Source organism: Lissotriton vulgaris, chromosome 5 (genome assembly GCF_964263255.1).
Source record: "Lissotriton vulgaris chromosome 5, aLisVul1.2, whole genome shotgun sequence".
Taxonomy (NCBI): Eukaryota; Metazoa; Chordata; class Amphibia; order Caudata; family Salamandridae; genus Lissotriton; species Lissotriton vulgaris.
In genome coordinates this window covers 1,881,226,312-1,882,262,288 of record NC_141693.1, presented here as the reverse complement: position 1 = coordinate 1,882,262,288, position 1,035,977 = coordinate 1,881,226,312, and the positions used below count along the sequence as shown (strand labels likewise).

The following is a 1,035,977-nucleotide window of genomic DNA, read 5'->3' as shown; positions in this document are numbered from 1 at the left end:
AAGGCACCATGAGACAAGCACAGACTTATATACAATTCACTTGGTAGTAACTTGTATCCCCACCCTAGTGTTAAGTGAATGCTGTATACCTGGAAATGAATAATGGGTTGGCTTTGCCTGGCAATCAGAAAAGTTGTACGTGAAGTTATTTCTAGAAGACAAGAACCCTATGGTCAGTTTCTACCATCAGCAAGGTTCTATTAACTTAAACACAACATTATAAGGTACATACCAACATAATAGAAAAATAAGGCTTCAACAGGGGTCAGTATGGAAATTAGCCTGCCAGGCGAAGCTCATAAGCCCCTGTTGTCAAAGGTAAAGAAAAGAAGACAAAGATTATTGTCTTATGACCTTATTTGTCTTGCCCAGTTACTTCACCAGGCAATACACGATACTGCACACAAATAGCTCCAAATAGTCCTGGATCCTGACGTGAAATATATATATATAGAAGCCCAGCAAGACTAATCACTGCTTCATTTTGCCAACATTCCCCAAAGTCAAATAGGCACCTTTTGGAATCCCGAGTCTACATACAGTTAGTTCCAATATTCCCTTCCTCGAGAGTATGTAGCCCAGGAGAATATCATAGACCAGAACAATTGCACTGTGGTTAGGACGCACAGCAATCCCAGAGCAAACGATGACAGTTCACTGAAAATAAAGAGCTCCCTCGAGTATTCCTCGCCAACTGTAATCAATGAAAATGCCGCTTTTCACAACTGCATCCCACACTGCGGCAAAAAAAGAGCCTCAGCCGAGGACTCCACAAGAAATGGGAAGCGCCAGCCGACGCCACCCCCAGGCAGAAGCAGAACGCTTCTAAAGTACTCACCAGCCGACACAGAGTGTACAACAAAAAGGATACGCTGGTAACGCTCGTAGGAATGCAGCACACAACCAGAATCCACGGCGGGCGCTTCAGTTCCTTCGCCGGTAATGTTCTCAGCGCGTGTGACGTCATCACACCGGGCGTCGCGCGCGCTGACCCTGGAAACATGGGAAATGTAGTTTTTAGACACCTAAATGCGCCTCAAGGCAGGGTTCGCGTCTAGACCCCGCCGTGAGACTTGACATTCCCATCACCCATTGTATATTATCAACTAATTCGCCACATTTTTTACAAAAATTGTATAATTAGGTGTACAAAAGGGCCGGTGATTAGGATATTACAAATCAGGCGGCCATCTTCGGTGTATGGTGTACTTTCCACTCATTTAGAAGGTCAATATTTTTGGATTAGGATGGTTTCTGTGATTAAAAATTAATTTAAGGCATAATACTGTCGACCATTGTTATTATCAACTAGTTTGCCCCAATTTTTTCAAAACAAAATATTTAGGTATACTAAGGTCGGTGATATTGTAAATCACTAGGGTCTGAAGAATACCTCCCACAGTTATTTATCATTTTTTCAGTTATTTTATGTGCAGACATGCTTTTGTGACACTAAGTTGAATACTTCTTGTCACGTGAATTGTCCCCAAGGGATGTCATCATTCAGACCCACAATGTGAGAGCGAAGTTTAAAAACCCAGCGTTGTTCCTTTTCCAGTCGTTTTTTCTCCATTTCTACATGTGGTTGTTGTATTTCCAGAACCACCCAACGCATGTCATTGGGGGTATATCCCTTTTCCAGAAAATGAGTGGTCATTTTCGTATTTGAATGTTTGCATCTGAAATTGCTGCGGTGTTCAACCATCCTTGTGTTGACCTTCCTGGTGGTCATGCCGATGTAGTGTAAATCACAACTACATGTAATCATATACACTACCCCTGTTGTGTTACAATTGGAAAAGGACTTCAAATCCCAAATCAGGCCGTTGTTACATGTGACTTGTTTGGTCGCACTCGTTAGATGGCACACACTACAATTGGAACACGGATAGTGTCCCACTGGTAGTGGGTGTAGGCGACGAACTGGGCCTTCTACAATCTTTGGGCGTGTATGGACTACTAAATCTTTCAAGTTTTTTCCTTTTCGGTGGCTAAACATAGGCTGAGTGAGGTTGAGACCACCACTGTTTAGTGTCTTCCAATGTTTTTTGACAATCTTTGTTACTTTCTGTGAGGCCACTGTGTAGGTTGTAACACAGATTGGCCTTCTATCCGTGTTGTTTGTGGGTTTTTCTCTGGGTTTTGTTTCTAGGAGTGCATCTCTATTATTATTTGATGCTCTCTTTTTGGCCTTTGAAACAATTTTGTGTGGGTATTGTCTCTGGAGTAATTTCATACTCAGTTCTTCTGCCTGGATTTCATAGTCGCGTTTTTCCGAACCGTTTCGCCGTAGGCGTAAAAACTGTCCAAAAGGTAGATTCTCCCGTAGCTGTCGGGGGTGAAAACTTTCAAAGTTTAGTAAACAATTTCTCGACGTAGGTTTGAAGTGTGTCGTAGTGGTTAGTTTACCTCCATCCGCTCTGATATTCAGGTCCAAAAAGACCAAATGGTCTCTACTCATTGTAGAGGTAAATTTCATAAAGGGGTCCTGTGAATTCAGCCAAGTTAGAAAGAGGTTCACTTCCATCTCATTTCCATTCCAGATGAGGATGACATCATCAATATAACGTCTCCACATCTGGATATTTGCAGAGAAAGGGTTATTGGGAGTCAGAATTCTTTTATTCTCTAGCTGGTGGACATATAATCCGGCCACACTCGGCGCGAATGTGCTTCCCATGCTAGTTCCATGGGTTTGCCTGTACATAGTTTGCTGAAATAGGAAAAAGTTTTCGGTCAATGCAAGGCGGCAGCATTCTAACACAACATGTCTTGGCGTCTTATATTGCCACTCATTTTCAAATAGGATCTCCTCCAGAATTTGCAATGTTTCTCTATGGGGCAAACTCATATAGAGACTCTCCACATCGAGTCCAACCAGTATTTGTGTGGTAGGGTCAAAAGTGAGGTCCTTGATTAGGCATAATACTGATTTTGTATCTTGCAGATATGTATCAGTTTGTTGCACTCGTGGTCTTAAAAAGGCATCTGCGAACTTAGACAAGGGCTCCAAAATAGACCCAATCCCAGAGACGATAGGTCTCCCAGGTGGATTTTCTAGTCTCTTATGGATCTTTGGAATCGTATAGAAATATGGTGTCCTTGGATGTTTATTCTCTAGAAAATCTGCTTCTTTTTTAGAAAGCCAATCATTTATCAGACATTCTTCCACCATTCTTGCAATTTCAATTCTTAGACGTTCTGTTGGATCCACCGTTAGGATTTCATAATTCCGTTGGTCAGCTAACAGTCTAAGGCATTCTTTCTCGTAGTCTGTTGAGTTTTGTACCACTATTGCTCCGCCTTTGTCAGCCGGTTTTATTGTAATGCTTGTATCGTTAGCCAGTTCCTGTATTGCCTCCTTTTCAGTTCTACTAGTGTTGTAAAATGTTTTCAGTGACCCAGTATCCAGATCCATCACATCCTTGAGGATTGCCTTTTCAAACGCCAGCAGTTCTACTGGTAGACTTGCTGCCGGCGGAGTGAAGTAAGATTTTTTCTTCAGTCCTGTATCACTCACAGTTTCCACTGACTGTGGTTTGTCTTTGAAATAGACCTGTAGTTTTATACTTCAAATGAACTCCTTCAATTCACAGTATAGCTTGAATTTATCCAGGTTTGTTGTAGGGACAAAACCCAGACCCTTTTCTAACACTGTAGTTTGGTCTGGGGTGAGAACCTTGTCAGATAGATTAACCACTAGGCTCAGATGTGGCTGGTTGATGGTGTCGTCACCGGCCCTTGGCTCCTCGTGTGTGTTCTGCCTGTTTCCAGTGGTTGCGCCCATTGTACTTGTTGCCCTCTGGTTTTTCCTCTTCCTGGCCTCTTGCCTCTCCCTAAAAAAGGCTGCTGTTGCATCCCTGACATCTGGGTGTTATCCCAAAACGTGAAAGGTTGATGGGGATAAGGTTGATGAAACGGCGGATGGCCATAGAAAAATTGGGGTGGTGGTCCCTGGTAAGGTTGCCAGAAATTCCCTCTGTTTCTCATCCTCCCTGCTCTGCCTCGTCTGTTCTTTGGCTGATTCCGGTTGTAACTTGAGTCAGAAGAGTCAGATCCTGAATCTGAACCCCCACTGTCTGTGTTGTAGCCAGGGTTTTTTCCGGAAGGGACATAGTCGACCTTAATATACGGATATACTTTCTCATGTGAAAAGGACATCTTATCTTTATGGAATTTCACATATTTTGTATCCTTCAGTGAGATTTCAAATTCATTCATGGATTTATTTAATTCGTCCAATCTCTTTTTAAGTTCTGCTGGTGATTGGTAAGATTTTAATTTGATCTTTAGGTCATGGATTTCAATTTTCAATGTCTCTGCTCGGCGTGCTGCAGTTTTTACAATTAGGACTAGCCAGTCCCTAGTACAGTGCCAGCTAATCAGTGACCAATCTTTCTTAAAAACGAGATCGTCCTGGAAGATGAAAGGTTCATTGTTTACTATCAGGCCACGTGGTGCTGCGTTGGCCCTATGGTATTCGCTCATCATAATTCCATGTATAATGGTTTTCACCAAGTTACGTTTTAATTCTGTCAGTTCATCCCAACACTGTTGGGCCTCACTCGTGTCTTTGTAGGGTGTACTCGTGTGAGGGAGCATGGAGGCTATTATCCTATCTGCCTCATCTTCAGTGAAAGAAAGTCCTGTAACTTCTGCCATGATGGTCTCTCCTATGTATTCTGTTTTCTGGTATTGGTGTGTTAACCGATAAATTGGCCTTAGTCACAGTGTAAGGTGTGTATGAAATCTCCTGCAGCTGCACGCTGCAACGTATCTATACTAAAGAAAGGGAGTCAGAGGGAGGAAAAAAGCTAAGGCTCACCCTTTAAATACTATATTCAACATAAGTTCTCTGTTACCAGATACCTGAGAGCCTTGCTGGTCACTATAAATCCATTCACAACACTCAATGGGGTTGGTCTGGAAGGTATAGTAGATAGAAAAGGAGAAATTGCTCTTTTTCTAGGTGTCCCCTCACTCCCCAGGGTTGCCCCATGGTGACATGCTTCATCATTGGGGCCATCCCAGTCCTCTACGGGCTGGGGCGTGCTGCGACTTGCGAATTACGTAGGAGCACTTACAAATGACTATGTGTGGTGCAGATGTGATAGTGGAGTGGACTAAGTGATGTGTTTAAAAAATGCCTGCCCAGTGGGTTTACAATAGACTTTATTCTGGCCTCTAGGTGGTAATATTAAAAATGGGGTGGAAGAATAGGGGCCCCTAAACGTAATGTGTTAAGGTGTACCTATCAACTCCTGTCAACATGTTTCGTGCATACCCCAAGCACTTCTTCGGGACTACAGAGGGACCAGCCCTGTGTTCGCCACTCCTTAGCTCTGTAATGAGTTATTTTAATTAAATTAAATAAATGCTGCAATCTATAATTAGTGCATGCAGTAATACCTACGTATTTATTCCAAACACGTGGTTCCTGTAAAACAAAAGACAACTTGAAAAGTCATGGGGTGTTACCCCCGAACATAGCACACATAGCACATATCTTTTGGATTGCACATGGAAAACGTTATTACATTTCCCGTGGTCCTCAACAGGATGTTTTTTCTATGTAAAAACGTGATTGTTTTCACGCACAAAAAGTGGTAGTTCTCATGCATCAAAACGGGATAAAACACCTTACTGTGACACAACCAAACATTCATCTTACACACACACTCATACATATTTACATACATGTCGTGGGACCTAACTGTGCCCCATGGACTCGGAGGGGTTCAGTATCCCAGCAAATCTAAGAAAGGTAGGAGAAATGGCACATCGTAAATTGCATCCACTGGTTTCGTTAGGCTTAGCGATGGTTATTCAACCCGCAAGGTTGAAGAGTCAAGGCTCTTTGTTTGCCCGATTTTATTCGCACACACTTACTTGCTTAAAGAATACCTCCCTCTTTTAGACACCTACTAGCGTCCCTCCGGTCCGGATGTTACTTGACCGGGGGCGCCGGGTTTGTTTTTAAAGATCTCCAGACACCCGGTTACTTCCGCATACGCGCCCAAGCTCAGTGAAGAGCTGGTGCGTGTCAGGTGTTCAGAACGGTCGCGGTTGGCGGCCATCTTAAGTGTATAGTGTACTTTTCATTCATTTGAAAAGTCAATATTTTTTGATTAGGAAGTTCGTTATATCTAAAATTTAATTTAGACTCATTCCCATCACCCATTGTATATTATCAACTAATTCGCCACATTTTTTACAAAAATTGTATAATTAGGTGTACAAAAGGGCCGGTGATTAGGATATTACGGTGCACAGACAAAATATCGACTCCAAAATATCGAATGGACAAAATATCGAGTTAAAAATATCGACAATAATAAAATATCGATAACAAAAATATCGTTGGTCAAAATATCGAATAAAATAATGATAAAAAAATATCGAGTACAAAAATATCGACTTAAAAAAATTGACAAGACAAAATATCAATAAATAGTCAAAGTAAAATATATCGATAATATGTAGAAAAAAGGTTAAAAAAATATATATATTTTTATTAATAGTAATATAAATTGTAGTTAATGTTTAGGAGCGGGATGTTGGGTTAATAGGGGATAAGGGTGGGGAGTAATTTAATAAGAATTATTAATTAATATATGTTTGTAAATATTTTTTATTAATAATTCATTGGTAATTAATTAATATTAACTAGTTAATTAATTAATATAATTTTGTACATATTTTTATTTAGTAATTAATTGGTCATTAAATAATATTAATTAGTTTATTACATTAATTAGAGTAATTTATTTATATATATAATTTTTTGTTATTGTTAATTAATTAGTTGGGAAAAAATAATATTAATTATTAAATTAAATTAATTACAGCTAATGTGTTAATATATTTACTTTATTGTTATTGTTAATTAATAATGAATTGGTAATTAAATAATATTAATTCATTTTGGGTAAAGGAGTATTTTTAGGGTTCAGGGTCAGTTTTGGGTTTTTGGGTAAAGGGGTATTTTTAGGGTTCAGGGTCAGTTTTGGTTTTTTGGGTAAAGGGGTATTTTTAGGGTTCAGGGTCAGTTTTCAGTTCTTGGGTAAAGGGGTATTTTTAGGGTTCAGGGTCAGTTTTCAGTTTTTGGGTAAAGGGGTATTTTTAGGGTTCAGGGTCAGTTTTCAGTTTTTGGGTAAAGGGGTATTTTTAGGGTTCAGGGTCAGTTTTCAGTTTTTGGGTAAAGGGGTATTTTTAGGGTTCAGGGTCAGTTTTCAGTTTTTGGGTAAAGGGGTATTTTTTGGGTTCAGGGTCAGTTTTCAGTTTTTGGGTAAAGGGGTATTTTTAGGGTTCAGGGTCAGTTTTCAGTTCTTGGGTAAAGGGGTATTTTTTGGGTTCAGGGTCAGTTTTCCCTACTGTTGCACCCACTGGAGTGGGAATAGTAATTTTAACCCCTACGCTATCCAATGCTTTCCCTACGCTTGCACTCTTTGGAGTGGGAATAGTATTTTTTACACTTCTGGTATCGTACGGTAATATAATAGTATCTTATTTAATTATAGTATGTTACTATATATTTATGTTTTAACAAATAAGATTGTAAAAAATTATTTTTATTATTTTCATTTATTATTTAATTATTATAAGTTAATTTAAGTATTTTTAAGTATATTTTAGTAATTAAATTTGAATATTAATTTAATTTAACACTGTTTTTAATAAAGTCGATATTCTTTACAGCTATATTATTGTAAACGATATTTTGTACTCGATATTTTTGTACTTACCTGTTTGTAGATACAAACTCGATATTTTGACTGTCGATATTTTGTCCACGATATTTTTGCAAGTCGATATTTTGTCCCTCGATATTATTTCAGTGATCCGAATATTACAAATCAGGCGGCCATCTTCGGTGTATGGTGTACTTTCCACTCATTTAGAAGGTCAATATTTTTGGATTAGGATGGTTTCTGTGATTAAAAATTAATTTAAGGCATAATACTGTCGACCATTGTCATTATCAACTAGTTTGCCCCAATTTTTTCAAAACAAAATATTTAGGTATACTAAGGTCGGTGATATTGTAAATCACTACGGTCTGAAGAATACCTCCCACAGTTATTTATCATTTTTTCAGTTATTTTATGTGCAGACATGCTTTTGTGACACTAAGTTGAATACTTCTTGTCACGTGAATTGTCCCCAAGGGATGTCATCATTCAGACCTACAATGTTAGAGCGAAGTTTAAAAACCCAGCGTTGTTCCTTTTCCAGTGGTTTTTTCTCCATTTCTGCATGTGGTTGTTGTATTTCCAGAACCACCCAACGCCTGTCATTGGGGGTATGTCCCTTTTCCAGAAAATGAGTGGTCATTTTCGTATTTGAATGTTTGCATCTGAAATTGCTGCGGTGTTCAACCATCCTTGTGTTGACCTTCCTGGTGGTCATGCCGATGTAGTGTAAATCACAACTACATGTAATCATATACACTACCCCTGTTGTGTTACAATTGGAAAAGGACTTCAAATCCCAAATCAGGCCGTTGTTACATGTGACTTGTTTGGTCGCACTCGTTAGATGGCACACACTACAATTGGAACACGGATAGTGTCCCACTGGTAGTGGGTGTAGGCGACGAACTGGGCCTTCTACAATCTTTGGGCGTGTATGACTACTAAATCTTTCAAGTTTTTTCCTTTTCGGTGGCTAAACATAGGCTGAGTGAGGTTGAGGCCACCACTGTTTAGTGTCTTCCAATGTTTTTTGACAATCTTTGTTACTTTCTGTGAGGCCACTGTGTAGGTTGTAACACAGATTGGCCTTCTATCCGTGTTGTTTGTGGGTTTTTCTCTGGGTTTTGTTTCTAGGAGTGCATCTCTATTATTATTTGATGCTCTCTTTTTGGCCTTTGAAACAATTTTGTGTGGGTATTGTCTCTGGAGTAATTTCATACTCAGTTCTTCAGCCTGGATTTCATAGTCATGTTTTTCCGAACAGTTTCGCCGTAGGCGTAAAAACTGTCCAAAAGGTATATTCTCCCGTAGCTGTCGGGGCTGAAAACTTTCAAAGTTTAGTAAACAATTTCTCGACGTAGGTTTGAAGTGTGTCGTAGTGGTTAGTTTACCTCCATCCGCTCTGATATTCAGGTCCAAAAAGACCAAATGGTCTCTACTCATTGTAGAGGTAAATTTCAGAAAGGGGTCCTGTGAATTCAGCCAAGTTAGAAAGAGGTTCACTTCCATCTCATTTCCATTCCAGATGAGGATGACATCATCAATATAACGTCTCCACATCTGGATATTTGCAGAGAAAGGGTTATTGGGAGTCAGAATTCTTTTATTCTCTAGCTGGTGGACATATAATCCGGCCACACTCGGCGCGAATGTGCTTCCCATGCTAGTTCCATGGGTTTGCCTGTACATGGTTTGCTGAAATAGGAAAAAGTTTTCGGTCAATGCAAGGCGGCAGCATTCTGACACAACATGTCTTGGTGTCTTATATGGCCACTCATTTTCAAATAGGATCTCCTCCAGAATTTGCAATGTTTCTCTATGGGGCAAACTCGTATAGAGACTCTCCACATCGAGTCCAACCAGTATTTGTGTGGTAGGGTCAAAAGTGAGGTCCTTGATTAGGCATAATACTGATTTTGTATCTTGCAGATATGTATCAGTTTGTTGCACTCGTGGTCTTAAAAAGGCATCTGCGAACTTTAGACAAGGGCTCCAAAATAGACCCAATCCCAGAGACGATAGGTCTCCCAGGTGGATTTTCTAGTCTTTTATGGATCTTTGGAATCGTATAGAAATATGGTGTCCTTGGATGTTTATTCTCTAGAAAATCTGCTTCTTTTTTAGATAGCCAATCATTTATCAGACATTCTTCCACCATTCTTGCAATTTCAATTCTTAGACGTTCTGTTGGATCCACCGTTAGGATTTCATAATTCCGTTGGTCAGCTAACAGTCTAAGGCATTCTTTCTCGTAGTCTGTTGCGTTTTGTACCACTATTGCTCCGCCTTTGTCAGCCGGTTTTATTGTAATGCTTGTATCGTTAGCCAGTTCCTGTATTGCCTCCTTTTCAGTTCTACTAGTGATGTAAAATGTTTTCAGTGACCCAGTATCCAGATCCATCACATCCTTGAGGATTGCCTTTTCAAACGCCAGCAGTTCTACTGGTAGACTTGCTGCCGGCGGAGTGAAGTAAGATTTTTTCTTCAGTCCTGTATCACTCACAGTTTCCACTGACTGTGGTTTGTCTTTGAAATAGACCTGTAGTTTTATACTTCGAATGAACTCCTTCAATTCACAGTATAGCTTGAATTTATCCAGGTTTGTTGTAGGGACAAAACCCAGACCCTTTTCTAACACTGTAGTTTGGTCTGGGGTGAGAACCTTGTCAGATAGATTAACCACTAGGCTCAGATGTGGCTGGTTGATGGTGTCGTCACCGGCCCTTGGCTCCTCGTGTGTGTTCTGCCTGTTTCCAGTGGTTGCGCCCTCAGCCACATCTGAGCCTAGTGGTTAATCTATCTGACAAGGTTCTCACCCCAGACCAAGCTACAGTGTTAGAAAAGGGTCTGGGTTTTGTCCCTACAACAAACCTGGATAAATTCAAGCTATACTGTGAATTGAAGAAGTTCATTCGAAGTATAAAACTACAGGTCTATTTCAAAGACAATTTGTCGCCCCCGGTCAAGTAACATCCGGACCGGAGGGACGCTAGTAGGTGTTTAAAAGAGGGAGGTATTCTTTAAGCAAGTAAGTGTGTGCGAATAAAATCGGGCAAACGAAGAGCCTTTACTCTTCAACCTTGCGGGTTGAATAACCATCGCTAAGCCTAACGAAACCAGTGGATGCAATTTACGATGTGCCATTTCTCCTACCTTTCTTAGATTTGCTGGGATACTGAACCCCTCCGAGTCCATGGGGCACAGTTAGGTCCCACGACATGTATGTAAATATGTATGAGTGTGTGTGTAAGATGAATGTTTGGTTGTGTCACAGTAAGGTGTTTTATCCCGTTTTGATGCATGAGAACTACCAATTTTTGTGCATGAAAACAATCACGTTTTTACATAGAAAAAACGTCCTGTTGAGGACCACGGGAAATGTAATAACGTTTTCCATGTGCAATCCAAAAGATATGTGCTATGTGTGCTATGTTCGGGGGTAACACCCCTTGACTTTTCAAGTTGTCTTTTGTTTTACAGGAACCACGTGTTTGGAATAAATACATAGGTATTACTGCATGCACTAATAATAGATTGCAGCATTTATTTAATTTAATTAAAATAACTCATTACAGAGCTAAGGAGTGGCGAACACAGGGCTGGTCCCTGTGTAGTCCCGAAGAAGTGCTTGGGGTATGCACGAAACATGTTGACAGGAGTTGATAGGTACACCTTAACACATTACGTTTAGGGGCCCCTATTCTTCCACCCCATTTTTAATATTACTACCTAGAGGCAAGAATAAAGTCTATTGAAAACCTACTGGGCAGGTATTTTTTAAACACATCACTTAGTCCACTCCACTATCACATCTGCACCACACATAGTCATTTGTAAGTGCTCCTACGTAATTCGCAAGTCGCAGCACGCCCCAGCCCGTAGAGGACTGGGATGGCCCCAATGATGAAGCATGTCACCATGGGGCAACCCTGGTGAGTGAAGGGACACCTAGAAAAAGAGCAATTTCTCCTTTTCTATCTACTATACCTCCCAGACCAACCCCATTGAGTGTTGTGAATGGATTTATAGTGACCAGCAAGACTCTCAGGTATCTGGTAACAGAGACCTTATGTTGATCATACAGGGTCACCCCTTTTGGTTCAGTCAACACCAGAGAAGACTTGATTCTTTTGTTTCTTCAGGGAGTGCACCAATTTCCGCTCAGGTATTATATGTCACTGAACAGCATGTGAGTTCTAATGATATCTATAGCATTGATAGAGGAGAAGTGATTGTTTGTTTTGTCGTTTCAGATCTCCCTCCATGCCGAACCCTTCCCTTCCTTCCCTCACTTGATCCTTCCCTCGTCCTGTGCCATAACGGTATTACAGGCGTGGATAGGTCAAGAGGTGGACCCCATATAGCAACAAACGATCCTGAGGATTTGAACCTAACAATTTGAAACAGTCTCATACACTGATGACACTCAATTACTAATCACCCTTGGACCCGATCCCACCGACAATTAACACAGATTCAAACGTTGCATGACAGCCATAAATGACTGGATGACAAATAACCAACTTTTACTTATGCTATGCGACCGCTGAGCCTGTAACCAGGCAAGTTAGCCCCCACACACCCCTGCTACTGCCTCGTTTTGGCTTCTTGCCTCGTTTCCTTCATCTGCGCCCTCATTTGTGCCTTCGTTTTTGCTCTTCGTTTTTTTCCCCCAGACGACCCAGCCGCCGCTGAGCCACCCTCTGGTCTTAGCTTTACCTTCGTTTTCATTCCTTAATTTGTACCTCTTGGTGCCTTCGTTTGTGCCCTCATTTTTGTTCATTGTTTTCCCACGGGCGACCCAGCCGCCGCTGAGCCGCCCTCTGTCCTCCTTTTCCGCCGCTGCCTCCCTGCGGCCCCGCCTGTAGCAGGGATTCCGTTCTCTTACAGAACTGTGCATAGAGATTCGGAACCTCAGTGAATTAGGGTGATCCAAAACTCACCTTAGTATCCAAAATCCCCTTACTGAGCTAGCTACAGTGTCTCATTGGTCATAACAAACTCCCAATGACTTAGACAAACCAGAACATGAACTTAGTTTACCTCAGGTATCGTGGAACGCTCTATAATCATTTCAAACCAGAACGTGGAGTAAAAGAGGACACGTGCACTTTTGAAATATTTATTATTCAATGCAAGGTTCTCAAACGCAGTATCTTATATAATACAAGAAGACATATTATAAAAATCAGAGTTATCAGCATAGTCACTAATCCATAATAAGCAAACGGTGATAGCATATTATAATGCAAAAATCAATAGAAATTTATATCACCCATTTCTCGCACTCCCTATTTAGCATACTATATTATATCTAAGAAGGTCTCATTTGGGTTTTAGCAGGGCGGGCCCATACCTCTAAATGTCAGGAGGAGAGGATCACATCATCTGCTACCAGCTCTCTGCATGCGAAGCATCATCAAGTGTGTTTTTGCATTCTCAGTAACTCTATCTTAAACCCGCTTAGAGCCCAATGTTGGCAGCAACTGTATTTGTGTTATGTCTAGTGGTGCGAGGATCAGACCTCCCAGCAACCTTGTGTTAGGTTATTCTTAGAGGGTTCACCACTCACTGTTCAGACAGTGTACCAAGCACAACTGATATCAGAGTAATAACATATTATTCTCAAATAAATCACATCTTTCGTCCAGGTTGAAAGCTACAATAACAATTATGTGTCGTGTGCAAACTGAAGCCAAAGGAAAATATGTTGTTTAAACACTTAATAAACTCATGCTAACTTAACACAGTATATAGAAAAGCAGCATCTATATGACACGCCCGCCTCCTGCCCAGTCGCCGCCCCGCTCCCGCCACCCAGCTCCTCCGCCCTCCCGGCTCCTTCTTATGACGCCCATGCATACGCGCAGCGTTGACGCGCAGCGGGCGCGCCGATTGTGCGCCAAAGGCGCGCCAAAGGCAAGCCCGTCTGCACCTGGACCACGCCCAGCGCCAGGACCCCTGGTCCCCGACGATGCCTGCCCACACGACGGACCTACGACGCCGCCACCCTCATCGCACTCAAACCCGACCGAACAAGAACCTGCCACGAGCCACCCCGAGACGCACCCACGGACCCTTCACCTGCCAAGCCTGCAAGTTCACCTGCATCCGGACCTGCACCACAGCCACCAAGACGAGCTCCAACAACAGCCACCTCAAGTGCATCCTGCTCAACGCCCGCTCCATACACAGACACGCCACCGAACTTTGGAACCTGCTCGACACTACCTCACCAGACGTCGCCTTCCTCACAGAAACCTGGATGAACGCCTCCTCCGCACCCGACATCACCATCGCCATCCCAGACGGATTCAAGATCACCCAGAGAGACCGCGTCAACCAGACTGGAGGAGGCATCGCCATCGTACACAAGAACACCATCCGCATCACGACCGACGCCAACGACACCTTCGCCGCCGCCGAGCACCTCCACTTCCAGATACACACCGACCCAAAGACGACCCTCAGAGGCACCCTCATCTACAGGCCCCCGGGACCACGTACACAATTCAGCGAAGACATCACAGACTTCATCAGCCCGCACGCCCTCCGCTCCGCTGACTACATCCTCCTAGGGGACCTCAACTTCCACCTGGAGAACAACAAAGACCGCAACACCTCCGCCCTGCTGGACAACCTCGCCAACCTTGGACTCAAGCAACTGGTCAACACCCCCACCCACTACGCCGGCCACACGCTTGATCCCGTCTTCTCATCCAGCAAGCACATCACCTTCAGCCACTCCACCGGACTTCACTGGATCGACCACAGCTGCGTCCACTTCAGCTTTAGAAGAACCACGACCCACCACCACCCGCAACAGGTTCCTCACAGGAGCTGGAGCAAGATCACCACCGGGCAGCTCACCACCTCCCTCAACCAGAACCCACCCGCAAGCACAACGGACCCCACCAAAGCAGCACGCAACTTCACGAAGTGGCTGACCGAGAGCGCCGACGACCTCGCGCCACTAAAGAACCCTCTCAGCAGACCCAGAAGCAAGAAAGCCTCCTGGTTCACCGACGAACTCAAGGACTCCAAGAAAAACTGCCGCACCCTCGAGAAAGCCTGGCTCCTCGACCAGACCATAGACAACATGACCGCCCTCAAACACGCCACCCGCAAGCACCACCAGCTTATCCGCACTACCAAGAAGAAATAACTGAAGGAACGACTGGACAACAACGCGCACGACAGCAAGGAACTCTTCAGCATCGTCAAGGAGTTCACCAACCCCAGCACCGGCAACACCGACATCACTCCTTCACAAGATCTCTGTGACTCTCTCGCCTTGTTCTTCCACCGCAAGATCGCCGACATCCACAACAGCTTCAGCGCACCATCCACTCACCTTACCGTCGAACCAACGCCCCCCACCGCCCCCCACCGCCCCCAACCGCCACCCTCCGCACCTGGACCACGGTGACCACCGAAGACACAGCTTGCACGATGAACACCATCCACTTCGGATCTCCGACCCACCCCTGCCCCCACCACATCTTCAACAAGGCCGACTCCATCATCGCACCCCAACTCGGGGACGTCATCAACACCTTCTTCCACACCGCCACCTTCCCGGAGAGATGGAAGCATGCCGAGCTCAACGCCCTACTGAAGAAACCAACAGCGGACTCCACCGACCTCAAAAACTTCCGCCCCATCTCGCTCCTCCCTTTTCCCGCCAAAGTCATCAAGAAGACCGTCAACAAACAGCTTGCAGCCTTCCTCGAGACGAACGGATCCCTCGACCCCTCTCAGTCGGTTTCCGAGCCAACCACAGCACCGAAACCGCCCTCATCGCAGCCACCGACGACATCAGAACCCTGCTCGACAACGGGGAAACAGCGGCCCTCATCCTTCTGGACCTGTCCGCAGCGTTCAACATTGTCTGCCACCACACCCTAGTTCAACCCCTGAGCAACATTGGTATCCAGGAGAAGGCACTGGAATGGATCATCTCATTCCTCACCGGAAGAACACAGAAAGTCCGCCTCCCCCCGTTTCGATCCGAGGACACTGAAGTCATCTGCGGCGTACCGCAAGGATCATCACTCAGCCCCACCCTCTTCAACGTCTACATGAGACCTCTTGCAGCCATCGCACGCCAGCACAACCTCAACATCATCTCCTACGCCGACGCCACCCAGCTGATCCTCTCCCTCACCAGAGACCCCGCCACCGCCAGAACAAGTCTACACGAAGGGATGAAAGACGTCGCCGAGTGGATGAAGAACAGCCGCCTGAAACTGAACTCAGACAAGACGGAAGTCCTCTTCCTGGGACCATCGCCCTCCGCCTGGGACGACTCCTGGTGGCCCCCCGCCCTGGGCGCCACTCCCAAACCAACAGACCACGCACGCAACCTGGGCTTCATCCTGGAGTCCTCCCTCTCAATGACCAGACAAGTCAACGCCGTCTCCTCATCATGCTTCAACACCCTACGCATGCTCCGCAAGATCTTCCGATGGATCCCGACCGAAACCAGGAAGACGGTCACCCAGGCACTCGTCACCAGCCGAATGGACTACGAAAACACCCCCTATGCCGGAACCACAGCCAAGCTACAGAAAAGACTCCAGCGCATCCAGAACGCCTCTGCCCGACTCATCCTGGACATCCCCCGACGCAGCCACATCTCCGGCCACCTGAAGGACCTACACTGACTCCCCGTCAGCAAGAGAATCACGTTCAGGCTCCTCACCCACGCACACAAGTCTCTCCACAACCTGGGTCCCAAGTACCTCAACGACCGCTTGACCTTCTACACGCCCACCCTCCATCTACGTTCTACAAGCCTCGCCCTCGCCGCCGTACCACGCATCCGAAGAGCCACCGCCGGAGGCAGATCCTTCTCCTACCTGGCGGCCAAGACATGGAACTCCCTCCCCATCCATCTTCGACTGACCCAGGACTATCTCGCCTTCAGGAGACAACTCAAGACCTGGCTGTTCGAGCAATAGCGGACCCCCTCCCCCAAGCGCCTTGAGACCCTGCCGGGTGAGTAGTGCACTATACAAATGTTATGATTGATTGATTGATTGATTGATAGTAAACAGAAATCATGCTCTTTGGTGATGCACAGAAACTATGGACCAACGACTGGTGGCCACCCTCTCTGGGACCTTGCCCCCCACCCAAGACGGCAGCCCGCAATCTTGGAGTGATAATAGACAACAAAATCTCCCTGTCGGACCGCATTAATAATGTAGTCCACACGAGCTATGGTCTAATGGGCAATCTTAGAAAAACCTTCCAATGGATTACCCTTTCCTCTCGCATGCCCCTCGTACAGGGACTAATCATTAGCCGCTTGGACTACAGAAACACATTACTAGCATTCATAATTGAAGAGCATCTAACAAAGCTTCAGGTCCTGCAGAACACTGTGGCCAGGCTGGTCCTAAACCTCCCCCCCGCTCACCCTCGGCTCCCAGTCTGAAGACCTTCCAGTGGCTCCGCATCAGAAAGCGGATCAAATTCAAACTCTGCTATCTGGTACACGAAACACTTAACAGTAAAGGTCCGCAATATCTAGCTAAGAAACCAATAAAACACCAACCAGTTAGAACCCTTCACTCCACCACTAACCAACTCCTAACTGTACCTAAGGTCCGCACAGTAAGGAACAGTGGCAGATCCTTTTCCAGAATTGCTCCTGAAATATGGAACACATTACCTATACAGCTCTGATTGGAAACTGATCACAAGAAATTCCGCAGATCCCTCAAAACCTGGCTATTTTAGCTCTGTCGCCCCTGCTCATCTGTTTTTTTGGGGTATCAGCTAGCGCTATGAGACCTATGCAGTGGTCGAAGTGGGGAATAAAAAGTAGGGGAACTGTGGGTGGAGAATCTGGGGGTAGGAATAACCGAAGATTGGATCAGTGGGCGGAGTCAGGGGTGTGGCTAGAAATCGCAAAACATACCAATTTTTTAGAACGTTTAGCATTTCACTGACCAGTTACAGCTTATAACGTTATTTAATTAAAACAATGGATAAACATGTTTATTTGAGGTTTAATTCAGAAATAAGCAAATACTCATCCATCCATCCATACTAATATAATAAAGCGAGAGCCCAAACCTTTGAGGCGGGTAATCTCAGGAACCACAGCACCAATCACAACATCCAATACAGCGTTGGAAAGGACAGTTGCAGCAGAAGGACATAGGCTATGCAGACGCCCACCATATACACTTAAAAGGTAAAAGAACTGTGCCAGCAAAGTAGTCCCTTGTGGGCGTGTCTGTGTTGTGCTGTGGGCGTGTGCTGGGGACGTGACAAACGCTGGGGGCATGTGGTACATTCCGCCCTTCATGCAATATTGTGTGCTAATCCCACCCTGCTCCCTTTAAATACCCCTCCACCCCATAATCATAACCCACCCTTACTCCTTAAAATACCCCAACACCCTTAAACACTAACCCATCTTAACCCTATAAATATATCCTGTACCCCAAAACCCAAACCTACCCCTAAACCCTAAAAATAGCCCTGTACCCCAAAACCCAAACCTAGCCCTGAACCCTATAAATAACCCTGTACCTCAAAACCCAAACCTACTCATGAACCCTAAAAATACCCCTGTATCCCAAAACCCAAACCTAGCCCTGAACTCTAAAAATACCACTTTACCCCAAAACCCAAACCTACGCCTAAACCCTAAAATACCCCTGTACCCTAAAACCCAAACCTAGCCCTGAACCCTAAAAATAACCCTGTACCCCAAAATCCAAACCTACTCCTGAACCCGAAAATACTCCTGTACCCCAAAACCAGCCCTGAACCCTAAAAATACCCCTGTACCCCAAAACCCAAACCTAGCCCTGAACCCTTAAAATACCCATGTACCCCAAAACCCAAACCTACCCCTGAACCCTAAAAATACCCCTATACCCCAAAACCCAAACCTAGCCCTGAACCCTAAAAATACCCCTGTACCGCAAAACCCATACCTATCCCTAAACTCTAAAACTACCCCTGTACCCCATAGCCCAAAACTATATCTGAACCCTTAAAATACCCAAACACCCCAAAACATATACCTCAGTACCCCAAAACATATACCCCTATACCCCTATACCCATACTTACCTTATCCAAACATTTTTTAAAAAACATGCTTTTACCATTCATGCATTTACAACAAATTTCGTTGTAAATATATGCGTGTTAAAAGCATTTAAAATGTAATGCCATGCGTTATAATGGCATTGCGGAGTCATGGTACTTTTGTAATGAAAGTATGCGGAGTGATAGTATGCAGAAAGAAAGTTGCGGAATAATGGAATAATGGGTGTTTACCCTCCCCCGGTAAGTACATTGGTGGCACGGCGGCCCACATCTCCAGCAACATACTCATATTTTTTCACCACCCATTTGAAAAATGCAAAGGTCTCTCTCATTGATGGCCAGCACCGACATACACTTTTAGACACACCTCCCGCCACAAGTTCTAGAATTGCAAACTTTAGAGCTGGGAGCTGCGTTTGAATCTCGGCATCAGCTCAACATCCTGTGATTCCAGGCAAATCACTTTGTCTCCCCGTGCCTACCAAGAATGAATGTGTTCTTCTGTAATGTAAATATTGCTCATGCCATGTTGTCGAGTTCGCGCTATATAATATTGCAAGGAAAAATAAAGTAGGGAAACTCAAGTTCACACACTACTGAACGTGCACTCTTAAGTGCATCAGCAGTGCACTGTGAATCGAAGCGTTTCACAGGCCTGTCACAGATAAGAAATACTATCAAAACGAAATCCTACAAAACAATATACTACTGGCCGGCGGCAATTCATACCCGGACAACGTCGGGACGGGCTGCTAGTAGGGAATAAAGGTTTATGTAAAGCGCACGAAATATAAGCAGGAACAATGGCAGGGGCCAAATTCAGGATGGTGAGTGTAAAAATTTAGGACAAGGGGTCAAAATTCAGGACAAAAATTCGGGGCAACAGGTATGCTTTGCAGACACATCAGTGGATGTCATGCAATAGTATATAAATAAATAGGCAAGGAACATAAGTACAAGTCACTTCTCCTACCCCGTCACTGTTCCTTCCCTGTCATTTCCCCTGTCCCATCACAGCTCCTGCCCCATCACCGCTCCTGCCCGTTCACTGCTCCTGCCGTTCACTGCTCCTGCCCGGTCACCACTCCTGCCCGGTCACCACTCCGTCCCGGTCACCACTCCTGCTAGTCACCTGCCCTGCCCGGGCACCTCTCCTACCCAGTCACCTCTCCTTTCCTGTTGCCTCTCCTGCCGGTCACCTCTCCTGCCCGGTCACCTTTCCTGACCAGTCACCTCTCTTTTCCTGTTGCCTCTCTTCGTGTTGCCTCTCCTGCCCCGTTGCTGCTTCTGCCCAGTCACTGCTCCTGCCCCGTCACTTTTCCTGCCCCATCACTGTTCCTGCCCGTTCACTGCTCCTGCCCCGTTATTGCTCCTGTCCGGTCAGCACTCCTGCCCGATCTCCGCTCCTGCCCCGTTCAACGCTCCTGCCCGTTCACCGCTCCTGCCCGATCACCGCTCCTGCCCCGTTCACCGCTCCTACCCATTCATTTCTCCTGCCCCAGCACTGCTTCTGTCCCGTCACCGCTCCTGCCCGTTCACCGCTCCTGCCCGATCACCGCTCCTGCCTCGTTCACCGCTCCTCCCCATTCACTTCTCCTGCCCCGTCACTGCTCCTGCCGTTCACTGCTCCTGCCGTTCACTGCTCCTGCTGTTCACTGCTCCTGACCTGTCAGCACTCCTGCCCGATCACCACTCCTGCCACGTTCACTGCTCCTGCCCCGTTCACTGCTCCTGCCCTGTTCACTGCTCCTGCCCCTTTCACCGCTCCTGCTCAGTTCACCGCTCCTGTCCTTTCATTGCTCCCGCCCGGTCACCTCTTCTGCTCATGCCTAATCACCACTCCTGCCCGGTCACTTCTCCTGCCCGGTCACCACTCCTGCCCGGTCACTTCTCCTGCCCGGTCACCACTCCTGCCCGGTCACCACTCCTGCCCGGTCACCACTCCTGCCCAGTCACTGCTCCTGCCGTTCACTGCTCTTGTTCGGTCAGCACTCATGCCCGTTCATTGCTCCTGCCGTTCACTACTCCTGTCTGGTCAGCACTCCTGCCCGATCACCGCTCATGCCCCATCACTTCTCCTGTCCCATCACTTCTCCTGTCCCGTCACTTCTCCTGCCCAGTCACCACTCCTGCCCAGTCACCACTCCTGCCCGGTCACCACTCCTGCCCGGTCACTTCTCCTGCCCGGTCACCTCTCTTGCCCGGTCACCACTTCTGCCCAGTCACCACTCCTGCCCGGTCACCGCTCCTGCCCAGTCACTGCTCCTGCCGTTCACTGCTTTTGTCCGGTCAGCACTCCTGCCCGTTCATTGCGCCTGCCGTTCACTGCTCCTGTCCGGTCAGCACTCCTGCCCGATCACTACTCCTGCCCCATCACTTCTCCTGTCTCATCACTTCTCCTGTCCCATCACTTCTCCTGTCCCATCACTTCTCCTGCCCCGTTCACTGCTTCAATCCGTTCACGGCCCTATCCGTTCACTGCCCCTATCCGTTCACTGCTCCTGTCCGTTCACCGCTCCTGCCCGGTTACCGCTCCTGCACATGCCTAATCACCTCTCCTGCCCCGTCACTTCTCCTGTCGAATCACTTCTCCTGCCGCATCACTTCTCCTTCCCCATCACCTCTCCTTTCCTATCGCCTCTCCTGTCCCGTCACTGCTCCTCACCCGTCACTTCTCTTGCCCCGTCACCTCTCCTTTCCTGTCGCCTCTCCTGTCCCATCACTGCTCCTGACCCATCACCTCTCCTGCCCCGTCACTTTTCCTGCCCGGTCACCTCTCCTGCCCGGTCACCTCTCCTGCCCCGTCACCTCTCCATCCCTGTTGCCTCTTCTTCTTGGTGCCGCCGATACCCTGGACCCGGTCGCCCCCTAGCTGCACAATATTTGCTTTTCTGATCGATTGGATGCTCATCTGCACCCAGCCTTGGAAGACCTGTTCTGGGCTTCCTTGAGGGCTCGGCACCCTGATTTTGCCCTGTGTACTCACCGCATCATGGCCCGCTCATCCTCCAATTTGCTTCAATCCTAGTTTCCAGTTCCCTTCTGAACCTGATCCCGATCATGAGGACCCCCTCTGCCCGGAACCCTTACCATCCCTCGTTCTCCGATGCACTGATTCCTTTGTGCCACTCCTAGGGAATCTACCTTATTCTTATTGATTGACATTTTGCCCTATCGGTATAGCAAATCACCACCTGAAGTTCTTTTCCTTACCCACCTCCACCTTACAGATACCCCCACTATTGTCTCCGAGGAGACACGTTCCCTGATGAAGGTGAGACCTCTTGGAGGTTACACATCGAAACGTACGTCGTCCCAACAACAATAACTTGGCGAAACCTATCTGTATTGCTTGTTTCCCCATCGTCTTTATTGTCACAATACTTTGAGGAAGAAACCGCTCATTGCTTTTCATTGTTAAATTCATTTTGTGATAATATACAGTTTATTTATCTTCCTTTGTATGCCTGGATTGCTATCCATCAGCAAGACGATATAACACTGTATCCAGTAGGATCTTTCAGTTTATTGCACTTCATCTTATCCAGATTCATAGGTTTTCGCCCTTTTGTAAATTTTAGATTTTTTATTTCCTTTGAATGAATGGATCCCTTTAGGATCAGGACGCATGTGAATGAATGAGTGTGAGTTGGAGCAACTGCTCATTTCTTGTGGGGGACTATTATCTTTTTTCTATTTGTGTTTTGTTATCAAATATGCTAAAATGTGTGAATTGTTTATTTATGAATACTGATTAACCTGTTAACTGCGGCGGTAATTCTGCCACGGTGCGGGCGTTTCCGTGCGCGGGCGGTGACGCGTCGGCCATTGGCCGACGGCAGCACTGGGAAGGTAGTGCTGCCGTCGGCCAATGGCCGACGGCAGCAAGGAAAGGGTTAAAACTTATTCATGTATCCACACTCCTTGTTGTTCTGTTGACCTTTTTTCTCCTGGGAGGGAGACATATTAATTTAGTGACTTTATAAGCACTTATTGATTTAGTACAGGTGGAGTTCTTTTGTTCTATTATATTGTCCCTTTCCCCTGCATCTCCACCTATAACAACTTTCAGGGGTCCCCTTGGGTTATTAGAAGCCTCTTCTTCCCTGTCACTTCTACCTGCCCCTTCACTTCTCCTGCCCTGTCACTTCTCCTGCCCCGTCACTTCTCCTGCCCATTACTTCTCCTTCCCGGTCACCTCTCCTGGCCAGTTCACTCTGTGTATAACATTGACAAATTTCACATGGTGGCAAGTCCCCCACAGTACTCTGTCTGGGGAAAGCTCCTCTGACCCACTAACTCAACATGATATCAGTGGCGGCTGGTGCATAGGGGCGAAAGGGGCGTTGCCCCACTAGACTCAGACGAGGATCGGGACTAGAGACAAGAAAGAGACACTACAAGCAATGCAACAGCCAGCAGCCTCAAATGAAGTGCTCACTGGCTGCCCCGTGTAGAAAACAAATCAAATACTGTGTTGTGTAACTGTTTTCCTAGGTGGGGGCGAGGTCACAGCAGGTTAGAGACACCTCCTGCTCATGTGCTAGCTGGGGCGAGGACTATGGCTCGCCCTCAAAGCACATGCGAGAGGAGCGATGTCATCCTGAAGGGAGTGGCCAGAGAAAGCGGAAAATGGCTGCTTTCAAATGGGGCGCCTATGCTGCGCCCCAGGCGACTTCAGCAGCACGCCACTGAAATGAATGGCGAGGGGCCGGGCCGACCCCTCTCAAGACAGAGCAGTGGGTGTTGCAACAACCTAAGCAGACCAGTCCCTTGCCTTCGCTTTGCGCTCTCCTAATTGGACAATGGGAGGGAGCTGAGGGAGTGGGCTGCGAAGAGCCCACCGACCACCGAGGAAGCTCTGAAACAGTAGTACTAATCCCCATTGCGGTGCACAAACAATCCTGGGGCTGAAGAACCACGGGAACACACGTCCTTCGTGAACGCCGTGGTCTAGTGTCTGAGGGTGAGCAGAGCAACACCGACCTGTTACTGGCCGAGTACCAGGGGGAGACTTTAAGTCCCAGCTGAACAGCGCCGGGGACGAGCAGGGAACAACCCCGCCAGTAAAAGGCAGGTGACCCAGCAGCTGGCTGGCCTCTGTCAGAGCCCTGTGGACTCTGGACTACACCCCGCAAGTAGTTCAAGGTAAGAGGGGGGCGCGGCTGCATTTGAGGGCGATTTCCAGAGGAAACGAATGTAGCAGCGCGGGAGCCTGCCCTGCGCACTGTGCCTCATGCATTAAGAGCCTGTGTGTGGCACCTGTTTTTTTTCCCTGTACTGTCTACTTCTGCGGGGTGAAGGTTAACATGTGCTCGCGCCTCGCACCCGTCTCTGAACAGAGATGCTGGCGAAGCGCTCAGTGACCCACGTCAGAGTCGGAAATGGAATGCACTGGGATTCCATAAACCGTAGATCAAACCTGAGCCCAACTACTTTCACTCCTTCCTACCTTCAAAACATTTCAGCGGGAGAACCCTCCCGAGCCCCAGCCCCTCCCACCGCCGGGAACTCAACCCGGACCTCCACGCCCTCCCACCTTCAAATGTCACCAGCCGCCCCTGCATGATATGCTAAAGGCAGAAGGCGGCGCATTGTCCTTCGAAAGAGGATAATCAGCCTCAATCGGAATGACAATGGGCCTGTCCACAGTCTATGCAAGGTCAGGGAGGGGCGGCTGCAGCCTCTGGAGTTCAACAGAGAAGTGCGAGCCGCCCCTGGAAGCTGAAAGAAAAAAGTTGTCTTTTTTAAGTTGGACTATTCTTGCCGTCCCCGGATGCTTTTTTGAAAAAAAGAAGTAGGGGAACGGACTGAAATAATTTTTTTAAGTAGGGGCACGCCGTGCCCTTCCGATCCCGCCCACTTCTACCACTGGACCTATGGGTGATATATGCGCTCAACAAATACCAAAAACATACATACAAATACAGTCAACGTAAACTTGTGACAGAATTCATTTAGTTTTAACAAGCATATAAACTAGCAAAAGAAAACCATAAAAAACACTGAGCCCTCCCGCAGCCGCCCCCAAAACTCCTCTTTGTACATTCATATGTTGGTGCCCAGCTAATGCATTCCCCGTTTCCTACCAACTGAACAGTTTGGCTTTCATTAAGAGAGATAAATGGTACTTTGATGTGTTTGGTAATGTGTTCCTTGAGAGTGAGGCTGGTATCCAAGGTGAATTCAAATGGCTTGGCTTTCGGTGAAAGTTAGGGTTCGAAGCTGTTAAGCTTCTTGCCATTGAGCCAGGTTTGTACTGTACCTTGTTTATTGTTCTTGGAAAATAACATGAATACTGTCTTTGTTTGGTTTAGCTTAAGATAGACAGTAGACAGCCATGTCTGGATGATATGCAAGTAGTGTTTGAGGCAAGGGAGTATCCAGAAAATTAAAATACATAACAAGTGAGCCCAACCCTTCCTAGAAGAGCTCAGTTGTCTCTTTCACCCATGTATTAATTCATCATTTTATCCTTCTATCCACCCACTGATATCCACCATTTGTCCTTTACATTCTGGCATCCATTAATTCTCTCACCCATTATACAATATTTCCCCATTCCATCCTTCCAATGGCCATTCTATCCATCAGTTCACACATCCATCATCGATGCATGCATGTATTCACAAATCCATGCATCCATCCATTCATCCATCCATCCATCCATCAATACAACCTTTCAACCATCAATTGATCCTTTTATCTTTTCATCCATTAACTCAGATTTCCATTTGCTCTGCCATCCTTCCACCCATCCATCCTCCGATCCTTTCACCCACCCCCTCCAGCCATTGATCTATGCCCTCTTCCATCCATCCTCCCTATCACCCTTCCTGCCTTCCTTTCAAACGTCCATCATTTTCCCATTTCTGAAAACCTATAATTCGTTCTTCTTTACAGCATTAACTAAGAACTTTTGCTTGCCAAGTTGCAGACAGAAGAGTCCCAGGTTCAAAGTATCGGGAAGCAGGAGTTATCTTCATCTGCGGACAAGATGCTGGAAGATATGCTTTGTAGAAACACAGATGACAAAGTGTTACAGTGGCCTACTTCCCTTAGCCGGTCCCAGGATGCTTGTTTCCGGTTCAGGGAAGACCTGGCTTGGCAGTTCAGGCCGGACTGTTCCTATGAAGCACAGGGTCAAGACTGATTTGCATATAGCTGGGTCTGAACTGAGGTGGTGAAGTGAGCTAAAGAATGATGATGGATTCAACCCAGATCTGTGACTGGGGGTGAGTGTCTGAAAAGTTTCAGCGCTCCCTCCATCATCTCCTTGTGTTTGCTTACTTCCCTTAATGGTCATCTGCCAACAGCCCACCAATAATACGTTACATCCCTTCTGTTATTTATTCTTGATACATCAGGAAGTAAATCCAGTGTAGCATCTGATACAATTCCAAATTGATTTTCTACGCCAGGGCAGGAACTTGTCTCCAGATTCTTTTGTTTCGTGCACAATTAGTAGCCAACGTTTGTGTGGTAAAGTAGGTTTTATTACAGATCTCTGGAGCTGCACCTCTCAACATAAATCTTCATAACTGACTAAACCGATCATAGAATCTTATGATCTAAAAAAAAATGTAAACAACCAAACACTCCTTGCTGTCATACAGTGTCCCCAGAGAGGAATAATAAAGCTAGACAAACATCGAACTAGGATGCACTCATTTTTGTGCTCAGAATTTAACAGGAGCGATGCACTTTTCAGTTTCTCACCACCTCCACTACTGACCACATATGCAGGGTTATGAATGCCAGTAAGAGAAACTTTATCAGTCCGACTCATCACCTCTGTTGTCATAGATATCTGCAGGATGTAATGGATATTTGAGAGTATCCTAACTTCTTATAGAATGTTCTATACTTAAATTTAATTAGGACGATGAGTTGGAGTACGTACGTGACTTCTGTGGAACAGCAAGGTAACCAAACATTTTAATATTCTATTGTTCCCTAATTTTAGCAATTTGTGTGTGCATATTGTTTGTGTGTGTATATTATAACTCCAATGCATGAGATTCATATATACATATGCAATGTATGTAGCCTAGTCTAAGAATCATTCCTGTTCCATCTCACGATAACTCTAGTAAGTACAGTATCCGCACAGAACAACATTTAATGCAAAGGAATACCTATTTACAGTTTATTATGCATGTATGTAAGTACAATACACGATAATGTACCCTAAAATGAATACAGTATACACACTGACAAATATACACTCATAAATGTGTATATATACTTTGCAGTAAACAATGGGGAATGTATACATTCCTAAATACACACTACACACCCCTAATTAAAAGCACTTTCCAGTAAAGAATATCAACTTCACACTCCCAAGTTCACATTCAAAATTATCTGATAGTCCGCTACACACGGCAAAGTACACACTAATGACTACATACTGATTATGCAGCCATTAATCATAGCTACTTCTGATCAGTGACAAATGTTGTTAACTATTGAAGGCCATGTAACTCGTGTATTCTTACCAAACACCCCCCGCCCAGCTTCATTGACTTTAAACCTAATGTCCATGGAGCCCGATTAAGTATGGGCGGAAAATCCGTTTCGCTCGCGGATTTTGCGGATTTTCGGTAAATTCGCAATCCGCGAGATTCGCGAATTTCCCGTGAAATCCGCAAATCCGCGAGCAGCGGATTTTATGGCTTGCTCGCACTGTTCGCGGCTTGCCAGTACAACTTCGCACCCCGCGAGTAAGTGCTAAATTGCAGAAATACGATCTTAGCAAAACTGAAACTACTTACCAGGTTCAAAAGTTCAGGCTCATCATTAGTAGCCATTTCCTGTAGTGCTTCCTGAGGGGCCTCTCCAGAGTTCAGTTGCCAGTTGCAACTATTATGTGACCCTGCTCTGAACCTCAGAATAGTTACACATATGCCACAAAGGTCCTGAATTACAGCTAAGGGAGACAAGCAGGAGCCAGGCTGGAAGTTAAAATCCATTAATCAGCCCCTAATTCATTATTGTCAGTTGGGGCAGGGCAGGTGTTGTAACTAATTTTGCAACAATGAAAGCACTTAGCAAGTGCAAAAGATCACTAATCAGGAAGCACTAAGGAAGCAGGTGCCAGCTAAAAAAATATTCTGTGACACATTAATCAGCCCCAAATTAATTCAGGTCACTTGAGGCAGGGAAGATGTGCTTTGCTTTGCCGAAAATAATGTACACTGGACAACCAGAGGGTGTGGTGATGAAACAGAGGGTGGCATGGGTGGGCCAGAGGGTGGCATGAGTAGTCAGAGAGTGGCAGTGGTGACAGAGAGTGGCAGTGATGAAGAAGAGTGTCCCAAACAGGCTGGACACGTAGAAACAACAAGTTCGCAAAACTTGCGACCCGACAGGTAAGTTCGCAAATTGCGAAATTGTAAAAACCCTCGCGAACTGGCAGAAACACGCGCGAACACAAAAAAAAAAATCCGCAAATTCGCGGGAATTCGCGGATTTTGCGGATTGCGAGTTCGCAAATCCGCAAAATTCGCGAACGCGAGATTCGCAAAATTCGCCCATGCTTAAGCCCGATACTACGGTTTGAACAAAATACTGTGAATAGGGGTACTATGACAGGGCTGCCATGTGCATCAGTGAGTGCATGGACTGAGGGGATGTATATGAAAGTGTGTCAATGAATGACATATACGTGTATGGGTAACTGAGAGCCAGTGTGATACGTATTTGTGGCACAGGACACATCTTTCACCATATGTGGCACCGTTACAGGTATAACACAAACGTACCACTATTTGTTTTTTAAATGGAATAATCTTGAAGTGCAGAAAAATGTTCTTCAAAGATTTTCTTGATAAAGAACATTTTCCTCTACTTAATGGAACATTTTTCTGCACTTTAAATTTCTCCCATTTAAAAAAAATGGCTATATTTTTCAGTTATAAATATGGCAGCGTGTCTACCAGCCACTGGGAGCTAAAATGCCTGCTGTGTGTAAATGTGACACTTTGAAATGGGAGAAAATTCAACTGAAGAGTTAACTTCATGTTTATATGCATTACTAAAAATAATTATTTTAATTTTCTCCCATGTCAAAAGTGTCTTTACAAACATCAAGCATCTTACTCCCAGTGGCCTGTAGACATGGTGCCATATTCATAACAAGAGAATAGTAATTTCAGAATATGCTTCATAAAATTTTAGGACTAAACCGTGTTTGTAAATGTGACACTTTGAAATGGAAGAAAATTAAAATGAAGAGTAAACTTAATCAAGTTAACTCTTCATTTTAATTTTCTCTCATTTAAAAGCATTCAGAAATATAATGTTGTTCTCATGCTCCAATATTGGGTTGAGAACGACTTTTATTTAAGAGTTAAATACCTCAGTGCTTCAGATCTTAACCTCTGTGACCAGCATGGGTCATAAATCTGGGTGGAGCACTACTCATTATCAGGCTCTGCTATCTGCACACTGATGATAATGTAAAATAAACATAATAGCATTTCCTTAACTTTAAAAGAAAAACATAACACTTATTTATGGCAGTTCTTAATCAAAAATTAACTCAAGATTGGGAGCTACTTACTCTGAAGGTTTTTTTGAGCTAATGGTAGCTTGTGATCAACTTGTTGGAGACACCTGGGTTAATGCTTGGTCATCTAGTAATTTTCTTAGGTAAAGCAAATACACCAGTGTTTAGCTTTATTTTCTTGTTTGGGGTTATTTGTAAGAATATATTTGCTTTTGCATCAGTTTACATCAGAACTATATTCTTCACTTTCTGCTGGGACGAAAGTCTTCTGTACAGCTTGCCGCACTGCCATATATTATGGTAAGGCAACATCCACCACATCCAGCTAGTTCTGGTAGACAATAAAAGGTAGAACATCATCTGACAAGGCATCAAATTCGCTGTATCTCCAGCCAACTAAATTTCCAATACGGTTGTCGCAACAAACTCAACCCAAAATAGTTCCAGCTTTTGGCTTCGTACACCAGCTTTTCTTGATGAACGTACTAATCCACGCCAACGATATTGAGGCAACGAGGGTGGGCAAAAGGATCTCCATTTACTTGATGTCTCTTTTTGCCACCATGGTGGCCACTCCCAACAAAGTTTGGTCAGCCCTCGTGCCTCCCACTCCCTCAAAGATGCCAAAAAGGAGCGAGTTCAGCGATAACTCCCCCATCCAACCCAGTACCTCCGTCATTTCCACGACAAAGGCCTTCCAATACCTCACAATAACTGGACAGATCCAAACAATATGATAGAAATCTGCGGGGCTACCTGGACATCTGAAGCAAGTTGGATGGGAAAGAAGGTGTGCTCTGCGCAGGTGGCTGGGGGACAAATAGGCCCATGCAGGTAGTATGTCTGAACTAGGCACAGCCTGGAAGAAATCATAATAGTGCAGGGACCCATCAGAGTGTCTCGCCAATCTTCAACATCCAATTGTCTCACCCATTCCTCCCATTGACCCCACAGGTATGCCAATGTGTCGGGCTTTGTGTATTAATGTATGATAGATGTGAGAGATACCACCCTTTAAGAATGCACCCATCAGGAGTTTTGCTTCTAGGGGTTTAATTCTAGGAGTGTTGTGTCCGATGGAGTATGTCTTTAATGCGTGCCTCAATTCTAATTATTTATAGAACTGTGTACGTGACAGGTCATGCGTGGATTAAAGTTCTTGAAAGAAACACATTCGGGAACCAGACCAAATATCCCCCTAATAGAGAGATGCCTATTTTATCCCATTGTAGAAATCCTTCTAGGCCAGTTGTTTCATATGGCCACCTGCCTTTCCACAATTGGGTTGCTGGGTAAGCTTGGCGTCCCAGCTGGTATGCCGTAGCGTAGCACGCCAACCTCTTGGGTGACTTCTGGGAGGGCCTGGGGAAGCCAGCAACCATACTTTATCCCCAACACTCCCATAAACTCCACATAGGACAATTCCACACTATGTACCAGGTCGGACCACCCACCACTGAGCCAGTCATTGATGCCCATGGTTTGAGATGCTATATAGTAAGGGTATAGGTTTGTCATACCCAGCGCACCCTTATGCGGTGTCCGTTGATGGTATGCAAGGGCTAGCCATCATCTGGTGTTATGCCAGAGGAAGGACGTTGCTAGGGAGTCCATCTCCCTGAACCATTGCTGAGGTTCTACATGCAGAAAATTCTGTAAAAGATAGAGCGTATATTGAGCGATGTTAAGGGGAAGGAGCCGACCCTTTTCAAGTCTACCTTCAACCTGTGAATTAGGGGGGTAAAATTAAGGTTCCAAGCCAGTTCAGGGAGGAGTGCGACCTTGATGCCCAGACAGCAGAAGCTCAACCGCAGCTCCAGTATAGTGTCTTGCCAGACAATGCAATCATACGTGGAGTGAGGAGGAACCAGCACAAAATTTGCGTGATTCATTTGCAGACCAGATGTATACAGTGCGATGCAATCATTGTGTCCTGCATCCCACTCCCAACCCCATATCTGTGCATCATTGCATATAAGTCAAGCGAGGGGCTCAAAGACAAGGACAAAAAGAAGGAGGGATAGTGGCATCCTTGCCTGGTACCTAGGCAGTTGGGTAATGGGTCAGAAGCTATGTAGGTGATATGTACTCCACTGTCGGATTGGAATAAAAGCAGCTTGATATAGCTACAGAAGTGAAGTCCCAGTCCTGACTTTTGGAGAACTTGAGTCTGGTAAGTCCAGTTTACTGTATCAAAGGCTTTCTCAAAGTCTATAAATAACAGGGCTAGAGAAGGTGATAGGAGATGTCAACGAGCCAGGGTAACATGAAGGCGTCGGTGACAGTACCCTGTGCCCATGGCTGGCATGAAGCCACATTGGTCTGGATAGAAGAGTGTGGTAAGAACTGTTTTAAGATGTGAACCTTGAATCGTGGTAAAACAATTTATATCTCCATTAATAAGTGAAATGGGTTGATAAGCTGTACAATCAGGAGACAGGGGGCTCGATTTTGGAATGAATACAATAGTGGCCATCCGAACTAGCGAGGAGACCGACGTCTTTACCGCAGCCCCTATAACTCGTACCAGGACAGACCCGTCCTTACTACTTTTGCTCCGCAACTGAGGTGATGTTCACACCACATCACTCGACATCCTTTCCACTACCTCATTCCTGCCCAGCTTTCTCCTTTTACTGTGGCACCTATTTCACTACAGCCCTGAAGAGTCACAATTGTACATGTTGTGACGAAACATGTGTCGGCTGGTAGAATGTACGTTGTACTGATCCGGATTGAATTATAAATCCTTCTGCCTTAACTTCGAGGTCTCATCTCACTTTATTCAAACCTTTTTCTTAGATATACAATAAGTTCGTTTCACTGCAAACCACTTGACTGACTCCTGTGCACAGGACTTCTTTGTACAATAGTGGCCATGTTGAGCTCTTATGGAAGTGACCAATCTTGGTAGACTCGTAATAAAGGGCAAGCAAGTGTGGAGAGATAGTTTCTTTATAATTGCTATAGAACTCCATTGGGAATCCATTAGGGCCAGGTGTACTTCCAGTAGCCAATGCAATTACTGCATTAGATATCTCTTCAATTGGGAGTGGCTGGTCCAAGGCCTGTCTCTCACTGTGTGACACCCCAGTCAACGAGACGTCGTTCAATAGGGGTGAGTCTTGTTCTGCCTGTGGCCATGGGACATAGCATAGAGGTGTCAATAGTATTCTGCAAATGCCTGTACTATGCCTTGGGCAGGGCATTAGGGAGAGCCAGTGATATCCACTACCTCAGGAATCACTCGTGTAGTCATGGGTTGTGTACCTAGCCAGTAAAGTAGTTTGCCATTTCAATCCCCCCCCCACTCGTATACTCTCACTACAGAGGCACGCCACACTTGGCGCGCCGACTTCAGCGATAAATGGGAACTCTTAACTCAGGTTAACTCAAGCTGTTGGGCTGCCCCAAGGGTCTTAGGGGAGTTTTCAGTCAGGTCATTTATTGGCGTTTATCTCTCTCCTCCCATGGAGAATATTCTTAGCGTGCACCCTGACAGTAACTTTACAGTCAGCCCATAGCGTGCCGGCAGATTCCACCATCCCCTCATTAGTCTGAAAGTACATTTGGAGCTCATCAACTAGAGCCCGGGAGTATGCCTCATTGCAAAGGTACCGTGGGCTTAAGCGCCAAACAGGGACTAAGCGGCCACCTGGGAACCCATGCAGAGGATTATCAGTGAATGATCAGATATTCCTCGAAGGAGAATCTGAATGTCAGACACCTGGAGACAATCAGTGGTGGCAGGAGGACAAGATTAATACGAGTGTGGGAGTGATGGACGGCGGAGGTGTGAGTGTTATAGGAAGGTGGAATCTTACTGCATGGTTGCCCTCACTTTAGTTCTGGTGTTTGGATGGTTTATGACTTCGTTTGGCTGGGATCCTGCTATTCAGGGCACCAGCCTAGCTGCTTCCTCTCTAAACTGATTGCATGAACTTTAGGTACATTCCAGATTGGTTACTGGGTTACCTTGTGAGTTCCTAGTATATGGTACCTTAGGTACTAAGGGCATAGGTACCCCGGAGGCCTACCAGGGGCTGAAGCATGTATTATGCCACCCCTGGGAAGCCTTCCAAAATGGCACCACAGGTCTACTACTGCAGCCTTGGTAAGGTGGTACATGCACCCCTTACTGAGATATAGGTTACCTATATCTACCATATATCACTGACACATATTAACCTATAAGTCACTCCTATGGCAGGCCTTATCAATCCTGAAGGCAGAGTGCTTGGTTTTGTGTGAGAGGGTGCCCAAGCATGAGCTGAGCCCCTCTGCAACTTTCAGAGCCTATTCTCTGAGGCTGTTCTGTGATACAGCCAGACCTTATACTCTTAAGTGAATTATAACCTTGCAGTTAATGCTAATTTTGGAATGGCTGCATGGAAACATGTCGTGCTTGGTGTCAAACCCTTTGGAATCCTACCACCCCCCGCCAGTCCCGGCGACGGGGGTAGAATTCCACCCTTCTAGAGGGAGAAGACATGTACATACTTACTTAACTGGTAATAGTTTAAAAGAGCCCTGGCATCACAAAATGGATGCCACAGCCACAGACACGGGTCTGACCTCCTGCTGCTGGACAAAACTCCAGCAGGGGAGGCCTGGGCAATAGGTTTCCTGTCACAGGGAGGTGTAACCACCTCCCAGACAGGCGCTAGTGTATTGGGTCTGAGTGGGTGCATTCATAGAATGCTTTTCAGACAGTGCTTGGGGCACACTTGGTGTCCCTGTGCATACGCCAGTTCAAACCAGTTGTAGGGGCACTCAACCCCTGCTCTGGCGCAAAATTGGACAAAGGGAAAGGGGTGTAACCACCCCCTCTCTGGGTCCTCCCATAGGTGGGACCCTAGAGTAAGTCCAACCCCTAAACTTAATATAAGTATAGGAACCCAGTCCTTAGGACTTCAGATTACCCTGGACGAAACTCTGCAACATATATCCTGGAACTTCAACATTCTATTTCGACTAGAAGACAGAAGAATCTCCCTTGGGGTCAAGGAGTGACTCCCCTGTTTAAAAAGGTACCAAAGAAGCATATTGCTGGTCTGCATTTTCAAGGCTCCCGCCGGATCCCAACGGATTTGCGACACAGGACCCACACTTCCAGACCTTTCCGAGGCCGACACGAGATCTCTGCAAAGCTGAGACCCGCAGCCCTCACGAGTGACGTGGAACCAGAACTCCTGGACACCGTGCACATTTGCTGGTGCATCGACTTCCCGAGCTTTTCCGAAGTTGTGCCTTGGGCTACTTATAGTTCAAGCCCCGAGCACCATCTGCACCGAAGATTGTGGGCTTACACTCCACGAGTGTTCCATGGGCCCGCTTCTAGCATTTCTGCTTGAGGCCTCTTCGCAATCCCTGGTCCGTCGACTGGTGGGTCCCCATGAAGGTAACTCTTCTGTTTCTTGGGCTTTCCTGGTTGCTCCAGACGTGCCCTAATTCTACTCCAAAGGGTGAGTCCCTCAGACCTTGCTGGTCTGCACCAACGCCAATCTTTGCTTTCTGTGTGGGTTGCTGTTGCCAAGGCTTGTTAGGTCCAATCAGGATACCGACACCGCAGCACTTACCATCCTTTGTGGGACAGCTTGAATCCAGCTCCTGGTCCTCATGGCTGAAGAGTCAAACTTCACTTTCTTCATCTGAAATCACCTGACATCGGTTGGCATCTTCTCATCGCCTTCCTGGTGTAGCGATCGCTACCATCGACACGGCCAAATGTAAAAGATTCCGTATTGACAGTCCCTTGCGGAAATACTACAAGTCCCAGAAGGCCATCCGGCGCTGGGGGTTGGCTCAATGGGAAGACCTTATATAAGCTCCACCTCCGGAACACAACGGGGCTTGTCAATCGTGTTCCGTATTTGCTCATAGCAGTTGAGCATTCTCTTATCGAGTGGTATTCTTGAGGATGACGCTGAGGAAAAGCCTGCGTGGTCAGTTGTCCTGTTCTGCACGACACCGAGGAAAAGCATGCGTGGTCAGTCCTCTGATCTGCACAACGCCGACGAAGAGCCAGCGTGGTCAAGTCGACGTTGGAGCAATCAACGCCGATGAAGAGCCAGCGTGGTCAAGAATCCAGGAGAGTCCTTGTTACAAGCCATATTCTGTCGCGCAAGTATCCCTGAGGAGTGCGGGCTCGCCTCCTGTTCTTTTGTATACTTCTACTGTACCAAGGCTGCCGCCATTTCTTGTTTATATTTCGGGGAAGTTCTGTGTTCTTTGTCAGTGGTTGCTGACTCTACCTGATACTTGGGCTACACCGTTCCACAAGGAGTATTGTGGTTCTTACAAGCGTGGTGCTTTAACGCTTGGTATTCGTAGTCCTCCAGATCTAAATTGTTGCCTACTACTGTGGTAGGTAGAGAAGTGAAGTTAACTTCTCCGTACTTCTGACAACCTTTTTACTAGTGTGCTGTGCATGCTTGGATTCCTTCGAGGATACATGGGGTGGATAAACTGGTGAGTGTGGAATCCAAGGGGGGGATTCACGGTTCACATAGTTACCTTTGCGGTATTAATCTCTTGCTCTCTGTCCCCTCCTCTACCTGCAGTGTCCCAGTACCAGTAACCTCATGGTGTAACGACCAGACGATACCAGAAGTACCTTTGCCCCGATGCCAATCTACCTCCCGGCCCCTATCCGCACAGGCTCGAACAGTGGGTAGATTCCATTGTTGGGGTTTGTGTGGTGCGGAGTTGGAAGGACTATCGTCTATCGTCTCTGCTGGCCATCAGAGTAAGGTTAGTGGCGCTTGCGTATTCTTGCGCTGCTCTCAATCCCGACACCTGGTCACTGGCTAGTGACTCAGACTCTGTGTCCTCTGCTTTCAGGGTCTTCAGATCTTTGCTCCACCCCTGGATCCACTCGGACACTTTCGACTTGGTCGCCAGCTGCACTTTGCAGCAGATCTCCATTGAAAACAACGACAAAACCCGACATCAAAAGACACCTATGGACCCGGCTTCCCTGGGTGAGGTAACTTGAGTACTCTGGTGCTCCCACGGGTATTGACTCTAGAACCTGCTAGTTCTAAATGGGTTTGTTCCAAGTCCTCTTCTAAGTGTCCTTAATCTGTAATTTTTCAACCGCAACTTTCCCCATAGAAGTTAATGGTGATTCGCGGCTGTGTTTAGACACTGCACGCGTTTCCCGTGTGTCCTCTGTGTCACTACCTTGGGTGGTTCTTGGTGGCCCCAGTGGTTCTAAAGGCTCTAGGCCTTGTATCTATGCCAGTCGTGGTTCTTATACCACTTTCTTAGTATATGGTTAGTGACGCCCCTAGAGCTAATCATATATTGTGCTAAATTACTGTGTGCTAAATAAGTTTACTGAATGTACTTTTGCCTCTAGCCTCATAAAGAGGAATGTGTTTAGAATAAATACATATATTTTATATATATATACCTGGTGTATTTCTCCTTTCATTTGGTCATTAACGAGATTATAAACTGGTAAAACAAGCTGCTTTACATTCCTTCAAGACTTAGCCTGAAGGCTGCTTACCACAGCTACCACTAGGATAGCTTTCTATATAGGTTGTCTTTAAACCTACCATCAATAAGGATCGTTTGGACTGGTGCAAGGTGCCCACTAGAATAGTGGACAGCATATGCCAGGCCAACTTCTCACACATCTGAGCTGGTCGGCCAAACCAACCAATCCAGGGGGTCTAAAGCAGTAATATTAAAATAAACATTTTGAAACAAGGATTTTAAGTTATCAATGGAATAATCAGTATGATTGGTCCAGTTTAGATATTCAGCCAGAGCAGGAATGGCAGGGCCATTCATTTGCTTTGAAGTAGCCAATCCAAAACACGTAGTCTAATAGACTGAATCATTTAAAAATAAAATTTTAGTCAGGATGAGGGACACGGGATGTAAAGCTTCAGTACCCTGCACCTGCCAGGATCAAGACCCCAAACAGATTTAAGATGTACTGTGGCCTTCCACAGATCATAGCCACCCACTGACAATTCATTAATAAAGGATTGTGAATACACTAATTTTGTGTGGGTGAGCATCACTTTAGGATTGGACATTTAAAAAAATTATTCCGATTTGGATTTATCAAAATCTGTAAAATATGTACATTTTGTCAAGAAAGTTTTTGAGCTACCTTCCAATGGAGCTGGGCAATGTTCCCATTGTGTGTAATTAAAAATATTTCTAAATGTATTAGCTTTATGAAGGTAATGATGGCCATAATGCTGGTAGCAAAACAAATCAGCATAATTTGCAGTATTCAAATACAAATCTTCAGCATCAAATGCAGCATAATATTTCAAATCTGAAAACAAAGATTGTTTGGCATGTATATCCCAATCATCAGACCGTATATTGTGTTTACCTGCATCACCCATTGAAATACGAAGTACATTTGGTACATTAATTATCTCTGTAGGGCCATGAATTTGAAATCAACTGCATCCCAAACTATGCCATCCGCAACTGGCCAGGTGGAAATGTTGACAAAAGTCAGGTCCCTTTTCATGATGTGAGAAGACGAATGCAGGGCCAAAGTTCCATCAACCAGTATCACAGCAGAGTGTTCAATTATGTAGTGACCATTTATGAGAAGAAAAAAGAATGTCACAAATCCAATCGACATAATAAGCAGAATGGAAAAGTGGACCATCCAGATTTATGTCCAAGGTGGAATCAAATAAGTCCTTTTAAACCAGGCCACAAAAATAGAAAATTTGGTAGGGGTCAATGATAATGTAGAGTTCTCGTCAATGGAGAAACGTGACTGGAGAAGGGTATCCGGTTGCAAAACAGGCAACAACTCGGGTGTGGGATAAGCATACACAGTTTCTTTATTAAGACTTGAAGTAGGGAGGTTTAGCCAAGGGGTAATGACAGAGTCCATCTCCATGGCAGTATCAGGCTGCGTGATATCAGAAGCGCCCAACACTGGATTCCTGGAAATCTCTGTACTTGAAGACGCTGGTGTTATACTATTCAGGATTGGCCAGATGTTGTAACTTGACATTGTCCACAGAGACGTTTCTGTTGCTTTTTTGACCAGGAAGTGGTGATAAAATTACTGTACAAGTTCCCTTCACGCCAAGCACTGGACAGGTGCACGATAAGAGGGGCCAAACTCTTTTTTATTCTCCACCTTCTTTTGGACCAGGTCTCCGACTTTGGGTAGCCAGCCAACTACCGGAATCTACAGTGCTGCATCTGTGGCAGAAGGTAAATGTTCCTTTGCAAGACTGTCCCCGATCTCTTGTTGCTTCTGTATTAATGCAGAATGATTATCTACGTCAAAGGCTGCAGCAGTTGCCGCCATGTCTAAACCATCAAGGTCTGGCACAAAAATTTTCATGCCAAAGAGCATTTCGTATGGGGTCCGCCCACCCAGAGATCTTCTAGGGAGATTATTTAGTGCACCTGCACTTCCAAAGACCTCATGGCCTACTTGTATGCCTTAGAGGCGAACGCAGGACCCTGGTCTGAATGGAAAGCACCACATGCACAAAATCCCACAAAGACACGTAAATCCCTGATGACAGTTCAAGTGTCAACACTGCGTTGTGGCTACACCCAAAGAAAACGTGTACATGAATCAACTGCAACTAAGATGAATTTATAGGCAGTATCTGAAGAAAATGGATGGCAGTTTATAAATAGACACATCCAAAAGGTCTATTAGAAATACACAGTGGTGTTTGTGGTGGACGTGCTACCGTAAACAGCTTAATCTGTTGGCAAATGTCACATGAAAGCACATAATTACAGGTTTGTTTATGTAAACCACGCCACCAGTAACGCTGCTGTAAGGTAAATGTAAATTGATACTTGTATAGCGCACTACTCACCCGCAAGGGTCTCAAGGCGCTTGTACGAATACCGCTGTGGAACCAGTCCTGGCTTTCCCTGTGAGGCATCCACTCCTGGGCAACCCCAGGGTGAAGGCCAGGCATCCTTAGCATTGTGGGGGCCGTTGTGGAGATTAAGCAAGCTATTGCCCAGAGTTGGACTCTATGATTAGAATAGGCACCGAGACGAGAATTATCAGGTCCGTGGAATTTTGAGCCCAAGACCCGCCGAGGCGGGGAATTGAACCCTGGTCCCAGGCTAGACCTCTGCATCAGGGTCTGCCGCTCTAACCATTGAGCCACACTTAAAGCCAAACATTACTTTAAGGGAACAGTGGTTCTGACACCTATTTGCTTAAAAAATGCCCGATAGCCTATCATCAATTCTGTTCCTCTTTTAAGATGAGACTAACATTTAATAAAAAAAGATTTTCTTAATTATATTCAAACCAAAAAGAAAACTCATTTGTTCCAATTCAAAGATATGATTTTACAGTAAATTAATATAAGTTGTGTAAACAATTTAAACACATATAAATACACACACACAGATAGACTCTATACAATTACACTTACATTTATGACGTGAAGTGAACACAAAAAAAATATTTACATATCATAACACATTACTTACATGAAACATGAACATATACTCAAAAAACACATTTAGACATGGTGTACATGTTTTTAGAAAATAAGTACCAGCCCAGTAGGTAATTTCTCCTGTTATTTTCAATTGTTCTGGGAGATCATTAACACTTGGTATTAAAGCGTCGGCGTTTCGAAACCAGGAATTTATTGCAATATTGTAATTGTCTGTGTGGGGTCTTCTTCAGGACTAAATAGTAAATCTGTGTGTGGCCTGTTTAAAAAAGTAATATTAAATGAAGGTACTTTAGTGTGTTATAAGGTTTGGACAAAAGATTAGAAGTGGAGAGACCATAAGTCTCTGCTCACCTTCAAAGAGGTTCCACCCTGACATGTATTTCAGCACGGCAACTTGTACTCATGCATTGGTTGACCTGTTGAGAATAAATTATGCCTGTCAACATCTATTTCGTCATGAAAACTTTCTTACATCTGTTAGTTGCATACATTGCATAAGGCAGGCATCATACAGTTAATGACTCTCAGCTCAGAGGACAGAGAATCGAGTGCAGAGAGAGTCGCACAGTACGGAGCCGTTGTGAGAGCCGTTGTGAGAGCCGCAAGAGGTCCGAGAGTGACCCGCGCCAGACCTGGACCTGCGCCGGACTTCGCGTTGTGAGCCCCGAGCCCCGGGCCCCCGGCTACTGGACGTGTTACAGCTGCAGCCGCAGCAAGCCCCCGGTGAGAAGCAGCGCGGAGCTGACCGCCGGTAATCGCGGTATTGAAGGCGGTATTGAAGGCGGCGGGGGGAGTCTGGAGCTGCGAGTGCTCTCTCGACGGGGTGCGTCGGCTGGCAGCAGGTAGCGGGGGGGTGACCAACGCCTACATAATACCCCTCCAGCTCCACCTCAGCTCACCCAGTCTATCCCACGCACAGCACTGCACCTGCACCTGAATCCTCGCCCTACACGCAAGCTCACGACAGCTCACGCCAGCTTCAGAGTATGTGAAGACTGACCAGAATCTGAGAGCCGGTGTGACCCCCCACGAGCTGAAAATTGAGTACCAGCTGGGTGTGTCGTGCGGACAGGAGCCGCGATCGTCAGGGCAATTGTGGCTGGAGGCTTTCAAGCAAATTAGGGGTGTCGCCGCGGGAGTTGACTCCCGATCAGCATCTTGGACCTGGATTGTCTTCCCGCTACAAGAAGCAGCGGCAACCAAACAAGCTGCCGATTTAAAACACAAGTAGGCAAGTGGATAGATAAACACACCAAACAACATCAAAGAGGCAGGAGCAAAAAAAAAACCCCAAAAGCAGCGGTCGCCGGGGAGGATTTGCCCACCTTTTGATCCAGCAAGTAAGGGAGGCAGTGGTGCAGTTCAGCGACCGCCCACTCTCAACAACCAAGTTTCACAGCAAGTAGTAATACAGGCTCCAGACACCGAAAGACCTGCCCACGGACACTGCAAGGGGCAGGACTCGATTTCCTTCATTTGAGTCACAAGGAAAACCCCGCAATTACACACCCGGCCAGACCCCTGAGCGGGACAAAAAAGAACGTAAAGCACCGCTTTTTGGAAATGAGATCAGGGAAAACGCGCCAACCTGTGGAAAATAAAAAAATGCAAAAAAAATCAAGGAAGCAAATTGTGAATGTAACACCGCCATTGGAAACAGGGACCCGGCTAAACTTCAGGGAACGGTTGGTTTCAGCACCAACCCCAGAACAAACATCCTCCTCCAGTCGGAAAACCGGGATCTTAAAATTCTTTTATTTAACCCTTTCCATGCTCATGACGAGCTCAGCTCGTCATGAGGCACAGTGGAGCTGTGCTTATGACGAGCTGAGCTCGTCATGAAACGATGTAAATCTGAAACCTTCAGCATCGGAGGGGAAAATGTGCAGCAGCGATGTGGTTAAAGGATCCAATGGCAGCTATTTATGCACCAACAGCTGAGGCCTGCAAACTGCCAAGTCCTATTGCACCTCAGAACGCCATTTCCCCACGGGCCAAAAGTCCACAGACCTCAATAAATGACCCTCCAGGGTCTTCGTCTCCTACAGCATGTGTTACTCCCCCATCTAAGGGTAAATTGGAACTAGTAACTGCCCAAGTGCATCACTACACCACTTCTATAGTGTCTAACGGAAACATGGGAAGCGGAGTTAATAAGGCCCCCATTGACAATCCCTCTCCAATGGAAAACCATTTGATTCAGAGCAAATGTACTACAATCACGGAGTTTGTTGAAGCTAATGACCACACAAAGGCAATCAAGGGCTTCCAGGAGGGAATCACAGCTCATGGCAATCTTTTCAACTCACCTTGTCAAGAAGGGGACCCATGGTTAAAACCCCTTTTTTTACCAAACGATTCCCAACTCGAGGAACTTACCGAGAGAATAACAAAGTACATCGACTCGCAAGGCAGAGCCCCACGATCAGAGCAGGGGTTTGAGGATCGCCATTTAAGTTCTGGCATGTTGGTGTCAACCCCCTGTTGCTATGTGGCAAAAAACGACCACGGTAAATCCTCCGTAAATAATTGCACCATCATGCCAACAAACCAACTTCACATTAACCAGGCTGCAACGATCTCAATATTATCGGGGTGCACTTCGGACTCAGAACTTAAGGATCCAAGCAAGCTCCAAAAAGACCAGTCATCTACCCCATGGTTTCAAGCCTTGTTGAGCACTCTTGATCAAGCCATAAGGGTGCTAAATTATCAGTCAAATAAAATGGAGGTCCAGATTGACCTCATTACATTAGTGGCAGGTCAAATTTCGGGCATCAACGCAAAACTGGACTCCCTACCCTCGCTTCTAACAAATGGGGGAAAATCAGAGGCTACCACCAACACATGCAAACAACAGTGTAGTTGTGGATGCGGAAGTATACTTGATAAACTAGCAAGCCTTCCGGCCATCCTGATGGACAACTTAGGAGAGGTAAAACAACCCTGCAGCCACAGGCAGGAGAAAGAAAATAATCTCAACCCGGATAAGTTACTAACGGACAAGAGTAACTACGCAAACGGTGCACGGTGCAAAAAAAAAGAAAATCAACTACGGATCAAGACCAACCCTTAAAGGAAATAGGTTCAGGGAATCAAGTCGTAGTCATTGAAGACACCCTGGCTTCCCAAAAATCTTTTACTGAGGACAAACCCACAAAGAGGCAAAGGAAAAAAGCAAGAAAGGCTAGGCTTAAGTACAAAAGGCAACCAAACACAGACCTGGGCAACATCTTTCCCATATTCAAAACTAACATTCACCAGGATAACAAATTAAAATCTCCAATCGGTTTACTGGAGGGAGAGAAGATTGATACCTATTCACCAGACAAATCTACTACATTAAATTCACCTAGGGAAGGGGGCCCCAGTCAAGAAATCAAAGATCTCCCTATCCAGTCAATAGGAAGCACGAGCCTAGCTCCGACTACAGGTCTCAACTCCCACAGAGGATTACGTTTGAACCTGCAATATGAAGGGCAGGATCAGCGTCAAGTAAAATCAAAATCCATACAAACGGAGGGACTTGGTGGCCGCAAGCTTTCTGATCTTGCACTAGCTCGGACAAACAAAAGTAAGGACATGAAAAGTACACCTAAAATGGGTCTCCATTTGGACACAATAGTCAGTAGCGCGCAGGCTACTGGCACATCAGTTGAAAGAAATCAATATGAAGTCCCCGGGGAAATAGCAGGCCCAGGATTTAAAACTGCATTAACCCCCTTGCAAGTCACAGTTTTTGAAAAGGAACGCAAATGCTCGCTATCACAAAGGATGGCGTGCACCGATCCAATAAAGTCATCAAATGCAGGGCCAACACACAAAACAACAAATTCAGCGGAGGTAGCACCGGTAGCGCTGGGACAACAAACGATCGACAAGAGGCGCAATAACATTCAACCTTATAACCAGTTGTCTGTCAATGCAGATCAAAGAGCAAAGGAGCTCGCCCAGCAGTCAGAACTGTTTGAGTTCAAATTAACTTTCATCCCGGAATACCCAACCAAGGGGACACAGGACACCCTCAATCGAGGTAACCTGTTAAAATTATTTAACGAAATAACAGCCCTAAAAGAGATAAAGTCACAGGACCTTTACGCCGTTGAATTTCAACTTAATAAAAACAACTCGGACATAGAGGAAACCGTTACAACCTGGGCCTCAAGAGACTTGGTGGAACAGATATACTCCGTAAGATCTCAGTTTGACCCATGGGGCATCTCCATCATAAAACATATGCGTCCAAGGTATCCTTATCCCTTGCAAAACAGCACGTGTACCCAAAAAAAGGGAAACAAAAATATAGGATGTCCAACCACCTGTCTGCGAGGTGCCCGGGCCTCCTCGCCAGTACTTTCAACAGTAAGGATTAGGAACCCCTCGTCAGACACCCCGCAGGTATCCGGTCATTACGTCACGGATAAAACGGACTGGTCTTGGATCCCCGTGGTCCTGAGTAATAAATCTACCTAACCCTGACCTAACTCTGGCAATGCATAACAAGAAGCTCCCTCAGAACGTATTAAAGCCAAGAAGTGTTTCAGTTTGTTCATGGAACGTGCACTGCTTCCAAGAAATGGCGCATGATCATGCAACGCTGGCCTTTTTTCAACAACAAGACATAATCTTAATCCAGGAGTCATGGAAGTTAATACCCACTTCTATCTCAGGATTTAAAGAACTCCATGTATTTGCGGATCGCCTCTCAACCTTTGGGCATCCTCGTGGTGGCTTATCGACCTATATAGCCCAAAGATATAATTGGGTATCAGAAGACCTGGACGTGGGTTTAAACTGGGTTCAAGTGACTAGAATTTCGGAATCTTCACCAACCGGGACTCAATTGTGGCAATTTATAATATTCAATGTCTGTATCCACCCAGACAGAAAGTCACAAAAAGAGAAACACGCAAGCTTACTAGCATTAATTAAAGTAATGCAAAGATCCTATTCGCATTGTCCATTGTTTATCTCCGGGGACTTTAATAGTGTTCTTATCGGGAAAAATAAGGACGCTGCGAAGACGTCAGCAACCAGCTGTGGAAAAAAACTAGTAGCCAATCTAAAAGAAGCAGGTCTGTCAATCCTGAATGGCAACACAAAGGGGGACAGACCGGCAGGCGTCACTTATTTGAGTGGTAGGGTTAACTCAATAATAGACTACACTATTGTAAGCAACGAACTACTTCCCGTTACTGACTTCTTCAAAATAGTACCACGAGTTGAAAGTGATCACCTCCCCCAAATAACAAGTTTGAATTTCGCACCCATCATCGCTCCAAGAATGACCTCCCTACTACACCACGCTTCTAAGTTTAATCTAAAAAAACTAAAATGGCGTGGTGAAGGGTTGGGCAGAATTGAGGCCTTCGTGAAAGCCCAGCTGGTTAATCTAGGGATCCAAAAAGAGGAAGAGCGAGTTTCCAACTGGGAGATAATGATACTGGATCTACTGCAAATGTTCCCAGCAAGGATGGGGAATCAGAGTAATGCCAATTGTAAGAAGGAGCCCTGGTTTAATATGGATGTAAGAGCTAAAAAAAGAAAAGTCGCAAAGGAGGTACGAGCACTTGCCAGCCAAAAAAAAAAATCGGGGCCAGTGATAAACAAATCTAACCTAAGGGAAGCCAGGAGAATCTATAGAAAGGCCGTGAGTGTTGCAAAGTCCTCGTACAAAGAAAATATTTGGAACAAACTCCTAACTGCGGGTAAACACCCTAATAGTCGCGACTTCTGGGGAATTATAAACGATCTAAATCAAAGAGCAAATCTCCAACAGGAAGCAGGGGTCGGAGCAGATACTTGGACCCGCCATGTGCAAGCTTTATACAGAGAAATAGAGCAAGGCCCAGAGAAAGGTTTATTGACTACACAGGAAAGTGAGGATAAACAAAATGGAACGAAGAATAAGGAAAAACCCGAGTTCGAGGTAGACTCAAAGGGGGAAACTGAATTGGCTGATTTAATCAACAAAAAAGAATTAAGGTCGATCATATCAAGATTGAAGTCAGAAGGAGCTGCAGGCCCGAATGGGCTGCCAAATGCTATCTTTAAGCACAATCCGGACATGTGGCTAGAGACTCTAACTCTCTTATTTAACCACATATATAAACAAGCGGACGTTCTCACATCTTGGAAAGGCAGTATTATCCACCCGATATTCAAGCATGGAGATCATTGTAATCCAACAAATTATAGACTGATATCCTTAATTGATGTGGAGGCTAAGCTCTATGCCTCCTGCCTCCTACTTGAGCTACAAGCATGGATAGGAGTAACCAAGATAATTCCCAAATATCAAACTGGCTTCAGGCAAGGAATGGGGACAATAACAAACTTAACTTGTCTGTCACTCCTAATGGACACCGCGGTAGCCAAGGGAGCCCGGCTGTACGCCTGCTTTATCGATATCAAGTCTGCTTTTGACCGGGTGAACAGAGAGCGCTTGTGGGGTAAATTAAAAAGTTGGGGCCTGCCAAACCAACTTTTACAAGCTATAAAAGCCCTATACCGGAACACCTGGGCAAGAGTGAAACTGGGTAATGGAGGCAGTACAACCATGAGCATTCCTAGGCATCAAGGTTTAAAACAAGGTTGTGTATTAGCCCCAACTCCGTTTAACCTTTTTCTTTCTGACCTCTCAAGCTTGATGGAATCGGCAGAAAATCATCCTCCATTTTTGGCCAACAACCCAATATATTTCTTGCAATATGCAGATGATATACTACTGTTGAGTAAAACACCTATCGGCCTACAGAGAGCCATTAACAAACTGACATCTTACTTGGATCGGGAAAGGCTGGAATTAAACAAAGACAAAACAAAAGTGGTCCGCCTAGTAGATCCGCAAAAACTAAAGTACATATGGACGGCAAAAGGGGAGACAGTGGAAGAACAAAAGTCATACAAATACCTCGGAATAATAATATCAAAAGGTGGAAATCATAAGGAGCACAAAGCAGCAATTCAAGCAAAAGCCCAATCTCTAATTTTTGCGTATCGACCCCTAAAAGGAACAAGCATTTACAATGCAATGGTTTCGCCTTTGGAAAAGTTAGAGCTATTGGCATTGTAAATTACAAAATTTGTATTTATGTGTTGGTTTTGAAAACAGATAAATGGCATTGTCATTTACATTGTCATTAGCTTAATCTCTGCAGTCACTCTGCACTCCCTAGCCCTCCCTAGCCACTCTGCACTCCCTAGCCCTCCCTAGCCACTCTGCACTCCCTAACCCTCCCTAGCCACTCTGCACTCCCTAGCCACTCTGCACTCCCTAGCCACTCTGCACTCCCTAGCCACTCTGCACTCCCTAGCCACTCTGCAGTCACAGTCGTAGCCATTGCGCCCATATACAGCGTCTTCTGCATCCCTGAAGAAGAAACATATAGTTATCACAGTACCAATAACTACACAAATTAAGGTGGGTGAATGACATTTAGCGAAAGGACTACGCAGCCATTTGTTGAAAGGAAAGACGGATGCTTCTGCCATGGCACAGGGACGGACTTTCGCACAAAGCGTATATGATTTATAACAAGCATTTACAATGCAATGGTCTCGGCATTATTAAAGGTAGAGCTATTGGCATTCCTCATGACTTTTTTTTTAAAAACATAAATAAATGGTATTGTCATTTACAATGGCAATAGGTGAGCATTAGAGAGTAGTAGAGAGTATTCGCGGACACAGCGCCCCACACACAGAGAGCCCCACGCACACACACAGCGAGCCACACGCACAGACACAGCGAGCCACACACACACACACAGCGAGCCACACACACACACACACACACAGCGAGCCACACACACACACAGCGAGCCACACACACACAGCGAGCCACACACACACAGCGAGCCACACACACACAGCGAGCCACACACACACAGCGAGCCACACACACACAGCGAGCCACACACACACAGCGAGCCAGCCAACCCACACAGCGAGCCAGCCAACCCACACAGAGCCAGCCAACCCACACAGAGCCAGCCAACCCACACAGAGCCAGCCAACCCACACAGAGCCAGCCAACCCACTCAGTGTGGTTCTGTATCTCAAACCCTAGCACTATTTCAGCTTGTGGCAGCGCACCAAAACCTTGGGCTCCTTTCATCAATTAAGTCGCCCACTGTTACCACAAAGGGTGATTACAGGAATGATGCTTGATTGCACACCAGGCAGTGGGCGCACGTATTGGAGTATTGCAAGCCCTTTCGTGACAGTAATACCGTCATGCATTAAAAAGTAGCTAGATAATAATGCTAATGAACCCAACGTGCACACGATACTCAATAACATGTTATGATAAATCAGTCGACCTACCTACGTGATGTGGTCCTCACATGCCACATAATTCCTGTAGTCAATGCCACAAACACCCTCACCCTCACGCTACAATCCTCAGTGTTGTTCATATAAACTTATTAACAAGTCATGCCTTCTTTTCCTTATGCAGCGCATTACTTCATCATCGCTTATCAATGAAAGTATCATCAGACTCTCCCCTTAATGATAGCGGATAACAAACTTACTAACAGGCATGCATACACGGATTTCAAGTGGCCGTTTTCACACAGCATTCTTCTTTCTCTCATTACTAGCCTAAACAAAATGGGCAGCGTACAAGGAAGCATAAAATTGTGCTTTCTAGGCAGACAGGAGATTGAGCTCTGTGGACATCTCTATAGGCAAGGGGCGTCAACCTGAGGCTGCATTGCTGGCACTTACCTCGCTGTCGTCCATAGGGCCCTGAACTCTGTGCTGCTACGGCAGCTGCCGTCTATAAACTTCCCACTCACAGCCGTTGAGTGCACCTGCACAGACCCACTCTGAATCTTCCAGAAGCCTGCCGGCCCCTGCCTCTAAACCGTGCGAAGTCCTTCTTCTCTCTTTAAAAGAATACCCCTGCTGTTTGTTTACAATCCGACCCAGCGAGAAAATATGTCCGGGCAGGAAGCAGGATGCGCGCAGGTAATGAAGTGGTAAAGAGAAGCAATAGAAAGACAAAATAGATTCAATGCAAGATACAGACGTGCACGAAAAGATATAGGAGTACGTATTCAACCCAGTAGAAACATATGGAAAATGAGGAGGGTGCTCTCATGTAGATGGGGAAAAAGAAAGACTTATATCCCGTGGAGAATGACCAGTGAGAACAAGCAAGAATCTACAAGATGAGTCAAACCATAAGCAATGGGGGAGAACAAAGTGAATACTAGAAGGGGTAGTGAGGCGAACGGTCAGGAGTATGGACGCATACCTGTAGGGGACGGATGGATATGGGAAGGGCTTCAAAAGGCGGTAGGCTTAAGCAGATAAAACAAAATGTCTGTGGAGACAAAGTGATACAAAAAAAAAAAAAAAAAAATCGGTAAGATTCACATCAGCGCAAGCCATGGGGAAGATAATCTAAAATGTATAGAGCCTCTTACCAGCCGACAGGAAAGAGATGGATTTCCTAGGAGCGGCACAATGAGATAAGTGCCAAAAGGACGGAGGGCATAGAGGTTTTCAGGTTAGGGGGATCCTTAAGATAAAAGTGCAATTCAGGGGATTACCAGATGCTACACGGAGAAAAAAAAGAAAGAAAAGAAAGGGTTCAAGTAACCCGGGTTCGGGATGCAAGGAATAGCAAAGCAACCATACGAAAGGGTAACGCAGGCATGCAATAGAAGAGACTTTACCTGGGATATGAGGCAAGTAAGAGGAAACAGCCCGTGATGGGGCAGAATCAGGGCGCCGGACCCTCAGGGAAGCCCGTGGACGGTCCACCAAGGCTTGGTGCAGGGGAGCATATACTCTAAAAATGTAATGAGAGGCAATGGGCAAGAGGATTGCAAGATTTGACTTCACGTCATATCTGCGCAACATAGGCTGCTGCTCTGGCGAAAGCTTCCCTCTCACAGAAGCTTTACTGTAAACCACAGCAGGAAAGGAAATGTGTCTGCCTGCCTCGTGCCCAGGGCGACACTTTGGGCAGGCAGCAGCTTGGATGCAGCATCCCCTGCCAGGCTGGACACAGCTTCCGTCCAGCACTATCCTTATCGTTGGATGGTCGGAAGTGGTTACATCTGGGGAGTGATGCCTAAACCCTTCAGTGAAGTCACTTCTGTGGTGTGGTTTCCCCTTTCTATGCAGCACAGCTCCGGGGCTCGCTCTCTTTCGGTGATTCTGTACAGGGATAACAAATATATCACAGCTAGCAATAGGTCAAGCTTCCTTCACTCACCCAGCAGGTGCAGCACAGGCAGCAATGCAAACTGTCTCACACACAAGGATGCACCTGCATACAGAACAGTTAGTGCACAGGCTGCAGTGCAAGCGTCCTCACACTTAAAAAAGGTACAGCACGGACAGCAGAGTGCAACTTTACCTCACACACTCACCCACATGTGAACATACAGAATAAGTTAAACACAGGCAGTAGTGCAAGCCTCGTTTTAAATACATGGAGGCACACACATACATTGAAATCAGTTAAAGTACCCACAGCAGTACTACAAATGTTTCTCGCAAAGCAGACAGTGACAGCACACTGCCCCTCACTAAACAAACAGGCCTGTAAAACATGGCAGGAGTGCCCGCTTCATCCACATACGAGGACATGTATGGCAGTGTAAGCTCTCTCAAACTCTGAAGACAAATGCAACATAGGAAGCAACAGTGCCTCATAGTCAACATGCACACAGCACGGACTCACACAGTGTATTCCTCTATGCTAGAGAGAACACAGGAGCTCTGATTCTGGTGGGCCCGATCAATGCTGTGCCCAGTGGGTGATGTGCGATAACTCTTGGTACTGTACAGTACATTTCACAGGTGTGAGTTGTACGGTAAGCACCGCTGCCCCCACAGGTTCCCTCAGGTCAAACCCGCTGAAGTTAACCTGCGAAATGCATAGTAAGTAACGGGCCCTGGGGATGTCAGTGTGGTAAGCATCAAAATCCAAGTTGTGACCCATTTTTCAGACACTAATCGTTATAGCGTTCTATTTGTTGCACCCAATAAAACTCGATCCTTGATGTGTGGGAGATTTGAGGTGTGATAAATATCGCACTCATTGTCGGCCAGCTGATTGTGGGCAGGCGCCAGCATTGCACATTTCACTGGCACACAAGAAGCAGCCCGATGGGCTTGTCTGACATCGAAAGGTGCACAGTGAGGACAGCAGCTGCACAAGCATCTGTTGCTGCATCAATGGCAGCGGGAGAGCCAGCCTCCAGGCACAAACACACACACAGACATAACACACAAAAGCTACAAGACAGCGACGTGGAGCTCGGTGGAAACCCTAAACAGCCACCCTGCCAAGGCTATTGATTGTTGGGAATCGGTGTGTCTTGTAAAGCGCTTCTAGTCAAGGGGGCTATTCAAGATCCGTGCTGTGCCCCGAGGCCTAAACCAGGTAGCAGTGAAGGGGCCTGGAGGAAAGTGATCAATAACTTGCTGGGGAGGGAAAGCAACACTTTAGAAATAAAGTGGATTGAGCAATGAGCCCTCGGTTATGCTTACGTTAATTAGAGGTGGTCCCATGCGGGGCATCATCATAGGGCCTTTGAATAATGAGAGGCAAACTAAGTGACAAGGTTCAACAAGTTGGTATAAATATATTAATAGGCAATCAGAAATTGCGTCAAACGCCCATAATCTGCTCGGTTGTTCATGCTCCTTGGAGCTGTAACGTTTTAAATGCCATGGGAAGCGCATTGATGACAACATCGCGGCCTATCAGTAGATCATCCTGAGAGAGGGGAGAAGGCCGGGACGAGGCAAGGAGAGGGAAGGGGCGAGAATGGAGAGGGAAGGGGCGAGAATGGAGAGGGAAGGGGCGAGAATGGAGAGGGAAGGGGCGAGAATGAACAGGGCGGGCGCGTGGGCCCTGGAGGAGTCCGAGAGAAGAACGAAAGTGCCGTGAGAGAGAAGCAGAGGTGACGCTGGCAGAAGTGCTTGCCTCTGCCGTTTAGGCTGCGGAAGAGCGGTGCGCCCCAAGCAAAGGAGTGTACTGGAGCACAATCACGGGGGAGAGCTGTTGGGGGGGTATAAGGTAGAGGAGCAGATAAAAGGAGGAAGACAGGAGGGGGGAGGAGAGAAGCTCGAATGCAGTGGCACTGGAGACGAGGGAAGAGCGGGTAGACAGTCAAGTAGTATGACATTGCGAAAATAACGTGGAAGGGGTTGAAGGACAACGTGCAAGGACGAGAGGCAAGAAGGGAGGAATAGGGGAGGGTAACGGTGACGAGGGAGGGGGGAGAGAAGATATGGGTATTACGGGCACACCAAATACCTGCTAGACTGCGCCGGCATCGAGGCAGATCACACTACAGAGGAGCGGATGGCCGCACCGGGCCCAGAGAACAGCCGGCAGGCAGGAAAACAGGAATAAAAATGGCGGCCGCAAATTGCGAAAATAACGGAGGGGAAGGGGTTGAAAGACAACGTGCAAGGACGAGAGACAAGAAGGAAGGAATAGGGGAGGGTGACGAGGGAGGGGGGAGAGAAGATATGGGTATTACGGGCCTGTTACCGGGAGTTCTTTCGGGCACACCAAATACCTGCTAGACTGCTCCGGCACCGATGCAGATCACACTACAGAGGAGCCGATGGCCGCACCGGGCCCAGAGAACAGCCAGCAGGCAGGAAAACAAGAACAACAAGTCAGGTCCCGGGCCGGCCAGCCAATTACAGCGCGGCCCGGGGAATGACGTCACGGGAGTGTCCCGGGCCGGCAGCCAATCACAGCGCGGCCTGGGACAAAGGGGCGGGACTTAAAAAAAGCCAGAGAAACGCCCCCGAATCGCGTTTTCCCCAAGAAAGCGTGATTGACAGCCTCTGTCACCCAATGGCTAGCCTCCATTTATGGAGCTAGCCAATGAGAGACAGAGGCGGGTCATCAAGCCGACATAGAACTCAAGAGGTTTTTTAGCGCATGCTCACTACGTGAGCACTTGCAGGCAAAACCTAAAAATGGACTGCCCAAACCACAAGCACCTATTAAAAGTCATGGCAGCCCAAATGATGCCCACCTTATCATATGGTCTAGTTACCTGGTGTGGTAAGGAGGCCGATTTTCTAAATTATCTACAGATTAAAATCTACAAAGCGGTCTTCAATCTCCCAAAAGCAGCATCAGTTTCCCAAGTCAGGCTTGAATTTGGACTGCAAAACCAGTATTTCCGAAGCATGAGCGGCTTCGTGAAAATCTGCAACAAACTTCGATCCGCAGATCCAGATACAATGGACTGGCTGAGTTGGGAAGAAATCAAAAAACGGGCAGAGAAAGATTCCGGGAACACATGGGGGAAGTACCTGAAATACTGCGTGGAAAAGCTGAACCTGGAACTAGCCTGGAAAGCGGGGACAGATAAATCAACCCTAAGCAGACTAACTAATGGGGCAGCGAAAAGGAAATCCTTTTTGGAGGACAAACATTCTATTGCAAATCGTCGACATGGCTGGACCATCATTAACTCTTTTATAACATTAAAACCTTGTGCATATCTTACATCCCATTTTAACGGTCATTTAAAAAAAGCTTTTACAGACTATAGGATGGGTATGCATGTCTCGAAGGATTTACTACCTTTTGGAAACACGCTCACCAGTCGGAGCAATGTCGACTCTGTGGGTATAAAAATGAAACTCTAGCTCATCTTTGCTGTGTATGCCCAGCACTGATAGGACAGAGACGACGATATTTGAAATCCATTTTTAATGAGATGAACATTCGCTCCTGCAGACATGCAGTTACAAGCTGGTTGGGAGGTTCCTCCATAATGTTGGTATGCCGGGGAGTCAAATTTCTGGCTGAGGCTAGTAAATACTTAAGAGTATCCAAACAGGAGGAACACTGTGACGAAGGACCATCAGAGGGTCTCAAATCGGGATAAGAAAAAGAGACCCTGATACAGACTGAGTAGTGCCCGAGGAAGTCCCTTCTATGGCTCTTAGATCTGCAGCATTTTTTTAATGGCATCGGATCTTGAGAAGTATTAACTTAAGAAATTTTATTAACTTGCATTGTTATTTTATTATGCGAATTTGTAATAATTTTTATTAATTATGCAATAAATTCTTTTGACTTTGACTTTGACTGTTAGTTGGTAGCCCTTGTAGAGACTATACCTGATTCTGATGTATGTCTTCTGATCAGTCGGTCGGGTTTAGTCAGTGGCATAGCTTTCCTGTATTTTTACAATAGGATAATGGCTATTATTAGTTATGTAGTCTGACTGTAATTAAATCAGACACAACAAGTAACAAATCAATTTAAGTAAAAAATAATGGCAGTAAAAACAATCACAAACTCCGGCGGCTCGCGCACGGGGTTCCATAAATGAATCACCTTGTGTTTCAAGAAATGGATTGTAGGGACCTTCCGCCTCCAAATACAAACTATGTAGCGGTATCCAAGGCTGATTAATCGCCTTTGGAAACTCTAAAAAAAGGATAAGAAAAGAAAGGAAAGCCGGCGCAAAAGCCTTCATTAGTTAGTGGAAAACCAGGGCTTAATTTGAGCCGGAGCCTGCCGGTGCTCAGCACCGGCACTTAATTATGGGGGCCGGGTCTATCACGGGGCATTAAGTGCACCTGTCCTCCTGCCTCAGAATTACATTTTTTTAAAGTCGTGACTCGTGCGTGTCACTGCGCACTGACTGGTGACTCGGTGAGTGACTCTGGCACACACAGAGAGCGTGCGCTGCTGTTGTGATTCATTTACTTAGTCTTCGATGATCATCATGCATCATTCACTTGTGTACTTACTGCTGACGTCACGTGCCTGCCTGCTGCTGAGCTGCTCCCAGTTTACAATACTCTCTCTCTTCCCAGTCCCGTCTCTTCCAGGCCGCGGCGCGGATCAGGGCCCCAGTGGGCGGGACACTGTTGAGTGTTGCAGTTGCAGGGGCCAGGGCAGGGCACTGGGCAGGGCTTTGCTGCGGGGGTTGGGGCTGTGCGCGCCAGAGGAAGCGACGCATGCGCAGATTGCATGTTGCACGCGCATTTTCTCTGCCCACCGCGCCCCAGCATACCCGCACCCCTCTCCCTGGCCCTCGGCGAGTATCTGCTGCTCTGGTATTCCTTCGCCGCCCAAAGTTGCTGGACTCGGAGTTGGGAGCGCATCCATCCGATTCCGAGCGCTCAGCAGGTGAGGAGGGCGAGGCGCGAGCCGCGCGACTAGCGAGGCAGGGCCTGGCGCCCTTACACTAGTATAGTGGTGATTACAGTCCTCCTGGGTGATTAATTAATTTACTGGTGGTGGTGGCCAGTCAGGTTTTTAAAATCATCCTGATTGGCATTGGTCTACCCCGACTCTACCTACCACTGCGGCCCGGTGGGGCACAGGATTACGTTTTAAAAATCAATTAATTGTTGATGATTGGTTGGTCGTTGGTGAGGAGGGCGAGGAGCGACTCGCGAGGCAGGGCCTGGCGCCCTTACACTAGTAGCGGTGATTACAGTCCTGGGTGATTAATTAATTTACTGGTGGTGGTGCCGGTGGCCAGTCAGGTTTTTAAAATCATCCTGATCATTGGCATTGGTCTACCGACTCTACCTACCACTGCTACCGTCTACGAGCAGCGCCTGGACAAGATGGGGCCAGGGGGTAGGCCGGCGCCGGCCGAAATAAATAAATAATCCTCATGATGAGGCGAGCAGCGCTTTTGCAGGCAGGTGAGGCGAGGCAGCACTCAGGCAGGGCTGGCACTGGGCAGGGCCTGGCTGGGCCCGGCGGGGACAGGATTACGTTTTAAAAATCAATTAATTGTTGATTGGTTGGTCGGTCGTTGGTTATCATGAAGATTGGCCTGGGAATGATAGGCAGGCGGCGTAGGCCGGCAGAGTCAGACATGAGACATCAGTCACACATATATAATGAATTAACTAATAAATCTGCGCAGGCGAGGCCTACAGATTTACTTTTTTTGTTCATGGACGTCCGGTCACACTGCCTAAATGTTGTTTCTGATGCCCTGGCTACTGGTACTTTGTTGTTGCTGCCAGCAGTGTGCACTGGCCATTTGTTGCGCAGTTGCGGGCTGCCTGGAATCAGTGCAGGATGCAGGCCCAGGGCAGGATTCGGTTTTGTTTTCAGGGCAGGTCGGGCGGGCACGCTCATAAAATCTGTGGGGGTTGGGGCTGTGCCAGGCAACTTGCAAGCACTGCAGGCAGCGTGCGCAAATGTTCTTCTGACTTACTTACACATTAACATTTGCAAAGCAGGGCTGGGGTTTTCTGAAGCAATGGATAGGGCGTGAGCAGTGTGAGAGCAGTCCTGGGTGAGAGAGACACACAAAGCAAGTACACACTGAAGGCAGGAACAATTTATTTATTTATTTGTGCAATTTTATATAGCGCGAACTTTACCCGAAGGTGTCAAAGCGCTTTACATAGGACCCAGTAGTTTCAAACATAAGGACTGAAGGTTACAAGCGGCAAATTTTTGACTTACATAAGAACCAGTTGAAAACATACGGACTTAGGAATACATGCGTTATAAAAAAGGTACAAAGTTTTACAAACAGAAAAAAATGCAAATGTACAAGAGATAAAGTCACACAAAGAGGAGATAAACTCTAGGCATATACTAGTGATATCTCTATCTACTTAGGGAGGGGATACACATGGATATACTCAGGAATGGTATATGGTGCAAGGTCTAAAGCAAATACCATTGATTAGAGTTATTACAATAAGTCAAAGAGCAGAGTTCCATAAGTGTGGATGCAGTAGTCACAGCACAAAGGGAGGGTTGGAGGTATGCAAGGGTATATGGCTATGGAGAGAAGGGGAAGCAGAAAAGGGAGGAAACATTTGAGGATCATCCACGGGGAAAAGGGTTAAAGGACGAGGGAATGGGAGAAGGGCTAGAGTCCAGAGAAAACTGTCCGAAAACAGCAGGAAAGTGTCGGCCAGGACAGAGCAAAAAGTCAAGAGGTCCAGGAGAGAAGGTGGGAGCCCAGGTGGCGGGAGATGAAGCTGGAGGCCATCCACAGGCGCGTCTCTAACGCTGTTATATTGCAAGGTGTAGTCAATCATACATCAACTAGGGAGGGAGAGGGACACACTAGAATTGAGAGAAAGTGTCCTTTCAGTTTAAGCGATTTGCATTGCATTAGTGATTTTAGCTAATTTATTCCAAAATTGTGCTTTAAATGCACTTTTGAGTTAATATTTTTCAAAATGTTCACAGGGCAAGAGACCCTCCTATCAAAACCTTACTATGAGGAAGGCTTCCTTGCTGAAATTCGGATCAGCCAGATATATATTACCTCTGACTTTTAGCAGAGCCAGTTGAAAATGTGGGTGGGGCTAATATAGTAAGTGGGTGGAGCCAGTGGATGAAGTGGGCGGAGCCAGAGAAAAGTAGGTGTGGCCTCTGCCAAACATTTGAGCACCTGCACTTCATATTTTACAAATTAAGCACTGTGGAAAACTCGTGTTTTATCTTAAGCTAATCGTGTAGAGCTGTCTATTACATTCTTATATTACTCCAAATGAAAACCATGTGGCTCTCCTCTCAGATGGCTGCTTCTTTTAAATAGATTTACTTGCACCCGCCTACGTGTGTCTGCAGTGTCCTCGTGTGTCAGGAAATACGTGCGTAACCTGACTGCCCTCTTGTGGGGATCAGCTCAAAAGTGCTACCTTGACTGTGAGCCAGGGAGTAAGTTAAACTAACTCATCTGTTCCACAATAAAGACCCAATTCGATATTGGCCTATGTAAGCATGATATTGATGGGCAATAAAGGCTACAAGAACAAAAATTAATAGGACACATCAATAAATCGCATGGTATGCATTAACAATGTTTTCAACATAAATTATTATGAAAGTAACATTACAAATGCTTGTATATTGTTCCTTTCACATTTAAGACATTGCATACATATAAATAGCTTTACTATATGGTCAAGTATCAGCATTATGATAAACAATACCTTATATTTTGATATTTACCTAGGCAGATGCCTGCCAGTCATGCATGTTGTCAAAGCTTATGCAATGGAATCAGCATTCATATATGGCAATTACACATATGCGGTGATATTACACATTACATATATATTAGTCTTCAATCATGCGTATTTTGTACTGTGAGTTCACAGATCCCTGTTAAATAATCTGTCTATGTCATGCTTAGTGGTATGAAATGAACATTCACATTTGACAATTACACATATGTGGTGATATTGTACATATTTCTGGATTTACAGTCCTGTGTATTTTATACTGTGAAATAACAGATCCCTGTTAAATAATCTGTCTATGTCATGCTTAGTGGTATGAAATGAACATTCACATTTGACAATTACACATATTTGGGGATATTGTACATATTTCCGGATTTACAGTCCTGTGTATTTTGTACTGTGAAATAACAGATCCATATTTAGTGATCAGCCTAGGTCATGCTGAGCAGAGATATATTCCTAGAAATCTCCTCTTGCTCATTCAAACCCCCATTAACTGAATCAAGCAAATGAATCCATTTGCATTCGCGTAGGTTCATAATAGCTGATAAAGAGCCTCCTCTAGGATTTAGCGTTATCTTCTCTAGTACCCACATCTCAAGGCTGTTGATAGTGTGTGCTTCCTAGCAAAAATGTTCCACCAACGGGGCACCTTGCAGCGAATATGTGAGCAATGTTGCAAGATTTGTGTCTTTATTTTCTGTTTAGTCTGCCCTACGTATACTTTCTGGCAAGGACATTTAATTAAATAGATTACGTCCTGTGTATTACAGTTTGTATAATGGTGCAGACAGCATCTCTTACCATTGTGTTTGAATTCCTTTTGCTCCACAGTGAGCTCGCAAGCTTTCCAACGTCCACATTTATAGTGTCTTTGGAGTGGTGGTAACATTAGAAGGGAACGTGTGTCTGATACTGGCTCATCCCTAAGGTATGAGCTGACAACATAATCCTTGATGTTCCTTCAAAGGACAACAAGGGCCGTTCTGTGCTACCTATTTCATCCGATACTAGGTGCCAATTCTGATTTATATTTCTATTAATTTAATTACTCCTTTTTTTTGCTGATTTTTTTATTTGTCAGAACCAGTAAAGACAGGAGTCAAAATACAATAATACCGCACAGTAAACAAACACATTCATATATGATAAGTTCTCACATTTTTGGAGAGGTAAAGAAAGAGAAAGAGAAATAATAAACAAATAAAAAATAAATAAAAAAAAAAGGAAAAGAAAAGACACCTCCCCATAACAGCAGAGATTGCTCGTAAAAGAAGGCAGATTTAAGTAGTTCATCATAGCCCTGAGCAAAGCCCCCTCCTCCAGTTAGTGATGGGCTGCCAAATCGCCTTGCCACGCACAGCGGATTTTAACCCTCTAGTAGCATAGATGGCGCTTTCCTGATTGAAGACACAAAGGAGGCGGGCTAACCACATTTGAAAGCTAGGTGGATCTGAGTCTTTCCACCGTGCTGCTAGTATTACCCTGAGAACTGCAGAGCCTATAAAGAGCTTTGCCTTTCATCTCTATTCAGACTGAGTGTATTATCAGTACCTAGCAGATACAGAGTAGGGGAGTCAGGTATTTTATGACCGAACACTTCTTCCCAGAATTCGCAAATCATTCTTTTAATTAGTGTTAGTTCGGCACACTCACTGCACATGTGTATTAATGTTGCGGGCCGTTAAAACATCCAGGGCAGTGAACATTCTCCCTTTTGTCCCAAGCATGTAGTTTAGCAGGGGTAAAATACAAATTATATATGGTTTTGTAAGTCTGGGCTTTTAAGCTAGCTGACATGAGTAATCGTGATGATAAATATAAACTCATATCGATATCTACGTTTGAGTTGTCAAGTTTGTCTGCCCAGGCAGTTTCTGTATGTTCTATATAATCTTGTAGTTTATCCAGCAGTTGGCCATAGATTGTACCCATTCTTGTAGTCTTTTTAGCTATGGTATCGATAATTTCAGTTCTCCCGGGGGGAGATAACCGTTTAAAATGGCGGTTCCCCAGCGCGTTTGATATCGCGCTTGAGTCACCCTGCGCTCCGATGCCGTGATCATTACTGTGACCTCTGATAGTGAATACGAGGAGCTGTGTGCAGGCAATTAACCCTCCCGATCATGCACAATTTTGAATATATCGCTGCAATCAGTCATATGACAAGTTAAGTGCCTATCAACCGGTATAAGCGCCCACAGTGCCTAACTTGTGTTTCAATGTCAGAGCAGAACTGAGAAGACCTATAAAGACACTAAGACTCTGGTGACCTGAAACATCCATATGTGGACAAAAGCTGTAGCATTGACTCGTGTGTTATGCTAGTTGAGCCTTGGCAGCAGCCATTTGCAATTGCTATTTACAAGGAGTAAACACACGCGATGTACAAAATGGCGGCTCCTGCCGATGAGGTTCATGGGGAGTTCTGCAGCCAATATGCTGGTAATACATACATATCTTCCTATCAATAAAACGCTATTCACTACTCACGAGCACCGGAATAAGGCAGGATAAGTATCTAATGTGCTGCCCTACACTGTCACAACACAGCTCAGACTCAGCGCTGTGAGGTTGGTGAACACCAAGATAATACCAAGATAATTATAGGATAATTATAGGATAACAAGTGTGTTCTAAGTTAGGCTCGGTGGCGCACACTGATGGTCAGTACTACAACAGGGCCCTCAGATCAGTCCAACCATTAGAATCCATAGTCGGCGGCAATACCACAGCAAACCGCAGTAAACAAGTTAAGAATGGGGGACAAGGATAATGGTAAAAACTCTAAGCGCCTGAAATCTGACCCACTGACGCCAGTCAAAGGGAATAAAGGAATGGCAGAAGCTATGGAGACAATTCTGAGCAGACTGGAAGAAGTTAGGGACTTGGCCAAATCCACCAAAGAGGAGGTCGCTGCAGTCCGCCAGGATATAAAAGTCATCAACTCGAGACTAACGGAGTCCGAGAGCAGGATAAGTAAATTAGAAGACTTCAAAAATAGAACATGTGGAGCCATCAAGAATCTCTCCTTATGCTCGGATCATCTTGTGAGGAAAGTTGCGGAATTGGAGGATAGAAATAGAAGGGGGAACCTGAGAATTTTTGGTATGCCAGAAAAATCGGAAGAACCCCATGGATCATGTATACCCTTCCTTGAGCAGTGGTTCACACAGGCCACAAATCTAACCTTCACTCAGCCACTGGAGTTCGATAGAGCACATAGAGTACCGGGACGAATCACTAAGGAACAGAAGGGCCCGAGAGCGATTGTGTGCAAACCGCTAAGATACCAACACACAGAGCAGATACCTTCGTACGCAAACATAACCATGTGCTATGGAAAGGTCACAAAATCTTCATCTCACAAGATTTCAGTAAGGAGACTATGGAAATCAGGAAAGCTTTCCTTGCATTGAGACCACAACTGAAGACACTTGGTTACATGTATGGCTTTATTGGTCCGACAAAGTTTAAAGTAACAATACAGGGTGTGACTCATGTGTTCTCTGACCCACGAAAATTGCGACACCAATTGTCCAACCAGGGAGACGGCAACATGGAGGTCTCCCCTTCAGCTCAACAGTGCGCCTCTGCATTCGGCCTAGGATGAGCTTTTGATTGCTGGCGCTATTAGTCTCATGTTTCCTGGCTCCTCATGATGCACCTAACTTGACCTGAACTAGGTTTGGGTGTCTTTGCTTTGCACTATGTCCAGTGTATTCCGTCAGCTTAATGGCCTTGTGATCTCATTACTTGTCTTGCTACTTATGAGTAAAATCCATACTGTGTCCTCCACCTGTTAACTACAATGACCGAAAGTGGTGCATGGTAAACTGCCACGAATATGATTGTTCATTGTTCAGTTAAAGTCTACCCACCTGGCGGCCTGTTCTGTTCTGTTCTGCGATCCTTTTGGGCCCTATGCCAACGAATCTGCTAATATCATGAATGTGTCAGATCAGTCTCTCAAGACCCTGTTTCACAAGTTATATTTAGACTACTATGCTAGTGATCTTATGTCTTAAAATAACGTAATATGCTATAGCTTTATTCTGAAGCACACCTCTTCGGTGTTATGTACATTCATGGTACTTCACCCGCTATTACTGGTGTGCTTAGTTACCACTGCTACAATCAATGTAGTGGCTTTTGCTGAATTCACTGTTAGAGCATCATTGTTATATCTCGTTGTCTGCATACCTGTTTCACTTTTCTTCTAAAATGTGTTTTGCAGCCCCTAGGATTAATAGTTGTGAGTAAGCTGTTTGGAGGCGGTCTCGAGGTCGTCGTTCCCGAGTCGCCATGTTCCTTTTCTACTATTGGGGTGGGAGGGGTGGGTTGTGGGCGAGGGAGGAGGGTGGAGGGAGGTTTGTAGGGGTGAGGGGGGGGATTGTTTTTGCATTTTGTGTATTGTTTTACCTTGTTTTTTCTATTTTGCATCCTTTATTGCAACCAAATGTGCTTCTTGAAACCATTACGTTAATTGCTTATGCCAACATTGTCTCCGACGTGGTGCTGCTCCACCTGGGCTCAGACCAAAACAAGCCCGTTGTTACTAATACACCTCATTATGGTATGTCAATATGCCCTACACATGATAGTTGATGGCTCCTCATATAGATACTCCGATAGGGACGACAACCATTGCTAACCTTAAATTACTCTCACTAAATGTGAAGGGTTTGAACCAACCGATCAAACGTCAAAAAGTGCTCGACTACCTACGCAGACAACAGGGAGACATAACCCTATTACAAGAGACGAAGCTGGAGGCAAAACACTTTCACACCCTTCGTAACAAGTTTCTTACTGAGGTGGTTGGTTCCGGAGCTATATCCAAAAAAAACAGGGTAATGATATTATTAGCTAAGAAAGCGAATGTGGAAGTAGTTTCCTCATCCGTGGATACCAAGGGCAGATGGATCTCTGTGAAATTGATTAAAGATGATACTGAATTTTACATTACAACGGTATACGCACCCAATACGCATGATCCCTCCTTCTGGCTAGAACTAGTGAAGCAGATCGACACCATCCCGGACTCGGCAGTCCACATACTAGCAGGGGACTTCAACCTTCCGCTTGACCCGGCCCTGGATAGGGATTCTAAGTGCGCTTTCCGATCGGGCAAAGCCCATAAGGAATTCACTAAGCTATGTAACAGATTTCACATGGTAGACAAATGGCGTATTCAAAACCCGGACGGTAGAGACTACTCTTTTTACTCCCCGCCCCATGACTCCTTTTCAAGAATTGATTACATATTTATAATTAGGAACGCTGTAGCCAGAATAGAGGACACAGACATCGCACCAAGACTTGTCTCCGACCACTCTTGTATATCACTCACTCTAACTAATGTCAAACCGACAATCCGTCAGTCGATGTGGCGCCTTAATGAGGCCATTTTGAATGATGAGAAACATAGAGAAACCATAGGGAACGCTCTAAAGGAATTCTTAATAACCAATAAAAAGGAAGACACCTCAGACTTAATTCGCTGGGAAGCATTAAAGACCACCATAAGGGGACTCATCATAAAAATATCATCCGCAATTAATAAAAACCGCAATGCTGCCCTCTTAAAACTAGAAAAAGACATCTCAAAACTCCAACACGAATATCTAAATAGTAGAAGTGCCAAGTTATTGACTGACCTGTCCAATCAAAAATATACCTACAATAAACTAGTAAGTGAAAAAGCAGGAGTCTGGTTAGATAGAAGAAAACTTTTTAAAATCTGCGACTCTAATGAGGCAGGAAAAGGATTAGCGGCCTACCTTAAATTTAAAATTAAAAAAAACACGATCACTTCTCTACTGGATGATACAGGCACCCCCACTTCAGACCCCAATAAAATTGCCAACTTATTCAAGAACTTCTATGAGAAACTGTACGCTAAGAACGCGAACGTGGGGAGAGAGAGAGTGGAGGATTACCTCTCCAAATGTGCACTACCAACACTTACGCCCTCACAACAAGAATCCTTAAACGAACCAATATCGGAGGTAGAAGTCACTAATGCGATCAAGTCCCTTAAGAGTGGGAAGGCCCCCGGACCAGACGGGTTTACGGCACAATTTTATAAATGCTTTGCCCAAACCCTTAAGTCACCAATTCTAGACGTGTTCCACAAGATTAGTACTACCGGAGTAGTGAAAGGAACGTTAGCTGAGGCAGTGATAGCTGTGATACCCAAGGAAGGGAAGGACTCAAAACTGACTAAAAATTACAGGCCCATCTCGTTGATAAACTTGGATTGTAAGCTGTTGGCCTCAATCCTAGCAAGACGCATCCAGAAGATGCTCCCGTCCTTAATACACCCTTCACAAGCTGGCTTCCTAAAAAATAGATTGTCAAGTGACAATACCAGAATCCTAGCTCTTGTAATCGATAAAGCTAAGCTTCTCTCCACGCCTACTACGGCGATTACACTCGACGCAGAAAAGGCGTTCGACAAAGTGGACTGGACATACCTGGAGGCAGTCCTTCATAAATTCGGGTTGGGTCCTCTATTTACTAAAATGGTAATGTCGCTATATGCATGCCCCACTGCTAGAGTAAGGGCTGGTGGAGCCTTTTCCTCCCCTTTCAAACTAGAACAAGGGACTAGACAGGGGTGCCCCCTGTCCCCATCACTATTCCTCCTGGCAATAGAACCCTTTCTATACCAAATCCGGGAGAATGCGGACATAGCAGGGGTTCAGTTTAAAGAATGTACTATCAAGCTCACGGCATATGCCGATGATGTTTTAGTCATGAGTGAACAGGCGGATAGAGCTATACCTGCCTTGCTCTCCACGATCAAAGAGTTCTCCTGTGTGTCCGGATACTCCCTCAACAAGGACAAAACCGAGGTGAAAATGCTAAATAATATGGGCGATAAAAGTATTTTAGGCGACTCTGGGCTTACCTGGCAACCAAAGAGCTTTAAATACCTGGGCTTGGAATTTGAGAAAGACTTAATAATGACTCTAAAAATTAATGAAGATATATTATTCAAGAAAGTACAAAAACTATTGGAAGGATGGTCCCCGAAATTCCTGTCGTGGTGGGGTAGAGCGGAGACAATAAAGATGATGATCACCCCTTTAATTAACTATATGGCGAGCATGCTCCCCATGACCTTCACAGAAGACTTCCTACAAAAAATAGACAAATTACTTAGTAACTTCCTATGGAAAGGGAAGAAACCAAGAATCTCTATGAAAAAACTGCAGCTTCCAAAGCTTAAAGGTGGTCTAGGCTTACCCAACTTCAGAAATTATCAAACCGCTTTCTTGTGTAAGCAAGGGTCTTCCTGGCTCGTCGAAGATCCTGGCTACACGCCGTTGTGGATCAATATTGAAAAGTCGATTATAGGCAAAGCCCCACTTGCGGCGACACTCAACATGGATCTATCACACCTCACACATTCTAAGTACATCATGCTTAATACCAAAAGAGCTCTCCTGAGACTAGACCACACACATAAATCTGGCCTCCAGATAAAGAAGTCGGCTTCCTCATCTCTATGGTGTAACCCACTTATAAAGGTCAATGGTTTACCCCCTAACTGGGAACACTGGTCAGACAAAGGAATCAATGTAGTGTCGGATCTGTACGATGGGCACACGCCATTGCCTTTTGCAACGATCCAATCGAAACACTCCCTTCAGCCAATTGACTTCTACACATTCCTAAAATTAAAGTCAGCACTGTCCACACGCTCGTTCACACTCTCAACACCTTGGTTGAAGTCGACGCTCCCTCACTTGCAATCATCAGGACACTTTGTTTCAAAAGTCTACAAATTGCTCGCACCGACACCAAGCAAATCAATGAGACGAAACGAGCTTAAATGGGAATCAGAGCCTAACAATACAGTGATAGTTATTGACTGGGACAGGATCCACGCTTCGGCTCTTACACGCAAAGTCTCTCCAATCCTCTCGCAAACCAAATACATGATACTTAACAGAGGGTTTGGAACCCACAAAAATTATTTAAACTTAATCTAAAAGATACCCCCACGTGTTGGAACTGCTCCCTAGCTGACGGTAACCTGCCGCATATGCTGTTCAACTGTCCTAGGCTACACAAGTACTGGTCCAATGTCTTTGACTACATTGAACACGTATTTGCCATTAAACCAAAGAGGGAATTTATCTACATAATTCTGGGGGCCATTGACCCGATGTTAATAAAAGATCATGATCGCCAACTCCTCGACCTCCTACTAACCCTGGCGTGTAAGGTGGTCCTCTGTCACTGGAAAGCAGCCTCAGAGGTCTCTTTCACTGCTTGGAGGGAGTGGTTATCCTGTATCAGAGGAGTGAACAATCCCCTGGCAAGTTACCAACAAGAAACTCTGGACCTCCCTGGACATAGCCTCCTTTTCCTTTGACCCGCCGTGAAGTGCCCGAGTAAACACTAGACACCCGAGAACGCCCGATGAGTGCCCACCCGGAGACATACTGCTTCTCTATAGTTGCTCAACACACTACTATACTCTATAGGTATGATTTGGCAATTGCCCTGTTGAGATCCATTGTGGTTTCATAAGCTGTATTCTTGACATAATATGCATGAACAAGATGGTTGCTTACATGCTGTATATTTTATTTTGGGAACTAACTTTAATCAACCCACACCGAGAGCATGGGGATGCAGTTCCCTCACATCGTACTGCGGAACTGTAATCTGGTTGTCATAACCATTTCGGACACACCTCCTGTAAATACACTGTCTCTTCGTGTCACAATGTCATCCTGATGCTTGACTGTATACCCGTCCTACGGTGTGGATCTGGATTGAGCGGTGTGTTACTCCATTTTATTGCTTATTTATTATTATTTTTTTCTCTCTTATTTGTTATTCTTAGTTCTTATTTCCTTGATCTTAACAATGTACTGACATGATTGTATGTATTATTGGTCCACAACTGACTTCTTTTCCCTTTTCCCTTCATTGTCTAATAAAAAAGATTTGAACACAAAAAAAGTGTAAGTTGTCTTTGAAAGACTGAACACAGTAGTAATAATCCCTTACAATGAGTGTAGTCACATTCGTATCTGCAAACTCAAGTGCGAGCACCAGGGCGTGCAACTCAGCTAATTGGGCGGTACAGTCTCCTAGTGCCTGAGTGTGTACTACACTTGACTTGAACTCTCCGTTCACTATGGCACCTGCCACAATTGTGCCTGCTGCTGAATAAGAATGCTTTGACCCCGTCACCGGTTGCGCTGAACTGTCAGTGTAAATGATACAATGGTACTCCATCAACGGACACATAGACAGAGGAGCAGGAGGAACAAATTCATACTGTAAAAACTCCTGTGTTTGCAGGGAGGAGTCGAAGATCAAGGTGACATCTGAAGATGTCATTGAAGTAGCCCATTGTATCCAACGTAGATGCAAAGCTTTTGAGTTTGGTACACTTGCCTTCGTCACTGCTTCTAGAGCAGGATATGGTGTGACAACCAAAATGCGCTTCCCCTGTGCCAGGGCGCATTCCTTCAGGATCACTATCTGGACAGCTGTCAAGATTTTTTAACAGTGGAAAACCGCAGTTCATCCGAAGTGTACAAATGTGACTTGTAAGCAATGGGCACTGTGTCGCCCTCATTAACCATATAGTATGTGAAACCCACCGTGCCTGTCACGATACGTATCACCAGGTTAGTGTGGTTATCACGTGTCAACAAGTATTTAGATTCAAGAAGATCAGACTGCAAAGATTGCAGGATAGATGAATGTTACAGAAGCCAGCAGTTTTTTGAAAAAGTAGGTTTCATCAAAGCACACAATGGTTTGATTCGCTGGGCATACTCAGGAATATAGGTTAGACCGAAATTTAAAAATCCCAGCAAAACTGTAGTTTTTCAGGGTTGTAGGAAGTCGCAAACGTGCGCATTTCTGCAAGAAGTCAGGCGCCAAGCCTCTACCTTCATTATTGAGCTCGTAGCCCAAGAACAACAGTTTGTACTCTGCAATGTGTGATTTTGCAAAGTGTAACTTATAACGGTAGTCCGCAAACAAAACTATGATGCGGTCCACTCGACACAGATGTGGCCATAATTCGTTGTCCATGAGATAAATATCAACGTGTGAGTATGCATGAGGGTCAATGCCATCCAACAAAGAGACGACGCAGGCGACAAATAAACCTGGGCTCTTTTTATAGCCCAGGGCCAAACGCCAAAATAGTTTTTGTTTTCCGCCGGCTGTAAAAGTGGTCTAATGACTGCTTTCAGGTGACGTATTGTGAATGAAAAAACCTGTTGGAAATAGCAAGGGAAGTTTTATATTTTTTACGAACAATACTGTCCACTAGAGCAGAAATATCGGTATTCTGAACCGCACAGGTGTGACAATGACAATTCAAATATCAATAATCCAAAACTAAGCGGTACGAACCATCAGGTTTGGTTACGGTAAACAGAGGGTTATTCATTGGTGACACACATGTCTCAATATGGCCGGGATGCCCGCCACCCCCTCCCAACACCAATTCCCCAAGGGGAGGAGACAGACGCTGGTTGAGCTTTTGGAAGGCGGGGGGAGTAACCCCCCCGGCCGTATTTATTAAAATATGAAACAAAATTTAAAACATTAAATTAAAACGTTTCATGAATTATGTACAATTTACTTTCGTTACATTTTGATGAAGACATGTTCTTTGGCTAACCTTAACAACTCTCTAATACAAAGGTTTCCTAGCCGAGTCTAGCATCCTGAAAATGTATACATTACAATTGTACATCCTAGCATTAAGGGCCAACGGCAAGGTCTTAACCGGTGTCAGATCCCTACTACCAAACTCCCGCCCTCACGGTGTGAGTGGCGCATACGCAGAGGACTTTACCCTCGTTGCCAACCGTAACTTCCCTTGTCGTGGCGGCCCCCATCTCACTCGACGCCATCTTATCGGTCGTCCGAGTCCCCGTGTGAGGTGTCTGTAAGAAGGACAGCGTGTACTCCCCCCCTTCCCCACATTCACATCCGCCGTCGCGGATATCCGGCCCCCGGGAAATTCGTGGGAGGGGCATCTAGCCGTCTCCCCCCTGGGAAGGGCCTATGGCTGTCTCCCCCTAGGTGACCCATCCGTAGTGGGTGCCGCCTACCCGTGGGAGGGGCCAATGGCCGCCTCCCCCCGGGTGCTCCCATCCATTCTGGGTGGCGCCCCCCCTAGGGACCTTGAAATTACTGCTCACCGATCATGACCTTACCGCCACAGGCCGGATAGTTGACCGACTATCCGGCCCCCCCATACCTCCTAAAGGTCATGCCTCCTCAAACCCCTTAGCCATGCTATGAAGTCTCCTATCAGTAAATCATTCCCCACCCCGGACAGGTGAACCCCATCATCCAGATAATAATGATCACCCCAAATACACCCATGGGGAATGCTATGCAGATGCGCGGAGCGAAACAGTTTCCCAATTTTATTATTGACCCTCCTAACCGAGTGGTTCAACGCTGACACCGAAAAACCCGCACGCCACACTTTGTTTGGAATCATGTGGGACCAGGCAATTATACACCCCGGGAGCCTCTTGGCCACCCAACTGACTGCCGACAGAATGTGCTCCACTAGCACTCGTCTACCCAGTTTCACCAAGTCATTGCCTCCCAAGTGTACTATGAGTATAGATGGCGGTGACCTTTGCCGCCCTAAAAGACCCTCCATAAACGATTGAAATTGGTCAAAACAGAGGCCTCCCTTCCCATGGAAGGTCACTCTGAACCCGTATTCCCCAGATGCGTGAATCGCGTCACCTGCCATGAATACGTCTCCGGCGCGCCTCACGTATGAGTGGCCCACAACCCATACCACTTGCTCTCCAGTCGGTGATCTTCGACCGCTGGTCCTCCGGTGATGGGTCGATCCCAGATTCCGCCCCGCGTCACGGGCTCGCAAAACTGTAAACAAATGAAAGACAACAAGCGTGAGTGCATTTCATCAGCCTTTCACAACATGTGCAGCCGCACATACCTTTTGAAACAGTTCGATGACCAACGGCCTAGCTGTTTCACCTCTTCTGCACCCAGACCCCGAGCCGTAGCCTCAGTAGCGGCCCCTATTCTGAATGAGTGGGTCCCAAAATCGCACGGGTCCATGCCCGCCTCGGCGATTGTCAGTGCTAGCACCCTCTGAAACTGGAATCTCGTCAGAGGGGTGCCATCTCTGTGCCTAAGCAGGCTCCCCCCCCATGTCGCCGGCCTCTGTGCCAAGTATTCCTCTAAACACTTTATCGGACAAGTGGGGCACCCTCGAGCACGCTGCACAACCACACTATCTCCCACAGCATCCTGGTCTGTCTTGGACCCAGCTATCGAGATTAGCATCGAATCACCCCGTATTTGCACGTGATCCCTGCGCAGGCCTCCCTCCGTATCTTTCTTGATCCTTGCCACCAGCTCGCTTACCCGCATGGCCCCATGAAATGCCAAAGCGAAAGCTGCCCGGAACAGAACTGCTTCAGAAGGGGAGGAGCATGCCTCATCCAGTTTTACTAAAAGCAGAGACAATCTCTCTAAACCAATAGGGTGCCTCGTATCTCGTTTGCGACCCTCAAGGCGTTGCCATCCGCGCAGCGCCTTCCTGACTAAAAAGGAACCCGTTGGATCCCTTACACCGTGGAGCTGTGCCATGAATGATACCACCGCCCTATGCCTGTTGGCCGTTGCGGCTGACCTGCCTGCTCTGTGCAGTGCTACTAAGAACCTCAGGAAGGATTCCTCCTGCCCCCAGCTATGTGCCCCTGCCGGGCCTAAAAAGGTGCAGTAAGAACGAAATGTCCCTCATAAGCCTTCCTCGTCCTGGGCGCTAAGCTGGCTGCCACGAGGTCTTGTAATCCGGGGCACCGATCAGCCATAGTGCTTCGGGGAAAGGTGCCGCCACTAGGTCCGCCGTGGGCAGATAGCCCCTGAAGGCCTGCATGTGTGAACGAGAGAGTGCATCCGCTGCATTATTCAGTACACCTGGCACATGTTTTGCCCTGAACTGTACATTCAATCTCATGCAATGCAACACAATCTCTTTCAACAGTCTCAAGATCCACTTGCAGCGTGCCGCTTGCTGATTGATGCACTCAACCACAGTCATATTGTCCGACCAAAACACTACTGATCGGTTTCTGAAATCGTCCGGCCATGCCAACAGAGCTACCCAAATGGGGAACAGCTCCAAGAACCCAATGTTACCTGTTAGGCCACTGGAGTGCCACCACGTCGGCCATATTTGTGCCGACCATCTGTTACCAAATATGGCGCCAAATCCCACGCTCCCAGCTGAATCGGTCCACAAACCCAGTTCATCTGATGAAGCAGGAGGCTTGTTCCACACAACTCGACCGTTGAAGTCCGCCAGAAATGCCAACCAAATACGCATATCCTGGCGAACCTCTGCCGACAGTCTCGTGCGGTGGTGTCCCTCCTTGAGGCCGACCATAGCTTGTGCGATGGAGCGGGAGGATGGGCGAGCCATCGGTATTACTCTCAAGGCAAAATTAAGCTGCCCCACTGTTTGTTGTAACTGGTGCAAGGTCACTTTCTCTTTGCCCAGGCATTGCGTTAAGGAAACCCTGAACTTGGCCACCTTCTCCTCTGGCAAACGGAAGCATCCCTCCACTGAATCGAGCGCAATTCCCAGAAACTCGAGTGAAGTAGATGGCCCCAACGTCTTACCTGGCGCCAATGGGACGCCAAACTCCTGCATGAGAATACAGAAATCCTGCAGTGCCTGCGCACAGTTCGCTTTGCCTGCCGGCCCCAAGAACAGGAAATCATCTAAATAGTGCATCACTTCTCTATGTCCCGTAGCCTTAGTGAAAGCCCATTCTAAAAAACAACGGAACATCTCAAAATAGGCACAAGAAATTGAGCAACCCATGGGCATGCATTTATCCATGTAATATTTCCCTTGGAACGCAAATCCTAGCAAGCGCTGGTCCCTTGTGTGTACTGGGAGCAACCTGAATGCAGATTCAATGTCTGATTTTGCCATCAGGGCCCCAGGGCCCAGGCGGTTCAACAGGGTTACAGCATTGTCAAATGATGCGTACCGGACCGAACAGAGATCCGGATCAATGGCTTCATTCACCGAAGCGCCCTTCGGGGCCGACAGGTTGTGAATGAGTCTATACTCCCCTGGGTCTTTCTTCGGGACCACTCCCAGAGGTGAACATACAAAATCCACCATTGGCGGGCATGGGAAGGGGCCTGCTACCCGCCCCAGGCTGACTTCTTTGGTAATTTTTCTGGCCGCTATAGCTGGGTTGTGTTGGACGGAGAGCTGATTTTTACAAAAAGTGGTCCCCCGAAGTTTCCCGCCGGGATGCTGAAGCCATACAAGAAACCATTCCTCAACACCCCGGCGGATATAGGGTCAGGGTATTCGTTCAACCAGGGAGTCAAAGCCATGATGTCAACGGGACTGTTGACCCAGCATCGTCTCACTCTTGCTTGGACCCCCCCTTTTCTCCCGTACTGCTGTTTTTGGATCTACAGCTACTCTCCGGGTGTGAGGAGTTCCCACAGCCCGCACAAGCATGCCGGAACCTACACGTTCCCTGAGGTCTGTTACAGTTTCCCTTGTTGAAACCCCAACAGACCCCGCGCTTGCCCCCGTTGCCACCAGACCTGGCCAGTGACTCCCCCCCGGCGCTTGCTCGAAAGGGCTGCACTGGCCTTTGCTGAACTGTCCCAGGCCCGCTCCCGCCCGGCGAGGACGTACCTGCCGATCCAGGCAAGAGCTGCCTGTGCCATGACACCGTGTTGAGGCAGTCCCATGTCAAATTTACATCAAACTCTTTAGACCTTCGGAATTGCATGTCATATCCTTTCCACTCATTCCCCCGTACATGTTATAAAAATCCATGATCCTATTCTGGTAACACAATAGCTTGGTCAACACTTCCGGCTTACGCTCCCCCATCATTGCCTTGAATATCGAGAAGGCCTTTACCCAGTTCGCTATGGTCTCATCGACCCTGAATTCCGCCATCTTGGCCCGCCACACACTGGGGTGCCATAGATCTTTCTGGGTTTTTGCGTATTCCATCTCGCGATGGTCGGTCAATAAAGAAAACATGTTCACATACTTGTCCCCCCAGATCATTTCTTTAGTGGCCGCTGGGACGTGCTGAGCCACCTTCTCACGCCGCGAAGGCACAGAACTCTCCCCCACCATTGGCAATGGAGTCTTACCAGGTTCAACCGCCGCGTCGGTTGTCTTTTCTCGGCCAACCGTGGTCGCTCCTGGCGCTACCTGTGGGGAAATAGAAGGAACATTCGCCGTCCCGGCTTCTCTCGATTGCCGCAACTGCTCGATTATCAACCTTGCTTCTTTGGCCGGATCCCCTGCCGCCATTGCTCCCCCTGCTTTCTTTTTAAGCCATGGCAATACTGCCGCTAACTGAAGAGCCAACTCTGGGGGCATCTGATCATCATTAACAGGGGTGACTACTACCGGGATTGGTAGACCCATATCTGGACTTGGAACCAGGCTGTCCGCCGGTGTGATGGGGGCGGATGTGGGTATCCTAGGAACCAGAACCTCCCCGGACACCGCCCTCTTCTTAATACGCTTCCCTCTACCCTCAGGGACAACTCCCGGCAAGGCCGGGCCTATTACCTCCTTAGTGCGGCCCGAGGCGTTGTTCTGGGCCGCTAACTGCTTCTTAACTTCGGCCAAACCTCGACCGATTGAATCAACTTTACCGAGTTTTCGGTCCATGATTGCCATTCGGTTCGACAAGGTGCGCAGCACCTTCTCCAGCTCGGAGCTCTTTCCCGCCTTTTTGCCGGCCATAGCTTTGTTAACTTCGCTTAAGTCGATCAACGAGGTCCCAGATCCTCCGAACTCTTGATAACTGAAAGAGAAAAAACAAGATTACAAGTTCTCAAAATTGCCGCTTGTTCCGTCGAGGGCTCACGAGCAACGAGTGGTGCAGCCTTCAGAGCACTGGAACAAGAGGACGCTTCTTTGGATTCCCGCTCTTATCCGTCTTCGGGAGGGCGGGGACCCTCCTAAGGAACGCCCGCGGGGCGTGGTCTTCCGGGTGGGTGTCTAGGACAACCCCCTCTGGGCGGGAAGGGCGTGCTCCGGCTACGCCGCTTTGGGCATACCAGCCGAACCACGCCCCCCGCCCAAAAAAGGTTTCCCGGGAGGATCGGGGCACCCATCCATACGTTCGGGGGGACCGAATGGTCTTCCCTTTCCATTACTCCTTGATACTCCAATTGTTCTAGAATCTCAGAAACTGGAACTTTTGCCGCCCGCCGGATGGGATACTGAGGTTGTGGCTGTGGCATAGACCATAATGGTATCGCATGCGGGGGAGAATCTTTATACCAGCCGACCTAAGCATGGTCCAGTGCCAGTGCAAGCACCAAAGCGCACTCTTCTGCAAAAGCCTTTGCATGCCCCTTGGAGACGTTATGTCAAAAAAGTAGTTCTTCTTACCCCCTTGGAGCGGCAAGAACAAAAGACGGGGGCCAATCTGCCTCTGCCAACAAAATGTCATAAGAAGAACTCAGATTTTCCAAAAAATCCCTTTAATTACACGCTGTATGTCACCTTCAATCATAAGGACTATATCATATAATCTGTCAGGGGGAGCCACTCTGGTATCAGCCGCTTAAACTGTGATGAACGTTTCAGTTGCTGTTGCATCCAGAAATGGACGCAGTTCTTGCCGCACTATGGCAACCTCCGCTGCGCTGTCTAGCAGCGTTACTGCCCATGTTAAGTTCCAGATCTGTTTGTGGCACATCTCGCTGTTAAAGCAGCAACTTTCTTTTTCTGAAACTGTGGGCGCTGACGAGGAAAATCGTCCTGTACCCTTTTCTGTCAGTCTGACAAGGTTGCTCACGTCCTTGAGGATCCCTCAACCTCTTCCGCGCTCCTGGCGTTCTCTGCCACCAGCCTGTGAGCCTGATGTGTCCTGTGAAGAATGAAGAGAACGCTGATCAGGAACCTGAAATCTGTCAGGAGACCTAACTCTCGCGCGGTCTCACAAAGCATAAGTGCGCTCAGAAGACTCGGGTGCTGGTGACGTAACACACGACCCTTGTTTCTGTTGTTCCTTTCCTGCTTTTTATTTTTCAAATTTTTCTTATTAGAAATTGGACGGTCATCTTTTGCAGACTGTGCCGTCTGTGTTTGCTGTTGTGCTGGAGTTATTTGAAAGAAAATGGGTGGCACTTTGTGTGTACATGTCTGCTTGGCGATAAAGATTCATAAATAACGTAGTGGGGAGGGTGGGTGGGTGAGTGAGTGGATGGATGAGTGAGCAAGGGTAGATGTATAGATGGACGGATGAATAGAGGATGAATGAGTGGAATGCATGGATGGATAGGTGAAAGAGGGTGGATGATTGGATAAAAGAGCGGATGATGGGTGGATAAGTGAAAGACTGAATGGATGATTGAAAGGGAGGGAGAATGGATGATAGGGTGGATGATGGATGAGTGAAAGGAGTAGTTGTGTGAGGGTGGATGGAATGAAGAAGTGAAATGGTTGATGGATAGATGAGCATTGATGGATGAGCGAGAGGGTGGATAAAGAGATGGATGAGTGAAAGGATGAATGAATAGGTTTGGAGATGGATGTATGGATAGGTTTGGATATGAAGGGTGGACAGACGGAATGGTGAAAAACTGAATGATGGATGAAAGACTGAATGGGCGACATAATGTAAAGGTTAAATGGTGAACATCAGCATGTAACTGGTAGGATGAAAGGATGAATGGATAGATCGATAGAAGAGACAAGAGATATCTTCTGGGTAGGGTCATGATGATTTGCTTAATTTGCTTGGTGCTATAAGAGCATTTGTTCAAAGTCGGGGTATTTTCAGTTTCTTCCTACCCACATGCTCAAAAATACATAGTACTGCACCAAACAACAGCAATTAACAGTATGGCTTTAAGAGCGTGCAACTATTGCAAAAAATGTAAATTTGAACATATCACATTTCTCTTTCATTTTGTGTAATGAGTTTACCTGCTTTGTTTATATAAACACATTTCTCATGTGATTTGGTATGTGCTGCAACTAATATAGAAGTAGTTAAGTATCATCATGTCTTGTCTTTGGCCCCGCTCCTAGCCCCGCCCCCTTACTACACCTCTAGCTCATTTTAATGAGTACCTGCAGTTATTTTTTCCTATTTAAAGCACTGCTTTTAGGTGCAGCCTACAAGTGCGATAGCTCCCTATAGGTTACCCCATAAAACTTTTATCAATTCTTCTGACAGGTGCACCCCATCCTGGACATAGAGATTTAATGTGAACATAAAGTCTGAAAGGCCCTCTTTCTTTCTGACATCACCTTGATATTGTGATTGTGCATTTGATTATTATTATAGATTAGCCTAACTTTCCGCTGGAACCGGTGTTTCTGTTACACATGACATACCCTGGTTCCTAGTGAGTATGGTGCCCCTTGTTCTTGTTTTTGCCTCTGCCAAAGTTACAAGGCACTCTCAAGCTAGCCAGCTGCGGCTTCCCGTAGTAGCGATGCTGGGCTGCAGCGGAGCACTCTGAAAAAGGGCAGAGTAAAGGCTCGCACAGCCTGCTGATCCTTGGAACACTCACTTCCAGGTTTCTACAGGAGATGCTGGGCTGCGGCTGTGAGCTCGCTGGATTCGGCTTCGGAGGGGGTGAGAAGCAGATCCCTCGACAACCAGCTCTCAGCGGGTAATTCTCTCGATCTCGAAGTAGCTCAGCGCACCACCCCCAGCTCCAAAAAGTAACCTGTGCTGGGGGCACCTGTGCTCTTATAACCTCCCTGTTGCTTGCTTCGGCCAGAGATGGTGTACCCCCATGCGGGGGATTCAAACTATCACCGCCTTTTGATTGGGCAGGCAATTTATTTGCGCCACACTTGGTGTGCATTTTTATCTGGGGAGCAGGTGTCTGGGAGAGCAGGACCTCCCCTCTGTCTTCGGGTGCGTTGTGGTGACCCAAACTTTTTTTTCTGGGTACCCGGCAGCCGTTATATCGCCGACCCACGATGGCCCCTTTGGGGGTGGCCTCTGCTAGTCCATTGCACTCCGGGGCACTAATTGTTATATGGTCCTTGGTGCGTTCTTGATGCTTCATGTTCAAGATCAGCTACTTTGAGCTCAGAATTAGACTCTTTCAGATCAGGCTGCAAAAGCTTAAGACAGTTCCAGCTCAGGGATGGACACTTCCAGCTCAGAGTTAGAGACTCACAATCTTAGCTCAGTGGAAGCTACTCTTAGCAGAACAAACAGACTCTCTCAGCTTAGAGCAGAGGTCTTCAAACCATGAGGTACAGCCCACTGAGGGTCCGTGACCATATTCCCAGGGATGGGGCAGGGTTTGGGCGGGTACGGGGGCGCAAATCCATTTACATTTACTTGTAAAAGAAGATAGTCTGGAAGGTGGTGCATTTCCAGGCTGTCTTCCATTACATGGAGCAGTTGAAATGCAACAGAAAAAAGTCAGGGTCTGTAACACTGAGTGCCATGGGGCAGGATCAATGAGTGTGGAGACTAGTGTCTTAGAGGTGGGTAAAAAGAACAAAATATTCTGCATTTTGTTATAGTTTTCACCTCAACTGAATATAAAATGACACACACACATGTTAACTGAAAAATACATGCAAGTTTAATAGATCAGAAATGTACTCTTAAGGTATGAAACCTCCGTTGGTTAATGTGATCACTACAGATGTCTATACGTGTGACCAGAGAGTCACAGAATTATATCCTCGTTGGTGCAGTGAGGAATAGTAAATCAAATCAAATATTTCTTTATTCAGCACTTAAAAAGATACCATAAAAGTACATAAAAACAGTTAAAAATACATTAAAAAATAGTTCATCCAATAAATTTCATTTCATTTAAACCAAAATCTCAATTTTCAGGGCATCATATTCAGCTCATCTCTCTTGAGTTCCTTAGCCTCACTGCCATCTTAATAAAACTCATAATACAGAAAAGGGTATATGCATCATTAGCCTTCTGTAAAAACATTAATGCTACCTTAGCATGTTTAAACTTGGCTTGTTTCAGCAATCCCACCAGGAACTTTCGCCTAGGTAATGAATAAAAAGGACACAGCAAAACAAAATGAAGGGTTCCTGTGGAGACCTATTGTCGCAGCCGCAGGTACCCTTCTGCTCGACCGTTAAGGTAAAACCGGGGGGATCAGCCAACAAGTGGTGCAATAGGTTAAATCTAAAACGGGTCATATAAAATCTGTCCTGTGCATTATGGATCAGTGAGAGATAGGGTTTCCTTCCACGCTCTATTTTCAATAATCTATAAGCCACAACTGTAGATTTACACTCTTCCGTAGCCGCCCTCCTTGCAATTGTCCATTCCCCAAACATTTTCTTGACCGTCGTTTTGTTCTGGGTAGTAAGGGCTTCAGGTTCCGTGAAGAGGTTCTTACAGCCAATGGCCTCTAGGGTGCACTTTACATAATTTAGCCAGGGGATAGAGCTCCATTTGTCCTGTTTCAAACAGTCTGTGATAATTTGTCTACTGAGGTCTGCCTCGGGGTTGTACCAGATTTTCACCCAGGCCAAAAGTGGTCTGATCTTAATCTGGTATTCAATGTAGGGTTCTCCCAGTTCCTCGTTTAAAATGTAGGCAGATGTATTAGATGGGACTTTCAATATCCTTCTGAAGAATTTGTTTTCCTCTGCCTGGACCGGGTATATGTTCACAAAACCCCAAACTTCCGCCCCGTAAGCTACCTTAGCACAACATATCGATCTGTACAAATTAATCACTTGCTCGGGAGACCATCTCCCCAGCCTTCTCCCATACCCCATTATAGCACCAGATGAGGCCACCAATTTTGCACAGTGTTTGTCCACTAAAGATCTAAACTTTAGAAGCCCATCAAATAGTACACCTAAATAGGGAAAGGACTGCACCAGACTAATTTTATGGGTTCCTATCTTATAAGAACATTTCTTGTCTGGTCTGGCTCCCGCGAGCTTTACATATGATTTGTCCAGATTTGCTGTCAAATCAAGTGAGGCCATAAAACTCACAAATCCATCAATGAGCCTCTGTAACCCCCGCGGTGTCCGGGCTAATAACACTGCGTCGTCCGCGTAAAGCAGGACGGGAACTGGGCAGGTGCCTTCTTGCGGGGAGTCCACTCCAAGTTTGCATAAATCCCTATCTAAATTATTAATATAAAGTGAAAACAAAAAAGGAGCTCTGAAAACAAAAAAGGAGCTGAAGGCAGACACAGTCAGCTGTGGCTGCAGACACGATTCAATTCAATAGCGTACTTTATTGATACGACAAGTCAGACACTTGTAGTCTTGTTTACCTCCATTATAAAACCAGAACCACATGTCCTTGAAGGCAAAGTAAACAAGTATTTTCAATGCAATAGGTCTCGCATTAGGAAAGTTTGAGCTATTGGTATTGTAAATAATACATTTTTAATTTATGTTTTGTTTTTGAAAATAGCGAAATTAATAGCTTTGTCATTTACAATGCCAATAGTTATAACTTTCGCAAATGTGACACCTATAGAATTTGTAATGCAATATGTGTTGTATTTACGTAACTTACATGTATTGATATTACAAATAACAATGGCTTTTAATTTTTTTTAAATAATTAATACTTAAATAAAAGTTATTGTAATTTATAATGGCAATAGCTTAAACTTTTGTAAATAACTTTTGTGAAGATTATGTTCAGTGTATGTTTTTTGTGATGAAAATCCAAGAACAGAAGTGAAATATTAACATCTTTTTGTTACATTTGTAATGAAGCTTGAAACATTGAGAGAACATATTTGAACCAGTTGTTGTTGAATGGTTGCACAGATTGATGCTGTGGTGGCGCTGAGTGATGTTGTGATGGCAAACGAGTGATGCTGTGGCGTTCAGTGATGCTGTGGTAGCGCATAGTGATGTTGTGGTGCCCCTGAGCGATGCTGTGGTGGTGCTGAGTGATGCTGTATACTGTGCTATGTTTTGCTTTGCTATCCTATGTTTTGTTTTGTTATGCTATGCTATGTTTTGCTATCCTATGCTTTGATTTGTTATGCTATGCTATGCTGTGTTTTGCTATGCTATGTTTTGTTATGCTATGCTATGTTTGTTGTGTTTTATTATGCTATGCTTTGTTTTGCTATGCTATGTTTTGTTATGCTATGCTATGTTTTGTTGTGTTTGGTATGCTATGCTATGTTTTGCTATGCTATTATATGTTTTGTTTTGCTATGCTATGTTTTGTTGTGTTTTGTTAAGCTATGCTATGTTTTGTTGTGTTTTGCTATGTTTTGTTATGCTATGTGTTGTGTTTTGTTATGCTATGTTTTGTTATGGTATGCTATGTTTGGTTATGCTATGCTATGTTTTGTTTTGCTATCCTATGCTTTGTTTTGTTATAATATGCTATGTTTAGTTTTGCTATCCTATGCTTTGTTTTGTTATGTTATGCTATGTTTTGTTGTGTTTTGTTATGCTGTGCTATGTTTTGTTGTGTTTTGCTATGCTTTGTTATGCTATGCTATGTTTTGTTATGCTATGTTTTGTTGTGTTTTATTATTATTTGCTTTGTTTTGCTATGCTTTGTTTTGTTATGCTATGTTTTGTTATGCTATGCTATGCATTGTTATGCTATGTTTTGTTATGCTATGCTATGCTAAGCTTTGTTTTGTTATGCTATGCTATGTTGTGTTTTGTTATGCTATGCTATGTTTTGTTATGCTATGCTATGTTTTGTTATGCGATGCTATGTTTTATTGTGTTTTGTTATGCTATGCTATGTTTTGCTATGCTTTGCTATGCTATGTTTTGTTATGTATGCTAGGTTTGGTTGTGTTTTGTTATGCTGTGCTTTGTTTTGTTATGTTATGCTATGTTTTGTTATGTTATGCTATGTTTTGTTCTGCTATGTTTTGTTGTGTTTTGTTATGCTATGCTATGTTTTGTTATACTATGCTATGTTTTGTTTTGCTATGCTTTGTTATGTTATGCTATGCTTTGTTTTGTTATGCTATGTTTTGTTATGCTATGTTTTGTAGTATTTTGTTATGCTATGCTTTGTTGTGTTTTGCTATGCTATGTTTTGTTTTGTTATGCTATGTTTTGTTTTGCTATCCTGTGCTTTGTTTTGTTATGCTATGCTATGCTATGCTATCCTATGCTTTTATTGTTATGCTATGCTGTGTTTTGTTATGCTATGCTATGTTTTGTTATGCTATGCTGGTGGGGGTGTGTGAGGGTGTGTGAGGGTGAGTGAGGTTGAGTGAGGGTGTGTGAGGGTGAGTGAGGGTGAGGGTGAGTGAGGCTGATTGAGGGTGAGTGATGGTGAGTGAGGGTGAGATGGTTGAGGGTGTTTGAGGATGAGGGTTGTGAGGGTGAGGGGTGAGGGTGTGAGGGTGAGTGAGGGTGTGTGAGTGGGTGTGAGTGTGAGGGTGAGGGGGTGTGAGGGTGCGGGGGTGTGAGGGTGAGGGGGTGTGAGGGTGAGGGGTGTGAGGTGAGTGAGGGTGTGTGAGGGTGAGGGTGTGTGAGGGTGAGAGGGTGATGGGGTGTGAGGGTGAGGGGGTGAGTGAGTGTGAAGGTGAGGGTGTGTGAGGGTGAGGGGGTGTGAGGGTGAGTGAGAGTGTTTGAGGGTGTGTGAGGGTGAGGGGGTGTGAGGGTGAGTGAGGGTGTGTGAGGGTGAGGGGTTGTGAGGGTGAGGGTGTGTGAGGGTGAGGGGGTGAGGGTGAGTGTAGGTGAGGGTGGGTGAGAGGGTGTGTGAGGGTGAGAGGGTATGTGAGGGTGAGAGGGTGTGTGAGGGTGAGAGGGTGAGTGAGGGTGAGGTGGTGTGTGAGGATGAGGGTTGTGGGTGTGAGGGTGAGGGTGTGAGGGTGAGTGAGGGTGTGTGAGTGTGAGGATGAGGGGGTGTGAGGGTGAGGGGGTGTGAGGGTGAGGGTGTGTGAGGGCGAGGTGTGTGAGGGTGTGGGGGTGTGAGGGTGAGGGGGTATGAGTGTGAGTGAGGGAGTGTGAGGGTGAGAGGGTGTGTAAGGGTGAGGGGGTGTGAGGGTGAGGGTGTGTGAGGATGAGGAGGTGTGAGGGTGAGGGGGTGTGAGGGTGAGTGAGGGTGTTTGAGGGTGTGTGAGGGGGGGTGAGGTTGTGAGGGTGAGTGAGGGTGTGTGAGGGTGAGGGTGTGTGAGGGTGAGGGTGTGTGAGGGTGAGGGTGTGTGAGGGTGAGGGGTGAGGGGTGTGAGGGTGAGAGGGTGTGAGGGTGAGGGTGTGAGGATGAGGGGATGTGCGGGTGAGGGGGTGTGAGGGTGATAGGGTGAGGGGGGTGAGGGGTTGTGAGGGGTGTGAGGGTGAGGGGTCGTGAGGGTGAGTGAGAGTGTGGGGTTGTGAGGGTGAGGGTGAGGGTGAGGGTGAGGGGGTGTGAGGGTAAGGGTGTGAGGGTGAGGGTGTGAGGGTGTGGGTGAGGGTGTGTGAGGGTGAGGGTGACGGGGTGAGGGGGTGTGAGGATGTGTGAGGATGAGGGGGGAGGGTGTGTGAGGGTGAGGGGTGTGAGGGTGAGTGAGGGTGTGTGAGGGTGTGAGGGTGTGTGAGGGTGAGGGTTGTGGGGAGGAGGGTGTGTGAGGGTGAGGGGTGATGGGTGTGAGGGTGAAGAGGTGTGAGGGTTAGGGGTGTGAGGGTGAGGAGGTGTGATGATGAGGGGATGTGAGTGTGTTTGAGGGGGTGAGGGTGGGAGGGTCTGAGGGTGAGGGGTGTGAGGGCGAGGGGGGGTGTGAGAGTGAGGGTGTGTGAGGGTGTGTGAGGTTGAGGGGGAGTGAGGGTGAGGGGCTGTGAGGGTGAGGGGGTGTGAGGGTGAGGGTGTGTGTGAGGGTGAGGGGGTGTGTGAGGGTGAGGGTGTGTGAGGGTGAGGGGGTGTGAGGGTGTGTGAAGGTGAGGGTGTGTGAGGGTGAGTGTGTGGGGTTGTGAGGGTGAGGGTTGTTAGGGTGAGGGTGTGAGGGTGAGGGTAAGGGTGTGAGGGTGACAGGGGTGAGGTTGACAGGGTGAGGGTGTGTGAGGGGGAGGGTGTGAGGGTGAGGGGGTGTGAGGGGCTATGAGGGTGAGGGGGTGTGAAGGTGAGGGGATGTGAGGGTGAGGGTGAGGGGGTGTGAGGGTGAGATTTTGTGTGAGGGTGAGAGGCCGTGTGAGGGTGAGAGGGTGTGTGAGTGTGAGAGGGGGTGTGAGGGTCAGAAGGGGTGTGAGGGTGAGGGTGGGTGAGGGTGAGGGGGTGAGGGGGTGTGAGAGTGAGGGTGAGGGGGTGTGAGGGCGAGGGGGTGTGGGGGTGTGAGGGTGAGAGGGTGGGAGGGTGAGGGGGGTGTGAGTGTGTGAGGGGGTGTGAGGGTGAGCATGGGTGAGGGTGTGTGAGAGGGGGTGTGAGGGTGAGAGGGTGTGTGAGGGTGAGAGGGTATGTGAGGGTGAGAGGGTGGGTGAGGGTGAGAGGGTGAGTGAGGTTGAGGTGGTGTGTGAGGCTGAGGGGTGTGTGAGGGTGAGGGGGTGTGAGAGTGTGAGGGTATGTGAGGTTGGGGTGTGTGAGGGTGAGGGTGTATGAGGGTGAGGGTGAGTGAAAGTGAGAGGGTTGTGATGGGGAGGGGAAGGGTGAGGGTGAGGGGGTGTGAGGGTGAGATTGTGTGTGAATGTGAGAGGCCGTGTGAGGGTGAGAGGGTGTGTGAGAGGGGGTGTGAGGGTCAAAAGGGGTGTGAGGGTGGGTGAGGGTGAGGGGGGTGAGGGGGTGTGAGAGTGAGGGTGAGGGGGTGTGAGGGCGAGAGGGTGTGGGGGTGTGAGGGTGAGAGGGTGTGAGGGTGAGGGGGGGTGAGGGTGAGAGTGTGAGAGGGTGTGAGGGTGAGTGTGGGTGAGGGTGTGTGAGAGGGGGTGTGAGGGTGAGAGGGGGTGTGAGGGTGAGAGGGTGTGTGAGGGTGAGAGGGTGGGTGAGGGTGAGAGGGTGAGTGAGGTTGAGGTGGTGTGTGAGGCTGAGGGGTGTGTGAGGGTGAGGGGGTGTGAGAGAGGGTGAGGGGATGTGAGGGTGAGGGGATGTGAGGGTGAGGGGGTGTGAGGGTGAGGGGGTGTGAGGGTGACGGTATGAGGGTGTGTGAGGGTATGTGAGGTTGGGGTGTGTGAGGGTGATGGTGTATGAGGGTGAGGGTGAGTGAAAGTGAGAGGGTTGTGATGGGGAGGGGGAGGGTGTGAGGGTGAGTGAGGGTGTGTGAGAGTGTGTGAGGGTGAGGGGGTGTGAGGGTGTGAGGGTAAGTGAGGGTGTGTGAGGGTGAGAGGGTGTGAGGGTGTGTGAGGGTGAGAGGGTGTGAGAGGGTGTGAGGGTGAGAGGGTGTGAGGGGGTGTGAGGGTGAGGAGGTGTGAGGGTGAGGGTGTGTGAGGGTCCAAAGTAAATGGTGGCAGGGCAGACATCATAAGACAGAGAGAAACACAAATGTTGAGATAACAGTGTTCGAAGGGGTTGTGAGAAGGTGGAAATGGGATTAAAGGAGGAAGGATGAAAAGTTAAGTAGGAAAGAGCCTAGAAAGGAGACACAAAGGAGTGGAGTGTGTGGCGGAAACAGAGAAAAGCAGAAAAGAATGAAAATGGATCCGAGAGGTTGCAAGTAGGGTCACATGCGGTTCAAGGAAGACTCGTTAGAAGAGTGTGATGAGGGTGATGCTCAAGAGAACAAACAAGAGGATACAAGTGTGCAGAAAAAAGAGCGTAAATTAGACATGAGCACAGGCATGACAGGAGGAAGAGCAAGCAGTTCGTATGGGAAAGCCTGCAAGAGAGAACACACAAAAAGATAAGATGTAGAGAGAGCAATGGGATGTTACAGAATAAATAGTAGAAGGGGAGTGCATGGGGTATGATTCGAATAAAATAAGGACTGGGCGAGAAGGGAGGGGGGAATGGCAGCAGGAAGGGAGGGTTTGACAAATGGTGAGCATTTCGCGGCCGCTTTGATGTTCTCAGTGGCCGCGCGGCTCACTGAGAACATCAAAGCGGCCACGAAATTGCTCCCAAAGCTGCAGGCGGACAAATGGTGCGCGCGCCCGGCGCACATGCACTTTGTCCGATCTGCAGACTTTGGGAGCATTTTTTTAAGCCCTACTATACTCTCGCAGAACAACGCATGCACTTTGGTATGTTATTGTTAAATTGTTAATGTTAAATTGGTCTTCTATAGCGCACGGCTACTCCGATAGAGTGTCCCGGCGCTTTTATTAGCAACCAGAAAAAGACAAACCACGCACAACAAAAACAGGACCACTACAGAAGGAATAAGGAAAATCCAGCAATAGAAAGAAAGCGCCGTTCTACGAGACCTAAACAAGGGGCGATAATGGTGCCTGCTACTGAGGGCACTAGGCAGAAAGACACTTCCGCTTACTGTGTGGAATAGGTTCTGAGATAAAGGAGAGAAAAGCCAACACCCACAAAATCAAATCACCTCATTTCCTAGCCTCCACAACACAAATGAGCAGAAACCCCCAAGAATACATGAAAAACAGCTGGCGAAGCATGTGTGTGCACAAAATGTGTCTATGGAATATAAATGCTTCTTTGGATTGTAGGTCAGGGACGTAAAACATGTGAGAACCACGCTCTAGGCCACCCAAACTGCAAAGCAAGAAATGATAACAAGGGGGATGAGGTACATAAGTTTTCCATCCCAAAGGTCCGCGGCTATGTCATTTTAGGCAATCTAGCCGATAGCCAAGTCAAAAAACTGCTCATCCAGCATGCTGTCACTATTGTCACAAATCCGCTTTTTATTTGCAAATTCATACTGGTGTTTTGAGGGGTTCCAATGCACTCATTATAGCCAGAGAATGGAAATTAGGCTCAGATTGCCCAGGATCACAAACACTCTGATCAAGACAGAATTAGAACCTGGGTTCACTGATTTCAAAGGCGACAGTTTAGCAGGTGGAGCCAATACCCTGCTTGTGACACAATTACAGGATTGTGACAAAGAATCAAGTAGTTCCATCCTTTGAAGGATGAGAGTTTTTCTATTTTCATGACTACCAAACCACACTTCATTTATCTGAACTAATTGTTGAGTATAGGCGTTTACACATTCTGCTGCCTTCTTGGGATGTAAAGTTGCTGCAGGAGGGCCATGGGCCTTGTCCAAGACAGCTGTGTGGCCCTTATACAGTGCAGCGCACAGTGCTTGTCAGCAGTGCAGCAGCTTCCTTTACACAGGGTTATCAACAATGTTCATGTAGTGGTTATAATGGAGTAAAGGTCAGGGGCAAGGCTTTATATAGAGCTCACCAAGGCAGTCTTGGCACTTTACAGTGCTGTATACAAATATTGCGAGCAGATTTTAAAAAGTTACTTTCATTCACCCCCATTTTCTCATTATGTATTGAGTTAGTAACTTCCAATCAAGGTCAGAAAGTGAAGAAGGACAACATATTGCGAACAAGTCCCTTCATGAGGACCAACCTTTCCTATTTTTTGTGTGTCAATGGGGTGTAGCCCTTTGCCCGCTCAGCCCTTCTCAACGAGCGCTTTCCCCAAGAATATGTTGTAGTCCTATAGCTGTTTACATACTATACTATAGTTACCACATAACCCCTTTTCACCAGGAACCCATCCTAATGTATTCCAGGAGTTGTTATTTGTTTGTGTCAATTTAACCATTGGCCTAAAGAGTCAGAATACAACGGTTTGTAAATGAAAAGCCATGACTGCAACCAGACAGAGCCATCTGGTAATCCTACAAACACTGTTTGTGTACTGTGCCAACATGTCCAAAATGTCCCTTGTGCTACCAAGATACTAGGGGAATGGGAGGCGATGCAGGCGGTTGCATTGGCCTTAGCCCCAGTCCTCATCTCTAACCTAGAGTTCATGCTCTATGCTTGCAGAGAGGTATTAGGACCATCTGGTGAGATGGATGAAAAGTACCTCAGTGGGCTGAACGCTCACTGAAGAGATCAGTGTAAGACCTGCAGCTGCGGGTTTGATCATGGATCAATGTCCTTGAGGTCTCCTCCATCACTGTATACCTGCCCTGCCAATCAGGTTTATCAAAATTAAAAAGGCTTTAAACCACCTCTTGGACTACTTCCTATTTACTCTATGGCCCCTTCATTCTAGAGGTGCCATTTGTAGCAGAGATTGTCAGGCTGGCAGCTATGTCACCGCTTGCTTAGAACGCAGGGGGCGGGATGCGACATGTCTGCAGAGAAAAAATTTGCAGAACCAGGAAAGGGGGTGCGATTTACACAGAGGAGTACCATTGAAAAAGTGACAAAATGCACCAAGTACAGCTTTCCTCCAATGGTAAGAATGTGGGAAATATCAACAGGAAGATTTAAAATACCTAAATCTCTAAAAAGCGATATACAAACGTTGACATTTACTCAGGGCGTTAAGTGGGCCGGGTCCTGCCGGTACAGTTTCAAAACGGTACAAAAGAGGGGTGGTGATGGACGGAGCATCTGAACCAATCAAACACTCAACCCCAGTCAACAGATCTGGGTTTAATCTATCACCGTTATTTAGCCCACTCTGCCACCCAGTTCAGACATGGCCATATGCAAATCAGTATGACCCTGTGCCTCATGGGAACAGTCCAGCCCGAACTGCCAAGCCACGCCTTCCCTGGACCGGAAACAAGCTTCCTAGGACCAGTTATTGGCATTGCAGCCGTCTTCAGCCAGGCTTGCTTGAATCCAGTGGCAAAGTGAGCAAGGGACTCACGTCTGAGCATACCCTGCCAACATATGGCGAACAAAGCAGTTCAAAAGGGGGGTGGTGATGGACGGAGCATCTGAACCAATCAAACACTCACACCCAGTCAACAGTTCTAAAAAGCAGGTGCTGAGACTGGTCCCTATCGGGCTCTACATTTTTGCCCTCACCCTCAGGATGAATAAAAAACCCTAACTCTGTAGCAGTGCCACTGCTCACTGCCTTCGATGCAACTTCGAAGAGACTCATTATAGTTCCTTCACAGTCTCATGGGGGGTGTGGCTTGGCACGCAATGGCGACGGACGCACACGGGTAGAGCTCCGATCTAAGCTCCCCGACCCGAGGCCGTTTCTCCGCCACTAATATCCTGAACAGTCCACAGCTGTGGGCAGACCCGGAGAAACAGTTATATATTGCGGTAGCGCGCAGGTGTTTTCTACGCTGCCTGCGTCTCACCCGAACGACTATACCATATGCCCCGATACTTCCTCTGTTAGGCACCCCGACATCAACTGGAGTGCTGACAAATGCAAAGCTAGACAGCTGGGTTAGTGCGGGAGTAGAAACACTGGGAGACCTATACTCTGATGGCGCCCTCCTCCCGTTTGCCAGCCTTGCAGAGGACACGTCCCTCCCGACTGGGCAGTTCTTACTACACGCGTCTCTAGTTCACACACTAACTGCAGCCTGGGGTGACATATCCGAGGAGCCCCCCATGCACCATTTCATGCAATACCTTCATGTCATGAGCAAAGGCTCCCACTTAATTCACTGGCTGGCGCAGGCTCTCCTCCTTCACACACACCCTACCACTGCACAGCTGAGAGAGAAATGGGCAACAGACCGGGGAAGGGATTGGACAGACAGGGAGTGGGCAATGGTATTGGTGGGACCGGTAAACATCCCGCGCAATCCCCGCTTCAAAATCATACAACTTTACATACTACACCGTGCATATCTCACCCCAGACAAAATTAATAGGTACTTTTCAGTTACGGATACCGCCTGCAAGCGCTGCTCCTTGGTTGGGGCAGACCTCCTTCACATGCTATGGCGGTGCCCTGCCCTCGAGCAATATTGGGACGGAGTAACAGACCTGCTTAAAAATTGCACTAGCGAACATGTACCGAAAACTTGGGAGGCCTGCCTATTAGGGCTGTACAAGCGCACAAAACTGAACAAGGAGCAGGCCCGATACTGGGACCTTGGGCTGATCACAGCTTAAAAGGCTACTAACCAAGCGGTGGAAGGCTGACACACCCCCACACATACGCCATTGGAGTTTATCCCTCACAAACTGGGCGCGAGCGGAGAGCGCGGTCTTAAAACGAGAAGAGACAGCGGGGCTTAGGAAATTCCCGATTGCACAACTATGGGATGACATCCTCCAATCCTTCCAACAGAAGTGCTTGGAACAAGGGATCACGTAGAGGGAACCGCATCCTGCCCCCCATGACCCCCCCCCCTGCAGTGGATGCCGTGAGACACACCCGCACCAGATGGTTCCCCCTCCCCTACTTATATAGCTGTCCCCCCCCACAATGCCACATTGCCATAGCCGTACTCAGCTCACCTCATTCCATGCAACCCCTGGTGGTGGATCCCCCCCCTGCCTTACTGATACACATATGAACCTCACAAGGCACCCTCCACTCGCCTATTGGACCGCTATTGACACACTAACACCGTACATCCTCTTTAGTACACATGTATGCATCTACCCACACTCCCCTCCTCCTTTCATTTAGCACATGTTCCCTACGTTCTCGATTGGTGTTGTTACAGTTCTACTGGTCTCCTTTCCTTTTGACCAGGCTTTTTACACTTAATTCCTAAACACATTACACCATGACATCTATGAAAGCAGCGACCATGGCTGAGGTCCTTCCAGCCGTACACTACCAGCAACGCAAATTTCTCCCGCTGGGACTGATACGCTTTATAGACACTCATTGCTCAATGCACACTCGTGATGTCGCACAGTATCATCTTTTCACACCGCTGCCCCTCACCCCCTTTCATAGTCACATCTAGCCGGTACGGCTACCCATTGCACAAATAATAGACGAGGGCTACTATTTGTCCGTTGGCACCGGTGAGTGCCATCATAGTTTTGTCATTAAGGAACTGTGTAATTAACAAACAGAAAATAAGAAAAACCCAGGACCTTTACACCTGTAACGTTAAATTGACTACTAAACGCAAAGTGCTGTTGTGGAACAACTAACGCCGCCGATCCCCTGGGCTGTCGGCCTTAAGGCTGTGTTCATATACTGTTATATATGTGATAATTGATTTGCGCGGCTGGCCCCGCGGGGTTGTAAGCCTCACGCTGTGTACTGTGCACTTTGGAAAATAAAGGTCTTGGAACAAAAAAAAAAAATAGTTCTTTCACAGTCTCATAATTTCAGAACGGAAGCATTTTTAATGCTCTATACAAGGAAGCCATAGTTGTTGCTTATTTATCTTAGGCAACTAACAACCATTGACGAAGTCAATAATCAGGGCTTGTTGTAGGTGGAATGTTACTTGTTGTATCTGGATGCAATGACAGAAGTAGAAAGTTACCAGTCAGGTGGCACACTATGCTAAGAACAGGTTTTTAGCTTCAGAGTTTTAGCCAAATCCTAATTATATCGGCCACGCCCCTTTTAGACATCCCCCCCACCCCCTCCTAGTTTTTTCCATCCCACTTAAAGCGCAGCATTTACTATACCAAAGGCAGAAAAAAACGCTCCGGCTAGCTATAATCAGAACAATCGCTTAGCAGTCTCGCTAGGGATAAATGTGTCCTTCTCCCTCTCAGCGGCAGGGCCCAGTCAATTCACCTCCCAAAAACAAACTATCTTGGTGATCATTGGCCACGGACAACACTCACTAAAACTCAAGGTTTAAAAAAGCACACATGACGTGTGATTTTTTCTCGACTTGAGTGGGAAGTTCTGTCACCGTGTGCACGAGAAGAGGGAAACTTCACAAAATTAGGGAGGGGGGTGGGAAACGGCAGGTGCGAGAGAGCCTGGCACGGTGCACAGTAAGGGTCGGTGCCCATTCCTGGCATGTGACACGTGTCACTCTGTCATGTGGCATATGTCACAGCATATTTAAAATGTGCCACAGCATGTCATAGATTTCTGACATGCTCTTTCATGATTAACTGCAGATAATGCCAGTTGGTGATTTTCAAAGGACTACCTTTCACTCGGCTAAAAAAAAAAAAAAAAAAGAAAGAAAAAAAATATTCCTGGGTGGGGGTTTGAACCCTGGTCAAAATTTATACCATTACCTGTTACTAACCCCTGTACCATCCGTTTCAGCATATCATCATGGGGTGCACAGCTTTTTATCATAGACAGAGAGTGCTGGTCCTCCTGTTTAGATTCTGTTTTGCTTTTACATTCTACGAATCCACACTCAATTTTCATGCTTTAGAAATAAATAGCCCTTCTTTTCTTTCACTCTGGGACGGTTTAGGGGCAAACGGCGCTGTCCTGGGTGTGGATGGTCGCCTACTTATGCCCCCCTCCCCACTCCTCAATTAGGCAAGGTTTGTGTGAAACATCTGTGCTTACTGCTTAATACGAGATCAGTAGGCAGGCACGCCCTGGACATATTTGATCTTCTCGTTAGGGAAAAACCTCTTTGCCTTTTGTTGACCGAAACCTGGCTGGGGGAGATGTCTAATCCAGACATCTTAGCGGCTATCCCCTTGGATTATAACATCTTCCGTCAGGACAGAGCCAAGGGAAGGGGAGGGGGGGTGGCGGTGGTTGTGAAGAAGAGCGTTTCATGCTCTATTCTCCCCTTGGACGCTATTGTAGGCTCTGAGTCCCTTGCCTTCACTATCAGACTGACCTTGCATCAAGCCTTGAAAGGGCTGCTGGTATATAGACCGCCAGGCCCTGTGAGCTCTTTTTTTGAGGACCTGCAGGTTGCCATCTCTGGATTGGCCTTGTCTGCGCAGCATTGTTTGCTGGCAGGTGATTTTAATTTTCATCTGGATGTGGTTGAGGATTCGGACTCTAATAAATTGCTTGACATTACTGCCTGTTAGACGGAGACCCGGAGGGTCGGCCGAGTACAGGGGGGAGATGCCTCCGGTGAGGGCCCTCGCCGGTAATCGTACAGACAGGTAACTTCCCCCCCACAGATGGACACCACACAGAGATGAGTTCAGCACACTTTTATATATATATCTTGTGGCAAGGTGATAAGCGGTACAGCTGGACCAGGATACGAGGATCCCGTCAATTCTAGTCTCTTTGGGGAAAGGGTAGCGGGACAGTCTGGGTACCGGTCCGGTACAGCACGGCAAGGGGTGGAGCTCACAATCCTCGAGCTGGAGTGTTAGCAAGGATGGGCCGCGGCAGCGCCAGCAGGCTACGAAGATGGTTCACGATGAGAAGGGCCGCGGCAGCGCCAGCAGGCTACGAAGATGGTTCACGATGACGAGGGCCGCGGCAGCGCCAGCAGGCTACGAAGATGGTTCACGATGACGAGGGCCGCGGCAGCGCCAGCAGGCTACGAAGATGGTTCACGATGAAGAGGGCCGCGACAGCGCCAGCAGGCTACGAAGATGGTTCACGAAGAGGGGCAGCGGCAGCGCCAGCAGGCCTCCAAGGATGAGTTTGTCTCGGTGTCTCTCGACTCCAGGATACAACTGCCTTCCTGCTCTGGAGCTGTCCCAGTTATAGGTCTGGCGCCCTTTGATGTCCGGACCCTCGCACCTGGAGGTCGGGAGGTCCGGGATGAGGGAGTCCAGACACCCAGCAGGGGGGTGGAGCCAGCGCCCGGGGAGGCTGGGGGCGATCGACACTTGGCGGAGGGGAGCCATTGACACTCCTTCTCCCATTGACTTGCCAAGTGGTCTCTTCACCCCCTGGGCGGATGGTGGTGCCTCGATGTCGGGCCTGGCCAGGCCCGGGGTTGAGGTCGATCCGAGGCCACGCGGCCTGGTCGTGTAGTGTCCAAGATGGCGGCTGGGCCGGGGACAGTGGTTCGGGAAGGGGTCCGGGCCAGCCGATACCGGGGTGTTCAGGAGTTGGGGTTCCGTCGGGGACGGGCCGGGGGTTGCCCCGGTGGGTTGCCGGGATAGTGCTTGTCTAGAAAACAGGAGGGGCAGTGGTCCGGGCCCCGCCATGCGGGGAAGGATCGGGCCTTCCACGAGGCCTGTCCAACACTGCCCCTTTGGGCCTCACTCCTTTTCTGGTTGGCCCTACCCATGATAAGGGACACACCCTGGATCAAGTGTTCTCGTCGATCCCTCTGGCTGATATTGAACTTTTTCCGGTGCTATGGTCTGATCATAGGTTGATCAGGTTCTCCATACTGGGGAGTGAGCAACTGCCCAGCAGCGCCCCCTCACAGCCTAGGTCAGCCTCGAGGGCACTACATAGAGTGACGCCTGAGCTGCTGGCCCAGGCATTTGCGGACCATCCGTGCCCCCTCTCGGGTGACCTGGAGTTGGACACGGAAGCCTTGCAGGGTTGGCTGGTAGAGAGGTTGGATGATTTAGCCCCTGTAGTGGCCCCTCGACCCATGGCCAAGCGAATGTCTGCGCCGTGGTTCACGGAGGCGCTGCGTATCGCTCGCAGCCAGTGTAAGGTGGCAGAGAGGGCATGGCGCTCTCAGTATGATGGGGAGGCCAGACTTGCTTATAAGCTGGCGATTAAAGCCTACCATTGCAACATTCTCTGTGCGAAGAAGGAATATCTTGCCAGAAGGATAGAGGCGTCTTCCAACTCTTGCAAGGAGATCTTCACCGTGGTGGGGGAGTTCACGGCTCCTAGATCCAATCTGCCTTTAATAGTGCCATCTGAGCTGTGGGTCTGTGACCTCGCTAGGTTTTTCACGGATAAGATCAAAGCGATCCAGGCTTCATTTCCAGAGAGGCCCGATGAAGGGTTTCTTGGCATGGGGGTGGGACCTGTTCTATCGTCCGCGCCAGAAGCTGTTTTGGCGGAGTTCCCCCCTGTTTCTATTGATGCCTCCCTTGTGCTTCTGGCCAATCTTAAATCAGGCTCGCCACTAGATCCCTGTCCGGCCAAATTCTTGGCCAGGATGGCGCCGGTGGTGAACCCATTGGTCAACCCTCTCTTGAATTCATCTTTGAGGGAGGGGAGGGTCCCGTGGGCCTGGAAAAGGGCGATGGTGATCCCCCTCCTCAAAAAGCCTGGACTAGATACAGAGGTTCTGTCCAACTACAGGCCAATTTCCCTTCTCCCGGCTCTAGTCAAGATCACGGAGAAGCATGTCCATGGTGTTCTCTCTGGTTTCCTTGAATCAAATGATTTACTGCACCCCTCGCAATCCGGGTTCCGGCCTAATTTAAGTACGGAGACGGCACTCCTGGAGGTGTCAGAGGTCATTCGGGAGACACTGGACGCAGGAGGCAAGGCCAATCGTTGTCATGCTAGATCTGTCGGCGGCCTTTGACACCGTCCCCCATGAGGTGCTTCTCGCCAGACTTTATGACATCGGTCTTAGGGGGACGGTGCTCAAATGGTTTACATCTTTTCTTGAGGGCCGCCGACAAACGGTCTGGGCCTCCCCGAGCTCCGCCGAGATGCCGCCTTTGGAAGTCAGAGTTCCACAGGGATCTGTGTTGAGCCCGACTCTTTTTAATATCTTTATGACCCCACTGGCGGCACGGGTGGAGTCTTATGGGGCCCAGATCGTGTCCTACGCGGATGACACGCAACTGCTCTTCACGTGTAGGAAAGATCAGGCATTTGATGGAGAGAGTATTCGGGGGTGCCTAGGGATGGTCTTTGATTAGTTTCAGTGGAGCAGCCTCAAGGCCAACTCCAACAAGTCTGAGGTTCTGCTCTTCGGCTGCACCACGGACCCTGAGTGGCGTGAGTGGTGGCCAGTGGACATGTGTCCCCCGGCCCAGTCATCTCAGGTGGCCAAAAACTTGGGAGTCAAGTTTGACAACAACCTTATGTTAAGATCACACATCCTGGGTCTGACAGGCACTTGTTTCGGCATCTTAAAGATGCTTAGGAAGTTCTTACCGCTGCTCACGGAAGAGCATAGGAAGGTTACTGTGCAAGCCCTAATAGGCTCTAGACTGGATTATGCCAACGCCCTATATCTAGGGCTCCCGGACTATCTGGTTCAGCGGCTGCAGGTGATGCAGAACTCTGCGGCTCGCGCCATTTTTGGCCTGCACCGGCGAGCGAGAGCATCCGGGTTGTTACAGTCGCTCCATTGGCTACCCGTCCGGAAGCGGATCATATTTAAAACTTTGACTTTGGTACATAAAGCACTTTTTGGTTCGGGAGCTAGGTATCTGCAGCGAAGGATTGCCTTTTACCGCCCGGCTCGCTCACTCCGGTCGGAATCTTTGTTCATGGCTGTGGTCCCTCGAGTGAGGAAGGCCCACAATGGGGGCCACTCTTTTAGTCTCAGGGCTCCCCAGTTGTGGAATTCCTTACCTTTGCCCTTACGTAGCACATCCAACTTGCTCCTGTTTAGGAAGAGCCTTAAGACCTGGCTTTTTAACCTTTAGGCTGTCTTTTTTTTCTATTTCTTCTGCTTTTGCTGTTATGTTTGTTCACGCTGAGCTGCCTACACAAAGCGCCGGGACATTCTTTCTGAGTAGCCGTGCGCTATACAAATAAAAGTATAACATAACATAACATAACTTGCCCCATGCATTTTATTTTCTTACACAACCATTCCCAAAGTCTCATTCCCAAAAAAAAGGGATTCCTTTATGGCAAGGTTCACCCCCCCCCCCGCCACATGCCACAGCATGTCACAAATGCAGCATGTCACAAATGTCTCACATGCCCTGGCTTCACTAAAAAGGCCACAAATCTTACAGACTCTGCTAGGGGTGATTTACAATAGGGCATCTTTCATTTGGGTAAAATAGAAGAAAAATAGAAAAAAATTATAAAAATCTAATTTTCCTAGCTGGGGTTTGAACCCTTGCCAAAAAGCACTGAGAGCCCCTGTATTTTACCACTGGACTATCTGTTCTACATAGAAGCTTTTTGTCCAAAACTTTTGCATCCTTGAAAAAGGGTCCTGTTTGTAAAGATGCGAGGGCAATAAATGATGAGCGCCTTGAGACCCTAGCAGGTGAGTAGCGCGCTATACAAATTCGCTGATTGATTGATTGAAGCAGGGGTAGTTATTTAAGTATAACTTTATTTTTCATCAAGAGAGCGCCGGGAATAGCTCTGGAGTGCTCAACAATCGGCGGATTCTGCCACCCCAATATGGCCGTCGCGTCCTACGTCATCAAGTAGGTACGCGATGACTAGAGCGCGACTCTACATATCTCCCTTCTTTATATAACAATGACACCTATAAAGACTTCTTCTAGGGGCTTACTTATTTCGCTTCACCCAGTTCATAGTCTCTGTATTTGGCAGGCCTCACTATTGTTCTCCCAGCCCGTGTACGTCTTACCGGAGTAGAGGAGAAACTCCCCATGTTGTTCTCTGCAGGGTTCGCCAATCCCCTTCCAGTTCCCTGGGGACTCTCTCTCTCTGTAGTCTCACAAGCTTCTACTTGATGTTCCTCTGCACAGGCGCGGTGCGTCCATTGGGGCGTAGGGGCGTAGCCCCTCTAAGTCCCATGGACCCACCGCATCGTCGCTAAAATAAAAATGTAAATATTTAATGATTGCGCTACCTGCCGGCCGGGAATGCGGGAGACACCAGACTTTTCCGGAGTGCGAAGGGGGGGCGGGGCCTGCTGCAGCTTGAGTGACAGTCCACTCAGCTGCAGCAGTACTGCGCACGTGAATGTTTGGGCAGAAACTAGCCCGCGCATGCGCAGATGGGTTTCCAGCTCAAGTTCCCCTTAGTGAGAGGAGAAGGGGGCAGGCCGCAGCCCCCGGGGTTGCTAAAGGGACTGGGCGAGCAGACATGGTGCCCCCCTAGCCAATCCTGGAGCTGTATGCAGCGCCAGGATTGGCTGGTCCAGTGGTCCACGTGCAGGCCAATCACTCTGTGACTTCGGGATGGCCGCCGCTGTAACGTTGTAACTTCCACTCTTAAATTCATCTAGCCTGGAGCTCGCTTCGTGCCAGGCTGCAGATCGTGTGTGACTCCCGAGTCCCGCCTCACCGTCACAGTACAACCAGGTAAGGCCACAGAGCATTATGCGTTATGTTTTGCAATGTTAGGTTTCCCGTTTTTCTTGCCCGCTTTTAATCTGTTTTTTTTGCCCTCTTTGCATTCGTATGCCTTGCCCCCTGGGGGGGGGGGGGGGGGGGGGTGCTTCGTGCTTTGTGTGTGTGTGGGGGGGGGTGCTACGTGCTTTGTGTGTGTGTGGGGGGGCTCTGTGGTTATTTTGCACACCGGCCGTTCTTAAATGTAACTTTTAAAAGCATAATTTCAAACCTGGCGGGAATTGTAATTGTATTTATGTAGAGCTTGCTTCCCCTTATGAGGCATTAAAGCGCTTTGTTTTTCAAAGTTAAGTCCCAGTGGAACTGCCCTTTCCTTCGTACTTTGTGTGTGGGGGGGAGAGGGGGAGGAGGAGGCTCTGTGGTTATTTTGCAATGTTATGTTTCCCGTTTTTCTTGCCGTCTTTTAATCCGTTTTTTCTTGTCCTCTTTGCATTCGTTTGCCTTGCCCTCTGAGTTTCTCCCGATTTCCTTGCCCTGTGTTCCGTGTGTGGGGGGGAAGGGCGGGGGGGGGGGGCTCTGTGTGTGTGTGTGTGGGGGGGGGGGGGTGCTTCGTGCTTTGTGTGTGTATGGATGCAGGATGGGTGGGTGGATGGATGGGTGGATGCATGAATGATGTATAGATGGATGCATGGATGCATGCATGATGGGTGGATGCATGATGGATGGATGGGTGGATGCATGAATGAATGATGTATGGATGCAGGATGGGTGGGTGGATGGATGGGTGGATGCATGAATGATGTATGGATGGATGTATGGATGGATGCATGGATGCATGCATGATGGGTGGATGCATGAATGAATGATGTATGGATGCAGGATGGGTGGGTGGATGGATGGGTGGATGCATGAATGATGTATGGATGGATGCATGGATGCATGGATGCATGCATGATGGGTGGATGCATGATGGATGGATGGGTGGATGCATGAATGAATGATGTATGGATGCAGGATGGGTGGGTGGGTGAATGGGTGGATGCATGAATGATGTATGGATGGATGCATGGATGCATGCATGATGGGTGGATGCATGATGGATGGATGGGTGGATGCATGAATGAATGATGTATGGATGCAGGATGGGTGGGTGGGTGGATGCATGAATGATGTATGGATGGATGCAAGGTGGTTTGGGCTCGCTCGCTGCGGTGCAATATGCAAATTAGTTTACGCCTCACCACTTTCAAATGTCACCAGCCGCCCCTGCCTCTGCAATGGGATTGTCTTCATCTTCGAACGCCGCTCTTCTTCCATCTGCTCCTGAGTCTACCTCTCCTCCGTGTGGTACTTCTCTGTTTGCAGGTTCGCCTTGGTCTTGTAGTGTCCTTGATCTTTCTTCTTTGGCCCACTGCAATATCTTGTTGCATTTGGACATGGGGTGCTGTGAGCAGACATTTACGTCACTAAGCAAGGCTGCTCTGTCGTACACCTCCTTTACCTGCTTAGGCTGGCTGTTTTTGCTGTCCCCTTTCCTTTTCAGCTGGGCAAGTTTGACTCTGACCCATTCTCCTCTTTCTAGCGAGGTCTCCTTTACATTGCGTCTTTTATTGTAGTGCTCGGAGTATGTTCTTTGTGCTCTCTCCAAGTTGTGCTGGACCACGGCCAGTGACCATTTACTCGTGATAGTTTTTTCCTTCCATGCTAGATTGTCCTTGGTGAAAGGATCGCGTCCTCTTAAAATCCGGAATGGTCCATACCCAGTGCCGGTGGGTGTTATTTGGTAGGCCCACAACATGCTACATACTTCTTTTTCCCAATCCTTGCCCATTGCAATGGCGGCTTGGATGAAACCCATAATGACACAGTTAAATCTTTCGGCTAGACCATTGCCGGATGGGTGGTATATGAAGGTGTGTTTCGTCTTGATCCCGATTCGTTCCATGTATTTGTACCACTTTTCCAAGGTGAATTGGGGCCCATTGTCGCTCAGGATGGAGCGAGGTATGCCTTCTCTGAGGAATGTGGCTGTTAGAAATCTAAGGACTGTCTCAGTGTCCATCTCCTCTTGTATGTCTATTTCAGGCCACTTTGAGTACCGGTCGATGAGAACACACACATACTTCGGGGTCCACTGAGCATCCAGTACTGGCCCTTTAATATCTATAGACCCTTCCTCCCAGGGATTTGCCGGGTTGTCAAATTCCCCTAGCGATGGCCTCAGTAGGGTTTGAGATTTGTCTGCCCTCTGGCACTGGTCACACACCCTTACATGCCTTTCAATCTGGATGTCCATTCCCGGCCACCAGTACATTTGGTTCTCGTCTTCGTCTTCACAATATCTAGGTGACCTTCATGTAGTACAGCTAGCAGGTGAGGTATCATCCTTCGCTGGGGGAACCACTTTGTTCCCTCTAAACAGGAAGATCCCCTGATCTCCGATGGACAACTCTTCCCTTACCTCATAGAATTTCCTGAGTGATGCCCTGAGATGTTTTTTCTCCGGCCAACCCTGTAGCAGAAAGTCCTTAACTTCCTTGATGTCAGGATCCTGGTCATAGGCCTGTTCCCATTCTTGGCCGCTTATCACTTTCTCCAGGTCTTCTGCAAAGGCCACCTGGACTTCGCCCTCGTCTGCGCTGGCCGGCGCCTCCTCCATCGCTGAGGCTCGGCTGAGATAATCAGCTACTTTATTCCTTGTCCCCGGGATGTACTCCACGTGATGACTGTAATCTAACAGCTTCAGGGTCATCTTGGCGATGCGGGGTGTAGCGCTAGCGTGTCCACAGGATGTGAGTACTTTGACCAGGGGCTTATGGTCTGTCTTGAGCAGGAACCTCGTACCCCATAGGAACTGGCGGAATTTCCCCATGGCCCAAACCACTGCCAGCATTTCTTTTTCTAATACACTGAATTTCTGTTCTGTTGGTGATAGAGACCTGGACGCAAAGGTGAGTGTCGCCAACTCTCCATTCTTCCTTTCCTACATAAGGACTGCCCCATGTCCTTTCTCACTTGCATCCGTGGTTAATATGGATTGCCCTTGTGGATCGTACCCTTAAAGCGGTACTGCTTTGCTGATATCTTCCTTGATCTTCTGAAAATCTCCTTGCATCTCTTCTGTCCACGTAAACATTGCTTTGTCACGTATAAGCTGCCTCAGGTGGTGCGTCTTGGTGGCAAATTGCTGCACAAACTTACTGTAGTATTCAGCCATCTCCAAGAATGTCCTCACATCCTCTTTGTTCATAGGTGCTGGTGCTTCGCATATCGCCTTTACATTGGCTTGTTTGGGTGTAATGCCCTATTCGCCAATTTCGTGACCTATAAGTAGGTGACTGACTTCATTCCGAACCGGCACTTTTCCCATTCAGCCGTCAAGCCATTTCTTCTAAGACCTGCAGCACCTTCGCCAGCTTTTTGTCGTGGTCGGATTGGTCCTTGCCCATCACCAAGATACTCCCTCTATATCTCTGAACAGTCTGTGCATAAGTTTTTGGAACACTGCTGCTGCTGATGCTAGGCGGAAGGGCATCTGGCGGAACTGATAGCATCCGAAGGGTATTATAAAGGAAGTCAGCTTCCGGCTCATGGGGTGTAAGGCTATCTGGTGATAGGCCGAAGTGAGATCAATGTGGAAAACCACTTTATCACCTTTGTCTTTGCCAGCATTTCTTCTATCCGTGGTAAAGGAAATTTCTCTACTATGATGCACTTGTTCAGTTCGCGTAAGTCCACACACAGACGGACCTTACCATTGGGTTTCATTGCTACCACCAGCGAAGCCAGCCATTCTGAGCAGTTTATCGGTTCGATAATCCCATTGTCTTCCAGTCTTTGCAAATCTTGCTGTACTGCATCTCTGACCGCTATGGGTATATTCCTCACTTTGTGAGAAACCGGCTTGGCATTCTCTTTGAGGTCTATTCTGTGCGTGGATTTCGTTAATTTGCCCACCGTCCTTCCAAACACTGTGGGGAACTCACTTTTCATCCTTTGGAAGTTCGGTTGATGCCCCGTGCTGGTCATCAGTATCTGCGTGTCTCCTCCGGAGTTCAATTGTATGCCCAAGTCGCCTTGATCCATCCATCCAAGGACAGACGGACCCTTTTCTGCCACACACAGCTTGCACTCTGCACTGCAATCTTTGAACTCGAACTTCAGGACTCGATATCCGACCATAGGAATGGGTTCTCCTGTGAATGTGACCGGCCTGATGTCTGTGGGCTCCAGGTGTGATCCTAAACTGGGTTTGAAGCTACCACTCCATACTGTCCTTTGTACGATGGTGTATGGGGAAGCCTGAGTCCGCTACCATTTTGATCGGTACCCCTCCTATGACCAAGTCACATTGTGGTTTCTTGGAGCGCCTGCAGTCAATGCCAAGCACCTGTTCTTCAACACACAGTACATTGTCTTCTTCATCTGGTCTTCCATCTCCTTCTTCTTCCTGGCCTTGCATCACAAATTTCACTGTTGGTCTCTTCATCTTGTGGCGACACACTTTTTCAAAGTGTTCTACAATCCCACAATGCATGCATTTCGCTCGGAATGCAGGACAGCGTTTGTGATACGCTGCATGGGACGGGCTTCCACATCTGTAGCATGTGTTTGTGCCTTCTTTATTCGGTCTTTTTGGCTGTGCGGGTCTTGTGGTCCATTTGTTTTGCGCCTTCCCTTCCGCAGCCGTGGTTTTGCCTCTCTCCGGTGGTTCTGCCTCATCAACCTTGTTGACCATGGCCCTCGAGGTGGACTCTCTATTCGCTGCATCTGCGCATCTTTTGGAAAGTTCCGCTTTTTTCACCATAGCAATGACCTCCTTGAGAGTAGCGTCACCACTCACCCATAATTTGTCTTGGATTGCAGCATTTGTCCTGTGCATGACTATTTGGTCCTTTATAAACTCATCATGCAGGGCGCCATATTTGCACGTGGTAGCTAGTTTCTTCAATGCTGCTACGTAGTCGTCTATCGATTCGCCCGGCCCTTGTTTCCTTTGTTGGAAATTGTATCTGTTTATGGACGTGCACACTGCTGGCCTATAGTGGTTGTTTAAGTCTTCCATTGCGTGCCGGAAAGCGTCGTCATCCGCAGCCTGTCTAGGAGTGGGGACTAGATTCTGGAAGACCCTGATTCCCTCTGGGCCTAGATTGTGCAGCAATATCCTCTTCCTCCTCTTGCTGGGAAAGGCTTCCCCTCCTTCATCTTCCAGAGTTTCTAAGTAGTTCATGAAGTATTCCCTCCAATCCTCCCACTTCATCAAGGGTTCTCCTGGTTTGGGTAGGAATGGAATTGGAGTCGTGAGTGAGGATACTTGCGCACTCATTTTGGCACGTCTTTCTGGCGCCGCCGCTTCTCCCCTGCTACTGCCTCGCGTGCTTGCACTTCTGCTGTACGTTCGGTCTGGTTGGGGCCCCAAGGCACCCTCCTCTCTGTGCTGCGCTTTTTCCGCCAGGGCCCTGGATAGCTGATAGGCACTGTTTTGGTTAGCTGCACGCCTGGTTGGACGTTAATTTTCTTGGCTTCACTCCTTTCCCTTTTTGTAGTCTCACGATGTGAGTGCTTCCCTCAATGGCGCGCATTTGGGGTGCTTGGTCATGCAAGGGATCTGTGTCTGCTCAGACAAGGGTGGGCTGTCCTTCTACCTCTTAGTGCCTGGAGGTGTTCCTGCCCACTTTTCCTTTGTTGCTGGTGTTCGGGCCCTTGCTCTGGGTGTATGCCTGTGGACTTCCTCTGCCACGCGCTCTCGATGGATGTCCTGCCCCTCGAGCCTCTGCTCCTCGTGGTGTCTCCCTCTATCTTCTTTTTTTTTTCCTTTGGTGGGTTCTGGTGTGTCCTGTGTTTTTCAGAGCCCAGCATCGTCGCCACTGTAAGGATGCGAGGGCAATAAATGAAGGGCGTCAAGAAGGGGTAGTTATTTAAGTATAACTTTATTTCTCATCAAGAGAGCGCCGAGAATAGCTTCGGAGTACTCAACAATCGGCGGATTCTGCCACCCCAAAATGGCTGCTGCGTCCTACGTCATCACGTAGGTACGCGACGACTAGAGCGCAACTCTACACTGTCCTTCTGCTTTCACATGCCACAAATCTACACTTGATTTTTGTTATTTATAAACAAATAGCCACTCTTTTCTTCCACTCTCAGACTTGCCCCATGCATTTTCTTTCTTACCTAACCATTCCCAAAGTCTCATTCAACAAATTAAGGGATGTCCTTAATAGCAAGCTTTGCCCCCCCTTCCACATGCCACAGCATGCCACAAATGTCTCACATGCTCTGGATTCAGTAAAAAGGCCACAAATCTCACAGACACTGCTAGGGGGGATTTACAATAGGGTATCTTTCATTTGGGTAAAATAGAAGAAAAACAGAACAAATTATAAAAATCGAATTTTCCTAGCTTGGGTTTGAACCCTTGTCAAAAAGCACTGAGAACCCCTGTTAGTTACCACTAGACCATCTATTCTACATGAATAATTAGTGTCCATAGCTTTTGTGTCATTGAAAATGGGTGCTATCCTTCTATTTTCATGTCGTTTTGCTTTCACATGCCACAAATCTACACTTGATTTTCGTTATTCATATACATATAGCCCTTCTTTCTTTCCCTCTCAGACTTGCCCCATGCATATCTTTTTCTTACATAACCATTCCCAAAGTCTCATTTCACAAATGAAGGTATTTCTTTCATCGCAAACCTTGCCACAGCATGTCACAAATGTCTGACATGCACTGGCTTGACTAAAAAGGCCGGAAATCTCACAGACTGCTAGGGGATGATTTACAAAGTGACAGTCTTTTTTAATAACTTTATTTATCATTTTCATATTGCTTACAACATTGCATGGTCATTTACCGTGATCATAGAAATCGAGTAAGAATAAAGACAAGTATCATTTGCAAAACAAGTATACTCAAGCGTGCAATGTATCAATGTCTCAGGGTAGCGTATATATCATAAATTGTGATATCAACCAACCCGGACCAGCGGGCTCTCCTTCATTGTCCGGCCTGTACTTTCCCTGACGTAATAAACACAACAATTGAGCAGTTGGGTGGAACATGAATTACGCCACCCCGGTGGGGTGGCCCGCTTTTTGTGCGCTCTGATAATCGTGCCTTGTGACCTGTATTGTAGTCTAATTGCCTGTTTAGCCTTTTTGTCTGTACTTGCTTTGTATTTTGTGCCGTTTGCTTTGCCTTTGCCTGTGCTTGTTCTGTGTTCTCCTCCTGCCTGTTTTGCCTTCACCTGTGCCTGTTTCCCCGCCGCTCCCATTCGCCCGTTCCCCCCTCCCAGCTGCTCCTCCCTACCACCTCCCCTTCTTATGGCAGCCGCTACGCGGTAGTGAGAGCGACCCTTGACCCTGTTGAAGGGAGGTCGCTCCCCCGCCGCGCAGCAACACCTGAGTGCGCTGTGCCCAGGACCAGTACTACTGAACACCCCCGCCGCACGCAAACACGCCGTCGAGCTCTGGGACCTGCTCAACACAACCTCCCTGGATAGCGCCTTCCTGACAGAGACCTGGTTGAACAACTCCTCCGCACTCGACATCGCCATAGCCATCCCAGACGGCTACAAGATCACCCGCAGAGACCGCACCAACAGAGTCGGAGTAGGTATCACATTGTCCACAAAAACAGCATCAGGGTCTCGACAAGCACCGACGACGCGCTCAGCACTGCCGAACATATGCATTTCCAGATTCACACAGACCCCAACTCCACCCTCAGAGGTACCCTTGTCTACCGACCCCCCGGACACCATACCCAGTTCAGCGACTCCATCGTCGACTTCATCAGCACGCATGCCCTGACCTCCACCGACTACATCCTCCTTGGAGACCTGAACTTTCACCTGGAGAACAACAACGACAACAACTCCACAACCCTGATCGATAACCTCGCCAACCTTGGACTGAGACAACTCGGCACAACACCCACCCACTCCACCGGCCACACAATTGACCCCGTCTTCTCCTCAAGCCCGCACGTCTCCGTCAACCACACCACCGAACTCCTCTGGACCGACCACCGCTGCATCCACTTCACCTTCCAGAAACCCTCCACACACCACCACACCCAACGATCCCCCGCCGCCGCTGGAGCAAAATCACCGAAGACCAACTACATGCAAACCTCGCTCTCAGCCCACCCACCGAACCCTCCAATCCCGACGTTGCTGCCCACAACCTCAGACGCTGGATCGAGGACTGCACCAACACCCTTACCCCGCTGAAGAAACCCCCCCACAGATACACCAGCAAGAGGGCCAGCTGGTTCACCACAGAACTCCTAGATTCCAAGCAAGCCTGCCGGAAACTAGAGAAGAAATGGCACAGTGAACAAACTCCGGACAGCCACGCAGCACACAAGGACGCCGTCCGCAACCCCCACCACCTCATCAGGGCTGCCAAGAAGATCTCCTCGACAACAACGCTGTTAGACCTGGCCTCGTGGCGTGGTACCCCCCAACCCTCAGCGCCCGACAGTTGCCCCTGTACAGCAGAAACCCCCGGTCGCCCCATCTTCTGTCCGCCTCCGCTCCCTCCATGACCCTACCAATAGGACGACCATCCCCGTATCTCGCCATCTATCTTCCTGGTACCGGACGCCCCCAACCCGCATCAACCCCGAAGGCCTCCGGTAGCCAACACTCTTCCCTAAGATCCCTGACTCCATAGCTCCCTCCATGACCCCGGCCTCAGCGAAACACAGGCACTAGACGCGCAATGCCCGGCTGGGGGGGTAGAGGGCTTCCTCTGAGTGAGATAGGGTGGAGTAGTTTCGATCACACCTCTGGCCTCCCCCTGAAGACTGGTTTCGATCGCCCCTCCAGCCTCCCCGAGAGCTGGCCCCACTCCCTGCTGGGTGTGGGGAAACCCCCGGACCCATCTTCAGAGGATCAAAGGGCCAGATCACAGGAAACCCCGACAATCAGCCCCCGGGCACCAAATACCCGCCTGCGAGGGCTCGGACTTCAAAGGGAAAATGGACTGTAACCAGGGCCGCTATGGAACTAGGGAGCAGTTGAATCCTGGAAGAAGAGAACCCTGCTGATCTGGTCGCAGCTCAACCATCTCACGAAAATATCGCTACCCGAACTTTGGAACATTCGTGAGCCCTGCTGACTTGGTCGCGGCTACCTCGAACTTTAACAATTTGTATTTGTATTTGTGGGTATTTATTAAGCGTAGCCTTTCGCTCCGGAAGGAGCATCTTGGCGCTGAGCGAGCGTGTATGAGATTGGATGATAAAGGATCTAGATGGCTGCCATCACATAGGTATCGGATTGCTGATAGACCCAAGTCTTCAGTTGTTTCCTGAAAAGACTCTCAGTCTCAATTAGTCTGAGGTTTACGGGCAGGTTGTTCCAAGCCCTTGCAGCAAGGACTGTGAAAGTTTTTCCACCGCTGGTTTTATATTTATACCTTGGGATCTTGGTGAGGTTGGTCCCTGAGGATCTCAGACAGCGTGCGGGGTCATAGTGGATAAAACAGTTGGCGAGGTATTTAGGACCTATGTTTTTCAGGGCTTTAAAAACTGTTAGTAAGAGTTTGAAAAGGATTCTCTTATGCAGAGGCAACCAGTGGAGACAATTTAATGCTGCTGAGGCTGAAGATTTCCTGGGTAGTTTTAACACTAATCTTGCAGCAGCGTGCTGTACACTTTGCAACTTCTTCAGAGTGGACTTTTTCACTCCGGCCATCAGCCCATTGCAATAATCGAGTCGGGAGAGTATTAATGCAACCACGACCGATTTCCTAGAAGCAATGGGGAGGAAGTCAAACATTTTTTTTAGAGATTTGATGAGTCCGAAACAGCAACTGGCTGTAATCCTGACGTGATCGTCAAAGGAGAGGGTTGCGTCAAATTGCACTCCCAGGTTGCAAGCAGAAGTCACTGCACTAGGCGGGGCCTCTGAATCTTTGGGCCACCAATCCTTAGGGCAAAAGAGTAAATCTTTCCCTAATGGTATGATTTCAGTTTTCCCGCTGTTGCACTTCAAGTGGTTTGTATTCAACCACTGAAATACCTCCGTGAGACAATTCTGAAACCGCAGCTCTGTATCCGTGCAGTTTTTGTCGATAGAGACGACGAGTTGGGTGTCGTCAGCATATGACGTGACAAGGATCCCATAAGACTCTATCACAGCCAGGAGGGGTGCCATATAGATATTGAAAAGTAATGGACTTAATATGGACCCCTGCGGTACTCCCGATGTAATGTTTTTTTCGCTGGATAGGTAGGGACCCAAAGACACAGATTGGGACCTATTAGTCAGGAAAGATTTTACCCATGCCAAAGCTGTGTCTGTCACTCCAATCTCACGCATCCTATCAATCAGGATGACATGAGAGATTGTATCGAACGCTGCTGTGAGATCAAGCAGGATGAGGACGGCTTTCCTTCCCTCATCCTGCAAGAACTTGATGGAATCGGAGAGTTCTATCAGGGCTGTTTCGGTAGAGTGGCTGGGGCGAAAGCCAGATTGCTGTGGGTGCAGAATGTTATGGTTCTCCACAAATGCTTTTAGCTCCCAGTACACTATCTGCTCCGTGATCTTTCCTAGAACAGGCAGGAGTGAGATGGGGCGCATGTTCGTCAGATCCGTAGGGGATTTATTCTGCTTTTTCATCAGGGGTTTCACGATGGCCTTTTTCCATTCGTTAGGCACTACCCCTGAGTCTAAGGAAGCATTTATGACAGCGTTGATGTTAGGATTAACTACCTCAATTAAATGATGCAGTATGCGAGGGGGACAGGAGTCAGTTGGTGCTCCTGATTTGCAGGCCAGAATCGTCTTGCGGGTCTGTTGGAGGCAGACAGATTGGAAACTGCAAAGGGAATGATGGTGATCGCCTACCTGTTTCTGGGGTCCAAGAGTGGGAATGGTCAGGGGGGGCGGGAAATCCTTTTGAATGATTGCAATTTTTTTCCCCAAAGAAATCTGCAATTTGGTTGCACAGAGTTTCAGAGGGGGGGATTTCGGGCTGAAGAGCTTTGGGGTGAGTAAAGGATTTGACAATAGAGAAAAACGTTTTTTGCTTCTGATGGGCGTCGTCGATAGCTTTTGTGTAATACTCCTTTTTGGCGGACTTTATGCTTGAGAGGTATAATTTCCTCTGCTGAACATAGAGGGCTCTTGAAGCCTCATCGTATGTTTTCCTCCACTTCCTTTCTTTTATTCTACAAAGAAGGTGGCTCTCAGTTAGGGCCTGGGTGTACCATGGGGCGCTCAATTTCCTTCTGGGACACTTCACACGGTCGCCTTTAGAATTAGAGTTTTCCGAGATAATCTGATCCATCCAGACGTGGAAGTTGCGAGAGACAACCGGTACGTCTCCCACCAACTTAGGGGCCTGTGCCAGTGGCTGGGAGTCCAGCTTAATACGGTCGGTCACCTTTCTCCAGTTTACCGAGAAGGAGGGTTGGGAGCGCTTTATTGTTGATGAAACTAGGACTTGTTGCTCAATGTCAAAGGGAATGAAACTATGATCGGTCCAAATTTGTGGAATGGGAGGGGACGTAGTCATTGTACTTAAGTTGGAACAAATACCGTCCAAAGTGTGGCCGGCTTGATGGGTAGGAGCGGTCACTAATTGAGCCAGTCCAAAGATATTTAGGGTATGTTGAAAACAAGTGGCATGTGGGTCGACGCACGATTCCAGTTGCATATTCATGTCTCCTAGTAGAGTAAAGTGAGGGTAGCGTAACATGAGTGACCCAACCTCGGCGTGGGCCCTGCTGACTTGGTCGCGGCTCCCTTAAAAACTACCCACCTCTGCCTGAGCCCTGCTGACTTGGTCGCGGCTCCCTTGAACTTTAACAACTTCTGCGTCAGCCCTGCTGACGTGGTCGCTGCTCCCCAAGAACTGAAGGACACTCCGTTCACTCGTGCCCGAGCCCTGCTCACCTGGTCGCGGCTCGAAGAGTCCTCTGGTCCGGCTGGAGCGACGACGCTACCGAAACAACGTAACTCGAGGAGGGTGAGTGGAGCAACCAGTGCGACCGACGCGTACAACAGCCCGTATCCCCCGGCTCAAGAATTAAGAACCGTGCGCCGGATACGGTTCGTACTGGCTCCAGTACTGTGACTGTCCCGCTTCCCACACCCCTGTACCAAGAACTTACGAACCCTCGACCTAAATGTAAATACTTGACTATTTGACCTGAAAGTACCTCATAACTACTGCTTGATAAAGAACCTTTTATTCAGTAATCTCTGTGTGGTGTCTATTTATAGAGTGGTGGAATCTCAGCATGTACGATCCTAAATACGAAGCCCCCTCCTGGAGGGCCTCACGCCTGTGCTCGGCTGCGTTCCTGGGAGAGGCGGGTCACGGGGTGGTCAGGAGAACGATGTCTGTCCCCCCTGGGATCGCCCCTTCTAACATTGGTGGCAAGCGACGGGATCCGAGCCGACATTTAGAGATCGTACAGTGAGCAGCTGACACACTACCTAACGAAGAACCACCATGAGTCACAATGGAACCAACGCGAATCCAACATTCCAAGAGGACCGGTTGGAGGATTGCACTCATAGAGACCTAAAACAGTTCTGTAAAGACTTTAAAATCGCTACCACTGGGTTGAGCACCAAAGAGGATTTCCAGACAGCCCTGAAGGCCTGTGTGGAGTCGGGGTTCCCCCTCCCCCACACAGAAGGGAACGGCGTGGAGGAGGGACAACAGAACAAACCCAACGTCCTAGAGAGGGGAAGAACCGACCCCCCAGCACAGAGTAGCACCTCAGAGAGGGGCCTGTCTGTCAGGTTTCCCGGGACGCGGCGTGACTCCACGGGGCATGACAGCGGAATGAACCGCGGAACCCGGCATCAACGGACGGACAGGGAACTACAAGGACCAGGATGCCTGGTGCATCTAGCGCGCACACGGAAATGTGTACTTAAGACGCTGAGGACGACGGGAAGGCTGTTGGATATTCGGATTCTTGCCGGCCACTGTGATTCCCACAGTTCTCGTGATCCAGAGAAAGCCAGAAAGAGGCAGGTTACCGAAGGTAGCGGACCCGCTGTTCTGGGTTCAAGAACTGCGTAGAAGGCAAGGCGAGCGGCTGCTCGTTCTGTTTCAGCTCTTAAGGAGTCTCGGTCGAGCGTTGGTTTCTACGCTCCCGGGACGGATTGTGAGACAGAGACGCACACCAAGGGAGGTGTTTGCCGCGTCTCTGCTTGGGCTTCAAGTACAACCGGACCCATCGGTAGAGTGCCCGGCTGGGCATTCCCGAGTGTAGTGTCTTCTCAGCGCAAAGACACCTCTACACGCACTAACAAGCAGTATTCATTGCCTATCCCATCAGTCGTATTCGAACTGCATTTTCGGCCGTTACTGTGCACAGTGTCCTCTGTTGGAGTAATACCGGGACCGGTATTTCTGCAGAGGATGGTTGGACCTCGGCCCTCCTGGGACCCGGGCGACGGCTGATGGGTTTTGTATAGTTTTTGTTACCTTACTTAACCGATGTTGGATGGGAACATTCACATCTTAGCAAGACAGTTATCGCTCATTCTTTATTTCCTTTGCCATTATATATATTGTGTACATTAAACAGCAACCTATTGGTAAATCACACACCTTGTTGTTGCGGTGGGTTTATTTCCATCTCCCTGATCCCGAGATATCAGGAAGATTACACTGTCCCCTGAGGAGCTGACGGACCGAGAGAGAAGCAGAATCCACGAGCTAGAACTAGCTAAAATCAAAATCAAAGGACAGCTCAAATTAGCCGAAAAAAAGTTGGCCGTAGAACAACTGCGCTTACAAGGAGAGTTGGAAGAGAAGAAACTACAGAGTGAACATGAAGGAAAAAAACTTCAATTGGAGCATGAACGCAGCCTGAAAGAGATCGAACTCAAAGCGAGGAGTGAGGTAACTGGGCCCCCGGGGAACCGAGGGACCCCGCCCCTGGTGGAGGCTAAAGTCCACATCCCCAAAGATGTAGTGAAAGAGTACTATAAAAATGACGACATTCAGCAATGGTTTAAAGCCTATGAAGTAGCTATGACCTCCCACCGAGTCCCACAGAAGGATTGGGGGGCCGTATTGTGGGGGCGGTTCCTGACCTACATTCCACAGTAATGAACTCGTACAGCCACATGAAGGAGGCCCTGTTAGCTGGATACGGGCTCACCCCCGAGATGTACAGGCAGCGATTCAGAGACTGCAAAAAGATCCCTGGTACCACGTGGGTGGAGTATGTTACCTTTTACAGCCGGGCCTTAGAAGGGTGGATCAAGGGCAGTAAGGTCACCACGTTTGAGGAATTGTTTGACTTAATAGCCTGGGAGCACCTGTCCATGAATTGTTTTGTAGAACTACGCCAGCATCTCCTTGACAGCAAGCTGACAGACCCTCGAAAGCTCGCAGTCGAGGCGGATCGCTGGGTGAACACCCAGGTCCCCAAGGGCCCCATGGGGGACTATGCTCGGAATGGTCAGGGACCGCCCTGCCAGAGAGGGGGAGGAGGCCAAGGTAGACAACGAGAATTCCAGTCAGGACCCCAGCGTATCCCCCCCCCGAGGAACCAGCCCCAAAACTCTCCACCTCCCTCCATGTCCAGTGCAGGCCCCCCCGGGTAGGCAGGGGCCAAGATCCAACAAAGCGTGTTACAAATGCCAACAGCCAGGCCACTATGCCAGTGACCCCCAGTGTCCCATGAACAAGAGGCCAGTTGCTGCGGGCCCCCCAGCACGCCAGATAGCCACTGTTGCCCTAGGAGAAGAGGTTGAGGATCAGGAAGAGTGGGAGCCTGCAGCCATGTGCCTGGTATCCCTAGGAGATAGAGAAATGATCCATGGAGCCCCCCTGCCGGCCAACACCAAGAAATATCGGCAGTGGGTGACGGTCAATGGACGCCGCATAGGGGCCCTTCGCGACACCAGGGCGAGCGTTACGGCGGTTCGCTGTCACCTGGTCACCGAAGAACAAATGATACCACACGTCTTTTGCCCTGTTATTTCGGCTGACAATTCTGTAAGTCTCTGCAGAATGGCTCAAATTCCCTTCGAGTGGGGTGGAGTCTCCGGTACCTTACAAGTAACCGTCCGACCCACCATGCCGGTAGACTGTTTACTGGGCAACGATCTGGAGAGCTCCCCGTGGGCGCCAGTAGAGCGGAAGGCTCGCCTGGGGATGCTGGGCCTACCCGAATGGGTGTGCGCCACTACTCGGCCCATGACCGCCAGAATACCCACCCCTAGGGGGGTAGAGCCAGAGAGTGTAGGCTAAACCTCAGACGACGGGGAAGGAGGCGGGCTCCCAGAGCCCCTCCGTCTCCCCACAGGAGAAGAAAGCGACCTCGACGCCGGCCCCTTCGGCCCTACCGTCGAACAAATCACTGAATTTGGCGACCTACCCGAGCTGGCTCAGTGGCGCCAAGAAGGTGGGCCTTCCCTGGAGGAGTTCTGCCAGGAGCAGGCCACCTGCCCCTTCCTGGTCGGACCGCGACAGCAGGCCACCACCCAGGCTGCTGGCGACCAGTCCGGATCCCATTGGGTCTACTGGGAAAATGGCCTCATGTACAGTAAGCAAAAGTCTGCCGAACTAGAGACAGCCTGGGTGCTGGTGGTACCCCTACGATTCCAAGCCTTCCTCCTGGGCATGGCCTATGACGTGCACTTGGCAGGACACCTGGGACAGGATAAAACCTATCACCGGCTGGTCACCCATTTCTATTGGCCACGAATGCACGCCGACGTAGAGACCCACTGCAAGTCATGCCCGACGTGCCAGGCCAGTGGGAAGAGCGGAGGGAAGTGCAAGGCTCCCCTCCAACCCTTCCCCGTAGTCAGTACCCCCTTTGAATGGGTGGGAATCGACATTGTGGGACCCCTGGATCCCCGATCCGCCCTGGGCCACTGATTCATCCTAGTCCTGGTGGACCATGCCACCAGGTACCCCGAGACCATTCCCCTCCGAACGGTGACGGCCCCCGTAGTGGGGCGGGCCCTGATGGGGATATTCTCCCGGGTAGGATTCCTGCGAGAGGTCGTGAGCGACCGTGGAACGAACCTCATCTCAAAATATATGAAGTCCCTGTGGCAACAATGTGGGGTGACCTACAAGTTCACCACCCCGTACCACCCCAAGGAAACGGTCTGGTTGAGCGATTCAACCGGACCCTCAAAGGAATGATCATGGGCCTTGAAGAGCCCCTGAGGCGCAAGTGGGACATACTCCTACCCTGCCTCCTGTTCACCTACCGGGAAGTCCCCCAGAAGTCCTTGGAGTTCAGCCCTTTCGAGCTGCTTTACGGACACCCTGTCCGGGGACCCCTCAGCCTGGTCAAGGAGGGCTGGGAGGCTGCGCCCCGAGACCCTCCCCCAGATGTTTTCCGATACATCCTGACCCTCCGGAATCAGACTCGGAAATTCAGGGAACTCGCAGAGGCAAACCTGGAGGCGAGCCAGGAGGAAATGAAACGCTGGTATGACCAGAATGCCACTCTGGTCGAGTTTCAACCGGGCCAACAGGTGTGGGTGATGGCCCAGGTAGAACCCTGCGCCCTTCAGGACAAGTGGACTGGGGTTTTCAAAGTGGTAGAGCGCAAGAGCCAAGTCACCTACTTAGTAGATGTGCAGTCCCCCCGGAACCCGCTCAGGGTCCTCCATGTGAACCGTCTCAAGCCTCACTTCGTGTGGTCTGAGCTGAGTTTGCTCCTAGCCATCTACGATGGAGTGGAAGAGGACACTGAGCCTCTACCCGATCTCCTGTGTGCTAAGGAGAAGGATGGCTCCGTGGAGGGGGTGAGTCTCTCCTCCTCCCTCACCCCAGAACAACGCGAGGACTGTCGCCAGTTACTGGGACAATTCTCCGACCTGTTCTCCCTCGTCCCCAGTGTCAATGATTGGTGCGTCCACAACGTGGACTAGGGGGACAGCCCTCTGGTACGGCACAGAGCCTACCTCGTTCCGGACAGAGTCTGTGCCTGCATCAAGGCAGAAGTCTTGAAGATGTTAGCCCTGGGGGTGGTTGAGTCCTCTGACAGCCCATGGGCCACCCCTGTGGTTCTGGTCCCGAAGGCGGCCGCTCTCGGCACCGCCCGAGCTGAGGTTCTGTGTAGACTACCGTGGGCTCAATGCGGTCACCCGAACTGACGCACACCCTATTCACCGCACGTATTAGCTCATTGACCGCCTAGGATCTGCCCACTACCTCAGCACCTTTGACCTGACCTGCGGGTACTGGCAAATTGCGCTCACTGAGGGTGCAAAGGAGAGATCCGCCTTTTCCACCCCGGATGGACACTATCACTTCCGGGTGATGCCCTTTGGAATGAAAAATGCCCCTGCCACCTTCCAGAGACTGGTTAACCGGGTACTGGCAGGGCTGGAAGAATTCAGCGCCGCGTACCTGGACGATATCACAGTGTTCAGCTCCCACTGGACCGAACACCTGCGGCACCTCTGGGAGGTGTTGATGGCCCTGCGTCGAGCGGACCTTACCATCAAAGCCAGTAAGTGCCAGATTGGGCAAGGATCAGTGGTCTACTTAGGACACTAGATTGGGAGCGGACAGGTAGCCCCCCTCCAACCCAAGATCGACGCAATCGTGGCCTGGGAATCCCCCACGACCCAGACGGAAGTGAGGGCCTTCCTGGGGCTCACTGCTTACTACCGGAGATTCATCAAGGGATATGGCAGCCTAGTAGTCACCCTCACGGAATTAACCTCCAAGAAACAGCCGAAGAAGGTGCGCTGGATCCCCTCCTGCCAAGAGGTGTTCGAAGCCTTAAAAACTGCCACAGTACTCCAGGTCCACGACTACTTTCGGGAGTTTGTGGTCCAAACATACGCCTCTGAGCATGGCTTCGGGGTAAACTACGGTTTAAAAAATACGGCTGTTTGTGACATAAGATGTTAAACTATTGCACAATCAAAGGGGAACAGAAGACAAATGGTTTTACTCTTAGCGGTCTTACATATCCAAACATTTCCTATACTTCATAGTGCATTTTAAAAAACCAGCCACATGAGATATACTTTCTGGGTACAGCATTTGTAAATAAAATTACGCAGGACGGGCTTGTACAAAATTAATTCTCTTTAAAATAGGTTTAAGAAAAAAAGCCCTGGGGAATTCGTAATATTTACAAAAGAACATAAAGTGGAGCAAATCCTGTGGAGACAGTTTGTCGCAGCCACAGGGTGCTAACTCCGTTCACTCGTGCCCGAGCCCTGCTGACCTGTTCGCGGCTCGAAGAGTACTCTGGTCCGGCTGGACCAAACGACGCTACCGAAACAACGTAACTCGAGGAGGGTGAGAGGAGCAACCAGTGCGACCGACGCCTACAACAGCCTGTATCCCCCGGCTCGAGGATTGAGAACCGTGCGCCGGACAGTACTGTGACTGTCCCGCTTCCCACACCCCTGCAACCAAGAACTTACGAACCCTCGACCTAAATGTAAATACTTGACTATTTGACCTGAAAGTACCTCATAACTACTGCTTGATAAAGAACCTTTTATTCAGTAATCTCTGTGTGGTGTCCATTTATAGAGTGGTGGAATCTCAGCGTGTACGATCCTAAATACGAAGCCCCCTCCTTCAGGGCCTCACGCCTGTGCTCGGCAGCGTTCCTGGGAGAGGCAGGTCACGGGGTGGTCAGGAGAATGACCTCTGTCTCCTCTGGGATCGCCCCTTCTAACAAACGCACACAACAGCAAGGAGCTCTTCAACATCATGAAGGAACTCTCCAACCCCAGCTCCAACACCAACGGCATCCCGCCGTCGCAAGCCCTGTTCGACTCCCTCGCCACCTTCTTCCACCGCAAGATAGCAGACATCCATGACAGCTTTAACACCCAGACAGTCCCAACAGACAGCAACACAACAGACCCTCCGCACATCATCGACCACATCCCCCCTGCTAGCCTGGACCAGCGTAAGCGTCGATGACACCATCAAGACCATGAGCACAATCCAATCCGGCTCTTCGTTAGACCCATTCCTGCACCACGTCTTCAACAAAGCAAGCAGCTCCATCGCACCCCACCTGCACAACGTCATCAATCTCTCCCTTGAGACCGCGACCTTCCCAGAGAGCTGGAAACATGCAGAGATCAACGCCCTACTCAAAAAACCCAAAGCAGATCCAAGAGACCTCAAGAACTTTCGACCCATCTCTCTGCTCCCTTTCCCGGCCAAGGTCATTGAGAAAATCATCAACAGAGAAGCTAACCCGATACCTCGAAGAGAACAGAATCCTGGACCCTTCCCAGTCAGGGTTCCGCAGCAACCACAGCACCGACACCGCCCTCATCACCGCCACCGACGATATCAGGACCCTGCTAGACAACGGGGAGACTGCAGCACTCATCCTCCTAGACCTCTCTGCCGTCTTCGACACCTTCTGCCAACGCACACTACGTGCACGCCTCCACTTCGCAGGGATCAGAGATCCCCTTTTATGGGGGATTTGTCAGTTCTTCCCGGAGAATGACCTAAAACCTTGGCCTAATCACTAGTTCTCTCTAGACTGGATTGTAGTAATTCTCTACTGACTGGCCTTCCCAAATCTCACCTCTCCACCCTCAAATACATCCTCCATTCAGCAGCTCGATTCATTTCAGGGTCCAAATGAAGTGACCACATCACTTCTATCCTGTCTTCTCTCAGATGGCTTCCCATTCAGGCTAGAGCCATCTACAAAACGGCGTGCATCACCCACAAAGCTTTGCACTCTTCCTCCCCTCGCTATCTGGCGAATAAGCTGAAATTGTCTGGAGGCTCAAGACCTTCTCGGAATGCGGAAAAGTTCCTGCTTAAACCCCGTCCTTCAAAAGGGAAAAATTGTTGGCACAATCGTTCTCAGGTAATGCAGTGAGAACCTGGAACTCGCTTCCTCCTTTGCTCCGTGCCATCACCTCGATCCAGATCTTCAAAACGGACTTCAAATCTCTTTTATTCCAAAGACACTTTCAGAACTAATTCCCTCTTCTCAGACCCCGCCAGGAAGTTCTTTAGTCATTGTAAATTTGTCACATATATTTATATTTCTGTTTGTACATCCTGTGCTTGCTGCGTTTGATATTGTGTTCCTTTTGCGTGCGTTGTTTTGATTCTATGGCCTGCTATTCTTCGCTAGGAAGTTCTTTAGTCATTGTAAAATTTGTCATATTATTCTTATTTTTGCTTGTACAGTCTGTTCATGCTGTGCTTGAGATTGTGTGCTTTTTGCCTGTGCCGCTTCGACTCTATGGCATGTTATTTTTGTGTGTTCCATTCCTGTAACAGTTCTCTCATGTAACGTAACTGGTTCTATTATACAGTGCTCTGACACCTTCGGGTAAAGTCTGTGCTTTATAAAAATGCACTAAATAAATAAATAAAGGCTCTGAAATGGACCACCTCCTTCCTCTCTGGCAGAACCCAGAGCGTCCGCCTCCCCCCGTTCCGTTCTGAAGCCTTCGAGATCATCTGCGGCGTACCCCAAGGATACTCCCTCAGCCCGACTATGTTCAACATTTACATGGCCCTGCTTGCACACGTCACCCGACAGCACAACCTCAACATAATCTCCTACGCCAACGACACTCAACTTATCCTCTCCCTCACCAAGGACCCCATCACCGCCAAAGCCAACCTCCATAAAGGAATGAAGGCCGTCACCGACTGGATGAAGATCAGCCGTCTGAAGCTGAACTTGGACAAGACGGAGGTCCTCATCTTCGGCTCTAACCCGTCAGCCTGGGACGACTCCTTGTGGCCAACGGCACAGGGGGCAGCCCCAACCCCCACTGACCACGCACGCAACCTGGGAACCATCCTCGACCCAACGCTCTCAATGACCAGGCAAGTCAATGCCGTCTCCTCCTCCTGCTTCAACACCCTCCGCATGCTCCGCAAGATCTACAGATGGATCCCGACAGATACAAGAAAGACAGTCACCCAGGGCCTCGTCAGCAGCAGACTCAACTAAGGAAACACCCTCTACGTGGGAGCCCCCCGACCAAGCTCATCAACGACTACAACGCATCCAAAAGGCCTCGTCACGACTGATCTTCGATGTACCACGACACGGCCACATCACCCCCACCTGAGAAACCTGCACTGGCTCCCCGTCAACAAGAGGATATCCTTCAAGCTCCTCATCTATGCACACAAGGCACTCCACAAGACCGGCCCAGCTACCTCAACAGACGGCTCTCCTTTTACACCCCCAACTGCCAGCTATACTCCGCCGACCTCTCACTCGCCACCGTTCCGCGCATCTGAAGAACAACCACCGGCGGGAGATCCTTCTCTCACCTCGCCACCAAGATATGGAACACACTCCAACTGAGCCTACGACAGACCCAAGACCTGCTGACCTACAGGAGGACACTAAAGACCTGGCTGTTTGATGAGTAGCGGCCCCCACCTCCCCCAGCACCTTGAGACCCTCGCGGGTATGTAATGCACTTAACAAATGACTGATTGATTGATTGACCCAGCTGCTGCTGAGTTCGAGGCCCACCTCCACCAGCAGGCTACCACCTACGCCTCATCCCTGGTGGCCAGTGGTAGGCCCTAGGTTTGTTTTCTGCCCACTTTTTGTGTGCTCTGGTAATCGTGCCTTGTGACCTGTTTTGTAGTCTAATTGCCTGTTTAGCCTTTTTGCCTGTACTTGCTTTGTATTTTGTGCCGCCTGTTTTGCCTTTGCCTGTGCTTGTTCTGTGTCCTCCTGCAGCCTGTTTTGCCTTTACCTGTGCCTGTTTTCCACCCCCGCTCCTTCACCGGTCCCGCTTCCCGCCGCTGCGTCCCCTGCGGCCCCCCGCCCCACTCCCATTTGCCCGTTCTCCCTCCCAGCTGCTCCTCCTTCCCATCTCCCCTTCTTATGGCGGCTGCTGCACGGCCGCGCACAGCGGGCGTGCCAAAGGCAAGCCCGTCTGCGCCCACCCACGCCTGGACCTCGCCCAGCAGCAGAACCACTGGACCCCGGAGACACCACGGTGCCCGACTGCACTACGACGCAAGTACCCTCCACGCACTCAACCCCGGTCGAGAACACACCTGCTACCAGGCTACCCCGAAGCGCACCCAAGGACCCTTCACCTGCCGGAACTGCAACTTTACCAGCATCCGGCCAGCCAAACTGCCCACCAAGGAACCCAACTACATCAGATGCATCCTCCTCAATACCCACTCCGCCCGCAAACACGCCGTCGCGCTCTGGGACCTCCTCGACTCTACCTCCCCTGATGTCGCTTTCCTGACAGAGACCTGGCTGAACCCTGCCTCCACACCCGACATCGCCATCGCCATTCCGGAAGGATATGGGACCGCATCAATAGAATAGGAGGAGGAATCGCCATTGTCCACAGGAATACCCTCAGAGTATAGACCAACACCGACGACACCCTCAGCACCGCCAAACACATGCACTTCCAGATCCAAACTAATCCCAGCACCACCCTCAGAGGAATCCTCATCTACAGACCCCCCTGATCCCGACCACAGTTCAGCGACTCCATCGCCGACTTCATCATTACGCACGCCCAGGCCTACATGGACTACATCCTCCTAGGAGACCTGAACTTTCATCACAAGAACAACAACAACACCAACTCCACCACCCTGCTCAACAACCTTGCCAACCTCGGACTCAGGCAGCTCGTGACAACACCCACCCACAACGCCGGCCACACGCTCGACCCCATCTTCATCCCAAGCCCCCACATCACCTTCAGCCACACCACCGAACCCCACTGGACTGACCACCACTGCATCCACTTCACCTTCAGGAAGTCCACCAAGCACCACCGCACCCTAATGCTGCCTCTGCAATGCTGGAGCAAAGTCACCGATGACAAGCTCACCACCACCCTCGCCCAGAACCCACCCGCCGACTCCACCAACCCTGACACCACCGCCGCAACCTCAGACAATGGATCGACGACTGCGTCAACACCCTCGCCCCGCTCAAGACACCCTCCAACAGCCACACCAGCAATAAAGCCACCTGATTCATGAAAGACCTCCAGGCCTCCGAAAGAACAATGACGAAAACTGGAGAATAACTGGCTCCACGAACGATCACTGGACAGCTGTACCCGCAGACATCACCAACTCATCAGAACCACCAAGAGGGCCTCATTCAAGGACCGCTTAGACAACAACGCACACAATAGCAAGAAGCTCTTCAACATCGTGAAGGAACTCTTCAACCCCAGCTCCAACGGCAACAACATCCCGCCGTCGCAAGACCTATGCGACTCACTGGCTACCTTCTTTCACCGCAAGATCACCCACATCCACGACAGCTTCAACACCACGACCACCCGACGAACACCGCCCCCACCACCACCACACGCACTAACCATCTACTCTTGCTGGACAAGCGTCAACGACAAGAACACCAGCAAGATCATGAAGACCATCCACTCCGGCTCACTGCTAGACCCATGCCCCCACCACATCTTCAACAAAGCCAGCGCATCCATCGCACCCCATCTCAGCAAGGCCATCAACATCTCCTTCGAGACAGCAACCTTCCCGGAAAGCTGGAAACACGCCGAGATCAACGCTTTACTCAAGAAACCAAAGGCGGACCCCAAGGATCTCAAGAACTTCCGGCCCATCTCCCTGCTCCCATTTCTGGCTAAGGTCACCAAGAAAATCGTCAACAAACAGCTGACACGCTACCTCGAAGATAACAACATCCTAGACCCATCCCAGTACTGTTTCCGCAGCAACCACAGCACCGAGACCGCCCTCATCCCCACCACAGATGACATCAGGATCCTGCTAGACAACAGAGAAACAGCAGCCCTCATCCTCCTGGACCTATCAGCTGCCTTTAACGCGGTATGCCACCGCACCCTATGCACACGCCTCCACGACACCGGAATCCAAGGGAAGGCCCTGGGCTTGACCACTTCCTTCCTCTCAGGCAGAACTCAGAGTGTCCGCCTCCCCCCTACCACTCCAATGCCACCAGAATCATCTGCGGCATACCCCAGGGCTCGTCCCTCAGCCTGATGCTGTTCAATATCTACATGGCACCCGTCGCCCACGTCGCCCGTCAACACGACCTTAACATCATCTCCTATGCCGACGACATCCAGCTGATCATCTCCCTCACCAAAGACCCTCACACAGCCAAAACCAACCTCCACTAAGGAATGAGGGCCGTCGCCGACTGGATGAGGAACAGCCGACTGAAGCCAAAATGGAGGTCCTCATTCTTGGGTCCACCCCCTCGACCTGGGACGACTTCTGGTGGCCGACCGCACTGGGAACTGCTCTGACTCCCACAGACCATGCATGCAACCTAGGGGTCATACTCGACTCCACCCTCACCATGAATAAGTAGGTCAACGCCATCTCCCCCTCCTGCTTCAACACCCTCTGAATGCTATGTAGGATCTTCAAGTGGATCCCAACTGAAACAAGAAGAACAGTCACCCACGCCCTCGTCACCAGCAGACTGGTCTACGGTAACGCCCTCAATGCTGGAGCATCGGCCAAGCTCCTAAGACGGCTGCAACACATCCAGAACGCTACCACACGTCTGATCCTCGACATCCCCCACCACAGCCACATCACTACCCACCTGAGAGACCTACACTGGCTCCCCGTCAACAAGAGGATAACCTTCAAGCTCCTCATCCACACACACAAGGCCCTCCACGACACCGGCCCAGCGTACTTCAACAGATGACTCAGCTTCTATACCCCCACCCCCAAGCTCTGCTCTGCCGACCTTGCCGCGGTCCCCCGCATCCGAAGAACGACAGCCAGAGGCATATCCTTCTCCCACTTCGCTGCCAAGACCTGGAACAGCCTCCCCACCATCCTCCGGCAGACCCAAGACCTACTGACCTTCAGAAGACTACTCAAAGCCTGGCTCTTCGATCAGTAGCAGTTCCCTCCCCCTTCCCCCAGCGCCTTGAGACCCTCACGGGTATGTAGCATGCTTTACAAGTATCCTGATTGATTGATTGATTGAGTGGGGACTATCCCAGCAGGCTGTTGTGAGATAGGGGTGGCACTAATCTCCAGTAAGTAATTATTAAGAGGCTCCGAAATGTAATTTTGCCTGGATGCCGAAGGTTGAGTCGTAGCATGAAGGTCACAATTAGTATTACAGTATGTGAGGCTATTGAGCCAATCTTTCACTGTGGAGAATGCCTTACTTCCCGATTTGAGAGCTATTTCCCTCTTTCCGAGCAAAAGGGCAATGGCTGTGAATTTGCGCGACTTCTTTGGGAGACCCCCCACATAGCCCAACAAGGAAACCTAAGGTGTACGGACCATCTCAAGGTGGGTCATTTGTGTTAATCAATCTGAAAATGAATCTCCAGAAGTCCCCAATCTTAGAGCAGTTCCAAGTCAGGCGTGCAAAATCGGCTTGCGGGCCACCGCACTTAGGACAAAAGTGTGTGATTGATTGGGATCAATAGAGTGAACCTTCACTGGGATCATATAGACACTCCACAAATATTTGAAGTGTATCCGCTTATGTCTGCTGTTTAAGGAGACCTCTATCCTTTGTGCACAACAAAAGGACCAGTGAGTGTCTTGAATTGGGGGCCCAAGGTCCCGCTCCCATGCCTCCCGTAACTTGGCCTACCTGCTAGGGACTAATGACATACATGCTTTGTATAGCTTCGAGGTTAGGTGTTCTGCCCCGGAACTTGTGATTAAGAGAGTAAGTGGAGAGAAGTACTTGGGCTCCAACGGGTGCTCCGGAATATTAGCTCCGAGCGCCCTCCATATCCCGCTAAATGCAAATGGATCTATTAATCCTGAGTCACTGAACCTGCCACCCTCTGTGCTAGAAAAAACATAGCCCCGTGGGAACAGATCCCCAATCTTTTTTATTGAATATGTAGTGAGTGTACGCTGTGCCAGTTTTTGTTCCGTATTGGGGATCCAGGGGTTAGTATTGAAAGGGATCTCCGATGAGTATAGAGCGCCAACACCAGTCACTTTTGTCAACTTATGCCAGGCCCAACTAGTGGTGCAAACTGTTGGATATCCCCGGGATTCCTGGCAAAGCCCCGCAGCAGCACCAAACATAGGGGCACCAGGAGCACCAGGTCAGGCTGAGGTCTAGTGTAGTGGATCTGCGTGTCCGAGTGATATCAGGATTGTGCGAAACTGGCAAATAGTAGATCTGAAGATTGGGGACCCCAAAACCACCTCTCTCATATGGTAAGGACATGGTGTCCCAGCTAACTCTAGCTCTTCCCCCCGACCAATCTGATGAGATAAGAACGCAAAGTGCTAAAGATGTCTCTCTTCCCACACTATCGGACACAGACCGAACGTTTATGGACAGTGCCCTAACCGCTGATGAAATCGCAACGGCTACAAGTACACTACACTCTAGTAAGGCCCTAGGTCCAAACGGCATTCCAATCGAACTTTACAAACTTCGACCAGATAAATTGGCCCCCTATCTGAAGTACATGTTCGAGGACAGCCTTAAGCAGGGTTCACTGCCATATGACCAGAGGATTGTCACTATTGTTACAATCCACACGGAAGGGAAACCCAAAATGGAGTGTGCCTCCTATCGACCTATATCACTACTAAATGCAGAACCAAAAACTTTAGCTAAAGTGCTTGCCACAAGGCTGATCAAGGTGATAGGGGACCTCGTACACCCAGATCAATCAGGGTTCATGCCTAAAAGAAACACTGCTCTTAACCTGTGCAGATTACATGGGGTCTTGGACAGAGTACCGACAATACATGAGGATGCAATTATAGTCTCCCTTGATGCCACTATGGCATTTGATACACTGGAATGGCCTTATCTTTTCGCAGTACTGGCCAAACTCAGTTTTGGGCCGAATTTCTGGCGCTGGGTGCGACTGTTATATAGCGCACCGATGGCTCAGATAGTCGTGAACAACAGGAAGTCAGAGCCCTTCACACTCAGACGAGGGACCCGTTAGGGGTGTCCCCTTTTTCCCTTACTGTTCGCTTTGGCCCTTGAACCCCTTGCAGCATGGATCCGTAAGGATGTAATGATCCATGACATGCGCTGGTCGGCAGACTGGGAGGCCCGGATCTCCTTAAATGTGGAGGATATTCTTCTTTATCTCACATCCCCAAAGAGATTCCTGATAGCAGTCTTCGACATATTGGACATTTTTGGCAGGTATTCTGGGTTTCGCGTCAATTGGCAAAAATCGCTTCTGTATGTCCTCTGGGGTAACCCCCCTTTACCCCTAAACTGCCCGATTCCAATAGTCACAGAAGGCTACAAATACTTAGGCATATTCATTTCTCTCAACTACTCCGCCACATGCACCCGTAATTTAGTCCCCCCACTGCAGAGACTCAAAAGTGATATAGCAAACTGGAAGTCACTCCCACTCTGCTATAGGGCAAAGCAGCTTTGTTTAAAATGATGTCTTTACCCCGTTTCCTGTACGCCCTGCATAATTCAGCTGACCCTGTCCCAAACTTGTTTTTTAAAGAGCCTGAAGGACTCCTGCGAGACCTTCTCGGGAAAGGAGGGGTGTGGGGAGAGTTGGGGGGCGTATGGCTCTGAAAAAGCTGACACTCAGTTTATTTGACGGCGGAATTGGTCTACCCATCATTAAAAAATATTATTGGTCTGCGCACCTTACAGCTATTAATCATTGCACATACGGTCGCACTGACAACGCGGGGTTCCTAATGGATCGCTGGCTTCTTCCCAAAGGGACCTTCTCCAGTACGTTATGCTCAACACCAGGCAAATACCCGCTCACCGGCCCCACCAATCACACAGTCAAAATCTGGCACACTGCAGCTAAGACGCTCGGCTGGCATAATAAGCTGACTCTCACCACACCTCAGTGGGACTCACAGAAACTTGGATACTTGGGAAATTCTAAGGGTTTTGATAAATGGGATCTAATAGGCATCTCTCATTTTACGGACCTCTGGTGAGCAGAGGGCGTAAAGCCCTTTAACGCTCTCCAAACCCAGTATGCCCTGGCGGATCCTGAGTTTTATCGGTACCTGAAAATCAGACACTCACTACAAACAGTATTTCCTAGCAACTCTACTCCACCGGATACCTCCACACTAGAGGATGGCCACTTGCCTGACAAAGCCATTTCCCTAACATACAGGAAACTCATTAACAATGTTGAAAATCCCCTACTGGCACTACGAGACAAATGGACTGAGGACAGAATCGAATTGGATGATGAAACTTGACAGGAAGCGGTCTCCTCTCCCAAAACAGTTGCGATCCCGGAGAGACTAAGACTTGTGCAACTTAAGATCCTGCACAGAATCTATATAACTGGTCCTCAGTTGGTACACATGGGTGGGCTGACGGATGGCTCTTGTAGAAGGGGATGCACACAAATGGGCACATTCATACACATATTATGGCACTACGAGCCGATCCAGGAATATTGGTGCAACATACATGAAATCATGAGTGAAGCATTGGGGGTAGAAGTCAAACCAGAAGAGCCCAGATGCCTCCTTAACATCTGGTAACCTACCGACCTCAACACTTATACCATGCAATGGGTCACACTTGGCTGCATGATCGCCAAGAGAAATATTGCACAGCTTTGGGGAGCCCCACATCCACCCATGGTCACAGATTGGGAGAGAGAACTCGACTGGTGCATGCTAAGAGAAAAGATAGTTTATGTGGCCTGTGGGTGCCCCCGAAAATGGTCTAGGATTTGGGCCCCCTGGAATGCATACTGTGGGGACATATGTACCCCTCCCTGTGCAGCTGGTGGTGATGATCCCCCCTCCCTGTGATTTCCACTGAATTATGCTGCTGTATTGGTAAGTAGATTTCATTTCGCTGTAAATCCCTTTACGGATTTTGTGAATCTGTACCTTTATGTCGAGAATGTTTAATAAAAAGATTTATAAAAAAAAAGAACGCAAAGTGCGTAAAAAAGTGTTGTGGAATGGGATAGCAATGTTGTGAAACAGATACAAAAACCTTGGCAGGACAATCATCTTCACAAGTGCAACTCGACCAGCAGGGGGAAGTGGGAGTCTAAACCAACGCTCGACCTGCTGCTCCAGGTTATGCGCCACAGGACTGTAGTTAAGTCTAATAATTTGCTTAAATTCTCTGTGGCTCTTAATACCCAAATATTTGGCCGACTCCTCACACCACGTCAGCGGCAACTCAAATTCCCAATGAACAGTGCTCAGCGTCAGGGGGAAAGTTTAGGAATTTCCCCAATTAATACCCAGCCCCGAAAAACGCCAAACCGGATAATAATCTCTCTGCTGAGCAGTTCCAAATTCTCCTGAGGGTTTCGGACATATAGGATGATATAATCCGCATATAGGGAAATTAAAAGAGGACCCATTTTGAACTAGTGACCTCTGTGCAGGTGTCTTTCCTGGAAATGGTGAACCAGAGGGTCCAGCGCCAATATGAAGAGCAGAAGGGAGATCGGACAACCCTGTCTGGTGCCGCGAGTGAGAGCGAATGGAGGGGACAGTGTGCCATTCAATCGAAGCCTAGCGGTGGGCACGGTGTAAAGCAACAAAGTAAGGTCAATGGATGCCTTAGGGATACCCAACCTTCTGATCACTGCTATGAAAAAGGGCCACCTCAAGTAGTCGAAGTCCTTTTCGGTATCGAGTAGGACAGCAGCCGCAGGGAGCTCCGGAGCGATCCTATTTATTACTGCAAATAATGTGCGCAGGTTTAAAGCAGTCGACCTACGGGGGACAAAGCCTGACTGAGTCAGGGAGATAATGTGGTCAAGACCGTGCCCTTGCCCTGTGACTGCATCAATTGCCAATCGGGAACGGGGTGCTTCCCTTCACGCGGTTGTCAGGATTACACTTCAACGGAGTACTTGGGCCATGGAAGTTCTCCAGATTCCCTAACCACCAGGCTGACTTCCCTGGACCCTCAGCAGCAGTGGTGTGATTTGTTGCCATCTTGGACACGACCAGTCTCAAGCATTGTGGTGCTTTGCGTCTCACTGTCTAAAGCCGCCCCCCCACCTAATTACAGCTAAAATATTGTCCCAGCAGACCCAGTCTCACTTGCGGAAAATACAGAGGATTCTAAAATCCCTGTAATGCTCCTGAAGGGAGCCCAATCCGTTTAGCACTGTCTGCCTGTAAACTCTTAAATTAACTCATGTCCTGATTCTTATTAAGAAGAGATGTATTGTACTGTCTTATTTTACGCGGATATATAAATCACCCATATTTTTCTACCACTCTGTGAGTCTATTTGTTGTGGTGTCCTCTGTGACTTGCTCTGTGGGTGTATACAAATACTTTACCAATAGCCTCTTGAAGTTAAGCCTGTTTGCTCTGCGCCAAGCTACCAGAGGGTGGGTACACGATTCCCTAGGGGGATTGGGAACTTAACCTGAATAGAGTGGTGGTCCCTGATTGGACAAGGGTGCATACCTCTGCCCAAAAAAATCCTCTTTAAAGGTAAAGTCAGATTTTAAGTTACAATTTTGAAAATGCCACTTTTAGAAACATGGAAAAATCAAAGGAAATGATGGACAGAGCATTGACAATACAAGCACTCACCCCCAGTCAACTGATCTGGGTTTAATCCATCACCGTTCTTTAGCCCACTCTGCCACCCCAGTTTAGACATGGCCATATGCAAATCAGTCTGACCCTGTGCCTCATGGGAACAGTCCAGCCCGAACTGCCAAGCCATGCCTTCCCTGGACCGGAAACAAGCTACCGAGGACCGGTTTCTGGCATTTCAGCCTTCTTCAGCCCGGCTTGCTTGTCTGAACTGGGGTGGTGTGGAGTGCAAAAAAACGATGGATTTAGGCCCAGATCTCTGTACTGGGGTGAATGTATGACATTGTTCTTCATTCTGTCCATCAACTATGGTTTTTACTTTTAGAAACATGGCATGTTTTTTGCAGTATTTGATACCTGCAGCAAGCTCCAAGGATGCGTGACTGGGTGTAGTCGGCAGCTGGACTTTGTTTATTCTTTCCAGGTAGCAACCCAATAGAGGGATTAGGTGTGCCTGGATGGGCCACAAATTGGCAGGATGGGGTGCCTGAGAGAATGTCTGGATAAGCATCTTGAATGCCGGACCACTATTGTGACTCCAAGAGGCAGTTGGCTGACCTCCCAATCATAGCCTCAGGGACAGAAATCACCTTGAAACCGGACCTAGACTCCGCTTGATGTGAGTTCTGCCCACAAGTGGTGGCTGTCCTGGTCCCTTGGGAGCGGGCCTGAGGTTAATATTACCGGCCAGCTGTTGTCCCCATCAGAACGAAGCGTGATAAAGCACCACAGATCCTCAACATACACCTGCCAACTTCATTGAAATCAGTGCAGAGTGTCACAAAGCCCCGCAAATCATCGCTGCCTGGCTTCATCGGAAGCGACTTCTGATAATGTGAAGCCTCACAAAACAAAGCCATGCAGGATTTAAAGTATGATGTTCAGTAGGGCTAATGGGGTCCCTTTAACCGGCCCACGCTCCATCGTGGTGAACCGGTTACCACATTTTTAACACTGTCTTTTCTTGAATCCACATATATTAAGAAATGATTCATACCTTTTGAGGATTTGTTCATGTTTCGATATCATGAATAAATGCATGTTTGTAAATTGATTCAATATCCGTAGTCATCGTGTGTGGGACCTGCCCCATTTGCAGGGTTATCCCTCAACGTTTTGCCTTCCTCCAGTGTTTTTCTGACTTCGTTTTTGCTGGGTTTAAGACTGCTGACCGGTGCTAAAGTGCAAGTGCTTCCTGTGTAAAATTGTAACTGTAATTGGTTATTTGTGATTGGCATGTTTGATTACTGGTAAGTCACTATTACAGGGCACTGTGTTCAATGCTACCAGTGGGCCTACGGCACTGATTGTACCACCAACATGAGTAGGCTTGCAACCTTGTCTCAGACCACAGCAGTGTCTGTGTGTGTCATTTAGAACTGCAATGTCGACCTGGCAAGTGTACCCACTTACCAGAACTCAAACCTTCCCTTTTACTACATGTAAGACACCCCCAAGGTAGCCCAATGAGCAGGGTGCAGTGTAGATGAAAGGTAGGACATGGACTGAAGTGTTTTACATGTCCTGATAGTGAAATACCGCAAATGTATTTTTTCCCTATTGCTAGGACTAAGTCCCACATAGGTTACCATTGGAGCTGCCTTCTAAACTTTTACAAGTGTAACTTCCCATTGGGAATAGATCAAGATTTGGAGTTTGGGGTCACTTAACTAACAAGTTAAAATACATCTTTTAGTGAAATTGGTTTTTAAATTGTGTGTTTGAAAATGCCACTTTTAAAAAAATTGGCATTTCTTGCTTACCATTCTGTGACTCTTCCTGTCTGTGCAATCCACGTCTGAGGAAGGGTGAACGTTGGGCTGTTTGTGCATTCACTAGAGACAGTCACACAAAGGGAGTTGAGATGTGCCCTGCATATGCTGATGGCCATTCACCAGGCTGATAGGTCTTCCTGAGCTGGAGTGGTGGAAGGAGTTGTGAATAGGGCTGTCCCTGTCCTCACACAAAGAAGTCGCTGCCCCCTGTAGTGTGTTTGGAGCCAGGTCAGAGTAAGACAGGTCCTCTGAACTACAAAGACTTTCCTTTAAAGTTTGCTACTTTAAAGGAAACTGGTATAAGTACTGGAGCTGTTACACCATAACTTCAGAACACTTCTGGACTAAGAAGACATTCTTTCAGGAAGAGGAGCTGGATGCCATGGGAAGAACTGACATTCTGTTGTCTGCTTCTGTCCTGGGAGTGAAAGAACTGGACTTTTCTTTTGAAGTTGGCTTGGCTGCTAAGAACCCAGAAAATCCATGCATTGACTCTCAACAGCTCTTTTTCCAGCACAGCACCGCCGAATGGTTTGAAATCCAATGCATCATCGATATGCGGCCAAAGAATCGATGCAGTGTCTACTTGCGGCTGAAGGATTGCTGCAACCCGGGTCCAAAGCACCATGTAATCGACTTCAATGGTGCACGCTTTGACTCCGACTAGGGCCCTGCTGTGTGGCTGAAGAAATCAGTGCATCACCTGCTTCGGGGTTGTTATATCAATGTACTGCCTGCTCCTCCACATCAACACAACGTGTCTGGATTTTCAATGCATCGTACCTATGAGACAAGTTCTTCATTGATGTGGCCCAGCAGTAAGGAACCAAGGCTGAGTATATGGAGTTCGACACATCACCTCCCCTGACAGTAAGGAACCAACAGATCACCTCCTCTGACAGCAGGGAACCAATGCATCACCTCCCCAGTGCTGCATTTAGAAACTGCATCACCTCCCCTGGCAGTAAGGAACTGACACATCACCTCCCCTGGTAGTAATGAAGCAATGCAATACTTTGCTTTTACGGCACTTCACCTCCCCTGCGCCTGATTTTAGCCCATCCCAGGTACTTTGTGCTAAAAGTGACTCAGCCATAGTTTCCTATGGACTGAACTATTTTGCACCTTTTAAAAGTGATATCTTTACTTGCATATGCCGGATTTTTGGTGTTTTATTCTGATTAATATGGCTTATTTTTCTAAACCGGTGTGGTGTCCTTTCGTAGTGTTTGCACTGTTACTGTATGTACAAATGCTTTACAAATGCTTTGACTGGTCGAGCCAAACTACCAAGGGCGTGAGCAGGGGTTATCTGAGGTGTATAATCACCCTACCCTGACTAGACTAGAGGTCTCTACTTTGACAGGGTGCAAGCCACTCTCTAACACTGTGTTTTTTTTATCACCCCGTTCCCCTGTGGATTTCGGCTCAAGCTTGAGGCCTCTTTTGCACTGTTAGTATTGTATCTTTACCCAAAGAAAACAACAAGCTGTGAAACTGATTTATGTTCCTTGTGTTGCAAAAGAGTTGATGTTCAGAAATTGTGGTTCTAAACAAGGCAGGATTTGTGTGATCCTTGTGTGCTGCTTCACTATTGCAAGCTCCAACATGAATGTATCATTGTAGTGACTGATATTTTGGTAGATAATGATTGCATCTGATTATGACCATTTCCTACCACCATCTCAGCATATTGTAGACACTTAGACAGCACTGACTATTTCCTTTGACATGCTTTGCAATTCACATCGTCACATAACTTAGGGATGTGTAGGCCTGAAGTTCTCTATATTTCTGATTATATCTTGCTTAGTGGTAGTGTTTGCCTATTGGCTTGGGCATGATTTTATGCCTTCTTTCTATGGTTTTTTCTCTTTTTACGGCCTAGAGGCCCATACTAGAGAGACGCCATATTTCTTCCTGCCATGACACCCTGAAGCGCTTGCAGGTGAAGGGTGGTGTTTTAGCTATAACTTGTTATTCGCTAGCTAGAAACCAGTGAGGACCGGCTTTTATCAGAGGAATGTGCTTATTTTCTGTGCTCCAGACGCAACAGCAGCTGGCCACTGGGGGTGCGTAGGGAGCACGGAGCTTGGTACAGGAATCTGGTGGAAGGCGGGTTGCTTGCTGGAAATTTCCATGAGAGAGAGCCTTCTATATTAACGAAGAGCAGTGAACCTGAGAGACAGTTGGAGTTACGGGACGGTTGGAAGTCAGTTGGAGTTACAGGAGAGTTGGAAGTCAGTTGGAGTTGTTGGAGCTGTTGGTTGTTGGAATTCAAGAGAGAGCTGGAGGGAGTTCAAGTGTGAGATCGAGTTATGGCAGTCTAATGAAGCAGAGCGGTCCAGACGTGTATCCGGGATTGCAGAGCAGAGCCCTGAATGAACCAAAGGGAGAGAGAGAGGGACCAGTTCAACTGCCAATGCTGGAATATACAGACCCATGGTGAGGTGTTCTAAGAATGTTTTAATTATACCTGTTCATGCTTAACCACTTTTTCTTTTCAGCTTCCTATATGTATCTGTATATGCAAATGATCTAATTGTTTTTCTTCTTCCTTGTCATTCTATCATTGTGTAATTTAGAGACCCCAGTGTGCATTAGTTTTCTTTGTCTGTTGTCTCTAAAAGAGAGTGTGGGTACTTCTTAGCCAGGTGCTGACGTACAGAAGGATGTGTGATTTTCTTCTTACAGGTAACTGATGACAGGAAGGTGCGCTGCTTTTAATCAGGGACGGCTACAAGTGTAATTTGCATTTCATATTCTTCGTAAAGGAAGGTCGGGCCCCTTTTTTACCAAGTGCTTACAGAGGGATGGGTTATTTCCTCTCTACCGAGTAGTTGTTGATACGGGAGGGAAATCGGCTCCTAAGCAAGAATGGCAAAAGTATAAGTAGATCAACCCAACATAGTGTATGAGGGGTGTACTGATTTTTCACCGGAAGGTGTTGCTCGTGCAGATGCGCGTTGTTGATCGGGAGACGTTGCTGATTTTGCTCCAGGGTGTGTTGCTCTCGTAGATTTGTGTTGTTCATCGTAAGGGGGGAACATCCATTACTACGCGGTTTTTACACCGCACTACCATTACAACGCGTGCTTTACAACGTAAGTCGTTACCATGACTTGCGCTGGAGGGCGCTCTAGGCTAAGGAATGGTAGATTTTCTATTCCAACACCTTCCCTACTGTACGTAGGCTGGTGTTGGAAAAGTAAATGTTACTATTCCTAAGTCCAGCACCCTACAGCGCAAGTCGTGGTAACGACTTGCGTTGTAAAGCCCGCGTTGTAATGGCATGCGGGGTAAAAGCCTGCGTTGTATTGACATACAACCGTCGTAAGGCGTTGCTGATTCACACCAGGGTGTGTTGCTCGTGCAGATGCGCGTTGTTCGTCGGGAGACGTTGCTGATTTCGCACCAGGGTGCGTTGCTCACATAGATTTGCGTTGTTCGTCGGGAGACATTGCTGATTTCGCACCAGGTTGCCTTGCTCGCGTAGATTTGCGTTGTTCGTCGGGAGACATTGCTATACATACCCTCAAAGCGATGACTTCTTTCATCTTTAGTAGTTAGTATTATTCCTTTCTCAGACAGGTATTCTAAAAGTGTTGTTGTTTTCAGGCATTCTGGGAAGGGATTGTGCACGTGATGTTCTGATAGTTGGCAGAAGCCCAGAGTTTCTAAGCAGAAATACAGGATTATCAGGTCATTACAACCATGTAAACAATCATATAAATATGTTGACTGTAAGTCATATCTGTCATCTACCAACATACACTTCATGCTTCTTTATCTCGCTCTTGCAGATTCCATTTCCTTTCTGCTTTATCCCTTTCTCACTATTTCCTGTCTTTCTCTTCCTTCCTTGGGGTTTCACCTTTCTCTCTGGGCCAAAGACCAATTAAAAATATTTTCCATTTCACAAAAAGAGAGTCACTTTATGCCACACCTTATGCAGCAGACTTAAAATAAGCACCGATGAGCACATTTCAGTGTTCGTTTGACAAAGTGTCCTTAATATGATCACATTTAGGACATTGACATATTACACAGAAACTACATGGTGATTTGGAATGTTTTGGACAATGATCTTTAGGAGACCACAGACACATGCTTCTGCTTACCTTGTCTTAATGGCAAAATGTGTAGTGGCTATGTCAGAATCCTGTTTCTGTCAGCAGTTCTCCAGGATGAGTGACACAACCTGCATATGAAAGGTGCACTTTTCACTGTTTAAGCAGGTAGAAGTGGTAGTTGAGGAGGTAGATTATTCCACTGTTTGGTAATATATTTGAAAACAATCTCACAAAATAACCAGAGCTAAACAGGGGTGTCGCATGGCATAGAGGAAGGCCTATCAATGAATTACCCTAATACTTGAAATAGAAAAGGGACTGCAGTTTTTTTTAATTTAATGATTCATAAAGAGCGCAGCTACCCAACAGGGTTTCTCGGCGCTGACAGCAGAACCAGCAAGATAGAAGCTCAGTTGGCATTAGGCCTGGCTAAAAAGAAAAGTCTTGAGCTTTTTACAGAAGGCAAAGAGGGATTGACCATTCCTGAGTTCTTGTGGAAGAAAGTTCCACAATTTTGGTCCCAGGAAGGAATACGAACGCCCACCCATACAGGCTAGCCATACTCTAGGGACTGAGAAAAAGAAAAGATTAGCAGACCTTATATTGCAAGAAGGTCTATAGGGCTTGAAAAGATATGGTATGTATGCGGGGCCCAGGCCATGTTGAGCTCTAAACATGTAGCAGAGAGCCTTACATTCGATATGCTTGCCAACCATGAGCCAGTGGAGTTGATAGAGCAAAGGGGAGACAGAGGCGAGGCGAGACAACCTGTAAAGTAGATGGGCAGCTGCATTCTGAATGAGCTGGAGACGGCGTACAGAGGTCTTGTCCACACCCAGATACAATACATTACCTTAATCAAGCCTTAAGATCACCAAAGACTGCAGGACAATCCTCTGAGCAGCAGGTGAAATTAGCCAGAGATTTTTCTTTCACCTCTTGAGGACCACAAAGCAGTCTGAGGTGACTCCTGAGACCAGAGCAATGAGAGAACGCTTGTTATTGTTGGAAAATCCTAGGTTCTTAACCTTAGGAACCGGGGTAGGTAAAGGTCCCAGAGATACAGGCCAGTGGTTGGCCCCCCAAAGCTCAGGAATGATCCCCAGAAAGATCACCTCCGTTATAGAACCATTCAGCCTTAAAGTATTGCTGGACATCCACAAGGAGATGTTATGCAGACCATGTCTAAGTGAAGAAGGATCTTAATGTTGAGCAGATGATCAACAAAAAATAATCTGCAATTTATCAACGTATGAAATGACGGTCAACCCAGATTTTTCCACAATGTCTGCCAAAGGGCGAACGTAAAGATTAAAAAGCAGAGGACTCAAGATCGAACCATGCGGAACTCCAGATGTCAAGGCAACGGGGTTAGATTTCATGGTGTGAGAAAAGACTTGAAAGGAGCGATCCTCCAAAAAAGAAATCAGCCACTGCAAGGCTACACCTACAATACCAGAGCTTACGAGGCTCTTGTAACGCCCTGATGTTCCCGGGATAGGGGAAGGCCCAGATATAACAAGAGAAACAGACTGGTATGTGTGGCATCCTGGTTCTGTGTGTCTGTGCTTCATGACATAGCTGCGCTGATGTCATGAGGCACTAGAATCTCCTGCACATCTCCTGGAATATTATGTTTTGTTCACCAGGCAGTTACAATCCTACATTGATGCTGGCTGGATGTTCACCTGTGGATGGGATCTTTCTTCTGAATAAAACCTGAACTTTTATCTTCAAGTTTGTGACTTCATATGTTACATTTGGCGACGGAGGATGGGATTCATTGGAAGAAGAAAAGATCTCAACACCTACCTCTAATATTTTTTTTTTAAAAATAAGGAGAAACGTTTCCACAAACTTTACTTGGAAATTTGACTTTGCTGCTACAAACTTTAACTGGAAACCTAACTCTCCTGAGGTACTCCCTAGCATCCAACTTTATTCAACTTTAAATGGATACTTCAATTTCGAAAAGAAGACTTCTACTTCATCTTTTTATTTGGTAAGAAACAAAAGAGCCTTTTGTTTTTTAACTCTTATTTTGCCTGTATCTAGCAGCGCGACCATTTTTTTTAAAGACCTTCGTGGCATTCAACGTTACATTTTTACCGCGATTGGACATAGCGCCTTCGATCTGCATTCTTTGAAAAAGTCCTACCCCAACGTCCTCGCGTGCTACAGAACGCCATCGTCCAAGCCTTCGCAGAACCTCGAAGCTTCGCGGGTAAACAAACCAACTTCCTTCATCTCCGCGTCTCGGCGCAAGGCTTCGCAAGGCTTGCTGGGAAGGACGCAAAGCGTGCCGCAAAGCATCTTGGGAGTCACGCTAACGTGGGCGCCATTTTGGATTGGTCATTCTGCTCTTTAAACCTCGGAGTACACGCATTACGTTTTTAATGCGTTTCGTGACTCCGACCGGCAATAATACCTTAGTAAATTTAAAATTACTCTGAAGTCCTTCATCTACATGAACTTTACCACAAACATACGAAGGTACTGTTTTCACTCCGCATTTCAGCAATTTGCATGAACTTTACTCTGAAGTCCTTCATCTACATGAACTTTACCACAAACATACGAAGGTACTGTTTTCACTCCACATTTCAGCAATTTCTCTACCTTCTTTGACACACTCGTTCGAAGCTGTTTTTGTGTGTTCCACTACTGTGATACACACACACTGAACTGACTGCATTATTACTGGAAGCTGTTCTTGTGTGTCCACCTACTGTGACACACACACATTTAACTCATATATTTTCTTTTGGTGTTGCTGTTTTACTTCTCTTGTTCATTTTTTTTTTGCTTTCTTATTTTAACAACATGCAAAATGTAACTGCCCCCCCTTTCTTCTTGTCCTCACCTGGAGATCCACCTATTAGATGGAAAAAATGGCGCAAAGTATTTGAAAGGTATGCAAGGGTGTGTGGATCTAGTTTAAGTGCTGAAAGAAAGACAGCATTACTTTTACATTGTCTGGGGGCAGAAGGGCAAGAGGTATTCGATCATTTGCCTGATCTTGATGATGGTAGTTTAAATGAGTATGAGATATGTATCGCAAAATTAGATGAGCATTACCTTCCTAGAGTCAGTACAATTTTAGAAAGGTATCATTTTGGTCGCAGAACACAAATGGAAGAAGAGACAATTGAAAATTATATTACAGCTTTAAGGAAGCTTGCTTCCTCATGTAAATTTGGTGCAAGTCTTGATGAACATATAAGGGATCAGTTCATGCTTGGATGTTATATTGAAAAGGTAAGGGAGGAATTGTGGCAAAAGGACGAACCTTCTCTAGAAGAAGTTCTTACTATTGCTAAGAGGATAGAACATTCTATCAAGTGTGTTGAAGTCATTAAGAAAAATGGTGAGAACAAAACTACTAAAGAAATAGTAAATGTTGTAAAATCTTCTCCTAGAGTAACTGATAATCACCAAAAGGAGTCTAGGAGTGAAAACGTTTCAAGCAAAACACCTTATAAAAAGAAAGAAAACAGTTTTGATTTCTCCCAAGTAAAATGTTACAGGTGTGGTAAAATGGGGCATTTTGCTACGGATAGACAATGTCAAGGTTGGAAAGCCTATTGTGGTAAGTGCAAAAGGAAAGGACACTTTACCTCATGCTGTAAAGGGGGAAACTACAAAGGTAGAGTGAATGAGATATTCTATGATTTTGAAAATGAAAGCAATTTAGATGAGCACCTAGATTGTGGTCAAATCTGTATACAGACTGTAAGTGCTGAAGAAGCAAAGAATTCTCCTTGTGATGAAATTCTAGTAGAAGGTTTTCCCACAAAAGTTTTGTTTGATTCTGGAGCAAAAATCACTATTGTAGCAAAAGAATTTTTCTTGAGTAAATTGGGACAAAAACTTGAGCTGTCTCGCCCTGATATAAGGCCCTTTGGTTATGCTGGGCAACCCATTAAATTACTTGGGGTTTTTGAAGGAGTGATTAATTATAAGAATAGGTTGACCAAAGCAAAAATTTATGTTTCTCAAATAGGGGATAGCATAATAAGCTGGTTTGCTCTCAAGGATTTAGGCGTAATGCTTGATCCAAACTCGACACCTCCTATTGTTCTAAAAGAGCCTTTTCCCTGCATGTCTCAAACTGTTTCACTGGTTTCTCATGATTTCACTAGTGAACTGAAAACGAAATTTCCTAAAGTTTTTTCGGAAAATTTGGGGTGTCTTAATGATTATTGTCATCGTATCATTTTGAAAAAGGATGCTGTACCTGTTTGCTGCAAGGTGCGTAATGTACCTGTAGCTGTCAGAGAACAAGTCAAAGATGAACTTGAGAAGCTGGTCAAGGGAGGCATTATAGAAACAGTAGAGGGAACGGAGTGGGTTGCCCCGATCGTCGCAGCCAAGAAATCGGACAACTCTCTTCGTCTCTGTGTTGATTTAAGAGAGCTTAACAAATGTGTAGTTACAGATCATTATCCTTTACCCAAGATTGCGGACATGCTTATGCTACTTAAAGGTGCTAAAATCTTCAGCACCATTGATCTAAGGTCCGCATACCATCAGATTAGGTTGGAAGAAGATTCGAAAGATGTAACCTCTTTTGTGACGCCTTATGGCACTTTTAGGTTCGTTAGACTACCATTTGGCTTAGTGTCAGCCGCATCGGTTTTTCAGAGGGCATTAGAAAAAGTCCTAAAAGGTTTACAAGGTGTCAGAGTCTATCAAGATGATATTCTGGTGTTTGGCATTGATAATTCCCAACATGATTTTAGACTTTTTGCTGTCTTAGAAAGACTGTGTGATGCAGGTTTAACTGTCAAGATTGAGAAATGCAAGTTTAGAAAAACTTCCATTGACTACCTAGGTCACACAATCACTGAAGGAGGAATTTTACCCAAAGAGAATTTGATCTCTACCATCTCTAAGATGTCTCCCCCGCAGAACAAGGAAGAATTGATGAGTTTTTTGGGGCTTGCTGAATATTATAGCAAGTTTGTGAAGGATTTTGCCTCTTTGTGTGCCAACATGAGGTATTTGTTAAAGAAAGGAGTGGAATTCATTTGGGAAGAAAAATGTCAGCAAGAATTTGAGGTCATTAAGGAAAGATTAGCTTCTGCCCCGAAATTAAACAGTTTTGATCCTTCTGAAAAGTCTATTTTGATAACTGATGCAAGTTTGAAAGGTTTGGGTGCGGTACTTGTACAGAGGTTTGAAGGGACTGAAAGAGTCATCCTCTTTTTGTCAAGGAGTTTAAAAGGAGCTGAAACTCGATACTCGGTGATTGAGCGTGAAGCTCTCGCTGTTTACTGGTCGGTCAAGAAGCTTAAAAACCTATTATGGGGAACCACCTTTGAGGTTAGGACGGACCACAAGCCGCTGTGTGAAATTTTGAAGAAAAAGGGTATTGATGCTGTGTCAGGTAGGATCACGAAATGGATTGTTGGTTTGCAAGATTATGATTTTGATGTGAAATACCTACCTGGAGTGGAAAACAAGGTGGCGGATGCGTTATCTCGCCTTGTTCCTGTTTCTGAGGCTAATAGTAAGGAAGATTTTGATGAAGATGATGAAATGGTTTGTGTTGTTGAGGAGGCTGTCATTGATAAAGAGAGGTGGTTAAGAATGGTTCAAGATTTGATTCTTGTGGAAGTACTTAAACTGTTAATGACAGGGTGGAAGGTTAAACCAAAGTCTAATGAAGGGGTCGAGAAATTTTGGCATGTCAAGGATCAGCTCTCAGAACAAGATGGCTTACTTTTTAGAGGCACTAGATTAGTTCCACCTCTAGCTCTTCGGGGTGAGCTTATGTCTTTAGCACATATTGGACATTTAGGAGTCTCAAAAACCAAGGAGATCTTGAGGAGGTCATATTGGTGGCCGAATATGGATTTGGAAGTGGAGCGTAAGGTTAGAGATTGCATTGACTGTGCTCTTAGTGAGAGGGTGGCGAAACCTAAGGTCCAGCCCATGGTGATTAGAGACAGACCGAATGCACCCTGGAAAGAGGTGGGTTTAGATATTTTGGGGCCCATTGTCTCAGGTGGTTGTGAGTGGTATGTTCTTGTCCTTGTTGATTTCTTTTCCAGATGGCCAGAGATTGCCATTACTCGTGGCATTGAGACTAAAAATGTGGTGGCTTTCTTGGCCAAACTTTTTGCAAGGGAGGGTATTCCTAACACCATTCTCACAGATAATGGTCCTCAGATAGTCTCTAAGGACATGGAACAATTTCTGTTAGAACATGGTATCAAACACAAAAAATCATCCCTATACCACCCAGAAACAAACGGTACTGTTGAGAGATTCAACCGTGTTCTTAAAGAAACCATCAGAATGGCTAAGTCTGCTGGCACAGATTGGAGGGCAGATGTTTTCAAGAAGGTTAAGGTTTACAGGGTATCTCCCCATGCTGTTACTGGGAAGACTCCCTTTGAACTATTTAGATCACGTACCCCTAATACACTTGTAGCACCTGCATCGGTTAATGATTTACAACCATGTTCTCATGATGTCAGTGATGATTGGATGGTGCGTGAATCTTCTAGGATTGAGAATAGAAAAAGAATTTTTGATGCAAGGAATTCTGTAAAGGTCACTCCTGTCAAAGTGGGCGATTGGGTACTTATTAAAAATCCCTGCAAAAACAATAAGGCCCTCTCTGCTACCTTTAAAAAGCCTATCCGTGTCATCAAAGTTTTTAGGAACGCCATCAAAACTGCAGACCATCGGGTTTGGAATTTGAACAGGGTGGTGGTGGTTAGTAATGATATTGTGGAGGCTTCTCGTGGTCGCCATTCTCAAGCTTCTAGTGATGAATCTTCTTCACTTCCTCGCAAGTCTGCAAGAGTTTCTCATTCTCCTGAGTATTTGAAAGACTACGTGACTGTGTGACTTATGCTTTAATATTATTTGTAATTTTGTTCTTGTTGTTAGAAGGGAGATGTGTGGCATCCTGGTTCTGTGTGTCTGTGCTTCATGACATAGCTGCGCTGATGTCATGAGGCACTAGAATCTCCTGCACATCTCCTGGAATGTTATGTTTTGTTCACCAGGCAGTTACAATCCTACATTGATGCTGGCTGGATGTTCACCTGTGGATGGGATCTTTCTTCTGAATAAAACCTGAACTTTTATCTTCAAGTTTGTGACTTCATATGTTACAGTATGGCTGAAGTAGTATTTATTAGTTAAGAAGGAAACAAAAGCAATAAACCGAGTATTAACTCATACTGGACTTGAAAGAAAAGCAATAGACAACAATACCCTTTAGCAGCTAAGGCTCCTACCGTCCTCTGCATGAACACCGGTCCCGGTGTTCGCCAACAGAGGGCACTGTGCTAAGAAACGGCCGACAATGCCGTTTGACTGCTGCTAAGGGATACAGAGAAGTAGGATGCTCCTGGTCCACTATCTGGGCTCTATAGGTATTTGGTTAATGTATCAATGAACCTGGGAATGTCAAGCCGGGCACTCAACCATAAGTTCGTGATTTAGAGCAAGGGAGCAGCCGCTCTACCTTCTCTGCGTAAAGACTGACGCCAGGCTTTCGATATGTGACCAGCGAGCAGCCTCTTGAGTCTTCTAACAGAGACGTGGCAAACACCTCCTTGGTATGCGTCTCTGTGTGATAATGCTATGGATGTTTTAACGGGGATTTACTACGAGCAGAGAGCAGTCGCTCGATCTTGCTCCGTACCCGCTGTGACTGAAGAAGGCACTCTTCGTGTTATACAGCTGAGACGCAGCAAACACCTCCTTGGTGTGCTTCTCAGCTCACTGCTGTGGAACTACAAACAAGGGCAGAGAGCAGCCGCGCTAATCATGCCTCCGTTTCCCAACTGCAGAGACAAGCACTTTCCGCGTTCCTCAGCTGAGACGCGGCAAACACCTCCGTGGTGTGCGCCTCAGCTATTGAATCGAGGGAAACAACAAACGGGGGTAGCTAGCTCCGCTCTCAGTCTTACCTCCGCAACGGTCCGCCGGTCTGCATCGGAAGACAAGACACTCAGGTACCGGGTCCAGTGACGGCAGGCAGAAGTCGGCAAGGATCCAGAATATCCGACGCTGCGTCCCAGCTGAGGTACGCTTAAGAAGGCGTTTCTGGCCCGTGATCCTCTCGCTAGGCCTGCTGGTAGTTGTGGTCCCGGTCCGATGGAGGCGCCGATCATGCCAGTTCAAGAATGCGCAGTGGTCAGAGGGTGGCATGTGTGGAGAAAACATGACAGCTCTCCACCAGAATGAAATGGGATATCGAATCAAAAGCAGCACTCAAATTCAAAAGGCTGAGCACTGCTTATCCCCCAAATCAAACTGCTGCCTAAGGCCCTCCATGGCCCCCAACAGAGCTGATTCGGTACTGTGACCAGGACGAAAGTCAGACTGAGATGGATCAAATAGCTTAAGTTTCATCACATGTGCAGAAAGCTGAGAGTTAATGTGTTTTTCCAATATTTTGAGAGAAGAGATAAAGACCTGTAGTTAGACCAGCAGAGGGGATCTAAACCAGTCTTTTTCAACAGTGGATGCACCAGAGCGTGCTTCTTACTGCAAGGCAACTGGCCCAGATTTAGGGACGAATTCAGAAGCTGAGAAATCACCTCAAGGGAAGGGTCATCCAGGCATCTGAGCTTGGAAGGAAGGAGAGGATCAAGTGGGGATCCAGACTTGATGTTTCCAAGTGTATTTCTCAAAGGAATTAAATTAATTGGGAGCCAAGCTTAACTTGACAAGATTCATCAGATGCAAAATCAGGGTGAACAGTCACAACCTGGTCAGAATGTTGAGTAGTGGGAAAGATGAAGTTGTCATGAGAATAGGAATCCAACTCAAGCGCACGATGAATAGACACAACTTTATTGTGAAAAAACTGTGCCAGTTCATTGCAATATTGTAATGGAAGGTAGGGGGTGGCAAGAACATATTGGATGTAGAAAGTTTGGACACTACTTTAAATAGGGTTTTCTGATAATTTTGGGCGGACATCATTTTATCTGTATAGAAGGAGGCACGAGCAGATCTGCAAAGAGCTCTGCAAAGAGCATGATATTTTTTTGTGCCTCCAGATAAGTGGCTTTGGCCTCTGGTGCGTAAGGCTGTCTCCACAGTCTCTCCTAAACTTTACATTGTTTTATTACAGCTCTAAGGAAGTCAGTAAACCACGGAGCGGGGGAAGCACTCTAGACTGGGATTTAGTCGAAAGGGGAAGAATGGAATCGACAGCCTCAGACAACCAGTGATCAACAAGTAGCTGGTCTGAGTCTAGTTGAGATGAAATGGAAGGAACAGTCTGCTGAAGCAGCTCATTAAGGGCCCGATGTAGGTAAATCCCATTTACCGATTTTGAAATACCAAATTGTACCAATTCGGTATTTCAAAATCGGTAAATGGGATGTAGGTCCCAACATCTGGATTCGTTACCGAATCCTTAACAATTCTTTAATTACCGATTCGGTAAATACCGAATCGGTAATGCCCATTCATTCCTATGGGCTTTGAAGCCCATAGGAATGATTAGGCATTACCGATTCGGTATTTACCGAATCGGTAATTAAAGAATTCACAAGGGTGCAGGGGGTGTCACTTTGACACCCTCTAGCACCCCCAAAACGGGCATGTGTGCAATGTGGCACACAGACATGCCCTAAGGGCACGTCTGTCTGTCACATGGCACATGTGTACATGCACAGATGTGCATGTACACAGGAATCGGTATTTTACCATGGATTTGTATTCCATGGTAAAATACTGATTCTGTAAGCCATGTGCTGATGGAACATTGGCTTCCTACATTGCATTTTCGGTAATTTTACCGAATCGTTATCATTACCGAATCGGTAAATATTACCGATTCGGTAATGATAACGATTCGGTAAAATTACCGAAAATGTGCCCCTACATCTCGATAGCCCTTTACCGATCGGAAACGGCCGAAAATCGGTATTTTCGGCCGATTCCGATCGGTAAAGGGCTACCTACATCGGGCCCTAAGTGCCTTCATATCAAGTATAGGCCAGTTCTGAGTTTTCTTTGACAAGGCAGGAGGGAGCGGCGAATGAACCAAGGAGAATTCAATAAAGAAAGGAATGGCAAGGTGTTCATAGCAGCTTAGCTGAATGGGAGGAGCAGTGGACACAGTAGGAATATTCGAAAAAATAGGGTCCAAAAGATGACCTGCTACATGGGAAGGTGAGGAATTGATGAGTGAAAGAGTCAGGGTCAACAGATTGTCCAAAAGAGTTCGAGCAGATTTATTACTAGGATCATCAAAATTTAAATTCACGTCCCCTTGCACAGAAAATTTTCAGCACGAGAGGGGCAAGTGATTCGGTCAACAGGGATCCCCAGTTTTTAGATGTGCCAAGGGGACGGTAAATGCAGACACCAGAAAAGGTACGATTAGGTGAGAACGGGATAGAGAAAAGTAGAGCTTCACAGTTGGGAATCGTGAGTGCCTCAATTTTGCAGTTATAGATTTTTATTTAAAAATGGCAATTCCTAAACCAGTTTTAAGAGGTCTATTTATACCTAATAGAGCAAAATACTGTGGTAATGTTGCAATCACATCTGGTATGGACCAGTCGTGGAGCCAGGTCTCTGTTTAAAAAAACACATACGGATCCATGTCAACTAGGAAGTGAAATGGGTGCAACTGGTGTTTGGGAAGGGAGCGACAATTGAGACTAAAACATCGGGAAGCCTTAGTTGAATGTGAGCCAAAATTGTCAACTCTGGAAAGGTGTGTCTCCTCTGAAAGAAGGGTGGGGGCCTAGCCAGGAATTGGTGGGGAAGATATTATCAAATAAACAATGAGAGCAGAAGCTGACGCTGGCATCAGGGGCAAGAACCTGACAAACATCATTAGGGGTGGGTTTAAAACTCCTAAGATCTTGAGAGAAGTAAGTGAGTCAAGGCTGCAAGCAAAAACGAGGAGGGGTTTGGCCGCTGGCCCCGGCCGGACGCAGACAGGATTGCCTTAGTTGCGCCTTTGGCACACCAGCGGCGCACCGGCCATGGCATGGGTTTAAATAGGAAAAACCCGGAAATGCCATGAGACGCAAGTCTGGCTGGTTCGGGAACGGCCTCCGCCCAATCGGCACACAGCTGCGGCGGAACGGGGCAGATCCAGGAAGGAAGAGAAATTCCCCAGCATGTGGAGGTGAGAGCCCGTCAAGTACAAATACAAAAGTAAGCGGTAATTAGCCACAAGTTATAAAGGTAAAAAGCGAACATCATAAAATCAAACAATGGAATAGCGTACAGCAACTGCGCAACTGACCTCACTCATGTTATTGGATGCAAAATCCTTTAGGCAAAATACAGGAACTAAGAAGCTGCTTGGTTGTTATCCAGGGTTCTAGACCGACCAGTAGAATATTTTAAATGCACTTTTCTTACATAATTGCAAACATTTAGCAATCCTATTATATAGAACACAAAGAGAACAAGCATTTACAATGCAAGAGGTCTCGCACTATTAAAGTTTGAGCTATTAGCATTGTAAATGACAATGCCTTTTATTAATTTGTTTTTAAAACCTGCAATCAGTGCATAAACACGCACTTTGAATGTATAGTCCTTGCTTACGATGAGCAAGGCTGGCAGTAAAAGATTGCCAGCCTTGCTTCTCATAAGCATGGACTATAAGTACAAAGTGCTTGTTTACGCACCGATGCAAATGTCTGTCTGTCTGGACATGTCATGTAAGAAAAAGCATTTACAATGCCAATAGCTTAAACTTTAATAATGCAAGACCTATTGCATTGTAAATGCTTTTTCTTACATGACATGTCCAGACAGCACTGCAGTATGAAGTGTCTACACTTTTAACTTGAAAATTATGATTTTTGTATATTTTCTTCGTACTGCTTTCAACAAAGTGGATATCTTCCCAGCCTAGTCACCACTAAACAAAAAACATATTTTCCAGTTGTGTTGAATGTGTCATTGAATGGTGAAAAAACTCACAGCTGTCTTCCCAAATTTTCAAGAAATAAGTTCTCTAATTGTGATTATCAGTTGTGCCTTGTAATTTATGTGATGATGCATGCAGGGAACAGATGTGGTCTGTTGGTTAAAACGTAGGCTTTGGAATTAGGGCAACCCGAGTCCAGACAGCACTGCAGTATGAAGTGTCTACACTTTTAACTTGAAAATTATGATTTTTGTATATTTTCTTCGTACTGCTTTCACCAAAGTTGATATCTTCCCAGCCTAGTCACCACTAAACAAAAAACATTGGTTAAAACGTAGGCTTTGGAATTAGGGCAACCCGAGTTCTTCTAATCTAAATTGAGTTATTTCTCTGTGCCTCAGTTCCCTTATCAGCCCAAACTGCATTGCATCAGTGCAATGTTAGGTAATCTTGCCCTACAGGCAGGCCCACTGGAATTATGCAGTTGTGCGGCCACAACGATTTTCGTATAATTGTAGATTTGCCACATTTGCCCCATCATCTGTAGCATAATCTGCAGATTTTAACAAAAATACATATTTTTTCTAGCTCAAACGGTTCAAAAGTTAGTAAAAATACAGCTAAACGTGTTGCTGTGCAATGGAAGGCCCTTTGCAAAGGTTGGCCCTTTGCAAAAGGTTGATTGGTCACCGTTTTGTAGCTTATTGCCATATTAGGATGTTAAACGGTTACTAATGAGGTGCAACTAATGCCCAATCAGTGTTAAAAAGCTTAAAAATGTCAAAATAAATAACAAATTGTGCAGCATAATTTGCCTTTTCTTGCCGCATAATTTACTCAACCTTGCCGCATAATTTGACCTTCCCATACCCCATAATTCCAGAGGCCCTGCCTATTGAGAACTGAAAGAAAATTAAAAACGCCATTCAGTTCAGTTCCTTGTAGCTTAAAAGATTTTCTTTAAAGAAATACAGTGAAAAAAAAGAATACTTTTTATACGTCATCTTTTGTCGGATGTCATTTTAAAGACTGGTACAGAGGTAGAGTCTAAGCACGCCTAATTTAGTATCATCAGTTTCATCAACCAACCAATGCACTAAGCTGCGCTTGAGATGAATAAGTTTAAAAGTAAAGTGCGCCATACCGCGATTGATGTGTGCACTGATGGCTGGTGGTGTGTGAGCCTGGTGGAAGTGTGCACTGCCGGCTGGTGGTGTGTGTGTCCCACAGAACGCTAATTGCCTTGTTGGTGCTAGTGTGGTGCAGTGAGGGGCAAAGATGCTCGAAGGATGGTTAAATAGCAATTGTAGTGTCAGTAGAGGAAGGTTTTCAGGCTAATTCAGACTGTAATATCCCTAAAGAAGGTAGCATTCTAAGCCCTAGCTGGTTTTCAGCTGAGTCCATACATGTATGCAGCACATTATTGCACTTCCTCTGTCTTCCCTCTTCACTCACTAGGCGCTCCAAAGACAACACTACAGCTCTTGCTGGGGGTAAGTATACTCTTGGCCCAAAGCACCACAGCTCACAAAGAGAGCACACGTGGATATGTTTGTGCATAGTGACACTGCTGTCTGGTGTGCCTCACCGCACATGCCTCCGGCCCCTTTTTTGCCTCTAAATGTATCATCGGGGTCCCTGATTAGTTTCCAATATTTTGTCTCCCCATTAAGAACCGAGCAGCATCAGGTGTGTGGGCTGCTGTGCTGGATAGGTGAGGCAGTGCCTGGTACGTGTCCATATCATTGCTAACAATACCTGCTCACTCACTCCTTGGCCTCTGTGCTGAGCGCACCAAGTGATGCGGACTATAACGGTGTTCAGACTATTTGCTCGTCAACTCTTTGGCCTCTTTGCTGAGCGATGGGGGGTTGTAAAGGTGTTAGTCATCTCCCTGGCTTTGCCGCAGAGTATACAGAGAAATGGAGCCAGTGTGCAGCCTATAAGCAGGATATTTGGAGTAATGGTGAATATTAAAGTAAGGTGCATTTTTTATGGTCAGCTGAGAGTGCTACTGATTCTGTTTGTTAACGCGGAGACCGGGCTGATATTAACGCTCTAAAATTGATTGGGGATGGGAGGAGTTATGGTGTCCAAACTGTCCAATCGCCAGAGTTCAAAATAGCGGATGCTGTACTTAGAGGGATACTAATCAGAACAAAACTGCTCCAGAATTGTAGGCACGTGCTGCAAAACTAACATAGCTAGAGATGTAGCTCACGTCTGCAAAGGGTTTCCAGGCAAACGGATGGAAGGGTCATAAAAGCCCCGCCCCCCACTCCACTTCTAAAGAGGACACAAGGAATTCTTTGGGTGGAACAAAAGGACCCTTTAAAATGTGTGCTTATCGCGAGGAAGCGCATTCCTCGAAGGCTCTCTGAAGACTGGCAGAAACGCAGGAATGAGGCCCCAGCAACAACACAGGTTGTTTATGGACTGTTACCAGAGCTCTCATAGAAATTACAGCTCAAGAAATCACGAGCTGACCCCAAAGACTGTTCGAACCCGTGTCCAGATGTCAGGGCTGTCAGCGGCACCAGGTAGTAAATACGCCACTAACCTTCTTATAACAGCCAACAGGAACGATGCAGTGAAGAGTAGCCTCCCTCTTACCCCATACACTACCCTCACCTCAATATAGATCCACAAAGCGGGAAGAGAAGTACTCAGGGGAAAAGGGAAGGGGACAAAATAAAAAAAGCAGTCCTGTTACTTCACAGGTCTGGTCTAGAAAGCTAGCCTCCCTCGGGAAACACTGCAGGTGAGAGAAAGTAAGAAGAGATGCATGCATTCATACAGAATCCCCACTGTACTCAGCGTCAAACTCACGTAATTTTATATGCTAGAACCTCTGAGTCCAACCAGCTTAATGTAATCACAAAATCCTTGGACTACAGGAAACTAAGTAGTGGTAGTGTACAAACAGACTGCTGGTACTCAAGGCGTGAGGTATGGAACAAAAATAACGTCATGCGAATCCTGCCACCCTGTATGAATTCCAGGCTCTAAGAATATCATACTTGTTAGACTTGGCTGTCTCTAGTTGGCAGAGGTATACACTTCTGACAAATAGGGACTCACCTCCTCTAGTCAGGGCAAGGGGATCACACACTCAGATAACCCCTGCTCACCCCCTTGGTAGCTTGGCAAAGCAGACAGGCTTATCTCAGAGGCAGTGCGTTAAGCATTTATGACCATATACAGTAATAAAGTGAATACACTACAAATGGACACGACACAGTAGTATTATAAAAATAAGGATGTTTATATAAGGCTTAGCACAAGACCAAATAACGACAAAAATATACCACAATCTTAATAAATACTCTTGGAAGGAAAAAATGAATAGTTCAAATGTAGTTTCTTCTTAGCACAAAGTCTTTAGTAACGAAAGCAACTCTTCTTCTTTAACTCACAGTTCTTGGCAACAATGTAACCACCACAGGAGTCACACGACGTCGAGGCAAAGTTAATCCAAAGGTTCGCCGTCGACCGCGAGGATCGCTACGTCGAGCCCGGAGTCGAAACAGACCCCCACAACACAGTACCTTGGAAAACGAAGAAAAGATGATATACGGCGTCGAGGTGTCCCGGCGTCGAGTCTTCGGCGTCGATCGGGCCTTGGAGTCGAAACGATCTGCAGCGGCGTCGACAGATGTCAGGCATGAGCAGTGCTCACGAGGCGAAGCAGGATACGGCGTCGTCGTCGATGTCGATCTTGCAAGAGTGAGCAGCGCTCACGGCGTCGAGAGAGCTCGGGTCGAGGCGTCGGTAGCGGCTTCGCTACTAGCGTCGATCGGGCCCGGCGGCCGGCGTCGAAGATGCGGGACACGGGAGCTGCACTCACGATGTCGAGCTGGATTCGGCGGCGTCCGTCGGCGTCGGGATTACTGGATTTCTTCAGAGGTGCTAGACTTTCAGGTTCCAGCAACAAGCTTTTCAGCAAATGGTGAAGTCCTTTAGCCCTGTGACTTCAACAGGAGGCTGGCACTCTTCCAGCCCTTGGAGATTTCCTTGGCAAAGCTTGAGAGTACGCACTCAGTTCCTCTCTCCTGGTTCCTTGGCAAAAATAAAGAAGCGACTGCAGGATTCCCCCCAGCAAACAGCACTCTGGCAGAAGGCGTAGACAAGTCCTTGGATCAGCAGGCTTCTTGTCCTTGGTTCAGGGTTCCTTGTCAGAATTGATCTAAATTCTTTGGTTCAGGGGTCCTTCTCTTATACCCCTTTTCTGCTTTGATCCCTTTGTCCATGCAGGGGAATTCCCCTCATCCTGGGTTTGTTGTTGGTGTAGCCAGGCTGAGGCACCTGGCCTATTCACTGTGCAGGGCAGGGTCCTCAGCCGCCCAGCAGGAGGTGGAGCCAGCATTGTGTCAGGCAGGGCAGGCTATCAGGAGCTACTCTTCCCCTACTCTCAATGCAAATGCCTCACTCACCCCACACTGATTCATTCAGACATCTGGAGCCACCCAGCCCCTGTCACACACACACCTAACCAGCAGAGACCGGTAATAGTCAGACAAGAAAATAGGCACTTTCTAAAAGTGCTATTTTCAAACCCAGAGTCCAAAAACCATCCACCCAAACGGATGCGTTATTAAACCAGGAGTTCAGGGATACCAAACTCGACATTGTACCATGCTCCCCGAGCCCGCTAGGATTATAGCGCTTAATAACCCTGGCAGCCCATTCTAACTTATGGAGAGCAGGTAACCTTACAATAGTGAAAAACGAATATGGCTGTAATTCACTATTAGGACATGCCACACACATCAGGGCTTGTCCTACCTTATGCTTACAATGCACCCTGCCCTTGGGCCTACCACAGGGGTGACTAACATTAAGTTAAGGGAAGGTTTGGGGACTGGCAAGTAGGTGTACTTGCGCAGCCCGCGTGACAGTACCAGACTGCACGTAGGTCTAGCAATGGCAGACATTTAGACATATTTTACCTGGCCGCTTCTGTGGGTGGCACAATACGTGCTGCAAGCCCACTAGCAGCATTTGTATTTACAAGCCCTGGCACTCCTGGTGCACTATACTGGGGACTGACAGTAAACCAAATAAGCCAAACATGGAATCCAATCAATATTAATTTAACATCCCAAAAAAGGCACTCGCAAATACCTACTACGCCATGATGCTCACCAGAGCCTCTAATGACACTCGTGAGGGGTCTCTGACAAACTTATTCTTGGAAATAAAAGATATCTATTCCCTTGAAAAAACTCTAGACGAGATTTCCCCTGCATTAACCAGGAAACTGTTTTTACAATGGCGTTATGGATGCCTTCCACTAGCTTCGTTTACAGCATCTTGGTCAGCCTGCTCCACTACACCAACTTGCCCAATGTGTGCACACCCGAAGGAGGACGACATGCATGCAGTCCTTTTCTGCAAGGGCTACGAGCGGAGCAGGAAATATTGGCTTGTTCCGATGCTCAGGAACTTGGGATTTAGATCTCACCAAATCGCTTATAGAGTCCTAAAATCTGATCTCTCCCCTCCTATCGTTTTTGCATTGTCAAAATTCTTAACTTCATTGTGGTTCACCCGTAGCCGAATGATGAAAAGTCTGGTATAAATGGACATGACCAGCGGCTTTCCACAAATGTCTTAACTACATTTTAACTATCTCTTATCAATTTGGATCACACTATGTTTAATAAGTTTTTAATTGTATGTATTGTTCTGCATCTTTTATGATCTGTGATCGAAATAAAGATTAATGAAATGAAATGAAATTTAACATACGTAGCACTTGCACTGTGGCACTGATCAGGAGTGGCACAGTGCCCAAAGCAATATACCAGCAAAAACATTGTAAACAGAGGAGGCAAACAGAAAAAAAATGGAGGAGAGACTCAGGCCAATGATGTCAGGTCTAACAATACTCCACTTGAGAAAAGTAAAGAACTAGTCCCAGCCGGGACACAGGTATGAACAAAGTTATCCTTACGAAATCAGAACATCATCTGAGAATACTTCAGTCGCATTGGCCCAAGGTAAAAAACAATAGTATATACAATCAGGTGGTACTGTCTTCCTGCTAATTCAGCGTAGTTCCTCGAATTCAGCAGGATATGAATTGCACATAAAACACAACAAAAACCACAGTAAACGTCTTGGGAGGAGAGCGCCCTTATGAGCAGTCTCCGACTCCCAAGAATCAATACAGAAATACCTGCTCTTATCTCCGTGATACTGTGGCAAGGCAGCTGGATTCTGAAGGTCTACTCGAGAGGAGAGCGCCTTCATGCGCAGTCTCCGAATCTCGAGGATGTGCTGGAAAAAAAGGAATCTGCCTTCTAGAAGCCCGCTCGTATAGGGTGGCTCCGCGCTGAAAGCTCCGCAGGCAATGGAAAGTAAAACAAATACGTCCGTGAGAGAAGAGCGCCTTCCCACGCTAACTCTCACTCTCATGAACGCTGTTGAAAATCCGGAAAACAAGAGCACACGAGCGCTCGAAGAGGACAGTGGCAAAACGGGAACTCGAGGAAGAAGGTCCGAGTCAGGGACTCTGAAAGTATGGCGATATGGCTCACACGAACTCCGAAATATCTGAGGAAGTTTGTCAAGCCCTGTTTCCTGTGTAGGCAGACCTTAAATAGCAACACGTTTCACACATCTCCCAATTCGCTTTCCTGCTAATCTGCCCCTTGGCCTTCTGGGAGTTGTAGTCCCCCATTTTAACGTGCTCACTTTCACAACCAGGCAAGATTTGTTCTGCCTATTTTCTCTTATATGTCTCTGGCCATATGAAACAGCAACACCAGAACAGAAAATGCTGTCTAGGAGGGCAAGAAGCACAAATGAGGAAAAGACAAGCATTGGTAAAGCCAATAGGTCTCGCTTTTGGGACCTTCTAAGTATTTAGTTATGCAGCACAATATCCTTGGTGCAACCACATCAACTGTTGCGTGGCTAAACACGTATAAGGTCCCAAAGGCGCGACCTTTTGGCTATGCCATTGCTTAGTGTGGTTGCTTAGTGTGGTTGTATGTGTGTGGTTGTGTGTGTGTGGTGTGTGTGTGTGGTGTGTGGTTGTGTGGTGTGTGGGGTTGTGTGGTATGGTTTGTGGGGTTGTGTGGTGTGTGTGGGGTTTTGTATGTGGGGTTGTGTGTGTGGGGTTGGGTGCGTGTGGTTGTGTGTGTGTGGGGTTGTGTGTGTGTGTGGTTGTGCGTGTGGTTGTGTGTGTGGGGTTGTGTGTGTAGTTGTGTGGGTGTGTGGGGTTGTGTGTTTGGGGTTGTGTATTTGGGGTTGTGTGGGGTTGTGTGTGTAGGGTTGTGTGGGGTTGTAAAAGTGTTTTTGAGGCATGCAAAATACATATGAAATTGTGGCAGAAGTTATACAGAAGGAGTTTGTGAGAAACCTATATTTATGGGACTTGTGGTAAATAAAATTACCCGGACATAGTTTCTATACATTAATAAAGAATAAGGATAGCTCATACAATGAGAGGCAGAGTCCGTGGTATCTGAGTCAAAAGGGCTTTAATTCAAATGACTCGAGTCACTGAGAATCGGGTTCCATCACCACTAAGGTTCAGGAAGGGATATCTAACGTTTTATTAACATCACACATTATATATAGTAAAACCATACAATTGCAATGAATAGAGTAGGCGGAACACTCCAGGCGGAGCAAGTGAAAAGAGAGAGATAAGAACACATGGGCGTAAAAGAGGGCGTGTAAGGAGGCGTACACGTGGGTGTTCACTTGATGAGTCATAGGTGTGTCATAGGTGGGTGGATGCATAGAAGAGGTCTGCAGGGTCAGCAGAAACTTTTACCCTACATGTGCACGCAACTGGTCATGACGTGAAATTGACGTGTAACTGGGAAGAGCTTGGGGCTGACTTTAGCACTAGTAGAGGAGTCTGGAGTCTGGGATGTCAGAACGACCTGCACCTTTGGCATATCTGATATTTTGTGTTTGGAGGATGTATTGTCTGAAGTAAAGGTCTCTCGAGTAAAGGCTGTTCATCACTAAATGCTAGTGCATTGCGTGGGGGCCATGGGCCTATTATGGCAACGGGTTCAGTAAATCACTTGCATGGAGACAGGAAGGCTAGGCCCTATGCTCTGCAGGCGGAAAAATGTTTACCTCTTTCACTAGACTGGAATGTGTTTTTGCGGAGCTGAGCAGATAACTGTAGGCAAAATACCGTCTTGGCAGGCAGGCCAGGCCGGGCACCTCTCGGCTGAGCAGGAAGTGAGGGAGAGGTCAGGGATGCATACCTAAACTGCAGCTTTCAGAGACAGAAAAGGCTCAGAGCCATAATTCAGGGCCTGGCTCGGCTGGGCCACAAAAACGTGTGCTTCTCGATATTTAAACGAGTACCATGTAAATGCATTGGCAACGTAGGCCTTAGTGCAGAATTAACGTATTATTCATGGAAGGCCTAATAACTGACATGCTAACATTAGACGGAAATGCAGGGGCATTATTATGACAGGCACGGGAAGGGAATTACACGATAACATGGACATACATGGAGCATAGGTACGTGGATAGGGTGCGAGTGGGGGGGACACACTGACCTGTTTCCTCATTCCCTCCTTGTCCCCTACTGCGCCCTTTAGGATACATCTATTTTCATGAGACCATCTATTTGTTCATACAGCATCATTTGCTCGTCTTTTTTCATTCGAGCTAGGGAACGTGAACGTGGACGGGGAATACAAGCAGTGGCACACAAGCCGCAAATCGCTGGGCCACATTGCAGACAGAGACAGCAACTGAATACAATGAGCAGTATTATTCCTAGGAATGACAACACTTTCCATCCCCAGGCTGATATCACACTCCAGAGCCAACCAGACCAAGTCCAGGTGCCTGGATTCTGGTGCATCTCGTGAGCTATCTTATGGAGCCTTGTTATTGCTGCATACACTGATGGTGCGTTATTAGGAATAAACCCACAACAACTGGAGCCGATCACTCTACAAGCTCCGACCCTATCGGCCAGGATGACGTCAAGAACAAGGCGGTTCTGAAGAACAACAAGTCTCATAGCAGACTGCTCTTCGGTTAAGTTTCCTAAGGCAAAAGTAGTCTCGTTCACTACTGCTTCCAAAGTTCTGGTTAACCTACGTATTATTTTACTATTTTGGATGGGGCCTACGAACCAGAAATATCCTTTAATGTAATCCTTGTACTGGTCCCACGCTGACTCAGTGTAATCGATAACTGGGGGAAGGTCCCTCTGATGTCTAACATGCACAAGTCGGGAGTCTCGATGATAATGGGATGGGGCTAGAAAAGCAGGTGGTAGTAGGAACGCAATATAACACGTTCCACCCCAGTCTAAGGGCAGACGTACATAAGCTGTTTGACCACAAATGAAATAGGAATGGCGGAAAGCTTTGAAAGTAGACTTTCCTTTATCACTGAATTCGACCACAGTATTACAATCACTGTGTCCTAGGTGCACTGAACCATTTTTCCTAACGCATAATTCACCTTTCACTGGTAAGACTGTTATAAACGGTGAACCTGTATTGGTCTCGGACTGGACGTTCAGAATCATGAGGTTAAGGGAAACATTCCCTAATTCGTACACTTCATTTTCTAGATCTGTTCCTTTCCTTTGGGGAAAACCATCTTTATCGGGAAAACATGCCTTGTTCATAACTGTATTTAGGTCCCCCCAAATCGATTCACTCTGGGAGTTTGTGAACTGTCTGTCTTGTGTCGATGACATTAAAGCAAACCAGGCTCTGCACGAACCATTGTGCGAAAACGGATAAGGAAAGAGGGGCAGAACTCCCTTCGTTTTCTGATAAGGTGGGAGATGGCCGCATACCCAGCAATTTGTTACATTGCTGGTCTGGTGAGAATGGTGTAACATACGGATAAAAGTGTTGTTGCGCAGTGCTAGTCGATAGGATAGTTCATGGGGTGGCAGGTCACTGAAAGTGTGCTCTACAGTGTCATTGAAGGAAGAATGTACATGTGAACCAAGAGGAGGAAAGAAAACATGTAGCGTCAAGCTTATACATATAATCGATATACTTAGAAAAAACATAATGATCAGAGTTACTATGCATCTACTGCAAAAGTTTTTGCAGTTCTTTTTCTTTCATTTTCTTCTGCCTATCTCTCTGACTATTTGGGTCTACGATCTTATACATGTCAGGAACCTGTCTAACCGCTTCACCCGAGGGGGACTTAAACAATTAAACGCTGTCTGACTTACTAGACCGTAACTTCTGTCTATATTCTTGTTGCTGAGTCTTTTCTAGCAAAGGGAGTTTAGTGTCTATGTTCTCGGGACAGTTCTCAGAGTCCTTTACTGAACCAAGTCCATGGAAACGCTTCACATGATGGGCGTGGAGCCATCCTTTTCGTCCCTCGACCTTGACGGCAGTCCTCGTTGTTAACAAGACCAACTTGGGCGCGCGCCAACGGGGCTCCAGAGGGCTTGAACGGTCGAAATTACGGACACACACCAGGTCTCCCGGAACGATTGCGTGTGTCTTCACCTGGGTGTTGTCCGGGAAGGCAGCTGCAACCTGTGAACGACAAGAAAGTAGTGCAGACATGAAGGAAGCCAGGTAATCTGTCAGCATAGTACTGTCAACATCGGTTATTTTGCGTGGCATAGGCGTACCCCACATATTCGGTGGTCTACCAAAAACCACCTCGTACGGGGATAGTCCGGTTCTGGAATGAGCTACCATATGCATGTAAAAGAGGGCAACCGGCAAGGCTACCATCCAATCCACACCTTTTTTTGCACAGACCTTTGCTAACCTTGTTTTGAGAGTCTGATTGTGTCTCTCTACAAGACCAGCTGCCTCTGGGTGTCGTACGCAATGGAATTTCCACTGGTACCCTAACAGGAGAGATACTTGTTTCATCAATTCAGAAGAGAAGGGCTGTCCATTATCTGAGTACACGACACGGGGCAAGCCGTATCGCGGGAAGAAATCACGGACCAACTGCTTGGCAGTGGTCACAGCAGTGTAATCTGGGACTGGGTACGCTTCTGTCCATCTAGATAGTGCACATACAACTACGAGGACATACTTGAATCCTCGACATCTGTCCATCTGAATATAATCCATCTGGAGGACTTCAAAAGGGTGGTCAGGAGGATGAAATCCCCCTTGTTCCACGGGAATGCCTTTGCCTGGATTGAACTGACAACAGATCATGCAGGTACGCACTTTCTGTTTCGCTGCTGCACGTAAATGCTTGTTGAACCAGATATTCTGTATACTGTCTAACATGGCTTTTTCTCCTAAGTGTGCTGGACTATGTGCTGTATTTATGATAACTTGAACCATGGAGTCAGGGAGGAACCACGTGGTTTTGCCTTTTGTCATCCATCCCTGATCTGTCTGGACCCCTCCTTGTTCAGTCCATTTCTTGATTTCGTCTGGAGTGGCATGTGTCTGTATGTCGAGTACATCTTGTGAGGGATCCCTGACTGTCATGCAATTTGTCAGTGATGGCACTTCAGTCTTTGTCGTGTCAGCTGGAATGTCTGTTTGAGTCTGTGCTGTAAGTTTAGCTGTTCGATCTGCCAGGTCGTTACCCTGGGAAATAGTGTCAGTGACTTTAGTATGTGCTTTGCACTTCATGACGGCTATGGCTGTAGGCAAGTGTATTGCATCTAACAGAGCCTGAATGAGGGGACCATGCTGTATTTTGGCCCCATGAGACGTCAGAAAACCTCTCTCTTGCCAGAGGACACCAAAGTCGTGAACGACTCCGAATGCGTACTGTGAATCTGTGTATATGTTTACTTTCAGGTTCTTGGCTCGTATACAGGCTTGGGTCAGAGCGACGAGTTCTGCTGCTTGGGCAGACAGGGTGTTAATTCGTTGTGTTTCTATGACTTCAGTATCAGTGGTTACTGCATATGCGGCCACTAACTCTCCTGTGCTTGTTCTCATACATGAACCATCACAATAAAGTGTCAGGTCTGGATCGGGTAATGCAATGTCTGTCAAGTCTTGTCTTGGCTTAGTCACTGTGTTAATTACATCCACACAGTCATGTGGTGCAGGGTCTGTTGTGCTCGAGGGTAAAAGTGTAGCAGGGTTTAGAGTATTGCAACGTCTGATCTCTATGTGTGGTTGGAACAATGTCAGTTCATATCCTGTCAGTCTTGCTATGGTCAGGTGCTGTGTCTGTGTCCTGTTCAAGAGAACTTCCACTGAGTGTGGAACCTGTACTGTCAGGGGATGTCCTAACACTATGGAATCACTTTGTCTGATTGCTAGAGCTGTTGCTGCAACTGATTTGAGGCACGCAGGCAGAGCCTGGGCCACTGGATCCAATGTACTAGAAAAGTAAGCACAAGGCTTGTGCTTTCCTGCCTGATCTTGTGTGAGAACAGATAATGCTGTGCCATCGCGTTCAGTGACAAAAAGTGTAAAAGGTTTGCTGTGACATGGTGTCGCTAAAACTGGTGCTTGACATAGGGCTTTCTTCAATTCATCAAATGCAAGTGTATGTTCCTGAGTCCAAGGGAGGACAGTCGAAGTCGCTGCCTCCTGTGTTGTCAACTGTATGAGTGGTTTGGCTAGATATGCGTACTGGGGAATCCATTGTCTGCAGTAAGAAGTAAGGCCAATGAAGGCCCGTACTTCCTTTTGTGTCTTGGGCTGTGGAAGATGTGCAATTAACTGAATGCGGTCAGGTGTCAACTGTCTACCCCTCTTGGACAGCAAGTGACCAAGGTACACAACTTGCTGGACACAGAATTGTAGCTTTGTAGGGGACACTTTGTGCCCCTTTTCTGCCAGGAAGTATAAGACTGTCAGTGATGCACGTTCGCAGTCTCGTTCTGTCCGTGCTGTGATCAAAAGATCATCAACGTATTGGAGCAGTGCAGTGTCAGTAGGCATGTGAATACTGTCTAGTTGTCTTTTCAATGCTTGACTATAAATACTAGGGCTTTCTGTGAACCCTTGAGGAGCCCTCGCAAATTTGAAGCTTCGGCCATTTAAACAGAATCCGAAGAGGTATTGGCTCTCCGGATGGATCGGGACACTAAAGAAGGCGTTCTTGAGATCAATTACAGTAAAGAACGTCGCTTCGGAATCGATTGTAGTCAATAATGAAGAAATGTCTGGGACCACTGGGTACTGGGGTATTATGCATTTGTTCAGTTCTCGGAGGTCAATCACTAATCTGTAAACCGGTGGTGCATTTGGGTCAGTTCGTTTAAGAATCGGAATGATAGGAGAATTACATATATTTGAGTCAGTTTCTACAACCACTCCCTGTGTAATGAGTTCGTCAACAATTTTCAGTAATGCCACTACAGCATCAGGTGGCAACTTGTATTGTCTGATTCGTGGCAGTACAACTCCTTCTTGATTGTGACACGGTATGGTGTAATGTGCATATAACCTACATCAGTCGGACCTTGTGCCCATAAATGCTGTGGTACATTCTGAAGTCTGGGGTCAAAATCTCTCAATACATAATGTCCTTTAAAATCACGTAAAAACATTCTCACTCCTTCCGGAGAGCAACAAATCACTGCTCCTAGTTCCTTCAATGTTTTTATACCAAGCAAGTTTTCTGGACATGATTTAGTAAGCAACAAGTCTGTAGTACGGGACAATGGACCAACTTGTAGGGAAACTGGCTTCGACACTTCGTTAACAATAGGCTTTCCTGAAAATCCCAGGGAAATATTCTGTGAGCCTGAGAGGGGTGCCCCTGGAACCTCGTCATGACTGATGGTAGTTCTGCTCGCCCCTGTGTCAATCAGAAATTTTCTGTCTTTCCCCAATACATGACTATGTACATAGGGACCCTCTTGATCTACAGGAACCTCGATAAGGGGCAAGCCAACCTCCCTCTCTAGGCTGTTTCATGAGTACTGTTGTTAATCTGGGTAGTCTGACTGTGCATACTGGTACATTTGTTGTGTGACATGTTGTGTGGCAGCAATGGGTTGGGGTACAGCTACTGTCTGTTGCGCATTCTGTGGAGTTTGCGTGTTCTGCGGGATGTGATCCTGTCTAGGAGGACGTGGTCTTTCTTTCGTCTTGCCTGTAGCTATATTGTGTTTCAGGACAGCACATTCATTTATATAGTGACCTGGCTGTTTACAGTAGTTACAGTTCCCTTTGACAGGTGCCGTGCCCTTTTTCTGGCCATCGGCTGGAACTGATTGAGCAACTAGTACTTTCATTTTCGTGTCTTTCATACGTCTATTTTCATGTTCCTGTTCTTCTCTAATTCGATTCTGGTGGTACTGTAACATTTGTAACATTTAGGAAGGGCTATTAGCTTGCCAAGTACTCTCAACCTTCAGTACTCTATTCTTGATCTGGGGTAAGGAATTCTCTACTAATTTGGTCACAAAAAGATGTGGGTACGATTCACTACTTGTCTTCAGGCCACTATTAATAAGAAAACATTTTTCGAATCTAGAATAAAAATCACTAGTGTCTTCATCTTGTTTCTGTTTGCAGGCTGAAATAGCATCCCAATCTTCCTTTTTAGTAGTCAATAATCTCGGCAAAACCTGTATCAATAGCTCGGGTAATTCTTTAGCTTTGTCCCCAAGACCAGTACCAGGGGTTCGTGTTTTATCTTCGTCTTCTAATTCTGTCCAGTTAATCTTTTTCTCTCCCAACTCCCACTCTTTTTCTTTAAGTTTTTCGTAAATGCCTGCTGGTAACAGTACTTTCAACATTTTAATCGTATCAGCGTATGTAGACTCCCCCATGCAGAGCATGTCTTTTAGTTCACGGTGGAACCCTGCTGGGTCTTTATCATGACAGGGCAGTAATTTTTTCATTTCCAATAATTCCATTTTCGTCAATGGTGTGTAGATGTATACTCGTTGAAGCGCACCCGCTGCAGTTCTAACGGGATGAACCTCTCGTAGGGGATTCTGTCTGTCTATGTAAAAGGTCTTTCTTTCTCGGTGTGGAGCAGGAATCAAGTGCGGGGTCAGAAAAGTCAAGTACTTATGTCGTTGATCTAGAATAACATTAATTAATTCGGTGCCTAGGCCTCTCCATCTTGCTAGGAGTAAATCGTCCAATAATTTATACAAGGGACCTGGATCAGAATGCTGACTCTCGTACAATGTGATGAGATGTTGAATCATGTAAATACCAGCTAAACGCTGTTCTTCCGGAGGAAGACTCAAAAATGTTTGCACTACTATGTCATCTTTATATATGTTAGAATTGCAAGCCCATTGAACTGCTGACCGGGCTAGTTCCTGTTCATGCATAGTACTAAGTTCACTACTACCTACTCGTTTTTTCAGTGCATGCTCAGTAGCTTGGAATAGGCGTTCGAGGGAATATCGTTCTGGTATTGGAGAGAGAGAACGTTTATTGTATTCTAGGCGTATGGGTCTATCAAACGGTCTTGCCCTACCTACATAATTCATTTTATTCATTTCCCCTGTTACTGCATCATCGTCCTCTGAGACCTCGTCGTCCTCTTCCTCAGCCTGTTTCTCGGCCTGTTCTTTCTTGTGTATCTCAAGTATTTCTTTACGAATTTTCCTGTACATGCTTTCTACTCTATTCTGTGTATCATGCTTACCAACAGCTATATTGTCACTCCAGTTCGTCATACCTTTTGTTACTTCTTTATCTGGCTGGTCTCGTTCCCTGATCAAACAATTAACCAAAAACTGTAAGAGCATGCGTTGAATCTCCACTTTTCTATTTGCCATGGCCTCGTGTATACTTTCTGGTCCCTCCCCCGTTCTAATGAAGTGGTATAGTCTGTCTAAATGTTCCTTCATGCCAGGTAGAGTAATCAAATAGTCTGCAACGCGTCTTAATCGTATTGAGTATATGAGCATTGTGCCCTCACCTGGTACTGGATCATATATACAATCGGTGAGGGACTGTCTAAGGGTTGCTAATGTCATTGGTTTCGGCGTGTGTTGTAGTGCTAAATCTCGTAGTGATCGTTTTATCGGTGGTGGGGTGTGCGGTATATTTCTAGAGGGCCCCCCTCCCGATGCTCCTTGACTTGAGTCGCCTAGGCTTGAATCGGCTTTCACTGCCAGCGCTGTCGCTGGTAATGCGGGTTGATCTTGTACTACGGGTGCTGGGCGAAATGGATTGGTAGGGAGGGTGGCAGGAGGATTAGTAGGGTTGGTAGAATTGATAGGGTTGGGAGGAGGTACATTTTCATTTACATATTCTGGAGCAGCGTCGTCTAGATAGGAGGAAAGAAAAATGTCCGCTGCGGTCTGTTTATGACTATGGAGTTTAGTCGGGATCAATAGTGGCGGCAAGTTACTGGGTACTTCCGGGGTCACTTTAGGTAGGCCCTCGGCGAGGAGGGGATACATGCCTTTAATAAGGGCATTTCTTTGTCTATCTAATTGTTCTGCCTTAACCCGTTCACCTTCTTCTTGTAGCTCTTTTTCCTTGGCTTTTTCTGATGCTTCTCTACTTCTCTCTGCTTTCTGAATTTCTTTCTCTGTTCTTCTATGTGCTTCTTTACGCCACAACTCTATGGCATCTTTCTGGGATTGTCTAGCTTTCTTTTTCAACAGTGCTTCCTCTACTCTCATGATGCAATCAGCATCCCATGTCCCTGAGACAGGCCATCTATATTTCTCCTCCAGATCCTTCGTGTAATCTACCCATAAATCTAAGTACAGTATGGCATCTAGGCCATGCTTGTGGTACATAAAATGTCCAGGAGTGTCCCTAGGCAGGACGGGAACTGCCTCTTCGAGTATCCCTTTCCTGGTCCCTATCTGACGTAATTTCAAAAACAGCGGCATGTTTGAACTATCTTGAACGAAAACACAATAAGCACAATAATAGACTGTAAACAATCATTCATACCACGACATTAAAACATTAAAACATTAGAAACAGATACTAATAATCCTTGTTTACTGTATGCATTGCTAAAACAGTACAGTCATACCGGTCTCATAAAGAGACACGTCTTTACCCCATCCACCTAAATGGACACGTCTGTACCGGGTCTGTGTACCCAGACCCGTCTTGACCGGACACAAATAAATGAACCCGTTTATATGCGTTCCCAACGACGGTACTCACCGGGAAGCAAAACTGAAGGCCTCGGAAACTCGACTGGACTGGACTGCTACGGCTTCTTGCTGCGCATGCGCCTCGGAACAGGTGGGCCTCGGGATACCTCGGACCTTGCTCTCTCGGCTTGGGCTCTGGTCGGGATGGTCCGCAATCCTCACCGCCTCGTGTGGATGCCTGGTCGCAGTCTCCGTCTCCTCCGTGGGCCTGAGGGAGTTGGCGGGAAATCCCGCGGATGCGCACAGAATGAGTCCGTCACGGCTAAGAAGGGGTCAGGGGGCTGCGCTTACATCGCCGGCGCGTGGGGAAGGGGACTTGTCCCTATTCGGGCGCCAGAATTATGTGGTAAATAAAATTACCCGGACATAGTTTCTATACATTAATAAAGAATAAGGATAGCTCATACAATGAGAGGCAGAGTCCGTGGTATCTGAGTCAAAAGGGCTTTAATTCAAATGACTCGAGTCACTGAGAATCGGGTTCCATCACCACTAAGGTTCAGGAAGGGATATCTAACGTTTTATTAACATCACACATTATATATAGTAAAACCATACAATTGCAATGAATAGAGTAGGTGGAACACTCCAGGCGGAGCAAGTGAAAAGAGAGAGATAAGAACACATGGGCGTAAAAGAGGGCGTGTAAGGAGGCGTACACGTGGGTGTTCACTTGATGAGTCATAGGTGTGTCATAGGTGGGTGGATGCATAGAGGAGGTCTGCAGGGTCAGCAGAAACTTTTACCCTACATGTGCGCGCAACTGGTCATGACGTGAAATTGACGTGTAACTGGGAAGAGCTTGGGGCTGACTTTAGCACTAGTAGAGGAGTCTGGAGTCTGGGATGTCAGAACGACCTGCACCTTTGGCATATCTGATATTTTGTGTTTGGAGGATGTATTGTCTGAAGTAAAGGTCTCTCGAGTAAAGGCTGTTCATCACTAAATGCTAGTGTGTGCATATATTTCTTCGTGCATTGCGTGGGGGCCATGGGCCTATTATGGCAACGGGTTCAGTAAATCACTTGCATGGAGACAGGAAGGCTAGGACCTATGCTCTGCAGGCGGAAAAATGTTTACCTCTTTCACTAGACTGGAATGTGTTTTTGCGGAGCTGAGCAGATAACTGTAGGCAAAATACCGTCTTGGCAGGCAGGCCAGGCCGGGCACCTCTCGGCTGAGCAGGAAGTGAGGGAGAGGTCAGGGATGCATACCTAAACTGCAGCTTTCAGAGACAGAAAAGGCTCAGAGCCATAATTCAGGGCCTGGCTCGGCTGGGCCACAAAAACGTGTGCTTCTCGATATTTAAACGTGTACCATGTAAATGCATTGGCAACGTAGGCCTTAGTGCAGAATTAACGTATTATTCATGGAAGGCCTAATAACTGACATGCTAACATTAGACGGAAATGCAGGGGCATTATTATGACAGGCACGGGAAGGGAATTACACGATAACATGGACATACATGGAGCATAGGGTGCGAGTGGGGGGACACACTGACCTGTTTCCTCAGACTGGTCTAAGAATGAAAGAGATGAAGGGCTATTTATTTATAAAGCATGAAAAGCAAGTGTGGATAAAATTTTTTATAGCCGGCGCATCAAGAATTCTATTAAGGACACAGAGGCGAGGAATATGCTTCTCATTTCTTTACTACTAATTTCAGCAGCCAATCTCAATAAAGTAAAACACAAACTACATTATCCATGTTTCCCTGTACCTCCCATGTCACATGCTCCAAACACATATGAGCTATCATGTAACTGTGGAAGTCATCATTTTGTGTCCTCTTTCTTTGTTAGATAAGTCCATAAGAACAGCAAATTCCAAAGGGAAACAGTGTAAAAGTCACCAAAGATCCATACAGCCCAACGTGGACTTAAAAATTCCAGTTGATCAAACAGGGATGCGTATCACCAACCACAGCCCGTGACTGAACTCTGCAATGGGTTTAAAATTGCAGCGAGTCAACACACCATATATAAATCCTCTCAAGGGAAATAATTCCAAAGCAGAGTGCATCTCACAGCTACTCTGGGCGTTTCCTGAAATAGAGAGAGATCCCCAAAGTAAAATCTGGCATCATAAATATAAAGCATAGATTATTGCCAAAAATCATCAGGTAGGAGAAAGAAGACAGAAACAACTCAATTTTGTATCAACATTAGTTATAACAATACACTTTTAACAATTGAATTATAGTTCGGAGACAATTGCATCTAAACGGTAAGCCTCACCTCCATGTATTTAATAAAATTGGAAATTCTTGATGCGTCAGACACATTTTCATTCTATGTCAGGATCGGGAGCTCTGATTATGCTAGTTTAAAGTTGCGTTAACATCACAGATGCCACATCTACAATAGGTTTATAATAGTATTTCTTACATGCAGATTCAGAGATCCAGTCTGCCGCTCTTATGATGTCTTCTACACAAGAGCATATGATTTGGATGCCATGGCTCCTTGTTATGTTATGTTATGTTATTATCATTTATTTTGCGCACAGATGCTCCAGCTAAGGAGCGTCCTGGCGCAAGGAAAAGGTGAACATAACACAACGCAAAAGGAAACAGAAATGTACAGAAATCAGTGTGAAAGAAATAAAACAAGTGAATTTTCACGGCCCTACGGAATGCTAATAGATCCTCTAACAGGCGGATTTCCAAAGGGAGGGAGTTCCAGAGAGCCGCAGCTCTCACACGAAAAGAACGACCGCCCATCCGGCTAAGCCTGAAATGCGGAATAACCGCAAGAGATTGCCCAAGAGATCTGAGAGAGCGAGTCGGGACATAGGCGGATAATAGATTATTGAGGATCTCAGGAGCTGATCCTTTTAAGATTTTAAAAGCAAGGCTAAGGGCCTTAAAGTGGATTCGACTTTTGATCGGTAACCAATGCTCCTCTCGCAGAATGCACCACAAAGACAGAAATGTTGACACCAGCATCTGCCTGTAGTCATTTCATCCACCTGGCTAAGGTAGCTGCAACACTGGTTTTTAGGGTTTTTGTAAGGCAAGTAATAGTTGTCCTCCAGCCTCCTATGTCATATCATAAGTAGCGATTTTATAATCCTTTGAGCATTGCACCACACATAATTTACTACTGTGTGGGAAACTTGGATAGGTTACCAACATGGAAATCGCTTTGGTGCGGCGTGTGATAGTACAGGAAATGTCTTCTGGAGAGAATACTCTCCCTGATAAATCCAATACTCGTAAGTCCAATACCCTCTTACAGGAAATCAGACATAATAACATTGTGAGCTTGGCCCGAAAGCTGTTTGCACAAGTATTTGTCGGCAGGCCATTGCTCCAAGAATTTGAGAACAACATTCAGGTCCCAAATGGGTGTATACTTGGGTCTCGGAGGGTTGACTATATGGATACCTGTTAGAACTGGCTATTTCTGGTAGGCTAAGGCTGACGCCATAGCCAAGCAGAAACCACCATTCTAGTCAGGGCAAGGAAGTCACACGCCAAGATAACCTCTGCTCACCCCCTTGGTAGCTTGGCTCAAGCAGTAAGGCTAAACTCGGAGGCAATGTGTAAAGCATTTGCGCCAGCGCACAACAGCAACAACATACTAGGCACACCACAAAAGAGACTCCACACAAGGTTATTATAAAAATAACTTTTGTATTGTAAAAACACACCAGATAAAATCACACATATACATGGTGCCAACTGGCACGGGCAATATTCACAGGGATTATGTACACAAGACAGGGCCTCATGGGCGCCTGTCAAAATCAGATATAGAACTTCTAGATAAAGTGTAGAATCTAAAATCACTTCTAGAATAAAGAATAAATGTAACATAACATAATCAAAGATAACCACCAGTAACCACTGGTAACAGGAACCAGGACCTTACTAGGACCACCTGTACTAAGAAAGAAGAACCACCTAAGTATCACACAGCATTAGGGGTCTAAGAAAGGATACATTACTCATGATGTAATAAACCTACATTCAGAGGAGTAGAAAAGACAACCACCTAAGTATCACTCAGCGTTTAGGGGTCTAGGAAAAGGACACATTACCCATGATGCAATAACCTACATTCAGGGGAGTAATAAGGAGAAACACATGATGACTAAACATTCAGAGGTGTTAAGGATAGAGCAGATGATGCAATAAAATCACATTTAGGGGTGCAGCGCAAGAAGACACATGATGACTAAACATTCAGAGGTGCAGCGCATGGAAAGGAAGACACATAATGCATAAACATTCAGAGGTGCCATAACATAAGTCAATAGCGCAAAAACACACAGTAGGTAATTACTATTAAAAAGCATAGAAATCACATTGCGCCCACACTACATAAGCCACTACCTGCGGCAGTCCCTAGGCCAACTGGCCTTGTGGGGCAAAGATGCCCTGGGTCCAATGTCAGGGCGCGCTGCCATGCAGCGCCAGTCCAAAGTACAAAAAGCCTAAACGTGGCAGCTACCCACAAAGTGCTGGGCAACTGGGGAATCATCAAAACTGTGGCAGGGCCTTCACTATCCCTTGAGCATAAAACTGCGCCACACGAAGCCACACAGGCTCTGAGAATTACTCTGCCCCCTTTAGCCTCTCGGGGCTCGAGATCAATGGCCTTCCGGACGTACATAGTCCCACTGAGCCACACAGGCTCTCTACATAATTATGGCCCGTCGTTGGAGTCCCTCGGAGGGGACTCGAAGTACACTGGTGCCCCGGAGCCTTCCACTAGGCTCAAAGACAATCATTCCCAATCGATGGAGTCCCTCGGGACTCTGCGCACCAATGCAAGGGGCCCTGGAGTCTCGGAGCGGCCCACGGTCAACTGGGGCCGCTCTGAGCTAAGCAACACGGCACCCGCACTCACCATTGACGGTGGGGCTCTTCTCGTGCTGCTCCGCTCTGGGTCCTGGCCGCGCTGAGGCGGGGGCAGGCGCTGCACTATGCCTCGCGCCCCTCCTCTCTTCATCTGCACCACGGAGTCCCCTCAGGCCCGGCTCCACTTACCGGGCGACTTCTTCTGCACTCGCGGTGGGGGCAGGCACCGGCAATGTGCCTCGCGCCCCCGCCGCATATCTCCGCCTCTCTCCTCAAATGCCGCCGGGCTCCCTCAGCTCACGGGAGCCCGGCCGACCTGCGGCCGTGCAGCGCCATCTTCTCTCCTCTCCCCGGGCCCGGCGGTGATCCCGGCCATCTTCAAAACACGCCCGGGAGCCAGCCAATGACAGCGCGGCTCCCGGGACCAGCCCCTGGGAGATGCTGAGCCGTCAGCCAATCAGGGCGCGGCCTTGGCGATGACGCGGCGGCGCTGGGCCAATCCCAGCGCGGCGTTACTGGAGGGGCTCGTCTCGCTGGGCCAATAGGAGCGCGGCGGCTTCGATCTTCGCTACCGCAGCTCCTGGTCCTCGTCCTGGCCCCGGGCAGCGGCAATCACGGCGTGGGCAGCCAAAGTCAGACAAAATTAACAATAAGCGAGGTGGGCACTCGTCAGCTCCTCAGCGCTATAATCCAAATAAAGCTCTCTACAGCGCCAGAAAACAGGCAGAGCGCTCCCAGGCGCTCCGGGGGAAGCACAGCGCTTCCTGCAGGCAAATGCAGCTCCTCCATGCTGCAACAAGGTCCCAGAGATTCCAAGGGGCAAGCAAAGTCCCCCCCTCAGCCCAGCAAGGCAGAGGGGTCCCCCAGGAGTCCAGGAAAGTCCATCAGAGGTCCAGGAGCTGGGCAGGACCCAGGGATTCCCCTGAGCCCCAGCAGCAGCATGCCCCTGGCAGATTCAAGTCAGAAACAAGAACATTTTGGAAGGGGATACAACCCCTTCTTATACAGTGCAAAACCTTTGAAGTCCTTTGAAGTCCTTTGAAGCAGGCAGTGTGAGAACCAGCTGGACTGGTTGAGAGGGAAGTCCCCTTCAGTATCAGGGACAGAGGTGTCAGTCGCCCAGCGGGAGGTGGAGCCAGCTTTGTAGTTACACAGGAACAGCCCTTCACTATCAGGTGCCATCTCCTCCCACTTCCCTGGCAGCAGATGCTGCCTTTAATCCATGGGCTGACTCAGACAACCTCCTGGGCTCTCCAGCCCCTGTCATCCTCAAACCAGACAGTCAATCCACAAGCAGGCCCATGCACTCTGGGCCAGGCTCACCAGCCAATCACACGCTAGCAACAACCTACACAAATATGCCAACTTCCAAAAGTAGTACTTCTAGACTAGACACAGTCATGTCGCATACATCATTTTGCAGCATTCACTCTCACGAGTTGATACATACCAAACTCGCCCCTGCACTCCCCACACATCAGGAACTACCATGGGCATACATACTCCCCATTCATTCCTATGGGAGGGCAGGTCACTCACCACACATACAGAGAGCTCAAGCACTTTACACTGTACCACAGTGAAAAAGTGCGCAGAGACCTAAAATCACCAATACCAGGTTCCATAAATAGGCTAGGAAAACGCAAAAAGTCTAGGGGTGAACCTGCCTAATGGGCCGGGTCCAACAATACCTTTCATCAATTTGCAGACTAGAGGGTGTTCATCCAATAGTTTACCCTCTACTGGGAGGTGTCCTGCGTAGATTGCCATTCTGAAGTAATGACTGTTCTGTATGCTAGACTTGAAGATGCTAGTTCTGATAGAAATTTTATTACTATACAATGTTGTGCCCCCACGGGATCAACACGCCTTGTGTTGCACCAAGCACACCATCTCCTCCGAGCTAAAGAGTATCTTTTATGGGTGTTATCTGGCCAGGTCTGCTTGATGAAGGATGCAGCTTGTTGCAAAATGCATTGGGTATGCCATCTTTGCCTGAAACCATCCAAGCCATTAGCTTCAGTTGACCTGATAGATTCAATGGGTGAGGAATACCTTCCTCACCCATACCTAAGAGGAGATCCGGCTGAACTGGGAGTAGAACTCGCTAGAGTTAGAGCTACTGGTAACCAAGGTTGCGCTCTCCAGTAAGGTGTCACCAAAATTATTTCTGCTGCTTGTCTACTGATCTGTGACAGGACACCGGGAATCATCAGGAATGGGGGAAAGGCATAGCCTTGGAACTGATCCTAGTCCTTGATAAATGCATCTGTCGCCTGGGCATCGGATCTGGGCGCAAGCTCCAAAAATGTGTCAGTTGCTGATTGAGTCATGATGCGAACAGATCTATTTCACAAGGGCACCCACAATCTGTTCAGAGCTGGGAAGGCTGAGTGATTAAGTTTCCAGTTGCTGAAATCTTGTAAGTGTCTGGAGTTCTAGTCGGCTATGGTGTTCCTCGTGTGGTAGATGCTCCACTATGAGGGAGATGCAATGATCAAGGCAGAAGTGACAAAAGTCACAATTTACAATTGTTATGAATAGCAGCACTCTTCATTCCAATATCACTTCCGAATAACTCATACCAGTAGATCCTGTGTCCTGGATTGCATTCTATTGTCCCTGTCTGGATCTGCGGCAGAATCTGGGGCGGGCACCTCTGGGTTGAGTGGGATAGAAGGTAGGATCTGGTTGGTCTCCATTCCAACCACCTTAGCAGCAGGGATAGTAGCCCTGTTGAGAGCTTTGGTGGGTTCTACAGCCTGGTGCACCCTCCATGGCACCCAGCCCTGACAAAAAGGCCTCTCCAAAATACTCATTTTAGCTTAATTTGGGCCTTGCATATAGTCGACTAGGTGGTACAAAATCTGGGGAACCCCCGAATAATAGGCTGTCAGCCATTGGGCTGGCTTCCACATCGGCTAGATCATAGAGTGTAGGATCTAATCACATCAGGATAGATCTCCGGTGCTCTGTAGAGATGGTGCAGTTGGTGTTCCCTAACATGCACACTGCTCGCTGAGCTCAGCCAATCAGATTGTCAGTATTTACTGGGGTGTTGGACTCTTTGGCTTAGTATGCTAAGTCTAAGATCTTAGTCAAGGTTCCTGCCAGGTCAAGCAGTTTATCTTGGCCATCCAACATGAGCGATCCAGGCCCTTTTTTGGGTCCCTCGCGTATTTTTTCATAAAAGTGACCATGACGAGATCTACCTCTGGCGTGTCTGTAACCTTACCCACCAGGTATGGGCGGGGATACTCCATGCAGAGGAGCGCACGTACCTCTTTATCAAAACCCCGCCATAGATGGGTTTGAAGGTGTTCTGCAACCTCTGGAGGGGGAACCCAATTGGACTTCCCGGGGAGAATTATTTGGGTGGGCTTGAATTGGAGCATCCAAAGGGTATGGACTGGAGCCCATTTCTTCTTAGTGGGTCTTGCCTTCTCATCCTCATCACTGTCCTCAGTGTGGTAAGAGCAGTCTGAGTCTAGGGCTTCTGCATGCTGTGAGTCTGAGAGGACTCTCCCTGTGGGTTGGCACTATAATCGTGTTCAGTCTCTCTCTTGCGCCTCAGCTTTGCAAAAGCCCCTCCCTGTACCTCTGGCTGTAATTTACTCTTGACTTTGCCCTTTTTTGATGGGCCACCCTCATTGTTAGCCGGAGGAACTTGGAGTTGCCAGCCTTTATGGCATGCAAACTCACACAGCTGCCCGTTGAAGGGACCTTGCGCCCGTACCAGGGCCTTATTCACAGATTGCTGTACACTGCAGTCCAGTGCATCCACCAAATCTCGCTCTAGCTGGTCAACACCTTCTTTCTGGTAGTTGTCTGCCTCCGCCTTATAGGGCTCCCATTGTGTCATTCTCTCTGCATGCACACTCAATTTACTGCGAGTTGAGAGAGTAAGGGGGAGTGGAACTAATCCTTTAAGGCCAATGAATATACCTTAATTTAAATGTGGAGGGAGATGCCGGGACCAAAAAACCCACTTGAGGCAAAGCCTTTGCAAATGTATACAACCCAGGACATACTTGTGAGACAGGGCGTAGGGGAAGAATTCACCCCTGGCACCACATACAGAGCCAAGTCATGTTACTTGTAGAAAAAGTCAGCAAATGCTCTGATCAATATCCCTGAGCGTCGCGTTCAATGCACATGCGCATTGTGTGGTCCTTCTTCACAAGTAAAAGAGGACTGTGCACATCATCCACTGAGGCAGCAAGCAGCGTTGGAGTCCGACAGTAGTGTGGCTCACTGGTTAGAGGCGGCAGACCCGAGAGCAGAGGACGGCCCGGGACCAGGGTTCGATTCCCGGCGCGGCAGGTTTCTGGACCAGGGTCAGCGGACTCGATAATTCTCTCGCCTCGGTGCCCACTCTGATCAGCGATCACACTCGGCAACTCTGGGCATTAGCTTGCCTCATCTTCACTAACGGCCCCACCAGACCGCCGGGGATGCCTGGTCTCACCCTGGAGATACCCATTAAGGGACCATCTCTCAGGGAAGCCAGGAAGGGTTTCGCAGCGGTCGAAGCGCCTTGGGACCCTCCGGGTAAGTAGTGCGCTATATAAATGCCTATACATATACATATACATACATAAGTGTTCAGAAAATGAAGGCGTAATCCCAGCGCTGTAGTGCATGCAGTAGGTGATTGATCAACTTACCACTCCTGCCCTCATAGAACCGCAACCCATAGAAAGCATGAAATTAACAGCAAATAGAGGTAGGAAATACCTACAACTATGGCATTACAAGCATATAGAAAAGAAACATTCTAAGCAATAGAGATATGAGATATCTATTATTACGTCAGTACAAGCATAAAGAATTAAACTGCCCTTATCTGGCTGTGAAGCAGCAAAGAAAGAGGAAACAAAATGGTGACTTCTACAGTTATATGGGTAGCTCATGTATAATTAGAGCATGTGACATGGGAGGTACAGGAAAACATGGGTAATGTAGTAAACTATGAGAAGCATAAACAGAGCCTCCGGGTCATGACATAGAATTTGTGGCATGTAAAAACAAAATGGCAGAGACAGAAAAGCGAGGTGGGCACAGTCCTTTCCTGATAAAATGGCTTTGGGCCACATAAACCTCAAAATCCAATAGATCGTACAGCGGTAGCTCATAATGAACATGAGTGCTTTTTGAGAAGGGTTCAAACGCCGGAAACATTGGTGCTATATATCACCCCTGTGAAATTCTGTGCCCTTGCGTTAAAATGCGCCCAATGGATACATACAACCAATGAGGTTGCCGGTAAAAATGGGGGATAATAAGCAGATTTTGGTACTTCCCACACCAGAAGCTGCATACCTGACATTTACCAAGCTGTTTCTCTGTTAAATAATATAAAGGGGGAAAATTGAGCGGGTGTGAAGTTTATCACACCACATATAATTAAGCCGGGCTGTACTTTTTCCTCACTGGTTAATAATGACTGCCAAAAAAGGAACACAAAATGCAGTTTGCACGTTATTCTCCATTTATCGGTGCTCCAGCATGTTCTGAAACCACATCTCACATGGAAGATACATTCCCTATATATCCTAAAAACAAATACCAGTGAATTTGCAAAGAATGAAAAATGGGTCCAGTTTAATCCCTTTCTACATAGTTGTGCACCATAGTGCCTTGACTTTTCCCCTTTTGGCCCTTCGCAGAGCTAAAAGGGTGGTGGACACTTAGGGCGTTCACCTACCCTTGCACTGACTGTCACTTTACATTAAAACCATATGAGCACCTTTTCGATGAAAGCTTCACACTGAAGAGATCTATTCATTTAATATCTGGGTATTATAATAGTTATATTATACTGAATGTTTTGAGTCTTGAACACAAATTGATCTATTGACAATTCGGAACAAACATCTATTTTGTAATTCAGATTCTTCTGTTGAAGTTATTGTGCTCCATTTACTGTTGAATAGTAATACTTTTAAAATATGTGATTCTGTGATGAAACTTTTTATAGAATGGAATTCTTTGGTTAGAATTTTACACTAAAGTTAAGTATTAGATCTATTTTTCTGACTTATTTATTGCTGTAATTGATTAATGCCTGGACGTTTTTTTAATGGTTTTTATAAGCCCATATGAAAATAAAATAAAAAATAAAACTAATCTTACAACTGTGCAGACCTATCAATGCTGGACTAGATGGAAGATGCAACTATTGAACACCCTAGTGTAGACACTTTGGTTGAGTCTAGCAATACCCTCTGTTAAGAACGAACAACTACAACGGGCATGCAGTGGGCTCTTTTCTCCACCACTGGCCTCTGTATTTCCACACATTAACACCTCAGTGAAATAAAGTGTAGCCTTGCAATATTTGGAACTCCACCTGGGAAATTCAATTTTTATATTCTTTTTCATTTTGCTCTATTTTACCCAAATGAAAGATGTCCATATGTAAGTCACCCCTAGCAGTGTCTGTGAGATTGGTGGCCTCTTTAGTCAGGTCAGTGCATGTCAGAAATGTGTGACATGCTGTGCCATGTGGAAGGGGAATGAGACTTTGGGAGCGGTTAGGTAAGAAAGAAAAATGCATGGGGCAAGTCTGAGAATGGGGGAAAAGAGTGACTACTTGTTTATACAGAAGGAAAATCCAGTGTAGATTTGTGGCATGTGAAAGCAAAATGACATGGACATAGAAGTAGGACAGCACCCTTTTTAAATTATACAAAGGCTATGGCGACTACTTTTTTATGAAGAACAGATGGTCTAGTGGTAACTAACAGGGGCTCTAAGTGCTTTTTAACAAGGGTTGGAAAATGTGATTTTTTTTCTATTTTACCCAAATGAAAGATGCCCTATTGTAAATCACCCCTAGCAGTGTCTGCGAGATTTGTGGCCTTTTTAGTGAAGCCAGGGCATGTCAGACATTTGTGGCATGTGGAAGGAGGGACACGGCTTGCTATTAAGGAAATCCCTTAATTTGTGGAATGAGACTTTGGGAATGGTTAGGTAAGAAAGAGAAATGCATGGTGCAAGTCTGAGAGTGGAAGAAAAGAGTGGCTATTTGTTTATAAATAAGGAAAATCAAGTGTAGATTTGTGGCATGTGAAAGCAAAACAACATGGACATAGAATTAGGACAGCACCCAGTCAGTCAGTCAAAAGTACTTTATTCGGTTCATATAAAAACCATAAAAGCATACTAAACATTTCATATCAAAAAAGTTTTTTAAGAAAGCCATAAAAACACAATAAGACTATACAGGCTTAAAAAGCATACCGTACCAATTATCATTTCATTTCAAATACATCCTAAAAAAACATACTGCCATTTAAAAACATTCTTAGATTCAGTTAATTCGGGCTAATTCATAACGTTGGCTGTTCCCATCTGATTTTCTTCTTTGATCTAACTGCCGCAGTAAGAAAATTAGCAATATTAAAAATCTCCCACACATTCGAAATCAGCTGCAAATAGTCGAGGGCTGGTTTAACTTACATAAAGGCTTTGTCTTTTAAAATAGAGATAATAAAACGTTTACGAATATGAAGAAAGGGCTCACAGAAAAAAATAAAGTGCATTGTATCTTTAGCAGAATATCCCCAAATCTTCCTCCCGTTTTCACCCTGGAGATCCAGCAAAGAGGAGATGAAATTGATTCAACCTGAATCTGAGTAATAAAAAGCAGTGGTTTGAGTTAGTAACAACCTTCAGGTATGGCTCGATAGCACATGATGTTTTTAGCAATTGGTGAGCTCTTACAGTCAGCTTGACCAGCTCTCTCTCTTCTCTAACCATACCAGCCATTGACTTATAGGTTTCCTTGACCCTCTTAAAATCCCCTTTCACCAGCTTCTCAGGCAAGTTAAACAATTCTGGTCGTCCCAATTTGACTGATAACTTATGAACATAACTCAGCCAGGGAATACGGGGCCCAAAATCGAGCGCTAAACAGTCTCTGAGGATTTCCTGGTTCAATTCTAAATCAGGGTTTAGCCAGGTAGAGATCCATTTTAAAAGTGGGGCAATAGCTATTTCATCCTCCACAAAGCCAATTCCACACTCCTGATGGACAATGTAGCTGGATGTGGATTGAGGAACAGATAAAATATTTTTCAAAAACTTATCCTGCACCACTTGAATTGCCTTCACATTCTTAAAACCCCAAAGGTCTGCCCCATACATTGCAAGGGAAATACATTTTTCACCATATATCTTTAGAAACGCTTGCATTGGTTTGGCTCCCAGTTTACGGGCAAAACCCAGGACAGCTGAGGTGGATCTGGCCAAAACATTACTTTTTGCTGATATTTGGAGTAACCATGTACCTTTATCATCAAATATGATGCCTAGGTATGGGAAAGTGGAGACCCTAGACAACACATTCCCTTCACAATGCATGGTTTTTACCCCTTTAACTTAAGTGCCAACCATCATGACATGTGATTTAGAAAAATTAACACTTAAGATCTATAGATTTCATAAAAACAGCAAATGAATTTAAAAGGCTTTGCAACCCTACCGCTGTACGTGCTAGAAAGGGCGGCATCGTACGCGTACAGCAGTGCCGGAATTGGTCGTTTTCCTGCCCTTGGTATATCATTGCACACCTCGGATAAAACTGGACCCAAATTAATAATGTAGAGGGTGAACAGCAGAGGGGCCTAAATGCACCCCTGCCTAACACCATTGTTAATACGAATCTTCCCGGTGCAGTTACCCATATGGTCGTATCTCACGGTGGCTGACAGATCCCTATGCAGGTCAGCAAGGAAGTACACAATATTTTTATCCACGCCAAACTGGAGAAGCATCACCCATAATTTGGAACTGTTCACTCGATCAAAGGCCGAGGAAAGGTCCATAAAAGCTAAGTATAGTGTGCCCTTTTTGGCAAATGTGTACTTTCTGATTAAGAGTTGTAGGTTGAGGCATAGATTGATTGTGCCCCTTCCTTTCCTAAAACCAAATTGTAGACCTGAGAGGGTATTAGTTTCAGCCAGCCACCCCGTGAGCTTGCCTAATACCACCCATCCAAGCACCTTAACAGAAGAATCAATAAGGGAAATGGGTCGGTAACAACAGGTGTCCCCTGTTTCCCTTTTTAAAAATAGGTACTATTACTTATTCAAACCAGGTACCCTGCAATCCTGATTTGCAAGCCTTTTTAAAAACATTATACAAAACTCTAGACCAAGTCTTAACATCAGATTTAACAGCAGGAATAAAGGGACCCCCTCTGTGATATTTTTAGGTTAGGGTAAAGAGGGGAAAACAACACATATATACATATCAAATTTTCCCTCATTGACCAACAACTCTTACTTTGAAATTATGCCAGTGACAGGAAATGATTATCTCAAAGTTTTAAATTTTTGGCACGAAATTATAAATCTTCTTTAAAAAAAAAAATAATGATCATATTATTTTATCATATCATTTTATACAAATTACAAAACCGACTTCATCATAAATGAATCTGAATGCATCTAATCATTGGTACATTTCTTTTATAACCATGATTATCGCAGAAAGATGTTAAAATAAACAAATATACAACACATGTGTTAAAGTCCTCCTGATTACGTACAGAAAACCACCTCCAATCATACAAAAACATTCATTCTCATACAACTACAAGCATACAATATCTGTCAATGATAGAGGATGTATGCCAGGGAAGAAATATTATCTCTCCTGCCAACAACTCGGGTCTCAAAAGAGAAGAAAATATGAGACTCTGCACTTGGTCGACGCGCTTTTCAGTGAGCTGACCATATGAATCCACCGGTGCCGCAAATCGTACCACCAGATTTAAAAAGGTCAGCTAGGACGCCATCCGGTCCCGGGGCCTTATTACATGTCATCTGGTTAATGGCATCTGTCACTTCTAACTCTGTGACAGATAAAGTATAAGCCTCGTTCACAGATAAAGTGTTAACAACCCCTCCCGGGTCTGCACCTTCATATACTGACTTGAAGTGGGTATGCCAAGCCTGCTCCTGAATACCACAGTCAAGTTGACTATTAAAGGAATCTTGGAAGAAGGGTTTATTGACCACTGCCCAAAATTTAGAACTGTTTTTAAGAACATCAATGGATAGTAGCTCATTCCAAGCCTCACTTCGGATTTCCCTTTTTCTCGTTTCTAGTGCCACTTTATAGGCTTTCTTCAGAGCTGCTACAGTAGGCTTGTCCGCCGGGTTTCGTTTCAAAGTCTCCAACAGTTTCTGATGGGCTAACGAGCAAGTATGGTCAAACCATCCCTCCGCAGATTTATTCTGCACCCTACAAGGCCGTTTGAGATCAGCGGCGACCTGAGTACAGATTTTACTATAGGCCTCTAGGACGTCCTTATCCCCTGCGTTTTCATTCATACAAATGCGCATATCACCTCCAACCTTAGTTAGTAGGTCGGATTGAAAATCCTGTGGCACCGCCGACACCATTTAATTCTGAGGGCCTGATCTATGGGCCGAATATCCAATTTACCCACCTTCCTATTACAAGTTTCGGGTTTCCTGATCGCATCCACCAAGGTCAGGACCACTGGGTTGTGGTCAAAAAACGTAGATCAGATTGCCGTGTAACCGCAGACCCTGGTACCTAACATAGAACTGATAAAAATATAGTCAATAGTTGAGTGTGTACCATTCCCTTTAAAGGTGGGTACAATACTAGCCCCTTTTAGATATACAAGGATATATTAGGCCGTTTTCTGCCATCAGCACCTCCAAAAATTCACCCTGCATAGAATGCTCAAAATGGGTATCCCCTTGATCTGCTGGACCTAAACTATCCCAGACAAGGTAGTTCTCTTCTGCTTTTTGACAAGGGTTCAAACCCCAGCTAGGAAAATACGATTTTTCTATTTTTTTCTATTTTTCTTCTATTTTACCCATATGAAAGGTGCACTATTGTAAATCACCCCTAGCAGTGTCTGTGAGATTTGTGGCCTTTTTAATGAAGCCAGGGCATGTCAGACATTTGTGGCATGCTGTGGCATGTGGAAGGGGGGCAAGGCTTGCTATTAAGGAAATCCCTTAATTTGTGGAATGAGACTTTGGGAATGGTTAGATAAGAAAGAGAAATGCATGGGGCAAGTCTGAGAGTGGAAGACAAAAGTGGCTATTTGTTTATAAATAAGGAAAATCAAGTGTAGATTTGTGGCATGTGAAAGCAAAACAACATGGACATAGAAGTAGGACAGCACCCAGTCAGTCAGTCAAAAGTACTTTATTCGGTTCATATAAACACCATAAAAGCATACTAAACATTTCATATCAAAAATGTTTTTTAAGAAAGCCATAAAAATACAATAAGACTATACAGGCTTAAAAAGCATACCGTACCAATTATCATTTCATTTCAAATACATCCTAAAAAAAATACTGCCATTTAAAAACATTCTTAGATTCAGTTAATTCGGGCTAATTCATAACATTGGCTGTTCCCATCGGATTTTCTTCTTTGATCTAACTGCCGCAGTAAGAAAATTAACAATATTAAAAATCTCCCACACATTCGAAATCAGCTGCAAAAAGTTGAGGGCTAGTTTAACTTGCATAAAGCCTTTGTCTTTTAAAATAGAGATAATAAAACGTTTACGAATATGAAGAAAGTGCTCACAGAAAAAAATAAAGTGCATTGTATCTTTAGCAGAATATCCCCAAATCTTCCTCCCGTTTCCACCCTGGAGATCCTGCAAGGAGGAGATGAAATTGATTCAACCTGAATCTGAGTAATAAAAAGCAGTGGTTTGAGTTAGTAACAACGTTCAGGTATGGCTCGATAGCACATGATGTTTTTAGCAATTGTTGAGCTCTTACAGTCAGCTTGACCAGCTCTCTCTTTTCTCTAACCATACCAGCCATTGACTTATAGGTTTCCTTGACCCACTTAAAATCCCCTTTCACCAGCTTCTCAGGCAAGTTAAACAATTCTGGTCATCCCAATTTGACTGAAACTTATGAACATAACTCAGCCAGGGGAAACGGGGCCCAAAATCGAGCGCTAAACAGTTTCTGAGGATTTCCTGGTTCAATTCTAAATCAGGGTTTAGCCAGGTAGAGATCCATTTTAAAAGTGGGGCAATAGCTATTTGATCCTCCACAAAGCCAATTCCACACTGCTGATGGACAATGTAGCCGGATGTGGATTGAGGAACAGATAAAATATTTTTCACAAACTAATCCTCCACCACTTGAATTGCCTTCACATTCTTAAAACCCCAAAGGTCTGCCCCATACATTGCAAGGGAAATACATTTTTCACCATATATCTTTAGAAACGCTTGCATTGGTTTGGCTCCCAGTTTACGCACAAAACCCAGGATGGCTGAGCTGGATCTGGCCAAAACATTTTTTTATGCTGATATTTGGGGTAACCATGTACCTTTATCATCAAATATGATGCCTAGGTATGGGAAAGTGTAGACCCTAGACAACACATTCCCTTCACGATGCATGGTTTTTACCCCTTTTACTTTAGTGCTAACCATCATGACATGTGATTTAGAAAAATTAACACTAAGATCTATAGAGTTCATAAAAACAGCAACTGAATTTAAAAGGCTTTGCAACCCTACCGCTGTACGTGCTAGAAAGGGCGGCATCGTCCGCGTACAGCAGTGCCGGAATTGGTCATTTTCCTGCCCTTGGTATATCATTGCACACCTCGGATAAAACTGGACCCAAATTAATAATGTAGAGGGTGAAAAGCAGAGGGGCCTAAATGCACCCCTGCCTAACACCATTGTTAATACGAATCTTCCCGGTGCAGTTACCCATATGGTCGTATCTCACGGTGGCTGACAGATCCCTATGCAGGTCAGCAAGGAAGTACACAATATTTTTATCCACGCCAAACTGGAGAAGCATCACCCATAATTTGGAACTGTTCACTCGATCAAAGGCCGAGGAAAGGTCCATAAAAGCTAAGTATAGTGTGCCCTTTTTGGCAAATGTGTACTTTCCGATTAAGAGTTGTAGGTTGAGGCATTGATTGATTGTGCCCCTTCCTTTCCTAAAACCAAATTGTATACCTGAGAGGGTATTAGTTTCAGCCAGCCACCCCGTGAGCTTGCTTAATACCACCCATCCAAGCACCTTAACAGAAGAATCAATAAGGGAAATGGGTCGGTAACAACAGGTGTCCCCTGTTTCCCTTTTTAAAAATAGGTACTATTACTTATTCAAACCAGGTACCCTGCAATTCCTGATTTGCAAGCCTTATTGAAAACATTATACAAAACTCTAGAACAAGTCTTAACATCAGATTTAACAGCAGGAATAAAGGGACCCCCTCTGTGATATTTTTAGGTTAGGGAAAAGAGGGGAAAACAACACATATATACATATCAAAATTTCCTTCATTGACCAACAACTCTTACTTTGAAATTATGCCAGTGACAGGAAATGATTATCTCAAAGTTTAAAATTTTTGGCACAAAATTATAAATCTTCTTTAAAAAAATAAATAATGATCATATTATTTTATCATATCATTTTATACAACTTACAAAACCGACTTCATCATAAATGATTCTGAATGCATCTAATCATTGGTACATTTCTTTTATAACCATGATTATCGCAGAAAGATGTTAAAATAAACAAATATACAGCACATGTGTTAAAGTCCTCCTGATTACGTACAGAAAACCCACTCCAATCATACAAAAACATTCATTCGCATACAACTACAAGCATACAATATCTGTCAATGATAGAGGATGTATGCCAGGGAAGAAATATTATCTCTCCTGCCAACAACTCGGGTCTCAAAAGAGAAGAAAATATGAGACTCGGCACTGGGTCGGCACGCTTTTCAGTGAGCTGACCATATGAATCCCCCGGTGCCGCAAATCGTACCACCAGATTTAAAAAGGTCAGCTGGGACGCCATCCGGTCCCGGGGCCTTATTACATGTCATCTGGTTAATGGCGTCTGTCACTTCTAACTCTGTGACAGATAAAGTATAAGCCTCGTTCACAGATAAAGTGTTAACAACTCCTCCCGGGTCTGCACCTTCATATACTGACTTGAAGTGGGTCCGCCAAGCCTGCTCCTGAATACCACAGTCAAGTTGACTATTAAAGGAATCTTGGAAGAAGGGTTTATTGACCACTGCCCAAAATTTAGAACTGTTTTTAAGAACATCAATAGATAGAAGCTCATTCCAAGCCTCACTTCTGATTTCCCTTTTTCTCGTTTCTAGTGCCACTTTATAGGCTTTCTTCAGAGCTGCTACAGTAGGCTTGTCCGCCGGGTTTCGTTTCAAAGTCTCCAACAGTTTCCGATGGGCTAACGAGCAAGTATGGTCAAACAATCCCTCCCCAGATTTATTCTGCACCCTACAAGGCCGTTTGAGATCAGCGGCGACCTGAGTACAGATTTTACTATAGGCCTCTAGGACGTCCTTATCCCCTGCGTTTTCATTCATACAAATGCGCATATCACCTCCAACCTTAGTTAGTAGGTCGGATTGAAAATCCTGTGGCACCGCCGACACCATTTAATTCTGAGGGCCTGATCTATGGGCCGAATATCCAATTTACCCACCTTCCTATTACAAGTTTCGGGTTTCCTGATCGCATCCACCAAGGTCAGGACCACTGGGTTGTGGTCAAAAAACGTAGATCAGATTGCCGTGTAACCGCAGACCCTGGTACCTAACATAGAACTGATAAAAATATAGTCAATAGTTGAGTGTGTACCATTCCCTTTAAAGGTGGGTACAATACTAGCCCCTTTTAGATATACAAGGATATATTAGGCCGTTTTCTGCCATCAGCACCTCCAAAAATTCACCCTGCATAGAATGCTCAAAATGGGTATCCCCTTGATCTGCTGGACCTAAACTATCCCAGACAAGGTAGTTCTCTTCTGCTTTTTGACAAGGGTTCAAACCCCAGCTAGGAAAATACGATTTTTCTATTTTTTTCTATTTTTCTTCTATTTTACCCATATGAAAGGTGCACTATTGTAAATCACCCCTAGCAGTGTCTGTGAGATTTGTGGCCTTTTTAATGAAGCCAGGGCATGTCAGACATTTGTGGCATGCTGTGGCATGTGGAAGGGGGGCAAGGCTTGCTATTAAGGAAATCCCTTAATTTGTGGAATGAGACTTTGGGAATGGTTAGATAAGAAAGAGAAATGCATGGGGCAAGTCTGAGAGTGGAAGACAAAAGTGGCTATTTGTTTATAAATAAGGAAAATCAAGTGTAGATTTGTGGCATGTGAAAGCAAAACAACATGGACATAGAAGTAGGACAGCACCCAGTCAGTCAGTCAAAAGTACTTTATTCGGTTCATATAAACACCATAAAAGCATACTAAACATTTCATATCAAAAATGTTTTTTAAGAAAGCCATAAAAATACAATAAGACTATACAGGCTTAAAAAGCATACCGTACCAATTATCATTTCATTTCAAATACATCCTAAAAAAAATACTGCCATTTAAAAACATTCTTAGATTCAGTTAATTCGGGCTAATTCATAACATTGGCTGTTCCCATCGGATTTTCTTCTTTGATCTAACTGCCGCAGTAAGAAAATTAACAATATTAAAAATCTCCCACACATTCGAAATCAGCTGCAAAAAGTTGAGGGCTAGTTTAACTTGCATAAAGCCTTTGTCTTTTAAAATAGAGATAATAAAACGTTTACGAATATGAAGAAAGTGCTCACAGAAAAAAATAAAGTGCATTGTATCTTTAGCAGAATATCCCCAAATCTTCCTCCCGTTTCCACCCTGGAGATCCTGCAAGGAGGAGATGAAATTGATTCAACCTGAATCTGAGTAATAAAAAGCAGTGGTTTGAGTTAGTAACAACGTTCAGGTATGGCTCGATAGCACATGATGTTTTTAGCAATTGTTGAGCTCTTACAGTCAGCTTGACCAGCTCTCTCTTTTCTCTAACCATACCAGCCATTGACTTATAGGTTTCCTTGACCCACTTAAAATCCCCTTTCACCAGCTTCTCAGGCAAGTTAAACAATTCTGGTCATCCCAATTTGACTGAAACTTATGAACATAACTCAGCCAGGGGAAACGGGGCCCAAAATCGAGCGCTAAACAGTTTCTGAGGATTTCCTGGTTCAATTCTAAATCAGGGTTTAGCCAGGTAGAGATCCATTTTAAAAGTGGGGCAATAGCTATTTGATCCTCCACAAAGCCAATTCCACACTGCTGATGGACAATGTAGCCGGATGTGGATTGAGGAACAGATAAAATATTTTTCACAAACTAATCCTCCACCACTTGAATTGCCTTCACATTCTTAAAACCCCAAAGGTCTGCCCCATACATTGCAAGGGAAATACATTTTTCACCATATATCTTTAGAAACGCTTGCATTGGTTTGGCTCCCAGTTTACGCACAAAACCCAGGATGGCTGAGCTGGATCTGGCCAAAACATTTTTTTATGCTGATATTTGGGGTAACCATGTACCTTTATCATCAAATATGATGCCTAGGTATGGGAAAGTGTAGACCCTAGACAACACATTCCCTTCACGATGCATGGTTTTTACCCCTTTTACTTTAGTGCTAACCATCATGACATGTGATTTAGAAAAATTAACACTAAGATCTATAGAGTTCATAAAAACAGCAACTGAATTTAAAAGGCTTTGCAACCCTACCGCTGTACGTGCTAGAAAGGGCGGCATCGTCCGCGTACAGCAGTGCCGGAATTGGTCATTTTCCTGCCCTTGGTATATCATTGCACACCTCGGATAAAACTGGACCCAAATTAATAATGTAGAGGGTGAAAAGCAGAGGGGCCTAAATGCACCCCTGCCTAACACCATTGTTAATACGAATCTTCCCGGTGCAGTTACCCATATGGTCGTATCTCACGGTGGCTGACAGATCCCTATGCAGGTCAGCAAGGAAGTACACAATATTTTTATCCACGCCAAACTGGAGAAGCATCACCCATAATTTGGAACTGTTCACTCGATCAAAGGCCGAGGAAAGGTCCATAAAAGCTAAGTATAGTGTGCCCTTTTTGGCAAATGTGTACTTTCCGATTAAGAGTTGTAGGTTGAGGCATTGATTGATTGTGCCCCTTCCTTTCCTAAAACCAAATTGTATACCTGAGAGGGTATTAGTTTCAGCCAGCCACCCCGTGAGCTTGCTTAATACCACCCATCCAAGCACCTTAACAGAAGAATCAATAAGGGAAATGGGTCGGTAACAACAGGTGTCCCCTGTTTCCCTTTTTAAAAATAGGTACTATTACTTATTCAAACCAGGTACCCTGCAATTCCTGATTTGCAAGCCTTATTGAAAACATTATACAAAACTCTAGAACAAGTCTTAACATCAGATTTAACAGCAGGAATAAAGGGACCCCCTCTGTGATATTTTTAGGTTAGGGAAAAGAGGGGAAAACAACACATATATACATATCAAAATTTCCTTCATTGACCAACAACTCTTACTTTGAAATTATGCCAGTGACAGGAAATGATTATCTCAAAGTTTAAAATTTTTGGCACAAAATTATAAATCTTCTTTAAAAAAATAAATAATGATCATATTATTTTATCATATCATTTTATACAACTTACAAAACCGACTTCATCATAAATGATTCTGAATGCATCTAATCATTGGTACATTTCTTTTATAACCATGATTATCGCAGAAAGATGTTAAAATAAACAAATATACAGCACATGTGTTAAAGTCCTCCTGATTACGTACAGAAAACCCACTCCAATCATACAAAAACATTCATTCGCATACAACTACAAGCATACAATATCTGTCAATGATAGAGGATGTATGCCAGGGAAGAAATATTATCTCTCCTGCCAACAACTCGGGTCTCAAAAGAGAAGAAAATATGAGACTCGGCACTGGGTCGGCACGCTTTTCAGTGAGCTGACCATATGAATCCCCCGGTGCCGCAAATCGTACCACCAGATTTAAAAAGGTCAGCTGGGACGCCATCCGGTCCCGGGGCCTTATTACATGTCATCTGGTTAATGGCGTCTGTCACTTCTAACTCTGTGACAGATAAAGTATAAGCCTCGTTCACAGATAAAGTGTTAACAACTCCTCCCGGGTCTGCACCTTCATATACTGACTTGAAGTGGGTCCGCCAAGCCTGCTCCTGAATACCACAGTCAAGTTGACTATTAAAGGAATCTTGGAAGAAGGGTTTATTGACCACTGCCCAAAATTTAGAACTGTTTTTAAGAACATCAATAGATAGAAGCTCATTCCAAGCCTCACTTCTGATTTCCCTTTTTCTCGTTTCTAGTGCCACTTTATAGGCTTTCTTCAGAGCTGCTACAGTAGGCTTGTCCGCCGGGTTTCGTTTCAAAGTCTCCAACAGTTTCCGATGGGCTAACGAGCAAGTATGGTCAAACAATCCCTCCCCAGATTTATTCTGCACCCTACAAGGCCGTTTGAGATCAGCGGCGACCTGAGTACAGATTTTACTATAGGCCTCTAGGACGTCCTTATCCCCTGCGTTTTCATTCATACAAATGCGCATATCACCTCCAACCTTAGTTAGTAGGTCGGATTCAAAATCCTGTGGCACCGCCGACACCATTTAATTCTGAGGGCCTGATCTATGGGCCGAATATCCAATTTACCCACCTTCCTATTACAAGTTTCGGGTTTCCTGATCGCATCCACCAAGGTCAGGACCACTGGGTTGTGGTCAAAAAACGCAGACCAGATTGCCATGTAACCTCAGACCCTGGTACCTAACATAGAACTGATAAAAATATAGTCAATAGTTGAATGTGTACCATTCCCTTTAAAGGTGGGTACAATACTAGCCTCTTTTAGTTATACAAGGATATATTAGGCCGTTTTCTGCCATCAGCACCTCCAAAAATTCACCCTGCATAGAATGCTCAAAATGGGTATCCCCTTGATCTGCTGGACCTAAACTATCCCAGACAAGGTAGTTCTCTTCTGCTTTTTGACAAGGGTTCAAACCCCAGCTAGGAAAATACGATTTTTATAATTTTTTCTTTTTTTCTTCTATTTTACCCATATGAAAGATGCACTATTGTAAATCACCCCTAGCAGTGTCTATGAGATGTGTGGCCTTTTTAATAAAGCCAGGACATGTAAGGCATTTGTGGCATGCTGTGGCATGTGGAAGGGGGCAAGGCTTGCTATTAAGGAAATCCCTTAATTTGTGGCATGAGACTTTGGGAATGGTTAGGTAAGAAAGAGAAATACATGGGGCAAGTCTGAGAGTGGAAGAAAAGAGTGGCTATTTCTTTATAAATAAGGCAAATCAAGTGTAGATTTGTGGCATGTAAAAGTAAAACAACATGGACATAGAAGTAGGACAGCACCCAGTCAGTCAGTCAAAAGTACTTTATTCGGTTCATATAAAAACCATAAAAGCATACTAAACATTTCATATAAAAAATGTTTTTTAAGAAAGCCATAAAAATACAATAAGACTATACAGGCTTAAAAAGCATACCGTACCAATTATCATTTCCTTTCAAATACATCCTAAAAAAAATACTGCCATTTAAAAACATTCTTAGATTCAGTTAATTCGGGCTAATTCATAATGTTGGCTGTTCCCATCGGATTTTCTTCTTTGATCTAACTGCCGCAGTAAGAAAATTAGCAATATTAAAAATCTCCCACACATTCGAAATCAGCTGCAAATAGTTGAGGGCTGGTTTAACTTGCATAAAGCCTTTGTCTTTTAAAATAGAGATAATAAAACGTTTACGAATATGAAGAAAGTGCTCACAGAAAAAAATAAAGTGCATTGTATCTTTAGCAGAATATCCCCAAATCTTCCTCCCGTTTCCACCCTGGAGATCCTGCAAGGAGGAGATGAAATTGATTCAACCTGAATCTGAGTAATAAAAAGCAGTGGTTTGAGTTAGTAACAACGTTCAGGTATGGCTCGATAGCACATGATGTTTTTAGCAATTGGTGAGCTTCTACAGTCAGCTTGACCAGCTCCCTCTCTTCTCTAACCATACCAGCCATTGACTTATAGGTTTCCTTGACCCACTTAAAATCCCCTTTCACCAGCTTCTCAGGCAAGTTAAACAATTCTGGTCATCCCAATTTGACTGAAACTTATGAACATAACTCAGCCAGGGGAAACGGGGCCCAAAATCGAGCGCTAAACAGTTTCTGAGGATTTCCTGGTTCAATTCTAAATCAGGGTTTAGCCAGGTAGAGATCCATTTTAAAAGTGGGGCAATAGCTATTTGATCCTCCACAAAGCCAATTCCACACTCCTGATGGACAATGTAGCCGGATGTGGATTGAGGAACAGATAAAATATTTTTCACAAACTAATCCTCCACCCCTTGAATTGCCTTCACATTCTTAAAACCCCAAAGGTCTGCCCCATACATTGCAAGGGAAATACATTTTTCACCATATATCTTTAGAAACGCTTGCATTGGTTTGGCTCCCAGTTTACGCACAAAACCCAGGATGGCTGAGCTGGATCTGGCCAAAACATTTCTTTATGCTGATATTTGGGGTAACCATGTACCTTTATCATCAAATATGATGCCTAGGTATGGGAAAGTGGAGACCCTAGACAACACATTCCCTTCACAATGCATGGTTTTTACCCCTTTTACTTTAGTGCTAACCATCATGACATGTAATTTAGAAAAATTAACACTAAGATCTATAGAGTTCATAAAAACAGCAACTGAATTTAAAAGGCTTTGCAACCCTACCGCTGTACGAGCTAGAAAGGGCGGCATCGTCCGCGTACAGCAGTGCCGGAATTGGTCATTTTCCTGCCCTTGGTATATCATTGCACACCTCGGATAAAACTGGACCCAAATTAATAATGTAGAGGGTGAAAAGCAGAGGGGCCTAAATGCACCCCTGAATAACACCATTGTTAATACGAATCTTCCCGGTGCAGTTACCCATATGGTCGTATCTCACGGTGGCTGACAGATCCCTATGCAGGTCAGCAAGGAAGTACACAATATTTTTATCCACGCCAAACTGGAGAAGCATCACCCATAATTTGGAACTGTTCACTCGATCAAAGGCCGAGGAAAGGTCCATAAAAGCTAAGTATAGTGTGCCCTTTTTGGCAAATGTGTACTTTCCGATTAAGAGTTGTAGGTTGAGGCATTGATTGATTGTGCCCCTTCCTTTCCTAAAACCAAATTGTAGACCTGAGAGGGTATTAGTTTCAGCCAGCCACCCCGTGAGCTTGCTTAATACCACCCATCCAAGCAACTTAACAGAAGAATCAATAAGGGCAATGGGTCGGTAACAACAGGTGTCCCCTATTTCCCTTTTTAAAAATAGGTACTATTACTTATTCAAACCAGGTACCCTGCAATTCCTGATTTGCAAGCCTTATTGAAAACATTATACAAAACTCTAGACCAAGTCTTAACATCAGATTTAACAGCAGGAATAAAGGGTCCCACCCCCTCTTTGATATTTTTAGGTTAGGGAAAAGAGGGGAAAACAACACATATATACATATCAAAATTTCCCTCATTGACCAACAACTCATACTTTGAAATTATGCCAGTGACAGGAAATGATTATCTCAAAGTTTAAAATTCTTGGCACGAAATTATAAATCTTCTTTAAAAAAATAAATAATGATCATATTATTTTATCATATCATTTTATACAACTTACAAAACCGACTTCATCATAAATGATTCTGAATGCATCTAATCATTGGTACATTTCTTTTATAACCATGATTATCGCAGAAAGATGTTAAAATAAACAAATATACAGCACATGTGTTAAAGTCCTCCTGATTACGTACAGAAAACCCACTCCAATCATACAAAAACATTCATTCTCATACAACTACAAGCATACAATATCTGTCAATGATAGAGGATGTATGCCAGGGAAGAAATATTATCTCTCCTGCCAACAACTCGGGTCTCAAAAGAGAAGAAAATATGAGACTCGGCACTGGGTCGACACGCTTTTCAGTGAGCTGACCATATGAATCCCCCGTGTGCCGCAAATCGTACCACCAGATTTAAAAAGGTCAGCTGGGACGCCATCCGGTCCCGGGGCCTTCTTACATGTCATCTGGTTAATGGCGTCTGTCACTTCTAAATCTGTGACAGATAAAGTATAAGCCTCGTTCACAGATAAAGTGTTAACAACTCCTCCCGGGTCTGCGCCTTCATATACTGACTTGAAGTGGGTACGCCAAGCCTGCTCCTGAATACCACAGTCAAGTTGACTATTAAAGGAATCTTGGAAGAAGGGTTTATTGACCACTGCCCAAAATTTAGAACTGTTTTTAAGAACATCAATGGATAGTAGCTCATTCCAAGCCTCCCTTCTGATTTCCCTTTTTCTCGTTTCTAGTGCCACTTTATAGGCTTTCTTCAGAGCTGCTACAGTAGGCTTGTCCGCGGGTTTCGTTTCAAAGTCTCCAACAGTTTCCGATGGGCTAACGAGCAAGTATGGTCAAACCATCCCTCCCCAGATTTATTCTGCACCCACAAGGCCGTTTGAGATCAGCGGCGACCTGAGTACAGATTTTACTATAGGCCTCTAGGACGTCCTTATCCCCTGCGTTTTCATTCATACAAATGCGCATATCACCTCCAACCTTAGTTAGTAGGTCGGATTGAAAATCCTGTGGCACCACCGACACCATTTAATTCTGAGGGCCTGATCTATGGGCCGAATATCCAATTTACCCACCTTCCTATTACAAGTTTCGGGTTTCCTGATCGCATCCACCAAGGTCAGGACCACTGGGTTGTGGTCACAAAACGTAGACCAGATTGCCGTGTAACCGCAGTCCCGGATACCTAACATAGAACTGATAAAAATATAGTCAATAGTTGAATGTGTACCATTCCCTTTAGGTTTAAAGCATTTTATTGACATTTACAAAAATAGAAAACAGTTGTTGCAAGGAATCAGTGCTGTGACACAACCATGTAGGAGCGCATTCGGCGCGCAAAGTCTCATCGAGCTAAATGCCCATCCGGGTTCAATGCTTGGTGCGTATGCAGCGACAATAACATTAAAATAAACAACCCCCCTTCTCAACTCTCCCCCCCACTCCCACCCCTTCAGTCCTCTCTCACCCCCTCCCCGTCCAGTGCTTAGTTCGCTTCCCGCCTCACCCCTCCCACGCCGCCTTTCCCTCTCAGCCAATTCTAATCTAAGACTCATCGATCAGCTGAATCAGCAGGTGATGTTAATCTCAAAAGTCGGAGGTATTGTGGACATGTGAGTTCTTTAAATTCCGTAACCAGTAGTGAGTGAAACGGTTGCCACAAGTCATTAAATTGCTCCACCTCTCCCGCCACTGTGAGCGACAACTTCTCCATGCCCAGGACATGCCATAATCTATGCAGCCAGTCCGTAATGGCGGGGAGTGTGGTGGTGCGCCAATGTATAAGGATGTTTTGAACCGCTGAGCCCAGTGCTATTGCAATCTGCTTGCCTCTACAGGACTTTAGGGGGTACATCAACCGGTTGGGCAAGCCCAACAGTACATATGCAGGGAAGCGTGGCAGCTCAATGTCAAAGTGTGTGTCAATCTCGTCCAAGACCTCTTTCCAGTAAGGGCACAGCAGAGGGCAATCCCACAGCACATGCGTAAGTGTGCCTATCTGTCCACAAGCCCGCCAGCATGTGTCCTCAATGTTGCGATTCATTTCATGCAATCTTTCTGGTGTGTAGTACCAGTAAGTGGTTACCTTAGTGAACATTTCAGTAGGTCCAGTGTGGTATGCGGAATGGCGTGCTCGGTATGAAACCACTCCAGTGCCTTCTCTTGGATTCCGGTGTTGCTGAGACTCTGTATTAGTGTGCGGTGGCAAACTGTGTCGAACGCTGCAGAGAGGTCCAGGAGGATGAGGGCAGCTGTTTCCCCGTTGTCGAGCAGGGATCTGATGTCGTCGGTGGCTGCGATGAGGGTGGTCTCGGTGCTGTGGTTGGCTCGGAAACCGGACTGTGAGGGGTCGAGGGATCCGTTCGTCTCAAGGAAGGCTGTGAGCTGTTTGTTGACGGTCTTCTCGATGACTTTGGCAGGAAAAGGGAGGAGCGAGATGGGGCGGAAGTTCTTGAGGTCGGTGGGGTCCACTGTCGGTTTCTTCAGGAGGCCGCTGAGCTCGGCATGCTTCCAGCTCTCCGGGAAGGTGGCGGTGGTAAAGGAGATCTTGATGATGTCCCGGAGTTGGGGTGCGATGATGGAGTCGGCCTTGTTGAAGACGTGGTGTGGGCAGGGGTCGGTAGCGGATCGGGAGTGGATGGTGTTCATCGTGCGGGTGGTGGCTTCGGTGTTGACCGGGGTCCAGTTGCAGAGTGTGGTGGTGGGGGGCGTTGGTTCGGTGGTTGGCTGCGTGGTCCGTTGTGTATGTCAGCAATCTTGCGGTGGAAGAATGAGGCGAGTGAGTCGCAGAGGTCTTGCGAGGGTGTGATGTCGTTGATTCTCAATCGACAAAGGGGGATGAGTGGTATGCACGAAGACATTGTCCCCAGAAGTGATTTGTACTTTCGGACTGAAAGACACTTTTTTCTCCTGAACACCTTGGCTAGAGTTACGAGTCCTAATTGTCTTTCTGTTGATGGGAATGCCTTGTTTTGTGAAGTGTTTAGGATTGCACCTTAAAACGTGATCCTTCTGGATGGTTGAAGAGACAGTTTTTCCACATTTAAAGTCAGACCCACTGGCGCCAGACATTTTGTACATCGAAGGTACTTTCTGTGGGGAGGATGAATGGTTATATGAAAATATGCATCTTGTAAATCTAGGGTGGTCATCTGATCTCCTGGGTTTAGGAGCAGCAGAATATCCTGGAGGGTCACCATCCTGAATGAGTGTTTTTTGAGGTAGGCATTTAGAGACCTTAGGTCCAGAATCGGACGCCATTGGAGAGCATTCTTTCGGATCAAGAAGAAACGGGAATAATATCCTTTGCCTCTTTGGGAGTTCAGTACCGGTTCTATTGCTCCCTTTCGGAGCATTGCCTGAATCTCCTGACGCATTTGAGATAAATGTTTGACTTCTTGATATGTAGGTGGCGTGGGAGGAGGGAATTGCAGAAAGAGTATGTCCGAATCTTATTATGTGGAGGACCCATTTGTCCGATGTTATTCTCTGCAACTGATGTAAATAGTAGGTTACTCTTCCACCCAGGGGAACATTTGGACGGGAAGGAGTAATGGAGACGAACCCCGAAGGTTGTCATTGCCTTTTATTGCTGTATTACCTGAACGACCTCCTCGTCCTTTCGAAGCGGATTTAGAATAGCTTCCAGATTCTCTCTGTCCGTATTGCTGTTGGTATTGCTGTGATGAGGAAGAATAAGAGGGGTATCTTCCTTGTTGGTATCCACCTCTATAAGATGGTTGTCCTCTCCCGAAAAGGCACCTTCCGATATTGCAACGTACCCAAGACCTTCGCCGTATCCGTGTCCTTCTTAAAACCCTGAAGGGTTTCATCTACCAGACGTCCAAACAAATCTTCTCCATCAAATGGCAGATCCAGAATCTTATTTTGGACCTCCGGTCTAAAGGCAGTGGCCCTCAGCCAACCCTGATGCTGTAAAACTGCTGCACCTCCTATGGAGCGAAAGGCTGTGATAGCGATGTCCATCGCACAGTCGATGACTTCAGCCGAAGTCCTCTCACCTTCTTGCAGAACCTTCTTCGCCTCCTGTTTGCTGTCTTTCCGAGGAGGTCGACATATGGTGTCATGTCGCACCACATCTGCCGGTCATATCTGCCCAGCATGGCAAGTGCATTAACTGCTCTGACTAGAAGAGCTGACATGGAGGAGAATCTTTTTCCTGCATTGTCCAATCGCCGTCCCTCCCTGTCTGGAGGTCCAGAAATAGGCCCTGAAGAGTTCTTTGATTTTTGTTGCGCTGCCTGCATAATTATAGAATCCGGTTTAGGATGGCCCAGCAAACACGCTCCGAGGGTGCCTTATACTTCTTGTCCAACCTAGCGAGCACAGGTGTAACCATCGCTGGAGTCCTCATCACCTTCAAGCCTTCCTCCCATACATGGGTGTTGATTGGTATGGATCTAACTGATTTATGATAAGGCTCTTTAAAGTCATAGAGGAAGCATTCTGTCTGAGTTGTCTTCATTGGCAGTTGAAATCTTGTCGCAGCTCTCTCCATCAAGTTGAAGAATGCACCAATATCCACTGGTGGAGAATCGGCCGGCCCTTGTGTGGGTGATGCCAAAGATGGGATTAGATAGTCGTCCCATTCTTTGTGGGGCTCTGTTAGCTCCCCTTCTTCGTGGTCCTCATCGTCCGTGGTAACCGGATCCTGGTGATGTTGGACTTGAGGTGTTGGTGGTGTAGTGTCCAGTAGCGACTCTCTGCTTCTGACTGGAGAAGCCGAAATAGATCGGGGACGTGAAATAGGAACTTCCTGAGGGTCTACTGATAGAGGAAACCTCTTCTTATAGTCGGCTAACATGAACTGTAAGTCCATCATCATGGAGGATGGCATAGCGACCATCTCTTCCTGAAGACCCTGTTGGTAGTTATGCTGTTAGGGGCTGTAATACTCTTCATAACCCTCTTCATCCTCATCCTCTTGACATTTCACATGAAGTTGTGATGGGCTACTGGCATATCCAAAGGGCCCCTCGTCCTCCTCTTCATCAGACTCTTCCTCCTCTAAAAGGTGTGATGGAACCAGAGGAGTAATCTTACTCGGGTAAGTCACCACTGGCGTAATCTTTTTTCTTTGTTTTTGTGGAGATCGCCGTCGACACTACCGTCGACGATGTTGTTGTCGTCGTTGACACTGCAACAGAAACATTCCTCGCCAATGACATAGTAATCGTCGTCGACGATCCCGTCGTCGGCATGGTCGTCGTCATCACTGCCATCGTCGTCGATGTCGTCGTCGACGCTACCGTCGACGCTGACGTTGTCGACACCATAACAGGTGATGGCAATTTCTGTACCTCTGTCTTCGTCACCGTAGACGATGATTTCTTCGTCAACGCTCTCGTCGGCGATCCGGTCGACGATGTAGATGTTTTGCTTTTCTCCTTAGGAGGAATAGAAGATGGTTTCCTGAAGGATTCCTTCTCAGAAGAGGCTTTCTTTGAAACTTTCTGTCCAGAAGTGTGTCCTTTGCACTCCTTTTCTTTTGGCTGAGGAGTTTTTGAAGGACTACGCGCTGAAGACCCATGAGTGGTCTTTTTTAGGGCCTTCTCAGGACCTTCTCCTGAGGAATGAGCCTGAGGAGATCTTTTGAGATCTCCTAGATGTAGAGGAGGATTCCAGATCACTATCACTAGAGATCACCTCCTTTCTGGTCTTAATTTTCTGAAGCCATATCAAAAGGCGTCCCTCACGATCTCTAAGGGTCTTGCTAGAGAAAGTGCGACATACCTTGCAATCCTTGGCTTGGTGGTCCGGGTAAAGACAATAAATGCAGTCTTCATGTGGGTCATCAGTGTAGAGCCTCTTCTTAGAGGAGGTAGCACAGGCTCTAAATAGACCCTTCTTCTCTCATCCAGACATTCTAGAGAATGTAGCTGAGAACAGGTTACAATATTCTCAAATCTAAGAGAAAATAGAAAGAAATCAAGTTCCTGAAAAGCTGAATAGCTAGAGTTTGAGCAGAGCTCAAAGGAGACTCCCTAGCACAAAGTGCCAGTTGAAAATCTGAGGGGCAGAAGGTTCTCTCAGGAGTGTTCTAGAGGGTGAGGAGCTCTGATTGGTTAAAGGAAAAGTTTGGTCCTTTTTTGCATAACAAAGGCTATGGGTTGCAAAGGGAAATGGGCCTAGGCCTATTTTCAGTTTGCTATACTGCTAAGCATTGCTTTTTTATGTACCGGAGACTCCCGTCTCGACGACAGGGAATGATACAGGTATGTGAATCTATGAAAGCTCCAATACTGGAGTAATATATGACTTCAGAATATGGCCTGCTCAAAACCTTCTCATGTGTTTGATTTAATAAACTATAAAGTTGTTCATGTATAACAGCAGCCCAGTCTATCCAAAGGAATCTATTTCGGCCTGCTGCACTGCCTAAAACCCATCTTGGGTCTGTTTGACCGCCACACTCGCCAGCTGATTGTTCAAGCCACTGTTCTAGCCAGGCTGGACTACTGTAATGTGCTTCTCCTATGATCCAACAAGTCAGTGATGGGCTGCAGCATGCTAAGAACGCAGAAGCTGGTGCACTATTTACCCTCCCTAGGCATTGCTCCATCTCCGGCCTTCGGAGCCGTCTTCACTGGCATCCGATAGAGCAGAGAATTCAATTCAAAGCACTCTGTTTTACTCATAAGATTCTTACGGGCTCGGGTCCTGCAGTTTTGGGTGAGCTACGTTTTTTTCCCTACACCCTGACGCATGATTTAAGATCAGCCAGCCTCTATTTGATACAAGTTCCCCGATTCCTCAGATCCAGAGCCGAGGGCGTTCTTTTTAGGTGCTAGCTCCGGCTCTCTTGAACTCCTTGCCGTTGTCCATCAGAAGCATCCCCAACAATCTGACTTTCAGAAGAGCGGCTAAGACCTGGCTGTTTCGCTTCCTCTCTGATCTTCCTCTCTCGGCTGCTAGTGCTGGGACATCCCTTTGCCGGGATAGCCATGCGCTCTAGATATGTCTTAAAATAACATAACATAACATAACAAAGCGTGCACATAACAACTGTCTTCCCTCTTTAGTTCACTACTGGAATTGTTGTCAAGATGGGGAGAAAAATTAAAGGTTCAAAATTCATGTTTGAAAACTATCACTTTTTAAAGTAATACTTCTCAATTCACTTATATAATCTGATGTACAAAGGTGAAAAGGTTCTTCATGTTAATTGAAAACACTTTTTGAATTTTGAAGAGACTTTGTCATATTTTACACTTTTGCTACAGCATGTCTTTGAAAATGAAGGTTCCTAAAGATAAGGTCCAGGACTCCCTAGTTACTTCCTTCCATATAGTACTAATTAAACTAAAGTAATGAATGCTTGCCTGTTTATTTAGCATAGTTTTAGGTCGAGCCTGTACAGCGTATGCCCTGATCTGTGAGGCATGCTGTAATGGAGTATAGCCTTAGAGCCCCACCCACTGTCCCCCATATTTGTCATTAGCTTGTATCATTATTCTTCATAAATGCGGGCTTCTGATTCGTTCATCGGCTTATGAGTCCCTCCTTAGTACCGCCTTGTCTTCATTTGTAACCTCACATGAGGATTGACTCTTATACTTCGTTTGTGACACTGTACCTCTTATTTAGTCTGTGAGCACTATTTTCTTTAATGAGTTTCACCTACTGAAGGCACAACATGTTTTCCTGCAACATTTAGCACACTATGCTAGTTTTCACTTTCCAAGCAGCTCGGGACAATGGTGGCCGCTTCTTTGAAATGCAATAGGTCTTGCATTTACAAGATTTTGACCTTCTGGCATTGTAAATGACAATGCCTTTTATTTGTGTGTTAGTTATCAAAACAGACAAATAAAAAAGGCATTGCCATTTACAAATGTGGGACCTATTGCATTGCAAATGCTTGCTATTCTTTGGCTGAGTTGAATATACAGCAGCCCAGTGCTGCTGTTGACCAGGGGACCGATGAAGAAGTGGCACAAGGGCATTTTACTGAACATAAATATTAGAAGAAAGAAGAAGCAGGTAATGGTCATGCGTTAATATAAAAAAAAATAATTACGTTTTTTGTGGGAGATGTCCACATGCATATTTTCAGTTACGGAAGTGGCAATGACGTTGTATGTGTGCTGATGGCCTGTTACTGCATGGCAGATATTTGGTGCGTAATAGATGCGTGCAGCAGTTTTAAACAAAATGTGCAGAGTGAGGTAAAACACCATGAACGTAAAAAGCGGCAAATTACGCATGTAAAATATTTGTGTACTTACAGTTGTCTGGAGCAAAGTATATGAGATACTGTAAACACTTTTGATTTGTTCTGCCAATTTCTCCGGGCAATTGCTCTTAATGAAATAATTGCACGTATTTGTAACCTACATACAAAGGAAGTAAAAACAGCGTTAGTATTTTTAAAACAACTTATAATATTAGCAGTAGCAGCATTAGTATTTTGAAAACAACTTATAATATAACCAGTAGCGAGTGAGGATATCAAGTATACTAACTAGAGAATACTAACATTGGTGAGTTACAGAAGCGTATGCAAAGAGAAAATGTTAAAAAAGAGGTAATACCAGCTGGTGAGCCATGTTTTAAGGTATTCGAAGTATTTAGTGTGCAGTACACATTGTGAAGCAGTGACACAATAAGCAGTTTTAGTTGAGATGTAGGCTTAAGCAAAGTATTTTGTTGAAAAACTAAATGCGGTGCAAAAGAGTAAAATAAAGAAGATATAAACAGGTGAACTAAACTGTAAGTGAAGTGCAAAGCAGCTGCTGTGATGCGTGTTAGTGTAGCATACATATATGTATGCACCATAAAATAGCAGTTTTAATTAAGATTTGCATTAAAAGGCTATAATTTTGCGTCAAAACAAAGTATACTAGCTAGACAAGAAAGTAAGTAGAATACGAGGTAGTGTAATAAAGTGCAGTATGTAAAGCAGAAAAAATGGTGAGTAACGCGAGCAGTAGTTTGTATGTTAAATGCATTTTTGGAGCGAAAGGTTTTTAAAAGCAAAGGAGTATTGTAATGGTAAAAAAAGCAACGGATACAGAAAAACTTAGAAAAGCAAAACGTATCTGTAAAGCTGTGCTATATTGCTATCACATAATAAAGTGAACAGGCATATAACTTGTTATGTAAAAAAAAGTGTTTATATAAAAAGACAACATTTGTAACATAAAGTAAATAACACTGTGGAAAAGTATACAAAATACGTTAAACAAGCTTTAAATTAAAAAGCTAACATTGGCAATATATACTAAAAGAATGGTAACGTAAGTAAATTAAGTATAGGAAAAATCAAATTTATTAAAACTTACTTGTTTAAAAGAACTTGTAGAGATGGACATATAAGGGTTCAATGATGTATAGGACAGTGTCGCTGTAAATGTTTGTGAATGTTTACGGCGTCCCTGTTGAATAGAAGTCTTAGAGCAAAGATAGCGATCTTTAGGAGTAATAAAATAATAAAACACATGTGGCACAGGAAATGCATGGTAGTGTGTGAAAATGGCTAAGGGCTAATATCGTGAGAAATTCAAATGTAGAAGATGCTATGTTAAAATTAAAGTATGGCTTTAAGGCACGCTGTACAAAGATGCTAATAAAGCGCGTTTTTGCCCGCTTTTAAAATGCGCGCAAAAGCAGTATAATATAAAGAAGGAAAACTTGTATATTGTAATGTGGTATGCCGTATTAAGCAAAGGACAATGCAACAGAAGATTGCATTAATTGTATGAATGCTTTACCGCAGTGAGCAAGGTGACAAACCTAATTAATAAGATGCCACTAATTGCATGTAACAAATTAGATATTGCTCATCAGAAATTATACATGCCTACATTCTGTACCATCACATATAAGCATAACACAAAAGATATGAAAGGAGTACAGGTGTATTTTAATGATTTATGGTGTGCTAATGTTTGCAAAAACTATACTTATTGATATTAACAAAATGCCACTAATAACGTGATTGAAAGGCTTTTATATACAAGCTCCTAAAAATAACATGTAAACCACAAGGCCCAATAGAGAAACTTTATTTACAAGCTGCCATATATGACGTGATATGCACAAGGCTTTATAAAAGGACATTTTTTTTTTACAAATGACATTAACAAGTGTGTGGAAGCAAGGGAAAAAATATATTTGAAGCTATATGTGCTTATATTTGACAGTGACTTTAACTGTAAAAGAAGCCTTTGCAGATATACTTGAGGGCTCCATTTAGCTTTAATGCAAAGCTAAGCTCGTTAGATGAGTGTTAACGACAAAGACAATGTGTGTTAATGGGGCATGCTAAAAAGAAAGAGCGTTAATGTGGCATCAAAGGCATGCACATTGCTACTGCAACCTTAGCGAATGCAACTGAACACATTTAGGGCGCATGGCTTAAAAAGCGTGCGTTCACAGGTCATGTTTTAAATGTTTTCAAAAGCGGCATTAATGGCATGCACATGGGCTATACTGTAGCCTCAGGATGGACACATGTCTTTGCGTGTTTGCATGTGTGTGTATATGTATATGAGTGTAGTTATGTGTGTGTAGCTGTCTGTGTGTGTGCCTCTCTATATGTGTTTTTATGCATGTGTGTACAGTACGCACATGAAACCATATGTGCTCCTATTATCTACTACCATATCTAGGCATAGATGCCATTAACTGTACAAAGCACAAGGCCTACCACAGAAAACTTTCTTCACGAAAAGCCACATATAACATGCTAAGCAGAAGGCCTATTTTAAATACTTTATTTAAAAGAATGTACTAACAAGTGTGTGGAAGCAAGAACGAATATGCATTTAAAGTTGTATGTGCCTACATTTAACAGGCCCTTCAATAAGCTAAGCAAACATTTGCAAATATGCCTACGGCCTCCATCTAGCCTATTCACTGCAATTGTATGCGGTATAACTAACTTTTTTCAATGGATAGCGTAATACGTAAGCAATGCAAAAACATAATACATAAGAAATGCAAACACATGCCGCAGCTTTTAATTATACTTATTTTAAACATGAGACGTAAAGTGCTAAACAAAGAAAAAGTGTTATAAGTTGGCTCCAGCAACAGAAACACTTCCTTTGTAGCTATCAAATGCTGAGCAATAAACATGACCCCAGGAAAAACCGCGATAACATGGCGCTACGTTAACCCATTTGCTATTTATGAGGTGCTAACTAAAATGAACAAATAGGAAATGGGGCGCCAGTTGTACGGGCCTACATTGTGTGCCTCTAGTTTGTCAGCAGTTTAATTAAAGCAGCAACAAATGTCAAAAAGCGCATACCGAAACTAAAAGTAGAACTTTTATGCAACTGAAAGCGCATATGAAACAGTAAAGCAGCGTTTTAATGCAGGCACAACAACTAAAAAGCATTACTAAGTATTATTTCAAAAGCGCACAAAAACTAAATATGTACATACCACAAAAACACAGACTGCATGTATATTTATGTTTAATACCGCACCGGTAGTAGTACAAAAATATAAGCTTCCATTAACACGCGTATAGAAGAAGAACGCATGCTAAAGAGAAAAGGTGTTAACGCAGCATTAAAGGCATGCACATGTCTCGTATTGCAACTTTAGCAAATTCAACTGAACAAATTTAGGGCGCATGGCTTAAAAAGCGTGCGTTCACAGATCATGTTTTAAATGTTTTAAAAAGCGGCAATAATGGTGTGCACATGGGCTATACTGCAACCTCAGGAGGTACACGTGTCTTTGCGTGTTTGCATGTGTGTGTATATGTATATGAGTGTAGTTATTTGTGTCTAGCTGTCTGTGTGTGTGCCTTTCTATATGTGTTTTTATGTATGTATGTATGTATTTTGTATATGTATGCATTTTTGTGTCTGTGTGTAGCTCTGTGTGTGTGGCTTTATGCATGCAGAGCATTAAAAGTAAGATGGGGCTAAAAAGGCTCTCTTGCTGTGTTAATTTGTATTATTTGTTTATTGTAGACATTTTGGAAGGAACTGCAGCTTGCCATGTGCAGCAATACAACGTGCAGACATATTCTGCTTTTGCAAAAAAAAACTGTAATATTTAGCATACTGCTTAACAACACATTTTGTTAATATAGTTTTGCTTTTTTTTTGTAGTTAAATATATGCAGCAATTAACATTGCTGTTTCCTTTTCCAAGGTGCTTAAAATAGGAATTGCATATTTATATGCAGACCTCTAATATGCAAGTATAAATAAGCATAATGCCTCAATATGTAGCAGTAAAAAAGGTGCGAACGCTTTTTGAAATATAATCGCCAAAGAAGTGCTAATGCGGTATCAAAGCTTTGCACATAAGTAGATTGCAGCCTCAGCTAATGCAATTGTACACATTTAATGTTCATGGCTTAAAAATAGCGTGTTTAATATGTTTAAAAGCGGCATTAATGGCGTGTACATGGTCTGTACTGCAACCTTAGAATCTACGCGTTCAAGTACAAAATAAAACAGTACACACATGAAACTATATGTCCTCATATTATCTACTACGATATGAAAGCATAACGTAAAAGACAAGTGATATCAAAAAAAGGAGCGTGTGTTTTAATGTTTTATGCATGCCAGTTAGCAAAACCTGTTACAAGACATTTACAAAATTCCACCAACAACGTACAAAGCAGACGTTTTAACAAAGCAACTTTATATACAAGATGCCATTAACTGTACAAAGCACAAGGCCTACCACAGAAAATGTTATTCACAAAAGCCACATATAACATGCTAAGCAGAAGGCCTAATTTAAATACTTTATTTAAAAGAGAGTACTAACAAGTGTGTGGAAGCAAGAAAGAATATGCATTTAAAGTTTTACGTGCCTACATTTAACAGGCCCTTGAATAAGCTAAGCAAACGTTTCCAATATGCCTGAAGATGGACGCTAGGCTAACGGAATTGCTGTTTCCGAGGTGCTAGCAGGAAGGGAACAAATTAGAAATGTGGCGCCGGTTGTATGCGCACACATTGTTTGCCTCTACTTATTTTAAACAAGCAACTTAAAATGCTAAACAAAGAAGACAAAGTGTTTTAAGATGGCGTCAGCAACAGAAACACTTCTTTTGTAGCAATTGGCGCCAGGCTAACTGAATTGCTGTTTCTGGGGTGCTAGCAGGAAGGGAACAAATAAGAAATGTGGCGCGAGCGCCAGGCTAACTGAATTGCTGTTTCTAAGGTGCTTGCAGGAAAGGAACAAATCAGAAATGTGGCGCGGGCACCAGGCTAACTTAATTGCTGTTTCTCAGGTGCTAGCAGGAAGGAAACAAATTAGAAATGTGGCGCCAGTTGTACGCGCCCATATTGTGTGCCTTTACTTATTTTAAACGTGCAACCTAAAGTGCTAAACAAAGAAGATGAACCTAATTGGAAGCGCCTGTATTGTCTGCCCCTAAGTTGTTTGTTTGCTCTTTAACTTTTAGCCGTATAAATTAAAGAAAAACTATGCGCTCCATTTTAATGTTTTAGACCACACTAGTAATCTCAAAAAAGGTATAAACTGATATTACGCATGTACAAGCAGAAAGCGTGTTAACACCGCAATACTAAGTTGCGTGCATATTAAAAATTCCCAACTTATGTTTTTAAAACCATGCGCAGAAGTGTTTACAACAAAGAGAACGCATGTTAACGCAGCACAACAAAAATGTCAATACGGCATGAAAGTCGTGCAAATAGGCAGTACGGCAAAGTAATAACAACCATGCGTATATTAACATGTTTTGTTTTTATTAAAAGCACGCTAAGCAGTGTGGCAAATTCACATGCCACGCATATATTATTATGTTTTATGTTTTATAGCGCACTAATAATAACAAATAAACTGCATGCACATTATGCACTACTAAGTAAGTAAATGCGCATAAAAAAAGGACACGTTCACGTCATGTTGACATTATGCGCTACTAAGTAATGTTTTTTTAGAAAACCGCATAAAAAAAGGACACGTTCACGGCATGTTGACTAACTACATTAATTAATGACGCCGCCGTACACGTTCAGGGCTGGAGACGTTCACAGCTCACGTCTACAAAAGCGCGCGTTCACAGCCCATGTCTCCAAAACCGCGCGTTCACACCTCATGTCTCCAATGTGTTCAGAAGCTCGTGCATCTCTCCTGTCCCACTTCGCTAAGCAAGTCGGCAACAATAAGTCTTGCTTACGCGAGCAGCGCATGGCGCTGCATCGCTAGGCGAGACCTAAAAACAATCTGGCTGAATGTGTCTCACATGACATGGGGCCACTTGACAACTTTGCATTGGCAGGCAGGGTGAGAAAGACAAGGTGTAGTGTGAACTGCTCTGGTGTGGGGCCTGTAGACATACTAGGGGGTCCTGGAAGGGCATGATAATATGAAAGAAAGCAGATGATCAGAGAGTGGTTGCTGGTGCTGTGTAGCATAGCCATCTCACTCTCCATGTTATCCTGGACACCATTTTCAATCTCGGTTGTTTATCTACAAATCATTGTTATCTGGCCTTAAAGTCTAACTAGTTCAGTGGAAGTGGGCCAAGACTGCTATAGCAAATAATGCATTAGGATGTCACACACAAGCCTAGAAGTGGCAACAGTGCCTGTAATGACAAAGTGCAATAGCCCTACTCCAAAATGAAGGATACATGTCAGAATTTCGTTGGGAGTGAGAGAAGAGGCACAGGGTGGATGCTAAGAGCTGGTGAGATTACATTGTGGGTAAAACTGGGTATGTGCATGAGGTGTGGTTTATGCTTTAAGCATTTTTGTGCTACATGCGCCGAGGCCAGAGACCAGGTGTGAGGAGATGTGGACACTGGCTTGGTGGCTAAATCATCATGATTTGGGTGCAGGAAACATGCATTGTTACCCCAGTTTCCACACTATAGTAAACTGAGTAATCTAATACAACCCACAGGGAGCGGCACCTCTGGGATGGCGGAGGAGTCTCACCCCACTGCCTTAAAACAGTGCAAAGTATTTCAGTTGCACTGCAGCCAGGTTGCTAGGGTGTGGCGTGGGCTGGGCTTCCCTGATGTCGAGGCCTGAGGAGGATGGTGACTGCACCTTAGGTGCACCTGACGGTTTTGCCAACTGTCTCGGGCTGGCCAAACCGCCATGCGCACTTTGCATGTTCTCACAGGCTGTATTGTACAACCTGGGTGGAGAACAATCCCAGCCTCTCTGTCCCTCTCTGAGCTCCAAGCCACAGCACTCAGACCAATCAGAAACACAGCTGTAAGGTTGCTTTGTGATTGGCAGGGGATTCTAGGAGGCTGTGTGCTTCCTGGTGGAGGAGAGGCACCGTCTGGTGATGACCAGGTAAGTTTTATTTTCTTGTTTTTTTTCCTACACCCCCCCCCCCCCCCCCCCCCCCAGTTTCCTTCACCCCCACTACCTTAGCTTACATACATTTTGTTAGCTAACTGTTGTCTGAAGATGGGCGAGTAAATTATGGCTTGAGCCAGATGTCTGATTTTTGGTTAAGAAGGGACTGGACAAGTCCAACTTTTTTCTATAAGACGTTTCACAATTTTTTTCATAACAAGATAGGTCAATTGAGAAAACATTTTCTCAATTGGAGTGATAAATCACTTTTGTTTTTAGTATTCTAATTTACTATTGGGCCATTTGTATATATGTCATTTTCAGAATGCAGCTGTTACATGTTTAAATTGCATAGAAGTCTCTGGCTTTGCACGTACTCTGGATCTTTGAGCCAAATTAAAAAAATTGGCTCAGGCTTCTCTCTAGCTCAGCTATGCCTCTAAGTTTCTGTCCTGTCTGTTTCTTGTGCTCTTTAGCATATATGGGCAAGAGCCAAAAAGAGACTTCCGGAGCAAACTAATTAGTGAGACTGGCATGAATACAGGCAGTTCAAGCAGTGCCAGGATTTTTGAGGCCCAGGCAAGACACATTTAGGGTCCTCTGGAAGAAATGTTGAATTTGTTATGCATTTTCATTTAATTCCACACCTCGGGATGCCACACAATATTCAGTTATACATTAAACTTTCAGAAACAAGGATGCACAAAATCAGTGAAAAGCTAAAACTTCTCATCCTCCACCAGCTAGGAAATACTTGAGCAACCATTAAGCATCGTTTTGTCTTGCAACATATTATGTGGAATTCAGTGTCCTACCTGCCTGTTCCTTCCATTTCAGGAAACACAGGTAAGGATGACTTTTCACCACTGATCACTACCTGCGTATGAACAAGTATGAGATATCTTCCTGCATACTATTGACTTTTCACCTCTGCAAGTGAGATGCATTCAGACATGTATGAGATTCTTTCTCGTGTGCTATTTGTAATAAGTTGATGGTGCGGGATCCCAAACCATTTCGCGTCTGTATGCCAGAAAAAGAACCAACGCAAAGACAGCAAATGGGGCAGACCACTGCGAAGAATGGTGCGTCTGCTGTCGAGCGCCTCCCTTACACCCTCACGCAGCAAGAAGGGGAACGAACAAGCCACATATCGTGTGGAAGACACCTCAACGAAATATGAGATGGTGGAGACATACATAATATCCTTCACAGAAGAACTCAAGAGACAGAGAAGGCCACAGCCCAGGTGCACCCTGAAGATAGCTTGGTGGGAAGTAAAGGCGGTCATCGAAACTGGCGCCTCTATTAACTTCATGGGGGTTCAGCAGTATAATCAACTGCGGCCCAGGCCCAAGCTGAAACAGTTCAAAACTAAGATCTTCGCTTACAGAAGCACCACACCCCTGCCACTACGAGGAAAGATGACTGTGCCAATCAGGTCAGAGGACAACGAGATCCTAACCGACGTCCATATCATCGACCAAGAGGCTGAAACGCTACTCAGCAGCCATGCCGCCTAAGACCTGGGCCTAGTCATGTTCGGGAGAAGTGTGTGGGTGAACCAAATGGAGGAACTGCTGAGCCAGTTCACAAGCCTATTCAAGGGACTCGGACTCATCAAGAGAGCTCCAACCAAGCTCCACATCGACCCAACGGTCATCAGGACAGCCCTACACCACAGGCAAATCCCTTTCCACCTCCGGCAACTAGTAGAGCAGGAACTACAAAAACTAGAAGAGCAGAGAGTCATCGAAAAGGTCTCTGGGCCCACCCCGTGGGTGTTACCTATGGTATTGGCAGAGAAACCATGCCAGCCAGGAAAGATCAGGCTGTGCATGGTCATGTGCCTCCCCAACAAGGCCATCCAGCGAGAACGCCACATCACTCCAACGATAGATGACATCGTGGCTGGCGTCAACGGGTCCCGGTGGGTCTCTAAGTTGGACCTGAACGCGGTGTACCACTAGCTGGTCTTGGCTAAAGAAAGCAGATACATCACCACGTTCAACACCCATCTGGGGCTGCGACGATACAAGCAACTTAATTTTGGGATATTCTCCAGAGCAGAGGTATTCCAGGACACAGTGCGAGAGATCCTAACAGGCCTGCCATGGGTACAGAACTTGAGTGATGACATCCTCATCCACTCCACCACCGCGGATGAGCACTATCGACATTTGAGGACTACGTTGAAGCGACTCGAGGAGCATGGCATCACCCTACACAGAGAAAAGTGCAAATTCTACCAGAAGAAGACAGAGTTCTTCGGATACCTCTTCAACCAAGAGGGAATCCAAATGGACCCACGGAAGTCCCAGGCCATCAAGAACGCACCGGCCCCCACGACAGTGTCGGAAGTACGAAGTTTCCTCTGGATGGGTACGTACTGTGGCCGCCTCATCCCTGACCTGATCACCGTAGCAGAGCCCCTCCAGAACCTCACTCGCTCCGATGCCAAGTGGAGGTGGGGACCGCAAGAAGAAGCAGTGTTCAAGGAATCAAGAATGCTCTCCTCGACCACACTACGCTGGTGTATTTCGGCACTTCCAAGGACACAGAGCTACTTGTCGAAGCCAGCCTGGTAGGTCTCGGTGTGGCGCTCACCCAAGAATGGGAACCCGGTAGATAGGCCGCGTTGCCCTATGCCAGCAAGTCTCTCTGGTTCACCGAAAAGCACTACGCGCAGATCAAGTGGAAGGCCCTCCATTCGGTGGGTGTGCAGGCTCTTCCACTGGTATATCTGCGGCCAGCCCTACAAGGTCGTCATGGACCACCAGCCACTGGTACCTCTCTTCAAAGGGTCGGCACCTCATCGGCCCCTAAGAATGGAACGATGGGCCATTGGACTCCAACAATATGAGATTTACCGACCAGGTGCCAAGAACGCCGTTGATTTTATCTCTCAATATCCTGCTTCCAGGGAACACCAGGAAGAAGAGCCGGAAGTTGAGTCACTCAAGGCCCATTTGAATCTGATTTCGATAGCCGCATTCCCAAAAGCGCTAACCCGGTAATCGCCAAAGTGCGTGGCGCTGTCCAAGGAGGCAACTGCCTTGCAAAATGTGGAAGATCCAAAATGAACTGAGTGTGACACAAGATGGAACCCTGAGGCGAAGGTCTTGCATAGTCATCCCAGAGGCCCTCCAGCACAGCGTGACACTGTTAGCCCATGGAGGACACCAGGGGGTTCAAAAAATGAAAGCCAGAATGTGCGGAAAAGTCTGGTTCCCAGGATTGGAGACCCGGGTGAAAGAGATTGTGAAGAGATGGCCAGTAGAGGCGGCAGACCCGAGAGCAGAGGACGGCCCGGGACCAGGGTTCGATTCCCGGCGCGGCAGGGTCGTGGACCAGGGTCAGCGGACTCGATTCTCTCGCCTCGGTGCCCACTCTGATCAGCGATCACACTCGGCAACTCTGGGCATTAGCTTGCCTCATCTTCACTAACGGCCCCACCAGACCGCCGAGGATGCCTGGTCTCACCCTGGAGATACCCATTAAGGGACCATCTCTCAGGGAAGCCAGGAAGGGTTTCGCAGCGGTCGAAGCGCCTTGGGACCCTACGGGTAAGTAGTGCGCTATATAAATGCCAATACATTTACATACAGTATGCCAGTCAACCAGGGCACCAAATCGTCTGGCACCCATTTAGATGGAAGAGCATGGGAATGCCCAGTAGGAGAAGGTGAGCATCGACTTCGGGATTTTCCCTGATGGCCGAATGACCCTGATCATGGTAGACAACTTCTCCAAATACCCTGTAGTAGAAGTCGTCAGCTCCACTGCATTCTCTCAGGTTGCTCCGGTGTTCGAGAAGATATTTGCAATGTTTGGGTGCCTGGAAGAGATCAAGAGCAACAACGGGCCCCCATTCAAAGGAGGAAAATTCCGATACTTCCTGCAACACCACAGAATCCAACACCGTCGTATTATCCCTCAATGGCCACAGGCCAATGGGAAAATTAGAAAGTTCATGAGCACTCTCATCAAGATTCTGCCCATTGCCATAGCTAAGAATGCAGATTCGGAGCACCAGCTCCAACTGTTCCTCAGGGAATATCGAACCATGCCACAGAGCACCACCCTCCAAGCGCCGAGGGCCCTAACGTTCAACAGCATACGTCAAGATACACTCCCCGTCTGCTCCGGATGGGCTTCGCCGCCCTACAATGAGAGAGAAGCTCTCGAACGGAAGGAGAAGCAGTGTGGGACTTACTGCAGGTAACAGGAGGGCTTGTTGGCCCCCTAAGAAACTTTCAAGCAAAGGGAACTTCATCCTCATACCAGCCTTATGCCAAGAGGCACGTTTGCACAGTGGTGGTGGAAGGGGTTATGGCTTCTGAAGTCCTCCCAGCAATGATGCTCAGTGAGACTTAGTGGAGGTAACAGGAGGGCTTGTTTGCCCCGGGACATAGCAAGAGCTGGCCCTGGGGGAGGGAGGTGTCCTTGGCCATTTATGATTCTAGGAGGGGGGCTGTCCGGCCCCCCTCCTTTCTTAATTTTGCCCTGGGGAGGTGGTGGTTCCCAGGGCTGCAGGAGCTGTGCGATCCCCAGAGAGGTCCCAGGGGAGATGGGGCCGGGGGTCCATGGGGCTCTCCTGCATTGTTTTAGCATAAAGCCACGTGGAGGTGGTGGTCCCGGGAACAGCGGGAATTCCATAAGGGGTCCTTTCCCTCATGCATGCTTAAAGAATCCCCAGGGAGGTGGTGGTCCCTGAGACATAATAAGCCACAAGAGGGGGGCCCATGTGCCCACCTACGTTTTGCATAATGCTCGGGACCCAGCCCCCGCAGGGCGATAATTGACAAAGCACAGGACCCAGCGTGACTCCTGCTGACATTTTCTTTTTTTTACAAAAAATGCTTTTTTGCCCTTGCAGTCTGCCTGTGAGACCCCCCCCCCCCCCCTTAAAGAGGCGAAGGGGGTCATCAGGGTGCTTCTACCCGCCTCCTTTTGTTTTTTTCTGTTTTTTTCTGTGACTCAGTTCAACCGAGTTATAAGATGCCTGCCAACACTTTATGGTCTGAAGTGTTGGTAGGCATTCAGATCTCAGCATAAGATCGGGAGGGGTCGCGGATCCTCCACATCCCTAGATATACAACTGAAAATTTCTTTGAATTCCTCTGCAACTACTGAACAGATTTACACCATTAACAAAAAGGGTGCTTTCTGGACCAACCTGTACATTTTGTGTAAATCCGTTCAGCAGTTTGGGCTGTAGCTGTAATAATTTACAAAAAGGGTGACCCGGTGTCCCTCAGAACCTGGGTATGTAATAGTTTAACAAAAAATTGGTTCTGTTGGGTAAGACAGGTTATTTTAACAATGCTCATAGATGCAAATGAAAACAAATCAGCTCTCTGATACAGGGACTAGTGTTTAGTGAGAAATCAATTGCTCAAAACACAGAAGAACAAAGTTATATGGTCAAAGTGTTGTATTGTACATATTAATACATGATTGCTTCTATACAAAACTGAATTACTTCATTCGTGGATTAATTATACATACATAGCAAGACCGTCATAAAACTTTGTGACTTTTTGTGAAGGAGTGCTCAGTGAACATGATAATATATACAGTGTGGGTTTTACCTATGGTATTGGCAGAGAAACCATGCCAGTCAGGGAAGATCAGGCTGTGCATGGTCATGCGCCTCCCCAACAAGGCCATCCAGCGAGAACGCCACATCACTCCAACGATAGATGACATCGTGGCTGACGTCAACGGGTCCCGGTGGGTCTCTAAGTTGGACCTGAACGCGGTGTACCACTAGCTGGTCTTGGCTAAAGAAAGCAGATACATCACCACGTTCAACACCCACCTGGGGCTGCGACGATACAAGCAACTTCATTTTGGGATATTCTCCAGAGCAGAGGTATTCCAGGACACAGTGCGAGAGATCCTAACGGGATTCTCAGGGGGTCGCAACTCGAACTACCTTGTTAATACTAATAAGGTAGGTCGCAATATGCGACCCCCTAGGAATTGCTAAAATCACGGGGATGGTGGCCTGCTGGGGTCAGTGATGTAATTTTAAATGTCATCAGTGATGTCACTGATCATGTCATGAGTGATGTATTATGTGATGTAATAAGCAGTGCATTGCGGGGGCCCGAGTTATAGTTCACTCAGCTAACTATAACTGCTGAGTTTTGTACGAGTTAAATGTCAGCCAAATTATAATGTCCCTGAAACCTGTGGTTGTATCAGTGAATATCTAAGTTTTCTTTTAATACTAATTCCTAACTATAACGTTCCTGAATCCTGTGTTTTTTCAGTGAATTTCTAAGATTTTCTAAATGCTAATTACTAACTATAATGTTCCTGAAACCTGTGATTTTTTCCAGTGAATTTCTAAGGTTTTTTAAATGCTAATTTCTAACTATGCCTACATAGGCATGACATACAGAAAGAGGAAGGAAGGCACAGAAAGAAAGAAGAGAAGTGCAGAAAGAAGCAAGAGAGGTACAGAAAGAGGCCTAATTCAACTGTAACATTCCACAAACTCTTACAAAGTGACCTAATCAATAATCCTTCTCCCAAGATGTCTTAAACCTCACTTTTCTCTTGAAGGTTTACTATTCATTGGCAGCTCAGAATGTAAGGCCTCCAAATGTAAAACAGCAATCCTAAACATATCACTGTTATAAGTCTCACCAAGTTTGTGAAGGTATGCATGCATGCGTGTTTTTATCTAGTTACATGTAATATAAAAATAACATACAAATACTTGAATACTGGTGTTTCAAACAGCATACTCTGTAAATCTGTGTACGATAAGGTGTATGAATTTTTTTCTGCTCATAATACAGGGCACATAGGCATTCGTTAGGATATTTCAGGGACTCCATAACACCTACATAATTAAGACATGTCTGCCTGTGCGGCCGAATGACAGAGCAGAACTGAGAAGATTTGACCACATACAGGAGAAGCTACCCGCTTTTTAAGCTGTCATTTTCAGATGCATAACACATGTGAGAATACATGTACAAGGAGGCAAATACCTCAGTCAGAAGAGCATGCAGACCTTTAAACTTGCCAGCTTGCACTTCCCATTTGGGTACAGAAAGAGGCAAGAGATGTACAGAAAGAGGTAAGAGTAGTGCAGAAAAAACAAGAGAGGTGGTGATAGAGTTAGAAATGTGCAGAAAGAGACAAGAGAGGTGCAGAAAGGCAAGAGATGAACACAAAAAGGCAAGAGAAGTGCAGAAAGAGGCAAGAGAGGTACAGAAAGAGGCAAGAGATGTGCAGAAAGAAAAAAGAAGCACAAATAGAGTCAAAAGAAGTACAGAAAGAGGCAAGAGAGGTGCAGAAAGAAGCAAGAGCAGTGCAGAAAGAAGAAGGAAAAGCCCAAAAAGAGGCAAAAGAAGTGCAGAAAGAGGCAAGTGAGATACAGAAAGAGGCAAGAGAGGTACAGAAAGAGGCAAGAGATATGCAGAAAGAGGAAAGAGAAGCACAAAAAGAAGCAAAAGAAGTGCAGAAAGAGGTAGGAGAAGTGCAGAAAAAAGGCAAGAGAGGTGCAGGAAGAAGAGTGAGGTATAGAAAGAGGCAATTGAGGTACAGAAAGAGGCAACAGAGGTACAGAAAGAGGCAAGAGAAGTGCAGAAAGAGGCAAGTGAAGTGCTGAAAAAGGCAAGAGAAGTGCAGAAAGAGGCAAGAGAAGTACAGAAAGAAGAGAGTGAGGTGCAGAAAGAGGTCAGTGAGGTATAGAAAGAAGCAAGAGAGGTGCAGAAAAGAGAATGTGGTACACAAAAGAGGCAATTGAGGAGCCGAAAGAGGCAGGAGAGGTACAGAAAGAGGCAAGAGAAGTGCAGAAAGAAAAAAGTGAGGTGCAGAACGAGACAAGAGAGGTACAGAAAGAGGCAAGAGAGGTACAGAAAGAGGCAAGCGATGTGTAGAAAGAGGAAAGAGAAGTGCAAATTGAGGCAAGAGAAGTGCAGAAAGAGGCAAGAGAGGTACAGAAAGAAGCAAGAGCAGTGCAGAAAGAAGCAAGAGAAGTGCAAAAAAAGCAAATGAAGTGAAGAAAGAGGTAGGAGAAGTACAGAAAGAGGCAATAGATGTACAAATCGAGGCATGAGAAGTACAGAAAGAGGCAAAAGAAGTGCAGAAAAAGGCAAGAGAGGCGCAGGAAGAAGAGTGAGGTATAGAAAGAGGCAATTGAGGTACAGAAAGAGGCAACAGAAGTACAGAAAGAGGCATGAGAAGTGCAGAAAGAGGTGAGAAGTGCTGAAAAAGACAAGAGAAGTGCAGAAAAAGGCAAGAAAGGTGCAGGAAGAAGAGTGAGGTATAAAAAAGAGGCAATTGAGGTACAGAAAGAGGCAACAGAAGTACAGAAAGAGGCAGGAGAAGTGCAGAAAGAGGCAAGAGAAGTGCTGAAAAAGACAAGAGAAGTGCAGAAAAAGGCAAGAAAGGTGCAGGAAGAAGAGTGAGGTATAGAAAGGGGCAATTGAGGCACAGAAAGAGGCAACAAGTACAGAAAGAGGCAAGAGAAATGCAGAAAGAAGAGAGTGAGGTGAGGAAAAAGGTCAGTAAAGTATATAAAGAGGCAAGAGAGGTGCACAAAAGATAGTGAGGTAGAGAAAGAGGCAGGTGAGGAGCAGAAAGAGGCAGGAGAGGAACAGTAAGAGGCAAGAGAAGTGCAGAAAGAAAAGAGTGAGGTACAGAAAGAAGGGTGAGTTGCAGAAAGAGGCAAGAGAAGTATAGAAAGTGTAGAAAGAGGCATGAGAGGTACAGAAAGAGCCAAGAAAGGTACGGAAAGGGAGAGAGGTGGGGAAAGAGTGCAGAAAGAGACAAGAGAAGTGCATAAAGGCAAGAGATGACCACAAAAAGCCAAGAGAAGTGCAGAAAGAGGCAAGAGAGGTACAGAAAGAGGCAAGAGATGTGCAGAAAGAAGCAAGAGCAATGCAGAAAGAAGAAAAAGAAGCTCAAAAAGAGGCAAAAGTAGTGCAGAAAGAGGCAAGTGAGATACAGAAAGAGGCAAGAGAGGTACAGAAAGAGGCATGAGATGTGCAGAAAGAGGAAAGAGAAGCGCAAAAAGAGGCAAAAGAAGTGAAGAAAGAGGTAGGAGAAGTACAGAAAAAGGCGAGAGAGAGGTGCACGAAGAAGACTGAGGTATAGAAAGAGGCAACTGAGGTACAGAAAGAGGCAACAGAGGTACAGAAAGAGGCAAGAGAAGTGCAGAAAGAGGTAAGTGAAGTGCTGAAAAAGGCAAGAGTAGTGCAGAAAGAGGCAAGAGAAGTGCAGAAAGAGGCAAGAGAAGTACAGAAAGAAGAGAGTGAGGTGCAGAAAGAGGTCAGTGAGGTATAGAAAGAGGCAGGAGAGGCTCAGAAAGAGGCAAGAGAAGTGCTGAAAAAGACAAGAGAAGTGCAGAAAAAGGCAAGAAAGGTGCAGGAAGAAGAGTGAGGTATAGAAAGAGGCAATTGAGGCACAGAAAGAGGCAACAAGTACAGAAAGAGGCAAGAGAAATGCAGAAAGAAGAGAGTGAGGTGAGGAAAAAGGTCAGTAAAGTATATAAAGAGGCAAGAGAGGTGCACAAAAGATAGTGAGGTAGAGAAAGAGGCAGGTGAGGAGCAGAAAGAGGCAGGAGAGGAACAGTAAGAGGCAAGAGAAGTGCAGAAAGAAAAGAGTGAGGTACAGAAAGAAGGGTGAGTTGCAGAAAGAGGCAAGAGAAGTATAGAAAGTGTAGAAAGAGGCATGAGAGGTACAGAAAGAGCCAAGAAAGGTACGGAAAGGGAGAGAGGTGGGGAAAGAGTGCAGAAAGAGACAAGAGAAGTGCATAAAGGCAAGAGATGACCACAAAAAGCCAAGAGAAGTGCAGAAAGAGGCAAGAGAGGTACAGAAAGAGGCAAGAGATGTGCAGAAAGAAGCAAGAGCAATGCAGAAAGAAGAAAAAGAAGCTCAAAAAGAGGCAAAAGTAGTGCAGAAAGAGGCAAGTGAGATACAGAAAGAGGCAAGAGAGGTACAGAAAGAGGCATGAGATGTGCAGAAAGAGGAAAGAGAAGCACAAAAAGAGGCAAAAGAAGTGAAGAAAGAGGTAGGAGAAGTACAGAAAAAGGCGAGAGAGAGGTGCACGAAGAAGACTGAGGTATAGAAAGAGGCAACTGAGGTACAGAAAGAGGCAACAGAGGTACAGAAAGAGGCAAGAGAAGTGCAGAAAGAGGTAAGTGAAGTGCTGAAAAAGGCAAGAGTAGTGCAGAAAGAGGCAAGAGAAGTGCAGAAAGAGGCAAGAGAAGTACAGAAAGAAGAGAGTGAGGTGCAGAAAGAGGTCAGTGAGGTATAGAAAGAGGCAGGAGAGGCTCAGAAAAGAGAATGAGGTACAGAAAGAGGCAAGTGAGGAGCAGAAAGAGCCAGGAGAGGTACAGAAAGAGGCAAGAGAAGTGCAGAAAGAAAAGAGTGAGGTGCAGAAAGAGGCAAAAGAGGTACAGAAAGAGGCAAGAGGTGTGCAGAAAGAGGAAAGAGAAGCGCAAAACAAGGCAAGAGAACTGCAGAAAGAGGAAAGAGAGGTACAGAAAGGAGCAAGAGCAGTGCAAAAAGAAGCAAGAGAAGAGCAGAAATAAGCAAAAGTAGTGAAGAAAGAGGTAGGAGAAGTACAGAAAGAGGCAATAGATATACAATAAGAGGCAAGAAAAGTCCAGAAAGAGGCAAACAAAGTGCAGAAAAAGGCAAGAGAGGCGCAGAAAGAAGAGTGAGGTATAGAGAGAGGCAATTGAGGTACAGAAAGAGGCAATAGAAGTACAGAAAGGGACAATATAAGTGTAGAAAGAGGCAAGAGAAGTGCTGAAAAATACAAATGAATGCCAGAAAAAGGCAAGAGAGGTGCAGGAAGAAGAGTGAGGTATAGAAATATTCCATTACGGTACAGAAAGTGTCAACAGAAGTACAGAAAAAGGCAAGAGAAGTGCAGAAAGAGGCAAGACAAGAGCTGAAAAAGACAAGAGAAGTGCAGAAAGAGGCAAGAGAAGTACAGAAAGAAGAGAGTGAGGTGAAGAAAGAGATCAGTGAGGTATAGAAAGAGGCAAGAGAGGTGCAGTAAAGATAGTAAGGTACAGAAAGAGGCAAGTGAGAAGCAGAAAGAGGCAGGAGAGGTACAGAACGAGGCAAGAGAAGTGCAGAAAGAAAACAGTGAGGTACAGAAAGAGGCAAGTGAGGTGCAGAAAAACACAATAGAGTACAGAAAGAGGCAAGAAAGTACATAAAGAGGCAATAGAGGTGCAGAAAGGGGCAGGAGAGATGTAGAAAGGGGCAAGAGACGTGCAGAAAAAGGCAAGAAATGTAAAGGAAGAAGGGTGAGTTACAGAAAGAGGCAAGAGAAGTGCAGAAAGAGGCAAGAGAGTTCCAGAAAGAGCCAAGAAAGGTACAGAAATGGAGTGAGGTACAGAAAGAGGCAAAAGAGGTGAAAAAAGAGGCAGGGGAGGTGTAATAGAGATACAGAAAGAGGCAAGAGAAGTGCAGAGTCAAGAGAAGTGCAAAAAGAGGCAAGAGATGTGCAGAAAGAGCCAAGAGAGGTACGGAAATAAGAGAGTGAGGTGCAGAATGAGGCAAGTAAGGTGCAGAAAGAAGCAAGAGCAGTGCAAAAAGAAGCAAGAGAAGCAAAGAAAAAAGCAAAAGAAGTGAAGAAAGATGTAGAAGTATAGAAAGAGGCAAGAGAGGTACTGAAAGAAGCAAGAGAAGTACAGAAAGAGGCAAAAGAAGTGGAGAAAAAGGCAAGAGAGGTGCAGGAAGAAGAGTGGGGTGCAGAAAAAGGCGAGAGAGGTACAGAAACAGGCAAGACAGTACAGAAAGGGGCAAGAGAGGGGCAGAAAGGGGCAAGAGAGATGCAGAAAGGAGAAAAGAGGTGCAGAAAGGTACAGAAAGAAGGGTGAGTTGCAGAAAGAGTCCAGAGAAGTGTAGAAAGAGGCATGAGAGGTACAGAAAGAACCAGGGAAGGTACGGAAAGAAGTGAGTGAGGTGCAGAAAGAGGCAAGAGAGGTGCAGGAAGAGGCATGTGAGGTGTAATAGAGGTACAGAATGAGGCAAGAGAAGTGCAGAGAGGAAAGAGAAGTGCAGAAAGAGGCAAGAGAGGTAAAGAAAGAGGCAAGAAAAGTATAGAAAGAAGAGAGTGAGGTGCAGAAAGAGGCCAGTGAGGTCTGGAAAGAGGCAAGCGAGGTGCAGAAAAGAGAGTGAGGTACAGAAAGAGACAAGAGAAGTGCAGAAAGAGGCACATGAGGTGCAGAAAGAGGCAGGAGCGGTGCAGAAAGAGGCAAGTGAGGTATAATAGAGGTACAGAACGAGGGAAGAGAAGTGCAGATAAGAGCAGAAAGAGGCAAGAGAGGTAAAGAAAGAGGCAAGAGAAGTACAGAAAGAGGCATAAGAAGTGCAGAAAGAGGCATGAGAAGTACAGAAAGAGGCAAGAGAGGTACAAAAAGAGGCAAGAGAATTACAGAAAAAGGCAAGAGAGGTGCAGCAAGAAGAGTGGGGGGAGAAAAAGGCAAAAGAGGCACAGAAAGAGGCAAGAGAGATGCAGAAAGGGGCAAGAGAGGTACACAAAGGGCCAAGAGAGATGCAGAAAGGGGCAAGAGAGGTGCAGAAAGAGGCAAGAAAGGTACAGAAAGAAGGGTGGGTTGCAGAAAGAGGCATGAGAGGTACAGAAAGAGCCAAGGAAGGTACGGAAAGAAGGGAGTGAGGTGCAGGAACAGGCAAGAGAGGTACAAAAAGAGGCAAGTGAGGTGTAATAGAGGTACAGAAAGAGGCAAGAGAAGTACAGAGAGGCAAGAGAAGTGCAAAAAGAGGTAAGAGAGGTAAAGAAAGAGGCAAGAAAAGTACAGAAAGAAGAGAGTGAGGTGTAGAAAGAGGCAAGACAGGTGCAGAAAGAAGAAAGAGCAGTGCAAAAAGAAGCAAGAGAAGCACACAAAAAAAGCAAAAGAAGTGAAGAAAGAGGTAGAAGTACAGAAAGAGGCAAGATGGGTACAAAAAGAAGCAAGAGAAGTACAGAAAGAGGCAAGAGAAGTGCAGGAAGATGCAATAGAGGTTCAGAAATCAGCAAGAAAGTTCTGAAAGAAGCAGAAGTACAGCGAGAGGCAATCGAGGTGCAGAAAGAGGGAGGATAGGTGCGGAAAGAAGAGGGTGAGGTGCAGAGAGAGGAAAGTGAGGTGCATAAAGAGGCAAGGAAGGTGAAGAAAGAAGAGTGAGGTCCAGTAAGAGGCAAGTAGGGTGCAGAAAGAGGAAACAGAAGTACAGAAAGAGGCCAGAGAAGTGCAGAAAGAGGCAAGAAAAGTGCTGAAAAAGACAAGAGAAGTACAGAAAGAAGCAAAAGAAGTACAGAAAGAAGAGAGTGAGGTGAAGAAAGAGGTCAGTGGGGTATAGAAAGAGGCAAGAGAGGTGCAGAAAAGACAGTAAGGTACAGAAAGAGGCAAGTGAGGAGCAGAAAAAATGTAAATGTAAATTGATACTTGTATAGCGCACTACTCACCCGCAAAGAAAAAGGCAATAGAGTACAGAAAGAGGCAAGAAAGTACAGAAAGAGGCAAAAGAGGTGCAGAAAGAGGCAGAAGAGATGTAGAAAGGGGCAAGATAGGTGCAGAAAGAGGCAAGAAAGGTACAGGAAGCAGGGTGAGTTGCAGAAAGAGGCAAAGAGAAGTGCAGAAAGAGGCAAGAGAGGTCCAGAAAGGGCCAAGAAAGGTACAGAAAGGGAGTGAGGTGCAGAAAGAGGCAAAGAGGTGAAAAAAGAGGCAAGGGAGGTGTAATAGTGGCACAGAAAGAGGCAAGAGAAGTGCAGAGTCAGGAGAACTGCAGAAAGAGGCAAGAGATGTGCAGAAAGAGCCAAGAGAGGTACGGAAAGAAGAGAGTGAGGTGCAGAAAGAGGCAAGATAGGTGCAGAAAGAAGCAAGAGCAGTGCAAAAAGAAGCAAGAGAAGCACAGAAAAAAACAAAAGAAGTGAAGAAAGAGGTAGAAGTACAGAAAGAGGCAAGAGAGGTACAAAAAGAAGCAAGAGAAGTAACGAAAGAGGTAAAAGAAGTACAGAAAAAGGCAAGAGAGGTACAGGAAGAAGAGTGGGGTGCAGAAAAAGGCGAGAGAGGTACAGAAAGAGGCAAGAAAGTACAGAAAGGGGCAAGAGAGGTGCAGAAAGGGGCAAGAGAGATGCAGAAAGGGGAAAAGAGAGGTGCAGAAAGAGGCAAGAAAGGTACAGAAAGAAGGGTGAGTTGCAGAAAGAGGCCAGAGAAATGCAGAAAGAGGAATGAGATGTACAGAAAGAACCAAGGTAGGTACAGCAAGAAGGGAGTGAGGTGCAGAAAGAGGCAAGAGAGGTGCAGAAAGAGGCAAGTGAGGTGTAATAGAGGTACAGAATGAGGCAAGAGGAGTGCAGAGAGGTAAGAAAAGTGCAGAAAGAGGCAAGAGAGGTAAAGAAAGAGGCAAGACAAGTACAGAAAGAAGAGTGAGGTGCAGAAAGAGGCCAGTGAGGTCTAGAAAGAGGCAAGAGAGGTGCAGAAAAGAGAGTGAGGTGCAGAAAGAGGCATGAGAAGTGCAGAAAGAGGCAAGAGAGGTGCAGAAAGAGACAGGAGAGGTGCAGAAAGAGGCAAGTGAGGTATAATAGAGGTACAGAATGAGGGGAGAGAAGTGCAGAGAGGCGAGAGAAGAGCAGAAAGAAGCAAGAGAGGTAAAGAAAGAGGCAAGAGAAGTACAGAAAGAGGCATGAGAAGTGTAGAAAGAGGCATGAGACGTACAGAAAGAGGCAAGAGAGGTACAAAAAGAGGCAAGAGAAGTACAGAAAAAGGCAAGAGAGGTGCAGAAAGAAGAGTGGGGTACAGGAAAAGGCAAGAGAGGTACAGAAAGAAGCAAGAGAGATGCAGAAAGGGGCCAGATAGGTTTCAGAAAGGGGCAAGAGAGGTGCAGATGGGGCAAGTGAGATGCAGAAAGGGGCAAGAGAGGTGAAGAAAGAGGCAAGAAAGGTACAGAAAGAAGGGTGAGTTGCAGAAAGAGGCAAGAGAGGTGCAAAAAGAGGCAAGCGAGGTGTAATAGAGGTGCAGAAAGAGGCAAGAGAAGTGCAGAGAGACAAGAGAAGTGCAGAAAGAGGCACATGAGGTGCTGAAAGAGGCACGAGATGTGCAGAAAGAGCCAAGAGAGGTACGGAAAGAAGCGAGTGAGGTGCAGAAAGAGGCAAGATAGGTGCAGAAAGAAGCAAGAGCAGTGCAGAAAGAAGAAAGAGAAGCACAGAAAAAAACAAAAGAAGTGAAGAAAGAGGTAGAAGTACAGAAAGAGGCAAGAGAGGTACAAAAAGAAGCAAGAGAAGTACAGAAAGAGGCAAAAGAAGTGCAGAAAAAGGCAAGAGAGGTACAGGAAGAAGAGTGGGGTGCAGAAAAAGGCGAGAGAGGTACAGAAAGAGGCAAGAAAGTACAGAAAGGGGCAAGAGAGGTGCAGGAAGGGGCAGGAGAGATGCAGAAAGGGGAAAAGAGAGGTGCAGAAAGAGGCAAGAAAGGTACAGAAAGAAGGGTGAGTTGCAGAAAGAGGCCAGAGAAATGCAGAAAGAGGCATGAGAGGTACAGAAAGAACCAAGGAAGGTACAGCAAGAAGGGAGTGCGGTGCAGAAAGAAGCAAGAGAGGTGCAGAAAGAGGCAAGTGAGGTGTAATAGAGGTACAGAATGAGGCAAGAGAAGTGCAGAGAGGAAAGAGAAGTGCAGAAAGAGGCAAGAGAGGTAAAGAAAGAGGCAAGACAAGTACAGAAAGAAGAGTGAGGTGCAGAAAGATGCCAGTGAGGTCTAGAAAGAGGCAAGAGAGGTGCAGAAAGAGGCAGGAGAGGTGCAGAAAGAGGCAAGAGAGGTACAAAAAGAGGCAAGAGAAGTACAGAAAAAGGCAGGTGAGGTGCAGAAAGAAGAGTGGGGTGCAGGAAAAGGCAAGAGAGGTACAGAAAGAAGCAAGAGAGATGCAGAAAGGGGCCAGAGAGGTTTCAGAAAGGGGCAAGAGAGGTGCAGATGGGGCAAGTGAGATGCAGAAAGGGGCAAGAGAGGTGCAGAAAGAGGCAAGAAAGGTACAGAAAGAAGGGTGAGTTGCAGAAAGAGGCAAGAGAGGTGCAAAAAGAGGCAAGTGAGGTGTAATAGAGGTGCAGAAAGAGGCAAGAGAAGTGCAGAGAGGCAAGAGAAGTGCAAAATGAGGGAAGAGGGGTGAAGAAAGAGGCAAGAAAAGTACAGAAAGAAGAGAGTGAGGTGTAGAAAGAGGCAAGACAGGTGCAGAAAGAAGCAATAGCGTGCAAAAAGAAGCAAGAGAAGCATAGTAAAAAGCAAAAGGAGTGAAGAAAGAGGTAGAAGTACAGAAAAAGGCAAGAGAGGTACAAAAAGAAGCAAGAGAAGTACGGAAAGAGGCATAAGAAGTGCAGAAAAAGGCAAGAGAGGTGCAGAAAGAAGAGTGGGGTGCAGATAAAGGCAAAAGAGGAACAGAAAGAGGCAAGAAAGTACAGTGAGGGGCAAGAGAGGTGCAAAAAGGGGCAAGAGAGATGCAGACAGGGGAAAAGAGAGGTGCAAAAGAGGCAAGAAAGGTACAGAAAAAAGGGTGAGTTGCAGAAAGAGGCCAGAGAAGTGCAGAAAGAGGCATGCGAGGTATAGAAATAACCAAGGAAGGTACGGAAAGAAGGGAGTGAGGTGCAGAGAGAGGCAAGAGAGGTGCAGAAACAGGCAAGTGAGGTGTAATAGAGGTAAAGAATGAGGCAAGAGAAGTGCAGAGAGGAAAGAGAAGTGCAGAAGAGAGGTATAGAAAGAGGCAAGAAAAGTACAGAAAGATGAGAGTGAGGTGCAGAAAGAGGCCAGTGAGGTCTAGAAAGAGGCAAGAGAGGTGCAGAAAAGAGAGTGAGGTGCAGAAAGAGGCAAGAGAAGTGCAGAAAGAGGCAAGTGAGGTGCAGAAAGAGACAGGAGAGGTGCAGAAAAAGGCAAGTGAGGTATAATAGAGGTACAGAACGAGGGAAGAGAAGTGGAGAGAGGCGAGAAAGAGCAGAAAGAGGCAATAGAGGTAAAGAAAGAGGCAAGAGAAGTACAGAAGGACGCATGAGAAGTGCAGAAAGAGGCATGAGAAGTACAGAAAGAGGCAAGAGAGGTACAGAAAGAGGCAAAAGAAGTGCAGAAAAAGGCAAGAGAGGTACAGGAAGAAGAGTGGGGTGCAGAAAAAGGCAAGAGAGGTACAGAAAGAGGCAAGAAAGTACAGAAAGGGGCAAGAGAGGTACAGAAAGGGGCAAGAGAGATGCAAAGAGGGGCAAGAAAGGTACAGAAAGAAGAGTGAGTTGCAGAAAGAGGCAAGAGAAGTGCAGAAAGAGGCATGAGAGGTACAGAAAGATCCAAGGAAGGTACGGAAAGAAGGGAGCGAGGTGCAGAAAGAGGCAAGAGAGGTGCAGAAACAGGCAGGTGAGGTGTAATAGAGGTAATGAATGAGGCAAGAGAAGTGCAGAGAGGCAAGAGAAGTGCAAAAAGAGGCAAGAGAGGTAAAGAAAGAGACAAGAAAAGTACAGAAAGAAAAGAGTGAGGTGTAGAAAGAGGCCTGTGAGGTATAGAAAGAGGCAAGAGAGGTGTAGAAAGAGGCAAGTGAGGTGCAGTAAGAGGCAGGAGAGGTGCATAAAGAGGTAAGTGAGGTATAATAGAGGTACAGAACGAGGGAAGAGAAGTGCAGAGAGGTGAGAGAAGTGCAGAAAGAGGCAAGAGAGGTAAAGAAGGAGGCAAGAGAAGTACAAAAAGAGACATGAGAAGTGCAGAAACAGGCATGAGAAGTGCAGAAAGAGGCAAGTGAGGCAAGTGAGGCAAGAGAGGTGCAGGAAGAGGCAAGAGAGGTAAAGAAAGAGGCAAGAGAAGTACAGAAAGAGGCATGAGAAGTGCAGAAAGAAGCATGAGAAGTACAGAAAGAGGCAAGAGAGGTACAAAAAAGCAAGAGAAGTACAGAAAGAGGCAAAAGAAGTGCAGAAAAAGTCAAGAGAGGAGCAGAAAGACGAGTGGGGTGCATAAAAAGGTGAAAGAGGTACAGAAAGAGGCAAGAAAGTACAGAAAGGGGCAAGAGAGGTGCAGAAAGGGGCAAGAGAGATGCAGACAGGGGAAAAGAGAAGTGCAGAAAGAGGCAAGAGAAGTACAGAAAGAGGCTTTAGAGGTACAGAAAGAACCAAGGAAGGTACGGAAAGAAGGGAGTGAGGTACAGAAAGAGGCAAGAGAGGTGCAGAAACAGTCAGGCGAGGTGTAATAGAGGTAAAGAATGAGGCAAGAGAAGTGCAGAGGCAAGAGAAGTGCAAACAGAGGCAAGAGAGGTAAAGAAAGAGGCAAGAAAAGAAGAGAGTGAGGTGTAGAAAGAAGCCTGTGAGGTATAGAAAGAGGCAAGAGAGGTGCAGAAAAGAGAGTGATGTGCAGAAAGAGGCACGAGAAGTGCAGAAAGAGGCAAGTGAGGTGCAGAAAGAGGCAGGAGAGGTGCATAAAGAGGCAAGTGAGGTATAATAGGTACGAACGAGGGAAGAGAAGTGCAGAGAGGCGAGAGAAGTGCAGAAAGAGGCAAGAGTGATAAAGAAAGCGGCAAGAGAAGTACAGAAAGAGATATGAGAAGTGCAGAAAAAGGCATGAGATGTGCAGAAAGAGGCAAGAGAGGTACAATAAGAGGCAAGAGAAGTACAGAAAGAGGCAAAAGAAGTGCAGAAAAAGGCAAGAGAGGTGCAGGAAGAAGAGTGGGGTGCAGATAAAGGCAAGAGAGGTACAGAAAGAAGCAAGAAAGTACAGAAAGGGTCAAGAGAGGTAAAGAAAGGGGCAAGAGAGATGCAGAAAGGGGCAAGAGAGGTACAGAAAGAAGGGTGAGTTGCAGAAAGAGGCAAGAGAAGTGCAGAAAGATGCATGAGAGGTACAGAAAGAGCCAAGGAAGGTACAGAAAGAGGCAAGAGAAGTGCAGAAAGAGAAAAGAGAAGTGCAGAAAGAGGCAAGTGAGGTGCAGAAAGAGGCAAGAGAAGTGCAGAAAAAGGCAAGAGAGGTACAGGAAGAAGAGTGGGGTGCAGAAAAAGGCAAGAGAGGTACAGAAAGAGGCAAGAAAGTACAGAAAGGGGCAAGAGAGGTACAGAAAGGGGCAAGAGAGATGCAAAAAGGGGCAAGAAAGGTACAGAAAGAAGAGTGAGTTGCAGAAAGAGGCAAGAGAAGTGCAGAAAGAGGCATGAGAGGTACAGAAAGATCCAAGGAAGGTACGGAAAGAAGGGAGTGAGGTGCAGAAAGAGGCAAGAGAGGTGCAGAAACAGGCAGGTGAGGTGTAATAGAGGTAATGAATGAGGCAAGAGAAGTGCAGAGAGGCAAGAGAAGTGCAAAAAGAGGCAAGAGAGGTAAAGAAAGAGACAAGAAAAGTACAGAAAGAAAAGAGTGAGGTGTAGAAAGAGGCCTGTGAGGTATAGAAAGAGGCAAGAGAGGTGTAGAAAAGAGAGTGAGGTGCAGAAAGAGGCAAGTGAGGTGCAGTAAGAGGCAGGAGAGGTGCATAAAGAGGTAAGTGAGGTATAATAGAGGTACAGAACGAGGGAAGAGAAGTGCAGAGAGGTGAGAGAAGTGCAGAAAGAGGCAAGAGAGGTAAAGAAGGAGGCAAGAGAAGTACAAAAAGAGACATGAGAAGTGCAGAAACAGGCATGAGAAGTGCAGAAAAAGGCAAGTGAGGCAAGTGAGGCAAGAGAGGTGCAGGAAGAGGCAAGAGAGGTAAAGAAAGAGGCAAGAGAAGTACAGAAAGAGGCATGAGAAGTGCAGAAAGAAGCATGAGAAGTACAGAAAGAGGCAAGAGAGGTACAAAAAAGCAAGAGAAGTACAGAAAGAGGCAAAAGAAGTGCAGAAAAAGTCAAGAGAGGAGCAGAAAGACGAGTGGGGTGCATAAAAAGGTGAAAGAGGTACAGAAAGAGGCAAGAAAGTACAGAAAGGGGCAAGAGAGGTGCAGAAAGGGGCAAGAGAGATGCAGACAGGGGAAAAGAGAAGTGCAGAAAGAGGCAAGAGAAGTACAGAAAGAGGCTTTAGAGGTACAGAAAGAACCAAGGAAGGTACGGAAAGAAGGGAGTGAGGTACAGAAAGAGGCAAGAGAGGTGCAGAAACAGGCAGGCGAGGTGTAATAGAGGTAAAGAATGAGGCAAGAGAAGTGCAGAGGCAAGAGAAGTGCAAACAGAGGCAAGAGAGGTAAAGAAAGAGGCAAGAAAAGAAGAGAGTGAGGTGTAGAAAGAAGCCTGTGAGGTATAGAAAGAGGCAAGAGAGGTGCAGAAAAGAGAGTGATGTGCAGAAAGAGGCACGAGAAGTGCAGAAAGAGGCAAGTGAGGTGCAGAAAGAGGCAGGAGAGGTGCATAAAGAGGCAAGTGAGGTATAATAGGTACGAACGAGGGAAGAGAAGTGCAGAGAGGCGAGAGAAGTGCAGAAAGAGGCAAGAGTGATAAAGAAAGCGGCAAGAGAAGTACAGAAAGAGATATGAGAAGTGCAGAAAAAGGCATGAGATGTGCAGAAAGAGGCAAGAGAGGTACAATAAGAGGCAAGAGAAGTACAGAAAGAGGCAAAAGAAGTGCAGAAAAAGGCAAGAGAGGTGCAGGAAGAAGAGTGGGGTGCAGATAAAGGCAAGAGAGGTACAGAAAGAAGCAAGAAAGTACAGAAAGGGTCAAGAGAGGTAAAGAAAGGGGCAAGAGAGATGCAGAAAGGGGCAAGAGAGGTACAGAAAGAAGGGTGAGTTGCAGAAAGAGGCAAGAGAAGTGCAGAAAGATGCATGAGAGGTACAGAAAGAGCCAAGGAAGGTACAGAAAGAGGCAAGAGAAGTGCAGAAAGAGAAAAGAGAAGTGCAGAAAGAGGCAAGTGAGGTGCAGAAAGAGGCAAGAGAAGTGCAGAAAGAGAAAAGAGAAGTGCAGAAAGAGGCAAGTGAGGTGCAGAAAGAGGAAAGAGAGGTATAGAAAGGCACGAGAAGCACAGAAAAAGGCGAGAGGCAAATAAAGAAGAGATTGAGGGTCAGAAAGAAGCAAGTGAGGTACAGAAAGAGGAAAGAGAGGTACAGCAAAAGGCAAGTAAGTTACAGAAAGAGGCAAGACAGGTACAGAAGGAAGAGAGAGAGATGCAGAAAGAGGCAAGAGACGTGAAGAAAGAGGCAAGAGAAGTACAGAAAGGGGCATGAGAAGTGCAGAAAGAGGCATGAGAAGTACAGCAAGAGGCAAGAGAGGTACAAAAAGAGGCAAGAGAAGTACAGAAAAATGCAAGAGAAGTGCAAGAAGGAGAGTGGGGTGCAGAAGAGGGCAAGAGAGGTGCAGAAAGGGGCAAGAGAGATGCAGACAGGGGAAAAGAGTGGTGCAGAAAGAGGCAGGAAAGGTACAGAAAGAAGGGCGAGTTGCAGAAAGAGGCCAGAGAAGTGCAGAAAGAGGCTTTAGAGGTACAGAAAGAACCAAGGAAGGTACGGAAAGAAGGGAGTGAGGTGCAGAAAGAGGCAAGAGAGGTGCAGAAACAGGCAGGTGAGGTGTAATAGAGGTAATGAATGAGGCAAGAGAAGTGCAGAGAGGCAAGAGAAGTGCAAAAAGAGGCAAGAGAGGTAAAGAAAGAGACAAGAAAAGTACAGAAAGAAAAGAGTGAGGTGTAGAAAGAGGCCTGTGAGGTATAGAAAGAGGCAAGAGAGGTGTAGAAAAGAGAGTGAGGTGCAGAAAGAGGCAAGTGAGGTGCAGTAAGAGGCAGGAGAGGTGCATAAAGAGGTAAGTGAGGTATAATAGAGGTACAGAACGAGGGAAGAGAAGTGCAGAGAGGTGAGAGAAGTGCAGAAAGAGGCAAGAGAGGTAAAGAAGGAGGCAAGAGAAGTACAAAAAGAGACATGAGAAGTGCAGAAACAGGCATGAGAAGTGCAGAAAAAGGCAAGTGAGGCAAGTGAGGCAAGAGAGGTGCAGGAAGAGGCAAGAGAGGTAAAGAAAGAGGCAAGAGAAGTACAGAAAGAGGCATGAGAAGTGCAGAAAGAAGCATGAGAAGTACAGAAAGAGGCAAGATAGGTACAAAAAAGCAAGAGAAGTACAGAAAGAGGCAAAAGAAGTGCAGAAAAAGTCAAGAGAGGAGCAGAAAGACGAGTGGGGTGCATAAAAAGGTGAAAGAGGTACAGAAAGAGGCAAGAAAGTACAGAAAGGGGCAAGAGAGGTGCAGAAAGGGGCAAGAGAGATGCAGACAGGGGAAAAGAGAAGTGCAGAAAGAGGCAAGAGAAGTACAGAAAGAGGCTTTAGAGGTACAGAAAGAACCAAGGAAGGTACGGAAAGAAGGGAGTGAGGTACAGAAAGAGGCAAGAGAGGTGCAGAAACAGGCAGGCGAGGTGTAATAGAGGTAAAGAATGAGGCAAGAGAAGTGCAGAGGCAAGAGAAGTGCAAACAGAGGCAAGAGAGGTAAAGAAAGAGGCAAGAAAAGAAGAGAGTGAGGTGTAGAAAGAAGCCTGTGAGGTATAGAAAGAGGCAAGAGAGGTGCAGAAAAGAGAGTGATGTGCAGAAAGAGGCACGAGAAGTGCAGAAAGAGGCAAGTGAGGTGCAGAAAGAGGCAGGAGAGGTGCATAAAGAGGCAAGTGAGGTATAATAGGTACGAACGAGGGAAGAGAAGTGCAGAGAGGCGAGAGAAGTGCAGAAAGAGGCAAGAGTGATAAAGAAAGCGGCAAGAGAAGTACAGAAAGAGATATGAGAAGTGCAGAAAAAGGCATGAGATGTGCAGAAAGAGGCAAGAGAGGTACAATAAGAGGCAAGAGAAGTACAGAAAGAGGCAAAAGAAGTGCAGAAAAAGGCAAGAGAGGTGCAGGAAGAAGAGTGGGGTGCAGATAAAGGCAAGAGAGGTACAGAAAGAAGCAAGAAAGTACAGAAAGGGTCAAGAGAGGTAAAGAAAGGGGCAAGAGAGATGCAGAAAGGGGCAAGAGAGGTACAGAAAGAAGGGTGAGTTGCAGAAAGAGGCAAGAGAAGTGCAGAAAGATGCATGAGAGGTACAGAAAGAGCCAAGGAAGGTACAGAAAGAGGCAAGAGAAGTGCAGAAAGAGAAAAGAGAAGTGCAGAAAGAGGCAAGTGAGGTGCAGAAAGAGGCAAGAGAAGTGCAGAAAGAGAAAAGAGAAGTGCAGAAAGAGGCAAGTGAGGTGCAGAAAGAGGAAAGAGAGGTATAGAAAGGCACGAGAAGCACAGAAAAAGGCGAGAGGCAAATAAAGAAGAGATTGAGGGTCAGAAAGAAGCAAGTGAGGTACAGAAAGAGGAAAGAGAGGTACAGCAAAAGGCAAGTAAGTTACAGAAAGAGGCAAGACAGGTACAGAAGGAAGAGAGAGAGATGCAGAAAGAGGCAAGAGACGTGAAGAAAGAGGCAAGAGAAGTACAGAAAGGGGCATGAGAAGTGCAGAAAGAGGCATGAGAAGTACAGCAAGAGGCAAGAGAGGTACAAAAAGAGGCAAGAGAAGTACAGAAAAATGCAAGAGAAGTGCAAGAAGGAGAGTGGGGTGCAGAAGAGGGCAAGAGAGGTGCAGAAAGGGGCAAGAGAGATGCAGACAGGGGAAAAGAGTGGTGCAGAAAGAGGCAGGAAAGGTACAGAAAGAAGGGCGAGTTGCAGAAAGAGGCCAGAGAAGTGCAGAAAGAGGCTTTAGAGGTACAGAAAGAACCAAGGAAGGTACGGAAAGAAGGGAGTGAGGTACAGGAAGAGGCAAGAGAGGTGCAGAAACAGGCAGGTGAGGTGTAATAGAGGTAAAGAATGAGGCAAGAGAAGTGCAGAGGCAAGAGAAGTGCAAACAGAGGCAAGAGAGGTAAAGAAAGAGGCAAGAAAAGTAAAGAAAGAAGAGAGTGAGGTGCAGAAAGAGGCCAGTGAGGTCTAGAAAGAGGCAAGAGAGGTGCAGAAAAGAGAGTGAGGTGCAGAAAGAGGCATGAGAAGTGCAGAAAGAGGCAAGAGAGGTGCAGAAAGAGACAGGAGAGGTGCAGAAAGAGGCAAGTGAGGTATAATAGAGGTACAGAATGAGGGGAGAGAAGTGCAGAGAGGCGAGAGAAGAGCAGAAAGAAGCAAGAGAGGTAAAGAAAGAGGCAAGAGAAGTACAGAAAGAGGCATGAGAAGTGTAGAAAGAGGCATGAGACGTACAGAAAGAGGCAAGAGAGGTACAAAAAGAGGCAAGAGAAGTACAGAAAAAGGCAAGAGAGGTGCAGAAAGAAGAGTGGGGTACAGGAAAAGGCAAGAGAGGTACAGAAAGAAGCAAGAGAGATGCAGAAAGGGGCCAGATAGGTTTCAGAAAGGGGCAAGAGAGGTGCAGATGGGGCAAGTGAGATGCAGAAAGGGGCAAGAGAGGTGAAGAAAGAGGCAAGAAAGGTACAGAAAGAAGGGTGAGTTGCAGAAAGAGGCAAGAGAGGTGCAAAAAGAGGCAAGCGAGGTGTAATAGAGGTGCAGAAAGAGGCAAGAGAAGTGCAGAGAGACAAGAGAAGTGCAGAAAGAGGCACATGAGGTGCTGAAAGAGGCACGAGATGTGCAGAAAGAGCCAAGAGAGGTACGGAAAGAAGCGAGTGAGGTGCAGAAAGAGGCAAGATAGGTGCAGAAAGAAGCAAGAGCAGTGCAGAAAGAAGAAAGAGAAGCACAGAAAAAAACAAAAGAAGTGAAGAAAGAGGTAGAAGTACAGAAAGAGGCAAGAGAGGTACAAAAAGAAGCAAGAGAAGTACAGAAAGAGGCAAAAGAAGTGCAGAAAAAGGCAAGAGAGGTACAGGAAGAAGAGTGGGGTGCAGAAAAAGGCGAGAGAGGTACAGAAAGAGGCAAGAAAGTACAGAAAGGGGCAAGAGAGGTGCAGGAAGGGGCAGGAGAGATGCAGAAAGGGGAAAAGAGAGGTGCAGAAAGAGGCAAGAAAGGTACAGAAAGAAGGGTGAGTTGCAGAAAGAGGCCAGAGAAATGCAGAAAGAGGCATGAGAGGTACAGAAAGAACCAAGGAAGGTACAGCAAGAAGGGAGTGCGGTGCAGAAAGAAGCAAGAGAGGTGCAGAAAGAGGCAAGTGAGGTGTAATAGAGGTACAGAATGAGGCAAGAGAAGTGCAGAGAGGAAAGAGAAGTGCAGAAAGAGGCAAGAGAGGTAAAGAAAGAGGCAAGACAAGTACAGAAAGAAGAGTGAGGTGCAGAAAGAGGCCAGTGAGGTCTAGAAAGAGGCAAGAGAGGTGCAGAAAAGAGAGTGAGGTGCAGAAAGAGGCAAGAGAAGTGCAGAAAGAGGCAAGAGAGGTGCAGAAAGAGGCAGGAGAGGTGCAGAAAGAGGCAAGAGAGGTACAAAAAGAGGCAAGAGAAGTACAGAAAAAGGCAGGTGAGGTGCAGAAAGAAGAGTGGGGTGCAGGAAAAGGCAAGAGAGGTACAGAAAGAAGCAAGAGAGATGCAGAAAGGGGCCAGAGAGGTTTCAGAAAGGGGCAAGAGAGGTGCAGATGGGGCAAGTGAGATGCAGAAAGGGGCAAGAGAGGTGCAGAAAGAGGCAAGAAAGGTACAGAAAGAAGGGTGAGTTGCAGAAAGAGGCAAGAGAGGTGCAAAAAGAGGCAAGTGAGGTGTAATAGAGGTGCAGAAAGAGGCAAGAGAAGTGCAGAGAGGCAAGAGAAGTGCAAAATGAGGCAAGAGGGGTGAAGAAAGAGGCAAGAAAAGTACAGAAAGAAGAGAGTGAGGTGTAGAAAGAGGCAAGACAGGTGCAGAAAGAAGCAATAGCGTGCAAAAAGAAGCAAGAGAAGCATAGTAAAAAGCAAAAGGAGTGAAGAAAGAGGTAGAAGTACAGAAAAAGGCAAGAGAGGTACAAAAAGAAGCAAGAGAAGTACGGAAAGAGGCATAAGAAGTGCAGAAAAAGGCAAGAGAGGTGCAGAAAGAAGAGTGGGGTGCAGATAAAGGCAAAAGAGGAACAGAAAGAGGCAAGAAAGTACAGTGAGGGGCAAGAGAGGTGCAAAAAGGGGCAGGAGAGATGCAGACAGGGGAAAAGAGAGGTGCAAAAGAGGCAAGAAAGGTACAGAAAAAAGGGTGAGTTGCAGAAAGAGGCCAGAGAAGTGCAGAAAGAGGCATGCGAGGTATAGAAATAACCAAGGAAGGTACGGAAAGAAGGGAGTGAGGTGCAGAGAGAGGCAAGAGAGGTGCAGAAACAGGCAAGTGAGGTGTAATAGAGGTAAAGAATGAGGCAAGAGAAGTGCAGAGAGGAAAGAGAAGTGCAGAAGAGAGGTATAGAAAGAGGCAAGAAAAGTACAGAAAGAAGAGAGTGAGGTGCAGAAAGAGGCCAGTGAGGTCTAGAAAGAGGCAAGAGAGGTGCAGAAAAGAGAGTGAGGTGCAGAAAGAGGCAAGAGAAGTGCAGAAAGAGGCAAGTGAGGTGCAGAAAGAGACAGGAGAGGTGCAGAAAAAGGCAAGTGAGGTATAGTAGAGGTACAGAACGAGGGAAGAGAAGTGGAGAGAGGCAAGAAAGAGCAGAAAGAGGCAATAGAGGTAAAGAAAGAGGCAAGAGAAGTACAGAAGGACGCATGAGAAGTGCAGAAAGAGGCATGAGAAGTACAGAAAGAGGCAAGAGAGGTACAGAAAGAGGCAAAAGAAGTGCAGAAAAAGGCAAGAGAGGTACAGGAAGAAGAGTGGGGTGCAGAAAAAGGCAAGAGAGGTACAGAAAGAGGCAAGAAAGTACAGAAAGGGGCAAGAGAGGTACAGAAAGGGGCAAGAGAGATGCAGACAGGGGCAAGAAAGGTACAGAAAGAAGAGTGAGTTGCAGAAAGAGGCAAGAGAAGTGCAGAAAGAGGCATGAGAGGTACAGAAAGATCCAAGGAAGGTACGGAAAGAAGGGAGTGAGGTGCAGAAAGAGGCAAGAGAGGTGCAGAAACAGGCAGGTGAGGTGTAATAGAGGTAATGAATGAGGCAAGAGAAGTGCAGAGAGGCAAGAGAAGTGCAAAAAGAGGCAAGAGAGGTAAAGAAAGAGACAAGAAAAGTACAGAAAGAAAAGAGTGAGGTGTAGAAAGAGGCCTGTGAGGTATAGAAAGAGGCAAGAGAGGTGTAGAAAAGAGAGTGAGGTGCAGAAAGAGGCAAGTGAGGTGCAGTAAGAGGCAGGAGAGGTGCATAAAGAGGTAAGTGAGGTATAATAGAGGTACAGAACGAGGGAAGAGAAGTGCAGAGAGGTGAGAGAAGTGCAGAAAGAGGCAAGAGAGGTAAAGAAGGAGGCAAGAGAAGTACAAAAAGAGACATGAGAAGTGCAGAAACAGGCATGAGAAGTGCAGAAAGAGGCAAGTGAGGCAAGTGAGGCAAGAGAGGTGCAGGAAGAGGCAAGAGAGGTAAAGAAAGAGGCAAGAGAAGTACAGAAAGAGGCATGAGAAGTGCAGAGAGAAGCATGAGAAGTACAGAAAGAGGCAAGAGAGGTACAAAAGAGCAAGAGAAGTACAGAAAGAGGCAAAAGAAGTGCAGAAAAAGTCAAGAGAGGAGCAGAAAGACGAGTGGGGTGCATAAAAAGGTGAAAGAGGTACAGAAAGAGGCAAGAAAGTACAGAAAGGGGCAAGAGAGGTGCAGAAAGGGGCAAGAGAGATGCAGACAGGGGAAAAGAGAAGTTCAGAAAGAGGCAAGAGAAGTACAGAAAGAGGCTTTAGAGGTACAGAAAGAACCAAGGAAGGTACGGAAAGAAGGGAGTGAGGTACAGAAAGAGGCAAGAGAGGTGCAGAAACAGGCAGGCGAGGTGTAATAGAGGTAAAGAATGAGGCAAGAGAAGTGCAGAGGCAAGAGAAGTGCAAACAGAGGCAAGAGAGGTAAAGAAAGAGGCAAGAAAAGAAGAGAGTGAGGTGTAGAAAGAAGCCTGTGAGGTATAGAAAGAGGCAAGAGAGGTGCAGAAAAGAGAGTGATGTGCAGAAAGAGGCACGAGAAGTGCAGAAAGAGGCAAGTGAGGTGCAGAAAGAGGCAGGAGAGGTGCATAAAGAGGCAAGTGAGGTATAATAGGTACGAACGAGGGAAGAGAAGTGCAGAGAGGCGAGAGAAGTGCAGAAAGAGGCAAGAGTGATAAAGAAAGCGGCAAGAGAAGTACAGAAAGAGATATGAGAAGTGCAGAAAAAGGCATGAGATGTGCAGAAAGAGGCAAGAGAGGTACAATAAGAGGCAAGAGAAGTACAGAAAGAGGCAAAAGAAGTGCAGAAAAAGGCAAGAGAGGTGCAGGAAGAAGAGTGGGGTGCAGATAAAGGCAAGAGAGGTACAGAAAGAAGCAAGAAAGTACAGAAAGGGTCAAGAGAGGTAAAGAAAGGGGCAAGAGAGATGCAGAAAGGGGCAAGAGAGGTACAGAAAGAAGGGTGAGTTGTAGAAAGAGGCAAGAGAAGTGCAGAAAGATGCATGAGAGGTACAGAAAGAGCCAAGGAAGGTACAGAAAGAGGCAAGAGAAGTGCAGAAAGAGGAAAGAGAAGTGCAGAAAGAGGCAAGTGAGGTGCAGAAAGAGGCAAGAGAAGTGCAGAAAAAGGCAAGAGAGGTACAGGAAGAAGAGTGGGGTGCAGAAAAAGGCAAGAGAGGTACAGAAAGAGGCAAGAAAGTACAGAAAGGGGCAAGAGAGGTACAGAAAGGGGCAAGAGAGATGCAGAAAGGGGCAAGAAAGGTACAGAAAGAAGAGTGAGTTGCAGAAAGAGGCAAGAGAAGTGCAGAAAGAGGCATGAGAGGTACAGAAAGATCCAAGGAAGGTACGGAAAGAAGGGAGTGAGGTGCAGAAAGAGGCAAGAGAGGTGCAGAAACAGGCAGGTGAGGTGTAATAGAGGTAATGAATGAGGCAAGAGAAGTGCAGAGAGGCAAGAGAAGTGCAAAAAGAGGCAAGAGAGGTAAAGAAAGAGACAAGAAAAGTACAGAAAGAAAAGAGTGAGGTGTAGAAAGAGGCCTGTGAGGTATAGAAAGAGGCAAGAGAGGTGTAGAAAAGAGAGTGAGGTGCAGAAAGAGGCAAGTGAGGTGCAGTAAGAGGCAGTAGAGGTGCATAAAGAGGTAAGTGAGGTATAATAGAGGTACAGAACGAGGGAAGAGAAGTGCAGAGAGGTGAGAGAAGTGCAGAAAGAGGCAAGAGAGGTAAAGAAGGAGGCAAGAGAAGTACAAAAAGAGACATGAGAAGTGCAGAAACAGGCATGAGAAGTGCAGAAAAAGGCAAGTGAGGCAAGTGAGGCAAGAGAGGTGCAGGAAGAGGCAAGAGAGGTAAAGAAAGAGGCAAGAGAAGTACAGAAAGAGGCATGAGAAGTGCAGAAAGAAGCATGAGAAGTACAGAAAGAGGCAAGAGAGGTACAAAAAAGCAAGAGAAGTACAGAAAGAGGCAAAAGAAGTGCAGAAAAAGTCAAGAGAGGAGCAGAAAGACGAGTGGGGTGCATAAAAAGGTGAAAGAGGTACAGAAAGAGGCAAGAAAGTACAGAAAGGGGCAAGAGAGGTGCAGAAAGGGGCAAGAGAGATGCAGACAGGGGAAAAGAGAAGTGCAGAAAGAGGCAAGAGAAGTACAGAAAAAGGCTTTAGAGGTACAGAAAGAACCAAGGAAGGTACGGAAAGAAGGGAGTGAGGTACAGAAAGAGGCAAGAGAGGTGCAGAAACAGGCAGGCGAGGTGTAATAGAGGTAAAGAATGAGGCAAGAGAAGTGCAGAGGCAAGAGAAGTGCAAACAGAGGCAAGAGAGGTAAAGAAAGAGGCAAGAAAAGAAGAGAGTGAGGTGTAGAAAGAAGCCTGTGAGGTATAGAAAGAGGCAAGAGAGGTGCAGAAAAGAGAGTGATGTGCAGAAAGAGGCACGAGAAGTGCAGAAAGAGGCAAGTGAGGTGCAGAAAGAGGCAGGAGAGGTGCATAAAGAGGCAAGTGAGGTATAATAGGTACGAACGAGGGAAGAGAAGTGCAGAGAGGCGAGAGAAGTGCAGTAAGAGGCAAGAGTGATAAAGAAAGCGGCAAGAGAAGTACAGAAAGAGATATGAGAAGTGCAGAAAAAGGCATGAGATGTGCAGAAAGAGGCAAGAGAGGTACAATAAGAGGCAAGAGAAGTACAGAAAGAGGCAAAAGAAGTGCAGAAAAAGGCAAGAGAGGTGCAGGAAGAAGAGTGGGGTGCAGATAAAGGCAAGAGAGGTACAGAAAGAAGCAAGAAAGTACAGAAAGGGTCAAGAGAGGTAAAGAAAGGGGCAAGAGAGATGCAGAAAGGGGCAAGAGAGGTACAGAAAGAAGGGTGAGTTGCAGAAAGAGGCAAGAGAAGTGCAGAAAGATGCATGAGAGGTACAGAAAGAGCCAAGGAAGGTACAGAAAGAGGCAAGAGAAGTGCAGAAAGAGAAAAGAGAAGTGCAGAAAGAGTCAAGTGAGGTGCAGAATGAGGCAAGAGAAGTGCAGAAAGAGAAAAGAGAAGTGCAGAAAGAGGCAAGTGAGGTGCAGAAAGAGGAAAGAGAGGTATAGAAAGGCACGAGAAGCACAGAAAAAGGCGAGAGGCAAATAAAGAAGAGATTGAGGGTCAGAAAGAAGCAAGTGAGGTACAGAAAGAGGAAAGAGAGGTACAGCAAAAGGCAAGTAAGTTACAGAAAGAGGCAAGACAGGTACAGAAGGAAGAGAGAGAGATGCAGAAAGAGGCAAGAGACGTGAAGAAAGAGGCAAGAGAAGTACAGAAAGGGGCATGAGAAGTGCAGAAAGAGGCATGAGAAGTACAGCAAGAGGCAAGAGAGGTACAAAAAGAGGCAAGAGAAGTACAGAAAAATGCAAGAGAAGTGCAAGAAGGAGAGTGGGGTGCAGAAGAGGGCAAGAGAGGTGCAGAAAGGGGCAAGAGAGATGCAGACAGGGGAAAAGAGAGGTGCAGAAAGAGGCAGGAAAGGTACAGAAAGAAGGGCGAGTTGCAGAAAGAGGCCAGAGAAGTGCAGAAAGAGGCTTTAGAGGTACAGAAAGAACCAAGGAAGGTACGGAAAGAAGGGAGTGAGGTACAGGAAGAGGCAAGAGAGGTGCAGAAACAGGCAGGTGAGGTGTAATAGAGGTAAAGAATGAGGCAAGAGAAGTGCAGAGGCAAGAGAAGTGCAAACAGAGGCAAGAGAGGTAAAGAAAGAGGCAAGAAAAGTAAAGAAAGAAGAGAGTGAGGTATAGAAAGAAGCCTGTGAGGTATAGAAAGAGGCAAGAGAGGTGCAGAAAAGAGAGTGATGTGCAGAAAGAGGCACGAGAAGTGCAGAAAGAGGCAAGTGAGGTGCAGAAAGAGGCAGGAGAGGTGCATAAAGAGGCAAGTGAGGTATAATAGGTACGAACGAGGGAAGAGAAGTGCAGAGAGGCGAGAGAAGTGCAGAAAGAGGCAAGAGTGATAAAGAAAGCGGCACGAGAAGTACAGAAAGAGATATGAGAAGTGCAGAAAAAGGCATGAGATGTGCAGAAAGAGGCAAGAGAGGTACAAAAAGAGGCAAGAGAAGTACAGAAAGAGGCAAAAGAAGTGCAGAAAAAGGTAAGAGAGGTGCAGGAAGAAGAGTGGGGTGCAGATAAAGGCAAGAGAGGTACAGAAAGAAGCAAGAAAGTACAGAAAGGGTCAAGAGAGGTAAAGAAAGGGGCAAGAGAGATGCAGAAAGGGGCGAGAGAGGTACAGAAAGAAGGGTGAGTTGCAGAAAGAGGCAAGAGAAGTGCAGAAAGATGCATGAGAGGTACAGAAAGAGCCAAGGAAGGTACAGAAAGAGGCAAGAGAAGTGCAGAAAGAGAAAAGAGAAGTGCAGAAAGAGGCAAGTGAGGTGCAGAAAGAGGCAAGAGAAGTGCAGAAAGAGAAAAAAGAAGTGCAGAAAGAGGCAAGTGAGGTGCAGAAAGAGGAAAGAGAGGTATAGAAAGGCACGAGAAGCACAGAAAAAGGCGAGAGGCAAATAAAGAAGAGATTGAGGGTCAGAAAGAAGCAAGTGAGGTACAGAAAGAGAGGTACAGCAAAAGGCAAGTAAGTTACAGAAAGAGGCAAGACAGGTACAGAAAGAAGAGAAAGAGATGCAGAAAGAGGCAAGAGACGTGAAGAAAGAGGCAAGAGAAGTACATAAAGGGGCATGAGAAGTGCAGAAAGAGGCATGAGAAGTACAGCAAGTGGCAAGAGAGGTACAAAAAGAGGCAAGAGAAGTACAGAAAAATGCAAGAGAAGTGCAAGAAGGAGAGTGGGGTGCAGAAGAAGGCAAGAGAGATGCAGAAAGAGGCAAGAAAGGTACAGAAAGAGCCAAGGAAGGCACGGAAAGAAGGGAGTGAGGTGTAGAAAGAGGCCAGTGAGGAATAGAAAGAGGCAAGAGAGATGCAGAAAAGAGAGTGAGGTACAGAAAGAGGCACGAGAAGTGCAGAAGGAGGCAAGTGAGGTGCAGAAAGAGGCAGGAGAGGTGTATAAAGAGGCAAGTGAGGTATTATAGAGGTACAGAACGAGGGAAGAGAAGTGCAGAGAGGCGAGAGAAGTGCAGAAAGAGGCAAGAAAGGTAAAGAAAGAGGCAAGAGAAGTACAGAAAGAGGCATGAGAAGTACAGAAAGAGGCATGAGAAGTACAGAAAGAGGCATGAGAGGTACAAAAAGAGGCAAGAGAAGTACAGAAAAGGGCAAGAGAGGTGCAGGAAAAAGAGTGGGGTGCAGAAACAGGCAAGAGAGGTACAGAAAGAGGCAAGAAAGTACAGAAAGGGGCAAGAAAGGGGCAAGAGTGATGCATTAAGGGGCAAGAGAGGTGCAGAAAGAGACAAGAAAGGTACAGAAAGAAGGGTGAGTTGCAGAAAGAGGCCAGAGAAGTGCAGGAAGAGGCATGAGAGGTACAGAAAGAGCCAAGGAAGGTACAGAAAGAAGGGAGTGAGGTGCAAAAAGAGGCAAGTGAGGTGTAAGAGAAGTACAGAAAGAGGCAAGAGAAGTGCAGAGAGGCAAGAGGAGTGCAAAAAGAGGCAACAGAGGTAAAGAAAGAGGCATGAAAAGTACAGAAATAAGAGAGTGAGGTATAGAAAGAGGCCTGTGAGGTATATAAAGAGGCAAGTGAGGTGCATAAAGGGGCACGAGAAGTGCAGAAAGAGGCAGGAGAGGTGCATAAAGAGGCAAGTGAGGTATAATGGAGGAACAGAACGAGGGAAGAGAAGTGAAGAGAGGCGAGAGAAGTACATAAAGAGGCAAGAGAGGTACAGAACGAGGCAAGAGAAGTGCAGAAAGAGACAAGAGACGTGCAGAAAGATGTAAGTGAGGTGCTGAAAGGGGAAAGAGAGGTATAGAAAGGCACGAGAAGCACAGAAAAAGACGAGAGGCACAGAAAGAAGAGATTGAGGGGAAGAAAGAGGCAAGTGAGGTACAGAAAGAGGAAAGAGAGGACCAGAAAAAGGCAAGTGAGGTACAGAAAGAAAGCAAGACAGGCACAGAAAGAAGACAGAGAGGTGCAGAAAGAAGAAAGAAGAGAATGAGGTATAGCAAGAGTCAATGACGGTGCGGAAAGAGGTAATAGAAGTGCAGAAAGAAAAGAGTGAGCTGCAAAAAGAGGCAAGTGAGGTGCAGAAAGAGGAAAGAGAGGTATAGAAAGGCACCAGAAGCACAGAAAAAGGTGAGTGGCACAGAAAGAAGAGATTGAGGGGCAGAAAGAGGCATGTGATGTAGAGAAAAAGGAAAGAGAGGTACAGCAAAAGGCAAGTGAGGTACAGAAAGAGGCAAGACAGGTACAGAAAGAAGAGAGAGATGCAGAAAGAGGTGAGAGAGGTGAAGAAAGAGGCAAGAGAAGTACAGAAAGAGGCATGAGAAGTGCAGAAAGAGGCATGAGAAGTATAGAAAGAGGCAAGAGAGGTACAAAAAGAAGCAAGAGAAGTACAGAAAGAGGCAAAAGAAGTGCAGAAAAAGGCAAGAGAGGTGCAGGAAGAAGAGTGGGGTGCAGAAAAAGGCAAGAGAGGTACAGAAAGATGCAGGAAAGAACGTAAAGGGGCAAGAGAGGTGCAGAAAGGGGCGAGAGAGATGCAGACAGGGGAAAAGAGAGGTGCAGAAAGAGGCAGGAGAGGTGCATAAAGAGGCAACAGAGGTATAATAGGTACAGAACGAGGGAAGAGAAGTGCAGAGAGGCGAGAGAAGTGCAGAGAGGCAAGAGAAGTGCAAAAAGAGGTGAGAGGTAAAGAAAGAGGCATGAGAAGTACAGAAAGAAGAGAGTGGGGTGTAGAAAGAGGCCCGTGAGGTATAGAAAGAGGCAAGAGAGGTGCAGAAAAGAGAGTGAGGTGCAGAAAGAGGCAAGAGAAGTGCAGAAAGAGGCAAGTGAGGGGCAAAAAGAGGCAGGAGAGGTGCATAAAGAGGCAAGTGAGGTATAATAGAGGTAGAGAACGTGGGAAGAGAAGTGCAGAGAGGCAAGAGAAGTGCAGAAAGAGGCAAGAGAGGTAAAGAAAGAGGCAAGAGAAGTAGAGAAAGAGACATGACACGTGCAGAAAGAGGCATGAGAAGTGCAGAAAGAGGCAAGTGAGGTGCAGAAATAGGCAAGAAAGTTACAGAAAGAAAGGGGCAAGAGACATGCAGACAGGGGAAAAGTGAGGTACAGAAAGAGGCAGGAGAGGTGCATAAAGAGGCAACAGAGGTATAATAGGTACAGAACGAGGGAAGAGAAGTGCAGAGAGGCAAGAGAAGTGCAGAGAGGCAAGAGAAGTGCAAAAAGAGGTGAGAGGTAAAGAAAGAGGCATGAGAAGTACAGAAAGAAGAGAGTGGGGTGTAGAAAGAGGCCCGTGAGGTATAGAAAGAGGCAAGAGAGGTGCAGAAAAGAGAGTGAGGTGCAGAAAGAGGCAAGACAAGTGCAGAAAGAGGCAAGTGAGGGGCAAAAAGAGGCAGGAGAGGTGCATAAAGAGGCAAGTGAGGTATAATAGAGGTAGAGAACGTGGGAAGAGAAGTGCAGAGAGGCAAGAGAAGTGCAGAAAGAGGCAAGAGAGGTAAAGAAAGAGGCAAGAGAAGTAGAGAAAGAGACATGACACGTGCAGAAAGAGGCATGAGAAGTGCAGAAAGAGGCAAGTGAGGTGCAGAAAGAGGCAAGAGAAGTACAGAAAAAGGCAAGAGAGGTGCAGGAAGAAGAGTGGGGTGCAGAAAAAGGAGAGAGAGGAACAGACAGAGGCAAGAAAGTACAGAAAGGGGCAAGAGAGGTGCAGAGGGGCAAGAGAGTTGCAGAAAGGGGCAAGACAGATGCAGAACGGGGCAGGAGAGGTGCAGAAAGAGGCAAGAAAGGTACAGAACGAAGGGTGAGTTGCAGAAAGAGGCGAGAAGTGCACAGAAAGAGCCAATGGAGGTACGGAAAGAAGGGAATGAGGTGCAAGAAGAGGCAAGAGCGGTGCAAAAAGAGGCAAGTGAGGTGTAATAGAGGTACAGAAAGAGGCAAGAGAAGTGCAGAAAGGCAAGAGCATTGCAAAAAGAGGCAAGAAAGGTAAAGAAAGAGGCAAGAAAAGTACAGAAAGTGAGCTGTAGAAAGAGGCCTGTGAGGTATAGAAAGAGACAAGAGAGGTGCAGAAAAGAGAGTGAGGTGCAGAAAGAGGCACGAGAAGTGCAGAAAGAGGCAAGTGAGGTACAGAAAGAGGCAGGAGAGGTGCATAAATAGGCAAGTGAGGTATAATAGGTACAGAACGAGGGAAGAGAAGTGCAGAGAGGCGAGAGAAGTGCAGAAAGAGGCAAGAGCCGTAAAGAAAGAGGCAAGAGAAGTACAGAAAGAGGCATGAGAAGTGCAGAAAAACGCATGAGATGTGCAGAAAGAGGCAAAAGAGGTACAAAAAGAGGCAAGAGAAGTACAGAAAGAGGCAAAAGAAGTGCAGAAAAAGGCAAGAGAGGTACAGAAAGAGGCAAGAAAGTACTGAAAGGGGCAAGAGAGGTACAGAAAGGGGCAAGAGAGATGCAGAAAGGGGCAAGAAAGGTACAGAAAGAAGGGTGAGTTGCAGAAAGAGGCAAGAGAAGTGCAGAAAGAGGCATGAGAGGTACAGAAAGATCCAAGGAAGGTACGGAAAGAAGGGAGTGAGGTGCAGAAAGAGGCAAGAGAGGTGCAGAAACAGGCAGGTGAGGTGTAATAGAGGTAATGAATGAGGCAAGAGAAGTGCAGAGAGGCAAGAGAAGTGCAAAAAGAGGCAAGAGAGGTAAAGAAAGAGGCAAGAAAAGTACAGAAAGAAAAGAGTGAGGTGTAGAAAGAGGCCTGTGAGGTATAGAAAGAGGCAAGAGAGGTGCAGAAAAGAGATTGAGGTGCAGAAAGAGGCAAGTGAGGTGCAGAAAGAGGCAGGAGAGGTGCATAAAGAGGTAAGTGAGGTATAATAGAGGTACAGAACGAGGGAAGAGAAGTGCAGAGAGGTGAGAGAAGTGCAGGAAGAGGCAAGAGAGGTAAAGAAGGAGGCAAGAGAAGTACAAAAAGAGACATGAGAAGTGCAGAAAGAGGCAAGTGAGGCAAGAGAGGTGCAGGAAGAAGAGTGGGGTGCAGAAAGAGGCAAGAAAGGTACAGAAAGAGGCAAGAGAAGTGCAGAAAGAGACAAGAGAAGTGCAGAAAGAGGCAAGTGCGGTGCAGAAAGAGGAAAGTGAGGTGCAGAAAGAGGAAAGAGAGGTATAGAAAGGCACCAGAAGCACAGAAAAAGGCGAGTGGCACAGAAAGAAGAGATTGAGGGGCAGAAAAAGGCAAGTGACGTACAGAAAAAGGAAAGAGAGGTACAGCAAAAGGCAAGTGAGGTAGAGAAAGAGGCAAGACAGGTACAGAAAGAAGAGAGAGAAGGATGCAGAAAGAGGTAAGAGAGATGCAGAAAGAGGTAAGAGAGGTGAAGAAAGAGGCAAGAGAGGTGAAGAAAGAGGCAAGAGAAGTACAGAAAGAGGCATGAGAAGTGCAGAAAGAGGCCTGAGAAGTACAGAAAGAGGCAAGAGAGGTACAAAAAGAAGCAAGATAAGTACAGAATGAGGCAAAAGAAGTGCAAAAAAAGGCAAGAGAGGTGCAGGAAGAAGAGTGGGGTGCAGAAAAAGGCAAGAGAAGTGCAGGAAGATGCAAGAAAGGTACAGAAAGAAAGGGGCAAGAGACATGCAGACAGGGAAAAAGTGAGGTGCAGAAAGAGGCAGGAGAGGTGCATAAAGAGGCAACAGAGGTATAATAGATACAGAACGAGGGAAGACTAGTGCAGAGACGCGAGAGAAGTGCAAAGAGGCAAGAGAAGTGCAAAAAGAGGTGAGAGGTAAAGAAAGAGGCATGAGAAGTACAGAAAGAAGAGAGTGAGGTGTAAAAAGAGGCCCGTGAGGTATAGAAAGAGGCAAGAGAGGTGCAGAAAAGAGAGTGAGGTGCAGAAAGAGGCACGAGAAGTGCAGAAAGAGGCAAGTGAGGGGCAAAAAGGCAGGAGAGGTGCATAAAGAGGCAAGTGAGGTATAATAGAGGTACAGAACGTGGGAAGAGAAGTGCAGAGAGGCAAGAGAAGTACAGAAAGAGGCAAGAGAGGTCAAGAAAGAGGCAAGAGAAGTACAGAAAGAGACATGAGAAGTGCAGAAAGAGGCAAGTGAGGCAAGAGAGGTGCAGGAAGAAGAGTGGGGTGCAGAAAGAGGCAAGAAAGGTACAGAAAGAGGCAAGAGAAGTGCAGAAAGAGACAAGAGAAGTGCAGAAAGAGGCAAGTGAGGTGCAGAAAGAGGAAAGTGAGGTGCAGAAAGAGGAAAGAGAGGTATAGAAAGGCACCAGAAGCACAGAAAAAGGCGAGTGGCACAGAAAGAAGAGATTGAGGGGCATAAAAAGGCAAGTGACGTACAGAAAAAGGAAAGAGAGGTACAGCAAAAGGCAAGTGAGGTAGAGAAAGAGGCAAGACAGGTACAGAAAGAAGAGAGAGAAGGATGCAGAAAGAGGTAAGAGAGATGCAGAAAGAGGTAAGAGAGGTGAAGAAAGAGGCAAGAGAGGTGAAGAAAGAGGCAAGAGAAGTACAGAAAGAGGCATGAGAAGTGCAGAAAGAGGCCTGAGAAGTACAGAAAGAGGCAAGAGAGGTACAAAAAGAAGCAAGATAAGTACAGAATGAGGCAAAAGAAGTGCAAAAAAAGGCAAGAGAGGTGCAGGAAGAAGAGTGGGGTGCAGAAAAAGGCAAGAGAGGTGCAGGAAGATGCAAGAAAGGTACAGAAAGAAAGGGGCAAGAGACATGCAGACAGGGAAAAAGTGAGGTGCAGAAAGAGGCAGGAGAGGTGCATAAAGAGGCAACAGAGGTATAATAGATACAGAACGAGGGAAGACTAGTGCAGAGACGCGAGAGAAGTGCAAAGAGGCAAGAGAAGTGCAAAAAGAGGTGAGAGGTAAAGAAAGAGGCATGAGAAGTACAGAAAGAAGAGAGTGAGGTGTAAAAAGAGGCCCGTGAGGTATAGAAAGAGGCAAGAGAGGTGCAGAAAAGAGAGTGAGGTGCAGAAAGAGGCACGAGAAGTGCAGAAAAAGGCAAGTGAGGGGCAAAAAGGCAGGAGAGGTGCATAAAGAGGCAAGTGAGGTATAATAGAGGTACAGAACGTGGGAAGAGAAGTGCAGAGAGGCAAGAGAAGTACAGAAAGAGGCAAGAGAGGTCAAGAAAGAGGCAAGAGAAGTACAGAAAGAGACATGAGAAGTGCAGAAAGAGGAAGGAGAAGTGCAGAAAGAGGCAAGTGAGGTGCAGAAAGAGGCAAGAAAGGTACATAAAGAGGCAAGAGAAGTGCAGAAAGAGACAAGAGAAGTGCAGAAAGAGGCAAGTGAGGTGCAGAAAGTGGAATGAGAGGTATAGAAAGGCAACAGAAGCACAGAAAATGGCGAGAGGAACAGAAAGAAGAGATTGAGGGGCAGAAAGAGGCAAGTGATGTACAGAAAGAGGAAAGAGAGGTACAGCAAAAGGCAAGTGAGGTACAGAAAGAGGCAAGACAGGTACAGAAAGAAGAGAGAAAGATGCAGAAAGAGGCAAGAGAGGTGAAGAAAGAGGCAAGAGAAGTACAGAAAGAGGCATGAGAAGTGCAGAAAGAAGCATGAGAAGTACAGAAAGAGGCAAGAGAGGTACAAAAAAGCAAGAGAAGTACAGAAAGAGGCAAAAGAAGTGCAGAAAAAGTCAAGAGAGGAGCAGAAAGACGAGTGGGGTGCATAAAAAGGTGAAAGAGGTACAGAAAGAGGCAAGAAAGTACAGAAAGGAGCAAGAGAGGTGCAGAAAGGGGCAAGAGAGATGCAGGCAGGGGAAAAGAGGGGTGCAGAAAGAGGCAAGAAAGGTACAGAAAGAAGGGCGAGTTGCAGAAAGAGGCCAGAGAAGTGCAGAAAGAGGCTTTAGAGGTACAGAAAGAACCAAGGAAGGTACGGAAAGAAGGGAGTGAGGTACAGAAAGAGGCAAGAGAGGTGCAGAAACAGGCAGGTGAGGTGTAATAGAGGTAAAGAATGAGGCAAGAGAAGTGCAGAGGCAAGAGAAGTGCAAACAGAGGCAAGAGAGGTAAAGAAAGAGGCAAGAAAAGTAAAGAAAGAAGAGAGTGAGGTGTAGAAAGAAGCCTGTAAGGTATAGAAAGAGGCAAGAGAGGTGCAGAAAAGAGAGTGATGTGCAGAAAGAGGCATGAGAAGTGCAGAAAGAGGCAAGTGAGGTGCAGAAAGAGGCAGGAGAGGTGCATAAAGAGGCAAGTGAGATATAATAGGTACGAACGAGGGAAGAGAAGTGCAGAGAGGCGAGAGAAGTGCAGAAAGAGGCAAGAGTGATAAAGAAAGTGGCAAGAGAAGTACAGAAAGAGATATGAGAAGTGCAGAAAAAGGCATGAGATGTGCAGAAAGAGGCAAGAGAGGTACAGAAAGGGGCAAGAGAGATGCAGAAAGGGGCAAGAAAGGTACAGAAAGAAGGGTGAGTTGCAGAAAGAGGCAAGAGAAGTGCAGAAAGAGGCATGAGAGGTACAGAAAGATCCAAGGAAGGTACGGAAAGAAGGGAGTGAGGTGCAGAAAGAGGCAAGAGAGGTGCAGAAACAGGCAGGTGAGGTGTAATAGAGGTAATGAATGAGGCAAGAGAAGTGCAGAGAGGCAAGAGAAGTGCAAAAAGAGGCAAGAGAGGTAAAGAAAGAGGCAAGAAAAGTACAGAAAGAAAAGAGTGAGGTGTAGAAAGAGGCCTGTGAGGTATAGAAAGAGGCAAGAGAGGTGCAGAAAAGAGATTGAGGTGCAGAAAGAGGCAAGTGAGGTGCAGAAAGAGGCAGGAGAGGTGCATAAAGAGGTAAGTGAGGTATAATAGAGGTACAGAACGAGGGAAGAGAAGTGCAGAGAGGTGAGAGAAGTGCAGGAAGAGGCAAGAGAGGTAAAGAAGGAGGCAAGAGAAGTACAAAAAGAGACATGAGAAGTGCATAAAGAGGCATGAGAAGTGCAGAAAGAGGCAAGTGAGGCAAGAGAGGTGCAGGAAGAAGAGTGGGGTGCAGAAAGAGGCAAGAAAGGTACAGAAAGAGGCAAGAGAAGTGCAGAAAGAGACAAGAGAAGTGCAGAAAGAGGCAAGTGCGGTGCAGAAAGAGGAAAGTGAGGTGCAGAAAGAGGAAAGAGAGGTATAGAAAGGCACCAGAAGCACAGAAAAAGGCGAGTGGCACAGAAAGAAGAGATTGAGGGGCAGAAAAAGGCAAGTGACGTACAGAAAAAGGAAAGAGAGGTACAGCAAAAGGCAAGTGAGGTAGAGAAAGAGGCAAGACAGGTACAGAAAGAAGAGAGAGAAGGATGCAGAAAGAGGTAAGAGAGATGCAGAAAGAGGTAAGAGAGGTGAAGAAAGAGGCAAGAGAGGTGAAGAAAGAGGCAAGAGAAGTACAGAAAGAGGCATGAGAAGTGCAGAAAGAGGCCTGAGAAGTACAGAAAGAGGCAAGAGAGGTACAAAAAGAAGCAAGATAAGTACAGAATGAGGCAAAAGAAGTGCATAAAAAGGCAAGAGAGGTGAGGAAGAAGAGTGGGGTGCAGAAAAAGGCAAGAGAAGTGCAGGAAGATGCAAGAAAGGTACAGAAAGAAAGGGGCAAGAGACATGCAGACAGGGAAAAAGTGAGGTGCAGAAAGAGGCAGGAGAGGTGCATAAAGAGGCAACAGAGGTATAATAGATACAGAACGAGGGAAGACTAGTGCAGAGACGCGAGAGAAGTGCAAAGAGGCAAGAGAAGTGCAAAAAGAGGTGAGAGGTAAAGAAAGAGGCATGAGAAGTACAGAAAGAAGAGAGTGAGGTGTAAAAAGAGGCCCGTGAGGTATAGAAAGAGGCAAGAGAGGTGCAGAAAAGAGAGTGAGGTGCAGAAAGAGGCACGAGAAGTGCAGAAAGAGGCAAGTGAGGGGCAAAAAGGCAGGAGAGGTGCATAAAGAGGCAAGTGAGGTATAATAGAGGTACAGAACGTGGGAAGAGAAGTGCAGAGAGGCAAGAGAAGTACAGAAAGAGGCAAGAGAGGTCAAGAAAGAGGCAAGAGAAGTACAGAAAGAGACATGAGAAGTGCAGAAAGAGGCAAGTGAGGCAAGAGAGGTGCAGGAAGAAGAGTGGGGTGCAGAAAGAGGCAAGAAAGGTACAGAAAGAGGCAAGAGAAGTGCAGAAAGAGACAAGAGAAGTGCAGAAAGAGGCAAGTGAGGTGCAGAAAGAGGAAAGTGAGGTGCAGAAAGAGGAAAGAGAGGTATAGAAAGGCACCAGAAGCACAGAAAAAGGCGAGTGGCACAGAAAGAAGAGATTGAGGGGCATAAAAAGGCAAGTGACGTACAGAAAAAGGAAAGAGAGGTACAGCAAAAGGCAAGTGAGGTAGAGAAAGAGGCAAGACAGGTACAGAAAGAAGAGAGAGAAGGATGCAGAAAGAGGTAAGAGAGATGCAGAAAGAGGTAAGAGAGGTGAAGAAAGAGGCAAGAGAGGTGAAGAAAGAGGCAAGAGAAGTACAGAAAGAGGCATGAGAAGTGCAGAAAGAGGCCTGAGAAGTACAGAAAGAGGCAAGAGAGGTACAAAAAGAAGCAAGATAAGTACAGAATGAGGCAAAAGAAGTGCAAAAAAAGGCAAGAGAGGTGCAGGAAGAAGAGTGGGGTGCAGAAAAAGGCAAGAGAGGTGCAGGAAGATGCAAGAAAGGTACAGAAAGAAAGGGGCAAGAGACATGCAGACAGGGAAAAAGTGAGGTGCAGAAAGAGGCAGGAGAGGTGCATAAAGAGGCAACAGAGGTATAATAGATACAGAACGAGGGAAGACTAGTGCAGAGACGCGAGAGAAGTGCAAAGAGGCAAGAGAAGTGCAAAAAGAGGTGAGAGGTAAAGAAAGAGGCATGAGAAGTACAGAAAGAAGAGAGTGAGGTGTAAAAAGAGGCCCGTGAGGTATAGAAAGAGGCAAGAGAGGTGCAGAAAAGAGAGTGAGGTGCAGAAAGAGGCACGAGAAGTGCAGAAAAAGGCAAGTGAGGGGCAAAAAGGCAGGAGAGGTGCATAAAGAGGCAAGTGAGGTATAATAGAGGTACAGAACGTGGGAAGAGAAGTGCAGAGAGGCAAGAGAAGTACAGAAAGAGGCAAGAGAGGTCAAGAAAGAGGCAAGAGAAGTACAGAAAGAGACATGAGAAGTGCAGAAAGAGGAAGGAGAAGTGCAGAAAGAGGCAAGTGAGGTGCAGAAAGAGGCAAGAAAGGTACATAAAGAGGCAAGAGAAGTGCAGAAAGAGACAAGAGAAGTGCAGAAAGAGGCAAGTGAGGTGCAGAAAGTGGAATGAGAGGTATAGAAAGGCAACAGAAGCACAGAAAATGGCGAGAGGAACAGAAAGAAGAGATTGAGGGGCAGAAAGAGGCAAGTGATGTACAGAAAGAGGAAAGAGAGGTACAGCAAAAGGCAAGTGAGGTACAGAAAGAGGCAAGACAGGTACAGAAAGAAGAGAGAAAGATGCAGAAAGAGGCAAGAGAGGTGAAGAAAGAGGCAAGAGAAGTACAGAAAGAGGCATGAGAAGTGCAGAAAGAAGCATGAGAAGTACAGAAAGAGGCAAGAGAGGTACAAAAAAGCAAGAGAAGTACAGAAAGAGGCAAAAGAAGTGCAGAAAAAGTCAAGAGAGGAGCAGAAAGACGAGTGGGGTGCATAAAAAGGTGAAAGAGGTACAGAAAGAGGCAAGAAAGTACAGAAAGGAGCAAGAGAGGTGCAGAAAGGGGCAAGAGAGATGCAGGCAGGGGAAAAGAGGGGTGCAGAAAGAGGCAAGAAAGGTACAGAAAGAAGGGCGAGTTGCAGAAAGAGGCCAGAGAAGTGCAGAAAGAGGCTTTAGAGGTACAGAAAGAACCAAGGAAGGTACGGAAAGAAGGGAGTGAGGTACAGAAAGAGGCAAGAGAGGTGCAGAAACAGGCAGGTGAGGTGTAATAGAGGTAAAGAATGAGGCAAGAGAAGTGCAGAGGCAAGAGAAGTGCAAACAGAGGCAAGAGAGGTAAAGAAAGAGGCAAGAAAAGTAAAGAAAGAAGAGAGTGAGGTGTAGAAAGAAGCCTGTAAGGTATAGAAAGAGGCAAGAGAGGTGCAGAAAAGAGAGTGATGTGCAGAAAGAGGCATGAGAAGTGCAGAAAGAGGCAAGTGAGGTGCAGAAAGAGGCAGGAGAGGTGCATAAAGAGGCAAGTGAGATATAATAGGTACGAACGAGGGAAGAGAAGTGCAGAGAGGCGAGAGAAGTGCAGAAAGAGGCAAGAGTGATAAAGAAAGTGGCAAGAGAAGTACAGAAAGAGATATGAGAAGTGCAGAAAAAGGCATGAGATGTGCAGAAAGAGGCAAGAGAGGTACAAAAAGAGGCAAGAGAAGTACAGAAAGAGGCAAAAGAAGTGCAGAAAAAGGCAAGAGAGGTGCAGGAAGAAGAGTGGGGTGCAGATAAAGGCAAGAGAGGTACAGAAAGAAGCAAGAAAGTACAGAAAGGGTCAAGAGAGGTAAAGAAAGGGGCAAGAGAGATGCAGAAAGGGGCAAGAGAGGTACAGAAAGAAGGGTGAGTTGCAGAAAGAGGCAAGAGAAGTGCAGAAAGATGCATGAGAGGTACAGAACGAGCCAAGGAAGGTACAGAAAGAGGCAAGAGAAGTGCAGAAAGAGAAAAGAGAAGTGCAGAAAGAGGCAAGTGAGGTGCAGAAAGAGGCAAGAGAAGTGCACAAAGAGAAAAGAGAAGTGCAGAAAGAGGCAAGTGAGGTGCAGAAAGAGGAAAGAGAGGTATAGAAAGGCACGAGAAGCACAGAAAAAGGCGAGAGGCAAATAAAGAAGAGATTGAGGGTCAGAAAGAAGCAAGTGAGGTACAGAAAGAGGAAAGAGAGGTACAGCAAAAGGCAAGTAAGTTACAGAAAGAGGCAAGACAGGTACAGAAAGAAGAGAGAGATGCAGAAAGAGGCAAGAGACGTGAAGAAAGAGGCAAGAGAAGTACAGAAAGGGGCATGAGAAGTGCAGAAAGAGGCATGAGAAGTACAGCAAGAGGCAAGAGAGGTACAAAAAGAGGCAAGAGAAGTACAGAAAAATGCAAGAGAAGTGCAAGAAGGAGAGTGGGGTGCAGAAGAGGGCAAGAGAGGTGCAGAAAGGGGCAAGAGAGATGCAGACAGGGGAAAAGAGAGGTGCAGAAAGAGGCAAGAAAGGTACAGAAAGAAGGGCGAGTTGCAGAAAGAGGCCAGAGAAGTGCAGAAAGAGGCTTTAGAGGTACAGAAAGAACCAAGGAAGGTACGGAAAGAAGGGAGTGAGGTACAGAAAGAGGCAAGAGAGGTGCAGAAACAGGCAGGTGAGGTGTAATAGAGGTAAAGAATGAGGCAAGAGAAGTGCAGAGGCAAGAGAAGTGCAAACAGAGGCAAGCGAGGTAAAGAAAGAGGCAAGAAAAGTAAAGAAAGAAGAGAGTGAGGTGTAGAAAGAAGCCTGTGAGGTATAGAAAGAGGCAAGAGAGGTGCAGAAAAGAGAGTGATGTGCAGAAAGAGGCACGAGAAGTGCAGAAAGAGGCAAGTGAGGTGCAGAAAGAGGCAGGAGAGGTGCATAAAGAGGCAAGTGAGGTATAATAGGTACGAACGAGGGAAGAGAAGTGCAGAGAGGCGAGAGAAGTGCAGAAAGAGGCAAGAGTGATAAAGAAAGCGGCAAGAGAAGTACAGAAAGAGATATGAGAAGTGCAGAAAAAGGCATGAGATGTGCAGAAAGAGGCAAGAGAGGTACAAAAAGAGGCAAGAGAAGTACAGAAAGAGGCAAAAGAAGTGCAGAAAAAGGCAAGAGAGGTGCAGAAAGAAGCAAGAAAGTACAGAAAGGGTCAAGAGAGGTAAAGAAAGGGGCAAGAGAGATGCAGAAAGGGGCGAGAGAGGTACAGAAAGAAGGGTGAGTTGCAGAAAGAGGCAAGAGAAGTGCAGAAAGATGCATGAGAGGTACAGAAAGAGCCAAGGAAGGTACAGAAAGAGGCAAGAGAAGTACAGAAAGAGAAAAGAGACGTGCAGGAAGAGGCAAGTGAGGTGCAGAAAGAGGCAAGAGAAGTGCAGAAAGAGAAAAGAGAAGTGCAGAAAGAGGCTAGTGAGGTGCAGAAAGAGGAAAGAGAGGTATAGAAAGGCACGAGAAGCACAGAAAAAGGCGAGAGGCAAATAAAGAAGAGATTGAGGGTCAGAAAGAAGCAAGTGAGGTACAGAAAGAGAGGTACAGCAAAAGGCAAGTAAGTTACAGAAAGAGGCAAGACAGGTACAGAAAGAAGAGAGAGAGATGCAGAAAGAGGCAAGAGACGTGAAGAAAGAGGCAAGAGAAGTACAGAAAGGGGCATGAGAAGTGCAGAAAGAGGCATGAGAAGTACAGCAAGAGGCAAGAGAGGTACAAAAAAAAGGCAAGAGAAGTACAGAAAAATGGAAGAGAAGTGCAAGAAGGAGAGTGGGGTACAGAAGAAGGCAAGAGAGATGCAGAAAGAGGCAAGAAAGGTACAGAAAGAGCCAAGGAAGGCACGGAAAGAAGGGAGTGGAGTGCAGAAAGAGGCCAGAAAGGTTCAAAAAGAGGCAAGTGAGGTATAATAGAGGTGCAGAAAGAGGCAAGAGAAGTGCAGAGAGGCAAGAGAAGTGCAAAAAGAGTCAAGCGAGGTAAAGAAAGAGGCAAGAAAAGTACAGAAAGAAGAGAGTGAGGTGTAGAAAGAGGCCAGTGAGGAATAGAAAGAGGCAAGAGAGATGCAGAAAAGAGAGTGAGGTACAGAAAGAGGCACGAGAAGTGCAGAAGGAGGCAAGTGAGGTACAGAAAGAGGCAGGAGAGGTGCATAAAGAGGCAAGTGAGGTATTATAGAGGTACAGAACGAGGGAAGAGAAGCGCAGAGAGGCGAGAGAAGTGCAGAAAGAGGCAAGAAAGGTAAAGAAAGAGGCAAGAGAAGTACAGAAAGAGGCATGAGAAGTACAGAAAGAGGCATGAGAAGTACAGAAAGAGGCATGAGAGGTACAAAAAGAGGCAAGAGAAGTACAGAAAAAGGCAAGAGAGGTGCAGGAAAAAGAGTGGGGTGCAGAAACAGGCAAGAGAGGTACAGAAAGAGGCAAGAAAGTACAGAAAGGGGCAAGAAAGGGGCAAGAGTGATGCAGTAAGGGGCAAGAGAGGTGCAGAAAGAGACAAGAAAGGTACAGAAAGAAGAGTGAGTTGCAGAAAGAGGCCAGAGAAGTGCAGAAAGAGGCATGAGAGGTACAGAAAGAGCCAAGGAAGGTACAGAAAGAAGGGAGTGAGGTGCAGAAAGAGGCAAGAGAGGTGCAAAAAGAGGCAAGTGAGGTGTAAGAGAAGTACAGAAAGAGGCAAGAGAAGTGCAGAGAGGCAAGAGAAGTACAAAAAGAGGCAACAGAGGTAAAGAAAGAGGCATGAAAAGTACAGAAAGAAGAGAGTGAGGTATAGAAAGAGGCCCGTGAGGTATAGAAAGAGGCAAGTGAGGTGCATAAAGGGGCACGAGAAGTGCAGAAAGAGGCAAGTGAGATGCAGAAAGAGGCAGGAGAGGTGCATAAAGAGGCAAGTGAGGTATAATGGAGGAACAGAACGAGGGAAGAGAAGTGAAGAGAGGCGAGAGAAGTACATAAAGAGACAAGAGAGGTACAGAACGAGGCAAGAGAAGTGCAGAAAGAGACAAGAGAAGTGCAGAAAGAGGAAAGTGAGGTGCAGAAAGAGTAAAGAGAGGTATAGAAAGGCACCAGAAGCACAGAAAAAGGCGAGAGGCACAGAAAGAAGAGATTGAGGGGCAGAAAGAGGCAAGTGACGTACAGAAAGAGGAAAGAGAGGTACAGCAAAAGGCAAGTGAGGTACAGAAAGAGGCAAGACAGGTACAGAAAGAAGAGATAGAGATGCAGAAAGAGGCAAGAGAGGTGAAGAAAGAGGCATGAGAAGTACAGAAAGAGGCGTGAGAAGTGCAGAAAGAGTCATGAGAAGTACAGAAAGAGGCAAGAGAGGTACAAAAAGAAGCAAGAGAAGTTCAGAAAGAGGCAAAAGAAGTGCAGAAAAAAGGCAAGAGAGGTGCAGGAAGAAGAGTGGGGTGCAGAAAAGGCAAAAGAGGTACAGAAAGAGGCAAGAAAGTACAGAAAGGGGCAAGAGAGGTGCAGAAAGGGGCAAGAGAGATGCAGACAGGGGAAAAGAGAGGTGCAGAAAGAGGCAAGAAAGGTACAGAAAGAAGGGTGAGTTGCAGAAAGAGGCCAGAGAAGTGCAGAATGAGGCATGAGAGATACAGAAAGAACCAAGGAAGGTACGGAAAGAAGGAAGTGAGGTGCAGAAAGAGGCAAGAGAGGTACAGATAGAGCCAAGGAAGGTACAGAAAGAAGGAGTGAGGTGCAGAAAGAGGCAACAGAGGTGCAAAAAGAGGCAAGTGAAGTGTAATAGAAGTACAAAAAGAGGCAAGAGAAGTGCAGAGAGGAAAGAGAAGTGCAAAAAAGAGGTTAGAGGTAAAGAAAGAGGCATGAGAAGTACAGAAAGAGGAGAGTGAGGTATAGAAAGGGCCCGTGAGGTATAGAAAGAGGCAAGAGAGGTGCAGGAAAGAGAGTGAGTTGCAGAAAGAGGCACAAGAAGTGCAGAAAGAGGCAAGTGAGGTGCAAAAAGAGGCAGGAGAGGTGCATAAAGAGGCAAGTGAGGGATAATAGAGGTACAGAACGAGGGAAGAGAAGTGCAGAGAGGCGAGAGAAGTGCAGAAAGAGGCAAGAGAGGTCAAGAAAGAGGCAAGAGAAGTACAGAAAGAGACATGAGAAGTACAGAAAGAGGCATGAGAAGTGCAGAAAGAGGCAAGTGAGGTGCAGAAAGAGGCAAGAAAGGTACAGAGAGAGGCAAGAGAAGTACAGAAAGAGACAAGAGAAGTACAGAAAGAGGCAAGTGAGGTGCAGAAAGAGGAAAGAGAGGTATAGAAAGGAAAGAGAAGAACAGAAAAAGGCGAGAGGTACAGAAAGAAGAGATTGAGGGGCAGAAAGAGGCAAGTGACGTACGGAAAGAGGAAAGAGAGGTACAGCAAAAGGCAAGTGAGGTACAGAAAGAGGCAAGACAGGTACAGAAAGAAGAGAGAGAGCTGTAGAAAGAGGCCTGTGAGGTGCAAAAAGAGGCAGGAGAGGTGCATAAAGAGGCAAGTGAGGGATAATAGAGGTACAGAACGAGGGAAGGGAAGTGCAGAGAGGTGAGAGAAGTGCAGAAAGAGGCAAGAGAGGTAAAGAAAGAGGCAAGCAAAGTACAGGAAGAGGCATGAGAAGTGCAGAAAAAGGCATGAGATGTGCAGAAAGAGGCAAAAGAGGTACAAAAAGAGGCAAGAGAAGTACAGAAAGAGGCAAAAGAAGTGCAGTAAGAAGAGTGGGTTGCAGATAAAGGCAAGAGAGGTACAGAAAGAGGCAAGAAAGTACAGAAAGGGGCAAGAGAGGTACAGAAAGGGACAAGAGAGATGCAGAAAGGGGCAAGAGAGGTATAGAAAGGCACCAGAAGCACAGAAAAAGGCGAGAGGCACAGACAGAAGAGATTGAGGGGCAGAAAGAGGCAAGTGACGTACAGAAAGAGGAAAGAGAGGTACAGCAAAAGGCAAGCGAGGTACAGAAAGAGGCAAGACAGGTACAGAAAGAAGAGAGAGAGAGATGCAGAAAGAGGCAAGAGAGATGAAGAAAGAGGCAAGAGAAGTACAGAAAGAGGCATGAGAAGTGCAGAAAGAGTCATGAGAAGTACAGAAAGAGGCAAGAGAGGTACAAAAAGAAGCAATAGAAGTACAGAAAGAGGCAAAAGAAGTGCAGAAAAAAGGCAAGAGAGGTGCAGGAAGAAGAGTGGGGTGCAGAAAAAGGCGAAAGAGTCAAGAAAAAGTCAAGAAAGTACAGAAAGGGGCAAGAGAGGTGCAGAAAGGGGCAAGAGAGATGCAGACAGGGGAAAAGAGAGGTGCAGAAAGAGGCAAGAAAGGTACAGAAAGAAGGGTGAGTTGCAGAAAGAGGCCAGAGAAGTGCAGAAAGAGGCATGAGAGGTACAGAAAGAACCAAGGAATGTACGGAAAGAAGGAAGTGAGGTGCAGAAAGACGCAAGAGAGGTACAGATAGAGCCAAGGAAGGTACAGAAAGAAGGGAGTGAGGTGCAGAAAGAGGCAACAGAGGTGCAAAAAGAGGCAAGTGAAGTGTAATAGAAGTACAGAAAGAGGCAAGAGACGTGCAGAGAGGAAAGAGAAGTGCAAAAAAGAGGTTAGAGGTAAAGAAAGAGGCATGAGAAGTACAGAAAGAAGAGAGTGAGGTATAGAAAGGGCCCGTGAGGTATAGAAAGAGACAAGAGAGGTGCAGAAAAGAGAGTGAGTTGCAGAAAGAGGCACGAGAAGTGCAGAAAGAGGCAAGTGAGGTGCAAAAAGAGGCAGGAGAGGTGCATAAAGAGGCAAGTGAGGGATAATAGAGGTACAGAACGAGGGAAGAGAAGTGCAGAGAGGCGAGAGAAGTGCAGAAGAGGCAAGAGAGGTCAGGAAAGAGGCAAGAGAAGTACAGAAAGAGACATGAGAAGTGCAGAAAGAGGCATGAGAAGTGCAGAAAGAGGCAAGTGAGGTACAGAAAGAGGCAAGAAAGGGACAGAGAGAGGCAAGAGAAGTACAGAAAGAGGCAAGTGAGGTGCAAAAAGAGGAAAGAGAGGTATAGAAAGGAAAGAGAAGCACAGAAAAAGGCGAGAGGCACAGAAAGAAGAGATTGAGGGGCAGAAAGAGGCAAGTGACGTACAGAAAGAGGAAAGAGAGGTACAGCAAAAGGCAAGTGAGGTACAGAAAGAGGCAAGACAGGTACAGAAAGAAGAGAGAGAGATGCAGAAAGAGGCAAGAGAGGTGAAGAAAGAGGCAAGAAAGTACAGAAAGAGGCAAGAGGGATGCAGACGGGGAAAAGAGAGGTGCAGAAAGAGGCAAGAAAGGTACAGAAAGAAGGGCGAGTTGCAGAAAGAGGCCATAGAAGTGCAGAAAGAGGCATTAGAGGTACAGAAAGAACCAAGGAAGGTACGGAAAGAACGGAGTGAGGTGCAGAAAGAGGCAAGAGAGGTGCAGAAACAGGCAGGTGAGGTATAATAGAGGTAAAGAATGAGGCGAGAGAAGTGCAGAGAGGCAAGAGAAGTGCAAAAAGAGGCAAGAGAGGTAAAGAAAGAGGCAAGAAAAGTACAGAAAGAAGAGAGTGAGGTGTAGAAAGAGGACTGTGAGGTATAGAAAGAGGCAAGAGAGGTGCAGAAAAGAGAGTGAGGTGCAGAAAGAGTCACGAGAAGTGTAGAAAGAGGCAAGTGAGGTGCAGAAAGAGGCAGGAGAGGTGCATAAAGAGGCAAGTGAGGTATAATAGGTACAGAACGAGGGAAGAGAAGTGCAGAGAGGCGAGAGAAGTGAAGAAAGAGGCAAGAGTGATAAAGAAAGAGGCAAGAGAAGTACAGAAAGAGGCATGAGAAGTGCAGAAAAAGGCATGAGATGTGCAGAAAGAGGCAAGAGAGGTACAAAAAGAGGCAAGAGAAGTACAGAAAGAGGCAAAAGAAGTGCAGAAAAAGGCAAGAGGGATGCAGGAAGAAGAGTGGGGTGCAGAAAAAGGCAAGAGAGGTACAGAAAGAAGCAAGAAAGTACAGAAAGGGGCAAGAGAGGTAAAGAAAGGGGCAAGAGAGATGCAGAAAGGGGCAAGAGAGGTACAGAAAGAAGGGTGAGTTGCAGAAAGAGGCAAGAGAAGTGCAGAAAGAGGCATGAGAGGTACAGAAAGAGCCAAGGAAGGTACAGAAAGAAGGGAGTGAGGTGCAGAAAGAGGCAACAGAGTTGCAAAAGAGGCAAGTGAGGTGTAATTGAAGTACAGAAAGAGGCAAGAGAAATGCAGAGAGGCAAGAGAAGTGCCAAAAGAGGTGAGAGGTAAAGAAAGAGGCATGAGAAGTACAGAAAGAAGAGAGTGAGGTGTAGAAAGAGGGCCTTGAGGTACAGAAAGAGGCAAGAGAGGTGCAGAAAAGAGAGTGAGGTGCAGAAAGAGGCACGAGAAGTGCCGAAAGAGGCAAGTGAGGTGCAAAAAGAGGCAAGTGATGTGGTACTGAAAATTCTGGACCCTGCTATCGTGTGGTACCGAAGCTCTACACTCATGTTATAAATATCACCGTATCATGACGATTTTGGTACCAGCAGACCGGTAATGACTTAAATACTATACATTAGCATTTTCGTCATAACCGAGTGACGAAATCACCCTTAAATCGAGGTTTTTAGTCTTGAACCCTCGGGTTCCATTTTGTGAGCGGCAGCCATTTTGTGATTGCCCTCACATAGTCAAATGACTAAGGCCGAATTCGATCTGAAAGGACACATACACCTTTGCTGACTCCTCTGTGACCTGGGCAAGCTGACTCCACTGCCTCAAGCCAAACCTGTTTGGGCAGTTCCTTTCCCAGTGGCCGAATAAGATTAGTACCAAGGCACAACATGTCATAAACCTTTCATCCCACACAAGCTATGCCTAATCTCGCACACACCTGTCCCTGTTTCTTGCTTTATGACTTGCTTTACGAGGAGGAGGTGCCCCATTTTATTGGGGGTCTGTCGATATCTGATGGAAATACTGGACCTTGCCGGGTAATCTATCATGAACTGGACAAACTGAAATGTGGGCTTGTCATCGTGACTCTGCTTTTTCTTTGTAGTAGAAATATTTGTATGACCAACTGTAAAATAAGGAATTCTTGCCTGAAGCTCATTATTTGGTATAAAAAGAGAAGACTGGTTCTGTAAAAAAGAGCAGTCTCCTGAGAACATACATGCTGTTGTACTTCTAGGATACCTGTTACTGGTTGCAGCCAATAAATCCGATCTTTGACTTCACCTAGAAGACTCTGTGTTTCTGTAGTCTGAAACAGGAAGGACTCGAGGTCTTTGGGTGTTCTCCCTGGCACCGCCGGGTCCATACAAACCCGGTACCTCAGTTGGCAGCCCAACGTGGGGCGGTATCAGCGGTACCGGTCCAAGCCAGAGGTTCGTGAGGAGCTTTGTGCGAAAATTCTGAAGAGGAGGGCCATCCACTTCAGCGACCCCTGTATGTCGACGTGGTCTGAAAGTCTTTGCTGCAAGGTTCCCCGCGCCCCGATGGCTACGAAGGACTGCTGCCCTGACTATCACCCTGTTTTGGACCCTTGATGATTGGTAGAGCGAAACGATAGACGAGCCTTCTGGTGACGTCATTGATCATCGATACTTCAGTTAAGTATAAGTGGAGCGTCTCCCAGTCCTTAGTTTGGTTCTTAGTTTGGTATCCTTTGGGATCGTTTTGTTTGGAACTTGCAAGTGCCAAAACCGAAGGACTCGTGTATTCACGAGACTATCGTATTCAATAATCCTTTGAAGTTTGAAGCTAGACTAGAGAGCGAAGATGCCTGGTCTTAGCAGAGTTGGGAATTTGTTTTGTCTTGGTTGTAGTAGGGACTCCCAATTGGAGGACTCGTGTCCGGTTCCTCCGATTGGAACTCCAACATATGAGCTCTATGTGAAGCACGGCGTAGGCCCTATCACATATAACGAAGAATGGATCCAATACACCAGAAACGATGGTGTTTTAAAATGGCCCCAATATGGTTGCTTTGACACAGAAATTTTTGATAATCTAGAGGTTAAACTTTTTAAGAAGAAAGCCCGGCCGGCAATGTTTGACTCTTTTCGCCTATGGCGCAAAGAAGCCAAACAGAAAGAAATGAAATTAGCGAAGAAAAATGAACGAGGTATGTCAATGGTACAAGCTGCTGTTGCATTTAGGGATAATTAAGAAGAGAAAGAAAGTGAACAGATGAAACGAGTAAAGAAGTTAGCGGTAGATAAGTGCTACCCAGTTTTGCCACGTAAAGAACAAGAATCCAAGGAAAAACTTGATAAAGATCCTTTAATGTCTCATTTACTGAGTTCACCACCTCCTTATGCGCAGAGCGCTACAGCACCCCAGCAACCTTTGGTTGTGCAACAGCCCATTGTTGGACCACAGGTTCTACCTCAATCACCAGCTCCTCTTCAGCTGGTTCCTACTGCTCCGGTGCAGCCCCCTCAAGGGCCGCCGCTTTTGCTACCTACTCCTTCTGTATTCCCTACGACTTCGCCTACTGTTACTAATACTCCCTCTGCTACTGCTTCCACATCTGCTTTATCCCAGCATGTCTTTCCTGGTGTTCCTGTCCTTCCATCAGTTTCTCCTTCTGTTCGACAGAGAATGGCCAACACTGTTACTGGTCTTCTCTCACCTTTCTTTGGGTCGCCTAAAACGATAGAACGGCGACAGTTGCGGAGTCAACTGCCCGATTATCATAGAGAGAATTACTGAATCAGTTAGCACGTAGATGGGTTATCGATACTGCGAGATATGATGAACAGTCTATCGTGGAAGTCTTCCGTCAATGGGAAGCATCGAAGCAAAGATATGTCTTCGAGCAAATGTGTGTATTTCTCTGTGAAGATTTGGAGGGAAATGATCCGGAACACGACATGCCTGAATTGTACCGCGTGCGGTTCCAGTTCTCAGAGGGCATGATCGTAGGCTCCGATGTTGACAGAGCGGTTGCGACATTGTTATCGTATAGGAGTAAAGGGGCCACCTCTCGATCATTATTTGAGTGTGACACACCACGTAGGAAGAAGGCGCGACAGTATCCCATGAGAGAGGTTCCACCAGTTTGGAGGGAGGGGGACGCAAATGCTGTTCCAGCCATTCTGCCACATTTTCAGCGTGTGTGGGTACATGTCCCATGGAAGCGAGCTGAAGTCTTGGCTCTTAACCAGACATTGCCTGATCCCCGTAAAAATCCTGCAGGATATTACAAAGAGTTATCACAGACTGCAGGCTCCTGTATCATGAATTTAGCCGACATAGACATGTTGTTTGGAAATGTTGTTCCACAGCCTTTATGGGGAAAGATTCGTCATGCGGATCATGATCAAGAGTTAGGCGATACATGGGTTAATATTGCCGCTGCTGATGCTAGACAAGTTGGTGGTGCTAAGCCCGAGCCTATAATAGCAGAAATTGCGTGTTAATTGGGACAAGTTGTCTGCGTGCAAACAGAAGAAAGATGAGACTGTGTCTGACTTATTCACGTGGTTTGAAGAGACTTTCGTAGATCACAGTGGTCAGGATATGTCTACGGAGGGTAGTCAGAGATTGATTGTTGACAAATTTGTACATAATTTGCTTCCTGAATTATGTAGTAAGTTGAAGGATTCTGAGAGTGCTTGGGCTGTCTCAATGTCAGCACAGATTTTAGCTACGTCCCAGTACTATGAGAATAGGCGTAAAGATGAGCTTGAGAAAGCGGATAAAAAGACTAAGGAATTGAAAACTAAAGTTCTTCTACAGCAAGCTTATCCACCTCGTATTAATAGTCAGCGTGACTATCAACAACCTCAGCAATATTCGAGGAACTCGCAAAGAAACAAGTCTTCTAAGCAACGTTTACCGTATGGTCCCAATCAGTGCGCGTATTGCAAAGAAGAGGGTCATTTCAAGAGTAGCTGTCCGGTTATGTTACAGCGTACGAATGGTGTTTCTGGTTCGAGAGGTCGAGGCGTTCAACAAGCTCCTAGAGGTAGGGGACGTGGTAGCTTCCCCCAGAACGCTCGTTCTTTCCCACCTCAGAATTCCATGAATAGTTTCGACCAGCAGAATAACACGTTTGCTAGGACGACTCAGTACTATACTATGCTGATGACTACTATGCAGAAGATGGGAATATGGAAGGTGATGATTTCTAGGACAGCCATGGACAAAGAGAGGGAGTTGTTTCAGTTCCAGTAGATCAGAGTGGGCCTTATGTTGAGGTGATTACATCAGGTGTGTCAGAGCCTTTTCTGTTGGATACTGGTGCTACAAAGAGTTCTATTATGCACTCAAAACTCCCTGGCGCATCTTTGTCTGGCAAAATGAATGTTTCAGTAGGTTTTTCTGGCGCCCCGGTTAGGAACCCGATTTCTAGTCCTATGTCTCTTTCTGTTGGACCTTGTGAATTCGAAGCACCCCTCATTCTTACAACAGGTTGTGGTGAAAACTTGTTGGGATTAGACTTGCTGAAAAGATTGTATGCGACTTTGTACTGTTCTCCTTCGGGAGTACAACTTACACTGGGTAAGAAAGTGGTCTCTCCAATGTATATGTCGAAGGATACACTTCCGATAGAATTGTCTTCTCTTCCGGATATTCTTTGGGCTACTAGCTCCAATGATGTGGGTCTCTTGGAAATAGCGCCATATGTTGTGACACTGAAAGCAAATGTTAGAATGCCGCGCATTCCCCAATACAAGATCTCTAGTGAAGGTGAAAAGGCGTTGTTGGCGATTATTTATGATTTAATTGAGAAAGATGTAATTGAAGAGACAAGAGACAAGAGGCAACATTTGTAATAGCCCTGTTTTGCCAGTTCTGAAGCGTACTGATCCTTCCCAGCCACCTGTTTACAGATTTGGGATTGATCTTAGGGAAGTCAATAAGATTGTTGTGCCGCAGTTTCCTGTTGTGCCTGATATTACTGCCCTATTGACTATGATTCCAGCTTCAGCCACTTGGTTCTCAGTGATTGACTTGAAGAATGCTTTCTTCAGCATCCCGATTGCCGAGGAGAGCAGGGATATTTTTGGCTTCAATTTAGGAGGCCGAAGTTTCCGCTTCAAGCGCGCTCCTCAAGGCTACTGTGAAAGTCCATGAATATTCAGTCAGGCTCTAAAATCACAGCTTGACACAATCGTTTTACCTGACGGCGCTACCCTTATTCAGTACGTCGATGATTTGCTAATTGCTGCAGATACTGAGGAGATTTTTTTTTTTTTTAAATCTTTTTATTGAAAGTTTTTACTATTACATACAGGGCACGGCAATATTACTAACAAAATACATCACATTGAGAGAAAAAGCAAATAAAGCAACAACAATAATAAAAGGAGCAACACCCAATTGAAAAAAAAATGATCAGAAATATCAGTCCAGGTTCTGAAAACATAAAACTAATCAAGCAAAGTTTCCATTCTATAATATTTCCGTAAATTCACTTGTATCTCTCAGAATATTACCATCATAGCAATTAATACCTTATATGTTGTCCTAAATCACCCGAGTTTTACTCACATCTAGATTTTATTCTATTTCACCCTCCTTCCATCGCGTAATGGGACCCCATATTAGCTTACCCAACTTCCTTCCCCTTTTCCCTTTCCGTGCATAGATCTCTTTCTCCACATTATATGTTGTTATTAATTTGGCCAACCAATTATGAAAGGTGGGCGGAATAGGGTCGATCCATGCCGAGGCTATACATAATCTCATAACTGATAATGCTACAAATAAAAATTCCCTCCCGCTTGATAATTGTTCATCCTCCAGATTTACTCCTAATAATATAGTTCCGGGAGTTAACACAATTTCAGTTCCTAAAATATTGTTTATGAAGCCTTCAATATCTTTTTTGAGTGAATATAGATGAGGGCACGTTGCAAATACATGTTTTAGATCAGCTTCCAGACTTCCACACCTATAACACTTAATACCCACAGTACCTCCCCATTGTGCTATTTTTGCAGGGGTATAGTATAAATGATACAACGTTTTATAATGTTGCGCCTGCAAAGGTGCTGAGTATAACAGAGAATATCCCTTTTCTAAAGAGATACCAAAGCTTTCCCCACTGATATTAAGATTGTCTTTCCATTTTTCATTCCATTTTTCATAATCATCCTGTTTTGATTTTATCAATTCAGCATAAAACCTCTTGATAGTACAATCTTCCCCTAATTGAACCACATCCATAATAGGATCGCGCCTAAAACCCAAAGCACCTCCCTTTTTATTCAAAAGGAAACTCCTAATTTGTAGGTATTTAAAAAATTGCCTGGTGTCTAGCTTAAATCTAGCCTGTAATTCTGAGAATTGAAAAAACCCCTGTTCCCCCATCACATCCCCTATACTTCTAATTCCCTTATTTTCCCACTCAATAAATGTGGAACCCGAGAAAATCTCTTGTGGAAGATTTGGGTTATGTGAAAATCTGGTGTACACATTATATTTCCCCAAGCCTATTCTTTTAACAAAACTTTTCCAAATTGTACATGCTGCTATGAGCGTCTTAAACTTTGTCCTCTTGTAGTAACTAGCCTCTGTAAACTTCAAAAACACATTCTGCACTTCTATTCCCAAAGTTAGTCCATAAATTGCCAATGTTCCAAATTTGCTCCAACCTTCTGACTCTGCCCCTCCCAGCAAGCCAATCATATTTTGGAGAGCTGCTGCCCAATAATAAAGCTTTAATTCTGGTACTCCCCAGCCTCCCCTCTCTCTCGGAAGTGTCATGAATCTGAGGGCTCTTCTCGTTTTCCCCTTTGCCCAGATGAATCTATTAATTATGCACTCTAATTTTTTTAATATTTTGACATCGAATAACAAAGGTATAGCTCTAAATAAATATAAAAATTTTGGGAGAACCAGCATTTTTATTATATTCGTCCGCCCCACAATTGACATGTGCAAGTTGTCCCACCTGTCCAGGTCTTTCTCCACTTTCTTAATTAAGGGGGTAATATTCTTCTCTACTAACAAGTCCAAGTCTGCCAAGATGATTACCTCTAAATATGTGCCTACCTGCGTCACTCGATTATCTGTACAGGTAGTAAAAGAGTTTTTAATTATCTGCGTTTTTGATGTATTTAATTTATAACCCGATATCTTTCCAAATTTCATCACCTCAGTTTCCAGATATTCTATAGATTCAGTAGGGTTGGGAGTGATTACAGCAATATCGTCTGCATAGGCTAAGATTTTACAATGCCCGATAAGTGTTGTTAGAGGTATGATCATCTCAGACGCCTCTATTCTATGGATTAGTGGGTCCATATATATAGCAAACAAAAGCGGTGAACAAGGGCACCCCTGTCTAGTGCCCCTTTTTATTCGAAATTGCCCCGTGTTCCCAGCATTCACACGTAAAGTTGCTACCGGATTTGAATATAAAGTCTGTACTGCTTTAAGATATCCCTGTTTAATGCCTGTTCTTTCTAAAGCATACCAAAGATAATCCCAGGAGACCCGATCAAATGCTTTTTCTGCATCGAGTAACATTGCTGCCATCAGGTCTCCTGTGACTGTTGTAACATCAAATAAAGTTATTACTTTACGTATGTGGTGAGTGGTCCCTCTTCCCGGTATAAAACCATGTTGAGCACTACTAACTATTTTGTAGATTACTCTGGCAAGTCTTGATGCCAATGCCTTGGAGAACACTTTCACGTCTGCATTCATTAAAGTGATGGGTCTGTAAGATCCTGGTTTCTCTGGATTTTTCCCTTTTTTTAGTATTACTACCACCTCAGCACTCCCCCATGACTTAGGTGCTGATTTACCCAACTGTGCCAGTTGCATGATCTTTATTAGCTCTTCTTCCAATATATCCCAAAACACTTTATAAAACTCTATAGGTATTTGGTCAGGGCCCTCTGCTTTACCTGAGGGAAGTTTCCATACTGCCTCCTTAATTTCTTCTGTCTGCAAGACCCCATCTAGACCATCTGCGTCATCCTCCTCCAATATATCTACCGGGATCTCTTGAAGATACTCCTTCATATCCTCTTTATCTCTTCGGATGTCTCGCCCCTCTTGTTCATCATCATATAACTTCTCATAAAAAGTCCTAAATACTTCCCTTATTTCATTCGACTCTGTATGCCCCCTACCTAATGTATCCCTAATTTCTCTCACTGTTCCCACCGCTTCTTGTTGCCTTGTCCGGGTAGCCAAGATTCTCCCTACTGACTCACTCAATTCGTAACACTTCTCCCTTTTAGTAGTGTAAATTTTCGCTGCTTTGCTAGCTATATCGCTCTCTGCCTCGCCTTTTGCTTTCACTGGTTCTATCAGAGCCTTATCCATTTGACTCCCAGTCAAAGCACATTTTTCTAAATTCTCCTCTGCCTTGAGTACCTTTTCGGATAGCTCTAAATTCCTCAGCTGCATCTGTTTCCTTTATAAGAATTATAGCTCTTCGTTTCCCCCCGTACCCCTGCTTTAAAGGTATCCCAGACCACCCCCAATTCCGCGGTATCTCTATTAAAGAAAAAAAAATCGCTAATCCATTTATTCATATGTTCCATATATTTATCCTCTTTTAACAGCCCTCTTTCAAAAGTCCAATTTGTATATTGTCTAGCACTTGTTTTTGTTGCCATTGTAAGTACTAGGGAATTATGATCGCTAAGGATCCGTGGCAGCCTTTCAATATTTGAATTCGATATGGTAGTACTTGAAACAAAAAAATAATCCAATCTTGCACACGTTCGATGTGGGGCTGAGTAATATGTAATACCTTTGTTATCCAATCTATTTTTCCCCCATACATCTGAGAGAGCATTATTTAAGAATAAACTATGTAGTGCCTGATTAACTCTCTTTTTCCGACCTTTATATTTTCCAAAAGAGCCCAATCCTAATCCATCTGCTCCATTTATGTTAAGATCACCTGCCAGAATAATTTTCGGTGCCCAGGTAGCTGGAGATTTGTAAAGAAGCCACATTGACGTTGTTGCATCATTTGTCTGATTTGCGTCACAAAGTCTCTCTCTCGAAGTTGCAATATTGCCGACAAGAAGTAACCTACTTAGGTCACCTCTTATCGAAGGAGGGAAGGAAACTGACCCCAGAAAGAATTCAGGCAATTGCAAAATTGAGTGTCCCAAGGACAAAGAGAGAAGTGCGTGCTTTCTTGGGTATTACATCATATTGCAGACAATGGATACCGAATTTTTCCTTGCTGGCCAAACCTTTGGTGGCATTAACTTGTAAAGATACACCGAATCCCATTTCGTGGTCCGAAGAGTGTCAGAAAAGTTTTTCCGAATTGCGTGATGCTTTGTGTTCGGCTCCTGTGTTGGGTACCCCCGACTACAGTAAGACTTTTACATTATATGTCCATGAGAAAGAAGGTTGCGCATTGTCAGTTCTGACACAGTCTTTTGGGGACAAACAGCGTCCATGCGCGTATTTTTCGGCGACTTTAGACCCAGTAGCTAAGGCGTTGCCAAGTTGCTTGAGGGCCACTGCGGCAGCAGCTGTTTCCATTCGACAGTCTGCTGGTTTAGTAATGAATAATATGTTGATTGTAATGGTCCCGCATGCAGTGGACATCCTGTTAAATAGAACGAAGACACAGCACTTAACTAGTGCTCGATTGTCAGGGTATGAGCTGACATTGTTGGCAAGTCATGTGCACATAAAGAGGTGCAGTACCTTAAACCCAGCCACATTGTTGCCTATTTCAGTTGAGACAGATGAGGATAGTGAAGATCAGCATGACTGTTTTCTGAGAACAGAGGAAGAGACGAAAGGGAGAATAGACCTTAGGGACACTCCCCTTCCAGAGTGTGATGGTACTTTGTGGGTTGATGGTTCGTGTTTCAAGTTGCCGAATGGTGATACGACTGCAGCATATGCTGTGACGACTTTGCATATGATTGTTGAAGCTGCACGTATTCCACACAATTCAGCGCAAGCAGCAGAGTTGATTGCACTTACAAGAGCGTGTGTGTTGGCGAAAGGAAAACGAGTGAATGTGTACACGGACAGCCAGTATGCATTTGGTGTGGCTCACAGTTTTGGACGATTGTGGAGAGAACGTGGGTTCCTGACTTCGCATGGTGCTAAGATCCAGCATGGTCAGTTGGTGAATGAGCTTCTCGAGTCACTGACCTTGCCGTTACAGGTTGCGATTGTGAAATTCAGTGCACACAAAAAGGTTACAGATGATGTTGGGCGTGGAAATGCGTTTGCGGATGAAGTTGCGAAAGAAACTGCTAGGAATGTAATGAGTCGAAGGTATGTTGCAGGCCCTGCGAGATGGATTGGTGATGTTGGTATGTGTGAAGATACGATTGAGAGTGTGAAGTCCATCCAAGCCGAAGCCACAGAGAAAGAGTTGAATGAATGGAGAGAAAGTAAGGGTAAATTGGATGCGAATGGTTGTTGGACTGAATTGTCAGAGCATCAGAGATGGTTGTTGCCCGATGCGTATGTACTTGCAGTGGTGACAATGGCTCATGGAATGGCACATATCAGTGTGAAAGGGATTTGCAAGTTGTTGGCTCCAGTCTGGCAAAATGCTGGAATACCTAAATTTGCAGAGAATGTGGTCAAGAATTGTATGGTGTGTCTGAAATACAACCCTGGTAAGGGAACTCCAACTCCAGCTGGTCATTTTGCACCTCCAACGTATCCGTTCGAGGTTTTGCAGCTAGATTTCATCCACATGGAAAGGTGCAACAATTTGAAATACGTACTCGTTGTTGTTTGTGCCTTTTCAAGATGAGTTGAAGCATACCCCCTGTCCACAGCCAAAGCCCTTGTCAAAGAGTTCTTCCCTAGATTTGGAATACCTAGAATGGTTTGGAGTGATAATGGGAGTGAATTTGTGGGTCAAGTGATGAAGAGAGTGTGTGAAGAGCTAGGCATTCAGCAAAAGTTCCACGCTGCAAATCACCCCAATCAGCTGGATTGGTAGAGTGCTATAATGGCACGTTAAAACTGAAACTGGCCAAGATTCAAGCAAGCACGGGTCTTAAACGGCCTGACGCTCTGCCCTTGGCACTCCTATCAACGAGAATGACTGTTCACTCTAGAGTGGGACTTAGTCCCTATGAAATCGTGTTTGGCCGCCCGGCCAACATATGGGGAGTGCCAAGGCCCACTAGGTTTAGTGAAATAGAACATCCTGTACTGCTTGATTATCTGTATGAATTGACGGCTAAATTGCGTGTTTTACACCAACAGGTCCACGACACTCTACCTCAGGCTTCTGAAGCTCCAGGGCATCCTATCGATCCTGGCTCCTATGTACTGGTTAAGATTTTCCAGCGAACAAAGAATGACCAGCCCTGGTGGACCGGCCCTCATCTAGTTCTTCTCTCGACAAGATCTGCCTTTCGAGTACAAGGAAAGAAACATTGGGTCCACGGCATTCATTGTAAGAGGGTCCCACTGCCTCTTCTGTACGACCGGTGGGTCCAGAAGGGGATCGCTGACTCTGAAGCTGAGACCGTGCCTCGTTTCCTATCTTTCAGCGATGCACGTATAAAGGGAACAACTTCTGAAAAGGAGAGCGACAACATTTTGCAAGAAGCTGTGCCTCCGTCAATTCGATTGAACACTACAGAGCCTGAACTCTTGTTTCAAGACCAAACAACACCTGGCAGAAACCGCTACAATTTAAGGCCAAGAACTACGACTATGGACAAATAAAAAAAATTCTTTTCTTTTTTACTTTTTGATTGTGCAGCTCTCTCATCCGAGAAACGTGCTCATTTTTGTTTTTCGAACCGCCATCCGGTTCTGCTGCTAGGGTCGCAGTTGCCACAGTCTTTGGAGTGCAGCTGGAGACGGTTAGGTCGACAGTTCTGGTTGGTCCAAGGGAGTTACCCTGGACTGACAGAAGCACTCTTCAGCAGAAACAACCTACCACCGCGGGCAGCAAATTAGAGAGGAAGGAGTTTTCTGAGATGGAGAGACCTGCCAAACGAATGAACTTTAAAGATAAAATATGTATATTAAAGTCAAAGAAGAGATCGTTGATATGTTGTATTTTTATGTTGCTTGGTGTCATGATATTTTTAATAGGATATGTTTTATACACGTTTCAAGTTTCATTTGCACCCACTATACAACCCATACCTCCTCCTACTGTTTCCTCATATTCTTTTCACCCTCTGCCTGAGCATGAGTCCTCAAGAAGATTAGAGTTTATTAATAACTCTTTCGTTCAACTTTTACACCAGCACCAACTAGTAGTGAACACGACTAACTGTTGGGTGTGCGGCCTTATGCCACATACGACAGACAAGGGTATTCCATACTTGGTCCTACCATTTAGCTATAATGGTTGGTTATGGGCATTCCAAACAATGTTCATATTCGCCATCGAACCGTATTCCCCCCATTCCAAGAAGAGTAACTCCAGTAACAAAGCACTGGTGGTAGGAATTGCAAATATGAGCAGAACAATTGACTCGTATAGAACGATTCCTAAAGATGAGGTGCAAGCTTATGTTAGATGGAATATGATGAAATATGGAATTCCTTTGAGTGAGAACCAGCGAGCGAAGAGATCCTCCTCTATTTGGATCGTACCACATCAGGGTCACCTATGTCTGCAAGGTAATGGCAAAAATCCCAGAGCTCAGTTGGGGAAAAGTGTCCGCACGGAAACATATTTGTTTGCATCTCGAAACTCCCCTTCGTTCTTAGCAGCTAAGGGTACTTATTTAATCTGCCATGATAGAGCATATACATGGTTGACTTCTCGGGCACATGTTTTGTCTCGTTCCTGTTGCCTCCCACCTACATGGCCGAGGCGGATTACCATAGGACAAGGATAGTTAGAGGTGTCATCAGCAAAGAAGACACTGCAGGACAAGAATTTGGATATTTTGCAAAGGGTTTTCTGCTGTTTTGGGGGCCTATGGTGAACAGCAGGAACATAAGGCAATTAACAAGGGTGGTTGAATCCACTGTAGTTGAAACTGCCGGTGCCCTTAGTAATTTGACTGCTGAGCTCCAGTCGGATCGCCTTATGACTCTTCAGAACAGGGTTGCGTTAGATGTCATACTTGCAGACCGTGGTGTGGTATGTAAAGTGATCCAATCAAGTTGCTGCATTTCTATCCCCGATAACGCTCCGACAGTATACCAGGCCATCTCTAAACTGCATAAGATCTCTGAGTCCATTCACGTGGATGAAGGAGACTGGTCCTTGATGGGGTGGTTCTGGGAACTGATATCTGCCTGGGGATGGAAGATTCTGATAGTCATTGGGATGATCTTAGCCATCCTTTTCCTGTTCTGCCTGTGTGTACAGTGTGCTCCTGCAATATGTGGCCTCTGTGATACATCATGTGTAAGGAAACCTGTATCAAGAGACGAACTAAGTAAAAGGATGATGCTACAGCAACATCTCAATGACTTTAGGAATATAGACCTGGACTCAGATTAGCATGAGTATAGGTTATTGCTTATGTAAGGGCAAAAGGAGGGTCTGTGGTACTGAAAATTCTGGACCCTGCTATCGTGTGGTACCGAAGCTCTACACTCGTGTTATAAATATCACCGTATCATGACAATTTTGGTACCAGCAGACCGGTAATGACTTAAATACTATACATTAGCATTTTCGTCATAACCGAGTGACGAAATCACCCTTAAATCGAGGTTTTTAGTCTTGAACCCTCGGGTTCCATTTTGTGAGCGGCAGCCATTTTGTGATTGCCCTCACATAGTCAAATGACTAGGGCCGAATTCGATCTGAAAGGACACGTACACCTTTGCTGACTCCTCTGTGACCTGGGCAAGCTGACTCCACTGCCTCAAGCCAAACCTGTTTGGGCAGTTCCTTTCCCAGTGGCCGAATAAGATTAGTACCAAGGCACAACATGTCATAAACCTTTCATCCCACACAAGCTATGCCTAATCTCGCACACACCTGTCCCTGTTTCTTGCTTTATGACATGCTTTACAAGGAGGAGGTGCCCAATTTTATTTGGGGTCTGTCGATATCTGATGAAAATACTGGACCTTGCCGGGTAATCTATCATGAACTGGACAAACTGAAATGTGGGCTTGTCATCGTGACTCTGCTTTTTCTTTGTAGTAGAAATATTTGTATGACCAACTGTAAAATAAGGAATTCTTGCCTGAAGCTCATTATTTGGTATAAAAAGAGAAGACTGGTTCTGTAAAAACGAGCAGTCTTCTGAGAACATACATGCTAATGTACTTCTAGGATACCTGTTACTCGTTGCAGCCAATAAATCCGATCTTTGACTTCACCTAGAAGACTCTGTGTTTCTGTAGTCTGAAACAGGAAGGACTCGAGGTCTTTGGGTGTTCTCCCTGGCACCGCCGAATCCATAAAAACCTGGTACCTCAGTGAGGAGCAAAAAGAGGCAGGAGATATGCATAAAGAGGCAAGTGAGGTATAATAGAGGTACAGAACGAGGGAAGAGAAGTGCAGAGAGGTGAGAGAAGTGCAGAAAGAGGCAAGAGAGGTAAAGAAATAGGCAAGAGAAGTACAGAAAGAGACATGAGAAGTGCAGAAAGAGGCATGAGAAGTGCAGAAAGAGGCATGAGAAGTGCAGAAAGAGGCAAGTGAGGTGCAAAAAGAGGCAAAAAAGGTACAGAAAGAGGCAAGAGAAGTGCAGAAAGAGAAAAGAGAAGTGCAGAAAGAGGCAAGTGAGGTGCAGAAAGAGGAAAGAGAGGTATAGAAAGGCACGAGAAGCACAGAAAAAGGCGAGAGATGCACAGAAAGAAGAGATTGAGGGGCAGAAAGAGGCAAGTGAGGTACAGAAAGGGGAAAGAGAGGTACAGCAAAAGGCAAGTGAGGTACAGAAAGAGGCAAGACAGGTACAGAAAGAAGAGAGAGAGATGCAGAAAGAGGCAAGAGACGTGAAGAAAGAGGCAAGAGAAGTACAGAAAGAGGCATGAGAAGTGCAGAAAGAGGCATGAGAAGTACAGCAAGAGGCAAGAGAGGTACAAAAAGAGGCAAGAGAAGTACAGAAAAATGCAAGAGAGGTGCAAGAAGAAGAGTGGGATGCAGAAAAAGGCAAGAGAGGTACAGAAAGAAACAAGAAAGTACAGAAAGGGGCAAGAGAGAAGCAGAAAGGGGCAAGAGAGGTGCAGAAAGAAGCAAGAAAGGTACAGAAAGAAAGGTGAGTTGCAGAAAGAGGCAATAGAAGTGCAGAAAGAGGCATGAGAGGTACAGAAAGAGCCAAGGAAGGCACGGAAAGAAGGGAGTGGGGTGCAGAAAGAGGCCAGAGAGGTTCAAAAAGAGGCAAGTGAGGTATAATAGAGGTACAGAAAGAGGCAAGAGAAGTGCAGAGAGGCAAGAGAAGTGCAAAAAGAGTCAAGTGAGGTAAAGAAAGAGGCAAGAAAAGTACAGAAAGAAGAGAGTGAGGTGTAGAAAGAGGCCAGTGAGGTATAGAAAGAGGCAAGAGAGATGCAGAAAAGAGAGTGAGGTACAGAAAGAGGCACGAGAAGTGCAGAAGGAGGCAAGTGAGGTGCAGAAAGAGGCAGGAGAGGTGCATTAAGAGGCAAGTTTGGTATAATAGAGGTACAGAACGAGGGAAGAGAAGTGCAGAGAGACGAGAGAAGTGCAGAAAGAGGCAAGAGAGGTCAAGAAAGAGGCAAGAGAAGTACAGAAGGAGACATGAGAAGTGCAGAAAGAGGCATTAGAAGTGCAGAAAGAGGCAAGTGAGGTGCAGAAAGAGGCAAGAAAGGTACAGAAAGAGGCAAGAGAAGTGCAGAAAGAGACAAGAGAAGTGCAGAAAGAGGCAAGTGAGGTGCAGAAAGAGGAAAGAGAGGTATAGAAAGGCAAGAGAAGCCCAGAAAAAGGCGAGAGGCACAGAAAGAAGAGATATAGGGGCAGAAAGAGGCAAGTGACGTACAGAAAGAGGAAAGAGAGGTACAGCAAAAGGCAAGTGAGGTACAGAAAGAGGCAAGACAGGTACAGAAAGAAGAGATAGAGATGCAGAAAGAGGCAAGAGAGGTGAAGAAGGAGGCATGAGAAGTACAGAAAGAGGCATGAGAAGTGCAGAAAGAGGCATGAGAAGTACAGAAAGAGGCAAGAGAGGTACAAAAAGAAGCAAGAGAACTACAGAAAGAGGCAAAAGAAGTGCAGAAAAAGGCAAGAGAGGTGCAGAAAGACGAGTGGGGTGCAGTAAAAGGCGAAAGAGGTACAGAAAGAGGCAAGAAAGTTAGAAAGGGGCAAGAGAGGTACAGAAAGGGGCAAGAGAGATGCAGACAGGGGAAAAGAGAGGTGCAGAAAGAGGCAAGAAAGGTACAGAAAGAAGGGCGAGTTGCAGAAAGAGGCCAGAGAAGTGCAGAAAGAGGCTTTAGAGGTACAGAAAGAACCAAGGAAGGTACGGAAAGAAGGGAGTGAGGTACAGAAAGAGGCAAGAGAGGTGCAGAAACAGGCAGGTGAGGTGTAATAGAGGTAAAGAATGAGGCAAGAGAAGTGCAGAGGCAAGAGAAGTGCAAACAGAGGCAAGCGAGGTAAAGAAAGAGGCAAGAAAAGTCCAGAAAGAAGAGAGTGAGGTGTAGAAAGAGGCCTGTGAGGTATAGAAAGAGGCAAGAGAGGTGCAGAAAAGAGAGTGAGGTGCAGAAAGAGGCACAAGAAGTGCAGAAAGAGGCAAGTGAGGTGCAGAAAGAGGCAGGAGAGGTGCAGAAAGAGGCAAGTGAGGTATAATAGGTACAGAACGAGGGAAGAGAATTGCAGAGAGGCATGAGAAGTGCAGAAAAGGGCATGAGATGTGCAGAAAGAGGCAAGAGAGGTAGAAAAAGAGGCAAGAGAAGTACAGAAAGAGGCAAAAGAAGTGCAGAAAAAGGCAAGAGAGGTGCAGGAAGAAGAGTGGGGTGCAGAAAAAGGGAAGAGATGTATAGAAAGAAGCAAGAAAGTACAGAAAGGGGCAAGAGAGGTAAAGAAAGGGGCAAGAGAGATGCAGAAAGGGGCAAGAGAGGTACAGAAAGATGGGTGAGTTGCAGAAAGAGGCAAGAGAAGTGCAGAAAGAGGCATGAGAGGTACAGAAAGAGCCAAGGAAGGTACAGAAAGAAGGGAGTGAGGTACAGAAAGAGGCAACAGAGGTGCAAAAAGAGGCAAGTGAGGTGTAATAGAAGTACAGAATGCAAGTGCAAGTAGGAGGCCTCACCAGATCCCCACTCGAGGTTGGACTGTTGCTTGATTTCTCCCCAACTGCCTCTGCATGCTTCTCCCGTAAGGGGCAGCAAGCGCGTCAATAGTTATGCCGCAACCGACCCTGCGGCTGGAACGGGCTGTTGCAAAATAGACTGAATTGGGAGAAATTACCACGAGCCTGCCTGCCACCCCGTTCCTCCCACATAGGTGTTCGGACTGGCCTAACTGATAGATTTGGGGGATTAAAGAAGCTGAGGTCACGTGTGCCTATTACTCCACCGCTACCTGTTGAGCTATGCTCCCTGATGGGAAAAGAACAAACATAACTGGCAACCCTTGGGTCCTCAAAGTTTACTATGATACAATCCCCGCTTATGTTTTTTGGTCTAGTGCCGATCCAGCCAACTCTCCTTACATAAATTACCCGCCCATCCCAGGTATCAGGCAAGGGTCTATTTTCTTTAAGCCAGAATAAGGTTTTATTCAGCAATTCCACATTAGACTCTTGTTTGCTTGGACTAATTTCGGGCACCCCAGTCAGTACTGCCACAAAAGGCTGGCAGTAGGAAGGTAGATTGGCATTTGGAACTATCCCCCCATTAGGGCCCCTGCCTGACTGCAAGGCATGGGCTGGTACTGGTTTATCTATTTTAGAGGTGGTACTCTCGGGGGCATTACTGGAGGCTGGAGTGTTAATGCTAGCTCGTCCAGGAGTGCCATTAGCCCTGGGACATGCCGTCTTTTTAGCTGGAATAGTATTAGCCTTGGAAGGCTTTGAATTGACTGCGGCATTAAGTGCCAACGGCCCGGGCTTCTTGGCTACCCCTGGACGAGCCGCGGAGTTGGGAGCAGGTACAATCACTACCGGCACAGGTGCGGGACCGGCTATAATATTGGGTATAGGAGCAGGACCTTGTGGAGCGATCAGAGTCTCCCTACTGTCCGGTCCTCCCCCAGACCCCTCCTCCCTAATTCTTAACTGCAACTTGATACACGATTTTAGGGAGAAGAAATTGTCTAGGGTTGTCTGCTCTAATTTATCCATCCGCTCTGACAGGCCTTGGATTCTCTCTAATACAGGGAGAAGTAATACTTTCATAATTTTCTCTATATTTGCAATGGAAACAGAGTTTGAGGGTGAGGGTGGGGGTGAGGTCCCTGCAAGATCACTAATCTGGTTTATACAGACGTTGGGCACTGTCCCCCCCTTTGCTCCCGTCAAAGTGCTGGTGTCCCGTCGCACTACCTTTTGGGCACCACCTTGCCTAATGCCTAACCCCGGGATCTCTTGTATGGTTTAACCAATCTACCTTTCCGGGGGCTAGCCATTCTTTTTCGTTTGGTTGGAACAGGATGTATTTGTGCCTGTACTACGCGTGCAGGTTGAAGGGGTGTGTCCACGTGGGTAGGAGTTATAACCAAGGACGGTGTAAGGGCAGTTGACTCACTAACCAGGGGGTCTAGGGCAGCATTGCTTTCAGCTAGATAAGCTTCAGCTGTCAGACTCCCCAACCTATCTATACTTGCTCTTAGAGCGGCCACCTGGGGGTGGTCCAGGGAAGGAGATGCAGGGATTAATGGGTCAAGAGGACGCGCTGGCGATGGCACCAGAGCTATCGGGCCCAGCGATGACCGTTTATCAACAAGGGGTCCTCGAGAAATGCGCCGCTCTGTCATAGCGATCTCCTTTTCTATGACAGTATCCACACGGGTGATAAACTTATCCATGGTGCCAACCAAACCCCCATCCTCACCCATACCCCCCTTCTCAAGTTTTTGCCCGATCGAGTTGCCATTGACATAGCAAGGATGGCAGGGTATGGACACAGTACCTTCAGTGAGACTCTTAGTCCTGGAACAGTTGGGGAATAACAGGAGTTCAGGAATCCTTCGCAGCCAAAAGACAGATTTCAGGGGGGTGGCCCAGCCCAGCCACGAACAGCCCCGGACGGCCACAGATGGCCCGCCCTTTGCCCAGGCTTAGCCCGGCTAGTCCAGCGCGCGTCCCGCGATGCGGAGGAAGCCTGTTTGTATTTAGCACCTCCGGGCGCGGAAGTGGCTGCATGAGGGGGCGGGAAACAATCCGGGGATTCTGGCGTTTGTAGTCCTTGTCCCCCCGCTCGGCGGCCGTACTATGATCTAACTGTGGCGTAGGGGGGACGAGTGACCCAGTCAGCAAGCGCTCTCAGCGCGTCTCCAGGCAGCAGCCCGCTGCGGCAATCAGAACCCAGGTACCGAGCTTCAATCCAGGGAAATATAGAAAAGGCTCCCGCTCACCAGAGGAAGCCTGTTTGTATTTAGCACCTCCGGGCGCGGAAGTGGCTGTGTGAGGGGGCGGGAAACAATCCGGGGATTCTGGGATTTGTAGTCCTTGTCCCCCCGCTCTGCGGCCGTACTATGATCTAACTGCGGCGGCGGGGGGGACGAGTGACCCAGTCAGCAAGCGCTCTCAGCGCGTCTCCAGGCAGCAGCCCGCTGCGGCAATCAGAACCCAGGTACTGAGCTTCAATCCAGGGAAATATAGAAAAGGGGTGCAGAAAAAGTCAAGAGAGGAACAGACAGAGGCAAGAAAGTACAGAAAGGGGCAAGAGAGGTGCAGAAAGGGGCAAGAGAGTTGCAGAAAGGGGCAAGAGAGATGCAGAAAGGGGCAAGAGAGTTGCAGAAAGGGGCAAGAGAGATGCAGAAAGGGGCAAGAGAGGTGCAGAAAGAGGCAAGAAAGGTACAGAAAGTAGGGTGAGTTGCAGAAAGAGGCGAGAAGTGCACAGAAAGAGCCAATGGAGGTACGGAAAGAAGGGAGTGAGGTGCAAGAAGAGGCAGGAGATATGCATAAAGAGGCAAGTGAGGTATAATAGAGGTACAGAACGAGGGAAGAGAAGTGCAGAGAGGTGAGAGAAGTACAGAAAGAGGCAAGAGAGGTAAAGAAAGAGGCAAGAGAAGTACAGAAAGAGACATGAGAAGTGCAGAAAGAGGCAAGTGAGGTGCCGAAAGAGGCAAGAAAGGTACAGAAAGAGGCAAGAGAAGTGCAGAAAGAGAAAAGAAAAGTGCAGAAAGAGGCAAGTGAGGTGCAGAAAGAGGAAAGAGAGGTATAGAAAGGCACGAGAAGCACAGAAAAAGTCGAGAGGCACAGAAAGAAGAGATTGAGGGGCAGAAAGAGGCAAGTGAGGTACAGAAAGAGGAAAGAGAGGTACAGCAAAAGGCAAGTGAGGTACAGAAAGGGGCAAGACAGGTACAGAAAGAAGAGAGAGAGATGCAGAAAGAGGCAAGAGACGTGAAGAAAGAGGCAAGAGAAGTACAGAAGAGGCATGAGAAGTGCAGAAAGAGGCATGAGAAGTACAGCAAGAGGCAAGAGAGGTACAAAAAGAGGCAAGAGAAGTACAGAAAAATGCAAGAGAGGTGCAAGAAGAAGAGTGGGATGCAGAAAAAGGCAAGAGAGGTACAGAAAGAGGCAAGAAAGTACAGAAAGAGCCAAGGAAGGCACGGAAAGAAGGGAGTGAGGTGCAGAAAGAGGCTAGAGAGGTGCAAAAAGAGGCAAGTGAGGTATAATAGAGGTACAGAAAGAGGCAAGAGAAGTGCAGAGAGGCAAGAGAAGTGCAAAAAGAGTCAAGAGAGGTAAAGAAAGAGGCAAGAAAAGTACAGAAAGAAGAGAGTGAGGGGTAGAAGGAGGCCAGTGAGGTATAGAAAGAGGCAAGAGAAATGCAGAAAAGAGAGTGAGGTACAGAAAGAGGCACGAGAAGTGCAGAAGGAGGCAAGTGAGGTGCAGAAAGAGGCAGGAGAGGTGCTTAGAGAGGCAAGTGAGGTAAAATAGAGGTACAGAACGAGGGAAGTAAAAGTGCAGAGAGGCAAGAGAAGTGCAGAAAGAGGCAAGAAAGGTAAAGAAAGAGGCAAGAGAAGTACAGAAAGAGGCATGAGAAGTACAGAAAGAGGCATGAGAAGTACAGAAAGAGACATGAGAGCTACAAAAAGGCAGCAAGAGAAGTACAGAAAAAGGCAAGAGAGGTGCAGGAAAAAGAGTTGGGTGCAGAAACAGGCAAGAGAGGTACAGAAAGAGGCAAGAAAGTACAGAAAGGGGCAAGAGAGGTGCAGAAAGGGGCAAGAGTGATGCAGTAAAGGGCAAGAGATGTGCAGAAAGAGACAAGAAAGGTACACAAAGAAGGGTGAGTTGCAGAAAGAGGCCAGAGAAGTGCAGAAAGAGGCATGAGAGGTACAGAAAGAGCCAAGGAAGGTACGGAAAGAAGGGAGTGAGGTGCAGAAAGAGGCAAGAGAGGTGCAAAAAGAGGCAAGTGAGGTGTAATAGAAGTACAGAAAGAGGCAAGAGAAGTACAGAGAGGCAAGAGAAGTGCAAAAAGAGGCAACAGAGGTAAAGAAAGAGGCATGAAAAGTACAGAAAGTAGAGAGTGAGGTATAGAAAGAGGCCCGTGAGGTATAGAAAGAGGCAAGTGAGGTGCATAAAGAGGCACGAGAAGTGCAGAAAGAGGCAAGTGAGGTGCAGAAAGAGGCAGGAGAGGTGCATAAAGAGGCACGTGAGGTATAATAGAGGTACAGAACGAGGGAAGAGAAGTGAAGAGAGGCGAGAGAAGTACATAAAGAGGCAAGAGAGGTACAGAAAGAGGCAAGATAAGTGCAGAAAGAGGCATGAGTAGTGCAGAAAGATGCAATTGAGGTGCAGAAAGGGGAAAGAGAGGTATAGAAAGGCACGAGAAGCACAGAAAAAGACGAGAGGCACAGAAAGAAGAGATTTAGGGGAAGAAAGAGGCAAGTGAGGTACAGAAAGAGGAAAGAGAGGTACAGAAAAAGGCAAGTGAGGTACAGAAAGAGACAAGACAGGAACAGAAAGAAGACAGAGAGGTGCAGAAAGAAGAAAGAAGAGAATGAGGTATAGCAAGAGTCAATGATGGTGCGGAAAGAGGTAATAGAAGTGCAGAAAGAAAAGAGTGAGCTGCAAAAAGAGGCAAGTGATGTGCAGAAAGAGGTAAGAAAGGTACAGAAAGAGATGAGAGAAATGCACAAAGAGACAAGTGGGATGCATAAAGAAACAAGTGAAGTTCAGAAAGAGGCAAGAGAAGTGTAGACAGAAGCAAGAGAAGTGCAGAAAGAGGCAAGAGAGGACCAGAAAGAGTGAGGTGCAGAAAGAGGCAAAAGAAGTGCAGAAAAAGGTAAGAGATGGGCAGGAAGAAGAGAGTGAGGGACAGAAAGTGGCAGGTGAAGTGCAGAAAGAGGCAAGAGAAGTACAGAAAGAAGCAACAGAAGTGCAGAAAGAGGCAAGACAAGTGCAGAAAAAGACAAGAGAAGTGCAGAAAAAAGCAAATGAGGCACAGAAAGAGGCAAGAGAGGTATAGAAAGGCAAGAGAAGTGCAGAAAGAGGCAAGAGAAGTGCAGAAAAAGGCAAGAGGAGCTGAACGAAGAGATTGAGCTGCAGAAAGAGGCAAGTGAGGTACAGAAAGAAGCAAGAGATGTACAGAAGGAGGCAAGTGAGGTACAGAAAGAGGGAACACAGGTGCAGAAAGTAGAGAGTGAGGTGCAGAAAGAAGAGAGTGAGGTGCAGAAAAAAGAGAGTGAGGTACAGCAAGAGTCAAGTACGGCACAGAAAGAGGCAAGAGAAGTGCAGAAAAAAGAGAGTGAGGTGTAGAAAGAGACTAGAGAGGAGCAGAAAAGAGAGAGGTGCAGAAAGAAGCAAGAGAAGTGTAGAAAGAGACAGGTGACGTACAGAAAGAGGCACGAGAAGTGCAAAAAGAAAAGAGTGAGCTGCAGAAAGAGGCAAGTGAGGTACAGAGAAAGGCAAGAGAGGTACAGAAAGAGGCAAGAAACAGCAGAAAGAGCTAATAGAGGTACAGAACAGGACAAGAGATGTATCGAAAGTGGCAAGAGAGGTGCAGAAAGGGGCAAGAGATGTGCAGAAAGAGGCAAGAGAGGTGCAGAAAGAAGGGTGAGTTACAGAAAGAGGCAAGAGAGGTACAGAAAGAAGCAAGAGAGGTACAGAAAGAGGCAAGAGAGGTGCAGAAAGAGGCAAGAGAGATACAGAAAGAAGCAATAGAAGTGTAGAAAGAGACAAGTGACGTACAGAAAGAGGCACGAGAAGTGCGGAAAGAAAAGAGTGAGCTGCAGAAAGAGGCAAGTGAGGTACAGAAAGAAGCAAGAAACAGCAGAAAGAGGCACGAGAGGTGCATAACAGGGCAAGAGATGTGGAGAAAGGGGCAAGAGAGGTGCAGAAAGGGGCAAGAGATGTGTAGAAAGAAGCAAGAGAGGTGCAGAAAGAAGGGTGAGTTACAGAAAGAGGCCAGAGAGGTACAGGAAGAAGCAAGAGAGGTGCAGAAAAAGGCAAGAGAGGTGCAGAAAGAGGCATGTGAGGTGCAATAGAGGTACAGAAAGAGGCAAGAGAAGTGCAGAGAGGCAAGAGAAGTACAGAAAGAGAGTCAAGAGAGGTAAAGAAAGAGGCAAGAGAGGTACAGAAAGAGGCAAGAGAAGTTCAGTAAGAGGCAAAGAAAGGTGCAGTAAGAGGCAAGAGAAGTGTAGAGACACGAGAAGTGCAGAAAGAGGCAACTGAAGTGCGGAAAGAGGCAAGACAAGTATAGGAAGGCAAGAGAAGTGCAGAAAGAGGCAAGATAAGTGCAGAAAAAAGGTGAGTGGCACAGAATGAAGAGATTAGGGTACAGAAAGAGGCAAGTGAAGTTCAGAAAGAGGCAAGAGAAGTGCGGACAGAAGCAAGAGAAGTGCACAAAGAGGAAAGAGAAGTGCAGAAGGAGGCAAGAGAGGTGCAGAAGCAAAACAAGTGCAGAAAGAAGCAGGAGAAGTGCAGAGAGAGGCAAGAGAGGTACAGAAAGAAGAGAGTGAGGTGCAGAAAGAGGCAAGAGAAGAACAGAAATAGTCACATGAGGTGCATAAAGAGGCAAGGGAGGTACAGGAAGAAGAGAGTGGGGTACAGAAAGAGACAAGGGAGGTGCAGAAAGAGGCAAGAGATGTATAGAAAGGCCAGAGAAGTGCGGAAAGAGGCAAGTGAGGTACAGAAAGAGGCAGGAGAGGTACAGAAAGAGGCAAGAGAAGTGCAGAAAGAAAAGGGTGAGCTGCAGAAAGAGGCAAGTAACATGCAGAAATAGACAAAGTAAGTACAGAAAGAGGCAAGAAAGTGCGAGAACAGGCAATAGAGGTGTAGAGAGAAGCAAGAGAGGTACCGAAAGAAGGGAGTGAGGTGCAGAAAGAGGCAAGAAGTGCAGAAAGAGGCAAGTGAGGTGCAATAGAGGTACAGAAAGAGGCAAGAGAATTTCAGAGATGCAAGAGAAGTGCAGAAAGAGGTGAGAGGCACAGAAGAAAATTGAGGTGCAGAAAGGGGCAAGTGAGATCAAGAAAGAGGCAAGTGAGGTACAGATTGAGGCAAGACAGGTACAGAAAGAAGCAAGTGAGGTGCAGAAAGAGGCAAGAGAGGTGCAGAAAGATGCAAGTGAGGTGGAGAGAGGGGTAAGAAATGTACATAAAGAGACAGGAGAAGTGCAGAAAGAGGCAAGAGAAGTGCAGAAAGAGACAAGAGAAGTGCAGAAAGAGGTAAGTGGGGTGCAAAAAGAGGCAAGAGAGGTATAGAAAAGCAAGAGAAGTACAGAAAGAGGCAAGAGAAGTGCAGAAAAGGGTGAAAGGCACAGAAAGAAGATTAAGGTGCAGAAAGGGGCAAGTGAGATGAAGAAAGAGGCAAGTGAGGTACAGATTGAGGCAAGACAGGTACAGAAAGAAGCGAGTGAGGTACAGAAAGAGGCAAGAGAGGTGCAGAAAGATGAGAGTGAGTTACAGCAAGAGTCAAGTATGGTACAGAAAGAGGCAAGAGAGGTACAGGAAGAAGCAAGAGAGGTGCAGAAAAAGGCAAGAGAGGTGCAGAAAGAGGCATGTGAGGTGCAATAGAGGTACAGAAAGAGGCAAGAGAAGTGTAGAGAGGCAAGAGAAGTACAGAAAGAGAGTCAAGAGAGGTAAAGAAAGAGGCAAGAGAGGTACAGAAAGAGGCAAGAGAAGTTCAGTTAGAGGCAAAGAAAGGTGCAGTAAGAGGCAAGAGAAGTGTAGAGACACGAGAAGTGCAGAAAGAGGCAACTGAAGTGCGGAAAGAGGCAAGACAAGTATAGGAAGGCAAGAGAAGTGCAGAAAGAGGCAAGATAAGTGCAGAAAAAAGGTGAGTGGCACAGAATGAAGAGATTAGGGTACAGAAAGAGGCAAGTGAAGTTCAGAAAGAGGCAAGAGAAGTGCGGACAGAAGCAAGAGAAGTGCACAAAGAGGAAAGAGAAGTGCAGAAGGAGGCAAGAGAGGTGCAGAAGCAAAACAAGTGCAGAAAGAAGCAGGAGAAGTGCAGAGAGAGGCAAGAGAGGTACAGAAAGAAGAGAGTGAGGTGCAGAAAGAGGCAAGAGAAGAACAGAAATAGTCACATGAGGTGCATAAAGAGGCAAGGGAGGTACAGGAAGAAGAGAGTGAGGTACAGAAAGAGACAAGGGAGGTGCAGAAAGAGGCAAGAGATGTATAGAAAGGCCAGAGAAGTGCGGAAAGAGGCAAAAGAAGTGCAGAAAAAGGCGAGAGGAGCTGAAAGAAGAGATTGAGGTGCAGAAAGAGGCAAGTGAGGTGCAGAAAGAGGCAAGAGAGGTATAGAAAGATGCAAGTGAGGTACAGAAAGAGGGAATACAGGTACAGAAATAAGAGACTGAAGTGCAGAAAGAGACGAGAGTGGTGCAGAAAGAAAAGAGTGAGGTGCAGAAAAAGGCAAGTGTGGTGCAGAAAGAGGCAAGTGAGGTGTAGAAAGAGGCTAGAGTTGTACAGAAAAGAGAGTGAGGTGCAGAAAGAGGCAAGCAAAGAGCGCAAAGAGGCAAGTGAGGTACAGAAAGAGGCAGGAGAGGTACAGAAAGAGGCAAGAGAAGTGCAGAAAGAAAAGGGTGAGCTGCAGAAAGAGGCAAGTAACATGCAGAAATAGACAGAGTTAGTACAGAAAGAGGCACGAAAGTACAGAAAGAGGCAAGAAAGTGCAAGAACAGGCAATAGAGGTGTAGAGAGAAGCAAGAGAGGTACCGAAAGAAGGGAGTGAGGTGCAGAAAGAGGCAAGAAGTGCAGAAAGAGGCAAGTGAGGTGCAATAGAGGTACAGAAAGAGGCAAGAGAATTTCAGAGATGCAAGAGAAGTGCAGAAAGAGGTGAGAGGCACAGAAGAAAATTGAGGTGCAGAAAGGGGCAAGTGAGATCAAGAAAGAGGCAAGTGAGGTACAGATTGAGGCAAGACAGGTACAGAAAGAAGCAAGTGAGGTGCAGAAAGAGGCAAGAGAGGTGCAGAAAGATGCAAGTGAGGTGGAGAGAGGGGTAAGAAATGTACATAAAGAGACAGGAGAAGTGCAGAAAGAGGCAAGAGAAGTGCAGAAAGAGACAAGAGAAGTGCAGAAAGAGGTAAGTGAGGTGCAAAAAGAGGCAAGAGAGGTATAGAAAAGCAAGAGAAGTACAGAAAGAGGCAAGAGAAGTGCAGAAAAGGGTGAAAGGCACAGAAAGAAGATTAAGGTGCAGAAAGGGGCAAGTGAGATGAAGAAAGAGGCAAGTGAGGTACAGATTGAGGCAAGACAGGTACAGAAAGAGGCAAGAGAGGTATAGAAAGATGCAAGTGAGGTACAGAAAGAGGGAATACAGGTACAGAAATAAGAGACTGAAGTGCAGAAAGAGACGAGAGTGGTGCAGAAAGAAAAGAGTGAGGTGCAGAAAAAGGCAAGTGTGGTGTAGAAAGAGGCTAGAGTTGTACAGAAAAGAGAGTGAGGTGCAGAAAGAGGCAAGCAAAGAGCGGAAAGAGGCAAGTGAGGTACAGAAAGAGGCAGGAGAGGTACAGAAAGAGGCAAGAGAAGTGCAGAAAGAAAAGGGTGAGGTGCAGAAAGAGGCAAGTAACATGCAGAAATAGACAGAGTTAGTACAGAAAGAGGCACGAAAGTACAGAAAGAGGCAAGAAAGTGCAAGAACAGGCAATAGAGGTGTAGAGAGAAGCAAGAGAGGTACCGAAAGAAGGGAGTGAGGTGCAGAAAGAGGCAAGAAGTGCAGAAAGAGGCAAGTGAGGTGCAATAGAGGTACAGAAAGAGGCAAGAGAATTTCAGAGATGCAAGAGAAGTGCAGAAAGAGGTGAGAGGCACAGAAGAAAATTGAGGTGCAGAAAGGGGCAAGTGAGATCAAGAAAGAGGCAAGTGAGGTACAGATTGAGGCAAGACAGGTACAGAAAGAAGCAAGTGAGGTGCAGAAAGAGGCAAGAGAGGTGCAGAAAGATGCAAGTGAGGTGGAGAGAGGGGTAAGAAATGTACATAAAGAGACAGGAGAAGTGCAGAAAGAGGCAAGAGAAGTGCAGAAAGAGACAAGAGAAGTGCAGAAAGAGGTAAGTGAGGTGCAAAAAGAGGCAAGAGAGGTATAGAAAAGCAAGAGAAGTACAGAAAGAGGCAAGAGAAGTGCAGAAAAGGGTGAAAGGCACAGAAAGAAGATTAAGGTGCAGAAAGGGGCAAGTGAGATGAAGAAAGAGGCAAGTGAGGTACAGATTGAGGCAAGACAGGTACAGAAAGAAGCGAGTGAGGTACAGAAAGAGGCAAGAGAGGTGCAGAAAGATGAGAGTGAGTTACAGCAAGAGTCAAGTATGGTACAGAAAGAGGCAAGAGAGGTACAGGAAGAAGCAAGAGAGGTGCAGAAAAAGGCAAGAGAGGTGCAGAAAGAGGCATGTGAGGTGCAATAGAGGTACAGAAAGAGGCAAGAGAAGTGCAGAGAGGCAAGAGAAGTACAGAAAGAGAGTCAAGAGAGGTAAAGAAAGAGGCAAGAGAGGTACAGAAAGAGGCAAGAGAAGTTCAGTAAGAGGCAAAGAAAGGTGCAGTAAGAGGCAAGAGAAGTGTAGAGACACGAGAAGTGCAGAAAGAGGCAACTGAAGTGCGGAAAGAGGCAAGACAAGTATAGGAAGGCAAGAGAAGTGCAGAAAGAGGCAAGATAAGTGCAGAAAAAAGGTGAGTGGCACAGAATGAAGAGATTAGGGTACAGAAAGAGGCAAGTGAAGTTCAGAAAGAGGCAAGAGAAGTGCGGACAGAAGCAAGAGAAGTGCACAAAGAGGAAAGAGAAGTGCAGAAGGAGGCAAGAGAGGTGCAGAAGCAAAACAAGTGCAGAAAGAAGCAGGAGAAGTGCAGAGAGAGGCAAGAGAGGTACAGAAAGAAGAGAGTGAGGTGCAGAAAGAGGCAAGAGAAGAACAGAAATAGTCACATGAGGTGCATAAAGAGGCAAGGGAGGTACAGGAAGAAGAGAGTGAGGTACAGAAAGAGACAAGGGAGGTGCAGAAAGAGGCAAGAGATGTATAGAAAGGCCAGAGAAGTGCGGAAAGAGGCAAAAGAAGTGCAGAAAAAGGCGAGAGGAGCTGAAAGAAGAGATTGAGGTGCAGAAAGAGGCAAGTGAGGTGCAGAAAGAGGCAAGAGAGGTATAGAAAGATGCAAGTGAGGTACAGAAAGAGGGAATACAGGTACAGAAATAAGAGACTGAAGTGCAGAAAGAGACGAGAGTGGTGCAGAAAGAAAAGAGTGAGGTGCAGAAAGAGGCAAGTGTGGTGCAGAAAGAGGCAAGTGAGGTGTAGAAAGAGGCTAGAGTTGTACAGAAAAGAGAGTGAGGTGCAGAAAGAGGCAAGCGAAGAGCGGAAAGAGGCAAGTGAGGTACAGAAAGAGGCAGGAGAGGTACAGAAAGAGGCAAGAGAAGTGCAGAAAGAAAAGGGTGAGCTGCAGAAAGAGGCAAGTAACATGCAGAAATAGACAAAGTTAGTACAGAAAGAGGCACGAAAGTACAGAAAGAGGCAAGAAAGTGCAAGAACAGGCAATAGAGGTGTAGAGAGAAGCAAGAGAGGTACCGAAAGAAGGGAGTGAGGTGCAGAAAGAGGCAAGAAGTGCAGAAAGAGGCAAGTGAGGTGCAATAGAGGTACAGAAAGAGGCAAGAGAATTTCAGAGATGCAAGAGAAGTGCAGAAAGAGGTGAGAGGCACAGAAGAAAATTGAGGTGCAGAAAGGGGCAAGTGAGATCAAGAAAGAGGCAAGTGAGGTACAGATTGAGGCAAGACAGGTACAGAAAGAAGCAAGTGAGGTGCAGAAAGAGGCAAGAGAGGTGCAGAAAGATGCAAGTGAGGTGGAGAGAGGGGTAAGAAATGTACATAAAGAGACAGGAGAAGTGCAGAAAGAGGCAAGAGAAGTGCAGAAAGAGACAAGAGAAGTGCAGAAAGAGGTAAGTGAGGTGCAAAAAGAGGCAAGAGAGGTATAGAAAATCAAGAGAAGTACAGAAAGAGGCAAGAGAAGTGCAGAAAGGGGTGAAAGGCACAGAAAGAAGATTAAGGTGCAGAAAGGGGCAAGTGAGATGAAGAAAGAGGCAAGTGAGGTACAGATTGAGGCAAGACAGGTACAGAAAGAAGCGAGTGAGGTACAGAAAGAGGCAAGAGAGGTGCAGAAAGATGAGAGTGAGTTACAGCAAGAGTCAAGTATGGTACAGAAAGAGGCAAGAGAAGTGCAGGAAGAAAAGGTGAGGTGCAGAAAGAGGCAAGTGATGTGCAAAAAGTGGTAAGAGGGGTATAGAAAGAAGAAAGAGTAGTGTAGAAAGAGGCAAGTGAGGTGCAGAAAGAACTAAGAGAAGTTCAGAAAGAGGCAACAGAAGTGCAGACAGAAGCAAGAGAAGTTCAGAAAGAGGCAAGAGAAGTGCAGGAAGATGCAAGAGAGGTGCAGAAATCAGCTAGAAAGTGCTGAAAGAAGCAAGAGAAGTACAGAGAAAGGCAATCGAGGTGCAGAAAAAATAGTGAGGTGCAGAAAGATGCAAGTGAGGTGCAGAAAGAGGGAGGATAGGTGCGGAAAGAAGAGGGAGAGGTGCAGAGAGAGGAAAGTGAGGTACATAAAGAGGCAAGTAAGGTGAAGAAAGAAGAGTGAGGTACATTAAGAGGCAAGTAGGGTGCAGAAACAGGCAAGAGAGGTACAGAAAGAGGCAAGAGAAGTACAAAAAGAGTCAAGTGAGGTGCAGAAAGAAGACAGTGAGGTGCAGAAACAGCAAGAAAGGTACAGAAAGAAGTAAGAGAAATCGTGACAGAGGCAAGAGAGACGCAGAAAAAAGCAAGAAAGGTTTGTGCACCATTAGTACTAATTTAACATTCACTTTTAGCAATAAGTAAGACGTGACCATTCCAGCTTTGCAAAGGGCCTTCTACAAAGCTGTAACACGTGTTGCCGCATTGGGAACATTTGAGCTAGAAGCAAGGATTTTTTTGTTCAAATCTGCAGATTATGCGGCAGATGATGGATTATGTGGCATATGCGGAAAATGTTTAATTATGCAAAAATCAGCACGGCCTAACAGTCGCATAATTCCAGTGGCCCTCCTCATACCTGACTAGGTCCAGAAATGCACCTCTGTGGTTGTTTTTTTGTGTCTCATTGAGTTTATACTTTAGCTTCTATGGAAAAGAGGAAGACTAAACCTGAGGTTACCACTCCACAACCCAGATTACCATACCACATAATTACTCTCCATAACACATAATCCCACTCCACATAATTCCTATACACTAAATACTACATACATTCTATCCACATAATTTCACTGCACAACACACAACCACATAATTCCACTAAACACAATGTACATCCACTCCACTCCAAAAACATTAGTAAAAACATTTTACAGTTATAACGCCAATAGCTCTAACTGTAACAAAAGCGAGACCTATTGCATTGTAAATGCTTGTTTAACTAGTAGTCACGTTTGGAGAGAGGTGGAGAAAGGAGGCTGGGCCTCCAACCAGCGCTCAGAAATTCTGATGCTTAGGACTTACAAGAGGTACCAGGAGAGCTTCTTGGCCCCCAAAGTCCCTCAGGAGTACAGTGGACTTCATCCACCAACCACTAGTGTGCCAGGAGGTACGTTTGCAGAGTGATGGAGAAAGGGGACCTCTTAGTAATCCCACTGTGTGGGGCTTACTGGAGGTAACAGGAGGGTATTTGGCCCCCAAGGACATCCTTGGGGGCCAACTACCCCTCCTATTTCCTCCAGTAAGTCCCACACAGCAGGATTGCTGACCTGTGATACCCCTTTGCCCACCAATCTGCAAACACACCTCCTGTCATGCTCTTCGTTGGAGGACGAAGTCCCCTTCGCTGCTGGAGGCCCTTAGGGGCCAACTAGCCTACCTGTTACCTCCAGTAAGCCCTACACAGTGGGATTGCTGAGAGGTGGTCGCAAGCCACACCCCTTTCTTCAACACTCTGCAAACGCGCCTCCTGGCATGCTCTTGGTTGAGGGATGAACTTCCTTTCCCTATTGAGGGTCCCTGGGGGCCAACTAGCCCTCCTGTTACCTCCAGTAAGCCCCACACAGCTGGATTACTGAGATGTGGTCAGATACCCCGCCTCCTTTCTCCACCACTTTAAAAACACGTCACTTGACACACTACTGCTTGGGGGATGAATTCCACTTTGTCCTGATGTCCTCAGGACACAAGGGGACCTCATCGCCCCACCAGCAATGCGCCAACAGGTGCGTTTGCAGATTGGTGTGAGGTTCCGTGACGATTTGAACCCGTGTTTTCAAGTTTGTCGGAAATACATAATATTGGTATCAGCGAACCGCTAATGATCCATTTAGCATATCCTGGTGTTTTCGCTACGATACGAGCAGGAGCACTCCTGTTATGAACACATTTCTGATCTACCCATGGCATCCATCTTAGATCATGGCCGCCATTTTGTGTTTCCTTGCCCTCACATATGCAATAGCCTCTGATCACTTCATTCACTCCACTTTGATTAAGGACACGTAGCCTTAGCCGGAGATTCACCTCTTACATGACACGTACACCTTAAACCAGATCACGCTGAAGCTGCATGACTCGACAAAGGCTGCCTCCTCTGCCCGAGGCCAGCCCACCTGAACTGGTTTTCCTGTCCATTGTCCTGATCATGATTAGGCGGCCGAAGCCGGTAGCCTTGCCCATTTACAACCCACAAACATCTCTTATCCCGCTTTCCTATCTTCTGCACCTGGCTCTGCTCCTTTCCTTCTGGGCCTTTATTAGGGGGAGGTAACGAACTTTACGATGAGGCGGTCCGGCACTTGAATGCAATATTGACAAGGGATTGTGATGGACTAGTGGGAACCCCTCTTCGTGATGTTTGGCATCAGATATTATCGACAGTTCCTGTGTAACGCCAAATATTTATTGTTTAAGACACAAAGGTTTGGGAATGTACTGACATGTGAAATATTTGCCTGAAGCACAAGTTTTGGTATATAAGGAGCAACCCTCAATGTACAAATCGAACAGTCTCCTAGTCTCTGCCCGTGTGTAGATTCTGTGATTTCTGTGTCCCTGCAGTAATAAACCTTTGGTCTTTGACGCCACCATCGAGAAGCCCGTGTTTCTGTTCATTTGCGCACCAAGGCAGGTGGAACTCCGGGGTCTTTGGGTGTTGTTCCCTGACACCTCTGGACGGAACCAAAAAGTCCAGAACTCCAATTGGCGCCCACAGTGGGGCGACGTCATTCGGTACCGGTCCAAAAGCCTGAAGAGTTCGAGAAGCTTCGTGTGAAGATTCCTGAGGGAGGCGCCCCACTTCATCGATCCCGGCATATCGCAAAAGTGGCCCTGAAGTTCTCTTCCACGAGGGTTCCCGTTCAGGACGGCTGCAGTGGGCCGTTGCCTTGACCGTCGCCCTGTCTTGGACCCGAGGTGCAGCCTTAGTACAGCGAAACGTGACGGGTTTCTCCTTGGTGACGTCTTCAGTACCTCAGTTAAGTATTTAGTGATAGCTAGCTGGTTACTTTGTGAGGATTGTTAAAAATCCTTGATCGGTTCTTGGTTTGGTTTGGTTTCATAAGATTATCACTAGTTGTTCTGGTTACGATAATCTATTTGGTTCAGTTTGGGTATCGATACATTAGTTTGGTTTTGGTAGGCCTAAGTTCTTGGTTCAAGTGCACATATCTGTTTCGTGTTTTGTTTGTTTTGTGTTCCAGACTGAAAATGGTAAGTCGGAAAATGTTGTCTTGTTTTGGTTGCAACAATGACTCACGATTGGAGGATTCTTGTTTGGTTCCTCCAATTGGGACTCCCTTTATGACCTATATTGCAAGTATGGAGTGGGTCCTATATCTTATAATGAGATATGGGTCCGTTATTGTAAGAAAGATGGTGTCCTTAGTTGGCCACTACATGGTAGTTTTGAACTCGAGATCCTTGATAATTTAGAAGCGAAATTGTTTAAGAAGAAAGCCCGGCCGGCAATGTTTGATTCTTTCCGTTACTGGCAAAAAGAATCTAAACAGAGAGAAATGAAAAGGTTGAAGAAAGAACAGAAAGAACAAGAAGAGTTAACTCTAGAGCAAGCAACTAAACAACTGCAAGATAATGAGTGCGAAAAGGCTATAGACGTAGCAATTAGAGAGCGTAATTTCGCGATTGACAAGTGCTACCCTGCCTTGCCATCGAAAACAACTAAGATACTGGAGGATCCCGAAAACGATCCTCTGTTGTCTTATCTGTTACGTTCACCTCCACCGTACGCACAAGGTGCTGCGGCTCAACTTGTACCGAATGTTCAATTGCCGGTTGCTGGACAACCTGGTGTTCTTGTTCCTCAGAATCTAGTTCCTGTACCTCCTGTGGTTAATGTGAATGTTCCTACGGCTCCTCCTCTTCCTGGGTTGCCGACTTCTATACCTGTATCTGTCTCGCTTACACCTACTACTTCACAAACTATTTTCATCGATACTCCTACTGCTTCGCAATCTGTTCCTACCTCTACTGTGTTCTCTACGTCTGCAAGTGTATTAACTCCACTTTCTGTACGTCGAAAAATAACTGATTCTGTTGCTAATATTCTGTCTCCTTTATATAAATCCTTAATTAAGACTCCTACTTCTGATTCAGTTCAGAGACGTAGTCAGCTACCAAGTACTGAAGAACGGGGAGTTTTAGATTCCACGGCTCTTAGATGGATTACGAAAGTTAGAAGATATAATACGAGAGATGTATTAGATACGTTTATGCAGTGGAAGGAACCAACGCAACGATACGTCTTTGATGAGATGTGCTCGTTGTTACGTGAGGAAATAGAGGAAGATGATGTTGAATCAGACTTGGAGGATTTAATTAAGGTGCAAAAAGAGTTTGCTGCAGGAATGATAGTGGGTGATAATATAAAAGAAGCGATGGAACTTATTTTGAGTTTTAGGAATGATCCATCTCTTCGTTCGCCGAGAGAATTAGAGAAAGGTAAAATGAAGCTAAGTCGCCAATATCCTATGAGGGAGGTTCCTCCAATCTGGCGCGAAGCAATACAACGTGATGATAATGCAGGTATTGCAGCTGCTCCAGCACAGTTCCAACGAGTGTGGATACACATTCCATGGAAGCGAGCTGAAGTACTAGCAGTGAAACAGGCCTTACCAGATCCGCGTAAGAATCCGGACGGATATTACAAGGAATTGACACAGACAGTTGAAGCTTGTATAATGAATTTGGCAGACATTGACATGCTATTTGGCAATGTAGTTCCACAACCAGTGTGGGCTAAAATTCGTAGAGAGGATCATCAAGCAGCTTTAGGTGGTGATTGGGCAGCTATCACTGCAGCGGATGGTCAGCAAACGGGTGGTGCAAAACCCGAACCCCTAATTGCTAATCTTCCAGGTAGAATAATTGACTTAATGAAGACTCTGATGCCTGCGTTGCGTGTTAATTGGGATAAATTATCCGCATGCAAGCAAAAGAAAGATGAAAGTGTCTCCGACTTCTTCACGAGGTTCGAAGAGACTTTTGTAGACCATAGTGGTCAGGATATGAGCACAGAAGGAGGACAGAGATTGTTTGTCGATAAATTTGTGCATAATTTGTTACCTGAATTATGCAATAAATTAAAGGATTCAGAGAGTGCGTGGGCTGTTTCCACGACTGCGCAAATACTTGCGACTGCGCAGTACTACGAAAATAGGGATAAAGAGGAAAAGGAGAAATCAGAGAAGAAAACGAAAGATTTAAAGACTAAAGTTCTTTTACAGCAGGCGTATCCGCCTCGCACGAATCAGACTAATATGCAACAGAATTCGTATCAAAGGACAGATTATAATTCAACCAGGCCTCAATATCAGTGGAATCAGTGTGCGTACTGTAAGAAAGAGGGTCACTACAAGAATGAATGTCCGATTTTAGCGCAAAATAATGCAGCAGCAGCTCAGAGAGGTCGTGGTGGTTTTGCGCAGAATACTAGAGGTCGAGGGCGAGGTGCTATGCCTCCGCAAACGAATGATCGTCCCTCTAATCACTTTGATCAACGAAACGTACAGTCAGCTCAACAGAATAGATCTCAGCAATATCTTGTTGAGGATTATTGTGAAGTTGATGAGGGATTCCAGCAAAATGGGTACTAGGACAGCCATGGACAGAGAGAGGGAGTAGTATCAGTTCCAGTGGATCAGAGTGGGCCTTATGTCGCAGTAGCAACATCAGGTGTAGTCGAACCGTTTCTGTTGGATACTGGTGCCGCAAAAAGTTCTATCATTCATGCGAAACTCCCTGGCGCACCTTTGTCTGGCTCAACGAATGTTTCCGTAGGTTTTTCAGGCGCCCCTGTTTACAACCCGATATCTAATCCTTTGTCTATTTCAGTTGGACCATGCCAATTGAAAGCACCCTTGATTTTGACGACAGGTTGTAATGAAAATCTGCTTGGTTTAGATTTGTTAAAACGACTATATGCGACATTGTACTGTTCTCCGGAAGGAGTACAGCTTACTTTGGGTAAAAGACTCACTTCTCCGATGTACTTGTCAATGGACGCACTCCCGCCAGAGCTGCGCTCACTCCCTAATTCTCTTTGGGCGACTGGTCCTAATGATGTAGGCCTTTTGGAAATACCACCGTATGTAGTAACTTTGAAAGCAAATGTAAAATTTCCCAGAATTCCCCAATATAAAATATCGAGTGAAGGAGAACGTGCACTTTTATTGATTGTGCAAGATTTGATTAAGAAAGGTGTGGTTGAAGAAACTCGAGGAAATGTTTGTAATAGTCCTGTATTGCCAATTCTGAAACGAACTGATCCTACGAAGCCTCCAGTATATAGGTTTGTCATAGACCTTAGAGAAGTTAATAAGATTGTGATTCCGCAGTTTCCTGTGGTTCCAGACATTACTGCCTTGTTAACATTGATTCCTGCTACAGCCAATTGGTTCTCAGTCATCGACTTGAAGAATGCCTTTTTCAGCATTCCGATAGCCGAGGAAAGCAGGGATATTTTTGGCTTCTGTCTAGGAGGTCGAAGCTTCAGATTTAAACGCGCTCCACAAGGCTACTGTGAGAGTCCATCTATTTATAGTCAAGCATTAAAAAGTCAGCTAGATTCTTTTGTCCTTCCTCCAGGTTCTGCCCTAGTACAGTATGTAGATGATCTTTTAGTGGCTGCCGATGACAAGGAAACTTGCAAAGCAGCTACAGTATCGTTGTTATATCATTTGTCTGATTTGAATCACAAAGTATCACCTTCCAAGATGCAATACTGCTGCCAAGAAGTGACCTACCTAGGTCATCTCTTGTCAAAGGAGGGAAGGAAGTTGACCCCAGAAAGAATAAAAGCAATTACGCAAATGAGTGTTCCACGCACACAGAGAGAAGTACGTGCCTTTTTAGGTATTACCTCCTACTGTAGGCAGTGGATCCCAAATTTTTCTCTTTTAGCGAAACCATTGGTAGCTTTGACTGGGAAAAATGTTCCGAGTCCGGTGCCATGGTCTGATGAATGTCAAGAGAGTTTTACTGAATTACGAAAAGCCTTGTGTTCAGCTCCTGTATTGGGTACACCTGATTACAGTAAACCATTCACGCTCTACGTTCACGAGAGAGAAGGTTGCGCGTTGAGTGTCCTGACACAGAAGTTTGGTGATAAACAACGCCCTTGTGCGTATTTCTCATCAACATTAGATCCGGTAGCCAGAGCGTTGCCTAGTTGTTTGAGGGCTACAGCGGCAGCTGCGGCTTCCATTCGGCAATCTGCTGGTTTGGTGATGAACAACATGCTAGTGGTCATGGTTCCTCATGCAGTGGATACACTCATGAACCGAACGAAGACACAACACCTTACCAGTGCGAGATTATCTGGTTACGAACTGACACTACTAGCGAGTCATATTCAGATCAAAAGGTGTAATGTATTGAATCCAGCAACGCTGTTGCCGACTGATCAAGAGTCGAGTGATTCTGAGCCACATGACTGCTATTTTAAAACGGAGGAAGAGACAAAAGGACGCATTGACCTGAAAGATACTCCGTTACCCGATCCGGATGGTACGCTATATGTGGACGGGTCATGTTTTAAATTGGAGAATGGTGATGTGACTGCTGCTTACGCGGTGACGACTTTGAAGACGATTGTGGAGACTGCAAGAGTGAGTCAGAATTCTGCCCAAGCTGCAGAATTAATAGCTCTAACGAGAGCATGTGTTTTAGCTGAGGGAAAGAGAGTGAATGTGTTCACAGATAGTCAGTACGCATTTGGCGTGGCCCATAGTTTTGGCCGGTTGTGGAGAGAAAGAGGTTTCATTACGTCCCATGGGACTAAGATCCAGCATGGTCAGCTAGTTGACGACTTGTTGGAATCTCTAACCTTGCCAACTGAAGTTGCAATTGTAAAGTGCAGTGCTCACAAAGCAATCACGGATGATGTTGGACGTGGGAATGCTTTTGCTGATGAAATTGCTAAACAGACAGCTAGAGATGTGATGAGTAGAATGTATGTTGCAACATCTGCAAGATGGATCGCTGAGTCTGGGATGTGTGAAGATACAATGGAAAGTGTGAAGGAGATTCAGAAAGAAGCGACTGAGGAAGAGAAACGTGTATGGAGAGAAAATACGGGCAAGTTGGACTCGAATGGATGTTGGATTGATTTGACAGAGCAACAACGTTGGATGTTGCCGGATGCGTATGTGCTTGCAGTAGTGACAATGGCGCACGGAGTAGCGCATATAAGTTCTAAAGGTATCTGTAAGATGTTGGCTCCGGTCTGGAAGAATGATGGGATCAGTAAGTGTGCAGAGAGAGTGGTGAAAAATTGTATGGTGTGCTTGATGCATAACCCTGGCAAGGGAACTCCAACTCCAGCTGGTCATTTCGCTCCTCCTTCCTGTCCCTTTGAAGTGATTCAGTTAGATTTCATTCACATGGAACGCTGTAATAATTTGAAATACGTCTTGGTGGTGGTTTGTGCTTTTTCCAGGTGGATAGAAGCATACCCACTGAAGGACAATACCGCCTTATCAACTGCCAAAATTCTTCTCAAAGAATATTTCCCTAGATTTGGAATGCCACGGATTGTATGGTCAGATAACGGAAGTGAGTTTATAGGGAAAGTTATGCAGAGTGTATGTGCAGGCCTAGGTTTGAAACAAAAATTTCATAGTGCGAACCATCCCCAGTCAGCTGGTCTAGTGGAGGGTTATAATGGTACCCTCAAGCTGAAGATAGCCAAAATTCAAGCATCCACAGGTTTGGCTTGGCCAGACGCACTTCCTTTGGCCTTGTTATCAACGAGAGCAACAGTGCATTCTAGAATAGGGCTTTCTCCATACGAGATTGTGTTTTGCCGCCCGGCAAATGTCTGGGGTGTGCCAAGGCCTAAACAATTTTGCTCCATTGAATATCCTATGTTGATAGACTACCTTTACGACTTGACTGCTAAATTGAGTCTTATTCATCAACAGGTTTTCGATGCACTACCAAAGCCTCCGGAGAGTCCAGGGCATCAACTGAAACCCGGCGACCAAGTGGTGGTCAGAAACTTCGCGAGGACAAAGAATCTTCAGCCTCGCTACATCGGCCCCTTCCAGGTCCTGCTGGCAACGAGGACAGCCGTACGTGTTGCTGGCCGCAAGCACTGGATTCACGCTTCTCACGTAAAGCGTGTTCCGTTGCCGCTACCTTACGACGACTGGGTGAAAAAGGGAATTGGTGCCTCCGAAACTGACAGCACACCAAAGTTTATTCCTTTCAGTGATGCCGATTTGATTACTGACACTTTGAAACCTGACTCTCCTCCTGAGAAAACTCCTTTGAACATTGAACATTTGTCTCCAGCATCAGAAGAAACTTTGTTATCTGCGAACTTAAACTCTGCAACAGCTGCTAGTGATACACTATTTTCCGATCAGACAGTACCAGCGAAGAAGAGATACAACCTTAGAAGCCATAAAAAAGACAAATAAAGCAGGCAACTGCATATTGTAATTTTGATATATATATATATATTGAACTTTTGCTTTTCAGCCAGGAAGTTTGCTATTGTTTATTGTTTTTAAAATTGCCTTGCCGTCTGGGTAGCCGTAGGGTCGTGGCTGTGTGCCTAGTTTGAAATTGCAGGGGTCTGACACAAGGTCGATCTTTCTGTTGGTTTTGGGAACTCCCAGGGCTGACAGAGGCATTTTCATCTACGTACACATCATCAGTGGTCGCGAGCGGATTGTAGAAGATGGAGCTTCCTGCGCTGCAACGAGAAAATGTGATTTATGTTCGCAGAAACAGACTGTACAAAATTCTTCGTAACAAATGTTTTTTGATGCAATGTGCCGTTACATTTTTAATTATTTTAGCAATATTGGTGGGTGGAATCGTCTTTAGTATAAATCTGATTTTTGTGCCAGTTACTACAGTACCTCCCCTTGATCCTGTCACTTCTACTGTTTCTTCTATACACTCTTTTCACTCGTTTCCTGAACATGAGCAAGCCCGACGTACAGAGTTCATTAACAACACTTTTGTACAGCTCTTGCACCAACACCAACTGGTAGTTAACACTACAGACTGCTGGGTGTGTGGCTTGATACCCCACACTATGGATAAAGGTATTCCCTATCTGGTTTTGCCTTTCAGCTACAATGGATCATTTCAGGCCCTTCAAACCATCTTTGCTTATGCCCTTGAGACCTATCCTCCGCGTCCACCACGTTCCACTAAATATAACTCTGCCAACAAAGCTTTAGTCCAGGGAATTATTGACATGATCAAGGATGTCAATAATACTCCATCATACCCTAGAGACGAACTACGAGTGTATTTAAGTTGGAATACTTCAGAGTATCGCCTTAGTTTAGGAGAAAGCAAGCGTAAAAGCTCAACTCCAATCTGGGTCGTACCTCACCGAGGTCAGGTCTGTTTGCAAGGTAATGGGAGAAATCCGAGAGCTCAGCTAGGGAGGAGTGAGTGCGTTGAGACTTATGTGTTTCCGGCTAACTCTTCCCCTGCCTTCCTCACTGCTAGGGGTACCTATTTCATTTGTCGAGACCGAGCTTATACATGGTTGCCTGCTGACTTTTCAGGTTCATGCTATATTGCTCGACTGTTGCCTCCAACATACACTGCTTCATCTGATTACCACAGAACCAGAGTAGCGAGAGGTGTCTTCAGCAAAGAAGATACTGCTGGTCAGGAAGCTGGAGACTTCTTCAAAGGCTTCCTTCCGTTTTGGGGTCCTATGGCCAATAGTAGAAACATACGTCAGCTAACACGGGTAGTTGAATCTACTATTACCGAAACTGCTGGTGCCCTTAGCAACCTGACAGCTGAGCTTCAAGCGGACAGACTCATGACGTTGCAAAACCGTATGGTTTTAGACGTTATCCTTGCAGACCGAGGTGGGGTATGCAGAATGATCCAATCGAGCTGCTGTGTCTTTATTCCTAATAATGCTCCAACAGTCTATGAGGCGATCTCTAAGCTACACAAGATTTCCGACTCTATACATGTAGACAAGGGAAACTGGTCCTTTATGGAGTGGGTTTGGACTCTGATCTCAGCGTGGGGATGGAAGGTTCTAATGGTCATTGGTGTCATCTTAGTATTCCTCTTCTCATGCTGCCTGATTATCCAGTGTGGTCCAGCCCTGTGTAGCCTTTTTGCTGCAACCTGTTTTAGGAAACCACCTGCGTTTGGAGAAAAGGCACGAGAAAGGATGATGATACAACAACATGTCACTGACCTGATGAGTATAGAACTAGACTCTGATATAGACTGAGTAATTGCCTATGTAAGGGCAAAAGGAGGGTCTGAGGTTCCGTGACGATTTGAACCCGTGTTTTCAAGTTTGTCGGAAATACATAATATTGGTATCAGCGAACCGCTAATGATCCATTTAGCATATCCTGGTGTTTTCGCTACGATACGAGCAGGAGCACTCCTGTTATGAACACATTTCTGATCTACCCATGGCATCCATCTTAGATCATGGCCGCCATTTTGTGTTTCCTTGCCCTCACATATGCAATAGCCTCTGATCACTTCATTCACTCCACTTTGATTAAGGACACGTAGCCTTAGCCGGAGATTCACCTCTTACATGACACGTACACCTTAAACCAGATCACGCTGAAGCTGCATGACTCGACAAAGGCTGCCTCCTCTGCCCGAGGCCAGCCCACCTGAACTGGTTTTCCTGTCCATTGTCCTGATCATGATTAGGCGGCCGAAGCCGGTAGCCTTGCCCATTTACAACCCACAAACATCTCTTATCCCGCTTTCCTATCTTCTGCACCTGGCTCTGCTCCTTTCCTTCTGGGCCTTTATTAGGGGGAGGTAACGAACTTTACGATGAGGCGGTCCGGCACTTGAATGCAATATTGACAAGGGATTGTGATGGACTAGTGGGAACCCCTCTTCGTGATGTTTGGCATCAGATATTATCGACAGTTCCTGTGTAACGCCAAATATTTATTGTTTAAGACACAAAGGTTTGGGAATGTACTGACATGTGAAATATTTGCCTGAAGCACAAGTTTTGGTATATAAGGAGCAACCCTCAATGTACAAATCGAACAGTCTCCTAGTCTCTGCCCGTGTGTAGATTCTGTGATTTCTGTGTCCCTGCAGTAATAAACCTTTGGTCTTTGACGCCACCATCGAGAAGCCCGTGTTTCTGTTCATTTGCGCACCAAGGCAGGTGGAACTCCGGGGTCTTTGGGTGTTGTTCCCTGACACCTCTGGACGGAACCAAAAAGTCCAGAACTCCAGGTGTGAAAAGGGGCGTGGCCTATAACCACCTCTCAGCAATCCCACTGTTTGGCGTTTACAGGAGGTAACAGGTGGTCTAGTTGGACCCTAAGGACCCTCAACATTGAAGGGGACTTCATCCCCCAACCCAGAGCACACCAAGAGATGCATTTGTAGTCTTGCAGGGAGGGGGTCGGGCCTCTGGCGAGATGCAGGCTTCTCTTTTCCTCCATGTTTTAGGAAAGGGGGCTGTGTGGCCCACCTTCCCTTAATACTTTTTGGGTCCTGGGTACCCTATCCCCCTCAAACCCTCCGTCCATCATCCCCTTTTGTATCGCTTTGCTCGCCCTAAGTGTGGCAGGGTATGCTCAGACGTGAGTCCCTTGCTCACTTTGCCACTGGATTCAAGATAGCCTGGCTGATGAGGGTTATGAACCCGAAACCGGTCCCAGGTGTCAGGATTTAGCAAGGCGCCTGCCTAGATATTGGAACTACACGTCCCAGAAGTCTAAAAGGGGGCGTGGTCCTATAAAGGAGGGGTGTGACCTTGTATCATTGTTCGTGATTTTGTGGTTACAGCGTTTGTTTGGTGGCTTTTCCCTGGTGGAGAGCGGCGGCTCGTCTGCTCTTGAATCCGAGCCGAGTTAGGACGGATATTGACATAAAACTTGTGAAGGCGGCGAAGGGGAAACAAACGGAACCGCGCCTTTGATGTTTACTCGGGTTGCCGAGTAGCGCGTTGTGAAGCGCATTGCTTTCCAAGAGCTTCCGAGGGTTTTCTAAACCAAAGTCCTTTCGAAGCGGAAAGGAAGGAGAACGAACCGGGAAGAGAGACTCCTTACAAGTACTGTGAGTAGAATACGCTCCGCGTGACATTTAACGCGTAGCGTATGTGGAGAAGCCTTGTATTCATTTTTTGCCTGCCTGTTAAAAAGGAACAGAGAGGATTGTACAGGCGCGGCGGCGACCTGTATCCAAGATTTATAGTTACTGTGAAGAGGAAGCGGAGTGTATTAGGGCTACATGTTCTGAGCACCACCGCTACGAAGACAGGCACTAGTGTCTTGCTCGTCAAGTGCCAAAGCGGAAGGTAGTGGGTCTGCTACACCTTACCGTGTTTGGAGTTGTTGGTATAGGAGCTGGCTTAGAGCGGAAGACGGTAGTGGGAAGCTACGTCTTGCCGTGTCTATATCTGGAATACATTGGTGCTTTTAAAGTGGAACGTTTTTTCACTGCCAAACACTTGACTTTTGTTTTGTTTCAAGGGTGGAGTTCACTCAATATTACACGTTTATACTTTGGGCACGGAACACTTACCAGGCAGGGTACGTACTATCACAGCAGAGAGAATTTGGTGCAGGTGTTCATGTAAAAGGAGAGTGTAACTGTTGTTATTGTTCCATAGGGACTATCTGTTCGATTATTCTTATTCACACCTCGGGGAGGAGGAGGAGTACACTGCTTTCTGAAAAGGTGAACCCTTTAGACTATTTAGTGAGATTGAAATGAGAGTAGGTGTTTCCTTGTGATCAGTGGTAACCCGTAAACTTGTGTTCTTGTCTTTCAGCCATCCCTTCCCTGCTGACCCTTTCCGTCCCCTCCTGGTTTTGTTCCTTTGTTTTCCCTCGCCCTATCACTCGAACACACTGTGTTTTTAGTACCAGTGTGTTGGTGAGGTCGGGAGGTGGAGTTATATGTACAACAACCGAATCCTGCAGCGTGGAGCCTGACAGAATCACGAACCCACGAATTGCATTCTGCCTGGTTCGGTCGGGGTACATATGGCCACCTTGGATGATGTGTTGAGGGCGTTGGTTTTGGTCCAACAGGAATTGGCATCTTCCAAAGCTGAGGCAGTGGCTCTTAAAGATAGGGTTGAACAACTATCTAAGAACCCTTTTTCATCTGGCCCTTCTCAGATCCAGGTTACGGTTCCTCCCCCTATTCCCTTGGCCACCCCTGAACGTTATGGGGGGGATCCACGCAAGACGCAAGCATTTATGACCCAAATAATGCTTCATTTCTCGTGCAAACCAGCCTCATTCCCTACGAATCACTCCCGGGTGGCATTTGCTATTTCATATCTGGTGGGGGATGCAGCCAATTGGGCGGTTCCGTTGGTAAAGAGAGATGATGCCATGTTGTCTAACTGGACAGCGTTTAGGGAAGAGTTCGAGAAAGTATTTGACAGAAGGGCCACCAACTTCAGTGCTGATAAAGAGTTGCTGTCTTTGAGGCAAGGAAGGAGTGATTTAATTACCTATTTAACAACTTTCAACCGGTTGATAGCGGAAACAGAATGGCCCGAGGGAAAAAGAATGTCCTTGTTTTATCAGGGTTTGGGAGACGAATTGAAGGATGCGGTGGCACACATAGATCCCCAGCCCACCACGCATGTGGACATGGTAAATTTGGTACTCAGGCTGGATGGTAGGTTGACTGAACGTAGTGGGGATAGGAGGAAATGGGACAGGGGGTATGTCCGTAATGTGAACTTCCCTACAAGAGCTATAGGTACAGCGGACGCTGGATCTGAACCAATGGAAATAGGAGCTATTAGACCCCCTTTGTCTAAATCTGAAAGGGAAAGTAGAAGAGTCCAAGGTCTTTGCATGTATTGTGGGAAGAAAGGACATTATGTCCGTGAGTGCCCGTCAAAGCCGAAAACTCCCAATACTTGGAATAAGAACCAAAAGGTGGCCGTGTCCAATACGGCTAGAGAGTCTAGCGAAGTGCTGGAATCTGTGCATAGAGAGGAAGAGGCACCAGACTGGAAACTTACATCATTATCTTCATCTGGGATTGGGGAAACGGAGTCCCATCTGGTGTTGGCTATGACTTTAGAATGTGAGGGTAAAACTCATCAAGTAATGGTAATGTTGGACTCGGGGCCACAGGTAACTTTATCGACAATGGATTGGTGTCTAGATTGTTGATACCTAGAGTACCCAGAGGTAACCCCGGGGAGGTTTTGGCACTAGATGGACAGCCTATTAAATCCGGTCTCATAACTGAAAAGACCGCAGAGGTAGAATTGTCTATAGAGGTGTCCGAAGGGAGACACGTGGAAAAGGTGGAGTTGAATATAATCGATGCTCCACAATACGAGGTTATTCTGGGGATGCCCTGGTTCACCTACCATAACCCTTCCATTGACTGGAAATCACGCACGGTGCATTTTACATCAGGTGTTTGCAAGGAACATTTGGTTCCATATGTATCTTCCCCAGTAGCAGTACTAGCCTTACAGTTTATGGTGGCTACAGCCGCAGAGAAGGAGGTGGTCCTACCAGAACAATACAAATCCTTTCAGGATGTGTTTAGTGAAAGCAGAGCTGAGAAGTTACCACCTCATAGGCCATACGACTGTAGGATAGACCTGGTGGATGGGGCTGTGATTCCTACATGTCGTGTTTATGCCTTGTCTGTTCCTGAAACAGCCCACCTGAGAGAATACATCGATCATTACAAGAGTATAGGGTTTATTAGGCCGTCACGTTCACCGGCAGCCTCTCCCCTCTTTTTCATTGCAAAAGCCAATGGTGATTTAAGGGGCTGTGTTGACTACCGCGTCTTAAATAAGAACACCATTCGCAACAGATACCCTCTCCCCCTTATAACTGTTTTGATCGATCAAGTGAGGGAGGCAGTCATCTATACTCGCTTGGACTTGCGAGGAGCCTATCACTTGGTCAGGGTTTGTGAGGGGGATGAGTGGAAGACGGCATTTAAGACGCGGTATGGATTGTATGAATATCTGGTCATGCCGTTTGGGCTATGCAATGCCCCAGCGGCTTTTCAATTCCTGATCAATGACGTCCTGAAGGAATATATAGATTTGTTCGTCGTGGTATACATCGATGATATCCTGGTGTATTCAATGGATGAAAGTTGTCATGTGGAACACGTTTGCAAGGTACTGGCTAAGTTGAGAGAACATAGTCTATATGTGAAACTCAGTAAATGTGAGTTCGGAGTATACAGTGTAGAATTCCTAGGGGTGATGATCAGTCCTTCAGGGTTGCGAATGTCAGAGCGTAAGGTGAAGGCAGTTCGGGACTGGCCAATTCCGGGTAATGTGAGAGAGGTTCAGAGTTTTCTGGGCTTCGCGAATTACTATCGCCGCTTTATAGCACACTTCTCGTTGCTGGCAGTGCCTATTACCAGACTTCTGAGGAAAGGCAAGCCATTTGAGTGGACCACAGAAGCAGGTGAGGCTTTTCAAACCCTAAAGACTTCATTCACTACGGCCCCTGTATTATCCCATCCAAATCTAGAACATCCTTTTGTGGTCGAGGCTGATGCTTCGGATGAGGCTGTGGGGGCAGTGTTGTCTCAAAGGAATGCAGAAACAGGGCAGTTACACCCGGTGGCCTTTCTGTCAAAGAAGTTGAGTTCGGCTGAACTCAACTATACAATAGCAGAAAAAGAGTTGTTGTCCATAAAAAGGGCTTTTCAAGAGTGGAGGCAATATCTATGGGGGGCCCTTCATACCATCACAGTATATACTGACCATAGAAATCTGCAATTTATGTCATCAGCTAGACACCTAACCCAAAGGCAGATGAGATGGATGCTCTTTTTTGCGGAGTACAACTTTGTGGTCACTTTCCGCCCTGGGTCCAAAAACCGAAAAGCTGATGCCTTATCAAGGCAAACCATGCCAGCAGAAAGTGTGGAAGAGAAACAGGCCATCATTCCTACAGGGAAAGTCTTGTGTGTGGTGAGAGCAGAGACCTTTTTGGATGAAGTGAGGAGTTATCAATATCCGGGGGGTTGGTTGTCATGGGCTCATGGCATAGTAGATAGAAAGGTGAGAGACAGATTGCCTTTCTTTCAGGATAAGTTGTTCTTGCCCTCTATACCTTTGCAGAAAAAGGCTTTTAGCTGGTGTCATGAGAGTGAGTTGGTGGGACATCCTGGTATACGTAAAACCATTGAGACCATCCAAAGGCATTTCTGGTGGGCGACCCTGTTTAAGGATGTCACCATGTGGGTGAATCGTTGTGATAGCTGTGCTAGAGCTAAGGGAGTAACATCTAAGAAAGCGGGTAAACTTATCCCCATGCCTACACCCAGTTTACCTTGGCAGCATATCAGTCTGGATTTTGTGTCTGGTCTTCCATTGGATAAGGGCTTTTCGGCAGTTCTAGTAGTTGTAGATAACCTCACCAAAATGGGACATTTCATCCCTTGTAAAAATCTTCCAACAGCTAGGCAGACAGCACAATTGTTAGCCAGCAACGTGGTTCGGTTGCATGGAATACCTAGGGTGATAGTGTCGGATCGGGGACCTCAGTTCATTGCCCGATTCTGGCGCATGTGGTGTCGGGCCCTGAATATTGAATCCAATTTGTCTACCAGCTTTCACCCTCAGACAGACGGGCAGACAGAAAGACTAAACCAGACCTTAAAGAAATACTTGAGGTGTTACTCGAAAGAAGCTCATGAGTCCTGGGTGGATCTTTTGTGGATGGCGGAACTGGCTTATAATAATGCCTGGCACAGTTCTACGGGAATGTCACCCTTCAAGGCTAACTTCGGATTCGATGCAAGGACCTTGCCGGTTGACATACCCGATGATCTCCAAGACCAACCTTCTGTTAAAGAAAGGGTCCTGATGTTGAGAAAGGTACACAAAGGGGTGCAGGTGCATTTGAAAAAAGCAAAGGAGGTGTACAAGAAGTGGGAAGATCGCCGTAGGATAGAGAGCCGCCAGTATGTGGTGGGTGATAAGGTATGGCTGTCCACGAAGAACATCAAGTTTAAGTTGCGCAGTGTGTTCCACCCTAGATACATAGGCCCTTATCCCATAGTGAAACAGGTGAATCCTGTAACATACAAACTGAGACTGCCAGGATCCTTGCGTATACACCCAGTGTTTCACGTACAGCTGCTGAAGCCTGCGCTTACATCTCGCAGAGCCGTCCCTCCTCCTGTGGTATGTGATGGGGGTATGGAATATGAGGTGAGGAGCATTAAGGACTCCAAGTGGTGCAGGGGGGTTCTTAAATACCTAGTGTCATGGAAGGGGTATACTGCTGAGGACGATTCTTGGGAGCTCAGTTCGGATGTGCATGCTCCTGCTGCTGTGCGTTCTTTCCACAGGAGGTTCCCGGCTAAGCCTGGCCCTAGGAAGCGCTAGGGACGGGGACATACTGTCAGGATTTAGCAAGGCGCCTGCCTAGATATAGGAACTACACGTCCCAGAAGTCTAAAAGGGGGCGTGGTCCTATAAAGGAGGGGTGTGACCTTGTATCATTGTTCGTGATTTTGTGGTTACAGCGTTTGTTTGGTGGCTTTTCCCTGGTGGAGAGCGGCGGCTCGTCTGCTCGTGAATCCGAGCCGAGTTAGGACGGATATTGACATAAAACTTGTGAAGGCGGCGAAGGGGAAACAAACGGAACCGTGCCTTTGATGTTTACTCGGGTTGCCGAGTAGCGCGTTGTGAAGCGCATTGCTTTCCAAGAGCTTCCGAGGGTTTTCTAAACCAAAGTCCTTTCGAAGCGGAAAGGAAGGAGAACGAACCGGGAAGAGAGACTCCTTACAAGTACTGTGAGTAGAATACGCTCCGCGTGACATTTAACGCGTAGCGTATGTGGAGAACCCTTGTATTCATTTTTTGCCTGCCTGTTAAAAAGGAACAGAGAGGATTGTACAGGCGCGGCGGCGACCTGTATCCAAGATTTATAGTTACTGTGAAGAGGGAGCGGAGTGTATTAGGGCTACATGTTCTGAGCACCACCGCTACGAAGACAGGCACTAGTGTCTTGCTCGTCAAGTGCCAAAGCGGAAGGTAGTGGGTCTGCTACACCTTACCGTGTTTGGAGTTGTTGGTATAGGAGCTGGCTTAGAGCGGAAGACGGTAGTGGGAAGGTACGTCTTGCCGTGTCTATATCTGGAATACATTGGTGCTTTTAAAGTGGAACGTTTTTTCACTGCCAAACACTTGACTTTTGTTTTGTTTCAAGGGTGGAGTTCACTCAATATTACACGTTTATACTTTGGGCACGGAACACTTACCAGGCAGGGTACGTACTATCACAGCAGAGAGAATTTGGTGCAGGTGTTCATGTAAAAGGAGAGTGTAACTGTTGTTATTGTTCCATAGGGACTATCTGTTCGATTGTTCTTATTCACACCTCGGGGAGGAGGAGGAGTACACTGCTTTCTAGAAAAGGTGAACCCTTTAGACTATTTAGTGAGATTGAAATGAGAGTAGGTGTTTCCTTGTGATCAGTGGTAACCCGTAAACTTGTGTTCTTGTCTTTCAGCCATCCCTTCCCTGCTGACCCTTTCCGTCCCCTCCTGGTTTTGTTCCTTTGTTTTCCCTCGCCCTATCACTCGAACACACTGTGTTTTTAGTACCAGTGTGTTGGTGAGGTCGGGAGGTGGAGTTATATGTACAACGACCGAATCCTGCAGCGTGGAGCCTGACACCAGGATGATTGTTTCCGGTCCAGGGAAGACATGGCTTGGCAGTTCGGGCTGGACTGTTCCCATGAGGCACAGGGTCAGACTGATTTGCATATGGCCATGTTTGAACTGGGGTGGCGGAGAGCTAAAGAATGGTGATGGATTAAACCCAGATCAGTTGACTGGGGGTGAGTGTTTGATTTGCTCAAACGCTCTGTCCATCATCTCCTTTTGTATCGCTTTGTTCGCCCTAAGTGTGGCAGGGTATGCTCAGACGTGAGTCCCTTGCTCACTTTGCCACTGGATTCAAGATAGTCTGGTTGATGAGGGTTATGAACCCGAAACTGGTCCCAGGATGCTTGTTTCCGGCCCAGGGAAGACATGGCTTGGCAGTTCGGGCTGGACTGTTCCCATGAGGCACAGGGTCAGACTGATTTGCATATGGCCATGTCTGAACTGGGGTGGCGGAGTGAGCTAAAGAATGGTGATGGATTAAACCCAGATCAGTTGACTGGGGTGACTGTTTGATTTGTTCAAACGCTCCGTCCATCATCCCCTTTTGTATCGCTTTGTTTGCCCTAAGTGTGGCAGGGTATTGTCAGACGTGAGTCCCTTGCTCACTTTGCCACTGGATTCAAGATAGACTGGCTGATGAGGGTTATGAACCCAAAACCGGTCCCAGGATGCTTGTTTCCGGTCCAGGGAAGACATGGCTTGGCAGTTCGGGCTGGACTGTTCCCATGAGGCACAGGGTCAGACTGATTTGCATATGGCCATGTCTAAACTGGGGTGGCGGAGAGCTAAAGAATGGTGATGGATTAAACCCAGATCAGTTGACAGGGGGTAAGTGTTTGATTTGCTCAAACGCTCTGTCCTTCATCCCCTTTTGTATCGCTTTGTTCGCCCTAAGTGTGGCGGGGTATGCTCAGACGTGAGTCCCTTGCTCACTTTGCCACGGGATTCAAGATAGCCTGGCTGATGAGGGTTATGAAACCGAAACCGGTCCCAGGATGCTTGTTTCCGGTCCAGGGAAGACATGGCTTGGCAGTTCGGGCTGGACTGTTCCCATGAGGCACAGAGTCAGACTGTTTTGCATATGGCCATGTCTGAACTGGGGTGGCGGAGTGAGCTAAAGAATGGTGATGGATTAAACCCAGATCAGTTGACTGGGGGTGAGTGTTTGATTTGCTCAAACGCTCCGTCCATCATCCCCTTTTGTATCGCTTTGTTCGCCCTAAGTGTGGCAGGGTATGCTCAGACATGAGTCCCTTGCTCACTTTGCCACTGGATTCAAGATAGCCTGGCTGATGAGGGTTATGAACCCGAAACCGGTCCCAGGATGCTTGTTTCCGGTCCAGGGAAGACATAGCTTGGCAGTTCGGGCTGGACTGTTCCCATGAGGCACAGGGTCAGACTGATTTGCATATGGCCATGTCTGAACTGGGGTGGCAGAGTGAGCTAAAGAATGGTGATGGATTAAACCCAGATCCGTTGACTGGGGGTGAGTGTTTGATTTGCTCAAACGCTCCGTCCATCATCCCCTTTTGTATCGCTTTGTTCGCCCTAAGTGTGGCAGGGTATGCTCAGACGTGAGTCCCTTGCTCACTTTGCCACTAGATTCAAGATAGCCTGGCTGATGAGGGTTATGAACCCGAAACCGGTCCCAGGATGCTTGTTTCCGGTCCAGGGAAGACATCGCTTGGCAGTTCGGGCTGGACTGTTCCCATGAGGCACAGGGTCAGACTGATTTGCATATAGCCATGTCTGAACTGGGGTGGCGGAGTAAGCTAAAGAATGGTGATGGATTAAACCCAGATCAGTTGACTGGGGGTGAGTGTTTGATTTGCTCAAACGCTCCGTCCATCATCCCCTTTTGTACCCTATCCCCCAGGGCCTGGAATATTTTTTTTTTTAGGAAAAAAAACAGGAAGGAAGCTACATGGTCCCCCTTCCATGGCCATTTCTATTTTTTTATTTAACTATATTTAAAGGCCCCCCTCATGAGGCCAATTTCAGCCCCGGGGACCCCATTTCCCAGGGCTTGGCCATTTTTTTAAAACAAATTATTTTCCCGGCCCCCATCCCTTCCATTAATACTTTTTGGGCCCTAGGAACCCCATCCCCTAGGGCCTGAACCATTTTATTTACAACAAAAACAAGCATTGGCATAGCCAATAGGTCTCGCCTTTGGGACCTTATAAGTGTTTAGTTTTTCAGCACAATATCCTTAGTGCAACAACATTAACTGTGGCATGGCTAAACACTTATAAGATCCGAAAGGCAAGACCTATTTGCTATGCCAATGCTTGTTCTTTGAGGATTTGTGTTTTACTGCGACTAGAAGTGGGGCGTCGAGTTTGGGTCCTGGCCGCGCGTCCAACTCTAAAAGCAGCAATCCAGCCTGGCACGTGATTTAGTGAGAACGGCCTGTCTGAACCAGACTGGCTTGGATGTGACATGCTCCTGAATATCCAGGTCTGATTCACAAACCGTTTTCTGAGTACTTGACCCATACTCTAGGCTAAGATTTTACTTACTCCGATTTTTATAGGAGTAAGGGGACAAAACGTCTGTGAACTCCAAAGTTTTTTTTCTGTTAGTAAACGTGTCTTATGCATGAAGATTTCATGTTGCATAAATCAGTCTTACAGCGCAAACCTGAATCTACAACAGTAAATGATGCTATTTGCACACCTACGTCTCACTCAGAGGCACTCTGTGAATTCGGATATTAGAAGGAAAGATGACAAAACAAACTTGTCTTACCTTTTCAAACTGTCATCTTCGATGGAGTTAATTCAAGGGCAGACGCAAAACAAAGGCGCTCATTCTTAAACCTCCAGCCACGCTTTTTGCCATTTAACCTCTGCTAGGGCGACGCTGCCAACCACTGGCAAGACTTGTCGGCAATGATGTTTGTTCCATTTTCTGCGTGGCGTGCAGCGCGGGTGTGTTGACAGGGTTTTTGGCCCTAGTGGGCAGTAGTATAGACTTTAATCTTGCTCACATCTAGGATAGGTATTCTTAGCTTGTGTTGGCCCTTTTAAGCCCTTTTTCCAGACCTAGAAGAGGATAGCTGCTTAATATGATGATAGATCCCTTATTCTTGACTCTAATCTGTTTATTGCCTATTGGCTTTGACATACTTGCTTATAGTAGAGGTTGGATCCTGTGGTCCTGACTTTATATTACACATTGGTATGGTTTATGTAGGTACTCTGACAGAGCTAAGGGTTATTTCATCCTTCTCAGGCGTATAGGCCCAGAACTAGACAGACTCCATGTTGATGAAGCTGAGAGGCTTGCAAGGGTAAAGGTAAAGTTTATAGTTAAAGCTGTTGTTCGCCCTAAGCGGACCGGAGAGAACCGGCCAGAGCTGAATCTAATCAGGAAGTGTCCCTGGGCTCAGGTCTCTAGACAAAACAAGCAGCTGGTCACTGTGGGAGCGTCTAGCGCAAGGAGCCTGGTGCATGGGATTGGTGGGAGGAAGCTGCTGGCTGGAACTTTCCATGAGGAAACAGCATTCTATATCAGTGAAGTGCAGAGGCGGAGTCAGTGAGTCGAGCTGGAGTGGTAGAAGAGTGAGGAGCTGTTGGAGTAGGAGAGAGAGAGTTCAAGCTAGAGAGAGCTGAGTTGAATTGGAGAAGCAGAGAGTGTTGGTAGAGTTGGAGGAGTGGAACTGCAGGAGGAGAAGAGACAGAAAATGCTTGGAACAGAGAGAAGACAAACAGACAGTCAGTGAGCTGGAACTGAAGGAAGCAGTCAGAAGCAATTACTTATCAGGAGGAGTTGTGAATAGCTGGAGTCTGAAGTAATGCCTTTTAGAAGAGACTGAAGTAGAGGTTGGATTAACCTGTGGGAGCAGCTGGAGTTAATTGGACATTGGCACAGAAACCTTGAAACAGAGTGAACAAGCTAGTGGAATGAACAGTATCAGAACGGCCGAAACTATTAGATTGAAGTTGGAATGTGGAGAGAGAGTCCGTGGGGGAGAGAAATCCAGTGCAAAGTGATCAGCGCAGAGGTGTATCCAAGAGTGCAGGAGAGAGAGAGAGCCGGAGATGAGCCAAGACACAGACGAGAGAGGAGCCCAGATGCCAGCTAGAACTTCACACTAATCAGGTGATATCAGCTCTGTCATATTAGTTTACTTTACACTTACATCTTAATCTTGTCTTTATTCCCTAGGCTTTTGTATTGCTAATCCTTTTCCTTGCAGCGGTGCGTTCTATCTATAGTCTTTGTCAGTTACATGTGGATGTGTCCATTATAATACAGATTTGTGTATGTGCATTTTATCATTGTTAAAATAAACACAGAGAGCCCTGTTCTTAGTGAACTGACATGTGCCTTGTATTCTTGTTCAATCATAAGTAATCTAGTTCTCCTAGTCAGGCGTTGTTTGCATGAACGGATGTGAATCCCGGTCAGGTAAGGAGTGATCAAGCAAATAGGAAGCGAGGGGACCTTTGATGCCAGGAGCAGAAGGCACATATTAGTAATTGGTTAACTCCTAATATTGTAGTAGCAAGCCCTTAGTGAATAGTGAGAGAGACTTCCCAAGAGAAAACCATAGGTGTCCATAGGAAAGTGGTCGTCATTGGTAAGTGGCGTTAGTGAGAGCACTGATTGCGGTCAGTGTGTATACCCACAGGATTGTGGCTTGTGTTAAGTGAGAGCACCGGAAGGAGACGGTGCGGAGGCCTGCCGGATTGCGGGCCGTGTGTAAGTGAGAGCACCTAAGGTAGAGAGGTGTGTAGGTCTGCCGGATTGTAGACCAGATATAAATGAGAGCACTGGGGCTGCAGACCCATGTGTGTAATGAGAACACCAGGGAGGACACTAGTGTGTAATGGTAGATAATCAGAACTGCCCCAGGGTAGATTAGTCTGGACCCATGTGGTCGCGAGGAATGTCTGACAAAATATTGAAATCAAAAATATCGAAATACAAAAATATCGGAACAAAAATATCGAAGTCAAAAATATAGGAATCCTATCCCTAACAAGGTAAGTACAAAAATATCAAAAAATTAATATCGTAGTACAAAAATATCGAAAATAAAAATATCGTTTTTTTAAATGTATTAATAATAATGTAAAAATAATTATAAAATACATATAATGTTACAAATATTAAATAAAAATATTAAAACATAATTACAAAATTAAAACTAATACATATACATTTAAAATAAATTAAAAACTTAATAATTTAATGTAATTTTATATTTTTTAATTTCATTTAATTGATTTAATTTAAATTTATTTTATTTTTACCCTATACGACTGTACCCCAAAAACCCAAAACTGACCCTGAACCCTAAAAATACCCCTTTACCCAAAAACCCTAAACTGACCCTGAACCCTAAAAATACCCCTTTACCCAAAAACTTAAAACTGACCCTGAACCCTACAAATACCCCTTTACCCAAAAACTGAAAACTGACCCTGAACCCTAAAAATACCCCTTTACCCAAAAACTGAAAACTGACCCTGAACCCAAAAAATACCCCTTTACCCAAAAACTGAAAACTGACCCTAAACCCTAAAAATACCCCTTTACCCAAAAACTGAAAACTGGCCCTGAACCCTAAAAATACCCCTTTACCCAAGAACTGAAAACTGACCCTGAACCCTAAAAATACCCCTTTACCCAAAAACCCAAAACTGACCCTGAACCCTAAAAATACCCCTTTACCCAAAAACCCCAAACTGACCCTGAATCCTAAAAATACCCCTTTACCCAAAATTAATTAATATTATTTAATTACCAATTAATTATTAATTAACAATAACAATAAAGTAAATACATTAGCACATTAGCTGTAATTAATTAAATTTAATAATTAATATTATTTTTTCCCAATTAATTAATTAACAATAACAAAAAAAAATATATAAAAAAAATTACTTTAAATAATGTAATTAACTAATTAATAATAATTAATTACCAATTAATTATTAACTAAAAATATTTACAAACGGGGGCGTGGCTTAGCGGGCGAGCATGGCGGACGTGGCTGCCTAAGAGCTCCCGCCGGCCCGCCGTTTATCCTGGCATTATCCTGGCCCTGAACCCCAGAAAGTGCACCACATCCAGGGTAGTGCTGGCGGAGGACTCCGGGAGCCGTCCGCTGCGAGAGATACCGCGCCGAGACCACCTACGGCTGTGGGGCGAGTGACTGCAGCGAGCGGCCTGGTGCCCGCCGGACGAGCCGGGGCCTCGATTTTGGCGTTCCCGACGGGGGGACCTGGCCGGGAGCCGGCGCTGCCGCTCCCAGACCGCGATCCGGGGCTGTCTGCTGCCGGCGGCTCACAGCGGAGTGCCCAGCCTGTCCATACATTGCCGGTGGCGGGGGCCTGGGCCGGTGGGGGCCCTCGGAGGGGCGGCTGCCTACCTGGCCTTGCTGGAGCCGGGGCCTCGAGTTTGGCGACACCCGAGGACATTCGCACTGGTGTCCGGACACTCTGCTGCTGCTGTCCCCCGCTATTGGCTGGCGCATTATCCTCCGCTGGGACTGGCAGCGGCTCCATTACCGGTGAGAACTGTGTCCTCCACTCTTGTTGACCGGCGCAGTGGGGGCTGCTGCGAAGAGCTGTGCCAGAGGGGGTCGCGACATACCTTGGACCCTTGACCAGTGATTATCCTCCCAGGGCTTGGCTGGACCTGCAAGTGATGTGGACGCGGCGAAGGGGCCGGAGCAGCAGGGGTCGCCTGGTGGCCCGAGCGCAGTCGGGACCTTGATTTTCGCAACCTGGGCTGGCCACGATCCGGGGTTCCTTGCTCCTGACGACCTACAGTGGGATCCTCGGCCCTTCCTCGCTGCGACTGGTGGGGGTGTCGGAAGCTCTGCGGCCTGCCGGGCCTTGGTGTAGCCGGGACCGCTGGTTTGGTGGTCCCCACCCGGAGTCACCGGCCCGGTTCTATTGCCCTATCCTGCTCCTGTGGTACCTGGGGCGGTGGCTGGAGAACTGGTAGTCCGCACTGGGGTGGCCCATATCTGCGCCGTGCCAGGAGCACCGGTGGGCGCGAAGACGATCTCCTACACCTTGGCGAGGCAGCATTGCCTGGGGTGCAACCCGATCTGTGGGCCGGTGGTGAGGGACTCTCGGGCGGCCTGGTGTGTTCGAGACGCCTAGGCCGGGGCCTGGCTGGTGGACTATTGCGAGAAGCGGCCCGGATACAGGTGCGTGTCACTGCTCACGGCCGCCATGACGAGGGGCTCGGCTGCCACTAAGACAGGACCCATTGACAAGTTCACCGGCCATGGTGGAGGAGCCGGGGCGGCTAGTGGGAGTCACCCTGCTGGACCGGACAACGCGGCGTTGATGGCGGCCATTACGCAGTCCCGCGACATGCTGGATGCGAAAATCGGCGCGGTGGGGGCCGATGTGATGCTGCTGCGTCAAGATCTTCGCAATGCAGTCGCCCGCATTGCCGAAACTGAGACCAGGGTCACGGCAGTGGAGGGCGATGTTGGTGCCCTTCAGAAGAAGATTGCCGACATGGAACAGATCCAACGGGGCCTGGCGTCTCGTGTGGAGGATGCCGAGGGGCGGGCGAGGCGAAACAACCTGCGCTTCGTTGGCTTTCCGGAGGATTGCGAGAATGGACCTATGGACGCCTTCCTGTCCCGGTGGCTGGAGAGCTGGCTACCCCCGGACGCCCTGTCGCGATGCTTCATAGTGGAGCGTGCCCACCGCGCCCTGACACAGAAGCCACCAGCCGGGGGGCGGCCTCGCCCGATCATCGCCAGGCTCCTCAACTTTCACGACCGGGACGTCATCCTCCGGGAAGCGCGGTTGAAGGACACCCTGCTGTATGACAATCATAAAATAATGATTTTCCCGGACTATACCAAACTGGTCCACCAACAGCGGCACTCCTTCCTGGACGCCAAGGCCAAGCTGCGTGGCCTGAAAATTCAATACTCGCTGCTTTACCCGGCCCGCCTTCGGGTGATTTTCAACTCCAAGACCATCTTCTTTGATACGCCGGAGGCCGTCTTCAACTGGACCGATGAAACAGTCAGGATTCGACCTCACGTCCAACCGGGGCTGCACTCTGGATCGTCACGTAGCTCGTCTCAGGACAGGAGCAACCCATCTGGCAAAGGGAAACGTCATCGCAAGTCCCGCTCCCGGCGGAGGTCCCTGTCCCGGGACCCCCTCTTGGGGGACACACAGCCTGATGCGGACCGATCTGATGGAGGATCCTGATCGCCCGTCACAAGGACTGTCTGCTGGTTGCCTTCTCTATGTGACTATCCCTGGCGAAGGCTGAGCTGTGGTCGATGGGACATACATGGACTGGTGCAGTATTGCTTTCTTCTTGGCGAATGCCGGGGCCGTCATGGGCTATAACCTTCTAGTGGTGCTATGCTTATGGCTTCAATGGGTGTTTGTTGGGGTTCAGGGCACGTACTGTGGGCTGCCTCCTCCTGCTGGGACTGGGTGGTGGTTCTGGGTGTGTCTGATTAGTTAAAGGGGGGACTAGTTGGGATCCATTGGTATGGCTGGCTTTGGGTGCAGTGTTTTGGGCCTGATGTACCGCATACCGCGACAGGTACTTCATTGTTCTTTGAAGTATGGGGGTGGGGGTGGGGGGAACCTGGGTGTTTGGTTACTTATGGGTTGGGTCGGGTTCGGAGGGGTAGTAGGGTTTGGGGCTTCGGGATTTGTGGGGTCTGGGGTTCTGGTTCTGGGGGTGCACGTGGTCTCTGTGTGTTTTGCAACTGTGGGGTCTGGGAGGTGGGCCGGGGGTCGGGGAGTGTGGGGCTGGGAGCATTGTGATCATGGTTGATGTCCCTCACTTGGCGCCTAATGGCGCTTCCATGCGTGTCCTTAGCTGGAATGTACGGGGATTATTGGACAAGATTAAACGGGGAGCGGTGCTTCGATGGGCTAAGAGGGACTTGGCAGATGTGCTCCTTCTTCAAGAAACGCACATGCTAGGTACAAAAGCCCTGAGCTTGCAGCGCTTTGGCTTCCATCAAGTGTTCCATGCCGGATTTACCAGGGGCTCCAGAGGTGTGGCCATTCTTATTCATAGACGGCTAGCGTATGTACATGAGCGTCAGTGGCTTGACCCCCAGGGCCGTTTTGTCTTTGTACAGGGGAAAGTCGGAGTGGAGCCGGTTGTGCTTGGCTGTGTGTATGCCCCCCCCCCCTGCAGTGGGCCTTAGCTGAACGTTTGTTTGCTGTATGGGCCGAGCTCCCCCGCTCCATGGCTGTGATTGGCGGAGACTGGAACGACGTGATGGATGTGGCTTTGGACCGGCGGAGGAGGCCAGGAGTGGCACCTGTATCCGCCCCTACACGGTTGGGGGCTATGGTTGATGGTCTGGGCTGGGTGGATGTGTGGCGGCATATGCATGCGGGACGGCGAGAGTACACCTTTGTCTCGGCTGTCCATGGCTCCCTTTCACGCTTGGACTGTGTGTTCGTCCCGAGGGCTTTCCTTGATAGAGTGAAGGGGGCAGCGATTCGGCCCCGCGGGCTCTCTGATCATTCCCCAGTGGCGGTACAAATTGACTTGTGCAAAGCACGTTCCCCCTTCCGATGGCGAATGTCCGCGTGGCATCTGCAGCGCCCTGATTATTCCCAACATTTGCGCAGCGCGATCGCCCACTATTGGCGGGACAACCTTACCGAAGGGATGGATGCGGTGACAGTCTGGGAGGCTATGAAACCCACCCTGCGGGGCACAGATATTGCTTGGTGTGCAGCTGCTCGCCGGACTCGACTGGGGGGCATTGCCGCGGCCGCGGAGCGGGTGGAGGAGCTCGAGGCTCGGCACGGCGAGGCACCCGATGATGTGGCACTGCGGCTACTCCTGCAGGCGCAACAGTCTTATTCCTCGGTCCTGTTGGATGAGGCTCGTCAGGCGTGGCTAGCCACCCGTAGTCGGGTCTATCAGTGGGGCGACAAGTCTTGCACCATGCTCCATAGGCTGTGCCAACAGAACCTACAGCCTCTTACGCTGCCGGGCCTTGTTGATGGTGCAGGAGTGGCAATCACTGATCCGGCGGCTCTTGCAACGAGTTTTGCGCGCTATTACGGGCACCAGTATGCCTCTCGGGAGACTCTCTCCCCTGCCATCATTGCAGACTATATTGCTTCGGTTCCCCCATCTGCTGTATCTGATGAGGTACGCGAGGCCCTAGACCTTCCCCTGTCGGCTGAGGAGCTGGGTGATGCACTGGGCCAGTTGAATGTAGGCAAGGCACCGGGGCCGAGTGGCTTCCCCAGCGAATTTTATAAGAAGTTCCATCTGCAGCTCGGGCCGCACTACTTGCGGGCCCTGGAAATGGCACGAGAGCGTGGCTGCCTCCCACCGGACTGGCGTCACGCCGAAATCGTGGTGTTTCTGAAGCCAGGTAGGCCTCCCGATCGCCATGACTCTTATCGCCCCATATCCCTCATCAACTTCGAGGCTAAGCTCCTGGCAAAGGCGCTGGCGAACCGTTTACTCCCACACATTTCGGCCCTTGTCCACCCAGATCAGGCGGGCTTTATGCCGCGCAGGGCAACGAGACACAATATACGACGGGCGCAGGCCGCGATGCAGGCGATCGAGTCTTCGGAGGACCCGGCGGCGCTCCTGCTGGCCGATATTGATAGTGCCTTCGATTCGGTCAGCTGGACCTTTCTTTTTACCCTGTTGCCGCTGCTGAATCTCGGCCCGGTGTTCCTCTCCTATATCAGGCTGCTCTACACTGAGATCACGGCCTCGGTGCGCGTCTCGGGAACGACGTCTGCTCGCTTTCCGGTGTCCAGGGGCACGCGTCAGGGGTGTCCGCTCTCCCCTTACCTCTTTGCGCTGGCCATGGAGCCGCTGGCCGCCAGGGTGCGCCGCGATGAGCTCTACCGTGGCTTCGTTTGGGGTGCGGATCACTCGGACCGCATAGCCTTATATGCGGATGATGTGCTATTTTTCATGACCGACCTGCAGCGTACGGGTCCTCGTGTCCTGGAGTTGATGCAGGAGTTTGGTCGGGCGTCAGGGCTCTTCCTTAACCCGCGCAAGTCGACCATGTGGGTGCTGGGGGGTGCCGCAGTGGACTGCCCGTGGGCTGCATCCCTTCAGATGGCGGTTGAGGGTGTGAAGTACCTAGGTGTCTTCCTCTCTGCCTCGCCTACAGTGGCATGGGACCGGAACATTCTACCTGTATGGGATCGGGTCCAACTAGACGTCAAGACATGGTCGCGCATGCCACTTAATATCTACGGCCGGTCGGCCATCTTCAAGATGGTGGCTTTGCCCCGTCTGCTGTATCAACTGCAGAATCATCCCTTCCAGGTTGACCCGCAGTGGTTCCGTACAGTTGATTCTGTGCTAGGCCGGTTTCTGTGGGCTGGCGGTGCCACCAGGGTGGCGCTGCGCACCTGCTTCCTCTCTACCTACAGCGGCGGCTTGGCGGCCGCGGATATTTTATCTTACTATCAGGCCTCCCATCTTCTTGTACTCAACGAGTGGTGGTATGGCGACCGTAGTGACCCGGCTTATGCCCTTGAGCATTCCCTGATGGGTGGCGCCTCCCTTCACACCCTGTTGTACTCGGCTAGGCGGAGGCGACTGCTTCCGCAAGTCACCCAGGTGGTCTTCACTGTCTGGCGGCGGGCCTTGCATCGGGTGGGCTGGTGGGGTCGGCTTACAGCCGAAACCCCGTTGTGGCGAAATGGTCTGTTACCGGCGCTGGCGTCCCTGTCCGGATTTGACGGCTGGGATGCGATTGGGATCTCGTCCCTAGGTCATGTCCTCTCTGGTACTACCCTGAAGTCCTTTCAGGAGCTTAGCTCCGAATTTAGCATGCCCAAGACCCAGTTTTTCCGCTACCTTCAATTCCGCCACGCACTTACCCCAAGTCTGGCGGGCCTGGAACAGCTCCCTGATTTTAGTCCTATCGAAGCTAAACTGTTTATGGGAGACCTGGGTGACAAGAAGGTCTCGCAGATATATCGCTCTCTGGTCACTCACTGTACCCCTTCACTCGCAGCGCTGCGGGCCTCTTGGGAGGCTGATGTAGGTCCACTGGATGATGACGACTGGCGTGAGGCCTTGGAATCTCCCAGAGGTACTGCTATAGCCATCCGCCTTCGCTTCATCCAGTTCAAATACCTCCACCGGGCGTATTTTACTAGACACCGTCTATGGCGGGCAGGCCTGGTCGCGTCTCCCGAATGTCTGCGGTGTGGTTCTGAAGAGGGCACCCTGTTTCATACAGTATGGTCCTGTGAGAGACTGACTCGATTCTGGGCTGGGGTGTGGGACTGCCTTTCAGAGGTGTTGGGTTGGGACCTGCCCCGTACCCCCAGGCTGGGCCTTCTTCATGTTCTAGAGAATGTTGGAGGCAATATTTACAAGCGCCATTTGCTGTTGCTGGGGCTGGTGGTGGCGAAGAGAGACCTGGCGCAGGCCTGGAAGAGCGAGCGCGCCCCCCCCCCCTCGGGGCTTGGAGGGCGGGACTGGATTTCCTCATGGGTCTAGAACAGCCTGTTTTTGAAGCCCGGGGATGTCCCCGCAAACATTTCAAAATCTGGAAGCGGTGGGCGGATTACCGTGGCCTGCCCCTTGACCCCCCTGTGGACATTGATGATGCATTACAGCTGGATGTGGATCCCGCACTCTAGGCCGCTGGCCGGCTCCACCTTTGTAGACTGTCCCAAGTTGCTGGACTATGATCGCGTGCACTGGGTTAGGGTGGGATAAGGGGTGGGTAGCTGTGGGCGGGGCTGGTTGGTGTTTTTGGGGTTGGGTGGGTGGGGTAGTTCGATGCCATTTACTGTATAACGATGGGTTTGATGCTGTACTAATGATATGTCTCTTTTTTATCGGACTTTGACAGTCTCCTCCTGACTGTGGAGGGCTGTGTTGAGCTATGCTTGAACTCATAATAAAATTGGTTATGAAAAAAAATATTTACAAACATATATTAATTAATTGATTATTATTAAATTACTTCCCACCCTATTCCCCTATAAACCCACAACCCGCTACAGTACTAAAAGACAATATTTAATTAAATTACATTAAAAATTACATAATAAAACATAAATACATTATAATATACACAAAATGTATTTAAAAATCAATATTAGTAACATCGAAATTATTGATTTCGATATTATTGACATCGATATTTCAAACTTCGAAATTACTGATATCATACTAATATCGATATTAAGACTGTCGATATTACTTACCTTCTATATTATGTCCCATCGATATTTAAACTTCGATATAATTGTATTTCGAAATTTAAATCTCGATATTTTGTCTGTGTACCGGTCGCGAGACTATAAGGTATGAGTGTGGTGTAGGGCATGGATGTCCTTAGTAATCAGTAAGTATTCTTAGTATCCCTATAGATTTAGTGGTGTTTCTGATAATATGAGCTTGTATATTGCGAATTCCCCATCCTCAGGTAGGTACCCAGGTGCCTGGATAGATGGTGTTGAGGAGGGATGTGGTTACGTTTTGGCCAGGTTGGTGTTGCTCAGTGAGCTGGTTCTATCTGGTCTGAGAATCTGGTCATTACATCTGGCGTAGTCGGCTGCTTACGAATACTGTGTGTCCTGGCCATGTGCTTGGATTGTTTCCCATGTGTTGTGAGGGAGTGCCCTGATCGCCAGTTCCATCTGGCGTAGTCGACTGTTTACGAATCCTGTGTGACCTGCCATGTGCTTGGAGAGTTTCCCATGTGTTGTGAGGGAGTGCCCTGATCGCCAGTTCCATCTGGCGTAGTCGACTGTTTACGTCTCCTGTGTGTCCTGGCCATGTGCTTGGAGAGGTTCCCATGTGTTGTGAGGGAGTGCCCTGAGCGCCAGTTCCATCTGGTGTAGTTTTGCAGTTTATGTAGCCTGTGTGACCTATGGGCTTGAACAGTTGCAGTGTGAGGAGATTGCAGTACATCATGGCATTTGACTTAAGCAGGGTGGAAGACATGGTTTTCATTTTGGTGTTTGAACTGTCAGGGTTGAAGGATGACATTACGTGAAGGAGCCTGTAACATCTTTGTGATGGTCCAATTGTACAAATGTGTGTAAAAAATGCTTTTAAATTGCCCATTATATTGCTTGCTGCATCTGCTTATGCTGTGCAATGTGAAATGTGTTCAATGTAATATGATTTGTGGAGTTCTTTGTTAATAGCCCCTTGTAAATATGGCTTGTGAATAGCGCCATGTAATTGTGGCTTGTGAGGAGCATGTTCTCATTCTGATTTGCTGTGTTCCTTGTGAATTGCGCCTTGGTTGTATTATTTTTGAAGAGCTTGTCTTGTAAATATGGCTTGTGAATAGCGCCATGTAATTGTGGCTTGTGAGGAGCATGTTCTTATTCTGACTTGCTGTGTTCCTTGTGAATTGCGCCTTGCATATATTCCTTGTGTGGAGCATGTCATTTTTTGAACTTGTTGACTTTCATTGTAAATATGGCTTGTGAATAGCGCCATGTGGTTATGGCTTGGATTGAGTATGTTATTGTTGCGTTAGGTAGGAGAGAGCTGGATCTCTTTCAAATGCTTGGGGGATTTGTTTTGTAGATGTGCGTACATGTTATGTGAAAACGTGGAGAGATACTATCTTGAATTTCCCATGTACTACGGTCATTGGGAAATGATTTTATTTGAGCTGCCAAAGGGTTAATATCTTGAATTGAGATGGCAGTATTTATTTTAACATGCTGTTTAACATGCATGGTTATTTGAGCTGACTATAAAAGTCAGTGAGTGTTTTGATGGTTGATGATTTGATTTGTCTTTTATTGGTTTCTGAGTCTGCCTATGTGCTTTGTCAGCTTCTTGATGGAAAGGTAACATCTTGTGCTGAGCGTAGGGCTCTGTTCAGTTAACATTCTTTTTGAATTGCGTCTACGAATTTGTGTGGGTTTGCCTTGGAGCTGATGTTTCATGTGTCTGACTCTTAGGGGTCGGTAAGTTATAAATCAACCAGTCGGATTGAGATAAGGGTTTGCACGGAGAGAGCAGTGTTCTTTTAAATGTGCTACTTAATATGCATCCAAAGACGTGTGGAGAAATATTTTTGAATGCATGATTTAAAATGAGTGAAATTTTAAGGAGATGGCCCGGTTAGAATGCATGCTACGGGCTGTTTTCATTAATTATTTCTTTGAGGGTTTTCCATCTGGAAAGGAATGTGCTGGCCGGTGTTTTGCAATGATCACAGGTTGAGAATAATAAATCTTGCCCAACAGTGCACAGTAACATGTGCTTTTAATTAGTGACAGGCAACCGTGTGCTTTTAAAACAAATGTGTTCTCATTATTATTTTTCCCTGATGCAAGCTGAACCTTTTTTTTTCAAATGTAGTTGTTTTAATGTGCAGCAGACCGGCATACGTAAGTTAACCCACTCAGTTGGGAAATAAATGGCTGTTTGATAATATATGAATTTGGCCCTTTTCCTAGGTTGAATTGTACGGCTTGCACGATAAATTGTGCTGCAATGTAAAATTAGATGTTGCCCCTGGTTGAAAAACATCAATGATGAAATGTGTTTGCATTTTATGTTATTTTAACATTATTTCCCTTTAAACAGCTGCAAGTATATTGTGATTTCGTTTTTTATTTTTTGGATGGTAGGGTGTATAGTTAGGGTGGAGCAGAATGTGTTGTTCTATTTTGACTAAAAATGATAACTATTGCACACTACCATCTTAATATATTGCTATGTGTCCCTTACATTAGTTTAATTTGCATTTAGTTACAAGGCTCGCCTATGTACTTGGACAAGCTGTTGATAGAAAGGTAATACCTTGCATGGTAAAAGCAGTGTTCATTAAACATGCTGCCTGATATATATATGTGCAGAGAAATATTAAACCCAACAGTCCATGATAATTCGTTTTTTCAAATGCAAAATGCATAGTCTTGTGTGCAGAAGCAAATTGCCCCTTTCTGTGTGTTGATATGCATGCTAAATAAATGCCCATGTTTCAAATGTCTTGCCCTCTAGTTGAATTAATTAGACAAAAGTGTTTTTTAGAAAGTGGAGCTTTTAAGTAGCAGTACACTGTACCAGAATTATTTTGAATTGCTTGCATATGACTGTGTTACAGATTACTTTGCTTTTTACCACAGTTGAATTTGCTTTCGTTAGTTAGAGAATCAGGCCTGGGAACAGCTTACAAAGAATGTGTTTGTCGACCTTGGCAGACCAGCTGGTTTGTGAAGGCGGGTTTTTTCCTCTGCAGGCTCCTACACTGCCTGTCTTGTTATGATTGGCCAACATCCAATTTTGTTCCGCGGACGGAATGTTTATGTAAGGGGGGGGTCAACTCGCTCCTCCTGGCTGTCGGCGCAGACAGCTTCATTGCCTACTGATAAGGGATCCTTGCACATGCAGAGTAGTTGGCAGACTCTTGGCCCTTGGAGTTAGTTAGATACCGTAGGCCTGGGTAGGCTTCCCTGATTAGAGACTAGAGATGCTTGGATCGAGTGCTTGGCAGTGCCTTCCCCTGCAGTGAGATCAGCCCTTGGCAGTGATTCAAATTACTTCACATTGTAGCCTGGCTCCTGCGTATTCTGAAGGGAGGGGCTGTCTCACAGAGGATTAGGGTATTACTAGGCCCTTCTGGCTGTGTATGTAAAAATTAGATTTTGCCCAAACAAATTTAAAAGTATATGATTTTAATTATGTCTTGACTTTAGAAGAATGTTTTTAATTAATTAAGTTTTTTTTTTTTTTTCGACAATGAAAAGCACTTGGGGTGCTTTTTAAATGGAAAATGTTATCCTGCAAGATTAATGATACTTGTTTTCTTGTCCTAGGTTGCCAGGTTGTGGTGTTCGGTGTGTGCGTCGGCCCACCCCCGTCCCACTCCCTTTATTATGTTAGTTTTTTATTTTCATGTTTTTATGTTAGTTTATTATTTTTGGAAGATGGAACTAGACCAGACCAGACCGGATTGGTGGTGGATCAACGGCGGAGGACGTGCTTCCTTGCTACCGGATGCAGACGCAGGGTGGTGACCTACACTGATATCCCGAAAATTGACTATTCCAAAAAATTGACTGCCCAAATTTCCCCTGTGCTGAACACTGACTGAGCTCGTCATGAGCCTGGAAGGGGTTAATTATATTCTATATTGGCTGCCTCAGCGGTCAGGTTTAAACCCCAGATTATAACTTTGGATATATTTTTGACAAAGCCAATAATATTCTACATGCACCCATTCTTATTGGATTTTGATAATGTTTCCCGCAAAAGGATTTTGTTATGCAATTCCTTGGCCTGCATTATTCCCATGTTTTTCTTTGCAATCACTACGAACAGGCCCCACTTTTAAACAAAAAGAAATGTTTTCATGTTTTTGATGTTTATGAAGTACTATCTTTGCTTTTTAGGATGCAGTCACCTATTATAGTTTTCCTGTTTTCTGCAACAATTTTTAAATGGTGGTACACACATGTGTTCCACAGTGTGATGAAAACTAGGTGCTAACTGTTTTGTGCTTTTATGTATGCACCACGTTTAGATATATTTTATATGCTTAATGCTACACCAGCTATCTTGTAGGAATGGGGTTGTCTTTATTTTCCTGTTATTACACTTTCACTTTGATTGATCCAAGGGTGGTTACCCTAGACTTTAAGTTGTCCTGGAGGTGTGTCTTTTAGTATGATTATGTCCTATTTTTATTATTAATGTTTGCCCAGACCTTGAGAACAATTTGTCATGTTTATTTCTCAGATTTCACCAAATGTTTCCTTAAGTTGACCAATGTCAGTAGGCCTCATTTAGGCCCATTGTTATTCTTATTTCACAAATAAGGCCCTACACCAATAGATTTCATGAGTTATCATTAGCTTAAGTTGACCATAGTAGGTAGGCCTCATTTAGGCCCTTTTGTTGTTTTATCATTAGAAGTTGAAACACATTTAGTTCTTAAGTTGTCCGAAGTAGGTAGGCCCCATTTAGGCCCCTTGCTGTTTTCATTCAACACATAAGTCCCTACATCACTAGATTTCACCAGTTATCACTAGAAGTTGAGGCACATTTAGTTTGAGGATGCTTTGGTTAGTTTCTGTTGTTATCAGATCAAATCTTAGATATGTTTCAGCATTCAAGTCAAGGGTGCTTTGATTTGTTTTTAGTTAGTTGTTAGATTTGTATTCCCTACATTAAGTTTCAGGTGGAATTTCTTTAAGTGGTCATTCATTTTAGAGAGTTTTTTGGTTTTTGATTTGTTGATAGTTTGTGTTGATGTTTGTTTATATGGATGTTATTGTTTATAGATGCTCGCAAGATAAAGTCTAAGGGTGGAATGTGTTGACAGGGTTTTTGGCCCTAGTGGGCAGTAGTATAGACTTTAATCTTGCTCACATCTAGGATAGGTATTCTTAGCTTGTGTTGGCCCTTTTAAGCCCTTTTTCCAGACCTAGAAGAGGATAGCTGCTTAATATGATGATAGATCCCTTATTCTTGACTCTAATCTGTTTATTGCCTATTGGCTTTGACATACTTGCTTATAGTAGAGGTTGGATCCTGTGGTCCTGACTTTATATTACACATTGGTATGGTTTATGTAGGTACTCTGACAGAGCTAAGGGTTATTTCATCCTTCTCAGGCGTATAGGCCCAGAACTAGACAGACTCCATGTTGATGAAGCTGAGAGGCTTGCAAGGGTAAAGGTAAAGTTTATAGTTAAAGCTGTTGTTCGCCCTAAGCGGACCGGAGAGAACCGGCCAGAGCTGAATCTAATCAGGAAGTGTCCCTGGGCTCAGGTCTCTAGACGAAACAAGCAGCTGGTCACTGTGGGAGCGTCTTGCGCAAAGAGACTGGTGCATGGGATTGGTGGGAGGAAGCTGCTGGCTGGAACTTTCCATGAGGAAACAGCATTCTATATCAGTGAAGTGCAGAGGCGGAGTCAGTGAGTCGAGCTGGAGTGGTAGAAGAGTGAGGAGCTGTTGGAGTAGGAGAGAGAGAGTTCAAGCTAGAGAGAGCTGAGTTGAATTGGAGAAGCAGAAAGTGTTGGTAGAGTTGGAGGAGTGGAACTGCAGGAGGAGAAGAGACAGAAAATGCTTGGAACAGAGAGAAGACAAACAGACAGTCAGTGAGCTGGAACTGAAGGAAGCAGTCAGAAGCAATTACTTATCAGGAGGAGTTGTGAATAGCTGGAGTCTGAAGTAATGCCTTTTAGAAGAGACTGAAGTAGAGGTTGGATTAACCTGTTTGAGCAGCTGGAGTTAATTGGACATTGGCACAGAAACCTTGAAACAGAGTGAACAAGCTAGTGGAATGAACAGTATCAGAACGGCCGAAACTATTAGATTGAAGTTGGAATGTGGAGAGAGAGTCCGTGGGGGAGAGAAATCCAGTGCAAAGTGATCAGCGCAGAGGTGTATCCAAGAGTGCAGGAGAGAGAGAGAGCCGGAGATGAGCCAAGACACAGACGAGAGAGGAGCCCAGATGACAGCTAGAACAAGACTTCACACTAATCAGGTGATATCAGCTCTGTCATATTAGTTTACTTTACACTTACATCTTAATCTTGTCTTTATTCCCTAGGCTTTTGTATTGCTAATCCTTTTCCTTGCAGCGGTGTGTTCTATCTATAGTCTTTGTCAGTTACATGTGGATGTGTCCATTATAATACAGATTTGTGTATGTGCATTTTATCATTGTTAAAATAAACACAGAGAGCCCTGTTCTTAGTGAACTGACATGTGCCTTGTATTCTTGTTCAATCATAAGTAATCTAGTTCTCCTAGTCAGGCGTTGTTTGCATGAACGGATGTGAATCCCGGTCAGGTAAGGAGTGATCAAGCAAATAGGAAGCGAGGGGACCTTTGATGCCAGGAGCAGAAGGCACATATTAGTAATTGGCTAACTCCTAATATTGTAGTAGCAAGCCATTAGTGAATAGTGAGAGAGACTTCCCAAGAGAAAACCATAGGTGTCCATAGGAAAGTGGTCGTCATTGGTAAGTGGCGTTAGTGAGAGCACTGATTGCGGTCAGTGTGTATACCCACAGGATTGTGGCTTGTGTTAAGTGAGAGCACCGGAAGGAGACGGTGCGGAGGCCTGCCGGATTGCGGGCCGTGTGTAAGTGAGAGCACCTTAGGTAGAGAGGTGTGTAGGTCTGCCGGATTGTAGACCAGATATAAATGAGAGCACTGGGGCTGCAGACCCATGTGTGTAATGAGAACACCAGGGAGGACACTGGTGTGTAATGGTAGATAATCAGAACTGCCCCAGGGTAGATTAGTCTGGACCCATGTGGTCGCGAGACTATAAGGTATGAGTGTGGTGTAGGGCATGGATGTCCTTAGTAATCAGTAAGTATTCTTAGTATCCCTATAGATTTAGTGGTGTTTCTGATAATATGAGCTTGTATATTGCGAATTCCCCATCCTCAGGTAGGTACCCAGGTGCCTGGATAGATGGTCCTGAGGAGGGATGTGGTTACGTTTTGGCCAGGTTGGTGTTGCTCAGTGAGCTGGTTCTATCTGGTCTGAGAATCTGGTCATTACAGCGGGGTAGCAAGAAGAAGCTGCTCAAAAGACGCACTTCTGCATGCCTGACTTTAAAATACGGTCAAGTGACTGACTGTATGAAAGAGGATGTGGAGACCGGTGACCTTGAAATAACATCTGTTGTTTGGTGTTGACGTCTGTAAAGACTACACAAAAACACCAACTCAGCCGGATAATGCCTGGATCTATAAACCACATTTCCACACACTGATGGAAAAAACAGTAGAATTAGAGCTGTAACCTGTTTCCAGTAACAGGCGAAGCACTTTAAGACTACATCTTTAATTGTCTTGAACAATTGATCTGTAAATCCTTTTTGATGCAATTAGGGTGCAGACATGGCTCTTGACCGAGGCTGAGAGGGATGATCCTTTCATAAAAGCTATCTCAAAGCCAGTTGCTGGCCACATCTAACCCCCAGTGCTAGATATAGAGGCCTGAAGCTTAAAAGGCTGTTTACTATTTAATTTTCACTAATGTGTGAAGGGCGGCGTCAGATGGTGTTATCATGAGGCCATTGCAAAATAAAATCAAAAAAATCACAAACACAAATCATGAGGACATTGCAAAACCAAACAAGTATTGGCTGTGTGGCAGTAAAGCCGCGCGGCCGTGAAAGCGAGATCTGCAATTTAAAAAAGTGCGTGCCTTGCGCGGCAGCAGGGGGAGGGGGCCTGCGAGATTTCCTTGCGGGAGCGTGACCATATGGTGCCACCATATAGCGCCGAGCGCTCCGAAAGGAAATCGCCAAGATGTGCACGTGTTGCATTGCTTGCAATGCAACACGTGCATGTTTTTGCCCCCAAAGCTGTGGCGATGGCTACAGGTCTCTCCTATGCAACGCATGCGCGTTGCGTAGGTGAGACTTAAAAAACGGGAAGGGGGCCCCTTCCCTAAGCCGATTTGAGCCCCTTTTTTCTGGGTTTTTTTTTAAGTGGAGGGGGCCAAGTGGCCCCCTCCTCAGGCTGATTTTGGTGCCGGGAAACCCATCCCCCGGGGCCCGGCCATTCTTTTTTTTAATTAAGAAAAGGGAGGTGGGTTTAGGGCCCCCCCTCCTGGGCCACTATCACTCCATGGATGCCATCCTCCGGGGCATGGCCCCTTCATTGGGGACGGTGGTGGAACCCGAATGCCTCCGCGGTCCCTGCTTGCTCCCCGCCTCCTGCGGGAGGCGGCATTGCTTTTGGGCAAGGGGAGCTGCTAACATGCAGCTCCCTTTGCTCAAAAACAATTCTGCTTCGCTTCATGGAAGCAATAGCAGTTTTCCTGCTCTGGTTTTCATGAAGAGAAGCAGAAGTTTGCTATTGCATGACGGGAGCAGTGCTCCCGCCATGCCATAGCAAACTGCAATGTCCAGGGGTGGGCACCCCCAGGACATTGCTGGAGCAGGCTCTAGGGGGTGGCGGTCCCCAGGGCCATGGAGGGCTCCTGTAGGGGATCGCACTGTGCCTCCTCTCATCAGTATTAAAGCCCCAGGGAGATGGTGGTCCCCGGTGCCAACATCAAATAAAGTGTGCCCTGAGGAGGTGGTGGTCCCAGGGGCAGTGTGGGGGGGGCTCAAGCCCCCCACACTTCAATTTTTTTTGTTACCCCCGGGGAGGTGGTGGTCCCTGGTGCTGCGACAACAAACATATAATCCTGAAAGTTGCACAATCAAACTTACACTAACCGCCAATCATTGTTCCTGAATGAAAAAACACCCTTAAAGAAAATCCACCCATAAATGTTTTCACATATTTTTCCAATATTCACATGGTGGACTTTTGGTTGCATTGGCCTCCCCCATGCGCCCCTTGACCCTTCATGGACGGATATAGCGTATGTAACAATCTGAATCCTATTTCCTGTGTGGTTACACAAGCTGTACCCTTCTCCCCATGAAGAGAAATTCATCCAAATAGTGGGTGACCCTGCCCACCCAGTGTGCTTGTAATGAATCAAGAGGACATTACATATGAAGAAATTGTAGATTTATTTCAAAAGAAGTAATTCACCCACAAGTAGGAGCGTCCTGACAGTCCGGAATCCGTTCAGCAACTGAGTCTGCTGAACACCCCTCGCTCACAAGAACACTCCAGACATTCAAAGCACAACATAACATTACATACCTGACATTCCAGACTAGAAGTACATTACATCACCACTACCGTGCTCACATGAAAGAGCTGAAAGCCTCAAAGTAGGAGAATCCCAGTGGCATGCACTTATAGTAAAATGTGCTGCCCACTTGAAACCCAAAAGATGGTGGTTGTATCGATGCACTGGGAGCAGGCAGCTTCTATGTTCACCTTTGCCAGCCATGCCTCTTTTCCCGCTCTCCTTACCATGTCGACTGCATTATCAAAAGAGTTGTATGTGACAGAACACAGCCCGCTGTCCAGCCAGTCATTCACTGAAATGCCCTTGGGGTATGATAGGTGACGGCTGACCCTGAATTGCCCTGCTTCCTTTTTAGGGACCATAACCTGCTGTGGAACCTCAAAATTCTCCAGCAGGAGGAACCGGAAGTGGCCAGCTACCCTCCCTAGCGCTAGTTCCTTTTCAATCTTCTCTTGGACTATAGAAGGTTGTTCCTGGGTAGATCTCTGGTTTTCAGCCTCGGTACTTACCAAGGGGACTGTGTGTGGTATCTTGAAACCTTCAATAAAACAGTTTGCTAGCAATTCCCTGCGAATGGGGTTGGGGTAACTCCTGAGCAAGTGCAGGAGAGAATGGAGGATAATTGGCAATGGGCCCTTTTTGGTTTTTCCCACGTCCCCTGCCAACTTGGGTCCCTTGCTCACTTTGCCACTGGATTCAAGCTAGCCTGGCTGATGAGGGCTGTTATCCCGAAACCTGGCCCAAGATGCTTGTTTCCGGTCCAGGGAAGACATGGTTCGGCATTTCGGGCTGGACTGTACCCATGAGCTGGTGCAGAGGAGCATGGAGGATAATTGTCAATGGGCCCTTTTTGGTTTTTCCCATGTCCCCTGCCAACTTGGGTCCCTTGCTCACTTTGCCACTAGATTCAAGCTAGCCTGGCTGATGAGGGCTGTTAGCTCGAAACCTGTCCCAGGATGCGTGTTTCTGGTCCAGGAAAGACAGGGCTTGGCAGTTCGGGATAGACTGTTCCCATGAGGCACAGGGTCAAGACTGATTTGCATATAGCTGTGTCTGAACTAAGGTGGCGAATTGAGCTAAAGAACGAACGATAATGGATTCAACCCAGATCTGTGACTGGGGTGAGTATCTGAAATGTTTCAGCGCTCCGTCCATCATCTCTTTGTGTTTCCTATGCATTTGTGATGCCATATTCATTCCTTAGTTACAGTACACTGTACCAACCAGACCAAAGAGCAGTGCCCAGATACTAGAGGGGGTGATTGCAATCAGGGGTAGTGTGACCACAGCCGAGGATATCTCATTCCCCGTCTGGCTCAAATTGTCTATGCGCCCCACGTCCAATCCCTGTGTGGTGGGCACCTCTGTCGCAGTGGGAGGGGTGGTAGTGCCTTCTGGCAAGGGTAGCTGGGGGCTCAGTAAAATGGCGCTACCACTTGAGCCCCTATTGCACACAGCCTGGTGTCAGTCATGGCATAGTCAGTGGCGGTGGCACAGCGGCTGTGGGAGCTGAGGGGAGTGGTATGGTTGGACTGGGTAACCGCTTGGTGGCCGCTTTATTTTCGCATAACTTTGCAGTTTGCCCGCCATGGTAATGGTTGGGGGCCCCTTGTTGTTGCTGCAGACGGGGGTAGCAGACCAGTCATTTGAAGTCCATCCAAAAATTCCTTGTGCCCATCAGCTTACCCATTCTGTGAAAGCTTTTCCAGGGTTGCTGAGTCTGGTGCTGTTGTCACCTTTGTAGGAGCTGTCCTGCGTTGTTTTGCAGGGGACATGGCCGCTCGCTCTGGGTCCTTGGATTGAATGCAGTTTGTGGGTGGTCTGGGGGCCCTTTTCGCTTCAGTTAATCTTAGGTCCTTTTGAGCATGCTGCTGAGGCTAAGTTTGTCCTGTTCGATGCCGAAATCCACGGGCTCCTGAACTTCATGATGCCCTTTGCCCAGTCCAGACCTTTTCCAAGTGCCATATCCATGAACGCTGCCCTGGCCACATCAACTGGCGCGCCAGGCTGGGACTCATCCACTTTTGTCATCTGAGAGAAAAGGCGGGATGGTGTGCCCTGGTGAAAAGAAGAAAAGAGTCGAACCTGGGCAGCACTCACACGATGCAGAGCAGAAGACCAGCACGAAACAACACGCGAACAGGAGAGCAGGACTGGCCAAATCGTCGCCAATGAAAAGAAGAGGCAGACTCCAGGTAAGTTAGAACCTCTTTATTATTGACCAGTCCCGTCAACTCCCAGGCAGCAACTGCCAGAGCCCCCACATTCCATGTTCCATGAAGGGAACATGGATGTAAGAAGGTTGCATGCAGATACAAAGGAAGAACCCAAAACCTGGCAAACCCTGACCTTGATTGTTTAACTCTAGCCTCACACTTGGGGGGAAAGAAATGTGTGTAATATCACACTCACTGCTCCTGTGACCCTTGCATGCATATTCCTTATTCAACAATGTCCTATAGTCCACAGAAACATGGCATACGTTTTGGAATCAAGGTCTCCTTTCGCTTGTCCCTGCCGAGGTCCAACCCAAGGGGTTTGCCTGGGCGTATATTTTTACACTCACTTCTCTAATGTGTGACCTCAAAGCTCACCCCTGATGCGATATGGTACAGAAGGTTTACTGTCACGCTGCTGTGCGAGAGATTCACCGTAGCATGCATCATTAGTACTGCACAATCCTGGGAGATGAGGAAAGAAAGATGCCAGGTTATCAACAGCAATGAGTCTGAATATCTGCCATGCTACTCGACTTTAGATCCAACCTGCAAGTTACAGTCTGCCCGCCGGCACGCTATGGTTCCACCTGTCATGGCAATGAAAGAACCCAGTAACTGGACTTATGTCCAGTTACTCCTATTCCTCAACCGTAGGTGCTATGGGACCCTTGACGGATCTCCACCTTGTTTGCCAAGAACCTTTTGAAAATAAATGGGACAATTGAAACGCCTCTTATGAATGCCCTTGCCAAACAGAAAATTCAACTTTTGCCACGGGTATGCTTAGCTACTCCCCAAACTTATGACCTTCTGGAAGACTACACCATGTGGCAGAATGTCGCAGAGGGTTAATGAGCACATGGTCTGTTTAGACTAGAAGGCACCTGCGACTAAAAAAGATCAGGGGATGCCGCCAACTCAATTTAGAGCAAACCACTTACATTGATTATAGCTTGATGGTTATACATGCACATAAACAAAATATACAATATCAATGCACATGGTCAGCTTGCTTATGCCCCCCAGCCAGTGTCGTCAACCAGGTCAATCCTTTACAACAATGTTATGTTAATATTACTCTCAACCCACCACCTTAAGGTACCACTCATCTTACAGACACTGCATGAACTCATATGAGAATAATGTGAGAATAATGCGACAAACCTCCCCATGCAGGTTTGCCCATATTAGTCATGGTATGCACACGTGTGCAATGTATCCTTTAAAATACAGAGCCCCAAAACATGCCAGTGTAATCCTTGTGTGTAATGTGTGAATTTTCAGTCAACAACAGCTTCTGCCAAATAGGGGCTTGGGGGACAGCTGACCGGAGGGAGGTCTGTCTCCTGCAGGTATTGGGGGAAGCGATGTAGTCTAGACGACTGTGCTCCTTTGGGCTACATCCATTAGAGGATGTAGCTCAAGGATATCTATGGGGGGGGGGGTCTTGTTAATCAGTGTCTGAGTGTTGTTTTTCAGGCCATGTAAAATGTACCAGCAAGATACAGGGACACCCGGTTGGTAGAAATGTGGGTTTCAAGGCAGCAGGCTTCAGAGCAGGCACCGACCTAACGCTAGGTAGAAACATAGGAAGTGCCAGGTCGGCCCCGGTGACTGTGTCAGCCAGAGAGGATGCTTGGTGTGGGTGGGAGGAGAAGGATACAAGACGATAGAAGGGCACATAGGTGAAGGACAAAGGGTAGGTATGGAGGAACCGGGGCCCAGAGACACAGAAACTGACGGTCATGAGAAAACAGCAGTGGTTAAAGCGGACAGGGGGACAACTGAAGGAGGGGGACGCCACCTGGGGAGCAGTCCTGTGAGAAGGTCAAGGCCAAGGTATTGGAGGGCCAGGGGGACAGAAGGGGATAAAAGGAAAGCAGGCGGAGGTGAGAGCAAGGAGCTGAAATTAAAGAAACTACCATACATGGGGATGACTAACCATTTGAGAACACACCTTATGTTGTACACAAAGGAAAAGATTTGGAAGAGGGTGTATGTGGAAATGTTTAAGCTCCTAGATAGAGAGTTGCGGGCCAAAGAAGAGTCCAAGGAGGAGGAATATGAGCTTGCAAGACATTCATAGGTACCTTTGATAATAGAGAACTGATGTTAGCCTTTCTCATTTACGCTAGTGTGTACTGTAAGAAGTATCCAGAGGGGAATGTGGCCCTGTTTCAATACATGGATGTCATACGCAAAGCTCACATCTCATTTGGGGGTAATGCGTGGGCACAGTATGATGATGAAATCTTGGCACTCATGGCCCTTGACCCAGAGGTTAAGTGGGGAGAAATATACTCCGACCCATGGCATCATACAGTGGATCCTACATGGGCGGAAAAGGGGCACGTGGAACTGGGGGGAAAAGCTTGTACACAGGTTTAGTTGTATAGATTGACATGTTGGCTGTGGTCCTACCTCAATAAAGAGGATACAGTGATCTTGCAGGATAGGTTTCATTGGAATTTCAATTTGAGGTACGAGGGTACTAAGCCTTGACGATGGCAGACAATCTCAAATCAATAAAGGAACACCCACAGGTGGCGCAGGAGAAATTGAAGAAAGAAGTGAGGGAGAGTAGGATGGCTGGTCCTTCTGATAAATGACTAACGGAGAACCTTATTGTGCGCCTGATAGTGGGGGGTTCTCAAGAAGGAGCAGGGTCAGTTCCGACTCATTCAACATCTGGTACAGCCGGGGTGGCAATCAGTGAATGACTTTATAGCTGATTAGTTGGCTTCCGTGTCATATTTCTGAGTGGACAAGGTAATGGCACTAGTGTAACAGGTGTAGTAAGAAGGCAATTGGCAAAATGCGTCGTAGGGTCAGCATTTAGGTGATTTCCTGTACACACTGACGATGTTCATCTGCTGGGTATACAATTTGGAGGTCACTGGTATGAGGATAAATCTCTTGCACAGGGTTGCTCCATTTCATGGGCCCTATTTGAACAGTTTAGTTAATTTCTGTAATAGATGTTTATACGGTGCATGGGGCACGAGTGGGTGACCCATTACCTGGATGATTTGCAGATTTCCTCTTTCCATCAAGGCCAGCACCTCCCTCTGGTCTTTTCGAAAAAATCTGAAAACCTGGCTTTTTAACCTATGATCCTGGCTCTCATCCAGGCACCCCTTGTGGGTCTAACATTTCAGTTATCAGCGCCGAGATGCCCTAGGGCCTTCGTTCGCGCTCTACAAATGTTATAATAAATAAATAAATAAATGATTTCTTCTTTGTCACCAGGCCTAGCTCTGCGGACTGCCAGCATCTGCTGCTAAGTTTTTTCAAGAGCTCATAGCGGAGAGTGGGGTTCCTTTGGCTCCTGAAAAGACAGTGGGCACACATACAACCATTTCCTTCTTGGAAATAGAACTGGACTCTAGGGTCATGGAGGCACATTTGTCATCGGACATAAAGCTGAAGATACAATGGTTGTTGGACAGGATGCTGGACAAAGCTAATGTCGAGGTCAAGGAGGAGCAAGTTCTTCTGAGCCACCTCATTTTTTAATGCAGGGTGGTACAGGTGGGTAGGACCGTGGCAGGCGTGGAGGATCTGCACATGTAGTGCTTCTTTTTGAAGTCATTCAACTGTATTCCCCTGTGTATGCTGCATGGGTTTGAGTAGAATATTTAGATTCATTCAGATGTGCCAGGGGGTCTAGGATTTGGCTTGTACTGGGAATGGCTTTGGTGCGCAGAAGAATGGATGGAAGAGTGGAAGCATGATGGCCGCAGCATTACTTGTCTTGAGTTGTTCCCATTGGTGGTAGCAGTCACCTTATGGGGGAAAATGTTGGAGCATAAAAAAGTCTTGTTTCAAATTGACAACATGGCGATGGTGTTGGGGGCCAACAGACAGTCATCCAGAGACAGGCAGGTCCTAAAGTTGCTGCTGGTTTTTGTGCTTGTGTGCTTGGGCACGAAATTTTGTTTAGGGTGAAACACGCGGATGCTTTGTCTCGTTCACAGTGGGAGAGGTTCCATGAGCTGGCCACAGAGGCAGAAAGGGACAAGACGCCCATGCCAACAGAGCTATGGACAGTAGGAGACAGAAGTTGTTTCAGCTGCTGGTAGGGACCCTGGCTGTATCTACACAGAAAGCAAATGAACAGGGGTTGTGGGAATTTCTCAGTACCGGGGCCTGTAACGGGCGAAAGTGGAGGATGTACAATTCATTCTGAGGCTGACAGAGAAAGTGCTTTCTCTGGTCACGATTGCTGGGAAATTGGCAGGCATTGCTTTCATGGGTGAGTTGTTTTTGAGCTTTGCTCAATCTGCGGGGAAAGTGGATAAGAGAATGCTTGAAGGTTGGGTCAGGGAACAAGGCCTGTTGGGAACAAAGTGGAAGCCTCTTACGTGCCAGGTATTTACTAAAGTGATCAGTGTTTTGCCTATATTTTCCACTTTGATGATATGGATGTTTTTCGGGGCATTCAGTGTCACAATCATTGGGGGGTAGGAGTAGTAGGGGCCTTCTATGGGGAGAAGTAGGATTCCAGGAGACAGGGGTAGGAATCAGGCTGCATCATTCCAAAATGGATCAGAGGTCGACTAAAACTACAGTACTCCTGCCACTGTTCCCAGTGGAATGTTTCTGCACAGCAGCATGGGGTAGTAGGGTATGGGGACAACGAGCGGCACCCTCAGGTTTAGTTTTTAGCCATGGTCTAGGAGATCCTGTGACCGCATCCCAGCAGTTGGCAATTTTGAGAAAAGCGATTGATAAGTAGGGCTTTGTGTATACAGACTACGGTACACATTCAATTCGCATTGGGGCAGCTATGGGGGCAGGCAGGAGGGGCTGGTCCAGGGAGCGAATCTTTGGTCTGGGTAGATGATATTCCAATTGTTTCAAGAGGTATGTCATGTCTGAAGCGGAAGAGTGTTGAGCGAACATTTTCTGTATTTTTTCCCTTACGTCTGTTTTCCATTTCAGGTACGGTTCTGGGCTGGAGGTTGCCGGCTTGGCAGAATGAATTGTGCGACATTCGTTTGTAAAATGGGCTGACCGGGAAGCCAGCAAGAGTCACCATGGTCATAATCTTGGTTTTGACTCATGCACCCTTAGGATTGCTTTACAGGAAAAAGGGGGCATGTGATAGAGAGAGCTGCTTTGAACCCTGAACAGGATGATTCAGGGGAAGAATGCACTTGAACTGGTGTTAGTGCATTTAGGTGAAAATTATATGGTCATGGAAAAGAGCTTGTCATTACTGAGGGCTACGAAGTAGGATCGTAAGGAAGTAAAAGCACAGTGGTCAGGGTGTTTTGTAGTATGGACAGAATTCATACCGCGGAGGAATTGGAGGGGTGCTAGCAGCCTAGAAGCAATTCACAAGGCGAGGAGGAAAATCAGTAGGGAGATGGACAGGTTTTGCAGGGGCGAAGGGGTAGACCGGGTACAGCATCCTGACTGCTTGTATGATACAATAGATTTCTTTCGCTGCGATGGGGTGCATCTTTCACAGTACAGGATAGAATTATATTTGTTGGAAGTGAAGGAATTTTTGGCCCGAACATTTAGAGTATAGAGGTGAGGTGGTCAGGAGGCAGGTGAAGAGGGCAGAAAGTCAAGCGAGTACCTTTTTCTGGTGGCAGTTGGCCCACAAGTCTGCAGGGGTTTAGATTCAGTTATTTTTGTTGCCATAGGCGATCCAGGCAGAAAAGGATGTTGTGAACAAGCTCACACCGGAACGAGCCAGGAAATTAAAAGTTTTGTTATAGGAAATTAAGTTCAGTAGATGTTAATAGATTTACTGTTAAATGGTTAAAAATGTTACAATGCATGAGTGCAATATGTCATGATGCAGATAATTGCTGAGTTACGTTATGTGGGGGGGGACTTAGGGTGAGGGGTAGGAATGGTAGGTGACAAACTGGTATAGTGATGTTTAGTTTTGTAAAGCTGTATGCCTAGGTAATTTTGTGATGCACACCTGTTTCAACAAAGCAGACCTTTACACACATTAAAGTGTCAGTGGTTAGTGCTGCTCCTCTCTCATCGAAAACCAGGATCAAGTCAGTGATCTTCTGATCTTCAGTCTAACGTTCTCCCAACTGAGATATATCAGACATTTCTACAGTCCAACATCAGGAGAATCATCTATCATAAATGTAAACAGCTTGATATTAAATAAATAATTTGAAAGGATTACCTTGCCACCACTGCTGGTGCTTGAACGCTTACCCGTGACACCAAAAGCTCATGCCTCTGAGCTACAAGTCTCATTTAATCAAACCATCCACGTTCAGCCTCATGTTTACTAAAACTAAAAACACTGGAGCAGTGCCCCCAGGGGCCAAACACATGATGGCACCCCAGAGGATGGACGAACAAGAAGGGATAATGTTTTTACTCGGAAACCCTTAATAGCCTCATGGAAAGTTCCCTCCTTTTCAGTCATTTGGAAAATGTCATTTCGAATTTACACTTAAAATGCCACTAATCAATATTCACCATGGTGAAGCGCTCAGACAGTTTTGCCTCTCCTGGAAATCATGTCCTGTACATGAATAAAATTCCAAGTGAACATGCAGCGCATGGTAAGAACCTCAGCAGTATCAAGTAAGGTAAGCGGAGTCACATAATTTTTTCTCCACCCTTGCACATCACAGAAGAGTTCTTTTTACTTATACTTGACAATCATACACTGTGTGCCTAACTATATTAATGTGAAGTGAAGCATTCAAATGTACTACTGAAGTGCATTCACTGTAACTGGAGAACCATAACCGTGTGCATATTAATGTTTAGGTTAAATCATGGAGACATGTACTTTGATTTATTTTTACACTTATGTCTCAAGTCATACTGCAATTATTCACATTGTAGTTATTTTTGAAGTAATACCTGCATCTATATTCAAGTAGTCGAGTACATTGAAATGCTTGACTGAAGTTGCCTAACTAAAGGACTTAATTTTGAAATGCATTTTGCTTGCTCTGCTTGTTTTTCTTTTGCAGGTGCTTTCTCATGATTTCGTTGCTAGAGAAAGGAGTATTGTTGTATTATTGATAGTGAGGCTTGAGAGTAGAAATCTTGGCAGAAGCATTAAGAGCTAACAAGCTGAAGAAGCCTCCTATTCACTGTATATTTATTTATTTATTTATTTTTTGCATTTGTATGGCGCTCAGCTACCCAACAAGGGTTTCCCGGTGCCTTTGACATTAAGTTGGTCAAAGGAAAATGCTGAGTTGGTTGATTAGCACAGTTGTTTCTGAAACAGCCAGGTTTTTACGTATTTCCGGAATTTAGTGTAGCTATCCTCTTTCCGGATATGCAGGAACAGAGGGAGACTCAAGGTGGCTGCAACTGCCAAACATCTGTGGGATGAGAAGGTCTGGAAATGTTGAATACTCATAGTTAATTCTGAGAGAAAGGTCAGCAAAATAAATAAGGAAATTACAAAATTAGAGAAAGAAATTGTAGAAATGAACTTAAAAGATGCAACCTTAAAAAATTATGAGATCTTGAAAACTGAGCAAGCTGTTTATCAAGTGTACTTGAAAGATAAAAAGCTGAAAAAAATACTGAGAGACGAAAAGGACTGCGCTAACGGTCGTATTTTCACCTTTTCAAAAAAATATGATGATGTAACCCCGAAAGTAACATCGAATGAGGTAACTCACGGAAAACCAATAAGTATTTCCTCCAGCAGGACATCACTCTCCTCTATGGACAGTGACCCAGGGGAGGTTACTAGCAAACAAGAAATTCCTGCCTCCGCTGCCTCCTCTCTTTTTGTAAGGGAAGTTCAGCGTTACAGATTAGGAAACAAAAAGAAAAATCAAAATTCAGAATCAGAAGGGGAGGGAAGAAGCACAAAGCAAGGCGTACCAACCAGGTTGCAGAGCAAGACAAATATGAAGAAATAAATGATGATGTTGACTCTAATTCTGTACACAATGCACTCAGTATCATCAATTTATCAGACAGAATCTTGACTGTAAATGAAGAAACTCTGTTGCTAAGAGGATTGAACTTTTGTGTAACAAATACTTGTAATTTTGTGGATTTACATGTTGATCTTTTCAAGTTTATTCGAAAACTGAGATTAAAAAAATACTTTGAACATCATAAAAGTGTGCAGAATATTCCATCAATCAATTATAATATTTCTGAAATTTCGATTGCTGATCTAAATGTCACTCATTTGCTTTCCACCTTGAATGAAGAGGATGAGAATGTTGATATTACAGAGACTGCCAGATCTTTGGAGATTGTTGAGGATCTTTCAGTTGACAGTGGTTTAAGGACACAGTCTATGTTTTTGCCCCTGAGACCACAAGATGCTTTTATTGACGAGTTTTATGATAAAGTGACTCATGATTTACATCAATTGGAAGACAAACATATGTCTCATTCCTATTGTAAACATGATCACAATGTGACCAAAAATTACAGGGATATATTGAACACACTGAGAGAAGATCCCAAAATAGTCATACGAGAAGCAGACAAGGGAGGAAATATTGTAGTGATGAATCGAGCTGACTACCTGAATGAAATAGATAGACAGCTAGCTAAAACAGACTGCTAGATTAGGTTAAAAGAAAATCCTACCCAAAAAATTGAACAAAGTATTAATGCTTCTCTAAGAGATTGGCATGAATCGTGCCACTTATCAGACACGGAGTACAAATACTTACAAGCTCATGACTCTCGACACCCATGCATATATATCCTCCCAAAGATCCATAAGGTGGGGGAGAGGTTTCCACCAGAAAGACCTATAATATCTGGAAATGGTGGACCCATTGAGCGTCTCTCACAGTTTGTGGATGGATATCTCCAGCCTTTTGTTAAGAACTTGCCCTCCTATCTTAAAGACAGTGGGGACGTCTTATGCAAATTGGAGGACTTTGTTTGGGACAGTCCGGATCTACTCTTTGTAACACTAGATGTAGAAAGTTTATATACGTGGTATAGAAGCAGTGAAACATTTTCTGTACAAACGCAGTGCAATTAATTTGGAGCACACTCTCATGCTGCTTGAGATGACACGTATGATTCTCGACATGAATGCTTATTTGCATAATGAGGATTGGTTTCTCCACGGCACGGCAATGGGATCCAGGTTTGCTCCGTCTTATGCAGGCCTATTCATGGGCCTGTATGAGTCGGAGCATGCCTGGGTAACTGGGTCTCAACCATGGAATGACAATATAATTTTCTATGGTAGATACATTGACGACATTTTGATGTTGTGGAATGGTGGAACAACTGAACTAATGGCTTATTTTGATTACCTAAATAAGAATAGATTCAATGTAAAATTGACCATGAACTATTCTAAAGAATCTATTGACTTTTTGGGTCATAGACTATATGTGAATGGAAGCAAAATTGAAAGTGACATTTTCAAAAAAACTACAGCATGCAACAGTATTTTACATGCTGAGAGTGCACATCCTAGGGGTACAATTAATGCTATACCCTTTGGAGAAATGACAAGAGCTAGCCGCAATTTCAGCGAAGACAAAAACTTTCTTAAACATGTCAAATCCTTGAAAAATGCCTTTAAAGAAAGAGGGTATACCAATGAGTGCTTAGATAAGGCAGAATCCAGGATCAAAATGGTTGATTGAAAAACCACCCTAAAGAGCAGCATCAATAGGAATAAGAACAAAAAGAAAAATAAAGATGAAGTCATGTTTATAACTAGATACAATGTCTATAGCAATCATGTGTACAATATTTTACGTACAAATTGGCACATAATTGCATCAGGCAAGATGCCCCAGAGTACAATATCAGCAAAACCTAAAGTTTTATATAAAAGGGGAGAAAATCTAAAAAAAGATCCTTTGCCCTAGTTATGTAAAAGAAGAAAATGAGACAAATAGGATAACATGGTTATCCAATAAACCAGCCGTTTTTTTTGTTTGTGGCTCTTGTGCTATTTGTCAATATGGCCTCAACAGAAAAACAAAATTTAAATATAACACCAAGAGAGAATATGACATTCGGTCATTCATCAACTGCAACACTACATATACTGTCTATGCTTTGGGTTGTGCATGCAACAAAGTATATATAGGCAGTAGCATTAGGTGTTTAAAAATCCGAATACAGGAACATATCAGAGCCATAAGAGATAATGATGAAAGATACCCGGTGGCCACACATATACAAGAAAGCCATCCTGCTGAAAGGGATGTCTGGTTTCATGCACTTGAACATATACATATACAGATTCCCCGAAGGGGTGGAAATAGGGAATTGTCCTGAAGAAAAGCAGAAGCAGGATGGATTTGGAGAATTAAGGACTACATCTCTAGGGCTTAATATCAATAATGAACTGCATTATTTTTTTTAAAAATGTGTAATAATGTATAACAGAAAAGAGCAATACAATTCTGTGTTTCGGACGTATGTACATCTAATGTATAATTTGAAGCTGAAAGAGAATGAGAAAAAAAGAAAAAAGAACAGGACATTTGATGAGAGATTTTTTGTAACAATGCTATATATAATCTCTATATTGCATAATTCATATGTCATAATGATCGATAGACATGTTAATGATGGTTGGCCATGTCTTTGTAAGCTGTATAGGTATACTTGGAAGGGTGAGAACTACACTTCCTTTAATATTAATCACTCATACCAGGACATTTGATGAGAGGTTTTTTGTAACAATGCTATATATAATCTCTATATTGTATAATTCATATGTCATAATGATCGATAGACATGTTAATGATGGTTGGCCATGTCTTTGTAAGCTGTATAGGTATACCAGGAAAGGTGAGAACTACATTTCCTTTAATATTCATCATTCATACCTGTCAACCTTTGAAAATATGGGATTTGTAATATACACCCATGTAATAGCCACATAAAGGAATAGGTTCAGCTAAATCTTATTACATTAAGGAACTATTTCCCTTTTATTTCCAATATTTTAAAATTGCGCTGCTATTCGCTGAATTTCGCGAATAATGATACTGTAAGAATCTGTACCTATATAAGCCTTTCAACATCACGACTCGAGTCCCACAATAAATGCTAAATATTATCAATATAAAACACAAAATACAGAATATCATAGATTGGAATCTAATTTAAACCAAAAAACCTTTCTTTAATGGTGTTCTGCTTTGAGCACTGAAACTTTAAAACAAACGAAATTATACCGATTCTGAATGGTGTTCTGTTTTGAGCACTGAAACGTTAAAACGAACGAAATTAGACCGATTCAAAATCGCGCTGCTAAACTCTTACCGCGAGTATTTATTTTAGGTCATAATCGGGCGAGGATAACTAGTTTGTTAACTTGCATATAACTTTAAACACTATATAATTATTGCTATATGTCATATTATCTAAAAACATAAATAAATCGGATCCTAATTTGACCTTTAAACTGTTTCAATATGGTGTTCTGTTTTGAGCACGGAGAAACCCTAAAAAAGAACGAAATCAGACCGTTTCAAAATGGCATAGCTAGACCCTTATCGGGACTACACATTAAAGGCCATAATCGAGTGAGGATAACTAGCTTGCCAACCAATATATAATTCAAAATACTACATAATTATTGGCACATGTCATATTGCCAAAAAAATGAAAATAATTTGACATTTTTAAATAAAATAAAAGATATTGTTACTTATATGGACATGAAACGATACATTTATTTTACACTTATTTGCGAATATATTGATTAGGAACTCCGATATGTGAATATTATTCGTATCCAGGTTTCTTTGTTTATAGTATAAGACTACCGAAATTTGCACTTAGATCTTCCAAGATGGCGCCCAAACAAACTAGAAAAACAGAGAGACAGAACTGTTCAAACACAGGTGAATTGTGTCAAGCAATTAACCTGGATATAAATAGTGGCGGGGTCTTCCCTTAACATATGCCACTACGGAAGACGCCACGCGATGGAGCCGGCTACAATTCACCCCTGAGTAAGTACTGCGCCACTCTGCCTCAATGGCTGTAATTTAAATGGGGGACGGAAGTGCCTTATTAAAATAGGGCACTTTAGATTCAAAACATCTGTTTTAAAATTTGTAAAATAGAAATGGGTTTCGTATAACTCACAAATGTCTGCGGTTTTGGACTAAGGAGAAATCAATACTTTCTAAACAAATTTGATAGTAAAAAATGGTTTCCACAATGGCGGCTAAAGGTATAACGAACTACCGTAATGGGGCTGATGTGTTTGAATTGATTAGGTTATGTCAGGCGTAGCAAAACCCTGCCCCTCTTTCATAAAATAGAAATGGGTTCCCCATGATCTATAAATGAATGTGGCCCTAAATTAGGGGAGAATTACAAACGGCCATACCATTTTGATATATAAATTTGACATTAAAACTGATTCTTTATATGGAAGTCAAATACAAAAGTATTACTCGAGTAGGCTTATTTTGGAATTTGTCACTTAGGATCCGAACTATTAATTCAAAGACTTACAATTAAAAATATTGAAATGTGTGAGTCTGAGAGATTAATTCAATCTCTATATGCACTATGGACTTGGAAACTCACCTTTTAAGATGATTTTTAAATATGCACTTCAAGAATATTATTCACGTAAACCATTTTGGTAGTAGACCAAAATAACTACTTCCTCTATATGAATAAATGTATGTCTGGAATATGTTTTCAAACTAAACTATCTGCCCAGCTAAATAGTTAGCATTTTTTAACTATCCTTTTAAATATCCTTTTAATAAAGTTTAATAATAAAAATGTCTAATAAATAAACAGACTTGGTATTTTTCCCCCTATTCATTTAATGGTTTATAATATTGCCATCATATATGATTAGAGTACAACATGCGCCATTTTTCTGTTTCCATCCAGAACTTGAACTATTATTGGGCTCCCTTGCCCGAGTGCCTTGAGACTGAAAAACAGTGCTCTTCATTCCATGTGTATAAAAATCTGTGAAACAGAAAGGGAACTTCCCTTGAAGATATGTGTTTAGGACAAAGGAACAAAAAAGGTTTAAATTTCACCGTCTTACCGATTCTGATTTGTTATAAGGACATGTCTTCCTTGTTAGATACTTAATATCCATTGGATTGGAGAGAAAGCTACATTCCTACATATAACCGCTATAAGAAGAACTTTCTTTATTTTGGTAAGCGAACTTTCACATATCAATCATTAATCCTGAACTAAAAACGTATGTGCCCACCTAAAGTTATATAGACAACTGTTTTTAAAGGCCCCAATTGTCCACTCGTTATGTAAGATTCACCATTAAATTGATGTGATTGTATAATCGAAAAATGTAGCAGAATCAGTAAAATGAGACAATAGAGGATTATCTCCCGATAAATATGTTTACTTAAATGACATTACTTTTTACTGGAAGAATATGTACACAAGAATCAAATATATATATATTTAAATAGTGTGTATAGAAATAAATTGTGTTTAAATTGTATCATATTGTATATATAATAATCGATTGTACATATATGTATTATTTGTAGCCCTGAAGAAGTCTGTGGAGGACGAAACGCGTTGGCTATAGTGCCTTATGAAGACTTAATAAAGATCGAACTTCAAAAATACCTTCATTGATTCTGCTTTTGAATGCTTCAATATTGTGAGGTATAAGATATGGTTACTATTGTGTATTTGTAAAATAAATCAGTGTGCTGGATCAAAATTTGCTTGAACTGGAAATGTTGCCATTGCACAATGTGGAGCTTAACACAATTGTTCCCTGGAGGAGTGGAGAGAGATATGGCTGATATTGTAGTATCTGTGTGTTTTACATAAGGCATACACTATTAGAGAGTAGAGCAGATCCCTTTGGATTTCAAGAGCTGTAGACTTTATTGGTTCCTTGTTTACCTTTAGAAGATTTCTGCACATGACAATTAGTAACATTTGGAAATGAAGTGAGGTAGATAAATGGGAAGGAATCTGGGCAAAGAAGAAACAACCAAAGAAACCTAGTGGAGGGAGGAGGCACTTCAGCTGTTCAGTTAAGGATAGTACCTGGTGGAGGTTATGCCCATGTGTCTTGGAGTTGGAATGCTGTTGCGTCATTACCACATGAGTTTCCTAAATTGAGAGAAAAGCCAGTGGAATGGTATACACAGCTTAAGCAATTTGTGAAGATTTCACAAGTCTTGCGGGTGGATTGGATATTTTGATCAATATTATGGTTCAAGTGATTTGTGGGCAGAATACAAAGTGACTATAGAATGGCCAGAAAAGGAGCCCCAACATATATCCTGTATTAAATGCTCCGTCACTGCTTGTGATGAAAAAGTATAAACAGGTGATGACCTTTTTGATAAGGAGAATTCCAGCTAAAGATACTGATTGGGTCAAGACTGACAAGATGACACAGGAGGCCAAAGAGTTAGTGCATGCCTAGTACAAGAGGGTGTTGCAGGTGTTTAAACAGCAGAGTGAAATGGAGACTCTTGAACCCAAAGATATGGGAAATGTTGTGTCCCGGTTTTTGGTGGGATTGAGACCTGAAATTAGCTTCATGATTCAACTGCATTTGATTTGTTGGCAGAATAAATTGGTTAAGGAAATTCTGAGATATGCAAAATATTGTAGTGATGAATTATAGATGAAGCAGAAGAGATAAAAAGGGAAATTAAGGGTGGCTCAGATGAGAGTCACAGAGAGGAAATCCGAGTCAAGGAGTATAATCAGCAAGCATCTGATATGATGTAGGCAGAAATTGGTTCCCACAGCAAGGTAGAAATTGTGGTTTTCTGATTGACCCAAGTCCTATGATTGATGTGCTAACTTTGAAGAGAACGAATCCTTGTTATTATTACACTAAATTGGGGCAATTAAAACGGGATTTACATCTTAATCCCAACTAAAAGGTGAGTGAGAATCAGGTTCAGAATTCAGGGTTTACACAGCCCCAGGGTAATAACCCCGTACAGTCACAAAATGTACCGAGACCAAGAAGGCAGAATTTTAATGTGCCCAAGCTCAAGTGAACTGTACACAAATGAAGGTGTGGGGTCCTACTCCTAATCAGCCTGGACCTCAATACTCACAAAACAGAACAAAATGGCTGATCAAGTTTGTTTGGAGTAAATTAATGGACCACACAGCTGTGTGGTCAATTAATTTACTGCAAACAAACTTGAGCAGCCATTTTGTTCTGTTTTGCAAGCTCAAGTGAAGCAGGTTTCAAAAGCTCTATACCCACAGCAAAATTCAAATGGTCTCCGATTTAATTCATATGAGGTCCCGTATTTAAATCAGAATAGAGTCCAAAATCAGGGTGTGCTGCCACAATGTTCTTTGTTTGAAGTGTTTGAAGATTACAGTTCTAACCAGTAATTATTTGACAGTGGCTGAGATAAGTTTAAGATTGAGTTCTTGGAATAGTCTTAGAGGTATACCAGAGTGGTCCATTCCTAAAAGGTGAGGTGAATGGCTACCCATATCATTTTTGATTGATACTGGTGCTACACCCTATACTGTTAGAACAGTGGAAGTTGCAAACCTACCCCTCTCGGTAAAAGAAATTCAAGTAGTAGGAGTTCCAAACAAGCAAATGACGAGCCCAGTGACAGAAGAATTACTTGTTAAAATAGGGTCGCTGTTGGAGAATCACCGGTGTGTGCTGTGTGATTCAAGCCCTGTAAATCTATTAGGGTGTGACCAGTTGTGCAAATTGAACTGCATCATTTACTGTACCCCAAAGGGCATAGAGTTCCAGACACATGATGAAGATGTTGCCTTCAAATTGGCAAGACACGGTCCAGACATTGGATTGTACCCCTTGATGAGAAATTATTTACCACCAGATCTTAAAGATACACTGAAACTAGAAGTCTGGGACTTTTCAGAGAAGGACATAGGACTCATCAAAACCCAATGTTGAAACCCAAGTATCCAGCAATACAATCTGACTCCTCAAACAATTGCTGGAATTACTCCATTGCTTAATTCAATAATAGAACAAGACATTCTGAAGGAAATAATGGGGAGTCCATGTAATTCACGCATTATGGGCTTACAGAGGCATAGCGGTAAGTACCACGTAGTCCAAGAGACTACGCGGTACATTAGTACAATAGCACAATAGTTGTTCCTTGTTGTCCTGTAGTACAGAATCAATCTGTTATTTTATTCCGAATTCCATATGAGATTGAGTGGTTCACTGTCATCGATTTGTGCCAGGCCTTTTCCTCCATACCCTTGCACGATGACAGCTGGCTCCTCTTTTCTTATTGGTTCAGAATCCCACAAGGGTTTATGGAGAGCCCCTACATTTTCAATCACATCCTCAAAAAAGAATATTGAGCCTTGTAACTCAGTTCTAGTGCAGTACATTGACGAGCTGCTGGTTGCGTCAGATACACAGGTACATTGCAAACAAGACACTATTGCACTATTGAACCACTTGGCTGACAATGGACACAAAATGTCCCCGAGCAATTTGCAGTATTGTCAAAAAGAAGGTCCATATCTCTGACATTACACTGAGAAGGGAAAAAGGAAGGTGTCAAAAGAAAGAATTTGGTGATTCTGAAAATGAATCTGCAACCTACTTAGAAAGTAGTCCGGATGTTTTTGGGAATAGCAGGCTACTGTTGTCAGTGGATTCCCAACGTTACCTTTGTGGCCAAGACTCTATAGAGACTGACACACAAGGATGTGTCTGATCCGGTACCTTGGGATAACAGCTGTTTGGGTGCTGAGAAAGTCTCAGTCGTACCCCAGCACTAGGAATACCTAATTATACCAACACATTTGCTCTCTATTGCAGTGAGAGAAAGGGCAGCCCTCTTTCTCTCACTGCTTAACCATGTGCATGAAAAGGCCTGAAGTTCAGTGGCCAATTTTACTGCTACCCTTGATCCCGTAGCTGCAGCACTGCCTGGATACCTTAAAGCTGTGGCAGGAGATGTCAGCATAGAGAGGTGTGAGCGTATTGAGATGGGTCATTCCCTTACAGTGTTCGGGCCCTACTCTGTTGAGATATTGTTGACCTGTACCGATCCTTCACTTAACCAATAGCCACTTGGCAAGGCCTGAGAAGATCATACTGGCAGCGGAGAAAGTGAATTTGAAAAGATGTGCCACCTTGAATCCTGCTACACTTCTACACGGACCTGAAGGTGAGGGTGAGGAAGTAGAGCGTGACTGTCTTGATGTCACTGAACTGTGCAGCAAGCCAAGACCAGATATTCAAGATGAACCACTGCCTGAGGCCAATTTTGTAATGTTTGTCGGTGAGTGCTTAAACACAGCTTTATTACACCCCGTCTGGCAGCAACTGGCCCATCAGAATCCACACTCCCACGCACCATTCCGAGTTCCACGCAGGGAACTCTCATTCAACATTCCATCCCAACATAGGGTGACCAGACGTCCTGGATTTGCCGGGACAGACCCAGGTTTATCAACAGACGTCCCAGCGGATTTGGGGAAATTTAGCTCATGTCCTGGTTTTTAGAGAGGGTCAACTCTGGGAGGTGTATTTTTTATGTTTTCCAAAGCAAGGATAGTTAGCAGCTATTATAAGAAAGCATTTTAATTAGCAGGCATGCTACTGGCTTTAAAAATTGCATGTTATTTATGTTCTTACTGCCTCTTCTGAAATTTTCTACTGAGAGGGCTGTCATTCTGTGCACTCAGTTGAAGCAACATTCTACTCCATCTTCTATTTTTGTATAAATGACGAGGTTTTTGGCTTTAAGATTCTGTTCACCCTACACTCATAGTCGTTGAATATCCCTCATATTTACACTGAAATTATGAAAATGTCACACATACACACATAATCAATCTGAAACCTTGCCAGCTATGAAGTTACTTGCAAGGTCATCGGCACGCATTTGCTTACCTGAGCCAAACCTCAGGATGAAGGTCCGAGAAATCTCCCAGCCCTGCCAAGTATCATACATCATGTGCTAGACTAATGGAATTTGGAATTTGGAAGGAAGGAAGTGGATTTATAGAGCGCATAGCTACCCTTGGGCATCCCAGCGCTAAGAGGACCTAGTTTATTCCAAAAGGGGTTATTGCAGGAAGGTATTTAGGGAAAGAGCCAGGTTTTTAATTTTTTTCGGAAGGATAGTAGATTCTGATCACTCCTCATGGCTAGTGGGAGGGAGTTCCAGTGTTTTGGCGCGTTGTAGGCGAACCTGCGGCCGCCAGATCTTGCCTTTTTTATTCTAGGGTTGGAGGCCAGGGCAAGTGAATCAGATCTTAGGTGTTTGTTAGATTTGTGTGGTTTCATCAAGGATCACCCCCCTCCCCCCAACGGAACGCGGGGGCTGCTGCAGCCCACTGCAGAGCTCCGCTCTGAACTGCGCCTGCTGTGAGCCTGAGTGAGTCTGATGGGCATCGGAAGGCGCGCGCACATTTGTCATTCTCAATGGAGTTGAGTGAGAAAAGTTGCGACCAGAATCTGGGGAGGCGGGGAGGCAGCCGGTAAACCGGAATTCCGTGCTTTCCTCGCAAGTAAGTGGAGACCATTTGAGTGTCAAATTTTCTTTTTAACGCTTGCCCGAGAAAATATGTAGAGTAAATGAAGCGTATTACACTGCCCTTCCTCTGCATGTTCTTGCGTCTTGACAGTTTATGGATGCAAGAAACTAATTACTGAAGTTTAAGGGGCACTTTTTAACTGCCTGCACTGAGAGAGAGCTGTTATTATTTGTTTAAATTATGTTGTTGAATGGGGTCAGTCCGCTGCTCTATGTATGCAGCTGCAGGTCTCCGTGTCTCTGTGTCGGCCGGTCCGGCCCTACCTGGTGAGGGCGGTGTCTTCGCGCCTGCTGCGGCGCTAGAGGTGAGCCCCGTTTGCGGCCCTGCTCCACCTCTTTGCCTGCTCAAGCGTTGCCCAATTTTGAGGCCCTGCTCCGCCTCCCTGCTGCCCCAGCACGTCTGCGCCTGGGTAGGAGCTCACGCGGCGATGCGGTCGGCGTCAATCGGAGGGACTGGATCGGCCCTCGCCGCACCCCCGCTACAGCTCACGCATCTCGCGGATGTGGAGTGTGTACCCTGCGGATGCTCACGTCTCTCGCGGAGTTCCCGATTTAGCTGTTTTGTAGGGTGGGACACGCCCAGAAGCACGTGCACCGGCTGTCAGGACCTCGGGGAGTCTGATAGGGCTGGCAGGCCCCCAGGAAAGGACAGACTCTGGCCCCAGGGGACGAAGGAGACCCAACATTTTGCCGCTGCAGCAGGACGCCACGTGCTACCGCCTCCCGCCTGCGTCAGCGCGTAGCCCACGCGCAACTGACAACCAAAGATGAGCCAGCAAGCTAATGCGGGGACGGCAGCGACTGGACCCGTCCACCAAGCTTCAGCTCCACTACCACCGGTGGCACCCCAAAATGCTGTACCAGTGCTAGCTGGACTGTAAGCTCAATTCCTTGCCAACAACTTCGCGCCTACCCCACCTGGACACGCGGTGGCGGCGCCGCTTCCACCGTTTAGTGAGCTGTCTAACCCCTCCACGGCAGCCGCGTGGTGGCGCCTCTGCCTTGGTCGCTTAGAACATTACTTCGTGGGCGCCAGAGAAAACGATGGTAAAGTCAAACGCTCGCTACTCATGTGCTATGGGGGCGACGAGCTGTATGAACTATTCAAAACCTTGCCGGACAGGGCCAATGACGACGATTACACGGCCGCGGTCACGACGCTCAATCGCCATTTTGACCCAGGCCCGTCAGGCGGAGGGTGAGTCAATCGACGTCTTCTACGCGAGGTTGCACAAACTCGCCATTTCCTGCGAACTCCCGGACAGGACGTTGGAGATCAGAGCACAGCTCATACAGGGCTGTCGGTCAGTTCAGGTAAGACGCCTTATCCTACGACAGCCACGAATAAGCCTGGATGAGATCCTTATGCTGGCACCGTCGCACGAACTGTTGAATGCCAGGGCGGAGGCGATGCAGGCCGTGTTGGACAGACCTGCTGCACCAGCGAGACAGGTGTCGATCAAGGAAGAACATGTTGACATCATCCGCAGGAGGCCGCACCAGCCAACGCAGAGAACTCAGCCACGAGTCGCCTCGCACTCTGCATGTGGTAATTGCGGAATGGATCACCCCCCGAACGGACGGTGTTTCGCACGGGGAAAAGCATGCTCCAACTGTGGCAAGATGAACCATTTTGCGAAAGTATGCCGCAGTAGCGGAAATCGTCGTGCTGGATCAGGCGGAAAGGGCGCCACGCAAGGAGTCCGTCAAATCTCCCTCGAAGATCCTGGACCTTGTGGTGATGCACCGCGGACGGCGTTCCATTTGGAAGATGACGAGGACAACAACATCTTTTTTTTCTGCTTTGTGGGGCGAGAGGGTTCCAGGAGGAGGCCACCACCGATGTGCGAAGTCCAGATCGGGGGTTCCTCAGTGCAGGCGTTGATTAACACGGGGGCGTCAGTGAATGTAATGTACAGCGCGCAGTACGAGCAGTTATCTCCTCGCCCACCACTGATGCCCTCAAAAGCCCGAATATACACGTACGATAGTGATGACCCCCTGCCGTTACGTGGAGCAATTGAAGTAATGGTGTCCTGCAATGATCAAAGGGTGAACACGAAGTTTCACGTGACCGGAGGCAAGCGTGGTACGCTGCTCAACTGCCACACCGCAGAGGACCTCCAGTTCGTATTTTTCGCTAACCAAGTACACGAACAGCACGCGGATACCATAATGAGGGACTTCACAACACTCTTTCGAGGCCCGGCCAGCCTGAGAGGGAAGTTGTTTAAGATGCACATCGACCGCACGGTGAGACCGACAGCACTACGGCATCGGAGGGTACCGTTCCACCTGCGGCTGCAGGTAGAGGAGGAGCTGAAGAAGCTTGAGGAGCTCGGGGTAATTGAAAAAGTGTCGGGTCCTACGCCATGGGTGTCACCCCTTGTCATAGCCCCCAAGCCCAAACACTCAGGCGCAATACGGTTGTGCGTGGACATGCGCCTCCCGAACAAGGCCATCAAGAGGGAGCGTCATCTTACTCCGACGATGGACGACATAGTTGCTGATCTAAATGGGGCCAAGTGGTTCTCTAAGCTGGACTTGAATGCGAGCTACCACCAACTGGAGCTCCACCCCGACAGTCGCAACATCACGACGTTTTCCACACACGTCAGCCTCCGCAGGTACAAGCGCCTGAGTTTCGGCGTCTCCTCAGCTGCGGAGGTATTCCAGAATGCCATCAAGGAGACGCTGTCGGGGCTCCCCGGAGTCATCAACCTAAGCAATGATATCCTGGTCTTCTGCAAGACGCTGGAGGAGCACCACGGACACCTTCGAGCCATGCTTCGGCGCCTGGCAGACCATGGACTCACCCTGCACCAGGAAAAGCGTTCATTCTATAATGAATCGGTGGAGTTCTTTGGGTATGTTTTCTCCCGCGACGGGCTAAGAGTGGACCCGAAGAAAGCGGAGGCCATCCGGGCAGCACCCAAGCCGACGTCAGCTACAGAAGTCTGAGGTTTTCTAGGGATGGCCACGTATAGTGGCCGCTTCATCCCCAACCTGGCGTCCCGACCAGAACCACTGCGCACGCTCACCAAGGCAGGACACCCGTGGTCATGGTCCGCGAGGGAGGACAATGCATTTCGCGCCGTGAAAGAAGCTCTCATAGATGATACGGTCATGGCGTACTTCAGGCCGCACCGACAGACAGAAGTCGTCGTAGATGCCAGCCTGGTGGGGCTAGGGGCGGTCCTGATGCAGAAGACAGAGGACCACGAGTGGGTGCCCACGGCGTACGCCAGCCGAGCGTTGACAGCAACCGAAATGCGCTATGCGCAGATAGAAAGAGAGGCACTTGCCATAAAATGAGCTTGTCAACACTTTCATTTATATCTCTTCGGCCATGAGTTCAAAGTCGTCACGGACCACAAACCGCTAGTCCCGCTATTCGCAGGGACGGTCAGGCTAGCGCCGCCCCGGATCGAAAGATGGGCCATCCAGCTCCAGACGTACAGATTCGAGGTCATTTACCGCCCCGGAGCCGATAACCCAGCAGATTTCCTTTCGCGTCATCCGGGACACGTCTCCCCTCCCTCGGAACTGGAAGACTTAGAGGATGTCGAGGAGTTTGTTAAGGTGCTGTCACAAGACGCTTGTCCCATAGCCCTCACACTAGAAGAGATCGGAGCTGCCACAGACCGAGATGAGTGCCTCCGCCGGGTGAAGAACACTCTAGAGAATCGGAGCTGGAAGCATTTTCTCTACGGAGCCAGCGCATCAACGACCGAGGAGCAAGCGTTTCGCCAACAGATGTGTCGAGCCCAGAGTGAGCTTAGCACTGGACCCCATGGAGTGGTCTTGTGAGGTGCCACTATTGTCATCCCTTCGAGCCTCCAGCGAGAGGTAGTGCGCCTCGCCCACCAAGGACATCAGGGAGTGGCCAAGACGAAGGCTCGGCTGCGAGGCAGAGTGTGGTTCCGGGGATCGACTGTGCGGTAGAGGAGGAAATTCACAACTGCCACTCGTGTGTTATCACAAGTCAGGAGCCGGCACCACACCCAGTCATCACGGAGGAACTATGTGACATTCCCTGGTCGAGGGTGAGCATTGATTTTGGTTCATTCCCAGATGGACGCCAAGCCCTAATGCTGATTGACTCATGCTCCCGATTCCCGGTAGTGGAGGTAATACCTTCCACTGCCTTCTGCCACGTCAAGCCAGCATTGGAACGGACATTCCCAATGTTGGGTTTCCCCGATGAAATAGGGTCGGACAATATTCCACCCTTTCAGGGCACTGAATTCCAAACATACCTCACCAGGCGAGGCATACATCACCGGAAGATCACGCCGCAATGGGCTCAGGCCAACGGAGAGGTCGAGAGGTTTATGCGGACACTGAACCGGGCACTGCGAATCGGTGTGGAAAAAGGGGAAGGACCTGAGGAGTGCTTATCGCAGTTTTGGACCACCTACAGACAGACACCGCATTGCACCACCAAATGCGCCCCGGCTCACGTCATGTTCCGGAGAGCGCCAAGAGACAGCATACCAACAAGCCCAGCGTGGCAAGACCCCGAGTTGAACCACGAGGCAACTCAAGACCGATGAAGAAAAACCAATGAGAGAGCAAGCCGAGCCCTCAGGTATAAATAAATGGGCGCGAGACCGCTCGTGGTCTTCGGCCCCTAACGTGCAGCTAGTGTCTGGTGTGTATTTTGGAGCAGTTTGTACTTAGGCCCCACTTTGCTGCATAGGCCTTCCCTGCCCCTGTCCACCTCTACACCTTCCATGCTGGTAGAACTGCTCCACGACCGCGGTTCTCTCAAAAGGCACAGGCCGGCTGACAAGGCTTGCAGTCACGGTCTCAGATGAAGAGCTTGGGTCAGTGTTAAATCTGCTAACATTGCAAATGACGCTGCACAGTGAGCCCGACTCATGCACTGCATGCAGTACTGAACAGGCAAGAATTGAGCACAGGTGACTGCTACTTGTGGGTCCACTACTGTTGCAGCTTAGAGACATTATAGCTGAGGTACATGTTTTTCGTGTTGGGACCTGTAGCGTAACAGCACGACAGGAGAAGAAGTGTTGTTAACAATTAGATTTATTAAAGTTATTAGGGCCCGCAGGGAGCGGAAATAAATGGCAGTCACCACGGGAGTCAGCTGTCATCTTTCACGCAGATGACAGTGACGTCACCTAAATACACTCTGAACATTCCATGGTGACGCGGTGTGACGCTATATCAAGGAAAGAGAAAACATACTGAGGACATCAACTTTTGCCTCCCATAACAAGTATAACATGTACGACATCTCCCTTCCTCCATCAGAAAACACAACAAGCATTTATTCCATAACATAGTCCTTAAACCTTGTTGGCAAGTTGATAACTCTACCCACTCTTGAAGACACTCCCCCAGAGATATTGATTTCAGTGTCCCTCGCACCTGTTGTAGTAGGTCCAATTCCCTCTACATTGTTTCCTAGCACAGAGTCTTCCTGAGCCAGAACAGTGTTCCCACTGCCAACAGAACAACTTCTTGAACCGTCTCCCAAAGTCATAGAACATCCTTGGCTGCCATTGGAATGCAACCGTTCTGTGCTACTAGACATGTCATCCCATTCCAGGACACTTTCATTAAGACTTACATCTCCTTCTTCCACATTCCTCATTATTATTTTTTCTTGCCCATGTTTGAGCCTTACCACATCGTCTTTACTGCGCCATCCTTCCCCTTCAACGAATACAGCACCACCTGACGCTCTACCAATTCTCATAGGTTTACTGAGTTTAGACTCCCCCTTGCTTACCAAGCCAGGTTTCTTTACTAACACCCAGTCTCCAGGTGCTATGTTTTTGTCTTTAGCTCTGTTCACCTTATCAGAATACGCCTTGTTTCTCATTTGTTTATTCTCTATGTTCTCCCTCACTTTGAGTTCTTCCTCACACACTTCTCTCGTTTCGACAGTTGCTCCTTTCCATCCACCTATTTTTGGTGTCATGATATTGTTACATGCTCTTCCTCTCATCAGGTAAAATGGTGTATACCCAGTGGCTTCCTTTGGCGTATTGTTATACGCATTGATTTTTTCCTTAATGAATCCCTTTACATCCATATCATTTGCAATGGCCATTTGGATTCCTTCTTTAAAGAATCTGTTCATTCTCTCCACTTGGCCATTGCTCTTTGGACTGTATAGAGGTGTTTTTTCCTGTACAATTCCACGTTTTTCCAAGAACTCGACCATTACTCGTGATATTAGTTGTGATCCATTGTCCGATACCATGACCTTGGGCTGCCCCTCACTTTCAAATACTTTTTCAAGAAATTTTATGACCACTTCCGTTGTAACTACATTTACAAACTTGTAACACACCCACTTAGTATAGTAGTCTGTCAAAACCTGCATCTTTCGGGCAATATGTTGAAAGGCCCTGCAAAGTCTATTGCTACTTTGGCCCAGGGCCCGTCAGGAATTTCCACCATTTGCAGTTCGTTCCTTCCAATTCTCCAATGTTTATCTGACCTTAAGCATTTCTCGCATTTGTCTACATGACTCCTTATTTCGCCATCTTTATAATCTTTTGTCTGAGCTCAAATGGCGGCACAAAAACTTCTCCTCTTTTTAAGTAGCCATTCTCTAGTGTTAGTTCATCACTCACCTGCTGGTAAGTTCTCAGTTCATTTGGAATGTTTCTTATATGTGGCCAACTAGTTTGTACGTACTTTTTCACTTTGGTCAGGACAGTATCTTTTTCCATGCTCTCCTCCCATTCTTTGTCAGTTATTGACCCTTCGCACATAACTGTGGCATCAATGTGCGCTACAACGCACTCCGTGTCGTCTTGTTCCTCATCTTTTTGTTCCTTTATTGGCAACCTGGATAAGCAGTCCGCTCTACTATTTTTCCCTCCTTTTATGTGCTCCATCTTGAAATTGAACTCCTGGAGTTTTGACACCAGTCTTATAAATCTAGAGCTTGCATTTCCGTTGCCTCGACCTTTGCCATCCATCATATATACTAATGGTTTATGGTCGGTTACAAGTGTGAAACTTTTCCCCCACAGATAGTCCTTGAGTTTATGCACTGCCCACACACAGGCTAAAGTCTCTCGTTCGATTGTGCTGTAGTGGACTTCTGTGACATTTAGCTTCCTGGAAATAAATGCAATTGTGTTCTCCTCACTTCCCTTTTTCTGGCAGAACACAGCACCGATTCCCTCATTGCTTGCATCTACAGTCACTACGTTGTCCAGTTGTGGGTCATAAGGTTTCAGTGCAGGTGCATTCGCTATTTCCTCCTTGACTAACTTGAACGCTTTAACTTGTTCACCTTTCCACTCATATGCTACGTTCTTTTTCAACAGTCCCCTGAGTGGTTCCACTTTTCCTGCATAGTTCTGTATAAACTTCGCATAATATTCACTGAGGCCAAGGAACGACTTGAGGGTTTCCTTGTTTCTAGGTTCTGGGGCCTCCCTTATTGCACGTACTAAATCATCTTTCGGCAAGATACCTTCAGCTGTTAGGACATGCCCTAGCCTAGGTACTCAATCTCCTTTGTCATGAATTTGCATTTATCCTTTGAGACTGTCATGCCTTTCTTTTCCAAAACACCTAAAACCATTCCAATCAATTTTATGTGCTCTTGTTCAGTTTTTGAATGTAACAGGGCCTCACATCCTTCTGTTGTGGCGTGGGTCCCACTTGGGACAGAGAGGCCCTGGAAATTATACAAATTCTCTGAATGCTGACTTGATTGATTGCCAGCAGAAAGGAGGACCCTGGGAGGCCAGTGTGTGTGAAAGCTGCAAGGGCATCTGCGTTTTAGTAGTTAAGCGAATTTGCTATGGCTGCTCTTGATAAATAACATTGGTCCTTCAATCAATCTGAGTTGCCTGAACCCCCTGTCCTGTGGTGTACTGAGTCTGAAAACTTTGCAGTCATGTAGCCAGATACTGCTCTGCTCAGTTTTCAGCCCGTTAGTACACTTTAGTTCAGTGACTTCTTAGTTTCTCATTGCTCAAATGGGTGTAATTTCTGATATTATTTGTTTGTCTAAATTGCTTAATGCAATTAATGCTCCCGTGAGAAAGTGTCACTCATAGTCGTTAAAATATCACTCATAATTACACTGAAATTGTGAAAATGTCACACTTAGCAATCTGAAACATTGGCAGCTATGCCGACTCGGAATCCGAGTCGCAACTAAGGCTGGACTGTAGGGTGACCAGATTCTCAAAACAAAAAACGGGGACAGGTCATAGACATAGAAGTAGGACTACGGTTTGCAGTAACCATCGACATAAAAGTAGGACTATTTGACAGCTGTCATAGACATAGAAAAGGGACTACAATGACAGCTCCCTCCACAGACCGAGTGGGCACTAGCTCTGCAGAACCTGTAGGTTGTGAAGGAAACTCACACTGTCACAGGCTGCTTGAGCAGGACCCTGGGTGGACATACATCTGTGAAGGAAGCTTACAGTGCCACTGTCTTTGCTGAGCCTGTGCTGTATTAGAGAAAAGCGCACTGCCACAGCACATGCTGCCAGGCAAGTGTGTGTGTGTGTGATGCTTGCATTGGTGCTGCATGCGTTATACCTGCTCTCTACCAGACAGAATTTTTCCCTATCACTACCTGTGCTCTTTCGCTGGAGTGTGTATGTGTTGTGTTGCAGCCTGAGTGGAACAAATTTAGCGGTGGGGGTATCAGCGTAGTTCTCACGAATGCACCTCAGGTGATGGGGTTTAGTGGATATGTCACCTGTAGGATTAAGAAGACCTGTGTTGTTATCCTGGCTGTCCTCACTTGACCGGATTGTGGGATCCTCCGCATGACTTGCTCTTACGTACTTTTCAAGAAAAGGGCAGGATGTAAGCAGGCATAACGTTTGTAAATAAGCATGATGGAAATTATACAAGATGCAATCTAATTCCTCGCTGCATACTTTGGAAGCAGAAGACTGGCGCTGACAAATGTAATTAATTTCCTTTTCTGTGCCTCAGTTCACAATGTGGGCTACTCGAGAACATTAATTAATTAATTCAAGAGGTTTACACTGGATGTCACTTAGGGAATTTGTGGGTGTTCCGTATACAGGATATGTAAGAAAGAAAGCCAGTTTGTCTCAGTGTCACAGAATGTGCACTCATCAACTTGCAGGATGTTCTCCATACAGGTGTATGCCTCGGCTAAACAGTGTCCTCACTGGTGAATCCCTCATGCATTATATTAATGTGCAGATAAATTCCTCAGGTGGTAACCATGATTAGGTTGAATTCGTAAAATACGATTTTGGTAAATGTCCAAAGGAAGACACTCAAAAGTTTATAAGGAGCATCAGTTTGCAACACTTTTTTTTAAAGCGCTTCAAATCATCACTTTATTCAGTTCGACCAGATGAAAGTCATTTGTGGGGCTGCAGAATAACTCACCGAACATCCCTAACATAATGGTCAATTAAGCTGAGCAAGTATAAGTTTTAAAAGAGAATATTAGTGTACTCAGTAACGGCCTGCTGTTTGAAAGATTATTTAAAAAAAAAATGCAACACCTACTCGTTCCAGTAAATTAAATCTTACTTTTTTCTCCTAAAAACGGACAATTAAAAATTTGCAAACATTCGTGACAAGAATTTTCAATTCTATTAAGGACTAGGAGGCGAGGATTAAGCTTAGTCTCATTTCTTTACTGACACATAGCAGCCAATCACAATACAGTAAAGAAAAAAACAGCAAAAGGGCAACCATAGAGTACACCCACAGTATATAAACAGTCTCAGAGGTAACCACTTCCTCTTTCTTTGTCCAAAATCCAGAAGGAAGAACTAATTAAACATCAGGAAACCAAGGAAAGTCAATCAAAAGAACCAAAATCCGAACGTGGAGGCGGAGGAACTTCCAAAAGCCACAGGAACAGAAGCAGGCCAACGAGGAGAAGAAACTCGCAGCAGAACGTCCACAAGGGCGGAGCCGGAGGAACCTCACTTGGGATCAGAGCCTGAAAAGAGATACAAAGCCGTAATACACATCCTGTGTAATTATGAGCAAATAAAGGGTGGGTAGAAAAAATCAAAGCATTCATCACATTTCATTAGGAAAGATCCATGAAGCATTGCATAGTAACAATATAATAGATACATGCATATACAACGGGTGGGATAATCCTCGCCTCCTAGTCCTTAATAGAATTGAAAATTCTTGTCACGAATGTTTGAAAATTTTTAATTCTATGTCAGGACAGGAGGCTCCGATTATGCTTGTTTAAAGCTGATCCACCACCACAGAAGCAACACTATCAATAGGCTTAAAGTAAAAAGTCTTAAACACAGAAGCAGATGACCAATCTGCAGCCTTCATGATATCAAACAGAGTAACACCCATGGAATAAGCTTTGGACGCCATCGCTCCGCGAGCAGAGTGTGCGCCAAACACAGAAACATCAATTCCAGCTTCAGACATAAGTCCCCGCACCCAGCGCGCTAAGGTAGCTGGAGAGACAGGGCGAAAAGGCTTTTGTAAAGCAATCAGCAGTTGACCCTGCATGTCTGAGCGCAAAGAAGCGGTACTCACCTCATAGTCCTTCAGGCATTGAACCACACAAAGGTTGGGGTGAGAAGGGAAAGCAGGATAAGAAATTGAAGGTGTATTAGATTTGGTGCGTCTGGAGAGACGAAAGGAAACTCCTTCAGGAGTGAAGGAGCGACCCGCCAGATCCAAAGCGTGTACGTCCGACACTCGCTTGCATGAAACCAAACATAGCAACATAGTCAATTTAGCAGAAAGTTGCTTGCGAGATAAAGAAGTATTGGAAGGCCATGCCTCTAAAAATCTGAGGACAATTGAAACATCCCACAAGGTAACATACTTAGGAGTGGGAGGTTTCGCAAAACGAACTCCTTTAAGTAACCTGGAAACAAAAGGATGTTCACCCGCGGGTTTCCCATCTATGTGGGCATGACCCGCCGAGATAGCCGACCGGAAACCGTTAATAGTCGAATAGGCCAGACCAGAGGTGGCTAAGGAGGCCAAGAAATTAACAATCATGCTGATATCTGCTGAAACGGGATCAACTTGTTGCTGTGAACACCAATCACACCAACGCTTCCAAGACCCCTTATACCGTTTGTGAGTATTGGGAGCCCATGCTTCACCAAGGAGCTTGGAAGCGTCGCTTGAAAGGCCTGGGAGCGACCAGCGATCCCCGAGATCCTCCACGCGAGAAGGGGGAGGGAGCCCGAGAGGATCAGGGGATGAGGACTTCCGAGAGGGTCCAACAGGAGATTCCACAATGGGGGAAGGAGAAACGGTGGAGCCGAACACATTTCTAGAAGGACCGGAAACCACGCTTGAGCCCTCCAGAGAGGGGCAATCAGAATCAGATCCGTCTGAAATCGTTTGGAGTAGGCCAATACCCTGGGAATCATTAGAAATGGAGGGAACGCATAGCAGAGGGTCGATGGCCACTGCTGGAGAAAGGCATCCGTGGCCAGAGCCTGAGGGTCCGGTCTCCAACTGTAAAAATGCGGAAGTTGCGCATTGAGGCGTGAGGCAAAGAGATCTAGTTGGCAAGGACCCCAACGCCGATGGAGAGCACGGAAGACCCGCGGATGCAGCCTCCAATCGCTGTAATCCCGGAGATGTCTGGAGTGCCAGTCCGCTATCTGATTGTGGCATCCCGGAAGGTACTCCGCAATAACAGTGATCTTCTGCTGCAGACAGAAGTGCCAAAAATCTTTGGCGATCTCCGCTAGGATTCTGGACCTGGTCCCGCCTAGTTTGTTCACATATCGGACTGCCGATATATTGTCCATTCGGAGAAGGACACAACAACTGGACTGCAGGGGGGAAAAACATTTGATCGCATAAGAACCCGCTAGGAGTTCTAGACAGTTGATATGAAGCTTCAATTCCTGAGGGGACCAACGACCCCCGGTCGAGACCGAGCCGCAACGGGCTCCCCAGCCCCACCGACTGGCATCGGATTCTATCACTAGATCCGGAGACACACCGAAGAGGGCTCGGCCGTTCCAGGCCTCCATGTGGTCCAACCACCACTGCATCTCCCACCGGACCTCCTCCGTAAGAGGGATCTGATCGGAATATCCGAGGCCTTTCCTGAGATGAAGAATTTTCAGGCGCTGCATTGCCCTGTAATGCAGGGGACCCGGAAAAATCGCTTGAATGGATGACGCCAGCAGACCGACTACACGTGCCAACGACCTCAACGACACAGTCGGTCTGGAAATAACAGACGTCAACTCTCTCTTGATATAACGCATCTTTTGGTTGGGCAAGAGAAGTTGACAAGTTACTGAGTCGATCTGGAAGCCCAGGAAATCGATACGCTGGGCTGGAACCAATACCGATTTCTGGACATTGATTAGAAAACCCAGAGACTGTAAAAGAGTGATGGACAATTCCAGATGTTGAAGAAGTTTGAGTGGACAATCCGCCATAAGGAGAATATCGTCCAGATAAATAATCAACCTGACACCCAGCGACCGAAGATGTTCCACAACTGGTCTCAACAGTTTCGTGAAGCACCATGGTGCCGACGAAAGACCGAACGGGAGAACCTGATACTCGTACCAGACCCCCTGCCAGAGGAACTGGAGAAAACGGCGATGTGGTTTGTAAATCGGAACCGCGAGATAAGCATCTTTGAGGTCCAGTCGGACCATCCAATCCCCTTCTCGAAGGAGATCCCTCAACAGATGGATGCCCTCCATCTTGAAATGTCGATAAACGACTCCGCCGTTGAAGTCTTTCAGGTTGAGAACAAGACGAGCACCGCCCCCTTTTTTCTCGACCAGAAAGACAGAACTGGCAAACCCCTTCGGATGACGGGTGGTTGGAATCACCGCTCCTTTTTTGAGAAGAGAGTCTATCTCCTCGGAGAGACAAACCTGATCCTGAAGAGAAAAACGCAGACAAGGAGGGGGAGAAGACTGATGCATCGGGCGATAGAATTCTATCCTGAACCCCTGAACAGTTTGTAGCACCCAAGCATCGTCGGAGAGCATGCGCCAATTCTGCAGGAAAAACTGAATGCGACCCCCCAACATCACATCGCATGCATGAATCAGGCTCACCTGTAGAGTGGGAATCTTGGTACTGTCCCTGATGACCACCGGAACGTCCCTTGCCGTACTGGCCTTTTCCTTTTCTGGAAGGATAGAAGTTGGCTCTCGATGAATAACCTGCGTCGTAGGAGCCTCTGTGTTGAGAGGAATTGCCTCTCTGGGACTGATTGGCAGAGCCACGGCCGAACGAGCGTCCCCTACCTCGTCCGGCCTTTCCAAAAACCGGACGCATGGCTCGCCGCAAGGAGGCCTGCGCCTTGTCGATGCCACTGAAGGTGGAAACAAAGCGCGTAAGCTCCTTAAGGAATGGCTGACCAAACAGGAGGCCGTCCGCCTCAGGGCCCGACTCAGAAGTGGCCAATTCAGAGAGTCTAGGGTCTAGCTTTAACAAAATGGACCTGCGACGTTCCGCAGACATTGCACAATTCGCATTACCCAATTGGCAAATCGCCCGTTGCGCCCATTCGATCATCTCCTTAGGGTTCACCAGGGCAGAAGCTTCTTGTGCTCTGAAACCAAGGTCCAAAATCTTAGTGAGAGGCCCAAGCAGGTCTAACATTTTATCTTGACAAGACCGCCAAGATCTATCAAGGCCCTTCTTCGGGTCCTTGGCATATTTTTTCAAATACGTGACCATCATGGGGTCAACGTCTGGTGTCTCGGCCAAGTGAGCAGACAAATCAGGCCTCGGGCACTCTGAGCGCAACCGGGCACGAACGGAAGCCTCAAAAGGTTGGCGGATATGCGCCTCAATGTAGGCCGCTACAGCTGGAGAGGGCACCCATGAGGAAGAGTTTGGATGGAATATGTCTGCAGGCTCGAAGTTGAGCACCGAAGGACACTCGGGAGCGTCAACAAAATGTTCTTTACAGACCCGTTTTTTAGGTGGAGGAGAAACATGGTCAGAAGATGCTGAAGATAACACATTGTCTGAATCAGCCTCATGAAGACCAGCAGATGAGGATGGCGCAGCTGCTAAACTTTTTGCCAGACGCTGAAAATCAGTCTTGTGAGGGTTAACAGGCGACTTCGCCGTCTTCTTGGAAGCAGGCAACCAGCCCTGCTGTTGAGCATAGAGACTTAGATGACGTTTCAAAGGGTTAATAGCACGCACTAGTGCTTTGTTAACAGACTGTTGAACACCCTTATCCAATTGTTCAACTAAGTCCTGTTCCAAGGAGCCTTCCTCCTCATCAGCATAGTAGTAGTCGTCTTCCACGTCATCAAAATATTCAGCCATTCTACACCAAAGGTAGAGGTAAAAGCCCACAAGACGACTAGAAATATGGAGTGTTGGAAAACACCAGTCAAGGGGGAGTGTATAACCCCAAAGCAGGCTTAAAAGCAGGAAAAACCTGCCTTGGTAGCAATTAAAACGTGGAGGGAGTCAAAGCCTGCAACAAACAACACTCTAGGCAGAGCCTATGCCAAGAAAAAACACTACCAAAGTCCTGAAAGACCTCAGCGTCGGACGGGGTTAACTGCACTGACAGGCCGTGGGCAAACGTCAACAAACGCCGTCGTTAAACCAGCTGAAGAGAAAACAGCCGGAAATGGGACAGCGCGCATGCGCGACTGTCGCCTGCCAGTGAGAGCCGTCGAAGAGCGCTCGCGCTCTCAAAACAAACGGAACCCCTGCTCCCGCTCCACAAGCAGCGCGCGAGCAGCTAGGAAGCGCTCGGCGACTCAACGGAGGTGAGACACACGCTCCGGTAAACAAATAAATTGCACGCTGGAAGCGGCGAAAAGACGCGATTAACAACAACGGAGCCCAAGCCCCAGACGCGCGACCCACAGCGCAAGGTCAAAGCACAAAAGCGGCAATAATCAACAAGGCACAATACAGTATAACGCCAAGCAATGAAATATAAAGTAAGTAAGATAATGCACTTAACTGGCTGCGGAGCAGCAAAGAAAGAGGAAGTGGTTACCTCTGAGACTGTTTATATACTGTGGGTGTACTCTATGGTTGCCCTTTTGCTGTTTTTTCTTTACTGTATTGTGATTGGCTGCTATGTGTCAGTAAAGAAATGAGACTAAGCTTAATCGGAGCCTCCTGTCCTGACATAGAATTGCTGAGCAGTGTATTTACAGGTTTGTCTAGACATTTTTCGATTTCCCCTTCCTCTAATGTGCACATGAGGCCTGATCAGGCACACAACACCCATTGGACTCAACCTGGCTTCAGCCCCCCCACCCCCCTGTCGTGTGTGTGCCCGGCCGGGCACACACAGAGCCACACCCGATCGTTTAACAGGTCTTTAAAAGACCGTTTGAAAGTTAATTAGGCCTTGCTGTTGTTTCACACCTTGTTGGGGGCCCTGCAGTTCCACTCTGCCTATTGATTAAAGGTTAACCCCCCCCCCCCCCATTAACATCCTTGCACCACGCCTGTGCGGGCGCCTCTTGGAAGTCAGCAAAAGTGTAGGTGGCGCTGCGTGGACAAAGAAGGGAAATCCCGAGAGAAAACGTCTCTCTTCACAGGATTTCCCTTCCAGCTTCAGCGCTCATCTCAGTGATGTCCCACGCAATGAAAAACCGGGACATTTGTGTGTATAACTCGGACACCTTTCGAAAACGGGGACATTTGACTCATTTGGAGAAAAGTGTCGGGACACGGGGACACTTCTCCAAAAACGGGGACCGTCCGGGGAAAACCGGGACGTCTGGTCACCCTAGGCTGGAGTTGCAAGAAAACTCGCCTCTTCATATTATAGATCTCACACCCCTGAAACACTTTTTCAGGTCGATGTAACTGGGCCCACGTGCATTGAAAATAAAAATCCCCTTAATGCGGGCGGGCGGGCGGGCGACTAGAGTCAATGGCCCCACGCGCAACCTCTTGGTCCCGTCCCAACACCACGCTACGTAAACCGAAAGTGCAACTAGACTCCTGACGTTGGTGGAGCACGCAGTTCAATTTTGGAGTAGACAGCGGCACTAAGGTGCCGCCCTCTTAGGAAGGCACGCTGCGTGTGCGCGGGAGCCCCGCAGAGAGGGAGGGGCGAGAGACAGAGGCACGCCTATGCCTAGCTGACAAAGGAGAAACGAAACTGAACTTTCAACTTTCCCAGCCCATTACTGCACTATGGCGGCGGGCGGGTCACTCAAGCTTGAGGACGAAGCAACTTGTGCAATTTGTTTGGAATATTTTAAGGATCCGGTAATCATAGACTGCGGGCATAACTTCTGCCAGGCCTGCATCCTAAAATGTTGGCAGGGGATAGACACAAATTTCTCCTGTCCCGAGTGCAGGACCATCTTTCCAGAAATACATTTCCGGCCTAACAGGCAGCTGGGAAACCTGGTGGAAATGGTAAAACTTCACCTCCCGTCCCTGAAGCCTCAGGAGAGCGTTTGCGAAAAACACCAGCAGCGGCTGCAGCGCTTCTGTGAGGATGACAAGGAGCCCATCTGTGTTGTGTGTGAACGGTCCGGGAAACACCAGGCTCACATCGTCATACCTGTAGAGGATGCTGCCCAAGAGTACAAGGTATGTTTGAGGCAGGCGTGCAACGCCCAGAGGGCTCAAAGGACTTGATTAATATTTACGTTTATTAAATGGTGAGTGTTATTGCTTTTCACAGATGCCATCACTTACTCTTCTATTTGCAGCCATAAAAGGAAAACCGCGAGTCTACATGAATTTACTAAAGTAACCAAATGGCCTGATTATTCTTTATTATGGCCCCACATATGTTTCTAGTACTATTGTGGTATAAAAGTGCAATGTTGGCTAGTGGATACTCAAAGTGGTGAGGCAAAAACTTGAGCTTCAAGTTGAAAGGGCAGGCAAGCACAACCAGCAAGTCCAAGTGAAATAGTAGTGTTCAGGGGTGGCAAGAACTCTTACAAAAAAAATAGGTTCATATACCTTTTATAGTACACATGATATGAAGAAAATTTGCTGCAAAATTTAGAAAAAGTGAGTTCAAATGGTGCATATTACAGCACAAGTTTCTTCATTTGAAAGAAGGCAAAATATACCATTGTCAAAATACCAATGTACTTGGTTTGCAAAATGCAGTATCTTTGTGTGTTCTTATAGAGCTAGTTGAACTTCACCAGCCAACCCACACAACACAACTTGAGCCACAAAAAATATTTTTTGTTGCATTTTAATATACAGCAGATTTGGCCTAGGGAGATTGAGTGCTTTACTTGAGCAACAGATTACATCACACAAGGTCAGATTCATGTTGTTTGGGCATTGGGAGATTAAAGGATTTGCTCAGAATTAAGGGTTGTGGGCTGATGCCAGGACTAGCACCTGGTTCCCCAGATCCTAAGTCAGCAACTCTGGCCGTTAAACCACATTTCCTCATGTGACAACTTGCTGCTTACAAACCTCCATCCATGCCTAGTAGAGTACTTCCAGATCATGCCAGATTTCTGGTCAGCATAAGGCTCCTGCTCTTTTTTGTCGGTTCAGGACTAATCTGAGTACAGATCTATAATTTCAGTGCAGATCTCTATATTGGGTGCAGAGCTCACAGGCAAAGTACAGAGCTCTCAGCTCCGCACTAGAGGGTGATTATTGCTCTATATAAAGCTGATGCTCAGTGTAGAACACACAGCACAGAGCAGGCATCCCTCTTCTGTACATGACCTCTGCTAGGAAAGATTTAGTGTGTGTGATGCTTCCTGTCAGAAAAACACCCCATACACCACCAGTGGTGGCTGATACAAATTAAAAGGGTGACACGGGTAGAGGAGACGCATGGGGGCCTGGGAATAGAAAGCACAGGGGGTTTAAAAATAAATAAAAGACTTACTGATGCTGCCTGCCGCTTCACACCTCGGTACTCCTCTGCTCTCCTGCTCCCAGCAGTCACTGGGACACATCACATAAGGATTGTACGGAGCCAGCTGCTTTGACGCTCGCTCAGGCATCAGGAGTCTATGCTGTTTCTCCTTCCGGCTGTGGAATACAGTTGGGTTGGAGAAACCTAAGTGCGCATGTCTATTTGGCCAGCCAAAAATGGGCAGCCAAACCGACATGCCCACTGTAGCATTGCATACCACTCCTCCAAGCCTTCCAGTGTCAATCAGGGTGGCCTGGCCTGCCCTTGAATCCTCATACTGGCTAGGCAAAGGAAAAATATAATGATGGTAACATGTTTTTCCACCTTAACGGAGGAGCCACCACTGTTCACAGCACCAGTCTCCCTGCACATGCCTCTCTCTACATTGCTGGTTGCCCTACCTCTTGAATAGTACAACCATTCATTAAGAGGACTTCCTTGATTTTGTTTAGAGAGAGAAAATACAATGAAACGCTTCACACAAGGGAATTCCAAACACCTAGAATCCATTGCCCATCTACTGGAAAATGCAAGTCTTATGTTCCAAGGGACACAGACACACACACAGTAACATATGTTCCGTGAGCAGGGAGCATCTGTCCAGGAAGAGGTGTTGCTCTCTGGAGGAGGTAGGAGACTTTGGGGGCTGCAGTTGGAGGTATTTGGATATAGGACAAAGAACATCTATCTATGGACATAAGGGAAAGGAGTCACCAGGGCTGGACTGGCCATATCGGGTATCTGGCATTTTTCCGGTGGTCCGCCAGGGTGGGGGCCTGTTTTGGGCCCTTTGGGTTCTGGTTTTGTTACTCAGCCGTTTTTCAGGCATAGCATATGTGTGGGAAGTGAGTTCATCATCTTTTACATATCTGGGCAGCTACTTGCATCCAGGTAGACATGCAACAAAAATGCTAACACACACTCTTCTGCTCTGGCCATCTCGTGAGTAATCACACAAAAGGAGGTAGGAATGTAGAATACACACTAATTAAGTTTAAGTGGCATGTGTCCTATGCTGAAAAACTGCTCTCCCCCACATATTGTGGCATGCTTCTTCATTGGGCTTGCTATCTGACACCCCTGCGCAGACCAACACCGGGGGTGGAGCAAAGGGAAGGAGAAGACCATACAATCATAGAAACAATCAGTAAAGGGATCAAGAAAATGAAATGTGCAGAGCGTGAGATCTAAAACTAGCTTCGATATATCTGCCCTTCATGCTTTATTCCTTGATTATCCAGTTAGAATTCAAAAAGAAAAAATGAAATGGTGGTGTTAGGGATTTTTAGCAGCCGATCACCCCTCCTCACTGCATACTTGTCAACATGTTTCAGCCTGTTGATTAGCCCTCAAACGGGTCTATACAGCTTTCGTCAGGACCCTTGATTCCATGTACATACTAAAAATCCCATCCCATTTTTTTCTTTTTAATCCTGGCAGGATAATCCCAGAATAAAGAATAAAAGGTGGATATATCCAAGCTAGTTTTAGATCTCACTGTCAGCACATTTAATTTTCTTCATCTACATTTCTACAACCTTTTTGTGTGTATACCGTTCATTCAGGGGAGATTGGGGTAGGAATTTACTCACGCCCCCCCTTTTTTATGATGTTGGCTTCTCATGTGTAACTCATCTGTTAATATTTTGTCACTCCTGAATTATCACGATCTTACCGCTCCTCTTCAACGGTCAGGCAGCCAATACCAAAGAAAGCTGTGCAGCTTGCTGTAAGTGTAACTCCATTTCTGTTATGTTAAAAAAAAATAGTGAAGCACACGTACACCGAATTGGTTTCGTGGCGCTACTCTGAAAGGTGCAGGGGCCCTAGGTAGTTATTCGTAAGCTTGTCTAAACAGTTTTGTCTTGAGGAGCCTCCTGACGCTGAGGTGGTCGTTGCAGGATTGGATTTCGGAGGGAAGGGAATTCCAAAGTCTTGGAGTTAGGACAGCAAACCTAGCACCACCCTGGCACTTTAGTTTGTAGGAAGGAGTTGACAGAAGGTGCTTGTGGGCGGAACGCAGGTTACGCTTATGTAGGTGCCTCTGAATGAGGCTATCCACAAATTAAGATTAATGAATCGCTAAGCCTAGACACACAAAGCGGTGATTAAGATGGGCCTCAAGCATCTTGGCAGGGGCCGGTAGCAGGGAAATGGGTCGAATTTTTTTTAGGACCTCAGGATCCAGAGATGCCTTCTTCAAGAGCGTTTTAACGACCACCCTTTTCCAGGGAAGGGGAAAAACTCCCTCTGTAATTGCTGAATTCATCACCTCTAGAAGCGGAGGGATAACCACCTCCCTGCAGGCTTTCAAAGTTTTCAGCGGGCAGGGGTCCAGCAGCGAGCAAGATTTGATGTTATCAAGTAGGCTGTTTGCCCCATCCAAAGTCAGCTGGGGAAAGTCTAGAAAACTAGGCCCGCACTTCACAGCTTGAAGCTCTAAATGGTGGAAATAGGGTGATGGAGGTGCAGCGTCCATCTCTGCATTAAGGAGTTCAAGAGATTTATAAATATCAATATCAGCGATTGTTGAATGGAAGTAAGCTGAGATATTATCAGAGAGCTCCTGAGTTTCCACTATGGGGTCCACAGTCTTATGTGTTGAGAGGGAGTTGATAATCTTAAAAAGATCTCTGGAAGATTAAAGAGAGCCCGTCAAATTCGTATAATAGGCCTTTTTTTCTTCAGCTATTGCCAACTTATATTCTTTTAGAAGAAGCTTATGTTGTGATTTTCCAGAGGTATTAGGATGTGCATGCCAGTTCCTCTCCTGTTTTCTACATCCCTGCCTCAGCAATCTAAGGCGATAAGAAAACAAAGGCCGGGAGGGACTCTTTCGAGCAGAGTAGTGTTGCTTGACGGGGGCCAAGGTATCTACCGCCCCAGAGATGATATTTGACAGGTCAAGTATCGCAGCATTGGTGTCCTTCTTTAAAAGGGGACTAAGTTCCTTCAGGAATGGGGCAAAAGTCTCATTGTTGATCTCCCTATAATTTCTTCTAAGTTCCAGTTTATTAGGATCAGGGTAGGAGGGGAAGGTGTGGTACACATTAAGCTCGAAATTCAATGCCAGATGGTCTGACCAAGCCAGGGGAATAGAAGTTCCCATCATCAGCCTGATATCATTTGAAAAAATGCCATCCAGTGTATGGTCAGCTAGGTGTGTGGGGCCGACCACGAGTTGCTTCAGGCCGCATGAGGATAAACTTTCCACCCAGGACAAAGTGTCTCTAGAACTTGTATTCTCTAGGTGAAAATTTAAATCACCTAAGAGTGTAAAATTAGGCCTATCGATAAAAGGTTCCAGTAATTTCATTAGATCCTGTGTAAAGGAGGTTCTGGGGCCAGCAGGTCTATAGCATAGAATGCCCGAAAATGAGACTGTAGGGGTGGAGTATTGTGACGCGGGGGACCCCGACGAGGGCCCCCCTGGTATGCCTAGTAATGTGTCTAATTTTTCTCCCCAGAATACCGAGGCGTGGAATACCCCCGACGTCATCCGGAGACGACCGGCAGAAGCGCACCTACGGGACTACTCCTTTAAGGGGGCGGAGACGGACTGGCGCCACGCCCCTCCTGACGACGTAAAGCCCGTTCCCGAGTCCAGCCAGGTGTGCGAGACACCCGGAGGTGGAGTTGGAGGTTGGTGGAGCGAGTGGAGAGACAGTGGAGCAGAGTGGACGGAGGAAGAAGAGGACGACGAGCGGAGGACGGAGGAAGATCAAGATCGGAGGTCGGAGGAAGGACGAGAGCTGAGGACGGAGGAAGATCGGAGGTCGGAGGAAGGACGAGAGCTGAGGACGGAGGAAGATCGGAGGTCGGAGGAAGGACGAGAGCGGAGGACGGAGGAAGATCGGAGGTCGGAGGGCGAGGAGAGCGGAGAGAGATCAGGAAGGTGGAGCTGGACGGATTCGGAGGCGAGTCAGAGTTTCAGGTCGATTCCAACCAGGAAGCCGGCGGCGGGACCAGGTGGCGGACCAGAGGTGGACTACCGCGGGAAGCCAGGGGGCTCTGCGGGACGCGCTTCGCCCAGCCACACTAACACGGAAGTGTGGCTCACCCAGGTACGGTCCGACAACACAGCGTGGGGAGGTGGTAGACGAGGGAAGCCCGCCTAAAAAGCAAACACCCCTGCACACCCTTGGGGTTTCTCAAGGGTTCACGCCCCACAGTCAGAGTGTGAAGTGCACGTGTGATTCCCCTCACTCCCCTCCCTGAGAGACGTTAAACCCAGCATCATTACTGAGACGGACATTTTTTCTTTCTTTTCCTTTATTTGGGATACCGGCGCCTAAAGACCAGCAGGACGGCCGGGAAAAGGCCTACGACGCCCAGAAGACCTTGGGACTGGCGAGGAACAGGAGGACGGGCCAGGACGGAGGAGGCGGACACACCCCTACCCTACTACAGAGTGCCTGTTCGTAAACGACGCTTGTACAAAGCAATAAAACCTTCACTACCCAGTACCCCAGTGTGTGCGAATCTTTTCGAGAACCCCGTAGTGGAGTCACAACCCCGGTCCGAAGTCTCACAAGTGGTGGAGAATGCGGGCATTGTAACAGCGAACAACATCGAGGACACAACGATGGACGCGATCCTGCAAGCCCTCGTGAAGGGCCAAGAACAACTGGCATGGGCCGTAGAACAACAGCTAGCCGCAGCCCAATTGGACCGGGATACCTTCCGGAGTTCAGTAGTACAACAATTAGAGGGGATGAGGGTTACGGGAGACCCCGCCACGGTCACCGTACGTGAAACCAGGGCTGCCCCCACCCCGGCGGGCATTTCCTTGCAAAAATATGTCCCGGGGGAGGACCCAGACGCTTTTCTTACGAATTTTGAAAGGGTGGCCCTTGCTTGTGGATGGACTGTGGACAAATGGCCGTTTTTCCTGGCACCATTGTTGAGTGGAGAGGCCCAGGCGGCCTATCAGGTAGCGAACCACAATGGTACTACCCCGTACGCCCAAATCAAAACTGTGATTTTGGACCACCTCGGCTTAGATTCTGAAGCCTATAGGGTTCGATTCCGCAAGGAGAGGGGACAAGCGGGAGACAACCCCAAAACCTTATTCTTTAGGTTAAAAACCGCGGCGGATAAGTGGCTCACCCCATCCACGAGCACCAAAGAGCAAATCATGGATAGAATTTACCTTGAACAGTATTTGGAAGCCCTTCCCTATGGGACACAACGGTGGCTACGCCAGCACTCTAATCTGAACACGGCTCAGGCCATGGAGATGGCAACCACCTACGCCCGGGCCCAACCTCGTCTACATAGTGCAGAACCGGAGAAGCCAAGCAAAGGACCGACAAGACCTGAACGACGACTGAGGGCAACCCCAGGACCCCTCCCTCCTCCACCCCGACCCCCGGCTGGCGATCACCCACCTTTTCGGGGCCCACAGTGTTTCGATTGTGGCCAGTGGGGCCACATAGCCCGTTTGTGCCCCGTGAAAAGAGCGCACGAAGAGCCAATGGACGTTAATTATCTTCCGAAGTCGGTGCTGTACTCGGCTGAACTAGGAGGCTCATTCCATGTGAGTGTTACTGTAAATGGGGTGATGGTCAGGGCTCTCCTTGATTCTGGCTGTAAGCAATCGGTCATACAAGGGGTATATGTGACTCCAAACCAGTTAGTACCAGACAACAGTGTGTACATTAAATGCGTACATGGGGACGTGAAGGAGTATCCAGTGGCTAACATTCCCCTAGGCCTAGAGGGCATGGAAAAGATGGTAGTGAAAGTGGGAGTAATGGATACCCTGCCCGAACCGTTGATCCTGGGCACCGATAATCCGAACTTCCTGAACCTCTTCAAGGGCCAGTTGAGCCGAGACAATGAACCGGGAGATGCAGTACCCAACTTGCTATCCACAGGTCCCTGGGAAGGAGATAGGTCCTTCCGCTTCGCCCAGGCCAATGACGAGACACTCATCAATGCTTGGGAACAGGCACATGCTAATTTAACCAACCCTAACCTCTCCTACCCCCGCTTTTTGATAAAAGAGGATCTTTTGTATAGAGTACCCTCTAAGGAGGACCCGATGCAACTGTTGGTACCGGCCTGTTTTCGAGACCAAATAATGTACTATGCCCATACCCACCTACTAGCGGGACATATTGGAAGTGAGAAAACGACCCAGAATGTCCTCCGGAACTTCTACTGGCCGGGTATCTACAGCGACATAAAAAAACATTGTCAAACCTGTGACCTCTGTCAACGGAAGAATGCCCAACGTCCGGCGGCGGTGCCCTTACAACCTCTGCCAGTCATCGGGACCCCATTCGAGAGAGTGGGGATGGACCTGATAGGCCCCCTAACCACCACAAAAAAGGGGTTTAGATATGCCCTCGTTGTCGTGGACTACGCCACTAGATTCCCGGAGGCATTTCCTCTAAAGTCCCCCACCTCCAGGAACATTGCTGACAAATTTCTCGAGTTGTTTTCGCGAGTGGGGTTCCCCAAAGAAATCCTCACGGACCAGGGGACCCCATTCATGTCCAAGGTTATGCAGGAGGTGTGCCAAATGTTGGGTTTACACCAGATCAAGACGTCAGTGTACCACCCTCAAACGGATGGGTTGGTTGAACGTTACAACAGGACCTTAAAAACGGTCCTGAAGAAAATGGTGGAGGTAAACCACTCCGACTGGGACTCCTTGTTGCCCTTAGCCCTGTATGTGATTAGGGGCCAGCGACAAAGCAGCCTTGGGTGTTCCTCTTTTGAGATGCTCTATGGGAGACAACCCCGGAGCTTGCTGGATATGACAAAGGATATGTGGGAAAAGGAACAAGGCGGTGAAACCAGAAGTCTTCTCGAATACAGCTCGAATTTGAGGAACAAATTAGGAAAGATCAGGGAACTCGCGTTTACACACTTGGAGAACAGCCAGAAACACCAACAGACCCAGTATAATAGGGGAAAAAAATGGAGGTCGCTAAAAGTAGGTGACTGGGCCCTGGTGTTACTGCCATCGATAGCCAAAAAGTTCAGCAATGAGTGGCAAGGCCCCTATGAGGTCATTGAGACGATAGGTAAAACGACCTATCGTCTCCGTCTCACCACCCGAAAGACCCATATTTTTCACATAAATCTGTTAAAAAAATGGCTTGGAACACCTCCGCTGACAGCTAATCTGGTCCTGAATCCCACCAATTCCCTCAGCTCCACGATAGAGGACTTGGTTATCAGCGAGGAATTATTTGTGGGTGAGCAGGAGGGGCTCCGTCAGGTATTGAGGAAACACGCATCCATCTTCTCTGACCTTCCGGGAAAAACCTCCTTGGCTGAGCACAGAATTGAGACGCCACCTGGTACGGTGGTCAAGCAACGACCGTATAGAATTCCAGAGGCTAAACGGGAGGCCATAGCAAAAGAGGTGGCAGAAATGCTCAGGTTAGGGGTGATACGGCCTTCCCGGAGTGAGTGGTCGTCACCTATAGTTATGGTGCCTAAACCCGATGGCAGCAGCCGTTTTTGTATGGACTTCCGGGCATTAAACGAAGTATCGGCTTGTGATTCCTACCCCATACCCCGGATCGATGAGCTCATCGAGAAACTCGGGGAGGCAAAATATATCAGTACTCTGGACCTGACGAAGGGGTACTGGCAGGTGCCCCTGCGTGAAGAAGACAGGAGAAAAACAGCCTTTTCCACCTCAGAGGGGCTGTTCGAATTTACGGTTTTACCCTTCGGTCTCCATGGGGCTCCCGCCACGTTCCAGCGACTCATGAACACGGTATTGCGGGGGCATCATCAATATTGCTCCGCTTACCTTGATGATATCATCATTTTTAGTCCCTCCTGGGAGACTCACTTGCAACATCTGGATACCGTGTTCCGGTTGCTCGAGTCAGCGGGTCTACATGTCAATTCCAAGAAGTCCAGGATCGGGTACCATAAGGTCAAATATTTGGGGTACCTTCTAGGTCATGGCGTCATTGAACCTCAGGTGGAAAAAGTGCGAGCTATCGCGGAAACCCCGTTTCCAAAGACTCTAAAAGACATGCGTGCCTTTTTGGGTCTGGTAGGGTATTACCGGCGTTTTATACCCTCCTTTTCTGAGGTCGCGGCGCCCCTGACCGATACCCTCAGGAAAACCAGGGACCGCCCGGACTTCCACAACCCGACGCCGGCCATGTGGACTGCCTTTCAGACCCTTAAAAAAGCCATCACCACCAGGCCGGTTCTAACTTCACCCGACTTTAACAAGCCTTTTGTGTTGCATACAGATGCCTCTGACTTTGGTATCGGGGCGGTGTTGTCCCAAGACTTCGGGGAGGGGGGTCTCCGCCCCGTTCTCTATATCAGTCGGAAGCTGTTTCCGAGGGAGGTTAGGTACCCGACTATTGAGAAGGAGTGCCTGGCCATCAGGTGGGCGGTGGACAAGTTACGCTACTACCTTGAGGGGCGGTCTTTCCTGCTGTACACGGACCATGCCCCTCTCATATGGATGGCGCGGAACATTTCAAACAACCCCCGCGTCATGCGGTGGTTTCTGGCCTTGCAGCCCTTTCGGTTTCAGGTCCGGCACCAGAAGGGGGCCGAGAACGTCCATGCGGACTTTCTTTCCCGGTACCCTCTCCCCGATCGGGAGATTCCTAGGGGGGGGATGTGTGACGCGGGGGACCCCGACGAGGGCCCCCCTGGTATGCCTAGTAATGTGTCTAATTTTTCTCCCCAGAATACCGAGGCGTGGAATACCCCCGACGTCATCCGGAGACGACCGGCAGAAGCGCACCTACGGGACTACTCCTTTAAGGGGGCGGAGACGGACTGGCGCCACGCCCCTCCTGACGACGTAAAGCCCGTTCCCGAGTCCAGCCAGGTGTGCGAGACACCCGGAGGTGGAGTTGGAGGTTGGTGGAGCGAGTGGAGAGACAGTGGAGCAGAGTGGACGGAGGAAGAAGAGGACGACGAGCGGAGGACGGAGGAAGATCAAGATCGGAGGTCGGAGGAAGGACGAGAGCTGAGGACGGAGGAAGATCGGAGGTCGGAGGAAGGACGAGAGCTGAGGACGGAGGAAGATCGGAGGTCGGAGGAAGGACGAGAGCGGAGGACGGAGGAAGATCGGAGGTCGGAGGGCGAGGAGAGCGGAGAGAGATCAGGAAGGTGGAGCTGGACGGATTCGGAGGCGAGTCAGAGTTTCAGGTCGATTCCAACCAGGAAGCCGGCGGCGGGACCAGGTGGCGGACCAGAGGTGGACTACCGCGGGAAGCCAGGGGGCTCTGCGGGACGCGCTTCGCCCAGCCACACTAACACGGAAGTGTGGCTCACCCAGGTACGGTCCGACAACACAGCGTGGGGAGGTGGTAGACGAGGGAAGCCCGCCTAAAAAGCAAACACCCCTGCACACCCTTGGGGTTTCTCAAGGGTTCACGCCCCACAGTCAGAGTGTGAAGTGCACGTGTGATTCCCCTCACTCCCCTCCCTGAGAGACGTTAAACCCAGCATCATTACTGAGACGGACATTTTTTCTTTCTTTTCCTTTATTTGGGATACCGGCGCCTAAAGACCAGCAGGACGGCCGGGAAAAGGCCTACGACGCCCAGAAGACCTTGGGACTGGCGAGGAACAGGAGGACGGGCCAGGACGGAGGAGGCGGACACACCCCTACCCTACTACAGAGTGCCTGTTCGTAAACGACGCTTGTACAAAGCAATAAAACCTTCACTACCCAGTACCCCAGTGTGTGCGAATCTTTTCGAGAACCCCGTAGTGGAGTCACAACCCCGGTCCGAAGTCTCACAAGTATATAGAGAAATACATGGCCTGTAACAGGAAATCCTATCACTCGATCAATGTCCAGGTCGTGTGCAATGCCAAGCACATCATTACGGACATAGTCAAGTCAAGTCAAGTCATAAAATTTGTATAGCGCACTACATACCCAGAGGGTTTCAAGGCGCTTAGGAAGGGGAGGGGGAATTATTTGTCAAATATCCACGTTTTAAGCTGCTTTCTGAACGTTAGGTGATTCTGGGTGAGGCGAAGGTAGGCGGGGAGTGAGTTCCATGTTTTGGCCGCCAGGTATGAAAAGGATCTGCCTCCCATGGTGGTCTTGTTGATGCGAGGTACAGTGGCGAAGGCTTGGCTGGAAGAGCGAAGTTGGCGGGAGGGGGTGTAGAAGGACAGTCGAGAGTTGAGGCAATCTGGTCCGATGTCGTAGAGTGATTTGTGTGCGTGGGTAAGCAGTCGGAAAGTGATCCTCTTATTGACGGGTAGCCAGTGGAGGTCTTTAAGGTGACCAGAGATGTGTTCGTTGCGTGGGATGTCTAATATGAGTCTGGCTGAGGCGTTTTGGATTCGTTGTAGTTTCTTCTGGAGTTTAACGGTGGTGCCGGCGTAGAGGGTGTTTCCGTAGTCCAGTCGGCTCGTGACTAGAGCGTGGGTGACTGTTTTCCTTGTTTCGGAGGGGATCCAGCGAAATGTTTTTCTGAGCATGCGAAGAATGTTAAAGCAGGAAGAGGATACGGCGCTGACTTGTCTGTTCATTGAGAGTGAAGAGTCCAGGATGACGCCAAGGTTCCGTGCATGGTTTGTCGGGATGGGTGCTTTTCCAAGGGCTTCCGGCCACCAGGAGTCGTCCCATGCAGAGGGGGATGTGCCTAAGATGAGGACTTCTGTTTTGTCTGAGTTCAGTTTCAGACGGCTTTGTTTCATCCATTCAGCGACTTCTTTCATTCCTTCATGTAGGTTAGTTTTGGCGGTGCTGGGGTCCTTGGTGAGAGAGAGGATCAGTTGGGTGTCGTCCGCGTAAGAGATGATGTTGAGGTTGTGTTGGCGGGCGATGGCCGCAAGGGGGCTCATATATACGTTGAAGAGGGTGGGACTAAGAGAGGATCCTTGTGGTACGCCGCAGATGATTTCAGAGGCCTCGGACTTGTATGGTGGGAGGCGGACTCTCTGGGTTCTTCCGGTCAGGAACGAGGTGATCCATTCCAGTGCTTTTCCTTGGATTCCGATGTCTCTGAGGCGTTGTAAAAGGGTGCTGTGGCAGACTGTATCGAAGGCTGCGGAGAGGTCGAGGAGGATGAGGGCGACTGTGTCTCCATTGTCCAGTAGAGTTCGAATGTCGTCTGTTGCTGCGATGAGGGCGGTCTCAGTGCTGTGTTTAGCTCGGAAGCCAGATTGTGAGGGGTCCAGTGATTTGTTGGCTTCGAGGAAGGCGGCGAGTTGGTTGTTGACGGCTTTCTCGATGACTTTGGCCGGGAATGGAAGAAGTGAGATGGGGCGGTAGTTTTTGAGTTCGGTGGGGTCCGCTGTTGTTTTTTTCAGAAGGGCGGTGAGTTCAGCATGTTTCCAGTTTTCTGGGAAGGTAGCGGAGTTGAAGGAGCAGTTGATGACGTCTCGGAGGTGCGGAGCTATGACGGAGTCTGCTTTGTTGAAGATGTGGTGAGGGCATGGGTCTGTGGGGGATCCGGAGTGGATGGAATTCATCAGGCGGATGGTGTCTTCAGTGGAGATTGGGTTCCAGGCGTTAAGGGTGTTAACGGGGGGAAGATGGTCAGCAGATGGTAGGGTGGGTTGGCTTCCGGGGTGGTTGTCAAAGCTGTTGTGGATGTCAGCAATCTTGTTGTGGAAGAATGAGGCTAGGGAGTCGCAGAGGGATTGAGAGGGGGTGATGTCGTTGGAGTTGGCCGAGGGGTTGGAAAATTCCTTGACGATGTTGAAAAGTTCCTTGCTGTTGTGGGCGTTGTTGTCAAGTCGATCCTTGAATGCTGTTCATAGTGGCACAACTTCCAGGGAGCACACACAACTCATATATATTACTGCACAGTGGCATCCACAGGCGTCTGCTCAACTGTGAATTTGGAGAGGGACACCTACTTGGTACATACATATTTCTATTTGTTACATCATTATCCCATATGTAATTGCATTACTGCGGCTAACCCTTTGCTTCCCACTCTGTTGGTGAAAGCGCATACGCCTTGCGGGAATATATCCTGACCCCCTACCTCAACCCAGCAACACCACAGGAACAGCACTACAACGCTGCACATATTAGCACGAGAAATGTGGTTGAGAAAACATTTGGGATCCTGAAAAGTCGCTTCCGGATCCTACATAAGACTGGTGGTGCATCGCAATACAACCCCGAGACCTGCTGTAGGATTGTAGCAGTATGTGCCATGCTGCACAACATTGCAGATACCCATTGAGATCGACGGAAATTACAACGATTGGGATGACCAACCACTCGCACAACACTGACAGTCACATTTGCCGAACACAAGTGAAGGTCAGAGGAGGCGGACATACATCACACTACATCACTTCTGAGCCTGGTAATGCAAATGATTTATTCACATGAGCACAGGTCAAAGTATATATATATCCATGTTTAGGAAACATGAGGGTGATTGCATTGGTTGATGAAATGAAAAATCGATAACCGCACTGGAGTGCAGTCACAATATTAAAGTTGTACATGGTTAAACCACCATGGAGAAAGAGGCAGAAATGCAAGTCTAGCACCTCTTGCCACGTACCCCCAGCCTCCTGTCGCATGGCTCTTCGACATCACCCTGATGAGTGCCTGTGGCTGTTGAGCTGCGTGAACTGCACCTCCCGCTAGTGTTCTTCGGCACGGACATGCTACTCGTGCTCGATTCCTCCTCACTACCCTCCTCCCCTTCCAAGTTGCTGGCACTCCATGTCCCAGACTGTAGATGTTCCACAGCAGTGGTCACTTGGCCTAAGGCCTTCGCAACATCCCCGCAGAAATATCCTAGGTCCATCTGCAGTGACACGGGGCGCCGTGACAAGACAGCTGTGCTGTTGCAGAGCTTGTTGATGGCCCTAGTATTCGCAGAAAGACGAAGCAAGCCCTGCTGATGCCTCCTGAGCTTAGTGCGTTGTCCTGCTATAACGGCACGGGTGAGCTTCTGTAGGCTCTAGTTTATCTCCCGATTTCTCTCTGCGACAACTGTTAGGTTACGCACATAGTCTGTCATCGTGCTCATGTTTTTGGCCAGCTTGGAGATCTGCATATGTCTCCCCTGCAGGCTCTGGACACAAATCATCTACGAATCAACCCCAGCATAGACATTCGGAGCCTGTCCTGATTCTGCTGCAATCCTGCTCCTGGACCTGCGCTGTTGTCTGACTCTGCTACATGTGGTCAGCGTTTTGCTGGTGGTGGTGGTGTGGATTGAGGGTCTGGCGGAGTCTCTCCATCTGTCTCTGCCGGTGTCTCCGAAATTATAAGTCTGTTATGGAAGGTCATCAAACCTGCCTAGGCGCGCACTGTGCACTTGGTGCTGTTACACCTCAACAAAATGAAAACTTTTCTCATTTTCAACCAATTATCTGTTTGACGATTTTAATCCATTTTTCATTGTATTCTATGCATTTTTTTTCAAACCATGTTGAGTATTACATCATATCAACAGTATACTATTACATTTTCAAATACATTTCAAATCGTACACATTCAATTTTAGTTTCCTCCAATCTCTATTTGTACATAACAGTTTTCTCATGCGTCCCTATGCATTTCGGTACGCATAGGTACCTTCATCAGGGGCCAATTTCTGTTTACTCTGATGTATGTACTTGGGATAGTTTGCTGCTTCCGGTTTGCGTTTTTGTAACTGAATTGTTATCACTGTATCGTAAGCCTCTATGCGCTGAACCCAGACTCTGTATGCTGTGTCTCTCCAGTCTTAGACAAATCCCGTGTACCGCTTGGCGTTCGAAATTATAAGGCACTCCCTGTCATCTGAGTCCACCGGAGATGCATCTGTGTGTGAAACAGTGCATCGTTATTTTAGTTTGTTCCTCTATCTGTTTATCATTGTCGTCTTTGTCACATATTAAATCACAGATTTGAACACACTGTAGGACACATACTGCTGGTTTCTTTTCTTGCGCATTGGTGATTATCCATGCACACTTGGCTAACATGACTATAACACCCATGATTGAATTCTTATGTGAAGGTATATGTGTAATGGACTACTTCCTGCACACTGTGATTTGCCGGGGGTATGTGCGTGTGGTTGCTGTGCCGGAAGTGTCCATTTGGGTGACTCCCACGACTGCCTCAGGCTCTATCCTCCCCTCAACGAGGTCCTCCAGGGCTGTTTGGATGGTCCCCCTCCTGTGCCAGCTGCTTCCTTCACCCTTTCTGCAGTGTGCTCCTTGGCACGTCTCCTGAGCTCGTACCACCTTTTCTTCAGCTCGTCAATGTTGCGGTGTGTGACTCCCACAGCATTTACCTTTGCCTTAATGCGCAGCCATATTTTGCGCTTCTCCGCTTCTGGCACCCTCAGGGACAACTTGCCAAACAGCTTGTCGTGCCTGCTGCTCACCCCCTCCATCAGGTGTTCCAGTTCCCTCTCGGAGAACTTTCTCTTCCTCTTCCTGGGTGTGGAAGTTGTCTGTGCAGCATTGTTATCCATCCTGGCTAGGTGTAGAGTAGCTGGATTGTGAGGGTAAAGTCTCTCAGGTCAGTTTCAGTCCTCTGCCTTCTCCTTTGAGCTCCTCAGGGCACTGAATGAAGCATGGGCTGGATGACTTCCTGGTTGTGATTTCATCACCCTGCTTCTGGAGCGACCCGTTTTTTTGCGATTTAGCTAATACCGCTTTAGCTAGTACCAATTACGCTAATACCAATTACGCTAATACTGATTTCACTGATACAGATTTCGCTATTAGCTAATTTATTTTTTGCGAATAGCAATCGTGTATTCGGTACTTTTTAGCGATTTGTAGCGAATCGCGAGAAAATACCGTTTTTTTTTTTTTTTTTTTACGTGCACCCCGATAAGCGATTCCTTATTTGCGATTCCTTATTTTTCGCTAATAAGGAATCGCTTTACCGTTTTTTATTTTTTATTTTTAATTTTTAATTTAATTTTTTATTATTTGTTTTTTTTATGCATGTTCCCCATAGTCTTTAGTCTGCCTTCTTAGTCCTGGTCACCAGTAGCATTGTTTCAGTAGAGAAACTGTAACAGAAACTCCTGCATGTGCAGAACCTATACCCTCGTATGCTGCTAGAATTAAATTTAACCTTCGACTCCAGGAATCTGAGCAAATGGAACATTGTTTGCATTGTTTGCATCTAACTTGTAGGAGTACTTGTGTGGCAACTTTTTTGGTACTGCCGAATTATTGCATGTGGCAATAATCAAAACCATTATTTCACCGTCTATTCTCATTTTTGAAGGAGTGATTGCAGCTACGGAAGCCGTGCGTGGAGCCCCCTTCGCGGCCTCGTCGGCCAATGAATTCCCTTCAAGGTTACCGCCATCCCTTTGACTCAATGTTTTTCACATGAGCCTTGGTAGTTTGTTCCCAAAGCACTTGGTGCTTAATTGTGTCACTGTTTGCATCTTTATACCCATTCTGTACCCAGTGATGTAAATATTCATTGTATGACTGCACACAGAAAAAGGAATCACACACTATTAGTGTAGGGAATTCTCGATCCGTATTTACCAGTGCCGGTATTAGTGCTTTTAGTTCTGCCAGCTGGTCCGTGCAATCTTCAAGAGACTTCATTTTTGTGCAATTCGGATGAAACTTTGTTTCCAGCATCCGTCCTTTAATGAAAGCACACGCAGCGCTGTATTTCTGTTTACTCCCTATGGCTGGTTGCGCAGAACTGTCTGTGTAAACAATTTATTCATACTGATCTAGAGGCAATATTTCATTTGGTAGAGGATATTCTTGTTCGTATTGCAGAAGCGCTTGTGTTTTTAGATTTGAGTTGCACCTGTATTCTACATCTGTTGCAGTGAGAGAATTAGCCCATTGTATCCATCTTGGATGTAATGCTTTAGTGTTGGGAACGATTGCCTTTGTTGCAGCCTCTAAAGCTGGAACTCTGGTCACGACTATTATACGTTTCCCTTGAGCCAGGGCTCTTTCTCTGACTCCAGCAGTCTGTACTGCTGTTAAAAAATTTTCAGTTGATGCAAAACGCATCTCTGCATTTGTGTACAAATGTGATTTATAGGCTATTGGTACTGTTTCGCTTTCATTGTATGTTAGATATGTGTACCCTGATTGACCCGCAACTATTGGGATCACCAGGTTGTGTACATTTACACTTGTCTGTAAGTGTTTTGAAGCTATCTCGTCCGCATGTATCTGTGTGTTCCTGTGTCCACTGTCTAACTGGAAAGTCAGGTTTTATTAAACCGTGGAAAGGTTTTACTCTTTCTGCATAATCCAAAATGTATGTTCTGCCATAATTAAGGAATCCTAGTATTGATTGCAAGTTTTTAAAATGTTTTAGGATGTTGAAGCTGCAAACCCTTTACTAAAAAGTTAGCTGGCAAGTTTTTTCTTTCACTTGAAAGTTCATATCCTAGAAATAGGACATTAAGGTTGGCAATCTTCAAATTTTTTTTGTAGTTGAATTTGTAACCCTCAGAGGCTAATCCCAAAATTATCTTGTTAACTCTGTTCAAGTGTTTCCAGGTCATCGGCCATTAGATAAATATCATCCACATAGGACAATGCCTCCTCCTCCAGATTATGAAGTAATTCAGTTACTCAGGCTGAAAACAACCCTGGGCTGTTCTTATACCCCTGGGGAAGTCGACAAATTTGCCGCTGCGACCCTAGCGCTGACCATGCTGTCAAGTATCTGCTCTCAGGCGCTATATTTTGGCAAAAGAATCCATTTGAGATATCTATTGTTTTGTATTTTATTCGCACAATGTTATTAATTGATGCACCACTGTGAGCATTTTGAACTGCAAACATTTTAGTGCAAGTGTTTAAGTGACTGTAATCTACAACTAAACGATTTGAATTGTCTGGTTTTGATACTGGAAACAAAGGGTTATTCATTTGAGAGGTGCAAGTTTCAATCCCCCCTTGATATTCAAGTTGATTGAAGTTCTCCCTGACCTGTTTGTTAGCTTCTTGCATTATAGGGTCCTGCCTTTGTGCAGTTGGTGTTCTTCAGTGGAATGAAGTGGTGGGTTTAATCCTCATACCATCCAACATGGTTTTTGTATAATGCTGGAACCTGGGCTATCACCCATTCCTGTGCATATGTATATTTTAAATGTTTTGGAACGTGGGCAGAAAATGCTGGAAAAATTACCATTTCTCCCCTAGGTCAATCCATGACGAATGCTGGCGGCCAGTCTTGTTCAGCTAACAAAATGTCATGGCCAAACGTCAGGTTCTCTTAAAAGAGGCCTCTAACTGTCCTACATTTGTCTCTCTCTCTCTATTTGGAGTGTTATTTCATGCAATTGTTATTGGACTCTTACCATAGTATCAGGTGTTTTCACCGTGATATAATCATTCAAGTCCGCTGTCACCAGAAATTCCATCAGGTTCTGGCAAGCTATTGTTACTTCTCCCGCACTGTCTAGCATCGTCTGAGCCCATTCCCCGTTAAGTAGTTGAGTCCTCAGAGTTCTGGGCATGTCTGATCTTTACACCAGAAACCTTCTTCTTTTTGAACTGCGGTTTTGGTTTGGCTTTATCTTCTTTTTAGGAAGTATAGTCTTGAGCGTTCTGCTTGTCTCCGGACTTTGTACCCTCTTCTTGTCTGTCTGACTATCCTACCCTCTGAGTTTTTTCGATGAACCATGAAAGGAACGAGAGGAACGTGTATCTGTATCCTGATATCTGTCAGGTTTCCTAATGTTATCCCTATTCCTAAGGTTGTACCTCCTTTCGGAGGGCTCCTGTGGAGGAGATCTACCTCTGGATTGAGATCTGTTTTCTTTAATATTTCGTTTTTTTGTTATCGTCCCATTTCTTTTTAGAAGTAGGTGTCTGCTTGAAAGTCTCTTTCTCTGAGCTACCCATTAGCTGTGGTTTTAATGCTTTTCCACCCAAACTGTCTCAGTCTAATTCTGCATACACAGTTTCAATTATTTTGGTAGTTCCTGCTCCTTTTGTAAAGGACTGAACTTCCTTAGCCATTGGTGGTTGGCCACTGATGCAGCTTCCCCCTCAATATTTGCTGGTATTATAGCTGATACCTGGGCATAGTTACCTAGTAATTTCCTACCTAAGTTTAGAGCAAGTTCTGCTCCGTACTCATTTTGTATTTGTCCTAATACGTCTGGTACCACTACTAATGACTGGATACCATGAGTTCTGGTATATGTGAGTGAAAACTGTACCCCATGAGGTACAATACTATAGTTGTGATCCCCATGGGCAAGCAGATTGTTAGCATTCTATGTTTTTCATAAGGGCTAGTATTTGGAAATACAGCTTCTAGCTGTGTTATTTTCTGAGCTACCCAGAGTGGCATTTGTTCACGTTTTGCGAGCATTTTACCCATTACTGTGTGTAATGTTTGTGGTGTAATTTTAGCCGTTGTTTTGAACTTGAGTTGTGTTTGTTGTTACCATTGCTGGCTAGACTGTAGATGTCCTCCGGACGTATTGTGTCATGTTTCTGTGAAGTTTTATCAATTCTTTGTGAAATATGAGTAGGTCTGGCCCTGGCATTGTTTCAATGTTAAGATGTGGTGTATAAGTTGCTAATATTGGCCATGTTGCTCCTTCTTCTGAGCGCACCTAGTCATACTCTTCTTATATGGGGTAGAGTGCCTTTAAACCAGTATAAGTGTTCCTGGTACGCAAGCAGAACCTCTGTGTCCTCAAATGGACAATATTCCACGGGTGCACCCTCTTCTAAGTAGAAGTGAACTTTTTTTGTTCTTACATTTGTTGCTGGGAATGTAACCCATGAATAAAATACCTCTGTTCTGTATGATTTATGTGACTATGACACCCCTAGCTGTTACACCACGTGCAAGCAATTTCAGGGTGCCATGAGTTTCTAAGATTCTTAGCAATCGGATTTGCACCTGCATTTTCTTCTTCATCTGAGAGGTGCAAATTTTGCACAACTCCTCCCGCGTTATCCGCGTCTTTAGTCCTTGTTTTAGAGACGAAGAACTATTCCAGGAATTTTAAGATAAGGTGTTTGCACAATTTTAGGAACATTGTTTCCTTCACGGTTGATTAACCAACAGCCAATAAATAGGATGTTTGCCTACTCGGCTATGGCGGAATTTAGCCTACCCACTCCAGACGTCTCTGGTGTTTTGTGAATAGGGATTTCTGAGAAAAGCACGACTGAACTACCCACATTCTACTGTTAAATAAGTACCCAACCAACGTTGGAGCGCCATGTTGTGTAGTTCCTATGGAAAATATACAGGATCTTAACGTTTAGACAACATACACTGTAGGATAATTGTCAGACAAACTAGGATTACCCTCACCGGATATGTTAGCCTTACTGTATCCGCTAGTTCAGTGTCATTATGATCTCCTCTTACCAAGGAGAGAATAGTCTCTGGCAACCTCAGAACATGACAACCCTGATCCCTCAGGACCGTGGAAACAATATGCTACTTTTCGCTCAGTCAGTTGTGCTTACTTAGTCTGTCTCAGAGAGATACACTGAATGAAACAAGCTGGGCGTTTTCAATAATTATTTCTTGAACAGTTGTTATTCTGGTGTAGAATAGATGTGCTGGGACAACCGTAAAACAGTATAGTATGTAAATGATTAACAGTACTATAAAGGTAAAAGGATGGTATAGTTCTCCCATCTTACTAAACTCAGGAATACATTCAAGTATATAAAACAGATGATAAAAGATGCATACTCCTACGAAGTCTCCCTATCTAGATGTACCTGAGTACCTAGCATGGGTGTAGGTGTTAACCTGTTAACCTGTTAAGCCAAGAACCCCTCTAGGATTCAGTCAACCCATTACCTTAAGTGAGACTGTGGGACCCCGTCCTGGTTTCGAGTTAGACATCCCCGTAAATGATGATTTCAGACCACTGTGAACCGGCGTGTCTGCATGCAGGAAACCTCCGCATCTCTGGTCAGTGTGTCGGGTGGAAAGTCTCGGCCTCCTCTAGCTATCTTAGCAAGATGTGATGTATATATACCCATAGGTCTCCCCTGGGGTCCTACTTTGCTGTGATACTGTGTCGGCCTAAGGATGACGTCGGGCCTGAACTTTGTACATTGATTTTATACAGGAGAAGTTAGTCCTGCTGTGCGTCCAAGCACCCTCATGCATAATGTATGAGATGTTCTGAAAGCAGTGTAATATCTAGGTAAAAGGTCTGTTCCTGTAAACTGTGACAAGTGTAATGTAGGGAGAGAATATAGGTGAAGGGTAACTAATTAACCGAGGGCTATATTATAGTACCTATATGAAATATAACAATCCTAGGCAAATTTTTTTTGTTTTATGGAGCTGCTTTTTTCTTTATTATCACATAGGAGAACCTTTAAATATGCAAGTTCACTATTCCTGTTGTACAAAAAAACTCTATTTACTAGACTAAATATTTTCTCCATGCATAATAAGAATTGAGCCACTATATAGGGTACACATGATCCTTGGCTTGCCTCTTAGTTCACTAATAGCATTGTCATCTGGGCAGGATCAGTAATATTTCCCTGTTCATGTTTAAGAACTCACTTTTTCACAAATATATTACCAACACATGATGTGTAAGTGCACTGTAATTTACAGATAGCATATTTTCCATTGAAATGGCCACAAAACATTCCCACGAACATCTAGTTTTACTGATAATAGCGCATTAACAATGTTAGGAAATTGGGTTTCAGCAAAAATATTTAACATTTTGCACATCACCAAGTAAAGTGTTTAAATTTGTTTTGATACAATTAAAATATGTATATTACCACAGAATTACAAAAGTAGGTCTTCATAACTAGTGAAATATATTTGAAATGTTTGAACAGTTCACTTAGCTATTTCAGTGTTGTATTAGAAAAAAAGCCTGACCTCTTACAGCCTTTGATCTAACATGCTTTGCGCAGATCAATTGTGACACATTTCATTTTACAAAATCCTCTAGCATCAGTCACAGAAAGAAAAATAAATGTAGGAAGACCAATTGACTTTTGACCTCTGTCTCTGAAAGCCAGCAAATGTGACGAGATAACAAGATTAAAGGCATGTTTATTGCTCTTTCACACTGTGAGCAACAAAGATCTCGTTATCTTGTCACATTTGCTCTGCTTTCAGAGACTGAGTTAAAAAGTCAGTTTATCGTCCTACATTCCCCTTGTTCTTCCGAGTAAAATAATACCTGGCTTGTGTGGGTGAGCCAAGGGCCTGTGACTACGAAGGGCCAAAAACATAAGGATAGTACAGCAGAGCGAATTCTAAGCGCTACATATTTAAAAACATCGGTTTTTAGCCGGTTCCGGATTGGACAGCCACACAAGTGAGGTATAATTTTACTCGGGAGACTAAGGGGAACACTGGGTGGTAGGACATTTGTGCCGGCACGGTGATCCCACACAAAAATGTGCGGAAAAAGGATTTTTCTCAGCTAAATTTGAGGTTTGCAGGGGATTCTTGGTAGGAGAGATTTGAGGGATCAACGCAATCCATACCTCGCTGTACTCTCATGATGTCTTGTTTTCAGAAATGTGTGGGTTTGGTAGGCTTCCATAGATGAATACCGCGGCAAAAAAACCAAGTGCCCTCCCACCTTGCAAAACCAGGTTGTTTTGTGCTAGGCAATTTCTGATGTCTCCACAATACAATTTGTGCCCTTGCCTGTTGCGGGCACCTGGCCCACCCACAGGGATGAGGTACAGTTTTTACCTGGAGACCTGGGGGAACGCTGGGTGGTAGGTAATTTCTGTCAGCCTGGTGATCCCACAACTTTTCCAGACAGAAATGTGAGAATCAAGCTAAATTTGACGTTTGCAGGGGATTCTGGGTAGGAAAACATTGGGGGATCCACGCAAACCATACCTCCCTGAACACTAGGGGAGTGTTGGGTAGTAGCCACAAGAGAAAGGGCTACTGACCCCTGGGATACTACACCCCCTATATGACCACTTTCTGTGAGAAGTGGGCATAACCGTAGTGGACATAATCCTGGCCCAGAGTTCCTACGTTTTTCATCACCAAGATGGCAGGCTCTGAAAAGTCGTATCCATTTCAGGCAGCCCCCCTTAGGGGTGGTACTAGCCTGAGGGTGGACACACCCATCTGACTTATCTAATCTTCCCACCTGTCCAGGTGCCAAAGGGGCTGTGGACAAAGGGGGTCAGCACTCTCTCCTGCGAGGGAAGCCAGATTTGCATACCAAAGGTGGTGGGCCTTTTGAAGCTACTTGCCTTGGAATGCTAGTTTGCAGGTCATCCTGTGGGAGCAGGTGTAAAAACTCTCTGCTCGAGCAGGCTTTGTTTCTGAGGATCTCACACTTGAGTGCCAGAAACTTGTCTCTGGTGGCAGGCTGGCGACGACCAGTCAGTCAGAGTTACCACTTACTAAGCACTTACAGTGGTGCTAAAGGCCTGGCCGCTTGGGTAGCAAGTGACCAGTTGTCTCGTTTGGAGACAGAACACTGGCACTGTGGACCTGGTTAGCAGGAACCCAGTGCACTGCCGTAAAAGTTCCATCAATTTCCACACAAAAAGTGGGGGGACTACGGCAACAAAACCTAGTTTTCTATAACTCCTCCTTAACCACTCCGTATCTTCTCTCATCCTCATTGAAAGTCCTTAGAATAGACCATCCATTAACCACAGTCATTGATTTACCATAAGGAACAATATTGTCTCTTGCTGATTCCCACTCAGGTTCCACGTTTGTTTTATTCTAGTGTATAGTTATTTAAAACCATTGCACTAAGGTACACTCAGAATAGCTATGTAAAAAGAAATGTTTTGTTTTAAAAAAATCAATCCTTTTGCAAAGTGTCATTGTGCAAGTGCTCCTGGATTCTAGCTCCAGTCATAATCATGTGATGGCACTATGTTGGTAATCCGGTTTGGCAAGGGTGCCTGGGAGCTGTTGAAGATGGTTGTTGATGATATGCTCAGTGCGTTAGGATGTTTGTGCAGGCTGATAGAGAATTGATTTGGATTTATTTTGGGAGCTGCTAGAAAATGGGAATAAGCTGGTTCTGCATGGGGTGACCCCAATATTCCCCAGCTTTTGAATCACTCTGCGGCCCTTAGAGCCTAATTGGCAGCAACAGGTGATTGCCAAGTTACCTTTATGGCTTTTGTTGTTACTTTCTAATGTTGTATCTAAAAACTCATCCGAGATGATGCAGTTTGAACTCCGATTCGAGGTTTCTGGAATTTGACAAAATAGAAGGAGGATATTACCTCAGGAGAGTAGGTCAAAATGACCTCTTGACTGGTAAGCTGGGTACATCAGGTTTGCTTGGGTGATCTAAGGGGTGGTCCCCTGGTATCAGTGGTATTATTATTCTTCACAACTGAAGGTAGCGATCACGACTCCTAATTGCAGGAAATATGGCCGATGCCATCAATTGGTAGACCAATATGAAGCCAGGAACGGCTTCCTTATCAAGCCCATCAAAAAATTCCAATTAAAAAACTTTTTCATCTCAAACAGATTTGTGGGAGTACACCAGGTAGCCCTAGAGTGGGGCCTAAGTCTGGCACTCTTGTCCCTTAAATACTGTTCAGCATACAAATTAGTCTGCTCAACAATCTTAGCCAAAAATACATCAGTCATAAACAACTGAAAAGCTGTGTAGGCAAAAAAATCGCAATTCACTCTACACTGTGCATCACCACTAAAGGCAGGCAACACCGGTTGCACCATGTTTAGATCAACCCAGAGTCCAGCACTTCCAATGGGAAGCCTTGCAGCCCCGTTTTGCAATCCAGATGCCTCTTGCTGCACCATCGAAACATCAGTGTCCTCCTCTAAAACGGGTACTTCATCCGCACTGAGAGTAGCTTCATCTGCACTGAGAGTAGATTCATTATCAGATGATTCCTCGTGGACAGAAAACTCACTGCCAGAATCTTGCACTCCCTCCTCTCCCTCATACGCACTGTCAGTCTCCTAATCATGGTCAGAGGAAGATTCAAAAAGCATACCAACCACCTGCTGAGTAGTAATGCTGTGGCTAGCCTTAATCTTTACTAATAAAGATAACATGTCAAACAAGTCCACAACAGCAAACGCTTTGTAAAATAAGTAATAAACAAAATGTTAATCACAAAGACCTATATACTCCAAAACGATACCACTCACTTGCCAGAAGCAGCTAGACTCGCCACCACCTACTCTGCACAGACACGACAATATCCCACTAAAAAAGATAAGAAAATTACACATAAGACAACTCCAATACATCACAAAGAATGTCACGCTCAAAACACTAACTAAATATGCTGCTATTAAAACACCACTTGCAAAAAATTAATTCATGCATGACCAGAATACTCAAGTCAAGGTAACTTTATTCGGTTTCAAACGAAGACCATAAAAGTTTATAAAATCATCACAACAAATTATTTCAAAAATCTATATACAAATCAGCAGAAGGAACAGTTCATACCAATCTCATCAATCAAGTTAAGGTAACCTTATTTGATTTCAAACCAAGACCATCAAAGTTCATAAAATCATGATAATGGATTATTATTTCAAAAAACTATATACAAAGCAGGAGAATAAACAGTTCATACATGTTCATTATATAAAAAGTGGGGAGGTGTGGCTAGCAGCCGATGGTAATGGTGGGCGTAGCTTCTGAGCTCCGTAGACAAGGCACCCTTCTACGATAAATCCGCACATTCATCCGTCACATCTTACCCCCCCGAGGCGAGAGCTGAGGTCCGGACCGGAGCCGGATTGATTGGAGAAATCGAGGGGCGCTCTGCGGTGGCGATTTGAGGAGGGAGAGTGACGAACGTTGAGGGCCTTCCTGCCGGCGGAAAGCCGCGACCTGCCGCATCACAATAGACGGGCGGAAGTGAGAGGAGACCGGACGCCGCGGACCCGGAAGGACCCCTACTCCGGACTTTCGGTGCGCGTCTGCCTACAAAATAAAGTCATACACAGTAATTGAACACTCGCTGCCTCTGAAATATGTAGTGAGGCGTATGCGTACTGAATTCGGCTGCTGGAGGCACAGGGCACTGGCGTGGGTGGCACCCGCTGGCATCTACAACGCTCTACACGGCACCTCCTTACCAGATGGTATTTCTCCCCCTACCTCAACAGCGCTGTGACGCCGATCAGAGTCACGGAGGCAACTCTGATCGACAGCAAGGGGACGCCCATCAGAGTCACGGAGGCAACTCTGCCAACTGCCCGACACGCTGCACTGCACCTTGGCGGACATTATGAAAGCGCTGTCAGCGGTCCAGACAACGGTAGGAACGATATCGACGGATGTCTCCTTACTAAGAGCGGACTTCCACAAAATGTCTGAACGGGTCAAAGAAGTCGAAATAGTTGCGAAATCACTAGTGGAGGACACATCGGAATTGCAGAGAGCGATGGCGCAGATCGAAACAGAAAATAAACTTCTGAAAGAAAAGCTGGATGATCAGGAAGGGCGATCAAGACGGAACAACGTACAAATTCTTGGTCTTCCCGAAACAGAAGGAACTCAGGCGATGGACCTATATGTGGAGGAATTAATTAAAACCAAATTACAACCTAAGGGACTATCCCACTTCTCAATTGAAAGGGCCCATAGAGTCCCGGGAGGTAAACCAAAGCCGGGGACGCCCCCAAGACCGGTGCTGCCAGACTGTTCAACTTTCGCGATAGGGACGCAATCCTACAAGCAGCAAGAACATCCCAGCCGATCCGTGTGCAAAACTCCACACTTGCGTTCTTCCCGGACTATACAGCAGAGGTGGCCCGTCACATGAGAAGTTTCCTGGAAGTCAAAAAGGAAATGAGAGCATGTGACCTGCCCTGCTCCATGCTGTTCCCGGCTCGGCTCCGAGTAGAAGCCGACGGTAAAACGTGGTTCTTTGGCACACCGGACATGGCGTACGACTGGTTGGAGGGATGGCGGCAGGTGGGAACACAGCGACGCACCAACAGGAATCAGCGACAGCAACACGAAGGCGACCACGTTGGAACCCAGGAGCGTGAGCGAGAAGGGCCGAGCTGCTCACCAAGACCGGGGACAGATGAAGATGGACTGGAACAATGAACATTAACCTCTAGGCTCCAGCTTGGGATGGCGGGCGGTTCTAAGTCTGTTGAGCAGGGAGGGGGGAGGGGAGGGCCGGGAACGTTTTGTTTACTCTGTTTTAATGTTGAGGCAGGAATGGATGGCAAGCACACGCTACAATCACAAAGGGAAAACAGTTGCAATATGACTGAGATAGTAGGAGCACAAGCGGTGGGACCGCAACCACACCGCAGACGTTTAGATGTCAGCACACTGCAGCGCATCCCCAACATCCGATAGGCATTCCCTGGCGCACAGTCCACGAGGTAACGTCCGTTGCGATGCGACACATGAGTCCCCCGTACCGCCCCTGAGAATACTGACCTGGAATGTGAGAGGTCTGGATGACAAAATAAAGAGGGGTCTGGTACTGCAGGCTCTGAAAAGGCATAGCCCAACAATAGTTCTTCTACAGGAGACTCATCTCACAGGCAAAGCTTGCCAAGCGTTAGACAGATGGGGGTACAAGATGGCGGCACACGCTAAGTTCACTTGAGGCTCGAGGGGGACAGGAATTCTCCTTAAAAAGACCTCATTGTTTATACCACTACAGACTAAGACAGATGACCAGGGTTGCTTTGCAGCGATCCAAGGCCAATGGGAAGGAAAACTTCTCAACATAGTTTCGGTGTACGAACCTCCAGCACTACAATCGGTGGCATTGCCTGCACTGGGGGCATTTCTCCTAATCCTACCGGAAGGGGACCTCATTCTGGGGGGTGACTTCAACACTACCATGAACACAACAGTAGACAGATTTCCAGCGCAGCCACAGGTGTCGGGTTGCTCCAGCTTCCAGGGTTTTACAGAGGCAATGGGATTAATAGACGTTTGGCGCCACACACACCCAGCAGCGACCCAGTACACCTACCACTCCACAGTACACAATAGTTTATCGAGGATTGACTACTTTTTAATGGTGGGGTCGAGGATGCAAAATGTCGAAGATGTAGAAATCAAACCCAGAGGCATCTCAAATCACTCGCCTGCATTACTGACTCTCTCTTGCAGGGGGAAATCACGCAGGCGAATTTACCCCATCTACTCTAATTATTTGCAAATTCCAGGCATACGGAAAGAGCCTCCATCAAGGAGCATAAACGAATACAACAAAAGGAACTGACTGAATTAGAGCTCGCCCTACATACTGCACATATAGCACATATGGCGGATCCCTCCTTCGACTCGGCCCATGACCTACAGCTGCAGCAGCAGCGCTACCAGGACCATTTGAAACAACAGACCATAAACTACATCATTGCAACAGCACACAGAGTGTACGACATAGGGGATAAAGCAGGGAAAATGTTGGCATGGCTGGATAGCAAACCATCTGGGCCTAGAGGGATACAACAGTTATACTCGAAGGCAGGTGTCCTACAGACTCACCTGGAGGAGATAGTGCATACCCTGGCGGACCACTTCAAAGGCGTCTACACCCCAGAATGGGAAATAACAGAGCCCGAGGCCCTATCCTCACTTGGCCACATAGAAACCCACACCCTCCCACCCCAGGCAGTCACGGAACTTGAAGCTGACCTTACGGCCGACGAACTGCAGTCTGCTATAGGAACCATACAATCTGGGAAGCGATGGGCCCCAACGGGATCCCCATAGAATGGTATAAGCTCATGTCTGACCCGCTCAGTGCACCGCTGCTGGCAATGTATAACGATAGCCTGAAGGTAACTATACTCCGCTTGACCAGCGCACAGCAACGATTGTGGCGATTCCCAAGCCAGGTAAACCCCCAACAGAGTGCGCCTCACATCGCCCAATATCACTCCTTAACGCGGAAGCCAAAATTTTGGCGAAAGTACTGGCGAATCGACTAATGCCCCACCTTCATCAGCTGATCCACCCGGATCAATCTGGCTTTATGCCACACCGAAACACCGCTCTTAACCTCCGGCGGGTACATGGGATACTGGCGCGTGCTCCGACACTTTCGGAGCCTACAGTGATAATGTCACTGGACGCCAAAATGGCTTTCGACCTGGTGGAATGGCAATACCTCTTCGCGGTCCTAAGACATATGGGCTTCGGCCCTAAATTTCAGGCCTGGATACGACTCCTCTACGCTGAACCGGTGGCCCAGGTAGGAGCCAATGGTCACATATCGCGTACTACACGGCTTGCCAGGGGAACGCGCCAGGGCTGCCCGTTGTCGCCGTTGTTGTTTGCATTGGCGCTGGAACCATTGCCCACTTTAATCAGAGCGACCCCATTATTAAAACGCATTCGTTGGACGGCGGGATGGGAAGATTGTGTCTCCTTCTACGCCGACGACATGCTGCTCTACCTGACGGATCCTGATCATAGTATACCTGAACTTCTTGAACTCTGTAATACACATGGGCGCACATCAGGATACACGATAAACTGGTCCAAATCGGTACTATTCATCTTACAAGGTCCAGATCCTTTGCTCCCCGCCGACTGCCCGATAGTAATAGCCAGCGACTCCTTTAAATACCTGGGTATACATGTCACTAGGGAAGCCGCAGACTTCATCAAAAGAAATCTGACACCTCCTCTAGAGTGCCTAAAGCGCGACGTCAAACACTGGGCGTCTCTGCCTCTAACATTACTGGGTAGAGCAGCCTTATATAAAATGATGGCTCTACCGAGGTTCCTCTACGCTCTCGATAACACGCCATTTCCGATACCGCCACAATATTTTAAGCAAGCTGCGGCACAGGTTTCGGCCCTATTTTGGGGCAACTTGCCGCCACGCATAGCCCAAATTAAACTTAATAGGAGCTGGTATGACGGCGGAATTGCACTACCGAACCTTCAATTGTATTACTGGGCAGCACAACTTAAAACCATCAACCAGTGGATTCATGCACCCCAAGACGATCCGGCATACCTAGCAGACCGAATACAATTAGGCACGAACAACATGCTGGCGGTACTATACAATAGAAGTCAGGCCGCAAGATTAATAGGACCCACGAGGCAGACGATGGCGTTATGGTATGCGGCACAGGCGAAAATGGGGTGGAAAGGAACCATTACCAGACTCACCCCGCTTTCGGACCCCAGGGCATTGGGGCAACTAAGAAACAGTAAAGGCTTCACACAATGGGATAATAGTGGAATTTCCACGGTGGGTGGCATGTGGGATAAGGGGACGGTGGTTCCTTTTGCACAACTACAACAACAATATGATTTAGGACCGGCTGAAACATATAGATATGTGCAAATTAGGCATGCTTTACTAACAGCGCTCCCAGCGGATACCGACGTCCCAGAGGCTTCGCCATTGGAGGACGGTCTGCTCACAGACTTCATGCAACAGCGTGCTACATCCCTCACTTACTGTAAACTCCTCAACAATATGCCCGACCCTACACTTAAACTCCGAGACCGGTGGGTAGCAGAGGTGGGATATATGGATGAATCGGACTAGTTAGCTGCCCTGGAATCTCCTAAGGAGGTAAGCATTTCTGCCAAGTTCCGACTTGTACAACTAAAAATAATACATCGTGTGTATTACACCAGGACCACCTTACACAAGATACAACGCGCGACACACCTGTTCTGCCTCAGGGGGTGCGGGGAGGAAGGCGCGACACACCTGTCCTGCCTCAGGGGGTGCGGGGAGGAAGGCGCGACACATCTGTTCTGCCACAGGGGGTGCGGGGAGGAAGGCACACTTTACCATACCCTGTGGGATTGTCCTATTCTAGTAGAATACTGGCGACAGGTCCTGCACACCATTTCACAAACATTAGAAATCTCCATTATGCCTGAGCCACGAAAATGTCTCCTCAATGTATGGGACCCCACTGACCTCAATCGCTATGGCCAAACCTGGTGTACCCTCTGGTGCATAGTAGCAAAGAGAGACATAGCGCAGAGATGGGGCGCGGCAGACCCCCCCCCCCCACACATTAGCATTATGGTGCAGGAACATGGATTTAATCATGGTAACTGAACGCACAGTATATGAAAACCGGGGAAGTCCGTGTAAATGGAACAAAATTTGGGCACCGGGGAACACTTTCAGAGGGGACTTATGTGAACCACTCCCAGAGGAAGATCTAGAAAGCTCAGATGACGATGAGGTTTAGAGAGGTGATGCTCTTAGGATAAAGACTAACTAGACGTAAATCAGGAGAGATAACGGTTATCTTAATTCTTAATACACTGCCTAATTCTTTTATGTTCCACTGCACATGCTCTAATGCGAAATAGTTGATGGCGCAATTCCTATTGATTTACTATAAAGTGATTGTATGCCTACTGTCATGGAATCAAATGTTGTATTATGCAAACGTTTTAATAAAAACATGTTTTAAAAAAAAAAGTGGGAGAAGTATACACCTTAAAACATTCCTTTAATAAAAATTACAGTCTATATTACAAGGCACTTATCATAATTTCAACATGCAGGTCCCCCCATAAAGGTACATCAGTGCTTAGAGTTATGTGTTAGAAAGTTTCTCTAATCAGGTTCAGTAGCAAGGCCTGATACCATTTCCTAATCGCCAAAGCTACTTTGATATAGTTGGAAACCCTAATGCATACATCATAAGTTGCCAAAGAAGATGGGTAATAAAACCCTTCTATATAGGAACACGGCCTAATTTCTTTTAAAATCGGGACTAAAAATCTTCCTCTTGGTTCTTTGTAGAGGGGGCAAAATAGCATGAAGTGCACAGTGCTCTGGGCTGCCAGGTTATCACATGGTCAAGGCACCAGTTTATCCTCCCATCCCGATTGTTTTGGGAAAACCACCAAATGATGCAAGATAAATAAACGTAATCTAGTTAACACCTTGGTTGCTGAAGATATTCCCCTGCTGTGCTGGGCCATAATGTTAATGGGTGTGGTCATGACGAGCTCAGCTCGTCATGAGCACACAAGCACTGTGCCTCATGACGAGCTGAGCTCGTCATGAGCACCGAAGGGGCTAAATAAAATCGAGTCTGTACATATGTCATAAAAGTCAGATAAAATTGCTGTTGATTCGGGGATAGACAAAGGCGCCCTGTTATGACCGGGTTAGAATGTGATATCTTGGCCCCTGTAGAGTGTACCTCTTTTATAAAAAAAAATCGTTTTCAGGGATGCTGTCTGGACAATCAAAATAATGACCCAAACCTAGCTTACAGAACTGTCCCTTACAAATCGAAGCCAAGGGATAGAAAGTGATCCATCTAGATTAATACAGTTCTTGATAACCTCTCTGGAGAATACTAGTTTTTCAGACAACCACATTTTGGCACAAAACAGAGGGGCAATTTCAATTTGATCCTCTACGAAATCAAGCCCTCGCTCTTGATGACAGAAGATCGTGGGGACACTGTTAGGAGTCAAAAGTAATCTTTTAACCCCTTCCGTGCGGCCGCGATTTTCCCCGTGTGCGGCCGCCGGCAGAACACGGGCGGGCCATGACGAACCCCAGCCGTCATCAGCACACGAGCACTGTAGTGCATGACGGCTGGGGTTTGTCACCAGCATGGAAGGGGTTAATACATTTGTTTTCCATAACTTGAAGCGGTTGGTTGTTATGGTATCCACACACTCCTGCCCCATATGTTACAATGAGCACACATTTGGATTTATGCAGACTAACCAACTAAGACACCGACTTGTGGCCCAGCTTTTTGGCAAAACAGAAAGCCTTTCACCTACCCTGCTTGCCTGTTGCATCTTTGCCGTAACGAACGGGTCCCAACGCAACCTATTATTAAAAACATTCCCATGATAATTCAAATTATTCAGTTTGCCCATATTCTTGTCTCCAACTGTGTGTTTCCTTGTTTTGGTCATTTAGGGCCAAACACTGTAATATGCAATTTTATTGGTCAAGAGCCAGCATAAAATCTGTAAATGCATTAAGCAATTTGGGAGGCCACACGCTGTTAGCGCCATTTACACAGTGTCATCAGCATAAGAGAGTAGTGGGACCTGTGTGCTTCCAATAAGCGGACAATCAGTTTCTTTGTCTATTAACCTCATCCTTGTGATGGATATTTTCCTCCTGTGCTGGGCCCCCATGCAAATGAGTGTGGTCATGACGGAACGGTTCCGTCATGAGCACAGCTCGACCGATGCTCATGACGGAACCGTTCCGTCATTAGCAGCGAAATGGTTAAATGGGCCTCCAAATCATTGGTGTAAATTAAAACAAGCATTTGCAATGCAACGGTCTCTGCTTTAGTTAAGCTTAAGCAATTCTGTTTGTAATTAGGTTTCTTTTAGCTTTGCTTTTATTGTTTTTTTAAACGTGTATGTACATACCATGCATATGTATGTTTATGCATGCATTAATATTGATATTTAGATATTCAGTTGTTTATATATGTTTATATCTGTTTATATATGTATGTGTATATACATTTATACACATACATATGCATATATATCCAGTTTCCGCCCTCCACGCTGCTTGCACGCGCCCAAAAAACGAGAGAGACGGACTCTTCCTTCTTTTCAGCAGTCGCTGTAAGTTTTATTTTTTCATTTTCATTTGTGCATTGCCGTGCTCAAACCAATATATGCATGTTATGTACATGAAAGTTTTACAAACACTAATAAAAGTAAAGCTAAAAAGCCACCTGATTACAAACAGAATTGTTTTAAGTGTAATAAAGATGAGACCTATTGCATTTTTAATGTTTTTTTCATTAGTGCCTTTCAGTAAAGGGTTGGAGTAAGGTCACGCTGTTTTTTTCAGTGTGAGTAGTAGAGTGATTAGTAGAGAGTGAGTTGTATTGAGTAGTAGAGAGTGAGTAGAGAGTACTAGTGAGTAGTAAAGTGAGAAGACTAATGAATGGGGGGGTGGATGAATGATGGGTGGATGGATGTAGGTGCCAAAAGGTGGATGAACAGGCGGCCATGTCACAGGCATAGCATTAACTATAATGATGTATGGTTACGTTTTTGGGTAATCCCGTGGATTAAGGGGCATTTTTTTTGTTTTTGTTGTTTATTTTAGCCAATAATTTAGTAAATCCTTAACCATTCTTTAAAGTTTCTCTTAAACTTTCTCGGACCGCTGGTGGCAATTTATATATTTTGTGCCCTGCGTTCTTTTGTAATGGGCATTCTACGTGATTCGTGAACTGATGTTTTTGGACCACTTTGCTGAACACTCTCACTCAGGCGGTGCTAATCCCAGTGTAATAAAACCGTTAAGTAACAGCCATCACAATGCTAATTACTGCCAGTCTGAATTATTTTATGCAAGCTCTGAAAGGATCGTGATGGCGAGTTATTATTATTGCGAGTTATTATTTGTCATTCTTTCAAAAATCCCAGGTAATGAACTTGCATATGGCTGGTGTTCAAGCAAGCGTGTCGTAGAATACAATCGACACAACACTGCTGTGAAATCACAGGTCTCTCGTTCAGAGTACACCAGCCCTTCCGAGAAGGCCCCCCACCTCCCTGTGTGCACACGCCAAGGCCCCCTGTTTCCGCCATCTAGTGCCCTCGAAGCTGAGATGACCAACACGTTCCGTCGCCAGATACTAAACATGATACAACCCGACACCCAGCATCTTCACTTACACCTCACTGCAGCTTTTCACTGTAGTCCGCCCAACCTTTTGGCTTTGTCAGTGGGTGTTCAGGGTGCTGCTGCACCCCCAAAGCATCCCATCCGTGCATTGATTCAAATTACGCAATTAAAACAGAACACAGCATCCAGTTTGTAGTGACTAAAAGCATCTTGAGCTGCCAGTGTTTAGCTAATAGAGCTTTACGTAAAGCCCCAGATGTTTTTTGTCCCACCCACACCACCGTTGGACAGAGTTGGCTCTACCACCTCATTCCTGGTGGCCAGTGGTAGGCCGTAGGTAAGTTTGTTCATCCTACACTTTATTGCTTTTATTGTATTGCCTGCATTTTCATTGTTGTGTCTGTGACTGCTGTTGTCTGTCTTCCCCCGCTGCCTGTACGTGATCCATGCCCCTTTTTTTCCCCTCTGTTCCCCTCACTGTCCCCGTGCTCTCTCTGTCCGGTCTTTCCTTCTGTACGCCTCGCTGCCCCCGTGTCCACCCGGTTTTCCCTTCTGTACGCCTCGCTGCCTCCGTGCCTCTCTGCCCATTCTGCCTTCTGTTCTTAGCTGCCCCTGTATTTCTGTATTCTGCCTCAGTGCCGCTAGTTTTTCCGGTATTTCTGTGGCACTCTTTTTCCCCTCGTTTTTGTGCCCCTTTTACCTTCTGTTCCACTCGTTTTTTGTGCCCTTCTGCCCTCTGTGCCACACGTTTTTACCTCGTTTTTGTGCCCCTTTTGCCTGCTCTTCCACTCGTTTTTTTGTGCCCTTCTGCCCCACTCATTTTTCCCCTCATTTCTGTGCCCCTTTTGCCTTCTGTTCCACTCGATTTTTGTGCCCTTTTGCCTTCTGTGCCACTTGTTTTTCCTCGATTTTGTGCTCCTTTTCCTGCTGTTACCTTCGTTGTCCCTCCCCGCCCTTGCGCTGCGGCCCGCCCCCCCTGGGTGCCCGCTGCCCCCGCCTCCCGCCTGCTCCTTCATCCCCTATATATGCCAGCCGCTGCATGACCGCGCCCAGCACTAGAACCCCCTGGCTCCCGCACCCGCCATGACGACCGCCACCACTACGATGCTAGCACTCTGCACGCTCTCAACTCCGGACAGAGCCACACCTGCTTCAAGGCCGCCCCGAAACGCACACACGGCCCCTTCACCTGCCGGAACTGCAGCTACACCAGCCTCAGAGCCGACGAACAACCCGCCAAGAAAGACCCCAACCACCTCCGATGCATACAACTGAACACCCGCTCCGCACGCAAGCATGCCGTCGAGCTCTGGGACCTGCTCGACACAACATCCCCGGACGTCACCTTCCTGACCGAGACCTGGTTTAACGTCTCCTCCACACCCGGCATCGCCATAGCCATCCCAGACGGCTACAAGATCACCCGCAGAGACCGCGCCAACGGAGTCGGAGGAGGAATCGCCATCATCCACAAGAACAGCATCATGGTCTCGACTAGCACCCACTACGTGCTCAGCACTGTCGAACACATGCCTTTCCAGATCCACACGGACCCTAATTCCACCCTCAGAGGCACCCTTGTCTACCGACCCCCCCCCGCCCCCCCGGACCACGCCCCCAGTTCAGCGACTCCATAGCCGACTTGATCAGCACGCACGCCCTTACCTCCACCGACTACATCCTCCTCGGAGACCTGAACTTTCACCTTGAGAACAACGACAACAGCTCCACAACCCTGATCGATAACCTCGCTAACCTGGGACTGAAGCAACTTGTCACAACGCCCACCCACTCCGCCGGCCACAAGCTCGACCCCGTCTTTTCCTCAAGCCAGCCCGAATGTCTCCATCAGCCTTCACCACCGAACTCCTCTGGACCGACCACCGCTGCATCCACTTCGCCTTCCAGAAACCCACCACACACCACCACACCCAACAGATCCCCCGCTGCTGCTGGAGCAAAATCACCAAAGACCAACTACATGCAAACCTCGCTCTCAGCCCACCCACCGAACCCTCCAAAACCGACAACGCTGCCCACAGCCTCAGGCGCTGGATCGAGTATTGCGCCCGCACCCTCGCTGGGCTGAAGAACCATCCCCCCCACACACAGACACCAGCAAGAGGGCCAGCTGATTCATCCCATAACTCCTAGCCTCCAAACAAGCCTTCCGGAAATTAGAGAAGAAATGGCACAGTGAACAAACTCAGGACCGCCACGCAGCACACAAGGACGCCATCCGCAACCACCACCACCACCACCTCACCAGGGCGGCCAAGAGGACCTCCTTCAGAGATCAACACCCTACTCAAAAAACCTAAGGCAGACCCAAGAGACCTCAAGAACTTCCGGCCCATCTCTCTGCTCCCTTTCCTGGCCAAGGTCATCAAGAAAACAGTCAACGGACCGCTAACCCGATACCTTGAATAAAACTGAATCCTGGACCCTTCCCAGTCAGGGTTCCGCAGCAACCACAGCACCGAGACTGCCCTCATCGTAGTCACAGACGACATCAGGACCCTGCTGGACAACGACAAGACCGCAGCACTCATTCTCCTAGACCTCTCTGCCGCCTTCGACACCGTCTGCCACCGCACACTATGCGCACGCCTCCACGCCGCAGGGATCCGAGACAAGGCTTTTGATTGGACCACCTCCTTTCTCTCCGGCAGAACCCAGAGCGTTGCCACCCTCCGTTCCGTTCCAAAGCCTCCGAGATCATCTGCGGCGTACCCCAAGGATCCTCACTCAGCCCGACGCTGATTAACATTTACATGGCCCCGCTCGCACACGTAGCCCGACAGCACGACCTCAACATAATCTACGTCGATGACACTCAGCTGATCCTCTCCCTCACCAAGGACCCCATCACCGCCAAAGCCAACCTCCGCGAAGGAATGAAGGCCGTCGCTGACTGGATGAAGACCAGCCGTCTGAAGCTGAACTCTGAAAAGATGGAGTTCCTCATCCTCTGCTCCAACCCTTCAGCCTGGGACGACTCCTGCCAGTCAACGCCGTCTCTTCCACCTGCTTCAACACGCTCCGCGTGCTCCGCAAGATCTACAGATGGATCCCGACAGATACAAGAAAGACAGTCACCCAGGCCCTAGTCAGCAGCAGACTCTACTACAGAAACGCCCACTACGCGGGACCCCCTGACCAAGCTCATCAAACGACTAAAACGAATCCAAAACGCCTCAGCACGACTGAGCCTTGACGTACCACGCCTCAGCCACATCACCCCCACTTGAGAAACCTGCACTGGCTCCCCGTCAACAAGAGGATATCCTTCAAGCTCCTGACCACGCACACAAGGCACTACACAAGACTGGCCCAGCCTACCTTAACAGACGGCTCTCCATCTACATCCCCAACAGCCAGCTAAGCTCCGCTGACCTCTCGCTCTCCACTGTCCCACGCATTCGAAGAACAACCACCGGTGGGAGATCCTTCTCCCATCTCGCTGCCAAGACATGGAACATCCTCCCACTGAGCCTACGACAGCCAAGACCTGCTGACCTTCAGGAGGATACTGAAGACCTGGCTATTCGATCAGTAGCGGCCCCTGAGCGCCTTGAGACCGCGTGAGTCTTTAGTGCGCTTTACTAATGATTGATTGATTGATTGACTTACTTAGAGGCGGGACTGTGCCGGCCACTTCACTGCCACCCCCACCCTTCAGACTCACCCACTGTGCCACCACACCCCTGATTAATTAATTAATTACTTAATTAATTAATTGTGAGTTTGTAATGCGCTAGAATCAACTCCGAAGGAGTATCTCTGCGCAGTAGACCGCTGGGGAACCCGTTCTGGCTTTCCCTGTGAGATAGTCCCTACTGGGTATCTCCAAGGTGAAACCAGGCATCCCCGGCGTATGTGGGGGGCCATTGTGGAGATGAGGCAAGCTAATGCCCAGAGCTGCCGAGTGTGATCCCTGGTTAGAATAGGCACCGAGGTGAGAATTATCGAGTCCGCTGACCCTGGTCCACGACCATGCCGCGTCGGGAATTGAACCTGGTCCCAGGCCGTCCTCTGCTCTCGGGTCTGCCGCCTCTAACCAGTGAGCCACACCACTCCACTGATGTTTCACAGAGTGCTCAACACGTAGAGGCGGGACTGTGCCGGTCTCCGTGGATTTGCTGTTGAAAAGTTCCCTGGTGGCTGGGTTGGTGTTGGTGTAAAGAGTGATTTACACGGGTCCTGGGCACTGTAACCACGAGACACTGAGAGCAGGCGTGCACTCGTACATGCACAGTATCATTTTTACCTGTGTGATTGCAAATGTTTTAAATCACTCGCCTCAGATCCTAAAGGTGGTATTGACTTTTTTTTTAACAGAAAAAGTACTCATTTGCGGGAACACTCATTTTTTCACTCGCCCGCTTCTTTGTACAGTAGCTAGTTATCTTGTTCGTCTGAACAAAATACAAATTAATTAGGATAAAATAAATATGTATTTCATATATTCATTAAGTAGGGGTTTATTCAGAATGAATGGCCTTTGATAAATCTAGGTGCCTTACATTAGTTTTAATAAAATACACCCAGTTCAGCTGGGTAATGGAGGCGGCAGCAGACACAATAGATGTCTCCTTTAGTTAGCTCTCTATGTGGGGGTGGGGTGCCCCTGCCCCCCCTCCACAGGCAGGCTCACGCTCCCTTTCTGGCTTCTGCCCCTGTTCCCCGGCAGCCCCCTCCACAGGCAGGCTTGCACGCCCCTTTTCCTGGCCATGCTGAACCGACTCCGCTCCCGGGAAAGTGGCCAGTGATTTATTTGGTGGCATTTTCGATTTCTCTGGTCGGCTCTCCTTTTTCCTCCTTTCAGCAGAGTTGTCCGCTGGTATTACTCTGCATCGTTCTCTTTGGAAAGTGAAGGGTGAACTAAAATTAATGTCAATGCCACTGGCCTGATTAATAGCCGGAGTTATTTTAATCTGGATTTGCACGAAGTGCTAAATTGAAAAGATTCAGCGTGCATGACGGGAGCTGGGGTAGCCCGTCCTTACCCCCTGCCACATTAGGTGGGTCGCGGAGGCCCTGCCCTCGTCCTGTCTCGCTGCCCTGCAGCCGGACCCCAGCTGTACTGCTCTGAGGACTCCGGCCCTCTTGGGCAGTCGGGCGATGTGAAGTGTGAAGTTTGACCTGATCCTGCCTTCTTCAGGAAGAATCCGTGTGTCGATGCGATGGAGGACAGTGGCTCTATTGCTGGCCTCGTGAGATTTTCTAATTTTAGACCCCTGGTTAAGGCAGAGCCCGTCCCTTTGGCGGGGGTGCTGAACTTAAAGGGTGTTAAACTTTTTACTTGTGTGCGCACACATGCAACTAGAGAATATCTGTCTGTCCATCCATCCATCCATCTATCCATCTATCTCATTCTCACTCTTTACCTTACCCCCTCAGTATGATTCTCTTTTTGCCTCCTCTCTTCCATTTTCGGCGATGTGTTTATTAATGTGTCTTTCCCCTGTGAGAGGTTGTGTGTTCCATGCAAATTCCACATTTTTCTTTAACAGTTTTCTCATGCTAAAAGTCTTGCTGGCAATGTCACTAACAAACTTGCTATAGTATTCCACCATGCCAAGGAATGATGTGAGTTCTTCCTTTGACTTGGGAGCCTCCAATGATCTTATCGTCTCCACAAGTTCCGAGCTTTACTTTATCCCGCCCTCTGAAATTTGGTACCACAGGTAACTAACCTCCGAAACACCAAATTTTCACTTTTCTGCCTTGAGTGTTAACCCTGCTTCTTGAAACTTCCTCAAAACATTATTCACCCCGTGATCATGTTCAGATGCAGAGGCCCCAAAAATAAGAATGTCATCCTGGTGACATTTCACACTGGGTAAATCCTTCAAAATCCTAACCATGACCCTCCAAAATTGGCCCAAAAGGCATTCTTTTCAACCGAAATGTTCAAATAGGGTAATAAACCCTGAGAAGTCTTGCAACTCTTCTTGAAGGTGAATTTGGTGGTAGGCAGACACCAAGTCTTGGGTGGTGAAAATCGTGGCTCCAGCAAATGTTATAATTTCCTCAATATTAGACAAGAGAAACTTTCCACAATATTAGGCAAGAGAAACTTTCCACTATCACCTCCTTGTTGAGGGCTCTAAGTTGACTTTTAAATTTATTTATAAATGTGTCCTTATTAACAAATACCTCCTCCAACTGGGCCTGAGGAACGTTGTTGGTATGTAAACCTACTCTTTATTCACTCTGATGAACCCACCCCAACAGGTTATCACCTTGGCAAGATACGTATATCTTCCCCCAATTCACCTTACCTCCTATTCAGCCTCGAAATACCAAAGCATCTCTAGCTTTGTTCCTCCATAACCTCCAGGCTGTATGTCCATGGGTAACAGCTCTTTTCCACACTCAAACAATTCCTGGAATGTCTACTTGGAGATGATATGAGAGCAATATTCGCATTTAATTGAAATCTGCTAACCATCTATGCCAACCACCTCTGAGGGGAACAATTTGTTCAATTCCCCCACTTGTAACACAACCTCTTGATATATTTCTTGAGACTTTGTTCTAAACCCTCTACTATTCTTGTGGTGATAGCACCTGCCAAAGTGGCCCTTGATGCCACAGAAGTTGCAGGTCTGTGACCAGGCGGGACAAGATCTTTCGTTAGCCTTCCATCCCACACCTGAAACAAGTACCCTTAAACCCAGGATCTGTTTTTTTCCCCTTTTCCCTTCAGGTTCTACTGTCTTTCCACCACTCTTATGTGTTCTCACCTCGCACACTTCCGTCACCTCTTCCTTTTCTATGACTTTCAAAGCGTTATCAGTTTTGAGTGTCCCCCTCCCACACACACACTTCTACATATATTCTACACGTTCGGCAACAGTAAGAACTTCCTCTAATGGTGATTCATCTTTCATCCACAGATATTCACGTATCTTGTAGCTGTTGCATCGCAATAGGAATTGATCCCTAATTCTATCTTCAATTGCTTACCCAAATTTGCAATTGGAAGCTAGCTTTATCAGACTAGTGACCTATTCTTCCACTGAATCAGTTTGACCTTGACTCCTTAAACCAAAATTATACCTATCCAAAATGGTACTATCTTTTGGAAGATAATGACGATCCAATCGAGCTATGGCAATTTCAAATTCATTCAAATCATGAGCCTCTGTCTGTGGTAGTTCAGGAAGGTCTTCAGAACATCTTTACCCTCCGCCACTAAACAATGCATTAACAAAGCATGCTTCCTCTCAGCACTCCGATTGGTTCCACACACACACACACACACACACACACGAGTAATTGGAGAACACTTCCTTCCATTTAGCCCACTTAATTGCAGGCTCACCAGGTGAAGACCAGAAGAAAGGTGGCGCAGTAATGTTTTTTATTGTGGCCGTTTGTTTGGGTCCTTTAAACTACACAAACTACCCTGGAACTGAGTGTGTCAGCGAGAAAGAATAAAACTGTTCACCAAATATGATTCTGGGGAAGCAAAATGTAAAAAAGAAGAAATAAAAATTGATGAGAAGCTAAAGCCAAATACAGAGCTCCCAAATTACTCAATTCTACATGTGAGACTATAAAACTGAATTTGGCAAGTTCAACAATACTCTTTCAAAATGTCATATCAGCTTTGTTTGGCAAAAAAAAAAAGCTGAGCGCCTTGACAATAGAGCAGCTGTAGTGTTCTACTGGGTGCTGGTCTCATTTGAAGCACCTTCACTACTGTGCTGTTTGCACTTTATGTCTAGAAGCAAAAAAGGAGCTGGAGGGCAAAACAGACGTTCTTCCGGGCTCCCTTCACTTACATTGGAGGCATCTGGGGAACTTGAGTGGTGATTAGGGCGTACAACGGGCTTTAGATTTTCTGGAAATAGTAAGCGAGAGACGCGCTACAGCCAACCCCGGCCGTGCATCTGCTACAGCGCGACTCCAGGAATTATTTCTATTCATTACTCACCATTTCCCTGAAACCTATAAACACACAAAACTTGCACCAGTGGGGCCCATAACACTGCACATTCACTCAGTTAACTTACACTTGGCTTCAAGGCTTCTGGTGAATCGCAAATGGAGAAATGCTGTAACATTTGGTGGAGCGTCTAAACTTATTTAAGTATTTATTTATTTTTTAAATTTTTTTTTGTAAGACCTTTATTCATAGCAAAAGAGTGATATACAGCCATGAGCCTACAACCAGGGGGCCGGCTGCGTTAGCTTAAAGGCAAATTACGAAAGTGATGTTACACAGCCTTATGGCCGACAACAAACGTCCGGCGGCGTATTGCATATAAGTTAGGTCTTGTTTTTCATTTTTTTATGTTTGAATATGTGTTTATTGTTACCAAATGCAGACATCAAGCCATTAGACAATGCTTGTACAGTGACTAGGGAACTCAACTGAACCTGTGTCATGTCCGTTCTCTTGGAAATGCTTATTGTAAAAGAAACAACAGTCACATCTGACTTAATAACAAAGCAAATTAGTCTACTTGGAAATAGTTACAGATACTTTCCATATTACAACAGATAACAGAAGCAACAGTGGTCGCTAATCCACAGGAATTATTCCCTGCTTCTACATGTCTCTCCTCCGGAGTGGCATCGTGAGAGCTCTCGTTACAGCATACAGGTAATTGCAAAGTTTCACACATATACCCTCGGTGTGATACATATCCAAATCTTACTTCGAAACTCAATAAAACAATGAGTGACAATACTTAACAAATCATAGAGACTTAGAAACAGGAGACCAAATACCCACAAATGAGCAGAATATACGTGTACATGCACCACTCTAAGGAAAGGCGGTTTGAGGCGGTGAAAGCAAGTGTGTCCGGTGTTATACCAACGCAGAGGAACTTATTTAACTATTTATTTACATTTGCAATTCTATGTTAACATTTACTATGGTTTTCATTAAAACATTTTATTCAGACACACCACCATAATGGCAATGGATCTGCTAGAAAGAAAATTAGGCGTAGGAAGAAGCAAAGACCAGCTTTTAATTCTTCATTTCTCTAATTATTATTCAAAAGCAAAACCTTTAGTATGTCCGACATTTAAGTATTTATTCATTCTTTATTCAGTAAAACTTAAACTTTAAGAGCTCAGAAAAATCGCCTGTTATAGGATTCAGTAAAGTTTAGCAAAGAACAGATAGTTCCAATTCAATCTCTCCTAACATCACCCTCCTCTTATCCTAACAGTCCTGCAAAGCAAAGAAATAAGAAAAATTAATTAGAGTTCTTACATCCAGAAATCGGTCAGCAAACTGGCAGCATCTCCGATAGAAATTGGAAAGGCGACCCCTTCTAGTCAAAATCAGGGAGTTTTATACACTAAATCCCTAACTTAATCTATCTAAAAAGTAACTAACCTCACCATCTGGTGTTCTGATTGGACACATTCGGTGTAGATGAGCTCTTCCTCACCATTACACCATTTGTTATTCACATGATTCAGCTAAAATATAAAGTCTTTTGTTTAGCTAATCCGTGGCCCAGGCGCATCACACTTTAGCAACTTTGCCCTTCTTTCCCATGGTTTGGGCATCCGATCATTCATGTGAGGTAGCCTTGAACTTTCTCTCAAGCTTTGTCAGCACACTCGCGCTGGCAGAAATCTTTGACGCGCCTGCGCAGATCAGCAGTCTGCCAGACTTGGCGCAATTGAAACATGGGATTTTCTTTTTCAAATCGTCAATGCTTCCTACCAATTTAGGTTTCCCTTTAAAACCACCTTGATCTCCTGCATTCTTGTTCTCCATTTGTGCTACTTGCTGTTCTGCTACTTTTACTTGTGCCCACATGGCTTTCTCTTTTAATTTCTTTTGTTTTGCATCAATTTCCTCACTACAGTATTTTGCTTGTCTCAATACCTTATCTACTGAGCTCGACTGCCAATCCATCATGCTATGTCTAATCATGTCTGATATTTCTGGTCTCAATCCATATATAAATCTATATACCAAATGGCTAGTATCTTTCTCATTTAATTCCTCACAACCACTATATTGTTTGGAAACTAACAACAACCTTTCATAGAATGAATGTACAGTTTCTTTCGGCTCCTGGGTAGTTCTATCTATTTTTACCCAATCAGTTTCCTTTGGAGGTATTTTATTTTTCAACCACACTATCACTTGTTCATACTTCCTCATCACATCTGGTGATGGGGCTCCTGTTTTCCCATCTCTGGGTTGTTCCTCTCTTGGCCAATCCACAGATATTTTACATTCTGTCCAGAAGTCTGCTGGCGCCACTATATCAAATAATCCTTCCAAATCAATCCACAATACCTTTGACACTTTACAAATCTGTCAACTTGTCGATACAATTCTACTGGTTTTTCTCTTAATCTGGGGAAATCATTTGTAAATGACAATATATCTTGTCTACTCCAAGGAACATGTACATATCCTGCTCCAGGAACTTCTCTCATAGGGAATTCAGTTACCACGGTTTCTATTTCTCTAACTGGAAAGGCTAATGTTGATTTATCACTATTCTCCTCTTTCTTCTTTGCCCACTTGACTCTCCATTTACCTAAATCGCCCCTTTTTCGTAGCAACGCAATAAAATCTTTTATCTGAACTAATCTTCTAGCAGTATTCATATTCTCAATATCTCTTTCTGCAAAATCCACTCTAAGTTTTCTGCAATGATTTTATTTTTGAAAACTCTATTCCATATTCACTTGCCACTTCTTCTAACTGATCATACATTGTCTTAGCTCTCCAAGTTATGCTTTTACATAAAAACATGAGCTCATCATCCTGGTAAGTTTTTAGTCTATCTGTCCCAATCGTTCCAATTATTAATTCTTCCATATCTACTTTCAATTTAGCCACATCCAGCACTTTTGATTCCTGCTCTTTTAATTTTTGTGTTTTAATCCATTCACTCCATTCCCTATCTGATGGACCCATAGGCGTTTGCGTTAAATCTACTTTGTCTGCGCTTCTCCCTGGAGTTGCAGAATCAGATTCTGCTCCTGTCGGGAATCCGCATATCAAATTTTTATTGAAAGTTAGCTCTGGTGGATTTACACTTGTATTCTGCCTTATTTCTGACAAATCCGGATACGTACTTTCTCTTGCTCTCTGTAGGCTTTGTTGTAATGGAATAGTTTATCTCGGCTCTCTCATTTTCTGATCATCAAATACTGGTATTATAGGTCCTATCGTTACTGGAACAGTTACAGCTTCCATATTTTTGGTAATATTTTGAATCAATTCATGTGTAGAACGCTCATAGTCAGACATACTTGGCTGCTCATCATTTCGTCTTTCTGGGCTTAACACAATCCTGCGTGAATCATTACTTTGTACCGGAGAACCTGTAATTCTTGCTTCTCCTATTGGTATACTCTGGACATATCTTGTTTCCACTCTTTCAGGGAAATCGCTGAAATTTAATGGCTGTCCTGGTGTTTTATTAACTTTCTCTTCTGACATTGGGGCATTCGGGGTAGTCCATAAAGAACCTGGTTGATATGGGGGTGGCCTTCTATTTAATATTTCGTCTAACACGGCATCCTCTGATTCGCTTTCACCGTAGCTTTGATTCCCTAATTCAGTATTCTTTTTCTTCTCTGTACTTTTTCGTCCCTCATATTCTTCTGCTAATCTGACCAGAAACATGCCATCACACATGCTACTGTTTCTCCATCTTCGCATTCTAGTCTCATGTGTCTCTCCCCACAAATCTCTACCTCTACCTCTTGGTCTAAGATGCCTGCTCAACCTTTCACTTTCCATTTGATGCATCTCATCTTCCCATTCAACCAATGCTTCAAACTGAGTTTGTCTTGGTCTCGGTTCAAGTTTCATCATTTTGTCTCTCAAATTTCTCAAAATTGCCACATCAAACGATCCTCCTTCTGGAAAGATTAACACACCATCATCCTTAGTATATATGATATCCCTATTTCGTCAACATATAGGAAGCAGGTGTTTTCGGCAAAGGAAGTATTTTTCTCTCTCTCGTAACTACATCTTTGTCTTGTACAAATACGTTTTTCAGTCTCTAAAACCATGAAGGGTTCTTCTTGTCATCGTCATAATAGAAATATGACATTTTCGTTAAACTTTTTCTCCTCTCAGAAGATTGTGTACTATTCTGTTGCTGATTCCGTAACACCAACCTATCACAGCGCGGTTCACACTAATGCACCAGTAAGAACACGATACGTCACTATAGTGCTTAACCAATAGCTTTTGCTGCTTTTCGTGATGAACCTATCAGCTCCTACCCTGTCTTGGTCACGCGGACCAATCCCAGTGCGACACTTGACGTCACCAGCGCTCCGGCTTCTGCAGCGCCGACTGACCCCTCCTTTACAGGATTTTTCAGAAAGCCGTATTTACAAGATATTTTACTAATTCAGTTAGTGCCTTACACAAAACAATTCCACGAATCAGTTTCGCTAATAAAGTGATAGATTTCTCAGTCACACAAGTATTCTGTAACCGGAGTAGACGACACTTATCTACTCAGAATTTTTAGATTCGCCTATAAAGCAACACTGCTGGCCTTACCCTTCTGTCAGGCAATAACTGTCTTGTTTCTCTAGGAAAGCACATACAGAGATCTTCTTCACCTCCTTAGAGACAAACCCAGAGTTTCACTTGAACGCGTATTGCAATTCCATTTGTACACTTTCATACGGAAATCCCTTTCTCAAATATACATGAACTGTTTTACTAGTAGGCAGCACTCCCGTCTAACCCACCACAGAATTCCTCTATTGTTAGCAAAATAGAGACACCACTCTCTTCACCCTTCTTACAAGCTCGGATTGAGACTGATTACTCTCCCAGCAGTAAGTTTTAGTCGGGGAGCACGGAATGATCCCTATACTTGAAAGCTGAGATTTCATACACTGCCTTTGCTATACATTTATCCTTTCACATCTAAGGCCCCTAAACAGTGATATACGACGATACCACTGCAGTATTCGGCAATACTCCTTTTTTGAAACAGACTAATTCACTGTGCGACTACCTTGCCACACTTCCTCCATCTGCAGACGGAGGCACTGGCTTCACCCTACTCTATGAAGCCTTTCCAGGACTACATATAACACAATACGAACTCAACAAATATTAATCATAAATCTATACATCAAAAATTGTATATGGTACTCTATACATAATCCTAGCTAATTTCCTTAGCAACCACTGCTCGGCTACCAAGTTATTACTTCTACAGCGCGACTCCAGGAATTATTTCTATTCATTACTCACCATTTCCTTGAAACCTTTAAACACACAAAACTTGCACCAGTGGGGCCCATAACACTGTGCATTTACTGTGTTTACTTACACTTGGCTTCAAGGCTTCTGGTGAATCGCAAATGGAGAAATGCTGTAGCATTTGATGGGGCGTCTTAACTTATTTGACTATTTATTATTTACATTTGCAATTCTATGTAAACATTTACCATGGTTTTCATTAAAACATTTTATTCAGACACACCACCATAATGGCAATGGATCTGCTAGAAAGAAAATTAGGCGTAGGAAGAAGCAAAGACCAGCTTTTAATTCTTCATTTCTCTAATTTTTATTCAAAAGCAAAACCTTTAGTATGTCCGACATTTAAGCATTTATTAATTCTTTATTCAGTAAAACTTCAACTTTATTTCAAAATGATCATTTTATTAAGAGCTCAGAAAAATCGTCTGTTATAGGATTCAGTAAAGTTTAGCAAAGAACAGATAGTTCCAATTCAATCTCTCCTAACATCCCTGACTATCACCCTCATCTTATCCTAACAGTCCTGCAAAGCAAACAAATAAGAAAAATTCCTTAGAGTTCTTACATCCAGAAATCGGTCAGCAAACTGGCAGCATCTCCGATAGAAATTGGAAAGGCGACCCCTTCTAATCAAAATCAGGGGGTTTTATACACTAAATCTACAACTTAATCTATCTAAAAAGTAACTAACATCACCATCTGGTGTTCTGATTGGACACATTCGGGGTAGATGAGCTCTTCCTCACCATTACACCATTACACCATTATCACACATGATTCAGCTAAAATATAAGTCTCTTGTTCAGAGAGTCCGTGGCCTAGGCGCATAACACTTTAGCAACATTGCCCTTCTTTCCCATGGTTTGGGCATCCGATCATTCATGTTTGGCACCCAGCCTAGGTTCCGGGTGAGGTAGCCTTGAACTTTCCCTCAAGCTTTGTCAGCTCACTCGCGCAGGCAGAAATCTTTGACGCGCCTGCGCAGATCAACACCCACTCGCAGTAGCTTAGAGCGGCCATTTTCTCACTAGGCCTCACAGGCCTCATTTTGGAACTATCATAGAAAGAAACACAAATTCATGGTAATTATTGATTTTTAAGCCCATTCTGTTTACCACCCACCATACTAATATACCCATTCATTGGTACCTAACAATTAATCGACATATAAGCGTTTATATACTTACATAATCGACCCTCTTTCCACACAAAACATGTACAAAAAGCACCTTTAAATAGTGTTTTGTTTATTGCTTGGCAGCACATTAATTCACAACACAATAACATTACATATTAGCTAATATTATTGCGACATGCAAGCAAAGTTAGTATCCCACGTGTAATAATTTCTAAAAATAATGTGTGCAGCTTATACTATGGTTGGTTATTTTCACAAAACATGCAATTAGTGAATATTACGTTATGGGACATTAATTTTGAGCGGGGTACACAAAATTTTGTGTTTGCCACCTCGATCCATCACATCTATCCCATGAGCAGTGACCTTGGGGAAGACCAGGGGAGCTAGAGGGTGAGGGGACGTTCCTCTGCGCTGCCTTTGCTGGTCGCAGACATTTCATCATCAGCTATGATCAGGATTCTCTAGAGTGTGTTCAAAAGAGTTTCCCCGGTTTTTACTTGCGGATAATGGTGTACAATTCTGCTCCCATGAGACAAAATCATATTTGTAGAAGTGTGGGATTGAGCTCAAGAGATCGGCTTTGTATCTCCCTGAAACCAATGGTGCCATAGAAAGGGTTATCAAGACAATAAAAGAGGGTATACAACTGGCAAAAGTGAATGGTTTAGATTGGAAGAAAGAGTTGGCTGACAGGTTGGCTGGCTATCGTTTCTCCCTGCATGGCTTCACAGGCAATATCCATTTGAATTGTTCAAGGGAAGATCTCCTTCAACAAGAATGTGTCCTGGTTGCACGTTCTGGAACAAGGGCTTTGTTGATGATACACCAGGGGAATGGAGGGAGAAAGAGATTACTGCTCCATATAAGAGAAAGGAAAATTTTGACTAGCAAGAGTGTGAGGAATGTGGAGGTTAGTGTGGGTGAGTTTGTAAAAGTTAGAGCACCCAAAGGGTGTCCGGTTTGGTCTAAGTTTACAAGGAAGCTGCAAGTGATCAAATGTTTCAATAAATGCCATAAAGCCGCTTAATGGACGTATATGGAACAAGAGCAGGGTAGCGGTCAGGCCTGGACTGGCTGTTGCCGGCACCGGGCAATCCCCCGGTGCGCCGCAAGGGTGGGGGCCGGTTTTAGGCCCCTGGGGGCCGTTTTTGATAAGGGGCCGTTTTTGCAGCGTTGCTGCAAAAACAGCCCTGAAACAAAATCTGCCTTAAAACTGGCCCTGGCAACGAGCGCGGTCGCACCCCCAACCCCCGGGGTTGGGGGGGACCGGCCGTGCACTTTGCCAGTGCCGGTTTTGGTTCTCAGTCCGGCCCCAGTCGCTGTCCTTAGGCAGCCACATGATCTTTCTCCCCGACATCATCTACCCCACAACAGGTTGGGAGTGGGGTGGGGGATTTTAGTTTACAGGATGCTCGCTGAAGTGCTCCAACATCTCACAGGAGGAGTGTTAGGGAGACCAAGAAACGTGCATTCCTCAAGGATTTTTTAGTGTAAAGATTTGTGTTGGATATCACCCTGCCTCTCTGGCTAAATAAGTAACACCTTTTCTCAAGTGTTATGATGCTGCTATTTTTTTCATAGTGGGGTATCTGTTTGGGTAGTTTTTAGAATGTTCTGGGGGGGTGGGTTTGGGGACTTCAATCACGTTATGGCAGGAAAGCAAAGCTTTATTTCTTAGCACCACATCCAACGGCAAAGGCTGTCCAACAGAGGCACCGCTGGGTTCTCACAGCTGGCAGGATTCTCTGCCCAAGCTCTGTGGCTGACCTCATCATGCATGAGGTTCCAAGCTGCACAAGCAACTTTACTCCTTCCATCCATTTATCCTCGGTGTAGCATGCTCACTACCCTTACATGAAAACAAATGTCCCAAAAACGCGTGTAACCATTCTTTAATACAAAAGGTATTCCCCACAGGTAATATTAAAAATGTTGTATCGCCCGTGTGCGAGCCAAGGCCTCCCGTTAAATCACTGAGCAGTGACATTCCACACTTTTAAGAGTTCTAGAAAATAGAATATACATTTTAAAATAATCATTTAAAAAATAAAACCGTAATATAGTGCACACAATATGAATTGTAACTACAATGAAGATAAACATTAATGTGGTAGGGAGATTTATAAGTAGTGTACAGAGCAATAAATAACCAACATTGTGGCTATGAATTCTATAGCACTAACACCCGAACATGCTACCTAAGCGCTATACTGTTTCTAGTACATTAGTAAATAATAAACCTATCCCGAGTTTCAGAGATGGTTTAAACCCAGATACCCGATTTCAGAACAATGTGTTTTATTATCTGCTCACAAAGGCAGCTATGTGCCTGTATGATAAACCCAGTCAATGATTCAATCGGGCAGACAGCCAGTAAAGGCCAGTTACTTCCCAGTAGCCTTTTGTTAAGGTGGGTGAGTGATTGTGCCTTTCCCCTCATCACCTGGCGTGAAGATCCTCTGAGCCCCTTAGTCCTCTAAGCGCAGTTGTTCTAAGATTTTACAGAGCTTTGTTGAAGACCTTCAGAATAAACATGAAAAAATGAATGGTGTTATGCCCGTTCTGATATTTTCACTCTGTTATTCATTGTTTTTTTAATAGACAACAAAATGTAACCCACAAATATCCGCTTTCTAGAAACTCTACAGTCATAATAATGATTCAGCATAAACTGATCATCTGCATTGATTAATTTCCACAAATATGTTCATGTATGCTTGATTATCATATTTGTGAGACCAGAACAATATGAAAGTAATGAGCACTGATTTAATCATACTATTCACCTTTGATTAATTAGCTAGAACATGTAATCTCACGAGTATTCAGACACTGAAGAGAAGAACAAAACATGATATTTATGGAAGTACGAGACCAATTTCACATTACACTCCATATATACTGCTAGTTCCAAAAAGGTTGAGTGTAAGGTATGTGTGAGAATGTGCTCTGAGAGCAGTCTTTTCCATGGGTTTCAAGTCCCAAACATGTGCATTTTGTTGCTCTCTGGTGCTCACCATGGGAGAGCACCTGAATACAATACTGTAGTAAGTTCAATTTTAGGCCCATTGCAGTTCCCCCTTATTATGCCAAACTGCACATTTTAGGCCACATTTGCTTGTCACACCACACATAAAACATTTATTTTCATGCCACACTGTTATTTTAGAAATAGGCTGCACCTGTTATCATTATTATGTCCATCTTCTTGGGATTTGGTCTGACATTTCGTACAAGGTCGAACAGTGTCCTGTTTATCTGCGCTCATCCCAGAGATCACTGATCTATCTGGTGCTCACCTATTGAGGGTAGGCTTAGACAAATATGAGTTAACAAGATAGAACTATCAATTGTATACAGTTTGCTCATCCGGCTTATTGCTCTGCTTAGTTGCATATCTCTAATCGCAGCAGAACTGCTTCATAATAGACGAACGTTAGTTTCAAATAATATTGTAACCTTTCCTCTTGCATTTATTTGTTTATTATGGGCATGCATGAGTGAAAGAAAGAAAGGCGATGATCTGTTTCCACAGTTTCCTTGCGTACTAGAGTGTTGTGTTCTAGGTTGCCAATTCACATGTTACTCTGGAACGTTAGGAGTGCATTGAGGTACTATGAGCTAGGTGGATTTGGGCCCTTAAGTACTGATGTGGTATGAAGCCTCAGTCCCCACATTCCGATGTCCTATGGTTTCCAAACAGAATCCCTGCAACAATACCAGATCTACATAATGATATAATGGTGTGTGAAACCAAGATAGGATATACTGCAAGTTTCCTAGACTTATGCACAAAAATAAGTTACTGGGCTGGGATTACATTGAGTAAAAAGTATACCTGCGACAGGCCTGGACAATAATTTATCTTATACCATGAGCCCCACAGAACAGAGGGCCACTTCACTGCCTGAAATATTGACCTATAGATACGTAGTGGCGAAAATTTCGATTCTGATACATTTACTTTTGTCTTCTCCACTGTCACATAATTGTAGATTTACTGTTACTTTCGCTGCCATGATAATACTTCAGAAGTCAATATTATATTTGAGGCATCTGTAGGTTAGTGATTTAGCTGTGATATTGTGGTACAACTCCTTAGATTCCCTGTAGACCCAATATATACTAACTCTTTACTCCTAAGAGAGGAGGATGCGGGAAAACGTGTAGAATACAGATGTAGAGATGTTTTTTGACTTGGGCAATGTTGGTAATTGCCCAGGGACCCACCTTCGGTAAAATTAGCTTTCTATTTGACCTCCTGTCTGTTCTGTTCTATTTATCTACCTAAACCTCTTTCTCTCTCTGCTTACCTGTATCTCTCAAGCCAATGTCATATGCCCCTGATAAAGTTTAACTTATAAGCAGTTTTATGTGGTGTCATGTAGGCTTGAATTAATATGAAATAGGTAATCTCCAATGTATTCCTTTCAGGGGCCTTAATGTATATCTTGGATGGGGGCCTCGAAAATCCTTAAGATGACCAGAAAAACAGGGACAGATTGTGATGTCTTTCGTTCATCCCTGTATACATGAACTGTTCAGAAGGGTCTGTGTGGAACAGGGTTTGTTACAAAGTGACAGGGAGGGAGGGGTTTCAGCACAAATTACAATGCAGAGGACAGATTTAGAAACAGCCTACCCATAAAGATGCCTTATGAGGCAAGTGAACCATGCAGTGGAGTGACCCAGAATCCAAAGCCAATACAGACCAGAGTCCTGTGTTTACCAGGGTGATTTAATGGCCAGCCCATCGTCAGAGTACACAGGCGCTGGCAATATATCGGTAAAGTCTTTCACTAATTTTACTTTATGTTGTGACATCCGGGATTTTTCCACATTTCTGGAAAGTGTTGGAAGGTTGATATTTCGAACCACGTGGTTATTTGTGAACTATATCCATTGAGCCATGAAAAGAAGTACAAATTCAGAATCCTGTGTGAATAAGGCCACACTGGGGCATGTTCTGGGACTATGTCCTTGGTGCTCCATTACTATATTGAGACACATTTTGTGTTCTTACATAATGGCATTTAAGGGAACCGAGCATAGCTGACAAGGTTTCAGATTGCTTATGTGTGACATTTTCATAATGTCAGTGTAGTTATGAGTGACATTCAATGACTTTGAGTGACACAAACTCGCAAGCAAAAATAAAGCAATGAAGACAAGGGAAACTTATAAATATGAGAAATTACACCCATTTGAGCAACGAGAAACTCGAAGATATCTTAAAACTGCTGCAAATCACTAGAAACATAGCTGCCAAGTGTGCAGACTGCTTAAGTGTGACTTTTTGGTGGTGAAACTGTGGATATGAGCAGGGCCACTGGAATTATGTGATTGTGCTGGTATTTTCACATAATTGTAGATTTGCCCCATAATCCATCATCTGCTGCTTCTACCTCAAATGGTTCAGAAGTTAGTAAAAACACAACAACACTGTTGCCGAGCAGTGGAAGGCCCTTTGCAAAGGGTGACTGGTCAACTTTATGTAGTTTATTGCTATTGTAGGGTGCTAAGCTGGTACTAATGAGGCACAACAAATGCCCACACACTGTTAACAACCTTAAAGATGACAAAATACTGAAGTAGTACCATCACAATAAGTGCTGCATAATGCAGCATCATTTGCCTTTCCTTGACTCATAATTTACTCTACCCTGCCGCATAATTTGACCCTCCCTTGCCACATAATTCCAGTGGACCTGCGTATGAGTGAAATTCTACTGTCAAATGAGCGACACTGAGTGATACTTTCTTGCGAGTAAATGTAAGCAGTAATTAACCATTACTGAGCTCTGTGAAAGGGCTGCTGGTCTTCGGAGTTTCACTTTTCACAATGCTTTAATTTGCAGCCTTTCACCATTAGCCACATGTCCCCCCTTTTTCTCCGCATCTTTTTGAAAACCTTATTCTGCATATATTGCATCATCTCTTTCCTCATCCTCTTATTTTTTCACTGTGTCCTGCAAGCACTACGCGTATTGCCCCCTTCACCGCGCACCTACCCGCCCTCTCTTTCCTCACCTTCAAACACGCTTTTCTTTTTATGCAACCAATATTTTGGCATCTGCTTATTACTCCATCACACACCTTTACATAAGATAGAAATCATAATTGGCACGCATGTGAACATCTCTCTGCAGAGAAGAGAGGCCAAGGGTTGGATATGCCTTCAGCCTCAGCCACACAGCGCTCTATCATGCCCCATAATAAGCACTCTCCTATAAGTTTTAACTAACTCAGACCGCTATAACCAACCAACTCCGTGCACTGTAGAAGAGGCCTATCTCTGTTTCCTAAAAACATCACATAAAAATGCAAATACTTTTAGGGAATGTAAGACACAGCGGCTTCAGAGCAGGGTGGCATGTCCCGGCAGATGCTATCTGTCTGTGATCTGATCCAGTGATAGCGCTGTGTATAACCCTGCCACAAACAAACACAACAGCCTACGGGCGCACGAGCGCAGCAGCATGAAAAAAGATTACGGAATTCAAACAATAATGTCACAAATGCACAATTATGGAGTGCAACATTCAGTAAAACGTGGCATTACTGCTAAACCAAGTTACTTAGAGTCAGTGTTGCTGGTGGATTCACGTTTGTTCAAACATGACGTTGGTCACAGCCTTTGACCTGCTCTTTCTCCAGAATCCAGAGGGCGCGGAGGAAGGGACACCCAACCTCTCATGGCACTGACCACATTGGATAAATTAACTGTGATCCTCCACGTGAGGCTGGGTGAGGTTGGCGCTTAATAGTTTTTGATTGAGGAAGACCCCTCTGACACATTAAAGCAGCCCGTAGCCTGAGAAATGAAACTGTGGATCTCTAAGGGTCTGGGCGGGGCGTCGGAGCACAATTTGTTTTGACGAGTAAACAATGTTTCTGACTAAAGTATTAAACTTGCAGGGATCCCCATGGCAACGAGTGGGTGGCTCCTCTGTATCAGAATATTTTAAACTGTAAATAGCGCAGGAATTGCCCATGCAGGTGACTTTTATTTGGCAATGGAGCATCCCCATCACCACCCCCTGGTAATTGGCAGCGGTGAGATTGAGTGTGTGTGTCAAAGGAAAGCCGTGCGGCGCCAGCAAGACACGGCCGGCTGGGCGGATTTGTTACATTGTAGCGCTCTCAGCCACTCCAGAGCTGAGTGCAAATGGATATTTAACTATTTATTGAACTCAGCCCAGCAAACAGCATTTGGCAGCATGTCTCTCGGAGCAGCAGAGCCGGTGCACAGGCGCCGCTGGTGGCGCCTGCTGGCGAGTGGCAAAATGCGTGACAATGCATTTCAGTGCGGTGATGCGAACATTGCACTGAAATAAGCGAGCGTCACACCTGATGCGTGATACTTGGCAGGACTGTATGAGGCATCGGAATAGCATGGTTTGCTAAAGATCAATCCGCTTGGTAAACTAGAGGAATCCGTTCTATAGCATATGTTTGCTTCCTTTTAAGGCCTGTGGGTTCCCTCAATAGCACATGTGAGGGGAGCACGTGTTTGAATCTTGCCGCCATCAGCCACCAGCAGCAGGGGGACTTCATCTCCCAAAGTGTTAAGGGCCGGGGAGGCGCCATCGCGCGTTTCTGTGCAAAGAGGCGCTTAAATGCAGGATTGGTCTCCCGCAGCGTGGGAGCCCGTATTGTTTGACTCTTGCCGCCATCAACAGGGGTACTTCATCTCCCGTAGTGTTAAGCGCCGGGGAGGCGCCAATGCGTGTTTCCGCGCCAGGAGGCTCCTAAGTGCAGGCTTCGGCTCCCACAGCGCGGGACGAGTGCGGCATGCCCAGGCCGTGCAAGGGCGGGCCGGTCTGCGCCCTACAGCGACAGGAGGAGGCTGGGCTGGGCTGGGCCACCCCTCTTTGCTGTGAGACTCTGCTACGATCTAGGTTCATCTGCTCCCGGTGTACGAAAGGAAAACTTTGGCAAAGGTACTGTAATCAACATCCTTTAAACTGTGCCTGTTCCCCTGTTTGTTAAAGTTTTTAGTGTCGAGAATATACTGTGGGGTGTTTTTAAAGCTGCAGCATATTTTAACACCTTAATAAGCCATGGGGAAAAGGAAACAGAGCACCGCTTTAACCAAATCACGGCAATCCATTATGAATTTTATAACGGGAACAATGGGAGCCATTGAAAAGCAAATATAAAGTGTGGAGGAAACAGTAACAATATGTACTGAGAGTGGTGCTGAATCATTAAGTAAATGTATTCCAATTCCCTTGGACTTGGAAATAATCCCCGAACTTCAATCCACCAGCCAAGATGCCGTGAATAAAGATGCGTCAGGCCAAACTTTTATCAAAGCTATTCCCGTTACCTCAAGCTCTAGTCCTCCCTCTAAGCGCTCCAAAACCGTCAAATCCACTTTGGCAAAGTCCAATACGATCATGAGTAACGGCAAAGGGAAACCATCAAAGAAGGGAACTGCCTTGAAAACAGGACAATGTTCAAAATCTCAGATGGATTTAAATAAGGGTCTGTCTGCTGCACCACTGGATTCCCTGGCCTGCTCTTCATTAGTGGCATGTGTTCATGAACTTTTAGATCTCATTAAAACCTCTGTAACCAGCCTTACTGATCGTTTAAAAGCTGTTGAATGTGCTGTATAATCTTGCACGGAAAGATTGGGTTTAGTAAGTACTGGCAGGGAAGAACCTAATGTCAATACTGCTGGCATAGCTCGTACAATCTTAATACAGCAAACTGAGAAGGCGTCTCGGGGGGTGACCCAGCAACCTTCTACGCCACATTGATATGTCAACACCAGTAACTCAAAAACAAGGAAGTCTGGATATAGAATCGAGATGGGTTCTCATTAAGGGGACTTCAACCAGCCCCGAACCCAACATGCATGCAGGGGTAAAATTCCAAAATATTCTCCCTTTGATAGGGATAGATTAAATCTGCCACCAGATGTTACTCCTTATATGGTCATTCTGGCTGATGTTCCACCAACAGAGTACCCCCAATATGAAACATGGGAGTCATTAAGAAATACATCTCTCAACTTGCTAAATTCTAAAATGGGGATGGGGTGGGGCTCACTTTTTGCAGATTTTAAGATGGCAAGACTGGTGGGGTGGGTTGGTAGAGACCCCAAAGTGTTCATGGGTGATCGCATAGTCCTCTCTTTCAAATCACCAGGATTGGTAAATGACATACTGGGCAGGTTTAAATCCTTGCGTCTAAATGAAGAACAAATTAAGGTTGTCCCGCTCGGTTTCTTCTACAAACACCCCATACAATGTCATAGCCAGCTGAATGTATTGACCCCATTCTGCCCCCCAACACATGGCACATTGCAACATTCACTCCAAGCTGTTGGTGCAAACTTTGTTAATACTCCTCTAGTCCCACTTCAAATAGATTTTACACTCTTTCTAATCTTGCTGGGTAGACTGACTAAAGGAAAAATCACTAAATGCCATTCCAACAAAAAAGCTAAGATCTGGCACCCTGTCTCCTGATGAGAACTCGAAGTCCGTTATGAACTCCGAAGATCTAAAGACCTTGGCACCATCAATGCAGGATAAAGAGCTATTAAGTGATTCAATGCCACAAGACCTTACTAGTATTACAGTATTCTCTTGGAACGTAGCAAGCTCAATTTTCCAGAGTGGCTAAGCGTTATAAATAATTTTACCATTGCCTGTTTACAAGAAACCTGGGTTATCGATGCTTGTCTTCTAAATGGGTTTAAAACTTAACAACCTGCTGGCAATTCCAACAAGACATGGCAGAAATAGGGGTGGTCTCTGCATTTATGTATCGAATAAACCAGATTACTCTTCCGTAAATCTCGGGACTACCAGTTCTTTTTATCAAATTGTTAGTGTTGATTTCTCTGAATCACTTATGGTGTTGCTAGTTTATTTCTATAATAATGCTTGCGGTACGGATATACTGGCCATATTGTCCGCTCTTGAAAATGACCTGGATAATACCCTCCTGCAGGGGACTGGGGAGAAAGTAATAATCTGGTTGGGGGATTTTAATATCCAATTATGTAAATTGCCCTCCAAATCAATCTGTGGTGTAATTTCACCAACAAATGGGGATACTACCCATTTTTTGTACTCCGAGTACGGTAGGAAGCTCAACGAGCTCATCTCCAAACATGATCTAGGCTTTTGCAATGAGTTTGGTAATATTCCAATCGAGGTACCTTGTACTTTTGATGGCACCATGGGTAAAAGTGCTGTTGACATTTTACTTTTACCAATTCGCTACTCGACTTATATTAGCAATTTTATCCTACATGATTGTGCCTTAAGTGATCACTACCCCAGAGCTTAATGATAAACCCTGGGTCAGTAAAAGCTCAGAGGGACCCCTTCCATTCCTTAGCCATGAAGAATTTAGAGCTTTCCCGAATTAATGCGTTTGCATTACGTTGGTCGATGGTCAATCCAACTGTCTATTTAGAGCAATTAATTCAGAAGCATAAAGGTGCTTTTAATGTATGTCTGGATATTTCAAAGGAGGTTTCCGCTATCGCGAATCCTTTGGTCAAATAACCAGCGCCATTAAAGAGGGACTGTCATATCATGGCAGAAGGCAGGTACAGAAAATATGAAGGGATGGTTTGACCATGCATGTAGCGAGACCCACAAAAAACTTCTAGGAGCATTGGAATGAAAAACTAGAAACAGTGAGGAGATTCAACTTTAGAGGCAGGAATATAGGCTTATCTTAAGGAAGCGTAAAAAACACTAAAAGATGAGATGTGGGAGAAATTGCACAAGGCTTGCCGAAGTAATGACACTACTGCATTTTATTGCAAGGTTAATTCCCCATTCCTCAGCAATTCTGATACACCAAAAATTGAGTTTGCAGTAACTGAGGAAGATTGGGTTGCAAATTTTTCTGACCTTTATTCGATTACCGCAAATAGTGCAACTTATCCTCCATCACTAAGTCCTGAGGCTGCCCTACAGATGCTCGCTCCCATACCGGATTGGTCTACCTTAAATTTTACATTGGAAGAAGTTTCCCTTGCTATTTGCTCAAGTAGGGGAAACAAGACTCCGGGGCCAGACGGCGTTCCAGTTGATCTATTTAAAGCGAATACTTATCTCTGGGCTCCCCTTCTCACCAATGTTCTCAGATCCTATCAATATAAGGGGTTCCCTTTGACGTAGGCAGAGTCTCAAATTGTGCCCATATTTAAAAAAAGGTGACCGAAATTGTCCATTGCACTACAGACCGATCTCCGTACTGGACTCATTAGTCAAGGTAGTGGGTTGCATACTTTTAGCCAGGTTACAAAGTTGGAAGAATATGATATCCGACCTAAAATACGGATTCCGCCAGGGAATTGGTACTACGGAGCAAGCTATTAACTTGAACCTGCTTCTGGCCAAGTATGCATATCTTAACCCTTTTGATGCTGATGACGAGCTCAGCTCGTCATCACCCACGGGTGTCGTGTGCTGATGACGAGCTGAGCTCGTCATGGTGCCACTAAAATGGCAATTTCCAGCACAGGACGGGAAAACTGCCAGCAGCCATGTGGTTAAAAAGAGTAATCTATACACACTATTTTTGACTTATCGTCTGCATTTGATTGTGTTATTCATGTGAAATTGTGGACAGTGATGAGTTTGATGGGTATCAACAGTACCATTATTGAATTTCTAAAACATTTTGTATGCAAATAGCTATACAAGGGTACGGTTTGGTGTTAAAGGAGAGTGTAGTCGCCCGTTTAGAATAGAAAAAGGGGTCCTGCAGGGGTGCGTGCTCGCCCCCTTTTTATTTAATCTTTATATAAATAACGTGTGTATCACTCGTGGTTGATCCGCACATGAGATAGCCAAAGTAAAAAAAAAAAACTGCCAATTCCTGTTTGCTCATGGCGCACACTCTTTTGGCTCTCCAACGCCTCCTTGAGTTTTACCTTATTTATGGGAAACTAAGGACTTTGAATTAATATAAACAAGACATTTGTGTCTCGCCCTAAATTATGGCTCATGATGGAGGGTATAGGGATTGATCTCCTCATCATCCGCTTTATTCGCCAGCTGTATGCAAATGCCACTGCCTCTGTGCGGTATGGCAGAAGCGGGGAATGCATGCAGTCATTTAAGATCGAGAAGGGTGTCCGACAGGGCTGTGTCCTCGCCCCGTTCCTTTTTTCCATCTATACCAATGGGGTGGAGGCGGCCTCTCTTTAGATGTGCCAAAATTTGATAATATCTCTCCCAATATTCTCATACGCAGACAATGCGGTTTTAATTGCCAGAACAGGGGTAGCTCTTCAGAACCTTATATCCTCATACTCCTACCATTTATGGCCTCACTAGACCTCCGAGTGAACAAATATAGTAATTTATTATCATAGCGGGAGCACCTAAAGGGGAAAAGGTGCCATATTTCCATCAAGGCTCAAAGAAAATCGAGGTGGTTTACTCCATCCCATACCTGAGGATCCTGTTTGATAGTAAGCTCTCCTGGAACAAACTGGTGGCAGCAAGAGCTCTAGGCATGGAGAGAGATTTTATTTATTTATTTTATTTATTTAAAAGGTTTTATATAGTGCTGTCTAGACCTGGAGGTATCACAGCGCTTTACATGGGTATCAGACAATAAATTGCAGTTTACAGCTTTACAAAGGTTACACAGTTATTAGAGCATGGCAATTTAAGTTACAAGAAAGGTTGAGACAAACAAAAAGAAACATATAGGTAGGGGAAAAAGCTGGCAAGGGGAGATATTCCGGGGAGTGGTGGGAAGAGCAAGGGAAGTAGACAGAGTGGAGGAGGGAAAGAGGAGGGGAGGATTAGAGTCATGGCAAGGCAAGAGGAGGGGGGAGGGTGACTGGGACACAAACCGGTAGGCGAGTCAAAGCTGCGCCCAAAGTCCAGTAAGCTGTGAACCCAGGGGGAGTGGTATCATTTTCCCATCTCTGTTGCGAGAGGCTCCCTAAGCGCAGTGGACTCTCTCAGCTTGTATGCTGAGACTCCAGCTTATATATCTTGGATCTTTTCCCAAAAAGGAGAGAAGGAGTGCTTCGTCAAAGGGCACAAAAGGACAGGGAGCTAGGCGCTGAAGCGGGCAAGGGGAAAGATTCAGGTGAGCAGGGATAGGAGCAAGAAAGTAGACCAAGAATGAAAGAATGCTGAATAGGAACCGATAGATAGGAGACAAGGAAAACGCGGAGTCACAGAAATTCGATGGGAGGGGGGGCAAGACCGGGAGATGGGGAGAAAAATGGTGCCCAAAGTCCGGCTGGATAGGTGACGGTCAGGGGATGAACCAAGGCCGATCTCCTCAATAGCTGAACAGAGCAGCTCCACCGGGCGTCAGACATAGTGCTCGGACTCCGCTGTCAGGATGGGGATCAGGAGTATGCTCAGAGATTGTCATTGTGTGTTGATTAGGTAGTGGTCACTACCACAACGCTTTCACCTTAGCTCCATTGCTGCTTCTTTGATCATTTTACTCTTGTATTAAAGGGCCAAGCCGAAAGGGGAACGACCAGTGATAGCAGATGTATTCATCTCTCAGCTTGGCGGTGATGGACCTCTGGAGTTGTTGTCGTGCAAGGGTGTCAGGCGCCAAATCATTTGAATATGGAGCACTTGAAGTTCTGGAAGGAGATGTCAGGCTTCTTCCTCGCTGCACTCAGGATGGCCTCTTTTATCTTGAAGGTGTGCAGCTTAACCAGGATGTCTCGTGGTCGTCTTCGATCCCCCTGCTGTGCAGTCCCCACTCCATGGGCTCGATTTGATTTTAATCTTTAGCTGGTGGGGTGATAAGATCTACCCGAAGAGGCCAGTTATGAATGCTTCCAAATCCGACCCTTCTGCGCCCTCTTCCAGGTCATGGATGCGAGCGTTCTCCTGCCGGGATCTTTTCTCCAAGTCCTCCACTTTGAGTATGGCTTGGTGGAGTTGAGCCCTTAGATCTCGTTGGGTGTCAAGTAGTGTGGTGGTTCTGGTCTCCAGATCCTGTGTCCGCTCCTCCACTTCTAGCACTCTGGTGCCCACTGTATGAACGTCTTGGCGCAGAGACACCATCTTCTCGGAGAGGTCCGCCTTTAGCTGATCTATAGAGGTCCGCAGATCTTGTTTGATCTCTATGCAGAGGTCCGCTTTAAAGTCTCGCAGTGTAGCCACCATCTCTACCCACGTAAGCGCCATGCTCTGCTTTTAGGGGGGAATCCGGAAGTGGGGGATCTTTATCACCCGCCAGGAAGTAGCGCAAAACGTTGTTAGTGTTTTTCTTGGGCGGCATATGCGCTGCAACCAACACCCCAAAGATGTAGGGACTCAGGTGAAGCAGCAGTGATCCAGTCCTTCGCGTCTTCTCCTGCCGCGGGGGCCTGCTCTGAAGTAAGCAAGCCTCAGCTAGGCCTACCAGTGCAAGGGGTTCACCCTTCTCTGCACAGAGTTCTTGGACCATAGGAAGAAGTTGGCACAGAAACTGGAAAATACAAAAGCATAGTTTATTAAACCTTTAAAGGTGGTACTACAGTCCACACAACACCCTTCAGTATTGCATAGAGTAGCACACCGAGCTAAAGCACATGGCCCCTTTTATACACAAAGAGGGAGCTCAAAAGAAGGCGGTACAAACATGGAGCATGATTTATGACCATATAAGGACATTTCAGAACACAATCGATACATGGGTGGAGTTAATGCTTCTTGAGACCCCCAGAAGCACATTCCTAGAGTAGCACACCGAACTAAAGCACATGGCCCCTTTTATACACAAAGAGGGGGCTCAAAAGAAGGCGGTACAAACATGGAGCATGATTCATGACCATATAAGGACATTTCAGAACACAATCGATACATGGGTGGAGTTAACGGTTCTTGAGACCCCCAGAAGCACATTCCTATCTGATACTAATCACGAACAGATGTGGACTCTACTGGGCAGGCGCTAACACACAAAGGATGCTAATTATAGCCTGTTGCTGGGCAGATTCCAAGTGCAGTTAATAAGGAGGTAGGACAAAACTCGTGGTGAGCACATGGCAATGTATGGCATACAAAATGGTCGCCACAAATACAAAATGGAGTCGGTTCAATTGCTACGACAATGGCCAAATACAACATGTCTTCTGCTAATGCTTAACCCAAGCGCCGTTGATTTACAACAGCTCGGCATCAATTACCGAACCTGGAGCAGTTTAGGCGTCGGCCATGTTAAGGTCCGGCGTCCTCCGCGGGTCAGCTGAATGCCCCTGGGGCGCTATCTCGTCTCCCTTCAGGCAGAAAGAAGTTTCTGTAGGCGCCTTTCCTGATTGCCCCCTAAGGCCATCTCAGAGTCCCCAGTGCCCAAAAAACAGACTGCTCCGGAGCATTCTTACCTGCCGGCCGCCATCTTAAGGTCATGCAAGGCCTCAAAAGAGTGTTGACTCCTTAATACCCTGGGGATGGAGGCCGGAGTAGATGCGTGCACTGACATTGTTGGGACCGTCCCCTTCAGGCAGCCCCGTCCGTCCTCCACACACGAATGCCAGGAGTCTGTCGCGCCGGTTTCGGGTCGTCTGCAGAACCCCACGACCACACATCCAGAACCCCTCGGCCACACATCCAGAACCCCGCGGCCACACCTACTTCCTCGTGGTCGGACTCAGCCCCTTCGTGCAGCCTCAGGAAACAAGCTCTCAAAAGGTAATTGCGCCCCTCTACTCTTTGTTGCTGGTGCGGCCCACTCCCGGCGCCTGTCAGGATACTGCAATACTGTACTGCGGCGCAGGATTGCGCTTCTGTGACGCTGGTTCACTAAGAAATTAGGAGCCAGTCCTTTGGAAACAATTAAAATGATCTACCAAGCCAAAACAAAAGCGGCAGCAACCTATGGGGCTGGAGTTTGGGGAATGGCACAAATCGACCAAATGCAGAAAGTGGAAAATACCTAAGTCAAGGGTTTCGTTGCCATCTTCAACACCCATTTATATCCTGCATCTCGAATTGGACCTCCCTTTCTTTGTTAACTCTATCAGAATGGCGCCCATTCTTCTGTGGCTTTCGATTTGACGAAGGAAAACTGCCAAACTAACCCAACTCATAATTGGTGATTGCTTGGGGCTCGAGAGACATAGCCGAATTGGCTGGCTTAGCTATGTGGAGGCGGACCTAAATGCAATAGGGCGGGGAGAACTTTTTAGGGACCCCTCACTATGCAGCAAAGTCTCCAAACAGAAATATATTTATCTTCATGCACAGAAGGCAAATTGCGATTGCAGGGAAAAGAACAGGCATTTACATGCGCTTGCAGTCTACGATTTAATTCCGCCAAGACTGGAGGAAGGCTATTGTTGCCTCTCCCATGTTACAGTAGCACAACACCATTTCATTCTGTTGCGCTTTTGACTGAATCGGATTCCCCTGATGTTCGGGTTCCCAGGGAAGAGGTAGAAGCATGCAGATTTGGGCTCCTGCCCGTGTGACAATTGTTCTCCCCAGTCTGACCTACACTTAGTATTGTTTTGTAGGCTTTATCACACTGCAAGAGAGGTTTCTCCTCCCAACCTTAAGGCGTCAAAATTTCTTGCAATGCCGGGTGGCACTATACTTTTTAAAAGCTCTTCCCAATCCCCACGTCTGTGTTATGGTTCGTCTTCTTGTGGGCTTGCTGGAGAAAGAGAAGGGCGATGGACTCAGTGTAATGAATTTTTAGTATTCATAGATTAAAATGTACGGACAATCTTGATTTTACCCAATAAAGCGCTAAATAAGGTTTTTTTATCTAATCTTTTAAAGGTCTTTGGTTTTATATAACTTATTTATTGTGACCTATCCCATAATATTGAGCTTTTATGATCTGTTTGTACATAGATCGAATAAAGACTTAAAAAAAAAAAAGACATGTGTTATGAAAGTGGGCAAAGGGGGAGCGAAATGTTGCAATATTTATTTAGGGAATAAAATTCTACCCCAGACTAAAACATTCTCCTATCTGGGGATTTTATTTGACAGTGAAGGTACTTTGAAAAGTGCAATTGAATCTAGATTGTTGCAATTTCTGAGATATATTTCGGTTGTTTGCAATTTTGCTAGGAAATAGTGAGAATCCAATTAAAAGAAAGGTTATCTATTTACTATGCAAAATGTAGAACAATTGCAATGTATGGTTCAGATGTTTGGGGATATGCGAATGTAGAATCGTTGCAGGCAGTGAAAAATGCCTTCTTAAAAAAATGTTTTGGCACTTCCCTCCAGCTGCTCAAATCATGTATGTCACTCAGAATTGGGGACCAATTATCTAACCGATTTGGTGAGGATCCAAACACTTTTGTTATGGCACAAAATATGGACCTCCGAAAACATGGATTTGAATCGTGACCTAGTTAAGGATTGCTGTGATTCTGAAATGACCCCAAAAATCCCCTGGTTAAAGTTTATCTAGCATTTTCTGATAGATATGGGCCGTCCGGAATTTTATGAGCAACCAGAATATCCCTGTTAAATGTGCCAAGGAAAGGAATAAAAATAGTGTCTAAATCACCTGGAGGATTTGCGTTTATGCGTGGAACTGGCTAAATCGACTGAGAAACATAATCAAATGGTCCTGTCCACTTTTTCCATGCAACCATATCTTTTTAATGTTCTTAATGCTCAACACAGATTTGTTTTAACACGTTTTAGATTAAATATTTTCCAATGCCTGATAATTTCCTAAACCCAATGATTGGTCAAATGATTTACAACGCTGTCCATGTGATAATGCATCCAATCAATCAACCAGGCACATTGAACTTTTTTGTAAATTCTATTCGGTTTTGAGAAGTTCTTTTATTGTACCTTTATTGAAATCACCCAATTTTAAACAATGTAGGCTGGCTTTTTTATACTTGCAATTGCTTCCAAATCTTTATACGTGTGTGGTATTTGCAAGATTTCTATGTCGACCCAAGTATGAAGAAAATTGATCCTAGCAATATGTTGACTTATGAACTCTTGGTTATACTGTAAAATGAATTTCCGTTTTTAATTCATTTTATCTGTTTGTATCTGCTTTTATGAAATTTTAATTTTGATGTACTCTTTTATGATACACTTCATGTGAATCAAACAAAGATTGATTGATTTATTGATTGACTAGAAGTCTGGGCTCTGTCTCCTCTAGTTAAAAGATTCAGTGCGTTTTGAGTTCTAGTCCAGTTTTCTTCTCACATTTACAGCAGCTTTTGCCTGATTATTAGCAATGCAATCTAGACCAGCATTGGCATAGCCAATAGGTCTCGCTTTGGGACTTTCTAAGTATTTAGTTATGCAGCACAATATCCTTGGTGCAACAACATTAACTGTTACATGGCTAAACACTTATAAGGTCCCAAAGGCAACACCTATTGGCTATGCCAATGCTCCAGGGGAAGGACAAAGACATGCTAGACACCCTAAAACAAATAAACCCAGCAAAAAGAAAGCAATCAAATGTGATTTACAAATCACAAAGCCAATGGTAAGCAATGTGTGGAATGCATTCCGAGGAAAGCTTTCAGAATGTCTCCAAGATATCTTTATGGACCAGACAGCTGTTCTGCCTAGTACGCTTCGGCTTAAAAAACAATTGGCTATAATGTCACCTATTTCTCTCTTGTTGTCCAAGATCCTCATCATGCATAGCCCTCTTCTGTCCATCCCACACTTCTCCGTACCAAAATATCTGCCAATTAAGTAGTAAATGGTGGCTTAAAGAATAAGGTCCACTCAGACCATAGTTAGTGGTATACTTTGGACCCACTTATCCCCAGGTACAAGTTCCCATTATTAACATTTGGCAACAATACTAAGAGCAGATTGCAGATAAGGCCCGGTGGTAAAACCCTTACCTGATTCACAGGCTCCTTCTGCGACTGGAGGATGGCTGCCTGCCCTTGCTGCAGCGCCTTGCGGGTCTCCACCTTCAGCTGGCACACATTGTCATAGGCCCGTCCATCGCTGCCACACACCTTGGACTTCAGCTTGCAGTGGCACACGCCCTTGGCCATGCGCTTCCCTGCTGGGTACTTGCACTCCAGACTGTCCCCCCACGGCGGGTCCTGTTTGCGGCCACAGGCCTCCCCTTCGCCTGCGGCGCAGACCAGGCAGCAGTTGCAGCAATCGGGTACGTAGCCGCTGGGGCAGCTATAGTAATCCTAGAGATTAAAAGAGCAACTTTTCAAATAAAAAACAGAAGTGGAGTTTTCCTTCCTTCATGCAAACAGCAAGTTCTCCGGTTTGCAAATAAATTGCAGCACTCTTTAAGGCCTTTTCTGCACTAGTTACCTGACGTGTTTTGTTTAGAGCAATCCAAATTAAAACGTGATTTGGACCAGGGCTAAAGAATGATGGATGCTTGCTTTGGAAAACATAAACTGCTTTCGCTTCCCTGTGCTCAATGGCCGCCTCAGATTGTCATCGTAAACCGTTCGCTGGGTAGCAACCCTAGAAGCATGAAAATCAGTTTTAATCATGCAGACCCGGTGCGGTTTCAAGGCCGAGCCCGAGTAAACATTGAATGGGTCTTGGCCAGAGCTACAGCAGGGAAGGAACCTTGCTCCAACTCTCCATCCACATGAGGAAGGCGGATCACAGAGGTGTCCAGATGTCAGCAGCATCTGCAGGACTGACAGCAGATGAGGGCAGCGCGCCGGAGTCTGATGCATTCTGGTTATTGTAGTTCTCGGTTGTCACTTCGAATGAGAAGAAGGCTTGCAACCATTTGCTGAAATTGCAGCCTAGCCAAAAGTGTGTTTAAAATGTGTAGATTAATTATATATCGCTGAGCTGTGCCAGTGGAAAAAAGGACAGTAACTCAAAATCTTTATACAGTCGAGAATAGGGTTTCTGTAAACTCCTGCTCGCATTTCTTGACGGCGCGAACAAGGGTTTCCATAACATTTCCTTCCACAAATAAACCCTTTCAGGGTGGCTAAGAAGCAACGGAGCCCACTGCAGTCTCAGCCGCCTCCATGTGGACTAGCGGCTCTACCCGGAGCGCGTCTACAGACCCACAGCCGTGTGTTTATGCCGTTTTAAGTTGTAATAAAAACAAGCATTGGCCACACGCGCGCCTCGAGCTTAAAGTAAAAAAAATAAAAACAAGCCCTAGAGTTGTGTGTGCGTGCTAGAAGCAGGCGGGGAGGAGGGGGGCCTGCACGATTTACTTACGGGAGCGATAATTGCTACCATATGGTGGCGCGCGCTCTCGCAAGTTAAACGCCTCACTTGCACGCGTTTCTATTGAAGACAATGGAACGCGTGCACGTGTTTGGCTGAAGAGCCATGATGATCGGAAAAGGGCTTTTTTGCCTATGCAGCGCATGTGCGCTGCGTGGGCGAGACCTAATAAAAACGGAGCAAAAGTATAGATAGTTTCCTTCTCGTGTTTCTCTCTATATTTCGCTTTCTAGCTGCACAGTACCAGATGGTTCTGTCCTTTTTTAGGTTTCGGCTAGATATCGCTTGCGCTGTCTCTTCAAGACATGTTTTATATACTGTGTGGGCTTCAGCCCGTCCATAGGCTTCCCATTTGCTTGCTCCATCGTCCCTCCCCTATTCTTTCTCCCCATTTGTCCATGGCATGTGTGCATCATGCCTCTTCCTGTGTTTTTGCCCTCCCTGAGAGCAGTTACAAATTGCTGTATCAATCCACTGGTCACAATCTAGCATCTGTTTTAAGAACTACTTTTTTCTTTGTTGAAAAGCAATTCACACGATCAGGCCTGTTTTCACTCACTTTAAGCTCCGCGCTGTTTGTGCAAACGGCTTGTAAATCTTGTTCGTATCTCGTCACATTTGCTGGGTATTCAAAGAACAAGACCGAGATCAAACGTCAGGCGCTGTTTTCAGAGGGCGCCTGTTCCATGTCCCCAGCCCCCATGCATGGTAATGACTCATTCATTGTAATGCCTGCGATGCAACAGCGTGCGTGGTTCAGACATACCACCCCCCCCCTTATCGCTTTTTGTTTTGTTAGCTTTATTCAAATGTTCCCCCTGCGGGCTCCGTGTAATGCAACAATTCCCTCTGTGGCCATAGTAACATCTGTGCTTCCTTAAAGCAAACCATTGATCACAGGCAGTTCTCCTACCTATGCATCCCTCTGCTCTTCGAGAGGCAGGAAGAGAAGGTTATTCCGGGTAACAGCAACTTGTTATGATTTGAAAAAGATGAAACGCTTTAACAAAAACAGAGCCCATGCAGGTGACCACATTTTTAAACCCTGGGGTGAGAGCATATAGTTGGGTCTGTGTTCGTTCTGTTGCTGTGCGACGGTTGGCATGTGTTTGTTTGGAGGGCGGCTGTGATCAGTAACCTCTGCAAAATCGGGCTACGCGCAGTAGTATGGCTCTGTATGGCATTGAGAGCTGGGCAGGGCTATACGTACCTGGTGCAAGCTGCCAAATGGACCTGTCAAGAAAATGCCATCTTCTCAAAATCGGGTCAGGTATGTATTAAATGAAAATAACAGTAATTCCACGTTTTAGCTATAGTTTCCAATGTTAACTAATTAACTAAATACACATTTCATACTCAAGTTTTTGGTGGTTTTAGATACTGGTGGGCAAGCTACTGAAAGATTGCCCTGGATGCCTTGCTCAGGCTCGGTTTGTAATATTCATAGATTCTCAAGACAAAAATTAACCAAGCTTGAATGTGGTTTCTGCATGCCACCACTTGCGTGCCAAGAATTGTATACAATATGTGTACAAAATGTAGAAGTAAAATAGGACAGAAAAATGATACCCATCTATCTTACTATACCTGAACTGCTCAGTGTGAAAAAGAAAACCTGTTATAATTCCTGGTTGACGTACTCACAAACTGTATGATAGGCACATATTTTAAATTTACCGGGCCTCCTTATTCTACTTCTATAATAAAATTCTTCACTAAGTTTAGGCCATTTGACTTGCCTCTTAGTTCTCTAATACAATTGATGTTTGAGATAAGTTTCTTGTTTAAAAATTGTCACTTTTAATACATACTGCTTAATGCGTTTGTATAATCTGAGGTTTTAAGGTGAAATACTTCAGCCTGTTAAATACGTGATTGAATTTTTATGAGATTGATCATATTTTCACCTGATGTTTGTTCTATGATTTATATGCCAAATATTTTCCAGGCTTGGCTCGTGCAAGGGCTCCTTTTGCTAGCCTCTCCCTGTTCATTTGTTGGTTCGCCCACATCTGGTTTTAGATGATGAAGTAAAAGACCGACTGTCTTAAACGCCTGTACCCTCAGCATGTGTTGTACCTAAACTACTTATACCAGCAAGCTTGTATTTTAGCACCAAATGCATCTTTCATATCTTGGCTATCAAATTTTCTAATTGCAAATGTGTAACATGTCTGTGTATGTCAAGTGCTTTTATATGATGTTTACATGGCTTGTGGGACACACAAAAGTATTCAGGCGCACTTGCCAAGTCTCGCAGTTCACTTTTTATCCGTTTACACTTGGAGGCTCTCTTCCTCCCTGTTTAGGCATGCTTTCTCATCTCGACATTGCTTTGTATATTAAAACTAATGCTCTAATTCCATTCCACACCACATACATCTACTCCACTCCATACCTCCTAGCTAAAAGACATGAACATTGACAATGCCTACAGCTCTATGATTGCCAAGATCTATTGGCTTTGCCAATGCTCGTTTGAATAAGTGAGAAGAATATCAAGTGATGGCTGGAATGACTGAATTTATATCTGCTATGGTCAGTAACTTTAGCTTAATCACTAAAATCATGTACTATTCTATTCCCAGAAAAAGGTGCAGAATAGACTAGATAAAATGAAAACAAGGCTAGAAGATTCGAGGAGATTAACATCAGAAGAAAATGAGAAAGAAACTGATTTGGAGGTGAGTGACCCGGTTCCTCCGGAGGTGGGTAATTTTGTGTTGCCTCTTTAGGGTTGAAGCAGAAGGATCTATGTCAGACTTATTTATAACACTGTGCCTGATGCACGGCCTGAGCAGGAGATCAGAGTTTATAGAGAGAGCCTCACTGCTGCACAGGGACATCTGAAATCCATCCTGGGGCCGTAGGTGGAGAATTCTACACAGACATAACTGCTATAGACAACGTACCTCTTCCTATAGATTCGTCCACTCTTAAATATATCCCAGAATGGCAGTCTAGATCAAGAATATTTTGCCATCACTGGATGTCACACCAGGAAGTCAGTTTCTTTCTCCCATATATAAAGTTTTTCTCAACATTTGGATATTGTGTCCTCTTTTATTATTTTTGCCTGCATTCAGGCCCTGTTTCATGTGCGGACACAATATGGCAGTCCCCTATCGACATGACCGATGTTTGTGGTGGGTTGGGTCATATTACTAGTGAGGTAGGCTACCGTTGTGGCCTTGCCCATGGGAGCGAGATGTGAAACGTAAGAGCTGCCTTTCTCCATCTGAAGAACCGCACAGGTGATCCACTGCCAGATTAGCTGTTTCTCTACTCTTTAGAGCATTAGCAAATGCCTAAGTTCCAGTATGCATTGGTACCTCAGGTGATCCCCTGTAGACATTAACCCACTGCTGTGGCTACAAGTACAACAATGACCTCTAGATATGTACCAAGGAATCTGGTACAGAATAGGAGTTAGTCATGCCAATTCACAAGCCCTGGCTGGAAAATCTCTGGTGCTAACCACTTTCCTTGTTCAAGGCACCGGTGGTTGCAGCGTCTTCTGTGCATGCAAGTTAAGCTATTTTATTTATTTTAACTTTAAAAAGCATTCACCGGAATCGGTCAATATTTTTTAAATAACCGTTGGTTTGACAATCATTTCTAAACTTGCCAGGCAGAGTAGTCTGGACCTGGCAGACGTTAAGTCCTCCGCCAGGCCAATGCAGAATATCTGTCTTGCGAAATTTGAATCCAGCCCTTAGCTTCAAATATGGAAGTCCAATATCTTCAGTAGAGCAAGGCAGCAGGATGCAGCTGATGAGGGCTCCAGGAGGCCGGATTGATGTTGGATGTGATACTGCTAAACTTCCTACCCATGGAAGTCCTCTTTCCAGCTGGATACTTTTGGTACCCTCTGTCAAGATTTCTGTGTTCACTCTTAAGCACTTAATCACTTTTTTGGAGCTCAGGTGCTTCAGAGTAAACGCCGAACATCAGCAGCACTGTTTACATTACTTGTCACATGGAGGTTTCCTTTTGGTATGGCCTTATGAACTTTTAGTGCTTCAGATCGGAATCTTGGCAACTGTTATGATTGGCTGCCTGCAATCCGTGGTGTCTGTGCAGACCTTGGCTCAAACGTCACAGCGTCCACCCGCCTGGAAAGACAGGAAGGTGAATTTGCGTCAACACATGTGAAGGCCAGCAGCCAGCAGATTTGCGTTTCCTGGTCATTTTAGTGCTAAGGATCAAAGGGTGGTGGACTTCAAAGGAGAAGGGAAGTGGAGGGTCTAGAAATACCCATTTCCAAAAACTCCATTACATGAATGATTTATATTTTTTCAAACCAACATAAAGGGCCGCAGTTTGATCTGTCGTTAAGACTTAATATCAGTAGCATCCAACATCAGTAACATTTGACTTCTTGTCTTGATAATTATAACACACTGTCTAGCTGATCAAAGGGGGTGCGGTGTGCCTTTGTATTTGCGTTGCTATCGCTTTGCAAGGCGAGTCATCAGTTTAATTTGCATAACTTGTTTAGGTAGCCAGAATGAAGAGCCAGTCCACTTTTTCTCCCCCATTGTTACCCTCAAAGCAAACTAATAGGCAACTCTAATCCCAACAAAGAGAAAGAAAAGGATAGAATTTGTAAAGGAAAATTTTCCCAGTGTCTATCAGCAACTGAGTCTGGGGAAAAAAGAAGTGTCACACAAGTCTCTATTATCTAACTTAATTTGGATGTTTGTCACCAAACGCTTTAGTCTAACCACAAACTCCATCCATAAAGAAGAGACGGGTAAACTTTCAGGAAATCAAGAAGTTAACAATCTTATTTCAACTTATGTAACTCCAGAAGGAGTCACTGATGCTTTCTCTTGATCATGTTTGGTAAAGGGCCTTAGATTATATTCTTCCCGAAGTTTAAACTTTCCATCTCAGAACGTTGACTCCTTGGAATTTGATCTAAGAAGAAATCAGTCATCTCGGAATCCGATTTGGACTTCTCAAGTGGTCCCCTTTCAAAATGATCGGCATTCAGAAGAGAACGGATCAGCTTTACCCCATTAGTCATCTTAAACTAATATTCATTCTAAGTCTACAAGGTATTTATTATACTCTGGTTTATTTATTTATTTATTATTAACAATTTTTTAATAACAGACATTCAGTACATTGGTAGTATAGTGTATCAAAAAAGGCACCACATGGATCATCACAGATCATACAATCTGTCACCCTGTGGTGTTTGCCCTTATTACAGTAGTATCCACATGATTAATCCATACTTTATCGCACTTTGCACCGTATGGACTCCCATTTCACCTCCTCTGTGCGCAGCCGCAACACAGACCCACTTGCGAGGTGTCTGACCTCTGTGTATCCTAATGGTACCGTACATACTTAATTGCTCAGTTACTCCTTGTCCTTTGTCTCATGCACAGGAGTATGTTCACCGTCAGTCTCACTATCCTTAGTTATCAGGTATGTCTGATACAGTGCCCAAAAATATTTGGGCTGGCTGCATGGGGTGGGGTGGGAAGACGCTCGCTGTAATTTTCTGTTTGTGTACTACAGTACATCATGTCCCTTGACCAGCTATCAATAGTGGGTGTCTGGCCCCGGTATCATCAGATTGCAACCCTTCGCCTGGCTAGCAGCAGGCCCATATCTACCAGTCGCCTGACTGCTTTTGGTAAATGCTTGGAATAACCTAATAAAGCCAATGTGGGGTCAGGTGCGAGTGTCGTATCTATGATGTCTCCCAACGTGTTAAAGACCAAGACCCAGAAACGGGCAATTCCCAGGCATGTCCAGGAGGCTAGGTGGATAAAATCTGGCATGTCTTCACCACAGTGCTTGAAAGCTGCAGGGTACCTCAACCCATATCTACATAGCCTCCCTGGTGTATAATACACCCTATTAAATTTGTTTAAATGTATCAATCTGTGTCTGCCATTAAGGGAGATACGTTTCATGCTCTTGCAGCAATATCTTCAGGTATTATCGTCTAGATCTCTACCCAGATCAACCTGCCAAGCTAGTCTAGCCTTTGTGTAATGATTCTCACAATATCCCTGTGACAGTTTATCAATAGTTCATATGACCCTGGTTGGGGAGTCAGATTTTATTGCATAGGTGAGTGGAGTCAGTTCAGGCAGGTCGGCTAGGTCACTGCCCAAATTCTCCATCAGCGCGTGCCAAACTCTGTGAAACTGGATTCTGTTCAGCATCGTGTCATTTCGGTCGGCCGATCCAACATCTTCCCGTTTCTTAGTCGCACCTCCTGTGAACATGTCCCCTATTGCCAAAATATTTAAAGAGCCGAGCGCCGGGTTCAGTACCTTATCTCTGCATGGAGGTAACCAAAGACACCAGTCCAGATGGGTCAACAGAGAGTATAAAATAGCCCCAGCTTGCAATTTCAGAAGGTGGTGCCAAGCTTGTGTAGTTGCCTTAATAGAGTCCCTAATCCTAGTTCTGCGATCAGGCCTGTTAAACAACAGAGCCGGCAGGGGGAGTGGTGCAGCTACTACACCCTCTCTCTGAATATGGGGAGGTGTTAATCGGGCCATGTATCCAATAATGAGCGTGAGCTTTTTGTGCTGCCCTGTAGTATAAGTAAAGATCTGGGCCACCTAATCCGCCCATTCAGTAAGGAAGTGTGAGAATGTCCCATCTGACCCTTTCGTGCTTTCTGGCCCAGGTTAGTTTGAGTAGTAATGAAGTAAGCAATCGAAGGATGGATCTAGGAAGGACCATAGGGATATTGGTAAATAAAAATAAAAAGCAGGGAAGTACTACCATCTTCATGATTGAAACTCTGCCTACTAACGACAGTGGCGGCCGAATCCACCTGTCTACCTCGTCTTCCAACTTGCTAATTGCAACCCCGTAATTTTCTCGATATACTACCTTCGAGTCAGTGTGAATCTTAATTCCCAAATAGCACACTGGCTCCGTTGTCCACTTCAGTGGATAGTCAGGTGTGATGGGCATAGTAGCAGGTGTAAGGGGGAAAATTATTGATTTTGTCCTATTAACCTTTAAACCTGACATTGTTCCAAATTTAACAACCTCCCTCAGCGTTGGTGATAAGTTGTGGTTAGGGTCCCTTACATAAAGTAAGTGTGGGTCGAAAATTTGTTCCGCTCCCGGAATTTGCAGATTTTCTGCAATTTCGCGATCCGCGAAATCGCAGAAAAATCCGCTAGCGGGACGAATCTTCCATGAAGCACTTACAGGGTTATAGCAGCAGGTGCCTAAGTTGAAGCTAATTTCTTTGTAACCATTTACAAAAGGGTTACAAAGAAATTAACTTCAACTTAGGCACCTGCTGCTGTAACCCTGTAAGTGCTTCCTGAGCGGCGCCTCGCTGCCTACTTGCAACTTTTCTCTGACCCTGCTCTGACCCTCGAAGCAGGGTCAGAATAGTTACAAGTAGGCAACGAGGCTCCTGTCACAAAAACTAAACCTCAGCAGGAAGCACTTACAGATATAAATAAAGCAGGTGCCCGAGTTGAAGCTCAAAGTCAGTAACGTTTTAATCAGCCCAAAACATTAGCACGGTCGAGGCTGGGCAAGTGTGCTTTAACCCCATATCTGCCGTCGAAAATGAGCTGTAATACTTCGGAGAGGTCTTTGCATCCAAGAGTTTCTCGAGCGTGATCCCCGTGTAGTTCCTGTGGCCAGGTGGGTGCTTTCTCCTCACCTGCTGCCCTGCTCGCTCTCTGGCCCTTTACACAAGAGGCATGTGAACACGCATAGCAGCCCCGCCCGTTCGGCACCGCACCACACACTAGCGGTATCAAACGTCTTCCCGCCCTTTCCCCACTATGATGGACAGCTTCGTCCATCATAGTGGCATCTTCGTGGATAACTATGCAGGGCAGGATTCATTCTGGCACGAGGCTCCTGTCCCAAAAATTAAACCTCAGCAGGAAGCACTTACAGATACAAATAAAGCAGGTGCCAGAGTTGAAGCTCAAAGTCAGTAACGTTTAAATCAGCCCAAAACATTAGCACGGGGCTGGGCAAGTGCGCTTTATCCCCATATCTGCCGTCGAAAATGAGCAGTAATACTCGAGGGAGGTCTTTGCATCCCTGAGTTTCTCGATCGCAATCCCCGTTCTTGTGACCAGGAGGCTGCTTTCTCCTCACCTGCTGCCCTGCTCGCTCTCTGACCCTTTATGTGAACACGCATAGTAGCCCCGCACCACACACTAGCGGTATCAAACGTCTTCCCGCCCTTTCCCAACTATGATGGACAGCTCACTCAAGGGACCTCGGCACATTTTGGCACGGTGGCAAAGTTACAGGCACACAGGGTCACTGAAGGCAAATCTTCTGGCCCTTTACGCAGCTGCACTCTAGGAAAAGCAATATACATTTACCCAACGAGGTAGCACTTACTGATTAGCCAGTAGAAAATACTCCAGTTGAGTATAGTGCAATTGCAAAAAAAGTGCAGATTTGCAGATTTTTTTGCGATTTCGTGCAAATTCGCGGCCCGCAGATCCGCAAAATTTGCCCATACTTAACATAAAGTACTGCATCATCTGCATATGTGGAAATGATCAATTCGACCTCAGGAAGTGTATTCCTCTGTGTCTGATATTCGCGAAAAGCGCAGACCTATGGTGAAAGCATGGGGGATAAAGGGCACCCCTGACGCGTTCCCCTTGTGATATGGATTGGGGCTGTAACTAAGTTGCCGATTGTGATCCTGGCAGTGGGGGAGTTGTATAAGACTCCAACCATCTGTAGGAAGATACCACTCGGACCCATTCTTGTCAGTACATGCCTCATGAATGTCCATTCTACTGAATCGAACGCCTTTTCTATGTCCAGAAACACAGCCACTGCCTGCACTTCCTGCCTTGTATGCTAGATCGCTCCGAACACCGTCCTCAAATTGTATATCAAGTTTCTGCTAGGGACAAAGCCAGCTTGTTCTGGTGCCACTAAATATGGGACAAGCGGATCCTGAGGGGTCGCTAAGATCCTGGCGTATATCTTAGTGTCTACGCTTAGTAGCGACATCGATCGATACGACGAGCACTGAGTAGGGGCTTGTCAGGCTTCAAGATAGCGACTGTTAACTCCTCTCTCATCGAGGGAGGCATAATACCTTTGCCACACATCTCCTCAAACAACGTAGCCAAGTGAAGAATAAGTAGATCTTTGAATTCCTTGTAAAATGTGACTGTTAGGCCATCAACGCCTGGCTACCTGATTTAATCCCCGCCTGGCTACCTGATTTAATCCCCGCCTGGCTACCTGATTTAATCCCCGCCTGGCTACCTGATTTAATCCCCGCGAGGGCTGAGGATATTTCCTCTATCTCCAGTGGTCGCATGAGGTATTCTCTGTGATCTTTTGTCAACAAGGGTAGCTTGTCAGTCAGTATAGCCTTTTGGTCATGCCAGGCTTTCTGTAATTCCTGGCTAGCCTCAAGGTTTTTAATTGCCTTTTTCATGTACTCAGCCATCCTGGAGCGGAGACCAAGTACATAGTCCACAATATCCTGTTTAGGGGGTTTGAGATGTAACTCCCATCCCTCCTTCACCGAAGTGGTCCTCTCGTAGGGTGTCCAAACAGAAGTTCAAATGAGCTGTAGCCAACCCCCTTCTGAGGAACCTCCCTGTATGCAAACAAAAGGAAGGATAGCAGGATATCCCATCTCCGCCTGAGCTTTTCTGGGAGACCCTTCACCATACCCTTTAAGGTTTTGTTGAACCTTTCAACTAAACCTTTGCACTGTGGATTATAGGGTGTGGTGAATTTATTGTTCACTCCACACTCCTTGCACATGGCAGTCCAGTAGCTGGACATAAAGTTTGCATCTCTGTCGGATACTACCTACTTAGGCAACCCCTCTCTTGAAAACACTCCCAAGAGGGCTCTTGCCACAACAGGTGCTGTTGTGGTCCTAAGTGAAATAGCTTCTGGGTGCCTAGTGGCATGATCCACTACCACTAGTATAAACCTGTGCCCAGATGCTGTCTGAGGATCCATTGGTCCAACAATGTCAATCCCCATTCTTTCAAAGGGAACCCCCACCACAGGTAGTTTTATTAGGGGGGCCTTTGTGTAATGACCACTATTTTCTCTAATATGGGTGTCATAGTTAGCTATAGGGTCATCACTTACCACAGTCCCTTCTCAGAATGCCTAGAAACACCACACTTTTAGAATACCTATCTGAGAAAGAAATAATACTAACAGCTAAAGATACTACAGACCATAGCTCCGAGGGTATGTATAGCACCACAACGTCTTTCGACGAATCAGCAACGTCTCCCGGCGAACAAAGCACATCTACGCGAGCAACTCACCCAAGTACGAGTAGCACCGTCTCCCGACGAACAACGCGCATCTGCACGAGCAACGCACCGAAGTACGAGTAGCAACGTCTCCCGACGAACAACGCACACCTGCGCGAGCAACACCTTCCGGTGAAAATAAGTACATGTTCAAGGCATGTGGGCTGCTGAATTCATATCTGTGCATAGATCGCCGCCTAGCGTTGGGTCCGGATGATTGCACATTGTTGTCCTGGAAGAGTCTTGGAAGTATCACGAGATAGGTGGCTCCTCCTTCGGACTACAGTGCGCATGGGCATCCTCTCCATCCTCAGATTGTTTTTTTCCGCCATTGGGTTCGGATGTACTTTCCAACACTCCAAATTCGGAATTAACTAACTTCTCTAAAGGCCAAAAGGCCTTCGGATCTGTCGGTATTGTTCAGCGCTCGATACCGATACACTTTCTATTGCACTTCGGTCGTTGAATCGGGCCGTGAGGCCTTATCGACACCACGTGGACCAGCCGTCGATGGAACGAAGTCCATTAAAATACTGCCCGCAGTGCAACTCGAAGTTCCCGCACAAAGATAGGCATTTGTTGCACACGGGATGCTTATCTCCAGATCACAAAGAAGATAGTTGCCTGGCCTGTGCCCAGTTCCGGTCAAAAAAGACTATCTGGAATCGACTGGCGGCGAGGCAGGAAATGCAGCGGTCGGCACCAGAGCCGATAATATCTTCGATGAGGAAGAACTAGCGAGCGCCGAAGAATCGGATCAAGACGAAGACCAGTACTCGAAGCACGACTCCGATGATTACCTTGAGGAGGAGGACCAAATCGTCGATCTCGAGGAATACGATCAAGACATCGTAGCTGTTGAAGACGACTCTGATGACGACGAGGGGCAAACCGTGAGTACACCTTCCCACATAGACACTATAACAAGACTCAGGTCGAGGCATCGCCAGCAGGCCTTAGCCAAGATCAACATTCTAGTCCTACAGCCCTGCCGTACCGCCCGGCTAAGAACATATTCAAAGAGCTCTCTGAGACACTCCATACGGCACCGGTTCCATTGAATCCAAAACTCGTCGACAACACAGTCTTCGGACCAAAAGTCGTCGAAACAAAAGTAATTAAATCAAAGGTCATCTAGCCGAAGGCAGTAGCTCCAACACAGCCTTCGAAGCCAAAGACCGTCGAGTCGACACCGAAGATTAAAGCTGTCGAGCCTAAAGCTGTCGAGTCAACATCGCGGCCAAAAAACGTCAATTCAACGCTAAAGCAAAAGCACATCGAATCGACCCCAAAAACAAAGCACGTTGAATCGAGCAAAGTAGCATCAAATATCGACAAGGGGATAAAAACAGTCGACGAAAGTAAAAGGCCTACGCCCAAAACTAACGTCTAACCGAAAGTGAAACCTAGGGTGAACAGAATAAAGCGGTTGAGCCGAAGCACCTCGAACCAAAAAAGGGCACTGAGCCAAAAACGCAAACACCTAAAACACCTAAGGACACTGTCGAACCGACCAAACCGCTCGGTCCGAAAAAGGTGGTGAAGCCAGCCAAAGACGTTCAACCGACAAAATCTGTCAACAAACATCAAAAACCGATCCAACCACAAAAAACGGTCGAACCCACTAAACATATCGACCCGAAAACAAGCAAACCAAAGGCTACTGCAACAAGGCCAAAAACTGTGGAGGACGAGCTTATTCACCCAGACCCCGCCACAGAAGACCAGTCAAAACTGTATATTAACCCAGTAACCGGTAAGGTGACTGTTTACACAAAAAAGAAAAGGCCTTTGCCAATAGAAGACTTTCCTAGAATACCACTCAAAAAGAAGAGACTGTGCTACCTCTCCAATACTTTTTGAACCTATCAATCCAGCTATGCCTACAACCCCATATACCCAAACATCACCTAACTACAACCCAGATGAAGATCAGGATGCAGATGTTGGGTTTGGTTATCCACAAAACCCAACTGGAGACCCCAACCTACAGCCATGGGGTGCAGGAGGAGAACTAGACAATGAAAGGGCTCTGCCCTTTACAGAACCTGCACTTTACCCAACGAAGCCATCCCCCACAGAAGATACTGTGGCCTTTATTTCTTTACTTGATAGAGCAGCTACCTACCATAATGTAGATATGCACTCTGATGCTATTGAAGAAGACTTTCTCTTTGATACACTAACAACATCTGAGAGACATGTAAAACACTCCCCATGTTGAAGGGCGTCTTAAAACACGCACATGACCTTTTTAAGGACACTGCTAGGGCACGGGTCATAAACCCTAGAAAAGGGCTGCATCTATAGATCCTACATACATCAATGGTCCGCTACACCTAGACTCCCTAGTGGTATCCAACGCACGTAAACGGCATTTCCCAAACTACGGGAGAGGCTGCTCCTCCGGACAAAGAGTCGAAGATCTTTGAGGCATCAGGCAAAAGAGTAGCTGCTCAAGCAGCAAACTCATGGAGAATTGCCAATACACAGGCCTTGCTGGCCAGATATGACAGGGCACACTACGACAGCTTAGAAGAAATTCTCCAACACTTACCTGATCCTTACAAACAGCAGGCAGATGAACTTATACAGGAGGGATAGCTCATCATCAATGCCTTAATTAAATGTGCCCTAGACGCGGCAGATACAGCGGCCAGATCTATCAATACAAGAGTGCTGCTAAGGCGACACGCATGGCTCCGCATATCAGGCTTTAAGAATGAAGTTCAATCCACAATTCTTAATCATCCCATCAACCCAGACTTTTTATTTGGTCCAGCAGTTGACTCAATTCTGGACAAAATGAAAAAGGATGTGGAAACAGCAAAGTCCATGGGAGCTCTCCAGTTCCAACAACACCGGGGCTCCTTTCGTCACTCCAATTAGAGGAGGAGCGCGAAGTAATATATCACAGCAATCCTCCAGCTACAAAAGTAACACGCAATCCACATACAGCAAAAACACTAACAGGGGTGGATACAGAGCCATTAACACCAAAGGAAGGGGTCGTGGAGGAAATGCAAATAGATCCTCCACTAACACCAAACAGTGACTTCTTGGCACTACCCCCAGACCATATAACACCGGTTGGGGGAAGACTACAACAATTTCTGCCAATCTGGTTAAATATCACAACAGACAAGTGGGTCAGGCAAATTATCCAACATGGCTATTGCCTAGAACTCACCTCAACCCCACCCAACATACCACCCGTGCACCGTCCAATGTCACAGGAACATATAACACTACTGCAGCAAGAGGTCATCAGTATGCTGCAAAAGGGGGCCATAGAACCAGTCCCACTACAACTTCAGGGAACAGGAGTATACTCCCTATACTTCCGAATTCCAAAGAAGGACGGGTCTCTCAGATCAATATTGGACCTCAGGCCCCTCAACCTGTACATTTTGTCGGAGCATTTTCATATGCTCACTCTCCAGCAAGTCTTACCATTGCTTCGCAAGGGAGACTTCCTAGCAACTCTGGACCTCAAAGACGCATACTTTCATATACCAATACACCCTGCTCACAGAAAGTATCTCAGGTTCACCATACAAGGACAGCACTACCAGTTCAAAGTACTACCATTTGGTGTCACAACAGCTCCACACGTCTTCACCAAATGTCTAGCTACAGTGGCGGCACATCTCAGAAGGCAACACATCCATGTGTACCCATATCTGGACAATTGGCTAATACATGCGCCATCGGCCCAGCAGTGTCCCAACCACATGTCAAAAACCATCCATCTCCTGCACAGTTTAGGCTTCTTGCTAAACTACCCAAAATCACATCTGCAACCCTCCCATGTACAACAATACCTGGGAGCAACTATAGATACAATGGCAGCAAAAGCATATCCCAACGCAGCACGGCTCAACGGCATGCAAGCATTGATCCAAAAATTCAGGCCCCAACACTCAGTACCAGCTCGAGTGTTTATGCAACTAATAGGCATGTTGGCCTCGTGCATATTCATAGTCCCTCATGCCAGACTACACATGCGTCCTCTCCAGGAGTGCCTAGCAAGGCAGTGGAACCAGGCTCAAGGGCAATTACAGGACCTAGTGTTGGTGACCAGTCGGGCATACAACTCTCTGCATTGGTGGAATCCACAAAACCTTTGAAAAGGACGACTGTTCCAAGAGCCTGTCCCACAAATAGTGTTAACCGCGGACGCATCCCTACTAAGATGGGGAGCCCATGTCCTACACTACACAGTACAAGGACTCTGGACTCTACAACAAAAGAAGATGCACATCAACCTTCTAGAGCTGATGGCTATCTTTCTAGCTATAAAAGCATTCAAGTCACACTTATGCAACAAAACAGTGTTGATCCGGATGGACACCATGACAGCTATGTATTACATTCAAAAACAGAGAGGAACGCACTCGACACATCTGTCGCACCTAGCTCAAGCAATGTGGAAGTGGGCCATTCAAAGGAACATGTTTCTTATGGCAGAGCACCTCCCAGGCAAGGATAATCAAGTAGCCGACCTGCTCAGAAGGCACAGTCAACAAATGCACGAATGGGAGATTCACCCCAAAGTGCTCCACCCATTCTTCCGGAAGTGGGGACACCCAGAGATAGATCTGTTTGCCACAAGCGAAAACGCAAAATGCCAGTACTTTGCCGCCAGGTTCCCACATCCACAGTCGCAAGGCAATGCAATATGGAGGAACTGGTCAGGCAAATTTGCGTACGCTTTTCCCCCAGCTCCATTAATAGCGCTAGTGGCACGCAAACTAAGCCAACATTCACTGACGCTAATCCTAGTTGCTCCCACATGGGCGAGGCAACCATGGTACCCAACGTTCCTAGAACTGTCAGTGGTGCCTCATCAAAGACTGAGACTCACACTTAATCTTTTAACTCAGAGCCATGGAGAAATCCAACATCCAGATCCGCAACAGCTGAACCTGGTGATCTAGCTCCTGAAATCCTAGAGTTTGGATACCTAAACTTGCCTCCAGACTGTATGAACATTATCAAGGAGGCAAGAAAACCCACTACCAGGGCATGTTATGCAGCTAAGTGGAAACGTTTCGTCATTTACTACAGAAACAATGATATAAACCCACTTGATGCTTCTACTCAAAACATCATTTGCTATCTCTTGCACCTACAACGCTGCAATTTAGCCTATTCATCCATCAGGATACATTTAGCTGTGTTAGCAGCATATCTTCAAAACAGGCAACACCTTTCACTATTTAGGGTGCCAGCAATTAAAGTGTTTTTGGAAGGACTCAAACGCGTAATTCCTCAAAGACACGCACCTTCACCAGTCTGGAATCTGAACATTGTTTTAACCAGACTTATGGGACCACCTTTTGAACCACTACACTCATGTGAAATACAATTTCTTAGTTGGAAGGTGGCTTTCCTTATTGCTGTTACTTCACTTCGAAGAGTTAGCGAGCTCCAAGCCCTAACTATTCAAGAACCATTCATCCAAATACATGCAAATGGAGTAGTTCTCAGAACAAACCCTAAATTCATGCCAAAGGTGGTATCCCATTTCCACATAAATCAAACCATCGAACTGCCAGTGTTCTTTCAAAATCCACAGACAGTAGCTGAAAGGGCCTTGCATACTCTAGATGTCAAAAGAGCTCTGCTATACTATATAGACAGAATTAAGGTATTTCGAAAAACAAAACAGTTGTTTGTTGCTTTCTCACCGCAACACAAAGGCAACCCTATTTCAAAATCTGGTATAGCCAGATGGATCGTTAAATGCATCCAAATATGTTATTTAAAAGCCAAACGCACCTCAACAGTTCCCGCTAGGGCGCATTCCACACGCAAGCTAGGGGCATCCGTGGCTTTCCTGGGTAATATTCCTTTACACAAAATTAGTAAAGCAGCCTCATGGACAACAACACATACATTTACAAAACACTATTGTGTAGATGTACATTTAAAACAGCAAGCTGCTGTAGGACAGGCTGTTCTCAAAACTCTTTTTCAGACTGCTGCAGCTGACACAGGTAGCCACCGCTAAGGGAGATACTGCTATACATTCTATGCACCAATATGAATTCAGCAGCCCACATGCCTCGAACGGAATATGCTACTTACCAGTATGAATCTGTTCTTGGCATGTAGGGCTGCTGACATTCATATCACCCACCCACCTCCCCGGTGCCTGTCGCAGCTGCAGCATTCACTCTTTGCATGGACATCTCTTACTGCACTATACTTCATCTCTGCCACAATGGCGAAAACAATCTGAGGATGGAGAGTATGCCCATGCGCACTGTAGTCCGAAGGAGGAGCCACCTATCTCGTGATACTTCGAAGACTCTTCCAGGACCACAATGTGCAATCATCCGGACCCAACACTAGGCGGCGATCTATGCACAGATAGGAATGTCAGCAGCCCTACATGCCAAGAACAGACGCATACTGGTAAGTAGCATATTTCACTTCTTACACTATGTTGGATTGGTCTACCTGCAATTTGAATACTCCTGCTTCAGAGTCTATTTCCCTTCCGTATCTACAATTACCGATTAGAGGGGAAATAGCCCATCCCTCTGTAAGTACTTGATAAAAAAGGGGCCCGACCTTCCTCCACAAGGAATAAGGACAAGTTATATATTCCAAGGGAATTTATTACATGATAACAGAATGACAAGGAAGAAGAAATAACTAAATATCACAGTAAACATTTGTCAATCATCAACACATACATATACATAGAACCTGAAAATGAAGGTATAGTTAGATAGAAGTCAGATATACATGGAACACCTCACCATATTCTTAGGCATCAGTACAATCCGAAGAAGGGTTTGGCTCTCTTTCCCTCTCTGGTTGGGTCAGGATTCTCTGTTCCACAAACACGACTACACGTCTGCACCGTGATGTTTCACCAGACTGCCAAAACCGCCAGACCAGCATCTTACCCTCATTCAAATATATCTCTTTACGTGTAACCATGTACAAAGGGGCCAAAATCTGACTTAGATGGGGAATATGTTGTTTCCAGAATCCAAACAAACCAATGAATTTCTGAGCTTCTTTCCTATTAAACTGTACTGCAAACTCTTTGATTTCCTGTCTCACCTGTGGAATCACTTCTCGGTTTCCCTCATGCCATTGAATACCTAGGAATTTCACACTCTGTGCTAGACCTTGCAATTTGTCAGGATTAAGATCCCATCCTCTGCTCTGCAAATGAGTTACAATTGATCTAGCTGAATTTGGACCTGTTCTTGTGTCTCGCCTTGAATCATTATGTCATCGATGTAATAACAAATTTGCACTCCTGAACTTAATGGCACTTCATCTAAGTGGCCCCTGGAAAGAAAAATACAAAGAAGGATTTCTTCTGTATCTAGAGCTTAAGGCTCAGGTTAGCACTAAGCGCCCCAGCCCTATACCGGACAGTGTTTGTCCTTGTAGAAGACCCCTCACTCACCAACCTGGTTGGTGACATGCTTCATCATTGGGGTCCCACCCCATAGACAGAATGCCCATAGGGTGTGCTGCGACACCTGATTACAGTGGAGCGGGTTTTTATATGTGCAGAAAAAATACTGTGATATGTGTATTAAAAAGGGCCAAGACTACTCACTCCAAGACTTTATTCTTGAGTGCTTAGACCCTATTAAAAACAATGTGGCACCTGTGCCTATTTAGGAAGGCTTCGGTGTCTCGAGGTGGGAGAGAATTAAAAATAGCGAAGTGTGCTATGTGAGTTAATTAAAAATAGGTCTACATGTTTCAACCATTTAAAAAAAAATTTAGGTTTTCGTCAGGACCGTGCTTCTTGAGCGGGGTGGTACGCACACGCTAAGGCGCGTCCAGCCCTCGTTCAATATAAAGACCACAAATTGTGTTCTTGTGTAAAAGGGTGTTTGATCCTGGTTCAGGAAAAAACCTGTGGGAGAAAAAACGTATAGGGTGGGGTTAACGTACTGGGGAAGACATAACAAGGGTACACGATAAACAAATAGTACGCTTGGTGGGTTCACCAAAAATAAGGTGACAGAAGAACACCTTATATATCAGGTCGTACCCGTGGTCTATCAGTAGTGATAGACGGTGGTGCTCAAACGGTATTTATTCGAGCCTAGGTTTGTTTAAAAGGGAAAAACAAACAACATTATGTAAATGTGCCGTTTCGCTGGGAAAAGTGAGGAGGAGGTGTGGGAGAGCGATCGCTACTAGAACGCGGTGTCCAAGCACACTCGGGCACTGCTGGAAGTTATCGACAACTAAGGAAAAGTGCCGCAATTATGCGGGTTATTATCTAAGTGAAAGTTACAGAAGAGTGAGCATCTTGCTCAGCTTACACTAGAGTGATTCAGAAGATTTCTGAATTAGCTTACACTAGAAGCGGTAACTATCGCTTCATGGGCATCAGGTAATCCAAGACTGCAAGTATCCGTCACCTGCAAAGTTAGAAAAGTAACGGGCGAAAATACAGTTAGATTCCGCCCCAATTAGATACATCCAGTGTCGGGCAGACGTATCTAACCGCATGATCTGTTATCCTGCAGTAGTTTCTAAAAACACTTACTTGCGGCTTCTGCTCGTCTTGAGTACAAACCTACTTGATTGCTACTCACAAATGCCCCGTGGAGTGTTCACTTGGATCAGCAGTATCAAGAAGTAGGCTCTGCGTTACTTCCTGGATGGGCGTGGTGCTGGTCCGGGGATTTTGGGCGGGCCAATCAGGGCACAGGGGCCGATCAGTGGCTTCCGCTGTGACGGTTGCTACAGCAACCGCGTTGGTGGATGGACGAGGTTCTTAAAGGGGCCACGTCCATACGAGAAAGGACATTTAGAGAGACCTAGGTCAGGTCGAACCCATTAAGTTTTAAGAAAAACAATCGAGAAGGCATTTCAACATAAGAAAAAGGAACAGAACCAGTGCAAATGGACAAGGGGTCGGTCCAAAAGCTGGAGACCAGTAATGGGAATACAAGATTATATCAGGACCTCAAAGTATATTGATTGCGCAAACAAAGGGGGTTCGTTTGGGGAAAGTCACCCTAACACTGTATGCCATGGAATATTGTCATTCAATCCAGTCTTGTGCGTTGCAAGTCTATAAACCCACCTTTGTTCTTTTTCAAAAAGACGTTGGGTTATGTTGGCTCCTGGTTTGATTTGCTCAATTATAGTCCATAATATTTCCTCCGGGTTGTGCCCTACTGACAAATAATGTTCGGTAAGTTTGGTGTTGGCCTTTTTAAATCGGATGGTGCTCCTATGCTCGCCGATCCGTGTTTTATTTTTCTGCTGGTCATTCCCACATAGCGTAGGTTGCAGGGGCAAGTCAGCATATACATGACGATTTCACTGTTGCAGTTCGTGTGCCCTCTGATAGTCCAGGTTTTATTGGGTTCCAGTTGTAGGGTCTTGGTGTTGTGGGTGAAAGGGCATACACTACAGTTGCCGCATTTGTAGTGGCCAGTCACTTTTGGTAGGCCCCATGTGTTGAGAACTGTCTCATTCTCTACCACAACTGTTCTTGGTCTGGTATTTACCACCGCATCTCTGATACTTCGTGCCCTCCTGTATGAGAAAAGAGGCTTTTCCCACCTTAGGTTGCCTGTATTGAGGATGCTCCAGTGTTTTCCTATTATCTTCGTTACCTCGTTGGAGATGGTATTGTACGTGGTAACACATGTTAGGGACGTTTCCTCTGCGGTCCTTGTTGGATTCTCCAACAGAGCAGCTCGATGTTGGTTTCGGGCTCGTTTTTGACTTTTCTGTAAGATCTTGTCGGGGTATCCCCGGTTTTTTAGTTTGGTAGTAAGATCTTGGGCCTGTTTATAATCATTGAGCTCACTGCAGTTTCTGCGGAGCCGTAGGTATTGTCCATACGGCAAGTTCTCCCGCAGTGGTCTCGGGTGGAAACTCTCGAACCGAAGGAGGTTGTTTTTAGCAGTGGGTTTATAGTGGGTGACAGTTGACAGCTTCCCATTGACTTTTGTTATGGTGAGATCCAGGAAGACCAGGGAGTTTAGGTCTTTCACATAAGTGAACTTCAAGTGGTCGTCCAGTGTGTTGATCCAATTGAAGAAGGAGACTAGGGTATCCTCAGTGCCTTTCCAGATGGTCAGCACGTCGTCTATATACCTTCTCCACAGAAGGATATTGGAGCTGTAGGGGTTTTGGTTGCCGAGGATATGTTTCTCCTCGAAATCGTGTACGTATAGGCCCGCTCAAGAAGCACGGTCCTGACGAAAACCTAAACATTTTTTAAAATGGTTGAAACATGTAGACCTATTTTTAATTAACTCACATAGCACACTTCGCTATTTTTAATTCTCTCACACTTCTCGAGACACCGAAGCCTTCCTAAATAGGCACAGGTGTCACATTGTTTTAAATAGGGTCTAAGCACTCAAGAATAAAGTCTTGGAGTGAGTAGTCTTGGCCCTTTTTAATACACATATCACAGTATTTTTTCTGCACATATAAAAACCCGCTCCACTGTAATCCGGTGTCGCAGCACACCCTATGGGCATTCGGCCTATGGGGTGGGACCCCAATGATGAAGCATGTCACCAACCAGGTTGGTGAGTGAGGGGTCTTCTACAAGGACAAACACTGTCCGGTATAGGGCTGGGGCACTTAGTGCTAACCTGAGCCTTAAGCTCTAGATACAGAAGAAATCCTTCTTTGTATTTTTCTTTCCAGGGGGCACTCCTCCATTGTTGTTATATCCTTTTACGGGGACCAGGAGTTCCCACCACACATAACCTGTGCAATTTCCCTGACTCTCTCCATTGTTATACACACTTCATCTAAGTGCTCTGCCACCAGCCGGTGACAGATTGTCGGACTATGTAAATAGCTCTGGGGCAAACTTCGAAACAGCATTTGTCTGCCATTCCATGTAAAACTGAATTTGTCTGCCATTCCATGTAAAACTGAATTTGTCTGCCATTCCATGTAAAACTGAATTGTTCCTGACATTCGGGAGCAATAGGAATGGAAAAGAAAGCATTAGCAATGTCAATAGTTGCGTACCATGTCCCTGGGTGTTTTTGAATTCTCTCTATTAAAGTAACCGTGTCTGGAACAGTAACAGTCAAAGAAGGTGTATGCTTGTTCAAATTGCGGTAATAAACTGTCATACGCCAAGAATTATCACTCTTGCGCACGGGCCACACGGGATTGTTCCAAGCAGAAGTGATCGGACTTACAACCCCTGCGTCCATCAAGTCTTAAATAGTGGCACTGATTTCATCATGCCCACCTGGGATTCGATACTGTTTAATTGAAATAACTTTAGTTGCTTGGGGTAATGTTACAGGAGGAATTTTTAAACGTCTTACTCTCACAGGTTTAGTTGAAATATAATTCTTTAATGCAAATTGGTAATAACCATCGCTCAAATGTAAAGTCATTCCTTTTAAAATGTCAATTCCAATTATGTATTCAGAAAGAGGCACCACTAACACACTATATTCTCTTTTTGGTATTTTCCCTATTCTTAACTGAAGGTTTGTTTGCACTGCTGGGGTTTCTTTACCACCTAGTCCGGTGATAGTAAAATACTGTCCTTTGAATTCCTTGGGATTTCCATATATGAAAGTGGCCTCCGCGCCTATATCTACTAATGCTCGGCCCGTTGTACATTACGATGTCACCAAAAGAATTCTATATCTACATATGGCCTATAATTTCTACGAGCCCAATTTTGTACTGGAGCTTGACCTATTTCCTAATCAGCTTTGCCTTTGTCAGATGCCCAAGATAAATATGGATAGAGGCTCTTGTATCGTTTAGGTAGCACATCTTGCTCGTACACTCTTTCCTCATAAAATGGATTCCTTCCACCTCTGCAAGATTGTGACCTCTGATCGGGAGATTTCTCTAGTTCATCTCTCATTCTCAATTCTGGAGATCTACCTCTTTCGTTTCTGCCTCTGCGGTCACTGTTCTCTTCTCTCTCCCTTCATATGATCTGTTTCTGGGAGATTCTTCCCTCTCCCGTCTATTTCGGTAATCTGAGGACTCCTCCTCTCTCTCCGGTAAATTTCGGCACCACATCCATCTGAACCTCTTTGATCATGGTCTTGTTTATTAAACTTTCTGCTCCCTTCCTTCCTATCTTGACCTAGTTTTCGAAACATGTACCATAACTTAGAAGTAGGTTCCCCATCGATCTCCTCTGCGCTCACCCCATCCTAAAGTAGGGCAAGGAACATATCTTGTCTACCTAATCGATTGTTAGCTGTACGGACTTCAGGTCTAGATGGCCTTTCTGTCTTCATCCATTCTCCTAGTTCACCTAATTCACGAACCACTTCAATCACTTCAACCAATGTATTCCCTGCCTGATTTATTAACAATGTCATCATCACCTGCTTATAAGCAGGAGGAGCAGTACGGATGATTTTGTTTCTCACAGAAGTATTAAGCAATCCCTCCATTAATCTGTGTGCAGACTTCTATGGAGAAAGTTAAAGTTACAAGTTTAGGGAATAAGGACACTTGGGAGTGGACTACGGTGAAACCCTTTCAGTACTGGACACCTCGAGAGTCAAGACCCACGGCAGCACCAAAGTACTCGTTACCTCGCCCAGGGAAGCTGGTTGCATAGGTGTCTTTTCGTGTCCGGTTTCGTCGTCGTTTTCAATGGAGAGCTGCAAAGCAGTGCTGCAGGCATCCAGGTAAAGAGGGTCCGGATGGATCCAAGGGTGGATCGGAGATCTGAAGAACCTGAAAGCAGAGGGGACAGAGACTAGGTCACTAGCCAGTGACCAGGAAGGCGACAAGAAGATGCCAGCCGATGTCTGGTGCTTTCAAGTGATGAAGGTGAAGCTTGACTCTTTAGCCAGGAGGCGCCGACGACAACCAGGAGCTGGATTCGAGCTGTCCCATGTCAGATGTCGAGTGCCTCCGTGTCGGTATCTGGATTGGGCCCAACAAGCCTTGGCAACAGCAACTCACGCAAGATGAGAAGATTGGCTTTACAGCAGACCAGGAACGTCTGAGGGACTCACCCTTTGAAGGGGAGCCAGGGCACGTCTGGAGCAACCAGGAAAGCTTAAGAAACAAAGTAGATTCCTTTGTGGGGACCCACCAGTTGACAGACCAGGGATCGCGAAGGGGCGTTGAGCAGGAAGCGGGCCCACGGAACACTCGTGGAGTGTAGGCCTCTAAGCTTAAGTGCAAAAGGTGCTCAGGGCTTGGACTACAAGTCACCCAGTGCACAACATCTGGAAAGCTTGGGAAGTCGATGTACTAGCAAATGTGCAGGTTGTCCAGGAGTTCCGATCCAACGTCTTTCGTGATAGCTACAGGTCTCCGCTCTGATGGGAACTCGTGTCAGCCTTGAAGTCTGGAAGTCCGTGTCCTGTGTCGCAGATTCTTCGGGATCCGGCGGGAGACTTGAAAATGCAGTCCGGCAAGATGCTTCTTTGGTGCCTGTTTGAACAGGAGAATCACTCCTTGACCTCAAGGGAGATTTCTTCCGTCTTTCCATCGATATGGAATGTCGAAGGTTCAAGATTTATGTTTCAGAGTTTCATCCAGGGTAATCTAAAGTCCTAGGGACTGGGTTCCTATACTTCTACTAAGTTTATGGGTTGGCCTAACTCTAGGGTCCCACCTATGGGAGGACCTGGGGAGAGGGCCTTGTCGAGTACAAGGCCCTCTGCACCCGTCATTGGATTTAGAATGGCAGGGCACCTCGACCACTGCAGAGATTGATTGAAGCCTACGAACCTGCTCGAGCGCTCAGATCCGCGGGTGGGGGACTGCTGAGGATCCCCAAGGGGAAGAAATCTCGCATGGGAGGCAGATCCTTTAGGTATCTAGCGGCAAACCACTGGAATAAACTCCCAGTAGACTTACGCCTGGAACCTGAAGAAATGAGGTTTCGAGCTAAATTAAAAACCCACCTCTATGTCAGATAATGGCCTGCCTGGCAGCTAAATTTCCCTGCTTCCGCCTCTCTCATCGTCAGCGCGGGGATACGCCGGTGTGCGTAACTCAGCGCTCTATAAATGCCCCAATAATTATTATTATTATTATTATTATTAATATTATTACACCCCTTCCCCTTTGTCCAGTCTCGCGCCAGAGCTGCTGCTGAGTGCCCCAGCAACCAGTTTGAACTGGAAAATGCACGGGGACACCTTGTGTGACCCAGGTACTGTCTGAAAAGCATTCACTGAATGCAACCCACCCTGCCCCAATTCACTAAACCTGTCTGGGGAGGTGCTGGCACCTCCCTGGATAGGAAACCTATTGTCCAGGCCTCCCCTGCTGGAGTTTCGTCCAGCAACAGGAGGTCAGACTTGTCTGTGGCAGCAGCATCCATTTTGTGATGCTGGGGCTCTTTTAAACATTTATCAGGTAATTAAGTGTGTACATGTCTTCTCCCTCTAGAGCGGTGGAATTCTACCCCCTCTGCCAGAACTGGCAGGGGGGAGAGGGTGGGTGGGTGGGTGGGGGTAGGATTCCAAAGTTAGCATTTACTTTGAGGTTATAATGCACTTAAGAGTATATGGTATGGCTGTATTATAGAACAGCTATAAGGAAGGGATTCTGAAAGAGGGGCTCAGCTCATGCTTGGGCACCCTGTCACACATAACCAAGCACTGATTGTCAAGGCCTGCCATCGGCGGGATATATATATATATATATATATATATATATATATATATATATATATATATATATATATATATATATATGTATGTATGTATGTGTATATATATATATATATATATATATGTATCTGGAACTTCGCCATCCGCCCAAAAAGACTGGAAACCGAATAACGAAACGGACCCATTCAGGTTGAATTAAGCTCTTATTTTATTCTGTGCACCCTCATGTCCGCCATGACGCGTGTCATATATATATATATGTGTGTATGTATATATATATATATATTCATATATATATATTCATATTCCCCCCCCAGGCAAAGACGCACTTGTGAAAACCGGCAAATCCTGCACCTTGAAACAGAATCCTTTTATTCATATGAAACCGGACATCGCAGCGCTTGATTCAATTTTAATGCCCTACGCGTTTCAGAGCTCATGCTCCTTGCTCAGTGCGATGACAGCAGGCAGTATTAAGTGAAAACACGTGTCCGTTCATTTCAGAGCTTTTAAGCATCTTCCGATGAATCACGCCCTCTGGTGGGTAAATTAATAGGTTCTAACCTTGTGGGACTCGTACTTTTTCACCTTGCTTATATCCTTCGGTGGATTCCGCCGACTTAACATCTTTCTGGTGAGTATTAAGCTCTGGACTCCGGTTAGCTTACACTCCTGTTTATTCACCTGTAGGGTGCTTAACAGACGGTCTGTGCGCCAAAGCCCACCATTGTTTTCAGTAAAGCTGCTTTCTCATTTTAAACAAATCACTACACTAGCTGACACCTTATCCAGGGATTTACCCCACATTGGTTTTTAAATTAGAGAAAGAGGGCAGGGAAATACCTAAAGAGAATTTTATCTCCCTTTTTGTGACAAATATGGTCCTCAAGCCAGAGAGGACATCTTGTTGTTAGGCTTGGGTATTACAATCCCAGCAGAGGCTGAAAGAAAAGAAATTATGAAATGAAATGAAAGTGGATTTTGTAAAGCGCAGATAGCTGCCCGGGGGCGTCCCAGTACTGAATGCTAACAAGTGTTCTCAGTAGGGCTGAAATGCAAAAAAAAGAGAAACTATTTATTGAACAGAAAAGTTTTTAGATGTTTCCTAAAAGAGGTAAGGTCCGAGTTGGACCTAAGGTGAAAAGGTAAACTGTTCCACAATTTGGCCGCATTCAGGGAGAAGGAACGACCTCCTGATCTAGACCGTTTGACCTTTGGCACAACAGCAAGTAAAGCGTTAGTAGACCGAAGCTGTCTGCTGGGAAGATAAGGAGTAATTAAAGGGCGCAAAGAGATTTAAAACTGATCCTATCCTTCACCGGGAGCCAGTGTAGTCTTGTCAGTCCAGCTTTCACAGAGGTCCTACGGGGGATTTGGAGCAGAGTCCGAGCCGCACAGTTTTGAATTACTTGTAGCTTTTTTAGTGTAAAATCTGGGGCCCCAAGGTAAAGCGCATTTCCGAAGTCCAACCTCGAGAGAATCAGTCCTTGGACCACAATTTGTCCTGCCTCAAAAGGTAACAACGGAAGAATCTTCTTCAACATTCTAATGAGGCCAAAACAGGTGGCAGATAGTACAACGGCCTGATGGTCAAACGTCAGGGACTTGTCCAACCAGACACCCAGGCTCTTGATGGCATCCCTGGGGACTGGGGGAGTGCCCAGGCACGCTGGCCAGATCTGGTCGATCGTAGATGGGGCTAGGTGTCCCAACATCATGACCTCTGTCTTGTCCCCATTAAGTTTGAGACAAGACAGGGTCATCCATCTACCGACCTCGCTCAGGCATCCCACCAGGTCCACTGTACCCACAGGGTCTCCAGCCCGCGTGAGAGAGACCACCAGCTGGGTATCGTCCGCGTAGGTCACGATCTTAATACCATACGGACGGACGACCCCAGCCAGTGGTCTCATGTAGACGTTAAACAACGTCGGGCTTAGTGAAGAACCCTGCGGGACTCCACAGTCCAAGGGCCTGCTGGTAGAGCTGGTCGCTCCCTCAAAGACCTGAAATTTTCTACTGGATAGGAATGAACAGATCCACTCCAGCGCTCCTCCTTGAATCCCAATTTCCCGGAGGCGCTGCAACAAGATTGTGTGATTTACAGTATCAAAAGCGGCACTCAGATCGAGGAGGATGACTGCCACCGATCCTCCCCGATCCAAGATGCCCCTTGTTTCCTCCAGGACCGCCAACAGAGCCGACTCCGTCCCATGCTTGGGGCGGAAGCCGGTCTGCGAGGGATCAAGGAGACTGTTTTCCTCCAGAAAATTGGTCAGGAGGTTGTTGATATATTTTTCCAGTGGCTTACTGGCCCAGGGGAGCAGGGAGATTGGACGATAATTGCTGAAATTGTTGATGCTCATATTAGGCTTCTTAACAAGTGCCTTCACCCTGGCTTCTTTCCACTTAAAAGGAACTATGTTGGTGGAGATTGAGGCATTGAGTACCTTCCGCATAACCGGGAGGATGGTCTGACTGACGGTCCTTAAAAAACTAGGAGGAGCCGAATCGCTGGGGGAGCCCGATTTTACCTGGGTCATTAGAATGGCTAATAGGTCCGACTGCAGCAAAGGGAAATTCTCCAGCACTGGTAATATATTATCTATCACACCATGTTTGGAGTGGCCAGAAGTGGCTACTAGATTCTTTGGTTGGGTAGTTGGAAAAGCAGAGTATATACAGTATATTTTATTAAAAAAATAGTCTGCCAACTCATTTCAGCGAACTTGTAAATCAGCACTGTTTATGGGGGGCTGGGGAAGGACAGTGAGACTTTTTACTATCCTATATATTTCCTTCGAATTGGACCTAGCATCATTGATCTTTTGCGTATAGTGCTGGGATTGAGCTTTCTTGATCTCTAGCCTATAGTCCCTAATGGAATTTCTATATGCAGTTTTGTCGAGATCTGTATAGCCCAGACGCCATTTTCTCTCCAGCCTTTTACACTTACGTTTAATTTTCCTAAGCTCTATGGTGTACCAAGGGGCTGACATCCTGCATCTTTTAGTCCGCGATTTTACTACTGGGAGAATGGTGTCCAGTGACTGAGTTATCCAGCTATTGAAAGTAGCTGGATATGGATATGAAATTATTTTAAATCACACCTTAGTTTATCGTGAGGGTCTGACTGACAAACAAAGAGGATATATTTCAACCTATTCAGTTAATAACGCCACTCTCTCAAAACATTTGCATTGTACCAGTCCAACCAGAACGAAAAGGAAAATCTGTGGATTGTCATGAAATGAAAAACATATGGCCAACTCTCAGATTTGAAGATTGCAATTAATTGACTCCGCTCATGGGATATCAGGATGATGATGGCTGGGTTGGTGATCAGTAGAATACTGTGTTCTCTTGTTCTCTTTTTTTTTTTTTAAGGTTTTTTTATTGGAGTCTTAGGTGGACCAAAGCATGGAAAGTAAATATAATAACATGTACAAAGAGAGATACGATGAAAAAGAAAACCATACGATAATACATTAAAGACACCTACAATGCATTTAATCAAAGTACGAACCCCATATTTTTTCGAATTTCCTAACCGCCCCGATTTGTTGAGCATAAATTTGTTCGCATTTTCTGACCCTTTCCATTTTATGAAACCATTCTTGTGCATTGGGGCAGTATTGTGAACGCCAATTCTGAAGTAGCAACGATCTAGCAACTGCCATTGCTATGTACATCAATTTAACTAGCTGCTCGGGTAACATAAGCTCTGAGTCAAAACCAAGCCGAATTAACTTAACATTCACAGAGATCATAATTTTATATTGGTTTTGTAAAAACGCAAAGATATCCTCCCAATAAGAAGTTATTTTAGAGCAATGAGCAATTATGTGGGACCAGTTGGCGGGATTATAATGCAAGCACCTAAAACAAGTTGATGAGCTATTAGGATACATTTTAGCTACCATTGCCGAAGTGAAATACAAAAGCCATTTACTTAGGAAAAGCATTCTGCGCCAATTAGCACCTCTTAGTACAGAAAAGTTCAACCTATTAATATTCTGCCAAATTGTGGGGGATAGCACTACATTTTCCTGCCCTTGCCATTTATTAATTGCTTTAAAGCTTAAGTCTAGGGCCCTGTTTAACGTTAGACAACATTTCCACTCCCCGGGTTTCTTCTCCTGTGGATGCACGAAAACTTCCTTAAATAGCTGGGTGACTGGCAAAAGGAATATAGGATCTAATTGACCCAGAACACCATAAATCAGATTATATGAACCGAGCAATAGAAAGTTTCCTCAAACACGAAGTGCCATGTCTGACAAAGTAATCCAAACCCCGTCTTTAATATAATCTTGTAGCCTAGTGAACCCTACCCTATGCCAATTTTCTAATAGCTCAGAACTAATGACTGCTCCTAAACAAGAAAATACGCTGGTTAAGGAGGAAGCTAGATTGAGGAAGGGGAGAGAATATCTTTTGAGCATCACACAAAGCCTCTTGAAAAACCAATTTAAGACCTTGTAACAAACCAATTTGGGCGATTTGAATATTTGAAGAGGAGAGGGAGTCTGGGTCTCGCGACTAATTAGATCAAAAAAGAAATTTATAAATAGTTTCTGATTAGGGTCTTTAAATCTATTTAGGAATTGAACAAAATATGCTTTGTAGTAGTCTTTGAGATTTGACAGAGCAAGGCCTCCTTGCTCCTTATCCTCGTATAAAATATTTAAAGTTATGCGAGGTGTCTTTCTGGCCCAAATAAAAGATGAAAACAAGGACTCTGCTTTGGCAAAAAAAGATCCAGGTATAAAACAAGAAAGAGTAGAGAACAAAAAATTAAAGAGAGGGAGAACCAACATTTTAATTAATGCAACCCGGCCTAGAATAGATAATGGCAGAGGGTTCCATCTTTCCAGCATTAGAGGTATTTTCTGAAGAAGTGGGAGAAAATTTAAAGTATAGAGAACTGCAACAGAAGAAGAAAAGAGAACCCCCAGATATCTTTTTGGTCTATTGTTAATACAGGAACTTAAATCAGGATGCAGCACAGGATCAATACCGCCATAAACCAAGATTTCGGTTTTCTTTTTGTTGATCTGATAGCCGCCGAGAGCCTCGAATTCTTCAAATGTTTGCAGAACGTGAATTTGACATTGTATTTCAGGCTTAATTAGCAACATTATATTGTCTGCATAAAGTTTGATTTTATGCATCGAAATAATGGGGGGGGGAGAATATTGGATGACTTCCTAATTGCAGTCGCTAAGGGTTCAATGAAGAAAGCGAATAAAACGGGAGAAAGCGGACACCCTTGCCTGGTACCACGTTTGACGGACACTGAGCCCACAGACTTTGCATTAATAATAATGTTAGCTTGGGCTCCTGAGTAAAGGTTCTGAATTAGATTTATAATTGCCGCTGGGATCCAAAAGTGATCTAAAATAATAAAAAGTGTCTCCCAAACCACCAAATCAAAAGCTTTTTCAGCATCAAACAACAAAACGAAGGCAGGTACCCCTTGTGTTTCAAAGAAATCTAAGGCCTCAATTAAAAAATGTGTGTTGGACATCAGTTGTCGACCAGCAATGAAGCCATTTTGGTCTGCGTGGATCAAATCTGGAGAGAGGCAATAAAAACGCATAGATAATCATTTTGTAGTAAATTTATAATCCGTATTTAAGAACGTAATAGGTCTGTATGAATTCGGATCATTGGGAGGTTTGTTCTTTTTTAAAAAGCTAACTACGGTTCCTTCCTGAAACTAATCCGGGACTGAGCCACCGTCTAACGTTTAGAAGCTGCAAAAATAGATCGGTGAAAGAACTAAAAAAAAACTTAAACTCTGTTGGGAGCCCATCAGGCCCAGAAGCCTTCCCCATTGGAAGGTCTTGCACCACCTGCTCCACTTCCTCCCTAGTAAATGAATTAACCATTATGGATTGTTCAATTGGGGATGAAACAGGAAGAGAGATTTTTTCTAAGTATTTTAGTAATTTTTGACGATCAATACTTGATTGAGTATTATAAATCTTATTATAGTGGTCTACCATTATATCTCCAATTTCTTCCGGAACAGATGTATCTATGAGAGTGTCCGAGGATTTTAGCGAGTGAATCAGATTTGAGGCGGCTTGCTCTCTGGCCTGCCACACCAGAAGTTTGCCAGTAAAGTTGCTTTCCTCATAGATTTTTTGAGAGTTCCTAAAGAAAATCTCTTCACTCTGAATATAGAGATTTTGACAGAGCTCCCTTTTAGCCTCATTTAATTGTTCCTGGACAATACTAGCCGAATTTTGCTGCCTAAGAACAGTCAAAGCCTGAATTTTTTGCTGCAGTAATTGACTTTCATTCCTGGCGGCCAAAAGATCTGCTGCATTTCTCCCAATCACTAGACCTCTAATGTATGCCTTCAAAGAGTCCCACACATAGTTAAGAGGGGCTGTTCCCATATTACGATCAATAAAATCCGAAATCTCAAGTTTGATGCCAGCTACCCATGTTTCGTCGCTCAGATATTTTTTATTGAAGACCCAACGTTTTGGAGCTTTGACCTTATCTGCTATTGCCAATTCAATAATTACCATTGCGTGATCAGAAAAACCATTATGGAGCATCTTAGTTTAGTTTAGTTTTTAGTTTGTATAGCGCAAACAGCTACCCAACAAAGGGTTTCCCGGCGCTTCTGATCGGAGAACTCAATTTGTCGCTAGACAAGAAAAAAATCGATTCGAGAGGAGGATTTAAATCTGCCGGACCAGCAAGTATATTCTTTTTTGGATGGGTTTTGAATACGCCAGGGGTCACACAGATTGAAAGTGGACATATTGTTTGTAATTGATCTAAGGAACTTAGGTTTGGGTTGTTTCTTAGAATGACTAGTTGAATCTAATTTAACATTCATAGCAATATTGAAATCCCCGCCTATAACGATATCCCCGTTAATCATTAAGAGAGATTGAAACAATTCCTCATAAATTTCTGGCCTGTCCTCTACTGGGGCATAGAAACTAACAAAGGTTACAGGGCTAACTCTATGCGGAATTACACATGTCGCCCAACACCAGCGGCCTAGCCCCCCTTGCTCTGTATGAACGATCTAGGCGTGTAGATTCTTATTTAAAAAGAGCGCAGCCCCCGTTGTGACTCTGAAAATGAGGAAAATCCCCGGTAAGAGGACCAAGCTTTAAATATTGAGAACTCCTCCATTTTAGACGTCTGAATATGTGTCTCTTGTAACATAATCACATCTGGTTTTTCAGATTTAGCCCATAGTTCTATTGCATGCATTTTTTTCTTGTTGTTAAGACCGTTGACATTGAAAGATATGATTTTTAAACCCATAGTCTGAAACCAATTAATGCAGAGAACGGCCAGCAAGGCGTCTCAGAGCCCTTATGCATTCTCCCTTTAACCACCTCTCTGAACCTATTATCGATAACATACAACGTAAAATATGCCTGTCCAGACATCCATACATTGATAATCGAAAACATCCAAGACTTCATTTTTTTTTGTACTATTCCCCCCCCCCACCCCCAGTGCAACCCCTTAGCACCCCCCTGAACCCAACTCTGTGGCCCTACCTCTGATCCCTTACCCCACGCAAGCCACAGCCCCTTAACCCTTAGGTGTGTGATATTACACCCCTTCGACCCCTTGTGCCCAGTCCTTCAGCCCCCCACCCTTCTGAAGGTGCAACCAAAACCATGCTTACAGAAGCCTAGCCAGAGGAAACAGAAGTTAAATGAATTTTAACGCCTATGGTCGTGAGAAATTTCTTTTAGCAAATCATGCGCTTCCTCTACATCAGACAAAATAAAAAAAATTCCTCTAACTAAAACTTTAGACTGTTGCGCAATTGAGGCTTGAGCGCCTTTAGCTTTGAAAAGTTGTAATAGTTTAACAAATTCCTTTCTCCTGCGAGCTGCAACAGCCGACATATCTGAGAATATCCGACATTTAGTGGTTTCATTAACAAAAAACTGTCTCTGTTCAAAAGCTTTAGACAAAATTGTCTCTTTGATCCGAACATCAGAGAAGTTCAAAAGGATAGTACGGGGAGAGTAGAGTTCGGGAACGGCTGTGCTGGGACCCTGTGGGCGCGAGTGATCATTAAATCTCCTTTAAACTCTGAGACCATTTTCTGTTGTAAAAAAGTAGTCACCCAATGAACAACGCTAGACCCCTCGATCCCTTCAGGGAACCCCACTGTTCTAAGGTTAGATCTATGATTGTAGTTCTCTAAAACATCCATTTTCTGCTCCAGCGCTTTAGGCGCCTTGTAGATAGCCGAAACATCTTTATTGACAACTGTCATATTGTCCTCCAAGCCGGATATTCTGGTCTTGGCTTCTTAAAGACACGCAGGGAAAGATGATACCAGATCTTCAATTTTAACCAGTCGCTGATGAATCGCACTTAACTCTGCTCTTTGGAACCGCTTCATTTCACGAATCTCATCCAGGATCAGGTTAAGGATATCTTTAACTGTAATCTGCTGCCCATCAATAGTCTTTGTATCCAGCTCAAAAATTGGGCTAAATGGGCTGCAAGCCCCATTGTTGACATTGCCATCAATGATGTCATTATGGCCTGAGCTTCCAGTCTTACTCAAGAGAATAGGGGCGGCAGTCTCTAGCAGCTTAAACGGCTCAGCACCTCCTTGAACAGACCCAGATGGACATTTGAGCGTGGGCATAGACGGAGAGAGAGGATTGACTTTAGAGTTGGTGCTGGAAATTGCGCTAGTAGTCTCTTTGGTAGCGTTGACTAGAGATGCAGTGGTTGAAGTTACAGGGGGATTGCCTGCTCCTAAAGAATCCAATGGGTCAGCAGATGGAACCATGAGCGGAGCCCCCGATGAAACCGAGTTACTCGTTGAATTACCAATGGAAGCTAAAGCCGCTTTTTTCTCAAATAGAGGAAATTTTTCAGAATTGGTGGTGCTACAAGATGCCCTACTTGACCGTCTCCCAAGCAAGTACGCTTCCTCGCTGTGTCTTCTAACTCAACCGCGATCGCATTGCCACCTGGGCTAGTCAGTGCTAAGGAGTCGGCCAGAGCCTGTTCCGGTACCTCTCCCTCATCGTTAGAGCTCTCAGGAGGAGACTCTATCTTATCGTTTTCCTTATCAACAGTCTTGGCGGCAGCCTCCTTGGCCTGTTAGCGGTGCGCTTTCGCCTTGATACGGGCATTTAAAAGTTTGCCCATCTTGTAGTTTAAACTAGAAGAAAAAACTGTAGGAGCGGGGGAGCTGCAAAGGATTGTGGGTGATGTAGTCCAGGCTCTGTGGGCAAATGTACTGTAAAAAAAACACACAAAAAAGAACCCCAACTACAGCAGCAGAGTGAAAAATGTATCACTCACCAAGTCGAGGAAATCACCCTTCCTAAATCCAATAGTCCGAGATAAGGAGACCAATTTCTGCAGAGTCCTGACGATTTTCCACTGAGACTGTCGACGCTGCAACCAAAGTCGTAATGCTGCCTCGATTCCGCCGCATCTGGGACACAGAACCCGCTAAACACGCTAAACACGCCGATCCTTCAGCCAGCATCAGGAGCACGTCCTCTAGCCGCCGCTACCGCTACCGCCGCCGCCATCAGCCTCATGGAAGGAGAGGGAGGGGCACGAGAACCAGGTGCAGGTGCTATGTGGAGGCTTGGAACTCCACCGTAGCGGTCAGCCCTACTGTGTTCTCTGGTAACCTAAAACTAGTAAGTTGGAACATTCATGGATACAATAGAATCAAATAGGGTTCACTTAGGTGTGATATTGAATGATGTAAACACAATTTTCTTCATGAATCCTGGTTACGAGAGAACACCAATATCAATGGCTTTGTCCCCATCAATAGCCCTAGGATGAAGCGAGGACAGAGCAGTGTTTCTACTAGATATTTAAAGGCCATTATGCAAGGTGGATTTAATGAGAAACTGTTGCCTGGATATACTGATGATTTATTATAGGATCTACTGGAATCATATAAGGTCCCAGTGACCATTTTTCCAGTGGGTGTCTGTACCACAAAGACAGTGGTGTTGGGTAATTGGCTGGCAATTTTTTTCTTCTTATCTGTCTAAATTGCAGTTTTCACAGTGATATTCCTTCAGCACAAAACTTTCAACCAGGTCATCATGGTTGTCCTATTGATTTGCTTGGCAATTAGTTTTTTTTTCATTTTAAGGTATCTGATTTGAAGGCAGTGATCACTGGGCAACTGTGGCAAGTTTATTTTTTGTGGAAACATCTGCATCTGAAAGTTCTTCCCCTTGTTATGACTTTGCCCAGAAGTATCACAAGAAGACTTCACCCTTTACATCTCCAACAATTTGCCTCTTATCAGCTCGTAGATTTTACTAATGAGTCATGAGCTTTTCGAGGTTAAAATAGCCTGTTATATAGTTCATATCGGAAATGTATTAATTACTTTTGAAGTAATGTAAACCACAGCCTTTCGAGAGTTAAGAGTGTAGCGAGGCTTCCATCTGTCATAGTTGGTCATTCCTGTAAGAAATTAAAAAGTAATTTGCGAAGAGTACATTGAAAATATAAACAAAGTTCTCCTAGTATAACCAAAAAATTAGTCAGTAGTTTGAAAATAATATTTCAGCTATTATCATTATGTCTAATAATGAACTCTGGGCTGGTATATCTCTGCACTTGTGTCAATAGATTGCCAAATCTGCATTATTTCAGGATACTTGGAAGGGCTATGTGGTTAAACCAATATTAAAAAAAAGAAGATGGAAGTTTGCCATTATAGAGTAATACGTTTATTAGATTCTTCTAGAAGGTTTTTTTCAAAATTGTATTAACTCATTTTGAAGAATGGGTGTCAGCTAATAGTCTCCTGCTGCTAAACCAAGAAGGATTCCAGGAGGGCCACTCTACCACCTCCCACTGCTTTGCTCTATGGGCTGTCATTAAAAAAATCTTTGGAGGTGAACCAGAGGCTGCACTGTTGGTTCGTGAACTTCCACTCAGCCTTAGATGCAGTGGAAAGTAAGCAGCTTTGGGAGGAACTGACAAACTGGAAAAATACTTGTGATCTTTTATTTTTCCTACACTCTTTGCATAAGGCAAACTTGAAACTAAAATTCTTATTTACCTAAACTACTCTAAATTGTAATAAAATTAATTTATATCTAAAACCCCAACTCTTCCCAAGAAAAACTATAGTACTAATATCTTATCTAAAATACATTTAACACATTTACTATTAAATATATTTACAAACACTAAAACATTAAAGTATATGGTGAGAATTGACCATTATTTAAATTATTATTTAAAATTTTATATAGCGCGCAGTTACCCTTGGGCATCCCAGCGCTTATCCAGACACCATCAGATAGTAAGAACGGCTAGGTTGAAGCATTCAAGCAGGACCATGTTGGTACTTCATGGCATGCTCAAATCTCCTAAACTTCTTAAGTAAGTTCTTCTTCAGTGAACAGACATAAAAAATATCAAGATTATGCTGGAATGAAATTCTCATAAGGGAAAGAAAATTAGTCACAAGCTTAGTCAAAAGAGTTAATGAAACTATGCATGGCTTATCTGAAAGAAACTGGTTAGTATCAGATTCCTTACCTTAGAATATCCCCAAGCGTCTGACTGGATCTGGAAAATTTTGCGTAGCAGTACCCCTGCGCGTCGTCGCGTCAGTCGTTGGCGTCGTTGGCGCTGTGATGACGTCGCCGGAGTACTTAGATGCTGCCATCATGCGCTGACGTCAGTTCTTCTTTTTTCCGCACCAGCAAGCGCAGGTCCGGAGAAAATGGTACCCGTTAGTCACTTTTTGACTAAGCTTTTTCGATCCTTTTTGGATCCGTTTCGAGTCGTGCGACTCCATCAGTGCCGGTAGGGATGCCCGGGTTCAAGCCCTGTGCCGACTGCAAATGACTGATGTCGGTTACCGACCCCCACAGCCGGTGCCTTCATTGCCTGGGCCCCGACCACAATGACAAGTCGTGCCCCGACTGCCGGGCCTTGACGTCGAAGGCTAGGCGGGAGCAGTCCCGTAAGCACCTCGAGCTCCGGCAGTCGGCCCCGTGCCGCTCGAGGTCCCGGTCTGGAAGGACGTCAAGGGACCTGTCGCGGGGCCAGTCTCATCACAGCTCTGCGAGTCGTCACCACTCGTCGGGCTCCAAGTCCTCAGGTAAGAGGCACAAGTCGTCGAAGAGGCGACATCGCTCTTCTGACTCCCCCCAACGCTCGCGCGACGCGGCCGGCCGGGGGGGGGGGCGGGTGGGGGGCGGGGGGGGCAGGGGGGGGGCATGGGGTGTTCGGGTGACACCGCCCATGCTGCTCTGCTGGAGCCACGGGCGTCGCAGCCTGCTCCATACCCGCTGGTCCCTGGGCAGAATGCGACGCCGGAGGAGATCGAAGCCTTTCTCATGGCCATGAGGTCGCTCTCTCCGTCGGGTTCTGCGGCGCCTTCGGACCGGGCCTTGAGCCCCAGCGGGCCGGGTGCTTCGGCCCCTGTTCCTTCGGTGACTTGGGTCCCGGCGCCGCAAGGCCCCACTGGATCCGGTTCTGGATCCGGGTCGCCGCTGGTTGACCTTACGACCCCGCAGGCGGCGACCCCTAGGGTGTCACCCCCGGCGCCATCCTCTGAATACGATCGACGCCACATTCGGCGCCGGCCGAAGAGGAATTCTTCGAGGATCTGGGTCCATCCTTTAGCCCTGGATTTCAGGACATGGACGACGAGGGAGACTGGGGGGTGAAGGGGGATCTGAGGACCCCCTCCCTGGCACGTGAGTGCCAGTCATATGAGGACTGGACACAAGAACTAGGGGAAGCCAGTGGCCTGGATACCTCCCCAGACATTGGTTTTGTCTCCCCTCCTACTGTGGTTACGGAGGAGGGGGCAGCTTATAGTGTGGTGCTGACGAGGGCGGCCAAGGCCTTGGCTTTTGAGCTGCCCGTCGCAACAGTGAGGTCCAACATCCTCATAGAGGTCCTTAAACCGCAGGTAAGCTCCCCGGAGCCTCTGCTGCCGTTTAATGAGGCTCTCTCAAACTTCCTGTTGGGCACTTGGTCCAGGCCATCTACAGGACCTCCTGTAGATAGGAACGTCGCTAGGCGCCACCGCCCAGCCCCGGGCGATCCTAGTTTCTTGTCCACCCACCCCACCCCTGAGAGTCTAGCTATCCAGGCCTCTACTTCCCAATCCGCATTCCCGATGGCACCACCAGATCGGGATTCCAAGAGGTATGAACAGTTCGGAAAGATGTTCTCCTCCCTTAGTTTAGGGTTGCGGTCAGTCAACACCGCGTGCCTCTTGGGCCGGTACACCCACTCTCTGTGGGCTACGGTTGCAGCCGTGCTGCCAGAGTGCCAGGAGGGAGCCCGGGCGAAATTCGCTCAAGCCCTTGCAGAGGGAAGGGACGCAGCGCGGTACTCTATCAGATGTGGACTGGATACCACGGACTCGCTAGGAAGAGTGATTTCCACGTCTGTGGCGGTACGCCGCCACGTCTGGCTAAGGTCCGCCAACTTTTCGGCCGATGTCCAAAACACCCTTATGGACATGCCGTTCGATGGCAGCCACCTCTTCTGTGGCAAGGCAGATCATGCGCTGAAACGCTTTAAGGACTCCAGGACTACGGCCAAGTCCTTGGGCCTGTCCGCCCCGCGCCAGCAATCCTCTGCTAGCGCTCCTTTCGTGGCCACGGAAGGGGTGCTCTCACACGCCCTACTAGCCACGGGCCGCAGCCTAACGTTCAGCGTGGTGGTGGACATGGTTACCGTTGCGGCGGTAACTGGGAACAACGGCGCGCCCAGTCCACACCCACCCCCGCAGCATCCACCTCAAAGCCTTCCTAGTCCGAGCTTTCAGGCCCATTTGACGCCAGTTAGGGGCAGGTTTGGCATCACCTCCTCCACTGGCGCTCCATCACATCGGACAGGTGAGTGCTGCAAATCGTCTGAAGGGGCTACTCCCTCCCTTTCGAGGCGACCCCTCCAGCCATGCCACCCCTCCAGCCATGCCACCGCAGCACCACCGCACGCACTTTCAGTTTACCGTGCTCCCCTTCGGCCTTACCAGTGCCCCATGGGTATTCATGATAGTGATGGCGGTGGTCGCAGCTCATCTGCGCAGGTTAGGGGTTTCAGTCTTTCCCTACCTCGACGACTGGTTGTTGAAGGCGGGCTCGCCCCAGACAGTTGTCGGCCACCTCCAGACTACGGCCGACCTCCTGCACCTGCTGGAGTTCTCCATCAATGTGCCGAAGTCGCACCTGTGTCACTCTCAGAAGCTCCTCTTCATCGGAGCGGTTCTAGACTCTGCGCAGTTTCGGGTTTATCCTCCCAAACAGTGGGTTCGGGATATTCAGGCTCTGATTCCGATCTTTCAGCGTTTATCCTGGGTCTCGGTCAGGTTGATGCTGTGGCTTCTGGGGCTGATGGCCTCCTGCATCCTTCTGGTGCTTCACGCCATGTGGCGGATGTGGGCTCTGCAGTGGGATCTTGGAGGGCACTGCAAGACAGTTGCAGTGGTGGCTCACGGACCGCGATTGGGTCAGCGGCAGATCCCTCTCCCTACCCCAACCGGAGCACATAGTTGTGACTGACGCGTTTCTCCAGGGCTTGGGGGGGCCACATGGGAGTGGCGGAGATCAGAGGCCACTGGTCTCCGGTGGAGTCCGGACTCCACATCAACCTTCTGGAGCTGCAGGCGATCCGGCTTGCACTGAAGGCATTCCTCCCCTCTGTCCGGGGGAGTGTAGTGCAGGTGTTCACGGACAACACCACCGCCATGTGGTATTGCAAGAAACAGGGCGGGGTGGGGTCGTGGACCCTTTGCCAGGAGGCTCTGAGCCTCTGGCAGTGGCTGGAACATCGGGGCGTGACCCTGGTGGTTCAACACCTGGCAGGTTCCCTGAACGCCAGGGCGGTCAAACTCAGCCGTCTGTGCATGATGGATCACAAATGGCGTCTGAACTCTGACGTGGCGCAGGACCTCTTTCAGCAGTGGGGAGAGCCTTGGTTAGATCTATTCGCCACAGAAGAGAACACGCAATGTCTTCAGTTCTGCGCGTTGGAATTTTCACAGCGGCACTCGCTCGGAGATGCTTTTCGACGCGAGTGGAGTTGCGGTCTGTTGTACGCCTTTCTGCCTATACCACTTCTGCCCATAGTGCTGAAGAAGATCAGATGCGACCGGGCCCAAGTCATCCTTGTGGCTCTGGACTGGGCACGAAGATACTGGTATCCCGAGCTACTCGGCATGTCAGTCGATCCCCCCCCCCGATTCGTCTGCCTCTTCAGGAGGACCTTCTGTCGCAGCAACAGGGGACAGTCCTCCACCCGAACCTGTCCAGCCTCCACTTACATGCGTGGAGATTGAGCGGCGGCAGTTGAGGCCATTTGACTGGCCTCCTGAAATCTGTAATGTGATTCTGCAAGCCAGGCGTCCCCTTTCTGCCCCTCTTTCAGAGGTTCTCCTCTTTCTTCTTTCTCTTGCCCAGCAGGGCTCTGCTCTGGGCACTCTGAAGGGCTACCTCTCTGCCATTTCCGCCTTCTTAAGGCTCCCTGATAAGCCCTCTTTGTTCAAGTCCCCAGTTGTAAATAGGTTTTTGAAGGGCATCACTCATATGTTTCCTCCTTTTCCTTTCGTGATGCCTCAGTGGGACTTGAACCTTGTTCTGACTTATCTGATGTGCGCTCCCTTCGAGCTACTTCATAACTGTCCTCTGCGTCTCCTTACTCTTAAGACTGCATTCCTGGTTGCCATCACCTCTGCCAGGAGAGTGAGTGAGCTCCAGGCTCTTTCTTCTCAACCTCCCTTCCTTTCGGTCCATCCGGACAAAGTTGTGTTGCGGACGCGACCCTCTTTCCTGCCCAAGGTAGTCACAGCCTTCCACATCGGGCAGTTCATCACCTTGCCCACCTTCTTTCCACCTCTGCATACCTCGAAAGAGTAAGAGAGGCTCCACCGTCTGGACCCAAAACGTGCGCTCTCATATTATCTGGATCGCACACGCCAGTTCCGGTTGAATTACCAACTCTTTGTTGGTTACGTGGGCGCTAAGAAGGGACGGGCGGTGCACAAACAGACGATGTCTCGTGGGGCATGTTTTGCATCAAGGCATGCTACTCTTTGGCTAAAAAGGAGCCTCCGGTGGGGCTACGTGCCCATTCCACTCGGGCCACGGCGGCTATTACTGCCCTGGGTCGGGGTGTCCCCTTGCAGGACATCTGTCGGGCAGCTACGTGGGCCTCGCTGCACATGTTCGCAAGACACAACTGCCTGGACAGCCAAGTCCGGAGAGATGGCTTTTTCGGCCGTTCCGTTCTCCAGGACTTTCTGGTGTGATCCTTGGTTTGCAGACCCACCACCGGGGTTGGTATTGCTGGGGTATCTATTCTAAGGTAAGGAATCTAATACTAACCTGTTTCTTTCAGATGCACAAGTTACTTACCTTCGGTAACGATATATCTGTAAGAAATAGTAGTTAGTATTAGATTCCTTACCGCCCCACCCATCCTCGCCGCTCTGCGAACCGATATCTAGGGTTAAGGTCATCCCCTTTCAGGGCCCTAGTTTTCATGGCACCAGTGTTGGTTTTTATCATGGCTCAGTGTTTCTGGTGTGGAAAAGCTGTGTATAAGAACGGACGTCTGCGCGCGAGGGCGGCGTCTAAGTACTCCGGCGACGTCATCCCGGCGCCAACTACGCCAACGACAGACGCGGAGCCGCAGACGAAGCCTTCCCGACGCGCAAGAGTACTGCTACGCAAACGTTTCTGGATCCAGTCTGATGCCTGGGGATATTCTAAGGTAAGGAATCTAATACCAACTACTGTTTCTTACAGATATAACGTTACCGAAGGTAAGTAACTTGTGCACTTGGCACTATACAAACATGGGTGCCATCCCCCAACAAGCTCACCCTGAGAGAATCTACCTCTCTAGTTTCTAAAAGGCTCGATATGGAATCCTGTCCTAAGAAACCCTCCATTATGTTTTCAATGAACACCCTTGGTTAGGCTGAAGATTTTCCCTATTTGACAAATCGCCTTACCCCAAAATGTGTGTAGTAATTTTTAAAATGCAAATTGGTTGTAATCCAATTTTTTTCTTGGTCTGAAAGGTGAAGTAGGATTTGGGATAATAATGGAATGTGTAAATATTATTTTTAAAATGAAATGCTCTATTTCCAATGTCTTTATGTATTGCCCTTATTATGTATTTGCCCGTAGAAAATGTTTAAACACATTTTTTTAAATATCCGTTTTTGTCAAGGTATGATGCAATTACATTTCTGCCTAATATAATCACTTGTTTGATGTAGCTGTATGAATAGCAATGTTTTTAATATTCATTAAACATCAAAGATTAGTTGTCGGTGTGCATTTGGATTTATTTTATGGTGACGGTTTAAATGATTTAATGGAAGATTGTCTTAATAGACTAAATATTTACAACTATGTTACTTGAAACAGGAGGTCTGCCATCTGACCCTTGGAGCCAACTTTTTTGTCTTGGGTAAAAGAGGGAGAAGGTCCAATCCTTTAGGGCTCCTCTCAGGTCACAGACAGTAGATTCAATCCTCTTCTCTACTTCATTAGGTTCAGTAGTGTTCTAAGGAGGGTACTGGGGATGCCGTTTTTTGCTCTCGGTCTCGAAGGCTGCGCTTGCACAGTCTCGCTCCGAGACTTTGTCTACAGTATGGGGGCTTGAACCCGCCCCTCTTCTCCATTGGCTGGCTTCCTATACGGAGGCCAGCCATTGGAGGAGAGGGGCGTCACTCCGTTGAAGACCGGATTCGGGGGGGTGTTTTTTTTTAGCTTCTTTCTGTTTTCTTTCTCTCCTCTTCCCATTGGCTGGAATTTTACATTCCATCCAATGGAAGAGGAGAGAACGAAAACCACGCCCCCGAATCCGAAAATGTCGGTGCTTTGCTGAAGCCATTTCTGCCCGACCGCCGCCGGAAGAAGTAGAGAAGCGCCTGGTCCTCCTGTAAGTGCTCGCTCTTTTGCCTCTGATCCCTGATTGTGCCCGTTTTCTTGTCTCTGTTCCCTCGTTGTGATTGTTTTTGTGGCGTCTGTTCCCTCGTTGTGTCGTGCTTGCTTTCCTGCCCCCCCTTGTTGTGCTTGCTTTCCTGCCCCCCCTTGTTGTGCTTGCTTTCCTGTCCCCCCCTCGTTGTGCTTGCTTTCCTGTCCCCCCTCGTTGTGCTTGCTTTCCTGCCCCCCCTTGTTGTGCTTGCTTTCCTGCCCCCCCTTGTTGTGCTTGCTTTCCTGCTCCCCCTTGTTGTGCTCGCTTTCCTGCCCCCCGTTGTGCTCGCTTTCCTGCCCCGCCCCCTCGTTGTGCTCGCTTTCCTGCCCCGCCCCCTCATCGTGCTCGCTTTCCTGCCCCGCCCCCTCATTGTGCTCGCTTTCCTGCCCCCCCCTCGTTGTGCTCGCTTTCCGGCCCCCTCGTTGGGCTTGCTTTCCTGCCCCCCCTCGTTGTGCTTGCTTTCCTGTCCCCCCTCGTTGGGCTTGCTTTCCTGTCCCCCCTCGTTGTGCTTGCTTTCCTGTCCCCCCTTGTTGTGCTTGCTTTCCTGCCCCCCCCTCGTGGTGCTTGCTTTCCTGCCCCCCTCGTTGTGCTTGCTTTCCTGCCCCCCCTCGTTGTGCTTGCTTTCCTGCCCCCCCCTCGTTGTGCTTGCTTTCCTGCCCCGCCCCCTCGTTGTGCTTGCTTTCCTGCCCCGCCCCCTCGTTGTGCTTGCTTTCCTGCCCCGCCCCCTTGTTGTGCTCGCTTTCCTGCCCCGCCCCCTCGTTGTGCTCGCTTTCCTGCCCCGCCCCCTCGTTGTGCTCGCTTTCCTGCCCCGCCCCCTCGTTGTGCTCGCTTTCCTGCCCCGCCCCTCGTTGTGCTCGCTTTCCTGCCCCGCCCCCTCATTGTGCTCGTTTTCCTGCCCCCCCACCCTCGTTGTGCTCGCTTTCCGGCCCCCTCGTTGTGCCTGCTTTCCGGCCCCCTCTTCGTCAATAAGCCTGTTCTTAACCAGCCGCCCGGCTGGCTGTGCACCCCTGCAGCATCTCTCCAGTCCCCCCTGTCAGATGGGCTGTTCAGTCTTCATTTCCCATCACTTTGTTTTTGGCGGAGTGCGTAGGGGCACAGCACTGCAGCTGAGGCTTGATCGCATACTTTTCTGGAGTAGTGTGAGTTGCGTATTTCTGGGACAGGTGAGGGGAGAGCGGATTCTATACCTTACATGTCTTAGTGGTTAACAGATCCGTTTAAATGTGTGTCAGTTGTTCTTATCTGCCATCGTGTGTGTTATGTCATGCCTGTTTATAACCCGTGGCTAATGTTCAGGGTATTGTTAATTGTAACAATGTCTTATGTATTGCTCTTGTTACATATTGTGCTATGTGTAAGGTATCAAGTACATATGTTGTATACACAAACCTTAATTTGCAGTACGTGATTGTATGCGTGTATTTTTGGAATGCTAACTGCCCGCTCACCCCAGGCAGGCCCCTCAGACAACTTCTTGTGTGCCGAGGAGGGCCCTTCATAGACAGTCAGGACATTATTGGGCCATGGGACTACTGAGGTGAGAAAAGGAGTGAATTGTGCTGTCTCCCGAGGAATTGGAGCGTGTTTCTGGAGGGGCGTGGTCATCACTGGGGGCAGATACTTACAAATAAGGTGGCTCACAAAAGGGTGGGGTACCTTCGTGTTGGGTTCTGTTAGGGAAGGTTACTGGCAGGTTGCAGTTGCTGCCAATAGGCAGAGCCACTGGGATTATGCAATTATCGGCCCCTGTGTTTTCTGCATAATCATGGATGTGCATTACTTGCCACTCAATCCAGAATCTGCTGCATTAATTGCAGATTTCCCAAGAAAAATATTTCTAGTGCAAACGGAGCAAATGTTACTAAACAAAACTTGCTACACACATTTCCGGGTTGTGGCTGCTCCCTAACAAAGCTTAACCAGCCCCCTTTCAGTTGCTATTTTCTCTATTCAGGTGCTAAATTGGCACTAATGAGGTGCAACTTTGAAGTGGCAAGATTGCCAGTTGTGAGAATGACAAAATAACAAATGAATACTGCTACAGATTTTGCCACGTAATTTGTCCGTAATTCGCCCGGCTGGCCGTGCGTCCCTGCAGCATCTCTCCAGTCCCCCCTGTCAGACTGGCTGTTCCGTCTTCATTTCCCATCACTTTGTTTTGGGCGGAGTGCGCCCCCACCTGACCCCCCACCTCCCAGGCCTCCGAGCGTGAGCTCCGGTGGCTGCCAAGTGTGAGCTCATTCCCTTCAGGACTTCAGTGACTACAAGAAGGGAACGGATAAGGCCAGCCTGGGAGAGGTTCTCTCCCTGCTGTTACTGCGCGTTGCTTGCTCTCCTGCTCCCTAGTTGGTTGTGCTTGCTGTCCTGCCCCCTCGTTCGTTGTGCTTGCTCTCCTGCCCTGTTATTGGCATTGTAAATGACAATGCCATTTATTTATGTTTTAAAAACAAAAACATAAATAAAAATGTCATGAGCAATGCCAATAGCTCTAACTTTAACCCCTTCCATGCTTATGACGGTCGGGAGCCGTCATGGCACACAGTGCTCGTGTGCTGATGACGGCTCCCGGCCGTCATGACCGCACCCGCAATCGGAATGTGCCGCACAGGCGCAGAATCGCGGCCGCGCCCAAGGGGTAAAGAATGCCAAGACCATTGCATTGTAAATGCTTGTTATGCATGGCACCAGCTAGTGGGTGGTGGCAACTCTTAGCTCATCCCTAAAGAATGAGATAAAAGTTCCCAGGGTTAAGCCTACCTACGTTTGCAGCAGTCCTTGCTTGCCCTTCTGCAGACAAACTCACAATGCCCCTCACTCCCTAAAACCAAGGTGGAGAAACACCTCTTCCCTTGTGCTGAGCCTGTGTGCCTGCCTCAGGGAGTAACATTGGAAATGGGCAGCCCTTCCTCTGTGACCACTCTAAACTAGTTCTGGGGGCAGCTACTCTCCCAATGGGATTGGTGCGCGTCCGACCTCAAGAACTACCGCCCCATCTCGCTGCTCCCGTTCCCTGCAAAAGTAATCGAGAAGACAGTCAACAAGCAGCTGGCCGCCTTCCTCGAGACGAACGGATCCCTCGACCCCTCGCAGTCTGGCTTCCGGGCCAACCACAGCACCGAGACCGCCCTGATCGCAGTCACCGATGACATCCGAGCGCTGCTCGACAACGGAGAAACAGCGGCCCGAATCCTCCTCGACCTCTCCGCGGCCTTCGACACTGTCTGCCATCGTACCCTGGTACAACGCCTCAAGAACGTCGGAGTCCAGGAGAAGGCACTGGAGTGGATCATCTCCTTCCTCGCCGGAAGGACTCAGAGTCCGCCTCCCTCCGTTCAGATCTGAAGCCACCGAAGTCATCTGCGGCGTCTCTCAAGGCTCCTCGCTGAGTCCAACCCTCTTCAACATCTACATGAGCCCCCTCGCAGACATCGCACGCCAGCACAACCTCAACATCATCTCCTACGCCGACGACACCCAGCTGATCCTCTCCCTTACCAACGACCCCGCCACCGCCAGAGCCAACCTTCACGAAGGGATGAAAGAGGTAGCCCAATGGATGAAGAACAGCTGCCTGAAACTGAACTCGGATAAGATGGAAGTCCTCATCCTGGGATCCTCACCCTCCGCCTGGGACGACTCCTGGTGGCCCCCCGCCCTAGGCAGCGCACCCAAACCAACAGACCACGCACGCAACCTGGGCTTCATCTTGGACTCCTCCCTCTCCATGACCAGACAAGTCAACGCCGTCTCCTCGACGTGCTTCAACATCCTGCGCATGCTACGTAAGATCTTCCGGTGGATCCCCACCGAGACCAGGAAGACGGTCACCCAGGCCCTCGTCACCAGCCGTCTGGACTACGGCAACACCCTCTACGCCGGAACCACCGCCAAACTCCAGAAGAGACTCCAGCGGATCCAGAACGCCTCAGCACGACTCATCCTGGACATCCCCCGTCGCAACCACATCTCCGGACACCTGAGAGATCTGCACTGGCTCCCGGTCAACCAGAGAATAACCTTCCGTCTCCTCACCCACGCACACAAAGCCCTACACAGCCAAGGCCCAGGATACCTCAACAGCCGCCTCAACTTCTACGCTCCCAAACGCCAGCTCCGATCGACCAGCCACGCCCTCGCCGCCGTCCCCCGCATCCGTAGAGCCACCACAGGTGGACGGTCCTTCTCCTACCTCGCCGCCAAGACATGGAACTCCCTCCCCACCCACCTCCGCCTGACCCAGGACCACCTCGCCTTCAGGAAGCAACTCAAGACCTGGCTGTTCGAGCAGTAGCAGACCCCCCCCCCCCCCCCCCCCCCCCAGCGCCTTGAGACCCTCTGGGTAAGTAGTGCGCTATATAAATGCGATGATTGATTGATTGATCGTCTGACTGGTGAACAAATGAAGAGGCCTACCCAGGTGTTAGATAACATTTGTCTGTGACAGGGTAGGCCATGCTAAAGTAAATGAAGTTCAAAGGTTCTCCCCAACTGCCCATTTTGTCCGGGGAAAGAAAACATCTTCCTACACCCAGGTCTTTGTCTCTGTTTTGTAGCTCTTCTCACACTTCATCAGGGTTAGGAAGTCAGAGGACTTCAGCTCGAGGTTAATGCAAATTAATATTTAATAGACATTTGACTTCACCATTGAGTTGGTATTTTAATCAATATTAAAAATATATGTTGAATCTTATTTTTAGTTGTACCTTAACTAGAGCTAGCAAACTCAATAATTAATATAGCTTCCCAGTGTTTTTCTATGTGCTGTTCAGTCTTTCTAAAGGAAAACGGCTTTCGGATAATAGTCCCTGTAAGGACATGTTAACAATACATTTCTACATGGCCTATCAAGCACTCTGGCTTATGTGCTACTAAGCCTACTTAGAGGGGACGCATTAGTATTGTATAGTTATTTTTTGACCTGTCAAAAGTGTCTATTTTGACAGGCTGAATTGCAGTTTTTACAGCGCTACAGTGGTGGTCCTGAAGCTATATTTGCACTTCCACTGTGGTGGATGGCACAGTAGGTGCTGCAGGCCACTATTGGCATCTAACTTTCTGGCATTGAGTACACATTGTACCATATGTCCGCGACCAATAGAAAGTTAAAAATGCCAGTTAGGAGTATACAAGTCTGTGTTCCCCCATGTTAAAAGGTGAAGCACAGGCACTGTAATAACTGGTTAGGAGTTGTGCACAGATTCCTACATCCATCTGAAACAAATACAACACAATTTTGAGGCACATCACACAAAAGATGATCATTTTGTACAATTAGGAACAAAGGTCAAAGGTGCATACAGGTCAGTCAACGGTCATAGTCCAGAACATCCTTTCTACTGGTGAAGTAATTAGGCACCCTAACTGGAGACTCCCTCTTACACATGAAAGCCACCTTCATTGGCCCTAATCAAGTTGTTAGATTAATTCCCATAGAAGTGAAACTACCAGGAGTGTTTCTCACTTGGATAGATACAAAGAGAAGCGAAGTGTTCTGAAGACTGTTGCACTGCTGAATCAAGCCCTAGGCACGAGTCGGTGAACCAGGCTTCAATTGTTTTTTGACTCAGATACCTTGCACTGGGAGTCAAGCTCATCCATGGGCTCTCTCTTTGTATTGCTTCCACTTTGACCAGTGAGATCCATTTTCTGACTCCCATACATACAGGTGAAAGTGTGAGAAGGTGGTTGACACCCAATCAACGAGCAGATTGTTGTAATGGCTTTAGGGAAGTTGAAAATCGTTTTTAAGATGGTGTGACTCCAAGAAAGAACCAATCGAATTCTATCAAGGTCGGGTAAAGTCACAATTCTTCAGGCCCTTGAGGAAGCCTGCTGCATTGTGTAGGATATCATTAAGGGTGCCACTGTTGAGTCAAAGGGGTCATTGGGTAGGATATTTCAACAATCCAGACAAAACAGGACAACGATTGAACAGCAGTTCTATAGTCTCTTTTTGAAGGAGTAGTTTCAGTTTTAGATAGAGGTGGTACCAGACCCTCTTAGTTTTCGTGGCGATGTATTCCTTGAAGGTGGAATTGGTGTCCTCTGTGAATCTGAGTAACATGGTATTAGCTGAAAGTTGGGGTTCAGTACTGTTGAGGTTCTTGTTGTTTTCACGGTTTCACTGGTCACTGCTTGTAGTCCTTGATGAACAGCAGGAAATCTGTTTTTTAACGTTAAGTTTCAGACATGTGCTGGACTTCCAGGTGTGGATGAGGTGTTAGTTCTGTTTGAGGCACTGGATGTTTGGAAGAGAGGGAGTTTCAAATCTAGTTATTTGTCATCAGCATACTGGTGAATTGTTATGCCTTTATGAGTGAGTTAGTCCCGGGTGGGTGCAATGTAGAGGATGAAGATAACCAAGGATGAGATAAAACCCTGGTGAACCCTGAAGGTGATCTAAATCTTCGGAGACCTGGAGGAGCCCATGAGAATGTTCTGGTGTTGGTTGGTTGGATAGATAGGAGGAGCACCAGTGGAAGTAGTTTGCAATGAATTCCATTCAAGACTTAACGGTGTGGATGAGTGCTTGGTGGTTGATGATTTTGAAGGTAAAGAAGGGGGGTTGTTGTTAAACAAAACACTAATGATATTGACTAAGTGGTGGTAATTTATTTTGACACCGTCTGCGTTGATTAATTCTATATATGGACAGTGCCCATAATGATACAGTGAGGCAAAGTGTTTAATACGTATCATTGGGCACCGAGCACCTTTCCTCCTCACTGAACACTATTTATTCATTGTAATTATTAGTTAATTATCAGTGATTTATTCTTTGAATAATACAGCGAGTTTTGAAACCTAAAATAACTTTTATTATATGCCCGTAGGGATCACTGTTCCTTAGAACTCTAATAAACTAGTGGTCATTTATTTCCGTTCAGGACCACCAGGTTTTTCTGGCTGTCCTGAACAAAAACAAACCTTAGAATTTTGCCTCCTGTCAGTCACTTGCTTCACCGATCCATCATGTCCTCTCTATTATGTATTGTGGCTGCCATCATTTACATGTGCATGTTCTGTTTGACTAGTATTTTATAAACAATATTTTTGCGTAAATGCTCAAGAATTCCATACAAAACACTATAGTCATTTGAAGTGTAGATATTTTTTATTCAAGGAAGAATTCCAGAGCCAAACACGGAGAATCATCAATGCATTTGAAGGCCTGCATCAGTTTCTGGACAAAGAAAAGCAAGATCTCATCAGCAAGGTGGAGATAGAACACAAGAAGAACGTAAAGGAGATCCACATGAAAAAGACCGACCTTGAGAAGCAGAATTCGTCAATCATGGACCAGATCACAGAGATGGAGGGGAAGTGTGAGCAGGAGGATGTGATGTTTTTGATGGTGAGACGCCTAGACCTAGGCACTCTGTGATGCTAGATGGACCGTATCTCCCCCCCCCCCCCCCCACCCCGCCCGCCCCAGGCGATCTCACCATGGTTACACAGCTCAGGAGCAGGGTGCAGAGTTGCAAGAGTGGGGACTAGGAATATATAACCAGAATAGCAGTTATCTGCCTTCCGAGGCCTGATCACAGCTATAGGAGATGTGTCAGTCTAGCAATATGGCGTTATTGATTAGGGATGACGGTTATTAATAAATAGAACTAGAGAAGCATTGTTGTACCTGGCTAGGGGGGAGGATTGGCTGTTTAATACACCTCTTGTGAATGTATTGGGAGATGAGGAGTGTAAGTTATTGAATTAATTCGTAATCACATGAAAGATAAATGAACCACAGTTTTCCACATGGCCCCAAAATTGGTTTTGACCCTCTTAATACAGATTCCCTCCAGATGTTTTCCATCTCTCCGGCATCTTAAGCCCTTGTGATGTGCACTCTGAGTTTATGAATTCACAAGGTAGCTCTTTAAATCTTATCTAGCTTAGGGTATTGGCTCTTCCCATGCAAGCTTCTAATCCTCTGGAACTCTCTTCCTTACCATAACTGCTCATCTGTTCAGTTTCACTTTTGGAACATAACATCCATTGATTGTTTTCATCTGGTTAAACTGCAAGACATTTGTCTTGTATTCTTCCTCTCACCCTCAATCCAAAGAAGTTGGTTGAAGTTAGTTAGAGGATGCAAAAATACTTTGCAAAAAATTAAACCGGTACATTACTAAACACGTTATTATATTTGACTATTGAAAGTATATCCTTCTCTATAAGCACAAAACCCCCCTCCTCAAATATGTTGCCTACTCTCTAACTCTCGTTTCTTAAGTTATTGTCTCTGGCTCAACCCCTTCTTCTGACATACTGCCCTCTCCAGTTTTTCCTTTCTTTCCCCACGTCCTTCTTTGCACTCGTTCCTCAACTCGTGCCCATGCATGGGAAGAGCATTGAGATTATTAGAGTGGGCCTTGGTGTCCAGTGCAGCAAAAAAGGTCCATCAAGTATGTAAGACATTCGTCGTCTAAGATAAGAACGTCTTTGACGTCTAGGTGTAGGGTGGTAGAAAAATTTTCCTCAAGAAGGTTGTCTCCTGGTGCACTTGCTGTTGAAGAGCATCTGAACAATAGATTATTGTGCCCAGAAAAGGGGAATTCCTTATGAGACTGCAGTAGCTGAGGCTAGAAATTTGACACTTTCCCCTCTGATCTTCGATGTCTCCTGCCAACTCTATGCTTCCTTCTCCTAGTTTTTGGCCCTGTTGGATTCTTCCTCAAATCTTTCTCTCTCTACTTGTCCCATAAGTCTCCTGTCCACTGTACTCCTTTCATCCACATTATCTTGTTCACTATCCTCATTTCCCCTGTAATCTCTCAACCTCTGTCCTCCATTCTCTGCCTGCTTTCTCCTATCTTCATTTTAACTTCACATAGCTTTTAGCCAAAACAAAAATAAAGGGCAAACAGGTAAAGGGTTTATTGATGCTGAAGGTGCCCTTTGAACTCTACAACAATGTTAGTATTGTAGCCAAAGTTGACATCTTGTTTACCGTACTTATGGTTGTAATTTATATTGATATGAACCAATAGCGTATAAGTCTCACACTGACAATGCTGTTCCTATTCGCGCGAGATTCATGTTCTTCTTAATGATCGCATCTGGGATGTCAGTCCCTGTCTCCTTTGTAATCAGAAAAATCAAGAGGGGAGTGAAACCCAAGCATGATATTTACTTAAGGACCAGGTACTAAGTCTGGATCTCACACCTGCATCCAGTTACATCTTAGGATCATGTCAAGCTATTGTCAGCATGCAAACCTGTAGGTAAAATATGATGTACAGTCATTTATCTCTGTGTTTTTCTCTCCATTATTTCTCCCATTCTTTCTAGGGTGTAAAGAGCCTCTTGAACAGGTCCAGTGCGCTTTTGATGTTACCTCTTACAGTAAGGTAAATATCACTTGTACCCATCTGCAATCATAGCACAGACTTTGTTTTATTCACTGTATGTATGTATGTTTGATTGGATATATGTGTGTGTATGTATGTATGTATATATATATATATATATATATATATATATATATATAAAAAAACTGTGGTCGATAATACAGTGCAATTGGGGGACAGAAGGGCTTGGGAAACACCCTTCAAACCGAAATCAGTCTCCCAACCAAATATGCTGCATGACAATCTAGATGTATACCACGAACTAGTGACGCAGGATTTGAAAAGACTATATACCACTGTAAATAAAGCCCACCATGCAACAAATAAACTCAATCTGTGTTACGACAATCTCATGAAACAATTGGGTACAGATGCTAATGTAATCGTGAGACAAGCAGATAAAGGGGGCAACGTGGTCTTATGGCCGCGACAGCTCTACATGAATGAGGCTGAATTACTACTGTCAGACATATCCTGCTACAGAAAAAGTTACATTCATATTGTTAAACCGGCGTGGAATGACCACTATGTTAAACGTCTTGCCTGGAAGAGTGAGTGTTTACTCAGTGATGCAGAATATCGATTTCTAAAGAAAGAGCACCCAGTGATCCCCACTTTTTATCTAATCCCAAAGGTGCTTAAAAACATTGCCAAACCACTGGGCAGACCGATTTATATCGGTTATTAATAGCATAATGGAAAACACCTCTAAGTACATTGACTATTTCCTCCAGGAATGGGTTCAAGGTCTGAGCTCATTTGTCCAAGATACATCTGACTTTTTAAGAAAATTTGAGCATATCGAATGGAGTTCTGACATGATGACTTTGGATGTACCTTCTTTGTACACCTCAATTAGACACAATGACGGTATAAAGGCAGTTGGACATTTCTTAAACATGAGACCAATGAACTGTGCACCACACAATAGAATGTTCTTGGCTATGGTGAAAGGGTGCTTAGAACATAACTGTTTTCCTTTTAACAACCAGATCTACCATCGGGTGAGAGGAGTTCCGATGAGGGCCTGCTTCTCCCCCAGTTACTCTTGTTTACACATGGGGCTGTGGGAGGAGCAGGTCCTGATGGGGGATCACAAGATAATTATGGACAATCAGAATGTTGTTTATCTCAGGTATATTGATGACCTGTCTTTTATTTGGGAAGGCACAGAGCAGAGTGCCAACCAATTTGTTGAAATGCTTAATATCAACTGCCTTAATTTACATTTAACGTCAACTATCAATATAAAAACAGTTTGCTATTTAGATGTGCAGGTGTACATAGAAAACGACTCCTTGGCAACAAGACTATATAGGAAACCCACTGCGGGCAATACTGTGCTCCATGTGTTGAGTCACCATCTGCAGCATTTGATACGCATCATCCCTTATGGTGAGATGCTGCATATCCGACGTATATGCAGCTCGGACGTGGAGTGTCGATTGCCCAGGCAGCCAGTAAAAGACGCTTTCTGGCTAGAGGATATGCTGCTAGTGTGATTGATGTATTTAACAACAAGGGGTGGTGATGGACAGAGTTTCTGAATTAAGCAGAATACTCTCACCCAGTCAAGAGATCAGGGCTAGATCCAACATAGTTTTTTAGCTCACTGCACCATCCCAGCTCAGAACCTGGCTATATGCAAATTAGTCTGTTCCTGTCCAAGTGCATGATGGGAACAGGGCAAACCAAACTACCAAGCCAATTCTTACACAGGGAAGGAAACAAGCTACCGGGGACCGGTTTCTGGCACTTCAGCCGTCGTCGGCCCGGCTTGCTTGAATCCTGATGGTGCAATGAGCAAGGGACTCACATCTGAGTATACCCTTCCACGCTTAGGGTGGACAAAATATTTAACAACAAGGGGTGGTGATGGACAGAGTTTCTGAATTAAGCAGAATACTCTCACCCAGTCAAGAGATCAGGGCTAGATCCAACACCGTTTTTTAGCTCACTGCACCATCCCAGCTCAGAACCTGGCTATATGCAAATTAGTCTGTTCCTGTCCCAGTGCATGATGGGAACAGGGCAAACCAAACTACCAAGCCAATTCTTACACTGGGAAGGAAACAAGATACCGGGGACCGGTTTCTGGCACTTCAGCCGTCGTCGGCCCGGCTTGCTTGAATCCTGATGGTGCAATGAGCAAGGGACTCACATCTGAGTATACCCTTCCACGCTTAGGGTGGACAAAATATTTAACAAGACTGCTGAAATGCCAGAAACCGGTCCCCGGTAGCTTGTCTCCTTTCTGGTGAAGAATTGGCTTGGTAGTTTAGTCTGCCCTGTTCCCATGATGCACTGGGCCAGGGACAGACTGATTTGCATATAGCCAGGTTCTGAGCTGGGATGGTGCAGTGAGATAAATACCGGTGATGGATCAAGCCCTGATCTTTGGACTGGGTAAGAGTGGTCTGCTTAATTCAGACACTCTGTTCATCACTACCCCCTTTTCTGAATCGTTTTTGGCCACTATAGGTGTGGCAGGGTATACTCAGACATGAGTCCCTTTCTCACTGCACCATCAGGATTCAAGCAAGCCAGGCCGAAGACGGCTGAAATGCCAGAAACCGGTCCCCGGTAGCTTGTCTCCTTTCTGGTGAAGAATTGGCTTGGTAGTGTAGTCTGCCCTGTTCCCATGATGCACTGGGCCAGGGACAGACTGATTTGCCTATAGCCAGGTTCTGAGCTGGGATGGTGCAGTGAGATAAATAACGGTGATGGATCAAGCCCTGATCTTTGGACTGGGTAAGAGTTGTCTGCTTAATTCAGACACTCTGTTCATCACCACCCCCTTTTCTGAAGTGTGATTGATGTAGCCATGCAAAAAAACAAAAATATATCTAGAACTGAAGCATTGATACCTAAGATACAACAAACAGTGCAGGGTGATGTTAAATCTGGCACCCAAACTAGGATCATTCGCACTTATAATAGGCAGCATCAAGAGCTAAGGAAAATCTACAACCGTAACTGGAACCTGGTTCAGGGGGACCCAGTGATTGGAGATTTAGTGCCCAAAAAAACAGAACTTACGTTCAGGAAATCATTCTCGATGGGTAACAGTCTAGTTTGCAGCAGCCCCGAAGGGCTCACATTAAATATAAGTATGACAGCTGTTAAATTCAGGTTCTGGCTTTTTAAAATATGAATTGATTCATTGATTATTTTCGAAATTTGTTTTTTAACACATTCTCTTGGGACCATAATAATAGTGGGCAACGGCACCTGTAATGGGTGCTTCTGTTCACAAGGGCCTTGTTTATTTTTGCACTATTTTGCACATTTTTTTTGTATTGGCATAAATTGATGTTGAATACAGGATTAATTTCACAACTATTTTAGGATTAAATAACTTTGCTCACTTGGGCTACATAAAAGCCTGGTTTAAAGCAACTGCAGCAATATAAATCGTTTTCGAAAATGCAGAATGTATATATTGGTTTTGTAACGATCTGCCCGCTACGTTAATTTACGTGTGTATACCTGGATTTCCAGGTCACAAGTTTGATAGGGCAAATACCAAATGTGTATGTGTGTGTGTGTGTATATATATATATATATATATATATATATATATTTGCAAATCCAAGAAGGGTCCTTCCGGGATCGTTCTCCCGTCGTCAGTTGGCGCGTTTTTTCGGCAGACCCGAACGCTGAACTAATTTCAATGTCCAAACAATTTGCCCATAAGCAATACGCGCACTCAAGTGTATGGATGCTATCTTCTTTATTCCTTAGGAAACGTTACGCGTTTCGGCACCAGTTGTGCCCTGATCACACATTAACCGAAAAGACATATTGGCACATTAAATAAAGTTCAGTGAAACCAAAATAAACATAGATGAGGTGACAATGCTATGTAGGTCACAAGCAAATGCATGCGTCGGCCATTTTAGAGTGGTAAACTATACAAGGCAAACGGTGTATAGCCGATAGTATTGTAAAGTAGTTAACTTTTTTCACAAATATAACTTCGACAATACATAGCCAAAATTAACAATTTCATCTTGTCAAAAATAGGCAATATGGCAAAGAGATCGTGCCCTGCTGCTATTCAACAATAACTTGGGTCATACAAATAATAATGGTTACCCACCGAAAATAATCTATTTTGGCCTGCAAAATATGCAAAAATCAAGTGTTTGACCAATTCAAATATAGATGAAGTATGTCATGAGACCTAATATGTTCTAGTGGGTGCTCAAGTGGTAACCTTGATTAAGGTTGCTAAATTTCATTCGGTCTAGTGCCCAATTGAAAGCTTCTGTGAAGACAACCGTACTGATAAGTAAGGTAATGTTCATAACCTAAATCTGGTCATATGATAAACCACTGGGTATACCATGCAACGGAAGTGACCGACGAGAATGAACCAATTCACCTCACATAGTAAATACTTCATAGAGCCGAAAAAATTTCCAAAGTGCAAATCAATGAAAACCTTATCTCTAAATGGTGCAGTGATCTTCTTTAAGATCCTCGAAGAAAAGGGTAGGGAAGAGTGAAGTGCATACAAACAGTGAATACTCCCTTTCTTTCCTCCTGAAAGAAACATATAAACATACAGTTAAAATTTGATACATTAAAATATCATACATCAACTTATATTAGTGTTACAGTATATCAGAAGATAAGAGGGCAGCTTGAGAAGAAAAATAAGAAACTCGCAGAAATGTCCTGCTAGGTATATGTTCTATACACATTTCAGCTATGTCAGATGATTGGATAATCCTCATGCAAATGAGTTGCCAATTCCTCATCTAGGTTGTGCCCTCCGGGGAATTTAGTTTCCAATTCCATGATCCATTTGGACTCTCTCTTTCTCGGTGCTAGATCTCGATTGCCACCCCTCCTCCCAATATTGACTTGTTCCAATGCAAAGAACTTAAGCAGTGAATTATCAGATTGGTGATGTTCACGAAAATGTCTGGCCACGGGGTAACTAACATCTGAGTGTGTGACTGCTCTTAAGTGTTCCTGAATATGCTTTTTTACCATGCATCTTGTACTGCCTACGTACTTTAATTTGCATGGGCACTCAAGTACGTAGACAACAAAGTTAGTATTGCATGTAAGGAACTGTTTGATCTCATGTTTGGCAGTACGTCCAAGGATTTCTATCGCCTTTACCATAACACTTGTTTTACAAGCCCTGCAATGGCCACAGGGATAGAATCCTTTCAGACCGTAGATATGCTGTTTTTTGGTGTTAGATAGATCACCTTTGACTAGGAGATCTCTAAGATTCCTTCCTCTCCCAAATCACCTACAGGAGAGGCAGGGATGTGCCGAAACGCGTCGTGACGATATGGCAAGCACAATTATAAACATTTAAAATTGCACTGAACCTGGGTCTTCCTCGTCTTTTTCAAAATTTGTGAAGCAGGACGAGCCTTGCAGCATATATCCTATCTATCTATCTAATGAGAAAGACCGCTTGGTCGAAACGTGTCGCCAATAAACATCTCCATACACGGACCCTGGAGTGCGAGTCATTTGCATTTCCTGGTGAAAACCTTACTGGGAATCCTTTCATATATATATGTATGTATGTGTGTGTGTGTGTGTGTGTGTATATATATATATATATATATATATATATATATATATATATATATATATATACATACACACACACACAACTGGCGGTCGCCAGTAGGTACTTCTAGTTAGGACCAAGTTTCCATAGGAAAAGCATTTTTTGATTTACTTATAACCTTTGCGTCGTTTGACGAATCTCTGCAACATTTTCCCCCCAATTTTTTTTTCAGATCAGCTCCTATCTTGAAAGTTTGGGGGTGATTCGTCATGGGTGGACTGAGAAAAAAGGGGGTCCCAAAACTTGTTTTCTCCATGCAACTTAAGACAAGGCTACAAGTCAAACTGCTGAACAGAATAACGCCAAATTTGGCAGTGAAAAAGGTCTAGGTCCAGAAAGCACGCTTTTTTCTTTAAATGGTGTAAATCCGATCAGTAGTTTTTGATAAATATCAAAATATACAGCTATCAATATTTTAGAATTCTGACATCTGATTGGCTGAGCACGGCAAGCACGAGCTTGCGGCTTATTGACTGTGAACGGTTGAAATTAGGAAGTGTTGGCAGCCATTTTGTGACTCAGTTGAAAAGAGTAGGGGGAAAAAAAAGAAAAATTGTAGAGTAGGTTATAGTGGGAACACTGTGAACTTAGTTTAAGAAGTCTGTAGGGTGCAGAGACAGGGAGTTTTAATGTTGCGTAGGCCGTGGAAATCACGTCCGCAGAGCAACGGTGCATGGTATTGTGCCAAGGTTGCGTTGTCTCTGGAAATCCCGTCGGGAAAACAATGCGCCGTATTGCGGCAAGCAATGTGTAGGGTGCACACACAGGTAGTGTGAATGTTGCGTAGGCCGTGGAAATCACGTCCAAAAGCAACGATGTGCGGGATTGCAGCAATGTTCAGTAGGCTTGTGGAAATCATATTGGGAAAACAACAATGCGCCATATTGCGGCCTTCCTTTAATATAATGCACAGTAATGTTTACTTATAATGCGGTGTTCACTTTTATCACGGATAGTGTTACTTTGTTAGAGGAAATTTAATATTATGTGGGAGGGTGTCTTCTGTCCCTGTGCGCGGAACAAAATTAACGTTTATTTGGTTGAGGTGGTCCGACAGCGAGCTTAATGTTGATTGGCTGCGAACCATTGAAAGTAGAATTGTTGCTAGCTGTTCCCTCTCCCTCCGCGGAGTAGCAAAGACAACTGATTGGCTCACATGTTCCAATTTTGACCTTGTTAAGCTTAATGTTCATTGGCTGTGCAGCATTAAAAGTAGAAGTGTTGGCAGCCATTCCCTCCCCCTCTGCGGTACACCATGGACATTTTATTGACTAAAGGGTTCAGAGTACAAGTTTGCTCCTTATTGGCAGTGACGCACTTCAAAGGAGTATAGGAAAAAGAAGTAGTAGATGGGAGGGTAGGAACACTATTAACTCTGTACAGTGGCCACAAGGTGGTCGTGTGAAGGTAAACATTGTTTTTTTATGTATTTTAAGGGTCATTCATATAATTTGCATGGGACCTACAAATCACCGTGGGAAAATAAGTGTGTTGCGGTCTTCTTTATATTAAGTCCACGGGTGGGATACTTCCCAGGAGCACTATTTAATTAGAATGTGGTGTTTACTTTTCTGACGGGGAGGTGTGGTTGCGCTGCAACAATTTCAGTCTAGGTTTGAAACTGTTTTTATTAAGCAATCACAAATATACTTTCTTAGGAAAGTGAAGCTGTATATATCAGAGGGGTGACAAATAAAAACGCAATTCATAAAATATTCCTAAAGCGTGGCCACACCCTACCTTTTTTTTGTCGCCTATAGTTTGTAAAAGTGTTGCCCCATATTTTTGTTAATACAAAAGGGCATCAGTTACTTTCAGATAAAGTAGAAAAGAAGTGCACAGGAGAACAAGAAAAGGACCACAACAAAAAAAATCTAAATTTGTACAATTTCTATTCTGTAGAACTCTGGAAAGTTGTGTCATAGTGCTTAGAGGTCGCTCACTGCTCCGTTAAGAGACCATGTACTGCTTTAAGAACATATAGGATAGTAGTATAATATACACTACTATTCCTATATATTCTATAGGGAGAAGGAGAATAGGAACCACAGCTGAGAAAAGGAGAAATACCAAAATATCGTTCAGAAATGTAGGGTTTATCAAAGTCATTCAGTAAGTATCTATGCAAACAATCTTTTTTACTCCTGGCGCCAACAAATCTCCAACTCTTGTTGTCTGAAAAAATGGCACTGTACTACAATATACAGAATGTCACTGATACCAGACAATAGGAAAAGGAAAATAAAGCATGAACACAAAACAAGATGAATAATGAAAGATTTTCCAGTGGTGAATATTTTCAAATCTTCTTTTCTCCCATACTTCAAAATCTTTCAACTACGCGTCTACGGTCATAAACTCCACTGAGGTCAGTATAAATGTGAATATTACAATATACATACACACACCATATGATCCCAGGGGGGAAACAGAGTAAGAAGCAGTAGCTGCTGATGTTGCATATTAATCTTTAGTCGTCGCGCCCACGGGTCACCAACACCTCTGAGGTCCGTATAGTGTCCATATTATAATATACAAAGTCACACTATATGAGCTCAAAGGAGCGAGAGAAGGAACACTGTTTTCTCTTTTTCTGAATACAAGCTGCTGACGTTACATATAAATGGCAAAAACAATCAATAACCCTTTTTTCTAAATATAAATCTTTAAATAATCACAAATAGCTACATATTATAAATATCTGCTATGCCATAATCAAATAACTTGTAACTCCGTAATCTGTTTTGTTGTCGCAAAATAAGCATCCAATGGAAGAAAACTGAACCTGCATCACAGAATGGACATGCGTACATAACGCGCAAAAACAAAACTAATCGCTCAACGGTGTGGTTTATATACTTTTTGGTTATTGAGTAGTCTATGAAAGGAACATACGGCTCCGCCCATTTAGATGTCACGTTTTACAGTTGACACGTACTCACGTTTTCACAGTTTAACTTGTGCACGTGTTGCAAAAAGTTACAAAATGTGAAGCGGTAAAGGTTTCGATTTCGATCCTCACACGTATAAGCTCCTTAATATGTTCGTACATTGGAGAGCTTAACATCTGTTACCCGGCAAACCGTGTCATTTCCTTTCTAGTGACTAAAAAACATCTCTTAAATTGCCGTAATTCTAAATAGAAGATATAATACAATCGTTCGGAATAGAAGAAAAAAAAGACGTGCTAATATCACTATGGTTTAAATTAAAAAAATGCCAGTATTTGTAAAGCGTTCTGCTACCTTCAGAGAGGTGTCCCAGCGCTCGGGAGTCTGGAAGATTAAGCAAGGTATTGCCCACAGTGACATTGTGGTGGGCTAAAGTGACGCCGGAGCCGGGAATCGAGCTGTGGACGCTATTGTTTAAAGTCCGGTATCATAGCTGCCGCATCACACTTTTTCCACACTTAGATGTTAATTAGTGCTAATTAAATTTTAATCATTGTTAAGACTACTGTTACAGTTAGTTTTTCACTACAAAAAGTATGCATGTTTTTTTTATTTACTTAAAAACAGTATAGGTGTCAGGGAAATTGTAGTTAGAAATTATTTTTTATAATACCTTCGAAAACCATAGGTTTTAAAAACGTTATAGTTAGAAATTAGCATTTAAAAAACCTTAAAAATTCACTGAAAAATCCACAGGTTTTAAACGTTATAGTTAGAAATTAGCATTTAAAGAAACCTAAAAAATTCTTTTTTTTTTTTTTTTTTTAAACATTTTTATTGATTGCAAGAAATGATATGATTCATTACAGTTCAGTTCGATACTTAACATGCAAATAAAGTTAATATAAACAGCAACAAAATTTGAGGAATGATAACAACGTATAGTTAATATATAATCCTATAATTCACATTAGCTCTACTATTACAGTAATAAGCTACTAGAGCAGATAAACAAGGCTAAACTAAATCATGCATCTTGGCTTTCAAAAAAGTGCTTCCATATCTTTTCTTTTCTCAGAAGAGCTTTAGGACCCCTAAGTTTAGCTACGGCAAATTCCATAGTTCTAATTTCGTAAACCAGAGCTAGCCAATCCGCAACATTAGGTGGTTCTTTAGAAATCCAGACTCTAGCTATTGTTAATCTAGCACATGCTAGCAAGATCGTTAAGAGATCCTTATTGGGATAGTTCCCGTCTTGGATGTCTAATAATACCGTTTGTACCGTAATATCCGATAAATTTATCTGGTTAAATTGAAGATGGTAAGATATACGATTCCAGAAATTGGAGAGTACAGGACATGAAAATAGCATGTGTTCAATTCCAGCCGCGTCCGTGTTACATTTAGCACACCTAGATTTCTCTGTCATCGAGTTACCATGTGCCCATCTGGATATTCTTTGAGGCGTGTAATACAATTCCGTAATTGTCCTATATAGCTGCATTTTCAACTTAGACGAGTGAACTATTTCACTTAAATGAGTTAGGGCATTTCCAATTTGTGTTGAATTTATGTTTTGATTTAATCTACGAGACCATTTGGCTGCAATTTGAGATGTGTTTTCGCCCTTCTCCTTAATAAGCCATTGATATCCCAACCTGATTAATGATTTAGTTTTTTCTGAGTAAATACCTTCAATAATATCAGATTGTTTAACTTCCGTTATTTTCAGTTTATTCCAGAAATAATCTCTTATTTGTCTATATTTAAAATGCATGTCATCCGTAAGCCCGTTTGTAATTTTTAAATTCTCGAAGTCCCTCAACCCAGTAGTGCAATAAAGATCTCCCAGTGTGCTTATATCCTGTCTAATCCATCGGTTACCCAAGCCATCCGAGAATATGTCAGGAAGACCCGGATTGTTCCATAGTCTAAGTTCAGTATTGTAAAATGAACTATTACTAATGTACAGAATTTTATCCCAAATTCGTATAGCATGTTTAGCAGTCTTGAACTTTACTCTTTTGAAATAGTTTGGATCATGCACCCGTAGTAGAAATTGATTAGCATCTGCCCCCAACATGTATTGATGAAAAAATAAAGAGGAAGTATTTTTCAATAGGCTCCTAGTGCGTAAAAGAAAAGTAGCTAAAAAATAACGAGTAAAATCCGGTAAGGTAAGACCTCCTTTAGAGATTGGAAGTGTCAAAAATTTTACCGCCCTTCGTGCTTTTTTATACCCCCAGATAAAGCTGCTACAAATGCCATCTAATTTTCTAAAAAAAAGCTTATTTGGTTGAAGCGGTATAGCTCTGCACAAATAAAGTAACTTGGGTAAGATTTTCATCTTTATCAGGTTTATTTTCCCTAACAAACTCAAAGGTATCTTGTGCCATTTTTTAAAACTCGCGGCTGTTTCCTTAAGGAATAACCCATAGTTTAATTCCACGATTCTCTCCACTTTAGCGGTAAGTTTAATACCTAAGTATACGGCTTCTTTGCAGGTTTTGTAGTTACATATAACCGGAGTATAGTTAAGTATAATTTGAGTTTTGTTAACATTTAATTTATACCCGGAGATTTTCCCATACTTATGTGCTTCTTCTATAATTGCAGGCATAGCTTTACAAACATCCGGTGTATATATTGCAATATCATCCGCGAAAGCAGTTAATTTAAGGGTTATATCCCCATGTTGAGCTGGAATTATATTAGTTTGATCATTTAAAGCATTTAAAAAAGGTTCTAGAGATAGAGCAAATAATAATGGGGAAAGAGGGCATCCCTGTCTTGTGCCTCTTGCAATCTTGAAGTTGTCAGAGTCTATACCTCCATAGCTAATCACGGCTCGTGGATCGTCATAGAGAGATTTGACCCAATCTAGATAAGAACCATTTATGCCCATTTTAATTAATACTGACCACAGATATCCCCACCCCACTCGGTCAAATGCTTTTTCAGCATCTAGCATTATCATACCGAGTGGGGTGTTAGTAGTTTCAGCTACATCCAGAGCAGTTATGGAAGTATTAACATGCAATGTAGTATCTCTACCAATCACAAAGCCATGTTGTTGGGGATTAACAATATCCGGCATATGGGGTGCTAACCGATTGGCTAAAATTTTTGCAAAAATTTTCACATCAGAGTTGAGTAAAGATATAGGCCGGTATGAGCCACACTCTTTTTCCGGTTTTCCCTTCTTCAGAAAAAATACGATTTTAGCAAGTTTCCATGAAGATGGTGATTGTTTAGAGACAATAATTGAGTTAATGACTTTTTGAAGTAATGGAGCCATCTCTTGATAACACAGTTTATAAAGTTCCCCTGGTATGCAATCCTCACCTACCGCTTTACCTAATGGTAAATGGTCAATAGCCAATTTAATCTCCTCAGTAGTGATATCAGTATTTAACTGCTGAGTTACTTCATGATTTAGTGCACCCGATGGCCCTAAGTATTGATCTAGATATTTTACAACCTCTGCGTCATTCGATGGCTCCTCAGGGGTATATAAGTGTTGATAAAATTTTACGAATTGCTTTAGGATTTGATCCTCTTGTCCATATATCACAGAATCTAGTCCAACTATTTCCTTTATTCTAGTTTTCGCTTTTCTATCTGCAGTTTTAAAAGCCAATATTTTCCCGATACAGTCCCCACCTTCGTACTGATCTACCTTGTATTTATGTAGTTTAGTTGCATATCTTTCTCTCAACACTTTTCTGAGTCCAGCTTGCAGTTCCACCAATTGTGCTCTAAGCCCCTCAATATCGCTTTTTGATTGCAAAGTCGCTTCAGCCAATTGTGTTTCCAGATCCAACAATTTAGATGTCATATCTTTGTTCTTATTATAGTTTTCTGCATTGAGCCTGTATACATATTGTTGGACACACCCTCTAATGCTACATTTGCAAGCATCCCATACCGTATTGATACTAGCTGTATCGACATTTAATTCAATAAACTCTTGTATGTGTTTTTTAATTAGTGAAGTGAACGTTTGGTCAACTAGCAGATGTCTAGGAAAAGTGAACTTTCGTGGCTTTACATTCTGATTTTCGATATTAACATCCAGAAGAAGAGGGTTATGATCCGAAGTGACTTTGGGACAGATTTCAATCGCACAATTATCTAAGATTTGTTGTGAGGCCCATATCATGTCAATCCTAGAGCATGACCTATGTGGGGCGGAATAGTAAGTAAAGCCGGGCACCCCAGGATGTTTAGACCGCCATAAATCTCTAATGTTGTTTAATCTTGCAAGCTCTAAAATTGCAGCTCTTACTTTATACATTCTTTTAAAGTTCATTGGCCCCGTAGAGTCTATTTTATAGTTCATAACACAGTTAAAATCTCCAGCAATCATAGTTTCCCCTTCCCACTCTAATAGTTCTAAACTTAGGTCTTCATAAATTTTAGGCTTATCAATATTTGGGCCATATACCACACACAGTACCAGCTTAGCCTTCACTCCTTGCATCTGTGCTATTACCCATCTACCTCTAATATCAGAGGCAGTTTTAATTATCTCTAGTGGGAGTGTTTTTTGTTTTAAAATAGCAACCCCCCTTATGGTCTCATTCAGAGAGGTACAAACAACCAATTCATAGCCTAGTTGGATTAACACCTTTCTGTCTTGATATTTTATATGAGTTTCTGTCAGCAGCACTATATTGGGGTTATACAATTTAATCTCTTCCTGTACTAGTTTTCTTTTACTTTTACTGTTTAAGCCATCTACATTCCAGCATAGAATTCTTAGCTTAAGCATTTATTTAATATTAATCGTAAATATGTTGTTCTCCTTTTCCTCAATATGTTTTACATTCAATACCATTTCGTTTCTACGTTTCCTAAACAAAAATACATCGTCAAGTCTTGCAATCATATTTTTTACTTTTATCACCACCCCCCACCCACGACACCCGTTGCCACCCCTGCCCTTGTGGCAACCCCACCCCCTCCCTTGTTGCAACCCGTTTCTTGGGGGGGAGCTCCCCTCTAGCGTTGCTGCCGCTAGCGTGGCAGCGCAGTGAAGAAACATGTATGAATGGCTGCTCTAACCATATTTAATTCATGCCTAATTGTATCTTATTGTATCTATATTCAATTCGATTCAATTCAAACCCAAAAAAAAAAAAAAAAAAAAAAATCCTCCTAAGTCAAGAGGAAAAAGAAAAGAGAAAAAGAAGAAAAGAAAGAGAGAGGAAGTATAAGCATATATAAGCATATCAATATATATAAGCTTGTCTCTCTAGAATTTTACAAAAGAGTGCAGCACTAATTTTCCTTTTCTTTTTGGTTTCTTCTTTCATTGTCCCGGGAAAATTTTTCCAGACATTGTTCCGCAGATATAGGATCAGTAAAGAAGACCACTTGCCCATCCCGAATAACCTTAAGGCGAGCAGGCTCTTGAAGATAGGCCAAACATCCTAGATTTTTAAAGGCATCGATCAGCTTCCGGAGTTCCCAGCGTTTATCCATAGTGGCCTTAGTTAAATCTGACTTCACAAAAAAAGTGAAGTTGTCAACAGTAACCGGGTTATTAGGTTTTGCTTTTAATGCTACTGCTTGTCTCAAAAGAAAGTTGCCAAAATAAATCAAAAAGGGTCTCGGAAATTTGCTATTAGTGTTTCTTTGGACTAGCGGAAGTCTGTGTACTCTCTGGAGTTGGGAGTCCCAGTCCCAATCTGTGAGGTCCAGGAAGGCCCTTTGAAAAAGTTTAACCATAAAGGCTCGCGGGTCTGACCCCTCAATTCCTTCAGGTATTCCGAAAAAAGTCTAAGGTTCTGTCTCCGGGCCCTATTTTCCAAGTCTTCCACTTTAGCCTCCAGAAGGGACACTCTTGAGGTATTTTGTCTGACAATTGATGTAGTTTGGTTCACATCTTCCTCCACCTCTACTATTCGTGATTTGATGTCCTCAATTTCTTTTGTTACTCCTCCTAGATTCTGGCATATCTCCATCATAGTACCTTGTATTTTCGTATTATCTTCTCTTAGTTGAGAGTATTGTTGTTGTATCTCTACTCTCTGTTCTATCAGGATCTGCATAATTGCCTCCATTGAGATGGATTTCGGAGGTATAGAATCTGAGATGTCAGAAGCGCACTGTATTGCGGCTTTACTAGTTTGTGTAGTGGATGTATCAGGTACTGTTTCTTCAAAATTTATCTCATCGGACATATCAACCAAAGAATCGTGTTCCACATTTTCTCTTAGTTTAGCACTAGAGTTATGTTCTAGCTGCGTTGGAGTTTTCCTCAAACTCGATACTATAGTTTCATTCATCGTTTCAGAATTTAGAATTGAGTGTTCAGGATCTTGTTCCTCACTGGATTTCTCAGCAATGTTTAGTATAGTATGAGACAGCGGGGTATCTGAAATATCATTAGGTGAAACTCTAGAATTCCCTGTATAAATCTCAGTATTTAAGTCCACACTTCCATCCTCCGAGATTGTAGCCATGTTGTCAGATACCTCTTGGTTTAAGGGAAATGCACTCAAGCTAGGGTCAGTTAATAATTCCATAGGCTTGTTCGGTTTTAAGTTTAACCTCATAGATGCTAGTAAACATCCCTCCCCAGTGCTGCACTGTCCATTGGAACTAGTGCTGAATGGACGTCCAATGGTCGTGCGCAGCACTGAGGAGGTAGTGCTGCCGTCGGCCAACGCACTGACGCAGCACTTAAGGGGTTAAGTCATTACTTATGTTGTCTTCCTGTATTTTACTAAGTTGACTTTTCGGCTCGTCAGGGCTTGCCCCTGAAAGTCTTAGGGCCATGTTCTTAACCCCACCTTTCGCCTCTATCCATCTTCTCAGAGGGCTGTCGTCTATTAACCGAGTTTTTTTGCTTTCTGCCATTTCTTTCCCTGTTGTTTTTAGTAGGAGTATTTTTTGTTTAGTCTTGACCTTTCTCTTGGTCTTCCTCGATAACAATTTTTTGTTAACTATTGATTTGGAGACCTCACTATGCTCTTCTTCTTCAGGTTCTGTTAGCTCCTCGTAGTCAACATTTGAATCTTCATCTGATTTAGCCTCAGATTCAATCGTCCCCTCTTTCACCTTCTCTTTCTCCCCTGAGTTGATCTTTTCATTCAGTGCTGATGCCGTGTTATTAACCTTAAGGTGTGCAGAGTCTCTTGCTTGGTCTTGTACTACATATAAGGGGCTATTTATTAAGTCACTCTCTGCTGCAACCTCAATGTTTTTACCAGTTTCATTTGTCTTAGCCAGCTTTATCTCACTGGCTTCATTCAATGTTAAACATGTAGGCCCTTTATCCATGTGGAGTTTATCTGACCCTTTCTTACCTCCTCGTGTCTCACTAGCAAGCCCATTATCTTTATTTGCCTGTGGAGTGGTTTTTCTTGGCAAAGTCTCTCCGTTTTTGTTACATGGCACTGTGGGCACCATAGGTAAAGCGAGTTCTTTATCCACCAATATCCCATTGGAATTATCCTTGTTTTTTTCCCCTTTGTCATTGCTACTCCTCTTTTGCTTGTCTGTTACTTGTATCTCTATTATTCCTGAATCCACATTGATTTCACTACAAACTCTAGCACCTCCCTTTATAACCCCAGGTTTTAAATGCTCAGGGTGCTGTTTGAGTTGAGCAGGGTTGTTAATCTCGTTTTTATCCCCCCCCCACTGTTACCCCTGCCACCACTGCAGTCATAGTACCTGTGAGTGCTTTTTTCACTGTGGGAGCAGTCTTCCTGGATCTGGTCTGGCGCATTGAGATTAGTGCTGTAGTCGTTTCCGCTGTTTCTGTCAGTTTCTGTTTCAGCTGCCTTGGCCGTGTAATCAAGGAAGACCTCAGGTGCGTACTTTGTTGAATCGGGGCGGGGAACGCCCAGCCGACTGAGAGGTTGTAGAGCGGTGACAAACGAGTGAAGCTCACAGCGTGTAACCAGGAGCGAGGCAATCTCCTGCCTCCCAGTTGCAGCAGTTTCCAAAGCATCGGCCCCCGTCAAAAACCCGGACTTCAACCGGATTCCGGCCGTTTCTTTCGTTCTTCCCGTTTGAAGGTTTCAGGTGAGCGAGCGCTTCGTTTTCTCGCTTTCTCCCTTCCCCGAGAAGCGCCGAGCACAGCAGCCCTCTGCCAAAAGCACCGATCATCAGCCAGTCGCCTGCCGATTTTTACAGCAAGTACACGGGCGCATTAATCTTTCTTTCCTTCATCCTTGTAATAGATTTAATAAGCGTCAAAAGAAAAAGCGTAAACTTGGCTCATTAAGGCAAGCGTAGTGTATAACTGCAGCAGACCACACATACACGTCCTCACTCGGCGGTGCTCCAGAAACCTAAAAAATTCAATGAAAAATTCACAGGTTTTAAAAACGTTATAGTTAGAAATTAGCATTTAAAAAACTTAAGAAATTCACTGAAAAAACACAGGTTTCAGGCATGTTATAGTTAGTTGGACATTTTACTTGTACAAAACCAGAAAAGTTTGACCGTTCTAGTTAGTTCAGCTAACTATAACTTGCGCCCCTACAATGTACTGCTGATGACGTCTCATATTACATCATTCATTGCTAGTGGAATTTCTGTATGACCTAGCACTAAATTCTCCTCCACTGCCACAGCAGTTTTGAAAATACACCGCATTTAATTTTCTCTAGAAGGGCAACTGAGACGTTTCTGCTGGTTAGACCAAAGGATCTATTGGAAGCCCCATTAATGGAGAACATTTTTGTTGAATACTTGCCAGTATGTGCATTTGCTAGTTCATCTGTCAACCAGTTTGTGTGCACATTTCACCTGTGGCGTGATCTGCCCTGTGAGCATCAACAAAAGCTTACCAGGAACTTCGTGTTCAGAGTAGGAAGAAGCACTCCAGGCTCTAGCTAGAAGAACGCAAACTCGAACTATAAGTTCCAGAAAAAGGAAATGAACAAGCTTTATAAACAACCTTTTCCAAGATAATCGTATGTTCATATGATGTTATCTGGGATTTCCTATCCAAGAAGCTGTAAAGTCTTCATATGATCTCAGTTTATGTTTGAATGATTCATAAAGGAGGCAATTGTGAGAGAAAGATGAACCACAATGCATCCTTTCCCTGATTTTTCATCTTACTCGTAGGCCCTCACTGTGTTTCGTCACTTATTTTTGGTTACAGCAGTTTGGATCGTCCTCTTTTGTCTACTTCTGGATCATTGCCTTGCTCTTCCTCCTCTCTCATGTCAGTGGAGGGTTTGTGCCGTTCTGAACACTTCATTGTTATCTTCATCTTCAAGCAAGAAATACAAAATAGCCAAGGACGTTTTTTTACCCTTTCCAGTTTTTTCCTCCAAATTGTGACCCTCTTAAGTAGAAACTTGGACACTTGACATCTTTCACTTACGGTATTCTGTGCTGGATGGCTTTCGACTTCTAGGAGTCACTTTTTACTTAGGTAAGCAGGAGTGACTGAACAGACCTTCGCTTTACCCAGTCCTTGAGACACCTGTAACATTTTGGGTTTGATAACGCTATGGATCTTTTTTAGTATCTAGCATATAAGTTACAAGAATTTAGAAATTGGTGCTAAACCAGACCTTGGTATCATGGTCCACAAACGTCCTCATAGTCTATTCAATCGCCCGTCTTTTTTTGGTGAACTTGCAAAGTTAAGAATTTTTTTTAATTCTCTTACGGTGTTTCACTTTTCACCCTGCACGTTGAGTCAAAACTACGTTAAAGTGGGGTAGGTGATTAATTGTCTTACTGGATGAGCATTAGCGTGTGCAACTCCTTTAGTGTCATATTTAGATACTTATTTGCAGTTTTGTAATAACTTCATATCAGTTTTTTAGAATATGTTGATGCTGAGGAAGCATTCTGTGATATTTAAGTGTGGAATAAATTGATTGACTTTTGTATGAAGGAAATGCTGATAAATCAAGATCCAATTATTTTTCTTTTGGTTCTAAGGCGAAGGTATGGCTGTCTTTCTGTCCATGCATTTTGACCACAATTTTTTGGTCCTTTTATTACTACTAGGGCTCCCAGTTTATTGGTATTTTCTTTTTTGACATTTCCGTCTGTATTTATCCATATTTATTATGGGTTTTGCGGGAAAAATAAAGCTGAAACTGGTATATTTCCACATTTATTTAACCAATAAATATGCAGTCCTGCTTGAATGCCTGCGCAGTTTCAGTGAAATTGCCCCCGCAGAAGATAAATCAGTGCATTTATATGAAAATATGCACATTTCAGTATCAGCCTTGTGCATATCTACTTCTGTTTGAGCCTCTTTACTAAAATTCCTTTCTTGTTTAACCCCCTTACCTATCCATTCACACAGTGAGTGGCCTGGCAGTGATGGTAAAGTGTATTTCCGTTTTTATCCAAATTTAAAAATAAATACAAACAAGAAAATATATGTTTTTCTCTCTGTATTTATCCGTAAAAATCAGTGAAAACTGAGAGACTTAATTATAACTCATCAGATTAAACCTGTGGCCTTGTAGGTTGAAGTTGCCTTGCACTTGGTAGGTTTATTCAGTCTTTATTTCAACCAAACTGAATTCATATTTTACATATCTATCTCATCGTTTTCTTACTTAAACGCCATTATTTATGAATGATGCAAGACATCCAGAATGAGGTTCTTTAAAATTCTGAGAATCAGAAATTTCTTGATCAGCTTCAATTTGTGATTAATTGAAAGGATTCTTTTTCTTGTGACGTTTCTTGGGAAGCTGCTACTTGATTCTTGCTTGCTTGTTAGTTTGACTTTCCTTTTAATGGTAACCTGATAAACCCAGAGCTTTAGGAGGAAAGGCACAGTATTGCATCTGTTCCTGGAACAATACCAAGAGCTTACCTGAGACTTTATCCATTAAATGGAAGAAGGAACAATCCATGTGCTGCCTACCTGAAGTATATAAATAATTCAGGTGACTGAGGAATAACGGATAGAGAACCCCTGCTGCTTGACCTTGGCTTCCTTCCTTCCTCCCTCTCCTTTCCCTGTATACTCGACTGAGGCGGGGGGGCTGTTGGGTGAGGCCACAGGGGATGAATGAGAGGAATACAGGACTTGTTCTAGGCCTCATGTGCGAGAAACAGACACCATATGCCTGAAAGTCCCATAGCTGACAAAGTGAGCCATCAAGAAGTGGCCTCTTGCAGACTCTATCTCCATCCAAAGTCTGTCTCTAGTGTCGTCCACAACTCCATTCACCCAGAGAACACAGGCAACACCGAGCAGAGCCAGACAGGCGCGGCAGGAATCCAGTCCGGAGTTTGCAGCTGACCGTCAGTTTGAGAGCGCCGATAGTGAGATTGAGCAGCAGCGGCAGCTGACTGAGGCGGTGTGGCGCGGCCTCGGAGCTCGGAAGGACAATTCCCCGAGAAACCGCGAGAGACCGAGCAGCAGCAGCTACCTCAGGTGGCGAAGTGCGGCGGAGCTTCGGAAGGACTAACCAACAGCGTGAAGTGCAGGGAAGCGCAGCCCAACTGGAAGCTTGCCGAGAAAATACCTCTGACGCCGGAGAGGGCTCTATACAGCAATATAGTGGTGTTGTGCAGGGGCTAGCGCAGGAGTGATAGCGCGGCCGGAGCCCCCCCGGAGTCTATAGGAGCTGCCAGGCAGAACCGTGTCGCGCAGCGGGAGAGAGGCGGTAAGCACCAGGGCCATTTGGTGTTAAGCGGGCTCGAGTTGACTTTGCCCCAGGAGGAAGGAGAGGGGAAAGCTGAGCCCGAACAAATAAAAGAGGTCCACTAAAGATCCAAGAGCCAGTGCGGGACAGGTAGGAAGGACTACAAGTATACCTAGAAACCCCAGAATCCCAAGAATAAAGAAGGGTGGAGAGAAGGAGCTCTAAGTGCCAGCCTCTCCCCCCTCCGCCCCCCCGGCAGTCCCGAACGCATAAAGAATAACCAGCTGGGAATAAGGGGGGAAGTGGAGGGAGGAAGGTACCTGGCTTGTGTCCCTCTAAAATCCAACAACTGTCACTACTTGGACTCCCGGTCAAGAGAGTGAGCGAGAGGCAGACCGTGCTGTGTTGCGCTGCTGAGAGCGTGCTGCCCGGAGAGGTTAGGTAAATAAGTATTTATTTAAGTAAGAAGCCAAAGCCATTGCAGTATGGCACCAAAAAAGATTAAAAACCTAAAAGGTCAGAAAGAGCTGGATAACACCTTTAAGGAAACGGCGCCTGAAAATAAGTTCCAGGGAGTGAGTGTGTAATCACCCAGAAGCATGCCAAAAAGGTCTTCCAAAAGAAATAAAGACTCAAGCGAAGGCACACAAGGTGGATTAAAGGGAGGCGCACAAGTTTCCAAATCAATTAAAGACATTGTAGGGAAGCATTTTTAAAAATTACAAACCCCTGCGACAACCCCGGATTTGAACAAAGATTTAAATAAAGAACTATTGTATGAACAAACGGACCTGGAGGACTGTGTAAGCAGCCCGGATGTACCCTTCAGTAACCAACTGAATCAAAGTCCTATCGAGGCCATTCTGGAACCTAGATTATCCTCTTCACCTCGGATATTCTCTTTGATAGATGGTATTGATCTGTCTTGTGAAGGGATGAACTTAACCAACTCCAGAAGAGAACAGAGGAGTGACTCTGATCAGATTAGAACATCGGCAACCGTAAAGAGCATAAAGCATCATGGAATGCAAGGAGCAGAACTCACAGAAAATTCAGCGTGTAGCAATACTTTAGGTATAGATATATCAGCGACCGCTTCAGCGTCAATGCTAGATATAATGTTAATGCTGCAAAAAACCTTGCAAGGGCTGCTGGAAGTGGCAGTGTTAAATAATAATATTCTAAAAACTCATGAAGTCCAATTTCAGAAGATTGTAGGGGAATTGCAAGGAATTAGGGGGCTGATGCCAACAATACTGAGGCCGTTCCAGACTCAGGACCCCCCATTGCAGGCAGAGGAGAGGGACAGTGAGCAGCCGAATGATCATCAGGAGATTTATATATCGAGACGCCTGATGTTGGTAAATAGATGGAAGGACCTATATGGATATAGGTGATATAATATACAAAGAGCAAAGAGAATAGCACCCTTAAAAAAGAAGCCAAGGGCAGTGGAAAAAAGGCTGGAGGGAATCCCAAACACTGCGAAGAAAGGGAGAGAAGAATCCGTAAGCCCCCTAGAAGACAGAGTTATAGCAAGAAATAGTAGGTCCATGAGGATCCCAAAAAATAGTGTAAGGATGGGGGAGGAAGCAATGGTAAGGAAGGAGCAAACAAAACTAGCGCCATCAAAGAAAGGAGAAGTTAAGGCAATCAATTCATGGAGTTTACCTCAGGGGCAAATGAACACGAATAAAGTAGTAGACAGGGGAGAGACCTCGGTAAAAAGAGGAAGGGAACGGTATGGGATGGAGGGAATGCAATCCGGTACCATTCCTGTAAAGGGTGTGGATAATCTGTGGCTATATCTCGAACCCTTGGAGTTAGAGAAAGGGGGAAAAAAAGGTAGGAAGATTATACCTCTAAATCGCTCCCAACTCGTATACTCCTTCGCTAAATGTCCTAGTCTGAGGGGGTTGGGATCAAAGGATTTAAAACAAGTAGGCTTTAGTAATGATATTGACGGGAAAGAATTTACTAGGGTATTATTGTACTCCAGTTTGGTAAAAACAGCAATTGTGAGGGCGGAAAACGAGATAATAAAGGAAGGTATAAGGTTGATACCAGCCAGGGAAATAGAGAAGAGGAATCAGCAGGACAGAACCTTTTTAGCTTGCCACTCAGGCTTGGGAAGAAGACAGATAAGTCTGATTTTAGGCGAGGGAAGGGCAGGAGAAAAAATGAGAATGGTAGTTGAGAAACATGGGACAGGTAACCCGTGGGGTGACTGGCCCCTTAATGACAGCTGGCCAGGCGCCCAATATGGGCAGAAATTTCGTAGATGACGGTCTCAGCGATGTTGATTAGGGAGGAGGGGTGTCTCATAGCATGAACCTGTTATCCTGGAATATAAATGGGCTAGGAGGAGAGTTAAAAGTAGTAAGTAGAAAGACCCTAGCCCGAGGTGCTGAAATAGGATCAAGGATTCAAGCAAGCCGGGCCGACGACGGCTGAAATGCCAGAAACCGGTCCCCGGTAGCTTGTCTCCTTTCTGGTGAAGAATTGGCTTGGTAGTTTAGTCTGCCCTGTTCCCATGATGCACTGGGCCAGGGACAGACTGATTTGCATATAGCCAGGTTCTGAGCTGGGATGGTGCAGTGAGCTAAATAACGGTGATGGATCAAGCCCTGATCTTTGGACTGGGTAAGAGTGGTCTGCTTAATTCAGACACTCTGTTCATCACCACCCCCTTTTCTGAATCGTTTTTGGCCACTATAGGTGTGGCAGGGTATACTCCGACATGAGTCCCTTGCTCACTGCACCATCAGGATTCAAGCAAGCCGGGCCGACGACGGCTGAAATGCCAGAAACCGGTCCCCGGTAGCTTGTCTCCTTTCTGGTGAAGAATTGGCTTGGTAGTTTAGTCTGCCCTGTTCCCATGATGCACTGGGCCAGGGACAGACTGATTTGCATATAGCCAGGTTCTGAGCTGGGATGGTGTAGTGAGCTAAATAACGGTGATGGATCAAGCCCTGATCTGTGGACTGGGTAAGAGTGGTCTGCTTAATTCAGACACTCTGTTCATCACCACCCCCTTTTCTGAATCGAAATAGTAGGGCTGCAGGAAACCTGGCTATGCCACAATACCCCCGTTTTTGAAGGTTTTGTACAACTACACAAGCCAGCAAGAAGGAAAAGATTTGGTCGTCCCACTGGGAACGTTATGACGCTTATCTCGACTAAGATAGCAAAAAGGGTTACGACTGTAAATGCGACTTGCAAATGGTTACTGGTCCGTGATGTATCCTTGCTGGGCTCGGAAGGGTTGTATGATCACATGATAATTGTAAATGTTTACATGCAATGGGAATCAAATGAAGACTATGAGTGAAATGCGATGTTTTGAATATGACCTGGATATACTGTGTGAAAAGTTCGGAAACTATGCAATAATCGTAATGGGAGATTTCAGTCATAAATTGAACCCCTTGAGAAATGATCAATGGTTTAAAGACCTCTTGAGCTCAAATAACATACCCCCAGCATTGTTTCCAAATTGTTTAATCTCTAAACAAGACATGAAGTTGGGCAAACTTCTGGGGCAAAAAGGACTGTTTTGCTTAAGCGGCAGATGGGAAACAGACTGTCCGGCAAAGCAGACCTTTAAGTTTGGTTCGATCGATTACGTATTCATGCAAGCGTGGAATTTTGACCTTATCAAGGGGTTTCAGATAACCCCTTGTGACGGTAGTGACCACAATATTTTGCAATTTGCATTAGCATGGGGACCCCTAAGCTCTAGAGAACTGGTGCTCCCTCAACAATTAGAGTACCCTAAACGGCTGACCACAATATTAACCGAGCCGTTTATAGAAAAGTTGGCAGGATTCCAACATAAAGTGGGTTTGGAAGAAGCTAGGACTAAGAGTGCCTTGGTTCGAGAAAAAGATAAAAGAAATGGTGCAGTGCCTTAAGGTAGACCTAAAAAGCAAGAACTCATATACCACTACTAAACAATCAAAGCAAGGTAAACAGCCAAGTAGGTTTAACCCCTTCCATGCTGGTGACGAACCCCAGCCGTCATGCACTACGGTGCTCGTGTGCTGATGACGGCTGGGGTTCGTCATGGCCCGCCCCTGTTCGTTTGTTTACCGCACGGGGGCGGAAACCGGCCAGCAGGGAAGGGGTTAATGAGGAGTGTCTAAATAAGAAAAGAGAAATAAGAAGAGAAGAAAGAACCCTGAGGAAAAAATATGATCCAATAAGGCATAACAATCTAAGTGACATGAGGAAGGAGTATAAAACGTTAGTTAGAAACCTGAAGGGGGTATTCAAAGAGAAATGCTGGGCTAACTTGCTGGAAACTATTGAATCTAAAAACTTGCGTACGTTTTGGAATTTGATAAAGGAAGCATCGGGACAGGCTAACGGGGCTATGCCCTGTGTAGTAGAGGAAGCCGCTTGAGAAGAATATCTAGGTGAGCTATATGGAACATACGCTGAAGAAGAAGTTGGGGATATTGGTCCCTGGATGGAGGCGGTAGTAGATTTAAAACCTTTGTTTACAATAGTAAAGGTATATTCAATCATAAGAAACTTAAACCTAACCCGTGCTGCAGGTCCTGATAACCTGCCAGCAATTATTATAAAATCCCAGCAAGATTGGTGGGCGCAATTTTTCTCCTGCATGTTTCTGGCTATATTGGAGTCAGGCACGATCCCCGAAAAGTGGAGGGGAGCAGTAATTAGACTGATCCACAAGAAGGGTGATAGAAAAGCGCCCAAAAATTATAGACTCCTTAATTTGCTGGATATCGGGGGAAAAGGTATTCTCCAAAATAATTTTGGGCAGTTTGAATGACTGGGCGGAGTGCTGGTCGATCATGCCAGTGGAGCAAGGAGGCTTCAAGAAGGGGCATTCCACGATCGATCACTGCTATGCTCTGTGGGCTGTGGCGAGGAAGTCTGCGTAAAAGCAGGGGAAGTTATGCTGCTATTTCGTAGACTTCCGCGCGGCATTTAACTTAGTAGACAGGAATTGCCTGTGGGAGTTCCTAAGAAAACTTAATATCCCCGAGGGGCTCTTGAAAATTATCCAGGAGTTACATAAACATAACTGGACGCAAGTCATTAAAGACGTAGACTGAGCCTTGACTCCTAAAATATTGATTTAGAATGGCCTAAGACAGGGATGTGTGTTAGCCCCCCTTATTATTTGCAATATACCTGGCTGATCTCCCATCTATTCTAGAAGTGAGTAGAAGTGCTACCCCCAAAATGCATGGGAAACATCTGTCCTGTCTGCTGTACGCCGATGATTTGGTAATTTTTGACCAAACGGAAATCTTATTGCGAAGGAAGTTAGCTGTCTTCAATAAATATTGCTTGGCTAAACGCCTGACGGTAAATATGGATAAAACTAAAATCCTATGTTTTGGGAAGAAAACCCTGAATTTTAATTGGTACCTGGGAACTACTAAACTAGAAATTGTGAATGAATACAGATACCTTGGTATTTGGTTTGAAAAGTCTTTAAAATGGGATATCCATCTAGTAGCCCAGACTGCCAAAGCCCATACATCCGGATGCGGGCAAAGGAAATTTAGCCAAGTCTACGGGGATATGTCACATAGACCATTACTGAAAGCCTTTAAGGCAATGATAACCCCACAAGTGCAGTATGGAGCCAAAGTTTTATATTTGAACGGGAACAATAATTGGGACATTGAGGAGGGAAAATGTGTAAAACCGTTGATGTCACTGACAGGCTCCTCCATGATTCAGGCAATTCGCTTGGAATTAGGCGTGACCTCATGGAACATACAGGTACAAGTGGCCCTTTTAAGATTTTGGAAAAGATTGGGATCTGAGGAAGTCACAAAAGTCTCACAATGGTGTAAAGAGGAGATCTTGAACGGCGACTTAAATTGGGCCAGCAGGATCAGAATGAAATTGTGCGCACTGTGTAAAAACTTAAATGTAAAATTTGACCAGGCCACACTGTCGGTTGAAGCCTCAAATGCGGAGCTTAGAACAACAGGAAGAGAAATATCCAGGCAAAATGATATGGAATATTTGAAAAAAAGTGTCAGTCCATTATATGATAAATAGTTGGGAGAATGATACATGGTATCCCTATTTGGATACACTATCTAATGCTGGATTAAGAGCCGAGGTGCTCCGATGGAGAATAGGGATTAACTGTTGGGTATCTCAGAGAAACAGAAAAGCAGAATTGGTACAACCGGATGGTAAATGCCGCTGTGGATTAAGTACCAAGTGTGATAATCTACATATTTTACTAGACTGTCAAAAATGGGTGTCACAGCGGAAACACTTTTTGCGACCCTTGTTTTTAAAATATGGTATAACTGAGTGCCTCTTAGCAATTAACCTACTTACCGACATGCCAAATCTTGATATAGCAATCGCCATGGCAAAATATATGAAAGCGGTAAAAAGGACTCTTTTGGAATCAAATATGGTTGGATAGAAAGTGGCATGAAGTAACAGTAGGTCACGCTCTAGAAAATTGTGTCTAGGGTGGAACGCTATCCCTAAGTTAAAGCTTGACTGTATTGCTGATTACAATATTGGGTGTAGTGCTGTATGAGAATTTGTCTCTTTTTAAAGTAGTTGTGGAATTTTATATACAGATCTTAAACTATTTATTGTAATATGTATTCTGTTTGGAGACCAATGGTCTAATAAACATACTTTTACTACTACTACTACTACTACATTCACCCAGCAACACCAGTAGTCCCTCTGGGAGGTTTCCCATCAGTGTTGTGATTATTTTTAGGAAAGTGTTTCCTAAGAGAGGTGGGGCATGAGCATTGACCAGGGTCAGTGTTTCCTCGTAAACAGGGCCAGTAACTGCCACGTGTCTGCGCCATCTATCCGCCCATTCCCTCTCTGGCACGAATGGCACATCGTTTTTAATTAGGGTAGCCACCCCTCGGGAGCCTCTCGTGAAGCCAGCATGAAAGTCCTGTGTAAACTCAGAACGGGCCAGGAAGGGGCCTTAATTACCCATTAGGTGAGTATCTTGGAGAAACAGAATGTCAGCCTTGTGCCCTATAGAGGCCCAGAAGACAGATATTCTCTTAATTGTGCCCAGAATGCTGTTTACATTCCAGGAGACTATCTGTAGTAGTTTTATAGGGGGCATATCATCGCTCTCACCCATCAGGAGGAAGAAAAATATCTGTGACCATGGGGGATTTCATGGTCTTAAGGAATGGAGCCAGCGTCAAAAACAAACAGTAACCGCAGCAATAAATCCCCCTTTTCCCCACCCCACACTTCTCTGCATGAAGCATCTGTCGTGGGATCGCTTGAAAGCAGGTCCCAACGGGGCACTCGTGCGGTAATCATCCACCAAACACCTTTCACAACCGGAGGGAGTCGGTGTCTCTGGGCCAACACCTAAGTTACACTCTTGACAGTCTACGGTGAGACACAGTGCCCTAGAGGTAGGCGGGCGCTTAAGGCCCATCCCAGGCCAGATATGTGCGCTGTATCACTGGTGCAACGCCACACCATAACTGGAGCAACTTTGGACAATAGGCCTTTGAGAACATGTGAAAATTGAATCCTGGAAATTGTCTAATGTTAGTTGCTCACAGGAGGCTGTTCCTCTGTCATTTGTACATCAAGGAAAGGCATGTCTCCAGATGCCATCTCAGCATCCCGGCATTTTCTTCTGTGGTATTGAACTGGAGAGTCAGTTTTCAAACTTGTTTTTTGCCAGGATAAGTGGGAGCAGTTTGTTTTACTCTCCTTAGTCTAGGTCCCCATAGTGAGGTATGTTGACCTGCATTAGTGGAATCATAAGTCCCCAGTGGTGGTGGAGTGTGTGAATGAGGGTGGATCTTCTATTCTGCCCAGTGCAGCACCTCTTCAGGAGATTTGAAAAAGAAAGTCTACGACTGGTAATTAACCTTAAGTTTGGCCTGGAATAGGATCATGTATCGGACATTGAAGCTATGCACCTTCTTCTCCACTTCAACAAAGGACTTCCTTTGCTGTTGTACTAACTTTGTGTAGTTCGAAATGATCTTAATTTTGTAGGATTGGAACAGGAGAGAGTTATGCGATTCGTCATAGCGGAGGATGACATCCCTCAAGGAGAAGTTTAGGAAGAGGGTAATCGGGGGTCTAGCGAGGACACTGGCTTGTGGACCAAAGGTCTGTGGGCTCGCTCAATAATGAAGCAAGGGGACAGCGAGTCCGCTGGGAGAAAAGAGCGTAATCAGCCTTTGAGAAGCTTTCAGGGGAGGCACCCTCCTAGCCCTCCGGAAATCCCACCACTCGAAGGCAGTTTCTTCTGGCCCTACCCGAAGCATCCTCCACTGTAGTTCTCTTGAGACTGTAGTCAGGCCTGCAATATTTTGCTTCATCTCTGCCACTGTATATTCAACCCTGGAGACACTTATCTGTGCCTCTGAGATTCGCTCCACTTCCTGGTGAAGATCTTGCTGCAGCAACACCCCTATTTTTGCTTCCAAGGCGTCACAGGAATGGTTAATGCCCTAAAGATTTCAGCTGTATCTGAAGTTGTCACATAGAGCTGGATTGCTTTCTGAATTACCCCAGGATGGCATTTTGTTCATGGTATGATGGCGGGTCCTGCACGCCCATGTATTTATCCAGTGTTACTTCATCTTGGGCCATGGTGACCTCTTGACAGTGTTCCTGGCGATGAGCTGTCTACCTGACCTTCCTGCCCTCGAGTAAGGAAGACACCCCTGTGAGGCCGGCTTGAGTACTCGTGCCCAAGTGGACATGGATGAGCTTAGTCGGTCCTATTCCTTTGCTAGCCATTGACCGCGTGGCATGCAGGTGATTTCCAGATGTAGCCAGGAGGGTGAGTGTTGGTTGGGTCCTGTTGACCACAGGCCCTTGCACCCTTTATGGACCAATAGGGGTTTCACCTCTTGTGACAGGGGTATGTTGTACCTGCTGCTCAACCAGTGTGACTGGGGTGTGGAATGTTGGATGTGAGCGAGTCAGTGGAGAATGGGCTGAGCAGCAGGAAGGCAGCTCCTGGTGGGGCTCTTGAATGAATGAAAATCTTATAAAGTGCATGAATAACCGGAGGTGTCTTGGCACTGAATGAATGAGAAGAGAGCATACTAGGGCCTAGTCCTATGGCATCCTTGGTTAAACAACCAAGTTTTAAGATTCTTCCTGAACGCTAAGAATGTGGGTTTAGCTTTGAGTTCCAGAGGCAGACTATTTCACAATATGACTGTGGTTCTAAAGAAATGTTTGCCTCTCCAGGTGACCCGTCTGAAGGTAGCAACCGTCAGCAGGTGTGCTATGCTCGACTGAAGAATTCTGCTGGGGGTATACCATGTCAGATTTGCCTTAAAGTATGGACGTGCATCTCCATTGATTGATTTGTACGCTATCCATAAAGCCTTATACAAAATACCTTGGTAAGCCAGTGCAGTTGTTTGATAGCTGCCTTGGCCGATTTAAATTCGGTAATTTTGAGCAGAAACCGAGCAGCAGCATTTTCGATGGTCTGAAGTTTTCTAAGTAAGCCTTTTGGTGTAGAGACTATTGCAGTAAACCAATCGCGAGAGTACTATGACTATGACTACTGTTTTTGATAGGTCAGCCTGCATGAATTTCTCAATTTTCTTAATGATTCTGAGCCAGTGAAAGGAGGAGGAGGTAGTTAGATGAATTTGATATTTTGATAGTTTGTGACTTTAGAGGTAGGCATGGGTGCCTGACCTATTTCTGATGGCCATGCGTGGGGGGACCATATTGATGGATTGTTACTAAATTGAATGACCTCAGTTTTTGTGGAATTCAACTTAAAACAGTTGCTGGCCATCCGGCTGTTCACTGAGCTCATACATTCCTTGAATAGATCACCAGTCCCACTCTCACCCTTTGCAACTAATAAAATAATTTGAGTATCACCGGCATATGATGCCAGGGAGAGCTCAAAAGATCTAATCAGAACGGCCAGTGGGGTGGCGTGAATATTAAGTAAGGTTGGGGAGAGGGAAGATCCCTGGCAGACAGAAGGCTTCTGAATTGAAGATCCCATTTGACACCACTTGATGGCATCCTGAGAGATGAGATTTGATCAACATCAGTGCTGATTCTGGAAAACCTAAATTCTGCAGATGGCCAATAAGTACCTCATGACTGATCGTATCGAAGGCCGCTGATAAATCAAGCAAAATCCATACTGATCTTAACTTCTTAATAAATCATCTTATCTAACCTGCACCTGTATAGCCAAAAGCTCAAGATTCAAGAAAAAGTGTTGTAACATTAACTGATGTGACTTCTCCGTACAAGTGAAACTAAAGGGTAGAAACTTAAAGAAGAAACTCAAGAAGTACTTAAAGTACAAGGATATATGTGTTCGAGGCATATGGGCTGCAGATGGTACATTATGAATAGATCGCCATCTGGTGTTGGGCTCGGATGATTGCACTTTGGTTTTCTCTTGGAGAGTCTTTTGTATCTTGGTGACTCCTCCCTTGGTTGGTAGTGCGCATGGGCATCGGCTCCATCCTTAGATTGTTTTTTTCCGCCATCGGGTTCGGATGAGGATCGAGACGCTCCAGATCAACTTCAGAGAAAAGTGATTAATCGGCGCGTTTTCCCTTTCCAATTCGACGGTATTGTTATCGAACGCGTTTCATTTCCATTCCGACGCGTTGCAAATTCAAAATCGAAGAAAAAACTTAGACCTACGTCGACGAACAAGAGAACTTTCTCGACGCAGTCAAGCCCGGAGTCCATGGAAAGGACTCCATTCAAGAAATGTCCAACGTGTGGTGCTAAGTTCCCACACAAGGACCTACACGAGGTGTGCAACCTCTGTCTATCGCCTGAACACGAATCCAGGGACTGCGAAGCCTGCGCAGCATTCTCCTCCAAGCTAACGATTAGAAATCGTCGAGCTCGAAGACACGAGGTTTCAAGAATGCAGTCGGAGGCGATCCCGGAGCTGTTCGGAGACGAGCTAATGGAAGAAGAAGAGGATCAGTCGGGGTCGGAAGGGGACCAGTCGGAGGTTGAAGAACTCAACGAGCAACAAACCGTGAGTGACGACGTCCCCTTACCGAAAAACCGACCCCGTGCGGTAACGACCCCGCCTTCGAGCCCGGTCAAACCGCAGAAAAAAGTTTCCGACGCCCCGCCCTCGGGCCCGGCAACGAAACCGAAACTGAAACCGAAACACTCTGACTCCCACCATGTCGGATCCGAGAAAAGGGCGACATCGACTTCGACACCGAGGCTACATACAAGGGAAAGCTCGGTACCGAAACATTCCATGTCGAAACATAAACATGGTTCGTCGTCCAAGATTCACTCGATACCCAGGAAGTCGGAATCGAGTAGACACTCGGTGCAGAAAGCACCGAACACTGACGATCGAAAACATAAGCACCTTTCGGAACCAGGGCCTTCGGTACCGATTCAGGAGCAACAGACAGATCCCAAACAAAAGATCTTGTTTATCGATCCGCAAACTGGCAAAGTTGTGACGAAGAAGAGAAAGAATGAACAGACAGAAGATAAATCTCTTCCTTCAAAAAAGAGAACACTGGGGACAAATACAACTCCTCCTACTTCTCCTAGACATAAAGTCACACCCTCTTCTCCCTCACACTATGCCAAATATTCCTACACCTTCCACACCAAGACCATCTACACCTCAGTCTGATGTAGACAGTGATCTAGGGGAGGGAGAACCTCAAGGGGATGACGAAACCATCCCAGATGAGGAGGACCCATGGGAAAATTATGACGTAGAGTCAGATGAAGACAACGACCCAGAGTTATATCCCTCAAAGCCTTCACCACCTGATAACACAGGGTTTGCGCAGCACATTAATAGGGCAGCAAAATATCATAAGGTAGAGATACATACAGAACCCCAAATAGAGGATTTCCTGTTAGAGACGCTACCTAATGCACAAAGAACATCAGGTACCCTTCCTATGTTGAAGGGTCTTCTCAGTCACACAGAAGAAATATTCAAAGACCCAGTGAGGGCTAGGGTGTTAAACCCAAGAATTGATAAAAAATATAAGGCGGCTCCAAAGGATCCAATCTTTATTAAGGGACATGTACCCCTGGACTCGCTGGTGGTCTCAAACGCTCGTAAAAGAGCAAACTCATTATCTAAAGGAGAGGCTCCTCCACCTGATAAAGAGTCAAAATTAATAGATGCATCAGGCAAAAGAGTAGCATCACAGGCGGCAAATAGCTGGCGTATAGCCAATACACAAGCATTACTCGCACGTTATGACAGGGCACATTATGATGAATTAGAAAAACTCATCACACATCTCCCCAAGGAACATCAGAAAAAGGCAGAGCAGTTAATACAGGAAGGTAAAATAATAACTAATACTTCCATTAAGTGCGCCCTAGACGCAGCAGACACTGCAGCAAGATCCATAAACACCAGTGTAATGTTGAGGAGACATGCATGGCTTAGAATCTCAGGATTCAAACAGGAAGTACAAACGGCACTACTGAACAAACCATTTGATCAAAAGACACTGTTTGGTTCAAACACAGATGAGACCTTAGAGAAAATGAAAAAAGATACAGAAACGGCTAAGTCAATGGGAGCATTGCAACAGCCAACACAAAGAGGTTCCTTTCGTAGATCCACCTATAGAGGGGGCTCAAAGAATACAGGAACAAATCAGCAATCCACCTCTTTCACACCAACATCACCCAGAGGTAATTCAAGAGGAAGTTACAGAGGTAACAACAACAAGGGTAGAGGCCGCGGAAATAATAACAACCGCAATGCCTCAACCCCAAAACAGTGACTTCATAGAACTCCCCCCAGACCACATAAAACCGGTCGGGGGACGTCTAGCACAGTTCCTACCTGTCTGGGAAAACATCACATCAGACAAGTGGGTGAGACAAATTATCCAACATGGTTATTGCCTGGAACTCACAGCTACCCCACCAAACATCCCCCCCAAACAGCGTCCAATGAGTCAAGATCATCTGACATTATTAAGAGAAGAAGTACTAGCACTTCTACAAAAGCATGCACTAGAGAAGGTCCCAAAAGATCAACAAGGAACAGGAGTATACTCTCTATACTTCCTAATCCCCAAAAAAGACGGGTCCCTAAGACCAATATTAGACCTCAGACCTCTCAATGCTTACATAAACTCGGAGCATTTCCACATGGTCACGCTCCAACAAGTACTCCCTTTACTGAAGAAAGGGGACTTTCTTTCTACACTGGATCTAAAAGACGCTTACTTTCATATCCCAATTCACAAAGCCCACAGAAAATACCTAAGGTTTGTTTTAGAAGGACAACACTATCAGTTCAAAGTCCTTCCGTTCGGTGTCACAACAGCACCGAGAGTGTTCACAAAATGCCTAGCTGTGGTGGCAGCACACCTAAGAAGACAACAAATACATGTCTTCCCATACTTGGACGACTGGCTAATAAAGGCCAAGTCAAAAGAGGAATGTCTTCACAACACACAGAAGACAATTCAATTGCTGCACCACCTAGGGTTTACGGTGAACTACAAGAAATCACACCTGCAACCAAACCAGATTCAGCAATACCTGGGGGCTACGATAGACACAGAAAAGGCAATAGCATACCCCAACCCAATCAGGATACAGACAATGGTCGGGTTAATACAAAGATTTCAACCACAACACTCACTACCAGCACGAGTGTTTATGCAACTATTAGGCATGATGTCCTCCTGCATACTGCTAATACCACATGCAAGGCTACAAATGCGTCCACTACAGGAGTGTCTAGCGACACAGTGGAATCAGGCTCAAGGTCAGATTACAGATCTGGTGTTGGTAAACGACCGGACGTATCGCTCTCTGAAGTGGTGGAACACAGAAAACATTTCCAAGGGACGGTCGTTCCTAGAGCCAATTCCACAAGTGATAATAACAGCGGACGCATCGCTCTCCGGATGGGGAGCGCATATGGACAAATACACAGTGCAGGGGAAGTGGAGTGTGCAGCAAAAGAAACTGCACATCAACTACCTAGAATTATTAGCAGTATTTCTAGCACTAAAAGCTTTCCAAATACAAATAAAAGGCAAAGCAGTCCTGATAAGAACAGACAACATGACTGCAATGCATTATATTCAAAAACAGGGGGGGACACACTCTCTCCAACTATCCAAACTAGCACAGGACATATGGAGATGGGCCATTCCTCAAAAGATCTACCTGTTAGCGGAACACCTACCAGGAGTTCAAAATCGGATAGCAGACATCCTAAGCAGACAGTCAGAACAGGTACACGAATGGGAGCTGCACGACCAAATACTGCAGCCATTCTTCCAAAAATGGGGGCAACCAGAGATAGATCTGTTTGCCAACCATCAGAACGCAAAATGCAAAAACTTCGCATCCAGGTACCCACACCAACGGTCCCAGGGCAATGCACTATGGATAAATTGGTCCAACAAATTTGCTTACGCGTTCCCTCCTCTACCACTAATTCCGTTACTGGTTCGGAAACTGCAGCAACACTCAATGACAATGATACTAGTGGCACCCACGTGGGCAAGACAGCCGTGGTTCACCACGCTGCTACAACTCTCACAAGTACCACATCAAAAGCTAAAATTATTACCCATGCATCTTACACAGAACCATGGAGAAATAATGCACCCAGATCCCAAACAACTGAACCTAGCGATCTGGCTCCTGAGGTCATAGAGTTTGGATATTTAGATTTACCTCCAGAATGCATGGAAATCATTAAACAAGCAAGACGTCCTACCACCAGAGCATGCTATGCAGCAAAATGGAAGAGGTTTGCTATACACTGTAACAGTAAGCACATTAACCCTCTGGACGCATCCACTAAACAAATCATTTGCTATTTACTACACTTGCAGCAATGTAACTTAGCATATACCTCTATCAGAGTTCATCTCGCAGCCATAGCGGCGTACCTACAAAACAGGCAACATCTTTCACTGTTTAAAGTACCAGCAATTAAAGCTTTCATGGAAGGACTCAAAAGAGTCATTCCACCAAGAAGACCACCTTCCCCAGTCTGGAATCTCAACATAGTACTTACCAGACTAATGGGGCCACCATTTCAACCTATGCATAGGTGTGAAATACAATTCCTCACATGGAAGGTGGCATTCCTCATAGCTATCACGTCACTTAGAAGAGTAAGTGAACTGCAGGCTTTTACGATTCAAGAACCATTCATGCAGTTACACCAAAACAAAGTGGTTCTTAGAACAAACCCAAAATTCTTACCAAAGGTAATTTCAGCATTCCACATCAATCAGTCAGTGGAATTACCGGTTTTCTTTCCAAAACCACAAACGGTAGCAGAAAGAGCCCTACATACATTGGATGTTAGAAGGGCCATATTGTACTACATAGAAAGGACACAAACTTTCAGAAAGACAAAACAGCTATTTGTTGCGTTTTTTCTCCTACACATAAAGGCAATCCCATCTCCAAAGCGGGCATTGGCAGATGGATTGTAAAATGCATTCAAATATGCTATTTAAAGGCAAAGAGAACATTAACGGTTCCTCCTAGAGCTCACTCTACACGTAAACTAGGAGCATCTATGGCATTTTTGGGAAACATTCCACTAGATGACATATGCAAAGCAGCTACCTGGGTTACACCGCACACCTTCACAAAACACTATTGTGTAGATGTGCACACAACACAACAAGCTAGAGTGGGACAAGCAGTATTAACACCTTCGCTGCTAGGTGTTTTCCCCTCCGGTGCTGGATGATGCCATTTCCCATTGTTTTCTTGACGAGCTCAGCTCGTCATCAGCACAGCTCAACCGTGCATCATGACGAGCTGAGCTCGTCATCAGCATCGAAAGGGTTAAAAACCTTGTTTCAAACAGTTGCAACAGACACGGGCGACCACCGCTAGGGAGAGAACTGCTGTATAGTCTATTCATAATGTACCATCTGCAGCCCATATGCCTCGAACGGAATATGCTACTTACCAGCATGCATCTGTTCTTGGCATAGAGGGCTGCAGAGTGGTACATGCCCTCCCAGCCTCCCCGGAAACCTGTGTCTGTTCCAACATTATCTTATTTAGATACACTTACATGGGTATTCTTATCTGTATTCTACTATATTACTCCATCTAACCCTACTATGGCAAAACAATCTAAGGATGGAGCCGATGCCCATGCGCACTACCAACCAAGGGAGGAGTCACCAAGATACAAAAGACTCTCCAAGAGAAAAACAAAGTGCAATCATCCGAGCCCAACACCAGATGGCGATCTATTCATAATGTACCACTCTGCAGCCCTCTATGCCAAGAACAGATGCATACTGGTAAGTAGCATATTCCTTCCAGACCGCCCTGCAGCCCCACCAGTGTCCTGTTCCATCAGACAGCTCATCAGCAGCCTGTCTATCTCAAGGTGGCAACGGGCAGTTTTTTGTTTTTGTTTCAGGGAGCCAACTTTCAATGCTCTTTGACTATGTGCTTGCTATCTTTCTGTGGGAGGAATCATCACTGGCACTTGCCAGGGTCTGTCCGCATTGAGTAGAACTGAACATGAAGGAACCCGTTGGAGTAACATCCATCAACGTTGACGGCTATCAACTCACACTACAATGGTGTTAATGAGACCCCAGAGTGTTTCATGTGGAGTGGAGAGAGCCAGCATCATGCATTCTGTTGCTAATGGCCGACAACATTTTGGCAATAACGTTGTTTCTTCAAGGGATTTGACAGCTCTAGTGTGCTGTTCGTGTCGGAGGAGCTTGACATGGCGTGACTCCTGCAGCGGAAAATATTGTGTGTGTAGATTTGGGAGCTGACTAATGTTTTTTAACTTATCTATTGTTACAGTTACAACTATGTGGCCTTTCATTGCGCTGCGAGGCAAGCACGCAATCCCTTCCTGTGGTCTTAGTCGCAAGGCCGCGCTGAGTGACGACATGCAGGGCCTCTCAGATGTTGCTTTGAGTTGTCGGCTGCTCTTTGATGTTTACCGCTTGTACGCACCTAGAGCCATCGGGTACATTTCTGCTGTACGTGCTGCCATTTTGTTTTAGTCCCAGTTTGCATGCAACTATGAGTCTCCGCTCATAGTGGTCCGTTCAAATGACAGCTGTCAAGTCCATTCAGCTGATCCTTAGATTCCAAGGCACAGCTTCGATGTCATTTGCAAGACGCAATGCAATGAGTCTGTCCTGCTGCACTTTCCAGGAGACACAGCTGCTCAGCAAACCGGAGGGCGCAATAGTGGACAGAAGAAGGCAAGGTAGACTTTTTTGGTTGTGCTCACTTTGATGGAGACATTGAAATATGACAGTCATTAGGCGCAGCAACATGATTTGGACAGCGGACATATTGAACATCCAGTTTGTGATCCAAGATGTTATCTAGTTTTGGGAGGCATATAGGTCTTTGTACAAAGCTGGTGTATCAATATTTAGTGTGATGTTTCTTTTGAGTTTGTACTTATTTTTGTTGCTTTTTCCAGTTGAGCTAGAGTCCTGTTTCATGCTCAGTCATTTTAGAGTGAAGCTTATGTGCATTTTGAAGTTCTTGGTGTGGCGGCTAAATGTGCTCTGTAATACTTCTTCGGTTGTGTGAGGCGCGAACTGTTGTGGTATGTCACTCATTTGCTTGTTTTGTCAATTGATATGGCTCTGGACGGATAGGTCACTCATTTATAGGTGTAACAGTTGAGATGACTGGGCGTGTATAGGTCACTCATTTATGGGTGTTGCGTATGTGATGACTGCGTAGATTAGTCTCTCATTTTTAGGTGTTACTGTTGAGCGGACTGCTCGTGGATGAATCACCCTTTTGTGGTGTATTGTACGTGGTTAAGTCACCCGTTCCTGTGTGTTTTGTGGGATGGATAGGTCATCTTTTTGCGATATGTTCTGTACGGTTATATTTGGTGTGGTGTGATCATGAGGGTATAACCCATCCGTGTTGCAAGTTAGAACTTCGTGTTGGTCCCTACTGCGCATTCGCTGGTTGATTCCCTGGGTGGGGTCTTATGTGCCAGCCTGGCTAGCTGGTATGTGTGTGGCCTATGGGGTTTGATAGTTGAGGTGGGGTGTGGTAGAGTGTGTGATTTGTTTTTGTTTGGTGGAAATCGTGAAGATGTGAGTAATGTTGTGTTAATTTATGAAGAGACGTTATAAGTTATGTTGTGCTTTATTTACTTGATTTATTTCTGTTTATCTTTGCATGCATAAAGAACAATTGATGGACAGAATGCAGAACAATGTCATACATTGACCCCAATAAAGAGATCGGGGCCTAAATCCATAGTTTTTTTTGCTCCCCATGCTATTCCAGTTTGAATCCCGCCATTTGCAAATCCGAAATGACCCTGCGCCCAATGGGAACAGTCGAGCCAGTTCTGCCAGTCCAGGTCCTCCCTGGACTGGAAACAAGCATCCTAGGAGCGGATTTCTGGTTTTTACCCCTCATCAGCCAGGTTTTTCCAGTGGCATGGAGAGCACTGGATCCAGGTCTGAATATACCTGTCCCGCTCGGGATGACAAATGCAACAAGCATTGGCATAGCCAATAGTCTCGCTTTTGAGACCTTATGTGTTTATCTTGAAGTTTTGTCTATGTTGTAGAGCATTGTGTCTGATGTGCATTATGTTGAAAAGTGTTAAACATTTTTGTTACTTTGTTACTATTATAAAAAGCAAGACAACATTATATACAACTGAACAACCTGATTAAAAACAGATTTGGTATAGTGGTATTATGAAGAGTGTATTTGTTGCATTGAATAGAATGTAATTATGTGACGTGTACTTATGTTGCACTAAGTGTTATTATATTGTGTATTTTTGTTGCATTGAGTAGAGTGTAATTATGTGGCGTGGAATTATGTGGCCTGAGTGGTATGTGGAATGTATTTATTTTGCATTGAGTGTAGTGTAATTATGTGGTGTGTAATTATTTGGTACTGAGTGTTACATATAGTGTATTTATGTTGCCTTAAAAAGAGTGTAATTATGTGACGTGTAATTATTTTGTGGATTGTATTTATGTTGCATTGAGTATAGTGTAATCATGTTGTGTTTAATTATGTGTCAGTGAGTGGTATTATGTGGAGTGTCTTTGTTTTATTGAATTGAGTGTAATTATGTGACGTGTAAATATGTGTTAGTCGTATTGTGTGGAGTGTATTCATGTTGCATTGAGTAGAGTATAATTATGTGGTGTGTAATTATGTGGTACTGAGTGGTATGTGGAGTATATTTATGTTGCATTTAATGTAGTGTAATTGTGATGTGTGATTATGTGGTATTTAGTGGTATTACATGGAGTGTATTAATGGTGCTTTGAGTATAGTGTAATTACGTGAGGTGTAATTATGTGGTACTGAGTGTTATGTGTTTTGTATTTATGTTGTATTGAGTGTAGTGTAATTATGTGGCATTGAGTGGTATTATGTGGGGTGTATGTTGCATTTAGTAGAGTGTAATTATGTGGCCTGTAATTATGTGGCAGTGAGTGGTATCATTTGCAGTGTATGTTGCATTGAGTGCAGTATAATTATGTAGCATATAATTATGTGTTACTGAGTTGTATTATGCAGAGTGCTTTTGTGTTGCATTGACGATAGTGTAATTATGTTAAGTGTAATTATGTGGCACTGAGTGGTATTATGTGGAGTGAATTTATATTGTATTGAGTAGAGCGTAATTATGTGGCAGGGTTAAGAGTGGGAGAGAAGAGAAGAGGCAGCTAGGGAAGGAAGTAAGGTTAAGAGGAGAACTGGCGTGCGACAGGAGGCAATAGACTGCTAGAGAGAAAACGAATAGAGCTGGTGATGAAAGCAAGAGGGAGGTAGATAGAGGGCAGAAAATGAAAAACTAGCAACGCATTATAAGCGTTCCGTGAGACACCTGTTAAAATTAAGATGGGGGAAAAAAGAAAGCTTAACAACTAAAATGTACATCTCTATACTGTTAGAAGGTGAAAGTGTTCCAGGATTTGTGCTGCACCTTGAGTAAACTTTAACAATAGTATGAGGCTTCCCTTCTGCCAAACCCATCAATGCAGTGCTCAGTTGTAGGCTGAACTCCACATACATATAAACAACTCCATCAATGAATACCTAAATCAACAAGTCATTTTTATTGAAGCCCAAAGAATTTCTACAGTTTTGAAAAATCCATACCCGAGTTTGTTAAACGTACTTATCTAGTTGTAACTGCTAATACTTTTAAATAAGCGTTCCGTCAAACACACGTTAAAATTAAGCCCCTAGAAAGTGGGGGGTTTAAGAGTGGGATAGGAGAAAAGAGGCAGACGAGACGGTAAGAAGGGGGGGGGAAGGAAAGTGAGGGAGAAGGAATTCAGGTGAAGAGGAGGACGGGCGTGCGACAGGAGGCAATAGCCAGCTGGAGAGAAAAAGAACGGCGGAGGCAGGAAAAAAGAGTGGGAGAGCGGGTGATAAAAACAATTTTGAACTGTGACTTATAACTTCCCGGTTACTATCGTAGAGCGGGGTTACATATTTCAGGATGAAGAGAGATCAAGGCGCCTCTTGGGCAAAGAATACAAAGGGTCAGATTTACAAGCCCCTTGCGCCAGTTTTACGCCACTGATGCGTCACTTTTGTAACGCGGCGGCGCAAATCCAGCGCCATGCTGTGGGGTATTTACAACGTGACGCATCTGGGAGATGCGTCACGTTGAAAAGCCCTGCACCACATGTAAGCGTTCCGGCTCAAGAGGGTGGGGGGGGGGGGTCGTTCCGGCGCAGCAATGCCTCATAAAAGTGGTGAGTGAAATCTACAAGATTTCATTCAAATGTCATTTTAAGGCCATGCTGCGTCAAAACCCTGCGCCCGCTTGAAGCAAGCGTAAGGATTGACGCAGCATGTTAGGGATAGGGCACCCCGAGCCTTGCTGGAGCTGCGTTGCGCTTGCAACGCAACTCCAGCAATGCGCCGCCTTTCCAATGGGGGATGCGACGCGCATCTGCCAATCCGTGCGCCGCATTGTAAATGCGGCGCATCAGTGGTGGCACATGGGTGGGCAGATGCATCGCAACTCTTCTGGCGCATCCCTGTTGATTAGCAGAGATGCACCAGAAGTAGTAAATGTGCCCCAAAGTACCTTAGCGCCTGAATCAAGTACGTGGACTTAGAGGCGCCTTCTGGGACCTACATTCAAACAGTGAGAGGTGGCCCTCCTGATGCAGGGGCTTTTCCCAAATAATTAATTGGGTTTATAGTAGCGACTGCTGCTGGATGCGGAAGAAAATGAATCCCATAAAAAGTAATGGAATGTTGCGCGGTACCAGGTAATCGCTACACAACCAAACAGCTCAACCTTATCAGACAAGACATACAGCAGTGGATTTACCACTAACTAGCATATCCTTGAGGCTTTCGAACTGCAGATTACAACAAGCATTAACAAATCCAATTGGTTTTAGCTTTTTAAATAAAGAGTTGGTGCTAATGTAATAAAAATGAAAAGACTTATCATTACACCAGTGCAAGCATACCAGGGCTGGGTACTATTGTGCCAAGATTCCATATTGTATAGGGCATATTCTACTGACTGCCACCTGTACATTATAAGGATGTTTGCAGAACTCAGAAGTGAGTTGAAAAATGTTTTTATAAATGGTATGTGTGGGGGGTATATTATTCTGCAGAATAAGGAGGGTGTTTCGATCATACACGAAGTTCTCATGTTGTCCCAGGAGAGATGCGAGTAGCTCATTTATTCCTGGATTTTTATTTGCAACCTGGGACTTCAGTTTTGTTGGTCCAACTATAAATGCCGAACAGCTAACTACAAAACAAGGGGACAATCCGATCTGTATTCGCAGTTCTCCGCTGACCTGGGATAACTTCAGTGATTTATGGGTCTTCAAAGACCTGTCAAGTGCATCAAGGCTGCTCGAGGGAGCAGCACATCACACGATTTGAGGGTCGCTGATGTGCGTGGCTGGTAGCGGTCCCAACTCTGCCAGCGCTCACAGAACCTCCTGAGAGACTAGCCCGATGTGTACCAGAGGCTAGCCCAGTGTGTACGGAAGAAGCTAGTCCATTGCGTTCTTCTGGGCATCTAATCCCTTCGCAGGCATTGAAAGAGCGACTGCGGGGGCAGATACAAAAGTGCACCCATTACACAAGTACCTCCTACCACCGGACAGCCTGTGTCGCAAGAGTGCACAAGTTGCCGCACTGGAGGCAGTTCTCCCTGTGCACTGCAGACAGCCTCCCTCGCCTGTGCATGCCCCGTTCTGCATTCACCTCATCTGCCTTAGCCGTGCCCGGCCTCGCACCCCATGTGCATACCCACCCCTTATACATGCCACAGAGCCATCAGGCACGTAGCCATGTCACTGTGCGCGGGAACCCACTCCTTTCTGTAACAACCCCCAACGCTGCTGTTCTGTTTGCACGCACAATTTGCTCGTATAGGGTGTTCTGCCACTTCCTCGTTCAGCGTTCACTTTATTGGTGCTTATTTCAGCCCCTCCCACCACCTCATGTGCATGGACGACTCCATGGTACATAGAATCTGCGCACCTCACAATCCAAGCGCCGTCTATGCAATTAGTGCACGCTGAGCTCAGCCTTTGACAGAGTGCCCCTTCCTGTGCGTTCTACATGATTATCACTGCGTGCACAAGCGCCCCCTTCATTGGGCATTGGTTTATGGAACCAATGACCTAACCCACGAAGTTTCTACGAAAATAGAAGCTTCCAAAGCCTAACAACCCCTCCTCTCCCTGGGACTTCTAAACTTTTCCTGCGGTCCCTTCTGAGGCCACTCAGACTATTGTTCCTGCACTACATACCACGGCTGTGTGATCCTGCGCAGAACAATGGCGATTATCTGATGCTGAGGGCACCACTCAAAGGTGTTTCAGTGGCGCGCAGCCGGAAGTCCATGTATGGCGCTTTTACCTCGCAGGAGCCAGCGCGATAATTATTAACAGATGTCGCCGTTGCTGGCTCCCGCGAGGTAAACGCCATACATGCACGAGTACTAATAGGAAACCGTGCAAAACATGCACAAGTTTCAAGTAAAGTGCTGAGCGATTCCAGAAGGTCCCTCTAAGCAGTATTTACGCACTGCGTAGCGACACCTAAAAAGGACAATTGATGGGCAGAATGCAGAACAATGTCATACATTCACCCCAGTACAGAGATCTGGGCCTAAATACATTGTTATTTTGCTCCCCATGCCTTTCCAGTTTGAACCCAGCAATATGCAAATCGGTCTTGACCCTGCGCCCAATGGGACCAGCCCAGCCAGAACTGCCAAGCCAGGTCTTCCCTGGATTGGAAACAAGCATCCTAGGACTGGTTTCGGGGTTTCACCCCTCATCAGCCAGGATAGCTTGACTTCAGTGGCATGGAGAGCACGGGACCCACGTCTGGGTATACCGTCCTACTCGGAGTGACAAATGCAAAAAAAAAATTGATGGACAGAATGCCGTACAATGTCATACATTCACCCCAGTAAAGAGATCTTGGCCTAAATCCCTCGTTTTTCTGTTCGCCATGCCATTCCACTTTGAACCCAGCCATATGCATATCAGTCTTGACCTTGCGCCCAATGGGAACAGTCCAGCCCAAACTGCCAGGCCAGGTCCTCCCTGGCCTGGAAACGAGCATGCATGCATGGATTCTCACCTTCCTTACATGTATTAGATTGCATTTATGTGGACATGTACCATCCTTACATTTAATGTTATTTATATTTGAATACATGGTCTTTTACTATCTTTACATTGAATTTGTCAACCTGTACCATCTGTCCTTTTATTATGTTAACATGCGAGATATGCATGGAGTAGTAACTGTTATTTTTGACCCTGTATGTTTTCTGATTTGCATGCTCGATAGTTTACCATCTTTACAGGTTATACGTTACATGCATGTTTCCTGATATCATTGAACTGTGTTTTGCATGCATGGTCTCTTTTATCTTTACATTTTTACATGTTACATGCCTGTGCATCTGATATTTTCATGCAAGGGTCTTTCCCTCTTGGTATGCATTTGTGAGATGTATGGGGGTAGTAGCAATGTTATTCTTGCTCCTTTAAAGAAAGGAGATGTGTTGTACCTGCTGCTCAGACAGTGTGACTGGGGTATGGAATGTTGGTATGTGGTGACGCTGTGGAATGTTGGATGTGAGAGAGTCAGTTGGAGAATAGACTGAGTGTGGCTCTTGATCTTAACTTTTTATTAAATCATCTTACCAAACCTACACCTGGACTACTGGACTTTCCTTTTGCTTACCACATTCCTGCTGGGCACAGGCCCCTGCAACCATCTGGATGACTAGGGGTTTCAAGTCTTGTTACAGGGCTCTCAACGTGCCCAAGGTATGGCAGCCACTCCTGGGTTCTGATGTCGCAGCAATGCAGGGTTGACCTGCACAGGTAGGTTTGGGCCGGGAGCACAATCTGGCCCCATGTCTTGGAGGCTCATCACACGTTTTCCTGCCTTGACTATTTCTTGTTGCGTACCGTTAAGAAGTGGTGGCACACATTTGCACTAGGGGGCTCTCAGATCATTCCCCTGAGGGTATTCCTATCACAACAGGACATGCTAGACCCCCGATGCGTTGGAGGCTAACTTAAAATAATAATCAGTCATTTATAGAGCGCCTGGCTACCCCTGTAGGTGTGTCCCTGCTCTAGAAGCACATCAGCTAGAGTGGAAGGAGAACCGGACTAGAGTTGATATAGCCAGGTTTTCAAGCCTCTATGAAAGGTGGACTCCGATTTCTCTGCACGCAGCAAAGGTGGGAGTGTGTTCCAGTTTTTGGCCACCAGGTATCCAAATGAGCAAGCTCCTATCCTTGCCTTTTTAGGTCTCGCCTGTCGATGCGCATGCGCATCGAGCAAGGCGAGAGTATTGGGACTTATCTACTCTTTATCCACACTGCAAGGAATCGTGGCGATTCCTTGCAGTGCGCATTGAGCTTAAAAGCGCGTGCACGTCCGTCTTTGTTTACCCGCTCCGCCCCCTCCCGCCGTGTCGCATTTCTCCTCCCCTCTCCCCTCTCTTCCCTCCGTCTTGTTTATTTTACCCGCTCCGCCCCCTCCCCTTCCCGCCGTGTCGCATTTCTCCTCCCCTCTCCCCTCTCTTCCCTCCGTCTTGTTTATTTTACCCGCTCCGCCCCCTCCCCTTCCCGCCGTGTCGCATTTCTCCTCCCCCCTCCCCTCTCTTCCCTCCGTCTTGTATGCCACTCGCAACGCTCCCTGTTGCTGTCTCACACAGGTATGCGTCTCTCTCTCTCTCTCATGTCCTTCTCCCCCGCCCCTCTGCGCTGCTCTCTCCCCCTTGTGCTTCTCCCCCGCCCCTCTGCGCTGCTCTCTCCCTTGTGCTTCTCCCCCGCCCCTCTGCGCTGTTCTCTCCCCCTTGTGCTTCTCCCCCTACCCGTGTTGCTCTTACTCGCTTTTCTTGTGCATCTCCACAGCCTCTCTCTCGTGTGTTCTCCATTGTGTGCTTCTTGCCCTTCCCGCACGTGTTGTGTACTTTAATGCTGAAACAAATCTTCATTTTTAGCTCTGACCTGCTACGCAGCATTTGCACCGTCCACTACGAGACGTATTGTTAGATTGGACTCCGCCCATCGCTTACCACTGGCTGGCGTCATTGCCACTCATTAGCTTGCTTCTTATTCTAAGACTTGCGTGGCTTTGCTTCCTGTTCATCTGCAGCATGGAAACAATACTAGTATGCTTCCACTGTACATTTTTCATGCGCTGCTATAGTTTGGTTTGTTTACGCACTCCACTAGTGCATGTGTTTTCCAGCTGTCTCCCATGTGTGCTCATTCTCCTCCGCTCTCACGTGTTGTACCCTCATGCTGGTGTGCCTCTCCTCTGCCTGCTCCAGTTTCGGTCTCACTCAACGTGCACGTTGCTCTTTCTGTCCATTAGATTGCTCCCCCACTCGTGTTGCTTCCCCCACACCCTCCTGTTGCTTCACCATACCTCCTGTCCTCTACGACCCTCTGCGTTCTTTCACTGAAGTGCACCTCTCCGCCCTCTGACACGTCACACCAGCTGTACTCCTGCCCTTCCCAGAAACCCTGCAGAGTATTGCTCAGGAGTAAAGCAGCCGCTTGTTCTATCTGCTCCAAAAGCTTTGCATTAAACTCCAGGGAGTTCACGGTTTTACTTCTGCACAATTTTCAGTCTCAAGTACGAAGCGGCTTTAGTTTTAGCTGTTGTAGGGAGCATGGCTACGGTCGTGGCGCTATGTGCGAAAGCCTGGATCTCTCGGCCCCACAAGACAATTGCCCCCGAATGCTGGTTCTAATGTTTGCAAAGCTCCAGCGGGTCTGCGACTGACTCGAGAGCCCCACCCTTCTATGAAGGAACACGGCTGATCCACGTCAGTGTGTTTATTTCAAGGGTATTCATTCATTCGTCACTTTACAATCGAAGGTGAGCACTACACACGCATGACGTCAGCACACGGATGGCGCCTCCACACGATGATCACGCAACAATATTTCCAGCACGAATCGGGTCCATTTTAAAAGGGAGGTATGACGGGTTACCTCCTCAGGGCATCACGTGATATGGTGTTTAGACACATTATACAGTGCGCATATACACCAAGATGAGTGGCATTTGAATCACACTGACGTCATTGTATGCAAGAATTCTCACTCATATCCATAACAGTACTCTTAGGGTCATAATGAAGTGATTCTGTAATGAATTATGAGCTATGCGCTTGCCCATTGTTTAATACAGACCTTTTGCTTTCATTGCAGCAACTGTTTTTGATATAAAGTGCCTTTCCCAGTACAGGACCTATTAGTCCTAAATATTTTTTCCTGAGAATCGTAGGTAGAAACTGCTGTCCTATTTCAGAATACTCTGTCCGATGATCGACTGTGTCAAGTGAGCGCGGGAAAACTCGATGTGCCTTTTGTTAATTTACCCAAGCAGTCTATAATTACGTTTGTTGTTATGACATGAGCTACATTTTTTAACAGCTTTAAAGTAGGCTACATTTTCGAAAGAAAGAGCTTAACTTCCGTATTGTAATAAGCCTGATTACAGATGATTTTACACACGCCACTCCATAATCTAAGCTTTTGCTTGACAATTGTTAGGGTGGAATTCTGTACGAATGTAATGTGGAATAATCGTTTCCATTGTTACAGCACTGCAAAAAAACACAAGCGCTTTTTACTTATATACTGGCTTGTTAGCCAACGCCGTGGTTCTTGTTTGTCTACTTCAGAAGGATGGAATGCTAGGCATGCCCTGTATGGATTTATACCTTTCACCTACAAATATTTGGAGAGAGCGTTTAAACAAACTATCTCGCATGCTATTACCATATGTTTTGGTAAACACACCACTGCAGCAAATTCTTTCAGTTCACTGCTGTGCTTGAAAAAAACCTTATCACCGGAATGCACATAATAAAAGAGGGGCACCTTTTATTATAAGTGTGCACATAGACTTTTTTGTGCTAAGTGCAAATTGCAACATTTCAATAAATATTTTACTCTGAGTGATAGAAGGGGCTCTGTTAGTAAAAAGCTGTTACGTACTTTAGGATGCAATTTAATCACTTGTTGAGTAACATTTTAAACCCCTCACCCTCCCTCACCCTCACCCACCCTCACCCTCACTCACCTTCAACACCTCACCCTCACTCACCCTCACCCACACTCACCCTCACTCACCCTCAACGCCTCACCCTCACTCACCCTCAACGCCTCACCCTCACTCACCCTCACTCACCCTCACTCACCCTCACTCACCCTCACTCACCCTCACTCACCCTCACTCACCCTCACTCACCCTCACTCACCCTCACTCACCCTCACTCACCCTCACTCACCCTCAACCCCTCACCCTCAACCCCTCACCCTCAACCCCTCACCCTCAACCCCTCACCCTCAACCCCTCACCCTCAACCCCTCACCCTCACTCACCCTCACTCACCCTCACTCACCCTCACTCACCCTCACTCACCCTCACTCACCCTCAACCCCTCACTCACCCTCACCCACCCTCACCCTCACTCAGTGCAATAGGTCTCGGAGCATTTGAGTTAGAGCTTTTAGAAATGTTTATGGCTTTTTTTTTTTAATTCTTTAGCATTGGCTACAGGAAACAAAAATGCTAAAGATTTACAAAAAAACCCATAAACAATTCTAAAAGCACTAACTCTAATGCTGCGAGACCTATTGCATTTCCAATGCTTGTTTATCCTAGGTATTTTGAGTAGGTGTGCTCCTGTCGATCTTAGCTGCCGATTGAGATTGTGTGGAGTGAGAAAATCGTGCAGATAGCTGGGGCCTTTCCCCTGTATGCTCCGGTGAGACAAGCACACGGATTTAAAAAGGATTCTCTTTCCAATTGGCAGCCAGTGAAGCGAGTCAATCAATCAATCATTGTACTTGTAGAGCGCACTACCTACCCGTGAGGGTCTCAAGGCGCTGAGGGAGGGGGTGCTGCTACTGCTCGGGCTGAAATAGGGGTGCGTGCTGGCCCCTTGCCTCTTCAACATCTATACCGCCGACCTCGAGAAACACCTTCAACAAGTCCAAACTGAACCCCAGAACTGGGCAAAACACTAATCACTAGCCTTCAATACGCAGATGATATCATCCTTCTATCACAAACACCGATAGGCCTGCAACAATCAATGACCCAACTAGGAGCCTACACCATTGTACCCCAATTAACAATTAATCTCAAGAAAACTAAGGTGCTTTGCTTCTCAAAACAACATAAAAAAGGGTCAAAAGGCAAATTCATCTGGAACCTAGGTGACAACCCAGGTGGAATCTTACAAATACCTAGGGTTTCAACTTGATCAAAACCTTAACTTCAAACATCAACTGAATCAAGTGAGAACGAAAGGTAAACAACTTCTTTACGTCTTCAAAATTTTACACCGGAAATTAAAAGGCTGCTAAACAGGGCATGTGCTGAAGGTAATCGCAGCAAAATTCATACCAACCATATCATACGGGTCAGAAATAATGCATACAAAAGACGCAGCCGGCCTTAATCAAGCCCAATCAAGCTTTTTCAAGAGCTTGTTCTCAATTCCTCAGCACATTTCTCAAGCCCAGATTCAACTGGAATACGGGCTAAAAAACCAGAAACCAGCCAGACAAGGGGCGGTTGTCAAATACTATTGGCGGATGAGGCAAGCAGAAGATAACACATTAGCCCACTCCTGCTGGGAAGAAATCGAAAAGCAAGCGAGGCTAAATAATTCCATCGCCACGGTCCTAAAAGGATCACTCAAGGACTTACACCTCGAAGGGGCATGGCACACAAATACTTCTTTCTCTGGTTTCAAAAAGACAGTAAACAGCGCAACCAAACAAATTTCACAGCTAATGGACAAAACTGCATTTTCAAAGAAAAAACAAGCTTGGCAGTGATTCGTTCTTATCAGATGCTTAAACCACAACCATACTTGTTAGAACACTTTTCAGAACACAAAAAGCATTATCTGACTATGTTACGGTTGGGGTCATTCCCCACGAAGGACCTAACCCCAAAATGGAAACCAGTATGGTTAACAAAAGAATGCCGGCTGTGTGGACAAGGAGAAGAGAGCCTCTTACATCTCCTATGCATCTGCCCCACACTTCTAGAAATTCGAAAAGGGTCCTCCGCAAGTTGCTGATAAAAAAATCAGTTAAGGACATGCAGAGCTGCAGTCATACAATGTCTTGGAGGCCACTCCATTGAACTTTCTTGTAAAGCCATTATGCTTTGTAAAATGGCAGCCAAAGAATTAGACAACAAACACGAATGAACTGGAGCTGTTCAGTTAAGACCGCTTGGACCCTTCTTCTCCTACACCAACATTATTTCTGGTCTCCTTGTTTACAGTACCGCCTCTCACTGTTAAAAATTTCATTTTAATATGAAAGATTTATCTTATGTATTATCTATGGATGATTATCTAGGTCATGACAGCATTGTGTTTTCATTTTCTTAGCACCTGTTAAACCCTCATTTATTCATCTATTTATGCATTTTTGTTTTTTTCAACATGTTTGTATTATTGAACTTCTCCAACTCTTTTATGATTTTTAACGAGATCAAATAAAAGTATTTCTGACTGCTTGACAAGCCAGGTCTTGAGGAGTCTTCTGAAGGTGAGCAGGTCTTGGGTCTGTCGAAGGTGGGTAGGGAGGGTGTTCCAGGTTTTGGCGACTAGGAAGGAGAATGATCTGCCGCTGGAGGTTGTTTGTTGGATGCGAAGGGAGTCAAGGAGGCATATCTTGGTAGATTAAGTCAAGTGATCATCCCAGTGATCTTTTTGAATCTGTAACGTGTGGTAGGCAGTTAAGGGCTGTTAGTTGCTTCATCCATTCTTTGATATCAGGTGACTGTTTGGGTGGGGCGATTACAAGGAATTTCGTTTTGATGTGGCTGCAGATCAGCCAATTTTGGGGTTTTTGTACAGTTATGTTGAGTGACCAGATCTCTTCGGGAGGGGGAGATTTTCAAGTAAAGTTGTGTGTCATCTGCATTCATGTGATAGTGGATGTTGGATAATTTAAAAGTTTAATTTAAAGGCTCCATGAAGAGGTTAAAGAGAGTGGATGAGAGGGTGGACCCCCGTGGAACCCCTAATGCAATCAGTGTATAATTGGACAGGGACTGGTTAACCATGATTCTTTGAGTTCTGTTGTGGTGAAATGAGGTGAAACTGTTTAGGATGGACCCTGATAGCACCATCCTAGGCTCCTGTAGGTCTAGGAGGCTGTCATGTTTAACCTTATCGAAAGCTGATGATGGGTCGAGGATGATTAAAAGGCAAGATTTGTTCTGATCCAGCATTTTTTGCGCAACAACCATTTTGTGCGTGAGAGCCGTTTCAATACTGTGGCCTTGACGAAAGCCAGATTTGAACTGGTCTAACAGTCTAAATTGTTCTATGTAGTTGCATAGTTAGACGTGGACACATTTTTCAAGGAGCTTCGCCTGAGTCTGAATGTTGGCGATTGGGCAAAAGTTGTTTAGGTCTGAGCAATGTGCTGTTTTTTTCTTCAAAATATGGGTACCTGCTTATATTTAGGGCAATCCGGAATAGTTCCTTGAAGCAGTGAGGTATTAACCATCTGGATCCAAAGTGGGAGTATGGACGATTTGATCTCACTGAAGAAAATCGAAGGGAGATGGTCACTGGAGTGGGTTGAGGGTTTGAATGTAATTAGATTATGGAAATGTTGCTTTCATCAATATATTTATATAAATATATAATATATATTATATAAATATGTTCCATGAAGCATTTTATTTGGTGTTGGGAGGTTCCCAGGGAGAAATTGGGGCCCAGTGATCCGGGGAGGAGGAAGTATAATAAAGTGAAAACTCAAGTAAAGGGATGAGTAAGTTTGTTAATAAAGAGCATTCCATCCATAAGTCAGGTAACATTCAGGTCCAGCTGCAACGGAACTCTTGGAATCACCTAACCTGTCCTTACAGGGCTGGAACATTCTTATGTTCTACATTTCCTCCGTAAGATAAATAGCATTGCCAGATACCACACGCCTCCCTCCTTTACAAACAATGACAAGACTAGAAAGAAAAGATAAATCATAAACCTAAATAATGGAAATGAAACTTGCGTAACAGAAAAACAAATGCACAAACAAATAAGAACAATATATAAGCAAGAGTACATAATGATCTTCAACATTACAGACCACCATACATAGTAATTGTTGGACCTGGCCCTTTTTGCAGGGATTTCCCCAAACTTTTTGCCTCCTGTATTTTTTCTGACCTGTTTTTGTTGGCTTTAGGACTGTGGGCACTTTACTACTGCTATTCAGTGCTAAAGTGCATGTGCTCTCTCCTTTAAACATTATATAATTGGTCTACACCTGTTTGACATATTTGATTTACTTGTAAGTCCCTTGCACAGTGGTATACCACATACCCAAGGCCTGTACATTAAATACTACTATCTCTCCACAGCACTGGATTCAAACAAGCCGGGCTGAAGACAACTGGAATGCCAGAAACCGGTCCTCGGAAGCTTGTTTCCTGTACAGGGAAGGCATGGCTTGGCAATTCGGGCTGGACTGTTCCCATGAGGCACAGGGTCAGACTGATTTGCATATGGCCATGTCTAAACTGGGGTGGTGTGGAGTGCAAAAAAACGATGGATTTAGGCCCAGATCTCTGTACTGGGGTGAATGTATGACATTGTTCTGCATTCTGTCCAACTGTGGTTTTTGTACTAGTGGGCTTGCAGCCCTACTTGCGCCACCCACAAAAGTAGCCTTTCAAACCTGTCTAGGCCTCTGCCACTGCTGGGCCTGCGTGCACTAATCTGATATTGACGTCTAGCCGCAGATTCCTTAACTTAGAATATCCCCAGGCATCAGACTGGATCCGGAAAATTTTCCGCACACTTCTGCGCGCCGGGGATGGCGTTGCATGACTCTGCCCTGATGTCGTCCACGGACATGTCAGTGGAGCCATATAGGCCCCTCCCGGCACGCTGCGTCAGTTTTGTAATTTGTAATTTGTAACTGTGTTTTGTATCGCGCCAACTCACCTACAGGTCTCAAAGCGCTACTGAACAAGTACAGCAACAAAGAAGGAAAAGAATATAGAGGTGTCTGATCTGGTAGCCGACTATTGAGATGGGAATGCGTCTTTGAAGAGTAAGGTTTTCAGGGACTTCCTAAAAAGGAGGAGATTAGGTTCTCTGCGAAGCGCCTCCGGTAGCTTATTCCAGATGGTCGGAGCCTGAACTGAAAAAGATCTGCCTCCTTTTGTTGTTAACTTGAAACGTGGACAGGATAGCAGAAAAGTTCCGGATGATCGCAAGGCGTGCATCTCAAGCCTTTCTTTTATGTAGGCTGGCGCCTGTCCGTGGATTGCTTTGTGGCAGATACACATGCTCTTAAATTCTACTCTCTGCGTCATAGGCAACCAATGTAGCCTATAGAGCAGGGGGGAGGCATGAGTCCTCCTCGGCAGTCCAAAGATCAAACGTGCTGCGTCGTTCAGGATAACCTGAAGACGGTTGATGGAGTTTTTTGGAAGGCCGAGGTACAGCGCGTTGCCATAGTCTATTCGAGACACTATAGTGGCGGAGACAATAGTTCGCAGCATGTTTCTCGAGAGCAGGGGGGCGAGTTTGCGTAGTTGCCTGATCAGGTTGGTACAGGAACCAACTACAGCGGATACTTGGTTGACCATCGAAAGTTCCTGGTCAATTTTCATCCCAAGACTCTTGAGACTACGGCACGGTTTTGGGGTGGGTCCTAGTTCTTGTGGCCAAAATAAAGCATTCCAGGGGGAAGTAGAGGTTGAGACTACGAGCACTTCCGTTTTATCTGGATTGATTTTCAGCAAATTGGACGACATCCAATTCACTGTAAATCGTAGTATGTCTTGGGCCAAAGACTGAGCCGATGGTGTATCATCGATACTCAGCAACAGCTGCGTATCGTCGGCATAGTTAAAGACTTTACAATTCATGTTTGCCAGGGACTCTATCAATGGTTGTAAGTACAGGTTGAATAAGAGCGGAGAGAGTGCAGATCCCTGCGGGACTCCACAGGCTAAAATGCCCACGTCTGAGACCTGGTCTGCCAACTGGATCTTCTGCGTCCTTCCTGTCAGGAAAGCTGTTAACCATTTGAGGGCTTGCTCTCCTATCCCAAACCTAGCCAGTCTGTCCAGGAGCAGTGCATGGCTGACGGTATCAAACGCCGCTGAAAGATCTAATAAAATCAGGGCGCTTGGCTTTTTACCGTCAGCCATGCATCTTAGCTCATCTAGTACTGACAGCATTACTAGTTCCGTGCTATGGTGGGCACGGAAACCAGCTTGCCGCTCCTGGAGGAGGTGGTGAGATTCCAGGAGGGATGACAGAGATTTTAATACATGCTGTTCTAGTACCTTTGACAGAAATGGCAGCTGGGAGATTGGCCTATAGTTCTTCAGGCTAGTTGGATCTGCTCCAGGCTTTTTTATCAGGGGTCTGACGCGTGCCTCTTTGAAGGTAGATGGTAGTGTTCCAGTGGCTAATGAGGTGTTTAGAAGATCTAAGATTTGGTCTTCTAGAATCGGCATTGCTAGCCGAAGGATGTCAGGCGGGCAGGGATCAGCGGGGGAGCCTGATTTAGTGGATGATAGAAGTTGTCTCAGAATGGTGGAGTCAATTTCAGGAAAGCTGGTGAAGACAGGGATTGAAGAACATGGAGGAGGCGGTTGATCGATATAAGGACTTCTTTTCCGCATCCTGACGTGGATCCTGGAAAACCAGCAGTTCCTTGTCCTGGTTTTTAGGCCTTTTTGACACCTTCGGTGTCGCAACGTGTGCTATGCCCTCAGGCTTTAAGGCCTGTGAAGCCTGTGCGCGTCAGATGTATGGCATTGACCCGCACCATATCTGCATGTGGTGCCTTGGTGTACATCACGACTCCAAGGAGTGAGACGCCTGCCAGAGGATGAAACCTAAATCCCTGATGGAACGTTATATGAAACTGCAGGCCGCACGGGTGTCCGGTACAGCATCTTCACGTCACCGTTCACCTTCTCCGGATTGGGCTCGTTCCTGAGGCAGCTCCCGCGACCGCCAGTCTAAGACACGTGAGCAGACGCACAGGTATCAATTGTGGAGGTCCTCCTCCCAAAGGCGTGCTGCTGGCACCCATTCCTCTCGCAAGGGGCCAGCTAAAGGCATCCGGCAGTCTCCTCCGTACCCTCCCTTTCCGGGTGTTGGATCGACACATGCTCAAATGGAGGCCTATTCCAAGGCCCTCCAGGCTTACTTTGGGTCACCCCCTCACCCTGGTGCACCTTCAGGTCCCACCGAGGTGGCGGGCACTCATGCCTGGTCCACGTCGGCGGATGCTTCCCCGGCAAAGGCTGTGTGCATCGAATTCTGTTCCGGAGGCGACGTTGACTGGCCGTGGACTTGACGGTACTCCCAGGCGCCCCATCCCACCCAGTCAGTCATCGCATAACCCTGTGCGGCGCTCTGCGCTGTCGGTGGAGGCGGCGTCAGGCTGGACGCCCGGCTCGAAGTGTGGCACTACGTCTGGGTCGGCGCACCCTACCACGCCTTTTCTGGTGGGATCGATGTCCATCGACGTCCTGATTGCGTCCCCTGTGAAGGTCGTCGACATCGGGTTGACTCCAACACGGCGTCGATCGCTGTCGGTGTCAATGTGCAATCCTCTCTCCCTGCCTGAGGTTACAATTCCTCCCGACTCCTCGGACGTCCATATGACGCCTGTGCTGCGTCAGTCGACGCCGGTGCCAGCCGACCCACCTCCAGAGGTTAAGGTTTCCCCTGATCGGGGGCCCATGGTGCAGGTCCCTAATGTTGCCTCGCCTTCAGGTCAGTCTCCAGCTCAGCTTTTATGGCCAGTGGGCGAATTAGCCTTCAACCGTCCTCTACTGACGGTTTATTGTCGCCTATCCGACTGGCTTCTGAACCTAGTGCCGCCTATGCGCAAGCTGTTAACAGGGCAGCTGCTATCCTAGGCTTCCAGACTCCTGTGGTACCCCTCCTTTCTGATCCTTTGATGGATATGCTTCACATGGTGCCTATTAAGGTGGATCCTTTGCTACCCCTTGGAGGTTCTTTATTTGACATCCTACATGGCACGTGGGGGCAGACCTCTTCTGGTGATCCGGTTGATCAGGCTATTGCTCGTAGACCCCGTCCTGCACCAGGTGATCCACTCTGACTGTCTCTTTAACCAACGGCTCAGGGCCTAGTATTTCAGGCGGCCTCTGATTTGCACTCTTTCTCCACCTTACCATTATCACCTCCCACCCGGGAGTCCCAGTGGCTGGATGGGTGTGGCCGCCGGCTTTTTGCTTCCGCCAGTGCTGGCATCCGTGCTTTAAATACTGCCTGTGTGTTCGCACATACATCCTCGGCCCTTTGGAACTCTGTAGCGACCGCAGTCCGAATTGCTTTGCATTTTGCTTAGCGGCAGGGAAATGGCGCAATTTTCTTTACGCTCTTCCCTTGATGCGACCGACTCTGTGGGACGGGCTCTTGCTCGGTCTGTGGCTTTGTGCCGCCATGCCTGGCTGCGCGACAGTAGTTTCACCGATAATATTCGGGAGGCACTCAGACCTGCCGTTCAATGATGTAGACCTTTTTGACTGCCACCCGGATTCGGCGGTCTCCCGGCTTTTGTCAGGGCTGCAGTAAATCTTGTGTGCAGATGTCTGTTTTCTTTTATAGCAACCATTACTACACGTGGGTTATTGTATGGTAGTGTCAGAGGCTAGTTAGCGTCTTTGTGGTGTTCCGTACAGCCGAATGGCTGATTTCCTCTTCTTTCCAGTCCCCTGACTGTGTTTTCTGCCCAAGAGGACCCCCTTCCCAGGGGTTGAGCCTTACCCTATGTGGAGTATTTGCTGGTAGAAGGTATCTACCTTTGCCTTGGTACGCTCCTATGGAGCCTTCCTCGTGGACATCCTTCTGGGAGTCCCTCTGTATCTTTCTCTATTGTTTGTAGTGCTTTGACACCTGGCATAGGTCTGTGCCTTGCGGCATTTACCTTGCATGCCGTGGAGAGCCACTTTTTTCTCATAGACCTTCTGTAACTGATGCACCACTGTGCGGGCCGCTTAATGTTATTATTATTAAGTGAAACTTTGAATGCACAGCCATTTCTGAACTTGTCCTTCAAGGTGGTGGATTAACCTTTACCTCTCTAGCAGTTTCCAAATTCCATGCTGCTTCCGCTCGGGGGTTCCAGGCTTCTGCTGGGGTTCATAATGTAAAAACAACAGTTGATGGACAGAATGCAGAACAATGTCATACATTCACGCCAGTACAGAGATCTGGGCCTAAATCCATCGTTTTTTTGCTGACCACACCACCCCAGTTCTAGGCCTGGGCGGTAAATTCCGTTCCGTTTGCGGAATTTGAAGAATTTAGGTAATTTCGTGTTACGCGGAGAATGCAAAATTGCCCAAAATTCTGCGTTCTCCCGAAATTTTCTGCTAGTTCGCGTTCTCAAATGTGTGTTCGCATGATATTTCCCCCCCCCCGAGCTCGCAAACAGCGGTTGCGAACAGTAAAAAAGCATCGTGAACAAGCTATTCCGCGTGTTCGCGGAGATTTTTTACCGTTTCGCGGAGTTCAGACATGGTCATATGCAAATCAGCCTTGACCCTGTGCCTCATGGGTACAGTCAAGCCAGAACTGCTGCTCCTGCTGCCCTGCAGGAGGTCTTTGCTTATTTGTGTGGTCCAACGCCACACGTTATGCTAGGTGCCTTCCGGTCTTCGCTCCTGCTTTATACGCTAGTTGCTTGTCATCAACACTTTCTAGAACATAGGGTACAGTGATACCTAATGGTAGCTTTCACTGCTTCCTGTTGTGTCAGACCACCTATTTTCTGGCGGGTCTTCTGTTCTAGTACTACCGGCACCTCCTGGCCGTGGATGGGCATCCTGCGAATACTGTCACACATGTCTAGTTGGTGCAGGTCTCAACAGTGCTTCTTTCCCCTGTTGTGCATACTGGGCCGGTATGCGCTCTCTGTCATATCAGTTACCATCTCTTTGGGTTGTAATTACAGTTGGCATGCCGCATCCTGCGGTTCTTTCAAACCCTAGGTTCAGTTCCACTTCTTGCGAGGTGATGAACTTCCTTTAACTCCAACATATCTAGTATAATCTAGCGCATTAAAGATCAACTAGATCAGACCGCACCACTCTGCCGAACATCCGCGAGCGGCCGCAAGGAAAAGATCAGCCCCATGGTTCAATGGAGAGCTGCGGCGGACAAAGGCGGAATGTAAGCGAGCTGAAAGAGCATGGAGGGTAACATATGACACTCAGGCCAGGGAACTGTTTTTAGAAAAAAGGCGGCTGCATCATAGGCTGATTAAAAAGTCGAAGGCGGCCTTCTATGCAGGAAAATTTCTAGGGGCAAAAAACTCGGCTAAAGAGCTCTTCTGCATTTACAAGTCTTTGACTACTATAGACTCGTCTGCAGACCCGGAGAGTTGTTCAACGGAAACATGCGATCGCATCGCCGACTATTTCTCCACTAAAGTCGAAAAAATCTACTCGACCTTCCCTAACCCTCCCCCCACAGGGGCTGAGTTTGAGGTAACATCTGAGGGCACGGAGATTTCGGGGCTCCTCACAAACTTCAGTACTCCCCCTCCTGAAGAGCTAGTCAGGGTATGTCTCTCAGTTAAATCTGGCTCCCCTTTGGCCCCGGTGTCTCCTAAACGGCTAGGGGACAGCATGGAGGTCCTGGCGCCTTATATAAGGCATGTCCTGGATGTCTCCTTTAAGTCTGGCATGCTACCCAAGGGGTGGAAACAGGCATTGATGCTCCCTCTCCGGAAGAAATCTCACATTAGTTTTGAGGTGTTAGAAAATCTGAGGCCCATCTCACTCCTGCCTTTTCTGTCCAAAGTGGCTGAGAAGGTGGTAAACACCCAAATTATGGAATATGTGGAGGAGGCGGGCTTGCTCCACACTACAGTTTGGTTTTAGACCGCGCCACTCTACAGAGTCTGCCCTACTTATGGCAACAGAACATCTGAGACAGGGTGTAGATGAGGGGCAAACGATGGCCTTGATCCTGTTAGACCTCAGCGCGGCATTCGACACTGTAGCACATTCCACCTTGCTACAGTGTCTGAACAGAGGTGGCATTGCTAACACTGCGCTGAGGTGGATCCAGGCCTTCCTAACGGGAAGAAGCTTCCAAGTGAGGCAGGGCGACTGCTACTCCAAAGGGGTACTTCTGAGCCAAGGGCGTGCCTCAGGGCTCGTCCCTGAGCCCGACCCTTTTTAATTTGTATGTAGCGCCTGTTGCCTCCATTGTGGAGAGTCATGGCCTCCAAATGGTATCTTATGCCGATGATACGCAACTGGTCATCTCCCTGTCGCATGCGCCCTGTCTTGCTGCAGATGGCTTCCGATCATGCATGAAAGATCTTGCCGATTGGATGGCCATGAATTGTTTGAAACTTAACGGCAGCAAGACAGAGGTGCTGGTGGTGGGGAGAGCTCAGTCTGCTTGGTCGTCGGCTTCGTGGCCATCCTGTCTAGGACCGACCCCCACCCCTTGTCAGGAGGCAAAAAACCTAGGAGTATGGTTTGACGCGGGTCTCACTTTTGGGCCCCAGATCAACCGTGTGGTGGGCGTGTGTTTTGGGGTCCTGAAAAGGCTGAGGAAAGTCCTTGAACTACTGCCGATGGAAGCTCGCAAAACCCTGGTACATGCATTGGTGACCGAAAGGTTGGACTATACGAACTTGCTATATCTGGGGGCACCGGGGAAGAGTGTTGGTCGCCTTCAAGTGCTGCAAAATGCGGCAGCACGTTTGATCCTCAGGTTGCCCAAAAGGGCGCCTTCGAAGGAGGCCCTGCAGAAGCTACATTGGCTCCCTGTGAGGAGCAGAGTTGAGTACAAGGCCCTCTGCACCTGCCATCGGATTCTGAATGGCAGGGCACCTCGACCACTGCAGAGCTTGATTGAATCCTACGAACCTGCCCGAGCGCTCAGATCTGCGGGTAGGTGACTGCTGAGGATCCCCAAGGTGAAGAAAGCTCGCATGGGAGGCAGATCCTTTAGGTATTTAGCGGCAAACCATTGGAACAAACTCCCAGTGGACCTACGTTTGGAACCAGCAGAAACTAGGTTTCGAGCTAAATTAAAAACCTACCTCTATGTCAGATAACTGCCTGCCTTGTAGCTAAATATCCCTGTTTTCCGCCTCTCTCATCTTAGCGCGGGGACACGCCGGTGTGCGTAACTCAGCGCTCTACAAATGCCCCTATTATTATTATTATTATTATTATTATTATTATTATTATTATTATTATTATTATTATTATTATTATGTGTTCTCTTGTTCCATGCCAGCTCTTGCTTGGCAGGGGTTCGCATCCTGCCACTGCTGCCCACATATCTTGCAGATGCAGGGTCCTCAGTGTTTTTTCCACTGTTCTGCTTGTTCAATCGGTATTCGCTCTTGCTTCCTGTCGACACCTCTGTTTCTGAGGATCCTTCAGACCCTAGGCTTCGTTCGTCTTCTGTTTGAAGTTCTAAACTTTCACTTCAGCACAAGTGTTCTAGCTCGGGGCTTTCCTTCTCTCAACCCAGTATACATATAGGGGTTTTCTTGTTACTCTTGTTTGTGGGGCCCTTGCCACCCATTCTTTTCCGCTCTCTTCAGAGCATCATGGTCTGTGGTTCACTGCACTGACATTACTGTCCCCACTGTCTTTTGTCACTTGGTTGACGACACTGTTTTGGTCATATTATTGACGACTAAGTTCTCTCTGGAACTTGGTGGGGTTCAGTCGCAGGCTCGCCTCCTCTATGGATATGACTTTGGTATCTATTCTAAGTTAAGGAATCTACGGCTAGACGTCTCTATCAAGTTACAAGTTACTTACCTTCGGTAATGATGTATCTGGTAGAGACATAGTCTAGCTGCAGATTCCTTAACGCCCGCCCGTCCTCTCCGTTCTGCGAGTACCTTTTCAGGTTGGGCTTTCTATACTCTCCTCATTCAGAGTGGCTTGCCTTTCTGCAGGGTGACATTTTGTATTCACTCCGACACAGAATGATTCATTCTGTTTCATTGCCCTACTCCGCCCATTCTCGGGATTGGGCCATATGCTCATATGTCATGGGTTCTTTCCTGCCCTCGGCCTGGATTATACGGTGTGAAATCTATTCATGTTTTTTCCCACCATGCCGCTCTCCTCTTCTCCATCGCCTTGGGGTCCTATACAACCCCTGCGACCCATTGGTTGAAGTCTATTGGCTCTGCCACATTCTATAGGTCTCTATTGGGGTTACGACTTCTTTCTGGTGCTGTTTTATGATGGGTTATCCTTAATCCTGTGTTCCGGACTTGTTGTCCTTCAGTTATGCATTATGGATGCGGACTTTGTCTTCTGGCTTTTTTTTCACATCCTCCTCTCCCTCCAAAGGGGATTTGGCCTTCACTCTTGTGGGGTTGCTTTTCAGAGCTGTGCTCTGCTCTTTTTTCTTCTCAACATCCAGTGCTTGCCACAGTCCTTTATGGTGCTGTTGTCTAACCTTTCAACTTCTTTTTTCATCATTTTTGCACAATGTTCCTATATTGTCACAGTTTTTGATGATGGCTCCGCGTTGTGGCGCGGAAAAGTTTCTCCGACGAAAACTGACAGCGCACCAGGATGGGCATATATGGCTCCACTGACGTCATGTCCGTGGACAACGTCAGGGCGAAGCCGTGCGACGCTGCCCCGGGTGTGCAGAGGTGTTGCTGCTGAAAATTTTCCAGATCCAGTCTGACGCCTGAGGATATTCTAAGTTAAGGAATCTGCGGCTAGACTATGTCTCTACCAGATACATCGTTACCGAAGGTAAGTAACTCGCTCTTTACTGCCACAGTGACTTGGCATTTAAAGTTACTTGCCAGTTCTGGAACTCTCCCTTTACTACATGTAAGTCACCCCTAAGGTAGGCCCTGGGTAGCCCTATGGGCAGGGTGCTGTGCACGTAAAAGGTAAGACATGTGCCTTCATTGTGTGGCATGTCCTGGTAGTGACAAACAGCCTATTTGGTGTCTCAATGCTGTGAGGCCTGCTCCTCTCATAGGTTTTCTTTGGGAATACCCTGATATGTTTTTCAGTAATAATTTCTGATCTGAAAGGAGTAGCGTTGCCATGTTTGGTATGTTTGGAATAGTGGTGATAAATCCTGCTTATTGGTGGAATTGGACTTTTCATTACAATTTTAGAAACGCCACTTTTGAAAGTGGGCCTTTCAATGTGCTTATGACTCTTTATGCATTGCAGCCTGAATCCAATCCACGTCTAGGGTAGACTGATAGTTAGGCTTGTGCATACTTTCCAGATAGCCATCACACAGGAAGGGTTGAACGTAACTAGGTTACTTACATCTGCATTCATCTGCATATTCAAGTGTGTTCCTGGGCTGGGAGAGAGGGAGGTTGGGGGTACTTGCATTTGTAAAGGCTGGGTCCTGCCCTCGCATATAGCCGGGATTGAATGGGGTTGTTGTTCACTTCTAAGATTTTTAAAAAAAATTACTGCCACATCAAAGACCGTTTGTGTCTAAGTACACGGGCTCTAACCCCAGGTTTTTAGACACTGTGTGGGACTTGTAACCAGACACTGCTGGCTCTACAGACTGCACCTTGCCAGAAGGAATTGCTATGCTCCCAGTAAGAACCACAATTGGACTGACTTGCTTGTTGTGCTGATCTGTGGCCTGCTGGGCTACTGGAAGGACAGCAAACTTTGCTAAAGGATCCAGATGTGCTGGTATCCCTACCTGCTTCTGGATTTTGTGCCCCCAGTGATCTCCAGGGGCTAGTGGGCTTTCCTAACCCCACCCCCCCCCCAATCCTGGTGAGGGATTCAGAAGTACCCCTTGGCAATAAGCCATGGGACTAGTGAGTCTGGCCGGCGACAGCAGTTTTGATCCACTCCTTCCACCCCCAGCGCTTTGTGAGCGATACAGGTTGCAATAATCATTTTATACAAAAGTAGTGTGTGTTGAGCACTCCCTTGTCTGGCACCCCAGATAAAGTCCGCGCTACTTGGACATTCCCTTCAGAGCCAAGTTCCCTGCCAATGCTAGGGAAACCCAGCGTGGCTGCTGCTGAGCTCCACTAGTCTGAGACATACCTTTGTGGGGCAGCAAGGAGGACTTGTGACGTGAGGACCGCTGCAACCTACTCTGGAGTAAAAGCCTGGTGTTTGAACATCGTGAGGCCCACTCCCGAGGCCATCCGATACTAAGCAGAACAGTAAGAGTCCTGAGGGGCCCGCTAAGTTTCTCCTGTGCTGCCTCAGAGTAATATGGTTGAGTTGGTTCAAGGGAAGCCTTGAAACCAATTATATCCATCAACAGCCACTCTGAGGAGGGGCCACCCCCAAAGCCAGGGGTTGCTGCCATGCCACCTTCCAGTGGAAGAGCCGCAGAGAGACTGGCTCTCGTCGTGGAGAAAGGTACAGCTCTGGTGGCATTGTAGAGGAAGCAGCTGCACTGCACGCTTGCTGGAGGCTGCCTTTTGTTCCTTCAACATACCGGGGAACCCAGCGGGGTCTCCCCACTATTATCTTCAGTGTTTGGGCCCCTTTCCCTCACGTTTGTTATGACCCAGGAGCGCAGGTATTCTGCACCCTATGTGCTTTTAATCTTATTTGGTGATTTATGTACTACTGGGGATGTATGGGAAGAGGTGTGGTGCCGCGGCCAGGGTGACTGACCCTGGAATCTGGGGATCACGGTTCGATCACCGGCGGCAGGTCAGCCCAGCACTGTTGGACTTGGCCCTTTTTGCAGAGTCATCCCTGAACTTTTTGCCTTCCTCCTCCTATTTCTTTTCTGACCTGTTATTGGCGGTTTTATAACTCTGTACAAAAGGGGGTGGTGATGGACGGAGCATCTGAATCAATCAATCAAACACTCACACCCAGTCAAAAGATCTGCGTTTAATCCATCACCGTTCTTTAGCCCACTCTGCCACCCCAGTTCAGACATGGCCATATGCAAATCAGTCTGACCCTGTGCCTCATGGGAACAGTCCATATTTACAACAAGGGGTGGTGAGGGACAGAGTCTCTGAATTAAGCAGAAAGCTCTCACCCAGTCAAGAGATCAGGGCTAGATCCAACACCGTTTTTTAGCTCACTGCACCATCCCAGTTTCAGAACCTGGCTGTATGCAAATTAGTCTGTTCCTGTCCCAGTGCATGATGGGAACAGGGCAAACCAAACTACAAAAGCCAATTCTTACACTGGGAAGGAAACAAGCTCCCGGGGACCGGTTTCTGGCATTACAGCCGTCTTCGGCCCGGTTTGCTTGAATCCTGATGGTGCAATGAGCAAGGGTCTCACATCTGAGAATACCCTTCCACGCTTAGGGTGGACAAAAATATTTACAACAAGGGGTGGTGAGGGACAGAGTCTCTGAATTAAGCAGAAAGCTCTCACCCAGTCAAGAGATCAGGGCTAGATCCAACACCGTTTTTTAGCTCACTGCACCATCCCAGTTTCAGAACCTGGCTGTATGCAAATTAGTCTGTTCCTGTCCCAGTGCATGATGGGAACAGGGCAAACCAAACTACAAAAGCCAATTCTTTCACTGGGAAGGAAATAAGCTCCCAGGGACCGGTTTCTGTTTCTGTTGTTCTGCCCTGTTCCCATGATGCACTGGGCCAGGGACAGACTGATTTGCATATAGCCAGGTTCTGAGCTGGGATGGTGCAGTGAGATAAATAACGGTGATGGATCAAGCCCTGATCTTTGGACTGGGTAAGAGTGGTCTGCTTAATTCAGACACTCTGTTCATCACCACCCCCTTTTCTGTATCGTTTTTGGCCACTATAGGTGTGGCAGGGTATACTCAGACATGAGTCCCTTTCTCACTGCACCATCAGGATTCAAGCAAGCCGGGCCGAAGACGGCTGAAATGCCAGAAACCGGTCCCCGGTAGCTTGTCTCCTTTCTGGTGAAGAATTGGCTTGGTAGTTTAGTCTGCCCTGTTCCCATGATGCACTGGGCCAGGGACAGACTGATGTGCATATAGCCAGGTTCTGAGCTGGGATGGTGCAGTGAGATAAAGAACGGTGATGGATCAAGCCCTGATCTTTGGACTGGGTAAGAGTGGTCTGCTTAATTCAGACACTCTGTTCATCACCACCCCCTTTTCTGTATCGTCATGGGAACAGTCCAGCCCGAACTGCCAAGCCATGTCTTCCCTGGACCGGAAACAAGCTTCCGAGGACCGGTTTCTGGCATTCCAGCCGTCTTCAGCCCGGCTTGCTTGAATCCAGTGGCAAAGTGAGCAAGGGACTCACGTCTGAGCATACCCTGCCACACTTATGGCGGCCAAAAGCGGTACAAAAGGGGGTGGTGATGTACGGAGCATCTGAATCAATCAAACACTCACACCCAGTCAAAAGATCTGGGTTTAATCCATCACCGTTCTTTAGCCCACTATGCCACCCCAGTTCAGACATGGCCATATGCAAATCAGTCTGACCCTGTGCCTGATTTGCATATAGCCATGTCTGAACTGGGGTGGCAGAGTGGGCTAAAGAACGGTGATGGATTAAACCCAGATCTTTTGACTGGGTGCGAGTGTTTGATTGATTCAGATGCTCCGTCCATCACCACCCCCCTTTTGTACTGTTTTATAACTCTGGGCACTTTACCACCGCTGATGAGTGCTAAAGTGCATATGCTCTCCCTATTGTAAATTGATGTATGGATTAGTGACTCCATGATTGGCCTATTTGATTTACTGTCAGACCCTAGTACAGTGCACTGCGTATGCCCAAGGCTTGTAAACCAAATGCTGCTGGTGGGCTTGCAGCACTGGTTGTGCCACCCACAGAAGCAGCCTGTAAAAGTGTCTCAGGTCTGCGATTGCAGAGCCTGTGTGCAGTCTGTTACTGCCATGTTGACTGAGCACGGGCACCCACTTGCCAGTACCTAAACCTTCCCTTTTCATCATGCCAGACACCCCTTTGGTAGGCCCAAGGGCAGGGTGCTTTGTAAGTATAAGGTAGCACATGACCTGGTGTGTGTGTGGCATGTCCTAATCGTGAATTACAACCATTTTAGTTTTTCACTATTGCAAGGCTACCTGTTCTCCATAGGCCAGAATGGGCAGTTAGATTATTACATTTTATAATCCTAACTGACTCAGGGAACATGGTAGAAATTAGAGTTTAGTATGCCTGAACTCAGAATGATAAAATACATTTTTTAGTCAAGTTGGTTTTAACATTCTGTGTTTGGAAATACCACCTTTAGAAAGTATGTATTTTCTTGTGTAACTAACCAAGCCTGTCTCTGCTAGGTTGTGTATTTCTTGTCCTGGAGTTTGAGTGACAGGGCTGGGGATTTCAGGAGACAGGGTGAGTCCCCCCAGTGGTGAATAGAGAGATCTGCATCTAGATGGGAGGGAAGAGTTGCACATGGGACCTGAATAGGACTGTGCTTGCCCCCCACAGTGCTGGCTCCACCCCCTGTGGTGCAGCTTATGTCTCTGCCCTGCACTGTGAAAGGTGAGAAGGAATCATGTCAACAGAGTGCTCCAGGGCTGTGCCTTTCCTCCACAATGCTGGCTCCACCTCCTGTGAGGTGTCTGATGTTTTTGCCTTGCACTGTGAAAGGAAAAAAGGAGTCATGTAAACAGTGCTCCAGAACTGGTTTGGACTGGGCAAAGGCCCCTCTGCCCTCAGAGGACAAAGGATTTTGGGGTATAAATATTGGCACTCTGATCCCAAGAAATTGGATCACTTTTGGACTACAAGATGAAACCTTTGCTGAGGAGAGGACCCTGAAGAAACTGAGAAGAGACTATCCCTAAGCTGAAGTGCTGCTTGGGGAATTGGCCTGCAGTGGTTGCCTGACCGCCAAAGAAAGGAGAAAGAACTTTGTGTGCTTTATTTTCAACTTGTGAAGGATCTCCAAGGGCTTGGAAAAGAGCTTGCCTCCTGCTGAAATCTCAGGGACAACGTAATTCACCCCCCAGCTCGCCAGAGCTCTTTGGAAGTGCCTGCTTCTGTTTTAGGGCCTTCTGAGGGACTGTGTGTCGCATGGAGCTGGAAGCGCGACTCAACGAGGAAGAAATGTGTTGCTGCTGCTGCTGTTGCATCATGAATGTCGGCTCTGTAGCTGTCGTTTTGCACTGCATCGAGAGAAGCATCTCGCAACAAAGAGGAATCGCGTCACCTTCGCTGCTGCTGCCATTGCATCATGAATATCGGCGCTGTAGCTATCGTATTGCACCGCATCAGGAGAAGAGTCTCGCAACGAAGAAGCGTGTCGCTTTTGCTGCCTTTGCTTCGTGGATGTCGGCGCTGCAGCTATCGTATTGCACCACATCGAGAAAACGCCTCGCTTCCCCGGAGAAGCGCGCCGCCGTCTGAGCTGCTGCCGTTGCATCTTGGATGTCGCCGCTGTAGTTTTCGCATTGTGCGGAAGCCTCTCGCAACATCGAAGAAGAGTGATGCAGCCGAGGCTGTTGCTGTCGCATCGCTGAACAAGGGTGTTGCTGCTGCAATCGACGCATCAAACCGGGACTTCTCGCATCCTCTGAAAAGCGTGCCGCATCTGGAAGATCTTCACGTCTCTATTTCTTTGCACTGGAACTTTACCCCATTTCCATCGCTGCAACACTGTTTGTTGTGGAAGCGCAACGCATCATAAGTTACATTGACGCAAAGTGTCGCATCTTAAGAACTGAACTCTGCTAAAACTACAATTTTTGTATAGTATTGTGGATTTTGACGTTTCTGGTCTTGTGTTTAGGTCTATATAAAGAATACTTATTTTTTATATAAACCTTGTGTGGTGTCCATTTGTAGTGTTGTCACTGTGTTGCTGTATGTAGTCACATATGCTTTTCATACTCCCTCTGAGATAAGCCTGTATGCTTGTGCCAAGCTACCAAGGGGGTGAGCAGAGGTTATTTTAGGAGTGTACCCCCATACCCTGACTAGAGGCCAGGGTCCCTCTTTTTCACAAGTACCTACCTGTGCCAACTAGAGACCCCCAAATCTAACAAGCACCATTTGACTCTGGGCAATAGCTTGCTTAATCTTCCTGACGGCCACTTGCCGTGGGATGGCTTCAGGTAGCTGTTTGCGCTTTACGAATACTGGATTTTTATGGCGATTTATATGTGGTCTCTCCCTAACCTAACTGCTACATTCTATGCCCTGATGTTTTGATATGATGATTTTGCCTTGTGTATTCAGCATAACCAGTATTATGTTAGGATTGACATTTGTTGTTAAACTTTTGTGTTAGTACCTGCCAATATGAAGTCAACCTTTGAGCTAAAGCAAAAAAAAACTGGCATAATAAATGACCGAGGAGTTAGAGGGCTTCTAGATTATGGGTGATAGATGGGATACCCACACATCTGAACTTTAGCTGTACACTGTTTTTCTTTATATAGGATTACTATAAAAAGAAACTGCCAATAGCAAACGCAGTGGGTGGGCCTATGCTATATCCTGAAATCTACGAGTACTCTGAGGGTTCCCAGTCCGCCCTCCAAAAGGGTTGTGGTTCTGCGCAGGGGCGGTTCCTCTGCTACGGTGGAGGAGCGTCACCCCACTGGTATCAGAGCAGTGAAAAAGGGAAAAATTAAATGATAGCAACGTTATTACCATTTTATTTTTTGTTGCCGCAGGGCTGGGTTAGAGCGGGCAGGCAGGTGGCACAGGGAGGAGTGGTTCATGCACTGAAACAGCCATGTGCACTTTGCATATTCCCCACCAGGATGTAATGCAGTACATGGTGGGGAACGTAAACAGTCTCCCTGTCCCTGTCTAAGTACCGAACCACGGTGCTCAGACCAATCACAATGCTTAGGATATGATATGAAATGAAAAGGAAAATTATAAAGCGCAAAACATTAACCCAAGGGTGTCAAGGCGCTTAAGGGGAGCCTGTGTGCTTCCTGCTTCTTCCAGACTCGAAGTCAGAAAGAGAAAAGAAGCGGAGATAATGGGGAGAGACAACAGAAAAGGTACATTTAAAAAATATATATTTTTCAAACGCCCCTCCCCCCTTTGTCACCTCCGTTCCCTACCAGTCACCACTGGTTCTGAGGGAGACCCTAAAGAGTATGAAGAGGGAGTGAATGACTGGACAGGGACACCAGGTGAGAGTAATGACCCCACAGAGAGGGCCAGTGCCAGGAGCAGTGGTTCCTCATGAGGTCTATCCCCAGAAGAGTTGGTGGATAGGCAGGAGGAAAGGGATCACCAGCTGGCACTGGAAAGGCTGAAATTGGAGTTAGCTGGCTGTTTAGGAGAGAAGGTTCGAGGCTGAAAGAGCCCTAGCTCAGGAAAGGATGGCGGAGGCAGAAAGGGCCTTCATGAGAGACAAATTTGTTCTAGATGAAAGGTTATCCCATGAGCGTAGTTTAATTGTTCTGGACTTGCCAGCGCTGCTGATGAAGTCTAGTGGTGGCAGCAATGATGACTCTTATGTTAGGAACACTGCATACATACCCACAGACTTGGTTCCTAGCTTCCAGGACAATGGTGTCACCAGTGAAGAGTTCAGCTTGTGTTTCAGGGTCAGTAGGAAACGGTCTCACTAGTTTTGATGGGAGTTTGTGGGAAATTGTTGCAAATATGCACAGAATAGGTAGCAAGTGGGGAGTCGCCGTCTTTGAAGTAAAGCACGGCGCGAAGGTTTCCCCTGCCGTGAGAGCCCATGAAGTAAAGTCTACTAAATTTGATAGTTCCGGGCCCTTGTAAACAGGGAGAGCCCCCACGGGTAAATCTGAGTTTTTATTTCATTCCCGCACATCTCCACAGAGAGGGTACGCCTTAGCGTGGGCATACCACCGGGAGATTCATTTTGGTCCTGAGGAATGCTGAGCTAAATTGGCAATAAACAGCAGAAACATGTCGACCTTTACACTTTTTTATAGAATACAGTGGTTCAAGTTCACAAACCACCAAGTGTCCGTTCCACTTGTTTTTATTGATTGCTGGCTGTCCCTTTATTAAAGTCAGTACGGGGAACAGCTCGCCATCTTTTAACCTCATGCGCGCTAGCGGAATTCCGCTCGCACGCTGAGATTTTTTAAATCGCATGTTACGTGACGAGCTGGGCTCGTCATCAGCGTGCGAGGAGGCTACGCCATGACGAGCCCAGCTCGTCATTAGCGTGGAAGGGGTTAAATCACCTTTCACTTTATTTTGGGCACCATCTCACCAGTCCAACATGAAAAAACCAACTCCGCTGTAATTCAGGAGTTGTAGCACACTGGGGAGACATTCGGTCTCCCCAGTGGGAACCCAATGATGAAGCATGTCACCAACTAGGTTGGTGAGTGAGGGTTCTTTTTTAAAAATTAAGGTTTTTTCTCCACCTAATCGCACCTTTCTGGGACATTAGTCACACTTTTGTTGTTGTATAGATTGTTGCAAACCACTAGAGGATGGATGAAGGGTAGCACAGCAAAACATTTTGAAGGGCTGTTCAATATGATTGTCAGGGAGCACATGTTCCATTGTTGTTTTCCAGGGCTACACCGACACCTCTTGGAGTGTAAGATCTCTGACCCCAGGGAACTTGCAAGAGGCAGACCTCTGGGTGAGTGCCAGAGAGTCTAGAAAAGAATTTGGCAGGGATCCTAAAGGGAGTGGCTCAGCTTTTCCCCAGTCCAGGGAGGTTGGCAGTAGCCCAGATAGGTCCTAGTGTAGTGGGATGGGTAGAGGGTCCCATGTTCCTCCTTGAGGTAGCAGAAAAGGTAGAGGTGGCCCAAAACCCAGTCCCAGGGCCTCAATGATTTCCAAACTAATCACCAGAAGGGGGGCCTAGTCTGTACCATTACCAAGCAGGTCAACGTCGTCTCGTCCTCCTACTTCAACACCCTCCGCATGATCTACAAGTGGATCCCCACCGAGACCAGAAGAATGGTCACCCAGGCCCTCGTAAGCAGCAGGTTGGACTACGGAAACGCCCTCTACGCAGCAGCCTCAAACAAAACTCCTGAGACTGCTTCAACACATTCCGAATGCCTCTGCACGCTTGATCCTCAACATCCCTTGCCGCAGCCACATCACACCTCACCTGAGAGACCTGCACTTGCTCCCCATCAACAAGAGGATAATCTTCAAGCTCCTCACCCACGCACACCAGGCACTCTGCAAAACCGGGCCCGCGTACCTCAACAGCCGACTCCGCTTCTACAACACCACCAGCCACCTGGTTCTGCCGACCTCGCCACAGTCCCCCGCATCCTAAGAGCAACCTCTGACGGCAGATCGTTCTCCCACCTCGCCGCCAGGACCTGGAACACCCTCCCCATCTACCTATGGCAGACCCAAGACCTGCTGTCTTTCAGAAGACTCCTCAAGACCTGGTTCTTTGAGCAGTAGCATCACCCCCCACCGCCCAGCGCCTTGAGACACTCACGGGTAAGTAGTGCACTCTACAAATGCTATGATTGATTGATTGTACTGAGAGGCCATCTGCTGAGTGGGATTCCATAGTTTCATGAGAGAGTGGGGGGAAGGGGGTACCAGTTCTGGAGTCTGGCAGCAACATTTTGAGTGGAGGGTGCAGAGGGCCAGTTGGAAGGGTTGGAGGGGAAGCAGCCCCCAGTGGGAGAACCGGAGGGTACGGGGCCTACTCTGAGGTCAGAGCGCCCTAGAAATGACCCTGGTGACATGCTCTTTCAGATAGACAGGGGACTTGATCTGTTCCCCATCAACGTCAGTATCGGCGTCGAATTTACCAGCAGCAAAGAAATGGATGTTGTCATCAAGACTTCCGCAGTCGACGATGCCGGTGCACCAATCAACTCCAAAACCGAAGACAACAGTTTTGACGTCGAGTCAACCGGTAACAAACCCTCAATTGGCATCAACAAGGCGGCGCTCAATGTCGATGAGCAGGTCTCCGTCAGCGTTGGCTCAACGTTCGACGTCGAGGCATAAGACTCCGTCTGCTTCCTCTCTCGGGTGTTCGACGTCGAAGCAGAAAACTGTCTTCATCTTCCCATAGGTGGTCGACATCGAGACACAAGCATCCGTAGGTGTCAACACACAGGTGTTCGATGTTGAGGCACAAGTCTCCATCGATGGCATCACACAGGCATTCAACATCGAGGCACCACTTGATGGGCGCTCATCGTCGGTACAGAGATTCCATCGGCGTCAACTTTAGGACGCTCGACATGGAGACGAGCACCTAGTGTCATCGTCAACCCAGTGATGATTGAAAGCGAGGCACAGATCTGTTTCCAGAGGGCGGTTGACATCAGGGACACACCGCTCAACGTCGAGACATCGGTCTCCACCGTCACCACTTCCAGTGAGCATTTCTCAGTCACCTTCACTGACGTTGAGGGCGAAATCACCAGTGGTGGTTCAGGACGTAGTAACTCCACATTTAACCCCGAGGCACTCTCATCCGTCGGCGTCGACCCATCACATAAGTTTCAGACGCAAGTCTTCATCAACTTAAAGGTTTTTGACATAGAGCAGTCTAGCGTCTTCACCTGTACGCCTCTGCTCACGCTCTGAGGCTCCTGCACAAAAAGAGGCAGAAAACTCCCATCTGTACACCTCTCTCCTAGGTGGAGGTAACCACTACATCACTGGCAGAAGTCTGGAACAGCACAGGCACAAGGCTCTCAGGACTATTTAAGTCCTCTACACAGGGCTCCACTGGCCCGGCTGGTACAAGCAATAGATCTCTCACCTACCTCTCCATCGAAGGGTCAAGATCACACACGTATTCTGGCAGCCACTCCAAGAAGGAGATCTACATCTCTGGATCATTGGAAAAGGCACAGGTCACAGACTTGTTCTCCCTCTTCTACCCAATCTTCAAAAACTGACTACTCTCTGACCCTTACAGACAGTCCTCGTTCGAGGATCTCCCCGGTGGATCACATCAGTACTTTTCAGGACGTCCTGGCCAGAGGCGCAGCCAAGTTGAACATAGTTATGCCTACCCCTCCGAGTCCATCCTCCGAGATTTTTGAGACTTTGCATCAAATATCAGTAGCCAGACTACTGCTACCCTTGGTACCGGGTCTCCTCTAACTGGTTATGGATACATTTCTTACACCCGCAACGCTCAAGACCGCACCAGCGAGGATCTTGAAGAAGTACAGGCCTCCGGAAGAGGATCCATGATTTCTTAGATCCGACCCACCACCTGACTCTGTAATAACTGCGATTTAGAAAAGGGGGTGGTGATGAACAGAGTGTCTGAGTTAAACAGACCACTCTTACCCAGTCCAAAGATCAGGGCTTGATCCATCACCGTTATTAATCTCACTGCCCCATCCCAGCTCAGAACCTGGCTATATGCAAATCAGTCTGCCCCTGGCCCAGTGCATCATGGGAACAGGGCAGACTAAACTACCAAGCCAATTCTTCACCAGAAAGGAGACAAGCTACCGGGGACCGGTTTCTGGCATTTCAGCCTTCTTCGGCCCGGCTTGCTTGAATCCTGATGGAGCATTGAGAAAGGGACTCATGTCTGAGTATACCCTGCCACACCTATAGTGGCCAAAAACGATTTAGAAAAGGGGGTGGTGATGAACAGAGTGTCTGAGTTAAACAGACCACTCTTTTTGTCCACCCTAAGCGTGGAAGGGTATTCTCAGATGTGAGACCCTTGCTCATTGCACCATCAGGATTCAAGCAAACCGGGCCGAAGACGGCTGTAATGCCAGAAACCGGTCCCCGGGAGCTTGTTTCCTTCCCAGTGTAAGAATTGGCTTTTGTAGTTTGGTTTGCCCTGTTCCCATCATGCACTGGGACAGGAACAGACTAATTTGCATACAGCCAGGTTCTGAAACTGGGATGGTGCAGTGAGCTAAAAAACGGTGTTGGGTCTAGCCCTGATCTCTTGACTGGGTGAGAGCTTTCTGCTTAATTCAGAGACTCTGTCCCTCACCACCCCTTGTTGTAAATATCTGTAATAACTGCGGCAGCAAAAAAGACGCACGCAGTGTCTGTAGGAGAGTAGGGTCTGCTATCCTATGGTCACCCCAAAGTTTTGCTTTTTGCTTCACTGGTTTTTGACTTAATGTGGCTGTGGGCCTGCCAATCAGACCCACGGCCTGCTGTCTCTCTCTAAATTTATGCCATGGCACTTTAGGTGCCTTATCAATTGGAACATGGATCACCTTGTGAGCCCCTGTACAGTGTACCCTAGGTACCCAGGGCCAGACGCGCAACACCCATTGGGCTGAACGGGCTTCAGCCACCCCCGTCGTCATCTTCAGCCCGGGCTGCTCAGATGACAGCCCGACACGCTTTCCTGATTTATTATGTAAAATAATGAAAGTATGAAAACCGTTTCCCCACTTTCATTTGTATTAAGCCTCCTCTTTTATTCTCGGATGCTTTAGAATCCGAGATTGTATTTTTAGTGACCCCTGCAGAGAGGCCCAGAACCAGCCGGAGGCAGCCATCCTCTGACGCTTTCAACAACCCTCCGTGCCCCCTACCTTTTGTTTTCTTTCAGAGGGGTGCCACTGAGGTGATTTCCTTGCCTGAAGCAGGGATTTCACCTAAGCACGTTTGATGTGCTGTGCAGCATGGAGTGTGAAGATGTGCACAGCAGGGGGATGCGACGCCAGCAGGAATTCCTTTACAAAAGAAAAGCGTCACCTGCACTGGCCATCCCTTTCCCCCTGCTGTGCACATCTTCGCACTCTCTGCTCCAAGAGTCCTGCTGTGTGAGCTTGAGTTTCGTGACTGACCTCTAAAGTGAGGCCCCGCCTGCCCTGCGCATTTTGGACACAGCTTGTTCGAGGAACACCTCAACTGATTTTTTTTTTCTCAGGAGCTGTCCTTACTTGTATCCAGTCTGTACTTGGAGCGTTGCCCAACCCGCAGATCTGCACGAGGAGAGGAGACACACTGCAATGGTAAATGTTAGAGGGCTGTGTTAAAAGCACCACACTCGCGTCCTGTGGGTCCTGTACGGGCATTTTTCATGTGCCCCAACACTGTGGGCTAAGTACATCCCAGGTTTACACGCATCTGTTTCCCGAATGAACACAGTGAATAGGGGTGCACGATAGTGCTGCTCATTGCGTCCTATTGTCCCTTCATTGGTTGGAAGTGCTTGTTGGGGTGGAGAGGAGCTGTGAATGTGCGTAAGCTCGGATATAGCACCTAGTGGGTTTTGGCACTGGTGACAGTGCTTGTGCTGGCTATGAAAGCGGCACATTGAAGTAGGGTGCATGGAAGCACCTACAGTTGGTACCTGGGGTTGCGCTGTCGCCAGATGCTGGCAACAGTGGCCCAACTTCTAATAGGAAGGCGCTACCAGCTGAGCAGAAAGCAACTCTAATTTAATGCTTGACTGGTCCGTTCTATAATCAATCCGATTTTATTATTTTTAACAAATCTTGCCACTGGAGGGCGTTACTTGGTTGGAAATAACATGTTGGGCCCTGGTACCCCACAATGTTTGTGCATCGATGGATGTAGGTGCTTGGATTCGGTTTTTGCACTCCTGTGTGGGCTGTAGGGTCACATGGTGAAGTGAGAGCAGAAATCCTGCGTTGAGAATGATGGCTGTGAAGTTGTGCGACACCTGGTGTGTCCTCACCTTACACCAAAAGTGTAATGAAGGTGGTGGTCAGGAGCGCGTGATAGGCCTCAGTTCAGCTGTGTGGGCTTGGGGCAGTGATGCCTCAGATACCTGCCCCCATGTCTGCTGAGTGCGCTGGACAGTGGTACCATGGAAGGGAGGTACTTGCAAGTGATGCTGTTGCAAAGCAGATCATAGCCTCATTTTTAGCAAGTGGCCTTGAGGCGGTGGTGCCCCTGGCATGTCCTTGCAAGAGATGAGATGCTGATGTGAAGGAGAACAAGTCCCCTTATCTGCTGAGTGGCCCGACCAGTGGCGCCACAGGTGTGTGTGTGTGTGTGTGTGTGTGTGTGTGGGGGGGGGGGGTCCCTGGGATGTTGTTTGAAGCATATGGGGCCCATTTCTAATACATCCAGTCAAGGGGTAGGTTGGCCTTTCTAAAGTAGTCCGCAGTACTGTAACAACAGATGATGGCCAAATATATCTACCATGTCCTTGGTTTGGATTGGTGGTATGTGTATTGTAATCAGGTTCGTAAGTTTATTTGTGGATTTTTTTGTATATTTTCACGTTTTTCTTCGATTCACCCTCTATCTCAATAAAGACCGATAATACCTGCAAATTTTAAACATTCACTGTGCAGTAATTCAATTGTTACATCATCATAATACACAAGTTAAGAACATAAAAATAAATAAAACAAATTTTGTTGTGCGCACTGCATTGCATTTGGCGATGCAGTGCACGCAACGAAATTCGTTTTATTTATTTTTATGTTTACTTACCTGTATTTGGCTGTATTTCATAGTTTACTACCCCCCACCCTGCCCCTTTCCACCCCACGTCACCGCCCGGCAGCACTCCCACCACTGACCTCTACTGGTTCTTTGTAAGAATTTCCTCCATCTGAAGCCAGGCCCAATTTGTTAAGCTGATATATAACACCAGGCTTGTTCCCAAGTCTAGACTAGGATAATTACTTTTTCTTAGTTTCATTTCATATTTTGTTTACTAGACAATTTGGCTTGTGTGTGGTCTCATTTTGTTATTTTCTTCATTCTTCAGTATTATTTGGCCATTTGTTAAACATGTACGCCTGGAGCCTCTTGGTGCTATAGATATGAAACTGATAAAAGATTCAGCTTGGTGGAAAGAATTATAGAGTGAAAATACAGGTTTTTTGCTTTTTCCTTTATTTCAGGCGGGATAGTGGTCGGTAATGGTACAGAATATTCTAACACCTTACACAAACACACAAGTACAACACCATTTGAAAGTCTTAGTTTATTAAATGCAACTTTATTCTACATAGATTCCCTTCCTTCTGCATTTAGATACCTTTCATGTACTTACGTATCTTTATATTGATTACTTTGCACTACCCTAGATCTCACCATATATCTCTCGCAATATATTCCCTACCTCCACTCGGACTCATCTCAAACCTCTCTCTGCTACTCTCTCCAATGCACTGCCCTTTTTCTAACCCTATACCTCTATCAGTATATTCTCTACCTACACTCTTTCATTCATCCTAAACCCAATACTCTTCTCTCCTCTACCCCTCCTTCCATCATCTCATACCTCTTTTACTATTCAGATCTCCCAAGCAAGCCTTTCTAAACCCTTCCCTCTGACTCTTCCACCTCCATCCCAAATCCCTTCCTACTGCTATGAACTCCCCTAAAAAACACATTCTAGACCCTTCCTTTTTCTATCCCTCCACTATTCCTTTTCAATACAAATAAAAGACTAAGATTTAAACCACTCAGATTAATTTCATATTTCCCTATATCAGTCCCCACTAATTCTGTTTGGGTTCCAGAGTAGCGTGCTACCCACCAAAAAGCGCTTCAACACTTCATATGGGGTAGTAAGTGCTATATAAATGCAAACCTTTTCCCTCTTCTATCCCTGCGCTATGCTTCTCAATCCAATCCAATCAATCCAAATAACAGACTAACATGTCCAGTGCTCAAATTACTTTCATATTTCATCATACTAATTCACCACTGATCCTCTATGGGTCACAGAGTAGCGTGCTACTCTCTGAAAAAGCTCTTAATCGCCTCATCAGGGTTAGTGAGCGCTATATAAATGCAATTATAATAGGAGCTGCGCCAGCCGAAGAGGTGAGGACTGGAACTTTGTGACAGGGATGCAATTACCAAGTTCTGTGTTTTTGCAGTATCAACAGCCTGGCAATTGACCTGTCTTTTGAAGAACAGCAAATGTAACATGATATTATCAAAATGTAAATGCTTTATTATTTCTCATGCACCCTCTGAATTCCAGCATGGTGATGATGGGGGTGCTGCTGCACAGCATCCTACCCGCCACTACTTCCACTGCCTATACATTAAAGCACCATGCATTAATGTCTGTGCTGCCAATAAATTAATATTTTTTTTGGTGCTATAGTTTGTAACAACACTTCAAATGGACACATTGCAAAATCTAAAATTCCTTCCTGTCTTTGCGGGGTGGACAGAGTCTCTTTTTTTGTGTGAATTATATCTGTGAGAGAGTAGCATGTTGTTCACGGCTCTTTTGACCCAGTTTCATGGGCATTCCATTAGAAAAAAGGTTGTAATTTTAACCATCTACATAATATCGTTGTTAATGTATTTGAGTGACACTTTATTGCAAGATGAACACATCCCTTGTCTGTTATATAAATGGTTCACATTACCCTCTGTTCTCCAATTGAATTCTCATAAAACTGATTGTTGTCTAGTTTCGAATGCAGAATTTGCCATTTCTTTTTCTTAGCTTGGCCTGAGCATTACCCGATCCTGATTGTCTGCCATTTTAGCCCCGCCCCCATTGATTAACATGTAACCACGCCCCTTTGTATGTCATGTTAGCCCCCCCCGAACTTAAGACCTAGTTGCGCCCCTGCCCAGGGCATAGGTGCATCCAAGGCCTACCAGGGGCTGCAGCACGTATTATGCCACCCCTGGCCTGGCCTTACTATTTGACACAACTGGCTGATCCCTCAGCTGGGGCAAGGTGGTGTAATCACCCTTTGCTTTAGGTATAGTATCTCTATATCTAACACATACAAGGACACACAGTAACCTATAAGTCACTCCTATGGCAGGCCTTAGCGATCCTGGAGGCAAAGTGCTTGGTTATGTGTGAGATGGTACTCTAGCATGAGCTGAGCCTGTCTGCAGCTTTCGGAACCATGTCCTTTTGCTGTTTCCTGATAGCGTCATACCATATACTCTTAAGTGCATTATGAACCTCGCGGTTAAATGCTAACTCTGGTTTGACATTATCAAAACATGTCGAGTAAGGTGTCATACGAATTGGAATACTACCCCCTCGCCAATTCTGGCGACGGGGGTAGCATTCCACCCTTCTAGAGGGACACGACATGTACAGAACCTGAACCCCGGTTAATGTTAAACAGAGCCTCAGCATCACAAAATGGATGCTGCCACCACAGACACAAGTCTGGCCTCCTGCTGCTGGGAGTCCTTTCAGCGAGGGAGGCTTGGACAAAGGGTTTCCTGCCTTGGGAGGTGCTAGCACCACCCCAGACAGGATTTTGTGTACCTGGTTAGGTAGGGCACACAAGGTGCATAGGCCAGTTCAAACCGGTGCTGGGGCACTCCAGCCCCAGCTCTGGTGCGAAACTGGACAAAGGAAAGGGGGAGTAACCACCCCCTTCCTGTTCCCATCCACAGGAGAGACCTAGTAGGTAGTCCAGGCCCTAGAATTGGTTTAAAAGTAGGAGCTGAGTCCCAAGACTGCAGATTACCCTGAAATTCGACTGAAGAAGAGGAAACTCTGCACCTTCGACGTTGTGCTGCTCAGAAGACTGAAGAATCTCCCTTGTGGCCACCGTGTGGATACAGGCACCATCCAGCGATCACTGACTGCTTTGCCGCCGCCTCCCGCCGGAGCCCGAGCCCAGAGCCTGACAAGAACCATGCTCTTAAACATCTAACAGCCCGATCCACAGTCTCTGCAAAGCAGAGACGAGTGGAGGCGACCTGAGACGTGGATCGATTTTGGCCACTCTAGGTGTGGCAGGGTATACTCAGACATGAGTCCCTTTCTCACTGCTCCATCAGGATTCAAGCAAGCCGGGCCGAAGAGGCTGAAATGCCAGAAACCGGTCCCCGGTAGCTTGTCTCCTTTCTGGTAAAGAATTGGCTTGGTAGTTTAGTCTGCCCTGTTCCCATGATGCACTGGGCCAGGGACAGACTGATTTGCATATAGCCAGGTTCTGAGCTGGGATGGGGCAGTGAGATAAATAACGGTGATGGATCAAGCCCTGATCTTTGGACTGGGTAAGAGTGGTCTGCTCAATTCAGACACTCTGTTCATCACCACCCCCTTTTTGTAAATCGATTTTGGCCACTATAGGTGTGGCAGGGTATACTCAGACATGAGTCCCTTTCTCACTGCTCCATCAGGATTCAAGCAAGCCGGGCCGAAGAGGCTGAAATGCCAGAAACCGGTCCCCGGTAGCTTGTCTCCTTTCTGGTAAAGAATTGGCTTGGTAGTTTAGTCTGCCCTGTTCCCATGATGCACTGGGCCAGGGACAGACTGATTTGCATATAGCCAGGTTCTGAGCTGGGATGGGGCAGTGAGATAAATAACGGTGATGGATCAAGCCCTGATCTTTGGACTGGGTAAGAGTGGTCTGCTCAATTCAGACACTCTGTTCATCACCACCCCCTTTTTGTAAATCGATTTTGGCCACTATAGGTGTGGCAGGGTATACTCAGACATGAGTCCCTTTCTCACTGCTCCATCAGGATTCAAGCAAGCCGGGCCGAAGAGGCTGAAATGCCAGAAACCGGTCCCCGGTAGCTTGTCTCCTTTCTGGTAAAGAATTGGCTTGGTAGTTTAGTCTGCCCTGTTCCCATGATGCACTGGGCCAGGGACAGACTGATTTGCATATAGCCAGGTTCTGAGCTGGGATGGGGCAGTGAGATAAATAACGGTGATGGATCAAGCCCTGATCTTTGGACTGGGTAAGAGTGGTCTGCTCAATTCAGACACTCTGTTCATCACCACCCCCTTTTTGTAAATCGACCTGAGACGTGGGACTGGACCGCTTGGAAAGTCCACGAGAAGCTGACTGCGCAGCACCTGAGACACCCTCACCGCTGTGCTTGGGGTCTTGAGAAGCCCCACCACCGAGCTACATTTGCACCAAGGACCAGCCCTCCAACTCGCACAAGATCTGCGTGGGGCCCTTTTGCTTTGTTCCACTCGACGAGCCTTTCCGGTTACTAGTCCATTGGCTAGTGGCCATTTTGGCGACCAAACGACAACTTTCCACCGCTGGTCTGGTTGCTCAAGACTGGCCCTTGCTGCTCCCAAAAGCTGCAACCCCTCTGACCTTGCTGGTTAGAGTGAGAAGCCTTCTTCGTTTCCTGCGTGGCTTGCATTAGCCAAGGCCTGTTTGCTCCGATCAAAAAGCCGACACCGCCATCAACTAGAGCCTACGTGGGACAGCTCGTGAGTGAATCCTGGTCGTCGACCTCGTCGCCTGGTCCACGTGGATGAAGAGACAAGCTTCACGACCTCATCTGTTGGCACCCGACAACCCCTGGTTCCTTCCTGGTTCCATGCTGGTCACTGGCTAGTGACTGTGAACATTGTCCCCTCTGCTTTCAGGTCCTCAACACTTTAGATCCACCCTTGGATCCACCGGAACTCTTCACATCAGGTCGCCTGCAGCATCAACACTCCAAGGCTCCATCTGAACTCCTGCAGAATCCCGACACACTTTGGCACCACTGCATCCGCTTCCTGTGGGTGAGGTAACGCTGGCACTCCGGTGCCCCCGAGTAGTTTAACACTCCTAGTGTCCAGATTCCAAAGGGTTAAGTTCGAGACTGACCGGAAGATTTCCTACCTTCACCTTTTTAACATTTACGCATCCATTGACTTCAATGTAACTTGCTTCTAACTTTGCGCACTGCAAACCAGATCCCATGGGCCTCCTAGTTCTTAACTACTGTTATCACAGCGTAGCCCCAGCGTAGCCCCAGCGATCCCAAGGCCCTAGGCCTTGCTTCCTTTCGACTCGTGGTACTTATACCACTTCTGTCGTATATGGTTTAAGGGGCCACCCGAGCCTATCCATATTTGTGCAACTTTTGTATACTTATTAATTGCATTGTTTTAACGTGTTTGCTTCTGTGCTCATAAAGAGTTCGGGGGACTATTTGTAGTAATAAATACATATATATTTTGAATATATATCCTGTGCGGTGCCATTTCACTTGGTGTTCAAGGGGGTTACATATGGTAATACAGCTGGCTTCACATGCCAAAAGAGTTTAGCCTAAGACTGCTTTGTCCACGCTACCATTAGGATAGCTGGTCTATAAGGTTGACTTACAACCAATCACCATAAGGGTTGTTTGGACTGATACAAGGTGGTCACTAGAGCTAGTGAAAATCATATATCAGTCCAACTTCTCACAGTGGCATCCTCATCCTCATCAACAGTTCCTCCTGATAAGGAAAGCCGGGCGCAGGACTCGTGGAGGAAGAAAGTCTGCAGCACTTCGGCCTCCATTTTGAAGGTTTCCAGCGTCTTGGCGTAAATAGGGCGTTATGATAGGTCCTTGTGGGACTCTCTTCAAAAGTTCACAGAAAAGCTGCCCAAGGAAGAGTGCAGGGACTTTGAGGAGGTATTGCAGGAAGGAAGCTTGGTGGTAAATTAAGTTATCAGCACTGCAGCGGATGGAGCGGCACTGTCTACGCACTCCTATGCGCATGGGATCCGTGCCAGACAGTCATCCATGTTCCGACTAACTGCTCTAAAAACTGAAGCTCAGTCACAGACTCTCAACCTCCCTTTCTCAGGGTCCTCCTTGTTGGGCACTCACGCAGATGAGACGCAAGAATGAAGACCGAATTAGATCCCCTAAAGGCAGTAGGGCTTGAAAGAAAGTAGGAGTTCAGGTGCCGATACAGGCCATTCGATTGGCGGCCCTTCCATCAGAGGGTTCAAACCCCTCAGTGGTAGAGGCACCAACTTCAGTAGAGCCATTCTAAATCTCATTATCAGGGACGTCGTGTTCCCAGAGCGAGAGAATCCCCTCGTCAGTTTGCTGCCTCAGCAAAAACTCCTTCGAAGCAATGAATGCTCCCTTCCCTCATTGCTGTTTCCCACTTCAGTGGGGGGAATATATAACCAACCATCTGGAAGAGTTGCACGATATCACAAGAGACCTATGGGTGTTAGGTACGCTGCAGAATGGGTACTCGCTACGGTTCCAGCATCGGTCTCCTTCGATCCCTCCAGTAAAAATGACATTTCGCCTGATGCGGATACTGCAGCAGGAAGTATTTACCCTCTCCAAGGTACTTCCTGTTGAAGAAAAAAGGTCAAATCAGAATACAGACCTATCTAGATCTTCGTGCCGTCAACAAATCCATCAGAAAAGAGAAGTTTTGCATGTTAGCTCTCCATCAAATATATCCCCATCTCCAACAAGGGGATTTGAAAAGTTTGCTGGATCTGCAGGATGCATACTTTCATGTCCCAGTCAATCCACATCACAGAAAGTTCCTGCGTTTTCTGTTGGGATCGACCGATTACCAGATAAAGTGCTGCCCTTCGGGTTGAAGTCGGCTCTTATAGTGTTCACAATGTGCATGGCAGTAGTAGCAGCTGCTCTATGGCGCAAAGGTATCTTTGTTTATCCTTATCTCGACGACTGGCTTCTGAAATTTCCTTCTCCCCAGAGTGTGAGGGCCCACTATCAGCAATGTCTAGCCCTTTGCCAAAGGCAGGGTCTCCACGTTAACTTTGAGAAATCGACTCCGCATCCCAGGCAAAAAATCCACTACCTTGGCGCAACAATATACTCCGCAGTAGGAAAAGTGTTTCCTTCGGAGGAGAGACTGTCATCTATCACCCTGAAAGGAAAACCGATTCTGTGCAGCAGCTCTCCTTCAGTATGTCAGGTTGCCTCTCTCGTAGGGTCGATGGCATCCTGCATCTTTCTTATACCTAATGCCACATTAGGATGCATCCTTTACAGCAGGATCTGGAGGACAAGTGGGTTCAACTAACCGCTCGACCGGACAACAGGATACATCTGTCAAAAGCAGCCAGAGCTTCAATTCCTTGGTGGATGTAACAGGAGAATCTGTCGGTGGGGGTTCTGTTCCATCAACCTCCTCCGACACCATCGCTAATCACAGATGCTTCCCTGCAGGGTGGGGGGGCACACTTGGGGTCCCTCCGGACTCCACTTCAATGGTCGAAAAAAGAACGATTGTACCACATCGACATGCTGGAGCTACAAGCGGCACATTTAGCCCTCAAGGCTTTTCTCCCATCTATTCAGCCCAGCTCCATTTTAGTTCAGACAGACAATACGACCACCATTTACTATCTGAGCACCAGGGAGGGACTCGATAGTGGTCGCTCTCTCTGGAAGCTCAAGCTCTGGCATTGGCTCCTGTCAAGGGATCTGACAGTTGGAGCAATACACCTGCTGGGGGAGCAGAACTCACAAGCAGACACTCTCAGTCGTCACTTTGAGGACCAGTAGGACTGGGTTCTAAATGACGAAGTCATCGAAAAAATCTTCCGAGAATGGGGTCGTCCGAGTATCGACCTTTTTGCGGACGACACAACAAAAAGTGCTGCAACTTCGCCTCAAGGTTCTATCGACTAGGGTCGAGAGAGAATGCCCTTTTGATCAACTAGTCAGGAGGCTTTGTATACACTTTTCCTCCCCTTCCTCTCGACTTGAAGGTTGTGACCAAGCACTCCCACTCCGAGGCAGGGATGATTCTGATCTCTCCGGTCTGGCCATGGCGGTGGTATCCGGACCATCAGAACGTCCACACAAGAGATTGCCATGCAGACCAGACCTGCTGTCCAAGATGAATGGGAGCATTCATCTCCCGAACCTTCCACCACTGAACTTGGCAGCATGGCTCCTGAGGTCCTTAGGACTTCCTCAGGACTCCTTGACCATCTTGAAAGAAGCAAGAAGGCCTTCCGCAAGACACTATTATGCTTGTAAATAGAAGAGTTTCTATTTGTGGTGTGTGCAAAATAATTACCATCCTACTAGGGCGCAGATAGCAGTCTTTTTACCTTACCTGCTTCATTTAGCTAAGGCAGGTCTAAAATTTTCTTCCATAAAAGTGCACCTGGCTGCCATTACGGCATACAGGCGGTTCCCTTCTCAGACTTCTTTCTTTCAGCTGCAGGTAGTGAAGGTTTTTTAACAGGGGTTAAAGTCTAACCTCCTATTCAACCTCCTTCACCTCCCTGGGAGCTGAATCTGGTTCTGTCTAAACGGATGGGTCCCCATTTGAACCTATCCACAAAGCAACTCTCCTGCACCTAACTTGGAAGGCAGCTTTTTTCGTGGCAATTACTTCAGCTCGCAGGGTGAGCGAGATCCAAGCGCTCTGCTCGAAAGAACCATACAGTTTTTCATCTCAATAGTTGTTTTGAGAACCCACCCCTCCTTCCTTCCGAAGTTGGTGTCGGATTTCCATGTCAACCAATCCATCTTGCTACCTACCTTTTTTTCCTAACCCCTCTCCACCAGCTGTGAGGTCCCTTCACTCTTTAGATCTGAAAAGGGTTTTGAAATTCTACTTGGACAGGTCGAAGGCAATTAGGAAATTGTATCAACTGTCCATTATTTACGGGTCAATCTGAACATTATTTTTCATCCTCCAAACGTTAAACGTTCCATCTCCAGGTGGAAAGTGTCATGTATCAAACTGGCTAATCAGTTAGCACAAAAGCTGCTTTGGTCTAGGCCCAAGGCTCATTTCACTAGAGGAAAGGCAGCTACAACAACTTTTCTTAACAATGTGCCTATCACTGAGATCTGCAATGCAGCCACTTGGAGATCGATACATACATTTACGAGAGACTATTGTCTTGATTTAGATACCAGAGCGGACACTCAAGTGGGCCAGGCCTCCTTGAGAAATTTGTTCCTAAGCTGAATAGATTTGGTTTGTGTATTTGGTCATTTCTTCTCATTTGCCCGCAGGCGGAGGATGGGCTTGCTATTCGATTCAATGCTCATGACTATTGATGAGGATCCCCTGGAAGAGAAGGATAAGGTACTTGCCTTTAATCTTGGTTCTCTTCCAGCGGTATCCTCATCAAAGTCATAAGCAACCCACCCGCCTCCCCAGGCAAATGAGACTTATAAATAAACTGTCACTGCTGAGGCATGATGGGAAGCTGGGGTCATGGATGCCTTAAAGGCACAGTGTCAGTTTTTGTGTTACAATTGCTTTCATTTTCTATGATATTGGTTTTCAGTGCAGCCTGTAGGCTGACAATGCGGGCTCTTTTGTAGTTTGATGTTAATTCTGCTTATTAAAAAGAGTTCAAGTAATGCTTGCCCTCCTATGATCTATATTCTATAGGCATAAGTTACTACTTGTGTAACGATAGATCTGTAGGAGACATTAGTTAGTGATAGATTCCTTACCTCAGAATATCCCTAGTCGCCCGACTGGATCTGGAAAGTTTTCGCTTAGCAGTACCCCTGCGTGTCAGTAGGTGGCATCCTCCGGCTCAGCGTCAGTCACTGGCGACCTCAGCGCTGAGATGACATCACGTGGAGTACATAGGCGCCACCCATGCGTGCTGACGTCAGTTCTGTACACGACTTTCCGCGCGAGGAATGCAGAGCCATGCAAGATACTGACCATTGGTGCATAAAACTAGAGCCCTGAAAAGGACGACCTTAACCCTAGTAATCAGTTCACAGAATGGGGAGGATGGGTGAGGGGGTAAGGAATCTATCACTAACTAATGTCTCTTACAGATATATTGTTACACAAGTTGTAACTTGTGCATCTGAAGTAGTAACTTGTGTATCTGTAAGAGACACGTTAGTGATAGATTCCTTACCTTAGAATAGATACCCCAGCAATACCAACCCCTGAGGTGGGTCTGGGAACCAGGGCAGGGTTGGGATAAACAGCACCCAGAGTGGCGCCGGAGTCTAGGGTGGCGCTGGAACCGAAGGTGACGCCGGGGAGGGGCCTGCAACGCCGTACCTCGTGGGGCTGGAGCCAGCGGCGCAGGATGCTGTGGTGCCGGGTCTGGAAGGCGCGCCGGCGGGAACCAGAGGCCTGTAAAGGCGGTCCAAAGCAGTAAGGAATTCTTGCATCTGTTGAGGAGTTGCCGACAGACTCGGGTATGGCGTTTACGCCGCGGGGCTCCTGGAGAGCCGCAGGGGTGAGGCCCCTGTCCCCCTCGTCCGCCTCCGAGAAACGACGGGGGACGTCTGAGAGCAAACACGCTTCTTCGACTTCTTTCTATTGCGACGCTTACCGGAATCCGAAGGTGAAGATTTGGAGACGTTTTGGTCTCTTCTGGAGTGACCAATGAGACCATTATCAGGACAAGATGTTTGAAATGAAGATCCTAGACCCTTGAGTAATAGAATCAGAATGATTAAGCAGAAAAACTAACCGCAGATAATTTGTGGAATTTAATGTAAAGTTGCAATGAAGAATCCGTATTGATGAATTTTAGAGAGGAATGGCTGCAACCCGACATGACGGTCCATGTATGTATTCCACTTCCAAATGGAAGCCGGCTTAATGTATACAAGGCAGGCCAAGTTTGCTTTTGGTAATGGGTTTATTTGCAAAGATGACTAGTGAAATGAATGTTGATGCAGCGAGGATGATGCCCTGACGTGAGGGGTGCTGCGATCTACCCCAGAGAAAAAGCCTGGTGTTTGAGCATCGCTGCGCCGCTCCCGAGGCCCACCAGATACTGAGCTGGACCATAGGAGTCCAGCGGAGCCCACAAAGCTTCTCCCGTGACCCCGCAGAGTCATTTAGGTGAGTAGGGCAGGCGGAAGCTTTTTTAAACCAAAGACATCTATCAACAGCCGTTCTGAGGAGGGTCCGCCCTAAAGTCGGGGGTTTCCGCCACACCGCCTTCTAGTGGAGGAGCCCCAGAGAAACAGGCTCTCGTGCTCTGGTGGCATTGCAGAGGAAGCAGCTGCATCGCGCACGCCACCTTTTGTTCCTTCAGCACACTAGAGGGACCCAGCAAGGTCTACCCACTTTTGTCTTCAGTGTAGGGGGGCCCTGATAAATAGAATTGGGTAGAAGGACAGGGTGACAACGCTCGCCGAAGATCCTGCTCATTCTGCTTTGTAATTACCGTCTTACCAATAACAGTTGCGCAGACTCTTCTGTGCCCTGCGTGGGGAGCTATATTGTAAGTAAAGACCTTAGGCAACCTACTCTTTAACTATGAATTTCAGTAATATAAGGAGAGCCAAGCAAAGCAAATAACATTCGCCATTCTTTTTAATTATCAAAAATATAAATGTTTAAATCGACACAGACTACTGATGACGCGATTGAATCAGTCCTGTTCTATGAGTTGACTAGGTAAAGTTGTCTAATCATCATATCATAATAGGATATACAAATATACAGGTCACAGAGATTTCTTCACAAATACAATACCGTATGTTTGGCTTAGATAATGGCTAATTCTTGGTAAAATTGTATCATATGGAATGTAATAGTAGTGCAGGTCTGCTGCACCTTATGTGCTTCTGATGCTTATTTGGCTATTTATATACTATTGGTGATGTGTGATGATTCATGTGTTCTCTCTCTAACCTAACTACTACAATTCATGCCCTGATATGATATGTGTTGTTTTTCACCTTGCATAGTCGGCATAACGAGTATTATTTCAGGATTGACATATGTGCAGAGATAGTGTTTTCATGACGTATGAAATTAATTAATTCTGATCTTATTGCGCTATGATTTCATGACAAAGTTGGAAAAGTGATTATTGGTTCATGTAGTTTTGATCTATGGTCATATGCAATACAGTAACGTATTTGCATATAATATTGTGTGGAGTCTCCTTTTGAGGTGTATTTATTGTGTCATGTGTGTTGCGCAATCGTTTTACACATTGCCTCTGGGATAAGACTGACTGCTCTGCGAAGCTACCAAGAGGTGAGCAGGGGCTATCTTTCGGTGTGTAAGTAGTTTACCCTGACTAGCGTGGTGTTTTGACTTACTTGGGTGCATACCCTAACCAACCAGAAACCCCATTTCTAACAGAAATGTATAGTTCACAATGGATCATTTCCTTCCAGATCCTTCCATCATCCACCTTATCAGTGTTATGAAAAAGTTTGACAATTCTCGAGGAGCTATTAATTTTGAACCACTTTTTGACAACACTGGTTTCTTTATTATTACTAGATCACCAACTGGCGCATCCAGTTTTTTTCACACCTTTCAGTATATCATAATTCATCTTTGTTTTTCCACACACTTCTTTTCCTTCTCGCTACCACCCTTCATTGAGTCCCATGACACACTTTCACCTTTTCCTCAATGTAACTTGCCAGGGAACAATTCGTTATTGGCCCTCCTTCCTCTAAGCAATTCCAAAGTAACCTCACCTGAGGTTATGTGTGGAGACAACCTATGTGCACACAAAACCCTCTTCAACCCTTCCTGCACATACTTCCAACTGAATAAATTCCTTAATTGCTCTATTGAACTCAAATATACTATTTGCCTCGGGATGATCTAGTGAACACATTGCTTAATCCCTTTTATGCGCCACAATTTCTCCATTTCAGCTGACACAAATTGAGGACCATATTCAATGCTATGGACAACCCCAATATCTGCCCAACTAGAGCACTGATCAACTATTACAAGTAAATAGTTAGAGGCTCTCTTAGAGTACAAAGGTCCAACAATATCCACAGCCTCAACGTCCCATGGCTTGGGCGGAAGATTCCTACACTTCATGAGAGGATTCCTAACTTTATTCACTTTCACTACACCTTCATTCCGGACAGTCTCTGTCCAATCACTCCATCATAAAATTCCTAGCCACTAATAATTAAGGTGCACTCCCTCCTTCGTTTTGCTCATTAATTGATGCTCTTCATGCCCCAGACTCCTAAACTATACACTCTATACTATGAGCACCACAAGCCTCAAACCACATAAAACTAACCGACCCTCAGATGATAGTTCATCTTTCATTTTCTAGTAACTTTCCAATGTTGAATTCTTCCTCATCTCTGACTTTCAACCATAGCACATGGCATCAACCACCTGTTGCTGAACAGTATCACCGGTAAGAGCACTTATCCACTCCTCCTGTGACACACTTCCCTCTATAACACTGCATACTTTCACTTGCTCATCTTCATCCTTCGACTACAGAGCTGAGTCTCGAAAGACAATCGGAACGTTTCCAAATTCAAGACAGATTTGGGCAGGCGACACGTAATTCAGCAGTTGGAAGATTGCCATGTATGCTCTGCTGATTATTTTATCAAGAGCTGTTGCATCTTTCCCTTGCATGGGTTCACTTCCATATGTGAGGATTGGCTGTAATCGTGCTCTGATCACTTGTAGGAGAGGATCCAGTGTTCGATCAGAAAGGACTTTTTTCAGGGGCTTCATTGCGAAGTAGAATGTTGTGCCCTTCCGACGAATAGCCTCTAGTTGAGGTTTAAACAAATCTCCGCTGTCTAATAGTACACCAAGGTATTTATAGTTCGTTACCCGGTCTAACCTCTGTCCATCCAGGAACCATGAAAGTTTCTTTGTCTTGTTGTAGTTCACTTTCATTACTTTTGATTTGTTTAAGTTGATATTTAATGCATTGTTTATTGAGAATTTGTTGGTGGTGTCCAGAAGGTGTTGGAGTCCAATTGGGGACCTGCTTTTAAGACCAAGTCGTCTGCATGTAGGAGATTTGATAGCGAGATGTCTCCCAACCGTGGGGAATGCAATTTGGTTTTGTCCAGTTCCCCTGGAAGGTCTGCTAGAAAATGGTTAAACAAGAAAGGAGTTAGGTCCTTAGAAAATGGGGAAGGCTGGACCTTGTAAATACTTTTGACACCAACAAAATCACAAGGTGAAACATACAAAACAACTGTACCAATTTCAGACTGTTCAAAAAAAGGGCAAGTCAAATTTACAAGCCTCAATGACCATCAATGAACGAAGTTTTAAGAACAGTATTAGACAGAATCACATTAACAAGGATTACTATCATTGTGCTTCTATCGTAACAGTCTGAAATTGGTACAGTTGTTTTGTATGTTTCACCTTGTGATTTTGTTCACTTTATAAATGTTGTATTATAGTTGATGTACTTATGTGTTATACGTGTAGTGTTCCTTCTCTGTCATGAGAAGTTATGATTTTTTCATAAAAAGATTTGAAAACAAAGGTAAATAAAATACCTAACATATCTGACCAAAGTTGATGTGTTGCCTATAATCAAGGGCTAATGGAATAAGTGGGGCGGCAATTTTTGGTGTCAAAAGAAAATGGTTAAACAGCATGGGGTCTAGAACGCACCCTTGTTTTAGGCCTTTGGTGGTGTTGATTTGCCTTGAAAGGTGCGTCCCAGATCCCAGTTTGATCTTAACCCAAGTGTTGGTATGCAGCAAGATCCGCTGTTTCAGAAGTGGCCCTGGTATCCCCCATTTTTCCATTTTCTGACAGTTTGCTGCAGTCTACATGATCAAACGCTGCGCTGTAATCTATGAAACATAGGAATAGCGAGCTCTTTGCTGTCTTAACCGCATCTATCAATAGAGTTAGCACCATGATATTAGTTGTTGTGCCCTGTCCTCTGCAGAATCCTGTTCGGTTTACTGGGATGATATGTTTTAAAGTTGTCCAGGATGGTAGTTCCTCCAAGAGGAGTCCTGCATAGTACTTTGCCTCTGTGTCAATTAGGGCGATAATTCGATGATTACTTGGATTACTCCTTTCGCCCTGCTTATAGATTCGGCTTATTATCGATCCTCTCCAGGACGATGGACATATCCCTTAATCCTAACCACTGTTACTACATAGTTGTTTACCTTCCTGCCTGATGGTAATTTAGAGGTTGTTGTTCCTTCCTCCTCATGGTTAGCAAGTTTACGCAGGGACTCAGCCTGGTTGGTGTCATCGTATATTACATGTCTGTGTTTTTTCTATATTGCTGACTTATGTGTTCATCATGATTGTCCGAGTTTTTCCTCTTGGTAGGTCCCCCTCTGGGTTTTTATCATCGAAATGATTAGATAAAGAGTGCCCAGTCGGATTTAGATATATGTGAGTTTACTCCATTATGGCCTGGCCGTTGAAGGCTACGGATGGTCTTCCAGAACCTAGCGTGTTTCCTCTGTTTCAAGTCATCCATGATTTTCGCTCAGAGTTCTTCGTTCATTTGCCTTTTCTTTTCCCAAGTCTTCTTTTTTTGCAGAGCCTTTAGGTTCCGCAAATCCTTCATTGTATGATTGTTTGCGGAGCTGCCTTAGGGTGTGTTTTATATGCCGTTTTAGGGCGTGGTTACCTTTCCTTTGCGTTGTTTTTGCTCTGTGGCATGTGTTGTTCCGAGATCCATTACAATTTCTTCCCTAGCCTCTAATGGGTTCTTTAGCAAGCCGGTTTTCCGTTGGATAATTATTTTTGCGTTTATTGTTAGTTCTTCTATTTTGTTGGTCTTGCGCCTTATCCGTCTGAAGTTGGAAGTGTACTCTGTGCCGACGCTTTCTCTTGCTTCCATGTCGTTCTCACTAGTGACACTTAGTTTCACTTCTTGTGGTAGGTGGTCGCTTTGACAGTTTTCTCCCACTTTAAAGGAACCTATAATATCAAACAGTGGAAGTGTTGCCAGGGTAAAGTCAAGGTTAGAAGAAGTGGTTGAACAGAAGTATGTTAATGCTGGCGGTGTATCCTCTTTAAACTACCATTTAGTACCCTCAAGGTTAGCTGCTCCAGATCTTTCAGTAGTTGAATTGAGCATCTTGTTTGCTTGTTTGGGGAAGCTGGGGCTTGGTTTGGTATTACCCACACTATGTTAAGTTTGTGTGCTATTTTGTCTTCTGGTGTTATTCCAAAGAGAAGATTGAAGTCGCCTTCCAGAAGTAAGTTCTCCATTTCCCTTTCTTACATGAGTCTTACCAGTTCACTGACCAGTTCTCTTGCCTCTTTTAGTCTGTGCTTGGGGTGTATGTATGTATTGATTATGTATAGTGGTTGACCCACCTGGTTCTTTTTGATTGTTAAAACTATTGCCTGTATAGAACTTGGGGGACGGGGGGGTGAACAATTTTTACCTTCATTTCTTCCATTGTTCCTATTAGTATTGAGGCGAGTATCGCCAGGCCTCCTGAGCTGTGACCAAATGTTGAGCCTCTGGTAGCTGGATGGATTTGAGTTGTGTATCCTTGTAATGCTATCTCTTTCTCTTTCGAGGTGTCTTTGAGTAAAATCAAATCGAATGATTTTAAGTATTTTGATGTTTCTGGATCTTCCAGTTTACTTGTCAGACCATTTATATTCCAGAAGGATCCAGAGAATTTTTTCTCAGCAGTACCCCTGCTGGTCGGTAGGTGGCGTCGATCCGCGTTCGTGGTCTGCATCTTGATCGCCTGGATGACGTCATAGTATCTACTTAGACGCTGCCCCTGCGCGCTGACGTCAGTTCTTTCTTTTTCCGCACCAGCCAATGCAGATCTGGAGAGAGCGGAACCCTTAGTCACTTTTTGACTACCCTTTTTTTTACTTTTGTCGATCACTTTTGTGAAGTTGTTCCGTGTTGTGGGTAAAAGGGGTTCTTGAGTCAGGAATATATTCAAGTTGCTTTATTCAAGATAGTTACAGGTCCAGATGTTAAGATAGTAATAAAGGACCCCACCAGAAGTGACCTCCCTGTCACTCAGCCTGTCTGCACCAACTGCCAGTAAACTACAGGCAAAGCCCCCAACATTCTATGATGTCACCAGGTATTCTCACAGAGACATCATGTGAGCCACAGGGAGACAAAGATCACTTACAACATATCTCCTTTCTTTAGGGAAGTAACAAAAGATAAATAAGAGAAAGCAACACCAACATAAACAAACGGAAATCAACGTCAAAGTAGAGCATGCACAGTCAAAACATAACTTCCATATGACGAAAGAAAGTAATAACATACACACTCAAATCATTTGAACATATGCAAATAAATGACACGTACACCATCCCCATTCCTCATAAAGGGAGGCAAAAAAAAAAATACGCGTAACGCATGTGTAGCATAAGTAAACCTGACGTCTCAGGCTCCCTTATGCAGCATAGATTCCCCCTTATGCAGCATAGATCCAATTAACGACAAAGATAACAGGAGCCGCAGAGTTGACAGCGAACCAGCACTGAAGAACTACAAACAGATAGAATCATAAGAAGGAAGAAACATGCGTGAAGAAATTATACGCTCACTGAAGAAATTATACGCTCATCCCACAAGAATGGAATACCAAGGGATACACTAACCCTTCTAGGGATACACTCACCCTAATACTTAAAATGAACTGGGACACACTCACTAGTGCACATTACAGGATTACCCTCACCCAAATACTTTAATAATGCAAATGAACTGGGACACACAAAAGTGCACATTACAGGATTTACCTAACTCAAATACTTAAATAAACATTAATGAACTGGGACACACTCACTCGTGCACATTACAGGATTTCCCTCACCCAAATACTTTAATAATGCAAATGAACTGGGACACACCTAAGTGCACATTACAGGATTTACCTCACCCAAATACTTGAATAAACATTAATGAACTGGGTCACACTCACTTGTGCACATTACAGGATCTCCAGGACTATCCTTACCCAAATACAATATGAAATTTACGAGGATCACTCTGCACATAGGAATCATTACAATGACACCCACAGGCCCAAACGTACACCAGAACTTAAAAATAACAGGGAACATAATGCCCAATATAACATATTCAAAGCACTTAGCTCCCACAGCATTATAGTAAAAGTGGGAAATACACTGTAAAATAAATCCCCCTTAAACTGTAAACAGTAAATTAAGCAAGTAAGAAGCTCCGGTGAGCGATCTCTCACACGAGGTCTGTAACCAAAAATCAAAATGATGTCCATAAACTGCCAGTAGGAATGTTATTCCGAAAAAAACAAAAACTTGAAGAAACCCAGGAAACAATTAAGAAGAAAAATTAGCCGAGTTGTTAACTGCATTCTCTCCAGCATATGAAGAAAGTCGTACTTTATCTCAGACTTCAAGTAGAAAAGAAAAATAAATACTTTGAAAATCCACAAGATGGCAGTAATGTACAATAATTCTCTTTGAAATGCTCATTTTTCCGTTTGTGCATTAGGATAACTTGCGATATTAAGCACACTGTTTGTCTTCACTTGCAATCGGCATAAACAAATAATTCCATCAGAGCACAGGAGTGTTGAAGAAAGTACAGAACGGCAGCAATACAACAATTACTCACGGATAACACTTCCCTTCTTTACACGAATGTAAAATCCACTGGCTTTATCTTCTTTAAACCTTGAATGTAGCCTCTGTGTGAAAGTGTTCCGATGACACTAGAATTCAATAACAAGCATTTACAATGCAACGGTTTCGCCTTTGTAAAAGTTAGAGCACTTTCTCTGCCACATACACACACACGCACACACAAACAGGGCCACAGAAGCAAGGCGCTCAAACAGCACAACACCGGCATGAACACCCAACATTCACGCAAACACGCACACTCAAAGTACACACACTCAAAAGGACGTGTGAGCCCAAAACACAATTACAGGAATACTTCACCGAAGCACACACATACAGCAATCAAACCATGCACGCCTATAACAATACAAACTCCTGTGCATTCGGGGTAGGCACACAACCACAAAACACAAACAAAAACTTACAAACATATGTAACACAAATCACAGCGATAGAAGCACAACCAATCACTCATACATAATGCATACATTCGACACACACGGAACACTCTTATGTCACATAGACATGTACATATAAAAACGACATGTGCACATACCCAAAACATACATTGAACACAATTATAAACTTTCAAAGGCGCACCAATGCAGTTTAGCATACAAGACACGTATGGCAAACACCAAATACAAACTAAATACACACACATATCTACCAAAAGTAACGAAAACAGGTAACACAAAACCACTGGCCCAGAGCACACTGCGCCCTTCCAGCTCAAAGACAGCTTATGGCTTTGCAAAGGACAGGAACGACTTCCGCAGGTACTAGAGGAGGGGCAGCAGGGTCGGAGACCCGAAAGGACCAGCACAGCAGTATTTATTTATTTTTATTTAGGGCATTTTTATATAGCGCGGACATTACCCAAAGGAACATTAAACAAGGCTTTCCATAAAAGGGATATGTAACTCATTTATAGACAGTCAGATCTATTCACTGGCCTCATAAACTGTTGTTCTAGAGCTTGTTCACCCTAAAGAAAAATCGCTGGCTGATTTAAGACTGAAAACATACAGTCTGGTAAGATGAACGTTTCTGCAGCTTCAAGTGTGTTTACGACTCCTTACCATGGCTGCTGCTTTGCACAGAGCTGCGTGAGGGGGGAGGAGACCCTGCTTTGAAGGGTGGAGGCACCCCGGGCATTGCTCGTCTGCACACACACGTAGGTGGGCCCTAATGGAAATAGGAAGAGTGTGCCATAGAGTGCACCATCAGCCACTGTTAGTTCAAGAAGCCAGAATCAGAAATGCCACCGCCAACAGGTCTAATGCCTGCAAGCCAGACAACAAAGCGTGTTGTTTGGCTGATAAAAATCCTTCAGGGAGAACCCCAAACCTATTGTAAAGGTTGGGTCTGGTGATGCTGAGACCAATGTTACTTGCAAACGGTGCTTAAAATAAAATTTGACTTCGCTCTGAAGAGCTTGGCTTTGAACACACACCCACGGGGAATGAGTTTGGGGGGGTGAGCTGCTGGGGGGCATGTAAAACTAGGGGGTCGGAAGGGTGGGGACCTGAAATGGGGTGACCAGCTGCGGTGAATAAAAAGCCAATACAGTTTGGGCAGACTTTAAGGACAGTGTTTGGGACAGCGTGACGGAGTGATAGGTGAGAGTTCTGCGAAGGGACAAAGTGTGGCGCAGTAGGATAGCATAGATACAGACCAACATAGAGAGTTTGTAGTGAGGGAGAGGAGAAACAAGAAGAAAGACGGAGAGAGTTTTGTATGGGGGATAGGTGTTGGGAGCGTGCATTTGAGGAATAGAGTTTGTCGAGCAGAGGCAGATTTTTGGGCTTGAGAAAGAATAGAAACTTTAGAAGAGAGAGTCGGGCAGAGTTTTGGGGAGGTCGGACGGACGCTGGGTTTAAAAGGAATACGCATGAGAGAGAGAGTGCGTTTTGGGGACAAACAGTGAGTTTGAAATCTAGTTTATGGGGACAGGGGAGCGTCAGGCGGAGGGGCAGACCTCCGAGGCACAGGCAGAGTATAAAGCAGATGATAATAGGTCACTGTTCCCCCCACCACCCCAGCCCCCCCCTTCTGACTTTCATGCCTCCTTTGGAAAACTTTCTGGCTGAACTTGGCACAGATGTGCCAGCCCCTCCGGCCCCATCCTTAGGGGCACTGCCCCTTTACTGTGCAAACAATTCACGGCAACACTTATAATTCACTCAGGGGTTCACAGCTAGCCAGGTAGCGTGACGTGCACAGAGTCCCTAACACCTGTTGGGACAATATCATCCAGATACAAGGATAAACAACAGCGCAAAGGTGATATAAAGCATGCCGTGATTATAAAAACAAGGACTGACCTGCATACTATGTACTACTCCATTTATACAGCCTCTTCTTTTAGAAGCACCCACTACAGTAAATGTTGTCTGTGAAGGGCTCTGCAACGCGTCAGAACCCTTTACTGGATGAAAATTATATCATGTGTACCTTTTGTAACTTACTTGGTTCTACTGTAAAAATGCTCCGACACCTTTGGGTAAAGTTTGCGCTATATAAAACTGCATTCAATAAATTAACAAAACGGGCAGATGCCTCGTTGAGCGCTAGGGAGAGGGGGGGTTTATAGGGCGATAGTGCACTTGGAGAACATTTGAGCTTTTTGATGAATTCAAAGAGAAAATGGACAGTGCTGTGGGCAGTATGCGCTATCAGGGCACCCAGTGTGTGCAGTGACTTACAGCCTGGCATAGCTGCACCAACCTTCCGGAATTCGAACCCTTCTGGGAAACTTACAAAACACCACAGTTTAAAAAACATGAAAATACTCTGCAACCATGGAAAGTCCTTTCTCCTTAGAACTCTCAAATTTTATTTGCAATACTGGTCGATAAATACAATACTTTTTTTTGCAGTTTTTTTATGTAGCGCGAACTCGACCCGAAGATATCGATGCGCTCTATGCGATCACCAGTTGCGTTGCAGACAGACACATTCATTTTAGGCACGGAGAGATTTGTCCAAATTTACAGGATGTTGAGCCTCCCGCCGAGACCGGAACCGGTTCCTTAGCTTCACAGTCGTCCGCTCTAGCCGTTACGCTACCATTAATAGGCTCTGCCAGTGACACTAGAAACTAGTGCGGGAAACTATCCGCAAGTGCTTCGAACGGACATTCGTCATTAGGAGGAGCTGCATTAGTTGGAAATTGAAACAAGCACAAGCAACCAAAATGTGCTGAGAAACGCAAGAAAATATACCCTAAGTGTCGGAAATACCTCAATGGATAAGGGGAATCTGAAACTGCATAAAACAAAAAAAGACACCATGTCAGTGCACAAATAAAAGCACACACTTAAATAAACACTTCACTATGCATGCGTTTTGAAGCTGTACACAGAAAGCGTACAGAGTAGTCCAGTGCTTTCCAAACTTTTTATCTTGGTGACACACTGTATAGGCATTAATAATTTCGCGACGCGGTAGTTCAGTTTTACTAGCACACCGGAATTTAAATTAGCAGCATTTTTAGACATGCATCATTTTTCACACTGTACATACATACAGACTTACTGAGTATTGACAACAAGTAGTGGGCAGCGAGTAGGCAGAGGCAGCTTAGCAGCACCACTTGGATTTGCATGAGAGCTGTTTATGGTGAAAGAGGAGAATACTTTGAAGTCGGGATTTGTAGGTGGGTTTGTTTTTCACCAGTACTTTGGTGGTCGGATTCATCAAGCATGCCTGCAGTGCCATCCATGATTTCGACATCATCAGGGTCAGGGGAGTGTCAAGGACAAGGACAGAGCACTTCCTAGTGATAGCCATTTCATTTTGTTGTCTTTCAGTATTTGTTAATGCATATATCGGTATTTGTATTTATGTAGCAGAAACCTAGCAGTGGAGCAAAAGCATGCTGTCAATTAATTAGTGAGGTAAGCGACGATACAAGGATCGTGAGTTGCCATTTCTGGATTGATGAGGCTGGAACAGTTGGAAGTCCAGATATTTGTTGGAGCTGCTTGTGGGACGTTATGTTAACATCATCTCTAGTTGTGATGCCCAGGGCTGAATGTGGATTACTTCCAAGTATACGTGGTTCATGGATTGAATACTCAGCAAATATCTTGCTGTAAGTCAGGTGTTGTCCGGGCTGGAATGATCATGTGGGATACAGGGAACTCCCTCCAAGAAAAAAAACACGCTGAAGTCATGTTAGAAGCAAATGCGTACGTTTGAACGCATGTGCAGACCTATAAAATTATGCAGCAGTCATGTCATTACCTTTTTTTAAAAAAATGTTTATAACAGCCACACTGCGTGCAGCCGAGATGCTTCACAGCATGGCTAAAAAAGATTGGCAAAGTCAATAGGTCTAATCAGTGCTTGAAATGGAAAAATCGAAGTGCAGGTGCTCTGTAGCAGAGTACCTGCTTGTTTCTGAGAAGTGCCAGTGCTCTCCAATTAATAGTATAGCATTTCTCTTTTTCTCTTGAAAAGTGCCGGTACTCTCCCTTCCAAAATAAAAAAGTGCCGGTACTCCGTACCGGACAGTACCGGACCATTTAAAGCACTAGGTCTAATGAGAGACACATAGTGGCTTAGCCAGTGCTTGTTGTTTATTGGTGCATTTTGATAACCTGTTGGGTTTCATGTACTTCTCAAGGCAGTGGCGTAGCTTGGATGCTATGGGCCCCAAGGGAAGCAAGAAAAATTTCCCCTGGCACCCCACCCCTGCTGAATCGGTAATACAAAAGACAGCGCTATACGGGGTGCAGTGGGTTCCTACATCCATTGACTCCAGAGGCACTGCACCTGCTGCACTAATGATAGCTCCGACCCTGCTAACGTCTCAAAGTTCTTTAATCAGCATGTCTGTCTTCTCTTCTCCCTCTCTCCACTCATCTCCTTCCAATCTTTTACTCCCTCCTCCGTCCTCCCCATTGCCTTCCTCGCTTGCTGCTTTCTCACTGATCTATGTCTCCTTTCTCCCTCACATCCTTTTTCTGGTCCCTTTCATTGCCTCTTTGCTCGTCCTTATCATCGTTTCTCTGCCATCATAATTCACTTCTCTCATTCTAACCTCTTTCTCCAACCTCCCCATTCTATCTTTCACCCTCTCATTTCATCCCTTTTCTCCCTAAAACCTTCCCCCCCGTGCTCCACCCAAACTCCACAAAAACTAAACACAGAGCCAGGCTCAAGGCAGGCTTTGTGTTTAAAAACACGTGTGCGAGCGGTCTCCTAAGTCACTGCAAACAGGGCAGGACTGAGTCCCTTCAAACCCCTGGGCCACGGTGCAACTGCACCGGCTGCACCTCCGACAGCTACGCCACTGCCTCGAGGCGAGATCAGGATGCAGCAATCGGGAGATAAATATGCAAATCCAACCACATAACTCCATTCTTATTCCATTTACACGACTAGTCACATAGCGAAAGCAGACAGCCCTTTTGAACCGTGTTGCCACATTTTGCAGGTTAAAACCTCGAAACTCCAGACCTGACGGGCACTGGACTCTGGTTGTAGACAAACGGCTAACAGAGCGGCTCTCACCGTAACAGAGCATTAATTGTTCGGTGACACCATTTGACACCATTTGATGCCGTACATCTGGTCTTGAAATGTGTCTTATGTTATTTTGTTTTGTACAGAATGTTGCTGCTGAAGTGAAAAGTCTGTCCTACTGCTCTCAAGACATGTCATAAGTAGATGCGTTTTATCTTTTTTTCCTTCTATGAAATGGCTGCATACATTAACCTTGAAGAATTGCTGTCCGTGAGTTTGGATTAGGATAAAAGCCACCGGGAGTGGTGATTGTAGGTTTGAATGCGCCCCTGTAAGTCCACCGCGGGTCCTGCCTCTCTCTCTCCCCTCTGCGCCCCGTTTCAATAACAATGTGTGTAGACATCAATGGCAGGTGATTTCAGAAGCGAATTAGTATTGGGTTGACGCCGCAGTATAATATTCACCGCTGCTGCAATGAGTCAGCTGAAGAATGGCATGATAATTAGGCCGCATCTCGTCCTCATTGCGCGACACACCCACACATGGCAGCCGACACAGTAACGTGTCGCGACATAGAGTTTGGAAAGCTCTGGAGTAGTCACTCACCAGCAGCACGAAAGAACTGGTGTCCTGTTAGGCAGAATTGAAGTGAAATACCAGACGGGGGACGGGCAAAAGTGAAAGTACTGAGTAGGCAAAGAAACACGCAATTAATAAGCGAAATGCCGCTACTGCTAAAATACAGGTATTCTCAAAGCAAAAGGGCAGCGGGGGAACTCTAAACACTCACCAGGAAACAGATGAAGGAACGACGTGTCTGCTCAACCGGGTTTGGAGAAATGTAATCGACACAGCAAACAACCGTGTAGGTTTAAATCGCGGAAATTCAGCGCTGATTCAAAACCACGTAACATTGTTACGGTGACACTGGCTAAATAATATGTTTCTAGGGCGCCATCTTAACGTGGTGCTAAGAGGTAATGATGTTAAATGTTGAACAAAGCCACAACGGGATAAAAAAGTAAAAAACAAGAAAGAAAGGCACAAACAGGGGGGCAGAGGTTTACCTCATGGCATGGCCTCGGTAGACGCTGCTCAGAAAGCACAGCGTCCTGTAGTGATTCGGGGGCGTGCTCTCCCCTTCCCATTGGCTGGAAGGTAAAATTCCAGCCAATGGGAAGAGGAGAGGGCGTGACTTAAAAAAAGACACGGAAACGCCCCCGAATCGCATCAAGGCGGGCCCTGAACTCAGTGACGCTCCTCTCCTCCAATGGCTGGCCAGCATTTACGAGGCCAGCCAATGGAGAAGAGGGGCGTGTTCAGGCTCCGTACTACTAACAAAAGATTTCGGCTCCGCCTACCCACTGCTTATGCAGTGGGACGGTAGCCGAAACCTAAAAAAAGAAGAAAAAATGTCTGCTCGACGTTGCGCAGTGACGCACTTGTAGACCTTCTTGGGTCAAAGGTTGAAAGCGTCTGACGCTGGCTGACACGCAGAAGATTATGATTCATTACCAGAATCCACGGAGGTTCTAAGATGTCATCATGAGCTGGCTGCTTGCTTTCAAAGAGGTGAGGAGCGCGAGCCAAGTTCACACTTTCAAATAGCTACGTGACAGTTTCTTGGATCTTCACAGTTAAATAGACAAAATACATGTCAAATCTTTTCGCAAGTAAAATGAATTGCAGTGTCGATATTTAGTGGTCTCAAAGTCACAAACATGCCATAAATAAGCTGTTAATTGAACTAAGTTGCGTAAATGTCAGAAAAATAAGTAGAGGTTAAACGCCTTGGGCAGCAGGAAAACACTGACTTTCAATCCAGGGCTTCACACATAAATCATGACCCTTATGCCCTCCGAAATTCCACTTTAATCCTTGTAAATGTCTCAGAATACTTTCTCCTTATAACATTAAACGCCTAGGGCTGCAGGCTGTCCTGATTGTAACGGACACTGGTGGGGCCAAGCAAGGCGTTTCTTGTATTTCAAGAAGAGTTTAATAATTAAGGAGAGGCTTCAAAGAAGAAATACATTTACGGTAGATTGTTTTAAACACAGACTTACTTTAAAGCTGTGAGTTCGTCTGTAGTTCCATTTTCTTTTCTTTCATAGATTATTTCCTGTATGCTGTAGGTTCCTTATTTCATTCCTTATTTTCCTCTTGTAAGTTGTAGGTTGTTTTCTATTTAGTCTTATTTCTTATTTCCTTTTGCACGCTGTAGGTTCTTTTAAGTACAGGCTCTTCTCTGTAGCTTGTAAGGTGTCCAAAAGTCGCCAAAATGTTGTGGGTAAAAGAGGTTCTTGAGTCAGGAATATATTCAAGTTGCTTTATTCAAGATAGTTACAGGTCCAGATGTTAAGATAGTAATAAAGGACCCCACCATGAGTGACCTCCCTGTCACTCAGCCAGTCTGCACCAACTGCCAGTAAACTACAGGCAAAGCCCCCAACATTCTATGTCACCAGGTATTCTCACAGAGACATCATGTGAGCCACAGGGAGACAAAGTTCACTTACAACATTCAGACTCCTGGAGTGGGAGGAATGTCACGTCGTCGACCTGGCTTCAATCCTTGTGACTCCTGTCACAATCTGATGTCGGTCTCCGATCCACACCCCATGTCCCTTTTGTGCGTGGAGCGCGACCACGAGCCGAAGTCCTGCTCCGACTGCCAGGCTCTGAATCCCAAGTCTTTGCGGGAGCAGTCACAAAAGCTTTTGGAGGCCTGGCAGTGGGTTCCGCGCCATTCGCGGTGCTGGTTGAGGGGAAGGTCGCGGTACCGGTCGCGGTGCCACCACCACCACCACCACCATTCGTCATCAAAGTCTTCGGGTAAGTTGAAGAGCAAGAAGAATAGAAAGAAGCATCATTGCTCTTCGCCTTCTCCCTGTCCGTCGGCCAATGCGACGTGGGACACTGAGGGTCGTCGTTTCCCGGCTCCGACCTCAGAGCCTGCTGGGACGGCTCAGCGCTTCCCTCCCTTTCTGGGAGCAAGTGCATCCTCTGCCCAGCTTTGTGCATTTTACGAAGCCCTCCATTCCATCTTTGGGTAGCCCGACTTCGTGGGCACGCCTTCGGGTCCTACGGACTCTGCTGGGTGCCCTAGGCTTTCAATACCGGTGGCTCCAGCCTCTGCTCTGCAGGGCCCCCCAAGGATCCTGGCTTGGATCCGGATCGGTGCCGGTCGACCTCACGGTACCTTCCCCGGCACGAATTCTTCTGACGACGCCTCTGACGCTGGTTCCGCCCATGGCTAGCATCGACCCCAGCCTCCTTCCCGACTTGGACACAGAGCTGACCAGTACTCTTTTATACTGCTGTTCTACCCTGTCGTTCCTTGTCGCCCTGAGTGGCAGTCAGAGGAGGGTAGGAGAACTGGGAGGGGTCTGTTGATCCTCTGGTAGACCAGCTTGAAGAGCCGGACAGGAGAGGGAAGTTGGGTGAGGCCAGTGGTCTGGATACCTTCCCAGACCTTGGAATGCTTTCTCCCCTAACATGGCCACGGAGGAGGGAGCCTCCTATGCTGTGGTGTTGCGTAGGGCGGCTGAGGCCTTGGGCCTTGAACTTCCTACGGTGGCAGTCAGGACCTCCTGATTGAGGTGCTTGAGTCGGCAGCAGCCTCTTCGGAGCCCCTGCTGCTGTTCAATGAGGCCCTCACAGACCTCCTTCTGGGCACTTGGTCCAAGCCCAGCACAGGGGCTCCTGTGGACACGATGATTGCCAGACGCCACCACCGACCCCGGGCGACCCCATTTTCCTCTCCCAAGCCTCAACCTCGAAAGGCATGTTCTCTAGTGCTCCCACAGATAGGGAATCCAAAAAGCTGGACAAACTTGGGAAGAAGATGTTTTCTTCCGCCAACTTAGGATTGCGGTCGGTGAACACAGCATGTCTCTTGGGCTGTTGCACCCTCTCTGTGTGGGACACGGTTGCCAAGGGCTGCCACAGTGCCCGGAGGAGGCCCGGGCCGTACTCTCCCGTGCGGTCGCAAAGGGTAGAGTCGCAGCAAAGTTCGCCATTCGATGTGGGCTGGGTACCGCCGACTCGCTGGGTAGAACTATTTCTAGGTCAGTAGCCTTGAGGTGGTAGGCCTGGCTGAGGTCCACTGGCTTCTCCAGGGATGTCCAATTGACCCTTCTGAACATGCCTTTTGATGGCCTTCGCCTGTTCGGCGACAAGGCGGCCTATGCGCTTGAGCGCTTCAAGGATTTCAGGGCTATGGCCAGATCCTTGGTCCTCGCTGCCACCTCTTATCCTGTGCAGTCTGCCTTTTGCACTTTTCGTGGCTATGTAAGGGGTGCCCCGCCACGTTCCACCAAAGGCAACAGGCCGGCACAAGCTACCCAGCCTCAGCGCCATGAGTCTGGGTCCAGTGGGCGGGACAGTTCACCAGTACCCCCTCTGCAGCAGCCTCCAAGCCTTCCTAGTCCGGCCTGTCAGGGTCATCAATTGCCAGTGGGCGTCAGGACCCATCATCACCACCCCCACTGGCACAACATCATGTCGGACAAGTGGGTTTTGCAAATCCTCCGAAGGGGCTACTCCCTCCCCTTTGAGAATTCCCCTCCCTCCATGCCACCAACACTCCATCACATGTCGGAGGATCACCTGGCCCTCCTCCATCAGGAAGTTACAGATCTCTTGGCCAAGGGAGCTATTAAGTGAGTCCCTGTGCCAGAAGTAGGTTCTGGTCGTTACTACCACTACTTCCTGGTACCCATGAGATTGTATGTCGTTACGAGTTCCCCATCCATGACTTCCCTAACAACGAGGTCGCAACCACGACCTAGTCTAAACCATGATTTTATTTTACCACGCATTCCTTTACCACGATTTTTCTTGGTAAAGGAATGCGTGTTAAAAAAATGCTTTCTAACTAGTACCCCAATCCCCCTACCCCTTTAAAACGAATTCAACACCCCCTAAAAGCAAACACAATCCCCCACACACCCTATAAACTAACCCCAACCCCTACAAATGAATCCCGAAGGCTCCCATCCCCTAAATATTAACTCAAAACACTGTGTCCTCTAAAAACGAATTCTGTCGTTCTAAAAATAAATATGATTACCCTCCAATCCGATTAACTAAACCCCAACCCCTAAAATCTACCCCAAAACCTCCAACCAACTGAAAATTGACCTCTCTTACATGTTCCTCTGCGGCGCTACTCTAAACTCGCGATGTTTGGAAAGATCATTATACAAAATTGCACAACGGCTTTCTTCTTTGTACTGCATTTTGACCAGCCATTTAGGTCGGATGTAGCAGGCTGATCTTTTTTGCACAGTGTTGTTCATATGTATGCAAAGCAGGATGCTTCATATCATGCATTGTAGAGGGGGCAGTGCAGATCGATATTTAACTGACGTGCATGCAGGCATTTTCATACGAGACGGTGCAGTGCGGCCTATAAGGCAACAGTGTATTTTGATTCAAATGGACTCACTTCGGGAGGTTTACAAAACAAAACGGGGAAGTTCACCAGAGACGGCTGAAACAAGATCATTGCTGATTGAGCAGGCAGGTTTATTCTGAACGACGGAAGCGGAACTCGGTCTAGTCTGAACACTAGACCGAACCAGCCTTAACCACGCACATGCGTGGTTAAGGCTGAGTTGTTATTCAGGCAAGTCGTTCTTCCGCTTTCGTGACTCCGGAACTCGATGTTCCGAGAGTCGTTGTTCAGGATGTTTCCCACCCATGAAGGACAAAGGCCTGCTTCCTATCTTGGATCTCCGGGATGTCAACCACTTCTTTCGGAAGGAGAAGTTCAAAATGTTGACATAAGCTCAAGTCCTGTCTGCCCTCGACCCTGGAGACTGGATGGTAGGGTTGGACTTGCAGGACCCTTATTTCCACATCCCAGTCCTGCCAGCACACAGGCGTTTCCTATGGTTCACGGTAGGCCACGAGCATTTTCAGTTTACCGTGCTCCCCTTTATCCTTACCAGCACCCCTCAGGTTTTCATGAAAGTGATGTCTGTGGTCTCAGCTCATCTGCGCAGATCAGAGATTCTAGTCTTCCCCTATCGGGCTATGATACAGATGTTTCAGCCTCTGTCCCGGATTTTAGTGAGGCTGCTGGGCCTCATGGCCTCCTGCATCCTGCTGGTGGCTCATGCCAGGTGGGATATAAATGGCCTGCAGTGGGACCTGAGGTTCCAGTGGGCGCACCATCAGGGGAATATTTCTGATTGCGTCCAGATTTCGGAGGCACTGCACACCAATTGCAGTGGTGGGTAACTGACCAGGATTGGGGTAACAGCAGATCCCTCTCCATTCCCCAACCAGAGTTCACAGGAGCTCCTAGGATGGGGTGGCCACATGGTAGAGGCAGAGATCAGAGGTCTGTGGTCACGGGCGGAGTCTGGGCTGCACATCAATCTTTTGGAGCTCCGGGCGATTCGTCTGACACTGAAGGCATTCCTTCATTCTGTCAAAGGAAGGGAAGTGCAGGTGTTCACTCACAACACCACCGCCATGTTTTACTGCAACAAACAAGGCGGGATGGTGGACCCTGTGTGAAGAGCGTCTTATCCTTTGGATGTGGCTGGAACATCAGGGCACATCCCTGCTGGTTCAACATTTGGCAGGTTCTCTGAACGCCAGGGCAGAATAACTCAGCAGCTGGTACATGATGAATCAAAAATGACGTCCTCACTCAGAGGTGGTACAAGGTCTCTTTCTGCAGTCTGGAGAGCCTTGCTTAGATCTGTTTGCCACCTGAAGAGAACGCGCAATGTCAGCAGTTCTGCGCTTTGGAATTTCCAAGGCGGCACACGCTCGGCGACGCGTTTTGTCACGGCTGTAGTTGCGGTCTTCTATACACCTTTCCGCCTAAACCACTTCTACCCAGAGTGCTGAAGAAGATCATGCGCGACCGGGCCCAAGCCATTCTTGTTGCTCCGGACTGGGCACGAAGAGTCTGGTATCCTGTGTTCTTGAGCATGGCCATTGATCCACTGACCAGACTGCCTCTTCGGGAGGATCTTCTGTCGCAGCAGCAGGGGACGGTTGTGCACCCGAACCTGTCCAGTCTCCACCTCCTTGCGTGGAGATTGAGCTGCGGCAGTTGCAGCTTTCGAACTTCCTCCCAAAGTCTGTAATGTCATCTTGGCAGCCAGGCGTCCCTCCACTTAAAACGGTATCCGCCTGTAGATGGAAAACATTTTTGGCACTGTGCACAGCAAAGGCTGTGGATCCCCTTTCTGCCCCTCTTTCAGAGTTTCTCCTCTTCATACTTTCTTTGGCCCAGCAGGGCTCTGCTCTGGGCACCCTTAAAGGCTATCTTTCGGCCATTTCTGCCTTTTTTCGTCCTCCTGATCAGCCTTCTCTTTTCAAGTCCCCTATTGTAAATAGATTTCTTAAGGGCATTATTCACCTCTTTCCTCCTATTCCTTTCGTAATGACCCAGTGGTACTTCAATCTGATCTTAACTTACCTTATGTGCGCTCCCTTCGAACCACTACATAATTGTCCTCTCAGACTCTTGACTTTAAAAACTGCTTTTTTGGTTGCGTCACCTCTGCTCGCAGGGTGATTGAGCTGCAGGCTCTTTCTTTGAAACCTTCAATCCTTGCTGTCCATCCAGACATGGTTGTCCTTCGAACTAGGCCTTCTTTTCTACCCAAAGTGGTTACCTCTTTCTACATAGGACAGACCATCACTTTGCCCACCTTCTTCCCGACCCCGCATCCTTCCAATGAGGAGGAAAGACTCCATTGTCCGGATCCAAAATGTGCGTTATCATTTTTTCTGGATCACACAAAACAATTCCGGGTGAACGATCAACTCTTTGTTGGCTTCAAAAAGGTCGGGCCGAGCAAAAACGAACCATCTCGCGATGGGTCGTCCTTTGCATTCAGCTCTGTTTTTCATTGGCGAAAAAGGAGCCTCCGGTAGGACTGCGCGCCATTGCACCAGGGCGACGGCAGCCAATACTGCGCTGGGGGCTTGGACTTGGAGTCCCCTTCGGTGACATCTGCCAGGCAGCTATGCACACGTTCACTAAACATTACTGCCTGGATAGTCCGGTCCGGAGAGCCGGCTTCTTTGGCCGTTCAGTTCCCCAGGAGTTTCTGGTGCGAACTTAGTTTGCCGACCCACCTCCGGGGTAGGGTTTACTGGGGTATCTATTCTAAGGTAAGGAATCTATTACTAATAGTCTCCTTCAGATGAACAAGTTACTTACCTTCGGTAACAAGATATCAGTAAGAGACATATACTAGTTAGATATTCCTTACCTTAGAATTACCCCCAGGCGTCAGACTAGATCCGGAGAATTTTTTCCCCGCAGTTTCAACATTCAAACCCTCAATCATATCCCGATCCTTGGTGTGTTTCTTCAACCCTTCTTTGGTATGTACAGACAATATGGAGTCATTAATACACTTTACAGATTCCTGAGGAGTGCTTATGGATGAGCGACAGCACTTCACAAAGTGTCCTTTCTTGTTGCATGTCTTACATATGGCAATTCCATGCAGGATATTTCTTAAATAATGAAAAATGCCCTGGATTGCCACACCAATAAAACACTCCCTTTAATTTGGCTTGTTGAGGTTGGGAGGTTTTGTTTTTACTTTCCTCCGTGCGTTTATTCTTGTCCTCCTTCACATCCAACCAGGGCCGCCCTGTGCGACCATATTTGTTGGAGCCCCCCAATGACCACCGCTGCCACGTATTCACTCTCTAGCATCCTTTAACATTGCCCCACAAGATTCCATAACCACTGTCTCTCAGATCATGCATGTGTAAATGAAATGTACATCGATACTGGTAAGCAATATAGCTTGAGTCCCTATTCTGAAAAAGCACAAATTCAGAATTTAAAATGTAACATCATTGTTATGGGTTCTCTTTAATAATAAGAATTGTTTTCTACCCAAATGAACCAATTTCACAAGATTAGGATGACAAAAGACTGGGCAAAAAAACATATAGCTCTAACATATACCTTACAGTTTGCATGCAGCGTTTTGATGACAGTTCAAGCTGTATGTTCTATATTAGGGTTTTGACTTATGGACGACCAGTAACAAAAGGAGCTCTCTTACAGAAGCAGTAACCCACTTACCTATTTACATTATATGCAGTTTTTATCTGCATGGTCCACATTCTTAGTAGCAGGAATTGTAACCCTCTGCACTACCTTAGGATGAGTCAAAACTTCCACTAGACGATTAATCACCAGAGTTATTGTGACATTTTAATTGATGCCTGAAAATTTATCGAGGCCATGAACGAGGCAGCAGGTGCTTCTAAAATGATACGGTTCTTGCAAAAATTATGCCCCCACCCCAAGTCAGCGGCAGGTGCGATGACATTGACCGCACCGCCCCAGAGTGCCCACAGCAACATTCTTACCCATATCTAACTTTTCCACACAGGCTACATTAGGTTCTATACACTTTGCAGTTCAAATAACTTCATGTAGCGCCAGATAATCCTTCACCCACAGTGTACTGATTCCTGATGCGTTCTATTAATAAAGCCCCAAGCTTGCAGGCGGAAGCTAACTTCTTTAAACAAGTCTCATAGTCTTCCACACTCTCATTAGCCTTCTGTTCTCTCATACTATGATACCTTTCAAGAATAGTGCTAACCCTCCGAAGGTAAGGAAGATCTAATTTTTTCATACACATGTCCAACTCATTTAGTTCATCTTTATCTCCCAAATCTCAAAAACTTCATGCTCCTCGCACCCCAAACAGCGTAACATCAAGGATGTTTTCCTCTCACTGGAGAGATTCGACCCACAAATTCCTGCACAGAGCAGAAATATTCTCTTTCTCTTACAACGTACGACAGGTGGTTCACCTGGAGCAGTAGGAACGAATGGTGGAGGAACAAAGTTCTCCATGATGCTAATGAACAAGCGCTCCCCCCGCACCTAGGGGAGGAGCGCACTTAGTCACTACGCGTGGCTGAGCTTCCTCCGGGGGGGGGCAAGGAAAAGTAGATAAATAAAGGAGGGCTGAGGGGACGTCATCAGGCTGCGCAGGGAAATCTTGGCAGGGTATTTAAGGATGCAACCCAGTGGTTTCGGCCTCTTTATCCCTTTGGACCATACCCTGGCCGCAGGAACGTTGTCGACCAGCCACCGGACAGAAGAGAAAGGCCTCGTGGAGGAGAAGCGGAGGAGCGCTGACCGTTAACAAGAAAGGGGGATTCACAACAATGGAGTTTCAGCCACTGGATGGACCCTAGGAGGGGGTAGTTTCCACGTGTACAGAGGGGAGGCGGGAGGGGACTGACCTGCTGGAGGTCCTGGACTGTACTGCCCTAACCCACAACGGATGGACTGAGGAGAATATTGGGGGTGGGGAGGGGGGCGGCAGGTGTGGTGTGCAGTGCCCTGTATTTCAAGTTGTGCCACTGTTAGCTGTAGAGCGTTGGGGCCTGCTGGCCAAATGTACGCAGCGGAGTGTAAGTAAATAAGTAAGTACTACTTTTATTTGATTTCATTAAAAATCGTAAAAGCATGAGAAAAACACATATTACATAATAATTAGCTAAGGTTAAAATCTATGAAATATAGACTAGTAAAACCAATGTCCTTTCGTAAGCTTTGGTCACTGCGACAGTTTAAACGATAACCATATAAGAAGTTCATTGCAGTTCGATATGAAAAGAGCAGTACTTGATACCTGTACAGAAAGGCAGTGACCAGCCAGTCATATGCTTTTGCCATATGGACTATAGTCTTTTTTGTCCAGTTCTTTAGCTGCTATTTTCCAAAAGGTGATGGCTCGACATGACAGCTGGATTAACAGTCCTCCTAGGCATTGTATCACTGCAGCTCTGCACGATCTCAATTGGTGCTTCCTAAAAATCTCCTGAACTGTTTTTCGATGTTCCAGTAGCGCAGGGCAGATGCATAAAAGGTGTAATAACGACTCTTCTCATTGATCACACAGGCGACATTCTCTCGTGGGCCATGTAAACTTCCATTTCGGGGTTAAAACCTTTATAGGGAACGAACCCAACCGCAACAGCGTCAAATAGTGCTTTTTGTGATGCGAGAAGTGTTCGGACAAGTACGGTTGGGGTTTCAGAAACTGGTATGATTGAATCACTGCCCATGCGTGTTTTTTCTTAGCGAAGGCAATTTTGTCCGTTAGTAGCGAAGTTCATTTTATTGCGCTGTTCACCATATTTTTTAACCCGGAATATGACGTTGTTGTGTGCCATGCCTCTTCAAGATGTAAATCAGCGGGTGATTCTTTTAGGACTGATGCAATGGAATTTTATGCCTCGCCAGATTTTCGATTTCTTCCCAACAGCAGTGGGCTAAAGTGTTGTCTTCCACTTGCCTCATCCGCCAATAATATTTTACCATCGCCCCTTGTCTTGCTGGTTTCTGATTTTTCAGCCCATATTCAAATCAAACTTGTGCCTGAGAAATGTGTCGAGGAATTAAAAAGAGGCGCTTGAAAAAACTCGACTGGGCTAGATTTAAGGCGGCTGCATCTTTGGTGTTCATAATTTCTGACCCATATGATATTGAGGGTAAAAATTTGGCTGCGATTATCTTAAGCAACTGGCCTGTTGGGCTACCTTTTAGCTTCTTCTGTAAAATTTTAAAGGCATACAGGAGTTGTTTTGCTTTAGTATTCCCTTGGTCGAAATGTAGCTTGTATTTAAGTGAGTGGGATATTGGTTTTTCCTCCAGTTTCCAGGTGAATTTTCCTTTTGACCCTTTTTTGTGGTGATTGCTAAAGCATAATACCTTTGTTTTCTTAAGGTTTATTATTAATTAAGCAGAGGTGATATAAGATCCTAGTTGTGACAATGAATGCTGCAGGACTATTGGTGTTTGTGCTAGGAGCACAATATCATCTGCATATTGAAGACACCTGATCGGTGTTTTGCCTAATTTTGGTGGGTCGATTTGCACTTGTTGGAGGCACTTCTCAAGATCAGCTGTGTAGATGTTGAATAAACAGGGGGCCAACACACACCCCTGTTTTAGACCGTTTGATGTTGGGATCTTGTTTGTTATGGTGCGGCCATCTCCTTTCCTTATCTGCACCCACGTCTTTGAGTAAAGATTGATTATTGCCTCCAAAAGTTTGGGTGGTGCCCCCCAGGTTTGCATTTTGGCCCACGGCTTCTTTCTCGGAACCTTGTCGAACGCTGCTTTAAGGTCGATAAAGCATGCGTACAAGATTCGAGATTTTGCGTAGGCTTGATTAGCTAGTAATGTTACAGCAGAGATATTGGTAAGGGTGCCCATTCCGGCCCGAAATCCAGTTTGGGTATTCGGTATCGGGTTTATGCATTTGACCCAATCCTCTAGATCTGCCAAGAGATTTGCAGCATATATCTTGGCCTCCACATCGATCAGTGCAATCAATCTATAGTTTGCAGGGTCTACACGTGAACCCGTTTTGTATATAGGATTTAAAATACTTCCTCGCCAAGAGTCGGGGATCGAACCGGTTGTTAATGCGTACGTAAACAATGGAGTTAGAATGCCAGTCCAAAACGCAGAGGAGTGGGTGCTTGGTGGGCCGAGCCGGCCAAGTTCAAGAGTACGGCCATATTCAAGTGTACGGCCAAGTTGAAGTGCAATTTCATGACCAATTTTCTTACTTCCTTTCACATGTGACGTTGATAAAATGTGAAGCTGTGAATAATTTTTGATATATTCAAGGAGGATACTTTTACTCTCGTAATCTGCTTCAGTGAAGTACCCTGATTGATGTGAATAAATAAAAGGCTACGCCCTTGGACAACTATATCCTGATTCTGAGAGTTCCTGGGCACAGCGAGATGGGAAGGGTGATGAAAATTTGGAGAGGAATGAATGTCACGTGCGCGCACTATGTACAGAGAGCACTCACCTGACTGAGAAAGAAAAAACAAAAACACACTCAAAAATTGAAAACTGTGTTCAGTACAAACCAGGATCGCCAATCGTAAAAGTACTGTTGACTCTTTCACCAGCGCTTAGAAGAAGGTATGCCTATCGCTGTCGTAACGTGCAGAAGTGAAGTAGGCACAGCAAAATAAAATGGAAAGGGGCGACCACTCGGTCCCCCCGAACGTATGGCTGGGTGCCCGGATCCCCCCGGGAAACCATTTTGGGCGGGGGGCGTGTCTCGGCTGGTATGCCCGAAGCGGCGTAGCCGGGGCGCGCCTTTTCCCGCCCAAGAAGGGGTTGTCCTAGACACTTACACCGTTGGTCACGCCCCGTAGGCGAACCAGAGGAGGGTACACGCCCTCCCGAAGAGGAATAAAAGGAGCAACAATCCGGAGAAGCATCCTCTTGTTCCTGTGCTTGGAAGCTGCACCCTCTCGTTGCACGTGAGCCCTAGACGGAACAAGGAGCAATTTTGAGAACTTGTAATTTTTGTGTTTCTCTTCCAGGAGCCTTCTCTCCCAGTATCTGCGGACCTCTGGAGCTAGGACCTCGTCGAGCAGCTAACCAGCAAGGGTCTAGTCTCTGACAACAATGCCTGGCAAGAAGGTCGGAAAGAAGCCAGGAATGGAGCAGATGCTCCGCATGTTGGTGAAGGACGTAGCAAACATGAAAAAGAAAATGACGGCAATGGATAACACGGGCAGACCGAAGAAGGATATCGGACCAGCATTGCCGGGAGTACTACCTGCAGGGAGAGGTAAAAGGGCCAGGAATAGGGCGGCAGGGGGGGAGTCCCCAGTTCCCGAGTCACCCCCGGTAAGCCCAGTTAGGCCAGTCGAGGCCCCGGTACCTGTGCCGATCCCGGATGCGGGCCAGCCAATTCCGGTAGTAGTTACGCCCACTAGCGAGGAGGAAATGCCTCCGGAGTTGGCCGCCCAGTTGGCCGCATGGCTTGGAAAGAATACCGAGGGTGCAGCGGCGCCCGGAGACACGGCCAAAGAGGCTAGGTTGTTAATGAAGCAGTTGCGGCAATCGCGAGATGCCGCGAAGGCGAATGTCCCTCTTGTTCCCTCACAGATTCCCTCGGAAGACTCAACGGCGAGCAGTGGAAAATTGGCAGGACCGGCTATGGAGTCTGGTAAGCAGCCATTGCCAATGGCAAAAGGGGGGTCTTTGCCCTCAAGAAGGGAGAATGTAGTTCAGCATATTCCTCTGGCCACGAAAGAGATGATTTGGGCTGATAAATATGTCAATATGTTTTCGCTCCTGACTGATCACCACGAGATAGAGTATGTTAAGGCCCAGAAGGATTTGTTGCATCCGAGTGTATGGCGCGCAAAAATGGCGGGCTTCAGGGTGGATGAGACGATTTCGAATTGGGCCAAGGCCTTTGGGATGTTTACTGCTATTATGGGTGAGCGTAAACCAGAGATTATGACTGAATTAGCCTGTTATCAGACTCGTATAATGGATTTCTATGAAACATATGAGGGCGATATATGGAGGGGTTATGATAGTAAGTTTCGTAAGACCAAGGAGCACGATTCGTCTCTTGGCAGAAGCAGCTCTTGCCGGGCACGACGAAGTCGTCCTCGCTCGGCGAGTATGGGTCGGCGCCTTCCCGCCATCAATCGGTGGCGCCCTTTCGATCAAACCCCGCAGGTGATCACCAACCCAGGAGTAGTGGGAATGGAGGTAGAAAGGGGGTTTGTTGGAATTTTAACAGAGGCAAGTGCACGAGGCCACAAGGGTCATGTAAGTTCAGGCATGAGTGTGCAGGGTGCTGACATTCTTCACACCCGGAGAGTTCGTGCAGAGCCAAGAATGGGGATGCCGGGGGTAGAGGAGGTACCAAACAGGTCTAATACCGGCTGAGGGGTACAACTGCCTACCCCCGTAGATATCCTGGCGATGATCCCTTGGCTAAACGAATACCCTGATCATGTCTCCTCTGGGGTGTTGCGAGACGGCTTTTCATATGGCTTCCGCAACCCGGTGGGGGATTTTCGGGGGTACTCAATGTGCAGAAACCAACTGTCCGTCCAGCAGCACCCGATGGTGGTAGAAAACAAGATTGCGAAGGAAGTTGTCTTGGGCCGGGTTGCCGGCCCATATAGGCACCCGCCTGTCCCTAATTTCATTTGTTCCCCATTGGGAGTAGTCCCCAAGAAGGACCCAGGTGAGTTTAGGTTAATTCATAACTTGTCGGCTCCTAGGGGTCTTTCGGTGAACGATGCGATTTGATCCTGGAGTCTGTTCAGTGCGGTACGCATCCTTTGAGGCCGTCGCCATGTTGAATCGCCTGGGGCCCGGAGCGCTGATGGCTAAATCAGATATCGAGTCAGCATTCCGGTTGCTCCCGGTACATACTCAAGATCAGCGCCTGTTAGGTTTTGTGTTTCAAGGACGCTATTACATGGACAGATGTATGCCTATGGGCTGCTCCATCTCTTGTGCTTACTTTGAAAAGTTCAGCTGTTTCTTGCAATGGGCGTTCACAAAAGCTACGGGCTATACACAGGTTATGCACTACCTAGATGATTTTTTGTTCTTGGGACCCGCCGGCGACACGAAATGTGCACAGGCTTTACTGGAATTTTGCAATCTCATGAGACGGTTTGGGGTGCCATTGGCACCGGGGAAAACGGTGGGGCCATCTACTTTACTCAAGTTTCTTGGAATTGAGCTCGATTCAGTAGAAGGATGCTTCCGTTTGCCCAGGGACAAGGTAATGAAATTCAGGGCCTCGCTAGAATTGTGCATTAGCAAAGAGAAGGTAACTCCATCAGTTGCAGCAAGCGGTGGGCCAACTTCACTTTGCCCTCAGAGTGCTACCAATGGCCCGCCCCTTTTCCCGCTCTATTGCACAAGCCATGGTCGGTCTCAAAGAAGGACACCATCGCACGAGACTATCTGCAGAGGTTCGCCAGGATATGCGCATATGGTTGGCATTTCTGGCGGATTTCAACGGTCGAGTGGTATGGAACAAACCACCAGCATCCTCGGAGGAGCTGGGTTTGTGGACCGACTCGGCAGGGAGCGTGGGATTTGGCGCCATCTTTGGTAATCGATGGTCGACGCAAACATGGCTGACGTGGTGGCACACCAGTGGGCTAACAGGTAACATTGGGTTTCTTGAGCTGTTCCCCATTTTGGTGGCCCTGAAGGCATGGCCGGACAATTTCCGTGATCGCTCAGTGGTATTTTCGTCCAATAACATGACCGTTGTTGAATGCATAAATAACCAGGCAGCACGCTGTAAGTTGATTTTGAGGCTGCTAAAAGAAATTGTCCTACTGTGCATGAGACTGAACGTTCAGTTTAGGGCGAGGCATGTGCCGGGTGTATTGAACCAGGCGGCTGATGCACTCTCTCGTTCCCACATGCAGGCCTTCAGGGGTTATCTACCTTCTGCGGATCTAGTGGCGGCACCGTTTCCCGAAGCCCTCTGGTCACTCGGTGCCCCGGATTACAGGACCTCGTGGGAGCCAGCCTAGCCCCCAGGACATGGAAGGCATACGAGGGAGCGTTTCGTTCCTATTGTGCATTTTTGGGTCCAACAGGAGGGGGAAAATGGGGGCAGGAGTAGTATGTACTGAAATTTCTGGTAGCACTCCACAAGGCAGGCCGATCAGCAGCGACGGCTAATAGGCACCGGGCCGCCATTGCATTCATGGCACAGGCTCACGGCATCAAGGACCCTACATCGTCCTTTTTGGTTAAAAAGGCGCTACGAGGGTGGCAACGCCTTGAAGATCATAGAGTAGACGAGAGGCGCCCGATTGGGTTAGATAGATTGTCCCTGCTGATGTCCGTGCTCCCCACGACATGTTCCTCCCAGTCCGAAGTAGTGCTGTTCCGGGCTGCTTTCGCATTAGCATTCCATGGGGCTATGCGGGTGAGCGAGCTGGTGGCAAAGAATAAGAAGGATGTGGGGGAGGTCTATGTCGGGAACACGTTCAGATTAAGGGTGATTCCATGGTAATCACAATAGCCAGGTCTAAAACCGACCACGGCGCGATGGGGGACAGTATTGTGGTCCAGCGCATGCGAGGGTCCACCATGTGCCCGGTGCAGTGCGTCGAGCAATACCTGGCGCAAAGGGCTGTAACATGGGGGGGAAGCTTGCTGAGACACACAGACACCACCCCACTGACAAGGTTCCAGTTTCAGCCGGTGTTAACTTTGGCAATCGCGGCAGCGGGCTTGGACCCGAGCGATTTTGGGACCCATTCCTTCAGGATAGGGGCTGCTACAGAGGCTACAGCCAGGGGTCAGAGTGTGGAAATGGTGAAACAATTGGGGCGCTGGTCCTCGAACTGTTATAAAAGGTATGTGCGGTTGCACATGTTGTGAAGCTAATGTCATGCACTCACGCTTCTTGTCTTTTGTTTGGTTTACAGTTTCGCGAGCTTGCGAGGCGGGGCGGACTGTGCAGTCGACCCGACACCTGGGGACCAGCGGTCAAAGATCACCGGCTGAGGAAAGAGTGGTGTGGGTCGTGGGCCACTCATACGTGAGGCGTGCCGCGGACGTATTCAAAGCAGGTGACATGATTCACGCAGCTGGGGAATACGGGTACAGGGTGACCTTCCATGGAAGGGGCGGGCTCTGTATTGACCGGTTTCAGTGTTTTGTTGAGGAACTGTTAGGGCGGACAAGGTCACCGCCGTCTATAATCATAGTGCATCTGGGGGGCAATGACTTGGTGTCGCTCGGTCGACGAGTACTCCTCGAGCGGGTTCTATCCACTGTTAGCTGGTTGCCAAAGAGGGTTCCGGGGTGCACGATAGCATGGTCACACATGATTCCAAGGAAGGTGTGGCGGGGGGCCCTCTCTGTGTCAGCTTTGAATCATTCTGTAAAGAAGGTTAATAACAAGCTGGGTAGATTGTTTTGTTCAGGACAGTTGCACTGTATTCCGCATGGATGTATCCGGGGGGACCACATGTATCTTGAAGACGGGGTCCATTTGTCCCGGGAGGGGAATGTCTTACTCATAGGAGACTTCATAGCATGGTTACGGGGTTTGTATAGTCATGACCTTTAGTAGGAGTGTGGGGGGTCCGGATAGCCGGTCAACTATCCGGCCTGTGGCGGTAAGGTCATGATCGGTGAGCAGTAATTTCAAGATCCCTAGAGGGGGCGTCACCCATTATGGATGGGAGCGCCCGGGGGGAGGCGGCCATTGGCCCCTCACAAGGGGAGGCGGCACCCACTAAGTATGGGGTCGCCGAAGGGAAGGCGGTCATAGGCCCCTCCCAGGGGAGGAGGCGGCTCGATGCCCCTCCTAGGAATTTCCCGGGGCCAGGATATCCGCGACGGCGGATGTGGTGAACAGTGTGGGGTGGGAGGGGGGTCCACGCTACCTTCTAGACACCTCACACGAGTCCTCGGCCGACCACTAAGATGGCGTCGAGTTAAATAGGGGGCCCCCGTTAAGACAAGGGAAATTGGAAGTTGGCATTATAGGTACAGTCCTCTGTGCGACCGCCCCTCACACGTGAGGGGGGAGTTCTGGTAGTGGGGATCTGACACCGGTTACGACCTTGCCGTTGGCCCGTAATGTTAGGATGTACAATTTTTAATTTAGAAAGTATGCATTTGCAGGATGTTTAGACTCTGCTAGGAGAACCATTGTATTAAAGATTTGTTAAGGTTAGCCAATAAACGTGACTGCAGTAAAATGTATAAAGGAAAAATTGTACATGATATGAAACTGTTATTTTAATGTTTTAATTTTGTTTCATATTTTAATAAATACGGCCGGGAGGGTGACTCCCTCCCGCCTTCCAAAAGCTCAGAACTGCGTCCGTCTTCCCATCCTTGGGATTGTGTTGGGAGGGGGTGATAGGCATCCCGGCCATACTACAAGGCACGCCTATCGCCCCTGCAATGTTATTGCGATGTAGTCTGCCGCTGTTGCGATGTCTTTAAGGCATACCCATCGCAGTCGGGAAAACGAGCACGATTCATTAGGCAGAAGCGTAGGAGTGCCTATAACCTCTGCAGTGTGTAATTGCTATGCAGTGCGCCGTCATTGGGAAGAACAGGCACAATGCTGCAGGCAGACATGTAAGGTTCCTGAACAGAAATGGTCACCATGGCGTGCCGTATGTCATTTCCAGAGGTGGTAGGTCTTGTTCTAGTGAAGTCTGGAAAAAACTGAACGCGTCCGTTTCTAAGGAAATTAAACCACTAGCTTCAGCAACTCGGAGGCCCGCACATTCTAGAGACTCTTCGCAGGATAGCGCGTGGCTTCATTATTTGAAAAGTTCTAAGAATTTCAAAGGGCCCAAGTATCAATGAATGCAGGTAACATAAACCGGCTCCCATTGTAACTGCTCTAGCTGCCATTGTGCTTGCCCGGTCGTTTAGCTCCTTGTTTCCAACTGTATAGAAACACACGCATCCTGCGTAAACAGCACTGAAGTGTCCCTACATGTAAAGATTACTTGAGGTGAAGCCAAAGCAGTTAAGTCACATAATGCCCAATGAAAATGATGAATTCGAAATTGTAATCCTTTGCCAGAGAACCAATCCTCCACAATTACCACGGGGATGTCTCGGGATCAGTTGTATTGAATCCAAAGGCAGTATACCATCGCAAATCCTTAATAGATGATGGCAGCTATTGAGATGCTTTCCTTACCGCATGTCGCCAGTTTAATAAGGTGAAAACACAGGTAAAGGTTTGAGTAGGTTCTTTCATGCAGAGCATCCCATCCATAGGTCAGGTAACATCCAGGTCCAGCTGCAACTGAACTTATAGAATCACCGTTCCTACATTCTACATTCCCCCATTAGTAAGATAACACTATCAGATACCACACATAACATTGCCAGAAACCACAGGGAGGCCGATATGTGGTGCGCCCGGAAGGTGCCCCATTGCTGTCCGCAAATCCCTTCCTCTCTTTTTTTGTCTTTTCCAGGAAGAAGGAGGCAACCTCCTCGCAATTTGGCTGTGAACTAGACCCAATTGGGGAAAGTTTGGGTTGGCAATTTGTATGTTTGACGAGCTCAAACAGTTTTTCAGGTCGATTTCTAGCTTGATCTAGCTGATTCCTAAAGAAATGTGCTTTTGAACTTCCTGTACGCTTGTTATAAATGTTCTGCAGTGTTCTCAAGTGTTTAAGGTGTTCGAGGGATGATGAGAATCTCCACGATCATTCAGCTAGTCCAAGATTGCGACTTTTAGTATTTAGGCTACCATTATACAATGCTTTGGAATCTTCGGTGAATATTCTTTTCAGCTGTGGAAGGGCGCAATCAAGTCTAAACTGTTTTTCGTGGAATTGTTGTAGTGCTCTGTAAGGAAGTGGGATTCTAACATGTCCTGAGGAGTAGGCAGGATGTTATTCCTGAGGAAGGTTCATCTTTTGTATGCTCTTTTTCTAGTGTTTGGGTTTCTTTAATTTAGCCTTTTGTGTTCTCACAGATTCTGCGATGAAGAAGGTGATGCGTGGGCGGACTGTCCAGTTGCAAGGGACTGATAGATGCAGGTTGAATGGAATTAACCTTAGCAATGATTAGATCCAAGGTTGCTCCCTGGTTGTGTGTAGGTCTGACGCAGACGTGGATCTACTGCAGGATCATGTGGGTCATTCTAGTGGAGGTGGAAATCTCAGAGGAGGTTCTGAGTGCAGTGATGTCCCTTTTTGGTTGAAAGGATTTCCATCATTTGTGCTATGAATTGGAGGTTATCTCCTGATAGATGGTAGATTGCATGCAGTCTGCATAGTGGCTTTTTGTTACTTGTAATATCCATGCATAGGTATTCGCATGATGTTCGGGCAATGATTTGTGACTGTTTCACTGAGAGACTGTTATGGTATATGCAGGTGATACCACCACCAGGTCTGTTAGATCGATCTAATCTTACAGTGTCATGATTTGTAGGGACTAGTTTATCAAGGACTAGCAGCCCGTCCCGACGTTGTCCGGGTATGAAATAGAATGTGTGTAATGTGACACGCTCATTCGCGTGTACCCCGCTTGAGGGCCATCGGCGACCGTCTAACAATTAGAATTGTGTGAGTCTTGAAGGATTGTTTCCCGCGGTAAACACCCATTATTCTGCAACTTTCTCTCCGCATACCATCACTCCGCATACTTTCATTACGAAAGTACCATGACTCCGCAATGCCATTATAACGCATGGCATTACATTTTATATGCTTTTACCACGCATACATTTACAATGAAATTCGTTGTAAATGTATGAATGGTAAAAGCATGTTTTTTTATGTTTGGACTAGCAGCCCGTCCCGACGTTGTCCGGGTATGAATTGCTGCCGGCTAATAGTATATTGTTTTGTAGGATTTCGTTTTGATAGCATTTCTTAACTGTGACAGGCCTGTGAAACGCTCCCATTCACAGTGCACTGCTGATGCACTTAAGAGTGCGCGTTCAGTAGTGTGTGAATTCGAGTTTCCCTACTTTATTTTTCCTTGCAATATTATATAGCGCGAACTCAACAACATGGCATGAGCACAATTTACATTACAGAAGAACACATTCATTTGTGGTAGGCACGGGGAGACAAAGCGTTTGCCTGGAATCACAGGATGTTGAGCTGATGCCGAGATTCGAACGTAGCTCCCCAGCTCTAAAGTTCGCAATTCTAGAACTTGTGGAGGGAGGTGTGTCTAAAAGTGTATGTCGGTGCTGGCCATCAATGAGCGAGACCTGTGCATTTTTCAAATGGGTGGTGAAAAAATATGAGTATGTTGCTGGAGATGTGGGCGGCCGTGCCACCAATGTACTTACTGGGGGAGGGTAAACATCCATTATTCCGCAACTTTCTTTCCGCACACCATCACTCCGCATACTTTCATTACGAAAGTACCATAACTCCGCAGTGCCATTATAACGAATGGCATTACATTTTATATGCTTTTACCACGCATACATTTGCAACGAAATTCGTTGTAAATGCATGAATGGTAAAAGCATGTTTTTTTATGTTTGGATAAGGTAAATATGGGTATAGTGGTATATGTTTTGGGGTACTGATGTATATGTTTTGGGGTGTTTGGGTATTTTAAGGGTTCAGATATAGTTTTGGGTTATGGGGTACAGGGGTAGTTTTAGGGTTTAGGGATATGTATGGGTTTTGGGGTACAGGGGTATTTTTAGGGTTCAGGGCTACATTTGGGTTTTGGGGGTATAGGGGTATTTTTAGGGGTACAGGGGTAGGTTTGGGGGTACAGGGGTATTTTAAGGGTTATGGGCTAGGGTTGAGTTTTGGGGTTCAGGGGTATTTTTAGGGTTCAGGGCAAGGTTTGGGTTTTGGGGTATTTTAGGGTTCAGGGGTAGGTTTCGGTTTTGGTGTACAGAGCTAGGTTTGAGTTTTGGGGTACAGGGGTATTTTTAGGGTTCAGGGGTAGGTTTGGGTTTTGGGGTACAGGGGTATTTTTAGGGTTCAGGGGTAGGTTTGCGTTTTGAGGTACAGTGGTATTTTTACGGTTCAGGACTAGGTTTGGGTTTTGGGGTACAGGGGTATTTTTATGTATAGGTTTGGGTTTTGGGGTACAGGGTATATTAATAGGGTTAAGATGGGTTAGTGTTTAAGGGTGTTGGGGTATTTTAAGGAGTAAGAGTGGGTTATGATTATGGGATGCAGGGGTGTTCAGAGGGAGCAGGGTGGGATTAGCACACGATATGGGACATGGCATGAAAGGCGGAACGTACCAAACGCCCCCCAGCGTTTGTCACGCCCCCAGCAGACGTCCACAGCACAACACAGACACGCCCACAAGGGACTACTTTGCTGGCACTGTTCTTTTACCTTTTAAATGTGTATGGTGGGCGTCTGCATAGCCTATGTCCTTCTGCTGCAACTGCCCTTTCCAATGCTGTATTGGGTGTTGTGATTGGTGCTGTGGTTCCTGAGATTACCCGCCTCAAAGGTTTGGGCTCTCCTTTTATTATATTAGTTTGGATATTTATATTACCTACTGGCGGTCGCCAGTAGGTAGTTATAGTTAGGATTATTTTGTATAGGGAATTCGCAACATTCTATTGGGAATAACTTGGGCGCCGTTTGAGGAATCTGCCTGAAATGTTCCTCAAATTTGCCTCGTGGCGCTCCGCTCCTTCCTTGAAAGTTTGGGGGGTGATTCGTCAAGCGGGGGCAGAGATAAAAGGGGGGCCCCAAAACGTGTTTTCCCCATGTTAATTTCCATAGGGCGGTCAAACTCACTTTTAGCCCGAATGGCTGAATGGATTTCCACCAAACTTGGCAAAATTGTAGGGGCTGGTAGCCCGATGTGCCTTTGCTATGTCTCAAGATATGTGCTCCAGTGGATTTGGAGTAATTTAGGTTAAAAAAAAATATATATCTATAAGCGCGCCCTGTTACGCGCACCGGGGCGCGTACCAGTGCGCTACGCGAGTTCGCGCGCGGAAAGCTGATTGGCTCTCGGGTGTCTGTCAACAATCCAAACAGTCCGGAGCGGCCGCCATCTTGTCTCGGTAGAATCGAGACACAAGAGGTGGAAAAAACAAAGGGGGAAATGACCAAAATGGGGCAGAGTAGACCCCCCCTCCCCTGACCCCTAGGTTTGATGTGGGGGACCCGATTTGCGCGGGGGGAGCGCCCGGTACGCGCACCGGGGAGCGTTCCGGGGAGCGTACCATGGGGAAAAAAGAATGACAGAGTTTTAAAAAAATGTAGCCTTTTTTTATAAATTGGAGGTAGTTCTAAAAACAGTTTTTTTTTCTTCTTTTTGTTGTTTTATATTTTTTTATTGTTATTTTGGTTATTTTTATGGGAAGAAACAAAAAACAGGGAATTGTAAACGGCTCAACTGGAGCAAAAAAGAAATCAGGAAAAAATTAAGGTTTTTGGGGGCAATTGTGGTTGTCACCAGCACGGTTGATGAGTTTTATGCTTTGCTCACCATAGGTAATTGTTTTACCACAAAATATACATCTGATTTTGTATTGTCCAAACTGGGGTTGTATGTTTGGGACCATCTCCCTTGTCTCTGGACCGGATGGAGTGGGTTGCTTTCTTTTGGAGGTGCTGGGTGAAGATTGGGGAGGGTTTCTGGCCAGTTCTCAGACCTCTGCCGCAGCATAGTTGTTAGGGTGCCGGCGTTGCATGTGGTGAATCATGGTGTTATTGCCAAAAGAGTACTTTTTGTTAGGGTTCCCCCTTGAAAGTTCAGTGCCACAGATTAGGCAAGTAACCCTTGGCGCATTTACTTTTTTGAGGTCCTTTGGATTGAAAAAAACTCCCAGATAATGTGCTGGTTTGGCCTATCTGGGGTATTATCTTCTGGCAGGAACGTCCTCATCTCCTCCTCCTCCTCCTCCTCTTCTTCATCTCCACCACTGTGGTGTTGTGGTGGTCCTCTTGGTGGTGGTGGTGGTGGCTGAGATGCTCCTGCTGCTGCTACTGAAGCCATTTCTGAGTACAAATTACCAATAGCTCTGGAAACAGGTCTTCCTCACTCAAAGTACAAAGTGAGAATGAGGAACAAGCACTGGCGTTGCCAATAGGTCTCGCAGTAGGAAAGTTGGAGCTATTGGTTTTGTAAATGACAAAGCCCTTTATGTTTTTAAAATGAAAACAAAAATAAAAGGCATTGTTATTTGCAATTGTAATAGCTCCAACTTTCCTACTGCGAGACCTATTAGCAACGCCAGTGCTTGTTTAGATATAGAGCTCCCTATTGATCCATTGAGGAAGATGGGTTGCATACCACCCCTCCCCCGCCGCCTTTTCGCAGTTGCTTGATTTCTACTTGCACTTGACCGGAGCCTCCTGCCCCACTACCCCCTTCCGATTCTCACTCGGAGGAGTTTCTGTGTCGCATCTTTAGGGCATGGGAGGGTGTTTCCAACTATAGGGGAGTGTGCGGTGGATCAAGAGTCGCACCTCTGGTTGTGGGTCACTGTGTCCGGAGTAGTTCGCGCTGGTGAGGGAGGCTGGCCGTATTTTGGTGCGATATCTGTTTGGGAGGCTGTGGCATTATTTGTTCTACCAAGAGCCCTTTAATAACCTTTTCCCCACTGGCTTCCAGTCTGTTGTGGGGGTCTGGGGTTTGTTAGACCGAGGTTGCCATGCTACGCTTGTTTTGGGGGACGGGATAGCGATGGCTGGTCTTATTTTTTGATGTACTTATAATGAGGTGGATTGAGTCCGTGGTGGGAGCATGGTAATTTCTTAGCTGGGGTGGTTAAGGGTAGTGGGTTGAAGCTGCCACTAGTTTCTTTTTGAGAATTGGGTGTCCTTTTGCTCTGCACTGGGGACACTGGCCTACAGTGTGGGAGAGGTCTCCGCGTCCGTTTAACTGCAAGGGCTCAGACTGCTGTATAGAGGATGGGAGCCCCCCGCCATTGTCTGTGGGGATCCCTCTGGACACAGGTGTCCGGGTTTAAGCCGCCCTCCCCGCTGTCTGCCTGCCCAGACTGTCCTTGCAGCCCTGAGGAATGTGCCCTCAGTGTGGGAATCCGGCTCCGGCCCCAGACGGCAGCCGCAGCGCAGGCTCAGATCAATAGACATTCACACAAACTTCAGGGGGCAGCACCAGGACACAAAGCGGCGTGTTTATCATCGCTTGTCGCAGACACGGCTCGCGGCTTTTACGGGGACGCTTGAAATCAGATTTTTTTCTTTCTCTTTTTTAACCCTCATTAGATGCTAGGATTGCTTGTCCTGTCTGAAATCATGCCCCTTAACAGCTGTTGCTGAACCTAGTAAACAAAGGGTTCAAACTGTAAATTTCAGGATCCTTTTCGTTGTCCTTTGTGATTTTATTTTTGCATTTGATTACTCTTTTATTTTGGATCAGAATTTGAAGTGGAACAGTTTATCGCAAACTGTACATGCTTGTACATCGCTTAAAACGCACCTTGTCGGACTTTTAATTTGTTAACTCATGTAAACCTGAACTCAAATTATATTGCTATTTTGGTTCGGGAGTAAGAAGTTGATTGTGACTAATGATGTATCATTTAGATTTTAGTTATCTGGCAACGGCCTTGAATTTAATAAAGGAAGACTTTGCGCTGAAACCTGCTATACATTTTGATACTGCAATTTTGTGAACCGTGAAACAATATTTTCCAAATATTTGTATTTGTTGACTCATTTGTATGTGCACGTTTAGTTCGCAAAAGAAAACAACACGACCAGACTTTTTTTGGTCTAGTTGTAGGTGTAATACAGTGATAAAATATATAGATAGTTCTGTAATATCGGAACGGCACGCTCCGTATTATTTCTTCTCATTTTTAATCGATCTGAAATACATACAGAGCAGCTTTTCTTTATACTGGTTTGTTGCCACATGTACGTAAGCGTAAACCCAATTTATTCTTATAAGACTTTTATCTGTATATAATTCACATAATGATGCCGTTTTAGCTTTACACTAAATGTACTAAACTTGAGTTTGACGATTGACTTTTTTTAAGGGGCTCTTATTTTATGTATGTTTTCTGAAATTATGTAGGACTTTGTTGTAATCTGGTTGCGAAAGCGCAATGCGCTTAGAGAGGCCGGATGGGGGCGGGAGAGCCTGGTTGGGGGGCGGGAATGCGAGGGAGGAGAAGTGTGGCAGGCGGAATGCCTGTGAGTTTGACGATTGACCTTTTTTAAGGGGCTCTTATTTTATGTATGTTTTCTGAAATTATGTAGGACTTTGCGAGCATGGTAGAAACTAAAAGTAATCTCAGAACAAGCAACAAGTACCTGATAATGCAGAGCGCAAAAAACATTAAATAAAATATATCATTCTGCTCGCTGTAAGAGGAAGAACACACAGTCGGGCAGGTTACCGCAAAGCCAGCTACGGGAATGGAGAAAGGGAATGAACAAGCAAATTCAATCACAACCCTTCAAAAGCCCACACAGCAGAGCTAATCCGAATGGGAAAACTGCCAATTATCTTTTAAAAAGACAAAAAGAGACACTAAACCAGTGAGCATGGTAGAAACTAAAAGTAATCTCAGAACAAGCAACACATACCTGATAATGCAAAGCGGCCAGGAAACTGAAAGTACGGCCGGCCGGCCAGCCATGATTAATTAGGGGAGGAGAAGCCGCAGAGCGCACGCTGGGCGAAGCCCTTTGATGTGCTGTGCGGCCGTGAATGCGCGTGCTTGTTTGGTCACGTGATTCACGTGAACTTAATGAAAACCGCACCAAGAAGCCCTTGGTTTGACGAGTATTTCGAGCACTTGAATTCTCGCTCCGCTCAATGCGCTTGCGCGCATTGATAGGTCTCGAGACCTAAAAAAGGTGGAGGCTTTCATCATTAGGAAAAAAAAACTGTCCTGAACCAATAAAAAGTGTTATTTTTAGGTCACATGACCCGATGCGCTTACGCTACGTGCCCCGGGACGCGCCCAGGGGCGCGTCGCGTAAGCGCGTCGGATGGTTACGTAGCGCAATCGTATGCGCTCAAGTGCTACCGGGTGCGCTTACGCCGTGCGTATCACGCGGACGCGGCTACGCGATACGTCACAATGATGTTTTCGTTCGTGGCAATAGCGCTAACGGGACGCTCACCAGTACGCTCCCCGGAGCGTGCCGCAAGACTGCCCTTTCCGGTGCGCTCACCGGGAAGCGCACCGGGAGCGCTCCAGGGCAAAAAAAAAAACCTTGAACAATATACATAAAAAAATAGTATTACATAAATCTACAATATAGGATTAATTATAAAAAATATTACGTTTCATAGCTATAGAAATTTGATATTAAAAAACCTTTGAAATTCACTGAAAAAAACATAGGTTTGAGGCCCTATATATAGTTAGGAATTAGCATTTAAAAAACCTATGAAATTCACTGAAAAACCATAGGTTTCACACCAGTTATAGTTAGGAATTAGCATTTAAAAAAACCTATGAAATTCACTGAAAAAACAATAGGTTTCACACCAGTTATAGTTAGCTGGAAATTTTACTGACGTAAAACCATTGAAATTCCCACAATATAGTTAGTTGGACTCACTATAACTTGCGCGCCTGCAAAGCACTGCTGATGACGTCACATATTACATCACTCATGACATGGTCAGTGACATCACTCCATGGTTTTTTCAGTGAATTTAATAGGTTTTTTTAAAATGCTAATTCCCAACTACAACTGGTGTGAAACCTATGGTTTTTTCAGTATATATATATAATATATATATACACACACACACACACATATATACAAACATATATCTAATGTTTTAATATTGTACTTTTACAATGTATATGACTTGACCACACATGCATTTGCGTTATAATGGCATGCGTGATAGTCATATGCATTGTAAAAGTATTAGAAATAATGGCTTTGCGGAGTAATAGTCCCGTGTTATAAAAATTGCAGAGGGATGGTATGCGGGATGTTGGTTTGCGGAATATCATCACATATTCGTTTCCCGCTGTTCTTATGTTTATGACCCACACCGACTCTCTTCGGCCCGAGTGCTTTTCAGACGCACCCAGGCAAAGGCACACACTGCGTTCGTCCCTTTCAGACGCGTCAAGGCACACACTGCATTCGGCACCCCCAGTATGTGTGAGACAACGGGCAGTCCCCCAAGGGAATCGAGCGAATGGTTACTTACAACACTTCCTGTTGAACGCCTTTGTCACACCCCCAGCACACGGCCACAGCAGACGATCTGATTAATGTACGACCCAGATGGCATGAAGTGCGGAACGTAGCACACGCCCCCAGCGTGCCCCTTGATGCAGCGCAATTGCGTAATTGGCGCTTCACATTGCATGAAAGGCGGACACCCGCCCCCAGCGTGTCACGCCCCCAGCGTTCCCCTTGATGCAGCGCAATTGCGTAATTGGCGCTTGTATGTACGACTCACATGGCATGAAGTGCGGAAAGTACCACACGCCCACAGCAGTTTGAGTCACGCCCCCAGCAGAACGCAGACACGCCCACAAGGGACTACTTTGCTGTCACAGTTTATTTACCTTTTAAATGTATATGGTGGCCGTCTGCATAGCCTATGTCCTTCTGCTGCAACTGCCCTTTCCAACGCTGTATTGGGTGTTGTGATGGTGCTGTGGTTACTGAGATTACCCGCCTCAAAGGTTTGGGCTCTCTCTTTACTATATTAGTATGGATATGGATAAGTACACAGGAATCATTTAGCCATGTTTCGATCTAGATTAAGAGGTCAAGCTTGTGCGCAAGAATGAGGTCTGTGATGTCTGTTGCAATTGAGTAGAATGCATTTCAGGTGAGGTTTACTGTCAGCTGAGGGTTTACTGACAGAATATTGGCACCTAAAATATCACCATACCACAATATAGAGTTTTAAATATTGATGTAAAAAATATCGACATCTTATATTTATAATGGGAAGTACAAACATTTTGAAAGAAATATGTCTGTCAAAAATATAGTTGTACAAAATGTTTAAAATTATCTAAAAGTTTACAACAATAAAAATATATATACACACATTACCTACTGGCAGTCGCCAGTAGGTAGTTATGGTTTGGACCCAGTTTCCATAGGAAAAGCGTTTTTTGTTTTCCCAATAACTTTGGCACCATTTGACAAATGTTTGCGAAATTTTTTAAACTAGTGACCATAGGAAACTTTAGACATAGCAACAGCCCAAACTACTTAACGGAATTACACCAAATTTGCCAAAAATGTAGGTCTTTGTTTAGAAAGAGCCCTTTTTAGGTCTCGTGCCTAACGTTGCACCGCGTAGCAGTGCCTCGCGCAGTGCGAGACATTTAGTAGGTGAAAAACAGAGATTTGAGGCTGACAAAGGAATGGCACACGCACAAGTGTGTGCCTTTCCTTGTGTTGCGCGTTATTGGCCTTGCGTGCGTGTTTTATTGAAAGCCAGCACGCAATAGGCCAAAGGCGGGCGCGTTGCTCCGCCCACGGCCTATTGGTGTCTATTACGTGGTTGGTGCGCGTATTAGGCACCAATAGGCCATGTGGTTTCAATTATCGTGCATTTTTAAAATTGTTTTAAAACTACGGGGCGTTTTGGAATTTTAATATTATCCCCTCACTTTTCATACTATTTTCGTTACTCACCGCTATTATCTTCTGCTGCTTTTTGTTTGTGCTGAGAGTCTAGCCTGCTCGACCCTGGCGGAAACCGGATGTTAAACGGGTCTGCACTGCACCTGGGTTGGCGCGCTAGTTCTTCTACAGGAAGCAGAACTAGCGCTATGGGGCGACCACGCAGCGGGTGCCCCAAAGGCAAGCCCGTCTGCGCCCGTCAGCGGCCGAAATGCGCCCAGCGCCAGGACCACTGGTCGTTTTCAGGTAGTTACTTACAGTAAACAGCAGCTACTGGATCTTACTAATTGTGAGTGCAGGCCATTTGGTATCTTGCCCCAGAAAAGGACCTGAGAATGCCAGTTTGTAGTAGCTGCACATTTGGGTTTAACCCAGGATCTGTAGACAGAGCTAACCGATCTGTTCAAGCCCATAATTAGGGGGACTTTTGGACGGGAGTGTTGTGTGCCACTCGTAAAAGTTGTGATAGTGAAGTTACGCCACTTAACATTTCAACCCCCGACACACACAGGAAACATATGCAAGCTACAACACAGCAAATTCAGTGTGTATTAATAAATATACGGTCATTGGGGAAATATAAATATCAAATTGAAGACCTGATTCAAAATACCACGCCTGATATCCTCTTTTTAACTGAGACCTGGACAGACCATGCCTTGGGCCCGCACTGAAACCTGCACTACCACAAGGATATGCTGTGATGTTCCAGGACTGAGAGGTTAATAAAGGAGAGGGGATTAGCAATTGTATATCGTGACCACTTAAAACTGTATATTGAAGCTGTGACTGACCTTCCGGCAGAATCATTTTATTTCTCTATAAAGGTACACAACTTCTGGAAGCTCCAGGGACTTCTTATTTATCGCCCACCTGGGCCCAGAGCTGCTTTCTCACAAGCCCTGATGACACATCTGGAATCTTGTATTGACTCTGATTTTATGCTAATTCTCGGTGACTTCAATTATCATCTTGAAGTAGTCAATAATACTGATACTTGTAGACTACTAGATAACATGGCAGCCTTTGGTTTTAACCCCCATTAGGCGGGCCACACACTGGATGGCATTTTCTATAATAATGACGATATCAATATGACCAAGGTGAGTGCCCTCCTTTGGTCAGATCACAGAGCAGTATATTTGAAGCTCAAAACCTCTGTCTGGGTGTCATACGCAGAATGTTGCAGTGAAAGCAAAAATCATATGTTGGAATAAGGTCCAATTAAATGATTTAAAATCTGCACTGGGTCAGCCACTGAGTTGGACAGGTCAGACCATTGACAGGGCAGTAGCAGCTTTTAATCAATGGCTTCTGTCAGCAGCAGACCTTGTTGCCCCTGGAGAAATTGGGGATAACTAAGAGGCTTAAGCCCTCAGTGCCATGGTATACCTCAGAGCTGAAAGGCCTGAAAGTCATCTGCAGGAGAACCGAACGACTCTGGAGGCAAAATTACAATAAGGATAGTAAATTGATATATAATCAGGCCCTTACACAGTATAAAGAGGCAATTATCAGGGCAAAAAAGCTGTTTTACACACTGGAGATTGAGAAGGCTAGTAATTCTGCTTAAGAGCTGTTTAAGATGCTCACTCTTCTATCTAAACCCCAGCAAGATGAGAGGTTTCAGCTTCCCTGCAGCAACTAACGAGGAGATCTTGGACATACTAGGTTCGATAAAATCAGGCTCTCCCACTGACCCTTGCACCCCTATAATCATGCATTTAGGGGCTAGTAAAATCGTAGGTCAATTAACACCTCTAATTAATCAGGTGCTTGAGTCAGGGAAGTATCCCACTGCTTGGAAGAAAGCGATAATTAGACCCATTCTGAAGAAATCCACTTTGAATCCTTCAGAACTTAAGAACTATCGCCCTTTAGCGGGCCTTCTCATGGCAGCCAAAGTGCTAGAGAAAGCATTGAACAACACTCCAACAGAGTACCTGGACACTAACAATCTGCTGGACCCGACCCAACACGGTTTTAGATCCCATCATTCAACAGAATCTGCCCTTACGGTAGCAACTGAGAAGATTCGGAAGACTGTCGACCGAGGGGGTAGGGCGTTCCTAGTCTTGTTAGATTTGTCGGCAGCTTTCGATACCGTATATCATTCGGTGGTAGTCCAACGGTTGCAGGACATTGGTATTGGGGGCTCAGCTTGGCTCTCCTTGCATCATTTTTGGATGGAAGAGAACAAAGACTACGTTGGGAGGGACTGCAATCAGAGGGTTTCGGTCTTCCTTGTGGCATCCTGCAGGGATCCGCGCTTTCGCCGACGCTTTTCAACATCTACGCCACAACCCCCCGGCTAGACTTGTCAGGAGCGGTACAAGCAAGCGGATATCCTGCCCCTGAAGTTTTAAAAGAGAATCCATTGGCCCCTCCCCCTGGGCAGCCGCCCCCTAAGGACCTTAAATTGCTGCTCACCGATTATGACCTTACCGCCTGACCACCACCCCCTTTTGTACCGCTTTTGGCCGCTATAAGTGTGGCAGGGTATGCTCAGACGTGAGTCCCTTGCTCACTTTGCCACTGGATTCAAGCAAGCCGGGCTGTAGACGGCTGGAATGCCAGAAACCGGTCCTGGGAAGATTGTTTCCGATCCAGGGAAGACATGGCTTGGCAGTTCGGGCTGGACTGTTCCCATGAGGCACAGGGTCAGACTGATTTGCATATAGCCAGGTCTGAACTGGGGTGGCAGAGTGGGCTAAAGAACGATGATGGGTTAAACCCAGATCTTTTGACTGGGTGTGAGTGTTTGATTGATTCAGATGCTCCGTCCATCACCACCCCGGGAGAGTTCGTGCCTCTCCTGGTTACCTTTGTACGCTCCGTGAACTCCATTTAACCAAAAAGGAGGGCCCTTACACTCGCGCAATTTGCTGACCTCATAGTGTATGTGCGGGGTGGCTACCAGCCCGAGGAAAGCGTGACTCCCTCCCCCGCACCCTTCCAAGCAAGCGGATATCCTGCCCCTGAAGTTCTAGGAGAGACCATTGGCCCCTCCTCCTGGGCAGCCCCATTCGCTAATGGTGCCGCCCCCTAAGGACCTTAAATTGCTGCTCACCGATTATGACCGTACCGCCACAGGCCAGCACAATAGTTGCCTTACTATCTGTCCCCCCCCCCCCAACTCCTACTCTGAAAGCTCATATCTACCTCACAAAACCTTCTAACCATGCTAAAATATGCTTTGCTAGTAACTCCTCGCCTGCCTCAGTCAAGTGGACCCCATCCAGCAAGGAAAATTGGTCCCCCCAGATGCACCCATGTGGAATACTCCGCAATTGCGGACTATTGTCGTTGATCCTCTTTACCGAGTGATACAACACCTTAACAAAGTCCTCCCTCTCTCCATGACAGCCTGAGTATCAACTGCTACCCTCTTTCACTGAAAGGTCATGCCCTAAACCAATCCTCCCACGCCTAGCCCCTTATGCTTAGTCCCACTATCGGGCCCTATCAACTCCTTGCAAGATCATTTGTTGTCCCTACACTGCCTTTCGTAGGCAAAAGAAAATTCTCTGCAATGGTTTCCAGCCCCGTACACAAACGGACGCCGTCTTTCAAGAAGCACGACTCCCCGCATATGAAGCCCTGTGTTATGATCTGCAATTAGTAGGCCTCACTACTGCTGTTACTAGGTTTTTGCTGCCATGGGCACTGTCATAGGCCTCTTACTCCAGGCTTTGGCCAGGCACCCCCCTGTTCACTGCCACGTTTACAAGCGCTGACCATACCAATTGATAACCTATGAATATACTATGATGACAGCGGCGCCCTGCGAGCACCTGTACCGTTGCTGTAGCTACACAGTTTCCTGATAAGGAACGTACTGCCATGTTATGCGCAGCAACCTCTCCCTACCTTACCACGGCCAGCCAAAGCTGGGGTTAACACACCCATAAACAATTAACTCAGTGTTGGCACCCCGGAGTCCTTCATCGATCGCCCATCACCCTTGAAGCCGTTGCTTGCCATTCCTATACTAGACGTACGCGTCTCTTTGTCTGTCCACCTGTTGCATTTGTTGCGGTGAGTAGTACTTCCCAGATATCCGCCATGAACCCGGCCATGCATAACATGAAAAGACAAACACACACGATTAGTGTTTCTGGCCTCCTGACAAAAGCTGCAGTACACATGCCCGTATTACATCCCCGTCACATGCTAAACCTTAGCTAAGATTGGCACCAGACACATTCCAATAAACTCGCCACTACAAGTATTTAGCCTCGCATCAGTCTGTGTCACATGCGGAGTATCTGAATTAGAATTTCCTATATGGTGCCCAATAGTATGACCCTTGGTGAGTAATAGACCTGAGTCCTAGCGGTGAGGAGCACGTCAGGCAGCAGGCGTGTCTCCAGTCATACATCGTGAAAAACAAAGATGAATGATTAGTGCCTTTCGTATTTAGATGACCAAATTCGCAAGTCAGCGCTTACTTCGTGAGACTGTACCTCCCCTTTTCACACCCACCCCCCGCTTAGGGTGACTAGATACTGTCCACACCCGTCTGACATAGGCCTGCATGACAAACCCTAGGCATATCATGCCACCTTGCCCACGCACAAATCATACTGTGTACCTGTCCTCTTGGCTGTCCACTTCTTGCAGTTTGTTGCGGCGTGGAGCACTTCCCAGATATACACCACGGATCCGGTCATACGTACATGAAAAAACAAACACAAACGATTAGGGTTTCCGGCTTCCGGACAAAAGATCTAATACACATGCCTGTATTACGTTGCTAACAAGAAGCTAAGCCTTAGCTAAGATTTGCACTAGCTGTATTTCCATCAAACCTGTAACTGGTAGTGTCTAGCGTAGCGTCAGTTTGTGTCACTTGCGGAGCTTTACATTAGTGCTCAATGAGGGTGCTTGGTAGCCTGACCCAGATTACCAAATAAACCTACAGTGACTGCACCAGTACCTTCATGATTCCTTAAGACAGTACCAAGTGTGATGTGTAATGAAAAGTGCATTGCTGTTTACTAAAGGGAATGCTGCCGCCACGCACGTTTCTTGCCAGCCCCACGGAGTTCCTACCTGTGATGCACACCCCCTACCCGTATTCGGCTTAAAGGCCATGTCACCCCCCCTTATAGCTCCCAGAAAACTTTAAACCTTGTTATTGCTACAATTTACACTGAAGGCATATGCCGTATCTTATCACGACCAATTAGGGCCTTCTTGGTTACGTAAGAGGGGGGGGGTGGTGGGGGTACAGAGAATCATATGGGCCCTTCCAGTTCCTTCGTTAAAGAATCCTGCCGCTAAGCCCGGTACCATTGTTCTTACTCGAGTAACGTCGACGTCGTACTTTTAAATGAGAGCGTTTGCCACAGTGTAATAGGCCTTGGCTCTTTTCCGGGCTGGTTGACCTGAAACCAAGTGCTTCTGCACGGTGTTAAACCCGAATAGCTGCCATAAAACATGATGTTGGAAGCGCATAACCTTATTTCACATGCTTGCTTGTCTATCAACAGTCTTTCCACATAGGATCGGCTCTAGAGCCCCCACGCCAGGATAGAACAGGACACAATCTTTCGCCATTGTAGCAGAAAGTCCTTAAGCATATGATTAGCACCGTGCTATCCATGCAGAGCTGTGAGATTGCCCAAAGTCCTTATTACCCCTCCATGCACCCTAGTCTGCCCTGGATAGGTAACATAGTAAGGAGGTGGCGACTAACATCCCTTAAAAATACCACCGGCCTATTTGTGCGTTGCCTTAAACTAACGTATTTAAAAAGAATGAACCCCTGAGGTCGGTTTATTTAATTGGGGTCAGCAGGAATATCCTGTGGCCTTTCCTACGATGGGCCCGCATCTTCCGACCGTCATAGCATTATACTCCACTACCAACCATGGCCCAGCCTGTCCGGGAGAAAACATCTCTGATACAACCCATACCGATACCCAACGTGTGTTGTACCCCTATCAGCGATGCCCTTCACCAGATTACATAAAAAGCCCAGATGGAGATCAACACCCCATTTTTTAAAGCTACAGTCCTCACACCCACGCTACTAAATGGCCATGTTAGTGGCCAGGCCAGCCTGCATAATGTCTTGGACCACATTTTTAGACTGGGTCATCTGCACAGCACTACAATAAGTCACTACATTATTGCCCATGTGCTGTACAAAGGGAAGAGGGGCCCTTAACTGGGCTTGCAGAAAGGATGGTTCTGCCTTGCTTCGGGCTGTGGTTCTTGGCCCCCAGTCTGCATGGCCTTTTAGTTGAAAGCATCTCTGCTTTAGGTGATTCTTACGCAGGGAAGCCAGCGGAGCTGCCCGGGCTCTGGGGACTGCAAGCAGCGGGGCTCTGGAATCTGCTCAAGCACGTGCCAGTAGATGATAGACACTCTCAGTCTTTTAGACCTATTCGCCATGCCGATGGTTCTTTTTAATGCAGACTTGTTTAGCATGGGTCGATTAAGTGTTTTGCCCAGAACAACAAGATGTAGACAAGACCCCAAGGCTCGAACCTTGGTCTCCAGCATTATAGGCGGCAGCTCTAGCCGTCCGACCACATTCCCTCACTATTAATATCGACAACGAGACCCCGAGGCTCGAACCTTGGTCTCCAGCATTAAAGGCGGCAGCTCTCTCTGTCCGACCTCACTATTTTTTATCGTGTGCCAGCACCGCTGAGGTGCACCACTTGAGAATAAGCGCTATGAAGGAGGTAAGTGGAGCAAGTGGACCCATAAATTCGGGTAGACACGAACAAGCATGTGTTCCCCTGAAATGACGAGTGTTTTCAAATTTAGCCCGATAGTCTACTCGAACCTGCGTTGTCTCGTGCACACAAAATCCGGTGAACTAAGTATCACGCCACAGTACACACACTATTAGGAACAACAGCTGACACTCGAACCCGGGGCTCCTGGGCCAAAGGAAACCGCCCTGATAATTGAGCCACACTCACCTCCGTTTGCATTACAGAGCGCCTAGCGGCACACGTTTGCTAGAAGACAACCTGGCAGAGGAAGACAGAATGTGTGTGTTTTTCCCCCCTCCTTCACAGAAGCGGCACGCAGGAGAGTTTCATTCCAAAGTCATTGTGATTTTCTTTTTAAATTACCGCCCCTTCTTGTGGCCCCTACTAATAATTTTGTGACGCAGGATTTTTGTGAAGTGTGTAGTTTGTAAAAAACTACCTGCTGGTGCCCAAAGCTTTTCTCAGTAGCCCTCGGCTGGTGCTGCTGTGGGTCGGAGGTGCCTATTACGGAGACCTAATTGTCGGGGTTCCACATCATATTAAAGCATAAAAAGTGATTGATGGAACCCTGGAATTAATCTCAGCCAGTTTTTTTTTTTTTTTAAAACACATTTTTATTGTTTTGCAGCAAAGAAATGCCATATACAACAAGCATGTCTGCATCAAGCAACATCCCCACGTTCCCACCACCCTCTTGGTCTAAGACCACAGTGCCACCCAACAGATGTTCAGTCTACATGGTTCCCAAAGTCTCTAGCAGCAGGAGCATATGACCCTTGACTCTTGCTCATTCTACGCCCGCCATGAAGCCAAGTGTTTGTGTCCTTTTAGAGTCCGCCATCCAGCCCATGATAGTGTCGCCATTTACCCCCCACTCTTCGGAATTTCTTCGGACACCCTCGTGCTTTGTATGTAACCCTTTCGGCTGCCATGTAGAGGTCCATTCCCCTCCTCCATTCCCCCACTTGCGGTATGTCTGGTGCCCCCCATTTCCTGGCTATGTCTCTTTTGGCCACCACCAAGGCTAGCACTAGGAAGATCAGCTGTGGCCTGGGTATATCTACATCGTTAGTCATCCCCAAGAGTACAAGCTTTGGGTCCAGCGGTATGTCTGCCCCTAGTACCTCATCCAATTCCTCAAGAACCTCTCCCCAGTATACTTGAATGCGTGGGCAGGACCAAACAGTGTGTAGGAAGTCTCCCCTCTAATGACCACATCTTAGGCAGCAGGGGGTAGCCGGTAGCAGTCTGGCCTGTCCGTTCCCTCCGTATATGTAGTGGAGACACGTGTGGGTGCCCATGGTGTGCCTTTCCAGCGCGTAAGTGGGGTGTGTAGCCGGTGCGTGTAGCCATTCATTTATGGGGGCCAGGTGTTCCGCCCAATAGTAGGCTTCGAGATCTGGGAGTGAAATCCCCCCCATCGTACTGGTGTCTCTGTAGGGTCGCCAAGGCTACCCTAGGGTGTTTACCCAGCCAGAGGTACGACCGCAGATCCGCATGCATGTCTCGAAAGACTGTATTCTTCATGGGGAAATATTCGTTCTTGAAGGCGTATAGGAGTCTCGGCAGAGAAATCATTTTAAACATGGCTGCCCTCCCAAGAAACGTCAAGGGGAGCGCCTGCCACCTGGTGGCATCCGTTTTGAAGTTACGGTGAACCCGTGCAACGTTACGGTCGTAAGAAAGGTCTCTGTTTGTCTTAATAAATATCCCTAAGTACATGAATCCCTCTCCAGTTGTCTGCAGTCTATCAGGCAGAGTTGGCCATCTATCCCTACCCCGAGGGTCATAAAGAGTCGATTTTATGCCAGTTGATCTGGTATCCAGACCTGGCGCCATATCTGTCCAATTCAATGAACAGTGATCGTGGTCTCCGGTCGCGTAATATACAGCAGGACATCGTCCGCGTATAGGGACAGTTTTTCCTCCTTTGCCTCCCCGGCCCCTATCCGAAAGCCCGTAATTCCTACGTTCTGCCGGACCGCGCACGCCATCACTTCAATTGAGAGGGCGAACAGGGGTGAGAGGGGGCATCCCTGTCTTGTTCCCCGTTGTATAGAGAAGGTCTTCGACATTGTCCCATTGATCATAACTCTAGCACATGGGTACGTGTACAATAGGCTGATTTTGTGCCTGTATTTAGGGCCAAATCCCATGCGTTCCAGCACTCCCTCCATAAAAGGCCAGTGGACCGCATCGAATGCCCTTTCGGCATCTAGAGACAGGAACCAGTGGGGTTCCTCCCTGCTCCCCACCTCTCGAAGCCAGTTGTGGGTCCTCCGCAAATTATATCTAGTTGCCCTTTCCGGGATAAACCCCGTTTGGTCAAGATGGACCAGTCCCGGTATGACCCGTCTGAGGCGGAGAGCCAGAATTGTTGCATACAGCTTCACCTCCACATTCAGGAGGGAAATAGGGCGGTAGGACGAGCAGTCCTCTGCTGGCTTCCCGGGTTTGTGGATAGGGACAATAGTGGCCTGTCTGAGGCCCAGCGGTAATTGACCCTCTTCTTCGGCTCCCCTAAAGAGGCCCAACAGGTGGCGCGTCAGGAGGTCCGCCATTTTCTTGAACTCCGTGGGGAACCCATTCGGACCCGGTGCCTTCCCTGTACGGAGCTTAGTCAATGTGACTCTCACTTCCTCTTCAGTTATATCACCCTCTAGATCTAGTCTATCCGCCTCTTCTAGAGTCGGGAGATCAATATGCGCCATATAGTGCAGCGCCTCCTCTGTTGACCCCAGGTCGCGCGCTTGATAGAAGGCGCTATAGCTCTCGGCGAACGCCTCCGCTATCTTGATGTCCGTATGCGCCCATCCACCTTGACCATCTCGTACCTTTTCCACCCATCTATCGTCCCTCTCTTTCCTGCTTAGCCAGGCCAACAACCTACCAGATTTATCTCCTACATCGTAAACACGGTGTAGGGTCGCCATTGCCTGCGCCTTTGCCTCCCCAGTTACTAGGTGTCTATTTTGAGTTTGCAGGTCCGCAAGGCGTCTAAGATTTCTTGGGTCCCTCGTAAGTATGTGTTCGCTTTCCATCCTCAGTATGCGCGTTTCCAGTTCCTGTATCTCAGCCTGGACTCTTCTCCTATCTTCTGCCAGTCTACACTGTGCCCTATCCCTTAGTACCACTTTCAGTGCTTCCCAAAGGACTACCGGGAGTCCACAGAGTCCACATTTTCCGCCAGATATACTTTCACATCTGCGCGTAATCCTTTCAAGAGTTCCGGGTTCTGTAGGTCCCAGGCCGACAGTCGGAGTACTTTGGGCCCTTCCCTCGATTTCCTACCCACCGCCACGAGCAATGGCGAGTGGTCAGACACCCACCTGGCGCCGTACTCCGCCGAATCCGTTACCTGTATTGCCTGCCGTGCCATAAAGACATAGTCCAGGCTGGAGTACACTTTGTGTGCTCCAGAGAAGAAGGCCTTGGCTTCCGGATGGAGCCAGCTCCAGACATCAAGGAGACCAAGCGCAGCTATGGTTTTGGCCAGTGGTGTTACAGCCGGAGATCTGTCACAATCCCCATCCTGTCGATCCCGGGGAGCATTACGTCGTTGAAGTCACCCCCAAGAATTTGGACCGTGTCCGAAGTATTAAGGATGATGTCTGATAGTCCCTTCAGCGTGCCTGCCTGCAATTTAGGCGGGGCGTAGGCCGAAATAAAAGTGTATTCCTGCCTTCCCCACATGCCGCCTACCCCTACGTATGTGCCCTGGTGATCAGTCCATGTCTGCGCCACTCTCCTAGGCGGATGTTTTTTAATCAGGATTGCCACTCCCCGTGAACCTGTAGTAAACCCTGCGTGTGCTAAGACTCTATATTGTCCCCTCGCTAGGAATGCACATTTAGTGCCTTGCAAGTGAGTCTCCTGGAGGAGTACGACATCGGCCCCAGACATCTTCACATAGTTGTTGACCAGGCCTCGCTTTATCTTACAGCCTAGACCGTTAACATTCCAGGTCAGGACCTTAAAACCTCCTCTGTGCACTGGTTCTCTGTCTGGGCTACCCATAGTCGTAGTCTCTGAATGTGAACTGATGGGACATCGAGTCCCAGGGTGAGCTTTGCCGCGTTGGGCGTGTGCGTGCCTGATAGGACATGTGAAAAAACATTGCTATCCCCCCCCCCCCCCCCCCCCCCATGAAAACATCGTAAACATCCCCAACTTTCACCCGCTCCCACCTCCTTCGGTCCCACCATCCACCCTGCTTCTACGGCAGGACTTATCGGCAGGAAAAGGTCTGTCGCCCGCCCCTAGTCTCCCTCCCGACTCCTGATCTACCCCAATATGTCAAACAAAACGCAGTATGTAAGGATATTATCCCTCTGTACCCACAGTTCTATGTGACAGTTCTTTATCAACAAACGATTAGATACAAGAAATAACCAAAGTCTAGATAGGAAAATAACAAATAGGAGGCGCGTAAGCCACTTGCGTGTCTCCGGTTAGTCCAGCCGATATCTCGCCCATCCAGTTGCCTCCTCGCTCAGGTGTTAATGTCTTTGCCGTCGCCCTGCACTGGGGGGCTGTCCGTATCAGGTTCCTTTTCCAGTTCATTAACAGCGGCCACCAATGGATGGAGCGACTGACCTCCCTCCTCACCGCCCCCTGACGTGGCCCCTCCTGCGTCGTCCTCTTCCCTCGGAGCGCTCCTCGGCGGCCGGGGCCCGAAATGTGGAGCCCGCCTGATTGTCCTGGCGAGGAGATGTAGAGTCCTGGGTCCTCCTCTGGGTCCCCTGCTGCGACGAGTAGGGTGTCGTAGGCGTCCTCCTCGACCCCCGTGTTCTGCGTCTGCGTTGCGGTTTCACCATCTCCCAGAGGCCGCCTTTGGAGGGGCCTTCCGGCTCCGCGTTCTGCCCATCCTCTTCTCTCCTCCGCATAAGTGGACGTTCCTCCAGCCAGTGCCACGCGTCATCGGGGTGGGTGAAGAAGTGTGTCCTGTCTTTGTATATTACTTAAGACTTGGCCGGGAAGACGAGCATATACTGTATCTTCAAGTCTCTGAGCTTGGCTTTCACTGCATCAAAGAATCGCCTCATCTGCTGCACCTCCTGACTGTAGTCCGGAAAGATCATTATCTGAGTGTTCTGAACTCTTATCTCACCCTGCTTCCTAGCTTCTCGCAGAATCGTATCTCTGTCGGTGAAGTTGAGGAACCTCGCTATTATCGGCCCGGGCCTACCTCCCGCCAGTGGTTTTGCCAGGAGTGCTCTGTGTGCTCTTTCGCCTGGATCGCTCCCATTAGTAGGGCCGTGTACGAACTTGCTCCAGAGCCCTGCATAGCGTTTGATGGAGGCACAGTCACGAATTTATCTATTGGGCCGTGCTGCGGGGCTTTAGCGAATGTATCTTTCTTCCCCATTCCTGCACGGTCTCGCAACCGGGGAGGCGAGAGAGCAGGTCCTGTGCTCCTGTCGGCGGTCCGGTCGCCTCTACGTCCCTCCACCGCGTCGCCTCCCCGGAGTCCCCTTACAATGTCCAACAGGTCGCCCCTGCCTGCTGTTCTGCGCAGCCCCGAGCGGTTAGGGCTTCACTCTGAGGGGGTGTTCTCCTCAATATCAGGCGTCTTGCTGTGACCAGGGCATGCAGGATGGCTCGTTCGACATGCCAGTAGAGGACTACCAGGCAATGGGGGGGGGGGGGGGGGGGGGGGGAGACAACGTGCCCCTTCTTACCCCTCGCCTCTGAGCCGAGATTGTCAAGGGTTCTGCTCTCCAGTGGACGCTTAAACCCAGTGGCAGTGGGTTTGCGGACGCTGGCTGCGCCTGGGCTTGCTTTTATATTTCCTAATTGAATCATTTTAAACACCATTTTGTGCTTTCTCTGTCCCTTACCTGCCGCCGCTGCTTGTTACCGCCTCCCCGCTCCCCTTACCAGTTCATTAACAGCGGCCACCAATGGATGGAGCGACTGACCTCCCTCCTCACCGCCCCCTGACGTGGCCCCTCCTGCGTCGTCCTCTTCCCTTGGAGCGCTCCTCGGCGGCTGGGGCCCGAAATGTGGAGCCCGCCTGATTGTCCTGGCGAGGAGATGTAGAGTCCTGGGTCCTCCTCTGGGTCCCCTGCTGTGATGGGTAGGGTGTCGTAGGCGTCCTCCTCGACCCCGTGTTCTGCGTCTGCGTTGCGTTGCGTTGCCGCTTGTTCCGGAGGGCTGACGGGGTTGCGGGCTCCATCTTAGGTGGGGCAGTGGTGGGTCACGGGTGAGCGCTGTAGTCATTGTGCTCCCATTTGGTTAAAAGGGACACCCCATGCGCACGCGCAGCGGACGCGCGCCAAAGGCAAGCCCGTCTGCGCCCGTCCGCGGCCGGCCGGGGCTAGGGGCACTTCACTCTGCCCAATTTTTTACTTTCTCATCAGCCCAGCTTCGCACTATGCAAGGTCCGTGGATATTGGCTGATTCTATCAATGCCAAAATCGCCAACCTTGGCCTCACGCCGACTTTTCCTACCCCCCATATTCTGGCCCCAGCCCCTCCTTCGTTCGGCCTTTCAGAGCTGTCCCCACCTAGCCCTGTGACTCCTGTAACCTCCGCCCTCCTCTTGAATACTAGATCGGATGTCAAGCACTCCCATGAACTTTTTGTTTTGCTTGATACACACCAACCTGATCTATTGTTTCTTACTGAGACTTGGTTCTGTCTTGACTCACTTCCAACCCTCCTGGCTGCCCTCCCTTCCCCCTATTACGCCATTCGCGCAGACCGACAGACCGGCAAGGCTGGTGGTGGCATGGCTCTCATTGCCCGTGCAGATTTTCACTTCCAGATATTACCAGCCTCTCCCATTGCAATGATTGACTATTTAGTCGTCCGCTCTGCCTCCTTCTCGCCACCTCTTACCTGTCTACTTGTGTATCGCCCCCCACAAACCACGGTGCACTTCCTTCACGCCTTCCAGGATCTGCTGACCACTCTAGCAGTTAATAACTCTTCTATCCTGGTGCTCGGCGATTTTAACTACTGGCCTTCTGACCCAGCTGAGGTTCTCTCATCTAAAGAATTCTCGGATTCTCTCTGCTATTTCAATTTTTTGTCCCATGTCCACACCCTCACTCACATCCATGGCCATATTTTAGACCAGGTCTGGTCACTTAACTGTCCCTTCTCTGGTGGTCTCTCCTTGTACCTAGTCTGATCATTTTTTCATTTCCTTTTCTTTGCACACCAGCTTTGTTAAGAAATCTCCCCTTCCCAGGAACACTTGGGCCTGTAACTGGACTCATGTGAACATGCCATCGCTCTGCTCCTCCCTCTCTTTCTCTTGCCCTAATCTTCAAGACCGTCCCATTCATTGCCAAATGGACTCCTTAAATAATTGGCTCCGCAGAGGCTGCGATCAGGTGGCTCCTGTTAGACGAGTTTCTGCCAGGCGCAACTATGACGCCAATAGATGGTTCAATACCGCACTCAAAGAGGAAAAACTGGCTCTCCGGCAAGCGGAGCGTGCCTGGCGACGTACCTACAGTCCCACTCTTAAAATCCAGTACACCACTCTTCTGAGCCAATATAAGAAGTCCATTCTTCGTGCCAAAACCGAGTACTTCTCCTTAAAAATTTTGCTTGCCGAAAACCAGCCTAGAGAAATTTTCTCTATTGTGCAAGATCTGGCTTTTTCGGATAGAGCTACCCTTAAACCCTCCCCATCCCAGACCCTTTGTGATTCACTCAATAGCTATTTCTCAGACAAAATTATAGCTATTAAGTCTAACATTGTCCCTCTCTCCCCTTCTTATTCAGATCCACCGCCCTTTTCTCCTCCGACTCACCTCGAACACTTTCCCCCTCTGACAAAAGAATCTTTTTTGTCCCTTCTTTCAATGGTTAAGTCAGGTTCCCCATCCGATATTTGCCCTGCACGTATTCTAAAAATTATTTGGCCTGTCCCTCCCCTCCTCTCACTTTCCTTAACAATTCCTTGGCCCATGGTATTGTTCCTCAGTCTCATAAATCGGCAATCATCATTCCCATTTTAAAAAAGCCTGCTGACCCATCTTCACTTGCTAACTATCTCCCTCCTCCCATTCCTTGGCAAAATTCTGGAGCGTCACATTACTAGAGTACTCAGCGTCTTTGTGGAGGAGAATCGTTGCTTTGCTTTCCGCCAGGCTGGTTTTCGCCCAGCGCTCTCCACGGAGTCCGTTGTCCTCTCTGTAATGGACTACCTCAGAGAGGGCATGGATGCTAGTCGGCCCCAGGCTTTGGTTCTCCTTGATCTGTCTGCCGCCTTCGACACGGTGGACCATTCCATCCTTCTTTCCCGTGTCGAGGCGGCTGGCATCAGGGGGACCGCCTTGGTCTGGCTGACATCCTTTCTGAGGGATCGCACTCAGGCCGTCCACCTGGCCAATTTTTCTGCTCCCTCTCAACTGGTTCAATGTGGAGTGCCACAAGGATCTTCTCTGTCTCCCTTCTTGTTTAATTTGTATATCTCCCCTCTCATTTTTGCACTTCAGCAGATGGATGTTTCCATCTACAACTATGCTGATGATCTTCAACTGGTTTTTAATTTATCCTCCTCTCCTGATTCCATCCACAACTTTCATTCCATCATGCTTTTTATCAGGGACTGGATGAGCTTCAACCATCTGAAGCTTAACCCCGACAAAACCGAGTTGGTTTTGACGGGTGGCTCCTCCAGTCCCTGGACCCTCTTTTTTTGGCCTTCTTCTCTGGGTTCTTCTCTCACTCCCACTCCCCCTTTCTCGGTTAAAACGCTCGGGATTAAACTTAATGCGCACCTTACCTTGCACTCCCAGATTAGTTCAGTTGTTTCCTCGTGTTTTCTCACTCTTCGCACTATTCGTAAGGTGTCCCGTTTTTTCTCTTTCTGTGCCCTCAAACTTATTCTTTCTTGCGATGGTGATTTCCCGTTTAGACTATGGCAACGTCTTGTATAACAGCGTCCCCGCTTACAATCTTCGGAGACTTCAACTGGTGCAGAACCAGGCAGCCCGACTTGTGTACAATTTCTCCAAGTCCCATCATGTCACCCCGCTGCTCAAAGCTCTGCACTGGTTGCCCATCCGGGAACGTGCCTTGTTCAAGATGGGTTGCATCACCTTCCAGGCTAGGGCAGGGACAGCTCCACACTTTATTTCTTCTGAAATTAAGGCATACTGCCTCAGCAGAGAGCTGCGTTCTTCCTCACAATCTCTCTTGGCTGTCCCGCGTTTCAAGAAGAAGAGATCAGGTGGCGCAAAATTCTCTACGCTTGCGCCCACCTTTTAGAATAACCTTCCCTTTTCCCTTGGGTCCTCGCCCCATTATTCTGAATTCCGAAAAACCCTGAAAACATTTTTTTGTTAAAGCTTTCCCACGTTAGCTGCCCGGCTTTCCCATTCCCCCATGGTTTTTCCTAGCGCCAAGAAACCGCGTGGTGTATGTGCGCTTTATAAATATTTTAATTTGAATTTCAATTTCCTTTGGGCAGGAATGGTCGTGAGCAGGCAAATGTGGGTCCCTTGCAGGTAGACACAATCAGGCACTCGTGGGCCTACCCCATGCATGCGAAACAGCGTGCCTCCTGCAGTCGTCCCAGGAGAGGTGGCCCCAAACTCCAGGCCTGCCCCCCTCTCTCCAAGGGAGCAGGCTATTAAGCTGCGGATCCGCTGTCCTCCAGGCACTGCCTCCGCCGGATCGCTCAGGCGCCCCCGTGCGTCCCGTCTCCCTGCGCCTCTTCCCGGCACCTGGCTGCGGGGGTAGGACCTTCAGGGATCCATATGCGGCCCCTCTCCCGTCTTCTGGCCTCACCGGGGAGCCGCGGGGTCCGTTACGGCCAAGGACAGGTAAGCGCTCTGCTGCCCCAGCCACCCACTCACGCAGTCTCCAGCCCTCCAGCCAGCCCTCTCCGCTGTCGGGCTATGGGGGAGGTGCCCGCGCTGCTACAGTGCGGCCGGTGTGGAACGCTCTATCTGCCCACCCGCTGTGTGCTATGATCGGTGCTGGGGTTCACGATCGTGGGCCGGGTACTGCATCCACGGTCCCCTCCTTCCCCAGCAGGGTCTTGGTTGCTCCGATCTAAGTCTCCAATCTAGGCCGCAGTGGGCGCCGCCATCTTTGATCCGGCTCCGGATCAGCACGCCACTAGTTGTTCCGCCCGCTTTCTCTAACAAATCACCTCCGGTGGCCGTATTGGGCAGGCTCCAGGGCTCTATGTACTATCCGCCACCCTTTTGGAGCGTTCTGAGGCTTCTGGATGCAGGTATGAACGTCGGATCAGAGTTGGCTGGACGGAGCTCCGGCTATGTGCGGCTTACAGCGCCATGTTGCTGACCACGCCACCCCCCAATCTCAGCCACTGTTAATCACTCGGGCCGCATCCCAAACCATCCATGTTCAGGGTTGCATGCCAGGATTTTGACGTGGTTCAATGTAAAAAGCAACACTTACACTTGCAGCACGCTGATGGCTAAAGCTCCAGGTCTGTCTGAAAATGACTTGAAGAAATTAGGCAGCTAATGCAGTGACTATGTACACCACTCGAGCTCACCTTTTAAAAGAGATTCTGCCCCATGAATCGGGTGTAACCAGAGTTGCGAGCATATTTTTTTCAACACGTTTTTAGAAAATAACTAATTTTGAAAAGCTTTCAGTCATATTTTCTGCTACATTAATTTAATTAGCCTATTGTGGGGCTTTTTGCACTTTTTAATTGCATTGAATTTAACTACCCCCAGAGCTTTCCAAAAAGATGTGTTGATTTGGTGCTTAGGATTAAAATAAAATATCTCCCAGAAGCATAGAAATTCTCAGTAAATCTTTATTTTATGGCACGGATTTCTGTGGATTTGGCTTTTGTGACAAGTATGCGTAGCTAAAAGAAAACAGATGTTGAGTTAACTCACATATCAGTAATGTATAATGTGCATAGAACATAATTATCTTTTGGAAAATAAAGTGTTATTCTCAAGCAGTTGAATTCCTATTTTACACTTCTGAAAAATGAAAGCTTTAGGTCCTTAGTCATTGACTCAGGTTAATCCCAAACCACACATAATTGAACATTTGCTCCTAAACCGGATTACAAGTGTTGTGCAAATTACTTACTCCACATGTGTTTTCTCAAACAATTTGTGCTTGGTTAATGCTGGTCCAAATTGAATTGCAACATTGCCCGGGCTCCAAGACTGAGTAATTTGGAATGGTGCTAAACGTGTGTTATTTATCATGTATCTCGTTCATGCATCCGAATATCACTCTAGTGTTGTAATATTGTATCACATTTTTTTGTGCAGTATTATCGCAGCCAAATTTGCATTACCCTTTAAAGTAGGGTCTTAGTCAGCCCCACTGGTGTTCGAAACTTTCGCGCTCTAAAGTATGCTCATTTCTCTGAAGCAGGATCTCAAACCAGTGAGGTATGTTAAAAACTCACCTTTATGAAATAAACCATCTGTAGAGTTGGCATACAATAAATCCCTTTCAGTTCCAGGGTTCAGGTACTTTTCCATCAATGGTGAGCAGAGTGGGGCACTTGAGGAAGGTGTAACCAGCAGTCTCTGCAGGCAGCTTGTCTTCTTAAAATGTTTGTGTTTTTAATAAGACAATAATCTAGTCAATTTTCAATTTTTCAAAGATAGCTTTATTCGATTTTTGAAGATAAAAACCATAAAAGCACATATAAATACAATTTTTAAAAAAACATTTGCATACATTTAATACATTATACATGAGGTTAAAATTTGTATAATTAATAAGAACCTATTATGAGGTATTTGCAGAAAATAGTATATATAAAAATAGTTAATTAAAAGTATTCAGTCCATTGACGCTCTACATTTTACTACGTACTTCAGAAACTTAGCTACTGCTGCCACGGTGACTTCATCTTATAACATATATAATTTAATCAAGGCTGGTCTGCATTGTCTAAGGCCCCATAATTTTAGCAACGGAACCAAATGTCTCTTTCTTCCCCATTCATAATATTTGCAGAATAAAATGCAATGGATATTTGATTGGTTTGAAATATCGTCATACGGGCAGTTAATCAATTTGGCAGACCAATCATTTACAGTGGGAAATGTTATCAGTCTGAAGCAGTCAGTCCTCATCCTTGTTAATAATAATCTCGTATAGGGGGAGTATAATGGTGATGGGTATGGTTGAATACCTGCTCCGCACAACAGGAGGTGATGGTGGGAAATAGTTGGCTTGTTTCCCTCTAAATAAGGACACCTATCTTCCAGCAAACCTAGGCAGCATTCTTTAAGAGCCTTTTTCGTAATTAAAGAACATGAAATAGGATTTTCAAACAGTTCAGAATGGCCTATGGAATTTAGAAATTTACTAACCTAAGAAAGCCACGGTAGGTTTCTTGAGGCAGACCCATACAGTCTCTAATAACATCCTTGCTAAAATCTGTTTCACTAGAGGTCCATATCTTATGCCAAAGCAATATTGGACTTATCTTAATTACGTCAGTGATATGGACCCGAGCAAGTTCATTGTGGCAGATGGTGGTAGAGATAGATCTAGGCACTGCTAATAAGTATCTCAAAAAAGCATTCTCACTAATTTGGATCTCTCGACAGTCCGCCATGCCCCAGATTCCTGCGCCATAGGTCGCAGTGGAAACGCATTTTGCTGCGTAAATATTGAGCAGGATCTGGACCGGCTTACCGCCCAATTTTTTAGCCAATTTCTTTAATGCGCCTATTTCACGACAAAAGGCCAGGTTGCGTGTGTTGATGGCGGTGTTCCATGATCCCCCTACTATTAAAAACAATACCCAAATAGGTGAAGGTCTTTGTCAAGCTTATCTTTGTTTGATTTAAAAAAGTATTGCAGTCTACTTTGTTTTTTAACGTGCAACACATAGTAAAGGTTTCTCCCACATTTATCCTAAGTCCTCTTGAACCCATAAATGAGGAAAAACCAGTCAATTCTTTCTGCAGACCTAGTTGTGTTCTTGACATTATGACAGCATCGTCTGCATAAAGTAATATTGGTACTGCCATGCCATTAATTTTGGGGTAATCTACTTTCAGCTTAGCCAGGTAATCTGCCACTCCGTTTATATATAAGCTAAAAAGAAATGGGGCAAGGATGCATCCCTGGCGGACACCTTTTTTTATAGGAAATTTCTTGGTGCATTTTCCGTTTTTTCCATATCGGACCATTGCCCCCGCCCCTCAGTATAATTCCTTTATAAATTCAAGTATGTTTAAATCAATTCCCAGCTCTATAAGGGTGCTCCATAGTACGCTGTGGTTGAGGCAATCAAATGCTGAACTTAGGTCAACAAAAGTCATATATAGATTGCTCTTTTTTACCACAGCGTATTTAGTTGTAATCAAGGCCAGGTTGAGACATTGCTCTACGGTGCCTAGCCCCGATACAAATCCATATTGGAATTTTGAAAGAACTCCCTTTTCTGTGGCCCAGGTTTGTAATTTGTTCAACAGGACTCTACCTGCTACCTTCATCATTGAATCAAGTAGGGAGATTGGCCTGTAGCATTTTGGGTCCATTCTATCTCCTTTTTTGATGATGGGAATTACAAAGGCTTCCTGCAACGTTGTTGGAAAACCTTCTAGGCTATAGGAATTAAGAACATTTGTAAGGAGGGGGGCCCATAAAGACATATCTTTAAATATGTTGATTGGGTTGCCATCCGGCCCGGGAGCTTTAGAGTTTGCACTTTCCAGTATGGCCTGTTCTATTTCTGGAAGTGAAAAGTGTATCTGTAACGGGAAAATATCTGCCGGGGATCTCTGTAAGTCACTCTCATTTATCAACCAGGGATCGAGGTTATGTGGTTCAACCAAGTCATCTATTTTATATAAATCTGTGAAGTGGTTGATCCAGACGTCCTCTGTTATAGCAATTTCTAGGAGGTCTGTCGTCCTCTCCCTAAAAAAAGATGCGTTCACTTCCCTCCAGAAGGCCGTATTATCCCTCAAGGTGCTAGCTTTAAGTAGCGCCTCCCAGTCGGCAGCTTTCAGTTCCCTTTTTCGTTTCTTGATTGACTGTTTATATACCAGTCGAGCAGTTCTAATTTCTAGTAAATTTTTGGGTACTCTTTTTAATATGTCTTTACGGGTATTATGGGCTTTTGAACATTCAGAGTTGAACCAACCCACAAACGTATCCCTGACATCTTCTCTTTTCTTCCTTGTCAAGTTTTTCTTGTTTGTGGCTGCTATTTTTCCAAAGGCCGCTTTTACTGCGCACGGGTTAAAAGGTTCTTCAAGGCATATCACAAATTGATCAAGATCCTCCATGATCAGATCTTTCAAAAAGGTTTTTGGGTTTACCTTGGACCATTTTATAGAGTAACCATTTGTACGTGCCAGGGAGATTGAGTGACAGTGTAAAGTTTCCATCAAATCCGATGTCTGACTGACCCTAAGGCCTGCATCAAATTTTGCACTAATCGGATAGTGATCACTCATGGCGATGTCCTCATTTTTAAAAACCATGGCACTTCGATAATGGCTATTGGACATCAGCATGAAATCTATTAAAGAATGTGTCCCCCTCCCACGGAAAGTGGGTTGGAAATTAACCATTGGCTCGGTGAGCTCATTAACAAAGCCTAAGTCCCAATCATGCATTAATTTGTTCATTAAATTTCCTAGGTGGGTATGTTCGAAGTGGGTGCTTGGTTCGCCATTAAGGCTTCTTATATCACAAACATTCGATCCACTGTGAGGGCATAAATGACAGTTAAAATCGCCCATCACTATGGCACATCTTTCCACATTATCCCTTCCCATTCCCCACTTCAGGGCATTTGATAGCTCATCCATAAATTCTACTTGGTCGTCCCTCGCGATATTATTATATAAATTAATCAACAAGAAACTATGGGCCCTTTTCCCGTTCACTATGAATGCCTGGATTGAGTGTCCAATTTAATTGTTTTTGTTTTTATTTTTATTCTTATTCTTATCCTGCTCAGAATCTAGACTCTCTACTGTCATGTTTGCCTTGTTTGAAGCGTACATGCAGAGACCGCCTGAGCTCCTACCTTTACTAGTCTGTATAGCCGGAGTAAAATTAGTGCTAAAGCCATCTAAGTTGGTAGGCTCCAGATCCCAACATTCTTGTAGGCATATTAAATCAAAATTATTGGCAAAGTTCAGAAAAGTTGGATCGGTGGCTTTTTTTAGAAAGTCCCGCAATATTCCATGTTACAATGGACAGATTGTCCCTGGAACCTTTTCGAGTTGGCCCCGTTTGACTTGACCCCACTTTTAACTGGATTGAGTTCCCATTTTTTCCTACACTATCTCTTTGGGCTAGAAACTTATTTCGATTACCATCCGATAAGACTTTCTCGTCTCCCCTGTTATTGGTTAGAATGTTATTCCCCCAGATACATTACTTATTACTAATGGGTATGGGGGGTTCTTGGTCAATAGACATATCAGTATTAATTTTCCCTAGTTTATGTTTGGATGAATGACAAGTTCTCTCGTTTGATTGGGTACGAATTCCCCTTTGGGCTATGAACTTCCTGGGGTTTATAGCATCTATCTCTATAGATATTAAGCTTGGTGGTGGTCAGTCTACCATTTCTAGACATGTAAATCGGTTACTAGTTGGTATGCCCCTCCAACCCTCCATATAGGATTGGTCTCTTCTTGGGTTCCAGGACCAGGCCTCCCAGTCCCTTCTCCTATTCGGGGGTCTACTTGGCTCCAGTTCCATTCAGAGCATTGGTTCCAGTTATACGGGGGTTCTTGGTCATAAGCATATGTTGGAGGGTAAAAGAAGGATAGACGATTTGCATCAATTCCTTCTTTTTTTACCAGTGTTGGCCATGAGCAAATATATTCAACTGTACCTGGGTCATCAAAATTTATAATGATACAGTCCCCCTGTGTTCTTTTCTTTGTTTCTCCAATCCAGGGTACCCTGGGCACCATAGAAATTCTACTACTACGATAGGGGGGAAGCGGTCTATTTGTGCTAAGCCATTGCTGAACTTTATTTTTTAAAGACCAAGTGGATTCTCTCACATTTTCGGGGAGTTCTGGGACCCCTGTGAGGACCGCTGTGAAAGGGCTTGCCTCTGGTGGGAGATTGATGGTACGCCTAAACCTCCCTCCCTTTTTTTTGTCTCCCTCAGGTTGAGGTACTGGTGTCTTAGGTGGGGTTGGTGTTTGTTTTTCTGCTTGAGTGGGTCCTTTAGGGACATCAGGTATTGTCTGTGTGTTATCCTGAACTACTTTTGGTTTTTCTTGTCCATTGGGCATGTTTGAAGGTGTTTTAGTTTTTGTTGTTGGCCCTAGCTGTTTCTGTGTAGTGATGCCTTTATTACCCCCCAGATTAGTGACTCCTAAAGCTTTTGGATTGGTCGGGTTGTTTGGGTGGATAGTCAGCTTGGCTAATTGTTTTTCTATGTACATTAGAGTTCGCTCCATTGGTATTAGATGAATCTTAATCAACACCCGATGCTGGCTAGCAGCTGTTTATTTGATTCACTTAGGTTACAACCCCCCCTTACCCCCCCCCCCCTCACCACCTGTAGCATCTGCGTTAGGCGGTGTTGGAGAGAGGTTGACTTTAGATGTATTTGTAGAATTTAAGTCATTTTGTTTAGGGGGGGAGTTTCGGTGTCTTTGGTTCTTTACAGAGACTTTGGTGGGTTGTTGTTTGAGCTCTTTCTTCTTCTTCTTATTTCTTTGTTTTGGGATGGCTCCCTCCCTCCTCCCTGTTTCCTGCTTTCTTGGGGATTCTACTTGGGTTGGGGGTACTATTTGGGTAGGACTCGTAACCAATACAGGGGTTTTCTCTAAGTCTTCCCTTATCTCTGAATCCATTGTAAGTTGGGATGCGGATAGATCTACATTATTAGGGATGCTATGAATGTCTGCTGGGATTTCCAACAACAGTGGGCCAATTGCTCCTGACTGGGTTGGAGTTCTGGCTGACGCCAAGGGGCCCATTGAGGGCCTTCGTGCTATAGCTAGGTCTTGTGAAACCCTTCTTTCCAACAGGATGATGCCCTGATCTATCGCCTCCTTTGCCCTTGTGATGAATTGATCGATCGGGCCTGTGATCTGGCCTACACCCTGAGCTGTTTTGCTCCTACTTCCCCTTGTACTCATGATTAATGGTAGGAATCAGCGTGAGTAATACAATAAACCGGGATAAGAGAAGGTAATGATAACGTATACCTAGTGATTAATGGAAGCCCTCTTGCCAACAATAAGTTAGACAAATAGGTTTGGCAAATGAGCATATACAAGTAATGCAGGATGCAAAGTCTCGATAGTGGAATGTTAATAAGGTGGCCCAGTCCAGTCTTACCCGGTCTTTAACGGGCTTAAACGGGCCCGCCCTTGGCCCGGGCTTCGCCCGGCGTCGCCCGCGACGCGGGAGGAGCGCCGGGGTTTTCTGCGCCTCTGTGCGTGGAGTTGGGCGTGGGTGGGCGGTGTTTGCCTCCAGGGATTCTTGGGGCTGTAGTCCCCCTACTCGGCGGCCGCAGATGGAACTCAGGCGGCGGCGAGGGGAACAAACAGGCAGAACCACCAGAGAGCGTGCGCTTACAGCGCGAGATGTGCTGTCACTCCCAAAGGACTCCAGGTGCTCAGGGTCAGTCTCCCCTTTAATCTAGTCATTAAATTCATAACAATAAAACCTGCCTTCCTAGCTAGAGCATAATTTAAAAAAAAAAATAAAAGTAAGTATAATTTTGAATATGATTATTAGCCTAAAGAAGATGGCTTTTCCTCTTGTAGAGGCATAGTGATGAAGATTTCTAATCTTGTATAAATCAGGGTCATCCATTGCAGGTTGATAAGGGTCAGACTACAGACCCATTCTGATTCCCATTTTCAGTAACGGATGTAAATATGTTTCAGGTGGATATTGTAAAAACTTGGCATGGCTCAACCCTCAAATTCCTTACTGACAAGGTAGATTTACATGATGACTCCATTTCATTCAGAATGCAATTGACCAGTCCTGGGTTTCTCTTTTACAATGTCCTTTCTTTGCCCAATCACCTACTGTGCCCCAAGTGTCTATCCACTGCGTGGGTTAACTGCTTCCAAGATCCGTTCTACAGAATCTGGTCAAACTCTTAATACATCTGTTGTCAGTTCTCCCCCTTTCACTGTACCCATTCCACCAGTGTATAATCACCCTTCACCTGCTTCCTGTATGCCCTATGTATATGACCCACTGCACGTTCATCCCCATTCTGTCTTTTACCACCAGCCTCCATGTCCTCTGCCTATTATCTGCTCATCCTCAGTCGTATGTGCCCACCGTATCCCTGCCTCCCTGCAATATGCCTACGCTCACCAGTCGTCGTCACTCCCACTGTGTGTCCACTGAATGGTGTCCCAACCTCTGTACCTGGATGGGCTTTTATCCTCCTCTTCTTACCTTATGCCGGGTTGATACACTATGCCCTTATATGTGTCCACGCAAGAAATGCACCCCCTTTTGTTTGTGGTTCCTCACTGTGCCCCCAGTATGTGTCCACTGCATGGGATCGCTGCCTTCATAACCTGTAATCCTGTGTCTGCTTCAGCTCACATTGTCTCACTGTGTCTCTGCTCCCCATGCCTATGGGTCCAGTGCATCCCCAGTCTGTGTCCGCACCCAGGGATCTGCCTCCATGCTCATCCCAGCATTAGAGCCTCAGGCTATGTTCAAGTTCAAGTTCGGGCATTTGTATAGCGCACTGCTCACCCAGAGGGTCTCAAGGCGCTTGGGGAAGGGGTTCATTATTTGTCGAATAGCCAGGTTTTAAGATCTTTTCTGAAGGAGATGTGGTTTTGGGTAAGGCGGAGGTGAGTGGGGAGTGAGTTCCAGGTCTTGGCGGCAAGGAAGGAGAAGGATCTGCCGCCCATGGTGGATTTTCGGATGCGCAGGACAGCGGCAAGGGCTGGATTGGACGATCTTAGTTGGCGGGTGGGTTTGTAGAAGGACAGGCTAGTGTTGAGGCATTCGGGTCCTAGATTGTAGAGGGCCTTGTGTGCGTGGGTGAGAAGGCGGAATGTAATTCTTTTGTTGACGGGAAGCCAGTGGAGGTCTCTTAGGTGTTCGGTGATGTGATCTTGGCGAGGGAGGTCTAATATGAGTCTCGCTGATGCGTTCTGGATGCGTTGGAGTTTTTTCAGGTATTTTGCTGTGATTCCGGCTTATAGTGTGTTACCATAATCCAGTAGACTCGTGATCAGTGCGTGTGTGACAGTCTTTCTTGACTCGAGGGGGATCCAACGGAAGATCTTTTTGAGAATGTGAAGTACGTTGAAGCAAGAGGATGAGACTGCGTTGACTTGTATGGACATTGAGAGAGAGGAGTCTAGGATGAAGCCAAGGTTACGTGCATGGTCTGTGGGTGTGGGTGCTGTGCCCAGAGCGGAAGGCCACCAAGAGTCGTCCCAAGCAGAGGGGGAAGATCCTAGGATGAGCACTTCCGTTTTGTTTGAGTTGAGTTTTAGGCGGCTGTGTTTCATCCATTCGGCTACTTCTTTCATGCCTTCGTGAAGATTGGTTTTGGCGGTGTTAGGGTCTTTGGTGAGGGAGAGGATTAACTGGGTGTCGTCGGCGTAAGAGATGATGTTAAGGTTGTGTTGACGCGCGATGGAGGCAAATGGACTCATGTAAACGTTGAAGAGGGTGGGACTGAGTGAAGATCCTTGTGGTACGCCACAGATGACTTCAGTGGCCTCAGAGTTGAATGGGGGAAGTCGGACTCTTTGAGTTCTCCCAGCGAGGAATGAGGTGATCCAGTCCAAGGCTTTTCCTTGTATTCCGATGTTGCTGAGGCATTGTATAAGGGTACTGTGGCAGTCTGTGTCGAAAGCGGCGCAGAGGTCGAGTAGAATGAGGGCCACTGTTTCCCCGTTGTCCAGTAGTGTTCGGATGTCGTCAGTAGCTGCAATGAGGGCAGTTTCGGTGCTGTGTTTGGCTCGAAACCCGGATTGAGATGGGTCAAGGGAGTTGTTGGATTCAAGGAAGGCGGCGAGCTGGCTGTTGACGGCTTTCTCGATGACTTTGGCCGGAAATGGGAGGAGGGATATGGGTTGGTAGTTTTTCAGTTCAGAGGGGTCTGCTGTGGGTTTCTTCAAAAGGGCGCTGAGTTTGGCGTGTTTCCAGCTTTCTGGAAAGATGGCAGAGTTGAACGAGCAGTTGATGATATCACGGAGATGGGGTGCGATGATGGAGTCCGCTTTGTTGAAGATGTGGTGGGGGCAGGGGTCGGTTGGCGAGCCAGAGTGGATTGAGTTCATTAGGCGGATGGTGTCTTCAGTGGTGATTGGGTTCCAGGCGCTAAGGATGTTAGTTGGCGGAGTAGGATCTGAGGGGGGTGGGGAGGGTTGAACGCTGGGAGTGTTCTCGAAGCTGTTGTGGATGTCGGCAATTTTGTTGTAGAAGAAGGAGGATAATGCATCGCAGAGGTCTTGGGAGGGAGTGATGTCGTTGGATGCTGCGGTGGGGTTGGTGAATTCTTTGACGTTGTTGAAAAGTTCCTTGCTGTTGTGAGTGTTGTTGTCGAGACGATCCTTGAATGCTGATTTCTTGGCGGATCGAATCAGTTGGTGGTGTTTGTGGGTGGCTGCCTTGAGGGTGGACATGTTGTCTGTGGTCGGGTTTTTTCTCCATGTTTTCTCCAGGGTGCGGCATAACTTCTTGGATTTTTTAAGGTCATCATTGAACCAGGGGGCCTTTTTGCTGGTGCTTTTTCAGGGGTGCTAATTCGTCAGCACTCTGGGTGATCCATTGCTTGAGATTGATGGCCGCTTGGTTTGGGTCCAATGAGAGGGTGGGAGGGTTTTGGTTGAGTGATGTGAGGAGTTGGTCGGAAGTGATTTTGTTCCAGTTTCTCCGAGGAATAGGTTGTGGGTGGTTGTGGGTCAAGGTGGTTTTGTAGCTGAAGTGAACACAGCTGTGGTCCGTCCAGTGGAGGGCTGTGGTGCGATCGAAGGAGATGTGCTTGCTGGAGGTGAAGATAGGGTCGAGCGTGTGTCTGGCTACATGGGTGGGGGTGTCAACAAGTTGTTTGAGTCCGAGATTGGCCAGGTTGTCCAGAAGGGTGGTGGTGTTGCTGTCGTGTTTGTTTTCAAGGTGGTAGTTGAAGTCTCCTAGAAGAATGTAGTTCTCGGAGGCGAGGGCATGTGGGCTGACGAAGTCTGTGATGTCATCGCTGAATTGAGTGCGGGTGCCTGGAGGCCTGTAGATGAGGGTGCCTCTCAGTGTGGTCCTAGGGTCGGTGTGGATCTGAAAGTGGAGATGTTCGGCGGTTGCAAGATTATCATCGGAGCTGGTCGTGTTCTTATGGATGATGGCGATGCCTCCTCCTGTTTGGTTGGTGCGGTCTTTACGGGTAATCTTGTAAGCGTCCGGTATGGCTATGGCGATGTCGGGTGCTGATGATGTGTTCATCCATGTTTCTGTGAGGAAGGTGATGTCCGGTGACGCAGTATCGAGAAGGTCCCAGAGTTCCGTTGCGTGTCTGTGTACCGAGCGGGTGTTGAGCAGGATACACTTCAGGCGGTTAGTCGGGGCTGTGTATGGAGGAAGTGGGTTTGGTGAGGGTCCTGGAACAGTTGAACTTGCAGGAGAGGCAGGCGAATGGGCCGTGGGTACGTCCTGGGGTGGCTTCGCAGCATTGTGGAGTGTGTCCGGGGTTGAGGACGAGGAGAGTTGCGGCATCATATGTGACTCTGGTGGGCTGGGTACGGTGGGGACCAGGGGGACAGGCGCTGGGCGCGGTCCAGGCGTGGACGGGCGTAGACGGGCTTACCTTTGGGGCATGGGGCGCGACTGCAGCGCGTGAAGGCTGCGCGAAAACGCATCTGTCATATATGGTTGGAGGAGGGGGAGGGTCAGCTGGGAGGCGTGGGGGGCGGGCTCTGAGGCACCAACAACAACATATTAAAATGGCGGCAGCGTAGGAAAAACGAAACTGGAGGTAGGCTTGGGCACAGGCAATCGGCGATGCTTGCTGCTTAATCGCGCTATGGATGTCAGAGTGAGAGATAAAGCACTGTTATTACAATATCCCAGAAGCGTTGCAAAAGGCAGAGATCTTAGAGCGCCGTGTCAACAATACCCCAGAAGCGTTACAAATGGCACAATTATATAGCAATGGCACTCGCGCTGCAGCGCTAAGCTGAGTAGGAAGCAGGAGTTAGGCAGCAGTTAGGCAGATCAAGTAGCAATAATACAGGTAACGATACCACTCAGGAGCAAGGGTGAAGGGAGCGACCGCTTCTGAACTCGTCAGGACGGTCACAGCGCTTACGGGGGTCAGAGCGGGCTATGCAGTCCGTGGGAGGGAGGGTCAGCTGGGAGGCCGGGCGGGCTGTGGGGGCTGGGCTCTGAGGCACCAACAACAACAAATTAAAATGGCGGCAGCGTAGGAAAAACGAAACTGGAGGTAGGCTGGGGCACAGGCAATCGGCGATGCTTGCTGCTTAATCGCGCTATGGATGTCAGAGTGAGAGTGTTTCCATTGGTTTGTGCACAGACCTACCAGTTACATACAGCAAATTTTATCTTTATTCTGCTCGTTGTGGATTCAGTGTGGTAATCCTATAAAATTCATAGCAGCCACTCACTGGTGTTAAAAGCAGTCAAATTCCACCATCATACTGCTTAACATTATTAAATACCCACAAATAAAATAATCCGGTGACTCCTATTCTCTTGGATTCAATATATCCATACCCGGCATTTCCCTGTATATAATAAAGCAATCTTGTTGTGCCCTTAATAAGTGCATAGTATCCATTTACTAAAAGAAATCCAGTATTTCTTTAAACTGTATCCCAGTAAGCCTCATACACCAGAACCCACAATAACACGCTTCCTTTTAGATTCATTGTAAAACCCACAATTGCCATCAAATCCATCCACTACAAAACACATAAGTAAAAAAGATTTACAACGCCAATATACCGAACTCTAAAAACAAACGCGAGACCTATTCGATATCTATGGCTGCGGTGGGTTTGCAAATCCTCTCGACCACAAGCTTCATTCTAATTGGCTTCCAACACTCCAAACCTGGAAGTGTTGGCAGCCATCTTGTGACTCGCTTCTAAAATCCAAAGCATGTTTGCCATGATGGGGGGAAGCCGCTCGCTCCCGCCCTGTCATAGCAAACAGCAGTGTCCCGGGGTGGGCACCCTGGGACACTGCAGGAGACGGCCCTGGGGGGTCGCGGTCCCCAGGGCGATCATGGGCTCAAGGAGGGGGAGGTGGGGGGCCATGCGCCCCCCCCCCTCCCAACATGAGGGACGCCCCGGGGAGGTAGTGGTCCCCGGGGTTCTGTAGTAGGGGATCTCTGTGTATAGTCATAATCTAGTGAATAGTCCCACCCATGTGCGGGGACCCCGGAGCAATCAAAAATAATCTCTTAAACTGTCTTCTTTGCAGTCCTGCATAGACACTTAAGAGAAAATCAAAGACAAATAATGCAGCCTATAACCACAAGGCTACACTGGCCAGTACTTCAACTTAAAGTGAAAAGGATAGCCAAATAAAATCAAATTTTACATATATTTCCAAGTTTCACACATAGAGAAACTTTCCCTTCACCAAAATCCTTGAAATGATAGAGAGGAAGGGTTGGACAGACAAGCCCCCATAGGCTGCCATTATGTGTCTGGAAAAGGGATACCGTGCCTTTAAGGAACTCTCCAGAGACCCTCGGTATCACAGGATGCACAGCCAAAGTCCTTTTACTTTCAGTTCTTTTTTTCCAGCTCCTGCTAGCAGGACCAGGGAGCATTGAGCTCTCCCTTTTTGGGTATTTCTTCAATTTTTGGCACTTTTCTTGTGTTTTGAGTGTTTCACTCGACGTCTGGGGTCTTCTTCTTCCTTTTGTTGTGTTTTTTACCCAGTTTTACCACCTCTTTCTGTCGAAAATGCCAGCTTTATTCAACAAGTGCCCTGAGTGTGGTAGGAAGAAGGCTAAATCTGACCCCCACAGAGTGTGCATACTCAGTCTACCTTCCACCTATGTCCCTGACTCCTGTGATATCTGTCACTCTTTCTCCAGGAGGACCCTGCGTGACAGGGAGAAGATTCATCTCCAAGGCTTGGAGCAGAGGAGACATGAACCAGGTGGGACTTCTGGGCATGGAGGGACTCCGTCATCATCCTCTGCCCTTGCTTCGGCCTCTGGGGGGGCTCCCCAGTCAGGAAAAGGCCCAGAAAAGGCACAGATCCCGGTCAACGTCGATGGCTTCGGCGTCGAGAGGTATGACCACCTTCTGCTCTCCGTCGACCCAGGGCTCTGGGTCCAAGCGGCATCGCCACTCGACGTCGAGAGGCAGGACGTCAAGACGTCGGACGAGGTCAACGTCGAGGACTTCACCGGCGTCGACACACCATCGACGTCCAGATGAGCCCAGGAGGTGACGGCGTTCGCCGTCGAGGCTGTATCGCCATTCGCCATCGAAGAGGCAAGTCGACGTCGAAGAGAAGACATTCGACGCCGGAGTGCGTCGACGTCTAGAAGATAGACGTCGAGAATTAGAAAGTCTAAGAGGTCGATGTCGAGGAAGGAAAAATCGACGTCGAGGAGACGTTCAAGGACCGGGACAGAGTCCCCGGCCTCAGTGGTCAGTCTTTAGTCTTCATCAGCAAGCTCCCGGTCGCGGCGGCGCCGGCGCTCGGTCACAAAGAGGTCTGCCTCCAGAACATCTTCTTTGAGGCCTGCTCAGAAGAAGAGGAGAGTGGTGAGGTAATCGGAATCGGGGTATTCACGGACTTACTCACCTAGGCCCAGGACGCCTACACCTCCACCGCTGCCTCCTCCGCAGCTTCCTCCTCTTCCATCAACGATTCCTCTTCCACCTCCTCCACTTCCACCCCTGCCTCCTCTTCCACCGCCTCCCTGACCTCCACAACCTCGGCCTGATACCCTGTTAAGAAAAAGGGTGATAGAAGACGTCCCTTTGTCGGAAGGGGAAAGGGTCTTTACTCACGGTTCTTCCTGGTGCGAAAGAAGGACAAGGACAATAACGAGTTCAGGCCCATTCTGGATTTGCGTCAAGCAAACAAGTGGATTCGCAGGGGAAAGTTTTGCATGCTGTCTTTGCACCAGATTTATCCTTCGCTGCAAAGAGGAGACTTGCTTTGCGCATAGATCTACAGGATGCGTACTTACATGTGCCAATTGCACAGAAACACCGGAAGTTCCTGGGCTTTCTAGTTGGCACCAATCAGTATCAGTACACCGTACTACTGTTTGGACTGAAGTCTGCTCCCAGGACATTTTCAAAATGCATGGCAGTGGTGGCAGCGCACCTGAGAAAGAACAAGTTGTTTGTCTACCCCTACCTGGACGACTGGTTGCTCAAAACCTCCACCTTCCAGGAAGCGCAACTGCACTTCAACAGGACGGCCGTTCTGTTGAACCAGCAGGGGTTGCACATCAACATGTCCAAGTCTGTCCCGACTCCTGTCCAGTGCCTACAGTACTTGGGAGCCTCCATCGATACACTTTCCGCAAGCGTGTCTCCTTCGGAGGAGAGACGCTTATCGATCCTTCGGAAGGCTCAGGCTCTCATTGCTGTTCCATCTACGACAGTGAGGACGGTGTCTTCTCTACTGGGGTCGATGGCCTCTTTCATCTTCCTCACGCCTCACGCACGCCTACACATGAGGCCGCTACAGGAATGTCTGGAGGATCAGTGGGACCAGAAGCGGGGGAGCTGGGACGACCGGATCCGGCTGTCCCTTCACGCTCAACAGTTCCTGAGATGGTGGTGCTCAACAGAGAATCTCCTCAAAGGGGTTCCATTTCACAAGGACATTCCCGTTCAGACTATCATCACGGATGCTTCTCTCCACGGCTGGGGAGCGCACTCAGACCATCTACAGATCCAGGGAACGTGGTTCCCGGCGGAATCCACGTATCACAACAATTTCCTGGAACTCAGAGAAGTTCACTTGGCACTGAAGGCCTTCCACCCGTCCTTCCAGACCGACTCCTTGCTTGTACAGATGGACAATACGACCGCAATGTATTACCTCAACAAGCAGGGGGGCTCGAGATCGCACACACTGTCACAAGAAGCGCAGGCGATCTGGCACTGGCTGATAGCCAGAGGACTGACGAGAACGACGACTCATCTGCCCGGTGTGCAGAATGCTCAGGCGGACGCACTCAGCAGGCTGGTCCAAGAAAACCACGAGTGGGTTCTAAACGACGAGGTGCTAGGAGACATCTTCGACAGGTGGGGCGCTCCAGACCTAGATCTGTTCGCCACCACCGAAAACAGAAAATGCCGAAACTTCGCCTCCAGGTATTACCAACCGGGGACTCTGGGGAATGCGCTATGGATCAGCTGGTCGAATAGCTTTCTGTACGCTTTTCCACCCATTCCCCTGGTTCCGGCGGTACTCATCAAGATGTCTCAGTCCAGAGCACGGATGATCCTCATTGTTCCGGAGTGGCCTTGACAGTGGTGGTTCACGGACCTTCTGCACAGGACTCTCCTACCCCACCTGCGACTGCTGTGTCGGCCGGACCTTCTCACGAAGTTCGGGGGGCAGATGGTGCACCCCAACCTCTCATTGTTGAGTTTGGCGACATAGCTCCCGAGATAGTGCAATATGGACACCTGAATCTGCCTGACGATTGCATGGATATACTCAAGGAGGCTAAGCGTCCTTCCACTAGGACTTCCTATGCCTACAAGTGGAAGAGGTTCTGCATCTGGTGTACCTCCAAGAACTATGATCCGACGACCTGCAAGGAAGATGTCATACTTCCATACCTGTTGCATTTGGCTCAATCTGGCCTTAATTTTCATTCTATTAAGGTCCACCTTGCAGCTTTAACTGCCTATAGAAAATGTCCTTCACAGACATCCTTCTTCCAGATTCCTGTGATTAAAGATTTTTTGGAAGGATTGAGGAAGGTGTTTACTCCTGTTCCGCGCCCTTCGCCTTCATGGGAGCTGAATGTGGTGCTGTCCAGGTTGATGAAGGAACCTTTTGAACCTATTCATAAGGCTTCACTACAGCACTTGTCATGGAAGGCGGCTTTCCTCGTGGCCATTACATCGGCCCACAGGGTGAGTGAAATTCAGGCATTGTGTTGCCAAGAACCTTCTACTGTATTTCATGCTGCTAAGGTTGTGATGCGTACTCACCCTAAATTCCTTCCTAAGGTGATTTCTGATTTCCATGTCAATCAGACTATAACTTACCTACGTTTTTCCTGAATCCTTCCACTCCAGCGGAAAGATCTCTTCATTCCCTGGATATCAGAAGGGTGTTGAAATTCTACTTGGACAAGACCAAGGAGATTCGTAGGTCAGACCAATTGTTTGTCAATTATGGGTCGGTCAGGGCTGGTCTTGCCACCGCTAAACAGTCTATCTCGAGGTTGATTGTGTACTGTATTCAGTTATGTTATCAGAAAGCTAACAATACCTTAGGGGGTAAGCCTAAGGCTCATTCTACCAGGGGCAAAGCAGCTTTGCTACGTAATGTTCCCATTGCAGATATCTGCAGGGCTGCCACTTGGAAGTTGGTCCATAACTTTGCTAAACACTACTGTCTGGTCTCTGATGCCAGAGCAGATGCTCAGGTTGGGCAGGCTTCGTTAAGAAATCTGTTTGCACAGTAGTGGTGTTGTCTTTTTCCTCCACCGCCGGATTGGTTGTTGGGATGGGCTTGCCATTCTATTCACCAGATTATGACTATACACAGAGATCCCCTACTACAGAAGCAGTAGTTTCTTACCTGCAACTCCAGTTCTGTAGTAGGGGTATCTCTGTTATAGCTCCAATCTCTGATTATTTATCCTCTGAGGTCCCCTGTTAGTTCCAGATTGGATGGACTTGCACCTGGTAGTTCCTCCTCGTGAATAGCATGTATTTACAGCGCCGGGACACCCCCTTTTGTGGGTAGCTGCGCGCTCTATAAGCTTCTTAAATAATAATAATAATAATAATAGCGCCCGCCCGCCTCCCTGGTGGAGAAAATGATAATGTACTGTATGCTACAGGCCTTGTTTTATACACCGTCAAAAGAACTGAAAGTAAAAGGACTTTGGCTGTGCATCCTGGGATACCGAGGGTCTCTGGAGAGTTCCTTAAAGGCCTGGTATCCCTTTTCCAGACACATAATGGGAGCCTATGGGGGCTTGTCTGGCCAACCCTTCCCCTCTATCATTTCAAGGATTTTGGTGAAGGGAAAGTTTCTCTGTGTGAAACTTGGTAATATATGTAAAATTAGATTTTATTTGGCTATCCTTTTCACTTTAAGTTGAAGTACTGGCCAGTGTAGCCTTGTGGTTATAGGCTGCATTATTTGTCTTTGATTTTCTCTTAAGTGTCTATGCAGGACTGCAAAGAAGACCGTTTAAGAGATTATTTTTGATTGCTCCGGGGTCCCCGAACATGGGTGGACTATTCACTAGATTATGACTATAACCGAGATACCCCTATTACAGAACTGGAGTTACAGGTAAGAAGCTACTCCTTGCGGGGCCCCAGCGGTCCCCCGCTATTATTTTTAGGTCTCTGCCTGATGAAAGCAGCTCATGCGCTGCTCTCGTCATACGAGGCTTTTTGGAATCTATAAGATTCCAAAAGCCTCGTTCCAGCTCCGCCTTCAGTTGTGATTCGTGCGAGTCATTTAGCGTCACAAATAATGCCAAAGACCGTGCAATGATTGCACTGAAGACATGTCACTCACTTTTTGTTGCCACCCGATCTCCTTTCGATCCCCGCCCACCAGGATTGGATCGTTTACGGGAGGATTTACACTATTTCCTTTAAAGGACTAGAAGCACTTTTTTTTCTCATTTGCAGCGCCGTCCACACACTTGTAATGGCCACTTATTATTATTATTATTATTATGTTTCTTATATAGCGCCAGAATCGACCCCCGAAGGGGTATCTCCGCGCTTGCCTTGGGAACCCGTCCTGGCTTTTCCCTGTGAGATAGCCCCTACAGGGCATCCCCAAGGTGAAAGCCAGGCATCCCGCCGCGGGGGGGCCGTTGTGGAGATTAAGCAAGCTTAATGCCAAGAGTTGCAGAGTGTGAACCCATGATTAGGTCAGGCACCGAAGCGAGAATTATCGAGTCCATGGACATTTGAGCTCAAGGCCCTGCCGGTTGGGAATTGAACCCTGGTCCCGGGTCTGACCTCTGCTTCAGGGTCTGCCTGCTCTAACCAGTGAGCCACACTTCTCCACTTGGACAGCCTCTCCCGCTTCAGCCCCCCACCCTTGCAAAAGGTGGAATTCTGCTGCTTACTTTAAACTATTCAGTGCAGCGCCCATTTTGTGAGCGCCGTGCTGTTGTGGACCGTGTCACCCCCCCCCCCCCCCCCCCCCCCCCCCCCATTAAAAGCACCCTCCACCCATGCGCCTCCGGATGCCTCCTTGGTATTAATGTGGCTTGCCAGGAAATTTAGTGGAGTGGAGCGCTATGGCGCCCTGGGTTTCACCACACATGAACAGGAGCTGTATTTCTAGGGCCACGATCCACCTCCTTGCTGGTGGCCCTCTGTGGTGCAGGCTCTCCTAGTAGAGCAAGGGGACTTCTACAGCACAGTGCCGCTGCATACAGCCCAACAAAGTTAATCTCTGGGCTCCGAAAGTGTTCTGCCTCCTCCATGTTGTGTAGTGTGGTTTATGGTTCTCTTTTGCGTGCATGTTAAGTTAGCATGGCTTATTAGGAGTTTAAACGCCATTTTACCTTTTTGCTGCTTTTTGCACACGACACTGCTTAGCTGTTTTTGCAGAGTTAGCTTTCACGAAGGTCTATTCATGGGATGAGGTTTGTTTTTCGACATCTCTAGACCTACATCGTCCCCCCAGTCTGTACAGTGACTGCTGAGCCGCCAAGGTTATCATAACATTTTGGCAGCTGCAAGCCGAGTAGGATTCTAGCTCCTTTATCATAGCGCACTTGCCATAATTTCACACACTTGGAAGATTCCAGGCATGCAGAGCGACTACCCGGTCCTGATGTAATTTACACTTACTGAGCGGACAGGTAAATGGGGTCCCCGTATCAAAGCTCAAGAGTCCTTCTATAGTTTTATAATACATAGTTCCTAGATAGGGAGGGTGTTTAAACTAGGCGCTTTTATCACCTGTTTGCACTATCATTGTAATGATTCCTCCTTTTGTATTTTATGGAATTGTAACCATGCCTACCATATTACTGTTAATCATATGTATGCTTATGTTGACTAAAATACTGCGTTTGAGATCACGTCGTTAAAATAAACATTTTAACCTTACAGTGTCTCTAATTTACTTCTGTCATGGACTGGTATGAGAGTATAACAAGAGTGTTCTCAGTTCCCACCATTCCTGAGATGGTTCTAAGTCGCATGTTCTAGGTTGTCTAATCATTGGTTTCTTTGCTATAGGACGAGGAGCTAATGTGACACGGATTGCTAGTCTGGTAAGGGATTTTGGGTTCTAAGGTGAGTTTTTGGCATACCCTAATTCACTGAGGTCCTAAGTCTCTGTGCACAGTTCTGTGTCTGAGCAGAATCCCTGCAACATGGCGCAGCCAACGAGTGTGGTCATATTGTGAGACACTTTAGTAGTGCTTATATCAGTCTACGACCCCCTCACCATTGTTTCCGACTGACGGTAGTGACGGATAAAAAACCTACCTGTGGTTACATAGGTTTGTTCGAGCTTGATCAATTTTAAAACTGTTTTCAGTTTGAATTACTACCCAGTTGTGCCTTTGTGTATTGCATTGTTATTCTCTAATACTGTTTCGATATGTCTGCAGTAGTAATCCAGCACACAGTCGTGTTGCTGTGCGTAATTATTTGCAGGAATACCTAGTTTCTATGGAGGGACAGGCAGTAGTTTTTGTCGTCTCCACTGACGTGGCGTACCCGTTTGAGGTGTATTACTCCTGGGTCACGTTTCCCGCGGTTGATGCGAATTCTGGTGTTTTTCACACTTACACCACTGCTGTTGCTCCTGCAGCGTACGCTCCATATCGAACAGTGGAAATTCCGATTTCTGCTCGGCAGCATGCTGTTTGGTTTAATGGCGCCCTCCCACATGTTATTACAACGGTCAGACAAGGACCGTTGTCAATTCCAGGCACGACTTGGCCTGTTTTAGCTGTTCACACCCCGCATACTCAGGTGGGGTAGTTGACAGCTCAGCAACTGTGACCCCTATATGCCTCTGCAATAGCAGTTATTAGGGGTCTGGTTCATTACGTTACACGCAACCTCCTGGGTGGTGCTGCGCATCCAGTTGGCGGACTCATAGTCCGGTCATGGTTAATGCGGTCATGGGCAAGCGTCCCCAGTTTAAGGAAGAGATGCTTTTTTGGCTCGCCGAGAAATTCGACCAACTGGAACCAGTGTTTCCAAATACGAATCCTGCTGAGAAATACAGGATCCTCACCGTTAGTTTGCAGAAAGACTTAGTGCCTGACATAAATGAATGTACAACTTGGGGTGTGATTTTTGCGTCCGTCTATACTAGGTGCTTTGGCACTCTGTCAATGACTGTCCTGCCTTCTGTGATCAAGCGTGTTCAGGATGAACACGGACCAGAGGCGTAGTTGGGAATGCGACTCGTGGGAGCGTTTGATATGGTACGCGATCTCGTCCTTGCGAATGTCAAAGCGGATGCGGTAAGTTTCCAAGTCTCTAATGCTCTACGTGATGTCCCTGACGCCGACAAACCCAGTCAGTTACTGAAAATTATTACGGAGGCTTATAAGACCGTTTGCTGTAATAGTTTAGGTGTTAAGCCTTTCGCTAAAAGAGAAAAGCAGCAGCAAACTCAACAAGGTTCATCTGATATTGATGACCGCCCAAAAGTTCAGAAACAAAATTGGAGGAAGAACAAAAAAACAGGGTAAGCAGCAGCAACAACAGAAACAGGGTTCACGTCCGGCTTCCCCTACACCTGTCCCTGCTGAGCGTAAAAATTACTTGAGCGACCGCAGTACTATTAAGTCACCTGATAGGTTTCAGGTTCCTGAGCAACGTTCTCCTCGCTCTTTGCAGGAAACATTGGTAACAGCCACCGGTGGAGGAGGCGGCGGCAGAGGTGAAGGTGCCCAACAACGCCGTGAGCAGCCTCGTAAGGCTGACGGAAAAGGCAAGCAGGATGAGTCGCCACGTCAAAGACCCCAGTTTCAGAAAAAGAAAGTTGCTGCTGTAACAGCGAGATATGCCACAGATAGTGAGAATGCAGTTTCGGAATCTGACATGGGCGCTGTCGCTGCTGGACAGCGCAGCAGTAATTACCATCATTTGCGAAGCGCAGCGTCCAATACTGATGATGACAGCGACTGCCACCTTAGTTGTAGTGGAAACAGCTGACACTAGAGTGGCCCCCCCCTGAAAGGCTTCATGAAATTGTCCTTTTAATTGAAGGAGACAGAATGTACAATAAAAGTTTTTTGGGGGGGAAAATCTAAGGACTACCTATGATATTTTGTTGGCGGAGGTCGACTGGCCCCCACCTTTTGTCTTGGCTGCTCCGCAAGGGGATGAGGTGATCCTCCCCTCTTTTGCGCAGACCATGCCGAAGGAGCAGGCTCTGCACTTTGCAGAGGATTGGGCTAAGGCGCTTGCGCCGGCGTTCTCCGCACTCATTGTGGATGGGACAAATTATCCCCTCGACATGAGATTTCTTTGCGGTCGATGCCACAACCTCAGCCCCAATACCCCATACGGCGTGAGGCGAAAGCCTCTGTTGCCTAAATCCTTGAACAATTAGAATATCAAGGTGTAATTGAAACATCTGTGTCTCGGATGAATAATCCACTTTTTACTGTGACCAAGCAGGATGGTTCGTACCGTTTTGTATTGGATTACCGCCACTTATACTCACATTGTTGTACGTGTGCGGTGCAGAATACTCAGTTCTACTCTAGTGCGTGGAAGGTTCAAAACAACGCTTGACCTATCCAATGTTTTTTTTGCCCATAATTTGTCCTCCCTTAGTAGTCAGTGGACGAGTTTTACCTGTGGTGGCAAACAACGCCACTTCCTTCGATTGGCGATGGGCTACAAGAATAGTCCTGGCATTTTTGCTGCCCGTATAGTCTCTCTTCTTGAGAGGCTCGACTCAGATGCATGTTAGTATGTGGATGACATTTATTTCACAGACGAATTATGGCTGCATCTGTGCTGTGTTGACCGCATAATTTGCCGTTTTGCGGATTTTGGCTATAAATGTAACTGCGAAATCACACATTGCAAAGTACACAGTGTTGTTCCTGGGCTACGAGCTCAACAATGAAGGTCGAGGGTTGGCTCCTCACTTCTTGGAGAAATGCGCACTTTTGCGGGCTCTTACAACACTGAAGAAGCTACAATCTTTACTGGGCTTTTTACATTTTGGACGTACATACATTCCTGAATATGCCCAGCGTATCAAGCCGCTTTATGCGTTGATACAACCTACTTTTTCCCAATCTTGCTGGCTGCCAGAACATTCAGCCATCTTGCAATCTTTGCAGGCTGACCTACTTGAATCTAAATTCTTGTTGACTCAAGATAACCACACCAACCTGGTGATAAGAATCGTGCCAGGTGCGGTGGGTTTCACGCACCTCACTTTTAATGACGGAGACACAGTCCCTATCGCTTACAAGTCACACCTGTACACTTCGGCCGAGTTGCGGTTTTCCACTGTGGAAAAAGTTGACAGCTGTGCAAATGGCGATTCTTAAGGAACGTGCACCGTCGCAGGGAAAACGCATTGTGGTTGTTACTCCGTATCCTGTCTTGGAGGCTGTGACAAAGTCCAGTGTACCAAATTCTAAGGCCTTGCACTCTCGGTGAATACAATGGGCTAAATCCTTGACATCCCCGGATGTAACGTTCATTTTCGATTTCCTCTTTGCAGACTCGAGTTCTTGCAGTATGAGTTTGTTCATCCTGCTCCTTTGACTATGCGCCCACTTGAGGATTTTTGTTCCATCATTTACACTGATGGAAGTGCGCAAGCGTCTACGGGTTCTAGACACGCGTATTCCGCGGCCTGCGCCATTGTGGTTGGTACTATGGTGGATGGTGAATTAAAGTCCGATGTCGTGCATACACAGACATTAGGAGACTGTACCGCCCAATTGGCAGATTTACGTGCTCTGATGCTTGCGTTGGGAGTACGCTGACGCTAGTGTGACTACTCTTGTTGTGAGCGATTCCTACTACTGTACAGTCTTTCAATGACAATCTACCTTTTTGGACTCAAAATGATAATCGTGACTCCAAGGGTCGCACAATAAAACATAAAATGATCTGGGTTAGAGTGGCTGAGCTCAAGGAGCGACTCCCACTCATTTTTGTAATTCCTACTCTGGGTCGTCAGCGCGTTGGGGTTCATGCTGTTGGCAACTGTCTCGCAGACGAAGCTGCGAAGACCGCAGTAGCAACATTTGCAGTGGCAACGGTTACACGTTCCAAAAGTAAGATTGATGATGAAATCTTGGCACCTATTGCCGCAACTGAGAAGGGAGGTAGTTATCGTAAAGGATTCCCTTCAAAGTACTCTTATCATTTAAGTCCTGATAAAGTTCCTTATGTGAGAATTAACGACGTTGACAGGTTGATTCCCAACGCGGACCGCAGACTGGCTTTAAATACAGCAGCCCACGCCGGGATGGCTTCGACGCACGCCGGCGTGTCAGCTACTGTATCTCTCCTCCAGCAACGATATTGGTGGCGGGGTTTATACAAACAGATGAGTGATTTTGTCTTTCAATGTGGCATTTGTCAGCAAATTAAACCTTCTACTGCTGCACGCCCGCCCCAGGCTCAGTTGTAGATATCTAATAAACCACTTGCGTGTGTTTATTTAGATCACTGCGGTCCTTTCTCCTCTGATACTGCGTATAAGTACATCTTAGTAGCAGGTGACTCTTGCACGCGCTTTGTCTGGGTATGGCCACAAAGAAGCACTGATGCTAGAACTGTCATAAGAGATTTGCGTGTCTTTCTGGGAATTTTTGCGTGTGGTAGTACCTCCCACTCGGACCAGGGTCCAGCGTTCACCTCTAAGGCGTACAAGCATGCCATGGCTTCATTGGAGCGTCCAGGTGAAATTTTTGTCTCCATACTGACCTGAGGGTAATAGTGTTGGGGAGCGGATGAACCGTGATTTAAAGCAATCATTGACAGTGAAAGTGTTAGGTGCTTGCAGAGACTGGCTTACCCACCTCAATAGCGTACAGCATGCACTAAATCTCCCTAGAAGGTCTTTGGTTGGGCGGATCCCATACGAAATGATCTTTGGCATCAAGATTATTGTTCTGGACCTTGATGGTCTAGACATGCCGGCGGGAGCCGCATCCTTTGACTTAGATGAACATTCTAATGTTTTGCAGAACCTACAAAAGACCAGAGACGGTCTTGCAAAGGAACATTTGCCCTCCACATCTGAAGCTGCTTTGCAGATTCCGGTAGTCTGCTGGCTACCCCAAGTTGGCGACCTGGTCCGGGAGAAGATCGACAACAGAAAAATAATTTGGTCCTTCCTATCGAGCTCCAGCTGCTGTGCTTGGCATGCAGGGTTCAGTCTTCCTGGGCGAAAGGGAAACAGGTACATTTCCATTGACAATGCCAAACCACAGATAGTGGCTGATGCTATATATTTTATGAAGCCTGCGGTTTCGTGTCCAGCGATGGTGCGACACTCTGTTTTGGCCCGGATCCTGCCAGATGTTGCTGTTGAAATGAGTCCACTTACGAATCCTTTATTGAATCAACCTGCTGGTTATCCTCTTAATGACACTGAATATACTTACCCCACTGACTTCGTCTATGCCTGATTTGGAGACCTGTGTGGCTAATTAATCCCGTGTTTGAGGCATGTGGGCTGCTGAATTCATGTATGTGCATAGATCGCGGCCTAGTGTTGGGTCCGGATGATTGCACCTTGTTGTCCTTGAAGAGTCTTTGAAGTATCACAAGATAGGTGGCTCCTCCCCTGGTCTACAGTGCGCATGGGCATCCTCTCCATCCTCAGATTGTTTTTTTCCGCCATTGGGTTCGGATGTTTTTCCTACACCAAGTTCGGAATCGAAACAAAACTTTTTTAAAGGCCTTCGGCTTCGACGGTATTGTTTTCGGTGCCTATTGACTCGATAAAACTTCCTATTTATCTCAGGTCGTCGACGCGAGCCGCTGGGCCTTTCGACACCATGTGGGCCTATCGTCGATGGAACGAAGTCTATTTAAATTCTGCCCACAATGCCATTCCAAGTACCCGCATACTGACAAGACATCCAGTATGCAACAAGTGCTTGTCACCGGATCATAAAGAAGGTTGCCTAGCCTGTGCCCAATTCCGTTCCAAACAGACGATCCAGATTCGACGGGCCGCTGGGCAAGAGATGCAGAGACCAGCACCGGAACCAGAAAACATCTTCGATGACGACCAAGAACTCGTCGAGATAGACTCGGATCTAGACATCGTTGAGGACGATTCCGAAGACTAACAGATCCCGCAGGGGCAAACCGTGAGTACACTGCCCCTGAAACCTACAGAGAACAAAGGCTCCGGTCGAGGCATCGCCAACAGGCCTTAGCCAAGATCAAGACACTGATTCGATAGCCCCGGATTCAAGCTCGGCTACGAATACCAAGAAAAAGCCTTCTACCACACCAGGCCTATGTCACGTTCTCAAAAAAACCAAAGGTTGTCGATCCGAAGGCTGTCGCTCCGAATGCCGCCGAGCCGAAGCTTGACGTACCACATAAGCCTATACAACCAAAGGCCGTGGACCCTAAAAAGGGCGTCGACTCAAACGTCCAAAAACCTAAGAAGGTAATAGACCCCAAAAAGGATGTTAAAGAAAAGAAAAAGGTTGTCGACACAAAAGGCGTTACACCTAAAAAGGCGGTCGAACCGAAACCGAAAGTCGAAGAACCGAAAGCAAAAGGCGTCGACCCGTGCACAACTGCTCCGAAAAACAGTCGAACCGAACAAACCAATCGATTCGACAGAGGACAAACAACCAAAAACGTCGAACCTCATAAAAAACCGGTCCGACCAAAAAGTACGGTCGATCCAAACACAAGTCTCGACCCGAAGAAGGCTGAAAGACCACCTAAGCCTATCAAACCAACGAAAATTGTCTATCCGAAAACAAAAGTCGATCCAAAAAATACAAAACCAAAGGATTCGACTCCGAAACCAAGGACAGTGGAAGAGGAACTCTTTCACCCTGATCCTATCGAAGAGGAACAAACAAAACTGTACATAGACCCTGAGACTGGCAAAGTAACAGTTTATCGCAGGAAGAAAAGACCAGTGGACACTAAACCTTCTTCACCAATTCCTCTAAAGAAAAAGAGAGACTCTGCCACTTCTCCATTTACACCTTTCGAACCTGTCTCTCCTACTATGCCTACCACGTCTTTTGCCCCTTACTCTCCTACACACTATGATTACAATGTAGATTATGTAGAAGATGATCCTCCATAGGATTATAACTATCCACAGGACCCAGACACACAAGATAACACATGGGCAGATCAACAAGACTCATATGATACACATCCCATCCCTGACACCTCCTACCCAGGTAAGCCATCACCCACAGATGATACTGTGGCATTTAACCTACTAGTCGATAGGGCCGCACTCTACCACAATGCGATATGCATAGTGACCCCATAGAGGAGGATTTCCTATTTGATACATTTGCCTCTTCAGATAGAACAGTTAGAACACTCCCTATGTTGAAGGGAGTACTAAACCACGCCGCTGATATCTGTAAGGATACAGCTAGAGCACGTGTTATCAACCCTAGGGTTGAGAAAAAATATAGAGCTGCCCCTACGGACCCTACATACATTCGAGGTCAACTACCACTTGATTCACTAGTTGTAGCTAATGCACGAAAGTGGGCTAACTCCCAGACAACTGGAGAAGCACCACCTCCCGATAAAGAATCAAAAATTCTTGAAGCCTCAGGAAAAAGAGTAGCTGCACAGGCAGCCAATTCATGGCGAATTGCGAACACACAAGCTCTACTAGCTTGCTACGATAGGGCACACTACGATAGACTACAGAGCATACTGCAACATTTACCTGAGCCACACAAAGAACAAGCCGATGCTCTTATTCAGGAAGGGATGTTCATTACAAATGCTTCCATTAAATGTGCATTAGACGCAGCAGATACCGCAGCAAGATCCATTAATACTAGCGTCTTGCTAAGACGGCACGCATGGCTACGCATCTCAGGTTTTAAAAGCGAGGTGCAATCTACTATTCTTAATCAGCCAGTCAATCCAGACTTCCTTTTTGGCCCAGCAGTAGATAATATTCTTGATAAAATGAAAAAAGACACTGAAACTGCAAAATCAAAGGGGTGCACTGCAGTTCCAACAACATAGAAGTTCCTTTCGGTGCTCATCATACAAAGGAGCTGCACGAGGCAACACGTCACAAGGTGCCACAACATATAAAGCCAATACCCAGACCACCTTCAATAAAGGTTCCAATCGAGGTGGCTACAGAGGAAATAGCAATAAGGGTAGAGGACGTGGAGGCAATGACAACAGAGCCTTAACTGCCACAAAACAGTGACTTCCCTACACTACCTCCAGACCACATAACACCAGTCGGAGGAAGAATCAAACAGTTCCTACCAGTCTGGAACAACATTACCACAGACAGGTGGGTGAAACAAATTATCCAGTATGGCTACTGTCTTGAGCTCACTTCTACTCCACCCAACATACCACCCAGACACCGTCCAATGTCCAAAGCACACATCACCCTGTTACAACAAGAGGTGAAAAGCATGCTAGAAAAGGGGGCCATAGAGCCACTCCCTTTCCAGCACCAAGGAACAGGAGTATACTCACGGAACTTCCTTATTCCCAAAAAGGACGGGTCCCTCAGACCAATACTGGACCTCAGACCCCTAAACCAGTATATACTTTCGGAGCACTTCCACATGATCACTCTACAGCAAGTCCTCTCATTGCTACAGCAAGGAGACTTCCTAGCAACTCTAGACCTCAAAGACGCATACTTTCACATACCTATACATCCTGCTCACAGAAAGTATCTCAGGTTCACAATACAAGGCCAGCACTATCAATTCAAGGTTCTCCCCTTTGGGGTGACCACAGCTCCAAGAGTGTTCACAAAATGCCTAGCGACAGTAGCTGCACATCTAAGGAGACAACACATTCACGTGTATCCATACCTAGACGATTGGCTAGTACAAGCAAAATCGTACAAACCGTGCATAAGCCATATGTCTCAAACACTTCAGCTGATCCACAGCTTAGGCTTTTCAATAAACTACCCGAAATCGCACCTACAGTAATCCCACATACAGCAATATCTGGGAGCTACCATAAACACCTCTGTGGGAAAAGCATATCCAAACGCAGCAAGGATAGCCAGTATGCAGATGCTCATCCGCAAATTCCAACCACAACACTCCCTGCCAGCTCGAGTGTTCAGGCATGATGGCCTCCTGCATTTTCGTTGTCCCTCATGCCAGACTTCAAATGCATCCACTGCAGGAGTGCCTTGCCAAACAGTGGAACCAAGCTCAGGGACTATTAAAGGACCTAGTGTTGGTAAACAGTTGTGCATACAACTCTCTGCAGTGGTGGAACCCACAAAACCTTTCCAAGGGACGACTGTTCCAAGAGCAGGTTCCACAAATAGTGATGACAGCGGACGCATCACTGATGGAGTACGTGGGCTCCCCAACCTAATACACAGTGCAAGGACTATGGACAATCCAACAGGAAACATTGCATATCAACCATTTAGAGTTGCTAGCAATATCTCTAGCTCTAAAGGCATTCCAGAAACACTTGTACAACAAGACTGCGTTGATCCGGACGGACAACATGACAGCCATGTACTACATACAGAAACCAGGAGGAACGCACTCTCTACAACTGTCTCACTTAGCGCAGAGCATATGGAAGTGGGCAATTCCCAAAAACATCTTTCTCCTGGCACAACACCTCCCAGGGAAGGACAATCAGATAGCGGATCTGCTCAGCAGACACAGCCAGCAGCTACACGAATGGGAGATTCACCCTCAAGTCCTCCAACCATTCTTTCAAAAATGGGGGCGCCCAGAGATAGACTTGTTTGCCACAAAAGAAAATTCAAAATGCCAAAACTTTGCCGACAGGTTCCCACATCCATATTCACAGGGCCAACGCGATATGGATGAACTGGTCAGGCAGATTTGCGTACGCTTTTCCCCCAGCTCCACTGATTGCGCTGGTGGCAATTAAACTACGGCAACAGTCACTCACAATGATCCTAGTTGCTCCAACATGGGCAAGGCAGCCATGGTACACAACGTTCCTAGAACTCTCAGTAGTGCCTCATCAAAGACTAAAACTCACACCCAGTCTTCTGACTCCGAGCCATGGAGAATACAAACACCCAGATCCCAATCAGTTGAACCTAGCGATCTGGCTCCTGAGGTCTTAGAGTTCAGATACCTTAACTTACCTCCAGACTGCATGAACATCATTAAGGAGGCAAGAAGGCCAACTACTAGAGCATGTTATGCGGCTAAATGGAAGAGATTTGTTATTTACTGTAACAATAACCAAATCAATCCATTAGATGCTTCTATACAAAACATCATATGCTACCTATTGCACCTTCAAAGGTGCAACCTAGCTTACTCTTCTATAAGACTACACTTAGCTGTTATGTAAACAACATTATTTAGGAACAATATTATAAAAACCGTGGACATACCAAATGTTAGATATACACTAGACAGTTACAGATAAAACAGTCCGTGAGAACTGAATATGTTTATCACAAATATGTTTTTATTTAATATTTTTTTATATATTCTGCTTTTTGTTGAATATATCTCAACTACAATAGAGAACATATACACAAAATTGATTACAAAAATATCAGTTATATGAAAAATTCATTCAGAAATATACTATGTCACAATAGAAATTGATAGTGTCCTCGTTTCTCCTTAATCTTTTTTCCTTTCATGTAATTAAACTGGAGTGTATAAAAAACTAATACATATCCATTTCTGCTTTTATGCACTTGATACAATGATCAACATGGCTACAATAGTTGTGTTCCTACGAGTGTTTCGGCTGGGTGCCTTCATCAGGAAGCCATGGTATTGTAACAGAACAGTGTGACCGTGGTTACGTATCTGAAATACGACGTCATTTAGGAATATGGTTAATTATACACAGTGGGAACATTGTCCCGTACCAGTGGAAGGCAGCTGAAACGTTTTTGAAAAAGTTTTCCTATTTTACTAATTTTGATTAATCGGACCCTGATGCGTTTTATTTGACTGAGAAGTCCTTTTCCAAGTTTAGACTTACCCACACAAAATCACTGTATTCAAAGTCCTTTATTGACCAGTTAGCTGTTGGAGGCTATGAACTGTGGAGAGATACTTTTGATCTTAAATCTGGGGTTCTAAAAGTTGGCAAGTGCAAAGCACTGAGGCTTTACATCGTGCATGTCTCATCCCCATCCATATGTTGTTTCTGAATGACACTATTTCATAAACCACCTGCTTTGGATAGGCTACTTCTTGAAAAATTAAATGCTCCATCATTTCCTGATTTGGGTGAATTTCCCTGTTGGAATAATTATACCAGTTCTTCCCTGAGTGAGTTACAAGCACTGGTTAGAAATTCCTCTTTTAATGTTTCTAGCATTAATCCCGAAGGCTGGTTGCTATGGCAAAAAAGTGTGGATTCGTGCCAGCACCGTTTTATGGGTCTGACCCCTGGTTATACAGAGGTTAGAGTTGATCCCCGCTTTCAAACTCAGCATTCAGTCACCACTTATTCTGTAGGAAAAATGTGCCAGGGTTGGCTCAGACATTCATCCTTAGCGTCTGTTAAGCTACATTTGTCTAAACTCACTGAGAATGTCGATTTAAATGATTTTGTAAAAGGCCCTGTGGGTGGCAGATCAAAAAGATGGATATATGCTGTTTATAATGAGATTTCGAAATTGTCACAAATTGAAGCTGCTTCTAGGCTTAGAGCTATTGATCAGGCCAGTTTAGAAAAAGTGCTTTCAGTTGTAGATAATAGCATTAACAACCTTTCTTCCCGAATTTACACCCTAGATAATATTGTCATCTGGGGTTGATATTGTGCAAGACGATGTTGCCGTGTTGTATCACAGGCAAAATCAATTGTGTTCTGTTATGCAGTTTGCCTGGACTTTGCAAACATTAAAAAATGGCCGTGTTCCATGGGATTACATAAAAACGAGTTTATTATTTTTACCTTTCAATCTGACTGTGAAACAGCAATTTATGTCAATGAAAGATACCACTTTTTTACTGTTGCATATTGAAAAGTTAGAACCTTTGCCTTTCTCTGCAGCGTTAGTAAATTCGTCAGTTTGGCTCGTCCACAGGAAAATGACGTTGCCTTTTCCACTTTTCAAATTCGAGTCCTGCATGAAACATTATGCGATAGGCAGATTTGAACGCCTGGGTGCTGCTTATCTTCATGAAGTATGGAATCTCCCATTCACATATAGTGTTGCAGGGAGTCTGCTCCTACACAGAACTGTGCATAGAGACTTAGGCCCTTAGTGAATTAGGGTGTACCAAAACTCACCTTAGTACCCAAACCCCCTACCAGACTAGCATCAGTGACTCATTGGTCATTCGTCCTATAGCAAAAACACCAATGATTAGTCAACCCAGAACATGCGACTTAGATTACCTCAAGTAAGGTGGAAAACAAGAGCACTCTTTCGTTACTATCTTACACCAGTCCAAAACAAGGAGTAAATAGAGACACGTGCAAGTTTGAAATGTTTATTTCTAACGCTGTGATCTCATGCGCAGTACCTTAGATAATACAAGCAAACATATTATCAGAAACAAGGTTGTCAGCATTGTTACTGTTCCATAAAATACAAAGGGAGAAAGCATATTCTAATGCTAAAGGGAAACAGGTTTAAAGTATACCTAGATTTCACCCTCCCCAGCTAGTAGATTAGTTCATAACTTCAGAAGGTCTCATAGGATTACATGGGCGGTCCCATACCTCTGGTACTCAGCAGAACTGGATCACATCGAGTTCTGCACAAGCTGTCAGCACACAAAAGTTCTCCAAGTGTGTGTGATCATGCCTGCACAGTGCATTATTAAACGCGCCAGTATCAGAGGTGCCCACAGCTGCATATATATCTTATGGCTAGAACGTGCGCAGATCATTCCGAATAACACACGCTGTCCAAGATAACCTTGACGGCCCAGGCTCTCACTGTACAGACTAAACTAGCGAGGCAGTTTAGAAATGTAGCATAACAAGTTATTCTCATGTGAAGCAAAATACTCCGCCTTCTCTAAACAATATCGCAAGTGCGTGTCGTGTGCAAAGCAGAGCAGGAAAGTAAAAATGGCGTTTAAGCTTCTAATAAACCCATGCTAACTTAATACTGTGTGAGTGTAAGGCTCAGCCCCACGACAATAGATGTTTGAGGGATGGTAAAGAACCAACATTTCAGTTTCAACAACTTTTATTCGGTTATAAAATTCAATAACCATAAAAAGTACAATTTAAAAATTTACAGATACAGAAAAGTACAGAATCATAACGAGATTCAGATCATTATGGATGGGGAAAAATAGGAACACTTTTCGAATAATAAAAACATTCTATAGTTATAGCTTTATCACTTTAACTGGGGATGTTACGGCGTATGGTTATAACTGTTTTGAGAAAAGTCGCTGCGCATTTGGCTTCATGTGGCGTTTTTAAGGATTGTAGATAGGAGAGTGCTGGGTATGAGAGCCTTAGTCCACTGGATCGAAGAATCGGAATGATCCATGTCTTTCTTGCTAATTTATAATATTTACAAAATAGAACGACGTGGATCGTACTTTGCGTCGACAGTCCGTCACAGGGACACTTCGTCATATTAAGGGACCAGTTCTGCGTCTCCGGAAAAGACACCAGCCGAAAAAATAGATCAAAGCGTAATCTTGTGAGAAGATACTTTTCATAATTTGATAAATAAAATGTCAAATAGGGCTGTATGGTTTTTCCCTGCTGTTGGACACATATTTTTTCGTTGTGCGGTTTGATGATCTCCGCCTGGTTGCGGAGGTCTCTCAGATGGCCCAGGCACATTTGCTTTAGTTTTTTCCTGGAGATATCTTCGACTGAAGGAGGCTCGTCAAAGTACTGTTCGCACTCCATGTCTTTAAAGAAATTACATACGTAATTTAGCCACGGGATTTTTCGCCAATTTGTCAGGCCTAGACAATCAGTAATAAGGGAGCGGGTTAAATGGCATTCAGGGTTGCACCAGATCCGGTGCCACAGTAAGATTGGCTGGCACCGTATGGTGTCGACGATGTAGTCCATGCCAAGCTCCCGATGTGAGGCAAATATCGGGGAGCTTCGTGGGAGGGCTAAAATATATTTTATGAAGACATTTTCGGTAACCTGGAGCTGGTCGATGCGACCATAGCCCCAGATTCCAGCTCCATATGTCGCCACACTGTGGCATTTTGCATAATATATAGTTAAAAGTTCGGAAGGTGCCGGTTTCCCCATTTTCCTCGAGAAGGAAGTTAAAGCAGATGATGCTCGACGGAAATGTAGGTTTCTAGCTTCAATTGCCTTTTGCCAGTTCATTTCATCATCCACTAGAATGCCCAGGTATGGATAAACCGAGGTTTTTTCAAGTCTGTTGCCATTGACCATTATGGGTTTGGTCGTTTTTGTCCTTGGGCCAATTGCCATCGTGAATGTCTTTTTGATATTGACTTTAAGATCAAGTGTGTCCATGAATGAAATATATTTGTCCAGTTGCAACTGAAGTTGATTTGGGGTACGCGCTAATATTACTGAATCGTCGGCGTATAAGAGGGTGGGTATTGGCCGGCGGTTTATCTGCGGGAGGTCCTGGCACCCTTCCAGCATTGCCTGCTCAAGCCCATTTGTGTATAGGTTGAACAGGAATGGGGCCAATACGCATCCCTGTCTTACTCCCTTCCTTATTTGAAAGGGTCGTGACAATTCTCCACTGGTACCAAATCGAACTCGACCCTCTGCCATAGAATAAAGTTCTCTTAGAAAAGTTAGTATGGGAGGGTCCACGCCAAGTTCTGCTAATAATTGCCAGAGCTTCGCATGCTGGACACAGTCAAATGCCGCGCTTAAATCGACATAAACAAGGAAAATATTTCCTCCTTTAGCGCGGGCATATTTTCCAGCCAGAAGGACAAGATTAAGGGCCTGCTCCACGGTTCCTAGCCCCTTCTGGAAGCCGTATTGCAGGTCGGTTATGATGTTGTTCTCCCGGGCCCAAGATTGCAATCGGTCCAGGAGTAGCCGACCTGCAATCTTTCCCATGGAATCCAGAAGGGAAATTGGACGATAGCATGCGGGATCATTGCGGTCGCCTTTTTTAAATATTGGCAATAGGATTGAAGTGGACCAAGATTGAAAGAGGCCAATTGAGGCTGCTGCTGACATTACCCGTAAGATTATTTTCGACCAGAAGTCCACGTCGTAAAGGAACAGGTCCATTGGCACCCCGTCGGGTCCTGGGGCCTTCCCGGGTTTTGAGGCCTTGATTGCTTTTATAATTTCACTGAGGGAAAAACGTATATTGATCGGATAAGTACCGCTTCGCTCCGCGGGGAAGTCATTGGTTGGTATACTTGATGGTGCATCGTGAAGGTTTCCGAAGATTTTGGAAAAATGGAGAACCCATTCGGCCTCCGTTATTGCTACATCAAGATGGTCATGATCGGTGCTGTTGGCCATAAGTGGGGATCTCACAACTTCCCAGAAAGCAGTGCTGTCTTTCCTTTGGGCACTATCATGTAAGCGCAGCCAAAGTTCTCGTTTCATCTGGTTTTTCCGTTCTTTTCGAGCAAAATTATAGTTTTTCCTCAGTTGAGAGATTTCGTCCACGTCTCTCGTGGGCTTGTGCAAGGCTTCTTTTAGGGCTGTGAGTGCCTTTCGACAGGTGGAATCAAACCATCTCTTGGTCGGGAGCTTGGTCTTGTTTTTTAGGTTAACAAATAGCTCGTCCCTTATTTTTTCTTGGATATTTTGGAAGCAACTGACGATCGTTTCTGGCGGTTCTTCAGGTGACATGCATTTGGATAGCCAGTGTTGGGTTTTTCCACAGATCCTCTGTGTCATCTCTGCAGGGTCAATTTTTGCCCATTTAATTGTGTACCCATTCAGTTTCTTCACGGACACTAGATGTTGTTCAAGAGTACTGGGCTTTGCGGAGTGTGCTCCTGCTTGCATCATGTTGATTGTCACACTGAGCGGGTAATGATCACTTATTGGATTAGTCCCAATTTTATAGTTTGTTAGTTGGCCTTTTAGTGAGTTTGATGCTATTATGAAATCGATAGTTGTGGCACAGCCACGCCCGTGAAAAGTGGGCAGATAGTCACACTGCGGATCAACTAATTCATTTACAAAATCCAAATCTAGAGAGAAGAGGATTTCGTTAAGTTTGTTCCCGCATAACGAATGTGCAAAGTGTGGAATAGGATTGCCAAGTTCGTTCTGGAGACCGCAATTACCATTTTTGTGGTTCACGCACATAGAAGAATTAAAATCACCGCCCCATATATAATGGGTGGGAGTAGTTTTGTTGTCACGTTGTAAGGAGATTAAGAATGCAACTATCTCAACTAGATTAGACCAACATTCCAAGGAGGATAGATTATTATAGTAGTTTATGAGAATGAGTTTACTAACTGGATGTACTGCTGTCTGCATGTCCTGCGTTATTTGGATAATTTGGAAAGTGGTGGACTCCTTTAGCAGTTTCACTCTAAGTGGTAGGGTATTGGCGATATGGATTGCAAGTCCTCCTTTTGGTCTGCCCATGTTTCCGGGTACTGCTTGGGTGAAGATGGTTTTATAACCTATAAGGTGCAGTGGAGTTATGCACCAGGTTTCTTGCAGGCACAGTATATGATGTTGCTTTGCTGTGTCGAGCCATAAAGATGATGTTATTTTCGAGGTCAAACCTGCGATATTCCAATATGCAATTGGAACACCCTGTTTCGCAGTTGCCGTTATAGTGCTTGATGTAGTTGGCAGAGTGTTTACAGGCATAGTTTCTGGTGTTTCTCGTGGGATAGCCTGGTGGAATTCGGCTGGAGCCCTGGAGGCTGCTGGTGGCTGGTTGCACGGTCCAAGAACAATTTCGCCTTTTAGCAAAAAGTTTGCTTGAGGAGGTTTTATCAGAGCGTTCCTGCTAGTGGTTTGTGTCTTCTGTAATGAATTGTCTTTATATTCAGAGGGGGGTACTGAGGGTATTGGATATTGTGCTGGGTTTGTTAATTGAGTTGGGGAGTGGGGTTTCGCATTGCTGGGACCCTCCCTGGGTGGTCAATCGACCATCTCCAGACAGTCGAAGCGATTTTGAGTCGGAAAGATCTGCCAGCCTTCATAATGCTGATAGGGTCTTTCTTGCCAATATTGCCTCGGCTGTTCTCTCGACCCAGTTCTACCGCTATGTTCATGGGTGTACTCCTGGTGATCCCATGGGTCTTGGTTCCATGGTTCCCTGGGAGTTTGGTGCCAAGACCAGGGCGGAGAGTTACGGAGCTGCCTCGCTGGGGGATAGAAGAAAGAGAGATGCCGGGCGTCAATCCCTCCCTTCTTTTCAAGAGATGGCCAGGAGCAGATGAAATCCACTGCGGAGGGATCTCTGCATGTAACTATGATGCAGTCTCCGCGGATTGTTTTCGTGGTTTTCCCTACCCAGGTTACCCTACGGGCTGAGGAGATTCCTCCCGAGATGTGGGACTCTAAGGGCCTGTTAATACTTAGCCACTGCATGACCTTGTTCTTTAATGACCATGCAGTTTCGGGAGTGTCATCAGTTTTCTCTGGTACACCTGTGAGAACTATAGTATAAGGGGTAGCTCCTGGGGGCAGATGGGCTGGGCGTCTTTTTGGTGGTGGTTTTTTCGTGATGTTCATTGGGGACGGCTGGGGGACTGCTGGGTTTAGTGGGAGGGGGGCTGGCTCTTTACCAGATTGGGCCTTATTTGTATTATTGTTCTTAGCCGCTGCTCCTGGTGTGTCTAAAGTAGCTAAGTCTGTGTTTTTCGATTGATGGTTTGGTGCAGCCGGGGTATTACTCCGTTGTGGTTTGGGCATTTGGGGTGTCGGGTTTTGGTTTACGGGTTTTTGATGTTGACTTTTTTGGGGTATAGTGATTGGATTTGGACAGTTGGCTGTTTTACTTGTTTGCGCTTGGGTTTGTATCTTTGGTAGCTGCGGTGGATTTCGCTTACCCTTTACGTCTATGCGCGTGTTAGTGTCCAGGAGTGTTGCGGAAATTATGTTCAGCTGTGCTTCTACGTTTCTAATACTAAGTTGGATGGGTTTTAAGTGCTGGTATAAGAGGTCTTTTATTGTCGTTAAAACTTGCGCCGTGACTTTGCACGTTTTGCAAGTTTTTTCGAGGGCCTCAATTGTGACTTTCGAAGGTGGTAAATTTGTTGCGGGGGGAGGCAGTACATTTACTTGGGTTGTGGGGTTTGCGTGATTTGAAACGTGGTCTAAACAAAGAGGAGTGACAACGGTATTGCTGGATGGAGTTCTATTTCTTTGTTTTGGGATAGCTCCTTCCCTTACTTCTTGGGGATAAAGGTTCATATTTTCGCTTGTTACCTCCTGGGTTTGTGAAATCACCAACTCTGGAGTTGCTTCCAGGTCGTCAGTATATTGCGAGGGGTCTGAGTCAGATTGTGTTACGGACAGATCCACTGTCGATGGCACGGTGTTTATATCCGGAACTGACAAAGACACGGGGAGGGAACAATTTTGTGAGTTTAGATATATTGGCGAAGTGGCGTTTGCTATAGCGCCTAGGGAGGAACGTTTTGCGTTTGCGTTCAAGAGGTCTAATGACACTCTTTTCTCCATCAGGGCGATACTCTTGTTTATTACCTCGTGGGTCCGTGTTATAAAAAGATCAATGGGACCCGTGATTTCAGCGACCTCTTGTGCGTGTTTAGATTTGGTCTTTGTGGAGCTCCTCGTTTTTGGTGGCATACTGGTGCCTATTTGCTGCAATGTCAGACTTGAAAGGGGGATAGCCCGGTCCGGTCTCTGCCGGTCACTAACGGGCAACAACGGGCCCGCCCTTGGCCCGGGCTTCGCCCCGGGCTTCGTCCCGCGCGCGTCCCGCGTTGCGCGTTGAGGGGCTTGTTTAAAGTTACTGAGAGTAGAAAGGAGGCGGGCACTGGGAGGGGGCGCGGCTCACGCGGGAAGAGGAAACAGCTGATGGAATTAGCGCTGTTCCTCGCAGTCCCGGGGCCGCGCCTCTCACCTCCTCTGCGGCCTCGCGTTGGCTTCCTCCTCCCTCTTGGCAGTGATGGCAAAGTTTTTCAAATGCTACTCCTGTAGCGCTGGTCTGGCAACAGCTAGGGCGTTAGAAACCTCAATGCGAGCGGCACCCGCGAAGCGGGGGCCGCGAGAGGTTATAGGCACCTGATGGGGGCGGGCACTGGGAGGGGGCGCGGCTCACGCGGGAAGAGGAAACAGCTGATGGAATTAGCGCTGTTCCTCGCAGTCCCGGGGCCGCGCCTCTCACCTCCTCTGCGGCCTCGCGTTGGCTTCCTCCTCCCTCTTGGCAGTGATGGCAAAGTTTTTCAAATGCTACTCCTGTAGCGCTGGTCTGGCAACAGCTAGGGCGTTAGAAACCTCAATGCGAGCGGCACCCGCGAAGCGGGGGCCGCGAGAGGTTATAGGCACCTGATGGGGGCGGGCACTGGGAGGGGGCGCGGCTCACGCGGGAAGAGGAAACAGCTGATGGAATTAGCGCTGTTCCTCGCAGTCCCGGGGCCGCGCCTCTCACCTCCTCTGCGGCCTCGCGTTGGCTTCCTCCTCCCTCTTGGCAGTGATGGCAAAGTTTTTCAAATGCTACTCCTGTAGCGCTGGTCTGGCAACAGCTAGGGCGTTAGAAACCTCAATGCGAGCGGCACCCGCGAAGCGGGGGCCGCGAGAGGTTATAGGCACCTGATGGGGGCGGGCACTGGGAGGGGGCGCGGCTCACGCGGGAAGAGGAAACAGCTGATGGAATTAGCGCTGTTCCTCGCAGTCCCGGGGCCGCGCCTCTCACCTCCTCTGCGGCCTCGCGTTGGCTTCCTCCTCCCTCTTGGCAGTGATGGCAAAGTTTTTCAAATGCTACTCCTGTAGCGCTGGTCTGGCAACAGCTAGGGCGTTAGAAACCTCAATGCGAGCGGCTCCCGCGAAGCGGGGGCCGCGAGAGGTTATAGGCACCTGATGGGGGCGGGCACTGGGAGGGGGCGCGGCTCACGCGGGAAGAGGAAACAGCTGATGGAATTAGCGCTGTTCCTCGCAGTCCCGGGGCCGCGCCTCTCACCTCCTCTGCGGCCTCGCGTTGGCTTCCTCCTCCCTCTTGGCAGTGATGGCAAAGTTTTTCAAATGCTACTCCTGTAGCGCTGGTCTGGCAACAGCTAGGGCGTTAGAAACCTCAATGCGAGCGGCACCCGCGAAGCGGGGGCCGCGAGAAGTTATAGGCACCTGATGGGGGCGGGCACTGGGAGGGGGCGCGGCTCACGCGGGAAGAGGAAACAGCTGATGGAATTAGCGCTGTTCCTCGCAGTCCCGGGGCCGCGCCTCTCACCTCCTCTGCGGCCTCGCGTTGGCTTCCTCCTCCCTCTTGGCAGTGATGGCAAAGTTTTTCAAATGCTACTCCTGTAGCGCTGGTCTGGCAACAGCTAGGGCGTTAGAACCTCAATGCGAGCGGCACCCGCGAAGCGGGGGCCGCGAGAGGTTATAGGCACCTGATGGGGGCGGGCACTGGGAGGGGGCGCGGCTCACGCGGGAAGAGGAAACAGCTGATGGAATTAGCGCTGTTCCTCGCAGTCCCGGGGCCGCGCCTCTCACCTCCTCTGCGGCCTCGCGTTGGCTTCCTCCTCCCTCTTGGCAGTGATGGCAAAGTTTTTCAAATGCTACTCCTGTAGCGCTGGTCTGGCAACAGCTAGGGCGTTAGAAACCTCAATGCGAGCGGCACCCGCGAAGCGGGGGCCGCGAGAGGTTATAGGCACCTGATGGGGGCGGGCACTGGGAGGGGGCGCGGCTCACGCGGGAAGAGGAAACAGCTGATGGAATTAGCGCTGTTCCTCGCAGTCCCGGGGCCGCGCCTCTCACCTCCTCTGCGGCCTCGCGTTGGCTTCCTCCTCCCTCTTGGCAGTGATGGCAAAGTTTTTCAAATGCTACTCCTGTAGCGCTGGTCTGGCAACAGCTAGGGCGTTAGAAACCTCAATGCGAGCGGCACCCGCGAAGCGGGGGCCGCGAGAGGTTATAGGCACCTGATGGGGGCGGGCACTGGGAGGGGGCGCGGCTCACGCGGGAAGAGGAAACAGCTGATGGAATTAGCGCTGTTCCTCGCAGTCCCGGGGCCGCGCCTCTCACCTCCTCTGCGGCCTCGCGTTGGCTTCCTCCTCCCTCTTGGCAGTGATGGCAAAGTTTTTCAAATGCTACTCCTGTAGCGCTGGTCTGGCAACAGCTAGGGCGTTAGAAACCTCAATGCGAGCGGCACCCGCGAAGCGGGGGCCGCGAGAGGTTATAGGCACCTGATGGGGGCGGGCACTGGGAGGGGGCGCGGCTCACGCGGGAAGAGGAAACAGCTGATGGAATTAGCGCTGTTCCTCGCAGTCCCGGGGCCGCGCCTCTCACCTCCTCTGCGGCCTCGCGTTGGCTTCCTCCTCCCTCTTGGCAGTGATGGCAAAGTTTTTCAAATGCTACTCCTGTAGCGCTGGTCTGGCAACAGCTAGGGCGTTAGAAACCTCAATGCGAGCCAACATTTACATTGCTTGCTAATGGTAGTTATTTGTTATTAAATAATGAAGTGTTGTGGGATGCACGCTGGTATTGCTTATATTGTTACCATTTCCCAGTGTGTAACTTCCTGCAAGAATGTGTTGTTTCCTCCTCTGCATGGCAGGCTTGATGTTTCCATCTGGCCGTCGATTCCGACCTTGAAAGCAGAGTTCAACAAGATGAGCAGAATAAGAGCTCTTTTGTCCCAGAAGGAAGTGCCCCTAACATCTGCGCGTGAAACATTTGTCCTTCACGTTGCAAATACTCGTACTGAGGTAAATGCCTTATTAAACATAGACTGCCCCTGCATTTCGGTGCTTTGATTCGCACCATCTTGAATGCCTCGTCGACCGAGGGCCTGGCTCACTTTTTTTAAAGTAGTATGCTCTGGCCTTGTGACCTCCTTTCAAACTATATTCGGTGTGATCCCTGCATTTTACCTTTCACTTTTTTCGAGTGTCTTTGGTGGGCTTCTCTTGCTCCTGGTTTTAGGCGCCGGCATTCTGCTCCTGTTTTGTCTACTGCAAAATTGATACACAGTTTGTGCCTCACGATGCTCTGTCCCGGTTGCTCCAGCTTCGTAACCGGATGCTAAATACTATGGATCGCTACCTTTAGCAACTCTAGTGTGGCATATGATTTAACTTTCCGGTTCTCTTTCTTCACTTACGTGCAGCCTGTTTTCCGTTGCCTGGATTGTGATTTTGAATGGGCCCTGGATTTGTGTCTCTGCAACACGGTGTCTCCTGACCTGGATTTTGATCTACTAATGAGTCCCTTAGTTGCTCATGAAATGGATTGTTCTAGTACCGGGATTATGGCCAGCGCAGCGGCACATGGGGTTCTTGGCAGTTGGGATATTTGGACTGCATATTTGTACCAAAGAGAGAGTAAGGGTATTTTTTAGGTACCTACTCCTAAAACCCTTAGGTTAATTTTTACAAAAACAATGACGGGAATAGTCACCAAGACATAAAACACTAATAGTCTCAAAGCAGAGAAGAAATGAATGAGCAACAAAGAAATTTTTTTTTTTTCTTTTTTAGGAAACCCCTCACTCACCGACCTGGTCGGTGACATGCTTAATCATCGGGCCCACCCAAGTAGCCGAGTGCCACTTAGATGTGCTACGACGCCTGCAATTGCAGCGGAGCTGGTTATTTTGTGTGTAGTGAGGGGTGAAAAGGATTAGTGAGGTGATTAAAAAGTATACATCAGATACTCCTTCAGAAATCTTATTCTGGAGTCCGTGTAACCAAATTAAAAACTAGTGAGATACTACTCATGGTGCTATTGGCTATATAGTATCTGGAAGTGATTTAAAAGGTGGTCGATATGTTTCAACCTCTTGTAATTATAGGTTTTCTTCAGGACCAGGATGGGATGGACGAAAGGTCTGCACACGCTAAGGTGCACCCTTCTCAGACCCTACAGTGCAAATACCGCGTACTCACGGGTGTCGTTCTATGTACAGCATTCTGTGTAAGAACCTGAAACATAAACATAAACATGCATGGCATAGTGGTAGTAATGTTCTGGTCAAGTTGCTCATTCATCTCTGTTCGTTTTTAATGCACTCTGTTATAGCATGCATTAATGTGCACCAACATTGTATCTCTTATATTGCTGGTCATAATGGGTAACCCAATCCTATTGTTTTACATTTGTTTACAATAAGTCACAGGCGTACATCTACTATTTGTCAGGACCCTGTATTGGGTCACGATAAACAAACAACGTGGTCACTCCTATTTTGTGGACACACGTTATTTTTTTAAACAAAATATAAATGTGTTATGCCAAACAGCGCATCTGTGAGCATAGGAGCTCCATCAGGTGCAAGAAAATCGCAACTAAACTCACGGAACATTTTTTGTCAGTTAATCACACCACAAATGACTTAAAATGGACAATAATCGAACAAATACCAACAGGCGATAACACTACCCATCGTCTATTCGAAAAAGAACAACGCTGAATATATATCGTTTATCAACCCACATATCCGGATTAAACGATAATATCCCATGGTCCACTGTGAGAAATAAATAATGAATGACACCGGTTAACATTTTGTTTGAACTAACACTCGATAAAAAATATTGATTCAATACTTGTGCCTTCAGATCAAAAACTACGGCTCCCTCACCATTCAGTCTTTTTCTGTCATTATATGAATCGTAGACATCAACCACATGTTGATTACTTTCTCTTTTGGGTTCCAACAGTCATTACACACAGTTTGCGATTGCTTTTCTGTATATCGTTATGAGGACAATAACGTTTTCAGTCTTTGTAGTAAAATTCGATATTCCCTTACATAGACAGAGCATTGCCTCTTTATATACGTTCCCTAAAAGACCGAGTGCATGCAAGGACATCACATGCTCTGGCGGCCCAATGAGGTATTAAGATACGTGGAAGTCGAGGACTCAGTATCCGCGGGACACCGCGCAGGAAAGATAGGCTTCTGGCGGGCTGATTCCGACCGACAAGTAAGAGATGAAAAATAACAGATTCTCTTTCTCCCTTGCATTACCGGTTGCTTCCCATCCAGGCATTTCCGATGTCGGTAACAATCTAATCGGGCTTCTGTCTTGTTTTGATTTGATTTTATTTTCCTTCAGAATGCTTGGAGGTTACCCACCCACTATGTCCATGAGGCACATTTAGTACCTTATCTAAGTCGCTGATCTGTGTATGCGTTCTAAGGGAATAATGGAAGGGTGCGTCTCTTTGGCATCACGATTTTAACAATAACTTTGGACTACCTGATTTTTCGCCACATTTGTATTTTGTTAAAAAAAAAATGTGTGTCCACAAAATAGGAGTACCCACTTTGTTTATGGTGACCCAATACAGGGTCCGTACAAATAGTAGAGGTACGCCTGTGACTTATTGTAAACAAATGTAAAACAATAGGATTGGGTAACCCATTATGACAAGCAATATAAGCGATACAATGTTGGTGCACATTAATGCATTCTATAATAGAGTGCATTAAAAACGAACAGAGATGAATGAGCAACTTGACCAGAACATTACTACCACTATGCCATGTATGCTTATGTTTCTGTTTCAGGTTCTTACACCGAATGCTGTACATAGAACAACACCCGTGAGTACGCGGTATTTGCACTGTAGGGTCTGAGAAGGGTGCACCTTAGCGTGTGCAGACCTCTCGTCCCTCCCATCCTGGTCCTGAAGGAAACCTATAATTACAAGAGGTTGAAACATGTCAACCATTTTTTAAATCACTTCCAGATACTATATGGCCAATAGCACCATGAGTAGTATCTCACTAGTTTTTAATTTGGTTACACAGACTCCAGAATAAAATTTCTGGAGGAGTATCTGATGTATACTTTTTTAATCACCTCACTAATCCTTTTCACCCCTCACTACACACAAAATAACCAGCTCCGCTGCAATTGCAGTCGTCGTAGCACACCTACGTGGCACTCGGCTACTTGGGTGGGTCCCGATGATGAAGCATGTCACCGACCAGGTCGGTGAGTGAGGGGTTTAATAAAAAAGAAAAAAACTTTTTTTCTATGTTTCTCATTTATTTCTTCTCTGCTTTGAGACTATTAGTGTTTTATGTCTTGGTGACTATATTTGGACTGCAGCCAATGACTTTCTGGATTGCAGTTATCTTGAAATAAGTCTGAGTTGTCCTCTGATGGTGCTAGTGGCTCCGGCAATCGAGGAACACGTATGTTCTTTCCCTCTACTTAATTGGATGGCTGAAATGTTCATGGATGAGAACGACTTCCTTTTGGAGGCAGTTGCTACATATGGTGCTTACAAGTTGTTGGACTGAAGTACGGATTTTGTTGCTTCTTAGAAACGTGCAATACTCGTGAATACTTTTGTTTGGGTCGTAACGTTTTGATTATTTTCTGATATATTATTGGTCCTTTTTGTACATCATAGCCCCATATGATTTTTCTTTATTTTGGATTCTTGATCATTCGTTATCTCGTTATTTTCAAGTTTGGCAACGTTTCTGAACTTGGTTCTGTCTCATTCTAACTTGAACTCTGCGTTCTATGACATTTTGCCCTGAGTGCTGTGTGTTCCCCGAACCTGGGGGGTGTAGTGTGGTTTATGGGCCTCTTTTGCGTGCATGTTAAGTTAGCATGGCTTCTTAGGAGTTTAAACGCCATTTTACCTTTTGCTGCTTTTTGCACACAACACTGCTTAGCTGTTTTTGCAGAGTTAGCTTTCTTAAAGGTCTATACTTGGTAAAAGGTATGTTTTTCGACATCTCTAGACATACATCGTGCCCCCAGTCTCTATAGTGAGTGCTGGGCCGCCAAGGTTATCATAACGTGCAAGCCTGTTTATCGGCGTGTCCGTGTAACACATTCTAGACATAACATTTTGGCAGCTGCAACCAGAGTAGGATTCTGGCGCCTTTATCATAGCCCACTTGCCATAATTTCACACACTTGGAAGATTCCAGGCATGCAGAGCGACTACCCGGTCCTGATGTAATTTACACTTACTGAGCGGACATGTAAATGGGGTCCCCCTAAGAAAGCTCAAGAGACCTTCTATAGTTTTATAATACATAGTTCCTAGATAGGGAGGGTGGTAAACTAGGCTCTTTTCACACCTGTTTGCACTATCATTGTAATAGGATTCCTCCTTTTGTATTTTATGGAATTGTAACCATGCTGACCATATTAATCATATGTGTGCTTATGTTGACTGAAATACTGCGCTTGAGATCACGTAGTTAAAATAAACATTTTAACCTTACTGTGTCTCTAATTACTCCTGTCCTGGACTGGTATGAGAGTATAACAAGAGTATTCTCACTTCCCACCATTCCTGAGATGGTTCTAAGTTGCATGTTCTCAGTTGTCTAATGATTGGTTTCTTTGCTATAGGACGAGGAGCTAATGTGACACTGATTGCTAGTCTGGTAGGGGATTTTGGGTTCTAAAGTGAGTTTATGGCACACCCTAATTCACTGAGGTCCTAAGTCTCTGTGCAGAGTTCTGTGTCCAAGCAGATTCCTGCAACAGTTGCTGACGTCAGCAGGGTCTTCGAGACGTCAGCAACATGGAGGAGGCGCAACACTTTTGGAGCCCAGAGAATAACTTTGCTACCAAGGAGGCATCCGGAGCTCAAAGTGGATACATTGAAATAATGGTACAGCTGAAGTCAAGGTGGCTAATAATACCCCCAATTCAATGGTGCTTGTATGATTAGCTTTAGAAGAATGAATAGCTGGGTTGGCCCAAGTGGGGATTGAATGTGTGACCCACAGAGGATGAACAGCCCACAAAGCTACCTCCGAGTTTGATTGGAGCAGAATGAGACAGACATCAGGGATGAATCAGAACCAGCTCTCAGGATGCAGAGTTCGACAGTGATGGCTCTGAGGTGACAGCAGAGAGATTAACAGAGGTGAAATATATCTGCAGAACGGTCGACAGAACTCGAGACAAGGGCAGCCGGGAGGAATCTGAGCCGGGACCCGGGGTTGTGCATGCAGCACAGTGTTTGCATAAGCCGAAACCAGCTGGTGATAAATCTAATAAAGATCACATTCAAATGTAAATAGGAACGCTAATTCGATCCACTTAAGCGCCGTTAATGAAGGGGAACGGTCTAAAGTGCAGTCAGGACAGATGTGCAGCTCACACTCTACTCACTCTCTACTACTCGTTCTTACTCCCTCTCAACTAATCACTCTCCTACTCTCTACTACTCACTCTCTATTAATCACTCTACTACTCTACTACTCACTCTTTACTACTCACTGCTACTCTACTACTCACTCTCTACTACTTACTCTACTACTCACTCTCTATTACTTTCTCTACTACTCTCTACTACTCACTCTCTACTACTCAATCTTTACTACTCACTCTCCACTACTCGCTCTCTACTACTCTTTACTAATCACTCTTTACTAATCACTCTCTACTACTCACTCTCTACTACTCACTCTCTACTACTCACTCTCTACTACTCACTCTACACTATACTACTCACTCTACTACTCTACTACTTTCTACTCGCTCTCTACTACTTTCTACTCGCTCTCTACTACTCACTCTACTACTCTCTACTGCTCACTCTACTACTCTCTACTGCTCACTCTCTACTACCCTCTACCTCTCTCTACTACTCTCTACCTCTCTACCTCTACACCTCTACCTCGCTACCTCTCTACGCGCACACATATGCACATATGTTGTTGTTGTATAAGCTTTATTCGATATAAAAAATATCATGAAAGCATTTACAGAATAAAGAGTTCCAATGATAAAGGACATACAACATGGAAATACACACATATTATAAATAGAGATATTAATCATTAAAAATCCATCAATAAAACCTAAAACATATCATTCGGGGACATACTGCAAAGGGAGGATAGAAGAGCCAAGAGAGGGTAGGCCAGTATTCCATGCTAACGATTCCACTTCCGAACCATAGGGCTGGTGCACTGTGGAGTTTACTTTTGGGGCCACATATTTTGTTGGATTCCCAGCCAAAAGCTTCTGGGTTGCCTGGACTAACACTTCTTTTCTACGATCTTTCTCAGTGTTCGCCAGGTTATGCCCAGAAACTTGGCCACTCCGCAAATCATTATTGATGATGAGGTGTCAGTACTTAAAATGCGGAGTGCTGTGCGATGGTTCATTGGGCCCGACATTTTACACACTGGTTTAAGCCATTTAGCTCTGGCCCTTCTATAGGCCGGACAGACAAAGAGAAGATGAGCAATGAACTCATTGTGATAGCGACAACCTGGACAGGGCACCAGTGACAAATTTGGCCCCTTCCGGAGCTCTGTCACACTGTTAGCAGGGAGGGTCCCGAGTCTCAGCTTGATATACAGGGACCTGTCCCAAGAGACCTGGATGAAATCTAGATACGGTTCCAAGACACAGGTAATTTTGTGATCAAATAACCCCTTGGTCAATTTTCCCAATTTGGGGTTCAGGAGCTCTTGTGTCTGCACCCAGTCCCAATAAACTCTCTTCAGATCTTGCTTTGTGGGTGGGACCTGGGTGGCCCATGCCTCTTTGAACCACAAGGCGGATAAAAGCTGACAGAGGTCGACTATCCATTTGATTCGACTCCCGAAATCAGCTAGTATTACTTCATCGAGGGCGGCCGCATAATTGGAAAGCTCAGGAGTCCTCCTTATGCGCGCCCAAAATAACAGGGGACGCAAACGGACGATGTCTTGTATGGAACGTTTCCCCAGGTCATAAAATAAGGGTTTCAACGGGGTGGATGGAGGAAGGGAAATAACGTCTCTCAGGAACTTATTTTCAGATTTGTGAGGTAATATGAATTTTTATGGTTAATTGTGTCCCCTATCGTAGACCCCAACGGCTCCATGTACATGCTTCTAGTACATGTAAGTTCCCTCCACAACCAGCTATGAAGACGCAAATACATTTGCGTCCAACGTTAACATGTCCTCTTTCAGATCCACCATGAATGGGTCCGATATTCAGTTCCTAAGTGTGCCTTGCCAACGTCTTTACATGGTGCACTTTCATGTTTTTCTGGCCCTGGCGAGTTGGGCCTTGTTTTCTGCCATTCAAGCTTTCTCCTGCCTTCTGCCTCTGGAAGCTGCAGCCTGAACCTGCATCTGTATCCATGACCTTTCACTCACTCCCTGCGCGGCTAGCGGTGCCTGGCTCAGCCTGCCGGCCTGCCAAGACTGTATTCAGCCTTCAAGTTATCTGCTCCGCTCCTCGAAAAATACATTCCTGTCTAGTAGTTTAGGTAAACATCCTTCTCAGCTGCAGAGCAAAGGGCCCGGCCTTTCTGTCTCCATGCAAGTAATTCATAGCTTCCGTTACCATGGTAGGCCCATGGCCCCTCACATCTCCTGTAGACACGTAGTCGCATATGCACGCACTAGCAGTCAGTATAGAATAGCCTCTGCCCGAGAGACCTTTCCTTCTAGATAATACAGTTCCTCAAACACAAGATATCAGATATGATTTGGGATTAGGTTGTTCTGACACTCCAGACTTCTGTCTCCACATGTAGGGCTAAATGTCAAGTCCCCTTCACCCTCCAGTTACACGTCAATCATACGTCATGCTGCTGCGCGCGCATCTCTGCCACATGTTTTTGCTGACTCTGCAGGATCCTTCTAGGGATCCACCCACTTATGACACCTTTATGTGACGTTTCTAGCACACACCTCCGTGTACGCCCTAGTGCACGCCTTCTGTTACGTATTTCTGTTATCTCGTTTCTCTCAGCTGTTACGCCTTCTGCATTCAATGTTACTGTATGAAATGACTATATATATGATTACTTGTTAATAAATCATTGTACATGTCCATTGCAATTCCCACTCAGAACCCTCGTGGCGATGAGCCATGCTACCTGGTTCGAACCAATTCCTTTTTAAGGAATAAAACCCCCTTTAAACCTCCGATACCACGGATTCTGCCTCTTCATTTTGACTGAGTTATTCTTATTGAACTTTACCGCATAAATTCCGTATAGGTAATTAAAATTTACCACCCTGTTAGCTCCCTAACATTCTCAAAGCCCCAGAGTTCGGCCCCATACAGGGCCGAAGGGAGCGCCTTGCCATCATAGACCGCAAGGGCCGGGGCGTTGTTCCCTGGCAATAGCCCCTGAAACCCGCTTGTGGTTCAGGAGCATTTTGGCTAAATAGGGACCCCACCTCATGTTCTTAGAGACGCGGATTCCCAAGTAGCCAAAAGAATCCACACAGTCCAGAGGGGAGTCGTTCAGAGTGATGCCATTTCTGAAGCATTTAGAGGGGTTAATTGACATCAATTTAGTTTTATCAGTGTTGATTGTCAACCCGCGGGCTTTACAGAAAAGGCCAAACCTATTCGGAAGTTTCTGGAGTCCGCCCGGTGATTTAGATAACAGAAGAGTATCGTCGGCGAACAAGAGGATTGGAGTCTTCTCGCCCGCCAGGGTTGGAGCATCTGCTGGTTCCTGCCCAAGATAATCCACCACCCCGTTGATGAATAACGAAAACAGGGGGGGGGGGGGTCAGCACACAACTCTGGCGGACCCCCCTGTCCACCGCGATCCTCTGTCATTTGCCCAGCGATCCCCATCTGATTTTAGCATAGTTTCCGTCATGAAGACGTTTAACTATGTCAAGGATCAGTGGGCAAATACCCTGTTGCTGAAGGCTTTGCCACAGTTTATCCCGGGGTACCAGGTTGAACGCGGTCTTTGAATTTATAAAGGCCAGGTACAGACTGCCTTTCCCTAGAACCACTACTTTCCAGTAAATCATAAAGAATCTGAATACCTGGTCCATAGTTCCCACCTTCTGCCTAAACCCCGCTTGATAATGGGACAGAACATTGTCATCCTCAATCCATGCTCCGATTCTCGTGAGGAGGACCCTGCTGACCACCTTCTGAATAACGTCAATCAAGCTGATCGGCCGGTAGTTGGCAGGGTCCTCTCTATCCCCCTCACCGCCAGGGCTAGTGTCGCCCTCTTTTCTTTAGAGTCTGAAGAGTACTAAGGGTTGCTAGGCCTTGCCACGCCTTGGGCCTACTTTCCCTTCAGTAATAAAAAAGAAACTTAGTTGGTCAATCGAGTCCTGGTAGAATCGATGGAAGTAAAATGGATTCCCCTCACTGGAGAGCCCCATGAGTTCCACATTCTTCAACTCCAACACATGCTTAATATGTTGCAGTGTGTGAACCTGTTGGGAGATTTTCAGCCATTTAAGGCCCCTATTGCAATTGGAGGGGCTTACCTCTCTTGTTGTTAATACAGGAGGGGTGCGTTCCTGCCTGACAGCCGGGGACCAGAGATTATTAATAGCTAGGCAGAGGGGATTGTGGTCACCATCTATGGAGGGTTTAACCTCCATGTCCTGTAGATCTCCCCATAGACGAAGATCAAGAAGAATGTAATCTATTCTAGTTGGCGAACTAATCCCGTTGAAAGTGTTCGCACCATTTGGGTCCGATCTTGTCCTCCCATTAGCGGCCCTCAAATCAAATTCCAAGGTGAGGGCATTGATTTGAATGGCCCTCTGGGACCACTTTTTAATGGGAGGAAGACTGAGGGACGGAACGGCCCATTTAGCATCTTCTTCAGTGACACTTCTGTACTCAGTGGTTCATACGTACAGTTGAGATCCCCCGCTACTATAATATTGGAATGTGGCGAAATGCCAGAAAGCAGGGATTCCAGAGCTACTATGGTCTGGGATATCTGGGCACTTGCGGGGCCTCTAACATAGACATTAAATAGTTCCAGGACAGCACTATTAGGTGTACCTTTGATTGACAGATGCAAAATGTCATGTGATGAGCTCTCGTGCACAGTTATTAACCAGTCTAAGCTGATGCTAACCCAGATCATTAACCCCCCCCCCCAATCCCCCCCAAGGGGCGTCCCTTGCCTGAACTAATGACCGGGATAAAGTAAGAGGAGAAACCAGATTTATGGAGGGGGTTAAGCTCCAAGTCTCTTGAAAAATAAAAATCTCGAATTTCTCAACAAAGTTATTCCATTCTGGGAGCAAAAGCTTCTTCTGCAGGCCTGCCACATTCCAGGAGAGAAGGTTGATCACTTTTAAGTTGGTCCTAACCTCCCCTGATGGAATATCCCCAATACCATGTGGTGAAAGTACTTCTCCAACCTCCCAACCCTCACCCTCACAGATCCCGATATGGCTGGGGCTTGTGACTGTGACGTTCTCTGCATAACTTACTGCTAGATTGTCTAAGCTAGAATGTTCAATTGGGCATACATCTAGTCAGTCCACATTGCTCAGATCCGATCCTCCCCCATTACTCTCCAATGACTCTTGGATCTCCACTCCCATTAGGGACCATATGGGGAAGCGTCTAATCTGGATAGTGGAATACTCTGGAGAAGACGTGCGAAATTCCAGGGCTAATAGATTCTCAGCAAGAACTGCATCAGTTAGCAATAGCTCGATGCAGTCTTGCATCGAATTATGTGATGTACCCCTTCTTGCTCTTACAATGTCCTCGCGGATTATGGATCTACATCCCCTCACATGCCGCAACCAGTGAATGGCCTTATTGCGAAGGGATTTGCCCCTTTCATATCCTTGGTTAGCGGAAGGGTTAGGGACTTTAGTCATGTAGACTATAGCCTGGGTGTTTGTGATCATATTCGTGGCCCCGGATCCCTGATCCAAAGAGCCCCCGGTTTTAGCAGAGCTGTTTGGGGCCTGAGATGTTTTCAATGACTCAGCAGAAGATTTGCTAGAACCAGGGGCTGAGGCCATCGAGGTGGAGGGGACTCCCTGGCTTCGCTGCCCTGGATGAACATCATCACCCCCCACAGTGGGGGCCCGCAGGTGTGGGGTTGGTTGGGGCAGTGAACACAAGCTGGAACAGGGATGTTGACCCTAAGATGTAACACGTCAATCACTTTCCTTAAGGACACCACTTCTTTTTGAAGAGATTCCACTTTCTCCAGTAGACCTTCTAGTGTTATTTTTACAAGGGCACTTAACCAAGGTGTCGGTGATGGCACATGACTTTTTTACCACTGGTGAAAATCCCTCCCCCAAATACTCCAACACCGCAAAGCGATTGGAGCAAGGAAGAGTTGGGCTCATCAGATGTTCCCTTGGCGATTGAAACCTCTACAGTGGTTTGGTTGGGGAGTAGAGTTGAGAGAGGCATAGGAGGGTGGGCTAATAGACCCTCAACTACTGGGCTGGAAGAGATGGAGTTAGTATGCTGTGGTGACTTTTTTTTTTAACCTTGAGGGAATTCATCTTTGTGGGTCAGCACCCCGAGCCTCCTCCTGACAATCTAGACCAATACCGGGTAAAGAGTTGTCACCTCCCAGAATTAGCTCACATTCGTGGACTATGGTCTTGATTCTATCTAAGACGCAATTGCTTGCTGCATGGGTTGCTTTTTTACCTTTTTACCTTTCTTGTTCCCAGTCACCCCACCTCCCTCCATTGTCTTCCTTTTTCCCATTAAAGAACGAAAAACAGGTAATACTTGTAACAAGGAGCAATGCTAACAATGAAAGACAACTGTGCCTTGATTAATTACAGGTGTTCTGGAGGGGAGCTAAGAATGTCCGATTTTCCAAAGCCACGGGCACAGGCCTGTAGGAAACACAGGGCAAGGACAGCAAAACAGTACCTTAAGTCTTGAGTCCAAGGTGGAAGAGGGAGGTCCTGCCCTGCCTCTTCCTGATGCTGTGACGCGGGAGAGTGTGACCGCTGGGGCCGCTGGGAGATGGAGTTCCCCACTGCGCGCGTGTTGTAGTGAGCCCGTTTGTTGCAGTCCCCCCGGGACTGGGTTTCAGCAGGCTTAATCCGGTGGCGCGTGGTATGCCCAGAAGCAAGTAGAGAGGCGTCCCCATATGTATATATATATATGCATATGCATTCATATATGTATGTGTATTACCTACTGGCGGTCACCAGTGGGTAGTTATAGTAGGACCTAGTTTCCATAGGAAAAGCTCAACATTCTATTCCAAATAACTTTGACGCCGGATGACGATTCTTAGAAGTTTTCAAAACTGGTGGGGCGTGCGGGTCAGCTCCTATCTTGAAAGTTTCGGGGTGATTCGGTAAGCGGGGGCCGAGACAAAAGGGGGGTCCCAAAACGTGTTTTCTCCATCCTATTTTCCATAGGAAACTTTAGACACGGCTACAGCCCGAACTGCTGAACGGAATTACACCAAATTTGGCAAAAAGGTAGCCCTTGGTTCAGAAAAAACTTTTTGTTAAATGGTGTAAATCCATTCAGTAGTTGTTGAGAAAATCTAAATTAAATAAATATAGATATATAGAGGCACACAGGATCCGCGCACCCTGCAGATCTGGATCCGCGCACCTTGCTGATCACGAGCTGCATTCTAATTGGCTGTCAACACTCCAAAGCAGGAACAGTTGTCAGCCACCGAACCGAGGCCAAGAAAACAGTAAAATAAAGACGCAAAACAAAATAAGGGGGCAGGGTTGAAACACCCTGACCCCCTAGGCCTGCTTAGGGGGTCCCACAAGGATCCCCAGGGCCCAAAAAAAAAATATATTTTTTTAAATGCCAAGTTGCACGCTGGGTGCGTGGATCCAGCCGCTAAAATAAAAAAACAAAGCCCGGGCTCCTGGGCTTAGTTTAAATGAAGCCCCAGGCTGGGCCAGGTCCCGGGGGCAGAAAAAAATGTGTGGGGGGTCCTCAATCCCCCCCCCACACTGCCCCGGAGACCGCCACCCCCCAGGACTTTGCACAAAGATTTGTGGGGGAAGCACATGGCCCCCCGCAGCCCCGGGGACCGCCACCCCCCCAGGGCTTTGATTTTTTTACGTGGGGGGCATCCAAGCCATGGGGACCGCCACCCCCCTGGGGCATTTATTAATAAATTTGCGGGGTTACACTCTGCCCTGGGGACTGCCACCCCCCGAGGCTCTTATTTTTTTAATTATTCATGTGGTGGAGGGCTGGAGACCCCCTAGACCCGGGGACCACCATTTCCCCAGGGCTTTTGAAATGTTGTGAGGGGGGCCGCGGGCCCCCCTTCTGGAGCCTTTGATGGCCCTGGGGACCGCCACCCCCCCAGGGCCGGCTCCTGCAGTGTCCCGGGGTACCCAGCCAAGGGACACTGCTGTTTGCTACGGTAGGGCTGGAGCACGTCTCCCGCCCTACCGTAGCAATCTCTGCTTTGGATTTTGGAAGAGAGAGAAGGGAAACCTGGTCTCTCTTCCAAAATTCAAAGCAGAATTGCTTTTCCACACGGGGAGCTGCATGTTAGCAGCTCCCCATTTGGAAAAGCAATGCCGGTTCTTGCAGGACGCGTGGAGCTGGCGGGACCGTGGGGGCATTGGGGCTCCCCCAACGGTCCCCATCTAAGTGCATAGGCCCCGGGGGATGGGGTCCCTGGGGCAAATAGAAATTAGTGGTAGGATGCTGTTATTTTTTTTTACGAAAAGATTTGGAGTCCCGACCCCAGCGCAACGCTCAGCTGGTGTGAACGCGTTGAATGCACGCCTCCCAGCGCGGCCCCCTGGTGTGAACGTGCTGGGTGCGCGACTCCTAGACGGGTTGGGTGCGCGGCTCCCAGCAAAAAAAATTACGATTTTTTTTATTATACATCTAGGTTATATGTTTGGATCATGGCTTGTGCTTATTGGGATATTTTGGTATCTACATGTAAGTGCCCATGCAGAGTCTAAAGTTGTTGAGAGACTGTTTGCCTCATCTGTGAAATATACACCATCACTCCTGTAGATGTCATCCATATTAAAATGCAGATTGTTGTTGTATATGGACCCCATACTATAATCTCTTAGGTAAACAGAAACAGCTTCATTGACATGGTTCCTAGCTTTCTCAATCTGTGGACAAAATTGAATGGACCAGTTCCATTTCGGTCTTTGGCATCTGTTAGAGTGTACAAAGGCAGTTAGGGGGAAAAGTGACATCAATTCTGCAAAGGTGTCCTACATTTGTATTTGTATTTGATACTTATAAAACGCGAACTGTCGCTCCGAAAGGAGCATCCTGGCGCTAAGTAAAGTGGGAGAAACAACGGTGAGAACTAAATGGCGGCCATTACATAGGCATCTGACAAATTAAAAATCCAGGTTTTAAGTTGTTTCCTGAACAGGCTCTCTAGGTTCAAGAGTCTAAGATCTTTAGGCATGGAATTCCAAGCCTTAGATGACAGGACAGTTAGGTTTTTACCACCTTAGTTTTATAGTGGAATTTGGGAATACTAATTAGGTCACCGCCTACTGATCTTAAAACTCTAATAGGGTTGTAGCGGGTATATCTTCTTGAGAGGTACCTGGGGCCAATATTATTTAGCGCTCGGAAGGTAGTCAGAAGGATTTTAAACAGAATCCTTTTGTGAAGGGGAAGCCAGTGAAGTGTCCTAAGGGCCATAGATGCAGAGGATTTTCTAGGCAGTTTAAGTACCAGTCTAGCTGCCGCGTGTTGCACGCATTATAGTTTTTTTAACGTAAGCTTTTTTACACCTGCCATAAGACCATTGCAATAATCGAGACGGGAGAGTATCGGGGCCACTGCAACCACCTTCCTCGATTGTATAGGGAGGAAATCGAAGAATTTCTTTAGGGATATAACACCAAAACAACTTCCTGCGTCATTCCTTACATGATGGTCAAAGGACAATGAGGAATCAAAGAGTATACCAAGGTTTCTGGCAACTTCAACCGAACTGGGCGGCGCCGTGGTGGCCTCTGGCCACCATTTGCTGGGGCTAAAGTTGAAATTTTTTCCCATGAGCAGTATTTCCGTTTTGTTTGCATTACATTTCAGGTGGTTGTTTTCCATTTGGTGTAAATTTGCACAACCTGGATTATTTGTCTCCCTCGTTCTGCCTTGGGGTCTACACCACTAGAGCGCTAACGCGGTGCCGGAAACGTTATGCCGACCCGCCTGAAGATTAGCGCTCTAGTCAGGGGCGTGAGGTATTTCGGGCTCCCCCCCCCTCCACTTCCTGCCTCCTATTTAGGCACGAATGTGGCGAATGCGCAAAGGGCGCGCCAAAGGAAGCCCGTCAGCGCCCGTCCGCGCCAAGTCCGCAACAGGCGCAGGCCACGCTGGACAAAATACCCCGAAAACGGTCTACCATGCATGTGCCCTCCGAGAGCTCAACCTCAGAAGTAAGTGTTTGTGCGTCATTCCAAGTAATCAGATATGGGTCCCTTTCTCCTGTAGAACTTGTTCATGGACTACACCATGGTCGGCGCCCGATGTTCCTCCCCTCTCAGATACCACTATTTCCAATCTACTTAGCTTTAAAGGGGGGCTTATCAATGCACGGTCTATGTGCTGTCATATTCAGGATATTAAGGAATTAATCCTTGACCACCAATTAGACTTCCTTTTTATAACTGAGACATGGCTCAATGATTGTAGCAAACCTGACCTGGCAATCGCTCTTCCGCTCGGCTACGGCATTTTTAAACAGGACAGGCTGAGTGGAAGAGGAGGCGGAGTTGCAATAATCATCAGAAACTCGCTGAAATGTCATACATCCAATCTGGGCCCCCTTAAAGGCGTTGAAGGCATAGGTTTTTCTATTATGCTCAACGCCTCCTCTTCTTTTACTGGTGACCTAATATATCGCACCCCGGGTAATGCGTCCATGTTCTTGGAGTCCCTGGGTGAATCTTTAGGTCAACTTTTACTACATTATCCATATTTTACTCTCCTGGGCGATTTTAACCTCCAGTTTGAGTCCAAAACTGATTCCCAGGCTATTCATTTTCATCAGACACTTGAAATATTCGCACTTTCCCAAAAAAGTGGTAAATGTCACCCATGGTGCAGGACACACACTTGATGGGGTTTGCTCCAACTCACCCCCCCGCCCCCTTGTGACATTGACTCCTATCCCGCAAATTTGGACGAATCACTGTTTTGTAACGTTCAATATCAATGTGCACCGCCCTTCTAAAATAGCGAAAACATTCACACAGCCTTCAGCCAACCTGAACTGGACGATGGTTGCCGAAAGCATTAAGCTCAAGCTCCCTGTTCAACTTCTGGTTCCCAGCTTGTCTGGTGACGTCGATCGTGACTCGAAAACCTTTCACATCTGGATGCAGCAGGTTACTGCAGATCTTGCCCCCCCAAAGCGCTCCCCAAAAAAGGTGAAAAGGAAAAAGATAAGTGCCCCTTGGTACACACAGTCCCTTGCCGAAATACATCTTCAGTGTAAAAAAAGCGAACGCACATGGAGGAAAACATATGACCCGATGGCGAAAGCTCTCCATGTAAAACATAGGAATGCATATTTTTCCAACATAAAAATTGCCAAAAAGGACTACTATACCAGAGCCATCAAAGATGCTCAACAAAAAACAGTTTTTTCCATAGTCAAATCTTTCACTCATCCGAAAGCCCTACAATTGGGACTTCCGTCGTCCCAAAGTCTATGCAATCAGATCGCGGACTACTTTGAGGAGAAAATCAAACTCCTACAGGGCGATTTTTCATCCATCCCTTCATCCACCATGCTAGGCTCTAATGACATCACTGTGACAGCGGCACATACTCTTAGTATGTTTCAACCAGTGACTCTTGTGCAAACTCGCCAAGCCATTATAGCTTGTAAATCGGGATCGCCCTCCGACTCCTGTCCTCCGCTGATCCTTCACCAGATTATTGATGTAGTGAATCCCATCATAAATGCCATAGTCAATGCTTCACTTAGTTCAGGCATTGTTCCATCTGATTGGAAAAAAGCAATAGTTAAACCATTAATGAAAAAACCTAATAAAAATAAAACTGATCTCGCCAATCTATGACCAATATCCCTCCTCCTGGTGCTCGGGAAGATAACAGAATATATCGTCCACCAAGAGCTAAAGAACTTTGTGGAAATGCATAATATCCTACACCACCAGCAATCTGGTTTTTGCTCAGGGCACTCCACTGAAACTGCCCTTATCGAACTTACCAAATCCATTAAAAATTTACTAGATGAAGGAAAAAAAGCTGTTCTGATATTACTCGGCCTATCGGCGGCGTTCGATACTATTTCCCATAAAATACTTATGGGTAGATTGAGAGAAACAGGAATCACAAAAGCTGCCCTTGACTGGATAAGCTCTTTTCTATCTGAGAGAACCCTAAACCATTCCATTGGGACCTTTTCTCTTGAGCGAAAAAAAGGTTTCTTCTGGAGTCCCCCAGGGATCCATTTTGAGCCTGCTGGTATTTAATATTCACATGGTGCCCCTCTTTACTCTAATCGAATCATACGGGATACTAGTAACATCGTATGCTGATGATACTCAATTGATTGTATCCTTAGATAAGAACTCCACCAATGCTGAACAGAATTTCCAGAATTGTTTGACTGACGTCTTTCTGTGGATGGAAAACAACCACCTGAAATGTAATGCAAACAAAACGGAAATACTCCTCATGGGAAAAAATGTCAACTTTAGCCCCAGCAAATGGTGGCTAGAGGCCACCATGGCGCCGCCCAGTTCGGTTGAAGTTGCCAGAAACCTTGGTGTACTCTTTGGTACATTATCATTTCCAGACCTACCCCAGTCAATGTGCCAAGGTCATTGCCACCACAGTGCACAATTATGTGGTCAGGGTGTTGGAGATGCAAAAAGGATTTAACCAATGGCATCAATTGGTGCCACTTTATTCCTCTCTGTGTAAACCATTTAATGTCCACATTTTGTAAACCTAGGTCTAAGTCAATATGTCTCTCAATCATCCAGCACTATCAACATATCCTATCACTCCGCAATACCTAAGCACTTATAAACTCAACATGTACTTTCTTTGCAGCACTGAAATCATTGTACTTACTAGTCATGTACCTAGAACAAAGCCTAGCCAGTAAAACTAGTATAGCTACAATATTCTGTGCAATATGCACGCAGACCTCTAATCAGCTACACAGCATTGATACATTCTTTTAAATACTCAGTTAGTACCTATGCAGTTTAGGAATCCTTCTGTCTGTCCAATGCACTTCTCCATTCAACCACCCAGCACTATCTAGGTATCCTATCACTCTGCCAATACCTAAGCACTAATAAATTCAGCATGCACTCTCTTTGCAGCACCGAAATTACTCCAGTTATTAGTCATATACTTAAGGAATGGCCTAGCCACTAACACAAGTGCAGGTACAATATTTTGTACACTATGCATGTAGACCTCTAACCAGCTACATACTATTGATACACTCTTCAAAATACCCAGTTAGTACCAATGCAGTCTAGGAATCCTTCTTTCTGTCCCATGCACTTCTCCATTCACCCATCCAGCACTATCTATTTATCCTGTTACTCCACCAATACCTAAGCACTTATAAATGTACAATACACTGTTTGTAATACTGTAATTATTCTAGTTACTAGTCATGAACGTATGTAATGGTCTAGCTACTAACACAAGTAAATTATATTAATAATATTTTGTGCACTATCCAAGGAGACCTCTAACAAGCTACATAATATTGATACACTCTTCTAAATACACAGTTAGTACTCATGCAGTGTAGGAATCGTCCAGTCTGTCCCATGCACTTCTTTAATCACTTATCTACCACTATCTACTTATCCGAACACTCCACCAATACGTAAGCACTTATAAATTAAGTGTTCACTCTGTTTGCAGCCCTGTCATCTTTCCAGTTACTAGTGGTATTCTTATAAAATGACCTAGGCCCCAACACAAGTACACATACTATTCTGTGCATAATTCCTACAAATCTCTAAGCAGATACATACTATTGGTCCACTCCATTAAATACTGAAGTAGTACCCATGCAGCGTAGGATACCTCCTGTCACTCTCATGCAATTCTTCAATTGCATGAGAGTGACAGTCTGGAACAGTGAATCTTTTTAACGATTTTTTTAAAATTGTACTTTGTGTATAAATATTTGTAAAATCACTCCCTGAGCACTTCCCACCTTGTGTGCACGCTCGCGCTCACCGCGCTGAAGCTGGGGCCACAGCAGACGATTTAACGCTGCAAACTGATAAAACAGCACCGCCATCTTGGGTGAGTCAGAGGGCGAGCAGATTACTTGCTCGGCCCTCCCACCCTGACCGCTATAAAATGGTACCTCCCCCCCGGAAGCGCAGCGGGCGCGTCGGCGGCGTGCCGAAGGCTCGCCAAAAGCAAGCCCGTCTACGCCCGGCCGTGCCTGTTCCGAGCCTAGGGCCATCCCCCCTGGATCACAGACTCCTCGTCTATCACATTCAGGTATCTGCTATGATGCTGGCTATTTAAAATCTCTTAACATCAATAATGCCCATTGCGCCCCAATCAACCTACATACTCTCAACTATGTTTCATACACTTGCCCCCATTGTTCATTTCATATTATGGACCATCCCCACTTATTAAATCCAGTTGTTACATCCTATAATAAATCCTCCAATACCATCAAACTAGCCCTTCTAAATGTACGATCACTCCCGAAACATAGGTATGAGATTGCACACCTTACTGAAAGTTGGCACCTGGATATCCTGCTACTTACCGAAACCTGGGGAGACCAGGCGTCGGACCCTGATTTTACCTCAGCCACTCCGGAGGATTTCTCTAACATCAGACTTGACAGATCGCTTAAAAGAGGGGGGTTGGGAGGGCAGCTATTATATATCGCAATACTTTTCACTTACGCTCAGAACCCTTAAGAATTAACACATGCGAGGCTCTGAATTTCACTTTTGTTACTCCTTATTCCACTTCCTTTAGAGGCATTTTGCTTTATCGTCCCCCAGGACCACGCTCCACTTTTCTGTCTTCCTTGAGTCGGCTCTTAGAGCCAATTCCTGGAGAAAATAACTTTACCATCCTGGGTGATTTTAACTTTCACCTAGAGAGGAAAGAGGATCCTGACACTCACTCCCTCCTCACTGAAATTAATTCAGCAGGCCACACTCAACTTGTCCACTCCTCTACGCACTTAGCTGGCCACATATTGGATGGAATTTTTTCTAATCTTAACCCCTTAACCATGGAGCATATAATACCACTCACATGGACAGATCATTCTGCTGTCTGCTTCAATATTCTCCCTCTTACCCCAACCCTCATGAAACCTTGTAAACCCAATACTTTTAAATCCTGGAAAAATATTAATGTTCCCGAATTTAGTAATAAATTAGGTCCCCTGAAAGAAATTGACACTTCTGATCCAGAAGCCGCGGCCATCCATTACACTACATGTATTAAGACTGCAATTGACACCTCCGTTCCCATAAAAAAACGCTCTGCCAACAGACTTTCAAATTCTGCCCCATGGTTTACTGAAACACTCAGGTTAGAAAAACAAAGCTGCAGACGCCAGGAACTCAAGTGGCGCAATAACTATGACCCTTATGAAAAAAGTTGCTACAAAGAGAAGCTAAAAAACTACAAATTATCGATCATCACTCAGAAAAGCATTTGAATCAGCGCAAGATTCAATTAAACAAATTTTTCAGGTCGTTTCCCATCTCTCCGGTCATGACAAACCCTCTACTACAGAAGCCTCTCAACCCATGTGCAATGCACTTTCCACTTATTTTCAAGAAAAGGTCTGTGACATCTATTCCAACTTTAATAAACTCACCAATGATGCACATCAGACCTATACTCATACCATATCTAAATCCACACCCCCCAATCTTCCCAATTTTTCTTTCAATCACACTTCGCCTGAGCTAGTTCACAAACTTATGATGTCTATCAACTGTGGCTCACCCGAAAACCCCTGCCCTCATTCAGTTTTTAAAATGGTCCCACAGATCTCAATTGCTCTTGCAGAAATCTTTAATGCCATGATTACATCGTGCACCTACCCTACCATATGGAAAAAGACCGTAATCAAGCCATTACTTAAAAAAAACACCTTAGATCCTTCCAAAGTCACTAGTTACAGACCCATAGCATGCATTCCCAACCCATCTAAGATCATTGAAAAAATTATGAACACTCAATTATCTGAATACATAGATATTAACAACTGCTTAGATGCTTCCCAATTTGGATTCAGGAAGGGACATGGGACGGAAACGGCACTGATAAAAGCTTCAGATGAGATAAGAATGATCCTCGACAAAAGAGGTGCAGCGGTGCTCATACTACTTGACCTGTCCGCGGCTTTCGACACGGTCGATCATTCTATTCTTATTGACCGTGTCGGAAAAGCCGGAGTCTCATCAAATGCCGTTTCACTCCTGACTTCCTTCCGGACAGACCGAGAGCAATCTGTTTCCATGGGCACATTCTCTTCTGACTCCTTTTCACTACCTTGTGGAGTCCCTCTGGGATCCACGCTGAGTCCAACACTTTTCAACATTTATGTGGCGGACTTAGCGAGGGTCATTAAAGCTCATCGTCTAGCAGTTACATCGTACGCAGACGATACACAGCTTGTCCTGGCCATTAACAACAATGGAATGGAAGTTGCCAATAACTTCCAAAAAGGAATGCTTGCCATATGCAATTGGATGAATTCAAACTGTCTGAAGCTTAACTCTGATAAAACCAAGGTGATGGTGTTTGGGAAACTTATTCCCGCATGGTCTCCCACCTGGTGGCCTCAAGACCTTGGCCCCCCACCTAACCCTGTCACCAAGGTTAGAAATCTGGTTGTAATTTTTGACAACGGACTCTCATACATTCATCAAGCCAATTCAATAGTTTCTGCCTCCTTTTTTACACTTAAAATGATCAAAAAACGTCAACCTTATCTTCCCTCAAACACCATAAATTATTTGATTTCAAGTTTACTAATATCTCGAGTCGACTAATGTAATGCCCTAATGCTCAAGAACAAGTAGTCAAACTTCAGCTGGTCCAAAACGCGGCTGCAAGACTCGTCACAGGCACACCCAAATTTAAACCTATCTCAAATATCATTCGCAAACTTCATTGGCTACCGATCAGACAGCGAATTAAATTCAAAGCACTCTATATTGCTTTCAAAAGCATTCATGAAAAAGCGCCTTCTTTTCTTAAAGATGCCCTTTGCCCCTATCGACCATCACGCACTCTCAGATCTGCTGATGCTAACCTTCTGAAGATAATCAAAACCAATAAGGCTACTTGGGGAGACAAATCCTTCGCAGTAGCCACGGCTAAACTATGGAACACCTTGCCAGGTGATCTCAAAAACATTCCTACATTACTATCATTTAGGAAGCAGCTGAAGACTTGGCTATTTAATCACTAGATTCCATCATTCTCTTGGGTCCATCCTTTCAGTTTTCTGTCATAGCGCCAAGACACCCTTGGGTAATTGTGCGCTCAATAAATTGCATAAAATAAATAAATAAAATAAATCACCCTTCCAGCACTATGTTCTTATTGTATCAGTCTGCCAATACCTAAGCACTTATGGGGCAGATTTACAAGCACCTTGCACCACCAGTACGTCACTTTTTGTAACGTAGTGATGGCGCCAGGCACTCCTTCATATTTTCAAAGAGAAGAAAAGCCACCCTTCGTGGCTTTTCTTCTTGTAAATACGACCCCTTCATACACAGCACTTTGCGTTGAAGGGACGTTCCATAGGTGGTGTTGTGGGTGTTCCCAAACTGTGCTTAGAGATCAACAATTGTAAGAAGGGAGCTACCCTTTTTACCAGGAAAAGGATTGGGTCAACAATCTTAAAAAACAGGGTTCCTTCTCCTGAATTCAATAGATTCTAGGTGGTATTATTGTCCCCAGAAAGGGGTGTTTTCCATCAATAAGAGGGATTAGAATGTTACAACGGTTACCAAATTCACAAATTGATATATCTATAAATGGCCCACATGTATTGTTGAAAGACATGAAAGACATGAAACCATTTTATAAAAACATTTTTCATTCATTTATTTGAAAAGAGAATTTTTTTAAAATTTGCTAATCGCACATTTTTGTATTTAAAATCATATACATCAACATTTATAATCAATTTCAGGAATAAAAAACATACAATATTCTTTAAAAGTTGCTGATCTAGCAAGGTTTCACAAAAACATTACATTTATAATATCATAATTACTATTTAGAAAAAATTTTGCAAAAAAAATTTGTGGGGAACGAAATTGTCGACGCTGCGTTTCGGTGCCTCTTTTGTATCCTGCACCTTCTTCAAGGACTCGTTCACTGGTTTAATATTATCCAGGTTAAGGTCTTCCCTGGTAATAATATTTTAGTCTTTGAGAGCATGTGTTGAATCCGCTCATCTATTCCCTTAATTCTTCTATTCTTATGTTTCGGTTTTATTCAAACTTCATTCGGTTTAGGGAGAAAATGGACCAACTTCAATCCAGTCCTATCTTCTTATTTTCTTTGGTGGTTGAGGGACGCCTCATGGAGCTACCTTGTTTTATTTCTTTAGTCACTTTCTCTTTGTGCTCAAAAGAAATTTTCTTTGCATTTGGTGTATTATTTTTCTTCACACCGACGAGGGTTACTTCTTAGAGCTTTTTTTTTTTAAATTAAGCTCTCCACTTTGTGGCTGGTAGCTGAACTGCACAGCGTCCTCCTCCTTCCCGGTTCGTTTGGAAACCTTTTGTATCCTGCACCTTCTTCAAGGACTCGTTCACTGGTTTAATATTATCCAGGTTAAGGTCTTCCCTGGTTTCCAAACGAACCGGGAAGGAGGAGGACGCCGTGCAGTTCAGCTACCAGCCACAAAGTGGAGAGCTTAATTTTAAAAAAAAAAAGCTCTAAGAAGTAACCGAAACATAAGAATAGAAGAATTAAGGGAATAGATGAGCGGATTCAACACATGCTCTCAAAGACTAAAATATTATTACCAGGGAAGACCTTAACCTGGATAATATTAAACCAGTGAACGAGTCCTTGAAGAAGGTGCAGGATACAAAAGAGGCACCGAAACGCAGCGTCGACAATTTCGTTCCCCACAAATTTTTTTGCAAAAACATTTTTTTTGCAAAATTTTTTCTAAATAGTAATTATGATATTATAAATGTAATGTTTTTGTGAAACCTTGCTAGATCAGCAACTTTTAAAGAATATTGTATGTTTTTTATTCCTGAAATTGATTATAAATGTTGATGTATATGATTTTAAATACAAAAATGTGCGATTAGCAAATTTTAAAAAAATTCTCTTTTCAAATAAATGAATGAAAAATGTTTTTATAAAATTGTTTCATGTCTTTCATGTCTTTCAACAATACATGTGGGCCATTTATAGATATATCAATTTGTGAATTTGGTAACCGTTGTAACATTCTAATCCCTCTTATTGATGGAAAACACCCCTTTCTGGGGACAATAATACCACCTAGAATCTATTGAACTCAGGAGAAGGAACCCTGTTTTTTAAGTGGGTGTTCCCACGCAACACTCATAGAACAAGACACATCTCCAGATTTATGAGAAATCGTAAATCTGGAGATGTGTGTGAATGCTACGCCATCCTAGACTTGGTGTAGCAAGTCACAACGAGGAGAATTGTTTTCATTTCTCAACATTTTTTCCTCTTTCAATGCATGCTGCATTCCACAGTATACATTGAAAGAGGAAAATGCCTTTATTGATTGTTTTTGTGCAGGAAGGTGTCCCTTCCTGCACAAAAACAATCTCCCCATGACACAGACATCCTTGCACCATGGTGCAAGGGTACCTGTATCACTGCATGGCTGCTTTTTCTGCAGCAGTGCAGAGGGAAGCACAGAGTTGCAACATATTCATGTACATATGTCACATCCCTGTGCTTCGGAAGAGCCACAGCGCAGTGCAGCTAACAAGCTTGCAGTGTCGCGCTGCACTACTTTCTCATAAATCTTCACCTATAAATTCACCATACACTAGTAATGCCTTCTTTCAGTCAATCATGCTCTATACATATATTCAACCAAACTTTCACCCATTACCTTGCAATTATAGTTCTTTGTTTAACCAGATAAGGTAGTTCTGATGAGAACTTTTTTCTTTTGTATTTTTTTTTATTTCTTTGAACAGATTGTTATTTTTTTAGTGTTTTAAAAAAAAAAAAAACGAATAAAACAGGAAACTTTTGGAATTACTTATCATTTCAAAGAACGAAAAAAACAAATTAACAATTGTTGTGTTGCGCAGCACAAACTGCTCACCGAAGCCTATTAGTTTATTGCACTTCACGCAGTGCTGTTCAAGAAAGGCGAATTCAGGCCTAATGTCCGATACAGGTGTTGCTGAGGACGCTCCAGACGTACTTGCCAGAGAGGTTCAAAGCAGCTCGCCTCATTTCCTCCATAGAGGATGTATGGTCCGGAGATGCTTGTACATAGAAGCAGTGCCATAGAGTATTTTTTTCACTGCCTCTTGACAGGCCTCTGTCACAATTTGTACGTCACCTTTCTCACATTTACTTTCTTCTCTCCAGGTGTAAAAGTGAAGAATTTCTACACAACAGATTCCGACCTCTGTGGACGTGGTGCCTCCTGCAAAAGTTCTTCTTCAGAAGATACTTCCTCCTGGTGCTGTCCAGAGGCCATTTATTTGATATTTTTTTTAAAACACCAAAAAAAAAACATCAAAAAGGCTTCTTGTAGGAAAAGAGGCGTCTCTCCAAAGATACTCCAACAAGAATGATTGAATTGGGTGTGGTCCTTCAACAGTTACAGTGGGAAATGTTCTGAACCAATCAAATCCTTTTTTTTTTTTTTAGGTCACATGGGATCCGCACTCCCTGCGCTCATGAAGCACACACCCGACGAGACTTCGCGAAAATATGTTTAAGAATAATATGTTTATTACAAGTGGAAATATATTATTTTTATGAATACCTTCGAAAATCTCTTGCCCTAATATGTATATCAAAGACCCATACATATCAATCTGAAAGAAACACGTTAGTTAGATTCCTTACCTTAGAATATCCCCAGGCGTCAGGCTGGATCCGTAAAGTTTTGCGTAGCAGTACCCTTGCGCGTCGGTAGGCGTCGTCTACGGCTCCGCGTCCGTCGTCTGCGCCGGGATGACATCGTCGGAGTACTTAGACGCCGCCCTCGCGCGCTGACGTCACTTCTTTCTTTTTTTGCGCCAGCAAGTGCAGATCCGGAGAGAGCAGTACTCTTTAGTTATTTTTTTACTAACTTTTTTGATCAATCGAGTCGATACGGTGCCGGTAGGGATGCCCGGGTTCAAGCCCTGCGTCGACTGCAACCGGCTGATGTTGGTTACCGACCTCCACCGCCTGTGCCTGTATTGCTTGGGAGCCAACCACGACGACAAGTCGTGCTCCGACTGCCGGTCCTTGACGCCGAAGGCTAGGCGGGAGCGGTCCCGTAAGCGCCTCGAGATCCGGCAGTCGGCCTGCGCCGCTCGAGATCCCGGTCCAGGAGGAGGTCAGGGGACCGGTCGCAGGGCCATAGTCATCTGAGTTTGTCGAGCCGACACCGTTCATCGGGCTCCAAGTCCTCAGGTAAGAGTCACAAGAAGTCGAAGAGACGTCATCGCTCTTCTGATTCCCCCCTAAGCACGCGCGATGCGGCCGGGGGTTTGTGCGACCCCCCGCGGCTCCGGAGCCACCTCCAGCCCCATACCTGCCGGTCCCTAGGCTAGGTGCAACGCCCGAGGAGATTGAGGCCTTCCACATGGCCATGCGGAACCTCACTCCTCCGTCTGACTCCGCTGCGGTGCCATCGGGCCCCGCGGTTCCGACTGGGAGTCCTAGCGGGTCATCGACTCCGGTCCCGATGCCGCGGGACTCCGAAGGATCCAGGCTTGGATCCGGGTTGGTGCCGATCGACCTTCGGACCCCTCCGTCGGCGCCGACCCCTAGGGTGTCGCCCTCAACGCCGTCCCCAGACTACTTCATCCCCGGTCCCACCCCCAGTCCGGATCCGAAGCCAGACCGGCGCCGCCTGGCGCCGGCTCAGACGCCGAGAGGAGGACTACTCCTATAATCTGGCTCCATCCTTTTTCCCTGAGTACCAGGAGATGGAGGACGCGGGGGACTGGGAAGGGTCTGAGGCCCCTCTGGCATTGGAATGCCAGTCATATCAGGACTGGACAGAGGAGCTAGGGGAAGCCAGTCGTCTGGACACCTCACCTGACACTGGTTTTGTCTCCCCTCCTACCGTGGCTACGGAGGAGGGGGCTGCTTATAGTGTCGTGTTGACGAGTGCGGCCAAGGCCTTACACCTTGAGCTCCCCGTCGCAGCCGTGAGGTCTAATCTCCTCACCGAGGTCCTCAAACCGCAGGCAAGCTCCTCGGAGCCTCTGCTGCCGTTTAATGAGGCCCTCACCGACGTTCTGTTGGGCACCTGGTCCAAGCCCGCTACAGGCTTCCCTGTAGATCGGAACATGGCCCGACGCTACCGCCTGCCTCCGGGCGACCCTAGCTTCCTGTCGACCCACCCCACCCATGAGAGCCTGGTTATCCAGGCCTCAACATCCCAGACCGCATTCCCGACTGCTCCCCCTGATCGGGAATCCAAAAGGTACGACCAGTACGGCAAAAAGATTTTCTCCTCACTTAGTTTGGGGTTGCGGTCAGTCAGCATTGCCTGCCTTTTGGGCCGTTACACCCACTCTCTGTGGGATACGGTTGCTGACTTGCTGCCACACTGCCCGGAGGAGGCCCCGGGCCAAACTCGCTCAAACCCTTGCAGAAGGGCAGGATGCAGCACGTTATTCCATTCGATGTGGACTGGATACTACAGACTCGCTGGGTAGAGCGTTTTCCACGACGGTTGCGGTACGACGCCACGCCTTGTTGAGGTCCGCCAACTTCTAGGCTGATGTCCAGGCCACGCTCATGGGCATGCCGTTTGATGGCAGTCGCCTCTTTGGCGACAAGGCAGACAGTGTGCTTGAGCGTTTCAAGGACTCCGGGGCTACGGCCAAGTCCTTGGGCCTGTCGGGCCAGCGCCAGCAAACTTCTGCCTCGCGCTCCTTTCGTGGCCAAGGAAGGGGCGTCCTCTCACGTCCTGCCAGCCACGGGCCGCAAACGCAATTTCAGCGCGGTGGCGGACATGGTAACCGCCGTGGCGGTGTTAGGGTACAACAGCAGCCAGTCAACATCTACTCCTGCAGCATCCGCCTCAAAGTCTTCATAGTCTGAGCTTGCAGGCCCATTCGATGCCAGTGGGGGGCAGGGTTCGCCATCACCCCCTCCACTAGCGCTCCATCACATCGGACAGGTGGGTGCTGCAAATCGTCCGAAGGGGCTACTCCCTCCCCTTCGCGGCGACCCCTCCAGCCATGCCACCGCAGTACCAACACGTGTCAGGGGATCACTTGCAACTTCTTAAAGAGGAAGTTACGGCCCTCTTGGCCAAAGGATCCATCAAGCGCGTTCGTGGGCCAGAAGTCAGGTGTTGTTGCTATCCCCACTACTTTCTGGTTCCCAAGAAGGGCAAAGGGGGCCTACGCCATATCTTGGACCTCTGGAACGTGAACGGCTTCCTCCGGAAGGAGAAGTTCAAGATGCCGACGTTGGCTCAGGTCTTAGCTGCCCTAGACCCTCGAGACTGGATAGTAGCGTTGGACCTGCAGGAAGCTTATTTTCACATCCCCGTCCTGCCGGCCCACCGGCGTTACCTGCGGTTCATGGTAGGTCACGAGCACTTTCAGTTTACCGTGCTCCCCTTTGGCCTTACCAGCGTCCCACAGGTGTTCACGAAATTGATGGCGGTGGGCGCAGCTCATCTGCGCAGATTAGGGGTTTCAGTCTTCTATCTCGACGACTGGTTGTTAAAGGCGGTCTCGCCCCAGACAGTCGTCAGCCACCTCCGGACTACGGCCGACCTCCTGCACCTACTGTGGTTCTCCATCAATGTGCCGAAGTCGCACCTGTGCCCCTCTCAGAAGCTCCTCTTCATCGGAGCGGTTCTGGACTCGGCGCAGTTTTGGGTTTATCCTCCCGAACAGCGGGTTTGGGATATTCAGGCTCTGATTCCGATCTTTCAGCTTTTATCCCGAGTCTCCGTCAGGTTGACGCTGCGGCTCCTGGGGCGGATGGCCTCCTGCATCCTTCTGGTGCATCACGCCAGGTGGCGGATGCGGGCTATGCAGTGGCACCTGATTTTTCAGTGGGCACAGCATCAGGGCAACCTGTCCGACCACGTCCTGATCTCGGAGGGCACTGCGAGACACTTGCAGTGGTGGATCACGGACAGCGATTGGGTCAGCGGCAGATCCCTCTACCTTCCCCAACCGGAGCACTTAGTTGTGACGGACGCGTCCCTCCAGGGCTGGGGGAGCCACATGGGAGAGGCGGAGATCAGAGGCCTCTGGTCTCTGGCGGAGTCCCGGCTCCATATCCACCTTCTGGAGCTGCGGGCGATCCGTCTGGCACTGAAAGCATTCTTCCCCTCTGTCCAGGGGAGTGTAGTGCAGGTGTTCACGGACAACACCACCGCCATGTGGTACTACAACAAACAGGGCGGGTGGGGTTGTGGACCCTTTATCAGGAGGCTCTGCGCCTCTGGCAGTGGCTGGAACATCGGGGCGTGACCCTGGTGGTTCAACACCTGGAGGGTTCCCTGAACGCCAGGGCGGACGAACTCAGCCGTCGGTGCATGATGGATCACGAATGGCGTCTGAACTCGGACGTGGCGCAAGGCCTCTTTCAGCAGTGGGGAGAGCCTTGGTTAGATCTATTTGTCACAGAAGAGAACGCGCAATGTCATCAGTTCTGCACATTGGAATTTCCAAGGCGGGACTCGCTCGGAGACGCTTTTCGTCCCGAATGAAGCTGCGGTCTGTTGTACGCCTTTCCACCTATACCACTTCTGCCCAGAGTGTTGAAGACCAGACGCGACCGGGCCCAAGTCATTCTTGTGGCTCCGGACTGGGCACGAAGATACTGGTATCCCGAGCTACTCTGCATGTCAGTCGATCCCCTGATTCGTCTGCCTGTTCAGGAGGACCTTCTGTCGCAGCAGCAGGGGACGGTCCTCCACCCGAACCTGTCCAGCCTCCACCTCCATGTGTGAAGATTGAGCGGCGACAGTTGAGGCCATTTGACTTGCCTCCTGAAGTCTGTGATGTGATTCTGGCAGCCAGACGTCCCTCCACAAAATCGGTATACGCCTGCAGGTGGAATAAATTTGTGGCATGGTGCACAGCAAAGGCTGTGAATCCTCTTTCCGCCCCCCTTCAGCGGTTCTCCTCTTTCTTCTTTCTCTTGCCCAGCAGGGCTCTGCTCTGGGCACTATCAAGGGTTACCTCTCTGCCATTTCAACCTTTTTAAGGCTACCTGATCAGCCTTCTCTTTTCAAGTCCCCTGTTGTAAATAGATTCTTGAAGGGCATCACTCACATGTTTCCTCCTGTTCCTTTTGTGATGCCTCAGTGGGACTTGAACCCCGTTCTTACTTATTTGATGTGTGCTCCTTTCGAGCCACTTCACAATTGTCCTCTTTGTCTTCTCACTCTTAAGACTGCATTCCTGGTTGCCATCACCTCTGCCAGGGAGTGAGTGAGCTCCAGGCTCTTTCTTCGAAACCTCATTTCCTTTCTGTCCATCTGGACAAGGTTGTCTTGCGGACACGTCCCTCTTTCCTGCCCAAGGTAGTCATAGCCTTCAACATCGGGCAGTCCATCACCTAACCCACCTTCTTTCCGCCTCCGCATCCTTCGAAGGAGGAAGAGAGGCTCCACTGTCTGGACCCAAAACATGCGCTCTCATTCTATCTGGACCGCACACGCCAGTTCCGGGTGGATGATCAACTCTTTGTTGGTTACGTGGGCTCTAAGAGGGGACGGGCGGTGCACAAACTGACCATCTCTCGTGGGTCGTCTTGTGCATCAAGGTTTGCTACTCCTTGGCGAAGAAGGAGCCTCCTGTTGGGCTGAGGGCCCATTCCACTCTGGCCACGGCGGCTACTACTGCCCTGGGTCGGGGAGCCCCCTTGCCGGACATCTGTCAGGCAGCTACGTGGACCTCGCTGCACATGTTCGCTAGACACTACTGCCTGGACAGCCAAGTCCGGAGAGATTGCTTCTTTGGCCGTTCCATTCTCCAGGACTTTCTGGTGTGATCTTGGTTCGCAGACCCACCACCGGGGTTGGTATTGCTGGGGGTATATATTCTAGGGTAAGGAATCTAACTAAGGTGTTTCTTTCAGATGAACAAGTTACTTACCTTAGGTAACGATATATCTGTAGGAAACATTAGTTAGTTAGATTCCTTACTGCCCCACCCTTCATCCCCGTTCTGCCAACTGATGTCTAGGGTTAAGGTTCATCCCTTTGAGGGCCCTAGTTTCATGGCACCAGAGTTGGTTTTTATCATGGCTCTGCGTTTCTGGCGCGGAAAGCAGTGTATAAGAACTGACATCAGCGCGCAAGGGCGGCGTGTAAGTACTCCGACGTCATCCCGACGCCGAACAACAAACGCAGAGCCGCAGACGACGCCTACCGACACGCAAGGGTACTGCTACGCAAAACTTTCCAGATCCAGCCTGACGCCTGGGGATATTCTAAGGTAAGGAATCTAACTAATGTTTCTTACAGATATATCGTTACCGAAGGTAAGTAACTTGTTCTCTTAGAACATAAAGATTTTTGCAGGAGTCGCGCACCCAGCGCGTCCCTATACGTATATAACGTCACGTGGGGCCCACCACCGCGCTAGCGTCGCATACCATAATGCGCATCTGTCGCAAATGTGCGGGGGCAGGAGTCGCGCACCAGTTGCGCACCAGTCACGCACACCATGTAACCCTGGTCGCTCACCATACGCAGATCCTTCACGACTTTTCCAAAATGGTGCGTAGAATACGTTGACCCGCTGCGGTAGGCACGCTTTGGGTACGCGACACCCCAAAAAAATCAGAAAAAAAGGAAAATACTATAAATATATTCAATTACAAAAAGAAAATATTTAAAAATATTTCAGTTGAAAATTGATTCTTTTTTTTTTTCAATTTTCAGAAAAAATATATAATAAAATATTTGTAAATAAACAGTTAAACTATAAAAAATTCAGTACAGAAAAATAGGTATAACTACTATTACAATTAAAAATTAGCATTTAAAAAACCTTTGAAACTCATGGTTTTTTAAATGCTAATTCCTAACTAACGTCTCTGAAACCTGTTTTTTTTTTTGTGAATTTCAAAGGTTTTTTATATTTTAATTTCCTACTATAACGTCTCCGAACTTATGGTTTTTTAAAGTGAATTTCAGAGACATTATAGTTAGAAATTAACATTTAAAAAACCTTTGAAATTCCCTAAAAAAAACATAGCTTTCAGAGACGTTACAGTTAGGAATTAGCATTTAAAACACCTTAGAAATTCATCGAAAAAATATAAGTTTCAGGGGTGTTATAGTTAGCTGGACATTTGACTCGTACAAATGTCACATATTACATTATTCATGACATGGTCAGTGACGTCCCTGATGACATTACTGATGACATCATCCAGTGAATGTGGTTTAGTTTAAAATGTAATTAAGTATTATACATATACCAATCTGTATTGAAGTTTGAGTAGATATATAACTGTCTGGACGGAGGATTTAGTAGCTGTCTAACTCTGTTTTAGTGAGTAATTAAAAGTATCTTACTAAATACATGGGCTAGTAACTAAACTATGTGAATGTGTGCATCACGGTTTCTGTTGTTGTATAACCTCCTGTGTCAGTTTGTCACTAACTGCATGAGTGTCTATATTACTTATTCATTAGTTGGCTTAGTGTATGGTAGAATGAGTGTGTGTATGGTTGGGTTGAGGGTGTGTAACTATGGATAGATGTGTGAGTGGTTGATTGACTAGGTGTATGGGTTTAAGAGAACATGTGGAATCAGTTGTTTAGGTGACTAAGTCTTTATTGTGTGTTGTGAGCAAATATGTTTTAGTTGTACATTTCCAACAAAGTACAAAAATAAAAGGCATTGTATGTGAGAGTTGGTGTATATAAATCAGTATATTTAAGAGTCAGTGATTGTTAGAGTAACTGTATGAATGTGTGTACAACTATATAGGTAAGTAAATGTAAGTGTGATTGATTTATTTCGTGAGTGTGTAGGATGACTGCATAACCGACTAGGATGACTACTGATGTGTCTATGTCTATAAGTGCGTTTGATAGTGTTGTATTGATCAGTGACTGCATGTATAAGTGATTCTGTGGATGAATGGGTAGTTGTGTGTGTAGACTTAGGAATCAGTGAGTGGGTATATAGTAACTGGTATTGGTGTGTCAATGGTTTCAAATATGGTACTTTGTATTTAACAGTGAGTGATGGAAGGTTATACTAATGTGTGATGAGGTGTATCCGATTGTCACGAGGATGATGTCATCAGTGATGTCATTTGAGATGTCATCAGTGACTTCACTGACCATGTCATGAATGATGTAATATGTAATATGTGACGTCAGCAGTGCATTGCAGGTGCGCGAGTTATAGTTAGCAGAACTAACTATAACTGAGGAATTTCTATGGTTTTGTACGAGTCAAATGTCTAGCTAACTATAACACCCCTGAAACCTATGGTTTTTTTCAGTGAATATATATATATATATATATATATATATATATGTATACTACTATTATAAAGAGAGAACAGAAACATTTTGGCAAGGTAAACTCGGGAACCACAGCGCCAATCCACACACCCAATACATTGTTGTAATCCTCAGGGTGTGTAGATGGACATAGGCTGCATAAAAAAAAAGTACATTAAAAAATTAAACTTTAAAAACAAAGTAGTCCCCTAAAAGTAGCGCCCGCCGCGACGTCGCGCTGGCCGCGACCTAGCGATGTCCGCAACGTGCGTGATGATGACAGGCGGGGAGGAGCGGTGACGAGCAACGAGGAGTAGCGGTGAAGTCCGGAGCACGGGGTAGAGCGGCGGCTCAGGTAAGGCAAAGGCGAGGTGGGAGGCGGGAGGCGGTCTGGGCAATGTCTGGGTGGGCGGGGGCCGGGGTGGGAGTGCACCCAAGCCTGAAATGTTGCCCCAGTCCCCTTCTGCCCCGGGGAATGCTGCCGCAATCCGGAAATGCTGCCCCCAGCCCCCCTCTGCCCCAGGCAACGCTGGGGCGGGCTGCTAGTATATATATATATATATATATATATATATATATATATATATATATATATATATATATAATACAAATATAAATACATATGCATGTTATGTACAGGAAAGTTTGAACAACACTAATAAAAGCAATGCTAAAAAGCCACCTAATTACAAGCAGAATTGCTTTAACTTAAACGAGGGCAGACCTATTGCATTCAATGCTTGTTTAAAAAATGCCCCCGGGACCTAGCCCACTCGGAGGCCTCATTAGAATAAAACGTGGAAACCTGTGCTTCATTGTTTCTAAACAGTTTCGGCAGAATTCGGGACCCCAGCACGAATTGCACCAACATTTTTTAAAAAAATGCATATTTGGGCCCTGGGTCCTTCTGGGACCCCATGAGCAGGCCTAGGGGGTCAGGGTTTTTCTACCCTGCCCCCTTCTCTTGTTTTATATCTTTTTTTCTTTGTTTTCTGGTGACATCTCTACATTTTTGCCAAATTTGGGGTAATTCCGTTCAGCTGTTCGGGCTGTAGCCCGTCTCAAAATTATCTATGGAAATTAACATGGGGAAAACGTGTTCTGGGACCCCCCTTTTTTTTTTTAGCCCCGCTTGACTAATCCCCCTCAAACTTTCAGGATAGGAACGGACCACTATAGACTTTTTTTGGGGGAGAATTTCGCGAAGATTCGTCAAACGATGCCAAAGTTATTAGCAAATGAAAAAAATGCTTTTCCTATGGAAACTAGGTTCTAACTATAACTACTTACTGGCGACCTCCAGTAGGTAATATATCCTCAAATTCACCAGCGTTTCCATACTCGGCAACAGGAATCCTCAGCACAATGAAGAATAAATCTAGGCAGATGCTGCTTTTTTCTTTATTTACTTTAAATCACCATCACCATCAGTGCAGTGCAGAAATATGGACGGTCTACACGTTTCGGCACTATGCCTTCGACTGGACCATAGAGTCTAGCTGTCTAGATCGTCATTTTAAAGTGACGGGTGCTTGTTACAGTCCCTTATTTATTTCTACCTTTGTACTCTTTCTAGACTGCTACCCACTACATTTTATGGTGGTATTCCGTGTCCACCATTTTTACTCTTCACTAATTGTAAAGTACATTAGTGAGCTTCTAACAAGTTTTCTAAGACAAAACATAATAAATATGTGCAACTATATTAATTCAATAATAAAATGCAAGTGCAAAAAAAGTGCATTAAATTATGAACCTATTGGTACAATTTTGATTTGTAATAAAGTATGCAAACATTTTCATTATGAGTAAAAGGGGGGGGTGTTAGGACAGCAACATTGATACAAAATGGATTTCTAAAATTCTTGCAAGAGCAATCACAAAATTCTATCCGTAAGGTCTTCTATCCTTAAAATCATTGAAGGTACAACTATAGAATGTACATAATATATATACACTCTTAATGCCTCAATGATAAAAATATGTATGTAAAATACAAAAAAGACCAGTGTGGCTAAAACATACAATCTACAAATATATACAAACACACACTACAAAATACAAGCCATTATTTGCAAATATGTACATTGGCAGATGGAACATACCATAGATGATATTATGTACCCACAGGTGGCCCCCTAGAGGTCACTCAAACATATCAAGTGAGTTCAATCATTTGTTTTGTGATAAAACGCATTCAGAAACCTTTAACAGGAATAATTGTCACTATGCAGTGATTAATGAAGCATTGTAAATCGTTATAGTGAACCATAATCATATGTGCAATCATTATGGTGAACCAATAAAGCATTTTCTGAGGAATAAATACTGTGTTTTTAGGCATCCGGTATTTGATACCAATCTGCAATTTTACAAACCGCTCCTAGAGGGCAACCAAAGAAGAGACTAAGGGCCAGATGTACAAGTAATCTTTTGGGTCGCAAACTGGCCAATTTTCAGAATCAGGCTGTTTGAGACTGGAAAGAACCTTTTTCATGTGTGCAAAATACGATACAGTAACTTGTTACTGAATCAATCACTTTTGTGATTTGGTATTTGAATGGACCTGTTTAGGGCGCCCCTTCCAAATACAGATTCGGTATGTTATGTATTACTGTCTTGCGACTGAATTCTGGCAGCAAACAAGGGACCCCTTCTCTTTTGAGAATGTAAATAATAATATTTTTCAAAGAGCAGGCAGTGATCCTATGGACCACTGCCTACTTTAGAAAAATTTTACTTTAAGGTTTTCTTTTTAACCCTTTGAATGCGAAATTTGACGCGTGCCCAGATCGGGTGGCTGCCATCTGACGCAAGTGCTCACGTGATGTCTGATGACAGGGAACCGTCCGACGCATCCAAAGGTTTAAACACATCCCGTTTTGATTTAGGAAAAACAGGCTGCATTAAAAAAAATATATATTAAAAAGCAATCTTCTCTGCAGCTTCAACCTATGGCTCTTTCAAAATGACATTCCCTCCTTGGACACCACCTGCAGCCTTGCCCCGCTGAATTTTACTTTCTCAGGACATTTTTCTAAAAATGTCTTCTAAGTCCAAGTCCAAAGGTAAGGGCTGACTAGGCACACTCCACTACTTATATTTGAACCTTGCTCCATCGCATTTGGCCATATTTTTTTTACTTTGACCCAGTATTGCACAGCTAGATGTCCGCTGTTGGTGCCTTGATCTTTTGGGCACCAGTTTTAACTAAAAGATTTGTTGTTTTGGTGTCAAATAATGTATTAAAAATTACTCTGTTTCTAAATTGGCGTAGGATTTTTCTTGTGTTGTATTTTCACTTCATTACAGTTTGTGTACTGCCTCTAAGTTAAGCCTGACTGACTTTTGTGCCAAGCTACCCATGGATAAGCACTGGTTAATTAGGTGGCTTTTTGTGGGTCACCCTGCAGGGAATTGTGGCTGTTGCTTGACTAGGGCTTACACCCCAGACAACAAACAACCACATTTCTCACAGTATTTTTCTCCTATTAAGAAAAAGAAAACCCACTGACACACTGTGAGTCCTAACGGCATTAGATGATATGATCAAATGTGTTGAAAATTGCCTTAGATGATTTGAACAACAAATTCTCACCTAGCTTTTGTGTTTCCATAGATAGATACACTTTCTTCAGAGGAAGCATGGTGTGTCTGAACCAGCTAAAGACTATAGCGCAGCCTTGAAAAAAACTCTTGATCACATGCCAATTTTGGAAATTGCAGGGTTTAGACGGTTGATGGATGATATTATTGTCAACACGTTATTTTTCTTCACCTTTTCGCATAAATGTGAGACTTGGGCAACATTTCCACTTTGTTCCCCTCTCTTCTTCTGACATGAAAGTTGCAGATGATGACAGAGTGGGCAAACTGGTGAGTACCAATCAGTAGCTCCACGGATGGTACTTACGTGAGGCCCTTTCTGACTCCTCTCACCCTTTTTTTGGTAGATGTGAGACTATTTGGGTTTGGTTGATAAATTCTTGTAGAAAAGAACACTTGGAGGTTGGCATGACTAATAATTGAGGGTGGCTTTACCTAGGAGTATATATTACCCATTTGATGTAACACTAAAAAGAGTTGTAGTGTTCTGTGTAACCAGGTCATCTGTGTATGGACATTGAGTGGAGGGCGACCTGGCTATATTACCTCTGTTGCTCCAATTTGTTTGATGGTTGTCAAGAAGAAACATTTTGCCCATGGCAAGTTCTTCAGGAAGTGTGGAGAGGTGGTGGGAAGTAGATAATGTTGTGCTGCATCTCAGTCAAAAAGAACAATTGATGGACAGAATGCAGAACAATGTCATACATTCACCTCAGTACAGAGATCTTGGCCTAAATCCATCGTTTTTTTGCTCACCATGCCATTCCAGTTTGGACCAAGCCATATGAAAATCAGTCTTGACCCGGCTCTAAATGGGAACAGTCCAGCCCATCCTAGGACCCGTTTTGGGCTTTCAGCCCTTCATCAGCCAGGATAGCTTGACTCCAGTGGCATGGAGAGCACGGGACCCACGTCTGGACATACCCGTCCCACTCGGGGTGACAAATGCAAAAAGAACTATTGATGGACAGAATGCAGAACAATGACATGCATTCACCCCAGTATAGAAATCTGGGCCTAAATGCATCGTGTTTTTGCTCACCATGTCTTTCCAGTTTGGACCCAGCCATATGCAAATCAGGCTTGACCCTGCTCCCAATGGGAGAAGTTCAGCCCGGACTGCCAGGCAAGGTCCTCCCTGTACTCAAACAAGCATTCTAAGACTGGTTTTGGGCTTTCAGCTTCTATCAGTCATGATAGCTTGACTCCAGTGGCATGGAGAGCACGGGACCCACGTCTGGACATACCCGTCCCACTCGGGGTGACAAAGGCAAAAAGAACAATTTATGGACAGAATGCCGAACAATGTCATACATTCACCCAAGTGCAGAGATATGGGGCTAAATCCTTCTTTTTTTGCTCATCATGTCATTCCAGTTTGGATCCAGCCGTATGCAAATCAGTCTTGACCCTGCTCCCAATGGGAACAGTCCAGCCCGAGCTGCCAGGCCAGGTCCTCTCTGGACTGGACACAAGCATCCTAGGACCCGTTTCGGGCTTTCAGCCCTCATCAGCCAGGATAGCTTGACTCCAGTGGCATGGAGCGCACAGGACCCACGTCTGGGCATCTTATTCTCAGCTCAGGGAACAAACCCAACTATGAAAGGTAAGAGAAATTCCCTTAAGTATTCAGGTATACTATACATTATTGTTTCTAGGACAGTATGAAAGAAAACAAATGAATGTGTGACTAGAAGTGGTTTACAACCATTTGATATGTGTTCCAAAGGTTTCTTTGGCGAAAAGATTTGTCTTTTGAATCTAAAGGTAGGTAAGTCATCATGAAATTAAGAGTAGTTGAGAAAGGACGCTCTGTGTTGGGGTGATTTGAGCAACAGTTACCGGGAATTACATTAGATTTCATCAGTTTATTGCAAGTGCTAATTCTGTATAATTGTTAGAAACTGGGTAGCGTGGTGCGGAGCGGGTAGGCCAAACTTGGAGGCATTGTATAAAGCATCTGTGCAGCACACTCACCGGCGACACACCAGGCACACTACATAAAGGGACTCCACACCAGGTTGCATGAAAATAACTTGTAGAATGCAATCTCCGGTTCAGATCAACTGTGCCAACCGGCACTGGGAAGCAGTTCAGCGAGGGACTATTTACAATGCAGGGCCAATCGGGCCGCTGCCAGAACCATCACAAGTCCAAGAATAAATGGAAGTTCATGACTATTAATACATGTTATCAGTCCGTACCTCCTGGTAGAATAATGAACTTAGCATCATCACATGAGCCTCGATCAGAGTGGACATAAACATGTGAACAATAGTTATACTCCCTTTACATCATAGTAGCCATAGAAACAGTAGGCCTAATAACCCTTTGAAACACATTACGAATTTTATCAACATGCGTCACATAACATTAGGCATGCTTGGGCATGCAGCCACAACAGCATAACCACATGAGCATAGAGGCACCTTCTGCACCACCCCCATCAGTGTAAGGCATCAGGCATCATCAGAAAGCATTAACCCATTTGCATAAACAACATTAACAGTGGGCATACCAGAAACCTTTTTACCATAAGTCAGAGCAGGCCTGAACAGGTGCATGAGGCATTTCCTTAGGCGTAAAAGCACATTATGCATTTTATCAGCATACATGAAACATGAGGCAGGCAACATGGTGCAGAGAACATATTATGCCAAACATCAGTAGTGCGTCATGGGAATACCACCAGGGTGTATAACCCACCATGCATCCCAAAACATATGCCCCTCGTGGCATCTCAATAGCATAAAACATTAGGCAGGGGAATATCATTGCATGAAGTGTCATCCATGTTATGCATAAACATCCTGCATAACACTAATAGGTCAGATACACCACATATGTCCTCAGCAGTGCACCCAGTAGATTATCGTCCCCAAGGTACCTGTAGAAGGTACCACCTGGCACTCAAGATAACCCGGCCCAATGTTGCAGAGTAACTTCTGGCGCTGCTGCGCCGGGGGAGCCCCCTCTCTCGGGACTCTCAAATTAGCAATGCCGTGGCCCACAGAGTACTGACCCGTTGTAGGAGTGAAGAGATGCCCCATGGGGATGTCCAAAGACCATGTCCTGCCCACCCTGATGCAGTGCAGCTGCGCAGCAAATGAAGGACGGGCACCACTGCACCCTTAGGGGCACCACTCTAGGGCCCAGAAAATGAAAAATGCTCCTTTGGTGCAGCGACCCGCAACTGCAGCATCGCTGTGTAGACCCCAGGGCACTGTGGCCCTGTCCGGAGTGGATCCCCACGGGGGCTTCAAAACAATTATGACCCCAACGTTGGAGCAGCCCACTCTCTTGCGGGACCGCTCAAGAAAAGCAGGCCCTGGCAAGGCACCTCAACGCGGCGGCCCAGGGAGCACAGACTACGTGCCCCGATGTAGCCCCATCCACCCTGCAACTGCCCCACTGACCGGCTCAAAGGGGACCTCCTTTGCTCCGGTGGCGGGACGCAGAGTGTCTCCTCCATTGGAGAGGCTCCGGCAGCAGCACTTCTCCATCTGCTGCAGGGGCAGGCACCGACAATGTACCTCGGGCCCTATCCGCCTCTCCCAGCAGAAGGCTGCAGGCCGCACTGGGCTCTCTCCTATCACGGGAGCCCTGCGCCTTGATCCAGGCTCTCTTCACCCAGGCCACCCCTTGTGGGACCCAGGACTTGGGCTTTGCAGCTTGTAGGGGTGGGACTTCCTCAGAGGGCTCCCGCCGGTGCCAATCTAAGAGCGGCCCGTCTCTTCCTCTTCCGGGTCGCCGCAGGCAGAGCGGCGGCCCTTTCCTTGTTCTGCGCAACCCGGGTTGCGGCGGTGATTCCGGGCAAATTCCAAGTGCGGGGTAGGCTCCAGCCAATGTTGGCACTAAACCCGCGGGGTGTTCTCCCACTGAGTTTCTAAATAGGCCGGAACGCTGGGTGGGCACCTGCCGCAAAACGTTACTCACGGGGTAGTCTCCCGCTAAAAGGCATAAGTCAGCGGGGTGGGCTCCTGCTGTCAAAGTACAAAGAAAGGCAGCACAACGCAGGTGGGCACCCGCGTTGTTCAGCAACACACTGGATAGGCTCCCGGTATATTTTAAAGTAAGCCGCAACCTGCGGGGTAGGCTCCCACTGTTATTAGACACTCAGCACTTATAATGCGGCACAAACGCGGGGTAGGCACCCGCTTTTCTCCTGCACACAGGTGGGATGCCCACACCGGGGGGTCCCCGCGGGGTCACCCAATAGCGGGGTAGGCTCCTGCTGTATTTCTGAAACAAGCTGCTCTCCCTGGCAGCAGGCTCTGCAAGACCTACGCACCTTCTTCTCCTGGGCAGGTGCTGAAGGCAGCGCTCACGAGGCGCTAGACAGCAAGCAAAGCACAGCCAATGCAGGGATGAAGTTGTAGCGCTTCCCAGATGCTAAGTGCCACCAAATAAAGCTGCCATCCTCACAAGGCGCTAGGGAGGCAGGCAAGTATAGTCACTTGAGATATAGCGCACACGGGCCGCTAGGGTCCAGGAAACAGGTAATGCAGGGCAGGATCATCAGGCAGTATGGCAGTTCACCAGACCTGAAGCAGCAGTTCCTAGGAACAGTCATCCTCCATTACAATGGCAATCCTGCTAGCGCCGCAGTCTCCAATCCAGCAGAGTCTCCCACTAGCCCTGTGGACAGCAGAGGGGTACAGATTGGCCAGGGGCCAGCACACAGGCCCTTGTCGTGGTACCTCCTGGCAGAGTGTCCTCTCTCAATCGAAGTCCACGCACAGTCTGAGCACATGGAGGCACAACCCCCCCTATAATACCCCCCTCACCCCACCAACCAGAAAAGGCTAGAACCTTCTAGAAGGCTCCTGGCAGTTCCAGTCCCAACTGTCACTGTGGGGGAGGTGTAGAGCACCCTGTCACTTCGAACACTAGACCGCCAACCCACCTCATGCAGGCGGCACAAACATTCAGCAAAGGCGTCCATTTTAAAACTGAAGTTTCTGCAATGGTGTAAATAAAGGTGCGTACACCATTGCACAGCATTTATTATTTTCCTCACACCACGCATGGCATATACATTTCCTCCCATGGTGGGGATGTCCCCTAAAGGGAGGGGGTTCCTAACATAAGCCTATGTAGGGCTGAAAACACACACTTGGCACTGCTAAACCGTGCCAAAGTGTCCAACGTCCTACAACCACTCATTCCACAACAGCAAAAAGGCTAGGGGGAACGCGATAAAGTTCGGGATGACCGTGCAAGCAGGGCCAAGTCCAACAATAATAATGAAGATTTTGGACATTCAGCGAGCAAGGGATTTCCAAGAATATTTTTGACGCACAAAATCATTCTCCAGGATGGACTCGTGAAGTAAGAAACACTCCACTAGGAACTGAGAATGACTTTCAGAAACTGCAAAAAGATGGAATCATAGAGGCTGTGGATTCTGCTGATTAGCTAGGACCAGTGCTTGATTTGAGACAGTAGTTTCCGGTGGGCCTGGAATAGTCCAAATTGCCACACTTGTAGGATTGTGATAGTTAGTAGTTTTGTTTTGGCAGGGGCAATGTCTGATGCAAGCTGCAGTGGCCTCCTAATGAGAGCCCTGTCACTTATTTTATTTTTTTACAAATTAAGCACTGGCTAGAACCCCTAGTTGTGGCCAGAGGTGCTAATGCTAAAGTTAAATTAAAAGTGCAATTTTGTGATGCAATGTGTAACTTACTTGGGGTGACAGAGGTATTCAGCCAAAAAGGGAGGAAGAAGAGGCAATTAAGACTGTCCCCTCTTCTACAGACAAGGAATATGTGAGATCCTTTTGTGATCTATCAGAGTTTTAATATTGTACAAAAGTTATTGAAAGATAAAGGCTAGTTTGAATGCAGTAGGGAACTTCAAGGTGAATTATGCCCCAACCAAGGAGGTCATTTGTAAAATGATTCCACTTTAAGGTTTTGATCATACTATCAATAACGCCACAACCATGCTGCCAGCAGGAATGGACATGGTGTTGTGTTACCCAAAGAGAACTGGTCAGTAAAGAACTTACCATACTCAGTCATTGGCCGAGAAATGTAGCATGTGTCTGATGAATGGAACACTTCAGGCAGTATGTCTGGGGTTCAACATTTGTTCTTGGAGTAGACCTTAACCAATTACTAAGGGGTTGATTACGATGGGAACATCGTTAGGCAATTTCCTGCCCGCCATATTATAATGGGCGGGTCCGTGGTGGTCAAAAAATCAGACCGCCACGCATCAGACAGACTCCTTCAGCCCGCCGGTGCGGCAGCGGCCTTCCCACCCCCAAAATGGTGGCGGTGCCTACCAGGCCCCACTGTAGGGATTAGGATGTGCCTCCCCGCCAGCCTTTCTATGGTGGTTCACCCGCCATGAAAAGGCTGGTGGGGATGGACATTGGGGGCCCGTTGCGGGCCCCCCTGCACCCATGTTTTGGGCACTGGCTGCACCCATGGTGCCCCCCTACATTTTCCTGCACCATGTGGCCGGCACCACTTTTACAACCGGCAGCACCCGCTGCAATGTAAAATATAGCCGTTGCGACCGCCATGGTGGCGGTCCCATCCTAATCCCGATCATGGGGCAGCCGACAGCATGTCTGGCGGTCCCATTTCCCGAAACGATGGGGGACAGACTGAAGTCTGTCTGCCATCATAATCACTCCCTAAGACCTTAACCACTAGTGACCTATCAAAGGCTTCCCCTTTGATTCTCAGGATAAATATGAGATTGTTTAATCATGATTACAGGATAGAAGAGAATATATTTCAGGCATTAGGAACAGGATAACTGATTTTCTAAGCCCCTATGCCATTAAAAGCATGTTCATCTAATGATTTAGAGGAGTACTCGGTAGTTAGTATGGATGTGACTGCCTTTGATGCTGTTTCCAAGGAAGAGTGGCTGGAAAGGCACCAAGGGGAAGACATCTTTGTAGAAGTACATAAGTTTGTCAAGAATGGACGGTCAGATTTGTGGGTTCTCCATGATGACCTGTGTGGTTACAAGTGAAGCCCTATCTGGAATCTGACCCTTCACGAAATCGGACAGAGGATGCCTCTGAACGTGGGGATGGAACAAGAACAGATTTCTCTTTCCGACGATGGCTCCGATTAGGATGAAGAAATCCAGCATGGACAACGTATTATTAAAACAGTCCCTGCCTCGCCCCGACTCCCAAGTCAACTGAAAAAGAAGGCTCTGCACCAACCCGCGCCCTCGGTCCCCGGTCGGCACAGAGAACACGCTTCTGACACTCAGTCTTCTAGTTCGGCACCGAAGCCTACCAAAAAGTCTTCTGGCTCCAAAAAGCCCCATTCCAAGTCAGGCACCGAGCCAAAGTCTTCGGGGTCGAAGACAAAGTCTGACTCCAACCATCACCACTCAGCACCGAAAACCAACTCTGATCCGAAAATAACAACCCCGACCCGTTGGCACCGAAATCTTTAGCGCAGAAACATGCTGATACACCAAAGTCACCTAAAAACCATTGTTTTGGTGATCCGCTCAAAAATCCGGACCCAATATAGAAAATGTTAGTCATGCATCCAAAAACTGGACATATACCACTAAGGTGACTCTAAAGAGAGGGGCTAATACCAAAGAGGAATGTCATATTCCATTGAAGAAGAGAAATATTGGAACAAACCCTTCCCCCTCCTCCTCTTCCATCAACACCTTTGCCTCAGTCTCTACCTGTGCCAACTTCACCTGAGCACTCACCACCACATACACCTGACAATCAGGGGGATGGGGATGACAATGATGATATTCAGCCAGGACCTACATATGAGTGGGATGACTACAACACTGACTCTCCCACAGATAATGATCCTGACCTATATCCTACCAGGCCCTCTCCGCCAGACGACAGTGTAGGCTATATTGAATTGCTAGGCAGGGCTGCCAAATACCATGGTGACCAGCTTCACAAAGAATCCCTTGAATAGGATATCCTATTTGAAACATTAAACGGCACGCAAAAATAAACACATGTAACCCATGCTCAAGTTAATGACCAGACATATAGGCGAGATACTTAAGGATCCTGTCAGGGCACTTATCCTTACCCCTTGAGTGGATAAAAAATACAAACCTGCACCATCTGATCCTGTCTACATAAGAGGACAATTACCCTTAGACTCGTTAGTAGTTTCCAATGTATGCAAAAGGGCAAACTCCCAAACTACTGGAGACGCTCCACCCCCAGGTAAGGAGTCAAAGCTCCTGATGCTTCAGGGAAAAGGGTAGCCTCCCATGCAGCTAACTTCTGGCGCATATCTAACACATAAGCATTGCTAGCCAGATGTGACCGTGTGCATTGGGATGAAATGGAACAACTCATCCAATTTCTGCCCCAAAAACACAAATCTAAAGCGCATGACCTGGTGAGGGACAATTAATTGCAAACAATCAAATTAGGCGCTGCCTAGATGCTGCTGACACATCTGCCAGAGCGGTAAACACTAGTGTCCTTTTAAGAAGACACGCCTGGCTACGCATATCAGGGTTCTAACCTGAGGTTCAAACCCCCATTTTGAACACTGCTTTTTGTGCCAGTGGTAGATTCTACACTTGAGAAGATGAAAAAAGACTGAAGTGGGTAAATCTATGGGAGCTCTTCAGTCTACACAAGGCTGTGGTTCCTTTCGGTGCTTTTTCTATCAGGCAGGGTCCAAAAATAATTCCTCGGAAACTGCATCCTCCTATAAGGGCAATAACCAACCCTTAGGTACCAAAACTTACTTCAGAGGGGGTTATAGAGAAAACAACGGCAGAGGTAGAGGTTTGAAAACACACACACGTAACCTCCCCCTCCAATACAAAGCAGTGACTTGCTCATAGTTCCCCCAGACCGCTTAACACCTGCGGGGGGAAAACTGTCACAATTCCTATCAAAGTGGCAGTCGATAACAACAGACTAGTGGGTTCTACAAATTATCCATTCTGATTACTGCCTGGAGTTCATCAACACTCCTCCAAACATTACCCCAAAGTCACACAAGCTTTCAACGGATCACCTACACCTCCTCAAACAAGAGGTAGAATCCCTACTTACAAAACAAGCTATAGAGCCTGTACCACCACAAGATCAAGAGTCTGGCGTGTATTCCTTTTACTTCCTAATTCCCAAAAAGGACGGCTCTCTTAGACCAATAGTAGATCTCAGAGAACTAAATGTTTACATACAGTCAGACCATTTCCACATGGTAACACTTCAACAGGTACTACCTCTTTTGCAAAAGGGCGACCTTCTGTGTAGTCTAGACTTAAAGGACGTCTAGTTTCACATTCCAATCCACACGCCTCACCGAAAATTTCTCAGGTTCGTGGTAGCAGGTCAAAATTACCAATTCAATGTACTCCCATTCGGAGTCACCACTGCCCCCAGAGTTTTCACAAAGTATCTGGCGGTAGTAGCTGCGCATCTAAGAAGACAAAGCATTCATGTCTTCCCATACCTGGACGATTGGCTCATCAAAGCCACCACGTTTCAACAATGCTGTAAGCATACTTCTGTAACCATTTAGTTGCTTCACCAGATGGGGTTTACAGTCAATGTGCTAAAATCACATCTTCAAGGATTACGACACCCAGTCTATAAAGATGAAACAAAAACTTTTAGAACGAGGTTACCCCCATCGCCTTATCAGAGAAGCTTTTAAAAGGGCACGTTTCTACGATCGGGATTCCCTCCTCAATGCGCAAAGACAAAAACAGGATCAGAAACTTGTCTGCATAACCAAACACTCAACCTTGGACGCCACTGTTAGGCAGATAATCAATTCAAATTGGCACCTTTTTAAATGTGAATCAGACCCACAACAAACTTGCTAAACCTATGTTCGCACATCGCTGAAATAAAAATTTGAAGGATTTCATAGTGCGGTCGCGTTTCAATAAGTCCACAAGTAATCCACCATATATACAGAAATCCATTGATGGAATGAATGGAGTGAGAGGCACATCTCGCTGTGGCTCTTGCCAATCTTGTGATCAGATTATTACCGGCGAGACCATGACATTCAGCAGTCGTACCATACATGCAAAAGAACTTTGGACCTGTAACACACAGAATGTGGTGTACCTTATTGTATGCCCCTGTAATTTGGGCTACGTAGGGGAAAACTCATGCGCGATTAAAACAAGAATGACTGAACATAGGTCCGCAATCAAAACTTTGAAATACACAGCCCCTCTGGTAAAACATTTTGCAGAATATAAACATTCCCCATCAGATGTGAAGTGGCGGATTTTGGAAAAAATCCACATCTCGAATGACAAAGGAGGAGAGAAAATCTGAAAAAAGAAAAGTTTTGATGATTTTTTCTCTAGGCACTTTCACACGGGGCCTAAATAATGAGCTCCCTTGGGAAAATGCAATAATCTGACCTGGCTTTTAAATATCAGTTTGCACTGACCCATCCCCATTTTTTACTTATTTCTGTGGTCATAGTACTGTGACATTAGTTAGGTTTGTTTAGTAACGAAAATGTTCTATTTACCCCGTTCTGTTAGGTTTAAGAGAACGCTTTTCTGGGTACAAAGTTCTGACTACGCCATCAAGTATATGTAAGACTTTAAGATAAAGGATATACTTGAAGGGCGTTTTTTATCAGGTAATGTTTCGCTCTGACTGTTTAGAGCTCTACGCGCTGAGAGTCTACGCCATTAGCATTTAAATAATATCCGCCCTTTATTCCCTCTAAACCAGGGATAGAAAAAGGAAGCCTTTCGCCTGATTTGTCTCCTCCGGGGCCTGCAGCCGCTTTCAACCGGCTGTTTTGATTAAACGTGTAGCACTCGAGTGCAGGTAACATCTTTTGTTTAATGCCACTTAACGATTTGTTCACTGTTATCTAGTGACTCCGATCAGTTTGGGGAGTCCGTTTCATAAGGTGTACTATTCTTTTTCTAGTATCCCGCAAACAAGAAATCGTTTTAAATCCAAAAAAGAATACGCTAAGATTACGGCATTGAATAAACAAATTGGTTTGTTTCGACGCCGCACATATAAGGTATAAATTCAGTATAAAATGCAAATTTTGAAATATGAGGGTGAGATTGAGAGAGTGTTTTGTTTTCAATCCGACTATCATTTTCATGACTGTTTATCTTGCCATTTTAAATATGGGCAATTGCTCGTATAGATAGTGTTTTTGACAGAATGCGGAACACTAGATGAAATGTGCTAAAGAGGGCTCACTATGAACAAAACAGACATGCTCTGTCATAATGGTACCCGTATTACAAGGCGTGTATGGAGTCCTTGAAATAACACTTTGAACACATCATGGTTCAATATCTTGATCATAAATACGTTTTTCTTGTGCAAATGGGTCTGCCGCAACTGTTTTTTCTATCGAAAATAATCGTTTCTTACCTCTATTTTTATTCTTAACGTGTGTGCGGAGATATTTCTACTAACTGCTTAGAAAATGGTTCAGAGACTGTCTAAAAATGAAAAAAAGGAAAAACTTTTATAAAATGAATATTTAGGTGCAAAAACATAATGGGATAATGCCCACCTGATTTCAATTTTAAACCATACTAAATTCGCTCTATCAAATGTTACCATCCCTCTATAGCAATTAAGACGAAGTCCACATCTCTACACCTTGAAACCTTTTTAACTTCAGAAAACTTCCCTTTTTCACATGTTTAAAGGTAAGAACTATAGATCCAAATGAATTATAGCTTTAATAATGTAGGTATGTTTGAATTTTGTCTAAACTCCAGGATACACAACTATGCACTGGTGTAAATTTGATACCCAACAAAATTCTTTTATAAATTTAAAACAAAGTAAAGAGAATGGCACTAGTCCAAACTTTTTTTTCTTTCTCTTCTCCCCTATTTTTCCGTTTCCCCCCCCCCCCCCCCCCCCGTTTCGCCCCCCTCCTCCCCTCTCTTTTTTCACCTCTTTTCCTCTGTTTCCTTCTCTTTTCTTCTTCTTTTTTCCTACTCTTCGGTTTTTTATAATAAATGATCATTCTAGTTGAACATTTGTATATTTATATATAGGAATATATTTGTTTGTGAACCTTTTCTAGCGATGTATCCTGTTTTAATTTTATGTGTCTGGCAACAGATGGTAACACCACTGTACCTAATAATGAATGAGGAATGTATCCCGACTGGCATAAGGAGATATTTTGACTCTTTTTTGTTTAAACTTTAGAATCTCGCTGAATTTGTTCTGATGAAGACACAAAGCATGTGTCGAAATGAGTCGTCGGGAATCATCTATGTGTTAATAATTCCCTGACTACTGTAAATCTTTATATTGAAGATTTGTCTTTTTAAACAAACTTCCCCCCTTTTTTTAACTATGTGTATTATTGAATATGTTCATATCAATTTTTATAAATGTAATAACATTTTTCATGTTATCATACAATATTTTTCTTTTAGTCTTTTTCTCCTTATGGTGTGTTCACCTTCCTGTATACTTGTTTCTGCCAGACAATTTGTTTTTTATTTTGCCTGGGCTTTTACCCTTGCATATAAAATCACACCTTCAACCAGCCGAAACTCAGAACTATCCGGGAGCCACTTTGGATACTCAAATGGCTCCAGCGTTTCACAACACAGCCAGAATTCGAAACCTTCAGGTATTATTTCTCTTCTTTCAAGCCAGTCAGTCACTTCTAGCTTGAGTTGTTATACAGCTGTTGGGAATGAAGGCATCTTGCATCAGAATCGTTCCCCATGCCAGGCTACACATGTGTCCATTTCAAGAATGCTTAGCCAGTCAGTGGAACCAGTCACATGGTCTATTAACCGATCTAGAGTTGGTAAGCGGCCGTACTCCTTGTTCTTTGCAGTGGTGGAACACCAAAACTGTGTCAAAAGGACGGCCATTCATAGACCCTGTTCCACAGACAGTATTAACAGCGGATGAATCTGTAACTGGCTGGGGAGCTCATCTTCAACAAAACACAGGAACCACCAGCAAGAGTTGCTGCACATCAGTCATTTAGAGCTGACTGCAATCTTTCTAGCTCTCAAAGCCTTTCAAGATCACCTGTCTGGCAAAGCTGTCTTGGTTTAAATCGACAACATTACAGCTAGGTATTACATACAGAAACAGGGGGGGGGGGGGGGGGGGGCGCACTCTCTCCAACTGTCCCACTTAGCCCAAAACATCTGGAAGTGGACTATTCACCACCACATCCATCTCCTAGCTGAACACCTCCAAGGAGTCCACAACCAGATTGCGGACCTCATCAGCAGGTATCAGATACACAAATGGGAACTTCATCCTCAAATTCTCCACCCATACTTCCAAGCTTGGAGAGTCGCTCACATAGATCAGTTTGCAACACCCCAAAACGCAAAGTGCCAATGCTTCGCCTCCAGGTAGCTACACCCGTTATCTAAGGGCTATGCTCTATAGATGAACTGGTCAAGGATATTTGCTTACGCTTTTCTGCCTCCCACTCATTCCATTAGTCATTTAGAAACTAAGGCAAACATCGCTCACACTAATCCTTGTAGCTCCAACATGGGCACGTCAGCCCTGGTTCACATCACTGTTGGAACTCTCTCAGGTACAGCATCAAAAATTACATTTAACTCCCAGTCTTCTCACACAGTGCATGGAGAAGTCAAACTCCCAGATCCCAAACAATTGAACATCACGATCTGGCTCCTGAAGTCATAGAGTTTGGTTATCAGAACCTTCCACTAGACTGTATGAACATTATTAAGGAGGCCAGAAAGCCTACCACAAGAGCTTGCTACGCAGCCAAATGGAAGCGATTTGCTATCTGTTGCAATAACATCAACCCTGTTGATGCTTCCATACAAAACATTATCTGTTACCTGTTACATTTGCAGCAGTCACCTTTGGCCTTAACATCCATCAGACTGCATCTTTCTGCAATTGCAGCCTATCTTCAAAATAGGCAACATTTATCGCTCTTTAGAGTGCCTGTAATCAAAGCATTTATGGAAGGACTGAAAAGAGTTATACCACCAAGTCTTCCACCTGCCCCAGTATGGCATCTTAATATAGTCCTTACAAGGTTAATGGGCCCACCGTTTGAACCCATGCACAAATGTGAACTACAATTCCTCACTTGGAAAACAGCTTTTCTCGTTGCAATCACTTCATTAAGGAGAGTGGGTGAACTACAGGCGCTATCATTAGAAGAACCTCTTTTCCAGCTACACAAAAATAAAGTGGTTCTTCGTACCAATCCCAAATAAACCCAAGTTAGTTTCTGCATTTCACATTAATCAGTTGGTTGAATTACCTGTTTTCTTCCCTCAATTTGACTCTGTTGCAGAATGAGCTCTTCACACCTTAGATGTTATAAGAGCACTATTGTATTACTCTGAAAGAACAAAATCTTTTCGTGAGACCAAAAAACTTTTTGTCGCTTTTGCACCACCTCACAAACGCAATCCTATATCCTAATCAGGTGTTGCTAGGTGGATCGTTAAATGTATTCAGATTTGCTATGCAAAAGCCAAAAGGACCCCCCTAGAGCGTATTCCACGTGTAAGCTAGGAGTTACTGTGCCTTTCTTAGGGAACATCCCTATTACTGACATCTGCAAAAATGGTCCACACCACAGACCTTCACCAAGCACTATTGTGTAGATGTGTTAGCCAGACAACAAGCTAATGTGGCCCAAGCAGTACTTAAAACACTATTTCAGACAACGCCATCAGTTACAGGATAGCCACCGCTTAGGGGAAACTGCTGTGTAGTCTATGCATAAGCATGCGATCTACAGCTTACATGCCTCGAACGGAAAATGATACTTGACTAGTATGCATCTGTTCTTGGCATGTAGAGCTGTAGAATCTCATGTGACCACCCACCTCCCCGGGTACCTGTAACTGCTGTAGTTCTGTTGTTACTACTCATACATACCGCCATCTCTGTTCTTTACTACTACTCCATTCTTTCACCCTCTGCTGGAAAACAATCTGAAGATGGAGTTGATGACCATGCGCACTATCACAGAAAGGAGGAGTCACCTACCTCATGACTAGGAAGACTTCTTCGAAGAAAAACAAAGTGCAAACATCTGGGCCCAACACTAGATGGCGATCTATACATAAACATGAGATTCTACAGCTCTACATGCCAAGAACAGATACCTACTGGGTAAGTAGCATTTTCCTTATCAGTGAATAGTTGGAGTTTTTCAGAGATAAAATGTGAGTTAGCTGTTAAATCAGAATTTTGTATAGAGGTGGTAGAAAAGTACAACTATCAAGGGTAAGGAATAGGATTGTGGGCCAAATTGATTAAATACTGGATGGAAAATCTGACCAGTATCCTTGGGACCAGTTTTAAATTTTTTGAACCGACCCGTTTGCCAATAGATCATTTTGTACAATTCTGAATTAGAATGGGTTGAAGTCAGACCTACCTGATGAGGTTATTGTGCTAGGTCACACATTGCAAGTCACTATTGTGGCCATCACTGGAATGGTGGCCTGCTAGGGTCAGAAGACCACCATGTCTGTCATCACCTTTAAAAAAAAAATAATAATAATAATTTTTTATTGTAGCCAAAAGGGAATAGTGTTGCGTTAAAAAAAGAAAGTGTACCTTTTTTAAAGTTTGTTTGATAGTTGGAAGGGATCATCTGGACTACTGCCTACCAACAATTTTTTTTTCACAAACTCAAAGTGTTCCATGGTGGCCATTCTTTGTTGCGAACAGCTTACCACCCTAAAACGGCAGTCAGTAATTTTTCAGTGTCTTGGGAGCAGATTTTGGTTGCAAAACATTGATTTATTATTACTGATGTGGAAGGATCTTTCAAACTTTTGAGAGGGAAAAAACCTTCCTTTAATGAAGGACTACATGGGTTGGATTATTGCGAGAGACAAAGGGAGAACTCTCCTCAGGCATCAAGGGTAAATATCAAGCAAGCACAGAGCATATGTAAAGAATGTTAAGATTGCAAACATTTAATTAACAGTTGGTGAATGAGTAAATTAACAAATTAATAAAAATGTATAGAGCGCAAAAGCTGCTCCGACCGGAGCATCCCAGCACTAGTTTCAGGGGATAGAAGCAGGTGACTAACCATCATTATTAGCAAAATGGAGAGGAAAAAAAATTCACATTTCTTCGAAAAGATGAGTCTTTAAGAGAGCTTTATACTTAGCCTCTGTGGAAATATTCTGAAGGTGTTCAAGAAGAGAATTCCAAAGTTTAGGAGCCAGAAAGGAAAAAGCTCTGCCTTCAGCTCTACATATATGTATGTTCGAGGCATATGAGCTGCAGATTACACACTGTGCATAGATCGCCACCTAGTGTTGGGCCCGGATGTTTGCAGTTTGTTTTTGTGCTGAAAAGTTCTTTGGAAGTCACGAAATAGGTGACTCCTCCTTTGGACCACATTGCGCATGGTCATCGGCTCCATCCTTAGATAGTTTTTTTCCGCCACCGGGCTCGGATGTGTTTCCTGCGCTCTAGTCTGGAATCGGTTTCCTTCGGCGCGCAATCCTCACCATTTCGACGGTATTGTTTCGATCGCGTCCCCCACTGGCGCGATCCTTCACCACTTCGAAGTCTTCGATTCCGGTCATCGACAAAGGCCTTCGGGCCTAACTAGGCCTCACTCTCTGGCTCATGGAAAGGACGCCATTCAAGAGGTGACTTCAATGTGGATTGAGGTTTCCCCACACCGATCTACATGAGGCGTGCAACCTTTGCCTCTCACAGGAGCACGAGGCCAGAGACTGTTCCGCTTGCTCCTCTTTCCGCTCCAAGAAGACGATTCTGGACCAACGAGCTCGAAGAACAATGGCTCGCTCGTCCGCTCCGATCCCGGATGACCTCTTCGAAGAGGGCGTTGACATGTCTGAACAACGGCAGGCTGAAGAAGGTTCCAGCTCCTCTGATGCCCAAGACTCAGACGTCGAAGACATCACTCCAGCTCAACGGGTCGTAAGTAAGAACGTCAACCATGACCCTTCCTAGATACCCTCAAAAAAGGCTTTGGTCACACCCTCACCTTCGGGCCCGGGTGCACACCGAGAGACTGCTTCCCATGCCCCGCCTTCGGGTCTGGCAAAGAAGCCTACTAAGCCTCCAGGCGGCTCGGGCTCGAGTCCGCCTATTCCCGGCGTAGATCCTATACCGACACCAAAAAAGAAGCCATCTTCCTCATCCACGCCGGCTACTCCCACATCCAAGCATCCGGCGTGAAGACTGGCACCGGTTCATCGACGTCCAAACCACACTCCGGACCGAGCAAAAAACTGCCTAAAGGTCCCGACCCACATCCTTTGGAACCGAAAAAACAGGAACCGAAGAAACATGTTCCAGTTAAGGACATTCCAAAAGCTCACAGCTCACAGCTCTAAGCCGATAGACGCTAAACCAGCTGCTGAGTCAGTGCCGAAAAAAGCCTTCGGAACCGAAACGTTCGACACCGAGAGATCTGCCTCCCTCAGAAGAGCTTTTTACACCAGATCCCACTCAATAGACTCTTGTAAGGGATCCTAAGACTGGCCAACTAACGCTTAGCTCTAAGAAGAGACCACGAGGGAAGCCTACAACTCCTCCTCCTCCTCTCAAGAAGAAGAGGCAATTCAACTTCTCCATTAAGAGTCCCTTCTCCACCTCCTCCCCAGAATATACCTCCTCCTAAAACTCCTCCACCACATCATTCACCTGCACCATCAACTGACCCAGATGATATACCAGACACAGACTCTGATCACACGTGTGGGGGTGCACATAACCCAGTAGGGACAGATAGTCCCCCTCAGTCACCTAACCCATGGGACGATTATAACACCCCTAATGTTTTTTGCGCCCCGCAAGACGATGTGTATCCCTCCAGGCCCTCCCCACCAGAAGACACTATAGATTTTAACCTATTAGTACAGAGAGCGGCACAATATCATGGGGTTGATTTGCACACAGATACTGTGGAGGAAGATTTTTTACTGGACACTTTTGATGATACACAAAGGTCCACCGCCATTTTACCAATGCTTAAAGGGGTTATTAAGCACGCAACAGAGGTGTTTAAAGATCCTGTCATGGCTCCAGTCATCAACCCTCGCTTTGAGAAAAAATACAAAGCTGCCCCTACTGACCCAGTTTACATTAGAGGCCCAGCACCACTAGATTCCTTAGTAGTATATAATGCACATAACGTGCTAATTCACAAACATCAGGTGAAGCACCACCACCAGATAAGGAATCTAAACTCCTGGACGCCTCCCGTAAGCCTACTGCCTCACAAGCAGCTAACATGTGGCGCATCGCCAATACCCGAGCACTATTGGCTAGATACGACAGCACACTAAAATGAGCTCAAATCCATCATGCATCATCTTCCAGACAAATACGAAAATAGGGCCAATGAACTCATACAGAACGGTAAAAACATCATCAACACTTCCATTCGTTGTGCCCTAGATGCCGCAGATGCTGCCTCAAGGGCAATTAACACCAGTTTCCTTCTCCGTAGACATGCCTGGCTGCTTATTTCAGGTTTCAAACCTGAAGTGGAAAATTCCATCCTAAATCAGCCAATTGATGAGCAACACCTATTTGGCCCTAATGTAGATGTATCTTTGGAGAAAATGAAAGATACAGATACAGCTAAATCTATAGGAGCCCTGCAATCGCAGGCTCCTAGACGTTCTTTTTGTCGCTCATCATATAGAGGTAACACAAGAGGCTACTCCTTCAACAGCCCTTCCACGTCCTTTAAAGCCCCTAGCCAATCTACATTCGCTAAGGGCTACCAAAGAGGGGGTTATAGGGGTAACCATAACAAAGGCAGAGGCAAAACCAACAACTCCGGCTCTGCCTCCACTTCTGCCCAATGACTTTCCTCCACTCCCGCCCCCCACCATTCCACTCCTGTGGAGGGGAGAATACAACAATTCCATCCTGCCTGGATCAATATCACATCAGACAGGTGGGTGAGACAAATTATGCAATCAGGTTACTGTCTAGAACTAACATCTTCCCCCCCAAACATACCACCCAAACTGTGTCCAATGTCACAAGAGCACCTATCAATGCTAAAGCAGGAAGTAATATCCCTGAAAGAAAAAAGTGCAATAGAACCAGTTCCTCTGCACCAACAAAACAAGGGAGTCTGCTCCCTATAGTTTCTTATCCCAAAGAAGGACGGCTCTCTAAGGCCTATTCTAGACCTCAGACCTCTAAACATATACATACTGTCGGACCATTTTCACATGGTCACACTTCAGCAAGTCCTTCCTCTTTTGTTAAAAGATGACTTCCTGGCTACTCTAGATCTCAAAGACGCATAATTCCACATTCCCATTCACAAAGCTCACAAGAAGTATCTCAGATTTGTGATAGACGGACAGCACTATCAATTCAGAGTACTCCCATTCGGAGTCACAACAGCACCAAGAGTATTCACCAAGTGCCTAGCAGTAGTGGCAGCACACTTACGAAGACAGCACATCCACGTCTTCCCATACCTCGATGACTGGCTCATAAAAGCCAGCTCAAACAATAAGTGTGTGAAAAACACGCATGCCACTATCCAACTGCTTCACAACTTGGGGTTCACAATAAACCACACCAAGTCCCATCTGCAACCATCCAAGATACAACAGTACCTTGGTGCCACAATAATTAACTCCAAAGCGCTAGCTTATCCCACTCCAGTAAGGATAGCCAGCATGCAAGCTCTTATCACAAAGTTTCAGCCAAAGTTTCAGCCCTTCCATCACGAGTGTTCATGCAGCTCATAGGGATGATGGCCTCCTGCATTTTTATTGTGCCCCATGCAAGACTACAAATGTGTCCTCTCCAAGAGTGCTTATCACGTCAATGGAACCAGGCTCAAGGCCAATCAATTAACAGACCTAGTGCTGGTAGACGGTCAAACTCATCGCTCTCTGCTGTGGTGGAACACCAAAAACCTTTCCAAAGGGTGACCGTTCCTATAGCCAGTTCCTCAGATAGTCTTGACAGCGGATGTATCGCTCTCCAGCTGGGGAGCCCACCTACTGCATCACTTCTTGCAGGGCAGGTGGACGCCGCAACAAAAGATACTCCATATCAATCACCTAGAGTTACTAGCCATATTCCTAGCACTGAAAGCTTTTCAAAAGCAAATATCAAACAAAGCTGTGCTAGTCCGCACGAACAACATGACAGCCATGTACTACATACAGAAGCAGTGCGGAACACACTCCCTGCAACTCTCTTAACTAGCTTAGAGCATTTGGCGGTGGGCTATACCTCAAAACCTATTCCTATTAGCCCAGCATGTTCCAGGAGTGCAAAATACCATAGCAGATCTGTTAAGTCGTCAAACACAACGGATCCAGTGGGAACTTCATCCCAGTGTTCAACCATTTTTTCAGATGTGGGGACAACCTCAGATAGAACTTTGCCACCCACGAAAACGCCAAATGCCCAAGCTTCGCTGCCGTATATCCACACCCACTGCCCAAAGGCAATGAGATATGGATGAACTGGTCAGGCAGATTTGCGTATGCTTTTCCACCTCTATCACTCATGCCACGAGTAGTACGCAAACTACAGCAGCATTCTCTAACCCTCATCCTAGTTGCTCCAACGTGGGCCAGACAGCCATGGTACACCACACTGCTACAACTGTCGCTGCTCCGGGTAACAACGCGGCTTTTAATACAGATAGCTGGTAAACTGACTCCTTCTATTCTGTCTGGATTACTAAGAGTCTGAACACCCTCAACTTATTAGTGCTCAATCAATAGCAGAGCTGTGCCATACCTATCCCCAGTATTTGAAGACGATTTTATGCTTATTTGACACACCGCGGGAAACGCTGACGCCTCTTTTCAGCATAAGGAGTTTTAACATCACGGATCAGTCGCACCTCCGATAAAGAAGTCCTGTGTCTAGACCCCGGCCGGACTTATTCTGACTAATCTTCTCTACATTATCCGAAGATATGATACATGCAACAAGATGGTAGTGTCCTGAGGAAGACACTTTCAACGTGTCGAAACGCGTAGACGGAAACCATCTCCCTACTGTGTTGTTTAATTATATAAACAAATAACATGTATCTTTTACATACTCGCTGAAAAATCTTTTTACTGTTTTTTAATCAGTATGTCAATAAATTATTTCGTGACACTTTTATACAATTTATAAAATTGAAATTTCTGTGCTAATTTAGTGCCTTATTACTTATTATTTATTATGAATTTGTTACCTGAACTATGCCAGTGTCTATGTGTTTCCTGGGTGCTTTATTTTCCACAAAAAAAACAACTGTCGGTAGTACCACATCAAAAACTATACCTATCTCCACACCTTTTAACTCAGAACCGTGGAGAGATCAGGCACCCGGACCCAGCTCAGCTCAACCTTGCGATCTGGCTCCTGAAGTCCTAGAGTTCGGCTATCTTAACCTTCCTCCAGACTGCATGAACGTCATAAAAGAAGCTAGACGCCAACCACTAGAGCATGCTATTCAGCTAAATGGAAACGTTGTGTAACATATTGTCACAACAACAATATTAATCCTCTAGACATGTGAATTCAACACATCATAGGGTACTTATTACACCTCCAAAGATGTAACTTAGCCTACACGTCTATCAGACTGCATCTTGCTGCCATAGCAGCATATCTTCAAAACAGGCAGCATCTATCTCTGTTAAGAGTGCCTGCCATTAAAGCTTTCATGGAAGCTTAAAGAGAATAATTCCTCCCGGGGTCACACCCTCACCAGTGTGGAATTTAAACATTGTTCTTACGCGACTAATGGGACCTCCCTTTGAACCATTACATAAATGTAAACTACAGTTCTTAACATGGAAAGTTGCGTTCCTAGTGGCTATAACTTTTTGTTACGAAGAGTTAGTGAATTACAAGCTCTAACCATTCAAGAACCCTTTTTGCAAATGCATCACAATAAGGTTGTTCTCCGTACCGATCCAAAATTCCTTCCTGAAGTAATATCTCCCGTCCACCTCAATCAATCTGTGGAACTGCCAGCAGAAAGAGCTCTTCAAACCCAAGATGTCAAAAGAGCATTGCTATACTACATTGAAAGAACAACCTTTTCTTAAGACCAAACAACTCTTTGTGTCTTTTTCACCACCACACAAAGGCAACCCCATTTCAAAATCTGGGTTAGCTAGATGGATTTTCAAATGCATACAAATTTGCTACCACAAAGCCAAACGTACGTTATCTGTTCCTCCTAAAGCCCACTCTACAAGGAAGATCGGGGCTTCAATGGCATTTTAGGGAACATTCCCCTAGATGACATCTGCAGAGCAGCTACATTGTTTACACCGCACACATTCACAAAACACTATTGTGTAGATGTGCAAACCAAACAACAAGCTAATGTAGGCCGAGCTGTTCTCAAGACACTATTTCAAACTACTGCAACAGATAGGGGTGGTTGCTGCTATATAATCTATGCACAGTGTGTAATCTGCAGCTCATATGCCTCGAACGGAAAATGCTACTTACCAGTATGCATCTGTTCTTGGCATGTAGAGATGCAGAGTTACAAACGCCCACCCGCCTCCCCGGCTACGCTTGTATGTTCCAGTATTATCTTAATTAGATTCAGCTTACATGGACATCCTACTTTTTCTTACAAAGCTCCATCATTACCCTAATGTCGAAAAACAATCGAAGGATGGAGTCGATGCCCATGCTCAATGTGGTCCAAAGGAGGAGTCACCTATCTTGTGACTTCCAAAGAACTTTTCAGGACAAAAACAAACTGCAAACATCCGGGGCCAACACTAGGTGGCGATCTATGCACAGTGTGTAACTATGCAGCTCTACATGCCAAGAACAGATGCATACTGGTAAGTAGCATTTTCCTTTTGGGCTGCTCAAATGATTTTGTTGGGTTGAACGCACATTTCTGAGAAGTTGGTATTTTTTAATCGTGTTTTGAATGTAGATCGGACCGTCTGTTGCAGCGCTGTGAAGGTGAATACTAGTGCTTTGAATTTTATTCTTTGGCTGATGCAGGCTTTTCAATCCCTTTTGGGTTGACTATGTTGCAGAATGTTCAACACAAGGCGAGCCGCAGCGTTTTGAACGCGCTGTACTGTGTTTAACAGCTCTTGAGGGGCCCCAAGGAACAGGACATTCGCATAATCTAGCCTAGATATGATTAAGGCATGAGTGATGCACTTTTTACTTTCAAGTCTGTTTTATTTCCAAATATCAGGGTTCGTAACAAGTGCATTAGAACACAGCGATAAGCCTACAACCCTAAGAAGGTCCGGCCGCGTAGAGTATAGTGCAGCAGTAAGGCCAAAGGCCCGGACAAAAAGACAAAATGGACACAGCATTTTGCCTACAACCCCACTAGGGCCGGCCGCGTAGAATGCTGTAAGCAGTGATATTCGTCGGATTTGTAAGTAGCCCATTTGACAAATTCATTCACAATTCACAATCTAGTAACTAGCCCAACAATGAGAGGCAGCCCAACGGGGCTCCTATTTCATATATGAAACCAAGAATCTGATAGGGGAAAGAGAAAGGAAGAAATATATGTACTAGAGGGAGAGGTAGCAAAGAGTGCGGCAGAGGCAGAAGAGGCGTGCGTCAGGGAGGGGCGCGGGAGAAGGGTCTCAGCGTGTTGCTTGCGGTTCCAGAGGTGTCTAAGGCAGCAATCTAGCGGGATTGGGCGGGGTCACAGCATAATCAAAGAGGCGGAGGGTCCTAAGCCTGGTGGGCATGTGGCGCGCGTGTTGCATATTGCAGAGGTAGCTAACTAGGGGCTTCCAGACAGCCCCGAAGCGTGTGTCGCGTGCTAGCAATCGCGCTGTGAGAAATTCCATTGTTATAACATGCCAGAGTCTTACGAACCAGGTTGCTATGGGGGGGCTTCTGTCCTCTTCCAGTATAGGGCTATGAGCTGCCCAGCTGCTCCCAGCATCTGAAGCGTCAGGATCCAGTCGCTACGTGTAAGTGCCTTAAGGCCGGCAGGTTTAATGCGGAGTAAGATCGTGCTCACTTCTTCAGGCAGGGGGAATCCCAGTACCCTCTTTATGTGACTAAGGACTTCCTTCCAGAAGATGGACAACACTGGGCATCCCCACCAGATATGGAGAAAGTCCCCTGACGCAGATTGACACCTCCAGCACGAGGGAGAGACCGCGGGAAACATCTTAAGAAGGTGATAAGCATGAGATGGCGGGCTCGCCGGGTGTTGCAGGATGGGATAAATCTGGGAGATCAGTCCCTTTAGCTTCCCAAGAGAGCGCGCCAATTTTTCAAAGGGAGTAAATTCTCGCGTGGCCGCCTGTGATACACCCTCTTCAGAGACCCAGTGTCCTAGCTGTGCGTATTGCAATCTTGCCTCCCGTGGTATGCGGAATTCTTCCCGACAGGGCTCGAATGTTTTGAGTGTGCCCCCGTCATACAGAAAAGGGGGTGGTGATGGACAGAGTATCTGAATTAAGCAGAACACTCGTACCCAGTCAACAGATCAGGGCTTGATCCATCACCGTTTTTTAGCTCACTGCACCATCCCAGCTCAGAACCTGGCTACATGCAAATTAGTCTGTCCCTGGCCCAGTGCATCATGGGAACAGGGCAGACCAAACTACCAAGCCAATTCTTTTACTGGAAAGGAAACAAGCTTCCGGGGACCAGTTTCTGGCATTACAGCCGTCTTCAGCGGGCTTGCTTGAATCCTGATGGTGTAGTGAGCAAGGGACTCATGTCTGAGCACACCCTTCCACGCTTATGGTGGACAAAACGATTCAGAAAAGGGGGTGGTGATGGACAGAGTATCTGAATTAAGCAGAACACTCGTACCCAGTCAACAGATCAGGGCTTGATACAGGTCACAGATTACCCTGCAGTCGCCCTGTGTCCATTTGTCGAAGGCACGGGATTTGTGGGCCGGCAGGAAGTGTGGGTTCCCGGCTATGGGGGTGCGTGGGGATGGGAACGTGGTGAGGCCTTTGGACACGGCTACATTGTCCCATATGCCCAGTGAAGTAGTGTGGCTCACTGGTTAGAGGCGGCAGACCCGAGAGCAGAGGACGGCCCGGGACCAGGGTTCGATTCCCGGCGCGGCAGGTTTCTGGACCAGGGTCATCGGACTCGATAATTCTCTCGCCTCGGTGCCCACTCTGATCAGCGATCACACTCGGCAACTCTGGGCATTAGCTTGCCTCATCTTCACTAACGGCCCCACCAGACCGCCGGGGATGCCTGGTCTCACCCTGGAGATACCCATTAAGGGACCATCTCTCAGGGAAGCCAGGAAGGTTTTCGCAGCAGTCGAAGCGCCTTGGGACCCTACGGGTAAGTAGTGCGCTATATAAATGCCAATACATTTACATTTACATTTACAAAACTGTTTTAGTGGGTACTGCCATATATGCACTTCTGGGACGGGCCACGCGATGTAGCCATGGTAGGTCCCAGATGGTTCTTCCCGTCACCGCCCTGTCCATGTGGAGCCATCCCTTCTCGCTTTCCGTAACTCCCCACTCTAGCACAAAGCGAAGGTGTGAGGCCCAGTAGCAATGCACAATGTTAGGGCAGGCCAGACCCCCCCCCCCTGTCTCGCGGCGACATGAGGAGCTTTTGTGAGAAGCGGGGCTTTTTCCCACCCCATATAAAAGATGTAAGTTCCCGTTGTAGGCTTCGCATGCAAAGAAGTGGGATCGGAGTGGGTAGGCATTGGAATAAATACAGGATTTTGGGGAGAATCGGCATGTTAACAGCGTTCAGTCTACCCAGCTATGACAGCAACAGGGGCCTCCACCTCCGCAAATCCTCAAGGACTGCCATCCGACACTCCCGCTAATTCACCGATATACATGTTTCCAAGGTGGGGGTTAGCAGGAGGCCCAGATAGCAGACATGGCGCTCAGCCCATTGGTAGGGTGCTGCATCTTTAAGAGCGGGCAATTCCTCATTCGGGATGGTAAGATTAAGGGCCCAGGACTTGTCATGGTTGATCTTGAGGCCAGAGGCGCCCTCATAGAGGCATAGCACCCTATGCAGGGCCGGAAGGGATTCCCGTGGACGCGTCAGGGTGAGGATAAAGTCGTCTGCGAAAAGCGCCACTTTGTTGTTCCGACCGCCATGGGCGATGCCATGTATGTCTGGCGCTTGCCGGATCATTTCTGCAAGGGGCTCCACCGTGAGAGCAAACGGCAGGGGCGACAGTGGGCACCCCTGCCTTGTACCCCTGCATATATAGAACGGCGCCGTCAGCGTGCCGTTAACCCGAATCCTGGCCTGTGGCCGTACATACGGGGCCATGATCCTCGTGACCATCTTAGGACCCAGTCCAAATTTTTGCAGAATAGCCCGTAGAAAGGTCCAGTCCACCCGGTCGAAGGCCTTCTCCACATCCAGCGACAGAAGGCAGGCTGGGATCTTCCAATGATGCACCTTCCCCACGAGGTGTGCGAGCTTACGCACATTGTTCCCTCCCTGCCGGTCGCGGATGAAGCCGGCCTGGTCCCGATCTACAAGGCCCGGCATATGTGGATCGAGTTGCTTCGCGAGGAGTTTTTGTGTATATTGGTGTATATTTTAAGGTCCGTTTTCAGTAAAGCTATAGGGCGGTAGGACGCGCAGAGCGCGGGGTCCTTCCCAGGCTTCGGTATCAATGCAATCTCTGCCATACCTATATCAGGGGATGGCCCTACGCTATCTGTAAAGGAGTTAAAAATCCTCAGAAGGTGGGGTAGGAGTTGGGACTGGAACATGTGATAAAAGGACACTAGCAGACCATCCGGTCCCGGTGTCTTCCCTAAAGGAAGGTCCTTCATTGCTGCTGTTATTTCCTCTTCGAAGATGGGACTCTCCAGATCCTTCGCACACGTTGGGGATAGCGGTGTCCATTCATCACCCTTCAGGACGGCCTCAACCTCTTCCGCCCGGAGGAGGGGGTTCCCTCTGGTATAAGGCAGCATAGTATCTTTGAAACGCTTCACGCTTGTCTCTCTCCGAAACGGCCCTATTCCCGCCTGGAAGCCGGACATTGGCTATATGGGCCTTGGCTGCCTGAACTCTCAGCCTCCCCGCCAGTGAGCGACCTACCTTGTCCCCCCTCTCAAAGTACCTCTGCTTCAACGCCAGAAGAGAGTGCTCCGCCTTATTGGTGCGTAGTAGTTTAAGTTGTCCTCGCAGAGTGGCGAGGCGCCTCCTGGTTTCCAACGAGGAGTGCATTTGATCGCGTTTTTCGGGCTGTTTTATCTCCTTTGTCAGTCTGTCTTCCAGCTTGCTAGCTTCGCGCCTCCTCGCGATCGATAGCGAAGTAATATGACCCCGGCTCGTGGCCTTAAAGGCGTCCCATATCACAGGGAATGGCGTTTCCGGGATGTCCTTATTAATAAAATATTTGTCAATAGCGTCTCGGATGCTTTCCACATCAGCCGAGTCCCGAAGGACACTTGGTGGTAGGCGCCAGCGCGTCTCGCGAGCTGGACAAGCGTTCGGATCCCGCAGTAGCAGTTCAATATGGGCATGATCAGACAATGAGATGTCCGACATAGAGGCCCCCAGCAAGTCCCGCAACTGGTCATGCGAGATAAACAGGAGGTCTATTCGAGAGCACGATCTGTGTGCGTGGGAGTAGAACGAGTAGTCCCTCAGCTCCGGATTTTGATAGCGCCATGCATCTACTAGTCCCATGTCCGCTATCTGAGCGCACAGGGCAGCGGGTTTCGCTGCGATCTAGGTCCAGGTCCCAAACTAGGTTGAAATCCCCTCCTAATATCAGGGTTGTGTCCTCACACGCAATCTGGTCCCGTAAAAGTGTTTGGAGGTATCTATCTTGCATTTGGTTGGGTGCGTATATATTGCAGAGCGTAAACTGTTGCCGTCCCAACTTAACAATGACCTTAAGGAAGCGCCCATCGCCACCCCTGACAGGCCCAGATTCCCCCTGCCTGAAGCCACTCCTGCACAGTATTGCCACCCCGCTGTTTTAGAGTCCGCTGTAGCCCAACACTGGAGAGGATATTTAGGGTGCGCCATGCGCTTCATGTCCGGGCGCAGCAAGTGGGTTTCCTGTAGGAATATTAAGTCAGGGTCTTGCTGGAGGAGGTAGCGCCATGTTTGTTTCCGTTTGTTGGGGGAATTTAATCCCTTAACATTGAGGTTCAGAATCTTCAGGGGCTTAGATGTGCATGCAGTCATGTGTCATAGAATATAGGGCCTGCTCGTGTCCCCCACCCCCGCCTCTGTAAGGTGGTATAGGCAAAAGAAACTCCCCTGCATCCACCCTTGCCAGGGAGCTGTCCCCGCCTGGTCCTCTCCCCACCGCACACCGAAGAGGAAAAGCAAAAGAGAGAAAGAGGTATAAAAAAAATCAGGAGAAGAGTAAAGATTCCAATAGCGGCCAACAAGGCCAACCGATAGCAGAAGCCACCAAAGGCCAACAGGGCCACATCACACTGTCCCAATCACAAGGCACCCTCTACCCAAGGGTTTAGATGCACTTCGAGATGTCACTCCCTAGGGGACAGCCTGGGGGTCTAAAGGCGATGTAAGAGGTATTGTCACCAGGGCCCCGGTACCCCCGCCTCCCAATACGTAGTCTGGGGCCTGTAAGTAGGGTGAAGATCCCAGGGTAGACTCATGAGGGGGGAAGTTGCCGCCCGCCAGAGCACAGGCACTCACGTACAGCATACTGCTGGTCAGATGTTCACGGGGTGGATGGATGCGGCGGCGAGCCCTCTGTCGCTTTCGAGGGATTTAATATGTGCTATTATATCTTGCTTGGCCTGTGAGGCAGATGCTTCATCCACTGGAGGCGATCGGCGTTGTCGCTGTACTGTAGTCCAGGATGGTCTAGCCGGAATCCTTTCTTGACGCCGTTGTCGGGAGGGACTGTGTTGGCTATTCTGGCAGCCCAAGCAGTTGCGCCACTTCCCTATAAGATCGTAGTATTCGTCGCCGGCCCTCCCACTGAAAGATAAGGGCAAAGGGGTGCCCCCACTGATAGGCGATGCCGAGGTCCCGTAGCTTTTCTTTCACCGGTTTGAAGACATGCCGTCTACACAGGGTGTTGGGTGCTAAGTCCTGAAAGATCTGGATCCTGTGGCCCTCGTACTGCAGGTCAGGTTTGTCCCTCGCCGCTTTCAGTATCGCCTCCTTCACGGTGAAGAAGTGGACCCGCATCAGTATATCTGGAATGAGACCCGGTTGTCCCGCAGGTCCGGAGACTCGATGGGCCCGGTCCAAGGTCAGGTGTGAGGCTTCCTTATCCCCCCCAAACCTCGTGGAGGAGCTGTGCCACGTAGGCCGTAATGTCCTTCCCTTCCGCTCCAGCAATGACCCCCCTAATGCGGAGGTTATTCTTGCGGCTTCGGTTTTCGAGGTCCTCCTGCTTGACCTGCAGCTCAATGTTCTGCTTCTGTAGCGCCGCCAGGAGTTGCCACAGTTGTTCCTGGTCCTCCGTACGGGCATCCATCGTCTTCTCTAGCCCGTCCACTCGGTCGCCAAGGTCGGTCACCTCTCTCCGCAGCTCCTTCACACATGTGTGGACCTCTGACCGCAGAGAACCTATTTCCAACTTGAGTTCCGACATAAAGGAGGTCATGAAAGCCTGGGTCACTGGCAGCGCATCTCCAGCAGCCTGTGATAACCCCTCTACGGGTGCTGTCGTCCCGGCCTTACCCCACATTACCACCACTGAGTTGTCCCTGGAGGCCTCGGCCGTTCCGGCCTTGCCCCCCCCGGAGCGTGTCATCGCCAGCGCCGTCGCAGTGGTCAGTCAGTGCACTTTGCCCCAGCCTACAGCCACGCACTTGCGGAGTACCCGTTGCCACCACCACGCTCCAAGAGGTCTACCTAATAGGGAGCGGAGGAGAGGCCAGTGGGTTAAAAGCTCTAGGTAGCTCCGTCGGTACCCAACCCCGCGGGTCCAGCGAAATCAGGGGGCCGCTATATAGGCATAGACTCCTCCCTGCCACACAGTAGGTGCCTCTCCAGTCTCTACGCAAGTAATCGGCACAAGTGTAGTACAGGGGTCTTGCAGGGTAGTCCCGGGTTGCACCACCCGCCCAATGCCCATGAACTGTCCCTACACCGGGTGCTGTCCGTAATCCACCCGGTCAAGAGGGGTTGTCTTTGTCCTAGGCGTTGTTATGTAGTCACTGCCTCACCCTCCCAAGCACCGCAGCTTACCACCAAGCCCCACCAAAGCAAGCTCAGCCAAGGTGTGGGGTGGTCACCCGGGGCAGGAGGAGTGTTCCAATCTGCGCTGGCCACCCTCACAGGCAGCCCCCGTCAGGGCGCAAAAAGGGGGGCGGGGGGGGGGGGGGGGGGACTCTCTCCGTCCCATCCACGCGAGTGTCTGGGCTCGGGCCTCAAGATGGTGGCGCCTGTCTGGTAGATCTCGATTGCCCGCCACAACTCCCCAGGGGTTTCGTGCAGTCCAGGCGGGTAAGGCCTCAATATGGCGGTGCTCGCCTGTAGGGCCCAGGGGCAGCTCACCACGCCGTATATCAGGCCCAATAGTAAATGCCGGAGTGGCAGGGATCAGGGTTACAGGGGCCAGCAGCAAGCAGTTACAACGTTCTTGGCTATGCCCCTCGCCTCCGTGCTGTGCCGCCTCTCCAGTGAATTCAACGACCACCGTCTCAGCAGGATTGCCACGCAGTTCACCGCTCGCCCCAGGGCTAGGAGGATCCCGCCAGTCCGTCGCGCCTTGCCCGGTCCCTTAGGGTAGCCCCAGAGTTCCTGCTGCTTGTCCCTCGTCATCCCCCCCAGGCGCCACAGGGGGTCCCGCGCCTCGCCGTGGGCCACAGCACAGCACTCACCGTGGCTTAGTGCGTCGCCAGGGCCCCCACCGCTACTACCTGCGGCGTCGGGCCTCTCGCCTCCCTCGGGGCTGCTGGAAGTAGGCTGCGGCGCTTCACTCCGCGATCAGGGGCTCCCGCAGGCCACGACTCAGGCTCCTCTTCTTCCTCCGTGCACCGGTTTCGCCCCAGAGGGCCTCACCCCAAGGCCGAGCTCCGCTCCGGCTCGCGCTCTTAGGCCAGACGCCGCCTCACTGCTGAGAGGCCTCACCAGGCCGCACCGCCGTCTCCCTGCTGCTCTTTCCAGCTCCCCCTGGTTGCGGCGGGCAGCGAGGCAAGGCTCCGTCCCGGGGGAGCTCACCACCCAAGCAGAGCCGACTCGGAGCGTCCCCCTCTGCCGGGTCCACAGGCAGGGCAGGTCTCGGGACAGTGCCGCGCATAGGCAGCACAAAATGGCGGGCGCCGCTTGCCTGGAGGCCAGCAACGCGACCACTCCGCAATCGATCGGTCACTGCAGGCACCCCAACAGCTAGGGCACGCCTCACACTCCTGGGGTCGCAGATCAGTGCCCCACTTTCGCTTTAAAGAGGCTTAAAAAGGCGGCGGGGGACCATAGCCCAGCAGAAGCACGTCTCACCACATCGCCGCCTAAGCCACGCCCCAGTGATGCACTTTTGTGTATTTTCTGGTAATAATGAAATAAGAATTCTAAGTGATTTCAGTAAGGCAAAACAGATTCCAACAATGGTCTTGACTTGCGGCTTAAATGAAAGTAGGGTAGTGGGGCCTGGGTGTTTTCCCAACTCTAATGACCAGATTCTGATAGTTTCAAACGTGAGGAATTTGCCAAACGCCAAGCTCTCAGATTTATGAGTTTAGGCAGAGGCAGCTCTTCTTCATCCATTCCACAACTGTCAAAGGACATCCCTGGAAGTTGGCTCTAATCGAGTGATCCAGGTTATTAAATGCAAATATCAGTTGAGTATCGTTAGCATATGACACGAGTAAAACCCCAGGCTGGCGCAACAGAGTCAAGGAGGGCTATGTAGATCTTAAATAGGGTAGGACTGAGGGCCAACCGGTGCAGCATACCGTGGTTAGCCTCCTTAAATTCTGAAGTATAGGGGGATAGAAGAATTGCTTGCTTTCTACCTGAGAGGAAGCATTTTATACAGCTCCAAACGATGCCTGCTATGCCAGCTTCTTCCAGTCGCTGCAAAAGGTGTCATGGGAAACTATCAAAAGCTGACAATAAGTCAAGCAGAACTAATATAGTTTTTTTCCCAAAACCAAGCCGGGTTTCAATGAAGTCTGTCACTTCTAGTAGAGCTGATTCAGTGCTGAAAACAGCACAGATACCAGATTTAGAGGGGTGCAAACTGTTATTCTACACTATGAATTTGGTAATTTTGCAGTTAGCCAAAGATTCTAACATCTTCCCCAACATGGAAAGAAGGAAGATGGGTCTATAGTTGCTTGGATTTAATGGGTCCAAATTTGAACAAAGGTAGCACTAATGCCTTTTTCCAATTTTGGGGTGCAGATGGATAGCACTGGGTTTCATGGGACCTAACGCAAGCAAGGAAAATAGATTGGCTACATTGACTGGGCCAATTACACTCTTGCCTGAAACTCAGTGTAACTGCTCCTGCTGCTCTAATGATAACTGCACCCCTGCTTACGGGTTTCCAAGTTCCTCATTCTACCTGTCTTTCACTGGAAATCTTCGGAAAGAAGTCACGCACTCTTAAGGAAGTTCTTCTCCGGAGAAGCCTGGCCTCGAACGCTTTCATCGGATGCCCCGCCTTCAGTAAGATGGCGGCGAGTAGGTCTGCAAAGTGATGTACCACATGTGTTTTCCAGGGCTTTCTTCGCAGAACAAAATTTCAACCTCTCCTTTTAAAAACGAAAAGCCCTGATGAAGTTCCTTTGATATTAACGAAACATGTTGTCTGATGTCTAATAGTTACTTTTACAAAGAAGAATAAAGAAATACAAAGGACTTCCTTAAGAGTGCGTGACTTCTTTTCTGGTGCACCTTCCACTATCTTAAGAATCTTCTTGACCAGGATTATTGTAGGTGAAGAGGTATCCCTTAAGTTTCCCTATGGAGAGCGGGAGAAGTTATGAAAGTTGTTCCCTTTATTTACGGGTGGTTCATATTAGGAGTTGTTACTCCCTCATAGTAGCGACAGTGAGGAAGAGTAGTATGAGTAATGATTTGAGGAAAATAATCTGGGCATCCTGTCTGAAAATGCTACCTGTATAACACTCTGGTAATTTCAATGACACCAGTTTCTTATTAGAGATTAAGATGCAGTTTACCTGCTAAACGATGTTCAAAATAACCTACAGAGCTAGCCTTACTTAAAGGTACCTATAAATGCAATTCCATTCTCAAAAATATCTTCTGTCTTTGTAGACCCTGCATCACGCCTGAAAAAGTAGCACCGCGTTCCCCGATAAACTACTATGGATATCCTCTAGCAACAAAATGTTTCGACTATGGACAGTAAGTATTTGAATGTAAATCAGCATCCGATTCAAATCCAGACTGTGCAGGACTTGTTTGTATAAACAACACTAGTTATAAGCATTACATTTCTTATACAGCCCTCCCGCCTCATCTGGTTTTACATCATCTGCTGAAGTGGGCTCCATTCCTCAGGCCACATGATTTTTTTTCTTTCCTTTTCTTTTTTCTCGTATCTAATTTGTTATGAGTGTTTTATTTTGACATATAACGTGTTTATTCATCATTGTACTTTGAGAGTCACATTGCTGTCCGTTAGATTAAGTCTGCTGTTTTGTTTCTCTCTAAGTTTACACCTCATGCTATACAAAATGTTTATTGAAAACAGTATTTTAAATACTGGATTATAATGTGTCTGTGCTTTGCAACAATAAATTCAATGGGTTGAATGTAGGATAGGACGGGGACCCAGTGCAAATAACGAAAACCTTTGTAGGCCAATATCAAAACTAGGGGTGGGCGGAACTCGCAGAGTTTTAGTCTGCAGAATTTCACGGAGTTACCTACAAACTATGTGAGATTCTGTGGAGTTTTGCAAGTGACGGAATTGCGGGTCGTCGCGCTGATTTAGAGCAGCGAGCTTTGCGCTAATCTTTAGAGCCGGGAGCTTTTTCTGCTTTGTAAAATCAGCACGAACAGCATCAAGCTGCACGCCAAAGGGCGCTGCTTCTTTCTGCAGCTCGAGTAGATTTTCTACTCGAGCTTTCGTATTTGATGAATATAACGTTGGTGAGCTGTGTGCGTTAAAAACTCTGCCACGCAGTGGTTGGCACAGTTTTTGTCAGAGTGTGGAGTAGGCAAACTCCGTGAACTCCCCAGACGGAGCGGAGTTTACCGCTCCCCCCTAGTCAAAACCATAGAACATTTTTTAAATTAGGAATCCGTATACGAGGAAAAATTTACTTTGAAATAGACAATTAGTTATGGATTCCTCACCTTAGAATTTCCCGCAGGCGTCAGATTGGATCCAGAGAATTGTTACATCAGCAGCACCCCTGCTTGTCGATAGGTGGCGCCTGTTGACTCTGTGTTCGTTGTTGGTATCATGGTGGGCGGGATGAGATCGCGGTATCTATTTAGATTCCGCGTTTGCGCGCTAAAGTGAGCCAGCCTGCGCAGATCCGGAGAGAGCGGTACCTCGAGTCACTTTTTGACTCCTTTTTGTCAACATCTTTTTGAGTCCTTCGATTCCTTGTGTTTGCAGGGATGTCCTGTCCTCGAACCAGGTTCAGGGCTTTTGACTCCTGTCACAAACTGATTTTGGTTATGGACCCACACCTTGTGTGCCTTTGGTGCTTTGAGCGCGACCACGACCCGAAGTCTTGCTCCAACTGCCGTTCGAGGTCTCGGTCGAGAGGGAGGTTATGGGACCAGTCGCGGAGTCGTCACCATCATCACTCTTCTTCCTAGTCTTTGTCTTCGGGTAAGTTGAAGCACAAAAAGAAGGCGATGAAGCATCGTCGCTCTTCGCGCTCTCCCGGTCTGTTAGCAGAACCAACGTAGGAAGCAGAAGGTAGTCGTCTGGCTCTGTCTGCGGAGCCTGTTGGGTCAATTCCGGCCTCCCCTCCCTTTCCGGGAGCTGGAGCTACCCCTGCCCAGCTTCAAAGCTTTTACAAAGCCTTGCTTTCCATCTTTGGGCAGCCCCACTCCACCGTCGGGCCCACAGATCAGACTGGGGGTTCTAAGCCTTCGATGCCAGTGGCGTTGGCTCCGGCACCACAGGGCCCCAGGCCTGGATCCGGATCGGTGTCGGGTCAACCCTGTGACACCTCTGGTGCCGAATCCAGTGACGACACTTCCGCTGCCGGTTGTGTCCCCAGTCGACGTTGACCCCAGCCTCCCCCTTGATGTAGACAAGGAGGCGGACCTAAGTCGGCCAACGTCGGGTCTGGCGCCGACCGCTAATTTTGTACCATTGTTCTCCACTGGTGTTTCCTATCGCCCTTAATGGCTACCAGAGGAGGGTGAGGAGGAATGGGAGAGGTCTGTGGACCCTTTAGCAGACCAGTTGGAAGAACCGGACTGGAGAGGGGAGTTGAGTGAAGCCAGTGGTCTGGATACATCCTAGCCCTGGGCATGCTTTCTCCCCTCACCATGGCTACGGAGGAGGGTGCATCTTACGCAGTGGTGTTACTTAGGGCGGGCGAGGCCCTCAACCTCTAGTATCCTACGGAGGCAGTCAGGACTAACCTCCTGACTGAGGTGCTTCAGCCAGCAGCGGCCTCTTTGGAGCCCCTGCTGCCGTTCAATGAGGCATTCAAGGACATCCTTTTGGGCACCTGGTCCAAGCCCAACACAGGGGCTCCTGTGGATAGGATTTCCCAACACCACCGCCCGGTTCGGGTGACCCCATTTTACTCTCCTAACACCCCACCCCTGAGAGCTTGGTGGTTCAAGCTTCAACTTCCAAGGGCGCATTCCCTAACGCACCACCTGATAGGGAATCCAAGAAGCTGGACCCCCTTGTGAAGATGTTTTCCTCCTCCAACTTACGAACAACGCTTGTTTCTTTGGCCGTTATTCCCCCTCTGTGTGGGACACGGTTGCGCAGGTGCTGCCACAGTGCCTGGAGGAGACCCAGGTCATGCTCTTTCGTGCTGTTGCCGAAGGGAGAGATGCAGCAAAGTTCACTATCCGGTGTGGGCTGGACACTGTGGACTCACTGGGAAGGACAGTTTCCACGTCTGTAGTGCTGAGACGCTATGCCTGGTTGAGGTCCACTGGCTTTTCGGGTGATGTCCAAGCAATACTTGTGGACATGACCTTTGATGGCTGTCACCTGTTTGGCAGACAACACGCTCGAACGCTTTAAGCATTCTAGGGCAACAGCCAGATCCTTAGGCCTTGCTTCCACCTCCCGCCCAGCGCAGTCTGCTTTCCGCCCCTTTTGTGGCTACGGAAGGGGTGCTCGCCACGTTCCGCCCAGAGCCACATGCCTGCGCAAGCTGTCCAGCCTTTGCGCTGCAACGGACGTGCATCCCACTGCTGGGGGGGCCAGCGTGTGGGCCAGTCCACCAGTGCCCCCTCTGCAGCAGCCTCCAAACACTCCTAGTCTGACCTTACAGGCCCATCAATCGCTAGTGGCCGGCAGGATTCGCCATCACCTCCTCCACTGGCTCAACATAACGTCAGAAAGGTGGGCTTTGCAGATAGTCCTAAGGGGCTTCCCCCTCCCTCCCCCCACAAGCCTACCCCGCCATCCTTGCCACTTCAATTCCATTGCGATTTTGAGGATCACCTGGCCCTTCTCCAACAGGAAGTTACGGCTCTCTTGGCCAAGGGAGCCATCAAGCGCGTTCCTACCCCAGAAGTAGGTCGGGGGTTATTTATTTATTTTGAGGGTTTTATATAGCGCAAACAAGAACCTTGGGGGTACAGAGCGCTTTACAAGGTAAATGTCGAAGACACATAGGCATATAGTAAATAACATAAAGTTCCATACACATCAAGAGTCCTATAATTACAATAACCCTGGCTCAAGTGAATTTAGTAATGAGAAGAGATTTCACTTCTTTTTTTGAAAGATGCAGTAGAGTCTAGTTTCTGGGGGCAGAGCATTCCAGATCCAAGGTGCCATATCCGAGGATTCTTGGTTGTATGTTTTCTTCTCGATGAATCTTTGTGGTTTCAGTAAGAGGTTACTGGCACTTTTTGACGCTCTGTTACCACGTGAAGGCACCAGTTTCTGTGCCAGATAGCTGGGAATGTTGTGATGAATGGCTTTATGGGTCATGCATGCACTTTTTAGTAGAATTCTGGCTTCGAAGGCTAGCCAGTTAAGGGATCTTAGGTCTGGGGAAATGTGGAAGTTTCTTTTGAAGCCAGTAATAAGTCTAGCTGCTGTGGTGTTTGAAGTTTTTAGAGTGACCGTTGAGGATCTGGGAAGGCCGCAGAGAGACACTCCCTTATTCCACTCTTGGGACAACTAGAGCCTGTACTGCCTTTTCGGGCAGGAAAGGTTTTAGTTTTCTCAATGTGTTCATCTGAAAGTTTGCTCCTTTTGTTGCGGTGCTGATCTGATGTGTTTCTGCATATTTAGATTTCTGTCCAGAGTTATTCCCAGTAATTTTGCCGAGTCGATGATAAGTGGTTGGCAGTTGAGTGCTGGTATGTGTTTGATCCAGTCTTGAATTATGGTTACTTGGGAGGAAGGAGCGATTAGGAGGAATTCGGTTTTGAGGGTATTCAGTTTTAGATGGTTTTCGGCCAGCCAGGTCTGAGTTTTTTCTAGAGTTGTATTGAGAGATATGATGTCTTCTAGAGAATGGATCTGTAATTATAGTTGTGTATCGTCTGCGTACATATGATACTGCATGTTCGAGGCATTGAGAATTTCGGTCAGTGGTTCCATGAATAAATTGAAAATTGGGCTGAACCTTGTGGGAATCCTAAGGGGACGGGTTTGGACAGAGACTGATTAACCTTGAATCGTTGTGATCTGTTTTGGAGGAACAAGTTGAACCAATTTAGAACGGATCCGGATAATCCCATTCTATGTTTCCGAAGGTCTAGCAGGTTGTCGTGTTTGACAGTGTCGAAGGCCGAAGAAAGGTCGAGCAGGATAAGTAAGCATGCTTCGTTTTGGTCTAGGATTTGTAGTGCATAATCTATTATGTGGGTCATAGCTGATTCGGTACTGTGCCCTTCAAGGAAGCCGGGTGGGAATTGGTTGAGGAGATTGAAGTGGTCTGTGTTTTTCAAGCTGAAGGTGTACACATTTTTGTAAAGGTTTTGCTAGGGTATGGAGGTTGGATATTGGGCAGTAATTGTTTAAGTCCGCGGGGTCAACCGTTGGGTTTCTTTAGGATGGGGGATACCTGCCAGGATTTAAGGATTTCTGGGATGGTTCCCTGAAGGTGAGATGTATTTGAAATCTTGGTCCAAAGAGGCAGCAGCAGTGAGATGAGACTTTTAAGCAGTTAGCGGGAAGAGGGTCAGTGAAGTGATTGGGGGGGATTTGCAGCCATGATAATTTGTAGTATAGCTTCTTCACTGTAGGTCTTGAAGGAGGACCAAGATGCATTATTTTTTAGGTTGAGTATTGGTGAGCTCCTGTGTGGGACTCCTGAAAGGGATGATGAAGAGTCAATACGCGAGTTAGTATGTGTGATTAAATCGTTAAGTAGGTCCTTCTTTATATTTTCGGTCTTTAGAGAGAAGAAGACAAACGCTTCGCAGTTTGGTATAGAACCTGTGTTAGTTTGGCTGGGGTGAGGTGCATCCTTAGATTGTGTTTTGATTAGCTTGAAAAGTTTTTGAGGACTATTTTTGGTCTGGTCTAGTTGATGACTGAAGTCTGCTTTAGATAGTCTGATCTTTCTGTAGTAAGCGTTTCTCTTCATTCTTAGCAGCTTGAGGTGGTTGGCGGATGGTGCAGATCTCCATTTGTGCTCAATTAGTCTTAAGGATCGTCTGTCCTCATGGAGTCTTCCATTGTACCAGGGTTTTGAATCTTTTATGGAGACTCTTCAGTTGTAGTGGGGCGACCTCATCTAATACTATGTTCATGGAATTGAAGTAGCGGTTGGTGAGATCTTGAACCTCAGATAGCCCTACTGGGGAAAGAAGGATGTTGGAGTTGGAGATTGTGATGAGGTCCACATTGATATTTTTCAGATCCCTGTGGGTTGAGCAGAATTCAGTGACACTGTTTCATTGTTGAAGACAGTGATGATGTGATGGTCTGACCAATCACATGGACTGATCTTATCGAGCTCAATTGAATCGGCCTTAGAGATGACCAAGTCAAGGATTGATCCTTTATCATGTGTGGGACTGTTACAGATTTGGGTGAGGGAGAGGTCAGAGAGGAAGATTTTGAGACTATTGACCGCTAAATCATTAGGGTCATTCCAGTGGAGATTGAAGTCTCAGAGAAATATTTGGGTATTTTGTTGTCCGGCATTAGTAGAAACAATGCCCACGAGATGTTCAATGAAGGTGAGGTTATCACCTGGTGGATGATAGAGCGGTTGCAGAGAGCAAACTGGTTTGTTATTGTTAGTGATGTCTAAGCATAGGTATTCACAAGCGCGGAATATTGGAAAGTTCACTTAAAGATTCTTCTGATGTATGCAGGCAATACCACCCCCTGGCTTATCCAATCTGTCTAGTCTGATGATGTCGTTTTTCGGGGGTACCAGTATGTCGAGGATGGGCGTAGAATATTCATTTAACCATGTTTCAGTCCGGTTGCGTAATTATGAGGTCAGCCAAATCAGCAGCATGTCTTGGGCAGATTTACAGTTTAGCAGTAGACATTTAAGACGGGGCTTGATGAGGGTTGAGTTGGGGTACTGTATAAGGGGAACTTGTCTAAGGTTGTTTTCGACTATACTTCTAGGATTATGTTTCGGGAATCTGTGAGTATTGGAAGGAATAGTTTGGATTCGGGAATGTTTGTGTAAGTCGTCTGGAAGCATTGTGTTAAGGGTGGGTTGTGGGAGCTAATAGGAGGGCATTAGGGAGAGTAAATCCTTTTCTGATAGGGGATTGGTCCTTCGGATTGGGCAGGTTGTAGGATGGTGGTGAGGAACTGATCCTCACCTAGGGGGCAGTAGTTTTGGGGTGAGTGTGGAAGTTTGTCCTCGTTTCTTGTTCTAGGGTCTTTTGGTCAAGGGTTGGTGAAGAAGCAAATCACATAGAACATGTAAGTCCTCTTTGACTAGCTGTAGAGAGAGTAGAATCTCTGCAAGTCTAGGGTCTGGTGAAGGTGGTAGCATGCTTGATGATTGGATTGTGGGTATGGCGAGGTGTACTTGTGTACCTTAGATAGTATGAGGGTAACATGTAGTCCGGGTAGTTGTGTTGCCTCCTGCCTGGTTGCTTATCTGGAGCGGGGAGGGGTGGACTGGTGGGGGTCATCAATGTATGTATCGCCGGGGTGTGAGGTATGGATGTGGTCATGGGAGTGTAGGTTTTGCTGGGGGAACGGTTGGAATTGGGGGGATGTATGTCCTTTACAAGGGTGGCTGCTGAATCTGGAATGGGTGTAATGTTGGTAGTGTAATAAGAGGGGAGTGTCTTGTAACCGAATCAGGAAGGGAAGAGGGGGTAGCCCTGGCATTGGATGTAGATGGTGAAGGTGTCATCAGATAGGAGTGACTAGACTGAGAATTATGGGGGGTGTTAGGGTGTGTGCTAGTGGTGGGAGCCACATGGGAGGTGGGTTAGGGGTTTAATACTCTGTCCTGATGGGTAAGATGTTATCCAGCAAGTTTAAGCTTCGATCTGATGATTGCATGAGGATGATCCCATTGTGATAGATGGTGATTGTTGCTGCAGCTTTGTAGATTGGGGAAGGGGGAGATAAAAATTGTGAGACCATGCACAGTTTTCCTGGTAGAGGAGATCGAGAACAGGGCGAAGAAGGCTTTCCTCCATTGTGCTCTTCTTTTGGTGTAGAAAATAACGTCAATGGAAATGTACCCTTTGTTTGTTGAGAGGTAGGTGTCTGAGATGGGGATTTTGGGTGTGATTTTAACAAATTGTGTTTAAATAATTTGGCTGCTTTTTTCCCGAAAGGTTGGGAGGGTAGTTGATGTGTAGGTGTGTAAGCCTGTGCATTCCATAGTGGGATTGACGCTTGTTGGTGGGGATAGAGTGGTATGGGGCGTTATGCATGGTTGTGGGATTGGAACAGGTGCTGGCCTATGCTGTGAGGGGGGATGGGCTTGGATAGGTAGAGGGTAGGCGTGAGATGTTGAGGAGGTGTTAAAACAACAGGGATGTGGGTGTTGATTTATGATAGGTAGGGTGGAGTATTATTATTATCATTATTATGTAGAAACTTATATAGCGCGCAGCTACCCCCATTTGGGGTGTCCCGGCACTGCGATCAACAAGCATTTGTTAATGTCTCTATGCAATTAAGGGTTGGTAAACAGCCTGGTTCTGGAGCGGCGAAAACGGGGAGTGCGTAAGAGGAGAAATTGAGTGGCGATATGGGATGTTACAGATCATTCTTGCTGCCGCATTCTGCATGATCTGCAAATGTTTTACCAGATATGCCAGTGCTCCGACATACAGGCTGTTAGCGTAATCCAGATGAGATGTTATAAGAGCGTGGATAATGGTTCGCCGAGCATCCGCAGGAAGAAAAGGACGAATTTCCATGATCATGCCGAGTTTACCAAAACAGCAGATGTGACCTTATTAATTTGAACCTTACAGGGCAGCTCATTATCAAATAAGAATCCCATATACCTGATCGAAGCCACCGGAGCAGGAGTGGAATTCAACTCAAAGGGCCACCAGAGCAGGGGTGGTGGGGGATTTTTTTGATTAAAACATAACACCTCAGTTTTATCTGAGTTAAGCTTGTGAGTGTTGAGTGACATCCATGCCGAGATGTTGCTGAGACGGCGTCTGAAATTCAGAAAACTTACGTCGGAGTGATCTCTAAATTAAAACACTAATTGTGTGTCATCAGCGCACTGACTCGTAGTTAAACCGTAGGGTGTTAACTAGCGACTTCTAGGGGCTAATCCAATGTGAAGGAGTCAGTCCAAGATGGCCGCACCATTCATGGTGGATAGCAGAGCCAGAGAGGAAGTCCTGTATCTTTCGATTGGCTGGGCCAATATGAATAGGGTAGTAGTCCTTTTTCCGTTTCTGTATTTGCTGTGAGTGCTTTGTCCTATTCCACTTCCTTTGTTGTCTTCTTCCGGGGCAGATTGGTGTCTCTTCCTGCTGTCATGGAGATTGGCTTTGCCATTACACTGTGTTAAGTTAGCATGAGCTTGTTAGAAGTTTAAATGCCATTTTTCCTCTCTGCTGCTTTTGCACACAGCACGCAGTATTATAATTGTTTAGAGTATTGCAGAATATTTTGATTCACGCGAGAATACACCGCCTAAAACAACAGGCTCAAAGCAGACCCTAAGTTATTCAAGAAGAAGAGTAGATGCAGCCGCCATCTTGCAAGCATCGGGGCAACTACTGCCAGTCGATTCAATAAGTGGGAATCTTCAAGTAAGTTCTCCATCATAAAGATGCGGGCCTCTGGAATGGGGCGAGGCAGCCTGTGTTAGTGAACAAGCGGAAAATCCCACAAGTGTGAGACCCTATGTATCGGGGTCTCACTGCATAACACAGTGTAAACACCACAAAACGAGGCAGACCAAACACACACTGAGAATAATACTAACCGCTCACGATCTAGAGCAAGCGCCTGCTTCAATTCTGTCCATTTGGAACAGAGCCCGTGAGGGGCGGAGTCAAGCTAGTGGGCTCAGTGTTATAAGCGCTCATGTCTCGCAGCATGCCAACACAACAGAATACTGCCGACCAAACAAAAGCCGCAAATAATCCTCGTCGCTCAGAGTCTAGAACGAGCAGCTACTTCAATTACTTTCAATTGGCACCATGCCTGTGAGAGGCAGGGTCAGGCCAAAGGACTCTGTGCTGCAGGCGCTCCGGTCTCGCCGCATGCCTCCTAAGCATTACTGCGGGTCCCGATCAAAACCAGGCGGAAGCGCTCCAGGTCTAGCGCCTCAGCCGCAATCTCTCAGACACTCGTTGTGGTCACATCCTAATTCCAATGGAGGGACCGCCGCTGCCCCTGCGGACAGTCCCTCCACCTCAGGGGTGGCGGACGGACGCAGGTCCGTCCGCCATCCTAATAGGCGCTTAAGTGTGCAATGACACAAAAGACAAAAAAGTAACCACTCCAGAATTTCGTCTTATCATGGGTTATAGCAGCCAGCACAAGGAAATCAACAAAATAGTGCAAACATATCTATGGCTTCCGCGGAGGGTGTCCATTACTCATAGTAGGGCTTCCTCGATGAGGGATTGTTTGGTAGTATCTAATCCCGAAATAATATCTAATACATCTTGGCTCGAAACACACAAGAGATTTATCCGCTGCAAAACATGCAAGGCATGAACGCACGGAATTAATACCATCACATACACAACTCCTGTCAGTGATAGACCCCACATAATTTTAAAATTAGTAACCTGCAAGACTGAATACACAGTATATGTTTTAACTTGTCCATGTGGCCTACGCTACGTTGGTAGCACAAAACTACAGGCCCATGTTCGAATTCTCCAACATCTTCGTGCCATAAAGAATGTTGACAAAACATATCCAGTGGCGAGGCACTTTAAAGAATGTCATCAATCAAACAATAAGAGCCTCACTTACTTTCTAATCGATGCCGTTCCACCTAACAGAAGGGGCGGTGATCGAGAAGGTAAACTTAGAAAGTTGGAGACAAGATACATATTACAATTAGATACTAAACACCCGAATGGATTAAACATCACTGAGGATTTGTCTTTAAGACCGAAAACATGAAAATATACAAATACTTATTACCACACTGCTTCACCAATTCTTAAATTCGGCAGAAACCGTTTAGTATATATTCAAATGGCAGGCATACTAATAGAAAACCCACAGAATAGTCCTGGTAGAGATAATCAGCACACATTTGGAAGGGACATAATCATGCTATTTTAGTTTGATTTTAAGGGCTCTCTTTTTAAACCATAGTCTATATTTGACATAATTCAGTATTTAATATTTTGATATACAAATACTTAATATTTAATATTTAATATTTATAAATGTATATAGCATGTATAGGCCTGATCAATACTTTGGTATAGGATGCATTAAATTAGAATTTGCATTCTTAGCATGTGTTTGTATATATCTGCCTGCCATTGAGAAACTGGGGATCTATGAATTAAAGCTGCATGAATGTACAGATCATGTGCCACCGTGAGCAGGATCTAATGCATATGACTTTGCACAAACAAGCGGGGATCCGCTACCACAGAGATGAGTATAAGCTATTGAAATCTGAAAATTTTGATACATATGTAAAAAAAGTTTCCTCTTTTTAGATGTGTATATAGTTGTATATATTTATATCAATTTACTTATTGACGGATTGATTTAGATACAGATTGTTTATACTAGTTTTTTAAAAATAAACAAATCATGAATTTTTCAAAATTGTTTGAAATTGCATTTGACAATGAAGTCAGTATACATCAGGTAAAAGATAAAACCGTTTCTCCACTTTCTAATTCACTTTATCACATTATATTCACATAATGGAGTTTTAGCTCATGTGATCTATACTATAGTAATCTATTTTGTATAACATAGTAAGTCAGGATTGTTATACTGAAAAATGCCAAATTGTAAAAAGGTTATCTATCACAGTCCACTATTTTAGTGTGATTTCATTGTTGAGGGAGAACAATTACAAGTAGAGATGCTGTATTTCTAGTAAATGTATTATACAGATATTCATCACAACACTCGTGAACGGCAAAAATATATCTTCTATGTCTATAGTAGAATGGATCACGTGTTTAATAGGTGTGCACTGTCACTTTAAAAGCACTACCATGTGCAAAATTCATTTGTCGAGTGAGCAAGCGGCTGTGTGCTGCGAAACGCGTCTTGGCATCGGGAAAATAAAATCATCTTAAGCACTTACTCTGGGTCTGTGTCCAGTGTTGCGGCGAGTGGCGCTCGATACAGCGCGAGCCAGCGATTTGGATTTGTTGTATGTATGTATGTATGTGTATATATATATATATATATATATATATTCACTGAAAAAACCATAGGTTATAGACCATATATAGTTAGGAATTGGCATTTACAAAACCTTGAAAATTCACTGAAAAAACCATAGGTTATAGACCATATATAGTTAGGAATTCGCATTAACAAAACCTTATTTTACTCACACAAAACCATTGAAATTCCATATATAGTTAGTTGCACTAACTATATATCGCGCACCCGCAATCCACTGCTGATGATGTCACATATTACATCATTCATGACATGGTCAGTGACATCACTGATGACATCACTGATGACATCTCAAATGACATCACTGATGACAACATCCAGTGACTGTATGTTTCTGTAAAGTTAAAATATGTCTTACATATTGAAGAATGAGTGGATGTATAAGTGTCTGGATGAAGGATTTAGTAGGTGCATGACTGACTGTATGAGTGAGTGATTAAATGTGTCTCACTGAGTGCATGGGTTAGTGACTAAACTGTCTTATTTGTGCATCATTATGTCTGTTGTTCTGTAAACTGTTGCATGTGTTGATAAGTAGCTATATGAGTAACTATATGGGTTATTGATTGGTTGCCCAAGTATTTGTATGGGAGACTGAGTGTGTGTGTGTGTGGGTGGCTGGGAGGTGTATGACTCTGTGCATAGATGTGTGAGCAGTTGATTCACTAGATGTATGGTTTCAAAAGTGCATGTGGAAACAGCTGTATGGGCGGTTGACTGTGTGCATGAGTGTATTGGTGAGTGAATGGATATCTCAGTGCTACATGTCAAAGTAAGTACATATGTAAAACACAGTACATGTGAGAGTTGACATATATAAATAACTGTGCATAAGAGCCAGTGAATGTGTGAGTGGCTGTATGGATCATTGTGAACTTGTATCAGGGATTGTATAAGAGAGTAAATATGTGTTAGTATATGTTTGAATAAGTAAAGTTTGTATAACTGTATAGTTGAGGAAATGGAGGTGTGATTGATTCTTTGCATGACTGACTAGGTGTGTGAGTAACTCCATGGATGAGTGACAGTCTGTGAGTGTCTGTTTACACTGATTGTATCTAAGGTTATATTAGAGTCTGAAGAGGTTCATCGTATTATCACATGAATGATATCATCAGTGATGTGATCAGTAATGTCAAATGAGATGTCATCAGTGATGTCATTTGAGATGTCATCAGTGATGTCATTTGAGATGTCATCAGTGATGTCATCAGTGATGTCACTGACCATGTCATGAATGATGTAATATGTGACATCATCAGCAGTGGATTGCGGGTGCGCGATATATAGTTAGTGCAACTAACTATATATGGAATTTCAATGGTTTTGTGTGAGTAAAATAAGGTTTTGTTAATGCGAATTCCTAACTATATATGGTCTATAACCTATGGTTTTTTCAGTGAATTTTCAAGGTTTTGTAAATGCTAATTCCTAACTATATATGGTCTATAACCTATGGTTTTTTCAGTGAATTTTCAAGGTTTTGTAAATGCTAATTCCTAACTATATATGGTCTATAGCCTATGGTTTTTTCAGTGAATATATATATATATATATACATACATATATAAACATATATCATTTGTATATCTATATAAATACAAACATAAATGCATGCATACATATACTTATATGCATACAGATGCATGTTATTTACATGAAAGTTGAAAAAACACTAATAAAAGCAAAGCTAAAAAGCCACCTCATTACAAACAGAATGGCTTTAACTTAAACGAGGGCGAGATCTATTGCATTTTCAATGCTTGTTTACTTTGGTTCCATCAAGAAGGCATTCAGATGTGTCACACATTTGCCATAAATTCTGAATGTTAGCACTCTAGTTGCACATTAGATCACTGTAGTAAAGCTACTGCTCACCAGGGACGTCTGCTGCTGGTATTCAAAGTGCATGTTTCAGTCAGCATGTCAGAATTTTTTTTAATGAAATAGAAGAGGATTTGAGAAGTCACTCAAAATGATCCCTAATTTTTCTTTCTGAAGCACTAATCATACTTTCTATGGCAAAATTAACCCCCTCATGTTGTTCCTTTTTAAATTGAGTGTTTTCAGACTTACCACTTCATTCCAATCAAGATGGCTTCTGGTGTGCCATACTTTTGTCATAAGTAAGACTGTTAGCGCTCTAGTTGTTCTTTAGAACACTCTGGGACATTCTGTCATTGGGCTATACTTGGGGTACATCTGGGTGATATTTGGGCTACATTTAGGCTCTTTTGTCTCTGGTGGCCATCTTTGGAGACTGTATGTCAGAATTTTTTAATGAAATTGAAGAGGGTTTGAGAAGTCACTCAAAATGTGCCCTAATTTTTCTTTCTGCAGCACTAATCATAATTCATATGGCAAAATATACCCCCTCATTTTGTTCCTTTTTAAATTAAATGTTTTAAGAGTTACCACTTTATTCCCATCACGATGGCTCCAGGTGTGCTATACCTTTGTAATAAGTAGGACTGTTAGCGCTCTAGTTGTTCTTTAGAACACTCTAGGAGGCTGCAGTAGAACACAAAGGAATCAACTGACAGTCTCTGTCCTTGTTGGATGTACATGTTTTACTGAGAATGTCAGGCTTCATTTTCACATGACTGAGAAAGATAATGTGAATTTACAGAAAATATGCTTTCAGTTTAGCTTATAGATCCCCTTCCAAACCACTGTGGGAAAATCATGAGATATTAGTTTTCTTTCAAACAATATTCATGATATCACAGCAGAAGGTTTTTTCACATGGTAAAATCACCTTAGAACCCACCACAATTCCTAAAACGAGTATGGTACCATCAACAAATGATTTATAATGTAACTAAAGTCCTAAAACCCTCTATTAACTACAATGCTTTTTAATGAGGTGCTATCATGTATATTGGTCCCAAGATGGCTGCCAACACTTCTTGGATGAAGTGCTGACAGCCAATCAGATCAGATGTGTGGTTAGGCTCCGCCCAGATATATATCTTTTTTTGAACCTAAATTACTCAAAATCCACTGGAGCACATATATTGAGACCTAGCAAAGGCACATCGGGCTAACAGTCCCTACAATTTTGCCAAGTTTCGTGCAAATCCATTCAGCCGTTCGAGCTAAAAGTGAGGCCAACCGCCCTATGGAAATTAACATGGGAAAAACACGTTTTGGGACCCCCCTTTTTTCTCGGCCCCCCCTTGATGAAACCCCCCCAAATTGTCAGGGGCTGCTCGGAAACAAAATGTTCCATTTTCCTGAAAATTTCAGCCAATTCCGTCCACAAACGCCAAAGTTATTAGACATAGAATTTTCAAAAATCCCATAGAGAAAAAATCCTAACTATATATACCTACTGGCGACCGCCAGTAGGTAATATATATATATATATATATATATATATATATACACATATATATCTCCTACTGGCGGACGCCGGTAGGTAGTTGTTAGGACCCATTTTCCTTAGGAAATCCGCAACATTCTATTTGGATTAACTTGGGCGCCAGTCGACGAATCTTCGCAAAATTTTCAAAACTGGTGGGGCACTCCGGTTTGCTCCTATCCTGAAAGTGTTGGGGTGATTCGTGAAGCAGGGGCTGAGAAAAAAGGGGGGTGCCAAAACATGTTTTCCCCATGCAATTTTCCATAGGAACTGTTCATTGCGGCTACAGCAAATTTGGCAAAGAGGTAGTCCTCGGTTCAGACGTGTGCCTTTTACTTAAATGGTGTAAATCTGTTCAGTAGTTTCTGAGAAAAAGACAATTAAAAGTACATATATATCTATGGCCACGCTGGATGCGCGTATCTTGCGCGCACAATAAGCGCACCATCCCGATCACGCGCTGAATGCTAATTGGCTGTCAAGTGGTTGTCAACATTCGAAATCAGGAAGTGTTGGCAGCCATTTTGTGCTTTGGTAGAAGCGAGGATCTAGGAATTAGTGAGACCAGTGTTATAAACTTATAAAGGGGGCAGGTAAACAATATTTTGACCCTCTAGACCTGCTCTAGGGCCCCAAATTTGCGCCAAGACATGTGGGCTGGGTGCATGGATCCGCCGTAAAAAATTAAAATGAAGCGCATGCTCTTTTGCTTGTTTAAGATTAGCTACCTGGAAGGGCCAAATCCCGGGGTCTAAAATATTACATTTGATGGGGGTTCTGACGGGCCCTGTAGCCCGGGGATCGCCATTCCTCGGTGCTACAAAATAAATGGGTGGGGGAGCACAAAGGTTCGTCTAAGCCCCGTGGATTACCACCTTCCGGGAATTTGTATATTTTGGAGGGGGGGCTGCGTGGTCTCCATTCTGGAGTAGTCTAAAGCCTTGGGGAACACCACCCCCCAGGGGCGGCTCCTGCTGTGTCTTGGGGTGTCTACCCCTGGGACACTTCTGTTTGCTATGGCAGGGCGGGAGTCGAGGTTCCCGCTGTGTCATAGCAAACTTGAGGGCATATTAACAAGTGCCATTTTGCCGCAATTTTTAAAAAAAAGAAAAAAATGCGTTGAAAATTATATCGCCCTATTTACTAGGTGACTCAAAGATGCATTAATGCATGTTGGCAGTTGGTTCGCCTCATATCTCCAATGAGTTGCATTGTAGGCGTTCTCAGTGGCAAGGTAGGTATTCCTATGACAATATAAAAAGTAAGATATGACAACAGTGTTGTATTTTCAAGGTGGCCCTGGATTTGAGGACCGATAGCAAAACTCTCGCTAATTGCGGTTTGTCAGATCCTAACATCTGTTCTGAAATAGGCTTAAGCATGTTTAATATGCAAGTTAAATTGATATGTTAAGTCCACAGTCTTATATTAACAAGCTTTTCACTTGCAAGCATGAATTATTGCTGTATTTCTCGCGATATTGGGGGCATATTTACAAGGACTGTGTTAAAATTATTGTCGCTTTAGCGTTAGGAAAGTGCTGTTAAAGCGGCCATAATAGTACATGGGGTTTTGTAACGTCAGTGGCTATTCCTCCAGTCCTGTCTTGAGGTTAATTCGAAGAGTTGTGTACTTCTTTTGCTCGTAATGTACATAAATGTACATAGGGGCAGATTTACAAGTCCCTTGCGCCACTTTTAACATGGGAGCAGTGACCCGAAAGTGGAGCAAGGGGCTTGTAAATCTGAAACAGTTTTCTGTTGTCTGTTTACTTTCCCCTCTGTCATTTAGAGGATTCTGGGTAAATATAACGGTTTCTGTACAGCCATTACCTTTTAACCCTACCCCCAAACTGCTTACTGCCTGTTAACATAGTAACAGTTCATGGAACACTTAAGTGAGCAAACTGGTCACAAGTTCAATGTTGCTAATCCAAACTGTGCTGGAGTTTTAAAATTTTTCCATATGAACCGTTAATCGCATCTACAGACTCTGGTAAAGTGCTAGCCTCAGTATTATACTTCTAGTTTTGAACATATTTTGTACTTTTTATTGTTTAATGTTCTCTAAGCATATGATTATCACACCTAATATTAGTGAAATGTTGACAGAAAAAGATGTATACACTTTTTTTATTAACTTTTTTTATAACAAAAATGAGTAACTAGAAACGTAACTTTAACATAATATAATAAATAACTAGAAACCTAACTTTAACATAATATAATAATCAAAATGTGAGATGGACTCCAATGGTAGGAAGGTAGGTAACCTGCAAAACAAAAATGAAAATAAGTGTTTTAAATTAGATCGATGTAACTGAATGAGGTCAAAGATCACAAATTAACATACCCCTTGGCAATATTGGTTATTTGCTTGTGTGCTTGATACATCCCACCCCTCTCACAGGCCCGTGTTGAAGAGGTGTCTGTAGGGCAGTGCCTACTGCGCCAGATCTACAGTATGGTCCAGCAGGTCTTTAAAATGATTCAGAGATGAGTCCGAATTAGGTGAGAGATCACGTCCTTATGCAGGAAAATATTGTTTATTTACAACGTATTTAATTGGAGGCATTGTGTATCTAGGCCGCTCTGCTTACCTTTTGTAAAACTGTGTTCAACAGAGCTCACAACTTGAGTTCTGCTTTGTTTCTACACTGCAGACTGTATTAAATTCAGCCTTGATTTATTCATCTGCAGAATGGACATCTGCGTCCATAACTTGAAAAGAGAAACAATGTGAGAGAGAAAGAGAGAAAAAACGACATTGAAGGTGTGAGAGAAAGTAATAGATGAGGTAGTGTTAATACTGGAGATAATCTTCGTAGCTCACATTTTTGCCTCCGTTGTGTGTCCAAACACGTGCCGGTTCATAGTGCACCCCCAAGTTTAGTGATCTGAAAGATGGTGTAGAGTTAGTAATAGCAGAGTACATACAACTGCACAAGTATATCAGTACTATACCCCATGCACTCCCACTGCATAGCGGTGAGTTCTCATTACTGTGTACCCAGACTGTTGCACCCCATTGACTCCCAGAGTCTGGAGGTGAGGGCCCTTTCCTGCGGACCCAGACTGTTGTAGCCTATCCACTCCCACTGCCTGGAGGTGATTGTACATGTCTACGCACTCAAGTAGCTGCACAATATCCACTCTCCCCGGCCACAGGTGACTTCTCGTTGCTTCTGAAACAAGCTTCTTTGCTCACCTTGTGCCATTGGCGTGATTTGAAAGAGGGTGCACCACGTGTCGAAGCAGCCTTCTTATGCGTTGTTACGATGGCCACGTATCATCGCAGAATCCTCAAACATTGAGCTTTGGAGGTGTTGTGGGGTGGGGGGGAGCCAATTTGTGAAACACAACCTGTTACATGAAAAGAAGATAAGATTGTGCGTCATTTGTTTATGAAAGGAGAGAGGAAGTGAGAGAATGATTGAAAAGAATATTCGCAGCTCACCTTTCTGTCACTGGTGCGTCTTCCACCATAGTGCACCCTGAAGCTCTACATCTAAGATAGTAAAAGAAAGATGTTATGATTGGTAATTGCCACTATCTTAATGTGGAGTAGAATAACATCACCCTTTCATACACCTTCCCTCCCGCATTAGAAATAGATCTATTTGTACAGTTCAAACTTATTTAATGGGCTTCGATTTATGAACAATTAGTACAGTAGTAATGATTTCCATCAGGTTATAGAAAACTAGTGGTGCGTAGTGATACACATGGTTTCAATCATCACAAGCGACGGACTTTTGACCAACTATTAAAACTTTCCTGCTATAGAAAAAAAAATACAAATGTAATAAGATACGGTATAGAGGACTGCGTACTCCTTAAATCGCTGCGTTGCTTTAAGAATGCAGTCTGCTGCACCCCATTGACTCCCTCCGTTGCGCACCCATGCCTCACTGCTTATTTATGCGGACAGGGCATGTTCTACATCATGCAGTCCCACTCTGCCACCAAGAAGTCTCATATTTGGTGGTTAGTCTTGATATCACTATGGGAAAGGACATACTTGTGCACCCATCTTCATCGCAGATTACTCACCCAGTCAGTCCTTGTGGTACCACTAACTCAGTGACCAAAGAGGCCATGCATGTGGTGGTGGGCCCATTGTTCGGTAGTTCGGACCTACATGAGGTGTCCGAACCACCAGGACAGGCTATCACAGCTCTTGTGATGGGAGGAACTCTAAAATGTGTAGAGCACGTGCTCCCTGTATTTTTTATTGGTAGGGTCACGTGTGTTGTGACGTATGTGCTGGATGGGTGTGGTGTGTGTGTGTGTGTATACCAGCCATGAGGGAGTGTGTGTGTGCCGTTCTGACAACTAGACCTGGAAGTAAGAAATCACTCTAATGGAAATCTGGGCCATGTAGCATTGTGTTTTCCGGGAAGCGGAAGTAGTGTGGGCTGGCCTGACGAATGCCAGTGCTGCGTGAGGCTGTGAAGAATGACTCCGGAGCTATGGGCGTGGTTCCGTCATGAGCTATTTGAGAAATCAACTGATTCGGGTGTCCGTGTTGTAGTGCTGCTGTCACCCTGGTCTTAAACGCAAATGTGTCATTATTTCTGTAAAGTCCCACAACATGGCCAACATGGAAGGTACAGAGTATCACTGACCCTATATACATCCATAGTTTCACACACAAAAGATGGTGGACATGACTCATTTCTGCGAATATGCATGTTTGTTGAACATTCAGTGGAGTGTTGTAGTGGTTCAGGCAGACCACACTGGTAAGAATGTGTTTTGGCTACTGAATTTTGCCTTAAGTCCACGTGGCGATTATTTATGATGCACTGAGTTAGTGGTACCTACAGCGTGTTGCCTACTGGACTGCATCATCTGTAATTTCAATTGAAATAAAAGATGAAACATGTATGGAATACATGGTCGAAATATGTATGTTTCGGAGACATTATAGTTCAAGTTGTGACCTGTGCGGTCCGCAGTGTAGACTACCATTGAGTGTTTCTTTGCATTTGCAGCGTGAATTTTGTTTTTCAACTAAACATAAAACTGGTATAAAAGAAGTTTTCAAAGGAAGGCGACTAAAGGGATATTGTGTAGTTTGAGGGACATTATACTTTGTTTGGTACTGCACTCTATAAATAATGAATGAAGAATCAGTTGAATTCTGCCTGAATACGGCCATGTGGCGATGAATTATGGTGCACTGAGTTGTTTTTGGATGAGCGTGTACATAACCTGTGATGATGCGTGGTCCTGGCAGGCCGCACTGGGGATAATGTTTTTTGACTACTGAATTTTGCCTTAATAAAGCCTTGTGGCGATTATTTATGGTGTACTGAGTTAGTGGTACGTCTGGTGTTTAGCTTGTGCTCACCCTGCGATGCGTGGTCTGAACGGGCTGCACTCAAAGCATTGACTGTTGCATACTGGACTGCATGTACTTTGAGGGGGAAAAAAAAGTACCATCGATGGTTATCAATTCTTCAGCAACAAAATTATCAGAATCAGATGATTCTTCAAGTGGTGTAGCCATTTTTGTCTCCTAAAAAGAAATTTAGTTTTCCAATGAAGAAAAGGTGAGGTTCAAATTGTAACCTATGCTGTCCACAGTGTAGACTGTCATTAAGTGTGCCTTTGCACATGAAGCGTGAATTTTAGTATTCAACTAAATCTATAAGTGATATAAAAAGTTCATAAAGGAAGCATACTAAAGGGATGTTGTATAGGGTTTGATAAATGTTATACTTAGTTTGGTATTGTACTCTGCAAATAATGAATCAACAGTCTAATTAGTTGTGAGGTCTGATGACCGCAGTGTAGACAGGTGGCAGTGGTGAGCAAAAGCCCACGGCCACGTGGCGTTGAGTAGAGCTGCACAGTATTGGTAATTTAGTGTGTGTGCAGCCAGCGATGAGAAGTGGTGCACAGAGTTAGTGGCACCTGAAGCAACAAGGTTCTGTTGAGCCTTCGATGATGTGTGGTCCGAGCAGGACGCACTGGTAGCAAATTCTTTAAAATCAAGTTTTCTTATAAATACCGGTTGTCCTTTTACGGGAGTAAGTTGCAGTCGATCTCCAAACTATGATATGTTTTCTTCCAAATAAGACATCTGACTCAATACGTTCACGTGGCGATGAATTATGGTGCACTGAGTTAATAGTACCTTTGGCACGGAGCGTGTACTTAACCTGCAATGATGTGTGGTCCGGGCAGGGCGCACTAGGAGCAATGTTTTTTGCCTAGTGAATTCTGCCTTAAGGCCACGGGGAGATGACTTGTGGTGCAGTGAGTTAGTGGTACCGAAAGAACTCTGCGTGTGCGCACCCTGCGATGATTCGTGGTCCGGGTGGGTCACACTGGCACAATGCCTCTTGCCTACTGGAATGCGTCATGTGCAATCGCAATTCCACCTGAATCGTGAACCCTCACAATGTAGATCGAAAGCAGTAGTCATCACAGACATCAAGAAATTATTTTTGTTGTATCCTTTCACAATATCTGAGGACATAAAGTACAATTATCTCTACCTTAAAGAAATCAAGGCTAAATTTGATGCTGTCCGTAGTATAGATTCAAAGCTGAGTTGTGAACCCTGCTATCCGCACTGTAGATCGAAGGCAGTAGTCAGTAGATATTTCGACAAACAATTTCTGTCTCTTATTTTAACAAAATCAGAACAAATACAGTACAATTGTCTCTGCATCAAATAAATCAAGGTTGAATTCCCTACTGACCGTAGTGTACATGCAACGCTAAATTCAAGTTGTGAACCCTGCTGTCCGCACTTTAGATGGAAAGCAGTAGTCAGCACAGATATCGACGAATGATTTTTGTCACTTATTTTAACTAAATCTAAATACATACAGTACAATTGTCTCTGCCTTAAATAAATCAAGGTTGAATTTCCTACTGTTCGTAGTGTAGTTGCAAAGCTGAATTTAAGTTATGAACCCAGCTGTCCGCAGTGTAGATCGAAGGCAGTAGTTGACACAGACCTCGAGGAATGCTTTTTTGTCACATACTTTATCAAAATCTGAGGACACAGTACAAATGTCTATGCCTTAAATAAATCGAGACTGAATTCAGTGCTGTATGTAGTGCTGAAGCGCTCCTGGTATCCAGTGATAAGCTCTGTTGATCGCAGTGTACATTTGAAGGCAGTACTCGGTACAGACATTGAGGATTTTTGTGTTTTTTAAAAAAAAAATTATTGAGCAGAGCATTAGGTACATGATATACATTTTTCAATAAAAAAAAAACCAGACACAATTATTGAAACCTTTTAAAACATTAAGTAGCTTCTTCCTTCCATGACCAGATTAAAAAGATAAAACTGTAGCAGCCAATAACATCATCAATAATTTAAAAAGAGACAATGTGCAAAACCCTGCAATAAAGGGAAACAGCCAACAGCTGCAAATATTACAAAGTGAAACAGCCACAAAAAGTGCAAATGTTTTTAAATGCAACCACAGAAGAAAAAGTGCTAGTGCTCTTAATCGCAAAATCTGCTACAATTTCAACATCAGTTTCAATATCAAGTGTTAACCACCACCCTTTATCTTTTCTAAGTTTCCAAAGCACTTCAAACTTTTTTCGAATTTCTTAAAGGCTCCCACCAGACTTGCATATTCTTTTTCAAAGTGATGAGTCCTTTTAATTTTATTGAACCACTTCAATTGGGATGGAACGTCACTTGATTTCCAATTCTGAAGGATTAAGGAGCGGGCTACCGTAGAAGAGATAAACACTTCCTCAGCCTTAGTTAACATCATTCTTTCTTTACATATACCAAAAAAGGCTGGCTCAGCCTCGGGCTGAATTCTCTTCCCGATTGCCAGCTCTATATCCGCAAAGATTGCCTCCCAAAAGGGCGCTAAGCGTGGACACGTAAAAAAATACGGTGCCACCCGCCCTGACAATTGGCTTGGCATCTAAAACACTTATTTTCAACCTCCGGATATCTTCTCCTCAAGGCCTCCGGAGTCAAATAGGTAAGCCAACGTGATAAAAATGCCATCCTTTTAAAATTGGCTGCACGCAGGGATTTGCTTCCTAGGTGGCATAGGGCTTCCCATTCCTTACATGCGAAAACGCATTGTGTCTCATAGCCTATTTTAGCCAGATGACTTTCTATCAATGATGTTTGTCCCTGGCGGTTTAGCAGCCTATACCAGTTCCCTATGCCATTGATTTTGGCCCTATAATCGGCTACCACCAATTTGTTTGGAGAATCAAAAGGCCATTAATATTCTTTTTAAAGTGACCAACTTGCAAATATTCAAAGAAGATGGGTTGCAAGCCCTTGCCATCACCTCTTGCCAAGCAACCACCCTATTTTGAATAAGAAAATGTCTTAGCTCCCGTAGCCCACAATTTTCCCAGTTTGTTAGATGGCTTATTCTAAATTGGAGGCCTAGGCTGGTACACTCCCTCAAACTCAGACATTGCATACCAGAGGAGCCGGTCTTTTTAAAAAAGGACTGAAGTCTAAAAGAATATTCCCTTAAGGTCTTGTATCTATTTTTTGGGGGGGAAGTTTGGAGGTTTTTAAAAACACTTGAGTTTGAGAACCGATTTCTTGTAACATTTTTGCAAAGAAGCTATCTCGAAAACATTTGGATCCTATCAATCCCGCCCCTATATCTAAAAAGAAGCTTCATAATATGTTTTTAAGTTAGGTAAAGCTAAGGCCCCCCTGGGCAATGGATAATTGCACCACTGATAGCTTGACCCTCAACACTACTTTCCCAAAGCAAAACCTCTAACCATCGAGGAATGATTTTTGTCGCATCCTTTAACAAAATTGTCTCTGCCTTACATAAATCAAGGCTAACTTCAGTGCTGTCCGTAGTGTAGATGCAAAGCTGAATTCAAGTTGTGAACCCTGCTGTCCGCAGTGTAGATGTAAGGCAGAAGTTGACAGAAACATACTTTCAGAAAATCTGGGGACTGAGTACAATTGTCTCTGCCTTAAATAAATTGAGACTGAATTCAATGTTTTCTGTAATGCTTATGCCAAACTGTTATCAGGTTGTAAAGTCTTTTGACCGCACTGTAGATAGAAGGCAGTAAACAGCACAGATATCGACAAATAATTTTTGTCACTTATTTTAAAAAAGTCTGAGTACATAGAATACAATTGTCTCTGCCTTACATAAATCAAGGCAAACTTGAATGCTGTGCGTAGTGTAGATCTAAAGTTGAATTCAAGTTGTGAACCCTGCTGTCCACACTGTAGATCGAAGGCAGTAGTCGATACAGACATAAGTCTGCGGTGCTGCGGCGCTGAGTTTGCAATGGGCCTGTATCGAGCAGCCACGTGGCAGGGTGAGGAGCTTTGCTGTGGCAGAGTCTGTTCTATTTGCAGAAGTGAACCACGCCCAAGGCGTAGGCTATGTATTTATACTCTTACGCTGGAGTTGCGTACGTTGGACCAGCTACTCCACTTCTGCTTCAAGGTGGGGGGAGGGGAGACAACACAGCTACATGACCGAGATATTCCCCAGTGTCTGAGATAATATGGTTGCGTCCACTGTGCAATATACTACACGTACCAATAGTTTATCTACACACGGAAAAGTTTTTGGTTTGTATAGTGAGTTGTGTATAGCATATCACTGGAAGTGTTAGCATTGTATACATTATTGTTGAAGTGCGAGTTCCTTCCCTTGTACATAGTTGATTGCTACATCTCTGAACATTGAGCTAGTGTGCTGTTGAGGGGATATATTAATTTGGGAAGGTACATTGTCCTCTTTTACGCTGCCTCTGAGGTAGAGTGGAGGGGTCAGGAGGGGTGGTGGTAGTGGTGGTGATGCTAGGTCTTGTGATTTTGTTGGGTGTTGGAAGTGCATAATTAGTACCTGTATTACATATTTGTCTTTAAATATGTGTGTGAGTTAGATGTAATTCACGCAGTGCATAGTCCACGTCCTTACACTAGTTAAAAGTTGATATTAATATGTTAGTGGTAAGTGAAACTATAGCCTGCTTTTTTAGGTTGCATTGCAGATTTGGCTTGTTGAAAATACGGGGAAGTGGTGTTTTTTGTTTTATTTACAAAGGGAACAACTAGTTTGTTTATCATTAATGTTAGATGTGGTTCTGGTTTGAGCAGATTTTCTTGGCGGAAGGAATAATTTCAAGAATGGTAATATTTGCAGTTTTTAGGACGTTGAGAACGGGATGATAATTAAAAAAGATAGAAAAAAACAGATATGAACATTATAATTCAGATTTTTCATTTAAAAAACCTTTGAAATTCAGTGACAAAACGCAAGGTTTCAGGCAGGTTATAGTTGGGAATTATCATTTAAAAAACCTTTGAAATTCCCTAAAAAAAAACATAGGTTTCAAGCAGGTTATAGTTAGGAATTATCATTTAAAAAACGTTGGAAATTCATTGAAATAAACATAGGTTTCAGGTGGTGTTCTAGTTAGCTGGACAATTCACTCGCACAAAACCATTGAAATTCCTCCGTTATAGTTAGTTGTACTAACTGTAACTCTCGCGCCCGCAATCCACTGGTGATGATGCTTTTTCAGTGAAAGAATAAATATATATATATATTTTTTTTAAACAGTCTTCCTCCATGCCTACTTTCAGTTTGGTACAAAGAACGGGCAGCCAGCAGTGGCTCCTTCCCCCTGCCATCAGCATTCAATTTTTCTTTTTATAAACCATAATAAACCCTGGTTTATTATAGTTTTATTTAGTTTCCAGCCTGGGTCTTGGGGGCGGGGCTAGGGGGATAACTGGCACGATGGAGAGTGGTGGGCACTGCTATCAGTGCACATGACGATTTAACTGGCTGTTTCAGGCTGGCCAAACAGTCATATGCACTGAAGCTCCCTCCAACCCAGCTGCATTGCTGGGTTGGAGACAGCAAAGCCCAGGCTCCCAGTCTCCCTCTGAGTACAAATCCTCTGTGCTCAGGACAATCCTGAAGCTGCTCAGCATTTCAGGACTGGCTGCAGGGGAGCCTGGGATCCTATGCCGATCAATACTGTGGACAGCGCAACCAGTAAAAGTATCGCAGGACCGTTTTTTATTTAATTTTCATGTTATCCTCCTTAGTGCCAAAAGGTACAAGTGGTGATGCGTTTCGATTAGAGCCTTCAACTGGCTATAGAGTTTTGGCTTGTGCAGAGTGTTTTTAAAGGGGAAGGGTCCCCTCCCCCACTTCACCCACCATGTGAACAATGTGTAATAAATCTAGACTGCGTGGCGGACCTCTCCAAGAAGTTTCTACGATCCAACCATCATTTTCTGTGGTATAGATATGGCATAGATATTTCGACAATTCAACTTGATGAATCTTTACATTTCATGAGATAGATTCATGTAATTACTGTTTCAGGGATTCTGCGCCTACACAGAACTGTGCACAGAGACCCAGGACCTCAGTGAATAGGCGTGGACCAAAAAAACTCATCTCCGTACCTAGAAACCCTAACCAGCTAGAATCAGTGTCACATTAGCTTTTCGTCCTATAACAAAGGAACCAATGGTTAGACAACCCAGAACATGCGACATAGGTTATACTCCGAAATTGTGGGAAGCAAGAACACTCTTTCGTTATACTCTCATACCAGTCCACAACAGGAGTAAAAAAGACACGGGAAAGGTTAAAATATGTATTTTAACGACTTGCTCGAAGATGCAGTATCTTTGCTAACGTAAGCAGACATATGATTAGAAATAATACTATCAGCATTGTTACAATTCCATAAAACACAAAAGGAGAAATCATATTACAATGATGGTGAAAAAAGGTCTTATAGCGCCTATTATGTCACCCTCCCTAGCTAGGAACTATGTTTTATAAAATAGGGAAGGTCTCTTAGGGTTGTGTGGGGGACCACATACCGCCAAGATCAGCACGAGTGCATCACATCAGGATCTGCAAAAGCTCTCTGTCTCTCTGGAAACTGAAATCTTCCAAGTGTCTGAAATCATGCCTACAGTACAATATTACAGGCGCCAGAATCTCCTTTGGACTGCAGCTGCATGTATGTTATGTCTAAAACGTAAGCTGATCAGCCCAAACAATAGCTACCTTGTTATGATAACCTTGGAGGCTTTAGCACTCACTGTGCAGACTAGGGTCGCGATGTAAGTCTAAGGATGCTGAAAGAAAGGCTTTCTCATGTGAACTAATTCACGCAACCTAACTTACAACAACCGCTATATGCAGTGTCGTGTGCAAAAGTAGCAAAAGGTAAAATGGTGTTTAAACTTCTTATAAGCCTATGCTAACATAGCAATGTGCACAAACGAGTCTCAACCCTCACTACATTACACTCCCAACAAAGTGCTTTGAAAAGCGCAATGCGAGTAAAGTGCAAAATGCAGTAATACAAAGCTTCACTTAAGTCCATTCATCCATTGCACCAGATCATCGCAAGATTCTCAGTTGTGGGCCATAGTATTGGTCGTAATTCATCCCTGTATATCAAAGTATGATTTAAAGTCCCTCCTCCACAAAAGAATTGTGATGTGTGTAAAGTCCAATGTGCGAGCGCATAGGACATCACTTTGACCTAGCCTTACATTCCACCCAATCATTTCCAATCTTTCAATTCAGGGAGAAAATGGCTTATGTATTCAAGTGAAGCATGCATAGAAAAATAACATATTTATTTGTATTATAAATAAATAAGATTATTTTCAAAAGCACCATCACAGGTTTTTAAGCGCATCTAAACACCTGATCTTACTCTACTAGCTGATCAAAACACTGCCAGGCACATCATGCACATCCACAATTAAGTATAAGTGATCTGTAAATCCTCTTCATCATGAATTCTGCTTCTAACAGTCTTAAAGCCTCTTGTAGTTAAGATAAGAGATGATGACACTGCTGGAAGTCAATCCAAATGCACATGGAGTTCAGCTTCTGCATTCAGACCCCAGGGCATTTCATTGCCCATCCTGATGATCCAATTTTCTCAGTGCCAACTCCTGATTACCCACTGTGGTTGATTTCAAGATGTTCTGCGTACCATTATAGTTCTTCTCCAGTATGTAACCACCATGATTTTCCCAAATGTGCTTGCCCATGGCATATGTGACGTCTCTATTGGTGATTGCTCGAACATGTTGCAAGATGCACAATTTTAATTTGTTGACAGTACTCCCTATATATTTCTTACCACATGTGCACTCCAAGACATAAACCACATAGGTGATTACAAATGTGATTCTTTCTTTGATCAGTTCTTATCTACCATTGTGCAGTGTGAAGGATGTTCTATTTTGGCTGTGACATCCCCAGAAGCCTTTTTGTTTGATCACTCGCCAGTTTGGAGTCTCCACCCTGTGACTGCTCATAAAGCTTCTCATTAAAAGGGCTCCCAAAGAAGCTGTTTGTTTTTTTTTAAGGTGAATTGGGGACGTTCTGACAAAAACCGATTGAGATCATCCATTTTCAATAGTTTCTAATTCTGTGTGATCAACTTCTGTGCTTCATGCCCGGAGGCATTGTGGTATAGGATTAGGTTTTCTGACTGTCCATTTCCTCCTTGCTTTTGTTTTGGAACTAAGAGCTCTGGTTTTTTTCTTGTCCTGTCTCTGCATAAAGTATAATCTTTTACAGATATAGGATACCTTTTTCTAAAAAAACTCTGGTACATGTCATCTGCTTGGCTGTCCAATTCTTCTTATGAGCAGTTGTGTCTTGCCCTTAGAATTTCACCAAACTGTTTACTCCATTTTAGTTCACGTGGATGTCCATTGTTTGCATACAGCAAACTATTTGTGCTCATGGGTTTCCCGTGTACTTTTGTGCAGATCTTGCTTTTTTTTTATTTATTTTTTTTTTTAAACCTTTATTGTGCAGTATCGGCAGACAATTACGGGCCTACAACCATCCGGCCGACCTCGACGTCAATTTAAGCACTTACGCAAGTTATACGGTGACTCAGCAGTACCTCAATATAAAGTAGCAAGCATTCCAAATTACACTGAAAACATATCGGACTGCTGAGATACAGGAAGAATTAAGGTTCATTTTTAAATTTTTAAGGTGAATTTTAAATTTTAGAAAATAAGAAGGATCAGATGCCATACAATCCGCCGAAGGCACAGAGTGGGCCATGCATACCACAGGATATCAAACGAGCGGAAAACATAATCAGAGGAGCGGCACAATGATACGCATATCAGGATAAGGAGCACATATTCATGTTTCGTACCAGTCATTACCCACCCCATACCGAGCCTCCCAGCTGATCCAGAAGAAGGAAAAAAAAGGAAGAGAAAAAAAAACCTACGGAGAGAGAAGAAATAAAGGCCCATAGGAACTTAAAACGGACAAAACAAACCCCCCCCCCAACCCCCACCCTACACGCATGCAGAGGCTACGGCCTACCCCCCCCAGCAGTGTGCCTGTCGCCCAGAAAAGAGTACCCGAAATATAGATACAGAAATGAGAAAGAAAGAAAGAAAAAAGGTCATATGAAGCCGGAGCAGGGCCATCCATACGTGCTCCCGGTCTCCCCTACCACAAATTTATTCTCCACCCCAAGAGCCACAGTCAACAACAGCAAGCAATTAATACGGTAAGAAATGGGGAGAGCTATCACATACTGCGCAACTAAGTGTGTCATAAGAACACTCCGACCCCATCCCCCGCCAGCCAAGTAGACATCAACCGTATAATAGAACCACTTAGCCCTGGCCTGTTCGTGTGAGTCCCCCGAGGTATGCCCGCCAAGTAAAGCCCGCCCCAGCCAACACAAAGGAACAAAATGTCCACGCAAGGCAGAAGAGCGGCATGCAAATACAAAATGGACGTCGCCGAACACCAATAGATTCATCTTCACTGACGACCATCACCCCCAGTTCCGTCCGATGACACGTATTCCACAGCAAGGAAACAAGAGGAGGCAGTCCCAGGAGCCAACAGTTGCAAAAACAGTGTCTGGGCCAGTAGTGGCGATACAATGGACGAAGCCACAGTCCTCAGCTGTGAGAGGAATCCTTCAGTATAGTAGAAGCAGACGGACAGCTGTCTGCAGGCACCAAAGCAGTCCGGGATCATCCGTTCTCCTCCGCACCCATGTGTAAGCATAGTATCCTCCTCAAGAACAGGCAGAGGCAAATCCTCGCACATCTGAGAGCCATCCGACCGTAATCGCCCCAGTGTGAGCGCAATATGGTCAAGCTTTCTTCCCAACTCTCGGGAACCATCCTTCCACACTGACTGTAGGTCACCAAGAGCAGCAAGAACGTCACCACAGGACAGCGTAGGCTGCATTCCCCACACCACCGTATTATGCGGTGATTCGCGCTCCCCAGCACACAGCACTTCGATAGGCAGGTTAATGCACTCCATCTCATTCAGGCAGCCATCAGGCGTTTCCACCTTGTAGGGAGAATGAAGGCGAAGCGGGGGCGAGTCCAGCTCAGGCGGGCTACAATTCGAATCACCAAGGCCTCCAAAGCACATGTCTAAGGAGCGGTCTCCGGTAACGGTCATCCCCTCTCCAACTCAGGGCTAACGGCAAATTCGGGAGCGGCCCGCGAAAACCGGGCAAGTTCGAAAATGGAGTCGAAGCAGCTCACCTCCAGCGTTGCGCAATTAAACAGAACAGTATTCCCAATGAGCCCCCACCTCGAGGATGCACTCCGGTCGTGTAGCGTGACAAGCAGCGCTCCTGCAGAAAAATGTATTTATTTTTTTCCCCTCTGTAGTTATTTCGTCCCGGAGGACCAGCTCCGCCCAGGCCCAGCTGGCCGCTGTTGATCAATTAACACCCGGCTGTGTTTCCTAGCAGAGGTCCCGGCTCCAGGGCTGTTGAGGCCGCCAACCAACTTCGAGGATTTCTCCGGTTACAAGGCAGGCAGAGACATCGGGATCACGCGAGTGACGCCTGTGCGCATTCACCGGCACCCCGCTGTAGCGCAATCACAGGATCATGAGCAGGATTTCAGTGCGGGGCTCGGAGGCTTGTGGAGCCGGGAGTCTACGCTTCCACTCCGATCGCCATCTTGGCTCCTCCGATCTTGCTGTTTTTAATGTAAACTTTTAAATCTAAATTTTTTATCTCAGATTGATTTCATGGGGATGGTCTTTCAATGATTGAATAAAATTGGTCAGATCACCTTCACTTCCTTCCCAAATTAAAAACAAGACGTCATTAAATCGTACCCACAAAATCACATGCTACATTGTTGCATCATTTTGTTCCTTCCAGGCTGTCTGCTTCTCACCACTCCATAGTTAAATTGGCACAAGTAGGGGCAAGTGATGTGCTAATGGCTCATTCAGAACCAAGCTGCACGCCTCATTCATCCTCAGCCCAGGCACTGCCACATCAGTCCCTTGTTAAAGTCCTTTCACTGGCTCCCCGTTTCTGAGCGGTGCAAATTCAAGCTTGGCTGTATTATTTTCAAATCCCTTGCCGGCTTGAGTCCTTCCTTTATCTCTTCACTGCTGCACGCTAATGTTCCTGTCCGTAATCTTCGTTCCTCCCATCTTGCTTTACTTAAGGTCCCTGTTTTTAAACGCAAGAAACATGGAGGTTCAAGATTTTCTTTTCTTGCCCCTTCTTTTTGGAACTCACTTCCTCTGAATATCAGAGTTGTTTCCCCCTATGCACGTTTTAGATTTCTTCTTAAAACGTATTTGTTCTGTAATGCTTTCTGCTAATACCCATGTGTTGTTAATGGTTTCCCCCCTGTTTGCTCGAGCGCCAAGAAACCGCTAGGTGTTAGTTGCGCTTTAAAAGTAATTTTTACATTACATTACATTACATTACAATGGCAGTCCCTTTCTTTTGTAAGTAATAGTTCTTACCAAATAGGAACACATTGTGTGCTAAACAAAATTCAAGCATTTCTCAGAGTATCTCCATATGTTCAAGCGGACAAACAGATCTGGACCTAAAGAAATATCTGCAGACTTTCAGGCCATCACTGTGTTCGATAGATATGTATAGGGCAACCACATCTATTGTGGCCATTAGGTAGCTTGCTTTACATGGGATGTCATTGATTATGTTTAAAAATCTGTGGATCCTCTAATGTAAGAGATTAGAGTACCTAGTAGGGTAAGGACCTAGTACTCTGTTATCTATGGGCAGCTCTTTTGCACAATGTAATTTAAACCATGCAATTTGTTTGTCCCCCCCCCACCCCCCCCCCCGCCCCCCCCATGACCAAGGCATATGTGAACGCTGAAGCGTGTTGATTGTTTTCTTTATACCACTGGATTGATGATTTATGAAGTAACAAATCTACGTTAACCGCACACTGCTGTAGCGCACGCTGTTTGTCTCAGGAAAGTGCATGTATAAACCTGGCAAGTGCTTAGAAATGACGGGCATTCATCACTACAGTGAGGATTCCTTGGTACATCAAAGCCTTAGAGACTTTTAATTGTGCCCCGGAATATGCTGTCCATGCTCAGGATCCTGATACCATTCACCCATTGCCCGCTGGTACGTTCAAAAGAAGATGAGTGGCCAAAAAGCTGACAACTCTGATGATTGAGGATTTTCTTTAAGTTGATGTTGAGGTTTGTACATTCAGACTGCTTATTTCCATGGAACTTAAGAATGACCAGCTCTTGTGGGCATATACAATTTTGCATGGTATTCAACAGCAGTTAAGCATCGATTGCAGTAATTGAAGGTATTAAGTGTTCAAAGGCACAGCGGTAGACTCAATACATCTATCTCTAATACGGGGTTGAGAACTTGTATTCTCTTCAATCTGGCTGCATTATGGATTTGGATGATACAACACGGAGGAGAAAGCCACATTAATTATTTACTCAAGCCAGAGACTAAGAGTGGTGAGACTGTCACAAGCTTATCCATGAGACAGAAGCTGTAAAACCATGCAACAGGAGATAACTAAATGGTGAGAAGCTGTGGCCTTTGAAAAATATCTGGAATGTGGCTGCATACAAAGAGGTGTGCGCATACTTATTGCCCCTTCCTACGAACGACCTAATCCTGAGATGCTTGAAAATTGGGCTGCCAACTGCTCTAATTAAATGATGAGGATACGTATAAAGTACGCATGGAAAGATGGAGAGGCAATCTTGAAGGAACTTGAAGCACTCAAACAACAACTACAAGTTGCTGATGAAAAGGATTCCTTTGATAAACAAATGGGAGAGACTACTGAGAAAGTAGCAAACTCGAACACAGAAATACAACTCAAAAAGCAACTGAAATTCATCAAAGGCTAAAACAACTATGAAGCTGGCAGAGTTTTAACGTTCAGCCGCAAGTGTGACGAATTGGGAAGGAACAAACACATTTTTATGAACCTCCAATAACTGAATTTCAACAACTTGGCTGTGGAAAGCGAAACCAGCAAATTAAGTGAGTGTTGTGTCCATTGAAGGTACCAGTTGTTCCTCAATAAGTACAACAAAAAGTCAAATTTAGAAAGAAGCCAACTAAACTGGAAGAAGGACAGAGGAAGGGGAAGGGGCAGAGGCAAAGGCAGAGGCAAAACGGTGGACGACCAGAAGAGGGGAAAAAAACCAGGAAATCCGTCACCCATGGGAATTGTTATCCTTGGGGACAGAAAACAGTCCAATAATGGATGACGGCATCAATGTGGTAGATCTTTCCTCGCATTTACTGAATGCCATTGAACTTGGGGTACTCAAATTAGGACTTTGCTTTTGCCCGACCAATTCTTTAAACTATGCTCATCCGCACAGTGATTATTCAAATGTATTTAGAGTCTGAGCCAGATGTACAAATGTTTTAATGTACAAAGCCCTATTTGTTATTTGGTAACCTATCTATTACCAAATTGCAAATTGGGATTGCGATTTGGTATTACCAAAGGGCGTGTTTAAGGCGCCTCTTCCTAATACCGAGTTGCAGTGGTATGTGTGAATATTTTGCAACCGAAATGCGGTTGCAAAACATTTGCATTTTATCACTTGGCACGTAATCTGATAATATAACGGGATTCCAGTCGTCTGAGCTTTTTCTGTAGATCGCCAGCACTTTCACTTTATGGGACAGTGTCTAACCCGAAAAATTGCATGTGTCTTCAATCATTATTTTGGCATGTGTTCATGTGTCTTGCCATTGCATAGTTATGAGTACTTGTTTTTAACGGCACGGATGTGTTCCAATATTCGTTTTTAGGTCTCGCACCAGGCGACGCAGCGCGAAGCGCTGTCGCCTGCGACACCCATTGTCATCGTCTATGCTTTCAAGGGAGACCGGAGATGGGCACGCGCAGGCTGCAGGCCGGACTGGGAATGTGGACGTGCGCGTTAACACACACGTTCAGTCACGCGCCGTGCACATCTCCTGTCTCCCTTCCGTCCTCAGGACTTTCACTTTCCATTCACCCTGCACCAAATTGCCAAGACGTTCTATAAATAAAATTAAACGTTGCCCCCGATGGAGTGGCCCGCAACGGCGGGGCCGCTCAGGATAGGCACTCGCTAGTGCCAGCATGCAGAGACCCTTCTTGGTGGCCTGCTCGGGGTTCCAATGCGACGCTTTGCAGGGCTTCCTCAGCATACGGGAGCCCTGCAGAAACACACCCCGCCTCTCCACCTCACCCGGGCCCCCTCCTGGGACACAGGACTTCTCCGGACTTCTCAAGACTTTCACCGCTACCGCAGGGCTCTCCCTTCCTCATGGGAGCCCCGCATAAACGAGCCCCACCAGCTTCTTCCGGCCGCATCACAGACCCCACCCATGTCAGGGACAAGGATGCCTGACTTCCTGCTTCTGCCCCCGGGCCGCAACGGGGATTTTATGCTTGTTCATTTAGTCATTGGTTACACTGGGTGACCCCGGATGACCCTAAAGTTCCTGAAGTCTGTTCAGGCTCAGGCCATAAGGATCTCTCCTTCAGCAGCAGTCCAGTATTTTCCACCTTGTGCGCAAATTTTTTAGAACTCCGAAAACCTCCCCCCAAACTTTAGGAGGGGTGCTTTGAGCATGCTGAAGAAACGGTGGGAGAACCTGGTGGTGCCGCCGCCGCTTCCGAATGAAGCTGCCCGCAGTGTCCCCTCCGAGGTCCGGCCGAGGGTCAGCAGCTCCGAGGCACCCTGCGAGAACAGCCACCCCCCCCTCGGCAGGCTTCACTCCGAGAGCCACCGTCAGCCCTGCAGCCAAAGCCCACGGGCACTTTATCTATACGAGCTCATCGTCCTTCAGCCCAGGCATGGAGGACCACCTGAAGGATGGGGGGGAAGAGGACAGAGGGAGGGCACGAAGCCCTCCCCCAAGATCGAGAAGTACAATGTGCCCCTCACCAACCTGAAGATGATGTTCGAGAAGGGAGAGGTGGGCCATCACAAGGTAAGAAGGGTCTGTGCTGGGGGAATACCTTTAGAATGTGGATACATGTAGCCCATGCTCTGTGATATCTACTTTGTTCGAGCAGAGAGTCCCACCGGAGGTTGTATCTGGTTTGCCTGCTCTGTCCATCTGGACTTACAAGATGTCTATTGTCCACAACTTCTCAGCTGTGCCATGGGGTCCCCTGTACTCCCAGGCTGTCGCGCCATGACTGGGGTCTGATAACGCTCTCCTCCCGACTCCGAGCCATGCCCTATTGTGCAGAGCCGGTTTGAAGCTTCCCTTTCTGCCTCGGGCTGTGTGCCCTGCCTGCCCAGAACTTCCCTTCTCCCTCCACGAACTGTGGTCATTACGTGCAAACACAGCCAGAGCAGCTTTCTTTTGTGTGTTACATGTGTGTGTTCCGAGTGTGCATTGTCTATCCCGGTGCTCCTTTTGCGCCTTAGAGCCTTATTCAGCATTAGTATCTGATAAGGGTCCCTATGTGCACTGTCTGCTTTTAGCATTCTTTCTGTGTTTGAGATGTGGTCAGTATGTGGAGTCTGTAGCCTGCTTTCTTTGTATTTGAGCCATGGTCCCAATTGCACTCAGCCGAACATTCTTTAAATGGGCTTAAGAGATCACCATATGGATTATCGCTGCATGCGTTTCCTTTAAAAACAATAATTTGCAATGCAATAGGCCTCGCATGTACGCATGATTAACTATTGGCATTGTAAATGGCAATGCCTTTTATGTTTTTGTTTTTAAAACATAAATAAAAGACTTTACAATGCCAATAGCTTATACTCGCGTAAAAATTAAATTTCATGGCCCACTCAAATAAAATAGCAGCAACAGCCCATCACAAACTTAGGCTGATCAAGAAAATCATGCCGTTTCTACCAACCTCAGCAGGTAAGACGCTGGTAAGCGCCCTCGTGCTGTCATCTCTTGACTATTGTAACGACTTATTCATCAACGCCCAAGCAAGAGTGACCAACAAAATGCAGACCATCCAGAATGCTGCAGCCCACCTCTTGTCTGGAATCCCAAAGTTCTCACCAATCTCTGAGACTATAAGAGACCTGCATTGGCTCAAGATTCGAAACAGGATCAAGTTTAAAGCGCTGTGCATACTCTATAAAGCACTGCACAACTGTGGTCCACATTTCCTGAAATCCCATCTCCGATACCAGTCCTCCATAAGATCGCTCCGATCTAACAACCTTAAAATCCTTCAAATACCACGAACAAAAACAGTTAACTGGGGCGATAGACGCTTCCTTGTGGGAGCTCCCAGGTTATGGAACTCCCTGCCAGCTTCCATCAAAGACAGCCCATCCCTGATGTTTGATCAAGAATAGTTACCGGCCTAACCTCGGGAATACATTCAAAGTTTCTAGCACCGAGACGCCTACGGGCAATTGTACGCGCTGTATAAATCTCAAGAATAAATAAATAAATGCGAGCCCTATTGCGTTACAAATGCTTGTTTTAATATGCAGATGGTGCTTCCAATATATTTATATGGAATACTTTTAAGCAATGGCGTCTGATGAAAGCTCGTACCATGTAAGATACCGTTGCTTTCTGTTTTCTTTCTAAAAATTATGAAATGATAAAAACTACATTTCCCAGAAAGCCAGGGTTTGGTCAAAATGGGGAGTTGTATAAAAATAATGTGAGTAGTAATGTCTGACAACCGTGAGTAAGGCCCTGCGTGGCAGAAACGCGTCTGTGAGACAGACTGGATGTTTGTAAAATAAAAGTACCTGAAAAACAGGAATCTTGAGTGTGGCGTACTGTTTGAAAAAACTAATATATATATATATATATATATATTTATCTATATATGAAAAATATTATACCTAACCTTCTATGACTGGGAACCAGCACTCGTAGTCATGGGTGTTCTCCTGTTTATTGCATAGGCTGCATCACACACATAAACATCTGTGATGTCACATTTACAGCTCTAGCGGTAGCGCCAACTTTTGTGCATCACCAGCGATCTAGCAGCATGCCAGTTTTACAGCAATTTGGATTTCGGATATATATATCCTTGATCGCTTGCTGTGCCAAAATAAACATCTGATTAGGATTATGGGCTCGTCTGGATTCTGTTACACTTACTGGAATTCTGTTGTTTCATATAGATATATACACTTACCAGCAAAATACTTACATTTACGACGATTGCTGTGGTAAGAAAGGCATATTAACTGTAAAAAGAATTGTAAAATTCCTGTTGTAAAGCCTTTGTTGTAATGGTATCTCATTGTTTAGCCTCTGTTGCAAAGACTGGTATATATATGTAGGTATGTATGTATATGTGTGTATCTACTGGCGGTCACCAGTAGGTAGTTATAGTTATATATAGTTACAGGAAAAGCATTTTTTTACTTGCTTGTAACTTTTGCGCTGTTTGACGAATCTTCACTAAATGTTCAAAAGAAAGTGCTGCAGGGATTCTAGTTGTGCATGGAAAGTTTAGTGGCGATCCGTCGAGTGGGGGCCGAAAAAAAGGGTGGGGGGGGGGAGTAAAAAAAGTGTTTCCATTATTTATTTCCATACTCTTTAAACATGCATGCAGACCAAACCGCTGGACACCAAATTTGTCCGAAAGCTAGCTTTTGGTCTGCAGATTGTGCTTTTTGTTATTTTGTATAAATCCGTTTAGTAGTTTGCAAGATATTCTAGGAATTCCACATTTGTATATCTGGGCAGAGCCTACTCACAGATCTCATGATGAGATCTGCTTGGTTGTCAGCACTTCAATCAGAAAGTGATGGCAGCCATTTTGGGACCAACATACATGATACCATCCCATTGAAATGCATTGTGGTGAATGGCAAGTTTTGAGGGTCACATAAAGGAGACTTTATAAAGGGTGATAACGTATTTTAGTTACAATATAAATCATTTAATATTAGAGTGAGTTTACCCTGTGAAAAACCCTTCTGCTGGGAGTTCATGAATCATGTTTGAGAAAAATCAGTTTTCTCATGATTTTCCTGTGGAAGTTATGGAAGGTGCTCCAGAAGCTAAAATGAGAGCATATTTTCTGTAAATTCCCACTATCTTTCCCAGCCATATGAGAATGAAGTGTGACATTCTCAGTAAATTGAGATTTTCCTAGACTTGGTTTCAGAAAGGCTAGATTTTATTAAAGACACAGAGGAGAGTATTTTGCAGTCTTTTTTACTTGCTTTATCAAACAGCAGCCAAGCAAGAACTACATTACCCAAAATGAAGAGAAGAATAACTACAGAATGACATCATAAAGGGCAAACCAATGAGAAGTCGAGTGAACCCATAATTTTGTTTACTGTGAACAACAAGTCCTCTTTATATGGTGCGAAAAGTTAAACAGGAAGAACAGAGAAGGAAAAAATTGTCAACAAAACAAATAATATAACATTAATGTCCAAGAAGTATGGAGAAGTTAAGGTCGCACATAGACCGGTATCAAGGACGAAACTCCGGGGTTTATAACTGAACATAGCATCCATCACGGTTAAGTGGAGGTACAGGAGGAAGGAGTAGGCACTGCAAAAGAAAAGCGAGGGTTAACATTTAATGGAGGAGGGATAATACTTGCCTCCGTGTCTTTAATAAAATCTACCCTTTCTGACACGAAGGCTAGAAAAATCTCAATTTTATTACAAGACACGGAGGATCCTATTATGCAAGTTTAAAGCATTGCAATCACAGCATCTGAAACATGAGAAATTGGTTTGCAATAAAAAGTTCTAAACATATTGACATTAGACCAATCTACAGATTCAAGAATATCATGCAAAGAAGCCCCAGCCCGCTGGCCGAATTGGCAGCAAAAGAAGAAATGTCAATCCCAGAAAGAAACCTGATCCATTTAGTCCAATGAGCTAAAGTAGGAGAAGATACAGGTTTGTGAGGCTTTTGAAAAGAAATGAGTAACTGAAGAACCAAGTTGACATCCCACATGGAATTGTTTCTAGGAGCAGGAGGTTTAGTATCCCTTACCCCTTTCAGCAGACGACTAACCAAAGGATGTTCACTAATAGGTCTCCCACTCACATGGAGATATTCTGCAGAAATAGCGGATCTATATGTATTGATGCTACGTTAAGCCTTATCTTGAGGGGCTAGCTATAAAATTGATCACTTATGTGACATCAGCTGAAACGAGATTTGAATTCCTATCCAAACACCAGCTACAGCAGGTGCTCTAGGCTACTTTCTAAACCTGTGAGGTACCAGGCGGCCATCATTGCTGTATGAATCTGATAGCTTCTTCCAAAATTCCTGGGGCTCTCCAGTATGACCCGAAATCCTCCAAGCGGTCAGAGACCGGGATCTGTCTAAGATCATGTTGTGTTGATGACCTAACGGATTGAGAAGAATGTCCGGGAAAGGAGGAATCAATACTGGAAAATCGGAGGCCAATTCCAGAAGAGGGAGATACCAGGATTGGGCTTGCCAAAATGGAGTTATCAAGAATAGAGAGGTTCGCTGTTTGTGAACGTGATCTCGTACTCGTGCAACGAAATGAAAGGGAGGGAAAGCATACAGAAGAGACTGAGGCTAAGATTGGAGAAGAGCATTTGTAGCTAGGGCCAAAGGGTCTGGTCTCCAACTGAAGAAGGAAGGGAGATGGAAATTGAGATCGGAAGCTAACAGATCTATTGACATTGTCCCGAATATGGAAAAAGATGACTGAACGCTGAAGGATGCAACCTGAAATCGCTGGCATCTTGAAAATGAAAGGAGTACGAGCCTGCTACATCATTCAATTTTCCTGGAAGATATACCGTGCGTACCGATAGTTTGCGTTGAAGACAAAACTTTCAAAGGTGTCGGAAAGATTTGCAAGAATCTTTGATTTTGTACCTCTGAGATGGTTAATATCTGGCCGCAGGCAGATTGTCCTTGTGGCGAAGAATGATGCAACTTACTCTGTTTTTGGTAAAGGACTGGATGGCAAAGGAACCTGCAAGTATCTCTAAACTGTTGATTTCCGAGACCATACGCCTTCAGTTGAGAACTTATTTATTTATTTTATTTATTTCACTTCTAAAGCGCAGCTATCACCTAAAAAAGGCATCCTAGCGCTGGCAGGTTTCGGGAAGAGCAGTGTTTTCAATCTCCTCCTAAACAGATGAGATCGGGGATATGTCTTAGCTCAGCCGGGAGAGCATTCCACAATTTCGCTGCGGCTACTCCAAACGATCGTCCTCCTGCTTTGATTTTCTTAAACCTAGGTATTGTCACCAGCCTGGCAGAAGAGGATCGTAGGCTGCGAGCTGGCGCATGCCACCTTAATTTTCTTTGTAGGCAAACCGGGCCCAGCCCATGCAATGCCTTAAAGGCCAGTCAGAGAAACTTAAATTGTACTCTGTCTCACCGGGAGCCAGTGTAGCTGGGCCAAGGCCTTAGACGAAGAAGCTCTCGTCGGCCACCCCAGAGCTAGTTTGGCCGCCGCAGACTGGATTCTCTGGAGTCTATCCATGAGATAGCTCGGGGAATCCAACAGCAGAGAGTTACAGTAGTCTAACCTACTAAGCACAGTGCAGCGTACCACCTCTACCCGGGCAGGAGGCGGTAATAGTGGAAGAATTTTCCTCAAGAATCTAATAATGGCTAGGCAGCCTGCTACCAACTTCGAGACCTGTGCCTCTAGGGATAGATCATTGTTGAACATAACACCTAGGTTTCACACTACCTTCACTGGCTGTACCGCTGAGGAAAAGTCCCCAGGCCAGAAGTTACAGGGTAAGGGAGTTTGCACCTTGGGCAGTAGAACACCTCTGTTTTCTCTGCATTGAATTGCAGGGAGTTAGCCTTCAACCAACCCGCCGTGTCTCGCAGGCAGTTGTGAAATTCTTCCAGGGAGGTTGAGTCATCTCCCTCCAAGGAAAGAATCAGCTGCGTGTCATCAGCGTAGTTGACAATTTCGATATTATATTTTTTGATGATTGCAACTAAAGGCCTCATATAGATGATAAACAGTACCGGACTAACTGCCGAGCCTTGGGGAACGCCATGCATGATAGTAGAGAAGGTTGATTGGAAGGGAGGGAGGGACACCGCCTGTTCTCTGTTCTGGAGAAAAGACTCAAACCACCCCAGGGCCCTGCCAGCAACCCCCACCTCTCTCAGCCTGTCCAGCAGGATGCCATGGTTCACCGTATCAAAAGCGGCAGACCGGTCAAGCAGGATCAAAACACCTGCCTGACCCTTGTCTGCCTGCCAACGAAGCTTATCCAACATGGTCACCAAGGCCGTCTCGGTATCGTGGGCTGGCCGAAAGCCAAACTGGACTTCCTCCAGGAGCTTATGCTCTAAGTGACTAGAAAGAGTGACTGCCACCACCCGCTCTACAATTTTATCTGGGTAAGGTAGAAGCGAGATGGGTTTAAAGTTCTTCAAGCACTTAGGATCAAGGGTGGGCGTTTCCACTGCGAAGGAACCACTCCAGAGGTGAGCGACTGGTTGCAGTCAAGCCGAAGAGTGGGAAAAAGCTCAACCTCAAACTCCTTCCAAATTTTCAGTGGAAGCCAATCCAGCGGAGACCCAGATGTAATACCAGAGGCCATTCCCCTAAACTGATCTGCAGTCAGCTGCGTGAATACCACCAGGGACTGATCTCCTCCCTGCTCAGGGACGGCCCCGAGATTAGAGTGATGGAATGGTATATTAATTGGACCCTGCTTCAGCAGTCTACCACACTCACCCAATACTGGGGTGTCTGAAATGTTAACTCTGGTTTGTTGCTGCTCCACCCCCAAGTCTTCGATCTTGTTAATTTTAAGAACCTGGCTAGGTTCTCACACAATTCCTGAGAGGGGTGGTCTCATTCTTAACACAGTCCGGACTAATAAGGCTGTTCAGAATATTAAAGATACTGCAGGAACTATTCGGGGCATCGAGAATCATCTTAGAGAAATACGATGCCTGGCCACATCTTGCGCCCTCAACCTGTCCAACTTACATCTGGTGCAGCAGAGACAATTGTTCTCCTGTTCCAGGCATCTAGGTGTTGGAGCCACCAAAGGAGCTCTCAATCGAGGGAAATGGAATCTGAATAAGCTAGACCTCTGCGAAGGTGACAAATCTTTCACCGTTGATAGGCCCGACCGTGAAGAGGGCCTATAAAAATGATTTGAATGGAAGAAGCCAAAAGGCCTACTAACCAGGCAAGAGCTCTTGGGGAGAATGTCGGAAGAGAGAGGGAGTGACAGATCTCCTTTTTGATCAGCGCTACCTTGTGAGAAGGAAGTTGCAGAATCAAGCGTGTCGATGAGAAAACCATATTCTAGAATGGACATTTAAAGATTTACCAGAAAACCTAAACTAAAGATTCTGACAATGATGAAGATGGGCTAACTGGAGATTTTTGTCTTGAGCCATTATGAGAATATTGAACAGATACATGATCAAGTGAAAACCTTGAGCGTAGGAGTTTGGTGAAGCACCACGGAGCAGAGGAAAGGCCGAAAGGAAGTACTTTGCAATGGTAAAAATAATTGTTCCATTGAAATTGGAGGTACATTTTCTAAGAAGGATAGATGGGAATTGTAAGGTATGCGTTTTGGAGATCTAGTCTGACCAGCCAATCGTTTTGGATGAGAATGTCTCTTGGGTGTAATATAGTTTCCATTTTGAAATGGTGATAAATTACAAAGTTGTTGAACTCTTTTAAATTTAGGACCAGACAAAACTTTCTGTTCTTTTTCTGGACAAGGAAAACATTGCTGAGAAAATTCTGGAAGGATCGAAGGGACTTTGCTGGATTGCTTGTTGGATAGAAGAGAAAGGATCTTGTTGTGCATGAGATTGTCCTGATTCTGAGAAAAGTGCAATGGAAGAGGAAGAGAATATTGAACTGACTGAAGAACCCAGGGATCTGTGGAAAGAGAAATCCATGATTCTAGAAATAAAGCTAGTCTGCCTCCGACAGGAGGAAGGCCAGAATTGGAAATACTTACCAGAGAATTGTTCTCCTTTATTTCTGTAGCCTCTGAATTGGAATCCTCTAGTGCAACGTGGATAGAGTGGAGGCTTATATCCTGAGTAGGAGTCAGACTGGTCTTGTTGGTTGAAGGAGCATCTGTTGGAGGAACAGCCGGCAAAGTGACTCCGCCCTTTGCCGGCCCTGGCAAAACCCACGGGGAAAATATATTTTTAATAGATGTTTGAGCTTTGTGCATGGTAGTGAAGGTGGCAACATATGTGCTTGGCTCTTTAATAAGAGTCGCCAAACAAGAGACCATTAGCAGAAGGACCCTCTTGTTTAGCAGCTAAAGAGACTAATTTGGGGTCAATCCTGAGAAGAAGGCTCTTCCCAAGGATATGTGGGCAGTGGCATTGCCTAAAACACATATTGCCCCAATTGGAATGGGTATCAAGGTCAATAATAGTGTCCTCTGTCTTGGCCTCTTCGGCCAAATCCTGGTGAGAGGATCGAACAACCTATCTTGGCAATTAGACCAAGCTCTATCCACTGCTTTTTTAGGTTCCATGCAAATTTTGAAAATAACATAGGCATGTTAGGATCAATGATGGGAGTCTTTGTAATATTATTAGGATGGGAAGGGCAGGGACATTTTAATTTTAATGTATTTCCAGTGGATTTCTCAAGAGAATTTTGCAAATAAAAAAAAATATTCTGCCACATGATCAGCAGGGAACTGTTCGGTTGAAATGGGATGGCGAATAAGAGAAGGATTAAACATAGCTTCACCAAGATGGTCAAACAGCTCCTGAGACTCCGGTTGAAACAAATGTGTATTGGTCATTAGACTCATCTAAATTATCTAAGTCATCTACTACACCATGATCCTCATCATTATCGGTGTCCCTCAAGTGGGAAATAATGAGGGCAGATAAAGGGGGACCCGATTTGGAAACCTCTCGGGTGGGAGAACCAATTTAAATTGAAATTACTGTAGAGGAAGAATAGGAAGCAGGACGTTTTTTATTTTGCTGGAAAGAAGCAAACATTTTTGTTAAAGAAGCTTCTAAATTCTTAGAAACATTTAACATGGAAATCGAAACTGCTTGCTGAACGGAGGCTTCAATAAAAGATTTTAAATTGTCTTTAAATTGTTGTGACGACTCCTCTTCAGAAATAATGTGAAGTCTGCAGTGTCTGTAGCAGAAATAGAACAAAACATTTCAGCAAATAAAGAGTCAACACTGCCAGATGGAAGAAAGGGGCGTATAAAGCAAAGGACAGGGGCAACCGAAATGCTACTCACAGAGAAACAGGCGGTGATAGCTAGTAAACCACACCCGGAGGGCAGAGTTAGAAGATAATTGCCAAACGAGGAAACCGAAACCCAGACGAAACCAGGAAACCGTCAGGGAAGTCGGGGAAGTGAGTTCGATATCATCACTGAGACGAATTCCCCAATGTGCCAGAACGCAATACAGGAGCGGTGGGAGAATCTCTTGACAGGAGTCAGAATGAAGACACGAACAGCTGATGCCAAACAGCACAAGCGGTAAGACCGTTAACCAATGAAAACAGAAGACCACATGAGGAAAAACATTGGCGGGCGTGTAAAAGGAAAAAATATAAAAATTAAATAAACGGTTATCATAAACAGTAAAAGCTATTTATTTAGAACAATGAAATTAACAACATTATGTCGCCTAACAGGCGCGTGATACGCATACATCCGGAATCGATCACCAAATTAACACAAATAAATATATAGAAAGTGATGCGTAAAGGGAAAATACATCATAGAATTAAGTTACTTATCTTGACTGCGAGCAGCAAGAAAAGAGGACTTGTTGTTTGCAGTCAACATAATTATGGGTTCACTCGACATCTCATTGGTTTGCCCTTCATGATGTCATTCTATAGTTTTTCTTCTCTTCATTTTTGGGTAATGTAGTTCTTGCTTGGCTGCTGTTTAATAAAGCAAGAAAAGACTGCATAGGAGCCTCTGTGTCTTGTAATAAAATCATTTACTGCCAACACGAGCAGCCTGTCAGTTGATTCCCTTGTGTTCTACTGCAGCCTTCCAGAGTGTTCTAAAGAACAACTAGAGCGCTAACAGAATTTCTTATGACAAAGTATGGCACACCCAAAGCCATCTTTATTGAATCAAACTGGTAAAACTTAAAACATTTAATTTAGAAAGGAACAAAATGAGGGAGTTCATTGTGTCATAGAAATTATGGTCAGTGATGTTGAAAGAAAAACAAGGACACGTTTTAAGTGAGTTTTCTAATGTCTTCCTCTTCTATTTCATTAAAACATTCTGACATGTGGACTGAAACATGCACATTCAACACCAGCAGCAGACTGCAAGTGAACTCCATGGTGCTAACAGTCTGAATTTATCCTAAATGTGTGACACATCTGACCACCATCTGGACGGAATTGAAGTAGAAAACTATAAACATTTTTGACTGAGGACACTGCAGTAAATGAAGAGATTAGGGAGCTTCATAACAAATAAGTCTCCCAAGATGGCCACCAGAGAGATAAGATCCCAAATGTAGCACAAATATCACCCAAATGTAGCTCAAGTATAGCCCAATGACAGAAGTGTGCAAAGCACTTAATTTTTATTTAGGTTTTCGGCAGTTTTTGAAGGGGTTTACATGAGCATCAGTTACATTACTTAAGGACGTTCCTTATGAGCTTTAGGCCTGGGGAGATTAAGTAATTTTCTCAGTCACAGGATGTTGAGCTGATGACGAACCTCAAACCTGTTTCCCCAATTGCAAAGTCTGCAGCTCTGGCTGAAACGCCACATTCTCTCCTGTAAGTGAAACATATAATCCAGTGATCTACTAGGTAAAAATTATCAAGATAGCGAATAATTAAAAAAATATTTGTCGCTATTTGAGAACTCATAAAATATGTCCTCATTTTAGTTTTTTAGAATACTAACCTTAATTTGTATGGGAATAAGATCCTCTCATTTTTATAATTTCTGAAGGAAATGCTTTAGGTATTACAGTTTTGATTAAATCAAGAGGACATCAGGTGTGCCATATTTTTGTAATAAATATAGAATGTTAGCAATCTAGTTATTCATTAAAATACTGTGGGGAGGCAAATGTCAGGAGCATGGACTCCAATAATAGAGGGCAGGGAGGCCTGTACAGGGGCAACGAGTTGACCACGCTGGGCAGCTGGGGAGGGGCAGTGGCAGCAAAACGGACTATGCAGGGAAGGGGGTGCTAGGGCACCAAACCAACCAGGCAAGCGAGGCTGTCTCAATATAACAAACCATTTAGGGCAGAAGGAAGAGGCAGTGGCAGTACAACCATACATTCCAACAGACCCGATTCAGGCAGGAGAATCCTGGTGTTTTTAAGCCCAAACAGGATTTATTGTATCTGTCTCCTACCTAAAATCTTCTCTTTTTCAATGTAAGTCAATGGGGAAAATCAGTTACCCAGGCTTTTTGTTTTCAAAATCTCCCTCTTACCATGTTCAAAATGTTGGCAAGTATTGTACATTGAATCAATAATGGCAGGAGGAATGGGGTTGTGGGACATGGACTTGGATAACAGAGGGCAGAAGGGAGTTGGGGATTGGCACCAAACTGAGGGCAGGAGTCATGGATTGCGGCAGCACAATAACACCACCCAGGGCAAGTGTGACTGCAGTGCAGCACAATGGACCATGGAAAGCAATAGGGAGGGGACAGGGCCATGCACATGCACAATGGAGAGCAGAAGGGAAAAGAGGCACACTGCCCAAAGCTGCCCATACCGGACAAACAGGAGGGAAGTTGCAGCATAACCAGCCATGAAGGGCAAGAGAGAGGGGGAAGTGGCATTACAACGGACCAGACAAGGCAGGAGGGAAGGGATAGGGCCCTGCACATGGAAAGCGTAGGGCAAGGGGGCAGGGCTGGAGCAGCACGCTGACCATGAAGGGCCGTGGGTATAATCACTGGAAGCACAACACACCATAGAGGGCAACAGTGAGACTATAATGCCATATACACAGACAATGGTGGGGCATGGAACTCGTACAAGCAGGGTGGAGGTGACCGGGACAGGCAGCAGCCATCGGACCATGCTAGGCAGGTGGGAGGGGCAGTGGCAGCTAAACTGAATACTCAGAGTAGATAGGAGGAGCAGGGCAGGAGGGAAGGGCCTGATGCATGGACTCAGATAACAGACGGTCGAGAGGAGGTGGATGGGGCAGCAAGCCAACTGTTCATGGAAGGCGGGAAAGACAGTGACAAAACAACAGGCACACGTGGCTGTAATGATGGAGCAGAGGCCTGGAGCAGAACAATGGATGACAAGGAGGAGGGGGAAAGGAGCATCAAGCTTGGTGGGGCCAGACCAATTCCAAGCCAGGCCCAACTCCCCCAACATTCTTTGCAATGGGCATTTTACTTAATATTTAAAAAAAAACATAAATTCACTGAAAAAAACAAAGATGACAGGGATGTTATAGTTAGTAAAAAGAATTTAAACAAAACCTTAGAATTTCACTCCCCCCCCCCCCCCCCCCCCCCCTCCAAAAAAAGCAAAGGTTACAGGGATGTTATAGTTGGGGTCAGATTTCCCATGCACAAAACTATAACTCGTACCCTCGCCATGAACTGCTAACTACCCGAAATATTACATCACTCATGACATCTTCTATGACATCATTGATAATATTAATCTAACATTTACAGTAAAATTATTGATGAGAAAATGGCATGGCGCAAGTTAGAGTTGCCTTAGGGCACAAGTTATAGTAACTTGAAATAACTCTTACTGTAACAGCTGAATTTCCCTGGTTTTGTGCGTGTAAAATATGAACCTAACTATGACGGACCTGTAACCTTTGTTTTTTTAGTGACTGCACACACTTTCTAAGGTTTAGGATATGCATGGGTTTTGGGGTGGCAGGAGAATGTTTAGGGTTTTGGGTGATTATGGGTTTTTGGTTGACACTGGAATTTGTAAGGTTTAGGGTGGTTTTGGGTGACACAGAAATAGTTGGGGTTTTGAGTGAGTATGTATTTTAGCGTGGCACGTGAGTTTTTAGGGTTTAAGGTGGGTTATGGGTTTTTGAATGGTAGGGGGATTTTTAAGGTTTATTTGTGTATGTGTGGGGGGGTGTGCGTATAAAAAAAAAAAGTATATATATATATATATATATATATATATATATATATATATATATATATATATGTGTGTGTGCACAGGAACTGGCTGAACACCGGTCAGGAGCATTCACTCAGGCAAGATTCAGTTTTTAGACCAACTGCTTTATTTTAGCTTACTCGTCTTAACCCAACACATTTCGCCTTCAGCCGAAGGCTTGATCACGGGTGTTGAGCTCTAACACGAGCCTACTTTTATTTTTAGTGCACAGTGAAAAAAACATAACAGTGAAATGCAGTTGCATTATGGGTAACGTAGTTTTTCACGTGAATATAAGTGTTAAAGTGCTCAAATTTCAATAAAGTTACATTGAAAGAAATTATTTGGGTTTTCGCGGACAGTTTGACCAATGTTCGGCTTTCTTAGCCAATTTCGTGTTTTGCTATACGAAATTGGCTAAGAAAGCCAGACACCAAAGACTTTAAATGCACGAACAATGAAAAACATTAGTCAAACTGTCCTCGAAAATCCAAATAATTGCTTTCAATGTAACTTTAATGAAATTTGAGCACTTTAACACTTATATTCACGTGAAAAACTACGTTACCCATAATGCAACGAATATATATATATATATATATATATATATATATCTCCCCAAACACAGGTTCTTTGTTTGAGGAGCCCCAGGCCCAAGCAGGGCGGCTTCGTCGGACTGGAACGAAGAATCCGGTCTATAAATCCACACACATTTCTTTTCAGAAATAAGACGACTCCAGTGTGAAGACAAATCCAACATTTTATTTCTTGTGTCCATGTTTGAAGAGCACACTTTCAAACTGTATTTAAAAACAGGTTTCATCCAACTGCAAGCTTGTAAAGCGTTTTCAATGTTCAAAATGCAGTTCATTATTTCATTTTGTAAGAAAATGTGCTAAAATTAGAACAGTGCAATGGACTTGCCTTAAGCATTTTCAGTTTCCGAGTGCTTGTTAGAATTCCTTCAACACCAGCAAGCATAAGTAAAATACTCTGCTGGCATCCCTTGCCTTTCTCCTGTTGCAATTTCTTCTGGGCACAATACTGTGTTTTATGTGAAAGGGGTCAGGCGGGCCAGGTTCCTACATCGTAAATCCAAACACAGGTTCTTTGTTTGAGGAGCCCCAGGCCCAAGCAGGGTGGCTTCGTCGGACAGGAACGAAGAATCCTGTCTATAAATCCACACACATTTTTTTCAGAAATACGACGACTCCTGTGTGAAGATAAATTCAACATCTTGGGCCAGATGTAGGTGTCCATTTACCGACCGGTAATGGCCGATTTTGGCCGTTACCGACCGGTAAATGGTCATTTGAGATGTAGGGGGCCTTTTTTACAGATTCGGTAAATTTACCAAATCGGTACATTTACCGAATCGGTATTTTTACCGATTCGGTAATTTCGAAATGTAGGTGGGACTCTTCTGAGTCCCACAGGCCTTACCGAATCGGTATTTTACCACCCAATTGGATTGGGTGGTAAAATACCGATTCCAGGTGTGCATGCACACCTATGGCATGTGACAGACTGACATGCCCTTAGGGCATGTCTGTGTACCACATGTCACACATGCCTTCCATCGGGGTGCTGGAGGGTGTCAAAGTGACACCCCCTGCACCCTTGCAAAAATCGGTATTTACCGAATCGGTTTTTACCGATTCGGTAAATACCGTTTCTTACAGAATTGGTAATTCAATTACCGATTCTTTCTACATCTCCCCCTCTTCTATTTTACAGATTCATAAATACCGAATCGGTAAAATTCGGTATTTATGAATCGGTAAAATTAACTTACCTACATCTGGCCCTTTATTTCCAACTTCAGAAACTGCCAGCCTGTTTCTGACGAAGCCGCCCTGCTTCGGCAGTTGGATCAAACCTGTTTTTAAATAAAGTTTGAAAGTGTGCTCTTCAAACATGGACACAAGAATTGGTAGACTACAACAAATCAGGTAGTCTGATGCACGTTTTATAAGCATGTGACCTTTTGAGTTTGAAGAGATTGCCTACCTGTGATCAAGGCTTAAGGGAAAAGCGGAAACTCGTCAGGAATTATGGCAAGTGTTTCATGATGGACTGCCAGCCTGTTTCTGAAGTTGGAAATAAAAAGTTGTATTTGTCTTCACACACGAGTCGTCGTATTTCTGAAAAGAAATGTGTGGATATATATATATATATATAGATATAGATATAGATATAGATATATATATATATATATGGATATATATATGGATATATATATGGATATATATATGGATATATATATATATATATGGATATATATATATATATATGGATATATATATATATATATGGATATATATATGGATATATATATATATGTATATATATATGGATGGATATATATATATATGGATGGATATATATATATATATGGATGGATATATATATATATGGATATATATATATATGGATATATATATATATATGGATATATATATGGATATATATATATATATGGATATATATATATATGGATATATATATATATATATATATATATATATCTATATCTATATATATATATATACGATACCAGAAAATCGCTGCACACTCCTTGATGATTTAGCAGTTTCTTTATTTTCAAACGTGACAAACAACCTACGCGTTTCGAACCGTAGTTCCTGTTCACGGTAGCTTAGGTGATTAGTCCCTTCGCTATTTCTATACATTCAGCCTGTAGGCACATCCTATGTTTAACTAGGGCATGCTGGGACTTGTAGTTTATATTTACAATGTTGCCAATTCAATTAACCATTTCAAGTTCGTGGGTTTTTGCAACATTGGGGCATCTGTTTAGGTTACTGCATGTGAAAAGCGTATCCACATTTAACAAGGACAGTGTAGCTTTGTTGACGCTCGTGAAAACACGTGCGTATGTAATCAACTCTCTGGTTACCTGAGGGTTGATTGTTATGCATAACTGTATGGACTTAAGGTCCTTTTGACATTAAAGGGCTGAGTGCCCTACGTCCCCAATGTATGCAGCTGCCCACGAGACTTCATTGCTTTGTCAATATTTGGCGGTCCGGTTTAACCAAAAGTAACTCAGTTAACGTGACTGTTATTAGCAAGGTTATTATAGCATTGATTAAAAAAAACAATTTATGTAATTATTAATCAAGAGTTTATGCCTTGTGCAGGATAGTCTATTACTTAGTCCTTATAAATGAACATAAAGTTCTTCATCGCCGTTGAGGCCAGCGGGCTGTTTAGTTTTGAACCTCATGATTAACTTGGATTCAAGTCGTCTTAGTCTTTGTATGCGATTGCCTCCTCTCTCATGCTGTGGTACACTTGCAAGTCCAAAATATCTTGCATCTGACCAAGTTTTGTTTTCATGATTTGCTAGATGTTTTGCAATTGCATAGGAGTAATCGCTGTTCTGGATGGCTCGATGTGTTGAAGTATTCTTGTTTTTACCGAGCATGTCGTGCTTCCAATGTAGGATTTCCCACAATAACATTGGATCATGTATACAACAAATGACGATTCGCAGTTAATGTTAGTTCTAATTACAAAAGTTTTTTCCGGCAGCGTCTTTTAGGTTTTTGATGTTCCGTCCTATCTTGCACGCTTTGCAGATTGCACATTTGTTAAATCCATGTTTTCTCATGTCAAGCCAAGACTCTGGTTTTTTCATTTAGAAATGACTTTGAGTTAGTTGGTCTGCGAGATTTGGTGCCCTTCTGTAGGAGATCAAGGGGTGATCTCCTATGGTTGTTCCTATGTCTGGGTCTTTACGTAGTACGTGCCAAAATTTCATCATGGCTTTTTGTATTTTGTAGCTTTCTTTGCTAAAAGTCATTATCATCCTGGGTTGATCCTCTGTTTTGTTTTGTATGATTTCTTCTGTGGCACCGGTCATGATGCTTTGTTTGTTGATGAGCGTTTCTGCTCTTGATTTGCATCTTGCTTTTGTTTCACATGCGTTGAGGTCTGTGGTTTTGTAGCCCCTCTGTTTGAAGCGTTCCTTCGTTTCCTTGAATTTCTTTTCCATTTCTACATCCTCCGAGCAATTTCTTTTCATTCGCAGGAGCTCGCCATACGGAATGCTCTTTTTTAATTTTTGGGGGTGAAAGCTCAGGCCGTGGAGAAGACTGTTGGTCGCTGTTTCTTTCCTATGGACAGTGGTTTGAATTTTTCCATCTGCTATATAAACCAAAAATCAAAAGGACCTTAAGTCCATACAGTTACGCATAACAATCAACCTCAGGTAATCAGAGTTGATTACATACGCACGTGTTTTCACGAGCGTCAACAAAGCGACACTGTCCTTGTTAAATGTGGATGCGCTTTTCACATGCAGTAACCTAAACAAATGCCCCAATGTTGCAAAAACCCACGACCTTGAAATGGTTCATTGAATTGGCAACATTGTAAATATAAACTACAAGTCCCAGCATGCCCTAGTTAAACATAGGATGTGCCTACAGGCTGAATGTATAGAAATAGCGAAGGGACTAATCACCTAAGCTACCGTGAACAGGAACTACGGTTCGAAACGCGTAGGTTGTTTGTCACGTTTGAAAATAAAGAAACTGGTAAATCATCAAGGAGTGTGCAGCGATTTTCTGGTATCGTACGAATTTGGGACACTGTCCTGGTCCCATCGCTGGCACCAACTGACCAGTGCTCCCGCTGCGACAGGACAACTCGTGAGACTATATATATATATATATATATATATATATATATATATCTATACTACTATTATAAAGAAATAACTGTGTCCTTTGAGCCAGGTAAACTCCAGAAGTACACCATCAATCATAACACCCAAGACATCTTTGAAAACCTCAGGGCAAGCAGAAGGACATAGGCTATACATTTGGACAACATATACATTACGAAGGGCAAACAACATTCCAGAGAAAGTAGTTCCTTGTGGGCGTTGTTCTCAATGTGGGCGGTAACATTGGCAGAGGGGCATGTCCCATTCACTCGGTTTCAAGCACTCAAGCACACACAAAGCAACAGATTCTGCAAGCACACACAAGCACACACACAACACAGCAAGCACACACAAGCACACAATAAAAACCGTTTATGCACGTCCACTTCAGGACATAATCATCGTTTTTCATCGTTTTTCAAATATGTGCAAACAATAAACACCGTCCACTTCAGGGCATAAACATCGTTTTACAATATGGGCTAAATCGCAAAATCTGATTGTGCTTTCCGAAACATTACTACTCACTGACTCCGAAAAGGGCCGGTAATACAAGACGATCAATAAATGCTAAGCCACACAAGCATCCAATCGCGCTACACTCTTGGTCGCGCCTCCCAGGAAACAACCTTGCACAACCATCCAATCAGGGCACTAAGCATTCCACCAAACAACCAATGGCGCCACACACACTACACAAATACCCAATCACGCAAGCACTGCGCTTTCCAGGAAACAACCAATGGCACCACACACATTACACAATTTAACCAATCACCCAAGAAATCACGCAAGTAACACATTCATTGCTAAGAAAATTCAGAAATAACTTCAGGCATTGGTCCAACACGCACGTGATTCCTAGGAGCATTATTCCTGTCACGGCCACTAACGCGGGCAAACAACTGAGCAATACATTTTCTCACAGGCAACGGAAGAAATTGCAGCGCGATGCACACGAGACATTGAGCCATCGTGTATTCTGGTATTTGTTTAACTGCTTTATAAACCCATATCTCTGCACAGTGTTTAGGGAAATTGTACTAGAAAAAACAATGTCTTCCACCGTTTTACCAAGTTATCTTGGTTAGTGGGAACCCTTTACTACACAGCACTGCTTGGCAAAGCATGAAAGTTTTTTTGAAATATGTTTATAGTTCTGCTTAAAAATCTCTAATATTTTAGCCAACCTATGTGGAAACTGTGCTGTTAAAAGCACCAGTGAGCCCTGCTCTTACGTCAATTCTTGATAAGGATCCATTACATCTGCCCCTGAAAGGCATTGGTAGAATGACGAGGAAACCCCAGGTCAGGGGTTTATGCCCATCACTTTCAAGGTTCACCACCCAGCCCTGCACCTAGAGAGCAAAGATATATATCATATCAAATAATTTATAAGGTGCAACTTTGCCTTTCTTTAATACCACAGTAGCACAGAGGAATGGAGATATTAACACAACATGTTTTAAAACAGAAGTCTCTAATACTACAAATACTGACATATCTGTAGTAACCTGCTTCCTGGCTCATAGATTTGACAGTAATTTGAAGGGGACGTGCCAGCCAATCCTTATCTCTGCTTGGCACCGTTCAGTCCGGTGAATGCCAAGGCTGGCCCATGCCCCATCACAGCAGCCTCTGGGAGCCGCGTGGCACAGACGCCATCAGCAGCTGTAATGAAGCGGCGCCTTTGTTTGTTTGCACAGATGATTCCCATCTGTTTTCACACATTACCAGCAAAGGACAGAAAGAGGAAAGCGATTGAATAGCTTTCGCCTCAAATCTTATCCGAATATCTGTAGAGATACCACAGATCGGAGATGAGTGCATGAGATGACGTGTGTCCAGGCAATAAAGGTACATCTGGGGAGCTGTGGTCTCAAGGTCAATTCTTCTTTATCAGTGCACATATCCACTCTCAAAGAAATGGGAAGATCCATCAGTAGATGAATGACTAACATTATGTGTATGCTCAGCTCTCATAAAGAGCCATTATGGTGAATGGCTTGGTTCTAAATCCAGTAATTCACTGCTGTGACGTAACTAAGGTGGGTAACAAAACCTATAATCCCCTGTTGCTGCTTTGAAAGAACTCGAGGCTGCTCTGTCTGGGCTCTGTAAGAACCTCTCAGAGCTGTGCTGGAGAACAGGGAGCACAGCTTCCGAGGGGGAGAGAAGAGAAGGTGCAGAATGGGGTGGGGTGGGTGGAAGGAAGCTGGGTATTTATTTTTCTTATTTTTGGATGGGGGAGAGGCCATCTTATCTATGGCTTGCCAATGACTTTTCCCTCCGTAGCAGTTGAAAGCAGGTGACCGTTTATATTGGGAGCTACATAGAACAGAAATTATAATAGGTAAAACGTGCATTAAAAGGGTGTTTTTCACCTCCGTTTTCTCAGTGACATCATAGACAATTTAGCTACACTTTTGTCTATTTGATGTCACTCAGAACCCTCGATGAAAAAATCCATGTGATCACGGTTACCCACCTATAATTCTACTTATCACATGAGGCTTCCTTTTTTTATTTTCTTTATTTTCTTTATTATTCTTTTTTTATTTTTCCAAGTCACAGAACATTACAGAAATATTTATATAAACAATTCATACAAGGTGAACGTTGCTCCCCTCTCCACAAGTACATTTAATGATTCATAATACATTTCCATATATAATCTATACTACTATTATAAAGAGAGAACTGGGAACCTTTGAGGCGGGTAAACTCGGGAACCACAGCGCCAATCCAAACACCCAATACATCATTGGAATTGTCAGGGTCTGCAGAGTGACATAGGTTATATACCACAAAAAATATACGTTCCCAAAAAAATATACGTTCCAAAAAAAAGTAGTCCCTTGTAAGTAGCGCCGGCCGTGTGTGCTAACGACGTGCGTGCTGACATCATCAGGAGTGTCGGAGGAGCGGCGGACAGGAGCGCGAGGAGGAGCGCGGGGAGGAGCGCGGGGAGGAGTGCCGGACAGGAGCGCGGGGAGGAGTGGTGAACTTTGGCGGACTGGAGCGGGCTGAGGTAGGTCAAGCGTGGGGAGGAACGGTTAACTTTGGCGGACTGGAGTGGGCTGAGGAAGGTGAAGCGCGGGGAGGAGCGGTAAACTTTGGCGGACTGGAGCGGGCCGTTTGGAGCGCCGGGAGGAGCGGTAAAGTTTGGCGGACTGCCTGCGCTGTAAGCCTGATTGCCCCCGGACGCCCGCGGTGGGCTGAGGAGGTAGTTGGGGGCCTGGGATTCTGGAGCGCGGGGAGGAGCGGTGAAGTTTGGAGCGCGGGGAGGAGCGGTAAAGTGTGGCGGACTCCCTGCGCTGTAAGCCTGATTGCCCCCTGCTTTCTGCACTCCTAACCTACTCAAGGTTTTAACGGAAGCAAAAAGTAGGGGGGACTGAGCCTACTCAAGGTCGAAATTAACACTCCATGTAGATGGACTTCAACAACCAGCATGCGTAGCGTGCAACTAGAAGCCCACGCCCACTTAGGGCGGAACAGTTTCATCAACGAAAATGAATATAAACATGGAGACATCATTTCCCCCCCACCCATCCATGAATACGAGGCGTGCTGCCTCGAAACGCGTCGGATTTCATTTTTATGCAGGAAAACAGAAGGCATGGAACGGCGAGGCACCAATAGCCGGAGGGCACGAGAGAGCGGTGTGTGCCTTTTCGGAAGCTCAAGGGCTTTTGCTGAAACACACAAATACACGGCTGCCCTGGCCGTGGGAAAGAGCACCAGCATCCTCGAAGACTTCCTAGTCCACAGGAAGCGGCTTGGGAGACGAACTTTTCCACTCCCCTGAAGCCCGCATTCTCGACAGGAGATTGGATTGCCTTCTGCACTCCTAACCTACTCAAGGTTTTAACGGAAGCAAAAAGTAGGGGGGACTGAGCCTACTCAAGGTCGAAATTAACACTCCATGTAGATGGACTTCAACAACCAGCATGCGTAGCGTGCAACTAGAAGCCCACGCCCACTTAGGGCGGAACAGTTTCATCAACTAAAATGAATATAAACATGGAGACATCATTTCCCCCCCACCCATCCATGAATACGAGGCGTGCTGCCTCGAAACGCTTCGGATTTCATTTTTATGCAGGAAAACAGAAGGCATGGAACGGCGAGGCACCAATAGCCGGAGGGCACGAGAGAGCGGCGTGTGCCTTTTCGGAAGCTCAAGGGCTTTTGCTGAAACACACAAATACACGGCTGCCCTGGCCGTGGGAAAGAGCACCAGCATCCTCGAAGACTTCCTAGTCCACAGGAAGCGGCTTGGGAGACGAACTTTTCCACTCCCCTGAAGCCCGCACTTTTGACAGGAGATCGGATTGCCTTCTGCACTCCTAACCTACTCAAGGTTTTAACGGAAGCAAAAAGTAGGGGGGACTGAGCCTACTCAAGGTCGAAATTAACACTCCATGTAGATGGACTTCAACAACCAGCATGCGTAGCGTGCAACTAGAAGCCCACGCCCACTTAGGGCGGAACAGTTTCATCAACTAAAATGAATATAAACATGGAGACATCATTTCCCCCCCACCCATCCATGAATACGAGGCGTGCTGCCTCGAAACGCGTCGGATTTCATTTTTATGCAGGAAAACAGAAGGCATGGAACGGCGAGGCACCAATAGCCGGAGGGCACGAGAGAGCGGTGTGTGCCTTTTCGGAAGCTCAAGGGCTTTTGCTGAAACACACAAATACACGGCTGCCCTGGCCGTGGGAAAGAGCACCAGCATCCTCGAAGACTTCCTAGTCCACAGGAAGCGGCTTGGGAGACGAACTTTTCCACTCCCCTGAAGCCCGCACTCTCGACAGGAGATCGGATTGCCTTCTGCACTCCTATCCTACTCAAGGTTTTAACGGAAGCAAAAAGTAGGGGGGACTGAGCCTACTCAAGGTCGAAATTAACACTCCATGTAGATGGACTTCAACAACCAGCATGCGTAGCGTGCAACTAGAAGCCCACGCCCACTTAGGGCGGAACAGTTTCATCAACTAAAATGAATATAAACATGGAGACATCAGTTCCCCCTCACCCATCCATGAATACGAGGCGTGCTGCCTCGAAACGCGTCGGATTTCATTTTTATGCAGGAAAACAGAAGGCATGGAACGGCGAGGCACCAATAGCCGGAGGGCACGAGAGAGCGGTGTGTGCCTTTTCGGAAGCTCAAGGGCTTTTGCTGAAACACACAAATACACGGCTGCCCTGGCCGTGGGAAAGAGCACCAGCATCCTCGAAGACTTCCTAGTCCACAGGAAGCGGCTTCGGAGACGAACTTTTCCACTCCCCTGAAGCCCGCACTCTCGACAGGAGATCGGATTGCCTTCTGCACTCCTAACCTACTCAAGGTTTTAACGGAAGCAAAAAGTAGGGGGGACTGAGACTACTCAAGGTCGAAATTAACACTCCATGTAGATGGACTTCAACAACCAGCATGCGTAGCGTGCAACTAGAAGCCCACTTAGGGCGGAACAGTTTCATCAACTAAAATGAATATAAACATGGAGACATCATTTCCCCCCCACCCATCCATGAATACGAGGCGTGCTGCCTCGAAACGCGTCGGATTTCATTTTTATGCAGGAAAACAGAAGGCATGGAACGGCGAGGCACCAATAGCCGGAGGGCACGAGAGAGCGGTGTGTGCCTTTTCGGAAGCTCAAGGGCTTTTGCTGAAACATATATATATATATATATATATATATATATATATATATATATATATATATATATATATATATATATATATATATATATATATATATATATATATATATATATATATATATATATATATATATATATATATTGGATTGTACCTACTGGCGGTCGCCAGTAGGTAGTTATAGTTAGGATCATTTTCCATAGATAATACGCAAAATTCTATTGGGAATAACTTTGGCGCCGATTAAGGGATCCGCCTGTAATTTGCCTCGCTGCGCTCCGCTCCTTGCCTTGGGGGGGGATTCGTCAAGCGGGGGCCGAGATAAAAGGGGAGTCCCAAAACGTGTTCTCCCGATGTTAATTTCCATAGGGCGGTTGGATTCACTTTTAGCCCGAACGGCTGAATGGATTTCCACAAAACTTGGCAAAATTGTAGGGACTGGTAGCCAGATGTGCCTTTGCTAATTTAGGTTCAAAAAAATATATATATCTATAAGCGCGCCCCGGGGCGCGCTCCAGCGCGCTACGCGAGTTCGCAAGCGGAAAGCTGATTGGCTCTCGGGTGTCCGTCAACATTCCAAACAGTCCGGAGCGGCCGCCATCTTGTGTCTCGGTAGGATCGAGACACAAGAGATGGTAAAAACAAAGGGGGAAATGACCAAAAGGGGGCAGGGTAGACCCCCCCCCCCCCTAACCCCCTAGGTTAGGGGGGGTCGATTTGCGAGGGGGGAGCGCCCGGTACGCGCACCTCGGAGCGTACCGGGGAGCGTACCATGGGGAAAAAAGAATGACAGAGTTTTTAAAAAATGTAGCATTTTTTTATAAATTGGAGGTAGTTCTAAAGAACTGTTTTTTTTATTCTTTTTGTTTTATTTTTTTTTATTGTTTTTTGGAACATTTTTTACTTTTTTTGGCTTTTATGAACAATTTTATATTTTTTTTGTAATTTTTATGCGGACAAACCAAAAACAGGGAATTGCAAACGGCTCAACTGGAGCAAAAAAAATCAGGAAAAATTAAGGTTTATTTTTGCACTTGTGGTTGTCTCCAGCACGGGTAATCAGTTTTATACTTTGCTCTCCATAGCAAATTGTAGTCCCGCAAAATTTACAAACAATTTTAATATCTCCTAACTGGGGTTGAATATTTGGGGCCATCTCCCTGGTCTCTGGACCCGATGGAGTGGGTTGTGTACTTTTGGAGGTGCTAGGAGAAGATTGGGGAGGGTTCCTTGTCAGTTCTCTGACCTCTGCCGCAGCATAATTGTTTGGGTGCCTGCGTTGCATATGGCGAATCATAGTATTGTTGCCAAATGAATACTTTTTGGCAGGCTTCCCCCTGGAAAGTACAGTGCAACAGATCAGACATGTCACTTGGGGAGCATTAACTTTCTTTAGTCCCCTTGGGATTTTAAAAAACTCCCACACAATGTGCTCCTTTGGTTTATAGGGGGTATTATGTTCAGGCAGGAACTGCCTCTCCTCCTCCTCCTCCTCTTCTTCACCACCACTGTGGTGTTGTGGTGGTCCTTGTGGTGGTGGTTGAGATGCTCCTTCTCCTGCTGCTGCTGCTACTGTAGCCATTTCTCACAAACAGGTCTTCCTCAGTCAAAGTCCAAAGTAAGAATGAGGAAAAAAGATGGAAGCTTTCATCATATGGAAAAAAAAATTGTTCTGAACCAATGAAAAGTGTTATTTTCAGGTCACATGACCCGACGCGCTTACGCTACGTGCTCCGGGCGCTTACGTAGCGCGATCGTATGTGCTCGGGTGCTTCTGGGTGCGCTTACGCCATGCGTATCACGCGGACGCGGCTACGCTATACGTCACGATGATGTTTTCGTTCGCGGCAATAGCGCTAACGGGACGCTCACCGGTACGCACACCGGGGCGCGCCGCAAGGCTGCGCTTACCGGTGCGCTCACCGGTACGCGCACCGCAAGCGCTCCAGGACACAAAAATAAAATAAAAAATAAAAACATGAACAATCTACATAAAAAAATAGTATTACATAAATATACAATATAGGATTCATTATAAAAAATATTATATTTCATAGCTATAGAAATTTGCTATTAAAAAACCTTTGAAATTCAATGAAAAAAACATAGGTTTGAGACCCTATATAGGCGGTAAGAAAGGTGGTGGCAGCTCCTTTTCGCGTTGTTTGTGTGCACTTGCAGATTGCGAGGGGATCCTCCTCTGCGTGTTACATGCCTAGTGTGAATCCGGATAATATTTTGCACATCGTGATTATTTGAAATATTTTAACAATTTGACTTACTAAATTGCCTTTTAGCTGCAGTACTGTTCTTCTCATTTGATTGTATACCCTAGCCCCGTTCCACCGCGGCTCTGTGCCGTTAGTTGTGGAGGGCAGGGCAGAGCTACATTGTGCCTCAGGGCCGCCTCCCGCCGTGAACGGAACGGAGTTAGTGTTCTAGTTGGGGGCGGAGCTTCGCTATATAATATGAGCATTAGGAAGCGCAGCGGGAGCGCCGTCAGCGCGCCAAAGCCGCGCCAAAGGGGTGCCAGTCTGCGCAGGGATCGCGCGGAGCGCTGTACCCCCTGGATCCCGAAGACCCGGCCATATTAGTAAGTTAATCACATACACTAGGGCACAACTCAGGGACATAGGAAACAACATAAATTCCATAGGTTGCACTCATTTTGATACAGACTCCGTTAGTAATCTGCTCTCGTCCTCATGTCCAAACTGCCTATTTAAGCTTACATTACCCTACGTACAACCATCATCTCTTCTCGCCCCCTGGAATGATGTTAAACACGTAACTTGTGTACTTATTAATGCGCGCTCCATTATAAAACACAGAGAAGACGTTGCAGAACTAATTTTCTACCAAAATATAGACATCCTGTTTGTAACGGAAACCTGGGCAGATCTAGCATCTGGCCCTGACTTCAGTATAGCCACCCCGAATGGCTATCACGCTATTAGACAGGATAGATCGTCCGAAAAAAGGGGAGGCGGCTTAGCAATAATTCACCGAGCCAACTTAGCAATAAAGACAGAATCATTAGATTGTACATACGCTGAAGCCTTGTGTTTTATGATCACACTTTCTCCCACACAAACTTTTAAGGGGACTCTGCTCTACCGACCTCCTGCCACACGCACGCTTTTTCTGAAATCCACTAATTTTTTATTAGAACCGGCAGCAGCCAATTCAAATTATACTATTTTGGGAGATTTTAATTTCCATTTAGAAAATCCTAAAGACAAAGACTCGCTAACACTCATTGCCGACTTCCTGGCTGCTGGTCTAATACAACGCGTTTCCACTTCCACCCATAGAGCAGGCCACACTTTGGATGGCCTATTTACAAATAATTCTTATATCACTTCCCCAACAGTAATTCCGCTTACATGGTTGGATCACTCAGCTGTGAAATTTACCATTCTAATTGCGAAACACAAAAACGTACACCCTCCCAAGGGTCCCCGGGTCCTTTGTCGTGACTGGAAGAATGTTGATTCTACTTTACTTCAAACTACCTTGGAGGCTACGAGACCACAAGACACATCAGATCCGCACATAGCCTCTAAAGACTATGGTCAATGGCTGAATAATGCCTTTGACCTGTTAGGGCCACAAGTTTTTAACAGGTGCTATCGCATAAAACCTTCTGCCCCTTGGTTCTCGGAACCCCTAAGATTAGAAAGACAGCGATGCCGTAATTTAGAGAGACGTTGGCGCACTAAATCCGACAACGACAGAGACACTTACAAAGAAGCTCTGTCAAGTTACAGGAAGCTTATAACTATAGAAAAATGTAAATTCTATAGTAAACAAATAGTCATCCCAAAACTGGAGCAAGCAATTGTATCAAGTGGTCTCAAAACTTGCCAATCCACCTGCATCTGTCACTACTGAGACTTCCCAAACCTTCTGTAACAACGTCGCGGACTTCTTTATGGCAAAAGGTAAAGCTAATTTTAACAATTTTTCCAATAAAACTGTCACTGAGCCATCCGGCCTGAATAATGGTGTTACATTCTCCAATTCCACTCTGAAGGAATTTAGTCCGCTATCTCAACTCTATATAGGAGAACTCATGAACACTGTTAAATCAGGATCACCTCAGGATCCGTGCCCACCAACAGTTCTTAAATCTGTATCCAACTCGATAGCTCCAGTGCTTACTAACATCTGTAATTCCATGTTTCAAACGGGGGATTATCCTTCAATCTGGAAAAAAGCCATTGTAAAACCTTTATTAAAAAAACCAAACCTCAATCCATCAGAGCCCAAAGTTATCGCCCCATTGCCTCTCTCCCGTATCCATCTAAAATATTTGAAAAGGCAATGAACATCCAGCTGGCCAATTACATCGACCAGAATGACATACTGGACAACACCCAGTTTGGGTTCAGGAAGGGCCACGGGACAGAGACTGCTCTGATAAAGGTGGCGGAGGAGGTCAGAATGATCATGGATCAAGGTGGTGCGGCGGTCCTGATATTATTAGACCTGTCTGTAGCTTTCGACACGGTCGATCATACCATCCTGGTCGACCGTGTCGCTGCCATAGGCATTCAGGGCAAAGCCAAGGCACTTCTGGCCTCGTTCCTTGCTGACAGAGAGCAGTCAGTGAAGATGGGGAGTTTTTACTCGCCCGTTTTCTCCCTGTCTTGGTCCCCAGTATGGTGGCCTTCCGATTTGGGCATCCCGCCAACACCAGTTCCCATGGTTAGAAACTTGGGGGTTCTATTTGACAACAAGTTAGCATTTACCAGTCATGCTAACGCAGTAGTCTCAGCCTCTTTCTACACGCTGAGAATGGTGAAGAAACTGTTACTGTTTCTCCCTTCTACGGGGGTAAAACCCTTATGTCCTCTTTGGTATTGTCCAAAGTGGACTATTGTAATGGACTGCTGCTGAATGCCCAAGAGCAAGTTTTTAACAAACTACAGCTAGTTCAAAACGCAGCTGCAAGAATTCTGACCAGTACCCCTAAGTTTTCTTCCATCTCACCTGTTATTCGTCAACTTCATTGGTTGCCGGTGAGAAGTCGCACGAAGTTCAAGGCCTTGTGTATCACGTAGAAAGCTATGAACGACATAGGACCAGAGTTCTTAAAAAAGGCCTTGTGTGTATATACGCCTAACCGAACATTACGGTCCTCCTCATCCCAGCTTCTCCAAATTGCACGGACAAAAAAAGCTACGTGGGGAGATGGACGTTTTGTAGTTGCAGTGTCCAAATTATGGAACTCACTACCTGATCACATCAAACTCAGCCCTTCCTTGTTAATATTCAGGAAACAGGTGAAAACGTGGCTTTTCAATCAGTAACACTGACAAGGATCCTCTCTGCAATTGTAGGTATCAGCGCCGAGACACCAATCGGTATTTGTGCGCTATATAAGTTTTATAAATAAATAAATATATATATATATATATAGTTAGGAATTAGCATTTACAAAACCTATGAAATTCACAGAAAAAACCATAGGTAGGTTTCACACCAGTTATAGTTAGAAATTAGCATTTAAAAAACCTATTAAATTCACTGAAAAAACCATAGGTTTGACACCAGTTATAGTTAGCTGGAAATTTTACTGACATAAAACCATTGAAATTCCCACGTTATAGTTAGTTGGACTCACTATAACTTGCGCGCCTGCAATGCACTGCTGATGACGTCACATATTACATCACTCATGACATGGTCAGTGAATTTCAAAGGTTTTTTTAATGGTAATTCCCAACTATAAGTCTCCCTTTATAAGTAAGACTGTTAGCGCTCTAGTTGTTCTTTAGAACACTCTGGTACATTCTGTAATTGGGCTATAGTTGCGCTACATCTGGCTGATATTTGGACTACATTTGTATTTTTTGTCTCTGGTGGCCATCTTTGGGCTGCATTGGGCTACATTGGGCTACATTTGGGCTCTAACATATATATAGCCCAATGTAGCCCAATATATATTTTTTCAAAGTTAATTTTCTTAAAAACCACTTGAGCATATATCTTGAGACATAGCAAAGGCACATCGGGCTACCACTCCCTACAATTTTCCCAAATTTTTTTTTTGTATATTGTTTTATTTTTTTGCCTCGGAGCGCTCCTGGTGCGCGCCCCGGTGAGCGCCCCAGAAAGCGTAGTATTATGAAGCGCCCCGGGGCGCGTACCGGGGAGCGTCCCGTTAGCGCCAATGTCGCGAACGAAAACATGATCGTGACGTATCGCGTAGCCGCGTCCGCGTGATACGCACGGCGTAAACGCACTCGAAAGCATTCGACGCGCTTACGCGACGCGCCCCGGGGCGTGTAGCGTAAGCGCGTCGGGTCATGTGACCTGAAAATAACACTTTTCATTGGTTCATAACAGTTTTGGTTTCATAATGATGAAACCCCTGGTCATGTGACCTAAAATTAACACTTTTCATTGGTTCAGGATATTTTTTTTTTTCCAAATGATGAAAGCCCCCACCTTTTTTCCTTATTCTACCTTTGTGCTTTGAGAGAGGAAGACCTGCACTTATAATCAGTCGAAAATGGCTACATTAGCTGCAGCTGCTGGATCTTCTGGACCACCACCACAACCACCACCACCACCACCACAAGGACCTCCACAACTTCACAGTGGTGGAGATCAAGAACAGGAGGAGGATTAGGAGGAGGAGAGTAGATTAGTCCGAGAGGACAATATTACCTACAAACCAAAAGAGCACATCATCTGGCAATTTTTTCCAATCCCCAACGACAAAAAAATAGTAAATGCACCTAAGGCAACCTGCTTAATCTGTCATCAGGGGCTGTCAAGGGGGAATCCCCAAAAAAATACTCTTTCGGCAACCACACAATGATCAGGCATATGCTTCGAAAGCATCCAAATAAGTATGCTAGGGCAGAGGTCAGGGAACTGGCCAGAAACCCTGTCCAATCTTCTGCCAGCACCTCCCAAACTAATGTTTCTACCCCATCAGGACCGGAAGTTAGGGAGACATGCTCCACCATACAAACCAAATTTTCAAATTTTAAAATGGTTTGTATTTTTTGTGGACAAACAATATGCTATGGAGAGCAATGCATCACACTTATTAATCGTGCTTGGGATAACCAGAAGTGCCCAAGGAAACATTAATTTGTTCCGCTTTTTTTTTTTGCTCCTGTTGAGCCCTGTTGTTTCTCCCCTTAAAAAATACAAAAAATGTTCAGAAAAGCCAAAGAAAGAAGAAAATGTTAAAAAAAAACAATAAAAAGGGGGAGGAGCTACGCTAGCAACCAAGATGGCCGCGTAAACTCCCGGCTCCACCGACCTCCGCCAGCAGCTCGTATATCCTGTGAATTATCCTGACTGCACACCAGGCTCCCGTGTGTGTGAGGAGCAACTGGTCCTGAAGACGCAATCCCGACCTTTCCATCATACCGGGTGACAGAGATACGCCGTGTTTTATTCTCGGCCTACTCCGGAGCGGAAGCCGGGGCCTCGATTTCCAACCCATCCGGGTTGGAATTGAACAACATCGGCTGCGAACCCTGGGCTTTGTCCGGTCTCCCGAACGGAGATATAATCTTCCAGTTTTTGACGGTGATTTCATATCCTGCCTGCAACACGCACGCTACGGCGTGCCACATCATTTGCTGCAGCCCCGGATCCCATGTCCGGAGACATAATAAGCTTGTTGTGGGAGTGAGGACGGGAGCCCTGATCAGCGGCAAAGAAGTAACGTTGTGAGGTGAGAGCGCCCGCTGCCGGTGTCCGCTCCAGATTTGCTTGCTATCCCGGAGAAGCCGGCCTCCGGGGTTTGCACCCTGATCTGTGGCTTGCGAGGGGAGATGAAGGGGACAGAAGACTCGCCACCGCTGCACGCCGTAATGCCGGCCATTAGAGCGCTCCACTCACAGCTCACCATCAACTACCAGACACTGTCGGCAACAGTAGACGATCTTTGCCGGAGACCGGACAGCGTTTTTTTGCCATCATTGCAGCCAGCGTTGGCGCCAGCGGAGCATTGTCTATCTGACTTCGAGGTCCCAGTGCAGACGCCGGATTCCTTTGGCGCTACGGATTCCTACACAACGGCTCGCGCGCCCATGAACATTGTCTGCGTTCCTTGCCTGAACCCTCTCGTTGCATTTCGCTATGGACAACCTTGACTGCCTGAACAAGATCACCTGTGACTATTGGAGAGTTTTATCAGTCTGTCACGTTTTTTTTCGCTTGCTTTGGATGGATCGTGAACTTTTATCCTTTACGTGGCTTGTTCGTATTGACTTGAATTTTCATGCAAGCATTATCGCTCTCATTGTTGCTATGGCTTGGGTTATAAGTGCTCCAGTGAACGTTCGTACTGGCCAGGGTTAACTTGTAGGGCTTTTCAGGATACGGGACATCAATTTACTCTGCTGTTGGGATTGTGACCAGTTAACTGCGGGAGTCGGGTGGTATGTTTGGTGCTTCCCCGGATCGATAGTGTATTTCGCTGCATTTATTTTGAACATGTTTCCGGGGGGTCGCATCTGGCTGGAGATAGGGGAGTCCGGGAGTGTGTTTTTCTGTTTCTCCTCCTCAGCCATTTTCTTTTTTAGGGAAGCTTTGGGGCGACAGGCACGCTGCTAGTGGGTTAGGCCGTAGCTATTGCAGGGGTGCAGGGTGGTGGGGGGGGCTTATAAATTTTCCTTGTTTTGTTCTATGGCCCTTTTTCTTCTCTCTCTTCTACCTTTCGGGGTTTCCTCGGGGCGACAGGCGCGCTGCTAGTGGGGTAGGCCGTAGCCATTGCGGGGCAGCAGGGTGGGGGGTGTGAGGGGGGTTTGTTATTTTGCCTTTGTTGTGTTCTATGGCCCCTTTTCTTCTTCTTTTCTTGCAGGGTCCGGAAGCGATAACTTTCGGTTTCATCCTGAATTAAATAAGTGGGCGGGGTCTGGGGTGGGTGGCTGCGTTGATAGATAGGTAGCTTTGTTCTTTACTTTTAGTGAACTGACTGACGCTTGCATCTCTATTGTTGACCTATTTTGATTCACAACTGCTCTTAACACCTACCTGCATTTTTTGTACCTCCGAATGTGTAGCTCCGGATATCCTGTGTTTTCTTCCTTATCTTATTCTTGGGGGGGGGGTTAAATATAAAATGAAACCTTATTCATATCCTGGATTCGCATTGTTATCCGATACGCCGTCTATCCTTTACCGCTGCCGGACCCATGGGTTGTCGGCTGAATAGCTGTGTTATTGGCATTACTGATCTGTGTTGCATACCTGTGGTACCGGCCCCTGCTGTTGCAGGGCTATTTTTTTGTATCCTGTGTTGAACGATCTAAATAAAGGTTTTCAAAAAACAACAAAAAGAATTTTAAAAAAGTTCTTTTTAGAACTACCTCCAATTTATAAAAAAAAAAGCTTCATTTTTAAAAAACTGTCATTCTTTTTTCCTCATGGTCCGCTCCCCGGTGCGCGCAATTAATTTTTTACCCAGCGGGGTCCTTTTATGGCCCCCACATCAAACCCAGGGGGTCAGGGGGGGTCTACTCTGCCCCCTTATGGTCATTTGCCCCTTTGTTTTTGCCACCTCTTGTGTCTCAATTTTACCGAGACACAAGATGGTGGCCGCTCCGCACTGTTTCCATACACCCGAGAGCCAATCAGCTTTCCGTGCGCACCTCCCGTGGCGCGCCCGGAGCGCTCCCCGGTGCGCGTACCGGGGTGCTGCCATAGATATATATATTTTTTTGAACCTAAATTACTCAAAAACCACCGGAGCACACATCTTGAGACATAGCAAAGGCACATCGGGCTACCAGTCCCTACAATTTTGCCAAGTTTTGTGCAAATCCATTCAGCCGTTCGGGCTAAAAGTGAGTTTGACCGCCCTATGGAAATTAACATGGGGAAAACACGTTTTGGGACCCCCTTTTATTTCGGCCCCCACTTGACGATTCCCCCCCAAACTTTCAGGGAAGGAGCGGAGTGGGCCATTTTCTTGGAGAAATTTGCGAAGATTCGTCCACCGGCGCCAAAGTTATTCCCAATAGAATGTTGCGGTTTTCCTATGGAAAGTAGATCCTAACTATTAACTACCTACTGGCGACCGCCAGTAGGTAATGTGTGTGTGTGTGTGTGTGTGTGTGTGTGTGTGTGTGTGTGTGTGTGTGTGTGTGTGTGTGTGTGTGTGTGTGTGTGTGTGTGTGTGTGTGTGTGTGTGTGTGTGTGTGTGTGTGTGTGTGTGTGTGTGTGTGTGTGTGTGTGTGTGTGTGTGTGTGTGTGTGTGTGTGTGTGTGTGTGTGTGTGTGTGTGTGTGTGTGTGTGTGTGTGTGTGTGTGTGTGTGTGTGTGTGTGTGTGTGTGTGTGTGTGTGTGTGTGTGTGTGTGTGTGTGTGTGTATATATATATATATATATATATATATATATATCCAGAAAAAGCAGTTTTGCACCATTTGGAAAAGGCCACTCGCGTTAAAAATGATCCTGGGTTGAGGGTGCAGTGGGTTCAGCTGAAACAGAGCGCCAACAATCTTATGCGCCGTACGCGTTTCAGGCTCCATGCCCTTGTTCACCGGCAATAACCTCTCAGAAAACATTGTGAAATGCAAACACCCTTTATTTACATGACACATATATAGAGTCAGTGGGGAGTGTGCCAGCCTTCTCAGGCAAAACAGAATATTAACTCATTTATAAGGTCATTACCTACTACCCTTCTCCACTAGCGAGTCCTACAGCACCCCCTCATTGATTGCCCACACGGGCAGAATGAGTGATACAATATAAATAAGATTGTGTGGTGGCGCCATAGGGCACACACCCACAATATCGTTTGGGCATTCCCAGTGTTACTAATTAATAATAATCTGATCACACTAGAAATGTAGAAGTGAAAGGGTGAATGAATTATTACACATAATATTAGTTTTGGCATGACCTAAAAATGCTTAATCTTGATTTACCTTTAGTATCGATCATGACGTGCATGTGATTATAAATATAACTATAAAATGCGTCCAAGTGAATTGTTGCTGAATCCAAGCATTAAAAACTGGATTCACCCACTTCTTGAGTGCCAACCCTAACTGACCTCATCTGCACTCACTGAGCATATTTCCCGGAGGCAAGGAGCTGGCGACTAAATCTCCCTGCAGGCGTACCAGACCCAGCGAATGCAGGAGAAGCTGCCCACGTGCCAGGATGTGTATTTTAAGGCCCCAGTCCTCCCGCAGCGTGCCCGTCAGAGGCCGGAGGAGGCTGGACCTGGCCATCCCTCTTGGCTTCTAGTAAAACATTTATTATTGGCTATAGCAGCAATACATTAACTGCCTCCCGGCGAGGAGTCGCAGCATATAGGCTAAAGCATTTAAAGGGGAACCTGGCGATCTACTGGCCTACGAAATTGTGGACAAGAGGTAATCGTAATGTGTAGTATTTCCCCGCCTTTTTAAAAACTATTTGCTCTTGTCTGAGACCTGCCTGAGTTTTAGTTGGACTAAGCTGTCTAAGTTGTCTAGACTCTACTATTGCCCCATTGTTGCTCTACGACTGTTCTACTACTGCTAGACAATTGAAAAGACTCGGAACTGTACAGCCTGTTTCTTCTTTTTTTTCTATGTTTATACAGTGATCTAAAGTCTGGGGCGAGCATAATATATTACTCGGTGAGTCAAGATAGATCCACAAGAGGTTGAGGTTGAGCTACTACAAATTTTGAAGGTTGGGGTTATTAAGTTGTAGGGCTGGGCGCTCGACCTAGCTACTTCTGTCCTTACTTTTAACTTACTTTATAATAGGATTAGACTATTTTTAGTTTACAATTTTATTAGATTTTATACAGTTATTTAAGTTTACTTTATTTGTAAGTGCACAACTACTGCTCCCATTTACTATACATATACCACAAATGATAATTTACTTTGCGCCTAGGGTAAACATGAGGAAAAGGAAGTTAATACCCGACCACGAGAGGCCTAAGACCTCAAACACACACTCAGACCTCTTTATTAAAATGTATTTCTTGTGCTATAGGGGCAATTGAGAAGCAAATTACAAATGTTGAGGAGTCCCTATTAGTGTGTGTTGATCATAGCGCCTCACCCTGGACTGTTTTGCAAAACCCGGTCAATAAAGATGATGAAAATTTAATATCTAGTGATAGTGGTACTATTCAAACACTGGATAAGGGAAAGAAAGGGTGCATACAGAACATATCCGATACTATCAACTCCTCTAAATCAGACTCTCCACTTCCTTCAAAAAGGACAAAAAAAATATATGTCCAACAATCAGCCCCCCTACCTAAAGAGGCTCCTCGTAGTAGGACTAAACCTCGAACAGGACCATGAAAAATCCAATGATGGTACCCACAGAACTACCCAAGCAGTGCAGTGTTACAATTAATGAAAAACTGGCTACACTTTGCTCAATTGTTAAATCTCCAGAGCAGTTTATGAAAATAGCATAGCAAGCATTATTACGTGGCTGAAAGAACTAGAAACTAAATGTAACATATGTGTGACTAATCTGAGTACTCGAATGCAATCTGAGACGGCTAGGCCTGAGATAATCGCTAATAATCCAACCAGAGTAAACGTAGTTAGAAAACAAAATGATCCATGTACTTACAGCTCTCGGGTACAACACTAGATGATCAGACCGATCCCTGTAGTATCAAAGGGACTATTCCAGCAAGATCACCAATCTCTAACACTAACAATCCCTCTGTCAATACCCATCTAAAAAAGCCTCCAGATTTTCTGCATCTTCCACCAGCAGCGACACCATATGTAATAGTGTTATTTAATGTCCCTCCATTAAAGCACAAGATTCCTGAAACCTGGACTGCACTCGGGAATAAAGCATTACACTGGTTAGGGGAAAAGATCAGGCCTGACTGAACATCTGTTTGCAGACGTAAAAATGGTGAGACAAATTAAATGGGTGGGCAGGAATGAGAAAACTCTACCAGGAGGCTGTATAGTCCTGTCTTTTACAACCCCGAGACTCGTTGAGACTGTTCTAAATAGAACCCGACCAATACATATTATTCTAAAACAATCTCTGTACTCCCGTTAGGATATTTTTACCAACCAGGCTTAACAGGACCACTAATCGGTCTGTGTCCTTAAGCCTCAACCAGCTCCCCCGAGACAATATAATGTTCCAACTTTTATTAGATACCAGGGATTGGAAAGCCTTGAAGACCTAGATTGACCATCAGCGGAGAATAGGGAGGGCATGGTGTGCCAATATGTGGATACAATAGCTCTACACCATTTTGGAAACGAAAGAAAAGACCGCATTACTTTCTTATCCAACTACCCTAGCTGGCATTGACCCCCCTCAAGCCACTTCTAGGCCGAACAAAGAAGTAAGGCCAACCAATACTGCGGGGGCTCTTCATACTCTCTGAACAAACATATTAGTGTTTTTTGTTCTGGAACGTGGCAGGGCTTCGAAACAAAATTAACAACACCGAGTGCTTAGACTTTCTGGAGGGCTACAATTTGATTTGTCTCTAGGAGACTTGGCTAGTGGAACCTCTTCATTTGAATGGTTTTAGAACATTGTATGTCCCAGCTGTCTCAGTGACCCTTGGTGGATTTAAGGGTTGGTTGTGTATCTTTGCTTCCAATAGTCTACCACCAATATAATTAGTGAAATAATTTAATTATCCCTATATCCAAGTCCTAGTATGTGAAGGGTCAGGCCCGACTAATCTGGTAGTGGTCAACTTGTAAACCAACGCAGCCAGAGGAGTAATCATAACACACTTAGACAACTTATATGAGTATCTGGAGAAGATTGACAACAATAATAAGAAAAAGGTATCGATTGTGTGGGGAGGGGATTTCAATATCTAATTGTGCAACCCACTTACGAGAAAGTATGTGGTATGAAAACCTTAGCTGGAACTACTAATACTCATATCCATCATAATTGTTATGGAGATAAACTAAACAAACTCACTTATATATTGGATTTATCATTTTCAAATGAAATATCCCTACTGTATGCTCCATTTAGATGCATGTTCAGTGGGAGAAATAACCACAGTATTATTGATTATATCTTAATTTCAAATAATTTGACTCCCTATGTTTTTAATTTCAGAACCTATTCCATACCGTTAAGCGACCATTATCCTCAGTCCATAGAAATCTTCAATGGTCTTCTAATAAGAGATAAGAATAGTCCTGACCAAATTCTTAGTGGAGAACTAGAGTTCCACACTTAACGGTTATTCACTGCGGTGGCTCCAGACTACCCCGCAGGGCTTTCTGGGAAAATTAATTAGCGAAGTGGGGGAAGAGTTTGAAATATGTCTGGACGATAATTCACAACCTAGTAAGATTATAAATACTTTTAAGACCATTTGAAAGACCGTGAAGGAGAATTTACAAATGGTTAGGAAAACAAATAAGACGAGAAAAGGTTGTTGTGATACACAGTGTACTAAGGCCAACAAGATACTTAAAAAGGCACGTTCTAGTAATCCTAGGTGTAATGCTGAGGTCCAGCTATGTAGGGCTGCCTACAGAGAGGCCCAGAAAAAAACGAAAAGGCCAGTTGAGGGAAGAAGCCTCAGTCGCATTATGCGAGGTAAGCAAGAACGATAATAATTTGTTATGGAAAATAGTAAATTCATCCCCCACCCCCGATTAGAGAAGCAGCTGGGCCTGGAATTGTGGTTGCAATACCTGAGGACGACTGGATCAATAATTTCTCAGCTATTCTGCACAGACTGCTGAATCGGATTGTGTTCGATCCCTCAACGTTCATGATAATTCAGCCCATAAAAAATTGCCAGAATAACTTCATTTATCTTAAATGAAGTTATTAATGCTATAACCTCTAGTAAAGGGGGAAAAGCGCCTGGCCCGATGCTGTCCCGGTAGACCTGTACAAAGCTAACATTCCCCTGTGGGGGCCGATTTTAACTGTTGTCCTGAGGGCCTGCTGCTCTGCAGATTTCGTTCCGATTTGGGCAGAATCAATAATTGTACCCATCTACAAAAAATGGGACAGACATAATCCGACCTGTTACAGGTCGATCTCACTGCTTGACTCGTTAATTAAAATAGCGGGAGAATAATTCTGAACAGACTGCAAGAGTGAGCGGAATCAAGGAGTGTTATTGCAGATACCCAATATTGGGTCTGTACTGGGGTGAGGAGTATCGAACAAAACCTTAACCGGAGTATTTTATTAGGTAAATATACAAAGATCACAGGTGGAAACCTTTACTTGGGGTTCGTTGATCTGTCTTGCGCCTTTGACTGTGTGAACCACTCTTAAGTCATTGGCATTTATGAGTGATATGGGAGTTGATCCTGCCATTCTCTTTCTTACGGGACCTATACTTCGGTACTAAAGCCAGGATCAGATATGGGAACATGGGAGAATGTACGAAGCCATTCAGCACAGAGAGGGGGGTGAGGCAGGGCTGTTTCCTTTCACCTTGTCTATTTTCACTTTGCATCAATAATGTTGGCCCTACACTGATATCGCACGTTAGAGATCTGGCCCAGCTGGGACATCGCCCTGTCCCCGCCCTTCTCTACGCTGACGATACTTTCCTGATGGCACGTACTCCTATCTCCATGCAGTTGTTACTGAATGACTTTGTTAACTATATGCAGGACCTTGATCTGCATGTGAATCAATCCAAGACATGTATAATGAGGTGCGGTAGGAATAAAGGCAACTGCAGTAAAATTAGAATACGAGACTCTAGTATTGAATGTACTGACACCTTTGCGTACCAGGGTGTCTTATTCCTTAAAGATGGAACATGGTCTTCTGCCATCAAGACTAGGACAGCGCTTGTATGCTGTATGAAAATTCTCCATAAGATTAGGCTCAAACCCACCCCACAAAATGTTTACAATCTATAAAGCTAAATTAATAAGCAAAGCAGTATATGGGCTGGCATATGGGGCTATGTAAATTGTATGACAATACGAGTGTAGAATGAGTTTTTAAAGTACTTCTTGCCTTACCTAAACCTGCCTCTACCTTTGTGTGTCACGCTCAGCTGGGGGTATCATTCCTTGTTAACCTAATTAAAGATTCAACCTATCCTGCTGTGGCACAAGGTATGGTCGTCAGAGTACACTGCTCTAAACCAGCTTATTATAAAGGTTTGTCTAAATTCATCCCTGTACACACGCATACCATGGCTTAGATATATAGCATCTTTTTGTCAGATTCTGGGGCACCCCAAAATCTTTTTTTACCAACCCTGAATGTTTGGTTGAGCTAAGTAGAAAAGATTTGAAGGCTGACTGCTTGACACACTTTGAGAGCATTAGGATTTCGATAGAATTGTTAATACCTACTGTGTTAAGAAACCAGCTTATTAGTTACAACTTGCAATCACATCTTAAATTCGTACCCCAACAAAAGCACAGATATATTTTAACGCGCTTTAGAATGGACATCTTTCACTGCATGGTCACTTTCCCTTAACCCAACAATTGGTCCTCTAATTTGCCTAAATGTCCCTGTGACAATGTTTCTTTACAGACCACAATGCACGTGGTATTATTCTGCAAATTTTATAAAAAGTGGAGGAAACTTTATACATTGAGATTTTTGTAAGATCAAGATTTTACCCAATGTCTGGCAAACCTTTTCTTACAGTCTTTAAAAACAATTGATGTATGTGTAAGAATGTCATCTTTTTTGTGGGGTGTCTACGCAAGGAAGACTACATTGAGGGAAGGTCAAAATGTTTTAATCGGACAGGGTAACTGTAACTAAAAAAGAGCCATACGAGCAACTAGATGTGCATTATCTTAACACCGTATATACGGATTACTGCGATTTTATACATAACTATATTAACAAATCTCATAGTAAACAAAGAAAAAGGGATCGTATGGCAGACCCAGTGCTGAGGTTTTTACCTTACTGCATTTTCTATTATGTTTACACAGCCTGACCTCTCAATGGACATACGCACACATTTGGCACTGATTAAATCTGTATTGGTATGGAATGAACTGTTGTATAATTCAATCAGGACTGTTAGTTTTTAAGTATCGTATTATTGCACAATTTTTATGTATTGTGTATTAGTGTACGTGCTAATTATTGTGGTAATGAATGGAAACAAATTGGGACGACCATCACCTTAAGCAGCATCAGGAGGGCAAGATGGCGGACGCAGCAGCGTCCGAGTGAGCAGCATCAGTAGGGTTCTCGCTGAGCTCACTTTTCCTCTTATTTTTTTAGAATGGCGCTCTACCGAATCACTAAAGGGCTGAAAATCGAAAAGATTCGACTGGAAAGAGATCTTTTGTCCTACCTGGAATGAGGCTCGATCTCTGTTGGAGCTTTCGGAGGTCACTGCAGCTGGCGTGGCGGTGTACGCCCGTTCCTAACACACCAGGCTTGAATCGGAGGGCGGAGCGGCGAGTCGAAGCGGAGCAGAGGGAGGTAGAGCAGACCAGCAAGGAAAGTCCTGCAGAGCTTCATTGTTTGACTATTGGGGGCAGGCGGCTCCAATCTCGGCTACGTCGGAGGAGAAATCGTCGAGGTGGGATGGCTCCGAAAAATCCGACTTCTGGGCACGGCACCTAAGACGCAGAAGCCGAAGACCAGAGCAGTCACAGCAGCAGCGAAGGATTCAGGCCAGAATGGAGGCAGCGCTAATTCCACGGCAAGTGATGTTTTAAACTCTCAAACTTGTCAAGAGGAAACTGTAGCACCCGACATAGTAGCAAATCCACTACCTTCTGACTCTGTTGATCCTGGTCCTGGTCAGGTAGTGCTGAGGGATTCTGGGACTTGTAGGCCTGGTGCTATACCTAAAATCCCAGGGATGTTTACGAAAAAGATTCCAAATTCCGACAAGAATGTACAAGCAACTAGTAACAACATAACTATCGGCGATAACATAAAGACACCTCCGAATGTCACAGATACTCAGCTTTTTCTCTCGCAGCATGCGTTGAAGGCTGGTACGGGGAAAGCCGCTGGCATTACTAAGGAGAGGTCAAAAATTGTCCCCGCAAAAGCTATTTTAGAACAACCCATTGCCTTGATTGCCCGAATATCACCATCTCCAATCATGCAAGGGCATTCAGAGTCTGCCGAAATTAATATACAGGAGGTATTGGAGACACAGACTCCTTTGGAGGACGCAGACTCGCTTGATTCCGCTGGGAAGTTTTACTCAATGTCGGACCTATCTATGGCTTTAGACTCAAACAGCTTTGATGGAGAGGGAGACTGGAGGGACAATGCTAGTGATAAAAGTCTAACTGGCTCAGCACAAGATTTGCGGAGCTCTGCAGGCGAAAAGGAGGGTGAGGAGGACGGGTCACCGAGCATACCAGACTGGGGGGCTGCGGAGAATACAGTGCTTAATATACAAGGGGATACTGCTGGTTCTTCTGCAACCATCCCCGCAGTCAGCTCAGATGGGCCTGAGACCCCTGAAGTTACGTTAGGTACACTATACCAGGTTATGCTCCAGCATCGAGAAGTAACAAGGGCACAAAATCTGCGTACGCAAGGAGCAGTTCACAGGCTGCAAAATAACTTAAGGCGAGTGGACGAAATGTCCGCCAGAGTTGTAGAGGCCGCATGAAGGATATCGGCGATCGAAGATTCTATGGCCCAACAAAAGCTACAAATATCATCGATGGAGGGGCTAAAAGAGGAAATTAACTAGAAGCTTGTGGACCTGGAAAACAGATCTCGGCAAAATAACTTACGAATTTTGGGCATTCCAGAGGGATCGGAGGGGGGGAATGTTAGGCAATTCGTCATTGATTGATCTCTTCTCGGAGGCCTTCCCTGAACTCCTCCAGTGGGAATGGGATACGGAACTTCAGAGGGTTCATAGATTCCCTTTTCAAAAAAAGTCAGACAAGATTCAAATGCTAAACTGAGAGCAATTTTGATTTGCTTAAATGATTTTTTGGCTAGAGAGGCCCTCTACGATCTGGCTAGACCGGATCGGAAGCGTAGGGGGAAAGGCTTGGAAATTTTTGTGCGCCCTGATTACTGTCATGCCACAGTCCAACAGCGCTGGCAGTTTCGCCAGCTAATTTTTTAGTAAAACAAGAACTCAGCACCGGGTTTTGTGCATGCTTCCAATCATCAACTAGAAGTTAGACATTTGTATAATTTATACCAAAAAGTTGTAACATGATGTATAATTTCACGTTCTTTTTTTATTACAAATGTTTTTAAAAATATTTTTTCATAAATTCATTCTTTTTTTTTCCAATGTGTAAATATCAAATAAATAATTCTACATACAATTGTTCTCTTGCCAATACATAAAATTTAAATATAAACATGATACAAATTACATGAGGTTACAATACAGTAGTACATATTTGTATACAGAACCAAAATTCCATTCAACGCGTTTCGGCTATGCCTTCCTCAGGAATTCTGTATATTTCTCATGAGCGTTAACTATAAAATGAAATATCATATCAATTAATGTATTGTTTCGTCAAATGTCAATGTCCAACAGATTACAATATTTTCTTATCCATCTAATCTGTACATTCACTTTTTACAACAGGGGCATCCTACCCTCCAAAGGGACTGGGTCTAGCTCCGCCACCTACCTATGCTACCTGATTCCCTCTACAGTGCTATACATAAATGACAGTGTCCTAATTACAATTGATTCATATTTTCAGAAACATTCATCTATACATTATTCACATATATTTCTAGGGGTCAATAATGTTGTCCATTTGCTTTTAAGCATTCACGGCTATAGTACCTCTACCCTCCTGGTTTATGAACAGAGATAGTCCTTCTTAATCGTTTATCCCTGATCATGATCCAGAACTTCTATATATTACAGCAATTTGCAAACGGCCACTACAATTCGAATGTAGACTTATCTCTTTCCTATGTCATTGCAGTCTAGGACTAACATGTTATTGGGTGTCCTCATCCTATTTATATATCCTGTATTTCTGATTCCCTTGTTTACAGTGGGGTTATAGGCCATAATTGTTATGATACTCGCAACTAACTAACTATTTATCGTGTATCTCGCCATAATGTACCTGTATTAGTTTCTGAATAAACGCACCCAGACGTGGGCTGATTAAAAGGCGCGAGATGACTTCAACAGAAAGTGCGTACTTCCTATGTGTGTGACACAAGCGGAGAGAGAAATAGCATAATAAGTAAAGGTAGAAATTCTACTATAAACACCAAGACTAAATTGGCTTTGATTTCGGTATTATTGATTTGCTTATACATACCTAGGAGTTAGTATTCTGGCCTCAACTCTATGGGACGAGATATTTCGGGATTCTTTTGCTGTCTTTATTTTCAATAGTTTCTACATAACGGGAGACAAATAATCGTCAGTAAAGGATACACACTTGTTATTTATGTGTTCCTTACAATTTTCGGTATTTAAATTACTCGCAGTACCTTTTCCTTGCCATTAGCACGGATTGACCTTCTTGGCTCGTACTTCTGTTTATACAGCTTCTCTGATCACCTCTAGGGCATGCGTGATTCCTACAGGATATAACAAACACGAGCACATTGTCGAGTTTCTTATCTATTGTTCTGACATATGTCCCCCCTTCCCCCCGAAGGATTTTGGCACCGACTAAGACCCCCCTGTTATTCGGTTTTTAAATTAACCGCCCACTAAGCTGTTATCTATAACGGTATCCTGCTATAACGCAGGCAGTAAAGGTAGAAATTCTACTATAAACACCAAGACTAAATTGGCTTTGATTTCGGTATTATTGATTTGCTTATACATACCTAGGAGTTAGTATTCTGGCCTCAACTCTATGGGACGAGATATTTCGGGTTTCTTTTGCTGTCTTTATTTTCATTAGTTTCTACATAACGGGAGACAAATAATCGTCAGTAAAGGATACACTCTTGTTATTTATGTGTTCCTTACAATTTTCGGTATTTAAATTACTCTTAGTACCTTTTCCTTGCCATTAGCACGGATTGACCTTCTTGGCTCGTACTTCTGTTTATACAGCTTCTCTGATCACCTCTAGGGCATGCGTGATTCCTACAGGATATAACAAACACGACCACATTGTCGAGTTTCTTATCTATTCTGACATATGTCCCCCCTTCCCCCCCCCCCAAGGATTTTGGCACCGACTAAGACCCCCCTGTTATTCGGTTTTTAAACTAACCGCCTGCTAAGCTGTTATCTATAACGGTATCCTGCTATAACGCATTAATTAGCGTGAGACTAACACGGGTATTTTCTCTCTCAAAGTCCGATTCTTATTAACTCTTTTAACTAGTGTTGCTGACTACAATCCGCACAACAACTTACTTGGTATTTTCAATATCGTGGCAAAAAGACTCCCCTGCGTATGACCTCCTTGGTTGTGACTCCTACATGAACTTGCTCTTTTTAAAGGTGAGCCGTTTTCGCGCCAACCATTTCTAAATATCCCGATAACAGCAAAACCTGTGTATTCAACTGACTTCAGCTTACGGGTTATGTCTGGGGCTTCCGCCATGTTGAAATGGAGTTCTTATATTTGTTTTAATACCAGGCCAGTAACTAGATAGGCCAAAGCGGTGCTTAATGCAGTGTTTAATGTAATATGAGGCCATAATATCGGAAAAATAGAACCTTTGGTCATAAACAAATGGACCTTATTAAAAAATGTGAAATTAATACCCATTTATACATGTTGTTATACAATACACCCCCGCATCTTTCTTATCTTCTCTAGATCTAACCCTGCTTTCTGATGTATCCTTTCCAGGATGTACCAGGTCATATCTTCTGGTGCATGATTCTGTTCTGAGTAATGACTAACCATAGGGGCTGTTTTACGGGTCCTTATCGCTGACCGGTGTTCGGTCAGTCTGACATTCATTGCGCGACCTGTTTGACCTACATACCCCTTTTGGCAGGGACAGATGATTAAATAAATAACATTGGTACTTCTACAGTTATTTAAATCCTGAGGTCTAATTGTCTGTTTATTAAACTGTAGAGATGGGCCCTGTATTGCTGTGTCACATGATTTGCAATTGGAACACATATATGTTCCTTGTACTGGCTGCAAACTGGCCAGGGCTTGTTGGCAAACCGCAGTTCTTTGGGTCATGCGTGATCTTACAATATGATCTTTAAAGATCTATTTCTTTTGTAAGTGAACATGGGCTTAGGCAGTTGATTCTCCTTTGAAAGATTGACATTAAGAATGTGCCAGTTGGCACACACTGTCTGCCTTATTCTTTCATTAAGAACTGAATGTTTAGTAATAAATACCAGACCTGGATCTTTTTTCTCTTTAATAGGCTCCAAAAGGTGCTAGCGATCATAAAAGCGAGCCCGATTTTATGAATCGCGCACTATTTTTCTCGGGTAGCCCCGTGCCAAGAACTTGGATTTCATCATAACTGATTTATCATCAGAATCATATGTTCGTACAATTGCGTCTTAGACGCAAAAATTCTCCAAATGGAACACTGTTTTTCTGTATTGTTGGGTGAAAGCTATCGTAGTGGAGTAAGGTATTCCTAGCTGTGGGCTTAACGAATAAGTCCACAGCCAGGACCCAATTCTGATGTTTAATAGTGACATCCAGGTACTCCACCTGATTGTTGTCGATATGATTGGTAAACTTGATATTTGTCACACAAATTTATCCATTCAGTGAATTGGTGGAGATTGTCCTCATCGTCATTCCAAATGAAGAAGACATCGTCTATGTATCGTGACCAGCTGGTCACTGATTCATAGAACGTTGCAACTTCGTTGAAAATGAATTGGTTCTCAAATCGGGACATATAAATATTTGCAATGGTAGGTGCACATGAAGCCCCCATACTGACTCCCTGTTGTTGTTTAAATAGTTTACCATTAAATTCAAATATATTGTCAATCAGGACAATTTTTAGACATTCCAGGATGAATATGGAGGGGCATGTTATATTGTATTATTTGGTAAACCACTATGTTTGAGAATTACTACCCAATAATTAAAATCCTATATCTATAAGAAAGTTTCGCCATCTAATTCCATCTTTCCAGGCCAAGGGTGCCCAAGCCTTTCTCCTCAACCCTGCAAAATAGAAAGTAGTCTTTAAAGAGAGATCATACTTTCTAACCTCTGAAGGGGCGGCTAAGGATTTACTAGCCTCATTTTGAGCATTTTGAATATTTTGATTATATTCACATATTTTGTCTTTCATAGGGGTGTCTGATAGGATATTAGCACCGTTCTGATGCTTTTTCTTGTGTAGACTTTTCTCTTACTGTGATTGTAACAGACCTACATTTGTGCTTGTTTTTCTTTATATGTTATATTTTTGGTATACTGGTCTATTACAAGAGGTTAATGTGTGGGGAAGTGAGCCGCGAGACACATAATGCTTCTCACGTCGTCATCAATGTCAGGGACTTTCAAGTCCCTCTGCCCTGTGTGGGTTGGGGTCAGTGGGGGGGGGGAGGGGGGATCGGGGGAGTTCTGGGTGGTTAGGGAGGGGAAAGGGGGGTGCAAGCAAAGTCAGAGAAAACTGAATCGAGAATGATTCATGCTCTAAATTGATTATTAAAGTGAATTTGATTATGTATAGGAACCGGATTACGAATAGAAAATCTTCTTTTCTTTTTTCTAAAGTGAGGACACACCTTAACATAGATATGATCAGGGGGAGTAATGACGTTATGGAATAATGAATGATTAAGATGGGAAAATTGCAAATATGTTCCTGGAATATTTGTGGTATTAATAATAAGAAAAAAAGGGGGGTTAGTGCACAAATTATACAGAGTATGAAGATAGATATATTGTGTCTTCAAGAAACGCATCTCACTTGGAATGATAGGAATTTATTTAAAGACTTGGGTATGCATTTATTGGGATTTTTTTGTTTTAAGCAAATGGTTAGCACATGTTCTTTGCGTTCCAGGGGAGGGAGCAGGCATTTTCAAGCGCTTAAGATCTGGACTTTGAATCAGAGGTCGTACCTTAAAGTCATGGCGCAGTCTGTCGGCTAGAAATTTGATTCCTCCCTCTGTAACTCACTCACTGATCTCTAAATTGGGCACAAGTAGTAGAACGGCTGCCTATTGGTCATATCTTTATGATTAGCTAGAATATATTTGCATTATATATATATATTTTACATTCGATTGGTTTTACTTTCCAAACAGCAGTGTTTTTTTCCAAAATCTATAATACTGATTATTTACAATTGGTAAGCACCAGTGTGACATTCTTTAAAAATACACATTTTCAATCAATGGGAAGCATGTACTTTTCGTTGTTAAATATGACAAAATACATGTTTCCCAATAATCCACATTTAATATAGCCAGTTTCTTCATAACTAACTCTAGGAGACCTATAAAAGTCAATGTTTACGCATCACATCAAACCAAGTGAACCCCAAGAAAAAAGAAATATCTTCTGTTCACACATTTGCACCGCAATATATCTGTGCAATACTAGATTGATGCAATTAATCTACTAAAATGCAAACCGTCCATGTGTAAAACGTTTATGGTTTACCTGTGACTAAAAACTGCGCCTGAGGCACCCACATTAATACCTTAGCTGAAGAGGCACAACTTCAAATCAGATTCCAGCGGGAATTAAGTTCCTCATTCACACAAGATTTTAAAGCCGCCCTCTAAAGACTCGACTTCGCAACTCCTTACTGGCTTGATAACCCAAAAGCCACCTGGTTTCACTAGAGGCAGCCCTAAATGCAGCAGTCCGACTCTTTTCTGAAGCCAGAAAATGGGACCTTATTACACCCATCCTTAAAATTCCAAATAACTTCCTATTAATGCCAGAATATTATTGAAGTTGGCCTTTATCCTTCACAAGGCCATGGATGGCATTGCTTCTAACTAAATTGCAACAAATTAATAATTTCTGGTGGTTCACACTCACTCTCATAGCTGCTAATACCAAGACTATGTGCTGCTCCAGTCCAGATTTTTTCTCTTTGAATTTTGGGACTTGCCGTCCTGTATTATAATTGAACAAACAATACTACAAGTCCCAGAACTCAAAGCAGAAACTTGAACTGGAGGAGTGCATCATGCCCGGCTTAGAAATCTTGGCAAAGCTGCAGAGTGCTGCAGCTTTGCAGAATCCCTTCTTCTGGAAACTTCCCCAGTAAAACAAAAAAAATCCCAGAAGCAATCTATTTCTGGAAGTGGCCCCAGAATACAGAGCTCTATACAGGGCCGGACTGGGAACCAAAACCCAGCAGACCATCCCCCCTTCTCAGGGGGTTGGAGGTGCCGCCGAGCTCTTGCTGCAAAAACGGCCCTGTAACAAAATCGGCCCCCAGGGACCCAAAACCGGCCCCCACCCTTGTGCCGCACCGGGGGATTGGCTCTATACCTCTATGAGAATACATTCTTCTGATGAAGAGCTTCCAGATACAACCGGATTTTCCAATTCAATCAGTAAGTTGCTGGGCGTAGAGCCAATAATGACCCCTTTACTAGAGGGAAAGTGGATCTTACACTTTAGACCGCAACTCAAAAAAACTGAGAATAACCCTCGGTCCCTTTGGGTTGAGAGGATATTAAAATTGAGTCCGAGACTCCCCTCTAACTTACCCCCTTGATTTCCCCCAGAATATGCTATCGGTGACGACCTCAATGGAAAACAATCTCAAACACAAGCACTTTTATATATCCGCTATATCGGGGAGTAAAATGTATGCTTAGCATGTTCTACGGTTCATTCAAGCTGTATTTTCTCCAGTTTACCTTGAGAAATCTCACTCTCCAATGTGAAGCACACAGCAACCACGATGGGTCTGATTTGTGCTATAAAAACTGCAAATAAATAAACCTGTGCCTTAGAAGGCCAGTCTGTTTCTATTCGCTGTATGCCCAGAACAGACCATAGTTAAAGGTAAAAATGTGCAGCTTGTTTTCACTTATTCATAAAATACCAGGCATTTTATCGCTATATTATTGCACCAAACATGAAGAATTGTATGTGTCACCTATGCGTCATAGAAATTATTGATGGAAAAAGTGAGAACACAATATCTGAAAACTAAAATAATGTAACTGGATATATATTAGCACTTCAGACGTTTAATTAACATTAGCCCTTCACCTATTATGGCTATTCAGATCCTCGCAGTAACACATTTCCCTCAACAAAATAATTTCTACTTCATCACAATAAGGTCAACCTCATAATAACAACCTCACCATCGCAACAAATATTCCTTTTGAATGAGCAGCCATTGTTGGATGCCTCTGCCTGAGGGGAAGTGTGTTGCCCAGGATCATATAAGGTGGGCAAGCTTCAAAGCTGGGATTAGAGCCCAGGCCACCTAGTTCCACATTGGGCAAGTTACAGAATAGACAACTTCTAACTGCCAGGTTATTCATAAAGTATGTCCCATTAGGGCTCAGCAAGTCAGCTCCCTTGTACCAATGTGAAAATCAGACCCCTTGCTGGCAGATAGACTGAGGTCGCTGTGCATATATATGTTGGCTGAAAGTTGATCCTGATATTCAGATTTACTATCCTTCACACAGCCCAGTGCTGTTGGAACAATTGCAGCACCACGTTGAGCGAACAATAGAAAATTGTGCAGCACTAAATTAACAGTCACTTGCCAATTATGTCCTCTTCATCACTTGTGATGAAAAGACTTGTGCGTGATGCACATGCACCCTTACAGTATAGTGTAAAGGAGAGCCAGCGATGTCTAGTGTAGGATTTTTTTTTATTGGCATATTCGTATGACAACAACATACAAAGGACTGAAATATATAAAGAAAAGAAAAAGAAAAAACACCATCAGTACAATTCAGTTTCCCATAACAGTGAGCGCAAGTCATAGCAAATAAATATCCACAAAGGCAGTTTGCATACCATGTAAAATCCAACTTGGAGTTGCAAATCCAGACTTCGACCACATCCAGTATTTTTAAGGTATGTCTGCGAAACAAAACCATACAATCCACTCTATATAGCCCATTGTGTAGAGCACTCCCCACCTTCAGGCATGTCTAAATTTCGACCTGTCCCACATAAGATTTACAACATTGAATTTGGATCATCTGCTGCCACCGTCCCTACCCATGTCACGAAGGGCTCCCAAATGTCTGTCGGTCTGGAACGTGGCGGCAGGAGCTCCCAGTAGTTTCCCAATTGTGTTCTGCAATGCGTCACACTCCCCACCCACTCTTTGGCTCTAGGGGGTGTCACTGCACCTCAGTGTATGGACACTTGCCTTTTTGCCATGAGAAGTAGCATTTCCAGCAATTTTCGTGCTTTTGGCGGTATGGTAGATATGATTCCCACTTAGGCGGCCTGGGGTGTACAGGGAACCTCCCAACCTGTAATACTTTTTATGTGATGTAATATTAATTGGCAATAGTTCGCTATGGATCTACATTTCCAGGCCATGTGTAAAAATGTTGGCCGCAGGGTCCCATATCTCCAGCAACTGTCATCCGTGTGTAATTCCATTCTATGTAGTTGTGGAGGTGTTCGGTAAAGGTGGTGCAAGTATTTAAAATGTATGAGTCTTAGGCGGTAATTCGGGGACAGTTTCTCTAGTAAAATGCAGCTCTGATCCCACTGTTCGTCTGTAAGTGCCTCCCCTAGGTTTGCTTTTCGGGCCACCGAAGTCACTACTGGAGCCGAGCGCTGGGTTGTGCGATAGATCCGCGATATTCATTTCTTACCAGAATAATTTATTATGTTTTCAAGTGCGTTTACTGTTTGCCGGGGGGGTAGGGTATGTGGGAAATATATCTTTACAAGAGGTCCGTAGTTGCTAATAGAGCAACATATCTAGTGCTGTCGGGGGAAGGGGGTCGCACATCTTGTCTATTGTAAGGAAGGTCTCTGCCTGAAATAGGTCGCTTGCCTTCATCAGACCATGCAGGGTGGTCCGTTCGCGTGCTTTTGCATCTGTGAATAGGAGGAACAATGGGTTATTTAAAATGGCATTGAGGGAGCGTATAACATATGAGCGTGTGAGCTCTTTCTGATACCATCCCATGCCCATCGTATTGTCTGTACTGTATCTATTTCATCTCGGGCCGGCGGTATGACTGGTATAGTGCAGTAACTAAGGGGGTTGGGGCAACTTTATCAATCTCTATGGCCACATGTAGTTGGAATGGGGTTGGATGCTCCCAAAGTGCAAAAACTGTGCCTAGGCTCTGTAAGCATACAACTGGAAGTCAGGGGCCGCCATTCCTCCCTGCGATTGCGGCAGAGTCAGGACCTCCCATGCTATTCTGGGTTGTATGCCTGCCCAGACGAGGTCAATCTTCAACGAGCCTACGCGTTTGAAGAGATGCTGAGTTAAGGGGAGTGGAATGTTTACAAAAAGGTATAGTAATTTAGGTAAGAAAAGCATTTTTGCTATTGCTACTAGACCAGCTAGCGAAATTGGGAGGTTCCGCCAGCGTTTTACTCTTTCCTCCACCCCATTTATTGTGTTCCCATAATTAGTCTGCCAGATCTCTTGTATGTCTCCACTAATCCATATCCCCAGATAGCGGACTGGATCTTACGCCCAGGTAATTGGATATTCCGCCTCTAATTCTGGGGTGCCCGATGTCAGTGGGAGTATAACTGACTTTTTCCAGTTGATGGAGAGACCTGAGAGCCCTCCATATCTTTCTAATTCATGTGTCATGGGTGCAAAGTTTTCTTTAGGGTCAACCATGTAGAGCGTAATGTCATCCGTGTACATGGACACTGTTAGGCCGCGGGAGGTAAATCTGAAACCCCGGTTGGCATGATGTTGGCGTAACCGGGCCGCCAAAGTTACGGTGGCTATGGCGAATAAAAGTGGTGACAGTGGGCAACCCTGTTGTGTGCCTCTGGTGATATTTATGGGGTCCGGTACTAAAACTGCATTGGTATGGGAGATTAGAGCCAAATAATTGCTTGTTATGCATGTCATAAATGGAGACTTGTCTGTACATACATAGTCTTTCGTTCCAAGTGAACATTTTATAATTATAATGTTTAAAGTTGTCGTTTCTCCAACTTTTCGTAGGTCTGCTTGCGATATGAAAATGCATGCATAACACTGCAGATACAATTGCCAGGAGAATCGATATTCCACACTATTTGTTTCTGAATTTCCCTATTATTCGATGTATTCTGGACGTTTTTTTCACCGATGCTTGCAAATTGAAAACCATTAACTAGTTTGTTACTTTCTGAATTGGGACGTGGAGCATTACTTTTCATTAGGTCTCGACCGCAGGGATAAATAGACGAGAGTATAGTAGTTGAAACAAACTCTTTGACCAAGCGGGTTCCTCCCAATGCATGTGATCTATCGAAGCGTGGCGCTTCACTAGCGCGCGCATGGCCTCACTCACACCCCATATGCTCGTTCCCTCCCACTCGCTTGCTCCCCCGCCCCCCCCACCCCCATCCGACTTGCAAGTAAGCCTCGCACACCACGAGGCTCTTGAAGCGCGACGCTTCGCCAGCGCGCACTTCTCCTCACTCACACCCCGCGCTGCATGCTGTTCACGGAATTCTGCCTAGTTTTATTTCATCATTGCTGCTGCATTAGAAGCATACATGCACTTTCACTTTGACACGCTGCACACGGTTCACGAAATCCTGCTTAGTTTTATTTCATCATTGCTGCCACATTGGAAGTATACGTGCACTTTCACTATGACGCGCTGCATGCTGTTCACAGAATTCTGCCTAGTTTTATTTCATCATTGCTGCTGCATTGGAAACATACATGCACTTTCACTTTGACACGCTGCTCACGGTTGACGGAATCCTGCTTAGTTTTATTTCATCATTGCTGCTGCATTGGAAGCATACATGCACTTTCACTTTGACACGCTGCACACGGTTCACGGAATCCTGCTTAGTTTTATTTCATCATTGCTGCCGCATTGGAAGTATACGTGCACTTTCACTTTGACGGCCGCTTTTTTTTAAACCTCATCGCACTGTTGTTGGATTTTCAAACTGTGAACAAGCGCTGCACACGGTTCACGGAATCCTGCTTAGTTGTATTTCATCATTGCGGCCACATTGGAAAAATAAATGCCTTTCTTTTTTTTTCATCAGTTTTTGGTATTTTTTGCTTGGCTGCATTTTAAGCACTTCCCACAACTGAACACGTTTTGCTTTATTTGATGAACATTGTTCATGTTATCCAGTTGTGTGAGACGCGCATAGCCTCGCACCCGTTTGCTCCCAAGGAATCCCTTCCGCCCCCACCTCAAAAACCACCATTTGTCGCACGCATCAGACCCGCCACTGCAAGAGCTTCGGACTTCAAAGGAATGCTCTCCCGCGCCCCCCTCTGCGCAATGCTAGTTATCTCCATCCCTTATCCTAATCGGCGAGGAACCCTGTGCTCTACTACCAATGCACTGGGGCTGACACGACTGTCTTACCCACACACCATCCAGGTGTCCCGTCTATCTGGGTTAGCTGCGGCGCCTCCCGCTTCCTACCCTGCTAAATATTTAAAGCCATTGTTATTTGTAATATCAATACATCTAAGTCATGTAAATACAAGACATATTGCATTACAAATGCTATAGGTGTCATATTTGCAAAAGTTAGAACTATTGGCATTGTACATGACAAAGCTATTAATTTCGCTATTTTCAAAACCAACACATAAATAAAAAATGTGTCATTTACAATACCAATTGCTCAAACTTTCCTAATGCGAGACCTATTGCATTGCAAATGCTTGTTTGTTTTATTATCTGGCATCTGTATTACAGTTTATCTCTCCTCTAATAATAGGCGCTAAAGCGCCGATTTCAGAAGCACATTCTCCATCCATATATGAATTTGCTTTAGGGGTTGAGGCCCGAGGCTGCTTGTTAAAAAATGTAGAACCCAGCTACTATAAAAAAACGAAATTTAAGATTCTGACAGCAGCGTATCGGGCATGGAAGATAATCAAGCGACATGTTGGGATCTCAAAAATATTGAGATATACCCCTTTATTGTCCCAACATATTTTTCCTCCTATTTTTAGAGACTACATTATGATAAAAAGGAGTAACCGTGGTATCAATTGCCTTGGTGATTTATGGCAGGCATATTCTGGGGTGCCCGATGTCAGTGGGAGTATAACTGACTTTTTCCAGTTGATGGAGAGACCTGAGAGCCCTCCATATCTTTCTAATTCATGTGTCATGGGTGCAAAGTTTTCTTTAGGGTCAACCATGTAGAGCGTAATGTCATCCGTGTACATGGACACTGTTAGGCCGCGGGAGGTAAATCTGAAACCCCGGTTGGCATGATGTTGGCGTAACCGGGCCGCCAAAGGTACGGTGGCTATGGCGAATAAAAGTGGTGACAGTGGGCAACCCTGTTGTGTGCCTCTGGTGATATTTATGGGGTCCGGTACTAAAACTGCATTGGTATGGGAGATTAGAGCCAAATAATTGCTTGTTATGCATGTCATAAATGGAGACTTGTCTGTACATACATAGTCTTTCGTTCCAAGTGAACATTTTATAATTATAATGTTTAAAGTTGCCGTTTCTCCAACTTTTCGTAGGTCTGCTTGCGATATGAAAATGCATGCATAACACTGCAGATACAATTGCCAGGAGAATCGATATTCCACACTATTTGTTTCTGAATTTTCCTATTATTCGATGTATTCTGGACGTTTTTTTCACCGATGCTTGCAAATTGAAAACCATTAACTAGTTTGTTACTTTCTCAATGGGGACGTGGAGCATTACTTTTCATTAGGTCTCGACTATTCTATCCCGCAGGGATAAATAGACGAGAGTATAGTAGTTGAAACAAACTCTTTGACCAAGCGGGTTCCTCCCAATGCATGTGATCTATCGAAGCGTGGCGCTTCACTAGCGCGCGCATGGCCTCACTCACACCCCATATGCTCGTTCCCTCCCTCCCACTCGCTTGCTCCCCCCCCCCCCACCCCCATCCGACTTGCAAGTAAGCCTCGCACACCACGAGGCTCTTGAAGTGCGACGCTTCCCAGCGCGCACTTCTCCTCACTCACACCCCGCGCTGCATGCTGTTCACGGAATTCTGCCTAGTTTTATTTCATCATTGCTGCTGCATTAGAAGCATACATGCACTTTCACTTTGACACGCTGCTCATGGTTGACGGAATCCTGCTTAGTTTTATTTCATCATTGCTGCTGCATTGGAAGCATACATGCACTTTCACTTTGACACGCTGCACACGGTTCACGGAATCCTGCTTAGTTTTATTTCATCATTGCTGCCGCATTGGAAGTATACGTGCACTTTCACTTTGACGGCCCCTTTTTTTTAAACCTCATCGCACTGTTGTTGGATTTTCAAACTGTGAACAAGCGCTGCACACGGTTCACGGAATCCTGCTTAGTTGTATTTCATCATTGCGGCCACATTGGAAAAATAAATGCCTTTCTTTTTTTTTCATCAGTTTTTGGTATTTTTTGCTTGGCTGCATTTTAAGCACTTCCCACAACTGAACAAGTTTTGCTTTATTTGATGAACATTGTTCATGTTATCCAGTTGTGTGAGACGCGCATAGCCTCGCACCCGTTTGCTCCCAAGGAATCCCTTCCGCCCCCCACCTCAAAAACCACCATTTGTCGCACGCATCAGACCCGCCACAGCAAGAGCTTCGGACTTCAAAGGAATGCTCTCCCCCGCCCCCCTCTGCGCAATGCCAGTTATCTCCCTCCCTTATCCTAATCGGCGAGGAACCCTGTGCTCTACTACCAATGCACTGGGGCTGACATTACTGTCTTACCCACACACCATCCAGGTGTCCCGTCTATCTGGGTTAGCTGCGGCGCCTCCCGCTTCCTACCCTGCTTCATGCCACTGCGGTTTTTTTTTAGTGCTTACACATTCCTAATAGCACCTCTGGGTGCCTCTCCTCGCTTCAGCCCCCAATCCAGCCTCAGAGAGTGCGTGTATTTCCAATGCTTAGGTAACATCCTCGGGCAGCAGCTGCTTGTTTTCTTTACCGAGTATGTTCTTCCTGTGTGTGGTGTGGGCTTTCGATTCAGAATATTTATTTGTTTTTTTGCCGTTTTTCTCCTCCAGAATATACATTTGTTTTTACATTGGGACGATTTTTGCATTTTAAGGCATATAAACATAACAAGCGGGAGGCAGAAACAATTTAAGGAGACCCCAATTACTGGAAACTGCAAAGAGCAGCACTTCCTACTGCACCGCCTGACCCACGGCCCGCCGACTGTCTGTCACCAATTCACCCGCCCAAAATCCAGAGCTTCACCTTCAACCCAGATAGATAGAAACATTCCAAAGAAGCGCCCCAGATAGGGAACGCCGTGCAACCGCGTCATTGGTTTCACTTTCAGACATGCAGGTCACTGATGTTCTATTGCTAAAGGTTCCATAGTATGGCGTGGTATAGGTATGTATATAGTGCCTACTACCCCATATGCAGCGCTGAAGTAGTTAGCGGACGGGTAGCATGCCACTCACTCTCTCTCTCACTCCACACAGCACTCTCTCTCTCCCTCCATACATCAATCTCTCTCTCCATCAACACCACACTTTCACTATGTCCATTCCCTAATCACTTTCGATCTCTCATAGTCGCCACATTAATCACTCTCTTGCTCTCTCAAACCCACGAACAGCCTCATTCTTAAAGCTATTGCCATTATAAATTACAATAACTTTTATTTAAGTATTAACTATTTAAAAATATTTAAAGCCATTGTTATTTGTAATATCAATACATCTAAGTCACGTAAATACAAGACATATTGCATTACAAATGCTATAGGTGTCATATTTGCAAAAGTTAGAACTATTGGCATTGTACATGACAAAGCTATTAATTTCGCTATTTTCAAAACCAACACATAAATAAAAAATGTGTCATTTACAATACCAATAGCTCAAACTTTCCTTATGCGAGACCTATTGCATTGCAAATGCTTGTTTGTTTTATTATCTGGCATCTGTATTACAGTTTATCTCTCCTCTAATAATAGGCGCTAAAGCGCCGATTTCAGAAGCACATTCTCCATCCATATATGAATTTGCTTTAGGGGTTGAGGCCCGAGGCTGCTTGTTAAAAAATGTAGAACCCAGCTACTATAAAAAAACGAAATTTAAGATTCTGACAGCAGCGTATCGGGCATGGAAGATAATCAAGCGACATGTTGGGATCTCAAAAATATTGAGATATACCCCTTTATCGTCCCAACATATTTTTCCTCCTATTTTTAGAGACTACATTATGATAAAAAGGAGTAACCGTGGTATCAATTGCCTTGGTGATTTATGGCAGGATAATGATATGGTTTCTTTTTCGGAGCTTCAACTTAAGTATAATCTTACAAGTTTGGACTACTTTAAATATCTTCAGTTGCATAGCTTTTTTAGAACGTTAACGCCTCATGACCGTTTGAGTCTTCAGAAGATTCCTTTGATTGACAGCTTTTATAGTAAAAGAAGGATTGGCTTTTTTTATAATCTATTCATATCACTGTATCCAGATGATTTACTGTCTGTTCAAGAGAAATGGGCTGAGAAGCTGGTTGTTGATAATGATTTGATTGAGGATTCTATTATCTTGGCCAACTCCATTCTATTGACTGGCACATCACGTACACAGCATTACATGGCTTTTTTTTTATCTTGATTACACCCCTGCAAAAGTTTAGAAATGGGGAGCAACAGTAGGCATACTGTGTAATAGATGCACATTGGCTGCTGCAGATGCAGCTCACATGTTTTTTTTATGTCCTCAGTTAACTCCATAACTTTCAAACTTTTCTTTCTGTATCACTGGGAATTTCAGCAACATTAACGACGGAGCTAGTATTGATAGGAGTCTCGTCTGCTACAGTGGGAGATGAAAAGAGCAAGTTGATTTTTATTTCCATGTCAGTGTTGCGTGCTTGCATTACTCAAGGGTGGATCAGTCCAGAACCGCCATCCTTTTCTATGTGGAGAGCTCGCTTGCTAGCTATGTACAATTTAGAACACGCCATTTATGCAACAAAAGGTTGTAAAAAAAAGGCATTTGGGAGGAAAAATATGGGCGCCTCTTCAGCAGTGGATCCAGGGGGAATTGGGGTAGTTGTATTCCTTATATCATTGTTGTTTATGTTTAAGTTCATATTATGATTATAATTATGTTGTGAAATTTACTAGATCTCATATTATTTTGAATGTATGAAAAGATGTATGTAATCTGACTTGCTTGCAATAAAAACCTTTAAAAAAAAAAAAGGAAACAAATTGGGACTGTTAAATGTGCTGTTTTTATAATTTTTATGTTGACACGGTTTAATGTGCTTTTACGGTTTAATATTTTTGAGCGAATAAAAATGAATGAATGAGTGCCGACCTTGCGTACAGTACATAGGAGTTCGTGCATTTTACATGCGCCCATCGGCATCACGCCTAGAATGGCACTGCCCACGGTCAGATGCAGAATGGCAGAACCGCACCAGGAAGTGGAAATAAATATATATTTCTATATCTAAAAATAAATATATGTTCGAGGCATATGAGCTGTAGATCATATGCTTTAGTGTTGGGTCTGGATGTTTGCACTTTGTTTTTCTTCGAAGAAGTCTTTCCAGTCACGAGGTAGGTGATTGCTCCTTTCGGTGAGTGTGCATGGGCATCGACTTCATCCCTAGATTGTTTTTTTTCCGCCATCGGGTTCGGATGTGTATTGCTGCGCTCCAGTTCGGTATCGTTCTTGAACCCTATGACTCGCAATCCTCTACCCTCAACGGTATTGTCTTTCAATTGCGTTTTCCCATTTGACGCGTATCGTTCTGACTGAGAACCTTTGATCTGGAACTTCGGGGCTGGCCGTCGGGCCTTCCCATGCCGACCACGCCAGCTGTTGATGGAACGGACTCCTTTCAAGCTATGTCCCTGGTGTCTTGCTAAATTTCCACGCACCGACTTGCATGAGGTTTGCAACCTCTGTTTAACCCCAAAACACGACAAAAGGGACTGCGAAGCGTGTCGATTGTTCCGATCAAAGAAGACCATTTGTGATCGTCGCGCTCGTAGCCACGAGGTGCAACGGCTCCATACCGGACATCTTCTCATGCAACATTTGCCAGATCAGTATAAAACCAAAGCTAACGACCTCATTCAAGAAGGGAAGCTCATTACTAACACTTCCATCAAATGCGCACTAGATGCCGTAGACATAGCAACACTAACATATTATTGTGCAGACACTCTTGGCTTAGATTCTCTGGCTGCAAGCAGGAGGTATAGTCCTCCATACATAATCAACCTTTTGATAAGGAGCATCTTTTCGGGCCTGCAGTTGTTACCTCCCTAGAAAAAATGAAAAAAGACACAAAAACTGCAAACTCCATGGGGCCTTACATTTACCCTCTAGCAGGGGTTCCTTTGCCCCTCCTTTTACAGGGGTGGCTCAAAAACAGTGTCTCCCTCCTCCTCTTATAAGGGGTAACAACCAACCTACCTCCTCCAGAGGTTATTTTCAAGGAGGCTACAGAGGGAATATTAATAAGGGTAGAGGCAGAGGTAACTTCACCCACACTTTCCCTGCCAACAGACCGTGACTTCCCTCTGCTACTCCTCAATCATTCCACTCCTGTCGGGGGACGTCTCTCACAGTTCCTACCTGTCTGGGAGTCCGTCACCTCAGACAAGTGGGTAATACAAATTATCCAGTATGGTTACTGTCTGAAACTTACCTGCACTCCCCCAAGCTATTCCTCCACGAGAACGTGCAATGTCACCGGAACATCTCACCCTCTTAAAACAAGAGGTTTTCTCCTTGTTACAAAAACACGCAATAGAACTAATCCCATTACAACATCAGGGAACCGGAATGTACTCATGTATTTCTTAATTCCAAAAAGGGCGGCTCTCTCAGGCCTATACTAGACCTCAGACAGCTAAATCTCTATATTCAGTCAGACCACTTCCACATGGCCCCCCTCCAACAGGTTCTCCCATTGCTTCAGCAAGGCAACTTTCAATCTGCAATAGATCTAAAGGACGCCTTCTTCCATGTTCCCATATTCCCATTCACAGAAAATCTCAGGTTTGTGGTGGACCGATAACATTAATAATTCAAAGTTCTCCTGTTCGGGGTAACTACAGCACTCAGTCTTCAACAAGTGTCTGGCAGTAGTCGCAGCTCATTTACGAAGATAACAAATCCACGTCTTCCCTTATTTGGACGACTGGCTAATAAAAGCAAGATCACAACAGAGCTGCATACACCTAACTCGCAAAACAGTTCAGCTACATCACGACTTGGGATTCACTGTAAACCTCACCAAGTCTCCCCTTCAGCCGTCCAACACGCAAGCCTTCCTGGGAGCCAAAATAGACACTTGCAAGGCTCTAGCATACCCCAACCCAGTCAGGATACGCAACATGTAAAATCTGATATCACAATTTCAGTATCAACACTCAGTATCCGCCCGAGTGTTCATGCAATTATTCGTCATGATGGCTTCTTGCATTTTAATTGTTCCTTACGCAAGGCTTCAAATGCGTCCCGCACAGGAATGCTTAGCATGTCAGTAGAACCAGGCTCAATGTCAGTTAACAGATCTAGCGTTGGTGGACGGCCGCACCCATCGCTCTCTGCAGTGGTGAAATATACAAAACCATTCCAAGGGGCGGCCATTCGTCGACCCGGTTCCACATATAGTGCTAACAGCAGACTCATTGCTCACTGGTTGGGGTGCTCATCTTAAACATACCATTCAGGGAATGTGGACCCTATAACAAATACAACTCCACATAAACCATATGGAGCTACTAGCAATTTTTCTAGCATTTCAACTGCATCCAGTAGGAAAAGCTATCCTAGTTTGTACAGACCTGACAGCAATGTACCACATTCAAAAACAGGGGGGGAACACACCCTCCACAGCTTTCACAAGCAGCTCAAAGCATATGGAGATGGGCCATCCCTTTAAACATATAAATAAATAAATAAATAAATATATTTGTAGAGCGCCTTATCACCGAGGGGTCTCTAAGCGCTTATCAGAGGGCATACACTGGTTCAGAGGAAGAGAAGGAGCTGCTAGGACATACCCCAGGCCTCCCGAAAGAGTATAGTTTTAAGCTTCTTCCTGAAGGGTAGAAGGTTCGGTTCCTTGCGCAAGTTCACTGGCAAATTATTCCTGGCCACAGGAATGGCATTGGAAAAAGCTTGCCCTCCCATGGCAGCTAATTTAAAGCGAAGGCAGACCAAGAGGTGGCATCTGCTGATCGAAGGGTCCTGCCAGGAACGTAGGGGACTAAGCGTTCCTTGATATACTTTGGGGCTTGTCCATGCAGGGCTTTATGAGTGGTACAGAGGCGTTTGAACATGATTCTCTGACTAATTGGGAACCAATGGAGCTCACTTAGCAGTGGTGTAGCGTGTGCTCGTCTAGGTTTTTTAAAGATTAATCTTGCTGCGTCGTTCATGACTATTTGTAATCTGGCCAACAGTTGTTGGGGAAGGCCAGCATACAACGAGTTGCCATAATCCAGGCACGACAAGATCATAGCTGATACTGCCCGTCTAAGGGTAGCCGGGGTTAGAAGTCGTGAAATTTTCCACAGTTGTCTTAGTAGACCTACGCAAGTACCGACAACTGAGGAGACTTGTTTTGCCATTGAAAGTTTGGCATCTATATGAATGCCCAAACTTTTCACAGCTGCCGCTGGTTCTGGAGAGGGCCCAAGTTCTTTTGGCCAAAGGTCATTCCAATGGCTGGATGATGTCTTAATCGCCAACACCTCTGTTTTATCCGGGTTTATCTTTAGTGAATTTGCTGACATCCAATTAATCGTACATTTTTAGTATATTTTGTAACCTAGCATATGCAGAGAGAGAATTGTCCTTTTGAATAATAATTTGAGTATCATTGGCATAGTTGTACAGCCGGCACTCCATCTGATTTAATGCTGAGATCAGAGGTTGCAAATAGTTGAGGCACTCCACATGAGAGACCTGTTATGTTGGGGACCAAGTTTGCCAGTTGGACTCTCTGAGAACGGTTTTTAGGAAATGAATTTAACCAGGCGTGTGCGGTGCCCTGAATGCCGAGGTCCCCCAACTGCGACAATAACTGGTCATGATTGACCGTGTCAAATGCCGCCGAGAGGTCTAACAGCACCAGGGCACATGGAGTCTTTTTATCTGCCCTGGTTCTCAGATCATCCAGCACAGAAAGCATAACCAATTCCGTGCTGTGATGGGCCCTGAAGCAAGCCTGATTTGGTTCTAGCAGATGGTTAGTTTCGAGATAGCGAGAGAGGTATGGAAGGACATGCTGTTCAATTACTATGGCTAGGTAAGGCAGCTGTGATATAGGCCTAACGTTTTTCAAAATCTTAGTATCTGCACCAGGCTTCTTCAGAAGCGGAGTCAGGCAAGCCTCTTTAAAATCAGCAGGGACCTGTCCTGTTTCCAGGGAACTATTCAGGAGAGATGTATATCTCCTTGCAGAACACCTCCCAGGAGTAAACAACCAGATTACAGATCTGCTCAGTCGTCAAAGACAACAGATCCACGAATGGGAACTACATCCTCAAATACTCTTCCCATTCTTCCAGATGTTGGGCTACCCAGAAATAGATCTCTTTGCCACATACCTCAAAGCAAAATGCCCAAGTTTTGCGTCCAGGTATCCTCGCCCATTGTCCGAAGGCAATGCGCTATGGATGAATTGGTCAGGTAAATTTGCTTATGCTTTTATACCTCTTCCCCTAATTCCATTAGTAGTTTGGAAGCTCAAACAGCATTCACTGACAGTGATCCTAGTTGCTCCCACATGGGCTCGACAACCATAGTTCACAACCATGTTGGAACTATCGGTAGTTCTCACCAAAAATTACACCTCTAAATGTTTCCCCTGTATTCACTCCAGTTGGACCACACCACCACCCATTTTCTCGGGCATACCCTGGCCACATCCAGTGTTGAATCTTAATATAGTCCTTACAAGACACATGGGTCCACCCTTTAAGTCCTTGCACAAATGTGAACTGCAATTTCTCACCTGGAAAGTAGTCTTCCTTATAGCCATCACATCTCTTAGAAGAGTAGGTGAGCTCCAGGCACTTACTATACAAGGACCATTTTTACTAATTCACCAAAATAAAGTGGTTCTTAGCACTAAACCCACATTTTTACCTAAAGTAGTTGCTGCTTGTCATCTTAACCAGTCTGTTGAGTTACCTGTTTTTTTTCCCTCAACCAGACTCCGTGGCGGAATACGGGCTTCACACATTAGATGTAAAAAGTGCCATACTATATTACATTGAAAGAACTAAATCCTTTAGGAAAACTAAACAACTCTTTGTTGCTTTTTCACCACCTCATAAAGGCAATCCCATATCAAAAGCAGGTATTGCACGGTGGATAGATAAGTGCATCCAAATATGCTACATTAAAGCTAAACGCACATGAACAATTCCCCCTAGGGCGCACTCTACAGGCAAATTAGGGGCTTCTATGGCATTCTTAGGGAACATACCCTTTGATGTCCTCTGCAAAGCTGCAACATGGTCTACATCACACACATTCACAAAACACTAATGTGCAGATGTGTTAGCAAAATAACAAGCTAGTGTAGGCCAGGCAGTTTTAAGAACACTATTTCAAACCACTGCAACAGAAACATGTTAGCCACCGATTGGGAGATAATTGCTGTATAGTCTATGCTAAATATATGATCTACAGCTCATATGCCTCCAACAGAAAATGCTACTTACACAGTGTGCATCTGTTTTTGGCATATAGAGCTGTAGAGCCATATGTGCTCACCTACCTCCTGGGTACCTTTATCTGTTGTAGTATTATCTTACTTAGATACACTGTACATGGACATCTCTTTACTACTTTTACTAACTCCATCATCACCCTGACGGCAAAACAATCTAGGGATGGAGTCGATGCCCATGCACACTATCACCAAAAGGAGGAGTCACCTACCTTGTCTCTGGAAAGACTTCTTCGAAGAAAAACAAAGCGCAAACATCCAGACCCAACACTAGATGACGATCTATGCTAAAGCATATGGCTCTATAGCTCTATTTGCCAAGAACAGATGCATACTGGGTAAGTAGCATTTTCCATTTATATGGTATATGTGAGAGAGTGTTTAAAGTTGCCTGTTATTTTTCTACCATGCTGATGCATTTACCATGGATGCCTTTACCACAAAAATGTAAATATTTTAGAGGTATCCACCCATATTGTGTGTGTGTGTATGCGTGTGTGTATGTATGTGTGTGTGTATGTGTATATATATATATATATATATATATATTTTGTTCTATAGTCTTTATTCAGCCAAAACAATGATCATAAAAACACTAATTTAAAAGTACATTTAACATCATATCATTTTCAGAGTCAGGAATTGTGGAAACTATCTCACACCAATTAGCACAAATTTAAAATGACTTAAAAATTATCATTCGTGGCAGGAGGGGGGGTTATAGCATCACAGGGAGAATATGCCAATCTAAACAGAAGGTTTTATTTATATATAGTATACATTTTAAAATCCTCACTCTCGTCAGGGCTTACAAATAGATATTCTTATGAAGCATAGCTCCTCCTCAATTTCATTGCAGAAAGAATATAATTAAGGACAGAAAAACAAATTATAGGAGCATTTAAGCATTTTAGAGAAATCAACCCTTCTTGATGTGATGTAAAGTGCTTGTGCTTTAAAAGTGGTTGTAAGAAGTGCCTGCTCAAGCTGCTACATAGAGTGCAAAAAAGCATAAAGTGCCTTTTTGTTTGAGGGGTGGAATTATTACATGGGCAGCTTGGAGCCAGGATTAGGGAAAGCAACCAAATAGTGAATTGGATGTAGCCTAAGCCTTGTGAGATAAAACCTGTTAATTTGTTTTTCCACCCACATTAGATATTGCTCTATACCAAGCGTTGTTGCATTTGGCAAGTAGTTGAGATCTGAAGTTAAATGACTTGCACTTGTGATTGTAGACTCTTAGATCATCATGAAGAATTTTCCCTTGACTATGGCCTTAGTTTGGGACCCAATACTATCTGTAAATTCATAAACATTAATCAGGCCCATGTCATTAAAACGTTTCCTGACGTATGCTATCCGTTGTCCTAGCTCAGGCAATTACTCAGCATGTCTCTAGAAAATCCTGCTTGTTGTGTACACCCAATTTTTCCCAAAGTAAAAGGGGGGCCATTCTGACTCGATCTTCCAAGTAGCCGATACACAATTCACGGTGGGAAATAAAGCTTGAGGTTGATTTAGGGATGGGCAGTATCCGGCAGAGAAACTTATTTTTAAAGTCTGCCTTCCAGCGTGTGCTTGTAGCCCCATACACCAGCTTCGTATGTCCCCCCCTCCAAGACATTAGATTTATATAACTGGGCCATCTCTTTAATTGGCTTGTGGCCCAATCTTTTTGCGAATCTAAAAATAGATTCACACACTACTCCCGTTTTCTTTATTTTCTGGTTTGTCATTCTGCCCAAAGACAAATTTACTTCAAACAGGATGCCGAAATAATTAAAGTGAGAAACCCAAGTAATTAGTGTCTCCCAAATAAAAAAGGATTTTGATTTAGTGTTTTTTGGACCGCTGGTTAAAATACATTGTTTTATATATATTTTTATATAAATAACCTACTGGCAGTCGCCAGTAGGTAGATGTAGTTAAGACCTATTTTCCATAGGAAATCTGCAACTTTCTATTTGGATTAACTTTAGCGCTGGTTGATGAATCTTCGCAACATTTTCAAACTTGGTTGGGCGCTCCGGTCTGCTCTTATCCTGAAAGTCTTGTGGTGATACGTGAAGCGGGGGTTGGGAAAAAAGGGGGGTCCCAAAACATGTCTTCCCCCATGCAATTTTCCATAGGTACAGTTCATCGCGGCTACAGCCTGAACGGCTGAACGGAATTACACCAAATTCTGCAAAGTTGTAGTCCTTGGTTCAGACTCGTGCCTTTTGCTTGTTTGGTGTACATCTGTTAAGTAGTTCCTGAGCAAATTGCAATTAAAAGTACATATATATCTATGGCCTCGGTGGCTGCTTGCATCTTGCGCGGACTATATGCGCACCATCCCGATCACACGCTGAATGCTGATTGGCTGTGAAGTGGTTGTCAACATTAGAAACCAGGAAGTGTTGGGAAAATTTTGTGCCTCTGTAGAAGCGAGGATCTAGAAATTAGTGGAACAAGTGTTCAAAATGTATAAAGGGGGCAGATGAGAAATATTCTGACCCTCTAGACCTTCTCAGGGGGTCCCACAACGACCCCTAGGGCCCTTAAATTTTTTTTTGTGGATAAAACTGAGAAATGTGCGCTGGGTGCATGGATGCTCCGTAAAAAAAATAAAAATGAAGCGTAGGCTCCTGTGCTTGTTTAGAAATTTGCTACCTGGGAAGACCAATCCCGTGGTCTCAAATATTGCATTTGAAGCGGGGGCAGAGAAAAAGGGGGGGACCCAAAACGTGTTTTCCTCATGCAATTTTCCATAGGAACCGTTCATTGCGGCTACAGCCCGAACGGTTGAACGGAATTATACCAAATTTGGCAAAGAGGTAGTCCTTGGTTCAGACTCGTGCGTTTTGCTTAAATGGTGTAAACACGTTCAGTAGTTTCTGAGAAAATTAGAAGTAAATGTACATATATATCTATGGCCACAGTGGATGCGTGTATCTTGCGCGCACAATAAGCGCACCGTCCCGATCACGCGCTGAATGCTAATTGGCTGTCAAGTGGTTGTCAACATTCGAAACCAGGAAGTGCTGGCAGCCATTTTGTGCCTCGGTAGAAGCGAGGGTCTAGAAATTAGTGGAACAAGTGTTCAAAATGTATAAAGGGGGCAGGTAAGAAATATTGTGACCTTCTAGACCTGCTCAGGGGTCCCACAGGGATCCCTAGGGCCCCAAAAAATTATTATGATTTTTTTGTGAAAAAAACAGAGAAATGTGCTCTGGGTGCATGGATCCGCCAAAAAAAAGAATAAAAACGAAGCTTGGACTGCTGTGCTTGTTTAACAAATTAGCTACCTGGGATGGTCAAATCACTGGGTCTAAAATATTACATTTGATGGGGGTCCAGAGGGGCCTGTAGCCCAGGGCCCGCTGTTCCTCGGTGGTACAAAATAAATGGATGAGGGAGCTCAAAGGTCCGTTTTTATATTTTGGGAAGGGGGCCGCGTGGTCTCCATTCTGAAGCAGTCGAAAGCCTTGGGGAACACCACCTCCCAGAATTGGCTGCTACTGTGTCTCATGGTGCTTACTCTCTGGACACTGCTGTTTGCTATGGCAGGGTGGGAGTCCAGGTTCATGCTGTGTTATAGCAAACTTGAGGGCATATTAACAAGTGCTATTTCGCCGCAATAAAAAAAAAAAGCCAAAACTGCTGTGAAAATGATATCTCCTTATTTACTAGGTAGAGCGAAAATGCATTAATGCATGTAAGCAGTTGGTTTGCTAAGAGCTCTCCTCATATCTCCAATGAGTTGCAATGTAGGTGTTCCCAGAGGCAAGGAAGGTGTGCCTATGACAATATAACATGGAAGAGGGAGGTAGGACAACAGCGTTGTATTTACAAGGGGGCCTGGATTTGAGGACCAATAGTAAAACTCTCGCTAATTGCTGTTTGTCGGATCCTAACATCTGTTCTGAGGAAGACTTAAACATGTTTAATATGCGAGGTGGATTGATATGTTAAGTCTACAGTCTTATATTTACAAGCTTTTCATTGCGAACATAAATTATCTCTGTATTTCTCGCGATATTGGGAGCATATATACAAGGACAGCGTCAAAATTATCATTGCTTTAGCGTTAGGAAAGTGCCGTTAAAGCGGCCATAATGTCTTAATAATAGGCTTTAGACAATTCGTGAGAATTCGAATAGAAGTTCAGGTTTACATCAGAACATTTTAACGCTGTGCTTGATAATATACCCCCAAGTTTGCAATGGCAGGGTGAGAGCCTCGGCTCTCACTCTTGCATAGCAAACAGCAATGTTGAAAAAATCTTCCGGTAAGATAACAAAGGATTTTGAAGTCCATTATCGCCGTCTTAGTTGTAGTTTGCTGGCGTTAAAGCAGCGACCATTTTAACGTAGTCTTTGTAAATACGCCCCTACGTTTTGTAATGTCGACAATCTCGTCTCCCATTTAAATAGGCACGAAGTATTTACTGAAGTGTATTGTGAATCGTGAAGCAACACTGTCGCATTGTGGTAGATAAAGAATTCGAAGAGTTGTGTACTTCTTTTGCTCGTAATGTACGTAGGGGTGTATTTACACGTCCCTTACGCCACTATTTCATCACTTTTAACATGGGAAAAGTGACGCGAAAGTGGCGCAAGGGGCTTGTAAATCTGCTAAACAGTGTTTTATCTTAGTTTTCTTTCCCCTGTCATATAGAGAATCCTGGGTAAATATAACGGTTTCTGTGCAGACAGTACCTTTCAACCCTACCCCCAAACTGCTTAGTGCCTGTTACAATATAAACAGTTCATGGAACACATAAGTGAGCACACAGGTTACAGGTTCACCACACAACGTTGCTAATCCAAACCGTTACTTTGCTGGAGTTTTTAAAATTTCCATAGGAACAGTTAATGGCAGCTACAGACTCTGGTAAAGAGTTGGTAAAGCGTTAGCCTCAGTATTATAATTCTAGTTATAAACATAGGTGTGGTGTGGGTGTATACCAGTCATGAGGAAGTGTGTGTGTGCAGTTTTGACAACTAGACCTGGAAGTAAGAAATCACTACGATGGAAATCTGGGTCATCTAGCATTGTTATGTTATGTTATGTTAAAAAAATTTGTAAGGGCGCAGCTAACACCATTAGGTTTCTTGGCGCCAAAAAGAAGAGAGCGGATGAAGAAGCAACAGAGGACGTTATTGGTAGGATTCGGTGAAAAGGAAAGTTTTGAGAGAAGATCTAAATTTGGGATACAAAGTGGACAGTCTGAGGGGCAGAGGGAGAGAATTCCAAAGAGTGGGAGCCAGATAGGAAAACTTAAGCCCACCGTGTTTCTTCCTCTTGTATCTGGGAATGGATAGCAGGGCTAGTTGGGAAGACCGAAGAGTGCGAGGGGGAACATAGGGTTGGAGGAGGGTAGAAATGAAGTGGGGGCCCTGACCGGCCAGGGCCTTGAAAATGGTACAGCCCAACTTGAACCTGCAGCGGGCGGCCACCGGGAGCCAATGGAGGCTCTTCAGAAGGGGACGAACATGCTGATCTCTTGGGAGAGAGTGTATCAGGCGGGCAGCCTGATTCTGAATGAGCTGGAGCCGCCTGAGCTGGTAGGCTGGAATGCCAACGTAAAGTGTGTTGGCATAATCGAGCCTTGATATCACTAGCGCTAGCAGAGCTAGGGTTAGGGCCTCGACAGTGAGTAGCCGGGAGATTTTCCTAATTTTCCTCAGTTGGAAATGACTGGAGGAGATTACCGCGCTGATCTGGGGCGTCATGGAAAGGTCACTGCTGATGACGACTCCCAGACTTTTGGCACAGTTGGCGGGGCGAGGTGGGCTGCCGAGGCTGACCGGCCAGAAGGAGGAGTCCCAGGGGTTGGAGGGGCCACCGACAAGAACCAGCTCGGTCTTGTCGGGGTTGAGCTTCAGATGGTTTGAGCTCATCCAGTTGCTGATAAAGCAGAGGGTGTTTTGAAAGGTAGAAATGGAGTCAGCAGAGGAATCGATGTTAAAAATCAGTTGTATGTCATCAGCGTAGTTGAACGCTGTGACATTGAACTGCCGGAGGGCGCGGATAAGTGGGGAGAGATACAAATTAAAAAGGAGGGGGGACAGGGAAGAACCCTGCGGGACACCACAGGTAAGTTTGACCTGAGAGGCAGAGAACTGGGATAGTCTGACAGCTTGGTGGCGATGAGTCAGAAAGGAGCGGACCCAGTCCAGGGCGGTACCCTGGATGCCAGCCTCCCTGACACGGTCGACCAAAATATCATGGTCGACCGTGTCAAAGGCGGCCGACAGATCCAGGAGAACCAAGGCCTGACAGATGTTTCCGTCCGCTCCCCTGCGCAATTCCTCCATGACAGAAAGAATGACGGCTTCTGTTGAGTGCGCGGGTCTAAATCCAGCCTGCTGGGGGTCCAAGACACCGGAGTCTTCCACAAAGGAACTAAGAATCTGAGTGACGTGCGATTCTAGAACTTTGCTAAGGAAGGGGAGAAGGGAAATTGGGCGATAGTTGCTCATGATGGAGGGGTCTGCCGAGGGTTTCTTCAAGATGGCGACCACCTCAGCCTGTTTAAAGGGACCAGGAACCTCCCCCCTGGACAACGAGTTGTTCAAAAGAGCGAGGGGGGGGTCCGGGCAAGAGGTGAAGGCTTCTCGGAGGACCGGGGGAGGGCAACAATCGCTGGGAGAGCCAGAGGAGACTTTATGTAGGAGTGACAAAAAGTTTTCCTTTGAGATGAGAGGGATGTGAGCGAGAGTCGGGGTGTGAGAGTAACTAGGAACACCAAAGGATGTGGGGGCCGGTGGAGAAGTGGAAATGCTGGTTTTAATTTTGATAATTTTCTCAATAAAAAATTGGTTCAGGGAGTCGCACAGGGATTGGGAAGGGAGGGGGGCTAGGGCAACTCTTTCCGGATTAGATAGTTCATCCACTATGGAGAAGATATCTTTAGATTTATTGGAGGAGTTCATAATTTTGCAAGAAAAGTAGCAGGATTTGGCCGCAGTGATTGATTTCTTGTACTCCTTGAGCCGAAGTGAGAAAAGCTCTTTAGATGCGGGAGAATAATCCCGACGCCAGTGTCTCTCTGCTTGGCGAAGACTAAGTTTGAGTGCACTAAGCTCAGCGGTAAACCACTTTTGGGCATCGTGTCTACGCCTAGTCTTGATGAGTTTTAAAGGTGCCACAGAGTCGGCCGCTTTAGTAAGCCAAAGTGTGAGGATTTTGGACTGAGGGTCAGTGGGAGTGTTGGGTCCAGTGATGGATGGGGACGAGGAGCTGAGAAGAGCAGTAAATTTATTGAGGTCCGCTTTTTTCCAGTTGCGTGCCAGGAAATTGGATTGGCAGGCCGCAGTAGGAGGGAGGGACAAAGCTAAGGAGAAAGTAATGAGGTGATGATCTGACCAAAGACAGGGAGTGACAAGGGGGGCAGAGATGACAAGAGAGGAGGTCCAGACTTGATCTAAAGTATGGCCTTTAACATGCGTAGGTACATGAATGTGTTGGAAGCAGTTAAGACTCAGCATAAGGTCAGAAAAAGCACGTGAGTCAGGAGTTTCGTGGGTATCTGCGCCAGTAATTAAAGTCGCCTAGGACTAGCACGTTGGAATTGCTGATGGTAAGCTGGGTGATCAAATTGTTTTCATGTAAGCGTAAGCGGACTAGGCTGGCCTGATGTATGCCAGTGCTGCACGAAGCTGTGAACGATGATTTCGAAGCTATGGGCGTGGCTCCGTCGTGAGCTATATGAGAAATCAACTGATTCGGGTGTCCGTGTTGTAGTGTTGCCGTCACCCGAGTCATGCACGTAAATGTGTCATATCTGTGAAGTCCCACAACATGGCCAACATGGAAGGTACGGGGAATCACTGATCCTACATTCATCCATAGTTCCACACAGATAAAAGGTGGTGGATATGACTCATTTCTGTGAATATGAATGTTTGTTGTACATTCAGTGGAGTGTTTTAGCTGTAGTAATACAGGGTATGAAAGCTTTAGGATGCAGTTTTTGGCACATGAAGGGCAGCTAATATATATACGTATGTGGTCATTCGGGTATACTGTCGAACTTGGTGCTGGAAATCAGTGTTCGAGGCTCGGAGTCACGTCCACATCCTAGTATTGTAGATAAATTACGTAATCTACGTGTGCCTGAAAATGTACTATAAATACGGCGCTCATGTAAATTGCTGATATAGTTTTGGGTCGACTTTGCGCTATATAAATATGCAACAACAACAAAAAAATAGCACACACTTATAAATTGATTATACAGTTTCTTTACAGTATTGTAATGATCCACTTTGTACGTTTGTATTTGTTGAATGAGCGAGAGAAAGTTATATAATCAACGTTTTTGTTACTGCCAGAGGTAGGGTGGTTGCATACGTTGTTTACAGCACAATATAATGTGGTAGGGCGCAGGGGCAGCATTTTACAAACATAATGAATACACAGACACAGATAGATAGTTAAAGTGGGTACGGGCACATGCGTTTGACTCCTTTTTTTTACGCTGCTGTTGGTAACAAGTAGAATAGTAATCATGATGACATTCACAGATATTCAATCGTGAACGGTTTATGACTTCTGCTGTACAAAGGTAGGAGCACTACATGTGAAATAATACACAGAAGATTCTATCGTAAAGAGTTCATGAGTTGTGGTGCACTAAGGTAGGGTCGGTTTGTGTGGAACCTGCGAAGATGCGTGGTTCAGGCAGACCGCACTGGTAATAATGTCTTTTGACTATTGAATTTTGCCTTAACAAGGGCACGTGGCGATTATTTACGGTGTACTGAGTTAGTGGTACGTCTGGTGTATAGCGTGTGCTCACTGTGCGATGATGCGTGGTCTGAAAGGGTTGCACTCAAACCATTCACTGTTGCATATTGGACTGCATGTACTTTAAGGGGGGGAAAAAAAGTACCATCGATGGTTATCCATTCTTTAGCAACAAAATGATCAGAATCAGATGATTGTTCCAGTGGTGTAGCCATTTTCGTCTCCAAAAAAGAAATTGAGGTTTCCAATGAAGAAAAAGTGAGGTTCAAATTGTGACCTATGCTGTCTGCAGTGTAGACTGTTAAGTGTGCCTTTGCACTTGCAGAGTGAATTTTATTATTCAACTATAAGTGATATAAAATAAGTTTTTGAAGGAAGCATACTAAAGGGATTTTGTGTAGGTTTAATAGGTGTTATACTTAGTTTGGTTTGCACTGAGGTAGTGGTACCTGAAACTACAAGGTTCTGTGGAGTCTGCAATGATGCGTGGTCCGGGTAGGCCGTACTGATAGTAATGTTTTATGTCTAGTGAATTCTGACTTAGTAACGCCACGTGACAATGATTTTTGGTGCACTGAGTTACTAGTACCTTTGGCGCTTAGCGTGTATGTATCCTGCGATGATGCATGGTGGGGGGTACAGTAATTGGAGTTTTGTCGATTGAATTCTGCATGAATTCCATTTAAAAGGGACAGTATGTCTCAATGTGACATAAAACTATTCAGTCTTCTTTGCGATGAAGATTACTTGTGGTGCAGTGAGCGATTATTGGTGGTTCGGGGGGGTTAGTAGTGGTATAATGTCTCTTGGTTACTGGAATGCGTCCTGTGTAATCACCATTCTAACTGAATTGTGAGCCCTCACAATGTAGATCTAAGGCAGTATTCATCACTGACATAAAGATATTCTTTTGGGCGTATCCTTTAACAAAATTGTCTCTGACTTACATAAATCAAGGCTAACTTGAATAGTGTCCATAGTGTAGATGGAAAGCTGAATTCAAGTTATGAACCCTGCTGTCCACAGTGTAGCTCGAAGGCAGTAGTCGCACAAACATCGAGGAATGCATTTTTGTCTCATATGTTAACAAAATCTGAGGACACAGTACCATTGTCTCTGCCATAAATAAATTGAGAATGAATTTAAGGTTGTCTGTAGTGCTCATGCGCTTCTAGTGTCAAGTGGTGAACTCTGTTGATCGCAGTGTACATTTGAAGGCAGTACTCAGTAGAGACATTGACAAATGTTTTTTGTGGCATCCTTTAACAAAATTGTCTCAACTTTACATAAATCAAGGCTAACTTGAATGGTGTCCGTAGTGTAGATGGAAAGCTGAATTCAAGTTGTGATCCCTGTTGTCCATAGTGTAGATCGAAGGAAGTAGTTGGCACAGACATCGAGGAATGCTTTTTTGTCACAAAGTTTAAGAAAATCTGATGACATAGAACAACTGTCTCTGCCTTAAATAAATCGAGACTGAATTCAATATTGTCAGTAGTGCTTATGCACCACTGGTATCAAGTTATAAACTATTGACTGCACTGCAGATCGAAGGCAGTAGTCAGCACAGATATCGACGAAGAATTTTTGTCACTTATTGTAACAAAGTCTGAGGACATACAGTACAATTGTCTCTGCCTTACATAAATCAAGGGTAACTTCAATGCTGTGCGTAGTGTAGATCCAAAGCTGAATTCAAGCTGTGAACCCTGCTTTCCGTAGTGTAGATCGAAGGCAGTAGTCTATACGGAAGTAAGTCTCCGGTGCTGTGGCGTGGAGTTCGCAGTGGGCCTGTATCGAGGAGGCACGGGGTCATGGCGGCAGCCACGTGGCAGGGTGAGGACCTTCGCTGTGGCGGAGTCTCTTCTCTTAGCAGAAGTGAACCACGCCCAAGGTGTAGGCTAATTTTTAGTCTTACGCTGATGTTGCGTTCGTTGGACCAGCCCACTTCGCTTCTGCTTGAAGGGGAGGGGAACAACACAGGTACATGACCGAGATATTCCCCAGACTCTGAGATAATATGGTTGCGTCCACTGTGCAGTACACTACGAGGCACATTTATAAGCCCCTTGCGCTACTTTTCCATCACTTTTCCCATATTAAAAGTGATGCAAAAGTGGCGTAAGGTGGGTTTGTAAATCTACCCCTACATGTATTAATAGTATATCTACACACTGAAAAGTTTTTGTTTTCTATAGTGAGTTGTGTATAGCATTTCACCGGTAGTCTTGGCATTGTGTACATTATTGTTGATGTGCAAATTCTTTCTCTTATACATAGTTGGTTGCCACATCTCCGAACATTGATCTAGTGTGCTGTTGAGGGGATATATTTTTTTGGGAAGGTCCGTTTTCCTGTTTTGCATTGCCTCTGAGGTAGTAAAGGGGGAGGGGTCAGGAGTGGTGCTTGTAGTGGTGGTGGCGTTTGTTATTGTGATTTTGTTGGGTGTCGAAAGTTTATAATTAGTACCTCTATCACATATTCCTTTTTAAATATGGGTATAAGTTGGATGTCATTTACGCAGTACATAATGGAAGTCCTTACGCTAGTTAAATGTTGATGTTCATTTGTTAGTGGAACTATTGCCTGTTTTTTTAGGTAGCATTACAGATTTGGCTTCTTGTTGAAAGTATGGGGAAGTGGTGAACATTATAATTAGGAATTGTCATTTAAAAAACCTTTGAAATTCACTGAAAAAAACATAGGTTTCAGGCAGGTTATATTTAAGAATTATCATTTGAAAAACCTTAGAAATACATTGAAAAAACCCTAGGTTTCAGGGTTGTTCTAGTTAGCTGGACATTTCACTCATACAAACCATTGAAATTCCTTTTGTTATTGTTAGTTGTACTAACTGTAACTCTTGCGCCCGTAATCCACTGGTGATGTCACATATTACATCATTCATGACATTGTTAGTGACATCACTGATGACATCTCAAATGACATCACTGATGACATCATCCACGTGACAATCAGATACACCTCTTCATACACTAGTATAATCTTTCATCCCTCACTGCAAAATGCAAAGTATCATATTTGAATCCATTGACACAGCAATACAAGTATCTAGAAACACACTCAGTGATTCCTAGTTCTACAGACACATCTAATCAATTACCTATAGATTCACTCATACATGTTGTCAATGATCAACAGAACACTATAAAATATACACTTATACACATATATTACCATTACACACCAGCACATATCCTATTTACTTATGCAGTCATCCTACTCACTTTTGCAAATAATGTATCCTATTTATATTTACTCAGCTACACACTTACTCCTACTTAGTGTTATGAAATCACTATTACAAATCTACAGTTATCTATACAGTCACTCATGCAATTAAATAGTTTTATGTACACTTATTTATATACAACAACTGTCACATACACTGACTTTAATTTTTTCTACTTTGTTGGACATGTACCATTGAGAAATGTTTTTGCTCATCACCACACCCAGAAAGATATTGAGTCACCTAAACAAGTATTATAACACGTAGTCTTAACCTAATATACGTACTGAATTAACTATTCACGTATCTTTGGGCAGTCACAGATCTCCCACCGAAGCACACACACAGTCACTCCATTTAAAAATAATCAGTTAATTAATCAATAACTAATAGACTTTCACATAGCTAGTAACCACCTGGTACAGCACTTTACACAACGACTGGAAAAGTGATACAGATTTTCTCACAGTTTAGTCACTATCTAATATATTTAGTGAGACACTATAAATTAGTCAAGTAAACAGTCAATCACACTGCTACTAAATCCTTCATCTAGATATTTATATATACAGTCATTCTTCAATTCAGATTGCTATATATATAATACATATTTAAATAATGAACCAAACCATATTCACTGGATGATGTCATCAGTAGTTACAGTTAGTACAACTAACTATAACGGAGGAATTTCAATGGTTTTGTATGAGTGAAATGTCCAGCTAACTATAACACCCCTGAAACCTATGGTTTTCTCAATTAATTTCTAAGGTTTTTTAGAATCAAACATTTTATTATGAGGCCAGTTAGCATCATACACAGCCCAGCTGCCTACATCGACTCGCCGGCAGGGCGTAAGCAAGCAGTGATTAAACACAGCATTCGGACCTACAACCCGGAGGGCGGTCCTGCGCAGTAAAAACCATAGGCACTCCCCACCGGCATAGCGGGGTCCGCAATTTTCATAGAAGAGAGAACCAGCCAGAACAAGGAAAGAAAATAGAGAACACACCTCCCCTCCCCCCCCTCCACCCATCCCTACCCCCAGTGGATCCCCCCCATACCCCCCCACCCTCCCTCCCCACTCCGCATCAACCATCAGCCCAGGCATGTGCATCACACTCACAGCTCCGATCAAAGCAGACCCGTCCCCAGAAGCTAGGGCCCTGGCACAGCACCCATCGGATCCAGGGGAATAAGCTGTAGGATTTGTAGGTACTTTGGACATGTAACTTCTCTAAACTCCTTAGACAGAAGTCGCAAAAAAGGAACCCACAGGGTAGCATATTCGGACCCTCTGCCATCCATATTCAAGGAGAGACGTTCCATCGCCAAGGCATGCCACAAGCGCATCAACCAATCACGCATGTCCGGGACGTCCGGGGAGCCCCAGCGCGCCAGCAGGACCTGTCGTGCAGTCAGCAGTCCTAGTGCAATTTGTCGCCCTAGCGGCGTGCGCAGAGGGAAACAAGCAGGGTGTGGGAGGCCTAGCAGTGTTTGCTTGGGGAGCCTAGGCAATGTGATCTGGAATGCAACGTCTAGTTCATCAAGAACAGTTTTCCAATATCGTTCTAGCTTGGGGCAGTGCCATAAGAAATGCAGGAGATTGCCCGACATACCGCACCCTCTCCAGCAAAGACTGGATTTAGCCCTGTCCCAGGATGCAACGCGCGGAGGTGTATAGTACCAGTACGTCGCAAGCTTGTAGGCTGACTCCGTACCCGCTGTGTTAGCTGTCGTGTGATGTGCGCGATAGAATACCTGCTCCCACCCTCTCTGCGAGAGTGGACGGCCCAGCCCCACCTCCCAACGCACTTGCGCCTTTGTACGTCGCCGCTGTGGGTCACGCAAGATCATGGCATATAGTTCAGAGATAAGGCTCCGATCATTCTTTTTGCGTAGGATCCATTGCTCGAAAGTTGTGAGGGAGCGCGACATCAATGCCATGTTGGTCGGGTGTGTCACCCAGTGTGCCACCTGCGCATAGGCAAAACCATCCGACACATCCAGTAGGGAATGTTCAGAACGTAGCTCCGAAAAGGGGACAAGCCCTTCAAGATCAAAAAGCATACCCACCCTCTTACAATCCTTCTCTCGCCAGCGATGAAAGACCGGCGATGCAAGGCCAGGGGGGAAGGCGGGATTGTCCACAATCGGCATCATGAGTGAGGGGAAGGTCGTCCAAACTTTACGAAGTGCCAATTGATCCCATGCCTTGAGTGTTGGTGATGTCACTGGCGAGGAGTATAACCCCCATGCGCTGTCCTTGCGAGGCAACCAGAGTTCCCGCCAAATGTTGCAACCCGCCACAGTCTGGTCCATAAATAACCAATGCTTACTCGATTCCGGCCTATTCCATTCGACCACGAAGCGTAGGCAGGTGGCCTGAAAATAGGCTGTGAGATGAGGGAAGCCCAAACCGCCAGCTGCTTTCGGGAGTGTGGTCATCGCATACGCCGCCCGGGGGCGCTTGTTGTCCCAGAAGAATCTATTCAGCAAGCCCTGAAGTTTCTTTAGAGCCCCCCTTGGTGGTGTGAGGGGGAGCATTTGAAAGATGTAAAGTATTCTGGGCAGAAGAGTCATTTTAATAGCCGCTAACCAGCCAAACCACGACAGGTTGAGGCGTAACCAAGCGGAGATAGATTTGGTAGTCTGCTCTATCAGTTTGGTGTAGTTCAAGGAAAGTGTCTGGGGTACGGTCGGCGCAAGGCGGATGCCCAGATACGTGATGTCAGATTGTGTCCAGCGGAAGTCAAAATCCCGCTGCAATTCAGCCACATCCTCCGGCGGAACCGAAATGTTAAGGATTTCAGATTTAGTAAAGTTAACCTTAAAGCCAGCCGCGGCATGGAAAGCCCGAATCTCCGCAAAGAGGCAGCTGGATTCTGTAGCGCCAGAATAATATCATCAGCGTACAGACTTATTTTATGCTCGTCAGCTCCAAATCGAATGCCCACAATGTCTGGGTGGGATCTGACACGCTGGGCAAAGGGCTCCATATAGAACGCAAACAGGAGCGGCGAGAGAGGGCACCCCTGCCGCGTCCCCCTGGTGATAGAGAATGGAGCCGATCTACAGCCATTGACCCGCACAACCGCTTTTGGAGACGCATATAGGGCCTGAATCCAGCGCAAGAAGTTGCCTTTTAGTCCAAAAGCACGTAGCACTCGGAAAAGGAACCCCCACTCGACCCTGTCAAAGGCCTTCTCCGCATCGATGGATAGGAGGAAGGCCTGGGTCTTTGCACGGTGGACTCCATCCAGCAGGTGCAGCAATCTCTTAGAGTTGTCACTGCCTTGGCGGGTAGGAACAAAGCCCGATAGGTCCGGTTCAACCACGCCATCCTGAAGGGGGCTAAGCTGCGCCGCCAGAATGCCCGCGAAGAGCTTGGCATCGATGTTGAGGAGGGAGATTGGCCGATAGGAACTACAATCAGCGGGGTCCTTGCCAGGTTTAAGTATGACCGTTATGGTCGCATCAGACAGAGGGTGTGACCGAGCCCGTATCCAGGAATGAATTAGAGGCAGGTCAGGAACGGAGCCAGTTCCCGGCAAAAGGTTTTATTAAAAAGTGCCGAGTAGCCATCGGGCCCGGGGGATTTAGCTAACTTTAGTCGGGCAATGGCGGAGATAACCTCCTCCATGCGGATCTCCATATTCAGGTCTTCGACAGCATTCTCTAATAAGGGGGTAATGCCAGCCTCCTCGATGTACCGGTCACAATCCAAGGGCGGTGTACCCTCCTTTGTGTACAAGGTTTGGTAAAAATGTCGAAAAGCCGCTACGACCTCAGCGTCAGTGGTATGCGACACAGATTGATGGTCTTGGATATCAGTGATGGCACGAGATTGGGCCGGGGCCCGTAAGGGATGTGCCAACAGTTTGCCCCTTTGTCCCCACTCAAGTAGAACTTATGACGCAAGCGCAGCAAGGCATATTCCGCCCTATCGAGATCCAGATGTTTCAGCATGCGCCTCTTGGTTTCGAGCTCTCTCCAAACCCTGCGGGCCCCAGTACGTTTGTGGATAGCCTCCAAGCCTCGCACCTCCCTCTCCAGCTCCTCTCTCTTATCTCTTCGAAGCTTGGAGTACGTGGCTGCCAAAGCAATAAAATCCCCCCTAACCACCAGCTTCAGTGCTCGCCAAATAGATGCTATCGCTGTTTCTCCGACTGGGTTCTCGGCAAAGTAATGTGTGATAGTGTCCCTGATCTTTTCCACTACAGTGTCAGATTGAAGCATGGAGTCGCGCAACCGCCAGCCAGCTGAGGGAGGGCGCGTGCCGCAAAGGGAAAACGTGACCGTTAGGGGCGCATGATCTGAGAGGGATCGGGGGGCAATATCCGCGTCATGGAGGTGGGGCAACAGGGCGGAGGAAGCCAGAAAGTGGTCAAGGCGCGCGTATGTCTGGTGTGCAGCCGAGTAATATGTATAGTCGTGCTCCTGGGGATGTTGCAGCCGCCACACATCATGCAAACCACCATCTGACAACCACTGCTTCCCTTCTGCTGACCAGGCCCCTGACCTGTGCAGCCTATTCGCAGACCTATCAAGAGTCTCATCCATTACAAGGTTAAAGTCCCCCCACCAAGAGGAAAGCGTCAGGGGAAGCAAGGACCTGGGCCAAAGCCGTGCGCAGAAAGGGCTCCTGCTGTGTGTTCGGTGCGTACATGGACCCAATGGTAAAAATCGTGTCCCCCCATTGTACCCGCACCGCCAGGAATCTCCCCCGTATATCTACCAGATGGGGCAAAACCTTACATCGTATCCAAGAGCTGAAGAGGAGGGCAACTCAGTTCTTCTTAGCTGGGCCTGATGACCATAACTGAAGGGGGAATCTCTTGTCCCGCATTCGACGCTCGTCCTTGTGCAGGAGGTGCGTCTCCTGCAGGAGGCATACATCACCCCCAGACTGCTCAAGGAGGGACAGGACTGCTGAGCGTTTCACTGGATTGTTTAGCCCCCGGACATTGAGGCTCACCACCTTCAGCTCCCTAGCCATCTCAGTCCAACTAGATCAGCGTTGTATGTGCCCCAAAGCAAATCCAGGGCCAAGCATAGCCAGCCCAAATGTTCAGTGCCCACACTAATCGGCATGAAGGGAAGGAGCAGAAATGCACATATACACACAAGCGGCAGAGATCTGATGCGGAGTCCCCCCCTGTACCCACCCCCCCTCCCCCCAACACACATACTGAACCCCCCCACAACAAAACCAAACAGAAGTAGAAAAAGACAGAGTGAAGTACAAAAGTCCGTAATACAGGCCACAAAGGCAAGGGGAATAGGTACCAGTCCAGTCTTCCAATTCCCGATACGGGCCTCGCTCATCCAGCAGGACATACTAGAGTACCTTCAGGGGATGCCCCCCTCCGACGCCAGCAGTGTACCCTCTCGGGCCTCACTGCACCTCCGAGACATCATCTGGAGCCGCCTCCGTAACCAGAGCCACGGAGGCTACAGCTGCGCCCCTCTCCTGGAGACATGCTGAGGGATCAGGACCTTTCTTGGGTGTAGAGCGGCCCACCTGCTGCCAATCCGTCGAGCGTCGTCGTCGTCTGAAGGTATCGCTACCGCCCGCTGACTCAGTCTGTGTGTTCGTTTGTTTTTATTGAACTGGATTTCACATCCTAAGGTGGCAGCGTGTATTGAATTGTGTATGGGTGTTAACTATTGTTTATACCTCTTCTAATTAACAGGGGTTTTTTGGAGGTGTATGGTTTACACTCTACCCCTGTGAAGCATTGTAGAAGTATACTTGGGTAGGTTCTATTATGGGTGATAAATGTGAGTCAAGTGATATCCTGTAGGGTTCTGACATTTATCATATTACTGGTACATGCCTTTTTGTATTGCTGTAGTTACACCGCAACAACTCCAACGCTACCAGATACCTCTGCACATCTAAGAGGTTTATTTTTCCTTTACAGGTATAACTAATAGAAGGATGTTTTATATGTAAATGTTAGTTCTGCTTAGTGAAAAACGTAGTCTTATGCGTGTGCTCTGTTTATGTCTTTCAGATCTCCCTCCCCGCTGTCCCCTTCCTTTCCTTCCCTGATCATTTCCTTTTTTCCCCTCACTTGATCTTCCCAATGCTCTGTGCCATTACGGCAACTCAGGCGTTGGTTCGATCTAGAGGTGGGCATACTAATCAACAAACCGATCCCGAGGACGTTATCGTAACAGTTTCAGAGATCTTAGTTAGAAATTAGCATTTAAAAAAGCTTTGAAATTCACTGAAAAAACCATAGGTTTCAGAGACGGTATAGTTAGCTGGACATTTCACTCATACAAAACCATAGAAATTCCTCTGTTATAGTTAGTCCTGCTAACTATAACTTGCGCACCCGCAATGCATTGCTGATGATGTTGTCACATATTAAATCATTCATGACATAGTCAGTGACATCAATGATGACATCTCAAATGACATCACAGATTACATCATTCAGTGAATGTGGTTTAGTTTGAAATTTAAATATGTATTATATGTATATACCAATCTGCATTGAAGATTGAGTGGATATATATCTGTCTGGATGGAGGATTTAGTAGCTGTCTGACTAAGTGAGTAATTAAGTGTCTCACTTAATACATGGATTAGTAACTAAACTATGTGAATGTGTGCATCACTGTCTCTGATGTATAACATGCTGCATGAGTTGGCCACTAACTACATGAGTGTGTATATTAGTTATTGATTAGTTGGGTGAGTATTTGTATGGGACACTGAGTTTGTGTGTGGTTGGATGGGGTGTGTGTAACTCTATGCAACGATGTGTGAATGGTTGATTGACTAGGTGTATAGGTTTAAGAGTGCATGTGGAAACAGTTGTTTGGGGGACTGAGTGTATTTATTTGTGTGTTGTTGAGCGAAAAGATGTATCTGAAAGAAACAGGTTAGTATTAGATTCCTTACCTTAGATATCCCCAGGGGTCAGTCTGGATCCGGAAACTTTTGCGTAGCAGTACCCCTGCGCGTCGCTAGGCCTCTTCTGCGGCTCCGTGTCCGTCGTTGGCGCCGAGATGATCTCGCCGGAGTACTTAGACGCCGCCCTCGCGCGCTGACGTCAGTTCTTCTTTTTTCCACACCAGCAAGCGCCGATCCGGAAAAAGTGGTACCCTTTTGTCATTTTTCGAATTAACTTTTTTGATCTGTTTTTCAGAACGAACGACTCCATCGGTGACGGTAGGTATACCCGGGTTCAAAGCTTGTGCCGACAGCAACCGACTGATGTCTGTTACCGACCCCCATTGCCGGTGCCTGTGTTGCTTAGGGGCCGATCACGATGACAAGTCGTGCCCCGACTGCCGGGCCTTGAAGTCGAAAGCTAGGCAGGAGCGGTCCCGTAAGCGCCTCGAGCTCCGGCAGACGACCCGCGTCGCTCCAGGTCCTGGTCCAGGAGGAGGTAGAGGGACCGGTCGCGGGGCTGCAGTCATCACAGCTCAGCGAGTCGTAACCACTCGTCGGGCTCCAAATCCTCAGGTAAGAGGCACAAGCAAGAAGTCGAAGAAGCGACACCGCTCTTCTGACTCCCTACGAAGCTCACGCGACGCGGCCGGAGGTTCGGGCGACATTGCCCACGGGGCTCCGCCGGAGCCGCAGGCGTCGCGGCCTGCTCCATACCCGCCGGTCCCTGAGCGGAACGCGACGACGGAGGAGATCGATGCCTTCCTCATGGCCATGAGGTCGCTCACTTCTCCGTTGGGTTCCGTGGCGCCTTCGGGCCCGCGGTCCCGACTGGGAGTCCAGGCGGGCCAGCGCTGTCGGGTGCTTTGGCCCCGGTGCCGTCGGTGACTTCGGTCCCGATGCTGCAGTGCCCCGCCGGATCTGGGTCGCCGCTGGTCGGCATAACGATCCCTCCGCCGGCATCGACTCCTGGGGTGTCGCCGCCGTCTCCGGACGGGAAGGGCATCGATCGGCGCCGCATTCAACGCCGAGAGAAGTGCCATACTTCTATGATTCGGCCCCATCATTTGAACCTGAGTACTAGGAGATGGAGGACGAGGCGGATTGGGAGGGGTCCAAGGCACCTCTGGCACGGGAGTGCCAGTATTTTCAGGACTGGGCAGGTGAATTAGGGGAGGCCAGTGGTTTGGACACTTCGCCCGACGCAGGATTTGTCTCCCCTCCTACCGTGGCTACAGAAGAGGGGGCTGCCTACAGTGTGGTGTTGACAAGGGCAGCCAAGGCCTTGTCTCTTGAGCTCCCCTTCGCGGCCGTGAGGACTAACCTCCTCACTGAGGTCCTCAAACCGCAGGCCAGCTCTTCGGAGCCTCTAATGCTGTTCAATGAGGCCTTAACTGACGTTCTGTTGGGCACTTGTTCATGGCAAGCTACAGGTCCCCCTGTAGATAGTAACGTGGCCAGATGCCACCGCCCGGCCCCGGGCGACCCTTGTTTCCTGGCCAGCCCCCTCCCACCCCCACCCCGATAGCTTGGTTATCCAGGCCTCCAATTCCCAGACTGCATTCCCGACAGCTCCCCCGATCGGGAATCCAACAGGTATGAACAGTACGGAAAAAAGATGTTCTCCTTACTTAGTTTGGAGTTGCGGTCAGTCAACACCGCTTGCCTTTTGGGCCGTTATACCCACTCTCTGTGGGACACGGTCGCGGACGTGCTGCCACAATGCCCGGAGGAGGCCCGGGTTAAACTCGCCCAAGCCCTTGCAGAGGGGCGAGATGTGGCATGGTATTCCATTTGATGTGGGCTGGATACCACGGACTCACTAGGCAGGGCGTTTGCAATGGCGGTGGCGGTTCGCCGCCACGCCAAGCTGGGATCCGACAATTTTTCAGCTGATGTCCAGAACACCCTTATGGACATGCCGTTTGATGGCTGTCGCCTCTTTGGTGACAAGGCAGACAGTGCCCTTAAGCGGTTTAAGGACTCCAGGGCTACGACCAGGTCCTTGGGCCTGTCGGCCCCGCACCAGCAAATTGCTGCCTTGCGCTCCTTTCGTGGCCAAGGAGGGGTACCCCCACACGTACTGTCAGCCATGGGCCGCAGACTAACATCCAGCGCGGTGGCGGACGTGGTAACCGCCATGGCGGTGCCAGGGGACAACCGCGAGGCCAGTCCACATCCACCCCTGCAGCATCCGCCTCAAAGTCATCCTAGTCCGAGCTTTCAGGCCCATTTAACACCAGTGGGGAGGCAGGGTTCGCCATCACCTCCTCCACTGGCACAACATCACATCGGACATGTGGGTGCTGCAAATTGTCCGAAGGGGCTACTCCCTCCCCTTCGAGGCGACCCCTCCAGCCATCCCACCTCAATACCACCGCGTGTCGGGGGATCACTTGCAACTTTTGCAAGAGTAAGTTACGGCCCTCTTGGCCAAGGGGGCCTTCGAGCGCGTTCCTGGGCCAGAAGTAGGGTGTGGTTGTTACTCCCACTACTTTCTGGTTCCCAAGAAGGGCAAAGGGTGCCTACGCCCCATCTTGGACCTGCAGAACGTCAACGGCTTCCTCCAGAAGGAGAAGTTCAAGATGCTGACTCTGGCTCAGGTCTTAACTGCCCTAGACCTGGGAGACTGGATGGTAGCGTTGGACTTGCAGGACGCTTATTTTCACATCCCTGTCTTGCCGGCCCACCGGCGCTACCTGCGGTTCACCGTAGGCCACGAGCACTTTCAGTTTACCCTGCTCCCCTTCGGCCTTACCAGCTCCCCTCGTGTGTTCACGAAAGTGATGGCGGTGGTCGCAGCTCATTGTGCAGGTTAGGGGTGTCAGTCTTCCACCTATCTCGACGACTGGTTGTTGAAGGCGGGCTGGTCCCAGACAGTCGTCAGCCACCTACAGACTACGACCAACCTCCTATACCTGCTGGGGTTCTCCATCAATGTGCTGAAGTCACACCAGTGCCCCTCTTAGAAGCTCCTCTTCATCGGAGCGGTTCTAGACTCGGTGCAGTTTCAGGTTTATTCTCCCGAGCAGTTGGTTTGGGATATTCAGGCTCTGATTCCGATCTTTCAGCCTTAATCTCGAGTCTCGGTCAGGTTGATGCTGCGGCTTCGAGGGCTGATGGCCTCCTGCATCCTTCTGGTGCATCACGCCAGGTGGCGGATGCGGGCTCTGCAGTGGGACCTGAAGTTTCAGTGGGCCCAGCATCAGGGCAACTTGTCCGACCATGTCTTGATCTCGGAGGGCACTGCAAGACAGTTGCAGTGGTGGCTCACGGACCGCGAGTGGGTCAACGGCAGATCCCTCTCCCTACCCCAACCGGAGCACGTAGTTGTGATGGACTCGTCCCTCCTGGGCTGGGGGGGCCACATGGGAGAGGCGGATATTAGAGGCCTCTGGTCTCCAGCGGTGTCCCGGCTCCACATCAACCTTCTGGAGCTGCGAGCGATCCGACTTGCACTGAAAGCATTCCTCCCCTCTGTCCGAGGGAGTGTAGTGCAGGTGTTCACGGACAGCACCACCGCCATGTGGTACTCCAACAAACGGGGCCCTATGCCAGGAGGCTCTGCGTCTCTGGCAATGGCTGGAACATCAGGGCGTGACCCTGGTGGTTCAACACCTGGCAGGTTCCCTGAACACTAGGGCGGACGAACTCAGCCGTCGGTGCATGATGGATCACTCTGAACTCTGACGTGGCGCAAAGTCTCTTTCAGCAGTTGGGAGAGCCTTGGTTAGATCTATTTGCCACAGAAAAGAACGCGCAAGGTCATCAGTTCTGCGCGTTGGAATTTCCAAGGCGGCACTCGCTCGGAGACGCTTTTCGGCCCGAGTGGAGCTGCGGTCTGTTGTACGCCTTTCTACCTATACCACTTATGCCCAGAGTGCTGAAGAAGATTGGGCGCGACCGGGCTCAAGTCATCCTTGTGGCTCCAGACTGGGCACAAAGATACTGGTATCCCGAGCTACTCAGCATGTCAGTCGATCCCCCGATTCATCTGCCTGTTCAGGAGGACCTTCTGTCGCAGCAGCAGCGGACGGTCCTCCACCCGAACCTGTCCAGCCTCCACCTCCATGTGTGAAGATTGAGGGGCAACAGTTGAGGCCATTTGACTTACCTCCTGAAGTCTGTGATGTGATTCTGGCAGCCAGGCGTCCCTCCACAAAATCGGTATACGCCTGCAGGTGGACAAAATTTGTGGCATGGTGCACAGCAAAGGCTGTGGATCCACTCTCTGCTCCCCTTTCTGAGCTTCTCCTCTTTCTTCTTTGTCTTGCTCAGCAGGGCTCTGCTGTGGGCACTCTTAAGGGCTACCTCTCTGCCATTTCGACCTTCTTAAGGCTCCCTGATCAGCCCTCTCTTTTCAAGTCCCCAGTTTTAAATAGGTTCTTGAAGGGCATTACTCAGGTTTCCCCCTGGTCCTTTTGTGATGCCTTAGTGGGACTTGAATCTTGTTCTGACTTATTTGATGTGCGCTCCCTTAGAGCCACTTCATAACTGTCCTCTTCATCTTCTCACTCTTAAGACTGCATTCCTGGTTGCCATCACCTCTGCCAGGAGAGTGAGTGAGCCCAAGGCTCTTTCTTCTAAACCTCCTTTCCTTTCTGTCCATCTGGACAAAGTTGTCTTGCGGACACGTCCCTCTTTCCTGCCCAAGGTCATCACAGCCTTCCACATCTAGCAGTCCATCACCTTGCCCACCTTCTTTCAGCCTCCACATCCCTCGAAAGAGGAAGAGAGGCTCCACCGTCTGGGCACAAAACTGTGCTCTCATACTATCTGGATTGCACATGCCAGTTCCGGGTGGATGACCAACTCTTTGTTGGTTACGTGGGCGCTAAGAAGGGACGAGCGGTGCACAAACTGACCATTTCTCGATGGGTTGTTTTGTGCATCAAGGTTTGTTATTCACTGGCTAAAAAGGAGCCTCCTGTGGGGCTGCATGCCCATTCCACTCGGGCCATGGCGGCTACTACTGCCCTGGGTCGGGGAGTCCCCTTGCAGGACATCTGTCCGGCAGCTACGTGGGCCTCGCTCCACACGTTCACAAGACACTACTGCCTGGACAGCCAAGTCCGGAGAGATGGCTTTTTCGGCCGCTCCGTTCTCCAGGACTTTCTGGTGTGATTATTGGTTCGCAGACCCACCATCGGGGTTGGTATTGCTGGGGCATCTATTCTAAGGTAAGGAATCGAATACTTACCTGTTTCTTTCAGATGCACAAGTTACTTACCTTCGGTAACGATATATCTGTAATAAACAGTAGTTAGTATTAGATTCCTTACCGCCCCACCCCTCCTCCCCATTCTGCGAACCGATATCTAGGGTTAAGGTCATCCCTTTTCAGGGCCCTAGTTTTATGGCACCAGTGTTGGTTTTTATTATGGCACTACATTTCTGATGTGGAAAAGCTGTGTATAAGAACTGACGTCAGCGCGCGAGGGCGGCGTCCAAGTACTCTGGCGACGTCATCCCGGTGCCGACGACGGATGCGGAGCCGCAGACGACGCCTAGCGACGCGCAGGGGTACTGCCACGCAAATGTTTCCTGATCCAGACTGACGCCTGGGGATATTCTAAGGTAAGGAATCTAATACTAACTACTGTTTCTTACAGATATATTGTTACCGAAAGTAAGTAACTTGTGCTTTAGTTGTACATCTTGAACAAAGTAAAAAAATAAAAGGCATTGTATGTGTGAGTTGGTGTATATAAATAAGTATACGTAAGAGTCAGTGATTGTGGGAGTAACTATATGAATGAGTGTATAATTGTAATGGGGATTTTTTAACATATTAACTGTGAGTTACTATGTATTTGAATAAATGAGGTGTTGTGTGTAATTGTGTAAGTGAGTAAATGTAAGTGTGTTTAATTTTTTGCATGAGTGAGTAGGATGACTGCATAACCGACTAAGATGACTGCTGATGTGTTAATGTCTATATATGTGCATAAGTGCATTTGATAGTGTTCTATTAATTAGTGACTGCATGTATAAGTGATTCTGTTGTTAAATGGGTAGTTGTGTGTGTAGACTTAGGAATCAGTGAGTGGGTATGTAGTAACTGGTATTGGTGTGTCAATGGTTTCAAATATTGTACTCTATTTCACAGTGAGCGATGAAAGGTTATACTAGTGTATGATGAGATGTATCAGATTGTCACTTGGATGATGTCATCAGTGATGTCACTGACCATGTCGTGAATGATGTAATATGTGACATCATCAGTAGTGCATTGCGGGTGCGCGAGTTATAGTTAGCCGAACTAACTATAACGGATGAATTTCTATGGTTTTGTAAGAGTGAAATGTCCAGCTAACTAGAACACCCCTGAAACCTTTGGTTTTTCCGTGAATTTCAAAGCTTTTTTAAATGCTCATTTCTCACTATGACGTCTCTGAAACCTATGGTTTTTCAGTGAATTTCAAAGGTTTTTTAAATGCAAATTTTTAAGTGTAATAGCAGTTATACCGATTTTTTTTTGTGCTGATTTTCTAGTTTTTTATCTGTTTATTTATAAATATTTTATTTATTAAATAACAATATATATTTTTCTGAAAATTGCAAATAAACTGAAATATATATAATTTTTTTAAAAAAAAATGTATTTTAAAATATGTATATTATTTTAATTTTTTCCCCAAAAAATTTCAGTCGTGCACCCAAAGCGTACACATCACGGTGGGTGCCCGGATTCTAGCCGCCATTTTAGAAAAGTCGTGAAGGATCCGCGTACGGTGTGCGATGGCTGCGTGTTTTTCAGTTACATCATATACATTTAATATCACGTGATGTGCACGATTGGTATGCGACCAGTCCCCGACTCCTGCTCATGCGCACTCGCGACACATGTGCATTACGGAACGCGACGCTTGCATGGTGGCGTCATATACGTGCGCGACTCCCGCAAAAAAATGTTATGTTCTGAAATTATTTCTATGTGTCTTCAATATACATATTAGGGCAAGAGATTATCGAAGATATTCATAAAAATAATATATTTGTACTTATAATAGAAGTATATTATTTTTAAATATATTTTTACGAAGTTGCGTCGGGTGCGTGCTTCGTGACCTCATAGTGCGCGGATCCCTTATGACCTAAAAAAAAAGATTTCATTGGTTCATAACATTTCCCACTGTAACTGTTGAAGGACCCCACCCATTTTAATCATTCTTGTTGAAGCATCTTTAGAGAGCCATCTCTTTTCCTACAAAAACTCTTTTTGCTTGTTTTTTTGGTGTTTTTCAAAAAATATCATACAAAATGGCATCGGGACAGCAGCAGGAGGAAGTATCTTCTGAAGAAGAATTCTTGCAGGAGGCACCACGTTCAGAGGCCGGAATCTGTTGTGTGGAAATTCTTCACTTTTCCACCTGAAGAGAAGAAAGTAAATGCAAGGAAGGTGATGTGCAAAATTTGTAACCGAGTCCTGTCAAGAGGCAGTGAAAAAAAATACTCTTGTGGCACTGCTTCTATGTACAAGCATCTCTGGACCACACATCCTCTCAATCTTGCTCGCGAGGAAATGAGGCAAGCTGCTTTGAACCCCTCACCTGCTGTGGCAAGTACGTCTGGAGCGTCCACAGGAACACCTGCAATGGACATTAGGCCAGAATTCGCCTTTCTCAAGCAACACTGCGTGAAGTGTAAGAAACGTATATGCTTCGGTGAGCAGTCGGTGAATGCAGTTTGTGCTGCGCAACACAACCATTGTTGTTAATTTTTATTTTATTTTGGTTTTGGAATAAGTAATTCCAAATGTTTCCTGTTTTATTCATTCTTTTTTTGTTCATTTTTTGAAAAAACACCCAAAAAATACAAAATTGTTTAAAAATAGTAAAGAAAATAGAAAAAAAAGTTCTTATCAGAACTACCTTATCTGGTTAAAGAAAGAACTATAATTGCAAGGTGTGACGTTTGGTTGAATTTATGTATACAGCATGATTGACTGAAAGAATGCATTAGTAGTGTATGGTGAATTTATAGGTGACGATTTATGACTGAGTACTGCAGCGTGACACTGCAAGCTCTTTAGCTGCACTGCAGCACTTCCGAAGCACACAGATGTGATATATGTACATGAATATGTTGCAACTCTCTGCTTCCCGCTGCACAAACTGCTGCCATGCGGTGACACAGGCACGCTTGCACCATGGTGCAAGGATGTCTGTGTCGTGCGGAGATTGTTTTGTGCAGGAAGGGGGACCTTCCTCCAGAAAAACAACCAGTAAAGGCATTTTCCTCTTTCAATGTATGCTGTGGAATGCAGCATGCATTGAAAGGAAAAAAATGAGGCGAAATGAAAACAATTCTCCTTGTTGCACCTTGCAACACCAACTATAGGATGGCCCAGCATTCACACACATCTCCAGATTTACGATTTCTCATTAATCTGGAGATGTGTCTTGTTCTATTGGTGTTGTTTTGGAAACACCCACAGCAACACCTATGGAACACCCCTTCAACGCAAAGTTCTGTGTATGAAGGGGTTGTATTTACAAGGAGAGAAAAAACCATGCAGGCTGGCTGTTCCTCTACTTGTAAATATGAAGCAGTGCCTGGTGCCATCACTACGTTACAAAAAGTGACGTTCTGGTGGCGTAGGATGCTTGTTAATCTGCCCCTTAAGTGCTTAGGTATTGGCAGACTGATACAATAAGAACATAGTGCTGGATGGGTGATTGAAGAATTGCATGAGACTGACAGGAGGTATCCTACGCTGCATGGGTACTACTTCAGTATTTATTGGAGTGGACCAATAGAATGTATCTGCTTTAAGATTTGTAGGGATTATGCACAGAATTATTGATGTGTACTTGTGTTGGTGCCTAGGTCATTTTATAAGAATACCACTAGTAACTGAACACTAAGGGCCTATTAGGATGACGGGCGGACTTTGTCCGCCCGCCATCCTGACGTGGGAAGGGACCGCCCTCCATAAGGGCGGGGGTCCCGTGGGGGGAATTAGGATGCGCCCGCCACAGTGGCGGGCGCATCCTGTATTTTTACCATTGCGGCGGGCACGCCGCAATGGTAAAAATGCATGTTGTGCATTTCAAAGCACAACGTGACAGGCACCGCACGGTGCCTGCCACGTTGTACTTTGAAATGCAGGGGGTTACCATAGGTACCCCCATGTGCACCCCCACCCCCCGGAGTCCCTGGGGGCCCACAACGGGCCCCGCAGGGAGTCTCCGCATGCCTTTCTGTGGTGGCATTGCCACCACAGAAAGGCATTGTTCACAGCCCATCATAATATGGCTGGCGGTGTCTGATAGACACCGCCACCAAAAAAAAACCTTTTCCGCCCCGGTCGCCGCGGACCCCCCCAGCCATACTAATATGGCGGGGCTCATTCCGGAGCGAATGGCGGGTGGATTGCCCCCGCCAGGCCGGCGGTGACCACCGCTGGCCTGGCGGGGGCAATCCGCCCGCCATCTTAATGGGCCCCTTAAGTGCTTAGGTATTGATGGAGTAGTAGGATAAGTAGATGGGTGATTGGAGAAATGCTGTGGAAAGACATGAGGATTCCTACACTGCATAGGTACTAACTGGGTATTTAGTAGAGCATTTCAATAGTTTGTAGCTGGTTAGAGGTGTGCATGCATAGTGTACAAAATAGTGTACCTGCACTTGTGTTACTGACTACGCCATTCCTTAAGCATACGACTAATAACTGGAGTAATTTCAGTGTTGCAAAGAAAGTGCGTGCTGAATCTATAAGTGCTTAGGTATTGGTGGAGTGATAGGATACGTAGATAGTGCTGGATGGGTGAATGGAGAAGTGCATGGGATTGACAGAAGGATACCTAGACTGCATAGGTACTAACTGGGTATCTAGAAGAGCTTATCAATAGTATGTAGCTGGTTAGAGGTCTGCATGCATAGTGCACAGAATATTGTAGCTGTACTAGTATTGGTGTGTCTATGATTTGAGAATGGTAGTCTGTATTTTAAGGTGTGAGGAGGTGCATCAGATGATCAGGTGGATGATGTCATCAGTGATGTCACTGACCATTTCATGAGTGATGTAATATGTGACGTCATCAGCAGTGCATTGCGGGGCACGAGTTATAGTTAGCACAACTAACTATAACAGCCGAATTTCTCTTGTGCGTGTGAAATGTTCAACTAACAATGACGTCCATGAAACCTGTGGTTTTTTCATTGAATTTCTGAGGTTTTTTAAATGCTAATTTCTAACTATAATGTCCCTGAAACCTGTGTTTTTTTTCAGTGAATTTTATATATATGTATTTAATCTCCTCTCACTCTTACAAGGAAGGAATCAGCACTCAGGTTGTATTTTGAAAGTATTTAATCTGCAAAGGACGTGATCCGCGCGTTTCGGCTCAGCCGAACCTTGATAACGATACAAGATGTCATTGTATTATCCTTATTTATATGTACAAATGCCTAAAGATGCCAACATTAACAAATGACTACATATTACTTTAATCTAAAAAGCTGGCGGCCATATTGGCATGGTCACGATGTGAAAATTCAGGAATTGATACAATAAAGAAAAGAAAACAAGTGTTAATATGCACACAATGTTCATTTTGAAAAATAAAAAAAGAAGGGGGGTTGGGCCCAGTGGGAAAGAGGGTAGGTCGGGCCACTAATACTGTAGGACAAGGGAATTTACCTAAGCCTCTGATATTGATTCAAACAATAAATGCCTAAATAAGGATAAACAGAACTTTATTAGTTTATCCTGACATTGATTTATGTCATTTTTCTTTTGAATTAATTATCAAATTCTTTTTATATGAAGACAGAAAAAGACCGTCGTCAACTTCATGTATTACCATACAATTTTCAACACAGTGAGAAGAAAATCATGAACATTTACAATGAAAAAACATAACAGTGAACATGTGATTATAAATACAAGAACAATGTGCTCATAGTTTCCAAAGAATAAATCGATTAACAGTTACCAAAAACCAGTAATCGAAAACTGAATCGTCAATACAAATCCTGTGGGGCGAAAAAGGGGCTTTTTAAATACCACCCCAGTTCCTGATACAGTATCACTCTATTCTTATTTTAATCAAGGAATAGATGACGTATAACAAGCTAATGTCGCTGGCATTGAATGTCTTAAATGGATAAATGCTGACGCGTTTCGAGTCCCGCTGTCTGATTCACAGGGCTCTCATCAGGGCAGGATGAGTCAGATCCAAGGGAACTGTTTGCGAAAGAAAGGGAAGGGGAAAAGGTTTTTAGAAAAGGGTCCTCAATCCATTTAATCTTAAAATGAGTTGCATCAATGCGATGCGGCATACCTTTTTTTTGTTGTAACCAAGGATGTGCTTGCTTTTAAAATGTCGTCAGTGCCGTGGAAATCACGCTGCAATAGAGTAAAATTTGAATCGGGGATAAAATATCCCAATGTGAGCCAGGTTGTGCTCGTGTGGGTGGAAAGAACAGGGTTGTTGATTATATAACTCTTCTTGCTCAGGCGGCGTGTCTGCCGTTGTTCGGATATATTAATTTCCAGATTGATTTACATTTCTGAAATAAATTCTGGGCAACACATAAGTATTATGTGTAGGCTCAAGGCGACTGAAACTCGTTTAGAAACAAAAACGTACTCGTAAGAAAAACGAGAAGGAGGCGGGAATTAATGCCTCTGCTACTTCAAGGCGCTTCAGTTCTATGGGGAGTAAAAGGGCGAAAAGAGTCACTGGGCTGGCCCTGCATAGTATGACAAGAATCGCCGCCAGATCTACTTCATTGGCTTACCGTTCGGATCCACGGCTGTCAGCGTTTGTCAGTTTCACTCTGCCACGGGTTCATGCAGGTAGCAAGACCCGTGGATATGCCCTCAAGTTCAAAATTCAAGTCTCGGTCACGTGGTGTTGATCTGACCAATCAGACCGTCTGAAACCCTGCAGTCAGTTGCAGTGTCGTATGGGAATTGTAGTGAGGCCAAGCGAGTATTATTTATGATGCGTGTGGCTCTCAGGCCTATTGACTTCACTCAAACAATTAAGTCTTTTATTGACACTGTCGAATTTCATAGTGAGATACGCTTCTTTGCGCAATAGTGCAGTCTCAACACTGGACTGGTATTTGGGGTCAATCCATACTAGTACTGTCCATTTGAAATCATTTTCACTGTGGTTCTGATTCAGAAAAATGTTCAACCATCGGTGCAGATGAAACTTTTTTCTTTATTCTAGAACGGTGTTGTGTGATGTCATTTCAGCATATCCTGCCCCGTTACCGCCATACCTGTATGTTCATCAATGGGACTTATTCATAATAAACATACTTAGGATTGCAAACATCAACATAAACAATGACTACACATTACTTTAAAGTGAAAGGCTATCGGCGGTTTTAATCTGGGCACGTTACGTATTATACTGGTTCTTATACGAAAGAAAAGAAAAAAAAAGGAGTGTTAATATATACATACTATCCCTAAGTAAAGTTCTAGCGATTATAGTTCCATTCCATTCACAGCTCATTTGAGAGGTCATGTGTGGTAATGTCTCAGGTCATTAGCTCTACATTGAGGGGGCGTAAGTTATAGGTAGCTCAGGTAAGTATAACTGCTGAATTTCACTGGTTGTGTATGATCTGAGTCTAATTTTACCATCCCTGTAATCTTTGTTTTTTTCAGTGAATTTCTAGGTTCTTTTTTTTTCAAAAATGTTTATTGGTTTAACAAGAAACATGCGACAATCCTGCACATCATCCCATGCAGGGGGGAGCAGTCATAGCAAGCCATGCACAATGGAAAAGAACAGAGCAGAAGTCCACCTGAAGAGAGACCCCTGGCTAGCCGAGCAGCACTCTAAGGATTTCAGCTTCTAAAAGAAACGGGGTTGGCGTAGCATTCGTCCACTGGCAAAAGTAAGTGGGAGCACAACATGGCGTCCAGTCTCCGATTGTCGCGTGTAATGACCTGCGTCTCTTACGCAGAGAGTGGCATCCGTCACAGCCTAAAATGCCGATCCGGACGACTCCCTAAACATTTCTACCTACAGACATTGTCATAAAGGAGAGAACAAGAAAAAGAAAAACCCTAAAACAAACCCCCCCTCCTCCCTACCCTCTCCGACCCCGTGGTGGCGGCAATGGCTAGGTCCGAATAACAAACCGTTACTATCTTGTAGTCTCAAAGCTGGAAAAGGTGGGGAGCCCTAACACTAGAAGGGCAAACTGCTGATGGGGGAGGCCTTTTGAAAGGAAGGATACCAGGGGCCCCCAACAAAATTCAAACGTCATCCCTAAAAATGTCGGCCATTCGCTCCAAACTTAGCAGCTTCCATAGGCGGGACTGCCAGATAGAAATGGCCGGGGATTCCCTCTTCTTTTATGCTGCTGCCAAGGTGATTTTGGCCGCCCGAATACAAAGCCACATAATTTTTTTGTCAGCTTTAGTCTAGTGTTCCAAAGCTGGATCACCGAGGTCCAAAATTGTAGCAGCCATGGAGTTGGGAACGGGGTAACCCAACATTTCCTTGATATGGGCTAGGATCTCTTCTCAAAAGGGCCGAATAGTGGGGCAGTCCCACCAGATATGCTGAAAGTCCCCTAGTAACCCACAACCCCACCAGCATCTATCGGAAGGACCAGGGAAGATCTGTCGAAGCTTAGACGGGTGCAGGTACCAGTCCATCATGGTCTTCGTATGAGCCTCTCTAAGTTCTAAAGAATGATTACATTTCACAATATCCAACCATACGTGCGACCATTCCTCGTCGGTGATGTCCTGTTGTAGAATCCCCTCCCACATGGACATATATCTTGGCCGGGGAGTGAGTGCTGTTGAGAGTAAGAACCCATATATAAAGGAGATAACACCCTTCATCGAGGAGGTTTTGGTAAGGTAGGCCTCGAATTTTGTGAGTGGGCGTGTAGCTGCATCTCGCACCTGGGGAGTGATGCCCAGTGTAGTAGTTGTGCATGATGGTATCGCTCCATGTCACCCACCCCATAGTCTCGCTTGCAGTTGTCAAAAGAGAGAGGATCAAAGTTATGAAAAAGGTGTGTTAGTGTAAGACAGCCCCCTCCCTCCATGCCGCGAAAGGGTCCTCATGTAGCGCTGGGGGAAAAGCAGGGTTAAAATGAAGAGGCGTAAATGGGGAGGGGAAGGTCGTCCACCTGTCGTCCCCGGATACTGAGCCCCACACTTTCAAAGTCGTACGGGTTGGTGTGCTTATGTATACATTCCTAGGTCTATCATATTTGGGTCTCCAGATTAGATCCCAGATGGTCCTCCCCGCAACACTACGATCCATATGCAACCAATGTTTTTCCGATTCTAACTGCATCCACCCCACCAAAACTCAAAGCTGGGCTGCCTTATAGTATAGGTGGACATCCGGGAGACCCACCCCTCCCTCCTTCTGCGGGCGGCGCAAGATAAAAAAGGAAAAGAGCGCCCAACCCCCCTGCCAGATAAAACGAAGAATCATGGACTTCACTCTCCTAAAAAATTCCCCATCAAGTTCAATAGGAAGGGCTTGGAACAGGTACAGCTGCTTAGGGAGAAGGGACATCTTGATCGCATGGATCCGACCCAACCAGGATATGAACAGAGGCTTCCACCGGGCTAGGTCAGCCTGGATCTGTGCCAGTAGAGGAGGGAAAGTTGCAGAGTACAGTTTCCCAGGGTAGGCGTCAGTTGGATCCCCAGATATTGAATAGAGGCATCTGCCCAGGGGAGAGGCGTGAGCGCGCAAAGCCGCAGCACTTCAGAGTGGGGGAAGAGTGAGGTTGAGCATATACGACTTGTCTAAGTTAACTTTAAAACCCGCCACCGCTTCAAAGCGCTCCAGTTCTAATTGCACAGCCGGAAGAGAGTGGGCCGGTTCGGAAAGGGATAAGAGAACATTGTCTGCAAAAAGGGTGATTTTGGGTGACTCTCCTGAAAAAGGTAGACCTCGGACGTCCGAGTTAGTTCTGATCGCCAGGGGCTCGATGCTTAAGGCAAAAAGCAGGGGCGAGAGGGGGCACCTCTGTCTAGTACCCCTCGAATGGTTAAAAAAGAAAGATTGACACCCATTCACCGCGACTCTGGACCGGGGGGGACACAGTTAGCCCGAATCATGGTTAGGAATTTGGTGGAAAAGCCGAACGCCGTCAGCGTCTGAAACAAAAAGGCCCAATCGACCCTGTCAAATGCCTTGTCGGCATAGAGCCCCACGAGCACCGCTGGATTTTAAACTTATTGGCCTTCTCAATTAGGTGAACTATACGTCGAGTATTGTCATGAGTCTGGCGCTCCTTGATAAATCCAGACTGATCCGAATGGATGAAGGCCGGCATTAGATCGTTAAGCCTTTTCGCAACTATGGAGGAGTACAGTTTTGCATCCAGATTGAGGAGGGCAGTAGGCCTGTAGGAAGCACACTTACTAGGGTCTTTCCCCTGCTTGGGTATGACTGAGATCAAGGTCTCCGCCATAGAATCGGAGGTCTCACCATCCTCGGCCGTTTGATTAAATAGGCGTACTAGGTATGGACTAAGATCAGAGGAGAATGTCTTATAGAATATTGCCATATATCCGTCTGTCCCCGGAGCTTTATGAGGTTTCAGTGCCTTAATACCCGAGACCACTTCTTCCCTAGTGATAGAAGCTGAGAGTGACTCGTTCCATTCAGTAGAAACTTGAGGCAGAGGCAGGGCCCGCAGATATTCACCTTGCTTGGCCGGATCTAAAGAGTCCCCAGAGTACAGGTCTCTGTAAACGGCTCCAAAGAGCTCGGCCTTAACTTCATCTTTGTGCGTGTCTTCACCTGAAGGGTCTCGAATCCCCCCTATATTTTCCCGCTCTTTTATCCCATTAACTGCCTGGCAAGATGTTTACCCACTTTATTGCCTGTGAGTAGGATAGTCGCCTCAGTTTCAACAGGGTAAATTCCGCCCTATTGTTGTAGAGTGCCCGGAGCTTACCCCTAACAGCCGTCGGGTTACATTGCGTCTGTCTCGTAGGATTCGCTTTATGAGCCTTCTCCAGAACGGACAACTCGTCCTCTAGGTCCTCCCTCTCCCTGCCCAGTTGCTTGTTGAGAGCGGCATTGAGGGCTACACATTGTCCTCTAAAAAGCGCCTTGAAGGCATCCCATGTGTTATAGACCAATGTGTCCTCCGGATTGTTATGAGAAAAAAAGTCCGCAATGGCCCCTCTCAATTTGTCGCAAGAAGTTTTGTCCCGTACCAGTGAGGCTGGAAAATACCACCTGGGGTGGGCCTGGCCTCCCACCCCCTAGTGGAGACAGACCGCAAACAGACTATGATCCGAAACTGACAGCGGAAAGATCTTGGCCTCTCGCAGGTCTCCCTGGAGTGTCTGACTAAGAAAAATATAGTCCAAGCGGGAATAGGACCGGTGAACATGAGAGAAAAACGTGTAGTCCCGGGTGTGAGGGTATAGAGTACGCCAAGTATCTAAAAGGCCCAAGTCTCGTATCGTTTGTTGTGTGTCCGGTGAAAATGAGCCCATGTCCGACCGCTGTGGATGGATGCTGTCAAGATCCTTCTGCCACAACAGGTTGAAGTCCCCCATGAGGAATAACGGCCCTTCCTCAAAATCTGAGATCTTCCCCAAGAGCGCCTGGAGGAACCCGGTCTGACCCATATTAGGAGCATATACCACTGCAAATGTACTTAGTTTCCCCCTCAGACGCCCCTTAACCATAACCCAGTGCCCATCCTTGCCCCCCTGGATCCCCAAGGGTTGCAATTGTAAGGAGGAGCGAAACATGAGGGCCACCCCCTTCTGCTTCGTAGAGGCTGAGGACCGGTAGATAAGTGGAAATTGTTTGTGTTTGAGGCGAGTGTCATCTGACTTAACTAAGTGGGTCTCTTGGAGGGCTACGATATCCAACTGGTGGTATATAACATATTTCCAAAGCTTTTGACGTTTCTGGGGGGAGTTAAGCCCTTTTATGTTCCACATTCCAATTGTAATCGGCATCATAGCGGTAGATCAAGATGCTGCGCCCTGGAAGCCCCATCCCACTCACCTCTCTTGCGGCCCGTGCAGAACTATATATAATGACAGCACCCCCCCTGAGGCCTCTTGTGCGTCCCTGAGCTCTCCCATAAGTCTCCTCCCCCACCGCATGAAAAACCCTCTTCATCTTCCCCCCCGCTCTCGCATCTGAAGAACAGACCACCAACTCAAAAGCTCCCTGTAAAAAAACAAAAAATTGCCGATACCACAACCCACCCAAACCCCCCCCCCCCCTCCAAAACCCCAAAACCCCAAACAAGAACATACCAACACATGAACCAAACGTCAGACGTCGGTCGCATGGCTGGGCGAATACGCCCCCACATGGACATGGGGGGACGACCCAGTCTGCGCCCCACCTTAGCGGGGCTCTCATGGAGGAATCATCATGGCCGTGAAGTGGACCCACACAAACCCTGAAGGGCTCAACCGAAGTGCAAGGCAGTCCACGTGTCTCTCACAATCCCACGCATTTTGACTATCTCCCAGCTTGGGCACCCCCGTCTACCCCAGCAGAGGCAAAGATACCGCAACAGGCCCTAGTAAGAAGGACATATAATGACCAGGCACCCGGGTGGCTCAGCAGAGAGTCCTGCCCCTACGCATAAGAGTCAAAGAGTCAGTCTGAGGAGCATACACAGTCTCACCCTCGCCGATCCCCTGGAACCATCTTACCCTGGATCCTAAGGCTCATGGCAGAGCAAGGCCCATCCGTAGGGCTGAAGAGACTCACACCTTCGAACCTCTTGTGTAGTCGCCGTCAGCGTCTTCCTCTCCTCGAGGTCGGCTCCCAGGGCGATGTGGACGGTGCTCCCTGCGAGGAGGTTCCAGACGTCCCTGGAGAGGGACCCACCTCATCCAATGGCAGGCCCAGAAGGTTCTGACCATCTCTCAGGTCGGTGATGTGTCTCCGCTTATTACGGTACTCTAAGCTTAATACAAAAGGGTATGTCCACCAATATCTGATGCCCTCCGCCTGCAACTTGGTAGTGATAGGCCGTCTGCCTGCGAGCCAACGTGGAGAGGGCGACATCCTGATAGATAGCACATGAAAAGTTCTGGAAGGAAACGGAGTCCTTCGCCCTGGCCGCTTGCAGCACCGCTTCTTTAACCTTATAGGAGTGGAATTTCGCTAGCACGTCACGGGGCCGTCTCCGATCACCATTCGGCGGGGGGTCCATTCTATGTACTCCGTTGAGTTTGATCTTGAGTTTCTGAGGGCTCAGGATTTCTGCAAACTGCCCTTCCACAAAGGCTGTTATGTCGAGCCCTCCTGCACCTTCCTCCAGGTCTCTGATCCGTATGTTCTCCCTTCGTGCGCGGTTCTCTAAATCTTTTTGCCTTGAGTTGCGTCTGCTGCAGTTGCTCCTTAAGGGCTTGGATATCGTCCCGACATTCTTCAGCGAGCTGCTTATGCTCCTGGTGCTGCGTCTTAGTCCAGGACTCTGGTGCCCACCGAGTCCACGTCCTGTTGGAGAGAGGTCAGTCGCTCAGACAAATCCTCTCGCAGTTGATCGATGGAGGACTTGATATCGTGGCTCAATTCAATACCGAGCTCGGTTTTAAAGTCTTTGAGCATGGACATTAAATCCGCTTTCGAGAGGGCCATGGTCGCCCTGTTGGTATCCCCGCGGAGAGCCGGACATTTGTCAGCAGTAGTGAGAAAGTCCGACACCTTGCTCGTCCCCTTATTCGTGCCCTTTGGCGGTGGTATATGGAGAGGGCCCCCAAGACCCTGCAGCGTCACTTTCCCAGGGCTTGTCGGAGGCACTGGTGGCGAAAGGTCCAAAAATCTCTCTGATGCCCAGTACAGCACCCAGGCATCCGCCTAGAGCACCTCCGCAGCTGTCGGGGTCCACCGGGTAAGGGCCACGAGCCCGCGGAGGGCAGATAGCGAAATCAGCAGCTGTGGTGGGCGGCGCCCCAAAAGCAGGAGCTAGAGCCCCGGGCTCGCCTGTCTCATCTCTCGCTTCCGTAGGACTGGGAACCAATGGCGTAGGGGGCCCGGTCCACCCAGCTCATTATCCTCGCAAGAGCTACATCAGTTGCGTGGTCGTTGCATGTGGAGACAGGGAGAGCTTTGCCAAATATGAGATCGGTGCACGTGGAGATCTGGGCTAGTTGCAGGGTCGAGGCATGCAAAGATCAGGGCCTCGCTGCATCTCGCGGAGCCTCTGCGGCCGCCATTTTGTGGTCAGGCACTGGAGCGCTTAGCGCCACAGATTGCCCGCAAAGGTGTCCGAACGGCCGCCAGCCCCAAGGAGCTCAGTCAGTGCCCCCAGCGGGTCGGCATCTCCCGCAGTTCTTCAGCGTGTCGCAACTGCAGAGGGGCGACCTCCTCTCGCCCGCGATTACAGCTCCTCTGCAGCCGCCATGTTGTCCTCAGATCGCCCCACAGCACACAGACCCACCGCGTAGCGACCTCCCGTGCTCGTAAAGCGCCACCCCAACACCAGCCTCCGATGCCTCACATCCCTCTGCGCCTGTGGCTGAGTTTCCGGGATGATTCAGTCTAAGGTAACCGCCAGAAGCACCCGCCTGGACAGGGAGCCAATGCAGGCTACGTCTGCATGGCCATCTTGCATGGGCACGTCCCCTCTAGGTTTTTTTTTAACATTAAGTAAGATACATATCACAATGGATGGTTGGGGGTTGGAAGCAGGGCCTGGCATTGTGCTGCCCCCACCCAAGCTTGCTGCCCCTGCCTTCCTTCCTCCTAGCCATCCATTGTCCAAGTCCAGGTCCCTGCTCCCTTATTACAGACCTGTGTGGCCATTGTTCTGCCACTGGCCTTCCCGCTTCTCTGAACAGTGAGCTTGCTGCCCCATCCACCTCCTCCCTATCCTCGTTTGTCTGAATCCATGGATTAGCCTCCTCCCTCCTGCCATGCATGGTCTGATGTGCTGCCACAGCCCTCCATTTAGCATGATGTACCAATCTACCCCTCCAGCCCTCCATTGCCCAATTCTATGCTCCATCATTGACCTCCTGCTTAGCCTCTGTGCTTAGCTTGCTGCCCCTATTCTCCTTCCCCCTGTTCTCCGATGTCTGTGTGAATTGCCCTGCTCCATCCTTTTTGCCCACCGTGTTCTATGGACCTGCCACTCTTATCTACTCTGAGTGTTCTGTTAAGCTGCCACTCCCCTCCCACCTGCCTGGCATTGTCCGATGACTGTAACCTGTCCCTGCCACCTCTACCTTGCCTGTCCACATTCCATGCCCCTATATCCTTCCTCTTGTCCTCCATCGTTCACTTTACTGCTGCACCCTTCTGCCCTCCCTGGTCTGTTGTGCTGCAACTGCTCCTCCTACCTGCCCCGCGTGGTCTGTTGTGAGGCCCCTTCCCCTGAACTCTCCTGTCTGTGCCCAGGTCCTGACCCTCCCTTCTATCCCCCATGATCCTTTGCGCATGCCCCTGCACCCTCTTTCTTGACCATCATAGCCGTTGTGCTTCTACTAACCCTCCTGCTTGCCATGCACGGTCTTCTGTGCTGCCGCGGCCTCTCACCTTTCCTCTGTGTTCAGCTAGCTGCCACTGACCCCCTCCAACCTTCCCTCCATGTTCTGTGTGTATGCCATTATAGTCTCACTGTTGCTCTCCATGGTGTGTCTTGTTTCTAGTGCCCATCCTGCCTGACCTCCATGGTCATCTTGCTGCTTCTGCCCTGCCCCCTTGCCCCCAGCCCTCTGTTTCCATGTGCAGACCCCTATTCCCTCCCTCCTGGCTTGTCTTTTGCATTGTAATGCCCCCTGATCCGTCCCTCCTGCCCTTTATGGTCCGTTATGCTACAGTGAAGAACCGGGTTTTAGAACCCAGCGGCCCCAGGGGCACGCCCAATGTCTTCGGGTTCACCTGTCTTAGAATACAGAGACACAGGATACTTCTCGGTGACGTCAAAGATCAAATTTATTGGCTGCAACCAGGAACAGAAGTCTACGAAATACGACACAAGTAGGTTCGCTAGAGACTGCTCAATTTTCGTATTGCTAGACAGTGTCTTTTATGCTAAAAATCACATTCCTGACAAACACCCATTATTTACGAATTTTCCAATCATAGGTAACATTGCAAAAGGTATCGCATGACGACAAACCCACTTTTCAGTTGTCAAGCCCACCATCAATTACACGGGAAAGCCCAACATTCTTGCTCGGACAGGCCCGACAAACCCATAGTTAAAGACCACAACCCAAACCAGACCATAAAAGAAGGAACAGAAACAGATGTGAAGCAAGATAAAGGGGTGTGTGCGTGTACAATAAACTCAACAATGTCCTGCTCTTTGATCTCTATCTTGACCAGCTACCGGACAAGGAACTGGCTTAGCAAGGTTAGCTTCAGGCGACTAAGTCAGTTCGCTCAGGTCATCTAGAAGTCCGCTAAAGGTGTACGTGTCCCAAAGACTCGTTCGGCCGTAGTCATCGGCCTATGTGAGGGCAACCACAAAATGGCTGCCGTACACAAAATGGAACCCGAGGGTTCAGAACTAAATCCCTAAATACGTAGTGAATCCATCGATCGAACATGACGAAAACACTCGTACTTGCCGCACTCGCTATTTACGGTTCGCTACTACCAAATTCGTAACGATACCATGACCTTTATGAAACGGGTTCAGAATTCACGGAACCTCAGCCCCTTCTTTTGCCCTTACAAAGGCAATAACCTAAACTCACGTCAATCTGAATCCAGGTCTATATTCATCAGATCATCAAGATGTTGCTGAAGCATCATCCTATTACTTAGTAACTCTCTCTGGACAGGTCTCCTTACACACGAAGTAGCACAAAGGCCACATATAGCAGGAGCACACTGTACACAACGACAGAACAGGAAAAGGATAGCTAAAACCATCCCAATGATAATCAGAAATTTCCATCCCCAAGTGGATAACAATCCCCAAAACCATCCCATTAACAACCAATCTCCTTCGTCCACATGTATAGACTCGGAGATCCTATGTAGCTTAGAAATGGCCTGGTACACTGTCGGAGCATTGTCTAGAATGAAAACGCAGCAGCTCGATTGAATCAATTTACATACCCCTCCTCTATCTGCAAGTATAACGTCTAACGCAACTCGATTGTGCAACGTCATGAGACGATCAGCCGTCAAATTATTAAGGGCACCGGCAGTCTCAACTATGGTGGACTCAACCACTCTCTTCAATTGCCGTATGTTCCTGCTGTTGACCATAGGTCCCCAAACGGCAGAAAACCCTTCAGAAAATCTCCCAATTCTTGTCCTGCAGTATCTTCCTTACTGAAGACACCTCTAGCAACTCTCGTTCTATGGTAATCTGCCCCAGCAGTATACGTAGGGGGCAACAGGGAAGAGACATAACATGTTCCCGAAAAATCAGGGGGCAACCATGTATATGCTCTATCATGACAAACAAAATAGGTACCCTTAGCTGCTAAAAACGATGGTGAAGTCTGGGACGCAAAAACATACGTCTCAGTGCAAATACTCTTCCCTAACTGAGCTCTCGGATTCTTGCCATTACCTTGCAGACAAAAATGACCACGATGGGGTACGATCCAAATCGGAGAAGATCTTTTTCCTCGCTGGTTTTCACTCAGACTAACACCATATCCAGTCACGTTCCATCCAATATACGCTAGTGTCTCATCTTTCGGAATAGTCTCATAGGAGTTAATTCCTCTAATCATGTCTACTATTCCCTTAACTAGAGCACTATTCCTTGGATTGTCTTTCACAGAACGCAGGGGGGTAAACTTCACGGGCATAAATAAACATCGTTCTATACACCCACACAGAACCATTGTAGCTGAATGGCAGGACCAGGTAAGGAATACCCTTATCAGTAGTATGAGGCATAAGACCACACACCCAGCAATTAGTGGTGTTCACTACTAACTGATGCTGATGCAGAAGTTGAACAAAAGAGTTAATAGCAAATTCTAACCTTCTAATGGACTCATGTTCAGGCAAAGGATGAAAAGAATGCGAAGAAATAGTAAGAAAAGGCATAGGTTGTGTGGTGGGTGCAAACATCACTTGAAAAGAGAAAATAACATATCCCACCAAAAACATAGTCATGCTAAGTAACATAAAAAGACACGTTATCAGAAAACATTTTCTACTCATTAATTTACATAGACTCGTCTTAAAGTTAATTTCTTCAACAGCTCTCTCCATCTCGAAAAACTCCATCCTCTAACCGTGCTGTTGGCGGCAGTTGGTTCTCTTCTGCTCAAGTGTACCTCTGAATGTCCCAGGGAAGGCCCTAGAACAAACCAGAACCGTCGACCTTGTGTCTACCGGCTGTACACTCTAAGTCTTTATACCGCGACCCTACAGCTGAACCCGGATGGCGGTTTGAAAAACAAAAATAGATCAAAACAGTTTCTCAGATGAGAGAGCGTAGTTTCAAAAGCAAAAAGGAATTACTTTATTAGTCCATTGACTCTCGGTCATAAGTTATAGCGGCCTTTACCAGGCAATGTCTGATCACGAAACAACAACTCGGGCTCAGTAGTGTTCAGTCGGACTGATGGAGGCACAGCTTCTTGCAGAATGTCGTCGTTCTCACGCTCAGAGCTTGTCCCAATCAAACGTGCATCGCTGAACGGAATGAAACGTGGCACAGTCTTAGTCTCTGAATCACCAACACCCTCCTGGACCCACTGGTCGTATGGCAGAGGCAAAGGGGCCCTCTTACAATGTACGCCGTGGATCCAGTTCTTTTTGCCGTGCACTCTCACTGCGGTACGCGTCACCAACAGGACCTGAAAGGGTCCAGTCCAGCGGGGCTGATCGTTCTTTGTCCGCTGAAAATTCAGAACTAGGACCCACGAGCCCGGATCGATGGCGTGTCCTGGATCTTCAGATGCTTGTGGGAATGTATCGTGAACCTGTTGGTGTAAGACACGCAATTTAGCCGTCAAATCGTACAAAAAATCAATCAGCATAGGATGTTCAATCTCGCTAAACTTTGTCGGCCTCGGTACTCCCCATATGTTTGCCGGGCGACCAAAAAATCTCATAAGGACTAAGTCCCACTCGAGAATGTACTGTCGTCCTAGTTGACAAAAGTGCCAATGGCAAAGCATCGGGCCATTGGAGACCAGAGCTTGCCTGCATATTGGCTAGTTTCAGCTTTAAAGGTGCCATTGTAGCATTCAACTAAACCAGCTGATTAGGGGTGATTTGCAGCGTGGAATTTCTGCCTGATGCCTAAACCTTCACATACTCTCTTCATGACTTGACCCACAAATTCACTCCCGTTATCACTCCACACCATTCTTAGCAAACCATACCTAGGGAAAAATTCCTTAAGTAGGGCTTTAGCTGTGGACAAGGCAGTATTATCTTTCAGGGGGTATGCTTCTACCCATCTCGAAAAGGCACACACAACCACAAGGACATATTGCAGGTTATTACATCTCTCCATATGGATGAAATCTAATTGCAACACCTCGAACGAATACGTCGGAGGGGCAAAGTGACCACCTCGAGTTGGAGTTCCCTTGCCAGGATTATACATCAGACAACCCATACAATTTTTGACCAGGTTCTCCGCACACTTAGGAATTCCAGCATTCTGCCATACTAGAGCCAACAACTTACAAATCCCTTTCGCACTAATGTGAGCCATTCCATGAGCCATTGTAACCACTGCAAGCACATACACATCAGGTAACAACCATCGCTGATGCTCTGACAACTCAATCCAACAACCAGTTGAATCCAATTTTCTGGTACTCTCTCTCCATACACTCAATTCTTTCTCCGTAGCTTCAGCCTGAATTGACTTCACACTCTCTATCCTATCTTCACACATTCCTCTATCCGGAACCCATTTTGCTGGACCCGCAAAATACATTAGACTCATCACATCTTTCGCCACATCTTTCGCAACTTCATCCGCAAACGTATTACCACGACCAACGTCATCGGTAACTTTCTTATGTGCACTGCATTTCACGATCGCAACTTGCATCGGTAACGTAAGTGACTCAAGAAGTTCATTCACCAACTGACCATGCTGAATTTTCGTACCATGAGACGTGAGGAACCCACGTTCCTTCCACAAGCGACCAAAACTATGAGCCACACCAAACGCATACTGGCTATCGGTATACACAGTCACTCGTTTTCCTTTCGACAACACACACGCTCATGTCAATGCAATCAACTCTGCTGCTTGAGCTGAATTTTGTGGGATACGTGCAGCTTCAACAATCGTATGCAAAGTCGTAACCGCATATGCTGCAGTCGTATCACCATTCGGAAGTTTAAAACACGAACCATCTACTCATAAGGTACCATCACACTTTACAAGAGGAGTGTCTTTTAGATCGATTCTACCCTTTGTTTCCTCCTCTGTCCTAAGAAAGCAATCATGCTGTTCCTGAACATCTGTCTCTACATAAATCGGCAACACCGTAGCTGGATTCAACGTGTTGCATCGCTTTATATGCACATGACTCGCCAAAAGTATCAACTTGTAACCCGACAATCGAGCACTAGTCAAGTGCTGTGTCTTGGTCCTATTTAACAAGGTATCCACTGCATGTGGAACCATCACAATCAAAGTATTCATCACCAAACCAGCAGACTGTCGAATAGAACCAGCTGCTGCCGCTGTAGCTCTCAAATAACTCGGCAACGCTCTAGCTACCGGATCCAAAGTCGACGAGAAATACGCACATGGACGTTGTTTATCGCCGAACTGCTGTGTCAGGACTGACAATGCACATCCCTCTCTCTCGTGTACATAGAGTGTAAAAGGCTTACTGTAGTCGGGAGTACCCAACACAGGAGCCGAACACAACGCATTACGCAATTCAGAAAAACTCTTCTGGCATTCGTCAGTCCAAGGAAGAGGATTCGGAGTATCCTTGACAGTAAGTGCTAACAAAGGTTTCGCAAGAAGCGAAAAATTTGTAATCCATTGCCTACAGTACGAAGTAATACCCAAGAAAGCACGTACTTCTCTCTGTGTAGTTGGCACATTCATTTTCGCAATCTCTTGAATTCGTTCTGGGGTCAATCTTCTTCCCTCCTTCGATAAGAGATGACCTAAGTAGGTCACTTCTTGTCGACAATACTGCAACTTCGAAAGAGACACCTTATGATGGTCAGACAAATGTCGCAACAAAGAAAGAGTAGCTTCTTTACAAATATTCTCATCATCAGCAGCATTTAACAAATCGTCGACATACTGAATAAGAGCAGCACCATCAGGTAAGACAATCGTATCAAGCTGTGTTTTAAAAGCCTGACTATAGATAGATGGACTTTCACAATAGCCTTGAGGAGCGCGCTTAAACCGGAAACTTCGGCCTCCTAAAGAGAAGCCAAAAATATCTCTACTCTCCTTGGCAATCGGGATGCTGAAGAAAGCATTCTTCAGATCTTTGAGAACCTCTCTGAAACTGCTGAGGTTGTTGATATTCACGCTGATTATTACGAGGCGGATACGCTTGTTGCAAAAGAACCTTCGTCTTTAAATCCTTAGTCTTTCTGTCTGCTTTCTCTTTCCCGTCCTTATCTCTATTCTCATAATATTGTGCAGTAGCCAATATCTGAGCCGACGAAGAAACAGCCCATGAACTCTCTGAATCCTTCAACTGAGTACACAACTCGGGAAGCAAGTTATGCACAAACTTATCTACGAACAACCGTTGGCCACCTTCCGTACTCATATCTATGGTCGATAAACGGCTCTTAAAACCTAGTGAAGAAATCAGACACACTTTCATCTTTCTTCTGCTTGCATTCAGATAACTTATCCCAATTCACTCGCATAGCAGGCATTAAAGTCTTCATATAATTAATGATCCAACCAGGAAGTTCTGCAACTAAAGCTTCAGGTTTAGCTCCTCCACCTTGAAGACCATCTGCAGCAGTAATGTTAGTCCATGTATCACCTAATTCTTGCGCATGATCCACATGACGAAACATTACCCATAAGGGTTGAGGAACCACATTCCCAAACATATCTATATCGGCTAAGTCCATTATGCATGCATCCGCTGTCTGTGACAATTCCTTATAATACCCTGCAGGATTCTTTAGGAGATCAGGTAAAGTCTGCTTAAGGGCCAAAACTTCAGCTCGCTTCCACGGAACATGTACCCAAACACGCTGAAAATGGGCCGGTACAGCTTGAATACCATTGTTAACATCGGCCTGAACTGCATCTTTCCATACCAGGGGAACCTCTCTCATTGGATACTGTCGCGCTTTTCTCCTAACAGAAGAATCAGGCTCAAACAACGACTGAGAAGGACACACACTCCTAAACGAAAGCAACGTCGCAACTGCTTTTTCAACTTCGAGACCCACTATCGTTCCTTTCGCAAACTCTGTACACGGAACAACTCTGACGGAGTATGTCCCAATTCACCATCTTCCCATTCCTCACTGAGGAAAGTACACATCATGTCGAAGACATACCTCTGCTTTGGTGCTTCCCATTGGCGGAAGACATCCATAACGGACTCTAAATCATATCTCGAAGAATTAGTAAACCATTTACGCGCTAAATGATCCAACACTGCCCGTTCTTCGGGACCAGGCATCTGGCTACGCAACTGTTTACGCGCAGAAGCAGGGGTCATACTCAATGACCCAAAGAAAGGAGACAAAAGACCAGTAACAGTATCAGTCATTCTCTGTCGAACAGATGGAGAAGCTGCCATAAGGACAGGAGGCAAAGCAGGTTGAGACAAAGCATACGTAGAAGTAGTAGCAGAAGGAGTATCAGAAGAAGTAGGAAATACAGGAGAAAAAGTCGTAGGAATTGGAGACGGAACTGATAGCAAAGTCGGCGGCCCTTGAGAAGGCTGCGCCAAAGGAGTAGGAACCAACTGAAGATGAGCTGGCGGTTGAACAACAGGAGGCAAAGCAACTGGAGGTTGCACAACTAAAGGTTGCAGAGGTGCTGTAGCACTCTGCACATAAGGGGGTGGAGAACTCAACAAATATGACATCAAAGGATCCTTTTCAGGGTTCTTCGTTGCACCCTGTTGAAGAGGTGACCAAGCTGGATAACATTTATCGATGGCCATTTTACGTTGCCTGTGCAACTGCTCACTCGCTTGTTCTTCTTCATTATCTTTAAACCGTATAACAGCCTGCATTATCGATATACCCTTCTCTCTTTTATTTCTCTTCGCAAGTTTAATTTCTTTCTGTTTGGCTTCATTTCGCCAGAGGCGGAAAGAGTCCAACATCGCCGGCCGAGCTTTCTTCTTAAATAGTTTAAATTCCAGATTATCTAAAATCTCTGTGTCATAGCTACCATATTGGGGCCATTTTAGGACACCGTCCTTCCTCGTGTATCGGACCCATACTTCATTATACGTAATGGGGCCCACACCATGTTTAGAATAGAACTCATAAGTTGGAGTTCCAACCGGAGTCCTCCAATCGGGAATCCCTGATACAACCACAACAAAATATCTTTCCAAGTTTGATAAGACCAGGCATCTTTGCTCACTAATCTAGCTTCAAACTTCAAGGGATTACCAAACTCGATAGTCTCGCAAATATACGAGTCCCTCGGGTTTGGCACTTGCAAGTTCCAAATCAAAGATCCCGAAGGATACCCAAAAACGAAGGACTGGGAGACGCTCCACTCATACTTAACTGTGGTATCGATCACCTCACCAGAAGACCCGTCTATCGTCTCGCTCTACAAATCATCAAAGGGTCCAAGACAGGGCGACAGTTAGGGCAGCAGTCCTTCGTAGCCGTCGGAAAGCGGGAAGCCTCGCAGCATAAACCTTCAGTCCACGTTCGACATGCCGGGGTCGATGAAGTGGGGGCCCTCCTCCAGAATTTCCTCACGAAGCTCCTCACGATCTTCAGGCTTGGACCGGTACCACTGAAGTCGCCCTACGTTGGGCGCCAACTGAAGAACCGGGTTTTAGAACCCAGCGGCGCCAGGGGCACGCCCAATGTCTTCGGGTTCACCTGTCTTAGAATACAGAGACACGGGATACTTCTCAGTGACTCAAATTTATTGGCTACAACCAGGAACAGAAGTCTACGAAGTACGACACAAGTAGGTTCGCTAGAGACTGCTCAATTTTCGTATTGAGACATCGTCTTTTATGCTAAAAATCACATTACTGACAAACATCCATTATTTACGAATTGTCCAATCATAGGTAACATTGCAAAAGGTATCGCATGACGACAAACCCACTTTTCAGTTGTCCAGCCCAGCATCTATTACACGGGAAAGCCCAACATTCTTGCTCGGACAGGCCGGACAAACCCATAATAAAAGACCACAACCCAAACCATAAACCGACCATAAAAGAAGGAACAGAAACAGATGTGAAGCAAGATAAAGGGGTGTGTGCGTGTACAATAAAAAAAACAATGTCCTGCTCTTTGATCTCTATCTCGACCAGCTACCGGACAAGGAACTGGCTTAGCAAGGTTAGCTTCAGGCGACTAAGTCAGTTCGCTCAGGTCATCTAGAAGTCAGCTAAAGGTGTACGTGTCCCAAAGACTCATTCGGCCGTAGTCATCGGCCAATTTGAGGGCAACCACAAAATGGCTGCCGTACACAAAATGGAACCCGAGGGTTCAGAACGAAATCCCTAAATACTTAGTGAATCCATCTATCGAACATGACGAAAACACTCGTACTTGCCGCACTCGCTATTTACGGTTCGCTACTACCAAATTCGTAACGATACCATGACCTTTATGAAACCGGTTCAGAATTCACGGAATTCTCCTATCTGTCCATTATGGTCAGCTATCTACCATTGCCTCTTTCCCCTCTGTTCTCTGTTTTCCATGTGCATGGTCCTGTCCCCTCCCTATTGCTTTCTATGGATTGTTGTGCTGCACTCCCGTCCTTCATGCCCTGTGTGGTGTATTGTGCTGCTGCAAACCCTTATGCCTGCCCTGTAGGGTCAGTTTGGTGCACCTCTCGTCACTCCGGTCCTCTGTAATCTGAGTCCATTTCCCTACCCCAATCCCTCCTGTACCAATGTACCATGATCCAGTGTATGATACTTGCTAACATTTTGAACTTGGTAAGAGGGAGATTTTGAAAAGACACCGGGGTATTGATTTTCCCCTTTGACTTACATTGGAAAAGAGGAGATTGTAGACAGGAGACAGATCAAATAAAGCCCATGTGGGCTTAAAAACATTGGACTTTTCCTGGCTGAATCGGGTCTGTTGGCATGTATGGTTGTACTACCACTGCCTCTCCCTTCTGCCCACAATGGTCTATTATATTGCCACAGCCTCTCTTGCCAGTCCTGTATTGTTGGTTTGTTGCCCCTGCCCCCCTTTCCACTGCCCTCCATAGTCTGTTGTTCTGCCACTGCCCTTCCTGCTTGCACAGTGTGGTCACATTGTTGCTTTTGCCCCCTCCTACCTGCCTTCAATTTTCAGAGTCCGTGCCCCTGGCCTCTGCCTCTCAACAGTGTCCTAATGAACAACTAGATTGCTAACATTCTATATTTATTACATAAGTGTGAAACGCCTGACGTCATCTTGATGTAATCAAAATTGTAATACCTAGAGCATTTCCTTTAGAAATTATATGTATGAGAGGGTCTTATTTGCATCAAAAGTATGGTTAGTGCTCTAAAAAACTAACATGAGGACATATTTTCTGAGTTTTCAAATAGCGACAAAGCACTTTTAAATTATTTGGTATCTTTAGCCAGTTGACCACTTGATTAAATGTTGCATTTGGGGGAGAGGATGTGATGTTACTTCCAGAGCTGGCAACTTTGCAACTGGGGAACCAGGTTGGAGTTTCTTCTTCAGCTCGACATTCTGTTTTTCTGGTCAAATCACTTAATCTCCCCATGTCTAAAACCAAAATGAATTTCTTCTTGTGTGATGTAACCAATGCTCATGTAAAGCACTCCAATACCTGACAAGTCTTCACTATATAAAACTGCAAAAACACAAAAAATAAAGTGTTTTGCACACTTCCGTCATTGGGCTACATGTGGGCTACATCTGGGTGATATTTGTGCTACTTTTGTCTTTGGTGGCCATCTTGGGAGATTTATTTATGAAGTTTCCTAATTTCCTCATTTACTGCAGTCTCCTCAGTAGGAAATGCTTTCAGTTTTTTACTTTGATTCCATCAAGAAGGTATTCAGATATGTCACACATTTGCCATAAAGTCTGATTGTTAGCACTCTAGTTGCTCATTGGATCACTGTATTAAAGCTGCTGCTCACCACGGAAGTCTGCTGCTGGTACTAAAAGTGTATGTTTCAGTCGGCATGTCCGAATTGTTTAATGAAATAGAAGATTATTTGAGAAGTCACTCAAAATGTGCCCTAATTTTTCTTTCTTCAGCACTAGTCATAATTTCTATGGCAAAATGAACCCCCTCATTGTGATCCTTTTTAAATTAAATGTTCTAAGTTTTACCAGTTTATTCCAATCAAGATGGCTTCAGGTGTGCCATGCTTTTGTCATAGGTAAGACAGTTAGCGCTCTAGTTGTTCTTAAGAACACTCTGGGACATTCTGTCATTGAGCTATACGTGGGCTACACCTGGATATGATATTTGTGCTACATTTCCGCTCTTTTGTCTCCGGTGGCCATCTTGTGAGACTTATTTGTTATGAAGTTTCCTAATTTCCTCACTTACTCCGTCTCATCAGTAGGCAATATTTTCATTTTTTTACTTTGGTTCCATCAAGAAGGCATTCAGATGTCACACATTTGCCATAAATTCTGGATGTTAGCACTCTAGTTGCTCATTAGATCACTGTAGTAAAGCTACTGCTTACCAGGGAAGTCTGCTGCTGGTATTCAAAGTGCATGTTTCAGTCTGCATGTTAGAATTTTTTAAAGAAATAGAAGAGGATTTCAGAAGTCAAAATGTGCCCCAATTTTTCTTTCTGCAGCACTAATCATAATTTCTATGGCAAAATTAACCCCCTCATTTTGTTCCTTTGCAAATTAAATGTTTTAAGAGTTACCACTTTATTCCAATCAAGATGGCTTCAGGTGTGCAATACGTTTGTCATGAGTAGGACTGTTAGCACTCTAGTTGTTCTTTAGAACACTCTGGGAAGCTGCAGTAGAACACAAAGGAATCAACTGACAGTCTCTGCCCTTGTTGGATGTACATGTTTTACTGAGAATGTCATACTTCATTCTCACATGACTGAGAAAGATAATGTGAATTTACAGAAAGTATGCTCTCAGTTTAGCTTATAGATCACCTTCCAAACCTCTGTAGGAAAAGCATGAGAAAATAGTTTTCTCTTAAACCTGATTCATGATATCCCAGCAGAAGGCTTTTTCACATGGTGAAATCACCTTAGAACACACCGTAATTCCTAATATGAGTATGGTACCATCAACAAATGATTATAATGTAACTAAAGTCTTAAAGCCTTCTATTAACTACAATGCTTTTTAAGGAGATGCTATCATGTATAATGGTCCCAAGATGGCTGTCAACACTTCTTGGATGAAGTGCTGACAGATGACCAGATCTCACGATGAGGCGTGGTTAGGCTCCGCCCAGATATCTATTTCTTTTTCCATTAATATTTACTACTGAACGGATTTACACCATTTAACAAAAAGGGCTCTTTCTGAACCAAGGGCTACCTTTTTGCCAAATTTGGTATAATTCCGTTCAGTAGTTCGGGCTGTAGCCGTGTCTAAAGTTTCCTATGGAAAATTGCATGGAGAAAACACGTTTTGGGACCCTCTTTTTTTCTTGGCCCCACTTGCCCGATCACCTGAAACTTTCAAGATAGGAGCGGACCGAAGCGGGCCATAAGTTTTGAAAATTTCGCAAAGATTCATCAATTATTGGGAATAGAATGTTGCGATTTTCCTACGGTAACTAGGATATATATATATATATATATATATATATATATATATATATATATATATATATATATATCCTACTGGCGGTCGCCAGTAGGTATATATAGTTAGGATTTTTTCTCTATGGGATTTTTGAAAATTCTATGTCTAATAACTTTGGCGTTTGTGGACGGAATTGGCTGAAATTTTCAGGAAAATGGAACATTTTGTTTCTGAGCAGCCCCTGACAATTTGGGGGGGGTTTCATCAAGGGGGGGGCCGAGAAAAAAGGGGGGTCCCAAAACGCGTTTTTCCCATGTTAATTTCCATAGGGCGGTTGGCCTCACTTTTAGCTCGAACGGCTGAATGGATTTGCACGAAACTTGGCAAAATTGTAGGGACTGTTAGCCCGATGTGCCTTTGCTAGGTCTCAATATATGTGCTCCAGTGGATTTTGAGTAATTTAGGTTCAAAAAAAGATATATATCTGGGCGGAGCCTAACCACACAACTGATCTGATTGGCTGTCAGCACTTCATCCAAGAAGTGTTGGCAGCCATCTTGGGACCAATATACATGATAGCACCTCATTAAAAAGCATTGTAGTTAATAGAGGGTTTTAGGACTTTAGTTACATTATAAATCATTTGTTGATGGTACCATACTCGTTTTAGGAATTGTGGTGGGTTCTAAGGTGATTTTACCATGTGAAAAAACCTTCTGCTGTGATATCATGAATATTGTTTGAAAGAAAACTAATATCTCATGATTTTCCCACAGTGGTTTGGAAGGGGATCTATAAGCTAAACTGAAAGCATATTTTCTGTAAATTCACATTATCTTTCTCAGTCATGTGAAAATGAAGTCTGACATTCTCAGTAAAACATGTACATCCAACAAGGACAGAGACTGTCAGTTGATTCCTTTGTGTTCTACTGCAGCCTCCTGGAGTGTTCTAAAGAACAACTAGAGCGCTAACAGTCCTACTTATTACAAAGGTATAGCACACCTGGAGCCATCGTGATGGGAATAAAGTGGTAACTCTTAAAACATTTAATTTAAAAAGGAACAAAATGAGGGGGTATATTATGCAATAGAAGGTATTATTAGTGCTGCAGAAAGAAAAATTAGGGCACATTTTGAGTGACTTTTCAAATCCTCTTCTATTTCATTAAAAAATTCTGACATGCAGTCTCCCAAAATGGCCACCAGAGACAAAAGAGCCCAAATGTAGCCCAAATATCACCCAGATGTAGCCCAAGTATAGCCCAATGACAGAATGTCCCAGAGTGTTCTAAAGAACAACTAGAGCGCTAACAGTCCTACTTATTACAAAGGTATGGCACACCTGAAGCCATCTTGATTGGAATAAAGTGGTAACTCTTAAAACATTTAATTTAAAAAGGAACAAAATGAGGGGGTATATTTTGCCATATGAATTATGAATAGTGCTGCAGAAAGAAAAGGGCACATTTTGAGTGACTTCTCAAACCCTCTTCAATTTCATTAAAAAATTCTGACATACAGTCTCCCAAGATGGCCACCAGAGACAAAAGAGCCTAAATATAGCCCAAATATCACCCAGATGTACCCCAAGTATAGCCCAATGACCGAATGTCCCAGAGTGTTCTAAAGAACAACTAGAGCGCTAACAGTCTTACTTATGACAAAAGTATGGCACACCAGAAGCCATCTTGATTGGAATGAAGTGGTAAGTCCGAAAACACTCAATTTAAAAAGGAACAACATGAGGGGGTTAATTTTGCCATAGAAAGTATGATTAGTGCTTCAGAAAGAAAAATTAGGGATCATTTTGAGTGACTTCTCAAATCCTCTTCTATTTCATTAAAAAAATTCTGACATGCAGACTGAAACATGCACTTTGAATACCAGCAGCAGACGTCCCTGGTGAGCAGTAGCTTTACTACAGTGATCTAATGTGCAACTAGAGTGCTAACATTCAGAATTTATGGCAAATGTGTGACACCTCTGAATGCCTTCTTGATGGAACCAAAGTAAACAAGCAATGAAAATGCAATAGATCTCGCCCTCGTTTAAGTTAAAGCCATTCTGTTTGTAATGAGGTGGCTTTTTAGCTTTGCTTTTATTAGTGTTTTTTCAACTTTCATGTAAATAACATGCATCTGTATGCATATAAGTATATGTATGCATGCATTTATGTTTGTATTTATATAGATATACAGATGATATATGTTTATATATGTATGTATATATATATATTCACTGAAAAAACCATAGGCTATAGACCATATATAGTTAGGAATTAGCATTTACAAAACCTTGAAAATTCACTGAAAAAACCATAGGTTATAGACCATATATAGTTAGGAATTAGCATTTACAAAACCTTGAAAATTCACTGAAAAAACCATAGGTTATAGACCATATATAGTTAGGAATTCGCATTTACAAAACCTTATTTTACTCGCACAAAACCATTGAAATTCCATATATAGTTAGTTGCACTAACTATATATCGCGCACCCGCAATCCACTGCTGATGATGTCACATATTACATCATTCATGATATAATCAGTGACATCACTGATGACATCTCAAATGACATCTCAAATGACATCACTGATGACATCACTGATGACAACATCCAGTGACTGTATGTTTCTGTAAAGTTAAAATATGTCTTACATATTGAAGAATGAGTGGATGTATAAGTGTCTGGATGAAGGATTTAGTAGGTGCATGACTGACTGTATGAGTGAGTGATTAAATGTGTCTCACTGAGTGCATGGGTTAGTGACTAAACTGTCTTAATTTGTGCATCATTATGTCTGTTGTTCTGTAAACTGTTGCATGTGTTGATAAGTAGCTATATGAGTAACTATATGGGTTATTGATTGGTTGCCCAAGTATTTGTATGGGAGACTGAGTGTGTGTGTGGGTGGCTGGGAGGTGTATGACTCTGTGCATAGATGTGTGAGCAGTTGATTCACTAGATGTATGGTTTCAAAAGTGCATGTGGAAACAGCTGTATGGGCGGTTGACTGTGTGCATGAGTGTATTGGTGAGTGAATGGATATCTCAGTGCTACATGTCAAAGTAAGTACATATGTAAAACACAGTACATGTGAGAGTTGACATATATAAATAACTGTGCATAAGAGCCAGTGAATGTGTGAGTGGCTGTATGGATCATTGTGAACTTGTATCAGGGATTGTATAAGAGAGTAAATATGTGTTAGTATATGTTTGAATAAGTAAAGTTTGTATAACTGTATAGTTGAGGAAATGGAGGTGTGATTGATTCTTTGCATGACTGACTAGGTGTGTGAGTAACTCCATGGATGAGTGACAGTCTGTGAGTGTCTGTTTACACTGATTGTATCTAAGGTTATATTAGAGTCTGAAGAGGTTCATTGTATTATCACATGAATGATATCATCAGTGATGTGATCAGTAATGTCAAATGAGATGTCATCAGTGATGTCATCAGTGATGTCATTTGAGATGTCATCAGTGATGCCATTTGAGATGTCATCAGTGATGTCATCAGTGATGTCACTGACCATGACATGAATGATGTAATATGTGACATCATCAGCAGTGGATTGCGGGTGCGCGATATATAGTTAGTGCAACTAACTATATATGGAATTTCAATGGTTTTGTGTGAGTAAAATAAGGTTTTGTAAATGCGAATTCCTAACTATATATGGTCTATAACCTATGATTTTTTCAGTGAATATATATATAGATATATATATTTTATACTACCTGTAAAATACTTAAATTTTCGTGGTAAAGGCATATCTGTTGGGAAACAAAATTGTTGTAAAAGATTTTCGTTGTAATGGAATTTTCTTTGTGAAAACAGCGTTGTAAAGCCATTTGTTGTAATGGCATTTGTTGTTCCGACATACAGCCTTCTCCTGAAGTCCTTGTCATGGAAAAAAAGCATTTGCAATGCAATAGGTCTCGCAGTTACGAGAGTTTCAACTATTGGCATTGTAAATAACAGTGCCTTTTATTTGTTTTTAAAACAAAAACAACAAAAAAGGCAATATTATTTGCAATGTCAGTAGCTCAAACTTGCGTAAATGCGAGACCTATTGCATTGCAAATGCTTGTTTCTCTTCTATCAGCTCCAGTTAAAGTGAATCCTCAGTGAAGCTCACTACCAAAGCCCATATTAATTAGAGGGCATGTGTGAAGCTTGGCATTCCTCTCGGTAGTTGCAAACACGCACTGGTACCAGCAAGCAAGCACTGGCAAAATTAAATACGGTTTTCCACTAGAAGCTACAGGTATCACAAGAGGGAAATAAAAGCATCTCTGTACAAGGAACCACAAACTTCCTATCTGAGGAACCAGACGAGGCATTCTGAGGCAATATATCCTGCCTGGGATAACGAACCTGACGAGAAACCAATCACTCAATCTAAAGAACTACAGACACCCCTCTCACAGCGAAACACAGACATGGATCCTTGAGTAGCTAGCTGCAGGCATTCCACCCGAGGAATCAGACATCCCCATTTACAGAACCGAGCTGTACCACCAGAAACATGCATTTCCTGCAAATAAATGTAAATTGCGTTTATTTTTCATGTAAAGTGCGTGCATTATATTTTGTATGCATTTACCTGGCCAACAAAAAAAGTTACAGAATAATTTGTTCTTTTTAGCCATATCTCCGACTCACCGCCAGGTTCACTGACCACGCTCCCCTGCAGGATGACCGTTTCCAAATACATTTTATGCACTTCGACCACTGAGTTCTATCCAGCATCAGACCGTCTTTAACCTTCAGTAAATAGATGGCACCCCGCGTATAACCTTTATCGGCACAGGTGTCCCAGGCTCGCTATAGGGGTGGTATTACTAGATTGAGGTTTGGTATTTAAAATATTGATTTCCGCATCCACTGACTGCAAATGGTTTAAGTAAGAAGATGCATGGAGAGGTGAAAACTGTAATGCTTTGAAACTTGATGTCTGTGTTTAGACCCTTTACACGAAGAATAAAACGCTGCATGATTCCAATGTTAATAAATTAATAAAGCCTATCTCTGTTGATGCGAATAAATGAAAGAATAAGAAACGGCTTACCTTCCTGGTGCTTCTGCCGCCAGTGTTTATATGGAGATATAGCGTTTTGAAATAAGCGCGTGGCACTCAGGAAGGCGAGGTACGCTGTGATGTGCTAGTAACACAGGAGGGAGGCATCTGGTTGACGGCGGGAGCCCTGCTCTATAAAAGAAGGTTGCACTGCGCACTGAGAGGTAGCCATCGGCCGAGCAGGACCTCTAGTGGAGCACCCAGCCTGAGGGAAAGTGAAAGCGTGCCATGCGCGCACTGTGTTCACGCGGGGACAGGAAATGTGCATGCGTACTGAGTGGACATCTCCTGTCCGTACACGTGCCATCTGCTGTCCCCCTTCAGAGGAGATGCCTGAGAGGAGACACTGCTGCTTATACCCGCCAGTGTTTTTATGGAGATATAGCGTTTTTAAATAAGCGAGTGGCACTCGGGAAGGCGAGGTATGCTGTGATGTACTAGTAACACGGGGGAGGCATCTGGTAGACGGCGAGAGCCGTGCTCTGTTAAAGAATGTTAAGCCGCGCGCTGAGAGGCAGCCATCGGCCGAACAGGACCTCTACTGAAGCTCCTAGCCTGAGGGAAAGTGAAAGCGTGCCATGCGCACGCTGTGTTCACGCGGGGACTGGAGATGTGTGCCATCACCTGTCCCCCTTCAGAAGAGATGCCAGAGAGGAGACACCATGCGCGTGCACATCACCTGTCCGTGCGCGCTCATGGTTTGTCTCCCTTCGCGCACCAAACCGACAACAAAAGGCTCGCCAAGCAGAAGCAGCACATGCGCTACGTTCGCTAGACGAGACCTAAAAACAAAGGGCCTCGTTTGAGTAATTGGCGTAGGGCAGCGCCGCAAGTAGTCTTGCAGCGATGCCCTACCACAATATGAAATATGGTGCATTCCTGTCCTTTGATGATTCGTTGGTGCACAAATTGCTGCCTAGCACCTACATAGGCAAGATTGTTTTGCACAAGAAGGGTTTGCACGGTTATTTAGGTGGGCTTGCCACCTGAATCTTCCCCTTTCTAGTGGCCAGCAGCAGAGAAATTTCCCACCAACCCACAATAAACAAGAGTGCTAAGAAGACTATGCGTGTTAGTCATGTCAAATGACAGAAGGGCTACAGGTGGAAGCGCACAGAGCTCTTTAGTCTTGGCAAAAAATCCAGGGTGGTCCCACAGAAAGTTCAAATTTCTAACAACATTTAGTGCAACAATACATTTTGGGGAGATGTGGCCTAACAGCCAAAGTTTCCGACTTAAAGAGCAGCATGGCCTATATATTATGTGAATCTCTGTAAATCGTTTCTAGAATGATGTAAATTGGTCTTCGGCTTACCAAGAGCACGTAATGATCTGCAAACGTTTTTCAGTAGGATTTCATGTTTGATGCCCTTTATTATTTCTAATTTATCATTGAATATGTTGACCACAATTGTGAAATGGCATTGATTTCTGCCACACCTAAAGAAAATTCCACCCTGTAATGTTGTTTCCAATGACAAAAACTGAAGTAGTTGTTAAGTAGTAGTAGTAGTGTATTTACCATAGGATGCAGCGCGTGCCCATCATAAAACATACTATAGCTTACCTTACTTATCCCTTTACAGATTCTACAGGACTTGATCATGTCTCCCATGGCATTTTTGGCACTCTATCTTTAATTCTGTACCAACCTATAATTAGCCAAATACATTTACTGTCTTATATCGGGTAGCTTGTTGCACACAAACCTCGTTACACACACATATATATTGGCAGTGCCCTTATAAGGCGACCCCGAAACCCAGACATTTGTCATATGGCTACTGATTTCCGCCTTGGTAACCTCTTAGGGACTGTCATAAGCTAACACTGGAGAACACGCAGTTTAAACATAATGCCCACATAATATCAGTATTTTATGATATTAAACATACAAATAGTCTTATATATTATGGCTTTCTTGTTTACAGGTATGGATATATGTGGAATCTGGCACCCGCTAGAAATTCAACTCTGGCACCCGCTAGAAATTCAACTCTGAATAAGGGAAGTCTGCAGAATTCCTGCACATTCAGTGACTTTGTACTGGAAAAGATAAGGAATTTAAAAGGTAATTATACTCCGGCTGATGAGACCAGTCATATCTAGAACGGGTTTGGTAAGGCATCAGAAACTTCTCTTACCCTATACAGTATAAGATCTCCTTTTTAAACGCCCTCATGGCTTTGTCCGCCTCTTTAGGCATCAGACTATTATCTGATGGGTGTGAGTTGTCTGATGGGGAAGCCTGATGGTTATCCAGTGGGGCTTACAATGACTTCACAGTCTTAACAAAATAAACAGACGTAATCAGTACCAATAAACTACTTACAAATATACTGTTATATTTTGTTACTAGTTGCAATTGGATGTGTGCCCAATAATTGGGTGTTTGCCTACGGCGTATCCTAATGACCATGTCCAGTTCTTTAAGTCCCAATATCTAGCTTGGCTTTATCGGTAGTCTTGTCTTGTATCACTGCCCTGCGTCTGCATCCCCCTCTCTGGCTGCTAAGCTCTGTGTCTCCATGCCAATGAATCTATACCTATTTAGATGCTGAAGTCTATGGTAAGCTCCCCTGGCCATTTGCCACTGACTGTCACCCTACACCTATTTCTGGGAGAATCACTGACAGAATATAGAGGAGCAAAATATCGACCTGCTAAAATATAGAATGCCAGAATATCGAATTCCTATCTGCAAACAGGTAAGAACAAAAATATTGAATCCAATATATTGTTGTAAATAATATAGTTTGTTAAAATATCGAATTGTTTTAATATCTTATCAGTAATGTAAAATTAATGAAATAATAAATATAATTAACTAAAACATACTTAAAAATACATTAATTATTTATTAAAAAAATGAACATGCCTTTTTATTTTTTAATACATATATATATTAACTTAATATTAATAAAAAATATTCAATATTTTTAGCGTCGGTTCGCGGGAGAGTAACATTTATATTTCCCTCACCAGTAGGAGCAACAGTAGGGAAAGCGTTGGTTAGCGGGAAGTTAAAAATTACTATTCCCACTCCAGTGAGTGCAACAGTAGGGAAAGTGTTGGATAGCGGAAGAGTAAAAATTACTATTCCCACTCCAGTGAGTGCAACAGTAAGGAAAGGGTTGGATAGTGGGAAGGTAAAAATTACTATTCCCACTCCAGTGAGTGCAACAGTAGGGAAAGTGTTGGATAGCGGAAGAGTAAAAATTACTATTCCTACTCCAGTGAGTGCAACAGTAGGGAAAGTGTTGGATAGCGGGAGGGTAAAAATTACTATTCCCACTCCAGTGAGGGCAACAGTAGGGAAAGCATTGGATAGCGTAGGGGTAAAAATTACTATTCCCACTCCAGTGAGTGCAACAGTAGGGAAAGTGTTGGATAGCGGAAGAGTAAAAATTACTATTCCCACTCCAGTGAGTACAACAGTAAGGAAAGGGTTGGATAGTGGGAAGGTATAAATTACTGTTCCCACTCCAGTGAGTGCAACAGTAAGGAAAGCGTTAGATAGCGGGAGGGTAAAAATTACTATTCCCACTCCAGTGAGTGCAACAGTAGGGAAATCGTTGGATAGCGGAAGAGTAAAAATTACTATTCCCACTCCAGTGCGTGCAACAGTAGGGAAAGCGTTGGATAGCGGGAGGCTAAAAATTACCATTCCCACTCCAGTGAGTGCAACAGTAAGGAAAGCATTGGATAGCGTAGGGGTAAAAATTACTATTCCCACTCCAGTGAGTGCAACAGTAGAGAAAGTAATGATTTAATATTTAAATAAAAAGAAATTAATTATCAATGACAATAAAAAATGTATTATAATTAATTACCAGTTACAAAATATTTAATAATTAATTATAAATACCAATTAATACTATGTATTAAAAATTAATTACCTATTCATAATTAACAACCAATTAATTTTCAATACCAAACATTAGTTATAAAAGCATCACCAATTAATAATTACCAGTAAATTATCAATACACAAAAATAATTTCAATTACTTAATTACAATTAAATTACTTCCACCCTATTCTCCTATAAACCCACAACCCGCTCTGAATAATAAATTAATACAATATAATTATCAATGAATAAAAATGAATTACCAATTAATAAAATAAATGATCTATTAATATACATCAATTACCAATTAATACTTAATTAACAATACATTAATTATCAATACCAATAAATAAAAATAAATAACACTTAATTTATTTCCCACCCTATTCCCCTATAAACCAACAACCCGCTACAGAACGAAAACGCAAAATAAAAAAAAAATCTTAATAATTCATATTTAATTTAGTATAATTAAATTACTTCCCACCCTATTCCCCTATAAACCCACAACCCGCTACGGCATTAAATTACGCAAAAATTTAATAACATAAAATTCATTACTTTAAAAAAATTCAAACATTCATTACCAAAATAATACATACTTTTAACACATATACTAACACTTAAAACACTATAAAAAATTCGATATTTTGAACTTTATTATGACTGTTGATATTACTAACTTCGATATTATGAAAATCGATATTTCTTACATGAATTTCAATATTCTGCACCACTATATTTTTGCACTTCAATATTCAGTCCATTCTATATTCCATATCTGGGTTCATGCTCCCTGCCCATCCCAATCTATTCCATTGGCCATATACTTGACACCATACCTAGCCCTTGCCACCTGGCCTGAGTGACACATAGTGTTGGTGATTCACTACTCATAGGGGTCGATTCCGATTCGGGGAAAAAAACCGTCCGTACGATTTGTATCCGGAGCCCTCTATGTACGAATCGTACCCGTCCGTCCGAGTCGCGTAGTACGATCCGTATTCCGTGAATCCGACCGAATCGTAGCGATCCGTACGTATTGCAAGGCTGAAACCGTGAACCGTACGACTCGTACACATGCAGTACGACTCGTACACATGCCGTACAACCTGACGAGTACGATCCGGACTGGTGTATGAGGACGCGATTCGTACGGTCCGCATCAGGTAAGGGCGAGGCGTACGGAAAAGCACACAAACACATACACACCGTACGGTCCGTACACCCCATGATCGCAGGGGTACGGTGCGTACCCCTGCGATCATGGGGTGTACGCACCGTACCCCATGTACGATGGGTGTATGCACCGTACCCCATGTACGATGGGTGTATGCACCGTACCCCATGTACGATGGGTGTACACACCGTACCCCATGTACGATGGGTGTACGCACCGTACCCCATGTACGATGGGTGTACGCACCGTACCCCATGTACGATGGGTATACGCACCGTACCCCATGTACGATGCATACACCCATCGTACATGGGGTACGGTGCGTACACCCCATGATCGCAGGGTTACGCACCATACCCCTGCGATCATGGGGGGTACGCACCGTACTCGGGGGGCCATTCCGTACCTGTTTCGGCGCAAACTCTGCTTTTACGGCTGTTTTCAGCTCCCGTAGAAAAAGGGCCGTACGGTGCGTACCCGACACGTATCGTACTTGCTGGGTCGTAAAAACCAGCCGCGAACCGTACAGATGTCGCGTACAGCGGGTTCCGAGGGAGAATCGTATGGAGATTAGTCGTATGGTCTCTGTACGACTTGTATGGAGTCCGGCTCCAGGTACGAATCGTACTTCGTCGTACGTACGGGGGACGTTGCAGGGTACGATTCGTACAGGAAAAATGGTCCGAACGGCTATTTGGAGCGTTTTTTCCCGAATCGCAATCGGCCCCATAGTGTGTAGAGACGTTTTTTTCTCAGGTATCATATTCGTGGATGTGTATGCCAGTGTGCGTTTGTGTCACTGAATGACTCCATTCGATTCCAATTGTAGAGCACACATTTGTAGATTGCACACTGCCTCGCTGGGGCACCTGGGTGTTTCCCAGTGACTCCGGTTCTTCTCATATATTTTTCTTGATTGTGAGTGGGTGTCACAGCGATTGACCATGTGGGGAACTGGGTGCGCTAGCCACTGGGTTGGTCAATGTTGTGTGAAGTCAGTGTGTCTGCCTCAGTACTGAGGTTTGCGTGATTATTTTGAAGAGGGCTGTCCTTTCGGTAACTGCGTTAAAAATGGAAGTGTAGTAGGTAGTATGTTGTGTGAGAGGGTTTTTAATAGTTAGCAAATAATGCTTAATTCAAAGAGCATCTTCGCAGTTGGGGGAATTTTGATTCTGCATGTATGTCTATGTGGAACTGCAGCAGTAGACTCAGAGCAATAATTGGGTATTGATGCCTGTGGTCTTATGTGGCAGCCACTGAGATCAGGTCTTTCTGGAGGTTGTCTTTGATAAAGTTTTCAAATAAGTTGAATGACAGTTTGAATGTCTTTTGTTGGGGGTTGTGAGATGGATTGGTGTCAGAAAAGTCAATGAGAGTATGGTCTGTCCAGTTCAGAGATAATGAGGGGTGACAAGTGGGGGTTGATATGGAGGTGAAAGGTGGCGAAATGGCCAAGATGGTGAGCGGTATGGTTTCATTGGGACAGCTGCCTAAAGACTAGCACCATGCACTACATTGGTATAATCGACCCGGGAATGCCAGAGGGGGGGGGGTGCGATTATTTTCAAAAAAACCCTCATGGTGAGTCAAATTGTTGCAGAAAACTGTGATAGTGCGGAGCTTCTGGGAATAAAAATTTCCCTGAAATCAGCCTGCTTGGTACTGCTAGTAGTGTACCGCCCACCCAAAAACTCTCCTGTTTTTAATGACATCTTCTTGGAGCTCCTAACTGATCTCAGATCAAGATATAAACATCTCCTGGTGGTAGGGGATTTTAACTATCACTGGGAGAAGCTACCTATAGCCCCTGTGGAGGCAGGGTTTGAATCTAATTTAGTTTCCCTGGATCTGAGACAATTGGTAACCGGCCCCACGCATGTTAAGGGCCATACTCTTGACCAGATTTGGACTTCCATTGCTCGGGCAAAGATTATGGATATCAGCCCTCGTTTCTCCTTGATTAAATGTTGGGTTCCAGGTGATTACTCATCACTTCCGTCAGACCCTCTATGGAGGAAGATCAGAGCATGGAAAAAAGTGGAGGCTGATTCTCCAATCTCTATGCTCCTCTCGATCCCACCCCCCATTATGGGTAAGGGTAATCTAGATCAAAAAACTGTAGCACTGACCTCTTGGCTTCCGGAGGCAATTGATGCATTGGCCCCGGAACGGCCTAAGAGGATCAGAGCGAAAGGAAAAGGAGCCCCTTGGTTTGACGCAACCTTAAAGAAAGGTAAGCAAGTTTTGCGTCAAGCCAAGAGGAGATGGAGATTGAATTACAATTTAGCGGACTGTGATACTTATAAGACCCTCTTGGCCAAATATAAGGCTGATATCCTATCCAGGAAGGCAGCCTTTTATGAGGACAGAATTGGTCAAGCGAGTAACAAGCAAAAAGAGATCTTTTCAATTCTGAAGGATCTTGCACAGATTGAGTGTAAAGCCTCATCTGATGACCGCCCGGATTGTGACACGTTTCAGGAATTCTTTCTCCAGAAAGTCCGGGATATCATCACGGACATTACTAGCATCACGACCAACCTTATTATACTGGATCCCCCTAGTCCTCTAGACCTGAGTAGAAATCTGAATAGCTTTCCCGGTTTTGACGAAATGAGCTTAACAGCAATAGCTCACCAGATTAAATCAGGTTCCAGAATGGACCCCTGTCCGCCGAGGATATTTCAGATGGCTTTGCCGGGGCTGGAAAAACAGCTGGTGGCTCTATTAAATGAGTCACTAGACTCTGGCTATTTGCCAGTGAGTCTGAAAGAAGCTAGGGTAACCCCCCTCCTGAAGAAAGCAGGGGCAGATACAAAAGCCTTAAAAAATTATAGGCCGATCTCCCAACTTCTGTTCCTGGCAAAGATCTTGTAAAAGCAAGTTCTGAACACCCTGGCTAGCTACTTGGAATATCACGCACTTCTCCACCCCAGGCAGGCAGGCTTTAGATCACAACATAGCACTGAGCTGGTGATGGCGGCTGTTGTGGATGAGTTGAGAATCAGGGCTGATAACAAACAGCCATGTGCCCTGATTCTCTTAGATCTATTGGCGGCTTCCGACACGGTCAGCCATGCCATCTTGCTGAACCGTGTAGCGAAACTGGGAATAACAGGGCATGCTTTTAAATGGCTCAAATCTTTCCTCACAGGCCGGACTCAGAGAGTGCAAATGGAAGACCAACTATCCTCTGCTGGCGGTGTGACCTGTGGCGTTCCTCAGGGTTCGGCACTGTCCCCACTTTTATTTAACATCTACTTACAACCTTTAGTGGAGGAATTAATGCACAGAAACTGTCAAATTTTTAACTATGCAGATGATACACAACTGCTGGTTCAGTTGGACAATACCAGTCAGGCACAGGACTCAGTGAAAAACCTTCTTAGGTTTACGGTCAACTGGATGACAAACAATCGCCTGAAAGTTAACCCGGACAAAACTTTGGTACTTATATCAAATCAAGAAAGTCCCTGGTGTGAGCTCTTCTGGCCTCCCGAACTTGGAGAGGTACCAATCCCAAAATTGACGTCGATCTGTCAATGGCTCCCCAAGTCCACGCAGTTGTAGGCTCGTGTGTAGGTCTACTAAGGCAGCTGCGAAGACTTGTTCCCATTCTATCCACCTCAACTCTACAAACTATTGTGTCTACCACAATCATTTTGAGACTGGACTATGGAAATGGTCTTTATCTGGGGCTCCCTCGAAAGCTCCTGAGGAAATTACAGGTGGTCCAGAATGATGTGGCCAGGTTGATTTTCTCATTACCACGGAGCACACGAGCGACACCACTTCTTCAGAGGCTGCACTGGCTGCCCATTGAGCACAGAGTGCAATTAAAGTGCCTCTGCATAGCCCATAAAGCTATTTATGGAGAGGCTCCCAAATATATTAAAGATCGTCTGAGGAGGTATGTGCCTGGCAGAACCTTGCGCTCTTCTGAAACCTGCAAACTAACCCCTTTGAGATTCAATCTTAAATTAAAGGGAGGGAGAGCTCTGTCGGCCCTTCTCCCTCAAATCTGGAACGAGCTTCCAGCATCCCTGCAAGAGGAATCAATGCTGCTACCCTTTAGAAAGGCGTTAAAAATGTACCTGTTTAAAAAGACGACATCTCCAACGTAAACGGCTAACTGGATGGGGGGGCGTTACCGATAGCTATGTGTTGTGTTCCTTTCTTTTGGAAAAGCGCTTAGAGACCAGTGGTGGTTTGCGCTATACAAAACTACAGTAACATAAAACATAACATTGGGACACCCCTGTGTCTGGCTAATTCTCTTCCTCTTGAGATCTTCTGGAGTCCTGGCAGAGCTGAATAAGCCATGGGAGGAGCAGTAGAGAGCAGCACATGGAGACTGAATAGGCTATGCTACAGTAGACTCTGGTTTCCTTGAGACTGCCTGTAGGAATGGGAGGTGAGGCCTCTTCAGCGTGCTTCGGCCAGACCGGCCTCCTGTTGAACTAGAAGGCGTCAGCCCGTCATGTGAGGTGCAGGGACGAGAGCAGCAATAATCACAATGCTGGGCCCTTGGTGCTTTCACCAGTGCGGCCTCTGTTGCTGCAGGAACAGGCTCTTCCCCTCCTCACCTCTCTGCCAACTTGTAGTTGGCGTTTGCTCCCCAGGAGACTTTCCAATTAAGCCCACAATTTGAAGGCGGGGTTGAAGACTTCAACACCATATGTTGGGCACTAAAGAGAGTAAGCACTACATGCCATTTCAGTGAGGGATGTATTTATAAGTCATTACTAAGAACCACTGCTATCAGGCGTCAATCGATGGTCACCACTTTCTGGAGTACCAGCAGCATTCTCCTCTGCACAATGTCCACAGCTAACACATTCCTGGGGATGTAATTGTGAACTGCATCAACTTTGCTGACCTGTCTGTGCCCAGCATGTACTCTTCCCCCAGTTCCCTATGTGTGCCACCCCCCATCCATACCCAGTGTTCAACCACTATCCCACGGAGTCCTCTGTGGCAAGATAACCAATGTTTCTGTTCCTCTATGTAACAGTACAAACACTTTGCCTCTCTGAGGACCTCGTGACTGGAATGGATAGCCTCCTCAGTTGCTCCCCCTTCTGTCAAGTGGGACATAAACGGGGTCAGCCCGCCTGAACTCTTGCTTTCCCATTCCTGCCTTTGTGGAATCGGACAGCAGTACAATCCCTCGCTAAAGTGCTCACTGCATCATGGTGAAGCAGTGTAATCCCAAATGTGGCAACACCGTGGAGCCTGGTCCCCCTCTTTCTGCCTCTGGAATTGCTCTAGATGACGATGGGGAGCTGGAATTACTCAATGAGATCCTAAATGCCATCAGAGGTGCAAAAGCATCCCTGTAGCCCAAAATAGATGCCCTTGCCATCGAAATTAGGCATTTGAAGGCAGATCATACAACACTTAGGGACACAGTGTAGTCCAATGAATCAGCATTGGCTGCGCTGCACTCCTTAGTGATAGAAATGCAAGCACATGTTAAAGCCCTGCAGTGGAAAAATGGAGGATGCTGAGGGCCGATCATGATGTAGTAATGTGCATATTATGGGTCGTCTGGAAGGGGCAGAGGGGTCTAGTATGGAACTGTTTTTGGAAGACTACCCATTGCACCCAGTTTTGGAAGGGAAGTACTCCACCATTTTCTACACGTAAAGTGCCCACAGGGTCCCGAATAGAGTGACTCCACCTATGGCCCCACCAAGCCCAGTTGTAGCTGCTTGCTTAATTATTGGGACAATAACCATATCACTTATGTCTACAGGACTAGTTGCCCATGGCAGGTGGAGATCAGAGAATTCTCTTTTTCACAACACCGCTGATGAGTGAGATTGGTTGGATGCCAGGGGTGAAACCACTTTAGGGTCCAGTAAGTTGGGAAAACACTGGTGGCAGACACAGAGGCTATGGTGATGGCATCGAACAGGAGCAATGGGTAGACCTTCTTGAGAGGGAATGTATGTTGTGGTCGAGGGGGTGCTTGATGGTGTACCTCTGTCACTGGTGTCCATCTCACCCCAAATAATAATCAATCCCAGTTTTTGGACACCCTTCCACCAACATTGGTATAGGATCTCTAGCAGCACCGCTGGCCAGATTGACCCTCCACACCTTCAAGAGGCGGTGAGCATCAAGTCAGCACGCTCCTTTGGCTCCTGGAACTAGATAGACGGGTGCATGACATGTGGTGTACCTTGCAACCCACGACAGCCAAATACTTTTCCTCAGTCCACCAATTTCACTCCAGAATTGATTGATCTTTTTCTTTGCAGTTTGTCGATGACTCATCACAGTCTAGGCAATGTAATCCATTTAAGATTCTGGTGCTGTGGGGCAGATAACGTGAATGGATACCCACTTGGAAGTTAAACGTACAGGCATTACAAGATGCCCAATTTAGAAACCCCTTAGGCACATATATAGATCGCTACTTTGTGGAAAATAAGGGCTCAGCGTCTCGCAGGGGAGGGGGGGGGGCGGTTGAAGGGGAGGCACCTAATTCAGTGATCCAAGGCATATGTATCTAAACCACATATGGTGTGAAGGCCACACTGCACAAAGACATATATTGCAACTAGAACACAAAGGGAGGAGGCCGGATGTCTGAACAGGATTGGCGGTTGGTGACAAACACACTGTCACAGTCCTTAGGAAGGAACATGTCACCCTGGTGAACAGGTTGGGACATCTGGACTACAGGGAATGAATTTCCTGTCAGCATTCTGAGGGGGACATGGTAGGACACCTATTGGCCTGATTCCTACGAGCTAATTTATCTAGAACCCCAGTGGGAGCCACACTGTCCTACGAGCCGACACCCCTAGGACCTCAGTGGGAGTCGTACAGTTCCTGAGAGGTGAGATGGTTAACACACAGATGGACTTATGTCTTCATGGATATATATAACAGAGATACTGGCATGACTGCCGAACTACTTTTGCAGGCCAATATGGAAAGGGCCCTCATACCATGCATTGATTCACTATAGTGACTCACTCTAGATGAACCACTCATGATAGGCGAGATACGTGCTGCAATAGACCAAATACAAAAAACAACAATGGTTTTGTCGGGCATGAGCACTATTTCTTTGTACGCTATTTATTCTATAGCCAACATTAAGGCTATACACAGAATTTTGAAACAACGGAACACATAGCAAAACAAGGACGCAAGTTGATGAGTATACTGGTATTTATATAAATTAAAGCATTTATATATACTTGCAAGTTATGAACAAGGCTGTCAGGGCAAGGTGAAATCTACAGTGATGTGTACTAGCGTGACATGTGGTGCTCAGTGATAGCATACAGTGCATATGATATATACAAGGTGATTAAATAAACAATATTTACAAGGGAAGAGAATGATTATGGTCAGAATATCAGAACAAAATAATGACTCTGGCGATTGTACAAATTATTCATTCATTTGCAGCCAGAGACTTGATAGATCTGAACCGTGTGGGATCGGCGACATTTCAACCCTGTCAAGGCTTAAGCCTTGACAGGGTTGAAACGTCGAGGATTCATGGCGGGTCTTCATCAGGACAAGAGTGGGGGATTTGGAAGGGACAGCCTAAGGATAAGGAAAGTTGAATCGAAGTGTGTTCCATATGATGTGCCAGCCAGAGCACGCAAATTAATGCTAAAACATGAGGGACAAAACTCACCCAAAATACGTAGCCTCAAAGACCCATCATAAATTATAGGTCTTCAGGTGATTGAATAAGCGCAACCGGTCCAAGTGAGGTGATCTAGGAGTGAACATACACATTTTAAAGAAATCAAAGTACAAGACTGTTAAAAGTCTGTTCTGGAGTCAAGCGGGACCCGCTCTGGGGGCTTACCTGCGGCAGAAGAAGTCAATCAATATTATGCAGGGGAGTTGAATTTCTAGTGCGATGCCAGGCATGAGTCCTGGTGCACCGCGGCCGACTCCTAGCGAGTACAGGAGATACTGACAGGCTTAGATGCACGTTACGCTGAGCCTGCGTGCACGCACGTGTGACGTGCAGGTTAGGGCAGCAGCTAGATGCCGGCAAGCTTGACAGCAAGCGTTTATGGCGATAGCTAGCTTAACCAAGGAATGTGTACAGCTTCATTCAAAGGGTATGTGCATTCTCAAACACAAAAGCAACAGCTACTAATTCACAAGAGCACTGGGTCTTGTAACTATTTACATACCAACCAAGACGTTATATTTGCTCACCAAACTACAAGGATACGGAACACAGTTGGCACATGAAATTACTGTACAGTGAATGCATATGTGAAAATAAAACATTAAAACAATAGGTTCAGAATAATAATGTGTGTTGTGCAGCACTTGCCTATAAATGGACAGTCTGTTGACATGGTTAAGTGTGGGCACCATGTCTGCGAATACACGGTACTGGGAAACCATATGTGAAAATATAACGTATAAACACTTAGGGGCCCATTAGGATGGCGGGTGGATTGCCCCCGCCAGGCTGGCGGTAGCCTCCGTCGGCCTGGCGGGGGCAATCCGCCCACCATCCACACATAAATGACCGCGGCGGACGGAAAGACTGTCCGCCGCTTTTCCGCCCCGGTCGCCTTGCGGCCGGGCGGAAAACGTTTAATATGGTGGCGGTGTCGATCAGACACCGCCGGCCATTTTACCATGGGCTTAGTAAGATGCCTTTCGCCACGGAAAGGCATGCGGTCTTCACTCTGGGGGCCGCCTGCGGGACCCCAGAGTGAAGGATAGGTGGGGGGTGCACACAGGGGGTACCTGTGGTACCCCGCCCGCATTTGCATACACGAAGCGGCAGGCACCGTGCGGTGCCTGCCGCTTTGTGTAAGCAAATGCATACATGCATTTTTAGCAATGTGGCAGGCGGTGCTGAGAGCACCGCCCGCCACAATGTTAAAAATGAGGGATGCGCCCGGAACTGTGGCGAGCGCATCCTAATCCCCACCACGGGACCCCCGCCCTTTTGGCGGGCGGTCCCAATCCCTGTGAGGATGGTGGGCGGGCAAAGTCCGCCCGCCATCCCAATGACCCCCTTAATCCTAGGCACAATAGGTTCAGGATAATGATGTATATCGTGCAGCACTTGCGTATAAATGGACAATCTGTTGACATAGTTAGGTATAAGCGCCGTGTCTGCGACAACATACAAGCTAAATCGATATAAGCCATTCATGTGACAAGCAAGAACTAGCCGGGTGTGGGTTACAGGTACAATTCACAACGGCCACAGTGGCACTCACAGTTGTATAGATAATCAGTCTGTTGAATATTATAGCTGTGAAACCATGCAAGAATGATCAATTTAGGCCGCAATAGTAACAAGCGAGTACAGGAGCGATGTTCATAGCTGACCTATCTGCCTCCATGTTTTGAAGTGTGAATCTTTCCGGATTCACTATGCTGTGCATTATTCCGCGGTCTAGTGGTTGGGTCGGAATCGTAGTCTTTTCTTTTTTTTTCCGTAGCCCAGGTGGGCGTCGAGGTCCCACCTTTCGGAGTCCTTCCTGCGACACCAGCACGCTTATTGCAGAAGCTCCCACCTCTGGGTGCCATCTTCAGATTCTTTTTTCCGCTGTTGGGTCTGGATCGTCACGGAGAGGTTCCAGAGATTTTGGAGAAAATAGAAGATGAAAAGACTGAAATCTACCGTAAAAGATTGGAAAATACATCCAAGACCACTGAGCCGGGACGACGAAGAAGGAGAAGAACATCGAAGACTTCGACGTCCAACGGAGAATGCACACACAGGGGGCCCCCTGAGCGAAGGAATGGACAAGACTCCGTTCAAATTCTGCTGCAATTGCCACCACAAATACACGCAGAAGGACCAGCTCCCGGTTTGCAACCTCTGCCTGCCGGTCGACCACGAAAGCAAGAATTGCAACGCCTGCTCAGTCTTCACCCCAAAAACTCTCAGGGTTAGAGAGAGGCAAAGAAGAGCCAACTACAGCATGCAAGGCAAAGGCCAACCTCCGTTGCTTCAGGACTTGGGCCTCTCCAGTGACGAAGTGGACAACATTGCCGAGGGAACAGATGACTACACGGTTGTAGAGACAGATAAGGAAACTACAAAAGAGGTACGAGAGACGTCGACCCCTAAAACCCCGTCAGACTCTCGAAAAACAGAGTCCTAAGTCCACAAAAGGAGCACTGGCGCCGAAAATTTAGACGCCCACAGCTGCATTCAGGGGCAAACAGCCCAGCGGATCCTTCAAAAAGGACTCCCAGACGGCGAAAGCAATAGAAAAGCCCAGGTCGTCTAAGCACGTCCCCGAAACGGAGCGCTCGACGCCGAAGGAAAAGGATCCGGAGGCTACTTCTACGTCGATGTCTACGTCAATGTGATCTGCCGAAACACTCAACGCCGAACAGGCCGCCAAGATGGAAAGGGAAAAGAGAAGGCTTGAGGCCGAAATGGATAACATCGTGCAAAGGAAAAGAGAATTCGACAAACGGATGAAAAGGTTCACCATCCCGTCGACGACTATCTTCGAAGTCGAGGAAGAAGAGGAGTTCGACGCCGAAGAGGCGCCAAAAACTCTCGAGCCCCAAGAACACCAAGAGGAAGAGGGCCTATACTATGACGAGGAAGGCGAGGAAGACCAGCGCACGAGTTTGGGCTCCGCATCCTCGGTGGCGCAGAACCTGGATTGGCAGGACCTCAACGCCGAAAGGCCAGAAGAGGCCGTAGAGACGTACCCTTCGAGGCCTTCGCCGCCAGATGACATTGGGATCCACAACATGGTCATCGAGAACGCGGCAACAGCTTATGGAGTGAATCTGGAGGAAGAAAAACCAAAGGCCTGTTTCCTCTTCGAGACCCTGCTCCCCACTCAAACAAGGAGTAAATTCCTCCCCATGCTACCAAGTGTCCTGGACCAGGAGAGGGAAGCATTCAAAGAACCAGCAAGCTGCAGGTCTGTCACACCTAGGACAGAGAAGAAATACAAACACTCCTACAAAGATCCTACCTACAACCAGGGATCCGTCACGGCTGACTCCATCATTGCGGCAACAGTCAGGAAAAGGGCCAGCGTTCCCACAAACTCAGGTCCACCACCAGACAAAGAAAGTAAGAGGATAGACCTCAATGGAAGGAAAATAGAGAGGAATGCAACAGTACACTGGCGCATTGCAAACTCTAATGCCCTACTCAACAGACACATGTACCATCATTGGGACGAGGTCAGACAGCTGCTCAAACACCTCCCTGAGCAATACAACAAAGAGCAGCACACCTGGTGGAGGAAGGCAAGAATATAGCTAACTCATGCCTAAAATCAGCCTTGGATGGTGGCAGACACATCCAGCAGGCTCATGATGATCGGGGTCACAGAAAGATGGCATGCCTGGCTGAGGATCTCAGGCTTCAAGCCGGAAGTACAGAATAACATTCTGAACACCCCTTCAATGGAGAAATCCTGTTCAGAGCACCAGTGGATGAGAAACTCACCCAACTCAAAAAAGAAAATGAGATTGCAAGGTCCATGGGAGCCTTGCAATTCAGAGAAATTAGAAGAGGTACCCCTACACGAAGACCAAACGGAAGAGGGGGAAACCAGCCGGGAACGTCACATCAGACATTCCAGCAGTCCTACCAGGGCGACAATCAAGCACAGCATGGCCAGCAAAAGCAAACCTGGCAATACCAGCCTCTGGGCCAGTCCTTTTGCGGGAGGGCGAATGGACAAGGGGAAACAAGAAGAGGGGGCCAGCAACCCACCTCAAAGTGACTCCGAACCACCAAGCGTGCCCACCTACACGACACCTCTAAGGGAGGGGCACAACAAAGTCAACAAAAAAGGGTTACACGGACTAAAGATCAACGAACATGTAACACCAGTAGGAGGCAGACTAAAACACTTCTTCCAAGAATGGAAGAAAATAACTACAGACAAATGGATACTCAACATCATACAGTTCGGATACTGCCTAGAACTGATAAAGAAACCACCAAACTGGAAACCAAAAAGAGAGGCGAGCTCAGCAAAAGAACTAGCACTACTCCTAGAGGAAGCACAAGAACTGCTCTACAAGGAGGCCATAGAAACAGTACCATTCAAAGAAAGAAACAAGGGAGTGTAATCAAACTACTTCCTAGTACCAAAAGTGGACAAAACATTAAGACCCATCCTGGATCTACGGTTCCTAAACCAATACATAAAGACACAAAAAATCAAAATGACATCCCTATAAGAAGTCATTCCTCATATAAGGGACAGAGACTTTATGTCCACCATAGACCTCAAAGATGCCTAATGAAAGCAAGTTCCTACAAACAATGCAAAAAACATCCACAGCGGGTCACAGAAACGCTGACAGACCTGGGATTCTCCATACACTGGGGAAAATCCTCAAAGGAACCAGAACAAGTGAAGATCTTCCTAGGCACACAGATCAACACCATACAGAGCAACACCATACAGAGCAAGGTGTTCCCCAGAGACAAGAGAACACTTGCCCTGATAAGGAGACACGCCAGTACCAGAAGGGGCGATCTCTGACAGTGAGGACAGCGAGCAAGATCATGGGGATGATGGCGTCCTGCATACACCTAGTCCCCAATATACGGCTCCACATGAGACCATTCCAGGAATGGCTGCAACAACAATGGTCACAAGCTACAGGAAATTGGGAAGATCTAGAGGTTTTAACGCACGCAGTGCAAGAGGAGATAACATGGTGGAACAAGGAAAACAAAACATAGGGGAAGCCTTTAACACCACCAACTCCAACATTGACCATCACCACAGACTCATCCCAGATGGGATGGGGAGCACACATAAACCAGCTCAAGGTGAGGGGTCTGTGGACTCCAATAGATGCGATCAGACACATCAACTACCTGGAACCAAAGACCGTGCTCCTTGCCCTAAAAGCCTTCCAGAAACAAATGTACAACCAGAGAGTGTTGATACAATCAGACAACACAACAACAATTTTCTACATTAACAAACAGGGAGGAACACAATCAATCGCACTATCCAACCTAGCGCAGGAAATATGGAGATGGGCTATCCCACTCAAAATAGACCTCCTGGCTATACAGCTACCAAGAAAGGACAACGTGGAGGCAGACAGGCTCAGCAGTCAGACATCGGCATCCCACAAGTGGGAGCTCAATGCACAGGAAACGCAAAGGCTTTTCAAGAAGTGGGGAACACCAACAATAGACCTATTTGGAACACACCAGAATGCTAAATGCCGATACTTCACATCCAGGCAACCAGGGGAAAAATCCCAGGGGAATGCCCTATGGATAAGCTGGTCGAAAACATTTGCCTAAGCTTTTCCCCCGATACCACTGATACACAGGGTGTTGGGTTCCACCTCAGAAGCCCGTACCACTGCAGGAACGTAGTATGGCCTAATCCGCTACCCCTGCCCACCTGCCGCTCAATGAAAACCTCACACTGAGCAATCAGATGAACATCGGGAGCGGGTGGGAATAACAAGGGAAGAGACAGGGGAGGGACAACGTCTGACCAGGATAACAACCTCCACGTCGCTGCACCTAAAGAATAAGTCACAATGTTACTACATAGGGAAAACCAGACTGTGTCCCCATCCCTCCTTTAGCCATGACCATGTTGTTCGCTTTCAATAAATAACACGATGACTCTCTTACCAGGTATTGGTGCACTGATGGTCCTGTGAAGGCGTCTTCAATGTGTAGAAGTAGTAGAAGGGGCCAACATGAAGTGAACTAATCCCAAAACCCGTCTCCAATAACAATGAGGGGGAAAAAGTCAGCTAAGGACAGAAAAAAAACCCTACTTAGTCTTATCCACACGTTAAAACAAGGACTCAAAGGGCAGAAGGGAAAACTATAAAGATCTGGACCGCTGTGTCTGCATTCAGTGGAGAGAATGCTGAATACACCCAAACCAGCACAACGATGCTACCAGGCTACAAAATATGCGGAAGTAGAGACAAAACATAAAAGCACAGCTGCGCGTCAGTATCAGCAATCTCCACCTAGTCTCTAAAACATAAGGGGTATTGGAGCCCTAGTAACCCCAAAATCTGGCAGTCCGAACAATAGGGTGCTTTCGGCAAAACAGCGGAATTCGGGAGGGGAATCAGGAATCAGGAACACGATCACGGGACTGAAAGGCAGGGCAGGGAACAGATGGAGGGTGAAGACTGTGCTTGCGGGCCCCGCGAGCAGACTAAATCAGGAACCGATCTCTCGACCATATACCCAGGACCTGGAACCAAACATGGAAAGATACCAATCACCACTACAGGGGTGTAACAAAACTAAATACCCTCCCTTGGTAAGTCATGTGACGGCGAAAGACATGGCCATAGGAAGGGGACAGAGGGGCCGGATTCCTAACAGTACCTCCCCCCAAGAGCCCTCCCCGCCGGACGGGGCTTAGAGAGATGGCGTCTGTGGAACAACCGAACCAGCCTAGGAGCATGCACCCCACCAGTCGGCTCCCAGGTCCGATCATCAGGTCCATACCCCTTCCAATCCACTAGATAAAACAACCAACCCCTCCTACGTCGGGAATCCAAGATAGCATGAACCACAAATTCCTCCTAACCATCAACCAACAAAGGAGGTGTAGGCGGCAACTTCTGGTCAGATGGCAAATAAGGCTTCAATAGGGACGTGTGCAATACAGGATGAATCCTGAAGTTATCGGGCAATCCCAACTTCATAGCCACCGGGTTGATCACCTGCACAATGGAAAAAGGACCCACGTACCTAGGATGTAATTTACGGGACCCCTGCATTCTGAGGTTACGATTGGCCAACCACACCTGCTCACCCACCCTGTAGGCAGGAGCCGGCGCCCGATGCTTATCAGCCTGTATTTTCATTGTGGCCTTGGCCTCCCGTAAATTAACCCGGGCAACGTCCCAGATGGTACTCCACGTCTTACACACATCATATATGGCTGGCACATGACCCGTAGGTTGTATAGCTAAGGCCCTAGGATGGTACCCCATTGAACAAAAAAAAGGCGTCATTCCCAAAGCGGCGTGCAAGCTGTTATTATATGCAAACTCCGCCAAAGGGAGAGACGTCACCTAACTACATGACAAAGAAGACACGAGGCACCGAAGATATTGTTCCATGGTTTGGTTCGTGCGCTCGGTCTGCCCGTCAGATTGTGGGTGATATGCAGAGGACAACCCAATCTTCACCTGCAGCACAGAGCAAAGCTCTATCCAAAAATGGGATACGAACTGAGCTCCCCTGTCCGATACCACAGCCGAAGGCAGCCCATGGATCCTCACCACTGCATTCATGAACACTGATGCCATCTCGTTCGCCGTAGGTATTTTAGGCAATGGGATAAAATGGGCCATTTTTGTAAACATATCCACCACTACAAATATGGCCATAAATCCTGAGACAGAAGGAAGGTCCGTTACAAAATCCATGCTAACCCTATGCCAGGGAGTCGGTGGTACTTCCAAGGGCTGTAGTAGCCCAGACGGTTTAGTATGTGTAGGCTTACTAGTGGCGCAAACGGGACAGGCAGCCACGTAACCCTGTATGTCCCGGGCCAAGGTATCTCACCAAAACCACCACAGACACATTTCCTTTGTTTTCTGTACCCCTGGGTGTGCTACCAACGCAGAAGAATGACACCACTGCAACACTGATTCTCTCAATGCAGGGGGAACAAACAACCGACCCTCATGATACAACAGACCGTCCTGGACCAATACCTGGGGTAGTGACAACCAAGGAACCAGGTCCATCTGATTTAGACGGTCCTTCACGGATGCTGTAAATTCGTCCACCGATGTTACCCCTACAATGCGATCACCAGCTATCATAGGGCGTACGTCTCCTGACAATCCAGCATCCCTTGCATCCACATATATGCGGGAGAGAGCATCACATTTTGCCTGCTGTGCCGCGGGCCTATAGGTAATAACAAAATCATATTCATTAAAAAAAAGAACCCACCGCATCTGGCGTGGTGACAAGGCACAAGCAGAACGAAAGAACTCCAAGTTCTTATGATCAGTGTAAATAGTGATGGTATGTCTCGCCCCCCACAGATAATGCCTCCACTCCTCAAAAGACAGTTTAACCGCCAGCAACGCCCTTTCTGCCACGGTTTAATTACGCTCCGCAGGCAACAACGTCTTCGAAAAGAAGGCAATGGGGTCCATAGCTCCTGTCTCGATGTCTCTCTGCGACAACACCCCACCCACTGCACACAATGATGCGTCTGTCTCAAGGAAGAAAGGCAGGGCAGGATCAGGATGCACCAACACGGGCGCTGTCGTGAATTTCCCAAGCAACCGCTGGAATGCCTCCTGTGCCTCTATAGACCAGACAAAGGGAACCCCCTTCCTCAATAAGCGTGTCATGGGTGCCACTACATCAGAGAAGTGTGCGATAAACCGCCGGTAGAAATTTGCGAACCCCAAAAAGACCTGTATATCCTTGACCGTAGTAGGTACCGGCCAGGCTATGACCGACTCGATCTTTCTGGGGTCCATCTGTAGTCCTTCGGCTGAAATTATGAAACCCAAAAACTCCACCTTTGGGGTACTAAACTGACACTTCTCTAATTTGGCATACAGATGATCCTTTAATTTCTGCAGCACTTGTATCACATGTTCTTGATGTTCATCACTAGACTCTGAAAAGATCAATATGTCATAGAGATATACGATGACACTTATGTCCAGATACTCTCGGAAAACTTCATTAATGAAGAACTGAAATGCTGCAGGCGCATTGCACAAGCCGAATGGCATCACGCAATACTCAAACAAGCCATGCTTAGTCCTGAACGCGGTCTTCCACTCATCCCCGGGGCGGACTCGTATAAGATGGTATGCACCCAGCAGATCTAACTTGGTGCACAATGTGGCTTTCCGCAACTGATCTAATAACACAGGAATAAGTGGAAGTGGATATTTGTTTTTCACCGTGGCCTTGTTCAGGGCCCTATAGTCCAAACATGCCCGCAAAGTGCCCTCCTTTTTAGGAATAAAAAAGATGGCCGAGGACACCGGCGAACATGAGGGGCGAATAAACCCCTTACTTAACATCTCATCCAGATAATCCTTGAGATGTAGTTCCTCTGGTTCCGAGAGCGCATAAATGCGACTACATGGCAAAGTGGCACCCGGAACCAGGTCGATCTAACAATCAAAAGGCGGTGAGAAGGGAGCCCCTGGGCATGACCCTCATCAAAGACGTCCCGGAAAGCCACATATTGCAAAGGGACAGAACCCACACTACCTACTGCACACGTTAAAGGAGTCACCCAATCAGTAGCCTCCTGATAGCAGTTCTTTAAACAATGCGCAGAGTCCAAGGTCACTAAACGTTGAACCCAATCTATCTTGGGATTGTGCTTTTGTAACCATGGTACCCCTAACACTTCACCAAAAGAAGGAGCGTCAATGAGATCAAAACACACTGTCTCGGAATGGCCGTTTTCACACAAAAGACTCAAGGGTACCGTCTGCCGCATAATAGGACCTGAAGTTAACTCAGTCCCATCAATCGCCCGCACAGGCTCAGGCTGTTCCTTGTTAACACAGGGAATTGACAACTTATCAGCCAATGAAATATCCATAAAATTCCCTGTGGTGCCAGAATCCAATGGGATCGACACTGGCACTCTATTGCTAGAAGAAAGCAGCAAACAAGCCGCTAGCACAAAATGTCTAGGTAAAATTTCAACTGCACCTATGACATCGTACATACCCCTAAGTCCTTCCCCACAACAAGGACCACTGTCCTGATGGATACAAGCTATTCTCTTACCAGACGGTGCACTTGAAGGCTTTACAGGACACTCCCTGGCGTAATGACCTCCCTGACCGCAATACAAACACAAATTCTTCTCTCTCCTTCGCTTCTTTTCTTCTGCGGTCAATGGGCCTCTTACTCCTCCTATATCCATTGGTTCAGGAGTTGTTTTGTGCTCCACAACAGGTTTCGCCTCGTGTTTGACATACCCCTCACGAGATACCTGAAACCGATTGAGTTCTCCACGTCTCTCAGAAAGCCTATGATTTAACTTGACCACGAGATCGATGAAAGCAGAGCAATCGTTGGGAGGATCAACCACCTGAGACACTATGTCTTTAAGCTCCTCACACAGACCCTGATAGAACAATGAAGTCCTTTTGGCCATAGGCCACTGAGTTTCAGACACCAGTCGGTTAAATGTGGAGATGTACGTCAACAAATCCTGCCTGACCTGCCGCAGCTTTAAGAGTTCTGCATCACTGGCCTGCATTAAAGCATGCTTAGCAAAGAGACCCCGCATTAATTCCTGAAAAGCAGGGAAACTGTACAATACTCGATCGTCGTTGTCCACAAGGGGGATATCCCACAGGACAGCTGTGCCAGCCAAATATGAAATGATAAAGGCGGCTTTTGCCCAGTCATCCGGGAAGGCCGTAGGCCTACACATAAAGTAAAAACGGCACTGATTCATAAAGGTGCTAAACTTCTCACTGTCCCCTGAGAACCGTTCTGGAGCCGCCAAAGGCACCGGGACAGGTGACGTAACCGTTACAGCTATAGGAGCCCCGGTACTAGAACCCTGTCCGGCCCCTCTATCATACTGGAATGTCGCGGGCTACAACACGGGCACATGACCCCTAGGCTGTGATTGTTCTCGGGCCTTCATCGTACCCAATTCCTGCCTTAAACCCACATTCTCTTGTCTTAGATCCTGCATCTGACTTTGTAGTGCGTTAATGGCACCCATCATATACTGCATAGTGGGAATACTAGCAGCCCCACCCGTGGGATTCAACTTCTCGTCCATACTCGCCCGGGCAGTGTACAAAATTACGTGGGCTTGGTATTCTGTTGGGTTCCACCTCAGAAGCCCGTACCACTGCAGGAACGTAGTATGGCCCAATCCGCTACCCCTGTCCACCTGCCGCTCAATGGAAACCTCACACTGAGCAATCAGATGAACATCGGGAGAGGGTGGGAATAACAAGGGAAGAGACAGCGGAGGGACAACGTCTGACCATAATAACAACCTCCACGTCGCTGCACCTAAAGAATAAGGCACAACGTTACTACATAGGGAAAACCAGACTGTGTCCCCATCCCTCCTTTAGCCATGACCATGTCGTTCGCTTTCAATAAATAACACAATGACTCTCTTACCAGGTATTGGTGCACTGATGGTCCTGTGAAGGCGTCTTCAATGTGTTGAAGAAGTATAAGGGGCCAACATGAAGTGAACTAATCCCAAAAACCGTCTCCAATAACAATGAGGGGGAAAAAGTCAGCTAAGGACAGAAAAAAAACCCTACTTAGTCTTATCCACACGTTAAAACAAGGACTCAAAGGGCAGAAGGGAAAACGATAAAGATCAGGACCGCTGTGTCTGCATTCCGTGGAGAGAACGCTGAATACACCCAAACCAGCACAACGATGCTACCAGGCTACAAAATATGCGGAAGTAGAGAAGGGAGACAAAACAAACGCACAGCCGCGCGTCAGTATCAGCAATCTCCACCTAGTCTCTAAAGCATAAGGGGTACTGGAGCCCCAGTAACCCCAAAATCTGGCAGTCCGAACAATAGCCTGCTTTCGGCAAAACAGCGGAATTCGGAAGGGGAGGGGAGGGGAATCCGGAATCAGGAACACGATCACGGTACTGAAAGGCAGGGCAGGGAACAGATGAAGGAGGGTGAAGACTGTGCTCGCGGGCAGACTAAATCAGGAACCGATCTCTCGACCATATACCCAGGACCTGGAACCAAACATGGAAAGATACCAAGCACCACTACAGGGGTGTAACGTAACTAAATAGCCTCCCCTGGTAAGTCATGTGACGGCGAAAGACATGGCCATTGAAAGGGGACAGAGGGGCCGGAATCCTAACACAGGGTACTCGGCAAGTGCAGAACCAGCAACATGACACTGATCCTGGTGGCACCACAGTGAGCAAGGCAGTCCTGGTACAGAGCCTCTACCTAGCTGCATGGCTCCTGAAGACATAGAGTTTGCACACCTGAAACTACCGGAGAGCACACTGCGGGTGCTTTGGGAGGAAAGGAGACTTACCACACAAAGGTGCTATGTGGCAAAATGGAAGAGGTTCACACAATGGTGCATCAAGGAAAAGCTACACAAGAAAATGACAAAGGAATCAACGGTGCTAAAATATTTAACACACCTGCAAAAAGAAAACCTAAGTTCAACCTCGCTAAGAGTACACCCAGCAGCGATAGTAGCCTACACAAGAGGAGAAACAACAAAGGGGTCCCTATTATGAAGACATTAGAATTGTCATAACAATATCACCTTTAGTAGACACTTAAACCCTTGGACATTTAAAACCACATTATCTATGAACACATTAAAATGAGTAGGATATACAAATCACAATATCCAACGATGATGGTTATGTAAAAAATTGTACAATTTATTCAATATACAGACAATACATACAATAATAATTACAGTGCCAATTACAATATTAAAAACGCATCACATGAAGAGCATGTTAAAAAATAGATTAAAAAGTTGTTGACGCAGCGTTTCGGTTTTATTATTGCACCTTCATCAGGACAAAAAGCTCTGGGCAAAAGAAAACATACAGTTAGGGTCATACAGTGGTTGCGTTCTTGATTTTTAAAAAAACATTATTACTCAAATCAATACAATGCATCATTTGGACTTTTTCTACAGTTAACACAATACATTTCAGGCACTTATTTGTTTAGTCAAAAGGCATGTGGTTTAGTGGAGCTTAATTGTCACGAAAGGGGATGTTGTCCATAGGTTTTAAGCTAAAACTGGAAGTACATGGAGCTGGCTAAAGAAAATCAATATGATTCATAGCATACCTATAAATTTATGGGGGAGAGGTATGATCCTCAATATTCAATTAGAGGAGGTCTTCACATCAATGCCATTCATCATGAAATTACGTCACACTAGTTTCAATTTTAGTGCAGGGGGAAATTCTGCAGGGTAAAAAAACAAATGATATGTCAATGATCTCATACTTAGTAATTTAATAAGAGTTGGAAGGGTAATTGATTGTTACCTTCGATACAATAAACTTTTGTGTTAGAGTGGAGGGAGCCACCGTTTCTTTCTCTATCCTGGGTTGGGCCTTCTAGTTCAAGAAAAGGGAATTGTTTATTATTTTTATACATAAGATAAATCACTAGATCTAGAGGGGTATTCCATACACACTCACCCTTAAATCTGGAAAAACACAGCCAAAAAATTGATAGGATGCTGTTGATAGTAGCGTTATGGATTATTTCATCAGTATCATCCGTCTCTTTGGAATGCGGAGTATTTAATTCTCCGGACCTGTAAAGTGTAGTATAAACTTATCAGCCATACAGATTCTATTAATGTCCGACTTAATAAATACTCCGAATACAGATATGCACTTGCATTAAGAGGTCTGTTGGTAGCACTTTAACGTTGATTACTATTAGGTGCCACTTAGCAGACATTTCGAACAGAAAATGGCCTTTTCATGGGCCAGCTTTATTTTTTCTAAATCTGCACTGTAATGGTATTTGCAGACTTTGAAGAAAATTACGTTTACATGTATTAGGTAAAAACTCTGATTGTTACGAGCACCCAGAGCAGTGGTTTGCATAGTTAGCGAAAACATAGTATCTACAATGTTTTCCGGTATGCCTTATTTTGCAATGCTTTATATCAATCCTCAACTACAAGTTTCCTTACACGAAGCCCCGAAGGAACTTAAATCTACAATATTATCCTTACTGCCGTGCATACTGTGGGGAAAATGCCCACCCTGATTACAGGACGATCCTTCACTCTCCGGCTGGAACGAACTAACTATAGTTACAAGTGAATAGCTTAGGAGGCTGAATCGCATCGCTTACCTGGTGAATGTCTTACGGCCTCCCTGCTCCACTCTTAGCTCTTCAATCGGGAATGATCATAGCGCTAAACTGGTTGCCGTTTTAAGCATAAGCGGATATCCGGAGTATCCGGGATTTCCCGCGAAGAATTATGTCATTTCCTGTGCGCCTTACACCAGAGAACTACTCTGGTAGTTTTTAGACCCGGGGTTTACGATACTGAGTCCCCACTCGTGGGGATACTTTCTAGTGATTTTATCGATTTGGGGCTCATATTTATAAGTAATTTAACCAATAAATTATTATCACCGAAATATGATATTATTTACAGCACGAAGAAATGTGTTCCTGATCGCTTTATTTAAATAAACCAGGTATAAATGAGCTCCATAATTATTTATACATGGAAATAAACAGCGATAATCATGTTATTAGCTTGATGCACATCGTCCAACATGTTAGATTAAGGTGGTGCGATTATTATAGTGTCCTCTATGTGCCATATTATTGCATCAATAAATGATGTATTTTTACTCTTTTCTGACCCTAATCAGTCACTTGAACTGTAAACAGTATATTGGGATAGATGTTGTATTATTTCAAATATCGGTGCTTGGTATTTAGAGACTATATAGAAAAAGGATTAATGCAGAGTCAAGATGTGATCATAGGGTAGAGTCTATTTCATAAGATACGCTCCCAGTCTTCTTTGGTGTTCAGACCTTTCTTGACCGTATTAAACAGGGACATGTAGTATTGTTCTTTTCTTCCTTTTTACATCCATGTCTCCCCCTCTAGCATTCATATAGATGGTTTCCAAACCACACCATATGAGATCCTGTAATTATTATTGTATGTATTGTCTGTATAATGAATAAATTGTACAATTCGCCTTTCTGGCTAACCCACCCATTCAAGACATATGCCTGCCGACAACATGGGCTTCAGTGCACACGTTCACTGTGTGGATATACAAATGAACAAGGAAGCACAAGTAGGACAAAAAGTGCTTCAACAACCAACGCTCATCTTCCACCTAGCCGCCACAAACATAACAAACCGCTACAAAGTGTATGCACAGCATAGTGAATCCAGAAAGATTCACGCTGAAAAATGAATAGTTTCTTACCTGTCGGTGTAGTTTTGCAGCTTGAAGATCTTTCTGGATTCACTAGCGAACCCACCCACCTCCGCCAGAAAGATGAGGCAGGAGGAGGAGGAAATATAAGGAAACTATACAAACAGACACTTTAAGAGACAAAGAGGAAATTGCTTTACTTTAAGGAAGAACTTGAAAACATTGCCAAAGGATTAACGAACATAACACAAAAACAAAAACAAAAAAAAATCCGAAGATGGCGCCCAAAGGTGAGAGCTTACGCAGATCTTCAAGCTGCAAAACTGCACCAAAGCTAACTATTAGTTTCCTCAAGTTCATTAAATCCTTAACCCACTGTATTCAGAGAATGAATCCACACACATTCTTTAAAAGTTCGGGACTCAGACACGGAACCACCTCTATGGTGTGGGCAGATTTTCTGTAATACCCACCATCATAGGCTTTCTGGAGGATGGTTAAGTGTGGTAAAGTGCTCTACCATGTGGGCTCCTTGTACCTTACATCTCACTCTGCTCATATACTGCAGTACCCCTGCCTTCACCTTTTGTGTAGTCTGCTCTACATACAGCATATTGCACGGGCAATGGATGGCATACACCACATTTGTACTATTGCAATTGGTGAATAGTGCCATCTTGTGTGTTCTATTGTGTGCAAAGGTAGACCCCTCAATGGTCAGTGGGCAGGCCTTGCAGCGACCACATTTGTGATGTACAGTTATGGGTGGTAGGCCCAAATGACCCCTGAGGTTGGGTGGCTTGGGTGGCTCAAGGTAGGTCTTGACAACATTGTCCTTGATATTCTTGCCTCTCTTGAATGCAAATACCGGATCCTTTGGAGTGTTCAATTCACTAGCCACCAGATTCCAGTACTTTTTCAGAAATCTTTTTTATGTCATTGCTCTTGGAGTTGAACGTAGTAACACAGACTATGTTTTCAGTCCTCGTGGGTTTGGGTTTTACTTGTAGAAGGTGGTCACCGGGGCAATACCACGCCCTCTTCCGGACCCGTTTGAGTAATCCCATCGGGTACCCCCTCTCCTTCAGACGGATCGTTAGAATCTCTGTCTCCTTAAAGAAATCCATCCTCCAGGTGCAATTCCGCCTCAGCCTGAGGTATTGTTTGTACGGTAACTTTTCCCTCAGGCTATGTGGATGGTGAGTCATACTTAAGGAGTGTGTTCCGTTCAGTTGGTTTCCGATGGAGATCACTAAATAGGAGGCCTTCCTCAACTTAGAAAGTGCGGTCCACAAGATCGATGGCTTCGCTGCTGTATGCCATAGTGAACTGTATATCACTCTATCTCTTATTCAGCCAGTCTTTGAAGTTGTTGAGGTCATTGGCAGTGCCAGACCATATCATTATCACATCGTCTATGTAACTCTTTCAAACAGCGATGCCGTCTAGGTAGGGATTGTTGAGACTATATAGGTATTAGTCTTCATAGTCATCCATGAAAATATTGGCCAGGCTAGGTACATAGAGAGCCCCCATCACAACACCCTTGCACTGGTAGTAATATTGGTTCCTGAAAATGAAATAATTATTTTTCATCGCGATTTCCAATAGAGAAATAAAGAAACCAGTGATATCCAATATGGTCGGGGGCGTTTGTCTAGAGTTTGTCTGACCACGTCCAGGGCCTTGCCCTGTGGTATGGAAGTACACAGGGTAGAGACATCAAGAATCACCAGATGTTGAATGTTGGCATCAAACGGTTGAGCCTCCAGCAACTGGATTATGTGCATCGTATCCCTCACAAAGGATTTGGTCTCAGGTACCCATGGTTGTAGGAAGTGATCGACAAACTGGATGAGGGGTTCAAGAATTGAGAAAATATAAAGAAAAACCGCTGCACTCCTTTGTAAAAAATTCCAAAAGTTGTAATCACTTTATAATATTTGTAGGTACTACAAGTGTTCACCTCCTGGGTCCCGAGGTGCTGGCAATTGAAGAATAGGAAAATCTTACTGTGAGTAAGAAAAAACTAGTAGTACTCTTAAGCATAGAGTGTGCACAATGTATTCCCAATGTATTTCGAAAAGAAGGTGAATCTTTACTCCAAGATGTTTGTCATTTTTAACGATTTGTTTATTTGGATATCATATTGACTTCATATGATTGCACAGTTATGACGTAATTGTTTTGAGCATCAATAATACTTGTATATCATGTATGCGGTCCACATAAGTTTTAAATTCCCCAATGCATTTCGCACAGCAGTGCGCTTCCTCAGGGGGTCTGTGAAATGAAAAGAAATAGGACTACTGAGTATGGGTGGAACACGGGGGGCGCGGAATACAAGATGAGGAGAAATGGAGCTTATAAAGAACATGCTCATTACCCTAATGTGATATAGACTGTTGGAGGTGATGGAGGTGAGAAAAAACAAAAACAAAAAAAAAAAAATATTATTTTTTTCTAACTATTCCATTTGTATGCTCCGATATTCATGCATTTCTTCACTATGTCTCTCCGTCCCCTCATCTCACTCGTTTCATTAGTCCGCCCTTTATGTTGACTATGTTTTTACTTTTTTTAAACACCCGCACGCACATGCGTGGCGTCTTCCGGGTTCCTCCTGTTAGCGGAGCCTGGTTTTCGCCTACACACGGAGTACGCCGGTTTACTTTCCTATTGCTTTCATAACGCGGTAAGACCCGTTTTTTCACCCGTTTTGGCACGGTGAATTTCCTGTATTTCAACGCGAGGTTGGGTTCTATAGTTTGTGCTCGTTCACACTCATTTTCTTGAATATTCACTGGGCACGTTATCCGATTTCTTTTTTCACGTTTAGGACTCACACTTTTTATAAAACACCGTTCTGTTCAGGACACTTTTAATTGTTCGAGTGCACGTCAGTTATCGTTCTTGTTACCTTGGTTTTTTCTCCTTTAAGGTTTTCTCACCTCCAACAGTCTATATCACATTAGGGTAATGAGCATGTTCTTTATAAGCTCCATTTCTCCTCATCTTGTATTCCGCGCCCCCCGTGTTCCACCCATACTCAGTAGTCCTATTTCTTTTCATTTCACAGACCCCCTGAGGAAGCGCACTGCTGTGCGAAATGCATTGGGGAATTTAAAACTTATGTGGACCGCATACATGATATACAAGTATTATTGATGCTCAAAACAATTACGTCATAACTGTGCAATCATATGAAGTCAATATGATATCCAAATAAACAAATCGTTAAAAATGACAAACATCTTGGAGTAAAGATTCACCTTCTTTTCGAAATACATTGGGTTCAAGAATTGAACCACATCCGGATACAATAGGTCTTCCTGGTGGTTTAACCAAACGCTTGTGTACCTTCGGAAGGGTTTAGATCATCGGGATCCTTTTTTTTTTTTTGTTCAAGAAATCCATCTCCGGTTGACACGGGAAACCTGGCTGCAGGCCATCCTTGGTGAGTTTCTCTATCAAGATCTTAATCGATGTGGTCGGATCCTTTGGTGTTGGGCAGTAGCTCTCTCTCACACCCAGTTGCAGCTCTAATTCATCCACGTAATCTGATGTGTTTTGAAGCACAACTGCCCCACCTTTATCCGCCGCCTTGATGACAATGGTCCAATTGGATCCAAGCGAATGCAACACCACTATTTCTTCCTTGCTGATGTTGTACTTAATATATCTACGGTCCTCTAGTAGGTCCATGGTTTCCTGTAGAACAATCTGTTCATAAGTCAAAATCCTCTGACTCAAGTACGCCCCTGGTGTGAAAGTCGATGGTGGTCTGAAGGTCGTGGCCGCAGCTGTGGGGTGTATGCATTCCAGCTGATGTAGTATTCGAGTCTGATTTTTCTGAAAAATCTCTGCATCTCCAGTTTGATGTTGAATGCATTGTGTGGGGACGTAGGAACAAACAGCAACCCTTTTGAGAGGATCCCCTTTTCCACTTCCAACATTGTGTAGTTGGAAAGGTTGATTATTGGTTCCATGGTGATTGCATTGCCTGGGGTGGCCACACTGTTAGCAGGCTGAGTAGGGTTGACAGGTGGGGTTGACAGGGGTTCCAGGTGTAAAATAGGTAAGTCTTGCAAAACAGGTGTGGTGATCGTGGCACAACTTTCAATGTGGACGTCATTAAGGGTGGGCGTACATCCGGGTTCAGTGTTGGAACAACGGGCTCCCTGATAACTGGGACCATCATGCTGGGAATGTTTAATGGCAAACTTACATGAAAGGGCCTTTTATTTGGGGTAGGTTTGTTTGTTCTCAAAATCTTTATGTGTGTCTGCGTGTTTGGATTTCCTCGTGGGATTCTGGTTGGTAGAAACAAACTCTTGTATTGCCTCCTGCCCCTGTTCCAACCTTGTGGCTGCTCCCAGTTCTGCTCTGTCCCGCCGCCCCTGTTGGGCAAGCGGTAGCCCTCCCCTAACAAATGTTGGCCCTGGTTGCCTTGGCGACTGATGGATGGTCTATCAGAATCTGAATCCGAGCCACTACCTACAGAACAGTCCGTAAAGTTGGCGAACCTCCTTGGTCCCTGCCTGCATCTATTTGTAAAAAAGCACTGGCTATCCTGCTGGTAGTATTCGTCTACCAAGTAAGGGTTGGTGGATTTCTTGTTGCAATTTCTTACGTCTAAAGTAAGTTTATCAAATTTCCGATTCGATGTCACTGTATTAAATTCAGTTAGTGTTTTTTCTGCACGTTCACGTGCTTCCCTTGCGTTGGAGAGGGCACTATCCTCAAGGATCTCTTTTTTTCAAATCTGCGATCCCTTGGGTCTGTTTTTTAACGTATTCAATTGCCGTTTCCACTCCAAGCACCATCCAGTGCCTGGAGCAATTATTGGCAACGTAACTGAACCCCTCTCTAAACTTAGGTACGTCTCGAAAATCTTTATTCGGCATATAAAAATACCATAAAAGATACACTTCATATATAATAAAAAACATAACATTTCCAGTATACAGCTTTTAGGAAAATTCTTACAGAATACCATTACATCATAACCATCATATTTTGTTACTTTAAACAAAATAAAAAAAATTTAAAAAAGCCCTACCTAAATGTTGCAACCAATACACATGTATCACCCAGAAAATTCAGGTTTAGGAGCAAGGGAATAATTCATAATAGACACCCTAAAATTTAAAATACTACAAGTTACTTATTACAATATAACAAGGTGTAAAAGGCAATATAGTAATTAATTAAGGTCAACCGTCCCTTGAAACCCTTACACTAAGAGCAGATCTTAAAAAAAATGTAATACTAAAAAGGGTGAATGGATCTGATGCCAGTTTTAAAAATGCCAAAGCAACACATGCCTGCCTGAATCTGGTTTTCTTTAAAAGGCCCTTCAGGAAATATTTTCTAGAGAATACATAAAACGGACATAACCGAACAAAATGTAGGGTATCCTGCGGAGACCTATTGTCGCAGCCGCAGGATCCTTTCTGTTCTGTGGTCGCTGTAAAGCCTGCCGGCACCGCCAGTAGGTGCTGAAAAAGATTTAGCCTAAACCATGTGATTAAAAATCTGTTGTGGGCCCTGCATATGAGGGACAAGTAAGGTTCAATGCTCTCGGTAGACTTAATTATTAAATACTCCCTCACCGAAGACTTATTGAACTCTCTGTCCTCCCTCTCCCTCATAGAGTACTTAATAAATCGATCCTTGACAGTTACCTGTTCCCGAGTAGTAATATTAGATGGATTTGTGAATAAGTCTGCACGCCCCATTTTAGCAAAGGACTTATTTACATACCCTAGCCAGGGGATTTTAAGCCTGTGTTCGAGAGAAATACAGTCTTGAATCACTAGCATGCTAAAGGCCGCCTCCTCATTTGCCCGGATCTTTACCCAGCATAGTAGTTGTCTAACTACCATCAGATCCGATATATAGCTAGTTCCCAACTCTTCATGGATAACATATGCAGGAGTACTATGGGGGACTTTTAGTAATCGTCTCAGATACCTATTTTCTTCGATTTGCAATTTGTTGGCTTCCACAAATCCCCAGACCTCGCTTCCATATAACAGTTTAGAACAACACATTGAGCTATATAGTTTTAAAACCACTTCTGGGGTCCACCGTCCTAACCTACGTGCAAAATTCGAAGTTGACCTTACCAAAGCTAGGCACTTTTCCTCTAGGAGGTGTCTAAAATTTAGGTGTTCATCAAATAGGATGCCCAAATAGGAAAAAGACTGTACTTTGCCTAGACTGTAGGAACCTATTGTGTAGTTGTAAGATTTACGTGGCTTTCCATAATGTATGATTTTGTAAGATTCGGAGCCATATCCAGTTCTTCCATGAAGGTCACAAAAACATCAATTAGGAGCTGCAAACCTCTGGGGGTGCAAGCACGGAGCACTGCATCATCTGCATACAGCAGAACCGAAATCACCCGATTAGCTATCCTGGCGCTGTCTGCCTGTATCAAGCTCAGTGCGGAGTCAAGAGCGTTAATATAAAAAGTAAAAAGGAAGGGTGCTAATATACAACCATGTCTCACCCCGCTGGAGCACTTGAAAGGGTCTGTTACCTTCCCCTCCTGTGTAAACCTAACCACCGCCAAAGTATTTAAATATAAGACCTTTAAAATATTGATTAAGGCTGGGTCCACCCCGAGCTCACTCATAGTCAACCACAATTTCCCACGGTTTACTTGGTCAAAGGCCGCAGTAAGGTCCATAAATGCTAGGTACATCGTCCCTGATTTTGTGACCGTGTATTTAGCAGTAATAAGATAAAGTTTGAGGCGTTGGTCTGTGGTGGATTTCCCAAGTCGGAATCCATATTGCACATCCGTGATAACGTGGTTTGCCTCCGCCCATTCCATCAATCGGTTTAGAACCACCCGTCCCAAAACCTCGCCGGGACATCGATAAGAGATATCGGGCGATAACATTCTGGAATAACCCTATTGCCTTTCTTAAAAATAGGGACAATGATAGCGGTGGACCAGGATTCCGGCATTACTGTCTCCATTGCTGCGTTTAGGACCCTTGTTAAAAGCGACGCCCAGATCTCTATATTACTTAGGAAGAGATCTGGCAGGATCCTAACTGGGCCAGGCGGTTTATTCCTAGTGAGACCCTCAATTCCCACTTTAACCTCATCCAGGGAGAAGGGGATTAGGGACAGAGACTGCTCCAGATATGGCTCCTGTTACTGCTCCGGGTTAGAATGATGATTGTACAGCCCCGCGAAATGCTGCTGCCATAGCGATGGGAGAATGTTGTTGCTTAGCTCAGGTCTATTCGAGTCTTCAAAACCGGGATTGTTTAGAACTCCAAAAGCGAGTAGAATCCTTCATCTCCACTGCCTTCGTGAGTACTTCCCAGGCTTCCTGCTGCAATTGTCCCTGGCGCCCCTTGGCGGCTAGCTTATATTTTTTACGACAAACCGACACCCATTCGCTATCCCTCGTAGATTGCTTAAGGGCTGCTTTCAGCTCTCCTAGGGCTCGTGAGGAATGTTCGTCGAACCACCTTGGGTTTTCCAATCTGGCTATGAAAGCAGGAGCTTTCAGCAAGCTATCAACTGGCTTCGCAACATTACCAAAGGCCTCCAGTAATTCCGCCCCTTTCACTTTCAGGTCTAGGCAGTTCATAATTCCCTTCTTGCCTTTACTATAAAGAGAGCCATTAAAAACCTTGCTATTAACCTGTGTCCAAGGCAACCTCCTGCCTTGATCTGTTGCCACAATTACTCCTCCCACCAGACTATGGGGTGCTTGGGTGTGGCACTCATCAACGAGGGATAAAAGCACAGGATTATGATCACTAAACACAGGATACTGAATGTTCAAATAAGATACACAGCATTTTAGTGTGGAGGATATAAAGATAAAATCAATAATCGAAAAACAGCCTCTCCCCTTAAAGGTTGGGTGGACAGTAGATCCTAACTTTGTGGCAATTAAATCCAATGTATGAGTTAGTCCATATGTACTTAACAAACCACTCAGTTCTTTTACTTCCTTCATGTGCCCCAAATGTAGTCCATCCCTACGTGTACAAAATGACCAGTCCCCCTGGGACACCCTCACATTTGGGCACAAATGGCAATTAAAATCTCTAGCTAAAATCAGATGTGACACTACCTGCCCTTGCTCATGTATCCGATTAAGTCTGGTGTTTAATTCTACTAAACTAGAGGAGCCCTGGGGGTGCATTGATGCGTTATAAACGTTTTTAAATATTAACTTATGGTTTTTATTCAAAAAACTTAACCCTTGAGCAACCTTTGAGTCCCAAATCAAATATATCCATCTGCCCTGTAATGTAAGATCTATAAATATTACCAGGCCTCCCCTCGCTTTTTTTGTATCTATCTATGAAGAAATTATCATTTACCACTTCCCAGGTTTCTCGTAAACATATTATATGGAATTTCTTCATATAGATTAACCATTGCTCCTTTTTTAATTTGCTTGATAGGCCTGCTATATTCCTTGAGAGTATCTTGATTTCTGCCCTGCTATGTCCTTCCATCGGATCAACTAGGTAGGGTCTACTAACCATGGTGACAACCTCATCTGGTTTTTCCTCCCTTACAATACTTAAATCCCTAATCTCTCTGACAATTTGTATAGGGCAACCCAAGTTATACTCCTCTTCCCTCACCGGGCTGTCTCTTTCTGCCATGGAAATAACACGGTTTCTGCCCACACTTACCCCAGGGCATAGTCAGTAAATGTCATTTAGATCCCTTAATGGGGCAAATGTATGTGACCGTTGGATTAGCCCACCTAACTGATTCCTCCTGCTGAAGTACCTCGAACTGTTGTTGATTAGAACCAACAGAGGGTCTATAAAAGAAACCCAACAGCAGCAGTTTGATCCCGGACTCAGCTAAAAATGAGTTCTTGCTGTCAAAAAGAATGTTGCGTGCAAGTTCAGGGTGTCTGAGCGTGACAATCACACAGTCGCCTGAAAAAAGTTTCATGTTTTTACCGGTCCAGGCCACCCTCTTGTCATCAAAATATGCTGATGATCTTTGATATTAAACCCTATGTGCCTACCCATCCAATGTGCCACCTTGTTAATCAGTTGCACTGGGGATTCTTCACTTAAGGCAGTATGCATTGGGACACCAGTCAGGACCACTGTATAAGGGCAACATGCTGGTGGAAGATCTATGACCGCTAGATCTAGGGTATTCCTGGTGGCTAACAGGAGTCTCTTCTTCATTTGCTGTTTACCCATGTTATTCCTAAAAGTCCTTTCCTGCCCATCTCTGCTGTGACGTGTGGTTACCCTCTGTCCCTTTTTCAGCCTCCCCAGGTCCTAGGTTCCAATTGCGCCCCTCAGATAGAAATGCCTCGCGGTTTGGTGGGGTTCATAAGCTGTGCCAGAGCCCCGATTCCCAACTCGTGAGTCACAAGGCCCTCCTACAGGTTCCACCTCCACCAAGCCGCATGGCACCGGTATTTCAGGCACCAGGAGAGGCCCAGCTGTGACTCGATTTACACAATTACAATGACGAACCCCATGAGTAAATGGTATCATACTTGACTTCTCTAATTACAGCAATTTACCCTCAATTAACATCAACTTATTTAGGAGAGGGTTTAGGAGGACAGTCACCAATGTCTCCAATCGTTTCCAGTGATCTGAATGATCTCTCACATCCACTGCAAAACAGTTAGTTTCCAGTCATGAGACTCAAGGCTGGTCCTTTGACGGGCTCCACACCCGGATTGGCTGTTTAATTTTGGGCTTTTGTTTTTGCTTTTGTCTTTGCAAAGCACTTCCCCTCGTGCGTTTAGCAGGCGGCTCGCAACTGCCTGCTGCCAGTGATCTTGCTGGGCTATCTATCCTGCCCCTCACTGCACCTTTAGGCCAGGTCACCACCTCACTGGTGGCCAAGCTTGACACGATTGCCATGGGGGAAGGGATAGAAATTACTGGGGGCACCCCAAACACAGTCATTTGTGGAGCAGGGGGATCGACACTCACCTCCTTGTTCTGGGTAGAATTGGTGCTGTTAGACTCACTCACTATATCTACATTAATAGCCTCTACTGCACTTAATCATCAAAGAGAGGTAAAAAAACTATGAGAACGGGCTCCCCCGCCGCGGGGGCCCTGGACGCTTTTATGCCCTTCCTGCCGCGTCCCTCGTGACGTTCCTGGGGCAAGGCTAGCTGGGAGGTGCAGTCGCCTACCTCACAGCAGCAGCGCGGACGATGCAGGGCAACGTTCCTCGTTGCAGGGGGCGAGCTCACAGGCTCGGTGGGCTCCCCTGATGTGCAGGCTCCCCCGATGTGCAGGCTCCCCCTTAGTGGCGTCAGCCAAAGCAAGGTGAGGTATAAAACAATGAGAACGGGCTTAGGGACATCTATGAAGATCGCTGGCTCGTTTCTGACTTGTCAACCTTTTGGAATTATATACGCCTGTAGGTATTTAGTCAACACGTGGACGTAAAGGCGCAAGCGAATTCGTTTTTACCCAAGTCTTTCAATTTTAGCAAATTTTTCGTTGAGTTGCACCTAATGATAATGTGTCTGTTCCCAGTAAAATGTTTGACGCCCCCTTTTCCTGAATGAGTTTGGTGATATACTCTTCACTGTAGGACAGGATTTCTTTGTCATACATATTTCAATGGATATGCTATCGTCAATGTGTTTTCTATCATGGGATTTTTATCATGAATCAGTAAATAAGAGCGAAACAACCCCCGCAGGTAAGCACCTGCACCGGTTAAAGTAAACAACAATGGGGTAACCCTGTGACCCTCAGAACCTGGGTATGAATATACAAAAAACAATGGTTTTGTCGGGCATGAGCTCTATTTCTTTTAGAAAGATTAATTCTTTGTGCGCTATTTGTACTATAACCAACATTAATACTATACACAGAATTTTGAACCAACAGAACACATAGCAAAGTTGATGAGTATACTGGTATTTATATAAATTAAATCATTTATATATATATATGTGCAAGTTATGAACAAGGCTGTCAAGTCAAGGTGAAATCTAAAGTGATGTGTACTAGCATGACATTTGGGGCTCGGTGATAGAATACAGTGCATATGATATGTACAAGGTGATTAAATATACAATGTGTACAAGGGAAGAGAATGATTATTGTCAAACAATGACTCTAGTGAATGTACAAATTATTCATTTATTTGCAGCCAGCGACTTGATAGATCTGAACCGTTTGGGATCGTCGACGTTTTAACCCTGTCAAGGCTTAATTAAGACTTCATGGCGGGTCTTCATCAGAACAAGAGCGGGGGAGTTGGAAGGGACAGCTTATGGATAAGGAAAGTTGAATCAAAGTGTGTTCCATTTGATGTGCCAGCCAGGGCAAGCAAATTCACGCTAAAACATAAGGGAACAAAACTCATCCAAAATAAGTAGCCCCAAAGACCCATCGTAAATTATAGATTTCACCTTGTCTTGACAGCCTTGTTCATAACTTGCAAGTGTATATATAAATGCTTTACTTTGTATAAATACCAGTATACTCATCAACTTGCGTCCTTGTTTTGCTATGTGTTCAGTTGTTTCAAAATTCTTTGTATAGCATTAATTTGGTTATAGAAGAAATAGCGTACAAATAATTAATCTTTCTAAAAGAAATAATGCTCATGCCATACAGAACCATTGTTGTTTTTGTATATTCATACCCAGGTTCTGATGGACACAGGTTACCCCATTGTTGTTTACTGCAATAAACCAAATGGCACATAACAAAACCCCAAAATCATGTTGACTCCCTTTGGCGTTTTACAACACTTATAAAACCCAAGCTGCCCCAGAAACTCCTTCTGCCGTTTAACAATGCTAAAGAGGTCGGAGTCCTCCCTGCCACTATGAGGGAGGCACTTTCTATAGGCCCCTGTCCCTTCTCAATACAGACTGTAAAATTCTTGGAAAGGCGACAGTCAACAGACTTCGATTAATGCCACTCTGGTCCACCCAGACCAAACTTGCTTCATCGTGGCAGGAATGCCTATTTGAACCAGGGGAGATTATATTGCCTTATGGCAGAGACCCCGAGACACAGTTCTCCTTACACAGCAATATTGGTAGACTTTGAAAACACCTTTGATACCCTGTTGTGTCCTTATCTACCAAAGATGCTTGAAAAAAAGGGATTGGGCTAGATATAAGTCAATGGATCAGTCTACTTTATTCCAACCGTAAGGTCAGAGTCTGCACTGTACATCACATCTCTGACCGGTTCAATTTAGGCAGGGGAGCCAGACCGGGGTTTCACCTCTTTGTAAATTTTTGTCCTGTCAATGGAGCCTCTTGCAGGCCTCTTCAGACAGAGGGTCCCCCCAAGTGGAGGATTTTGAGTTGTGGCACCTGTGAGGGAAATCTCACTATATGCAGATGACACACTGGTCTATTTAAGGGATGCACAGATTCATCTACCCCATGTGGTGGAGATGTTGCACGATCTCTGGGCTAAAACTAAACTGGTCGAAATGATGCATGTTTTAACTTCGGTGGGTGCCAGTGGATGACCTGGACTGACAGCTTGAAATAGGCCTTGAATGGCAAAATAACACCTTAAAAAACTGAGAGTCCTATGCTGTGGAGAATCAATTTCAGGGTAACTTGGGCTTGTGATTAAAGGCGTACCCACTCTCTGGCATTCTGGACAATTCTCCCTTCCTCCTCCGTGAGGAGTGTGGCGATTGCCAAGATGTTGGTGTTGCCTAGGTTACTTCTCTGACCTTCTAGTGATCCTGCTTGAGAGATTCTTCAACGATCTGAAAAGCAACTTATCCGATCTGATCTGATATGGAGTTTGGTTAGGTAGAGAGTGACTTGGCATAAATTATATTTTTCCTGGACAGAGGGGGGCTGGGCACACCACATTACAGATCTGGGTTAAATCCAGCATTTGTGTTGCTCACCATTCCAGTTTGGACTCAGACATATGCAAATCACTCTTGACGCTGCTCCCCAAGGGAACAGTTCAGCCCGAACGGCCAAGCCAGGTCCTCCCTGGGCCAGAAACTAGCATCGGGATGTCAGCCAGGCTAGCTTGAATCCAGTGGCACTGTGAGCCACATCTGAGTATACCCCATTTAGGTCATCAAATGCAAAAATAACAGATGATGGATGCAATGCTGAACAAATCACTCCCCTCCCCCTCCCGTGACAGATCTGGGTTAAATCCAGTGATTTTTTTGCTCGCCATGGCATTCCAGTTTGGCCCAGCCATAGGCAAATTGGTCTTGACCCTGCTCCCCAAGGGAACAGTCCAGCCCAAACTGCCAAGCTTGGTCCTTCGTTGATCAGAAACGAACATCCTGGGACTGGTTTTGGGGTGTCACCAGCCAGGCTAGCTTGAATCCAGGGGTATAACGAACACGGTACCCATGCCTGGGTATACCCTTCCCACTTAGGGCAACACACGGAAAAAGAACAGGAGATGGCGGAATGCCAAACAAATCAAACATTCACACCCAGTCTCAGACATGGGTTAAAACCATTGGCTTTTTTGCTCAGCATGCCATTCCAAACTAAAGCAGCTGGTATACTCCTCCTACGATCCACCAAAAGACCCTTCCCCTGCCGATACTGCTACTTCTCCTTCAGCACAACCTATGAAAGATGCTGCACCATTCCTGCCCACAGGACGAAGAACACCCCGCAACTGCTCCATTGTATCCTGTTCAATGCCCGCTCACTCTGAAAATGCCATAGAAATCTGGGACACCATTGTCACCCTCTACACTGGCATTGCCTTAATCACCAAAACTTGACTCAAACCCTGCTCAAGGAGGAGGAGCTACGCCGCGAACCAAGATGGCCGCATAAGCTCCCGGCTCCGCCGACCTCCGCCGGCGGCTCGTCTATCCTGTTGTTCATCCTCTACCCACGGCCTATGCCTGGATGTATGAAGGTTTCCTGATGTAACCGGTGCCGTCCCGGACTTCCTACCTTATTCAGCGACGGAGTTATGTCGTGTCCCATTTTCGGCCTACTCCTGGGCTGCCGCCGGGACCTCGATTTCTGAACTGTCCGAGGGGGAACTGATCAACATCGGCTGTGGGACCGAGATTGTGGCCGGTCTTCCGGATTTGCATAATTCTTTCCACTTTCGACTTGTGACCTCGTTGATGGATAGTGCCGGAGAAGAGACATCTTGACGTGCTACGATCCTCCTGCACCGTGGCTGGGGGGTGTGTGCCTGACCCTCGTTTCCCGGTCCGGGGGCTGACGGGCCGCACCCACGGCCGGTGACTATGTTGAGCGTGCCAGTTCGGGGCGCCCCGGTTGTTGAGATCGCTTAAATGTGTGCCCGGAGCCCGGCGATGTGGGCTGGCGATTGTGTCCCCCTCCGTCCTTTGGGCCCCGGGATGGAGGGGATTGATGGCGCACATTCATTGAGTTCCGTAATGGCAGCGATTGGGGCGCTCCGCTTACAATACACCATCACATGTGTCTCTGGCGGCAAAGCTGGACAATGTCTGCTCGCGACCGGCCACTGACGCTGTAACACCTGACCAGCAATTTGCGGTCCAGTCGAGCGATTTGACCCGCCATCTTAAGGTACCTGAGCGGCAGCCCGACTTCGCTCCTCTGGGGGTCGGCCTCAGTTCTCCTTTACCCGCTACAGTGCTTGGTCTTCCCTACACGTTTCCTATCCGATGGAGTATCGTCGCTGGAGGTTCTGATCGCCAATGCCGAGTCTCAGGGTCCTGTCGAAGGGGACTGCCATTTTTCTTCGTCCCGGCCCGTCTGTATAACGGAGGCCGCCATTTTGTGTCCAACTTTGTTCCATCTTCAGTGCCTCGGACTGCCATGGACGCTTTGTATACCTCTGGTCGGCTGTGGCTTGGTTGGTGCGTGCTCCGGAACTGATTTGCACTGGTCAGGGCTGATTCCGACTTCGAGTGGTTCTTGCTCCTCGCCACTGCTTTGGACCACCTGAGACGCTCCCTCTGATTGCATTTGTCGTGACTTTGGCGATAGATCTCTCCGTGATACTTGCAGGGTTGACTTCTACTTTCCTGGGATTGCACCGAGTATCTCGCCGGGCCTGGGGTGGGGTGGGGGGGTTTCTTATTGGTGACTGTCCTCCCCTTGATAATGCCGAATGCTTGCTTTGATTGACGATGATTGTGCCTTGGGGAGGTCACTGCCGGCGGGGGGTACCGGGTGTCCGGGAGTGTGTTTGTTTCTCTCCTCCTCCACTTTTTGTACTTTTTCCCTTCTGTGGGGCGGTTTCGGGGCGACAGGCACGCTGTTAGTGGGTTAGGCCGTAGCCATTACAGGGTTGCAGGGTGGCGGGGGGGGGTTTGTTATTTTAGTTTGTTTTGTTCTATGGTCCCTATCGCTCTTTTCCGGCTTTGGGAGGGTTCTTTCCTCTTTAGTAGGGTTGGCTGTCTCTTGGTCTTGCACCCTTTTTTCTTTTTCTGGCATCTCCACAAGCCTCTGTTTCTCTGTTCTTGGGGGTTGGGATCTCTGGGGTGATACTTAGAAATGTCGCGTTCTATAATATTGCTTGTATTTGTATTTGTATGTCGATTTGTAGAGCGCGATTGCTGCCCGGGGGCGTCCAAGCGCTAAGAAACCAACAGAACAAGAGGAGGTGGCCCGGTGTTATTGGGCAGCAGTGAAGAGGAATGTTTTTAGCTGTTTTGCTTATTGTCCAGTCTTACCGCTGCGGCTGCCTAGATTACATAGCTGCTGTAGTCATAGCCTATCTCCGACTGTAAATGGGGTACGTCCCCCTTGTCTCTTTTGTGTATTCTCATGTAAGGTGTGATGTCCTTGTTGTTGCAGCCCCTACTCTTCTTCTAAAATTTAAAAATGAAAACCTCATATCCTGTGTTGCGAGCCTCACAGCCACGTTTTGTGTACCTCGAGATATCCTGATTGTCGATTGGCCTAAGTTTCTCCTGCTCCTATTGATTGTTTTTGCGGCCGGCCATGTTGGTTGTGGGCCTGCGCATGTATCTCCTTATTTTTTTAATAAAGGTTTTAAAAAAAAAACCCTCCTCAAAGCCCGACATCACCACCAACTCTCCCGAATGGTACAAGATGATACATTGTGACCGAGCCAGCAAACAAGGTGGAGGCATCGCTATCGTCATCAAGGAAACCATCAAATGCACCATCACCAACGAGGACCCTCATAGCGCTCATGGAACACCACAACATACTACTACAAACCGACGCTATGACCACAATAAGAGGCACCCTCGCATACAGACCCCAGGACCCCGAGCAACATTCTCCGATGCCATCCCCAACTCATAGCACCTCTAGCAATCAACTCTCACCACCACGTCCTACTCAGTGACCTCAATAATGTCCACATCAACGAGCCTCAACAACATCAACCTCACCCAACTGGTCACCGAACCCACGCACAAAGCCAGACACACATTCAACCCCATTTTCACCTCCAGCGACAGAATCCAATTCAGCCATACCACAGAACTCTCCTGGACTGATCACACCATTGAACACTTCTCCATCACAAACGCCCAGCTCACCATCACTTGGCTCCAGAACTCCTTCCACCGCAGCTGGAGCAAGGTCACAAAACCCACTGTTCACAGGCCCTCACCAACCCGAGGCCTCAACAGACCTCATCCAGGCCATCCAGAAGTTCCCTGCCTGGATCACCGCCAGCATTGCCCCATTGAAATCTACTAAACCCAACAAGATCCCCAAACATGCCAGCTGGTAATCCCCAGAACTCAGCACCACCAAGCGCAACTGCTACCTACTGGAGAAACAGTGGTGTGCCACGAAGAACCCTGCCAACTGAGCAGTTCACAAAACAACCCTCCGCACCTATCACCTGCACATAAAAGAAGCCAAGAAAGCATCCATCACCACCCACATAGACTCCGCAGCCATTAACACAAAGGAGCTCTTCAACATAGTAAAAGAATTCTCCAATCCAACAGCCGCAGAGAACACCAACCACCTCTCCCAAAAATTACTCTATACCCAACCTGGGTCGCCCACTGCCCCCTGCCCACACCACCTCTACAACCTTGCAACAAACCCAATGAATAAGCAATTCACTAGCATCCTTGTTAGACCTGGCATCATTGGCATGAGTCTCCCTTCCATTTTTGATGGATTGCATCCTGTGTTTTGATATGTTTGTGCAGGTTATATGTTTTGGTCAACCAGGTGTTGGCTGGACTGGAGGATTTTAGTGCCACCTACCTGGATTACATTGCAGTGTTCAGCGCCAGTTGGGAAGAACATCTGCGCCACCTCTGGGAAGTGTTCATGGCACTGCGCAAGGCAGGCCTCACGACCAAAGCGAGTAAGTGCCAGATCGGGCAGGGTTCCGTGGTGTACTTGGGTCACCAGGGGGGAAGCGGCCAGGTGGCGCCCCTACAACCCAAGATTGATACCATCCTGGCATGGGAACCCCAAAGACTCAGACACAAGTGAGAGCCTTTTTAGGACTCACGGGGTACTACATGAGGTTTGTCAAAGGGTATAGCAACATTTTTGCACCCTTGACTGAGCTGACTTCCAGGAAGCAGCCCAAGAAAGTGAACTGGACTGACACCTGTCAGAAGGCTTTTGACGCCCTGAGGACGTGCATCAGGCGCCCAACTTCTCAAAACAATTCATTGTACAGACAGACGCTTCAGAGCACGGTGTGGGGGCTGTTCTATCACAGATCATTGAAGAGGGCTTTGACCAACCTGTAGCCTTCATCAGTAGAAGGTTACTTCCACGGGAACCGAGGTGGAGTGCAATTGAGCGTGGTCTGGGCACTGAAGAAGTTAAGACCATATTTGTTTGGGACTCACTGACGTAAATATTTAATTTACTCTCTTAATTTCTATGCAAGGTAAGTACTTAATCAATAATAACTCAGATCGGAAGAAAAAAGACAGAGTCCGTGGTGTTAGAGTTCTTAGGGGTTTTATTCCTTAAAAAAGAATGGTCATGACCAGGATATCATGTTCTGACCACCACAGGGGTGTCAGAAGGGATAGAGCGCTACATTTTATTAACAGTACATAGCTTATATACTTATTTTACACCATTGGAAACAGTATAGAAGGCGTAACAGCTGAGAGAAGACAAGATAACAGTATCCACGTGTTACTAGTGCGTAATCAGAAGGCGTGGACTAGGCGTAACTGGAGGTGTGTTCTAGAAACGTCACAAGTAAGTGACACGTGGGTGGCACTAAACTAGAAATGTTGCAATGTCAGCAGAAATCGGAAACTTGGATGCGCGCGCAGCTGCATGACGTGTGATGCACGTGAGACTAGAGGGTGCATGGGGACTTGACATTTACACTGACGGAAAGAGACAGAAGTCTGGCATGTCAGATCAACTTGTGCTTCTATCATATCTGATATCTTATGTTTTAGGAACTAAGCTATCTGGGCGGAAAAGTCTCTAGGGCAGAAGCTATTCTATACTTGCTGTAAGTGCGTGTATAAGCGCCTGGGTGTCTGCATGAGAAGCGTGGGGGCATGGGCCTTCCATGGGAGCATGGCATCAGGGGCTATGAATTACTTGCACTGAGACAGGTCGGCCCTTTGGCTCTGCCGCTGGGGAATGTTTACTGAAGCTAGCTGGCAGGAATGTATTTTCGGGGAGTGGAACAGATAACTCGAAGGTTATAGTCAATCTTGGCAGGCAGCAGGCTGAGCTGAGCGCGAGGGGCCGTGCTGAAAGTAAGTCAGAGTTCACGAGTACAGAGGCAGCCTGGGCAGAGGCCCTTGGAGTCAGAAGCCAAGAAAGAGGCTCGGTGACAGAAATTCAGGGGCCTACTCAGCTAGAGCTGAAAAACGTAGAAGTATACTACAAAAAGACGTTGGCATAGCATACTTAGGAACGGACCATTCAACCCATTCAAGGTGGGTCTGAAAGAGGACATGTTAACGGTGGACGCAAATGTATTTGCGTCTTCATGGCTGACACAGGAGGGAAGTTACATGCACTTTAACTCGTACATGGAGACGGTGGGGTACGCGCTAGGGAACATAACTTGACCAAAAAATCTATATTACCTCATTCCCTCCTTGTTCCCTACGGACCCTTCATGATATATCGATCCTCAGGAATTGATCAGTCTGTTCTTGTAACATTATTTGTTCATCTTTCTTTCTTCGACTGTTTGAGAGGAAACTGGAATGTTCAATGCATGATGTGGCACACAGTCCACATATCGCCGGCCCACACTGTAGGCACAGGCAGCAGCTGAATATTATGACAAGGCCGAAACCTAGGAAGGATAGGATCTTCCATCCCCAAGCGGATAACGTTGTCCAGAACCAACCGGACCAAGTCCAGGTGCCTGGATCCTGATGTATCAGACTTGCAATTTTATGAAGACGTGTAATAGCTTTATATACAGATGGTGCGTTTTGTGGAATGAAAACACAGCAACTTGACCCGATGACCTTACAGGCTCCACCTCTATCTGCCAAGATGACGTCAATAACAAGACGATTTTGAAGGACAACAACCCGTATAGCAGATTGCTCCTCTGTTAAGTTACCTAAGGCGGAGGCAGTTTCATGTACTACAGCTTCAAGTGTTCTAGTTAATCTACGTATTAATTTACTGTTTTGGACAGGTCCTAAAAAGAAAAAGAATCCTTTGTTGAAATCAGTGTACTGTTCCCATGCCGTTTCTGTGTAGTCGACAAGTGGGATATCTCTTCTGGGCCTATTCTTTACGAGATTTGTATTTCTATGGTAATCAGGGGGAGCTAGAAAAACAGGTGGCAGAAGGAATGCAATATAACAGGTACCATCCCAATCTGGAGGCAAACGTATGTATGCGGTATGACCACAAACAAAATAGGAATGACGAGTAGCTTTAAAAGACGATTTACCATGATCACTGAATTCGACCACAGTAGTGCATTTACTATGACCTAAGTGTACTGAACCTTTCTTGCTAACACATAGTTCACCTGTGACTGGTAATACGGACATAGCAGGTAGAGCTGGTGCAGCTTCGGATTCAACAGTAAGGATCATGAGGCTAATTGTGTAGTTACCTAATCCATATACTTCATTTTCTAGATCAGTTCCTATTCGAGTGGGGAGTCCCTCTTTATCAGGGTAACAGACGTTGAGCAGAACTAAGTTCAGGTTTCCCCAAACCCAGCTCCCATCGAAAACAGCAATATCAGGATCTAAGGAATTAATTATTTTAAACCATGCACCACAGGAGCCGTTGTGAGTGAACGGGTACGGAAAGAGGGGCAGAGCTCCCTTGTAATTCTGGTAGGGAGGGAGTCGGCCACATATCCAGCAGTTTGTAGCGTTATTAGTCTGATGGGAGTGGTGCAGCATACTAATGAATGTGTTATTGCGCAGCGCCAGTCTGTAGGAGAGTTCATGTTGTGGTAACTCACTAAAAGAATGTTCAGCAGAGACATTGTAGGCAGATTGTTCATGCTTGAAGATAGGACAGTATATAGGAAGCAGTATACTGGCAATAATAATTAGAACACTTAGAAAAAACATTATTAACAATGTCACTATACAGTGACTACGCAGTGATTTGCAGTATGTATTTCTTTTGACTTGTCTCTCTCTCTCTCTATCTCGATCTAGGGGATACATGTCAGAAACTATTTAACCGATTCACCTAGGGGAGGACTTAAACAATTAAACTGTCTGACTTGCTAGATCGGAGTTTCATACGGTATTCCTCTTGGGGAGTTTTCTCTCGTTCGGATACTTCAAAGTCACTAGTTTTGATACAGTCTTTGGTGGGGGTGGACGAGTCAGAGTCCTGTTTCAGTTCATTTTTCAGTTCATTGCAAAGCTTAATATGACTCGTGTGGACCCACCCCTTTCTTCCTTCCAACTTGACGGCGGTCCTGGTAGTAAGGAGGACGATCTTCGGGGCTTTCCAGCGGGGCTCCAACGGGCTTTTCCGGTCGAAGTTCCGGACGAGAACTATGTCCCCCGGACGGACCTCATGTGGCTTTACATCAGTGTTGTCAGGAAAGGCTGCGGCAACCTGTGAACGACATGATTGGAGTGCAGACATCAAGGAGGCAAGGTAATCTGTCAACATATTACAATCAACATCAGTGATTTTCTTCGGAATGGGCGTCCCCCACATATTCGGTGGTCTGCCAAAGACCACTTCGTACGGAGATAGCCCTGATCTCGAGTGTGCAACCATTCTCATGTAGAACAGTGCAACTGGCAGGGCGACTATCCAGTCGACCCCTTTCTCCTGACATATCTTAGCAAGTCGGGTCTTTAATGTCTGGTTATGCCTTTCTACAAGGCCTGCGGCTTCGGGGTGTCGGACACAGTGGAACCTCCACTGATATCCTAGCAAAAGGGAAACCTGTTTCATCAACTCGGATGAGAATGGCTGTCCGTTATCTGAATACACGACACGGGGCAAACCGTACCGTGGGAAGAATTCACGAACCAGCTGCTTGGCAGTGGTTGGGGCGGTGTAATCTGATACTGGGTAAGCTTCTGTCCAACGGGAAAGTGCACAAACAACTACGAGGACATATTTGAAACCTCGACAACGGTCCATCTGGATATAATCCATCTGGAGGACTTCAAAAGGGTGATCGGGAGGATGAAATCCACCTTGCTCTACAGGGACGCTTTTACCTGGATTGAACTGACAACAGATCATGCAAGTACGCACTTTCTGTTTTGCTGCTGCTCGTAAGTGTTTGTTGTACCAGAGATTCTGCAAACAATCTATCATGGCTTTCTCTCCTAGATGTGCAGGACTATGTGCTGTATTTATCATGCTTTGAACCATTGAGTCGGGGAGAAACCATGTAGATTTTCCCTTTGTCATCCAACCTTGATCTGTCTGAATCCCTCCTAGTTCAGTCCATTTCTTTATTTCTTCTGGAGTAGCGTGTGTCTGGATATCGATTACGTCTAGGGTGGGATCTCTAACTGCCATACACTTTGTCGGTACTATTGTCTTTGTCACATCAGTAATCTGGGTGTGAGTCAGTGCTGTATGTTTTGCTGTCTGGTCTGCCAGGTCGTTACCCTGGGAAACAGAATCTGTAACTTTAGTATGTGCTTTACACTTCATGACTGATATGCCCGAGGGCAAATGTATTGCTTCTAACAGTGCTTGAATGAGGGGACCATGTTGTATCTTGGCACCGTGAGAGGTCAGGAAACCTCGTTCTTGCCAGAGGACTCCGAAGTCGTGTACAACTCCGAATGCATAACGTGAATCTGTGTATATGTTAACATTTCTGTTCTTGGCTAGAATACAAGCTCGGGTCAGAGCGATGAGCTCCGCCGCTTGAGCGGACAGTGTGTCAATACGATGTGTTTCTTTAACTTCAGTGTCAGTGGTCACGGCATACGCAGCCACTAATTCTCCTGTACTTGTTCTCATACATGAACCGTCCACATAAAGTGTCAGGTCTGGATTTGTCAGTGGGACATCTGTTAAGTCTCGTCGTGGCTTTGTTACTGCATTAATGACCTCTATGCAATCATGCGGGGCTGGATCTGTCATATTTGTAGGTAACAGTGTTGCGGGGTTCAGAATACTGCAGCGTCTGATTTCTATGTGTGGCTGGAACAGCGTTAATTCATAACCTGTCAGTCGTGCTATAGTCAAGTGCTGAGTCTGGGTTCTGTTTAACAAAACCTCTACAGAATGTGGAACTTGAACTGTTAATTGATGGCCCAAAACAATTGAGTCGCTCTGTCTGATGGCTAACGTTGTTGCTGCTACTGACTTCAAGCACGCAGGGAGTGCCTGGGCTACTGAATCCAATGTACTTGAGAAATAAGCGCAAGGCTTATGTGAACCTGCTTGATCTTGAGTGAGGACAGACAACGCTGTACCATCACGTTCTGTAACAAAAAGTGTAAACGGTTTTCTGTAACATGGTGTCGCTAAAACTGGTGCTTGGCATAAAGCTTTCTTTAATTCTTCAAAAGCCTGTGTATGTTCTTGAGTCCAAGGGAGGGCAGTCGAAGTTGCTGCCTCCTGCGTTGTTAATTGAATGAGTGGCTTGGCTAGAAATGCATACTGGGGAATCCATTGTCTGCAGTACGAGGTGAGGCCTATGAAGGCCCGCACTTCCTTTTGCGTCTGGGGTTGTGGCATATTTACAATTAACTGGATGCGATCGGGAGTGAGCTGTCTCCCCACTTTGGACAGCAAGTGACCCAAGTACACAACTTGCTGAACACAGAATTGTAACTTCGAAGGAGACACCTTGTGTCCCTTGTCGGCCAGAAAGTGTAAAACTGTCAGTGATGCTTGTTCACATTCGGGCTCACTTCGTGCGGTGATCAGTAGATCATCGACGTATTGCAGTAAAGCAGTATTAACGGGCATGGTGATACAGTCGAGTTGTCTTTTCAGTGCTTGGCTATAGATGCTGGGGCTTTCTGTGAATCCTTGAGGTGCGCGTGAAAATTTGAAGCTTCGTCCATTTAAACTGAATCCGAAGAGATATTGGCTCTCTGGATCAATAGGCACGCTGAAGAAGGCGTTCTTGAGATCAATTACAGTAAAGAACGTTGCTTCTGAATCAATAGCAGTCAATAGGGAGGAGATATCGGGGACCACAGGGTATTGTGGTACAATACATTTATTTAGTTCTCGAAGATCAATCACCAGCCGATATACTGGTGGTGCATTGGGATCAGTACGTTTAAGAATTGGAATGATGGGTGAATTACAGACATTGGAGTCGGTCTCTACGACCACTCCTTGGGCAATGAGCTCTTCAATGATTTTCAGTAAAGCCACTACAGCATCGGGTGGTAACTTGTATTGTCTGATTCTGGGTAAAACTACACCTGCTTTGAGCGTGACACGGTATGGTGTAATGTGCATACAGCCTACATCGGTTGGGCCTTTTGCCCACAAGTGATCTGGTACATTTTTCAATCTGACATCGAATTCTCGTAAAACATAATGACCCTTGAAATCCCGTAGAAAGAGTCTGACTCCCTCCGGGGAACAGCATATTATAGCTCCTAGAGCCTTCAATGTTTTAATTCCTAACAGATTTTCTGGGCATGATTTCGTAAGTAACAAGTCTGTAACACGTGATAACGGACCCACAGCCAGGGGAACTGGTTGCGATACCTCATTTACAATAGGCTGTCCTGAAAAACCAAGGGAAACATTCTGTGAGCCTGAGAGGGGTGCCCCTGGAACTTCGTCATGGCTGATTGTGGTGCGACTTGCCCCTGTGTCAATTAAGAATTTTCTGTCTTTTCCTAATACTTGACTATGTACATAAGGACCTTCTTGATCTACAGGAATCTCAATAAGAGGCAAGTCACCTTCCCTCTCTAGGCTGTTTCATGTATACCGGGGATAATCTGGATATGCGGACTGGGCATACTGGTACATCTGCTGTGAAACTTGCTGAGACGCGGCAATGGGCTGTGGCACCGCTACTGTCTGTGCTGGAACTGAAGAAGCATGTATAGGCTGTGTATTCTGTGTATTCTGTGAAGACTGATGCTGGTTATGGTCTTGTCTAGGCGGATGCGGTCTTTCTTTAGTTTTACCTGTCGCTATGTTATGTTTCAGAACTGGGCATTCATGTACGTAGTGACCTGGCTGCTTGCAATAATTGCATGTCCCTTTAACGGGAGCTGCGGTGTGACCTGTCTGGGTCGTACCCTTTCTGTGACCGTCGGCTGGGACCGTCTGTGCTACTAACATTTTCATCTTTGTGTCTTTCATACGTTTCTGTTCCTGATCTTGTTCTTCTCTAATTCTGTTCTGATGATATTGTAACATCTGTAACATCTGTGATGGCGTATTTGCTTGCCATGTACTCTCGACCTTATATACACGGTTTTTAACTAACGGTAGGGAATTCTCGACTAACTTTGATACAAAAAGATGCGGGTACGACTCGCTACTTGGTTTGAGGCCACTATTAATAATGAAACATTTCTCGAATCTTGAATAGAAGTCACTAGTATCTTCATCATGTTTCTGTTTACAGGACGAGATGGCGTCCCAATCTTCCTTTCTAGTTGTCAATAATCTTGGCAGGACCTGCACTATCAAACCTGGTAATGCTTTAGTTTTGTCCCCAAGGCCTACCCCTGGGACCCGTTTTCTTTCTTCGTCCTCTATTTCTGCCCATGCAATCTTTGTGTCCCCCACCTCCCATTCCTTTTCCTTCAATTTCTCGAAGATACCCGTGGGCAATAATACTTTCAACATTTTCATAATATCATCATACGTGTAATCCCCCATTAGTAACATGTCTTTAAGCTCTCTGTGAAAACCTGCAGGGTCTTTATCATGACACGGGACTAGTTTCTTCATTTCTAACAGTTCTAGCTTGGTCAATGGCGTGTGTACATATACACGTTTCAAGATATTATCTGTGCCCATAACGGGGTGTACTTCTCGTAAGGGATTCTGACTTTCAACGCCACTCAGGCGTTGCATGTGATACATTTTCCTTTCTGGGGGCGGGGCGGAAACGTATTCAGAGCTGATGAAAGTGTCATATCTACGGCGTTGTTCTAGAATTATTTGTATTAACTTGGTACTTAAGCCTCTCCATCTATCTATGAGTAGTGCTTCTAGTGTTTCGTGTAAGGGACCTGGATCAGAATAATGTTTTCTGTATTTGATGAGGAGGTGCTGAATCATGTATACACCTGCTAATTTCTGCTCGTCCGGGGAGAGGTTCAGAAATGTCTGTGCTACCGTGTCATCATTATATATGTCTGCATTCTCGGCCCATGATACAGCTGATCGGGCTAGTTCTTGTTCATCCATAGAATTGAGTACGTGGTACCCAACTCGATCTCGAAGCCTTTTATCAGTTTCCTGGAACTGATGCTCAGCAGAATTCGGATTTGTCAAGGCAGAGAAGAAAACTCTCTTGCTTTCTGGACGGATGCCTTTCCTAAGGTAATTTCCCTTACCTACATATGCTATAGTATCTGCAGCTCTTTCTGGTTCTTCAGATTCTTCTTCCTCCTCGGAGGAAGCTTTGTCTTTCTCTTTTTCGTGTATCTCTATTATTGTCTTTCTTATTTTCTTGTACATACTGGCTATGCAATTCTGTCTATCATGTTTTCCTTCCGATATATTTTGACCCCACTTGTGGAGTGCATCTAATTCACTCTGATCTGTTCCAGGCCTATCTCGTTCTCTTATTAGACAGTTGAAAAAACGTAATATATATGCTTGAGTGTCAACTTTCTGATGCTCCAAGGCATCCTTAATGCTTTCGGGATCTTTTCCAGTCTGTATAAACCGGTAGATTCTGTCTAGGTGCTCTTTCATACCTGGAAACATTAACAGAAAATCAGTGGCGGCACGTAACCGCAATGATGCCATCATCATCCTATCCTCTTTTCCGGGTACTGGATCATATCTGCAAACTGTAAGTTGTCCTTTGAGTATATCAAGACGGGGTGATTTGTACATGGTGGGACTCCGCAAGTCCCCTAGGGATAACCTGTGCGTTAAGGGCGGGGTCCGAGGACCCGCGATCGCACCTCCTGAAGCGGAAGCTTGGGCATCATCTCTGTGTGGAGTCTGTATTTGAATTTGTCTTTTAGTAGGATCTGGTAGACGTGGTTTCGGTAGGTCAATTTTAGGTGCGGGAAGTGGCGGGGCTGGCGGAACAGGGGAAGTCGGTCGTGGTACTGGCGGAATATGGTCTTGGGGCGGAGTGCCACCCCCGTCCCTGTCTGTAGGCAGGGCGCGGACAGGCAGATTGGTGTAAGCGGGAGCTACATCTTCTAGATAGGAATTCAGGAATATATCTTTAGTGGCCCTATGAGTTACTTTAGTTGGAACCAGTGGTGGCGGCAGATTTTTCGGTATTTCTGAAATGGCGTCAGGTGTACCCTCGGCCATAAGATACATGCCGTTTACTTGGCTATTTCGGATGCGATCTATTTGTTCTGTTTTTACTCGGATTCCTTCAGTAACTAATTCGTTTTCTTGAGCTTTATCTGATTCTTTAAGTCTGTCTTCTCTACGGAGTGCTCTTTCAGCACGTTTATGTGATTCCTTACGCCAAAATTCTATGGCGTCTTTCTGAGATTGTCTGGCTTTCTTTTTCCATAATGCCTCTTCTACCTTCATGATGCACTCGGCATCCCATGTTCCGTTAACTGGCCATCTGTGTCTCTCGTCTAGATGTTTCGTATAATCGGCCCATAATTCTAGATACAATATGGCATCTATGCCATGCTTATTATACATAAAGTTACCTGGAGTGTCCCTAGGGGGGATAGGAATTTCTTCCTCTAGCATCCCTTTCCTAGTTCCTATCTGCTTTAACTTGTTGAAAAACGGCATCTCGTTTACTTAATACTGAATGCTCGATCCTTGATTTTTTAATTCTGAATATAACTAGTTATACAAGAAAACACAATAATGCACATAAAAACAGTCACTCATACCACGACATTAATCACATAAAGAGACATTTGCTACATATATAACTACCCCCTATATCGGATGTACTGCTAAACAGTACAGATACACTGGTGTAACAGTGCAGGAATTCAGAATACTAGATATACTGCTAAACAGTACAGATACACTGCCTAAAAACAGTGCAGACCGGACTTGTGTACCCAAACCCGTCTAGATACGTCCCAGCAATGGTACTCACCGGGAAGCACGGAAAACAGAAGGCCTCGGAAAACTCGACTGGACTCGACTCGATACTTCGGAAAACTTCGGAAAAACTTCGGAAACCTGGTGGGCCTCTTGACACCTCGGACCTTGCTTCTTTCGGCTAGGCTCTGGTCGGGATCCTCCGCACTCCTTACCGCCTCGTCTGGGTACTGATCGCAATCTTCGTCACCTCCGTGGGCCAGAGGGAGATACAGGAAATCCTGCCGGTACGCGTAGGTTCCGTCTAACTGATGGCAGGGGACGGAGCGTGCAACGCACCAACCGGCGCGTAAGGTGGGGGAGGGGTCCCTGTTCGGGCGCCAAAATGACGTAAATATTTAATTTACTCTCTTAATTTCTATGCAAGGTAAGTACTTAATCAATAATAACTCAGATCGGAAGAAAAAAGACAGAGTCCGTGGTGTTAGAGTTCTTAGGGGTTTTATTCCTTAAAAAGGAATGGTCATGACCAGGATATCATGTTCTGACCACCACAGGGGTGTCAGAAGGGATAGAGCGCTACATTTTATTAACAGTACATAGCTTATATACTTATTTTACACCATTGGAAACAGTATAGAAGGCGTAACAGCTGAGAGAAGACAAGATAACAGTATCCACGTGTTACTAGTGCGTAATCAGAAGGCGTGGACTAGGCGTAACTGGAGGTGTGTTCTAGAAACGTCACAAGTAAGTGACACATGTGGGTGGCACTAAACTAGAAATGTTGCAATGTCAGCAGAAATCGGAAACTTGGATGCGCGCGCAGCTGCATGACGTGTGATGCACGTGAGACTAGAGGGTTCATGGGGACTTGACATTTACACTGACGGAAAGAGACAGAAGTCTGGCATGTCAGATCAACTTGTGCTTCTATCATATCTGATATCTTATGTTTTAGGAACTAAGCTATCTGGGCGGAAAAGTCTCTAGGGCAGAAGCTATTCTATACTTGCTGTAAGTGCGTGTATAAGCGCCTGGGTGTCTGCATGAGAAGCGTGGGGGCATGGGCCTTCCATGGGAGCATGGCAACAGGGGCTATGAATTACTTGCACTGAGACAGGTCGGCCCTTTGGCTCTGCCGCTGGGGAATGTTTACTGAAGCTAGCTGGCAGGAATGTATTTTCGGGGAGTGGAACAGATAACTCAAAGGTTATAGTCAATCTTGGCAGGCAGCAGGCTGAGCTGAGCGCGAGGGGCCGTGCTGAAAGTAAGTCAGAGTTCACGAGTACAGAGGCAGCCTGGGCAGAGGCCCTTGGAGTCAGAAGCCAAGAAAGAGGCTCGGTGACAGAAATTCAGGGGCCTACTCAGCTAGAGCTGAAAAACGTAGAAGTATACTACAAAAAGACGTTGGCATAGCATACTTAGGAACGGACCATTCAACCCATTCAAGGTGGGTCTGAAAGAGGACATGTTAACGGTGGACGCCATGGCTGACACAGGAGGGAAGTTACATGCACTTTAACTCGTACATGGAGACGGTGGGGTACGCGCTAGGGAACATAACTTGACCAAAAAATCTATATTACCTCAGTTCAGACCGACCACAGGCCCCTCAGAGGGCTGATGCAGATGAGGGGTGAGAACCCAAAGTTGTTGAGGTGGTCCATTTCCCTACAGGGTATGGACTTTACGATGGAACACCGCCCTGGTGCAGAACACTCCAACGCTGATGGTCTGTCCAGATTTTTCCGCCTTATTGAAGAGAACTCCCAAGGGGAAGGGTAGTTCTCCCCCCATTTCACCTGGAGGGGACACGTGTTAGACCTAACATCATTGGCTTGAGTCTCCCTTCCATTGTTGACGGATTGCCTCCTCTGTTTTGATATGTTTTTGCTGGTTATGTGTTTTGGGCACTGTGCCACTCCTAATCAGTGCCACAGTGCAAGTGCTCCCTATGTTAAATTGATGTACTAATTGGATTCCATCCCATGATTGGGTTATTTGATTTACTGTCAGCCCCTAGTACAGTGCACCATGTGTGCCCAGGGCTTGTAAATCAAATGCTGCTGGTGGGCTTGCAGCACTGGTTGTGCCACCTACAGAGGCAGCTTGTAAAGTGTGTCTCGGGCTTGCCATTGCAAGGCCTATCAGCAGTCTAGCACTTCCATGTCGACTTGGCCAAGTGCACCCACTTGCCAGTCCCTAAACCTTCCCTCTGCTTCATATTAGACACCCCTATGGTAGGCCCAAGGGCAGGGTGCATTGTAAGTATAAGGTAGGACATGCTCTGATGTGTGTAGCATGTACTAATAGTGAATTACAGCCATTTTTGTTTTTCACTATTAAAGGCTACCTGTTTTCATAGGTTAGAATGGGCAGTTAGATTATTACATTCTTATAATCCTAAATGACTCAGGGAACACAGTAGAAATGCAAATTTAAATATGCCTGAACTCAGAATAATAAAATACATCTTTTAGTAAAGTTGTTCTTAATATCCTGTGTTTGAAAATACCACTTTTAGAAAGTAGGAATTTTCCTGCCTAACTGTCCAGGCCTGCCTCTGCTAGGTTGTGTATTCCTTGTCTGGGTTTGTGAGTGACAGGGATGGGGAATTCCAGGAGACAAGCTGGGGAAGCCCGGTGGTGAATAGAGAGATCTGCATCTAGATGGTAGGGAGGAGTTGCACCTGGAACCTGAGTGGGGCTGGGCCTTCCCTCTACAATGCTGGCTCCACCTCCTGTGGCTTGTCTGATGTCTCTGCCCTGCACTGTGAAAGGAGAGAAGGAATCTTGTCAACAAAGTGCTCCAGAGCTGTATCTTCCCTCCCCTGTGCTGGTTCCACCTCCTGTGGGGCCGCTGATGTCCCTGCCCTGCACAGTGAAAGGAAGAAGATTCATGTAAACAAAGTGCTCAGGAACTGGTTTGGACTAGGCAGAAGCCTCTCTGCTTCAGAGAACAAAGGGGTATAAATATTGGGACCCTGATCCCAAGAAATTAGATCACTTCTGGAACAAGAAACCTTTCTGCCAAGGAGAAGAACCAAGGAAGCAGCAGGAGTTTGGACTGCCCCTATGCCAGTGTGCTGTTTGCTGGGTTGGCCCGAATTGGTTGCTTCATTCCCAAGGGAAAGGAGAAGGAACTTTTTAAGGACTTTAGTCATCTACAGAATATTCTCCAAGGGCTTGAACTGTGCTTGCCTCCTGCTGAAGTCTCAGGGCCAAAAGACTTCACCTCCAGCTCCCCCTGTGAATTTCCTTGCTGGGAATTCTATCTACAGACATTTGCGTGTCGCTGGAAGCGCGACGCATCGAGAGGAAGCGTGTCGCCGCCGCAGCTGAAATCATCGCATCGCCGGAGAAGCGAGCCTTCTCCGCATCTCCCTGGAAGCTTGTGTTAATGGAAGCTGTCTGCTGTCGCATCACCGGAGAAGCGTGACGCCATCGAGAGAATCGCCATCGCATCACCGGAGAAGCGTGTCGCAGGGCCTGTCGCGGCTCCAAAGTACAGAGTCGTCACAAGGCTGTCAGGGCGTCATCGCATCGTCATCGCAATGCTGCGTCAAGGGCGCCATCTTCTCGCATCGCAACAGATCGCATCACATCACATCATGGTGCCATCTTGCGCACCGCAAAGGGCACACAGGCCGAGAATCTACGCCTCACCTCCGCACTGGTAAGGCTCACGACGAGTCCCCTACTCTGCGCAAACATTGAGGCAGAACGCAATCGTTCCCCCCGAATCACAGAACCGATGCATCTCCCCTTTTGCAAGCCTTTTGTTTACTTTGCGTTACGCATCCAGGTACTTTGTTGAGAAGTTTGTCGCATTTAACTTCAACTTGAACTCAGCAACGTTTATCATCTTTAAGTCAACTTTTAGTATAGTATTGTGGATTTTTGTTTTTGGTCTTGTGTTAAGTCTATATAAAGAATACTTATTTTTATAAAACCTGTGTTGTCCATCTGTAGTGTTTTCACTGTATTACTGTGTATATTCACAAATGCTTAACACACTGTCTCTGAGATAAGCCTGTCTGCTCGTGCTAAGCTACCATGGGGGTGAGCAGGGGTTATTAAGGAGTGTAATCCCCTTATCTGACTTAGACGTAAGGGTCACTATTTGGACAAAGGTGAATACCATGGCCAACTAGACAGCCCTAGATCTAACATTGGTGGTCCGCGATGAGGACTTGGACTTTGCATTTGTGTTTCATATACAGTGATTGGTGTACACTACTAGTGAGTGCAGACCAAACACGACCACATACTTTTTTTTTTATAGAAACCTTTTTCCTTGGAACTGTTCTTTTTCATGAGCCCTCCCAATTCTTACTACCATGAGCAAACCAGCATCTGTTTCATCTATGGATCTTGATTTTGAGGAAGAGAGGTTGGAAACCAACACTGTGAAACAGCTCAAGTATCTCTGCAGGAAATTGAAAGTTGCTACACCAGGCATTTCTAAAAAGGAAGACTACCAGAAGGCGCTGAGGGCCTGGGTAGAAGCAAGAAATGCCCCTGATCTTGTGGTGGAGCCAGTTGGGGAAGCAGATGGGCAAATTGATAGGCCAGTGTTTCCAGCCATGGGAGGGGTGCCGTCCCCACCTGGCAGCAGCATCTCTTCCAAAAACCTGTCCCCCAGAGAGTTCGAAGACAGGGAGAGAAGTAGGGCATACAAGCTGGAGATGGCTAAGCTTAAGATGGAGAGTCAGAGGGAAACGGAGAATAACAGGTTGTCTTTGGAAAGAGAGAGAATGGAGCATGAAAGGATGTTGAGGGAGTTAGAGATCACAGCCCAGGGCTTAGAAATCAATCCCTCTGGTGGCAGCGCACCATCTGTGACTTCAGAAGGCAGGGTACCTATTCCCAAGGATGTCATCAAAGATTTTCATAAAGGTGAAGATATTGGGCAGTAGTTTGCAGCCTATGAGATAGCAATGTTGGCCCACCGGGTCCCTGAGAAGGATTGGGGAGCGGCCTGTGGGCCACTTTATGACTGAGGGGAGGGATACTTTTTTAGACCTACCGAGTGAGCATAGGATGTCTTATCACCACATGAATGAAGCACTGATGACAAGGTATGGGTTAACTTCAGAACTCTATTATTATTATTATTATTATTATTATTATGTTTCTTATATAGCGCCAGAATTGACCCCCGAAGGGGTATCTCTGCGCTTGCCTTGGGAACCCGTCCTGTTTTTTCATTGTGAGATGGCCCCTACAGGGCATCCCCAAGGTGAAAGCCAGGCATCCTGCCGCGGGGGGCCGTTGTGGAGATTAAGCAAGCTTAATGCCCAGAGTTGCAGAGTGTGAACCCATGATTAGGTCAGGCACCGAAGCGAGAATTATCGAGTCCATGGACATTTGAGCTCAAGACCCTGCCGCGTCGGGAATTGAACCCTGGTCCCGGGTCTGATCTCTGCTTCAGGGTCTGCCTGCTCTAACCAGTGAGCCACACTTCTCCACCTATAGAAAGAGGTTCAGGAAATGTAAGAAGCTGGAGGGAACCACTTGGGTAGAATATGCGTCTTTCTTTTGCAGAGCTATGGATGGTTGGGTGAGTGGTAGCAATGTGGATAATTTTCAAGCTCTCTATGATTTGACTGTCGGGGAGCACTTATCTGCTAATTGTTTTCCAGAGCTATGCCAGCATCTTATTGATAGCAAGTTGACTAACCCTAGAAAGCTTGCTGAGGAGTCGGACCGCTGGGTCAGTACCATGGTCCACAAAGTTATTGTGGGAGACTTCGCTAAAGGTGGGCAGGGTCCCCAGCAGAAGAGTGGGGGGACAAGGGTAAACAGAGGGAGTTCCAAAAAGGTCCCTGTAACGGGCGCGGGAGAAATGGGCAGGAGGAGAGTTCTCATTAAAGAGGGTTTTATTGATGCAAACAAGAAATCGGTGCAAGTCTTCCTGGAAGGGACTGTTCGTCGAGGGGACCGGCTTCTATCAGACCTTCGGCTTATGGGCTTGACCGTCTCGCTTCTCCGATATCCTTCGGAGCTTCTTCGGGGTGGAGCCTCGTCGATGTCAGTCTTGCCTCTCAGTGGAAACAAACAAGACAATTTGTCAGGGAAGTGCCCCTACTATATACAAGTGTCAAGGGGAAGGGAGTGAGGAAGCAAAACCCGAGTCACACACTCAGGACGTCCGTCTACTGAAGGGAATCGATGAAACTGGATAGGGAATACCAAGGATTACGTGGTAGACATGCCCTTTCTTCCAATCCAGCCCCTGATCTTGCTTCGTACCTGGGCTAGCCACACACCTCCCCCGGGTGTGTGGCAGGGCGACTCGTGGGGACGTTGGCCTCCAGGCGTACCCTCCGTCTCAGGCGCCGCTTTTCCCCTGATCTCTGCTTCCTCCGTTCGTCTTCCTGACTCCACCAAACTCCTCTCGCCACTCCGCTCCTCTTCCGTCTCTCTCCACACACCAACACTCCGGGTGGACAAGCACACCTGATTCTGCGCTTCTTCCGTATTTGACGTTGAAGCGTCCTCGGTTAGGCCCGCCCACCCTTCATTTGACTGAGAGTCGGTGGCGGCTGGTGACATTTGAAAGTGGTGAGGCGTAAAATTGTAATCATACAGCACCGTAGCGAGCAAGCGTAGCGAGCCAGAACCCCCTAAGGAGAGTTCGGGGGGGATTTCCCCCCGAGAAAATGGTAGAAAAATAGTGTATTTTCAAGCTAATTTGAGAAAGCAGGAAGTGCATAATGTGTAGCTCAGCTGCAAGGGCTTAGGGGCACTGACCACCAAGAAGTACTAACTCTCTATTACTGAAACCCCCAGACCACACTCCTAATTGACAGGTTCCTGGCATTTCATTTTTGTTATTTACATTTTACATGCACTCAATTGACTTTTTAAATCAACTTTTCTAGACTGTTGACCATGTGTTATAAGTGGGGTATATATTGCCAGAAATTGCTGGCGCTCTATTCGAGGCACATTAATATTCATCTTCTGCGCACATCAGTATTCAACAGCGACACAACACAAATTATAAAATCTGTTCAATGATGGGAGTTGAGAATAGGCAGGCCTGCAAATGAAGCCACTGCCGTGCTCCGACTGTAACGCACGCGCCCTAGAGGAGTTATTATACTTTGATGGGGTGTGGTGGAAGGAGTTCCGGCCTCTAGTGCTCGGAATACCTTTCCTCAAATGTTTTGGACCCGAGACAATATCATGCCAAATGTGCAAACCCAGCCCCATCCTCTCCACATCATGCACACAGTGCATTATCTCAAAATCCATATCTAGCTAAAATGAGCGGTGTATAACATACCCTATTTATGTATTTACAATGAATCAGTCTGTGGCTGCTATTTAACAAAACTGATTTTATGACCGAAAATGTTGATATTGTACATCTGTGATGCTAATCCACCGATCATTTTGCCAATCTATTCTTGCTTTCGTTAGGCCAGGCCTACGTGCCTCTTGTGTACATGCATATATTCTAGCTACTATATGTATGGGTGTGGGAGATTGTAGGAGAGAGGAGAGAGCCCGTAAATCCAAAGGTTCCTGTAAATTGTCTCCCAGAAAGTTATGCATAGCGCGTCTAGTTCTATATAATGGAACTGTGTGCTTGGCGCTCAGGAGATTTTTCCAGGAGCAACTTGTGACATTCAAGGAATTAACCATATGATAACGATGCACAGGTTTATGAAAAAGCACCTGTGGTAGAGATAAGGGAGCCGCCACTGCTCGCTACAGCCAAAAGTGAGGAATATCTCTCATTCCATGTATACAGTTATGCGCAAAACTATATTGTGCCGACTTAATGTAGATTTCAGTATCAGGGGCATTTAGTCCACCTTCACTTATATAGGGCATTGTAAGAGTCTCCCAACGTGTCTGAGGATGTCTCTCAACCCAGGCCAGCAGAATCCTGTCTGCCCTCAGAGTAAATGGAGAAGTAACAGTGGGATATTCATAAAAATTAAAAAGCAGGCGAGTATCACCCATTTTCATAATAGCCACCAGACCAGCAAGGGACAGCAGCAATTTTATCCATCGATCTATTGCCTCTGTTAGTTTTTTTACCGCCATGCCATAGCGCTCAAGAAGCACATCTTTCGGATGCATGTGCACCAGAATTCCCAAGTATTGTACTGACTCCATAGTCCATTGCAACGGATAGTCTTTTTTGCAGTGGGACCGTTACTGGCATGAGTGGAAGGATTATGGATTTGCCGCAATTTATACACAGCCCGAGTGCCCTGCCCCCCAAAGTCTTCTGTGTCCTGGTGTTACAAGCCTTAAAGTTCACGCACCATGAAGTGGGCACGGAGAGAGTGACAGAGTGCAGCCTGGCTTCCGGCTGTGGAGGATGCAGGACTGAACTGGTGTGGGGTTGGGTATAATGGTATGGCGGTTAATGCGACTTAATTGGCGCTGCTGCCATTGGCTCGTCTAATAATGGGATCCAGTTCGCACTTCGCATTACCACCAGGCAGGCGCAAAGATGAGACGAGGCGAGGCCAGGGGCAGAGGAGGGCCGGTAGTCGGATGACACTGACGGCGGTGGGGGGATGTAGTAGACTAGGAGGCCTGGCACTGATGAGGGATTGGCTTGGCAGATGGGGCTCAAGCCTGGCAGTGGCACTGACTAGGTAGTGGAACGACAGAGGAGGCCTGCTGCGCTGGCCTAGTGACACAATGAGGAAGCTAGCTTCAGCCTGGCACTGGTTAGGGATGGCAGAGGTCAGAGGAGGCCTGCTGGCGGCGGGCGCACACCGGGGGAAAAGGGTAGAATGGTTTTATGCAATGGGGTTGCGTGTTAAACGCTTGAAATGGTTCAACTCAAATACTGCCCTAAAGAAATCAATATGTGGAAATAGGGGTAGAAGAAGGGGACATGGAGGAAAGTAGGGATTAGAAAAAAATGCAGAGGGATGAAAGAAAAAACACGGTTATGTCATGATTGCTGCTGGTATAGCGCTTACTCTGCCTAAGGTCGTTTCTAAGCGCATTTATGATGCACAGTTGCCCCTTGCAACGTGAGAAGGAAGATAAAAAGGAACACACAATAGGTGGTGTGGATCAGGAGAGATACCAACACGCAGACTGCTGTTGTGAAAGCTGCGTGCACAGAGAGAAGGGAGAGGGTAGGGTGGGGTAATGAGAAGGAAGTGGAGAAGAAGAGGAGGTGAGATGGGGCTGTGGCAGAGGAAGGTGAAGGGAAAGAGTGAAGAAGTACTGATTTGCGCTGTCATCTCTCCATGCAAAACGGATAATTTTAATATACAACCTCCTGGTGGGTACATTTTAATGCACTTTTCTAATGCATCTTTCTGCATTTTAAAAAGAAGTTGGCCCATACCATTGAAATGCAGCAGCACACAGGCAAAACTAACATTTGATATGTTGTAACTCAAACCCTTTTTACACATGCACGTTGCACGCAATATAGGCTGCAACAGTGAGCATTAATATATTTGGAGAAAATAATGCAGAAAATCACGTAAAATTTGCCTGTTCCTACCGAGGCCTTGAAACAAAGAATGGTGGTGACTTCATTAATTCAGAAAATGACGTAGGCAGCAACTGGGCGGTATTAATTTCAACAGCTAAATACCACAATCCTGGTTGAAATGATGTATAAATAATTGCTATTACTGTTTCGTGTACCAAACACTACGTAATTCAAATTTATTTCCACCGGTTTTCACTTGGACAGTTTTACCTGCTTTACCTAATAAAATGTACCCACCCAGTTGAAATTGCGGAGTGTTGATTACACGACTTGGATGAGATCCTAATATTTATGTCAACTTTTCTTTGCACACAAATTAGAATGTACCTTTCTGTTTTGAAAGATGACCGTCGTTCCATTCAATCCACCTACTATAGGTGTGTCTGATTCATTTTGGCCTAATACAAAGTCCCACTGTTAACGCAGAATTACTGCAGTCAGCTCAGAGACTCAGCATAATGGCTGGCTCGTGTAGGCGCGTGCCTGCAGCAGTACACCACACAGTAATAGCACACTCGCACTTCGGAAACCAGTCTGCTCTGCGTATCTTTTTTTCCACTTTCGCCACTGCCCTCCCTGTGCCAACCAGGAGAAGCCAACAAATAGTTAACTGCTTTCAAACCGCGTGCCACGGATTGAACATTAAACCCCTAGTTTTGCAGCGTGAATCTTTCTGGATTCCCTATGCTGTGCATATTCCGCGGTCTTGTGGTTGGGTCCGGATTCGTAGTCTTTTCTTATTTTTTTATTTTTTTTTGTAGCCCAGGTGGGCGTCGGCGACACACCTCCTCGGGTGCATTTCCGGTGACGTCGGCATGCTTCCTGCAGAAGCTCCCACTCTTGGGCGCCATCTTCAGATTCTTTTTTCCGCGGTCGGGTCTGGATCGTTCCCGTTGGGCTCCAGACATTTTTGGAGAAAGTACAAGGAAAAGACTGAAATTGGAGAAGGAATTCACCGGAAGACTTCGCCGATCACTGACCAGCGAAGAAGAAGGAGAAATTATCGAGAACTTCGACGATCGTCGACGTCCACGCGGCCAGGGAGGCCCTGAACACTCAATGATGGACAACACGCCGTTCAAGTTCTGCCGTAACTGCCACCACAATTACGCGCAGAAGGATCAACACCCGGTTTGCAACCTTTGCCTACCGGTAGACCACGGAAGCGAGGACTGCAACGCCTGCTCCGCCTTCGCCCCTAAGACCCTTCGTGTGAGAGCGAGCCAGAGGGTAGCGCACGCCACCCTGCAGGGAAAAGCCCCGACGCCATCGCTGTACGAGCTGGGGATGTCTTCAGAGGAAGAGGACAACGCTGCCGCCGAAGACGACAGCTACACGGTCGTAGAGACCGATTACACAAAGACTTCTGATAAGGTAGGAGACTCTTCGTTCCCCAAGAACCCGAGAGACTCTGAGTCTCGAAAAAACGAGGGCAAGGCCCCGAAAGCGCCGACGCAGAAACACCTGGCGTCCGCGACTACTCACAGGCCCAACGGATCCTCTGAGAAGGAGTCCCCGGCGCCGAGAGCTGTTGAACAGCAGAAGTCGTCGAAAATCGCCCCCGAAAGGGACCGATCGACGCTGCGGGAGAAAGACCCTAAGGCCCCGACGCCGTCCAAGGACCCGAAACCCAGTTCGACGTCCAAGTCTCCGGCACCGAAAATCTCTGCGCCGAGCCAAACACCGAAGAGAGCGGCCGAACCACCCGGCGCGGATCACGCGGCCGAGATGGAGAAGAAAAGAAGGCGCCTCGAAGCCGAAATGGAAAACATCTTGCAGCGGAAGAAAGATTTCGACGCCAAGATGAAAACCTTCACGATTCCCCACAAGACCAAGCCACCCGTGGTGGAGCTGGTCGAGGAGGAAGACGAAAACGTTGAGGAACATGACCCGGGCGTCGAAATGGTCGACGACCAGGAACATGATGGGAACCCCTACGAGAGTTACAACTATGGGGAAGAAGAGGACAGCAGGATGGACGCCGCGTCGGCCACCTCTGACCCGCAGGAGGAGGATTACCTGGATGTCGACACCGAAAGCCAGGAGGAGGCGGTCGACACATATCCCTAGAGGCCATCGCCGCCGGACGACATCGGGCCTACAACTCGGTGATAAGGTCTGCGGCAGCAGCTTTTAGACTCAAACTCGACGAAGATAAGCAGAAAGCAGACTTTCTTCTCGAGACATTACTCCCCACGCAAACAAGGAGCCAGTATCTGCCAATGCTCGAAAGCGTCTTGGCTCAGGGGATGGAAGCGTTCAGGGAGCCCGCAACATGCAAGGCAGTCACTCCCAGAACGAAGAAGAAGTACAAGCATTCCTCAAAGGACCCAGCCTACATTCAGGGCACGGTCTCAGCGGACTCCATCATCACGGCCACAGCAAGGAAGAGGGCTAACGTGCCTACTACTTCTGGACCACCACCTGATAAGGAGAGCAAAAGGATGGACCTAGTGGGCAGAAGGATCGAACGGAATGCCGCGACCCAATGGCGCATGGCTAATTCCAATGCCCTCATAAACAGGCACATGTACCAGATCATGGAGGAGCTGGGACAGCTGGTGAAAGACCTGCCCCAGGAGGCCAGGCAGAAGGCTGAGAAACTGGTGGAAGACGGGAAGAATGCGGCAAATGCTTGCCTCAAGACGGTCCTGGATGGAGCAGACACCTCCAGCAGGCTCATGATGATGGGTGTCACTGAAAGAAGACACTCCTGGCTCAGGGTTTCGGGCTTCAAACCAGAGGTGCAACACAGCATCTTGAACACACCGTTCAACGGCGAGACGCTGTTCAGAACAACAGTTGATGAAAAACTCAGTCAACTAAAGAAGGACAATGAAACTGCAAGATCCATGGGAGCATTGCAGTTCAGAGGCAACAAAAGGGGCACCCAGTCACGGAGGCCCGGCGGAAGGGGTGGAAACCAGCCAGGTACATCACACCAGGCTTTCCAACAGACGCACCAGGCAGACTCACAGGCGCAACCGAGTCAGCAGAAGCAGTCCTGGCAGTACCAGTCAAGAGGCCAGTCCTTTCGAGGGAGAGGAAATGGACGAGGACAGCATAAGAGGGGGCCAGCAGCCCACCTCTAAATGACTTCAGAAAGATCTGTGTGCCCGCCCACAGAAAAGATCCCAGGGGGCAGCACATACAAAGGGGTCAAGACAAACTGGACACCTACCACCACATAACACCAGTGGGTGGAAGATTAAGATTCTACCTCCAGGAATGGAGAGAAATCACATCAGACAAGTGGAACCTCAACATCATCCAATTCGGATACTGCATAGAGTTGGAAGGGAGGCCAACAAGCAGGAAATCAAAGAGAAAGCCACTAGCAAACAAACAGCTAGAGTGGCTTCAGGAAGAAGCAAAAGAACTCCTACAAAAGCAGGCCATAGAACGGGTTCCCTTCAAGGAAAGAAACAAGGGAATATACTCAACGTACTTCCTGGTACCAAAGGTAGACGAGACAATGAGACCCATTCTGGACCTGAGGTTCCCGAACAAATTCATAAGAACTCAAAAATTCAAAATGACCTCCCTGCAAGAGGTGCTACCGCAATTGCAGATCGGAGACTTCATGGTCACAATAGACCTCAAGGACGCCTACCTGCACATCCCAATGAACGTAAAGCACAAGCATATGCTCTGGTTCACGATCGGAGAAAGCCACTACCAGTTCACAACACTAGCCTTCGGGCTAAAATCAGCACCGAGGGTCTTCACAAAGTGCCTCGCGGCAGTCGCAGCGCACCTACGAAGGCGAGGAATACACGTATACCCTTACCTGGACGACTGGCTGGTGAAAGCAAACTCGTACCAGAAATGCAAGCAACACGCACGTACAGTGACGAGCACGCTCATAAACCTGGGGTTCTCCATCCATTGGAAGAAATCGTCAATGGAGCCGGAACAAGTGAAGATCTTCCTGGGGGCACAGATCAACACCTTACAGGGCAAGGTGTTCCCCAGCGAGAAGAGAGCAAGGGCACTGGTGAGGGAAACTCGCCTCTACCAGAGGGGACAAGCTCGGACAGTGAGGACTGCGAGCAAGATCTTGGGGATGATGGCATCATGCATCCATCTGGTACCGAATGTACAACTTCACATGAGACCCATGCAAGAATGGCTCCAGGAACAATGGTCACAGGCTTCAGGCAGTTGGGAGGATCTAGTGGTTGTGACGCACGCAGTGCAGAAGGAGATGACATGGTGGACCATGGAGAACATAACAAGGGGAAAGCCTCTAGCGCCCCCAACACCAACAGTGACCATCACCACAGACGGATCCCTGAAGGGATGGGGCGCTCACATGGAGGAACTCAAAGTGAGGGGACTGTGGACACCAACAGATGCGACAAAGAACATCAATTACCTAGAATTGAAGACAATCTTCCTTGCACTGAAAGCCTTCCAAACAAGACTGTACAAGCACAAGGTGTTACTACAGACAGGCAACACCACAGCGATGTTCTACATCAACAAGCAGGGTGGAACACAGTCAACCACGCTTTCAACGCTGGCGCAGGAGATATGGAGATGGGCCATCCCCCTCAGGATAGACCTGCTAGCCATACACCTACCAGGGAAGGAGAACATTCAAGCAGATAGGCTCAGCAGACAGACATCGGCATCCCATGAGTGGGAGCTCAATGCTCAGGAGACAAGGTGATTGTTCAACAGGTGGGGAACGCCATCAGTGGACCTGTTTGCAACACGCCAGAATGCAAAATGCCAAAACTTCGCATCCAGACAACCCAAAGAGGGGTCCCTGGGGAATGCCCTATGGATAGATTGGTCCGGGACATTTGCTTACGCTTTTCCCCCGATACCACTGATGCACAGAGTACTGAGCAAGTGCAGAGCGAGCAACATGACCCTGATACTGGTCACGTCACAGTGGGCCAGGTAGACATGGTACTCGCAGATCATGGAGATGACACAGAGTGCACCCCACAGATTCGGCAGGAGAAAAGACCTGCTCTCCATGCACAACAGAGAGGTACTGCACCCAGAGCCAGAGAGCCTGAGCCTAGTGGCATGGCTCCTGAGGACATAGAGTTCGCACATTTGAGACTGCCAGAAAGCACCCTTAGGGTCCTTCGGGAGGCACGAAGGCCCAGCACACGGAAGTGCTATGTTGCAAAATTGAAAAGATTCACGATGTGGTGCAGGAAAGAAAGGCTTCACAATAAAATGAAGAAGGACTCCACAGTGCTAAAATACCTGACGCACTTACTGGAAAAGAACCTCAGCTCGTCCTCCCTGAGAGTTCACTTGGCAGCGATAGTCGCCTACACAAGGGGTGAGATGGGCAGGAGTTTCTTCACATCACAGGTTGTGAAGAGGTTCCTGGAAGGAGCGAAAAGGATCGAACCCCCCCAAGCGTGTGCCGCCACCGGCATGGAACTTGAACATAGTCCTAACGGAATTCATGAAGGAGCCCTTTGAAACACTTCACAAGGCCTCCCTAAAAATGATAACTATGAAAACAGCTTTCCTGGTTGCAATAACGTCCTTACGCAGAGTAAGCGAGCTTCAAGCACTAACGCTACAGGAACCCTACAACAAATACACAATGATAGGGTTGTGATGAGGACCGACCCACACTTCATGCCAAAGGTGGTGTCCAAATTCCACATGAACCAGTCCATACAGATACCAAGTTTTTTCCAAAAACCAACCACTAGCGCAGAGCGAGCTCTGCACACCCTAGACGCCAGAAGGGTAGTCATGCACTACATTGAGAGGACAAAGGGACACAGGAAAACAAAACAATTCTTTGTATCATTCGCCAACAGTTTCATGGGCAAGGCAGTAACCAAAAACACTATTGCACGATGGATCGCTCAAACAATTCAACTCTGCCACAAAAGGGCAGGGCAAGAATGAGCAGAGGGGGCACGTGCCCACTCCACTAGGAAAAAGGGTGCTACAATAGCCTTCCTGGCTAACACACCCATACAAGACATATGCCTGGCGGCAACATGGGCTTCGGTGCACACGTTCACGAAGCACTACTGTGTGGATATTCAGATGAACAAGGAAGCACAAGTCGGACAAAGGGTGCTCCAGCACATATTCAATAACCAACGCTCATCTTCCACCCAGCCGTCACAGAAATGAGAAACCGCTACAAAATGTATGCACATCATAGTGAATCCAGAAAGATTCACGCTGCAAAACGAATAGTTTCTTACCTGTCGGTGTAGTTTTGCAGCTTGAAGATCTTTCTGGATTCACTAGCGAACCCACCCACGTCCGCCAGAAAGATGAGGCTGGAGAGGGAAGAGGTGGTCAAAAAAAAAAAAAAAAATAGAAAGGACTTTAACCCTTTCGATGCTGATGACGAGCTCAGCTCGTCATCACCCACGGGTGTCGTGTGCTGATGACGAGCTGAGCTCGTCATGAACAATGGGAAATGAGAGGATCCAGCATACGGGAAAAATCATGGCAGCAGCCATGTGGTTAAGTACAAAGCGGTTAAAAAATTTCACCTAAGTAGAACATTGCCATCACTTCGGAAACGAAAGAAACACGGAAAAAAAGAATCCGAAGATGGCGCCCAAGAGTGGGAGCTTCCGCAGGAAGCATGCCGACGTCACCGGAAATGCACCCGAGGAGGTGTGACGCCGACGCCCACCTGGGCTACAAAAAAAAAAAAGAAAAGACTACGAATCCAGACCCAACCACAAGACCGCGGAATATGCACAGCATAGTGAATCCAAAAAGATCTTCAAGCTGCAAAACTACACCGACAGGTAAGAAACTATTCGTTCGCGTCTTACACAAAGAGCCTTTACAAGCAGTCGTTTGATAGAAATATTTCCTGAAAGGGAGGAGAGGAACGTTATGTTTCATTAAGTTTAAGTACATAATGCTTGCACAGACATTTTACCAGAGATGTAAATTTAGAGGTGTTTTAGCGCCAACGCAAGTGGTCACAGTAAATAAAAAATACGTTTTCTACTAATCTCTCCAGTTCAGGAAAAACAGGCTATGTGAGGGCAACACATTTTCATTACAGGAATTTATGTGTTTACAAGTGTTGGCTTTAACATGGTATGATAATATGCTACAATCTAAAGCATATTAGAGGAATGAGAAAAAGAAAACAATACGAAACTGAAGGCAAAATAAGCAGGTTGAGACGTTTCCAATGGAACTACTGGTGGTCTACTGTAGGACATTACTACCACTTAATGGTTGCTTGCGTTAATACTCACCGTCACTTCAAAGCGCTACATTTGAAAGAAGGACTCTGCTTTCCCAACACAGCCCAACTCCTGTACGACTGTCCGATCTACTGGCATGCAAGGGACGTAAGCATCAGGCCTTTGCCCACATGAGGCGGACACTTATTATTCAGCTTCGCACAGACAGACCCACGCCCGTGCGTCTCCTGCCCTTTAGAACACTAGACCCACTCGTCTTCTGTCCCAGGGATCACTTATCTTGTGCAGTGTCTGTGTGTCTCCTGCCCTCCAGAACACTAGGCTTTCTTCCTTTCAGTCACTGTAAAAACTTTAACTTAACTTACTAGTATGAAACTTCTCTCTGTAGTGTACTCGATCGATGACTTCTTCCCACCGACGCAGATTACAACAAGCACCAGGCGGTCCATCCGTAGTAGGCACAAACTGCGAGTCAGTCACGACGACGCACGAGTCACATAGTCCACTCTCCTTACCTTCGTGCTGATGATCTACTTTCACTATCACCTCACTAGTTTGTTGTTGCGTGGCAGCACTGGTGCGCCACGCGCGGTGACATCACTGCAGCTTAGGGAAATGGCCATTCACAAACGACATGGCTGATTATAGCCATATGTGATTGGCCATACTGTGCGGCCCTCAGCCAACAGCCACGCGCGGTCCCATCCTGCTGCAGCAGCTAATCCTGGAGCAGCGCTATCAGCGCCACTGCGCCAGGATTGGCCTACGAGCAGTAGATTATCTGCCCTATATGAGCCCGGGGCCCCGGGTCCTGCTATGTCTGTGCGTGCTAGAGAGAGGGGGGGGGGGGAAGGACTACACTGTGCGCATGCGCAGGGAAGTCAAAATATTGAAGACACCGGGTTTTAGCTTGCGCAGTCACTGCCTGCTGCCTGTCTGTGCGCTGCCTGCCTGCCTGCCTGTCACTCTCTCTGCTGCAGCCCCGCCCCCCACGGCCCACTACCTTATGGATGCCCGATTCAGTCGGGCAGGTCCCGGAACGGTCACGCGCAGTGCTCGGGTGCCTGAGTCAGTGCGCATTTATTTTGAAATAAGTTAATGATTGATTGGCAGTGCGGGTGCGGTCGTCCATGGCATGGGATAGTGGGGCAACTCCCCAACGCCCCCAAAGGACACACCGCCACTGCTGAGAGTTTCAGGGCCAGTGTATTCCATCCTCGTCCAGCAATCTTATTACGTAGTCCGCCTCAGGAATGTCATTCTGTGGAGGGCGGAGAAGAGGGGGGGAAGTGGTGAAAACCCGTTGAGGGTCCCAAAGTCCCGTTCCAGGGGGGTCTGCCGTTCTGCCTCGTTACACACCTCCCCCCTTGGACGCTCACGTTCGGGGGGTTGATGGCGAGAGAGAAAATCGGCCACAACATTTTCTGAACCCTTACGGTGGTAAACTGTGAAAGCATAGGGCTGTAAGGACAAGAACCATCGCATTACCCGGGCGTTATTGGATTTATTACGGGCCATCCACAGCAAGGGGGCGTGGTCCGTGTAAAGGGCAAACAGGTGTCCCTCAAGATAGTATGCGAGTTTTTCCACCGCCAACTTTATGGCCAGGCACTCCTTCTCGATGGTAGCATACTTAAGCTCTCGGGGAAACAATTTGCGGCTTATGTACAGTATGGGGTGATCAAGACCATCAGACACCACTTGTGAGAGGACCGCCCCAATACCATATTCTGAGGCATCAGTATGCAAGGCGAAGGGTTGTGTAAAGTCAGGAGAAGAAAGGACCAGTGTAGATGTGATAATATGTTTCAGCCTATGGAAAGCGTTTTGCATAGCGTCGGTGGGGTGAACGGGTGTGGTGGGTTTACCCTGCTGTCTCAGTGAGTCGGTAAGGGGGGCTGCCAGATGGGCGAACTGTGAAATGAACCGCCTGTAGTAACCGACTAATCCGAGAACGGCTCTCATCTCTCTCCTGTTCGTCGGAAACGGTGTGTCTGCTATAACTCCTATCTTTTCGATCTGTGGCCATGTCCCAATACGTAGCCTAGATATTTCACTTTCTGGTATGCTACCCGTGATTTATTTGAATTGATCTTCAGGCCTGCCTTCTCGAGCGTTAAATACGGCGTGTAGGTGGGTGAGATGAGTGGACCAATCGGGGCTGTAGATGACGATGTCGTCTAAATAGGCGGAGGCGAATCCAGTTAAGTCTTTCAATATTGTATTCATTAAACGCTGAAAGGTGGCAGGTGCCCCGTGCAGGCCCAATGGGAGGACGGTAAATTCGAAGTGGCCATCAACTGTGGAAAAAGCGGTCTTTCTCCGGTCTTCCTCCCTTACGTGCACCTGCCAGTAGCCTTTGGTGAGGTCCAGGGTGGTGATATATTGAGCGTCGCCCAGTTTCTCGGAGTTCATCCACTCGAGGTATGGGGTACGCATCAAAGTTGGATATCTCATTCAGGGCGCGAAAATCCATGCAAAACCGGCGTGTCCCGTCAGGTTTTGGGATCATGACTATAGGACTGGACCAATTACTCCTGGAGGGAAGGATGACCCCAAGGTCCAACATGTCCTGAACTTCTTTTCGGATGGCGGTTCTTCGGGCTTCTGGCACTCGATATGGCCGGATCCTGACTATTTTTCCTGGCTGGGTATCGATACAATGCTCGGCAAGAGAGGTCCTTCCTGGGAGATTGGAGAATAAGGAGTCATGTTTCCCAAGGGTTACTTGTAACTCTTTCTGCAGTTGGTCGTCTAGCTAGTCATTGAGCACCAGCTGGTCTTGGGTAGAAGTGGACGACTTCCCCGGTGGGCCAGAAGTCAAATTCACTTCCGAGGGAAGGGGGCCAAGCCACTTCTTAAGCAGGTTGATGTGGTATAACTGCGTCTTGGAGGGGCTTATCTGTAGATTGTAGCTCGTTCTACCTATTGCTGCAAGCACCTTATAGGGCCCAACCCATTCCACTCTGAATTTCTGGGTGGAGGACGGTAGCAGTACCAGAGCCCAGTCATTCCCTTTTAGTTGCCTCCATTTCTTTCCCTTATCGTAGGCAGTTTTCTGTCGTCTCTGGTTCTCTTCTAGGTGGGCGTAGGCTAGGTTTCGTAGTTTTCCGAGTTTTGCTTTGAGATTCTGGGCATATTCCAACGTTGTGGCGGTCTCTTCTGGAATCTCGTTCTCCCAAGCCTCCTTGGTCATTTCCAGTAATGAACGTGGCTGTCTGCCGTACAGTAGTTCAAAAGCTGAAACTCCCATGCTACTCTGTGTCTGGCCTCTGATGACATATAGCGCTAGGGGCAATATCTTGTCCCATTCTGCGCCACTGACTTCCAGCATCTTCCTGAGCGTTGTTTTCAGCGTGCGATTGTAGCATTCCACCAGGCCATCGGTTTGCGGATAATATACCGAGGTGCGTATCTGTTGTATGTTTAGGTTTTTACAGACCTCCTTCATGAGCTTTGAGACGAATGGCGTGCCTTGATCCGTCAGGATCTCTTTGGGAAATCCTACTCGGCTGAACAGGTCAATTATCTTCTCAGCAACCTGCTTTGAGGTGGTCGCGGTTAAGGGGAACGCCTCTGGAAAACGGGTGGCATAATCGACAACTACCAGCACATGCTGGTAACCCTTCCTGGTCTTTGGCAGAGGTCCTATGAGGTCCATCCCCACCCTTTCGAAGGGTTTCCCTATGATGGGCAAGGGCTGCAAGGGGACGGATGGGGGCTTGGTCATGTTTTTTTCTTTGGCATATTCCACACTCCTTACAATACACCGTCGTATCTTTGTAGATTCCTGGCCAATAGTAATGTTGGAAAACGTTCTGGGTGGTCTTCTCGGCTCCGGGATGTCCTGCTACTAGATGGCTGTGTGAGAAGAATAATACCTGATCCCGAAAGGGCACTGGGACCAGGAGCTGAGCTGGTTCGTCTTTCCTTCCTTTTTTGAATCAGGAACCGGGGATATCTGGCAGGGTCGTTCCCTTGATCTTGGCGTGCTTGTTCCCACGCATTGAAGAGGGTATGATCGTTAGCGTGGGCGAACCGGAAACTCCTGTCTAACACCCAGTGTTCCGGCGAAAGCAAGGCAAGGAGAGGTTCTCTGGGACTGGCTGACCGTAGAGGGGAGCAGGGTCCTGTTCAATACTCTTCTTAAACATGTGTAAGAAGCCTGGGTTATCGGTACCTATAATCAGGTCTTCTGGGAGTGAAGATAGGACCCCCACCCCTATCACATGTGGATCCCCATGCAAGGGCTGTATACCGACGTGGGCTACGGGGTAGGGCTTAATGTCGCCGTGCACGCACCTTATGTTCACCATCTCCCGGGGCAAGTATTGAGATAGACACATGTTGGGTCTGGATCACGGACTATCGGCAGCCCAAGTCTAATAGTGCATGTATAGAGGACCCGTTTACCCTTACAGTTACTCTGTAGGAGCTCCCCATTCCTGTTGAGTAGATGACGGTTTTGGGGAGGTACCCCACCTCCATGGGTGCATCTTGTCGTTGTCTAGGACAGAGTCGGGCAATGTGTCCCCAGTTGCCGGAGTCGAAAAATTGGGGTCCCGGGGGTCCAGAGTTTTCTGGCCTCCATGGGCGAGGTCTTGAAGGGTCATCAGTCGAGTAGGACGTCTCTCATGCTTGGGGGCAGGCTTCGTGGTTTTCTCACTGTCCCAACTGGGGGTCTTTGACTGTGCACGAGCGAAGGTGGCGGCCATGTTTATGGACTGGGTGGTCGTCAAGTTGTGGTGCTGGCGAAGCCACCGCAGCGTGGCGTAGGGCAGGGCCTCGAGGTACTGCTCTAAGTAAATGCGGTCCATTATCTCCTCCTTGGAGCTAGTGTTGGGGGTAAGCCACTTGTCCGCGGCCATCTTTAGTCTCTCAAAAAGTGTTTTGGGGTTTTCTCCCGGGGTACCCCTTTCTTTTCGAAACCTCAGTTGCTAGGTCTCGGCGTCTAGGCCTAGATTGTCCAGGATGATCCTTTTTACATCCGTATAAGGGGTGTCTCCCGTGGGGTTGGCCACTTGATACGCGGCCTGGGCTTCTCCCACTAGGAGCGGGGCCAGAAAGAAGGGCCACTTGCTGATGGGCCACCCACATACTCTGGCCGCTCTTTTGAAATTCAACAAGAAAGAGTCGGGATCCTCGCCAGGAAGGTATTTCTGGAGGGACACTGCTGCCGAGCCCAGGGGGATGAGCCTTTCTTCGCTGCTTCCTCGGGATACAGGCTCCACCCAGGGCTGTGGGAGATCTGGCCGGGCGGTCAAGGCTTTCTTTAATATCTGTCGGCTTGGGCGGAATTCAACTGTTGCTACACGGCCCACTCTAAACGCTCCTAGCCCTTTACCAATTGCTCAAACACTGTCTCCATCTCTTCTATACTGATGGTATCCTTGCCCGCATTCTCCACCACTGTAATGGGCGCGGGAGAAATGGGCAGTAGGCGATTTCTCTTTAAAGAGGGTTTTATTGATACAAACAAGAAATCGGTGCAAGTCTTCCTGGAAGGGACTGTTCGTCGAGGGGACCGGCTTCTATCAGACCTTCGGCTTAAGGGCTTGACCGTATCGCTTCTCCGATATCCTTCGGAGCTTCTTCGGGGTGGAGCCTCGTCAATGTCAGTCTTGCCTCTCGTGGAAACAAACAAGACAATTTGTCAGGGAAGTGTCCATACTATATACAAGTGTCAAGGGGAAGGGAGTGTCTAGTGAAGGGAATCTGTGAAACGGGATGGGGTTAACGGGATAGGGAATACCAAGGATTACGCGGTAGACCCGCCCTTTCTTCCAACCCAGCTCCTGATCTTGCTTCGTACCTGGGCTAGCCGCACACCTCCCCCTGTGTGTGTGGCAGGGCGGCTCGTGGGGACGTTGGCCTCCAGGCGTACCCTCCGTCTCAGGCACCGCTTCTCCTCTGATCTCTGCTTCCTCCGTTCGTCTTCCTGACTCCACCAAACTCCTCTTGCCACTCCGCTCCTCTTCCGTCTCTCTCCACACACCAACCCTCCGGGTGAACAAGCACACCTGATGCTGCTCTTCTTCCGTGTTTGACGTCGAAGCATCCTCAGTTAGGCCCGCCCACCCTTCATTTGACTGAGAGTTAAAGGGCCAGTGTATTCCATCCTCGGGAATGTCATTCTGTGGAGGGCAGAGAAGGGGGGTATGATCCCCAGTGTCTCCAAAAGGGTCAGTATGTGCCTCTCATTAGGATACTTTGAGATGGTCCCTAAAACTCAGCTGCCTGATAACACTAAGAAGTACAGGCAGTGGGTGACCATCAATGGCCTTAGAGTGGAGGCTCTGAGAGACACCGGAGCCAATGTGACACATGTCAAGTGTCACTTGGTGTCTGAAGAGCAGGTGGTCCCCAATGCATAATTCCCAGTTGCCGCTTACAACACAGAGAGCCATTGCAAGGTGGCTCAAGTTCCCTTTGAGTAGGGGGGGTCTCTGGTACTCTTCAAGTAGCTTTGAGGCCATCCATGCATGTTGATTGTCTTTTAGGCAGTGATTTAGAAAGCTCCCCTTGGGCTAAGGCGGAGAGGAAGGCGCATTTAGAGATGTTGGGTCTGCCTGAGTGGGCGTGTGTGACCACTCGGTCTATGGCAGATAAGGGTGTTCAAGAGATCCTGGAGCCTGAAAGTATGGGCCAGGGACCTGCCATAAAGAGAAGAGGTAGGGGGTGCGGGAAACCAGCTCCCGTTGTTCCCACGGTCCTGGAGGAGGCTGACCTTGAGGGGGATGCCCTGGAACCCACTGGTTAGCAAGTGTCTGAACTGGGGAACCTACCTGAGCTGACCCATTGGCAGCAAGAAGGGGGTCCCTCCAGGGAGGAATTTTGTGAAGAGCAGCAGAAGTGCCCTTCTCTTATTGGTTTGAGGCAACAGGCCACAAACCAGGCAGCAGGTGATCAGTCTGGATCACATTGGATCTACTGGGAGAATGGTCTCCTGTATAGCGATCCTAAGGTTGCTGAGCCTGGGTCAGCCCGTGTGCTGGTGGTACCCCAGCGCTTCAGAGCCTTCCTACTGGGTTTGGCTCATGATGTTCCTTGAGCTGGTCATCTGGGGCAGAACAAGACATTTGAAAGGCTTGTCTCCCACTTTTATTGGCCCCAGATGCGGAAGAGTTCAGATACTCATTGTAGGACCTGTCAAACTTGCCAGGCAAGTGGGAAAAGTGGAAGGATGCACAAGGCCCCTCTCCAGCCTTTCCCTGTGGTCAGTACCCCCTTTGAAAGGGTGGGCATTGACATTGTGGGGCACTGGACCCCAAGACACACATGGGCAACAGGTTTTTCCTGGTCTATGGACCATGGAGGTTGTGTCTGACCGAGGTACAAATTTCATTTCTAATTATATGAAGTCTCTGTGGAAGGAGTGTGGTGATACCTACAAGTTCACCACTCCTTACCACCCACAAGGTAATGGGCTGGTTGAGAGATTCAACCGGACCCTTAAGGGCATGATCATGGGTCTTGAAGAGCCAATGAGGCGTAAGTGGGATGTCCTCGTGCCATGCCTTCTGTTTGACTATCGAGATGTGCCGCAAAAGTCCCTAGGGTTCAGCCCCTTTGAGCTTTTGTATGGTCACCCGGTAAGAGGACCTTTGAGTCTGGTCAAGGAAGGCTGGGAGCAATCTCCCAGGAAACCTCCCCAGGATGTATATAGTTACATGCTGGCCTTCAGGAACCAGGCTCGGCGTTTCAGAGATCTCGCCCAGGCGAATCTGGAAGTCAGCCAGGAAGAGATGAAGCGGTGGTACGATCAGAATTGCACTCTGATTGAGCTTCAACCTGGACAGAAAGTTTGAGTCATGGCCCCTGTGGAGCCTTTTGCGCTCCAGGACAGGTGGACTGGTCCATATGAGGTGGTGGAGCGCAAGAGTGATGTCACCTATCTGGTGAACTTGCGGTCTCCAAGGTACCCTTTGAGGGTCCTCCATGTTAACCGCCTGAAGCCCCACTTAGAAAGGTCCTAAGTGGGCATGCTCCTAGTGACAAATGATGGAATGGAGGAGGAGACTAAGCTTCTTCCTGACCTCCTGTCTGCAACAGAGCAAGATGGGTCAGTGGATGGTGTCAGCCTCTCTGCCACACTGAGCCTTGATCAGCAGAAAGATTGTTGCCAACTGTTGGGGCAATTCTCTGATCTATTTTCCTTGGTTCCTGGTGTCACAGAGTGGTGCGTCCATGATGTGGACACTGGAGACAAGGCTTACAGAGTGACTGACAAGGTTAGGCCTTACATTAAAGAGGAAATCTCCAAGATTTTTGCTTTAGGGGTCATTGAGTCCTCCAACAGTCCTTCGGCCAGCCCAGTGGTCTTGGTCCCAAAGGCTGCCTCACCGGGTGCCACACCTGAACTCTGGTTCTGTGTGGACTACAGTGGGCTCAATTCAGTCACCAGGACTGATGCACACCCCATCCCCAGAGCTGATGAGCTCATTGATTGGTTAGGTGCTGCACGGTACCACAGCACGTTTGATTTGACGTCTGGGTACTGGCAGATCGCCTTGACTGATGGGGCTAAGGAGATGTCAGCATTCTCCACACCAGATGGGCACTATCATTCCGGGTTATGCCCTTTGGGATGAAGCATGCCCCTGCAACCTTTCAGAGGTGGGTCAACCAGGTGTTGGTGGACTGGAGGATTTCAGTGCCGCCTACCTGGATGACATTGCAGTGTTCAGCGCCAGTTGGGAAGAACATCTGCACCACCTCTGGGAAGTGTTGATGGCACTGCACAAGGCAGGCCTCACGATCAAGGTGAGTAAGTACCAGATCGGGCAGGGTGCTGTGGTGTACTTGGGTCACCAGGTGGGAAGCGGCCAGGTGGCGCCCCTACAACCCAAGATTGATACCCAAAGACTCAGACACAGGTGAGAGCCTTTTTCGGACTCTCGGGGTACTACAGGAGGTTTGTCAAAGGGTATGGCAACATTGTTGCACCCTTGACTGAGCTGACTTCCAGGAAGCAGCCCAACAAAGTAAACTGGACTGACACCTGTCAGAAGTCTTTTGACGCCCTGAAGACTGCCATGTGCACAGCACCCGTGAATCAGGCGCCCAACTTCTCAAAAGAATTCATTGTACAGACAGACGCTTCAGAGCATGGTGTGGGGGCTGTTCTATCACAGATTAATGAAGAGGGCTTTGACCAACCTGTAGCCTTCATCAGTATAAGGTTACTTCCACGGGAACAGAGGTGGAGTGCAATTGAGCGTGACTCATTTGCTGTGGTCTGGGCACTGAAGAAGTTGAGACCATACTTGTTTGGGACTCGCTTCCGGGTTCAGACCGACCACAGGCCCCTCAGATGGCTGATGCAGATGAGGGGTGAGTACCCAAAGTTGTTGAGGTGGTCCATTTCCCTACAGGGTATGGACTTTATGGTGGAACACCGCCCTGGTACAGAACACGCCAACGCTGATGGTCTGTCCAGATTTTTCCACCTTAGTGAAGAGAACTCTCAAGGGGAAGGGTAGTTCTCCGCCCATTTCAGCTGGAGGGGACACGTGTTAGACCTGACATCATTGCATGAGTCTCCCTTCCATTTTTGACGGATGGCCTCCTCTGTTTTGATATGTTTTTGCTGGTTATGTGTTTTGGGCACTGTGCCACTCCTAATCAGTGCCACAGTGCAAGTGCTCCCTATATTAAATTGATGTACTGATTGGATTCCATTCCATGATTGGGTTATTTGATTAACTGTCCGCCCCTAGTACAGTGCACCATGTGTGCCCAGGGTTTGTAAATCAAATGCTGCTGGTGGGCTTACAGCACTGGTTGTGCAACCCACAGAAGCAGCTTGTAAAGTGTGTCTCAGGCCTGCCATTGCAAGGCCTATGTGCAGTATAGCACTTCCATGTCGACTTGGCCAGGTGCACCCACTTGCCAGTCCCTAAGTCTTCCCTTTGCTTCATATTAGACACCCCTATGGTAGGCCCAAGGGCAGGGTGCATTGTAAGTATAAGGTAGGACATGCTCTGATGTGTTTAGCATGTACTAATAGTGAATTACAGCTATTTACATTGTTCACTATTGAAGGCTACCGGTTCTCATAGGTTAGAATGGGCAGTTGGATTATTACATTCTTATAATCCTAACTGACTCTGGGAACACAGTAGTAATTCAAGTTTAAATATGCCTGAACTCAGAATAATAAAATACATCTTTTAGTAAAGTTGGTCTTAATATCCTGTGTTTGAAAATACCACTTTTAGAAAGTAGGAATTCTCTTGCCTAACTGTCCAGGCCTGCCTTGCTAGGTTGTGTATTCCTTGTCTGGGTTTCTGAGTGACAGGCCTGGGGAATTCCAGGAGACTGGCTGGGGCAGCCCGGTGGTGATTAGAGAGATCTGGATCTAGATGGGAGGGAGGAGTTGCACCTGGGACTTGAGTATAGCTGGGCCTTCCCTCTACAATGCTGGCTCCACCTCCTGTGGCTTGTCTGATGTCTCTGCCCTGCACTGTGAAAGGAGAGAAGGAATCTTGTCAACAAAATTCTCCAGAGCTGGATCTTCCCTCCCATGTGCTGGCTCCACCTCCTGTGGGGCCGCTGATGTCCCTGCCCTGCACAGTGAAAGGAAGAAGAATCATGTAAACAAAGTGCCTAGGAACTGGTTTGGACTAGGCAGAGGCCTCTCTGCCATCAGAGAACAAAGGAGTTTGGGGTATAAATATTGGGACCCTGATCTCAAGAAATTAGATCACTTCTGGAACAAGAAACCTTTCTGCCAAGGAGAAGAACCAAGGAAGCTGCAGGAGTTTGGACTGCCACTCTGCCAGTGTGCTGTTTGCTGGGTTGGCCTGCAGTGGTTGCTTCATTGCCAAGGGAAAGGAGAAGGAACTTTTTAAGGACTTTCATCATCTACAGAATATTCTCCAAGGGCTTGAACTGTGCTTGCCTCCTGCTGAAGTCTCAGGGCCAAAAGACTTCACCTCCAGCTCCCCCTGTGAATATCCTTGCTGGGAATTCTATCTACAGACATTTGTGTGTCGCTGGGAGCTGGAAACACGACGCATCTAGAGTAAACGTGTGTGTTCTAATGACCCCATGGCACCGTGACCCATAGGCAGAAACATAAGTGCTTCAAGTAGTGGTGCTGCAGTATCCCCAAAATAACAATGCTGGAGTTTAGAAGGTGAATGAGCAATAAAGATGATGGTATATTTTGTTTCTGTCTTGTCACATTGGCTATGAATTCAAAGGCAGATGTCAGGCTATTTCTTCTGACAAATTGCTGCTTATGTTTTTAGCATGCAGATTTGTGTGTACTTTTCTTTGACTGAAAAGCGAGAGGATTTTGTTACGTCAACTACAATGCAATCTTGCTGGAGTGCAGGGAGTGTGAAAGGAAAGGTTGTAGGATGTCATTTATTTTTCAAACACATAACATTGAAATATCCATTTCATTTGTATGCTTTATTTTAGCCGAATAGACCATTTAAGTGCATGTACAACTTACAAACATTAAAACAATCCTAATAAAATGGTCAGACCAGTTAGTAAATAAACAAGTTAAAAAGTTTCACAATACAATAGCCCCAAGCCGTCCATTGCTTGATGCATCATTAACCCTCTCCCTCAACATCACCAGCCCTGTGCTTCCCACCAGCAGCCAGCTAAGTAAATATTTGCCCCCTTGTTAAAAACAATTGCGACAAGAAACTCTACACACACATCTAAAAGCCGTTTGTAAACGATGTTAGAACTAAAATTTTTGGCAGGAATGAAACTTAAAACCACATAGGAGAAAGAAGAAATGCACCGCCCTAAGACTGTAACGTTGACTTCAAGGACAACCTGCGGGCACACCACATAGAGGTTAAAAATTGCGACACTGCATATACAATAGGCATGTGGGTGTCCTATTTCATGATCCTAAATAAATCTATACATTGCTCGGACCCTATGTTTCTGCACAATTGGATTAGCTAGCGCTGCCTGGCTATTTTATAACCCGGGCAGAAAAAAAGACGTTTAGCTCTGTCTCTACCTCACAATTACAGGTGAGACACCCTGAAGGGGTGGCGCCAGACCATTTATTAGAAAATGCATGCAACGGGAGAGTCCCAAATCTAAATTGAATATATAGTTTCCTGGCAAGATCTGGTTGGATGTCATCCAGGCAAGACTCTAATGTATACTAGTCCTTAATTCTCATAAAGTTGGCAGTTAACCCCTTAAGTGCTGCTGACGGCCAATGGTCGTCAGCAGCGCTACCTCCCCAGTGCTGCGCACAACCATTGAACGTCCATTCAGCACTAGTTCTAGTGGACAGCGCAGCACTGGGGAGAAATGTTTACACGCAGCTAAGGTGTTAAGGATCCAGTTACTGAGGTCTCCTGTAATTCAGCAAGTTTGCCCACCCTATAGCACCTTACCAATTCAGTTCTTGAGATTACAGGGCACGCTTCCCCAGGGTTACTCCATATGCTCGATCTGCTCATGATACGGAAGGCATCCTGACAAAAACAAATCATGCTATTTTTCCTGTGCCCGGAAGTCTCAGTACCTCATTTAACTCTGTCCTATGAGCAGCTAGTTCCGGTGTTGCCCACCGACGGTGCCAAAAAGTTAAGAGATGTAAGACCAATCTCATCTGCAATTGGTCTTGTTCCTAGGTCCAAGTGCAAGGGAGTGAGTAGAGTGCCTGGGGTAAGATCAAATACCTGCCTCATAAAGTTGTTCTCATTCTTGTTCATGTTTCTTGAAAAGCAATGCCCCCAAAGTTCTGCCCCATACATTGCAGCACCCGTTACTTGCACTTTATAAATCTCTACTATTGGCCCAGCTGGTTTGTTGAAAGAATTCTGATATAGCTTTGCCAGCTCCCTCCCCCGCCCCTGTTGTCTGTGCTAGCTTAAGACTTGATTTAGCCATTTGTGGCCCCCTTTCCAGATGTTCAGTTAGGTTAACACCTAAGTTGGCAAATACTGATACCCTCTCAAGCATGATAACATTCAAATAGGGATTGGAATGTGTCGTATTGGCTGGATTGAATACCATGAATTTCGTCCTCTGCGTGTTCATTTCCAGGCCCCTGTTTTTACAGAAGACATCAAAACTATTGAGGATCATGTGGGTGCCCATGGGTGACTTCGAAAGCAAAAAAGTGTTGTCATCAAGCATCATTGCTGGCACTTTTTTGGGTGCTAGCTTCGGGGCATCATTATCCTTTACCTCAATGAGTTGATTGACCAGTCAAGTCAAGTCAACGGATTTATATAGCGCACTACATACCCAGAGGGTCTCAAGGCGCTTAAGGAGAGGTGGGGAATTACTTGTCAAATATCCACGTTTTAAGTTGCTTTCTGAATGCTAGGTGGTTCTGGGTAAGGCGAAGGTAAGTGGGAAGTGAGTTCCAGGTTTTAGCTGCCAGGTAGGAGAAGGATCTACCTCCCATGGTGGTCTTGTTGATGCGAGGTACAGTGGCAAGGGCTTGGTTGGAAGATCGAAGCTGGCGGGAGGGGGTGTAGAAGGACAGTCGTGTGTTGAGGCATTCTGGTCCGATTTCGTAGAGTGCTTTGTGTGCGTGGGTTAGGAGCCGGAAAGTGATCCTCTTATTGACGGGAAGCCAGTGGAGGTTTTTCAGGTGACCAGAGATATGTTCTTTACGCGGGATGTCTAATATGAGTCTGGCTGAGGCGTTTTGGATTCGTTGGAGTTTTTTCTGGAGTTTAGCGGTAGTCCCGGCGTAGAGGGTGTTTCCATAGTCCAGTCGGCTTGTGACCAGAGCGTGGGTGACCGTTTTCCTAGTTTCGGTGGGGATCCAACGAAATGTTTTTTGAGCATGCGAAGAATGTTGAAGCAGGATGAGGAGACGGCGTTGACTTGTCTGTTCATTGAAAGTGAGGAATCCAGAATGACGCCCAAGTTCCGTGCGTGGTCTGTCGGGATGGGTGCTTTTCCAAGGGCTTCTGGCCACCAAGAGTCGTCCCATGCGGAGGGGGAGGTACCTAGGATGAGGACTTCTGTTTTATCAGAGTTCAGTTTCAGACGGCTGTGTTTCATCCATTCGGCTATTTCTTTCATTCCTTCGTGTAGGTTAGTTTTGGCGGTGCTAGGGTCATTGGTGAGTGATAGGATCAGTTGAGTGTCATCCACGTAGGAGATGATGTTGAGGTTGTGATGGCGGGCGATGGCAGCGAGGGGGCTCATGTATACGTTGAAAAGGGTGGGGCTGAGTGAAGATCCTTGTGGTACGCCGCAGATGACTTCAGTGGCCTCTGACTTGAATGGTGGGAGGCGGACTTTCTGGGTTCTTCCGGTGAGGAACGAGGTGATCCATTCCAGTGCTTTTCCTTGGATTCCGATGTTTTTGAGGCGCTGTAGAAGGGTGCTGTGACAGACTGTGTCAAAGGCTGCGGATAGGTCGAGGAGGATGAGGGCGACTGTGTCTCCATTGTCCAGTAGAGTTCGAATGTCGTCTGTTGCTGCGATGAGGGCGGTCTCAGTGCTGTGTTTTGCTCGGAAGCCGGACTGTGAGGAGTCGAGGGATTTGTTGGCTTCGAGGAAGGCGGCGAGCTGGTTGTTGACAGCTTTCTCGATGGCGGCAGAGTTTCTTGGATTTCTTAAGATCATCGTTGAACCATGAGGCCTTCTTGCTGCCAAGTTTGCTTTGTTGTTTTTTCAGTGGTGCTAGGATGTCGGCGCTGTTGGATAGCCATAGGGTGAGGTTGGTGGCGGCTTGGTCGGGGTTTGAGGAGTGGGCTGGGGGGTTTAGAAGAAGCGATGAGGAGATCTGGTCGATGGTGATTTTGTTCCAGTTTCTTTGCAGAGTTGGTTGGGGGTGGTTGTTGGGTTTGGGCTTGTTGTAGGTAAAGTGAACGCAGCTGTGGTCAGTCCAAAGGAGATTCGTGGTGTGGCTGAAGGAGACATGATTGCTGGAGGTGAAGATAGGGTCGAGAGTGTGACCTGCGATGTGGGTGGGGGAAGTGACCAGTTGTTTAAGTCCGAGGTTGGCGAGGTTGTCCAGCAGGGTGGTGGAGTTGCGGTCGTTGTTCTTTTCAAGGTGAAAGTTGAGGTCTCCTAGAAGGATGTAATCTTTGGAGGGGAGCGCGTGTGGAGTGATGAAGTCCGTGATGTCCTCACTAAATTGTGCGCGGGGTCCTGGAGGCCTGTAAAGGAGGGTGCCTCTGAGTGTGGTCTTGGGGTCGATGTGGATCTGGAAGTGAAGGTGTTCAGAGTTGGCGAGATTGACGTCTGAGCTGATTGAGATTTGGATGGATTTCTTATGGACGATAGCGATTCCTCCTCCTGTGTGGCCGGTACGGTCCTTGCGAATGATCTTATAATCTTCTGGGATGGCAATGGTGATGTCTGGGGCGGAGGAGGCGTTCATCCATGTTTCAGTGAGGAAGGCGACGTCCGGAGAGATGGTGTCTAGTAGATTCCATAGGTCAATGGCGTGCCTGTGGACCGATCGGGTGTTGAGCAAGATGCATTGTAGGTGGTTGGTGTCGGGAATCTGAGGTGTGATCGTAGCGGAGTGGGTGACGGTGCAGAAGAATTTGCAGGAGTAGCATGAGAAAGGTCCATGGGTGTGTCCAGGAGCGGCTTGGACGCAGTTGGGGGGACGGCCGGGGTTAAGGGCTAGGAGGGTGGTGGCATCGTAGGTAAAGCGGGAGGGCTGGGAAGTGCGAGGGCCAGGGGGTATGGCGCTGGGCGCGGACGGGCGTAGACGGGCTTACCTATGGCGCACCTTCGGCGCGGATTGGGCGCGGTCGCTGCGCGTAAACGCTGCGCGCGGGAACTCCTGTCATATATGGATAGTGGAGGGGGAGGGGCGAGGGCGGCTCAGCTGGGAGGCGGGGCGGGCTGCACAAGACGACAACAACAAACAAGATGGCAGCGGAGGGGGGAGCACAGCAGAGCGCATGGGGAAAACGCGCTAACACAGTTAAAATAACGATGGGAAATCAAAAGTACATTAAAAGCAAAGCGGCAACCAGGCAGAGCTGCAGGCAATAATAATGAGGCAAAATACACAATAAGCGCTGCCCAACGATACCAATTGACGCCAGGGGCACTGGGAGCGACCACTCCGGCCAAAGCGAAGAGCGAGTCACAGCGCTTTCAGGTAAGGAAGCGCTGTTTGTAGTCTGTGGGAGGGCGGCTCAGCTGGGAGGCGGGGCGGGCTGCACAAGACGACGACAACAACAAACAAGATGGCAGCGGAGGGGGGAGCACAGCAGAGCGCTTGGGGAAAACGCGCTAACACAGTTAAAATAACGATGGGAAATCAAAAGTACATTAAAAGCAAAGCGGCAACCAGGCAGAGCTGCAGGCAATAATAATGAGGCAAAATACACAATAAGCGCTGCCCAACGATACCAATTGACGCCAGGGGCACTGGGAGCGACCACTCCGGCCAAAGCGAAGAGCGAGTCACAGCGCTTCCAGGTAAGGAAGCGCTGTTTGTAGTCTGTGGGAGGGCGGCTCAGCTGGGAGGCGGGGCGGGCTGCACAAGACGACAACAACAAACAAGATGGCAGCGGAGGGGGGAGCACAGCAGAGCGCTTGGGGAAAACGCGCTAACACAGTTAAAATAACGATGGGAAATCAAAAGTACATTAAAAGCAAAGCGGCAACCAGGCAGAGCTGCAGGCAATAATAATGAGGCAAAATACACAATAAGCGCTGCCCAACGATACCAATTGACGCCAGGGGCACTGGGAGTGACCACTCCAGCCAAAGCGAAGTGCGTTGATGAATAAGCAAAACAGGGTAGGTGCAAGCTCACACCCCTGTCTTACTCCTCTATTAACTGGTAGTGGAGAGGTAAGATCACCATGTTTCCCATACCTAATTTGCGCTTAGTTGCCTTCGTGCAATCTCATAAGCATAAGCCAAAAAAAGTTAGGGACCCCCAAGTCACTAAGTACAACCCATAGTTTGTCCCTGGGTACCAGACCAAAAGCCGTTTTTATGTCCACAAATATTAGATAGAGACTGCCACCCTCTAATGTCACAGTTTTCCAATATAAAAGTTGGAGTCTATATATTTGGTCAATGGTGGAGATGTTTTTCCTAAAGCTGGCTTGGTACAGATTCAGGGTTTCATGATCCTCCATCCATACCTGGAGACGATCAAATAGTACCCATGCAAATATTTTCTGGCTAACATCAATCAGACTGATGGGTCTGTAGTTGGTGGACAAAAGTGGAGAACCCTTTTTGAGTACAGGGAGGATTTCTGCACCGGCCCAGGTTGCAGGGATCGCCATTCACTGCAGGATAGCATTAAATAACACCCATAGATAGGGGCCTCATATTTTAGGTTCTACGTGAAAAAGGTCCCCTGGTATCTTATCAAGCCCTGGAGCTTTATTTATTCATTTATTTAAACCTATAAGGCGCACAGCTACCCGCAGTGGGTTTCCCGGCGCCAAGGGACAGACTGGAGAAGAAAGAGCTACAAGGAATCAATGAGTGGTGCCACCTGAAAAACAGTTAAAAAACAAAAAGTATTGCTGGTAAAGCCAAGTTTTTAAGCCCTTGGGAAACCGAAGGAGATCAGTTTCCAACTTCAGCCTTACAGGTAGAGCATTCCAGGACTTGGCGCCTAAATGGGAAAATGAGCGGCCACCCATTTTCACCAGCCTAAATCTAGGAACAACAAAATCTCCTTTTCCTGCGGATCTCCGAGTGCGGCTAGGTATGTAAGCATGGACGAGATTTTGAAGATATCTAGGGGCGAGCCCTGTTTTATCTTGAAGATATAACATAGAGCCTTAAATTTAATTCTGTTCCTAATATCTAGCCAGTGCAGATCGCGAAGGGCTAGGGAGGCGGATGTTTTCCGGGGAACATTGCGTAACAGCCGTGCGGCCGCATTTTGAACAACCTGAAGTTTTTTCACAGTTGTCAAATCGGCACCAAGATACAGGACATTCCCGTAGTCCAGGCAAGATGTTATCAAAGCCTGGACCACCGTCCTTTGCGTGGAGACTGGAAGCATCCACAACATTTTTTGGAGCCCTTTTAATGTGGCAAAACAAATAGAAGCGAACCTGGGTCACGGGCTTCGGGGTAGGACCCCGGAGGATATCTTGCTTATGGCATTTGCAATTTTGGTCAGGGTTATCTCGGGGACCTCTTTGTAACTAATCTTTAAGGAGCATATTGCTGGTTCTACACTGGGACCCTTTGCTTCCATGGTGGTGTATAAAGCCTGGAAATGTATATTCCATGTGTCTGCCGCTATATTTGGCTCTATGGCTTGCTTCCCTTCACTACAGCCTGTACGGACTATGCTCCAGAATGCCTTCAGATCTTTATTTGATTGGGTAGTTTTTAAGGCATCCCATTTATCCAGTTCCAATTTCTTTTTTGCTCAGTTAATGCTATCTCAATACACTCCCCTCTTTTGCTTAATTTGGCACCTATCCTTGGATTTGATGGCATCTATCAAAGCCCGTGTAGCACCCTGATAGCTACCATCAAACCAAGATCGATTAGCCTTTTTTCCCTGAAAAGATACTTTTAGAAATATTTCAACCAGTTTAGATGTCAATGATATAGGGAGCTCTGCAACTCTATTTACGGGGGATAAAATGCCATCTAGAATTGTAATGTTTCCCATTTCCATTAGGGCCGGGATGATGATTGAGTATAGGGAGGCCAGCTTGTCAGGGGACTATTGGATTACCGCCCACCGTAATATTCTCCTATTATTGGAAAGTATTAGTCTATCATCTGGTGGAGGACTAGGAGCCAAATGATTCCTCAAGTCCGGTAGCTCAAGTTCCATAAACAGCAAAATCGACAACCCTCTGCGATATCCTGGTTTTCACTACGATGTAGTCTAACATGGAGGATTGGCCAACTCTGTTACATGTTAACTTGCCTGGTGTCAAAAAACAATCAGAGAGAGAGGGTTGGAAACACTTAGTCCCCCAGGTTAGTTATACAAAACAAAACAAGAGTGTCATATGCAAGGTGTCTCAATGGAGTGACACACAGAGGCAAAGACTGTAAAGAAAAGACTATAGAAAGAAACCCCCTGTTGACACATTGGAAACCTTCAAGGGTGTTATGGGAAGCCCTCACTCACCAACCTGGTTGGTGACATGCTTCATCATCGGGCCCACCAGGAGAAGCCGAGTGCCTCCCTGGTGTGCTACAACGCCAGATTACAGAAAAATGCTTGATACATCCTGCCCCTAGTCCCTTTCCGCTGTCCCTCAAACACACTCCCTTTCCTTAGTATCACGCTCAGTCTTTTCTACGTTTCCCTCATCGCCTTATCCATTTCATCTGCTCTCAAACACCGTTTTCACTCTGTTACTCTTCAGTCTCCCTATGTTCCACACGCTCTTCCTCACTCTCTTTGTGTGCATCTCTAACTCTGTGGACCTCTCTCAAGCCTTTTCTATCTCTTCCCCTCTCTTTATTTGCCCATCCCGTCTTCCATGATGGAGAGCAGGCAGCACCGTAATGTTCAAACATGTCTTTCTGTAAGCATTGGTTGAGACATTCACCCTTTCATCCATGCATGCAGTCGATTACCCAGCGACGCATCTATTGACTTACTCTTCGATCAACCAACCCATTCGCTACCCTTACCCCATACATTTCCCCTTCTCTTGCACTGCCCCTTCACTGCTATGAACTACCCTTGCACTTCACATTAACCTTGCCCCCACACATTGAACTTGTGAAAATAAAAAGACTGTTCACTTATAAGTCGACCTATTGACTTTGCCAATGCTTGTTGGGTCCTGACTGAGGATCTATCTATGGCATAGACATGAACAGCGCTCATTTAGAATTAGGACCACAGATGCAATTTAACACATGAAGAGTAAGCAATAAGGGCGAGTTGATGATCAGATCTATTTTTAGGTCAAGGACTGAAAGGCTGCGCTTGCGCAGTCTCCGGTCGGAGATTTAATGATTTTTAGTACGGGGCTTGAACCTGCCTCTCTCTTCCATTGGCTTGCTCCCTAAACGGAGGCCAGTCATTGGATGAGAGGGGCATCTCTCAGTTCATGCTCCCGTCTCTTTCGGATTCGGGGGCATGTTTTTTTGCATTCTTTCGACTGTGACGTCATCCGTCACTCAGAACGCCAAAAACACGCCCCCGAATCCGAAAATTTTCAGCCGCCATTTTTTTTTTGGTGCCGTTTTTCTTGTTTTAAAGGGGTGTTGCGAGGGGGTATAAAGCAGAAGTGCTCGCGCTCAGATTAAACGATGTGAAAAAGAATTCAACTGGACAGTAGTGATGGGAAGACAAAAGGCGCCCTGATCACTGCATGGACTAAGGGGCCATCCAGGAAAAGTCTAAGTCTCACCGACAATTAAACATGTTTTCTGTATCATGTTCCAGTTCATAAAATGGGCACTTGCAGTGATGTGAGATTTATATGGGAATCTCATATTGTACGGAGTGTGGTGTGCATGGGATGAAGCTGCTTTCCCAGCCCTTCCAGTTTCCGAATGCATGTGCAGCAGAGTGCATGGCAATAACGAGCTGACGGACTGCCTGCTGTCACCCCTCCCCCGTGCATCCAGTCACATGGCTGCTAAACCCCGCTCAGCTGAGACTCCCGGTGCGCAGCCCCCGCGCCTGCCTCTGTGAGGCCGCGCTGGGTGAGGCTGGCGTGTGGCCAAGGCATGGACGGCCGCGAGGGAAGCTCTCTCTGGTGCTGCCGCCTCATTCCCGCTCCGCTCCATGCTGCGGAATGTTGCTTCACCCACAGTGGTCAGGAGGGTGTGTGTGGGTTCAGGTGTTCATTCCTGAAATCCACAACCGAGCAGTGACTCTGACAAGATACTCTTCAACTGTGCTAGTGTAGTCACAGTGGGAAGAAACTGTGGCGCTCTGAACGCCATGGTCCTGCTCTGATATCCAGGGAGGACAGAACTGGCGCGAGAGGTGTTAGCATAAGGCAAGAGTTTAGCGCACAACACGTGCCGCTGCCCCAGAATGACAAGGGGGCGGGCGCCTGGCTTCCCCCTGCCCCTTCTCAGCATCCAGGTATAGCCTCAGAGGTTTCAACACATATTGTGGCATTGCTGCTAAATGGGGTATAGAACACCCTATAGGAAGCCTGAACAGAGAGCCTGCCTTTGGATGTGGTGTTTTGCGTTTCGCGTTTATAGACAGAGATGAAAATATCAATTTTGTCACACCATTGGTTCAATTGCTTAACTATGCAGTGTATGTTTTAGTCGTCATATCTGGGAGTTTGTAGATTCTCAAAGTGTAAAGTGTACAGTAGAAAACAATACATTGAAATCTGTCCTCATCCGAATGGAATCGTCCAGGCACAGCAACTCGACCCCTGGCCTTTCGTTGCCATGTCTTTCGTTGCCCCCTGGATCTACTGTTGACCCTCCGGTCTGAGTTTTAATTCGTCACAAGTGTATCTATGTTTTGTACCCAAGTCTTGTGACCCTCGGGATTATTGAACTTTTACAACACCTTTCATAACCCTGACCATGCAGCTGCAGTCGGACCACGGTGATTCGAATGATAAAAGAATTCAATTCAATTCAATTCAATTCAGTTGATTTATATAGCGCGCTACATACCCAGAGGGTCTCAAAGAAAGGTGGGGAACTACAGGTCGAAAATCCATGTTTTAAGTTGCTTTCTGAATGCTAGGTGGTTCTGAGTGAGGCGAAGGTGAATGGGAAGTGAGTTCCAGGTTTTAGCTGCCAGGTAGGAGAAGGATCTTCCTCCCATGGTGGTTTTGTTGATGCGAGGTACAGCCGCAAGGGCTTGGTTGGAAGAGCGTAGCTGGCGGGAGGGGGTGTAGAAGGAAAGTCGTGTGTTGAGGCATTCGGGACCAAGTTCGTAGAGTGCTTTGTGTGCGTGGGTTAGGAGGCGGAATGTTATCCTCTTATTGACTGGGAGCCAGTGGAGGTTTTTCAGGTGATCAGAAATGTGGTCTTTACGCGGGATGTCTGGTATGAGTCTGGCTGATGCGTTCTGGATGCGTTGGAGTTTTTTCTGAAGTTTTGCAGTGGTACCGGCGTATAGGGTGTTTCCGTAGTCCAGTCGGCTTGTAACCAGTGTGTGGGTGACTGTTTTCCTAGTTTCGGTGGGGATCCAGCGGAATGTTTTTTTGAGCATGCGAAGAATGTTGAAGCAAGATGATGAAACGGCGTTGACTTGTCTGGTCATCGAAAGTGAGGAGTCCAGGATGACGCCCAGGTTCCGTGCGTGGTCCGTCGGGATGGGTGCTTTTCCAAGGGCCTCTGGCCACCAAGAGTCGTCCCAGGCGGAGGGGGAGGTACCCAGGATAAGGACTTCTGTTTTGTCTGAATTCAGTTTCAGACGGCTGTGCTTCATCCACTTGGCTACTTCTTTCATCCCTTCATGTAGGTTGGTTTTGGCGGTGTTAGGGTCTTTGGTGAGTGAGAGGATCAGTTGAGTGTCATCCGCGTAGGAGATGATGTTGAGGTTGTGTTGGCGTGCGATGGCCGCGAGGGGGCTCATGTATACGTTGAAGAGGGTGAGGCTGAGAGATGATCCTTGTGGTACTCCGCAGATGACTTCAGTGGCCTCTGACTTGAATGGTGGGAGGCGGACTCCCTGAGTTCTACCGGAAAGGAACGAGGTAATCCATTCCAGTGCTTTTCCTTGGATTCCAATGTTTCTGAGGCGTTGTATAAGGGTGCTATGACAGACTGTGTCGAAGGCTGCGGAGAGGTCAAGGAGGATGAGGGCGACTGTGTCTCCATTGTCCAGTAAAGTTCGAATGTCGTCTGTTGCTGCGATGAGTGCGGTCTCAGTGCTGTGTTTGGCTCGGAAGCAGGACTGTGAGGAGTCGAGGGATTTGTTGGTTTCGAGGAAGGCGGCGAGCTGGTTGTTGACAGCTTTCTCGATGACTTTGGCCGGGAATGGAAGGAGCGAGAAGGGGCGTTAGTTTTTGAGTTCAGTGGGGTCTGCTGTAGGTTTCTTCAGGAGGGCGCTGAGTTCGGCGTGTTTCCAGCTTTCCGGGAAGGTGGCGGAGTTGAGGGAGCAGTTGATTACGTCTCGGAGGTGTGGTGCTATGATGGAGTCTGCTTTGTTGAAGATGTGGTGAGGGCATGGGTCTGTTGGGGATCCTGAGTGGATGGAGTTCATCAGGCGGATGGTGTCCTCAGTGGAGATTGGGTTCCAGTCATTAAGGATGTTCAAGGGGGGTGACGGTACGGCAGCAGGTCGGGTGGGTTGGTCTCCGGGTTGGTTGTCGAAGCTGTTGTGGATGTCTGCGATTTTGTCGTGGAAGAACGAGGCTAGGGAGTCGCAAAGGGTTTGCGAGGGAGTGATGTCGTTGGAGTTGGCGGTAGGGTTGGTAAACTCTTTGACGATGTTGAATAATTCCTTGCTGTTGTGGGCGTTGTTGTCTAGTCGGTCTTTGAATCCGGCTTTCTTGGCAGTCGGGATCAGTTGGTGGTGTCTGTGGGTGGCGTTTTTGAAGGCGTCCCTGGTGCTGGAGTTTGGGTCTTTTTTCCAGGCCTTCTCGAAGGAGCGGCAGAGTTTCTTGGATTTCTTAAGATCATCGTTGAACCAGGGGGCGTTTTTGTTGCCTAGTTTGATTTGACGTTTTTTCAGAGGTGCTAGGTGATCGGCGCTGTTGGTTAGCCATTGAGTGAGGTTAATGGCTGCTTGGTTGGGATTCGAAGAGTGGGCAGGGGGGTTTTGAAGAAGTGATGAGGAGATCTGGTCGATGGTGATTTTGTTCCAGTTTCTTCGCAGAGTAGGTTGAGGATGGTTGTGTGTTGTGGTCTTTTTGTAGACAAAGTGAACGCAGCTGTGGTCCGTCCAGTGGAGAACTGTGGTGTGACTGAAGGAGATATGTTTGCTGGAGGTGAAGATAGGGTCGAGTGTGTGACCTGCGTGGTGAGTGGGGGTATTAACAAGTTGTTTGAGTCCGAGGTTGGCGAGATTGTCCAGGAGGGTGGTGGTATTGCTGTCCTTCACTTCCCCTTAGCCTTGTGTTTTTTTGTGTTTATAAATCCAGTAACACAGTAAAAGAGGGCAGCGCAAAATAGGCACTGTTTAGGTCTGGCTTGAAGGTGCAGCTGTTAGTGCACCTATTGTTAACAATTATTTAAAATATACGAGGCGGGTCTCAGAGATGCCACCGTCGTCTCCGGCGCTTTAGGGAGTCTAGCTCACCGCTCAACAACCCAGCAGCTCTGACTCATCACCCTGAACATCCCCCGGCAAGTACGGCTCGCATGTGACCAGCCGCAGCGGCTCTAACTCTTCCGTGAAAACCCCAGGCTGGTATAGATAGCTCACCCATGTATTATAGCTCCCCCTCAAAGAGCCCAGCAGGTGTACCTCACAGTTGAACACTCCAACGGACCCAGCCCACCCCGGAACACCCCAGCAGCCAGTCCAGCTCACTCTTGGAGCTAGCCCCAAATACCACCAACCGGTCTAACCCCCCTTTAACATTCCCAATATGTATAGCTCACCCAGTTATAGTTCACTGGTGAAAATCCTTGGAGGTCCGAGGGGCCGTGCCTAAAAGTGCTGCACTCGGCAGACACGGAGGAAGGAAGGGGGAGAAGTCAAGTGTGACCCGGCAGCTGAGACAGCCCGGAGCGGCTTCACTGTAGCAGGCTCTGCGACTCTGAAGGTGGCGGGGGGCGTCCAACTGGGAGTGCCATGAGGTGGCATGCAGCAGCGGGCACACGTAAACACAGGATTGGCGCTCCTTGCGCGGCAGACCCTCTGAGGGGGCGGGGAAGCCCTCGGCTCTCATGAGGTGGCATGCTACAGTGGTCATGCATGTAAACACAGGAGCTTCGAGCTGCACCGCCTCTCCCTGTCGGGATATCTTTGCTTTTCAGCACTTTCATGATTCAGTCCTCCTCCTCAAATATGTGCCCACCATCCCCAGTGCCTGAAAGGATCCCCCACTGCCTCTGGATCCAAGGCCCGCAGAACGGCCCTGCTTTTAATTCCAAGAGGCATTGCGCAGACTGTTAATTTTTTTGAGATGGCATTTGGTTTGAGGGAGGACGGGACTTTGCCTGAATAGTGTTGATGTAACATAGTGTTTATGTAACATTCCTTGAGGCTTTTTTTCATTTTAACCGAAGATGTCAATCATTCAATCATTCGTTCGCTGATTTAAAATTAACCTCTATAGGTCACGCCGTGTGTTTGTCGAATGCGTCTTTGTAAGTCTTTAACTTTGTAGTATGCACTCTAAACCTTCATTATATATGACTGGGTGTGCAACGGACTGTCAGTGAATATTTCCACATATTCCTCATGACGAACTTGTCCAAGGTTTCAAATCATGTGACCTCAATATCGGAAGTCAATACGATCCATAAATGGGACAAATGATGCCAGTGACATTCATTCAACCCAATTTTCTAGGCGTTCAGAAAGAGAGCCACAAAACTGTTCAATTTTTAGCCTGAATTACACTACCGAAAATTAACATATCCTCTGCAGAGGTGAATGCAGGTAAATCCTCTTTATGGAGCTAAAGTAACAGCCTCTCTACTCATATAGTAGTGGACCGTGGGTGTCCTCCAACGGTTTTCTGCACTTTTTGGGGACCTCCTTGATTCTTTGCAAGAGGAGAACTTGTTCTATCGCCCCCTTTTGTCCAGAAAGTGCTTTCATCAAGATGGGTCTGTGTCTCCGCCCACTCCCGTCTCCCGCTGCCCCCCATTATTTGCGCTGATCCCACTCAGAGCTCGCACAAATCCCTTCTCCGTGTCTCATTACTCTGCGCACTCATACCCTGATTCTTGCTTCCTTTATCCGTGTCTCTTCCTCTCGCTCGTGTTTTCTCCGCTCACTCTTCTTTCCACTCTTTCCTGGCCTTCCCTCTTTTCTCTTCAATCTCCTTTCCCTTCTATCTCCCGCGCACCCTCCCCTCTTCATGTCTGTCCCCTCCTCACGGTCTCCCACCCCCTCAGTATGCCGGGGAGCCCTGTCGCCTGTCTCATCTCCCTTATCTCACTCGCTCCCACACCTGTCCCACAGCTCATCTTTCTCTTTCTTAAACAGTACAGGACCCCATTCACCAGTCTGTTCCCCCTCACCAGCGTTTGTTGCTTAGTGTCCACCCCTCCCCCAATATCTGTCCCTCATACCAGTGTCTATCCCTATGCATGTCCCTCCCCGTACATCTGTTGCCACCTACACTCATTTCTGTCTCCCGCCACCAGTGTCCACCCTCACCGCTGATGTCTGCCCCAACACCAGTGTCTGTCCTCACAGGTGTCTGCCTGTTCCCATACACTAGTGCCAGTCCCTCTGCAGCAGTGTCTGTTCCTCTGTTCCCCTTCACCAGCGTCTGTTCCCCTTCACCAGCGTCTGTTCCCCTTCACCAGCGTCTGTTCCCCTTCACCAGCGTCTGTTCCCCTTCACCAGCGTCTGTTCCCCTTCACCACTATCTGTTCCCTTTAACCACTGTCTGTTCCCTTTAACCACTGTCTGTTCCCTTTGACCTCTGTCTGCTCCTTTTAACCTCTGTCTGCTCCTTTTAACCTCTGTCTGCTCCTTTTAACTACTGTCTGCTCCTTTTAACTACTGTCTGCTCCTTTTAACTACTGTCTGCTCCCTTTAACCTCTGTCTGCTCCCTTTACCTCTGTCTGCTCCCTTTAACCTCTGTCTGCTCCCTTTAACCTCTGTCTGCTCCCTTTAACCTCTGTCTGCTCCCTTTAACCTCTGTCTGCTCCCCTTTAACCTCTGTCCGCTTCCCTTTAACCAGTGTCTGCTTCCCTTTAACCAGTGTCTGCTTCCCTTTAACCAGTGTCTGCTTCCCTTTAACCAGTGTCTGCTATCCTTTAACCACTGTCAGTTGCCCTTTAACCAGTGTCTGTTGCCCTTCACCGGTGTCTGTTGCCCTTCACCAGTGTCTGTTGCCCTTCACCAGTGTCTGTTGCCCTTCACCAGTGTCTGTTGCCCTTCACCGGTGTCTGTTGCCCTTCACCGGTGTCTGTTGCCCTTCACCAGTGTCTGTTGCCCTTCACCAGTGTCTGTTGCCCTTCACCAGTGTCTGTTGCTTAGTGTCCACCCCTCCCCAATATCTGCCCTAACACCAGTTATCTTTCCCTCATACCAGTCTCTATCCCCATACATGTCCCTCCCTGTACATGAGTCGGTATCAACGGGGTCGCCTCTTTCCCGTATTCCAAGAAGCAGACTCAGTTATAGGTGAGACTCTATGTGTGGGTGGCTCTTTGTGTGTGTGTGTGTGGGGGGGGGTGTGTGTGTGTGTGTGGGGGGGGTGGCTCTGTGTGTGGGGGTGGCTCTGTGTGTGTGGCTCTGTGTGTATGTGGGTGGCTCTGTGTGTGTGTATGTGGCTCTGTGTGTGTGAGTGGCTCTGTGTGTGTGTGTGTGTGTGTGTGTATGTGGGTGGCTCTGTGTGGATAGTTTTTTTTGTAGGTGGCTCTGTGTGTGGGTGAACCAAGCGATACAAAAGGGGTTGATGGACGGAGCGTTTGAGCAAATCAAACACTCACCCCCAGTCAAATGATCTGGGTTTAATCCATCACCATTCTTTAGCTCACTCAGCCACCCCAGTTCAGACATGGCCATATGCAAATCAGTCTGATCCTGTGCCTCATGGGATTATGTCCATCAACTGTGGTTTTTGCATTTGTCACCCGAGTGGGATGGGTATGCTCAGACGTGAGTCCCATGCTCTCCACACCACTGGATTCAAGCAAGCAGGGCTGAAGACGGCTGGAATGCCAGAAACCGGTCCTAGGATGCTTGATTCCGGTCCAGGAAAGACATGGCTTGGCAGTTCGGGCTGGACTGTTCCCATGAGGCACATGGTCAGACTGATTTGCCTATGGCCATGTCTGAACTGGGGTGGTGTGGAGTGCAAAAAAACGATGGATTTAGGCCCGGATCTCTGTACTGGGGTGAATGTATGACATTGTTCTGCATTCTGTCCAACTGTGGTTTTTGCATTTGTCACCCCGAGTGGGATGGATATGCTCAGACGTGAGTCCCATGCTCTCCACACCACTGGATTCAAGCAAGCCGGGCTGAAGACGGCTGGAATGCCAGAAACCGGTCCTCGGAAGCTTGTTTCCAGTCCAGGGAAGGCATGGCTTGGCAGTTCGGGCTGGACTGTTCCCATGAGGCACAGGGTCAGACTGATTTGCATATGGCCATGTCTGAACTGGGGTGGTGTGGAGTGCAAAAAAACGATAGATTTAGGCCCAGATCTCTGTAATGGGGTGGATGTATGACATTGTTCTGCATTCTGTCCATCAACTGTGGTTTTTGCATGTGTGTGGGTGGCTCTGTCTGTGTGAGGGTGGCTCTGTGTAGGTGGCTCTGTATGTGTGGGTGGCTCTATGTGAATGACTCTGTGGGTGGCTCTGTATGTGTGTGTGGGTGGCTTTGTGTGGGTGGCTTTATGTGGGTGGCTTTGTGCGGGTGTAAATGCAATAGGTCATGCATTTGCAAGCGATTAAGCTATTGGCATTGTAAATGACAATGCCATTTATTTAACGATTAAGCTATTGGCAATGTAAATGACAATGCAAATGACTGCCATTTATTTATGATTTAAAAAAAATAAAAAAATGTCATGAGCAATGCCAATAGCTCTACCTTTAATAATGCCGAGACCATTGCATTGTAAAGGATTTAGATAATGCATAAGAAACACATTTGTACCATCTTATAACATTAATAAAGAAAATCCACAAATGAACTGACTAACAATTAATGTAAAATTCTAACAACATTTGTTTCCATTGCAGAACAGAGCCACACAGAACTGGGTAAGTTAAATAAATATTAAATGTCTTCGGTATCCAGATTTATATTTCACAGTTTTAGATCTGATTTCAGGAACTCTCTCTCTGTTTTTTGTTTTCTTTCAGAGTGGATATTCTACAAAAACTTTGGAGGTAAGAAACGCTTATCCAGTGAAAGCTCTAATCTGTATATTCTAAAATGCACCGTCCCCGGGATGTAGTATGAATTATTGTAGATCACAACCAGTGTGGTTGTAGAGGAGGGGTTAGACTGAGCGTCTAGGATGGGAAGCAACTAGCTTTCAGTCATGTAAAGTGTTATATCATCGTTAGTAGGGTAGGAGTTATTGAGGATTGAGGAGTGTTTTTAATAAAAGTTGGATTATCACTGTCTTAAATTCAACTAGGACAACCCAAGTGTCCATTGGAATAGGTGCTGTCTCGTTCTTGATAAAGATCAAATCTCCAGAGCTAACACAATCTACTTGTTTTTCTAATCAAATTATTTCTTATATGAGGTTTACATTTAACAAATCGCACTAAGTCACAAATTTCTCCAGGGGCAGTGATAAGGTAAACAGCTAGCACTGGTACATAAGTAAATTTCCTTGCAGAAGTTTCTTACATTGTCACTGGAGGATCTGAACACATTTTCAACTAGCTCACCAAGCCACTACATTCTGTTCCCAGATCCGCTAGACTCTCAAGGATTTGTAGACAGGTTCATGAGCCATTTAGTTGAGAGACTTTACCTTTTTTTTTTTTACAGAGTTTTATATAGCGCAAATTTGACCCTAATCGGGTATCGGAGCTCTTTACATAGGACCAGTTACATTACATGAGGACTCATTCAATTTTGTTAGGCACGTGAGATTACGTTCTTTGCCCAGAATCCCAGGATGTTCAACGTCATTGCCGAGGCTTGAACCCAGTTCCCCAGATTCGAGGTTGACCGCCCTAGCCGTTGGCCAACTCCTCTCCTCAGCTTTAGCTGAATAATGTTATCTTCTCCATATCAGAAAATGTGCTTTATCCCATGAGCGTCTTTCTCTCGTTATATTATGTCCAGGCTTCTTAGTGTGTTTTTTTGAGTCTTAGTTCATTCAGAGCAACTGAAAATATCTTTAATATTTAATTAATTTACAAACTTTCCTCACTGAGGTTTCATCTAAAGGTTGTGTAGACCTCGTAAGATAGTTACTGAGGCGCTTTAGTGTGACAGTTTTCCATTTAGGATCCACAGTTTGGTGAGATGTTTTAGCATTTGTTATATCTTCATAGTCCGCCTACTGAAGATCTCAAAGGCAATAAGGAAATGGTGAGACCATGGCGCTGCCCCAAGACGATAAACGTATCACAATAACTAACTCCAGGCATTTACAATCACTTGTCTGTAAAGGTGCATTTTTTTCTTGTGCACTGGTACAGTATTTGGCTGCACTTTGAGGTCTGAATACTGGAGCCACTCATATTATTTATCAACAAATGTGACTACCAGTCTTATCCATCCATTTCTGTCTTGGACGGACTTGTGACTGTCAGTGCGATCAATCAGTAGCTATTGTAAATGTAAATTGATACTTGTATAGCGCACTACTCACCCGCAAGGGTCTCAAGGCGCTTGTACGAATACCGAAGTGGAACCCATCCTGGCTTTCCCTGTGAGGCGTCCACTCCTGGGCACCCCCAAGGTGGAGGCCAGGCATCCTTAGCGTTGTGGGGGCCGCTGTGGAGATTAAGCAAGCTATTGCCCAGAGTTGCAGAGTGGGACTCCATGATTGGAATCGGCACCGAGGCGAGAATTATCAGGTCCGTGGAATTTTTGAGCCCAAGACCCGCCGAGGCGGGGAATTGAACCCTGGTCCCGGGCTAGACGTCTGCATCACGGTCTGCCGCTCTAATCATTGAGCCACACTTCTCCATGGGTGTGGCTCAGCACTGCCCATCTTGGACTTGCGACTGTCAGTGCGATCAATCAGTAGCTATTGTAGGTTTGCGAACCACGGTGTGGCTCAGCACTGCCCATCTTGGACTTGCGACCCTCAGCATATCACAGCAGGGCTTGGCAGAGAGCAAATACAAGAAAACTGTTGTGCATCTTGACACCACTGGTAGACACCTCCTACTAAGAAGAATAAATTAGCTGGAAAGTCGTCACTGTAAGTGTCCAACTCTAGATGTAATGTTAGCCTTAATGTATTGGGGTCACACCAAAAATATTCTCCACACCCCAGAATCTAAGTGCAGTCTTGTGGAGAAAGGAAACCTGGCAGGTGTCTCTCACTCCGCACTACTAAAATAAACTCTAGTATATGGAGTGTATGAGTCGAATAGCGCTGTCGGAGAATTACTCATCCACAGATGGCATACACAGAGGCCCTTCTCATACCTCAAAATTAGTACATGCACCTAATGATTGGTATTTTATTACATAGTTACTTGTTATACACTATGTGTCTACAAAGCTTGTGTATTAGGATGACTTAGTATTATAAACAGCTCAGCTATAATTACACAAAGTAAGGCAAAGTTATAACCACGCTACTTACTACAAGGTTTATTGAGTCATGTCATGCATACCCATGTATTTAATTGTGCCTTCAGGCTTGAAGTGGGAGCTTCATGGTTCAGCATCCACTCCAGCAATCTCATCCATGTATGTAACCCGGAACATACACCAATAGCTTATACACCATTTTAGAGCATGGTGCTCAGTGTAGCGAGGAGGAACCAGCGTATGCTTCTGCTGTATCAGTACATGGAATATTTGAACAATGCCTCTTGTTCAAATATGTGTACATATAAACTTAAGCCTACTTAATTCATTCTTCCTACAGGACGAAACAAACATGGTCCTCTTCCCTTTATAGCTTTCCTTTGGCTACAAGGTTTACAATGTGTGCACCAGAGAATGGAAATCTTTATTTTTTTTGTGTCAATAGGAGTTAAAGAAGACATGCAATCCACGCACACACTTATTTGTTGCACACGCAAAACATTTGAAGTTAGTCTGTATTTTTGACCCGGCACACATTTTATTGTATATCATGCACTCAAACTGCAACAATTTTAACACACAATCTGGTCTGCCTCTTATGTAACATCAAAAACATATAGAAATTGTGCTGCACACATCATGAAAAAACATGAGGGTATTATGTAAACATAGGAAAATGAATTAATATTTAGGGTGGGTTGTAGACGATTTCCTGTATCCCTTATGGACAAAGCAGTCCTCTTTAAAATGATGGCACTTCCACTCTGCTATATGTAGTCCAAAACACTCCATATCACATACACGAGACATTCTTCCAAACCATTGAGTCCAAACAGAGACTGCTGCTGTTATGGTGGGGGGACGTGGGGGTGCGGGGTAGTCTTAGAATTGCACTTAAGAAATTACAGAAAGGTGTGTTTGACTGGGGACTGGCCATTCCTGACCTCTGAAAATATTATTGGGCTCGCAACTTATAAACATTAATGGATGGGTGTTTTCCTCGCTTGAGGAACTGGCATATAAGGTTTGACCGACTGGCGATAGGCACTGGCAGTTACTTAATGGAGCTATTCAGGAAGCGGAGAGATATAACACACCTTCAGGTGCACACTCAGACAGTGGTTTAAATATAGCAAAGCCAAAGGGGATGATGGATGGAGTGTTAAACAATGCAAGCACTCCCCCCCCCCCCACCCCCCAGTCAACTGATCTGGGTTTAATCCTTCATCATTCTTTAGCTCACTCCGCCACCCCAGTTCAGACATGGCCATATGCAAATCAGTTTGACCCTGTGCCTCATGGGAACAGTGCTGCCTGAACTGCCAAGCCATGTCTTCCCTGGACCGGAAATGAGCTTCCTGGGACTGGTTTCTGGCTAATCGGTCGTCATCAGCCAGGCTAGCTTGAATCCAGTGGCACAGTGAGCAAGGGACCCACGTCTGGGCGGTTGAAATATGGCATAAGGCAACTAGAATGACAGGCTGGGAGAATAAGCTTACTGAACAGACACCTCGTGGTTGGAGGTCACTTGATGGAACTGGATCGCCTAGAGGACTTCTGGAAGTGGAGCCTTATAGGGATTGACTCATAGGGGGATGTCTGGAAGGGAGAAGGGAGATAAGATGATTGAGTTCTATAGATTCTGGGAGGAATTTCAGATTGGGGAAGCTGAATACCTACACTATTGTCAACTACGACATGCACTACACTGCCATCTGAAGGAAAGAACCTCGATACATGTTATGTTACGATTTGTTATGTTACAATTTTGTTAGAGCGCGACTGCTGCCCCAGCAACGGGGCGTCCCGGCGCTAAGAAACCAGAGCAAACCTACTGAGAGAGAGGGGGGAGGCTTAGGACAGTGGGAACAGATGGGTTTTAATTGCCTTTCGGAAGGCGGACAGATTGTCAAGGCAACGATGTTCAGGGGAAGGGAGTTCCAGAGTTTTGCTCCCAAGACTCTGAAGGAGCGTCCTCCGACGCGGCAAAGTTTTGTGTGGGGGACTACTACCAGATGTTGACCTAGGGGGCGCAGATTGCGCTGAGGGGTATAGGGGTACTAAAAGCGGGCGGAGGAGTTCAGGGCCATCTGTTTTAAGGATTTTAAAAGCAGTAGTAAGGGCCTTAAATTGGATTCTCGATTCCACCGGGAGCCAGTGGAGTCTTTGTATGGTGGCTCTAGCAGAGCATCTTCTTGGAAGGCCCACTATGGCCCTAGCCGCAGAATTCTGAATTCGCTGAAGCCTTGCTGTCTCTGCTTTATTAGCGCCTCTCCGCAGGACGCTGGCATAGTCCAACCTGGACAGAATGATAGATTGGACTATGAGCTGACGTGTTTTGGAATCGAAGAAGCCAAGAATAGGATAGAGGCTTCTCAACAGGCCCACACACGTAGCGGCCACTCTTTTAGTGTGGGTTTGGTAGCTCAGCGAGGAGTCTAGCCGAACTCCCAGGTTTTTTACCAAGGTCTTAGGGGGAGGGATGGGGCCCAACGAAGAGGGCCACCAGTGGTTGCTCTAGCAGCTGGGGTTCTTACCAAGGAGCAGCACCTCGGTTTTCCCTGCGTTCAACTGCAAGCAGTTAGCCGTCATCCAATGGGCGACAGCGGCCAGTCTATCCCTAAATCTTGTGGCAGAGGTTGAGGGGGCCTCAGTGATGGTAATCACCAGCTGTGTGTCGTCAGCATACAACACCAGCGTGAGGTCCCATTCTCTGGCCACTGCCGCGAGGGGCTGTACATAAAGGTTAAAAAGGGACGGACTGCGAGCTGAACCCTGCGGGACTCCTTGGCCGATAGAATGAGGCGGGGAGGTGTACGGGGGTGCTGAGACTCGGAAGGTTCTGTCCATCAAGAACGAGCTGAACCATTCGAGGGCCTGGCCACTAATCCCTATTTCCTCCAGGCGTTGCAGCAGGATGTGGTGGGAAACCATGTCATCCAATACCTTCCTGAGATGTTCGGTTGTGGATAGGAGGGCAGACTCCGTACTGTGCCCTGGCCTAAAACCATTCTGGGAATGGTCCAAGATGTTATTTTTGGCCATATGGTCAGATAGTACGGTGTTGGCATGAGCTTCTGCCAGTTTAGACACCCAGGGGAGCAAAGAGATGGGCCTATAGTTCTCTGGTTTTGTGGGGTCCAGGGTCGGCTTTTTGATAATGGGGGTGACCCAAGCTTGTTTCTAGCAAGTTGGGACCACTGCCGAGGAGAAATAAAGGTTAAGAAGCGTGGCCAAAGATTGGAGAAAGAAATCCAGCGCCTCTAGAAATTGAGCCGGTCTGAGGGGGCGCCGGATTTAACCTTTCTACAGAGTTTGGCCAGATTCCCATGGGAAATTTCAGGTATGCAAAAAGGTCTGATGCCTTTAAAGGGAGATTCGGAGGAACTAATGAGATCAGAAGAATTCTGTGGGAAGGTGTTATAAATTTTCTTTACCTTTTCAGTAAAAAAGGTGGCGAGGTCCTCACACTGCTGTGTGGAGGAGATACACGGGGCAGGGTTGCCACAGTTTTGCAGTTTTTGAACCAGTTTGAAAATGGTTTTAGTAGGGTTGGAGCTGGAGTCAATTTATTTTGCATAGAAAGATGCGCGGGCCGCGCGTATGGCTTTATGATATATTTTTAGTTTGGACAGGTAAAGTGCTTTATCTCTGTCCTTATAATCCTTTCTCCAGTTGCGTTCGGCAACTTTACATTCCTTTCTTAGGAGTTTCAAATTCCCATTATACCATGGGTTAGAGGGGGTGCTGCGTCCTCTAGTCCATTTGGCTTGTATAATCGTGTCAAGTCCTGTGATGATCCAATCCTGAAAGGAGGCATAGGACGTGTTGATGTCATTAGTAGTTTCAATGATGAGTTCTCCCAAGGTGGCAAAGAGATCCTTATTTTGAAGTTTATGCCAGGGCCGCTTAAGACAGGAGGGAGACGGGTCATTGTTGGGCTGGATGTCGGCCGCTATCACAAATTTAATGAGAAAGTGGTCGGTCCAACCCATGGGTTTGGGTGGATCAGCTCTGGCCTCTGGAATATTGGTAAAAACAGGATCGAGTAAGTGACCCGCAGAGTGCGTGGTGGACTGGATGAGAGGGGTCAGCTGTAGGGCTGTTAGGTCCGCCAGGAGATTCCTGATGGTAGGATCCGAGATGGAGTCGAAGTGAAGGTTAAGGTCTCCCAATATAGTGAAATTGGCGGAGGTCATAGCCAGGGCGTGGGCTGCCTCTAGGAGGTCCTCCATGAATTTAGAGGCGGGACCTGGGGGTCGGTAAATATAAAGGCCTGAAAAGGTGAAGTGAGGGCTAGTAGTGATTTTAAAACGGGTGCATTCACAACCCATAATGTCTTCCTTTAAAAAGGAGCAGGAGTATAGCGTTCTATAAATAACGGCTATGCCACCTCCCCTGGAATCTCTATTGATGGATTTCATAGAGAATCCATCCGGCAACGTAAGATTCGGAATGCTGGTTAGCTCATCCTTGAGCCAGGTTTCACACAGGAATAGTATATCTGGGTTCTCGTCAATTAATAAGGTATTGACCTCAGGGTAGTGTTTTACCAGGGACCTGACATTAAGCTGGAGAATCGTAAGCGGGGTATGTTTTGTCATACTGGCTTTGTGTGCAAGTAGGCACGGCCTAGGAGTGGCAAAATTACAAGACTTAGTGTAGGTCCATCTGTCCGATGCAGCCCACCAACTTGTCACAGCGTTGGCCCGGGTTTAGAGCAAGGAGCTGATTTTTGTCATAGTAATGTGCCGTCCGTGTAATTCGGGCAGGGGGACCGGCGAGAGGCGATGACTTGGCGAGACGGCGCGCCCGTCCGCTGCGCGTACGGAAGTTGCACATGATTTGAAGGGAGGGCGGGGCGTGGCCTCCGAGGGGGTGTGGCCTCGCGGCTCGCCTGCAATGGCGGTGTGTTTAGATTGTGTTCCAGGTCCACGGACAGCGAGGGAATAGCTGTGCGGCGATCTCTGGAGCAGAGTCCAGTGGTGTCGGTGAAGGGTGAGTGCTCTTAAAATCAGCAAAGTAACGTGACACAAAGTTTTTTTAAAAATACAGATAACTCCCGGCTTCCGCCTCAGGAGGATACAGGTTTCTGGCAATGAACGCTAGTGATCAGCGTTTTATACCAAACATAGGGCGGGGGCGTGGCCTGCGAGGGGGCGTGGCCTCGCGGCTCGCCTGCAATGGCGGTGTGTTTAGATTGTGTTCCAGGTCCACAGACAGCGAGGGAATAGCTGTGCGGCGATCTCTGGAGCAGAGTCCAGTGGTGTCAGGGAAGGGTGAGTGCTCTTAAAATCAGCAAAGTAACGTGACACAAAGTTTTTTAAAAAATACAGATAACTCCCGGCTTCCGCCTCAGGAGGATACAGGTTTCTGGCAATGAACGCTAGTGATCAGCGTTTTATACCAAACATAGGGCGGGGGTGTGGCCTCCGAGGGGGCATGGCCTCGCGGCTCGCCTGCAATGGCATGAGTATTCGCCGCTCGAGGACCGAATCCTCCTAGACCCCATGACCGATAAGGCAATATCCTGCACATATCGTATGCATGTTAATAACTCTCCATACTACATGGGTCCTCTAGGAGTAGCCTGGGAATCAGATGTTGGTCTCCTTGAGGACGATGATTGGGTTGAGGCCTTACAGAGCCTCAGAAAAATAGCGATTATGGCACGCTTTTGGCTGGTCCCGCTCTGCATTCTCCATAGATCCTATGCCTTCCGGATGGTCCAATTTCGCATTGGTAATCGTGTCAGAGGAATGCGCATGGAGCTGTGGAGAGAGAGGGCCATTCTTCCACATACTGTGGGACTGCCCCGTGATCCGAACTTACTGGGAGTGCCTGTGCCGCGTGATGTCTAAAGTGGTGGGGTAACCGGTGTTGACATAACCGAGGTGGCACAACTTCGGAGTAACTGGGGAGACAACATGGCCACAATGGGCCAAGACCCGTTTGGCGCTGGCAGGAGGGGTGGCCAAAAGAAACATCGCCCATGCATGGGGGGCAGGTGACGCCCCATCAGTAGGAGCCTGGAAAAGTGATATGGATTGGTGTTACAGGGCGGAGCAATTAGTTTATCAAAGTAGGGGCTGCCCACGCAAATGAGGGATGATATGGGGAGCGTGGGCAAAATATAGAGGTCTTTGGACAGAGGACTGAGGGCCCCTTGCAAGCCTTCCTAGGCCACATAGCTGAGCGATACTTCTCAGGAGAGCAATAGTAGCAGCAACGCACCAATGAAACCCAAGGTATGATGTAACTAGGGGTACAGGGAACACATGTAAAGTTTTGGGGACTTTATAATTTATGTACAATGTCTATCTGAAGAATTTTACATGTTCAATGAACAGATATTTAAAGAAAATCTATTTAGGGTGGGCAACTGCCTACTTCCAGAAATCACAACCCATGTCACGGTCAACCCTCAAAGTCACTGAAATAACCTGAGCTCCGCCCCCTGGTAGCTATTATTATAAAATTGTATAACATGCATAACTACCTGGTAGGGCTACCCAGCACCAGACATATGAGGTTGGTGACATTGGCCAGAGTCAAGTAAGAGTTAGAAAAGACCGGTTTTTAAGAGTTTACGAAAAACTCCCAAGGATTGGCATCCTCTCAGAGGGTTGGGCAGTGTGTTCCACAGCTTGCCCAGATTGGAAAAAGAGTGACCGCCATGACTATTTTTTTTAACTCTAGGGTACTCCAGTTGCTGGAGCAAAAAGAGCAGCTAGGGCAGTAAGGTTGCACTAGCAATTTCAAATAGCAATTAGACCTGGCTTTATGCTTGTAGCATAGGGCTTTGACCTGTATATGTTTTTTGACTGTGAGTCAGTGGATGTCACAAAAGAGGTTGGACGTGAAGGCGTGTTTGGGTAGATGGAATAATAATCTGCCAGTCGAGTTCTGGACAACCTGTTGGTGTTTGAGTACTGTCTTGCCAGCCCTCAGGTAAAGAATGTTATCGTAGTCCAACTTTTATAAAATGAAGGCCTGAATTGCAGTCCGCTGGGCCGAGAAGGGTAGCATCCAGATAATTTTCTAGCTCTGACATAGAGGAGGCAGGCTTAACATAGGGCTATGTAAAGTAAAGTATTTGTGCCGTACTAAAACAGTAATCAAGTCATAAAAACGCAGAACATTGAAACTCCCAAACCAACTGAGGAACTGGGGAACTGAACGTCAGAATTTTTTACGTTTTAGGTAAAAATAGCACCAAAAAGCACAAAATGCCAATCATGATCTTTAGTTACAGTAGACCTGGATGCAATTTGAGCTTGACTGCAATGGAGATTGGGGCGGATGCACCAACCAGTTTTGTTCTGTTCAAAGATTAGTCTTTTAAGTCCCAAACAACCACTGGAGTACACTTCCAGTGCCTCCAGAACCTATGGGGAGGCTCTTAGATACTCAATGGATTTCAGGCGTAGGCTAAGAGAAGGGTCCATCTAGGTACAGTTAAAGCTGGGTGCTTCCAGGAAAATGTTTTTTACTGATTGTTGTCTCCCTGTATGAGACAGTTGGAGGTCAGCTAACCTATCCTTGGAGTCCACTTCATTGTCTTGGGTACAAGAGGAAGTCCTTTTGAGCTGTTCTCAAGTCCCAGACAGCAGAACCAGCCCAATTCCGATCTTCTGCGATCCGGAAAGTGTTCTGAAGTGAGCCAGCTTCATGCCTGGGACTAGCTGGTGGGTGGGGGTCGTTGCTTGGTAAACACTCCAAGGTCCAGACCTGTCTACTTTTGCAGTAGTTCCAGTTTACAGTATGCAATGTGTCCTGGAAAATCCAAGAATGTGAAAGTCTTCAGCCTCACTTAACTTGGGCTCTGAAGCTGGGCGTTTGATGGTAAACCTAGTGTTCCCCCCACATGTAACATGGTAACTTTAAAGAAAGACTGTTGAAAGGAAATGCTATCAGATGAGGAAATACTATAGGCTCTTCAGTCAGAATATTGCATAGAATTTTTCAAAAAGCCACACAATAACCGATCAATCAAAACGACAATAACACAGGATTATAAGCCTTTGCTATTGAACAAAGTGTAATTGCTCTTGGCAAAAAAGAGCGATGGAAGAGATTTTTTTCCCTTGAACTAGACCACAGGTTTATGACATCTGTTCATTCATCCCCAATATCCATCAATGAATCAATCAACCAATTGGATTTGTAGAGCAGTATTTGTCACCCATGAAGGTATCCAGGCCCTGGCAAGGGTCCGTTGATTAGCCGGCTAGCCAGGGCTTCAGGAACAGTTGAAACTCTGGTAGAGAGGAGGTCTGCAGATGGAAGTGTAGCTTGTTCCATGTCTTTGCTGCTAGATAGACAAAGGATCAACCTCTGCATCTGCTATGTTGGATGAGGCAGGTGAGTGCACTGAGACGTGTAACGGAGGTGGCTGGTGGGCTGACGGAATTTTCAGGCGGTCTGCAAGTGTGTCTGCAGTTGTGCTGGGCCTTGTATACATTGGTCAAGAGCTTGAACTGGCATCTTTTCTGTACACGGAGCCAGTGGAGGTCACTGAGGTAGGGGGTGATGTGGGTTCATCTAAGGAGAGCCAGAATGAGTCTGGCTGCAGTGTTCTGTATTGTCTGTAGTCAGAGGAGGTGACGTGCGATCTCTGAGTAGAGAGTGTTGCCGTAGTCAAGCCGGCTGGAGATGAGGGCCTGGGTGATGATGCGTCTGGAGCTTTGGGGTAGCAATTAGAATATCTTATGAAGCATGCTGGGGCAGAAGAAGCACGAGGAGGAGACAGTTGACCTGAGTCATCATGGTTAGCTTGTTGTCCAGAAGTTATGAGGGCTGCCAGGATTTGTCCACCATGGGGAACTTTTGTTTCTGGAAATCAGTACCTATGTCGTGTCCGTGTTGAGATTCAGGCAGTTGTCCTTCATCCAGTTGGTGACGTCTGTCATGCGGTTGAAGAAGTTGGTCTTGATGATGGTGGTGTCTTTGGAAAGGGAGAGGATGAGTTGTGTGTCGTCTGCATAGGCTATGATGTTGAGTCAATGGGTTTTGGCAATTCTGGCCAGAGGTGTTACATAAGTGTTGAATAGGGTGGTGGGGCTGAGCGAGGATCCTTGCAGTACTCTACAGATGATTTCCTTTGGTTCAGAGGTGAAGGTGGGAAGGCTGACTGTTTGAGTTCCTCCGGTGAGGAAAGGGGCCATCCATCTGACAAAAAAAAATTGACAAAAAATCCTTGAAGCGCCCAATGAAAGTAGGATCCTTAAGTAAATAGTTATTAAAGAGCCCTCTGCTGGGTTTGGAGGGTTCTGAAAGAATATCTAAATTAATGAAGACAGTAGCGTGATCTAAGAGAAGTATGGATCCAATTTCAGCGTTGGTTAGATTAGAAAGAAGGTGAGGACTCAAAAATGTGAAATCGTTTCTAGATGTGGAATTATGTGTGGGAGAGTAAAAAGTGAATTCCAGACTATCCGGATTATATATCCTCCAAGCATCTACCAAACCCCTCGAACAAATAGTGCTCGTAAAGGTTTCTTGCATTTTATAAGGAATATGTCTGGAAGAGGCTACCCTGTCAATAAAGCAATAACCGTTGCAGTCCCCACCCACTAAATGGTTAGGCCCAGAACAAGAGTGGAGGGTATGTGACATGAACTGCCAAAACTGTGAATCAATACCAGGGGGGCCATAAATATTAAGGAGAGCGATGGGGGAACTATTAATAACGGAGTGAAGTAGAAGCCATCTGCCATTAGCATCTTTTCCCTCCTTTTCAATAGTAAGAGAAAAGGACTTATGAAATAGTGTCACCACTCCATTTTTCCTGCCTTTAGCTGACGAACAATACACACGGCCCACCCATTGCTTTTTAAGAGAGCTAATACAATTTTCAGTAAGACGAGTTTCCTGTAGCATCGCAATTTTACAATGTAATCTAGATAGGTGAGTAAGCACCCTTTGTTTCTTGACAGGATTACTCAACCCCTCCACATTCCAAGAGTCTATGCGAACATTATCAGTCATAATGAGAAGGGAAAAGCAATAAGCAATATCACGAGCATTCTAAACTTGGTAAAACTAAGAATTCAACAAGAGAACATTTTGAACCAACAAATAGGAAATTGTACAATGAGAACGGAGAAAGAAAAAGGGTGTTAAAAATTCTAAAAACAAGAGAAAAAGAGAAGAGAATGGTAAAAAATGATACATTAAGTAAAGAAAAAGTGAGAAGGTTACTAAAAGCAAAAAGAAAAGAACAGGAAGAAAGAGGCGAGAATAGATTAGAGAAAGAATAAAGAAAGAAAGGAGGGTATAGATGAAAAAAATGTAGAAGCTGACAAGAAGCCAGGAGACTTCAGCCAAGGTGAGCAGAATACATTTCCTGGTTTAAAAGGAGAGCATGAGAAGGTGGGGAGCCGCGAAAGGAAGACAGACGACAGACTCAGCAAGGGCAACAAGAGACGAAGAGGACCGCAAAATAAGTGAGCAGAAAAAGGACAGTATAATAAGGAGCAGCGGCTAGGAAAGTATAGTAATCAAACTTGACAAACCGAGATAAAAAATAAAGACAAGCAAACACATAGAACAGGCATACTTATTGGAGGGAGTAACACTTACAACAATTAGGGAAAAACTAGGAACACGGAGGTTGGGAAGGGAGGAACGGGAAGGAGGAAACATCTGGAAGGGGTGTCCGTAGCAGACTAGAGACATCTGTAAAGAAAATCCAATTAATAGGGATACGCCTCCTGAGAAGGCAGACATATAACAAACATGAGTGAAAAAGACCAATATCAACAAGATAAGCCAGGGCCATCAAAAAACCTGTAAAATTTTGAAAGGTTCAAGCAAAAAGGAACTAAAAGGCATGTGAAGAAAACAATATTCAGGTTTACACAAAACCTAATTCTAGGAAAGATCAACAGAGTGTATAGATTCAATGTTCATGTTTCCCAAAGTCCATTTTTCTCCTTTATGTCGAATAATAAACTGACAAATCCTCAGGGCAGTCAAATGAATGGGTCCTTTCCTTATAGGTGACTTTAAAGAAGCAGGGATGTACAAGACTATATCTGGCATTCATAGAGCAGGTCGATAAGAAAGGAACCCCTTACGAAGAGCAGCGGTGGCTCAAGCAACATCTTGAGAGATAAACACTTTCTGGCCAGACCAAATCATTTGCTTCCTCTGCTTTGCAGCCAACAAACCCATTAACAAGTCAGTATATTCCAAAAAAAGGACAATTATACCTCTGGGGCGACTGACCGATGACCAAGATGAGGAACCCACAGACCTGGGTCCAATACAATGCGCTTGTTGTAGATTAAGTATGGTACCTTCCTAACCCTGCTGGGAAGGGCGGCTTTATACAAAATGATGGCGCTCCCCAGGTTTTTATATGTCTTGGAAAATACCCCTCATTTGGTTGCACCGCGCTATTTCAAGCAGATTGCGGCGCTGGTCTCCAGCTTACTCTGGAATAATGGCCCGGCACGTATCGCCCATGATAAACTGGTGAAGAGTTGGTACGAGGGAGGGATTGCACTACCCAATGTACAACTATATTACTGGGGGCCCAACTTAAGATAATTAATTAATGGGTCCACACCCCACGTGAGGACCCGGCGTATAAAGCGGACTGGTCTCAACTTGAACAGACGGCATGCTATCAGTCTTATACAACAAATCCCAGGTTAGAAAACTGATTGGCCCGACGCAACACACAGCTGCATTATTGCACAAAACACAAGCACGATTGGGCTGGGCAGGAAAACTTACCAGACTGACACCACTGTGGGATACAAAATCATTGGGAAACCTTAGATCATGTAAGGGTTTTGCTCAGTGGGACCGCATAGGAATCTCCACGGTAGGGGACCTGTGAGAGAAAGGCACAGTGATTGCATTACCACAACTTCAACAGCAGTATGGTTTAGGCCCCAACGAGACGTTTAGATACGTACAGATACGCCACGCACTACTCCAGGCAATTCCAACAGGCACTGATCTACCAGAGTCGTCGCCACTGGAAGATAGACTACTGATGGATTATATGCCTCAGAGTGCTACTTCTCTTACATATAAAAAGTTAGTCAATAATCTGGCGGACCCCACATTACACCTTCAGGAGAAATGGGTAAGGGACAAAGGGGAGGTTGATGAAACAGAATGGAATGAGGCGCTTGCCTCACCGAGGGAAGTGGGCAAATCGGCGAAATTCAGATTAGTACAACTCAAAATTCTGCACCGAGTCTACTACACGAGAACGTTACTGCACAGGATACAACGAACACCACACCCATTTTGCCTCAGGGGGTGCGGGGAGGAAGAGAACCTGTACCACACCCTGTGGGAATGCCCGCTGATACAAGAGTACTGGAAACAAATTATGCGTACTGTCTCTCAAGCAGTTAAGGTGTCTGTCCTGCCTGAACCTCGAAAGTGTTTGTTGAACATTTGGGACCCCAATGATTTGGACAGGTATGGACTGTTGTGGGTCACGCTAGCCATTACAGTAGCCAAGAGAGACATAGCACAAAAATGGGGTGTTCCAGAACTACCTACAGCAATTCGATGGGCCATGAATATGGACTTGTTGATGGTGACGGAAAGGGCGGTGTATGTGCTCAGGGCGTGCCCCCGGAAATGGAACAAGATCTGGGCTCCCTGGAACATTTACAGAGGAGAAATTTGCGAACCTTTGCCAGAGGACGAGGATTTGGATTCTGAGGAGGAGGATGATTAGGAGGGTGGGTGTTTAGTTCTTCATGCACTGGGCTGTCACGCGATTATGCTTGTTCAGGTACCGAATTGTGAATAACCTAAATGGCTGCTGACTGTGGGGGTGTACAGGAGACACACGTTACACGATGACAAATACGTTGATTTTCTTTACCTTTTCTTTTTTTTCTTGTTCATACCTGTAAAAAGACTTACACACATGGCTGAACATGGAGTTAAGTATAGAAGGGGATACCTTAGTTAGAACTGAGACGGATTAGTATCGTTCCAAATACTGTGCTGAGACCAATTGCTGCTATGACTCTATGTATCTATTGGAACTATATTCACTACATGTTCGAACACGCATCACCATATTGTAATACCAGTCTACTGTAAATTAAGAGCAATTTGCATCCTTTTGCGATATTGTATATGTCAATGATATCTTCATGTTAATAAAGATTTTCAAAAAAAAAAGTATGTTACCTTCCTTGAGACCAACTATTTTAGGAATATGGATTTTAAGAAAGGCAAGCATGTCAGGCCCCCCCCACCCCCCCCCACCTCAGGAATTCCGTAAATTCTGAGCTTTTTTCACCTTTTGCGGTTTGTTGTTTGAGAAAAACTATTTCTTTGGAAATATAGCATCAACTTTAGGGATCACATCCTGAGCATCACTGATCCTCTGCTCTACCATCGAAACCCTTGACTCCAAATTAGACCGTTTCTCCTTTAGTCTCTGAAGAGTAGCGTTGGTGTCAATAATGAAGGGTTTCAGAAGCTTTATTTCCTTCATGAGATCATCCAAAGATAAAGGCAAAGGAGATTTTGTGGGAGAACCAGGGTCCTTCTGGCGTCTAGAGGCGGCAGTAGTAGAGCCTTTTCAGAGGGAAGACATGGTAGCCGCAGGGCCCTTCTGGTTAGAGGGGGGAAGATGATCCATCCATATATAGACAGGAGACGATAAATCACAGCTTCAGAAGACACCAGAGTAATAACTGTCTGGTGCCTGCAAAGTCCAGAACTTGGTAATCAAAAAGCCAAACACTAAACCTCTTCTTTAGTTTACCATAATCTCCTAAATAAACAAGAGAGAGGCTGAGGGTAACGGAAAAATGCCACTAGAGTAAGTTTCCAGTATTCCAATACAGTCGGAAGGTTTTAAATTAATGATTAAAAGTCCAATATAGTCAGTGTTCTCAATAATATTCTTAAACCCCTTATTTGTAGGGTTAAATACAGTCCCAGAATATGAATGGCAGCCGTTCACCGCCTCCTCCCACTACATTCAAAATGGTGGCCGCAGCAAAAAGCTTGTGCCCCCGCATCAGCACGCCAAAGCCCTCACTGCATGTCACTCGAACACTAGTGCAGTCGCTCTGAAGAAACGGTCCTTCCGAGGCACGGAGCCTCTAAGAGTCGGGGCCAACTTGTGGCGACTCAAGCCACTACCCCACACCCCCATTGAGGGCTGGCTTAAAGACGGTCTTGTCTGTCATGTCCTTGCTGGAGTGTCATGTCTTTGCTGGAGTGCCATCTCCTTTACAGTAGTTTACAGTGTCTTTTAGCTGTTCTGAGGTCCTCAGTGTACCAGCTAGCCTGCTTGGTCAACCTTCTGTGGGTGTTGTTGCCAATGGGAGCGATGCTGTTGGTGCAGTTAGTGAGCCAATTGTTGAAGATTCCGACGTTCTGGTCTAGGAAATGTTGGAGGAGATGAGGCTGGTGGTGTCGAGGGCCTTGATCCATGTGTCCTTAGAGACTGTGCTCCAGCTGCGGCAAGGGGCGTTGGGTAGACTGGGGGTGGGGGTCCTAGAGCTGGTGATGTTGAAGTAGACGATGGAGTGGTTGGTCCAGGTGAGTTCCGTGGTGTGGCTGTCCCTGGTGCTTTTGCTGTCGGTGAAGATGGGGTCTATTGTGTGGCCTACGGTTTGCAGGGGGTCATGGACGAGTTGGGTGGGCCCGATGTTCATGTTGAGGAGATTGGTTATGTTGATGTCATTGTGATCATCGAGATGAAATTTGAGGTCACCGAGGAAAATAAAGTTGTTGGAGCCTATGGCGAGGGGGGCAATGAAGTTTGCGAAGGCTATACATGGTCCTGGGGGATGGTAGGTGAGGGTGCCCCTGATGGGGATTTTCTTGTCTGTTTGGAGTCAGAAGTTGAGGTGTCCCATACTGGGGTGATGTCATTTGTAGTGGTGCATTGTATGGACTCCCATGGACTTCAACGAGAGCCTGTGTTCCTACTGAATGCAAAGGCTTCCATTGCAGAAAGGGGAGGCTGGGGAAAATTGTGCACCCAGTGGCGGGCACCCCATGGTGCCTGCCAAACTCTGCATGCTCTGAAAGAAGGGTCCCAAGGGCCCCATTCGGAAGGCTCTGGGTGAAGAGGGGCCTGCTACGAGCCCTCAAAGTCAGATTCCGACAACTAAGCTGTCGGAACAACTGATTCGGAAAGGCTGTCCGAATCGGACATCGTAGTCGTTTGCTCGGAAACGCGGTCCGTAGACCTGTTTGAGTCGGCTCCGAAAGAATCAGTTCCTCCAAATGCCATCCGGAACCAATTCGGAAAGTCCAAATGCCTTATGAACATCTTAATCCGTTGTTCGGAAACCTTTCCGAATCGGTCAGAAAGACGGGTTCCGAATCGGATTTGGCAGACCCGAATCTGATTCAGGGCCTTTCCAAATGGCATCGTAATCGACCCTATTGTAGGACACGTTCCCTCTTTAACGGACAGTGAGGACAGTCAAATTATTCAAAATTATGACTACAGACATTTATCTGTTAACTCGTGCATGGATACACATGAGGCAAAGGTTAATGTTAAGTCAATTGTCTGTGTCTGATGGACTGAAACAGTCTAACAGCTTGTATCATACAAAGTGGTATAATCATTAGGCCCGGGCAAAATATCCATGCTGGTTTCCAAGAGTACTACTGATAAAATGCCATGTGATATCTCCTGCCATTTCCACGGTGTAGACTTCTACATAGCATGTAGTTACGAGTTAAGGGAATGGAACTGCCTGTGCATACTCACACTTTTATTTTTCAATTTCCCAGTGGAGAAAGCCCTTTCCTCTTAAACTGAACAATCTGACGGGTGATCTGTTCCCTGTCCCACTCTGGAAGAGGAGTTACTGATTACAGAACTGTTTAATCTTATTCTCTAGCCCTAACTGTGCTGGAGTTACCACACTGGACCACAGACTATTAATTCCAGTTCCCAGTTGAGATTCACATGGAAGCCTCTGACAACCCAATATATCAATCATAACTGACCAGTTCTGAGTTACAGACTCTTGAGTTTAGTACCACTGTGGGATTTTGCTGTTAATACCCATCAGCTAGCACCCATTCCCTCATGGTTCCATAATCTATTCTTATAGTTTACTGGTTTTTGGACTATGTATGGAAATTAAACATCAACCTCTCAGTCCCACTTTGCCACAGGGCAATTAAAAACAAAAGTGTCATATAGCCACTCCAATACATTGTTTCTCTATGTCTAGCACCCTAACTGAATGGAATTGTTGAGAGAAAAATAACTTGTAGTAGATCTGAGGAATTCCAAATGTCAAGAATGAGAAGTTCAACCATAGGATAAAATTGCCCGCAATGCCTTGTGTTGGGGAAAAACAAGCATGTAAGTACTTTAAAATTAATTGATGTCATAACTCGTACCCCAAACTAAGCACCTCCATATATTGATTTTAACTGGCTTATTTGACCTAGACGCTCTAGAAGCAAAACAGCTAGATAAGTTAATATCCCTGTTTAACACACCACGCGCGATGAGTGCTAGCCATGTTACACTCTTGTGACCATGTTTGGCTCCTAGAGAATTATGTGTCTGTGTTTCCATGGTTGGACTTTCTCTGTATACAGTGTGTCTATATAGTCTCAGTGTAGGTCTTTTACCCACTCCCTACACTGTACAGTTTGGCTCGATGACCTCTTGTAACTGTGTACAGTGTGCTTCTGGCCTAATCTCCTTTCTGTATATTGTCTGTGTGATCTCCAGTCTCGTCAGTAATCTCTTGTCCCCTATCTGTGTGCCCTGGATTCACAAGACTTTTGCTTTCTTTCTAACTGGGTTAATAATCTGTAGTCTCTCTTTCTCTGCAGAGGCGCCGCAAGACACATTTTTTACAGTGGCAACATCTGACTCGGATGACTTGTTTTATTTGTATGAAGACTGTTAATGCGAGAACGTGATGGAACCTAAAAATCTGCCAACATTGTATCAAGCGAACAGCCAGTTCCTCAAGCCGTGGTGGAGCAGGAAGATTGCATTACTGATTTTTTTTTTGTTGATTTTTTTTATTTGGATATCAAATTGTGCTATAAACTGGCTGGAAACTCGTGTTCTGAAGGGATTCTAATGGAATATACTAATAGTTTCATCATGTGCTAGCAAACGTTACCTTCTCCATGAGACTTGGGGGTTCAGTTCATCCTCTTAAAGGAAACTTTGATAATGTTGTGATAAAATGGCAGATGTCACCAAACAGTGCTTCAGAATATTTCTTAAAACCCATAGTTATTACATGCTGTAAAAAATCTGGGTATGCAATTTTGCAAAATGAATAAAGCATATTTTTCCACTGTAATATTGCACATGTACCGTACCTGTCACGTCCACGTATACTTTATTTCATATGCACTCTAGGACCTAGAATCTAAATGGATGGGGCAGGCGGAAAAACTAAAAACAACACATATATGAAGATCTCAGATGTAGACATAGAAGCAGGCTAGACCTTGCAGGCTAATTAATCAAATGCCAAAACTCATGCTACAGAGAGCACTCAAGTTCAGACACCAGGCAGGATAGCCCAATCGTTTCTATAACAGTTTGTGGATTGATTTCAATGAAAAACAGCATGTAGCAGTCTCTCAACATAGTCTTTGATAGATACACAGTATACCTTGAGCTCAACACTGGTCAGATACAGGTCTTTGACAATCATTGCAAGCCCTGCTGATAGCACAGCCTCATACCTTCTGTGGACATCCCCTTTGAGTTATAAGTGTATTCATCCTTTTCACTGTAATCCATTCCGTGAGTCCATTCTCCTATAGAAGGAGCTTTGTCCATTTGACAACACCAGGTAAATTCTCTTTTCAGCAGCCCAACTGCACAAAGTTATTTGTTTCTATGGCGCCCACCTTCGTCCAAAAGAACTAAGGGTGCCATTTTAGGGCCTGGTTTGATTGTTCTGCCTACTATTCGGGATAGGATGTTGTGTATTTGACACCAGTACCTTCGTATGACAAAACAATCCCATACTGTGTGATAGTAGGTATACCCTCTTTAGGTATTCCCGGTTTTACCAAAATAGGGCAGCTATATGGACATAAATGAATTATCTCCTTATATGACCTATTTCACTCATCACAACGTGAGCGAGTCATAATCACTGTCAGTCACTTAAATTAATTTTAATATCTCTGAACCCAGAATAATAAAACACGAATCTGGATAGAAGGGATTTTTAACCTATTTCTCCTCACTACTCACAACCACATCACTGGTCACTACTGCTCTTAACTAAGGATAAAACCTCCTGGTGGAGGGTGCATAACAACGAAACCCAATGATTATGCACACACATGAGAGGTAAAGCGGAGAACCAAGATATACCGCTTACATTACCATCTAGATCACGTGCATGAGGGTTTTTTATTGGGACTAGTAAGAACGAACCGGCATACCCTAGTTCTCCAGTATTAGGGGTGTCTTTCATAGATTCACATGCTTGAATATTCCCCGTCGTCGAAGTGGGAGTCCCACGGTACATAAAATAGCAGTAATATATGCATGTATATATGAGAAGTATTCTAAATAAAATATACATACATATAATGCAATAAAAATGTAAACTTAAAAAAGTACCATAGAACAGAATAGGCCCATTGAAAAGCCCAAGGGAGAATTCACTTTAGTAACTTATAGGAGTCATTATGTGTTGGTCCACATTCCAGCCAATCAGGCTGTAGCCTCCTCTAGAACCTTCTCCTCAGAAGCCCAAGTCCTCAGATTTTCTACCGCACGTCGTGTGAAGGGAGTCTCCCTGAGCTCTGCTCAGTTTCTTCAAGTTTCTTCATATTTTTTCTTCAAAATGTCTTCTTCAAAGAAAACTCTGTTCAAGGCTTGTCCATCCTGTGGGAAACTTCGCCTTTTTCATGAGGATCCACACAGTAAGTGTATTTACTGTCTATATCCGGACCATGTTGTCTCTACCTGCAGACTCTGTCGCAAATTTCCTCCTAAGACCTTGAGGGACAGAGAGGCTCGTCTCCTTCTGTGGCTACAGAAGTTGAAATCATCTGACAACATCGTGTCCGATGCTGAGAGTATGTCATCTGGTTTTTCTAAAACCTCTCAGAAGCGTGGGTCTGAGACTGAAGTCCCCTCTCCTTTTCTTAAGAAGAGTAAAAAGCTGGGATCTTCCAAGGATGTCTCCTCACAAGACTTGCTTCAGGGCGCGCCTACGGGACCTGGTTCTCTGGCGTCTCGTCCAAGACCATGCCCTCCGTTTCTAAAACGGGCATTGGCTCGTCGACGGGCTCGTCGACGCGTCCGTCGACGTCTTCAGCGTCTACGAAGTCTGTTTTGGCATTTTCCACGTCGACGACTACTTCTTCCATGTCGACTAGTTCTGCCACGACGATGATCATCTCGTCGACGAGCAGCCAGGAGGTGAGACCCATCTCATCCATTATTATGATCTCGTCAATCAAACCGTCGACGAAGAAACCACCGTCGACGCATCCATCGTCGACGGCTCTCCCGTCGATGAAGACCAAGGCTTCATCGTCGACGACCGTATCCTCGTCGACGACAGCCCCGTCGACGATACCATCGACGCAGATGATGAACCCCCCGTCGACGGCTGCTCCGCCGACTACTTCCTCGTCGACAGCAAAGACTGCGATTCCATCGACGGCCTCGTCGACGGCCTCGTCGACGGCCTCGTCGACGACCAAAAAATCATCGTCTACCAAAATTAAATTTCCTACGCCGGATGCAGCGGCGCCAACGAAAAAACAACTAGAGGGTGTTAGAGCTATGCCACTCTCGTCGACGGGCTCGTCGACGACACAGCAACCCCTACAATCTGCTACCACCTTCAAAGTGGTTTCTACTTCGTCCCTCAAGTCTGTACCACTAATACAGTTAAGTCCTATTAGGAGTGGATCGCAACCTCCGGAGAAATTATTTCAATCTGGAGCAGAGGAATCTGGAAATGATTCAGAAGTGGATCAACTTTACCAACCAGCAACCAGTCCATCGGATTTACACATAAAGTGTAAGGACTACAGCGATGAGGATGAGTATGCGGATAATACCGTCGAAGATGGGAACGTCCTTTTTCCATTGGATAACACACAACAACCTAATTACGAACGCTTTACACAAATTCCTATGTCTATGGTGAAAAACCTACAACATATGCTGGATGACTACAATCGTAGATTTCCACCATCGCTGCCGCCTTCCCCAGCACCCCAAGTGCAGCGGACCCAGGCTCCAGCTCCACGCCCTCCGTCTCCAGTGCTTCAACCACAGTCTCCAGCACCTAGGCCTCGAGCTCAAGCGACTGTTGCACCTACGTCTCCTTTAGGTGCTGCTCCTGATACAGATAATGAGGGTCAAACTCCACAAAACACTGGAGATAATGACACTGATGATGAGGAAATGCAGGATTGGGACAATTATAGGGCACAGACACCCTCTACTCCACCAACATCACCGAGAACTTCGCCACCAGTGGATATCGCAAGTTTCCACAGCCTTATGGTTCGTGCAGCAAAAAGGTTCCACCTAACGTTAGAAACGCAGCAAGCAGAATGTTTTCTGTATGACTTTAAAGACTTGCCTCAACGCCAAACTCATACCATTCCTATTATTGACCACATATGGGAAGAGGGTCTGAAGTTGATGGAACGTCCTAACTCCATTCCAGCCGTTCTACCTAGACTGGACAAAAAATATAAAGCACCGCCTACTTCCCCGGCCTGCTTAGTTTCACAGCCTAAAGCAGACTCAGTGATCACTCAGGCGGCACAAAAAAGGTCTCGAAATCCTGCCATACCCCTAACTTCCCCCCCGGATCAGGATGGCCGCAAATTGGACTCCATTGGTAAAAAATTTACCACAATGGCAGCGACAACGGTAAGAGCTTCCAACGCCTTAGCCATTCTGGGTCGATACGACCGTCAAATGTGGTCCTAAATCGCTGGTCTACTTCCCCAAATGCCTGACTCCATCCGGGAGGAAGCACAGTCCATCATTCTCGAGGGAGAAAAGATTTCAACGGAAATTATCGACTGTGCCGTCGATATAGCCTCTACTGGATTCCGACAATTGGCGGGTGCTGCAGTTTTGCGTCGCCAAGGCTGGCTGAAGTCAACAACCTTCCGGCCGGAAGTTCAATCCAGAGTGCTTGATTTGCCCTACGATGGCGAGTCTCTGTTTGGTAAGCACGTTGATGATGCCTTGGAACTCATCAAAAAGGACACGGACACAGCGAAGTCCTTAACAACTCTGCAATACAGAAAGAGGCCATTTCGTGGGGCTCGTGGTAGAGGAGGAGGAACCTCTACTTTTCGAGGCACGGGCCAATATAGAGGATACACTTACGACAACAGGCAAAGAGGATCCTATCAGTCCCAAAATCGTTCATCCACCTCCAGGCCTTACCAGCGGAAGTCCAACTACAGAGGTGGTGCGAACACCAGCAAAAAACAGTGAGAGGATTGTGCATCTTGGAGGTCGAATCTCGAAATTCTTCTGCAATTGGTCGAACATCACCAACGACCGATGGGTCTTGGATGTAGTTTCAAAAGGACACACCCTGGAATTTACGAAATTTCCGCCCGCTCGCCCGCCTTCGGGCCCACCTTCTCCCCATTTCAGGGAACTGTTGGCCCAGGTGCAGCTTCTGATCAGGAAAGGAGCCATATAATTGGTACCGCAAGGTCAACGCGGCAAGGGATTCTACTCCCGTTTCTTTCTAGTGAAGAAAAAATCAGGAGAGTGGCGCCCCATCTTGGATCTGAGGGCTCTAAACAAGTTCATCACGTCCAAGACTTTTCAGATGCTAACCCTGCTTCAAATCTTGAATTTCCTCATTCCAGGAGAGTTCTTTTCGACAATAGACCTTCAAGATGCATATTTCCATGTGCCTATTCACACCAGGCACAGGAAATACCTTCGTTTTACAGTCGGCCAATTTCATTACCAATTCAAGGTCCTTCCATTCGGCCTTCGATCGGCACCGAGGGTGTTTACCAAAATCCTAGCCCCGGTGGCCGCTTACCTGCGTTTACAGAACATCCAGTTTTATCCATATCTGGACGATTGCCTCATAAAAGCCAGGACTTTCCAACTGACACAAGAACACACACAAGTCTGCATATCCCTGTTCGAAACTTTAGGTTTATCCATCAATTGCCAGAAGTCACACTTTCACCTTTCTCAACAGCGAGATTTTCTAGGAGCCTCGCTCGATTCTCGGCTAGGGCAAGTGTTCGTTTCACAGGAACGTCAGAGCAGAATGTTGCAGAAAGTTCAATTCCTGCAGTCAAGACAGTACGTTTCTGTCCGAATGTACAAGTCATTCCTCGGCATGGCTTCCTCGTGCATTCAACTGATTCCCAACTGCAGACTGCACATGAGAGTCCTTCAGGAAGAACTCGACAGCCAGTGGAAGCAGGTATCAGGGTCATTCGAGGACAAGATCCATCTAACGTCCCGCATACAAAGAGCTTTGGAGTGGTGGGCTCATCCTCCAAATATAGCAACAGGTCGTTCATTCAAGGACGAACAACCAGCACTGACACTGACGACAGACGCCTCCCTAGAAGGTTGGGGTGCTCATCTCGACGGAATGTCCGTGAGGGGCAAGTGGACAGCGTCTCAGCGCACTTGGCACATAAATCGCTTAGAACTACTGGCGATTTTCTTGGCGTTGAAGTCCTTTCAAAGGGTAGTGCAGGGACAGACATTGTTGGTGAAGACAGACAATACCACCAGCATGCACTACATCAACAAACAAGGCGGCACAAGATCTCTCGTGCTATCACAGCTGGCACAGGAAATTTGGGACTGGGCTCTACAACGTCAAATACATCTCCAAGCTATTCATGTACCAGGTGTGGCCAATGTGCTGGCGGACGTGCTCAGCAGAGCCCTCTCGGACAACCACGAATGGGAACTCCATCAACCAACGTTGGATTACATCTTCCGACAGTGGGGCCGACCGCAGTTGGATCTCTTTGCAACTGTTCTCAACAGGAAATGTCTAACGTTTGCGAGCCGGCATCCACACAAGGAGTCAAGTGGGAATGCCTTTTCAATAAATTGGTCGAACACCTTCAGTTATGCATTCCCTCCTCTGCCGCTCATTCCACGTCTGTTACACAGAATGAGATTCCAACCATGTCGGATGATCCTGATCACACCCAAATGGCCGAGACGTCCTTGGTTCTCAGATCTCCTCCTATTCTCTCTGACACAGCCGATACGGTTGCATCCTCTGCCACATCTTCTCACAATGCATCAAGGTCAAATATGCCATCCGGATCCAGCATACCTTCAACTTCATGCTTGGAACCTGAGTACTATGAATTTGCACACATGAATATCGACAAGGATTGTAGGGCAGTGCTATCAAATGCTCGAGCACAATCTACTGTCAAAACTTACCAGCTGAAATGGAAGCGTTTCTGCGCTTGGTGTTCCACTAGATCACTAGATCCCATGCGTGCTCAGCCAGAACAAATTTTGCCATTCTTTTTGTCGCTAGCAAAATCAGGGCTATCTCACTCCACCCTTAAGGTTTTTCTGGCTGCTATCTCTCGTTTCCGTCATGATGGCATAACATCTTTGTACTCTTCCAGGATCATAAGACAGTTCTTCAAAGGCCTTTTTAGGATGTTTCCTCCAATACGTCGACCTCCACCTTCATGGCGACTCAACCTAGTTCTGTCTCAGCTGCTTTTGCCTCCATTCGAGCCCATCCATTCTTCCAATCTGAAGTTCCTCACGTGGAAAGTGGCTCTGTTACTTGCTCTGACCTCTTCTAGACGCGTCAGCGACATTCAAGCCTTTACTATACAGCCACCATTTTTGCAATTTTCCAACGAGGCTGTCACCTTGAGAACAAATCCCAGTTTTATTCCTAAGGTTCCCAGTGACTTTCATCTCAATGAACCTATTGTTCTTAAGACTTTCTTCCCTGCACCTCAATCTGCAGCGGAGCGCTCCTTACACACTCTGGATGTGAAGCGCTGTCTTAAATTTTACATTCAACGCACAGCTGCCTTCAGAAAGTCTGATCAATTGTTTGTTGCATATGGCCCTGTATGCAAAGGACTACCCGTAACTAAACAAACTGTCACCAGATGGATATCGTCTGCCATATCCTATTGTCATCAACGGGCTGGCAAGCCCCTTCCTGCTCCTGCTCATTCCACGAGAGCTGTGTCAACTTCTGCTGCCCTCTTTGCGGGGGTGCCTCTAAGACAAATCTGCAGAGCTGCTACTTGGTCCAGCAGTCATACTTTCACGAAGCACTACTGCCTGCAATCAACAGATGCCGCGGATGCGGCAGTGGGTCAAGCGGTGCTGCGGAATCTTTTCCGATAAAGGTGAGCCTCTGTTGCTACCCGCCTCCAGTCATAAAGGTATTGTCATGTTTTGGTTTTTTATTGCTTATTAAGCGATAAGTTATGCCTAAACGTAATTTGTATCTTCCTTTATGACTAATGTATGTTTTACTGCTTTCTATTCTTATTCAAGCATGTGAATCTATGAAAGACACCCCTAATACTGGAGAAGAACATAAGTTACTTACCTGTAAACTGCGGTTCTCCAGTATTGGTGTCTTTCATAGATTCACATGCGACCCTCCCATCCTCCCCTCAGAGGCTCTCTTCTCCTCAAGCATTTATACTTACTTGTGCTACGAAAATCTGAGGACTTGGGCTTCTGAGGAGAAGGTTCTAGAGGAGGCTACAGCCTGATTGGCTGGAATGTGGACCAACACATAATGACTCCTATAAGTTACTAAAGTGAATTCTCCCTTGGGCTTTTCAATGGGCCTATTCTGTTCTATGGTACTTTTTTAAGTTTACATTTTTATTGCATTATATGTATGTATATTTTATTTAGAATACTTCTCATATATACATGCATATATTACTGCTATTTTATGTACCGTGGGACTCCCACTTCGACGACGGGGAATATTCAAGCATGTGAATCTATGAAAGACACCAATACTGGAGAACCACAGTTTACAGGTAAGTAACTTATGTTCTTATGCAGGACAAGTGATCCTTCTCTCATGATCATATGTTATCTCCTTATAGTTCAGGAAGCAAAAATCAAAGCAGCAAGTGCCCTCTGGAAAGAAACTTCGGAACTTAACACTCAAATAGCAGCCCTAATCGTATTTTTAAGATGCTAAAATTGCATCCCAAACATGAGCTTTTCATTATGGACATGTAAACTCAAGTCAGTTCCCCCTAGCAAAGCTTGTCATTTTCATAAAAGAATACAATTTTTGTTCCAAAATCCCAGTTTTATTTGTTTGGATTTTTGTAAATACACAGCTGAACCCCAAAGATAAACTTTTAATTTCTTTTAAATAGTTGCATATGTAAGACAATTCTACACAGTGACAGATTCTTCTGTATCACTATCACATGATACTGATGCCCCTCATATGAAAGAGAGTATATCACTACAGTATGTAATGGTTCTGCTAGAACAACTGTTCTACCAGGAATGGGTTCAGTTCTCACAAGAATGCCTGCAATATGCCAAAGATGGCAAACATTATGCTGGAGTATTGCTTCATCCTTCTAAATATACGAACAGTGTACATATAATTGCAGTATCTCAAAGAAGGGCACCACTAAGCCACAGTACCCACAATATTCAAAGATGTATCATAATTAGTCGCAATAGGCTCCCATAACGCTACATATGGCTACTGTTCAATCAGGAGTATGGTCTTAATGGATGTGAATCCCCAGATAATTCATCTACTATGTTTCCTATATCAAAATGTAACTGCTATATTTGGTCCAGGTAGAGAATGCAGAGAGTGGCAAGATTGGTGTGTTTTGGCCCTTTTTCTGTTCACTTGATACTTTTATGGCCTCAAAGGCTCTCTTGCATTCCACGTCTGATGCACCTAAGATTGGCCATCGCTTGATACCTACTTTTGTATATGCAGACAATGTGGTCCTTATAGCCCATACTGCGAATAGACTGCAATTGTTGCAGAACTCATTTGCTATGTTTATACTCTGCCACTGATCTCTTTTAGGCATTCCACAATGCTCTCTAACAGCACATGTAAATCCCTTCAGCATATCCCTAGATACCAGAGCCATAAGTAGCAGCTGAAATTAATTCTCTCATTGGTCTGGACAACAATTTCGAGACAAGCTGGAAGACGAACAAAAGGCTAATTTGAAGGGCCCAATTTCCTTGACTATCACAAGGATGTTAGGCTAATCAAGTGTTGCTAAAATCGATCTGTCTTAGAAAATGGTTACCAAGTGATCAATATTTAGATTAATGGGTAGATTGAAATCATTCGCTCAAGATGACTACGCATATCAAGCATTATCAAAGGTAATAAATGTGTTTTGAACTAAACAGTGTAGTTGGCTGGCACGAGGGGCACCTTCTAATTAGTAACGACAACGGTATTCAGGTGCAATAACAATGTATTGAGCAAAAGAAAATAGCATGTAATAAGAGTATATTACCCTAATACCCTAGTATTGAAACTTTCATAGATTCACATGCTTAAATCATTGCCGGTTGTTGAGATGGGAGTCCTTGGTGTATCAGAACAGCAATGCAAAGCTAGAACAAGCGAGAAAAATAGGCTTAAGCCTATTTCAGTTTTGTAACCGATCCCTCTTTTTGTAAAAGAGACCAAAAGATGTTCCTTGCCAATCAGAACCCCACCTTCTAGAACCCTCCTGAGAGAACCTCGGATCTTCAGATTTTCTACCAGCATGTTGTGGAGTCTCCACTGAGCTCTGCTCAGTTTTTTCCTTAATTACTCTCTTGCAGTGTTTTTTCCTAAACCTTTTATTCAGATTTATACTTATTGAGCTTAATTTATATAATTTCCTGATGTCGGACAAGGAGAAGAAGGATCTTTTTAGAGCTTGTGCCACCTGCTCCATGTGAATGACCCTCATAAGGCCTGTATCCTGACCACAAAGCCAAGGATTGTAGAGTATGTTGTACCTTCTCCACCAAAACTCTGAAGGATTGTGAGGGGCGACTTCTCATTTGGCTCCAGAAGCTGATATCCACGGATCAGTCTATTTCTATAGAGTAGAGTGATGAGGCCTCCTCGTCTTCCAGAAGGTCTCACAAGAGGGGAAGATCTGAACCTCACTCATCTGAGGAGCGCCCTTGTAAAGCCTAAAAAAAGACCACCCATGGGTCTTACAGGCTTAGTCCTACAAAATCTCCTCACCGAGGTGAAAAGGAGAGGAAAAGACATCTGTCAGGGAACAGCAGATTGAAAAAGGCAAGCTCTGTGCCGCCTTCGACACCTCCTGAGGGCATGAAAACCTTCAAGAAGCCTTCGCATGTCCCTGGCTTAGGAGAAACCGTCGATGAAAGCATTGTAGTGTAGTTCCTATATTCCCAATAGGCTCTGTTCATTGGAATAATATATACTATAGAATTGACTTAGGACTTAGGTCGACTAGGTCTCTATCGAATATACTAGACTTAATTGTGAGTACCAGCTAGTTCAGAGGTCACTAGAAACTTTCTCGAATAAACAAGAAGGGATTATTTTCTGACAACCGCATAAACATGACAACTTTGTTTCCAAAGAATAAGAAATGTATCTCTAGAGTCGCGGAAACAATAGATAGATTTCACTCAGTCAATCGTGCATGCTTCGTTTCACCAGAGGTGCAGAGAAATAGAGAGACAGGCGTTTTCAATAAAAGTATTTATTGAACAGTTTTCTTTCTCATGCAGAAGAAATGAACTGCTACAATCTTAATGCTGGTTGCAAAGCACAATACGTACAGTACGAAGAGTATTATAAAATAATACGGTAAAAGCATGGTATGGTTTCTAAGCCAAATAAAATAACATACATAAATAACAAAAACTAAAAGTACTCAACTGGTGCTTCTAAAATACGCCTACACCGGTGTACCTAACCTAGGGCTAGTTCAAGGGAAGAAGTAAGTAAGATGTGGCTTAGTTTTAGTATTCTTTGCCAAGAATCTATCCAAGAATTCTCTACGGGTCTAATCAGCGCTGTACCTTGGTTTAGAATGAGGGGCGGTCTGGTATCTCTCTGTCTCAGGACTCGATTTCCGCAAGGGGAGCTTGGAAACACTGGAGCTGCATTTCTCTGCAAGAGAAAAGACAGCGTCTCTCTCAGTGCGTCTGCTGGAGGGTCGCCTTCCTTCGGCACTTGCTGCGGCGAGCTGTGTCGTGTAGGTAGATAGTCGAACTGCTCCAAACCACTGTGTGTTTGCTAGGGCAAGTGTGGGCATATTTATACAGGTTGGACATAATAAAGTCATCAAAGACTCGCAGTTCTTTGAAAACTCCATGAGTTCTTGGACAAATCAATATTCAAGCAAGGGGAAGTCTGACTGCTGAAGGTGAGTTTTTCCAAGAAATTGTTGAGGATTTTCGGAACTAGTGGAAGTAGCCATGCCGTATTTGGACTGCATGAGCTATATCTAAATATGGTTATGATTTCTATGCCTATATAAGGATAGGGTGATTTATACCTATATAAGGGCATGAATCGGGAAAATTACACTATGGTCCTAAAATGCTCTACAACACTCACTCCACTTTATTATGTTTAACATTACTAAATTCTAAGCAAAAACAAATCTAATGCATGTGTTTACAATCCCATCCCAAAATACACAAAATGCATTTCAAAATGGTTGCATACGAAAAAAATGAGCAATTGTAAAGTACGCATTTAAGAGCAATAGTTGTCATTCAAAGCATATATTATAATGTCGGTAATGCTAACTTAATGAAACATGAAATTACATTCATGAAATGGCTCTTAATTACAGAAAAAAGGTCGAGACCATTCCATAGCAGAATATATATCCTGTTATTATTTAGGACTAGGCTAAAAATTGTCTCTAGGAAGTGTTTAAAAGAATTTTTGTTCTCTTAGAATAGTTCTACTTTAAGCAGTTTACTTTGTGCCCCAAAATGTATTTTTTTTTCCAGTTTTGGAAAAAGTCAAATCAAATCGTAGAAAAATAGAGTTCCCAAAGTTTAGAATTGCTGTTTTGAAAAGCGAAGGTCGAATTTCAGAGTTCATGGAACGCTATGCGCTAATTTCAAAAGTTATTCTCGGTGTCAGGAGAAAACATTAAATCGTCTATGCTGGCAAAGAAATAGTCTACCACAGTAGGTGAAAGTTGAACCACTTCATTAAGTAGATCAATCGTACACAGATGAGAAGCATCGCCGTCAGCGTCAGTCACATTAGCAATGTTCGTAGTAGATGGTACCTGTGTGCCTGTTGGTCCACGTATCTCACTGGCAGCAGTTTGCGTCTGTGAGACCTCAATGAATGCCGTCATCAGGATTGGTAGCCTTTGGGGGCAACACAATGCGTGAGCCGTTACCGAACCAAGCAAAGCGTCCACATCCGTTGCCAGTGCTGATGGAAGTGTCAAACAAACGTCTAACATGCATTCTTCTCCGCAAAGCAGGCATCGTAGAACAGGTAAGATGCAATCTTGCCAGATTGGTCTGAACGAAAGGAACCAAGTGGTATTTTTTTTAAAATATATTTATTTATTGATTTTCAAAATAGTACAGGTACAATTCTTAAAAGAGGAAAAACTAAAAGAATCACAGAGAATTGAAAACAAGAAAACAGTGCATTTGCCAAATAAGCCATAGCACACAAAATAAAGAGATTGCAGGAAACATTGACATCTCGAAAATCGCAAAAAGAATCATGGTCAGTTGCAAGTAGATGTAAAGCCAACAGCACAAATGTCATGACAATAAACATGGCCTTCTCACAGTGCATACCAGGTACCAGATTATAACTCAGTGATTGTTGTATTTGCCCCTGTGATTGTTATACCTTTAATTTGAGTCAACTTCGGTGACAGTGTTGACTACCGCATCTGTGTCATCCATCTGTCCTCGGAACCAGTCTATGAATGGCCCCCAGATGTCTTTAGGCCTAGAGGCTGGCGGCATCAGTTCCCAAAACGTTGCTAGCTGTGTTTGCCCATAAGTGACTTCCCTGATCCAGTTCTTAATAGTTGGTTTCCTCTTACTACCCCATAGCAGGGCTACTTGGCGCATGGCGAAAAGAAGCAGCAGTGCATGTAGTTTACGTTTTCGACATGTTTTTAACATACCCCAACAAGCCCAATAATGGAGAAGGAGACCGTGTGACCTCTAAAATCTGGTTTATAGCTACAAATATCCCAACCCAATAGTCAGTAATGACTGGACAGTCCCATGCCATGTGCAAAAAGGAGGCTGCAACTGCCCGCATCGCCAGCAACAGTCATCCTCCCTTAGCCCCATTTTATGTAAACCAATAGGTGTTCTATAATAATGATGTAAAAACCTGAAATGAATAAGTCTGAGCTTATAATCGGGCAATAACTCGGTCATCTGGGAACAACACTATGCCCATTGGTCGCCTCAAAGGGGGGCTCTATATCGGCAACCCATTTCTGACGAGCATGGGAGGCAGTCACTAGGGCGTTGTGTTACATGGTCATGTACAGTCTGGTGATAAGCTTGCGTGGGGATGGAGATCGCAAAAGGTGCTCCAGAGCGTTCAATGGAGTTGACTGAGGGGGGAATTCTGTATGTAATGCCTTACAGGCAGCCCTGAGTTTATGATACAAGAAAGCCTCACCGAAGGGCACCGTTTGTCCTTCCTCTGCAACTAGAGGGCCTCTAAACGACCCCTCTGGGTACAGGTCTGCAAATGTGTAAAGAGACAACCGCTTCGCCACCTTGCCACTGATCTTGTTCTGAATATTGGGCAGTATAGGATTTTGTGCGAGGGGAATAGAGGGTGCATACAGAACCTTTGTACCCGCCCTTCTTCGCAATCAGTCCCAGGCCCACCTTAGGGTCTCCGGTGTGTCAATATCCTCCCTGGGCCTCCTAAAGGTCTAATAAATGGCCACTCATAGAGGAACAGGCGCCACTGCATCCGCCTCCACTGCTATATGAGGTTGAAAAGGCGTTGGGTGCACCCAGTAATGCAGGAATTGTGTCTGCGCACATAGTGCATACAATCTCATATCCGGTGCGCCCAGCCCGCCCTGCGCAGTGGGAAGCGTCAAAAGGTCCCACAACACCCTCGCTTGACCATTCGCCCAAACCAAAAAAATCAATAAGGATTGTAATGTTTTGAAGAATGGTCGTGTGAGTATAAGTGGAAAGTTTAAAAAAATTACAAACATTTTGGCAAAACAGTCATTTTTACCAATGCAATTTTCCCAGCAAGTGATAATTGGAGTTTGGTTCATAAGGCGACCTTATCTTCCAGCCAGGCTATGATCCTGCCATAATTCAAATTCCAAATATCTTGTACATTCCTACTAATCCAGACCCCCAAATATTTCACCTGTTCCCATTTTAATGGAAATTCCGAGGCCACTACCTTGGTGTTGTCGGTTAAGGGGAAAATCACAGACTTTGCCCAATTTATGGACACTCCAGAGAGTCCGCCAAACCTTATGAATTCCTGCAGAACTATGTCAAGGTTCCGCTCAGGGTTAATAATGTACAGCGTAATGTCGTCCGTGTATAGTGAAATCATCAGTCTGCGCGTGTTAAAGCCAACACCCTTATCGGTGTGGTGTTGTCTGATGCGCGCAGCTAAGGGCTCCATAGCAATAGCGAACAACAAGGGCGATAGCGGACACCCTTGCCTCGTACCATGCGTTATCAGAAAACGGTCAGACACCATGTTGTTTACCTGCACTCTGGCCATTGGTGCTGTATATAAAGTTCCAGAATTTTAATTAAGTACGACCAGTCAAGCGAATTGAAGGCCTTTGTCGCATCTAGGAACACCACAGCGGCCTGCAAATCGGGATGTAAATAGTGCAGAGCAGAGAAAACCGTTCTAAGGTTATGCAAAGTTGATCTCCCGGGAATAAACCCCGATTGATCGGGTAAGGCGATAATAGGTAGCAAAGGCTGCAGCCTGTTCGCTATCAGTTTTGCCAGAATCTTTACATCGACGTTGATGAGTGACAGAGGCCTATAAGAGTCTAGATTGGTGTCCGGCTTGCCCGGCTTTAGCAAGGTGACAATAATTGCTTCGCGCATAGAGAGTGGTAGCATACCAGTGTCATGCGCTTCCCCGTAGACCGCTAGGAGTCTAGGAGCCAGTATCTCCACATACGTTTTATAGAAAGCGGTCGTTAGACCATCGGGGCCAGGGCTTTATCGAGGGGTAGGCTATTAATGACATCTGTTACATCCTCGACAGTGAAGGGTAAGTGCATGTATTCTCTGCACGGTCATTGAACCAGACCAAGGCCAGGGAGTCTAAAAAGTCAGTCAGTGCCTCTGGACCATCTGTGTTTGTAGAAGTGTATAAAAGGTAGAAAACTCCTCCAAAATAGGAAGGGGCCCTCTGACCGTGTTTCCTTCCCTGTCCACTAGTTCAGGTACATAGGCCATGGAGCGAGGGGGCCGAATCATGCCAGCCAAGGT

At 46.1% G+C, this 1,035,977-nt stretch overlaps 1 protein-coding gene across 1 annotated transcript; it reads left to right on the top strand.

The window, feature by feature from the left end:
• The first annotated feature begins 362,782 nt into the window (after window positions 1-362,782).
• On the top strand, window positions 362,783-1,020,819 carry LOC147717617 (E3 ubiquitin-protein ligase TRIM11-like). The gene is made up of 9 exons (XM_086920534.1): window positions 362,783-363,397; window positions 435,291-435,386; window positions 482,685-482,915; window positions 484,856-484,914; window positions 743,947-744,036; window positions 902,115-902,254; window positions 1,001,020-1,001,040; window positions 1,001,143-1,001,169; window positions 1,020,335-1,020,819. Exons 1-9 carry the CDS (start codon window positions 362,993-362,995, stop codon window positions 1,020,409-1,020,411), a joined length of 1,146 nt encoding a protein of 381 aa, XP_086776660.1. The 5' UTR covers window positions 362,783-362,992; the 3' UTR covers window positions 1,020,412-1,020,819.
• Window positions 1,020,820-1,035,977: the final 15,158 nt, after the last annotated feature.

Coding starts and splice junctions, on each gene's coding strand:
- LOC147717617 (XM_086920534.1), top strand. CDS start 362,993: ATGGCGGCGGGCGGGTCACTCAAGCTTGAGGACGAAGCAACTTGTGCA. Junction 363,398..435,290: donor ATGCTGCCCAAGAGTACAAG/GTATGTTTGAGG, acceptor TTCTATTCCCAG/AAAAAGGTGCAGAATAGACT. Junction 435,387..482,684: donor AGAAAGAAACTGATTTGGAG/GTGAGTGACCCG, acceptor TTTTTATTCAAG/GAAGAATTCCAGAGCCAAAC.